Raw genomic sequence first — 1153433 nt, 5'->3', positions numbered from 1 at the left:
TTGAATCTATAAAAGTAAAATAGACAAAAGAAAACGGGAAAGCATTTTATAAAAAGAAACATCAATAGGGGTATGAAAGCAGAGGATGCAGCTGGTTTGGAATAGCAGAAGCAAGAGCTAGGAGCCTGGGAAGAAGGGAAACACTGAGGAGTAGAAAATGGGTGGTGGCGAGGCAAAGGAAAGGAGCTAAGCATGCGGGTATCAGGCAAAGGAGAAAAGGAGATGTTGGGGGAAGAAACCTGGACTGATGGCTGGGATATCAACAGTTAGAAATCCCAAGAGGCTTTCTGTAAAAAGCAGGGCAGAGATTTTTTTTTAATGAAAAATCTCTGGAGACATTTAAAAGTAGAGTCACAAAATGAACGAGGCATAGTAGAAGGGAATGCTAAACAGCTCTAGGTAAACAACAACCATAACAACAATCTGAAAACAAGGTTGTTATATATATATATATATACACACACACACACATATATACACATATATGCACACACATATATATATATACATACACACACATATACTTGTGTGTGTGTGTATAATTTGAAATACATAATACACTTTTCAGAATAGGGAGAATATATACTTAACGGGCATATGGTTTTGAATTCCAAACATTGTTAAGACAGATGATTATATCTGTGAATAAATTTTCAAGTTAAATTAAGTCATTTCTTTAAAAATTTTAAGATAATTATAAAAGAGACATGCTACTTTTCATCTAATTATGTTGTTAAAGTTGATGTAATTTTTCTATTAAATTATTTTAGAAAGTGTATGTATACGACCCTTTCTCATTCAAAATATCAGAATAATATATTTTGTTTATCTCTTAATGTTTTAGATATGCACATGTTTGTATAGAGTAATTAAATATATTAATCTGAAAGCAAAGGGTCCAAAAACATGAAGGAAAATTAAAAATTTTTTGAATTAATATCTGGGTGAAAAAATGCTGGCTTCAAAGGTTTCTTTGATGTTCAAATATTATATTTGCATCCATGAACACAAGCCAGTGCTTCTAAAAGCTGTTAACCAAGCTTTTCTGTTTGTGATTGCCTCTCTCTATTTCTCATTAAAATAGCCATGCAAGTGTCAAAAAAGTTAAGTGGCAAACAGATAAACAAACTGTGGAAGTCCTTTTTTCAAATAAAGATATCTGTTATAATTCTACAAATGCACGCTTGAAGCAGGATTGAGAAAGAGCCATAGCACCTGTAGTACATGTGAGTCTCTGGATTGGTAGGAGGACATTGACTGCACTCTAGGGACAAAACTGACAAAGTCCTGATCTCTTACCACATTCTCTGGAAGTATCTATTAGGTGGCTGTGTGATGGTCAGGAAAATAAAGACATTAGGATGATTATAACTTTTCCTTTGTACCCTTCTCCCATGCCACTTAGGTTTGGATATCAAACGATGGTGAGATTGGAGGACAAAACAGGCAGAGGTTACACATAGCTGTGATGCATATATTTGAATCCACTATTCAAACCCCAAAGTGGTATTTAGTTTATTACAACTTCATACTTTTCCCCAGACCACAGACATGAGACACTGGCCTTGAAGGCTTCAGATTCAACATTATCAGCCTTTGGCACATCTGTTTTCCAAAATAAAGAAATCTCTTTTAAGTGTACTGACAAAAAGCATCATTAGTCCTTGAATGAAATGGACCTGCTGTCAGTTATTAAGAAACAATAAGGTAAATTGCATGAATCAATATTTACAGAATACAAGATGTGTGGTTGCAGGATCTTAATTTAAAGTCTTTCATTTGTTAGCTACAAAACCGGCCTAGGAAATTTACTTAGAATATCTGTCCTTCAGTTTCATCAATTGAAGGGTGGGTGCAATGACATAAATTTTTATAGAGTTCTTTTAATGTAATAAAATAATGCATATAGATTACTTAGCACTTAACCTGATGCATAGTATATTAATATACCTAATTTCTAATAAGAATATAACTGCAAAAAAAGCAAAATGAAAAATAAATTTATGAATCTCCATAAAATCATCTAATATATTTTGTAAAATAAAGAAAAAAAATGTAGAAAAATCTCAGCCCATAAAACTCCCACAGGGAATTTATGAATATTTAGAAAAATTAATTATTTGTTCATATACAAATAAAAAAAATCATGAGTTATAAAGAAATAGGTTAAATTTTGCTTCAGAATAATTTGGTGAATATAAGAAATAACAATTGAAACAGTAAAATTTGATTTGTAAAACAAAGCAGACTTGCAGAATGTAGAAGGCATTAACAAAGGGACAAAATTCAGCTAGACTATGACACACTGAAAACATGCTTGGCAAAGAATGGAGGTATGCATGGTGAATAATAGAAATGCTTTTACAGAATAGCTAAACAAACAAAAAATGCTAAGTCATGGAATAAATGAAGTGTCTGGAGGCTACAGAATGAGACGAGGAATGGGAAGGACTAATTGTTTTGGGTAAAATTAATTATGAGAAAGCAATACTGAGACATCATCTAGATAAAATTCAGTTCACCATAGCAAACATTTATTAATTACAAATCATTTCCTTATAGAATCAGTCATCATGAAAACAAACCTCGTTCATTTCTACATGTTAGTAACTCATCATTTCCAAGGAATATCAGGTTCTATTAAAATCACTTCAAATTTGTTTTGATTTAAAGATGGAATTGGCCAGGCACGGTGGCTCATGCCTGTAATCCCAGCACTTTGGGAGGCCGAGGTGGGCAGATCACGAAGTCAGGAGTTCAAGATCTGACCAACATGGTGAAACCCCATCTCTACAAAAAATATAAAAATTAGCCAGGCATGGTGGTGTGTGCGTGTAGTCCCAGCTATTTGGGAGGCTGAAGCAGGAGAATTGCTTGAACCTGGGAGGAGGTTGCAGTGAGCCAAGACCGCCATTGCACTCCAGCCTGGTGACAGAGTGAGACTCCATCTCAAAAAAAAATAAATAAATAAAAGATGGAATTAAGTAAAAATGCCATATATATTATAAAAATAGTTCCTCACTAAATATCATCGGCTATAAACTGTTTTAGGATTGACTGCAAAATACCACTAGGAACATGTCCTGTTATTAATGATTTTATTTCTAAGAAAGAGCTTGTGTTTAAAACTTTGGATGTTGAGTACTTGTTTTTTGTCCTCATAATACTTTTGTTGAATAAATTCCAAAAGGACTTGATTGTCAGGCCTATATTAGGTTCTTACCCTTAATGTCACATATTTGTACTTATTAATAATTGTTTCAATGAAAAGTGCATTAGCAGTATGAACTTCTGGTCCAGTTGGAAGTTCTTCCATTTGAAAAAATGTGATATTTACATGGGACTGTTTGAATCTTTTCTATTTTCTAGTCCTCCTCCCCTACACTGGGTAGAATTTAAGCTAGAATTTTTCTCTTTTGATAAAAGAATGAAAAATGAACATGTTATTTGTAAATTGATGTTTAGTAACTTGTGATAAGCTTGAAATACGAGAATACATTATAAGCCTTAATCGTAGGTAGTCTTATGAGAACGAATCTCTTAACTATCTTTTGAACCTATATTCACATTGGTTTTCAAGATATTTTAAGTTGATGGGGTTGTTTGTTTTTTTCTTGTAAATTTGTTTGAGTTCATTGTAGATTCTGGATATTAGCCCTTTGTCAGATGAGTAGATTGCAAAAAATTTCTCCCATTCTGTAGGTTGCCTGTTCACTCTGATGGTAGTTTCTTTTTGCTGTGCAGAAGCTCTTTGGTTTAATTAGATCCCATTTGTCAATTTTGGCTTTTGTTGCCATTGCTTTTGGTGTTTTAGACATGAAGTCCTTGCCCATGCCTATGTCCTGAATGGTATTGCCTAGGTTTTCTTCTAGGGTTTTTATGGTTTTAGGTCTAACATTTAAGTCTTTAATCCATCTTGAATTAATTTTTGTATAAGGTGTAAGGAAGGGATCCAGTTCAGCTTTCTACATATGACAAGCCAGTTTTCCCAGCACCATTTATTAAATAGGGAATCCTTTCCCCATTTCTTGTTTTGTTTTGTCAGGTTTGTCAAAGATCAGATAGTTGTAGATATGTGGCATTATTTCTGAGGGCTCTGTACTGTGCCATTGGTCTATATCTCTGTTTTGGTGCCAGTACCATGCTGTTTTGGTTACTGTAGCCTTGTAGTATAGTTTGAAGTCAGGTAGCGTGGTGCCTCCACCTTTGTTCTTTTGGCTTAGGATTGACTTGGCAATGTGGGCTCTTTTTTGATTCCATATGAACTTTAAAGTAGTTTTTTCCAATCTGTGAAGAAAGTGGTAGCTTGATGGGGATGGCATTGAATCTATAAATTGCCTTGGGCAGTATGGCCATTTTCACAATATTGATTCTTCCAAGTGGGCAAAGGATATGAACAGACACTTCTCAAAAGAAGACATTTATGCAGCCAACAGACACATGAAAAAATGCTTATCATCACTGGTCATCAGAGAAATGCAAATCAAAACCACGATGAGGTACCATCTCACACCAGTTAGAATGGCGATCATTAAAAAGTCAGGAAACAACAGGTGCTAGAGAGGATGTGGAGAAATAGGAACACTTTTACACTGTTGGTGGGACTGTAAACTAGTTCACCCATTGTGGAAGTCAGTGTGGCAATTCCTCAGGGATCTAGAACTAGCAATACCATTTGACCCAGCCATCCCATTACTGGTATATACCCAAAGGATTATAAAACATGCTGCTATAAAGACACATGCACACATATGTTTATTGCGGCACTATTCACAATAGCAAAGACTTGGAACCCACCCAAATGTCCAACAATGATAGACTGGATTAAGAAAATGTGGCACATATACACCATGGAATACTATGCAGCCATAAAAAAGGATGAGTTCAAGTCCTTTGTAGGGACATGGATGAAGCTGGAAACCATCATTCTCGCAAACTATCACAAGGACAAAAAACCACCACATGTTCCCACTCATAGGTGGGAATTGAACAATGAGAACACATGGACACAAGAAGGGGAACATCACACACTAGGGCCTGTTGTGGGGTGGGTGGAGCGGGGAGGGATAGCATTAGGAGATATACCTAATGTTAAATGATGAGTTAATGGGTGCAGGACACCAACATGGCACATGTATACATATGTAACAAACCTGCATGTTGTGAACATGTGCCCTAAAACTTAAAGTATAATAAAAAAAATAGAAAAGAGAAGATATTTTAAGTTATATTTTTTCCTCTGTTCTTCAGAGCTACTTCTTATTTTGGGGCTACTTTTTTTAATTGTGTAATTCACAAGGGACTGCATTTTTAAAAATAAGGCTTTAACCATGGCTGGATGTTTTGCTCTAGTCTTCTAAGAAGGGCCATTTTATTTTTTATAGTCACTTCTAAAGTCATGTGGTCATTAACTTTGGAGACTGTTTTGCATATGAGTGCTAATACAAGTTAAAACCCAAGTAGACCTCATTACATGTCACCCTATGAATGCTGACAATGGAAGGAATACTTTGCCTGTAGTATACTGTCATTTCTGGACTGAAAAGCTGAGGAAGAAACTTAATTTTCTTTTATGCATGAGTCAGAAAATCTACAGTTAATGTTCCCAGTTTCCTGACTGACCTCAGCAGCTGAAGTGAACAGATAGTGTTAACTCAGATTGAAGAAATTATCTGAATCTTGGTTTGTGTAGATTTACAATCTACATGCAATATTAACTAAATCAGATAGCTTTTAGAGTTTCACATGTGTATATAGGTTCCCTCCCAGTCCCTTCCATACCCATTAGTTATTGAACTTTCTAAACTGGCATTAAAACATTACAACAATTTTTTGTTGTACCAATTTTACAAATTTATGCAGAATATTACTTGTTATTTTTCTGAGGCAAACCAGTGGTAAATTTCTCAAGGTTCTTGCTGCCTTCTTTAGCAGCATTTGATGGAGGATCTCTTATACATTTGTAATAGACAAAAATAAACCAGATTGCAAATCCTTTTTAAGAATCTTAAACCATGTACCAAGTTTTTGGTCCAAATTTTGTAGGATAAGTTAAACTTAAATTTTACTCTATTAACCAATATGAGTGTATTTCTGAAAGCATAGTTACGTTGAAATAAAGTTTTAAAAAGCGAAAATATGAAAGAAGAATCAGTATGAAAAATATCTATACTTTATGTATATTTTATATATGCATGGCCACTCTAGGAATGTTTTAATAAGGCAGAATTTTGTTTAATCATGATATGTGTTATGATAAAATATTTGCTCTCAACCAATTCTAAAACATAAAAGGAAATTTCTCACTTTCTATATTAAAAGTCAAAATATAAAATAACAAAAGAAAGAGTTAAAATTAAGCAAAAAATATGATACATGACCAAACCGTGTAACAATTATATATACCCAACTTTAGTAATATATTTGTTTACATTTATTGTGCACTCTCTATGTGTGAGAAATTATATGGAAATTATATGTTCATTTACTTCTCACTGTTTCTTTGCTTTGCATGTGGTAGTAACTGTCTATAAACTTGAGGGTACACAAACACTTCATTTATAGCTTTTTAATTTAAACTAATTTTAGACTTATGAAGAATTGCAAAAGTAGCACAGAGATTTCTCTTATATCTCTGACACTACTTCCCCTAATGTTAACATCATTCAAAATCATAGTACAATTGTTAAGAAGTGTCTGAAAGTAAAAAAAAAAAAAAAAAATAGTCCCAGACGAATAGACCAAAATATTTTTTCCCAGTTTTATCCTTAGAAGAAATTAGCATTCCCAACAAAGTCTTTAAATATTTTCTGATAACTTTTCTTGTAATTAAGATATGCTCTGTCAAAGAGTTACCCACTCAGCTTATTAAGTCTCAATTATCAGGTCTTTAACCATTATTTCTTGTGTGTTTAATCTAATCATGATTAAACACATGATTAAGCTTCTCTTGCCTTGTGGAATGCCCTATTAATAATATATCATTATTTATTAATTGATGTTATATTATTATAATCTATTAATTGTAAATATTTTAATTGTTTTTCTATGGCTCTTATCCATTGAATGTAAGATTGTGAAAAACTTGGACACATACCAATAACTAAATTTCTGAATGATTTTTCTTTATTAGAAGAAGGGAAATAATTTTCCAGTTCTTCTTTTCTATCAGTACCATTTCCTGGATTTATATGCCTTAGGAATCAAGGCAAGGCAAAAGAAAGAATAGTGTATATGTTTCCTCTAGGTGCAAAATCTCTGAGATGGCCAAGTTACTGAGTGACGAACATTTTGCAAATCTAGTAGTTTCTTAATCTTTGCTTTTAGCAGTATTGGAGAATCAGTTTTGTTGGATAGTCAACCACTAATGATAATTTAATAATAAATGGGCTTTATTAATTGTATAAATATGACAATTGGTTAATATAATAATAGATTACTATGTTATTTTTGACAACTCTAAAGCAGTTAAAACAGAGAAAAATGTTGATTTAACAAATCTCTTCTTTAATGTGAATGAGTTTTCTAAGTTATTACATCTATAAAAATATACAGGAATAGAACTGATGGTGAGCTTAGTCCCATTTGTGCAATTATAACTTGTAAAATGTCAAATTACGACTCTCAAATATAAAATGAACACTTGTCAATTTTTTTCAACTCATTAATTAATGAGAGAGCCAGTAACACTCTTCACTTGAGAGTTTGACTAAAAATATTTATGTTCTTTATGAGAAAACATACTTTTTCACCACTTTGGACACAAATTGTTTGCATTGCCATCATTTAAAAAATAATTTTAACTTCTGACCCTACAAAGCTGTAAAATAACCTAGTTAATAAAAGCTATACAAAGTAATACACCACCATGGAACTAGACAATAACTGGATGATTGGCAAGAGAACAACATCTCTCCTTTGGTAGAACGGACAGTAATCTCTTTTGCCTATTTCTAAGTCTTAAGAAAGTTTTTTATGACAGATGCTTGCAAGAAGTAATATTATATCAATAGATAATGATCTAGAAAAAAATACCTCAATCATTTAAAAGATATATTTCCAGTAAAATTTTGCTTGATCTCTTTTATAATTATTTATCAAACAATATGCCTATGTTGCTTTGATCAAATAATTTTTTAAAATTTCTGACTAATTTTTTTGCCATCCAAGAGTTACTCAGGAGCAAGTTGTTTAATTTCCATTTATTTGGGTAGCTTTAAGAGCCATTCTTGATTTATATTTATATTGCACTGTGATCCATAAATGTGCTTGGTATAATTTTGATTTTTTTAAATTTATTGAGACTTGCTTTATGATAGAACATGTGGTTGATATTACAATATGTTTAATGTACAGATGAGAAGAATGTATATTCTGTGGTTGATAGATGGAGTAATTTGTAGATGTTTATTAGGTCCAGTTTGCTCAGTGTCATGTTTAAGTCCAGTATTTCTTTGTTAATTTTCTGTATTTGATGATTTCTCTAATACACTCAGAGAGATGTTGAAGTCTCCTACAGTTATTGTGTGGCTATCTAGCTCTTTTTTATAAGTTGAGAAGAATTTGTTTAATGAATCTGGATGCTCCAATGTTGGGTATGAATATATTTATGATAGTTATGTCTTCTTATTGAATTGAACCCTTTATCATTATGTAATGCCCTTCTTTGAGCTTAATTGTTGTTGGTTTAAAGTCTATTTTATCTGATATAAGAACAGCAATTCCTGCTATTTTTTAAATTTTCATTTGCCTGGGAGCTCTTTCTCCATCCCTTTACTTTGAGCCTCTGAGTGTCATTGCATGTGAGATAGGTCTCTTGAAGACAGCAGACAGTTATGTCTTGTCTTTTTATCCAGCTTGCCACCCTATGCCTTTTAAGTGTGTCATTTAGACTGCTTACATGCAGAGTTAGTATTGATATGTGAGATTTTGATCCTATCATTGTGTTGTTAGCTGGTTGTTTTGTAGACTTGATTATACAGTTAGTTTATAGTGTCTGTGAGCTATGTGCTTAAGCATGTTTTTGTGACAGCAGGCATTGTTCTCTTTTTTCTATGTTTAGCATTCCTTGAAGGATTTCTTGTAAAGCTGGTCTAGTTATAACAAATTCCCTTAGCATTTGCTTATCTGAGAAGGATTTTAGCCCTCCTTAACTTATAAGCTTACTTTGGAAGGATATAAAATTCTTCGTTGGAATTCCTTTTCTTTGTGGATGCTGAAAATAGGCCCTCAGTGTCTTCTGGCTTGTAAGGTTTCTGTTGAGGGGTCTGCTGCTAGCCTTTATGGTTCTATTTGTACATTACCTGACCCTTCTCTCTAGTTGCTTTTAAGATTTTTTTCTTTCACATTAACCTTGGTGAATCTGGTGACTATAGGATGGTCATTTTGGATTGTATTTTATAAGAGTTATCTGTATGGCTTGAATTTGCATGTCAACATCTCTAGTGAGATTGGGAAGTTTTTCACGGACTGTATCTCCAAATGTGTTTTCCAAGTTTCTCACTCTCCTCTCTCAAGAATGCCATAGAAGTCATAGATTTTGTCTCTTTACATAATCCCATATTTATAAAAGATTCTGTTCATTTTGTAAAAATTAATTTTTTCCTTTATTTTTGTCAAATGAGTTTATTTGAAGAACCAGCCTTTGAGCTCTGAGATTATGTCCTCAGTTTGGTCTGTTCTGCTGTTAATGCTACCAACTGAATTATGAAGTTCTTATAGTGAACTTTCCAATTCCAGAAGTTCAGTTTGATTTTTTCTTAAAATGGCTATTTCTTATGTCAGCTCTTGGATCATTTTACTGGATTACTTGGGTTCCAAGGATTGGGTTTCAACTTTTTCCTGAATCTTGATGAACTTCTTTGTCATTCAGACTCTGAATTCCATTTCTGTCGTTTTAATCATTTCAGTCTAGTTAAGAATTATTGCTGGGGAGCTACTGGGCTCATTTGGAGGTAAGGGGGTACTCTGGCTTTTAGAATTGCCAGAATTCTTGAGCTGATTCTTTCTCATCTGTGTGGATTGATATTCCATTAACTTTTGAAATTGATATTCTTCAGATGGAGCTTTTAGCTGTTATGTTTTTTTAATGCTGTTAAGAGTTTGACTGTGGTATACCTTGGGCTTAGTTGATTGTCTTTGTTTCTGACACTGATGCTTTCAGAGGAACAAAGCTCAGTTCAGCCTCCCTAGGCAGAATTCTTTAACTCTGGGGTACTGGGACTGGGAACACAGCTTTATTCTCTGTCCCCTTAAGATCAAGCATTTGCTGCACTGGGGGTGTGGGAGGATATGGTGCTCCCAGCCTGCTGGCAACAGTGCTCTGTTGGAGGTTTCCAGCAGAAGCACTGTTGGGGCTGTTGAGTGGCCTTGAACAAAACCTCTCTGATGGGTGTCTGCCAGCAAAAGCACTCCAGTGGGATGGCAGGGGTGGCCAATGAGAGAGCTATGGTGGTGGCTCTGGTAAAAGCACTACAGCAGGTTGGGTTTGGGTTGCTGCAAGCAAGTGTGCTTCAGTCAGGCAGCGGGCAGGCCACAGGCAAAAGTGCTCTGGCATGGTGGCTGAGGATTCATGGACGAAAGGACTCCAGCAGGTTGGCAGGGTGGCCATGGGTGAAAGATCTCCATTGCAGCAGCAGGGACACTGCAGATACTCTGGTGTGAGTAAGCACTCTGGCAGGGCAGTGGATAGGTTCCAGGCAAAAGCACTCTGATATGGGTCCCCTATTTCTTTGCAGTAAACATTTAAAAAAAAACTTTGGGGGTCAAAGGAAAGGTATACACTATAGAGTTTTTAGTGGAATTTCATTGTTTTATTGTATATTGTTTTATATAATATATTTTCAAATACAAATCTTCATAAAACAGAAACATACAGAACAAAATAAAATTATATGTAACAGTGATAACTAGTGTTAAAATTTTGATGTGTCTTTCAGAATTTCCTTTCCAAATATATATGAACACTTATACTTGGATTAAGTTTTAATTAAAAATCATCCAAAATATTTTTAAGAATCAATTATATCCAACAATATAACTGAGAACAAAACAGAATTTGTGTGGGGCTTACATCGAGAATAAAAATAATAGTTAACTCTTATGAGTGTTAAGCACAATTTGATATGCATTTGCTCATTTGGTCTCAACATTCACCCCATAAAGTAGAAATAACTTGCCTAAGTTTACACAACACAGATGTGGAAGATGAAGAATAGAAAATAAATGAACCCAAGAATCCTGGGCTTGACGTTTTGCCCTTAACTCTGTACTATGAGAGGTGCACACCACATCACTATTCACATTGTATTGTATGCGAATGGTGCCTCTGAAATATTGTAAATCAGTGGTTTTGAGTGTCTCTTATACTAAGCATAGTGCCTATGTGTAACTTGATCTTTCTCTAATCATACATAATAAATATAATCCTGTAATCCTGCATCAGTTTTGATGATTTTAATGTATTTCAGTTTAATATAATTTAATTAAAAATAAACACTAAATAATTACGTTTGGTAGGAACCATGCGTGTTATACATATTTGAACATATATATTTGTACTTGTTTTTTGTTGCTTCCTTAGGATAAATTTTTGCAAGTAGAATCGCTGGGTGGAAAGATATATACATTAAAACTTTTATACGTATTTTTATTTTTCCTCCAGAAAAGCATTAATATATAGTCATCAATAGAATATTACAGCAGCAATATAACAAAAGCCATTGTAATACTGGATATTATAGATCTCTTTAATATTTTGCAAATATTTAAAATTTGATTTTACTTCACAAACATTTCTTAAATGTCCCATTTTTATCAGAAAGTCAGTACCTACTTTTGTAAATATAATATTCCTGTGATAGTTACATTTAAAAATACAATTATAAGGATATGGTTGCTATTACTTAGTAAGTAACAGCATGCAACAATAATTTTGATACTTTGTTTACACAATTCCATCAAGCTTTTTGAAGATGTTAAACCAATGAAAAGTTTACGTATGATGAAATGAACATATCTTAAATATTTTTATTATCTTTTAAACACCTGTAGGATGTGTAGTAATGTCACCTCTTTCATTTCTAATAGAGATAATATCTGTTTCTGTCAGTGTTAGTAGAAGCTTGTCAACATTACTAATATTTTAATATTTCAACTTTTGTGTTTGTTGATTTTGTTTGTCTATTCTACTTGATTGCTACTTTTATTTTCACTGTGCCTTTTATTCCTCTTATTTAATGTCTTATTTGCCTGTTGCACCCTTGCATTCTTTGAATAGATTCCACTTTTGGTTACGTTGTTGTTGTTTGTTGTAGTACATTGTTGGATCAGTGTGCTAAAATTGTATTTAGCATTTTTGCATCATTATTGATACATGAAATTGGTCACAGCAGTAAGCATACCTAATACCCATATGCCAGTTTCTACAATAATTTTTCAGTAAAATACCCTAAGTCTTGCATAAATGGCTGCTGATAAAGCAAACATGGCAAAATTTAACAATATTTGAATCTAGTTGAAAAGTGGGTGGGTGCTCATTGTAATATCCTTCAAATTTTGCTTTGGTTAAAAATTTTAATATAAAGAGTTTTTAAAGTGTGCTCTAATTTTATCGGTTTGAAAATATGGTAAATAATGGTAAGAATTATTTTATTACATTGTGCAAACATAGCTTAAAAAGAGTCAAAAATTTCATCAGGGCAATTAATTCACTAGCTATTGTTTTAATTTCTGATATGCATACCAACAATAATTTTAACATGATATAAAGAATTGGCTCTATTCCAGTATTACTTACGTATTGGTTATTTATATGCAAGAGATTTTATAAAATGTAGATTCTGTTCTCCAGTAGCATCAATTTCATCCAAAGCTGTCACCAATAGCCTGAGAATCATGAAATGGAAAATAAGAACTTCAGTTGCCATGACTTGTTCCAACATTCATCTGTGGGATTTATTCATTTATGTTTATTAAATGCTACTATGAACAGGCACTGTTCTTAGTGCTGGGAAAATAAAAACTAAAAAGTAATAAAATTAAAAATTCTTGCTCACAGGAGCTTATATTTTAGTGGAAGGAGAGGCAAGTTAAATATTTTAAATGAATAAATTATATTGTAGCCTCTGTGTTAATAAGTGCTCAAGAAAAAAAGAACAGAGTTAAAAGAATATGAAATTCTGACGGAAAGTGAAATTGAGGTAGGGTTACTATATTAAGTAGGAAGGTCACAAAATGACTCATTAAAAGTAATTTTATAACAAAACTCAAAGAAGGAGTATTATAGGATATGTTTATCAAGGAGTGAATTGGCCTGTTAATCTACCTGTCCAGGTCTTTGTCATCTCTATGGAGTTTATGTGGTAAACAGGTGTGCAAGTATCTAAGTGACAACGTTTATTAGTTGTTTTTTAAAGTTCTGCCTTTAGAAAAAAATGTAATGCTCTTTAAATTCTTTAAAATTCTTAAAGAGAAAATGAAAGAAATGCATGCTTGTGGATAATATGTTATAACAAAGGTAATTACAATAAAATCTCCAAACTTTTCAATATATTTTTAGATACAAATACAGAACAAATATTGCTTCCCCTCTTTCAATGAAAACTTTTTATTTCTGTGAAAGTCTATTTCAGAATTCTCAATAGAAGTCCACTTTTTACTTAAAGTATGTTCACAGGATGTTCACAGCATGCTGAAGAGGGAAATTTTTATGAATTTCCCTTTTCAAACTGAACAACAGTGAATACTACTAGCAAATCCAGTGTGCTCCATTGATGCATCAATCCTCTTAGCAAGCTCAGGTAATAATTTTAAGCAAAATAAATACTTTTGAAAAGATTGTACCACTTGCCCAGTATTTCAGAAACTCTATAACAATATTGAATTAATGTCCTTCTGTGTTTCTAGTTTGAGTTATCAAAAGTAATAATAAATAAAACGTGAAGGGCCATTCACATTTTTGCATGCATTTTTATTCCTTTGGAATTCTGCTAATGAAAATTAGTATTAAAAATCAAGTTTCACTGAAACTCTTATTTCATTTGTGAGTCTTTGTAAAATTCTGTAGATTCACTTATAATATCAGTATTCTGAAATAAATACTACCTAATTTCTATTCACTTGAAAAGACATTTACAGGTTGTAATGTGCTTGAATCTAAAAACTGAAATTTGTTTGTATACATGTAAATTATTATTTTTCTCACGGTGCTGTCCTGAAATGACAATTCTTCTGAAAATGTGGCAGTTACAAGTTTTCTTAGAAATGTTTTAAAAATGTAAAAAATTTTCTTTCCACTCCTAAAAGTTAAAAAGTTTTCAAAAAAATTATTTTTTCACTTTAAGAAATACAAAATAGATTCAACCAGACATCATATGCATCAGACACCAACTATGAAGTAATCTTGCTGAACTATCTGTACTATCCATGAAGTAATCTTGTGGAAGTATCTATATTTTCCATAAATAACAATTTATAGAAAATAAATTTTAGTAGGCAGAGAAGCCTACTAAATACCACTTGGAGGAATGCAATAAACAAAACCTAAACTGTGAATAATTTGCCAGAGCAAAAAACTATTTCTTCTACCAATATTTTTCAGAAAAAAAGAGAGAGATGGGAGAAATTATATTAATAGATTAGTAGAAGACTTACTCTGAATACTTTATATGGATCATGATCCAAGTGAACAAGCTGTAAAAAAAATGACACTTGTGACACAATTGGAAATTTGAAAAACAGAAGCATATTTAATGAAATTATTAATTTTGGTAGCTGAGCAAAATGTATTGAAATCTCTTTTTAGGATTTAGAGCAACTTATTGAGATATTTACAGTATAATTATATGAAATCTGAGGAAATAGGTGGAGGTATACAAGAAGAAAGATTAACATTACTTGACAATTGTTGAAGATAGTGATTTGTTCATAGCATTTATGATGCTATTTTTTTCCCTTTGGTATATAGCTAACATTTTTATAATAATTTTAGTGTAAATTAAAGCCTTTAAATGAGAAAACTATGCCATGTCATTGTAATTTGAGAAACTCTCACAATAATTGAGACTCTACTATGTTATACATGCCGAAATCAAACAATTCAATAGTAAATGCGTATTTAATATATGTTTATTTAACATTATTGACCAAATGGAACTTCTCTTTAGGAGACTGCCTGTAGGACAATGCATCTCAGAAATCCCTATTATCAGATGAAAAACTTCCTAATTATTTGTTTTTGAATATAACTTTGGATTGGTTACAAGTAGTTGTTTACAACATATATTTTTGAGTGTTATAGATTATAAACTAATTTTATTCATTACCTATGTGATTTATTTATACCACATGTGTATTTTATTGTCTAATAAGAATTCATAAGAATATTGAGTTCTATGGGTGTAATAAATTTATGATTACATAAAATTAGCTGCATTAGTTATCTGTTGCTAAGTAACAATATTATCATAAACTTCATGACTTAAAACAATGCATATTTATTACTTCACAGTTTCTATGGGTTAGGAGTCTAGACGCTGCTTAGCTGGGTCATACACAAGGCTGAAATAAAGGTTTTTCCTGGGCTAAGATCTCCTTTGATGCTTAATGGGAAAGGGTTTGTTATTTTACTAATATGTTTTTTTTACAGCATTCAGTTATTTGCAGACTTCCAGACTGCACTGGGAGGGAGCAAATTAGGGTGCAAACATCAGAAAGTGAAGATCATGGATATGACCTTAGAATCTATTTACCTTATTAATAAAGTCAATAATACTTACAAACTGTAACAACAAATTTATAATAAGGTATAGAACATACTAGCCTCTTTTTTTGCTAATTAGATGCAGTTATCCAATGTTTCACATTAAATTGACAAAGTAATTTCACATACTCATATATTACTCAAATATTTTATGAAACTTTCTTTAATCTTTTTTCTTTGATTTTATTTAATAGAAGTGAAGAGAGTTGTTACACATCTTGTTTTTTGTTTCCCAACAAAATTATTGTATTTTTAAATGAAAGCAGTCTCATTTATATCTTTTATCAACCTGTGATCAGGACCATGAATTCTTGGTTGTATTCGGATTATGCAAATTCAATATTAATCTTAGATATTTAAAGGTGAAATTAAATGCTCTCTTTCACAATATGCCACACATACTTAGTTGTAAAACTCTAAGGAAAACAAGCACATATTGTATTTGATAAAATAATAACTTCTCACTCTTTGGCTACATCTTCATAAGGAAAAAAAACGGAAAGAATAGCCATCAAATGTAGTTAAATTTTTCTGGAGGGTCTGCAATCCTCTGCTAAATGTTTCATTTCAGTTTGTCTATCAGATAGCAAATGTCATTCTATTGTGCCTTTATATAAACCCACAAGTCACTTTCTATCAGAGAAATTTGGAATAAAATGTTTTATGATGAAAAGTCATTCAATGACACGTAGGTATCAAAATACATATTATCTCTGAATTGCTCACTTTTCAGAAGATGTCAACAAATCCACTCTAGCTAGTGTTAACAAAAAATTATGCAGTATAGAAAATTAGGTGCTTATGCCATCATTTAAAGGCATGAAGTAAAAAACTTAGAACTCTCTAAGCCATTTTGCTTTTGCTACAATTGGGGAGGTTTCAAAAGCTGTTGAATTGGAAGCTACCTGTTGAAAAGGAAGTTATTGCTACAGATTCTTGCTTTAGAACATTATCACCTTATTTAGAAACTACATTCCATATAACTCACCTATTTTTCCATCTGACTCAGTCTGCTTGCATCAACATCTCTTATAGATATACGTATTTGCTGGATAAGGATGGTAATTGCAAAAGAAAATTGAGTAAATGTAATTTTTAAGTTATCAGCTAAGGGAATTTCTATATGCTAGAATGGAATATTGAGTTAGCTAATTTACATACAAATATATATCAATATCTTTATCTATATATGAACCAATTCAATGTAATAAGAAAATAAACACTAGTTGTGTCTTGTATTCCAATTTCAAATAGCCTCACTTTTCATTGACAAAAACCTTGAAATAATTAATTTATATAGTTAGACTTGTTGAGAATTGTCTAGGGTTCCTTGAAAATAGCAATCATTATTTATGTAATAATACCTTGTATTATATGTTAACTTTACATTTTAAAGTGACTCTATCTTAATTATCACTCATTTTTATCACCATTTATAAAAGTCATGAAGTTTAAACAGTCACTATAAAATCTATTCTGAGCATGGGAATAGATAGGCATCAAATCACCCAAAGTAACTTGCCTAATCTACTTGTAACCTAGTAGGGCCTGTATTACAAGACTCCTAAAACACTACCCTTTGTCTTAAAATGTGTTCTCTCATATGGAGAAAAGTATCGTTAGATACTAAAGTCCTGCTGACCAGATGACCTTTGTCAAACAGGGTTTCAGAATTCGTCTACATGGGCAAACTATATATTAAAAAAAAGACTGCAATAAACAGTGTTACCTCAATACAGTTTCATAAGTGAGGCAAATATAAGGATAATATCATTATAATTATGATGAGTATGAAATTTACAATCCAAATCTGAGGAGAGCAGGTGTAGCTTTCTTAATTTGTCTGTAACTGAATTTCCCTTTGCTCTGGGGTCCCCCTTTCTGCCAACTGAAAGAAAACACGATTTTGGTACTTTTATTTAACCCAGCAATTTGAAGTTTAAAGATTAGCTGATCTATAGGCAATATTCAGTTAAAAGTTTATTGCCTATCCGCTGTCATTCCTGACTGGAGCATTATTTTCTATGATGGTCCTGTGAGCCAAGACATTGTTTCTTAGATGCTCATTTACCTTGGCTGTGTGGTGGCTCTATTTCAATGTATTCGAATTAAGACATGAGTTGTTGGGAAAGAACAAATAACAGAACCTTTGCCCCTACTGAAGCATCAGCTGATTTTCAGTTTCATCTGGTAACCAGGAAGGTTACCAGATATTCAGTATTGTAAAAGGGAAAGCAGTTTATTTATTTGAAATATTATTATTTTCAAATGTTGGCTCACTATTTAAAAAAAAAGGGTATATGCAAAACATGTAAAATCTACATGAGGATTGCTATTGGTGCCCAGGATACTGGTTCACAATATCTGACACTTTATTGCATTTTCAGGTATTGGAACGTTAATAAAGTGCTGCAATATTTTTTCATTTAACACTGAAAAAATTAACTTCTTTGTGATAATATGAATGCTACGATTCCTCTTACAAGCTGTAGTACATGTTTCTTGAGTTTCTATTATTGGTCTCACTAGCAGTCATCTGTTATAGTAATCTGTTAATTAAGATTAAATGGTTCTGAGGAGTGACTTTCATTTCCTCCCATCTATAGCTGTACTTTCCTGGCAGAATCTATAGCTTGTTTTTCAATGAGAAGATTTTTTTTAAAATACTATTCAAATTTTCATTCAATCATGATAGATTTAATCCATGGACATCCCTCTGTTCTCTCTAAAATTCATCACAGAAACAGCAATGGAATAATAAAAACATTTTGATCTAATACAGAAAGAAAAGAATAGTGGACAAGAACAAGAGAGGTCAACATATTTTTTTGGAAGATGAAAAGAGGAGCATGAATGTAATAATTAAATAATTGACACAGCAGAACAAGGAATGAAAGCAAGTGCCTGTAGAGGAGAAGCCAATTAAAAGCCAGCTGCTCTGCCTTACAGAAACTAAGAAGGAAATCATTGCAGGAGGAGCCAAAGTAGGTAGGGGTGAGAGTAGGGGCTGAAAACTGGCATGATGGTTTAAAACATTACAAGGAACAGACCTCTAGTTTCCCTTTGCAACTCTTTGTTGGCCGAAATCACCAATATCCCATTTCTTCAGGAGAAACTGAATGTGAGACTCAGCAACATAAGATGTTGAGGAACTTTGCTGCAAATGATGTGTAAGTGAAAGGCAGCATACTGAATGTTGATACCCTTCCTGCAGCGCTGTCCCTGGCCCAGTCCATAGTAATCTAATAGTTAAAGATGCAAATCTTCAGATAAGAGACTATAGGACTCATCTCTAGAAAAACTGAAAGGCCCTTGGTGGGGAAAAGATGTGCAAATAGCGTAACTTTGCAATGTCTTAATGAAATACAAGGCAATGAAATACATGGTAGCAAGCTACCATGAGCTCTCTCACATACATATCTATATCAATAATCTTTTCAGAGTCTCACTTGAAATGCAAATGTTAAGTATCATCAGATACTTAAAAGAGAACACCCAACATAAAAAAACAAAGGAAATTAGAAGGGACAAAAAACAATGCGAGAAACAGGCAAAAATCTCAAAAGGCTGTCATTAGTGTGCTTAGGGAGATAAAATAATGAATACTATGAGAAAAAGAACATTTAGAGCATAGAAAATAGCCTTTGAAAGTTAAATATGTAAGTCAGAAGAAAAAGGGATTACAGAAAGGTGAGACAAGAAGTTGATGAAATTTTCCACAAAGTATAGCCAAAAAAAAAAAAGAGATTGAATACTGAATTGAACAAAAAGATAATTAGAGCCCAAGTCTAGGAGGCCAACTATCCGATGATAGTGTTCTCAGAAATGGAAAACAAAGAAAATGAATGGGGGTATAATGTACAAATAAAAACAGAAGAATGTTTCTCAGAATCCAGGTAGAAAGGTGTATGTATCATTCAGAAAAATCATTTAAAAAACTAAAGAAAGAGCACAACTGTGAAATATCGGATAGCCAAGGACATTTAAACTTGTTTGTGTATGTGTATGTGTTGTGTGTGTGTGTGTGTCTCTGTGTACCTGTGTCTAAAAGAGAGACACAGAGGCAGAGGAATTAGAATACTGAGCTTCTCAAAGGAACTCTCTGAAGGTCACTGTAATGACACCTTCAAAATTCTGAGAAAAATATTATAATTAATCTATGGAAAATATTAACCTATATAGAATTCTTTGTGCAACCAAATTATCAAACATGGCAATGACAGAATAAATATATTTTCTAATGTGTAAATTTTCAGGAAATTCCTCTCTCCCTTGTACTGTTTCTCAGGGAGCTCTTAGATGAGGAGCTTAATTTTGAGAAAAGAAATCTGGACTGTAAGAAACATGGGATCAAGCACACAACAGAATAGAAGGAATTCCAAGAATAAAGATAAAGGAGCATTCCCATATGGAAGATTTCAACATGAGAAGCAAGCAACGTGGCTAAAATGGATTGACAGAATGGAGAGTTTCAAGAGGTAGCTGTTGTGGAGAAAAGTGTTGGTGATAGATTATCTGATGCATTTTACAGATTGAAGATAGTATTGAAAGCAGTTGTATCAGTTAAGAAGTGGCAGGTTTACATAATTTTAAAAAACCCAGCAAACAGCAGCTTTAAGTAATAAAGGATTATACGTCTCATGTCTCACACAACAGTACTGGATAGGAGCTAGACACTCTAGGTCTCAGTATCATCAGAGACTCATGCTTCTTCCAGCATTATGCCCTGATGTTTTAGTTTGCAAGGGCTACCATAACAAAGTACCACAAACTGGGTGACTTAAAAACAGACATTTTTTGGTCTCAGTTCTAGAGGGTAGAAGTCCAAGATCAACACTGGGTCTTTCTGAGGGCTGTGAGGGAGAATATGTTCCATGCCCCTCTACTAGCTTCTGGTGGTTTGCTGGCAATCTTTGTCAATCCTTGGCTTCTGCTGTATTACTCTGATCTCTGCCTTCATCTTCACATGGTGTTTTCTCTCTATGTGGGGATCTATGTCCAAATTTCAACTTTTTATAAGAACACCAGTCATATGGGATTAGACGCCCACCTTTAACTAATTTTATCTACGATGAGCCTGTCTCCAAATAAGTTCACGTTCTGGTACTGGCAGTTAGGAGTGAACATATGAATTTGGGGGTGGGGTGGGGAAGGGTACAACTCAACCCATAACACCTGACATCCCAAGAGTATAAATATTGATCTCCTTATTGTCTCATGGTTACAAACACAGTCAGGCATCTAATTCACTGCTTTAAGCAGGAAGACAAAAAAAAAAAAAAAAAAAAAACCGTTTGCTTTAGACAGGAAGGTAAGAAAGCAGAAGGTCAAAGAAGTACAAAAATCAAATCTCACATTTTACAGAAAATTCTTGGAAGGTCTACCCAGTAAGTTCCACCTACACGTCACTGCCAAGGACTGGGTCATATTACAATGTATTCTGTGAAGATGAGAATTTGTTTTCTAGACTCTAAATTAAAGAAAGCGTAGGAGGAGAGGACTTAAAAGAGTTTTGGTGTATTCTATCTTTAGTGTCCTCTACAAAATTTTAAATTTTTTACTGCCAATTTGGGAAAAAATAGCATTACATATATAGAAAATTAAGTCAATGAAAGAATGATGACAAACTATTGACTCTAGGGAAAAATGATTTTACAAGGAAATAAATGTAATTGTAGTGCACTACTTAAATTCTAGTTACACATTCATAGTTATTTTAAATTAAATATTGACTTGATTTTTGATATAACTTCAGGAGATGGTGCAAGAAAAAGTGCAGCATACATATGACTTTGCTTAGAGTTCTAAATCTTTATCTTTCACAGGATAAATAGGTAAATACTCAAAATTGATAACTTGAAAAAATAGCAGCATAAAAATCATGAGAAATCTGAAGTTAAATATTTGAGGAAAAAAGAGTTTAAAGAGTTAAAAGGAGGTGGCTTTATGGGGACAAACTGTAGAGGTTGGTGGGGGAAGGCGCCTGTGTATTTCTGTAAGACTTGTGATTTTTATATTACATATTTATGGATTACTTTGATGAAAATAAGCTTCATTTAAAAACCGTCCTAGTTAAAATACTATGTGGGGTGGGTATTTGGCTATTGTAACCATAATCCTTCCGTTAATTTGCACAGCTGGCTTGTTGAGGACCCCCTTCTTTATCCCCTCTTTCATGGTTTCTGCTTAGGTACTGGAAGTGGAAACTTTCACCCTTTAAAAGTTCTGAATAGGGTTTTATGTTTGGGGGAATCAGAGACATTATGCAGACCTTGAAATTGAAAGTGGTAAGTTTCACTATTACTCAGAACAGCAAACCTGGGCTTTCAATAGGAGTCCGGGTTAGAGAAGTCAACTGACTGTTTTTAACCAGTGAAACTAGGCATATGAATTTGTATAGCATCAAGTGGGAAGAGAAAGAAGGAACAAACAGTCAATGCTTCATAATCACATCAGGACATCCCCTGTAGAATCTTAAAATACTTCAATCTGTATCACTACTCAGCAGAAATAGCATAGTGATTCTAGAGGGAATGAGATAAACACAGCATGGCCTTATTACATGCCTTAAGCTATAAATCTTTCAAAGAAGTCTCTTTGCATGGGATTCTGCTACTTCAACGTAGAAGATAAATAGCCAAAAGAAAATATGCTGCTTTAAGTTAACATTTACATAACACAAAGTCAAACAATGAACACAATTTATTCATTTTATTTCATTTGATAAAAAGAAATTCTTCAATGTTCTGCGGTTTGTTAATTTATTCTAGAACACCACAGGCAGAGGCCTTCAATTTGTGTACTATACTTCTATACATTTATTAAGTAACAGTTATAAAATTATAGCTTTATTTTATCATAATATAGCTCACAATAATCTGAGACCAATCAAATGAAAAAGCTATAGATATTTTTGTCATGATTTTGCTGCATTATTCCTTCCAGCACCATTCCAGAATAAAGTCATGAATGTTTGTGTATTTATTTAAATATTAGAAATTTTTATATTCGAAGATATTTCTCTGCAGTTTCTGTTTAAACAAAACCCGACACTAAAAATAACTGCCCAAGGATACTTGAAACTATTATAACTGAGACATCAAGGTTGCTTTCCCCATGAAGAACACAATATATACTATTTAAATTGCGTAAGATTTTTAAAGGAATATTTTATATTTTCTTCTATTTAAAGAAGATTGAATAAAACATAATAAAACAAAGGAATTCTATTTTATTTATATTTACATTGAGCCTTACAGAAAATTTACTGTATAGTTAGTCAGTACAGTTATATTTTAAAGGTTGATTTTCTTTGAACTCATACCTTGGATTGTTTGATCAACTGTATTTAATGAAAGACAGACTCATTCATTCATCCATTCATTCACTGAACAGGTGTTTATTTTACACCCACTATATGCTACACATAAATTTTATATAAAGTTTTTGAGGAGGTGAATATATACGTTATTTAATTTAATCCTGAACACAACTTTTGCTAAATGCCTGCTGATTGCTAAGCACATTGCAAGCCACTGAAGATACTTTCCTGAATTTACAGCATTGGGAAGACAGACAATTACAATAATTTACTGTGAGAGGAAGGTCAGGGTCCTAAGAGAGAGCACAGAAGTAGTAGCTGAATTCAAGGAATTAGTGAATGCTTTCCTGATATAGTGATGTGTAATCCCTGAACTGGCAGATTGCTAGGGTATAGCCCAGCAGAGACACGTTTAGAAAAACGTTTTCTAAGCAAAGGACACCATAAGTGTAAAGATAAGTGATGAGAGAATGCTGAAGGGTAGTTTAGTGCTCAGAAAAAAAAAAAGTTTGGGAAATCTGGAGCATTTAAGTTCATGGGACACAGTGTTAGAAATGAGGCTGATGTGGTGGGTAGTTGCTGGGAAAACTTAAAAGAATTTGATGTTTATCCTGAGGGATATGAGAAACCCATTTTCTTTGAAGTGTTTTAAGTTGAATATAAAGATAAGGAAAATGGCACATATTTTTTAGAGGCCTATCACTTGCTACATGGCAAAGTGATATTTTCTTTAAGGCTGACATACAATGATTTTGCCCTCTGTGCTTGCCACCAGAGGTTTGGCTACAACTCAGCTTCATGTCTTCCCTCTGCTCAAGAAGTCTTCAACTCCTGTGTGTTTCCACTGACCCTCTTGCTCCACAAACTGAGCAGCTTGGGAACACTTGACAGGTTAGTTCTCACATAGAGGCAGACACTTCCAAGAGAACACTAAGGAAGATACTTTCTGTGTTTTAAAACTCTTAGATACAACATTGAAACCTTCTCTTTACTTAGTTCCCCTATGTAGAGTGGACAACAAGACTTAATTTTAAAATTTAATTATTTATTTTTGAAAATTTAAAAGAAAGCCTGTTATCTCAGCACTTTGGGAGGCCAAGGAGGGAGGATCACTTGAGCACAGGAATTCAAGATCAGCCTGGGCAACATTGGGAGACCCTATCTCTACAAAAAATAAAAAGAATTAGCTGGTGGCACATGCCTGTAGTCCTAGGTAATCAGGAAGCTAAGGTGGGAGGATCTGCTTGACCCGGGAGTAGAGGCTGCAAGTGAGTTGTGATCATGCCGCTGCACTCTAGAATGGGCAACGGAGTGAGATCCAGACCCTGTCTCAAATAAACAAACACAAAGAAAATTTAAAGGAAGTACAAACGCAGAAAAAGACTGAAATAAGATCCCACACATTCATTTTCAGCTTTAACAATTATCAATGAATCACCAGCTAGTTTTACCTATACCCACCCAACGACTTCTTGCCATCCTGCATTATTTTATAACTGATTTCTTCAACAACTTTATTAAGATATAATACATATATACCATAAAATTCACTTGTTAAAAGTATACAAATCAATAATTTTTAGTTAATGAATAGAGTTGGGGAACCACACCACATTCTAGTTTAAGAACATTTCCATTATCCCCAGAAGGTTCTCCAAATTCATTTGCAATATTCTACACTCACTTCCAGCTCTAGGCAACCACTGATCAGCTTTCTGTGTACATATTTGCTGTTTCTAGATATTTCATGTAAATGGAAGAGTGCAACATGCACTTCTTTGCACTTGGCTTCTTTTATTTAGTATAATATTTCTGAAATTAATTCATGTTGTAGCATAAATGAGTACAGCATCTCTTTATTGCTGAACAGTGTTCCATTGCAGAGATATATAATATTTTCTGTATCTTTTATTAGTTGTGGACATTTGGATATTAAGAATAATGCTCCTATGAACATTCACATTCACAACTTTGTGAGAGAATGTGTTTTCATTTCTTTTGGGTATCTTCTTAAAAGTCAAACTACTTATTTGTATGTTTATTTAACTTTATAAAAACCTGCAAAATTGTTTTTAAAGTGGCTACATCCTTTTACATCCCTGAGCAATGTTTGAGAGTTCTAGTTTCAACATGAACTTGCCAACACTTGGTATTATCTCCCTTTTTAAATTATAATCATCCAACGCATGTATAGTCGTGTTTTGTAGAGTTTTACATTTTTATTCCTCTAATGGTAAGTATCTTTACACTTAGGCTTAGCAGTCATTTATATATCTTTTCTGATGAAATGCCTACTGAAATACTTTGCTCACTTTAGAATGCTTGATTGTCCACCAAATTTCTTCTCTGAAGAAAGTGCTCTTGCTAGTCTAAATCCTTTGAATATTAATACAAATGTTACGAACAGTATACCAATTTCTACAAAATACTTTGCTGAGATTTTGATAGAGGTTTCACTATATTTTTGTTTCTTTGTTTGTTTAGAACAGTAGTAGAATTTATTTACAGTCATGTACAGCATAATGATGTCTTGGTCAAGGACAAACCACATACATGATGGTGTTTCCACAAATTTATAGTAGAGCTGAAAAATCTATATTGCCTAGCGATGTCATAGCCATCTTAATATCATAGCACGTTTGTGCTATGTGTTTGTGGTGATGCTGGTGTAAACAAACCTACTGTATAACACATACAGTTATGTACAGTACATAGTACTTGATAATGAAAATAAACAACTATGCTACTGGTTTATCTGTTTACTATACTATACTTTTATCATTATTTTAAAGTGTACTTCATGTACTTATTTTTTAAAAAACTGTAAAACAGTCTCAGGCAGCTCCTTCAGGAGGTATCCAAAAGAAGGCCTTGTTGTCACATGATATGAAAGTCCCATGTCTGTTATTGCCCCTAAACACCTTATAGTGGGACAAGATGTGGAGTGGAAGACAGTGCTATTCATGATCCTAACCCTGTGTAGACTAGGCTAACGTGCTTGTGTCCTAAACTTTTATTTTTTATTTTATTTTATTTTTTATTATACTTTAAGTTTTAGGGTACATGTGCACAACCTGCAGGTTAGTTACATATGTATACATGTGCCATGTTGGTGTGCTGCACCCATTAACTCGTCATTTAATATTAGGTATATCTCCTAATGCTATCCCTCCCCCTTTCCCCCACCCGACAACAGGCCCTGGTGTGTGATGTTCCCCTTCCTGTGTCCACGTGTTCTCACTGTTCAATTCCCACCTATGAATGAGAACATGTGGTGTTTGGTTTTTTGTCCTTGCAATAGTTTCCTGAGAATGATGGTTTCCAGCTTCATCCATGTCCCTACAAAGGACATGAACTCATCCTTTTTTATGGCTGCATAGTATTCCATGGTGTATATATGCCACATTTTCTTAATCCAGTCTATCATTGTTGGACATTTGGGTTGGTTCCCAGTCTTTGCTATTGTGAATAGTGCCACAATAAACATACGTGTGCATGTGTCTTTATAGCAGCATGATTTATAATCCTTTGGGTATATACCCAGTAATGGGATGGCTAGGTCAAATGGTATTTCTAGTTCTAGATCCCTGAGGAATCGCCATACTGACTTCCACAATGGTTGAACTAGTTTACAGTCCCACCAACAGTGTAAAAGTGTTCCTATTTCTCCACATCCTGTCCAGCACCTGTTGTTTCCTGACTTTTTAATGATCGCCATTCTAACTGGTGTGAGATGATATCTGATTGTGGTTTTGATTTGCATTTCTCTGATGGCCAGTGATGATGAGCATTTTTTCATGTGTTTTTTGGCTGCATAAATGTCTTTTGAGAAGTGTCTGTTCATATCCTTTGCCCACTTTTTGATGGGGTTGTTTGTTTTTTTCTTGTAAATTTGTTTGAGTTCATTGTAGATTCTGGATATTAGCCCTTTGTCAGATGAGTAGATTGCAAAAATTTTCTCCCATTTTGTAGGTTGCCTGTTCACTCTGATGGTAGTTTCTTTTGCTGTGCAGAAGCTCTTTAGTTTAATTAGATCCCCTTTGTCAATTTTGACTTTTGTTGCCATTGCTTTTGGTGTTTTAGACATGAAGTCCTTGCTCATGCCTATGTCCTGAATGGTGTTGCCTAGGTATTCTTCTAGGGTTTTTATGGTTTTAGGTCTAACAGTTAAGTCTTTAATCCATCTTGAATTGATTTTTGTATAAGGTGTAAGGAAGGGATCCAGTTTCAGCTTTCTGCCTATGGCTAGCCAGTTTTCCCAGCACCATTTATTAAATAGGGAATCCTTTCCCCATTTCTTGTTTTTGTCAGGTTTGTCAAAGATCAGATGGTTGTAGATATGCGGCATTATTTCTGAGGGCTCTGTTCTGTTCCATTGATCTATATCTCTGTTTTGGTACCAGTACCATGCTGTTTTGGTGACTGTAGCCTTATAGTATAGTTTGAAGTCAGGTAGCGTGATGCCTCCAGCTTTGTTCTTTTGGCTTAGGGTTGACTTGGCAATGCAGGCTCTTTTTTGGTTCCATATGAACTTTAAAGTAGTTTTTTCCAATTCTGTGAAGAAAGTCATTGGTAGCTTGATGGGGATGGCATTGAATCTATAAATTGCCTTGGGCAGTATGGCCATTTTCACAACAGCATGGAATGTTCTTCCATTTGTTTGTATGCTCTTTTATTTCATTGAGGAGTGGTTTGTAGTTCTCCTTGAAGAGGTCCTTCACGTCCCTTATAAGTTGGATTCCTAGGTATTTTATTCTCTTTGAAGCAATTGTGAATGGGAATTCACTCATGATTTGGCTCTCTGTCTGTTATTGGTGTATAAGAATGCTTGTGATTTTTGCACGTTGATATTGTATCCTGAGACTTTGCTGAAGTTGCCTATCAGCTTAAGGAGATTTTGGGCTGGTATTATAGATCAATTTTGGGAGAATTGCCATCTTGACATTTAGAGTCTTCCAATCCATAAACATGTAAAGACTTTTTATTTATTTAGACCTTTAATTTTTCTCAGCAATGTTATGCAGTTTTTAGTGTACCTGTCCTAAAACTACTTCTTTTATTGAACTTGTCCCTATATAGTTTATTCTTTGTCATATTATTATGAATGGAATTGTTTTATTTTCATTTATGTACTAGTTGTTGTAATATATAAAAATACAACTGATTTTTTAATATTGATCTTGTATCAAACAACCTTGCCAGATTTGCTTGTTACTTCTAGTTGATTTGGGGGAATTTCTTTTGATTTTCAATATACAAAGTCAAGTCATCCAAAAATAATAATTTTACTTATTTTCTAATTGGTACACCTTAATTTTTTATTTGTGTGTTTTACCTTATTCCATGGCTAAGATCTCCAATGCATTGTTGAAAAGAAGTTGTGAGAATGCAAGCATTCAGTCTTTAACATTTATGTATAATGTTAGCTCTGGGTTTTCTCATGGTTGTTTTTCATCAATTTGAGAAAATTCCCTCATATTCCTAGTTTATTAAGTTTTTTCCATGAACGGATGTGAGATCTTTGTCAAATGCTTTTTCTGAGTCTTTGAGCTGACAACCCCTAATTACTTTTGCTGCTTATATATGTAATGATTTTATCAGAAATATATTTTAATAATGTTATTTTACTAATTATTTTAGATGTATATTTTGATTTACCTGTATATTATAAATTTGTATTGGAAGGAATACCATCTTATGCTTTTATACCTCCTCTAATTCTAATCAAAGTGTTATTTATAAAGTTATGCTCAGTTACTATTACTTAGAAATAATACTGTGGAATCAATATTTAGAGTTGAAAGAGAATTTGAATATTAGCTAGTTCAAAGCCACACTATCTTAAGATGAAACTGAAGGTCCAAGATTTAATTTTTTTCTCTCAAATTTACTATTAAAATTAAGATCTTATTGATTAGTATCCGTTAGTTTTATGCTCCCAAATCTTTTAAGCTTGGTGTGTGGGGTTGAATTAACATTAACTTGAAATAATTAATTTAGAATTCTTAAATTAGTTGATAGCTGGTTCTTAGGAATTAGTATAACAGTGAATAACTTGGAAGTAGAATTAAGAGGTATTTTTTTTTTGATAAGGTTTTGCTGTGTCCCCACCCAAATATCATCTTGAATTCTCACATGTTGTGGGAGGGCCCGCTGGAAGGTAATTGAATTATGAGGGCAAGTCTCTCCCCTGATGTTCTCATGACAGTTAGTAAGTCTCATGAGATCTCATAGTTTTAAAAAGAGGAGTTCCCCTACACAAGTTCTCTCTTTGCCTGCTGCCATCCATGTAAGCCATGACTTGCTCCTCCTTGCCTTCTGCCATGATTGGGAGGCCTCCCCAGCCACATGGAACTATAAGTCCAATTAAACCTCTTTCTTTTGTAAATTGCCCAGTCTCAGGTATGTCTTTATCAACAGCATGAAAATGGACTAATATAGTAAATTGGTACCAGTAGAGTGGGGCATTGCTGAAAATGTAGAAGTGATTTTGGAACTGGGTAACAAGTAGAGGTTAGAACAGTTTGGAGGGCTCAAAAGAAGACAGGAAAATGTGGGAAAGTTTGGAACTTCCTAGAGACTTGTTGAATGGTTTGACAAAAATGGTGATAGTGATATGAACAATAAGGTCCAGGCTGAGGTGGTCTCAGATGGAGATGAGGAACTTGTTGGGAACTAGAGCAAAGATGACTCTTGTTATGTTTTAGCAAAGAGACTGCTGGTATTTTGCCCTTGCCCTAGAGATGTGTGGAACTTTTAACTTGAAAGAGATGATTTAGGGTATCTTGTGGAAGAAAATTCCAAGCAGCAAAGCATTCAAGAGGTGACTTAGGTGCTGCTAAAGGCATTCAGTTTCATAAAGGAAGCAGAGTATAAAAGTTCAGAAAATTTGCAGTCTGATGATGCAGTAGAAAATAAAAACCCATTTTTTTGAGGGGAAATTCAAGCCAGCTGCAGAAATTTGCATAAGCAATGAGGAGCCAAATGTTAATCCCCAAGATAATGGGGAAAATTGTCTCCGGGGGATGTCAAAAGGTCATGGCAGCCCCTCCCATCACAGGCGAGGAGGCTTAGGAGAAAATGGTTTCGTGGGCCAAGCCCAGGGTCCCAGTGCTGAGTGCAGGCTAGAGACTTGGTGCCCTGTATCTCTGCCACTCCAGCGATGACTAAAAAGGGCCATAGTACAGCTTGGGCTGTTGCTTCAGAGGGTGGAAGCCCCAAGCCTTGGCAGCGAGTCTGCGGGTGCACAGAAGTCAAGAATTGAAGTTAGGGAACCTCTGCCTGGATTTCAGAAGATGTGTGGAAATGCCTGGATGACCAGGCAAAAGTTTGCTACAGGGGTGGGGGCCCTCATGGATAACCTCTGCTAGGGCATTGTGGAAGGGAACTGTGGGGTCAGATCCCCCACACAGTCTGTACTGAAGCACTGCCTAGTGGAGCTGTGAGAAGAGGGCCACCATCCTCCAGAGCTCAAAATGGTAGATTCACTGACAGCTTGTACTGTGTGCCTGGAAAACTCACAGACACTCAATGCCAGCCCATGAAAGCAGCCAGGAGGGAGGCTGTACCTGGAAAGCCACAGGGCCAGAGCTGCCCAAGACCATAGGAACCCACCTCTTGCATCAGCATAATCTGGATTTGAGACATGAAGTCAAAGGGGATCATTTTGGAGCTTTAAGATTTGACTGACCCACTGGATTTTGGACTTGCTTGGGGCCTGTAGCCCCTTTCTTTTGGCCAATGCCTCCCATTTGGAATGGCTGCATTTATCCAATGCCTGTACCCCCGTTGTATCTAGGAAGTAATTAACTTGCTTTTCATATTACAGGCTCATAGGCGGAAGGGACTTGCCTTGTCTCAGTACAAATACTTTGGACTCTGGACTTCTGACTTAATGCTGAAATGAATTAAGATTTGGGAGGACAGTTGGGAAGGCATGACTGGTTTTGAAATGTGAGGACATGAGATTTGGGAGGGGTCAGGGGCAGAAAGATAAGGTTTGGCTGTGTCCCCACCCAAATCTCATCTTGATCCCACATGTTGTGGGAGGGACCAGGTGGGAGGTAACTGAATCATGAGGGAAGTCTTTTCCCTGCTGTTCTCATGACAGTGAATAAGTCTCATGAGATCTGATGGTTTTAAAAAGAGGAGTTCCCCCACACAAGCTCCCTCTGTCTCTTTGACTGCTGCCATCCATGTGAGACATCACTTGCTCCTCCTTGCCTTCGGCCATGATTGTGAGGCTTCTCCAGCCATGTGGAATGATAAGTCCATTAAACCTCTTTATTTTGTAAGTTGCCCAGTCTCAGGTATGTCTTTATCAGCAGTGTGAAAACGAACTAATACAGTTATTTTCTTGATATGCTTCAGCATTGTTTGAATTTGATAAAACAACCTAGAATATTTTGGGATTTAGTTAATAAGCATATTGTTTTAAGGGAGGAGAAAAAATAAGATGAAACACTATATTTATTTAGCTACATTTTGCTTTGAAAATCTGTCCAGTGTGATTCATACCAGTGTTCATTGACTTCAACTCTTAGGGAATTGGGAAGTCTAGATCTGTGTATAAAAACTGGTAAAACCAATAGGAGTCTTTAATATATCTTGATCAAGACCTTCAAGTTCCCAACTCAAACATTTTTTTCCAAAGTGTTTTGAAGTGAACACGTAGATTCATGTGTTTTTTCATCTGTACATGGGTCTAATCTATTACTTTCACAATTGATTTGGAGCCTAGGTATGTAGCAAAATTTAATTAATTAATTAATTAATTGGAATTTAAAATAGCATAGTTGTCCCTAGAATGTTGTTCCTGTTATATGAAGGGAGATATCTGAGGTAGTGTTTGGTACTGGTTTTATTTAAACATAGTTAATAGTGATTTTCTTCAAAATTCAGGGAATGAAAAGGATAAAGTGGCAGAGATCAACGTAAATTTGCAAAGAGCAGAAATGCTAAAATCAGGAGATTAATAACTGATGTGTATCTGACTTGATTTTGTTTATTTACATAGAAACAGAGGGATAAACTCCAGTTAAAAGGGGAAAGTAATATACGTTTAAATCAGCATAAGTTTCTAAATTTCCCCAAGCAAAGTATTATCTAGAATTATTTTGATAGTCATTGAACTTCTTTATCCTACATGGCAATTGAAATGATCAAGGATTTCCAAAAGGATTAGAAATATACTTGAGTTTTCAGTTCACACCATTGATTCCAGATTTGTCATTCTTTCATGGTATATTTTGCTATTTTTAAAATTGGGATGAACAGCTTCAAGTATTTGACACAATGGTTTTCATAAAATGCAATTATGAGGTAGCAGATCGGCTGTTGAATGAATCAATAACCTGATTTTATTTGAATACTTACATTTAAAGTCTTTTATCCCCAAAACATGATGTATATTCAAAAGGTACACTGGTACATAAAAGATGTTATAAATGTACCTTGCCTTTTAAAGTAGCTGATGCTGTATATAAATCTTTCTCAGAAAACCCATTAGTGTTTCCTATTTTGGTTAGCTAGATAGTGATAAAATCCCACGGGACATTTATACTAACAGTGGTTTTTTTTTTGACGATTTTGGCTGATAGACTCGCAAAGAGTGAAATTTAAAAAGGAAAGTGATCTTATTTCCTAAAGGAATGGAATTATCATTTATATTTCTTATTCAATTTATCTATGCTAAATATGAATCATTTAGTAGATGCCATATAAGGTGGTAGCTTGTAGCGACAAAAGAAAATGTGTATAATTCCCACTGATAACTAAAAAAAAAAAAAAGAAACTTCTCACATCATAGGCAAATATGGCACTTTTAAATTTTAAATTGTAAAGTATTTATAAAACCAACACACATGCTCATCAGAAAGACAAGATTATTTACGAATGTAAAAATCCTAAAATGCATTTAATCATGTAGTCATTATTATGTAGAAGAGGGAAAAATAGACTTATGGGTTAGATAAATGTAAAATTTTGAAAGCAACATGTAAATGTTTTTAAGAAGAATATGCCTTTAATGTATATCTTCAAGACCTTATCTTTGTTTTCCAGCATAGCATAACTTTATTGTTTAGTACACATTTACTAATTCATTATAATAGAAATAAGCCAAGAAAATTGTGATATTAAATGATCAGAGACCATGTCTCGTGTATTTGTTTAGCATAACATATTTTTAAAGGATTTTAAATTTTATGCATTAGGTTATACACAACTAACCTACTACAGTTCCCATCATTCCCTGTAGTTTGTTAGCCTTTTGCTTCACTTCTTTTCCATACCTACTGGTCCTTAAAAGTATTTGAGTCTGCACTATTGCAGAAGCATGTTCCACCTTGCAAATATGGTGCCCCTAACTTTGGACTATCTAAGTCAGGTCACAAGATCAAGTAGCAATTCACATACATGGTAGTAAAATTAGAATTTTTGGTAAATAAATATTATTCATTTATTTAATTGTCCTTGTCTTTGAATAAATTATAAAAAATTTAAAAATACAATTATGATGATAACATCATATAAGTTCAATTGTTCTATTCAACAAGAAAAGCTCTGAACCAAATACAATCTGATTTTATCACAATATTTTTCTATTTCCTCCACAATGTAACAAAAATGTAAGGTAAGCTTCTATCCTCAAAAATCAAAAGCAGTTTCTCCATGTCCAACCCTCTCAGTGAAAATAACTGGTACTCAAATGTATAGGTATTTGTATGCCATTTACTTACAGATATACACCAGCAATATGTAATATTGCTGTGGGCTGAATTGTGTCTCCTTTAAATTCATAAGTTGAAGTCCTAATGATGAGTGCCTCAGAATGTAACCATACTTGGAGATATGTAAAGAGGCAATTAAGTTAGAATGAGGCTATTAGGATGAGTCTTAATGCATGCTTGTTGGTATCCTTATAAAAAGAGGAAATTTGGATACACTGAGAGACAGCAGTGATGTCTATGCTCAGAGGAATAATATGTGAATAAGTGGACATTTGCAAGCCAAAAAGAGAGGCCTCAGAATATCCAAATCTGCCTATATCTTGAACTTTGACTTTTAACCTCCAGGATTATGAGAAAATAAATTCCTGTAGACTCACAGTTCTACATGGCGAGAGGCCTCACAATCATGGCGGAGGTTGAAGGAGGAGCAAAGTCATGTCTTCCATGGAAGCAGGCAAAATAATGTGTGTAGGGTAACTCCCCTTTATAAAAACATCAGATCTCATGTGACTTATTCACTATCAAGAGAACAGTACAAGAAAAATCCACTCCCATGATTCAATTACCTCCCACTGGGTCCCTCTCATGACATGTGGGGATTATGGGAGCTACAATTTAAGGTGAGATTTGGGTGGGGACACAGCCAAACCATATCAAGGACCCTTGTCTTTGTCATTCCTGGACACATGGCACCTGGGTTCCTAATACTTTTCTTAATGAATGGATGGATGGACGAATGCAGGTCTGCCAGATGAAGCTTCAAGACTGGCTGATTAATTTACCTGGGATAAAGCAAATGTTTGTGGAATTAGTGAAACTTATAAACATGATAAATAACATAGGCTAATATTTCATATGTCTTGATGTTATGGGATAAAGCTTTTAGCCTAAAAATGATAAAGTATGTGACTAGCCAATACTTTGTAATAATTAACCACTTTGAATTATGCCCTTACCAGAATTCCTTCACTTATCCTGGTAAGCTTCAATGCCATAGCTACCACCAATCCATAGGAGTTTCTTCTAGAACAAGAATTTATTTGCCACTCATAGTCGTATAAAGGTTAACAAACTTAGATAAGACTTGAGCTTTTGTTCAGATTATCAGAATCTAATAGTTTATTTCAAGCTAAGACAGTAGCTTCAACAATAAAAGATAGTGACTCAAATGCATTGTGTATAAATATATAATTTAATAATTATGTGATTCTAGGTAAATCTCTTTCAAGAATTAAAAAATTCCGTTTACTTGACTGTTGATTAGAGAGTGAAACTCAGAGGTATTGTTACCTATGATGCATGTACAACAATTTTGTGAGATATTTGAAATTACTTTTTTAAACAACAAAATACTAAATATATGGGCATGCCATTGAGAAATTTACAAAAATATGTAATAGACTTTATGCCTGATTAAAAAAAGGCAAAAGTACTATTTTCACTGCTTAACAAAATTGTCCAATTTAAAAAAGATTTGATATGATAAATTAACAGTACATTCATTAATAAAAATTAGAGGAAAAGCTAGCAGGTTTTTGTGAAGAGTTGCTATGTTTTTACTAGTTAAAATATACTTTTCAGGAGACAGTGGGAGGAATTTGTAAAACAAGATGTATAATCAGAGGTCTAATGTATCTTTAGCAATTTTATGTTTCTGACAACATGATAGCTACATTAAAAATGCAACAAATTTTATGTAAGTGACGTGTCTCAAAATACTTTTTATTAAAGAATTATTTAATAAAAATAATAAAACATTTGGGTATTTAAACATTATTATAACACTTTTAAAACCACATCTTGTGGTCTATAGGCATACATATATTTATGCCACAAAGACGGTAAGAATATGCATTGTAGAAAATAATTATATAAATTCAAACTGAAAAATGAAAGAGATCTTGATACCACCATAGATAAAAAAAACAAATGTATGTCACTGACTTTTGCAAAACCATTCCATTTAAAATGAATGTTTTAAGATAGGAAGAGAAAGAACACCACCTTCAGTGAAAACACATAATAGGTAAAATCTTGTCTAAAACAGTTTACCTCTTGAATTTTCCCAAAGAATTTGATTTTTTTCACTTTATGTTACTTCCTGACATCCAAACTAGTTTGAGCAAAACAGTTTTAAACAATTGTTGCTTTCATTTTCTGTCTTCAGATTCACATCCCCCCTGTTCACTCATCATGCTATGGCAGACTTTTAAAAAACAGAGATCAGGTTATATTATTCTTTGCTCACTAAGCTGTTTCTCCAATGCCTAGAGGATCAATACCCAATTCTTAAACATGAAAAGTTAAGGATTTTTGCAGTTTGGGCTCAACTTGCCTATCTAATTTATTCTCCCACCTTTATCTCATTTGTCCTCTACTCTGGCACACTGGATTAGCAGTCATTTCCTGAGCCTGCCATAGCCCTCCAGCCTGCCCCTTGGAGGATTGTAAAGTGACCCTGTGCTAGCCTGCGGTCCAACATAAATCCACGGGAAACACTCTGGAGATGCATACTACATTCAATTTATTCTCTCTCAACCAACTGTCTGTCTCCCTTTAAGTTTGAATCAGACCCTAGTTATATGAGTCCACTAAGTTCAAAGAAACATAGCAGACTTATCAGTGGTCTCTTTAACATCCCTCTCTAGACAGAAGTGAAGAGAGATGTAACATATCCCTTCACATGAGTTGGGAAGTGGAGACTGATTATCATGAGTAGCAATCAGGCAGTTCTTTCTCATTATTCTCTTCATAAATCCTTCATTACCAGATTTCACTGAAACTGAGAAGCCATTGATTGTAAGAGTCTCTAGTAATTTATATTTCACGAAGAAAAACAATACGCCACCAAAAATAGATCATGTACTATTGATTTTAAGATATATTCTGATTTCAGAGATGTCAAAATAACTATGCATGCTTCCTCTTAGTTAGGGATATGGACTTAAAGGTGGGACTCACAGCCCACTTTTTTCTGAAGCAACTCACTTCCCTAACTCAACAATTCTCGACCCTTTTCATACCCTGGATGGAGTTAGGGGCTTGAGAATCATCTAATTATCTTTTGTGGTCACCTATTTTTGCTACAGTCAAAACCTTGATTTTAACATCTTATTACATATACCTTTTCACACAACAGTACTTCATCCATACTTTCATCTTTTAAGACTCAGCTAAAATATGTCTTTTCCTAGAAAGCTTTCTCTGATCCTCATCTAGCAAACTTCTCACTGCCAGGTAGAATAATCATTTTTTTTAACTTTCACTATTTTTGATAATATTTGTTATAAAACATTTTACTAACTGTGGTTGTGTTCATGTCTGCCCATCCTGTTTTGTGTTTTAAGTGTAGACTACTGCCTAGAACACATGCTCTATATTTGCTGAAAGAGTGAATGCATCAAAGGTTAAAAAAGACAGGAAGCCATCTTGCTGTCTCAGACAAGATCCAAGAAGCTTTGAGTACTTTCTTGTGATCCATACACATCTAGTACTTTAAATGTGCAGATTCATAAAATTGATTTTAATTCATCCAGAAGTGACTGTGCTGTGTGACTACAGACATGGCAAATTAAATTCTAAATGTTGTTTTTTTAAATCTTAAAAATACATTAATTTGCACTGCTAAGTATAACTGCCAAGTGAATAAAAAATTTCACATAACATTACCAGGTAATTCCTTCACTTTTTATAATCTTTACAAGAGAAACAGTTACTACCAGAGGATGTTTGCGAAGCATCAGTATCATTTTTTGACCCTTGTGATTTGGACTTGGTATTTTCTACCATGGATCTTGCTGAAGAAATAGTAACACTTCTAACTAACTAGGTGTTTTTAAAATGTAGATTACTAGTTCTCTACTAGGTCAAAATAACAATTATCCAATTTATTATTATTATTATTATTTTTTCATTTTTTTTTTTGACATGGAATTGTTTATTTTATTTTATTTTATTATTATACTTTAAGTTTTAGGGTACATGTGCACAATGTGCAGGTTAGTTACATATGTATACATGTGCCATGCTGGTGTGCTGCACCCATTAACTCGTCATTTAGCATTAGGTATATCTCCTAAAGCTATCCCTCCCCCCTCCCCCCACCCCACAACAGTCCCCAGAGTGTGATGTTCCCCTTCCTGTGTCCATGTGTTCCAACGATTTTATTGGTTACAGCATTTCAGAAACTCAAATTTAGCAGTTGTGACAAAACCTTCTTGTTAAGAATCCATTTAAAGATTGTTTTTCAGAATCTGATAATGCTGCAAATCATGAGTATACTTCCTTTTATGTTGATTTTTATAGCTGTTAGTTTTAAAGAGAAATCTTTACATTGATAGTTTTTGGTCCTAAATGGAAGGTACATGAGAATACAATGAGTGGTAATTTAAAATTCTGCTCCACAGAGAAGAAAAGAAAAAAGTTTACACTGTTAAGACAGGGTTGCAATATAATTGAGTTTATGGGGTAAAATGACTAAGTACATATTTATACTAAGTAATGGAATGTATTTCTTCACTAAGAAATTTATTGGACCATAGAATAATTTCTCTTAGGAATTTCTGTAAAAAAATTGACTATATTTGCAGTATTGATTTTCTTTCCACCTAAGCAAGTGACTCATTGAATTCTATATTAAGAAAGAAGCAATCCAAGAAAAGCTATGATAAATTTAAAATGTGATTGCATCTTTGTAGGAATAAAAATGATTCACTAGAAAATAAGGTAGACTATGATAAAAATTCTTGGCCTTGTTTTGTTATATACATTCTGTTTTTCATCCAGCCAACCAGATGACCATTCCTAAACCAAAGTAGCTAGTTTTATATTTAGTTATTTATGAATATGTTTGTTATAATTTGAAAAATTGGACCTCAAATAAAGCCATAAAGAAATTTGACCAATTAACTTCCTTGGATGTTTGAATTGAACAATACTGTTATTTTGTTTTAATATTTTAATACATAGGTCAAATCACCATTAAGTTGTGATATTCTCACCAAAAGGCAGCTACATCATGACCTCTTCTCCCCTCCATTAAAAAAAATTCTTTTAATTAGGTTTATAATATATAGATGTTGCTATATATTTTAGATATACTTTGTTTTTGTAAAAACTCATTGGAAAATAAAATTGGATTGCTTCTGAGGTTTTAGACAAGGATGCTATTTTATGTATTTTCTAAGTTACAGCTAAACATATGCCTCCAGCTCGAAAACTCCTGTGGTGACAGCTAGAGCTGGGTAACAGTTCCCCTTACGAAATGAAATATCTTTTGATTGCCTCTGCATGGATTCTCTCTACTATTCTCACATGAGAGATTTTTTTCTTAACTGACAATAAGTATATAAAATTTTACAAAAAGCAAGTTTCTACCATTTTATTTTAAATGAAATTTCAGGAGAAACTATTTTATTGAAAAATGGTAGACTGTATATAAATGAATTGCCATAACCTTAACATCTCTTCCTTTCCCTTCTCCAATGTTTTCATGTTAAAATATCACTGTTTTTATTCCTGAGTGAAAAAGTAATTTCTTCCACAAATGTGTTTCTTGTTTTCCAAAAATGTATTAAATGTATTTTTAAAGATAAAAGGGATACAACATGAAAAAGTCAGTAATCTTGTTGATGAAAAAAATACATATATATACATACACACAAACACATACACACAGACAGAGAGAGAGAGAGGGAGACACACAGTCTTATATACATTCCATCATTGAATTTGGTTCATTTTATTTTGATATAAAAAGTATCAAACCTGTGGAGGCTAAAGCAACTCAATCTTAGATGTTAATCCATGATGTTAACTTCTGATTAACCCCAGTTCTGAGAACATCCCTCAGATTTCTATTTTATCTACTCTTCCTGTGTAAGAGTGCATGCTTACCATAAATCCTGCCCTTACATCAAAACAATCCTGGATGTTATTGTAAATTACCATAAATCCTGCCCTCAAGCATTGTTCTACACATCCCTTCTGAAGCACACGTACCATTTCCTTATGGTATAAGCCCTGGATCCGAGGGGCAACCACACTGGCTTTTGCCATCACATCTTGCCACAACCTGAGACATGGCCTCTGTTCATGAGATCGTACTAAATATTTCTTTCCAAGAAACTGGATTTGTCAGACTCTTTCTTCAGCCTCTCAGCTCCCTTGGTCTCCAGGAAGTAAGTTTCCATAGATCTGCTTACTGTGGGACGACCAACTCTCTCTTTCTGTCCCTGGAGTCACTGTTTATAGAGATAATGGCTTTTGTTCATTATATTTTCTTTGCTTACATGAACTTTGTCTTTCATAAAGATCACATCTTCTTGAAGGTCAACAACCAATCTGTTTTAATACAATATATTACTGACATTCTTGGCCAGTTAAGAAAAAATATGTTCATTCCCCAAAAGTTACACCCTTTTAAAGTAGATACATTTTATATATCTAAACATCTATTTCTGTTCTATGAATAAAACTAGTTGTCAGATATGTAATGTAGTAAGATAATTGTGAGGCACCTTATAGTTTTTAAGAGACCATAATTAAATTAGTACATTTTTGTCTTTTTATTCTCTTATTTTAAAAAGTCTTATTGTCAATATTGTTGTGATAAGTGGATGGAAAACTCTCAATTGTAGACTTAAAATATACAAGAAAATGTTGTAATCCCAGCGCTTTGGGAGGCTGAGGCGGGCGGATCACGAGGTCAGGAGATGGAGACCATCCTGGCTAATATGGTGAAACCCCATCTCTACTAAAAATACAAAAAATTAGCCGGGCTTCCTGGTGGGTGCCTGTAGTCCCAGCTTTTTGGGAGGCTGAGGCAGGAGAATGGCGTGAACCAGGGAGGCGGAGCTTGCAGTGACCCGAGATCGCACCACTGCAATCCAGCCTGGGCGACAGAGCAAGACTCCGTCAAAAAAAAAAAAAAAGTATTGGGGCCGGGCAAGGTGGCTCATGCCTGTAATCCCAGCATTTTGGGAGGCCGAGGTGGGTGGATCACGAGGTCAAGAGTTAAAGACTTGCCTGGCCAAGATGGTGAAATCCCATCTCTGCTAAGAAAAAAAAAAAAAATACAAAAAAAATTAGCCGCGCCTGGTGGCAGGCACCTGTATTCCCAGCTACTCAGGAGGCTAAGGCAGAGAATTGTTTGAACCCTGGAGGCAGAGGTTGCAGTGAGCTGAGATCATGCCACCGCACTGCAGTCTGGGCAACAGAGTGAGATACCGTCTCAAAAAAAAAAAAAAAAAAGAAAAAAGCTTTGGGATTTCTCAGATTTCTATTATGTTAGACAGATGTTTGTTTGTTTTCTGCACTTTAGTGAAAAAGTAAAAGCAGATGTCAGCATGTATATTGTAATTTTTACAATGAATATTGTTATGATTTTCTTCTCATGAAAGAAAATTGAAAGTCAAATACTGTGTTTAGAACTCAGATTGCAGATGTGTTGAATGTCTTCCATTTTCCCCTCCAGATTCATCCTCCACTCTGCTCTGTGTCTTAGGAATATTTGTGCACCACACCAACCAGCCCTCCTACCCTCTGGCTCCTACTTGGGTTTGACAATTGGGAGGCATAGCAAAAGACTGAATGGCAGTAAGGGAGTAAGTTCATGATATTTAGCGATACTGTGTCAAGTCTGTAGGACTTCTGCCAGGGCCCTGACTGATACAGTCTTGGAAAGCTGGAGTGACTTCAGGACAGCCCCTTGGAAGGAGAGATTCTGGGAGCCTTCATTGAGAAGCATGTGGGTAGCCTCCTTTCTGAAGGGTAATGGCATGTTTGTAAATATGGTGAAATCATTATTATTCAAATTATCACTGATGGTGCATGAGATGGCATGTAGATGAAGAACAAAGTATGGGGATATCAAGTAGCCATGGCAATTAGTCACTATGGTGACAAACATAACTAGACATATCATGGCTTCCTCTGATGGCCCCAGAGAACATACAGTAGAAGAAGGTGAAATTAAAGGCTGCAAGTATGCAACTCAGAAAATAAACAAAAAAAAAAAGAAAACTTTGAAGGTAGCTTGATAGAAGTATCGCATCTTCTATCACAGTAGGGCACATATGACTGAAGATCATACCTATGTTTTCGTTGTTAAGAATTGCTGTTGTAACACTAATTAAATGCTCAACCATACCAGGACCTTAAGCTAAGGTAAGAGAGCTAGAGGGGAAGGAGTGGAGTCTTAATGTTACATGTCTGACTGGGGACACCCTAGACAATATGAATGAGGCTAAAAGTTATGCATTCTCAAATACCATGAAGCTCTTTTGCTAGTAGAAACAGTGCTATCCACACTCACCCTTTTGAGAACACCAGCCTTGCCCTGTATAAACCTTTAAATTACTGCACCTATGTCATTTGCCATATAAAGAGACTTAAACTCACCATTGGAAGTTGTCTTCTGTCTCATAATATAAGAATAAACATAGATAGCATAGTAAGATTCAAAATCTACTTAAGAAGGAAATAACTCATACTCCAACAGAGTTAGAAAATCTTGCCAATCTATTTATATAGAAACCTTGGAAGCATGTGTGGGAGTGGATTGTGAAGGTGTTAGACCAAATGTGATGAGATATAGAGTCGTTCAGGCTGAAGTCATTGACTCCGGTGCACTTATCTGGGATTTGAGTTTTCATATGTTGGCTTCAGCACCTGGGGTCATTAATTAATTAATAATAACCTGATATGCTAGCTATTTGAAACCTGAAACCATCTGTGGCCAAAATAAAGTATGGATGAAGATCTGGAACTCCTCTTTTTACTCCTGTAAAACTGTGATTTTTAAAGATTAATGGGCATTGGAATTAATGAGGGATGTTTTTAAAAATGCAGTTTCTTATTCAGTAGGCATGAAGTGAGGACTGAAATTCTGCATTTCTAACAAAATATCAAAGTCATCCTGATGTTGCTGGTGTGGAGCTCACACTTTGAGAATGAGATTTAAGTTTGCACTTCTAAGGAAAAATAAAAACCTTTTTTTAAAAAACTAAATTCTCTCAGTTGAAAACGAGGAAAGATTTCCCCTCCCACCCTTTTTCTTACACCATTCACTTTAGGAAACTTACAATTATAAGTATTTTCTCCTCTCTTTGACACTTATATAAATCTTTTTGAAAACTATGTAGGACTTTTGTCAACTTTATAAACCAGGGAAGTCTTTCTCAAAACCTGAGTTTCTTTGACATGTAAAACATCAAAGAAGATAGCATCCTTCTCTCTCCATTTTTGTGGGAGGGTGGGATCTAACTTAGGATCTTGTTCCAAGTTGCAGAACTATCTCTTGTAATAAAAATGTAAGAAGTTAATTTTTCCTTTGGTGAGAGACAACTAGCTAACACACATAGTTACCCCAACTACCAAGTGAATTTAGGATATATTGTGTGTAACAAAAGTGTCAAGTCCTCTTACTTGAGGATTAGTTACTGTTAATCTTGAGAACATGTACAAAATGGGTTGTACCTGCTCAGCTATGTAAAAGGGTAAGATTTCTTTCTGTCTTCACAATTTCTTGGTGGATTGCCTGTGATGTATATGAAATTCTGATTTAATGCTTATTTAATAATAAAACTATTTTCTGTCTCTGTTAGCTTTTTGGAGAGGTGTGTTAGTTTGTTTTGCATTGTTATAAAGGAACACTTGAGACTGGGTAATTTATAAAGAAAAGAGGTTTATTTGGCTTATGTTTCTACAGGCTGTACAAGCATGGCACCAGCATCTGCTTGGTTTCTGGTGAGGCTTCACAAAGCTTTGACACATGGCAGAAGGTAAAGGAGGAGCAGGCATCTCACATGACAAGAGAGGGAGCAAGAGAGAGAGGAGAGGCCATGCTGTTTTTTAACTACCAGCTCTTGTGTGAAGCAATAGAGCAAGAACTCATTTATCACCAAAAGGATGGTGCTAAGCCATCAATGAGGGATCTACCCCCATGACTCAAACACCTCCCACCAGGCCTCACCTCCAATACTGAGGATCACATTTCAATATGAGATTTTGAGGGGACAAATATTCAAACCATATCAAGGTTTCCTTTTGTTGGGGGGCAGATTTTGAGAAGATTTTGTTTTTAAATTATATTTCCCTAAAATCCTCTACCGCTCAACCCATGCACACCCCCATTGTTTCGTGTATCTGACCGTTAGCATGTTTAATTTTCATCTATTCCTTTTTTTCCAAGGCAGAGACAAAAAAGCTCCAGTTCAAAGCAACTACATCCAAATGTTCTTGGTGCCAAAATGTTATGTGCCTACACTTTGTCACATCCTTACAGAATTTCTTTCTTTTTTCAAGCTTCAGATTAATGCTTCCAAAACAAAAGCTGCTTTTGTCCATGCTGAGCATATGTTCTACTTAACATCATTGTACTTGACATGCAAGGCATTCTGAAGGAGTGACAAATCCAGGGAAGTGTATACATTTTTAAAAGATCTAGACAAGTGCAAGGTTTAGAATCTGAGGTTATTTCAAATAAAAGGAATGTCAGTGTTCTAGTTTCAGAGAGAGTCATTATTTAATGACACAGAGACTCTGGCGCGCAGAAAGGAACAGGCCAGTAATGGCTGTTAATAGCCAGGTCCAAAGGCCAAGTAGATACAAGAAGGAAAAACAGACATGGCAAGGAATGTTATAGGTCACAAGTTCTGGATGCAGACTTGATAATTCAAATACAGATTTCACCACTTATTGTGTGACAGTATCACTATTGCCTTTGTGAAACGTTCTAAAGTGGAGGTTTCTTCAGCACCCACCAAGATAAAACCCACAATGTCTGACGTCCAATAAAAATATTATCATGCATGAAGGAAGTAGTAAAATATGGCCCAGAATGAGGAGAAAAACTCAATAAGTTGAAGCTGACCCAGTAATGACCCAGACGACAGAATCAGTAAACAAGGACAGTGAATCAGCTTTATAGTTGTATTCCATGCTCAATAAGCTATTTGAATAAGTTAGCTGAGACACAAAAAATATAAAAATGACTCAAGTCAAACTTTAGAGATAAAAAACCTGCAACATCCAATAGGAAAAATACTTTGGATGGAATCAACAACATATTAACCTTGCAGAAGAAAAGATTAGTGAAATTGAAGACATAACAATAAAAGTATCCAAAATAAAACAGAGAGAAAAGAGACTTACAAATGATCAGAGGGTGGTGTAGGCACTCTGAACCATGTGCTCGTACTCAATATTCATGGCACAGACCTCTGGGATTCATCCCGAGATCTGTCATCTTAAACTTCACCCTCTTCCAGAGACAGAGCTCAGGAGACCAGGAAATGTCTCCAGGGTCTCTGAGAGCCAACAGAGTCCCCCCATATTATGAGCTGCTCTATGGAGAGGCCCCAGTGGCAAGGAACTAAGGCTTTTTTTCCAGTGCTTGAAAGGAGCTGAATGAGCTTGAATGTATATTCTCCTGCCCCAGTCAAGCCTTGAGAGTATGTGAGTTTGGTCAACATTTTGACAGCAAACTCATGAAACATTCTGAATGAAAATCACACAGCTAAACTGCGTCCGGATTCTTAGCCCTCAGAAATTTGTAAGATAATAAATGTTTGTGTTTTTAATCGCACTTTAAAATCTACAAGCAGTCAATTATCAAAAATTTAAATTAAATAAACACTATCATTTGCAATAGATTTAAAAAGTTTGAAATACTTAGAGATAAGTCTGGCAAAAAATGTGCAAGATCTATACTCTGTAAAGTACAAAACTTTGCTGAGATATTAAAGGACATCTAAACAAATGGGAAAAAAAAACACTGTTTATTAATCTGAAGACGTTACTTCCTCTGATGCCCTCTCAAGTACTGGGTTTCCCCCACCCTACTGTGTTACTGTAAGGATGGTGCTCCTTTTTGTCACTTGTGACCATTTCCCAACATGTCAACCACACAGCTTTGAATCTCTTCTATTATCAGACTAAATCACTCATTAAGCCTCCTTATCATGGTGATTTACTGCCACCAGCCCCTGCCCTTTAACTCCTTGAAGATTTTCAAACTCATATCTCCAACAGGACTATATAATTCTTGGAATTCTAAAATCAATGATTATTCTAATAGCTTACGTTTCAGTTTCTTAACATTGTTTTGCATCTTGTACTCCTTCCTGTCTCAGACACTTCTTCCCCTGGCAATATCCTATACCTTGTCGTTACCCAAAACTGTCACCAAGAATTACAGCCCCTCTATCATCTCAACCTCAAGTATTTCACTCTCTGACCACCATTTCCTCTCTTTATATATCACTTTCTCTAGTACTCCAGCTCTCACCATCATCTGATCCCTCATCAAGGTTTAATGCCATGGTCAATCATATTCACCATCCTAAATAGACACTCAGTTTTTCTTGAGTGTCTATTTCTTATTTCCTTTGCCTTCTATTAGCTTTATGGTGGGGGCGGGGGGCAGTCACATTCCATTTAGTTTCAGGATTTTGGCTTCTATCCCCAATGTATCACTTGTGAAGTCTTGTCGTGACTTTGAGTGGTCATATCTTGGCAGGTCCTTTCCATCCAAATAATAAAATTTCTCCCAACATGCTAGTCCTCTAAGCCACTATATGAATGGTATTTGGGAGCTCTTACTGGTTTTCACCTATTAGTGGGTAGTATTTGAGAATTCTTAGCTATTATCCTTGGACTAATCTTGAATTTAAGAGATGCTATGAGATTGTATCCAGTGCGTCCACCTAAAGAATTTCTACTGCCACTTTTTCTCTACTATTTGAGTGTAAGACTTGGTGATAATACTTGCAGCTTTTTAAGTAAGCTTTTTAAGGAAGCCAGTTGTTTATGCTCTAGTACCTATGCCCCAAATGTACCTGTGTTGTTTATTAACTCCGTTACTGAACTTGGATTTAGCTAGAGATGTTTTCATGGTTTTCTTCTGAGATAAATATTCCCATGTATATTCTTGACATATGCCTTAAATTTACTTGAACCCTCAATTTCCTTTTTCGATGTCACATACATTTCTATTAAACAATTTCTGACAGCATTCTTTCCTACCCTATGGCTTATATTATAAAGTTTATTTTCTGCAGTTTGCCACTTTGAATTTTGGAATGCAAAGTTTTTTGAGGTGTGTGTGTATATGTGTGTGTGTGTGTGTGTGTGTGTGTGTGTAATTTATTTTCTGAAGAAGCTCAGGTTTTGCATTTGAAAGTAAGAGTTTTCAAAACTATTATTTTCAATCAAGGACTCAATTATATTTTTTACTGGGTTCTTTGTGTCATTTTTAGCTACTAAATGTATTCAAACAATGGGAGATGTACAGGTCAGAAGGATTACCAAGGAGAAAACAAAATAGATGGTATGTATAAAGACTATCCTACTAAACTAGAATTGACAAAATCCACTTAGCCAGAGGTGGGAAGGTTCTCTGTTCCTTTCTGTCAGTGGACAAAGGTGTCTAATCATCTTGTATCTTATTTGCAGAGAATATTCAGTCCTTTTTCCATATCCGCATTATAGACTAAGATTTTTTTATAACTGGACTCAGAAAGGAGCCACTTGGGTTTTGCTTTTCGTTTTTACAGGGAGGTGAGTGTAAATAAAAGATTTTTTTTGATTACATTTCTTGAGCTTGAGTCACTTGGTTTTTAGTTTTGTAGAACTCATACTGGTAACTTTTTTCTTCTGGGCACTCTGAAGATGCCTTTTCTGGGTGAATTATTTCCTGGAAATGTTGTCTACTAGGCTGGCACTGTGATATTCTGTTTTGTGTCTCTCAGAGAAATGTTTGTGTCCCTGGACAGCTTCCTGTAAGGTCTGATGGAGCTACAGAGAAGGGTGAGATTATAATTCAATTTTTTGTGACAGAAAGATTAAGTCCCACGTTGGGTACAACTTAAAAAGAATCTTTTCACGGTACAGAAAGATGAACTCCGTGTTACTTGCTATGTAAGCACAATGACACATTCCTGAGTATAGCAACCTATAGTTTGACCCTTCAATCTCTGTCTTATTGGTTTGTTTTTCTTTACATTGAGTAACTGGTTTTTTTTAGACTTCACAATTCCATGAGGGTATCAAGACCCCAAAAGAATATCTACCTGAGGCTTCCCTCACTTTGACATGGGTTGAATTTAGCTTACTGTAGGTATCAGGGGAATATCTTCTTTTTAGAATAGTACTTATAACAGCTTAACATGTATCAGAATCATCTGGAACCTTGTTAAAACACAGATTGCTGGGCCATCCTCCCAGAGATTCTGATTCAATATGTCTATAGTGAAGCCTGAGAATTTGGGCTTCTGAGTTCAGTGATGACACTGACGTTTTTGGTTGGGGATCACACCTGGAGAATTGCTGCTCTAGAATGTTGCCTCCGTTCATCTTGAGTAACATCATTTTTCATTCTGCCTGGTAAAAGTACGTTTCAAAATTAAAATACACCCTTTCACTTTGCTACAGAGGCATAATTCAAATTGTGTTAAGACTTTTTCAAATCTGAAAATTGGTCAAGAGGGTGCTATTGTGCTATCATTGCTATCATGAGAGGCACCAGTCATGAAGATAAGTTTTCCTTGATAGGTTGGAGAATTTTTATTCTCTATAGTCATTCAGGGATTTTTGTTTCTCTGTGAGTAAGAAAGTCTCACTGTGTTTAAAGCGCTTTTTCAATTCAATAGTAGCTTGTAAAAATAATATTTGAGGTTAGACGTGGGGCGATTTTGTAACATATAAGCTGTTGAAAGTTCAGCAATGAAATATTCAGAGTGAGAAATAAACATTTGCTTTTGTTGATGTGGTTATTCTGAGTGGGAAAAAAATTTGATTCAAATCTTATATGAAACCAGAAGCTATGGATATATTTAGGATATATATACATGGGTGTTTGGAAATGGTGGGATGAAATGATCTCTGTCTGTCTGTCTGTCTCTCTCTATTTCTTTGTCTCTCAAAGGTTGAGAGAAATAGGATAGTCAAGAAAATATGATACAACAATACATTGCTAACATCTGATTTAAAATAATCTTTGCCTAGGCCATTCTTGATATAAGACTATATATTTATATTCTTCAAATCCTTGAGATCTGAAGCAAAGTAAGTATCTTTTGTTTTCATCTACAAGTGAAAGAAGTTAAGAAATTCTAGGGCATGAATATTAATGGAATTTTAAGGATCATGAATTAGAACAGTGGTTCTCAAAGTGTGGGTACACACTAAAAAAAAAAAAAAAACTGGGACAGGGACAGGTAGAAAAAGAAAATATCCATCCTCAAGCTGCACATTCAGATCAGTCAAATCAGAGTATCTACAGATAGGACCTGGACAGCCAATTTTTTCTTTCTTAATCTCCCAGCTAGTTCTAGTCTGTGCCAATGTGGGAACAACACATCCATGGTCTTCAGTGTCTTCAGTTAATTTGCTTTCAATAACTTGGAATATATGTAGTAGAATAAAGAACTTTTGGAGGAAGAAATATTTATATAACAATCCATTTGTAGGTGGGAAAGTTAAAGATAAAGCTGAAATCATTAGTTCTAGGACAACTATTCAAATTCTTGTTTCCTTGTTTTTCTTGAAGTCCTTGTTCAAGTCAGCCTTTAATCTTCTGCTAAAGTGATCCATTTCTATCAGCCTAGAGTCCATACCTTTATTTTGGATGCAATTGGCTTTTCAGGAGGTTGAAAGCTGACTCACTTGAAAACACTCAACTGGCCAATCAGTTCCAAATATCAGGTGCCTATGTAACTCTTTTAAAAGCAATTTATAGAATCACACTGTTTTCCGTAATGTGTTTTTACAATGGACAATTACTGTTTGAGAACTGGTGAGAACTGGAAAAGTACGTATTTTTCAGCAAGTCATATCTGTTCAATCAATTCTTTCAACCATTCGGCCATCTCTAAAAGTTACTTTATTCTACTGGCAATGATGAGAAAGTTACAAACATATTGATAAATGCTTCTGAATATAATTAAAGCTAATTTTCTAACCCCCAAATAGTTTTCTAACTACTAAGAATCACTGAATGTTACCTTTTTATATACCTTGAAACAAATATTTATTAGGTATTTACTCCATGCAGGCAGTGTGCCAAGAATTAAAGGATATTAAACATTGAGCCGGACACATTGTTTTCCTTTCAGTTAGAGAAATATATAAAGGAAATGGCTTTTACCAGGAAAATCCTATAGAATGGAAAGAAGTATTTTCCCACCTGACTATGAGCAGAGCCATAATCAATGATACTACAGGTCATTTTTTGCTACCCTTTTTTTGGGAAACAAGATTGATATTAAGAATGCATACTTTAAAATCATAATTTGGATATTCTCTTGTACCAAAGATTGATGTTTTTCTACCTCAGGCAAAATTATCAAATAATTAAAGCATCTTCCATAGCTCAAAAATTCTGAGTAATAATCCATTTTTATAAAACCTCAAGTTTTATAAAAGTTTACTAACAAACCAAAATTTCTCTAAAGATAGGAGCAGTAAATTAAACAGGCAAAAGGTATCAGGAACTGTAGTAAACTGAAGTCACATGTTGCCATGTGAGAACATAAATGCTATTTTGCCAGATCTTCTACTTTTTATATATAAATAGTAATCTGGATACCCCATAGAAGATGTACTAATTTTTAGAATTTCTTCAGAAATTGACTAATTTTTAAAACAATTTGTAGGCCAAACCAAAATTGTTGAAGGGCCATATTTAATGAGTCCCCAGTTTGTAATATTTTTCCTTAAAATAAATAAATGGCCTATCCAAATGTATAGTGGTTAATTTTATGTGTCAACATGACTGGGACATGGGATGCCCAGATATCTGGTTAAACATTATTTCTTGGTCTGTCGGTGAGAGTGTTTCTGGAAGAGATTAGCATTTGGATCTGTGGACTGAGTAAAATTGATTACCCAGGCCAGTGTGAGTGGGCTTCATCCAGTCTATCAAAGTCCTGAACAAAACAAAAAGATTATACAAGGGACAATTTTCTTTCTCCCTGACTGTTTGAGCTGGGACATGAGCTGGGACATTTGTCTTTTCTTGCTGTTGGACTGGGACTTACACTATCAGCCCTCTGGTTCTGAGGCCTTTGGACTTAGACTAGAAATCATACCATTGGTTGTCCTTGTTGTCAAGCTTTTGAACTCTGACTGGAACTACACCACTGCCTTGCCTGTGTCTCCAGCTTGCAGACAGTAGGTCATGGAACTTCTCAGCCTACTTAATAATATGAGCTAATTCCTCATAACCTCCCTCTCTCTCTCCTTTTGGTCCTGTTTTTCTGGAGAACTCTGAGTAATAAAAAAATCTACTACAAGTTTCTGAGATGACACTGTAGTTATATAATTAATCTGGAAATAGCTATCATTTGCCTAGTCTTTGAAGCATTTTAGTCAAAAAGTAGTAATGTCATTAAGTGATTGATTGATTCAACAAATATGTGTTAAGGCAGTGATCCCCAACATTTTTGGCACCAAGGACTGGTTTCGTGGAAGACAATTTTTTCCATGGACATGGGCGGGGGATGGTTTTGGGATGAAACTATTCCACCTCAGATCATCAGGCATTAGATTCTCATAACGAGTGCACAACCTAGATCCCTCACATACACAGTTTACAATAGGGTTCACGCTCCTATGAGAATCTAATGCCACCACTAATCTGACAGGAGGCAGAGCTAAGGTGGCAATGCTCACTGGTCTGTCAACTCACTTCCTGCTGTGTGTCCTGGTTCCTAACAGGCCACTGACCAGTAACAGTCCAAAGCCCAGGGGTTGGGGACCCCTGCATTAAGGCATTCCGTATCAGAAATTGAGTTGAAAACTGGAGAAACGATGGTGCCTTATTTTAGACACTGTCTCTTTTCTTACAAAATTTATAGTCTAATGGTAAATAAAAACATTAACCATGAATAGTGTCTTGCAATGGAAGTACATTTTGCTATGACAGTGTACTCTAGTAGGTTTTTACTTAGGGATATGATTACAGAAGAGGCTAGGGTGGTCATCAGGGAGAGTGTGTTCAGGACCCTGTAGGCATATTAGGGATTTTCATCTCTATCCCAAGATCAAGGAGAAATTATAGAACTCATTTAAGAACTCAGTCTCTGACCTATATCATTGTCCTTCTCGAAATAACTTTTAAAAATATTTCTTACTATGCAATCATACTAGTGACAGAGTCTTCTGAGTTTTTATTTGTCTGAAAAAGTTTATGTTACTCCTTCACTTAGATATAAAATTCTAAGTTGGTGGGTTTTTTTCAACATTTAGGTATTTCACTCCACCCTCTTCTTGCTTGCATGGTTTCTAAAGAGAAGTCTGATGTAATTCTTAGTCTTATTCCTCTACCTATTAAAAATTGTTCTCCAGAAAAACAGAATCACAGGAGATGTGTGTGTATATGTACATATATACACATACATATATAAAAATAATTTTATGTAAAATATATTTATTATTATATATTATAATATACATTCATTATAATATGGAGTTTCATTATAAGAAATGGGATCACATAATTTGTGGTTATGGAGGGTGACAAGCCAGCAATCCAGGAAAGTTGATGGTGTAGTTCCAATCCTAATTCTGGAAGACTCGAGACTCAGAAAGAGTTGATATTTCATTTTGGATCCAGGGGCAGGAAGAAACTGATATTCCAGCTAGAAGCACTTGGATAGGAAAAACCCTTTCAAAATCAAGGGAGAGTCAGCCTTTTCATTCCATTTAGACTTTCAATGCATTAGATGAGGCCCATCCACATTGTGGAGAGCAATCTGCTTTACTCAGTCTACTAACTTAAATGTAAATCTCATCCAACAAAACCCTCACAGAAACACTCATAATAATGTTTGAGTAAATATATATGCACCACATGATCTAGTCAGGTTGACACACAAAATTAACCAACAAAATAGATAAGGCATTTTTGTTTTCCTCTGAGTTATTTTAAATTTTTCTCTGGGACACAGCTAAGGCAGTGTTAAGAGGAACATTTATAGCACTAAATGCCCACATCAAAAAGTTAGAGAGATCTCAAGTTAACAACCTAGCATCACAACTAAAATAACTAGAGAACCAAGAGCAAACAAATCTCAAAGCTAGAAGAAGACAAGAAATAACCAAAATCAGAGCTGAACTGAAGGAGACAGAGACATGAAAAAACATCCAAAAGATCAATGAATTCAGGAGCTGTTTTTTTGGAAAGAATAATAAAATAGATAGACTGCTGGCTACACCAGTGAAGAAGAGAGGGATTCAAAAAACACGATCAGAAATGACAAGGAGGATATTACCACTGACCTCACAGAGATACAAAAAAAATCAGAGAATATTATGAACACTTCTATACACATACACTAGAAAATCTAGAAGAAATTAATAAATTCCTGGACACAGGAAACAAATAAATAAATTCCTGGGACACCCTCCCAAGACTGAACCAGGAAGAAATTGAATCCCTGAATGGACCACTAATTAATTCTGAAATTGAGGGAGTAATAAATAGCCTACCAACCAAAAAACAGGCCAGGACCAGACAGATTGACAGCTAAATTCTACAAGATGTACAAAGATAGCTGGCACTATTTCTTCTGAAACTATTCCAAAATATTGAGGAGGAAGCACTCCTCCTTAACTCATTCTGTGAGGCCAGCATTATCCTAATACCAAAACCTGGCAGAGATACAAGAAAAAAGAAAACTTCAGACAAATATCCCTGAGGAACATCATTGCAAAAATCCTCAATGAAATACTGGCAAACTGAATCCAGCAGCACATCAAAAAGCTTATCCACCATGATCAAGTAGGCTTCATCCTCGGCATGCAAGCCTGGTTCAACATAAACAAATCAATAAATGTGATACATCACATAAATACAACTAGAGACAAAAACCTCACATGCAGAAAAAACTTTCAATTAAAATCAACATCCATTCATGTTAAAAAACTCTCAATAATCCAGGTATTGAAGGAACATACCTCAAAATAATAAGAGTCATATATAACAAATCCCACACCCAACATCATACTGAAAAGGCAAAAGCTGTAAGCATTCCCCTTGAAAACCGACACAAGACAAGGATGCCATCTCTCAATACTCCTGTTCAATGTAGGAGTACTGGAAGTTCTGGCCAGGGCAATCAGGCAAGAGAAGGAAATAAAGCGCATTCAAATAAGATGAGAGGAAGTCAAACTATCCCTGTATGCAGAAAGTATGATCCTATATCTATAGAAACCCATTGTCTTAGCCCAAAAGCTTTCTAACCTGATAAAAGAAAAAACTTCAGCAAAGTCTCAGGACACAAAATCAGTGTGCAAAAATCACTAGCATTCCTATAGACCTAAAACGGTCAAGCCAAGAGCCAAATCAGTAATGAACTCCCATTCACACTTGCCACAAAAAGAATAAAATACCTAGGAAAACAGCTAACTGGGGAGATGAAAGATCTCTACAAGGAGAACTATAAAGCACTGCTCAAAGAAGTTAAAGATGACACAAACAAAAGGAAACACATTCCATGCTCATGGATAGAAAGAATCAGTATCATTAAAATGGCCATACTGCCCAAAGCAATTTATAGATTAAATAAAATTCTCATTAAACTACCACTGAAATTCTTCACAGAACTAGAAAAAAAGTATTTTAAAATTCATATGGAACAAAAAAAAGAGCCCGAATAGCAAAGGTAATCCTAAGCAAAGAGAACAAAGCTGAAGACATCAAGCTTTCTGACTTCAAACTATCCTATGGGGTTACAGTAACCAAAACAGCATGGTACTGGTATAAAAACAGACAGAGAGACCAAAGGAACAGAAGGCAGAGCGCATAAATAAGACCACACACCTACAACTATCTGATCTTTGACAAACCTGACAAAAACAAGCCATGGGGAAAAGAATCCCTATTCAATAAACAGTTCTGGGATAACTGCCTAGCCACGTGCAAAAGATTGAAACTTGACACTTCCTTATACCATATACAAAAATTAACTCAAGATCAATTAAATACTTACATGTAAAACCCAAAACTATTAAAACCCTGAAAAGCAACCTAGGCAATACCATTCAGGACATAGGCACGGGCAAAGATTTCATGAAAAAGACACCAAAAGCAATTGCAACAAAAGTAAAAATTGACAAGTGAGATCTAATTTAACTAAAAAAGAGCTTCTGTACAGCCAAAGAAATTATCAATAGAGTAAACATACAACCTATAGAAACAAAGATCTAATATCCAGCATCCATAAGGAAGTTAAACTAATTTACAAGAAAAACAACCCCATAAAAAAGTGGGAAAAGTTTATGAATAGACACCTTCAAAAGAAGACATACATATGGCCAACAAGCATGTGAAAAAAAGTTCAACATTACTGATCATTAGAGAAATGCAAATCAAAACCACAGCAAGATACCATTTCACATGAGTCAGAATGGCGATTAGTAAAAAGTCAAAAAAATTACAGATGCTGGCAAGGTTGTGGTAAAAAGGGAACACTTATACTGTTGGTAGGAGTGTAAATTAGTTCAGCCATTATGGAAGACAGTGTGGCGATTCCTCAAAGACCTAAAGACAGAAATACCATTGGACCCAGCAATCCCATTACTGGGTATATACCCAAAGGAATATAAATCATTCTTTTATAAAGACACATGCACACATATATTCATTGCAGCACTATTCACAAGAGCAAGGACATGGAATCAACCTAAATGCCCACCAATGATAGAATGGATAAAGAAAATGTGGTACATATACACCATGGAATACTATGCAGCCATAAAAAAGAATGAGATCACGTCCTTTGCAGGGACACAGATGGAACTGGAGGCCATTATCCTTAGCAAACTAATACAGGAATAGAAAACCATATACCACATGTTCTTACTAATAAGTGGCAGCTTAGTGTTAACACATGGACACATAGAGGGTATCGACACACACTGAGGCCTGCTTGAGCATGGAGGGTGGGAGGAGGGAGAGGATCATGAAAAACAACTAATGGGTATTTGGCTAAATACCTGGGTGATGAAATAGTGTGTACAACAAACCCCCATGACACAAATTTCCCTATATAATACTCTTGCACTTGTTCTCCTGAACTTAAAATATCAGTTAAAAAAGAAATTTCTCTTCTCTCTTTCTCACTGTGGTTTTCTGCACCTTAAATATGATAGTCATAGGTATATCTTTTTTGGTATTTATTCTTTTTGAGGTTCTCTGAGATTCCTGGATTTGTGGTTTGGTTTCTGTGTTTAATTTCAGAATATTCTGAATGATTATTGCTTCAAACATGTTTTTTCTACTCCTTTCTCTTTCTTGTCTTTTTCTGTCCCATACACATATATTGTATCTTAATAATTGTCCCATGGTTCTTGGCTATTCTGTTTAACATGTTTTCATTCTTTTTTCTCCTTGCATTTTAGTTTGGGAAGCTTCTCTTGACATATCTCGAAGATTATTAATTGTTTCTTTTGGTTGTCCACTATGTTGCTGAGCACATCCAAGTTTTTCATTTTTGTTTAAGTGTTTTTTTTTTCTAGCATTTTCTTTGGATTCTGTCTTAGAATTTGTACCCCCTTTGATTACATTATTCATCTGTCTTTGCATTTTTCACTTCACTCATTAAAGTCTGTAGTATATTAATTGTAGTTATTTAAAATTTGCAGCCTGACAATTCCAAAATCTCTGCCTTGTTTTGTCTCTTCACATTGTGTTTTTTTCTTGTAGAAAGCTGAACACGATGCATCAATAATAGGAACTCAAGTGTATAGGCCTTTAGTTTGAGGTTTTATGTTTTCCTGGCTATGAGGTAGACTACATTTACTGTTTGTTGTAGCTGTTCATCTGAGAGATTGCAATTTCCTCTATTGCCTATTGTTTTTTTTTTTGAGATGGAGTTTTGCTCTTGTTGCCCAGGCTGGAGTGCAATGGCGCGATCTCGGCTCACTGCAACCTCCGCCTCCCGGGTTCAAGCAATTCTCCTGCCTTAGCCTCCTGAGTAGCTCGGATTACAGGCATGCGCCACCACCCTGGCTAATTTTGTATTTTTAGTAGAGACAGGGTTTCTCCATGTTGGTAAGGCTGGTCTTGAACTCCCGACCTCAGGTGATCTGCCTACCTCAGCCTCCCAAAGTGCTGGAATTACAGGAGTGAGTCACCGCACTGGACTCTATTGTCTATTTTTATAGTTTCTATTGTCTTGAGTTTCCCTAGAAACGCCTTGTAAAATAGAGTCTGAACTTTGCAATTCTTTCAACTGTAATTCGCTTTTATTATACAGGAGCCTTGTTGATTTAGTGTTAATGTGTAAAGGGAGGAAAAGCTTTCTGTAATCCTGTTAATCTGATACCCTGAGCTGTGCCCTTCACAAATATATAATTCTCAGTACGTTTTCTCACCTTAGATGAGACAGGAAGGGTAGAGGGGACTGGAGTTGGCTAAGTTCTCTTTCTCCAAGTCAGGTAAGACTCTGGTGCAGCTTTTTCCTTTGGTGGTCTGGCCTTTATTGTGGAAAATGCTATGGGTTCATTTCAAAATGGCTATCTTTCAAACCTGAGCATATTTCAAAATAGTTACTTTTTTCCTGCCCATGGTCAAACAAGAGAGTTTTCCTCTGTTCTTCGCCATGAGAACCTGGTAGGGCATCTGAAGGTAAAATCCGTGAATGTATGAGGGCTGCCTTTAACTTAAACTTGAAACCTCCCAGGGGATTTTATCTCACAAGCCTGATCAGTGTTCAAGCTCCAACAGCTAATCAATTATCATTTAAGCATTCTTAGCTGCTCATGCCTCCAGCAGTTTCAAATCCTGGCAAACTATGATTCTGTGTATTTGCCCCTCGCTCCAGTTTTTGGGGCATGAGTTTTTTTCTGTAACTTCTGTTCTCTGATGGATCTCAGAAAATTCATTAATTTTCAATTTGTACATCTTTTCTCTTGTTAGGACAGGAATGATCATTTACAAGCTCTTTATATGTCAGAGCACAAATCAGAAGTCTGTAATAATCCAGAATTGTGTTTTGAAAAAAAAAAAAAAAAAAAAAAAGAAGCAGCTTTCCTGGCTGAATAGTTTGGATCAGTTTAAAGGGACTTATGAATGGAAGCATGAAGTCAGTTAAGAACCAGCAGTAGCTCCTATGGAAGATATGATAGCTTGGAATTAAGTGGTAGCTGCGGAAATAGAGAGGTACATAAAGATTAAGGAAGGGGAACATCACACTCTGGGGACGGTTGTGGGGTGGGGGGAGGGGGGAGGGATAGCTTTAGGAGATATACCTAATGCTAAATGACGAGTTAATGGGTGCAGCACACCAGCATGGCACATGTATACATATGTAGCTAACCTACACATTGTGCACATGTACCCTAAAACTTAAAGTATAATAATAATAAAAGAAAAAAAAGATTAGAGAATACTTTTGGAGGTAAAATTCACTTTGTAATAAACGGAAATGCATAATGAATTAGTATTATCTTTTATCTTATGTAATCTTCACAATAGCCCCATGAAATAGGTGTTACTACTTGGTTAAAAAAAGAGTAAACTTTTAATGGCCAAAACTGCGATAACTTTTGCACCAACCTAATATTATTATCCCTAATTTATAAGTAAGAAATGAAGGCACAAAAAATTTTAAACTTGTGGGTGCTGTGGAGAACTTTGGTAGTCTGAGGAAACTCATGGATACCTTCCCAGAATAGTCATTTTCAAAAGTATAAAATAAATTTAATTGGATTGAAAAGAAAACAATTACACTGAAATATAAGTAACATCATTTAATAAAAATGTAAGATAACTATACCTCTTTATTAATTCATTAAATAAGATGGGTGAAATCGGTGTAATTTCAAGAGTGCTGACCATAGAATATATTCTAAGATGTCTATAACAACTGTCATGTGATATAAAAATACATGATGTGTTTATTGGTGATAAAGTCACAAGGGCTAAATTTACTACTTAAACTTATTTTATATATTGATAATGAAGAAAACACTAAATTCCTATTTAGTATTACTGAAATAAAATTAAGTAACCCAATATATCATAGATACACAAATATATCATCAAATTAAGACTAAACCAGTCAGCTTTCAAATAATGTGCACCTAATTTGGTTGTTAAAAAGGGGGATACATTTTCATTGTGGGATAACTTCTAGGTACAAAACTTTTGACTCTTACTCAGTCAATGTTGCAACTTGAATTTTTTTTTCTCAAAATAACTGCACAGAAAAGAATGAAAATTTTGTCACAAAACCATATTGTCTGTGTAAATCTGGTTTCACATGATTCATTCATTGACTTAATATTTCTATGTGTTCCAAGAAATATTACCTGAAGTGCTGGCTACTGTTGAGCATCCATTTATTCATTCCCTTATTTATTTTTTCAAAATATATAATTACTGCCCCCTAGGAGTATAACTATCCGGACTAATTCAATAAATCATTATAAGAAAACATTATTTACTTAATTCTAGTACTTTGTTTCTAAATCAGCATGTGTGTGTTTTGTGTGATTCAAATTTCTCAGTTAATTCATTTATTTGCTATGCTTTGTCAATTTCAGTCTTTCTTCCCAAAGATAATTGGGGTTTAGGTATTTAGTAGGTAATTTATAGGAATCAAGCATATGAATGTATGAATATATTCATGCATACACCCATGAATATATATACATACATAGATACGTAATCACATATGGGACATATACATACATGAAAGATATGAAATAAAACTTCTATTAAATATATTATTACTGGTACAATTTTAATGATCTTTGGATTTTTGATTTGAACTCAGTCATGAACTGACCCAACTCATGTAAGGAATTTCTCATTAGAAATCATTCCTGCATAATTTTCACAAGGGATATGGTCTGAAAGGCATACCCCACTTCAGGCAATATGGCCATAGAAATATAGGTAGGCACAGAATATGTGGTGTAGAAAAGCAGCTCTTTTGAAACAAGGTTAGGGTAATATAGTTGTCATTTGTTTAATTTTGTTTCATTAATATTTGTTAATTACTCAATTATTATGTAGAATGAAATACGTTGGACATTTTACCTTAATATAAAAATGGCTTTACATATAATACTGCTATAAAATTAGGAATAATCTTTAAGAAGTTTTTCAAATATTGCTTATTTTTATGGATAAAACAAGAAGGGAAAAATAATGAGCAGCATGTTTTAGAATATCTTATAGGCAAAAACTTGTATTTGGTTATTATTATTTGACCCATATTGAATGTCATTTAACTACTCACATAAGAGTACATGTCTTACTGCTCATAGCCAGATTGAAGTGAGGATACAATGTCTTCTGATAATTTCAAAATTACGCCTTTTCAGATGAGGCTTCACAAGATGTACATTATAGAAAACATTCATTTTGCCATAGTGAATAATGTTATAGAACTCTTTCCACATGGTAATTTCACATACTGAATGAATTATTCTACATATGGGAAGATTTCTCTACATATTGTAAAGAAAAACTCTAGTCCTTAGTTATACATAAGCAGATATCTAAAGGAACAATTAATCCAAAACAATAAGGATAGCTGTGTGTTTGTTTTATTGCATTATATAACATTTCAAAAATCATTTCAAGTAATATAAATTAGGCTTTGGTTATACGCTAAGTGCTGTATTAAATGTGATAAAATTAAAAGTTGTAGAAGCCATAGTACCCTTTCCATAAGAAGCTCTTGGCCTACACTCATTTTTAATTCAGGATCTAAATACTGCCATGAAATAAGAAAAATACCCATATTATAGGGAGACAATTGAAATTGAAAGGCATGTATTTCCTAAATGATGATGTTCTCCATCAAATGTAGGATTTCTTTCTTAAATTTTGATACAAGTTTTTCCTATGGCTTGTAATAATAGAAATAATAATAATATCCGTGTCAGTAGCATGCAGTAGTAGTGGCAGCGGCAGTAAAGATAGCATTTTTAGGAGTCCTGTAGCTGTTACTATTAATGGTACATTTTAGAGTACAGTTCCAGGTCTTGTTGTCATACATCCTAAATGGCTGAAATGAGTACAAACTCTACTAATCATACCATGTTGACATTTGAAGTTTTGCTGAATGTCAGCTTTGAGGTAAATTTTGAAGTAGTTAAAATTTTTCTTCCCTGTTCTTTTTGTATTCCATATCCATTTATTTATTTTGTATTCCTCCTTTCAGGGTCCCCTGGTTTTGCCCACCAAGATTTATCCCAAATTAGGCCTATCCTTTGATCTCCTGAGTAGAAATTGGTATGAGCTTATGCTAGAGTTATGTCTTACACTGGCCAGAACTATTAACACTCTGAGAGGCTAATATATCAATCAAAGGAATCTCTTTCATGGTGGAATTTTAGACTCTCCTTCCTAGAGTTCTTCCTTTCTCGTGAATCTAAAATAGTCTTCCAGTTAGAATCTATCATATTATAATGTTTTATTTTTTGCATCACATGTCTCATTATCCAAATTCCCTTCCTTATTTTTATAATATTTTGTCTGTGATTTATCCACTAGAAAGTAAGTTTTAATTCTAAGGACTTCATCTAATTCCATCATCATTTCCCCAAAGTCTAAAACAACCTGGCACCCTGGCACGTGTGAATTTCTCAAATGTATTTGGTAAATTAATGAATGAAAAAATAGCACAGACGACGGAAATGCATTTTTGTTTTGTCACTAAAGTACACTACCTAAGAAAAAAAAAGTTATAAATGAAGAAGTTCATGTATGGCAGGGATGGACCAATAAAGACTAAAGGGACACTGAAAGGATGCTAATGTAATTCAGACTTGTAGTGGGTGCTTAATTGCCATTCCAACTCAAATCTTATGCTGAATTACAGCTCCCTCCTTGATATTCATGCCCTTCTCTGTCTCCTGTCTTTTCTAAAGTCTTTTAATTTTGATATAAAACAAAAATATTGTATTATACTAATTAGTATACATTGTTCATGTTATTAAGGATGACACATGGAAAGGGACTTGAAGTATTCAAGAACTTTGAAGCAGCAAAATTTCAGATAATGTAATGGAGGAAATAGTAAGCTTCACTTCAGAAGCTCTGTACACCAGGATATCAGAGTTCTGTTGAGACACTGATTGCTTCTCTTGGAGAAAGAGCCATTGACCTCTATGATCCTTCTACTTTGTTCTTTTTCCTCTCTATGAGGCTAGAAAGACATTTTCATAGAAGGACTGTATCAACTTCTGTAGTAGCATCAAATACGTGTAATGAGCAGTGAATATATTGATCCAAACTCAGTATTTGGAGAAGGGTCTGTGTAAACTAGGAGTACAATAAAACTTCTTCAGTATAAGAATGTTACCTCAGGCAAAGAACCAATTTTCAATGTCATAATGAAATATTACAGTCATTTTCACAAAAAGTAGGACAACAAAAATAATGAGATTAATGATATTCTACATTGTTCTGGAAATACTAGCCTATATAATAAGGCAATAAAAATAAATTATTATAATCAGTATCAGGAACATGATATAAATGTAAAAACTGTGCTTAAGATATAATTATATATATCTAAAAACCCCATGAAAATAGAATACAACTGTGAAAATTAGTAAGAATTCAATATACTAGCAATAACTAGTAGAGAAATTTAACAGAAAACTATTTCACTTATAAAATAGTAAGTACTAAATGATAAACTTCAAAAGAAACATGCAGGACCTATGTGAAGAAAAATGTTGAATTTTAGTCAGAAGTATAAAAGAAGTCTCAAGTAAATATGCGTTCTACTTTCCTGGATGAAAAAAACTAACGTTGAAGGTCGTACATTTTTCTCAAACTAATTTATACATTTAATATTATACCAGGAAAATTGCACTGAGCTTTTAGGAAAGATGCTTAACAAAATAATACTGAAATTTGAAAAATAAATAAGAAAAACAATTTTAAAACCTTACAAAATTTTGAAAGAAAGGCTTATAGAGTCTTTACTTCTCAGATATTAAAATTCAATAATATATTTTATGACTAACTTGCTTCATGTGCTAGCAAAATGCACACTATGGACACAGCAATATGAAGCAGTAGAAAAATACAAAATTACAATACTGTGGGGATAAATAATATGATAGGATAAGTAGCATGCTGCATGAGAGCTTGAAGAAGGAATATATTTAGAGATAATCATACTGGATTTTACGTACAAATGGACCAATGAAATAGACACCCAGAATTAAATGTGAAAAAATTTAATTCAAGATAAATTGGCATTTCAAATAAGGTTGGAAAGAATAGATAATTTAATAAATGGTATAAGGACAAGTAAAATATTTTAGAAACAATTACATGAAAAGACAACCTCACATTTTATACAAAAAAAAGTTCTACACAATTAGTACTTAAATGTTCAAATAAAAGAGACAATCCACAGCATAGTTGCATTACAAGGAAACAAAAACTGTGCTTATCAATTGGTATGTGTAAAAATTAGCATTGCATTGGGAATAAACAATTTGGCAATACATTTAGAAAAGGTTACAACTGCTATTCCCTAGATTATTGACTTCATATGTATAGCAATATATACTTTTAAGAAAATCATGCAGGTACAAAAATTTTTGATATCAAGGATATTCATTAACATTGTTAATATTTTTTAAAAAAGAAATCACTTATTTGTCTAACAAGGGGAATTAAGTTAACTTTATTATAATATATGATTCATTCATAAAATAAACTACTATGCAGTTATCAAATAATATTATTGACAAATATTTCATATCATGAGGACATCAGGAATTTTATAAAATAGTAAGTATATTACGATTCTCTATTTCTAAAGAATGTATATAATCAAATGTATACTTGGATGTGCATATAAAGTATTGATGGATATTTATCAAAATGTAAAGGATGGTTCTCCCTGAAGTAAGATATTACTGAAGTGTTAGTGTAACTTTTATTTTTTCTTTATATTTTTTCAAATTTTCAGAGTAAACATATTACTGTCAGGAAGGGAAAAATGTTTTAAGAAAGAAAATCTTGACTATGTATCTGGGGAGGAGCCAAGATGGCCGAATAGGAACAGCTCCGGTCTACAGCTCCCAGCGTGAGCGACGCAGAAGACGGGTGATTTCTGCATTTCCATCTGAGGTACCGGGTTCATCTCACTAGGGAGTGCCAGACAGTGGGCGCAGGCCAGTGTGTGTGCGCACCGTGCGCGAGCCGAAGCAGGGCGAGGCATTGCCTCACCTGGGAAGCGCAAGGGGTCAGGGAGTTCCCTTTCCGAGTCAAAGAAAGGGGTGACGGACGCACCTGGAAAATGGGATCTAATTAAACTAAAGAGCTTCTGCACAGCAAAAGAAACTACCATCAGAGTGAACAGGCAACCTACAACATGGGAGAAAATTTTCGCAACCTACTCATCTGACAAAGGGCTAATATCCAGAATCTACAATGAACTCAAACAAATTTACAAGAAAAAAACAAACAACCCCATCAAAAAGTGGGCGAAGGACATGAACAGACACTTCTCAAAAGAAGACATTTATGCAGCCAAAAAACACATGAAGAAATGCTCATCATCACTGGCCATCAGAGAAATGCAAATCAAAACCACTATGAGATATCATCTCACACCAGTTAGAATGGCAATCATTAAAAAGTCAGGAAACAACAGGTGCTGGAGAGGATGTGGAGAAATAGGAACACTTTTACACTGTTGGTGGGACTGTAAACTAGTTCAACCATTGTGGAAGTCAGTGTGGCGATTCCTCAGGGATCTAGAACTAGAAATACCATTTGACCCAGCCATCCCATTACTGGGTATATACCCAAATGAGTATAAATCATGCTGCTATAAAGACACATGCACACGTATGTTTATTGCGGCACTATTCACAATAGCAGAGACTTGGAACCAACCCAAATGTCCAACAATGATAGACTGGATTAAGAAAATGTGGCACATATACACCATGGAATACTATGCAGCCATAAAAAATGATGAGTTCATGTCCTTTGTAGGGACATGGATGAAATTGGAAACCATCTTTCTCAGTAAACTATCGCAAGAACAAAAAACCAAACACCGCATATTCTCACTCATAGGTGGGAATTGAACAATGAGATCACATGGACACAGGAAGGGGAATATCACACTCTGGGGACTGTGGTGGGGTCGGGGGAGGGGGGAGGGATAGCATTGGGAGATATACCTAATGCTAGATGACACATTAGTGGGTGCAGCGCACCAGCATGGCACATGTATACATATGTAACTAACCTGCACAATGTGCACATGTACCCTAAAACTTAGAGTATAATAAAAAAAAAAAAAAAGAAAAAAAAAAAAAAAGAAAATCTTAAAATCACAAACATGGATACAATATATGTAATACAACATTTTTTCTAAATGGTTATTTTGAATTAATTTTGCTTTTAGAATTTTTTCTCAGCACATCTCCATGAAGGAATAAATCATAAAATGAATGAATATGCTAAATCATGAGAGCAGAATCATTAATTAAGAGGTAGTGTGATTTAAGAGATGGAAATGGAAAAGTGGCACCAGTTATGCTTTTTATAACCATAAATGATAAGTAATATATGCTTTCTAAGTGTTTGATGTTTGTTTTCAAAGAACATTGGCATGGTGTTTGAATTCAATATTCAGTCGTTCACTTTTAGTGAGATTATGCCCTTTCCAGATGCCTTGTAATTTATTTCAAAAAAGTATAGAACAGTTAATGTTTTTTGTTTCATATAAGTTGTTAAAAAATTATTATTAACTGTATATTTAATCAACATCCTATACCTAATTTAAGTAAATTGATTTTTATTGATGCTTTGTTTCTATTCCTATTTACCTTATTAATATAAACTAACTAAAACAGCTCATATAATTTTGAGTTCTTACACTTAGGAATTTATTAGTCTTTGCTATTATTTTATATAATCATTAGTACATATAAAATATGATCATATTGAGTAATATCTCAGGTATCAACAGTGCATTAATCATATTTATGACTTTCAGCTACAGGGGTCTAATTACAACAAATGCTATAAGGAATATTCTATCGGTTTTTTAATTGTATGGCACGTTTTAGAAAATAGAGACCAAGCTATTTCTTTTAATTTCCTAAAATATCACCTAACATTTAGTAAGCTGTATTACACTTTTTTTTTTGAACCTCAAATAATATTAGTAGTTATTCTAGGAAATAGAACAGGGAAATTGTCTACACTTCAATTTTCACCTTATCAAGTGACCAGTCCTTTGATAAGGGAAAAAGAGAAATATTAGGCAGATGTTATTTGAGATATCAAGTTATTTTGCCTGTATTTCTGTAGAGTTTGGGTAAATTATTCCATATATAATTTTAAAAACTACTAATTATAAAAGGACAAATTTGATATTTCCAATTCTCATCGCATCTTCAGTTATTGCTATTGCTAGGCAATACTTTAGTATACTTACTCTAGAGCCAAAAAATTATGTTTAAAACTATCATTTTGCTCATATGGCTTCTCTTTATAAAGTATTTTTGCTTTTTATTTTTCCAATGCTTAAATTCAATTTTGCTGTTGTATTATGTCTTGTACAAGATACATATACTACTTATCAAAACTTAATGAAAAAATAATGCTAACAATACTTTTCAGTATGTTTAGTATTCTTTTACTTATGATAAACTATTGGTTTAAAATGTATATAATTTAATATATATACACATTTGAAATATAAAATTGTATTCTCCTAACTCATTAAAACTATGTCTGGGATACCAAAATTGTAACTATTATTCTTAGCACTAAAATATTTTTAATTTAAAAAATAATTCGTTATCATTTTATAAATACTTGCGCTGAGTTTACCTTGCAGTGATTTATGCATAATTTAGTAACAAAATATTTCAGATTATAAATTATATTTTTTGAAATTTTAAATTCTCTTAAATGGGATTTTAAAAAATATCAGTTTCCATTTCCACACAGAAATATTGTCATAAATAAATGTATAATATTATGCTGTGCCATTAAATAGTGTCACCATAATTGCTGTGGAAAATATAAGAATTGAGTACTACCGTATAATTTTAATTTATAAAGTCATTATATATCTCATTAGTTTTTTGCAAATGATTATTTTGGCTGAAAGACTTTTTAATGTAAAGTAAATTACCATACCAGAATAATGACTATTTGAAAACCTCAAGAACTCTTAATTTTCACTGTCATTTACACACACACACACACACACACACACACACACACACCCCTTCTCACCTAATCAAGACTATTTTGGAAAATCATCTTACAACTTCTTTCTCATTTGAAGTCTAAATCCTAAAGATGAATCATTAAACCAACTTGTCTCTTTGCTATAGAGACTCTTTTAATACTATGGGAATACATTTTAGAACAAATAGAGTACAACAGGCACGTATGCCATATTAACATGTCCCTAAAATTCAGTGTAGAAAGAAAATATGGCTGTGGGGGTTTATTTTTTTATCTGGTTTTTCTCACTGTCCACAAGGTTCTGAGATTTCTGGTGTGTTTACTTATTATGCCATAGTGAATTTGATTTTAGTCTTATGTGCTAATAACTTCATTTTATCTGTTTCTCATAGTGAAACTGCATAAAATCCAAAAACAAGCTATTTCCATTATAAACATGTAGCTGTCATTTCAAGTGGTACTCCAGGATTCTGGGAGGAAATTCCTAGAATAAACGAACCAAAGTTAAAAGACAAGCACACAGGATGGTAGCAAGGAAAGGATGGAAGAAAGAGGGAGAGGTGATGAAGGAAAATACAATAAAATAAAATAAAAACAGAAGTAAAAGCAGTAAGACATTTAATGTTCCATCTCCACGATGTATACTGCTATCCCAAAGAAAGAAATAGGATTTACTGGAGAAAAAAGGGAAGAGATTGTAGATATAAACTTATCCTCCTCATAAATCTAAAGAAAGAGAAAATTATAATTTCTAATAGGTATAGCTGAATAGCATGCTGGTAGAATTTAAGGAGGATAAAAGTTAAGTGAAAAGACAGGACAAAGAATAGGTTGGTCTGGATTGTGAGACAAGAACATCAAAAGATGACACACCTCCGTGTAACTACCTCTTAGGTCGAGAATTAGAGTATTGCCCCAACCCTAGTTACCCACCACATGCCCCTCCTCATTTGCAATACCTTCGTTTACCCCCCAGAATTATTCTAAATTTTTTGATAATAATTTCCTTTCTTTTTATATTGTTGTAATACCTATGTATTCCTTAAACAATATAGTTTAGTCTGCCCATTTTTGTAGCTTTTTAAACATAAATTGAAACTATATTCTCTGTGTCTTGCTTCCTTATCTTAACATTATGTTTTTGATATTCATCTAGGTTGTTGTGTGTTACTATAGTTTGCTTATTTCCACCGTTATTTATCCATTCTACAATTGAGGACATTTGGGTTGTTTACTGGATTAACTTTTGATTAAAAAAAATCTGTATATGTTCTATGTGTTGGCTTTAACGACACCTAAAATCTCAATAATTTCAAACACTATTGAGATAGCAATATTGTCCTTTTGTTTTTAGGTAAGAATAAAGTGAGAAAAATAAAACAAACAGTAATTTTATTGAGACCTTACAAGTTGCATAAAGCATTAAACTAACAGTAACAAATCATTATTTCTCTAACTTGTTCACTATTGGTGTTCGAAGGAGTCTAATAAATAATTCCCCTTTCCTCCTTCCCAAATTCTGAAGCAATTGAGAAGATGAAAGTGAGTCAGAATGGAGCTCAGTTACTTTTTTATTACTGATAATAAGAGTGATACTGAAAAAGCTGTCTTAGATATACGGAAACAAGAAATTTCTTAATACTGAATCCCCGAATAAGGAAGAATTATTCAGCTTGATATTGGTAGTACCAGTAGACCATGGGCTTCCTCATTTGAGGACTTGCCTGTAAAATATGACATGGGGAAACAGCACAGAATGTCTGATTTCTGATAGAAATGGACACAAAGAGGTGATGCAAGGAAGACACTAGATTTTCTTTCTTTGCTTAATTCCTCATCCAATTCACCAGGAGGATTCACTCTTCTTTAATGTTACATCAATTGCTGTTTTTCACAAAGAAATATAAAACAAGGTGAAGGATACTTCTCCTCAAACCTCTACTCTATAGAAACACTAGATGGATTATTGGGAAATAAATATGAGTAGCTGAGGAAATAATTTATATCAATTTCTCTAATTCTCTCAGTTTCCTCAGAGCAACTATATTTTTAATTCATTTTCCAGGAGAATTCTTGGTTTCTCTGGTGAATAAACAATAGACATTTAGCAGACTTAGTACAATAGTTCTTCAGACATTCTCAGACAGGCCTGAATACTACCGGGCGCACACCTTCAAATCAAACAGAAGGTTCTGTCATGAGAATTTATTAAACAAACTCACCCACCTGCTTCCATTTGGCTCATGCTTTTCATTCAATTTGATGTATCCTCTCCTAAGTTAAAGATATCTAAATCCTATTAATACTTATCCTTCCATATGAATCTCAACTGCAATTCCTTATAGGAAGATTGTCCTAAATCACGTAACTGGAGATCTTAGAAAATAAGGATCATCAAGTTCAGACACACATCTGATGTGTGAGGCTTCTCTATGATTACACAACCAAATATCCTCTTTTATTTACTTCCCTTCCTCCTGAAGAAGTCCATTCCTCTTTTCGATGCTTTTGATTTTCAAAGAGTTATTTCTTATTTTGAGTCAAAGTTTGACTTCCTATTGTTTACATGTATTGGTTCTGTCTTTGGAGATACACAGAACAAGTTCACTCCTACTTTCAAATCATATTACCTCAAGTGTTTAAAGATAGTTATCACAGTCCCTTTTCTTCTTTTTAAGAGTTTTTCAGTTTCATTGTGTTATAATTGATAATTAGAAATTACACACACACACGTATATATATATATATATATAATTTATGTATATTTAAATAAATAAGTCTATCTTAAGTGTAAGTGTTCTCACCAAAATAATTTTTCTAAAGCTAACTATATAAGATGATGGAAATTTAACTAGCTTGATTGTGGTGATCATTTCACAATGTATGCATATATCAAAGCATCAAGCTGTATACCTTAAAAAATATATTTAATATATATTTATATATTTATATTTAAAATATATGTATTTATTATATCTTAAAAAAATATATTTTAAATATACCTTAAAAATATATATTTTAAAAAGTATATTTAAAATATATATATTTAAGGTATACAGCTTGATATATATAACAGATTTATATATAATTTTTATATATTCATATTATATAATATATATAAATTATATATATTTAAGGTATACAGCTTGATGCTTTGATATATGCATACATTGTGAAATGATCACCACAATCAAGCTAGTTAAATTTCCATCACTTTCATAGTTAGCTTTAGAAAAATTATTTTGGTGAGAACGCTTACACTTAAGATTGACCCTATTAGCAAATTTCAAGTACACAATACAGTATTACTAACTATAGTCACTATGCTATGCTACACATTAGAACTTCAGAATTGATTAATCTTGCATAAATGAAACTTTATGTCCTTTGATCAACATCTCCTAATTTCCTTCCATACCCCCAAACCCTGGCAACCACCATTCTACTCTCTGTTCTATGGGTTTGACTATTTTAGATTCCACATGTCAGTAAGACAGATCATGCAGTATTTGTCTTTCTGTGTCTGGCTGAGTTCATTTAGTATAACGTCCTTCAAGTTCATCTGTGTTGTTGCAAATGGCAGGATTTCATTTTTTTAAGGCTAAATAATATTCATACACGTATCAAATATTTTCTTCATCCACTCATTTTCATAGCCTATTTTCTGAGTTAAATATTCCTAGTTCTTTTCATTTTGCCTTCCTTGACTTTTTTCTATTTCTATAACAATTCTTTCTTTTATCTGAACATGCTGCACTCTATACCTTAATATGATTCCGAGAGATAAGGTGTAAATACTCTGGTTGTGAACTGAAAAGTACAAGGTAATTCCTCTTTTGAGTTTCCATAACATATTTCCTGAACCCATAGTAATATTTATCAGTGTCTTCACTGTCTCTCTTTTCTCTTCCATAAACTTCTTAATATAAAATCCAGTTCCTTTTCAATTTTGTGTCACCTACAATGTAAGTGCATATAAATAAATTAGTGGTCAATGAATATCACAAATCAAAGGTGTCGTAGGCTGTGCAGTGTCACTCAGATATGTGCATGTCCTGATCCTGAAACCCATGAACATGTTGCTTTACATTGCAAAAGGGACTTCACAAATGCAATTAACTTAAGCATCTTGAGATGGGGGGATTATTCTGGATTATCTGGGTAGGGACAGTGTAATCATGAAAGAGAAAAGGAAATGTGACAATGGAAGCAAAGGCCAGACTTATTCAGGGCCATGAACCAAGGAATGCTGGCAGCCTCTAATAGCTGGAAAAGGCAAGGAAACAGATTTTCCCATTCCAGAAGGAAAGCATCCCTGTGACCCATTTTAAACAGCTGACATTCAGAACTGTTAAATAAGAAATCTGTGTTGTTTTAAGCCATTAAATTTGTGATAATTTTTTACAAGAGCAAGAGAAAACCAATACAGAATGGAACGATAATTAACTTTAAACATATTTCATTGAATATTGTTCCAAAATAATACCTTTAAAAAGTATTTCTTCCATGGATTAATAAAACACACAATAATCAAGGTGTCCTATACTATACACATGTTATTTGTTATATAATTTTGCTTATGTAACAATTAAACAGAAACCAAGATTTTAAAATATCAGAAATTATATAAATGTTTTTAGGCAGCATTTTCTTTGCTTTATTTTTTAAGAACATTTTATCCAAAATATTTTCATTTTGCAGTAGTGAATAAGCAAAATATGAGCAATGGTGAAACTCTAGAGTTCATCATTCTTATGTGTTAATTGAAAAATAATTGCAAACAAACCGAAACTAAAATCACCAAGGTTTTATATTTAAAATAACTACATTAACAGATTATTGTAATTCCGGAAACCTTTTCACTAATTAGTTTCTCTGGATATACAGACAAAAAGGGACGTGTGAATTTTCTTTAAGCTCATCAAATTCCTCCTGGAGTAATAACTTCTCATTTGTAGTCTGAGTGCTTCATTCAGTGCACCATTTGTCAAATCTGAGACGAGATATGAAATCTAATAGCTTTACACAAGGAACTGAAAGTCAAGAGGAAGCTCCATTCACTAACAGTCTATTATGGAGCCAAAGTCTATAAAATTCCTTTAATTTGCTCATATTCGCAATTAGATTACACTGGAAAATCGATCAAGATTTTATTTTCTAATTTATAGTTCACATTTTGCTACATGTTATATTCAACCATTTCCTTACTGTATGAGAAAATATTCACACAAGATTTTATAGTGATATGTGAAATTAATTTCAAAGTAGATAATCTATATACAGTGAATGGCAAAGATTTACCAGTGATTTTCATATGTTTATGTTTATGCCTGCTCCCGCTTTAACTTAGCAATTGGTTCCCAACTTGACCATATGTTAAGCAGGAAGGAAAAAATGAAAGAATTATCTGGATAATTCAAAACCACTTAGATGTAATATATGAAATTGTGTTGATGATACATAAGTAAAATCACATTCTTAGAAGATTATTATAGCCTGAGATATACTCTGTGACTTAAATGTATCAAGTTCTCACAGGAAAGATTTGTATCAAACATTACAGTGTAGTAATGTTAAAGACTGGAGCTATGCAATGGACCACATAATTACATCCAAAAAATACATGAGGCAATTTTTAGGCAAGTACAATCCAACACTTACTTTAATTTGAAATGTTCAAATATATGAAATTACTAAAAGCTTTAAAGCCAAAGGGGTATGGGTTTAACCATTTGTAAGTTGTGTGAGTTTCAGCAAATTCTTTAGCCTCTGGCTATCGCACCTACCTCATTTTATCATGATGCCTACATAACACATGGACCACATAAGAGCAGGACTTTTGTCTGTGTTGTTCACCTCTCCATTTGCAGTGGCTAGCACAGCAAAAGCAGTAAGTCTTCATTAATTATTGTTGAATAAATGAATAAACTAGTGATCAGCATATAGCTCACTTAAAAGATAGTCATTAATATTAGATTTACAACTTCCTTAATTGTCCCTGATTAAGTTGCATTCTGTCCAGAAATATCTGATATCAGAGATAAGCACTTGAATTACCATGATATTTGCCCCTATTTCCTACATTTATTTGCATGTGAATATAAAGGATGTGTATGTGCTTATATGTATTAAAGTAACATGAAGTGCTATCATTTGTTAGCTGTGACATTTGAAAGATTTAACACCACAGCCTTTCTCTACACCTTCACAGTCTTCTCCATTCTCCCAGGGGTTGGAGAGATGACGTTTATAAATTACACCCACCTTCTTTCTTCACAGTTTAATATACGGGCTACATTGAACCCCAAGAGAAGATAGGAAAAAGATTATGGCTCTGTGCCCAGAAGGAAGAAGAACCCTGTTTGGTGAACAACAAGCTATTCTCTATCACAGTCTGCCCTTATGGTCACCAATTACCTATTCATTTCTCCTCCCACACGTACTCACACAAAACTCACTTCTTTCCCAAGTAAAACAATACGAAGCCCCATCTAGTCAGAGCATTGAGAAAAATTCCAAAATATGACATGCCATTCTTCGTAAGAGGTCATGCAGTCAAGATGTACTTCTGTAAGGTCTAATGACTTATTAAGTAGGAGATAAATTATCTCTTTCCCCTGACACACAATATTAAATAGTGGAACAGGAATAGGAAAATTGCAATAAACACTCCTACTCAGAAAGGACAAAGAGAAACCCAAAGTAGTCCCTGGTCTCTATCAATTCTGATATTCTGCTAGGCCGATGATAGAATTTGGATGTGCCGCTCTCATGGTGAAATGTGACCTCCAGTGTTTGAAGTGGGCCAAGTGGGAGTTGTTTGGGTCATGCGGGCAGATCCCTCATGAATGACCTCCTGCCATCCCCATGGTAATGAGTGAGTTCTTGCTCTGGTTGTTAATGAGAAGGCTGGTTGTTTAAAGGATCCTGGTACCTCCTCCGATTAACCCCTCTCTCGCATGTGGCATGCCTGCTCCCCATTTACCTTCTACCATGAGTAAAATCCTTTTGAGAACCTCACCAGAAGCAGATGCTGGTGCCATGCTTCTTAAACAGTCTGCGGAACCAGGAGCCAAAATACACTTCTTTTCTTTATAAATTATCCAGTCTCCGGTATTCCTTCATAGTAACACATAACAGTGACTAATACATCAGGCACTTTGCAGTTTCCTCTGCTGGGGCTAGTGAGAGTTCCTTGATTATACTACAGCTCTGATCTCCAACAGCCTCTTCCTTGCTCATTGTCCTCCATGTACATATTGGAATAGGTTTTAGAGGATATACTTAGCTGAGAGTATCCCAGTATCCACAGCCGGTTTTCTATTTAAACAACTTTGAGGGTTTGGGAGTTTTACTGAATTTCAAACAATGCAAGATGTTTGCTCTGGGTGTGTGTGTATGTGTGTGCATGTGTGTGTGTGCTTATGCACATGTTACAATTCGCTCAACTATTTGTAATTAGTTTCTGATCTATTCCAATGCATTTGCATGTGCCAGTAACTGCATCTAGATTTCTTCCTTGACACAATTGTCTTTGCTTTATCTCTCAGATTCCTTGCCCTGATGTTATTTCTCTCATTTAATGGGTTAATTTGAGGGAATTGGGTACGGTACTTCAGGGGAATATCATACCCTTAGCTGGTCTTTCCTGTATTGCAGTTTCTTTGTTCCATGGAGAAGTTCTACTGTGTGATATTGTAGCTCAAAACTTCTTTCATTTTATATTCTTACTACTTCAGTTTCAGTAGCAGTTGGCCTTTTCAAGCCTGCAAGGCGTCTGCTCTATCAACTCTTACTAATAGCTTTGATCTCTGAAAACCAGGCAATTTTGCTTAAACATACCTATTTCATGAAATATATTGCCAAAAACAGAAAGTAAAAGCCACACATCACCCTTTGACTATTTCCAACCACTGTTCCTTGATCTGTGGGGTCAGTGGGCTGGGGTCAGTGGGCTGGGCTCAGCGAACTCAATGTTTTGCACCCCATAATGTGGATCTCCCTCTTTATAACTTACCATATCAGCATCTTTATGGTTTGAATTTATAAATTTGTATTAGTCAAGGCAATACCATAAAAGATAACTTCAAAATCTCAGTGTCATAACATAACAAAACTTTATTTCTTGTGTAGATAAAGTGAAATCTGTAGAAGGGAGGGTGAACAGGGCTTACTCAGTTACCCTTGTTCTTTTCCTACTGTGAGTCTGCCCTGCTCTTTATTTTTGGAGTTCTCTTTAAAGGCAGAATATGGTGAGAGGAGAGAGAAGGGAGGATCATGAAGATGATTATTACGGCCAAGCCTAGAGAAATTTACATTACCTACCCCCACATTGCAATAGTCAAAGACCACCTAGACACACCTAGCTGCAAAGTAAGCTGGGAAAGTTTATTTAGCTGTGTACTCAGAAAATGGAAACTGGTTTTGAAGATAACTAGCAATTTTCTGCCACCACAGCATATGTGTAACATGCATTTCTTTACTGCTAAAAGCTATTTGAGGTCTGACAAGATGGGGCACTGTGATAAGTTGTGACCATATGGCTCTCAGTTTAATAACAATTTTTCAAAGTCTGTAGAATAAAAATACAGTCATTATCAGAGTAAAGAAAAACTGTTAAAATATCAAATTTCAGCTCTAAATTCTAACCATCAACTGGAGTAGAAAAAGTTATATTCTTACTTTGTTTCAAATTTCACTCTGAAACAATTTATTACTGTTAGTTCTGGAATATTCTTTGCTGTTGGCAATCTATGATAGCAAAGAATAAGAAAAACATCACTTTTGTGCTGTTGGCTTGGTCTGTAATAATTTGATTCAGGAGTTTAAGAAACATCTTTTGGTGGTGGCTAATTTGGGCAAGGAAAAATATCTTAACATTAATGACACTAACGTTTCCCATATCAATGTCAAATAGAAAGTGTTCCATGCAATAAGTTAATTTATTCTGCAATTTCAAGATGTGGTTATCTAGTTCCAATTCACCCTGAAAGCTCTTTAATATCGTTTATACTGAAAGGCAGACAATCTTAGAGATTTGCTTGTATGACTGACATGTCCTTTGGTAAAATCGAATGTTAAAATTTCTTAAGCCCCAATGCTTAAGTTCCACAATATGCATCCAAACAACAAATTTTATATACATGCTTATATATTTGAAAGAATAATCCTGTTTTTTAAAAAATAAATAAAGAAAATAAAGTTTTAGGACATCTTTGCTGTTACTGCTGACCACTTTTGGGTACAGTTCAGATGATATTCAATATGAAGGAAAAGATGAGCAAGAGCTCATATTTTCAAAACAAAACTGTCAAATCTCCAATATAAGTCTAGCATAAAATAAGTAGATTTATTGTATTAAATCACAAAAATTTTTGCCTTCTCTCACTTATTAAGGAGCGATTGGTAGACTTCTCCTCTCACTGTACACAACTATAAACATTTTTCTGAAAATATGAAACAGTAGTTTTCAATTATTGGGTAATAATCATTGCCCAACTGTGATCCATGAGAGAAGGGAAGTATATGAGAGAAACTTACAAATGTGAATTTTCTACTGAGAAGTAATTTATTATTCTGACATGGAGGGAGAGCCTAGAAAGTCTTGATGAGGTGAAGAACAGAAATCCAAGTATAAGCGAGCTAAGAAAGCTGGAATTTGCAAAGCAAAGTACTAGAGACACAAGAACTCTGACAGAAAAAGCTTCAGAAATTTGTATGAAGTCCCTTGTGAGTCTTCCCTTAAGTACTAATCTGGACAAAGATAAGGAGGACCTCGATGAGGTCAAAGAAAGAACTATTGCCAGGGGACTATAAACTAAACAATTTCCTAAGCTTACATGGGCATTGGAGATGTTCAGATTTTCACCAGCCAAAGTGGAGAGAGATGTTGGATACTTGGAGATATTAACAAAACCCCAAGAAAATCATGCTTCAGTAGGAGGTGTCAATTAGCCTATGGTAAAAGCTATTTTGACCCACCCAAACAAGCTGATCTAAAAGTAACTACCTCCAAAACTAGCTTCAAAACCACTTAAAATAAGCAGAAAATATAACTCATAGCTAGCCAATAAAAATAGATGTAAACATGACAGACGGTAGCCTGGAAACTTAGCTAGATGGTCACACCTAAATTTAGGGATTATTTGTGTCAATTGATTTACTAGAAGTATATCCTTTATCTATCTTTTTCATTTCACTTTTAATTGGTGCTTGGCTCTTGTAAAATTTAGTATTTCATGGTTATAATGTGCCAAATTAAATCAATTGTAATGTTTACAGTCTAAACCATAATAAAATATAAAATAATATATGCTTTTGTGAAGATATATTTCTCAGGAAAAAAATTTTTGAATTCATTAGTTAAAATTTGTTTTTCCTATCATTAAATTCCAGGTTGTATATTTCTGTATTAAAGATAATATTTTTGACATGGGAAATTACCATGTATTTTAAAAGAAAAAATTAATAAAGAAAAAGCAATTTTAAATAGTAATTAACTTTTAATATTAGCAGTCAGGGGTCAGCAAAGCAAGAGCTCTTGACCACAATAGGCCCACCGTCTGTTTTTTTAAATAAAGTTTTATTAGAGCACAGCCATCCCCATGCCTTTACGTATTGTCTATGGCTGTTTTGTCTATGGCTGTTTATAATGGCAGGGATGAGAGATTGTATCAAAGCCTAAAATCCTAAACTTTTTGCTATTTTGACCTTTACAGAAAAATTTGCTGAACCCTTTTCTAGATTACCATAAAAACTTTAAAGTTTGATTAACTATTTTTTCGCTGTACATATTTATTTATTATTCACTTAGTCTTAGACCATGGTTATATGTTGCATGAAAATGCATAACAATTTAAAATTTTAAGTATAATATGAAAAATTATAAAGATTCTTTATTAGATAAACAAGAAAATGAGTAGTAACATGAAATTTTTAATGTTTCTTAAATACAAAGGGAAAATCAAACCACAATCAAGGCATTTCAATTAATTATTCAGTACCAGAACCAGTAATAAATAATGTTGTTATATTTTACCTTTAAGGTAACTGCAATGTAAAAATAATAATTAAGCAATTTTCAGATTTGTCTTTATGGTTTCAAGTAATGTAAGTGCAAAGAAAAGGTAGCACTACTGTAACATTTGACATTTGTATAAGAACATATCATGTATCAAAAAATCAAGTTGAACTTACTCTTCTTAGCATGTGAAGAATTCAATGTGTTCACTAGGTGAAACCAGTTTCACAGAAAGTGAAAACATTTTTATTTTTATAAAGTTTAGAGTATACTTCAATTTAAAAGTATTATAGATTAAAGGAACTATATATTGTAATCAATTATTTTGTAATCAGAAAATTATATTTGACATGGAGGTTTGTATAGAATTATTATGACATTATTTTCATTTTCCTTATACTTAAAGCATTACTTAAAATACTTTAAAGTGAAACGTATATGACTTGAAAAGAAACTATACTGACTTTACAACAGCTGGAAAGTGTTATTCCCTCATTGTTGTCCTATAAGCAGAGGCGAAGATCCTAGTCCTCTCTTACACTAACCCTGTCTGTCAAGGCCTCAACTCATGGTTCCTAATATTCCCAGTCACATTTACCTAAGAGCCTAGCCACATAGTTTGTCTCTGAGGCAGATAGCTAGTTAAAGTTAGATTCATGTAAATAAAACAACTGGACTTTCCAATACTTTTGCAGGGGTGAAAGTAGTGTGACACTAGGCTCAGGAGTAGGAATGGGTTTCAGCTTGCATAATCACAAATGTAAGTCTGACTAAAAAATAGATATTAACATTAATTTACTCTGAGAAAAAGTCAAATGTTTTTAAACTCATATAAATAATACCTCTTGACAAAAGTATATAAAATTCTTTCTGCTGCTATTAAAATAAATAAATGGTCAAAGGGTATAAAGTTTAAGTTAGGATAAATAAATCTTGGAGATCTATTGTACAGACTGGTGGCTGTAGTTAATAATCATGTACTATGTACTTGAAAAATGGCAAATGAGTATTCTTAAATGTTCTCACCACGTACAAAAAAAGTATGTAAGGTGGTAAATATGCTAATTAGTTGTAAATCATTCCACAAAGTATGCGTGTAAACATTGTAGGCAATGTAAACAATGCGTGTAAACAATGTAGGCATCACGTTGTACACTGTAAATATATATAATTTTCATGTCTCAATTATACCTTAATAAAGCTGGAGGAAAGTTTTTCAAAAGTACTGAATATTTTAAAATTAATTAATTTTCCACTGTTGAAAATGAGTACTGTGGGTACTTCCCATATTTAACTCAGTAACTAATGATTCTTGCTATTAATCTATCAGCTGAATAAATGGATATAAATCAGCTAATAATTCTCATAAATCTTACTACCTACAATAAAGTATTATATATTAGTGACCTTATTGAAGAGATTAGTTTTTTTAATATTGGTGTTTCTAGAACTGTTAAGAAGGGTATTCTAGAAAGTCAACTATAATTTGCACACACCATCTTACACTGGTATAATTATTTACAGAAGGCATTTAGGCGTTTGACTCATGTCTATGACTTAATATGATTCAGTTGCCGTATTTTTAATACAAATTTAGGAATGATTTTTCCTAAGTAATTATTGCTTCTAATAAATGCATAAAAAACCCACTGATGAATTTGCTAGGATTAATGGTTATAAACAGGTTTATATCTCAACACATTATTATTTAAAAATATGACATTAAAAAATGAACAGAATGGCCAGGTGTGGTGGCTCACGCCTGTAATCCCAGCACTTTGGGAGGCCAAGGTGGGCAGATCACCTGAGGTCAGGAGTTCGAGATCAGCCTGGCCAACATGGTGAAACCCCGTCTCTACAAAAATACAAAACTTAGCTGGGCATGATGGTGGGTGTCTGTAATCCCAGCCACTGGGGAGGCTAGGGGGGAGAGAATCACTTGAACCCGGGTGATGGAGGTTGCAGTGACTCAAGATCACACCATTGTACTCCAGCCTGGGTGACAGAGTGAGACTCCATTTCAAAAAAAAAAAAAAAAAAAAAGAATGGAACCATTACAAAAATTATTACATAAATTCCATGCAAAGTATTCAGTTATTAGAAGACCACAGACTGCTGGAACATTGATGTGATTTGCACATAGTAAATGAATTTCATAGAAACATATACAAATAAGTGCAATTCATATACACATACGTTCCCTTAGATGCTAGGAAAGAGAACAGGATCAACACTTGTTCTAAAATTGGATGTCACATTAATTCAAGTATCACTTATCACTTTCAGGATACAGTCAGATAATTTTAAGCAATGTGTAATAGTAATGGTTTGAGTTGGTATATAATTTTCTTGAAGGGATCTTTTTCAAGTACTATATTTGCACATTTTTCCTAATATCGTTTTAAAGTATTTCAGGTCAAAATCTGTTTCAGAAAGTAATGTTATACTAAAAATTTATAGGTTAAAAATGCTTTAAACCTTAATAATGGTCCACTTTCCCAGAAGTGTAACAACAATCCAGAGGGGAAAATATCTTTAAATTTTGTTGCAGTAGAATTTAATTTGCACTATTTGTTATCGAGAACAAAGAATGCATGTTCACTCACCCAGGCCCTTTTCAGTTCTAAAGAAATGTAAAAAGATAATAAAAGTCTTGGAAAAACTAGCCTTTTTCTTGTGTAGGGATGAGTTGCTTAGTCCTGTGTGTCACTGTTGTTCTCGTATTGACATGGTAATGACAATAGATTTCTTTTTAAAAAATAATGAACTTATTTAGATTCTAATTCTATAACAAATCATCCACCACTTTTAAAATAACACAAGTTAGCTAGAGAAACTTGCAAAGTATAACTAGCTACTTAGATTTAGAACAAAAATATCTATGAAATCAAATATCTGGTGAAGGTTCTAGACCTGAACCTAAGTCATATCAATGTCAATTTTAATTTTCTAGTTACTTGAAAATATTACACCTGGAAATATATTAGATATAACATTGAGGATTACAGAAAGAATGCAAGACTAAAAATAATTTTTGGTTTCCACTCAGCCATTAATCAGTTGAGGTGATCTGGCACAATCCCAGTAGCGTCCATCTTTTTTCATATGAAATAAGAATTTGATGAATGTAAAAGTCTGTAAATTATATGATAGTATGAAATTCAATTCATATCCTTAATAAAATTGTATGTATGAAAACATTTGTTCTATAAATGTCCATTGTGTACTTTCTCCCCAAGAATGTAACTTTCTTTTTTTTTTTTTTTTTGAGACGGAGTCTCGCTCTGTTGCCCAGGCTGGAGTGCAGTGGCACCATCTCAGCTCACTGCAAGCTCTGCCTCCTGGGTTCATGCCATTCTCCTGCCTCAGTCTCCCAAGTAGCTGGGACTACAGCTGCCCGCCGCCGCGCCCGGCTAATTTTTTGTATTTTTGGTAGAGACGGGGTTTCAGCGTGTTAGCCAGGATGGTCTCGATCTCCTGACCTTGTGATCCGCCCGCCTCGGCCTCCCAAAGTGCAGGGATTACAGGTGTGAGCCACCGCGCCCAGTCAAGAATGTAACTTTCCAAGAAGCAGTTCATTTTTCTAATAACAAATGTCTTCCTAAGTGTTAGTAAACAATAAATGATATATCTAATATTATAGATTTTGGTAATATTTTGATTAAAATAATCCACAATAAAAAATCAATATTTGTTCTATAATCCTCACATGTAAGTAAATAATGTAAAAGTATTTTTTAAAAGTAGGAAGTAGATTGTCTTACATAAACAAGCAGATTGTTCTTCGAAGTCTAAACAAAACAAGAATAATCCTTTATCTGCTAAATGGTAAAATGGCATAGGCAGTGGGAGATTTTCTCAGTTCGTTTGGGCTGCCATATCAAAACACCATAAATTGTGTGGCTTATAAAGAACAGAAATTTATTTCTCTCAGTTCTGGAGGCTGGAAGTCCTAGAAAAGTACCAGCAGATCTCCCTAGTTTAATTAGATCAGAAAGAAAACCAAATGCCACATGTTCTCGCTGGTAAGTGGGAACTAAATGATGAGAAAACATGGACACATAGAGGGGAACAACACACATTGCGGCCTTTGCAGGATGGATTTGGGATGAGGGAGAGGATCAGGAAAAATAACTAATGCATACTAGGCATAATACCTGGGTGACGAAATAATCTGTACAACAAACCGCATGCCACAAGTTTACCTATGGAACAAACCTGCACTTATACCCCTGAACTTAAAAGTTTAAAAAGAAAAGTACCCACAGATTCAGCGTTTGGTGAGGGCCCTCTTCCCAGTTCGTAGACAACCATCTTTCTGCTGTGTCCTCAAATGGGAAAAGAGAAAGGCATCCAGTCTCATTAAGGAGAGCTCTACCTCATGACCTATTCACCTCCCAAAGACTCCACCTCCCAATATCATCAACGTGGGGGTTAGGATTTCAACATGTGTATTCTGGGGTGACAAATATTCAGTCCATAGTGGCAGAAAACTTTGATCTTCTCAACATAATAAAGTTAATCTCAACATACTTGTTTTGAAAGCATCAAACTGGCATTCATTTTCCCAATATTTAGCATTCAGGACTTTACTGTTGAGAATTAAAATGCAACTGCTACATTAGTCCTATCAAAACCATCAAAGACTGTAACTGCATAAACTTAAAGTATAAAAACCTAAAACATAGAAATCATTTCCTTTTTTCCTGTGGTGTTGGTTTAGTCACATAAACCAACATACATGAAACCAACACTACATAAAAATAAGTCATATAAACCAACACTACGTAACATACATCCTTAGTTAAAGCATTTTCTGAGCGAGAATATTTTTACAAGACAGGCTAAAACACCTGTGGATATAATAGAATTGCTTACTCAAAAGTGCCAAAAAAAAAATACCTAAGCATTAGTGTTCCTTACATCCAGAAGAAAAATGCCATTTTCCACAAATCAGTTTTATCTGCAATTTTCTGATAATTTCCAAGAAAACATAAAGGTGAAAGGATGAGGCGAAACACCATCCTATTGGCAACTGTAAGCTCTTTATTTGATGTTTTTGTATTGGGAAAGCTAAATGTCTGTTCTACACCTCCTCCAAAATAATATGAGAAATCAAAAAGTACCTTTTACTTGAAGAAATGGAGGAAAAATGGCTTCAAGAGAGCTAATAACATAGGGTCAGAGCTTGATGTTTGGAGTTCAGCCTCTGGAGTCAGATAGTCCTGGGTTCAAAAAACAGTTTTTCCATTTACTACTTTGTGACCTGGGGGAATTAAGTTATTTATTCATAAATGTACTCATCTATAAAATAAGTAAAAACGTTGCTGGGAAGATTAAATGTGATAATACAGAGAATATGCACTGTACATGCCTTTAAGTGCTTGGTATTATTATTAACAATAATACTGATATAGGTATCCATCCAGTAAGGAAAATCATCTTGATACTGGGCAAGCAGCAGCAGCAGCAGCAGCAAACGAGGCTAAAATATACACTTCGGTGTCAGGAGTACCATTTTCCTCTGTCTACTCAGATATTCCAGTTTCACAAGAAAAAAAATAAAGTCAAACTGAGGGAATAAAAATGGCGAATGAATGTTGTCACTTTTATATACATGAACTATCTGATGTTACTAGAATTCATGTGTGATGGAGGAGGTGATACGATGGGGAAATACAGTTCCCTTAAAGCAGTGCACCATCACTTGAATGTGACCTTGATACCTTCAAATAATTTTTTGCGAAGTAGTGTCAGAGGCACTGGACTTGTAAGAAAACTGGAGGCTGTGCTACCACTAGAGGTTTGTAGGTTGGCTGCAATGTTTACAAGTGTGGTCCTTCTGGAAGTGTTGATGATAAAGAGGAAAGGACAGACCTGACTGTAATGATGTTACGTGTCAACCTGACTGGATTAAGAGATACTCAGACAGCTATTAAAATATTAATTCTTGCTGTGTCTGTGAGAGTGTTTCTGGAAAAGATTGACATTTAAATCAGCAAACTGAATAAAGAAGATTCACCCTCACCAATGTGGGTGGGCATTATCCAGTCTCTTGAGGGCCCTGATTAAAAAAAAAAAAGAAAAAAGGAGAATTTGCTCTTTTCTGAAGCTGAGACATTCATCTTCTCCTGTCCTTAGAGAGCTCCAAATTCTGGGGCCTTTAGAGTCTGGAACTTACACCAACACTCCACCCCTCTATCCCCCAAGTTTTAGGCCTTCTGGCTTACACTAAGAGTTACACCATTGGCTCTCCCAGTTCTTAAGTCTTCAGATTTAGATTGAACTACACCATTTGCCTTCTACCTTATGAACAGTATATTGTGGAACTTCTCATCCTCCATTATCATGTGAGCGAGCCAGTTCTCACAGTAAATCACCTCTTATATATCCTACTGGTTCTGTTTCTCTAGAGAACTCTGACTAATACACTGGTTGTATGCCAAAATTTAATATTCTGAAATGCAGAAGGAAGACAGTACCCTGAGAATCTGTAAGTCTAGCTGTCTGAAGCGGGAGGGAATATGAATAAAGAAGAGAATATCTAAGACACTTAAAATTTCTAAGATTTGCCTGCTCAAAAACTGAATCCCAGTCCCCTTAGCTTGACCTGTATTTAAGGCTCCCTGTATTCTGGTATTCCATATCTTTTCAAGTTTTGTTTTCTCTCCTTTGCCTGTATTACAGCCACCTGAGCTAATTTTAGTCCCTATCTATGCATCTTTACTTATGTTCTCCCTGCCATCAGAAAATGCCTTCTTACAATGCTATATGTTCAAATCCTACCCAAGAATGAAGACTTAGATTAACTTTCACCTTTTCTATGATCTCTCTTTCTTCCTATTTTCTTTCTTCTTTTGTGTAGTGGCCCAGAAGTTATCTGGCAGGAACAATTTATGTCATTCTTTAATTCCATTTCCCCCACCTTGCTTAAGGTACTTTATACCTTTTATTTGTTAAACTCCTTGAAGTCCATTTTTGAAGCATATAAATTGGTAAATTGATGGGTAAGAGAAAGGGAAGATAAATTATTTGGGGAGATCAAAAATGCTCCATGGAGTAGCTGGATTTTGACCCAGGCAGTGAATAATGAGGATAATTTGGACTAATTGAAAGGAAAGAGAAGGTTAGTCCAAGTGACATGAATAGAGTCAATAAAGCAAATGAGTAAGGCCAAGAACAGGAAAATAGTTCAAGAAACATGGAGTACCGGCTGGAAAGCTGTGAGATATAACATTAAAATAAGAATTTAGCGCTAGATCTTGCTCTTTGGTAACAGGGCTGTGTATTTGGTTCATCTTTCTTTGCCCACTGTTTTGCAAACTGTTACTTACTGTTTCTTGTCTGCTCTCTCGGCATCTATTTTTCCATAATTCTTCCCTTTTTTGGTCCATCCGTGATCCATCTAAGAGCGATTTTCTAAAACATAAATCTGATCATACCTTCTCCTGTGTCAAATTCATTATTCTTTGTTTAATGTTTCATTATATCAATTTAAATCCAAAGTCCTAAGCAGGGTGCACATTACGTTATTAGTTCATATGTGATTTTCCAGCTTTCTTAGAGTTTTCCAAACTACCTGCTTTACACATCTCGCTTTTGAACAGTTTCTTCAAACTTCCCTAACATATTTACCATGTAAATTATATTGATTATTTAAAATTTAATTGTTGCTTTTTTCTTTATAAAGGATTTCCTTACACCTTTAACCAATTAATCTAAGAGGCATTAAGTGTTCTGACCTCTCTGCCTTTAACACTCTGCATATCCATCTATCATTAAACTGTTAACACATTTTCGTACTTGTTTACTTATGTTTTTGTCTTCAGTAAATCAATAAGTTGGTTGATGTAGTGTTTATTTTTGATGTTCTAACATGGCACAGAGAAAAGTTTCAATACAACAGTAAATATTTGTAGAATAAAAAATAATTCATAAAATTAACATGATATGAACTGAGTTTGAGGGAGATTTCTCTGGCAGGAGAAACTGGAGGCTGGGAGCCCAGTTATAGTAGAAAGTCTGGGCAAATTGCACTGGCTAACTATTCCTTATGTAATTTTCAGAAGCTGGTCAGCATTGTTAAATATGGTAATTATGAGGCAATAAGAGGAAGGGAAATATTGAAAGATTAAGTGACTTACTATGGGTCTCATGAATTGACATTAAAGTAGTTATTTCTTACAGCTAATTCTTCTCAAGGGCAATGAAAGAAACATTCCAAAAGCCATTTGAAAAAGATCATGTGTTTCACTTTGATATATATGAGTATAAAAATTTAACATTTTATTGGCTTTTTTTATATGGGAGATAGGCAATCTCCTTCGAGGTTCATCAGTCCCACAGAGTGCACAGGTTAGGTCAAATGAACATTATTAAACTTAATAATGCAAATGACAGCACTTAGAATTTGAGCATTTGGGCATATAACCACAAGGATGATATACCAAACTCCTTGCTACCTGATGGAAACCTACCCATTCATACAGAATGATTACTGAAATGATTTTAACCTTTTAAAATATCTCACATTCAAATAGTGGCCCACCACTACAAATCAGTGGAAATACTGGAGTATATCTTTCTTTATCAGATATATGACAGCGTGATGTTCAAGTGAAATACGAAAATCTTGGTGACAGGTTCAAAAATGGCTTTTGAGTGGAATGTAACTGAGGTAGCAATTGATAACATTACCAATAGTGTATCCACTCAGTCAATACAGAATATTTGAAAACATATCATTGCTATTTTCCCAGACATTTAAGAGGATTTTCTAAGTGTAAACTAGAAACATATTAGACCATGTGCTATTTGCTCTAACTAAATGGAGTTGAATCGGCCAAACATATCCCTGCTGGATTTCAGAATTGCTACTATCAGAAAATGGGCATTATTGGTTTTTATAGCTCACTTTAATTAAAAATCTATCTAGTTTCTACTAAAATAGATGATGATACAATAATAAATAAAACATTTTCTGTTCTATGGGAGCTTACTTTAGAGAAGATAAGCATGATACGATACAGTAAACAGAGAATGCGGCTAATTTTCTGGTTTAATCAACTAAAATGCAAAAAAGATTTTCTGTTGAAACTATTAACATAAGGCTTTTTCTATTATGCTTATATTTTATTAAAACAATGGAACACTGAAAGAGATAAACAAAAGACATATTTTTGGTAATATCCAGAGAAAAATCAAACAAGTAGACATTTTGAGTGTGTTTTTTCAAGACTCATGAAATCATATCCAATTGCATTTGACTAGATTTAGAATTGTAATAATCATTGTCATAATGATGGTAAAGAAAAAAAGAAATGTCAAAAAACTTGGCTCACTTACAGAGTGTCACAATGTAATAAGCCCTTATTCTGAGTGGACAGCCCACAATACTTGCTTTTTCTCCTAGTCACGTAGCACTATTAAGAGTCTCAGGTGAAATATACAGAGGAAAAAAATGCATCATATTGTTTTTGTTCCTATGGTTGTTCCCTGATTTCTACACTTACAGGGGTACTTTCAATGTATAGCAGATACTTTTTCAGCCTCTGTTCTTTGTTAACTTTCATTGTGTAATTGACATGCTGGGTTTAGTTAAATGTTTCTACAATAGATAATAAAGTTTAATTTTCAACTCTCCAGATCTGTTGTATAGAAAAAACCCAGAATTTCTATGTGTAGAGTATGATACCTTCTATACTATCACCCTCATGGCTTCAAATGCATTGCAATATCTCAAAAGAATAAAATTTTTGCAGTCTCAGGATTCCTGAAAACCTGTAGCAGATACTTCTTTTCCCAGGTCTAGTCCTCCATTGCTTCTTCCTTGCTGTGCCATGAGCTCAGGGAAGTGACTTCTCCTCAGCCTTACCTTGATTAATCACAGCCAATCATGGTTGTCTTGCTCCCATTGCTAACTCATCGGTTTAGTCATGGTATATCACATAATTCTGGCCAATGCAATATGAAGGTAGGTCTATTGTAGAGTTTCTCATAGATTTTCCTTGCACTTAAATGAAATTCAATATAAGACAATTCCTTTTGAACTCTGAACATGGTGATGAAGTGATGTTAGAATTGTGAAACACAATAATTTTGCTCATGATGTACAACAAATCATGATGAGGAAGATGAGACAAATAGGATTCATCTTCCTATTTCTGAAATTAGCTCTGTATCCACCTTTTTCCTGCATTAACTTTTTTGACTGATCATGCACTATATATTTGAGAAAACTTAACTTGATATGAACAGAATTAAACTTTTTATATCATAAAGAAATTATTTCACAGATATCAGGATTACTATTCACTTAACTCCTGAATCTTCACAGAATTACATTCTCTTGACTTAAGGAGAGATCTATATTGAAATAATCTACATTTTGACTATGCAGCTTTTTGCAGCAACATAACTAGAATACAATTCTTAAAATTTGATTATCTACTTTTACCCTTAATGATACTTCCTGTAAAAATAAAGTTCTTGTATTTAAAGGCAATCCTTTAGATTTATCCTGTATTTATTATTTCTTATTTTACTGTTCAGAGAAGGGGCAAAATTGATCATCATATTTTAAATAGGTTTGCATATTAAGATCATAATTGAATTACTTTTCTGCTTATATTACTGAATGATAACTAGTACAAAATAAATTATTACTATTATTCCCTTTGTATGATTGGTACTTTAAAAAATAATTATGTTCTAAATATGTGCAGAATCAAAAGCTAGAAAATCACTCTTCTGCACACCTCTATAGCCACAATAAAAATTACACAGATCACCTCAGCTTTACTAAAATATCTACACAAGAAGAAGGAAATCCTTTTAATTTGAGGACATTTATAAATTCACTCTAATTTGCAATGCCTTATATTGTATTCCTATATGGAAAATACCTCACAAGGAAAATTCTTCAGGAACTGAAAAACAACTTTAGCAAAAATTTTAATATCATTAGAAATTAAATTAGATAATTGAAAAATTATCTTTTTAAAAATTATTGCATATACTAGAAAGAAAGAATTATACTGGTCATTATAAAACAAACAAACAAAAAATCAGTGTCTCTCAATTAGTTTCATTCAAGTTCCTATGGGGAAAATGTAATTATAATTCAGACTTTTCTATCTAAATACAAAGTAGTTTCCTTAGTCTTCTTTCAGAATATGTAGTATTCAAGTAAAATTACGTTAGTACATTTTCTAACTTTATTGTATACTTTAAAAACTCTGAATTTGCTGCATTGGATTTTTTTTTTTTTTTTGCCTATTCAGTTTTAGTTTTTACTTAGTTTGCCATTATAGACTTAACTTTTGAGGGATAATTATTATATACAGTATAATATACTGTTTTTTTCTAGCAAAAACTTTCTTAGTGAAAAATGCATGCTCTCATTTTGTTGAATTTTAAGAGAAGTAATTTTCTGTCTTTAGTTGCATATTATTCTCTGGTGCATATGAATGTCTTCACATTGTTAAAGAGCAAATTATATTCAAAACATATATAATTAAAATTTTGTTAAATACTTTCTCTGTAGGTGGGGTACAAGAGTAACAGCTACAAGAATTCCCAATAATTTTTTCTCTAATGCCTTTAAGGTGAATATACTACAAATGTACTGTGGAACTTTAAGTTAGGATGAGTAAACTAACATTTAAGGAACAAAAACTACTCAACAGTAAAAAGCTGAGATGCAAATCTTTGCTTGAAGATAAAAATTGTAAGTCTTGTGGAAAATGTTTACAAGAAAAGCTAAATGTCCTTTGTAGGGACATGGACGAAGCTGGAAACCATCATTCTCAGCAAACTATCGCAAGGACAAAAAACCAAACACCGCCTGTTCTCACTCATAGGTGGGAATTGAACAATGAGAACACGTGGACACAGGAAGGGGAACATCACACACCGGGCACTGTTGTGGTGTGGGGGGAGAGGGAAGGGATAGCATTAGGAGATATACCTAATGCTAAATGACAAGTTAATGGGTGCAGCACACCAACATGGCACATGTATACATATGTAACAAACCTGCACGTTGTGCACATGTATCCTAAAGCTTAAAATATAATAATAAAAAAAAGAATCAAGTTGACCCATAATAAACTTAGAATTTTAAAACAATATTTAAAACAAGTAATCCTTGGGGGCCGCACAGATGTACAGACTTCAGAAGTTCCAAAGCTGCTTCTCTTAGCTAAAATACAGAGTGGAGTTAAAAAAATAAATACATAAAATAACCCACCTTAAAAAAAAAAAAAAAGCTAAATAAAAATAGAGACATAATGAAAAATGTAAGAGTACATTGACTAGAGAATAATATTTTAGATATCAATTTTGTCCAGATTTGTTTAATGGGTGACCAAATTTCAATGTGGTTTAGCTACAGAATGATTTCATAATGGGCTAAAAGGTACTTATTACATACTTAAAATTTGCATGGCTGGTATCATCCAAATATACAGCCTATGGATAAGATTACTACCAAACCTCATGGTTAGAAATAAATGAGTGAACTAAGTCTCCCTTCTAGTTCATTTAAACAATTAGTGTGATATAAAGAAAGGCATTGGCTATGGCCTCAGTGTTTATTTTTCCAACTTTGGTCTTAGGCACGTTTTTCACCTGGTGGCTATTTTCTTTTGCTTACTTTCATCTCTGACTAGATCCCTAAGAGTAGAGAATACCACCGAAATATTACAAATTCTCCACATTACCTAGGAACCCTTCATAACAGAACTGTAAAATATATTAAATATCTTGATCTCCCAGGCAATTTGCCATTGGTAAAAAACATAAAAATTAATTAACTGGTCCAAATAATACAGCTTCATTAAAAAGTACTAATTAATATGTTGGAAGGACACAACAACCTCTAAAATTATTGAGTATTATGATGACAGATGACGCAGTTAAAACGGGACAAATAGCATGTTTGTAAATATTGGCATATAAGTTTATCATTTTCCCTTTATTCAAAAGAGGATGTTAAGAGTAATTCAAAGGCCATATATATTTTTAAGACAAATATATTTCCATGTCAGCTTCATGCCCATTGTGTTGACTTCAATTATGGTTATAACATCTGTTTTCTTTATCTAGATACAATTGAATCTAGAAGATCATTTCTGTATTTTAAAAATTCTGATATAATAGTTTTATCTTTGCATTGTAGACTTTGGACATAATTACTGGAATTGTTGCTGAATGCCAAAGTTTCAGCCTAGGTCCAGTTGCTCGCTGCACAGAAAGCCAATCACTGAGATGATGAGTATTGCCAAGGAAGAAAGGCTTTATTGTGGGTAACATCAGTTTAACTGTCAAACCTGTCCCTTTCCTAAATGACTAAAGTTAGGGGTTTACATAGCAGAGCAGGGAATTAGGAAAGATTAAAGAAGAGGAGTTTGTCAACAGGCAGCAGGTGCATCTCATTGTCCAGATACAGTGATCCAGAAAGTTTAAGTTCCTCCATACTAGCTGGGAGGCCTGATGGTAGGTTTACTGATAAAGGAACTCATATAAGACAAGTCTAAGTTTCTCAAGCTTCAGTTCTATGCGAAAATTGGGTTGGTTTCAAACTAAATGAAATTCTACTTATGCTTCCTTCAATTATGTCCACATACCAGGAAATATTCTCGGAGGCTTAGTTTGAGTATTTAATTTAATTCCATATTTCTCTGTGGGTCTATATTTTTTCATTCAACAAACAATTATTGATCTCCTGCTCTGTGCCAGGAGTTGGAATAAGAACTATTTTAGTGGGGAAAAAATGTCCTCTTCCCAGAATTATCTCCCAGTCAGAAGGCATACACATTATGAGAAAAGTTACAGGAGAATGAAGTATGTTCTTTTGAACAGTAAAAAAAAAAAAAAAAAAAAATGCGCAAGCTGTGCCTGGAAGACTCATAAATGACACTACTGATATAACAGACTTAAAGGAATTTTCTAGGTAGAGTCCAGAGCATTCTAGACAGAAGAAATCACATCTTGTAATTATAATATATACCTCCTCTATGGCCAGTTCCAGACCTCTGTGTCGTCATATAAATGCCATTCTTCAGCTAACATGCTTGATAATTTTTTCCTAATATTTCAAAGCTTACCTCTATGAAGTCATGCTTTGGTTTACACGCTACCCTCCACCTCATCTGCTGCATCATAAAATTTGTTCCATAGCTTTATTACAGTTCTTATTACATTATACTGTAACTTATGTTTGGGTGTTTATCCCCACATTCTAATACTTATCCCTACTAACAAAGCACCCAATTTAGATCCTGTGTTATAATAGAAAGCCTATGGGCAGTAAATGGATAAATTAATAAATAAGTGAATTATGTTAGACTCCAGGTAAACCTAGAAGAGAAAGAAACATCTTTCTCTAAAGCAAGCGGGAAGGATTCAGAAACCATTCATTAAAAACAGCAACAACAACAACAAAAAGAAGTAACAAAAGTGTCCTTCTCCACAATGCTGTTTTATTTTCCTTAATTAGGAGGCACATTCATTGCCTTAGTGTGAAAAGGAAAGGAGCTGAGGCAGTTGTATAGTGGCAAAGTAAGAACTGCTGAGCAGAAACATGAGCTTAGCAGAAGTTGAAACATGAATTAGCTGTAGCACTATTCTTCATGATTGGATATTTTACTCCATTAATGCTTGAAAATCAACTAATTCATTCATTTATTCAAGAATGTTAATGAGAACTTATCATGGTAACAAAATATTTTAGCTAGTAGAGTATGTTAGTTAAATATTACATAAATTTTAAACAAAAACTAAGTGCTATCAAAGACACTCATTATCCTAAATTTCCTGTTGGGAGTCAGGAATTGGGACTGGCAAACCTCTGGCTGTGTTTGTATGGCTCAGATTCACTGTTGTGGTTGCAGTCAGGATATTGATAGGGATTGGAGAAATTATTTCCAAAATATCTCTGTCTGTGCTAAAGGAAAACTTCCCCTTCAGCCTCTCAAGATTTGCTGAAAATCACTGACAAGAGGCAGATTAATAAAAGAAAAGGCATACAAATGTATTTGGTCATAATTATATGTGACACGAGAGCCTTCAGAATGAAGATCCCAAAATAGAGGAGAAATTGTCCATTTTTGTACTTAAGTTCAACCAAGTATGGCCAGGCATGTAGAAACATGATTGAACAAAAAGAATATGATCCAAAGCTAATAGACTGAGTGGGGAAACCCATCAAGGCCTGTCTGTCTAGAAACTTCTTGGCCTCTCTGAGCATGCATTCCTTCCTTCTGGATATAGGGTAGAACTCTCTGGAATTGGGGTCTCATAACCTACACTCAAAAAAGAAGATCAGATAATTCTTGTATGGCCAGTTTTACACAGAAAGGCCGAAGGAAAGTTAGAGTAATATGTGTAAGTTTTATGGCTGGCTTTGGGGAAAAGGGGGTCTGGTTTCTATGACCTGCCTTGGGGAAGAAGGATTCTAATTTACATGGCTAGGCTCAGGGGAGAGTGCCACTCAGAGGCAGGAGGGAAGAAGAAGACCAGAGAAAATCTTTTGCTTCTGAGGCTTTACTTTGGGGGTATTGTTTTCTAAGTCCCAGCAGCTCCCATATATGGCTTTGGCAAGATGCCTCAGTTCCTCACCACATGGCCTTTCCATAGGCTGCTCAAGTGTTCCCACAATAAGGCAACTAATTTCTCCCATAGCAAACTACAACAGAGAAAGAGAGGGAGAGAGAGAGAGAGCAAGCAAAAAGTTGAAGTTCCTTTTACGATGTTGTCTCAGAAGTCCCACAGTATGTACTATAAGCTGAATGTTGTGTACCCCAAAATTCATCTGTTAAAACCTAATCACCAATGTGATGGTATTTGGAGGTGGGATCTTTGGGAGGTGATTAGGTCATGAGGGTACAGCCCTCATGAATTTATAACAGCCCAATGGGTTCACCATGTCTGCTACCTATAAAGAGCAAATTTATCAAGACGGGAATTGCAATGGAGAAAAAGTAATTCATGCAGAGCTGGCTGTGCGGGAGACTGGAGTTTTATTATTACTCAAATGAGCCTCCCGGAACAGTCAGAGATTCGAATTCTTAAAGATAATTTGGCAGGCAGGGGCTTGGGAAGAGGGGAGTGCTGATTGGTCAGGTTGGAGATGGAATCATAGTGGATCAAAGTGAGGTTTTCTTGCCGTCTTCTGTTCCTGGGTAGGATGGCAAAAATGGTTGAGACAGATTACTGGTCTGGGTGGTGTCAACTGATCCATCCAGTGCAGGGTCTGCAAAATATCTCAAGCACTGATCCTAGGTTTTACAATACTGATGTTTTCCCCAGGAGCAATTTGGGGAGTTTTAGACTCTTGGAACCATAAGTTGCATGACCCCTAAACCATAATTTCTAAACTTGTAGCTAATTTGTTAGTCCTGCAAAAGCAGACTGGATCCCAGGCAAGAAGGAGGTCTTTTTGGGGGAAAGGCTATCATCAATTTTATTTTAGAATGAAACCATGAACTGAATTCCTTCCCAAAGTTAGTTCAGTCTATGCCCAGCAATGAACAAGGACAGGTTTTATGTTCTAAGTGAGATGGAGTCAGTTAGGTCTGATCTTTCACTTTCATAATTTCCTCAGTTATAATTTTTGCAAAGGCAGTTTCAAATGGGATCATTTTTATAAAAGGAACCCCAGAGTGATCCCACACCCCTTCTGCCATGTTCAGTTATAATGAAAAGATGGCCATCTATGAACCAGGAAGGAGGACCTTACCAGGCACTGAACCTTCCTATGCCTTTATCTTGTACTTCCCAACCTCCGGAACTGTAGAAATAGGTTTCTGTTGTTTATGTGCCACCCATTCTGATACTTTATTATAGCAACCTATATGAACTAGGAAGCTATCATTTACACTTTTCTTTTTTATTCATTGGAGCCAAGTTATTATGGAGTTAAGTTCACACTCAAAAGTAAGGGAATTAAGCTCCATTTTTTGAAGGAAGTTTCAAAAAATAGGGACATATTTTTAAACCATTTATGCCTGAGGTTGCAATTTTTTGAATTTTGAAATCAGACCTTAGCGATGACCTTGAGCAGCAAGATATAAATCACTCCCACGTGCTTAGAGTTCCAATAATGGAACCATATACGAGTATAATGGTGAGCAGGGCAGACAAAGCTCTGCCCTTATGGAGATCGTATTCTACTTCAGGAAGATTTAAAAAAATCAATGCATAAAATCTATAAGCAAGACAATTTCAGATTGTTTTAAATCTTATGAAGCAATGAACAGATGTCTGTTGGAGATCTAGGAGGTAAGGATACTAGACAGACTGGTAAGGTAGATTTCTCTGTAAAGGTTAGCTAGGACTAAGAACCTAATACATGCAGAGGGAGAGAAGCCATGTAAGAGCCTGTGAAAGAGCTTTCTAGTTAGAAGAACCTACCAAGGAAACAAAGTTCTGAGGCAATGTGGACCTAGTAGTTTGAAGACTAAAAAGAAGCCATACTGAATGTAATGAATGATTCCGGTTGGCACAAGAGAGGTATGAAAACACAAGATAATACAGATTTTTCTTGATGTCCCAGAGAGGGAATCCTAATTTGATTATGCAAGGAGAAGACATTGAAGAGTTTATACAGGACAGTGAAATGAATGGACAGACATTTTAAAAACCAGACTAGGAGTAGTAATCATATAAACATGTAAAACTCCATTTAGATTAAAATGAAAATATTTTTATAGATTTATGTGCAAATTACAGAGCACGTATTTTCTAACTGAAGTAGCAAGGGAAGGCTTAATCTTTCTTACCTGGGTCTCAAATAATGACAGAGTTTTAGCTTGGGGAAAAAAAGTGGAAGAGCAGTCAAACCAGATATAATGACATATGCAAATATACCAGCTAATCAAAGAGCTTTGGGTGTTTGTCATGTATGTGATGTTTAAATGTGAAACATATTTTATATCAAATTTCTTAAACAAAAATACCATAGTTTCCTTCTTGCAAACTTATGTATATAATCTTTGTAACTTTGCAATTGGATATAATACATTCACACTTGATAAAATATATAAAATCACAGCAGCCATAAAAATTGTCCTCTTCCAGAACGTACAGAATTATATACATGAGTCTGAAGAAACAGCTTTCCCCCAAAACTCACATACCTACATCCTGGAAATTCTCAAAAAGTACTTTCCAAGGGCAAGTTTGACATATTTTGAAAGGCCAAGCTTATGTGTTAACTCTAGAATTCGTAGTTACATGCAGGTGGTAAAAGCAAACATGAAAAAGCATTCAAAATGTGACAACACAACATATACACAAGATTTTTCTTATATTTTAAAAATGAGAATGGAGCTGTGACTCACCATCTATTTGTAAGTTCTCTCTTTTGTTTTACCTTCCTGCTTGCCTGTCTGCCTGCCTGCCCGCCTGCCTTCCTGCCTTCCTTCATTCCTTCCTTCCGTCCTTCCTTCCTGTCTTCCTGCCTTCTACCTTCCCTCCACCCCTCTTTTCCTCTCTTCCTCTCTTCCTCCCTCCTTCCATTCTCCTTCCTTTTTTCCTTTTATCTTTCATTTTTTGTTCATTCTCTTGTTCTTTGGTTCTCTCTTTCACTGTTTCTTCTGTTCCAGCTTATTCCACTTTAAAAAAACAGCACAAAAGTATTTCAAACAAAATAAATAACTCAACGTTTATATACTCAGCAAATATTTCTTGGAGCGTATGAGGGATTTTGGTAGTTATTGGTGCTAATTATGGTGATCAAAAAGAGATCACTTATGAACATTCCAGGGTAGAGGAGAAAACAGGAGTTTGTTAATATTCTGATTAGTTATCTACTAACACATTCATATAATGGTTCCTAAGACAAGGGATCTTGTGTGTCAGAGTATATAAGACGAGAATCTGACCAGACTTCTGAGTTGTATGGTTTATTGAGGAAGAGATACTGACACTAAGATGTAAAAAATAAAGACAATTTCATTAGGTGAAAAGAGATGGGGAAATTATTACAATCAATAAAGCGTATAGTATGTACCAGGCACTGTGCTGCTGGAGAATATGAATGGGGAGATGAGGGAGTGCTTGTGAAGGAGAAACAAGATGAGTTTGAGGAATCAAATAATCCTGCAACTAGATTAGAGAGAAAGATGTGCTCTATGGGATAATGCTGGAGTAGTTAGCACTGTGAACCAAAAAGTGACTGACACAAGTGTCAACCGATTTGAGTTTTATTTACCCAAGGCTGGAGAAGTGCTTGGGAAACACAAAAATCACAGGAGCATCTGTGTCTTAGGTATTTACCAAAAGGGGATTTGTGAACTTTGGTATTTAATGGGGAAAGAGCAAGCAGGAGGGGGGAAAAAGGGAAAGAAGGTAAGCAAGTGAGGCAGATGATTACATTCTTGTGAGGCTTTGACTAGCCTCAGAAAATCTACATTTTACATGTGCAAAGAGGGAGTAGAGGAAAAATTGAATTATTTGTCACCTCCTGCTCAGTATATCTACATCCTACGTAAGAGAAAGTAAACATGTGAAAAGAGGGAGTAGAGGAAACGAGGCTGTAACACAGGGTTGTGAAATTCCAGCTATCTATTTGGGAACAAAAGGAAGACTACTGGTGACCCAGTACCAAAGCTTAACTTTCCCTTTTGTCTAGTGATTCTGTGGTCCTGAGAGTCTATTTTTCTTTCACAGCACCAAAACATAACTTTTGGGCTTCTTTAGGTTTGCTCCTGATGTGCTAATCACACTCCTTCATTCAAAAATGTTGAAACAGTTGAGAAACATGTGCACAAATATAATAGAGATAAGATTAACTTTCTCCTTAAATAAAAACAATTAGAAAGCTTGTTTTAACCAGGTTGAATCATGTCACTCAAAAAGACATGCTAAAGTCCAACCTCTTACAATGTGAATTTGCTTGGAAAAAATGTTATTTCAAATTTAGTTAATTAATTAAATAAAGTCACACTGGAGTAGGGTGGGCCCTGAATCCAATATGACTGGTGTCCTTATAAGAAGAAAAGAAAGATACAGAGAAGAGAATGCCATGTGAAGACACAGAGACCCACAGGAAGAACACCATGTGACCACAGAGGTAGAGATTGGAATGATGCAGTTGAGAGACAAGGAACAATCCGCAACCATCACCAAAATTTAAAAAGAGGCAAGAAATAATGATCTCTCACAGTTTTCAGAGAGAGCATTGACCCACCAAAGCCTTGACTTCAGACTTCTAGCCTCCAGAATTGTGAGGCAATATATTTGTAGGTTCAAGCCACCCATTTTGTGGTACTTTTTTATAGCAGCCGTAGGAAACTAATAGAATCTTGCCTGCCAACTATGCATCATCTTCCTCATGAATCCACAATTTATTTGATGTTTGCAGAACCAAGGAAACTGTGCAGAATATGTGAGATATACATGTTTAATCACTTCTCCAATCTTTCCAACCAGATAAACATTTCATCCATGGTAAAGAGCATGGGAAGGACAAAGAAGGAAGGGAAGAAACCACCTTTTCATCTCCCAGGAAGTTGAAAGTTTCTCTTTTATGGTCTGGGCTAGTAACATAGAGAATGGAAATAGTTTCCCTTTGGTCTTATAATTCTCCAGGATTTGGCAGTTTTACGTAAGGTAATAAGAATTTGAGGAGTGTGTGTGTGTGTGTGTGTGTGTGTGTTGTTCTGGCAGAAGTTTTGTCTTAGAAGTACCCAATCAAATTTTCATGTTGAAAAGATTATTTGCCAACAGTCAACAGAATGAATTAGAGAGGGCCCAAAAGGAATTTGGCGAACTCTCATAGCTTTAAAAGAGAGATTGTAGCAACCTGTCCTAAGGTGATTTTATTGGAAATAAAAAATAGTTTAAGAGAAACTTAAATGTAAAACTCTCAGCATTCTGATGAGCGAAGTGGGGTGGATATGTGGAAGCTGGCAAATTAGTGAGTGAGAAGATTATAGCAAAGGAAAGTAAGCGTGGTAAAAATGTTTTAAAAGTAGAAAAAACAAGAATAGAAAGCAAAAGGTTAGATTGATCCATGAATTTTGCTAGATATGGGCCACATGGGCCTTTGATGTTTTTAGAAAATGACACAAAGAAGTAAATATGTAATTTCTTACAGTACTTAGAGGATAAAAGTGAATCATTCTTTTTAACAGAAGCATAAGAATTCCTGATACCAGGAACCAAAAGACATTTTCTATGTAGTTCTCTATAAAAATAATACGGTATAATCAGTGAATATCATCCCCACCAAAACCTTAGCAACAATTCCATCAATGAGAAGCTGAAGACTAGTTAAATTCAAGGTAAAATTTTACAAGTATGTCAAATATGAATTTTTTGTAATATTTGGCAAGCCTTCATAAGCACTATTCTCTCAATGAAGTATTAAGTTGTGTAGATTGGAGGTGATAGCCCTGTGAAAGAATGGAATATTCTCACCTGTGTTACTAAGTGATTCGTCATACAGCTGAGGTGGATATAACACTGGCATTTGCTTATGAGAGTTGTTGAGACGTTTAATAAGAACATGTGCTGATATACGTAACAAGAACAGTGTCTGGATAGAAACCTGTCCTACCACTGCCCAACAGGTTTCTAAGATAACATCCTTGGCAGGGTAAGAGAGTCTTTAAAAACAGAAAGGAAGGTGATTCTTTAGGACATAGATAAATAGAAAATGGAAGTCTGGAGGTTCTGTTTGATGATTGTAGTCTGAAGATCAATCAATCAATCATCCAGTGTACCTTTATGTAAAAGCAAAAAATGTAATTATCAGGGAAAGTAGCTAATAATGTGACCACAACTTCCTTGAAAAAGTAAACACATCAATGGGACCAACATTTTTGTTAGCTTGAATTCTTAACTAAAGCTGTATGAATAAGTATTATCAGATAATAAAACAATCTGGTTTCCTGGTAAGAAAAATGAAACTCTGCACAATTTGTTCTACATACCAGATGACTTTATTTCATATAGTAACACTCCTATTTGTTAAAGAGGGTTAGTTTATTTTATTTTTGCTATTTTAATGCTCATTATAGGTAGACAAATACGTTTATAAAAATACCTGTATAAGAAAATTGGATTGTCAAATAGGTTTCTTCCAGTTGTAACTGAAGACCCTAGTAAAAGTGGCTTAAAGAATAAGCCTTGTTTTCTTATATAACAGGAAAGGTCTTTCAGGATGAATACTTCAGGAATTAGTGATGTCCTAGTCCATCTTTCTGTCTTGCCATACTTAGCATGACAGTCATGCTAAGTATTACTACATTTACATATGAGGACTCCACAATTTCAGTCATCACATGTAAATGCAACATCATCCAATGGGGAACTGGGCATTTTTTTTTCTTATCTGTCTATATGATCTAGTGAGGAAAACCTTTCTAAGAAGGAAGCTTTCCATCAGATTTCGTTGGCAAAGAATGTGACAAATATTCATACATAAACCAACCAATGGCTAGAGTAATAAGATTTTTATGATTATCTTAGAACATTCATCATTCACTCTAGGGCCTAGAGGTAGGTGAGAATTATAACCACATCTGAGACTGATTGTATGGCAGAAGACTACTCAAACAAAATTACTCTGTGTTTCTAGCAAGGAAGAATAATGGCAGAGGGTGTCTATTGACTGGGCAACCAGAGTAGCTGCCACAATGGGTAAAGCCATTCATTTTAACAAGTGAGATAGAATGACATATTGAGATTTCATACTTGTTTGATTTTATTTTGTTCCTACTGGAGGGAAAAAAATATTCATCTATTCTTGCCAGCTTGGGGAAATAGAGAAGAAAGTGAATCAAAGGAGGAAATAAATGGATTAACTATTATTCTAGGAAAGTAGCCAGGCCTTTGGAAAAAAAAAATAAACAAGCTCTTTGGTAATTTCTATTTTTGTTTTCCAGTAAGGAGATAGGCTTCTTGCTGATGGGAGATCAGACTCTACTATGAAGAGGAAAAATGCACTCTTTGTATTTCTTGGAATTGTTAAAAAGCTACTAAAACCCTAAAATTAATCCTGGAGGGTTAGGAAAAAGGACAAGAATGGTGGGCCTCATTAAAGATTGATTTCTGAGCCTTTTGAATTAGGCTTCTCCATGATCTAAAAACCTTAGAGAGAAATGGTTCCACACTATTCTGTTATACCTTATAGTATTTATTTTCATAGAACTTCTCTCAAAGTTTACTGTATCTCAATGAAACTATATAATTAGACAGTATGGGCTCTTTCCTTTCTATCAACTTTGCAGGCTTAAATCCTGTAGAATAAGATGATACCGATGAGAAAATCAAACTGATAAAAGATTTTTGTTAGTTGTTGGGATACACATATGAAAAAATTTAAAACAGCAAAAATTCTAAGAAAGTCACAGTTTTTCTGAGAATGGTTGTGAGTATAGACTGCTAAAGTTAGAGATAATAAAGCATAGTTATTTGGTTAGTTGATAGAACTGAGAGTATTCTTAATCTTTACTTCTTAAGTAGATAGATTTCAGGATGTACAGTTCTGGAGAGAGGATCAATAACTATCATAAGGTTTTCAAAAGACATGGTAAGACCCCAGATTTTAAGATCAAATTAGATGATTAGGTATAAGGTCAAATTAGATGATTAGGTGAGTCTACATTTAATGGAAATGTTATTTCCAAATTCTTTGTGGGGGTTTGTGTTTTTACATATTGACTATCATGATCTTATTTTTTGCCTATGACTTGCTATGTACTCTAGCTAATTTGTAATTCTTAGCAAATTTCAAGAAGCAATTTTGAGCAGGGTATAGGAATACTTGCTTTTCTCTTTTCTTATAAATAGCTCTCTTTTTCTAGGAATATGGTATTAGGCTTGACAGAGGAAAAAAAATGTCTCTGTAAAACACCAAATTTTAATGGAAGGTGTAAGTTTAATTATGTGAATATATTTGATCAGAAACTACCCAAAAATACCTTGTCAAAAATAAATATGTATAAAATAATTTCTTATATTATCCCTTAATTATATAAATATAATTGCTCCAAAGTTTATTTATAAATAAGTTAAATGTTTATAATGAGATTATATGGAAATAAATATATTAATTAGAAATTTTCCAGAGATGTATCCTCTTAATCTGATTCTAAGAATTTTTAAAGGCTTTTTCTTTAAGTTTCAAAACTTGATTTTCTGCTTTACTAATTCACTGAAATAATAAATGAATATGGAGAATAGAGTTACTTGAAAATACCCTAGAGACATTTCTTTTTGCCTACCTTTGTGGAAGAAGAAATTTAGAATCAATTCAGATTGTATAAGCTGTTTTATAATGAGAAGGAAATGATTCTCATAAAAAGGAAAGAAGTGATCATTTGTAAGCTTGAAATGAAACATTTAGAAAGCTTACCTTTTGTAATGAAAATGTAATCCTAAAATTGAGTTGATAGATTTTTCAAATATCTTGGTGTAAGAGATTCCATCAGAAGAATGACAAAATGATAAAAGAGAATGTTCCACCAGAATATTAGTGAAACCTGAAACTTGTGCTAAAAAAGCCACCCGACTGCTGAGAACATCATTAGAGCTATTAACCAACCAGCATGCAATACCAAACCCAGATACTTGGAGTGATTGATTAGGAAGTAACTCAGTTTGTACTTTGTGCACTTGGCCAAAAGAACAGAAATAATAAAAAAACTGCTGTAAAATAACAAGCTCTTTTTTTAATGCAATAAAATGTAAAATAATGTATTTCCAGAAAAACAAGCGTCATCAAGATGTATAGGAAACAGATAATAAGTTAAAGGAAGACATAAACAGGAATAGAGACCAGTGGTGGGAGGAGAAGACTTGAGCACCTTACACATTTTACTACTTACCATTACTTTCATTACAATACCTAATATTAACTGAGCACTCTCTGTTAGTCATTATTCTAAATATTGCACATACATTAATCGTCAATGCACTGCAATTCCACAAAGCGTTAATGCTTTGTTCATTTTATAAACACAGAATCAGAAGCAAAGAACAGATAATTAACTTTCCTAGGACCCTATGGTCAGTAAATGGTAGAACAAGGATGTGACACCAGTGTAATTACAGGACTTTTTTGTTTTACCACTCTTCAGTGATGGGCCTGATGACTGCAAAATAATCTTGCATAATATAATCGTATTCTAAAAAACAATTATTTCCTAATTTAAGAATGGTACAATGGGAGCATGAGTACAAGATGTACATTATTGGTATATTAAATTAATTGTAGTTTTTAGATGATGTCTTGTATCATATCCTTCTAAAGGATATAGAAAAGAGTGTATTAGAAATGAACAGATGCATTATAAAATATTACATTTTTAGACAAGGTTATAGACATAAGAATATGGTAAACTGCATACTTTTTGTAAAGAAACAGTAAGTTAATTTCTTAGTTACACTAAATAATCAGAGCCCAGGTTCTGAATTAGACGTACTCAAATCCCAATTTTGCCATATAGAAGCTGTGTGAACTTAGATGAGCTGCTTAAGTCTCAATAATCTCATCTGTTCAATGGGAACAATAAATTAATCTATTTAGTAGGTTTACTTTGACAATTGCATGAGTTAATATATGTTGAATGCTTAGCCAAAATGACAAATAGTAAGCTATTAAAACAACCACCACCATAATTAAAAACAAACAATAAAATAGGTACCTGTTTCATTTTTCCATTGTAGTCAAACGTGAACATGCAAATAATTAAAGGTTCAGCAGAGTAGGATGGCAAAATAATGCCCTCCAGCAATTGTCCCCATGCAGGAACATCAAACTGAACAACTACTCATGTAAGAAAACACCTCCACCAGAAGTAAAAATTCAGGTGAGAGATCACAATGCCTAGTTTTAGCACAGTAATAAGAAGATTCATTAAAGAGGGTAAAAAATAAACATTGTCACACTGTTTATATTACTCTTCTCCCCAACCTCAGGCAGCACAGAGAGGAGAGAGCATCTGTGTGCTTGCATGTGGGAGACGGAATTGAGTGTGAGACTTTGCATTAGAATTCAGGGGTGGCTCCCACCACAGTGGAACACAGCACAGGGCAGCATTCCACAGCCCTTGATTCCACAGATAAAACGTTTAGGCCTATGCTAGGCCAGAGGGAAATACACTGCACTGGCAAGAGAAACCTGAGTTCTGACCGGCTTCACCACTAGCTGACTAGAGTAGTCTGTAGCCCTGAATAAATTTCAGTGGCAGCAAAGCAGTAGTAACCACAGCCCTTGGGGAACCCTGGTGCTGCCCTGGTCTGAAAGGCTGTGAACTCAGGGTGAGACCCAGTGTGACACCAGCTATGGCAATGATGGGATGCCTTTGTCACCCCTCACCCAACTCCAGGCAGTGATGGAGAATGAAGATTACAGGGGACTTTGCCTGGGAACTGGTACCAGCCTTGACATAGTAAAACACAGCACTGAGCAGAATCCTGGAGAAGCTGGTTCCGGGCCATTGCCCCTGGATGCTTCTAGAATCCAGCACCCCACAGGACAGACCAGAGTCCCAGAAGCTTCCCAAGTGGCTGACTAAAGTAACCTTGGGCCTTGAATAAGCATCAGTGGCAGTCAGACAGTAGCTGAGTAAGTGAAGCAGCAGTAGTCAGGCCAAGAACTGAAGGTATGACACAACACAGTCACAGTGCCAGCTGTGGTGACCACAGGCGTGCCTTCATTACTCCTCCCCCAAGTGTAGGCAGCTCAGCATGTAGAGACACTTCTTCTACTTCGGCGAAAGAAAGGGAAGTAATAGAGGACTTTGCCTCGGAATCTAGGGAGTTCCCCCTGATCTTTCTCAACCCCATCAGTACTGCATATCTAGGAGTCTGCAAGAGAGTTACAGTGTAACTGGGCTTAGGGTGTCTTCTAGTGCTGAAACAGCTGCAATGACCACAAGCTTAGGGGCCATTTGAATTCTTGGAAGATCTGAAAAAGGACAGATACAAACAAGGCCAGACTACAATAAATACCTAACTCTTCAATGCCCAGATATCAATGAACAACCATAAGAATCAATAACATTAAGGGAAATATGACCTCAGAAAATGGACTCAGTAAGTCACCAGCAACAGACCCTGGAGAGAGAAAGATGTGTGACCTCTCGTACAGGGAATACAAAACAGATGCTTTGCGGAAGCTCAATGAACTTCATGAAAACACAGAAAAGCAATTTAGAAATTTATCAGAGAAAGTTTTTAAAGATGGAAATAACTTTAAAATAAATCAAACAAAAATCCTGGAGCTGAAAAATACAACTGATGAAGGGAAAAATGCATCACAGTGTCTCAAAAGCAGAACTGATCAAGCAGAAGAAAGAATTAATGAGCTCAATCACAGGCTACTTGAAAATACATAGTCAGAAGAGAAAAAAGTTAAGAGAATAAAAAAGAACAAAGAACATGTATGAGATCTAGAAAATACCATAGAAAAGGCAAATATAGTAATCATCAGCCTTAAAGAGAGAGCAGAGAAAGAGACAAGGGTAGAAAGCTTATCTAAAAAATAGGCCGGGCATGGTGGCTCGCACCTGGAATCCCAGCACTTTGGGAGGCTGAGGTGAGCAGATCACCTGAGGTCAGGAGTTTGAGACCAGCCTGGCCAACATTTTGATACCCTGTCTCTATGAAAATACAAAAAGTAGCTGGGCATGATGTCAGGTGCCTGTAATCCCAGCTACTGGGGAGGCTGAGGCGGAAGAATCACTTGAACCCAAGAGGCAGAGGTTGCAGTGAGCTGAGATCGTGCCACTGCACTCCAGCCTGGGCGACAGAGCGAGACTCTGTCTCAAATAATAATAATAATAATAACACAGAAATTTTCAAATCTAAAGAAAGACATGGATAACCAGGTGCAAGGTCAAAGATCACCAAAAGCCATATTATTATTTCAGCAGATGCAGAAAAGCATTTGATAAAATTCAACATCCCTTCATGAAAATAAACTTTCAACAAACTAGGCATAGAAGGATTATACCTTAAAATAATAAAGGCTATATATGACTAACCCACAAGTAACAATATACTAAATGGGGAAAAGTTCAAATCTTTTCCCTAAGAACTGGAACAAGACAATGATTCCCACTTTAACCACTCCTATCCAACATAGTACTTGAAAGCCTTAGCCAGAGCAATCAGGTAAGAGAAAAAAGTAAAAGACATCCAAACTGCAAAAAAAAAAAGGACGTCAAATTGTTGCTCTTTTCTGATGATACGATCTTATGCTAAGAAAAATTTAAAGGCTTCACCAAAAAACTCTTAGATCTGATAAATGAATTTAGGAAAGTTGCAGGATACTAAACCAACATACAAAAATCATTAGTGTTTCTTATACATTAATAATGATCTAGCTGAGAAATAAATCAGAAAGGCAAAAAAACACAAAAACACCTGTAGGAGTCAATTTAACCAAGGAGGTCACCTCCACAGGGAAATCTACAAAACGTTGATTAAAGAAATTGAAGAGGACACGAACTAATGAAAAAACATCCCATGCTTATAGATCAAAAAAATTAACATTGTTAAAATGACCATATTGCTTAAAGCAACCTACAGATTGAATGCCATCCTTATCAAAATACAAATGTCATTCTTCACATAATTAGTAAAAGCATTCTAACATTTGTATGGACAAAAAAAAGCCTGAATAGCCAAAACAACCCTGAACAAAAAGAAAAAAGCTGGAGGTATCACATTACCTGACTTCAAAATGTATTACAAGACTATAGTAACCAAAATAGCATAGTATTGGTATAAAAATAGAAACACAGAGCAATGGAACAGAATAGAGAATCCAGCAATAAAGTCACATATTTATAGCCACCCAATTTTAAACAAAGCCAACAAGAACTTTACACTGAGGGAAAAAACACCCTCTTCAATAAATAGTGCTGGGAAAATTGAATAGCCACATGCAGAGGCATTAAACTGGAACCTTATTTTTCACCATATACAATAATCAACTCAATATGGATTAAAGACTTAAATATAAGATTTGAATCTCTGAAAATAATGAAAGAAAACCTAGGGAAAACTCTCCTGGACATTGATCTGGGCAAAGAATTTATGACTAAGAACTCAAAGGTACAAGCAACAGAAACAAAAATAGGCAAATGAGACAATATTAAACTAAAAAGCTTCTGCACAGCAAAGGGAAAAATCCACAGGGTGAAGAGACACTGTTGAATAGGAGAAACTATTTACAACCTATGGATATGACAGGGGACTCATGTCCAGAATGTACAAGGAACTCAAATAAATAAGTACATAAATAAATAATATCTCATAATGAGTGGGTAAATGACTTTAACAGAGATTTCTCAAAAGAAGACATGCAAATGGTCAACAGGTATATGAGGGTAAAAGGCTCACTAATCATTAGAGAAAGGCAAATCAAAACCACAATGAGATATCATTTCACCTTGGGCAGAATGACTACTATTAAAAAGACAAAAAAATAACAGATATTTGGCTGTGGGGGTCTGTCCTGCAGACCCTGACCCAACAACGAATGAATAAAGAACACTGACACACAGATATTCTGCTTTGACAGTTTGACTGAGCATGCAGGCCACTTAGTTGCAGCCGTGGCCCTAATCAGCCAGCAAGACTCGCATTTATTCAGTAAAGATTAATTGACAAAGGCTTGAGTCAACACCACTAGAGGATAATTGACACTGTGGACTTCCCGAGTAGAAAGCGATTAAACACCCACGGTAGAACAAAGGTTAGTCTTAAGACCACATGAGTAAACAAGTTATTTAGATAAACTCCCCACATTCCTTTATTTCTACTGTAATTTATTTAACTAAAGGTAAGAAAACTAGGCTTCCTTCAGCCAGATTTATGACTGAAGTTATGCAAACTCTCAGGCTTTCCAAGAGGGTGTGTGGCTGTTATAACTAAATTTTTTCCCACCAGCCTGAATGAACCCCCACATTTGGCAATGTTGCAGAGAAAAGGGAACTCTCATACACTGTTTGTAGGAATGTAAACGAGTACATTCACTATAGAAAACATTATGGAGATTTATCAAAAAACTAAAAATAAAACTACCATTAAATCCAGCAGTCCCACTATTGGGTGTCTACACAAAGGAATATCAATTAATATATCAAAGGGATACCTGCACTTGCATGTTTATTGCAACACTATTTACAATAGCAAAGATATGGAATAAACCAAAGTGTTGATCAACAGATGAATGCCAAAAAAATATATTGTATGTATATGCAATAGAATATTATTCAGCCATAAGAAAAAATGAAATCATACTATTTGCAGCAATATATATGGAACTAGAGGTCATGATCATACATGCAATAAGCAAGGCATAAAAAGACAACTATTACATGTTCTCCCACATGTGGGAACCAAAATGTTTGATTACATGGAGGTGGGGAGTGAAGGGATGGATAACAGAGGCTGGGAAGAGTGTGGAAGAGAGAGGAAAATGAGTGAAACTGGGAAGAAAGGTACAAACATTCAGTAAGATAGAAGGAATAAATTCAGTGTTTGATAGCAGAGTATGGTGAATACACTTAACAAAAATGTATTACACTAGGGTGATGGACACCCTAAGTACTCTGACTTCATCACTTACACATTATATACATGTAACAAAATTTCTCCTGTACTACATAAATTTGTACAAAAAAAATTATTCACCATGATCAAGTGACATATCAAACCAATAAACATGATATGTCAAATTAACATAATGAAGGAGAAAAACCATATGATTATTTTAATAGATACTTTAAAAAGCATTTGATAACATTCAACATCCCTTCACGGTAAACCTCTTAACCAGCTTGGTATAGAAGTAGCATACCTCAACATGATTAAGGCTATATATGACAAACTCACAGCTAGCATCATACTGAACAGGGAAAATTTAAAAGCCTTTTCTCTAAGATCTGTACAAGACAAGGATGCTCACTTTCATCATTTTTATTTAACGTAGTACCAGAAGTCCTAGGCTTAGCAGCTAGGTAAAACATAGAAATAAAGGGCATCCAAACTGGAAGGAAGAATTCAAATTAGCCTCTTTTTTTTTTTTTTTCAGATTACAGGATATTATACTTAGAAAAACCTAAAGACTCCACCAAAAAAAAAAAAACTTGTTAGAAATGATAAATAAATTTAGGCAAGTTGCAGGATACAAAATCAACATCCAAAAATTCAGTAGCACTTACATATACCAATCGAGATCATCTGAAGAAGGGATCAAGAAAGCAATCTCATTTACAGAAGTTACCACCCCAAAAAAGAAAAACCTAGGAATCAACTAAAGAAGAGAAAGAGCTCTACAATGAATATCAATAAAACATTATGAGAAAAACGGAAGAAGATACCAAAAATAGAAAGATATCTCATGTTCATGGATTGGAAAACAATATTGTTAATATAATGATACTACCCAAAACTATGTACAGATGTAATGCAATCCCTATCAAAATACCAATGATATACTTTAAAGAAATAGAAAAAAAATTCCAACATGTATGGAATCTAAAAAAGACCACAAATAACCAAAGTAATCCTGAGTTAGAAGAACAAAACTGGAAGTATCACACTACTCAACTTCAAAATACATTACATAGCTATAGTAGTCAATCGAGAATGTTACTGAACTGAATAGAGAACCCAGAAATAAATCCAAGCATTAGAGACAACTCATTTTTAAAATAGGTGCCAAGAACATACATTAGGAAAAGGACAGTTTCTTCATAAGTGGTGCTGAGAAAACTTGATGTCAACTTGTAGGAGAATAAAACCAGATTCCCATCTCTCACTATATACAAAAATCAAATCAAAGTGGTTTAAAGACGTAAATGAAAGATATCAAACAATGACACTACTAGAAGAAAACACTGGGAAAATGCAGGACATGGGTCTGGACAAATATTTCTCAAGTAAGACCTCAAAGCAACCAATGCAAAAAATGAACAAATGGGATCACATCAAAGTAGAAACCTATACAGCAAAGGAAACAATAAAAAAAGTGAAGAGACAACCTACAGAATGGGAAAAAATATTTGTATGCTATTCAACTGACAAAGAATCAATAACCAGAATATATAAGGAAATCAAACAACTCAAAAGCAAAAAATAAATAATCCAATTTAAAGTGGGCAAAAGATCTGAATAGGTATGCCTTGAAAGAAGACATGCAAATGGATCACAGGTATATGACGTAATACTCAACAGCAGGGAAATGCTAATCAAAACCACAGTGAGGAATAATCTCACCCCAGTTAAAATGTTTTTTATCAAAAAGACAGAAAGTCATAGATGTTGGCAAGGATGCAAATAAATGGAACACTTAAGAACTGTTAGTGAAATGTAAACAATGGAAAACAGTATAGAGCTGCTTCAAAAAACTAAAATGAAACTACTATGCAATCCAGCAATCCCACTGCTGGGTATGTGTGTGTATATATATATATATATATATATATATATATATATATATATACAAAAGAAAGGAACTCAGTATATTGAAGAGATTATCTGCACTTTCATGTTTATTGCTGCACTATTCACAATAGCCAAGATATGGAATCAACCTAAGTGTACATCAACAGACAAATAGATAAGGAAAATATGGTATGTACACACAATGGAGTACTATTCAGCCATAAAAGTGAATGAAGTCTTGTAAGTTGCAGCAACATGGATGGAACTGGAGGTCTTTATGTTAAACTAAATATGCCAGATACAGAAAGACAAAGATTGCATGTTGCTACTTGTATATGGGAGTTAAATGTTGATATCAGGACAGTAGTGAGTAGAGTGGTTTCCAGAGGTGTACCAGGCAGAAAAAATTAATATTAGAAGTTCATTTATGAGGCAAAAAGTGTATTGAAATATTATATTCACTGAATTATCATTTCCATTATTTAATATTAAAATTAAGAGTAGTGTAGGTATAAAGAGAATAAAAGAGAAACTACTCTAGACTTTTAAACTATTATTCATATGCATGAAACACACAAAGTATCAGTTTATTCATTTAGGTTTGAGAATAAAATTTTGTACCAGGAAAAAATTATAATTTTGTATTTATCTTTTCTTTTTTTGAGGCGAAGTCTCACTCTTCTCCCCAAGGCTGGAGTGCAATGGCATGATCTTGGCTCACTGCAATCTCCACCTCCCGGGTTCAAGCGATTCTCCTGCCTCAGCCTCCCGAGTAGCTGGGATTACAGGCGCCTGCCACCACGCCTGGTTAATTTTTGTATGTTTAGTAGAGACAGGGTTTCACCATGTTGGCCAGGCTGGCCTTGAACTCCTGACCTCAGGTGATCCACCCTCCTCGGCTTCCCAACATCCTGGGATTACAGGCATGAGCCACTGCACCCGGCAGCTGTATCTTTTAAGTGAATACATCTTTCAGTTCACAACATTGGCAGCTAATATTTTCCCCAGGCGAAGCTTTATCCTTATGCTTAATAAAATATTGAGAACATTTCTCAATATATAACTATTAAGGAAAACTTACATTGAGTATATCCTCAAAAGAAGACATACAAATGGCTAACAAGTATATGACATAATACTCAATGCTCTAGTTTTACCTTGCTCTAAACATTTTAATCTTTGAGTTCTCCTAAAATATTTAAAGTTTTTTCAAATTTTGGCTGGAAAAAACTTTGAATACAAATGCTATACACAGAAAATGCTCACAAGAACATTTTCTTCAGGCTTTTTGCCTAATAGTTTTAGTAGTAGAATAACAGATCAGATTTAACATATAAACCAGTAAGCCAAATCTCATGTTTAGATTGGAATAATTTATTCTAAATAACTAAACCTATTTAATCACTATTTTGTGCCAGGCTATTCTTGAACTGTATTGTATATTTTCACTTTCTTGAAACATGAAGTACTTTGAGTTTCTGCTTAATAACAGCTTGTTTGGTGCTAAAGTTTAGACTACATCTTTGTGAATCTGATTTGAAATTTCAGCAAATATTGTGGATCTACACACAACAGAAAATTCTAAAGCTTTTTATTTTTTATTTTTTTTTCTTTTGTATGTGATTTCCTTTTTTTATTATTATACTTTAAGTTTTAGGGTACATGTGCACAATGTGCAGGTTTGTTACATATGTATACATGTGCCATGTTGGTGTGCTGCACCCATTAACTCGTCATTTAGCATTAGATATATCTCCTAAAGCTATCCCTCCCCCCTACACCCACCCCACAACAGTCCCCAGTATGTGCTGTTCCCCTTCCTGTGTCCATGTGTTCTCATTGTTCAATTCCCACCTATGAGTGAGAACATGCGGTGTTTGGTTTTTCGTCCTTGTGATAGTTTGCTGAGAATGATGGTTTCCAGCTTCATCCATGTCCCTACAAAGTACATGAACTCATCATTTTTTATGGCTGCATAGTATTCCATAGTGTATATGTGCCACATTTTCTTAATCCAGTCTATCTTTGATGGACATTTGGGTTGGTTCCAAGTCTTTGCTATTGTGAATAGTGTCGCAATAAACATACGTATGCATGTGTCTTTATAGCAGCATGATTTATAATCCTTTGGGTATATACCCAGTAATGGGATGGCTGGGTCAAATGGTATTTCTAGTTCTAGATCCCTGAGGAATCACCACACCGATTCCACAAGGGTTGAACTAGTTTACAGTCCCACCAACAGTGTAAATGTGTTCCTATTCCGCCACATCCTCTCCAGCACCTGTTGTTTCCTGACTTTTTAATGATTGCCATTCTAACTGGTGTGAGATGGTATCTCATTGTGGTTTTGATTTCCATTTCTCTGATGGCCAGTGATGATGAGCATTTTTTCATGTCTTTTTTGGCTGCATAAATGTCTTCTTTTGAGAAGTGTCTGTTCATATCCTTTGCCCACTTTTTGATGGGGTTGTTTGTTTTTTTCTTGTAAATTTGTTTGAGTTCATTGTAGATTCTGGATATTAGCCCTTTGTCAGATGAGTAGGTTGCAAAAACTTTCTCCCATTCTGTAGGTTGCCTGTTCACTCTGATGGTGGTTTCTTTTGCTGTGCAGAAGCTCTTTAGTTTAATTAGATCCCATTTGTCAATTTTGGCTTTTGTTGCCATTGCTTTTGGTGTTTTAGACATGAAGTCCTTGCCCATGCCTATGTCCTGAATGGTAATGCCTAGGTTTTCTTCTAGGGTTTTTATGGTTTTAGGTCTAACATATAAGTCTTTAATCCATCTTGAATTAATTTTTGTATAAGGTGTAAGGAAGGGATCCAGTTTCAGCTTTCTACATATGGCTATCCAGTTTTCCCAGCACCATTTATTAAATAGGGAGTCCTTTCCCCATTTCTTGTTTTTGTCAGGTTTGTCAAAGATCAGATAGTTGTAGATATGCGGCATTATTTCTGAGGGCTCTGTTCTGTTCCATTGGTCTATATCTCTGTTTTGGTAACAGTACCATGCTGTTTTGGTTACTGTAGCCTTGTAGTATAGTTTGAGGTCAGGTAGCGTGATGCCTCCAGCTTTCTTCTTTTGGCTTAGGATTGACTTGGCAATGCAGGCTCTTTTTTGATTCCATATGAACTTTAAAGTAGTTTTTTCCAATTCTGTGAAGAAAGTCATTGGTGGCTTGATGGGGATGGCATTGAATCCTTAAATTACCTTGGGCAGTATGGCCATTTTCACGATATTGATTCTTCCTACCTATGAGTATGGAGTGTTCTTCCATTTGTTTGTATCCTCTTTTATTTTACTGAGCAGTGATTTGTAGTTCTCCTTGAAGAGGTCCTTCACATCTCTTGTAAGTTGGATTCCTGGGTATTTTATTCTTTTTGAAGCAATTGTGAATGGGAATTCACTCATGATTTGGCTCTCTGTCTGTTATTGGTGTATAAGAATGCTTGTGATTCTTGCACATTGACTTTGTATCTTGAGACTTTGCTGAAGTTGCTTATCAGCTTAAGGATATTTTGGGCTGAGACAATGGGGTTTTCTAGATATACAATCATGTCATCTGCAAACAGGGACAATTTGACTTCCTCTTTTCCTAATTGAATGCCCTTTATTTCTTTCTCCTGCCTGATTGCCCTGGCCAGAACTTCCAACACTATGTTGAATAGGAATGGTGAGAGAGGGCATCCCTGTCTTGTGCCAGTTTTGAAAGGGAATGCTTCCAGTTTTTGTCCATTCACATTACTTTTTAAATAAAAGTTTTCATTTTTAATGTTTGTGGCTACACTGTAGGTTTATATATTTATGGGTTTATGAGATACTTTGATACAAAGGTACAAAGCATAATAATCACATCAGGGTAAATGGGGTATCCATTATCTCAAGCATGTATTGTTCTTTGTGTTACAAAAAATCTGAATATACTTTTTTAGTTATTTTAAAATGTACAATATATGAGTGTTGACTGGTCAACTTGTGCTGTCAAATACTAGATGTTATTCATTCTGCTTTTTAACCCATTTAGCATCCTCACTTCTTCCCTCCTCACCACTCTGCTACTCTTCTCAGCCTCTGGTAACCATCAATCTAGACCCTATTTCCATGAGTTTAATTGTCTTAACTTTTGGCTTCCACACATAAGTGAGAACATGCAAAGATGGTCTTTCTGTGCCTGGCTAATTCCATTTGACATAATGACCTCTAGTTCTATTCATGTTGTTGCACACAACAGGATCTCATTCTTTTCTTTTTTTATGGCTACACAGTACTCAATGGTATATATGTACCACATTTGTTTACGGCTACATAGTACTGCATTGTAGATATGTATCACATTTTCTTTATACATTAGTCTTTTGATGCACACTTAGTTTATTTCCAAATCTTGGCTATAGTGAATAGTGCTGCAAGAAACATAGGAGTATACATATCTCTTTGATATATTGATTTCCATCCTTTTGGGTATATACCTACCAGTGGGACTCTCAGATCATATGGTAGTTCATTTTTAATTTTTTGAGGAACCTCCAAATTGTTCCCCATATTGATTGCACTAATTTACATTCCCACCAAGAGTGTATGAGGGTTCCATTTGGTCATCATCCTTGCCACCATTTGTTATTGCTTGTCTTTGGATAAAAGCCATTTTAAATGGAGTGAGATGCTATCTCATTGTGGTTTTGATTTGCATTTTCTCTGATAATCAGTGATGTTGAGCACTTTTCAACATACCTGTTTGCCATTTGTGTGTCTTCTTTTGAGAATTATCTATTCGGATATTTTGCCCATTTTTAAATCCGATTATTAGATTTTTTTTCCTGTAGAGTTTTTTGAGCTCCTTATATTTTCTTGTTATTAATCCTTTGTCAGATGGATAGTTTGCATATATGTTTTCCCATTCTATTAGTTGTATCTTTACTGTGCTGAGTGTTTCCTTTGTTGTGCAGAAGCTTTTTAATTTGATGTGACCCAGTTGTCCATTTTTGATTCAGTTGCCTGTGCTTGTGAGGTGTTTCTCAAGAAATCTTTGCCCAGTCTAATATCCTGGAGACTTCCTCAATATTTTTCCATCCAGTGTTCCTAGCACCATTTTTTGAAAAGACTATTCTTTCCCCAAGGTATGTTCTTGGCATTTTTGTTGAAAATGGGTACACTGTAGAAATATAGATTTGTTTCTGGGTTCTCTATTCTGTTCCACTGCTCCATGTGTCTGTTTTCATGCCGGTACTAAGCTGTTTTGATTACTATTGCCCTATAGTATAATTTGATGTCAGGTAATGTGATTCCTTCAGTCATATTGTATTCTTTTTGTTCAAGATAGCTTTGGCTATTCTGAGTCTTTTCTGGTTTGTATATACATTTTGGCATTATTGTTTTCTATCAGTGAAGAATGTCATTGATACTGTGATAGGGATTTCATTGAATCTGTAGATTGCTTTGGGTAGTATGGACATTTTAACAATATTGATTTTTCCAATCCATGAAAATAAAATATTTTTTCATTTTCAATGTCTTTTATCAGTGTTTTATAGTTTTTATTATAGATATATACTTTTTTAAGTTTATGTCTAGGTATGTTGTTATATTTGTAACTATTATAAAGGGATTACTTTCTTTATGTCTTTTTCAAATTGTTTTCAGGTGGCATATAGTAATGCTTTTGATTTTTGTGTGTTGATTTTGTATCCTGCAACTTTACTGATTTTGCTTATCAGTTCTAATAGTTTTTTGGTGGATTCTTTAGATTTTTCTAAATATAAGCTCATATCATTTACAAAGAAGAAGATTCTTTAGATTTTTTTAAATATAAGATCATATTATTTACAAAGAAGGATAATTTGGCTTCTTCCTTTCCAATTTGCCTGCCCTTTATTTCTCCTTCTTATCCGATTGCTCTACTTTAAATAAACCATCTAATGATGCATCTTAAAGAACTAGAAAAACAGGAGAGCAAACCAAAACCACAATTTCTAGAATAAAATAAATAATAAAGATCAGAGCAGAAATAAATAAAATTGAAATAAAGAATACAACACAAAAGATTAATAAAATAAAAAGTTGTTTTTCTGAAAAGTTGACAAACCATTAGCGAGACTTCTCCCTGTAGCCACCACAGCTAAGAATGTGCTGTGTCACTCCTGAAGCCAGTATTTCTCAGGGTCTCACCCAAGGTCCATGGCGAGTACTATGATGTGGCTATCACTGCTGTTTACTCAGGGCCCAAGAGCTCATTAGTTGGCAGATGATGAATGCTGTTAGGACTGGGTTCTTCCCTTCAAGGCAGTGGGTTCCCTTCTGGCCCAGTTTTTCCAGAAACTTTGTCCAGGAGCTAGGGCCTGGAATGAGGGCCATAGGATAGGGCACCTCTGCCTCGTGCCCTATCCTACTATGGCTGAGCTGGTATCCAAGTTGCAAGACAAAATCGTCTTCACTCTTCCTTCCCCTCAGGTGGGGGAATGAATTCTTTCCCACAGATGGGAGCTGTGCTTCCTGGGGTTCAAGGAGGTGTGGCACAAGGACTCCCTGAGCCACCCTGGCTGGTCTCACTAGGTTGCATGTTTCTCCAAGTCTACTGGCTCTGAGCCCAGGGTCAGGACTTACCCAGGAGTTGCAGTCCTTGCGGCTTAGATTGCCTTTCAAGTTTATTTAGGACCCCACAGCACTTTGGCCCACAGGAGAAAGGCTTGCCAGAACTGAAATGGGCAACTCCCCTCTGGCTAGGTCTTGTCTAAATGCTCCCTCATTAGGTGCCAGCTGTTTGCCCACTGCTGCTTTTGATTGTGACAGGGCAGCACTGAGTTCCCATGCAAAATCCTTCAATCACTGTGCTTCCCTCATGCAAGCGCATAGATTCTCTCTCTGTGCCATGTGTCTGCTGCCAGGGGATGGGGGAGGGATAGCACTGGCAATTTAAGACTGTCTTTCCTAGGCTCTTCAGTGCCTCTTTCTGTGATATGAAGTTAAAACCAGGTACTGTGATCCTTCACTTGATTTTTGATTCTTATGAAGGTGCTTTTTTGTGTGAAAAGTTGTTAAATTTGGTGTTCCTTCAGGCAGAAAATCAGTGGAGGCTTCTTCTATTCAGCCACCTTGTTCCACCTCCTCCATTTACTCCCAAAACATTTTTAAATGAATCATGTTTCTTAAACACAACTTTTCCCTGTGGAATTATTCTGTAGTCATGTAGATCAAACTTTCACTTCCCCTTGACTAAATAGAATAGTGCGCTGTAAACACCCTGACAAAGGTAATATAATGTTATTCTGCAGTTAATATTATTTTCCTGTTCCATTATCAAAACACCAAAATTTTTACTGTTATATTTTCTACCTAAATGTCCAAACATTGTCTAATTGACCTAATGTGTATATGGTTTACAGAAGTAATGCAAGAGCAAGTCTGGCTCACCACTAGCCTGTGTTTTCCAGCATTTCTAAATTTTAGAGTAGAACATAATAGATATTAGTATCATATGTAATTTTAGTTAGTAAAAAGTCCAGCCAAATTTGTATTTAATTTAGAATTAAGTGGAATAAACAGGGAATTAGTGCTTAATAAGGTAAAATTACCAATCCATGACATTTGTGACTAATAAATAAAAATACATAATTTTTTCTTTAGTTATTATAATGAGTGAAAATCACATTCTGAGCAATATATATCTAATTTTTATAACAAAAAAGCTCTTCTTTTTAGGGAGTGAGTAGAGAATTATACAGACACATAATATGCATAGAGATATGGTAATAAATCATTGTCTTTCAACATCAAGAAAATTAATGGAGGTTGTCTAAATAATCTGCAGTTCTATTCCTTAAAATTTGTATATATTCAGTGTTGACATTTCTTCATGTGAACCTGCACTGCACTAATGAATATGCCTTTGCCATAGTATGATATTGATATGAATATTCTTACATCTATTTTAATAGACCTCAATTTTTTTTTAAGAATCACATAGTCCTTTTTAAAAGCAATTATGAAAAACAGCAGTCAAGATGATAGAAAGGGTGCTCTAGCAGGAAAAGAATTTACTAAGTAATTCTTACTGTGTGCTAAACTGATATGCTTTAGGAAAGCCAGGAAGCTTGATTTTCTTTTGCTTTCATGACAGATCCACCTCATTTCCTTTACTTCTGCCTGCTCCAGTTCCTCACTGCAGGCCCCCTGAGAGACCACACCTTCAGCCTGTATCCTGCCAAGTTGCAGAACAGAAAGGGCAATCCCACTGTAGGAAGGCAGTATATGAACTGCAAACATCTTCTTTCCCTCATCTGGAGTACATCTCTGCTCAGTCTAAGATGCAGCATACCCAGGAGGCCCAGGGTACTGCCTTTCTTGTCCACAAATCTTCCTTGTGTTGAAAAAGGTAAAATATAACACAGAAAATTAGAAGTATGACTTCTAATTCTATTGCATAGAGATGTACTGTTAACATTTTAGTTTATATTCTTATACTGCCTTATACCACACACAACACACAAACACACACACTCTCACACCCCTACACACCATATAATACACATAAAAATATTGCCTTAGTTTGGATTTTTCCATAAGCAGACCCTAAGTGAGGACTGAAGAGCAAATCATTTTATTTGGAAGGTAAACCAGAAGCATGTATAGAAAAATGGCATGCAAAGAAAAGAAAGCCCACTGGGGGCATTAATGGATAAATTGCCACTATAAGAGACCCAGGATCAGTCCTGCTGGGAACATCTGGGAAACTGCAGAGAACATGGTTCAGAGTTGTCCCACCCAATGTGTGAGGAAGTTGGAATATTTATTCACACATTCCTAACCATTATTGGCTGACAGTGTACGCAAAGGTATTAACTTCCTGGCAATTCAGGTCAGCCATGCATATTTCTGAGGTCAGAGAGGGCCCTCAAGTGCTTGGGGAAATCAGATAGAGAGTGTCTAGCAAAGTAGGATCATATCGAGCACCGACTATACAGAAAGAATTTTTTCCTATCCTGCTTTTGTTTTTTAAGTCTAGTCCAGTAGCTTTCAAGCCAGTGTGGCCTTACCTTTTTTAACATAACTTTGACATCCTCATCAATATACCAGCTTTATAACAGCATGTTGCTATACTATTTGTTTCCTATTTCCTGGGGTGAAACATTTAAATTGTCTACAAATTTACTATTTTAATTAATAATACACAAAATTGTTTATTATTGCTTTAGAATAAAACCTAAGAAATAGAATAATGGAATTGAAGAATTTGCACTTTATAGATTTTGACTAATATCTTTTGATTATGCTCCCTAAAAATTGTACTATTTTATACTCCCACTAATAGAATAATTAAATACTTGCTTCTCTACATCTTTTCCATTGCTGTGTTTTATCAACTTTTGCAAGCTTCATCTAAATTTTTCTTTTAAATCTGTACTATTTACACAGTGAAGGGACAATTGCCCATTTATTTCTTTACCACATAATCTACCAGGATGTTAGATTTAAATTCCTCTGCACAAACCCTGAAGAAACTCTGATGTCGTCATTGAGGGTGTCCTCTGAAAATTCAAAGAACTTAATGCCATAGACAACTCTGATTCTTTAAGTAATTGAGAAAATTTATCTATAATTTAAAAAGTTGCTGCCACACTTTGTCCATCTTGAGTTTTCCAAGGCAAATATTGGGAAATCAGTCTTGCCAGTTGGTCATTCTTGATGAACCCAGAGTACCTTCAAAACTCTTAATTCAAGGTGCCTAGCCTTCCCTCATGCTGTAGCTGGTCCAAAAGATAAAGCTTAGAGGTCATCCTCAGGTAGATGATTACTAAAACACATTTGTTGTTTTTAGCCAGATGCTTTTTTAATGTGAGTGCCTTTTATAATTGTGTACATTAAAAACTCAATGAAAAATGTGTTTTCCTAGCCATTGACCAAAATTTTGCTTTAAGATATTGGTTATGGGTGTGATACAGAAATATTTCTTACTTGCTAGTGTAATAGCATGCCATTGTTTTTACTGTGATGTTTATAAATAGCTTCCAAGCCATAAATTATCCACGTCAAAAATTTTAAAGTCTAACACTCTCCTGTGTTCTAAAAACATTGAGATATTTTAAGTGGAATCTGTTTTCTTAGCATTTCTAGGTATAAAGGCTCTAAATGAATGAGAAAATATTATAAGATTATGTTCTAATAATTATGCTGTCCACCCAAAGAATAATTTTATAATTTTGAGTTGAATAATACAATATATCCTATGACACTAAGCAAGTTCTCTGTAAAAATATTTGATTAACATTCACTGAAAAGTTACAAAGTCTATTAAACTGGTGTAACATTTGATATTGTTACAATTAAGTAGACTTGGTTAGATGTCCTTAGAGGTTAGTTAGTTTCTGTTTGGGGCTCTTTGCCTTTTGTAGCTGCATTCAGTACTATAGCCAGGGAGTTAGCTAAAGCATTGACTTCAGTTAATTAACATGTAGTTAAAAACTTTTACAAATCAACAAGGTAATGTACCACTCCTTATGTATATGCATTCATTAAGTTAGCTAACACATTCCCTGCATAAGCTCTAAATTCAAGAGTACATTTTATAACTTAGATCAAATAGGTGATTCTCTTGTCTTTCCTTTTTTTTTTTTTCCTAAAAAAGACTAAAAAGTTTTCTAGGCTTGGTATTTGAAGCCTTTCCAGTATAAGTTGAAATTTTAAATTGACTTCTCTTTATCCTGAATAAGAACACATTGAAGCCATTTTTCTCTAAAACAGCCAAATGATAGAATAAATACTGCCCACACCAGGGTGGAAGTACTTGACTTTATTAAAAATAGATAACTAGCACCACTAAGTCTCACTCTCCCTGCTAGTGAGGTCTAAATAGCCTGCAGAGTCCTTTCCTGACCCCACTCTTTCTCAAATGGGTCACTCTACCTGTCAGTCCAACTTCTTTTAATAGGGATGACCAAACGCTCATCTGCTCTATGACAGAAGAACCAAGTTCTCCTTCCTTTAGCAGCATGTGCACTGGAGGAAAGTATTGTCTTTTTTAAATTTTGTTTGTGATTTTCTAAACTTGGCCGAAATAAAAGACATCAATTTGACACAAGTGTGAACCTGAGTATGGGAGATTTTTTTCCCTATTAAATGTATGTTGTTTGTATTTTCTTTGTAAAATAGCTCATATAGTTGTATTTTAAAATAAAAGGTATTACAGATAAAATATAGTCAACCTTGGTTACTACACTCTAGCCAGAATAATATTTTGACTTTGTTTTTTTTAGCTATCATAAACTTGTCCCGTCACCCTTGTCTCTACATAAATAAGCTATAGTTGTTGAGACTGTAGCTACTAGACCATATAGACTATGTGTGTTAGTTAAGGTTTTCCAGAGAAACACAACCAATGGAGCTATCTCTCTGTTGAGAGAGAGAGGAGGGGGAAGAGAAGAGAGGATAAGAAATCAGCTTATGCATTTATGAAGGCTGAGAAGTTTCAAGATCTGCAGTTGGCTAGCTGGAGACCCAGGAGAGCTGTTGGTGTAAGTTCCAGTTCAAAAGCCAGTAGGCTCAAGATCAAAAAAGAGCCAATGTTTCCATTATAGTTTGAGGCAGGAAAAGACTTATGTCTTAGTTCAAATGCTCTGGCAGGAGGAGTTCCTTCCTTACTCTTTGGAAGATTAATCTTTTTGTTCTATTCAGGCCGTCAACTGATTAGATAAGGATCACCACATTAGGAAGGAAAATCTGCTCCACTCATTATGTCAGTTCAAATATTCATCTCATCTTAAACACAAACACACCTGGAATAATATTTGACCAGGTATGTCAGCATCCCTTGTCCAGTCAAATTAACACGTACAATTAACTGTCACACTACATCTCATCTTATCTGAAGGAATAAGCTAATGAGAAATAAAGACTTCACTCCTGATATAATAGCATTTTGAAGATAGGATCAATGAGAGCATGATTGTAATGTGAAGCACAAACACTGCGGGAAGAGAGCAGCAATAAAACTCAGATCCTGGTGATAGAGTGCAGCTACTAAGACCCACCTTAAACATTTTAATCATGTGTCCATGATTTAAAACAACCACCATGACCACAAAAGGATCTAGAGGCAAAAGACTATCACTTTCTTTTCAATCAGGGGTTGCAAATATATACTGTTAGCCAAATCTATTTTGAACAAGATGAGCTAGCATTTGAAGATATCCCACCTCAGTACCAGGGGTGGAGACACATCAAAGCCATTGTTGTATTTTGTTTATCCACCCCACTACACAATGATGAAGCTTTCTCCTTATTAGTATTTAATTAGGTGCTAAGACTACTAACATAAGGTGAAGCATAGAGGTGGACTGGAGAGGACCCACAGAGGCTCTCTCAGCGCTGGTCGGCAAGTACAGAGGCCATTCTACAGCACTGGCTCATCTCCCAGCACTTGAGAGGTACCTACCAACCATTCACTCAGGACTGATGCACTGCAGAGGAGAATTTCCTTTTAAATCTACTCGTGTCTTACCTTACCTTTCAAAAAACCCCTTTTTTTAAAATATGGTAACATAAATATTACATTAATATATAAAATATATATAAAACATAACATGAATATATAAATGTTATAGCATTAAATATGCATATAAAGTGCACACCTGGTAAATGTAAAAAATTTTTCACCAACTGAACACACCCCTGTAAGGACATCCAGATTGAAAAACAGAACATTACCACCACCAGAAGTAGCCCATATGCCTCCTCCCAGTCATTAACTGCTCCTTGACAAAGGTCGCCACCATCCTGACTTCTAGATTGAAGATTAGTTTTGCCTATTTTTATACTTAAATAGGAGATATGTTAATTTATTAAGAACAACTTTTTTTAAAAGCAGTATTAAAAGATCGAACCTAGTGTTTTTAAACTGCTCTATATCATCGTTCTTTAACAAGTTCCTCAGCCCATATTTTTCCTTTTGCCTGTACACAGGCCTCTCATCTGTCTGGCTTAAGGTCCCTTTTACTTTGTACTCTGTCTTATCTCAATGACTTCCTTATCATTTACCTTAGAACAAGCCCACTGATGACCCAGCATCTTAACTCTGATTTGTGTCTTTCCTATTTCACTTGCCAGTTGCAAGCTCTGTGCTCCTATATTTCCCAAGTGTCCAGCTGAATCTCCCCAGTCAGTAAAAGTTATCCCACTAACAAGGTTAAAAATGACTTTTCTTCTGATTTGATTTTATATCTACTGAACTATTTATTATTTTTCCAGCACTGAGTCAAGGCAATATTGTTTTCGTACCCCTTTAACCTAATTTGAGTGACAGAAACTTTAACGATATGTAGAGAGTTTTGCTAATGTCTAACTAAACATAAATCACTTATTCCACATCTGATTAGTGTCTATAGAATATATTTATTAGTTATAATAATTAAAATGCTATGATTTGTTAATTACACACCAATATGACAAAATAGTAAATATAGCAATGTTTGGTGCCATAGAAAAGAAAGATCACACTATTATAATATTAGATTCAATTTTTAATAGATTGCCAAGGGAAAGGAATAACATTTGAAGAATAAGATAAAATAAATGTGAAAAGCATCCTGTATGTGGAAAGTTATGGTCAGATAATAACTTACTATGATTATTCATCCAATCTTTTCCTCCTCAGAAAGACTTAAGTGTAATGCCAAACATCTTGAGGGCATAAGACATGCCAGGCAAGACCAAGAGAAACAAGTAGAAGTAGTTTTCAATTCTCCATCAAAAGGTAATATATTAACTGTTCACAGTATCCAAGAAGACATGGAATCTACCTGAGTGCCCATCAGTGAATGAATGGATAAAGAAAAATGTGGTGAAAGATTATTCAACCATTAAAAGAATGGAATCCTTCCATTTGCAGCAACGTAGATGTAACTGGGGGTTATTACCATAAGTGACATAAGCCAAACACAGAAAGACAATAAGTGGGAGCTAAAACAGTCGATCTCATGGAAGTAGAGAGTGGCAGTTACCATAGGCTGAAAAGGGGTGGGTAATTAGGAAAAACTGCTTAATGGGTACAAAAATACAGTTGGAAGGAATAAGTTCTAGTGTTTGATAGTACACTAGGGTGACTATAGTTAACAATAATTTATTGTATATTTCAAAATAGCTAGAACTGGAATGTTTCCAACAGAAAGAAAAAATAGTTAAGGTGATGGACATTTCAATTACACTGATTTGATCATTACATGTTATTTACATGTACCAAAACATCACCTATACCACAAAAACATGTACAGCTATTTTGTATCATTAAAAAAAAGAGGTGATGTGAAATGGAAACAAATTAGCATGGGCTGCAGACCTTCAAGCCTGTCAAACAAAGAAAGTAATATTTATCTAGTTAAGGTAGTTACAGAAACTATAGAAAACACTCAAATAAGACATATGTTTGCTCTTTGAGAGCAAATAAAGGACAAGAAAATCTGACTTCCACTTTCTTCCTATTAGAGCTGCTAAAGCTTGTTAAATGTCTCCAACCTGAGGTTTCAGGAACTACCTGGATAAAAGTCACTATATGTGTGTGCCTCCACATCAGTCATTATTTAATATGTTGAGAGTCTAATTTTGTGCCTCACTGGTGATGGATATAAATATTTCTGTCTAAACTTTGTATTGTAAAGTGGAACTTATCCATTCCAGCAGATTGCAAGGCACTGGAAAAGACAAGTAAAGAAGGGCCACTGTGGAAACAGAAATTAAAAAACAAGTTTCCTGTCAGATATTAGCAGTATCTTAGAAGAAGAAATGAGGATGGCATTTGAATTTATAATTGAAACCTCTTCCGTAAGGTGTGTTTCACCATCTAAATTTAAGGAACTATTACTTTCCTCCAATTTTTTATATCTCTAATTGTGTACACCAATTAAATTATGATTATTATAGTGTCTTGAGTTTTTAGTTATCTTCTAATATGTACACATTTTATCTCCCAAATTAGATTTTCCCACATCTATTCCTGATTATGTCCCCCTACACATCTGGAAAATACTAGAGCAGAACTGAGCATTTGGCATTCAATAGATCTTCGTTCATTAAGTAATTGGATTCCTTTAATTCTATATAAAAATGTATACAGACTTCAATTTGATTCAGATATAGTAAACTGAAATGAAAAAAAAATTTTCCAACATTCAACTTTGGAAATTTTCCAAAATTTCAACTATTATGAAAATAGTTCTATTATGAAGACATATGTACAGTATTAATTTAGTAGCATTGGTCCTCTGCTCTTTCAAAAATTTAAAAGTTATCCTGCCTGTTGGATAATTAACAGGTGAGTAGCATACAAATCACAACCTAAGTTTTACCATAGCTTAAATCTTAATTAAAATTAGACTTTGTTTAAGAAATAGAGAAGAGAATACCAGTCAGAACACTGAGATTTAACAAGTTTGGAGCTGACAGATCCATGCAGCTGTAGTCAAGAGATAGTGTCTGATTCACTGTGCTACTGATTGGATGAGGAACTGCCACTGTTATAATTAGGAGAGGCTGTGTGAATCTTGATGTGTCAGACAAAGTGAAATCCTTTCTGTAAGTCACTTTCCAGGAGGATGAAACTATATCCATCACACAGTAAAGAAGAGTTGGGATTCCAACACTAGATCAATGTTGAAATTAAAAATTAATGTACTATAATATCCTGATCTCTACACATTTTAACTATATTGATATTATTTATCTACAGTAGCTAATTAACTACTTTATAATAATCATTTCAATTGATCATCTCATCCATGAAAATAATTTGTGCAATATACAAATGCTGCGATATTTAGCATATCAGGAATTATATCTTCTGGTAATGATGCTTCATGAAAAACACATGTCCTGAAATGCTTGGTTGGATTTTTGTTTTTCAAAATTAGTAAGAGTTGCATTTGAGAATTAGTTAAGAGTTGCTTAGGAGTACTGTTTCACACTATTCTAAATTAGTCATTAATAACCTATATCTTTAATATTTCATACTTATCTAAAGGATTATTCTTAGGTTTCAATTTATCCCCATTTTATTATTTTAAAAGTACCAAATAAAGCTGAAGTGTTAATGTGTATTTCTGGAAATAATGGGCTTGAACAAAATATGCATCATGCAGAGTTTTTCAAAATACTGTTTTTTTGTGAAATATATGCATTTTATTTGTATTAAATATAGCAAGGCAGAAAAGAAATGCAAAGCATCCAGTTCAGCTCCTACTGTGATATGCTATTAATAAAGGCTATCTGTACACCTTTTACATCGTTTCAACTGGCATAAATATAATAGCTAAAACTACTCCAAAGTACATTTTAAAACATTTCCAACTTATGCTACCATTTGGTTTATGTCTTTTAAAAATACATTAAAGGACAAACTCTAGTTAAATCTATACATGAAGTTAGCTAGGGTATGCTGATCAGTGTGAAAAGATGTATATGTAAGAAATATTTTCCCCCATTCTATGAGTTATCATTACATTTTCCTGCAGGTGTTGTTTGAAGCATTCAAGATTTTTTAAATTGATGCAGTCCAATTTTTCTATTTTTTTCCTTTGTCACTTTTCCTTTTGGTGCTGTATAAAAGGAATCATGAAGTTTTATTACAGTATTTTTTTCTAAGAGTCTTACATTTTTAGTTCTTATATTTAGGTCTATAATCCATTTTGAGTTAAATTTTTATGTGGTTTGAAGTTGAGGTCCAGCCTTGTCCTTTTTTGTATAGCTGTTGTCTCAGAGCCATTTGTTGAAATGACTGTTCTTTCTCCTTTTGAATTGCCTTGACACTTTTGTCAAAAATTGGCTGCCCATAAATAAAAGAGCTTACTTCAGAGCCCTCAATTATATTCAACTGGTGTGTGTGTGTGTGTGTGTGTGTGTGTGTGCACGCATGTGTGTTTATCCTTACTCCAGGACCACATTGTCTTGATTATTGTAACTTTTCAATAAGTTATGAAATTGAGAAGTGTCAGTCCTCCAACTTTGTTTGGCTTTTTCAAGACTTTAATGAATATTCTGGATCTCTTGCAGTTCTACACGAATTTAGGATCAGCTTAATTAACAATTTCCACCAAAAAAAAAAAGCAGCAATGATTTTGATAAAGCCTGTATTGAAATTTTAAATCAATTATCAATTTGGGGAGAATCATCATCTTGGGGCTCATGCCACTGTGGATTTGGGCACATTAGTCCTGACTTGCCCCACCTGGGTGGTCAGCAGTGGGTCTCTACCTGTATCCTCCAGGACCTCCCCACCCCTGCCCCTTAGGGATGAAGACTTGCAGGGGGAACATGCCAGCATCACAGAATTCAGTGCAGTTTACACATTTCCATTCCTTTCATCTCAGCAAAATGGGCACCACAGGACCTAGTTCTGATCATGCCACCATCCTGGACCACGTGACCGGAAGGTAGATAACCAAGTTTACCAGCAATAAAATCCTGGGCCCAGACAGCCTCCAACACCACAGCTTCCAGGCAGTGAGGGAGTCCCTGGTGCAGGGCAAGCCACAGCAACTGTTTTAGAGGCCATCCACAGCCAAGGCCGTTGAGACTCTGGACAATTTCCTGGGATGACCGCCAGCTTGAGTCTGCATGGTGCTGCTGAGACAGGGTGGAAGAGGGAGCTGGGTGGCCCTTACTTTCCTTTGCTTAAAGGTGGCCCTGACTTTCCTTTTCACAGAGTGGTTTCCTGAATGTGTAAATGTGAAAGTAAAATACAATTTAAAATATGTGCCTATATATATATATATATATATATATATATATATATATATATATATACACACACACATACATACACACACAGACACATAAATCCCTTCAGCCAAGAGTGGAAAGCATATTGGCTCAAAGCAATTAAGAAAATATCTGTCCAGTCATTCCAATCATTAGCAGATCTCTAAGCTAACTGAGCAGTATCTTTTAACCGGTACACACAACAGGGAATAAAACCTGGAAAGAATTACTCCAGAAATGCTATTAGTCAAATAAAGAGCAACAGTAGTAGCAACAATAACAATAACAACAAATGGGAAGACAGAGATCTGATTTCTTGAGCTGCCATATGATATTTAACCCATTTTTCTACTCAAATGTACGGGAACTCAAAGAAACAGGTATTATCCATAGATAGAAGAAAAAAAGAATGTATAGAAACTGTCCCAAAGGAAGTTCACATGTTGCCCTTATTAGACAAAGGCTTAAAATTAACTATTATAAATATCTTCAAAGACGAATAAAAATAATGTCTATAGAATTAAAGGAAGGTATGAGAATCACCAAAGAATACTGATAAAAAGTTCAAAATTATAAAAATAACCTCCAACTTCCAATAGGCCTCTTTACCGTGAAGATCAGAGGCTCACAACACTCTGGAGCCCCTCAGGCAGGGAACGTGCATTTCAAATCTTGACTTTACTCATACTGAAAGGCTGCACATGTTCCTTCTTCCCTGCCTTCTCTCTGTATGCTCCTTGAACCCGAGTGGAACAGTTTCTTCCTCTCTCTGCCGACAATTGCAAATTGAAATTCTCAGCCAAGGATGAAAGAAGTAAATTGTAGGCTTATCCAAGTAGCAATAATTCTGCAGGTCACAACTCCTGCACAAGGACACCTGCTCATTGCATAATTAATGTGAGGAAGTCTCTTCCAGTTAATCCCATGAACTAGGGAGGGCCTCAAGTCACCAAAACACACCAGGATGTGGCCGGGATTTACCTATATATTGAGGCATTCCTTCAATGTTCTCACAGTTTACAACTCTGTCTTAGGCTTTACTTTTACACAGGGACCCAAGGCCAGCCAAAGGCAAGAGATTAGAGCCTTCTCAGGATTTCTGGAGCATGTACACACCCCTTTACATGTGTGTGGTTTTTTATACCCCCAGAATTATGTCAGACCTCTTCAAAGCTCTTTATAGATATCTCATTCCCAAGAGCTTTCTTTTAAGTCTTTTGGCCAGTCTCGTTTTTCCCAATGGGTATTTCCACCTCAGGCAGCTGCAATACTAAACAATTGCTATTTATTGATTGTTTCCAACAAACAACTCAGTAATAGAGCTTTTCCCACTGAGCAAGCTCTGATTTAGATCAAATAACAACAGCCCTGTGTATGAGGTTTTACTGGGGTACCAACAAACAAGTCAAATTGTGACAATTCTCTGGAGATGGAGCTTTAGGAAAAGCTCCTTACCCAGTCAGCCCCCCTAGTGGTTGCTTGCCTGCTTTCACAGCAGCCATGGATCTGAAGAAAAGGAAATGGACATAGGGCAAGTTAACCACAAAGCTCACTGTCCTTGAGGAGAAGCAAGTTTTCTAGAATAAACGTTCCTTGGACTGCTGCAGGTCTTAGTTTAGTTTCCAGAGTATTGAAAAAGTTGATCTTAACAACTTTTGCCAGTGTTCTTACTGCCTTTATGGAGAAACAGATTTTCATAGGTCCTTTCTTCACCATTCCGTAAGTCTCCTCAGTGACTAACTTTTAACAAATAAAATGTGGTGGCAGTGATATTGCAAGCCTTCCAAGGCTAGGTCGCAAAAGGCAACATAAAAACTGTCTGGCTCCACTCTTGAGATGCCATCCCTTGAAATACACAAACAATGCTTCAAGGAAGCCCAGGACACATGGAGAGGCTAAGTGCAGAAAATTTTATTAACAGCACCTGGGGAGACCCCAGCCAAAAGCCAGAGGCAACTAAAGCTATGTATGTGAAAGGCCTTCAAGTTGTTTTCAGTCACCATCTGAAAAAACTGCGTGAAAAACTCCCGAGCAAGGACTTCCTAGCTGAACCTAATAAACTCTCAGAAACCTTAGTGATAATAGTAAAAAACTATTGCTTCATGTCACATAGTCACAGATTATTGACACAGATTTGGGATACTAGAGGTAGGATGCTATGGACCCAAATTTTAAATAGGTGGCAGTGTCTTTCAGATTCAGCAGTGGAAAAATATTGGAAGTACCTTGAGATCATTGATAAAATGCTGAAGGGACTTGAAAGGCTTTTGGTGAGCACCTAATAAAAAGTGAGAAAAATGTGATTGGAAATTAGAGAAAAGAAATCCGTTGTTACTTCCTGGCAGAAAGTTTAGCAATGTTGTGGCCTGTGGTAGCATAGAAAATAGAAAATGTGCTTAATGAACTGGATATCTGGCTAAAGAGATTTCAGGCAAAGTATTGAAAGTGCCACCTGGCTTCTTCTATTTGCATATAATAAAATGAAGAGAGAGATTAGCTAATGAACAGATGGTTGAATATAAAAGAGCCAAAATTTGCTGATTTCAAAATAAAACCGTTTTTCATTCCCAGATTATCCAAATGGCAAACAATTTTCAAATTCAGAAATAGCTTCCAGGCAAAGATCAAATCCAGAGCACTGTTAGGAAAACATTGTCTAAAAATAAAGTAAAAAAAACTATGACTTACATAGTGTGTGTGTGTGAGATTCTGTGTGTCTCAATATTGAGATCTTTATATCCATATACCTGTATGTGTGATTAAAATGTGTGTGTGTATATATATATATAATATATACATTTTAATCTTGCAGATATTTAAATACTTTATGATGTCACAAGTTTCCTTTACAGGTTCTGTTCTTTGTGTCTTGCTTCAGTAAGCCTTTCCCACTTCAAAAATATAATGACTTCCTGTGTCTTTTCTTCTAGTTGTTGCAGGAAGTCAGGGATCCCGAATGGAGGGACCGGCTGAAGCCCTGGCAGAAGAACATAAATTGTGAAGATTTCATGGACATTTATCAGTTTCCAAAATTAATACTTTTATAATTTCTTATGCCTGTCTTTACTGCAATCTTGGAACATAAATTGTGAGTATTTCATGGACATTTATCACTTCCCTAATAATGCTCTTATAATTTCTTATGCCTGTCTTTACTTTAATCTCTTAATCCTGTTATCTTCGTAAGCTGAGAATGTATGTCACCTCAGGACCACTATTGTACAAATTGATTGTAGAATATGTGTGTTTGAACAATATGAAATCTGATTGTAAAACATGTGTGTTTGAACAATATGAAATCAGTGCACCCCTAAAAAGAACAGAATAACAGCGATTTTCAGGGAAGATAACCATAAGGTCTGACTGCCTGCATGGTTGGGCAGAATAGAGCCATATCTTTCTTCTTGCAGAAAGCCTATAAATGGATGTGCAAGTAGAAGAGATATCACTGAATTCTTTTCCCAGCAAGGAATAACCCTGGAAAAGGAATACATTCCTGAGGGGAGGTCTATAGACGGCTGCTCTGGGAGTGTCTGTCTTATGCGGTTGAGATAAGGACTGAAATATGCCCTGGTCTCCTGCAGTACCCTCAGGCTTACTGGGATTGGGAAACTCCACCCTGGTAAATTCTAGTCAGACCGGTTCTCTGCTCTCGAACCCTGTTTCCTGTCAAGATGTTTATGAAAACAATACGTGCACAGCTGGACATAGATCCTCATCAGTAATTCTAATTTTGCCTTTGCCTTGTGATCTTTATGGCCCTTTGAAGCATGTGATCCTTGTGACCTACTCCCTGTTCATACACCCCCTCCCCTTTTAAAATCCCTAGTAAAACTTGCTGGTTTTGCATCTTGGGGTCATCATGATGGTCCCACCAATACATGATGTCACCCCCAGAGGCCCAGCTGTGAAATTCCTCTCTGTACTCTTTCTCTTTATTTATCAGACCAGCCAACACTTAGGGAAAATAGAAAGCACTTACGTTAAAATATTGGGGGCTGGTTCCCCCAATATCTAGTGTTTTATTTTATTTTAATGTTTAAATAATTACTAATACCTCTAGAATCTATTTCATTATAAAAAATTCAGCAAGTATACAGATTCTTTTTCAAATAACAAACCAACATGTATTAAATAGTTTTATTTCTTCAACCAACTAAAATATAAACTATGATTTTAGAAGAATCTGTATAGTCCCATGCACCAAAATATTTGTCTTAATTCATGATTTTGAAATTGTTTACTATTATTACCCATGTTTTTTATTGTAAGGCTTTGATCTTGGAAATCTTAAGAGAGAAACACTTTTAAGTTGAAAACTATAACCTACATTTTAGTAAGTAAAAGGAAATGAGTAAACAATATTTATACCCCATCTGCCCTCAAGTCCTTATTGTGAGTAAAGGACTTAAGGACAGTTAAGGACTTTAGGACAGTAAAGAACTTTAGTGAGTAAAGGACCTGAGGGTAGTTAGGGTATAAATATTTTTTGGAGATTTCTGAAGACATTGGGGCTGTAGAAAGCAAATGGGAGAAGAATACCACTTAGGTAGGCAAAAATGAAAAGGGATTTAAAAAAACGGTAATATCACCTGCTCAGAAATAAAATTAACTTTTAACAAAATTAATAAAGCCTTGGATTCAGGAATCTTCATGTTCACAGGTCCTTTCCCAGGCCCTAGGATGGGCCCTAGCAATGAGCTCATGTATTGTTTTTATAAAATTTGCCCTCCATTTTGCACTCCCACTTTCCTTCACACTTCTCCCTGAGAGTAGGCATCATTGAAGTGATTTTGGCAATTTGGGGATCTTGCTAAAGGAAAAGTTATTAAAGAATGTATTTAGTTCACATTTAATAGGGTGTGTTTATGTGTTCTGTAGTCACATCGATGAATAGATGAGGTATTGCTAGCGTGTCTGGTGTTGGAATTGCTTCTAAAAGTATTCTGACTACCCCTGTGCTGACTCATCTGGCATTCATCAACATTTTGATACAAAGATATATGCCCAAAGAGGTAAATGTTTATTTAAATAATTCAAAGTGATGAAATACATTATTTTCACTGCAATTGAAAAAGACATTTTGGAGCATTTCACTTAAAACAACTGAAATATACAGACTTCTTATTTGGCAGTAATTTCAAATTTATTTATTAAAAAATTGAGAGAAAAATTGGTAAAAAACTAGTAGAATATAAAACAAATGCAATGCAGATGAATAATATCAATAGAAAGTATTTAATGATAAAGAACCAAATTGTTGACAAAACAAATTTCAGATCATATCAATGTCTTTAATTAAGCAAATATTTTAATTGCAGTTAATCGGCTCTAAGATTATTAATATTTTACAATCCAATTAATGAAGAATAATAAATTGTTTGAGCTCATTAGAAAAAGCCTGAAGTTTCTGGCTGACCTGACATTAGTTAGTGAAACCAATAAAGGAAGCATATAACTTGAAAGAAGGTATTAACAGTGGTGTACTGATACATGTTTAATAAGTGGCTCTCCAGGGAGAAAATAAGACTGGATTTGTAGTTTTTCCAATGCTGTAAATACTCCCACTACCACCAATTCAACCTACCGATATTATGTGACTGAACTAGAAAGTTGGGAAGAGATGCACACAATTAGTTCTTCTGAGTACAATTGGTATAAGTGGTTTCCATCCCATCAAATGCTATATTACAAGGAGGATATCAACTGTAAACTAGTTCATGAAGATTTTCCATTAATACTCGAGAGTAGTCAGTGCCCAGAGAAATGAAATTTTTTGAAATACTATAGTTCACATATGAAAGATGTAAGATTTTCTCAATCTGACAATAATCCTAAGTATACATATTATATACACATTGAGTTGTGAGGCCAAAAGAAATTTGTATGTTATCAATACAAATTTCAAATAATTTACTAGAGGACATATTGAATTAAGCTTTCAATCTTTTCATAAATGTATTAGTAATGGTCAAATGCAGCTAGAAAATATAAAGAAGAAAGAATATAAAGATGGATTAGGCAATTAAAAATTTCTTTTAAAGCTTGTGATGTAAATGCTGTTTATTAGCTACTTATAGTTTGCAATTTATTTTCTTTTTCATTCTAAACAAGTATTTGCTTTATCTCTAATTTGTATTCATAATCTATTTCCTTTTTTTTTTGTTAATGAATGAACGAACAATGTGAATGAATGAAAAGGTTGGACAGATGTCTTAGTGAGTTTGGGCTGCTGTAACTAAGTACTATAGGCTGGTGGCTTATAAACAACAGAAATTTATTTCTCATAATTCTGGAGGCTGGAAGTAGTAGATCAAAGTGGTATAGGTTGGGTTCTGGTGAGGATCCTCTTCCAGTTGCAGACTGCCAACTTCACATTATATTTTCATGTAGTAAAAAGAGGGCCAGAGTATTCTCCGGGGTCTCTTTTTATAATGGTATTCACCTACTTATAAGAGTTTCACCTTTATGACCTAGTTATCTCCCAAAGCCCCACCTCCTAATACCATCACCTTGGGGGTTAGAATTTCAACATATGAATTTTGGGAGCACACAAACATTCAGTCTATAACAATAAGTGAAGCAAAGCTTTTTAAAAAGCTTTCCAAAGTGCTTTATCAACTGGAATTAGTAGTTTCATAAATAAATAACCCATAATGTAATTACTAAAGTTGATTGCTCACTTTCGAAATTAAAAAAAAAATCTGTTTAATGGATAAAGGAGTCATCCATTAAAAGTACAAGATGAATTTAACCTGAAATAGAGTTGGCTGTTGTGATATAAATGATTAAATAATCTATATATTTAGCTAAATATGTGCTTCATGCATTTCTGTAAACCTTGTAAACCACACAAACTACTGTTAAGTAAACTGGGCAAAGGAAGTAACAACATTGCTCCCATCATTATGCCTTTTAAATGAATAGACAGGAATTTAGATCTAAAGCACAGGAAATCTATGCATTCAATATGTGGGAGGCAAACTTCATACACAGCACCCTAACCCAGATCAGTGTTTCTCAAATTTGCAGATTGAACTAATCCTTTTTTAGAGAAAAGGGCTTTCAAAAACTGATGTAGAGTCTTATGCTGATTCAAATTGTTTATTATGTATCATATCTTTTTTATAGCATTGCTTAAATATTTATAATTATAAAACTACATTTCAATTACTTACCACACAAAACTAATTAATGGCTTATACATTTTGTACAAGTATGAAACCTAAACAAGTAAATTTAAAATGTATATGGAAAAAAAATCAATGAAATTTTAGCAAGCATATTTTTGTGCCACCTCTCCCTGATTTAATACTTTCCTACTTTTTTCCAGCTTTCTGGAACAATGTCAAAAGTCATTCATTTGGGGGGAACTCATTCTCTACAAGCAAACTACAAAGGTAAGTGTACATGCTCAGTTCCTATATCCAAAGTAAAAAAAGCTTCCCAAAGAAAGAAGAAGAAGAATGTAGAAAACACCAGTCAAAAAGGAAAATGTATTAGGGCGCTGGGCTAAAGAGTTAAAATTATCTGAATATATTTCTGTTCAAAAAATGTGCATTTCTACATGTTTTCTTGTCAATAGATAAGAGACCACTGTGAATCAAGTGCATGAGAGACAGGCAGCATGACCACTCTTTAGCCATGACAATAGGCACAATCCACTGGCTTTGAAGAAAAGGCCAGCCATAACCATGGCTCTTTTATATTCATGATTCAACTCTAGGAATACTGTATATAGACAGTCAAATTGCTCACCTATTCTCAAATACATTCAGATTACAGCCCCCAGTGTGAAGTTACTAAGAAATCCAGATGAAAATGACTGTTAGTCATCAGTGGAGCCTTCACACTTCATTCAGAGTCCAAGTGGAACATGATTTATGAATCGCAGTATATTGTAAAGCACCCAATGATGGTACTCTACATAATGACTGAATGATCAACAATGCAGATGCTTCCTGTAGCAGGAGAGGGCATCCATGGTGTGTGCCACTCAACTCATTAGACTCCAGTGCATGTTCCCCTTTGAAAACAAAGTCAGGTTTAGCTCATTGTGAAACATTTGAAAGATTATATCAAAAAAGGAAAGTAAATGCTGTGTTGAACTAATACACAGAACTGTTCTTTTCCAGCCTTTGCGTGAAGACAGAGGATATCTGGAATTTGATTGTATTTCTCACACTGTCTAGTGCTAATTACAAGTAAGTAATCAATAAGTAAAGTACTTACAATCAATAAGTAAAGAATACCGCAGGCCTCTTAAGGGTTGTGAAACCGGAGGGAGAAACCACAGAGGGAAACTGTTTCACAGTCAAAGCTGAATCAAGTTTAAGTATTCGTACCTGTCTGCTTTCTAAGGGCTCCTAAAAAAGATCTCTCCCTGATCATTCCAAAATGTATTATTATAGGATATGCATTATTAGCATTAACAAAAGACAAGTTTGTCTTTTCTGTCTTGTGTATGCACACCAAATGGCAGCATGCTGGAGCTGGCTAACACTAGCTTACAGAAGCTGATAGTGCACATCTCTCCCCATCTTTGTGCTCAGTAAATCACACTGATGTTTGAAACTGATGACGGGAAAAGTATTTCTACCAAATCAATCAGCAAACACTACAAATCAGGGATTTCTCCTCAAAATCCTGACCTCCACTAAGAGCAGGTTGTTAAATGTTTATTAACACCGCACCGCGCCTCCGAAGTGTGTGTATTCCTTGTGCTACTCGTCACACAATGTGCCAAAAACAGGGGACAAAACAGTGAACCAGGTAGAGATATTTCTGTTCTCATATCTCTTAATGGTTTTATGAAGTTGTGTTGCTTCATTTCTACCATATCCCATATTTCTACTTGTGAATGTTCTACCCATTCTTTAAGCCATCTCTATTATACATGATATTAGTGTCTCCCTTAGCTATATATCTCAAAGCAGACAAGTTTTATATATTTTTGCAAGGTTTGCTTAGCATGATGTACACTGTGGATGGCAAGAGTAGAGAGGTAGGGAAACTCTCAAAATGTTGGAATTGATTAAGAGGAATGCTTGTAATATTTCAACAGAATGGTGGTGCTTCATGCATTTTTCCACAGGATCTCCTCTTATATCTGCAAGGTTAGGAAAAGAAGTATAAACAGAGGATCCCAGTGTGGACCTCCCTTTCCTCTTTCCTCCCTCCTAATCTGCAACTGTGAAGGGCCTCATGCATGAGTGGAGTAGGGTGGCCAACCCTCCCACTTCGCGTGGTATTAAGGGGTTTTGCAGGACCTAGGACTTGAATGTTAAAACTGGTACAGACCCGGACAAACCAGGATTGCTCAAGCTTTGGATTAAAGAAAGAAACTTATGTAGACAGGCCCCCACAGCAAAACAGCATCTGCTGGTCAGATAATTCTAGCATTTTGGCAACATTAGACAGGTGGGAGATCAGACAAGTGGAAGTGAGTGTGTCGTGGCACATAAACTCTGGGCGTCTTCCTTTTGCCTCACAAACACCTCTCCCTGAGGCGCGATCATAGATTCAGAGCATGTAGTAGTATAAAAAAGATACTAACTTGTATATAAAGTCAAATATTTTAAAGTATGTTCAAGTTATAGTGTGTTTTCTGCAGTATTGCGAAGTCTTCCTTTCTGATCTCCTTGCATACCTTTTTTGGGCTGGTTTCAGTCTATTCACCATACCATAACCAGAGTGATGAAACCTAAGTAAAGCTCTTTAATGGCCTCACATTAAAGATCAGGATCCCTAACTTGGTAAAATGGGCCCTGTATGAAAGCATGACCCCTTCTCTCTCACACATACACACACTCTGGGCTCATGTTATGTGACTCATTTTCTCACTCACAGTCACATTGGCCTGACTTTAAGTTCCTTAAAATGTTCCATATTTCTGCCTGCTTCAGGCCTTTTATACATCAGACCCCATGTGCCATGGTCACTACATGAAATTTCTTTTCTGATAAAGATTTTCCTGTCTATTCCTCAGTCTGGATCAAGGTCTCATCCCCAGCCTCATCCCACAGTCTCAGGGCTTACTTTGCTTTTCCTTTTTGGCACATTTTACACTTGGTAATATGATGATATATGAGAAGTATCTATATCCTCTCCTAGGCTTGTAAGCTTGGTGAGAGCAACATGGTATTAGCTACTTTATCTCAATATGTTAAACAGGAACTAGTTGAGAAAAAGGGGAAAGAAGAAATGAAGGAAGAAAAGGGAAGTGAGAAAGCTTTCTTAAAGGTCAGAAAGTTTTCTACATTGGGAGATTTAATTGTTTTATCTTTAGTATTTTGTAAAAATCCACTCACTTTAAGGGCAGGAGTTATTTTTCTCCCTTAAAACAAAGAGTATTGACAGAATATATTCACATTGGGGGGATTTTGTTCCATGATGTAATGGATTTGTGAAACAACATTAAAACAAAAAAGAAAACTAGAAAAATGCAAGTAGGGTTTGTAAACTATTAATTTCTTTTCCTCTCTCTTCTTCCTCCTTTCCTACACTCTGATCCCTGTCATAATATTTTTACAAACTCTGAGAAGAAAAAAAGTTTAAATTTATTCTCAGGGGCAAAAGATTACTAAAACACAAACTGTTACTCTTTTATATAGTTTCAGCAGCTTTAACATTTGAAAATGCAAATAGCCTTAAGTTAAAAAAAATCTAGTTGGTGTTTCAATTTTGTATATATCATTTTGATAATAAAATCATTTCTTTAGGCCAAATAAAGAAAAAACAAAGTTTCATGTTTATAAAACAATTGCCAAGCTACAGATACAACAGATATCTTCTCTTTATCCCTCTCTCTTCTCTTCCTCTCATCTCTTCCTGAGTCTCATCAAAGCACTCATGCCAAGAAACCACTTTATCCAGGGAAGGTGGCCACATAACCCAAGAAACAGCAATTGATCTACAAATGCTGACAGTGAGATACAAGCTCTGGAAAATGAACTGACCAAACTGGAAACAGCATGTTGAATAACTGGAAGGATTTTTCCTCTCAAATTCTAGGATTTCTTTTTTTCTTTTTCTTTAGACAGGGTCTCCCTCTGTCACTCAAGCTGGAGTGCAGTGGTGCTATCTCAGCTCACTGCAGTTTCTGCCTGCAGGGCCCAGGCGATCCTCCCACCTCAGCCTCCTGAGTAGCTGGGACTACAAGCATGTGCCACCATGCCCAGCTATTTGATATATATATATTTTTTTTTTTGTAGAGACAGCATTTCACTATATTGCCCAGGCTGGCCTCGAACTCCTGAGCTCAAGAGATTCTCCTGCCTGGAAATAACCTCTTTTATACTTAAAGCAAAGCTGAAAGCAAGAGTTCCTAGCCCAAGATGGCTAGCAGAAAGGAAGCAGCAGCTGTGCAGTTGGGGCGGGGCCCAATTCCTTCCCTGGCCGCCAGGGGGAGTCTACCCACAGCTGACTCTGCTCACCTTAAGCGCGCCACTTGGCGCAGGCGCTGAGGCGCCAGACGTCCCTGCGTCTCTGGTTGGGACGTCCTGAAAGAGAGTCGTCACATCCTCCTCAGGACTCTATGGTTCCGGCCTCAGGACTCTATGGTTCCCGCGAGGGACGAGGGGCAACGTATATAAATGCGCGCAGGCGTAGTTAAGAGAGCGCATTTTGACTTCGAGGCACCGCCGACGTTACTGTGTCGCCATGGGGCGCCGTCCAGCTCGCTGTTACCGGTATTGTAAGAACAAGCCGTACCCAAAATCTCGTTTCTGCCGAGGGGTTCCTGATGCCAAGATCCGCATCTTTGACCTGGGTAGAAAGAAGGCAAAAGTGGATGAGTTCCCACTCGGTGGCCACATGGTGTCTGATGAATATGAGCAGCTGTCTTCTGAAGCCCTGGAGGCCGCCCGTATTTGTGCCAACAAATACATGGTGAAAAGTTGTGGCAGAGATGGCTTTCACATGCGAGTGCGGCTCCATCCCTTCCATGTCATCCGCATCAACAAGATGTTGTCCTGTGCTGGGGCTGACAGGCTCCAGACAGGTATGCGAGGTGCCTTTGGAAAACCCCAGGGTACTGTAGCCCGGGTCCACATTGGTCAAGTCATCATGTCCATCCGCACCAAGCTTCAGAACGAGGAGCATGTGATTGAAGCCTTGCGCAGGGCCAAGTTCAAGTTCCCTGGACGCCAGAAGATTCATATCTCCAAGAAGTGGGGCTTCACGAAGTTTAATGCTGACGAATTTGAAGACATGGTGGCCAAGAAGTGCCTCATCCCTGATGGTTGTGGAGTCAAGTACGTTCCCAGTCATGGCCCCTTGGACAAGTGGCGGGTTCTGCACTCATGAAGGTTTTGGCAGTACTGTCTCCTTGGGCCATGCTGGTCTGACTTATGCTTACTAATAAATTCTGTTTACTGGCAAAAAATAACTCCTTATTAAGTTTTAATATTTTTTAAATATCCAATGTTTTAGAATATAGACTACTAGAGAATTTTTTTCTATTTATTCAGTTTTAATGGCAAATGTTACCTTCCTTGCTTCAGTAAAACTATACAATTTATAGAGAAAGCTGTTTTAAGCAAACACTTTAAATTTAGGAGAGTATAGAGCAATATGTTGAAAGTTTTGTTTGTAGTAAAGTCATAAGTTATGCAGCTATCATTCCTTGAATAAAAAATAGATTTGAGTGAAAAAATTTGTTTATAGAATATAAACTAAACAGTAGCGATGAAAATAATAGTAGGCATTAGTGATATTTCACCCACAGCCTCTTTGGAAGTAATTTATTTCTAAACTTGGTTGCCTTATGTTTTTCTATAAATTTCTGTACATTGTTTTTAGAATTACCTTACACGTCTGATTATCAGCCTTAGGACAATTGAGTATCACTCTGAAAGGCTTTTCCAGACGAACTTTACATTGTCTCACAGTCAAGAGATAACAGTCTAATCTTTTTTTCATCATAGAAAGGTCATAGGTGACAACAGAGTTCATATTACTTGTATCTGGGCTCCAGTAGAACCAAAAGAAGAGAGAAAATGACACTAAATCGGTTATCTGTGCTATAAAAGGACCCTAAAGAGAGTTTGCAATTGTAGGTGCTTGCCCTGAATTAGAGTTACGTTGATGACACAGGTGCTTTTTGTTTTATTTTTGAAACTACATAAGCTAAAATTCCTGAGTTTGTACTGCATTAAAAAAAATTCTTGTTCTTTACAATTGACTTAGCCTTTTGAATCTCAATCCTGCTAACAGTGCCTTCAGTGTTTTTAGACTAACGGTTCTTTTTCAAAGTCAACACATTTAATGAAAACAACAAAAGAAATAGTAAGAAACACTACTATTTAATTTTCATTTATTTAAAGAAATGCTATGTCAGTCTTAACATATTGTATCTGGCTGGATATTTATTTTAGGCCCTTGCTATAAGATATTTCCTATTTGTATATATTTAAGCTATGTTGCTATTTTAAGACGTTTTTCATGTTTGCGTTTTACCACACTTTCAAAAACGAAAATTCAACCTCTAAATAATAATAATAATCAAAAGAGAAAGGCAATACAAAACACAATAAAATCAGCAACCCCTTAGCTTCTAGTACAACCATGGCCCAGCTTTGAAAATATTTTCCATCTTCATTATTTCCCTTTCTCTTTGGTCTTAAACCTCTCAAAACATCTTGACCTTCAAACTTGGAACTCTGCACTCAACTAAATATATAGGGAGAGAGGTTAAGTATAAGCTCATGAACTTCCTTGCCCTAAGAGATTGGTAACAGTAATTGTTTATGCATATAGATATGGGAGTGAAGAGGAAATGAATGATTAAGAATTAATGCATTAAAAACTGGTAGGTAGCTGTCAATAAATTTTTTATTTGAATTTTCCCACAGTTTCACGTTATAAAGATTATATATAAATTCTTTTTTTAAACGTTGACATACAAGCACTTTTACTTGTTTTTGTTAAAAATCCTTCCTACTAATTTTCCCCAAGTCATTATTTTGTTTTTTCAGCATTTTCTTATTTTAGGGTCATTCTAATTATTTAAAAAAAAAATAGTAAGACAATTGGGCTGAAGGATCATTTAATTATAATTTTGCAGAGTTCGTTATTTTAAAATTTCTGCTCAAAATAGAAAATTGCATTTGGGAACATATTTCTGTTCATCTACTGCTGCAATAAAATGAACTGTTTGCTCGTTTTAAATAAAAGAATACAAGTGTAGTTAATGAAATTCCAGCAAATACTGCCCAATGAAACTTTTTTATTTAATTGATGAAATATATAGGTTTTAATGGAAAATACTGACTGAATAAGATGAAGAAAACTTCAGTAGGACTATGTAGTGTATCAATTTAGTTTCGAAAAGCACATTTCATAAATGATTATTATATAATCCATCATTTCTACTCCCTCAAAATATGCAACTGTATTAAGCATATTTTGCTTGAAAATCTTTAATTTTTTTTTTTTTTTTTTTTTTTTGAGACGGAGTCTTGCTCTGTCACCCAGCCTGGAGGGCAGTGGCGCGATCTCCGCTCACTGCAAGCTCCGCTTCCTGGGTTCACGCCATTCTCCTGCCTCAGCCTCCCGAGTAGCTGGGACTACAGGCGCCCGCCACCACGCCCGGCTAATTTTTTTTTTGTATTTTTAGTAGAGACGGGGTTTCACCATATTAGCCAGGATGGTCTTGATCTCCTGACCTTGTGATCCGCCCGCCTCGGCCTCCCAAAGTGCTGGGATTACAGGCGTGAGCCACCGCGCCCGGCCGAAAATCTTTAATTTTTAAAAAATGTACATTAGCTCTTCCATGAATTGGCTGTCACTAATACTGGCAAGCATTTTACTTCTGCTTTAGCAGCCTTGTACTGCCTACCGTTACATAATTTAAGTAGAGCTTTCTGGTTCTCATAATGTTACTATTAATCTAAGGATTGAGCTAAGACATCATTTCACCTCGTTCATCTTCCTGGCTTTATATTAATGCCCTTTTGTTTTTGTTTGTATTTTAGTGTAATGACTTCATTTTCATAAAAATACCTATGTATTCTTTTTTAACAGCAAATTAGGTAAAAAATAGTAAAGTCAAAATAATTAAATTATACCTGCAATAATAATTCAAAATGAGGTAATTGTCACTTAACAATAGATAAGAAAAGCTGGTGTCAGGATGATTGGATTTGAATCTCAGCCTTTTTACTTTCTTGGGCAAATTACTAAGTATCGCCATTCTTAGTAATTTTGCCTTCTATAAAGTGAGGTGAAGACACTTTAGTTATAGGATTGTTTTGGGGATTAAATGAGATAATGCATTGAGAAATTGATTTTTATTATTATGATAATTATTTATTTTTTTGAGACAGGGTCTTACTCTTTCACCCAGGCTAGAGTGCAGTGGTGTGATCATGGCTTACTGTAGCTTCAACCTTCCCAGGCTTAGGTGATCCTCCCATCTCAGCATCCCAAGTAGCTGGGACTGCAGGCATGCAACACCATGCTCAGATAATGTTTTTGTATTTTTTGTAGAAATGGGATTTTTTCATGATGCCCAGGCTGATCTCAAGCTCCTGGGCTCAAGCAGTCTGCCCAGCTCAGCCTCCCAAAGTGCTAGGATTATAGGTGTGAGCCACTGTACCCGGTAGAGAAATTGAACAGTATTGTAATTTGCACATATTCATTATACAACATTGATATTCAGTTAATATTGATGTTATTATTATTACATTTGCTCTTGCTTCACTCCTCATCTCCTAATTTTTGGTGCTTGTATTACTATTTTTTCTTGATTTATAACCTTAATATTCTGTTTTGCAATCATTATTGCTTCCAGTTATATACTCTTGGTTCTAGATTTAATTGGATTCAATATTCTGTTTCAAGTTTTTTTTTAATCTTTAGTTTTGTAATTCCCAGTTTCATGTCATTGTATTTTGTCATCTCTTTGTGGAATTCTTTTGAAAAAATTTATGCTTTACTGATTATCCTCTACATATGACTCCCTTGTGGGGATTAGCTTACTTTCCTGTCCCCCAACTGGATTTTTTATCTACTTTAACCACTTGTTAAATTCAATATTATTTTTCTTTCTTCTCATTTTTATTTTCCAAAGATGATTATATGGCTATCATGTCATTATTTTTATATGGCTTATATGTGATGTAGACTGTTCTGCTCAGACATTCTATTTACTCGGAAAGGTTGTGGATGCATTTCTCTTGTCACTCTTTCACAAAACTTTTGACTTTTTTCTGTTCATCTAGACTTCTCTCTGGGTGTTACTTTTCCATGGCCTTGGGATGAGAGGGTGGGAAAAAGAAAGAACTTGAAGGTTTAAGTATACCCTTTGATGCTGGCTAGATTCCACTTCTTCTGAGATCCATTAGATATCCTACACCAAAGCACACTCCAGTCAGCCAGGTACACAGTCCACTCTCCAGCTGTGGCATATTCACCTTTGGCCTGCTATGATTCAGTGCACAACCCTGGAAAATGGCAAGCCCTATTGCTGTGCTTCTTTGGTGTTGGTGTGGGCTCCACTTGTCAATGGATTTTTCTACAAATTTTCCTTGTGTAAGTCTATGTTAAGTATGTTTCTCTACATATTAAGGCATTATTGAAACATATTTTTTTTAAGTTCATGTTTCTTTTCAGAAATTTTTTATTCTAAGAAGTTGGAAAGTTCTGAAAAGGTATATTCTATAAATGATTTTTATATAACTCATGATTTCCTGCAATCTCTCAAAATATGGAATTACACTACATGTATTTAGCCAGAAATCTTTAATTTAAAAAAGCAAAATCTGGTTCTGACTTACCACATGAGACTACTGCCTTCATTTTTATATCTCCTCCTAAATTTATGACATATATAACCCTTTCCTTGTCTGCCTTTGGCTATATTTATTTTATCACATTTTATTCATTTCATTAGGTATTGGGGACAGAAATAATCTGATCATGTTTTTCCTCAGGTTATTTACCCAGAATTTTTTTTTAATGTCGGACTAAATAATTATCTACTTTTGGAGACTTTAATATTTCAGACAACTCATATAAAAACTTACTTTCCATGTATGTAACAACTTCCAGTTATTTTTTATCGTTATGGCTCTCAAATAATTATACCTAAAATACTTTGAGTATCAAAATGGTAAACTTTAAATATCAATTCCAAAAAGATCAATTTTGTGTTTGTGTCCATACAGAATCTTAACAACTCTCATTATGTTGTAAATAATAAGCTAATTAATTAGTTTTATATATTTATATAAATTAAATAGACGAGAGTTACTGATTAAGAGATATTTTTGTGCTTCACATATTTAAAGAACAAGACCATATGTACAGTAGAAAATGTATTTTGAGGACCATATTATTAGACACTTCAAGGGTCCTATTCATGAAATTTCCTTTTGTCCTAAGTTTACTGGTCACTGATAAATAGAAATATATGAGGTTGAGGAAGAGGACAGAATGTGTTGGGCAAATGGAGTCTTCTCAAAGGAGTAACTGTTCCATCTGCTTTCAGAGAGGGACAGGACATTGCAATGACAGGAAATGGTGTTTTCTTTTGCCCAAATGTTACGTCACTAAACTGAGACTTAATGGTGATGGTGGAGACAGAAGAGATGGCGGAACTGATGTAGAGATTGTCAGGAAACAGCCCTTATGTTCAGTCTCTGATATAATAAGGATAAGACTTACATTTCCTGTGAGTGTGGGGCCATTATGGTGTTTTAAATATAAGCAATATTGTATGTTCTTTGCCCTATTCTTCAAAAGCATTGTTTATTGGGAGGGGGAAATATGGCAGCAAGAGGCTGTATGGGGGACTTACTCTATTGTTGCAGCTGCAGGCAGCAAGAAAAGAGCCACTGTGCCTCAGCTAGATTTCCTTTGAGAGAATTGAATAGGGAGAGAAACTCCAGTATCCTCTACAAAACTGACAAATAGACCCTATAAAAGACTCAGCACTTGGCCACCAAATATATGGAGAACCAAAGGCATGTGTCTTTATAGTAGAATGATTTATAATCCTTTGGGTATATACTCAGTAATGGGATTGCTGGGTTAAATGATATTTCTGGTTCTAGATCCTTGAGGAATCGCCACACTGTCTTTCACAATGGTTGAACTAATTTACACTCCCATCAACAGTGTGAAAGCATTCCTATTTCTCCACATCCTCTTCAGCATCTGTTGTTTCCTGACTTTTTAATGGTCACCAGCACTTGGCCACCAAATATATGGAGAACCAAGAGTAGTATAAAGAGAACCAGTAACAGCTGAAAGAGAACATGTCTGTCGTGACTTGAAGTCATTTAACAACGAGAATATTGTCTATGTTTACATTCTGTTATCAATAATCTAAATCAAGGGATGGGGGAGAAAAAGAGAGGAATAAGAGAGCATAATTTCCTCTTTCCTGATCTAAGTAGCTGGAACTACTAGTCTATGCTACACTAATGGAACAGATGAGAGATTTTAAAAGGATAAGTAACAATTTTCATAATTGGCAGTGATTGAAAAGTTATGGAAAGAGGCTTAGATATCATTAAGGAAATGTGCTACTTACAAAGTAATAGAACTTCAATGGAGCACAGTTGGTTGTTCCTGAAAAATAAAAATTTCGTGTAATGTACACTTCAGTATTTCTCCTGTCAAACCAGTTACATAACCATTTTGATGAAAAATTTCCACTAAGCGTGCTGGCAAATGTCCAAATTACTAAAACAGCATGAAACCATTGAAATTTCACCAGACAAAAGTAAAACCTCATTCAACACACAGAAAACTTCTATACCGCTTCCTAAATACACTTTTAACTGTGGTCCCTCTACCTCTCTCACTTGTATAAATTGCCTTGAATATAAGCAAACTTTAAATTATCGTCACTGAAACGCATGTTCATGTGGCCGTAGTCAAATTTTATCTCTCAGCTACCTACCTACCTGCCTACTTACTACCTATCTATAGATCTCTTAAATTTCTCATAAATAATGCCTATCAGTCTTATCTTCCATCTACTTAATAGGTATTTGATTTATACATACAATGGACTGCTTCAATTGATGCCAATACTCTGCAATTGTAAGCCATCCATTTTTGAAACAAAACTGCCAAAAATGCCATTAATAAAATGCCATTAATAAAAATGCCATTTTCATAGTTGTGTATATACATTTTTCAAATGATAATTTTAAGTTGTCCAAATATAATAGTCTACAAGGTCAAAACCACAGTATCTAAAAGCAAGATTGAGATTTTTAAAAGTTTTATTCATAAGTACAGTTCATGACATATTTGTAGCAAATACCATTAGGATTTATTGATAGAACTACTGAATTTGAAGTCCATGGACCCTTGAACTTGAGAAAATATTTTATAACATAACTGATTTGAAAAAGCCTCTGTCCTAAGATCCAGTAATAACACTATAGATAACTATTATAGAAAAGCTTTCAATTACATGAACCAGAAGATATATGCAAAGAGCTTTCGTAGCATTGTTCATAGTAGCAAACACTTTTTATCCTTAATTTACATAAAGAGGACAATGAATATATCTATTGTGGTATATTCACAATGGGAGCTACTATACACAGTGAGAATAAATGAATGACATCTACAGCTAAAACATGGATAATTCTCAGAAAATATTGAATGAAAAAAGAAAATAGGACTCTAAATAATATTATGCCATTTTTGTAAAGCTCAAAATGCAGCAAAACCAGAGGTAATACTGTGTTATGTGTAAATAAATATATGATAGATCTAGTTTTTAAAGGTAATGCTAACTATGAAAATTTAGGATAGTGGTTGCATGGGTGGGGCATAACATGGCAGGGGAGGAACAGGGATAGTCTATGGAGGGTACTGTATAATAACTTTTTATCTTTTAAAGTAAGTCCTTCCAGGTCTTTATTCATCAGTATGTCTGGACAATTCTTGGAACTTTTCCCTTCCAATGATTCTAAATTTGAAAGTCAGCTTGTGAAATTACCATTGTCAGTTGCCTTCAAAAACTTTACTAAAGTAAATTTATAAAGTTAAAAATATATTACTTGATATTTTATAATTAATTTATTATGGAGGTCTTGAGAGATGTAAATTTATTATTTGTTGTTTATATTTTTATTCCTATTTCATAGTAGTTTGTGTTGTTTTGTTTTTGTGGGCCTATACTTTGCTTAACTTATCCTCTTGTATACCAAGATCTGTGTTGGGTACTTTTTGCTCATGTTTCTTTCCTCTTTCTTTAATTCTTACATTTTTTTCCACCAGAGAAAATTTGTAGTTGATTCAGCCTGTTCCCTAGGATGCTACCATCCTGAAACCAATTTCTCTTGTCATGAGAGATAAAAAAAATGTGTGGTTCTCAGGTTGAGCTTTCTGACTTTGCTATGCCCTCAGGTTTTGTAATTGTGTGTCCCTGATAAATCCACCACCTTACATGTATTAACCATTCTCAGCCCTCTGCTCCAGTTCCCACTCGTTTGTTTGCTTCTGGTTTAAGTCCTTGAAGGTTTATTTATTTTCTAGTGAACCTAGAAATGTATTAAAAGGTAAGACTGTAGGCAGAATCTAGTTATATCTAGATGGGAGGATCACTTACAGTACTTAGTCTTCCGTACTGCTAAGTGGAAGTTTTGTGATGTATTTTAATTTCATCTCTGTTTCTTGAAAAATACCATGATATCTACAACCTGGAATCATATTAATGTACACAGATTCATACATAGTATAGTCTTTCTAATTTTATTGTCTACTTCAAAAATTTAGACCCAAAATACTTTGTGCAAAGTGGTGGATTTTTATTGCCTTATCTTGCATAAGCTGGAAATATGTTCTCCAGAATTCTCTTCTCCATAGGGTGTTTAATCACAATAGAAATTGACATGAAATTTGGAAGGCAGAAATGAAGCAACAATTATAAAATCGGTGCAGGGCCCCAGGCATCTTTGTGATTCAGAAATGTTGTGGTTGATTTGTTAGCTCACTTAATTGAAGGATGCCAGCAATGTCATTTCCTCCAGCCCTTGCTACATCTTGCCGTTCACCTCTCTGAGACCCAGGCCAGGCATAAGTGCATCTTTGTGCCGAGTGGCACAGACTTCTATTCACAGACATTATTGGAGTTAGAGGCATTGACCTGGATTTTAGATTGTCGTCATGGGTTTCAATTTATCCTTGTGAGTTCCATTTGTCCTGTGAGATGCTGTTTATCTATACTTACCTTTACTTTGCATTTTTTTCTCCCAATTGCCTGCCTTACTTGCTTGTAGCAATTTCGTGCTCACCACCAGAAAAGAGGCAATCACATTCAGGAAATTTCATTGTCCCTGCTTGGTGACTGTATTAGTCTCTTCTCACACTGCTATAACGAAATACCTGAGATTGGGCAATTTATGAAGAAAAGAGGTTCAATTGACTTGCAGTTCTGCAGCCTGTACAGGAAGCATAGCAACATCTGCTTCTGGGGAGGCCTCAGGAAACTCACAATCATGGTGGAAGGCGAAGTGGGAGCAGGTCGTATTCATCACAGGAATAGGACCGAGAGAGAGGTGTCAGGTACTACATATTTTTAAACAACCAGATCTCATGAGTACTCACTCACTATGGCAACACAGTACGAAGGGGAAAATCTGCCCCCATGATCTAATTACCTCCTCCCAAGCCCCACCTCCAACATTGGGGATTACAATTCAACATGAGATTTGGGCAAGGACACAGATACAAACTATATTAGTAACTTAGGTGACTTTTATCTGATCACACTGTCTCCTTCAGTACTGTTATTTTCCCAGCCTTTCTCATTATTATGCAAGGCCTAACACACATAATAAATCTCTTATTCTATATTACACTTAATACTTCTTCCTTGAGCAAACTGTAACTGCTATGGCCATTATGATCATTAAAATCAGGAAAAGATCAAAACTTGGTTCAATGTAGCTATTGAAAAGAGCAAATGTATTGGAATATACAGACGTCTGTTTAGATCCTCATTCTGCTCACTACTTCTCATTTCATCTTGAGCAGTTTATTGAACCTTTCAGGGCCTCAGCTTCATAAACTTCTCAACTGTAAAACATTATAATGGTATTTATGAGAATATGCACTTAGCACAGCTTCTGGGACATAGTACACTCTGAATAATGTTGCATATTATTATTGTCCTTTCTTATTAAATATTAGAACTTAAAAAGAATTCACTATGTATTAAACTAATTTATATCATTACTCTGGTTATGAAATTGAAGTGGCACACATTTTGATTGCAGAATCTCCAAATCTCTTGATGTTATCTTTAAAATTCATGTTTAAAGTATACATTGTATGTATTCTTTTCTCAGTAAATCCAATAATGATGAAGTATTTGAATATAAGTATGAAAGGTATGTAATAGCCATCATATCCAGTATTGCCTGGCATATTAATTCTGATTTTGAACTGAAGACACAAAAAATTTATATGAAATAACTATTGTAGCTTACATAATTCTGCCATATTTTAACTTTTTTGTTGTTATACTTTGTTCTGGGATACATGTGCAGAATATCCAGGTTTGTTACATAGGTATACTTGTGCCATGGTGGTTCGCTGCACCCATCAACCCATCATCTACATCAGGTATTTCTCCTAGTGCTATCCCTCCCCTAGTCCCCCACCCCCTGACAGGCCCCAGTGTGTGATATTCCCCTCCCTGTGTCCATCTGTTCTCATTGGTCACCTCCCACTTATGAGTGAGAACATGTGGTGGTTGCTTTTCTGTTCCTGTATTAGTTTGCTGAGAATGATGGTTTCCAGCTTCATCCATGTCCCTGCAAGGATGAACTCATCCTTTTTTATGGCTGCATAGTATTCCATGGTGTATATGTGCCACATTTTCTGTACCCAGTCTAACATTGATGGGCATTTGGGTTGGTTCCAAGTCTTTGCTATTGTGAATATTACTGCAATAAACATATGTGTACATGTGTCTTTATAGTAGAATGATTAATAATCCTTTGGGTGTATACTCAATAATGGGTTTGCTGGGTCAAATGGTATTTCTGGTTCTAGATCCTTGAGGAATCACGACACTGTCTTTCACAATGGTTGAATTACTTTACACTCCCACCAACAGTGTGAAAGCATTCCTATTTCTCCACATACTCTTCAGCATCTGTCATTTCCTGACTTTTTAATGATTGTCATTCTAACTGGTGTGAGATGGTATCTCATTTAAAGTATATGTTAATATATTTTTAAGGCATTTAATGATAATTTTAATTCCACAAGTGATTATTTGTGTGTTATGAAAAATCATATTATAACATACTTATTTTTATAGCAGTATAAAAATACCAAGATAATTCATTATTTCCAACTTATAAGCTACAGCAGGATATTGATATATATTATATTAGATTTAATGAACCATGAAAAGCTATGATTAAGTTAGAGAAAGCATTTCAATTTGTCTTCATGTATCTTAAGAGATTTATAAAATGAAAGAATGGGCTGTATAAATTAAACTGATTTAAAAAACATTGGACTGCAACTGTAAGATCATAAAGAATGTTGACCTAGGCATTGTCTGTCATTTGGACTTAACCCTACCAATGTATCAAATTCTCACATAATTGCAAAGTCTTCATGCTAGATTCTGATTTGTGCATTTTTTTCTCTCTCTCTTCCCCCACTCACACATACACACACACATACATACACATATGTGTGTATACATTTTTTACATACACATATATTTGAGATGGTCAGTAACTCAGTACTCTAGCAAATTTGGAAGTTTCATATTCAATCCAGTCTAATCACAGGCCAATCAACTAAGGGTGGAAGAAAGGAAAAATCACTTCTGGAATGAAACCTTTTAAATATCAACTGTTTATCAAAAAATGTATTATATTTAAATAAGCATAATATTTTGAACTTTGAGAATAATAATTACTATATTGATCAGATGTTAATATATAAGAAGGAATTAGAAATTATGTATAGAATTCCTAGTTAAGCTTACTCTTTGCAAATTATAATAATGCCCCTAAAGAGTCTTACAACAAAAAGTAGTCTGAGTAATGCAGTAAGGCTCATTATTACCAACCACAAATTAATCCATTATTCATGTAAATATGGAGTAGCTGTGTGAAAGGTAAATAGTATACTTTCTTAATACAGATGTACTATTAGATAAAATATGTTCCACTTATTAGGTTAATCTGAATATTAAATAATTTTAGTGGGATGTGGCAGACTCAGACAGAATTGAACCTGGAAATGGAATCCCTGGAATGAAGTTCCAATTTCATCTGAAAGGTAGAACATTCTAACAAAAATATGGACACAGGTAACAATTGGCAAAGCTGTCATTACAATTGGTGCAATTTCAAGAAGTCTCTGGGCATCTTTACAAGCTGGTATGGAAACATGGAAATTCCAGTCCCAACGAGGTTGGTAATACCAGTGCAAGAAAAAAATCTCAATAACTATTAGGATAAAAGTCGTAAGAATTGGATTTAGCCACAGGATTTTAGTTTCAGATAAAAGTATTATCAAGACTAAGAAAATACTCTCAGGTCTGTAAAAGGGAAAATAGGCTTGTTATTAATATAGTGATTGATCAACTTACCAGAATTGGGATAAAAGATCAAAATGGGATTCATAATTATGGTATGTATAACTTTTTAAACTTGAGTAAAAGTGGTCCCTTTATTACTCCATGTGCTTTAGAGGATTCCATATATTGCATAGGTTTCTTGGTATACAAGTGCAAGAATCTCTTTAGGGAAAACATCACTGAATAGAATTGTAGGTGGTAGAATGCTTCAATTTTGCCAAATAACGCTAAATCCTTTTCTAAAAATACCATGTGAATTTATTCTTCTACCAGCAATGTATGAGATTCCCATTCCCAAATATTTCCCATAACTTTTTTTGACTTTTTATGCTTTTAAACAATTTTATAATGTTGAAATGATATCTAAATGTGATTTTAATTTTCATTTTTCTGAGGAGCTTTTACAGGTTTTTAAACGTGATTTGGCCATTCATTTTTCTTCCTTTGTGAAATGACATATTCTGTCTTTTGGAAATATCCTGCATGGCAGTTTTTATTTTGCCTTTGAATTTAGAGTTTTTCTGAATATTAGACCTTTATGAAATATATTTTATATGTTCCTTATATCTTCTGCTTATCTGTCATTTATCTTTTCAACTTCTGTATGGTGTTTTGATAAGCTGAAATGAAGTTTACTGTATTTATATATATAAATTATTTCCTCTATTATTTGTATTTTTAAAAATTTTTCTTTGAGATAGTTTTTACTGTTTATATTTTCTTTAAATGTTTTTTTCTGGAGAAGAACTAAGGTGGCCAATAGACACAGCAAGGAAGAGTATCTCCCACCCAGAGACAAGACCATCAAGAAGACCGGCACACTCTGAGCAGATCTTAGAAAGGAAGGCATTGAGAATGGATGGAGGGTAGACATAGATCCTGGGCTGAAGTGGGAGGAAGCTGGGAACCCTGCACAGGGATGCTGAGCACCAGGACTCGTTTCTGGCCCACAGTGGCTCTTGGTGAGTTAAATAGGTGAGGACTGGCCTACTCTTGCCACAGACCTCCAGAATTCTAGCTTCAGGAGACTCCACAACCCCCACGGACATTTGTGCCACCTTAGAGATGTGGCAGGGACAGGACTCCAGACTGTGCTGAGCAAAGATTTGGCATGGGAATAGCTGCAATGGAGCACGGCCAGGGATGCCCAGCCTCAAGGCTCACGACACAGCTCTAGATAGCTTTGGCTTTTGTTGACTCTCAGACCTGGACAGATCAGAGCAATCTTGTCTGTGTGAAAGAGCCAGTCTGATCTGAGTGCACCTCTGTCTACCAGCCTCTCCTAGGGTTCCTGCCTGGCCAAGTCTGCTTGAAGCACAGCCCTGGATGCCCAAATGGGGTACTTCCTGGCAGCAGCCACCATAGCTCATTTGCAGGTAGGTCCTGCCTAACTGTTGGAGAGCTTCTGCAGATGGTACCCCACAACATGCACCCATGCATAGCTTCCCACATCATTTTGCTGACAGGCACCCACCCACAGACTCTCAACACTGCTTTGCCACTGCATGAGCAGACCTCACTGCCCCACCGCTAGCAGTGTGCTTGTGCATGCATGGACTTCACTGTAGTCATCTCAACCCTGCCAGTACACACTGCAGATGCCACTGTCACTGCTCTGACAAAGTGCTTTTGCCGGCACTGCCTGTTGGAGTGTTGTTGCCAGCACACCAGGTATACCTAGGTTCCTCAAGTGCAGCAGGTGCTTAACTTTGAGGTGCCAGAGAACAAAGTTTTGGGCCTGGTCTCAGCCCTCCAGGGATAGAGAGCAAAGCGCAGGAATGCTGAGCTGAGTCTTGGCCCCCTAAAATCATCGAGAAACAAAGCCAGATTACTGAATCCAACTTATGCTACAATCAAACCCTCAACAGCAAAAAAAATAAAAGTAAAAAGTCTCATCGAAAGGAGAGCAAGTTCAAAGATTATAAGGAACATCAGCCCACACAGATGAGAAAGAACCAATGCAAAAACTCTGGCAATTCAAAAACCAGTGTGTCCTCTTACCTCCAAGTGACTATACTAACTCCCCTGCAATGATTCTTAATGAGGCTGAAATGGCTGAAATGACAGACATAGAATTCAGAATCTGGTTGGCAACGAAGATCACTGAGATTCAGGAGGTAGTTGAAACCCAATCCAAAGAATCTAAGGAATCAGTAAAACAAATCCAGTCAAATGATACAAGGGCTGAAAGGTGAAAAAGCCACTTTAAGAAAGAACAAAACTGATCTGATAGAGCTGAAAAGTTCACATCAAGAATTTCATAATACAATCGGAAGTATTAATGGAAGACTAGACTAAGCTGAGGAAAGAACTTCAGAGTATGAAGACAAGTTCTTTGAGTTAATTCAGTCAGATAAAAAACTTAATTAAAACCTCTGAGAAATATGGGATTAGGTAAAGAGATCAAACCTACAACTTATTGGCATCCTTGAAAGAGAAGGAGAGAGAACAAGCAATTTGGAAAACATCTTTGAGGATATTATACATGAAAATATCCCAAACATCTCAAAAGATGTCAACATTCAAATATGAGAAATGCAAAGAACCCCTGTGAGATACTATACAAGATGACTATCCCCAAGACACATAGTCATCAGATATTCCAAGGTCAATGCAAAAGACAGAATATTAAAGGCAGCTAGAGAGAAACAGTTGGTCACCTACAAAGGGAAGCACATCGGGCTAACAGCACACCTTTCAGCAGAAACCCTACAAGCCAGAAGAGATTGAAGGCCTATGTTCAGCATTCTTAAACAATAAATTCCAAATAAGAATTTCATATCCAGCCAAACTAAGCTTCATAAGTGAAGGAGAAATAAAATATTTTTCAGACAAGCAGATGCTAAGAGAATTGTTACCACCAGGTCTGCCCTCAGGAGGTACTTAAGGGGGTGCTAAAAAACCAAGACTGTTACCAGCCACCACAAAACACATTTAAGTATATAGACCATTGACATTATAAAGTAATTCCTGCATAACATCCAACTAACAACACAATGACAAAAATCATATCTGCACAAATCAATATAAACTTTGACTATAAATGGGTTAAATGCCCCAATTGAAAGGCCGAGAGTGTCAAATAGGATAAAAAATAAATAAATAAACCAACTGTGTACTATCTTCAAGAGACTCATCTCACATGCAATGACACCCATAATTTCAGAGTAAAGGGATGTTGAAAAATCTACCAAGCAAATGGAAAACAAAAAAAAGAGCAGGTGTTGCCTTCTTATTTCAGACAAAACAAGTAGGATAAAAAAATAAATAAATAAACCAACTGTGTGCTATCTTCAAGAGACCCATCTCACATGCAAAGACACCCATAGGTTCAGAGTAAAGGGATGTTGAAAAATCTACCAAGCAAATGGAAAACAAAAAAAGAGCAGGTGTTGCCATTCTTATTTCAGACAAAGCGGACTTCAAACCTGGAACAATCAAAAAGGATAAAGATGAGAGGCCAAGGTGGGAGGATCGTTTGAGGTGGGAATTTGAGACAAGCCTGGGCAACAAAGCAAGACACAGTCTCTATAAAAAAAAACAAAAAACAAAAAAGAAACAAGAAAATTAGTCAGGTGTTGTGGTGTATGCCTGTAGTCCCATCTACTTGGAAGGCTGAGTTTGGAGGATCATTTGAGCCTAGGAGATCAAGGCTGCAGTGAGCGATAATCACAGCACTACACTCCAGCCTGGGCAACAGACTTAAGACCTTGTCTCAAAAAAAAAAAAAAACTGAAGAAAAGACAAGAAAAAAGGAAAACAAACAAACAAGGGCATTGTGTAACAATAAGAGTTCAATTCAACAAGAAGACTTAAATATTCTACATATATATATATATACACACACACACACATCCCTAACACTGGAGCACTCAGATTCGTAAAACAAGTTGTTACACACCTACAAAGAGACTTAGATGACCACACAAAAGTAAGGAGAGACTCTAATACTCCACTGACAGTCTTAGATGATCATTAAAGCGGAAAACTAACAAAGATATTCAGGACCTAACCTCAATACTTGACTAAATGGACTTAACAGACATCTACAGAACACTCCATTTAACAACAACAGAATATGCATTCTTCTCATCTGCACATGGCACATATGCTAAATTGACCACATGCTCAGCTTTTAGACAATTCTAAATACATTTTAAAACAAACAAATCATACCAACAACACTCCCAGATGACAGTGCAATTAAAGTAGAAATCAATACTAAGAAGATCTCTCAGACTATACATTTACATGAAAATTAACCTAATCCGGAATGAAAATTTGGGGTAAACAGATTAAGGCAGAAATCAAGTAATTATTTGAAACTAATGAAAACAAAAGTACAACATACCAGAATCTTTGGGAAATATCTAAAGCAGTGTTAACAGGAGAGTTTGTAGTACTAACACCTACATAAAAAAGTGAGATACCAAATTAACAACCTAATTTCACACATAGAGGAAATAGAATAACAAGAGCCAACCAAATCCAAGGCTAGCAGAAGAAAAGAAATAACAAAAATCCGAGCTAAAATGAATGAAATTGAGACATGAAAAACCATATGAAAGAGCAATGAAACCAAAAGTTGGTTCTCTGAAAGAATAAATAAGATTGATAGGCCACCACCTAGCTTAATAAAGAAAAAAAGAGAGAAGATTGAAATAAGCACATTACCTCCAATCCTATAAAACTATTAAAAAAAAAAACCCTCAGAGACTATTATGAACATCTCTATGGACACAAACTAGAAAACATAGAAGAAAGAGATAAATTCCTGGAAACATACACTTCCCAAGATTGAACCAGAAAGAAATTAAAACCCTGAACAGACCAATAACAAATTTGGAAATTTAATCAGTAACAAAGCCTACCAACCAGAAAAATCCCTGGACCAGAAGAATTAACAGTCAAATTTTACCAGACATAAAAAGAAGAGCTGAAACCAATCCTACTGAAACTATTCCAAAAAATTGAGGAAGAAGGACTCCTTCCTAATTCATTCCATGAGCCGAATAATTCTGATATCAAAACCTGGCAAAGACATAATGAAAAAGAAAACTACAGGTCAATATCCTTGATGAGCATAGATGGAAGAATCCTCAACAAAGGGTTGAGTGTGGTGGCTCATCCCTGTAATCCCAGCACTTTGAGAAGACGACACAAGAGGATCTCTTGAGACTAAGAACTCTTGCCATCAGCTGCATGTCTGAGTGCTAAATATTCAGCAAAGAAAGAATCTCTTAAAGCCCCATTGAAAAAGACTATGCAAGGTACTCTGTTCTCATCCTGCTCATAAAGACATACCTGAGACTGGGTAATTTATAAAGGAAATGGGTTTAATTGACTCAGTTACGCAGGGCTGGGGAGGCCTGGGGAAACTAACAATCATAGCACAAGGGGAAGCAAACATGTCCTTCTTCACATGGTGGCAGGAGAGAGAGGTGCCAAGCAAAGGGGGAAAAGCCCCTTATTGAAAAGAAAAAAAAAGTAGATTTAGGTATAGTAATGGTGGCTTTGCACGGTGAATACAGACACTAGTGTTACGAGATAATTTTCAAGAAAGGTAAAATTATGACTATCATACAGATATGAATGCGTGCTAGACATTTTATTTAATAATGAGTAAACTAGGAAAATTTTATAATGGCTTCAAAAGAGGATCTAAAGAACAGCCATAATTATAGGAGAGGGACATTAAATTGAATTCATAAATGGAGGTAAAACTAACTTCTTCTACAGTGAGGGAGAGAAGTCAGTTGAGCTACTCCCTGACAAGGCAGAGTTTGTATGTCTAAAAAGAAGAACTTTTTTGCTTTGCCATCAGTAACTTACAATTCATACATTTGTAAAGCAGCTTCAATGAACACAAATTACATAAAGCTAAATATTGTGCTAGAAAAAATGCATAATTTTTCATCAAAACAATCATTTTCCCAATAGTAACATTAGTGTTTTATTCATGTTCATTTAAATGATTAATATTGTCATATTTAACACAATAGTTGACTCTCTTCTTGTGTGTGACAGATGAACATTGCAATGTTATCTTTTCTACCTGTTTGTTATTGTGTCTTCTTTCAAACTATTGAGATGTCCATGTTAGTGTTTTTCTATTACATTTTTATGTTCCACTCATGGTGCATCACGTACAACCTAATTTTATTCTCCTTTCTCATAAATCTCATAAATCACTCTATTCACACTTGAAGTTTCCTCACACATGTGAAGACTTTGTAGTGCTTCGGTAGCACAGAGTGAAAGAAGCAGACAGAGCCCCCCCTTGCTTGACAAGTGATGCACTCCAAGAACAGATATGAGATCCATTATTCTATGATTGCTATGTGATTTGTAACTCTGGGCATTTTGTGTGGTGGTATTTTTGTTTTCAAATGGCAATATATTCTCTTACTTCATTGCATAGCTTCTATTTCAGGACTGCTCTTGTTTATCATTATTTGAAGGCCCTTTTTATAGATGAAGACATTTTAATTTAGTTTCAGGGAAAGGCTTTTGTTTAAGCAATTATGGCCACCTCTGAATTTTTATTTAAGTCAGCATTAACTAAGAATATCAGTTTTACAAATTTGTTTTTGAAATTTATGGCAGAACTCGAGGAAATGGCAGAGTGGTGTGTAGAAGAGGGTTCTACCTTCTAGTCATTATACATCTAATACACTTTTCCTGATTTTGTTGTCTTGTTTTATAGCTATTTTTTGTTTATTTCTTTACTTGCTTTAATAATTAAAAATCCATTCTGTTATTATTGATTCATTTTTGTTTTCTTTCCCATGTGGCATTTGAACTCTTTTGCACAGAGCTCATGAGTTTCTATGGTCATTTAGATAACGAATATATTGAGAGCATGGATTTTGCTTCACATCTCTGCCACTAAGTAGTTGCTTAAATTCATAAAGGGCTAGTTTCTTCTTATGTAAAATTGAAGATAAAACTTAAATGTGATAATCTCTGTAAATTGTTTCATATGATGATCATAAAATCCCAAAATATTAATTATTAGCTGTTATTATATTATCATCTCTTGTTTACCTACCCTTTACCCTTGCTATAGAGCACTTCTGTATCTTTGAGTATAAAATTAGAGCACTAATACTACTGGTGAAATAGTAATAATGATGACAATTATAGGTAATTATTGGGAATTTACTATATATAATCCATATTAATTATTAAACCTATTTTATAAATGAGGTATACTAGTGACAGAGAGCGTTTTCATCATGATTGTCAGCTTCAGCTTTTTTGTTCTTTCTTTTATTTATTCATCTAATATTTATTTAGTATTTGTTCCTCATCCTACCCAATGTGCAGACGTAGCATCCTCAACAAGATAGATGAAGTCTCAGCTCTCAGCTAAACGCTGATAGAAAAAGATGCATCATAAACAATCAAACAAATTAATAATCAGGGAAGGAAATAAGACAGGTATTGTAGTACAGTGAATTATTTGTTGAGGGACACTTTTAGTTTGGGTGCTAGAAAAAAAAAATATCTAAAGAAGTGGCCTTTGAACTGAGACCTAAGTGACAAAAAAGAGCTAACCATGTGAAGATTTGGGAAAGACTGAAGAAGTACATAGGTATAGAAGTAGTAATAAGCTTGCCAAGATCAAGGTGATGTCATAATACCCTTCTTTCTGGAAAGTGATGGAAGTGACCCAGGAAAAGATAAACAGAAGATCACACACAGCCTTGAAGGGCTCAGTAAGGAGTTTGGTTATTTATTCTGTGTAAAGTGGAAAGTTCTTGGTAGGTTTTTACTAGGGAAGTGGCATGATCCAGCGAAGTTTTATGGTTTTATGTTGTATATGGTGATGTCAGCGGATTCAATAGATTGTAAGGGATTACAAATAGAAACAAAGAACAGGTCACAGCCTGTTGCAGTAGTCCAGGTAGATAGTTTAAACTCAATAAAAGGGCAGAATAACATCCCTCCACCATGAAAGACATTCACGACTTAGTTCCAGAAGCATGGGAATATTTCATGTTAAAATGCAAAGGGGAGTTAAGGTGGCAGATAGAATTAAGGTTGCTAATTGTCTGATTTTAAGATTAGATTATCCAGGACTGTTAAAGGGTCCTTAAATGGGGAAGAGGGAGGTAGAAGAGTCACAACCAGAGAGATGGCTCTCTCTCTCCTCTCTCCTCTCTCCTTTCTCCTCTCTCCTCTCTCTCCTCTCTCTCGACGGAGTCTCGCTCTTCCACCCAGGCTGGAGTGCAGTGGCGCAATCTCGGCTCACTGCCAACTCCCCCTCCCTCTCGGCTCACTGCCAACTCCCCGCCCGGGTTCACGCCATTCTCCTGCCTCAGCCAAGAGATGGCACTTTCATGAGAAAAACCCAACTGGCAATTGCTACCTGTTACAATGCAAGGGAACCTCTAAAGGTTGGGAAAATCAAGAAAATGGACTCTCCTTTAGAGCTTCCGGAAATGAACCCAGCTGTGGACACCAATAGTAAAACCCACTTCAGACTTGTGACTGCCAGAGCCATAAGATAATAAGTTTGTGTTGTTTTATGTCACTAAGTGTGTCGCAGTTTGTTGCAGTAGCTATACGAAACCCATACAGATAGCTTGAAGTAGAGTGGGGCAAAGCCATAAAGAGGAGAGATGAGTGTAGGGAAGTATTTTGGGGTCAGGTTCTATGAAACATGCTGGTGGATTAGATACGGTGGGGTGGAAGCAAAAAATAAATTAAAAAATGCGTTAGAAAACTGAGTCGTTAGCTGAGAGGAAAGACTGGGAGAGAAACAATTGTAGATGAGGGATGTGGGGCATTAAGATTTCTGTTTCAGGCATGTTATACTTTGTCTCATTGACATCCTATAGACAGGAAGAATCTGCTAATAATAATAAAACCTTTGAAAAGACTCTGAAATTCCCGTAAAATTACTGAGCTTAAAAAAATCCAGATGTTTAGCATGATATAGACCTGGGGTTGATAAACTTTTCTGTAAAGGGCTGGAGAGTAAATATTCTAGGCTTTGTGGCCCATACAGTGTCTGTAATAACTACTCCACACTGTTGTTGATATTTAAAAGCTGTCAGAGACAATATAAAAACAAATGAGCAGGTTGTCTTCCAAATAAGACTAAAAACTCAGCCTGTGAGTTTGATTTGGCCAATGGGGTATAGTTTATCAACCTCTGATGTAGACTCTCAGAGCATTTATTTCAAAATTTGCATTAAAAATGTGTATACCACTTTATAGAAACAGTTCAAATATCACAAAAAGAGGAAAAATCACTTCATTGTGCTAGTCATTGAAAGGTAAACCAATGTATTATGATTTATTAGCTTAGCTAACATTTGTTGTACACTTACTATGCTAAGAATTTTTCTTGTGCTATGTGACTTAAGCTTCTCAAAACACAATGAGTTACTTATTACTATTATTTCTTATTTTACAAATGAAGTAACTGAAGTTTAAGGAATGAGCAAATAACTAGGGTTTAGGAAAGATGTATATTCCTTGTTAAACAATCCCTTATCAATTATTTAATAACCTTCTTTATATCTAGCAGATCTATAATTTCAATCCAAATCTAGGCTTAATTACTTCATCATTGCACTGGAGTTTGCACAACTATTCTGAGGCCACTTGGTCTGTTATCTCTAACAATTACGTGAATATTTAAAAGAATACAAAAGATAAAAGTTTTGGAATGCTCATAGATGGCTCTGATAAAATCTAATAAGATCTCTTTTTAAAATCATTAATTCTGAACTTACATAAACCCCACATCTGACTGAAGTATGTTTTTAAATAGAACTAATCAGAACATAGTTACTTTCATTTTATATAAAAGATGAGAACACATTTTCTTTCACTTTGAATAAAAGACATGGAGGTCTAAGAAATGTATTAAAATCCTAGACACTGATTGACTGTTAGAAAGAAAGGGAACATATCTCAGCCTTTATTCCCATTTAGTAGCCTCAAATTTTCTTCTCCATCTATTTCAAGAGCTACTCTGATTTAAAACATTTCTCTGCTTACCTCTTGTTAAAAAAATTATGTATTTTTTGACTAAATGTTTCAAATCCCTCTCTGACAAATCAATGTGTGACCCAAACACACTTTTATCATTTAAAGAATGAAACATAATTAAAAGGGCTGATGTTAGAGTCAAGGACAATATTAACTCAACTCTGTTAAAATATGTTTACTTGTAAATATAACAGAAGAGTTGATTCTTCTCTACTCAATTCTTAGAATACAATTGAAAGAACAATGCATTGAAGGCATACAGCATGTTTTTTTTTTCTTTTTGAGGTAGTGTCTCATTCTTTTGCCTAGGCTGGAGTGCACTGGTATGATCATGTCTCACTGCAGCCTCTACCTCCTGGGCTCAAATGATCCTCCCACCTCAGCCCCCGATTAGCTGGGAGAATCAGCTGTTTTTGTTTTGTTTTGTTTTTTACTTTTTGTAGAGACAGGATCTCACTATATTGCCCAGGCTGATCTCAAACTCCTGGCCTCAAGGGATCCTCCTGCCTTGGCCTTCCAAAGTGCTAGGATTACAGGTGTGTGCCACCACTCTCAGTCTATACAGCATTTTTAGGTGGGAAGGATTGTGATTGCTAATATTAAGTAAAGTAGCAGCAAGAGAGACTGCTGCCTCTCTTGCTGGTGAAGGGCTATTGAAGATTATGGAAATCTTCTGGTTAATGATTTTACCTGTAACATTCAATACAAAATCCACTTTCACATGAATTTTGTGTTAGGAAAAAATACGTGAAAATCTAAAGTCCAGTATGTAGTGATTAGCAATGTCAGAACAATTACATAGTTGCCTTTCTTGGGGATTTTCTATTTGAAAACCCTTAAACCCAAAGACTTAACATGTTATTTATTTTATTGAACATGGAAAATCCTGCATCTATCTTTCTTGGCAGAACAAATTTCATTGTATTTGATAAATATAAATAAGTTTCAGAAGTTTTTTTACACAAAGTTATTTCCTTCTGTTAATGCCTAAGTTTTATCTCTGGAAGTTTTTGAGATAACTAGTTTATTAGAGGAAAGCAGTTTTGCTAGCTTTATACAATATTAGTGCTTTTTCTTTAAACAAATTGCTATTTTTAAAAAGACATTTGCTTTGAAGACAAGTGTGACTTTTGTCTATAATGTAATGATAGTAAAAAAACTTTAAATCATTTTTTCCCATTACAGTGTAAAGTTGATTGTCTAAGCGTTATATAAAAACAAGGATATAAAAGTAGGAAAACTCAAAGGTGCAGATAGGTCAGAGTTCTCCATATGTACTTAATTTAAAGGTTAAAAACAAAACAGAAAGCCAGCCTATATTCTTAGCACTCTAAGACTGGAGAGCCTAGGAGGACAAAGCATGATGAAGATGGTACTTGGAGGAGAGTGGGCTTGAGGGGTATGTTAGATTTGAGTTCTAAAAAATCTATGTCAGGGTCATTGTGAGAGTAACTAAGTGAGAAATATAAATCAGACAAAGTGTATTTGCCTGGAAATAGCTAATATGGAGAGAGCAAAAACACTAGATAAGCAGAGGAGGCAAAAACATTGTTCTTGCTCACAGTAATGGCTCAGCAGCTTTCTAGCACACTAAAACTAGCTGTAATCACACATTTTCGTTTGCTACTCTCTATCACCCTGATGGCCAATTTATCCACAGTAGCATATTTACAGGCCTGTTTATGGAATTGAAATTCTTCACCAGAGCTGATGCTACATTGCCTGGGAGCACTATAGGATTTAATTGAACCAGCATGAAAGAACTGATGAATGGCTTTGCTCGCAATGAAGGAAGTGGTGCAGGGCAGAATTTCAATGGAAGATTTTAGCCAATACTTAGTGGCTGGGATACAAAATTGCTGACTATTGAAGTGTTATCTTCTCTCTTTCTCTCAAGCTTACATGTGCCTAATTATTATTTTCTTCGTCACATCCCCTTGTTTTTCTTTCCATTATGTTTCCTGTGCCATCCACCCTCCGCTCAAGTAGATGTAGCATGGCCAAAGCAGATATGATTGCACACGTCAGCCTTTTTACTTTATCATGTCTCACTAAAATATCCCAAAGCGATAGCATTTTCAGATTCCTGCCACTCAAGGAGTTGTTGAGATGGAACATTGTAAATCAGCTGTAACCAAATTATGTATACCTTAGGAATGCACAAAGGTACACAATGCATTTGTGTCCTGTTGCAATCTTTTTTGTGCGGATTTCCTTTAGCTGTTTGCTTATTTAAATTCTTTATTCTTTCTCCTCCCTTATATGGTTTTCCATTTTAAATATTTACTAATTCCTTAGATTTTTCCCTTGTTACTCGTCCTCATGGTCACAGTCTCCCTCTCCTATCCTGATGTTGTTGCTTTTGTTTGTTTCTCTGGGAGATTACAACAAATCCCATAGAAGACATCTTTGTACAAAGCATTTCCTTTACATTGACAATTTTTCAAACATTTGTTTCTAGTCTTGGGATTTCAAAGTTTTATCAACTTTCTGTTTTTTCATTTTGTTTTGTCTCTTTTTCCTATTTGAAGGGATTGTTTTGGTTTGTTACTGTATAATAAAAGCAACCCAGGAGTTTTATTTGTGTGTGTGTGTGTGTGTGTGCATGCATGTGTGTGTGTGTTTCTTTAATGCTTTAATACTACTGCTTCTAACTTTTCCTTCTTAGATATTACTGGATGTTAAAAATTGATTAGTGGAAATTATATATCTCACTTAATTTGGTGAGCTACATAACTAATTCATATTTCTTTGTTTTCTCTATTATCTTACCAAAAGCAGGATTAATTTGTCATTCATATGTTTTCCTTTTCCACTGGATATTGTTTTTTTCACTGTCTTTCTACTTTGATCTTCTTTCTTCCTTTCCTAGTCTCCACACTTCAGCTATAATATTTTGATTTTTTTTGATTTAATGCTTCTAGCCCTTAGTCTTTTGAAAAATTTTCACTCCATTCCACCTTGTTTACCTGCTGCTTTGGACATGCCTTCAAATTTGTCCTCATTAAGTACTGATCTCTCTCTCTTTCTCAATGTCTTCTCTTACCTGAATGTTTTTTGGTCAGTTATGGTTTGGGTCAATCCCTTGACCTTTATATTTGTCCATCACCAGTTATTTCTTCTGGCTTCCCTGATATTTCATTTGTCTGCGTACATTAGTCTTCACAAATTACTACCCTAACTTTTATTGAGCAGTCCTTATACCTCAGTCATTCACATCTTAATTTTTGTGTTCAGCACACAGATATTCAATCAAAACATATTTGCCACTGAAAATATCCTCTGGTCATTTATTTGGCTCAACGGACCTATATGGCCATTCCCTCTTCCACAGTTGTAAAGACTTTGCCTAATTTCTGGCAACTATAGAAGTAGTGGTAAGGATAATGTAAAATTTCTTTTTGTCTTGGAAATTATCAAACCACTTTTGAAGATTGTATTATCTAGTAATCAGAAACTTACTTTGTACATAACTGGGGGGGTGCGTGTTGCTCATAAGTTATCTGATTTCTTCACTGCACGATTCCTTTTCCACCTTCTTACAACTTCCTTTACCTCTTCCTTTTTGTTCTAGGAATGAACCAGAATATGAAGGATGAAAAGCATCAGGGAGAAACACTTCTTCAAATCTCTACTTGAAGAAGACTAAGTGTTCTTGTTTTTCTTTAATAGAAATACATCCAGGAAAAAAAAAAAAAGAGAAAGTGAAGTATGTTTTAACTAAACAAGGAAATATTAAAGATCGCATAGGATATAGGTGAGCAAAATATGTAAGAATTCTAACACGGAAAAAATTGAGGAAAAAATGTCATGCTGATTGAATATGGACAATACTTTCTCTTTATTATTTTGTCCTACCCAAACTCACTTGCTTTTCCTGTAATTAATTTAATTTTAATTTTTGGATTTAATTCCTAGTAAAATTAAGTCAGTGCATATGCTTCCTTCTGAATCTTACTGCTATTAAGAAAATTGTGTGTAATACCTAAAATACCCACCCATGAAAATAGAATACTCAGCACCACAATAACAAAAGTAATAAACTGGCCTTGCCTTAATTTCCAAGTCCCACATCAGTGCATGCGTGCGTGTGTGTGTGTGTGTGTGTGTGTGTGTGTGTACAAAGGGATACGAAAGAACTGGCAAAGATAAGCCAAAGAAAGATTTTTTGAATGAAAGATGAACTTTCATGAAAAGTTTGGGAATGATAGAGAAATACAAAGCACCAAATTCAAGGGGATTTTGAAGGAGAGAGCAGGGACAGCTAGGTGAAGTAAATAAAGCAAATTTCAGTTAAATGGAATGAGTGAGTTCAGGGGAAAAACAGTACATATAGCCAAGAAATATTCCCTTAGGTGTGATGATAGAGAACCAGGTCACCTCTAATTAAGTGGAGTTACTATAGGTGAGAGGAAACTATTAAAGGCACTGTGCTAGTTTGGACATTTTATATGTCATTAAATAATTCAATTCAATAAACATTCCATGAGTATCTGTGAGAAACTCTGCTAGATGAGTGCAAGTTAAAATGAAGCATGTTTTCTATGCTTGAGGATTTTATAGCTTACTGTGTGGAGATTAAGACGTATACAGATAGTTAAGACATGGCATATTTTGACAAATTCTATATTGCTGATAAAGTATAGCAATTAGGTTTTTTTGCTAAGATAGAGAATGAAACTTAAAATATGAAATTGAATGTCAGTTGCCCTTCCAGGATGGGTTACATATTGATATTGGAGATGAAAGGAAGAGTATTCCAACAGGTTAATATAGGTCACAAAACAAGTCTCAACAAATTCAAAAAAGTAGAAATTATATCAAATAATTGGCCCTTCAATAATGGGTTACATATTGATATTGGATATTAAAGGAAGAGTATTCCAAGTTAAAGGTATATAGTCATGACATAAGTGGCCAAGACCTAAGTGGAAGAATAACAGTGCTTAATTGTGTAAATGTAAGTGAAGAGTTTGTTGCAATTATGCAGACATGATAGGGGAAGGTGATTCAGACTAGATTATGATCTGTTATATATTTTATTTTATTCTGTTGGCCATAAAAATCCAGGAAACATTTTTCATCCAGCGTCTGACTACAATCATGGTTATGCCTTAAGAAATTAACTTAGCAATAGAGGAGAAGACAAGTTATATGTAGAAGAAGATTAACAACAGGTTGATACAATCACCCAAACAAGAGGTAAGAAGAACAACAATAATATTAAAAATTGAAAGAAAGAGTTTTAGAGAATGTAGAACTGATAATTAAACATATAGAGGGAGTAAGAGGAAGAGAAAGTAACTCAATGTCTCTAAGATTGAATGGCTGAAAAAATGTAGTTTTCACTATTAGAAATACAGACATAAAGGAGAAAGAATGTGTGGCTGGGATACAGTATATAATGAGATATTTCAATACATCTATAATTAATGTCAGATATTCCCAAGGTCTCATTTAAACAAAATTATCTACTCGAAACCACTTAATTATTATAATTTTTTTGTTTTGAATTTGATACCATATAAAGACCAATAAACATATGATGCAGTTGGCAAAAGTCTGGCCAATTTAATAGGTTAATATAGGTCACAAAGCAAGTCTCAACAAATTCAGAAAAGTAGAAATCATATCAAATAATTTTCTGACTGCAGAGGACTAGAAATCAATAACAAGAAGAAACTCAGAAAATACCCAAGCACTTGGAAATTAAACAACATGCTCCTGAATGACCAATGGCCAATGAAGAAATTAAGAAGGAAATTAAAAAAAAAACATTTTTGAAACAAATGAAAAAGGAAATACAACATACTAAAATCTATAGGATACAGCAAAAGCCATACTAACAGGGAAGTTTATAGCAATAAATGCCCATATCAAAAACAGAAGGACTTCAAATAAACAACAACCTAACAATGCACCTCAAAGAACTAGAAAAACAAGAAAAAACCAAACCCCAAATTAGTAAAAGGAAAGAAAGAATAAAAATTTGAGCAGAAATAAATGAAATTGAGACTAAAAAGAAATACAGAAGGTATAAAAAATGAAAAGTTGTTTTTATGAAAAAATAAAATAAACAAACCTGTAGCTAGACCAGTAATAAAACAAGAGAGAAGGCCCAAAGGAATAAATGTGGAAAAGAAAAAGGAGATGTAATAACTGAAACCACAGAAATACAAAGAAGCATTGGAAACTATTATGAACAACTATGTGTGAAAAAATTTAAAAACCTAGAAGGAATGGATAAACTCCTGAATGTATACCTACCAACCTACCAAGATAGAACCAAGAAGAAATTAAAAAAAAAAAAAACCTCAACAAGTCAGTAAGGGTAACGAAATTGAAACCATAATAAAAAGTCTCCCATCATGAAGCATCGTTGAATGTTGTCAAAGGCCTTTTCTGCATCTATTGAGATAATCGTGTAGTTTTTGTCATTGGTTCTGTTTATATGATGGATTACATTTATTGATTTGTGTACATTAAACCAGCCTTGCATCCCAGGGATGAAGCCCACTTGATCATGGTGGAAAAGCTTTTTGATGTGCTGCTGGATTCGGTTTGCCAGTATTTTATTGAGAATTTCCGTATCGATGTTCATCAGGGATATTGGCCTAAAATTTTCTTTTTGTTGTTGTTGTTGTGTATCTGCCAGGTTTTGGTATCAGAATGATGCCGGCCTCATAAAATGAGTTAGGGAGGACCCCTATTGTTTGAAATAGTTTCAGAAGGAATGGTACCAGCTCCTCCTTATACCTCTGGTAGAATTTGGCTGTGAATCCGTCTGGTCCTGGACTTTTTTTGGTTGGTAGGCTATTAATTACTGCCTGAATTTCAGAACCTGCTATTGGTCTATTCAGGGATTCGACTTCTTCCTGGTTTAGTCTTGGGAGGGTGTATGTGTACAGGAATTTAATGATTTCTTCTAGATTTTCTAGTTTATTTGCATAGAGATGTTTGTATTTCTACGAGATCAGTGGTGATATCCCCTTTATCATTTTTTATTGCCTCTTATTGATTCTTCTCTCTTTTCTTCTTTATTAGTCTGGCTGGTGGTCTATCTATTTTGTTGATCTTTTCAAAAGACCAGCTCCTGAATTCATCAATTTTTGAAGGGTTTTTATGACTCTATCTCTTTCAGTTCTGCTCTGATCTTGGTTATTTCTTGCCTTCTGCTAGCTTTTGAATTTGTTTGCTCTTGCTTCTCTAATTCTCTTAATTGTGATGTTAGGGTGTCGATTTTAGATCTTTCCTGCTTTCTCTTGTGGGCATTTAGTGCTATAAATGTGCTATAAATTTAAAGCAGTGGTACACACTGCTTTAAATGTGCCCCAGAGATTCTAGTATGTTGTGTCTTTGTTCTCATTGGTTTCAAAGAACATCTTTATTTATGACTTCATTTCGTTATTTACCCAGTAGTCATTCAGGAGCAGGTTGTTCAGTTTCCATGTAGGTGTGTGGTTTTGAGTGAGTCTTTTAATCCTGAGGTCTAATTTGATTGCACTGTGATCTGTGGTCTGAGAAACAGTTTGTTATGATTTCTCTTCTTTTGCATTTGCTGAAGAGTGTTTTACTCCCAATTATGTGGTCAGTTTTAGAATAAGTGCGATGTGGTGCTAGGAAAAAATATATATTCTGTTGGTTTGGGGTGAGAGTTGTGTAGATATCTATCAGATCTGCTTGGTCCAGAGCTGAGTTCAAGTTCTGGATATCCTTGTTCATTTTCTATCTCGTTGATCTGTCTAATATTGACAGTGGAGTTTTGAAGTCTCCCACTATTATTGTGTGAGAGTCTAAGTCTCTTTGTAGGTCTCTAAGAACTTGCTTTATGAATCTGGTTGCCCATCAATGATAGACTGGATAAAGAAAATGTGACACATATACCATGGAATACTATGCAGTTGTAAAAAAAAGGATGAGTTAATGTCCTCTGCTGAGTCATGAATGAACCTGGAAACCATCATTCTCACCAAACTAACACAATAGCAGAAAACCAAACACCGCATATTCTCACTCATAAGTGGAAGTCGAACAATGAGAACACATGGACACAGGGAGGGGAACATCACACACTGGGGCTTGTTGGGGAGTGGGCTGCTGGGGGAGGGATAGCATTAGGAGAAATAACTAATGTAGATGATGGGTTGATGGGTGCAGCAAACCACCGTGGCACATGTATACCTATGTAACAAACCACATTCTGCACATGTACCCCAGAACTTAAAGTATAATTTAAAAAGTCTCCCATCAAAGAAAGGCCCAGAGTCTAATGGCTTTATCAATTAATTCCATCAAATATTTGAGAAGAAATAATACCAATTCAACAACTAAAGATGAAGGAATATTTCAAACTCATTCTAGGACACCAGCATTACCCTGTTACCAAAACGTAACAAGGACACAACCAAAAAAGAAAACTATAGGCCAATATCACTGATGAACATAGATGCAAAAATACTAGCAAACTGAATTCAACAACACATTAAAAAGATCATTCATTATGATCAAGTGGGATTCATCCCAGAGATGCAAGGAAGATTTAATATATGCAAATCAATAAACATGATGCATCACATTAACAGAACTAAGAACAAACACCATATGATTATTTCAATGGATTCTGAAAATGCATTTGATAATATTTAACATTTCTTTATGATGAAAACCTTATCAAACTGGGTATAGAAGGAAATATCTCAAAATAATAAAGGCCGTATATGTCAAACCCACAGCTAACATCATATTGAACAAGGACAAATTGAAATCCTTTTCCCTAAGATCTGGAACAAATATATCCACTATCACAGTTTGTATTCATCATATTACAAGAAGTCCTGGCCAGATCAATTAGGCAAAGGAAATTAATATAAGGGACATCCAAATTGGGAAGAAAAAGGTCAAATTAGGTTTGTTCACAAATGACATGATGTTATATGTAGAAGCTCCACCAAAAAGCAGAACTGTTTTAATAAACGTATTCAGTAAAGTCACCAGGAACAAAATCAACATACAAAAATCAGTAGAATTTATGTATGCCAACAGCAAACAATCTGTAAAATAATTCAAGAATGTAATCCCATTTACAGTAGCTACAAAGAACATAAAATACCTAGGAATCAATTTAACCAAAGAATTAAAAGATCTGTACAAGGAAAGCTATGAAACAATGATGAAAGAAATTGAAGAGGAAACACAAAAAATATAAATATAATACATAGTCATTGATTGGAGGAACTAACATTGTTAAAATGGCAATACTACCCAAAGTGATCTAAGATTCAATGCAATTTCTATCAAATGCCAGACATTCTTCCCAAAAATAGAAAAACAACAATTAAACAAATTATATGGTACCACAAAAAAAAAAACCCAAATAGACAAAGCAATCCTGAGCAAAAAGAACAAAGCTGGAGACATCACATTATGTGATCTCAAAATATACTACAAAACTATATTAATCAAAACAGCATGGTGCTGGCATGAAAACAGACACATAGATTAATGGAACACAGAACCCAGAAACAAATCCATGGATTTATAGCCCACACACTTTTGATAAAGTCACCAAGAATATACAATGGGGAAGACAGTCATATGAAGAAAAAGGAATCTAGGCTCCTATCCATCACCATATAAAAAATTCAAATCAAAATGATTTAAAGAATTAAATCTAAGACCTGAAACAACTGAAAGAAAATATTGGGAAAATGATCCAGGACATTTGTCTGGGAAAAGATTTTTAAAGTAAGTCCTCAAAAGCAAAGACACAAAGCAAAGCTAGATATCAGGCTAAAAAGCTTCTGCACAGCAAAGGAAATAATCAACAAAGTGAAGATACAACCCACAGAATGGAAGAAAATGTTTGCAAAATACTCATCTGACAAGGGATTAATAATCAGAATATAGTAGAATATTTTAGAATTGCTTGCTAGTAATCAATACATATATAAAAAATATATATACATACATATACATATATACACACATATATACATATACATATATACACATATATACATATGTATATATATAATATACACAGAAAAGACTTTTACTTGAGTGCCATCTTTGTCCTTATTAGGATATAGAAACTAAAAGCCAGGCCAGGCATTGACATATGGACGAAGATATGCAAAGGACTAAGACAGTATCTATCTCTTACAGTATGGAAAACTGTTTAGAACAGTAGACTGCCTCTAAGAGTAGTGAGAGTTTGCTTTATCTTGGCCTGCGCTCTGAAATCCTAGAGTTTAAGTCGCCTGGAGGCCCAGAAATGACTCCAGGTGGTAAAGGAACAAGGGGCAAACTCTCTCAAATCCTTCCCTCTTTCAATAAGAGAAATTCCAGTTTTCACTCTTTTCTATTTTTGGTTTCTCTAAAGATTTTTTTTGAAGAAAGGCTTCAAATTTTTTTTTTTGAGAGGATTTGTTTAAACAGCATGATATCATGAAACTCAATCATGTATATTAAAATGTAAAGAGCTAATATTTTCTAACTTCTTTACCTTTCACATAACTGGGACTATAAATTCTTTGGATAGACTAATGAGATTGAAGGGTAGAGTAATTTCTGATATCCTTGCACTATACTTTAATAATGTTTCTAATTTTGTATAAAACAATAAAATTTGTTAATTTATAGGGCTTTTTTCCCTTGAAAGATGAAAATTATTTTCAGAATTATAGAAATAAACCTAGGTCACTCAATATTTGTTACTTTGTTAAAAAGTAAGCAAAGGAATCTTGTCAATTTTTACTCCAAGAACACTTCCTAGCTCTTCTTTGTCAATTACAGTTTTTCCTTTGTCTATTGATATGGTTTGGCTCTGTGTCCCCACCCAAATCTCATGCTGAATTGTAATCCCCAGTGTTGGGAGAGGGACCTGGTGGGAGATGACGGGATCATGGGGGCAGATTTCCCCCTTTCTGTTCTTGTGATAGTGAGAGTGTTCTCACAAGATCTAGTTGTTTGAAAGTGTGTAGCACATCTCCATTCACTTGCTCTCTCTCCTGCCCAGCCATGATAAGATGTGTTTGCTTTCTCTTCACCTTCCACCATGATTGTAAGTTTCCTGAGGCCTCCCAGCCATGCTTCCTGTACAGCCTGAGAAACTGTGAGTCAATTAAACCTCTTTTCTTCATAAATTACCCAGTCCTAGGAAGTTTTTTTATAGCAGTGTGAGAATGGACTAAGAAATCTGTCTTGATTTGCTTCTTCCCTAAATAAGCGTGTCTGGCAACCTGTGGCCAAGTACCACAAAAATATAAACCAGAAAAAATATTTGGTCCTGTGAATAGAGACTAAAAAAACAGATTTGGAAATATGAAGCATAAAAGTTTTAGGGAGCATAAAGGGTCACAATGTCTTACCCATTATCTATTTCATTTGTTAGGCAAAGTTACATAGTTTGAGATATATACATATATATGATGTACAATAGGCTGTTTTGGTATACATATACATAGTGAAATGGTTACTACAGTTAACAAATTAACCTATTAATCACTTTCTATAGTTACCTTTGTGTGTGTGTGTGTGTGTGTGTGTGTGTGTGTGTGTCAGTGGTAAGAGCATCTAAGATATACTCAGCAACTTTTCAGTATACAATATTAACTCTAGTGATCATGTTGTATATTAGATCTCTAGACATATTCATTCTAATAACTGCAAATTTGTACCACTTTTCATTTTCTTCCCCTCCCTGTCCCTAGTAGCCAAATTTCTACCCTTTGTTTTTATGCATTTGATTTTTTTTAGGTTGTACAAATATGTGAGATCACAGAGTATTTGTTTCCTTGTGTCTGGCTTATTTCGCCTAGTGTAACATCTTCCAACTTTATCCACGTTGTCACAAATGGTGACATCTCCTTATTTTTAAAAAATATGTATCACAATTCTCTTATCCATCAACTGATGCTTAGATGATTTCCATATCTGGCACTATTGTGAATAGTGCTGCAATAAATATGGAAGCAGAGATATCTTTATGAGATGATGATTTTAATTACTTTGGGTATATACCCGATAGAGGGATTGCTGGGTCATATGGAAGTTCTATTTTTAATTTTTTGAGGAACCTATATACTATTTTCCATAATGGCTGTGCCAATTTATATTTCTACCAACAGCGTACAAGGGTTCCCTTTTCTCCACATCTTCACCAGCACCTGTTATCTCTTTTCTTTTTGATAATAGCTATCCATACATGTGAGGTGATAGTTCATTATGGCTTATAATTGCATTTTCCTGATTATTAGTGATTTTGAGCACTTTATCTTACACCTGTTAGATGTTTTTAATCTTCTTTGGAAAAATGCCTATTTAGATAATTTGCCCATTTTAAAAATCAGGTTTTGTTTTTGCTATTGGGTTGTGTGAGTTCCTTGAATATTTTGGATATTAACCTCTTATCAATATCTCACACATTATCTTACACCATATACAAAAATCAACACAAAATGGATAAAAAATCTAAATGTAAGACCTGAAATCATAAAACTCTTAGAACAAAACACAATGGAAAAGTTTCTTGATGTTGTTGGCACAACACCTAGAAAGCCCAGCAAAAGAAACAATCAACAAAATAAAAGACAACCTACAGATTGAAAGAAAATATTTGCAAACCATAGTTTGATCTTAAACATAGGGAAGAAAATAGGAATCTAGAAGGAGAATTTGAGATGATATCCATCTGTCTTAAGTTTACATGCAAGAGGAGTTTTAGAAGGGGCATAACACAACCCTAGAAGGAAATGCCAAGTAAATGAGGTGTCTTTTGTAATCACTATAATTCCACCACTCCAGTACCTAAGTACCCTTCAAACCCAGTTTTCTGCTAAATTATTTCTGGTACAATAAAATGATTACCATTAAGATGCAAAAAGAGGAGATCATGAAACCTTTTCCAAGAAATACCATTTGACCCAGCCATCCCATTACTGGGTATATACCCAAAGGACTATAAATCATGCTGCTATAAAGACACATGCACACGTATGTTTATTGCGGCACTATTCACAATAGCAAAGACTTGGAACCAACCCAGATGTCCAACAATGATAGACTGGATTAAGAAAATGTGGCACATATACACCATGGAATACTATGCAGCGATAAAAAAGGATGAGTTCATGTCCTTTGTAGGGACATGGATGAAACTGGAAATCATCATTCTCAGCAAACTATCGCAAGGACAAAAAACCAAACACCGCATGTTCTCACTCATAGATGGGAATTGAACAATGAGAACACATGGACACAGGAAGGGGAACATCACACTCTGGGGACTGTTGTGGGGTGGGGGAAGGTGGGAGGGATAGCATTAGGAGATATACCTAATGCTAAATGATGAGTTAATGGGTGCAGCACACCAGCATGGCACATGTATACATATGTAACTAACCTGCACATTGTGCACATGTACCCTAAAACTTAAAGTATAATAATAATAATAAAGAAATTATATGTTGAATACATATTTAAACATGTGTAAGGAAAAGAGACAGGAAAAATCTGTTATATACCTACACTATGCTAGACACTTCTCAACTTAGTTCTCTAAGATTCACAATAGTTCTATAAGACATGTCATTGTCTTATTTTTACAGATTAATACAGCAAATCTCAGAGAAATATCTTGTCCACTGTCAAACAGTTGATAAGAAGCCAAACCTGACTTTGAGCCCAGAACTTGGTGAGTAGAAGACTCATGTTTTACATGAATTCCTAGTGCCAATCCAATATAAAATTCAACTAAAACCAAGACTAATTCTAATAGCAGGTAATTCAGGCACTGTTGGTAGCTGGTTTGGTGTTGGAGGTGTCACTTTAATCAATATATATACACAAGTTTATATATGATTTATACATGATTTATATATATGATACATCTATATATAGAGATATATATGTTTCATTTCCCTGACCCATATATCATATCACTTTGAGGGGAGTATGTGTTCACAGTAGAATTAGAAGTGGTATACACTCCCTAGAAACCACCTACCAAAATTGTGTAGTCTCAGGACAGAGAAAAGTTAAAATATATTGTACATACAGTTGCTTTTTTCTTCAATTAAACATATACATGATCGGTAGGTTAAAAAAAAAATAGGAGCATATAAACGTTTTAGGCTTCTTCCAAGACATGACTGTCTAAATCTTAGTAGTTTTCTCTCTGGTGCAAAATTGAGCTGACATACTTTCATTAAATATAATAATTTCCTTAAATTAAAAAAAGAAAAATGTCTTATGCAGTTCCAAATTGCTTTCCTGGGTGTTTTCATCTTGAAAACAGCAGGTGAATATGAACAAGTTCAAACCTATTTTTATTTTCTAGTAAATCCCAAATGCCTTAGCTTTGCAAGCTAATAGCATCCAGAAAACATGCTGATGTTGGCAGTAAAGAGAGCCCTGAGAGACACCAGGCACCAGGCTGAGTGAAAGAACACAGCATTGGGTTTTTAAAAGAAAAATTTAAAGTAATCAATATAAATATTAAAACTTTAAGGTTCATCTCTTCCTAATTCCCAAATTTGAAATAATATATACTAGATGAATTAACCTGAATTTCTTTTTTAGCCTAGATCAAAATGCATTTCAAACTAAAACCAGTTGAAGTGATATAAAAAGCACCAGATATATACAGTGCAATTAACAAATAAAATTTGATCATCCAAATATTTGTTTTATGAATGTATATATAATTATATAAGTATATATATATACATACATTTATATGTATATAAATTTAAAGCAGCCACGACTAATTATGAAACTGGAAATAATCCAATGCCATTACCTCTATAAAGTTGACAATCTAAATTCTAGATTCACACAATTTTTTTAAGAATGTGCTGCTTGAATTTTGTGACCCTTAGTAAAACTTATCTTCCAAAGAAAAATAAATGAAGATTTTACTTATTTTCTGTCTTTTCGATTACGTTCTTAAAAATAGTCTTCACTTTTCCCTCATTTTGATGTTTGCTTTTTTGATTATTTAGGTACAAGAAAATTTCTTGTAATTACAATATAAATAATAGATTTTTAGAATGAACTTAATTTCCCATTGGGCTGTTGAACAAATGATTAATATTGCTGGTTTTTGCACTATATGTAGCTTGAAAGCACTGACATTTTGTACACTTACTATAGTATGAATAATTCTTATATTAAAACAACACACTACTCTTAGATGGCAGAGGAAATATATATGTACGTATTTTTTAATACATAGCTGGGGATCAAAGGAAACTTTATCTTTTGCAAAGATGACAATGATGACAGTAAAAATGAAATTTCCCTGTGGAAGAGCCATATAAGCTTTTAGAAATGGATATATCTTTAATAAGAGAGAAATGGTTAGAGTAAGCAAAACTATAAACACCTATAAGAGTAATGATCATCAAATTCTATATCAAAGAGCAGACACAGCATGGAGATATTTCAAGTACACAACAGAATATCTTTTCTTCAACCTTCATTTGGTACATATTTGGGCAAGGTTACAGAGAAATGTGGGGACCTAATTCAGCTCATAGCAATGTTTCAGAAGTTGAAGTCCCAGCTTTGTTGACAGATAGATGAGTTGGGGATGCTGTTTACTTTTCATGCAGTGGTCAGGGAATGAGTTATAACCTTAGTGGAGTGACCTTAGAAGCCAGGGAAGTCTAAGAGCTTGCAATACTTCTCTAAACAGTTTCTTTTTTTAGTATAATCTCATCTTTGTCAAATAGAAATGGATCTCCCTTTCTATGGTTCCCTGCTATATATTCAAAAATATGCTAAAGATATACTACCCTTGCCTTCAATGACTAATCCATTAATGTTGATGAAAAGATTATTCACAACATATCAATGGAAAAAACTTTCAATATATCAAGCTACATATGAAGCAAAAAATGGCAGTATCAGTCATTCATTCAATATCTCCATACAAAATTAGGTTCACTCCAAAATCTATTATTTAGGCTGTAACTTTAAGAACATTTCTTGGAGAGATTGCAAAGGAAATTTCTTGCACATAAATAAGTGCACAAGCAATGATTCCATGGAAATATATAGAGACCAAAAAAAAAGGTACATAATTTTACTTTCTGGATTTATGCTTCTGGGGCCTTTGGGACATTCAGGTTGATATTTGCAAATGGTTGTGGATATTCACTTATAGAACTCAGATTCAGTTCAATGATCAGTTAACAAACATACCCAAATGTCAGAAATGTGCCTGGCATGCTGAAGGTTATTGTGATACACTGGTGAATTAAACAAAGTGTGAATCCTCTATAGGTTACAGGCTAGTGTGAAAACAGGATAATAAACTTATAATTTGAGAAAAGTACTTCAATTTTCTTAAATAAGTATATATCGTCAAAATGCTAACAGAAATATGAACTATTATGAGACCTACTCCATCTGGGGAATAAAAAAAGGCATCGCTGGGGCTTTGGCATTTATGATAAGACTAGAAAGAGATATAGACTTGCAGTATTTATTTGTATGTTAGATGATGGGGCCACAGTCATAGATGGAATTTCTCAGTAATAATGTTCAGAGTGAGGACAGAAAAACTAATTGCAGAGTCCTTGACTAATACCGGCATTGTATGTTGGAAAGAAAGTGAATGTAGAAAAAAGATGCCTTATAATGTAGGAGGAACAACTAGAGGTATAAAGAAAGCCAAGGGTGGAATTATAAAAAGGAAGAAGAGACTTAATAAGAGCGAGGGGATAACCAAATTTGACCAAGATAAAAACTGAAGAGAGGCCATTGGGTTTTACAAATAGAGGATGAAACAATAATCCTAAGAACATTGAACAGGAAAGTGTTGAGAGAGGAGTGCTAAAGCTAGATAGTATTGGGTCAAGGAGATGAGAAATATGAGACATTTAGTACAACTGTTCCTTCTACAAAACTGATTCTGATGATGATGATGATGATGATGGTAATAGTAATAGATGAAGAATAAGGAAGAGAAGACAGAATCTTATTATATCCCTTAACATAAATAAAAAATTTTAAAGTAATTTACATGTATTAACTTGTTTAATCTCTATAAATGTGGTTTGTTTACACGTGAAGACACTAAGGCATAGAAAGTTTAAGCAATTTGCCCAAAGGTCATAAAGCTAGTAAATCGAGGACCAGGAATTTGATCCAGGAGGTCTAAATCTAAGCTCTATGTCCTGTATCTTTATGCTACTAAAGAAGGAAAGGTACAGAATACTAGTTTACTGAATACTTACTATCCTGAGCACTTTACATACAGTATCTCAGCTAATATTAAAAGAATCCAGTGTGAAAGTTAAAATTGATATCTCCACATTAGAGATGAGGAAACCAAACCTTAGGAAAATTAGATAAGTTAAATAACTATAAAAGTCACATCCAGGTCTGCCTAATGTATTATTTCTTTCATATTTTCTACAACCTTTATTAGGTTTCTATCTGTTTCTGGACTTTAGATTCAAAAGAGTGAGTTAATCTTATTACTCTTTTAAACACATTATTATTATCTGTCCATCAATGCACTTAATTATTAACAATGTTTTAAGTAGAGTTGTACAGATTAACATGATTTACATATAAGTCACAAAATGCCATCAAGTGGCTGAATAACATACAGCAAAAATTTCCAGCTACTACTTTACTAAAATATTAGATGACCCAACTAGGCTTTTCCCTGACTACTTCACTTTATGATTCTTTGGGCAGGTCTGCTTAATTTCTTATCCATTTCCCCTTCCTGGGTATTTGAACTTTCTCTACCTCGTCTTTGGCATATTAACAAGCTCAAGAATTTCTCATATTTAAACACACACACATGCACACTATCCCATAGTGTTCATTTCATTTAGCTCAGTGCTTGCTATTTAACATTCCTAAGCTTCGATTTCCTTGTCTTTAATTGTGAACTGCTGTAAAATACAAATTATGACTCTGAAGGGACATTAAGTCTCTTAGTATAATCACATATCAATTATTCTTGGAAGCTGCAAAACCATTACAGATGTGTAATGGTTATCATATTATCAAACATGTAACTGTAATCCAACATAAATGATGCAATGAGTATGATGAATGAGTATGTAACAAATTTCTGAGCATATGCCCATGAGGTTGTCCCCAGTCCATATTCTCAAACTGCATAATATTAAAATCTTAGAGTTTTCCTCCTTCCTTGCAAATTTGTTATAAAACATAGTAAGTAGGGGAAACTAACTATAAATTCCCAGAGACATTTAATTTGTTCTTTAAAGCCAACTGTCTATGAAAAATGTAAGATAAGACATTGATTTATAGTGAAAGGAAGGGGTTCAATTTCAATCTTCTGTATATGGCTAGCCAGTTATCCCAGCACCATTTATTGAATATGGAGTCCTTTCCCCATTGCTTGTTTCTGCCAGTTTTGTGGAAGATCAGATGTTTATAGGTGTGTGGCCTTATTTTGGGGCTCTGTCTTCTGTTCCATTGCTCTATGTTTCTGCTTTTGTACCAGTGACATGCTCTTTAGGTTGCTGTAGCCTTGTAGTACAGTTTAAATTCAGGTACAGTAATGCCTCCAGGCTTGTTTTTTTTTTTTTTTTTTGGCTTAGGATTGCTTTGGCTATTTGGTATCTTTTTAAATTCCACTTGAATTGTAAAGCAATTTTTCTTTCTAATTCTTTGAAATACATAATTAGTAGTTTGATAGGAATAGCATTAAATCTTTAAACTGTCTTGGGCAGGATGGCCATTTTAACAATATTGATTCTCCTATCTATGAACGTCCACCATTTTTCCACTTGTTTGTGTAATCTCTGATTTATTTGAGCAGTGTTTTGTAATTCTCATTGTCCAGGTCTTTTGCCTCCTTGGTTAGCTATATCCCTAGGTATTTTATTCTTTTTGTGGCTACTGTGAATGAGATTGTGTTCTTGATTTGGTTCTCAGCTTGGGCATTGTTGGTGTACAGGAATGCTAGTGATTTTTATACATTGATTCTGTATCCTGAAACTTTGCTAAAATTGTTTGTCAGATCTAGGAGCCTTTGGGCAGATACTATGGGGTTTTCTAGGTATAGAATCATATCATCTGCAAACAGGGATAGTTTGATTTCTTCTCTTCCTACTTGGATACCTTTATTTCTTTCTCTTGCCTGATTGCTCTGGCTAGGACTGTCAGTCCCAGATACAATAGGAGTGGTGAGAGTAGGCATCTTTGTCTTGTTCTGGTTTTCAAGGTGAATGCTTCCAGCTTTTGCTCCATTCAGGTTGACATTGGCTGTGGGTTTTTCACAGACAGCTCTTATTATTTTGAAGTATATTCCTTCAATGCCTAATTTGTTGAGGGTTTTTAACATAAGGGAATGTCAGATTCTATTGAAAGCATTTTCTGCATCTATGGAGGTGATCACATGGTCTTTTTTTAGTTCTGTTTATGTGGTGAATCACATTTATTGATTTGCATATGTTGAACTAACATTGCATCCCAGAGATAAAGTTGACTTAATTGTGGTGGATTCGTCTTTTGATGTGCTGCTGGATTTGCTTTGCTAGTATTTTGTTGAGTAATTTTGCATCTATGTTCATCAAGGATATTGGCCTGAAGATTTTGTGTGTGTGTGTGTGTGTGTGTGTGTGTGTGTGTGTGTGTCTGCCAGGTGTTGGTATTAGGATGATGCTGGCTTCATATAATTAGTTTGGGAGGAGTCCCTTCTCCTCAATTTTTTTTAATAGTTTCAGTAGGAATGGTACCACCTCTTCTTTATACATTTTGTAGAATTGGCTGTGAATCTGTCTGGTCTTGGGCTTTATGCCCACCAATGGTAGACAGGATAAAGAGAATGTGGTACATATACATCATGGAATACTATGTCCTTTTCAGCAACAATACAGCTGAAGTTTATTATCCCAAGCAAACTAACACAGAAACAGAAAACCAAACACTGCGTGTTCTCACTTGTAAGTGGGAGCTAAACACTGAGTACAAATGGACAGAAAGAAGGGAACAAAAAACACCAGGGCCTACTTGAAGGTAGAGGGTGGGAGGAGAGTGAGGATTGAAAAAGAAACTATCAGGTACTCTGCTTATTACTTGAGTGACAAAATAACCTGTACATAAACTTCCGTAACATGCAGTTTACCTATATAACAAGCCTGCACATTTACCCTTAAGCCTAAAATAAAAATGAAAGAAATAAAACACTGATTTACATGGGATTTTGTTTCATTTTATTACATGAACATTTTATTCATTTGAAAAATTAATCAAGTTCCCAAGTTCAGTATTAAATCTAATAATATAAAGATTTTATATAATTTATATAATTTTAATATAATTTGTATAATTTTCTTTGATATGAAATCATTACTTGACTTTTTTAGATAGCCTGTAAATACATCTGTATCTCTACATGGATAATAAGAAAGACAATATACTTTGTCAAACATCAATGTGCATTAATAGTAAACTTGTCAGAATGGTCATTTAATAACACCATTCATTTCAGGTCAATTAATACAACACTCTTTATTTGCACAAACATATAAATACAGAAATTACAATACTGAGCATAAGGTATATATTTCTCCTAGAGGTTTTGTTTATTTATAGTTATAAGAGAGGAAAGCCTACAAATATGTGGTCTAAGAACGTTTGAGATGCAAGGGTTGTTAAGCAACTGTTCAGTTTTGGTTTATTCCATATATTAATCTGCAAGTTAAGTATAATATATTATGTCATTACAAGAAACGGTGCATATTATGGAATATTTAACTCTATCTTTTTTATGAGCAGGGTGAAATAATACAGTCACATTTGACAGTGTCACTGACTGGTGAGGTAGACAAGATAAGCTCTTCAATCAAAAAACATATTAGAATTCTGTGAAAGGCAGGGATTGTAATGAAATGGCATGGGATTTTGCATTTGCCAGCTGTACTGTCATCCAGAAAAAATCTTTGAGCTTAGGTTTCCTTATCAATGAAATGCTGTGACGACTGACATAAAATTTACACATTTTGGTAAAAACTTAGCACTGGGTCTTGAATAGTAAGGGCACAGAGGTAGCCACTATTGTATTTTAACCCAGTAGGTTAATAACTTTAACATTATTAATTTTCATTTATAAATACATATTTCAATGTAATCTCATACTATCACATAACAACTTTAACATCAATTTTAACCACTGTTCAGAAATTCTAGTTGACTTTTTAAAAATAACTTTTTATTTTGCAATAGTTTGAGACACATAAGAAATTGCAATAGTTCAGAGTTCCCATATACCCAGTACCCAGCTTCCCCCAATGTAGTATCTTACATAAACATAATATATTGTCAAAACCAGTAAACTGACGTTGGTATAATATTATTAACTCAGATACAGACCTTTGAATCGACTTTCAGCATGTATTATTTTGTGTATTATTCTCATTAATATAATATATGCCAAAGGCATGAATACATGTATAAATCAGGCTGTCAGCCAGATTGAACTATTTAAAGCACTCATAGCCATAGCCAAGATGCAGCATGTATCAAGCCTATGGTTTGGAGGAATCATCTAGCTAGACCAAATCATTTTTCTATCATGATCGGAAAATTGTTTGCACTTTAACAGTATTTTGGTATTTTCATTTGAACACATGATATTTGGTAACAAATCTTGGCACTTATCAGCTGAGTAAATTTGGGCAGGTATTTTAATTTTTCTTTGCCTCAGTTTCCTTTTCTAGAAAAAGACCATGATATTATACTACCATATTGTTGTTTTGGTAAAATAAGCTAATATATGAGTGCTGGTAATTTATCTATTGTCTTTTAGCTCCAGGCTTACTATTCTATTCTCTGCCCTGTGATACTGAGACAAGGACTCTGAAAAATAAGTGTCTCAAACTTCTGTGTCAGAGGAAGGCCAAACACATCTATACTAGTTACGTTCTTCCATTGTAAAATCCAAGCAGGAAATTGGAAGATGAAAGGATGGGAGAAGATGCTATCTTCATGTTTTCTTTTTCTTTTTCTTTTTTTTTTTTTTTTTGAGACGGAGTCTCGCTGTCTCCCAGGTTAGAGTGCAGTGGTGTGATCTCGGCTCACTGCAAGCTCGGGCTCCTGGGTTCACGCCATTCTCCTGCCTCAGCCTCCCGAGTAGCTGGGACTACAGGCGCCCGTATCTTCATGTTTTCAAGTGTTGGTCAGTACATTTCATCAGCCAGCTTATAGCATTCTTCCCTTGACCCTGCAGGAGTTCCAACAACATCAGCACTGCACCCCTTTGACAATTAAAGTGCATCTTGGCCCATATTTCCTCTCCTAGAGAGTGACTGACACAACCTCACACTGAGCATTTACTGACTTAGATCCCTTTTTCAGATACATGAGCATCAACTGTGTCATTTTCCCCAGAGAGTCAAGAACCATCCCTGTAGGTCCTACTGAGTCCCAGGTTCTGTTCATGCCACTTCTTCCTTTGTGTTCCCTCAGATCTAGTGGCAGTAGCTGTTTTATGCAATATTCTAGATGAATCCCGCATTGTTTTTGGTTTTTTAGCTTCCTAATACTTTTCTAACCAATTTTGTGTATTAAATTCATTTTTGATACACCTAATGGGGCTTGGTATCCTAATTGGACTTATAGTACTAGGTACTGTACTACCACAATAATACTACACTACTTGGTTTCAGGAGTAGTACCAGGGAGAAAGATACACAAATCTAGGATTTGGTATTGGTTTGTTTGTGTTTGACCTGGAGTCAAAGCCAGTTTTGGCTGCGCTACTGGACAATGGCAATGGGAAGTAGTATTCCAAAAATCTCACATGCAGTAGCATCACCAATAATTAAATTATCACCACAAGTTGTCTGGGGCAAGATAATCAGTTAAAAATCAATGCTTTGAGGCCAGGCGCCGTGGCACATGCCTGTAATCCCAGCACTTTGGGAGGCCGAGGTAGGCGTATCACTTGAGGTCAGGAATTTGAGACCAGCCTGACCAATATGGTGAAACCCTGTCTCTACTAAAAACACAAAAATTAGCCAGGAATGGTGGTGCGCACCTGTAATTTTAGCTGCTTGGGAGGCTGAGGTGGAAGAATTGCCTGAACCGGCAGGCGGAGGTTGCAGTGAGTGAAGATCACACCACTGCACTGCAGGTTGAGAGGCAGAGCAAGACTCCATCTCAAAAAAAAAAAAAAAAAAGATCAGTGCTTTGAGAAAACAAGTGACCACTGAATTTGACTGTGATGGTAGAAATTCTAATGATAAAGACTGTAAGGCACGATTGCAGTTTCTAACTACACTGTAGAGTTTAAGAAAAGAAAATGAAAAACTGAGGGATTTAAATGATCAGTTAATAATATATCAGAGAACCAGAGACCCTTTGTGATAACCTTAAATTAATCTCAAATTTTTATAGCCAAAGTGAATATATAGCTAAAAATCAGACCTATATTTTAAATATATAGGTTACAGAAATTATATGTAAGTCTCTTTTGTGATTATTGAGGCGTTGATTAAGAAGTAGTGGGATCTTGAGGCTTGGAATAGTAACATTAGTTCTATTAGAATAAAACTGAGAATTTTAAACTGCTAAGCCTTTTGACTCACCCTTTCTGACAGAAGCAGCCCAGCCCCTTCTCACTTGAATGTAGATACTTGTCTTCCTGTGCTTAAAGATCTTTATAACCAAACTTGAAGTTGTTGCCTTGCAAGAGGGAAGTTATTTTCCTGAAGACCTAGTGTATTATCTCATTGCTTTTAGATTTGTAGTGTTGGATCTCAGCATGCTCCAGGGAGGATAAGTGCAAAGTCTGACATACAACGAAACATCTTATACTCCAGAAGAATTGTAAAACTGTAATTTTTTATATGTAGAATCCTGAAGAACACATGTATGATTGTCAATTTTAGATGTCAGCTTGACTGGATTAAAGGATACACAGTTGGTGAAGCATTATTCCTGGGTTTGGCTCTAAAAGTTTTTCCTGAAGAAATTGGCATTTGAGTCAGTGGACTGAATAAGGAAGATTCACCCTCACCCGGTGTAGGTGGCACCATCCAATCCTCTGAAGGTCTGGATAGAACAATAAAAGACAGAGGAAAGGCAAATTCTCTTCCCTGACCCTCTCTTTCTCTCCCTATTTAAGCGGAGACATCCATTTTCTCCTGCTCTTGGACATCAGAACTCCAGGTTCTCTGGCCTTTAGACCTTAGGACTTGCACCAGTGGCCCTCAGAGTCTCAGTCTGAGGCCAAAGGCATGAGATTTATACCACTGGCTACCGTGGCTCTCAGTCCTTCTGACTTGGACTGAGCCACACTACTGGCTTCCGTGGTTCTCCAGTTTGCAGATGGCCTATTGTAGGAATTCTCAGATTCCATAATCATGTGAGCCAATTCCCTTATAAAATCTCCTCTAATCTATCTATCTGTCCATCTTTCTTTCATTCTATCATCTATTTATCTGTCTCCTGTTGGTTCTGTTTCTCTGGAGAACCCCTACCAATGCAACATGTGTTAGTTCAAGCAGGAACGAGCATACCTTTGACTGGTCCAATTTATAGGTATAGTAGCACATGAACAGATATTTTGGATTTAATGTATTAGTTTAAGGAGTTTGCTTGAATGTTTGGCTGAAACCCTTGGTCAGTGGTAGCCTAATGTTAATAAGAGTAAGGTGCTAAAACTTCCCTGGGATAATACAGAGAAAAAAATCCAAAGGCTTAAATAAATGAAAATGCAGAGGTAGATTTTATCATCTGCATTCTGCATATTAATTCCCTATTATATACCCTGAGAAAGACCAGAAGGTCTTCTTTCAGTAAAGCAGCGGGAAATAAGGGGGTATGAGCATCCTTGAAAAGCTCTGGGTGGCTGTCTCTGTAGGCTGAGGATAATGATGAGAGTTGCTGCCATTGAGATGAGTTCCCTAATTTCAATCAGAATGATGGGACCCCAACTGATATAATAGGCAAGCTCTCTAGTAGAATACCTGTCATAGAGTAAATAATCTATAAATTTTGACTAACATCAATCATATATTTTTAGTTTCCTGATTGAAGAATATTACCTTCCATTTTGCTAACATGAATGCTGTTATAGTCCAGTACAATTACCAATAGTAAAGATATTCCATTGGATATATAATATACTTTATATATTTAATTTATACTTTATATAAATTAAATTATGCATCTATACATTCTTAGCATTCTCAGTTAAAAGATGAGAAATACTATTGCCAACTACAGGTAAAAGAAATGAATGTTCAATTAGGTTGTTTAAATGCTTTAATATTTATGAAAGGAATGGATATTTTCAATACATAACTGGTAATTATTTATAGGAGTGGCTGAACTTGTTCCTCTAATTTAAGGACAATAGGCCTCTATTTTATTCATCTACATAAGTGGTCATGATAGAGGCATCTTGAAGATTTGTGAAGGTATTCTTAGCTATTACAGTAATAGAGATGAGATGCTACTGGCATTAGTGAATAGGGGCTAGGGATGTTATACTTCCTGTAAATCAGGGAACTATATTCTGTCCAACATTATTTTTAAATATCCTGCCATATTAAACCCACTACAAATATATATCAATAATATCTAATTTTAAAATAAGTTTTATCAAGTTCAATTTTAATAAGAATTCCAAGACTAGACAGAAAGCTTGTCATGAAGAAGAAAGCTTAATTTTTGAGAAGACATTTTCTTAAAATTATTGAATAATGTATTAACTTGTACCATACTGTTTATTCTACTGTATTATGGCATTGGCAACTAAATAAAAATTGAAAATATTTTAGCCTGATTACACACTTAGTACAAAATCAGTAAGTCCTATTGAAAATATTTAACAGAGAAATATGTTTTTAATAAACTTAAAATGAAGTATTTTTAAATTAGCATGGAAACGTCAGACCCAGAGGTTCTTTATATTTCACTAATAGATATTATTATAAAAATCTTACATTATTTCTAGCCTCCTGACTTCTAATTTATTTAGCATTGTAATGGAACATCTACAATAAGATTATTTATTGAGATTATTTTTAAAAGCATACTTGGAGCTTTATGTTTTTAATCATACAGATAGATTATATTACTTATAAATTTTATTTCAGAGTAGTCAAAGGCAGCATTGGGTCTTACACGGTCCAGGCCTACCGCTGTGTATGTAATACTATATTAACATTTTAAGGTTCTTGTTATATGCTATGCACAGGGCTACTAACTATTCATGTGAAACCTCTATTGATTCTCATAACTAACATTTTGAAATCAATGCTTCTATTACTCATTTATGCTGTCGGCCTCAAGTATTTTAATGTAACAAATATTTTAACTTAACACGTTCAAAACTGAACTCCTGAACTTTCTCCCCAAACTGACCATCTCAGTTAATGGGAACACAATGCTTCAAGGAGGAATGAACAAAAACAAAACATCGAAATCAAAAAAACAAATACAAAGAAACAAAACACAAAACAGAACAATAACAACACTTCGATCCATGTTTGACATGTCTTATTCTTATAACTCCATCTGTTAGGAAATGATATTGACTCTCTATTCAAATAACACTCAAAATACAACCAGAATCCTGCCACTTCCTAACATCTCCATGCTACTTTGGCTCAAGAACCATTTTTTCTCTCTCTCTTTCTCTCCTTAATTATAGCAATATGCTTCTAACTGGTTTCCTTGTTTCTCTACTCTTGTCTCTGAATGTCTATTTTTGATACAGCAGTGGCCCCTTTAAAACATAATTCAGATCATGACCTGTTCCTGCTTAAAGTGCTCCATGACAACTTTCAGATCATGACCTGTTCCTGCTCAAAGTCTTCCATGAAATCTTTTTATTCTATCTTGAGGTAAAAGCAGAAATCCTTACAATGGCCTGCAAGGTCCTGTATTACTGGCACCTGTAAACTCCATAATTTTATATTGTATTTCTCTGCCCTTGTCACTTCACTATGAATACACTGACCATCTTGCATATCTTCATTCACATCTTAAGGTCTTTGAATTCACTGTTTCCTCTGTCTGAAGGCTACTTCCACAAGAATTGTTCTTCACCTTCAAGTTTTTGCTCAAATGTTTCCTTTTCCTTGAAGATTATGTTGGCCAGTCTTCTAAAAATTGTGAAGACATATTTCTCAGCACTAGTGCCCTAAACCCTGCTTATTTTTTTCACCCCACAGGTTTTCTTTTGACAAAGGTTTTGCTTTGACAAACCTACATATACTGTTTGTAAAAGCAAAAATTGAAGTAAAGTTAAATAGGTAAGAATGACTTCATTCAAGGCTATTGCAATAAGGTAGAGATACCAAAGCACAGTCTGAACTCAATTATACTGAAACAGAGGACTGGAGAGTTTTTAAGAGCTGGAGTGGGAGAAATCAAAGGCCCTCTGTGTTAGCTAATTGAGCTTACTGTAAGAAAAAGTAAAGTTTTTTAAATTTTCATGCTGTGAGGTAGTATTACAACTTGAACCAAGGCACCCACTTAAGTCAGGCTCCTACGCTCCCAAAGAGAGCAGGAGATAGAGACACTATCTTTCTTGACAATTACATTTGAAAGTGTAAAGAAAAAAATTTTCAAAAAAAGATAGCCCTGGGTTGTAAAACTGGCAAAAGGCTATAAGAATACTTATATCTAAAAGAAGCAGATAAGGAATTTGCAATTATAAGTTTTCTAAAGTAAATGCTCTAAGACAAAGGAGTGGAGGAACCTCAGTGGTTAGGTCATCTGGATTCTGTAAGGACCTGGGAGAAAGGGCAGTTGGGGGCCTTGGTGCAAGAAGAAGACTGTCTAAAGTTTAGTCAAGCTGAGGAGAATGGTAAGGCTGTCTTGGTTATTTTAGGTTGTCTGTTGCCCCTCACCCTCAAATATGAAGCAGGGTAATTTTGTCTGTTTTGTTCACTGCTGTTTAAAAAAATACTGGGAAAAATTCCTTCTGCTGGATGGGACTGAGGTAATGATACAATTTGTGCATTTTAATATGGTACAATATTTAATGTAGAGAAATAATTTGGTCATGAAAAGGTATTAACTTAAAAGACTAATATTGGAAAAGATAAAGTTTGATTAATTTATAATTGTTGAAGACTAGACGTGTAAATACTAGAAAACACTAGTGGACATGTTTTATTTAACATGTTTTTCAATCTGTTTGTCCATCTGGTTCTCTAACCAGCATTTGTTTCCTATCATACTGGGAACTCAAATAGAGAATTTGATTGAATTAAAAGATGCATAATTCTTTGTTTACTATAATATCATTTTGTTTATTTCTTATACTTTTTTTTAAGTCCTGATCATCAGAGCACACTGATCATCAGAGCACACTGATATGGTGATGGAAAGGCTTTTCTATGTACCAGAAGATTTTATTTGTGCAACTAATTTAAACAAATTGAATAACTGCAGTCTTAACCTACCACTTGACTATATTTATGAGCTGTCAAGAATGTAATGATACGACAAAGCAGGCAGTTGTGAAGTTTATACATAAACTCTGACTTAAGATTGACTTTAGAAAAAGGCAGATATAAATATTAGGGAAAAATTATATATTCCCTCAGATGTAAAATTTGCAGGTAAAGAAAGGCATATTTAAATAATATAAACAGTGCTAAATTCAAAGCATACTTATGATCAGGAGATAAGGCATCATGTGGCCCAGCTATTTTAGATTTTCTTTTTCCATCTTGATACTACAGTATGTAGATATTAATAAAAAATAAAGAAATTCTATAATTTATTAAAGTATTGTTTTATTTGTAACATTCATGAGTTTTAGGGTTTATTACAAATATTTCTATTTTGAGAAGCCCAACAGTCCTATGATGATTTGAGCTTAGAATATGTGTAAACCATTCATGTTCACAATAATGTACAATTTTGTATATATTTTAGATATTAAACACAATAGGAAAACTTCATGTATATTACTTCTGAAACAAAGGATGGTATTAAACCGGAACAGAGCTTGTTGGTGAAAGTTCCTGGTATTTTATAAAAATAAAAAAATGAGACTCCAAACTGTTAAGGAGTTTGTGCAAGGTCACATAATTAGTTAAATGAGAGAGGGTCTAGAGTAAAGGTTTCTAGTCTGCTCTGGTGTAGTCATCGCATAGTGCTCTTGGTAAGTGCTGTAATGAAGTACTCATGTGGCTTAAGAAAGCTTATGCCAGTGCTGAGTTCTCATTTATTTTGTGCTCCATATCAGTTTTAAAACTTCTCTTCTGGTCCTCAAAGGAAGGGCATACTTTGTTAAAGGAAATTAATATTACCATCATCATCCAATATTATCTTCAGGAGACAAAGCCACCCCCATTATTCAAATCCTCAGATTCTTATATTCGGAATAGGCATATTCTAATTATCAGCAAATTGTTAACCTTACAGATTCCTCTTTAATTGCTCTTAATTCTTAATTGATGAGCTATAAATACTCAAAAGAGCTTTTAAATGAGACCTACACTTATTTCTCCTTGAGAAAAGAAGGATTACAACACAATTTGACATGTTATGAAATATTCATCAGTAAGGTAGCCTCTTTGCTATTGAAAACAAAAAGAAGAGGAGGCTTGGATTCTGTAGTTTAGCTACAGAAATGAATTTCAAATGCATGTCAAAATGCTTAATTTTAACTCTTCTTCATTCTCTGAAACTCTCTAGAGGAAATCTGTATGAGTTATGAAAAAAACAGTGTTAAAATCGCAAAATTGATCTGAAGTTCAATAGCCAAATAGACCCTCCCCTGATGTCCTCTGATTGTGCAAGCTACTCTCAAATCTTCCACATTTTTTAAAGGACAGACATATGGAATACCTGAGTAATCTATATTTTTTTCTATAAAAATTATTTTAGAAGTGATTTCCACTCTGGATTTTGAGAAACAAAATGATATCTAATAGGTGATAAGAAGACATATGAAAACAAATTAAATAAAACCATTGGAACTGAATGCATTTTTTATTAGATATATAAATCTTCTGTTCTTTTATTAAGTCCTGAAAAGATTTATTAAATTTTCCTTGATTTGAGAAACACTTCAGAATTGTAATAAAAAAGATGGATGGATTTTAATCCAGTTTTCATAATGATACAATGGGTTGATTGCAGCATTTTGATGTGGGGAATATAAAGATATTATAAAGGAAGATTTATTTTTAAATTACAATTTTTGAAAGTTATAATAGATTCTGTAGTACATTCAATTGTCATTAACCACTGGGTTTCCTCTGTAATATTTGTCTATCAAATGATCAATTTTCAATTCAGATGAATTATCAAGAATACATTTTTTTAAAAAACATCAAAAACTATAAAAAATAAAGTATCTTGAAAACATTGCATTCTTGTTACATATAAAACCATAGGCATAATAAATAAAAAGTGATATTGCTATATTTACTGTAATTGTATTTTTGAGGCTGTTTTTTACATAATATCCTCTTTTTTGAGGCCTAAAGAAAAACATTTTCTCCATGTTTAAACCAAAATTTGTTGTGCTTTTCACAAAGCTCTCATATATTTTATCCCCCTGATGTTGTTAATTGTGTGTGTGTGTGTTTGTCCCTGAAAAACATAGATTCACATTTGTAACTCAATTCCAGTAACAGTAAAGGGCTATATTGTATTCCAGTGGGGATGGGGAAGGCACCATTCTGCTCCCATTGGTTACCAATAATTACCCAAATTACTCATGTTTCAGGTTTCATTTAGTAGTACTTCCTTTCCTCCCTTCTGACTTACTGATTCAGTCACATGAACTGAACTAGAACTATCTTCTTTCATCCATCTTCTTCCATTCACTCATCAAATATAAGTAGAGAGCCTACTACATGTCAAGCTCTCTTGGAGGTGTTGTAACTATAGAGGTAAAAAAAGTGGAAAATTCCTTCCCCTCATAAAGCTTAAAATCTAGAGAGGAAAGAAAGACAACAAACAAAGAAAAAATGTATTTTTCAACTGGTATTATGTACAATGACATTTACTAAAGAGGTGAAAGGAATATGGAGAGACGTATTAAAGGAATATTTTATACATGGTATTCATGAAAGTCCTCTCTGATTAGGTGACATGAGTAGGAACCTATAGGAAGAAAAGGTTTGAACTGTGGGGATTTTTGGGAAAATATGCTTGGCTTATTCAAGTAAAGCAAAGAAGTCAATGTGGCTAGAATGAAGTGAAGTAGGTGACAGTAATAGAAGAAAAACTTTCAGATTATGTATAATTTTATGAAGACTTTAGCTTTTCCTCTGAATGCTATAGTAAACTGTTGGAACGTGTTGAATGATAGAATGTTAACATTTGATGTATGTTTCTAAGGATCATTCTCAGTGCTGTTTGGAGAAGAGTCTTTAGAAGTGCAATGGTGGAGAATGGAGATCACTTAAGATACTACTGAAATTCTCCAAGCTGCTAGAAGTAAAGGTGGTAAGATGTAATTGAATCTTAGGTATATTTTGAAATTTGGTGATTGATTCAATGTAGAAAGTGAAAGAAAGATGTTTCAAGGACCACACCAGCTTTGGAGCCTGAATAACTGGTATAATGGAGTTGGCATGTATTGAGTTGGGGAGACTGTGAAAAGAGCACGTTTGGAACGAGTATTGAGAGTTTTTCTTTGGACATGCTAATTCTAAGATGCCTAATAGACTGTCAAGCAATTTTAGTAGTCATTTGGGTAAAAAGTCTAATACAAGGAATAAGTCTCAATTGGAAATATAAATTTGTAATCACCAAATTTACAGATGATTTGTAAAGACATGAGAGTGCATATAATTTATTCAGACAGCATAGATAGAGAAGATGTGGAAACCATACCAAAATTTAAAGTTGGTGAATAAAGGGGGACCAGCATTTTTAAAAAAATTAAAATAATTGATTAGAAGAAAAAATAAGAGAAAACAAATTTCCTGGATAAAATAATTGATAAAGTGATGGCATCTTAGTTTGAGTTCCCTTGAAAGCAGAGCCTGAGATAAGAACTGGGAAAGGATAGTTTATTTGGGACATTATCATGAAGCCAGAATGAGGGAATGGCAAGAATGATACAGGGAAAGATCAACATAGAGGTGCATTATTAATCTGGTTACCACTGTGGAAACTAGGGCTTCTCAGAATTATCAAAAGCTCCCCTTCCCCAGTTCCCATTGTCCACTGATGGAGGATTGCTCTCTGGAACATTGACTTCCCTATCTTACCAGGCTTCTTAAGTACATGGGCTCTTATGGCTTCATGAAGGCCCTGAGAATGAAAGCAGAATAACAGCTGGATTTAGGTTGAGGTGAAATAGTTCCAGAATAAGTCTGAACTTTCAAAGCATTGTCTAATGTTGCTGCAGCTGAAATCAGAGCTGGCAAGGGAATGGGATGTGGGGATAGGTCATGTGACACCAGGGGAAATTACTGAAATATCTGACTCAAAGTAGCTAATATTAGCATTTTACCCCCACAGCCACAGTGATGGATTTATGGCTGGCTGTATGACACAACCTGAGCCAGAGTCTTTCTCTAATTTTGTTTTAATTTGTCCTGTAAGGAAATTACCTTTGCTTTCTAGTTGTTTGTTTATGAGTTTGTAAACTCTTGGCCAACTAAAACCATTCCCCTATTACATGGAAATCACTATAGCCATAGGAAAAAAAATCAAGAAAAGAGAATAAAGAGACAACCGCAAATTGGGAGAAAATATTTACAAAGCATACATTTAACAAGGGGCTAATATCTAAAATATATAAGGAACTCAAACAACTCAACAGGAAAGAAACAAATAACCCAACTAAAAAGTTGGCAAAGGAACTGAACAGACATCTCAAAAAATAGAGATATGGCCAACAGCTGTATGAGAAAATGCTCAATATCTCTAATATTCAGGGAAATGTAAATTAAAACCACAATGAGATACCAACTCACATCTGTTAGAATTTCTATTAGAAAAATGACAAATGATAACAAGTGTTGGCAAGGATGTGGAAAATAGGGAACTCTTGTACACTGTTGGTGGAAATGTAACTTAGTACAGCTATTTTGGTATTATGGAGATTTCTCAGAAAACTAAAAATAGGATTACCATATGACCCAGCAATCCCATCTCTGAGTATACAGTGAAAGGAACTGAAATTAGTATGTTGAATAGATATCTGCATTCTTATATTTATTTCAGCATTGTTTACAGTAGCCAAGATATGGAAGTGTCCTAAGTATCCATCAATAGATGAATAAATAAAGAAAATGTGATATGTATACACAATGGAGTATTATACAAACTTAAAACAGAAGGAAATGCCATCATTTGTAACAACATGGATGGAACTGGAGGATGTTATGCTAAATTAAATAAGCCAGGTACAGAAAGAAAAATACTGTATGATTTCATTTACATGTGTCATCTAAGAAAGTCAATCTCATAAAAACAGAATAGAAGGGTGGTTACCAGAGGCTGGTCAGGGAAGAAGGAGGGATGGGGAAAGAGAAAATGTTTTCAAAATGTTCAAAGTCTCAGTTAGACTAGAGGAATAAGTTTGAGTGATATATTGCACCACACAGTGACCACAGTTAATTATAATATATTGTATGTTTCAAAATTACTGAAAGTATAAATTTTTAATATTCTCAACACAAAAAATGACAAATTAGGTGATAGGATATTAATTAGCTTGATTAAACTTCTACAATGAATACATAGAACAAAAATCACATTTTACCCCATAACAATATACAATTATTATTTGTCAATTAAGAATAATTTTTTTTAATGAAGAAGAAAAAATATGAATGTAGATAATCTTAAAACTGTTCCTGTCTCTCGATCCAGTAACTGATGATTTCAGAGTTGCTCTCATCTTCATGTTTCATAATGATGGCTTCTTTATTCTGAGCTACCTTGGTGTTCTATAGCAACTCTCATTTATAAATAACTTAGCTTGAGCTGCTTTTCTGGTAACAATTAAGAGAATCCTGACATATACAAAGAATTCTGTCATACATTACCTTTAAAAATATGTTCTACTTTCTAAGGAAATTTATTCCAATTTCCTTAGCTACTCATTCTTAATTATTTAGTATTGATGTTATAACTTAAGAATGTGCATAAGCTACTTATTTGCAAAATGTAATAGGTTATGAATAAATTTTGTATAAAACAACTGTTTACTTTACAAAAATAACTTTTTTTTTTTTTTTGACAGAGTCTTGCTCTGTCTCCCAGGCTGGAGTGCAATGGCGTGATCTCTGCTCACTGCAACCTCCGCCTCTGTGGTTCAAGCAATTCTCCTGCCTCAGCCTCCTGAGTAGCTGGGACTCTAGGTGTGCGCCACCACGCACAGCTAATTTTTGTATTTTTAGTAGAGACGGGTTTTCACCATGTTGGTCAGGCTGGTCTCCAACTCCTGAACTCGTGATCCGCCCACCTCGGCCTCCCAAAGTGCTGAGATTACAGGTGTGAGCCACTGTGCCCTGCAAAAATAACTTTTAAGATAAAGCAACATATAGTAAAACTCACATATTTTATTAGCTATAGCTTTATATTGAATCAATGAAAATGATAAATAATTGTTCCATTATGAGTGGTGTTTCACTATAGATATAAGTTTACTGTAATAAATATTATAAGGTAGGTCCCTTCTTAAATATACCCAAATGAGATTATTTGGTGGTTGATGTGGTAAAACAAAACATAATAAAATTTATAATGCAGTTTTACAGATTGGACCTGAAAATTGCATAATGTTGAAGTTTCAAGGTTTGGAGAAACAGGGGACTTAATAATTCAATGAGAATTTTTTTTTCATGGATAATCGGTTTGTGTAGTTGGATAAGTAAATTATTTCAAGGTAATGACCATTTTTTCTAGTTTGCCAAACAGAAGTTATATGATATATAGTTTTAATACTAGATTCAGATAATTTTATTTTACTTTAATGTTCCTTTTTTGGGGCACTTATTTATACCCAAGTGATTTTTGACAAATTAAATAATAGCTGACTACTAGATGATATTGAGTCTTTGGCATTAGACTGCCAGTGTTGGTGGCCTGGTCCCTACTTATAGTTTTCCTTGGACAACTTAGTCTCAACTGTATCCAATTTATAGGAATGTGTGTGTATTTAAGGAGTTAGCATATGTTAAACAGCACCTTGAATATAATAAGTGGACAATAAATATTGTACAAATATTTGTACAAATGATTATGATTAATGATAACGGTATTGAAGACCATTTAAATTCCTCTATATAAAACTGGGCTTTGGGACTTTTATTCGCTAGGATGTTAGTGAAGATGCACTGTTTTCTACATCTTATTTTTTTCCTCTGCCTTGATTTCCTTGCTTAATATGCAACATGATATCTGGTAGTAACTTACTTAGAAAAGACATGTGTGTAGTAAATCTTATTGAGACTTGGTATGGCTAAAATGAGTTTAATCTCTTTTCTCACTTTAGTGATTGTTTGCTGGTTTAAAATTCCTCTATTTATTTATATTTCTTCTGATGTGTTCAGACCCCTGTACCAGGCTACCACTCTGTCCCATGAGATTGTTAATTCAGGTTCCAATTTATGTCCCAGGTCTTTATTTTCAACTTTTCTGGGAAATTGTCTAGAATAAAGTTGGCCCACGTCCAGACTTGACCCGTCATTGTTCAGAACCTATATTAGAGAAAGGAACACATGGAAGTATATATAATGAACCTGTCTTCTTGCTACCAGCCCACAATTGACTCACCACAAAAATTAGGGTTTAAATGGGGTGTCTGTATCTTTGCCACAGTGTGCACACATCCCAGATATTGTACCTGGGAGTTTCTGGTGAATACTTTTTCTTTCCTATTTCTTGGAATACTAAAATGCATTCACAAAAGGGAAGCTTTGTGTTGACTTACAATCTACTATTTTTTGGGGTCAAATAATGTTATTTCTGTAGAATTTACAGACTGAAGGTTGGACTTGTTTTAAGGATAGCATAATTAAGGCAATCCTCTCTATTTCTGCTTAGGATACTCATTTATAAAATCACTTCTTATTTTTAAAGAGAATATAGGCTGTTCTAGATGTACTGGTGGATAAAATGAAATGCTGATATAGGTGAAGAGCTATTTACTTGAAAAGTGCTTCAGTCTTCTGCTTAGGGAGGGAATATTTCCATTGGTATTGTGTATTCCATATAGACCATTCTCTAATGTTGTCCCCAGTATGGGCAGAATCCAGGGATGGTGGAGCTAGTTTTTCTAAAAAGGAATGTAAAAAGGAGGGTCAGTTCTTCTGTCTTTCAAAGATGTCTTAGACATCCATTGATCAATTGCTATTGCAAAGTCTGCAAGACAAACCACAGAAATATTTGAGGGGTGTCCATATGCTTTTTGTAAGGGTATTAACAGTTCAGGAACCTTTAAGACTTCTGTTCAAATTTCCTGGACAGGAAGAAAAGTGATTGGTTAAATATAATTGCAGCTCAGGATATGTGCAATAGTACCACTGAGAGAAAAGGTTGGAATGATTATTTGGGAACATGTTTTAGGAGTCCCTTGGCAGAGAGGTTTAAACCAAAACTAGAAATTAGTAAGGAGTTATTAAAGACCTTTGAGCATAAGAGTTGTGAAGTGAAAATGAGATTAACCTGTCATATATCTAGGATGAAATGTAGCACGGAGATTAAAGGAGAATGGAAATTAGTTCAAAATAATTGCTGCAGTCTCTAAATAAGAGTTGACAGTTAAAGTAAACATGAAGGTATATGTGGAAAAACACTGTAAAGAAAGAATCCTTAAGACTTAGCAAATAATTAGCTATATGGAATGTGGACTTAGAACTAAACAAGAAATTTCTAAGAATTTCAACCTAGATGACAAAGAAAATGGTGAGGACAGAGTAGAGAAAATTCAGGTATAAAATATAATGTTCAGAAAAAGTGACATTTCAGTATCACTTTCTGTTTTTGTTTTTTGAGACAGAGTCTCATTCTGTCACCCCGGCTGAAGTGCAGTGGCATGATCTTGGCTTACTACAACCTCCACCTTCTGGGTTCAAGGAGAGTAGCTGGGACTACAGGCCTGCGCCGCCACACCCGAATAATTTTTGTATTTTTACTAGAGACAGGGTTTTGCCATGTTGGCCAGGCTGGTCTTGAACTCTTGACTTCAAGTGATCTGCCTGCCACGACCTCCCAAAGTGCTGGGATTACAGGCTGAGCCACCGCGCCTAGCCTGAAGTTTCACTTTCACTTTTGAAATGAAATTGTCATTTCACTTAGGATGCATTGCAATTAATATGTTAACACTAAAAAGCTTTCAAGCAGTTTATTGGATATAAGCAGTTTATTGGAAAATCTTAAATCCAAGATACATTCCTGATTCAGAAATCGATAAGTAATATTTTATTTTATTTTATTTTATTTTATTTTATTTTATTTTATTTTATTTTATTTTATTTTATTTGAGGCAGAGTCTAGCTCTGTCACCCAGGCAGAAGTGCAGTGGCAGGATCATGGCTCATTGCAGCCTTGACCTCCTGGGCTCAAGCAATCCTAGTTTTAAATTTTTTTTTTTTTTTTTGTAGAGACAAGGTCTCACTATGTTGCCAGGCTGGTCTCAAATTCCTGGGCTCAAGCGATTCATCCTGCCTTGAGCTCCCGAAGTATTGGAATTATAGGCATGAGCTATTGGGCCTGGCCTGTAAGTAATTTTAAATTACACTAATTGATAAATTAAAAATATAAATCTGTATAGTTAGCATAAATACAAGCATAAGGAAAAGAACTAAAAATGGCTTTAGGTAATAAATTAATTAAGCAAGTTTGGAATGTATACCATTAATTGTTAAAAGTCATTTATATTATTGTATGCAAGTAACATGAAACATGAAAATAAAAGGAGCTTTATTTTCAATGGTGAATAGAATTGGTTTGAGACTAATTTAACTTAAGCTAGGCTATTTATTCAAAACCAATTATAAAACACTAATGAAAAAATTAAGAAAGATAAAGACATGAATAATTATAAGATTTTGATCGTTGCTGGGAAGACTAAATATGGTAAGGATGACAGCACCCCTGAGTTAATATATAGACAAGTCCGTTTCTAGTTAACATTCTTGTGATACATTTCATAAAACTTGCATCAAAGAAAGTAAACTCCTGCTGGAAAAGCAAGCAAAAGTTCTTTTCTTTTTTTTAAGGTATTGGCAGTAGACATGCCCTTCAAAATTTTTGAAGTATATTAAAAATTTAACTTCTCTAACATGTGCAGTATTATATTTCAACAGAAAAGACAATAATCTGTTTTCCAAAAATTAATGTTTCAAAAAATTAATTCAAACTTTTATACTAAGCTTAAGCAAAGAGATAAAATCAGCAATGAGAAAGTGTTTCATTAAGCAAATATTAGTATAATTAAATATGAGAATGGGGACAATGTGAAATAGATCCGATACCACATGTCATAATGTATGCTGGATAAATACATAATATATATATTAAAACAAAATAATAAAAAATCATTCTTACAATGAAGATACATACAATATTTTTAATAAATCAGAAGGATGGCTATATATTATATTCTGGTATATGTATACAATAAAATATAATGAAAATAAATATTAAAAGAAAAGCAAATAAATCAGGAAAATACTTACAAATATAACATAACAGAGAATAGCAATTATCCAAATGCAAAGACTGTATTAAGCTATGTTAATCTAATTGACCAATTATACTTGAAAAATAGAAAAAAAAGTTCAATTGAAATGTATAGCTTTTTGTTAGATATTTACATGTTTGTCTACACAAGTATTTTGTAAGCTTTTTGAGTCAGAATTTACAACACACTAGTGTTTTTATCCCAAAACAATTAATAGAATGCCCAAAATATGCTAGTTGAGTTGAGTAAAAAAAGTGGATTAGTTCAAAGTATAAAGGAAACTCATGTTCTCATTAACAAATAAAAAATAAAAAGCAAATAAAAATAATACTGTATAAGAACCAGTAATTTTTTTTCAACAATGGAATTACTCTCAGAAATTTAAGCAAATAAAGAATTGTTTGGATATTATGTGGAGGGGCTCGTATAGTCAAAGAAAAGCTACTGAAGTAGGCTCAGTAAAGGCCAAGAGTAATACAGCTCTGGGGATCTTGCTATTGAAACTAAAACACAATCTTACCGAGTGTGCATCCACCAGCGTAAATCAGTTGGAGTCATTTTTAGTCTTCAGGTCAATGTTTAATGTTTAGGGAAGAGCCTGTGGTAGGTTGGCCTACTCGAACCATGTGGATGTAGAGTAGGGAAATACTGATTTTGCAAAACCTCTGACTATTACTAGAACAGTGAGAAAGATACTGAACAGCCCAAAGCAATAAGGTTATGTATAGATATCGTTATTCACCTATTTAAAATAATAAAGATAAATTGTGTGTAATTTAGATATACTTACATGTTGACAGTAGCACTGTAAATATCATCAATCTTTTAGGAGAGCCAATTTCTTATATGTAATATGTCCTAAAGAAAATTACTCACATACGGTATTTCCCCAATAAAATACTCCTTGGGAAATGTACTCCATGGAACTTGTCCCCTACTTCCTCTGTCCCTTATTTTATCAAAATATTTTGAGAAGTGATATTTATTACTTTGAATATGAAAAAACACTCAAATGGCCCATAAGACATGTCTAAGCAAATTGATTCTGCATAATATGAAACAGTAACTGTGAACAATGAAAATCCCTCAAGACAATGAGGCAGGAAAATGGGGTCCCGAGGCAGGGAACATAAGGCCAATTCACACTTCAGCTATGACAGGAAATATCATCTCTATAGGGTATAGGCCAAGTAAATGACTTTGTAACTTTACTTCATCTTCTTCATTTACATAGGGCTTACCCCAAGTAACCAATGGAATCCTCTAGAGGGTATTTAAGCTCCCCAAAATTCTTTAATGGGGCCCTTGAGCCCCTTTGCTCGGGCTCACTCCCACACTGTGGAGTGTACTTTCATTTTCAATAAATCCCTGCATTCCTTCCTTACTTTGTGCATTTTGTCCAATTCTTTCTTCAAGACACCAAGAACCTGGACACCCTCCCCTGGTCACATGTTTTGGTGATCCAGCCAGGAGGAGGAGGTAAGCCCTAAGTTTGGGACTTAGTTTTCTCCTGTCTCCTTTTCCCTTTTGCTGCATACTGGGGAATCAATCTCTCTCTCTCTCTCTCTCTCTCCTTTCCAACTCAGGACTTTTGGTGGGAAGTACCTAAACGTGGAAGCAACTGCAGGTTTCTGGCCATGGCCAATGAAATTAAGGGGTTTCCATGAGGAGAAGCCTAACTGCCACCACCCAGATAACTTGAGGGACCTGGGTCTTTTTCATTTTTGTCCTCTCTTTCTTTTTCAGCCTTTCAGCAGCTGTTTCCTAGTAGCTCCTTGGAAATTGAGGGCAGTCGGCTGGGGTCCCTACCTGGTATTCCCTAAAGGCCTAGGAATGAATGGAAATAATTGCCCTGCCCAGAGCGGGAAGGACTCTTTTTTTTTTTTTTTTTAATCTTTTCTGCCCTTGGTCACTGATCACTACATGTGGTGCAGCTCATAGCAAACTTGCACATTTTTCAGGCTATTTATACCTTCTTATCTTATGCTAAATTCTTCCTTTCCCCTATTCACCTGGCTAAGGGCAAAAGAAACCCACCCAAACTTCAGTTCCTATCATTAAAGTTCATGGAATGGGAAGCATGGGAAGGTGTGGCTTTATCAAATTATAAGAATGCTGAAAGTTGGGAATTACACCCAGGTACCAAAGGAAAGCTCATTGTAGGCTCTGGAGGGAAAGCATGTAAAGTGGCACCAGTGCCCACCTAAGGTCAGAGACTACTGACACTAAGATTGGACCCCACAGGAGGACACTCTGGGGGATCCAGTGTACCTCAACCCCTCCAAAGAGGATGCTCTTGGCATAGGTTCTGAGGTCTAGTATTAAAAGTATTAAACCCTCCTTAGAATTTTCTCTCATCATTGCAATGCTTTTTGGCCCCAATATTGTTTTGAATCTGGAGTTTACGGTCTACTCGGTAGTGGGATGGCATTGCATGTATCCAGGCTCTTGTGCTGCTGTCCTAAGCAGGGGGCCTAGTTAACATGTGACACCCTCCTTTGGTACTATTTGGCCCGAGTACTCTTTGGAGTCTGGGGAGGTTTGGCCCCTAAAAATGAAACTGCCATGGAGACTGCTTTACCCGAAATTTTGGTTCACAGCCTTCATTGGATTATCTATTGGGGCGAAGTAAAACTGGCAAGCTCATATTGCTGTCTCATGGCTGAGGTTCCAAGCTATTGGATCTTCGTTTATGTGTGTCCATACATGTCTAGATGTGTTTATTTGTATGTACACTTATTGTTATATGTTGTGTCTACCAAACTGGCTTATAAGTAAAATAAGTCTAAGCATTTTTCAAGTTCACGTGACTTAAAGTATAACTTTACTGAACAAGCTAGCTTTAAATTTTTGGTGGAATAAAAATAGAAATGCCTTCGGAATTGTCAGCATACATTTTGTCTGAATTTTATGTTTGTCTTTGCTAGATATTTTTAAATGTCAGTGTTAATTTCAAGCTGAGAACTGCTTGGGGTGAGCTTGCCTCCCATTCTGTTCAAAGTCTCACTGAGATAAATGCATATCTGATTACTTCCTTTGGAAAGGCTAATCAGAAACTCAAAAGAATGCAACTGTTTGTCTCCCACCTACCTGTGATCTGAAAGTCCTCAAACTCCCTCCCCAACTCGATTTGTCCTGCCTTTCCAAACAAATCAATGTTCATTTTACCTATGTGGATTGATGGTTCATGTCTCCCTTGTTAAAAGTGAAAATTAGGGCTAGGCACAGTGGCTTAAGCCTGTAATCCCAGCACTTTGGGAGGCCGAGGCAGGCGGATTGCTTGAGGCCAGGAATTCAAGACCAGTCTGGCCAAGATGGTGAAACCCTGTCTCTACTAAAAATACAAAAAGCCTGGCATGGTGACCCACGCCTGTAATCCCAGCTACTCGGGAGGCTGAGGCAGGAGAATCGCTTTAACCTGGGAGGCAGCGGTTGCAGCGAGTCAAGATCTCACCACTACACTCCAGCCTGGGCCACAGAGTGAGACTCTGTTACAAAAAAAAAAAGTAAAAATTAAGTACAGTGAATGGGATAAATATTTTAGGTTAACTTTTTGTGTAAATTAAAATCTTAAACTTATTTTTGATGCTCATTTAATATCTGGGTCATTTCCAATTAAGAAAGGATTATGATATGGGAAATATGTTTCTAAAATTGTGGAATAGTTCTGATCTATAAATGCTCATATCTGATAGGTCAGGATTTCTTGCTTTTTAGGGTTTCACTAAAGTTTTAGGTTACTAAGGATAAAAATTCTAGTTCTAAGGACAAAAATTCTGTATACAAAATGTGCCATAAAGGGTTATGTTATTAGTGAAAAAAGAATAATTTTGTCTAATTCAGAAGTTATCTAAAAGTTAGTTCAAATTACAGATTTGCAAAGGTTACTTATGAAACAGTGTAGTTAGGAGTTATTAAGTAGGGGAGAAAGATGTGGAAAAAGTTTAAATAATAAAATATATATTTTTTTGAGATGGAGTCTCGCTCTGTCACCCAGGCTGGATTGCAGTGGCGCTATCTCGGCTCACTGCAACCTCCACCTCCTGGGTTCACGCCATTCTCCTGCCTCAGCCTCCCAAGTAGCTGGGACTACAGGCGCCTGCCACCGCGCCCGGCTAATTTTTTCGTATTTTTTAGTAGAGACGGGATTTCACCATGGTCTCGATCTCCTGACCTCATGATCCACCTGCCTTGGCCTCCCAAAGTGCTGGGATTACAGGCGTGAGCCACCTCGCCCAGCCTAATAAAATGTTTTTTAAAACCTGGTAGAGAATTGGAGACATTTGGCTAATTAACACTTTCATAGTTAAAGCTCTTAATCTTGATTAAAGTAAATTAAAGTAAAATAAGAAGTGTCCAGGTGTGGTGGTGTGCACCCATAATCCCAGCTACTCAGGAGGCTGAGGCAGGAGAATCGCTTGAACCTGGGAGATGGAGGTTGCAGTGAGCCAAGATCATGCCACTGCACTCCAGCCTGGGCAACAGAGCGAGACTCCATCTAAAAAAAAAAAAAAGAGAAATGCATTGGCAGTTTGGCAATTCATTTTTTAATATAGTTAAGCATGAAGCTGGATTTAGTGTGAGGCCAAGTTTCATATACGTGCCTGCATTGCTTCACACTATATTTGCCATTTTGTGTGGATAGTGTTAGAGTACTTATTGGTCATGTGCCTAAAGTGAATTTCTTGATTGCACAGGAGATATGACAATATTGGTGAACGTAAGGGTATTTAATTGTGTATTAGGAATAAAATACTTATTATGTGGGTTTTCTGAGACCCTAGGTAACACTGTAGTCTTCAGGGTAAATTAAGTAGAAAAATTTAGGGTTGGTTTCCTGTTTGTTTTAGCTTCTAGTTTTCATTTGTTTGCTGTTTACTCTTCATTTATCTTAAATTCCTAGGCTACCTTTGGCCCACAAGAACTGATAGAGCACATCAGACTTTTAACCTTAAACTAACTTTGGATTTTAGGCTTCCTGATACTTTAAGTGTATTGAGCATACTTTCATAAATGGAATTTGAATCATATTTCTCTCTCTCTGCCTAATTGGTCCAAAATTTGTAAACTGTGAATATTCTTAACTCATGGCAATGTGTTTGTTTGCATACAGTCAAGCAGGGTCACTAGGGCTGCTCAGGGAGAGAGAGCCCAGGAACCTGGCATGCCAGCAAAAGGGTAAGAATTTCTTACCAGCCAGTCTCTGGCCTCTTTCTCTCTATGTAAACTGGTTAAATAAAAGGTATAAGTCACCTGTTTATCTCCTCTGTAAAGTTTTACATTAATTTGTTTAATAATAAGAGCTTAAATCAAATACTTTGTCAGAAAAGTGAAAAACATAATGTCTTTTATTTAGTTCATGTGACTTGAGTAATCTTTTGGGAAATAAACAGTTTTAAAGATTATTGGTAAAATACAAATGTCTTCAAAATGTAAACATGTGGTCTAAATTATGTTCAAATCTTAGGTTTTCTAAATACTTTAAAGTCATAAACTGTTTCTTTGGCTTTTGAAAATTGTTTAACTTGCCTGCTTTCCAGCTAGGTAAGGCCTGGGGACATGTGGAGTTGGCCACATCTCTCTAGCTATGCTGGAGATAGTCAAACCTTTTCAGAACATAACTTTCCAGGTTTTATGTTAAAATTGCTAAGAGTTGCCTTTGTAACATGCAATTATGACTACTAGAAACAATTTTACATGCAAGGTATGTAAGAACAGTAAATTGTGTTTTTTTTCCCTGTAAAAGGTTACAAAAGGTTTTTGCTTCTTTAAAATTTCTGAGTCATCATTTTGGCAAAATATATAATTTATGGGAATCTGGAATTCCAAAGTCAAACTTCAGTTTCAAAATTCTCTTTCTGAATGCCTGGCTTTTTGGATGGATCAGAGAGCCCCTGAAAACATCCAGAAAAGAGGTAAACAGAATTATTTGACATTTTTAGGTACATGGGATTGCTAAAATGATGTTCAGTCTTCTTTAGGTTATATTTTTGTGAATAATGCTAATATATGTTCCAAAATTGCATGGGATTTCTAAAATTCTAATGTCTAAGTATGGTTATTATGTTATTGTAATAACCAAATTAAATAATTAAATTAAATAACCACAGGAATAACTAAATTTCCTTGTCAGTGCTATGCACCTAATTTGGAAAAACTGGTATTCAAGAGCATAGAAGTCTAATGTTGATTAAGTATGGACTCATGGAGAACCAGATGGCCTTCTTGTCCTTCCTGAGTCCTTAAAGCTCTTATTATTAAAAGTTCTGCATTCCATGACTCATCATGGAAAAGATAAAATGATCCAGATTGAATACAATGGTGTAGTGACTTACAAATTACTAAAATAGTTTATTATCAGTGTTTGGTCCTATATGCCTGGGAAAACAATTAAAGCTTCAGGTACATTTGGTCACCTGGTGGGCCATTTAAACCTTTTATAAAGGGATTTCATTCAATTGTTATTTTCCATGCATGTTTTCTGGTTGTATAAAGCTTTCCCATGCGAGAGGGCTGATGTTGTAACAGTAGATTATTATGCAACAGTGTATTTTCAGCAGGTGAAAAAGCTTTTTATGTTTTGGATCTTCCGAAAACATCAGCGAAAGACTGTCCTTGCCATCCAGACTACAACAAAAACTTTAGGACCTTGAAGTTTGGGTTCATAATCTCATAAATGAGAAGGGTCCCTCTACACTCTCAGAACTGTACACCCGTTGGAACCCTTAAGGTAAAACTAACCAGGGAAATGTCTTCCAAGAAAAAGATGGAATCCTTAATGTGAATAGCTTTTCCCAAGTTGGCAGATGAAGACTTCTATCATGAAACTCTTATCTTTGAATATTTTCCCTTGCTTATGCCTTTATAAACAATACAAGTGGAAAAGGGGTCTGTTACGTGCACTTACGGGGTGTACTTTTATTTGTGAAGAAGTTTATAGCCAGCCTTATACATAAACTTATACTTTGATAGATAAAAGATGAAGGCCCAATGTAGGTAAGGAACTTTAATGGTATGTACGTTGCCTCATAATCAGTCAAAAACAAAACATTGGTTGATTCCTCTTAACTCACATCATGGGTTAAAGAGAACATTGCCAGGAGGCCTTCACTCTTCTAAAAGGGATCATTTGTTAGTTCCTTTTTCTGTGGTTTAAAGTAAAAGAGGCAATGATTAGAAATGTATTTCCCATGATAACATCTATAGCAAATTCTACTGTAAAGGCTACAGTTATGCAACAGACTTTAAATTCTTTTGTGAAAGTTATAATAGAATTGGCTAAACAAAGAAGCAGCTGTGCAGCCACTAGCACTTGTGGCCTATGGAAAAATACATCAAATGAAGATTATAGAAATTCAGTGGTAGGGGATTAACAAAGAGACTACTTAGTTAAGTGAGCACACTCTTTATCTAGCTTATTTTTTGATCCATTTGATTTTAGGAGGTTTGGCTTGTGGTGACCTTGGGTAAGCAGCATACTCCAAACTCTTGGTATTATCCTCCCAATAGTCATAATAATAGTCTCCCTGGTGCACTGTATTTTCTCAAAGGTTTTAAATGCTTACATGCAGCCATCTGTAGAATGTCATGTGGTCTGTCTTCAACTGGAATGACAGGAGCTAAAAGAAATGTGCAACCATGAGGACACAGTAACCTAAGAATGACGTGTTAAGACAGGAAACCCAAAACGATGGTAACTGAGAATGGTGCTAAGGCCCTAAGTTTTGGTCACACTCTCACCTGAGTGAGAACCTGACCAAAAAGGGGGAGTTTTTTGTTTTTGTTTTTGTTTTTTTTGAGACGGAGTCTCGCTCTGTCGCCCAGGCTGGAGTGCAGTGGCGGGATCTCGGCTCACTGCAAGCTCCGCCTTCCGGGTTCACACCATTGTCCTGCCTCAGCCTCCCAAGTAGCTGGGACTACAGGCGCCCGCCACTACGCCCGGCTAATTTTTTGTATTTTTAGTAGAGACGGGGTTTCACCGTTTTAGCCGGGATGGTCTCGATCTCCTGACCTCGTGATCCGCCCGCCTCGGCCTCCCAAAGTGCTGGGATTACAGGCGTGAGCCACCGCGCCTGGCCGGGGGAGTTTTTTTTAAACAAAATTCTGGGGACCATTGTTTTGGACTAAGCTCATGCACTAGGCCCCAACAGACCAAACCAAACAAAACGGAGTTGCTTGTGTGTTAAGAAAACACATAGGTTCTAGAACAAACCAGATTTTGTTTTTTTTCCTGCTGCAAATCTTTGTAACAAACATTTTTGATAGCATAGGTATCCACCCCATGAAGTTCACAATCTTTTAACCAAATTCATTTCCTCTTGCCTAGAGACCATCAAGCTTCACATCATCATGCAACAAAGGTTCCAGCCAGTTCCAGGTGAAGACACCACCCCTGGCCATCAAGAAGCTACCTTGCCTTCACCAGACAGAGCAGGGTGAGAGTTCCATGATCCTCAGTAGGTAGGGACTACACCTCAAGCCAGCATGAAGCAGATACAGAAAAAAGATCATCGGTTTCTCTGCCTCCCATAAAGATTTATGGGGTCACATCTCTCATGGGGGAGATGAGGCAGGAAAAGAGGGTCTGAAGGCAGGGAACATAAGGCCAATTCACACTTCAGCTATGACAGGAAATATTGTCTCCATAGGGTGTAGGCCAAGTAAATAACTTTGTAACTTTACTTTATCCCTTCATTTACATGGGGTGTACCCCAAGTAACCAATGGAATCCTCTAGAGGGTATTTAAACACCCCAAAATTATGTAATGAGGCCCTTGAGCCCCTATGCTTGGTCCCACTCCCACACTGTGGAGTGTACTTTTATTTGCAATAAATCCCTTAATTCCTTCCTTCCTTTGTGCATTTTGGCCAATTCTTTGTTCAAGACGCCAAGAACTTGGTCGCCCTCCAGTGGTGACAAGAAGAGACTACAGATTTCTTCCTCGTGAAAATAAGAAAACAACTAGGAACTTTCCGAAATTTCTGTAGTATGTTAAGCAGAGGGAGTCAAGTTGAAAGAAAAGGCCATTAATGCTGAAACACCTATGATGTCATACTTGAAAAGGAAGGACTTTCAGAGAAATATGTAAATAATTTCCTCCCATTCTGTCCCAAGCCAAGGGAAGAAGTTTCTGAAAGTAAGAGCTTTGGGTGGGTAATTGCGTGAAAATTGGAATGGGACAAACAATATTGGTGCACCAAATGCACTTCAAAAGGTAAAGTGAGGAACTTAACATTACAGGTTCCTGATATTGCTAGTATGAAAATGAGATGAGGCAGAATCTCTAACTAGTTTCGTCTTGATAAAACACTCAGGAGTGAAAATCACTAAGGTGATCAGCTTTTAGTCTAACCCTACTTTCAACTGATAACTTATAGCTCTTACCAAATGAAATCACTTCTAAGAAACCACAGCAGGGCCACGGGAGAACCTGGCCACCAAAAGGCCTAGCTGCAGCATTTTACTCCCAAGTTTACTTATTCAGGAAATTCAATTCAATTCGTTCATTGAATGGATTGAACTTTAATACTAAACTGGGCTCATTGCCACTTCCTGAGGATTGGTCAGATGATCATCAAAATCAATGAAATATTGATCTATACAATTGCTGAAGGAGTCCAAGCAAACTACCAATATGTCAATATGACCCACTTGGTTTTTTTTAATCAAGGGTGCATATAATAATTCCCTGAAAAGCTTTCTTAAAATACCCTGGATCATAGGCCTCTCTGGATTTCCTGATTCTGATTTGGGACATGCCAAGATGTGTCAGGTAAGCACATTTTTAGAAAATAAAAATCTCAATATGTAATTATGAAGCATAACACATTTTGAGAACTACTGATGTAGATTATCACCTGCAAGCATAAGTAGATTCGGTACAGAGGTTGATTCAGTACAGAGGTTGAGGTCCTCGGATTCAGTACAGAAGCTGAAGTCCCTAGGGAAAGGGAGTTGATGCCAAATGCAAAAGATTACATTAATAATTTGTCTTAGACAGCTCAGCTACCATAACAGAATACCACAGACTGCAGGACTTAACAGAAATGTATTTTCTCACAATTCTGGAGGCTTGTTCAACTCCAAAATTTGTTTCCTGGTGAGGACCCTCTTCCTGGCTTGCAGGCAGCCATCTTCTCACTTTGTCTTCAAGTGGCAGGTGGGCGAGGGAGAGAGAGAGAAAGTGGTGAGAGAAAGTGACAGAGAGATCTTTATTTTTTAAAATAAATCTACTAATTCCATCATGAAGACTCCACCCTCATGACCTCCTATAACACTAATTACTTCTCAATGACTCATCTTCAGATAGCATCATATTGGGGATTATGGCCTCACATATGAATTTGGGAGACAGGGGGACATAATTAAGTTGATAGCATAGTTTAATTTGTATTCTCAGTGTGATTCAAGATGTCGTTAAATTAAACTATCCAGAGCAGGCTCTAGTACAAAATGAACTATCAGAGTAACTTTTAGATAAAAACAGTGCAGGAAATTCTAGCACCATGCTTGAAAATGAGTGCAATACAGAAAAATTATAAAGAGAGAAAAACTATGGAAAAAAATTATCAATTTGGGAAAAAATAGGAAGAAAGAAAAAGTAAGAAAGCAAAATGAATATAAGATATTGAAAATGATAGAAAACTAATACCAATCACACATGTAATTGTAACTAATAAGTATAGGTTAAATAGAAGTGTGTTTTTTGTTTAAAGAAACTCATACTGCATAAAAAAGATTTTAAAAATGAGATAAGTAAAGGTATAAAATTCATCTAACATAAGTAATTTGATGAGTGTTCAAACTTGCTTTATCTTTTTGTTTTTGCAAAATTTTAACAACGGAAGATAGATTAAATAATTAAGTAATTAATAATAGACTATTATGCAGCTATAATTAAGGTCAGGTTATAAATACTTGTATAAACATGAAAAGATTTCCCTGTCATACTGATGAGTTAATAACTGACTATATAACAGTAGTTATAATTGGCTTTCATGGAATAAAACTAAAAATAATGCTATTTGATTGATGAAGAATATGTGGAAAGACTTTTGATGTCCTCTTACATACACATCTATATTCTTTGAATTTTCATGTCATACATGTACTATTTATTTTAGAATCAGTAAACAAAAATATTTTATCACAAAATGTAAAGAATTAATAAAGTATGAAGAGTAAACAACAGATGAATGAAATAAAAATCACCTATGATCCTTCCAGAACTACAAGCATTAATAATATTTCAGTGAACCATACTGTATTAATCTCTGTGTAACCAGTGCCTAACACAAAGTCTGATATACAATACATGTGCAATACATATTTGTTAAATGGAACTGAACTAAGATGCTACCGTGGACACTTATATAAAAGATCATGTTAAATAATAAGGTTCTATATACTGCTTACAATATTTGTAGTGATTGCAATTATGTAGGCAAGTATAGATAATGTATACACTGTTAATAAACACTGAAAGAGAATCAGGAGTAATGGGAATATTTGGAATACTATATTTATTATTTTAATCAAAAAACATTTATACCGTTTTTGTCTGGTCCTATTCTATGTGCTTCCAGTAGTAATAAAGGCAGCCAGGTTCCTGCCTTCCTGGATCCTGCAATCTAATAAAAAGACATAGGAGAAATAAAGAAATAATAAAGGAGATAATTACAGATTGGTGTAAATTCTATAACAAATAACCAAGGAGGGCCATTATCGGACACATGTGCTGGGAGAGGAATTTAAAGGAATAAGTACAAAGGCTTTACAAGTGATGGCATAGTCAAAGAAAATTCACTAGAATTAGCTATCAGTGCTTTGGGGGAGAGGAAAAGGAGCTGCAGTAAAAGAAATGGGAAGATAACAGGTAATCCAGGTATTTGCACTCACAATAAAATATTTGAATTTTGTTCAATATGCAATTAGAAACCACTGAAGGATTTAACACAGTGACATGATTTGGTTTATATTTTGACCTTTTTAAAAAATATACATTTTAATAAGATCATCGTGGCTCTTCTGTGAGTTTAAAATATTTTGAGAGGTAGATGCAAGGATGGAAAATAAGAGATCAGTAAGGAAATTACAATAGTCCAAGTAAAAGATGATGTTTTTGGTCAGATGGAAGCAGTGGAGAAGGAAATACATGGATAAATTAGAGATGTATGTGAGAGAGGCTGGGGTTACACCTGTAATCCCAGCACTTTGGGAGGCCCAGGCGGGTGGATCATGAGGTCAGGAGTTTGAGACCAGCCTGGCCAAGATGGTGAAACCCTGTCTCTACTAAAATTAGCCGGATATGGTGGCCCTCCTGTAGCATGTAGCCATGACTCTCCACAAAAATTAGCCAGATATTGTGGCGAGCCTGTAGTCCCAGCTACTCAGGAGGCTTAGGCTGGAGAATCGCTTGAACCTGGGAGGTGGAGGTTGCAGTGAGCCGAAATTGGCACCACTGCATTCCAGCCTGGGTGACAGAGTGAGACTCAGTCTCAAAAAAAAAAAAAAAAAAGATGTATGTGCGAGGTAGCTAGGGTTATCTAACTGTTGGTTGTAGAATATGAGGGGCAAGAAATGAAATAAACACATAGAAGCATTTACTGGAATATAAAGGCAGGGAAGAAGAGCAAGTTTTAGTTGATAAAATCACAGTTTATTTTAGAAACATTGGGTTTGTGATCCCCATTAGATATTTGAGTGGAAATGCCAAGTAGACTATCTCGATTTCAGCGCCAATGCCTGGCCTGTGAATATGAATTTGGGAACTATGACCACCTAAAGTCGTGAGACTAGATGCTATGCTGTTTTTGTTTGTTTGTTTGTTTTTCCCCCGTGGTTAAAAAAAAAAATCTCTAGCTAATACATATACAGATATGTATATACTTGATATATTTGATGCAGTTAAAAAAACAGATTTGATAATTTTATTCTTTGGCTCTAATACATTGCTTTGCACATATTGGGCTAAAAATAAATAGTTGTTTTATGATAATATGAATAAATTTTACTTTTACAGAGAAGACTTTTTAGGCATACTTGTAACATTTTAAAAATATATTACTCTATCACTGAACAATTCATAAACATGACTCTCTACAAATTATTTTTCTGACACTCATCTGAATACTCTAGCACATTTTTTTTTCAATAAAATAAATACCAAGGGACACCTGTGTAGCTTTGAAAGGCACAGGTAATACCTTTACAGTTGTGGCAGCCTCCTGCTTTGCACTCAGTAAAATCTACTCTTGAGAGCAAAACCCGTAAATGTGTTCATCTGTAATCTCCCTTGTGATTTGAAGGATATCTCCCAAGATGACTTCCCAATGGTCCTCTTCAGTTCTCTATTTGGTCGGCACCCAAACGCCATCACAAATCAGTTTCATATCTCCCTTTCACTTCACTCAGCAATCTGACACAAAATGATTTTGTTGTTGTTATTGTTATTGAAAAATAGACATTAGATTAGTTCCTTGGTATAGAACCACTATGTTGCTGCAGGTTTATCTATTAATTGTTATTCTATGAAAAACAATGACATATTTAGGTATTCCAGTTCTAACAATCTGCAGAAAAAGATTTATTTTTCTTTGTAACAAAAAATGTCAATATCTAATACAAAGTTAAAGCTTTGGAAAAATCTTTAGTGGAAATATTTTGTGGAAAAATCTTTAGTACACAGGCTTATCACTTGTTTAAGCAATAATACCAAAACCTTCCTGAGACATAAATTTGCCTCATGTTTATGAAAATATGCCATGATTTATGAAGAACTTTAAACTAGCTTATCTCCAATATTTTGAGCCATCCTTTTTATTTTAGATTTGCAAACCAAAGCATATATTCCAAATCATGAATGTTCCAATATGCTTCTATTCCACTTTTGGACATGCCAGAGCTTTAGTTCCAAAGAGGAATATTTTCTTTTATTTTTATTTAATAGAAGAGAAGGGAATCTTGTGACTCACATATTTATTACTATAGCAAATTTGGCAAACTGTTTTTCTTAGAGGAAGATTTAAAAATTCATGAATGTAACTTTGGTTATGAAGTTTAATTTTTGCTCTGTGTTGAAAATAATGTTGGCATAAATATAAATAAGATTATCATTGAAAAGCTTTCTAAATTATTCATATATATTTTAAATAATAAAATATTATTATGGTTAAGTTTCAATTGACATACAAGCTTATCCATTATATTAGATTTAACTATTAATGGGCAAGAATACATTATTCAATGATAAGTAATGAAGAATAAGCTATTAAACTGTAATAAGCATAGTAGTTTATAATTTGTTATTTTTTGAAATTTAGAAAAATTGTGCTGTTAACTACTCCAACACTGAATGATTCTTCACCCTCTACAGTGCTCAATGTGCCTGCTGCATGTGTTAGTGATGTGGTTTATCCTGCAGAGTCCCTTATTGAAAAGACCTTGAGTGTCTATAGCTCTATTAAATTTTCACTCTCTGATGGCATAACCATCAATAACTACAACCCACTGATTTTATCACCTTTTTGCTTCCCTCTTAAGCCAGCTTAAATTCCATGGCCAGTTACTATAATATCTTCCTTTCCTGTAATTTCAACTCCCTTGTCTTGCTCTTGCCCTTGTCTTTGCCACATTAGCTTGGCAAAATACAAGCTCTGGTTTGTACCTACAACCCCTAAACTGGAAGTAAAAACAACAAAAATAAACCACAACCATGTGGATTGCTTTTACTTTAAATTCAAAGGCAATAACCTCAAAGAAGCTCTTAAGGCTGCCCAGCAATCACACTCCATTGCACTGGTACAATACTCTCCTGTTGTCATAGACATAGCTTATAGTCTTTCCTTAAACTCTTCACAATTTTTCCCATCCTGTTTTCTGAGAATATAGAGGCAGTCAGAGAAGAGAATGTTCTAAATTCCTACCCTCATAGCTACCAAACAACTAGCATCTGGACCCTTTCCTTCCTTTACAATAGATTAATTATTGTTGCCAAAAATAAAAATCATATCCTCCACTGTGCCCTTTCACCCAGTCAAGGACATTGTTCCGCAGCCTCCTCCTGTTTCTGGACTATTGCTTACTTCCCCCTCTTTACTGGATCATTCCCATCAGCATTCACATGTCTTACAATTTCTCCCATTTAAAAAAACAAAAAAAAAAACCGATTTTCCATTTAACTACACATAGACAGTATGTTTTTGCTCCTATTTATAACAACACTTTGGAAAAAGTGGTCTATATTTACTCTCTGAAACTTTTCCATTCCTTTTCAAACTTATACCAGCCAGGCTTTCATCCTCACAACTCCATAGAAAATGTTCTTTTGAATGTCACCAGTGTCTTCCACATTGAGAAATCCAGTGATTATTTCCCAGTCTTCAACTGGCTTGACCTCAGCCACATTTGACACAGATGATTAATCTGCTTCCTGAAACATTTTTTTCACTTCCTATACAGAAGACAGATTTTCATATGGCTTTTTGTTTTACTTCACGGCCACTTCATAATATTCTCCACTGGTTTCTACCTTAATCAACTTACTTTGTTGTGCTCCTGGGGTCTCAGATTTTGAATCTCTTCTCTTAGCATCTCTAATAAATACAGTAGTCCCCCACTTATCCATGGTTTCACCTTTCACAGTCTCAGTTACCCATGGTCTACAGGGTCTGAAAATATTAAGCAGTTGTGCTGTTCTGGGTAGCATAATGAAATCTCTCACCCTCTCGCTGCATCCCTTCTGGGATATGAATCATCCCTTTGTCCAGTGTATATATAATAACTACGCTACCATTAGTCACTTAGTAGCTGTCTCAGTTATCACATTGAGAAAAACCTCATAGACATATTGTTAGGTTATAGCTGTGAGATGAGGCATCTACTGAGGGTCTTGGAATGTATCCCCCATGGATAAGGGGGTGGGGAACTACTGTAAAATGGTTGTCTTTCATTCCATGGTTTTAAATGTTTGTACAGTGATGACTTCAAAAATTTTAATCCAGACCTTTCCTTTGGACTTCAAATTTTCATAGCTATCTCCTGGCTTAAGGTAATGACTAAAGGTCCAAAAGCCATCTCCAACTTAATATACCAAAGCCCATATGTTGATTGCCCCTTCCCTCACCTTGCTTATCCTGATGTTTTCTCCATCTAAGTAAATCTTTTCTTTCAGTTGCTCAGGCTTAAAAAGCAACTACCTCTCTTCTCTCACTCCCCACATCTAATCTATCAGCAAAGCCTGTCAGCCATTGTGGAGGCAAATAAAAATTTAAAATAAGAGGCTCATTTCTTCCTGTTAAAAATAAAGGGAGAGACTGCTCCCCACCTCCAACCTTTTTTCTTGGGAGTGTTTACTTTAGAAAACTAAACTTGTAATTTTAAGTACTTTCTCCTCTTTTTGAAATGCATGTATATCATTTTGAAAACTAATTAGGATCTTTGTCAGTTTTATGACCCAGGAATGTCTTTTCTCAAGCATCTGGAAGCCATCTCTTTGAAATGTAAACAATAAGGAAGGTAACAACCCCAGATTCCAGCTACTATGGGAAGATAAGGGGCTAACCTAGGTGGACATATTACTCTAAGTAGTGGAGTACTTCCTGTTGTAAAGATATACATTAGTTTTTCCTCTGAATAAGTCCAATTAGCTAATGCAGATTATCACCTCAATTACCAGACTGACTTTAGGATGAACTACGACAAATGATGCCTTCAAATCTACTTTCTGAAAAATTAGTAGTTATCGTTTATTTTGAAAATATGTATGTAATGACTTGGGTCTGCTTGGCTATATAAAAGGCTGAGTTTTTTTGTGTTTGCAATCTCTTAGCAGATTGTCTGTACTGAACATCACATTCTGATTTAAATTTATTCAATAATAAAACTGTTTTCTTTCTCTATTACCTTTGTGGAAAGAATTTTTGAGTTGGGTGGAAGTAGTGACTATATGAAGCAACTACCACTGAAGGACCAGAAAAGAATAACGACAATATTAAAGAAAACAGCCATCTTGGAGTCCAGTTATATTTTAATAAAAGGTAAGGATAGGCAATGTTTTTTCAATGTTGGCTAGAAAGAAGATACGTTGAAGAGTAAACCAAATAATTTAGACATTCCATATAATGTTATGCCAGTCCATCATATTGGTAACATTACCGTGATGAAGTCTCATGAGAAGCAAGTAACAAGTATTTAAATGTTTTAGTGAAACATATGCAAACTAGATGTTGATAACCCAAGCTACTCTATCACATTGAATTTTCTGGGTGTCCAATGCAATAGAGTGCTTGTTTCCTCACAACTTAAGCAACAAATTATGTTTTCTTGCTTTTGAGTTTTGCTTTTCTAAGAAAAATGGTAGAGTACTTTTAATTTGAATTTCTTTTTTCATGACTGAATTTTGGATATCTTCAGGTGTTTAAAAGCCATTTTTATAGCTTTTTCTGTGAATTTTTTATTGTATCTTTTCTCCATTTTTTTCTCAGGCTTTTGGTTGTTTTTGCTTTTTTTTCTCAATTTTAAAGAACAATATAATTTTCCAAACTTTTGAAATTTTATATAGTTCTAATTATACTAAGAAAAGACATATTAAAGAGCTTGCTTTCACACCTGGACCAAAAACCTAAAGGAGAACCATACAATGTCCTTGGCTTATGTGGTAGATATTATAAGGTAAACAAAGAAGTTCATGAGGAAAGAATGAAACTCTTTGATCAACTTCTCCCTTCCACCTGAAAATTCTTCTAATGTCTTTGGGATACTAATTAACACAAGAGAATATTTCCCTTGTAGAGTCCAAACATAGTTTACATACAGCTACTTTGTATGGTAAATGATACAGTCAGTTGTTTGCTAAAGGTATTTTTTTCTGGAGGATTCAGCTATTTTCTGGAGAATATAAGCAACAGTAAAAGTAATATTTATGTGTATCTTTGAGATGACTCACTCCCTCTGAAAAATGCAGTGATGAACTCATCCAGTATTTAAACAGGAGCTAATCGGCAAATTGTGTGAAGCTTAACCCGTATGGTTGAATCCTGGCATGAAGTCATAAGCTTTTGTGGTTTTCATACTCACAATTATCTATATATTAAGAAATACATCAAGAATCTCTATACTTAATAGGCAAACATATGATGTGGTTAGCCTCTAACCACATTTCTAGACCTTATTTTTTTCTTCTATTTCTCAGTGGATTTATTTGAAGGCATATCCTGGAAAAAGAAGTAAAAAGAGGTTAGGCCATATCCAATTAATGTCATACATCTTCTAAGGGTAGGACCAGATATCTAAGCCAAATACTGATTACAAAATCTATGAGACAGTACTGCACAAAAGAGATAATGAAATAAAAGGAAACATGAGCAAAATTCGAGGGTAACACATTTTATGATTCATCACTGAAATGACAATCATTAACATCAACCTAACAAAATTTTGGCAATCTGTTGTACATTGCTTTGTGCTTGATAGTTTGGTAAATAAAGAAATAAACATAGCAGAGTCCTTGCTCTTGCTCTAAAGGATGTAACACGAGGTATATAAAACAACTGAAAAGAACTTTAATGCAAGGCATAGTCTGTAGTAAATTCGTGACCAACACATGACAATTCATAAGAAGGAAATACTACTATTAATAGGGAGAATTATGAAAGTATTATGAAATGGGTAACAGAGACATAGACTCTCAACAGAAAGAGATATGAAGGGAAAGAATGAATAAAGTATACTAGGTAGGAAAATACTAAAATGTGTAGGAAATTGTGAATACTTTGCTTTTACTGGAGTTTTGAATACATGTGAATAGAATATGGTTGTCATAGGTAGTTGTATAATTTTGAAGGGCTTTGAATGTCAAGCTGAAGATTGTATCTTTAAATTGGAAGACAATAGAGAACCAAAGTTTAAAAATGCAAAGACACATGATATGAGATGTGAAATGCCCTAAGCAATGTAGAAACCTGAAGACAATTTAAACTATTATAATCTGTGTAAACAGTAATAGGCACTTTGCCTAGATCACGGATCAAAAATTTTAAAAAGGAGAATGTCTGTTTCACGAACGTTCCTATTTTGAGATTTATGGTTCTTGATCACCAGTAAGACACATAGGTAAGGAAAAGAGACAAGTATCAAGGCTGGAGGATGAAGTGAGGAAAATTATTGACCATTATTTAAGAAGAATATGACCTATTACAGTAGACGAGAAACAGCGAATGGTGTCCCAAGTCAATATTGGTCCTTTGTTGTTGTTGTCCATATTTACCTTAATTTAATAGTATTATTACTATGTATTTTCTTAATTGGTTTGCATTACACTTTAGAATATTTCCTGTGTAATGATAGTGCAAACAATGTCCAATAAATTATGAGTAAGTAGTATAAGAACAATGAAAGGTAATGTAACACTTTGTGGAACAACTAGATTTTGCCATTTTTCCTAAGAGTTTTTTTCACATCATTACAAACTGGTTAAAAATCATATTTTTAAAACAACCATATTTAGATAAAATTGAAATATAAATGAAAAATAACCAACACATAAAATGAACATTTGGTAAATGTTGAGATATATATACATATATATATATGTATATATACTCATTTTACCATAATCACAATCAAGATAATAACCACATCCATCGCTCCCAAGATATTCCTTTTGTCCTTTTGTAGTTGTGATTGAGGCTTTTTTTAAATGCCCCCAAATCTTATCTACCTCTGTAAATATTCTATATATACTGTAGAAATGTGTATTTTGCTGTCCTAGGCTGCAGTGCTGTATAAATGTAAATTAGGTGAAGTGGTATACTTAACTAATTTTTTATTTGTTCTGTCAGTTATTGAGAAAAATGTTAAAATTACTATCTAAAACTGTGGATTTGATTATCTCTACTTGCAGAGCCATCTGATTTTGGTTTATGCATAATGAGATGCATTATTGTTTGGGATTGTTATAGCCTCTTAAAGTGACCCCTTTATCATTATGAAACAAACTTCTTTATTTCTGGTAATGTTCTTTGCTCTTAAAATTACTTTGAAGATAATATAGCCATTGAAAATTCATTTTATTTAGTGTTTTCATAGTATATTGTTTATTATCTTTTTACTTTTAATCATTTTTGTGTTTTTTTATGTTGGAAGTGAATTTCCCAAAGGATCCATATACTCTGGTCTTGCTTTTTATCCAATCTCTCTGAAGGATTTCATTTAGCATTTCTTGCATTTCTTGTAGTGTGAGTCTGATGGTGACAGATTATATCCACTTTCGTGTAACTGAATGTCTTTATTTTACATCCATTTTTGAAAGACATTTTCACTTGGTGTCTTAGTTATCTCAGGCTACCACAGCACAATCCCATAGATTGGGTAGCTTAAATAACAGAAAATTACTTTCTAACATTTCTGGAGGTTGGAAGTCCAAGATAAAGGCACCAGCATGGAGATCTTCTGGTGAGTGGTATCTTCTTGAGTAGTAAGATGGCTTCCTTCTTGCTGGGTTCTCACATGGTAAAGAGAGGGGAGGAGAGAGAGAGAGGGAGAGAGAATGCTCTGGCACTCTTAAAAGAGAACTAATTCCATCATGAGGGCCCCATATTCATGATGTCATCTAAAACTAATTATCTTTCAAAGGCCCCAACATGAATGGATGTTGAATTTTACCAAAAGCCTTTTCTGCATCCATTTAGATAATCATGTGTTTTTTGTCTTTAGTCCTGTTTATGTGATGAATCACATTTATTGATTTGTGTTATGTTGAGCCAACCTTGCATCCCAGGGATAAATCCTACTTGATACCTAGGAATACAGCTAACTAGGGAGGTGAAAGATCTCTGCAAGGAGTACTACAAATGACTACTCTTAAGAAATCAGAGATGACACAAACAAGTGGAAAAACTTTCCATGCTCATATATAGAAAGAATCAGTATTGTGAAAATGGCCATGCTGCCCGAAGCAATGTATAAATTCAGTGCTATTCCTATTGAACTACCATTGGGATTTTTTCACAGAACTAGAAAAAACTATTTAAAAATTCATATGGAATCAAAAAAGAACCCAAATAGCCAAAGTAATCCTCAGCAAAAAGAACAAAGCTGGAGGCATCATGCTGCTCGACTTCAAACTATGCTACAGGCCTACAATAACCAAAACAGCATAGCACTGGTACAAAAGCAGCCACATAGACCAGTGGAACAGAATAGAGAACACATAATTAAGAGTACAAACCTACAACCATCTGATCTTTGACAAACTTGACAAAAACAAGCAATGAGGAAAGGCTTCCCTATTCAATAAATGTGCTGGGATATCATGCTAGCCATATGCAGAAGATTACAACTGGACCCCCTTCTTACATGATATACAAAAATTAACTCAAGGCAGATTAAATACTTAAATATAATACCCAAAATTATAAAAACCCTGGAAGACACCCTGGGAAATACCATTCAGGGCATAGGCATGGGCAAAGATTTCATGAGAAAGACACCAAAAGCAATCACAACCAAAGCAAAAATGGACAAATGGGATCTAATTAAACTAAAGAGCTTCTGCACAGCAAAAGAAACTGTCAACAAGCAGACAACCTATAGAATGGGAGAAGATTTTTGCAAACTATGCATCTGACAAAGCTCTAACATCCAGCATCTATAAGGAATTTAAACAAATTTACATGAAAAAAAACTCATTAAAAACTGGGCAAAGAACACAGATAAGACACTTTTCTAAAGAAGGCATACATGTGGCCAACAATCATATGAAAAAATGCTCAACATCACTGGTCATCGGAGAAATGCAAATAAAAACCACAATGAAATACCATTTCATACCAGTCAGAATGGCTATTATTAAAATGTCCAAAAATAACAGATGTTGGTGAGGTTGTGGAGAAAAAGGAACACTTATACACTGTTGGTGGGAGTGTTAATTATTCAATAATTGTGGAAGATAGTGTGGTGATTCCTCAAAGACCTAAAGACAGAAATACCATTTGAACCAGCAATCCCATTACTTGGTATATACCCAGAGGAATATAAATTGTTCTATTATAAAGACACAAGCACGCATATATTCAATGCAGCACTATTCACAATAGCAAAGACATAGAATCAACCCAAATGCCCATCAATGATAAACCAGATAAAGAAAGTGTGGTACATATACACCATGGAGCACTATGCAGCCATAAAAAAGAACAAAAAATTCCTTTGCAGGAAAATGGATGGGGCTGGCGGCCATTATCTTTAGCAAACTAATGTAGGAACAGAAAACCAAATACTGCATTTTCTCACTTATAAGTGGGAGCTAAATGATGAAACACTGGACACATAGAGGGGAACAACACACACTGGAGCCTATTGAAGGGTGGAGAGTAGGAGGAGGGAGAGGATTAGGAAAAATAACTAATGGGTACTATGCTTAATACCTAGGTGATGAAATAATCTGTACAACAAACTCCCATGACACAAGTTTACTCAAGTAACAAACCCGTACATGTACCCTTGAACTTAAAATGAAAGTTACAAAAAAAAATATTAAGAACTCCATTTTTATAAAATAATAGAATCCTAAAATCAGCTTGGAGGACATTGGAGTCATAATCTAATCTTGCCTCATGGCATGGATGGCAAATTCAGATGCATACGGGTATCATGCATGCAGGTAATATAAATGTCTCCTTATATCTGACCCATTTCATTGAATGAGCTAACCCAACGATAAAGTGATAGTGAATTTGGTGAACTGGAAAAAGCATACCCGGTATAAAATCCAAAGAAGCAGTGAATTGTTGACACGAGGAATATGGGCACAGGATAACCAAGTCTGACTTTTCAAAATTAGCAGGCAATATACTCTGTGTGTGTGTGTGTGTGTGTGTGTGTGTGTGTGTGTGTGTGTATATGTGTGAATTCCCAAGTTTCTAGCTTTGAATCAAAGATTTTTTCCTCTGCACTGTGTGTGGGCCAAACAGCACAACTGTGGGCCGCTAATTTGCAAGCCTTAACTTATATAGAAAAACTAACTTCCTCCATTTTCTGGAACACATGCTGAATAGAGATGGGGCTGAAACATTCAGGCAAAAAGTGGAAGACCAAGCCAATCATCTGTGGAAGGGAAGATTAAACCTACATTGTAATAAAACAACCCCAATTATTTAGACCCAAGAAGAAAAATTTTGAAAGTATTTTCTCCAAATAGCTTCATGTTTGTTAGCCTATAATTGAAAGAGCTGATGATTGGATTGTTTTATCCATAGGCAAATAAATGCAACTCTTTGCTTTTCAGAGATGACATCCTAAAATAAAACTAATCAATTTTAAATAAAAAAAACTTTCTGAATACATTAAAATATTCCTTAATATAATATTACTAGGTGAATGATGTGTCAGTTTACTTATTCCATAGTGAAAATATTGCTTTTCTAGAGATAGTTAATAGAAGAGAATAGAAATTTATTTTGTGAACTGTGAATCTTCCCAAGACACTATGCCTGAAAAGTGTAGTTTTATTTCAAAGCAATTTATAAACCTTGGCCAAAATTAAGTGGTCCCTAATTTACTGAAAGAAATTTTAAATATATCACTATTTTGAACAAGGTTCATCACTTTTTTCAGGATGCACTTTAAGAGAATATGAAAAAGTACATAATAAAAATGAATCATGTTAATTTCTAGCTAAAGAATCATGAAATATTAAATAATTTTCTAGATATTTTTAGTAGAAAATTAATTTGTCTCTTTAATTTCAGCACATATTTTAAGTTTGGTAAGTGATATAGTTTGGACATTTGTCCCCTCCAAATCTCATGTTAAATTTTGATCCTAAATATTAGAGGTGGGGCCTAATGGGAGGTGTTTGGCTCATGGAGGCAGAGTACGTTCTCACTTTATTAGTTCCCAGGAGAACTGATTCTTATAAAGTGCCTGACACCTCTCTCCACATGCTCTTCCTCTATTGCCATATGATCCCTACTCTCTTTCACCTTATGCCATAAGTGGAAGCTTTCTGAAGCCCGAGAAACAGACGCTTACACCATACCTTCTTGTACAGCCTGCAAAAATGGGAGCCAAGGCCTTTATAAGGCCAACTTATCTCAAATTTTATCAGAATTAGTTATAATAACAATTTCTCATTGAGAAATCTTATTTTTTTCCCAGGCTGATTGTGATTATTTGGTATCCAACCCCAGCAGTTGTGTAATGCTTAATTTCTAATGCCACCCCTGTTACAGAGAAAAGAGGCAGTATATATTGTAATTTGTTCTTCACTGATCCCTTCCAATGCTTGTGATGCTTCTGTAGCACTTAAGAGAATTCATACCATAATATGATTTATATAAGCCAAATGCTATGATTCTTATTACTTTTTTTCTCCTCATCTATGTGTACTAACTTCATTTCTCATGTGCATGCTGGCTAAATAGACTACCTGTTTTGCTTTCAGATTTGTTCTCTACCAATGCCCTACACTGCTAACAGGAAACTGCCTTCTGGATTTGTGGGAAGTTCACCAGCAGGAAGCGCCAGTGGAAATTGGGAGGGGTAAGAGTAGGGGAGCAACTTAGGTATCCCACCATTTGCTGTGGCACCTAGCATCTCTTCCTGGGCCTCAACTCTGCCAAATGGCTCCGATTTTTCAACTCTGATAGCAAAATCTGCTTTTTGTCCCTACAGGACTAGCAAGAGTAGTACCTCCTATTATTCATAATTTTGGGTTTGTTTGGTCCCTTGGCTCTTCCATCTTCAGTGTAATCATTTACCTTCATTAAAAATCCTCTATTTCTAAGACTTTAAAGTGAATGATTTCTGCTTCCTTGATTGATACACATGCCCAAATACAGGACTCTACATAGTTCCAATGACATCTATTAATAGCACATATCCGCTAATATATAGTAAGACCCTTTCTAGACAAATAAAAACTAAAATGGTTTCATGGACATTGTGAATGTTGCGAATTGTTGTGAATGTGGTTGTGAATTATCCTGAAGCTCTGTAAGTTGTATGTACAATGTTCTATTGGAAGAAACAGAGCACCTACAGACTAGGGATATTATTCACTTCAATCAATTAGCCACGGACAGAAAATATGTTTCACTTTTTAGCCTAGTCACAAGAACTTTACTTATTGATGAAATCTTAAAAAAAAGTTTTATTGTCAAGCTTCAGGTAGTTTAAAGTGAAAAATATGGAGACATTTCATATGGTGAGTTTTTGTTAACCAGGGGATAGCTTTTATCAAATGATGTGGTTATTTTTCTTTAAATGTATGTATTAGTTACTATGTTTAAAACCTTAATAGCCCCAAAAATACTTGATTAAAGAGTTCTGACTGAGGCTAAAACGTGTGTGTGTTAAATAAGACCTGCAAATATTTTAAAAAATTCTTAACCACTGCAAGATGCCATTTTCTGATGCAAAAACAATGCCACTCATATTTAAAATTATAGAGAAATACCTTATAACCTGTTCTCACTAAAAACCTAGATTATAAGACTTCAAATAAACAATAGGAAAGCTTCTAATCAGCCCAAATCCAACCAAGTACATACTGATTAATACTTCACAGTATTTATCTAAGAAAATGTCAGCAAATGCCGGTTAGTAGAGTTTGTTTTTGCTGAGATATCTTTTTTTTTTTTTTTTACTTTTTTATGTTGGATTTCATATTCTCAGTGGCTATAGCTGATTTCCACTGTTCTTCAGTTAGTTTCCTGGCTGCTCACAAAGATTTTCCTGCATGCCACTGCTCTCCAGGAATCTACCAACATTCACGTAGACTTCTCAATGAATGGCACGGAAAGTTTCTTCTTAAGGTAAGTTCCTAGTTATTACTATTGTATAGGCAGATATTTTTACAAACTCAATCAAAAATTTAGGAAAACACTTAAAAAATCTTGTGTTATTTATTTGAACATAAATTATGAGGAGTATACAATATTATTATGAAAGAAGAAACTATAAATTACACTTTTCTACCCATTTTCTGTGGTGGGAGGAAGGAAAATCAAGCAATTTTCTAAGATGGGTGAGGACTTTTATGGGAAAGTCCTCTCATAAATATTTTAGTCTTATTCCTTTCAAAATATATAAGAAATACTTTTCTTCTAGCAATTTCTAAAAAGGTAGATGATGTATTCTAAAAGGGGCAACAACTGAAAACTTCTATGTCTTGAAGACATGTTTTTTCTGATTACAAAACAACTAAACATCTTCTTTTAAAAAATTCAGAATATGAAGACTGCACACAAAAGCAACTAGAGAATAGACTACTGACAATTCAAGGTATCTGAACATCAATTTGTCTTGGAGGTTTTGCACACGTCAAACTCAGCTCTTACTGAACAGGTCAATGATACCAGTATCACTGAGTGTCCAGTGGACTCTCACTGCATTATTTTAATTCTAAAGTTTATTTTAAACTTTACTGGGGTATAACTGAAATGCAATAAACTACACATACTTAAGGGCCATAATTTGTTGAGTTTTGACATACTTATACACTCTGATATGGTTTGGTTCTATGTCCCCACACAAATCTCATCTCTCATCTTGAATTGTAATCCCTACCTGTCAAAGGGGAGAAGTGATTGGATTATGGGGGTGGTTTCCCCCATGCTATTCTCCTGATAGTGAGATCTGATGGTTTTATAAGCTTCTGGCATTTTCTCTGCTTGCACTCACTTTCTCCTGTTGCCTTGTGAAGAAGGTGCCTGCTTCCCCTTTCACCTTCCACCATGACTGTAAGTTTTCTGAGGCCTCCCCAGTAATGCAGAACTATGAGTCAATTAAACTTCTTTCCTTTATAAATTACCCAGCCTCAGGTAGTGTTCTTTATAGCAGTGTGACAATGGACTAATACAAACTCATAAAACCATTACTGCAATCAGCACCAAAGGTTTTCATACCCTCATTTGTAAGCACTCCTGACCTGTCTTTTTCCACACCAGTTCCAGGACAAATGGTGATTTGTTTTCTGTGGCTATAAATTGGTTTACATTTTGTAGAATTTTATATAAATGGGATGACACAGTACATTTTAATTTTTGCTCTAGTTTGTATCACTTAATAATAATAATTTCAACTTTCATCCATGTTGTTAAATATATGAGTAGTTTATACTTTTCTATTGAAAAGTATTATTCCATTTTATGGATATACCAAAGTTTGCTTGCCCATTCACTTGCTGGTGGACATATGGGTTGTTTCCAGTTTGGGGTTCTTAAAAGTAAAGCATCTGTGAACATGCAAATACAGTCTTTGTGTGGACATATGTTATTGTTTCTTTTCTGCTTCTATTCTGTTTTCTAGAAGCAGAATAGATTGTATGGTAGGTTTATATTTATTTTCCTAAGAAACTGCCAAACTCTCTTTCAAACTGATTGTACCATTTTACAGTCCTACCAATTCCAGTTTTATTTCCTCCATATCTTTACCAACACCTGGAATGGTGTTGTTTTATTTTAGTCATTCTAAAGAAGTAGTGTCTCATTATGATTTTATCTCACATTTCCTTGATTACAAATGTTGTTGAAAATCTTTTCATATACTTTTGGTAATTCATATATCTTCTTTTGTGAAGTGACTCTTCAAATATTTTACCTATGTTTTATTATATGTTTGTCTTATTATGAGTTGTAAGAGTTTTTACATATTATGAATAAAAGTTCATTTATATATGTGAGATGTTTTCTTCTAATATGTGACCTGCCTTTTCATTTTCTTAATAGTGTATTTCAAAGAGAAAATTCTTAGTTTTGATAAAGTCCAATATAGAATTTTCAAGACATTACTCTTTAAGAGCAGTTTTAGGTTCACAGCAAAATTGAGAAGGGAATATATAGGAAATCTCTGTAACTTTCTCTCAATTTTGCCGTGAACCTAAAACTGCTCTTAAAGAGTAATGTCTTTAAAATTCATATTTTGGACTTTACCATAACTAAGAATTTTCTCTTTGAAATACATTATATATATATAGCTATATAGATATAGAAATACACTATATATAGGGTATATATGTATATATATAGTGTATATATAATATATATATGAAATACACTATACACACACACACACACACACACACACACACACACACACACACACACACACATTACTTACTTCCCCAACCAGAGTGGTACATTTATTACAATTGATGAATGTACATCTACATCATAATCACACAAAGTCCATAGTTTACATTAGGGTTTACTCTTGGTGTTGTACCTTCTGTAGGTTTGAACAAATGCCCAGTCACATGTGTTTACTATCATAATGTCATACAGAATATTTTTACTGCACAGAGTAAATCTTCTGTGCATTGCCTAGTCATCGCTCTCCATTCCACCTTTTTTCTGTCTCCATAGTTTTGCCTTTTCCAGAATATCACATAGTTGGAACTATATAGTATGTAAGCTTGTTAAATTGGCTCATTTTGCTTTTCATAGCTTGATCGCTTATTTCTCTTTACTACTGAATAATATTCTATTTTCTGGATGTCTTATAGTTTACTCATTCACCCACTGAAGAACATCTTGGTTGATTCTAAGATTGGCAATTATAAATAAATCTGTGAATATTCGTATTCAGGTTTTTGTGGGAATCAAAGTTTTCAACTCATTCGGGTAGGTAACACAGAGCAATAATTTTTGTATTTTGTGTTTCATGCTTTTTGAGTTTTAAGAAACTTTTTGCCTATCGTATGTTTCCAAGATTTTCTATCCCGTTTTCTTCTAGAAGTTTTCATAGTCTTAGGGTTTACATTTATATTTATGGTCAACTTTTAGGATTTTTTTTTAAGTAACCAGTGTTTTATTTGAAACTCTCAAGCTAATATTTGAACTCTGTTTTATCTCTTTGTCATTTACACAATCAGATAAGTCCCTGAGGTCATATATAAACTCTCTGATTTATATGTTTCTGAGCCTCATATTCCTTATGTAATAACCTACTAATTCTATCCTTCTCAAACTTAATATACTGAAAATAGCAACTGATAATAAGAGTAATATATAATTATTAAAATTATAATATTATCATGGTGGCTATTTGTTGAGTACTAGTTCAGTACCAACAAGTTTTACTTTTTATTTCATTGACTCTTCCCAACAAACTTATATATTATTATATCGTTGCCATTTGTACAGGTGAGAAAATTATGTCTTAGAGAATTTAAGTAACTTATCCATGGTTGTACATTTAGTAATTGGCAAAGCTAAGAACTGGACACTATTCTGACTGCTGCATTGCCAAATTTTAAACACTGCTCCCTTGATCCTTTTGAAATGGCAATTTTCTAAACTCTACTGTATCTTCACTTCACTTTTTAAACACCCCATTACATCATTATCTAAAGTCAAACACATCTCATTTCTTAAAATATGTGGCCTCTCCTGTGGCCTTCCAAAATGGTGCTGCTGATTTTTTCCAAGTTTTGGATACTTAAGAGCATTTTCCTAGGTTCAACTTGTTTGCTCTCTTCCATGTCTAATGGTCTATAGCTAGCTTTATCTTCCCTCTTTTCAGGCCAAACTTGTTTGCTGTCTCATATCTGACTCCATAGAGTTTTTTCTTCCTGTTTCTTGAATATTATATCCCTAAGTCACAAATCATTTTGTCTACAGAAAATATCATAATGACTGGAAAAATATGTACCTTAGTTATTGAGCACTTGCCTTGTCTAGGCACTAGGCTACGTAATTTTTACAATAATATCTTCTAATATGTTACAACCTTATGAAGCAAGTATAATTATTATCTTAACTTTACAAATGAAGAAACTGAATTGACCACTACTTTGGCCATAGTTGAAAGAAATGATAGAACCAGGATTTGATCCAGGGATGGGTCTTTTTTTGTTTCTTACACTTCACTCTCTAACAGTATAACAGAAAAAGTAACAGCTTTTTCCAGCTAGCAAGTCTACTGACAAAGCTTTTTTTTTCTATGGGTGAATGCAGCTGATTCTGTAGTCTTGGGGAGAGTGTTTAGCACCCCAGAAGCATAAATAACATCTTCTGTCAGAAACAAGTTATATAAATTTATAACAGTTAATAAGATTTTGAGGAAAACTTGGGGAAGGAGGACAAATAGATAATGATTTCTATTAAGAGTGACCACTGCTTCAACCTGGCCTCAGGTTACAAACCCCACACCTAGCAAGCTTTCACCTGGCAGGGGTAAATCAATTCTCATTAATAAGAATTTTCATGCTTCACCCTAAACTGTCTTCAGTCAAAAAGAGGAGGAATCTCGTTCTTCAGTATGAATACCATTCACATTCCTTCCACAGAATAACTAACTGAAAATGGAAATGGACATTCTGTTAGAATAACAAGAACCCCAAACTTCCTTAACATACTTTCAAAAATAAAATAAGATGACTCTTATAGTTCAAGATGAATCAATCACAATACTTCACAGTACAATACAGAAATCTGAGTTATTCAGTCTTAATTTGTACAATGTCAAGACTCCATCAGTCCAGTTCAATAACTATAATCCCAGTCCTGTCTAGTTCTTTGTCACATTCTTTCTGTCAGCTGGATACAGAAAGAATATTAAACCAATATATGCCTTTTGTTTTTTCTCAGTTTTACAATTTTTTGAGAACAAATAAATTGAACTGTTTTAACTGAACTACTTTCTTGTTTGTCCTCAAAAGTTATATCCTCAATGTTTATATGGATAATCATTAATATAAGAATTTTAGAGCCAGAAACATCTTAAAATTAATCTAACACATTTTTCAGGCAAGAAAATATGTCGTTCTAGGTAGTTACACGATGTAAGATTACACATCTAGTTAATGGCAGTGCTTTAACTAGAATAAAACATCTTCTATATCTAAATTTGGAGACATATTTCTAGGAAATTTTACACAATTTTGTTTTTTAGCTTACAGCTCTTCCCCTTAAGAAGAGTTAACAGGCATGGGGAAAATTAATTTATATCAGAGAAGAACAGAAGTTATGATATCATTTATATGGCATTCAGAAAAATATCAAAAAATACATAAGCATATATACATGTACTGAAAAGTAAAAATAGTTAAAAGTCTGCATCTGTGATATGATTTTTAGAAAATGAGAATTATAATTATAAATTCTGACTTTTTGTGTGCTAGGACTCTAAAACAGAACGCTTACTCTGTAAAGGTTCAGATAGTAAATATTGTCAGCTCTGTGGGCCATATGGTCTATCATAATTACTCCAATTTGTTGTTGTTGTGAGAAAGTAGCCATAGACAATATGTAAATGAATATGGCTGTATTCCCATAGAACTTTATTTACAAAAGCAGGAGCCAGGCTGTAATTTTCCAACTCCTGCTCTAGACTGATGCATGAATTATTTCGTTGGGTTAATTATTCTTTACATATTGATCGAGTTACTATTTTATGCCAATATCTGTTCTAGGCTTTGAAGCTAGTACAGCAGAAAAACTGCCTGTTCCATGAAGCTCGGAGTCTAGTGACAATAAATTAATAATTACTATGTTGTAGTTAATAACAATAAATTAATAACTGAATGTAGAGTATGTTAGGTGAGGATAAGCACCAACAACAAATATAGAGAAAAATAAGGTGATAGAGTTTGAAATAACAAGGAACGGCTTGCTAATTTAGAAAGTAGGGGCAAGAAATTCTCTTCGATGAGCAGAAAACAGAATCATGTGATTACAGAGACTATTTGAAGTTTGCCAAGTTTATTTACAAGTTCTGTGTAGAAAAGCTATTATATTTCTCTGTTGTTATTGGGGTTTATCCTTCTCTCTCTTGTTTTTCAGTTCTTTTAAATGCTTGCTTTAGGCATTCAGAACACCTGCTTGCATGGACTAGCAACCTGAGGTGCCCCACTCTTTCTGTACAGAGATATTGGTGCAGGGGGGCCTTTACATCCAGGCAGATCTCCAGGTAGTTGGAGAACTTGCTCACCTTGATCAGAAGCCTAATCTGCCCCTCTCTTCCATGTCTGGCCCATCTTCTGTGCATAGATTGTGGTGCAGTGGGGCCCTCTCTGTTTCATGCCCAGGCAGATCTGTAGTCATTCAGAGCACCTACTTGCCTGGTTCAGCAGCCTGAGCCATTCCACTCTTCCTGTGCAGAGAATCTGATGTAGGGCAAGGGCTTCTCCACTCCAAGTCCAGGCAGATCTCCAGGCATTCAAATCACCTCCTTGCCCATATTGGCAGTCTGAGCTGCCCCACTTTTCCTGAACAGATTGTAATGCAGCAGGGCCCTCTCTGCTTCATACTCAAGCAGTCAGAACACCTGTTTGCCTGGATTTCGAGCCTGGGCTGCCTCACCTTTCCTATGCAGAGATTGTGTTGCAGAATGGCCATCTATATTTAATGCATAGGCCAATCTCAAGTCATCTGAATCACACACTATCCTGGACTCAGAGTTTAAGTTGCTCCCATTGCTTGTTCTAAGACCTTGGAGTCAAGAAGTTTTTCTGTCTCCATGCATAGGCACACCTTTGGGTGCTCTGTCATTGCTTACTGGATACTCACTGTGCACTGGTGTGTGTGCCTGCCATTGGGGTACCTGCCATGTCTGGCCCATCTTATGCCCCTCCTGCCCCACCCAAGGGCTGAGCAGGTAGCTCAGACCACTGTACACTCCATGGATCACCCCACTGACTGAGGCAATAGAGAGCTTCTCCCAGTAAACAAAAGTCAAATGTGTATATCTAGTTACATTGGCTGCAACTGGCTCTTACCTATAAGTGCAATCTACTGGCTTATAGATTGAATTGCACAGCCTAATATAAAACCTGCTCAAAGATGTTCATAGGGCTATAGAAGCAATGCCAAAATACCCTACCCAGTATTTTCTACAGTCACACCACCTGGAGAGGGGATGGTGAAAGGGAAAGTAAAAGAAAAAATAATAATATTATAAAAAAAGAAAAATTAAAAATCCTATCCAAACAAAAATTATTACAAAAATCAGAAGTACCAGTGTCTCCAGATGAGAGGAAACCGGCACAAGAATTCTGGCACCATAAAAAGTATGATTGTAGTGATATCTCCAAAGGATCACACTAGCTCTCCAGCAATGGTCCCTAACCAAAAGAGAAATTCAGAAATAACAGATAAAGAACTCAAACCATGAATTGCACGAAGCTGAAAGAGACCAAGACAAGTTTTAGAGTCAACACAAAGGAACTTCTAAATAAATCCAGGAAATAAAGGAAGAGATAAACATCTTAAAAAGAAATGAATCAGAGCTTCTGGAATTGAAAAACTCACTTGAGGAATTTCAAACACAATTGAAAGCTTTATCAATAGACTGGACTAAACTGAAGAATTTCAGCAAAAATTTCAGAGCTTGAAGACTGATCTTTCAAACTAACTTAGACAAAAAAAAAAAAAGAATTGTAAAAAATGAACAAAATCTTCAAGAAATATGTGATTATGTAAAGCAACCAAGCTTAGGAATTATTGGCATTTCCGAGAGAGAAGGAGGAAAAATAAACAACCTGGAAAACACATTTGAGGGAATACTTTTAGAAAATTTTCCTAATCTTGATAGACAGGTAGACATCTGAATACAAGAAATGCATAAAACACCTGCAAGATACTATACAAAACAAACACCAACAAGGCAGAGTCACCAGACTGTTCAAGATCAAAGCTAAAGAAAAAATCTCAAGGGCAACTAAAGAAAAAAAGCCAGATCATGTACAAAGGGAACCCCATCAGACTAACAGCAGACTTCTCAGCAAAAACCTCACAAGCCAAGAAATATTGGGGGTTTATTTTCAACATTCTTAAAGCAAAGAAATTCTAACCAAGAATTTCGTATCCCACCAAGCTAAACTTCATCAGTGAGGGAGAAATAAAACCTTTTCTAGACAAGTAAGTGCTAAGAGAATTCATTACCATAAGACCAGCCTTATAAGAGACCTTAAGAGCAGGGGTCCCCAACTCCTGGACCAGAAAACAGTACCAGTCTATGGCCTATTAGGAACTGAGCTGCACAGCAGGAGGTAGTCACCTTACTGCCTGAGCTCCACCTCCTGTCAGATCAGTAATGACATTAGATTCTTATAGGAGCACAAACCATATTGTGAACTGCACATGCAAGGGATCTAGGTTGTGTGCTCCTTATGAGACTCTAACTAATGCCTGATGATTTGAGGTGGAACAGTTTCATCCCAGAACCATAATCCACCCCACAGCCCCCACAATCCATGGAAAAATTGTCTTCCATGAAACTGGTCCCAGGTATGGTTGGGGACCACTGCTTAAGAAAGTTCAAAACATGGAAACAAAACAACAATACCGACTAACATAGAAACACGCTTATAAACATAATTTCTGGGATGCAAGTTTAGTTCAACAGTCACAAAACAATAAATGTGACTCACCATAAAAACAGAATTAAAAACAAAAATGATGTGATCATCTCCATAGACATGGTAAAAGTCTTTGAAAAAATACAATAAACCTTCATGTTAAAAACTCTCAGCAAACTAGGCCTCAAAGGAACATACCTCAAAATAATAAGAATAATCTCTGACAAACTCACAGCCAACATCATACTGAACCAACAAAAGCTGGAACTATTCCCACTAAGAACTGGAACAAGACAATAATGCCCACACTTATCACTCTCAGTCTTCATAATGCTGGAAGTCATAGCCAGAGCAATCAGGTAAGAGGAAGAAGTAAAAGGAATCCAAACAAGAACAGAAGGAAACAAACTCTCTCTTTGTGGCTAACATGATTCTATACCTGAAAAACCCTAAAGACTCACCCAAAAGGCACCTGGAACTAATAAATTGACTTCAGTAAAGTTTCAGGATACAAAATCATTGTAAAAAAAAAATCAGTAGCATTTCTATATACCAATAACATTCAAGCTGAGAACAAAATCAAGAACACAATCCCATTTACAGTTGCCACAAACAAACTAAATTACCTAGAAATACATCTAATCAAGGAAGTGAAAGATCTCTATAAGAAGAACTGTAAAACACTGCTGAAATAAATCACATATAACACATACAAATGGCAAAATATTCCATGCTCATGGATTGGAAGAATAAATGTCATTAAAATTACCATACTGCTCAAAGCAATCTACAGATTTAATGCTGTTCCTATCAAACAGCTAACATTATTTTTTCACAGAACTAGAAAAACATGATTCCAAAATTCATATGTAATAAGGGGCACAAACAACCAAAGCAATCCTAAGCAAAAAGAACGAAGATAGAGGCATCATAATACCTGACTTCAAACTATACTTATATACTTATATAAATATACTTATAGTAATAAGGCTGCAGTAACCAAAACAACATGGTACTGGTACAAAAACAGACATATAGAACAATAGGTTAGAATACAGAACCCAGAAGTAAATCCACACACCTACAGCCATCTGATCTTTGACAAATTAGATAAAAATAAGCAATCAAGAAAGGACTTCATGTTTAATAAACAGTATTGGGATAATTGGCTAGCTATATGCAGAAGAATGAAACTGGACCCCTACCTTTCACCATATACACAAATTAACTCAAGATGGATCAGACATGTAAATGTAAAACCTGAAGCTATAAAAATTCTGGAAAAAACTCTAGAAAATATCACTCTGGGCATCAGCCTTGGAAAATAATTTACAACTAAATCCTCAAAAGCAATTGTGACAAAAAAGAAATTGAGAGATGGGACCTACATAAACTAAAGAGCTTCTGCACAGTGAGAGAAACTATCAAGAGACTGAACAGAAAACCTACAGAATGGGAGCAAATATTAACAAACTATGCATCTGACAAAGGTCTACTGTAGAGAATCTATAAAGAACTTAATAAGAAAACACAAATAACTCCATTAAAAAGTGGGCAAAAGACACTGAGACTCTGTCTCAAAAAACAAAAACAAAAACAAAACAACTCCATTAAAAAGTGGGCAAAAGACATGAACAAACAGTTCTCAAATAAAACATGCAAGCAGCCAACAAGCATATTACAAAATGCTGAACATTACTAAACATCAGAGAAATTCAAATCAAAACCACAATGAGATACCATCTCACACCAGTCAGAATCGCGATTATTCAAAAGTTAAAAAAAAAAAAAAGAACACCAACAGATCATCTGGCAAGGCTGTGGAGAAAAGGGAACACTTATCCACTTTTGGTGGGAATATATTTAGTTCAGCCACTGTGGAAAGCAGTTTGAAGATTTCTCAAAGAACTTAGAACTACTGTTTGACCCAGAAGTCTCATTACTGGGTATCTATCCAAAAGAAAATAAATCGTTGTACCAAAAAGACACACAATATGCACTCATGTGTTCACTGCAGCACTATTCACATTAAAAAAATCATGGAATCCACCTAGCTGCCTATCAACAATGAACTGGAGAAAGAAAACATGGTATATTTACACCATGGAATACTATGCAGCCATGAAAAAATAACACAATTTTCTTTACAGCAACATGAATGCAGCTGAAAGCCATTAATCCTAAGCAAATTACTACAGAAACAGAAAATTAAATACCATATGTTCTCACTTATAAGTGAGAATCAATCATTTGGTAGTTGTGGATATTAACATGGCAAGAACAGACACTGAGAACTACCAGAGGGAGTAGTGAGGGAGGGACAAGGGCTGGAAAAATAACTCTTGGATACTGTTCTCTCTAACTGGGTGTTTTAGTCCATTCTCACACTGCTATAAAGAACTACCTGAACTGGGTAATTTATGAAGAAAAGAGGTTTAGCTGACTCACAGTTCTGCAGGCTTAGCAGGAAACATGACTGGGAGACCTCAGGAAACTTACAACCTTGGTGGAAGGATGAAGGGGAAGCAAGCACCGTCTTTACCTGGCAGTAGGACAGAGAGAGTGAAGGGGGAAGTGCCACATACTTTTAAACCATCAGATCTCATGAGAACTCACTCATTAGCGTGAGAACAGCAAGGAAGAAATCTGCCCCCATGATCCAATTGCCTTCCACCAGGGCCTTCCTCCAATTTGACATGAGATCTGGGAGGGGGCACAAATTCAAACCATATCACTGGGTGATGGGATCATTTGTAGCCCAAACTTCAGCATCAAGCTATTTGCCCATGTAACTAAACTTCACATGTACCCCTTAATCTAAAATAAAAGTTGAAAATATAAGAAATAAAAAGTACAATATTATATAATGAATATCTCCTTTAAATGTATTCTTTACCCAGGTGTCTGTACACAGTTGTCATTTGATATACTCCCTCATTATCTATTTAACTGCCCCCAATCACCCTGGCAAGGTGTAGGGTTGCTTGCTTCAGAATACTATTGAAATGTCCATATTCAATCCTTGATATTGATAAGCTAAGGTGGCAGCATTGTATTTTTCCTCGTGAGTGAGAGAAAACTTTGATACCATTAAACTCTGAGCCAGATGAAACTACTGTTTTGTGTACTCCAAATTGTTTCTTTTTAAACAGAAAATAATAATCAAATATAATATAATAGCCCATAAATTTGGAGGCCAAAGAAATTTCTATACTGTACTGATTATTAAAAAGATTTATTGAGTGTTTACTATATGCCAGACATTAAGCGAGGTGATAACTATATAATAATTAGAAAGATAATCATATATCTGCTCTAATATCCTGGGAAGGTATAATTCCTATGCCCCATTTATAAATCCCTCAGCCCCACCTTTTATTCATACCATTGCTGTGGCTGTGGTAGAACTTAGGACAGGTGCAAACTAACAGTGCCTTACCTTGGACTTCCACCTTCCCAATTCCCATCCCCAAATTCCCTTACCAGGGAATAGGACCCCATGGGGATCTAGTCAGCATTTTTTTTCTTTGCAAAATAGTATTTAGGCACAGATGTTATGGGCTTACCCTGGACCAAAGAGAATGGAGCCAATAAATAAATGATTTCCTCTGTCATCTGCAAGCCAGACAGTTCAGGGACGCATTTCATCAAGTTTCTTATTAGCCCTAGTGGGAACACATTTAAGTCCATAGTGGTCTTTCTTACTTCCCTGATTTAACTTATTTCAGTCTGGCCTCTCACTCCTATTCCCTGGAATCCATTTTCAATTAAACTACTTGCACACAAGTCTTTTTCTCTTCTGCTCTGGGGAAACCTAGGGCGAGATATGACGGAGACAGACTAAATAATTCAAAAAATAAATTTACAATTATAAAGAACATTTTAGAAAGCTATGTGACCATATTGCAGGTGTAGTTCACCAAGTTGAAAGGGTCCAGGAAGGCATCTGTTATAAAATAGGGTTTGAGCTGAAGATTGCGGTTAACAACGTGAGTGGAAGGAGAAATCTAGGCAGAGGAAACAGTACCTGTAGAGAACGGAGGACACAGGCGGCTTTAGAGTTCTGGAAGAACGAGAAGCCGTCAGTGTAGCTGCGATGCAGGAAGCCAGTGGTTAGAGAGGGGACCAGCTCCTGCATGCAGTATTGTTGCTGGAGGGCTTAGGAGGGTCTCCAGATGCCAATGAGACCCAAGTCCCTGCCTGTGTTCCAGGTTCTTGATACTGCTTCAAGAAAGAATTCAGAGTTTGGGCTTCTAATTTTATGCTGCTCCTAATTAGGGGGTAGAATAATGAGGATTTCAAGAAAAAAAAAAGGTAGAGATTTCTTGGAATTGGGGTGCCACCTTTGTTTTTGTTTGTTTGTTTGTTTCGTTTTGTTTTGTGACGGAGTCTTGCTCTGTCGCCCAGGCTGGAGTGCAGTGGCGCGATCTCGGCTCACTGCGAGCTCCGCCTCCCAGGTTCACGCCATTCTCCTCCCTCGGCCTCCCAAGTAGCGCCTGCCACCACGCCCGGCTAATTTTTTTTTTTTTTTTTTTTTTTTGGCATTTTTAGTAGAGATGGAGTTTCACCTTGTTAGCCAGGATGGTCTCGATCTCCTGACCTCATGATCCACCCACCTCCGCCTCCCAAAGTGCTGGGATTACAGGCGTGAGCCACCGTGCCCGGCTGCCACCTATTTTTATACTACATACGGCCGTGCTCCTATCTGTCGTGGTGCTGGTGGGTGTGTGACTTAGTATGGTAATGAGCATATGATTGGTCTGGGGTAGAACATGGGTTAAACCCAATACTATGTTGGACCCAGCCGGTTTCAACCAGCTTAGCCCCCATCCTGTTTGTTAGGATCTTATCAGCCCAAGTTCGTCCTTGTCCTTGTGGCTAACTGGAACAGCTGCTTTTTTGCTGCTGTGTGAAATTGCTGCTTATTTTCCCACTTCTCCGGTGACTACCCAGCATCCTTATTTTATGGGTGTTTCTTTAATTAGGGGTGTAATAATCATTAGATATTCTGGAAAAGGAGGGGATTTCAGGGACTCCTGGTTACTGACCACTTTCTCCCTTATTTGGGTTTGCCCAGAAGAGTCATGGACATATCACCCTGATGGGGGTTTTAGTCATGTTCTCTCCCTTATTTTGGGTTTTCTGTTATCCTGTAGTTTCTTTGCCTAGTTCTTGTTTTGGCAGCTGTTTGGGTTTTTCCATCCTTCTGCGACCACCTAGATCTATTCCTATTTTAATATGAGCCAAATAAATATTTTGGTTATTCTCTTAAGAGCCATAGAAAACTATTTAACGATTTGAAACAGCTTTAAACACATGTGTGTGTGTATATATATATATTTTAAAGATCACTCTGGCTACCTAATGTGTATAAAGACAATAACCACAAAGTAATAGAAATCAGTTTTAAGACAAAATCAGCCAATCTCTTCCCAAACACTGTAACTGAATCTAAGGTTCTTATTTGCTAACTCTCAGCTACTATTTCTCTATGTGTAAAATGAGGATCTCTAAAAAATTTTCAGTTCTAGCAGTCAGCTTTTTTCTTTTTCTACTTCAATTTAGCAATATTATGATTCAAAATAATGAGTTCCTCATTACATGCATAAACTTATATAAAATTAAATATTAATTTTGAGCTCCGCCCTTCACAGCCCTTAGCAATTGCAGGCACTAATTAAGGTAGAGCTTTATATTTTCTTTTTAGACCAGAGTTTTTGAATGATTTATATCAAGTATTTAGTCAATAATTCTCAGCTGTCATTAACAGTAATTAATTAATATTAAACAATACTAATTTAAGTAGCATTTTTCCACTAGATTTTAAGTTGAAGATAGGTGCTATGCTTGACTCCCGTATATCCTCAGCATTTAACAGTTCCTTATACTTAGAAATCACTCAGCAGGTAAGTTGAATAAATAAGTAAATGAATGAATGAATTGCTGTTCACTTGAATGAGGACAACCTATTTGGACCTCAGTCAAGTGGACAGAAATACATTTTTTTATTTGCTCAATCACTGTCACTACCGGGGAGAAGCTACACATCTCAGTTGACTCTCACCTTAGACTCAGCCTATTATTATTATTTTTTTTGACGGATAAAATTGTATATGTTTACTATGTATGTCATGAAGTTTTGAAGTATATATACACTGTAAAATGACAAAATCCAGCTAATTAACATATGTATTACCTCATATAGTTATTTTCATGCACGTCCGTGTGAAGAGACCACTAAACAGGCTTTGTGTGAGCAGCATAGCTGTTTATTTCACCTGGGTGCAGGCGGGCTGAGTCCAAAAAGAGAGTCAGCAAAGGGTGGTGGATTATCATTAGTTCTTAGAGGTTTTGGGATAGGTGGTGAAGTTAAGAGCAATGTTTTGCAGGCAGGGGTGGATCTCACAAAGTACATTCTCAAGGGTGGGGAGAATAACAAAGAACCTTCTTAAGGGTGGGGGAAATTATAAAGACCCTTCTTAAGGGTGGCAGAGATTACAAAGTACATTGATCAGTGAGGGTGGGGCAGAAACAAATCACAATGGTGGAATGTCATCAGTTAAGGTTATTTTTACTTCTTTTGTGGATCTTCAGTTACTTCAGGCCATCTGGATGTATACTTGCAAGTCACAGGGCATGCGATGGCTTGGCTTGGGCTCAGAGGCCTGACATTTCTGCCTTCTTATATTAATAAGAAAAATAAAACAAAATAATGTTGAAGTGTTGGGGCGGCGAAAATTTTTGGGGGGTGGTATGGAGAGAGAATGGGCGATGTTTCTCAGGGCTGCTTCAAGCGGGATTAGGGGCGGCGTGGGAACCTAGAGTGGGAGAGATTAAGCTGAAGGGAGATCTTGTGGTAAGGGGTGATATTGTGGGGATGTTAGAAGAAACATTTGTCATATGGAATGATTGGTGATGGCCTGGATACAGTTTTGTATGAATTGAAAAACTAAATGGAATAAGAGAAGGAGAAAAACAGGTATAAAAGGTCTAAGAATTGGGAGGACCGAGGACATCTAATTAGAGAGTGCCTAAGGAGGTTCAGCATAGTCCTGCCAGCAAAGATTATTTATTTACTTCAAGAGTTTAGAGTGGCAGTTTGGGGATAGCACCAGGAGATATCAGCTGTGATGGCTTGGAGAAACAGTGTAAACCGGCAGTGTAAACAAGAGCAGGGCATGTATGAGTAGTTGAGAACGGTGAATAGGAGTATGACTAGACAGAAGATAGGGATGACAAGTTTTTTTGGGACACAGTGTAAGTTGGTCTGGTGTCTGGAATGAGACTGGGGCCTAATAAAAAGGAGCGTCTACACAGGAGCTTAAATGGGCTGTACCTTGTAGCATTCTGAGGACAGGTCTGACTTCTGAGAAGCGAAAGTGGTAAAAGTATTGTCCAGTCCTTTTTAAGTTGGTGGCTGAGCTTGGCGAGGTGTGTTTTTAAAAGACCTTTAGTCCGTTCTACTTTTCTTGAAGAAGGAGGACCGTAAGGGATATAAAGGTTTCACTGAATACTAAGAGCCTGAAAAACTGCTTGGCTGATTTGACTAATAAAGGCTGGTCTGTTATCAGACTGTATAGAGGTGGGAAGGCTAAACTGAGGAATTATGTCTGACAGAAGGGAAGAAATGACTGCGGTGGTCTTCTCAGACCCTGTAGGAAAAGCCTTTACTTACTCAGTGAAAGTGTCTATTTAGACTAAGAGGTATTTTAGTTCCCTGACTCGGGGCTTGTTGAGTAAAGCTAATTTGCCAGTCCTGGGTGGGGGCAAATCCTCGAGCTTGATGTGTAGGGAAGGGAGGGGGGCCTGAATAATCCCTGAGGAGTAGTAGAACAGCAGATGGAACACTGAGAAGTTATTTCCTTGAGGATAGAGTTCCAAGATGGAAAGGAAATGAGAGGTTCTGAGAGGTGGGCTGGTGGCTTGTACTATAGCATAGCCTGCCTTTGCTGGTGTGTGGTGATTAGGCCTGGTGGAACTGCCATCAATAAATCAAGCGTGATCAGGGTGAGGAACAGGAAAGAAGGAAATATGGGGAAATGGGGTGAATATCAGGTGGATCAGAGAGATACAGTCATGGGGGTCAGGTGTATCAGGAATAATGTGCAAGGCCAGATTGAAGTCCGGGCCAGGAACAATGGTAATTGTGGGACTTAACAAAGAGTGAGTACAGCTGAAGGAGCTGGGGAGCAGAAAGTATATGCATCAGGTATGAGGAAGAAAATAGATTTTGGAAGTTATGAGAAATGTAGAGAGTGAGTTGAGCGTAGTTTGTGATTTTTAGGGCCTCTAAAAGTATTAAAGCAGCGGCAGCGGCTGCACGCAGACATGAGGGCTAGGCTAAAAGAGTATGATCAAGTTGTTTGGACAGAAAGGCTACAGGGTGTGGTCCTGGCTCTTGTGTAAGAATTCTGACCACCCTAAGCATGCCTAGGAAGGAAAGGAGTTGTTGTTTTGTAAGGGATTGAGGTTTGGGAGATTAATCAGACATGATCAGCAGGGAGAGCACGTGTGTTTGTATGAGAATAATGCCGAGATAGGTAACAGATGAGGATGAAATTTGGGCTTGACTGAAGTAATGGGGGCTGTCTGTGAAGCCTTGCGGCAGTACAGCCCGGGTAATTTGCTGAGCCTAATGGGTGTCAGGGTCAGTCCAAGTGAAAGCGAAGAGAGTCTGGGATGACGGGTGCAAAGGAATAGTAAAGAAAGCATGTTTGAGATCTAGAACAGAATAAAGGGTTGTGGAGGGAGGTATTGAGGATAGGAGAGTATATGGGTTTGGCACCATGGGGTGGATAGGCAAAACAATTTGGTTGATAAGGCATAGATCCTGAACTAACTTGTAAGGCTTGTCTGGTTTTAGGACAGGTAAAATGGGGGAACTCTGAGAGTTTATAGGCTTTAAAAGGCCATGCTGTAGCAGGCGAGTGATAACAGGCTTTAATCCTTTCAAAGTATGCTGTGGGATGGGATATTGGCATTGAGCGGGGTAAGGGTGATTAGGTTTTAATGAGATGGTAAGGGGTGCATGATCGGTCGCCAAGGAGGGAGTAGAGGTATCTTATACTTGTGGGTTAAGGTCGGGGGATAGAAGAGGAGGACACAAAGGAGGCTTTGGATTGGAAAGAAGGGCGGCAATGAGATGTAGCTGTAATCCAGGAATGGTCAGGGAAGCAGATAATTTAGTTAAAGTGTCTCGGCCTAATAAGGGAACTGGGCAGGTGGGGATAACTAAAAAGGAGTGCTTAAAAGAGTATTTTCTAAGTTGGCACCAGAGTTGGGGAGTTTTAAGAGGTTTAGAAGCCTGGCTGTCAATACCTACCACAGTTATGGAGGCAAGGGAAACAGGCCCTTGAAAAGAAGGTAATGTGGAGTTGGTAGCTTCCGTATTGATTAAGAAGGGGACGGACTTGCCCTCCACTGTGAGAGTTACCCAAAGCTCTGCATCTGTGATGGTCTACGGGGCTTCTGAGGCAATCGGGCAGCGTCAGTCTTCAGCCGCTAAGCCAAGGAGTCAGTCAGAGAGCCTTGGGCCAGAGTTCCACGGGCTCTGGGAGTGGCTGCCAGGTGAGTTGAACAGTCTGATTTCCAGTGGGGTCCCACACAGATGGGACATGGCTTAGGAGGAATCCTGGGCTGCAGGCATTCCTTGGCCTGGTGGTCAGATTTCTGGCACTTGTAGCAAGCTCTTGGGGGAGGAGGTTCTGGAGGAACGCCAGGTCAGTGCGGTTCAGGCGTTTGGAAGTTCTTGTGTGCTGGAGATGTGGCTGGGGTTTGTCTCACAGTGGAGGCAAGGAATTGCAACTTTTTTCTATTATTGTACACCTTGAAGGCAAGGTTAATTAAGTCCTGTTGTGGGGTTTGAGGGCCAGAATTTAATTTTTGGAGTTTTATTTAATGTCGGGGGCAGATTGGCTAATAAAATGTATTTTGAGAATAAGACGGCCTTTTGACCTTTTAGGGTCTAGGGCTGTAAAGCGTCTCAGGGTTGCTGCCAAACAAGTCATGAACTGGGCTGGATTTTTATATTTTATGAAAAAGAGCCTAAATGCTATCTGATTTGGGATAAAGAAAAAGGAGCATTAACCTTGACTATGCCTTTAGCTCCAGCCATCTTTTTAAGAGTAAATTGCTGGGCAGGTGGGGGAGGGCTAGTCACGGAACGAAACTGTAAGCGGGACCAGGTGTGAGGAGGGGAGGCGATAAAAAGATAATAGGGTGGAGGAGCCCAGGCTGAGGAAGAATTGAGACCTAGCTCAGCCTGGCGAGGAGGGGAGAGGTCAGATGGGTCTGTAGAAAAGGAAGATTAGAAAGACTCAGGGACACTTGAGGTTGGGACTGGGGGGACAGGAGGGAGGGAAAGAAGGAAGATTTGGGATGAGTTGCAGTGGGCACAGAGACTAGGAAGGGATTGATGTGTAAAAGAATGCCTGGACGTCAGGCACCTCAGATCATTTGCCCATTTTATGACAAGAATTATTTAGATCTTGTAGGATGGAAAAATTGAAAGTGCCGTTTTCCAGCTATTTGGAAGTACTGTTGAGTTTGTATTGGGGTCAAGCGGCATTGCAGAAAAAAATAAGACGATTAGATTTTAGGTCAGGTGAGAGTTGAAAAGGTTTTAAGTTCTTAAGAACACAGGCTAAGGGAGAAGAAGGAGGAATGGAAGGTGGAAGCTTGCCCATAGTGAAGGAGGCAAGCCCAGAGAAAAGAGTAGAGACACGGAGAAGGGGTGGGGGGTTCTTGCCCTCCATAAAAGCAGAGAAGGGGTTGGGGCACGGGAATAAGGGATTGGGGGTTCTTGCCCCCTAGAAAAGTGGGACTTGCTGCTAAGGGTGAAGGAGAAGGGGTTGTGAGGGGTTCTTGCCCCTGCCCCAGAAGAGCAGAGAAGGGGTAGAGACACGGAAAGAAGGGGTTGGGGTACCTGCCCCTCCCTCAGAAAAGTGGGACTTGCCGCTAAGGGTGAAGGACCAAGGCAGGCATCCCTGTGTGGTCTGACACGTCTGAAACGTGGGTGAATAATCAGAGAGGTGCCCCTGCAATGATTAAACACCTAGGGAAGGCTGCCTTCCCAGTCCGTGACCGGCGCCAGAGTTTTGGGTCCACGGATAAAACGTGTCTCCTTTTTCTCTACTAGAAAATGAAAGGAATTGAAATTAAGAGAAGGGAGAGATTGAAGTGTAGTGCCAAGATTGAAAGGAGAAAGAGGTTGAGAAATAGTGAGGGAGGTTGGAGAAGAGAGTAAAAAGAGGCTGCTTACCAGATTTGAAACTGGTGAGATGTTTCTTGGGCTGGTCAGTCTGAGGACCTGAGGTCATACATAGGTGGATCTTTCTCACGGAGCAAAGAGCAGGAGGACGGGGGATTGATCTCCCAAGTGGGGGGTCCCCTGATCCGAGTCATGGCACCAAATTTCATGCGTGTCCGTGTAAAGAGACCACCAAACAGGCTTTGTGTGAGCAACATGGCTGTTTATTTCACCTGGGTGCAGGCGGGCTGAGTCCGAAAAGAGAGTCAGCAAAGGGTGGTGGATTATCATTAGTTCTTAGAGGTTTTGGGATAGGTGGTGAAGTTAAGAGCAATGTTTTGCAGGCAGGGGTGGATCTCACAAAGTACATTCTCAAGGGTGGGGAGAATAACAAAGAACCTTCTTAAGGGTGGGGAAAATTATAAAGAAGCTTCTTAAGGGTGGCAGAGATTACAAAGTACATTGATCAGTGAGGGTGGGGCAGAAACAAATCACAATGGTGGAGTGTCATCAGTTAAGGTTATTTTTACTTCTTTTGTGGATCTTCAGTTACTTCAGGCCATCTGGATGTATACGTGCAAGTCACAGGGGATGTGATGGCTTGGCTTGGGATCAGAGACCTGACAGTTATCATCCTTGTGGTGAGAACACTTTACAACTACTTTCTTAACATTTATATTAACTATAGTCACTATGTTGTATAATAATTTTCCTGATTGTGTTTCTTCTATATAACTGAAGCCTTGTATTCTTTGATTCTGCCTATTTCTTTCTGTCTTCTTTACCCATGTGCTTGTGTTAAAATGCCCTTCCTCCCAAAAATGCACAGATGATCAGAACTCAGGTCAGTTGCAATCTAAAAACTCACATCAGTTGTAATCTACAAACTACGGGCTACTGGGCCATCTTATAAAGTAGAATGCTCATGTTTTGCAACTGTGTGTCTGCTTTTTAAACTGGATTAGTATGCCAGGTAAAAATATAAACCTAAGGATATATGTTTGATTCCATATTAATAAATAATTTTTTCATATGATGTTTCAACATATAGGGATATTTTTTAAAGTTGTATATGATTTGATACATGTTTTATATTTGCACAGTATTAACTCTAATGTAAAAGTAGAATTTACGTTATTTATTTTATGATTAAATTTCCAAAGTCCTTAGACCATCACTTTCTTGCAGATGTTTCCCAGATCTCTGTCTAGTTCTACACTGTAGTCCAATATACTAATTTTCAGCTGGCTGTTTCTGCTTGACTTCTGCTCTTGGGCCATGGCAGTTCTCCTGGGTATAGGTGTATGCTTACCTTACCGACTGGTACAAGTTAAAAAGAATTCAAATATTTTTCTATTACTTTATCTTTCCCAAAGCACATTCTATTTGATCCTCACAAAAATTCTGTGAGCTAACTTATTCCTACTTAGAGGAGGAAATTAACATGAGGAAAATAAAACTTAGGTGGCTTCTTTGAGGTTACATAGATAATCCAATGACTGACGTCCTTATAAGAAGGCTGTGCAAAAACACAGTCACACACAGCAGGAAAACAGCTAGTTGAAGGTGGAAGCAGAGACTGAAATGATGCAGCTACAAACCAAGGAAACCAAAGGATTGCTGGCAATCACCAGCGGCTAGGAAGAGGCAAGAAAGGATTCTTCCCTGGAACTTTCAGAGAAAACATACCGTGTTAAAATCTTAATTTCAGACTCCTTGCTTCTAGAATTATGAAAGAATAAATTTCTATTGTTGTAAGCCACCCAATTTAAGCTAATTTGTTATGTCAGCCCTTTGAAACGAATACAGGCGATTTCTTCTTTCACTTCACAAAAGTATTACATATTCAAAAGAAAGCATCACAACCATACTGAGATGCATACACTGAACAGTAAACTAGGCTCATTCACTATCAGAAGGACGTGATTCAAAACGTTAGGTTCAAAACAAATCTGAATTCATGACTTAAACGTAGGATAACCTTTCACACATCCTAAATATAATTAATTTCTATAGCATGGATGTTAAATCCATAGACCCATTATTTTTCAAAGAATTATAAGCCTTATTATAACTCAATAATCTGTGTGACTTCCATGATTACAGAGAACTGAATCTTTGGTTTCTCAGTGTAGCTTTAGCTCTGAAAATTCTCTAATTATATTATATTATAAAACTAATAATTTTACTACCAATGGGGTATCAGTATCTCTAAGAAAATAAATCAGTCATAATCATGATCATTACTCATATGCTGAATGACAGCATATTTTAATTGTTCTTTTGATAACAAATTATCAGAGTTCACAATAAATGTTTCCCCTTTCAGATAGTCTAATTTTTTTTAAAAACGGTCAAGGCATGATCAATTATTTACTTCATATTTAATTTAGGTTCATGATCTTTAAGGATCATGAACTTTAAATTTAATAATTTTTATTTCAAGTCACATAAATTAAAAATTAAAACGTATTTAAATAGTCATTAAAGAGGTCTCTGAATATAGTCTCATTATTTATATATTTTTTAAAAATAAGGAATACCTTTTTCAAAAATTCTTGAGGATAAATGACCATTAAATTAATTATGTGGTAAAAATTTACTTCTGTTTTTGTAAAAGTTAAAACTGAAGGTCATTATCTCAACAGAACTTTATTACTTTCTTCTAGAAGGAAACAAATGGGCCTACTGAGGACTGACAAGGGCACCATACAAAGTCAAGGGCATTAGAATTGCCAAAGAGTGAAATAATTCTTTCAAAGTATGCATGGGAGACATTAATGTTGCAAAATAACCATAGAAGGAGTTGATTATTTTACAAGTAACTGAGGGTGAGAACCACCTCTGTGATAAAGGAGAAATATGAAGCATATGCATACATACAGGATTTGGGAGGATTTAATCTTGGGATAACAAAACAAAAGAAGAGTGCCTTATCTTCTAACACTATTTTTATTTAAATGAAATCATTACATTCTGGCCAAAAAGTGTTTATGCAAATATTTTGAAAAGAAGAAAGAGAAGTGGTTAATCATGAAATAATACCAATAAAGTAAAAGTAACATAAAAAAATCATTACTATGAAGAAAATTAGATGACACTCAGAAAACATGCCGAGAGAAAACATAAAAGTTAAATATTAGGTTTAAATCATGAGGATAATTAAGTAAATACTGGACTAATGATCAACAAGAGAAGACTACTCTGAAAACAGCCACATGATATTACACTTGTTCCCTTTTTTATTGGATTTGAAAAGCAGTGTGTACTGTTGTGAACATTTCACGCCTGAATTTTCTCAAAGTTGTTGGCAAATACAGTCATGTGTCACTTAATGACAGGTATAAGTTTTATGAAATGCATTTTAGGTGATTTTGATATTGTGCAAACATCATAAAGAGTGCTTGTACAAACCTAGCTATACCATATAGTCTACTACACCCTAGGCTATATGGTATAGCTGTTGTAATCTTATGGAACCACTGTTGTATATGTGGTTCATCATTGACAGAATCATTGTTAAGAAGCATATGACTGTACTTAGGAATAGGTGGAGACTCATAACCTAAATGCTAATATATTACAGAAATCAGTTTTTACTTAACCCGGCCCTAGGGTTCTAATAAAAACAGATAACCTCTACCCTGTTACATTAGCCTTATATTTTTAATGTTTTTTCAAAGTTTTGAATAGCTATATAAAATATATAATTATTAAAATTCAGAAATTCAGATGTCTCAAATATAGAAAAGACCAAGTGTGGAACCAAAGGAAATTTCTTATGACTGTGTCCTAAAAAAGAAAAATCACTAGCCATTTTGGGTCAGAGATTTCTGTGAGCCATTTAAATTGATAGATTTATGTGAGTCACCAAAGAGCAAATGGATTTTTGGACTGCATAATCAAAAGACTATATCTAAAAACGTATATATAATTGCCTCCACTTACCATTGAATACACCACTTTTATATTTCAATACTGAAGAGATGGTCTTACTGTTCTCCTCAGCTTAAATAAACATTACATAGGTTTTCTCCTGACTAAAGGTCTATGGCCTCTCTTTTCTTGGAGCATTTACTTCAAAAAACTTGTATTTGTAAATTTGTTCTTTGCCCCTTTGAGACATAAATCTTTTCATAACCTCTGGACAGTTTTACAACCCAGTAATGTCCTTCTTAAGGATCTGGGAGCCATCCCTTTGAAAGATAATCATCAAGGAAGATACTGCCACTAACTCCCAGTCTTTGGGGTAGCATAGTAGCCTAACTTTGATAAATGCCAATTAGCAAATTCAAATGGACTAATCACATTGACCAACCTCCTACCTAACATCCTATTTTTATACCAGTTCACCTCAGTTCTTAAAGATTCTCCCACCTTTTGTTTAAAGCAGTATTGAGTTCAATCTCTGTCTCCCTTTGAAATAGTCTTGAATAAAGACTTCTTACCTGTTTAACTTGTCTTATGCAAGTTTTCCTTGACAAAAGCTCTAGGAACTACATATCAAAAAATCTATGAACAAACTTTTAAAGATTCAGAAGACAAACAAAAACGTAATGAAAAAGCTAAAACTAAAGTAACATTGAAGAGAATGAGTGTCTCTTCCTAGCTTGTGATAGCCATTTAGTATTGGCTTAACTTGAGGAAGTGCAATCTCATCAGATCAATTCTGACTTGTTTCTAAACATTTATCACCCTCTGGATGCTGAGAGTATAATTTAGAACTGTTATCTTTAACAGCCTTCACACTATCTAGAATAATCATTGGAAACCAATGTGTCCCAAGAGAGGCCTTCATTCTTAATCCACTTATTAAAAAAAAAAAAAAAACAGAAACAAAACAAAATGAAAAACTAAAACAGGAGGCGTTTTTCTTGCTTTTTAGTTTTGTGCTCCAATTGGGAATAATGCTCTGCCTTCAAACTAACTCTGTGTCCTGCCACTCCCTTCCCACACAGGAAGTAAATGTACTCCTTTAGACACCCCACATTCTTCTGAAAATCTACTTATTTCTGACTATTTAGAACCAAAATGTTGTAGGCATGCCTAACGTTCAGTATTATCTGGGGGCTTAATCTTTTATTCTTGGCATATAATCTAATCACTCCCCAGATTACATTATGTTCCAGAAACTGGTAACTTTGTTACTCATTCATCAAAACAAAGTTCCTTTTTCTGTGTTAGGCAACATATTTCAACCTCCATTGCAGTTTGATGTAGTCTTGTGACTAGCTCCTGCCAATGAAATACAAATGAAATGATGTGTACCACCTCTAGGCCAAGGTTTTTAGAACTTGAGTGGTCTTTGTATATCAAGAGATCATAGTTGTGGGTGAGGCCAATAAATTGTTTCTTCATTCAAAGGTCTTTGCACCATGAAGAACCACAGCTGATCTCAATAGAGAAGACTGTATGACCCTGATATGCTGGGGTTTGAACTGAATGGTGTAAAAGGAGAAATTGGATTGTGTCTCTTGTAAAAGGGATATAAGTGTGTTGTATATGCAAGGATGTAACAAGGATCCAATGCAAATGAATCCAAATGGATAATTTCTGAGTAGGAAGTCTTATGGCTAACTGTTCGCTGAAAATATTTCTCTCTTCTCTTAGGCATAGAGCTATGCTATTATTGCAGCTTCTCTTGTAGTTCACTGTGGCCATGCAGTTTATTCTCACCAATGGAAAGTAAATTAGAGTGATGTGCATTATTTCAAGACCAAAGCTTTTATGGCATTTAAGTTCCCCTTCAATGCTCTTTTACCCTTTTGACTGGCTTAGATGGAGAATACAAGACAAAACTGGAAGACTTTATTGAAGATGGCAGTCTCCTTCAGCATGTATCCCTAAAGACTACATGAAAGAGAGATGACTCACTAATCTATTTACCTTCCCAGGAATATTATGAGGGAAATGAACTACTGTTTTCTAAACCTTTATGTGTTTTGGGTCTCTGCTATAGCAATTAGTGTTACTCCAGTGGTTCTCAACAGGGAGCAATTTTGTCCCCCAAAGGGTATTTCACAATATCTGGGGAAATGTTTGGTTGTCACAGCTTGGAGGTGAGGGCTGCTGGCATTTTGTGGGTAGAAGTCAGGGATGCTATACATCCTACAAGGAATAGGAAACTCCTCCCTCATTAAAGAATTCTTCCACCCAACACGTCAATAAAGCTAAAATCTTTCTTAACTAATAACAATCATTGTTTCATAAATTGATGTTATGCTGCATCTGGGGCAAACGTGCTATGTCCCTTTGGAGAAATTTCTTAGACAACTCATCTTACAACAAGATGTCTTATTATGGATATTTGTGTACTTCTGAACATTGTTCAAATTGTGGCACATCAATAATATCTAAATGCCGTAAGGGATGGCATCCATACAATGTCATTTAAAAGGCAAGTGAGTATACTTGAACAATGGAGAAGGTTCACTGTCATTAGAAAAACAGTAGGAAGTTAATATTCTATTGTCCTCAGTTAAATCTCTGAAGGATCTAATCTAATTTAACAGACTAAATATACACTCATGGCTTTGTAAAGCCAATATGAAATAATTTCTTTGAAAGGTAACAGCAGTTTTTTAAGGTAGAGATTGACAAGGATTATCAGTGCAACGATGTAAAAGATATGAGGAAAAAGGAGAGAGAAAGCATGAGGTTGATGGAGCTGTGTAATGCAGTGATTAAAAATGGAAAGATCTAGTTCAAAATATGGGGGGTGGTGTAGTTAGTGGAAAAAAATGAGTTGGGCATTTTTAGGTTCTGTCTGATTCAGATTCATGTAAGTAATAACAGTTGTCAGCCGCTAAAGATACTCAATTTCATTTGGAAACTGACCGCAGAACAAATGATGTACAAAAGTTTAACAGGCATATATGTTGACACTGTGGTGGGAAGGGGAGGATTTTTTTTGCCTATACTGTGACGGAATTAAGGTCCCGTCAGACCTTGAGCAATGCCCCTTCTGAAACAGGAATTCACTGGATTACTGTGACTTGTCCCGACTTCCTTGCAAGGTAGAGAATAGAAAAGAGGCACAGTCTTTTGGGTTTTCACTATTCTTTTTTCCCTTGTGAACTAAGATGTGTTCCTTGTGTTGAGAAGGATCTAGTAAAGTCATAATCCATTTAAATTTATTTCAATTATAAGATGTGTGAAGTTATACATTTATTATAAATAGCAATACAAACTTTCCTCCAAAGAGGAAAAAAACAATATCATTAGGGAATTTGGTGAGCTATAAAAAATCAAATTATAACAATTATTTTTATTATTTTAATTACTTTGTAATTATAGAAAACATTAAAATAAAGTGAAATTTTCAAGCCACTGAAGACTTTTTAAAAATGTGTATATTATACAATCAAGATTTCAACACCTGTTTGATTTCTGATGAAAACACAGCCTTACTAATTTAAATGGCCTATCCTCACTTAGTTTTAAAGCTATGATGGCTTTAAATAAGTTTTAAAACTGACTTATAGTTTTAAAACTTAGTGAGGGTAGGCCAATTAAAACTATAATGGCTTTCAGCCACTAGAAAACTATAATAGCTTTCAGCCACTAGAAATTTTAGCCACACATTAATTATTTTACATAACCCAATTAAATGAACTGAAATACTTAAAGTACTTTCAGAAGAATGCGTGAGGATATATGTGTTTAAAGGCAAGTACTATAGAGAGAGTCTATTGCAGAAAGATGTGAGTATATGTAATCAATGATATATGTCTACAATAATGGAAATATTAGCTAATCATTTTGATGTTTTGTCAGATGATACCAAAAATAAATACTTCTCAACATGTGCATGCTATGAAAAGCAACTGGCTGAATAACTTTCTAAATTTTTCAGTGTCAAATGAAATATTTTATATCCTTTAATGACATGTAGGTAAAATGATACATGCTACTTCTAGGCCAAGGCATGAATGTATGGATGTGTGTGTTTAGGGCAGCAGCTGATTTGTGTTCTAATCACTAGCATATGAGGAATCACATGTAAACCTGGTAGACTGGTCTTGAATCACCCTGAAATCCTGGAGTTTGCCTTTGGATTGTTTCTTTTGGGGAGGAGGGTGAGTGATCATTCTGTAAGAAGAAGGCTATAAAAATAAATGGAGTCACAAGAGCAGACGGTTCCTGTTCCCCAGCCTCCCTTACTGTGGTGCGTGGTGGCCATGTAACTTGTCCTCACTGAAAGAGTCTGACTTGAAGACATGTTTACACTCAAGGCCAAGCTCCTAAGAGATTCATGAATATACTTCCACCAGATCATGTTGCCTTCTTCAGTTTTCTTTGGAATTTGAATACTAGATTTTTATTTATGGCTTTATTGGATGGCGCAGTAATGGAAAGGAAATAATATCACTCTTCTTCCTGCTTCTCAGAAGTTCAACTAACTTCTCAAGAAGAAGCTGGCTTAGAAGAAAATATAATAAGTGAATAGGCATTGAGTATTTTTGGAGAGCAATGAGAAATTGATCTGATTAAATACAAAAGGTTTCTTATAAATACAAACTCTAGATACAAAATAAAACATTAATTTAAAAAAGACATTTATAATGGCAAAAAGATTAATCATGAAGTGAAGTATTTGTCATTTTTCCTCAGGCAGTTTCTGTCTTGACACATACCATAGTGATAAAATGTTACACGAGGTGGAAGAAAAGCTGCATGATTTATCCTAACCTATTTTATTTATAGTCTGATTACATATGTATCTTTAATAACTCATAAAGGCTAGAGCATTTTAGAGGACGAAAAATTGTTTGGGAGTAGCACAAACTTAATGCATCTTGATAATTATAGAGGAGGTTTTGCAGAAATACTTATTCAAACATTCATTTAAATATATCCTGTGCACCACACAGACTTGCACTCTAATCTCCAGTGGAGAGCGGATCATCATTTTTAACATCATATCATTCAATTCAAACAACTTTTCTGAAAATATTTTAGAGGAGTTCATTTTTATTCTTTTTATGTTGCATGCATTATATTCTCAGCCAACAAGAGTTGGTTGAGCAGTCTTGGAATGCACAGTTTAAGAATGTCTTTAAAAATATAAAAATCAGGTAGCTGGCTGAATAGGAACAGCTCTGGTCTGTAGCTCCCAGTGAGATCAATGCAGAAGGCGGGTGATTTCTGCATTTCCAATTGAGGTGCCCAGCTCACCTCATTGGGACTGGTTAGACAGTGGGTGCAGCCCACAGATGGAGAGCAGAAGCTGGGTGGGGTGTTGCCTCACCTGGGAAGCACAAGGCGTCAGGGAACTCCTTTCCCTAGCCAAGAGAAGCCATGAGGCACTGTGCCGTGAGGAATGGTGCATTGTGGGCAACATACTATGCTTTTCCCATGGTCTTTGCAATCCACAGACCAGGAGATTCCCTCGGGTGCCTACACCACCAGGATCCTGGGTTTAAAGCACAAAACTGGGTGGCTATTTGAGCAGACACCAAGCTAGCTGCAAGAGTTTTTTTTTCATACCCCATGTGCGCCTGGAATGCCAGCAAGACAGAACCGTTCACTGCCCTGGAAAGGGGGCTGACACCAGGGGCCAAATGGTCTATCAGCAGATCCCACCCCACCCCCCCTCCAACGGAACCGCAGCAAGCTTAGATCCACTGGCTTGAAATTCTCACTGCCAGCACAGCACCTGGGATGCTTCGTGCGGGGAGGGGTGTTCATCATTACTGAGGCTTAAGTAGGTGGTTTTCCCCTCACATTGTAAATAAAGCTGCAGGGAAGTTCAAACTGGGCAGAGCCCACCACAGCTCTGCAAAGTTCCCGTAGCCAGCCTTCCTCTCTAGATTCTTCCTCCCTGGGGAGGGCATCTCTGAAAGAAAGGCAGCAGCCCCAGTTAGGGACTTATAAATAAAACTCCCATCTCCCTGGGGAGTTTTATTTATAACACTGAGCACCTGGGGGAAGGGACGGCTCAGTGGGCACAGCTACAGCAGACTTAAACATTCCTGCCTGCCAGCTCTGAAGAGAGCAGCAGATTTCCCAGCACAGTGCTCAAGCTCTGCTAAGGGACAGACTGCCTCCTCAAGTGGGTCCCTGACCCCCGTGCCTCCTGACTGGGAGACATCTCCCAGCAGGGGTCGACAAACACCTTATACAGGAGAGCTCTGGCTGGCATCTGGCAGGTGCCCCTCTGGGATAAAGCTTCCAGAGGAAGGAACAGGCAGCAATCATTGCTGTTCTGCAGCCTCCGCTGGTGAGATACTCAGGCAAACAGGGTCTGAAGTGGACCTCCAACAAACTCCAGCCGACCTGCACCAGAGGGGACTGACTGTTAGAAGGAAAACTAACAAATAGGAATAGCATCAACATCAACAAAAGAGATGTCCACACAAAAACCTCATCCGAAGATCACCAACATCAGAGATCAAAGGTAGATAAATCCATGAAGATGAGGGAAAAAAAAAAACAAAAAAACAGCACAAAAAGGCTGAAAATTGCAAAAACCAGAATGCCTCTTCTCCTCCAAAGGATCACAACTCCTCTCCAGCAAGGAAACAAAACTGGACAGAGAATGAGTTTGACAAATTGACAGTAGTAGGCTTCAGAAGGTGGGTAATAACAATCTTCTCTGAGCTAAAGGAGCATGTTCTAACCCAATTCAGAAAAGCTAAGAACCTTGAAAAAAGGTTAGAGGAAATACTAACTAGAATAACCAGTTTAGAGAAGAACATAAGTGACCTGATGGAGCTGAAAAACACAGCACGAGAACTTCGTGAAGCATACACAAGTATGAATAGCTGAAATGATCAAGTGGAAGAAAGGATATCAGAGATCGAAGATCAACCTAATGAAATAAAGCGTGAAGACAAGATAAGAGAAAAAAGAATGAAAAGGAACAAAAAAAGCCTCCAAGAAATATGGGACTTGAAAAGACCAAACCTATGTTTAATTCGTGTACCTGAAAGTGATGGGGAGAATGGAACCAAGTTGGAAAACACTCTTCAGTAGATTATCCAGGAGAACTTCTGCCAACCTAGCAAGACAGGCCAACATTCAAATTCAGGAAATACAGAGAACACCACAAAGATACTCCTCAAACAACATGAAAAGAATAAACTGTACCAGTCACTGCAAAAATATACTAAATTGTAAAGACCATAGACACTATGAAGAAACTGCATCAACTAATGGGTAAAATAACCAGCTAGCATCATAATGACAGAATCAAATTCACACATATCAATATTAACCTTAAATGTAAACGTGCTAAATGCTCAAATTAAAAGACACAGACTGGCACATTGGATAAAGAGTCAAGACACAACGGTTTGCTGTATTCAGGATACCCATCCCACATGCAAAGACACACATAGGCTCAAATTAAAAGGATGGAGGAATATTTACCAAGCAAATGGAAAGCAAAACAAGAGAAGGAGTTGCAATCCTAGTCTCTGATAAAACAGACTTTAAACCAACAAAGATCTAAAAAGACAAACAAGGGCATTAGATAATAGTAAAGGGATCAATGCAACAAAAAGAGCTAACTGTCCTAAATATATATGCACCCAATACAGGAGCACCCAGATTCATAAAGCAAGTTCTTAGAGACCTACAGAGACTTAGACTCTCACACAATAATAGTGGGAAACTTTAACACCCCAATGTCAATATTAGATGCATCAACGAGACAGAAAATGAACAAGGATATTCAGGGCTTGACCTCAGCTCTGGACCAAGTGGACCTAATAAACATCTACAAAACTCTCCACTCCAAATCAACAGAATATACATTCTTCTCAGCACCACATCACACTTATTCTAAAATTGACCACATAAATAGAAGTAAAATACTCCTCAGCAAATGAAAAGGAATAGAAATCAAAACAAACAATCTCTCAGACCACAGTACAATCAAATTAGAGCTCAGGATTAAGAAACTCGCTCAAAACCACACAACTACATGGAAACTGAACAACTCACTCCTGAATGACAACTGGGTAAATAATGAAATTAAGGCAGAAATAAGTAAGTTCTTTGAAACCAATGAGAACAAAGACACAACGTACCAGAATCTCTGGGACACAGCTAAAGCAGTGTTTAGAAGGAAATTTATAGCACTAAATGCCCACGGGAGAAAGCAGGAAAGATCTAAAATTGACACCCTAACATCACAATTTAAAAGAACTAGAGAAGCAAGAGCAAACAAATTCAAAACCTACCAGAAGACAATAAATAACTAAGATCAAAGCAGAAATGAAGGATATAGAGACACGAAAAGTCCTTCGAAAAATCAATGAATCCAGGAGGTGGTTTTTTGAAAAGACTAACAAAATTAATAGAATGCTAGCCAGACTATAAAAAAAGAAAAGAGAGAAGAATCAAATAGACACTAGAAAGCCAGGTGCGTTGGCTCAACCCTGTAATCCCAGCACTCTGGGAGGCTGAGGCAGGCATATCACCTGAGGTCAAGAGTTTGAGACCAGCCTGGCCAATAAGGTGAAACCTTGTCTCTACTAAAACTACAAAAAAAATTAGCTGAGTGTGGTGGTATATGCTTGTAATCCCAGCTTCTCAGGGAGGCTGAGGCAGGAGAATTGCTTGAACCTAGGAGGCAGAGGTTGCAGTGAGCCAAGATCGCACCACTGCACTCCAGCCTGGCTGAAAGAGGGAGACTCCATCTCAAAAAGAAAAGAGAGAAACAAACAAACAAACATATAGACACAATAAAAAATGATAAAGGGGATATCACCACTGATCCCACAGAAATACAAACTACCATCAGATAATACTGTACACACCTCTACACAAGTAAGCCAGAAAATTTAGAAGAAATGGATCAATTCCAGAACACATACACCCTCCCAAGACAAAACCAGGAAGAAATTGAATCCCTGAATAGACCAATAACAAGTTCTGAAATTGAGGCAGTAATTAACAGCCTATGAACCAAAAAAAGTCCAGGACCAGATGGATTCACAGCTGAATTCTACCAGAGGTACAAAGAGGAGCTGGTACCATTCCTTCTGAAACTATTCCAAACAATAGAAAAAGAGGGACTTCCCACTAACTCATTTTATGAGGCCAGCATCATCCTGATACCAAAACCTGGCAGAGACACAACAAGAAAAGAAAATTTCAGGCTAATATCCATGATGGACATCAATGTGAAAATCCTCAATAAAATACTGGCAAACCAAATCCAGCAGCATATCAAAAAGCATATCCACCACAATCAAGTTGGCTTCATCCCTGGGATGCAAGGCTGGTTCAACATACACAAATCAATAAACATAATCCATCACATAGACAGAACCAATGATAAAAGCCACATGATTATCTCAGTAGATGTAGAGATAGGCCTTTGATAAAATTCAGCACTCTGTTTATGCTAAAAACTCTCAATAAACTAGGTATTGATGAAACGTATCTCAAAATAATAAGAGCTATTTATGACAAACCCACAGCCAACGTCATACTGAATGGGCAAAGGCTGGAAGCATTCCCTTGTAAAATTGGCACAAGACAAGGATGCCCTTTCTCACCACTCCTATTCCACATAGTATTGGGAGTTCTGGCCAGGGCAATCAGGCAAGAGAAAGAAATAATGGCTATTCAAATAGGAAGAGAGAAAATAAAATTGTCTCTGTTTGCAGAACACATGTTTGTATATTTAGAAAACCCCATTATCTCAGACCAAAATCTCCTTAAGCTGATAAGCAACTTCAGCAATGCCTCAGGATACAAAATCAATCTGCAAAAATCACAAGCATTCCTATACACCAATAATAGAGAAACAGAGAGCCAAATCATGAGTGAACTCCCGTTTGCAATTGCTACTAAGAGAATAAAATACCTAGAAATACAACTTCAAAGGATATGAAGGATCTCTTCAAGGAGAACTACAAACACTGCTCAAGGAAATATGAGAGGACACAAACAAATGGAAAAACATTCCATGCTCATGGATGGGAAGACTCAATATCATGAAAATGGCCATACTGCCCAAAGTAATTTATAGATTCAATACTATCCCCATCAAGCTACCGCTGACTATCTTCACAGAATTGGAAAAAAACTACTTTAAAGTTCATATGGAACCAAAAAAGAGCCCACATAGTCAAGACAATACCAAGCAAAAAGAACAAAGCTGGAGGCATCACGCTACCTGACTTCAAACTATACTACAAGGATACGGTAACCAAAACAGCATGGTACCTGTACCAAAACAGATGTATAGACCAATGGAACAGGACAGAGCCCTCAGAAATAATGCCACACATCTACAGCCATCTGATCTTTGACAGACCTGACAAAGACAAGGAATAGGGAAAGGATTTCCTATTTAATAAATGGTGCTGGAAAACTGGCTAGCCATACGCAGAAAACTGAAACTGGACTCCCTTCCTCACACTTTATACAAAAATTAACTCAAAGTGGATTAAAGACTTAAACGTAAGACCTAAAACCATAAAAACCCTAGAAGAAAACCTAAGCAATACCATTCAGGACATAGGCGTGGGCAAAGACTTCATGACTAAAACACCAAAAGCAATGGCAACAAAAGCCAAAATAGACAAATGGGATCTAATTAAACTAAAGAGCTTCTGCACAGCAAAAGAAACTATCATCAGAGTGAACAGGCAACCTACAGAATGGGAGAAAGTTTTCACAATCTTTTCATCTGACAAAGGGCTAATATCCAGAATCTACAAGGAACTTAAACAAATTTACAAGAAACAAACAACCCCATCAAAAAGTGGGTAAAGGATATGAACAGACACTTTTCAAAAGGACATTTATGTAGTCAACAAACGATAGGAAAAAAAGCTCATCATCACTGGTCATTACAGAAATGCAAATCAAAACCACAATGAGACACCATCTCACACCAGTTAGAATGGCAATCATTAAAAAGTCAGGAAACAATAGATGCTGGAGAGAATGTGGAGAAATAGGAACGCTTATACACTGTTGGTGAAAGTGTAAATTAGTTCAACCACTGTGGAAGACAGTGTGGCAATTCCTCAAGGATCTAGGACCAGAAATATCATTTGCCCCAGCAATCCCATTACTGGGTATATACCCAAAGGATTATAAATCATTCTGCTGTAAATACACATGCACACATATGTATATTGCAAAACTGTTCACAATAGCAAAGACTTGGAACCAATGTAAATGCCCATCAATGATAGACTGGATAAAGAAAATGTGGCACATATACACCATGGGATACTATGCAGTCATAAAAAAGATGAGTTCATGTCCTTTACAGGGACATGGATGAAGCTGGAATCCATCATTCTCATCAAACTAACACAGGAACAGAAAACCAACCACCACATGTTCTCACTCATAAGTGGGAGCTGACCAATGAGAACACATGGATACAGGGAGGGGAAGATCACACACTGGGGCCTGTCAGGGGTTGGGGGGCTAGAGGAGGGATAGCATTAGGAGAAATATCTAATGTAGATAACGGGTTGATGGGTGTAGCAAACCACCATGGCATGTATATACCTATGTAACAAACCTTCACGTTGTGCACATGTATCCCAGAACCTTAATTCTGCAACAGAACTGTTTCCTGTAACTATAACTAACAGACTAGTGAACTACCTCTCTCTACCTATTTACTTACTTATTTATAACCTAACTAGTTAACTGTTTGTCTACTTCTCTTTATGCCTCATATACAACACAGATTGTTAGCCTTATTTTCTGATTAGCTCTCCAAGTTTAGTAGTAAACAATCATCAGACATAGATTCCTTTATAAGACAGTACATGTCTAAATTCTTCTTCCTCAAATGATATTTTATATTAAAGAAATATTTAATAATAAATTTAAAATGTTTAACAAACCTTTAAAATCTATTATTTAAAAATAGTGTTAACCATAAGCAAATAAAAAATGAAAACATATAAATCTTGAAACAAAAAATTAAGAAAATATCACAAACCTGAATAGACTGAGATGATCCTGAAGTTGAAATAGGACTTTAAATGAATAATACTGTGGAATATCAGGAAAAAAATTGACGTTATTCCCTTTTCACTCTGAAGTTAAAACTGGATTCATCCTTTTTAGATTTGAGGCTATCACTTTTAGATCTGAGGCTATTAATCATTATCATATGAGTCTGGGATAATTCTCTTCGCACAGTTCTGCATGTAGTTGTTGTTTGTTTGTTTGTTTAAGTCTCAATTCTGTTAAAATAAGCCTCGCCTTAGAGGTTTTAGAGTGCAAATTCAGCAGCTCAGAAATGAAAGTTGTTTCCCTTGTTGATTCCTGTTAAAGTGTTACATGGGCATTATTTCATTCAGAACAAGTTCAACAAACCAGTGAGTCCTTTGCAACTTGTTGTGGTAAAATGAAACTGATTAAGTCAATGAGCTTTAAAAATGTCTAGTCAGTTGTCTGATTAGTCCTGTCTATTTTCTGTCGGTGTTTGCTACACAGCTTTGTTTCTGTAAATATAGTGCTAGGTTTTCACTGGCATGAGAAGAAAAACTATGTAAAAGTCTAATATAAGAAAATAATAAAATATATTTTATATGTAAAATTAACCTTGTAGAAACCCAGTTGATTTAATAATTTTAGTATATTATCTCTATTAGTATATACATTGAATATGTAAGTGTATTTTATACTAGAAGGTACAGTGATCTACATACAGAGATGCAAAGCTAATTTTCAAGGAAATGCTTGATAATCCAGTTGCTGTATTTTTTAACAAGTTTAAGTTAGTATAATGTTCCATTTAATAGAAGGAGAGTCAAAGGAAGCCTCCATGTTGGTCAGAAACTCATACCACTGAAGTCAAAATAAGAAGCACAACACTACACTGATTGATGACAATGTCTGGCAGAATCTGAAACTGTTAGCTTTATAGTACAGAAAAGAAAGCTACAGTATATCCTAAACATCCACACTGCAGGATTTCTGTGGGATTCTTTAACAGCTTCAATTTCCCTGAATTGCTCAACTAAATTTCTGGAATAAAGACAAGGAGCAGATCAAAAAAGGATACTAGATAACAATGTATGACTAACTACAGAAAAGAAGTTTTTAAATTGAAAGAGTAAGATGGAAAAGTGAAAGTTGTATTGTATAATATTAAAAAATTGTGACAGTTAAAGAACAAAAGTCCATGCTCATCAAAGAATACTTGAAGTATTAATTGTTGCCTTTTTCATAATTCTGTCGCTAAAGTCAATCAACAATTTTTTTAAAGGTGATCTTTAATATTTAGTAGAGTCTCATATAAATAACATTGTGCTTTTCTTCATAAGATTTATTTTTAGGAAACTGGTCTTGACTACATTTTCTTATACTGATACACAAATTATAGAATATAACATTTTTGACCAGCCAACTACTTTTAGTCACAGTGTAAGCATAAACTAATATATATGTGTATATACACATACATATATATTAGATACATATATAATAAAAGATTCATATATACACATACATATTATCCACCATAAACAACAGTTTTTATTTGGGCTATAACAGAGGCACATGCAATTAACATCAAGAATTAAAAGTTGAGAATCCAATAACACATATTGAAGACAAACTTAAAACTATGTATGGATAAATAATTTCACTGTTAAAATCTTTAAGATTTTCCTACATAGTATAAAAATTATAAAGATAGAAATTAAGTGGAATACAAAACTTTATAATCTAATAAAGATGTCCTAAAGTAAATAAGTTAAAACATCTCTATCTAATCATCCACATAAACATTAATTGAAACATTATGTGTAGAGAAAAATGTAAAATTTTGAAATGTCACTTCAGATAAAGATGCAAACAAAAAGCAATATTCCAAAGCAAACAATGGAAGCATTAAGACACAGTTCTCACTGGGATGATATAGCTAGAGTATGTTAGATAAGACAATAAAGTGAAGGAAGCTCTTGCAAAGTTCTCTGACAAGGATGAATGTGTTTATCAGTGGTCAGTAATGAACTTTGATGTGCCTGGAATGGGCTAGGAAATCATGTATAAAACATTAGGATCAACAATGCAGTATACGAAATTGGTGTTCTTTTGCTATTATATTGCAACGTTCCTTGAATATACTGAACGAATCTATTAATCATTGCTGCTGAGATGGCCATTCTACTAGATATATGGAAGCCTGAATGACTTCTTCCTCTAACTGTTCCATGCAAATTGAATTGCAGGTTATAGACAAACCAGTTTATTAAGATTTTTACTTAAAATATGGTAAACAGTTATTGAAATATAAACTTAGCAGAATGTTTGCATCATTCTGAATAGATAAAAATATCATCTCATATATTTAACTGAGCATCCAGTCTGAGCAATTCTTAAGTAAAATAGATGGGTGTGAAATAGATGCTTTGTAAAATACAAAGTTTTATTCAAGCATTAGTCATGTATTTAATAAAGCTTTAATGGACACCAAGCACTGAGCATTAGAAAGTATATTTGGCCCTAGGGACATATAGGTAAATGTGATATGGTCTGTACTATCAAAAGCCTTAAAGAAGTGTCAAAGACACAAGTAAGCAATGCTTGAGAGACCTTGTGAAAAGTGTCTTGATGGAGGTGTGCATAATGTGCTCTGGGGATATGGAGAAGTGTCTGCACTGGGCATGGGAATGAGGAAACTCTTCTTTGGAGAGGGGTGGGTGGTTTGGATGTTACAAGAATCAGTCATAGATAATCAGTAGGAGCATTATGTGTCAAGACCAGAATTTCTGACCTTAATGTTTTCCATGTCATAGCAATATTTACCTAGCCATGAGTATGGGAACCTGTTGCTTCTTACATGTTTTCTATAGTATCTTTTTAAAATCATGAAGATTCATTGCCTCATTCAAATGTTACACAATGATATGGCACTGGTGGCTGAACTAGGTATGAATTGAGAGAGTATACAACTTAGGAAACATATCTGTGCTGCGCTACCTTGTTCAGGGAACTTTTATATTCAACTTTGTTTAGAGCTTAGACTACAATTTTGCCTACCACAAGTAGTAACACACTTCTGCCCCCCTCCAACTGATGCCCCACCAGTCACACCACTTAGGTCTAAATTTCCCTTCAAAGGACACCTTGTAACTAAGGTGACCCTATTTCCAGTTTGCCTAGAGGAGTCCTAGCTAACTTCTGATGTCACAGCAAAATTATTAACACCCCATTTCATCTTCAAGAATGTCCTAGTTTAGTCAAAACCATTATATGGGCACTCTACTTGAATTAACTTGAGTTTCCTGCCCATGATGTAGTCACCCAGGATTTTAGAAAGAACAATGTATCATCACCCTCTCTGGTTTTTGCCCCCTCCATACTATTAAACCTCCCAGGAACAATTTATTGTTGAGAAGCCTGACATTGGTATTTTATTTTCTTCTAATTTAATGCCAATGACCTAGTCCCCACAATAGCCATAAATGATATATAATATGCTAACAGCACCTGGTTTTGCCTTAGGATAACAAACCAGTCAATTGTTTACAAGTAGTAAAGATGGATTTTGTAATGATGATATGGCTTAATCCTCCAGTTACATGAATTAAAAATGACACAACATTATCCTTTAGGCTGTTATATAGAATTTAGTGTTATGCCTGAAAAAGGAAATAAAGGGCGCTATTGCAATGTCTGTTTCTCATAACGCTGTCATAAACTACATTTTAGTACCAGATTTTTATGGACTTGACTGCAAGAGAGAAATAAGGCAATAAAAGATAAGATTTTGAGTTATTAGGATGAACAGAAAAGGAGGAACTGCCATGGATATAAATAAAACATACATGATATCATATATATGTACATATGCATGTGTGCTCACCTAAAAACATGAATATGCACATATTGATCAATATTATGATAACAACAGATAAATTTGTGCACCTTCTGTTTCTTAATATTTTACATGCACTTTCACTGTTTTCCCCCCAACAGCCTTAAATGGTAGGTAGTATTAGTATCCCCAGTCTTACTATGGGGAATCTGAAAAGGAGAAGGATAAATGATTTGCCAAAGGTCAAATCTCCCATAAATAAAATGTGGAACAGGTCATTTGACTCCCAGAACCTGTGTTCTTAGCTACCATGTAAGCATAATAATTTTTAAAATAAATACATAGAGAAAAGTTCACAGCTCAATATTTTTTTAAAACAAATTGAACCAGACTAAATTCATCTTTGAATCCAGCACCTGGAATAAGAATGAACATTATCAGCACCTTAGAAATCCTGCTTGTACTCATCCCTGGTTATACCCCTCCTCAAAAGTATAATAACTAGATTAGATTTGCCAGTTTTGGGATTTTATATATATATATATATATATATATATATATATATATAGAGAGAGAGAGAGAGAGAGAGAGAGAGAGAGAGAGAGAGAGAAGCATATCAAATATAACTCATTTATTTTTGCCTAATTTTGTTTGTGTGATTCATCTACTTTGTATATAACAAGTTTTTAAAACTCTTTCAGCTTGGAGTAGTTTATTGAGTGATTCTGCTATAGTGTATATTGTGTCCATTCCCTGTTGAAATATATTTGGATTGGTTACCGTTTGGAGTTTATAAGTTGTATTGTTTTGAACTATTTTGTACATGCTTTTTAGTATTTACATGTAATTATTTCTACCACTTGTAGACCTAAGTAGAATTACTGGGTCATCGGGAATCACAGGGCTTGTGTTCAATCAACTTTAGTACGTAAGTCCCACCTTTCCAAGGTGCTTGTATCAAGCCGAGTAAGAGTTCTCACAACTATCAGTCTAACAGAATTCTACTTCCTTCACATTCTCCCCAGTCATGGGTATTTTCTGTCTTTTTCATTTTAGTCTTTTTGGCAGATGAGGTTTTGTGGTTTTAATTTTCATTTATCTGATGACTAATGAAGTTGAGCTGTTTTTATATGTTTATTGGCTATTTCTATATCCACTTTTGTGAAGTGCATATGTTGTTGTATGCCTTTTTAAATTATTTGAAGGAGTTCTTTATACATTATGGATACAAATTTTTTGTGGACTGCAATGTCAGCTCACGCCTTGTATTCTAGCTTGCCCTTCCTTATGACCTTCCCAAAGATTTTGAATTTGCCTAGCAGGCCCCATAATCACATAAGCCAATTTCTTGCAATAAATCTCAAATATATATCTTCTGCTGGAGTGTTTCTGCAGTTGAACCCTGCCTAATACAATATCATTCATCAGATTTTAAAATTGCTCATCTATTTTTAGTTTGCTGAAAGTTCTTTTTTTATCATGAATAAGTATCGACTTTTATAAATGCTTTTCTGCATCTATTGAGATGATTACCTGGCTTCATTCCACTAATCTGTTAATGTGATAAACTACATTGAATGATTTCTTAATATTAATCCAAACTTGCATTCCTGGAATAAACCCTACTTGATCATGATGAGTTATTCTTTTTATATATCTCTGGATTCAATTTCCAAATGTCATTTTCAGGATTTTAGTGCCTATGTTCATGAGAAATATTGGCCAGTAATTTTCCTTTCTTATTAGTGTCCTTGTTAGGTTTGATTAAAAAATTCTGGGGCCTCATAAATGAGGTGGAAGGGTACACTCTTTTTTTTCATTTTGGGAAATAATATATGGAAGTTTGTATCATTTCCTTTTTAAGATTTGCAAGAATTTGCCAATATAATTATCTGGGCCTGGAATTGTATTTCTCCTGGGCCAGTATAATCATCTGGGATTGTATGTTCTGTATTTTGCAATAAAGATAAACTCATTCAGGTTTGTTTTTCTTCTTATTTCAGTTATGGCAAGTTGTGTTTTTCAAAGGATTTTGTCCATTTTCTCCAAACTGTTATATTTATTGACAAAAATTTGTTTGTATTTTAGACTTACTATCATAGTAGTATTCCATTTTTTTCATTGACAGTATTGATCATTTATCTTCTCTCTTTGTTCTGATTAACTTGAAGGAGGCTTTTTTATTTTTGTTAACCTGACAAAAGAATCTTCTGTCTCTTGATTATTTTGATCATATATTTGCAATTAGATTTTATCTCTATATTTTGTTTTTATTTTTATTATTTCATTCTTTCTACTTCCTCTGGTTTAAGTTTGCTCTTCTATTACCATCTTCTTAAGACAGAAATCTATATCTTTGGGGTCTACCTTTTTGTCAATGTATACAATTAGCATCATAAATTTCTCTCTGAGCAATGCCTCAGCTCCTCAGCTGCATCCCTGCAAGTGGAATAATGCCCTTGTATTATGAGGGTTAATTTTACTAGGCCTTGAATTGGTGTGGGCTATTTTGTCGAAGTAATAAATGTGCTTAAATGGTAGTCATTCCTGGTCAAGAGATGAATATACTGATTAGTGTTTTTTTGTAACCATGTGTCCAAGGTGAGGTTTGGGGTGCTTTATAACTGCTTGTCAGCATTGTTTATTGATAACAGTGAGACTGATTATTTGTGCCTGATCTTAGGTAAAACCTTGGAGGGGTCTACCATTGAGGTGTCTATGCAGCATGAAAATGCCTACATGATCAGAAGGAAATAGGTTTTACACTCTATTTTGGGCTCCCTGGATTCAAGGGTGTTCCATCCACATATTGGTGCTTTAAGATCTGAGAGAGAAGAATGTCAATGATGACCCTACATAGGGAGAAGAATGGGAGATTGTGCCTATCCTCTATAGACTTCTAACTGTGAGGCAGCCTTTGGCTACTGTCCTAAGTTTTACTTGTTCCAATTTTGTATTATTTCCCTACAATAAATCATAGATTTATAAGCATTGTCATTTGGGGTCCTGTGAATCTTTAACAGTCAAATCCTGTTTAACTGCTACCGTTAGTGAAGACCTGTTTTCATTAACATTCAGTTCAATATATTTTCTCAATTCCATTGTGATTTCTTCTTTGACCCCTAAGTTTTTTTTAGCATAGTGTTGTCCAAATATTTAGGAGTTGTCTATCTTCACAACTTAATTTCTATTTTAAGTTTACATAGAGAGAACATCATTTAAAATTTTATTACATTTCAACATATGGTCTATTTTAATAAATTTCTATGTCTACTTGAATGTGTTATATATTTGTTGGAAGTAATGTTTTATGTATTCCAACAGGATCAAGTTGCTAATAATAATAATAATAATAATACATAATCCTTATTTCTTTGATCAGCTCATTGTACCAGATACTGAGAACATTGTGTTAAAATATCAAATACAACTGTGGATTTGTTTGTACTTCCTTTTATTGTTTCATATTTGGTTCTTTTGTTTTTCAGGTGCATCCATATTTAGCACTGTTATGTCTTCCTTTTGAATCAATACATTCATCATCATAAAATGTTCCTCTTTTTTGCTAATTATATTTCTCATCTCAAAGTACTCTCTTATTTTAGTAGACTAGCTTTCCTTTTATTTAGTGTTTGTGTGGTATTTTTTTTTCTGTCCTTTTATTTTCAATATTTCTGTGTCCTTAATATTTATAGTATGGTATATATATATGTAACTGCATAAATTTCTTATTTTTTCTTATCCAGACTAAAAATATTTGTTATAGGGTTTAGCAAACACATACACACACAAAATATGTTTTAGTCATATGTTGTATTATTCTTTAACGGTTAGCCTATGAACTACAAATATACACTCTTCATTTACCATAGCACTGTTACTATTTTACTATTAGGTTGGTGCAAAAGTTATTGCGGTTTCTTGCCATTACTTTCAATGGCAAGAAACCGCAATTGAAAGTAATGGCAAGAAACCGCAAAAACTTTTGCACCAACCTAATATTTTTCTAAAGATTCTAGAATCATACAACAATTTAATTCCATTTATTCATGACTGTACACTGTATGTTTTTTCATATATTTTACTTTCTCATATGTTTAAATTTTATATCATTTGCTATTGTTTTTAAAAGTCAATACAAATTAAAGAATCTTTGCTATCAATGTAATATTAAATTTTCTTTTTCAACTCACTCATCTTACTCATCACGAAATTGAATATCAACAAAAATAAATAATTTATTCAAAGTCACGTATCTTATTTTTAGCAGAGCCATACTTGAAGTCTATTCTGACTATTAGGCCAATCCTCATATCTTTACAAAAAGTGTCTTCAAATATTTTGAAACTGACTCAGAGGTTTTGAAGCTATGGATATATATATAGCTATGGATATACATAGAGACTAAAATTCACTTTAATATTTACAAGCAAAATACTTACTGAGCAACTTCTATGGGGCCAGGAACCATACTTTGCACAAAAGTTATAGTAATTAGTGAAACAACAAAATTCTTGCCAAAATAAGGCATTTTTCTAATTCAGTTTTAAAGTGAAGGAGTTAAGAATATGCCATCCACAATATGTAATTCTGGCATATTAATTATTTAAGTTAAAGGCAATTGAAAAATAACAATTATAAGAAGATCACTTTGACCTTTGTGCCTTCTTAAAAGCAAGAGATGAAAGTCTCATGTGAAAGATGTTCTCCCTATCTTAGAAGAAAAATCGCATTATTATCATCAAAGATGTAAAATTGAAGCCAAAGAAAATTTGTACAAACCTTGTTACACTTAATTCATATCTTCCTGGCCACTTTTCTACCCAATTAACTGTCCTGGCTCAAGCCCCTTTGCCTTATCACATTTTCATAATTTATTATTCTTTGTCAAATTTGTTACATAAGTGATTGATTCTAATTCCTTCTTTGGGTCTTTATTTTCTTGTGAGGGCTTGCATGACCTGTAAAACTTGTATTAAGTACATTTGTATGCTCTTATTCATTTTAATCTATCTTATGTAAATTTATTTCTTGAGCTGGATCCCTAAATGAATGGAGGTGGAATTTTGCCTTCCCTATAACAATTGTTTCAACGTTTGCTACAACCTGCTTTATACTAGGCAATATGTTGTATCTGGCAATATTTATCACCAGCAACTAGATATCTAATGTGACAAGGTATATAATTCTATTGTTCTTGTCCTGGATACTTTGTGGAAAATAGAACCGGAAATTTTAACCTAAATACTAGATCTGTACTCCTAACTTTTTCAAACTTAATGCCATATGAAAGAAAATAGCTTCCAACAGAGTAAGCTCAGGGAACCAGAGTCTAGTGTTAGCACTTTATAATTCACTATTTGTTCTTCTCCTGCCAAGAGGAATTCAACCAATCACTAAATGAGTTTTATGAAATAGTTCACCAAGTATAACCTGAGAAAAAGTTCCCACACTTCACTTGTCAAATGCCTCATTCCTAGAGTGACTTTGGGATCTTTAAGAGAAATTTATTTGTAGCTCACAGATGCTCAGTATTGCTTAGAATATGGACATACATATGCTAGACTTGTTATATATAAAGATCTTATAATTAAATGTCATATGTGGCAATTTCATGTTGGCTCCCCACCATGGGTGTTAAATGTAGCTCTATTTGAAAACCAGGTTTCTTAACTTCAAGAATCAATTTAAAAAATCAAGTGGTCAGGAAACCACTTCAAGGTATAACAGACTATATAGATGCTACTCTATCTTAATATTATATTATTTATAACAATCACTAATCTAATGTGCAACTAAATCACCACCAAGGCAGCAACTTCTCAAAGGGAAAATAAAATTCTACTTTCTGAAGAGATGTGCAATATCTGAAAATAGAATTTGAAAGATGAAGAAAATAAAAGAGTAAAAAGTTATTTATAAGAAAGACCAACAAGGCAATATAGTAAAGTGCAGTTTATTTGAAAAGTATTAGGAGCTCATCTAGACACTAATCAAAAGCCAGGTAAGCAAATGCCTTGCTTCAAGGCAGAAAAGCTGACTTAGAATTAAAGATTCATGGCAAGTAATGGTAATGGTAAAAAATGATGAACTGTAACATTAAAAAAGGAGGGAGGAAAAACATTTTCTTTTTAAAAGTTACCATATTTTCAAAAATAAAATAAATGGGGGAAATATAAATGTGAGATATGTTTAGAAGGTGCAACTCAAAATCTTAGATTATATAGACAGGTATTCCTAAAACACAAAGAAATTTATAATTTTAGGGATAAATCGACTATATTTTTAAAACGTTTTATTTTTAGTTATTATGGATACATAGTAGTTTTACATATTTATGGGGTACATGTGATATTTTAATGCAAGCATACAATGTACAATGATCAAACCAGGGTAATTAGATTTTCCTTAACCTCAAACATTTATCATTTCTTTGTGTTACGAACATTCCAATTCCACTCTTTTACTATCTTGAAATATACCGTAAATTATTGTGAACCATAGTAGACATATTGTGCTACTGAACACTAGCTCTTCCTTCTAACTGTATTTTTGTACCCATTAACCAACCTCTTTTCATCTCTCCCTCCCCACTACCCTTTCAAGCCTCTGTAATCATCATTCTACTCTCTATCTCCATTAGTCCAATATTTTTTAGCTCCCACATGTAAGTGAGAACATGTGATATTTGCCTTTCTGTGCCAGGCTTATTTCACTCAACATAATCTCCAGTTCCAACTATGCTGTTGCAAATGACAGGATTTTTACTTTTTTTATGGCTAAACTATTCCATCGTGCATATGCATGACATTTTCTTTATTCCTTCATTCACTGATGGACACCTGGGTTGATTCCATATTTTGGCTATAGTGAATATTGCTTTAATAAACATGGGAGTGCAGATATCTCTTCAATAAATTGATTTTTAAAATATATACCAGCAGTGGGATTGCTGGATCATATGGAAGTTCTATTTTTAGTTTTTTTGAGGAACTTCCATACTGTTTTTTATAGTGTCTGCACTAATTTACATTCCTACCAACAGTGTACAAGGGTTCCCTTTTCTCTGTATCCTTGCCAGCCTCCTTTATTTCCTGACTTTTGATAAAAGCCATTTTAAAGGGTGTGAGATGATATCACAATGTAGTTTCAATTTGCAGTTTCCTGATGATTCGTGATATTGAACTTTTTTAATATGCTTCTTGGTCATTTTTATATCGTCTTTGGAGAAATGTCTATTCAGATCTTTTGCTCATTTTTAATTTGCATTATTTTTATTGTTATTGAGTTGTTTGAGCTCTTTATATATGCTGGTTATTAATTCCTTGTCATCACATGGGTAGTTTGCAAATGTTTTCTCCCATTCTGTGAGTTGTCTTTTTATTGAGTTGATTGTTTCCTTTGCTGTGCAGAAGCTTTTTTTGCTTGAAGTGATCCCATTTGTCCTTTTTAACTTTGGTTGCCTAGATCTTACTCAAGAAATCTTTAGCAGTCTTAAGAAATCTTTGCCCAGACCAATATCCTGGGGTGTTTCCCCAATGTTTTCTTATAGTAGTTTCATATTTTCAAGTCTTAGATTTAAGTCTTTAATCCATTTTAATATGTCTTTTTATATGGTGAGAGATAGGGGTCTAATTTCATTCTTCTGTATATGGATCTCCAGTTTTCTCAGCACCATTTATTGAAGAGACCATCCTTTCCCCAATATATGTTCTTGGCACGTTTGATAAAAATGAGTTGACTGTAAATGTGTGGATTTATTTCTGGGTTTTCTTTTCTGTCTCATTGGTCTGTGTGTCTGTTTTTATGCCAATACCATGCTGTCTTAGTTACTATTGCTCTATAGTATAATTTGAAGTCAGGTAATGTGATTCCTTTGGTTTTGTTCTTTTTGCTCAAGATAGCTTTTGTTATTCTGGGTCTTTTGTGGTTCCATGTAAATGTTAGCATTATTATTTTCTATTTCTGTGAAAAATATCATTGGTATTTTGATAGGAGTTCTATTGAATCAGTAGATTGCTTTGGATAGTATGGGAATTTTAACAATATTGATTCATCTAATCCATGAACACTGAATAACTTTCCATTTTTTGTGTGTCCTCTTTTCAATTTCTTTCATCAGTGTTTCATGGTGTTCATTATAGAGATCTTTCATTTTTTCAATTAAGTTTATTTCTAAGTATTTTATTTGTAGCTGTTGTAAGTGGGATTATATTCTTGGTTTCTTTTTAAGACTGTTGGCTGTTTTAATATATAAATGCTACTGATTTTTGTATGTTTATTTTGTATCCTAAAACTTTTATTTTGTATCCTAAAACTTTACAGAATTTGTCAGTTCTAATAGTTTTTGGTGGAGTCTTTAGGTTTTCCCACATTTAAGATCATATCATTTGCAAACAAGGAAAATTTGATTTCTTCCTTTCCAATTTTGGTGTCCTTTATTTCCTTCTCTTGTTTAGTTGTTCTGGCTAGAACTTATAGAACTATGTTGAATAAAGATGGTGAAAGTGAGCAGCATCCTTGTCTTATTTCAGATCTTAGAGAAAAGGCTTTCCATTTTTTTCTGTTCAATGTACTAGGTGTGGGTTGGTCATATATGGTTATATTGACTTTAGATATAGTCTGCTCCGATCTCTTTATTTTACAGATAAAGGCAACAAATCTTCGAGAGAGTAACTCACTCCCTGAAGCCCTAGAACTAAAATATAATAAAACCAAGTCTAGAACCCAGATGAATCTTGTAATATTGTGTTATTCCTGTCATACTTTTCAACATAGAACATTTGTAATTATCCTTTTTGAGAAATATTAGGCATCTTCCCTTCTTTGAGAACTAGATAAACCCTTCATTTTGGCACGACTAAGTAGAATATTTTTGTTTTTTGGCTTCTAATATTGTTTGGAACTAGGTTGATTAGATGTCTTTCATTTTCAAAAGGCTGTAAGCTTATTGAGTTCCATTTGATGTTATTTATCTTTGATTTTGCCAGAGTCCAATATCATATCTTACACATAGTAAGTGGGCAAGATGTTTGAGGTATATTATGCATTTGTTCACTTAGTGATTGGTTGAATTTCCTCTTAGCAGGAGAAAAACAAACACTGAATCATGAAGTGCTACCACTAGATTCTGGTTCCCTGAGTTTACTCTCTCTGAAACTATTTGCTTCCATGTAGCATTTACTTTTGAAAATTGGAGTAGGGATCTAGGATTAGATAAAGATGTCTAAATTGCTACATCTGTAATTATTTAAATTAACTTATGTGTCAGATTCAGTTCATAAACCATTCCAGATCTGCTCAATCTGTTTTCTTCCTCAGCCCTAGCAGCTTCTTCACTGGAGACATGGGGCCACTGTCCTTATTGTCTTATCTCCTCTCACTGCTGGCACTCAGCCCTTTCCGAGTGAGAGACGGGCATCAGCAGGAAGTCTAACCACACTGGACTCACTGGCTTATTATTTTTTAACCACTTCTGACCCCTGATGAATTGCCCCAACATGGGGAATAAAAAATGGGATACTGCAGTATGTGTCCAAAGATACCAGATAATACCAACTGCAAATGTCTTTGAAGGATAAGACTACTGCCTCTCAGAGTAAACTATGAAGATAGGAAGGAACTGACAGATATGCTTTCCTTCCTTCTCTGTCAGGGACTGTTCCAAAAAACAACAGTTACATATAAACTGATGGGAAGAAGCCATATGTTTGAGGATGCAACTGCATTTTCTTGTGATACTCTGGCCAGCTTAGGAATTCAGCACCTTGTATTTGCTTTCTGTTCTCTACCTCAGCATGTATGTTTTTCACAGACTCTGTTTCCCAGGGAATATAGTCTAAAAGAATTTCAATATGTAGTGGTTATTGGTTCTTATCAGTTGAGCTTCATGAATCTTTTTTTTTTTTTTTTGAGATGGAGTCTCCCTCTGTCACCCAGGCTGGAGTGGAGCTTCATGAAATTTATAAAGAGATTAGTGACAAGTCATAATTCAGAGACCCTTTTGTATTTCCTTATAAGATATAAAGTGAATTTTACATTTAAAGTTTGCTTAAAATAAAGGTAAACAGCCTCTTTTTAATTTACTATGAGTTTTTATTTACAACTAGACATCTAAAAGATTATTTTTTATTATACTTTAAGTTTTAGTGTACGTGTGCACAATGTGCAGGTTAGTTACATATGTATACATGTGCCATGCTGGTGTGCTGCACCCATTAATTCGTCATTTAGCATTAGGTATATTTCCTAAAGCTATCCCTCCCCCCTTCCCCCACCCCACAACAGTCCCCAGAGTGTGATGTTCCCCTTCCTGTGTCCATGTGTTCTCATTGTTCAATTCCCACCTATGAGTGAGAATATGCGGTGTTTGGTTTTTTGTTCTTGTGATAGTTTACTGAGAATGATGACTTCCAATTTCATCCATGTCCCTACAAAGGACATGAACTCATTTTTTATGGCTGCATGGTATTCCATGGTGTATATGTGCCACATTTTCTTAATCCAGTCTATCATTGTTGGACATTTGGGTTGGTTGCAAGTCTTTGCTATTGTGAATAGTGCCACAATAAACATACGTGTGCATGTGTCTTTATAGCAGCATGATTTATAGTCCTTTGGGTATATACCTAGTAATGGGATGGCTGGGTCAAATGGTATTTCTAGTTCTAGATCCCTGAGGAATCGCCACACTGACTTCCACAATGGTTGAACTAGTTTACAGTCCCACCAACAGTGTAAAAGTGTTCCTATTTCTCCACATCCTGTCCAGCACCTGTTGTTTCCTGACTTTTTAATGATTGCCATTCTAACTGGTGTGAGATGGTATCTCATTGTGGTTTTGATTTGCATTTCGCTGATGGCCAGTGATGGTGAGCATTTTTTCATGTGTTTTTGGCTGCATAAATGTCTTCTTTTGAGAAGTGTCTGTTCATATCCTTTGCCCACTTTTTGATGGTGTTGTTTGTTTTTTCTTGTAAATTTGTTTGAGTTCATTGTAGATTCTGGATATTAGCCCTTTGTCAGATGAGTAGATTGTGAAAATCTTCTCCCATTTTGTAGGTTGCCTGTTCACTCTGATGGTGGTTTCTTTTGCTGTGCAGAAGCTCTTTAGCTTAATTAGATCCCATTCATCAATTTTGGCTTTTGTTGCCATTGCTTTTGGTGTTTTAGACATGAAGTCGTTGCCCATGCCTATGTCCTGAATGGTAATGCCTAGGTTTTCTTCTAGGGTTTTTATGGTTTTAGGTCTAACGTTTAAGTCTTTAATCCATCTTGAATTGATTTTTGTATAAGGTGTAAGGAAGGGATCCAGTTTCAGCTTTCAACATATGGCTAGCCAGTTTTCCCAGCACCATTTATTAAATAGGGAATCCTTTCCCCATTGCTTGTTTTTCTCAGGTTTGTCAAAGATCAGATAGTTGTAGATAGGCAGTGTTATTTCTGAGGGCTCTGTTCTGTTCCATTGATCTATATCTGTGTTTTGGTACCAGTACCATGCTGTTTTGGTACCAGTACCATGCTGTTTTGGTTACTGTAGCCTTGTAGTATAGTTTGAAGTCAGGTAGCGTGATGCCTCCAGCTTTGTTCTTTTGGCTTAGGATTGACTTGGCGATGCGGGCTCTTTTTTGGTTCCATATGAACTTTAAAGTAGTTTTTTCCAACTCTGTGAAGAAAGTCATTGGTAGCTTGATGGGGATGGCATTGAATCTATAAATTACCTTGGGCAGTATGGCCATTTTCATGATATTGATTCTTCCTACCCATGAGCATGGAATGTTCTTCCATTTGTTTGTATCCTCTTTTATTTCATTGAGCAGTGGTTTGTAGTTCTCCTTGAAGAGGTCCTTCACGTCCCTTGTAAGTTGGATTCTTAAGTATTTTATTCTCTTTGGAGCAATTGTGAATGGGAGTTCACTCATGATTTGGCTCTCTGTCTGTTATTGGTGTATAAGAATGCTTGTGATTTTTGCACATTGATTTTGTATCCTGAGACTTTGCTGAAGTTGCTTATCAGCTTAAGGAGATTTTGGGCTGAGACAATGGGATTTTCTAGATATACAATCATGTCACCTGCAAACAGGGACAATTTGACTTCCTCTTTTCCTAATTGAATACCCTTTATTTCCTTCTCCTTCCTAATTGCCCTGGCCAGAACTTCCAACACTATGTTGAATAGGAGTGGTAAGAGAGGGCATCCCTGTCTTGTGCCGGTTTTCAAAGGGAATGATTCCAGTTTTTGCCCATTCAGTATGATATTGGCTATGAGTTTGTCATAGATAGCTCTTATTATTTTGAGATACGTCCCATCAATACCTAATTTATTGAGAGTTTTTAGCATGAAGGGTTGTTGAATTTTGTCAAAGGTCTTTTCTGCATCTATTGAGATAATCATGTGGTTTTTGTCTTTGGTTCTGTTTATATGCTGAATTACATTTATTGATTTGCGTATATTGAACCAGCCTTGCATCCCAGGGATGAAGCCCACTTCATCATGGTGGATAAGCTTTTTGATGTGCTGCTGGATTTGGTTTGCCAGTATTTTATTGAGGATTTTTGCATCAATGTTCTTCAAGGATATTGGTCTAAAATTCTCTTTTTTGGTTGTGTCTCTGCCTGGCTTTGGTATCAGGATGATGCTGGCCTCATAAAATGAGTTAGGGAGGATTCCCTCCTTTTCTATTGATTGGAATAGTTTCAGAAGGAATGGTACCAGTTCCTTCTTGTACCTCTGGTAGAATTCGGCTGTGAATCCATCTGGTCCTGGACTCTTTTTGGTTGGTAAGCTATTGATTATTGCCACAATTTCAGATCCTGTTATTGGTCTGTTCAGAGATTCAACTTCTTCCTGGTTTAGTGTTGGGAGAGTGTACGTGTCAAGGAATTTACCCATTTCTTCTAGATTTTCTAGTTTATTTGCATAGAGGTGTTTGTAGTATTCTCTGATGGTAGTTTGTATTTCTGTGGGATTGGTGGTGACATCCCCTTTATCATTTTTTATTGCGTCTATTTGATTCTCTCTTTTTTTCTTTCTTGGTCTTGCTAGCGGATCAATTGCTAGCAGTCTTGCTAAAGGATCAATTTTGTTGATCCTTTCAAAAAACCAGGTCCTGGATTCATTAATTTTTTGAAGGGTTTTTTGTGTCTCTATTTCCTTCAGTTCTGCTCTGATTTTAGTTATTTCTTGCCTTCTGCTAGCTTTTGAATGTGTTTGCTCTTGCTTTTCTAGTTCTTTTAATTGTGATGTTAGGGTATCAGTTTTGGATCTTTCCTGCTTTCTCTTGTGGGCATTTAGTGCTATAAATTTCCCTCTACACACTGCTTTGAATGTGACCCAGAGATTCTGGTATGCTGTGTCTTTGTTCTCATTGGTTTCAAAGAACATCTTTATTTCTGCCTTCATTTCTTTATGTACCCAGTAGTCATTCAGGAGCAGGGTGTTCAGGTTCCATGTAGTTGAGCGGTTTTGAGTGAGTTTCTTAATCCTGAGTCTAGTTTGATTGCACTGTGGTCTTAGAGACAGTTTGTTATAATTTCTGTTCTTTTACATTTGCTGAGGAGAGGTTTACTTCCAGCTATGTGGTCAATTTTGGAATAGGTGTGGTGCTGAAAAAAATGTATATTCTGTTGATTTGGGGTGGAGAGTTCTGTAGATGTCTATTAGGTCCGCTTGGTGTAGGGCTGAGTTCAATTCCTGGGTATACTTGTTAACTTTTTGTCTCGTTGTTCTGTCTAATATTGACAGTGGGGTGTTAAAGTCTCCCATTATTATTGTGTGGGAGTCTTAAGTCTCTTTGTAGGTCACTCAGGACTTGCTTTATGAATCTGGGTGCTCCTGTATTGGGTGCATATATATTTAGGATAGTTAGCTCTTCTTGTTGAATTGATCCCTTTACCATTATGTAATGGCCTTCTTTGTCTCTTTTTATCTTTGTTGGTTTAAAGTCTGTTTTATCAGAAACTAGGATTGCAACCCCTGCCTTTTTTTGTTTTCCATTTGCTTGGTAGATCTTCCTCCATCCTTTTATTTTGAGCCTATGTGTGTCTCTGCACATTAGATGGGTTTCCTGAATACAGCACACTGATGGGTCTTGACTCTTCATCCAAATTGCCAGTCTGTGTCTTTTAATTGGAGCATTTAGTCCATTTACATTTAAAGTTAATATTGTTTTGTGTGAATTTGATCCTGTGATTATGATGTTAGCTGGTTATTTTGCTCGTTAGTTGATGCAGTTTCTTCCTAGCCTCGATGGTCTTTACATTTTGGCATGATTTTGCAGCAGCTGGTACCGGTTGTTCCTTTCCATGTCTAGTGCTTCCTTCAGGAGCTCTTTTAGGGCAGGCCTGGTGGTGACAAAATCTCTCAGCATTTGCTTGTCTGTAAAGTATTTTATTTCTCCTTCACTTATGAAGCTTAGTTTGGCTGGATATGAAATTCTGGGTTGAAAATTCTTTTCTTTAAGAATGTTGAATATTGGCCCCCACTCTCTTCTGGCTTGTAGAGTTTCTGCCGAGAGATCCACTATTAGTCTGATGGGCTTCCCTTTGTGGGGAACCTGACCTTTCTCTCTGGCTGCCCTTAACATTTTTTCCTTCATTTCAACTTTGGTGAATCTGACAATTATGTGTCTTGGAGTTGCTCTTCTTGAGGAGTATCTTTGTGGTATTCTCTGTATTTCCTGAATCTGAATGTTGGCCTGCCTTGCTAGATTGGGGAAGTTCTCCTGGATAATATCCTGCAGAGTGTTTTCCAACTTGGTTCCATTCTCCCCGTCACTTTCAGGTACACCAATCAGATGCAGATTTGGTCTTTTCACATAGTCCCATATTTCTTGGAGGCTTTGTTCGTTTCTTTTTATTCTTTTTTCTCTAAACTTCCCTTCTCGCTTCATTTCATTCATTTCATCTTCCATCACTGATACCCTTTCTTCCAGTTGATTGCATCGGCTCCTGAGGCTTCTGCATTTTTCACATAGTTCTCGAGCCTTGGCTTTCAGCTCCAACAGCTCCTTTAAGCACTTCTTTGTATTGGTTATTCTAGTTATACATTCGTCTAAATTTTTTTCAAAGTTTTTAACTTCTTCGCCTTTGGTTTGAATTTCCTCCTGTAGCTCGGAGTAGTTTGATCATCTGAAGCCTTCTTCTCTTAACTCATCAAAGTCATTCTCCATCTATCTTTGTTCCATTGCTGGTGAGGAACTGCGTTCCTTTGGAGGAGGATTGGCGCTCTGCTTTTTAGAGTTTCCAGTTTTTCTGCTCTGTTTCTTCCCCATGATTGTGGTTTTATCTACTTTTGGTCTTTGATGATGGTGATGTACAGATGGGTTTTTGGTGTGGATGTCCTTTCTGTTTGTTAGAAGGAAAACTAACAGACAGGACCCTCAGCTGCAGGTCTGTTGGAGTTTGCTAGAGGTCCACTCCAGACCCAGTTTGCCTGGGTATCAGCAGTGGTGTCTGCAGAACACGGATTTTCGTGAACCGCGAATGCTGCTGTCTGATCGTTCCTCTGGAAGTTTTGTCTCAGAGGAGTACCCGGCCATGTAAGGTGTCAGTCTGCCCCTACTGGGGGGTGCCTCCCAGTTAGGCTGCTCGGGGGTCAGGGGTCAGGGACCCACTTGAGGAGGCAGTCTGCCCGTTCTCAGATCTCCAGCTGTGTGCTGGGAGAACCACTGCTCTCTTCAAAGCTGTCAGACAGGGACATTTAAGTCTGCAGAGGTTACTGCTGTCTTTTTGTTTGTCTGTGCCCTGCCCCCAGAGGTGGAGCCTACAGAGGCAGGCAGGCCTCCTTGAGCTGTGGTGGGCTCTACCCAGTTTGAGCTTCCCTTCCGGGCAGCTTTGTTTACCTACTCACAGCTTGGCAATGGCAGGCGCCCCTCCCCCAGCCTGGCTGCCGCCTTGCAGTTTGATCTCAGACTGCCCTGCTAGCAATCAGCGAGACTCCGTGGGCGTAGGACCCTCCGAGCCAGGTGCGGGATATAGTCTCCTGGTGCGCCGTTTCCTAAGCCCGTCGGAAAAGTGCAGTATTAGGTTGGGAGTGACCAGATTTTCCAGGTGCCGTCTGTCACCCCTTTCCTTGACCAGGAAAGGGAACTCCCTGACCCCTTGCACTTCCTGAGTGAGGCAATGCCTCGCCCTGCTTGGGCTCATGCACAGTGCGCGGCACCCACTGTCCTGCGCCCACTGTCTGGCACTCCCTAGTGAGATGAACCTGGTACCTCAGAGGGAAATGCAGAAATCACCCATCTTCTGTGTCACTCACGCTGGGAGCTGTAGACCGGAGCTGTTCCTATTCGGCCATCTTGGCTCCCTTAAACTGATCCTCTTAAACACAGGTATGTATCACCTCTTTGCAGAAAACTATGTTGCAATTAATGAAAAATCTTACATAGTGTTTAACATATGCTAGGGGCTGTTCTAAGCTCCTTAAATATCATAATTCATTTAGCCCTCACGATAAATTATGGAAGTTTCCTCCCCATCTTCTTCCTTCTTCCTCCTCTTCTTCTTCCCACTGAGCATACTCATTTATTTAGCACATGTGCTAAATAATGTGTCCAAGGACGCAGAGCAAGAAAAGTGAACAAAATTAGGATTCCACGTCAAACTTGGAATCTATACTTGCACTGTCCAAAACAGTAGTCACTTAACACATGTGGCTATTGAGGATGTGTGTGTGTGTGTGTGTGTGCAAATTTTGTCATTAGCAGCCACTTACACACACACACACACACAAACATATATATATATATCATGGCTCATGGCAATAATTTTTTTATATTACGCCATATATTTACATGTCATACTATTTTATCTAATCTATTCTTACTAAGTATGTCAAAATGAGTTTTTACCCTTTCACTGTATATATTGCTGTCAATTACTAATTTAAAGTTCAGCACTTTCACAAAGGTTATATTACGAACTCCTGTCCAAGATAATGTCATGATCTGTGTTCAGTATCTCAGACAATTCTCATAATCCTGATAAAATGGCACTTTCATTTCCACAGGTGAGGAATCTGAGGGAAGAAAACATAACTTCCTACAGTTAACAGAAAAAATGTTGAAATAAAGATTCAAAACTATGATTTCAAAGTTTGTACTTCATTTTGCTCTATGTGCTATACATCGTTCTTAACTTTATTTGAGAAAACTTTGGTTTCTATTTTATATTTTAATATATTAAAAAACTCAAGCCAGGTGTGGTGGCTCATGCCTGTAATCCCAGCACTTTGGGAGGCCGAGGTGGGTGGATCATTTGAGATCAGGAGTTTGAGACTAGTTTGGCCAACATGGTGAAACCCCGGCTCTACTACAAATACAAAAATGTCCCTAGTGGTAGTGGGGGTGTGCCTGTAATCCCAGCTACTTAGAAGGCTGAGGCAGCAGAATCACTTGAGACTGGGAGGCGGAGGTTGTGGTGAGCAGAGATCGCGCCAGTGCACTCCAGCTTGGGCAACAGAATGAGACCCTGTTTCAAAAAATAAATACATAAAAAACTCTGTATTACACTTTTAACAAGTAGTTATTTACAATTCTGCTTTCTAGTACAATAAATTTAAAGTTGGGTGCTTGCATTACTCTGTAAGTTACTTCATTACTATTATTATAACTTTAGAGCTTTTCGATTTTTTAACAAATAATAAATACTTTGTAGTCATCGGCAATAAAATATACTATTTGAAAAAGAGTAAAAAAAGTATCATACTGCATTGGTCTACAAAAGAAAAGATTATTCATATCTGTGCTATGATTTCCACTAGTCAATATGATAGCCACCATCAACATGTAGCTCTTGATCATTTGAATTGTGGCTAGTTCAACTGGTGTTCTCTGTAAGTCCAAAATACATCCACACTGTAAAGTCTTAGTATGACAAAAGTATATTAACTATATGATAAATTGTGTTTGTACTGATAACATGTTAAAATGATAATAATTTGAATATATTAAGTAAAATATATTATAAAAAATATTTTCAGTTGTTTGTTTTTACCATTTTTAATGTGGCTACTAGAAAACTTTAAATCACAAATGTGGGTGACATTTTTGGCTTACATTCCCCTTCTATTGATAGTGCTACATACAGTCAGAAAGCTAAACTGATACATCATTATTTATCAGCAGCCATTTTTAGAGGATAAAGGGAAACTGGAAATCATTTTAGTCTAATTCCTCATTTAATACCTTAATTAAAATCTAATTCCCCCAAAATTAGCTTTACCTAGGATGCCATTGACAATTAATAGAAGAATCATTTTAATGAAACTCAAAGCAATCTCTTTGGTGGAAAATATCTGTCTTCTGGTTATTTGTCACCTCTCAGGCTACTGCATCTGTATTCTGATTATATATCTGTAAGACTAGAAGGCAATAAACTATATTTCTCAGATTCCATTGCCAAATGATTTCTTATTATCTAATATCAATGGGAAGGACTTTGGGGTGAAGAGAGTTTGAGGAAAAGGAAAACATTTTACTTCTTCTCTTTGCTATAGTACTGTCACACAGTAATGGTAAGGATGTGTGACCATCAGTGATTATGGCCCTCGGCCCTTTGGCTGTTCTAACACTTACAGTGGCAGTGGCTACAGCTGTACCACAGCTGGTTTGGGTTTCTGGGTCCTAACCTAGAGATGTTAGTAGACTTCTGACAGCTGGATGTAACCACATGCAAGGCTTTTGGAAACCAAGTATCTGTTGAATATTACCATCAAATAAGTAATCATAACTTTAACATTATGGGATGGGGATGGCTGTTTCTGACTTAAATTGCAAAATTATAAAGTAAAATATCAGCCTCAAGGATTTAACCTTTCAGCTCAAGGCACAGAAAATAGTTTCTCATCTCTATAAGTCTAATCTTTATAGACACAGGTGTAATATGACTGGAAAATCAGACACCAAAGTTAATTTTGTAAGTTTGGGAATTGAAACATTTATGCAGTATAGATTCTTGCTAGGTATCTTTGATGAAAATTAATACTTTGCCTGGGAAATAGTAGAACTCTTAGAGTAGAAATGTAAATATTTGTGGGGATTCTGGTGAATCTGATCATCTTGGAAAGCTAAATATCCCCATGACTTTTTTTGCCAGCAAAAGCAATCTTTCTTCTCTTTTCTGATAGTAGATTTTCTTGACTGAAAATGCTGTGTATCTGTCATCTTTTGGTACACAATAAATAATCCCCAAATTAGTAATCAAAACTACTATGATTTATTATTTTTCATAGCTCAGTGGGATGGGATTCTGGGGAGTTCTGCTGGTCTTGACAGTGATCACTTATGCAACTACAATCATTTGATGATTGACTAAAAGCTAGGGGGCCCAAGTTGGCCTCACTGACTTGTCTGGCAGTTGATGGTGAATGCCATTTGGGGAAATGAGGTATTTCCATGTTTCTCTTTCCTAAATGGGGTTAGCATGATGGTTTTAGTATTCCAACAGAGGGAAAGCATAAGTCACAAGGCTTCTTAAGGCCTAGGCTGTGAAATTAACACAAGGCCAGTGCTGCTGCATTATAGTTATTAAAAAGAGACACAATGCCAGTCCAGTTTTAAGGAGGGCATCTGAGATTCTTTTGACACTGAAACTAATAGGCAAAAAAGGGAATACTATACTGACTAGCGTGATTAATAGACACCATACAGGAAAAACTGGTCGCAAGGGGATATGGGGAATTCATGAGATTCCTTTGGACAGCTCTTCACTGTCATCTTCAGCATGGTAGACTAAACAATCCAAAAAAGCAGGACCAGTGTTGGAGGAAGAAAATTATGTATAATTACTGAGGAGGCCTTATGACCAGTTACAGAAGTAAGGATTTTGACAGCTCTGCATAATTGTTTTCTTTATTGTTATATATGACATAACCATTTTTCTTTTATTTTATGCAAACAGTCAGGGTGACAGTTAATTTTGACTTCTCAACCTAGCCATTATTTGTGTTAACGAATATCTTAGTAAAATGATGACTGAACTATAAGAGATACTGACATTACCAAGATTGATAATATTATATGTATATATAAATATATATTCAGCAACTGCAGACTACTGCAGAAATATATATATATATTTTTTTTTCCTGAGGATATCTTGTAACCTGTTAGGTGGAATCATGACCTTTTGATTGTTATTGTATTATGTATAAAGGTTAAAAATGGGAATGGATATATATATATATTGCATTATGTTTACATATATGTGTGTGTGTGTGTGTCTGTGTATATATCTCCAATATATGTTTAAATTGGATAGAAGTATAGATATGAATGCAAGTAGCCAAAGGTATTAATTGTGCTTTTGTACTGGTCCTTTTGCAGTCTGAACTGCTATGGCTGTGAGCCTGCAAGTTACATTTCCCAGACTCCCTTAAACACTTGCTTTCTGTTATGATCAGACAATGTGAGGTTCTGAAAGGTAATCTGTTTTTGTTTTTTCTTTTAAATTTTAAAAGAATTTTAAATCTTTTTTCTTTTAAATTTTCATAATGCTAATTAAAAAGAAAATAATTAAAAACACCTTTCTTGTTAGTTATTAGAGTAGCTTTAATTCTTAAAACAAGATCTAAAAGAGAGAAATCAGCATGTTCATGGTTGTTTCCTCTAGAGAAAGCAGTAGTATTTATGGCCAAAAAGTGACAGGGAAGTTTAGTCCACATAATTTTGTGTTGTTTGCACAGTTGAAGACTGAGAATTTATTCATGTGTTACTTCAGTAAAAAAGTAAAACCCAAAGGACTGCATGAAATGCATTTTAGAAAAAGGTCTGCTAGTCTTCACATAGCTGGCTGCAGTTATTACTAGAAACGGGAATAAGTGGGGAAAGTGTTAGTATTTCACTTTTGTCTCCATGTTTTTATATATATGCCAATTATTTGAATAATTTAAAATTTTAATGCAAAAGAGCAGTAATTTCTGTAAGATTTTGGATGGGACCAAAATGGGGGAGGGGACCCCATAAACTCAAAAACAGGCATTTCATAAAATTTTATGCTTGATTTTTTTTTCTTTTCTTTCTTTCTTTCTTTCTTTTTTTTTTTTTTGAGACAAGATTGTGCTCTGTTGCCCAGGATGAAGTGTGATCACAGCTCACTGCAGCTTCACTTCCAAAATGTGATTTTCCTGCCTTAGCCTTCTGAGTAGCTGGGATTACAGGCACGCCATGCCCAGCTAATTGTTTTATTTTTTATTTGTAGAGATGAGGTCTCCCTATGTTGCTCAGGCTGGTCTTGAACTCCTAGGCTCAAGCAATCCTCCTGCCTTAGCCTCCCAAAGTGTTGGGATTATAAGCATGAGTGACCCTGCCAGCTCTTATGTGTGATTTTTAATGGCTACAAATAATTTCATCCTGTGAATGTGCTACAATTTGTTTAACAAATCCCCAAAGGCATATTTAGGCTACTTCCCCATTTTTCACTATTATAAACAACATATTGATAAATGCCTTGCCCTTTATCCATAATTACTTAATTTAAGATATATTATTAGAAAAGATGATGCATCCATTTACGAGTTTTGATATTCACTAGCAGAAAGTTTGTAAGGAGACACCCTAATTTTGCACATCTGGTTGACAAAGGTGAACACATTTGAAAACATAGCTGGTTTGTAAATGTGAAAAACTGGGCATCTTGGACACATCAATGGATTGGTATTAATTTGGTAATACCAAGCACAACAAATTTTGGTCAGGCTCCTCTGAGCCTTCTTCTCAACCAAGCCTTGACCTTGGCCTGTGATAAAGTTTGGATCTGTGTCACCACCCAAATCGCATGTTGAACTATAATCCCCAGTGTTGGAGGTGGGGCCTAGTGGGCGGTGACTGGATTATGGGGGGCGGTTTCTCATGAATGGTTTAGTATCATCCTGTTGGTACTGTCCTTGTGATAGTGAGATCTGCTTGTTTAAAAATGTGTGGCTGCTCTCTCCTCTCTCTTGCTCTTGCTTTCACCATGCTGCCTCTTGCCTCTGGAAGGTAATTTGAAGGCTGTTAGAACTGAGAAGCTTTTAGTATAGACAGCAGTGGCAATTGCTGGTAGCTGCTGGAAATTGCTGGTGTTGCTATAGCTTGGATGAGATTAGGTGAATGAGAATTCCAGCAGTTCCATCAGTGGCTAGACTTCCTTAGTGTTGGTTTGGTAAGCAAGTACCGGCATAGCTCTGGTATCCATTTTTAGCAGTTTCAGCCCCTGAACAGCTGCCCTACTGCAGACCAGCAGTAGGCACTAGTTACTGGATTCTAGTCCAGTGGCATTTGTAGTTTTCTGGAAAACACACTTATTCTCTGTGTTCTGCTAACAATTCTCCCTTTTGTTACACCAGTCCTTCTAACAAACACTTTTTAATCAATTCCCTGTTTGATATCGCCTTTGAAAAGTTAGCATATTTCTATTTATTTATTTTCTAGGTTGTACCCTGAAGATACAATTTCTCAACCATAAAGCCATGTTTATTTCTATGAAAGAAAAGAACACTTTTATAATCAGTACACTTGTAGTTGACAAAATCAAGATTTTGTAATTTTAAGAATGCCAAAAAATACCCACAGAAAGTAAATTTATAATTTTTTCTATAGGCAGGCACAGGCAATATAAAGTTTTTTCTCAAGTACATGGTTTTAAAGAGAGTATTAGAATTCTCTATAGCAATGCTATAGACCTCAAAATGGGGTCTGTGAACCAGTGCCAGCCTACAGACTGTTACCAGTATTTTAGGCAATAGAGAGCTTATTCTAGAATGGAAATAAATACACTGTATCTTTGATAGAAAATGTCTTTCTACAAAAAAAAAAAAAACACATAATTAATCTACATATTTTTGTGAGCGCCTTACCTCCCATACCAGTTACAATCAATCAGTTCACAAACTAGTGCATAAACCACTATATAAAAAGGGATTATAGATTACAAGAATTAGACTAAAAGTAATTCCTCTGAAATATCAAAATGTAGCACATTAGGCAGGTTTTCTTTTAGATGCAATTTCTTTTAGGTCAATATGTATTTTATTTTTGGAAAAAAATATGTTCACAATGATATATGAAATAACAATCATATGAAAGTAAACTAATACCTAAAAGTTACAATGCTGATGTAAAGGGACCAGTCAATACACTAAGAACAGTCACATTCACTATTCTATAAGGAACAGAAATGACTTAGTAAAGAAGTTAGTTAGATTTTAAGGAAAGATTGAGAAAAATGGCATCTCCTTATAAGGATAATGAAAAACTGATTCTATAAGGATAATGAAAAACTGATTCCACAGAAAAGGAAACAAAAATATACAGAGCATTAAAAACAGAGAACAGGGCTATATACTTCCACCTTTCTGTGCTCAACACAGAATGGTGTAAATAAAATAATAAGGAGGAAAAAGAATGAAACACCTAATTTATGTGAGAGAAAAGTGGGAAAAAAAGTAGAAAATTTAGGGTCAGAGCGAATCTTCTTTATAGTGGATTGTGAAGCAATTAAAAGAAATCAGAATGATGTAAATAAATGATCATTTTTTCATCCTATTAGAGTGGAAGTCTTCTTTTCCAACATCCTATTGAAGTACCTGATGAAAAATGATAAAGGTTTATATTAGTTTCACATATGCAAATAATAACTTCAATATTATAGTACTCATAATTTCAACCAATATTCTTGAGCTCGTATTGGAATAATTTTTTGGAAAAAAAATAAATACAAATATACTTCATATAAGTTAAGTTGTTGGAAATTTAATATCAAGGTAGTGAATAAGCCAAATTTATCATCATATTTGATGTTTGTGTTGTCCCTTTGTACTCATGACTTCTTTTTCTCAAAATCTGTACCAGCTGCTGAGTACAGAAGAAGCCTGTGATTTTTAAATAATTGCAGCACATTCTATAGCTCAAACAAATAAAGCTTTGATTTAAGATTGTTTAATCTCAAAGAGATCAGTATAGAAAACAGATTAGAAACATGGATGAAGTAGAATTCAAAAAGAAAGAATCTCTATTCAGCTCCAAAGCTAAGCAATAGCATTTCTCAAAAGATGGCTTCATGATGTGAACTGGAATCAAAGAAATTACTACATTCCTTTGAATTTCAGTGAGCTTTTAAACCAGAGGGTGAGTGTATCAATAACTGTTCTTTGTGAAAGATTGAATATGAGCCAATGCTAATTTTATATCTCTACCCTCTCAGAAAACTCTAATGTTTAGAGTAAAAAGAAAATGAAACTTTCCTTATATTTTTAAATCAAAATCTATACTGGCAAAAATGTTTTATTGTTAAACCTATGTTTCACCACCAAGCCATCTTCATTCACAAGAATAACAACTACAATAATCACAGCAACAATTGTCAACATTTACTGGGTGCATACCATGTGCCGGGTACTCTTTTTAACTATTTTGCATATATTAATTTAATCCTCATAACAACACTGAACAATTGTCTCCATTTTACACAAAAGAGATAGAGCAATGGACATTAATCCTAGAAATTTCTGAGCTATAATCTTTTGGTAAGTTACTGCCAAAAATTCCGTTCTTCAGAATTAGAATGTTATGATATGTAACACATAATTCAATATGCCTCTAAAAGCCTTTCACACAATAGGGCTGTTAAACAATAAAAAAACTAAATCATAAAAAGAAGTATGTACGTTTTGAAAGTAATACCAGAAAATATTTTCTTCATATAATCTGGCCTTCCACAGATAAATAGATTTGTTATGTGCATGAAAATATAAAAAAGGCTTTCAATGACACTGTTAGACTAGAAATAGAAATTTAATATACATTATAAATAATAATTTAACCTATTCCCAGTGAAAAACCATTAAGTGGTGAAAATTACTTAAAAAAACACAAAGAAACATTCAAAGTCCCTGAAAATTGCCACAAGGGAATAGAGCAAACCAAGAAACGTTTAGTCATGGAAATTTACTAAATCTCTGTAAGAACAGCTAGTCTGTCAGACTTGAGTTACAGCCTAATCCTTCTGCCCCCACCCCTCCCCCTCAGCATGACAGACTTTCCACTAGGCAGGTGTGGACACCAAGACAGGAATTCTTTTTGTCCCAGCTCCCCATCAATGGCTACTATATGTCACCAGAAAAAGCAGATTGCCATCATTTTTCATCTCTTTGAGCTCTGTTTTGCAGAGGCTAAATTCCAAATGAGGTTAGCCAAGATATCTCAAGCCCCAATCTTCCACCTGGCACCCATCCTTAGAGCAGAGGCTCTAACTCCAGGCATCACAGACCAAGAACACTAATACCGCAATAGCCATTGACCCAACTCTGTCATAATATGGAAGTTCCACAGAGGAGAGGCAAGCTGGGAAGACGAGAGGATTATGCTGAAAACTCTGCTCATAAAACAGGTATGTAACTCCAAGAGGATCTGGTCATTGTCTTGATCATAACTCTGAAGCAATAAATCAGAATTTTTCCTTGGGGAAAGAATACAGGAACAGAATGCACTGCAGCTCACCCCAAAGGAACTGACTTTATTTAGGACAGAGAATGAGGAAGTTCAACCCTAAGTGTATGCTCCAACAAAATGGGATGCAAGGCTGGTTCAACATATGCAGTCAATAAATGTAGTCCATCACATAAACAGAACCAATCACAAAAACCACATGATTATCTCAATAGATGGAGAAAAGCCCTTTGACAAAATTCAACACCCCTTCATGCTAACAATTCTCAATAAACTAGGTATCGATGTAACGTATCTTAAAATAATAAGAGTTATTTATGACAAATCCACAGCCAATATCATACTGAATGGGCAAAAGCTGGAAGCATTCCCTTGGAAAACTGGCACAAGACAAGGATGCCCTCTCTCACCACTCCTATTCAACATAGTATTGGAAGTTCTGGCCAGGGCAATCGGGCAAGAGAAATAAATAAAAGGTATTCAAATAGGAAGAGAGGAAGTCAAATTGTCTCTGCAGATGACATGATTGTGTATTTAGAAAATCACATCATCTCAGCCCAAAATCTCCTTAAGCTGATAAGCAACTTCAGTAGAGTCTCAGGATACAAAATCAATGTGCAGAAATCACAAGCATTCCTATACACCAATAATAGACAAACAGAAAGCCAAATCATGAGTGAACTCCCATTCACAATTGCTACTAAGAGAATAAAATACCTAGGAATACAACTTACAAGGGATGTGAAGGACCTCTACAAGGAGAACTACAAACCACTGCTCAAAGAAGTAAGAGAGGAAACAAACAAATGGAAAAATATTCCATGCTCATGGATAGGAAGAATCAATATCTTGAAAATGGCCATACTGCTCAAAGTAATTTATAGATTCAATGCCATCTCCATCAAGCTACCAATGACTTTCTTCACAGAATTGGAAAAAACTACTTTAAACTTCATATGGAACCAAAAAAGAGCCCGCATAGCCAAGACAATCCTGGGCAAGAAGAACAAAGCTGGAGGCATCACGCTACCTGACTTCAAACTATACTACAAGGCTACAGAAACAAAACAGCTCAGTACTAGTACCAAAACAGATATATAGACCAACGGAACCGAGCAGAGGCCTCAGAAATAACACCACACATCTACAACCATCTGATCTTTGACAAACCTGACACAAAAAAGCAATGGGGAAAAGATTCCCTATTTAATAAACGTTATTGGATAAACTGGCTAGCCATATGCAGAAAACTGAAACTGGACACCTTCCTTACACCTTATGCAAAAATCAACTCAAGATGGATCAAAGACTTAAACATAAGACCTAGGACCATAAAAATCCTAGAAGAAAATCTGGGCCATACCATTCAGTTTGTAGGCATGGGCAAAGACTTCATTACTAAAGCACCAATTTTGGCAACAAAAGCCAAAATTGACAAATAGGGTCTAATTAAACTAAAGAACTTCTGCACAGCAAAAGAAACTATCAGCAGAGTGAACAGGCAACCTACAGAATGGGAGAAAATGTTTGCAATCTATCACCTGACAAAGGGCTAATATCCAGAATCTACAAAGAACTTAAACAAATTTATAAGAAAAAAAACATCAAAAATTGGGCAAAGGATATGAACAGACACTTCTCGAAAGTAAACATTTATGCAGCCAACAGACATATGAAAAAATGCTCATCATCACTGGTCATTAGAGAAATGCAAATTGAAACCACAATGAGATACCATCTCATGCCAGTTAGAATGGCCATCATTCAAGAGTCAGGAAACAACAGATGCTGGAGATGATATGGAGAAATAGGAATGCTTTTACACCGTTGGTAGGAGTGTAAACTAGTTCAACCATTCTGGAAGACAGTGTGGCGATTCCTCAAGGATCTAGAACTAGAAATACCATTTGATCCAGCAATCCCATTACTGGGTATATACCCAAAGGATTAGAAATCATTCTACTATAAAGACACATGCACACGTGTGTATATTGCAGCACTATTCACAATAGCAAAGACTTGGAACCTACCCAAATGTCCATCAATAATAGACTGGATAAAGAAAATGTGGCACATATACACAATAGAATACTATGTAGCCATAAAAAAGAATGAGTTCATGACTTTTGCAGGGACATGGATGAAGCTATAAACCATATTTTTAAGCAAACTTTCACAAGAACAGAAAACCAAAGACCACATGTTTCTCACTCATAAGTAGAAGTTGATCAGTGAGAACACATGGACATTGGGAGGGGAACATCACACACCAGGGCCTGTCAGGGAGTGGGGGGCTAGGGGAGGGATAACATTAGGAGAAATACCTAATGTAGGTTATGGGTTGATGGGTGCAACAAACCACCATAGCACGTATATACCTATGTAACAAAACTCCACGTTCTGCACATGCACCCCAGAACTTAAAGTACAATTAAAAAAAGAAGCAATAAAAACAATCTAAATATCTAAAAAAGAAAAAAGAATGAGGAGCAAATATGAATATATGGAAAGAATTTTGTGTAAGAGAACTTAATTTTTTTTAGATTTAAGATTTAAATACAGAAAATTGAAAACTAAAAACCATGATTTGGCAGTAATCCACAGCTGCTAGCATTGAGCACCATTGGTGGATACCACACTGCTTAGGCCAGCCACTGTGAGTGCATATTTGCTCCATTATTCTTTCCTCCACTCAGGCCAGATTCAGCATCCCAGCTCCCATGCTTATGCCCTAGGTGTCATATGGTGGGAATAGGGCATAAGTGGCTCCTCTCAGTGGACGTACTTGGAGTCTTGTCCTAAACTATGACTCACAGATATAGAAAGCAGGGGTGGATGCTGAGTAGGCAAATATGGGACAAACATCCATGGCAGAGTGAAATGGTTAGATGGTAACATGCCTTACTTGGCTGAAATCATGATTGAGAGATAATGTACAGCACCATCAATTCCTTCAATATTTAACTAATGGGAGAATTTACTGTGAGTTTGAATCCAAACAAAAACTATCTCCAGCCTAGGATCATTTAAAGTCACCATAAAAAAAACAGAATATTTGTATTTGAAAAAGATGTATTTGATTATGAAAATGAAGTTCACAAATTATTGAGAAAGATCAAGAGAGAGGAGCTGAAAGGTTTTACAGCTGTTCTTGCACTATCAGTGAAAGCAGATTGTATTTTGAATATTATGCTGGATGGGACAGTCTACTTAACTAGACAGTACTAAGGTTCTGATTAAAAGCACAGGCTGGGGATAAAGATATGTTGGCAAATGTGAGCACTGGGTCAAAACCTGTGAGACAAAGGATAAGAATAACAAAAGTGGAAGAAGAGGAATCTACAGAGAACCGCGAAAGATACTAGTTTCTAAATATCTTTACTGGACTAAATAATGTCACCTGCTACTTACTGACAAAGAATTGGAAGTTCATTTTTCTAATACCTCATGTAGTCTTTATGTTTTATTATGTAAAATTTAGTATTAGATTAAATTTATAGAAAATAAAAATAAGGGGAGCAGTATTTTGGATCTTAAATTAATTAATTAATTTGACAGCCTCATGTATCTCTACCTGTTGTAGACATCCTCATCTACCTCTACCTATTGCCCTGCCCTGGTGCCAATCATAACTAGAAAATATCAAAATGGGCATGGAGGATTCCAAGAACAGCGGGCTAGTGGCCTGCTTCCTCTGGCCTTGCCTGAGGGAGACAGCAGGATGCTAAGAGGAGGCTGCATCCACATGAGTGTCCTACTCATTACTGAGGGAGGAGGATAGCACTACATTAGCAGAAGGAACATCCCAGTTAGATTAACCCAAGAGAGACTCCCATGAGTAGTGAGTTGTCTAGATTGTGTCCAAAAATTCATGTGTGCCTTGTCAGTGCTGCAAAGAAGATGAAATGATAGCATCTGGGTTTCAGTGATATGTAGATACTTTTTAACTGAAAAAAAGGACCAAGACTACAGTGTTGTGTGCCAGTACAGTGATTCAAAAGGGCAACTGAGTCTGTTCACACCCCGGGTATTATCAATTTGATGATTGAACAACATCTGTTACTGCCGTAAAAATCACCTACATACTCAGACAAACTTTTGGAAAGGAATGAAAAAGTGAAGGAAAGCTGAAGGGCAAGGATGTAAAAAAGAACATGACTAAGAATTATCTAAAATAAAGAGCCATTTAAATTAGATTATTTATACTCAAGACTCTGATACCAGTAATTGGCAAATTTAAAATAAATATTTTTCTCTTATTTGTCCTAGTAATTAAAATGGAATATTTGAAGGAAAAGTTTAGTTCCATCATAGGAAATAAAGTATATTATTTTATTTGTACTTACTTATGAGCATAGATGCCATAAATTTGCCATGTCATTACATTTAAATGTTTTCATTCCTTAGTGCAGATTAAAAGATAATAAATCCTACTGTAGCTTTAGAAGGAATTAGATAAACCCTGTGGTTATTTCCAGATACCTGGACTGGGGATATCCTCTCTGATTATTGAAACCCCTAGCAGTGCTGAGCTGAATTTTCATACTTGCCAAGTCAAATTGTTTCTTTCTCCCATTCTGAAGAATCTTTTTTTTCAACCTCACAATATGCAGCACCTACAATAGCCTGATAATTCTCAGAGAAAAGATCCATTTGTAAGGAGCATCAGAATTCCAGATCTACCGAATTTATTGCATTTACATAAATGTTTGCCTTCCTCTCAAATACTAAAATGGCAACGCCTTTATCCTAAAATTATACATAAAATCATATTGAATCTCATTCACTTGGAATCTCATTACATCAAATTTCTCTTATTTCCTGTCACAAAAATGACCTTGCCATTAAGTTTCTCATGAATGTTTTAACATACTCAAGTATCTGTCATTTGCAAAGTAAAACCGCTTCCAAAAATTTAAATTAAAAAAAATAACATTTATACTGTAGTGACTATCTTCTCCCTTCACAGTAAAATTCTTTAAAAAAAAATCCTCCAGAAACAAAAAACAGTAAAACTGACTATGTTTCCTCTCATTCACCTCATTTACCCCTCAACAATGATAATCAACTTTCTGTTCTCACCACCAATAGCTGAAATTGCTTTCATCCAAACCATTGACAGCTTACGTGTTCTTAAATAAAATAGAAACTTTGACCTCTCTACAGCATTTGACATTATTTACATTGACTCTTTGGAAAGCTTCTCTCCCTCACTTTTTCTCCCTCTCTTATGACCTTTCAAGTTTTGGATTTCTCTATTCCTTTTGGCTCCTACTTTGCATTTTATTTTAAGTTTTTCATTGATCATCTCGCTCCATAAAGAGATTGTAACTATTTAGTATTAATGATGATGCAGAGGGGGAAGTGAGCAGTCACAAGCATTTCTTGTCAGACTTTAAAATTAGTTTAACTGTTTGGAAGGGCTATTTGGCAGTATTTATCAAGATGTAACATGAGTAAAGGTCATGAGTGAAGTATCTGGATATCTAGGGCATCTAGCAGTTTGAAATTTCTGGGCTACAACCATCAAACAGTAGTATTTTTCTTTACTACTTCTAATCACACTGCACTCAATTTCTTTTGCCAGCTGAGTAGCAGTCCCTTTCATTACAACCAGGACATGTCCAGAACTTTCCAGTTAATTACAGTTTAAATTTTATCTCAAATCTACATTTTTATATTACTCGATTGAACTATATTTTATGTACAATAAACTATATATGTCAAGTACATAATTGGGTAAGTTTTGGAATATGCGATACACTTGTGAAATAACTGCAATCAAGACAGTACACACTTCTTTCACTCCCCCGAATTTTCCATGTTCTTCTTTGCAATCAACCTGATCTTCCCATCACTCCTGTCCCCAGCCAATTACTGATCTACATAGGTCAGATTGCATTTTCTAGAAATTCTTGTAAATGCAATCATATATTATGTGTGCTTTCTGTATCCGACTTATTTCATTTAGCGTAATTATTTTGTGATTCATCCATGTTGTTACATGTGTTGATAATTCATTTTTTATTGCCAAGTAGTATTTCATTCTATGGAAAACATTTTGATACATTTATTTGTGGATAGATGTTTGGGCTATTTCCAGTTTTGAGCTTTTACAAATAATGTAGCTGTAAACATTTATCTACAAAAATTGATAGAGACATATGATTTCATCTCTCTTGGATAAATATGCCTGGGTTTCATATAAACATGTAATAAGCATATGTTTAAATTTTTATAAAATTGCCAAGCTGTTTTTCAAAGTAGCTGGGCTCTTTTACATTCCCACCAGCAATATATGAGAGTTCCAGTTGCTCTACATCTTTACCAACACTTGGCACAGGCAGACTTTTTCAGTATTCTATTGAACATACTTTGATTTTATGTTCTTACATTGATAGATGTTTGGGTTATCTCCAATTTTTTTGTTATTGTAAATGAAAGGCCTATAAACACGTTTCCAAATCTTTGTCATGACATATACTTTCATTTTGTTTTAACGTTGATAATTTTGGACTATGGCACTGTGGATAGTATGTTGTATTCAATCCAGGATCTTTTATATTCCTCTAAGTTGATGCTTTTGTTTTAGCTAATAATTCATCTTTTCAAGTCATTCTGTTAGCTCAGTCTCATCTTCTGTGGATGCTTGTTCGAATCTCCATCCTATTATTTAAGCCTTTGCTGAAGTGATTGATTTGAGTTCGTCCCCAATGATGTGGTTTATGGATCAATTTGAGATTGTGTGCATATGCAGAATCATGGGATCTCATCCTCCATTTTTTCTCTCCTGTGAGAATTCCCCTCACTTTCTGACAGCTGGCCATGGTTGTCCAGGATCCTTTTCCTTTTTTCTATGTCCAGAAAGTAAGTGAGGTTTTTAGCAAAATTAGCTGCCTGTGATGAGCTGCTCTGTGTCTGTGGTCAGCCTGCAGGGAAAAACTGCAAGAAAATGGGAAATTGACTACTTTTTTGTCATTTATCTAAGTTTGACTCCACTGAATCACTGAATACTTAGCTAGTTGTTTTTGTTTTGTTTTGTCTGGAGTTTGTAGTTGCTCTCAGTGGGAAAGATGATCTGAATGAGGGGTTATATTATCGCACTGAATGCCAGTATCTCAAATCCAATTATAAGACTATGTCCTACCCTTTCTCAGAACAGGTTAAAGTATGGCTTGAGGTACTCAGATGGTGGAGGGGCATTATCTACTCTTTAAGTCCCCTTTACATTCTTCTTTTCTGGTAATGGAGCAGGGTAGAGTACTGAAAAATACAAAATATTGATAAAATATTTGTATCTTATTGGCATTTACTTATCCCTCTTTACTGGTTACTTTCTTTCTTATCCTGGATGGTCCATTGGCATTTTTAAATCAACCACCGTTGACAAGTATGTTTGTCAGGGCAAACTCTTTTTACATCGTGGTTTATAAAGAAGGCTGGTGCTGGCAAGGAGTGGGCTTGAGGACCTGAATGTTTGCAGATGTACAGCTGTGAATGGGATGCTCATTTTCCCTTCCTCAGGCATCTTCAAATTCAGAGAATCCTTCTGGATTTTTGGACTTTTTTCTCCCTCAACGTGGATTAAATGTTGGACTTTTCTCACTCAACTTGGATTGAATGTTGTCATAGAGATCTAACAGCAAGTGAACTAATGCTGATTCAAAGACACCAAGAGAGGGGGCGAAATGGAAGGTGTGAAATCACAGAAACCAAGGGTAAGCAAAATCATATGAGCATACTCCCAATTTATGAAGGAAAAGTTTCAGTATTCTTTGGCAGGCTGACAACTCACAATTACAATGTTCTTTCTTTCTCCTCCTATTTAGTACTCATTCTAAGGAAGGATTGGGCCACCTCTAAATCATTTTAAGAGAAAGACTAGTCCCAGATTTCTATAGTATAGTTTTCCATAGATTGTGAATTTGTATCTAGGCATGAGAAAAGTCTCACTTGATATCATGCTACATTTCCAGGAATGAAAAACTGCAAATAAATAAGCCATCACTTGATATCCTGCTACATCTCCAGGAATAAAAAGCTGGAAATAAATAAGCCGTAAGTAGAGAAATGGTTAAACAAATTCCAGTGTTTCAATGCTATGAAATACTATTCAACAGTTAACAAGTCTGAGGAAGAAACATGTATACTTACATGGAAGAATAACTATATAACATAATTGGTAAAATAGCAATTTATGGAACAAATTGAGGAGTATGTTCTCATTTTTTGCAAAAATCATATGCACTTATATTCATGCATTTACCCTTCTTCTCCATTTACTTGCCAGAGATATTTGGGCAAGGTATTCAACCTCTCTATCTCTGTTATCTCATCTATGAAAGAAATATAAAAATTTTCACAAGACAGAATAATAATAAAACAATTGAAACATAAATGTTCTGACTTGTTATAATCAAGAATGAATGAGTATAATTACAATAATTTATCATGAAATAAACGACTACTCAAAAGCATTCTAGCCATTTGTGTTAGAATTGTCAGATGGGTTCTGAGTAAAAGAGATGTGTGTACATAATTGCAGCTAATGAGGCATTGTTTTAAAGCCACCTCCGCACCACCAGAGAAGTAAGAGAGAACTTTAGAGTCTCAATGGCTGCATGACTTCATGTGTAATGAAGTTATATAATTCTTTCCAGGTTGTATTCAGTTCTAGCTACCTAGTAATCATGTTCTCACCTCACCAGCAGGTGTTCAATGCCTAGAGCTCTATAGTTTCCTTTGCAGTGATTCAATTATTCTGTTTCTGCTTTTATGTCTACTGACAATTTCAGTGATCACCTACTCTCTCTCCCCTATTGCTCCCCCTTGTGGCTTTTGCTTACCCATGGTTTCTGTGGTTTCACAGCTTCCATTTTTACCCTCTCTTGGTTTCTTAAGTCTGTGTTAGTTCACTTCTGGTTAGATCTCTATGTCAACATTCAATCCTTGACCCTCAACAGACACAATTTAGTTCATTCAGTCACTAGGTAGTATAGAATCTTTGTTCACCTGTCAGAGCAGGTTTGGCTGCCCATACCAATGAGATGTGGCAATATCACATTGTGAAATACCAGGTAATTTATATATAAGAACTCCTTCCAAACAGAAAGTGGAAGTGACAGAGATTACGTGGTTTCTAGGGAGAACTCCCTTACCTGAACTTTTTTTTCCCTTGCATTACATGGGAAGAAGTGTCTTGTATGCCGGAAGGTCATTCTTGTGGCTGATGTGGAAAATTCATTCTGATAGTTCTGTAATTTTTATCAGCAAGACAATAAGAATTTTGAAAAATATAAATTGTTAATATTTAACTTAGCTTTAAACTGTTGATAAAGTTAAGTTCACTTCTTGTTAAATCTCTGACCCCCAACCAAGAGTTATAATTGTTCAGTCAGTATGTTAGTAGTACAGAATCTCTATTTTAATCCAAGAACTCTCCCATAACTCACAAATGTATTCCTATAATTAGCTGAATGACAATCTACTAGGCTAAATTTGGATTCAAATAAAAATTCTTGTAGTTTCCACATAAAACAAAATAAATTATTTTTAAGTAAATTTCTTAATTTTTAAAAATTTTACTTACAAAATCATCAGAGATTGGCTGAAGTTCAAATATTGCTAACATGCCTATTTTTATCACATTCAAATTTTAATTTTATCACATTCAAATTTTAAAGTTATTATTCCAAAATTATATTTTATGCCACCCTTGGTTTTTTAACATAGATAAATCTCTTAAACAAATGTCTTATTTTTTTAATTTAGTTTAAAAATAACCCTACATTTATTTTACCTGGCCAATTATTTTTACATTTTATTGTTAGAATATGCTCTTAACTATAATGATTGGTAATTCACAGTGCCAATATATCACAATATATTCCTGCTTATTTATAAGAATTCCAGGAAACGAAGTTTACTGAGAAGCAGTGCAAAGGTAAATTGATGCAAAAGTATTGCTTTCTTCATTTGGAGATCTCTGTTGATTTAGGGTTGGGTTATTTTCAAATACAAAAAAAAAATTATCATTCAATAAGACAGAGCTAAAAACTGTGTTATGCAGCCTGGGCATGCGCAATAGCAAAAGCTTTTACTTCTAACAACACCTGGAATAAATGATTCTTCCCCTCAGAGCCAAGAAGATTGATACATGACTGGAGCCTGAATGGTAGAACTTTTTCAGAAGTGAGGAGTCTGTTGGCCCAGAAGATCTGCGGTAAGATCTGCCTCAACATACCTTACTGTAAGTGGTCAAATTTGAAGCCCTCTAATCAGACCCTGCCAAGCCAACATTCCTAAATCCTTTCTCTTGACCTCTGATCTCTTAAAATGTGCCCCACACTTCAAATTGGGTACATATATTTAAGCTCAACATTAGCCTTTCAACTGGCTGTTTTTGCAATACAGCTTTTCTTGAAAGCCAGAACCATAGGTATTAATTTCTGTGAGCATTGGGCTATAAGCCTATTTGCTCTGTAACAGGAGCCTGCTATAAAAAGGTAAAAAAAAAAAAAAAAAAAAAAGTTCTACTACGCTCAACACAAAGTCATCTAATACGGCTTTAAGCTTGGAACTCTAACAAACATGAATGGAGAAAACAAGACAGTAGAGATCATCGAGGAGGTTTTTATGGGACAGATTGCCTACATTCTGTTACCCACGCCTTACTCCCACAGCTGTATCTACCTGTTAAAGAGGCTCAAAAATGTAATTTTGTTCCAGATTAGAAGAAAAGAGAAATAGCTTACATTTCCATTTCATTCTCCCAGCTATACTTAAAAACCACTCATTTCCTTCCCAAGTGAGCCAATGCAGAGAACCAGTAGTAGTCACTGGCCCAGCTCAGTCAATGCTCAGGAATTTCGGATTGTAGACATATCCTCTTTAACAGGTCAAGGCATGGCTCCACGCAGCCCAGCAATTACGAACTAGAAAGAAGTTATCTGATCCCCATATACAAAACCCAATAATACTATTCGATTATTTAAATATTTCCACTTTGGATGAATATTTAGCAACGTGGAGAAATGCTCATGACCTCATAAGCAACAATGAGTAACAACAAATGATATATATAACCCTACCTAAAATATTAATTCAATTGTGTTTGTATTAAAGGAGAGAAAAAGAATGAAAAATAAGTAACATTTGTATTTGGATAGTAATTTTTGTGGTTTTCTTTATGCAATTGGATACTAAATGTGAATTTTCTTCTTTGTTCAGCATTTTTTTCAAAGAGACTCTAGAGTCTAAAATGAACAACCAATCAATTCTACAAACATTGCATCATGAGGAGTTGCTGCACCTCTTCTCCAGGATTTGCAAAACGTGTAGTCCAAATCGAGTTCGGCTAGAACTGGTCTGTCATCAAGATATGGCTCATGAAAGAGATTGGTGTTTAGGAGGCTGGGAAAAGGAAATATTTTGAGAGACTTCATGTGCTCCGCACATGGAGGTGGCTTCCTTTTGCCTCAGGTGAAGGGAGCTTCAACAAGATCACTCAGAGTTTGATCAATGATCTTAGAATTTGCAGAACATAGGGACTGCCATTTGACTCACCCTTTAGAAGTCAGGAGGAAAGGTTACGTGGCTGGCACTTCTCATGTCTGGGAAGGAACAACTGTGAAGTGCTGACCTAGACGAATGTTGCACTTCCGCTGATGAGTAGGCAATGGCGAATGTTTTCCAGGGTCCAAATGTGGACCCGGCAACAGAGAGGCTGTCTGTAATCACTTTATAAGAGACACTAACAACAATGACCACTGGGACTAAAGAGAGCACAACGGAAGTAGTTCTGCCAGAAGGGCTGAGGAGAGGGCTGAGCAACCACCCTCAGGGGAGGCAGACCCACATCAAAGACATCTCAGCAGTCCCTTTCCCATGAAAGAAAGAGCTAGAAATTGTCCATTTGACACACACACAAACCAGATCCCAGATTGCAATTGATTCAGATAATGAAAAGCTTGTTCTTTTCACTTGCTGTTCTAGCCTAACCATGTAGGTGTCAGAAGCAGTTGTAGGCTAGGAGAGAAGTCGGAGCAATACAGAAGCCAGTTCTGCCTTTGCCTCAAGATCCACTGTCCACTCAGAGGCAGGCTGGCACATGGGGGATGAGAACATTCCAAGAAAGATGTGAATCTGGAATTTTCATTTATGCAGTAGATGGGGATTTACTACTGAAAGGAACATGTTTTGGCAACTAATAGTGACCAAAAGAATTTGTACTTACTAAAAATTATCTTAAAAGCATGGGATTACCCTAGCATTTTGTTTCAGAAACTGAAATTAACAGAAAACTATAAAATTACTTTCTGCCTGAAACCTAAGAAGGTGAACTCATGCCAGAAACCAGTTACATTCACAATTACCTGGATTTTGTTATTTCCTACAATGAATAAAACTTATTATAAAGCAGAAAAGCCATCGCTGTTTGTGTACATGTTTGTGCGTGTGTGCACATGCATGTGTGTATCAGACGTGTATCAGTGTAACCACCTGATGTCAAGACAAATGATCAATTCTGACAATTCAGTACCAAATGTCAAACTAGATGTTTGGCATGAGGTAGGTATAAACAAACAACTTCAGCATTGACTGAATTTTTAACATTTCAACCAGTTATCTGAATGTCATGGAGATCAAAATATGGAATGTGGTGACCTAAAATCTTTAGCCAAAAGGTTGAGCTTTGCAGAAGCTTGCATTTTATGCATTATAGATTAATTTGCTAACTAACTAAACAATTTTGCCCTGCTTAGCCTTTTAGTCATTCATAGGAATCTCACCGGGTGCAGATAAAAAGTTCACAACAATTAGTTTTCAACTAATATTTTAGCACACTATAGCACAATGATTATTTTGCAATAATCAGCACCAAGATTAGAATACATAATTTATCCAAAGCTACAAATTAACTATCTCACATTTTTTTTCTCCCAACAAAATATACAGTAATCCTGAATTCCCTATTGAACTACTTAAAAGTTCTGCAATTATACCAACAGAGGCGAAGGAAAAAGTATCAACATCTATGCATACTTTTGCTGTGTAGTAAGAGCTGTTTTTATTCCCTAACCTTTGTCTCATACTTCACAGCAAATATGTGAAAATACTACCATTAATAAGCTTCTTGGATCTTTCTTTATTTGCTTTAACTTTTTTCTTTTATCTCTCTCTTTCAATACACATTTTTCTGAACACCTGGTAAATGTGTGGTATCTTTTAGGTGATAAGGATACATAAATAAAGGCAAAGTTATGAAAAATGCTGGACATCACTAATCATTAGAGAATTGCAAATCAAAACCACAATGAGATACCATCTCATAACAGTTAGAATGACTGCTACTAAAAAGTCAAAAAATAGCAGATGCTGGCAAGGTTGCAGAGAAAAGGGAACCCTTATACATTGCTGGTGGGACTGTAAATTAGTCCAGCTGCCCTGAAAAGGAGTGTGACAATTATTTCTCAAAGAACCTGAAACGGAAATATCATTTGACCCAGCAATCACATTACAGGATATATACCCAAAAGAATACCCAAAAGAATATATATTGCTCTGCCATAAAGGCACATGCATGCATATGTCCGTTGTAGTACTATTCACAACAGCAAAGACATGGAATCAACCTAAATACCCATCAATGGTAGACTAGATTTAAAAAAAAGTGTTTATATATATATATATATATATATATATATATATATATACCATAGACTACTACACCACCAGAAAAAAAGAATGAGATCATGTTCTTTGCTGTAACATGGATGGAACTGGAGGCCATTATCTCAAGGAAACAAATGCAGAAACAGAAAATCAAATATCTCATGTTCTTACTTATAAGTGGAAGCCAAACAAGAAAACATGGACACAAAGATCAGAACAATAGACAACAAGGCCTACTTGAGGGTGGAGGTGGGTAAGAGGGAGAGGGTTAGAAAAATACCTACTGGATACCATTCTTACTATCTGAATGATGGAATAATCTGTACATCAAACCCCTAGGACACGCAGTTTACCTATATGACAAACCTGCACATACACCTCTGAACCTAATCCAAAAGTTATAATGAAGAAAAGAAAAAGAAATGCAGAGTTGGCTCCTCTCACAAAATATCCATAGTCTTAGAAGGAAAAAAAGGAATAAAGAAAGACTTGAAACCAGTTATAATTCAAGCTAATATATGCTAAAATGGGGGCACATATAAGTTTGTATCTATCAAAATAAGAACAAGCTCTTCATGTTTTCTAGGAAAATTTAGGATGGTTTTATAAGGTAGGTTATGTACTGACCCCACATCTTACCCCTTTTGAATAGGTATAATCAAATTGCTCCCAATTGTGGGAAAAGCCAGACTTTTATTTATTTTTTTATTTTCTCATTATTTACATAGTCAAACATTTACTTAGTTGTCTACTCCACATTTATTCATTCTGAATAATACTCTGAATATTATTTAGTTGTATGCTAAGGGGTTGCCCAGAGTTTACTTTTAACTCGAGGCTAGACTAAGATAATAATCTGGATTTGTATAGTCGGTTTCAATATTAATGGGTCCTTGAAATTTTTCTTGAAAGAATAGTTAACATTTGAACAACTGAATTGGAAGCTATGAACATGGTTTTGTTTTAAAAGAGCTTAAAATGTTTCAACCTCCTTAATTAAACTTAACTTTAGACACAATTATTGATAATAGTTCTTTAGTATAATACTTCACATGCATTTAACAATTCGTTTCTTTTCCTTCACAGATGGAGGAATTAAATCCCAAGCATCTTCTAACTAGGGCTAGCCATTTTGAGAAACAGTGTTTTTATTTTTGTTTAATTTGCATTCAGTTTATGAGATATACTTCTTGTCACTGCTGTTAATCATTTTTATTAAGAAAATGCAGCAAAATGCACAAATAATTATACAGATACTGTTTTTTAGATAAACATGTTGACAGATTGGAACTAAACTTTTTGCTGGCAGGCAGTGTTGGTATATGTGAGGAAATCAGTTTGCCCCCTCCGGATGGGTGCTGTATTTAGATTGGCATAAAATTATTTCTTCTAGTCAGGAGAAAAATTTCATTATCTTACATTTACTAGTTGTAGTAAGACATAGAAAGTTGAATTTAAAGTAGAATTTATCCCCCAAAACAAAGAAAAAATTATGTACATTCAGATGATTTTTACTGCATAAAATAAGGAATAATGAGGTTAACAAAAAGTTCGTGTGTTAGAAAATAACTATTTTCGTCACTCCAACATCATATGATCTTAGAATATTTCTTGTTAATGTAATAGCAGATAATAAAAAAATTAAGCAGAAAATTTCTGTAACTTTAGAATTCACTTAACAGACATTAATTCAGTGAATGCTATATAGGGATTGCGCTGAACAACAAGAACATTTCTCTGTCCTCATTCTCAAAGAAATTTCAGAGTATTGAGAGACACAGTCAAGTGCTAGGATTATGCATTCTTTGCCATAAGAACAAATGGAGAAACTTCTCACAGTGGCTGAGATGAAAAGGGGCAGAGGTTTTCACAGAGGCCTATCTAATGATATTTATTTAACTAAACTAAATTTACTGCCCACAAGCAGTATATGAGAGTGACAATTTCCCCACACCATTGTATATTATTGAGAAATAATTTTCTGTTTTGGGAAACTTCCCAAGACAGTAAATATTTATTGAGCTCTTACTGGAGAAAATAAATGTAATAAATAATAATATAAATTGTAATAAAGGAATATGGGCCACAGTATTTGCTCTCAATTTCAAAGTCTATTAAGAAATTAGAGATAATTATCCCAAAAGTTAAATAATTATACAAAAGGAAGCTAATGCAATATAAATAATGAGAAGGACTGTGGCAGCTTTTAGGTGACAAAAATTTACAGAAAATGAAGACCTTATGAACAAACAGATGACAAAACTTCAGAAAGAAAAGCCCTATCTGCAAAAATATGATGGGTGTGGCTGTAATATATGGGACATACATTGATAAGGTCATAGGAAAGATGGAGGAAAGCCAGTAGGACACCATGGTATTAAGTGTATATGAAGCATATTAAGATACCTAAAGGAAATGTGCCTCTTCAGAACACTGCATTCATTTTCAAATTCAATCCATAAATATCAATAGAGCATGTTACTATGTGCCAGGCACTTGGGACAGAGAGAGCACAGAGCGAATGATTGCAGCCCTTGATATTTAGAACCTAAATATTTTCCTACAAAGAAATTCGACACAAAATATATATGCAACAGAATTATTCAGTGCCCTTTCACAGGTTCAAATTAAAATAATCTACATATGTGCATCTACACATGTACATATATGTATATATTTACATTATATATGCTTTGTATATATGTAAATTGTGTATCGATAAGTAGATGAATGAATACAATGAGGCTAATATTAAATAATGTATTTATCAACCAATCATTAAATAATTATGCTATACCAAGTACTGTACCAGTTACTTTACATATGATACTTTATTTGTAGTTTCTACGACTATAAGAAATAACATTGTTAGAGTGATTTTATTAACAAGGCTATCATTATACTCCTGCTATCAAGAAGAATGAAAAAAATCACTTGAATGATATTGTCTACTTTTCTGTATATTGAAATGAATGTTTTGTTGATAACTAAAATCTTAATTTTTTTCACAGAAAATGCTTTCAGAATATGCTCAGAACAATTTAAATTTCATAAAGATGTAGATGAGTTCTTACAATACTGAAGTTTGTCATACTGCCATATTTCATGTGCATCTGAGTTGGAATTTAGAAATTATAACATCAAATTATATTCTTTAATTAATTGGGATATAAAATAATTTTAGAAGTTAAAATACTTAAAAATCAACAAATTCAAGTAATATAACCTATTTGGATTCTTTTTATTAAAATTTGGTCCAGTTTCAAATAATTTGTAACAACTATTCCTAACAGACATTCTGTGATTTAGTTAGGTATTTTCTGAACTTTGATAGTTTACAGTTTGGTGTTAGGCATGGGTCACTGCCCTCACTATTACTATTAGGCAGAAGTGTGGTGAAATTTGATTATTTAACAGCAGCACCAGAAGGAACAGTTATGAGAAGATTCCTGAAGTCATGTCTCCTTTATTTTCACTCCTGAAAATATAAATGTGTTTTTTAAATTGATATTAAAACCACTGAAATTACTTTTCTGCCTTTCTTTTCACTCTTCCCTTTTCTCTCCTTTTCTGAGACAATAATAATTCTTGTTCATTTCATCATGCCCATCATTCTTACTGCCTAGCTCTTTTTCCTTCATTATCAACTTATCTTCAAGTTGTATTACAATCACTTCCAAACATGTCTACCTCTCCATATTTTCAAACAGAAACAAAACAGTATCAATGACTATACATTTTCTCCTATCTAAATTTTGTACTATCTGTCATCATGACAGTTTCAAATCCCTCCTATGCTACCCTTTTGTATTCTCTCCTTGATCCTTTCCTGAAAAGATCCTTTCCTGGAAAGATAATTCTCACATGTACTGTCGTTTTTATTCTAAGCCTTTATTTGGTAAACAATTCTAAAGAAGATGAATTGTCTGAAAAAATTGTTTTCAATTATTTAAAATCTAATGCCTTTCTCTTCAGAAGCACTTTAGATATTCTATTCCTGAAGACAGGAGGTATTTTACGTGATTGATTTTTCTATCAAGAGCGTTCAATGCTGTGAAATTTAGTATAAAAATAAAATTAGCTAGCTCTCTGCTATTCATTAATCAGAATCAAATTCATTCTTTGAGGAAGATACAAGTTTTTTTTTTTTATTATTTGGGCTGGCTGAATACCTGACTGCTTTAAAAACATTTTGAATAAATGAAACCTGTAACTTCAATGGGAAGTGATAGCCATATAAACCTTACTCTGTCACAGTTAGCATTTAGCTTTGTTCTGCAATGCTATGAACCAGCACTATCTCTCCAGCTCCCTTTTTTCCTATCTCTCTCTTTCTCTCTTCCCCTCCCCTCTTATTACTTCCTTAGTTCCCATGAACATTTTTTTTTCTGATAGCAAAAGCAAAGGATCTCAATTTAGAAGTAAGGTATTTTCTATTCAAGTCAAGAGAAAATTTTGTAAATATCTGAATGGCACATTGGCAACACTTTTAGAATTCATGGTAAGCATTTTATTGAATTTAACAATCTTGGAGTGCCAAGGGGTAGCCTTTTAAAAGTCTCTGACTAGGGAAGTTTGAGATTCAGTGAGAATATTCACAGCAACTTAAGTGCATAAATTTTCTAACTGGAAAGAATTTTAGAGAACTGCTATAATAATCACGTTAGAGATGAGATACTGGAGGGGCAGGAGGGAGGGGTAACTCCCTCGTTATCTCACTCACCAGTGTCAACATCTACTGGCAAGCAAGACCTGGTTTTGTGTCCATACACAGAAGGGAAAGGTTTACACAGCCTCTGTCTATCACAGATACTCCTGTTCTTCAGGTCACAGTTCTTCCATGCACAGAAGCTACTCAGTGAAGAGGTTCCAGAAACGTACTCTGAGCACCTTGATTTTCAAACTTGTCCTACATTCTGGGTTAAGTATACATAAAAGAGGGCACTGTACTGGCAACTCTTTGGCTTCTATAAAATCTCCAGTATGAAGCAGCTAAAGGAAATTAGCTTATTTATGGAAACTATGAAGATTTTAAAATAGTGATTCATCAGCTGTTCTTATAATCAACCAGATAATAAATTTTACAAAATCTTTACTTAAAAATAAATGCCAAATTAACTGCAGTTGGATAGATGTGCACATACCTTCACTGAAATGAAGTCAGATATCAGTATATTAAACGAAGTTTTTGGATTTGAATCCTGCTCTGTCACTTAAGATCTGGGTGAACTTGGGCAAGCAAAACTCTCTAACTCAATCTTCTTAGCTTTAAAATAAGGATAATAAATGTGCCTTTATCTTTGTGGCGTTGTGAGGATAAAACAAGTCAATACATATTGAACTCCTTGAATAGATTCTGAAACTTATTAAGGCTTCAAAGATGGAGTTCTTAATGATTGAATGTCATATTAAAAGTATCCTTATTGTACATGCCTTGTCACGTATGGTCTCACAGTCATTCCAGTCAATGCTCTGCTTACTCCATTTTTCTTGCAGTCCCAGGATAGAGATAAGTATATAAGAAATTTGAGCATCTGTAAATTTTGCTATCTTCAAGCAGTCCTGGAGCCAATCCTCTCAAGGAACCCAAAGGATGATTGTATGCTAATATATCTAAATTCTTATATAAACATGTACAATATTTTTTCTTTTGGGAGATGAAACCCTTAAGAAATGAGTAATCCACATGTTCTAGGAATGCCCACAGAGAGGCCTAACACTTGATATGAGAGAGCTTGTTTTAACCATGTAAATATTTCATGTGGCATAAAAGTTACTAGTTACTTCTACAGTCACCTAAAGTTAAATCTGCTGCTTTATTTCATGTTCCCCATAGGCATGCCCTTGGCAAACACCACAAGTCTAGTAATTCCAGAAGAAATTATCTCTAAGGAAGAATTATAATACTGTATGTTAAGACTCAAATACTTTCTCTAGCTAAAATCATGTTTGATATTTGGTTATGAGAATGTGCTATGTGCTACAATGAATTGATCAGAACAGAAGAAAGGAGAAACAAGCTAAGAGAGCAAGAATAAAAGAAGTAATTAAGAATATTAATTATTCTCTAGAGCACACTCTCAAAAACCTAGACATTTAGACATGGTCTCCAATTGTCCCAAAGAATCCAAACTGCAACGTGTGTGTGTGTGCATGCACACCCTGTGTGTGTATTCCACTTAGAGAACTAGTTTCTTACCTCTCATTCATCATTATCACCACCAAAGACAGAGAGGGAGAGGAAGAGGGAGATTAGGTGAGATTTGTTGCCAGACTTATTCTGAAAGTAGCTTGGTGATAACTTCACAGGTACTAGTACCAACAAAATATTAGTAATACGAATTTGCATGTTTAATATTGCTCTTTATTTTTTGTATCTTTTGGAATGACTGCCTGAGATTGCAACTGTTTTTCTTGCAGGACATAGAATTCACTTTTCCTTATAAAGAATGGATCAACAAAATTAAGTAAATATCAACAAATTGCTTCTTAAAAAGTTTGTTATTTTACCTTCCAACTAGTATAAGACTTTACCTGTCTCATTCAATCTTTAAATATTAATATCGTTGTTAATTATTTCTAATTTGACAGTTAAGATATTTCATTTTTGTGTTGTTGTGTTTATTTTACTACTACCTTGGGCACGTTTTTATAATTTTATTAATCCTATATATTTCCTCCTTTGTGAATTTTTTACGGTCTTTGTCTATTAATAGTGGGTTTTGACTTATTTTTATTTTTTTTGGAGACAGGGTCTCGCTCTGTTGCCCAGGCTGGAGTGCTGTGGTGCAATCTCAGCTCACTGCAATCTCCACTTTCCATGTTCAAGTGATTCTCATGCCTCAGCCTCCCAATTAGTTGGCACTACAGGTGCCCGCCACCACACCTGGCTAATTTTTGTATTTTTATTAGAGACAGGGTTTCACCATGTTTGCCAGGCTGGTCTTGAACTCCTGACCTCAAGTGATCCTCCCGCCTTGGCCTTCCAAAGGGCTGGGATTACAGCCTGAGTCACAATGCCTGGCCTGACATTTTCTTTTGAATGTTCATTTGCTATAGATACTATCGTATTTCCTTATTTTTTAATAGTTAATTTTTTTTCAGCTGTAGTTTTAACTTTTTGATATTTAGATAAAATTGTAATGTGTTGAGGTAAAATCTATTAACTTTTTTATATTTTATTATTATTATTATTATTATTATTATTATTATTATTATTTTTGATACAGGGTTTCACTTTTGTCACCCAGACTGGAGTGCAGTGGCGGGATCTCGGTGCACTGCAACCTCTGCCTCCCCAGGCTCAGGTGATTCTTTCACCTCAGCCTCCTGAGTAGCTGGGACTACAGCCATGCACCACCATGCCCGGCTAATTTCCTGTATTTTTAATAGAGACAGGGTTTCACTATGTTGTCCAGGCTGTCTCAAACTCCTGAGCTCAAGTGATCTGCCTGCCTTGCCCTCCTAAAGTGCTGGGATTACAGGTGTGAGCTACCGTGCTCAACCCTATTTTATTACTTTTATGCGCAGAAAGTGATTTTCATCCAGAGATGAGGCAAATTTTCACCTGCATTTTCATCTAGCTTGTTTATTTTCACATTTAAGCACTTCAGAGCAATTACGTTTCTTGAACGTAGGAGAAATAGACATATTAATTTATTGCTGATACCATAATTTCTCAATATATTTTATCGTACAAATCAAAATTTCACCATTCTATCATAATATTTATTAAATATCAAATGTGAAATCACAGAAGAAAAGTCATGTGCACCCAGCAGTCAAGTCAAATACCACCAGGAGAAGGCTATCATGTTGCCTCCCAAGACTCTTCCTAGAAAGGCTATTCCATGATAAATTTACTCTAATACAGGGACTGGCTTTCTGACTGCCATAGTCTGAATCATGATTTGTCAATACATCAGAAATAGACTTTTCTAGTTTACACTCCCACCAACAGTGTCGCTTCTCCACAACCTCGCCAGCATCTTTTATTTTTTTCACTTTTAATAATAGGCATTCTGATGGTGTTAGATGTTATCTCATTGTGGTTTTGATTTGTATTTCTCTACTAATCAGTGATACTGCTCTTTTTTTCTCATATGATTGTTGGCCACATGAATGTCTTCTTCAGCCATTGTGGAAGACAGTGTGGTGATTCCTCAGTGACCAAAAGACAGAAATACTATTTGACCCAGTAATCCCATTACAGGTATATACCCAAAGGAATATAAATCATTCTATCATAAAGACACATGCATGCACATATTTATTGCAGCACTACTCACAATAGCAAAGACATGGAATCAACCTACATGCCCATCAATTATGGACTGGAAAAGAAATTGCGGTACATATATATCATGGAATACTATGCAGCCGTAAAAAATGAATGAGATAATGTCCTTTCAGGAACACAGATGGAGCTGGAGGCCATTATCCTTAGCAAACTAATGCAGGAACAGAAAGCCAAATACCACATGTTCTCAATTATAAGTGAGAACTCTTACTTTTAATGACAAAAACTGCAATTGCTTTTGCACCAACCTAATAAATGATGAGAACTCATGGACACGTAGAGGGAAAAAACAAACATGGTAGCCTATCGGAAAGTGGAAGGTAGCAGGAGGGAAAGGATCAGAATAATAACTAATGGGCACTAGGCTTAATACCTGAGTGATGAAATAATCTGTACAACAAACTCCCATGATACCTATGTAACAAACCTGCACTTGTACCCTTCAACTTAAAAGTTTTTAAAAAAGAAAGAGTCCAGAAATAAACAACTCACAAGTTTCCAAAACAAAATAAAGAAAATAATATATGTATATTGTATAAATATACAAACATTAAATATTGTACACAATAAAATAAGAAAATTCCAACACACCCTTCTCTCTTGCCAAACTCAGTGTATATTCTAGAGGTAGCCAGTTTTTGGTACTTTCTCTCTCTCTGATTTTTTATTCCTGTCACACACACACAAACCCACAAATACATGTGTATGCACATACAGACACACACAGGCACATAGACACACAAACACATCTACCTTGGAAATTTAAAAATCAATATTATAATTTTAAAAATATATAAATTAATTAAAAAACAAAACACTAAGTGCAAATGTACAAAACATATAAAAGTGTATTTGCTACAATTTTTCAGCAGATAATATATCTCATCTACCCCTAATTCACCAAGTTTTTTGTTTTGCCTGTCTTTTTTTCTTAAATTAAGAAGAGTTGTTGCATTTGGTAAAATATTTTTTATGTTCATGAGGTGAATTACATTGATAAATTTATGTGATGGTGAATGACATTATATTCACGGTATTTGTACTACTTTATCCTGATATATAAATTCTAGTACTCTGCTTCATTTTGTCTGAAAATATTTTGTATTCAAATTTTTAACTGAAAAAATGTTTGCAAATTTCTTGTATTTTTTCCAATTTTGGTATAAAAATAAGTTAGATATCTTTCCCATTTTATGTGAAATATTTCATGTAAAATAGAAACTAACTTCCTCTTGGATTAGTAAACATACCAATAAAAAGTGTCCTTTATAAAACTGTTTTACTACAGATTCAATTTATTTAATGGCTATATTTTATTTGTTTGCTATAAATTCATGAGTTAAAATTATTAATATATTCCTATAAAACTATAAGTTACATTTCAGTCTTTGAATGTATTGGCATGCAATTTATCCTGGTTATTGTTTTACATATATTTCAATTTCTACTACATTACAGTTTTGTTTCCTTTTTTATTCCTAATTTTATGTTTTTTTAATTCCCTGTGATTTTTATTACTAGACATTTGTGTAATATTTTATTTTTATTATTTTGGAAAGAACAAGCACCAAAAATTAACCTCTGTTTTTGGATCAATTTAAGCAATATTTCGTTTTATCAACATTAATTGCATTATTAAATTTACTTTTAATTTGTTTTAGTGTACATTACTTTTTTTAAATTGCCGTTAATTTTCCAAATGTATTTTTGATAGTATTTGTTGGTATATATTTACCTATAATTTCTATCAGTTTGACAAGATTTCTCCTAAATACTAGTTTAATTGGTATTACTGTTGCTGAACTTAATAAATTTTTATATATATTTTTCTGAAATTTCATATTTTCAGTCCTTCTGGGATCTTTTTACTTACAGAAATGTCTCTTTAAATAAAGAATAAATATTAAGAACTTTATTAGTGATAAAGTACAGTCAAAAGAATAAGGCTGAAGACAAGTAAAAAGTGAGTGATAAATGAATTGGTAAGTAATGGCTCAATCTTAGTGAGGCAAACTGATATATTTTTTAGATACTTTAAAAAGTTAGTGTATACAAAATCACAGAGTTCATTTTTAACTTTAAAAGTATAAATACTTCAAGAACGAAAAAGAATGCAGTCTTAGATGCTCCTGACGTACCTACTATGCACCAACCATGTTCAATTATTCTTTAAATTTTCTGCAAGGAATATGGAATTATCATAAATTATCAGGCCACCATCTTACCATTCTCCTAATTTCTATCCAAATTGTTAAATCAGAAAGCAGATCACTGAAAACAAATTCAAAAAGAAAACAAATCTAGTAAGGGAAGTATCATAATTGCACAAGAACACTATAGGTAGAAAATGCAAAACTCAAATGAAAGAAAAAAATTGCTTTAAGTAAGAAACTCATTCATTTCCCAAACATTTACTTACAGAAACTGTAAATATAGGACTAATGTGGTACTTAATAACGTTCACCTAACAAAAGAATTTAAGCATAAATTATAAAGAATAATGACCAGATATTCTACATTCAGAAAAAAAAAAAGACTAGTTTCATCTGAAGCAGAAAATCTTTATTACGTTGTATAATAATGATCTTCGCTTAGGACATTTTAAGGCATTAGAATAAGTTACAAAGAGAATTCACAATGGAAAATTGGAAAAAATATAAATTATAGTTTAATATGAGTCATCACGGTTTGCAAATATCTATTCAGCATAGAATTCAAAATGCAATGCTTATAGAAACATTATAATCTTGCATAAGAGATTCAATGCCATCCCCATCAAGCTACCAATGACTTTCTTCACAGAATTGGAAAAAACTACTTTAAAGTTCATATAGAACCAAAAAAGAGCCCACATCACCAAGTCAATCCTAAGCCAAAAGAACAAAGCTGGAGGCATCACACTACCTGACTTCAAACTATACTACAAGGCTACAGTAACCAAAACAGCATGGTACTGGTACCAAAACAGAGATATAGACCAACGGAACAGAACAGAGCCCTCAGAAATAATGCCACATATTTACAACTATCTGATCTTTGACAAACCTGACAAAAACAAGCAATGGGGAAAGGATTCCCTATTTAATAAATGGTGCTGGGAAAACTGGCTAGCCATATGTAGAAAGCTGAAACTGGATCCCTTCCTTACACCTTATACAAAAATCAATTCAAGATGGATTAAAGACTTAAATGTTAGACCTAAAACCATAAAAACCCTAGAAGAAAACCTAAGCAATACCATTCAGGACATAGGCATGGGCAAGGACTTCATGTCTAAAACACCAAAAGCAATGGCAACAAAAGCCAAAATTGACAAATGGGGTCTAATTAAAGAGCTTCTGCACAGCGAAAGAAACTACCATCAGAGTGAACAGGCAATCTACAGAATGGGAGAAAATTTTTGCAATCTACTCATCTGACAAAGGGCTAATATCCAGAATCTACAATGAACTCAAACAAATTTACAAGAAAAAAACAAACAACCCCATCAAAAAGTGAGCAAAGGATATGAACAGACACTTCTCAAGAGAAGACATTTATGCAGCCAAAAAACACATGAAAAAATGCTCATCATCACTGGCCATCAGAGAAATGCAAATCAAAACCACAATGAGATACCATCTCACACCAGTTAGAATGGCAATCATTAAAAAGTCAGGAAACAACAGGTGCTAGAGAGGATGTGGAGAAATAGGAACACTTTTACACTGTTGGTGGGACTGTAAACTAGTTCAACCATTGTGGAAGTCAGTGTGGCGATTCCTCAGGGATCTAGAACTAGAAATACCATTTGACCCAGCCATCCCATTACTGGGTACATACCCAAAGGATTATAAATCATGCTGCTATAAAGACATATGCACACGTATGTTTATAGCAGCACTATTCACAATAGCAAAGACTTGGAACCAACCTAAATGTCCAACAACGATAGACTGGATTAAGAAAATGTGGCACATATACACCATGGAATACTATGCAGCCATAAAAAATGATGAGTTCATGTCCTTTGTAGGGACATGGATGAAACTGGCAACCATCATTCTCAGCAAACTATCGCAAGGACAAAAAACCAAACACTGCATGTTCTCACTTATAGGTGGGAATTGAACAATGAGAACAAATGGACACAGAAAGGGGAACATCACACACCGGGGACTGTTGTGGGGTGGGGGGAGGGGGGAGGGATAGCATTAGGAGATATAACTAATGCTAAATGATGAGTTAATGGGTGCAGCACACCAACATGGCACATGTATACATATGTAACAAACCTGCATGTTATGCACATGTACCCTAAAACTTAAAGTATAATAATAAAATTTTTTAAAAAACCATTAAAAAATAAGAACTTCATAAAAATTATGCATAGCTTAAGAAATGTTGAATATGGAAAGCTCTGTTCTCATGGATGAAAATTTTAAAAGGTAATAAATGGAAAATCCTAAAAATACTTAGTAAAATAAAATTACATTAGAAGTAAAAAAAAAGAATTCTAAATACTCAATATAATCCCTTTTGTAAGTATGAATAAAATATAAATACTATAAGACTTAAAGCTTATGGAATCCTTTCTCTTTACCTTATTAAAAGTCAAGAATCTCTCTGTAGAATAGTTTTAGGTGGCAGAAATGGTTTTCCTACCATTATATTCCTATTATGTGTGCATCTGTTTCACAGTATTTTTTATAAAAATACTCACTGTGATGGCCACAGAGAACCAGCATAGTTGATTGACAAGCATTATGGGTATCTGTGGCTAAGCTAGTAAGCAAAATAAATCCAGACGTGAATAAACCTATTTATTCTTCAGTAAATGAAATAACTCAAAGGTGAAATCTTTAACATTATAATTCACATGCTGCTCAGATGTCTTTCTACTTTGTGTTTTTGCCTTGGTACTGGACTTTATAGTAACATTGCGATTGAATGTGTTTGCATTACAAACGGGGTTATACTAGCTAGCCAAGTGGAGTCAGCCATTCATACATTGTCATTGCATCAATCTTCCAATCAAGCAACAGACAATCTGTCTCCCACTGTTCCAAGAACCATGCTAGATGTCTTATTAGTCTTAACATTCCATTTCTCTCTCTCAGAACTGCATGTGCTCTCCAATTGTGTTATAGTCTCCTATACCTTGTCTTGATTTGCTGTCAGTTGCTTTGCTAGATAATTGAGGAGTTGCATACAGTATTTGGATATCAAATCTGGAAGAGCATGGAAGCCATAGTTTCGTTAAAATGTAAACATGATTAGATTTTTAGCAAATGTGTTTGGAACTACTAATTAGTTAGTTTAATGTTTTAATATCGAATAAAATGAGGTTGGAGCCTTGAGTCAAGAAGATTCTATTTGCCTGATCTAAATCAAATACTTTCTTTGGTTTTCATTTAATAATTCCATTACAACTAACCTCAAATGTCTTGTAGTTACTTTTCTGTAATCATTCTCTATGTGGTCTTAATTTTTTATATCAATAATACTATAATTGGTGGTAAGCTAGTGTGATAACTTCCCTAAATATACATCAGATAATACAAAGACTGTTAGGAAAATGACTATTCCTTTGAAGTATGAGATAATCTTGTTGGCTTATTCATAATTAAATTGCCAGTCAAAAAATAAATTAGTCATGGGCAAGTCTTATTAGTATTAAATAGCAACATAGAGAAAAATATACATGATAGTTCAAATACTTTCTACATTAAAAAATAAAAGGTAAATTATCGTTGTTGACTTAGGTCTCCTCATTCAACTCCCAGCTTAGAGTGCCTAATCTTTAGCTCTTCAAATAATTTGGGATTGCGTTGTATAATCACATATAGAAAGGTCATTGCAAAGTCTTTATTCCTTTACAATATTTACTTGAATTCTGCCCTATGAAAGAGTTATCATCAACTTGGATTTTAAAGAAATGGAAAACATTTTGGAAAGAGTAAGCACAGTATAGGTACTTACTGGGCTAAAGAGGATCATTTAGATATGTTGATGTAATGGACTGCAAACTGAACAGCATTTACTGCTTGCAGCACTTTTCCTTTTACACATGTCATCACCAGCTTGAAATTTTATATAAAAACAAGATTGTTCCATCAAGATCAATTGTTTCTGCATTAAGAAAATAGAAACATTTTAAAAGAAGAATAGAGCAACATAAAAATACTATAATAAGGATTAAAAAACAGAGGAAAAGCAAGATTTGAAATCAGCTTGTCTTACAAAGCAATAACAATGCATACTTACAAAGCTAGAATGATGGTAATTATTTTGAGGGAAAGAATAACCTCTATTTCTGGAGGTGAAAACCATTACAGATTTACATATTAGTTTAGTTTGACCTCTAAGAATCTGTTTTTACAGAGCTGACTTTGTAAATTTACTCAGGTTCATGTATTCCTCATTTACCGTATTTCACAATTATACTTAAAGTTTAAGTATAAATAGAGCTCCAGGGTCAATTCAGGGTGAGATGAAAATCGAGCTAATGAAAATGATTACTTCAGCAGAGTTTAGTTTGTATATTGTTTATTCTTTTCTGAATCAGGAGGTACTGTGGCAGAGTCCTAGTCAGCAAAATTTGGGCTCTGCAATGGTAAAACTTTCCCTTGTATCTTACCACACATTCCAAAGTTTGATTCAAATGGGGCTGAGCTAATTTTCTTAGAAGGCAATTTCTACATGTAAGAAAGCCATATGAATTCAAACATCAGTCTTTGGTTATGTTCACCTTGCCATTAGAAAAATCTATTTGGAGTCTATGTTTCCGCTACAGTGGCATAGCATAATATATTGTCTACTATTCATAAATTAATCATAATTCATGAGATTACATAATCATAGAAAAGAAAATGAAAGTAGAAGAGCTAAAATAATTTATTTCAACAATCTTAAAATTTTATTTGAACTCTGATCCTTATATAAGCCCAAGGATATGATTATTCATTATGGTAAATGTAACAATCACCACTTCACTTCTATAATTCTTGTTCTACAATATCCAATAGCCATTAAACATGACTATGTGACAATATCAAAATATTTTTGCATTGATTATTTAGTCCAACCATTCTGTTTTGTAAAGGAAGGACCTGAAAACCAGAAGAACTGATTTTCCTAGTGTCACACATGTAATCCTGATGTTAAAATATGATAAGAACCTGTGTCTCTTGATTTCTAGATGAAAATTCATTTCCCTGTTGTCTCTCAACAGTGTTTTGAGTTCTTAGTATGCTTGTAGATTTGACATTTGAATTTTTCGCCGGGTAACACAAATAAGAAATTCTTTAAAAACAATAAAGTGAATTCTTGGTCTTCGAGCTAATTAAGTCTATGACAGATAGCCAGATAGCCAGATAGTTGATCAGAAAAAAACATCTGTAAGGCTAACATTGCTCGAAAATATAATGTTTGATTGAAGGCCCATTAGGTTTTGTGCCTGTGATTTCACTTCATAGTTAAAAATGTTATTTGATAATAATTGATAAACTACAAAAATATATCTGTGTATAATTTTCCCAAATTTTATATTTTCTCATATAATTCATATGCAAACATATTCTTAGAAATTTTAAAACAAAATAGTAAATAAATGTATAGGATGTTCCTCTGTGCCAGAAAATTTAAAAATATATATTAGCCATATATCCAAAAGCTGCCCCAGTGACAACAGAATTCCCTTTTCTTTTCAAATTAGAAGCACAACAGCACCAATAACATAGTGAAGAAGTACAGCCCCGGCAAGCCAGAGGCTGTAACTTTACTATTGGTTCTGTGATACTCCAGAAGTAATTCCCCACGTCTTTCTGGATTTTTTTCTGTATTTTCGTACAATTGTGACTTGTTGCTGAAATAAGGGAGCAATAGGGCAAACAATACTGCTCTGTTACCCCATCAGATACATATTGCCATACTGTTTACCCCAGACTAGAAAAAAATATGAAAACAGAAAGCTGAATATACATTGTTTAGAAGTTCTAACTTATAAATATATTGAGTGTATATATAGTACATATGTATATATACACTATATATATACATGTTTATATATGTATATATATACACACACATATATATAAACATATAAAAAGAGATATTGCAGACAAGAAGTGCAATGAAGCCTGAAAATTTCCTAGGCTCGGGGTTAAAAAGGTGAATGTCAATTAAATCAATAGATTTTGGCATTATTTTATTTGGAAGAGATCAATGCCTCTTCAAAACAGATATGTTCTATATGGAAATAGTGTTAACTCTGTTTAGATAAATACTAGTATTTGTAGCACCTGGACATAAAAAAAAATTTTTACTATCCAACAAAGTTTTGGGGCTCACAGCTCATGGCTTCCCAGGGCAGGTACTTCTTTCTTATACTATACATTTTCAACATCGTCACCCCAAAATAATCATCACTTGAAATTTTCTGAAAGTAGAAAGAAAGGCTTTTATAACTACTATACTCCAAATGAATATCTATGATTTTTATAGGATCTGTCTATAGTCACAGATTGATTTTTTGCCCCAAAATTCAAAAATCTCTGAACAGTGATGCCTAGAGACAAGTCTTTTTGGCATGATAATTTTTAAGAATAATATAATACCTGTTGAAAGTAGTAAGGCAAGACTTTATTATATATACTGTCTGGAAAGGGTAAGGGGATAGCGAGAGTTTGGTTAATAAATGTAAAATTACAGCTAGATTGGAGGAATAAGTTCTAGCATTTGATAGCACTGTAGAGTGACTATAGTTAACAGTAACTTAGTGTATATTTTCAAATAGCTAGAAAAGAGGATTTTGATTTTTTTCAACATAAAGAAATAATAAATGTTTGAGGTAATGGATATACTAATTACCTTGGTTTGATCATTACACATTGTATACATATATTGAAATATCACACTGTAACCCATTAATATGTATGATTATGTGGCAATTAAACATGTTTAAGATGTTCAACACTTTATGAATCAAATGAGATAGAGCGGTTTCACATATTGGCAAGGAAAAACACAGCCAAGCACAAATCCATAACTGAAGGTAAGCAAAGTGGTTTGAGGCAAGTCTATAAAGCATTGCATGGTAATACACCGATTCTCTAGGCTGGATGTTTGTTCTTTTTTTCAATGCCACCTTTAATATCCACTTTTTTGTTTTTCTTTTCATCCTTTCCCATTCACTAGAACAAGTTGCCTTCATGCACTGGTTATAAAAGTTCCTTATTTCTATATATCTTTCCAGGTTCACACAATGCCTGCTATAAGGTCATAAATCTTCCCTCAACGAATAAAATCATTTGGATAAAACTGGATCTGGTGGATATAAATGGGTAAGAATAATGAGATCATTCAACAAATGGCCTTGATATAAGACCATTTCAAATGGAGATAAATAACTTTTCCAATATGCCAATATTCCAGTTCTCCAATAAAGACATTTCTGAATACCAGCAATAGTACATTATAATGAAAAAAAATCTTGGCCATAATTCTACATAAATACAAAATAGAAGAACATTATGTAAGGCCTGAATGAAGAAAATAAAAATTTATTAATATAAAAACCTTGAGTCAATGAAGAAGCAAATCGTGTTTGTGAATGATATGGCCTGAAGGTCTAAACATTTCAGTTTTTCTAATATTTATGTAATTCATTTAACTACAGTAATAATCTTTTTTTTTTTTTCTTTTTTTTTTGAGACGGAGTCTCACTCTGTCACCCAGGCTGGAGTGCAGTGATGCGATCTCGGCTCACTGCAAGCTTCGCCTCCCGGGTTCATGACATTCTTCTGCCTCAGCCTCCCGAGTAGCTGGGCCTACAGGCACCCGCCACCACGCCCGGCTAATTTTTTGTATTTTTAATAGAGACGGGGTTTCACCGTGTTAGCGAGGATGGTCTCAATCTCCTGACCTCGTGATCTGCCCGCCTCGGCCTCCAGAAGTGCTGGGATTACAAGTGTGAACCACCGCGCCTGGCCTTACAATAATAATTTAAAGATGTCCCTTTTGAAAATTTAAAAACACAAGTACTTCTGAAATTATTGCTGAATAAGAAAGAGGCAAAAATAACTAAATAGTTTTGAATAGAAGAGTAAAAATTAAAATTTTCTGTAGATATTAAAATATATTCAACTACTGTCATAGTTAAAGGAGAGTGGAACTGATGAGAATTAGCAGGCAGAATAAAACAAACAAAAAGAGTAAACAGAAACACTGTTATCCTTATCTTGAAGTTAACGTGAGCTATAGTCCTAAGAATTTAGGAATATGAATGTTGCTCTCAGAGACTGAATTGTGAAATCAACACATTAATGCATTATGCATTAAAAATCACCGTAAAGAAATCATATAATTGTGTACATTTTAAAGCATCAGTAGCCTAATTTTAAAAAATCATTTTTAAAACTAACTCAGCAAGTCATACTCTCCCCAGCAATCTTCATTTGTTATTCTAAACTATGTGCCACTCTGCCTTATAGAAACAGTATGCACCGATCCCAGACACTGAGTGTGTGGTCATCATGGCGGTATTGATTCTCATTGTAAATTAATCCGTTGCCTTAGATACATCATTGCTAAGAGAAAAACCTATTTTTTTTAACTTTTATTTTAAGTTCAGGGATACAAAGGCAGGCTAGTCACACAGGTAAACATGTGTCATGGGGGTTTGTTGTATAGATTATTTCATCACCCAGGTGTTAAGCCTACCATCCATTAGTTATTTTTCCTGATCCTCTTCCACTTCCCAGTTTCTAGCTTCCACCTTCCAATAGGCCCTAGTGTTTGCTGTTCCCCTCTATGTGTGCATGTGTTCTCATCATTTAGCTCCCCCTTATAATTGAGAACATGTGGTATTTGGTTTTCTGTTCCTGCATTAGTTTGCTAAGGATTATGGCCTCCAGCTCTATCCATGTACCTAAATAGACATAATATCATTCTTTTTTATGGCTGCATAGTATTTCATGACATATATATATACTGCATTTATTTATCCAGTCTATAATTGATGGGCATTTAGTTGATTCTATGTCTTTGCTACTGTGACTAGTGTTGCAATGAACACACACATGCATGTGTCTCTATAACAGAATGATTGATATTCCTTACAACCTATGTACATTATTTTTATTTTAAAAATAAAGTCTTAATTTAAAATATGACAATACACTGAATTCAATTTTTATCTTATTTTTTATATCTAATTGATTATAAGACTTTTAATGTCTTTATGCACATCTACATTTGTAAAATGAAAATACCTAAGGTTAAATTATTAAAATGCAGGGGAGATATTTAAAAAATTATTTAAGTATTTAAGGAAAAGGTCATGCATTGTATCTTCTACAGAGTCTGGTAAGTAGTTTTTATTCTATGAGTTGTGTGGGGTTTTTTTGGTACACTACATGAAATATAACTTATGATCATTGATATCATGAGACTTCGAAACGAATGTTTTAAGTAACTGTGGATAATATCTTTATGTAGAGCTTTGACAATCTAAAAATGGTGTGAAAATGTTGAAGTAAAAAAATTGCAAAAAATATGTTAAGGCCTTAGTATTTAATTTGGATTGATAGAGTATACTTATAATTAAGTATCAATTTTTTGTTAAAAATAATTGTGCTAAAATTTATAAAATTAAATATATTTCTATATAATATATGGACTATAAAAATAATCAAAGTTTAGTAAAAATTCAGAATTGAAAAATTTAAAAGGACTGATTAACAAATCAATTTTTAGATTACCTAATACCATGACTGATACACAGTAAATATTTATTAAATGTTAATTTAAAAATAAAAATAATGACTAGTATTTACTAAATGCCCATTCTATGCCTAGAACTGATAATTATAACACATGTATTATCTTATTGTCCCAACACAAATTTAGGAATTAGCAATATGGACCAATAATCCCTGCCTAGGCTACCATCTAGTAGTGATCAATTTAACTTTTAATCAGAATTGTCACACTGGCACTCCAAGAAAGCTTTGCAAATTCTGTTACAGAGACAAAGTTATATTGCTTAATGCTTATTTAGAAAATAGCATGAAATCCTAAATTTTAATGGCATTTTAAACTATTTCTGCACATTTTAATATTTTCTCTTTTGAGAAGTTGTGTTAATGAATCTGACCACTATGAAAATATATCCACTGGGCGGGGTGGCTCACGCCTGTAATCCCAGCACTTTGGGAGGCCAAGGCGGGTGGATCACAAGGTCAGGAGTTCGAGACCAGCTTGGCCACTATGGTGAATCCCCGTCTCTACTAAAAATACAAAAAGTAGCCAGGCGTGGTGGCAGACGCCTGTAGTCCCAGCTACTAAGGAGGCTGAGGCAGGAGAGTTGCTTGAACCGGGGAGGCAGAGGTTGCAGTGAGACGTCAAGCCTGGGAGACAGAGCGAGATTCTGTCTCAAAAAAAAAAAGAAAAGAAAATATGTCAAATTTTGTGGACAATGAGGAAAGTAATTTGAAAATGTTGCTTGCTATTTTTGAAAGAAAATATTATTTTTATTAAAGTATTATGTAATTATCACCTAGAATTAAACATGGTTCAATTCAATGGTCATTATATTACAGAAGATTGAAATAATTTTCTTTTATAGATAGGTGAGAGTAAAAAGAAGGGAAAAATTTGAAATACCTATTCAGATAAATAAGCAAAAAAAGAAGTTAAAACTGCCTGTTTACACAGAAAACTCTCAGTGTTCTCAAACCATGATTCCTGAGTGCAAACCTGTTGGTATTTGGAAGTTTGGGCAACACACATACAACTTGTTTATAAATGGTTTCTATAGCACAACCCACATACCATCCAAAACCTCCATGCACTTGGAATTGAGGAAGAGATCTCATGAGACTTCACACTCAATTACAGAGTACTCTGAAGGGTGCATTTATGCTGGTTTTCTCTATTAATTATAGCAAGTGTCACCATGGACAGCTTACAGCAGTTAATTGAATTTGACAGGTGAACTTGAGAGCCCTTTTCACTGAATGCAGTAGGGAGTTGGGAAAGGAAAAGGGCTACCCAAAACGGAAACAGAAGACTCTGAAATAACAAAATAGTAATGAAATCAGCATTAGGTAGTTTGGGAATCTTTATTTCCAAAAAGAGAGAATGATCAGACAATCAGTGAGATGCCATTTCATTATTTTTATATTCTATTAGACTGTCCTATTTGCTTCTATTTTATACATTTCTGTACTGAGATGTATAATTTTAGAGACTTTGATGTTATTTTACTAACTGCACAAAATTAAAATATATTGCTCTTCCATCCTTCCTATTGGACACATCCAAAAGCCATAGGCACGCAATTTTAAGTTCAAAATTAATTTCATTTTTTTACTCACCTCACTTTAAAATTGTCTCCTGCTTCTGTATTCCTGATGCTTGTCAAAACATTAAAAAAGAACAATCGATCTAATTACAAATCTCATCTTTGACATGGTTTTCTTTCACGAGCCTTTCACTAACACTATTCAGTAATTCCCATTGCTTCTATTGCTAAGTATCTCTAGAATCCATTCTAAACTCATTGCCATTTCTCTAATTCAGACCCTCATTATATTAGCTTATTTAATAATAATGTATTTTTCTGAAATCCTCTCATTCTATATTCCTGTTTTCATTTTCATATCCTCTGTGTGTTCCTGCCTTGAGTCCATCCTTTATAACATTCTTAATGTGAATTATTTTCTAAAATGCAAATTTGATTATGTTATTTCTATCTCTAGGAAAGTGATAGACAAATCATTATATTCAGTTTAATTAATTAAATTTGAAATTTAAATAGATACATATAGGTACATATAAGCTACTGTATTGAACAGTACAGTTCAAGGAGGATCCTCTAAAAATGCAAAATAAAATATAAACATTAAACTTGAATCTTAAAAGAAGCATTCCACTTACCCAAGGTAAAGCAGAAAAAGAGAAACAGAGGAATGCAAAGTATACAGAGATAAATACTAAACAAATAACAGAATGGTGGAAACAAATCCAACAATATCAACAACTATATTTAATGTAAATGGGCTAAACATGCTACTAAATATTAGATGTTTTGAGACCGGATTTTTAAAAAAGAGCTCAACAGTTATATGGTGACTATAATCCATGTACTTTAAAGATAAAGTCTTAGGTGGAAAGTAAAATGATGAATAAAAGATATATAATGTAAACAATAATCACATGAAAGCTGGACTGTTTCAACAAAAACAAGTGAATTTTCAAGACAGGAAGATAATTAGAGATAAAGAAAACAATTTTATAAAGAGTAATTTTAAAAAAAGAAGACACAATAACCATAAATGTGCATACTCCCAATAGCAATAGCAAAGCTTCAAAATACGTTGAGAACACCAACAGAACTGATACGATACATAGACAATCTGTGGTCATACCTAGATATTTTAATACCCATATTTTAGTAATTAATAGAATAGAAAATAAAATTAATAAGTTTATAGTTTTGAATAATACCATCACACACCTTGGCCTAATAAATATTTTAAATTTTTTTAAATAAATATTTTTAAAGTGACACATAATTGTGAATATTGATGGGGTACAATGTGATATTTTGATACATGTATACAATGAGTAATGATCAAATTAGGGTAATTAGCATAACTGTCACCTCAAAACTTTGTGTTGGGAACATCCAAAATCCTCTCTTCTAGCTATTTGAAAAAATAAAATAATTATTGTGTACTATATTCACTCTACAGTGCTATAGAACACTTGAACTATTCCTCCAACTTAGCTATAATTTTGTATCCATAACCTTCCTAAACACTCTTCTCAGCCACTAGTAACCACTATTCTGCTCTCTACTTCTATGAGATCAACTTTTAAGTTTCTACGTAGGACTGAGAACATGTGGTATTGATCTTTCCATGCTTGACTTATTTCACTGAACATAATGTTCTCCAGGCCCATCCATGTTGCTGCAAATGACAAGACTTCATGCTTTTTATGGCTGAATGGTATATATGCCACATTTTTTAATCCATTCATGTGTTGATGAACACTAGGTTGACTGCATATCTTGGCTATTGTGGATAGTGCTGTAATAAACATGGGAGTGCAGATATCTCTTTGACAAACAAATTTCTTTTCCTTGGCATATATACCCAATAATAGGATTGGAGGATCATATGGCAATTCTATTTTTATCTTTTTGAGGAACATCCATACAAATTTGTATTCCCATCTATCATGTATAAGAGTTCCTTTTTCTCTGCATCGTCATCACCATTTTTTTAAACTAATAGCCATTCTAACCAGAGTGAGATGATATCTCATTGTGGTTTTGGTTTGTTTTCTTTCAATAATTAGTGATGTTAAACATGTTTTCATGTAGTTGGCCATTTGTATGTTTTCCTCTGAGAAACGTCTACTGAGATCATTTGAACGTTTTTGATCAATTTTTATTTTTACTTTTTTGCTGTTGAGTTGTTTGAGTTACCTATATGGGATATTAATCAATTATTAGATGAATAGTTGCAAATATTTTCTCCCATCCTTCAGGTTGTCTCTTAGCTCTATTGATTGTTTCTTTTGTTCTGTAGAACATTTTTAATTTGATATAATCCCACTATTTTTGCTTTTGTTACCTGTGGTTTTGAGGTCTTAACCATAAAATCCTTGCTAAGATCAATATTTTAAAGCAGTTCACTTATGTTTTATTCTAGTAGTTCCATAGTTTCCAAGTCTTTCTTTTAGGTATTTAATTTATTTTGAATTGGTTTTGTGTATGGTAAGAAATGGAGGAATAGATTTGTTCTTCTGCATATGGATATCCAGGTTTCCCAACACCATTTATCCAAGAGACTGTCCTTTCCCCAATGTTTTTGGCACCTTTATTGAATAGCAGCTGGCTATAAAATGTGGAAGTGTTTCTGGGTTCTCTATTCTGTTCCATTGGTCTACACTTCTGTTTTCATGCCAATGTCATGCTGTTTTGACTACTATAGCTTTGTAGCATAATTTGAAGTCAGGTAATGTGATGCCTCTAACTATGTTTTTTTTTTTTTTTTTTTTTTTTTTTTTTTTTTTTTCTCAATATTGCTTTGGCTACTTAGGGTATTTTCTGGTTCCATATAAATTTTAGGATTTTTTTTTTCTATTTCAGTGAAGAATATCTTTGGTATTTTTACAGGGATTGCATTGAATCTGTAGATCATCTTGGGTAGTATGGTCATTTTAACAAAATTTATTCTTCCAATCCATAAACATAGGATATCTTTCTATTTTTGTGTGTGTGCGCTCTTCAACTTTTAAAATCAATATTTTAGAGTTTTCATTGTAGAGATCTCTCATCTCCTTGGAAAATTTCTTCCTACATTTTTTATTTATTTTGTTGCTATTATAAATGGCATTGCTTTCCTGATACTTTTGTCCACTGGTTCATTGTTGGTATATAGAAATGGTACTGATTTTTATACATTGATTTCACATCCTGCAAATTTACTGAATTCATTTGTTGGACCCAAGAGATTTTTGATGGCTCCTTTAGATTTTTCTATTATATGATCATGTCATCTGCAAACAGAGACAATTTACTTTCTTTTTTCCAATTTCAATATGTTCTATTTCTTTCTCTTTCCTGATTGCTCTGGTTGGGACTTTCAGTATTATGTTGAATAAGAGTTGTAAAAGTGGTCATCCTTGTTTTGTTCTAGTTCTTAGAGCAAAAGCTTTCAACTTTTCCCCATTCATTATGATGTTGGCTGTGAACTTGTCATACATGGCCTTTATTGCATTTAGGTATGTTTCTTCTAAAGCTAATTTGTTGAGTGTTTTTATCATCAAGAAATGCTGAATTTTATCAAATGGTTTTTCTGCATCTATTGAAAGGATTACATGATTTTTATTCCTTATTCTGTTGGTATGATATATCACATTATTGATTCATGTATACTGGATCATTCTTGCATCCCTAGGAAAGTCCAACTTGATCATGGTGTATAATCTTTTTTATGTGCTTATGGATTTACTTTGTTGGTATTTTCTTGAGGATATTTGCACCCTATATTCATCAGAAATACTGACCTCTAGGTTTTTTCTCATTGTTATTGTTGTTGCTATTGGAGTGTCCTTTCCTGGTTTTGGTATAGGGATAATGCTTGTCACATAGAATGAGTTAGGAAGAATTCTCCATCCTTCAATATTTTGAAATAATTTCAAAAATATTATTAATTTTTCTCTAAATGTTAGGTAGAATTTGCCAATAATGTCATCTTGTCCCAGGCTTTTCTTTGTTAGAATGCTCTTTTCTTTTTTACTGATTCAATCTTATTAGTCATTACCGGTCTGTTCAAGTTGTCTATTTCCTCCAGGTTCAATCTTGGTAGGATGTATGTGTCCAGAAATTTATAAATTCCATCTAGGTTTTCCATTTTTATTTAGCATATAGTTGTTCATAATCATCTGTAATGATCCCTTGCAGTTCTGTGGTATCTGCTGTAACGTCTCATATTTCATTTTAGGTTTTATTTATTTGGTTTTTCTTTCTTTATTCTTTCCTTAGGTAGTCTAATAGCTTGTTGATTTTATTTATCTTTTCAAAAGACAAATTTATTTGATTATATTATTTTTGTCTTTATGTTACTTATTTCAGCTCTTTTATTATTTATTTCCTTTTACTAATTTGCAGTTGGGTTTGTTTTCACTTTTCTAGTGTATTGAGTTGCATCGTCAGGTTGTTTAAAACCTCTCTAAATTTTTGATGTAGGTCCTTATTGGTATAAACCTCACTCTTAATACTACTTTTGTTGTATTCCATAGGTTTTAGCATGTTGTATTTCTGTTTTTATTTGTTTCAATAAATTTATTTACTTCCTTAATAATTTCTTCCTTGACACATTGTTGTTTAGGAGAGGTTGTTTAATTTTTATGTATTTGTGCAGTATTCAAAGTTTTTGTTATTGATTTCTAGGTTTATTTTATTATGGTCCCAAAAATACTTGATATATTTTAATTTTTCTTAAATTTATTAATACTTTATTTTTTTGGGCTAGTATGTGGTTTATCCTGAGAGACGTTCCAGGCACCAATGAGAAGAATGTGTATTCTGCTATTGCTGGATGGAATGTTCTGTACATGTTTTTTAGGTCCTTTTTTTATACTGCAGATTAAATCTTATGTTTTTTGTTGGTTTTCTGCCTAGATGATCTGTCGAATCCTGAGAGAAATCTTCTGTGAGAAGATTCTTCTAATGGGCACACCCGCGTATGCAACTTGATGCTATTCTTTAAGATTTTTAGAATTCCCTGTCTTTGACTTTTCAGTTTGACTGTAATGTGCCTCAGAAAGGATCATTTTAGTTTGAAACTATATGGAATCTTTGGCTTCCTGAATTTAGTTGTCCATATGTCTTCCAAGACTTGTGAAGTTTTCAGATATTATATCATTAAATAGGTTTTCCAAGCCTTTTCCCATCTCTTGTCTTGAAACTCTCTTAATTAAAAAACTTTTTCACTTAATGGTGTCCCATAGTCCAACAGACTTTCTTTATTCTATTGTATTCTTTTTTATATATGACTGGATTATTTTAAAGAATTTTATTCATTGAGTTCTTCAGCTTCAAGATTTCAGTTTGGTTCTTTTTTAATATCTATCTCATTTTGAATTGTTAATTCAGATGATAAGTTGTTTTCCAGAATTTGTTAAATTGTTCATCTGCATACTCTTATATTTTTCTGAGTTTTCTTAATACTATTATTTTGAATTCCTTTTCAGGCAATTCATAAATTTCCATTTCTTCCCAAAGAAGAACTGGTATAATTCTCAGTTAACAGAGAATTATTGTGCTTCTTTAGTGGTGTCATGCTTCCTTGCATTTTTATGTTTCTTGTATCCATATATTTGGCAGAATAGTCATATCTTCCAATTTTGTAGAGTAGTTTTTGTGGGAAAAGACTTTTACCTGCAGATGTGTCCTAGATTGTTGGTTGGGTAGGGTAAAACCAATGGTTGACTTCATTTTGGGTCAGTGCCATAGTGCAGTTTTGTGCTGTTTCTTCAGCTATAGTTACTGTCAGTGATACATGTGCATGCTTCAGTAGCTTAGGCTGCAGAGGTTTGTGTGGCTGATCCATCTATTTTGGTTATACTCTTCTGGGGGTGGAGTGCAGTCCAGCCCATACTTCAGGGAAGCATGAGGCTGGTCAGCTTGTTGCTTGGCTAAGGTTCTCCCCCTGTGGTAAGTGGGCACCAGGCTTTTACATGGTTAGTGGAATCATGAGTTGGTTACTTGGTAGCTTGTCTTGGGTGCTCTAATAGACATATAGAGTACTTCATCAAACATTAAGAATACACATTTTTTTCAAGTGCATATGAAAATGTTAATGAAGATAGAGCCATAAAATGTTTCTGAACCATTTCAAAACACTGAAATATTATAGTACATATTTTCTTGCCACAGTAAAATTAAATTAAAAATAAATTACTACATCTATGGACACAAAATTTACTAAACATAAAATAAAATTAATGACAGAATTTATACAAAATAAAAGGAACTCATTAAAAGATACAGTTAAAAAATGAAGTCACAAATTCATAGAAATTTATTTGTGAGACACATCTGATAAAAGGTGAATCAAGAATAAAGTTATTATAAATGTATAAAAATAAAAAATAAAAACAGGCAAAACGTTTGAACAAGTATTCCATAAGGATGATATACAAATCATCATAAATAAACACACTTTATGGTCATTAGATATGAAATCTTCTCCATATCATTACATTATTACTAGTTAGGAAAATATAATTTAAAATCACAGTGAGATACTAGAACATCTAAAATGACTAACATAAAAAAAGAGCACTAAATGTTGGCAAGGATGTGGAAGAACATCTCTTACATTACTAATAGCATTGCACATCATACAATCAATTTGAAAAAGAGTTTTCAATTTCTAATAAACTAAGACCCAGCAATATGACTGCTCAGTATTTATCCAAAGAAACTAAAATGTATATATTCACAAAAAAGTGTATAAAATGTTTGTATACTTTTTTCAAAACAGAATAAAACTGGAATCAGTGTAATTATTTACCAACCAGAGATAGATAAACTAACATTTTAGTCATACAGTTAAATACCAATAATATATATAAATTAATAAATAAAAATGCATTACTGATACATGCAGCATTTACACCATGGAAAGACTCAAAAATATTTTGTTGAATAAAGAAAGCTAGACACTAAAAACAGATATGAACCCATTTATATAAAGTTTGAGTGGAGGCTAACCTAATCTGTTGTGATATAATTTAAAAGAGTGGTTTCTGTGGTTGTTGGAAAGGAGACACAAGAGAACTTTCTGAGGTAATGGAATTATTTTATGCCTTGATTTTGATGGTGTTTGAGTACATACATATATTAAAACTCAATATTTTATGCATTTAATTCTATGTAGATTTTATCTCGATCCCAAAATATCGAATTTTTAACACCCTGATATTAAAGATAAAATTGTAATTAGCCCATAAAAATTTTCACATTTACTTGGAATAAAAGAAAGAAATGCAAAATCCAAAGAAATATATCATTTATACCTACTTAATAGACTAATTTACATTAAATTAGTGGAATATTAAATTTATATACTCCTTATGAAAAACATGTACCCTGATTCAGTAATTCAACCTTTACAAATAATAAATTATTCAGGAAAATTTTGATATCATGTATATCAATGTGGCATTTTTTATAATAGTAAATTGTAAGCAACTGACATTTCCCAAAATAGAATAACTGCATTGATTAAATAGGTGGCAAACCATTTGTCTAGTCTTTAAAGACTAGGTTTTTTAAAAGTATATTTTATTATTATGAAAAAATATTCCTAGTACAATGTAAAAGAGAAAAAAGTTCATAGTTTAAAAATATATTCAGTAATGTTGCTACTTTAAAAAATACACATTCAGATATGTTACAAATAAAAAGCAACTGTAGCAACACATTCGTCATGTCTCTTGGATAATAGAATTACAGTGAATTTTATATAATTTTCTATATACTTTTGTGTTTTGTGATTTTTTCAATATATTATCTTTATAAATGCTTATATGTATAGACTATCTTAAATTATTACATTTTAAAAAGGCTTTAGTTTACTATCTCTTGCTGAGATTCTCTTTAGAGCAAATACTCTTTAGAAATTTGTCACTGACCATTTTTTAGGCAACCTGTTGTGATAATACATTGCATTAGAGTTTCCTGGCAGTTAGAAAGATACATATGGGTATGTGTGTACATATATATATGTGTGTGTGTGTGTGTGTGTGTGTGTGTGTGATGAGATATATATACAGATAGATAGATATGATTAAGAAAGGCCTACTAAGATTTAAGAAAAAAGTGTCAAACGAAAAAGAATTAAATTAAAACCAAAAGGCCTATGAGTAAGTAACATATTTTGGATATTAGCCCTTTATCAAATATATGTTTTGAAAATATTTTATCCCATTCCTTGGACTGCCTGTTGTTGATTGCTTCCTTTGCTGTGCAGATGCTTTTCATTTTCAATCCCCTTCTTTTATTTTTGCTTTTAATATTCAAAATATATAAAGAACTCATACAGCTCAATAACAACAACAACAAGAAAACACATAAACAAAAAACTCAAATAACCTGATTTTAAACGGGCAAATGACCTAAATAGACATCTTTTCAACAAAGTCATTAAAATGGCCAACAAGTATATGAAAAAGGGCTAACATCACTATTGGGAAATGCAAATCTAAACCACAATGAGATGTTGCCTCTATCTATCTATTATCTATTAGAAATCTATTATCTAGCTATTATTGAAAAGACAAGAAAACAAATGTTAAGGACGTGGAGAAAAGGGAACCCTCACACACCATTGCTGGAAATGTAAATTGGTAAAGTCATTGTGTAAAACATTATGGAGGTACCTAAAAGTTAAAAATAGAACTACCACATCTAGCAATTCCAATTTTGAATACATATTCAAAGGACATGAAATCAGTATCTCAAAGACATATTTGCACCCCTAATTTGTTGTAGCATTATTCACAATAGCTAAGACTGGGAACAACCTAAGTGTCTGCCAATGAATAAATGGAAAAAGAAAATGTGGTGTGTATATACAGTGGAATATTATTAAACTATAAAAAGAAGGAAATCCTGCCATTTGCAACAATCTGGATCATTATACTAAGTAAAATGAGCCAGCCACAAAAAGATACTCTATGACCTTACTTGTACGTGAAAACTAAAAAAATTAAACTTATAGAATCAGAATAGAATGGTGTTTGTCAGAGGCTGGGGGTTAGGGAAAATGGGGAGCTACTGGTCAAAAGGGTACAAAAATTCAGTTATAAGATGAATAAAATATAATATTCTAATGTATAGCATGGTGACTTTAGCTAATAATAATGTATTCTTTATTTGAAATTTCTGCGATAGTAAATCTTTGGGAAAGATCCTTGCTATACACACTCAGACAGACACACACACAAGGGTAATTGTGTGATTATATATGTTAATTAATTTAATTGTGGTAATCACTTCAGAGTGTATACATATATCAACTCACGTTGTATAACTTGAATATATACAATTTTTATTTGTCAGTTATAGCTCAATAAAACTGGAAAATAGTCAAATGTCTATGTTGATACATAAAGCAATAAGCATTCAGTGAAAAATTTTTCTAACAGTTACTTATAATTTAAGTTTTCCTATTATGAAGTTGGCCTCCTTTTGACATCTGAATATTCTGTGCACAGATATAAAATATTTTATTTTTAATGCAGATTTTAGTATTGTATTCAAGAGCAATTATTTATGACAAATAACCTCCAGTCATTATTTAGAATTTTTCTTCTACTCACAGTAACATTTCTAGGTAGAGCACAGAAAATAGTTGACCTTGAGTTGGTCTTTCCATTAGTGAATTAGTTACTTAGCATTTATTCCATTTGAACTGACAGCAAGAACCTTTTTTTGGGAATTATAAGAAAACTATTTTTTAAAAAACTTTCTATAACATATGCAGGATCCATAAAACTTATTGACTGCCATGTAGACCAAATATTTATATGATGTTCTATGAAAGGAACGTGAAGAGGCAGATATTACTTATTTGTTATGAACTGCAGATGGAGAGTGTTGCAAATGAGAAGAATTAGATGTAGAAATTGTATAAACAAATAATAGTTTAAATTTAATGATCTTGGTAAAGATGTTATATAATCTTAGTAATCTATGGTATTTAATAGAATTATTTGCATTAATATGGATGTGTTTTCAAATGTAAAACCTCAGTATTAACTGATTTAAAAAATAAGTGAACTTATAAATGAGAAATCCTAAGACACATTTTCAATATAAAATTATCCGTTAGTGAAAAGAGATGAAGACAATGGATCACTAGTGCTATAATACAACAGCTAATTTAATAGGGAAAAAAGCAATCCATATGAATTTATTTTATTTAATATAAACTGGAAGATGTCATTTGTATTCTTTTATGTCAAATTTTTATGGCAGATTGCATATACTGAAATTGTTTTTACTAAAAAGTTCTGATGAAATATATCATCTATTTTATTTTATTAGCACATGACTGAGCTAGTAAAGAAATAAATAGACATTTCCAAGGTCAGAAGTAAAAAAATTTCTAAGTCTGAGGCTACCAAGGAGCTTCAGCCAATCCCCAGCACTTCTGTATTAATGACTTCACACAGCACAGAAGGTAAATACTAGGCTTTGAACAGCATGGGAAATTTGAACAAAACCTCACATACAAGCTCTGGTAGATTTCATGTTGAACCTAAAATTCATACATTAAGCCATAATATTTAAACAAGTTATTCATGGGGATAAATGTGCTCCAAATGAAGCAGGACATTTAAAAAACTTAATACTCTTCTCACATCTAAGTTCAGCACAAGTTAAAATGGAAGAAACATGGCTGGAAATACAGTTTACCAAAATTGACCCATAGCCATTAAAAGTTCAGAGAGGTAAACTTTCAGAGGAGAGGTAAATTATTATTAAATAGTATCTCTCTCTCTTGCATACACACACACACACACACACACACATGCACACACACACAATTCACCAATTTACCAGGTCCAGATGTTTTTACAATATCAAACTTCAAACACCACTGAATCCCAATGTTATATAAATTGTTCCAGAAAATAAAAATGGTGAAAAACTTGAAATTTACATATTAAACCTCAAATTTACATTTAAAATGTAGCATTGATACCCATACTTGATAAATTTTACAAAAAATGATACAAGAAAATGGAAAGAAAGCTAACCTATCTCACTTACAAATATCAGTGTAAAAACCCTAAATAAAATATCAGCACATATATTAGAGCAGTACATTGAGAATTTCTTACAGAAAAACCATCTAGGATTTTACCCTAGGAATACAAGAGTGAAAGGACAATTCTATATTATGATATAAATTAACATATTTCATCATATTCATTGATATAAAGACAATCATAAAATGCAACTCTCATCCTTGATTGAAAAAAAGAATAAAAATAGGAATTCATAGATACTTTACATGTGTGTCTATTCAATTTATCCAATACAATTAGAAAAGAGACAAGAATTTGAGGCAGAAATTAGGAAAAGATAAAACTATCCCTATTTCCACAAGAACTAATAATATACCTGAAAAATATTTGATAATCATAGAACTAACTCAAGGCAAATAATTCCCAAAGTAACCAAATATACAATTAGCATAGTAGCCTTCATATACTCAAACAAAAACTAGTTAGGAGATAAGACAGAAGGGAAAACTCTTCTAACACTAGCAGTATTCCAAAAATAAAAGAAAGAAAAAAAAACATTTAGGAATAAAATTAGAAAAAAAAGGTCAAAATCTATATAAGAAAAGCCATAAAAAACTCAAATCATATAAAAATAGCTTTAAGCAACTGAAAATGCATTCTTTGGATGAAATGCATTGTCATGTTGTGAGGTTAGAAAACAGTCCACAAGATCACTCTAATTCAGACACCAACTGAAGAGTTAGGGGTCCTCAAGACCACCCTTACTTCGCACATCAGTTGCAAGTATTGGGGTACTCAAGACTACCTTCAGCTTTGATAATTGAATAGAAGGACTCACAAAACTCACAGAAAGCTGTCAATACTCATAGTTATCATTTATTACAGTGAAAGGGCATGCACTGAAATCAGCTAAGGGAAGAGACCCACAAAGCAGAGTCCAGGAAAGCTCCAAATACAGAATTTTCAGTTGTCCTTTTCCAGTAAAGTCATGTATAACATTAACACTATGTTACAATAGGCATTAAATATTGACAGCCAAGGAAATTCACCGGAGTCTTGGTGTCCATAATTTTTATTGAAGGTTGACCTCAGTCTCTATCCCCTCTGCAGTTCAACCTGATATTGCATGACCCAATGCCGCCACCCTAAGTCATGTCCTAGAATTTGAAGGCAAAGGTCAGACCTCTTTTTGGACAAGGTTAAATTGTTTACTATGGAAACATATATGTTAATTTTTTCTAAGTTAATTTATATATTTTGATATAATGCCAATAAAATATCAACATTCTTTATCTGAGATTAGGGAACAGTCAGTTCTAAATTATATATGAAAAATGGACATTCGATAAATTCTAGAAAAACTATCAAAAGTGAAAGCAATGAGGACAGTTGACCCCTGACAAATATAGAACACCCTTGATAGTATACTCTCTGGTACAGTAGCCACTAGTCACAAATATCTTTGTAAGTCAAAATTTAAATTAACTAAAAGTAAATAAAATAAAAATTCAGTTTATCAGTCATATTGGCCATATTTCAAGTGGCTATCATTTTGCACAATGCAGCTATGAAACATTTCCATTACCTCCGAAAGTCTACTGGATTGTATTGCCTTAGAGCTTCTATATTAAGCAATATTGCTTCAAGAGTAGAGAGAGGCACAAAACAGAAAGTCAAAATAGACTGACCCACCCAGTAATATGGATATTTAATTTGTGATAAAGATGAAATATCAAGCCAATGCTATAATAATATTTAATAAGTGGTATAAATCAGTTGAGTAGCCATTTAAGAAAATGTATAATTGGATCTGTACCTCAAATCATAAAGAATCAAAAGAATACATATATACACAGCATGGGTAGATTCACCTGGGACCTGGATATGGGTAATGACTTTCTTACTGTGATTAAAAATAAAGATGTACTAAAAAAGTAATAAAATCAGACACCACTTAAACCCAATGATCGAAATTAGCATAATGAATTTTATACCAATTTCAGTATAAACTGAAATCATGTGCCTTTTAATGTAATACACTGGGAAGTAGATGGCATCATATAGGTCTTATCTATCAAAAATGCTTTACTTACATCCAATCATAACTACATAATTAGAAAAATCTATATTGAGAAATATTCTGCAAAAAAATTGGCAAGGATTGTAAAAAATGAAAACACTATAAGAATAAGGGTATGCGTTTAGATTAAAGGATATTAAAGAGGCATGACTAATAAATTTATTTTTGATCCTTGATTATACCAAATAAAAGCTGAAAATGATATAACTAACATCACTGAACTAAGAAAACTTCAGTACGTATAGTAGATAATATTAATCAGTTAACTTACTTGAGTATGAAAATTACACTGAAATTATATATTCTTGGAAGTTATATGCTGAAGTACTTAACAATGAAGAATTTTTAGGTCTGTTACTCACTGAGTAATGGCTAAAGCAGTCATTTATCGATTGTATTGTTTAGACTTTTCTATTCCAAACGACCCCAAACTTAATGGCTTAGTGTAACAATCAATTATTAACTCACAAATTTCTGGCTGCCAATAAGGAAAAGGCTCAGAAGGATGATCCTGCTCATCTTCCTGAGCTCAATCATAATGGAGTCAGTCACCTGACATTTCTTCTGGGAGTGGATGATCTGGGATCACTATATTCACATGCCTAGTGCTTTGTAGGCTATTGGTTTGAGCACCTTAATTATGCTCTACGTGGACTTTGTGAAGGTTAGCTGGAGTATATTCCTATCACAGCAGATTTCCAATAGGAGGAGAGTGGTAGCTTCTAAGAGTTCATGACCTAGATTGAAGACTCACATGATGACACTTCTGCTGCATTCCATGGATCAAAGCAAGACAAAAGACCACCCCAGATTCAAGCCGTTGGGATACCAACTTTGCCTTTGATATGAGGAGCTAAAAAGTCTTTTAAACACACTTTATCTCTATCTATCCATCCATCCATCCATCCATCCATCCATGTATGTATTCATCCATCTATCTATTTATAGGCAAAACAACTGCACACTCTTAGCAATTTGTCAACCTGAGTAAAAAGTGTATGGTTGTTTACTATAAAGTTCTGCAGGATTAAAATTTTAAAAAAATGTATTGTTGGGAAAAAAAGATGAAACAAGATAAAAATATTTTGTCACCTCTTATTTTTTTTCTGCTTACCTTCTTTTGCTCCCTGTTCCCACGTAAGACAAAACTGTCCTGAAATTCTGATTTTGAGGTTCCAGTGTATTCCTGTACAGGAAGGTCCATCCATGTAAAAGAAGATATGATTTGCATGGATGAAATCTTCATATTACTCTCATTCATTTTCCATTCAGAATGACCTCACTAAGTTTATGTAAGATGTTTTTGGAGAGATTTCTATAACAATTTTGCTAACAATTTAAAATGTTTCTATTTTCTATTAACCCTAATATTTTTCCATATCAAAAACAATTAGACCATCAATGAGCTTGTTCTTTTCATCCTCAAAGTAAATTTATTCATGTTTACCTACCGTTATCTGAGTTTTTTCTCAGATGCTACTAAATTTAATCCAATAGTCTCTGCAATTTTAATTTATTACCATTATACACATTTCTGTCTTCTATAAGTTACACTTTCTATAATGGTAAAAGCAGAATTGATGTGGTTGTTACTAGATTAATTTCTATGCACTTGTCTCAATTATTTTTCTTAGCCATTACTTAGAAGTCTATATAATTTATATTCCACTATGTAGCAGTATGTACTCTGTCAACTTAGTTATGTTAAAACTGTTGCCTGGAATTTCATATTTTATATCCTCCAGCCTAGTGATGCAGGATTTTTCTCAGCCACTTTGCCAACCAGGGACCTCCACAATTAGCAACACCCCCCTGCTACCCAGGCCTCACTCAGGCCGGGCCTGCCACTGGAGGCACCCCACCGACTTGGCCTGCCCGTGGTATAACTTGTACTTGCATTTGGTGGTTCTCATGCTCTTGTCCCTCATCCAAGCAGAATGAGGATACACTGACAGTTCAAAGAGCGAGGAGGGCGGGGAAGAACTTTATTGAGTGATGGAACAGCTCTCAGTGGAGAGGGGCCACAGGCGTGGTTCCTCACCCCTGCACTCAGGTGGGTTTCTCCTCCAGTGTGGCTGTGTCCAGGAATTTTATGGACTCAGAATGGGGAGTGCATGCTGATTGGCTTTGAGTATGCAAAAAAGGTTAAAGAGAAGACATGGTGCAAAGGTGGGCACGACTATAGAAAACCAATTAGGAAAGGGTAGGTATCTGTAAAAGAGGCGAAGGGTGGGGATCACTCAGAGGAAAGCCTGCCAAATGGGAAGACAGGTTCTTAATCCAGTCTGTGGATTTGACTTGTAGCTTGGCTTTCAGGCTTTAAACTGTCTTCCTTGGAGGTGGGGTTTCACTGAGGACCTGTCCCTATCTACCTAGGCATATGACTGCCTCCTGTCACTGTGATTAGAGTTAGCCAAAATAAGAAATTGTTTCACATTTAGAAGACAGAAGTTAAGCAGCTACCATTACTCTTTGAAGGTGATTAAATTGAATGCTGTGACAGTCAAAAAGAGTTGGTTCCATTTTGTGTTACTCTGTGTTCAGCTCTTCTCACTGCCAGCCCTGTGGCTGAAAAGAAACTGAAGCCCACAGTCAGATGTTCTGCTGAAGACCTTTAAAAGCAGGATTTATGCAATGTGAACAATTTCCCCAAATATTTTCCCTTTACTTCTCTGATGTTTCCATTTTATTTGGCAGCTCTACATTACCGGCTTCCCAGAATCCCCTGCAACTCCTGACTTTTTTGCATAAATCGTTATTTTAGTAGGACTGATTTGTGACTTTTCCCTGATCTCCCAAATCTCCCTTAGATTTTTTTTTCCCCAGTCTCTCCCACAATTACATAAAACTTTATTCTTATAATAAGTCTATAATTTGTAATTCTCATGGCAGATATATTTTAACGTTTAAACTCTATCATTGCAATTATTTTATAAACAATAATGAATGTCTCAGAGTCTTACATGTTGGTTTGCAAGATTCCGTACGATGTAAAATTAAGACAGTTGTTCTATTTTTACATTTATCAGATTCCTTCGAAGTATGGTTATTCACTCTGTATGCTATTTATTTATGGGAATAGTTGTGAAAATTTCCTTTCCATAAATCTAAGATGTAGTTTCAGCATAAAATTATGTAATTTAATGAATCTTATTCCAAGTGCACTACGGGTTTGGAAACTTATCTTTGTAAAACAAATAATTAGTTATGGAAATTTTCACTTGATAATTAGAAAAGGAGTCAAAGTTCATTTCACAAAGGCTTAATACTTCTTTTTACTTTAGATAATTTAAACAAAAGAAACTCTTTTAGTGTTAAGCCTAATTAATTTTTTCTCTTTTGCAGTATACATTTCTTTGTAATTTTTCAAGGTCGTAGTTAAAACACATTGAATAATACATTTATCTCAACAGAGGATATAATAAATGGTAGATTTACACTTAAAAACAAAAGCTCTGTTTTCAGTAAGGTAAGATTCAGCTCCCTTCTTTGTATTTCAATTCCCAGTTCTTTGCAGTTTCCTCTCCTATACAAGTATTCATTATCACAGGGAGGAAGTCTTGCCACATGCAGTGACAAATTGTTTCATTTATTTAAGATAGAACCTTTGTATTTCACTCCATATGCTAATGCAAACACATCTTTAATGATTAGGAAAAGATAAAATCCTTACCTACTAGGAGCAGAAATTTCTGTGTTCACAGGTTTATAAGCAAACCACATACTGAGTTGCCAGTCCTGCCGCCTGAACAACAGTCTCCTTTTAATCAGTAAATCATTATGCCAATAACAGCATCAACAACAAAAAGTTGTATGGTATTTTGAGATTAGCTTCAAATCTTGCTTTGCACATTCACAAAGATAATACCAGAGAAAAGCCCACCACTCAACTGACTCAAAAAAATGAGACTTTAAGGAGTCAAAGAAGAAGAGTCTCATCTTTTATCTAAACCAAGACTCAAGCCACTTGGCTTGTGAAGCTGCCAAACTATGATTATCAACTCTTCCTTCACCAGTTTGTTACTAGTGGAAGGTATTTGAGTTTCTGGTGGTGAATCCATCTGGGTCTGCAGCAATCTCAATTCTTGCCTACTTCAGAAGAAAGAATTCGACTGAGGGGCATAAGGCAGAAAAAGAGACTGAGGCCAAGTTTCAGAGCAGGATTGGAAGTTTATTAAAAAGCTTTAGCACGGGAAAGAAAGGAAAGTGCACTTGAGAGAGCGCCAAGTGGTCCATTTGAAGAGCAAGTGCTCTGTTTAACCTTAATCCTACAACTTTATAGGGTGGCCCACCTCCAGTGTCTTGCCTGTCTTTCCCGTGATTCTTACCTTAGAATGGGCTCCCTGTATGTGCAGTGCACTCCTTATCCTTGGGAAGTGAGCCTGAGCAGTGTGTTTAGGAAATCGTATGCATGCCCATCTGAGGCTTTCTTCCCTTTTCCAGTGGAGTGCCCCTGGAAGCTCATTCTCCAAAATTCTGTCTCTTAATGAACATGCTTGGGCTTACTTACCCAATACCTGAGATTTTACTGGAAGCCCTTCTTGCTTCTCCCTGATGCCTGCATTCAATTAACACTTTAATATTAACAGCTGTGGATCAGCGGGAGATTGTCTCTCCCTGGTGTCAGCTACCAAATATTATTATTTTTAGAGAGGCAATGTGACAATCCTTGAATCATCACCTGATTGCCTGACATTCCTGGTGGGTGGGTGGGGACAGCCCTCTCCTGCCCTGATCATGCCTGTCTAACTACCTGTAACAAACTTAATCTCGTCAAATGGTTGCTTCTCAAATATCAGAAATACAACCTATTAATATGACAAAGCTAAGTACATTGCTTACCCTGGTAAGGGAGAAAACCACCTGAAGAAGTTGGGGCAGTGTCTTGAAGAGTGATGCATAAGGCAAGATGCACAAAAGAATGGAAAAGAAGCAAAAATGATCATAATTAGTTTTGATGCATCTTAGTTTATAAGTTACCTACTTCAGTCTAAATCACACTGTCATAAACATCCCTTGAGATTTTTTAAAAAAATGAAACTATGGGAATAATGGCCTTCACATACCAAGATACATGATAAAAGAGGTGAAGACTTACTGAGGTGTCTTTTCACTTGCTCTAAAGTATCTTCTTTCTATTACCTAGCAGCTCCTTTATTTAGCTTCTGGAGCTATCCATGCTGCCCTATGTCTGTTCCAAAGTTCATACCAGATCTTAGTAGAAAAAGCTGAGGTGCCGATGTTATCTCTTTTTTATCAAATATAATAAACATTCCTTTAGAGTGACAGATAGTGGCTAAGGAGAATTCAGCAGTGAATGGATTCCTAATTTTCCTTCCATACCTACCTCAAGAAGTCATCTCCCCTAGGAAATATTGGATCCTTCACTTGAATTAGATATGCCTCCTATGTCCTCTCATGATGTTTATAACTATCCAGTATCAAATTATATTATAACTATGTGTGTTTTTCTTTATATCCATTATCAGTCTGTTAATTCTTAAGGGTAAAATATGCCTAAGGAGGCTCTGTATCCACAATGTCAAGAAATGCTGGCTTAATGAATGAATGAAGTAATTCTAACTGAAATGTGAAATACAAACCCTTTGCTGAGAAACCTGCTAATAAAAAATATCTCTAATATTTGAAAGGGGGAAGCTTATAGCCAAATGTTGCCAGATAATCTTAGACAATTTTATTCATATTAAAAGGAATATAAAAAGCATGATTTTCAAATTGTTAAAAGTAATTGTAATAAAGATAATAATCACATGTTAAAATTTTAGTTTTATTTAAGAATCAACAGAGACAAGATGGGGGTTGATGATTTGGGATGACAAATCCAAAGGGGAAAGGAATACTGAATTTAAAATGTCAAGTTAGGTATAACTGATCAACATTTTTTTATGGTAAAATCAAAGCCTTCAGGGTGTATATGTTCCCAGCAAGTAAAAATTAAATCACAACTTATAATTTTTCTACAAATTAACCTCGAAAGTGAAATATCTGTAAAAGATGTGGACTTTTAATCACCTTTACTCAAAACAAAGTTGCGATCTCTCAGACAATAGGAAAACTAGAAAGAAGCCTAATATGAAAACCCTCTAGAACAAAGGTATACAAACTTCTGCTCTGTAAATCATTACTAGCCTGCTAAAAGGCAGGAAACTCATTCCAGAATGTAAATTACTTAATCTCTAAACACTCTATTTTGTTTGGCTGACATTTTCTTCCTAGAAAGACTTTGTCAATTAAAGTTTATATCCTGGTACAAGTTTCTTGTCTCGTTTGAAACTAAATTCATCATGTACCAGGAGACCAGAGGACAGAGGGAGCAGTTTTTCGCAAGCATCGTTTGCCTACTCCATGGATGAGCATGCTATCGTAAGTAGAATCAAACTAAAACCAAATTGTATCATAATCTTTCTTGTCCCTAAGAACCACCTCAGATCCTTCAGGGGAAATCCAGGATACTACTGTAATGGGTTTACTGGTAGCTCTGAAAAAAATATGTTCTAATCCTCTAATGTAACCTGCAAATATTACCTTACTTGGAAAAAGAGTCTTTGCAGATGCAGTAAAGTAAGAATGTATCATCCTGGATTATCTTGGTAGGCCCTAAATCCAATGACAATTGTCCTTACAAAAGACCCACAAAGGAATAAACAGACACAGAAAAGAAGTTGATATTAAGCTTAAGGCAAAAACTGGGGTTTGGCCTTAGGACAAGCAAGCTAGCAACTACTAGAAGCTGGCAGAGGCAAGAAACAGATTCTGTCCTAGACTCCCTGTGGGGAGTACAACAATCCAGCTGGATTTCAGAATTCTGGAATCTAGAACTGTAAGAAAATAAACTTTATGTTTTTTTCAAGCCACAAAGTGTGTGCTAATTTGATACGGTAGCCTCAGGCAACTAATGCAACAATTCTTATATATTTTGTGGAATCTAAAAATCTGTGCAAATCATCAAGAGAACTCTTAATACTAGCCAAGATAGACACCTACCCACATGTATAAAAGACATGTAATACAACATATATAAAAGACATGTTGACTTTGTGATGAATGTTCTGTTATGATGCCTTAAATAAACCTTAATTTTACTCATATAAGTGGCTTATTTCTTGGTGACATTAATTTGTGACTACTACCCAAAGAACAATTCCATTATTACTGAATTTTCATACTGAATTCAAACACTAACAACTATCAGAATTGGCCAACTTGAAATTTGATAAATTAGGCTGAAACATAAAGTTGCATTTTTTTCATTATACTTTAAGTTCTGGGATACATGTGCAGAACGTGCAGGTTTGTTACATAGGTATACACGTGCCATGGTGGTTTGCTGCACCCATCAACCCGTCATCTACATTAGGTACTTCTCCTAATGCTATCCCTCCCCTAGCCCCCCACCCCCGACAGGCCCTGGTGTGTGATGTTCCCCTCCCTGTGTCCATGTGTTCTCATTGTTCAGCTCCCACTTATGAGTGAGAACACGCAGAGTTTGGCTTCCTGTTCCTGTTAGCCTGCTGAGAATGATGGTTTCCAGTTTCATCCATGTCACTGCAAAGGACATGAACTCTCCTTTTTATGGCTGCATAGTATTCCATGATGTGTATGTGCCACATTTTCTTTATCCAGTCTGTCACTGATGGGCATTTGGGTTGGTTCCAAGTCTTTGATATTGTGAATAGTGCTGCAATAAGCATATGTATGCATGTATCTTTATAGTAGAATGATTTATAATCCTTTGGGTGTATACCCAGTAATGGGATTGCTTGGTCAAAAGGTATTTCTGATTCTAGATCCTTGAGGAATTGCCACACTGTCTTCCACAATGGTTGAACTAATTTACACTCCCACCAACAGCATAAAAGCATTCCTATTTCTTCACATTCTCTCTAGCATCTGTTGTTTCCTGACTTTTTAATGATCGCCATTCTAACTGGCATGAGATGGTATCTCATTGTGGTTTTGATTTGCATTTCTCTAATGACCAGTGATAATGAGCTTTTTCTCATATGTTTGTTGGCTGCATAAATGTCTTCTTTTGAGAAGTGTCTGTTCATATCCTTCACCCACTTTTTCAAGGGGTTGTTTGTTCTTTTCTTCTAAATTTGTTTAAGTTCCTTGTAGATTCTGGATATTAGCCCTTTGTCCGATGGAAACATTTTCTCCCATTCTGTAGGTTGCCTGTTCACTCTGATGATAGCTTCTTTTGCTGTGCAGAAGCTCTTTAATTAGATCCCATTTGTCAATTTTGGCTTTTGCTGCCATTGCTTTTGGTGGTTTAATCATGAAGTCTTTGCCCATGACCATGTCCTGAGTAGTATTGCGTAGGTTTTCTTCTAGGGTTTTTATGGTTTTAGGTCTTACATTTAAGTCTTTAATCCATCTTGAGTTAATTTTTGTATAAAGTGTAAGGAAGGGGTCCAATTTCAATTTTCTGCTTATGGCTAGCCAGTTTTCCCAACACCATTTGTTAAATAGGGAATCCTATCCCAATTGCATGTTTTTTTTTCAGGTTTGTCAAAGATCAGATGGTTGTAGATGTGTGGCATTATTTCTGAGGTTCTGTTCCATTGGTCTATATATTTGTTTTGGTACCAGTACCATGCTGTTTTGGTTACTGTAGCCTTGTAATATAGTTTGAAGTCAGGTAGCATGATGTCTCCAGCTTTCTTCTTTATGCTTGGGTATATACCCAGTAATGGGATTGGCTATACGGTCTCTTTTTTGGTTCCATGTGAAATTTAAAGTAGTTTTTTACTAACTCTGTGAAGAAAGTCAATGGTAGCTTGATGGGAATGGCATTGAATCTATAAATTACTTTGGGCAGTATGGCCATTTTCATGATATTGATTCTTCCTATCCATGAGCATGGATTGTTTTGCCATTTGTCTGTGTCTTCTCTTATTTCCTTGAGCAGTGGTTTGTAGTTGTCCTTGAAGAGGTCCTTCACATCCCTAGTCAGTTGTGTTCCTAGGTATTTTATTCTCTTAGTAGCAATTGTGAATGGGAGTTCACTCGTGATTTGGCTCTCTGTTTGTCTATTATTTGTGTATAGGAATGCTTGTGATTTCTGCATATTGATTTTGTATCCTGAGACTTTACTGAAGTTGCTTATCAGCTTAAGGAGATCTTGGGCTGAGATGATGGGTTTTCTAAGTATGAAATCATGTCATCTGCAAACAGAGACAATTTGACTTCCTCTCTTCCTATTTGAATAGCCATTATTACTTTCTCTTGCCTGATTTTCCTGACCAGAACTTTCAATAGTATGTTGAATAGGAGTGGTGAGAGAGGACATCCTTGTCTTGTGCCGGTTTTCAAAGGGAATGCTTTCTGCTTTTGCCCATTCAGTATGATAATGCCTGTGGGTTTGTTATGGGAACTAAAAATACAGCACTAGGACTTCATGATGCATACACAAGTATCAATAGCCGAATCAATCAATCAGAAGAAAGGATATCATTTGTCCTTGCTTCTCTAGTTCTTTCAATTGTGAGGTTAGGGTGTCAGTTTTAGATCTTTCCTGCTTTCTCCTGTGGGCATTTAGTGCTATACATTTCCCTGTAAACACTGCTTTTGCTGTGTCCCACAGATTCTGGTATGTTGTGTCTTTGTTCTCACTGGTTTCAAATAACTTATTTATTTCTGCCTTAATTCTGTTATTTACCCAGTAGTCAATCAGGAGTGGGTTGTACAGTTTCCATGTAGCTGTGTGGTTTTGACTGAGTTTCTTAATCCTGAGTTCTAATTTGATTGCACTGTGGTCTGAGAGACTATTTGTTATGATTTCCATTATTTTCCATTTGCTGAGGAGTGTTTTACTTCCATTTATGTGGTCAATCTTAGAATAAGTGTGATGAGGTACTGAGAAGAATGTATATTCTGTTTATTTGGGGTGGAGAGTTTTATAGATTTCTATTAGGTCCACTTGGTCCAGAGCTGAGTTCAAGTCCTGAATATCCTTGTTTATTTTCTGTCTTGATGATCTAATATTGACAGTGGGGTGTCAAAGTCTCCCACTATTATTCTGTGGGAGTCTAAGTCTCTTTGTAGGTCTCTAAGAACTTGCTTTATGAATCTGGGTGCTCCTATATTGGGTGTACGTATATATAGGATAGTTAGCTCTTCTGTTTGCATTGATCCCTTTACTATTATGTAATACCCTTGTCTGTCTTTTTAGATTTTTGCTGGTTTAAAGTCTGTTTTATCAGAGACTAGGATTGCAACCCTTGCTTTTTTTTTTTTTTTGGCTTTCCATTTGCTTGGTAAATATTCCTCCATCCCTTTGTGTTGAGCCTATATGTATCTTTGCACATAAGATGTGTCTCCTGAATACAGCACACCGATGGGTCTTGACTCTTTATCCATTTGCCAGTCTGTGTCTTTTAACTGGGGCTTTTAGCACAGTTACATTTAAGGTTAATATTGTTATGTGTGAATTGGATCCTGTCACTATGAAGCTAGCTGCTTATTTTGCCCATTATTTGATGCAGTTTCTTCATGGTGTTGATTTGGTCTTTACAATTTGGTATGTTTTTGCAGTGGCTGGTACCCATTTTTCCTTTCCATATTTAGTGCTTCCTTCAGGAGGTCTTGTAAGGTAGGCCTGGTGGTGACAAAATCTCTCAGCATTTGCTTGTCTGTAAAGGATTTTATTTCTCCTTTGCTTATGAAGCTTGGTTTGGCTGGATATGAAATTCTGGGTCGAAAATTCTTTTCTTTAAGAGTGTTGAATATTGGCCCCCACTCTCTTCTGGCTTGTAAGGTTTCTGCAGAGAGATCCACTGTTAGTTTGATGGGCTTCCCTTTGTGAGTAACCCAATGTTTCTCTCTGGCTGCCTTTAACATTTTTTTCTTCATTTCGACCTTAGTGAATCTGACAATTATGTTCCTTGGGTTGCTCTTCTCGAGGAGTGTCTTTGTGATGTTTTCTGTATTTCCCGAATTTGAATGTTGGCCTATCTTGCTAGGTTGGAAAAGTTCTCCTGGATATTATACTGAAGAGTGTTTTCCAACTTGGTTCCATTCTCCCTGTCGCTGTCAGGTACACCAATCAAACGTAAGTTGGGTCTTTTCACATAGTCCCATATTTCTTGGAGGCTTGGTTCGTTCCTTTTCATTCTTTTTCTCTCTAATCTTGTCTTCATGCTTTATTTCATCAAGTTGATCTTCAATCTGTGATAACCTTTCTTCTGCTTGATCGATTCAGCTATTGATACTTGTGTATGCTTCACGAAGTTCTCATGCTGTGTCTCTCCGCTCCATCCAGGCATTTATGTTCTTCTCTAAACTGGTTATTCTAGTGAGCAATTCCTCTAACATTTTTTCAAGGTTCTTAGCTTCCTTGCTTTGGGTTAGAACATGCTCCTTTACCTTGGAGGAGTTTGTTATTACCCACCTTTTGAAGCCTACTTCTGTCAATTTGTCAAACTCATTCTCCATCCAGTTTTGTTCCCTTGCTGGCGAAGAGTTGTGATTTTTCGGAGGAGAAGAGGCATTCTGTTTTTTGAAATTTTTAGCCTTTTTGCACTGGTTTTTCCTCATCTTTGTGGATTTATCTACCTTTGGTCTTTGATGTTGGTGACCTTCGGATGGGTTTTTTGTGTGGACATCCTTTTTGTTGATGTTGATGTTATTTTTTTCTGTTAGCTTTCCTTCTAACGGTCAATACTGTCTGCTGCAGGTCTGCTAGAGTTTGCTGGAGGTCCACTTCAGACCCTGTTTGCCTGGGTATCACCCAGGCAATCAAAGATTGCTGCTTGTTCTTTCCTCTGGAAGCTCTGTCACAGAGGGGCATCTGCCAGATGCCAGCCAGAGCTCTCCTGTATGAGGTGTCTGTCGATCCCTGCTGGGAGGTGTCTCCCCATCAGGAGGCATGGGAGTCAGGGACCCACTTGAGGAAGCAGTCTGTCCCTTAGCAGAGCTTGAGTGCTGTCCTGAGAGATCTGCTGCTCTCTTCAGAGCTGGCCGGCAGGAACGTTTAAGTCTGCTATAGCTGTGCCCACAGCTGCCCTTCCCCCAGGTGCTCTATCCCAGGGAGTTGGGAGTTTTATCTATAAGCCCCTGACTGGGGCTGCTGCCTTTCTTTCATGGATGCCCTGCCCAGAGAGGGGGAATCTAGAGAGGCAGGCTGGCTACAGCGGCTTTGGTGAGCTGTGATGTGCTCTGCCCAGTTCGAACTCCCCTGGGGTTTTGTTTAGGCTGCGAGGGGAAAACCACCTACTGAAGCCTCAGTAATGGTGGACGCCCCTCCCCGTGCCAAGCTCGAGCATCCCAGGTCAACTTCAAACTGCTGTGCTGGCAGCAAGAACTTCAAGCCAGTGGATCTTAGCTTGCTGGGCGCCCTGGGGGTGGGATCCACTGAGTTAGACCACTTGTCTCCCTGGCTTCAGCCCCCTTCCCAGGGGAGTGAATGGTTCTGTCTTGATAGCGTTCCAGGCGCCACTGTGGTATGAAAAAAACAACTTCTGCAGCTAGCTTGGTATCTGACCAAATGGCCACCCAGTTTTGTGCTTGAAACCCAGGGTCCTGGTTGTGTAGGTACCCTAGAGAATCTCCTGGTCTGAGGGTTGCAAAGACTGTGGGAAAAGCATAGTGTCTGGGCCGGAGTGCATGGTTCCTCACAGCACAGTCTGTCATGGCTTCTCTTGGCTAGGGGAGGGAGTTCCCAGACCCCTTGCGCTTCCTGGGTGAGGCGATGCCCCACCCTGCTTCTGCTCACCCTCCGTGGGCCGCACACACACTCTGACCAGTCCCAGTGAGATGAACCAGGTACCTCAGTTGCAAATGCAGAAATCACCCACCTTCTGCATTGATCTCACTGGGAGCTGCAGACTGGAGCTGTTCATCTTTAGCCATCTTGCCAGCCACCTCCTGAAATAGTAGTTTCATAAAATGCTAAATTAGTTACTTTTAGTCAGTGACTAACAACTTTATACTTTCTATTTATTTTGCTTTGTCTTGCTTTTTTTATACTGGTTTCTATTTATTTTGCTTTGCCGTTGCTTTCCTGTCTTCAGTTGGAATAGTCAAATTATTTCAGTCTTCCTTTCCTTTGTCTTTGATTGCTTTAAAATTTTTATTTCTACTACTTTATGCATTACTCTTAATGTATTTACATGTGTACTTGTTTCTAAAAGGTCTACACTTAATCCTTAATCCTGCCATTCTTTTTTTTTTTTTTTTTTTTGGATACAGCGTTTCACTCTGTCACCCAGGCTGGTGTGCAGTGGCGTAATTACTGTTCTCTGTAGCTTTGAACCCCCAGGCTCAATTCATCCTCCTCCTACCTCAGCCTCCTGGGTACCTGGGACCACAGGTGCATGCCACCATGCTTAGCTAATTTTTTTTTGTATTTTTGTTGTTGTTGTTGAGATGATGTTTTGCCATGTTTCCCAGGCTGGTCCATTCTTATTAAAGAGAACCAGAACCCAGCATCTTAAGCCTCATTCTGATTAGTTTTCTCTGACATATTATTTAGAAATTTGGTCTCATTTTGTTTTTTTACGTTTCAAATTAGTCATAATTTCATATATATATATATATTTTTTTTTTTTACAGAGAGTCAATGTCCCTTTAACTACACCTAGATATTTGGCAAGTTTCCCCCACTATTCCTGAAATTTCAGTCCTACTTCCTAGGTATTTCCTTCTTTATGAAGTACAGCATTTCAAAATTCCCTCAGTGAAAGTAACTAGGTGATAAACTCTCTTAAGTTTCTGTTGCCTATAAAATTATTTAGCTTTTACTTTTGAATGATAGCTTAGTTCAATTTAAAATTCAAGGTTTATAGATATTTTTCTTGTATTTAAAAGATTCTAAGATAAAAGTTGAAATTATTTTTTAAAAGACTCTATTTCAATGTCTTACATTTTTTCTCTTTTTTCAAGACAGTGTCTTGCTGTGTCGCCCAGGCTGGAGTGCCCTGGTGCAATTTTGGATCATTGAACCCTGGACCTCCCAGGCTCAACCAATCCTCCCAACTCAGCCTTCCAGGTAGCTTAGACTATAGGCATTACTCATCACGCTTGGCTAATTAACTTTTTGTAGAGATGAGGTCTCACTACATTGCCAGGCTTGTCTCCAACTCCTGGGTTTAAGTGATCCTCCTAGTCCTCCCAAAGAGCTGGGATTGCAGGTGTGAGCCACCACACCTGGCCTATTTTTTTCTTTATTCTGACTGTTGAGAAGTCTAATCATTATGCCTTTGTTGATAAACTATCTTTCCCTTGACAGCTTTTAAGCGTCTCTTCTTAAGTATTCAGTATTTGGCCACAAAATATCAAGATATATATTATTATTATTCATTCTACTGTAAATCATTTCTTCATCAGTTCTTAACATTTCTTAACCATTATCTCTTCAAATATTAACTCTTTATCTACTTTCTCCATCTTGAAATATATTTAGGTACATGTTAAATCTTATTTCATTTTCCATGTATTTTCGACTCTTATTTTTATTTCTTGTCTCTATGCCTCTATGTATTAAGTTTGCTTAATTTATTTAAGACTGTCTTCCAGTTAGTTTCCTCACAACTTTTTCAAATCTGTCTAATCTGTAATGTAACTCATCAACCAAGTTTTGATTTTTATTAAACATTTATTTTTAAGTGCTCTTTGTCTTTTTTTTTTTAAATTGTCTTACCTTTATTATATCTTTTTCTATTCTTAAGCTTCTTAAATATCTTCCGTTAAATTTCAAGGATAATTGTTTGGGTCTTCACTCCTTCAATTCCATTATGTGAATTACTTGTAAGTCTAATTTTAATGTTTGTTGTTTAATCTGAATTGTGGCAAAACAGCAAAATTATCACAAAACATTTGGTGTTGAATTGCATGTAGAGACTTAATATGACCCTAGCACAGAAGAATTTACTTTGAAGATAAAATTCCAATAATATGAAAAGAAAGAAATCAGCATAAAGTTAATTAATGTGGTATCATGTTTTCAGAGCAAAACAAAATGAAAACCAAAGTAATGTCAATAGAGAATATTGCTTGAATAACCTGTTGTATATCCACGCAATATGGACACATGCATGTATGTATGGATGGATCTATGTATGTATACACACATGCAAACACACACATACATATACACACATATTCATTCTACTGCATGTATCTGCTTATTTAAAAAAAATAAAGACACAGGACACAAGAAGCATGAATGATAATGTAATGGAATTAATGATTATTTATGGGAGAAATATTTGACCACAATTTTTCTCCTTTGCTATTTGTATAATCACTAGTATATAAAGAACATGTGTGATGTAAAATTCTTCATGTTTCTCAATAAAACACGGATTTTTAGAAAAATTTCATGCAGAGATAATCAAAAGGAAGATCACATGCACTCATCTATATTGAAGTAATCTCTTTAATTATATATACAGCTCTAGTGCATAATTTCATGTAAACACTGTATAATCTCTTTTAGTTCTTCACATATTTGACTAATGTGCATAACTGAGTTAGTCTGCCACTGTCTGATTTTCTGGAAGACTGATTCACTCTCTGCTCTAGTTTAACCCTAGAAAATGCCCAAATATTAACAGGAGGAAGAAATATGTGTTTACTGTAACTTCATAAACATCACATATAAAAAGTAATTAAAATTGTCCTCTTTTCAGTAGGAACATCTTGCAGTATTTTTCCCCAATGAATGTAGAGCACTATTAATGGCACAAATAAATATAAAATAAACTTCTGGGCCTTAAGGCCTTCAGGAAATTTCTGAATCCAGTAATAATCAAGAAAACATTGCATATTGGCATAAAGAAACACATATAATGATTGACACAATGTTTTCCACAACAGCAGCAGAAAATTCAAAGAAGCATTTCTCTTGAGCATCTATTAATAAACTTAAAAATAGTGCCCAAAAGACGACTGTATTGCACTGTCTCCTTTTACATTTCCTTTACCATTAGAAAGTTAAGGATCGATGAGCAGACCCACTGAATACCATGGCCTAAGTTGTTAGAAATCCTCTCTTTCAATGATTATTTCTTTCTCCCCAATATTTAGCTTCCTTCTATCTTTTCACTGTTAGTCTCAGAAAGGTAGCCTACATATGTTTTCTATACTTTTCCTCTATCTTTCAGCTTACTGTAAGTTGAGTCCTCTGATATAATACTGAAAAAATGCCCCCAACATTTACAGATGGCTTGATAATTGAATATGATCTGGTTTCAGAAAAAACAAATGGAGAGTACATGTGTTCAAATTACTATTGCTGGGTAAAAGTAGACATTCACAAAAGAGAAATTTTTGTTTTGTGGATGCTCACTGCAAAACCTGTAAATTTTCATTTCCCTCTAAATTATCATTAGGAATTTAAAGGAATATAGTTTTCTATCCTTATGTTCATCAATAGTGAGAAAGTAAAAAAATACCTTAGCTGCTTGCTTCATTTCAGGAAATATGTGTACCAGAAAAATAGAACTAAGAACCAACTAAACTGGCTCACATTTCAAGCCTAACAGCTTGCTTTTTCTGACTGTTTTGATGAACAGCTTTCTCATCAAGACATACTTCAAGACCCTTACTTTAATGTTACCACCAATTCAAAACTTTCATGTCATAAACTCTGACAGATCCCTACACATTTATGACTCCGAAACCAGGGTCAAATATATAATTTGCAGAGCTCAGTGTAAAATGAAATTTGGGGCCCGTTCTTCAAAAAGTGAGGACAAGATGACATTAAAAATACTAAATACAGCATTTTTCTATTTCTTTCATTGTCTATCTGTTAACATGCCATGGTATTTTTTATTTGCTATTTAATAATGCTTTTCATTAAAACATTAAACTTTTAAGTCATTAGCATGATTTTTTCCATTCACTTTTATATTGTGAAATGTCAGTTTTAAAGACACTTAACTGTTATGTGGAATCACCAAAATGCACAATTTAAGTTTTGCAGCTCAAATATTCATCTGTACACCGTTCTTACCAGAATAGAAAAATACTGCATAAAACTAAACATTTTTATTTCACTTTCATGAGCAAACATTCTACCAATACTTTCTACCTTTAGCTTACTGATGAGTAAGGAAAACTGAAAAAAAAAGGAACTATGTGCTGCCCTATCTTTCCCTCTTAGCATAAGAAGTTGGTTGATACTTAGAAATAATAGGAGTAAGAATGAATATGGATTTCTTTGATGGATATATAGATGTGATGGGTCTATAGATATAACTGCGTATATAGAACCTATGTGGATATATATAGACATATATGGATATAGGTTTCTTTCATTGTTTATGTTTTTTGAAATACAATTTCCTTCTTCTTCTGCATTTTAAATAAGTTCTGGTTGAACAAAAGTGTTGCCTATTGAAGCTGTCAATATCCCTGCTTACCCAGTTGTAGGCGTAAAACAATATGTGCTTGCTTTGTCTTGCTTTTTTGCTGAACTCCAGGCATTGTGGATTCACAGGTAATTGAATCATGGGGTCTGGTCTTTCTCATGCTATTCTCATGATAGTGAATAAATAAGTCTCATGAGATCTGATGGGTTTATCAAGGATCTCCGCTTTTGCTTCTTCCTCATTTTTCTCTTGCCACAACCATGTAAGAAGTGCCTTTTGCCTCCCGCTATGATTCTGAGGCCTCCCCAGCCATGTGGAACTATAAGTCCAATTAAACCTCTTTTTGTTCCCAGTTTCAGGTATGTCTTTATCAGCAGTGTGAAAACAAACCAATACAGTAAATTGGTACCAGAAGAGTGGGGCGTTGCTGAAAAGATATCCAAAAATGTAGAAGCAACTTTGGAACTGGGTAACAGGCAGAGGTTGGAACAGTTTGGAGGGCTCAGAAGACAGGAAAATGTGGGAAAGTTTGGAACCTCCTAGGGACTTATTGAATGGCTTTGACAAAAACGCTGATAGTGATATGAACTGGTGTCAGATGGAGATGAGAAACTTGTTGGGAACTGGAGCAAAGGTGACTTATGTTGCAAAGGGACTAGCAGCATTTTGCCCCTGCCCTAGAGATTTTTGGAACTTTGAGCTTGAGAGACATGATGTAGAGTATTTGGTGGAAGAAATTTCTAAGCAGCAAAGCATTCAAAAGGTGAATTGGGTGCTGCTGAAAGCATTGCATTTTAAAAGGGAAACAGAGCATAAAAAATCAGAAAATTTGCAGCCTGATGATGCAGTAGAAAAGAAAAACCCTTTTTCTTTCTCTCTTTTTTTTTTTTGAGGAGAAATTCAAGCTGGCTGCAGAAATTTGCATAAGTAGCAAGGAACCTAATGTTAATTCCCAAGACAATGGGGAAATGTTTCGAGACCATGGCAGAGACCTTCACAGCAGCCCCTCCCATCACAGGCCCAGAAGTACAGCAGAAAAAAGTGGTTTCCTGGGCAGGCCCAGGGTTTCTGCGCTGTGTGCAGCCTAGGGATTTGGTGCCCTGTGTCCCAGCTGCTCCAGCCATTGCTGAAAAGGGCCAAGGTACAGCTTGGGCTGTGGCTTCAGAAAGTGGAAGCCCCAAGCCTTGGCAGCTTCAGGTGATGTTAAGCCTGTGGGTGCACAGAAGTCAAGCATTGAGATTTGGGAACTTCAAACTAGATTTCAGAAGATGTACGGAAATGCCTAGATACCCAGGCAAAAGTTTGCTGCAGGGGCAGGCCCTTGTGGAAAATCTCTGCTAGGGCAATGCGGAAGGGATATGTGGGGTTAAAACCCCCATCCAGAGTCCCTACTGGGGCACTGCCTAGTGGAACTGTGAGAAGACGGTCACTGTACTCCAGAACCCAGAATGGTAGATCAACAGACAGCTTGCACCGTTCACCTGGAAAAGCTGCAGACACTCAATGCCAGCCCGTGAAAGCAGACAGGAGGGAGGCTGCACCCTGCAAAGCCACAGGGGCGGAGCTGCCCAAGACCATGGAAACCCATCCCTTGCATCAGCATGACCTGGAGGTGAACCTGGAGTCAAAGGAGATCATTTTTGGAGCCTTAAGATTTGATTTCTCCAGGATTTTGCACTTGCATGGGTTCTGTAACCCCTTTGTTTTGGCCAATTGCTCCCATTTGGAAAGGCTGTACTTACCCAATACCTGTACCCGCATTGTACCTAGGAAGTAACTATCTGACTTTTGATTGTACAGGCTCATAAGTGGAAGGGACTTGGCTTGTCTCAGATGCGACTTTGGACTGTGGACTTTGGAGTTAACGCTGAAATGAGTTAAGACTTTGGGGTACTGTTGGGAAGGCACGATTGGAATTTAAATGTGAGGACATGAAATTTGGAAGGGCCAGGGGCAGAATGATATGGTTTGGCCGTGTCCCCACTCAAATCTCAACTTGAATTGTATCTCCCAGAATTCCCACGTGTTGTGGGAGGCACCCAGGTGGAGGTAACTGAATCATTGTGACTGGTCTTTCCCGAGCTATTCCGGTGATAGTGAATAAATCTCACGAGATCTGATAGGTTTATCAGGGGTTTCTGCTTTTGCTTCTTCCTTGTTTTTCTCTTGCTGCTGCCATATAAGAAGTGCCTTTCACCTCCTGCCATGATTATGAGTGCTCCCCAGCCTTGTGGAACTATAAGTCCATTAAACCTCTTTTTGTTCCAGTTTCGGGTATGTTTTTATCAGCAGCATGAAAACGAACTAATACAACACGAATTCTTTACTCACAGGGCATCATGAACATCTCTGCAAGTGGAGTTGCAACGAAGCTAGATATACACACTGTGTATACCTTTTCTGCTCACAAATGTGCTCATCTCTCATTACACTTCACTTAGAAAGTACAAGTTCAAAGATAGATAAATTAAGAATTTAAAAATGGAAAAAAAAGAGAGTGCTAAACCAAGTACAAGGCAGTCTCACATGCAACACTCATCTCAAAAATTACCTATCCCCATTTTCAAAACTCCTACACATACCTGTCCCTAATGTTTTCCTTCTGAGACACTACTAAGGTTCTGTTAAGGTGGTGTTCTTCCTTACTGCAGTAAGATTAGTAAACTCAGCTATACTTGATCAACAGGGCTTCCCTCACAGCTCTCATGGGGGAATTTTGATGCCAGAGAGTTTAGAATCAAATTTATGATCCAATATTACAAAGCATTAAAAGATCTCATAGTATGCATTTTATCCACTAATCTCTCCCATAATCCATTTTTTCTTCAAATTTTCCACTGTCTTATTGCTACTACATTTTTATGTTAAATTGTCCTGCTTTATCGTATACCTTTTTGATAAATCACTTTAAATCTTTTTAGAATAAGACAGACTATTAGTAAACTTTTAAACTGTACTTATCACACATGCTTACATGCAGATATAAGCATTATACAATATTTCCTGTTATTAGACCCTGTTTCCTCTCATGAGGAAATGATGATTCCTCTTTGAAAGTGAGGCTAAAGGAATAGTCCTGGTACCATCATATAGTATCAGGTTTCTGTGTTGTGTGTTCCAACCTGGATTTGTTTCACTCATTATGAATAAGAATGTCTATTTATTACTTCATTGTCTTTGTTGCTCATGTCTTACTTGTGTTGTTTTTGGTTTCTACCTATGAACATCCTCAAAATTTGATATGCAAATATTGCTTTCTTTTTATTTTTCTGTTGCTTATTCTTTACTTCCCTTCTGCTTAAACCACTTGTCTAATATTGATTACTTAACAGGTAATCAATATTAATAACCTGCTGTTCATTCTTTCATAATATTTCATCTCATATAATCAAATTCAAAAACAAATGGAAACACAAACTCATGATTTTCTTTAGGTCTTATTTCATAAAACAAACAAGTAAACAAGCAATGCTCATTATATACTTCATTTGTATTTTGTTTTTCAATAACATATTCTGAAAATTCTTTCTAAATTAGTCGATTGTAGATCTAGCCGACGTTGTTTAGCAGGCACTGACATTGTTTCCTTTGTCCCCTATCCTCTTTATGATGAATAAGCTGATACTCTCTACAGGGTTAGGGAGAGCTTGGAAAACTAGTTGCCTGATATAATAATCGATATATAATGATTAAAAAGTATAAAGTCACATTTTGTATAGCATTAAATCTTAAATTTTGGAAGTAGTCCTCATGATACCCCTCATTGGGCTGAATTGTGCTCCTATAAAATTCATATGCTGAGGCCTTAGCCACTAATGTGATAATTTTTGAAAGTAGCAGCTTTGGGGGAGACAAGGTTTAGATGAGGTCATGAAGATGGAGCCTTCATGATGGGATTAGTGCTTTTATAAGACGAGACATGAGAAATATCTCTCACTCTCTTTCTCTCTTTTCTTTTTTTTTATTTATTATTATTATACTTTAAGTTTTAGGATACATGCATGCAATGTGCAGGTTAGTTACATATGTATACATGTGCCATGCTGGTGTGCTGCACCCATTAACTCGTCATTTAGCATTAGGTATATCTCCTAATGCTATCCCTCCCCACTCGCCCCACCCCACAACAGTCCCCGGAGTGTGATGTTCCCCTTCCTGTGTCCATGTGTTCTCATTGTTCAATTCCCACCTATGAGTGAGAACATGCGGTGTTTGGTTCTTTGTCCTTGCGATAGTTTACTGAGAATGATGATTTCCAATTTCATCCATGTCCCTACAAAGGACATGAACTCATCATTTTTTATGGCTGCATAGTATTCCATGGTATATATGTGCCACATTTTCTTAATCCAGTCTATCATTGTTGGACATTTGGCTTGCTTCCAAGTCTTTGCTATTGTGAATAGTGCTGCAACAAACATACGTGTGCATGTGTCTTTATAGCAGCATGATTTATAGTCCTTTGGGTGTATACCCAGTAATGGGATGGCTGGGTCAAATGGTATTTCTAGTTCTAGATCCCCGAGGAATCACCACACTGTCTTCCACAATGGTTGAACTAGTTTACAGTCCCACCAACAGTGTAAAAGTGTTGCTATTTCTCCACATCCTGTCCAGCACCTGTTGTTTTCTGACTTTTTAATGATTGCCATTCTAAATGGTGTGAGATGGTATCTCATTGTGGTTTTGATTTGCATTTCTCTGATGGCTGGTGATGGTGAGCATTTTTTCATGTGTTTTTTGGCTGCATAAATATCTTCTTTTGAGAAGTGTCTGTTCATGTCCTTCGCCCACTTTTTGATGGGGTTGTTTGTTTTTTTTCTTGTAAATTTGTTTGAGTTCATTGTAGATTCTGGATATTAGCCCTTTGTCAGATGAGTAGGTTGCGAAAATTTTCTCCCATTTTGTAGGTTGCCTGTTCACTCTGATGGTAGTTCTTTCACTGTGCAGAAGCTCTTTAGTTTAATGAGATCCCATTTGTCAATTTTGGCTTTTGTTGCCATTGCTTTTGGTGTTTTAGACATGAAGCCCTTGCCCATGCCTATGTCCTGAATGGTAATGCCTAGGTTTTCTTCTAGGGTTTTTATGGTTTTAGGTCTAACATGTAAGTCTTTAATCCATCTTGAGTTAATTTTTGTATAAGGTGTAAGGAAGGGATCCAGTTTCAGCTTTCTACATATGGCTAGCCAGTTTTCCCAGCACCATTTATTAAATAGGGAATCCTTTCCCCATTGCTTGTTTTTCTCAGGTTTGTCAAAGAACAGATAGTTGTAGATATGTGGCGTTATTTCTGAGGGCTCTGTTCTGTTCCATTGATCTATATCTCTGTTTTGGTGCCAGTACCATGCTGTTTTGGTTACTGTAGTCTTGTAGTATAGTTTGAAGTCAGGTAGCATGATGCCTCCAGCTTTGTTCTTTTGGCTTAGGATTGACTTGGCAATGTGGGCTCTTTTTTGGTTCCATATGAAGTTTAAAGTAGTTTTTCCAATTTTGTGAAGAAAGTCATTGGTAGCTTGATGGGGATTGTCTCAGCCCAAAATCTCCTTAAGCTGATAAGCAACTTCAGCAAAGTCTCAGGATACAAAATCAATGTACGAAAATCACAAGCATTCTTATACACCAATAACAGACAAACAGAGAGCCAAATCATGAGTGAACTCCCATTCACAATTGCTTCAAAGAGAATAAAATACCTAGGAATCCAACTTACAAGGGATGTGAAGGACCTCTTCAAGGAGAACTACAAACCACTGCTCAATGAAATAAAAGAGGATACAAACAAATGGAAGAACATTCCATGCTCATGGGTAGGAGGAATCAATATCGTGAAAATGGCCATACTGCCCAAGGTAATTTGTAGATTCAATGCCATCTCTCTCTCTTTTCACCATGTGAGGGCACAGCAAGAAGATGAGCCCGGAGCATGGTGGTGGGCGCCTGTAGTCCCAGCTACTTGGAGAGGCTGAGGCAGAAGAATGGCGTGAACCCGGGAAATGGAGCTTGCAGTGAGTGGAGATCACGCCACTGCACTCCAGCCTGGGTGACAGTGCGAGACTCTGTCTCCAAAAAAAAAAAAAAAAAAAAAAAGATGAGCCCGGAAGAGAGGCTTCACCAGAAGACATGCTGGTACCCTGATTTCAGACTTTCCCAGCCACAAGAACTGTGAGAAATAAATGTCTACTGTTTAAGCCACCGAGTCTATGGTATGACAAGTTATAATAGTTCGAACTGCTTAATATATACCATGTCCAAAATATTAAAGTGAACTAGGAAAAATGGGTGCATATTGTTAAGAGGTTACCATTTGTTCATTATTTTAGGTGTTAAGGTTAGGAATACCATACATAGCTATCTGCACCAAAATCTGAAGGAATCCGTAACCGTGGGATACATTAGAACTCACTCAATCCTGACTGATGTATCCGCAGGAATTGCCCGCTTGGCAGCATCAAGAAATCCATTCAAAATTTTCCGTTTCTGCTTCCGTTATAATCCCAACAACAGGACCAGAAGTCTGGATTCCCATTTTTCAGTTCTTTGGTCACACAGCTGATACAGTTTGCACACACACTTAGACATACACAAACACACACACACACTAAAATTTTTCACAATATGTCTGGGGGACCAGGATGGCTGAATTTTAATGAGTTTCTTAGTCTTACACTTCTGACCCTGGCGACAGCCTTAAGAATAGAGGATATTGGGCTCAGTGTGGTGGCTCATGCCTATAATCTCAGCACTTTGGGAGGCTGACGTGGCAGATTGCTTGAGCTCACAAGTTCGAGACCAGCCTGGGCAACATGGTGAAACACCATCTCTACTAAAAATACAAAAAGTAGACAGGTGTGGTGGTGCATGCCTGTAATCCCAGCTACTCCGGAGGATGAGACATGAGAATCGCTTGAACTTGGGAGGTGGAAGTTGCAGTGAGCTGAGATCATGCCACTGCACTCCAGCCTGGGCAAATGAGTGAGACTCTGTCTCAAAGAAACAAACAAACAAACAAAATGAATGGAGATGGAGGATATCGGTCTTCATATCAAAGTTTTTCCTGACATATTGTTCTTAAGAGAATGTCATTTACTTTCTGGGACTACACTACCTTTTATGTATGTGTGTAACCTATCCCATAAAACACAAAGAGAGTGAAGACATGAGGGACTTATATGCTTAACTAACACCAAATAACCATTGGTATGGTAATGCAGCAATCAGAGTTAATATTGCTAAAGGGCGTAAAATGCAAATAAATAAATGCCTCTTTGAAGAGTGAAAAACTTATTTATGAGAAAGATGTTTTCATAATTTGTAAAGTTAACAAAAGGCATACACAATAATAGTCAACATTAATATAAACACACGTGTAATACTCAGAACAATACCATGATGTAGAAACCATTATCATAACTATTATATTCAAAGCAAAAATCCAGACTAAAAGGATGAATAACTTGCCAACGCTCCACAACTATCCAACTTCAGAATCAAAACTACGCAGTGTGGTGCCAAGGCTTGCGCTCTTGACCAAAGTTTAGTATCTCTTGTTACATCACCTTGGTTATGTTTAACTCTAAAGGTATGTGAAAGTGCACATGGTGATAAAATAGGGTCATTAAGAACTGATACAAGAAATAATTTATCTGAACTATTTGAAAACGCATCTCAATTATCCAGTATAAGATATCATACTGACTCATGTTCAAAATATGATTCTGTCATTTAAGAAAGTTTATAGCATGTTCTGCTTAGTTTAAAAATAATTCAACTAACAATTTGTTACAATAAAAGTTTCACTACTAAAATGTAAGGTTCTCTACTATGTAAAAATTGCAGCCTAAAACTTATAATAGCTGTTTAACTTTATTACAATAACATTATTCTCTTGGACTTTGTAAGCTTCCAGTCTCTGAAATACATTCCTTTATATTTTCAGACTCTGAAATATGTTCCTTTATGTGCACATTTTATTAGCAACTTCAATTTAGCTAAACCTTCAGTAAATATCCCAATGTCATTGATTGACATCATGGAAAGAACAGTGGCTAATAGTATAAATCTGTAACAACTTTCTTCATGGTTACAGATTACAAAGTTGTGTTGTGATCTGAAACAGCCTTGCCATTCTGGTCACTGACCCATCCAATTAAGATTAATGATCAAAGTGCAGGCACCCCCAGGGAGCAATTTCACCAGTTAAATATCATTCTTTTCATTTCCACCTTTTATCTTACAGTTGTTGGATGTTCAATCACAACTTTGATTGAAATGGTTACTTCATTTTCCACTGGCTTATAAATTATGAAAAAGAAATCAAAGTAAATTAGAGGTTGTACCAAAGAAAACTTACATTATTTCCCAATTTCATTTTTCTTTATTTTTAATTATAATAATATTTATTTAAGCTATTTTCTATTTTTCCAACTCAAGGAAGTAGATTTTAAAAAAGTTTTTCAGATGAAATAACCGGGTTAGTCTTCCTTAAATGTTTCAAATTAAAGACTGCAAAACTGCTTTATCCTTCTTTTCTCTGTCCTCTCTAACCTCTCTCAGAAAATTTCTAGACTGGAAAAACTCCAGCCACATACTAACCACAGTGGAAAATAACAACTTACTAAATACGTAAGTACTTTTTAAAGGAATTGGGCTTACTTTTCTTTCCCCTCCTATGCTCTCTTCTTACCTAAGTTCTATCTATTTAAGAGTGACCACTTACCTTCATTGTAAAGAGGTGGTTCTTTACAATGCATTAGAATGACTTGACAGTCTGCTAAAAACATAGACTGTTGAACCCCAACCTCAGAGTTTTTGATTTTATAGATCTGGAATGGAAATTGAAATTTTTCATTTCTAACAAGTTCCCAAGTGATGCTGCCACTACTGGTCTGTGGACTGCACTTTATAAACCACTGTCTTAGAAGTTTGTTTCATTTCTGTGCTCTGGAAATTCTACCAACAAACATGCCGCCTTTACCCTTATAATAATTGGTATTTGAAAAAACATCCAACCAGAACATGATAGATATACTCTGTATTTGGGTAGTTACTGTATACCATGATAGTTCATCTATGCTCAGGGAAGTCAGGGATTCCTGTAATTCAGGTAGAATCTGGGGACCCCTCTGTCCTCGAGCCTTCTCTGAGATTTAATCTAAAGAAGGATGTTAGCAAAAGATAAGCTATTAACACATTTTCTAGCTAATAGAAATGCCTCAAATCAAAACTGTAGGCATAAAAGCATTTTTATAATTTCAAATTCATGTTAATTTTTAGTGAATGGACGGTAGTATGTGGTGGGTGAGTGGGGGAGATAATGTCAACTGTTGAACCACTAAAGTAGGATAAATTAGCAAACATTCTATCACATGTGCAAGACTGATAAATTTGTCTACTTTTGTCTACAAGAAGATGAAAATTTATACACTTTGTTTCATAGAATAATTTATTATATTTTAGCATGCGAGTGAAATACTAATGTAGTTTTCAAATAATATGATATTTAGTGTACTAGGTGTGAATATAATAAACAGAATCATCATTAAATAAAATTAATTTAAAATTATATGGAAAATAAGTGCATCATTTGTGTTATTGCTAATATATTTTAAAAATAAAAGAAACATTTGGCTATTAATCTAACAATTATTTTAGCAAATAAGATAATTATCATAGCTACTAATTCATTTTTATTTAGAACTTCAGAAGATGACAACATAAATCTGTAGCATGTATCTTGTATGTTTAAGAAGAAAATATCTCACTACTCTGAATATATTTTCAGATTTTTTAACACTTTGCTAAGAGTTTATTTGCAGATTTACCTGAAGCAATTACACTAATTTTTTGAAGTGTTTGGTTCTTATAAATGATTTTTCATAAATGATACATCAGGAAAATATTATTTAATAACTCCCCTGCTACATATAGCAAAGATTAAAAATTAGGAAAAAATATAAACTCATAAATTAACTGGTTGCTCACTTTTTAATCAATGTGTGTAATGTTTCTGTAAACTTTTAAGAAAAGTTTAAGAAAAGTTCTGTAAACTTTTTGACCATTGCTGCTTCTGTTCTTCATATACATGTAGCTAATGAGAAATGTAGGACAAACAATAATAAAGTGAAGCCTGTATTGTCGTTGTAACAGTACTTTTTTTTTTTTTGAGAGAGAGAGTCTCACTCTGTCACCCAGGCTGGGGTGCAGTGGAGCGATCCCGGCTTACTGCAAGCTCCATCTCCCGGGTTCATGCCATTCTCCTGCCTCAGCCTCCCGAGTAGCTGGGAGTATAGGCACCTGCCACCACAACCGGCTAAGTTTTTGTATTTTTAGTAGAGATGGGGTTTCATCGTGTTAGCCAGGATGGTCTCTATCTCCTGACCTCGTGATCTGCCCGCCTCGGCCTCCTAAAGTGCTGGGATTACAGGCATAAGCCACCATGCCTGGCCTGTAATAATAATTTTTATTATTGTTATATCATAGTCAACCCTTGAACAACATGGGTTTGAACTGGAATAATTCACTTATACCTGGAGTTTCTTCCACCCCATCATCCCTAAAGTCACCAAGACCAACCTGTCCTCCTCAGTCTCCTCCTCAGTCTACTTAATGTAAAGATGACAAAGATGACCTTTATGATGGTCCACTTTCACTTATTAAATATTAAATGCATTTTCTCTTTTTAATACTTTTCTTAATAACATTTTCTCTTACTTTATTGTAAGAATATTGTATATAATGCATATAACTTACAAAATATATTTTAATTATGTTATTAGTAAGGCTTCCGGTCAATATTATGCTACTATGGTTAAGTTTTGAGGGAGTCAAAAGTTATACACAGATTTTCAACTGCACAGGGGTCAGTGTCTCTAAAACCTGCATTGTCGAAGGGTCAGCTGTATTCTATTATGTTAATAACCTGGGTTCATTTCACTTGGAAAACAATAAAATATAAAAAGAAGTAAGAAATGTACAACTGTTTTAAATTTATGTTTAAGCAAAACAAAAATATGTTAATTTAGGTTTCTTATTCTCACTAGTCACTAAGTAAAGGATATTTGATGAATTTTGGAATTATTGTGTATATACTTACATACAGACAAAAATTTTTTTAAATTAACTTTCCAAAATTCTTGGCTTTGTGATAGCATTAACTGATACTGCAGAACTTCAACATCTCTTCCACAGTGCAGGCTTAGGAATTTTGAATGGAGGACAGACAACATAGTGCAAATGAATGTCCTCCAGTTTTGAATTAACACTGATCTGGTATGTATGAATATTTAGTCAACTTCTCTTAACAGGCTTGCTCTTTTGAGAAGTGAGAGTAAAAATCCCTATTTCAAAGCCATTGTAAAGATAAAGTCAACTAACATATACAAAGCAGAGAAGTAGAGGAAAGTCAGTCAGTGGTTGATAGATGTGCATGAAGGGTCTCCTAATATGCCTGGATATTTGGGTGGATCACAATATCCAGCAGCTTGGCCTTAAATTTTATATATTCAAAATTTTATCAGTTTAGCCAAAAATTATTTGACTTTAGGGAATCTATGAGTGTGATTCAAATGCAAAGGCAGAAATTTTTAAAATAAGCCAAAAAATAATGTGTTCATTTACCACTATGTATTGACTCATGTCTGTTCCATTAATCTAGGCTTCTCTACAAAAATATAATATTAACCCAGGTTTTCTACTCATTAAGTTATATGCAAAGACAATATTCTCATCCCTATTTCCCACTTCACCTCAGAGATCACCCTTGTCTGATCTTGGATCTTTCCACTCATTTTTGTGAATACAAATGTTCACTCTCTCTTTAAAAATGCCTAACATTCCATTCTACCCTCATAGTTTTACTGTTATATTAGGGTTATTTCTTGGCATTTAAAATACTGGCTTTTTTAAACAACATTTTATACTTCTCCCTTTTTCCTCAAAATGGTGAATATCATAAATTGTAGACAAGTCTTCTCCTTCTAAAGACACTGAGAAAATTTTGGTGAGGGCTATACATCAGGGGGTGACCACATCTACAGGATGGTAAAGTATGAAGATAATAGTCCAATTACTACTAATGTTGGACAGTGCTGGGAAAGAGAAATGATAAAAAAAGTTCAACAGACGCAGAGTTGAAAGGTATGAATAAATGGCTGCATCAAACTTCTAGGCACATGTAGAAATAATGGCTACTAAATCCCAGATTGGGTTACCCAATTGCGTCAGCTCATTAGGAAAAAATGTGTTTACATACAGTCTATATATTTAACATATCTGTATACATTATTTTCATTAAGTAAATATAGGTATTTTAGTATGTATCATTGGTAACATTGTCTCACATTACAGACAGGCTTCATAATTCTAGAAAAGAAGAATATAGAATGGCCACCTTAAAATTATCTGGAATGATTCATAAAAGTTAAAATTATGTAAAATGTGTATCTATAAGCCAGGGTCTATACCTGGATTATAGTAATTGGCACAATTATCAATCTTTTTTTCTTTCCCTCGCATTATTTTGATTGTTTTGAGAAACTTATAGTGTTCAATTACGTATTCTCACAGCTTCACATAATAAATAAATAATAGGTAAATAATTAATAGGTAAGAGATTAATGACATATAAAATAATTATAGAATTATTAATAATAAAACACATAAATTAACAGACAATTCTCAAAAAGCCTTCTGATACACATTTTCTGACTGTTGAATTGACATAAATAACTAAGAGTCACCACTTTTTCTAAATAAAATATGGGAGTAGGTTTTTAACAGGAAGATACTTAGGGTTTCAAGACATTTCACAATAATAAACACAAATTATGTAGGTGCAGGAGATAACAAGGGAATTCTATGGGACTGTTATTCCAGAGGTTGTTTGCAACAATTTCTTGGCTACATTTTACTTGATTTATTGGAGATAATAGTTTTTATGAAAGCATGAGTTGGAAGGTCTGTGTGATTATCTGGCATGGATGTTGACATTGAATAAACTGAAATCATAAAACACACCAGGTAGTTAGCATATCTTATTTAAGAAATTACTTTTCCACAGGTCATGCCTTAGTATAGAATCCATATTGAATGTTTGGGATCTTTTTAATATAATTTATTGGTATTAATAAATTCTATTTCTAAACTTCCTAAGGATGCAACTGTACAGGTCTTTGTTGTTTACATGAATCTTTAACTCTCTGTAAATTAAAATTGTTACATTTCTTAATGAAAACAAGCAAAACAATGAAAAAGGAAGTGCCAGAAATAGACAGACCTAGCTCAGAGCTAACCACACCTATCCAGGGAAAAAAAGCAGAGATCATGAGACTATTCTAAAACTGAACCAGAAATGGAAAATGAAATAAAACATGCTTTTTAAAATTTACCCCTTGATTGTTCAATAAATGAAACATATTAAACTCACTTAGCAGAAATATTATAGATCTCTGTATAAGATTTGGCTTAAAATGAAAGGATTCCCTATTTAATAAATGGTGCTGGAAAAACTGGCTAGCCATATGTAGAAAGCTGAAACTGGATCCCTTCCTTACACCTTATACAAAAATTAATTCAAGATGGATTAAAGACTTAAACGTTAGACCTAAAACCATAAAAACCCTAGAAGAAAACCTAGGCATTACCATTCAGGATATAGGCATGGGCAAGGACTTCATGTCTAAAACACCAAAAGCAATGGAAACAAAAGCCAAAATTGACAAATGGGATCTCATTAAACTAAAGAGCTTCTGCACAGCAAAAGAAACTACCATCAGAGTGAACAGGCAACCTACAAAATGGGAGACAATGTTTGCAATCTACTCATCTGACAAAGGGTTAATCTCCAGACTCTACAATGAACTTCAACAAATTTACAAGAAAAAAACAAACAACCCCATCAAAAAGTGGGCGAAGGACATGAACAGACACTTCTCAAAAGAAGACATTTATGCAGCCAAAAAAACACATGAAAAAATGCTCATCATCACTGGCCATCAGAGAAATGCAAATCAAAACCACAATGAGATAACATCTCACACCAGTTAGAATGGCAATCATTAAAAAGTCAGGAAACAACAGGTGCTGGAGAGGATGTGGAGAAATAGCAACACTTTTACACTGTTGGTGGGACTGTAAACTAGTTCAACCATTGTGGAAGTCAGTGTGGCGATTCCTCAGGGATCTAGAACTAGAAATACCATTTGACCCAGCCATCCCATTACTGGGTATACACCCAAAGGACTATAAATCATGCTGCTATAAAGACACATGCACATGTATGTTTATTGTGACACTATTCACAATAGCAAAGACTTGGAACCAACCCAAATGTCCAACAATGATAGACTGGATTAAGAAAATGTGGCACATATACACCATGGAATACTATGCAGCCATAAAAAATGATGAGTTCATGTCCTTTGTAGGGACATGGATGAAATTGGAAATCATCATTCTCAGTAAACTATTGCAAGGACTAAAAACCAAACACCGCATATTCTCACTCATAGGTGGGAATTGAACAATGAGAACACATGGACACAGGAAGGGGAACATCACACTCTGGGGACAGTTGTGGGGTCGGGGGAGTGGGGAGGGATAGCATTAGGAGATATACCTAATGCTAAATGACGAGTTAATGGGTGCAGCACACCAGCATGGCACATGTATACATATGTAACTAACCTGCACATTGTGCACATGTACCCTAAACCTTAAAGTATAATGATAATAAAATAAAAAAGATTTGGCTTAAATATCAAGATGTATTGCCACACATATTCCAAAAAGTCATGAAAAGGTTTATTATTTGAGTAATAAAACTTTCTGGGAAGAGCAGGGAAGGCTTCTGGACTGGTCTGAAAATGTCTTAAGAGAACAGGGACAGAACACTGGCTTAAAGTTTTATAGCAGATAGAGGGAATAGGGCTGGGATGAGGTTCCTACATATACAGGCCAGAGATTGCATCATTTGAACCTCCCACTGGCCCCAAAGGAAGGTGATCAAAAATCAGGAGTGAATTGTAACAAAAACTCAGACGCTGTTTTTGATGTCTGAATGAGGACAACTTTCAAGGGTCACTCATCTTCTTTTCCCACTTAAAAAAATTCTCTCCACACTTTAATTGATTTAAAATTGTACCTAAGATTTGAAAATGCTTATATACATGTGTAATTTTTTGTTTATAAAAGAGGTTCCATAACTATTTTTACTGTAGTTAAAGCAGATAACCAGATACCTACCTTTTAAATAATTTTTAAACTGTGCAGTACACTATTGTTAACTATATGCAGAAAGTTTTACAGCAGGTCTCCAGAACTTTTTCATCTTGCATAACTGAAACCGTATCCACTGAAAAGCAGCTCCCCATTTTCCCAGTGGGAATTGGGAACAATTAATGTTGTCAGATCATATGGTAATTCTCTTTATAATTTTTCGAGGAACCTACACACTGTGTTCTCTACCATTTTTCATAGCAGCTGATTCATTTTACATTCCTACCAATCGTGTTCAAGGGTTCCAATTTTCTCCACATCCTTACAAACACCTGCTATTTTCTTTTTGTTGTTGTTCTTGTTTTTAATAATGCATTCTAACAGGTATGAGGTAGTACCTCACTGTGGGATTGATTTACATTTCCTTGATGATTAATGATGATGACCATCTTTTCATATACCTGTTGGCCATGTGTATGTATTCTTTGGATAAATGTTAATTCAAGTCATTTGCTCAGCTTTTAATCAAACAATAATATTTACTTTTCACTGTAGAAGTTGCTTATATATTTTGGAGATTAACCCTTTATTAGATGCATGCTTTGCAAATATTTTCATTCATACTGTAGATTGTCTTTTCACCCTGTTGATTCTTTCTTTTGCTGTGCAGAAGATTTTTTAGTTTGGTGTCCCACTTGTCTATTTTTGCTTTCGTTGCTTGTGTTTTGGTGTCATAACAAAAAAGAATCCTTTCCAAGATCAATGTCAAGAAGCTTTTCTCTTGTGTTTTTTCTTAGGAGTTTTAGAGTTTTAGGTCTTAAGTCTTTAATGCATTTCGAGTGATTTATTGTGTATGTTGTAAGACTTAGACCTAGTTTTATTCTTTTGCATGTGCATATCCAGTTTTCCCAGAACCATTAGTTAAAGTGACTATCTTTGCCTCACTATGTGTTCTTGGCACTCTTGTCAAAGATCAGTTGACTATAGATGTGTGGATATCTGAGATCTCTGTTTTATTAATCTGTATGTCTGTTTTTTTATGACAGTGTCATACTCTTATGATTACTGTAGCTTTGCAACATATTTTGAAATCACAAAGTGTGGGGCCTCCAGCTTTGTTCTTCTTTCTCAAGTTTGTTTTGGCAACTGAGAGTTCTCTGTGGTTCTGTATAAATTTTATAATTTTTTTATTTATGTAAAAAATGCCATTTTTAATATAGATTTTAATATATTTTAATATAGATTTTAATATAGATTTAATTTAGATTTAATATAGATTTTAATATAGATTTCATTGGATCTGTAAATTGCTTTAAGTAGTATGGGCCCCATTTAGCATTCCTCATAAGGCATATCTAGTGGTGATACATTTCCCCCACTTTGTTTTTCTAGTAAAGTCCTTATTTTTCATTCATTTTTAAGAGATAGTTTTCCTGGATAGTATTCTTGGCTGGCAGTTGTTTTTTTTTTTCAGCACTTTGAATAAATCATCCCATTCTCTTCTGGCCTGCAAGATTTCTGCCGAGACATCTCCTGATAGACATCTACTGATAAGGTTATGGAGGTCCCTTGCATATAGTAAGTCGTTTTTCTCTTGTTGCTTTCAAAAGTCTCTCTTTGTCTTACACTTTTTACAGTTTCCTTATGACATGTCTTGGTGTGTATATTCTTGGATTCTTATTTGTTGACATCCAGTGGGGTTCTTAAATCTGGGTGTTCATTTACTTCCCCAGATTTGGCAAGTTTTAGCCCATCATTTCTTTAAACTTTCCACACCTTTCTCTCTCTCTTCTTCTGGAATTTTCATAATGTGCATATTAGTGCACTTGATGGTGTATTATAAGTCTCTTAGGCCTTCTTCACTTCTTTTGATTCTGTTTTCCTTTTCCTTTTGATTGGATACTTTTAAATCACCTATATTTGAGTTCGCCAATTCCTTTTTCTGCTTGTATAAGTCTGCTGATGAGCTTCTCTATTAAAGTTTTTACTTCGGTTATTGTATTCTTCAGCTCCAAATTTCTGTTTGGCTTCTTTTAAATTTTCTATCTCTTTTTGATATTCACATTTTGTACAGGCATCATTTCTCGAGGTCATAGAGCATATTTATCACAGGTGTTTTGATTCTTTGTCAGGTGACACATACACCTCTGTTTCTTCATAATCTGTTTCTGGAGATTTATTTTATTCCTCTTCTTGGGTCAGGTTTTTCTGTTTCTTTGTGTAGCTCATAACTTTGTGTTGGGATCTACACAAATGTAAAACAGCCACCTCTCCTATTCTTTATGAACTGACTTTGTATAGGGAAAGACTCTCACCAATTAGCCCAGTTGGAGATTCTGAGGGCCTCTGAAAATTTTAGGGGGAAATAGAACTTTTCTGAGGCCTGTGCATTCAGTTTCTCAATTAGAGATGTTTATAGGCTGTGCACTGTGACTCACTACTGTAATCTCAACAACTCTTCAAGGCTGTAGCAGGAGGACTGCTTGAGGCCAAAAGTTCAAGACCAGCCTAAGCAACATAGCAAGACTCCATCTCTACAAAAAATTAAAAAATCAGCTGGGTGTGGTGGCACAAACCAGTAGTTCTGGCTACTCAGGAGCCTGAGTACAGAGGATTACCTGAGCCCAGGAGTCAAAGCTGCAGTGAGCTATGATCACACCACTGCACTCCAGCCTGGGCAACAGGGCAAACTCTTGTCTCAAAAGAAAAAAAAAAAAAGTTACTCAGTTTCTTTTTCAGGAGCTTATAATCTCTTGCTCCTCTGGTGTGTCTCTGTGAAAGTTTCCTGATTCTACACCAGCAAGCCTCCTTCTTTCTCTAGTTCTCAGTGGCATCTATGCATTCAGAGTGTGTCAGCTTCCCCTAATGCCCTGAGTAAAGTGAGACAGATGCCAGTTGCTCAAGTAGCTCTCCAAAAAAACCTAGAACACTGGATACACATTTCCCTTCTCCTCCTCCTTTCTGAGGTAGAAGGCTGGAGTTGTGCTCTTTCTCCAGAGTGCACTGAGTTGTGCCAGCCACAGCAAGCTCCTCTCCCAATTCTTCTTTGCTCTCTGTTGTCTCCAGACATCCAAGACATGCTGGTTCCATTAATGCCCCAAATGAAGCGAAACAGAATTCACTTTCTTGGGCAGCCCTCTGAAAAGCTAAAACATTGGATGCATGCATTCCTCTTCTTTTTCCTTGTTCCCTGAGGGAGAAGGATTGAGCTGGAGGGTTGTCTCTTGAGACTGAGTTGTGAGGGCTTGGGGAAAAGAGGTGTGTGTGTAAAATGAAATTACTCTTTTTGCTCACTGAAATGTTGCTGTTCTCAGCTGTGTTTTCCCTTGTGGCACTGCAACTTCTTAACTGCGTTATAGAAACCTCATAATGGTATTTTGGTCCACACAGAATAGTTAAATTGATATTTTTGTAGGCAGTCAAGGCCTGGGACTTTCTGTTCTGCCATCTTACTGTGATCCACAGCACACTGTTCACAGTCCTACTTGAACTTTTGATAATTGTTTCTTTGCCTTATACACTAGATTACAAGTTCCTCAAATGAATAAATAAAACAATGAAGTGAATTGGAATGTATAGCTGCTGTTTTCAGTATTGGTGGAGTACTTTGAATTATGCAATCTCTTATTTTGTTTGTTGTAGTAATTTAGGGGAGACGTGATTGGGTAGTGTTTAGAGTCATTATATGGAAATACAGAGCTATTTTGGGAATAGCAGTTTATTCCAATTCATTATTCATTCCTATTTCAAATTACAGAGATTCTCTGAATTCTATAGGGCAATCGATTTATGGCTATACCTAATTTGCAGTTTTTCTGTGTGATGTTCTTTAATCTGTAGATGCCAATATTGGTTTTCCCAAAAGTAGTTTTTCTCTCTTTCTCTATCTCTATCTGTGTAGATTTCCATTGCTGAGGGTGGGGAACAACCCTATTTTAATTAATTTGTATCATTCTTGAAGGGATGAAATTCCACCTTTTTCTGCAGACCAGCCTTATAAGAGTAAAATTTTCTTTTGTTATAATTTTCTGAGTTTCTATAAAAATGAGATCTTTTCTTAGAAATAGCTCTGGGTCTATGACGGAATGATGACAGTGAAAAATGTCTACTTCGAGGTTGTGTTTGTTTATAAGAAAGGAAAAGTAAGTATCTGAAATGGTGTACACATAGACTTTACTGTATGTAAAAGAGTTATTAGATCAGTTTTAAGGTATTTTTCAAGCCTTACGAATCAGTGAATATTTTAATGCTATTAATATAAAGTGGAGAGGTACAAGTTAAAAGAATGTCTTACCTTTCAGTGTAGTTCTATAAGTTTTCTGTGGTAGTTATCATTAATGTATAAGAAATATGTTTATAAGGGAATCATTTCTTTACAAGAACCACAAATGAGAAGCAGCGAGTTACTGGGCATTCTTTTTCCATGTTCCTATGTTACCATTAGTGATAAGCATGTTTTCCTGAAAATTGTTAACCTTTGGTAAGTTTTAAATCTAAAGATTAATCACTCAATCTGAACTTAGATTTCTTATAGGTGGGAGATTTGGGAAAGGCTTCAAATCCTGATTATTAAACTTTATTTTTATAGTCTTGTGTTACAAAATTATATCACACAAATAATCATTTAAAAAAAGATAAATTGTGAAAATATTCTCAGAGATCACATAACAGTAATAGCTACATTTTTCTGCCTGCTTCTGACAGAGAAATAACCTAGAACCCACCCAGACCACTCAGTTATAATTCTATTCAGACTCAGCTTAAGGATTCAAAATAGCATTATGATTTTGTGTGTCTTATTGCTCAACATTCACTGAACTATGTGAAAAATACTCAGTGGATGAGAGGAATACAGTGGTGAGCAAGATATATAGTTTATGTCTTCAAGAAACTTAACAATCTGAATGAGAATTCTAGTAAATAACAGGTGAATACAAAGCAACATATTAAATCCTTTTCTGGTGATTACTGTAGTATGCTCCATGAGCATGTACTGGGGCACTAAATTCAGTCTGAGGTCAACAGAGAAGTTGTTTTATTGGCATTGATGTGCTAGTTGTGACTCTCAGAACAAGGATGAGGTAGCCAGATGAAGAGGAATTAAGGTTCAAGAATATTTTGATGCAGAAACATGATATACAAAGCCATAGAGGTAAGAGAGGGTGTGAAGCCACAGATGCAGGGGACTGTCCCTCGCAGACCCTGACTCAATGACAGATGAACAAAGTACACTGACACACAGATATTCTGCTTTGCCAGTCCAGCTAAGTGTCCATACCACTTACAGACGCCAAGGAAGGTTCTGTACAGAGTTCGCAGCCATAGCCTTGACTTGCCAGTGAGACTAGCATTTATTCAGTAAAGATTAATTGACAAAGGTTGTGAGTAAATACACTTGTGGCTAATTAATGTGGTTGCCCCCATCCCGGAGAGAGCCATCATGTACCCGCAAGTGATCAAAGGTTGGTTTTATGACCCCATGAGTAAACAAGCTAGTTAGATAAACTACTCTTCCTTCCTTTGTACCCACTTTAAACTATTTAGTCAAGGTAAGGATTAGGTTGCCTTCAGCCATAACCTTATCCCAAAACTTCTCCAAAAACCTTCAGGCCTTCCAAGAAGGTTTGTGGCTATTATTTATAACTAAAATTTTCCCCACCAGCCTGACTGAATCCCCACATATAGATATAAGAGAGGGTGTGGTGATTTCTGGAAATATAAGTTAATTCTGTGTAACTGAAAAAGAATGTGAAGTTGATAATAAATGAAATGGCATTGAGGTGCTAAGGATAGATTTGTATTTCATTTTAAGGGCTATTAAAAGATTGCAGGAGATGATATAATTTATTTGAGCTTTCAAAAATATTATATTGACTTCCATAAGATAATATGAAAGTGAAAATATTAAAACCAAATGTAAAGAGTTTTTCTTGATTAAATCTAGAAAAAGAAAATCATGAAGCTATAAAAATTGAGACAACTAGCAAAATTTGAATAGGAACTGTGTACTAGATGACAATATTCTATCAATGATAAATTCTCAGAACATAATAATTGTATTGTCGTTGTATAAGAGAATGCTCTAGCTCTTAAAAACAAATGATGAACTACCTAGGCAAGAAGTGTCATTAAGTCTGCAACTAAATTCTAAATCAGGAGAGAGAGAGAGAGAGACAGAGAGAGAGAATGTACTAAATATTAAAAATTAGTGGATCCAGAAGAGAATGTAAATACCTATTGTACTATTCTTTCAGTTGTTTTGTAGGTTTGAAATTTTTCAGAAGTTCTAAAGGAAAAAAGGAAGAAAAAGTGAAATAATAAGGTGTTCATGTGTCAAATATGGTCAAGAATAGAAGATGTCATTCTGGTAATTCAGATATGAAACGATGGCATCTTTCTTTGAGCTGGGTACTAAGGAATTAACTCCAGGATTCAGTTTGACATATTCCTTGGCTTCCAAACCTTTTGGATTATTTTTTACTCTTATGGTTTGCTGAAAGCAAAAGTTACTTAAGAGGAGATATTATACCTCTAAACTAAAAGATACTTCTTACAACTAAATAACTATGTCCCCAGCAAATGAGTCCCAGCTCAAGGTGACTCCATTAGCCTGTCATTTCACTTTATACTGCTATCTTTCCACAGTTGCTATACAGTTATGAAAGATCAAGCTTTTGTTCTCTGGAATATAAGAAAAATAAATGTGAGTCTCGCATGGTGATGGTATAGAGTCATTACTGGTGACTCTATTGTATAAGTTGGTCATTCTTAACATGTGACAAAATTGTTCCTCTGTGACTAAATTGTTCCTCTCCTGCTGGCAAGTAAGCAGCACTTAGTGAATAAACTTTAGGCATTCAAGAAAATTTGATGTGTATCCCAAACTTGATATAAAGTCATGTTCAAAGTACCAACAAATTTAGTGTATGGATTTTGTTAATATGCTCTTCACTATATATTTGAACAAAAAATTGAATCCATTAATAAGTCAAAAAGCTTATTAGTCTAAATAAATCCCTTATTACTAGTAAAAACGATGTAACACATGCTATCCCAGACTCAAAATTGCAACTGCTAACCTTTTGTGTATATGCACGCCATGCATGTCCAAAGTACTTGTCATCTGGAACAATCTTTATAAAATCTACAAGTTTAAACCAAGGTGCTGCCAATGGGGAAAATAATAATGAACACTCAAATCCATTTTCTACTTGCCAGGTGTTCTTCTAAGAGCTTTACTTAAATGAATTAACTTAATACTCACCACTAACCTATGATATTGATACCATTATTCTGATCATTATTTTAGAGAATGAAATTGAGTGTATAGAGTTTAATGTCGCATAGTAAGTGTTGAAGTCTGACTACAAACCCAGACAATCTAGCTGCAGATAGACATTAGAAAGAAGCAGATGGATTTGAGAGAGATTCAGGGGTCATAGGGAAAACATCTTGACAATTACATTTCTGAAAATTGTTCCATATATATAAGTATTACATTTTAAATTTATCTAAAATGAGACTGCTATTGCTGAAATGTATAATAATAACAATCAATGCAATAATAATACTCCACAGTGATAGTCCCAATTGTTAAAGATATTCACATGACTTAATAACTTACTTGATGTCTCTTTGATATATGAAATATGCTTTGTTCTTATAAGCAAAAGATTGTGGGATGAGTGACCCTTTAATCCCTAATATTACATCAGAAACATATATGTCCTTCATCCCGTGCTTACTTCTCTTGAGTCAGTCAACTTGTTCACTTACTGCTGTAAATGCTTAATGTCAGATCTCAGATCCCTAGCATCTCTTCACAGAGCTTTATTTTATTGAAGATTCAGATTTTTCTAATATAGGTTTACATACTAATCTTTCTGAATAGTTTATCATGTTGGATTTAGTCTTTAGATGTGCATACCATAGGACCATTTGCCACTCTTGAATTTAGGGGTCATCAAATTTCTATGTTTTGTTTTATTATTATTGTCATTATTATTTATTTTTTGAGACAGAGCTTGCTTTCTTGCCCAGACTGGAGTGCAATGGCATGATCTCAGCTCATTGGAAACTCTGCCTCCCGGGTGCAAGCGATTCTCCTGCCTCAGCCTCCTGAGTAACTGGGATTGCAGGCATTCAACACCACACCCGGCTAATTTTTGTATTTTTAGTAGAGACGGGGTTTCACCATGTTGATCAGGCTGATCTCGAACTCCTGACCTCAGGTGATCTACCTGCGTCGGCCTCCCAAAGTGCTGGGATTACAGGTGTGAGCGACCACGCCTGGCCGAAATTTCTATGTTTTAAATATGAATCTATCAATGTCTGTGTTTTATATATGAGTAATCCATAAAAGAATGTAAATGGATACTGCTACATTTATGGAATACTTCTTTTATTTCAGCATCCTCATCATTTTTATTGATCTTTATGTTGTAAAGTATGCAAACCTTAATGTTTTATAAAGTTTATAACACATAATTAAGCTCAACTTAACTAGCATTACCATATTTTAAACTTACATTCATTTTTAAATTAAACTTTTATCACAAATAATCAGAAGAATCTCATAATTCAATGTAATAGTTATAGCTTATAAACTAAAAAAATACATAATATTGTTATAATGATTATCATTTTTATACTCAAAAAGTGTGAGATATCCAGCTATGAACATTATGTGTACATTCTGTGTCATGGCAGAGCCTAACATAAAATATAAGAATTCCAAAAGATAAGCACAGGACACTAGAGAAGAACCCACAAGATTTATCCAAATTTAATATGTGGAATCAGGGAGAGCACCCCAGAAGAAGTGATAAATATAACTTGAAACCCAAAGCAGCTATGCTTTGGACCAAGGATCCAAGAATAGATAGCACTATTGCATTTGAGTTTTCAAAGAATTGTAAAGAAATACCATATTCAGTGTCTGTATAACAGGAAATAGAACCTTCCAATTTAACTGGTAAACTCTTCAACTTATTTAATTTGAATATATTTACAGGTTAGTTCTAAATATTTTAATTGCTAAAAAAAACCCCTAAGATTAAAAAAGCAAAATTTATGCAAATACTTGCATGTAGTGTCCTAGCAAAAAATAAACATTCATTCATACTAAGCAAGTAGCTTATAACATAGGTTATTTATTTTGTCCAGTTGAAACTAGATCAGAATTTGTTTTCATAAATTCTCTGTACAGGATAAGTGTCAGCAATTCTACAGAAACTCCAGAAAGGAAAAATTCACTGATTAGGACCTCAACTGTTACAGAAGTTACCCTTATCAAACATTTTTATATTCCCCTTTTATAGTCTTAGTGAGCTAATACATAATAAGAAGCATAACTGTATAAACACATACAAGTATTTATTATAAATATAACATAGAAAATTTTAATTTATAGACTGTCACTTCTTCAGGAAAATAATATTTCCAGGGAATCAGAAGTAATCAAAGTTTTCTAAAAAGGGGCCCTTATTCCTTTAATTCTGTTGGTAATGGTAATAATCTTGAGGGCCAGATGAATTATTACTACTTTTCAGAGCCCCTGAACCAGTACACCACCTAATGCAGAAAAAATGGAATGAATTCATCAATTATATTAATTCAAAATAAGTTTCCAATGATGCTTTTTTGAAAGGGGTACTAGATTTGCAACCTTACTAATTTTAAAGGGATATCAAAAGAAGCAACATTTAGAAAATACTATGTAAATTGAAATTCTATAACCTGATAATGTATTTTTCATTCTAGTACAGTAATTCCTCTGTCATTTAATTATTTCTACATTTTGTTTAAGTAACATTAATTTTTTATATATTGTTACATTAGATTCATACTATAAATTTGTATGCACATACACATATGTGTGTAACAGTGTAATAATAATACATTCTTCAGCAAACCAAACATCTAAAGATTGCTTTAAGAAAACAATTTTGTTTAAAATAATTTTTAGTTACAATAAACATCCTATAGAAATACTCCCTTCTCACTACTGCACATACTAGCCTTAATAAAAAAAGAAAAAGAAGTGTATGTTACAACTAGGTACCTTAAGACTGGACATGTTTTCTAAACTCCTTTTCCTTAAATTCAATTATCTTTATTTTTCAGTCACACTTTTATAAAAATGTTCTTTCTTAAAGATGATGAGAAACAAATAAGAACAGAATGTGAAAAAAGAACACAGTTAAAATAAGGAAAATAACAGAAATGCTAAAGAATAAAAACATACAAAAAATGTAAGCATATCCTTATTTTTACTACAACTCTTCCACAAAGAATAAAAAAGTCTTTTTTGAATATGTATACTTTGATTGATGCTAGGCGGAATGTATCTAGTGATCTTGAGATGGCTGAAACCCACTCACTTGCAATTTTATGATTTGGTGAAAGGCACATCCTTTCTGAATTTCCAAACAATCAATAGCACTATTAAAGTATCAACATTTGAAATGTCTGCATGACTGAAGTAAATGTTAAGAAATGTTTAGAGTCAGCTTAAGAAAATAAAATTGAACTTTCACATATTTAAGACAGCAGCACCTCTAATTACCCTAGCATTTTCAATCACCTTTACTTTTAGAGAAGTGTGTCATAATTGTGTTACAGTTGCTATCTAACAGAGCTGAAAAGAGGAATAAAATATCTTATTAGATTATGTGGCAAAAAGTCCAGCAATGAATATTCCAATCTATAATTCCCAAAATGAGATCCTGGAAAGGCATATTGCTCAAGGAAAAGAGAAGAAATTAGAAATTGTTATAAATGCAAAAGACACCCATGAAGTCAGTGAATACTATTTGAACATAATTATTTTAAAAGTCAAATTGATAGGCTCCTATAGATAAAAGGTGCGTCAGCCTGTTTGTTTTACCGTTTCCATGGGTACAAAGACTGTTTTCTTCTTTTTCCTTACGTTTCATACCAAAGACTGTGAGGTAAAATAATGGTAGTCATTTTCAATATGTGTTATGTTATTACGCATCATTAATAAAAACTTTCAACCTGTATATTTGGATATATCTGAATAAGTAAAGAGTCTCTGATATTAACTGCCTCTGGAAAAAAAAATCTGTAAGGAATTTAAAACAACTACTATGTATTAAATTTTAGTATGTCATTCATTCAACTATTTTTTAAAATATTTGTGAAACTAAATATATATTTTAAGCTGTTTCTACTTAGCAAAAGTAAAAAATACTAAATCAGCAAGGAAAAAAGCAGTTTATCAAAAGTATATTTAGTGTGATTTAAATATTGTCAAGAAAACATACATAATTTTTGGTAGCTTTCCATACTTCCAAAGACTGGGTAGTACTTGTATGTTAAAGAAAAATATAGTTCAGTGACAGGTAAGAAGCATATATAAATATTCAAAGATTTTAGACTTAAGGTTCAGTCTAGATATACTAGGAATTTGCAGTCCTATATTGTGCACGAAACAAAAAATGTGTAGAAAAAATAGTTATATAAAATAAAGGCAATTTAAAGTAAATTTAGTAATATAAAAATAAATGTTTAAAAATAAGTAATAATCTAATTAAAATACACTCAACTTACTTTTACTTTTGATTGAGATTTTTCAAGTACACAATTTTCTAAGGTAGAATCTGTTTTTTTTTCTCACCTTATCAATTTTACCTTTCCTCATAAGATCACAGAGCTTCTGAACATTCTTTTGAAGTATAGACTTCAATTCAACAACAAACAAATTTTTCCAAAAAGTGAATACATGCATCCACAAGAAAATTACAAACTACAAGGGCCATTTAAATACCCCAATTTGTCTAATGTGCCTGTAACTTCAAAAAACAGTATTGTTGTCACAAGCTGTTAGAAAGCGTGCTTTTGTTTCTAGAAGTAAATTGACTATATCTTTAGTAAAAACTCTGATGACTGTGAGAATTCACACATGAGAAGAAATAATAGAATATGGAGTGGTTCCAAGTGATTTATAAACTAAAATTTTTTAAGGGTAGGGATTATCCCTTTCTTACATTCATGAGAAATCACATCTGATTAAGTTTATTTTCTGTGCACAATTAAGAGAAAATAATAAGTTACAGAAGAAAAATAAGACAGAAAACATTGAGTATATGACTTCAGGCAAATAGAAAGTAATAAATACTGCTTCTATATGGGTTTCTAAAAAGAAATGTAGATGCAGTTCAAACCAGAAACAGAACATCAGTTGCTAGTCATGTGAAACCCTATAATTCTGTGTGTGTGTGTGTGTGTGTGTGTGTGTGTGTGTGTGTATGTGTTTCACATATAACCTGAATTATTAAAATTAAGGATACGTTCCAAAATAAGTATTTCTCTAAAAGATATATCCTAAAGTAACCTCAAACTAAAAAAATACAACATGACTTTCACCATAATATTCTGGCTCTTAGAATAAGGGAAATTCAGGCAAAATGTCAAACGATATAGTGTAACAAAAAATGTTACCAGCACCTAGACTGATTCTGTATATCTTCTTTCTTTCTGTCATGTATCTTATTTTCTCATACTTATGCCAAAAAATAAAATTATTTTTGTATTATTTTATTTGAAAACAGAAAGTTTTAACCACTACCTCTAAAATGCTTGTTTAATGAATAGATAATTATTTCTCCCAATTCATAAAGAGCTTTACAAAAGCAATCGTAGTATAATTTAGTTTCATATCTTCTTAGTTATCTTTAAGCATGAATTCTGTTTCTTTTCTGCCTGATAATGGGAAAAATGATTTTTGGGTTGTGAATTACAAAGGAGGACATTTTTAGAATAGCTGAAATATTGCTGGGCAAAGAGAACATCAAATCAAAAGAAGTAATGTCACTAAAGTATGTAGCACATGTGCATCAATATATTGCCCTGGTTTACATGACTGAATCTTCCAAAGCACACTCCAGTAACCATGGATTTTGAATATTAAGTCTGCGAAAACTAATTGCAATTTATTGAATATGTCAGTGAAGCAGAACATCAGTAAATCAAGTCCAAGTCACTGTTACAGCATTTTTCCCTTCTCTTAAGCAACGGACAGTTTCTTCTTTCAATCACTGAAAGTTACAAATTTCCAGGAACTAGCTGCAGTAGAAGAGTAATGGTTGAAAGAACCAGATGATCCTGTTTTATGACCCTTGGCACAAAGATTAAACCCTTTGTTTCCAGCAATGCACAATTTCATGCTATTTCAGGGAGCTTGACCCTGAACTGAACTTCTTCAGACTGTTCAGTTCAATCTGAATTTATAAGAGCTAGTGACAGTCTGTAGCATGTAATGAAAAAAAAATAATGGAGGGACAGCTGTTTGCTTTCACAATCCTGCCATTGAGGCTGAGAGAGGAAAAGCTGTGGGGCTGATGGATTCAGAAGGAAATGAGTTGGGATTTAACATTTGCAAAGAGAAATCCTTTTGTTATGCACTGATTTGAAGCAAATCTCTGGCAACATTTCCAAGGGTCAGATTTGGGAGTGTTTTCCTTACAATGCTGAAAGGAACATAACCAATTTTCTAGTGGCTGATTGTATTCTGCTAGTTCAGGCATTTGATTAAATGTTATATGTTATTTATCTTTCCTAAATCTAATATCATGTGAAACATATAGGAACATTTCTTGAAAGTTAACAAATTTGTAGAAGTACCAATTTAGGATAGGATTATTTTTAATTACATATTGAAATATTATTTATTTAAATAATTACAATAGAAAAGATTGAGTACTTTGTATTTTGAATTTCAATAACATGAGTTAGAAATTTATAAATGCATTTCTGTAGCTATGTATGCAAAATCTCATTCTAAAACAAACATAATAAGGAAAATATGCCTTTTGTAAGGAAAAGTTTCAATTTTCCTTACATACACAACAAAATATGACACAGATTTTATTAAAATTATCACAAAGTTCAATTTCACAATGACTATTATTATTGAACTTTATAACTGTGAAATCTATGAACTATGGCATTTAAAATTTTACAGAGAAATTTAGAATGCAAATCTGCTTATACAGTTCTGAATTGGAACATGAAATTACTGAAAAGTGTTGGCAAATATGACAATTGAAACAATTGCCTCTGGGACACAGAGGTCTCCTCCCACAATTTTTCCAACCAGTATTTGGCACCTAAGTAATCTGATGTTTAGCCATTCTTAAATATGAAGAGGGAAGAGTCTGGTAAAAAATATTGAGGAGTCTTAAGATTATGAAATGAATATTCTATAATCTTAGGGATGAACTCCACAGTGTCCTGCCTAAGGAAGCATTGTCTGTTTAGTGAACTATATTATTCAGGAACATCTTTGTGACATCTTCCAAAAATAAGTGCTTTTGTAATTATTATTCTCTATTAATGACAAATTATTAAAATAAGCTGTGGACTGCCTTTGGGATCATAATAATTTCCTATGGAAACGATATGGCAATTTTCCTGAACATACCCAGGGACCAGTAGATAACACCTTATTGAGTAGACCAGGGTGGTGACATTGAGTTATGCATGTAGCTCTGCTGCAGTATACTCCACATGAAAGGCCAGTAGAAATCATCAGTATTAGAACAATATATGTTAGACCCTACCATGGCCAGTGCTTAACACACACATTCTTTTGTTGTTGTTGTTTGTTGTTTTCTTTCGTTTTTTTTTCAAAGTCTACAATATAAAGCAGCCTACTAAATTTGACTCCACAGAAATTAATGATAAAATGATTAATGTTAAGAAATAAATCAATAGTTCATATGATATGTGCTGAAGGAATTTAGAGTTAGGCAATTATTTTTCTAACTACCGTGGTTGAAAATGTTTGTGGAATAGCTAAATTTCAAATGACTCTTACAGATCACTTTGAAGAAGTTCAGTTTTCCTCATGTGAAATATTTCCAAATGAATACATTATGAATGAGGCAATCTAGATTATGTGAGGTTCTGAATCATATATTATAGTGTTAGTGTGGCTGTGTTAAGGCATAGTACAGACATTTTCAATAACATTCATAAAACAGAATAATAGGTATGAGAAGTCATATACTTTATCAGCTCATGTACTTTTAATAAAACATAAAATTTTATTTAAATGAAAACATTAAACGGAACTATCTCACATTCACAGAGTTAGTAATTTTATTATATAAGACCTTAAAACTTGGGGAAAAAGCAGTAGAATTTTGAGAATTCATATTAAATGAAATAAATGACTTAATTTATTAACATAAAAACCAAATATTTCTAATTATTTTTCTTTCCCACCCTCTCAGAGTAATATGAAACTAAGTATTATGTATTACATCTCAAGGTGATATAAATCATACACATCTTTGTACCATCAGAAAAGTTAATATAGATGGTTACATGTAATTTGACTTTAGGGTTGGTAATACAAACTTAGCCAAACTGTTTCCCCAGTTTAAAGTGATTGGTTCAAGAGAAAACCGTTTGATTCAAACGGATGCAATCACAGGTACTCAATGAAAATTGATATATAAAAGTTAGGGGTAAAAGTTTCTCTCAATGTAGAATTATAAGAGATAAAGACCACATAGTGCTGGAGCTGTCAGTGGATACTGTCTCTGTCTGTCATTCATACACACACCAACACACACACACACAGACTGATTTGGAAAATAAATATATAAATCTGGGGCAAATGGAGTGTTAAACATTTGAAACTACTAACTCTAGGCACAACTGGTCCATGATTATTCTCTGAATTCTGTGATTTAAAATTGTTACCTTTTACCCTGAAGGCTACTTTAAAAATTGACTTTTGGTCTTCAAGTATTGGGGGAAATTTAGCCAGATATCGGGCAAAATTCACCCCCGATATTTCACGTATGTTCTTTTCTATTTTCCCCAAGCGTCGGCAGGTTTGAGAAATAAAGGGACAGAATACAAAAGAGAGAAATTTTAAAGCTGGGCGTCCGGGGGAGACATCACATGTTGGTAGGTTCCATGATGCCCCGCAAGCCGTAAAACCAGCAAGTTTTTACTAGTGATTTTCAAAGGGGAGGGAGTGTACGAATAGGGTGTGTGTCACAGAGATCATGTGCTTCACAACGTAATAGAGTATCACAAGGCAAATGGAGGCAGGGCAAGATCACAGGACCACAGGACCGGGGTGAAATTAAAATTGCTAATGAAGTTTTGGGCACACATTGTCATTGATAACATCTCATCAGGAGACAGGGTTTGAGAGCAGACAACCGGTCTGACCAAAAATTTATTAGGTGGGAATTTCCTCGTCCTAATAAGCCTGGGAGTGCTATGGGAGACTGGGGCTTATTTCATCCCTAGAGGCAACCATAAAAGATGTCCGCACCCAGGGAGGCCAATTTAGAGGCCTACCCTCAGGAACGCATTCTCTTTCTCAGGGATGTTCCTTGCTGAGTAAAAGAATTCAGCGATATTTCTCCCATTTGCTTTTGAAAGAAGAGAAATATGGCTCTGTTCCGCCCGGCTCACCGGCAGTCAGAGTTTAAGATTATCTCTCTTGTTCCCTGAACATTGCTGTTATCCTGTTCGTTTTTCAAGGTGCCCAGATTTCACATTGTTCAAATACACATGCTCTACAAACAATCTGTGCAGTTAATGCAATCATCACAGGGTCCTGAGGTGACATACATCCTCCTCAGTTTACGAAAATGATGGGATTAAGAGATTAAAGTAAAGACAGCCATAGGAAATCACAAGGGTATTGACTGGGGAAGTGATAAGTGTCCATGAAATCTTCACAATTTATATTCAGAGATTGCAGTAAAGACAGGTGTAAGAAATTATAAAAGTATTAATTTGGGGAACTAATAAATGTCCATGAAATCTTCACAATTTATGTTCTTCCGCCATGGCTTCAGCTGGTCCCTCTGTTTGGGGTCCCTGACTTCCTGCAACATTCAAGACTTCTTTTGAGATATTGTTTTTAAGTCTTTAGACATACTTATAATCCAGGAAGCAAGATTCATACTTGGAAGTGTTTGATTTGTAAAATATTTGACCATTTATGAACCAAAACTGAAAACTTAATTACCAAGGAAAAAGTAATTATAATTAAATATACATCCATTACTAATATTCTTACCCATTTAAAGATCACCACTTTTTAATATGGGCATGACTGAACTTTTCAAATATATTGTTTTTCAGGGCCCGAGGTAAACTGACATTTTCTCTTCACATCTGAATGCCACAGTTCTACTCCCACAGTCTACTTTATTGTGTTTGCTTTTTCTTCCTTACACAAACACACAGACACACATAAATAAACACACACACAAGCCCTGAAGGGACTCGTATTTCTTTAAGTAACATTAATACTCAATAAATACATATAAAATCCAGAAGAGAATGCATTTATTTCAGCCTCTCTCATTCAAAACATCCCAGAGATTGCATGTAACACCTAGATATTCCAATAAGTTACTTGATAAAGTTCAGATGCAACTACCCATAAAATAACACTTTGATAAAGTGATAAAATATGAATTTGTTCATGTGAAAAAAAAATCTGTTATAAATAACAAGTCCAAATAGAGCAATTGGCTCAGACAAGGTAAATATTCTTCCAGTATAAAATTTAAAAGTTTCATGAAAATTATCTGTGCCTTTGAATAATGTTTTCAGTAGAAAGCTGTTTTGAAGCTATTTTAATCTAACTCCTCCTTCATATGTTGTATGTGATAATTTACTTCTTTAGGCATAAGAAAAGCTCAAAGAAAACTTTTTCAATTGAATAATTACTCAATTATTGTGCGAAAAAGTAAAACTAAAATATATAAAAATATATATTAATGCTAACAGAACAAAGGGCAACTGAGACAATAAAAAATGAATCATATATTAAACCAGAAGTTGACACATATATGGATACTGACAATGGAATCTGGAAAGAAATATCAGTATTAAAGTCTTCAGCTGCATATTATATGGTCATACACAACATGGCAAAAATAATCTGCTTTGCTTCCACCCAGTATTTCATCTTTTCATTAACTAACTAAAGCCCACACAGTTAGTCATATAAAATCCACACAATCAGTTTTAGCTTGTCATTTAGAATTTTATAAAGTGATAAATTAAGTTAGTGTTTAAAATACTTTAGTGAAAAGAATTTGTGATGGTCTCATCATTTAGGATGTAGTCAGGAATTCAGAAAGAACTCTGGTTATTTTGAACAGACATAATTTAATACAGGGAACTAGTTAAACAGGAGTTAGAGTATGAAAAATAAAAAATAAAACACTCACACAAGAAACAGGCCATCTCTAGGTCTGGGTGAAATAATGTGGCAGTTTGAGGGGGAGCAGATAGAAGCACAGATGAAAGACTCCACAAGACAGAGGTACTTAGCATTCTAAGGTGGGATTTTTTTTTTTTTTTCTTTTTAGTGCCTTAGATGATAAAAGGAGAGGCCCATAGAACAAGGGCTCAGACTTCTGGGGAGGGGTAGGGCTGGTTGGCTGGCCTTCATAAGGAGTTTTGGTAAACTGGCTTTAGAATTAACTAAAGAAGCTGGCTACTATAACCAACTGTTCCTGCCAGAGCAGAGCCATTGGTAGGGAGGCTCCAACAAGAATAGAATACAAACAGGAAAAAGCAAATGCTCTCTCGTCCTCATGCAGTGACCCTTTCATGCTCCTAATTTATATATTCCAATAGAATTCTAGCCGATGAAGGGGAGAATTGTAGAACTCTAACTCCAGAATCACAAAGAAGGGTAGATTTGAAGCTAAGAAAAAATAGCTTAATTATTGGTATCTTTTAGTTATCTGAAATCTTTAAATAAGGATGTCAAGAAATAAAGATTGCTATAAACATAAAACTTTTTAAAAGATTTTTGTGGACCTTGCTTTTACTTCTTATGTTATTAGATTAAATTTATTTCATTTTAGTGTTGCTTTCTTGATTTACAAATTATTTCTGATGATGGTAATGACTGTATCAGGGTTCAACCAGAAAACAAAGACTTTAGCCATTACAGGTGTTGGTTAAACACTATACGACTGCTATCTTTGCTTCCATTGTTAGAGCTTGAGGTCCACGTGGTGGCCATTGAGAAAGAAAGATGAATGTAAAGTGCATAGAACAAGAATAAATTTAAACACACGACCATGATCTGGAGTCTGTGAGCATAAGCTGGCTGGAAATGATAAAGATGGACTAGAACCCTTAGGTGTCCTGCAAGAAAAGCTGTCACCTTTCATCACAGTGCTGAGCACATCTCAAACCCAGTCAGCAAAGATCCACTAGGGCAAGGTGGAGTAATTGCAGGCCTGGCTTCTGTCCCAGACCAAATTAGCCAGCAGACAAGTGCCACACGTAAGAGCTGCAAAAGCACCTGTTTCAACCTTCTAAGCATAAAACCAATAACTACCGCTTTACTTCCACTCTCCAAATCTCCGCACAAAAGTATCTCTTGTACTTAATACGCCATTAAAGAGTTCAAAGGCAGCAAAGACATACAAAAATGGATTTCTTCTGAGGAGGTAGAAAACACTTTTGGGATGGCAAAAGTGTTCTGAATTGAGAGTGTTTTAAGATAACCTGCAAATTTTGACTGGAAAAACATAAACTTCTAATTGCTTTAATAACAGTAGGCCTAGAAAATATTTGTGATATATCATTTTAATTTAAAAAATTATTATTTTGATCACTTATTGGCCTGATTAACTAAATTAATACAAAAAGCATTCAATGCTGTTGCAAAAATATATATTTTATAACTTTTTATAATTTCTGTATAGTTAAATGTTAAAATAAAATGTATATATATATAATTCACTTTTTACTTTATGTGCACTTTTAACAGGTAAATTTATTTCTGCAGTACATATTAAAGAAAACACAAATATTTTTATAAAAGGTTTCTCCCAGATGAGAATATGCAGGTGATTTTTCAAAGTATAATATACAAAAGGTATATATTTTATTTTTATTTTATTACTTGCTATTTTTAGAGATCTATTTTAAGTATCTCTTCAAACTGGAGCTTTTTGAGGAAGTCCCTAAAATCCTATTAAAGAACAATACAATAACACTTTTCTCTTCATGCAAGACTCTATATTTATCTGTATTTTAAAACATTAAGCTCTAGTGACTGCATGGTCTTAGTATTATACATACTTTGCTTCTAGAAAAAAAAATACTCAAATCTACTCTTGTGAAACACTTTTGCTATGCAGTTTTCTTCTTTTACATGTATCCTGTATTCCATTTCTACTGTACTTCAGGGTAAGCCTTCTGGGACTACAGAATGCTCTAAATTGAATGTACCCCATATTATTTTTGCACTCCTGTTCTCAGGAATCTAATACAGTTTCCAGACTTCTCACCATCTCATTAAAAATTAGTAGAGGGATGTCGGTAGGTACACAATCTTACAAATGCAGGTCTGACTTCGTAAATTAAACATACTTTGTGTGTGTACATTATTAATTCCTGTTTGCTTTTAGGTGTCAGCATGTGCAAACTCACTGGTACCATCTTTGCATTTGGAAGTTCTCTGGATTTTGGAGAAGAAAGCAAATGAATGACTTACATATGAATCAGGATTATGAATTATGTAAATCAAGCCACCAAGTCAGGGCAAAGAGAAAATTAAAGTTACACTAAGGGCATACTCCAAGAATTTCTCAGGAAAGACAAGAAAAGAAAATGTCAGTTTTAACAGGTAATTCCACTTACCTACAAAGATTTTTTGCAACAAATATGACAATCCTTATTTTGTTGAATTTTTTCTCTTCAGCTCTTAAGGGAATTAGATATGAACTATTGTTTGTACCTGTATTCTGGGGTAAATTATTCTAGAACTCCTTTGAATGTGCTTTTTCAAAAGTATTAACCTCCAGAAACATAAGCAACAATAACAGAAGGGTCAGTCAATAGATGTTCCTAAGTGAAGTGCCAGCATTCTGAACCATAATTTTTGTGACTTCATATGAGGTTATGTTTTATACAAGCCAAACTTATTTTTAAGGGTAAAACAGAAGAGCAGGTTGAAATGGGGAACAGCTCAGAAAGTGGCAGAAAGTGCTAGCTGTGGAATCTTTGCCCACCTCCAGCCTCTGGACCAAATATTTTTCTATGTACCATGTGCATAATAAGCTATTGGTGAATAGTTTGGCAGATGTCTCTAACAGGAGTCATGTGGCAGATGTGTGGGGACAAGAATGTAGGCACCATATCGACCTTAAATGATGAGTCTGAGAAGGCAAAGAGAATCCTATAGTCAGAGATTCCTGAGATAAGCAGAGGAAGGTAGGGATGGCCTTTATGCAAAGCTTGACAGCAAGATGGGAAGCCATGGTAATGTGAATTTCACAGCAGAAACAAAGGCAGACATAATGAAATGCTTGGACTCTGCTTTGTGGCATATACTTAGGATCAACTTCTAAATCCTATATAGTTTTGTTATCTAGGACCTTGAACCAGTTATTAAAACTCAATTTCAGTTTTTTCATCAATGAGATTATTTAATAATATTGACCTTAATATTGTTGAGAGGATTCACTGACATGACACATGAAAATAATTATCTAAGTGTCTGGTATCCTAGAGCAGATCCAGGTTGCCATTTGAAATCATTGATGTAAGCTTTTTATTTTTCATTTATATCTGAACCTTAAAATTTATTTATATTCAGTCAATCTATTTTGAGGCTGTCCGTTCAAATTTCTTTTAATAACATTTGAAGACCAGATGAGTTTTATCTAGGATGGAAAGTGAGGAATATTTTCCATTACTAAAATTAACAGAGTGAACATCTTACAGGAATAGCATTTCTGAAAGTCTTAAAATTACCTCGAAACAAATGAATATTTACAGTTATACACAGGCAGGCCTCAGAGATACTGCAGGTTAGGTTCTAGACCACTGAAATAAAGTGAATATCACAGTAAAGCAAGTCACATGCATTTTTTGGTTTCGCAGTGCATATAAAAGTATAATTACACTATAGTCTATTAATTGTGCAATGGCATTGTCTAAAAATGCATATAGCTTAATTAAAATACTTTATTGCTGAAAAACGCAAACTATTATCTGAACTTTCAGTGAGTTCACAGCATAATTTGGGTGGTTGAGGGTCTTGTTTCAATGCTGATGGCTGCTGACTGATCAGGTTGGTATTTACTGAAGCTTGGGGTGCCTGTGGCAATTTCCTAAAATAAGACAGTAATGAAGTTTGCTGCATCAATTGACTCTTCCTTTCATATAAGATTTTTATGTAGTATGTGATGCTGTTTGATAGCATTTTACCTACAGTAGAATTTCTTTCAAAATTTGAATCAATGCTCTCAAACCCTTCTGGTACTTTATCAAATACATCTGTGTAATATTCTAAATTCTCAAACCCTTCTGGTACTTTATCAAATACATCTGTGTAATATTCTAAATTCTCATCAAATAGAAAACTAAATAAACAATTCTTCATCCATTCAAGTTTTATCATCAGACTCTGGCTATTCAGTCACATCTTCAGGCTCCACTTTTAATGTTAATTCTCTTGCTATTTCCACCTCATCTGCCATTACTTTCTCCACTGAAGTCTTTAACCCCTCAAATTCATTCATGGGACTGAAATCAAATTTTTCCAAACTCTATTTTTAATGTTGATATTTTCACCTCCTCTCATAAATCACAAATGTTCTTAATGACATCTAGGATGGTAAATAGTTTCCAGAAGGTTTTCAGTTGACTTTGCTTAGATATATCAGAGGAATCACTATCTACGGCAGCTAGAGCCTTATGAAATTTATTTTATTTATTTATTTATTTATTTATTTATTGTTGAGACGGAGTCTCGCTGTCGCCCAGGCTGGAGTGCAGTGGCGCGATCTCGGCTCACTGCAGGCTTCGCCCCCCGGGGTTCACACCATTCTGCCTCAGCCTCCCCAGTAGCTGGGACTACAGTCGCCCGCCACCTCTCCCGGCTAATTTTTTGTATTTTTAGTAGAGACGGGGTTTCACCGTGTTAGCCAGGATGGTCTCGATCTCCTGACCTCGTGATCTGCCCGCCTCGGCCTCCCAAAGTGTTGGGATTACAGGCGTAAGCCACTGCGCCCGGCCGAAATTTATTTCTTAAATAATAAGACTTGAAAGTCAAAATTATGCCAGGTACATTGGCTCACACTTGTAATCCCAGCACATAGGGAAGTGAGGAGCAAGAATGAGAGATCACTTGAGCCTAGAAGTTTGAGACCAGCCTGGGCAAAATAGTGAGACCCCGTTTCTATAACAAATTAAAAAATCGAAAGAATAGCTGGCTGTGATGGTGTATCTCTGTAGTCCCAGCTGCTTGTGAGGCTGAGACAGATGGATCACTTGAGCTCAGGAGTTTGAGGCAGCAGTGAGCTATGATGACAGTATTGCACTCCAGCCTGGACAACAGAGCAAGATCCTGTCTCTTAAAAAAAGAAAAAAAAGGAAAGTCAAAATTACTTTTTGATTAATGGGCTGCAGAATGGATGTTGTGTTTGCCAGTATGAAGATATTCATCTTTTTGAACATCTCCATCAGGGCACTTGGTGACTAGGTACATCGTCAATGAGCGATAATATTTTGAAAGAATCTTTTTTTTTTTTTCTGAGATGTAAGTTTCAAAAATGGGCTTAAACTATTCAATAAATTATACTGTGAGCGGATGTGCTATCATCTATCTAGCCTTTATTGTTCCATTAGTGTATCACAGCAGAGTGACATTAGTATAATTCTTAAGAGCCCTAGGATTTTGAATAGTACATGAGCATTGGCTTCAACTTAAAGTCATCAGCATTAGCCCTTAATAAGACATGTTGTCTTTTAAAGCTTTGAGGCTAAGCATTGAATTCTTCAATTGGATTCTCCTCTCTAGCTATGGAAGTCTTAGAACACATCTTCTTCCAATAGAAGACTGTTTTGTCTACATTGAAATCTACTGTTTAGTGTAGCTACCTTCACCAATGGTCTCCACTAGATTTTCTGGATAACTTGCTGCAGCTTCTACATCAGCACTTGTTGCTTCACCTTGTACTTTTTATGTTGTAGAGATGGCTTCTCACCTTAATCCTCAGGAACCAACATGTGTTAGCTTCAAACTTTTCTTCTGCAAGTTTGTCACCTCTCTGAACCCTCAAAGAATTGAAGGTAGCTAGAGTCTTGCTCTGGATTAGGCTCTGGCTTAAATGAATGTGGTGGCTGGTTTGATCTTCTATACAGACCACTAAACCTTTCTCCGTATCACAATAAGCCCGTTTCATTTTCTTGTCATTCATGTATTCACTGGAGTAGCACGTTTAATTTCCTTCCAGAACTTTTCCTTTGCCTTAATGACTTGGCTATTTGGCATAAGAGGCCTAGCTTTTGGCCTGCTTTGACTTTCAACATGCCTTCTTCACTAAGCTTAATCATTTCTTGCTTTTGATTTAAAATGAGAGACGTTTGTTTGACTCTTTCTTTCACTTGAACACTTAGAGGCCAATGTAGGCCATTAATTGGCCTATGCGATATGTTGTATCTCACGGAATAGGGAGGCCCGAGGAGAGAGAGTGAAACAGGAATAGCTAGTTGGTGAAGCAGTCAAAACACATACTGGTATGTATTAAGTTAGCTATCTTATGGCACCCTAAAACAATTACAAGAGTAACATGAGAGATCACTGATACAGTTAACCATAACAGATATAGTAATAATGAATAAGCTTGAAATACCATGAGAGTTACCAAAATACGACATAATGACATGAAGTGAGCACATGCTGTTGGAAAAATGGCATGGATAGACTTGCTCTACACAGGTAGCCAAAATCCTCAATTGTAAAACACTCAGTATCTGTGAAGTGCAATAAAGCAAAGTGTGATATTACAAGGTATGCCTGTAAAGCATTGTTTTAAAAACACTGCTAAGAAAAATTTAAATAAATTATGTGTATTGAATAAGAATACAAAATGTTAATAATCTGATTTTGATACTTGTTCTCTGCTTAAGAATCTTGTTATTAGGAGACCCACACTAAAGTATTTAGAGTTAAAGAACATAATGTAACTGTGTGAGTTGCTCATACATTTAGGCAAATAGTGTGTGTGTGTGTGTTCACCTGTTTGTGTACAGAGAGAGACAAAGAGACCAGAAAAAAGGAAGAAAAAATATTAATAATAAAGCAAATATATTAAAATGTCAATGCTTGGGGAATCTGGATGAAGAGTGTACATGAATTATTTGTGCTATTTTTATGGATTTTCTATTCTTACATTATTTCAACATAAAAAATTTAAAAAATATTGCTCAACACTAGTCTCACAATGTTATGTTGACTTTATGGGAAATGATATGAAAACAGATGCAAGATTTGGTGAATGCCATATCAGTCCCCACATTAATTATTTATGCATGCTTACTTTAGTGTAGAAACCTGTATGTTTATTTTCTAATATTTTAATGGCAGTATGCTATATGTGAGTTGAAGTTGTTTTTGAGTCCTCATCAACTTTGTATTTGACTTTAATTGATTTTTTTACTATTGATACTCACATTAGATAACAGCAAAAGGGCTTGTTAATTTAACAGAAAGAAAATTAATAATATTCTCATATATTTTCCTCATTAAATTCACATTATAGGAGTAATGGTTATTTTAAATGGGCATAATTATTAACAGGAAAAATGCACACATTAATTTTAAACACTAATGACTGTGGCACTACTTACTTTTCTAGAAGTAATTTAGGCACGGTTGCATGAGTTTCAATTCCCCTTTAACCAAACTTATTAATGATTTTATGGCAAACTCAAGACAGTGTACAGTAAAGGTCACTGGAATGGGGCACATATAAACCTTTTACATTTATGTGCTAATATGGCCTTATTATCTATGGCTTGCTGCTATTTGATGATACCTCACTGAGAATATATCTTAACAACATAATGTCCTTCATAAAAGTGACTGTCCACAGAAAAGTTTTCTTAGCCTACTTACAGTTGGAAAGCCCTGTTATTTATTTTTCTTCCCCATCCTTTCATTTTCTTTTTCTTTTAAATCCTTATGTCGCTACATGGAGCCCATCTAGGCATTTTTTTTGAAATTATGTATATAATTCTATGCATATATATAAAATGAATCCAAATATTAAGTAGATCTATTACCTTATTTTTTAGCATCTGTTTACTTCTTAACATTTTCAGTCTGCCTTAAGTTCCCAATATTCCATGAAATCAAAAGTTCTTTTCTTTGTCTCCATTAATTTTTATCTCTCAAATGCTTCAGCAAAGTAATGAAAATAAAAGAATTTCACAATGAGAACAACCCCATCATTTGAATCCTGGCCTTGCCATATAATGAAACTTGACTTATTTTGAAACATTTTTATGCCTAGGTTTCCATCTGAAAGATGTGGATGAAATACCCATTTTCCAAGTTTTTGTGTGTGTGTGTGTGTTGAATGAAATCATGGATACAAAACAAATAGCAAGGGTCTAAAACATACATACTAACCTCTCAAAAATCTCAATGTTAAATAAAAAGAAATTTATTTGGCAAAAGTTACTCCAAGGATATGGAGGGTGTTGCCTAGAATGTTTCATTGGAAATGTAAAACTTGAGGTAGTTGTTGGAAGGGTGAGCTTTAGTTAAGCAGATAAGTAAAAATAGTATGTTTTATGTATAGATGAGCAAGTTATATCTTGGAAATGGTGAAGAGACCACTTCAGCTGAAGCGGAGATTTTCAGGGGCAAAAGTTGGGGGCTGATTTAGAGAGATATGAATCTATGAATGCTATATAAAAGAGTTTGAACTTTATTTTGAAGACAAAAATGGAACTATTGAAGTTTCCTTTTTGGCAGGAGAGTGCCTTTATGAAAGCAGTGATTAACGCAGATTGGTTTAGAAAAGCACTGGGCAGTATGATTTGGAGATTGGAAAAGAGGGCCCAAAGGTTAACCAGTTAATGGCTTATCACAAGTGCCCACACATGAGGTTCTAAGAGTTTGCCTTTGCTGTTTGCAGTGAGAAGAAAAACTAAAGACAAATTTGATTTTTTCCATAATAAAGGTTGATAAAATTTATTATCTGGCTAATTCTTTTGCATTACAGATAAAAACGTTTCTCATAAAATTTGGAGTTTTTTGTCTTCAGTAATGGAGGAAAAAATGTCAAAGACAAAAATTATGGAAATTATAGTAAAGAAAGGTACTTTTAGTTAGATAAAAAATTGATTTTAAAAACAGAGATTAGGCTGAAATAACTACATATCAATTCTTTGGAGACACTTTGCCACATGAGCCTGGAACTTGAAAGAAATGGCCTCCAAAATATGGATGTATATGTATATATTGTATTACAATGGTAGTGAAATTTTGGTGCTTACCTACCAGTTGTTGACAGCTAGAGGAACCAGTAAATGGTAAAATTGAGACAGGATAATCTGAATGGGTCACTGTGACAAAGGCCAGGGTAAGAAAGAATTTCAAGATGGAAAAGAGAAACATGATTATGGTAACTTTCAGTGTGTCCAGAATGTTCTAAGCACTGATCCTAACACACAGAATTTCATTGAATGCCTTTAACAACCCTATGAGAAAATATTTTACATGCAGCCACATATCCTGTGAGAGTTTTCCCTGTTCAAGAATGTATCATAAACCCTAAACTGAAGATGGAAGGCACCGCATTCTTTTCACAATAAGTATACAAAGTTATCATAAATCAGAATAAACCACAATCCAACAGAACTACTCAAAATAGCCATTTAGAAGTCTAGCCTATTCTACCTAGCCCAATTGTAGTCAATATAAAAGAGGGCTGAGAATTAAGGATGTTATTGGCTTGTTCAGGAGTTTAATCATTATGAACTATAACCTTGCTTCCTCGAGCCAAGAGAAATGGGCTCCAAGAGACTCACTTATAAAGATAAAAGATCCCTAAAAACACAGAGTAGTATTGTTTTCCCCTTTTTGGGTATCCTTTGAAAGTCTCAACTTGATGATCTGTTTCTGTGCTAACTGGACAAGGCAAAAGAGAGAATTGGATAGTAATAAATGGTTTCCCAGGGGACTGCCAAGCAAAGAGAAGGCAAGGATCTTCTCTATTCATGTTTTGTTTCTAAAAGGTGCAGGAGATAGATACTGAGTTCCAATGCAATCTGGATTGTTGGGCAGAGAGGCTCGATAAATTTGGGGCTTCAGCTTTATTGGGGCACTCAAAGCATTGGGACAAAGATCACATGTCAGAGGGAGAAACTGTGAATGTCACAGGTGAAGATCAGCAGGAGGATGTGGAGGGACAGACAGCACAGGACTAAGGGAGATGCAGGAAAGAAGTGACTCTGTAACAGACAGTGGAACCTGCTGGAATAGTCATCTGTCTCCTTTTAATTGATAGTCACAAGGATAACCAAAAAGTGCTTAAACCCAGTAAAAAGAGAACTACAACCTTTTCAGTTGGATATTTTACACATTTCACTCGCCTTGCCACTCCACCACTACCCTGAAAACACACCTTCGACTGAAGAGGAGTGTAAAAAGAGTAGACCTTGTCTTCCCCTTACACTCTAAGTCCTTAAAGCCACTGAGACCTAGTCAGCATAGGCAGAGACGATGAGAAGAGACAGGGATTGAAGTTTTTTAACGAACAGGACTTTATAGCAAAGTGAAACTGTTCTGATAGCAGAGAGAAATTGGAAAGTCATTGAATGTAGCCAAGATATCAGAAGGGACTCTCTAACAATTGGGTGAAGGTGAAGTTCAACATGATATATGTGCAAGGCAGTTGTTTCAAATATACCTCCAGTATTTAACTGTATTTAACAGATAGAGAAGTATTCCTTATATTTAATTAAACCCACAAGTGCTATTAAACATTAACCCATTTTAATTTTCTCTGTTAATGGAGAATTTTTTTCCATATAGCAATTACAGAATAATATGTTAAAGTCACCATTTATATTTTCTTTCTACTAAGTTAATGCTCTAGAATTCTTTATATTAACTTTTTATATCAATTTAAATTTCATGTTTCTCAAAAGTCTAAAAATTTTAAAAGTATGTTTGACTAAATATTTTAGGTCACTTAAATAAAGAAACAGCAATAAATTATTTAAATGCCAAAGACCTACCATCTTGAATTTTACAAAAATTCTGGAAAGTCTTTTTTTTCTTTTTTTTTTTCACATTTACTAGCACCAAACATTTTTCTCTGCTGACCAAGATGGACTTAATATTTCCTTCAACTTCACTAAACTTCAGTCAGGCTTCTTCTTGCCTCTAGGCCCCTGACTTCCCTCTCACACCCATCCTTCCAGAATCCAGATAGCCTAAGCACGGAGTTCTCTCCTCTCTGTTTTCTCAGTGCATTAACTTTAGAAAATTTGTAATTCTAGATTATTTTTCTGACCCTTTGAAATTTAAATCTATTTAAAAAAACTTATTCGTACTTCTTTTTTATTTTTAATTACTATGAGTACATAATAGTTGTCTATTTTTATGGGTTAAATGTTATGTTTTGATACAGGTATACAATGTATAATGATCAGAGTAATCAGAGTATCTGTCATCTGAAGAATTTATCATTTTGTGTTGAGAATATTTTAATTCTATTCTTTTAGTTGTTTAAAATGTATAATAAATTATTTTTAACTATAGTCATCCTATTGTGCTACAATATTAGATCTGTTATACTAGATCTAATTTACTCTAATTGTAGTTTTGTACCCATTAACCATGCCCACTTTATGTCTCTCTCCCCACTATCCTTCTGAGCCTCTGGTAATCATCATTCTACTCTGTTCTCTAGGTTCAATTATTCTTTTAGCTCCACATTTGAGTGAGAACTTGTGATATTTGTCTTGCCATGCCTGGCTTATTTCACTCAACAAAATATCCTCCAGTTACATCCTTACTTTTGCAAATGACAGAATTTTATTCATTTTATGTCTGACACATATTTTACAGTGTGCATATGTACCACATTTTCTTTATACATTCATCCATTCATGGGCCCTTGGGTTGATTCTATATCTTGGCTATTTTATTTTATTTTATTTTTTGAGAGGGAGTCTCGCTCTGTCCCCCAGGCTGGAGTGCAGTGGCGGCTCACTGCAAGCTCCGCCTCCCGAGTTCATGCCATTCTCCTGCCTCAGCCTCCCGAGTAGCTGGGGCTACAGGCACCCACTGCCACGCCCAGCTAATTTTTTGTATTTTTTAGTATACACGGGATTTCACCGTGTTAGCCAGGATGGTCTCGATCTCCTGACCTCGTGATCTGCCCGCCTTGGCCTCCCAAAGTGCTGGGATTACAGGCATGAGCCACTGCACCCAGCCAATCTTGGCTATTTTAAATAGTGCTGCAGATATTCCCAGATATGCAAGTGCAAATATTCCTTCAATACACATTTTTGAGGAACCTCCAAACTGTTCTCCATAGTGGTTATGCTAATTTACCTTCCCACCAACAGTGTACAAGTGTTCCCTTTTCTCCATATCCTCTCTAGCATTTGTTATTGCCTGTTTTTTAGATAAAAGCCTTTTTAACTGGGAGGAGATAATATCTCATTGTAGTTTTGGTTTGCTTTTCCCTGATAATTAGTGATATTAAGCATTTTTTTCATATAGCTCTTGGCCATTTCTCTTCTTTTGAGAAATGTCTGTTCAAATATTTTGCCCATTTTTAACTGGATTATTTGATTTTTTTAATTGAGTTGTTTGGGTTCCTTATATATTCTGGTTATTAATCGCTTGTCAGATAAGTAGTTTGTAAATATTTTCTTCCACTCTGTGGATTGTCTCTTCACTTTTACTTTATTTAGAAAAACCTAAACATTCCAAAAAAAATACTGTTAAAACTAATAAATTCTTACAGGATTCTAGAACAACATACAAAAATCAGCAGTATTTTTATATGCCAACAGCAATGATCTGAAAAAGAAACCAAGAAAGTAATCCTATTTGACAATAGCTACAAATAATATAAAATACATAGGAATAAATTTAACCAAAAAACTGAAAGATATCTACAATGAAAACTGTAAAACACTGAAGAAATTGAAGGGGACATACAAAAAAATGGAAACATATTCTATGCTAATAAATTGAAAAAATCAACACTGTTAAAATTTCTATACCACCCAAAGCAATCTACAGATTCAAAGCAATTTCTATCAAAATACCAATGATATTCTTCACAGAAATAGAAAAAATTATCCTAAAATTTATACAAAAGACCCAAAATAGCTAAATCCATCCTAAGCAAAAAGAACAAAAGTGTAGGAATTATTACCTGACTTCAAATTACACTACAGAGCTATAGTAACCAAAACAGCATGGTACTGGCACAAAAACAGACATGTGGATCAATGAATCAGAATAGAGAACTCAGATATAAATTCATACATTTACAGTCAGCTCGTTTTGACAGAGGTTCCAAGAGCATACATTAGGAAAAGGACAATCTCTTCAATAAATGGTGTTGGGAAAACTGGATATCTATATTCAGAACAATGAAATTGGACCAGTGTCTTTCACCTTATACAAAAATCCAATCAAAATAGATAAAAGACTTAAATAAGACCTGCAAGTATGAAACTACTTGAAGAAAACATTGGGGAAACACACCAGGACATTGGTCTGGGCAAAGATTTCTTGAATAAGACCTCAAAAGCACGGGCATCCAAATACAAAAATGGACAAATAGGATCACATCAAGCTAAAAAGCTTCTCCACAGCAAAGAAACCAATCAACAAAGTGAAGAGACAACTCTTTTCCCATTTTTATAACTCAGGACTGTCTTTCTCAAGGAACTTGGAGCCATTCTTTGAAATATAATCATCAAGGAACATAGTGGCTCTATCTCCCAGTCTTTCTGTGAATGTAGAAGCTTATCTTCACTGATATCTCTTCCAAGTTGTGAAACTACCTCCTGTCATGATGATACCAGAAAGTTTTTTTGGGTAAAGTCAATTAGCAAACACAGATGGGCTATGTTCCTCCCAGTCCCAGTTCTTAAAAAGTCTTTACCTCTTGAATTCAAACTGCATCTTGGTCTCTCTCTTTTATTGCAAGATCCTTCTATAAAGTCTTCCTTACCTGTTTAGCATTGCCTGGTGCAATTTTTGCTTTGACACTACCATCTTCTTCTTTCTACTGTTCTTTAAACTATGAAACGAAGAAAACCTTGGGATCTGTAAGTTTATGTATAAATAATACAGTCTGCCCCTTCCAGACTTTTTCCTATGAAATCTTAAAAATGCTAACAAGAGATAGCTATTCTATTACAAATCTGGTGCTTATGTTAGTAATATACATTTAGAGGAAAGTCATTTTTTAGAAGATAATTACTAGCCAATTTTATCTACCAAAAGTTTAATATTGAATGCTTTATTCCAACAGCAACACAGCAACACAAGTATTTTATTTCCCACAATGTGCTGATTTAACCATCTATTTAGAGGCCTAAATATACACTCAATAGCTCTAGATTTTCATCTCTTCAGGAATGCTCCAGGAATCATGGCATTGCTAGAGTCTTTTTTTTTTCCCCATCCCTTCCCTTCTCTTTCATATCCTTTCCTTTCCTCCTTTCTGTGCTATCTTTGTTGTTGTTGTTGTTGTTATGGAAATTTCAGTCACTCAACTTAGTAATCTTTTGCTATCACTTTAAAGTTCCAGCTCCTCATCTCACCCTGACAAGCTCTTGAGTTAACTTCTCCAATGCACCTAATTGTCACACTCATCCTCACTGCTCTATTAGGAGACAGTACACCTGAGAAGAGTCCTATGTCCATTGAGCGGAAACGAGGGGAAGAGAGAACAAATATGGCACATATTTGGGAAGTTCATGTAAGAATTTTCATTTTGAAACACAGCAGTATAGAATTTGTAACATCCAGTATTTACTAACTGCTCACTAAGTTCTAGGCATTGTTCTAAATGCTTTGCATGAATTATCTTCCTTAATTCCCATAGCTATCCTACAAAATAATTACCAATATTAGGCCCACTTTACAAATGGGAATGTTGAGACACAAAGAAGCCACAAAGTTAGCAGTGAACCCTAGATTCAAAAACAGGGTGTTGATTCTATCAAAGTGCCATATCCGCAGTCTTTTCTTTTCTGGAATATTTCATACAGATTTTTCAGCGTTACACTTGAAATGAGTTGTTCATGAAGAAACAAAGACTGAGGTTATCACTTACAGAGTATTCTTCCTGTCGCTTGGACAAATACAAGTATATGTTTGTACTTCTCTGTGAGAACAAAAACTACTTTTGCTTCCCTTTCTTCCAACTCATCACACGTAATGATTCTACTAATAGGCATATAAAAGAGTTCAGAATATGGATTGTGGGCGAAGGATTACCCAGGTGCGGAGGCAAGAGACTGAAGGCACACACTGTTTCAGTATAATAAAGAAAATAGTTAGAATAAGAATAGTTATAATACAAATTAGATACAGAGATGATCATGGACAATTATCAATCATTAGTATAAACATTAATAGCTTTTAATATTACTCTTTGTTGTATTACTCATATTACCAAGGAATAACTGGCAGGTATAGGGTCAGGTACTGAAGGGACATTGTGAAAAGTGACCTAGAAGGCAAGAGGTGAGCCCTCTGTCTCGCCCGCATAAGGGCCGCTTGAGGGCTCCTTGGTCAAGCGGTAATGCCTGTGCCTGGGAAGGCACCCGTTACTTAGCAGACCGTGAAAGGGAGTTTCCTTTCCTTGGAGGAGTCAGGGAACACTCTGCTCCACCAGCTTCTTGTGGGAGGCTGGATATTATCCAGGCCTGTCCGCAGTCATCCGGAGGCCTAAACCCCTCCCTGTGGAGCTGTGCTTCAATGGTCACACTCCTTGTCCACTTTCACGTTCCTCCCATACTCCTGGTTCCTCTTTGAAGTTCTTAGAAGATAGCGGTAAAAGAAATAGTGAAAGTCTTGAAGTCTTTGATCTTTCTCATAAGTGCATAGAAGAAAACTCTGATGTATGCTGCCTTCCCCCTCTGCTTCGGCTACCTAAAAGGGAAAGGCCCCCTGTCCCATGATCACGTGACTTGCTTGACCTTATCAATCACTTGGACAACTCACCCTCCTTACCCTGCCCCCTAGTCTTGTATTCAACAAGTATCAGCACGCCCAGCCCTTTGGGGGCAATACTGTTTCTGCGTCTTGGTGGTAGTGGTCCCCCCGGCCCAGCTGTTTTCTCCTTAGCTCTTTGTCTTGTGTCTTTATTTCTTACAATCTCTGGTCTCCGTACACGGGGAGAAACCCGCAAAGCCCTGTAGGGCTGGACCCTACAATGGATCTGTTGTAATTTTTGCCTGAAAGCCTACCTCTTTTTCAGCTCTTTCCTATTTTATCAGAGAAAAGAGTCTAAAATTCTCATTGGGCCAAGCATGTTGTTTCTTCGTTTAAAAGTTTATGTAGACCCTTAGGTATTATTTCATCAGTGCTGTAGATGGACACTTAGAAACAGTGTTGATAACTTCCAGCCCTACTGAAATACCTGCAAATGCCTATAACATTATGATTGTTTGCTTTCTCCTGAAAGAGGCTTTAAACTTGTTCGATAAATTTAAACATTATATGCTGCCACCAATTATTTGGTTTCTTGAGGTACACCATGCAATCATTCACCTCTACCAAAAGAAAGAAGAAAAAAAGGTCTCAGTGTAATGAAAATAATTGCAAATATGGCCCAAACATGTAAAAGCCAACAACAACAACAATAAAAAGTAGATAGTTGTACTATATCATTTTCTCATATCTTCTTAAAAAATATTTTTTAATTACCCAAAAGAATCATTTTGACAATTGGATACACATTTTTCAGGCTAGAACAAGGTGAATGTACAATTGAGAAAAGAGTAGAAGAGAAATTTCACACACAAATGGTCTCAGAGGTCACCTTCAGGTAAAGTTGACAAATTTTTCAAAGCAGAGAAAGGAGCTAAACTTATTTAAAAATCTTTATTAAATAACAGTGGTTCTTTAGGTTACATTGTCTTTGTTTTTAAATAATGTGAATTTTCAAAGAGGATTACATCAATTAATTTATAGCATTTACTCATCCTTTGTTATCATAAGCCCTGTACTCAGTTATTTTAAATTCAGTATTTTTTAAGTTTAGCTTGCTTGTGCATATTGCTCTTTTCCTTCTACACATTAATTTATAATATTAAAAATAATTGTCAAACCAGAGGTAGCACCTCAGAAGTTTCCTCTAGCAGCTGACAAAAACATGTTTTCACCAGTAATTTAACAAGGTCAACACCTGGCACATAGATTTTGTACTTGAGCTAGCAGAAAAAAAGCTATTTATATTGACAGGGTTTTCAGATACTTACACAGAAAATAACTCCGAAAAATTTTAAGTTACAAGGCTAAATGACTAAAATTTCTTTTTAAACATGTCTATAATGTAGTATCTGACTATTAACGTGGGCTAATAGTGAACGACAGCATGTTATCCCAGATAAAACCTAGTAATAAGAGTACATTGAAAATGATTTTTGGGTCAAGTACTACAAGGAGAAATTGAGTCAAACATCTGGTCTATAGCATATAAAAAATTGTTAAAGCTCAAAACTGGATTCAAATTCCTGTTCTCTACTAGTTTTAAGATCTTTGGAAAGTTAGCAAATCTCTCTACACCCAGATTTTCTCATTTGTAAAACTGAGATAATAGCTCCCCTTCTTGTAGAATTATCTGAAAGTTATCTAAAAAACTGTGCAAACCGATTAACATGATGTTTCACAAACAAAAGAATAATAAATATTAGCTAAAATTATTATGGCTATATTTCCTACCATTATCACTATCATTGTACATAATTTAAATCCATGCCTAATTGTTTACAGCCTTGGAACCTTAGTCAATAATGTCATGTATCCTTCTCCCTAATAAATTACCTCTATTTTTTTCCTTCTCCTTCTTAAAAGTATCTGAACCAACACATACATGGACAAATACATTCCACACATATCATGACACACACTTGAATCCGAACTCCCAAGTCTACCTTTAAATCCATTTAACTACTCATCTTAGAAACACCTTGGAAGATCACAGCGCTTATATTATATATGATTTTCAAATATATTTAATACTGTGTCCTCTACATTTTCAATACTGAGAAGCAGACACTGTTTTCCAATCTTATATTTCATTTTATTATCTTCCAGAAATTTATTATTATTTGAAGACTCAAATGCTAAGTAACATTAGCGCTTCTGCTTCCTATATGGCAGAGTACGTCCCTAAGAAAACCCTACTGCAGAGAACAAATGTAACTCAGATTTGAACACACACACAAAAACTAGCCAAGGCTACAGAGAGTGGAAAAAATTAAAACTGATTTTGGATAGGGGTCCAAACCTGATATAACAAATCGGAAAAAAATGGGTTTCTAATTTTTTTTGGACTGGCTTGAAGATTGGCCATAATTGTGGCATGATACAAGGTGGATGAAACTTTATTATAAAATCCTCTCTATTTCTAGCATAATTAACCAGGTAACAGAGTCTGAAGTGACCACATCTGCTGGAAATTGAGGCCGTAGGGATCCTGGAAAGGAAGGAGCCAAAGAAAGAGTGCCCTGGGTTATATGTGTAAACTCTGCTGAAGTTGCTGTTTGACTCTTTGTCATGTTCAGAGCTCTTTGGGTGGTCCAATTTAACTAGCTTGCCCAAGGGACAAATTTTTCCTTTCAGCTCAACTCACATCAAAGATGAGCTTTAGGCACCGTTTGATGTTCCAGCAGTTTATTCTGGCAGTGCTATTAAAAGATGAATAGCAGGTGCAGGCCAGTGACATGGACCAAATGCAGGGGCCATATGACTGCCTAACCAGAGAGTCTCCATCTGGAGACTATTCTCAGAGTCTGGGGGATTCTTCTCTCTTTTTTACACCTGTATTCAGTCTGGACCACTTACCAGGTGATTCTTTCACAAAGGGAGTTTAAGCTATTCCTGTAAGGGTAAGCTTTGTTTTAAGGTTCATGAAAGTTGCATCTGTGCTGAGATGATTTTTTTTTTTGCTCTTGGAAATCCTCAGACCAGAGTTAGAAATTCCTGGACCAGCTTCCATCATACTACAAGGTAACACATTGTATCTATTCTGCAAGATGCTTGAGTGGGCGTTATGACGATCATTAATCTTAGATGGACAATATGTTTCGTAGTATATTACAGCCCTGAACAATGAATATGCAGACATGTCTCAAAGCAGTTTGCAAATAAGTCTCAAATGTGATATAAGCAGGTGTGATAGCATTTGTAGTGTGAATCTAACCAACTGCCTGTTAAAAAAATAGCTACTGCTTTTTGAAGCAATGTAATAGAATCCATATTTGACATTCAACACTTCCATGATAAAATCTAAAACAACATCTTGCAAACAACCAAAGCACATCATGTTTTCTTAAGGGAAAATATAATTAACACAGGCCAGCTCCAATATAATCCAGATATTGGAATTATTAAACTAGAACTTTAGAACAGCTATCACAAGTGTGCTCAATGAAATAAAGAAAAGTACATTCATAATGAACAAACAGAATCAGAGGAATCTCCAACATTTGTAAAAGTGGAGTCTCAGAATGAAATATTTTTTTAAATGACAAAAATCTTCTTAAATTTGTTGAAAAATATCAATTTACAGTTTAAATAACAGCAAACTTCAAATAAGAGAAACAGGAAAAACTCGCCTAGAAATACCATAGTCAAACTGACGAAAACCAAAGATTAAATAAAATCTTGAAAGCAGTAAAGATAAAATCATGAAAAATTATGGAATAATAATAGCCTTTGTGAACATAGATGTAATAATCTTTAAAAATTATAGCAAATGAAATCCACCAATATATAATGCATTATAATCAAGTAGTAGTCTTCCAAAGAGTTCAATGTAATTCACAAAATAACAAAATAAAGGAGAACAACCATATAATCAATTCAACAGAGGCAGAGAAATTATTTGACAAAACTCATCACCAATTCATGGTAAAAGTTACCAGCAAACTATGAATAGAAGGGAACTACCTCTGTCTTATAAAAGTCATCTATAAAAATTCTACAGTTAATATAATATACAGTGGAGCAATGCTTAATACTAATGCCACCTTCCTCTCTCACACACATAGAAGATTTAAAATAACTTCTTTTTTACGGGGTATGAAATGTTTAGCCATCGGAACAAGGCAAGACAAAGAAATAACAGTAGTAAGAATCAAAATGGAAGAAATAAAATTGCTTCTATTTATACATGACATGATTGTTTTAATAAAAAAATCCTCAGGGTCTTAAAAATTTATTAGAATTAATAAGTAAATGTAACATTGTTAAGGTATAAAACTCAATAATATTTTATATACTAACAATAAGCAATTGGAAAGCATAATTTTAAAATATCTATCAGAATAAAAACCTAATAATAAAATTTAGAAAAAATATTTATGAGACATCTACACTCAGATCTGTAAAACATTGCTAAGAGAAATTAAAGAATACCTATATGAGGAGATATACCATGTTAATGAAGGAAAAACTCAATATTTTTTAAACACTGATTCTCTTCAAATAGATCTACAAATGCAAAGCAATTACCCCCAAATTCTAACAAGATTTTTGGAAATACTTGATAAGCTTATTATAACATTTATATTGAGATGGAAAAAAAACCTAGAAAGTCCAAAGCAATTTTACAAAATAAAAACCAAGCTTGATAATTTACATTAACCTTCAAAACCACAATATAAAGCTACAATAATAAAGGCTGTGTGGTATTAGCATAACAAAGGATATATGAGTCAGTTGAACAATGTAGAGTCCAGAAATCGTTGTATAAATATATGGTCAAAGATTTTGAATCAAGATTTTTAAAGCAAGTTTTTAAAAAAAAAACTGATGGAAGTAGGTATCTGTGAAGTAATGAACATCAACCCTTAACCTGACAGCCTACAGAATTTACTCAAAAAGGGGAATATAACTAAATATAAAAGTAAAAAATATAAAACTTCTAAAAGACAACTAAAGATAAAATCTTTACAGCCTGGAAGCAGGCAAAGGCTTTTTTAGATAGGACCTGTAAAATAAAATGTTGAAAAAATTGGCCTTTATTAAAATGTAATATATTTCTCTTGAAAATAAAACATTAAGAAAGTGAAAAGGTGGCCAGATAATGGGAGAAAACATTAATATCTTACCTCACCAAGGACTTTAATCTAATTTGTATAAACTCTTACACTGGCCAAATAATTTGAACAGCAAAAGAGGAGAAGTAGAAAAGAAAGGAGAAAGAGAGGATCAAGGAGAGGAGGAAGAGGAAAGAGAAAGAGGAAAAAGAAAGGAAAAACACACATAGTAGTAATTAAGCAAATGAAAAGTCATCAGAGAAATGCAACTTTAAACTATAATATGACACCATTATAGAGATATTAGAATAGCTTAAGAAAACTACAAATATGACATGGTGTCAAGGGTGTAAAACAATTGGCACTCTCATATATTACTGTAACATGGTACAGCACTTTGGAAAAGTTTGGCAGTTTCTTTAAAAATTAACCATGTACCTACCATAGGACACAGTCATTCCATTCCTAAGTCTTTGCCCAAAAAAAATAAAGTTATACGTTCACATAAAGTGTGTGACAGACACAGATATTTATAGAAGCTTTATTTGTAATATAAAAACCTGGTAAAAATTCAAATATTGAAGAACAAGTAAATAGATAGATACAATGTGTAGGATTTCCACAGTGAAACTCATAGCAATAAAAAAGAAAAAATGACTCATAAACTCTTCAATATAGATAAATTTCAAAATTATGCTGAGTGATAGAAGCTAGACACAAAAGGGTACATACTCATTTATTGAAAATGTTAAAAAGTGCAAAGTAGCTTATAGTGATAAAAAGCAAATCAATGGTTCCATGTGGTCATGTGCAGAGGAGCACATGGATTGCAAAAGTGTGTGTGGTAGTCAGCCTCCAACTTTGCCTACAAAAATTCCTGTTTCAGGTATTTACACTTTTGTGTAATCCCGTCTCACGTTTTTCAGGGTTATGACTCACAGGGCGTAGCAGAAGTGATGCTATGTCATTTCCTAGATTCTCTCACTTGGATCACTCACTCTACTGGTAGTCAGCCGCTATGCCATGGGGAAACTCAGGCAACCTATTGGGCCTATAATGATGGCTACAAGGATCTGAGCCCATCTGCCAACAGCGATGTAGCTGACCCACTTTGGACAAAGGTCATTCAGCACCACTCAACTTTCAGATGACTGCAGCCTAGGCAATATCTTGATAGCAACTTCATGAGAGATATCGAACTAAGGTAATCCTAAAATCCTCACCCACAGAAAACATGAAATAGTAAGTATTTGTTGTTTAAAGCCACTAATTTTGGGGGTGATTTGTTACACAGCAATAGAGAAGTAATACAGATTTTAGTAACAAAATCGGATGCTACCATATCAAAAACTTAAAACGAAGAAATTGCTTTGAAACAGGGCAGTGGACTTTGATGATAATATTAGCAAACACTTAATGAACCTTGAACAAATTATTCATAAAATTTGGACTTTGAGGTGACTATCAGTAAAGACTTAAAGGGAAGTGAAGAAAATCTTATTGGAAACTAGAGGTAAGGTATAATTACTAAATAGTGGCAGAAAGTTTAGCAGGACTGTCATTTATAATAATGTACAAGGTAGAAAGTATATATAACCATGTGATCTAGCTTAAGGTGATTATAAAGCTATTAAAATCTATGGGCTATTTTGTCCTTTAATGGATTTCTTACCAATATATAAGTTTAAATTAATAAATCCCTGAAATGTTCTTGGGATCCTCTTGGTTCCACAATCATCAAACGAAAATACTTTTTCACTGACAACACATTTTTTAAATGGTTGTAGGTATGTTATAGAAAATCCATTGAAGGAGCACTGGTGGCAGCCTAATGTCTAAGCTGTTTGAGCTCCTTGGGGGAGGAGCAGCAGCCAGCACTGTGAATCACAACAGCCTAACTCGCCTAGCTCCCTGGGTGGAGGAAGGGCAGCACCCATTTCTATAGCTCCAGGCTGTTTTTCCCCTACTGAAGCCAGGAAGGCTGGACGGCTTGGTCCCAAGACTTGTCCCTACAGCCCAACACACCAGCTGTGGCAATCTGTGGCCAGAGTGCCTCATCAGGCCTAACTCTGACCCATCCTTCCTCCATGGGCAGGGCTTCCCCACAGGAACTCCAATAACTCCAGCTAGAGGCTCAGGGACAGAATTTGGATCTCCCTGGGGCTGAGCCCCTAGGGGAAGGGGTGGCCACAGTCTCTGCAGACCAGCACACTTAGCCTCTCCTCCTGGTAGTTCTGAGGAATCTGGGCAGCCCAGGTGAGTGGGTTTCCCCTGAGTGAAACACACCCTCTCCACCAAGGGACAAAGTGTGATTCATTAAACGGGTCCTGCTCCCTGTGCCACCAAACTGGGTGAGACCCTCTAACAGGGGTTGTCAGACAGCCTATACAGGAGCAATCCTACTGGCATCAGGTTGGTGCCCCTTGAGGTCAGAGGTCCCAGAAGAAGAAGTAGGCACCCATCTTTGCTACTCTCTAGCCTCCTTGAGTGACATCTCCAGGCACAAGAGTGAATCAGTTGAATAGGGCCTGAAGTGAACCCCCAGCAAACTGCAAGCCTACAGAAGTGGGACCTGACTATTGAAAGAAAAACAAACAAGCAGAAAGCAACAACGACTGTATCAACAACAACAACAAAAAGGCCCCCACAAAACCCCATTAAAGGATAAGCAGGCTCAAAGACTGAAACTAGACAAATTCATGAAGATGAGAAAGAATCAATGAAAAAGTGTTGAAAACCCAAAAGGCCAGAGTGCTTCTTCTCTAAATGATCGCAACGTCTCTCCATCAAGGGTGCAGAACTGGATGGAGGATCAGATGTGCCAAATGACAGAAGCAGCCTTCAGAAGATGGGTAATAAAAAACTATGATGAGCTATGGAGCATGTTCTAACCCAATGCAAAGAAGCTAAGAGCCGTGATAAAAGGTTAGAAGAATTGCTAACTAGAATTACCAGTTTAGAGAGGAAAATAAATGACCTGATGGAGCTTAAAAACACAGCATGAGAACTTGGTTAAACATACACAAGTATCAACAGCCAGATAGACCAAGCAGAAGAAAGGATATCAGAGTTTGAAGGCCACCTTACTGAAATTAGAGGTGCAGATGAGAATAGAGAAAAAAGAGTGTAAAGTAATGAACAAAGGCACAAAGAAATATGGGACCTAATAAAAAGACCAAACCTACAATTGATTGGAGTACCAGAAGGAGACAGGGAGAATGGAAACAAGCTGGAAGACACACTTCAGAATATTATCCAGGAGAACTTCCCCTATCTAGCAAGACAGGCCAACATGCAAATTCAGGAGATACAGAGAACACCATTAAGATACTCCAAGAGAAGATCAACCCCCAAGACACATAATCATCGAGTTCTCCAAAGTCGAAATGAAGGAAAAACTGTTAAGGGCAGCCAGAGAGAGAGGGCAGGTCACCTACAAAGGGAAGCCCATCAGACAAACAGTGGATCTCTCTGCAGAAACTCTACAAGCCAGAAGAGAGTGGGGGCCAATATTCAACATTCTTAAAGAAAAGAATTTTTAATCCAGAATTTCATATCTGGCCAAACTAAGCTCTATGAGTGAAGGAGAAACAAAATCCTTTCCAGACAAGCAAATGCTGATGGATTTTGTTACCACCAGGTCTGACCTGCAAGAGCTCCTGAAAGCAGCACTACATATGGAAAGGAAAAACTGACACCAACCACTGCAAAAACACAACAAAATATAAAGACCAATGACACTACAAAGAAACTGCATCAACTGGTGTGCAAAATAACCAAATAGTATCATGATGACAGGATCAAATTCACACATAACAATACTAACCTTAAATGTAAATGGGCTAAATGCCTCAATTAAAAGACACAGACTGGCAAATTGGATCAGGAATCAAGACCCATCAGTGTGCTCTATTCAGGAGACCCATCTTAAGTGCAAAGACACACACAGGCTCAAAATAAAGGGACGGAGGAAAATTTACGAAGCAAATGGAAAGCAAAAAAAAAAAAAAAAAAGCAGGGGGTTGCAATCCTAGTCTCTGACAAAACAGACCTTAAGCCAACAAAGATCAAAAAAGACAAAGAAGGGCATTACACAATGGTAAAGGGAACAATTCAACGAGAAGAGCTAACTATTCTAAATATATATGCAACCAGTAAAGGACCACCTGGATTCATAAAACAAGTTCTTAGAAACCTACAAAGAGACTTAGACTCCCACACACAATAACAGTGGCAGACTTTAACACCCCACTGTCAGTATTAGACAGATCAATGAGACAGAAAATTAACAAGGATATTCAGGACTTGAACTCAGCTCTGGATCAAGTGGGCCCAGTAGATGTTTACAGAACTCTTTACCCCAGAACAACAGAATATACACTCTTCTCAGTGCCATGTGGCACTTATTTTAAAATCAACCACATAATTGGAAGTAAAACACTTCTCAGCAAATGCAAAAGAATAGAAATCATAACAGTCTCTCAGACTGCAGTGCAATCAAATTAGAACTAAGGATTTAGAAACTCACACAAGACCACACAATTTCATGGAAATTGAACAACCTGCTTCTGAATGACTCCTGAGAAAATAATAAAATTAAGGCAGAAATCAAGAAGTTCTTTGAAACCAATGAGCACAAAGAGGTAATGTACCAGAATCTCTGGGACACAGCTAAAACTATATGAAGAGGGAAATTTATAGCACTAAATGTCCACATCAGAAAGCTACAAAGCTCTCAAATTAACACCCTAACATCACGATTAAAAGAGCTAGAAAGGCAAGAGCAAACTAATTCAAAAGCTAGCAGAAGACAAGAAATAACTAAGATCAGAGAAGAATTGTAGGAGATAGAGTTATGAAAAACTCTCCAAAAAATCAATGAGTACAGGAGCTACTATTTGAAAAAATTAACAAAATAGATAGACCACTAGATAGACTAATAAAGAAAGGGAGAGAGAAGAATCAAACAGACACAATAAAAAATGATAAAGGAAATACCACCACTGACCCCACAGAAATACAAACTATCATCAGAGAACACTATAAATACCTATATGCAAATAAACTATAAAACCTAGAAGAAATGGGTAAATTTCTGAATGCATATGCCCTCCCAAGATTAAACCAGGAAGAAGCTGAATTCCTCAATAGAACAATAACATGTTCTGAAATTGAGCCAGTAATTAGTAGCCTACCAACCAAAAAAGCCCAGGACTAGATGGATTCACAGCTGAATTCTACCAGACATACAAAGAGGATATGGTACCATTAGCTCTGAAACTATTCCAAACAACTGAAAAGGAGGGACTTTTCCCTAACTCATTTTATGAGGCCAGCATCATCCTGATACCAAAACCTGGCAGAGACACAGCAAAAAAAGAAAATTTCAGGCCAGTATCCCTGATAAACATTGATGTGAAAATCCTCAATAAAATACCACAAACCAAATCTAGCAGCACATCAAAAAATTTATCTCCCACAATCAAATCAGCTTCATCTCTGGGATGCAAGGCTGGTTCAATATATGCAAATCAGTAAACATAATCCATCACCATAAACAGAACCAATGACAAAAACCACATGATTATCTCAATAGATGCAGAAAAGGCCTTTCATAAAATTCAACATCGCTTCATGTTAAAAACTCTCAATAAACTAGGTATTGATGGAACATATCTCAAAATAATAAGAGCTATTTATGACAAATCCACAGTCAATATCATATCAAATGGGCAAAAGCTGGAAGCGTTCCCTTTGAAAACCAGTACAAGACAAGGAGGCCGTCTATCAGCACTCCTATTCAACATAGTATTGGAAGTTCTGGCCAGGGCAATCAGGCAAGAGAAAGAAATAAAGCATATTCAAATAGGAAGAAAGGAAGTCAAATTGTCTCTGTTTGCAGATGACATGATTTTATATTTATAAAACCCCATTGTCTCAGCCCCAAAACTCCTTAAGCTGATCAGCAACTTCAGCAAAGTCTCAGGATACAAAATCAATGTGCAAAAATCATAAGCATTCCTTTACACCAACAATAGGCAAGCAGGGAGCCAAATCCTGAATGAACTCCCATTCATAATTGCTACAAATAGAATAAAATACCTAGGAATACAGCTAACAAGGGATGTGAAGGACCTCTTCAAGGAGAACTACAAACCACTGTTCAAGGAAATAAGAGACAACACAAACAAATGGAAAACATTCCACCCTCAGAGATAGGAAGAATCAATATTGTGAAAATGGCCATACTGCCCAAAGTAATTATAGAGTCAATGCTATTCCCATCAAATTACCATTGACATTTTTCACAGAATTAGAGAAAACAATTTAAAATTATTTTTGGAATCAAAGAAGACCCTGTATAGCCAAGACAATCCTAAGCAAAAATAACAAAGCTGGAGGCATCAGGCTACCTGACTTTAAACTATACTACAAGGCTACAGTAACCAAAACAGCATGGCACTGGTACCAAAACAGACATGTAGACCAATGGAGAAGAACAGAGACCTCAGAAGTAACACCACACATTTACAATCATTTGGTCTTTGTCAAACTTGACAAAAACAAGCCATGTGGAAATGATCTCCTCTTTAGTAAATGGTGCTGGGAAAACTGGCTAACCATATGCAGAAAACTGAAACTGGACCCCTTCCTTACACTTTATACAAAAATTAACTCAAAATGGATTAACAACTTAAATGTAAAACCCAAAACCATAAAAAACCTGGAAGAAAACCTAGGCAATACCATTCAGGACACAGGCATGGGCAAAGACTTCATGACTAAAACACCAGAAGAATAGAAACAAAAGCCAAAATTGAAAACTGGAATCTAATTAAACTAAAGAGCTAATGCACAGCAAAAAACAAACAAACAAACAAAAAAACAAAAAACTATCATCCAAGTGAACAGGCAACCTACAGAATGGGAGAAAATTTTTGCAATCTACTCATCTGACAAAGGTCTAATAACCAGGATTTATAAGAAACTCAAACATATTTACAAGAAAAAAAAACCCATCAAAAAGTGGGAAAAGGATATGCATAGACACTTCTCAAAAGAAGACATGTATGTGGCCAACAAACATATAAAAAAAGCTCAACATCACTGATCATCAGAGAAATGCAAATCAAAACTACAATGAGATACCATCTCATGCCAGTCAGAATGACCATTATTAAAAAGTCAGGAAACAATAGATGCTGGCAAGACTATAGAGAAATAGGAATGCTTTTACACTGTTGGTGGGAATGTAAATTAGGTCAGCCATTGTGGAATACAATATGGACCATTCCTCAAGGATCTAGAACCAGAAATACCATTTGACCCAGCAATCCCATTACTGGGTATATACCCAAAGAAATAGAAATCATTCTACTATAAAGACACATCACACATATGTTTTTTGCGCACTACTTACAATAGCAAAGACCAACCCGAATGCTCATTAATGATAATAAAGAAAATTTGGTAGATATTCACCATGGAATACTCTGCAGCCATAAAAAGGAATGAGATCATGTCTTCTGCGGCGACATGGATGAAGCTGGAAGCCATCATCCTCAGCAAATTAACACAGGAACAGAAAACCAAACACTGCATGTTCTCACTCATAAGTGGGAGTTGAACAATGAGAATGCATGGACACAGAGAGGGCAACGACACACACCAGGGCCTGTTGGGGGGTAGGGGGTGATAGGAGGGAACTTAGTGGACGAGTCAATAGCTGCAAAAAACCACGATGGCATGTGTATATCTATGTAACAAACCTGCACGTTCTGTACATGTATCCCATTTTTTTCTTTTTAGAAGAAATAAATAAAATAGAAAATCAATTGAAGCCTTCAAAATACCAGTATTTAAATATTAAATATCCCATAAAAACATAACAGATTTTGATTACAAAAACAACTCAATACTTACTCTAGACATGATTTATTGAAAAATAATCAGAGACAAATTAAAGACACTGAACTTGTCACTATTTTCATCTTGATATATGAAAAGAACCATGCAGTAACCCTACATAATAAAACTGAGCTGTAACTTTGTAGAAAAGAAAAACCCAATGAAAAAGTAAAGAGGACAATAAGCACATTTTATTTCTGACCTGATTTATTTCAAAGAAATGAAACAATTAAAAAGGTAAATCACAAAATAAATATCTCATGTTTAATATTTTTACATTTATGCAGTTGTATATTTTAATTGAAAACAAACGTGAAGACTCTAATATTGTCATATTTATTTTGGTTCCTAGTGAAAAGACAGGCTATTAGCCTTACTTAGAAAAAGGGACGTTATAGAATCATTTTCTTGAACCAAGATGTCAAAGTGATTTGACGAAAGATAAATGTTTTTCATTACATTTTAATTACCACATTGAATTTGAATGGAAAGATATTCATAAACGCTTGTATCACTTTTTATTTTTAACTATGCAGGAATGAGAAGTCACTAAGGTTGACTTGTAAATAACTATAGAACCATATCATACAAGGAATAATTTGAAGAAAGGCAAGAGTCAAGTTGTTATCAGTTAAAATATATTTAGGTTTTCTATCATCTACAGTTATACTAGAATTAAGAGTCATGACCACTCATAGGTATTATGGAAGGAAAATAGCCTATCATTGTACTTGCCATGTGCTTTGCATATATTGAAGGTGTCATATTTATAATCATAGAGGGGTCTGATATTCCACATACTGAAATTTAGTATCAAAGTAAATCTAGAGATTATTTCAGATAGATAACTTTACATTTACTACTCTTCTTCCAGTATTCTTAAGACAAGAATGGTTATATGTGGCTGGTCTTCTGCATAAATGATTTCTTTCTCCCCCAGGATTCTCCACTAATTGAGGAACGGAAGAGAATTCTAAGCAGAATTCTAACAATTTTGCTATCAAGGCACACGTTCTTCTCAAGTAAAGTTTCGTAACCTTCACAACATTAACATTTAGGGCTTGATAATTTTTGTTTTGAGGGACTGTCCTGTCCATCACAGAATGTTTAGCAGCATTTCTAACCTCTACCTACTAGCTGCACCTTCCCCCAAGTTATGACAATCTAGAATGTCTCCAGACTTTTTCTAATGTAGATAATTGTACTCCCCTCCCCTTGAGAATCATTGCACTAAAGTTAAAAAAAGAAAAGAGAGAGAGAGAGAGAGAGAGAGACATTATGGATTAGGAAATGTTTCTGCTTTCCCAATTATCAACAAAATACAGGTCACTGAGGGTTTCGTAGTTGATTGCTAAAGAGTTCCTTAAAATCAAATTCCGAGTATCAGTTGGAAGAAAATTTTTTGCACAGAGAAATAACATCTATACTTTCCTTTTGTAACTTTTTTGCTATGAGGACTAGTATTAAGATAGGAAGAATTTGCTGAGAGTGGATAGTTGTGATAATTCAATGAATAAGCCTTGGGAAACTGAATTTGGATTGGGCCATGACTTGTCCTGAATCACATGGAAAGGGGCTTATGATTTAGAGACAATAAAGTCCTTTAATGATTTTCTTTGCTAACAGGCTGGTTTACTCCTATATCCTTGCTAGTTACTAAGATATTCCCCAGAGTAATCCAGGACACTTTGTTGGTAGCATATATGACTCTCATCATGCTATTAGGATTGCCAGGACCTTTCCTCCTTCTTTCTTACTGTTACAAGATTCTTGCTAGTTACTAAGATATTCCCCCAGAGTAATGCAGGACACTGTTGGTAGCATGTCACTCTCATCATGCTATTAGGACTGACAGGACCTTTCTTCCCTCTTCTTTGCTGTTTCTATATCAGTGTTGGATAACACTAATCAATAATGGCACTCTTTCCCCCTGATCCCTTCACTGCCTCAGAATCCTCACCAGAGCTCTCTGAGAAATGTATGTCTTAGTAATTTCATGTCCAAAAGATAAGAATGGGTGGCAAACATTTGCATTGTTCTTTAAAAATAGAAAATGTTCAAAATTATTTTTTATTTGAGTTTCCATACAGCTTTTTGATATATAAACAGAAAATCTTACATTAGTTATGAGTGCAGTTAAGGGAGGTTGTTCAAGTTCTTGCGACTAGGAAGTTACAAAGACAGCCTACAGTATCTTTACTGTGGAAAAGAACTTCTCTACTTCCACCCCCAGAAAAAGATCCAATTTAAGGCAGACTAAAACTGTGACATATTCTGTATTTTTTATTTATGATATTAACTATATCTTAGATATTTTACTAATCTGTTTAATGATTGGATGTTTGTCTTGAAACAGCCCTAAGGGCAAGGTTCTTGTCCAAATAAAAAATATTTATAAATTTTGCCATATAACAAAGACATTTAAGAGGATTTCAGTGAATCGCAAATACATTCTCTTTCTGTTTTAACCAAATCAGACATTTTTATATAGTAGGAATCTCAACTTGAAACCAAGCAGTCATTAGCTTAGGTCATCATTGTCTTGTGCTTAAGAAACTGATAATGTCAGAGCTCTAGGATGGGTATGACTGCCTGGGGTCTAATTGGATTAAGGTCAAAGGAAAGAAAACAAACAACCACCAAATCTGGCTTAGAACAGTGTCTGAGAGACAGAAGGGAGACAGGATTCTGAGAATAACATGGTATGTCCCTCAAGTTATTGTAACATCTGGCACAGCCTCCACAGGTTTATGTCTGAATCATTCAGAGACACTGACTATAAGCAAAAACTAAAAGAGCTAATTGATTTAAAAATGCACATTATGACGATAATGAAAACAAGCCCAATAATCAAAGAAAATCTTGTGAGATGCTGAGAGCCTAAGCAGCTCTGCCTGTGAACTTAGGCAACAGAGTTACCTTCCCCAAGGAAGGGGTGAGGGGTTTTCTCCTATTCTCCATGCTTTGGCCCACATAGAGGGCTACAGAACATGGTGGTGACTCATTAGACATGCACAACTGTGACTTGGCACAGACCAGTTTGTGCCTGCAGTGCTGGTAGTCAGTGACTTGGCAGGAGCGGCGACAGAAGCCTCTGTACAGATAGGAGTTGCAGAGCTGCTTGAAGGACAACACAATTCAGGAGCCCCAACACCACAGAAGGAAAATAACTCATGTCACAGGGCAGCCAGAAGAATGTGTTCATTTCTATGTGCAACATGACCGAAAGACCACTTTTCTTCTAATGTGGATTCGGAAACCTAGACTGGGCATTACTGACTTGGTTTAATTTTTCCTTATATTACCATAACATCCTGAGAAAACATATGCAACTATTTAACACCTTTGATTGAGTTGACCAAAGAAGCCTAGTGAAAATCACATTAAAAGAGAATGGTGCTAGTGGTTTTATTTAACTCATTGATCCCCAGTCCAAATGTTCACTCTAGTTATATATCTTTTCTTAAGCTCCAGATTAAAGAGAAATAGTATATCTCAGTTGCTTTTCATTTACTAATTCATATTATTAATTGAAAACCTATTATCTGCCCTTCCTAGGTATTGAGAATAGAGTGGTAACGAGAGAAATGGTGCTTGTTCTCATAAGAGGCACATCCTTGTGGGAACCAAGTAAATAAGTAAATGAATTATATAATTTCAGGTAAGGGCAAGCACAAAGCAAAAATAAAATCAGGTGACATATGAGTGACTGTGAGGTGGGGGTCTGCTTTACATTGGCTTTGGGTTGGGGGCGTATTTCAATTGGACCTAAATAATGAGACAGAGCCAGACAAAAAAACTCTGGGGGAGACATTCTGGGAAAAGAGGTGTCCAGTGCAACGGTTGAATGAGGGGAAAAATTTGGCATGTTCAAGGAAGAAAAGAGAAGTCAGCATGACTAGAACTTAGTGAGACAGAGAAAGGAAGAGGTGAGGTTGAAGAGAGTCAGAGACAAATTCTATTTGGCTTTAGAGTCCGTGATAAAAACATAGATCTCATTCTAAGTGTGATGAGAAAGGCATGAAAGTATGAAGCAGGGGAATGTTTGATGTTATTAGCTGTGTGGAGGCTAGTTTTAGGGAGTCTGTGTAGTACTTCAGTTAAAAATTAAAAAGAAAACAGAACTTTCTCTCTAGAATCCAACACTTAGGACTGCAAAATTTACACTATTTTTTCTTCTTATGAAGATGATTACATTTGTTCATTAATGTCAAGAGTTTAATGACAATATTACTGACTTAACAGTAATATGTGGAAAAGAAAATCACTGTTAAGACTATAATGTCTGATTTTAATATTAGTGTCATTTATAACAAAGTTATGATGCTACACTGTATAAAATTCAGTCATAACCAGAGTATTTGTAAAAATTTTTAAAGTAATTATTGTGCCATTTTTAAGGTCAATAAGACAATTGCCTTTTTGAATTGAAGATACACATCAAATCAGCCATTTATCATTTTATTAACAATTATTAACAGGAGAAAGCCAATTTTGCCTTCAGTAAATACCTATTTTTAATAAATTCAAGTGAAGACAATTAAGGTTTCAATTGGTGTGTCTTTATAAATAATTAGGTTCCCTATATTTTAGACACTTGAACAACTTAATTCATCAATTACTGAATACTCAAATCTATTATTGCAACATGAAGTAAATAGACCATTAGTTGATGGGTTTGAAAAATCCTAGTTTTACTTTTTTTTTTTTTTTAACAAATGTAGACACTTGGATGACCATTTGTAATATAGAGAATATTTCAGTTTCATTCTCTATCCTAGTAGAAACAAGCATAGTTCCTTGTTCATAGCTGTAGTTTGAGAAATCTGTGGTTATTATTCTAAGCAAATCATTAGATGTTAATTTTCTTTTCTATAGACAGAATAAAGACATAAATTTTACTCTTTAGGTGATAGCACAATTTCTGGAGAGCCATTTTTATTAGAGTAAAATTCTAGAATTAAAAAAAAATTGTTAAAGGGCTAGTATTGGCTGGGTGCAGTGGCTCTCACCTGTAATCCCAGCACTTTGGGAGGCCGAGGTGGGCGGATCACGAGGTCAGGAGATCAAGACCATCCTGGCTAACATGGTGAAACCCCGTCTCTACTAAAAAATACAAAAAATTAGCCAGGCGTGGTGGCGGGCACCTGTAGTCCCAGCTACTTGGGAGGCTGAGGCAGGAGAATGGCATGAACCCAGGAGGCAGAGCTTGCAGTGAGCCAAAATCACACCACTGCACTCCAGCCTGGTCGACAGAGTGAGACTCTGTCTCAAAAAAAAAGTTTTTTTTAAAAAGGTTAGTATGGCTTCTTACTCTTTCAAATATAGAAAAACAATTCCATAAACTTTGCTAATATTTCCTTGAATTGTTTTTATATTTGAATAATAGTCTTTTGAGATATCCTGAGGCCAAAAAAGTATTATGAAAATAAAATGAATGTTATACACTATAACGATTTTACAAAATATTTTAAAGTAAAATCATATGATCCAGAAGCCATTTAAGTCAACTTCCTGCCTTCAAGTACAATAAACTATTTTAAAAACTGAACTTGAGTGTTTGTCATATCGAAGTATTATTTCATGATATATAAGCCACAAATAGAGAAATATCTGAGCTAGGATAAAAAGATGTATTTTGATGTCTAGTATCTCAAACAATACAAAGAATCACACATTATTATACCCATTTTATAGATAAGAAAAATAAGCCTCAAAAGAACTAAAACACAGATTGAGAAGCTCAGGTTGATTTAGTCCTAAAACTTTTATGATGTTTCCTTTCCCTGTGTTACTTGCATAGTTATTTATTAAAATAAATTCTCATCTATATTTAAAGAACATTGACATTTTGTTTCATATTTTAAATGTTTCATTGTAAAAGTTATGCACTAAAGTTACACATCACATAGGCTAGATACATGGGAAATGTACTACTTAATTAGCTGGTATACTTTTTCGATAGGCCTCTGCCTATAGAATTTAAGTTGCATAAAACTGTGATATTCAGACATTATTAATGTTCCTTTAGAAACAGTAAAATAAAAAACCAATAATTTTACTGCAGCTTGCTATTGAACTTGTATCAGACATTTAAAAAATGAATCAGTCCATTCAAGCACATATCATGTTAATTTTATAATTGAGTTTTAAGTAGGTCATCCAAAACGATATAGAAAAAATATATGCATATCCAAACTAGGGGAAACAATGAGGATCCAGAACACCATCATTCAATTCACATTTAGATCTTTTCAAATCACATTTAATGTGTTTTTTCAGGCAAATTCCCTTCATGAATCCTCTGCTCCAGTGAAATTATATGCTTTGAACTCGTCTTGTGTCTGCCTCTTTGTGTCTACCTTGCTGAACAGATGCCTCTCCTCTCTCCTTTGCCCAACTAAATCCTGTCTGCCCTTTAGATACGAATAAGTAATTACTGCCCTAACTATGATGTATTTTGTCATAAGCTCTTTCCCCTCTATAATCCAATAGCATTTAAAATTATGTCAATTCTTATATGCATTTTGAATATTTAGTGTATTTTAATGTTACAAAATGAAAGTTTGCATAAATATAATTTTTATAGATATATAACCTATACTTTTCCATATTTTCTTTCTATTTCAACTACAACCACAATCACTAAATATTTCTCTAAATATACAAGTTTCTAAGTATCTGTCTTATTTATTCTTTATATTCCTACATATTTTCTTAATTTCACTGAATATAAGAATTTTTGTTTGTTTTCTTCACAAATGTCTCCCCAGTGACTAAACAGTGTCAGGTGCATATCTTGGGCTCATGTAATATTTGTTGTGTCTCTATTCGGAGACTCTGTTAGGCCAAAAGGCAGAAGATAAAATCTTAGTCAATTCTAAGTAAACCCAGCAATTTGAAGCTTAACCCTCACTAATTCAGAATTCGCAGCAATTCTCTCATTCTTTTCCCCCAATTTGTTGGGCCTCATGTAGAGAAAATGGTGTTGGAAGAGGTCATCTATTTGTAATTACTAATCATTGTCCTCTTATTGATCACTCTCAATGGCATCTGCCCAGACGTTCAGTCTGTCTCCATGATCCTTTGAGATGATCTCCAGGGTTGGTCTGAGCACTCTGTACCTACTCATCTTTACTCATGGTATCTTTAAGTTTCCCAGCCTTCTCACAGTCACTCAAGTGCCTACTTCTGGGGCTTATGAAGATTCAGCCACATGACCCTTATCTCATAGGTGACAGTACCTAAGAATTACATATACTTCCTCTACTGTTCACTTCCTATATTTTCTAATGTTTCTGCCTCTCCAGCTTGTAGAATCATCTCTCCGCCTCTACCAACTTTCACTTATAGTTTAGGAACCAGTCTGTAGGAAGAACCAAAACGAATAGCTTCTATATCAGTGTTCTTCATCACACCATTAAGTAGGCTTCCCTACACCCTGATGCCATTTGTACCCATAACTTGAACTGGTAGGGACGGAAAATGAAACACTTGCATGGATGTGAAGGTCTGCTGAGTCAATTGACACTTTTTCCTTAACTGTTTTATCCTAATAGGTGAATTACCATAGGCCCAATGTCATTAACTCAAGAGAGAGGATGTCACTGTTTTTTATTAAAAGTTATAGATAGAATATAATAATCCATCTTAATCTAATGGTTGTAAAGAAAAACAGGCAAACAGAGAAACAAATAAACAAAAAAAAAAAAAGCAGAATTGAGAATATGGCCTGGTTAGCATCCTACAAACTTACCAAAGAAGATACTGAGTAAATCACACACCTTTAACCTTAGATTCAACCACTGAAACACAACTAAGTCTCCTTCATTCCCACCATGCCTGAGATCTGGTGCCCTTGTGCTAAACCCAGAGAAAACTTATACTACTTAATTTTAAAATTTATCATGCTCAGCATGTTCTAATTCTCTAATCCCTTTTTAAGGAAACTAGTTTCCTATTACAATAGGAACACAATGAAAAATGCTTCCTATTTATTGGATTCTTAGTGTATGTCAGAGTTTTTTTTTTTTAAAGTTCTAAGTGCTTTAAAAAGAGCAGTTATTTGTGCTCACAGCAACTTTATCAGGCCATCCTTATCATTCCCATTTTACACATGATAGATCCAGGTATTGAACAAATGAGTGAGTGGTTCAATGTTTTGCCCAGGATCATAGAGCTAGTACGTGGAAGACAAAGCCTCCTGACACCTAAATCTATACCTCTAACTTTTAAGCCAAACAGCTTCGAACAAAAGATTCTTATCCAGTGACTTTTTGAGGTTCCTCTGCTCCATGAACCATTATGTCCCATGCAGTTCCATCATATTTACTGGGCCCTGATTTTAAGGAAACATCTTGTGAAACAACTCAAAAGGTCCCTGACTATTTAATGACCACAGTGCATCCAGTATTTAAGTACCAATCAGAATTAAAGTGGATACAATTACACCTTCTCAGACAAGGTATTTCTCCAGAGACACTCTCAATAGTACCTCAGAAAATTTCACTAGCTCCTATTCTGCAGTGGTTTCTTCCTATGGTGGCTTCATACTCTGCCAACTTAACCAAGTTGGAACTGTTTCCCAGAATCCCTTTTTCCCATAGTTCTTGGGTAGGAGTGGCCACATTAGATTATTCCATGAGTTTTTGGAAGGAAAACGTAAAGCCACATTTATTCTCGGAAGATTAATGTAGGGTCAGAACACGTTGCAATTCGTATACATTTTCTTGGGCCTCATAGCCTGCCTTGCTGGCCTGAAGCAGCAGCAGATCAGCAGCTCTTTCAACTCTTGTCTGTTTTTCAGCTTCCCTGACTCCTAGGACATTGTGTATTTAACAACAAAATGAAGGGTGCCTGCTTCTCCTGCAAGTCAATCTCATCACTAAAATGAGTGGCCAACAGAGATTCCCGCTCATACAGGCTCTGCTTAATTCTGACTCTCCCCTGCTTCACGTCTATCTTTTCTTTCGAAGTGACTGCCCTGTGGACTTCAGGTCAGGCTCCAGAAGCAGAAATAACAGCAACATATAAAGTGCATTACAGATTGCATCTAGGGATTCTGCTTTCAAATCCTCCTCCTCCTCTTCTTTGACAATTTCCCCATATGCCTGCTAGCCCTCTCTTTGTGTGTATAGAAATAATTGAAGGAGAATCTTTAGTAAATTGCTTGTACCTAATAAGCACTTGTTTTATTAAACCTGCCTAAAACACCCGAAAACGGTGTACACATCAATGTTCTATACAGTCATAAAAGTTTTCGTAAATGTGGTCAACAAAGAGTAGAAGGGTGAAGGGGCATTTGAGTGGACTTTTCATGTATAAGCAAAATATGGCTGTTAGAGAGAATCTTCCAGAAAGCATCCATGCTCAGTGGGGAGGCAGTCTGGGATCCATTCACAATGGTATCAGTGTTGCAGATGAGTATTTCTCAAAATTTTGACATCCATGGGACTTTTAATGAGTGCTAGGCATTCACATAAAACACAAACTTTAGGAGCATAAATCTTTATGTGTTAAGTAATAAAGCATAATTAAATCGATAGTAGTCCCTAGTAAAGGTAATAAAAAACTAGTTTCATAGGAATGATAGGTTAAAACTGTGCTCCATAATTCATCACAATTCCTATATTCAGCTTGATGGCAAATAACCATAGGTAAATACCTACACCTAGTGGGTTTGTTTCTTATATGTCTTCTACTAAGTTGGGAAGTCCTAATTCACAATGATTCAACCTAAACATCTGGTAGCTCTGTTCTGAGCATTATGAGTTTTTTTGTTTGTTTGTTTAAACTAAAAGTAACACAGTGATTTAGCGATTTCTTGTTGAAGAAAATAGAGACTATTTTGATAGCCACACTACAATGAGTGGAAATAGGGGCTGGAAATGATTTTTTTTGTTGTGTTGTATGTAATTTAAATGTGATTTTTAAACGTGTAATAAAGTTTCTGAAGAACAAATAAAATGATTATGTGTGAGACAAACCTCAATCACAAAACTATTTTCTTTGCTTTTTTGAAACTTTATTATACCCATTCAAAAAAATGGTGTTACCTGCAAAAGATAGTACAGTCTTAAAAAGAGTGTCTTAAAAATCAGTGTTATTAAAAATATTTAACAAGGCAATTATTAATTGTTAATATTATATTATTATTAATATATTATTTATATTGTTAATATTATATTAAATTGTTAATATTATATTATATTATATTATATATATATAATTATAATATATAATTATATTATAATTAATATATTAATTATAATACTTGTACATATTTATGGGTTATAATGAGAGCATTTTTATCTTTACATTGTGTAATAATCAAATCAGGGTCTTTAACTGATATGGTTTTGTGGTGTCCCCACTCAAGTCTCATCTTGAATTGTAGCTCCCACGATTTCTACATGTTGTGGGAAGTAATTGAATCATGGGGATGGGACTTTCCCATGTTATTCTTGTGATGGTGAATAAGTCTCACAAGATCTGATGGTTTTATAAAGGGGAGATTCCCTGCACCAGCTCTCTTCTTTTGTCTGCCACCATGTGAGACGTGCCTTTCCCCTTCTGCCATGATTGTGAGGCCTCCCCAGCCATGTGGAACTGTGAGTCCATTAAACCTCTTTCTTCTGTAAATTGCCCAGTCTCAGGTATGTCTTTATCAGCAGCATGAAAACAGACTAATACAGTAAATTGGTACCAGTAGAGTGGGGCTCTGCTGAAAAGATACCCGAAAATGTGCAACTGACTTTGGAACTGGGTAATAGGCAGAGGTTGGAACAGTTTGCAGGGCTCAGAAGAAGACAGGAAAATGTGGGAGTTTGGAACTCCCTGGAGACTTGCTGAATGGCTTTGACCAATATGCTGATAATGATTTGGACAATGAAATTCAAGCTGAAGTGGTCTCAAAGATGAGGAACTTGTTGGGAACTGAAGCAAAGGTGACTCTTGTTATGTTTTAGCAAAGAGACTGGTGGCATTTTGTCACTGCCCTAGAGATTTGAGAACTTTGAACTAGAAAGATATGATTTAGGGTATCTGGCGGAAGAAATTTCCAATCAGTAAAGCAAGCAAGAGGTGACTTGGATGCTGTTAAAGGCATTCACTTTTAAAAGGGAAATAGAACGTGAAATAAAAGTTTGGAGAATTTGCACCTGACAATGCAATAGAAAAGAAAATCCCATTTTCTAAGGAAAAATTCGAGCCAGCTGCAGAAATTTGCATAAGTAACAAGAAGCCCAATGTTAATCCTCAAGACAATGGGGAATATGTCTCCAGGGCATGTCAGAGACCTTTGTCACAGCCCCTCCCATAACAGATTCAGAGGCCTAGGAGGAAAAAATGGTTTTGTGGGCTGGTACCAGAGTCCTTCTGCTGTGTGCAGTTTAGGGATTTGGTGCTCTGCATCCCAGTCATAACTAAAAGGGGCCAAGGTACTACTCAGTCCATGGCTTCAGAGGGTGCAAGCCCAAAACCTTGGCAGCTTCCACATGGTGTTGAGCCTGTGGCTGCACAGAAGTCAAGAATTAAGGTTTGGGAACCTCTACCTAGATTTCAGAGGATGCATGGAAACTCTTGGATGAGCAGGCAGAAGTTTGCTGCAGGGGCAGGGCCCTCATGGAGAACCTCTGCTAGGGCAGTGTGAAAGGGAAATATGGAATGTGAGCCCCCCCACACAGTCCCTACTGGGGCACTGCCTAGTGGAGCTGTGAGAAGAAGGTCATTGTCCTACAGAACCAGAGTGGTAGATCGATACACAGCTTGCACTGTGCATCTGGAAAAGCACAGACACTCAATCCCAGCCCGTGAAAGCAGCCGGGAAGGGGTCTATAACCTGCAAAGCCACAGTGCATTAGCATGACCTGGATGTGAGACATGGAGTCCAAGGAGATCATTTTGGAGCTTTAAGATTTGACTGCCCCATTGGATTTTTGGACTTGTAAGGGGCCTGTAGCCCCTTTGTTTTGGACAATTTATCCCATTTGGAAAGCGTGTATTTACCCAATGCCTCTATCCCCATTGTATCTAGGAAGTAATTAACTTGCTTTTGATTTTACAGGCTCATACGTGGAAAGGACATGCCTTGTCTCAGATGAGACTTTAGACTGTGGACTTTTGAGTTAATGATGAAATGAGTTAAGACTTTTGGGGACTGTTGGGAAGGCATGATTGGCTTTGAAATGTGAGGACATGAGATTTGAGAGGGGCCAGGGACAGAATAACATGGTTTGGCTGTGTCCCTACTGAAAACTCATCTTGAACTGTAACTCCCACAATTTTCATGTGTTGTGGGAGGGACCTGAAGGGAGGTAATTGAGTCATGGGGGTGAGTCTTTTCTGTGCCTTTCTCATTATAGTGAATAAGTCTCATGAAATCTGATGGTTTTATTAAGGGGAATTTCCCTGCACAAGCTCTCTTCTCTTGTCTGCCACCACATGAGACATGCTTTTCACTTTTCTCTATGATTGTGAGGCCTCCCCATTAAACCTCTTTCTTTTGTAGATTGCCTAGTCTTGGGTACGTCTTTATCAGCAGCGTGAAAATGGACTAATACATTAACACTTCCATTATCACAGATATTCATTCTTTATGGTGAGAACATTAAAATCCCCTCCTCTAGCTGTTTTGAAATATACCATATAAAATTGTTAACTATATCACTCTTCTGTACAATAGCACCCCAGAACTTATTCCTCCTAATTTATGACCCTGTGCCTATAAACAACCTGTTCTAACCCCTTTTCCTCCTCCCTTCCCCAGCCTCTGGTAACCACTATTCTACTGACTACTTCTGTGAGATCAGCTTTTTAAGATTCCACTGAGTGATATCTTGTGGTAGTTGCCTTTCTGTGCCTGGCTTACTTCACTTAACATGATGTCCTCCTGGTTCATCCATGTTGCTGCAAATGATAGAATTTCATTCTTTTTTATGGCTACATGGTACTTCATTGTGTATACATTCCACATTTTCTTTCTCCACTCATCCATTGATGGACACTTTGGTTGATTCCATATCTTGACCATTGCAAACACTGCTGCAATCAACATGGAAGTACACATATCTTTTTGACATACCAAAGAAATACTGATTTCTTTTTTTTTTTTTTTTTTTTTTTTTGCTGTATTCCCAGTAGTAGGAGTGCTGGATCATATGGTAGTTTTATATTTAATCTTCCGAGGAACCTCCACGCTGTTTTCCCTAGTGCCTGTGCTAATTCCCACCAACAATATATGAGAGTTTCTTTTTCTCTATATTCTTACTAGTATTTGTTATCTTTTGACTTTTAGATAATAGTAACAAGACAAAGTTTAATAATTTTGAAACTTTGAAAAATTAAGTTCAGGCTCTTTATGATCCCAAATACACTGTGAGATCCACTAGTATCTCAGTTGTATAGTATGTCAGTTGAAATCATAGTTGTATATTCGTTATTTTTTTAATCAATTTTTTCCCCAGAAATTATATGAGAATCTTTTCCCTTCAAAGTCACTAAACCTTAGTCACTGCATATCTCTTCACTGAAAAGACATAGTGTCTATGAGTTGGTAATTTCACCATTTTAACTTTCATCCCCACTGAACAAATATGATAGGTATATTCATTATTTTTTAAAATCAGTTTTTCCCCAGAAATTATATGAGAATCTTTTCCCTTCAAAGTCACTAAACTTTAGTCACTACATATCCCTTCACTAAAAATACATAGTATCTATGAGTTGGTAATTTCACCATTTAAAGCTTTCATCCCTACTGAACAAATAGTCACAGATATATTATTTGCCATCATTTCTGAGAAAATAAGGTACTGTATAGAGTTGCATTCAAATATAAATACATTTTAAAAAAGAATACCAGGCTTAATGAGTTAAATGAAGAGTACTCCACAAGTACCCACCCAGCACTCTGATTTCATGAGCCTTGCCCAGTCTATGCCACAAGTCATAAATCAATTGATAACTTTAAATGACAAAATTTTCTTGTATCCTGTTTTCCAGTGTTATAGACAGCAATAAATGTTTAACACTTCTCCATCACATATGTGCATACATGGAAAATTGAGTCATCTGCCTAATGGTAATTTAATTCAACTATATAAAATGGAACATTTATAATCTCATTTTAAATTAAAACTATTTTTTCAAATTAAATGCTATTAATATTATGAAATATCCAGCAGTGATACCAGATAGACAATTTTTGCTGATAGCCAGATTCTTGCTTTTTTTTCTAAGAATATTGGTCCTGAAGTACTGGTTTAATTAGCTTCTCAGCAATCTGGGACATGATATCTGTTCATGCCATGAATAAATTTCTAAAATAAGTAATTACTCTTTTTAAATTTTGTTTAAATTTTGCTATTCTCCTACCCCAATAGAGCAGTGATATTATTAAGAGATAAAAATGAATCTTTTTAATGATAAACCTCATTTTGCATACATACTAGAAAAACTCAGATGATTTACCAGAAGTCACATATAGAAAATGACAGAATTTTAATGACTTCTCAAAGCTCACATAAATTGTATTTGACAGTAGGATGAGTAACTATTGGCTTCCAGCCTAAATAGCTAATAATTTAGATATTCATTCATTTTTCCTTCTTCCTTTTCAATTACATGTGTGAAATTTTAACCCATGTAGTCACTTGTACCAGTGTACCAGTGGAGAAAGTTCCCCTTGAGTCTCTCACATTTCTGCACGCACTCTGAATAAAAGCATTCAGTTTTTGTTCTGAACTATGGACTATTGACTATTGACTTTGTTAGGGCTGCTATAACAAAATACCATAGACTGATAATAAATGTATTGCTCATAGTACTGGATACTGAGAAGTTTAAAATCATGGCACCAAGAGATTTGGTGTCTGATGATGGCCCCATTCCTCATATATGGTGCCTTCTTACTCTATCTTCAACATGAACAAGCTCCCTTGAGCTTCTTTTAGAAGGTCACTAATCCCATTCATCAGGGTTTCACTGTCATGAACTAATCAACTCCTAAAGTTCTGTCTTAATATTATTGCATTGAGATTAAATTTTAACATACTAATTTGGAAATGGGCAGAAATAGTCAAACCATAATAATTACTTTTTTATGGATGTTTATAGAAAACCTCAATTCTAGCTGACAGTCAGCTGACTTGTTTCTTCTTAACATCACATTTTCTTCCGGGGATGAAATCTTAAGCATGGCTTCCACATTCACATGTCTGATGCCTAACTAGTTGGATGGAACATCTGGGACTGGCCGTGTATTGTTTCCATGGAGCCCTTTCACATATCTAGCCTGAATTTCTTCATAGCATGGGCATCCCAAGATAGACTTAAGTGATCTCAACTTAGTCAGGCTTCTTACTTGGTATCTGTTTTACTATGCTTCCCACTTCAAGCTAACATTCCAGGAAGCCAGGGGGACTCTGGAAGGCTCTAAGGACTTAACCTTGGAACTCTCCAAACCTTGGAAGTTTACAGCCTTCTATTTGTCAAACAAGTGACTAGGGCTAGTCCAGATATATAAGAAAGAGAATTCCCACTTCTTAATGAGAGGAAAAGCAAATAATTTGCAGCAATTTTTATTCTACTGCCTCTATAAATACATTCCTGAAAGTTGAAAAACAATGACCTAAGGAACATTAAAATGTTTACAATTTAGTCTTGGTATTCCAAAGCTTTCTTACAAATATTATAACACTCATTTATTTACATAAAACCTATTTTTGCTTTCTTGGATAAATTTTTAGACTTTAAGTCAATGAAATCTCTGATGCAATTTCTATAAATAAATTGATATTATAAAATCAGTATGCCATCTTTAACATTTTTCCAGAGGGAATGTAGAAAATAGCAGTTCTGATATTTCCCAAGCAAATTTTCCATGTCATAATTCACATTGGTACCAATAAAAACCAACCATAGTGAAAACACATGTGGGATAAAAAATGTAAAAAGTAATGAAAATGCAAAGTTAAAGTTATCTTACTAACTTTTGAACTTTAACAAAGCAAAATAAGGCCAAAGAAAAAAATGTCTTAAAACTTCATTCTTGTGGAAAGAAAAGAGGATAAAAACCGATAAGGACAACAACAAAAAAAAGAAATTTAATTAGAAATGCATTGCAATCAATTGGAAATATTTAAGAAAAATAGCAAATGGGAAATTCTTGTTGAAACAGCAAAGCTAACAAAGAGTTACATAATAATTAAAATATAAAAATGCCTTATATAAATAAAAATATAAATTTATTAATAGAGAAAAACATGGAAATAGCCTTAGACTGATACATGACCTGCAGAGTTTGGTCTCAATACCAGTTTTAATTTATTCTCTAAGTGAACATGAACTAACCAAAATCTCTTTGGTCCCCTTTTGTTGGTTAAATTGAATTAGGTACAGGATTATATAGACTAGGTTTTTCCCCTATTGAAGAATTTGCTTCATTTTGTTCTTTGTAATCTTTTTAATACAAAATGTAGATCTAAATGTACACTTGTACAGTGGGTGTGCATATGTATACACACACACATATACATTGGTACACATACAAACACATATTCACACATAAATACACATTTAACTTCCAATATAAAATATACAAAAGATAATCGATGGTATAAGGTAATAAGTCAATTAGTTTATAATTATAAAATAATACATTCATATGATTAAAACTGCAAAGATTACAAATGATATATGCTGAAAAGTTAATCTTCCTGCTATACAAGACATCTGGTTCCAATTTCCAGAGTAGACTAAGGATAATAGTGTCTGACATATCTTCTCAGAAAGCTTCTGTTCATACCCATGAGCATGCACACATGCACACACACAAATACTCATATATACATATATTTTAAAGAAATGGAGATATTATGAACATATCAGCACAAATAGGTTTACTATACTGTTTTAATAATTTATTTTCATATTCTGTTTTATTATTCCACTATAAAAAAAGTATATATATATGTATATACATACTATTTGCATGCATGTTTAAAACATAGGGATTAATTCTTAGAAAGGGAATTGATGAACGATGAGTGTATATTCAGAAATCTGAAGCTATTTCTAAATTGGCTTATGAAAAATCTGCCAGTGATGCCCATTACTACTACTACCAGTGATGTGGGAAAGAGCATTTCCCCAAAACTCTGATAGCAGTTCAATTATCAAGTTTTTCAATCTTTATTTTTTATGCAAAAGGTAATATTTCATTGTTTCAACCACAGGTGAGGTTTTGTATATTTTCAAGTGTTTATTAGCTAAATATATTTACTTTTATGACATGCCAGTCTAATTCTTTTGACTAATTCTCTATTGTTATTTATTTTATGATTATTAGAGCATTTGAAATATTTTGTATGATAAATGTTATTTTTTTCAATTTTAAGTTCATTTTTTAATTTTTAAAGTATTTTTTAAATTTGTTGTTGAGTTTTAAAAATTATTACGAACACAATTTTATCTTCTTTTCTATTTGGGAATTCCAATTACTTACCACGTGATGCATTCACTGTTTGATCCTTAATATTCAATATAGCTTTATATGTAAAAACTGTTACTTCTCATTCCTAAACTTAGAAGACAGATCCATAGAGTGACACTTTCTGAAGTCACAGAAATAAATGCAACACATAAAAATCCAAGAAACAAACAAAATTCTTCCTAAAGCTCTCAAGTGGTGACTGATAAAAATGTGTGAACATTTAGCATCTTGTCTAATTTAGCTAAGGCTCTAAATCTTGACCTTCAGTTCATTTCAGTCGGTCTAACAGAAGAGTTACTGAGTTTTAGAGTTTTCTCTAAAATTCATACTCTTACCTATGGTTTGGAAACAGCTTCAGATATTAGTCAATAAATTAATAAGTACATGACTGACTTGGTTATATGTCCAGCAGTGTTCTAGGTATGCAAACTATGACAAGAAAAATATAAGACCTAGCTTTTTTTGCATTTAAGGCATATAAATACTAATTTGGGGGGACTAGTTACACTATATTAAACAAAAAGAGAATAATAACTGGATGTCTATGAGTCCAATTATAAATTTTAAGTGAAGGGAGAAGTCTATAATGGCAAACATAGATGAGGAGAAAATCTTAGTGTCTGAGCAGTACATTAAAATATTTATATTTTCTAGACAGGATTAAACTAAAAACGCTTGACAGTAGAGGGAATTAAACAAAAGGAATTAGGAAGAAGAATATGAGACTAATCTTACTAGATTGGAAATCTTGTCCTGAAGAGTAATGAGACTAAAGATGAAGTTTTAGGAAGAGTCCTAATTTGTACAGAAGGACGAAAACCATCCACAAGTTTTCCAGACATTACATGATAAGCTCAAAGTGCATTAGAAAGATTAGGTTTACCATTCAATGTGATAGAAATTGGATGAGGAGCTGGAAGCAGGGAAACCTGTTCTTGCAGTGACATCTGTGCCTTAAATGGCAAATATTTCATTTAAATCAATTAGTGGTAGAAATGGGGTAAGATAATGAATCCTAAAGTCATTTAGGAAGATTTATGAATGAGTCAAAGGCTAAAGCCTGGCAGCATGGTTTAATCTGTATCTATTGAGAAAAATGTCAATTGAGAAAATGATGCAATTTGAGGAAACAAAGATGTATTTGTTTTGCTTTAGTGTGGAAAAATATTGCTTTTTTTTTTCTCAATGAACTTCTAATTTTCACTTAAGTAATGATATTTTAAATTTGTTTTATGGTAGTTGGAATACGGCTTATACCATTGGGTAAAATTTGTATTTGATTAGAATAGTGGATAAACCCTCATCCACAGTTTTTCTAGGTTTAAAACAATTCTATTGCAAACGGTTTTAGATTATTAGGTTGGTATAAAAGTAATTGTGATTTTTGCCATTTCTTTTAATGAAATGTCAGAAATCAGCAGGATATATCTCTTAGATGTTGGGACCAAGACAGTATTAGACAACTTCTTCACCTAAACTAAGTCAAAAGAATTTCTTAGTAAATTTTCACAAGACTTTCCTAAGGTTATAAAATCTTTTCAAAAGGTGTCTTTGTGACAAAAAAAATTTCTTCTAATATATTGACTGCCCTTAAAAAGGGAGAGAAATAAGAAATTTACTCAATATTTGCCTTCATACATCCTAAGTGTTGTTCATGATAACATTGGAAAAGTTATCTCAAAATACAGTATTTGTTTGAAAATCTTGCTTGCAAATGTTGTTTAATGGAAAAGTATACTTGTTTGCAAGTGTTCTTTCTGTCCACCTTAGAAGTTAGGACTATTCTCATAATACCTTTATTTTCTATCAGTCCAAAATGTCCTACGATCATTTATTACTAGTCATTTATTACTAGTTTCTTTTGTAAAGAAACAAAAGCGACAATCCTAACTTTAAGAACCTATTAAGGCCAGGCACAGTGGTTCACGCTTGTAATCTCAGCACTTTGGGAGACCAAGGCGGGTGGATCAGTTCAGGTCAGGAGTTCGAGACCAGCCTAGCCAATATGGTGAAACCTTGTCTCTACTAAAAATACAAAACTTAGCCAGGCATGGTGGCATGTGCCTCTAATCCCAGCTACTCAGGAGGCTGAGGCAGGAGAATTACTTGAACCCAGGGGGTGGAGGTTGCAGTGAGCCAAGACAGCACCATTGCACTCCAACCTGGGCGACAGAACAAGACTCTGACAAAAAAACAAACAAACAAACAAACAAAAACCCAACTATTAAATATTCAACCACTATATCTCCTTATTATAATGGAACTTCAAAGTCACCTTAACTACCCATTTTGATAAGTGTTTTCTTAATTGGTGGAAACATCTTTACAACCAAATAATATTGATAGAGCACTTTCTGCCTAAGAATTTTAAAAGAAAAAAAGTAAGTTTATATTTTCTGATCTCATATCTACACTTTGCTTCATGTATAACATTTTTCTTTGTCAACATTTTTAGGATTTTAATTAAGATCCTCCTTCCTAACGGTTTTAAAAGTGTAAATATCAGCAAAATATCTTACCTGTACTGAATTTATCAATTAATGTATCTAAATTCCTTAATAATTCTCTTGTGCTGTTCACTATTATTATTCTGACACTAGCTGAAATTCTTGTTTGAAATGCTTTGCTGATATCCAAATAAGTAGAAAATTTTAGCAATTCATATACCTAGAGACACTTTAAAATTGTCTAAACTAGAAAAATGAATATTCCCAAGAGCATTAGTTAATTTAAAATACAATGAATATACATTTGTTTTATAGTTCACTTCAATTGAACCTAAAACTAATAGAATGCAAAAAGTACAAAAACTTGTGTAGAATCATATCTTTATGTCGATTAGGCACTATCAAATAAATGCATCACACCATATAACACTAATTGTATCATACAATTTTCCTTTATAAATACTCTTTTTTTCCATTTTCTGTCTGTAAAAATTAAAGCCCAGGATTTTTAACTTTGCATAAAATTCAGTCTGTATGTCTCCCTCCATTTCGCTTCCTGAAAAGTCTGCTCTGAATTCTGTGCACGGTCCAACTTGCAATCTACAGATTTAAATTTTCAATATACTCACATATTTTGGGCAATTCAATTCTTCTCTGCCTCTCTTAGCCAACTATGAAGGTGTGACTCAAATCACTTGCTCATACATTTCTATAACCATTTCACCTGAAGTTCTCATTTCTTCCCATGCATTCTAATACATAACACATATTCTGCAGCAGTTGATTAGTATATACTTCTTAAGGGCACTTATGCCATCTTCTTTTTTGCTATCAGTAAAAAAACACAGTATTCAATAAATGTTGATGAATTAAATAACTCATCTGGAAGCACAACTAAAAAGTTATAAGAAGAGATTATTATCTACAAATGACCTGGTAGAGTAGTTTTCAATGTATAAAATCTTTGATTGTATTTCTGAAGATTTGGCAGAGAAGAAAAGGCAGCACTTCTCTACTTGGAATGTAAGGCAATTTAATTTGCTTTATTCAATGTAGAGAGAGTTTCTGGAGGTGATACAGATTTCTCTCTTATTAGAAATCATTTTTCTATCATTTATTTTAATATCACTGCTAAATCTAAGTAAGGTTGGGCATTTGAACAAAAGACTGCTTTGTGAAGAAAATGTGTATAATTATAAAAAGTAAAAACAATATTTATTTCTATCAAATGACGAAGTGGTTATACAAATTATTGTCTATTCATAGACAGATTATTAATGAAAACTAAGCAGTGTATATATAAACACAGATTTAAAAATTTTAATGTTGAGTGAAGAGCACATGGCAAAATGATGGGTATAAGATGTACATTAAAAAATACTTCATTTAGATATGCCTATATAAAATGTCTACATTAAAGAGCATGTAATTGTTTTTTATGAGAAAAAAACCTAAAATATTTGAGAATAGAAAAGGGCGATTTAATTTTTTTCATAATATTCTTTTTATTTTATTAGAAACAAAACATAATTGTTAATATTTATTAATGGGGAAGTTTATTCATGTTAACCTATGTTATTCTCTGAACATTTCAGTGTTATGACATAATTTAAAATAAAAATATACTAGTCTATCAAAAATTGAGGCTAAGTATACATAAAGAAAACTCTCATTTATCTCCAACACCAACCCCATATGTTTTCATAGTAGGTCTTAAGTTAGGTGATTTCTCAAAGGTTATACGAAGAGAAAAAAATACAGCCTGAATAATAAATCTGAAGGCTTAGCTCCCATTGTAATGCCTTTTTCATTAAATCAGGCTTAAAGAGTTGATGCATTTTACATTATCAATGTAGAAACTCATCTTTATCTTCAATGAAATCCAGACAAAAATTGAGTTGGTTGAAAACTTCATGGTAACAGAGAATGTTTGAAGAAGGAAGAAGCAGGTTGGCATTAGCCAAATACATACAGACAACAAGAGTGCATGTGAAAACACTTCAGATATTTTGTATGAGTTTTTCTTTAACAGAAAATGATCGTCAACCTAGAAAGGTAAACAAATATTGCTAAAAAGAAATGGAAGCCCAAGATTGATGATGAAGTAGTAAAAGACCTCCTAGTTATTATAAATGAGCTCAAGTTTCTTGTGCAGGGTATTGAAGACATTTCTAAGTGAGGTCATGGAAATAATCTTGGTGATGTTAATGATATATATGTATATAAACATAGATATATAATATATATTGTGCTTTATAAGTATGTATATATATAAACATGTACAAATGTAAACACATACGTGTAAATATATTCACATACGTAAGGTCACTCTCTTTATACGTATACAGAAGGTGAGAGGGAGACTGACATTGGAGAGGGGTGAAACAGCCAATATTAATTTGTATTTTACCTATATTATTTCATTTAATCCTCTCGACAGAGGAGGAAAACTAGCAGAGAAAGGTTTGAATCATTCAAGTACTTACATCTTTTGAGCATTAGAGATGGGCTCCAAGTTCAGGAAGCTTGGCTTCCGAGCCCAGGTTTTTCAGAAATCTCTCTTCCCATTTTCAAGAGATGATTTTGAAAAGTATTTAGACCACCAAGTTTGACACTGATTTCAGGCAAATGCTGACTAGGTTATCATATACATTTCTGTTGTTTTTTGGAGAATTAACTTACATGATAGACTAAGCTGCTATATAAAAAGTTCTGTCTTACCTGATAGAAACAGTTACAAATGCCAGACACACAACCTAAAAAAAAAATCCTTAGCCTATATTTACTAGGGAATAAACAGCTACCCTTCATCACAATACTTATAATTAACAACTTCTCCCAAACTGATCAAGTGCAGCATCCATTAATTTCTTAATTAGACACAGGTCAAACTTAATAATTATGATGCTGGGACACATATTACTAGCAACAGTGTCCTTTTTGTAAGTTGACTTTCCTGGAAGGTCATCACTACAATTAAACAGAAAATCACAGTGAACTGAATTTGGAGATGTACATAAACTATGTATGGTATAATTTCTGACAAGCCAACATGGAAAGTGTAAACTAATGCCAGAAAAGATAAGTACATCAGATTATGCAAAAGGAGTTGTAATTTAGAACTTATGGGAGGAGGATGTTCAAATCCTCTGCAAAACTGGAAGCCTCAAAAGATTTTTGTCAGTGAAACTTGGCCAAGAAAAATTGCTAAATAACTGAGGAAAAGTTAGGAAGCCTGTGGAAGCATCAAGGGTTGTGAGCAGAAAAATAAAAGCAAAGTTCACTTATGAGTAATAAAAATCCCAGGTTAGCACTAAATGCAAGAGTGTTGTCTAATTTCATCATCAGAGCTCCTTCAGAGGCAAACAGAAAATTGCTCTGCAGGTAATTCCCACAATTCAGTGTATAGATGTGGGAATAAAGAAAAAGAAAAGGACAAAAAAGACCAGAAGATGTGTTCATGTTCAAAATTGCAGATCACACAAGATGACAAACTACCAACACTACCAGGTACTCACTATCAGGAGAAGGTCAACAGATGCAAAACAGATGACGAGAATCACCATAATAATAGAACAATGTTTGAAACATTATATACTGCTTAAACTATCTAAATAGACAAGGAATAAAAATATTCTGGAAATTAAATAATATATGTTACTAAATATTTAACACTTCAAGAGATTTCCAACTTCTATTCAGTGATGTAAAATGCTGGAAAGAATATTGTTCTCCCAAGAAAAATCTACAAAAACTCCAAATCCATAGCTTTTCTTTTTCTTTCTGAATTATTTATTTATTTATTTAGAGCTTTTATTTTAGGTGCAGGGGTACACATGGAGGTTTGTTATATAGGTAAATTGCATGTCACAGAGGTTTGGTGTATAGAGTATTTCACCACCCAGGAGATAAGCATAGGTAGATATGCTACGTATGCTGCCCAATAGGTAGGTTTTTGATCTTCACCCTCCTCCCTCTCTCCACCCTCAAGCAGGCCCCAGTGTCTGTTGTTCCTTTCTTTGTGAACATCTGTACTCAATATTTAGCTCCCATTTATAAGTGAGAACATGTGATATTTGGCCCTCTGTTACTGTGTTGGTTCACTTAGCATAATGGCCTCCAGCTCTGTCCATGTTACTGCAAAGGACATAATCTCATTCTTTTTTATGGCTGTATAGTATTTCATGGTGCATTTGTACCACATTTTCTTCATCCTGTCTACCATTGATTGGCATATAGGTTGATTCTATGTCTTTGCTACTGTGAGCAGTGCTGCAGTAAACATACACGTGCACATATCTTTATGGCAGAACAATGTATATTCCTTTGAGTATATACCCAATCATGGGATTGCTGAGTCAAACGGTAATTCTGCTTTGAGTTCTATGAGAAATTGCCAAACTGCTTTCTGCAATGGCTGAACTGATTTACAGTCCCACCGGTAGTGTGTAAGCACTCTTTTTTCTCCACAACCTCACAGCATGTTATTTTTTGACATTTTAATAACACCAATTTTGACTGGTATGACATGGTATTTCATTGTGGTTTTGATTGGCAGTCATTAGAGAGAGACCATCCCAGGGCAATCTGCTAACCTAATATCTGGGGAGAAACAGGCACCTGCAGCGAGTCAGGATTTGAATCTTTGCTTAACTAGTACAGACACTGGACAACACTAAGGAGAATTCAGCAAGAATAGTTGACAAATTGGTAGAGTGTGGAATGGCAGGTGAGCCTGGTGGCTGCAGAATTTTCGGTGAAAAACTTATTTATTTATTTATTATTTTTTTTTGAGATGGAGTCTTGCTCTGTTGCCCAGGCTGGAGTGCAGTGGCATGATCTTGGCTCACTGCAAGCTTCGCCTCCCGGGTTCATGCCATTCTCCTGCCTCAGCCTCCCGAGTAGCTGGGACTACAGGCACCCACCACCACGCCTGGCTATTTTTTTTGTATTTTTAGTAGAGACGGGGTTTCACTGGGTAAAAAACTTATTTTAAAAAAATCTCCTACAGACTGGAGGGTTTACTGGTGAACTTTACCAAACATTAAAGGAAAAATAATACCATTTCTACATAATCTCTTTCAGACACTTTAAGAAAATAAAAATACATTATATGAGCCCAACACTGTTGTAATGCCAAAACTGGAAAAAAAAATCATTACAAGAGAACTACATGCTAATATCTCTCATAAACATAGATGCAAAAATCCTGATAAAATATTTTAGCAAATTAATACCAAAACATAATATAAAAGTAATTGCATATCCTAGCCAAAGTTGGTCTATCCCAACAATACCAAACTGGTTCAACATGCAAGAATTGATCGATAAAATTAACAATATTAACATCATATTTAAAAAGAGGAATCATGTGATTAACTCTAGATGCAGAAACTGGATTTGACAAAATTCAATATCTATTTATTGAAGAATAGATATTGAATAGAATGTGGAAAAATCTTAGAACACTGGGAATAAAAACTTCTTTGACTCAATAAGGAAGAGGTACAAAAACATTTAACTTACATTATGTTTAATGATATAAACAAAGGATGTTTGTGCTAAGATTGGAAACAAGCCAAGCCAATATCATACTGGAAATCTTAGTTTAATAAGGCAAGAATAAAAAGTGTACAGATTAAAGGGAAAGAAATAATAATGTCTTTCTTTACAAACATGACTGATCCCATAGAAAATCCCATAGACTCTTTAAAAAGCTTCTAGAACTAATATGTGAGTTCAAAAAGATCTAAAGATAAAATATCACTCTGCAGAAAATCAATCGTATTTCTGCATACTAGCAATGAACCATATTACTTAAAAGATAAGAATGCTACCATCATCAATAAAACAAATTATGAGATATATATATATTTAATGCATACATGCATATTTCTGTATGCAGAAAATTATGTGGATAAAAGAAATCAAGTAAGGTCAAAATAAATGGAAAGATATACTGTGTTAATGGATTGAAAGACCCACTTTGTTAAAAATTCAATTATCTTAAGGTTAAATTATAAATCAAATGCAATACCAATCAAAATACCAATGATTTTTTCTCTAAATATATATATTAACAGATGATTATAAAATTTATGGAAAGAAAAAAGAAACAAAATAACCAAAACAACTTTGAAAAATAAGTAAAAAGTTAGATGATTCACGTTACTAGATGTCAAGACTGACTATGAAGCTATAGTGGTTAAGACAGTATGATATTAGCTGAAGGGCACACCTTTAGATAGATATAATGGATTAGAGTGCCCAGAAACAGACCCACCCAAACATAGTCAATTTAATTTTTTTGAGAAATGTACAGTCATTTCAACAGAGAAAGGATAGTCTTAACTGGAACTTGAACAACTGGATGTTCATACGTACAAAAATAAACCTTGACCCAAGCCACACACCTTACAAATTTGACTCAAAATGATCACAAGACAAATATTAAATATAGACAAATAATATAAAACAATAAAACATAAGGAAAATTGTATGAGCTTGGTTTAAGCTAAGAGTATTTAGATACAACAACAAAAGCACAATCCATAGAAACTTGGACCTTGTAAAAAATTATTTTTTCATCTACAACAGTATTATGAGGAGAAAAAGAAGACACAGACTGGGAGAAACAATCACATTTCTGACAAAGACAAATGAAATTATGTCCACGTAAAACCTGCATATAAATGTTTATAACAGCCTAACTTATAATTGCCAAAATCTGGTAGCAACAGGATATCCTTCCCCATGTAAATGGATTGGCAATCTATGTGAGATGTGGCTCACAATGTAATACTAGTCAGAAAAAAAAGTTAGAAACCATTGATTCAACAACTATTGATTTGAAAACAACATGGATGAATTTTTAAGTGATTCTTTGAATCTGGTTGCTAAGTGTGAAAGCAGCTGGACCCAAAAATGTGTGTCAGGGTTTCTCATCTTGAGCACTGCCGACATTTGGGGCCAGATAATTCTTTATTGTCCGGGGTTGTCCTGTGCATTGCAGGAGGTTGAGTGGCATCTCTAACCTCTTCCCACTAGAGGTCAGTAGTAACCCTCACTCCAGTCTTACCAATCAAAAAATGTCTTCAGACATTGTCAAATATCCCCTTGGGAACAAATTTGTCTCTCACTGAGAACCCCCAGTCTACATATTGTATGTTTCTACTTATATGATATCACGGAAAAGAAAACTATAGACTGAAAACAGGCCAGTAGTTGTCAGATTTAGGAAAATGGAGTGGGTAACAAGAGAATTTTTAGTGTGATGGACTGTTTTGTATCAGGACTATGAATATATGACTCCTCAAAACCCATAAAGCTACATACTACAAAAAGTGAATTTTACTGTATGTAAATCAAAAATAACCAGTATGTGGGGGAATCCCAAATCAAACACAAACTGTGACCTATGAACCTAAATGAACAACAAGTGAACAACAAAACCACACATAGTGTAATAGGAAACAAAAAGAAAACTAACTATAGTTACTTTGGAAAGCAGTGTTTTAACTAAATATTGTAAGGTTAAAGACAAAAATAATTGTTTTGGTTTGAACATTTGTTCCCTCCAAAACTCATGTTGAAATTTGGTTGCAGTGTTAGAAGGTGAGACCTTTGGGAGGTGATAGTTCCACCCTCAAGAGTGGGATTAATATTGTCATGAAAGGCCATATTTGGGCCCCCGTTGGCCTCTTTGCCTTTTGCTGTCTGCCATGTGAGGAAAGTGTTTCTTCTCTGCAGAGGATGCAACAAGAAGGCCCTTGAAATATGCCAGTGACTGAATCTTGGACTTCCCAGCCTCTAGAACTGCGAGAAAATAAATTTCTGTTCTTTATAAATTATCCAGTGTCAGGCATTATGTTATAGCAGAACAGACAGACCAAGAGAGAATAGTAAACAAATATTGCACTCTAGTTAGCAAACTTTTTAAATCAAATGCATGTGGGTTAGGAAATTTGAGACTAAATAATAAAGTTGAACAAATAAATAAATACATTTTATATACTGAGATTCTGGTTTCTCAATGGCAGAGAAAAAATTACTAGGACTGAAGTGGAACAGCTAGAATAAAACCTGTGGTTGTTAGAGTGATAGGTGAAACTATCATTATAAATATATGGTTTCTAAATATTTGTACAAATATTTAGATAGAGAAAATATATAAATGTTTTATGCATGTGTGTTTAATCTAAGCTTTAAGCTTTGTGAGCTGAGAAGTCCTGGAAACAATACTACTTCCGTAGCAGTGAGCACACCAGGTATTCAGACCTTAGTGTTTTAATTGCACTCTCCTTTACAAGGAACTTGAGCGCTTAAGAGGAGTGTTTGATTCCAGGTCAAGAAAAGAAAATATACAAGATGAGTCCAGAGCATCCTGGACATCAAAAAGTAAGGAAATGCTCATAAAAGGATGAGGGCACATTAAAAGGGCAGAGGGGACTCTGTGAAAGAGCTTCAATGACCAATATACAACAGTTTGAGCAACAAAATAATGTAGCATTGTATTATAGCTCACAGAATAATGTAAATATCCATGTGTCCAATTGATATAAATGTATAATTGAATAAGTAAATAAATGTGGGAGAATGGGTAGTTCTTCTTTGCAGAATAAATCCGATTAATAAGTGTAGAAGAAATGAAGAAAATAGAACATTTTCATTAGAATAACACAATAATAATTATTAGTGGCAAGATTGCATGCTAAAATTATGCACATTTTTAGAAGAGATACATTACAGGATATTTGTGTAGTGTCAGAATATCTTCCTCTAAGATATTTATCAATACAGAATGCAAAACAGTAACTTTACAGTAGATAAACCTGCCGTACACGACATCAACCACATGATCAAAGTTAATATCACCAGTTATAATGACATATGACATTCTGTACCTCCTGATACAATGCAGAGAAATGGACACATCCCTTCTGTGATATTATTGCCAAAAATGCATAACCTCAATCTAAACATGTAAAAATAACAGACAAAATAAGCCTAACAAAAGTGATACCTGCTCTGATAAGATGATGGAGAGTAGTAATGACTTATTAGATGAGTGTCATTTTTATTTGCCTCAAGAAAACTGAAACAATGCATAGCCAGTTTGGTGATTTTATGCACATGAATGAATCCCTGAACTTGGCTGGTTGGCACTCCACTTAGGAAAGGGTGAAGATAATCTCTCCTTTCCTTTCACTTCATAATACACTGGGAAATGAGTACATCAAAAATCATTTTTTGCAGGTTTATATGTTTGCTTTTTTCCTCTACATCCTTCTTAAAGTTATTCTACCTTTTTAAAATCAAGATTACTCAGACTGATTTAAAACAAAAACCCTGTAGGACTGCTGATCGTCTACAGCCTTTCAATGCCTCAGAGGCAGGCAGAGAAGCCACTAAACATTAGAGCAAAACTGATTTTCTTTCTGTACTGACTTCAGAAGGTGAATTGAAAGTTACCTTCAATTGAACATTCACTTTCAACGTGAAGACCCAGTGAAAGAATCTGAAACTGGATTTGATATATTTAAATAGAGCTAAGTTATTTCAAGGACTTTAGATCCTTCTGGTAAAGATTTAATAAAATAGTGATAGAGTGAAGTGTTTGGATATTTTAAGCTGAATAAATAGCCTGTTCAATCATTAAGCCTTTAACAGTTCCTTGAAACAGAACCAGTAATCCCTTCATCCAATGGTCTTATCTCAACTATAGAATTTATATAGCGTTTATTATATTAGACCTTGTCCTTTCCCCTTTATTTTACAGGTATGTAAGCCTGTTCTCGTCTACGAGACTTTATTTACATTTCTTGAGGTCAGAGTAGTATTATTTAACTAAATAATCACAGGGCCTTGACCAATGCCTTCTATATATTAGGGTACAGATAAAGGTTTATTGAATAAAATAGATTATGAGAGTAGTTTTGTTATCTTTTCTGAGAAGAAAATGGATATCTCTATCTCTATATCTGTACTTTACCTTTACCTGTATCTATATCTAATCTATATCTATCTGTATGTCTATGTATTTACATGGATATAAATATGGATATAGATATCAATATAGATACAATTCTGCATCTGGGTTACTTTTTAGTATACAACTGTTGCATTTTTATGGGTACACCATATTTATATATATGGCCAATCTTATTAATTCATACCAACAAATAATTTTTAAATGTTTTCCATTTCTAATATTCTTCATAATGCACTTAATGGTTTACCAATTACTTATAAGTACACAGATTGTAGGCAATGAAGCCAGTCCTCTGAATTCAAGAGCTCTTACTGCCTGTGTTCAATCTTTCAAAAAGTAACTTTCCACCAAATGAGAAACTGTGTAAGAATCACACCTACTCACATTTTTTTTCCCAAAATTTTGCACTTGAGGAGCAGAAAGATGAGGTTGTAATAATATCCACATTTTTTCCTACCAGCTCACCTGGCAATCTGTTTTAATCTTGGCATCCTCAATCCCGGAAGTTCACCCAGAGTTATACAGCAATTAGAGGGAAAATAAATTAGTATTTAAATATAATGTGTAGTTTTCTTCAGAGATACCTTAACATTTAATATGTTTTCTAAAAACATAACCAGACTCTCTCTATATATAGAGTTCAAATTATATATAAAAATAAATATATAATTATATATATGAAGGACAAATTTGGGTGACAAAAAGGAAACTGAATCGTAAGTCAGTTGATCCATATTAAAATTGCAGTACTATCATTTATAGGTTTTCTTTGGGTGAATGTTTTCATATTTTAACTCAGTTACCTTGTCTGTATAATGAAGATGATACTTCCTACCACATGGTTTTAGTCTTCCTTGCACAAAACATTTTGAGAAGATGATACGTGTGCAGTGAAAAAAAAGGAAGAGTTTTAATTAAATTTAGAAAAATTAGGCTAGACTTAATTTAAAATGTTTCCTATATAATGTTTTCCGCAGAGTAATTTACTAATGTGAATTATAAACACTAATGGGATAGATACTCTGTGTAGCATTTCATATGTATGTATGTGTATACACCCACCCCCACACACACACAGACTTTTTTTTAATCTCAAAATATTTTTTGTCTTTGGGCTGGGAAAATATGCACTACAGTTTATTGTCTGTCTGTAATTGATACACTTTGTAAAAGGACCATTACACATGTAGTAAGATTTATAGATATTTTAAAAACATTTCAGCAAATTGTTGATTACCTACAGGGTGTAGTTATAAAAATATCACTGCTGCTGGGTCTCTTTCTTCATACTTTCCCTGTGCTTTGCTGTGTCTCAGGGGAAGAAAAGCATGTTTAGGTAATTGTGCTTAGTTTTTATTATTAAGCATATTTTCTGGATGGTGCTTTTTGAAGGAACAACAAAGGTGACAATTATAACATGGAAAATAAAAAGAAAATAATTTCAAGAGGAGACAAACACCCTTTAAGTGATAAAATTAAAAATATTCTTCCATATAACTCATGCACAGATTAAATGTCAGCAATTAAAATGACCTTCACATTTATTTTTAAGTTGGGGTTAATTATAGCATTAATCAAATACCTTATAAACTGGGTATGCAAATAAAATCTCCTGGCATGTTATAGTAACAGAAATATTCACTTCAGGATTTATACATTAGAACCTATCCCACCTCATTGTCACTATGTTTAATTTATAACATCATTCTAATTGGAAAAAAATAAGGTAAGGGTGAACTCCATCAGTGCATATTACTGATTTTACCATACATTCACTTGTCATTCCTAAAATGTGCTAAATCTCGAGTGAAGATATTTATCTCAACAAACTAATGTAGAACTATATCAGTCCATCATTTTAGCTTTAGGAATGATTAAGTTCCTTAAAATTTTCACCAGAATGATTGTGATGTTGTATACAATTTGTATTACAAAATTGTCCTGATATCTTACTTTATATTGACAACAATTCATCACAACTACTGTGTCTCACAATCTGCTGAATTTATAGTCATGGGTCTATTATTCATAAAGAATTATAAAATCAACCTTTCACTCTTAAGTTAAATTACGGGGAAAAACTTCCATTTTCTAAAGGTCAAGATCTTTTTTATAAAGAAAATGACAGTTTATACCAATCCCATTATATATAGATATAAATAGTCATCATCATTTTAAAAGTATACTTTCTTTAGTGTACGAGTTTGAGTTAGTGCTATCAGAAACTGGTCGTACTGAGTACATTTTGTTGGGGGTGGAAATAAAAGATGCTTTAATAAAATCAATCTTTGGAGACACAAATTCACTTTTACTGAGAAGGTATACTTTATCCTAACTGTTGGACAATGATTTTTTTCTTCACATTGTCTCACATAACTTTAGTAAATTACTGACTTTGAAAAAAAGGTGCCGTTTTCAATCTTACTGTGATAAAGATAGAATGAAGGTGTAGTGAGACAAATATTGAAAAATAGGACATATGGAGGAAGAAGAGGAAAAGTCAGTGAAAGATCTGAGACTATTTATTCTGAGGGAATAACAGAGGAAATGATAAAAGCTTATCCTCATCATGGAGTTATCAAAATTGTCTGACAAATAGTTGCTGAAATCCATGTAGGCCAACTGAGAGCTTATTTGCACTAAAGGAAGAAAAATCTCAGGAATCACAGAGGTATTAGAATTAAGAGAGAAAGTATGGTTGGTTTAGGGACCAACCATGCTCTTTTTTGTGAAATGTAGAAGAAATAAACCATACTTTCTTTGTGAAATGTAGATGCAAGAATAAAATCAATGATCCTTCTTTAACAAAATCTGAATGAATGCATGGTGTCTACTTTCAAAAACCCCAATGCATACATTTTTAATCCTTATGTTACTTTATATAATACATTCAAACATAGAAGCTAAACTGCAATAATCTACTTTACATCTATATGTTTGATACAATTGTATTTTGTGACATACAGCCACCAGGCCTGGTATTCTGTCTTATTGAACAAATCAGGGAAGTCATAGCCCAGGAAGAAAGCTAATGAGAGACAGTGACAATTCTGAAGTTTAAGAAGTTATTACTCCTCAAACCCCAAACTTAATCTCGTTTTGGGATTAAGACTGTAGTATTCATTCTAAACTCAGCTGGTTGGAGACTAAGACTGTTGCAGACAAAATGAGCCCCCAAATTGGGAATTAGCCCCAGAAATTTTTTGGCTTTGTTCAGGAGAGAATTCAGGTAGGAGTCAGTAATAGAAGAAAACAGCTTTATCAAAGCGGCCGTATTACAGATCTGTGACTGCTCCTGCAAAGCAGAGCCACTCCATAGGCAGTGAAGAGGAGCAGCTCAGAAGCAGGTCTGTAGTCATATTTATACCCACTTGAATTACATGCAAATTGAGGGGTGGCTTATGCAGAAATTTCTAGAAAAAGGGTAGTAAATTTTGGGTCATTGGGTCATTGCCATTGAAAGGGGTGGTAACTTCCAGGTGTTGCTATGGCAATGGTAAACTGACATGACACTGGTGGGTGTGTCTAACAGAGGTGCTTTCACTTCTTCCCTGTTTCAGCTAGTCTTCAATCTGGTCCAGAGTTCAAGTCCTGCCTCCTACCTCAAGACTGCTAATATATGTATTGCCTGCTTAATCAGAATGGGTTCAGCAGTTTGGAGAGAACTGAGTTTTAGGCTAAGAATAGTAACTGATGTCTGTGGAAAAGCAGGGAAAATTGATATTGGCAAAAATAAATGTTAAAGGCAAATTATATGTTGCACTGGTAATGTACTGACCTTTTGAAAAGGTGGGGTATACTCCAGTCTAACAGTGGAAAAATGAACTAAAGGATTCCCAGAGATCTTGTCAAAAATTAAATGGGCAATAAAAATAATAGCTCCTTTATTTGAGTACTACATATGTGCAGTTACATATGCTGAGTTATTATATGAATTATCCCATTAAGTCTTCACAACACCTATACAAAATACATACCAGTGATAATCCATTTTAACAGTGTAGAATCTAAGACTTAGATTAAATGGGCTCAGAGGTTCAATTAGAGTCTGTGTTATTAGTTACATATTGCTCCGTAACAAACTATCTTAAAGTTTTAGTAGCTGAAAACACAAATGTTTATCACTATACTTTCAATGCATCATTATCCAGGAGTGGAATAGCTCGGTGTTTCTGCGTTAGGGTCTCAAGATCCTGCAATAAGGGTGCCATCTAGGATTGCAGTGATCTCAGGGCTTTACCGTTGAAAGAGTTGTTTTTTTTTTTTTTTTTGAGACAGAGTCTCCCTCTGTGGCCAGGCTGGAGTGCAGTGGCACGATCTCGGCTCACTGCAACCTCTGCCTCCCAGGTTCAAGCGATTCTCCTGCCTCACCTCCTGAGTAGCTGGGACTACAGGTGTGTACCACCAAGCCCAGCTAATTTTTTTTTTTTTTTGTATTTTTAGTAGAGACGGGGTTTCACCATGTTGGCCAGGATGGTCTCGATCTCTTGACCTCGTGATCCACCTGCCTCGGCCTCCCAACTCTTACAAGATCACACATGTGGCTTCTGATAGGGCTCAGAAGATATGCTTCCAAGCTCACTAAATGGAACTCTCCCCAAAGCTGCCTCAAAACATGACAACTGGCTCCACTCTGAGTGAACAATCCAAGAGTGAGTGCACCAAAAACAGAAGCCAGAGATATTTATAACCTAATCATGGTAGCAACATCCTATCACTTCTGCCACACTCTTGTTTAGAAGAAAGCCGATCAGTCCAACCCACACTCAAAGATGAGATTTCACAAGAGCCTGAATACCAAGAGGTAAAGATTATTGGGGGCCGTTCTAGAGCATGCCTGCCGTGCTATATTCTATATACTTCAGAAACTATACTTCCGACAACAGCACTTTAGCACTTTCCTCTTAATTTTTAAACTCTAAGTTACAATGCTTGGATTTTTCTAGCTACGTGGTCATAGATTTATAATATCATAAGCCAAGCAGAATAACTATTTCCTCCTTTTTTGCTTAGTTGATAACTGTCCTTTAGAAAAAGATGAACAGCCGTGAGAAAGGTAGCAAGTTCAATCTTCCCAAAGCATATATTTTTTACTGTGTAGCAGCTCCCTGCTATTAAGATAAGAAATAAAATGAAACTGAATTTTCAACCCTGCCTGTGAGGCATACTTTTTTCCCCCCTCTGATACTTTCTTTGTCAAATGTAGATGCAGAATAAAATCAATGATTCTTCTGTAAGAAAATCTGAATGAATGCATGATGTCTACTTTCAAAAACCCCAATGCATACATTTTTAATCTTTGTTTTACTTCATATAATAAATTCAAACATAGGAAGCTAAACTGCAATATTCTATGTGTTTGATACAATTGTATTTTGTAAGCAATTAGTTTTTTATATATTCTGATTTGTTAATATAAAACTATTTTTTCTGTTGAGTACAGAAAGAGAAAAATCAATTCTACAAAGGTTGTAAAATTTTAATATCTTTTTTGAAAACAGTAAAAAAAATCCCTTAATTTTATAAATATTTAAGTCTTATGTTCCTTTAAAATATTATTAGCTCCAGGCAATGACATTCAAACAGTCTGCTCCATTTCAATTACCATTTGGTTTACAAGAATTTAGGTATTCTTCAGATAAATAATTAATTTAATTTAATCTTTTTATCATCTTGAAAGCATAATCCTACTAGTATTACATACACAAAATGTGAGTCAATTTTAGTGGTTATCTAGAAAAGGCAGGGTATTAGAAAGTTGATAAGGACCCATTTTATGAAAGTGTGTCAGAATTGACTCCATTTTTCAGTTAAATTTTAATGAAAAAAATGTATAAATATGTTTCTAAAAGGCAAATAGTAGTTAAAAGTGTGTAACAAAATGCACTATTTTCTATCCTTCTCTTCCCAACCCATTAATCTTATTCCCCAGAACCAACCTTATTACACCTTTAGCTGTTTCCCTATTTAGCATGCTTGTACTGCTATTTCTTCAACTTACAATTTTAGACAGTTATTTAATTTTCAAGAGTAATTTGAAAGAGGATTTACCTGGCTTACAAAACACCCACACAGGGCAGACAGATACATAAGCACAAGGCTCACAAATACACAACCTATAACTTGTAATGTCATTACATCATAATAGTTAACTAAATTGATGTACAGTGCTCAAATTGTTCTGACTGGGTAATTATTCAATGAAACGAAGTATTGTACCATGATTACAATTCTCTCCTGAAGATAATAATTGCCTATTACTTTTCATTTCTTATCCCATAAATTTAAATGCATTTACGAATTGCTGCTAGCCGTATTGAACTACCATAAATGTTTATTGTACACATACGTTGACACATGCAAGATTATTTCTAAGATTTTACCACTTGAGACTGGTTTCCTCAGGTTGTTTCACCACGGATTGTTTTACTTAGGGGCAGATTTCATCTGGAACTTCCAAAATTAGTCAAGACACGATGCTAAGATACAATCCACACAACTTTACACTCAGATCTACTATGTGGCACTGCTACAATTGTATGCCCTAAAAAAACAGGAATTCAGTAAAAATCTATTTTTGGCACAATTTCCATCAAGAAGAAACATGAAGTGTATTTATAGTCATGCAGCCTGTATTATCCAGTATATTCCTCGCTGGAGAGAATGTCTATTTTTTTCTAGGATTTGATGAGAACAAAATGTTCTGCTTACCATTTATACACATGATGGCTGTTTAATTTTTTCACCAACTATTTTGGCCCCTGTAAATTTTACATCTTTTATCTCTTTTCCTACCCATGTCCTCTGGTGTTAGCTGTGGAAGGATACAGTCTTAGTGTGATAAATCCCTGACTGAACTTTGATGCCACCAATCCAGATAAATTGGCATAATGGTCGGGGGGAGATTATCAGACGCCATTCTTACACTGAGACAGCTGATAAAGATGTAATTACACACGGGAATGATGTGAGCTTTGTAAATATGTCCTACTAAACACCAAATAGTGTATTTATAATAATCTTCTTCTTAGCTGGACTTCAAAAACAGCTGCAGCCAGCTCCTCCAGGACACCTGTATGAGGAACTATAACAGGCTTTGCAGGAGGACAGGTCCGCAGCTGATGTTGGCTGACCGAGTTCTTATTACCCTTGCCTGCAGTTTTCCGAATAATTGTAGAATATGCCCAGAATGCGATATCCTGTGATAATGAGGATATTTTCAGATCTTTTCAGGCTCTGTTCTCATCCATCCTAGAGCAGGACATCCGGCAATGCTTGTGCCCAGTGATCCAAGTTGCCCCTGGGGTGTAAAACCCAGAGTTGAGTGCCTTGAGAGTCTCTCAGCTGTGGTGCAAGGTGGGAAATGCACAGGAAAGACTGTATCCTATGTATCCTACCTGGGAGGCTTTCTGAGCTTGGGAGATTGGCTTGCCATGGATTCTAGGCTTCTGTTGATTCTTGCTGCCTGTGAGTAACGAAGTTGCTTTACCTGACCTGTGTGAGCATTCTGTCTCACCAGACTAGATCTAAAAATGAAAGTGGTAGAGGTGTGACTGCTGTAGCAGTTGTATCTGTTTTAAGCTCCTGCCAGAGACCAGAACACTTGCAGAACTCTGGCAGCTGGGTTAGTCCAAAACCTTCTTTCAGACTTAGAAAACTGAAGTCCTGATCTTAGCCAAGATGGTAGGAAGCAGTAGCTTCTTAATCAATAGTGGCTAAATAATATTTCTTCTAAATGTTCACCAAATCATTTGATCATGTTAACACATTGCTAGGGTCACTTCCATCCATTGAAAGGTGCTTGTGCAAATGAGGGACTCTTAAGCCAAAGCTTCATTAACTTCATAGTAAATCCACCTTTGTTCCTTTATTAAGTATATGCAGCAGTGGCTTCCAGAGAAAAGGAGTATGAGAAGTTAACACAGGAGCCCTTTCATGTCTAAAGATGTCTGTAGCCCACCTTTACATTTAATTATTAGTTCTGTGTGTAAAGACTTCTAGGTTGAAAATCATTTTCCCTCAGAACCTTGAAGGTATATTGAATAGTCCAATGTCATTCTGAATCCACTTATATTTATGTGATTTGTTATATCTATATAAAAATTTTCTTTCTGCATGATGTTAAGACTTGTTATGGGTTAAATTGTGTTCTCTAAAAATTAATATGTTGAAGCCCTCCCCACTCACTACCTCAAAATATAAACTTATTTGGAAATAGTATCCTTCCAGACATATAAGATGATGTCACTTAGGTGGGCCCTAATCCAAATCCAATGTAACTGATGTCCTTATAAAAAGGAAATATTAGAACATGGAAACAGATACATGTAGAGAGAAGATGATGTCAAGAGAACAGAAAGAAGACAGTTATCTATTAGCCAAGGTAAGAGATCTGGACTAGATATATATTTCTCTAGGCTCCCAAAAGAAACCAACCTAACTGACACCTTGATATTATACTTCTAACAGTCAGAGATGTCAGACAATAAATTTCTGTTTTTTAAGGCACTCCACTTGATTTTGGGCATTTTGTTCCAGGAGCCCTAGGAAATTAATACAGGGTCTTCTGTTTAGTGTGCTAAAATTTGAACATGATGTGCTTTGTCTGTTTTTTTCCTGGAATCCTTTTAATTTGGAAATATATCCCCTTCAGTTCTAGGATATGCTTTTTAACATCATGTCTTCGATACCTTGCTACTCTCCATTTTCTGATTTCCTTTTTTGAAAATTTGCATTTGTATTCATATTGAACTTTTTGGTTTAATTCCTTAATTTTCTCAACTCAAGTGCATTTTTTCTATATTACTGTTGTTCCCCCTCCCCACTTACTGCATGATTTCATCAACTTTTTATTCTGGGAGTTTGAATAACTCCTAAAATATTTCTATCCTTTTAGTTGAAATTTAAGAACTCTTTCTTGCTCTCTGAGTGTTTCTTTTTTTGTATCATTCTGGGTTCGTTGTTGTCTATTTCTTTTCCATTTTAAAATTTTAGTTCACAATTCAGCAGAATTGGAAGTTTGTGCTGATTCCAATTTGGAAGATTTCATTGGTCTTGGTTTGGTTTACTCATGTATTTGTGATCAGCTCCTGAGTGGGCTAGGGGCTCATTTTTGTTTCACATTTTTTTTTTTATCCTCCATCACGCCAGCCCAAACATGTTCACATGAAGCTGGACATGATTTCTCACCTTAAATAGTCTTGAGTGCTTTTTAGTCATGCTTTTATTCCTATTTCTCCATGAAATTTTTCTCATCAAGGTCACTAATGATTCAATGCTGAAAAGTAAAACGATCAGATCTTAATTCTTATCTTACCTGGCTTATCAGCGGTTGCTCAAGCATTTCTCTTTAAAACACTTTTACAAACTTTTGCTTCTGAGACATCATACTTGACTCCAATTCCTAATACATTTCTGAGTGGACCACAGAAGTCTCTTTTGCTGGTACACCTCATGATTACATTTCTAAATATGGATGTGCCACATGCCTCATTCTTCAAGCTGTTTTGCTTTTTTAAGAATATACATCAAGTTTTTGTCATCTCATCCTCTCAAGACATGGAAAATCCTATATCTAATGACTTCCAAAAGTGTATCTACAACCAGGCTTCTCCCCTAGGCTTTAGACTTATATCTAAATACCTACCCAACACGACAACTGGAACATCTAAGAGGGATCTCACACTTATCATTCCAAAATTGAACTTCTTATATTCCCATCACCCACGTGTATTCCTCTTGCAGTTTTTTCTATATTCTAAACGGTAACATCACTTTTTCTGTTTCTCAAACTAAAAACCTTGGAGTTCACCATGACTTCTCTCTTTCTCTCATAATGCATATCAAATTTATCACTATATCCTGCGTTGCTGTCTTCAAAATATGTCAAAAAATGTCACAACTCCTTTCTATCTCTACTCCTACAATCTTGGCAAAGTTGCCATAATCTTCTCCTGAATTATAGCAACAACTTTTAAAATGACTATACTTAGTCTATCTTTGTGCCACCCTTGCTTTAGTTTATTTGTAGAGCGGCCAGAGTAACTAAAATATAATCTATACCATATCACTTCTCTTTTAAACTCTTACGATGGCTTCTCCGCTCATCATAAGTAACAGTCCACTTTAGGATGAAAAAACATAATGTTAGAAGGAACAAATCTTACACATAATGTAAAAAATTGTAAAACTTTATAGAAACTCATAAAAGGGTTGTTAAATACATTTTGGAATATGTAGATCTAGTTTATGTTTATAAATAGAAAAATTTTCTAATACAAAATAAAAATTATCCAAAACTTGATCTGCTACTCCAGTCAAATTGCAAATTGCCAAAAATAACCAGCTCCTGAAAAACAAAAACTAGTATCATATGACAAGAACTATTATAAATTCGTATCACTAAAATACTCTATTATTAGCACAATGGTATGACATTGACCAATGGAAGAAGGGAGAGATTAGAAATAAAGTGATGCACATACAAAAATCAGTATGACAATTTATATTGTTTTCCAACAAGAAAGGTGCATGTTCATCCACACATACATATCAATTTTAGGTGGATTTTGGATTCACGTATGAAAAGTAAAAATTTAAAATTCTTAGAAGAAGATGTAATAGGCAACCTTGATAAGTTTTAAAATGAGTTTTTTAAACAAAAAAAATTAAAAAGCACAAAAGCCACAAAGAAAATTATGATGAATTGAACTCGATTAAAATTATAAACTTTTATTCATCAAAATGATCATAAAGACAACCAGGAAAGATATTTTCAATAGATAAAACAGAGAATTAGTCAATATAACATATAAAGTTCTCCCACAAATAAATATAGAATAGATGAAAGAATTAGAAACAGAAAAATGCCAACAGTCATAAAGATGCATTTTACTGAGAGGAAAGATGGTTTGCCAAGAAATATATAAAAAGACACTAATCTTCCTTTGCAGGAAAATGATCAAATACCCTCTCACACTAATGAAACAATTATACTAAATATAGATGAGTATGTTTATCAATAGTCATTCTTATATTTTTTGACAGGGTTATAAACTGATACAATCTATTTGAAAAAATATTTGATATTATCAATAGAACTAGAATCCTCTCTTAGATATTGTAGCTAGAGAAGAGAGGAGGCTTGTGGACATTATCTTCTCAAGATTGACCAGAGGAGGGACTTAATAAAATAATACTGTGTATGCTCAGTATAATTCAGTCCAATTTATTATTAGAACAATAGCACCGGCTATGGTAGATAATACTTACATAAACCCAGAGAAATAACTTGCACATACAGTTTTAAAATTTTGGAAGACCTAGATCTATTTGACAGGTCTGATTTGCATAGAATCACAGAAGTAATGATGTTTCTTGTGGAGAAACATACAAAAAAGAATTTGGGTTTTGCTCAAGTCTCCTAGATGTAGTGTTTAGAAGTTTCTGAAATAAGGTGTATGTGACTGGAGTATGTATATCAACTAACCTGATTCCAAGTTGTATCAGATGACATGCAGCCTGCCTCATGTTCCAAACAAACCCTTTAGGAAAGAGAAGCCACTCTAAGGTCTGATGATTGATTCAGCAGAAGTTGATTTGTTTGTTGTTGTTTAGTTAATTAAAACAAAATCCCTACTTTAAGATACCTTCCAATTACTTTTAATACGTTTTATCTCAAGGAAAAGCCCCAAAACATCTGAAAGGAGGCAGCAATTTTAGAACAAGTACAATCGCAAGCCTCAGTATTCTCTAAAAAGTTATTATGTATGTGTTTATTTTGGTTTTACTAAGGCATTATTTTGGGTTTTTTTCATGAGTCATTATATAATGAACAAGATATTACTTTCAACACTTTTCCAAATTAAAAATATTGTCACTGAAATACTTGAACAACTATGACGAGTTACCAAATTTACTAAATTATACTTTTACAAATAAAATTAGACAACAGTTTGAAATTAAATACCCAACTTCCTTATAACCACTAAGTTAGTCTTAAATTGGTTATTTTAAAATGAACATCAGAAAATAACATTTGTACTAGTATTATATATTTGCACATTTTAGAAGCTCTGAAATTCTAAACTTTCCTGTGTTTACAAAAACCACTATTTCATTTTGCCCTTTACAACTTAAAATGCACTGGAAAAATCTGAAGTCCTATGTGTATTAATGTCTGAAGTCTAAAGTCTTGTATGTATTTTTTCAAACACTTATATAACAGATAATATTAAATATATATAACCAAGAGTAACCCCCTATCCATTTTTATTGCTTTTAGTAAAATAAATTTTCTCCATTAGCATATGAGGTTTCTGAATTTTCAATTACACTTTTTGTCATTACTGCCCTTTGTTTTAGTCTTGCTTTTTGGAATGCATTTTTGAGACACAAAAACGTTATATTTTCACGTCTTTCAAAAGTGTTCCCATGTAACTAGGATGGTGCTGATAGAAGGCTCATGTACAAAGAAAAATCAATCTACTTTTAATTATGATGTCTGAAGGGTTAAAATCTGTCAATAGTTTTTATGATAAGTAGTTTATAATTAAAATATAGTTTATGGAAGAAGAAAAGGATTTAGAGATTTTGAAGCATATCAAAATTTTTGAATTATTTCCGGGAAGTAACTCTTAATCACAAAAACAATCATAAAAATAATTCTGACTTTAATTTTGCTCTAGGAATTATGTCCTTTACAGCATATTTGAAAGGGTTGAATTCTAATGCTTATAACTCAAAATGCATTAACAAAAGGCAAAGAATTATCTCTAAAGCTTATTGCACCATAATGTTTTCCTGGGTTGTTGACAATATGTTCTGGTGAAAAGATTCATTTGTTTATGCTCCAAAGACTGATCATTCAAGTTAATTAAGCATGAAGCAGAAAACATCTTTGGAGCGCTTGTCTCTAGAACCTCTTTCACTTCTTTTGTGGTGATTCACAGTATATCCTGTTTTTGACAGTCGCTAGGTTGCTGATAACTAAATAGGTTTTCAAGTTTGAGAAGTTTATTGAGCATCTTGTCTCATGAGGCCAAAGTACCTACCTACTAAAGCTACCAGGCTGCTGTTGGTACAATGGAAACAAAAATTAGCAAATGAGGAGAGCAAGAGCAGAGGGGGAGAGTGGTTATAGGATTCTGTATTTTAATTGGGGAAGGCTGTCTAGAGAAATATTCTCCCTAATCTTTGCTGTCAGAGAATCTGTCATCACACCATGGACCAGATGGACTCCACCAACGTTTCTGTGATTCTAAGATTCCTAGCAGTAACCTTGAAAACTGCACAAACACTACTAGTTAACATCTGTGAGCAAAAACCCATACAGCCAAAACCTTTAATTAATTAATATGCCATTTGAGGTCCGAAGCCACAGACAGAAATATCTGAAGCTTTGACAGGGTCTTTAAAATGCTGTAATAATTAAATCATGCACATATCATAATAGAAGTTTCATACTCTGTCAGTGACAGAAAGCCTCCCTTTTTATAAGTCCCTTTTATACTGCAGACACTTACTTATCTTGATTTTCCAAAGGAAATGTATTTTCCAAGTTAACACAGGGACAGAGTCTATTCTACAGACTAACAAATACATATATTTTCAGATTTAAACATAGTTATTTATGAGATTCTTTCTCTTCCCTTGTACCTAAAAGGTAAATATTACTTTTTACTCTGAAAATGATTGAGTAGTTGAGTCTGGTATAGCTTGAAATGTCAAACAACCCCACTGTGAATTTTTGGAAGTCTGTGTATACTTTTTCTAGATGTTAAATTTTCAAATATATTGCATTCAATGTTCAATTAGCTTTAAAATCAAATGAACATGTAGATCATAACAGTTAACTTATAATAATATAATTTCAATCCTTTATAGTTCAGTCAATAAAATATATGTTCACTGCCAGAAAACCTGTGTGACTCTTATAACCAGTCCTGACTTTTTTCCTCTTAGGCATGTCTATAGTCAGAAAAATGATAGTACTATTGTTTCCTGAATTTGAAAATGGAAAATCAAGTAATTCAGTTCAAAATTATTTTCAAAATATTTCAAAAGTATTTCCACAATGATTTATAGGTCTATGTTTCTTTATAGCCAAGGCAATTGTAAAACAATCATAAAAATAATTCTGATTTTAATTTTGCTCTGGGAATTGAGTCATTTTTAGCATATTTGGAAGGGATGAATTCTAATGTTTGTAATTCAATTTGTGAAGAACTTTCTTTACTTGACTTTCGGTTGAATATTTTTCTTTATGATATTTTTCCTGTATCTTCTCCTTAATATATTCCTAATAATAATAATAATGACAAAACTACCAAATTCCAAATTTTAACAACAGTTTGATAAACTTCCCACTGACATAAGCAAAATATTCTTTTTCAGTTATTTAACCTCAACAGTAACAAAATATTCCCGGCTCTAATGTGTTTTTAAATATATGTCTTCACGTGAGCTTTAACATACAAAAAATATTCATGCATGTAAGTTTCTACTTAGACATGCTTATAGACTTTCTTAACTTATATTATTATTAAGTGGCTTTTAAATATTTAAACTATCCATTCCTTTTCCTATACTTCAGTGACTGTAGTCAATAGAAAGTCTCTAGAACATGTGGAGAAGCCCCCATGCCCCAGGCACACTTAAAATTGCTATGTAATACATGCGTATTTTATTATTTATTATGTCTACTACTTTATTCAGACCTATTTACTTTATTCAGGCCTATACTTTTGAGACTATATGAATTGTCTCCTATTTTGAGCAGAAGGGAGAGATGGAATTTTTTTTTCCTGTCTTTGGTACATGTTTGCTTGTGCAGGAATCAATGGCCTGCAGCTATTTATATGCTTTCATCCCTTATTTTGGTTATTTTTCTCAAAGCATTGGGGAAGATAAAAGGATTGAATAATTTGCCTTGGTGCCAAACCTCATTGACTGACCCTTAAAAATGCGTTGAAATTGAAAATCCTTCTAACCAAACTGAAACAGTATTTGAAAGAGAGTGAATATGGCATTGGTTTTTGTACCTGGAAATTGAGCTTTATGGCCATTTATTAATTTTACCTTTTCCATAATCCCATGAGAAGGAAGGATAGAAAACTGCAATTTCTAGAGCCACAATCAGACAATAAACGAACCGATCCATGTACAGTTTCATATTTTCATTCTGAGGTTGAAAGAATGGAAATGAAACAAATGGTTTAAAATTCTAAGAGAAAAATGGAAACTTAGTGATGGGAATCCAGAAGGATTTTATAGAAATTTGTGATTGACCTAAGACATTCAAGGGGAAAACGAACCTTGGATACTCTCTGTATCAGTGACTCTTAACTCTAGCTATTCATTAGAAAAAGCCTTGGGAACTTTTATAATATACCAATGCTCAGACACCATATCCCAGAGAATCTGGTAGAATTTATTTGGAGTGTGGCATAGGCATAGGTATTTTGTTCAAAGCTCATAGGTGATTCTACCTTACAGTCAGGATTGAGAATCATTAATCTAAATCAGAGAATAGGAATTATCTTAGGATCTTATAAAAACGAAGAATCTGACTCAGCAGGTCTGGGCGAGACTGACAGCCTAACAAGCTCCCACATGAGGTGACTGCTGCTGCCACTGCTACACATTTGACTAGCAAAGGTGCCACAGTACTGCTCTATGAGTTTTCATCTGTCCTCCAGAGAAGGTGCTATAGCAGGTGCTCAGCTTTGGTGAGTGCTCCCATCAGCTTGTGCATTTTTCACTGGAATTTTAAGAATGTTTCTTTTTAAATTTTACAAATGGACACTTTTAACATTTATCCCTCAAAGTATCAGTGTATCATTCAGACACATATTTTTAAAATAATTTATTAACTGATATGTGTTATTTGTTGGGTTCCTCAAGAAGAAGACAATGAGACTAAAATTAACCTATGGGAAATAGTAAAGGTTGTTCTTGGGAAAAAAAGAGCTGTGGAAAGAGAGGAAAGGAGAAAGTAGAAGTGGGCAGGGGTGAAGGTGGTCAGTGATGCAGTGTCAACAAAGGAGGCCTCTGTCAATCCCATGCCCTTCTCACTTGTTCCATGTTGGTACAAGGGGAGGGGAGATTATCCCCCAGCATTGAATAGTCATTGCATATTGGCTGCCCAGGTCAGAAATACGACTTTCTGTGAGGTGGCCACCGAGTGCTGTCTGACGGCAGTAGCACTACCAGAAGCTAAGAGAATAAGTCATTCAATCCTACAGGAGGATCTGGGCAGTGCAGCACAGAATCCACTAACGTCTAGTCCTCGTGCTGCTTGAGTATTCTTATAAACTGTTTCCTAATTTCTATAAAAGCTTCCTAATTTCAAATTCTTTGGAATGTAAATGAATGGCTGGCATCATATTTTTATCTGCCTTTGAAATACAAGAACACACTTCTGGGAGAGAAGTTTCTCAATCTCTCCTGAGGTCCTTAACTATTTATTCAGTCATCCAATTTCTATACTTGTCCTTTAACTTAAATCCAGGTATAGAAAAACTAAAAACAAAAACAAAATATTTACAGTAGAGCTTATCTTTGGAGGAAGGGAAAGACAGATATGAATGTGAGAGGATGCAGTTCATGCAAGGTTGAGATAGGCTACTTTTATTAAGGGAAACTTATATAAGAGGATGATCAGTGGGACAAACGACAGCTGTCATTGCTGCAGCTGCTATCAGAACCATCATGACTGGCACTCATGATCTCTGTTTTCCATTTTAGATTCTTCTCTCCCTCAAAAAGCACCTCTGCAGATCTCCATGGCTTGCGGGGTGCATAGTCCTTCATTCTGGAGTGATCTGCGCCCTGGATATTTTATGTACTTCTCAGGTTGTGGCTGCTATACACATGTATTTCCTATTAAAATTGTATGAGGAATTATCAAGAAGTGCCCAAGTGGATGAACAAGGTGCCTCATTCTTCACTATTGTATAGCAGCATCCCTACCTTCTGATCATGAGTCAATTAATGCAGCCAGGATAATGACCCTTTTTCTCATCTTCTGGTCTGCAAACACGAGGAGCCCCAACTTTCACACAGGTGTCATAGCTTATAATTCAGTGAAGATTTTTCTGTGTTCATGGTGAATCTCGTGAGTACTTTTAGGAAATAGGAATTCTAAAGCCTCAGAGCCCACAGAATATATAATACAAAGAATATGTATTCCACTGCTGCTGATGGTTAGTTTTTGATATCTATGTTTATTTATTTTGCCCCGAAAATAAACATGAAGCTTCTGGACTGGGGGAAGACTATTATTACAGTAGTAAGCACATTGGTTTCCTGTACCCTATTTCTCCCCTTCAAAGTGATGCAATGAGAGCCAGGTCTGCAAGTGTATAAAAGAAGATTTTTGTACCAAAGGCGAGGAATCCCAAAATTACAATTCTGGGAGCTTATGTGGGCTATAAACTGCCCAGCTGCTACCTTCTCCTCCAGAGATTGGGGATAATTTTATCTACTTCATGTAAACAAATCTTCTCTGGGAAGAGAAGAGGAAGTTTCCTAATTTCAAATTCTTTGGAATGTAAATGAATGACTGGCATCATATTTTTATCTGCCTTTGAAATATAAGAACACACTTCTGGGAGAGAAGTTTCTCAATCTCTCCTGAGGTCCTTAACTATTTATTCAGTCATCCAATTTCTATACTTGTCCTTTAACTTAAATCCAGGTATAGAAAAACTAAAAACAAAAACAAAATATTTACAGTAGAGCTTATCTTTGGAGTAAGGGAAAGACAGATATGAATGTGAGAGGATGCATGAGGGCTTCAAAACATTAGTTATAACCTATTTCTTAAGCTGGGCACACAAGTTTCATTTCACTTTTATAGCTTCTATACAGTTTAAAATGTATGTTGTATGTTGATGAAATATTATAAAATAAGTGGTTAATTTATAATTTAAGAAGACAATATCAGGACTAATTCTCCATGACTCATGTTGGTGTTTACTTTAGCAACCAGCAGAAATCTTGCTCACTAAGAGTGGGTGTCACACTCCTAACTTGACATAAATCTTCCACAGCTTGCCAATGCTTTCCACTAATTCCTCTGGAACCTATGGTCAGTTATCCTCATTTTAGCATTTATTATCCTCACTACTCTTCATCTAGATGCCTCAGTTTAGGAATCAACAAACAGCCCACAAGCAAAATCTATCCTGTTGCCTGTTTTGTACAAAAAGTTTTATTGAAACACTCATTTATTTACTTAATATCTATGGCTGCTTTTCTACTTCAAGAACAGAGTTGAGTAGTTGTGACAGAGACCACCTGGCCCACAAAGCCTGAAATATGTGCTATCCGGCTCTCTACAGAAACAGTTTGCCAATTCCTGGCTTATCTGAAACCTCACATTTCCTCAGGCCACAACCTCCACCTAGCTCTTTCAAGAAAAGGCTGTTTTTTATTTCCTTTGCATGTACCTCACAACTAGAGACAACAAAGGGGGTGTTGCTAACACTTCTAAACTATGTTTCCTTCCTTTGTTTTTCTAAAAACCAAAACATGAAGCACATGCCATTGCACTATGCACTCTTTTTGATGGCCATCACTCTTAAAGACCTCCCTGTCACTCTTCCTTACTCACCTCACCCGTGAGTCTAGCACCTGGATTGCTGTCAGCCAGTCCCACCCATGATTGTAAATTTGACCATGCCATCATTGATAACCCCATTAACTCACTTTGTATTCAGCTTAGATTTAACATTGCTGGCTTTGACCATGCCATCCCATCCTTTCATTTAATTTATCCCACAGCCCACATTCTAACACATCCAGTTCACTTTTCCATCCTCCATTATCCACTTATTCGCATTTGGGAATCTTGTTAAAAATGCAGCTTCTGATTTAGGGAGTTCTGAGTATTTTTTTTTTTCTAACCATCTCCCAGGAATGCCAGTGTTGCTGGTCCTCAGATCACAGTAGTAAAGCCCTAGATTTCATGGTCTATTATTTTAATAGAAGTTATGGGGGGAATCTGATCAGTGGAAGGTGGTAAGCATGACTTATTCCTGAGTGTGTAAAAGTGTTTCTCTGTTCTTAGGCCATTTGTGTCTGCTAATCAGTGCCTAATTAGCACACCACTGCACACAGTCAGGCAGAAACTGGGGCAAATTCTCCCTTTCTCTGCCATTTGTTCTGTTCCAGCCCTCAATAGATTGATGATGCTCATCCACATAAGTGAAGGCAGTTAGTTTCATTGAGTCCACCAATTCAAATGCTAATGTCATGTGGAAACACCCTCACACACACACCCAGAAATCCTGTTTAGCCAGTCTGCTAATTGATGTTAGATTCCTACTCTCTTACAGAGACTGGAAGATGAGGGCATTATCTTCTTAATGATTACATTTCAAAGGGATGGCTTCCACGTCTTTAAGAAAGTCATTCTTAGGTTGTAAACCTGTCAAGACATTTAAAATGATTTACATCTTAAAAGTTTTCTAAAGTAAATGCTCTAAGAAAAGGGAGATCAGGAGCCTAGAGTCAGGAAGAAGCTTGTCAGTTGAGCTGTGGAAAACTTTATGGCCATCTTGGTCAAATGTCTCATATTTATCACTGCTTCCTAATCTCTCCCCTATATATCTAAATCTCTCCCTTATCCTCCTTCCTGCACATGCATTATTTTTTTATCTCCACTTTAATATGTAGTAGGCCTTTCATACTTATTATGTCCAGTATTGTCTTATGTCCTCACCAATCCTATGCTATGAAAATCTACTTTTGTCTCAGTATTCCTCATCATCAGCAAATGTTACCATCATCCACACCAAATGCTCAACCAGAATCCTAGGAGTAATCATTTTTTCCTCTCTTTCCCTAAACCCTCATACCAAATTCAGCAGCAAGTCCTATTTGTGTCTATCTCAAAAATATATTTCTTATCCATCCACTTATCCTCATTTCTACTGCTACCGTGGATATATAAGTAACACAGGCCATTGCCATACTCTGCTAAACAGTTTTACAAGAATTGTTTAAAGTCTTTCAAACTGAGTGGTTATTTCAATATGGTATTCTGAGCTGAGATACTTGCATACAGGGTTATTTATAATCTTGCCTTTATGAAACACTTATAAAATATTAGCATTTCCAATAGTGTGGTTAACTTAATGATGCTGAGCTTTCCTAACATTATTTAAATAATCTTGTTATAGGAAAGGGGTATCGATCCAGACCCCAAGAGAGGGTTATTGGCTCTCACGCCAGAAGGAATTCAGGGTGAGTCCACAGTGCAAAGCGAAAGCAAGTTTATTCAGAAAGTAAAGGAATAAAAGAATCGCTACTCCATAGACAGAGCAGCCCCAAGGGCTGCTGGTTCCTCTTTTTTTATGGTTATTTCTTGATGATATGCTAAACAAGGGGTGGATTATTCATGCCTCCCATTTTTAGACCATATAGGGTAACTTCCTGACATTGCCATGGCATTTGTAAACTGTCATGGTGCTGGTGGGAGTGTAGCAGTGAGGATGACCAGAGGTCACTCTCGTCACCATTTTGGTTTTGGTGGGTTTTGGCCCACACCTTTACTGCAACCTGTTTTATCAGCAAGGTCTTTATGACCTGTATTTTGTGCTGACCTCCTGTCTCATACTGTGACTTAGAATGCCTTAACCATCTGGGAATGCAGCCCAATAGGTTTCAGCCTCATTTTACCCAGCTCCTATTTAAGATGGAGTTGCTCTGGTTCACACACCTGTGACATTCTCCAATATTTGATATCATATGACAAATTTTTATTTTCACTATAAGAATGAGTTTCAGTGCATTTGTATTAATTATTCCTGCAAGTAGTGGATAAACATGATTTATATATTTTTAAATAAAATAGCTCCTTCATTAATAAATTTATGTTTGTCTCAAAAGTCAATGCTTTCTGAGTCTAATAAAGGTTACTTCAACTTTGTCTATGAACCTTTTTTAAATAGAGGACTAAAATCTAGATTTCATTATGTGAAAGACATTATAACCCAAAGTAGCAGTATGTGATTACCAGCCAAAAGTCATTACATCCAGAATTTCTTCTTAAAAAGTAAAAAAGATTAGTTAATACAAAAATTTTATTATCAGCTTTTGACATAGATTGTTGACATATCTTATTGAAAGATAAATACTGTCCAGAAATCAACCTATTTCAAGTAATAATTTGACACCATTCCCATCATTTTTACTAGAATAAATTATTGTCTTAGTCCATTTGCATTGCTATAACAAAGTAACATAAAATATGTGGTTTTAAAATAAGAGAAATTTATTTTTTATAGTTCCAGAGGCTGAGAAGTTCAAGATGAAGGTGCCAGCAGATTCAGTGTATGGCAAAGCCTGACCTCTTGCTTTATAGATGGCTGTCTTCTCCACATTCTCACATGGCCAAAGAGGCAAGGTACTCTCTTATAAGGGATATAATAACTTGAGAAGACTTCAAGAAAATAAACTCTATCCAATGTCTTTTTCCAATACCTGCTATCAACATTTGACCATTTATCAAGAACATTTTGGTGAATAGACATAAATAAAAGATAAAAAAAAATGCTTTCACATATCGTTTAAGCAAAAAAACTAAACCAAACCAAAACAAAAACAAAGAAACCAAACAAAACAAAAAATAAAAAGAATGTCCAGGTTCTTTTTGCAATATTTTGTACAACGATGTCATTTTAGTTGAATGACTAACTAGATAAAAATGTTGTCTTTTCCTTTTTTCTTTAGAAATATATTATTTACTTGACATTTCTTTAATTAAAATAACTTATCCAGGATATCATTGTGTAAGACTTGTAGTTGATACTGGCTTATATGATCTATTTTACTATTATTATTAGAATCTGGAGAATTGCTATCTGTATATCTATCTATATATATTTTACATATATTTATATATACACATATCTATAAAATAAATCTATATTCATATGCTTATAGATACATGTATGGGAAATAAATCTTATATATGCATATATATATAATGAGATTTATTATAGAAACTGGTTCACATGACCATGGAGGCTAAGAAATCTCACAATCTGCCACCAGCAAGCTGGAAAGCAAGAAAGCTGGTAGTATAGTTTGAAGCCATGAGAGCTGGACAGTTGATGGTATAAATCCCAGTCAGTCTGAAGGTCTGAGTACCAGGAGCTTTGAGGGCAAGAGAAAAAGATGGATGTCCCAGCTCACATTTGCCTGAAACTGGGGCAAATTCTCCCTTTCTCTGCCATTTGTTCTGTTCAAGCCCTCAATAGATTGATGATGCTCATCCACATAGGTGAAGGCAGTCAGTTTCATTGAGTGAATTCAAATTCACCCACTTCAAATGCTAACCTCATGTGGAAACACCGTCACATACACATACCCAGAAATACTGTTTAGTCAGTTTGGGCATCCCTGATCTAGTCAGGTAGACACACAAAATTAACCATCACAGGAGATAATGAGTAGGTTAAGAAAAATCAACAGGAAGCAATTTGGCATAAAAGCTTTGATTCCACAACACAGCCAGCGTGGCTTGGGGTACAATGTTGGGGAGTATGGAAAGTATCTCTCTGTAACTGTTTTCTCGTGTGATATACACCGGAAGAAAAGAGGCATGTATAAATTTTGAAAACAGAATAAGCTATTAATAAATTCTGTAACACTTTATGGCCCTAAACAACATCTCTAATAAAGTAATGCAAACTACAGATGCAGTTATTCTCTCACCTGCCAAAGCCATCAGAGCATCATGAAAGTTGAGTATTTCAATAAGCACCTAGAGAAATCAGCAGAATGCAAACGTTCACGGTAGATCTTCAGCTCATAAAGCATGAAATATCAAACACTAAGCAATATCAGCTTATTAGAAGTGAGAGTACCTCAGTATTTAAATATATTTGTAAGTACAAATATGTATCCTATTTTTTTTATTTTTTAAATTTTCTTTAAAAACTTGGCATTAAAAAAATTCCAAATTTTTCGAGTATGTTTTATTTTCTATGACCACATTTTCCAGAGATATGCTGGCTTTACTCTTCTAATTTTTCTTTCAGAGGACCAGTTATTAGTTATTCATTAATTCTGCTTTTTTAAATCAATGTGTAATTTTATATTTATTTCATCCCAATTTCTTAAGTTTTCATAAGGTTTGGTTCTTTTAAAATATTTCAGTGATTAATTTAATTGCTCTCATCCTTTAGCAAAATATAGTTTAAAAGGCAGAAATTTCTGTGAGTAATATTTGGGCTGCATTGTGTATGAGTTTCAATGTACAGTGCAATTGCCTTTATTATTTTCTAAAAAAAATTAAGTAAATTTTATTTTAATCAAGTATATATAATGGAAACAAAGTACTATTTAAAATTTATTATTTTAAATTAAAAACAGGTAGATCATATAATCAATGGACACAAAAAGGACTGTCATTCAGTGCTGTCTACCCCAGGGCTATATAGTCCATTCTTTGATTCTTTTCATTTTCCTGTTATTACAATTTATGAGTGGTTTTATTACTTTGGCAATCCAGTGCAATTCCTGTCTTAATATACATTAAAGACTACCTAATAACTTTAAATCCAATTAGTTCTTTTCAAATGTTTGAAAATTATATCAGAAACTAGTAGCAAATTTATGCAAGAAGGCTAAATTATTTAAATGTTATCTCTAATAGATGCAAGCTAGTATTAAATTTAAATATGTTAAAATATAATATATTATCATCTGTAATACTTCCCATGTTGATTCATTTGGAGAGATGTTTTTAACGAATCACTGGAATTGATTAGAAAATGTCCATCTATTTAGGTGGAACATTTGTGTTTAGGGAGACATAATAGATGATCTATTCTACCACAAAGTAAGTCAGAAAGATTCTCTTCTGCATTGTCTTTTTCTGAGTATGGGGCTAATGCAATTTTCCAATGTTCTGCTGTGTATACTAGTGATTAGTCATTTATTATTTTAGGTACAGACCGGGGATTATAACAAGAGCACAGTTATATAAACAGTATACAAAGATGATGTAACTTTAAGTCGGTCACAAGGATTAATATCACTAATTTTAACAGTACTAATAAAGTGAACTATCAAAATATTTAAGATATGTAAAGTAATAAAAATATTTTAGTGTAAAGCAATATGAATAAAATATCTTTTTAAAAGTACATGTCTGATTGTTGAGAAATCTTTAACATTGTACATTCAATATTAATATCCTAGATAAATTAATTTATAGCCATTAATAGCATAGTTAGTAAAAACATGTCACGTGTCATGGTTACCTTAAGTTTTCAAGATAAAATCTTCGAATGCAAAAGGTTTAATTAAACTCGTTCATAGATATTGTATCATATGGCATTAAATTCATTTTTAAAAGGGAGGTAGATAAATTTCCTCTGAAATACCTTACAAAATATTCTTGATGTGGAACAAAATCCAAACAGAATGTTTCAAAGTTAAAAAAAGCTAATTACTGCTCCCTTTTAAGTCTTTTTTGAAAATATCTTTTAAAGCTTGCCAGACAAGCAGCAACTTGCCCAAAAGGGAAATGCAGAAATTATTCATAAAGTCACATTTTACATCTAGGAACATTTCCTGGAAATTAAAAGCTGTTTGGAGAAATTAAAAGGCTTTGGGGAAATGGGCAATGAATTGTAAACATTTTAGATTATGGAGTGAGATGTAATGTCACTTTCCATTTTAAACGAGGAAATAGTTTTAGAAAAGGTTTGAAAGAGACTGATCAAGATATACCAAATAAATATTTTTTTTTTTTTTTTTTTGAGACAGAGTCTCGCTCTGTCGCCCAGGCTGGAGTGCAGCGGCGCCACTGCAAGCTCCACCTCCCGGGTTCACGCCATTCTCCTGCCTCAGCCTCCCGTGTAGCTGGGACTACAGGCGCCTGCCACCATGCCCGGCTAATTTTTTGTATTTTTAGTAGAGACGGGGTTTCACCTTGTTAGCCAGGATGGTCTCCATCTCCTGACCTTGTGATCTGCCCGCCTCAGCCTCCCAAAGTGCTGGGATTACAGGCTTGAGCCACCGCGCCCAGCCAAATTTAAATAAATGTTTGTATTTGTGTCTATTTTCATGTTTATATTCATATTTAGGGCAAAATAATTTCCTCATTGAAAAACAAGAAAGGTAAAATTATAAATCTAGAAACTAAATAACTCCTGAAGCCATGAGGTCAGATTGATAAAAGCAATAGAAACCCATAGAAAAACATATTCAGGTATTCAGAGGGCAATGAAGGGAGAGGACTGTAATGGGAGTATCTACCTGCAGAAAACAGCTGTAAAACCTCAGCATAACATACGAATCAGCACCTTGAAGTCCATGAAGAATGAACAGAAGCAACAGACTCTGGTGGGCAGTTCATTCTTGGAGATGGGGGAAAGTATGATGCAAGTTTTCATTTTCTGTGGCTTCAGTTAGGAAAGGCATAACAGGACATAAATAGCTGTAGAATTTTTTTTGAAAACGATTTTATTTCCTTTTGGAACACATTTTTAATTCATAGGGGGAAGACAACAAAGACTGTCAACTTTAGGGCACTAGGAAAAAACAACTGCAATAAGGAGAAAGAACCAGAAAACACTAACACCTGGGGAGAGGGAGGAAAACATCTTGAGCCAAAGGCTGCAGCTGAAGCACGGCAGGAGAAATTGTGAAGGCCACAATCTTAATATTTAGAAACACAGAAACTGCCTAAGATTAAGGCATAATAATAAATTATCAGAAAACACCTCCACCATGCTCTTTATGACTGGGATAATGAATACAGAAGCAAATCTCATGGAGGTACAGTACAAAAGGAAGACTGAAAGTTGAAGACGGAGCTGGTACTGAGAAATTGTAAATTGGTCCCCACTCTAAACAATCCTCAAGCCAACTAGCCCCCATCCTAAACCAAAGGTTTTGCCAGAGGAATTTGAAGTCTGTGATGCACTGTGGGTAACTATAGCAACAAATTTCAAGCCCAGTCCAACCTCTGACTATAGTAATTCAGACACCTATACTGAAGGCCTAGCAAAAGGAAATATATCTATTTAACTATATCTAGTAAAAACAAAATGTCTTTCCAAAAAAAGAAGTAAAGTCTTTCTCAAACAAAAATGGAAAGAATTCATTTCCAGCCTACACTATAAGAAATATTAAACGAAGTTCTTTGGATGAAAGACAACAATGTAGACAGCAATACAGATCTGCACAGTAAAAAGAATACTAGCATAAATAATAGTTTAAAATTCTTTACTTATTTCTTGTTTTTCATTGCTTTAGAAGATAACTGATATGTAAGTTAAAAATAGTATAAAGTAAATGTACATTTATAGCATATGTAAAAGTAAAATATATGCCAACCACAATACAAAGATGGGAGAGCGAAATTAGGAATATACCATTGTGAAGTACTTATATGTGAAATATCATATTATTTGAAGATGCAGTGGTTAATCAAAGATGTTTATTGTATAACATAGGGCAACCATTATGATTTTTTAAATGTTGTAATTACTAACTTGATCTAATTGACATTTAAAGAATACCCAAAAATTGCAGATATACATTTTTTTTCAAGTGCAGATGAAGCAATCACCAAGATATGCTCTATTCTGGGTCATAAAACAATTCTTAACAGATGTACAAGAATAGAAATTCAACAAAGTGTGTTTCCAATAACATACTTAAACTAGATGTCAATTACAAAAGAAAAGCTATTTGAAAAAATCCCCTGAAAACCTGGAAGTTAAACACCATACTTCTGAATAACCTATGCATGAAAGAAGAAATATTAAATGCAACTCTATGTTTAACTGAGTGTAAATGAAAATACAACAGATCAAAATGATTGGAATGCCACTAGAGGTATGCTTAGAGAAAAATGTACAGCACTAAGTGTTTATTTTAGAAAAGAAGAAAAGTCTTAAATCAGTAATCTATGCTTCCATGATAAGAAATTTAAGAAAATAAACCCAAATAAAGCAAAAACATCAACAATTATACAGATAAAAACAGAAACCAAGGTAGGGTGATATTAATGAAAAGATGAACACATCAATCAATAGAGTAGAACAGAAAGCCCAGAATAGACCTCCACTGTCAACTGATATTTTTTTCTAGGTGCAAAGGCAAGTGAATGGTTAAAGGATACATCTTTAAAAGAAATGCTGCTTGAAAATTTGAACATCCATACACAAAACTGTGTACCTCAATTCATCTTATACCTTATCTAAAAAATAATTTAAAATGTATTACAACATTTAAATGCAAACCACAAAGTTATAAAACATCTAGAAAAAGATTATAATGAGAATATTTGTGATCTTGGATTTGGACCCAAAGAGTTTTTAGATAGGACACTGAGAGCATGACTCATAAATGAAAATATAAATTGTACTTTCTGTCTGGAAAAGACATTGTTGAAAGACTGAAAAGATAGATACAGCTGGACAAAAATACTTGTTAAATGCATATATTTCTGTCACATGACTTGCATCCAGAAATTATAGGAAACTCTCACAAATCAACAATTGGAAAATAAATAAATTAAAAATGGAAAAGATCTAAACAGAAACCACCAAAGAAGATATATGGTGGCGAATAAACATTTGAAAAGAGTACTTAACTTCATTGGTTGTTAGAATGCAGATCAAAAATATGACATAACACTACACACTCTATAGAATGGTTAAAAAAAAACAATTAAAATAAACAGAGAGCATGAAGTGCTGAAAACCCCCAACTGAAATATTTATATATTCTTAGATGTAAAGTGGAACAACCACTTTCAAAAATGGTTTGGCCATTCTTCATGCAATTAATCAAACATTTATCATATTATCAAGCAACCCTACTCGTAGGCATTTACCCAAGAGAAAAGAAAACTTATATTCACACACACAAAAAACCTATATGGCACAGTTACTAGCCACTTCATACACTCCAAGAATTGGAAACAAGATATCTTTCAATCAGCAAATGAAAGAAGAAACTGGTATATCTATACAATGTAATACTAGTCAGCAACAAAAAAGAATAGCAATAAAAAATCATTGCTCTGTAGTCTTCCATGCCATGACTATATAATAATTCAATCATATAGTTAAGGAATGATAAAAGTATAGATGATTTCCAGTTTGAACTTTTACAAATAATGTTATTTTACGTACATACGTATCTTGAGAAGATGCAATAAGAAAGAGAGTTAGTGGATCCATGAATACATGTATCTTCAGTTTTATCAGATGATACCAAACTTTGCAAAGTGGTTATGCCAATTCCTCAAGGGCATGGAAGTTCCATTATTTCATATGCTCAGGAAACCTTCCTATTGTCAAACTAGTTCATTTTTCCAATATGATGGGCATATTGCTCCATGTAATATTTTTTATTTGCACATAATAATTGCTAATAAAGCAAAATACCATTCCATACATTAACATGTCATTTGAATTTTTCCCCTTTATTCACTTTCCTACTAGCTAGGTTTCCTTTTATTTTCTTAATTATTTGTAGGAGCATTTTTTTAGTGTTCTGGATACAAAGTATTGGTCAAACTCATTTTACAAATACCTTTTTTGATTTCATGACTTGTTTTATCACTTTCACAATAGTGTATAATCTCTTGATAAAAAGCTTTTAATTTTTTATGGTTAAATTTACCCATCTTTCTTTTCCTGTCAGTGCTTTTTACTTAAAAAATCTCTTCCCTGTCAAAATGTAATGAAAATTCTTCTATAATATTATCTTAAATTTTAGACTTTTGCTTTTCAGATCTAATAATCTACCTTTTGTATGGTGTCAAGTTGAAGCCCAATTACATTTTTCTACATGCATGGATTGCCAATTGTTTCAGCACAATTATACAAAAAGGGTATTTTATCCCACTGCTTTTTAATGCCCTGTCTCTCATAAGTCAATATCTGATTACCTATTACTTTGCTTTTAGGGCCTCTAGGTTTTCTTTGGTTTCTTTGTCAATTCCTGAGTCAAAGAGCACCTATCTAAATTATTATATTTTTATAATAAATCTTGCTATCTTCTAAGTTACTTCACTTTGTTTTGGTTTTGGGTTTTTATTGACAGTTTTTGTTTTTGTGGGGTTTTGTTATTTCTCTAGTCATGCAATTTTGTAGTTCACAAGTTGTTTTACTTGGAAAAAAATAAGTAATAATATAGCAATGCAGTATAGGACATAATTTTGTAACTCAAAGGTGAAGACACTCCATTTAATTTTGTTTCAACTCACGAGTGTGTTGTTGAAATGGAGAATTATGTAGGTTTGAGCTGAGCCTAACTCCAGTCTGGAAAGGGGACAGATAACAGCCAAAGTGATGCGCTTTGTTCCACTTAAAAAACAACTGGCTTTTATCTTGGGTAAAATAAAACTACCATATCAGAGTTGAGAAATCCTTTTTCATATTTCATGTAAGATTAGTTGAAAAGTCTTCTCTCAAAAGCCTTTATTGACCTAGAGAAATAAGACTTTGTTACCCCTGAAAGATTCTGAGTTCTTGAGATGGTGGTGTCTACAGACAGTTCAATCATTTGAAGACCAAGTGATGGGGAAAAGCTCAGAGAGTATCAGGATTATTAGTGGTCTCATTGGATTGATAAATAAATGAAAGCTAGTAAATCTTAGGATGATGGCAAGTATGCATGGTCTATTGACAATTATGCTGAGGATCTGTATGATAATAAAACAGCTGACAAAAGTTTCTGAAATACACAGCTATGAAGTCTTTATATAGCAACAGCTGATGAGATTCCGAGAGGACAGCAAGGAACAGAGAAGCAGATATTTCCTGCTCAGCATTGTCTCTTCTGGAAAAATAGCCCTGGGTAGTGAGGTTGGCCACAGAACAAGAGATTTACTACCATCTCAATATCAAATGATTCAGAAGCCACCTGCAGTGAAATGACTGTCAGAAATGCAGCTGGTTCTGAAAACTTTATTCTGAAATTGTTTTGTGCCTTATTGATACCTATCAAAAAACATACTGATATCTACATACTAGTAGTGTCAACAAAACGACTCCATTCATTTGACAACATAAATTTTGTGTCTACGATATTCTTAGAAAAACATTCTATAATCATTCCTACCAAGGAAGAGAAACAAGGAAGTAATGACATCTAGATTTCAATTAACCTTGAAGTTCATTATCATGAAAAATCAAGCCACTGATTTTAGTAAATGGTTTTAGAAGTCCTACAAAGTAATGTTTAATGGGGTTGGTCCTAGGTGCTTGCTAAAGTGTGTTTGTGTGTGTATTTGTATAAATCCTTTGGGATCTTGTTACTATTAGAGATTCTGTTGCAGTATTCTGAAACGGGACCTAATATTCGCCATTTCCAACAAGCCCCCAAGATGATGCTGAGACCAACTATTCTGTGATCTGTATTTGGAATTGCAAAAACCTAGAATACAGAATGTTTTTCAACAGTGGGTAAACCTCAGAAACACCTTATACATGCCCAGATTTCACCAAAGAAACTGCTACAGTAAATCTAAGGGCAAAAACAAGCTGTGACAAATGTAAGAAATACTGATAGCTTAAAACATACATCTGAAGGTTATCTCACTTTATATCATTACTGTAAAAAAAATCCTTAAATCTAGTCTAGAAAATCTACTTTAGCATATACTATGAATACATTTTAGCAAAATTTCTCAAAAACTGGGAAAATAAACATCATATATCAGAAAACCTATATTGATTTTCAAATGTTATGTATTTGAAAATTCATTTAGAAACAATATTAAATTGGAAAATCATGTTATCAAACTTCCCATCATTTTACCTCAGCAAGGATCACATAATATTTTGAAGACTACTATCTATTTGACAAAACATTATTAAATTTCAGTTCATTGAGGTATTATAAATGAATCTCTCCTCAATTTATGGCCACCTCTGAGTTGAGAAATAAAGTTGTTTTTCAGGTATAATTTATTCATTGATTTTATTTTATATTATTTGTACTTCAGAATATAAAATAGATACCTAACTAAACTGAGATTAGAAATGCCATTTCTTTAGCATAATACTACTTCAGGCAATAAAAGGAAAACAAAACAATTGCCAAGTCTAGGTGAATTCTTTCTTCTGATCACGATGATACCTTGTCATTTTGTATGCTATTGCTGTGGTAGAATTTTATTTTTAACTTTAAACTTTTTTTTCTACTTTTTCCTAAACCTTTTACTTTGTTAAACTGTTTATGTCATATATTTAAAAATTATTTTTTATCACTTTATAATTTAATTTTACTTTCATTTTTATATGTAGTCAGTCATCTATATCTATGGGTTCCACACCAATGAATTCAACCAATTGTGGATCAAAAAGTTTGAAAAAAAAATGCATCCGTATTGAATATGTAAGACTTTTTTGGTCATTATTCCCTAAACAATACAGTATAACAACGATTTACACAGCATTACATTGTATTACAAGATGATTTAAAGTATACAGGAGAATATGCATAGGTTATAAGCAAATATTACACCATTTTATATAAGGGACTTCAGCATCTGTGGATTTTGGTACCCGCAGGAGGTCCTGAAACCAATTCCCCATGGACACTGAAGACTGACTGCATATGTGTGTGTATGTGTGTGTGTGTATAATATATATGTACTTTTATGTATATATTATACATGAGTGTATATATGTACAGTCTATACACATACATACAAATACAGTATATACACATATGTGTATACACAAGTATATGTATAAAGTAGTTTTACAAATATAAATAAATATATACAATATATTTATTTGTAGATATACAGAATAAAATATGGAATATTTTAAAATAAAATTAATTTGAAGAACTAAGTACATATTTAAAGAAGATAAACAATATCAAAGTCAAAATAAGTTCTCCTAGTCACTTCAGAGGTTTCTTTGTCAAGGTCCTTGTTTATTAAGGTCATAAATACTTTGTATAAGCAGGGCTAGTGACCATATGTGTGTATTTTCTAAAAGTATACCTAAAAAGTAATGTATCTCTCATCTTAGGTTATTTAACAATATTGTCATGTTGAAGCTTTAATTTAGTCTTTAAATATTTAAGTAATACATTTAAATGCATTCCCCATTAGTCATCTGTTAAATTATTTAATTGCTTATATATTAAAGCTAAAACATAAAATATAGATAAGGAAAACATTGAAATTTATAACTATTAATAATACCATGTAATTAAATATTCAGTTCAGTCTTACTCAATTTTTATGTCTAATTTATGACACTAAAATATAACAACACTGTGATAGGAGTCAATTCAAGCAGCAGATAATTTATAAATATAGTGTAAAGATCATAAAACTATACAAAACAAAATGGATAAGTGAGAAGTGCCACATTTTTTTTTCTTTTGACTTATGCTAAACATGCACCAACATTGAAGATGTTTATTTGGATTCTGCTGAATGCAGTATAGTCATTATTTCATCAGTGTGTTATTTCCATTGCATACTTTATGGCACCATATATAGCAAGAATGCATTTACATAATTATTGCACCAACAAAATTACTTTTAGGTAAATATATACAAATCACTTATCCCTCAAGAATAGTATTTTCATAAACTCTCTTGTTAAAATAATTTTCTAATTTCTGAGGGTCTCTGAATCTCTATACTTTTAATCAGTAAATAAAATTCACCCTTACTTCTGAACTCGACTATCTACAAATAATGGAATGAACTTTCAGTCTTGGTGCATAGAAATAATTACCATTTGCATATAGTTATTTTAGGGTATTTTGACATTCAGCTGATGTTATTAAATCTCACCCCCAGTATTCATGACACATCACATTATACATTGTTAGCATTAAATAAACTACATAATACTACTACTTTTTTCCAATTTAATGAGTAGCTCTGAGTCTAAAATGCTTGTCTAAGTAAAATTTAGTACTTATTTTACTGCTGCACCTCTCAGAGCCTGTAATGTATTAATATACATTATGAATTTTTTATTTTTTATTTATTTATTTTTTTTTTAGGTAGGTTCTCACTCTGTTTCCCAGGCTGAGTAGCAAGATCATGGCTCACTGCAGCCTTGACCTCCTGAGCTCAGGTGGTCCTCCCGCTTCAGCCTCCTGGGTAGCTGGGACTACAGACATGTGCCACCACATCTGGCTAATTTTTAAATATTTTTTGTAGCGATATGGTTTTGCCATGTTGCCCAGGCTGGTCTTGAACTCCCAGGCTCAAGCAATCCACTTGCCTTGGCCTTCCACAGCGCTGGGATTACAGGCATGAGCCACTGTGCCTGGCCATATGACATCTTAAGGGAAAGCTTTCTCAGAATTTCCTAATTATTTTTTGTCATGGAACCTTTGTTATGTAGAATCTCTCAAGATATTGTTGAGCAAAACTTCGTTTTTTTGGGAGCAGGTGACATAGAGTATTTTGCAAGAAATAAAAAGATATGAATATTTTTAAATGGCCACTCATCTTAATACATACTTACATGAGTATACATTCATTAAAAGGACAATATAGCACTTTTATAAAGCATACAAAATGGGATTCAGAAATGAAATTATATTTATAAGAGTTAAGATATAAAGGACCCATCAGATTATAATTTATTTGGCACCAATTAGAATACACGTTGTGGTAGAAAAAAGTTAGAACCAGATCTGGTAGGTCTGAAGGCATTTGGTTCTATTCTGTAGGATTTAGATAACCCCTAGAGGATTCTGTACAATGTTAGGCAACAATTTAAGGGACAAAGTTTTACCTGATGAGAACAGAGGAGTTAAGATGGCTAAATATGCTTGAATGTGATACATAAAAGGGTTAGGAACATTTTCTCCAGGTTTAATATCCTAGAGAAATGAAAGCTCAAGAGACACACAATAATTAACATTCAACTTTAGAAAGGTTATTGTATGAAAAATGATTCAATTTTTTTAAATGAATTGATAATAAGATGAGGTAGATTTCAGTTAAATATAAAATATTGACATAACTCTCTAAAGTTAACTGTTCAAAAGTGTAAAGAACTTCTTGGGGAAGTATGAATTACCCAGGAACTGGGAGTACTATAACACAGGCAAATCCATTATTTCTTTCTTAGATTCCGATAAGACAATACAAGAGTCAAATGAAATGTTGCAAAAAAAACAAAACAAAACAAAACAAAAAACCCAACAGATAGAAGATTTTTTAAAGTTAATATTTATGAGTCTGTGCTCTACTAATGAAAAAGCAATCTATTTTGTAATATGTGGATTTACATATTCTGAGATAAAGGAAATAAATTAGTCATACACTGGAGAAATTTGCCTCATATCTAGTTAATCAATGTATAAGTGCTGAATACATAATTAACACCAACATCCTAAGAAACCCAATGGCTCTGGGCTCTTGCCCAAAATAACTACCTTCTGTGATTCTACTTGACCTTTTATATAAAAAACATTATCTCCAGATCATTAGGTTTGAATTACTATTAAAATTAGTATAATTTTAAAACATTGGATGAATGGGAGGACAGTATAATTATCTCAAATAACAGGGACAAACATATTTTTATAAATGATTTTGGGACTACTGGATAGCCATTTGGAAAGGGATAAAATCAGATTCTATAAAGTTTCACATACCCAAGTTCTAAGAGAAAACATGCAGTATTCTTCTATTACCTGAATGTATAGGTAACATAATAGTTTAATATTATACAGCAAATACAGAATACAAAATATCTATTATAAATAGACAATATAAAGCAAAATACAGAATACAAAATGAGTATATTGATAAATTTCACTACACATAAATTAAAAAGAACATAGTTTTACATTGATAAAACACCTCAAGCAAAGTCAAATATAAATAAAAATTGGGGGAAAATGTTTGCAAAATATATCACATACAAAAGGTTAAATCTATGATATATAAAAATAAAAAATGTAGAAACTCCAGCTTCTAGTCAAAATGTAGTAGGATAGATCAGATTTACCTGAACAATTGTGACAAAATATATGGTACAATAGCATTCAAGATATTGAGCATCAGACATTGAAAGACAATGGTCCCTGAGGGACTGGAATGAAACTAAGTAAGCCCGACAGTTGTCTCAGGTTACAATTGTCCTGGAGAAGCTTTCTGAAGAGTCGTATAGGGAGGAGAAAACTGGGTGAATTACAGTGGTCTCTGTGGGTTGAAGAGATGGAGCTGGAATTTGAGGAAGCCAAGACAGCTTCATAGGGCAATTTTATAAGACAGAACACTGGAGAAGAAAGAACTGCACATAGAGTGAATATCATGTATCTGAAAGGATCCCTGTCAATATTCTCTTGAATATTGACCATTGCATTTGTGTATGGAAATTCAGATTGTGGGAAGGTTCACCTGAAAAGATTATAAGGAACGGAATACGGCTCATACAAGGCTAAACAAGATTACTGTCCTTACCTGCCTTAGATTAAAAAAAAAAAATCTCATCTTGCATTAGTAGTGGGGAAAGATTAACCCTAACCTAAACACAGCCCTGATTCTGCCTACTAAAAAGCAAGACCCACATGATCGAATTCTTTTCAAGTAATTTAATTATGTGCCAGAAAAAAAAGGTTCAAGAATATTTATACCAAAATGAAAAATAGTCCTCACATAAGATAAAATTCATGATGTCCATCACCTAATTTAACAAATGACCAGGAATGCAAAAAAGTAGGAAAATATAACTTAAAATGAGGTTAAAAAAGATCAACCCATTAAATCTGTCAATGACAACAAAATGTCAGAGATAAAAATACACTGAATAGGATTAATGAAAAGTTAGATATTACAAAGGAAAAGATTAGAGAATTTGAAGACACAGCAATAAAAATCCTACAAAATGAAACAGAGAGATAAAAAGATGGAAGGCACCTGAAAACCACAGCCTGTTGGCCAAATCCAGCCATGCCCACTTGTTTTCCTTTTGTTTATGGCCGCTTTCCCACTATAATAGCTGATTTGAGTTTGTGACAAAGACCGTAAAGGCCCACGAACCCCAAAATATTTAATATCTGTCTCTTTACAGAAATGTTTACCAATCCTTGTTCTAGCCTGTAAAATAAGGCAAATATGATAATGATAATAACAAACCATGCCATTTGCTTAGAAAAATAAAGCTTGTATTCACAGATAACATAATTGTCTATACAGAAAATTTCACTGAATCTATTAAAAAGCTACCAGAACTCATGAGTTATTTAGCAAAATTATTGAATGAAACGTTTAAATGTGAAAATCAACTGTATTGTTATATACTATCAATGAACAATCAGAAATATGCAAACAATACCACTTACACAGTTAGCATAGGAAATATTTAGAAGTAAAGCTGACGCAGATTTTCAATAGCTATATATTGAAAACTATAACACTTTACTGAGAGAAATGTAAAAAGACTTAAATGGCAGGAGGGTATTGACTGAAAAGGTTCACAAATGATCTTTTTTGGAGTAATATAAATATTCTATTTCTTGATAGCGGTGGTTGCATGACTATATATTGTCAGAAATCATCACAAAAATAAAGTCGCATGGCAAAAATGGTGAATTTTATTGCATTTAAATTATAATACAGTAAGTTTGTCTCAGACAAATCATGAAGAATGGGACAAAAATATAAACTTTAAAAAATATCCAAGATTAAATATATGAATGATGTAAACTTATGGTAAGGGACATGAAAATAACTATATTATAATATAATTTCTCATCTAATAAACATGCCGACATTTAAAATTTAACGAAGTACTCTGTCAGTTTGGCTGTAAGAAAACAGGTATTCTTATACACTGATGTTGGGAATGCAAAAAGCACCAGGATCACAGATGAATTTTACAATACATAGCATATGTCTGCCGGACTCCCTAGAAGCCCAGTGAAAATTGAAAGCCTCAGGCAACTTAAGAATTTTCTCTCTTTGAATGTGTTCCTCAAACCACACACACAATTCAGAAAGCAGAGGGTGGAAACCTTAATTGTTTAAAGTATCTGAGCATAGCTACATTTAAAACCTTGGCCTTAAAATATGCCCTCAACATTGGAGATCTCAACAGTAAATGAAAACATAGAGACAGCATACAACAGAAAAACAGATTTCGCATTGTGTGTCCAGAAAAGTTAATTACTTAATTAAACAAACAAATAAAAATACAGAAACTCTCAAAAAAAACAAAATAGAATCAGGAGTTGCTACATTATATTATTTAAAATATATAGTTTTTCACAAATTATTACTAGATGTGTAATGAGAGAAAATGATCACCAATAACAGAGGCGGAAAAAGGGCCAATAGGAAGGAATCTGAATGTCTTAGTATGCCCAGACATTAGATATAGCAATGACTTCAAAGCAGCTATTATACATATGTTGAAAAATTAAAGAAAAACAAAGAATTGTAGTATTGTGTGCTAAAAATCCGTGAACAAATAGGAAATCTCGTAAGAGAAATAAGAACCATGAAATAATCAAATGGAAATTTTAGAGTTGGTTAAAAAAAAAAAACAAAGCACAATGACTAAAAAGAAAAGCATTATCTAGATAGGACTGACATTAGTTTTGAGATGTTGGAGAAAGAATCATTGAACTAGAAGGCAGACCAGTAGAAACTGTCTAATCTCAAAAACAGCAAAATTATACTGAAGAAAAATAAAAGAATCTCAAAGATATGTGGCATAATATCAAGAATTTCATATTAAATGCAAGTGGAGTTTCAGAAGAAGAAAAATGAAAGACAAATCACAGGAAAAATACTTGAAGAAACAATGGCCAGAAACATCCCAAATTTACTGTAAAGCAATAACTTTCAGATCCAAGAGTAACAAATTCCACACAGAAAAATGCAAAGGAAATCACATATAGATCTGTCATAATACAACTGCTATAGAAACTAAAGTTATAAGATTAACAAGAGCAAGAGAAAATTAATACACACTTACAGGGAAAGAAAATTTTTAATGACATATTACATCAGAAATACCAGAGGCCAGAAGAATGGGATATGAAAGCCTTTGAAAGAAAAAAAATTGTCAAGGAAGGTTTTTATATCTAGTAAAACTATCCTTCAAAAATTAAAGTGTATAAAGATATTTCTACATTTTTATATGAATAAAAACTAAATTTGTTGCCACCAGACTTGTACCATGAGAAACGCTAGTGGAAGTGCCTTAGACTAAAGAAAAGTGCACCAAGGGTAACTTAGATTCACAGGAAGGAATGAAGACACTGCAAACAATAAATATGGAGATAATTGTAAATGTGTACGTACATTCTTCTTTTAATTTCTCTAAAGTCAAAAAAATTCAAAGAAAATATTATAAAACTATATTCTTGAATTTATATTATAATAAATGTGTAAAACATATCACAACAATAGTACAAAAAAGGAGAGGAAATCAGGTTATACTGGTACAAAGTTTTTACATTTAAAAAAGTAACTATGTATTTATTTGAAATACAGTGTGATAGATTAAAATGCATGCTACTTTTTAAGAGAAGCCAGTAAAAACTATGTAAATACAGCTAAAAAGTCAATAGAGGAATGAAAATTGTTTAATAAAGATATTTTAACACAAAAGAAAGCAGTCAAGGAGAAATACAGGAGCAAAGAAGTAATAAGACAAACAGAAAATAAAAAATTAAGAAAAAATAATAAATAATTACATATTTTAAGGCAAATATTGTTAGACTAGATTATAGGAAACATCCAACCACATGCTTTCTACAAGACATGCATATTAAAATCAGAGAGACTAAGGGGGTTTTCATCCCCTGCTACAAGTAGTCTTGTTACTTTTGTAACAGAATACAAACACAAATCAAAGGAGACATGAGTAAACTATATTTAAATAAGAAAATATAGACTTTAAAATAAGACAAAGTAGAAATAAAGATGGACCTTTTCATGACTACACAAGGGTCAATACAGCAGGAAGATATAACAATTACAAATATGCTTAACAAGAGAGCTTCAAAAATCTGGCAGCAAAAGCAAAAGAAAAAACAGAGAAATGATCGATTGTAGTTTAAAATTTTAATATTGTTTTCTTAATAATTCATAGAAAAAGTGGATAGAAAATCGGTAAGAATATGGAAGACCTGAAAACAATATCAACCTGCAAGACATAATAGACAGTTATATAACACTTTACTCAACAGCAGAAAAATATATATAACTTGCAAACACTCATGGAAAATTCATTGACATAGAAGATAAGCCAAGCCAAAACAAGTGTCAATAAATTTAAAAGGTTGAAATCACACATATATTACCAAAATCAATTCAAGAAGAAATTAAGAAATCTGGATATCTCTATATCAAATCAAGGAAAATGTAGGCTACAAGATCAATAAACACAATTGTATTTTCTGAGTTGCATTTCTATACAATAACAAAAACCTTCCTAAAAAATTAATGCAAATATTCCATTCATAACAACATAAAAATGAGGCAGTTACATATTAACAAAACGTATAAGACCTATATATTAAAAAATAAAAACTGCTAGAACTTAAAGAAGACCCAGTTAAATGGAGAGATGCATATGTCCATGAATTGGAAGAATCAGTAAATGTTAAGATATCAAGATGTCAATTTTCCTCAAATATATCTATAGTTCCCATATAATGCCAATCTAATTTCTGCAGCCTTTTTGCATAAGTTGACAAATTGACTCAAAAAGTTTAATGAAAATACAAAAGATACAATATATTCAAAATAATTTTGAAAAAAATATAATAATGCTGGAGGATCTACACCTGGATTCAAAGACTGCCTAGAAATCTGCAGTACTCAACATAATATGGTATTGGTATAAGAATACGCGTATATCCTTATATCAAAGAGACAACATAGATTCAAAGAAGAAATCCACATAAGGCCAATCAACATTTTCCAAAGGTGTCAGGTAATTCACTGGAGAAATGATAGTTGTGTTATTTATTTTTTTTCAATACATGATATTGGAATAACAGGATATTCTTGTGTAAATAAAGGAATATTTACTGTTTTGTTTAATGGATTATATTCTATTATTTTCTGATTTATTTTGATGTACAAATTATCCTTTATTTGACTTTCTGGAGCATTTCATCGTCTCTTTAGTATAAGCAATGGAATTGGAAAAATCCCCATTTTCCAATTGTTATAATAAAAATTGATCTGAGCAGGAATCATCAATTGATTCTATCTCTAAGGGGCATTTTTATGAGAAAACAAAGATAAACCCAAAGTAAGAAATATTTTATTTTAAAAACTGACTTGTCTTCCTCACAAATGTTATGGAAAGACTGAAAATACCAAGTTAAAGGAGACTAAAGGAACACGACAGCTAAAGTAGCATGTGATCATAAAGAAGGTCCTGCAGGGTAGGGGAAAATAATATTATAAAAGGGCAATATTGCTACTGCTAACTGCTTTGGGGTATGGATTATAGATTAAAGTATTATTTCAATATTTAATTTCTTGAACTTTATAATTATACAATAATTTAACAAATATACAGATAAATAACATTAGAAAAATATACACAGAACTATTAATGTTTTAAGACATAGTGATGAATCAAATATGCCAAATGTTTAAAAATGATGAGTCTGCGTAAAAGATATACTGGGGTTTTATGTATTATTATTACCTTTGCAACATTATTTGTCCATGTAAAATCATTTTGAAATATAAGGTTAAAAATAATAATCACATATAAGGTAGCAAAACATGCGAGATATTTCAAGAAAAGGCAATTTATGAAGAGAAAAAGTAAAAATCAGAATTTTTTTAAATTTAATGTAGGAAGAGTAGAATTACATCATATTAAGGAAGTGTGAGCAAAAAATATGAAAAACCTCATGAGAAAGTAAACATTATGTGAAAATAAGTTTGCTCCTTTTATTTTCCACAAGGCTAAGCAACAACCTGTGGGTGGGTGGATAATAAGATAAAGATAATAAATAATATAGTCAAAGATATAATTTTTAATATAAATATGAAAACAGTCTGCTAATATTTTAACCCTTTAAAAATACAAATATGTGGGATGTTCTTAAGTTATAGTTTATCCCCCAACACTGTGATAGAACAATACATCATTCATAAATTAAAAGATATGCATTTTGTGAGTCAATCTCAATAACCATCTGTTCTGTGAAATGGTTTGGAGTTTACACACAGGAACAATTAGTTTTTGATGCATTTATGCATATTTATGGTAATATTGTTAATTGAAGCCAAATATTTTAATCTTCTCAATCCTCAGTTCACCAACTAAACCATCTGAGCTTGGGTGAACAGGGTTCAGAACCAAAGAGAAAGGCTCTTAAATTTATGGGGCACAAATGGAATAAAAGAAAATGTCCCTCTGGTCCTCCAATATTCAGAAATTATTATAATTATCTTAGAATTATGACTGGCATTTAGCAAATTAATGAGACTTAGGTACATGAAATACAGTCCAAGGACACTTAAAATAGTAGAAAAATGTACCCATATTTTCAACTTTCTGTGCAATGCTCTTTTTATTTGACTACATTTTAAAATCCTGTGGATAAAATTATAACTAATATAGAAATACTTCATAAATTATATATGTGAGTGCATACATATGTATTATCATTGCAATTCACAGAAGTACTTTTATTTGGTCAAAAATGTGTTAAAAATCAGGGAAATAGAATAGTCAAAGCAATGTTGAGCAAAAAGAACAAATCTGGAGATAACACACTATCTGACTTCAAAATTTACTACAAAGCTATAATAATCAAAACAACATGGTACTGGCATAAAAACAGACACATAAACCAATGTAGCATAATTCATACTCCACAAATAAATCTGCACATTTATGGTCAATTGATATTCAACAAAACTGTGAAGGCCACACAATGGGGAAAGGACAGTATTCAATAAATGGTGCTGAAAAAAATGGATATCCGCATGCAGAATGAAATTAGATCTTTCTCTCACACCATATACAAGAATCAACTCAAAATATTTGGGAATCTCAGCACTCCATTTTCTGCATTGGACTTATCTTTGAGGCAGAATATCAACAAAGAACTATCAAACCTAATTTATTTGTCCTATAGACCAAATGAACCACAGACACATACAGGACATTTCAATAAACAGCTACAGAATATATGTTATTTTAATCAGCACATAAAATATTCTTTAGGATAAAATATATATTAGGCCAAAAACAAGCCTCAAAAATCTTAAATATTAAAATGATATCAAGCATTTTCTGACCACAAATGGAATAAAACCAGGAATCAATGACAAGCGGATATTTGGAAACTGTACAAAGACACAGAAGTTAAACAATTTGCTATTGAATGACAGTTGGGTCAATGAAGAAATTAAGAAATAAATCAAGAAGTTCCTTGAAATAAACAAAAAATGAAAACACAGCATATCAATACCTATGGTGCACAGCAAAAACAATGCTAAGAGGAAAGTTTATAGCAATGAACACCTATATCAAAAATGTAGAAATATTTCAAGTTATCAACCTAACAATGCAGCTCAAGGAACTAGGAATGTAAGAACAAACCAAATCCCAAATTATTAGAAAAAAAAGAAAGAAAGAATAAACATCAGGGCAAAACTAAACAAAACAGAGACTAATATCAATACAGAAGATCAATGAAACAAAAAGTTCATTGTTTGAAAAGATAAGCAAAATCAATAAATCGTGAGGTAGACTAACCAACAAAAAAGACCCAAATAAATAAAATCAGAAATGAAAAAAGAGATGTTACAATTGATACCACAGAAATATAACACAAAGGATTACTATAGAGACTATTATGACCAAAGATACATTAAAAAGTAGAAGAAATGAGTAAATTTCTGGACATATACAACTTATCAAGACTGAATCAGGAAGGAATAAAAAATATGAACACACCAATAATGAGTAATGAGAATGAATCAGTAATAAATAGGCTCCCAACAAAGAAAAGCCCATCACTGGATGGCTTTACTGCTGAAGCTACCAAACTTAGGAGAACTACTCAAACTACTTCAAAATATTGAAGAAGAGGGAATTATTCCTGGCTCATTCTATGAAACCAGCATTATCCTGATACCAAAGCCAGACAAAAACAAAATTAGAAATTAAAACTACAGGCCAATATCCCTGATGAACGTAGATGCAAAAATCCTCAAAAAATATTAGCAAACTGCTTCCAAAAACTCATGAAAAAGATAATAAACCATGATCAAGTAGAATTTATCCCAAGGAAGTAAGGAAAGTTCAACATATGAAAATCAACAAATGTGATATCAACAGAATGAAGGACAAAAACAAAAATATTTTAATAGATGCAGAAGTGTTTGATAAAATTCAACATCTCTTCATATTAAAAACTTCCAACAAATTAAGCATAGAAGGAACATACTTCAACATAATAAAGGTCATATGTGACAAACCTACAAATAACATGATACTGAATGTGGAAAAGCTGAAAGACTTTAAGAACTGGAACAAGACAAAGATGCCCACTTTTGCCACTCTTATTCAACGTAGAACTGGAAGTCCTTACCAGAGCAATCAGGCAAGATAAAGAAATAGAAGGCACTGAAATTGGAAAAGAGGAAGTCAAATTATGCCTTTTTGCAGATGACATGATCTTATATATAGAAACACCTCAGGAATCCACACACACACAAACACACACAAACACACACAAAACGTTTAGAACTGATAAACAAATTCAGCAAAGTTGTAGGATAAAAAGCATGATGGAAAATTTGTGGTGTTTTTATAAATCAAAAACGAATTAGCTAAAAAAAAAATTAAGAAAGCAATACTATTTGCATTGGCTACAAAAACAATAAAATTCCTAGCAATAAGTTTTCTAAAGAGGTAAAAAAATGTCCATAATTAAAACGACAAAACACTCATGATAGAAATTGAAGAGGGTAGAAACAAATAAAAAGACATCCTATGTGCATGGATCAGAAGAATTAATATTTCTAAATGACCATACTAGCTAAAGCAACCTAAAGATCAATGCAATATTTACCAAAATACCAATGATATTCTTCACAGAAATAGAAAAGTAATCTCAACATTTCTATAGAGCCATAAAAGACTCTGAATAGCCAAAGCGATACTGAGCCAAAACAACAACAACAACAACAACAACAACGCTGAAATTATCACACTATCTGATTTCAAAATATACTACAAAGGTATCATAACCAAAGCAGCATGGTATTGGTATAAAAACAGACATGCAGAGCAAAGGAAAAGAATAGATAAGCCAAATATAAATCCGCATATTTATAGCTAACTAATTTTTGACAAAGGTGCAAAACACTTACATTGGGGAAAGAACATTCTCTTCAATAAATGTTGCTGGGAAAACCATACTCTCATATGCATAAGAATAAAATTAGATCCCTATCTCTTACCATATATAAAAACCATCTCAAAATGGATTTAAACCTTAGAAGTAGGACTTGAAACTATAAAACTACTAGAAACAAATATAGAGGAAATGCTTCAGAATATTGGTCTAGACAAAAAAAATTGGCTGACATTTCAAAAGCAAAGGCAACAAAAACAAAAGTAGACAAATGAGAGTATATTAAATTAAAAAGCTTCTGCATAACAAAAGAAACAACATAGTGAAGAGACAATCTGTAGAAATGGAGAAAAAAAATGGCAGATGATTTAGTCCCTAACAAGGGACTAAAACCCAGAATATACAAGGAGTTCAAACAACTCAAGAGCAATAATAATAATTTTAATAATCCCATTAAATGGGCAAAGACACTTCTAAACAAAAGACATACAGATCAGTAAGTATACGAAAAACAGATGCTCAACATCACACATTATCAGGGAAATGCAAATCAAAACCACAATGAGATATCATCTCATTCCAATTAAAATGGCTATTATCAAAAAGATAAAAATAACAATATAGCATGGAAATTTCTCATAAAACTAGAAATAGATCTATTATATGATGCAGTAATCCCATTACTGAGTATTTATCCAAAGGAAAGATAATCAGTATATCAAAGTGATACCTGCACCCCATGTTTAATGCAGCATATTATTCACAATAGCTAAGATACACAATCAAGAGTCCATCAATTAGATAAAGAAAACGTGGTATATATACATAACGGAATATTATTCAGATATAAAAAAGACTGAAATTCTGTCATTTTCAGCAACATGGATGAAACTGGAGGTTAACATGCTGAGTGAAATAAGCCAGGCAGAGAAATACAATTATTGCATTTTGTCATTCATATGTGGTATCCATAAAAAGTTGATCTCATGGAGGTAGAGAGTAGAATGACAGTTACCAGAAGCTGGGAAGGGTGGTGGGAATGGGAAAGATAAGGAGAAGTTGTTTAATATGTACAAACATACAGTTAGAATAAGTTCTAGTGTTCAATAGCAAAATAGGGTTAACTATAACTTACAATAATTTATTGTATATTTCAATATCGCTAGAAGAGAAGATTTGAAATATTCCTAACATAAACTAATTATGAATGTTTGAAGTGATGGATATCCTAAATATCTTGATTTGATCATTATATACTGTATGCATGTATCAAATGCATGAATGAATGGATAAATAAAATCTGGTATATATATATATATATATATATATGTATATATATATATATACACCTCTCACTCTCTATATATGTATATGTACATAGAATATATATATATAGAGAGAGAGAATAGAATACTATTCAGATATAAAAAAGAATGAAATCCTATCATTTTCAGCAATATGGATGTAACCAAAGGTTATTATTTTAAAATTATTATTAAATATTATTATTATTAAAACAAGCCAGACACAGAGAGACAATTATCATATGTTCTAATTCATATGTGGGAATATCCACTGTGAATATTTATCCAATTTTCTTTATCCATTTATCAGTTGATGGAAACTTAGGTTGATTCCATATCTTGGCTATTGTGACTAGTGCTGCAATAAATATGGAGGTGCAGGTATCCCTTTCATGTACTGATTGTCTTTCCTTTGAATAAATACTCAGTAGTGAGATTATTGGATCATATAACAGTTCTAGTGTTCAATAGCAAAGTAGAGTAAATATAATTTATAATAATTTATTATATATTTCAAAATAGCTAGAATAGAAGATTTTAAATGTCCCCAATATAAACTAATGATAAATGTTTGAGGTAATGGATACCCTAAATATTATATCCTGATTTGACCATTACACATTGCATGTGTAATGGTATCAAAATATCAAATATACCACATAAACATGTAAAATTATTATGTGCCAATAAAAAACCTATTTAAAATGGATTAAAGGCTTGCTTTCAAGACTTGAAACTATAAAACTACTAATAGAAAACATAAAGAAAAAGCTCCATGACAATGTCTAGACAATGATATTTTTAATATTACTCTAAAACCACAGGCAATAAAAATGAAAATAGGCAAGTTAAACTACATCAAACTAAAAACCTTCTTCACAACAAAATAAACAATTAGTAAATTAAAAAGACAACATATGGGATGGGAGAAAATATTTACAAACCACAATCTGAAAAGGGGTTAATGTCCAAAATATATAATGAACTCAAACAACCCAATAATAACAAAACAAATAACCCCATTTTAAAATGGGAAAAGGATCTGCATAGACATTACTCAAAAGAAGACATACAAGTGGCCAATAGGTATATGAAAATATTCTCAATATCATTAATAATTAGGGAAATTAAAACCACAGTGAGATATCACCTCATACCTGTTAGAATGGCCATTATTAAAAAGATGAAAAATAAATGTTGACAAGATGTGGAGAAAAGACACAGTGTCCCACCAAAGGAACACTGATGGAAATTACTTGTAAATTATTACAGCCATTGTGGAAAATAGTATGGAGATTCCTCAAAAAATTAAAAATAAAGCTACCATATTATATCAATCAATCCTCCTACTAGGTATGTAACCAAAGAAAATGAAATCGATATGTTGAAGAGATATCTGCTTTTTTTGCTTTCATTGCAGCTTTATTCCCAAGAGCCAAGATAAAGAATCACCTAAATGTCTGTTAGGTAATGAATGGATAAAGAAAACGTGATATATACACCCCGTGGGATACTATTTAGTGTTAAAAAAAGAAGGGTCTCCTGCCATTTTCAACAACATGGATGAACCTGGAGGATATTGTATAAAGTGAAATAAACCAGGCCCAGAAAGACAAATACTGCATGATTTCACTTACATGTGGAATCTAAAAATGTCAAGTTTATAGAAGTAAAGAATAGAACTGTTGTTACCATGGGCTTTGGGAAAGAAGGGAGTGAAGAGATGTTGGTCAAAGAATAAAAAATTTCAATTAGATAGGAGGAATAATTTCCAGAGATCTATTGTACAACATAGTAACTACAGTTAATAACAATGAATTTTATTCTTGAAAATCACTGAAAGAGCAGATTTTAAGTATTCTCAACACAAAATAAAACGGTAGCTATATGAGGTAATGCATATGTTAATTAGCTCTATTTAGCCATTCCACAGTGTATTCATATTTCAAAATGCCACAATGTACATCATAAATATATACATTTTTAATTGTCAATTTTAAAAAATTAATTTTTTAAAATTAGGAAAATAATTTTTAACATTTCTTATCAAGGTAATACAGGAAAAATTGAAATAGATTAAATCCCCATTACAAAATATTCACATTTCAGATGATCAAATTTACATAGCATGTAAACTCCTAGAGTTATAGAGCAAAAGCATGTTTTTCTTCATAGTGGAGCAAAATTCTTTATTTGAAAATCAACTCTTGATGTACTATTAGACCCTAGTATAGACTGACTAAGGAGCACTAAATAACCTGAAGCTTATCATGAGCTGGTGTTATCACAGCTACCAAATCACAAGAGTGAGTGTACATAGCCAAACAACAACAATAACAACCAAAAAAAACAAAACAGAATATGGTGAAAGTTATTTACTTATAATTGGGCTTAATCAGGTCCAGAAGGCAAGTCTAGTTGACCTACCCCGGTGGCGCTAATGCCTCTCAGTTCATAACCTATGGCCTTATGGTTGTTTCCTATGACCAGCTGACTTAAAAGGACTTGAGCCTGGTGTATCAATGCAAAACATTGGTTGAAGCCAGAAATGGATTGCTGCCCTTAAGGGTAGTCCAGGAGGAGAATAATGAAGGAAAATTTTTTCCAGAAGGCAGAACTGCAAGCAGTACACTTGATTATAGACACATGGAAAAATTGTTGGCCTGCAGTATGGGTATATATTGATTCTTGGGTAATGAGGACAAGCTTGGCTAGTGGGCTAACCATCTGAAAGCACTAACACTGAAGAATCGGGGATAAGATGTCTAGAGAAGAGGCATGAATGTGTGTATCTTTATATCTCACATGATACCAACTAGAGAAAATATGCATTAGAAAAGATGGAAAAAATGGCCTGTCTTGAGGATGTGACAGACATACTCTCATCAGCTACTCCAGCAATTGCACGATGGGCCCCTGCTTTTGCAAAAACAGTGGTTATGGATGACCTAATAGCATAAGTTTCCTCCAGGTTGATTTAGCTATTGATACTACTGAATAAGCCACTTGCCAGAAGCCAAGAATTATTTTGACTTCCTTACATGACACCATTCTTCATGAAGGTCATTCAGCTACCTGGTGACAAGTCAATTAAGTTAAACTCTTTCAACCTTAAAAGATTCAGTGAAATTTTCTTAAAGAATTGATAAACACTCCAAATATGATCTTGCAGATCATCCAACAATACAAATAAAAAGCCAAAATGCCATCTAAAAAAAAAAAAAAGAAGAAGGAGAAAGAAAGTTCTAAAATGAGTGATGGGAAAGGGAAATAGTAAATAATAATTATGGCGAAAGGTGTAGTTGTAGCTTTGTTTTCTAATCCTCATTAGTCTTTTCAATAATATTGCAAATAGCTTTAACCCTGAATGATTAAGCTTGCAACAAATTTACAAGAAATAAATGAACAACACTATTAAAAAGTGTGCAAATGACATGAACACTTTTTAAAATTAGACATACATGTGACCAATAAGCATATGAAAAAAAGCTCAACACCACTGATCATTAGAGAAATGCAAATCAAAACAACAATGAGATGCCATCTCACACCAGTCAGAATGGCTATAATTAAGAAGTCAAAAAATAACAGGTGCTGGCAAGGTTGAAGAGAAAAAGTAACAATTATACACTGTTGGTGGGAGTATATGTTAGTTCATCCACTGTGGAAAACAGTGTGGCAATTCCTCAAAGGCCTAAAAACAGAACTGCCCTTAGACCCAGCAATCCCATTACAAAGTATATACACAAAGGAATATAAATTGTTCTATCATAAAGACACATACTGTGTATGTTCATTGCAACACTATTCACAATGGTGAATAGACATGAAATCAACCTAAATGTCTATCAATAGTAGGCTGGATAAAGAAAATGTGGTATCTACACATCATGAAATATTATGCAGCCATTAAAAAAACCATGATGGAGCTGGAGGCCATTTTCCCTAGCAAACTAAGACAGAAACAGAAAACCAAATACTACATGTTCTCACTTATAAAAGTGAGCTAAATAGTGAGAACACGTGGACACATAGAGGGGAACAACAGGCACTGGGGCTTATCGAGGGTGAAGGGTGGGAGGAAAGAGAAGATAAGAAAAAATAACTAATGGGTACTAGGTTTAATATGCAGTTGATGAAATAATCTGTACAACTCCCCATAACGCAAGTTTACCTATATAACAAACCTGTACATGTAGCCCTGAACATAAGTTAAGGTGAGCACCACCTCTTCCTATTTCATAACTCTAGATCTGGGTATCATAGGAGTATGAGAAAGAATCCAAGTGGCCCATGGGGTGAATTGTATCACATGAAACACATGTAACTCTCCTGATTTATTTGATTGTACATGGTTCCTGATCCCCAGGCATTTGTTCAATGGAGTGCTCCAACTGCTATTACTTTTATAATATGGTTTGGCTTTGTCTCCACCCAAATCTCATCTTTAATTGTAGCTCTCCAAATTCCCACATGTTGTGGGAGAGACCTGGTGGAATATAATTGAATCATAGGTGTGGGTCTTTCCCATGCTATTCTTGTGATAGTGAATAAGTCTCACGAGATCTGATGGTTTTAAAACAGGAAGTTTCCCTGCACAAGCTCTCTTCTCTCGTCTGCTGCCATGAGAGACATGCTTTCACCTTCTGCCATGATTGTGAGGCCTCCCCAGCCACATAGAACTGTGAGACCACTAAACCTCTTTCTTTTGTAAATTTCCAAGTCTTGGGTATGTCTTTATCAGCAGCATGAAAATGGACTAATATATTTGACTTCACCTGTTAAGATTCATGGATAATTCAGGGTTTCCCACAGTGAGGGCTAGGCTCTGATAGAGGATTGACTGCCCCAGTTAAGCAAAAGCTCCAGCAACTATGGCACCAAAGCTTGGACTAATACCACCAATAGAGTCTTTGGCTATTCCTACAAACCTCAGACTCAAATGGTATGCCCTGTTGATGGCTATGATTGAGGATTCTTCAGCAGCTGTCCAGTAGGCTGAGGCAATACCATCTGGAAGGGTGAGGAAATAAATGCCCTTTGGGCATATTTTGATTAATGAGAGACAACCCATGGGAAGGATCTACAGGATTAATTCCTCTGTTTTGCTCTCCATAGGGGATTATTTTGAGGTACCATAGCTCCATATGACCTAACCAGAGACCTTTGCATGATTTAGAGAGCAGCTGTGTTTATACAACTGTAACCATCTTGGGAATACACCAACATTTATTTGCTTTTCTTCTTCTTCATTTCTTTTTTCTTTCACTATTGGTTCCCTGAGTTTGCACTTCTCAGTTTGGCATTACTACATAGTTTCTGCTTTTGAGAACCCAGACTAACACATTGGCATAAAATAAAATTTCTTTGTTACGCACTTTAAAAAATTATATAGGTTTTTTAAGCAAAAATGGATTGACTACTCTACCTTAGCTTTAGAATGATAGATGATTCTAATTAGGTATTTCTGCAGGAAAAAAACCCTCCAAAACTGAATGACTTAAAGAAAGAATTATTATCTCTCATGGGTCTGTGAGTTGATTGAGTTCAGTTGGATGATTTTAACTTGGGTTTCTTGTATGATCATAGTCGATATCAGCTGGAGATGTAGTCATCTGAAGGCTTGACTGTGATGGATTTACAAGATGGCATAGACAGAATGTCTATACATGGCCCCCAGTAGCTTTGGCTTCTCATAATGTGGTGATTAGGTATACAGAGGAAACATCGTAATAGTGAGAGTTCCATGAGGCAAAAAGCAGAGGCTTCCACAGTGGTTAAGGGGTTTGCTGGAAACTGACACATTGTCTCTCTGTCCTATCCTGTTGGTCAAAGATGTAACAAGTTCCAACCAGATTCATGAGAGTAGAGATATAAACTCTGCCTCTTGATGGGGGAATAACATGTACACATGGCTTTATAGAGAGCTTGTGGGATAAGAGATGTTGTCACCAATGCTGGAAAATGCATTCTGTTACAATGACATTATCACTTACTAACATAGATAAGGACAAAAGACAAGAGAGGGTGTAAAGCAATACTTGAGTAGTTTCTCCTACTGTTGACACTTATAACAGGAGCAGGCATTTTCTTTCCTTTATAGATCTACTTATTCAGAGAAAAAATTTACTTTTTGTCTTATTGAATGTATACTTTTTCCTAATCTTGCAATTCTCAACTGCATTTCATGGCACTTCCTGTACTATCTAAAGTGTTACCACTTTGTTTGTAACCTTATCATGTGATAATGCAGGTTTTGCTTAACTAAGTCCATTGATGAGTTATTCACCCCTAATAGAGATGAGTTTGAATAAGTATATTGAAAGATCAGGACAAAGACTGCAATCACAATGCATTTTTAATTTTTCTCTTGATGAATTGTTTAAATCCTTGATTTGGGCTAGCTGTTTATCCCTGAATGAAAATTTTACACAGTACTCAGCTCTTATATTTTACAAAATAAAAAGTCTTCTAATCACTTTAGTTTCTGATACAGTCAGTCCCTTATAAGAATTTAAGGTGTCTAGCCATTGTGAAAATCACAATTTCCAAATTTCATTCACAATTGTTCTCCTTTAGTTTATACCTGTGAAAGTCAAAATTTAGAAAATCATCATAGTGATTTCTTTATTTTCTCTCCTGGCTTCTATTTCCCTCTTTCCTCAGATTGCTGGAACCTGAGTTTCTGATCCTTCTGGCTTGAGTCAAAGATAGGGGGCAGGAATAATATTACTTGACTTGTACTGTTATGAGCTAGCCTCAGGTATTACAAAGCTGAGAAAACTGCCATAGAGAAATTTTTTGGGTTATGTATAAGATTCTCTTTGCCAGGGATCTCTTATAGGCAGGATCATTGTTGTATGTAATGTGACTTGTTGCGGGAAGTCAGGGACCCCGAACAGAGGGACCAGCTGGAGCTGCGGCAGAGGAACATAAATTGTGAAGATTTCATGGATATTTATCAGCTCCCAAAATTAATCCTTTTGTAATTTCTTATGCCTGTCTTTACTGCAATCTCTGAACATAAATTGTGAAGATTTCATGGACATTTATTGGTTCCCAAATAATACTCTTACAATTTCTTATGCCTGTCTTTACTTTTATCTCTTAATCCTGTTATCTTCATAAGCTGAGAATGTATGTCACCTCAGGACCAGTACTGTACAAATTGATTGTCAAACATGTGTGTTTGAACAATATGAAATCAGTGCATCTTGAAAAAGAACAGAATAACAGTGATTTTAGGGAACAAGGGAAGACAAAGATCTAACTGCCTGTGGGGTCGGGCAGAATAGAGCCATATTTTTCTTCTTGCAGAGAGCACATAAATGGACGTGGAAGTAGGAGAGATATTGCTGAATTCTTTTCCCAGCAAGGAATAATATTAATAATTTTTAATAATTATTAATATAATTAATACCCCAGGGAAGGAATGCATTCCTGGGGGAGGTCTAATTAACAGCCTCTCTGGGAGTGTCTGTCTTATGAGGTTGAGATAAGGACTGAAATACGCCCTGGTCTCCTACAGTACCCTCAGGCTCACTAGATGGGGAAAACCCCACCCTGGTCAAAGTGAGGTCAGACCGGTTCTCTGCTCTTGAACTCTGTTTTCTGTTGTTTAAGATGTTTATCAAGACAATACGTGAACATAGACCCTCATCAGGAGTTTCTGACTTTGCCCTTTGCCTTGTGATCTTTGTTTTGCCCTTTGCCTTGTGATCTTTTTGCCCTTTGAAGCATGTGATCTTTGTGACCTACTTCCTGTTCTTGCACCCCCTCCCCTTTTGAAGTCCTTAATAAAAACCTGCTGGTTTTGCTGCTCAGGTTACATCACGGACCTACTGATATGTGATGTCACCCCCGGTGGCCCAGCTGTAAAATTCCTCTCTTTGTACTCTTTCTCTTTATTTCTCAGACTGGCCAACACTAAGGGAACATAGAAAGAACCTATGTTGAAATATTATGGGGGCTTCCCCCAATAGTGACTCCTCTGCTTGGTTATTTACAGTAATACTTTCAGCCCATGGTCAATCAGAGATGTTTTTCTAGATCCTTCTGCTGAAGTTTCCTCATGCTTCCATGTTGTTCAGGACTTGAGAATATAGAAGTCAAGTTCCAATGTGGCCTACACAGTTTCATAGCAAATAGCACCTTATGGCCCACTATCAGTGTTACTATAGATACTTCCTGACGATAGTCTTTTATTTTGTCACCATGGATTATAGAAGCCAGCCCCTTGTCATTCAGATTCTTGCAACCACTGTCCATGGTGTCTCCCAAACTCCCAGTTTTTTTTTTCAATTTGGCATAAAATTAATAATAGGAATTGAGACTAATATTCTGACTCCTCCAGATTAATTATGTGTCCGCTGCACAACTTTTCAACCTAAATTATAACTAGGTAGTCAACTATGATTCACAAAACCCTCTCTTAGTTATCTCCTTTGCAAGTGCTGTTGCAAGTCCTGCTTAGGATTCAGCACTTTCCTTTGCTTTGGAAAGTGAAAATTCTTGTTATCTATGGTCTTTTTGTAAAAGAGATCCAAGACTTCTTAGCCTTTGCTCCTAATTCTAAACTGAGGGAGAAAGTCCCAAATATTAATATCTTGTAAATGGAAAGATAGGGAGAAGAGAGACAGAAAAAAAAAATCAACATTTAAATGAAATGTCTCAAATTCTGTCCTCTAAGTCCATCTTCACCAAAAAGAACCACCTGATGATGCTTACTGTGGTATACCTCACTATCTTTGATTAGAGGAAGTGAATGTTAAATAGTAGATACATATATTCCAGTTGCAACAAACATATTATAAAGTACATGTTGTCATTATAATTTATCTATCAGTTGTGTATAATTTGGTTGCCTTATTGTTTAGCCTTCCTATTTGATATGCACTAAATGAATTCTCCCTTAGAAAAACACCTTTAAGTATCTCTGTTTTGTAAATGTTAATGTTCATATACTTGTCAGCAGAGGCATCTTCTTTTTTTTTTTTTTAATGGAGTCTCACTCTGTCATGTGCAGGCTGGAGTGCAATGGCGCAATCTCGGCTCACTGCCACCTCTGCCTCCTGGGTTCAAGCAATTCTCCTACCTCAGCCTCCCGGGTAGCTGGGATTACAGGCACCCACCACCACGCCTGGCTAATTTTTTGTATTTTTAGTAGAGACAGGGTTTCACCATGTTGGTCAGGTTGGTCTCGAACTCCTGACCTCAGATAATCCGCCTGCAATGGCCTCCCAAAGTGCTGGGATTACAGGCATGAGCCACCGCGCCCGGTGACAGGCATCTTCTATTATATAATTAAATTATATAACTTTTCTATAATATCAAGTAATTTTTTTTTTTTTGAGACAGAGTCTCGCATTGTCACCCATGCTGGAGTGCAGTGGCACGATCTCGGCTCACTGCAACCTCCGCCTCCTGAATTCAAGCGATTCTCCTGCCTCAGCCTCCCAAGTAGCTGGGATTACAGGAGCTCGCCATCCCACTCAGCTATTTTTGTTTTTTTTGTATTTTTTTAGTAGAGACGGGGTTTCACTATGTTGGCCAGGCTGGTCTCAAACTCCTAACCCTGTGATCCACCCGCCTCAGCCTCCCAAAGTGCTGGGATTACAGGCGGAAGCCACTGCGCCCAGCCAATATCCAATAAATTTTTAAATATAATGCGTATGGTAATATCTAAGATGGATTAAACTCAAAAACCATTTAACTTATTCTTCAAAAGACACTTGCTAACATAAGTAAATTTTACTTAGTTATTTATGCATATCTAGAATAGGTAATTTGAGATTTTTAAAAATTATTATTTCTTTTTCAAATAGGGCCATTGTATTGCTATGTTGCCCAAGCTGGTCTCAAATTCTTGGGCTCAAGCACTCCTCCTGCCTTGGCCCCTGCAAAGTGTTGGGATTACAGTTGTGAGCCACCGCATCTAGCCACTAATTTGAGGTTTTATCCCTTACTATCACAGTATCACAGCTGACAGTGCCTAGCTGCAACTCAGAGTAGAATGTTGACTAAACTGGAAATAAACATTTGTTCTCTCTGCATTTTACGCTTTCCTGTAATATATTTTTGTAACAGTAGGTTAGTAAAATAAGGTATACCAGTTTCTCATTGATTAAATAAGTAACTTTTGAGTTTCAGAAATGTTTTATTATTGAATAAACAAATTGCCATATAATTGACTATAAGTCAATTCCTATAAGCCTTGGTAGACTTAATTGATAGAAATAGCTGTTCTTTATTTCAGCTGATAAAAGAGTGCATTCTTACATGTTTTTATTTATAGTAAACTGATGAAAATAGGTTTTATCCTCCAGTTCATTCCTTTTTATGTAGTTTATAAACTCTAATAATCTGCTTAACTACTCCCATGTAGATGTGACTTCAGAATGTCTGAAAACTTTATGTTACTGCTCTTCTTATCCGTATCTTCTAGGGATCATATCCAAATTTTATTTTTATTTTTAGCCTAAAGTTATTTAACTATCCAGATCCCCTTTACTCTCTATAAATAAAAAAAGTTTCAAGAATTTACCAGAAATGACCTTCATTGCAAGAATAACAAATAAAATCTTATTGCATTACTATCATGAATAGCCTTTCCTTCTTTTTATATTGTATGGAAAACTTTAAAATTTATTAGTGAGAATAATCTCATAGCATCACAAATAACACATTGGAGTGGTAAGGTGGTGATGGGAATCTGGCTGTAAAATAGGAAAACCTAGATTGAAATCCCACCCCTGACTATATACCTCTAGGAAACATACAGAATCCTTTGAGTCTCAGCATCTCTTAAAGACCAAAAAAAAAAAAAAAAAAAAAATGGGGGCTGTTCAGAAGCTCTTTAGTTTAATTAGATCCCATTTGTCAATTTTGGCTTTTGTTGCCATTGCTTTTGGTGTTTTAGACATGAAGTCCTTGCCCATGCCTACATTCTGAATGGTATTGCCCAGGTGCCCAGGTTTTCTTCTAGGATTTTTATGGTCCTAGGTCTTACATTTAAGTCTTTGATCCATCTTGAATTGATTTTTGTATAAGGTGTAAGAAAGTGGTCCAGTTTCAGTTTTCTGCATATGGCTAGCCAGTTTTCCCAATGACACTTATTAAATAGGGAATCTTTTCCCTATTGCTTGTTTGTTTCAGGTTTGTCAAAGATCAGATGGTTGTAGATGTGTGGTGTTATTTCTGAGGCCTCTATTCTGTTCCATTGGTCTATATATCTGTTTTGGTAACAGTACCCTGCTCTTTTGGTTACTGTAGCCTTGTAGTATAGTTTGAAGTCAGGTAGCATGATGCCTCCAGCTTTGTTCTTCTTGCCCAGGAAAAGAAACTATCAGCAGATTGAACAGGCCACCTATGGAATGAGAGAAAATTTTTGCAATCTATCCATCTGACAAAGGGCTACCATCTAGAATCTACAAAGAACTTAAACAAATTTACAAGAAAAAACAAACAGCTCCATCAAAAAGTGGGCAAAGGATATGAACAGACACTTCTAAAAAGAAGAGATTTATGCAGCCAACAAACTTACGAAAAAATGCTCATCATCACTGGTCATTAGAGAAATGCAAATCAAAACCACAGTGAGATACCATCTCATGCCAGTTAGAATGGCCATCAATAAAAAGTCAGGAAACAGATGCTGGAGAGGATATAGAGAAATAGGAACGCTTTTACACCATTGGTGGGAGTGTAAATTAGTTCAACCATTGTGGAAGACAGTGTGGCAATTCCTCAAGGATCTAGAACCAGAAGTACCATTTGACCCAGCAATCCCATTACTGGGTATATACCCAAAGGATTATAAATCATTCTACTTTAAAGACACATGCACACCTATGGTTTTTGTGGCACTATTCACAATAGCAAAGACTTGGAACCAACCCAAATGCCCATCAATAATAGAGTGCATAAAGAAAATGTGGCACATATACACCATGGAATACTATGCAACCATAAAAAAGGATGAGTTCATGTCCTTTGCAGGGACATGGATGAAGCTGGAAACTATCATTCTTAGCAAACTATCACAAGAACAGAAAACTAAACACCGTATGTTCTCACTCATAAGTGAGAGTTGAACAATGAGAACAGATGAACACAGGGAGGGGAAAACCACACACTGGGGCCTGTTGGGGGTGGGGGGGTGGGGGAGCGATAAGATTAGGAGAAATACCTAATGTAGATGATGGATTGATGGGTGCAGCAAACCTCCATGGCACGTGTGTACCTATGTAACAAACCTGCACATTACGCACATGTACTCCAGAACTTAAAGTATAAACAAAGGGGCTGTTATAAAGACTATTTAATATTGAATAATACATAGCACTTAATATGTGCTCAGAAATTATGCATTTTGTTTTTTATAATTCTTCAAATATTGGCTGTTTTTATAAATAGGAATACTGTTGAATTTCTTTTATCACTAATTTCAGAGCTAATTGATCATAGATTTGTTTTCAGGGTTATTCAGACAAGTAAGTAATATATATTCAAAGACATCTGAACCTCCCTGAATTTGAGGTTGAAAAGACACTTTCATTACACAGTAGTAAATTGTCTACAAATCCTGTAAGGCTCCAGTTCAGTTTCATTTTAAAGTTTGTTTTTCTGTGAAATACCTCAAGAATTATCTGATAGTAAAATGTTGCTCTTTCCAATGTTGAAACATTTAGAACCTGTAAAGATGAATGTAGCTGGGGAATAAGAAATAAAATGCCTAGTAAAAGACTATAGAAATGCTAAAATTTTTATAGGGAAAAAATGAGGTGAAAAATTGGGAAGCAATTTAGAGTTACAATGAATGTATTCATACATTTAAGCATTAAAGCCAAATTAAAGAGATTTTCACAAAAAATTCTGAAGAAACAGAAAAGGTGACTTGTGGGTATAATTTAATTATAAGCCTGTCCTCTGAAATCATACTGATTTATCATTTCTTAACTCTGGCTCATGGATTGAAAAAGACAAATAGCATAGTGCTTTCCTTCTGGAACTCTTCAATGTTACTGAATTATTCTTACACATAAGAAATAATGAAGAATTATTTAAATCTGGGGATCATTTCCTAACCCATGAGCCAATGATAAAAAAGTTATTTAAACATATTAATAAATACTTTTTCTCATCAATAATATTTTGTCAACAGGCATGAAATAGGGTAACACATTGCTGGACTATTAGGTTCCTAATTTGTTTTGATTGGGTTCCTAATTTTTCAGAAAAACCATTTTTTAGAGGACCTAAGTTTTTTCATTTAAACTACCAGAATAAACACTGCCTAATCCAACTTTTTAAAAAGTACTTATTATTTTTCAAAGTAATAAAATATTAGTTGGATTTTTTCACACAGAGTCTCATTTATTCTTACAAATATTAAACAAGGAAAAAAATACAAGATGTCAACCAAATGGTGACCTTACAATCTTTGTTACCAATGCACTTTAAAAATTGTGAGTAGTGTATATACAAGTCTGTGTAAACTAGAGAGACATATGTTAGTGACATGGAGTTCATTGATTACATTTTTGTACTCTACTGCCTTAGTAGTCCTGTGTTTACTTAGATATGTCTATAGTTAAGAATCCATGAAGCTGTCAGCAGGTAATCCTGGAGTTCTATGGAACAATCACTAACCCATGATGAAATTTCTACAGTATAAAGAAAATTAATGACTACTTTACAGATATTTATGTAGTATTTATAATATACAATACATTTGTTGTGCAGAATACAAAGAATATTTTTAAGGTTTCTGTCTTTAGAAGTTGAAAACCAAGTTGAAAAGATAATATACACATATATGAAGAATTTAGTGAAAGACCAAGGTAGAGGAAAATAATAAGAAAAAAATATATATTTTAAGACACAAGACTTGAGTTATTCAACTCTCTAATTCCAATCCACTGTCTTTCTCACATGAATCACCCCACATTTTTGTACCTTGAGTGGTACCAACAATGAAACCTAATTGAAAAACTGGCCTCCCATGCTCCCTCAAATAAGCCTCTGTCCTGCCTGAAAAAGCGAAATCACCTTATAAGAGCACTCATAGCCAAGAAAGAGATAGAATAGTCCGTAGGATTTAGCAGCAGGTAGAAGAAAATTACATAGATAGGATAGGTGATATAGATAGATAGATAGATAGATAGATAGATAGATGATAGATAGATAGATGATACACAGATAGATGATACATAGAAGATATAGACTAAGAACACAAACTAGTTGAGGTATTTTGAAGTATGATGTAACTGTCTGACAATAATAAAACATTATCTTGCCTGAGACAATTTTAAGACAAATAAGTATTTGTAGTGCCTCTTATTAAGGTAAATAGAAATCAGAACATTATTATGTATATTGAATGTGATCTCCTTTTTAAACAACCAAAGTTATATGAATTAAACAGCAATTAATTTCAAAAACACTGATGAAAGACAGAGTTCGAACAAGATTTAAGAATCCAGAATGCCCTGGACAGAACAGAGCCTAAGCATATTTACTGATTTGTGAATTTTAACCCAATTTATAAGACAATTTATGTTTCTAGGTATCTTTTCACACAATCTTTGCCTTAAATTGTAAGACAAACTGGAGCTTTCTTCTCTGAGAGCCAGTGACAAATTTTCAAAAAATATGAATACTCTTACTCTGTCTTTAGTATCATAATTTAAAAATAATCATTACTTCTGGGATCTCTCTTTTAACGACTACCACCATTTTATTCATTACAATAGCTCGAAAGCTTGTAACCTTTCCTATTCCTGTTTCTTCAGGTATCGAGCCCTAATTATACAAATAATAAGATGTTAGAAACATAATACGTTCTGTTTAAAGTTGGGAAGTACTTTCATGTTTCAAAGTGAGGTGCCAGATCATCTTTGTAAAACTATACATAAATCTAAAATATTTGGCAATCCTTGGTCCAATAACTACCTCAAAAGTATGAGAGAGACTGAATGGCACTAACCCAAACAGGGAAATAATTTGTTTGAAAAAAAAAGATATTAAGTTTCTGTGGCACAGTTTTGTTCCTCCCTATCACACTTCTATCCTCACATGGTAGAGAAGAGGGGATTCAAAGTGATCATAAAATATGAATCATGACCCCCAGCAGTATGCGGATACAAAGATCACAGCAGGAGTCAAATGGAAAATTATGGCTGGCTAAATTTCTGACAATAGAGAAGAACGAAACGGCAATACTAGGAACATCCTGCCAGATGTTCCTATCAGAGCTTGTTGAGGACAAGATTTTATCAGGAAGGGAAAAAGCATTGGTTTGGAGGGTGGAGGGATTGTAAAGAGACTTTTTTCCCAAGACAGGTATCTGCAGGAGCCATGAGACTCTGACATAGTTCATAAGAGTGGAAAGAATTATAAACAACAGAAAGGTAAGCAAAGGAGACATTTGGGAATTAAGGGCACTGAAAGCAAAGAAATCCAAAGTGATAAGGGGTCTCTCAGAAGCCCACAAAAGCCCTCTATGAGATAAAGGATCAGCTGTCAATAAGAGGCTCCTTAACTGCTTCTGCCAAGCACGGAGAGCACTGATGCCAGAAGACAGTGACATTCAAGTACCACCTTGCCTTGTGTCTCCTCTCTGCTAGCTCAAACATGAAAAGGTCAGAAAACAAAGTCAGACTGTTAGTGCAGAGGAGCAGAAGAGAAAAGTGGGAAAATTGAAAGGGAAGCCATTGGTTTTCCACTATCACATTGTAGGCTTTCAGGCTTGTAGCCTGCTTGAGCTAGGAAAGGGAGAAATTTGATCTACCTTCTGTGAAATTTAAGATATTGGTTATTACCCAGAAGCAATCATTTTAAATTATTCAAATGTCATGTTTATAGCATCTAGAAATTTAGACTATTTACTACCTAAGAGCAATAGAAAGGGTAGTGCTTATCTGTCAGAGATCTCCTCTAAAGGCAGTAAAGCAAGTAGACCCACACAGGGAAATGAGAAAGTCAGGTTACTTTCTGTTTACATGCTGTAGAGCTCTGTTTTGTTTTTGTTTTTATTTTCCCCCGAATGAGTATTTTTAACTAAGTAAGAATTCTGAGACCCTTGGCAAAGATCTGGAGAACCACATTACTTGATAACTCTCTAAAATACTGATTATCTTTTGGATCTTTTGGATATTTCTAACTAAACTAAAAAATGAAATGAAGATTGTTCTTGTAGGTTTCTCCCATATCAACTCTTCTCTAATTCAAGGGCAATTCCCACGGGTCCTGGGAGGAACTCAGCGGGAGGTGATTGAATTTTAGGGGTGGGTCTTTCCTGTGCTGTTCTTGTGATAGTGAATGAGTCTCATGAGATCCGATGGTTTTAAAAGGGGGAGTTTCCCTGCACAAGCTCTTTTCTCTTTTCTACCACCACGTGAGAAGTGCCTTTTATTTTCTGCCATGACTATGAGGCCTCCCCAGCCACCAGGCACCGTGAGAGCATTAAACCTCTTCCTTTTGTAAATTGCCCAGTCTCAGGTATGTCTTTATCAGCAGTTTGAAAATGGACTAATACAACGTAGTTGGAACCAAATTATTTAGGAAATTTTCAAAGGAGGTGCTCAACATAATCATCAGGGAAATAAAAATCAAATCTACAATGAGATATCACCTCACACCTATTAGAATGGCTATTATCCGTAAACAAAAGATAAGTGTTGGTGAGGGTGTAGAGAAAGGGGAACCCTTGCACACTGTTGGTGGGAATGTAAACTGGCACAGCCACTGTGGAAAACAGTATGGAGTTTCCTCAAAGCATTAAAAATAAAACTACCATATAGTCCAGCAATCCCCTATCTGGCTATATAACCAAAACAATTGAAATCAGGGTCTCAAAGAGATATTTGCACCTCCGTGTTCATTGCAGCACTATTCACAATAGCCATGACCATCAACAGATGAGTGAATGAAGAAAATGTGGTATATACCTATAATGGAATATTATTCAACCTTTAAAAAGAAAGAAACCCTGCCACTTGCAACAACATAGATGAATCTAGTGGACATTATGCTAAGTGTGCTAAGTGAAATAAGCTAGACACATAAGGACAAGTACTACATGAAACCATTTATATGAAGAATCTAAAGTAGTAAAAATCACAGAAGAGAGTGAAATGGTGGTTTCCAGGGGCTGGAGGGAAGGGAAAATGGAGAAGTGTCAGTCAAATTGTACAAAGTTTCAGTTACACAGGATAAATAAGTCCTAGAGGTCTACTATACAGCATAGTGCCGTAACAGTGTAATAGTTAATAATTCTGTATCCTATACTTAAAAATTTGCTAAGAAAGTAGATCTTATATTGTGTTCTCATCAGAAATAATAACATTAAACAAATATAGCAGGAGGAACATTTTGAAGGTGATGGCTATGTTTATGGTACTGATTGTGGTGATGGTTTCATGAATTTATACTTAACTCCAAACTCATTTAGTTGTATAAATTAAATATATACAGCTTTTTTTGTCAATCACATCTCAGTAAAATGGATTTAAAACACAAAATAAAATAAGCAAGTTATGACTCCAATGTATGACCTCCCAAAAGCTTCCTGAAGGCTCATCTCCTTTTGACACCTTTAAGCCATTCTCAATGTATTATCATATTCTTTTTGTAGAAGTCCAATTTAATAATATACTTCTTAGTAATGCAGATTTTACCAAATATTTTATTTGGAAACTAGAAAGAAACTTTACATTGTGCATCATATTGCAATTCCCTAAAAATTTCCTAATAATTCTTATTAGGTACCTCAATTCTTCCTCTCAGGTCCCTCTCTCAATAAAAGCCATATTTTGCTAACATTGGGAACTATTTATCTCTGGTATTTAACTTTTCTTCACCGACTACTAAAAAACAAAATCCTGTGATTAGCAGACCACCTCTTCTTAGAGAATACTTTATATATTCTAACTCAATGTATTGGTTATTACAAATTATCCCCCAAATTAGTGGCTTCAAACATATTTACAGTTTCTGTAGATTAGGAACTGAGTGTAGCTTATCGGGGTCATCTGCGTCAAGGTCTGTCAAGGCTGCAGTCAAAGTTTCAGTCAGGACTGAAGTCATCTAAAGACTCCAAGAACCTATTTCCATGTTTAATTATTTGGCAGTTGACAATATTTAATTCCTCACTGGTTATAGGCTATAGGCTGCTCACAGCTCTTTGCCATGTTGGCCTCTTCATAGGGCAATTCAGACATGGCAGTTTGCTTCATCAGAGCACAATATTGGGAAAAGACAGAGAGACGGGATGCAAGAGGGAAGTCAAAGAGATTATAACCTAATCTCGAAAATGGTATCCCATCACTTTTGAATATTCTATTTGTTAGAAGAAATTTACTAGGTTGCGTCCACATTCACATGGAGGGGAATACACAAGGACCTCAACCCTCGGAGGCAGTAATTACTGAGGGTCATTTTAGCGGGCAGCTTATCACACTAAATCAAGACTTTAGTGAGGTCTCATTTTCTATCCTAATAGACTTAATAATAGATTGACTCAATAACAACTGATCTCTTCCTAAGGAGGGATTCTATTGCTAAGAAAATGATATTTATTCATAAATCACCAACAAACGAACATGCACCTAAAAATATACACAAAAGCATATGTACATAACATGAAAATATTTTTATAAATAGCTAAAATAACAACAAATAATTATCTTGTTTGGAAATGATTTTCCCTTTACAATAGGATTCAAAACAGGACTGTTTTAAGTGGAACATACTTCTGTACATATACAAAATATGCAATTTATAAACACAGTCAAATATATTTCAATTATATAAGAACAAATATTCACATATATCACATATTTTTGTCTCAAATTATATCAAATTATTTTTACTATAGCTTATTAACACAGTTTCATGAAGTTAAAATATGAAATGACAGTATGAGACGTTTTTGAAATGGAAGTTACAAGAAAGATGATTATAAAACATCTGTGTTCACTAAAAGTTTTTCTAATATTTCTTACCCAGCACAACAGTAGTATGTTAATTCCAAAACATAAAAATAATTTATTCTCTACTTATGAAAATTCCTTGCAAGCCCTATTCTTGAGTCTGTCTTCTTAGAAAAGAGTAGAATGACTAGCTAACCTTAGAATGTTTCATTCCCCTCTACACTTCCAAATTTATGTCAACTAAGCAGAGAAGGAAATACTAGCCTTTGAAATAGAACAGAAATAAACTGAAAATATAAAGTAAAACATGAGTGGAATTTAGAGACTACCTAAATTCATCTAATGGTTTGTGACACTGAACACCTGGAATCATGTGTGAAAAGTACAGAAATTGTTCTGTTACACCTACCCCTATCAAGTTTAGATGTCTCTGGTTGTCTAGGAATATAGAGCTGAAATTAAGAAAAAAAAATAAGATGTCACTGGAAATGAAAAATGATTAAAAGAAGCAAAAAAATCACCAATGCCAAAATATTGAAACTAGAAATTATTCCAATATTATGCCACAGCAATTGAGGATATCTTGCTAATATAATATGCAAAAAATACAACTAAAAGAAATGCAAATAAATAATAACACAAATAATATCAAAATTGAAAGAGGACACTGAAATTATGTAAACGTACTTTTCCTAAAAGTAAATATTTTGGTGGAAATATAAGTGGAAGAGTTATTTAAAAAGAAAAATATGCAAACAAGATATTGGGACTTCTTCTTCATTCAACTTAGAAAAATAAAGTCCTATGGATAGCTAAACTCCTTTTTAGAGAGCAGTTTAATTATCATATATTCTAATTGGGAAATAATTGGGAAAATAGGATTTTTCCTATTATAGAGTCCATTTTCCTATATAGATGGAAAGCATTCTACCGCAAGAACAGATCTGGCCATTCCTTGACATATTCATTCACTAATTATTCATTTGTTCATTTTGATGCAGCAACTTAGTAGAAATGCTGTGATATTTAGCAGGAATAGCTCTAGTATATTAACACATTATCAGAAGAGAAATTTGAACAGCAAGACAGGACACAGGAAAAGACACACAAAAAAGTTGAGGCTTATATTTGACTTCTCCATGTCTTGTACAGCTCATGTCCTTTTTAAAAAAATTTTATTTTAGGTTCAGTGGTACAGGTACAGGTTTTTTATATAGGTGAACTGTGTGTTATAGGGGTTTAATGTACAGATTATTTCACCACCCAGGTAGTAAGTGTAGTATCCAATAGGTGTTTTCCTGATCCTTTTGCTCCTCCTACCCTCCACCCTCAAGTAGGCCCTGGAGTCTGTTCCCTTCTAGATTGTGTCCATGTGTTCTCATTGTTTAGCTCCCACTTATAAGTGAGAATATGTGGCATTTGGTTTTCTATTCCCATGCTAGTCTGCTTAGGATAATGGCCTCCAGCTCCATCCATGTTGCTGCAAAGGATGTAATCTCATTCTTGTTATGGCTGCATATTATTCCATTGTGTATGTACCAAATATTCTTTATCCAGTCTACCACTGATGGACATTTAGTTAATTCTATGTCTTTATTATTGTGAACAGTGCTGCAATGAACATACACGTGCATGCGTCTTTATGATAGAACAATTTATATTCCTTTGGGTATATACTTAACAATGTGATTGCTAAATTGAATGGTAATTCTGTTTCAAGTTCTTTGAGAAATCACTGCACTGCTTTCCACAATGGCTGAACTAACTTACATTCCCACCAGCAGTGTATAAGTGTTCCTTTTTCTCTGCAATCTTGCCAGCATCTGTTATTTTTTGAAATTTTTTTTTTTTTTTTTTTTTTTTTTTTTTTTTAGATGGAGTCTCACTCTGTCACCCAGGCTGGAGTGTAGCGGCACAATCTCGGCTCACTGCAACCTCTGCCTCCCAGATTCGAGTCATTCTCCTGCCTCAGCTTCCCAAGTACCTGGGACTACTGGCATGCACCACCATGTGAAGCTAACTTTTTGGATTTTTAGTAGAGATGGGGTTTCACCATGTTGGCCAGGCTGGTCTCAAACTCCTGACCTCAAGTGATCGGCCCACCTTGGCCTCCCAAGTGCTGGGATTACAGGCCTGAGCCACCATGCCTGGCCTATCTTTGAATTTTTAATAATAGCCATTCTGATTGGTAGGAGATGGTAATTCATTGTTGTTCTGATGTGCATTTCTCTAATGATTAGTGATGTTGAGCATTTCTTCTTATGCCTATTGGCCACATGTATGTCTTTATTTGAAAAGTGTCTGTTTTCAAATAAACCCCAGTTTTTAATGAGGTTGTTTTTTGCTGGTAAATTTAAGTTCCTTTGAATATTAGACCTTTGTTGGATGCATAGTTTGTAAATATTCTCTTCCATTCTGTAGGTTGTCTGTCTACAGTGCAGCTCATATACTGCCAGCAATTTTATTAGTTTCTTCACATTGTAACCAGAATTTGACCTCTTCTCTCTGTCTTAACTCTACCACTCTTATCCTAGTCTCTCTCTCACCTGGATTATTGAATTAGCCTCTTGCCTTCCTGCTTTTCTACCCTTGCCCCACTATAGTTACTCTTCATATAAGTCTACAAAGTGATCATGTCACTCTTCTGGTCAAAATCGTAACTTTTTTTTTAAATTTATTTTGAGTAAAAGCAAAGTTTTTACAATGCCTTGCATGTCCCTGTGCAACCTAGTTTACTGCTGCAATTCTGACCTCATCTATTGCACTTCTCTGACCTATCCCGCCACCATGCTGTTCCTGCCATACTAGTGTTTTTCTTGTCCACCAAACATACCCTCCACCAGGCTCATACTCGTTTTAGGGCCTTTGCACTGGTTGTTTGATAATGCTACCTAGAAAGCTCTTCTCCCAACTGTCTCCACCATTAGTTTTTTCACTTCTCTCAAATATTTGTTCGGACTTCATCTTATTTTGAATTACAACATATTCGCTTCACATACTTCGCATTTTTCTTGCCCCATTCTATTTTCTTCCAAAACATTTATAACCTTCTTAACTACACACACACACACAGACACACACACACAAACACACACACGCAATTTATTCATTGCTTGCCTCCGTTAACTAGACTCTAAGTTTTATGAGGTCATGATTTTGTTTTTCTACAATGATGTATCCCAAGTGCCAAAAATAGTACCTCACACAAAGCTGGTACTAATAATAAATTGCTGAATGATTGAGGAGAGAATGGATCTCCTAGGGAAAAGGCACCATAGATATGAGGCTATATAGAAGAAAATAAGTGCAACAACTTAATTAAAACCTTTCCATTTACAATGTTTTTCTTAAACTTTACCTTTTATGAAAATTTCTGAGCTCCCCACACATGAAGAGATAGTACAAAATCTGAAGGGTATTTATTCAAAAGTAAGGGATATTTGCTCCATTGTTCAAAATTAGCCCTGGATCAACTTACAGCATTTCAGCGGTCTCTAAGTAAAGGATTCTAAGTATATTTTGCAAACAGGGAGAGCAGTAAGGAAAAAAAAATCCATCCCAAATATTTTTTTGGCGAATATGAGGATAGACCATAAATTATTGTGTCAGAAATAATGCAGAAGTTATGCAAATGTTCTGTTAGCATAATAATTATGCACCTAGCCTACAAAGTGCAATGTAGAATAAAACTTAGAGATGATGACTTCCTGAGAACAGGAAGATAAATAAGGAATTAACTAGGTGAATTCTGTGAGAAGCAATAAAGAAAAGTTTCAACAATATAGCAAATATAGGTTTAACAAGAAAGTTAAGTCGGGAATATGAAGAAGACAATTAAGAAATTCATTTATAATGTAAAGTAAATTGAACAATTGATGAAAGTGGAGCTACCGTGATATTAGAAAGGTATTAAAACAACTATGGAGGTAACAGACTGACACACAGAGATCAAACAACAAAATGATTTGGATGTCAAGAGAAAAAAGTGAAACAAATAATAAAGATATATCATTTTGTATTTTTTAAAAAGTAATAATAAACATATTTTAGAATAAAATATGTTTATTATTATTAAAATAACCCTAACAAATTTGAAATGAAGGAAAACTGAACATGTAATAAACTTAAATAAAACTTTAGCAAACAACAATATAGAGCCTAGCAACATTATGGAATCCCTGGAATAAACACAAAATTTTATGTTGAACTAACCAGCAAAAACAGTCCATTTATAGACAATCCCAACTCAAAAATCATACTGGCCTTAAACTTCTTTTTTACATTAGTAGATATCATGTATTAATATTATTATCCATGTTTGAAGTTAAAAGTAAGGAATTCCAAAGTTCACAATCTCAAAAAATATATCAGATCCTTCTGAAGACGTTATTCAACTAAAATTATTTTGGTTAAGAAAAATGAAGATTTTGTCAATAAGAAAGGAAGTCTTGCTATAAAATTTCTTGCAAAGAGCATTGATTGAAGTGAAATATAGTTAAATAGAAATAGTTGTCCCTCTCTCTAAGCTCTTTAATACATATATTGACTTAGCTTTTCCGTCTCCCTTCCCTTTCTTCATCATGGCCTATCATCTAGACCGCATGGAGCAGACCCTGTGATAGGTCCCCCTTTTTAGTAGAAGTTGAGTTGTGTACATACATGGTATAAGAAGAGTAGATTTTTGAATGTCAATGTTATAATTTTATCCCTATTAGCCTTATGACTATTTCTTTAACATGTTACAGGATGGCGTTTTCATTTTAACAGGAGATTGATTACTTACCATGACTATTTCAGCTGTAGAATTACCCAAATAATGAAATACTGAGGAACACCATTGTAATTGACCCACCTGTGGAAATAATCCTCTTTGTAGATGTAGACACAAAAGTGATCCTAGGAAAATATAGATTTCCTTTAAAAAATGCTTTCCAAATTTTAAGTTGTCAGCTGCTGTCTGTCATTGTGGTGTACATGTCTATATATGTGTATTTTCTGAAAAACACACTACCAACTCTTGGATGCTTTCCCTTCCTCAACACAGTAATTATATTTGTACTTAATTTTTAGCTTGTTATATATAATATTTTGCCAAATATGATCATTTAGAGTCATTTTGACACAAGCTTAGCATCATAAATATTGACTGTGTAAGAACATTGACCATATTTGCCTAAAATATGAGGATTTTGATCCAAGTACATGAGAATTTAAAATTGAAAATATGCAAAAGTCTCTTTCAGTCCAGGATCTTCAGAGGCAGTTGATGGGTATGATTTGTCATCATTGCCAATGCACTCAGTTTAGGCTTTGATTTCAATAATTACTCTTTACCTTGTATCAAAGACCAGTCACTGCTGTAGGCAATCAAATTAAAATAACCAATCTATAACCAAAACCAAAATGATGATAATCCTGCACCATCAAATCCTCTTTCTGCCTCTCTGGTATTTGTTTTCTGGAAACAAACAAACAAAAAACAAAAACAAAACAACCACCTAGCCAAACTCTGACAATACAAATTCTCTGAAATCTTCTTCACACTCCTGTTGGTATTTATCTACTTATCTTCCAAGAATCCTGTATTTATAAAGATGAAAATGGCCTAGGAGATATTTGAGCAGGTGGAAAGCCTTTTGCTTCACATACTTTGTACTTTATTATAAAACCGCTACCTTTTTGGCATGATTATGGTTTTCAGCAACCATCAGCTAAATTTTGCTGTTGGAGAGCTGATATAATGAACACCCCCAATTGTATGTGGGAAAGTGTCCTCACTCACACCTGTAAGACAAAAACTGGTATTCTCTGATCTTTTAAATAATGGTATAGCTCCCTTACTCTTTGCTTTCTCTCTTCCTTCCTGTATTTCTTTTATCCCCCTTCTTTCCTCCCTCCCACTCTTCCTTCCTTCTTTCCTAGTACTCAGCCTAAACACTATTACATGGCTTGAGTAAATTAAGAGTCTATGGGGGAATGAGACTGCAGCACATTTCTGATTGTTGAAACCCAAATGGAGTGAAGGGCATCTGGAAGGAAGTGCATCAGAAACTTTATATGTGTTATCAGAACCCCAGTGTGTGAGGAGAGCATAGGTAATAGCCCAGTGTGGGGTCTTAAAGCTTGGGAAGAACGAGCAAGTTTATAAGGGGGAGGAGGGAAGTGGTGGAAGGACATTCTGGTGGGTTATTGGAGCCCAAGTAGGGTAAAGAAGTAGCTGAGCAGACAGAATTGTAGCAATGAAAATGGGAGATAGTATAAACAAAGAGGGCATCAATCCAATAGCAAATAGATTGTGGGTAAATGGGGCTATATGTTACTTTTTACTTGAGGAAGGAGTTCCAAGTAGAATAAAAGAAGATTAAAATGCACCTTGTGGCATTGGATTGGAAGAGAAATTTGATGTACTGGTGTGAACAGGAGGCACTAGTGTAAATTTGTGATTTGTGAAATATAGAGAAAGCTACTATAGCAGAAATTTTGATAAGTAAAGAGAACTATTATTATTCACGTGAAATAACAGTTTTCAATATATCAGGATATAGAAATCAACATGGACATAAAAGGGTATGTGAGTGTGAGTGTGTGTGTGTGTGCACGTGTGTGCATTTCCTGGCTTTATCAACTGACTGGTATGGCCTGAGAAGAGCAAAACCTCAATGGAAATGACCATACCAAGATCACAGATCTGGTTCCTAAATAGCATTCTCCAGGAAAAGAAATTAGAACACTTTGCACAAACGGCTGACTCTAAGACTGGAGCGAGAAAAGAACAAGAACATCTCACTCTGCCAGAAACTAAGGCAGTGCTCAAAGAATGATGGGGATGTATCAAAAAAATAAGTAAATAAAAATAAATAAATAAATACAAAACAAAGTTAACTCAGAAGCCAGCATAAGAGGTTCAAATTGACCAAACAGGATATTTGAGCAACGAAATAAAGAAATTATAACTCATTGGAGAAAATAAAAACCTCATTAGTCCATACTAGTATAAATGAATAATTAAAGAAAAAAGCTATTAATTACAGAAAAATGTGAACTAACATAGAAAAAAACAGATTTAGAAATTCACCATTTGACAATTATCATACCTAAAATAATTTCACTAAAAACATCAATATATACTAAAACTAGTTAGTGAAATGGAGAGAGGAAATAGAATATTTACATCCTCTCAAAATACCTTCAAACAAAATACATACTAAAAAAGGGAAGCGAAAGAATTTACAGTAGAAAAATCTTACAATTACCACTTTAAACAAGTCATCAAGGTTATCATCATCAGTAATGAAAAACAAAATCACTTGCCACCTGATAGGACTAAATAAGCAGAACACTGCATCACGTCTGTGACACTTCCGCCAAAGATGCAGAACCTGAATCTAACTATGAGAAAGTATCAGACAAATTCACACTGAGGGACATTCTTCAAAATAATTAACCTCTAGTCTTCAAAAGTTCCAAAGTCATGAAAATCAAGAGAAGATCAGAAAAGCATTCCGGATTGCAGGAGGCTAAAAGGTATCACAGCAAAATGCAATTCACGATCCTCAACTGGATTATTTGGCTATGAAGGGCATTTTTGGGACAATTGGCAAAAGCTGACTGGGTCTGTGGTTGATATGGTAGAAATATATCAGTATAAATTTTCTGATTTTGATGGTTAGATTGTGATAATTGGAAAATTTCCGTCTTTTTGTAGAAAATACTAACCCAAGTACTGAAAGGTATGAAGCATTATGTTGGCAATTTACTGCAAAATGGTTAAGAAGAAAAAATTCTTTGTAATAGTCTTTCAACTTTTTCTGTGAGTTTGAATTTTTTTCAAACTAAAAAGACAAAAATGATGTAACTCACACACTCCTCCCTATATTTTTCTCTTTCCCTTTGCAGGCCACAGCATAGGTGGCCCTAATCCTGGATATCAAAGTACAGAGGTTATATGTAGTTATTTTGCCAGTAGAATGTCAAGGCAGATATACATGCCTTGGTGGAGGTTTTTTCCATATCACTTTTAAAAACAGTTGATTAATGTAGATTAATAATCAGTTACCAATCCTGAGGTATTTGGACTAGTTTTCTTGTTGCCCATTTGTGAAATTGTGATAAGTACAAAGAATTCCTCATTTCCAGCCAGTGGTCCCTCATAATCATATGGCATATGCACATTTTGCAAAAGGTTGAGAGGCCACTTTTTTTCTTAAACCAATAAGGAATAATAAAGAGAGAATATCACAGTAACTCAGAATAGATCCACTGTTTCCACAGTTCTAAGCATAATTTATTGAAAGGTTTTTAATTTAATTGACTGTATATATGCATAATTCAGAGAAGATGATAACCATATGATAACAGAATTAGAGATGAAAAATCTCAACATGTTGCCAACCAGAGAGAACATCATTTATCTCATTGCATTTGGGTGTTCCTTACTAAGTTGGATGTGAAAATCCCCTACAAAAATAATTCAGAAGCAAAAGATATACGTTTTAAAATTGTTCAAGCAGAAATAGATTTTCAGGGAAGGCTGTCATGAAGATTTTATGCTGATAACCTCTAAATTCTAAAAGAGGTTGTAACAAGTCTCATTAAATATTTAACTTTTTAGCTTCCACTTTGCATAACTTTTTGTCTAAATTACATACTAGAACATTTTAGAATCTTCCATTTCTCCATTCAGTGCCCTCCTGAGTTATGTCTGTATATCCTACAATCTCGGAAGTCAGGTCAAGTCCCAAGTCCCTTTTATCATTAAAGTAGGTTTCTAATTAACCCTTTAATACAAAGAAATTGGAGTTTAAAATGCATTAACCTTTCAGTAATATTTGTATTTTGGCAGTCAGATGTGTGAGGATTTCCTTGGTAGGGTAGAAATCCTCAAAAGCACAATTTAAGTATCTGGAGTGGTCATTTTCAATCCCCATCAACTATTTCACGTGGATAAAATACTAAAATTTAACATAAATATGAAGATAATTTCTAACACAATACCATGTACAGAAGAACATGGTAAATATTTACGATCAATATGGCAAATTGTCTATGTTTATTTACAACCTGGACAAATTATTAATTTTGTTTTAATTATCTTGGTCTTAATTGCATAGCTGTTTCAATAACTTTGGTCAATATCTTTGTGCCTCAATCTTATCAGTAGAAGCCAAAAAAATGATAAATCAGACATTTTAGTATTTTTAAAAACATTCCAATTAGAATATCAACAATCTGTTAAATAGCTTGGTTAATATTTTGTCATCAATTTACTATTTTTCATCAATTTAACTATAATAATGACATTGATTTAAACTGAATACTGTTAATATCTCCCCGAAAAAAGCATGAATTAATTTGAAGAAACTTGTGGCAGACATTCTTGATGTGCTGGCCTTCTGTTTCCCTTAGCAACCTTCCCCAAACTAGATCTGGTCAGACAACCCAGCTCTGCCAATAAGACATAAACAGAAATGAAGGTGTAGAGCTTCTAAATATAGCGTTTCTATTCTTTCTTCAAGTTTATTTTAAAGTTTTTATAATGTTCTTTATGCTATGAATATATATATTCTAATTTTTTTTATTATACTTTAGGTTCTGGGATACCTGTGCAGAACATGCAGGTTTGTTACACAGGTATACACGTGCCATGGTGGTTTGCTGCACACATCAACCCGTCATCTACATTAGGTGTTTCTCCTAATGCTATCCCTCCCTTAGCCCCCCACCCCCGACAGGCCCCGGTGTGTGATGTTCCCCTTGCTGTGTCCATGTGTTCTCATTGTTCAACTCCCACTTACGAGTGAGAACATGCAGTGTTTGGTTTTCTGTCCCTGCGTTAGTTTGCTGAGAATGATGGTTTCCAGCTTCATCCATGTCCCTGCAAAGGACATGAACTCACCCTTTTTTATGGCTGCATGGTATTCCATGGTGTATATGCGCCACGTTTTCTTTATCCAGTCCATCATTGATGGGCATTTGAGTTGGTTCCAAGTCTTTGCTATTGTGAACAGTGCCACAATGAACATATGTGTGCATGTGTCTTTACAGTAGAATAATATATAATCATTTGGGTATATAGCCAGTAATGGGATTGCTGGGCCAAATGGTATTTCTGGTTCTAGATCCTTGAGGAATTGCCACACTGTCTTCCACAATGGTTGAACTAATTTACACTCCCACCAACAGTGTAAGCATTCCTATTTCTCTGCATCCTCTCCAGCATCTGTTGTTTCCTGACTTTTTAATGATCACCAATCTAACTGGCGTGTGGTTTTGATATGCCTTTCTCTAATGACCAGTGATGATGAGTTTTTTTTCATATATTTGTTGGCCACATTATGTCTACTTTTGAGAGTGTCTGTTCATATTCTTTGCCCAGTTTTTGATGGGGTTGTTTGTTTTTTCTTGTAAATTTGTTTAAGTTCCTTGTAGATTCTGGATATTAGCCCTTTGTCAGATGGATAGATTGCAAAAATTTTCTCCCATTCTGTAGATTGCCCGTTCACTCTGATGATAGTTTTTTTGTTTGTTTATTTTTTGTTTGTTTGTTGTTGTTTTTTGTTTTTTTTTTTTTTTTTTTTTTTTTTGCTGTGCAGAGGCTCTTTAGTTTAATTAGATCCCATTTATCAATTTTGGCTTTTGTTGCCATTGCTTTTGCTGTTTTAGTCATGAAGTCTTTGCCCATGCCTATGTCCTGAATGGAATTGCCTAGGTTCTCTTTTAGGGTTTTTATGGTTTCAGGTCTAACATGTATGTCTTTAATCCATCTTGAATTAATTTTTGTATAAGGTGTAAGGAAGGGATCCAGTTTCAGCTTTCTACATATGGCTAGCCAGTTTTCCCAGCATCATTTATTAAATAGGGAATCGTTTCCCCATTTCTTGTTTTTGTCAGGTTTGTCAAAGATCAGATGGTTGTAGTTATGGGGCCTTATTTCTGAGGGCTCTGTTCTGTTCTACTGGTCTATATGTCTGTTTTGGTAACAGTACCCTGCTGTTTTTGTTACTGTATCCTTGTAATGTAGTTTGAAGTCAGGTAGCATGATGCCTCCAGCTTTGTTCTTTTTACTTAGGACTGTCTTGGCAATACGGGCTCTTTTTTGGTTCCATATGAAATTTAAAGTTGTTTTTTCTAATTCTGTGAAGAAAGTCAAAGGTAGCTTGATGGGGACAGCATTGAATCTATAAATTATTTTGGGCAGTGTGGCCATTCTCACGATATTGATTCTTTCTATCCATGAGCATGGAATGCTTTTCCATTTGTTTGTGTCCTCTCTTATTTCGTTGAGCAGTGGTTTGCAGTTCTCTTTGTACAGGTCCTTCACATCCCTTGTAAGTTGTATTCCTAGGTATTTTATTCTGTTTGTTGCAATTGTGAATTGGAGTTCACTCATGATTTGGCTCTCTGTTTGTCTATTATTGGTGTATAGGAATGCTTGTGATTTTTGCACATTGATTTTGTATCCTGAGACTTTGATGAAGTTGCTTATCAGCTTAAGGAAATTTTGGGCTGAGACAATGGGGTTTTCTAAATATACAATCATGCCATCTGCAAACAGAGACAATTTGATTTCCTCTCTTCCTATTTGAATACGCTTTATCTTTTCTCTTGCTTGACTGGCCTGGCCAGAACTTCCAATAGGAGTTTAATAGGAGTGGTGAGAGAGGGCATCCTTGTCTTGTGCTGGTTTTCAAAGGGAATGCTTCCCGTTTTTGCTCATTATGATATTGGCTGTGGGTTTGTCATAAATGGGTCTTATTATTTTAAGATATGTTCCATCAATACCTAGTTTATTCAGAGTTTTTAGCATGAAGGCTGTTGAATTTTATCAAAGGCCTTTTCTGCATCTATTGAGATAATCATGTGGTTTTTGTCTTTGGTTCTGTTTATGTGATGCATTACCTTTATTGATTTGTGTATGTTGAACCAGCCTTGCGTCACAGGGATGAAGCCAACTTGATCGTGGTCGATAAGCTTTTTGATGTGCTGGGGATTCGGTTTGCCAGTATTTTATTGAGGATTTTTGCATCGATGTTCATCAGGGACATTGGCGTGAAATTTCTTTTTTTGTTGTGTCTCTGCCAGGTTTTGGTATCAGGATGATGCTGGCCTCATAAAATGAGTTAGGGAGGATTCGTTCTTTTTTCTGTTGTTTGGAATAATTTCAGAAGGAATGGTCCCAGCTCTTCTTTGTATCCCTGGTAGAATTCGGCTGTGAATCCATCTGGTAGAGACCTACAAAGAGACTTAGACTCCCACACAATAAAAGTGGGAGACTTCAACACCCCACTGTCAATATTAGACAGATCAAAGAGACAGAAACTTAACAAGGATATTCAGGACTTGAACACAGCTCTGGACTAAGTGGACCTAATAGACATGTATAGAACTTTCCACCCCAAATCAACAGAATATACATTATTCTCAGCATCACATCACACTTATTCTAAAAATAACCACATAATTGGAAGTAAAATACTTCCCAGCAAATGCAAAAGAACATAATTAGAAACAGTCTCTCAGACCACAGTGCAATCAAATTAGAACTCAGAATTAAGAAACTCACTCGAAACTGCACAACTGCATGGAAACTAAACAACCTGCTCCTGAATGACTACTGGGTAAATAATGAAATTAAGGCAGAAATAAATCAGTTCTTTGAAACCAGTGAGAAAAAAGACACAGCATACCAGAACCTCTGGGACACAGAGCAGTGCTGAGAAGGAAATTTATAGACTAAATGCCCACATCAGAAAGCAGGAAAGATCTGAAATCGACACTCTAACATCATCATTAAAAGAACTAGAGAAGCAAGGGCAAACAAATTCAAAAGCTAGGAGAAAAAAAAAGAAATAACTAAGATCAGAGCAGAACTGAAGGAGATACAGACATGAAAAACTTTAAAAAATTAATGGATCTAGGAGCTGGTTTTTTTGAAAAGATTAACAAAATAGACTGCTAGCCAGACTAATAAAGAAGAAAAGAGAGAAGAATCAAATAGACACAATAAAAAATGATAAACCAGATCTGAGCACTGATCCCACAGAAATACAAACTACCATCAGAGAATACTATAAACACCTCTACACAAATAAACTAGAAAATCTAGAAGAAATGTATAAAATCCTGGACACATACACCCTCCCAAGACTAAACCAGGAAGAAGTCGAATCACTGAATAGACTGATAACAAGTTCTGAAATCATGGCAGTAATAGCCTACCAACTAAATATAGCTTTTTAGAAGGTGATAACCTTGGCTGCTGACAAGTCTTTTTCCCCCTCCCCACCTACACCCCCGACCAACATGTGGGCCTGATGCTTACAGGATTGGCAGCCATTTTGCCGCAGTGCTAACAAACATTAGGGTAAGGACTACATGCCAAAGCTGGGATAGTGGCTTCGTGATTTTTGCACATTGATTTTGTGCATTGGGATGTGTCTGTGTTCCCTGATGTTTTTTGAGAGAGAGTCTGCTTCTCAAACTTCATATTATTCTCTATATTGTTATATGGCTATAAGATAAATAATTTTCTTATTGAAAATATAGTTCCTTGGGTTTTATGTTATTTATATCTAATCAATGTAATCAATCTTAACTGTTGCAATAAAAAATAAGCTATTTTTTATTACACAATCTAATATAAAATACTTAATCCTCAGCAGCAGGAAAATAGTAGTAAAGATAATGAAGGTTCAACTCAGGATAACCAAAATCGCCACAGGGACCTCCATACCTCTCAGACATTGAAGAAAACTTAGAATTGCTCTATTGCCTCATAATTTTTGGTTCTTTAGATTTTATTTTTAATTAAAAATATGTAGGTATTCTGATGAAAATTTATATTCCATAGTATAAAATATTCTGACATTTCTTCTTTACCCTTCTCTTCTGCTTACTCGCTACCCTTTGGGTTCTCCTCTGGAGCTTCAGATTCTCTTTCAATTAATCAGAGTGGCTTTCTTCTTCCTTTATAAAATTATTTCAAGCCAATAAACAGGCCCTGAGAACTCAGTTTCTGTAACAAGGAGTAAGCCTATTTTTCCAACACGAATGGCTCTTTACCTCAGAGAATTTCTGTGTAAATGAAATGCATCCCTTCTAAATGTTTATGCATCAGCAATGAGCTATTGGAATGTTCTTATCCTGCTACTATCCCTTCACATAGAAGGGGTTAGAATAAATAGTTATTTATTTTGGGAGACTTTGCTGCCATACGCTCTTTAAAAATTCCCTGCATGTCATCATCCTTTTTGTGAAAGCACAAAAGCAAAGAAAAAAATGTGTACATCACTGTCAAACTGCAATGTCTTCTGAGGGGAGCAAAATGGCCATGCACTCTTAGGAAATATATGTATGCATCTCCTTTACTCATGAAAGCTCTAAATGGTAATTATAATTCCAGTTTAATTAGATACAAGTAGATAAATAATTAATAGAAAAAGTTATTCTTTCCCAACTTGAATAGTCTGCTATAGTCATATGGCATAATCACTCAGTCCCCACCTTCTTTGTGTGATTCAAATTGTGAAAGTGTATTTGACCATGGGTTTCACAGATATTTCAATAGACTGAATGATGGTTTCTCTTTTCCATGTCCATCTATGCATTAAACCAATTAATCAATGAGAGTATATGTAATGTTTTTATCAGAGGGAAGTACTTATATCTACAGCTACATAGATATATATAAAATAGATATATATGTAAAATAGATATATATAAAATAGATATATATGTAAAATAGATATATATATAATAGATATATATAGAATATGACTAAAATAAACTATGAACTACATTATCAGATTCCTTTGCCTATACTCTGCACTAGCTTTACAGTGTATTAATTTCTGAATTGCACAGGCAAGTAAACATTTCAAAGGTTTTGGGGAGGAACATAATTTTAAAAGCTTTATTTTTGAAATCTAAGAATAAAAATCTGTTCTTTAAATTGAGTGTTATTTCAGGAAAAATATGTAAAATCCTTATTTTTCTCAATTTGCAGCAAATTGATTAAAAAAAAATCTTTGCAAACAAGCACTGGCCTTAGCTTAGCATTGAGGCTTGGTATGCTAGATTCATAAACATATATATTCATCATGCATCCAGAATGTATATTTTGATTAATAATATTAATAGGGTTGCTTTCTCATAAAGTTTAATTTGTGGTTCTGAAGTTTACCAGTCGCCCATAATTTGTTTCTACCACTTACTCACTGCTTGGATTTGCCCCTTCTGGTACTTATTGGTAATTTCAGATTTCTCTTTATCATTCCACACAAAGTTATGTTTTTCCAAGGAGGAAGTGGTATTAATTGATATTATTTACTCACCAAAGATATAGATAATATTTTCAACTTTATTTTCAGATAGTGCTTACAGTCAAGATTTCCAAATTATATATTAAAATGTAAGAAAGGCAAAAGAAACAATAAAACCTCAAATCCCTAAAATACATTTATAGTGTTATAAAATGCCTTTGCAAAGAGAATCTTGCTAGCACACTTTGGAATGAGACATATCTGCTTTACTTTCTGGTTCTGTTATTTTATGTACAATTTCGAGTTTTCTAGTGATCACATTTTAAGGAGAAAAAAAAGAGAGAAACACTCCATAATAGTGCTTGATAAAGTTGCTTTGCCTTGCCATGTTTTGAATATCCCCACCATTCTTTCTGGAGGATGCCTGGCTTGCCCAGCTATCTATAAAAGCTGTTTAGGAAAACTAATCAAGCTTTCCATGTGTTGAAAAACAGCACCTAAATCCCATAAGATAAAATTGCAATGGTTATCAATCTTCATGGATAAACTAATGTGGAGCTAGGAGCAAGGAAGGGTATTTGGCAGCATTTGGCAATTTTTGTGGAAATAAAAAAAAAAAGTTTTCATCTAAATTCTAAACATGCAGCTCCTGTGGTCACAAAAGGAATGTGAAACTCTTCTAAAACTCCCTGAGCCATTTAGAAATAAAAGATGGTAGACAGAATAATGAACCTCCACTCTGAAGACGTTCATGTCTTAATCTGAAGAACAGTGAATGTTACCATACATGGCAAAAAAGACTTTGCAGATGTGATTGAAATAAGACTCTTGAAATATGAAGATTGTCCTGGACTATTTGGGCAGGCTCAATGTAATCACAAGGTCCTCATAAGCAGGAGCCAGAAGTGTCAGAGCCAGAGAGATGTGACATGGGAAGCAGAGGTTGGAGTGATGTGCTGTGAAGATAGAGGAGGAGCAAAAAGCCAAAGAATAAAGGCTGCCTCTGCAAGCTGGAAAAACAAAAAAGAAATGGATTCTCCTCTCGAGCCTCCAAAAGAAACACAGTTTTACTGGCACGTTGGTTTAGCCTGTAAGATCATTTTGGACTTCTGACCTCCAGAACCGAAAGATAATATGTGTATGTTGTTTTAAGCCACTAAGTTTGTGGTAATTTGTTACAGCAACAATAGGAAACTAATGTTAGTGATAAAATAAATCATTGCATGAAAGGACTACTATTTTCCAAAGAAATAAAAATCATTTCATTTTAAAATCATTAGCATCTATAATAGGATTTATTTCTCGGTTGAACAAATGAGTATGACCAACTCTTCTTTTATCCAAATCATTTTAACTGTCTTCAAAACATTTATTCATATTTACTGTGCTATATATCATAATTTCAATGACTGAGTACATACAAGAATCCATCTAGGAATTCATCTAGGTAATACGAAAACCCCTTAACATAATACAGGAATACACAATAAGTACTTAGTAAATGCTTGCAAATGTTGTCATTTTTATTATAACATTGTTAGCTTAAATTATGTCAGGTTTTATTTTCTCACAAGACCACATTTCTTATCAAGAACTCCTACTTAATTTTAAAAAGAAATAATTAGATATATCATAGGCTAAAAAACATATGCTTGCCTGCTAATTTTTGAAGTTTATATCTTGCTAAAGCAGAAAAACACAAAACCTAGATCACATCCAACTTAACATAATGTTATAACTATTTAATAATTATTTTCTTTTGACATATTAGTTTTATCAAAAGATAGTCTGGAGTACATTTTCACAAGCATCTTTTGGTCATCCGTAGGTATGCATATGATAAACTGAATTCTTTTTACCTATCTCCAGTGCCCCTCCCTGAAGGAGGCACTGCTTGTCACCTCTTTGAAGTAGTTGCTCTGGCTAATGAAGTGTGAAACCAGTGAGGTGACTTCCCAGCAGAACCTTTTAGAACTAGCCCATTTATCACTGTGATCCTTTTGCTCTTCTCCAGTGAGGGGCAAGACCCAGACAGTGGCTGCTCAGGCAGCCTGTGTCGCCGAGTGAGGGCACCATGGAGTAAAAACCCCAGCTGATCCACATGAAACGCAGTGAGAGCAAGATGCAAACAAACCTTTGTTGTAATAAGTCTCTGAGACTTAGCTGGCATTTTTGTAAACTATTGAGATTTGAGGACTCTAGGATAGTCTTGCTCAGAAGTTCTCAAAGAGTGGTCTGAGAACCTCTTAGGTGTCTCCAAAACTTTTTTGGAAGCTTCATAAAATTTTCCCTTTACAACTATAAATCTGTGTGAATTTGGATTTTCTTCTTGTTCATCGGCCAAAACAAAATGTCGCAGAAGATTGAAAGCAAAAGTAAAGGTGAGAGTCTAGTTGCCATCTGTTAAGCCAGACATTAAAGATATTGCCCAAAATTTTTTTAATGCCATTCTTTTAAATATTTTTTGTTTTAGAAAATATAGTAATTATTACTTAAACAGCTTATTTATGTTAACACAATGGATTTATAACTGTTAATTTTAAGTAAACAAATACTTTAAAAACGTGTTTCAATTTTTAACATGATAAATGTCAATGATGAAACACACAAAAGCAAAAGCTTTTTGAGGTCATTAATAACTTTCCAGAGTATAAAAGTATTCTGAAACCAAAAAGTTTGAGTTTCTGACGAAGGCTATCCTAAGGGATACAGTAGAAGCCTGCTGCGCTGCCTTCTTCTCTTATTGCAGCTTTCCCTGAAGTATCAGAATACACATTAAAAACCAAACTTGCTTGTTCTGTTATATATGAAGCAGAAAGTTTTCCTTTCTTGAGCTTGGGCTATGAAAGGCATATTTGGTCTTGGGTATCAACGAAGGAGCTTTACTTACACTGTCAAAAAGCCTTAAGGCATTGGTTTCTTTTATTTTTTTTTTCCTTTTTTGGTCTTTATTCTTCGTGATTTTCTTTTTTCTTATTTTCCTATTTTCATTTTACCTTAACACTACACTTTCTAACTTCAAAATGAATTGGGGTAGATGGAATTCAAGGCTGAAATAAACCTTCTGTAATACTTCTGCTAAACATGATGAGATTGCATTTAACTAGAAAGCCTTGCCTAACAAATAAATACTAATAGATTACCTGTATTTGAGCCTTACTGAGTTTGAGCTAGAGAGTGGAAAATATAAAGTTGATCTAGAGTAAGTGTTATGAACTCTGTCAATCAGATCCCCTTTCAAGGCTGAGGGAGTTATTCCTCCATGAGCTGGGTTGGTTTTTGGAGGGCTGATAGCTGATCAGCTGATAGCTAACAGGTGTGTAGAAGCCTGACACCCTCACCTCAACTCAGCACAACTCTCAAGGGCTCACTGACCTTGTTGTGACGGCACCATAGTCCCTCTCTTCTTCCCAATCTGGCATCCTTCCTTTCTCCTATAGCTGTTGATCCTAACAGCCTGACTGAATAAACTTTCTGAGAAGAGAATTATGGTGATACATATTAAGTGAAGTAACTACGGAGATACATAAGGGAACATCAGCCAAGTCTTAGAGCCACAGGAAGGCTTCCTAATGGAAATGAGTTCTAAAGCTGAAAGCTAAAGCATGCATCAGGGTTAGCCGGCCAAATTGTGGGTGGGATGAGGAGAATTTCAAGAAAAAAAACATAAAGAAAGGCCCAGAGGAGAAACAACATGATTCATTTGTGCTACCATTTCTTAAAACATTTTTGTAACTACCTCAGAAAAAAATCACTAGACTCACAAAATAACCAATATCATTATTTCATATTCAAAACTTGATCCAAACCTTTCTTGCCCCTTGTGCTTATGACATGATTTTTCTCCCTTGTCATTGCTTAGCTCTGTTCTCTCTCTCTCTCTGCCCCTTTCTCCTCCTCCCAAATCTGCTATGTGTGCTAACAGAGAACTCAAATCATAAGACGAGAGTCTCTTGTGGGCAAAAGCAGGGTCTTGCTAGCCATTCTTCAGCTGGGAAACAGAGAGTGCTTCTGCTTCTTGACTCTTGCCTGGCTTTAAAAATGGATTCCTTCGCTATTACTTTTATCTTTTATTTGACAGGTTAGACATCTCCCCACTTTGTCTGTATCTTTCTATTGTTGTAATTCAAATCTAGATTGGGAAACTACCAGTAGTTGGTAAAGATAAATCAGGGGACACTATCTCTTAACTAGTTCTTTGTATCCTCCTACATTCACCTGTGACCACCATTTCTATATTAGGTAATGGATATTTTTAAACCAACTGCAAATATGTCATAAATAATTATTAGTTTTATAACAGTACTTTTATCCATTTATTATTGGTGTCTTGGAATAAAGATGTACAACAACTTTTTTGTAATACATATAGTAATAATACCTTGGTATGAGTAGACTGCTTTGATTCTCTCAGAATGTAATTTTCCATGAAGGGGCATAAAAGCAAAATCCCAGCACACATGGAATATTTGTAGCTCCAAACTGCACTTTGAATAACACATTTTCCACATCAAGGTATTTATATAAGTTTTAAACCTGCTATAATTCTAACTGAGCCATTTTTGATCTAAATGTACCATTTATCATAATAACCCATGTGTATATGGATACCCTAATTTCAGAATATATCCTCTTTTTTTAACTGTAATTTCGCTTCCCTCTTAAAATGTCCTCACTGGCTAATCAGTAGTAGGCTTTAAGCCAACCTCATTAGTTTCCAAATCATGACCTAGTAATTGATTACTATTTTAATTTTATTTTTGAATACTTCCTCCGATGTAGACCGATTATTCTTAAATTGTCATGATGTGTGTAACATGTTGCATTCTTGTTCTCTAAAGTTTTGCATGTATTTTAATGCGTTCATTGTAGAATGTAACAGTATATAATGCTGAGGCGAAAATAAAGAGGAAAAGTGATACTTCATATCACTATTCTAATGATATAAGAAACAACACCAAGTATTGCCATATATGGTGTGCTAACTATGCCTTAGGTATTAAAAGAAAAGTTGCACTGGGACCGATGAGCAAATAGAAGTTGATATTCCTCTAACACTATTGTCAGCAATAGGAGGGAGAGCACAGAGGAAGCCAGGAAAATCAGCTCTGCTGAAGTAAAGGGAAGGAGAGTTTTTAAGAGGAGAAGTGGGGGATCGTAGACCATCTGTGTTTGCTAGTTCCCTTTACCAAAAAAGAAAGTAAACTTTATCTTATCTTCATCATGGGGAAGTAGTTTTACAACTACAAGATACACACCGAAGTTAGGTAGGTGGGTATCTACTACTTCCTACAGAAACTGGGAGATCTGAAGCCTATATTCCTTGATAACTACATTTCAGAGGGGATGGGCCTGGGTGGGGGTCTCTGAGAAACATAAGGATTATATAACTGACAAGAGACATTTTTAAAAAATTACATCACAAAGGGGCAAATAAAGACATTAAAATGACAAGTTTTCTAAAATAAATGCTCTAAGAAATGGTGAGTAAGGGGCCTAGAGTCAGGAAGAAGCCTGTCTATAGTTTACTCAAGCTGAGGGCAATGTTAAAGTTGTTTCAGTCATAGTCAGTGGATTAAATAATTTTAAAATTATAATAATAGCAATAGCTAACATTGAGATATAATTGAATGCCAGGAATTACATTATAGATGTTATATGTGTTTTTTCATCTAATTGTATCAATACTATGCAATAAAGATCTCCAATGTAGAAATAATGAAACTATGGTTCAGGAGGACTAATGGAATTTTCCAAGATCACTTGTCTTTTAAATGGCAGAGCTGAGAGTTTGTCACTGTTTGCTCTGATTCCAAAGATTGTGCCATATGCTTCTTGGTTATCAGTGACATTTCATCTGAGTCTATGTTGCTGTTAAAAAATTACATCATTTGCATAAAGACTTTTGATTTAGGAGAGTTGATGAGAAAAAAATGTGGCTAATTAGAAAATAAATTTTCTTTGAGAAAAGCATTAATGGGCCTTTATTACTAGAAAAGTGTACCTGGATGCTAAAAGCAAATGTTATCAATACTATCTTCCCTTGGGAATGTTTGAGAAACAGTTCTCATCAAACATTATTGCTGGTAGCAGAAAATATAAATAGGGATAAAATACATAACATGAATTAGCATGTAAGAATAGGAAATTCATTTATTTCTGGTAAGGAAAGGTAAAAATTCAATTTATGCATATTACATTTTAAATATATTTTCTGGTGTTTTCTACTGGTACTGTCTGAGACTTCTTATCCAATCCTAGGTATTGGCATGTTTTCCTCTTACAAAGGTAAAATCACAAATTTAATCCACAAATGTCAATACACATATGTTTATCCACATTTAATCTACAGATGTCAATACACATATGTTATGATTATACAATTGCTTTGTCTTCCAACTGGCTAATCAGCAGTAGGCATTAATACAGTTTATGATGTTTATATTTTCAATAATCTCTTAATATATCCCCTTTTCTCTCATTTAAAAAAAAGGTAAAATGCTTTTTAAAACATTACCTTTGTTGTTGCTGTAGTTATTATTATTACTGTTAACATGTTAGTCTTTCTTGAAAAAGATACTTTATAAAATATCAACACATAGGACATTATGAATCTTCAGTACCAGGAATAAAACACAGAAAGTTATAGGCCACGCAAAAGACACAATTTTAAGAAAAGTTTCTATATGGAAAACTACATGCCTGGATTTTTTTCTTATGCTTATAATATGAATCTCTCATTTGACAAAAAAATTATAAATAAAAATTGATGAATGAGACTTGCTTAAAAGTTTATGCATACAGAATTTTACTTATTAATGCATAAAATTTTTCAGTTTTTGTGATTTAATAAACTCTTTTTAGTCATTCCCAATACTTAATTGAGCCAAGATCTGCTATTCTTTACAAGTAGTTTTTTTCTAGGTGATATGGTTTGGCTGTGCTCCCACCCAAATCTCGTCTTGAATTGTAACTCCCACAATTCCCACGTGTTGTGGGAGGAGCCTGGTGGGAGGTGATTGAATTATGGGGGCAGGTCTTTCCTGTGCTGTTCTCATGATAGTGAAAGAGTCTCACAAGATCTGATGGTTTTAACAATGAGTTTCCCTGCACAAGCTCTCTTTTTGCCTGCCATCCATGTAAAATGTGACTTGCTCCTCCTTGCCTTCTGCTATGATTGTGAGGCCTCCCCAGGCATGTGGAACTATAAGTCCCATTAAACCTCTCCCTTTTGTAAAATGGCCAGTCTTATGTATGTCTTTATCAGCAACATGAAAATGGATTAATACACTAGATTTCTGTTTTTCTATCTGTCTAAGCTTGGAGGCCATTCGCAGTCCTTAGACTCAAGTAAAATGACATTGAGCTAAGGCTAAATAAGGATTACATAACCAGGATAATATTATCAATTTTTTTCCCTAAGAAGATAAATATACTGCCCCAAATACCAAAAGGCAAGCAGCATTTTAGTGCCCTGAATCTTCTGGCTACCTGGACTCCCTTGTATAGCCAGTTGGTTGTAGAACATGTGTAATCATATGCCCCTTGTTCATCTTTCATTTCTATTTCTTTCCATTTGAAGAAAAACATGGTACATTTTTTCCTTTTGCATACTTTTCCTCTTTTAGCAGTTTTAAACCACTGAAGTCTTGATACAAGCAGTGGAAGCTTCACAAACTGAATTTAATTAATCCTTTTTTGTTGAAACAGAGTAGTGTTTAAACTTTGTTCATACCTTTTCAATTGGTCTTATCAAACCTATGGGGTTTTAAAAGCCTTGGGTAGCTGATAGCTTAATAGAAAAGAAAAAATAAAAGCTACCAACCACATCTTTAGGAAATATAACCTCAATGTAACCCCTTCCAGAATCACTTGTCACCATTTAATAAGTGAAGTCTATTTTCGCCAAAGAATGCAAGGCACCATTTGTTAATTAATATCTATAATTTTTCTTCAGTGAAATATGTATGCAATATCTGAACAACTTGTGTTTAGAAAATATTTTTTCTGCTCCTATTTTTAGAAATCTTCCAGCTACTGGTTAAAGAAAAAAGTCTGGCATGAATCCATAATAATCAGTTCTGGCTAGATTAGAATTTATATATTCATAGGGCCTCATCAAATTTTGGCTCTAAAAATGGTTGTGGTACAATTGCAAGCAGCAAGTAAAATGTCTAGTAATCATTCCCTTCCAAATAGCTGAGGCCAGCATGTTTAACTACCAGTGATTTGTAAACCTGTCACCCATTTTCTTCTTTATAATCAATAAGTACGTATCTACTCAAGAGTTTGCTTTGGATTTATCTGAATTGACCAAACACTCATCTTGTTAGTGAACAGGTGTTGAGAAGAATTTTGAGCATATTTATGATCTTCAGACTAGCACATAAACTCTGATATAGGGAATTTTAACCACATCCTTATAGCTTTTACTTTTACCAATAAATATCCACATGCATGCAATAAAGTTACAATAAGTAGCTAAAGAATTAGAAATCTAATACATTAATGTAAGTGATGTGAAATGAAATACCCCTAAGCTAATTGATCTAAAATAATATTGAAAAATGTTTTTACTCATCAATACCCGATGCAGAGAGAGACCAAAACACTCAGACCTAGAAATTATTAGAAAAAGAATAAATTCAAGATGTGGTTAAAGTTTTTAAATTTTAGCTAATATTAACAATGAGAATCAATAATCTGAGGAGCTATGTAATAACTATCACTGTTACTTTTTTTGATTTTTACTTGAAATGCTTACCCAACGAATAATGTTTTCAGTCTCCAAACAATATATGACAACGTGAATACCATTGAATTTAGCCCCTTTCTATGATAGAACAGTTATGGAAGATCTGGCTATCCATTTCTGATCAACCTCAGAAGTACCATGTATTCTAAGCAGCGGTATTCAGAAATGGCTACTTCAGAATTATCAGAATTGCCTGTGAATGCCCAGATATGCCTATATGTATACACACACACACACACACACACACACACACACACACACGCATTCCAGAAGGCCATTCTCAGTGATTCTGATCAGTACAGGTAGGGTGATGGAAAACTAAATATTTTTATAAGGTCTCCAGATATGTTAGATATATATCCAAATCTGGAAATCACTAATCTGGAGCACATCGCATTTCTCAGACAATTTTGTATCTTTTTATATTATGTTATTCAGTGTAGAATTTACAATTTCAGTTCCAAAAGTAAGAAACAGAAGACATGGTATTTAGATATGTAATCACAGATGTTAGAATTAAAGTCTAGATGTATTATGTTCAGATTAGTCTCATGTAATTAATTACCATTGATTAAGCACTTTTCATGTAGACTCCTATGTATTACTTAAATCAGTTATTCACAAAGAGAAGAAATAGGCTCCATTTACCTTAATTTCATACAGACACAGAAGAAGATGATGCTACAGAATGATATACCACTTGGTGCTGGATCTACATATAACAACCAGGATACATTCCGAAATAAATAGATATTTAAAAACAGAAAGAGAATGGGATTTACAGGATAAAGCCATTTATACTCATATTAAATAGAAACATGGAACAGCAATATATATTTTCAGTTCTGTAGTTAAATGTATATATATGTGATAGATATTCACTAAATCCATAAGGGTAGAAAAGGCATGAACATAGGGATAGGAAACAAAGTAAACTAATAATTAAAAAAAGGATGTAAAAACTATACTTATACAAATCAATATAATAGCATTTCATGAAATAGAGTAGAATAATTTAATTCTGTGAATCTGAGTTTAAAATGTTAAAAAACAGTACCCATGACATGAAAATTTGAAGGCTTTATTTCTCGTACTGTAAGACTTGTAGATACTGAGTCTACTGGTTTTATTGCTTTAGTGCAATAAGTACCATAGCATACACTGTGTGAATTTAAAAAAGAATGGAATGTAATTTTTAAGCCGTCCTCAAGAGTTCCAGTCAGAGTAGGAACCATCTTTATTTAGAAAATATCTTGATAGGCCACTTTAAGTGAGAACTGTGTATCTCAACAACCTGACATGGAAACAGGCAGTGAATCTAAAGACAGCTTATTGACTCTACCTAACAGAAGAAATGTATATTGCTCCTAAAAGAATAAGAACAAAGGTTGGAGGTCTGAGATAGGAGCAGACAAGTGAGGGAGGGAGAGAGGAACATGGCCAGATACAGGAATCTGCAGGGCTCCGGTGGTAAATGTGGTCAGGGAGAAATTGCCAGTGGTGGGGTACCCAATAGATAATAAGGAAGTTTAATATTCAATTTTAAGTTTGAGATTCTTCAATATAAACTCTACCTCAGGAAAATTCTGTCGCAAATGCAACCTAATGGTGGTATTCATAAAATAAAGAAATTGGGCTGACTTTTAGCACAGGGCAAAAAAGTTCCACAAATAGAACTAATTCCAAAAGAGAAGGGCTAGGAAAAAAGGTAGTTAGGAGAAATATTAGTGTGTTCCCTGTCCTTCACTTCCTCACACATCCCTAATCCCCCACCTCCAATAATCCCTGGAGAGATTCCAGGACTGTTTACGTGAAAATTACAGGATGAGACAGAACTTTCTAAATCCATAATAATGTAAAATTTGTACAACTTTTAAATGTATATCATCACATATGATCCTTATGCAAACAGTTACAGATTGAAATATTAAAATTCAGATGGGATAAATGGCCGTGCAATTTATGGCATAACTAGGAAGGTAGAAGTGACATCTAAACTGTGTAACTAACACAAGTTTTCTAGCTTTCAGACCAGTGTACTTTTAGCTAATTTTCTCCAAATATTATTGGTGAAGAAATATATACCAACTTCAAAATAAAAGTTGAGCATCCCATTTTAAATGCAAGCATGCAAACTAGCTCTTTAAAATATTATTTTGGAAACAAGCTAGAATTTTTTCTCCAGTTTGTGAACATGTTTTAGGTGTTTTTTGTTCCTTCTTATTTCAGTAATAATATTCTTAAGTAGAGTCCAAAATAGCCCTGCTTGTAAAATAGGCTCTGCTAAAGTCACAGCACAGAACAGACCCAATAAGGATTGACTTTCTATGACACTAATACAAAAATACTCCTAAGAAGCTAAGTTGAATAAATACATGGAACAACAAGGACTATATCTGTATTTTAAATCTATATTCAGTGGCAAAATTAGTCAACAAGCCTGCCAAGTATTTGTCAAAGCCATAAAACAGACTTATCAAATTAATTAAATCTAAGTTTGGCTAAATCACAGGTCAGTTTGATCAAAATAGTTGTTTAGTTCTCTAATAGATACAATCTTAGTGGTAGGTAGTTCTATCAAATCCTAATGTACCTAATATACCTCAATACCTTATTACCTATGTCCATCAAGAGTCTGGAATTTAAATTCTGAAAGACATCATATTCTTTAACAAAATATACTTTTTGTTAGGAGGCAGCATAAGAACTGGATGACATCTAGTGGCAGTTTTTGCAACAACAGTTGTGAGTTCCAATGATTCAATTATTGCCTTGTTTTAAATGCAATTCTCTATAGGTGGCTTTAGGCTGCTTATTTACAACTCCTTCTTTTTTAAAAAAATAGCTATTACTTCAATTATAGATTTATGATATATGAGAGTCAAATTCTGTTTTTCTACAGCTTTGGGCATATGGAAGGTCAGTCCCATATCTCAAAACGTATAGTTTGTTGTTTTCACAAACACTGTCCTTTTGATCATTGTCTTCAAATACATTCCTTCTATATACACAGCACAGAAAAATCATATTTCTTATCTAGTAAAATCAGTTTTTTTCACATTCAAATGTGTTGAAAATTATTTTAAAGTTACCATATTAAAACTGAAATCTTTTGTTTCATTTTAGTACAAGCCATTCTATTTAAACAAAAAAGAATCACACCTTTATTATTTTAGCTCTCATTAAGTCACCCAACACATTTGTGAACAAAGTCAGATGCATGAAGAAAGACTTATTAAGTGATAAACATAAAAAATAAGAAATATAAACAACAGCTGATGTTTATTGTGGTCATGTCATTTACCAGGCAAGTGTGCTAGGTGATTTACCTATATCATTTAATTTAATCCTCACAGAATCTTTTTTTTTTTTTTTTTTTTTTTGAGACGGAGTCTCGCTCAGTCACCCAGGCTGGGGTGCAACGGCGCGATCTCGACTCACTGCAAGCTCCGCCTCCCAGGTTCACACCATTGTCCTGCCTCAGCCTCCCAAGTAGCTGGGACTACAGGCGCCCGCCACCACTCCCGGCTAATTTTTTTTGTATTTTTAGGGGAGACGGGGTTTCACCGTGTTAGCCAGGATGGTCTTGATCTCCTGACCTCGTGATCCGCCCATCTGGGCCTCCCAAAGTGCTGGAATTACAGGCATGAGCCACTGCACCCGGCCAACCCTCACAGAATCTCTTTACTGTCCATATCTGCATCTCCCGATGAGAAGACTGAGGCTTAGAAAGTTAGGCAACTTGTCTAGGGTCAGACAGCTCAGAAAAGGTAAAGAATTGTCTGACTCTAAAGCCTAATTTGTGACTACTATGTTACAGTGAACATGTAGTTTCAAATCCAATTTAACTCACTGAGTATTTCCTTAATGTAGTCAACAACATTTATCAAATGCTTAGTATGTGACAATAACCCTTCTATATGCACAGATATCCTTTCTTATGCTTATGTGATTTAAGTACCTTACGACCAGTGACAAAATGACATATATTTTTTCAGAGTGACCTTGGCACTATTTATTAGAAATCCTAATAAGTATTCCAAAAGTACTCCTACAATTCTAAAAATACTCCCTTTCACTTATCTGGTTCTTCTATGCAATATGTTCACAAGAGTCCATCATGCATTTGGTGTTTTGGCACTGCATATTTTTTTTCCATGGAGTTCTGTTCAAAGTAAATTTTCTACAAGGAAAAGTGGTAATGATAATTCAAGTCAATGCATATGTATGTCTTTGAGCTGATGAAGATAAAAAGACAATCAGCAATCATAGAAGACAGATCTTTTAAACAAACTGATGACATCTTTATCATTCTTTGACAGTATATCTCATTACTTATTAGAAAAGGGGGTTTACAAGATTAATACATGAAAGAAAAAGACATATTGAAACTACTTTTTATGGACACTTATTTCAACAACTAATTAGATCTTGGATGAAAGTTATTTCTTTCAACTTGCTAAATATGTTTCCCTACTGGGGTTAAGAATTCCAGTTAACAACTCTATTTATAGCTGATAGAAAGTGTTCAAGGGGCTGTATCAGCTTGCCCCACAGTCTGTGTGATTCTGTGGGATAAATCACCATGAGTAAAGTCGTGCAATCTTAAAATGATCTATCACAACTGAAAATCAATATATCAAGCACATAAAATAGTCTAGGATAATTCACTTGCCAAGTAATAAATTACACATGCATATCAATGCCACATGTAATGCAATGCCTCATAAAAAATAAGCTTAAAATTCTTAAACTGTATGATTAATGAAACTAGCACAGTCTGAAAAATATATATTATACTGCTTACACTAACCAATATATTATACTCAGAGTTTTATGCTTCTGAGAAATGGCATTTACATACACAGTATCAACAGTGAAGATAAATCAGGATTTCTTGCACTGAAGTCCAATTATTTGGGTGGTGATTCATGTTTCACTTTTTTAAATGGTGATTTATACTAATGTATTTCTCATAAAATATTTAATACTGCCTACAATTGTTGCCAAAACTATGTTCTAACCACTTCTATCAGGATACCCACAGTAATGCTTCCCAAAGCAATAGTAAATTTGTGAACGTGCATATTTTACAATAAGGTGACAAAATTTCAAATATAGAAAATATTTGTGCTACAAACATTAACTTCCTCCTCAGCCTACCCATCTGCTGCAGATATCCACAATTCATTATGTATGGGGTGCAGAAATTTCACTGGTTTAATGTGATCTGAGCTATGTTCCACTTGACAGTCTGCACTGACCATTGTATTCATGAATGTAACCAAAAACATCTTTTGGAAGAATTCTTTTCATTAGAGAGTACAGACAACATTGACCTTCACATGAGGCCCAATCCTCCTAGAAAACAGATACAGTTAATAAATCTCCCAACTTGTTTGTGTTCCAGAGATCAGTTTTCTGCAAAGAATCAACCTTCCCCAGATGAGTTAGATAAAACTCAAGCATGCCCCCTTGTTTACCTACACCAAGGCCAGATACAGACTCTCCAAGTTCTCATTATCTGTCTCATAAACAAACTGCTTGTCCCCACTGACCACTATGGACAAATGCTTGCTAATTTGAATTGACCAAACTTTAGTCAGGCTTCTCTGCTTCCCTGAAATCCCTAAAATTTGGCCTGTCCTTAGTTTAAGTAAGCACTGGAGTGCTGAACAACCCCCTTTTAATGGCCCCTTTGGGGAATTAGCTACTGCCAAAGAAGACATTTATTTCTTTTGCTCCACTGTCCTATCATGCCACTTACTCATCCTACTTCCAACACCTGGTTATTTCCAGCCTTGTTTATTCTTCCCTGTAAAAGAAGAGCCCTTTCTACCTGAACTTTGAAACACTTACAGATTTTTTGGATAGAAGTGTTCTCCTCATAGCAATAGTCTCTTCCTGCTATTGCAATAATCTTTTAGAAGAAAGTCTCTCCTTGCCTAAGTCTGGATTTTTTTTATTTGGTGCATCAAAAATATTGAGAATAAACTATTGCAAGTTAGTGATGAATATCTTTCTCTTTAAGCTCTGTTCCATGAGAACATTGCATTTTTAATAACAGTGCTATTGAGATATATTTCACATACTATGAAGTTCACCCTTTTAAAGTATACAATTCAAAGGTTTTTAGTATGTTCAGAGCTTTATGCAACTATCACCACTAGGATATTGCATTTTCAACAATGAACCAGTACGGTAGTAAGTTAGTATTCTATTTGTCCTTTAAAATATTGCATGAAAAAATGTGTGTAAATACAATCTCTACATTTATTTTCACTTTTCTTGAGATTGAAATACATACCACAAACATATTTATGAATATATCAATGCCTCCTTTTTTATTATTTTCAAACTTGCATTTAAAAATAGTTTAATTTTATTAATTCACTGATATGGTTTGGCTGTGTCCCCACCCAAATCTCATCTTGAATTGTAGTTCCCATAATCCCCATATGTCACAGGAGGGACCAGGTGGGAGGTAATTGAATCATGGAGGAAATTACCCCCATGCTGCTGTTCTCATGATAGTGAGTTCTCACAAGATCTGATTATTTTATAAGGTGTTTTGCACCTTTTGCTTGGCACTTCTCCTTCCTGCCCTTATATGAAGAAGGATGTGTTTGCTTCCCCTCCAGCCATGATTCTAAGTTTCCTGAGGCACCCATAGCCATGCAGAACTGTGAGTCAATTACACCTCTTTCCTTCATAAATTACTCAGTCTTGGGCAGTCCTTTATAGCTGCATAAGAATGGACTAATACATTCATTATTCTACAAATATTAATTAACATATCTTATACTTTAGGTACTTTGCAAAACTATTCTATCTTATTTAAAGGAAAATATACGATGCTATGACATTCTATAAGCAGGTCAACCTGATCTAGTGGAGATGAGGGTAGGGGTGGGAAATTGGTCAGATAAGGATCTCCTAAAAAATAATTTAATACAACCCAAGTTAACTTAGTAAGTCCCAGGGTAAATTGGTGAGTGATGTGGTAATATAAGTAATGGTCTGTTTTCCTGTATAGGAAACAGCAAATGCCCATGGGCTAGAACTTCATGGATGATAGGTCTGAGTCAGAGACAGCTACTCCATACTCTGACTAAAGATAGGTGGGGTCCTATCAGGCAGGCCTGCAGCATGTCATGTATTTGGGGTTGTATCTCAAGAACAAAGGGAAACCATGGATCAGTGTCATTCAGGGCTGAGAAAAGATGAGATTTGCATTTTAAACAAATCACTCTGGCTTTCGTGCTGAGAAGAGATTGGAGGAGGGCAAAAATGGCCACAAGGAGTACATACATGGCTAAAATTTCAGTCTGGTGATCTGGATCACAAATAGTTTTTATCCTAACTGTATAGTGTTCTGGTTATTTATGATTCTCATCAGTGGTAAGCAACATCACAATATGACATTCCCAGATTTTGGTTTTGGCAATCCAAATTTGAAAGGCACTATATTCGCCTGTTGGAAGAAAAGCCTTTCCCAGAGCTCCTGTGTGTTGGCTGAATTTGGCAAGTTCTGTGGCAGACCATCTGTGCAAAAATTCTCCGATTTCTCTAGCACATTTTGCTCTGTAGCTCTGTTCAGAATAGCCTCAAAATGTCTTCATTATTTCATTCAGTTTCAAGCAAAGGAAAAAGATTTAAGAGCTTCTATAAATGGCTTATGCTCTGTTAATTTTTATTTTTGCTCTTTTATCCTTATCAGTTTGATATCTGAAATTGGTGGTACTAATTACTAACTGATATCTGTTAAGCATATAATTTTAAAACTTCAACTTCTTCCAAGGTTTCTCTCATAAATAATTAAATACATAATTATATGTTAGGCCTTCTGTATTTCTTTCTTGCCCTTTCTTTAGGCCTCTTTCTGTTTGAAATACAGCAAGTCAGGTATATTTTATATTTACTTAGCATAAATATTTATCTGAATTTTTATAATGCATCATCATAAACAGATATTCAACATAATTTCCTAAAAATAATGTAGTGAAGATACTGTGAATAAGAAGGTAGAGCTACAAAGCTATGTTTCTCAGCATAAAGAAATAACAGATAAGAATTTATAAAAGGATGCCAAGTTCAAGATTTTTTTTTAACAAAAGAAGTATTAGTTATTCAGCTCAAGATTTTCCAAAGTAAAAGTAAAAACTATGTTTTGTATGTTCTTTTCAAATTTGGAATTCATAATTTAGGACTTAAATTCTAAATACAATTCAGTTTTCAAATTTAGGGTATAACTGTATTTCTAGTTATTTCAAGAATAAAGTATTATATTTATAAACATCTAAAAATGTTCATAAAGTAAGTTTAATTGCTACCATGTAAATAGTGTCTCAAATTTCAATGAAAGAAAACAAAGATTATGGCTTTTGCCTCATGGCAGATTGGATCTTAAAGAAAATCAGTTTTATGGTTAGGCCTTTTGGTTGATAAATTGCAAACGGAAGAGTAGAAAATAAGGAGAGGATAGAACCTTCCAGAAAGTTGTGGTTGTGTGAGGAAAAGACATACACTGTCATAGCTATAACTAGGAAGGGGAGGAGAGAGCAAATTTAGAAACAAGGGTTTAGAAGGAAAAGATAAGGTGAGAACAACAACAAAAATGGCTGCAGCAGCTATGGTATAAAGAAATTTTGGTGGAAGTTTGTCATTTAAAGAAATGTTTTTACAAAGTCCTGCACTGTATTCTTGTTTGAATTTAATCATGTCTGTTCTTTTGAGAGAAAGAGAGAGAGTGTGTGTTGGAGACAAGGGGAAGGTATTACATAAAGTCTCTTAAGACTGACTCCCAGGAAGCCAAGTTGTTCTTGGGCTACATTTCTATTACAGAAGCTAAATTTAAGAAATGTGAAAATTAGCAGAGGTAAGTTTTTAAAAAATCAACCCTTAAAGTTTGAATTGCAAAGAAATAAATAAATCATTATCAAGATAAACCTAGGGAGTGGTTTGAGTCAAAGCCTGCGCACTCAAGCAGACCAGTTAGAAACCTTGCTCTCCCATTTAGGGTGCAGTGATCTTGATCAACTGATCAAATGATCAATTTTGGCATCTACAAAATGGGAATGATAAAATAATAAAACCAGATTCATAAGGAATAAACTGAATAATGGGTATAAAATTCCCACTACAGTAGTTAGAAGATAGTAATTTCTCAATAAATGGTGGTTCTTATTATTTTCATTAACTTTCCAAAAGAGAATCAAAATGTTAATGAAGCGTATGCTGTTTTGGGGACATTATCTTATCTGGTAACATAATTTTGTCAAAAGCAATAAAGTTTATGTATTCAAGTATTTATGCCAAGAAATAGATATCAGTCAATGCATCCCTACAGTTTTAAGAGCCAAGACACTTCATGTTATAAAAACAGATATATTTCTATAGGACTATGTAAAATATATTTTTTTAGATGTAAGTTTATTAAGGTCAAAGTCGATACACAAAGACATACGCACAGACACACATACATACACAGAGTTTAATAAATAGGCATATGCTATTTAATAGCAGCCATGATACATAGATCACCACTCAATCCCCCTAAGCCACACCACGCATTTATTCTTTCACTTTGAATAATATTGTCTACTTCTTTACAATGAGATATAACTGTCTTTAAATCTTTCCATGTTCTTCACACTCATTTCTGATCAGAATCCTTCCTTCCTTTCAGTTTAGGGGTAAACTTTGCAAAGTCAGTCCTTTATTTTATAGTAGTTCTCTCCTTACTCTTAATTCCCCATTCTGCCACTTTCAATGAAATTTGCTCAATTTACTTTCTCACTCTTCACATATTTCATCTCATGAGAAGTGGGAAGACAATTAGTTTTGCATCTCTTTCCTGAAGTAATTTAAATTAAAAACATTCTCTAATTTGAAAAATGTGCTCTTGATTCTCCTGTTCACATGAAAACATCCTGTCGAAAAAGTGCTACTTAATCTATGAAGATTCTGTGATTCCATTTGAAGAAGTTAGAAGCTATGTCCTCTGTGCTTCCAAAATATTGTGTGCATACTTTCACTATCTTCTGATCTTTCTCTGCACACCAAATGCAGGCATTTTATTAACAGACTGTGTCCTGAAGCATTCATATAATCAACCTTCCTCCATCTATCTTATCTCTACCCTGGCCTCATGCTCCATCCCAACTGTATGGGGCCTCAAACTCCCCTTCATTTGAGATTAGATGGTATTTCCACAGAAATGATCTATTCTTCCTTGTGCAATTGTTCTTGGATGTCTGTGTGTGTTTTCTTCCATTCCACTGACCAGAATTCCTTGGCAACTCGAGCCCTGTATTTTATCCTGGACCATGTAGAAGAAAAGACAATTATGGCCATTAACAAAGTGTATTTTAATGCTAAGTATTTGTGTGGGTGCATCTTTTTTCTTTCCAGGATATGAGCTCTTTGAGGCCATTATAATTTTTAGCAAATGTAGACTCAGTTCCAAATCCTATTGCTTTTCTTCTCTTTCTATTCTCTCTTTTGAGATAATATCATCTATGTTTATGGCTTCAATTATCTTCTATATGCAGATGACTCACAAATTTATATTTCTAACTCAGTCTTCATTGTAAACACTATACACACATATCTAACCAAGAAGTAAACTTCTTCTCTGGGATGTTTCTAGATATCTCCTCTGAGATACATCTTAAAACCTAACTTCACCAAAACTGAACTTATGAATACTCTCCATGTATATCTAAATCCTTTCTTATACCTAATCCTCTCCTAGTATCTACTGTTTTAATTCATGGCATTGTGATTCTGCTAGTTAGGTAAACCAGACCCTTCAAGGTCATACTTTACCCCCATATGCATCCATCACCAAGGTCTATTGACTTCACTTCCTAAAGGTATCTCAATTATGTTCACTTGTCTACCTGCTATACAAGTATCCTAAAAGAAATGACAGTTTTCTTTCCTTGGGACTTCTTTCTAACTTTTGTGACCACATCTACTCTAGCCTCCTATTAATACGTTCTCCAGAATTATCTTGCTGCCAAAATTATCTTTTCAAAGCACAAATCTAATTCATCTCTTTGCTTAAAACATTTCAATGGTTGTTATTTTTTCTTGAAAAAAATTAAATCATGGGTTGTACATCCATGTTTATTCCTGTGCAATTCACAATTGCCAAGATATGGAATCAACCTAAGTGCTCATCTACAGATGAATAAAGAAAATGCAACACACACACACACACACGCACACACACACACACACACACACACACACACACACACAGTGGAATACTATTTATCCATAAAACAGAATGAATCCTGTCATTTGCATAACATGCATAAGCTTGCAGAACTTTTGTTAAGTGAAATTATTCAGGCACAGAAAGACAAACACTGCACTATCTCATTCATATGTGATACCTAAAAGAGTTGATTTCGTAGAAATAGAGAGTAGAATAGTGGTTACCAGATACTGGCGAGGGGTGAGTGGTGGAGAAGGGGGTTGCTGGGAGAGCTTGGTCAATGAATGGAAAGTTATAGTCAGACAGGAAGCATAAGTTTTGGTGTTCCATTACACAGTAGGGTGGCTATGGCTAATAACAATGCAGTGTGTATTTCAAGCTAGCTAGAATAGAAGATTTTGAATGTTGTCACCACAAATAAGTGATCAATATTTAAGGTGATAAATATGATAATTAACCCCATTTGACCGTTATACTATGTATAATGCATTGAAATGGCACACTGTACCTCATAAATATAATTATTATGCATCAATTACAAAAATTGAGTCAAAACTTCATTTTTGTCCTATAATTTTAGAACGGTCTACCTCATTCCTTTCCAGGCACACTGGCCTTCTTTCTCTCATCTTAGTTGCTCTGTGCCTAAAAGTCTTCACCTTTACACATGATGTTCCCCTTGCCTGGAGTACTCCACCTTGTTCCTAACACATCTGGCTTTACCTAGTCTATTATTAGTTATCCTTTGTAGTTTTGCTTTTGTATCATATGCTCTGAAAACATTGTGACATCTTTGATGAGGTCAGATCCACCTTTTATATTCTCTTATTGTCCTATATATCTCTTCTCTATAGCACTTATTACAATTGCCTAGTTACATTTTCTGTAATTTTTTCCCATCATTATTTTTCCAAGGACAATTTCATACACACAGTAGGTGCTTAATATATGTTTTTCAATGGACAAATGAAGAGGGAATCAACATATCTAATTTGTACTTGTAGTCCCAATGTTTTCTAGAGTGCTGTGGATATGGTAGGTTCAAACACTACTTAGGGAGAGGGATAAAAATAAAAAGAAGCACTTCTCTCACAAAAATACTCACTCTTAAAAAGCTTAATTATGACATATTTGACTTGCTGAACTGAAAATTAATAAAACAGACATATTAAAACAATTTTAACCTGTCCTAAAATAGTTAGCAGAATTTAAAATCTTAGAACAATAAGATTTTGTGTTTCCCACACAGTATTTTTTTTAAATCTGAAAGTTAAAATCTACGTCAACTATCAACTCATTTCTGAAGCCTCCTGATTCCTTTAGAGAGAGCTGGATGCTATTTCCTCGGTGCTTCTGCTTATGTCATTAAATCACCTACATTCAACATCATAAAGCTATATTTAATAGTTGCAGAAAGACAGGGTGACCTAAGAAGTACACTGATTAATCTTTATTAACCAATAAAACCAAAGAACAAAAGTAAGATGCCATCAGAAATCAAAGATTCTAAACACAGTTTCAGCTATTCCGCTGTGGATTCATTTATTCAATTGCTGCACAAAAGATTTTATCCTCATCTGTTACATAAGCTAATATTTCTGAGCTACCAATATTAAGCATTCTTCATTGTTTTATAAAAAACGAGGATATAGGATCAGAAAAAAATAGAGCAGTGTCTATTAATTCACTATTACATGGAGGTTTGCCACATGGGCAATTTTATGTATTATTGTTTTATGATATTCTATATCATGAAGACATTTATTCAAAATTCTCAGCTGAGTAACTGATAAACTTTAACCATCCTGTAGAAAATACACACCTACATTCTAATATACTCTGTTGTTAAAGAGATGGTACTAAATTAAGCTTTATTAATTAACTGCTAGGCATGACTTCAAGATCTTTTTTCAGGTTTGTTGAAAAGTAATTTAATTCATTAAAAACTCATATAACTTAAAGTCATGAATTGTGTTGATTTGGGTTGGTTAACTTAGTCTATTTTTGAAAATACATAGTAAGACATCAGGGGCATTTACTTTGCCTCACCTGGAAATTGACTTAAGGCACAGCCTACTGGTTTTCAGTGAATCAGAAGTAATTGCTTGCTAAATGAGCTTTAGAGCAATGCTATGTCTTGATTAACCATTCTCTTTTTCATCTTTTGTAAAATTGCTCATTAATCAATATGCTCCCAAAGAAATTTGCATTCGATACAATGCAATCATACTTGTTTTAATACAATCTGAAATTTAATTCAGTGATTTACTTGAAGTAGTCTTAAATTATTTACAGTAAAGAACTGTAAGCATATGTTTTCTAGAAAGTTCCTAAAGTTCTCTAGAAGAAAATGTGATATTATCAGCGCATTTCCTAATACCAGTATTACTTTGCAAACAGAACGTAGGTTTCAAAAATGCAGTGTGAAGAAAATACTCTTTGAGAGTAAACTCCTAAGCATATCTTGTAGCTGTGATTTTGTTCAGGTCTATATAAATAATTTATCAGATGGTTTTCATCTTTAAAAAATTTACCTATCTCTTGAGGATAATTAAAACCCAGAGTTATGTTCTACTTTCTCAGAAAGAACAATATAACTATTGATTGACTAAAATGGATTTAAAGCAGAGGTATAAAAATAATCACAGAGACTATTAGCAAAATTCATAGCAAAAAATTCTTAATCAACATTATGAGTTGACTGGCAAATTTTATATGTAGTTTTATCAGGAATATTTGAAATTTTAATTCTTCTAACATGTGATAACATTCTATTCTGGAGTGGAATTATATTTACATACAGGTAAAACTTCCTAAAATTTCCGAAAATATGATTTTTAAATAATTTTTAAGCATCTTTTTTTTTTGCATTTACATTTATGTAAAATCAGGCATGTGCTCAGAAAAAGAGCTCCCTAAGCACAGGATCAAAACATTTGGGGGAAGAAATGTAACATGTAGCCAGTTTTCTACATGCTGGTCATTATGCCAACAGTGCTATGGCTACTGGTTGCTTTCACTCTCCTTTTCTGGTGTACTTTCTTTTAGGATTTTGCAAATTTTTCTTTACTCAGTTTTAGTCACTCTTCTGTTCATGCCAGAAAATCAGAAATTTTTACCTTGTTTTCAAATCCCCAGACTATACTCTTAATATTTTTAAAATTATTTTTGTTATAACCTCTTTTTCTCAAGGATTGTAGTGTCAAATACAGTTCTAACATTACTGTTGAAATAGGAACACTTTTACACTGTTGGTGGGACTGTAAACTAGTTCAACCATTGTGGAAGTCAGTGTGGCGATTCCTCAGGGATCTAGAACTAGAAATACCATTTGACCCAGCCATCACATTACTGGGTATATACCCAAAGGACTATAAATCATGCTGCTATAAAGACACATGCACACGTATGTTTACTGTGGCATTATTCACAATAGCAAAGACTTGGAACCAACCCAAATGTCCAACAATGATAGACTGGATTAAGAAAATGTGGCACATATACACCATGGAATACTATGCAGCCATAAAAAATGATGAGTTCATGTCCTTTGTAGGGACATGGATGAAACCGGAAATCATCATTCTCAGTAAACTACCGCAAGAACAAAAAACCAAACACCGCATATTCTCACTCATAGGTGGGAATTGAACAATGAGAACACATGGACACAGGAAGGGGAACATCACACTCTGGGGCCTGTTGTGGGGTGGGGGGAGGGGGGAGGGATAGCATTGGGAGATATACCTAATGCTAGATGACGAGTTAGTGGGTGCAGCGCACCAGCATGGCACATGTATACATATGTAACTAACCTGCACATTGTGCACATGTACCCTAAAACTTAAAGTATAATAATAAAAAAAAATAAAATAAAATTCAATTCTGAATTACCGGGCATTGATACAGAAGAAATAAAAACATACATCTATGTTGTACACTTGTACACAAATGTTTTTAGGGATTTTATTCTTAAAAGTCAAATATCATAAATAAGCTCAATATCTGTCAAACTGATGAATGAATGATTAAAAACAAAAAGTCCCATATCACAAACATTCATACCAAATATCCTAAAATAGGGAAAAGACTCACATTTTAATTTAATAATTATTCCCTTATGTAAGTTAAAAGGACTTAGTTTAGTCCAATCATCCAATAGTAAATTGCATCTTTTTATTTTTACAACAACTATTTTGTCTAATGAAATAAACATCTATATTTTAAGCATATATAATACAGTATACTAATATTATAAAGTAATAGTTTGATTTAAATTATATGGTCTGACTTTTAAACCATAATCAGTCAGGGGACCTGCAAAAACACTCATTTGGAAATATATAAAATATACTATTAATTTGCAAAGCAGTACTAAAGATATTTAAAAATCTATCCCTCGGAAACAATCTCATGTACATAAACACACCCTAGTACCATAAATCACAGTGTTATCAAATTAGAATAGTAAAAGCAAGTTTCTTTTCCAGACGTTTTCTTTTTTGATTTAAGAGATTTGTATTTTACCCTCTCTTTGGGAGTGTCTAGCTATAGCTTTTAGGTAAAAATAGAGTCCTGGTGACCATGGGTTTTTGGCATACAGCAATTACTAAATGAATGTTTTTTAACTGAATAACTGAACAGACTAATGGATGAATAATCTTGCTTAAATGATTTTTACATAGTCTCCTTGCTTTTAGGCTTTTCCTCACCTCCAAGCCATTATGTGAATACTGCTAAATCAATCACCTTCGTATGATTTCATATGAAGTTTTCTCAGAAAAACTTTCTTAGTTCTATAAACCCATAATTTATGGATTCTAGTATGAGTTTCCGTGTTCTCCATAAAATGAACTCAGGTTTTCATTCCATATGTATCTTTCCCCTTTCCCCTACAATAACTGTAGCTCCAGACAAACTTATCTACTCATGACCTCTCAAACTTTTTCAGATTGTTTTCTTCTCTATTGTCATGCTTTTACACATAACCTTCCAAACCCTAATCCATCATTTAAAGAACTGTTGAGATTCTTAATCCTCAGTAAAAGTTCTCCTGACAACCACAGCCAAGGCTGTATTCAGGAACATTGATTAGAAATTGTTGCCTGTGTCTTGTGATTTGGAAGTCATCAGGGATGCAGTAGAAGGACTCACATCTACACAAACCAACCAACCACCAAGCCCTCATCATAAAGGGTAGAGCTGGCCTGTTACATATTCAGCTATCCCCTTCCAATAACAACATTGATACCCAATTTATCAGGAAGTCTTGCCTGCTCTGACTCCAAAATATATTCCTTCCATCCATGTCTCCACCTTTGCTGCTGCTGCTGCTTATGATTATTTACCGCCATTTCTTGCATGGACAACTGCAAGAAGTCTCCTCACTTCCACTCTGGTGCTCATATATTCCCCATTCCTCACTCCTACGCCCCCAACTCCGCAAATCCATTCTCCACATGTCAGCCATATTATTTAAATAAATATAAATCTCTTAGGTTTAAATATAAACTTCCCAACCTCTAGAGCCATTAAGACTCCAAAGATTTCCCAATATATTTAGAATAAAAAATGAGACCCCATGGATATAAATGTCTACATGAACCGTACCCTGACTATCCTCTAATCTCATTTTCCATCTTTCTCTTCTTGTTTCCTATGTTGTTAGATGAGCTGCTTACTGTTCATAGAATATGACAACTCAGATCCACCTTGAGGAATTTGTACTTCCGTTTTGTTTGCCCTGTAAATTTAAATTTACATCCTCAGATCATCATGTGGCTGGTTCACTTCTGTCTTTCAGATACCAGTTCTGATGTTAGTTTCTCGAAGAATCCCTCCTTATGCAATAAGCGTTAACACAGACACCACAGTCATTCTCTTACAGTCTTTATTTTGGAGCATTTATTACTAATGAAATAATACTACATTGTTTATTCATGTACTACTTTTTTTTTTTCCTATTTACCTTGACTAGAATGCAAGCTCAAAGAGAACCAAAACACTGTTGATGTCTCCAGTATCCAGGATCTTGTTCATTTCTACGTCTCCAATATCTAGAACAGTGCCTGTCAGAAAACCGTGGGCAATCAAAAAATGCCTTTTTTTGAGAAAATAAAGGAAAATAAAATAATAAATAAAAGAATTAAACAAAACTACTCATGTGCAACCACTTTGGACACTCTCAAAGTGATGTTAATATTACAGACATCTATTTGAAACTCAGCTAAATACTTCCTTGTACTAGTTACAATATTATTTTATTTTAAATTCCTTCATTTATTCATCTGGAATTATTAAGTAGGCACTATGTGCCCTAAAGGACACAATAGAAGACTCCACAAATTCATGACAAACATCCTGGAAATGAGATGGAGGAGACTGCAGCTTAGGTTGAGGTGGGGAGAACACCTAGGAAAGGATTACCTGAGGATGTAACATTCAAATGGAGACCTTAAAGGATGATCAAGAAGCAATAAATCAGGAATAAGAGTGAGGGAGGTAGAAGACTATGTTCATTAAATTCTTTATATTCCTAATTACCCAGCAGTGTTCTTCAAACCAGAACTAGAATTTAAACAAAGTAGAAACATCACACAGGCAGTGAACAGTAGCTATTATATTTAGTCTTCTACTTCTTACAGGGCCAGAGTGCCGAGGGGTAATGCAGAGGGAGAGAATAGGAAAATAATATTTATTAATGCCTATTAAGTGCCAATTTAAGCCAAGAGTTTTTACATGAATAATATTATTTTGCTGTCTCAACAGCCCTGTTGCAGAGGCTCCTAAATAATTGAACATCCTAAATCGTACTTATGGCTGAGGTTCTAAGTAGGCCTATTTTGACTCCCCAAAATCCATGTTCTTTTCTAATATGTTCTCTGACTAGGTCAGTGGTTCTCAATCCTGGCTGCATATTAGAATCAGAAAGCTGAGGCCCTCCAGACTAATAACGTCAAAATGTCTGGGCTTGGAACCCGGGATTCAGTGGTAGTTAAAGTTCCTCAGGTGATTTTGACATGCAGCCAAGTTTGGGAATCACTGGTCAAAACAAGGACAGAGCACCAGCCAGTTTAATTGATTTACTTTGGTTATCTCATCCATATTTCTGCTTTTAAGCAGGATAACACTTAAACCACAATAGGCAAAAAAGATGATTCTACTTTTTGGCATGGCCTCTTTAATGCATTAGTCCTGAAAAGTCAACTGTGAAGGTTGAAACAGCATAACTAAATAATTAAGCTACTTTTTTCTCTCAACACACCAGGTTCAGTGTCTGTTTTAATAATTCCTAGCTCCACCAGCATATGCTATCAGATTTAATTCTCTGTGGTCTGGCACTACATATTTTTAGTAACCTTAGCTTTAGAAAGAACAGAAGGAAGTTAACACCATTTACATAACTACAGGAACATGATTTATTTAAGTTTGCAAAAAAAATCACAGGAGAATTCATGAAACTTAAAAATTCATTTTCTTTTAACTGCTACAACAAACATCAGGTGGCACTTAACAAAAATGCTGTTGTATGTATTATTATTAGATAAGTCATCTGCAGCTTAATATAAAAGGAATTAACAATGCTTGTAGCCATTATTTCCAAATGAGACAATATATTCCCCTTACCCTAGGCTATAAAATATTTTTCTATCTCAGAGATAACTTTGTGATCTTTATCTTACACTTGTCATGACGTTTATCACTGCCAGCATTAGACTTTGTAAATAAATGCCTAATTTGAATGTCCTTTTAGATCCTTGAGGTAAAGCAATGAGTCATATCTTAGAAAAGTATTTTGTACAAATCAATAGATATCTTGATCTTTGGTTCATCATATAAGTTCATATGACTAATAACTACTTAGCAAAAGATCACTGAAAATTAAAACCATATGATGTCATTATGTGACCCTCTAACCCAATGATTCCTCTTTCCGCTGTATTATACACATATTCATTAATCACAAACTTGATTCATTATTGGGAATAATAGAATACAGATAGACTAGAGTTTACTTTTTTCTTCAAAAAAATTGTTTTCTTTGGAAGTCACCTTTGCATATCAGATTGTGAAGTGAGCAGTATAGAGAGAGAAACAAGAGAACAAATTTAATTGTAATTTCATTATGCTTATGACATGGTTATTTTATTTTAGGAATAAAATAACACAGTGATGACAAAGAGTTGATTTAATCTCTTCATTAGGGAAGTCCTGATATTTACTGGAAATATCTTATTAGCTACTAGCTTAATTTATATATAGCAAAATGTAACAAAAGTATATTTGTTTTAAAAATCATTACGCTAATGTAGACTTTTTTCCAAATTTTAACTATATTTTATCCTTCATAACTTAATCCGAATCTTTTTTTTTCACTTGGAAATATTTTTATTTATATTTCAATGTAAATAGAGTCCCCTGCTTCAAAATTTCTTTTTTTAATTATTATTATTATACTTTAAGTTTTAAGGTACATGTGCACAATGTGCAGGTTAGTTACATATGTATACATGTGCCATGCTGGTGTGCTGCACCCATTAACTCGTCATGTAGCATTAGGTATATCTCCTAGTGCTATCCCTCCCCACTCTCCCCAACCCCACAACAGTCCCCAGAGTGTGATGTTCCTCTTCCTGTGTCCATGTGTTGTCATTGTTCAATTCCCACCTATGAGTGAGAACATGCGGTGCTTGGTTTTTTGTCCTTGTGATAGTTTCCTGAGAATGATGATTTCCAATTTCATCCATGTCCCTACAAAGGACATGAACTTATCGTTTTTTATGGCTGCATAGTATTCCATGGTGTATATGTGCCACATTTTCTTCATCCAGTCTACCATTATTGGACATTTGGGTTGCTTCCAAGTCTTTGCTATGGTGAATAGTGCCGCAATAAACATACGTGTGCATGTGTCTTTATAGCAGCATGATTTATACTCCTTTGGGTATATGCCCAGTAATGGGATGGCTGGGTCAAATGGTATTTCTAGTTCTAGATCCTTGAGGAATCGCCACACTGACTTCCACAACGGTTGAACTAGTTTACAGTCCCACCAACAATGTAAAAGTGTTCCTATTTCTCCACATCCTCTCCAGCACCTGTTGTTTCCTGACCTTTTTAATGATTGCCATTCTAACTGCTGTGAGATGATATCTCATTGTGGTTTTGATTTGCATTTCTCTGATGGCCAGTGATGGTGAGCATTTTTTCATGTGTTTTTTGGCTGCATGAATGTCTTCTTTTGAGAAGTGTTTGTTCATGTTCTTTGCCCACATTTTGATGGGGTTGTTTGTTTTATTCTTGTAAATTTGTTTGACTTCATTGTAGATTCTGGATATTAGCCCTTTGTCAGATGAGTAGGTTGCAAAAATTTTCTCCCATTTTGTAGGTTGCCTGTTCACTCTGATGGTAGTTTCTTTTGCTGTGCAGAAGCTCTTTAGTTTAATTAGATCCCATTTGTCAATTTTGGCTTTTGTTGCCATTGCTTTTGGTGTTTCAGACATGAAGTCCTTGCCCATGCCTATGTCCTGAATGGTAATGCCTAGGTTTTCGTCTAGGGTTTTTATGGTTTTAGGTCTAACGTTTAAGTCTTTAATCCACCTTGAATTCATTTTTGTATAAGGTGTAAGGAAGGGATCCAGTTTCAGCTTTCTACATATGGCTAGCCAGTTTTCCCAGCACCATTTATTAAATAGGGAATCCTTTCCCCATTGCTTGTTTTTTTTCAGGTTTGTCAAAGATCAGATAGTTGTGGATATGCAGCATTATTTCTGAGGGCTCTGTTCTGTTCCATTGGTCTATATCTCTGTTTTGGTACCAGTGCCATGCTGTTTTGGTTACTGTAGCCTTGTAGTATAGTTTGAAGTCAGGTAGTGTGATGCCTCCAGCTTTGTTCTTTTGGCTTAGGATTGACTTGGCGATGCAGGCTCTTTTTTGGTTCCATATGAACTTTAAAGTAGTTTTTTTCCAATTCTGTGAAGAAAGTCATTGGTAGCTTGATGGGGATGGCTTTGAATCTATAAATTACCTTGGGCATTATGGCCATTTTCACGATATTGATTCTTCCTACCCATGAGCATGGAATGTTCTTCCATTTCTTTGTATCCTCTTATTTCATTGAGCAGTGGTTTGTAGTTCTCCTTGAAGAGGTCCTTCACGTCCCCTGTAAGTTGGATTCCTAGTTATTTCATTCTCTTTGAAGCAATTGTGAATGGGAGTTCACTCATGATTTGGCTCTCTGTTTGTCTGTTATTGGTGTATAAGAATGCTTGTGATTTTTGTACATTGATTTTGTATCCTGAGACTTTGCTGACGTTGCTTACCAGCTTAAGGAGATTTTGGTCTGAGACAATGGGGTTTTCTAGATACAATCATGTCGTCTGCAAACAGGGACAATTTGACTTCCTCTTTTCCTAATTGAATACCATTTATTTTCTTCTCCTGCCTAATTGCCCTGGCCAGAACTTCCAACACTATGTTGAATAGGAGTGGTGAGAGAGGGCATCCCTGTCTTGTGCCAGTTTTCAAAGGGAATGCTTCCAGTTTTGCCCATTCAGTATGATATTGGCTGTGGGTTTGTCATAGATAGCTCTTATTGTTTTGAGATATGTCCCATCAATACCTAATTTATTGACAGTTTTTAGCATGAAGGGTTGTTGAATTTTGTCAAAGGCCTTTTCTGCATCTATTGAGATAATCAAGACAAATCTGAATCTGTTTTTAAAAATATTTATTTTGTAAATTTAGCAGTATAAAACAAATATAATAATATCTTCAAGGTTAATCTCAAATCATATTTTTGACATCATCAAAATTACATTGACTTTAGCCATTTTATATCACACTGTCAGATATTGGCAAAAGAGAATTCTTCTGACTTGTCACTTAATATTTTAAGTTATCTGCGGTTAACCAAGATTTGTCGAAAAAGTGACAGGTCAAATTTTCTCATGATATGTTGAAAATGTGGAGCTGGTACATTTGATCTGTACACTGTGACAATGACTCAAACATGAAGTAGGGAAAAATTGATGCCATCTGTCTCACCCTACAAAGAGAGTCAGCATGTGGTCTAGTTTATTTTATGCTGATGACAAACAGTCTACATTTACTTTCTGTAGTCAATTTCATAATATAATAGGATTAACTGTGCACATTCCCCTGTTATTCAGCAATATTTGCTCATTCACTTCTATAATACCATTGTTCTGTTGGTATTTTCAAGCTTTTTTTTTGTATCTTTTCTTATTACATTCATTGGCATATAGCCAGTAATATTTGTTATATTTGTGTGTGTGCTCCTTACATGACAGTTTTCTCTGAATTATATTACCTACTTTAATATGGGCTTCCTTTTAAAGTAGTTTACTACTTCCAATTTCTTCTGAATTTAGAATATATTCTCAAATAATATGACATAGAATATATTTGAAACAAGAATTTCTTCTTGATTATACTATTCTTTATGTCTGCATTTGTGACATAATAAGAAATATATATTTGGTCTGCCTCTCACCCCATTTCCTGGCACACAGCGTCTAAAATTCTTGAAATGGCCAAATGTAATAAGTGTATTTTTGTATGCTAATGAGATGCCCAGTGGCTCTGAGCTACTGGATAACTTTCAGATGAGAGCTGGTTGCCAGGGGAACCAACCTTGTGATTAGAGGGTAAGAACTTTCATTTTTATTTATTTATTTTTTTTTTGAGACAGAGTTTCACTCTGCTGCTCAGGCTGGAGTGCCACGGCGTGGTCTTGGCTCACTGCAACCTCCACCTCCTAGGTTCAAGTGATTCTCCTGCCTCACCCTCCTGAGTAACTGGGATTATGGATGCCTGCCACCATACCCGGCTAATTTTTGTATTTGTAATAGAAACAGGGTTTCACTATGTTGGCCAGACTGGTCTCGAACTCCTGACCTCAGGTGATCCACTGGCCTTGGCCTCCCAAAGTGCTGGGATTACAGGAGTGAGCCACCTGCCCGGCCAAGGGTAAGAACTTTCAACCCTAATCTCAGACCTTCTCTAGGAGGGGTCTGAAGGTTGAATAGGTTACCAGCAGTCAATGATTTTATCAATCATGCCTACATAAGGAAGCCTCTTTAGAAACTCAAAAGGATAGCGTTTGGAGACCTTCCAGGTTACTGAACACCTGGAGGTGCTGAGACGGTAGTAGGCCTGGAGAGGACAGGGAAGCTCCCTGCCCATTTCCACATACCTTGCCCTATGTACATCTTTATCTAGTTATTGATCTCTACCCTTTTTTTTTTTATAAGAAGCCAGTAATTGTTTTTACCTGATTTCTGTGAGCCATTCTAGCAAATAATCAAACCCAAGAAGATGGTTTGATTTATAGCCAGTTGGTCAGAAGCACAGGTTGCAACTTAGACTTGCGATTGGCATCTGAAGTAGAGAGCATCTTTTGAGACTGAGCTATTAACCTGTAGGATCTGACACTGTCTCTAGGATATTATTATGATTGAGTTAAATTGCTGAACACCCAGTTGGTATCCATTGAGAACTGGAGAATTGCTTAGTATGGGAAAAAACCCACGTATTTGGTGACCAGAAGTGAAGTGGTGGTGTGAGTGTTGAATGAGACTATAGAGAAAAACAGTTTTTCCTCATGCAGACAAAGATGTTTCACCTTCTGCTGTAGAGAATCACAAAACATTGATGCATCTGAGCAGAGAAATAATACAACCAGCTATTTCTGGCAGAAATGCAGAAGGAAAATTGGATTAGAGTAGGGTTCTAATGAAATGATACAGATGAAAGAACTGAACATAAAGCTATGAGATGAAGAGAAGAAGATGGAAATTACAGATATCCAGGAAATAGAATTCGCAAGATTTAATTATCAAGGAAGATGGGGATAGGATTCTTGAGGAAATGAGAGGTCTATCATGTCACGTAAGTTTTTAGCTTGAGCGATTGACTGATATTTGCAAAACTTGAGATAGGAAATGAGGAAGGTGGATTAGGTTAGAGGGAAAGACGATGAGTTTTTCAACAAAGTGAACAAAAGATATTATTTGTATGTCCAGGTGAGCTGCTTCCATGGTTTGGCAACTTAGGAAGCTAATTTAATGAAGGACATGGTTGATGGTGTCAAATGTTTCAAGAAAACCCAGTAAGATGAGACCTCAAAAGACATATACAGATTTCGCAGTTAAGTGGTCATCAGTAACTTTGTTGGAGTCTTTTTGGTGAGGCCAGAAGCCTTACCATGCTAGTTTAAGAAGGAATCAAAGTTGCTAAAATTAATATAGAGGACACTTATATTTTGAGATTGTGCTTTTAAAGGGAAGGAATCTAAAGCATATTTAAAAGCAGGTAGAAAGCTGATAGAGAGTATTTTATTTTTATTTTTAATAGGAGAAACTTGAACATATTTCACTCTAGAAGAAGTAAATCAGGATGGTGGAAATATTAAAGATAAAGTAAAAATGATAAAAATTGGTTTGCTAAGACTCAGCAGATTTTGGAGGAATCAGATTAAACAAAGAAATTGTGGGTAACGTCTTTATCTAAGACTGCAGGAAAGGATGTGAGGATAAATGCAGATAATAGTACTTGGAGGAGTATAAGGAGTTTGTACTAGCCAGTCTTAAAATTCTTAAAGACTTTAGTCAATTATTTTGTCTTGGTTTTATTTTATGAAGCATTTTGTTTATACAATATGGTATCTAATTACATACATTTAAAAAATTAATGTAACTAAAAATATTTGTTTGTACGAATGTGCTGTAATGTGTATTAGTTTTCCACAGTTAGCATTTGAGACAGTTAAATTTCAAGTATATTCTTCAAACTATCTAATTTACATATGACTTTTTTTATACTTTAAGTTCTAGGGTACATGTGCACAATGTGCAGGTTTGTTACATATGTATACATGTGCCATGTTGGTGTGCTGCAACCATTAACTCGTCATGTAGCATTAGGTATAGCTCCTAATGCTATCCCTCCTCCCTCCCCCAACCCCACAACAGGCCCCGGTGTGTGATGTTCCCCTTCCTGTGTCCAAGTGTTCTCATTGTTCAATTCCCACCTATGAGTGAGAACATGCGGTGTTTGGTTTTTTGTCCTTCTGATAGTTTGCTGAGAATGATGGGTTCCAGCTTCATCCACGTCCCTACAAAGGACATGAACTCATCCTTTTTTATGGCTGCATAGTATTCCATGGTGTATATGTGCCACATTTTCTTCATCCAGTCTATCATTGATGGACATTTGGGTTGGTTCCAAGTCTTTGCTATTGTGAATAGTGCTGCTATAAACATACATGTGCATGTGTCTTTATAGCAGCATGATTTATAATCCTTTGGGTATATACTCAGTAATGGGATGGCTGGGTCAAATGGTATTTCCAGTTCTAGATCCCTGAGGAATCGCCACACGGTCTTCCACAATGGTTGAACTAGTTTACAGTCCCATCAACAGTGTAAAAGTGTTCCTATTTCTGCACATCCTCTCCAGCACCTGTTGTTTCCTGACTTTTTAGTGATCGCCATTCTAACTGGCGTGAGATGGTATCTCATTGTGGTTTTGATTTGCATTTCTCTGATGGCCAGTGATGATGAGCATTTCTTCATGTGTCTTTTGGCTGCATAAATGTTGTCTTTTGAGGAGTGTCTGTTCATATCCCTTGCCCACTTTTTGATGGGGTTGTTTGTTTTTTTCTTCTAAATTTGTTTGAGTTCATTGTAGATTCTGGATATTAGCCCTTTGTCAGATGAGTAGATTGCAAAAATTTTCTCACATTCTGTAGGCTGCCTGTTCACTCTTACAGTAGTTTCTTTTGCTATGCAGAAGCTCTTTAGTTTAATTAGATCCCATTTGTCAATTTTGGCTTTTGTTGCCATTGCTTTTGGTGTTTTAGACATGAAGTCCTTGCAAATGCCTATGTCCTGAATGGTATTGCCTAGGTTTTCTTCTAGGGTTTTTATGGCTTTAGGTCTAACATTTAAGTCTTTAATCCATCTTGAATTCATTTTTGTATAAGGTGAAAGGAAGGGATCCAGTTTCAGCTTTCTACATATGGCTAGCCAGTTTTCCCAGCACCATTTATTAAATAGGGAATCCTTTCCCTATTTCTTGTTTTTGTCAGGTTTGTCAAAGATCAGATGGTTGTAGATGTGTGGTATTATTTCTCTGGGCTCTGTTCTGTTCCATTGATCTATATCTCTGTTTTGGTACCAGTATCATGCTGTTTTGGTTACTGTAGCCTTGTAGTATAGTTTGAAGTCAGGTAGTGTGATGCCTCCAGCTTTGTTCTTTTGGCTTAGGATTGTCTTGGCAATGTGGGCTCTTTTTTTGGTTCCATATGAACTTTAAAGTAGTTTTTTCCAATTCTGTGAAGAAAGTCATTGGTAGCTTGATGGGGATGCCATTGAATCTATAAATTACCTTGGGCATTATGGCCATTTTCACGATATTGATTCTTCTTATCCATGAGCATGGAATGTTCTTCCATTTGTTGGTGTCCTCTTTTACTTCATTGAGTAGTGGTTTGTAGTTCTCCTTGAAGAGGTCCTTCACATCCCTTGTTAGTTGGATTTCTGGGTATTTTATTCTCTTTGAAGCAATTGTGAATGGGAGTTCACTCATGATTTGGCTCTCTGTTTGTCTGTTATTGGTGTATAAGAATGTTTGTGATTTTTGCATATTGATTTTGTATCCTGAGACTTTGCTGAAGTTGCTTATAAGCTTAAGGAGATTTTGTGCTGAGATGATAGGGTTTTCTAAATATACAGTCATGTACATGTGACATTTAATAACCTTAACATGGTCACTGGCTCAAGAAAAGATGCAAATCTTATTGGGTTAAAGGTCAATTATACATTTATTTATTTGTTTTTTAACATTAGTCTTTTTTGGAGTGACAAATTGTAAAATAAATGTTGGTGTATACATGAAGATAGTTCCTTTGCAGACTCATGACTCTGTGTGTGTGTGTGTGTGTGTATGTATATATATACAGTCATGAGTCACTTAGTGACAGGGATTCGATCTGCAAAATGCATTGTTAGCTGGTTTCACCATTTTATGAATATCATAGATTGTACTTACACAAACCTAGATGGTATAGGCTACCAAAAACCCAGGATATGTGGTATAGCATATTGTTTGTAGGCTACAAACCTATATAGCATATTACTGTACTAAATACTATAGGCAATTATAGGAATAGGTGTATCTAAGCATATCTAAACATAGAAAAGGTACAGTAAAAATATGTTATAAAATATTAAAAATGGTATACTTTTATAGGGCGTTTACCATGAATGGAGCTTGCAAGACTAGACGTTGCTCTGGCTGAGTCAGTGAGTGAGAGAGATAAGTGAATGTAAAGGTGTGGGACATTACTGTACACCACACCGACTTTATAAACGCTATACACTTCGGCAATACTAAATTTATACAAATGTTTTTTGCTGTAAAATATTAGCCTTAGCTTACTGTAACTTTTTTACTTTATAAACTTTTAAAATTTTTCTCAGCTTTTTGACTCCTTTGTAATAACATTTTAAAACCCAAACACATGTACAGCAGTATAAAATATTTTTTCTTTATATTTTCATTCTATAAGCTTTTATCCATTTATTTACTTACTTATTTATTTACATTTTCAATGACTGGCAGTGGAGTAGGTTTGTTTCCACCTGCATTGCCACAAACAGGTGAGTAATGTTTTGTACTATGATGTTATGACAGCTACAATGTCATAACATCATGATTTTCTAACTCCATTATAGTCTTTTGGGATCACCTTCCTGTATGCAGTCCATTGTTGACTAAAACGTGGTTATGCAGTGCATGACTGTGTGTGTATGTGTATATATACATATTATATAATATGCATTATTACAATGTATTATTATATAATAAATTATATACTACATAATATTACTAATGATAACTATTAATATTATTACTAATAATATATTATCAATAATATATTACATAATATATAACATATTATATACTATATAATAATATAGTACATATATTATTATATGATATAATAAAATTATATATATATAATTTTGGGAAGAATTAAATGACAGAACTCAAAACAGAACCATCATAAAACTCTCCACAGATTTAGCATATAAAAGAGATTAGGAATGTGAGAGAATTCTTTGGACATTTTGTCCTTCTAAGAAAAAGCAAACTACTATCATCTTGCCTCCTCCCACCCCTCTCTATGTTTGAGTCAGCCAGGGCCAACTTATCCAGCAGGCACAAAAGGCACAATATGTAGAACCCACAATATTTTTAGAGGCCTATAAAAATGTTTTAATATCTTTAAAAATCAAGAGAAGAAACTAAACTTTCAGATAAAAGAAAATGTTTTAATACATAATATCAATTAATTTGTCTTTATACCAATGCAATTGTAAAATAAAATATAATTTCTAACATTTCCTTTTTTTTTTTGAGACGGAGTCTGGCTCTGTCCACCAGGCTGGAGTGCAGTGGCGCGATCTTGGCTCACTGCAAGCTCCGTCTCCCAGGTTCACGCCATTCTCCTGCCTCAGCCTCCCGAGTAGCTGGGACTACAGGCGCCCGCCACCACGCCCGGCTAATTTTTTTTGTATTTTCAGTAGAGACGGGGTTTCACCATGTTGGCCAGGATGGTCTCGATCTCCTGACCTCGTGATCCGCCTGCCTCGGCCTCCCAAAGTGCTGGGATTACAGGCTTGAGCCACTGCACCCGGCCTAATTTCTAACATTTCCTTATGGAAGGAGGTGCCCATGAAGCCAAAGTGGTTATACTTCATGAAAGTCATAATGTGGCCCTTAAGTCATGGGAGAGCAGTGTTTTAGTTTAGGTTCTTCTGAAAAAGAAGTTATATGGTAATCTTATGAGGTCATATAGACTATACCTCTCAGAAGGCACTTGAAGAACAGGTGACTACATGAAGATTATAATTTCCACCTGAGCAGATTTCTTTGGTTGGCTGTGTCATTTCTTCTTGGCCCACCTATGAATTTAGCTGTAACAATGATGGATAGTTTTGTGCCACATCATACAGATACTAACAAATATTTCATCTCAGGCACGTACTGTATTTCACACTTTTTCTCTTTCTGACGCAGCATTCTCAAGCACAGTACCTGCTTAGCACAAGTATACTCATTGTTTAAAGGTACAGAAAGTTAGTTATAGTTGTTGAATAAATGTGCATTTTGCTGTCGTCGTTTAGAGTGCTCTATAAATATCAATTAGATAAGGTTAGTAATAGTACCATTCAAATCTATGTATGTACTGGCATGCAATTTACTTGATTTGTCAATTATTAGAATAGGAGTGTTAAAATCTTCAACCAGCCAAAAATTCTTTGCAAAGAATAATGTCAAGAAGAGTATTTCCTAGGTTGTCCCCCAGGATTTTTATAGTTTGAGATCTCACATTTAAATCTTTAATCCATTTTGAGTTAGTCTTTATGTATAGTGAAATGTAGGGGTCAGTCCAGCTTGTCTTCTGCTTTTGGCTAGCCAGTTATCCCAGCACAACTTACTGAGTAGGAAGTCCTTTCCCCATTTCTCTTTTTTCGTCAGCCCTGTTGAATATTACATGCTTGTAGGTGTGCAGCTTTATTTCCGAGTTTTCTATCCTGTTCTATTGGTCTATGTATCTGTTTTGTACTAGTACCAAGCTGTTGTGGTAGCTGTGGCTTTATAGTATAGTTTGCATTTAGGTAGTGTGATGCTTCTGACTTTGCTCCTTTTGTTTAGGATTGTTTTGGCTGTTCCTGCTCTTTTGGGGTTCCATATAAATTTTAGAATAGGCCTTTTTCTAATACTGTGAAGAATGATGTCAGTAGTTTGATGGGAATAGCACTGAATTTGTAAATTGCTTTGAATAGTATGGCCATTTTTATGATACTGGTTCTTTCATTCCATGAGCATGGAATGTTTTTCCATTTATTTGTGTCATATCTGATTCTTTCAGCAGTGTTTGTAGTTCTCCTTGTAGAGGTCTTTCACCTCCTTGGTTAGCTGTATTCCTAGATATTTAAAATTTTTTTGTGGTTATTGTAAGTGGGATTGTGTTCTTGATTTCACGCTCAATCTGGATGTTGTTGTTGTATAGAAATGCTACTGATTTTTGCACATTGACTTCTGTATCCTGATACTTTACTGAAGTTATCAATTCTAGCAGCCTTTTGACAGTCTTTAGGATTTTCTAAGCATAGAATCATATTAGGAGTGAAGAGACACAGTTTGACCTCTTTTCTTATTTAGCTCCCTTTTCTTTCTATTTCTTACCTGACTGCTCTGGCTAGGATTTCCAGTACTATGTTGAATAGGAGTGGTTACAGTGAGCATCCTTGTTCCAGTTCTCAAGGGGAATGAATCGTTCAAACTTTTGGTTATTCGGTATGATGTCAGATGTGGGTTTGTCATTGACGGCTGTTATTATTTTGAGGTATATTCCTTCAATGCCTAATTTGTGGGGGGTTTTATCACGAAGATCGTGTTGGATCTTATTGAAAGCTTTCTCTGTATCTGTTGAAGTGATCATATGGTTTTTGCTTTTGATTCTGTTTATGTGGTGAATCATATTTATTGATTTCTGCATGTTGAACCAACCTTGCATCCCAGGATTAAAGCCTACTTGATCGTGGTGTATATATGTTTTTTATGTACTGCTGGATTCAATTTGCTAGTATTTTGCTGAAGATTTGTGCATCTATATTCATGAGGGGTATTTATCTGGTTTTCTTTTCTCATTGTGTCTCTGCCAGATTTGGTATCAGGGTGATGCTGGCTTCATAGAATGAGTTATAGAGGAACCCTTCCTCCCCTGTTTTTTGCAATACTTTTAGTAGAATTGGTAACAGTTATTTGTATGTCTGGTAGAATTCAGCTGTGCATCCATCTGCTTTAGGGATTTTTTTGGTTGGCAGTTTCTTTATTACAGATTCAATTTCAGAAATTGATATTGATGTATTCAGGGTTTCAATCTCTTCCTCATTCAATCTTTGGATATTGCATGGTTATAGGAATTTATTCATTTCATCTACATTTGCTAATTTCTGTGCATAGAGTTGTTCATCACAGTCTCAGGATCTTTTGTATTTTTGTGGGTTCAGTTATAATATTACCTTTGTCATTTCTGATATTGCTTATTTGGACATTCTCTTTCTTTTCCTTGTTAATCTAGCTAGGAGTCTATCAATCTTATTTATTTTTTCAAATAAGAAACTCTTGGTTTCATTGATCTTTTTATGTATTTTTACATCTCCATGTATTGTAAGTCCCAAAAAACAATTGCAACAAACCCAAAAATAGACAAGTGGGACATAATTAAAGAACTTTTGCAAAGCAAAAGAAACTATCAAGAGAGCAAACAGACAATCTACAGAATGGGAGAATATATTCACAAACTGTCCATCTGACAAACACCTAATATCTAGAATCTATAGAGAACTTAAACAAATCAACAGACAAAACCAAAATAACCTCATTTAAAAATGGGCAAAGGACAATAACAGACCCTTCTCAGAAGAAAACATACAAGTGGTCAACAAACATATTAAAAATGCTCAGCATCACCAATAATCACAGAAATGCAAATCAAAACCATGATGGTACCATCTCACACCAGTCAGAATGGCTATTATTAAATTCAAAACAACAACAGAGGCTGGCAAGGCTGTAGAGAAAGGAAATGTTGGTATAAACAGTATAAACTATTGGTGGAAATGTAAATTAGTCCAGCCACTGTGAAGAGTTGTCTGGAGATTTCTGAAGGAATTTAAATCAGAGCTACCATTTGACCCAACAATCCCATTACTAGGTGTATACCCAAAGGAAAATAAAGCATTCTACCAAAAAGATATATGCACTTGTCTGTTCATTGCTGTACTATTCACAACAGCAAAGATATGGAAACAACCCAGGTGCCCATCAGCTGTAGACTAGATAACGAAAATGTGGTGCATATATACCATGAAATACCACACAGTCACAAAAAAGAATAAAATCACATCCTTTGCAGCAACATCGATGGAGCTGGAGGCCATAATATTAAACAAATTAATGCAGGAACAGAGAAGCAAATATTATACGTTCTCACTTATAAGTGGGAGCTAGTGTTGAGCATACAGGGACATAAATATGGAAACAATAGTCACTGGATACTGGGCAGGGGAAGGGTGGGTTAGAAAACTACCTATTGAGTACTATGCTGACCACCAGGGTGATGGCATTCGTACACTGTATAACACCAGCATCAGCCAAAAATTTTTTGTAACAAATCTGCTCATATATACCCTTGAGTAAAATAAAAGTTGAAATTTTAAAAATAAAATGAAATAAAACATTCAACTATAATTTTGGATATTTCATGTTCATTTTCCAGTTCTATCAGATTTTGTGCATGTATTTTACATTCTGAAGCCCTCTTTGGTATTTATATAATCACACCCACTTGTTGTAGTGTGTATTATATATCCTTTACATCCTTTTGCTTTTAACTTTTCTGTATCTTTATATTTAAAATAAGTTTCTTATAGATATCATAGAGTTGAGTGTTTTTAGCCTATCTTAGATTCTCTTTAACTGGAATTTTTACATATTTTGTATTTAATGCAGTTATTAATATAGTGGGGTTTAAATCTACCATCTTGCTTATTATTTTCTACTCGATCCATCTGTTCTTGTTTTATATTTTCTTTTTCTGTCTTCTTCCAGATTAATCAATTATTTTTTAAAGTTTAATTTAATCATTTCTATTGATTATTATATTTTGTTGTGTTTACATTCCTTGTTTTTCTAAGGCAATTGTTTTCAGTTGGTGATTTTGCTCTCAGAGGACATTTGACAATGCCTAAAGACACTTTTGCCTCTCACTACTGGAGGGGATGCTACTGGCAGCTAGTTGGTGGAGGTCAGGGATACTGCTAAACATATTGCAACATATAAGCCCTCTACAACAAAGAATTATCTAACCCAAGATATTAATAATGCCAAAGTTTAAAACACTGCTATAATTTATACAAAACACAGAATTAAGTTATCACAGTCTACTTTCATACAATATTACACTACCTTACATGCCGTTAAAGAACCTCATGCTTCCATTTCATAGTCCCACCAGTTATAATATTATTATCATATATTCTAATTATGTGATTGTTATAAACACTATAATATATTGCCATTGTTATTGTTTTTGTTTTAAACCATCCATTAACTTTTTTTTATGTGTGATAAGAACACAACATAAATTTACTCTCTTAGCAAACTTTTAAGTCTACAACACAGCATTGTTAACTATCGGCACTATAATGTATAGCAAATTTCTGGGATTTATTCATCTTGCATAACTAAAACGTTGTTCCCTTTGACTAATACCTCCCTGTTTGCACCTTCCCCAGCTCCTGGAAATCACCACTCTATTCTGCTTTTTTATGAGTTTGACTATCTCAGATTCCTCATCTAAGTGGTATCACGTAATATTTGTCTTTCTGTGACTGGCTTATTTCACTAAGCATAACGCCCACCAAGTTCATCCATGTTGTTGCAAATAGCAGAGTTTTCTTCTTTTTAAAGGCTGAACAATATTCCGTTGTATGTATATATCATATTTTTATTTACCCATTTATTGATCAATGAAGATTTATGTTGCTTCCACATTTTGACTATTGTGAATAACGTTGCAGTGGAGGTGGAAGTGCAGATATATTTTTGAGACCCTGATTTCAACTTCTTTAAGCCCAGAATTGGGATTGCTGCAACATATTATAGTGTCCATTAACTTTTTAAAAGTTATTTTGTCTTTGCCTCTAGAATACACATTGTAAGTCGTGCACGGTGGCTAAAGTACACATTATTTAAAATACATAGTCACAAAGATGAATTTTTAATAGCCCCAAAGATATATTTAAAAAATTGAAGCCTAGCCAGCACACTGACTTCTGCTGTTTTCACTGTGGTTACTATTCAGCAAACCATCATATTGGTGATCTGCACCAATCATTAATATAGCCAAATAAATGGATCAGATATGCTGTAATCCATGTATTTCATCTTTTAAATATAACCTGACTTTTCCTACAATTCTCTCTACAAATAAGAATTTTCTAGTTTATGCATCTTTTAAGCTGTGACATTTTCTTTGGAACATATAATGTCCCCTTAAGTTAAATATTGAGGCAGTTTAATATTTTTTACCTTATGTGTCTGGTTTTAAAAGATTTATATGTTGTAAGTTAAAAATTAAATTATATTTTTATTATTGAGGATGGGCATTTTTATTGCTTCAGAGTTTTTATGTAAATTCTCTTGCTAATTTTAGTTTACTACTAAACACATTTCTTTAACTGAGTTTATATTTGCAAGTATGAGGAAGGTCAACATTTAGAAGAGAAAAAACTGGCAACTCTATTGGAATAAGTGAAAATATAGTCTTTGAATTAAGCATTTTTGAAGATGTTTTCTTTTCTAAAGAGTAAATGTTCAAAATAGTAAGAGAACACTATTAGAACTTAATAGCCTAATCCATCAAAAAATAAAAAAAAGGCCATTTAATTTCCCTTTAACACAGGAACTAAATCTTTTTGAAACCTTGTGTATGTCAGGCTGTCTTTGCATTATAATTCCAGCAAGGTGATCTTGCTAAGAATTTGTTGCAAATAGCTTTGGTCCTTAATGTCACAACCTCCCTCCTGCGTGACTGAGATAGTAAGCACTTAAAAAATCAAGGCCGGGAATGATTATCCTTTGTGTATTCTTTCATTACTTCATTAAAAAAAAATAGTTTTCTCTATTTCAATTTCCTGTGCCTTTATATGGTTTTTGTCTTTCTTATAGTCTCTGACCTAAAAAGCAGGAAGTAAAAATGTTCAAACGATCTGGAATAAGTACAAGTTCAGAACAAAAATAATTTTTGCCCTTTAACTGACTATGAACCACATAGTTTGAATTTTAGAATTTGAATTTAATGCTCTTCCGACTCCATATATTTATTCACTAAAAATATTAAATTACTCATATTCAAGTGGACTTGTATTTTTTTTTGCTGTCCATTTATAGTTATTTGAACAAAATCACATTTCCATTTTTTCTTACTTCTCAATCATTTTCTCTTGGTACAATATTATAATTCCTTGTAGGTACCTGATGTTGTGTTATATCCATATTATCCACTTTTAATGTAATTTCAATGAACAAGTCACCTACATCAATACTTAGAGATATGGATAATGAAGATTCTTATAGAAACGATAGGGTTTATTTTCACACTTGCCACATTAATTAGAGCCATTATCAAAGATAAAACAATCAAGTATTAAACACTAGACAAATTCTTCTACAGTTTTGTACAAAACAAAATAAATTAATTAACTATAGGGGAATTCTATAACATCTTCCCATAGAAGTCCTACCTGCCATTAAAGTATAACCTATGCCCAGATATGACAGTTCTGGTCCAGAAAATGGCTGTTTCCAAAGTTATACTGAAGATCAAACATGGTTTCATAAGAGTTAGAATTATTTTGTTTATAAGTAACAGAAAACTAAATTAAACTGTTTTAATTAAACCAGTTAATTGGTTCAGAAAACTGAACAAGTATATCCATTTGTTAAATGCAGAATAGCTTGCCCAGAGGGTCATCAGGTTAGGAAAGGTGGGCTGCTGGAAAACTAAATTTTCCCTAATGAATGAACATTTCTGACTCCAGACTTCCCAGTTTTTCTAAGCAAGGCACAGAATACTTTATTACTGGCATTGTATTTACATATTTTCTTTTTCTTAGAAGGTGAAAATATATTGTGTTTTATGGCCTTTAAATGAGAAGATTCCAGTAATTTCCCTCTTATTGCTGCCAACATATAATTTTTAAAAGTTAAAAATATAATTATATTTTATGTGAATAGATGTAAAGCATCCATGTCTTAGATTTACTTAACTAGTTGATGACGGAGTAATCAGGGAGGTACAGCTAATTCAAAAAAATTAAGAGGCCAAGTATTCATAGCCTACAAAAGAAACAATGTAGAGAAAGATCAAAGATAGCTAAAGAGTCTAGATTTGGGGGTGCGTTACATATATAGAGAAAGCGAGTACAGGTCTATTCTAAGAGCTCACCAGGAAAATATACAAAAGAATCTTACAAGACTGAAGGTAAAGGTTTTAGCAGGAAACATTTATTTATCCATCTGAATATATTTTATCTTAATGCTCCAGTTCTACTTCATAAAGTGCTGTGTTGGAAAATGGCAGAGAATGAGAAAACCAGAGGAATCTATTTTATAAAATCTCTATAAAATCAATTTTATTTAAGGTATGCATCAATACTCACATAACATGGAAAATGCTATTTAAACAATAGAAAACTCCTAAATAAAAATTTTAAGAACCTTACATTTATTTTCATGTATACTCTGAAATCTAGGGGCTGTAATGGTTAATTTTATGTGTCAACTTGACTGGGCTATAGGATGCCTGGGTGTGTCTGTGAGGGTGTTTCTGAAAGAGACTGGCATTTGAGTTGGTAGACTGAGTGGAGATCTGCCCTCACCAATACAGGCGGGCCTCATCCAATCCAATGAAAGCCTAAATAGAAGAAAAAATGGAGGCAGGGGAAATTTGCTCTGTCTGCTTGAGCTGGGACCTCTGATTTTTACCTTCCCTCAGGCTTCAGTATTCCTGGTTCTCAGGTCTTGAAACTGGACTGGGACTTATAACACTGATTGTCCTGGGTTTCAGGCCTCTGGTTTGGACTAGAACTACATTGCTAGCTTTCCCGGATCTCTGGCTCCCAGATGGCAGCTCATGGGATTTATCAGCCTCCATAATCACATAAGCCAACCCATCAAAATAAATCTCTTTCTATATAACTACATGTTAATATATCCTGCTGGTTCTGTTTCTCTTGAGAACTATGACTAATACAGGGGCCACAATTATGACAGGATTTATTCTTATATTAAACAAATTATTTGTCTTTTTAAATTTAGATTTAATTTAAATATTGTAAAATATACAGCTCTTAAGTATACAGTGGCATGAGTTTTGACAAACGTCTACACTCATGCAACCAATACTACACTTGAGACATAGGACATTTCTACTAACCTAGAAATTTCTCATTCCCTTTTGCAGTCAAACTCTGACCTTAAAGAAAACCACTAATCTTATTTGTATCACCAGAGAGTAATTTTACCTATTTTAAAATTTTATCTAGATTGAATCACTTTTCATTTAACATGTTTTTTAAAATTCACCCATTTTGTCACGTGTCAATAGTTCATTTTATATTGCTATATATTCCATTGAATGCATATCCCAAAATGTATCTACTTCCCTATTGATAGATATTTGGGCTATTTCCATTATTGAGCTATCATTAGTAAAGTTGGTATAAATAGTCATATGTAAATTTTCTGTGTCAAATTTTTCATTATTCTTGATTAAATACCAATATACAGAATAATTGGATCATGGGGTAGTTTTATAAGAAATTACCAAATCATTTTGCAAAATAGTTTTACTATTTCACACTCCCACTAGCAATATATGAGAGTTATATTTGCTCCATGTTTATCAAAATGTTGTACTCAGTATTTTTTATTTTGGTCAACAAATACGTGTTCAGCAATATTTCATTGTGCTTTTAATTTGTATTTCCCTATTATGAACTTATTTATATGATTATTAGGTATTTTTTAAAATTTTACCTAACTATACAATGTTTTGTGTATACAACACAAAAACGTATAGTAGATAGCACAAGACATAAAAAGCAAGGAATCAAAGTGTATTACTAGGGAAAATAAATTGATCGCAAAGAAAAACATCAACAGAAAAAGAAACAAACTACAAAAAATAATTAACAAAATAGCAGTAATAAAAAATCAAAAATTACCTTGAAAGCATATGTACTAAGTTATCCAATCAATACACATACAGTAGCTGAATATATATATATATACACACACACATATATACATATACATATATGTATATACCAATATAGGCTGTTTATAACAAATTCATGTCACCTATCAGACACACACAAGATGAAAGTGATGGGATGAAAGAAGATATTTCATGCAAATGGAAACCAAAAGAGAGCAGAAGTACCTACACTTACATCAGCTAAAATAGGCTTTAAGTCAGAAACTGTAAAATGAGACAAAGAAAGACATTAAATAATGATAATTGTCAATTTATCAAAAGGATATAACAATAACATACATACACTCAATATGGGAGTATCTAAATATATAAAGTAAATACTTTTATACCCCAAGAGAGAGATAGACTAATTCAGTCATTCTAGGGAACTTCAATACTCTAGTTTCTTGAGACTTAAACTTCACTTTAGACCAAATAGGCCTAACAGACATATACAGAACACTCCATCCAACAGCAACAGAATACACATTCTTCTCAAGTGTGCATTCTTCAGGAAAGATTATATGTTAGGCTATAAAACTAGTCTTAGCAAACTTAAACAGATTTAAATCATACAAAGTAACTTTTCTGAGCACAATGGTATTAAACTAGAAATCAATAAGATGAAGAACTTGGGAAAATTAAAAAATACATGAAAATTAACATGTTTCTGAAAAAAACAGTGGGTCAAAGAAGTTAAAAGAGAAATTTTAAAATATATTGAGACAAACATAAATGGAAAAACAACATACGAAAACTTATGTGATGCAGCAAAAGCAGTTCTAAAAGAGTTTATAGAAATGAACACCTACATTAAAAAATAAGATCTCAAACAATATAATGTTATATCTCAAAGAACTAGAAAAAAATCAACTAAGCACAAAGTTAATAGAAGAAAAAAATAAAACAGATAAGAGTTGAAATAAATGAAATAGAGACTAGAAAAACAATTAAAAGATCAACAAAACCAAACTGACTTTATGAAGAGATTAAACAAAATTGACAAGTCTTTGGCTAAACTAAAAAGAGAGAAGAGAAATAAATAAAATCGAAAATGAAAGAGGAGGCATTACAACTGATGTCACAGCAAGACAATGAATTATAAAACACTACTTTGAATAATTATACACTAACAAATTGTATAACCTAGAAGAAATGGATGAATTCCTAGACACATAAAACCTACCAACACTGAGTAATGAAGAAATAGAAAAAATCTGAACAGACTAATAATGAATAAAAAGATTGAATCACTAATAAAAAGTCTATCAAAGGAAAGCCCAAGACTGATGGCTTCACTACAGAATACCACAAAACATTTAAAGAAGATCTAATATCATTCCTTCTCAAACTCTTCCAACATATTAAGGAATAAATACTTGCTAACTCATTTTATGATACCGAAATTATCCTGGGGCCAACACCAGAAAAGGACACTACAAGAAAAGAAGATTACAGGGCTAGGCATAGAGGCTCATGCCTGTAATCTTAGCACTTTGGGAGGCCAAGGCAGGAGAATTGAAGTTTGAGACCAGCCTAGGCAACATAGAAATACCCTAGCTCTATAAAAAATTTAAAAACATTAGCCAGACATAGTGGCGCATGCCTGTAGTCCCTGTTACTTGGGAGGTTGAGGTGGAGAGATCGCTTGAGCCCAGGAGTTCAAGGTTGCAGTGAGCCATGATCACTCCACTGAACTCCAGCCTGGGCAACAGAGTGAGACCATGTCAAAAGAAAGAAGGAAAGAAGGAAGAAAGAAAGAAGGAAAGAAGGAAAGCAGGAAGGAAGGAAGGAAGGGAAGGAAGGAAAGGAAGGAAGGAAGGAAAGGAAGGAAGGAAGGAGGGAAGGAAAGGAAGGAAAATTGTAGACCTATATTCCTGATGAATATAGTGAATATAGATGCAAAATGTCTTAATAAAATACCAGCAAACTGAATTCAATAATACGTTAAAAGGATCATAAAGGATCATTCACCATAATCAAGTGGATTTATTCTTTGGACACACGATGGCTCAACATTTAAAAATCTATACATTAGATACTTCACATAAATAGAATAAGGACAAAAATCATATGATCAACTAAATTGATGCAGAAAATGCATCTGGTAAAACTCAGCATTCTGTTATGATAAAAAATCTCAACAAATTATGAATAAAAGTAATGAATTGCAACACAGTAAAGGCCATATATGACAGGTCCACAACTAACATCATACTCAATGAAGAAAAGTTAAAATCTTTTTCTCTAAGATCCCTTCTATTCAACATAGTACTAAAAGTCTTAGCCAGAGCAATTAGGCAAAACAAAGAAATAAAAGTCATTCAAGCTTGAAAAAAAGAAGTTAAACTGTCTCTGTTTTTTATATAGAAAACTCTAAACACCCCACTTAAAAACTGTTAGAAGTAATAAACAAATTCAGTTATCTTGCAAGATATAAAATCAACATACAAAATCAATAGTGTTACTATAACAACAAGTTGTTCAAAGAAAAACATTCACAATAGCTACAAAAAATAAAATACTTCAGAATAAATTTAACAAAGGACAAATACCTATACTAAAACTAAAAAACACTGATGAAATAAATTGAAGACACAAATAAATGAAAAGATATTCTATGTTCATGGATTAGAATTCATATTGTTAAAATGTTCATACCACTCAAAGCAATCTACAGATCCAACACAATCTTTATCAAAATTATACTAACATCTTTCACAAAAATATTTTTAAAAATCTTAAAATTAATATGGAATCATAAAAAACCTAGGGTAAGCAAAGCAGTCTTAAGCAAAAAGAAGAAAACTAGAGGCGTCACATTCCAAGACTTCAATATATACCACAAAACCATAGCAATCAAAACAGCATGGTACTCACATAAGAAAAAAAAGGAAATAGACACATAAACCAGTGAAACAATAGAGAGCTCAGAAATAAATTTATGCATTTATAGTCAATTAATTGTGTATTAGTCCCTTCTCACACTGCTATAAAGACATACTGAGTAATTTATTAAAAAAAAAGAGGTTTAATCAACTCACACTTCTGCCGAGTATACAGGCTTCTGCTTCTGGGGAGGCCTCAGGAAACTTACAGTCACTGCAGAAGACAAAGGGGAAGCAAGCACATCTTAACATGGCTGGCAGGACAGAGAGAGAGAGAAGGCGGAGGTGCTACATACTTTCAAACAACTAGATCTCATAAGAACTCTGTTATAAGAACAGCAAGGGGGAAGTCCACCCCCATGATTTAATCACCTCCCACCAGGCCCCTCCTTCAACACAGGAATTACAATTTGACGTGAGATTTGGGTGGGGACACAGAACCAAACCATATTAAGTGGCTACTATATACTGGGTGTGTGGTGGTGAAGGTGTTGGAAAGATTTTGATCAATGGATACAAAATTTCCATTAGATAGGAGGAATAAGTTCAACAGACCTATTATAAAACATGGTGACTTACAGTTAACAGCAATGTATTTTATTCTTAAAAATTGCTAAGAAAGTAGTTTTAAGTGTTCTCATCAGAAAAAAATAAGCCTGCATATGTTAATTAGCCCAACTTAGCCATTCCACAATATATGCATATTTAAAAACACGTTGTACATGATAAATATATACTTTCTTTGTTTGATAATTAAAAATAAATAAGTGAAACAAGAAAAATTTTCTTTTAGCAGGGTCTGTTCATATATTGTATCTTTTTAAAGGATTGTTTATAATATTTTTATTGAATTGTAGGGTACCATTTTCTGAATGTTTGTATCTCTCCCAAATTTATATGTTTAAATCTTATCTGCCATGGTGATAGTATTAGGTAGTGGGGTTTTTTTAGGTCATGAGGGCAGAACCCTCAAGAATGAAATTAGTACCCTTATAAAACAGGCCCAAGGAAGACCTCTTACCTTTTTCACCATGTGAGGACATGGATAGAAGGTGTTATCTATACACTAGAAAGCCGTCCTTTACTAGACACCAAAATCTGCCAGCACTCTGATCTTTTACTTCCCAACGTCAAGACCTGTGGGAAACAAATGTGTTTTTATAAGTTTCCTAGTTCATGGTATTTGTATTATAGCAGCCCAAACAGACTAAGACATAGAGTTTTTTTTAATATTCTGGATGTAAGCCTCCTGTTAGATATGTTTACAAATATTTCCACCCTTTCTGTGATTTATTTATTGATTTTATTAATTACATATTTTGCTGAAGTGTTAGGCCATAGGATATCCTTATGATAAATTTAGAAATAGGGAATGTTAAAAGCATGAATACGTCTGCACATTCAAAACCCAATGAAGTGAAAAAAAATAGCTTAGTTATGGTAGTCTGAAAATGAAAGAATGAGGGGCAGCTTTGGAAGAAAGTATTTAAAGTATTTGAGAATGAAATGCAGGTGGATGTAAGAAAGGAAGACCACAAATGAGAGGTACCACAACTTGAGTTTCAATGTGAGGAGGGGATGGTAATATTTGGAGCAGACACAAGATAGCCAGAAGATAATCCTGTAAGTGAGGAAAATTTTACTGTGCAATAAGAAGAATAGAGGGAAAACACCTGGTGAAGAATTTTCTCCAGATGGAAAGTGAGAACCTTAAGGCCAGCAAAGATAACTCTCTCTAGCTCCCTGCTTCATTTTCTACTGCCTGTACTAAAAGGAATGGATGAAGTTCTATCTCAAAATAATTGGAAGTAGCAAGTCATTAAAAGTCTAAAGCAGTCAGATATATTTGCAGTTTAATTCAGTAGTGTCATGCAAGTAGAGACCAAAAGAGGTGGCTTTACACTCCAATGAAACATGGGTGATAAAAGTTAAAACTCAGATACAGATTAAAAATACCAATTCCATGTGTATTCTTTTAGCACCTTTAAGTATTCATCACTGTACTAAGCATCGTGGGCTTACACAAAAGAAATATAAGAGCTAAAAAATTTATACAAAAACTAACAATTTAATTACAGAGAAAAGACCTAATATATGAAATAATAAAACAGTAATGTGAGACCAGCTACAGTTAAGGGGCAAAACCACATTCAAGTACAATAACTGTTTCCAAAGAAGGGAATTACTGGCTGACTTGGGCAAGCTATCATAAGCTTTTGGAAAGACAGGTGATTGGTATGCCTGTGGTTGGCCTGACTTTGGATGGGAGGAAGGAAGGCAAAAGGAGAAAGACTTTAGGGCAAAGTATTCTCTTGGGATCTGCTCCTCATCAATAAAAGTGCTATTTTAAAACTCACTTTTCTGAGGCAACTGTTGAGTTAAACATAAACATGAGGTAATGTTTCGCCCACAAGAACATTCTCAAGCAATTTCTTCTTATCCAAGACTAATCCTTTTTCTGTATTTCAATACTGAATGCTCTCTCATAGTCTAAATATCTGTCTTGAAACCTTGACTCTTTTCTTGCTGGCTGTACAGCTTTATTGTTTTCCATTATGAGCACATAATTAAATCGTGCTGTAAAGCACTATACCATTCAATAAAATAGAGTGTCTTTATAGAAGGTGTTTTATTTCCAAAGTGACTTTGACCTTTTTACACTTGGTCAATTGAGATGGATTCTGGAAAGAATAAAAGCAAATGATTTGCCTTTCACTAAATTTAGGCTAAAGACTGTGTTTTGTATCTAGTTTTTAAACATATACTATTTATCGCTTTTTCTTAAGCTACAATTTTTTGAGCAACAACTATGTGCTTGGCACTGTGAAATGTATTTTTCATATAGTTTCTCATTTAATTCTGAAATACCTTTGCAAGTTTAAGTGCAGAGAATTTAGAAAACATCCCTAGCAGTATATAACTGCAAGTTAAAATTCAAGAATTTAAGTAATGTCTCCCTGTGCCACGTCTAGCTAGGCAGTAGATGACAATTAAATGCAATGCATTATCCTACATTGCATCAGAGATCAGAGAAATAAAATTTCTATAAAATACATGTATTAGGATGATTGGCAAAAGTTAACTTTATATGTCATATTTTTTTCTTAAGTTTCTACTGTGGTTTAGAAGAAAACATCTTTATTCTTGGAAAAGGCATTCAAAACTACTTACATGTAAGGAGGCTGGATGCCTGCAACCTACATGCATGTTGTTCAGAAAAACATAATAATATATAAGTGTGTGTATTCACTTTCAAAATATTAACAACTGGTAAATTAATGCATTTTTCTGAAAAGCATATAGAAATTATTTGTATTATTTCAGCAAATCTGTAAATTTTAAATTCTTTCAAAATTAAAACTCCAAAATCTTTCAAAAATAGTGAAAGATACCACTGGAAAATGTTGCCTTCTATTTCTTTTTTATACAGCTTTATTGAGGTATAATTGACATACAAAGAGCTGTACATATTTAATATATACAATTTGATGAATTTGGACATATGCAAACACCCCTGATACCGTCACTACAATCAGGGTAATAGATGTATCTAAAACCTCCAAAAGTTTCCTTGTGCTCTTTTGCTTTCATTTTTTGTTTTTATTTTTTGTTAAGAACACTTAAAATGACATTTTTCCTCTTTACAAATTTTATTATTTATTTATTTATTTATTTTATTTATTTTGAGATGCAGTCTCGCTCTGTCACCCAGGTTGGAGTGCACTGGCGCCACCTCGGCTCACTGCAACCTCCGCCTCCTGGGTTAAAAGGATCCTCCTGCCTCAGCCACTGCGCCCGTGCCTCCTCTTTACAAATTTTGACGTGCACAACACTGTCTCAACTATAGGCACTATGTTCTATAACAGATCTCTAGAACTCATTCATCTAGCATTACTCAAACTTTATACCCATTGAACAACTCCCTAGTTCCCCCATGCCAGCCTCTGGCAACCACTACTATACTTTTTTTTTTCATTTATTATACTTTAAGTTCTAGAGTACATGTGCACAAAGTGCAAGCTTGTTACATATGTATACATGTGCCATGTTGGTGTGCTGCACCCATTAACTCGTCATTTACATTAGCTATATCCCCTAATGCTTTTCCTCCCCCCTCCCCCCACCCCAGAACAGGCCCCGGTGTGTGATGTTCCCCTTCCTGTGTCCAAGTGTTCTCATTGTTCAATTCCCACCTATGAGTGAGAACATGCAGTGTTTGGTTTTTTGTCCTTGCGATAGTTTGCTGAGAATGATGGTTTCCAGCTTCATCCATGTCCCTGCAAAGGACATGAACTCATCCTTTTTTATGGCTGCAAAGTATTCCATGGTGTACATGTGCCACATTTTCTTAATCCAGTCTATCGTTGATGGACATTTGGGTTGGTTCCAAGTCTTTGCTATTGTGAATAGTGCCACAATAAACATATATGTGCATGTGCCTTTATAGCAGCATGATTTATAATCCTTTGGGTATATACCCAGTAATGAGATGGCTGGGTCAAATGGTATTTCTAGTTCTAGATCCTTGAGGAATTGCCACACCGTCTTCCACAATGGTTGAACTAGTTTACAGTCCCACCAACTGTGTAAAAGTGTTCCTATTTCTCCACATTCTCTCCAGCACCTGTTGTTTCCTGACTTTTTAATGATCGCCATTCTAACTGGTGTGAGATGGTATCTCATTGTGGTTTTGATTTGCATTTCTCTGATGGCCAGTGATGATGAGCATTTTTCATGTGTCTGTTGGCTGCATAAATGTCTTCTTAAATATATATGCACCCAATACAGGAGCACCCAGATTCATAAAGCAAGTCCTTAGAGATCTACAAAGAGACTTAGACTCCCACACAATAATAATGGGAGACTTTAACACCCCACTCTCAACATTAGACAGATCAACGAGACAGACAGTTGACAAGGATATCCAGGAATTGAACTCAGCTCTGCACCAAGCGGACCTAATAGACATCTACAGAACTCTCCACCCCAAATCAACAGAATATACATTCTTCTCAGCACCACATCGCACTTATTCCAAAATTGACCACATAGTTGGAAGTAAAGCATTCCTCAACAAATGTAAAAGAACAGAAATTATAACAAACTGTCTCTCAGACCACAGTACAATCAAACTAGAAATCAGGATTAAGAAACTCACTCAGAACCGCTTAACGACATGGAAACTGAACAACCTGCTCCTGAATGACTACTGCGTACATAATGAAATGAAGGCAGAAATAAAGATGTTCTTTGAAACCAATGAGAACAAAGACACAACATACCAGAATCTCTGGGACACATTCAAAGCAGTGTGTAGAGGGAAATTTATAGCACTAAATGCCCACAAGAGAAAGCAGGAAAGATCTAAAATTGACACCCTAACATCACAATTAAAAGAACTAGAAAAGCAAGAGCGAATACATTCAAAAGCTAGCAGAAGACAAGAAATAACTAAGATCACAGAAGAACTGAAGGAGATAGAGACACAAAAAACCCTTCAAAAACATCAATGAATCCAGGAGCTGGTTTTTTATATTTGTTGTTTTTATGAGTTTTACTAGCATAGATTCCTCATATATGTGGAATCATGCAGTATTTGTCCTTCTATGACTGAATTATTTTACTCAGTATAATGTCCTCCAGGTTCAGCAATGTTGTTGCAAATGGCAAGATTTCTGTTTCAAGGTTGAATAATATTCTATTTTATGTATACAACATATTTTCTTTATCCATTGATGCATGCTATTCAATGTCTTGGCTATTGTGACTAATGCTGCAATGGAAATGGGGGTGCAGGTGTCTCTTTAAGAGTCTGATTTCAATTGCTGGATCCAGATTGCTGGATCATAAGGTAGTTCTACTTATTAATTTTTTTGAAAAACCTCCACACTGTTTTCTATAGTGCCTGCACCATTTTGCATCCCCACCAACAGTGTACAAGGGTTCAAATTTCTCCACATCCTTGGCAACACCTGTATTTTTTGTTAATAGCTATCCTAACGGGTGTAAGGTGATATCACATTGTAGGTTTGATTTTTGATTTGCATTTTCCTGATAAATAATGATGCTGAGTATCTTTTTAATACCAGTTAGCCACTTTTATGTCTTCTTTGGGGAAATGTCTATTCCAATCCTTTGCTCCTTTTTTAATCAGGTTGTTTTTATGCTATTGTGTTGTAGGAATTACTCATATAATTTGGAAATATACCCCTTATCAGGTATATAGCTTGCAAATATTTCCTCACATTCTGCAAGTTGTCTTTTCATTCTGTTGATTGTTTCCTTTGCTGTGCAGAAGCTTTTCAGTTTGATATAATCATATTTGCCTAATTTGCTGTTTTGCCCGTCCTTGTAGGGTCATACCCAAGTAATCATTGCCAAAACCAATGTCAAGAAGAAATTCTTGGCTAGGCATAGTGGCTCACGCCTGTAATCTCAGCGTTCTGGGAGGCCGAGGCGGTCGGACCACCTGAGGTCAGGAGTTTGAGACCAGCATGGCCAATATGGTGAAACCCCATCTCTACTAAAAATACAAAATTAGCCGGGCGTGGTGGCACATGCCTGTAATCCCAGCTACTTGAGAGGCTGAGGCAGGAGAATTGCTTGAACCCAGGAGGCAGAGGTTGCAGTGAGCTGAGATCGCTGCCACTGTACTCAAGCCTGGGCAACAAGAGAGAAACAAAAAAAAAAAAAAAAAAAAGGAACTTCTCCTATGTTTCCTTCTAGGAGATTTACAGCTTTACAGTTTCAAGTCTTAGTTAAGACTTTCATGCAACTTTGAGCTGATAATTGTGGGTAGTGTAAGAGGTTTCAATTTCATTCTTCTGCATGTGGATATCAAGTTTTCCCAACACCATTTTTAAAGAAACTACTTTCCTCGATGAGTATTCTTGGCACTTTTCTTGAAAATAAGTTGACCACACATGTGCAACTTTATTTCTGGGTTCTCTATTCTCTTCTATTGGTCTGTATGCCTGTATTTATGCCAATACTATAATGTTTTAATTACTGCAGTTTTGTAATGTATTTTGAGATCAGCAAGTGTAATATCTCCAGCTTTGTTTTTCTTTCTCAATATACTTTGGCTATTCTGGGTCTTTTGTGGTTACATATGAATTTCAGGATTTTTTTTCTATTTCTGTAAAAAAGCTACTGGGATTTTGATGTGGATACAATTTAATCTGTAGATCATTTGGGGTTGTATAAATATGTTAACAATAAATATTCCAATTCATAACAATGGATATTTTATTTGTGTCTCCTTGTCTCTTTCATGAATATTTCATAGTTTTCCATGTACAAGTTTTTCACCTCCTTGATTAAGTTTATTTATTCATACGTATTTAGACCAATAGAGCTTGCATTACACTACACATTTTGTTTTAGCATTTAAAAAGGCTGTGTTCATTGCTGACTATTGCATAATATTTGAAAAAGATTTGTGATATTACCTTTATATTCAAATTAATGGAAATATTTTGCATTGTAAATAATATTCTCAGCCAAAATATTTAAAATTTTATTTCCTATTTTTATATTTTCTAGCTTAATATTGAAATGTTCTACAAATAATATCCATTTTATAAGCATTTTAATAGGGAAAACCTCCATTTTTTAAATGTTCATTAAGCCCTTGTATCTATATAAAATAGATGTACTTTCCATAGCTGTATTTCTTAGTCTCAGATAACAATGAAGGGCATAGTACTAATTACACATCAGAGAAATATTTATTTTATGGTGCTGAACATTTACCTTTTTTCCCTAAGTTATGTTTCCTCACTTAAAATATATATAACATTGGTGATGTTATGAAATAATATGCCCACAAATACATTTTTTCAAGTAGTGTAAGAGTTACTGTAGATATCTTAAGGAAAGAAGTATAATTTTGCCCTCAGAAGCTTAATACTCATGTAGACTATATAGAGAATGATGGTTCTCCTTTCTGAGGAATGGACTTAATTTCTTCTTCCAAATGCCAGCTGAAAGATGATAATATTTAGTTTTCTTTGGCTTTAATATCAGCAATAATTGAACACATACAAAGTTTCATAAATAATAAAAATATTTCTGAGTTTTACTATTGTTTTTCTTGTGGCAATTATAACTATTTTTATTTTAATTCACTGTCCACAGTACTGCATAGTTTAACACTTATAAATCATATATATTTATATGTAAACAAGGTATTAAATAAGCATCAATATTTAGTGTTTTGTTGTTGCTGTGACCATACATGGTTGTTTTGAATGGGAGTCAGATTGTTCACAAGTGAAGAAATTAACAGTCATTAGACACCTTTATAGGTGTCTTATACCTACTATAAAAATATGGGAAAATACGTTTATAAGGATTTTTAAACCAAAGAGTACATACAACTAACTAGTTTACATTGCTTTTATCACTCTTCTAATGGAATACCTTCCAGATATTCTCTTTTCAACTCCTTAGCTTTATTCTTACTCTATGGACAATATCCAGCTCAATCAGGTAGATGAATTACCTGGCACTGTCTAGAACAGAACCATTCTATTTTCCCTCTTATTATTGCTTACTAGTTAATCAACAATGTTTAGCATAAGAAGATTTATGTGTATTTAAGGCCCTATACAAGTTGTGTGATTAGTCAAATTACTTAACCTCTCATATCTTCTGTTTCCTAATAAATATAATACAAATGACATACATATTACATAGAATTGTTTTCAATATTGTCTTATGTAAATGAGAACTAAATGAGATAAAGAATAGGAAACACTTAACACAATGTGTGACATGTAATAAGTACTCAAATAATGGTTATTTTTCTTTGTCTTAAGTGAAGTGTGCAATTGTGGATAGGATCTGAGACTAGGGACATCAACCACAGCAATTTCTTTCCTTTTAATCCTCTTCTTCCCCATGTTTCCTTCGAAACCTGCCCAATCTCCCGAGTAAAGTATCTATCTTCATGTATTTTTCTATTTCCTCCAGTTTTGAGACTTTTATTGATGCATAATAATTGTACATATTTATGGGGTACATGTGATATTTTGATACATGCATATTGTGTGTAATGATCAAAACAGGGTAATTAGAATATCCATCACTTATTTCTATGAGGACTATTTCAAATATTCTCCTCTAGTTATTTAAATATACAATAAATTATTGTTAACTGCAGTCACCCTATTGTTCAATATAAATTATTTTTTCTATTGAAATTCATTTCAGTACCTATTAACCAACTTCTCTTCATCCCTCTTGCTCCTAAACTTCCAAGCCTATGATAATTCATCATTCTACTCTCTTCCTGTATGAGATCAACCTTTTTTATTTTTAGCTTCCACCTGTAAGTGAGAACATGCGATATTTGTCTTTCTGTGCCTGGCGTATTTTACTTAACATAATATCCTCCAGTTTCATCTATGTTGCTGCAAATGACAAGATCTCATTCTTTTCTATGGCAAACTAATACTTCGATGTGAACATACAATCTATTTTATTTATTCAGTCATGTATTAATGGACACTTTTTTTCATTCTGTAGCTTAACTATTGTGAATAGTGCTGCAATAAACATAGGAGTGCAGATATCTCTTCAAAATACTGAAATTCTTTCTTTTGGATACATACCCAGCCAGGGGATAGCTGAAGTATATTTCAGATCTATTTTTAGTTTTTTGAGGAAACTCCATGCCAGTTTTCATATTAGTTGTACTAACTTACATTCTTTCCAGTAACTTAAAGTGTACTCTCCTGGCCTGCCGGGTTTCTGCTGATGAATTCACTGAAAGCCATACTGGGGCTCTGTTACATGTGTTGTTTCTTTTCTCTTGCTGCTTTGAGTATTCGTCATTTGTCTATAAATTTTGTTAATTTCATTATTACGTGCTTTGGGTATTTTCTCTTTGAGTTGAATTTGTTGACTGGTATCCTCTAAGCTTCCTGTACCTGGATGATGTCATCTTTTCCCAGAATTGGAAAATTTTTAACCCATTATTTTCTTAAATTTGCTTTCTAGACCCTTTTCTCTTTAACCTCCTTTGGGAATTTCTATTATGCCGTGGTCAGTTTGTTTTATAGTGTCCCATAATTATCATAGGCCTTCTTTACTCTTATTAAATTATGTTTTTCTCCTCTGCTTGGGCATTCAGCTGAGATATAAGAGAGTACAATATAGATATAGAGAGTAAAATATATCTATGGGTTTGTCAGATAATGTGAGATCAAACTCTAACTCTGTCCCATAAGACCTAAGTGGCCTCAGCCAATCTCTGATATTCTTAGTTGTTTTTTTTTCTTAAATTTCTAAATAGAGATAATGATAGTAATACCCAACATTATTGTTGTCCTGATAATTAAATGAAATAAATGGTTAACCAAAAGTACTTGGAAATATCCCTTGCATATAACACGTGCTCAATAAATATTAATTATTATACTTGTTATTAATAAGTGTCTAGATGAAAGTTTCACTTTGAATAATGTAACTCATATCCATAAATATGAGAGTGGAGATTATATAATACTAAAGACCCTAAGGAAGAAGTTTAAACCCAGAATAGACTAATTTTATAACAGGAAAAAACCCACTTTATAAACATAAATAAAATTAGAAATGAAAATACCCTCACCCAATTGATGCTAACTCTAATTTTAATCAACAAAGACTACTTGCATATGAGAATAGAGCCATGACCAGCCCTGTAGGAATGGCTAACGTTTATTCAGTACTTATTATGCACCAAACACTAAGAGCTTTATATGTATTATCTCATTTAACTGATTTAATAATACATTCTATTTTCTCCATTTTATAAATGAGGACATTAAGGTATAGACTATTTTATGTTTCCCAAAGTCACAAAGTATAGGTGGCAGAGCAAGTATTTTGACAGAGATGATCTATAATAACTAGTACTCAGATGCTAGACATTAGACTATACCCTTTAAACAAAACTGCGTATGTAGAAATATGCAAAAGCATAGCTGAGTGACCCTGGACAAGTCTCTTTAATGCCTCATCAAAATTTAAAAGTATGGTGATTTGAATGAGATAATTTATGCAAACTTACTGTAAGTATGTACTAGATATCTTAATACTTTAAACTTAAACTCTTCCCAATTTGATCATAAAGGGAAGGTAGTTTAAAATTCATGAGCATTAATTAACAATTTTGAGTCATTCCATTTCCTCCTCAAGGAATCCACGGCTTAGCAAACATTTATTATGAAGAGAAAAAGTTTTGGTTGAAAGGAAAACATCAGAGACCCTATAGGCACACTGAAGTATAATTCTGTTGAAGTTTGTAAATAATAACATACAAATGAAGACTCCGGAGAGTTTTATAATATTATTTTGTCTTAGTACAATGCCTTTTCTTGAGATATCTCAGTGGACTTTATTATGAATCATAATTATAATGAAGCTGCAGAACCTCCCTCTGAGTTACTTTTTTTTTTTTTTTTTTTTTTTTACCGTTACAGATAGTAGGAAGAATATTAATTTCTCAAGGTCATTCAAGGAGTTAGAGGCTGAAGCTGGAATATAATAAAAGATTTCTAACCCAAGTCACCTGATAAATATCACCATGGGTTTCTAAAGGGTTTGGCAAAGAACATTAAGATGTCAGAAGAAATCATAACTGAAAAAGGAAGTATACTACTGGGAAGTCAAAGACAGCAACTTTGTAAGTTTTAATTTGTAAAGCTTAAAAATATTCCTATCTCCATAATCCCCACTTGCATCTCAATTGTTCCAAATTCAAAATAATAAAAAGAGAAAATACAAATCACAAATTACATTTATTCTAAATACCATATTTCTAAATAAAATACCATTGATAACAAGAAAAGTTGTTCTTTCGCAACCATGAGAGAAGTAATACAAGAGACATTTTTACTATTGAAAGTCCTGGAAGTAAATATGCAAACCAACTTTTTTTTTCAGTTTGGAATTATATAATCATTGTAGTTTAAAACAAGAATAAAACTAAACATAAAAGATAAAATTATAAATTCTAGTTGTAGAATCCAAAAAGGATTATGAATTTATGAATAGCTGATATCTATACATATGATAATTTTAATTGGATCCCATAATTTAATTAAAAGCCAAGGATTTATTGCATCCAAAAACTAGATACTGCTTATAAGTGTAGGATACCCTATTTATTCTATCCTCAATCTGAGCTACCTGGCTTTCCCTTCAATAAGTCTATTAATGAATATATAAATGGATTAATGAGGTAAAAATTTACTGATAAAAAATTAAATTGGATGAACTTCCATTTTTCTCTAACCCTATGCCATGACTTCAGTTATTATATATATATATATGTGTGTGTGTGTGTGTGTGTGTGTATGTGTGTGTGTGTATGGTGAAAAATATAGTTCTTTTACTCAAAGCTCACCAAATTAAAGAATAGAAACATAACGTTATCACATTTCTGCATCTAAAAAGAAGATAAAAATCCGGTGTAACTAAAAATCAACAAGAAAATTTAAAACAAAAGGTTTAACATTCATACAGTCCATATATTTAATTAAATTTTAAAAACTATCTTAAATACACAGCACACAGTACTACCTAGACATTAGTATATAATGGGGTTTAGAGGTCATTTTTTCTTGAATGTTGTTAAAAGGTCAGATTTGTCTAATTTGTCAGGGGTAGTTGGGGCAGAGTCAGGATGAATAGCAAGATTATAACTTTTTTCATCATAACTAATAAGCTGTTTCTTTTTCTTTCTGCATAGATGCTTGTAAAGACCATAGGTACCATCAAAACACAAGACACGTATATTCTCCCAAATGACATCCCAATTTTTTGCCTGCATCTCTTCTTAACTGATGTAATTAGTGTCATATAATGAAAGTTCACAAGAGCAGAGGAGATTCCTGAGAATAAATGTGATTGCTAAAACAGCAGAATGTCCTAAAAAACCACTAAGGAATGATTCATCAGATTTCTCTGAAAAAAATCATTTTTAGCATAAAATTTTTTCAATCCTAGTCAATTTGTAATCAGCTCGATTTCTCTTGACACTCTTCAAAGTACAAGAAGTCAAACAATTTTGCAGTTCTCTGCAAAGCTCATTTTCACCCACGCAGTATGGCTGTACTTAATCACTGCATTAACAAAATGCTAGTCATCCAACATTCAAAAACATGCAATGGTGCCAAATAGAAAACATATTTTAATCCATCAGTAAAGAGAATAATTTTAGGTAATATTTACTGAACAATTTTTATGTGAGCATGCTGTTTTCACATGGTATGGAAAAACTGGTTTATAGTGGTTAAAAATATAGACAATGGAGTTGGTCTGATTTTAATAAAATTGATCTCATCACACTTAAAAACATTTCATGTCCAAATAAATCCTTAAATTAGCTGAGAAACTTCTCTAGATCCTCAGACATAATTGTTACATTTTTAAACTTTTTCTAACTCTGTGCTTCATAATCAGTTCTTAAAAACAGCATTAAAGTTTATTAGTATATTAGGCAGAATTCTAAGAGGGCACCCACAATTATGGTGCCAGCCTCTAGTGCTCATGTATAACTCACTGCCTTTCAGTGTGAATCAGGTCTCTGAATAGGATACCACAGGTAGGATACACTCCGTGATTCAGTTATCTGCCAAGGGAGAACGGATTTTGCAGATGTAATTAAGACTTCTAATCAGTTGACTATAATTTACTAAAAAGGGAGATTATCCTGAGTGGAGCTGAGGTAATCAAATTAGCCATTTAAAAGGAGACTAGAAGCAGTGGAGGGATTCCAAAAATGAGAGATGATGCACAAAAGCAGGAGAGATGTGCTACTTCTGTCCTGGAAGAAGTGAATTTCTTCTTCAAGAGCAGACCATGTGGCAAGGATGGATGTTTGGTTTCTGCTCAACAGCCAGCAACAACACTGGAACTTTAGAGCTATGACTACAAGGAATGGAATTCTACCAAAAAGTAGCGGAATTCTACCAACATCCAGTAACACTGTAGGGATAAGAGTCGGTCCTGGCAGACAAGAGACATGATGATCAGAATCCCAGTAGGTCTCACATGTCCGGGCATATTCTCTGCCCTACCTTCTTGCCTCTCTTAAGCTGACCTAAGCCACGTAGCAGAAAGCCGCCTTCCCAACTTAGCTGACCAAGCCGAATTTCTAACTATAAAAGGAAGAACCTAACCGTTAATCTCCTTGAGTAATGTCTTCCAGGTTGCTGAATCGGGACTCTGGTTTTCCTGATAAAAACCTGACCAGATCTGGCTGGCAGGCGACGAGAACTCCAGGACTGACTTTCTTCTCATTATAATCTTATTGTAATACTGAGCCCACCTAAGGCGGGGCTTTATCCACCCTAGGCTTTATCCTTTTTCTGTGCATGGGACGCACTTTAGGGCGTGAAGCCTCACAACACAGGCACAGAGAAGAACCCACGTAAACATGCACATGTGGCTCTTTTCCCCCGCCTCAGCTTCCTTAAAATGACAAGAGCCTAGCCTTTCCGGGAGCTAGCACCGGGATCCCTTTCCTGTAATGCTGCTCTCTTGCATTGCTCCAGCCGTATGCCTATTAAGCCTTGCCTGAGAAACATTTCTTTGGCTTAGTGCTAATATCTACACGAGAGCCAAAAAACTAGAGGTCCAGGGTACTATAACAAGATGGGGTTATAGCCCTGCCTGACACCTTGATTTCAGCACAGTAAGACCCAGAGCAGAGGACCTAGCTATTCATATCCAGAGTCCTGGCCCATAGAAACTAAGATAATAAATTGGTGTTATTTTAAGCTGGTAAATTGGAGTAATTTGTTACTAAGCAATGGAAACTAATGCAACCGGTAATCTAATTTTCTACACAGCTCTAAAACAATAAGCTTGGTTTGGGACCTAGATATGACCCCATTCTCATCTATTGAGGGAAATAATTTTGTGGTTATAATGCAGGTAGCAAACACAACTACCATGAAGAGATTTTATAAAATTAGGTTATGACTCCCTATTAGAGTGTAGACTTAACAAAAACCAATAATGTAGTTATTTTTATCCTGAAAATTTAAATAGATAATTTAAAAATATTAATTCTATGCGTTTTGCTAGATATTCTTACAGAGAAAAACAAAAAGGAATAGAACCAATCCTAAATGAGTTTATAATCTGATTGAGAAGGGGTAATTAACTTAGATTTAGAAAGTGGTTTCACATACAAATATTAAAGAATAATCATTTGACTCTCATTAGCATCCCTGCTTTGTCGCACTCAACTCCACTATGTGACTAAAGAAGACAGCACTTGTCTCTTAGCTCAAGGTGACCATGTAAAAGAGTTCTGTCCATTGAGATTCAAGCAGAAGACTGCTGGTACTACTCTGTCACTCTACTTATTCCTTTCTGGAATGTAGATTTTATATTTGGAGATGTGGCAACAACCATCTTGCAGCTATGAGGGAAAGGCCAAAAAATTTCACAAAGATGTCAAATACTCAGTTATTTTAGGTGGAGAAAAAAATCTATTTGTCTAGGCTGATATTGATTGGGTTTTTCATTACTTATAACCATGTTTTCATTAACTGCCAAATCCCACGATTTCAAAGACACTGTGCATTCATATGGAGTAAAGTTCAAGAGTCTTATGATCTAGGCATATTTTAAGTTACTGCAAGTAGAAAGGCAGTACAGAATGGAAAAACCTTAGGCCCATTTTGTATTCTCTCATCTTTTTATCTATGCAAGTTAAATGGTCAGGGCTCATTTGATTTATTGTACTTTCTAAGCTTAAAAAAGAATGGAAAATATCATAGAGCAAAACTGATACCTGAAATATAACTCATTATAAGATTTAAAAAAAAAATTTAAATGAGAAAAAGTTTCAGCAGTAACTAGTGAATAAAGTTATTAAATGGTTTGTTTAGTTTATTACAGTTTTTGTTATACCCTTCATTGCTTCAAAACAGGATTGGAGATGACTTATAGAAATATGCATATTATTACAACAGATAATGAGTAGCAAATTGAAAGGTTGAAGTTAATGGAAAATATGCTAATCCTAAAAATAGAATCAGAAGAAAAATACCATAATATTCTATGCAATAACTAATGACAGTCCATAAGTTAAACTCTTAGCTTCTTAAAGAAATGAGAGTAATCAATCTGCTTCAGTATTCATATCCAGTAGATAAAAATATATCGACCATTCAGAGGCTGCACAATTTTTCTTATTTTTCAGATCTGAAAGAAATTTCTCTGTTTTGTAGAAGAAACATTGTATGGTGCTTGTACATCATCTTAATGAGTACCTATTCATTAAAAGCAACAGCCCATTGTTAATAGTTAATTATCTCAAACCAATTTGAGAGGACAGCTCAGCAAATAGCCTTTGCATATTAAGACCTCATTAAATAAGTAAGGAAAATGTTAAAACCCTAAAGGAATGGACAAATAATATGAATCTTTAATTTTTACATGGAGGACAATAGATGGTTCATGTACAGAAAAATATCAGCCACACTAGTAATCAAACATACATAAGTTCATAGAGGAAAAACATGTTGTTGCTATTAAAACACATTTTGATAATTATAATCTGTATTAACTATTATATGATTTAAAGAGATTCATTCACTACATGTTGCCAAGCAAAGTGTTCATTATTTTGAGTGAGTAATTTGCCATCTGTATTCAGTAGCCCTAGTGTTTACATCCTTTAACCCGAAAGTTCACTTGAGGAAACCTATTTACATCAGTCTTATATAAAATGGTTTTTTCTCAAAACTTCCATTCTCTTACCTCCTGCCTCACTTCAGCAAAGGTCTTGAAACCTCTTGAGATTTAGTAAAATAAAGTAACTGACAGAGTTGTGAGTTGGCACATCTAATTTCAAAATCTCAAATGATGTCAATGTGGAGGTTCATTAAATGTTGAATATAGACATTTAACCCTGTCATTTTACATGAGATTAAGGGAATGTATCATAATTAAGATACAATTAATTAATCATAATACATAATTAATAATCATAATACATAATTATAATATATAATCATTATAATTAATGTATCATAATTAAGATGACAGATTTAACAGCAGAGTCCAGTTGCAACCAATTTCTTTGAGGTCCTTGTGTTCTTTTCAGTGTGATACAGACAAGGATGGCACATATGATCCAAAACTAGAGCCGATTTTGGCTTGTCTTTTATTAAAACAAGCAAGCAAATAAACAAAGAAAACAAAAACAAAAGCAAACTCCCTTGACTCCACTTGCTCCACTGACCCAAGGGACTGTCTGTATTCAGTGATTCACTTATTTCTTCTCACTCACTCTGATTATGCTTCTGTTCCTCTGAAACTGCTCTTTGCAAGGTCACTAACAACTCTTCCATTTTGCCAAATCATGGCCATTAAAGATTGACCTTCTACTTGATTTCTCAGTAGTATTGGACACAGGTGACAACATTCTCCTTAAAACACTTTCTTGTCTTGACTTTTGTGGATAAATACGCTTCTGTTTTTTTTTTTTTTTAATTTTTTTCCTTCTGCCTAACAGAACATTTCCTGTTAGTCTGGAGAATAAATAAATAAGAGAATTTTAAGTAAATTTTAGTTTCAACCTAAACAGTTTCTCAAGTTTACTTTTTTGGAAACTCAGTCTTTTCATTAAATGCAAAGTAAATGTGTAAGCCTTTAAAAAACTTAGAAAGATATTTCAGAAAGAGAATAGTTTTGAACTTTTAGAAGCATAGACATAATTTTTATAAGCAGCTGGGAGATAGTACAGAATTCCATTTGGAGAAATTTTTTCATATTCCAGAGCAAAGAATAGAAAGATTAGCAAGGATTCAGTATCTAACTTTTGAACTACTGTTTGTTAACTAATTTGCATTTTTAAAGGAAGGTATCGAAAAAGGTCTACTTCATTTGTGAGAACAGAAAAAAGAAAATATTCTAAGGTACTACAGATAAAACTATAACCTTCTTTAATGTCAAGGAGAAATGCAAATTAAACATATTTTAGTCAAATTTTTGTTATTTCCCCCAAATGATAGTATAAATAGCTCAGAAATGCCAAATTGTGCCAAGTAGTTAAAGTAGCAATTATCATGTTATTATCTTATTAAATAAGAACCAGTAGATACCATAACTGTGTCTACAAATACTAGGAGGGAGAAATGCACAGAATGTTACCTACAAATGTGTAAATTAAAAATAAACTTATCATGCATGTCTAAGGCTTGGTTAACTCACATATCACAATAACTCAGTAAGTCTTCCATTTACTGACAAATGCAAATGGAAGTAAATATGTAATGAATCACTGTAATTATAGAGGAGAACACTTGAAACAAAAAGGTTTCATAATACCAGAAACTCATTTCTCATTTTCTGGGACAGAAACATTTTAATAATGAGAGGAAAATCCTCACCATCTTTAGAATTGTTACTTAAATGGATGAACTAATTTTGATTAGTTTGATTAGAATTCAAACTACTGTGAGTATAATTCAACTAGCATTTGTCACTGTGGAAGATACTGGTAAGTAAAAGAATAAAAATTACCCAGCCCTTTGTATTTAAAAAAGCAGCAACAAAAATACAAGGTATATATATATATATGCCTTTATATATGCATGATATATACATATATATGTATATAAAATTAAAATTTTATATATATGTATATATCAGGCATAAACTGTTCAGGTTTCTCAGGCTTATGTTCTTACATTTTTGGAAACTCTATCTTTGCATTAAATGCAAAGTAAATGTGTAAGCCTTAAAAAATTGCAAATTAAAGTATTTTTTTCCCTTTTGGCCATGTAAAATGTGGGAGCTAGTTGATATGTGTCATATCAAGTGAGACAATAAGAGATAACAGGTTTCATCACAGTAAGATGGGTCAGCCGATGGTAGCCCATGACGTCTAAGCAGAAATAAAGGAATGGAAAAATAGGTTCAATGCAAATGGAAACCAAAAAAATGCAGGAGTATCTGTGTTTTTATCAGACAAAATAGATTATATGAAAAAAAGCTATAAGAAGAGACAAAGAAGGTCACTATGTAATGATAAAGGGGTGAAGTCAGCAAGAATAGAAATAGACACATCAAACAAAGAAAATTGCAGGCCAATATTTATGATGAAAATTGGTGCAAATATCCTCAACAAAAGACTAGCAATCAGAATTTAAGAATACATTAGAAAGTTAATAATCATGACCACATAGGAGCTATCCCTGGACTGCAAGTATGGTTCAACATATGCAAATTAATCAATGTGATACATCCTATCAACAAATGGAAAAATATTCCATGTTAATGGATTCAATCAATATTGTTAATATATTTATACTACCCAAAAGAGTCTAACGATTCAGTGCAATTCCTGTTAAAATACCAATGACATTATTCACAGAAACAAAAAAAAAAATCCTGAAATGCATGTGGAACCACTAAAGGCCCAGAATACACAAAGCTGCCCTAAGCAAAAAGAACAAAAATGGAGGAACCACATTACCTGACCTCAAATTATACTACAGAGCTATAGTAATCAAAACAGCATGGGACTGGTATAAAATCAGACACATAGAACAATGGAACAGAATACAGACCACAGGAACAAATTCACACACCTACAGTAAACTCATTTTTGACAAAAGTGATGAGACCATACACTGGGGAAAAGACAGTCACTTTAATAAATGGTGCTGGATATCCATATGCAGAAGAATGAACCTAAAATACTATCTCTCACCATATACAATATTCAGATCAAAATGGATTGAAGTCTTAAATCTAAGACCTCAAACTATGAAACTACTTCAGGAATACACTGGGGAAACTCTTCAAGACATTGGTCTGGGCTACAGCTTTTTGAACAATAACCCAGCAGCACAAACAATGAAAGCAAAAACTGACAAATGGGATTACATCATGGTGAATGGGGTATCCTCAAACATTTATCCTTTATGTTATGAACAATCCAATTATACTCTTTTAGTTATTTTAAAATGTACAATTAAGTTTTTATTGACTATAGTCACCCCGTTGTGATATCAAATACTAGAACTTACTCATTCTTTCTGGATTTTTTTGTACCCATTAACAATCCCCACCTGCCCCCAGGCCTGCCAGTATCCTTCCTAGCCTCTGGAAACCATTCTTCTACATGCTATGTCCATGAGTTCATTTGTTTTGATGTTTATATCCCACAAATAAGTGAGAACACATGATGTTTATCTTTCTGTGCCTGGCATATTTCATGTAACATCATGATCGCCAGTTCTATCCATGTTGTTTTAAATGACAGGACCTCATTTTTTAATGGCTGAATAGTACTCCATTGTGTATATGTACCACATTTTCTTTAACCATTTATCTCTTGATGAACACTTAGGTTTCTTCTAATTCCTGGCTATTGTGAATAGTGTTGCAACAAATATAGGAGTGCAAATATCTCCTTAATATATTGATTTCCTTTCTTTTGGGTATATACCCAGCAGTAGGACTGCTGGATCATACGGCAGCTCAATTTTTAGTTTTTTTGAGGAACTTACAAACCCTTCTCCATAGTAATTGTACTAATTTAAATGCTGACCAACAGTGTACTAGGGTTCCCTCTTCTCCACATCCTCACTAGCATTTATTATTGCCTGTCTTTTGGATATAAGCCATTTTAACTGAGAGAGATGACATCTAATTGTAGTTTTGATTTGCATTTCTCTGATAATCAGTGATGTTGAGCACCATTTCATATGCCTGTCATTTGTATGTCTTCTTTTGAGAAATGTCTATTTAAATCTTTTGCCCATATTTTGATCGTATTATTAAATTTTTTCCTAGTGAGATGTTTCAGCTTCTTATATATTTTAGTAATTAATTCCTTATCAGATAGGTAGTTTGCAAATATTTCTTATTATTCTGTGGGTTGTCTCTTTGCTTTGTTGATTGTTTCCTTTGTTATGCAGAAGCTTTTTAACTTGATGTAATCCCATTTGTCCATTTCTGCTTTGGTTGTCTGTGTTGGTGGGGTATTGCTCAAAAATCTCTAGCCCAGGCCAGTGTCCTGGAGAGTTTCCACATTGTTTTCCTGAAGTAGTTTTATAGTTTGAGGTCTTAGATTTAAGACTTTAATCCATTCTGATTTGATTTTTGTATATGGTGAGAGATAGGGTTCTAGTTTCATTCTTCTGCATATAGATATCCAGTTTTCCCAACACCATTTATTGAAGAGACTGTCTTTTTCCCAGTGTATGTTCTTGTCATTTTTGTCAAGAATGAGTTCACTATAGGTGTGTGAATTTTGTTCTTTATATTAATTGTAATATTTAAATTTTTCTTCCTGGTAAATTTAACATTTTATTGAATTTTTAAAATCTAATTAGCGAGTTTCTTCATTAATTTTAATATTTGAAGTTTTTCTGATAATTTCATTAAATTTTTCCATGTATATCGAAAAATCAATGCAGGATTAGAAACATGTTTAAATAATGAAATGTTATTGACTTCTACTTTTGATGGTTTCACCTACTAATTCTATGCTGATGGCTTTTAAATGTACATCTAAAGATTAAAGTCTCTCTTGAGCTTAAAGGCAAACATCAAATTTCCTACTCCACATATTCACTTGGAATTTTTTGTAAAATATCATACTTAATATATTCAAAGCTAAACTTGTTAGCAATGTTGCTTGATCTCTATTCAATACTACTATTAATAATAAATAATATATAATCTTTATTGAACTTATTTTATTTTAGGCACCATGCTGAGTGCTTAATGGATATCTCCTCATTTAATCCTCAAAGCTCTGTTAAGAAGTAATAAGTAATAAATAAGAAAATTAAAATGTAACTTGGCCAAGGAAATCTGCTAGCATTTGTAGCCACTTCCCTTATCTACCAAACCCTTGATCCCAACCCCTACCTTCTTTATTGTATATACTATCATTATGTATGTTCAAAATTTCTAGATTTTTTTTTTACTCTTTCACTTCCTTATGTACAAAAGACGTGGTCACAAAAGTCAGTGGATTAGATCTTGACAATATTCTACATTTGTGGTTTTATTTTTTAAATGCTCATTGCCTTTAGCTTGTTCCAAACTTATAATTCTATTCTGAACTATTATTGTAGGACCTCCTTCCCTAGTATCCCAATAGTTGTTTTTATTCTCCATTTTCAATTCACTTTTGCTTTCATTGCCAGATTCCATTGATTGCAACACTCATCTTATAATGCAAATTCTGTGTTCAGATATTTCCAGTTTTATATTTATCCCCACAATAAAATTTAAACTCATTTTGTCTGAGTTTAACCAAATTGATCAGTATTAATATAACTAGATAAAGTTTTACAATCTTATTTTAAAATGTTCCTTTTTCATGTACATAAGCAGAAATGAATGTACCACCCGTCCCAGCCTCATGGTTTTTCCTGTAAGCCTTTCTTTACTCATTTCTTTCACTTCCATTTCCATATCTTGAAATTGTACCCATTTATTACGGCTCTGATCAAATAACAACCTTTTCTGAAAATCTCCTTAAGTTCAAAACAATTACTTGCTTCACTGTATTCCCATTGGTAGTTTTGTGTTAAAATTGCATATTATGTATATTTTCTCCTCTACTGAACTCCTGTATGTGCATTCACAAAAAAAAATCCAATAATGTGCTTCCTGTGTATTACATGAACTCTATTGTCAGGAAGCAATTTAGTTACATAATAGTTTATGTAACTAAAACACCTTATGATGAATATGACAAATTTGGCATCTTTGATTTCTCCATAATCCTGTGTAAATGCTTGAAAATTTATGTTAAATGAACATATAATTACAAAGAGAAATTGGACTTTATCTGTAGTCAGGAAATGTTATAGAAATTGTATACTACTATAAGCTAGAATTAAAGAGTGAAATTATAGCCCCTGTTAAAGTTAAATTTATAATTAGAAATGAGGAAAATTTTTCTTTCACTCTGACAGACTCAATTTGTGATAGATCTTAAGAATGTAAATATAATTATAATAATTTATAAAATTAGATGAACAGAAGAATTTTACAAAAACATTGTCAGGTTACAAATTTTCCAATTTCTTTTCTCAGCGGCACATTGATGTAAAAGCCTAAGACTGACAAAAAGAAGAAAAACATAAAAGAAAGAAAAGTTAAATGAGCAAGGCTGTGGTTTCTTGTATTAAATATAGTAAAAGAAATGTAACCATATAGTAAATGACTGATAAGAATGCCCCATGAATTTGATCTTTGGGGTTTCAAAAAGAAAAGAAGCAGTCCTAATAATTTTAGAAACAAATAGTTAACTCAGGAAGCCCTTTAGTTAAAATATAATGACTAACAATCACAATTTATTTCTATGCTATACCATGACAGCTATTAATAAGTTCACAAACTGAGTTCATAATACATATTGATGTCTTTCTGTTTACTCAGCAGTATCCGGTAATATTTTTCATTTGTATTACATGAAATGTATTCCCAAGATGGAAAATACACATACAAGTATAAAAACTCATTATCTATTGGAAAATAATAGTATTTTCATCAACTTTATAGTATTTTAAAATTATAAAACATGTTAAAAATTCTAGCATCTGTAAAAATTGTTAATATATTTTGAGATTTCAGGATTCTGCATATATCAGGAAACATCAAAATGCATGAGAAATACATTTCTAAGTAGCTTATATATCTGGAAGAATTTATTAAATTTCTCTGGAATATATCTGTAAACTGGAAGGATTTAATAATTTAGAGGAGATCAAAACTAAACATGAGTATATTTACAAAATGGGAGGCAAACTCAAACATCTACAAGCTTCCCAATGCATTTTACAAAGTGCTATTGCAAAAAAATTTGTATTTTTGGCCCTAAAAATACAAAAGTAAAACTAGAGCCTAATCACACATTTTCAATTGCTTATTTATTCAATTCTTTATCCACTATCCCTTTCAGTAATTAATTTATTTAATGCATATTTAATGCATGCCTATTTTGTACCAAACACTAGGGATAATATATACAAGGTAAAGTAGATAAATAACAAAATATCCAGACACAGCCCATACTAGATTAAACAAAGTGTCAGTCTTAAAAATGAGTTACAAACTAACAGTGTTAGATACAATGACAAAACCATGATGCGTGAAAGAAAAAAAGTGACATTAGACTTTATTAAAATTAAAAATTTCTGCTTTGTGAAAGAAACTGTTAGGAGAATAAAAAGACATGCCACAGATTGGGAGAAAATAAGTGCAAAACATACAACTGATAAAGGACTTGTATCTAAAATGTACAAAGAACTCATAAACCTCAACCATAAGAAACAAATGACCAAATTTAAAACTGGGCAAAAAAATTTTACAGCTTTCCCACCAAGAAATACAGATGGTAAGTAAGCATATTAAACAATGTCCAACACCATATATCATCAGTGAACTGCAAGTAAAAATAACAATAAGATACTACCGTACACTTATTAGAATGGCTAAAAGCCAAAAAACCTGACACTATCAAATACTGGCACTATTATTTATTGCTTATGGGAGTGCAAAATTGGATAGCCACTTTGGAAGATAGTGTGCCTTATTTGGATAGTCCCACTGCAGATGTAATTAGCTAAATTAGGTCACACTCCATCAGGGTGGTTCCCTAAATTGACTGGCATCCTTACAATAAGGAGATATTTGAACATATATATGCATACAGGGAGAACACCATGTGGAAATGAAGGCTCAGGGTGATGCCTCCACAAACCAAGGAGTGCCAAAGATGGGCAATGAACAACTTAACACTAAGGCGAAGGCATGCAATGTATTTTTTATGGAATGGACTTTTCCTGCTGTTAGAAGGAACTCCACTAACACTAAGATCTCACACTTCTAGCCTCCAGAATTGTGATACAATAAATTTCTGTTGTTTAATTTACTCAGTTTATGGTACTTTCTAGTAGCCCCAGGAAACTAATATACCATATGATCAGGAACTGTACTCTTACGTTATTTACCCAGTTGAGTTGAAAACTTACATCTATACAAAAACCTGCTCACAAATGATTATAGCATCTTAATTCATAACCACCAAGAACAGAAAACAGTCAAGATGTTCTTCAGTAAGAAAATGGATTAACAAAATGGCATATTCATAGAATTGAATATTATTAGCAATAAAAGAAATAAGTTACCAAGTTACAAAAAGTCACAGAAAACGTGGCACATATACATCGTGGAATACTATGCAGCCATAAAAAAGGATGAGTTCACGTCCTTTTCAGGGAACTAACTAACACAAGAACAGAAAACCAAGCACTGCATGTTCTCACTCATAAGTGGGAGTTGAATAATGAGAGCACATGGACACGGAGGGGGCGCAGCATTACACACCAGGGCCTGTGGCGGGGGTGAGGCTGGAGGGGGATAGCATTAGGAGAAATACCTAATGTAGATGACGGGTTGATGGGTGCAGCAAACTACCATGGCACGTGTATACTTACGTAACAAGCCTGCACGTTCTGCACATGTATCCCAGAACTTAAAGTATAATAATAATAATAATAAGATGCTTTTATCACCTAGGAAATTCCAAGAGATTTAGGAGCCCAGAGGCTCCTAACATTCAGGGAACTTCAAAGGTCTTAGGAGCTCTGTGTCAGAAACTAGGGTCAAAGACCGCATACCACAACAAAAGATTTTCCTTGTGCTCCTATCTACAAGGCTTTTAGAAACTATGTGCCATGAACAGGGGGAAAATACTAAATATATATTTCTTATATCACAATATTCAACAGCATATGTCCTGCAATTTATTTTATCCTTTTCTTCAAGATTCATCTTGGCTACCCTTGTGCTTTTATATTTCTACATACATTTTAGAGTCAGCTTGTATATATAAACACACTCATATTTCTATTGGTATTGCCTGAAATCTATAGATCAATTTGGGCAGAATTAGAATCTTTACAATTAAGAGTATTCCAAACCAAAATGATTTATTTTAATTACTTTCAATATTGTTTTGTCATATTCCTGAGTAGAAGTCTTACATATTTTTGTTAGGTTCATTTCTAGGTATTTTGTATTTCTTAAGTCTATGGTAAATACCACAATATTTAAAATAATATTTGTGATCATATATAAAAGCATATAGGTGAATTTTTTCATATGATCTATAATTTAGAAACTTGCTCAATTTTATATAAATGTATTAATTCTGTTTTATATGTATTTTGAAATATGTATATACATAGTTATGTTATCTGTAAATAATGACAGTTTTATATCCTTTTTATATGGATCTTGCTACATGATAGTAATGAAAATTATAAATTTCTACATTAGATGTTATGGAAAAAGAAGCATTTAATATACCACCTGTTTCCCTTCACTTTTACATATTACATATTCCTGCCAATGGAAAGTGGCGTGAACTTCTGAGACATGAATGCCAAAGATAATAGTTTTAAATATGGAAAACTTTTGTGTGCCTGTAATAATATAAAAACCAAATAGTTAACAATAATGTCTCCAAACAGCCACTTATTTCTCAGTCATTGCTAATAAATATTGGCTTGCATTCTGTTTCAGTTTTTTATTAACTGTTACATCAAATTACCACAAACTTAGTGGCTTAAGACAACACAAATTTAAGATCTCATAATTTTGTACATCAGCAATCCAGGCTGGGTCTGTTGATTTCCCTTCTATGGGTTTTCTAAAGGTGAGATTAAGATGTTGGTGGCTATGCTTTTTCTTGGCAGGATCTGGGTAGCATATACTTCCGAGTTCATTCAGGTTGTTGGCAGAATCCAGTTCCTTGTGATTGCAGGGCTGACATCCCCATTTCTCTGCTGCCTGTCAGCTGGTGGATGGCAGTGATTTCTAAAGGCTTCTCTTTGATTCTTGAACATGAGCCTGTACATCTTAGAGGCAGCCATGGCACGTTGAAAAATCCAGCTTGGAATTACTCTGGCTTCCCCTGATTTCTCATCGCATGTCAATATCTGTCTCCAGCCTGGGAAAGTTGTCTGTTTTGAATGGATTTGATAACCATATTGGGCCCATCTAAGTAATATTGGATAATCTCTCTATTTTAATGTCAGTAACCTTAATTACATGTTCAAAGTCCCTTTTGCCATGTAATATGACTGATTTCAAGGGTTAGGGTGTGAACACCTTTGAGGCTGGGGCTAGGGCATTATTCAGCCTACCACATTTTTTGTAGGCTCTTAAATAAACTCAAACTGGCCTTTTCTCCAAACAGGTAAAGTAGTTTAATATTTTTTTTTCTAGTGTGAATTATTATTTTTTTCTCCATGGCAATGTCATACCTAATGCATTTCTGCTAGACCAGCCACTGCGGTCATTCTGTTATTGTCTCCCCACTGTACTATGGCTGTGCTCTCTTAGTATCAACACTCCTTTCTGGTTTTACTGTGGAATGGCCCAGATTTTGATTCTCTTCACCCTTTAGTCTTTAAAGTAGATCCAATCAAAATTATGTATTTATAATTCAAGATGTTCTCTCTATAGATGTTTTCATCAAATGTCATTATAACAAACACCAAGTAAAGAAATTACCACTATCATCACATAACAAAAAGATGAGCTATTTCTCACCAAATTTTTGTTCAGAGAAACATATTTATGATTTTGCTTTCCTTTTTTTAAAGTTCAGCTCTTTATTACATTGTTTTTGTGGGTCTGCTTAACATTATTTAGTTAAGCATGACGTTATGTGAAAAATACAACCACCTAGCATTTTCTGGAATGGTTTATGTCAGATTATCATTTCTTCCAAAGATCACAAGGAGAGGGAAACTTCAGGTGTATGCAGATGCTTCTTCTACTTATTTTTGACTTTCTGACATCCAAAGGGTATCTAGCTCTTCTCTCTATACTGGCTTATTTAATGCAGGAGTCATAAATTTGCCAAACTATAAATGTGCTTTTACATTTCTGACAGTACCTCTTCTAAAAGCTATATATTTAAAAATTGTGATTTATCTCTTTCACCTTTTAAATTGAACTGGAAATGTTTTCCTATAATTAAGCCTCAGAGCTCTTCTGCACCATATAGGAAGAACTGACAAAGCATCATCAAAAGTATCTTTAGAAAAAAGCAATTATGTGGTTTAATACAGTGTCATAACAAGGAGTTGACTGGAAAAATGTTCATCAAGGATTTAGTTGGGTATCAAGAATAATTCCATTATTTAGAAGTTCTGTATTGTTAACTCTAAATTAGTCACTTACTACTTGACTATATGGGTATGTTCTATGTTATAAAGTAAAAGTTCAAAGAGGAAGTATTCTCATATTCTATCTCAAGTTATAATAGATTAAGAAATTCAATGACAAAGGTAATAGAAAAGGTTGGTGGGAAGAGACGCCTCGGGTTTATGTTTAGAGAACATAAATCAGTAAGTCATATCTGTAAGATGGATACAACAAGACCCTTCTCTGTCTAAGGAAAGAATGACTCTCAACCCCATCAAAATGTGGGTGAAGGATATGAACAGACACTTCTCAAAAGAAGACATTTATGCAGCCAACAAACATATGAAAAAAGCTCATCTCACTGGTCATTAGAGAAATGCAAATCAAAACCACAATTAGATACCATCTCATGCCAGTTAGAATGGCAATCATTAATAAGTCAGGAAACAACAGATGCTGGAGAGAATGTGGAGAAATAGGAACGTTTTTACACTGTTGGTGGGAGTGTAAATTCGTTCAAACATTGTGGAAGACAGTGTGGCGATTCCTCAAGGATCTAGAACCAAAAATACCATTTGACCCAGCAATCCCATTACTGGGTATATACCCAAAGGATTATAAATCATTCTACTATAAAGATACATGCACACATATGTTTATTGAGGCACTTTTCACAATAGCAAAGACTTGAAACCAACCCAAATGCCCATCAATGACAGACTGGATAAAGAAAATGTGGCACAATACACTACGGAATACTATGCAGCCATAAAAAAGGATGAGTTCATGTCCTTTGCAGGGACATGGATGAAGCTGGAAACCATCATTCTCAGCAAACTAACATAAGAATCGAAAACCAAACATGACATGTTCTCACTCATAAGTGGGAGTTGGACTATAAGAACACATGGTCACAGGGAGACGATCATCACACACTGGGACCTGTTGGGGGGCAGGGGCAAGGGGAAGGATAGCATTAGGAGAAATACCTAATGTAGGTGACAGATTGATGGGTGCAGCAAACCAACATGGCACGTGTACACCTATGTAACAAAACTGCACATTCTGCACATGTACCCCAGAACATAAAGTATAATTTTAAAAAAATGACTCTCTCAAAGATGTGTCCAAACAGGAAATTCATTTTATTTTATTTTTTTATTTTTTTATTATTATACTTTAAGTTTTAGGGTACATGTGCACAATGTGCAGGTTAGTTACATATGTATACATGTGACATGCTGGTGCGCTGCACCCACCAACTTGTCATCTAGCATTAGGTATATCTCCCAATGCTATCCCTCCCGCCTCCCCCCACCCCACAACAGTCCCCAGAGTGTGATGTTCCCCTTCCTGTGTCCATGTGTTCTCATTGTTCAATTCCCACCTATGAGTGAGAATATGTGGTGTTTGGTTTTTTGTTCTTGCGATAGTTTACTGAGAATGATGATTTCCAATTTCATCCATGTCCCTACAAAGAACATGAACTCATCATTTTTTATGGCTGCATAGTATTCCATGGTGTATATGTGCCACATTTTCTTAATCCAGTCTATCATTGTTGGACATTTGGGTTGCTTCCAAGTCTTTGCTATTGTGAATAGTGCTGCAATAAACATACGTGTGCATTTGTCTTTATAGCAGCATGATTTATAGTCCTTTGGGTATATACCCAGTAATGGGATGGCTGGGTCAAATGGTATTTCTAGTTCTAGATCCCTGAGGAATCACCACACTGACTTCCACAATGGTTGAACTAGTTTACAGTCCCACCAACAGTGTAAAAGTGTTCCTATTTCTCCACATCCTCTCCAGCACTTGTTGTTTCCTGACTTTTTAATGATTGCCATTCTAACTGGTGTGAGATGATATCTCATTGTGGTTTTGATTTGCATTTCTCTGATGGCCAGTGATGGTGAGCATTTTTTAATGTGTTTTTTGGCTGCATAAATGTCTTCTTTTTGAGAAGTGTCTGTTCATGTCCTTTGCCCACTTTTTGACGGGGTTGTTTGTTTTTTTCTTGTAAATTTGTTTGAGTTCACTGTAGATTCTGGATATTAGCCCTTTGTCAGATGAGTAGGTTGCGAAAATTTTCTCCCATTTTATAGGTTGCCTGTTCACTCTGATGGGAGTTTCTTTTGCTGTGCAGAAGCTCTTTAGTTTAATTAGATCCCATTTGTCAATTTTGGCTTTTGTTGCCATTGCTTTTGGTGTTTCAGACACGAAGTCCTTGCCCATGCCTATGTCCTGAATGGTAATGCCTAGGTTTTCTTCTAGGGTTTTTATGGTTTTAGGTCTAACGTTTAAGTCTTTAATCCATCTTGAATTAGTTTTTGTGTAAGGTGTAAGGAAGGGATCCAGTTTCAGCTTTCTACATATGGCTAGCCAGTTTTCCCAGCACCATTTATTAAATAGGGAATCCTTTCCCCATTGCTGGTTTTTCTCAGGTTTGTCAAAGATCAGATAGTTGTAGATATGTGGCGTTATTTCTGAGGGCTCTGTTCTGTTCCATTGATCTATATCTCTGTTTTGGTACCAGTACCATGCTGTTTTGGTTACTGTAGCCTTGTAGTATAGTTTGAAGTCAGGTAGTGTGATGCCTCCAGCTTTGTTGTTTTGGCTTAGGATTGACTTATAATGGGAGACTTTAACACCCCACTCTCAACATTAGACAGATCAATGAGACAGAAAGTCAACAAGGATACCCAGGAATTGAACTCAGCTCTGCACCAAGTGGACCTAATAGACATCTACAGAACTCTCCACCCCAAATCAACAGAATATACATTTTTTTCAGCACCACAGCACACCTATTCAAAAACTGACCACATAGTTGGAAGTAAAGCTCTCCTCAGCAAATGTAAAAGAATAGAAATTATAACAAACTATCTCTCAGACCACAGTGCAATCAAACTAGAACTCGGGATTATGAAACTCACTCAAAACTGCTCAACTACATGGAAACTGAACAACCTGCTCCTGAATGACTACTGGGTACATAACGAAATGAAGGCAGAAATAAAGATGTTCTTTGAAACCAATGAGAACAAAGACACAACATACCAGAATCTGTGGGACACATTTAAAGCAGTGTGTAGAGGGAAATTTACAGCACTAAATGCCCACAAGAGAAAGCAGGAAAGATCTAAAATTGACACCCTAACATCACAATTAAAAGAACTAGAAAAGCAAGAGCAAACACATTCAAAAGCTAGCAGAAGGCAAGAAATAACTAAAATCAGAGCAGAACTGAAGGAAATAGAGACACAAAAAACCCTTCAAAAAATTAATGAATCCAGGAGCCGGTTTTTTGAAAGGATCAACAAAATGGATAGACCGCTAGCAAGACTAATAAAAAAAAAGAGAGAGAAGAATCAAATAGGTGCAATAAAAAATGATAAAGGGGATATCACCACTGATCCCACAGAAATACAAACTACCATCAGAGAATACTACAAACACCTCTACGCAAATAAACTAGAAAATCTAGAAGAAATGGGTAAATTCCTCGACACATACACTCTCCCAAGACTAAACCAGGAAGAAGTTGAATCTCTGAATAGACCAATAACAGGAGCTGAAATTGTGGCAATAATCAATAGCTTACCAACCAAAAAGAGTCCAGGACCAGATGGATTCACAACCGAATTCTACCAGAGGTACAAGGAGGAACTGGTACCATTCCTTCTGAAACTATTCCAATCAATAGAAAAAGAGGGAATCCTCCCTAACTCATTTTATGAGGCCAGCATCATCCTGATACCAAAGCTGGGCAGAGACACAACCAAAAAAGAGAATTTTAGACCAATATCCTTGATGAACATTGATGCAAAAATCCTCAATAAAATACTGGCAAACCGAATCCAGCAGCACATCAAAAAGCTTATCCACCATGATCAAGTGGGCTTCATCCCTGGGATGCAAGGCTGGTTCAATATATGCAAATCAATAAATGTAATCCAGCATCTAAAGAGAACCAAAGACAAAAACCACATGATTATCTCAATAGATGCAGAAAAGGCCTTTGACAAAATTCAACAACGCTTCATGCTAAAAACTCTCAATCAATTAGGTATTGATGGGATGTATCTCAAAATAATAAGAGCTATCTATGACAAACCCACAGCCAATATCATACTGAATGGACAAAAACTGAAAGCATTCCCTTTGCAAACTGGCACAAGACAGGGATGACCTCTCTCACCACTCCTATTCAACATAGTGTTGGAAGTTCTGGCCAGGGCAATTAGGCAGAAGAAGGAAATAAAGGGTATTCAATTAGGAAAAGAGGAAGTCAAATTGTCCCTGTTTGCAGACAACATGATTGTATATCTAGAAAACCCCATTGTCTCAGCCCAAAATCTCCTTAAGCTGATAAGCAACTTCAGAAAAGTCTCAGGATACAAAATCAATGTACAAAAATCACAAGCATTCTTATACACCAGTAACAGACAGAGAGCCAAATCATGAGTGAACTCCCATTCACAATTGCTTCAAAGAGAATAAAATACCTAGGAATCCAACTTACAAGGGACGTGAAGGACCTCTTCAAGGAGAACTACAAACCACTGCTCAATGAAATAAAAGAGGATACAAAGAAATGGAAGAACATTCCATGCTCATGGGTAGGAAGAATCAATACCGTGAAAATGACCATACTGCCCAAGGTAATTTATAGATTCAATGCCATCCCCATCAGGCTACCAATGACTTTCTTCACAGAATTGGAAAAAACTACTTTAAAGTTCATATGGAACCAAACAGGAAATTTTGTAAGAAAATAGGAACTCAAAAAGCTACATAATTTGTCAAAGTGACACAATCTTTCTTAAAAATGTAGTATTGAATTCTACAAAGCTAGGTGAAAAAATAAGCATTCAAAACAGGCTATATAAAATGTATATATGTAATATAAAAGATTTATGTAGTACATACAGAATAAATTCTATGCAATAAAAATTTTAAATTTAATATATAATTTATATAAATATATACTATAGTCAATCTATCCAACCATCTATTGAGAAAGACACAATGAAAGAAACTTTTGCTGTATTCACTTTGTTTCACTGAGTGATAGCATTATGTGCAATTTTCATTTTTACGCTCGTCTGTATTTTCCAAATTTTCTATAGTGATCAAATATTATTTTCATGAATCTTTCTTTACTCATCTTGGTATATACTCACATCTAATATTATGTGTCATAATAATATATAGAAGATGGGTCTTTGGGAACTTATTTATCTGACATGGGTGTCTTGATGATTCTCAGTAATAAGAGAATTGTTAAACAAATTATTCTATTTAGAGGATAATTTAAAATGTATGTATTGTATCAATGAGTATTAAATAAAATTATATTGAATTAACAATATAATATCAAGTAAAATTGTTATATAGGTTATACATATAACGTTTATATGAAAAAAGTAATATAGGATGCTTTTTTTCAAGCATGTATTATTGTAATCTCATACTTATGAAGCTCAACAGAGAAAAAAGTCATTATAACATGAAAATTTTTAATTCATTTCCTTTTGATATAACAGAAATATTTATAAAAGTAAAAATAAATAGTACCAATTGCTTGGTGTTTTTACTTCTCAGAACTTTGTTTTAATAAGCAATAAAAATAATATGCCAAATTATTTGAGTTTGTATATATATTTTAGACTCTTTCAAAGAAGTTAGACGTAAGTTTATATTTATTCACAATATTTTATAGCTATTGTTCTTAAAAAAATACATGAACATACAGTCATTATTGCAATTTTCCTCTTCATATAAATAATATTACCTTGAATCAATAGCATATTCTCTATTTTAATACTCTTTAGTCTACTAGGCAAAAAAATTCCAATTGTCATGGCAAAGCAGTGTGGGTGAAGATATACATATTCATTTAGTTATGAAGATTTCATTGTCATTTGGTTTAGTGAATAAAGATTCTTATATCTATTAAAAGAAATAAATGTCACTAGCAATAGAGGTATAATGGTACACTTTCATGTATTAGAAATATATACACTGTCCATGCCAGCCATAAGGTTTTACTCAAAGAGGGACAAATAACTCTAATGAACAATAACTAACTTTGTAAAATATTAACAAAATGTAATATTTAAAAAAAAAAGTCAGAGAAATACAGGGAGAATTGTATTACCTGAAACAAGACAGGGCCTTTGTTCCTTATATGGATATATATGAAAAATCGTAACCCAGGAGGATGATGTTGTCATAAAACTACAACAAATGTAATCCTAGCACATTGGGAGTTCAAGGAGGGTGGATTGCCTGAGCTCAGGAGTTCGAGACCAGCCTGGGCAACACAGTGAAAACCTGTCTGTACTAAAATACAAAAAATTAGCCAGGCATGGTGCATGCGCCTGTAGTCCCAGCTACTCGGTAGGCTGAGGCAGGAGAATTGCTTGAACCCAGGAGGCAGAGGTTGCAGTGAGCTGAGATTGTAACACTGCACTCCAGCCTGGGCAACAGGGCAAGGCTTCGTCTAAGAAAAAAAAAAAAAATTAAAATAAAATAATATTAGATGGATTCCTGTTTTAAGTTAGATTTACTCCAGATCAAATTATTTGGCAGTTTCTATATCAGAAAAACATTTGAAATATTTAAATCAATTTACATGATATTTTACTTTAAAATAAGTGTTTATCTTATATAATATCTCTGGTCTCTCAAAATGTACTCTTGAAAAATTAGTAGAATTTATCTTATTAAACTATTCAAATTTCTAATTTATTATCTTTCCATCCATGTTCTTTTTCTTGTGGTTTCAAGATGATTAATATGTTCAAGTGAAAAACTGTAAGTTCTACATATGACAAAAATAAGTGCCTGAATAAGTGGGAAAAAATAAAAACAAAAATAAGTGCCTAAGTGGCAAAAATAAAGAATAATCTATTATCTGAAAATCACAACTGAGAGAGTGTGTGAATTAAAAGGTAACTATTATATAAGACATGGTCAGCCCAAACTGAAACATAATGTGCCCTCAGAAGAAAAGTCACAACATTTGGTGAAAAGATATTCTAGATACACTCTAATTGGAACTGATTATTCTTCCAACTACCAAAATTTCCCACTCCTTCCTTTTTATAGCTATACTATTTTACCCATATTCCAAATAGATATACCATTATTAAAAAATAAATAACAACTAAAAAGAACTTAAATAAGACCAATACATAGATACTGAAGCAAATCATGTGGGTGAGGAGTGGGAAAGACAGCGAGAAAATAAAGATTGTTATATATTAAATAATGTATATTAAATAATGTACTTGAAAGGTTTTTAAATAAAGCTAAACAATTTCTAAACCAAAAGCTCTTTAAACTCCTGGATTTACTGCATCAAACTTGATATGAATTCTTAACAGTTGTTGGGTATTCTCAGAAATTTGTATGCTTACATTGCACTATAACTACAATTAACAAGCAACTCACTGAATTACTATTTCGGAAACGGAATCACGTTGACTTAGTTTTTGCTCAAAGTAGTTCTATGTAAAAACAAACTAAATACAGAAATATTCATTTTGCAGGTTGCATTATAGTGAGGATGACTGAAGATCCACTACAAACTGACTGGAAGTTGGAGGTCCAGCTAAGGAAATGCCAAAGGTTTGCACCTTATATTATACTTCACACATTCCTAGATGTCTGCCAACCAGTTAATCAGAAATTGGCAATTGAAGTGAATTGAGAGGTGACTGAATTTCAGGAAAATCTATAAATTAGTCACTAGTTTTTTTCTCTATGCCTCTCTCAATTGCAGTTTTGAACTTTCTGTTATTTCATAAAGTATTTTAGTTTACCAAAAATTATTATGAAATGGTAAAATAGCTTATCTCTTTTTCATCATATCTGAAAAGTTTTGCATTATGTTTTAAGGAATACACAAACCATATGTAATAAGCAAGAGAGTGTGTTATTAGTATATATGTTAAGAATTTACTTTGTCTGCTTGTGCTTGGGGACTTTTTAGTTACCTAAGAATACTGGTTGAGAAGCACACAACAGTGAGTCACACACTAGCCTAGCAGTTGTTACAGCTGGGAAATCTAAAAACCCAGAACCAAAAGGCAATAGAATGTGCTGGTTTCAGTAATTCAATTCTATTGAGCATGAAAGCCTGTCCATTTCTATTTCAGAAACTTACATTGTTGTCAAGCAATCCCCTTTATCACATACAAAACTCACTAATACCCATTCAGAAAATAAAGGCAGGCAAATTTGGATAAAGTAATTCATGTTTCAGTCACTAAGTCGAAAGTCTCTAGCCTCATGTGAACTGCTGCTTTCATCAGAGCATGATCAACAGCTACCAGGTTTTGTTAGACATAATCAATAAGTGAATCAAAACCAAAAAAAGAGATATGTATTTATAAAACAATAAAACCAAATATACACGTTAGGAATTTATTCAAAACTAAACATTATTGTAATACTGGCAATAGTTGGTTATATGTAAAACCCTAAGTTACATCCAGTAATATCAAAATCGTATAGAGCATTACTTTATGAACCAGAAAACAGAAAATTTGTACATCACTCCTTTACTAAATCTACTGCTTTGCTTATTCACAGGAATATATTATAAAAATAATGAACAAATTTGAACCATCTAACCATAAAGTGCTTCTATTTAGCTTCATCAGAATAGAAACAAATGAATATTTAAATTTAAAAACTAAATGCAAAAGATATGGATCCATTTAAATAATTCAAATCAACCACGCAGTTAGGTTGCACAAGATATTCCCAGTTCTTTCAAATGACCTCATTTTTGTCTTATTTTAATTTTTGTATTTCAAAGCAAAGCAGCTCAAGGTGATGTGGCTTCATTTGCCTTTCTAACTTTTCACATATAGGTTGGCACTCAGAATATTTGTTGAATGAATTAATGCCATTGGTAGAATATCTACTACTGGCAAACATATCATCACTAAAATTTAGAAGACCTTGTCCTGTTTACACTCAAGATAAATCAAAACAGGCAGTGATATTACAAGTATTATCCAACAGTTCAATGTGTCTTAATTAGATAACACACATGCACTAATAAAATAATAGAGACTAGTGTTCCATGGTTTAAGTTTGAAGGACTGAATAAGACTCTCTGAATATTTTAATTACTTTTCTAATATAACATTTAAATCTGTTCCGCACTAACTAAAGTCTTTCAAAGGACCAAGTATCAGAAAAGTGATTTATCTTATTTTTTAAAAGTAAGCTGACTATCCTAAATATTGAGTTTATTACATATATAAATGCAACCAAGAAAAAAGTAATTACAATCGTCAATAAATACAGAAAATTTATTGAGGACAGATTGGTTTTCTTGTGACTAACAATATTAGAAACTGCATGACAAAAATCTCTAACCCATGATTCATAATGTAAGTAATGGTGATATGGACTGTGTAAAGACTAAGAAAGCTCACCGTTAAATTATTTATCTCAGAAAGCTGCATAAGTTTTATTTATATCATAATTATCTGCTTAATGTAAAAGTCTAATTGTGGTACATTTTATGATGACAGAATAAATTATAATGAGGAGAAAAATGAAAATATTTTCAATTCCCAAAATATATAGATTTACTTGTTGTAGTACATTCATAGATAGCACCTTTCCTTGTAATTAATTAACATTTGATTGAATTTCCTAATATTACAGTTTTGTTAACATACAAAACCTGCATAATTTGTGCTGACTTTTTCCCATTAGGCATGAATGTAATTATCCTTTATCTTTCAACACAGCCAAGTCCTGTAAATATAATTACAAATTTTATGTTTACTCAAGCATAGAAAACTCATAAAGTTAATACTGTATTTACCCTCTTACCTTTTTCACTTATTAAAATACACCAGGGATTTCTTGAATTCATCCTCTATGGCTATAATTTCTAGCTAGAATTAATTTTTAACCTCGATTTTCAAACTTTAATATGGGACCTACATGTATTCAGACTTAAGGCAGTTAAAAGTTTGTGCTTCTGACATTCATAAGGACTGACTTTGGATTAGAAATCTTAATAACTAGAAAATTTGAAGTGTTAAAATTAATTTGGCAAATGATGTTTAGCCAATAAACCTAAGCAGCCACTCAGGGAAATACATACTACAGTAATGCTTTCAAAAATGTCCTGTGAATTCTCAGGTTTCTTTACTTCCTAATACCTCAATATGAAACTATAAAGCATATTAAGTGATAGTAGAAGTTGTCATGAAAAGCCTTTTCACTGCAAGAGAGAGATAAAACCAATGATTTTTAACATGCTTTTTAAAAATTCAAGTGTTCAATATGAGTACCATCTTAATGCCAAGAAATCTATGTTAATGAATTCTAAAACCTGTGAAATTTTGATGAACACTAAAGAGTGGTCAATTTTTATCTGAGAAAAAAATATAACTCATCAAGCAATGTGACCTTCAGAGAACCAAGTGACAGCCCTGATATTCATTATATTGTTTGTATTTGTTGTTGTTTTACTGATGAATATTACTTAATGCTATATTTGATATTTGGCTGGCCTGATTCACAAAGTAACCTATGAAGCATAAATAATGACCAACTCCCAAAACAGAACTTGGAGGAAGTATTATTATATCTAAGATATTATAGTTACTTCCAATGCTAATTGTTAATTTATATTATGTTATATTATGTGTTAATTTATATTATATTATTATATTTATACTATTTTCATAGATTGGAAACACCATTCTGTAAAATACATTAATTGGATATTGTAATTGAAGTCTCTAGTTTTTATTTACATTTCAAAAAATTTAATAAATACCTTAAAAAGTTTATTTTGTGCCAGGTTCATTTCCAAGCACTTGACAAATAATTGTTTAGTCTTCATGACAATATTATCTCCATTTTATTTTATTTTATTTTATTTTTGTAATTTTTATTTAAGTTCAGAGGCACATGTTCAGGTTTGTTACATAGGTAAACTTGTGTGATGGGGTTTTTTGTACAGATTACTTCATCACCTAGGTATTAAGCCTAGTACCCATTAGTGGTTTTTCCTGATCCTCTCCCTCTTCCCACCCTCCGCTCTCCAATAGGCTTCAGCGTGTGTTGGAGCCTATGTGTCCATGTGTTCTCATCATTTAGCTGCCATTTATAAGTGAGAATATGCAGCATTTGCTTTTCTGTTCCTGTGTTAGTTTGCTAAATATAATGGCCTCCAGCTCCATCCATGTCCCTGGAAAGGACATGATCTTGTTACTTGTTTACGACTGCATAGTATTCCATGGTGCATATGTACCACATTTTCTTTATCCATTTTATCATTGATGGGCATAAAAACTGAGTCACATAGAGGCTATATAGATTGCTTAAAGTTACACAGCTATGAAGTAGGAAAGTCCGGTTTCAAATCAAGGTAGTTTGGTTTCTAGAGTCCATGAACTACTGTGCTATTCAGGGTTTTTGAGTCACAATATGAGAAAAAACTTTGTCTCTTATGTTGTCTCAGAGGTACTAATAATGCTGTTTCTTTCTAGCTTTTTGCTCACTAGTTTTTCAAGTCCTACTAATATTTTATACTATATTATTTTTACTGCCTCTGGAAATGGTAAATATGGTATAGAAGATGCTTCTATACCATCTTCATGTACTATAGTATGTGTCAATCCACTTATAGATTTATTTTAACAAAAGTCATTTTGGAGAAATGCCAATAGAATGGAATTACTCAAACGGTTAAATTTGCATTATTGTAGAGATAAGAGGTCTCACGATTGTCTCATTGTCTCAAAGATATTTTTGATAATCAATTTAATTTTTTAATTGACATGGGTCTCAGACGTTTTGTTTCTTCTTAGGTCAATTTTGAACCTTGTATTGTTTTTTAAAATTTGGCCATTTCATATGAGTTTCTGCATATTTTGGCATAAAGCTGCTCATAATATTTTTGTTACTTTTAATAAGCCTATAGTTCAAACTTTTTCATCCTTCATATTAGTGATTTGTATACTGTTTTTATTTTGACCAATTCTAGCTATAAGATTGCAAATATTGTTCATCTTTATAAAGAACTAATATTAATTTTTTATTAGTAATTTGATCCATGTGTTTGGGTTTTCTTAATTGTTCCTTTTATATTTATAATTTCCTTCCTTCTACTTACTTTGTTTTCACTTTGCTCTTCAGTTTTCTTACTTCTTGAGGAAGAAAATTTAGATCTTTCATTTTGTATCTTTATTCTTCTAAATTTAATTATTTAAAGCTATGAATTTCTCCCTAAGCACTGTTTTAGTTGCAAACTACATATTTTGTATGTTATATATTCACTATCATACAGTTCAGAAAGCTTCGTAATTTTCCTGTAATTTGTTCCTTGACCCATAAATTATTTAGAAGTGTTGTATTTAATGTTTTCCTAGATAATATTTTGTTAATAATTTCTAAATAAGTTCCACTGTGGTGAGAGAGCAGACTATATAATTTCAGTCTTTTTACACTTACTGAGACTTGTTTATGATTATAACAGATGATATATATTGATGAATTTACCAAGTACACTTAAAAAGAATATGTAGTTTGCATTTGTTGGGTATAGCATACTTTAAATATCAATTAGATCAAGGTGATTTATGGTGATGTCCAAATCTTCTGTGTCATTACTGATGTTTTTTTCTAGTTCCATCAGTAGATGAGAATTGTTCTATCAATTTCTGGAATTAAAGTTCACAATTAGAAAATCATGCATCACTTTTGTTAAGTATACGCATATTTATAATTGTTGTCTTCCTGTCTAGTTTGTTATCATGAAATGTCTTCTTTTACCTCCAATAATACTTTATCTTGAAGTTTATTATGTTGAGTCTACTATATATACTGCAATCTCATGCTTTCTAGTTTTGAGGCACAACTGTTTCTATTCATTTACCCCCAAACTGTTTCTATTTTAAAGCATAGCTCTTGTAGGCATCAGAACATTGAACCTGCCCTTTTCTTTTTTTAACTCTAATAAACTGTCTTTTAGTTAAAATACTTAGAGCACTAACTTTAATGTTATTGACATGGTTAGATTTAGATCTATTATTCTATTATTCAATTTCTGCTTGTTCCATATGTTCTTTTTTCCTCTGATCTGCCTTTCCTACTTTCTTTAGTGGCATTTGAATATTATTTGGAATTTCATTTTACCCCATTTATTGGCTTTTTGTATCCTGTTTTTATTATTTCGAAGAGCTTGTTCTGCAGACTACAATATATATTCCTAACCTTTCACAGTTTACTTAAAGTTAATATTGTACTACTTCATATAAAATGTAGAAAACTTCCAATAAATATGTTCCCATTTGACTCCTGTTATCTTTTATATTTGAAAAAAATCACAAAACTGTATTGTCATTTTAGCTTTAAACAGTCCTTTGTATTTTTTTTGTCCATTCTCAGATATTTAGTATTTCTAGTGTTCTTCATTCCTTCCTGGTAATCCAAGTCTCCTTGTGGTACAATTTCCCTCAGCCTGAAAAACTTCCTTAAGCATATTTTGTAGTTCAGATCTGCTAATGAGAATCCTCTCAGTTTTCTTTTCTTTTAAAATATTATTTCAACTTCATTTCTGACATATTTTTACTAAATATAGAATTCTAGGTCATTTCATTTTTTCTTTCACAATTTTAAAGACTCTTCCACAGTCTTTTGACCTTAATGATTTCAGATGACAACTCCATGGATATTCAAATAGTTGTTCCATAGTACATAATTGGCCTTTTTCTCTGGCTTCTTTCAAATTTTTTTAAAAAGGAGTATCACATGACAAGTTGGTTTTATTTTTCAATATATCCTGTTTTGCATGTGCTGTGCTGATTGTTTCTGTACATTCATGTCTTTCAGAAAATATGAAAGAGTTTTGGTCATTACTTCATTTTTCCCTTACTCTCTTGTGCCAATCCTGATAACATTTAAAATGATTGTTAATATGTTTGGATTAAAAATCTACCAAACACTTCATGTGATTTAAATTTAAGACATTAGTAAGAAATCCTACTAGTCCTCAATTTCACCTAGTCTTTGACCACTGTTTCCACGATGATCAGTCAGAGTCAACTGCATGCAAATCCAGCAGGTAAGAAATAATGAATATAAATTGCTTCCTTCTGATAGTCTCATTAGTTTAAGAGGTGTTAGAGCTGTAGTGAAAAAAAGGGTTCTGCTTATTCTAGTTTAGTATGATTTAAATGAAGGGGATATCAAGGGAGGCTGCTGCATTACTCAGTTGTGTGCATAATGCAAACTCTCAAAAAAGTCAACAAACAGTTCAACTTTCACACAGAATGTAGCTCACCTATCTGATAATTAAAAATAATACTTGAAATTCTGGTTTTCTTTTGTCTTTTTCCTTAACCAATGAAGCCATCTGAACTACTTCTCTTTTATGATTATATGTCAAGGCCAGTGGATCTGTTTCCCCTTGTTACATCTTACAAGACCATCACTACCTAAAGCTGCTTATTCTAGACAACTTCTAGGATAAAGCTTATTAAGTAAGGTGCAGACTTTCATTTCTGTATCATTATACATCATATCAACTTGATGATCGCTACTGGGGATTCCACAAAGTTTGCCTTGTCTTTGCAAGCTGATTCTCAGCAAAGATAATTATATCCTTAGAGAAAAAATGGCAGCGCCATATATATGTATCATCAATATGTAATACCAAAAAGAACATCTGAAAACATTTTTCCAAAGAAGGAGGCAGAGCAGGATGGATGAATAGTACCCTTCAGTGATTGTTGCCCAACAGGAGCACCAAATTGAACAACTATATGCTAGAAAACACCCTCATAAAAACGAAAAAATCAAGTAAGTGATCACAATACCTGGGTTTAACATAATATCAAAAAAAGAGGTATTGAAGAGGGTAGGAAAGACAGTCTTGCATTGTCTGCACCACCCTTTCTGAATTCCTCATCAGTGCCACATGGATAGAGCATCTGTGTACTTGAAGAAGGTGAGTGTGGGCCTTTGCATTGGAACCCAGTGATTCTTTTTCACAGTAGAACACATCACAGGAAAGAAAGAGGATGCACTTAGACCAACCCTGGGCTAGAAGGGAATTCACAGCCCCAGTTTAAGGAAACCGAGTCCTGGCAAGCTGTACCACCAGGTGACTAAAGTGGCCAGGATCTTTGAATAAATACGTGTGGCTGTCAGGCCACAAAAACTGCAGTCTTTTGGCCAGCCTGGGTGCTTCCCTGGTGTTAAATGCAGTGGACATGTGGTGTGTGCAACCCAGTGATGCCAGCTCTAGCAGCCAAAGGAGTACCTGTATCCCTCATACCTAAATTCCAAGCAGTACAGCTCATGGAGAACTCCTTATGCTTGGGAAAAGGAGAGGGAAGAGTACAGAGGACTTTGTCTTGCAATTTGGGTACCAGCTCAGCCGCAGTAAAATAAAGAACCAAGCAGATTCCTGAAACCCCTGATTCCAGGCCTTAGCTTCTGAATGGTGTTTCAAATCAAAATAGACTAAGATTTAAACCTAAGACTTGAACCTATAAAAATACTAGAATAAAACTTGAGGAAACATTCCAAGACATCGATTTGGACAAAGATTATTTTGAGCAAGGCCTCAAAAGCACAGGCAACCAAAGCAAAAATGGGCACATCAAGCTAAAAAGCCTTTGCACAGTGCAAAGAACAATCAATGGAGTAAAAAGACAATCCACATAATGGAAGAAATTATTTGCAAACTGCACATATGACAAGGGATTAATAACTAGAATATATAAGGAGCTCAAACGATGCAATTGCAACAAAAAAACCCCCAAATAATCCAATTTAAAAATAGGCAAAAGTTCTGAATAGGCATTTATTAAAGACATACAAATGGCCGGCAGGTATTTGAGAAAATGTTCAACGTTACTAATCATTAGAGAAATGCAAAGAAAACCATAATGAGATATTATCTCACTCTAGTTAAAATGGCTTTTATCCAAAATACAGAAAATAATGAATACTGGCAAGGAAGTGAAAGAGGAACCCTCATACATTGTTGGTGGGAGTGTAAATTAATACAGCCACTATGGACAACAATATGAAGGTTCCCCCAAAATTAAAAATAGGACTATTATATTATCCAGCAATCCCACTTCTGGGTATGTATCCAAAAGAAAGGAAATAAGTGTATGTAAGTGATAAATGCACTTCTGAGTTCATTGCAGCACTATTCACAATAACCAAGATATGGAATCAGTCTAAGTGTCCATCAACAGATGAAAAGATAAAATGTGGCATATATACACAATGGAACACTATTAAGCCATAAAAAAGAATGAAATCCTCTCATTCGCAACAACATGGGTACAAGTGGTCAACATGATGTGAAGTGAAATAAGCCAGGCGTAGAAAGACAACTACTGCATGATCTCACTCAAACGAAGAAACTAAAAACAAAATTGAACTCAAGAAGATAGAGAGGGGGTGGAGCCAAGATGGCTGAATAGGAACAGCTCCAGTCTACAGCACCCAGCGTGAGCAAAGCAGAAGATGGGTGAATTCTGCATTTCCAACTGAGGTACCAGGTTCATCTCACTGGGCAGTGCCGGAAAGTGGGTGCAGGACAGTGGATGCAGCGCACCGTGCATGAGCTGAAGTAGGGTGAGGCATCGCATCACTGGGGAAGTGCAAGGGGTCAGGGAATTCCCTTTCCTAGTCAAAGAAAGGGTGACAGATGGTACCTGGAAAATCAGGTCACTCCCACCCTAATACTGCGCTTTTCCAATGGGCTTAACAAACGGCACACCAGGAGATTATATCCCACACATGGCTCAGAGGGTCCTATGCCCATGGATCCTCACTCATTGCCAGCACAGCAGTCTGAGATCAAACTGCAAGGCGGCAGCGAGGCTGGGGGAGGGGCTTCTGCCATTGCCCAGGCTTGAGTAGGTAAACAAAGTCGCCAGGAAGCTCGAACTGGGTGGAGCCCACCACAGCTCAAGGAAGCCTGCCTGCCTCTGTAGGCTCCACCTCTGGGGGCAGGGCACAGACAAACAAAAGGCAGCAGTAACATCTGCAGACGTAAATGTCCCCGTCTGACAGCTTTGAAGAGAGTAGTGAGTCTCCCAGCATGCAGCTTCAGATCTGAGAACTGGCAGACTGCCTCCTCAAGTGGGTTCCTGACCCCCGAGTAGCCTAACTGGGGGGCACCCCCCAGTAGGGGTGGACTGACACCTCACACGGCTGGGTACTCCTCTGAGACAAAACCTCCAGAGGAACAATCAGGCAGCAGCATTTGCAGTCCACCAATATCCGCTGTTCTGCAGCCACCGCTGGTGATACCCAGGCAAACAGGGTCTGGAGTGGACCTCTAGCAAATTCCAACAGACCTGCAGCTGAGGGTCCTGTCTGTTAGAAGGAAAACTAACAAACAGAAAGGACATCCACACCAAAAACCCATCTGTACGTCACCATCATCAAAGACCAAAGGTAGATAAAACAACAAAGATGGGGAAAATCAGAGCAGAAAAACTGGAAACTCTAAAAAGCAGAGCGTGCCTGTCCTCCTCCAAAGGAATGCAGCCCCTCACCAGCAATGGAACAAACCTGGACGGAGAATGACTTTGACGAGCTGAGAGAAGAAGGCTTCAGAAGATCAAACTACTCCGAGCTAAAGGAGGAAGTTCGAACCAATGGCAAAGAAGTTAAAAAACCTTGAAAAATAATTAGATGAATGGCTAACTAGAATAACCAATGCAGAGAAGTCCTTAAAGGACCTGATGGAGCTGAAAACCACAGCACGAGAACTATGTAATGAATGCACAAGCCTCAGTAGCCGATGCAATCAACTGGAAGAAAAGGTATCAGCGATGGAAGATGAAATGAATGAAATGAAGTGAGAAGTTTAGAGAAAAAAGAATAAAAAGAAACGAACAAAGCCTCCAAGAAATATGGGACTATGTGAAAAGACCAAATCTACGTCTCATTGGTGTACCTGAAAAGTGACAGGGAGAATGGAACCAAGTTGGAAGACACTGCAGGATATTACCCATGAGAACTTCTGCAATCTAGCAAGGCAGGCCAACATTCAAATTCAGGAAATACAGAGAACGCCACAAAGATACTCCTCGAGAAGAGCAACTCCAAGACACATAATTTTCATATTCACCAAAGTTGAAATGAAGGAAAAAATGTTAAGGGCAGCCAGAGAGAAAGGTTGGGTTACCCACAAAGGGAAGCCCATCAGACTAACAGCTGATCTCTCAGTAGAAACTCTACAGGCCAGAAGAGAGTGGGGGCCAATATTCAACATTCTGAAAGAAAAGAATTTTCAACCCGGAATTTCATATCCAGCCAAACTAAGCTTCATAAGCGAAGGAGAAATAAAATACTTTACAGACAAGCAAATGCTGAGAGATTTTGTCGCCACCAGGCCTGCCCTAAAAGAGCTCCTGAAGGAAGCACTAAACATGGAAAGGAACGACCGGTACCAGCCACTGCAAAAACATGCCAAATTGTAAAGACCATCAAGCCTAGGAAGAAACTGCATCAACTAATGAGCAAAAGAACCAGCTAACATCATAATGACAGCATCAAATTCAAACAAAACAATATTAACCTTAAATGTACATGGGCTAAATGCTCCAATTAAAAGACACAGACTGGCAAATTGGATAAAGAGTCAAGACCCATCAGTGTGCTGTATTCAGGAATCCCATCTCATGTGCAGAGACACACATAAGCTCAAAATAAAGGGATGGAGGAAGATCTACCAAGCAAATGGAAAACAAAAAAGGCAGGGGTTGCAATCCTAGTCTCGGATAAAACAGACTTTAAACCAACAAAGATCAAAAGAGACAAAGAAGGCCATTACATAATGGGAAAGGGATCAATTCAACAAGAAGAGCTAACTATCCTAAATATATATGCACCCAATACAGGAGCACCCAGATTCATAAAGCAAGTTCTGAGTGACCTACAAAGAGACTTAGACTCCCACACAATAATAATAATGGGAGACTTTAACACCCCACTCTCAACATTAGACAGATCAATGAGACAGAAAGTCAACAAGGATACCCAGGAATTGAACTCAGCTCTGCACCAAGTGGACCTAATAGACATCTACAGAACTCTCCACCCCAAATCAACAGAATATACATTCTTTTCAGCACGACACCACATCTATTCCAAAATTGACCACATAGTTGGAAGTAAAGCACTACTCAGCAAATGTAAAAGAACAGAAATTATAACAAACTGTCTCTCAGACCACAGTGCAATCAAACTAGAACTCAGGATTAAGAAACTCACTCAAAACCACTCAACGACATGGAAACTGAACAACCTGCTCCTGAATGACTACTGGGTACATAACAAAATGAAGGCAGAAATAAAGATGTTCTTTGAAACCAACGAGAAGAAAGACACAACATACCAGAATCTCTGGGACACATTCAAAGCAGTGTGCACAGGGAACTTTATAGCACTAAATGCCCACAAGACACAGCAGAAAAGATCCAAAATTGACACCCTAACATCACAATTAAAAGAACTAGAGAAGCAAGAGCAAACACATTCAACAGCTAGCAGAAGGCAAGAAATAACTAAAATCAGAGCAGAACTGAAGGAGATAGAGACACAAAAAACCGTTCAAAAAAATCAATGAATCCAGGAGCTGGTTTTTTGAAAAGATCAACAAAATTGATAGACTGCTAGCAAGACTAATAAAGAAGAAAAAAGAATCAAACAGACACAATAAAAAATGACAAAGTGAATATCACCACTAATCCCACAGAAATACAAACTACTATCAGAGAATATTATAAACATCTCTAGGCAAATCAACTAGAAAATCTAGAAGAAATGGATAAATTCCTTGACACATACACCCTCCCAAGAATAAACCAGGAAGAAGTTCAATCGCTGAATAGACCAATAACAGGCTCTGAAATTGAGGCAATAATTAAAAGCCTACCAACCAAACAAAGTTCAGGATCAGGTGGATTCACCGCCGAATTCTACCCGAGGTACAAGGAGGAGCTGGTACCATTCCTTCTGAAACTATTCCAATCAATAGAAAAAGAGGGAATCCTCCCTGACTCATTTTATGAGGCCAGCATCATCCTGATACCAAAGCCTCGCAGAGACACAACAAAAAAAACAGAATTTTAGACCAATATCCTTTATGAACATTGATGCAAAAATCCTCAATAAAATACTGGCAAACCGAATGCAGCAGCACCTCAAAAAGCTTATCCACCATGATCAAGTGGGCTTCATCCCTGGGATGCAAGGCTGGTTCAACATGCAAAAATCAATAAACGTAATCCAGCATATAAACAGAACCAAAGACAAAAACCACATGATTATCTCAATAGATGCAGAAAAGGCCTTTGACAAAATTCAACAACGCTTCATGCTAAAAACCCTCAATAAATTAGGTATTAATGGGATGTATCTCAAAATAATAAGAGCTATCTATGACAAACCCACAGCCAATATCATACTGAATGGACAAAAACTGAAAGCATTCCCTTTGCAAACTGGCACAAGACAGGGATGACCTCTCTCACCACTCCTATTCAACATAGTGTTGGAAGTTCTGGCCAGGGCAATCAGGCAGGAGAAGGAAATAAAGGGCATTCAATTAGGAAAAGAGGAAGTCAAATTGTCCCTGTCTGCAGATGACATGGTTGTATATCTAGAAAACCCCATCATCTCAGCCCAAAATCTCCTTAAGCTGATAAGCAACTTCAGCCAAGTCTCAGGATACAAAATCAATGTGCAAAAATCACAAGCATTCTTATACACCAATAACACACAAACAGAGAGCCAAATCATGAGTGAACTCCCATTCACAATTGCTTAAAAGAGAATAAAATACCTAGGAATCCAACTTACAAGGGATGTGAAGCACCTCTTCAAGGAGAACTACAAACCACTGCTCAATGAAATAAAAGAGGATACAAACAAATGGAAGAATATTCCATGCTCATGGGTAGGAAGAATCAATACCGTGAAAATGGCCATACTGCCCAAGGTAATTTATAGATTCAATGTCATCCCCATCAAGCTACCAATGACTTTCTTCACAGAATTGGAAAAAACTACTTTAAAGTTCATATGGAACCAAAAAAGAGCCCACATTGCCAAGTCAATCCTAAGCCAAAATCACAAAGCTGGAGGGATCATGCTACCTAACTTCTAACTATACTACAAGCCTACAGTAACCAAAACAGCATGGTACTGGTACCAAAACAGAGATATAGATCAATGGAACAGAACAGAGCCCTCGGAAATAACGCCGCATATCTACAACTATCTGATCTGTGACAAACCTGAGAAAAACAAGCAATGGGGAAAGGATTCCCTATTTAATAAATGGTTCTGGGAAAACTGGCTAGCCATATGTAGAAAGCTGAAACTGGATCCCTTCCTTATACCTTATACAAAAATTAATTCAAGAAGGATTAAAGACTTACATGTTAGACCTAAAACCATAAAAACCCTAGAAGAAAACCTAGGGAATACCATTCAGGACATAGGCATGGGCAAGGACTTCATGTCTAAAACACCAAAAGCAACGGCAACAAAAGCCAAAATTGACAAATGGGATCTAATTAAACTAAAGAGCTTCTGCACAGCAAAATAAACTACCATCAGCATGAACAGGCAACCTACAGAATGGGAGAAAATTTTTGCAACTACTCATCTGTCAAAGGGCTAATATCCAGAATCTACAATGAACTCCAACAAATTTACAAGAAAAAAAACAAACAACCCCATCAAAAAGTAGGCAAACGATATGAACAGACACTTCTCAAAAGAAGACATTTATGCAGCCAAAAAACACATGAAAAAATGCTCATCGTCACTGGCCATCAGAGAAATGCAAATCAAACCACAGTGAGATACCATCTCACACCAGTCAGAATGGCGATCATTAAAAAGTCAGGAAACAACAGGTGCTAGAGAGGATGTGGAGAAATAGGAACACTTTTACACGGTTGGTGGGACTGTAAACTAGTTCAACCATTGTGGAAGTCAGTGTGGCAATTCTTCAGGGATCTAGAACTAGAAATACCATTTGACCCAGCCATCCCATTACTGGGTATATAGCCAAAGGATTATAAATCATGCTGCTATAAAGACACATGCACACTTATGTTTATTGCAGCACTATTCACAATAGCAAAAACTTGGAACCAACCCAAATGTCCATCAATGACAGCCTGGATTAAGAAAATGTGGCACATATACACCATGGAATACTATGCAGCCATAAAAAAGGATGAGTTCATGTCCTTTGTAGGGACATGGATGAAGCTGGAAACCATCATTCTCAGCAAACTATCGAAGGACAAAAAACCAAACACCGCACGTTCTCACTCATAGGTGGGAATTGAACAATGAGAACACATGGACACAGGAATGGGAACATCACACACTGGGGACTGCTGTGGGTTGGGGGGAGGGACAAGGGATAGCATTAGGAGATATACCTAATGTAAATGACGAGTTAATGGGTGAAGCACACCAACATGGCACATGTATACATATGTAACACATCTGTACCTTGTGCACATGTACCCTAAAACTTAAAGTATAATAATAATAAAATTTTTTTAAAAAAGAAAAGAAGATAGAGAGTAAAATGATGGTTACCAAAGGCTAAGAAAGTTAGCAGGGAGTTGGGAGATAAAGTGGGAAAGGTTAATAGGTACAAAAATAGAGTTAGATAGAATGAATAAGATCTAGTATTTGGTAGCACAATAGGGTGACTATAGTTAACAATTTACTGTGTATTTAAAATAACTAAAATAGTGGAATTGAAATGTCTCCAACACAGAGAAATGGTAAATGCTTAAGGTGATGGATATGCTAATTACACAATTACTCTGATTTGATCAATCATTACACATTTTATGGCTGTATCAAAATATCACATGTATGTTATAAACATGTACAACTATTATGTAACCATAATAATTTTTAAAAAATATTTTTCCCATAAAGCACACTCTAGAAAAATAATGTATTGATAAAGAATCTGCCTTTAGTAGATACATCTTTAATTTTAAAATAGATTTTATTTTTCGTGGTGTTCTGAATACAGAAATATTATAAGAAACTCTCAGGTAATACTTTATCCAATTCCAGATTCACGAGGCTGCCATATTGCCTCTTGGCAGCCATCACACTCCCTTAGAACTGCTGATCCAAATCTTAATTTATTGCAAGGAGAAATGGCTTTAGACAATTTTGTTCACTCACTTGTTTTTTAACATTTCTGGGGAGTGGTTTAATTTACTCTAGAACACAATCTTGTCCATTGTGCAGTAACATGAATATTTGATATTCTACATAAACAAAGAACTTTTAGCTATGTTGCCTGAATATCTCATTTAACTAATCAAATAAAAATATCATAAATTTGGCATTTTAACTACACATTAAATGAGACAATGTCATTATATTATCATTTTTCAGGAATAAGAAATTCTTCAGTTGATTTCTTTTTGCCTAATCTGTGGCTTATTAAAAAATTCCTGAAAGTTGACACCATTTATATGAATCAAGTAAATCTATATAGTAAATCAAGTAAATCATTACAGTGTTATTCATTTAATAACATTGGGAATATATAGATCAATGTTTACAATAGCCAGTTAATTTAGAACACTAGAAATATCTCAATGATTAGTGTTGGGAAAATTAAGTAAACTAGTCTGACAAAAGTTTTATTATTTAACAACCTGTTTTGCTACTGTGGATGGTGAAGTGTTGTCTGGATGAGCCCTAAAGTAAAAGAACCATGCGGGTAAGTACTATCAATATCTAAGTCATTGTATTATCATTATTGCAGTGTTTTGTAGCAGTTTGGAATAACTTTATTCTATAATTTTATTTTTAAAGCTTTATTGAATAGCCTTGTTAAAATTTACTTATTAATACTAACTTGTGCGTTTTTTTTTTAAGCAAAAATACTTTGGAACTGTTTATTTAAATAAGTATTACTGGTCTAATATAAAACTCTGCCCAAAACACTTGAGTACTTTACATTTACACTTTAACTTTTAACTATTATTATTATTTTTGAAGAGACAGAGTCTCGCTCTGTCACTCAGGCTGGAGTGCAGTGGCGCCATCTCAGCTCACTAAAACCTCCGCCTCCTGGGTTCAAGTAATCCTCCTGCCTCACCTTCTCAAGTAGCTGGGACTATAGGTGTGTGCCACCATGTCCAGCTAATTTTTGAATTATTTAGTAGAGATGGAGTTTCACCATGTTGGCAGGGCTGGTCTCAAACTCCTGACCGCGTGTGGTCTGCCTGCCTCAGCCTACCAAAGTGCTGGGATTACAGGCTTGAGCCACCACGCCTGGCCTACACTTTACTTTTTAAAGATTAGAACAATAATAAGATAGGCTGTTTCCATAATGTCTTAAGTAAATAATCCCATTAGTTGGTAAGGATTCAAGAAATCAGATAACTGTGGTGCAGAGAAAATCAACATCATCTGTCATGTTTTCTACCCAATATAATTTTTCTTCCTGCAGCATTCCTGATAGCTGTTTATTGATTTCCAGTGTTATTCAAATAGACAAGGTCATTATCATAAGCAGTAGCTTATTTCATTATTGCATATGTTTATTAGCTATTGTTGAATGAAAAAAACCCATCAGTATTTAAAAGCTTAAAACAACAAATATTTAATTAGCTCACAAGTCTTAGGGGTACCTGCAGGATGGAAAGCCTTGCTCATGCATTTTTCATTAGCTGCTGCTGCTGTGGATCAGTTTGTTAATTTGGAATGGATACTTTCAAATGTCTAGGGCTTCTTAGGCTGAATCAGCTAGATCAGCTCTACTCTGCGTGACCTTTTGTTCTCCAGCAAGCCAGCTTGTGCTTGTCCACATGGCAGGCACAGAGGTTGAGAGACAGAGAATGTATGGAAGGCTCCTTGAGGACTAGACTTGGAAGTGATACACTGTCACTTCTGCCATATTCTATTAGACAAAGCAAGTCAAAAGGCCAGTTCAGATTCAAGGGATGGAGATAGACTGTGCCTCTTGAACACAGGAGTTGAAAATTCACATTGAAAAGGATATTTTCATATGTTTCTTTTATAAGGAGACCCATCTCATGTGCAAAGACACACATAGGCTCAAAATAAAGGGATGAAAGACTATTTACCAAGCAAATGGAAAGAAAAAAAAAAACAGGGGTTGCAATCCTGATCTCTGATAAAACTGACTTTAAACCAACAAAGAAAAAAAGACAAAGAAGGGCATTATATAATGGTAAAGGGATCAATTCAACAGGAAGAGCTAACTATCCTAAATACATACACCCAATACAGGAGCACCCAGATTCATAAAGCAAGTCCTTAGAGACCTACAAAGAGACTTAGACTCCCACACAATAATAGTGGGAGACTTTAACACCCCACTGTCCACATTAGACAGATCAATGAGACAGAAAATTAACAAGGATATTCAGGACTTGAACTCAGCTCTGGACCAAGCTGACCTAACAGACATCTACAGAACTCTCCACCCCAAATCAACAGAATATACATTCCTCTTCGCACCACATAACACTTATTCTAAAATCAACCACATAATTGGAAGTAAAACACGCCACAGCAAATGCCAATTTATGGAAATCATAACAAACAGCCTCTCAGACCACAATGCAATCAAATTAGAACTTAGGATTAAGAAACTCACTCAAAACTGCACAACTACATGGCAACTGAACAACATGCTCCTGAATGACTACTGGGTAAATAACGAAATTAAGGCAGAAATAACGAAGCTCTTTGAAACCAATGAGAATAAAGAGACAACGTACCAGAATCTCTGAGACACAGCTAAAACAGTGTTTACAGGAAAATTTATAGCACTAAATGCTCACAGGAGAAAGTGGGAAAGATTTAAATTGACACCCTAACATCACGATTAAAAGAACTAGAGAAGCAAAAGCAAACAAATTCAAAAGGTAGCAGAAGACAAAGCTGGAAGATCAAAGATTTTTAAAAGGGAGGAAAATAATTGAGACATTTTGCAATAAATCCACCACAATATATTTTGTTTACAAAGTTCTTTAAAATATTGAGCTGAGCCTTTATCCTATTAAGTGCCTTGAGGAACACAGACACATAGTCTAACTTCCTTTCTCCATGAATTTTAGTATTAGATTTATATCTTTATAGGATATATTCCTCCACCATTCCTCTCATGAGTTCCTACCATCCTAGTGACTTTACTCTGTAAGCTATTCATCAAGATTCCTATTCATATTTGACTTGCAGAACTAAAATCACAGCTGCTGATATAATTTAACAATAAAGGGTAAAGAAAGGCATTTAATTTCAGTGGTATGGATAGTCTCTTTCTACTAACCCAATCAAAGAAGTTGGTTTTTGGGGAAAGCCATGTATTAATGGCTCAGTTCAGTTTCAAAGACGTTTATCAAACAGATTCCAGAAGCAAAGCATGATGCTTGCATCAGATGCACAAGATACAAACAAAGCAATAGTCCCTACCATCAAAAAGCTTACACGTAATAGAAAAAGTAATCCAACAATCACATCATTTCCAATGTGGTAATGATTAAGCTTGAGATAGGCATAGGGTTCCAGGGAGAAGAGAAGGGCATAATATTTTTAAAGTATTGTTAATAATTACCACTTAGGTTAATCTGCCCCCAAATTACTAGAAAATGAAAAAAAACAGATTTTGAAATTAGATCAACCTAACAGTATGAACCGTACTATCAAATAGTCATTTTCCAAAATTATCAATTGCCATAAAATTAATATTTTTTGATTCCAAAGCCATGAAATATACTTGAAGAGGGGATACAAGATTTAATAGTGAGCCTTTATTGCATCTTGCTGGTTTCAACCAAGTTTTCCAATCATTTCAAGTACAAACTCTGTTGCTTTTTATCTGAGCAATCTCTTTCCATTTAAAACCCACATTCTATGACAATCATATTTTTCTTTAATTTTGAAACTTTGCTCTTCCAAGGAGAAAGTAATAAAGTAATATAGAATTTCTCTAGAGATTTCTTCCCATTTTGTCCCAGAAAATCTAACATTGTCTATTCAATTCTTTAACCTACCACACATAACCCATATTACCTTCTTACACAAATACTGTAATCCTCTGTCAAATGTTTCAAAAATTACCATGTTATTGTATTCCTCTCCTCAACTGGATAACAGCATGACTACAAACACACAAAAAGAGGTTAATTTGGCACGACATTTTCTCTGGAGCTGTTATTGGCTTCTTTTCACATTCTTGTGCTTCATGTCACATTCTTTTCTAGGGCCTCACAAACCTACTGCCAGATAAGTACTCAGAAAACATATTCAGGGATCAATTTAAACAGCTGCCCTTTTAGTAAATCAGTGTAACATTTACCAATATCCCAGTTTTCTGGTTTCTTTGCCGTCTCCATGAAGTCACAAATATTACTAACTTGAGTTCCAAGGTCATTTATCTAAATTTCCTAAGGGCCCAACATTTTTTATTTATTTGATAGGTAACTGTAGGCAAATTTATTATCAGATCCTCTTGCAAAGGCATAAGAATGATACAACAAACTTTGGGGACTCGGGGAAAGGGTGGGAGGGGGGTGAGGAATAAAAGACAACAAATTGGGTACAGTATACACTGCTCGAGTGATGGGTGCACCAAAATCTCACAAATCACTGCTAAAGAACTTACTCATGTAACCAACTACCACCTGTTCTCCAAAACCTATGGAAATAAAAAATTTTAAAAACATATTATGAGATCCTCAACTAATATGGGAAAACACTTTTTCAACATTTTGTTTATGCTTTTATGTATACTTTCAAGACCATTCTCCTTACTGGATAAAATGGAAGAAATAGGATTTCAGTAATTGTCGCTTCTCCATGACATCTGCTATCATTTCTATCTGTAGATATGCTCTTTTTTTCCCCTTCTTGCTTTCCATAGAATTAAATATGAGCATTTAGTTGCCAAGCTATATTTTTCAACTCGAGCTTCAACTAGTTGTAAGCTTTGGTTTCCCTAAAATAATTTTACCATGATTCTATAATTTAGAAATTTTTACTAGTTGCTTCCTACCCTATTTATCTTTTCTTGTTACCTTCACTAGTATTTATTTTTCTATAAGTTTTTTATATTGTGCCAAATAGGTTTTCATTAGTGAAAACTAGGGCTGAATGACCAAAATGGGATGTAGAGGAATAATTCAGATTAGAGTAGTTATCTTAGTTTATTTTGTACTGCTATCACAGAAGACCTGATAGTCGGTAATTTATTTCTTAAAAAAGATTTGTTTTTTTATGATTCTGGAGGCTGGGCAGTCTAAGGTGAGGGACTTGCATCTGTCAAAAGGGTTTCTTATTGCATCATTCCATGGCAGAGGTGAAGGGCAAGAGAACATGAATGAGAGAGATCAAGAGAGGCCCAAACTCACTTTACTAATTCACTCTTGAGATAACAAACCCACACCCACATTACCTACTCACTTTTTAAGGGCTCCATTGCTTAACACTATTGCATTGAGAATTAAGTTTTCAAGACATAAAGTTGGGAGATACATTCAAACTATAGTATTGGGTGACAGCAGAAAGTCTAGATGAACAGCTGGGGCATCAGCAGAATTTGGAGGCAGAGAGTACTACTAGAAAAATAAAATTAAAAAGAAAATTCCTCCCAACTCAGAAAATCTCTCCAGAAAGATAAAAGTGAAAAAAAATATATATTGAGTAAGAATTAAACAAAAATGTGATGTGTATCACAGGCAAACTACTAAGAGACTGCAAAGAGGGAAAGAAATCTCACCCTTCACACAACAAAGCAGATACAACTCATTACATCTTCTTGAGGCAGATAATAAATTGTCCAGAAAAAAGAGGACTTGATAGCACCCATTTGTTATACAAATTCCCACCTAAAATTATCTGGTGATGGGGTGACCATCTGTGTAATTTAACAGACTTTATCCATAGGAGGTGAAATTTCTATCTTTATATTAGGAGATAGTTTTGCAACTTGGAGCCAGAAATCTGTGGAAGGTAGGCACCTATCCTTCCACAAAAAAAAAAAGAAGACAGAGAGAGAGATGTGTGTTATCTCCCTTGGTGTCTAAAGATGGCTCCCAAGTCCTTCAAAAAGACATTACTTGGCCATGTTATTTGGCTTTTGAAGATAGACATGCATCTCAAAGATGCATAGAAGGAACTTATCATTACAATTTTTTGTAAAGTAAATATTCTAAGAAAAGGAGAGGAGGGGAAATATCTTTCCTTATTTTCAACAGCGAGAATTAACTTCTTATTTTTAATGTGTATTTGTTCTTACAGTAGGCAAAGAAAGCTGACCACCGGAAGCAGAAACTGTGATTGAGGAACTAGGTCTAATTACTGAAATTGGTTTACAAGGTTTGATAAGAAAGGGTCTATTTGGGAAGTAGAAATAATATTAGTCAAGTTAATTTAGAAATTTTAAACTACTTGTCCAAGACTTGTTCCATTCCATCAAACTAGGAGAAGGCTTGGTCCCAGAACCTTTGTAGAAGTCACTAAGTTGGAAGATATAGGGTGATTTGAGGAATTTGGGGGCAGAAAGTCAAGCATGTTTATACTTCTAATATTAATATTTAGTTTCGCTGTTTTAGCTGTAATGTGTATGTCTTCTTTTCAAAATTTTAATTTAAAGCCATCTTTATTACTCTAAATCTTTTTTAAAATTATTCATTTTTATTTTATAAAAGATGCTCTTAATTTTTATTTCATTCATCATCATTTCAAAAACAGAATCATTTGCTTTTCTATCTTTATAGTTCTTCACCCATTGTTTCATCCACCTATTCTCTTGCAAACAGAATTGAAAAAAGATGCAAAATTTTCACCTATTTTTTCAATTTCCACTGCTTCCTTCTCCGAAACTTAGTAGAGGTTTATTCCTGACTCCTTTGGACTTCATAATTTTTCCCCACATGATTTGCTGAGAAATGTATGCTTCTGTAATGACTATCAAGTACCTCATGAATTGAAGACACAAATTTAGTTTGGTCAACCTGTTCTTCACCGGGAATTGGCAGGCTGTTATATTCCACTGAAGAGGGAAATTCACCAAACACACATTACCAACGTTTCATTCTTTGCTGTGTCAAATGTCCTCTTAACTTCCAGGATCTGTGAATCCATTTCTTACTGTTTCACTTGAGATGACTGTTCCTTCAAATTCTTTAGAATCATTCTCTTCCTGATATAGGATACAGATGTCAGAAAACTGCTCACTATGTCTATGTAATAAAATTGAGACCATAATAATAGGACTTATCACATAAACTGTTGTGAGGGTTGCATGAATATATTCTTATGAATACAGAGTATAGAAAACAGTGATAACTCAAAGGTTATGATCATTAAATACTTTCAGCTAGGTTGTTTCTAATATCCATTCCAGCTGTTAATTCTAATACACAAACAACTCAGAAAATATGTTGCAGTTTTCAGTGTGATATATCTTATCTGTTTTACAAATAAGGGGTAATAGTTTTACCTCTGTGCAATAGTATTACTGAAGTCTTTTCACATGTATCCCTAAAAGAAAGAGCCACATTTCATATTCAATGGTGATCTGCATCAGGAACAAAATGACATAACGGTTAAAGTAAGAACTTCATGTCTAAAACACCAAAAGCAATGGCAACAAAAGCCAAAATTGACAAATGGGATCTAATTAAACTAAAGAGCTTCTGCACAGCAAAAGAAACTACGATCAGAGTGAACAGGCAACCTACAGAATGGGAGAAAATTTTCGCAACCTACTCATCTGACAAAGGGCTAATATCCAGAATCTACAATGAACTCAAACAAATTTACAAGAAAAAAACAAACAACCCCATCAAAAAGTGGGCGAAGGATATGAACAGACACTTCTCAAAAGAAGACATTTATGCAGCCAAAAAACACATGAAAAAATGCTCATCATCACTGGCCATCAGAGAAATGCAAATCAAAACCACAATGAGATACCATCTCACACCAGTTAGAATGGCAGTCATTAAAAAGTCAGGAAACAACAGGTGCTGGAGAGGATGTGGAGAAATAGGAACACTTTTACACTGTTGGTGGGACTGTAATCTAGTTCAACCATTGTGGAAGTCAGTGTGGCCATTCCTCAGGGATCTAGAACTAGAATTACCATTTGACCCAGCCATCCCATTACTGGGTATACACCCAAAGGATTATAAGTCATGCTGCTATAAAGACACATGCACACGTATGTTTATTGCAGCACTATTCACAATAGCAAAGACTTGGAACCAACCCAAATGTCCGCAATGATAGACTGGATTAAGAAAATGTGGCACATATACACCATGGAATACTATGCAGCCATAAAAAATGATGAGTTCATGTCCTTTGTAGGGACATGGATGAAACTGGAAACCATCATTCTCAGCAAACTATCGCAAGGACAAAAAACCAAACACGGCATGTTCTCACTCATAGGTGGGAATTGAACAATGAGAACACATGGACACAGGAAGGGGAACATCACACTCCGGGGACTGTTGTGGGGTGGGGGGAGGGGGGAGGGATAGCATTAGGAGATATAGCTAATGCTAAATGATGAGTTAATGGGTGGAGCACACCAACATGGCACAAGTATACATATGTAACAAACCTGCACATTGTGCACATGTAGCCTAAAACTTGAAGTATAATAATAATAAAATTTTTAAAAAAAGAAAAAACAAATTCTGATATTTGTGAAAACAGTAAGAAAGACATAATTCAAGACTATTGTAATAAGGGTACTGTCATAACAGAGAGAAATCAGCTGTGAATTAGAGCCAATGAGCAGAGCATAGGGGTCAGCAAATAGAAAATTAGTATGGGGAGACATAAAAGATAGGGAGATTATTGCTAAATTAACAAAACAAGATTCTTGCTGTAAACCGGCCAAGGACATACTTAACATCACAACTAAAAGAATTAGAGGATCAAGAGCAAACAAACCCCAAAGCCAGCAGAAGACAAGAAATAACCATGATCAGAACTGAACTGAAGGAGATATAGACACAAAAACCCCTCAAAAAAATTAACAAATCCAGGAGCTGGGTTTCTTTTTTTTTTTTTTAAATAATAAAATAGACCTCTAGCTAGACAGCTAGACTAATAAAGAAGAAAAGAGAGAAGAATCAAATAAACATAATCAAAAATGAGAAGAGAGATATCAGCACTGACCCCACAGAAACACAAACAACCACCAGAGAATACTACAAATACGTCTGTGCATATAGACTAGAAAATCTAGAAGAAATAGATACATTCTTGGACACATACACCCTCCCAAGATTGAACCAGGAAGAAATTAAATCCCTGCATAGATCAATAACAAGTTCTGAAATTGCGGCAGTAAAAATTACACTACCAAGCAAAAACAAAACAAAACAAAACTAAAACAACAACAACAACAACAACAACAAAAACAGAACCAGACAGATTCACAGCTGAATTCTACCAGAGAGACAAAGAAGAGCTGGTACCATGCCTACTGAAACTATTGAAACAATTGAAAAGGAGGAACTCCTCCCTAACTCATTTTATGAGGCCAGCATCATTCTAATACAAAACCTGACAGAAATACAACAAAAAAGAAAACTTCAGGCCAATATCCTTGATGAACACTGGTGAAAAAATCCTCCACAAAATACTGGCAAACCAAATCCAATAGCACAACAAAAAGCCACAATCAAGCTGGCGTTATCACCAAGATGCAACATACATTTGTGTATTTTCAACATACACAAATCGATAAATGTAATTCACCATATAAACAGAACTAAAGACAAAAACCACATGATTATCTCAATAGATGCAGAAAAGAACTTTGATAAAATTCAACATCCCTTCATGTGAAAAACTCTCAGTAAACTAGGTATTGAAGGAATATACTTCAAAATAATAAGAGCCATATATGACAAACCCACAGCCAATAACATACTGAATGGGCAAAAGCTGGAAGCATTCCCCTTGAAAACTGGAACAAGACAAGGATGTCCTCTCTCACCACTCCTATTCAACATAGCATTGGAAATCCTGGCCAGGGCAATCAAGCAAGAAAAAGAAATAATGGGCATCTGAATAGGAAGAGACAAAGTTAAACTATTCCTGTTTGCAGATGACAAGATCCTACATCTAGAAAACCCCACAGTCTGTGCTCAAATCTCTTTCATCTGATAAATAATTTCAGTGAAGACTCAGGATACAAATTCAATGTGCAATAACCACTAGCATTCCTATGCACCAAAAACAGTCAAGCTGAGAGCCAAATCAGGAATGAAATCCCATTCGCAATTGTCAAAAAAAAGAATAAAATAGCTAGGAATCTAGCTAAGTAGGAAGCAAAAATCACTACGAGGAGAACTACAAACCACTGCTCAAAGAAATCAGAAATGACACAAACAAATGGAAAAACATTCCACGTTCATGGATGGGAAGAATCAATATCGTGAAAATGGCCATCCTGGCTAAAGCAATTTATAGATTCAATGCTAGTCCCATTAAACTACCATTGACATTCTTCACAGGATTAGAAAAAAACCTATTTTAAAATTCATATAGAACCAAAAAAGAGCCTGAATAGCCAAGACAATCCTAAGTAAAAAGAAAAAAGCTGCAGGCCTCACACTACAGGACTTCAAACTATACTACTAGGCTACAGTAACCAACACAGCATGGTACTGGTACAAGAACAGACACATAACCAATGGAACACAACAGAAAACTCAGAAATAAGACCGCACATTTAAAACCATCTGACCTTCAACAAACCTGACAAAAAAAATCAGTGGAGGAAAGGATTCCATATTTAATAAATGATGCTGAGAGAACCAGCTAGCCATGTACAGAAAATTGAACTGGACCCCTTCCTTATATCATATAAAAAAATCAACTCAAGTTAAATTAAAGAATTAAACATAAAACCCAAAGCTATAAAAATCTCTAGAATAAAGCCAAAGCTATATCATTGAGGATATAGCTATGAACAAAGATTTCATGATAAACATGCCAAAAGCAATTGCAACAAAAGCAAAAATTGACAAATGGGGTCTAACTAAACTAAAGAGCTTCTGCACAGCAAAAGAAACTATCATCAGAGTGAACAAACAACTTACAGAATGGGAGAAAACTTTTGCAATCTACCCATCTGACAAAGATCTACTATCCAGCATCTATAAGGAACTTAAATAAATTTGCAAGAATAAAGCAAACAACCCCATTAAACAGTGGGCAAAGAACATGACAGACACTTCTCAAAAGAAAACATACATGCAGCCAACAAATATGTGAAAAAAAAGCTCAACATCACTGATCATTAGAGAAATGCAAATCAAAACCACAATGAGATACCATCTCACACCAGTCAGAATGCCTACTATTACAAGGTTTAACAAACAAACAAACAAAACAAAACAAAACAAAACAAAACAAACAGATGCTGGTGAGGTTATGGAGGAAAAGGAACACTTTTACCCTGTTGGTGGGAGTGTAAATTAGTTCAACCATTGTGGAAGACAGTGTGGTGATTCCTCAAGGACCGAGAGGCAGAAATTTGACCCAGCAATCCCATTACTGGGTACATATCCAAAGGAATATAAATCATTCTATTACAACGTTACATGTATGCATATGTTCATTGCAGCACTGTTCGCAATAGCAAAGGCATGGAATCAACCAAAAGGCCCATCAATTACAGATAAATAAAATGTGGTATATATACACCATGGAATATTAAGCAGCCATATAAAGGAACAAGCTCATGTCCTTTGCAGGGACATGGACGGAGCTGGAAGCCATCATCCTCAGCAAACTAACACAGGAACAGAAAATCAAATACAGCATGTTCTCACTCATAAGTGGGATCTAAGTAATGAGAACACATGGAACATCTGGGGGAACAACAGACACTGGGACCTGTTAGAGGTTGGGGCATTGGAGGAGGGAGAGCATCAGAAAGAATAGTTAACAGAGCCTGGATTTAACACCTACATTATGGGATGATCTGTGCAGCTAATCACCATGACAGATATTTAACTATGTAACCATCCTGCACATGCACTCCTGAACTTAAAATACAAGTTGGAAATAAAACAAACAAAAAAGAAAATTGACTCTGTTGTTAAGAAATAATACCACAGAATACTACCAACATAAAACAAAAAGTATATAATTTGTCACTGAAAAAAAAATGTGGTCATATATTATTGATTAGCCACCTTAACTATAAAAAACAGCCTTGGCATGATACTTGGAGAACATTTTATTTCTTGTATAACAGTTACTGATTTTTACAAGAATTAGTTACTTGCAAGATATATTTGAAGTATAGGGAGCTGAACATCGGAATGGAGTTCTTAAGTAATATATTTAAATAAGTACAGATGAAAAGCTTTTCTTAGTGCAGGTTCAGTTGTTTTCTAAGTCAATGTTCCTTATTTGAGATAATTTAATTAAATCATTTACATAGATAGCATTTCTTAAAGAATGGGCACAAATCTAATTCCTTCAAAAACTAATGAATTGTTAAAATTGAATTTAGAAAAAATCTACACAAATTTGCATTTCTGTTATGAGTGGTGTGCGATTTTTTTTAATTAAAAAATTGATGTTCATTGCTTTTCACTGTTAACTTCAACATCATTCATATACTTTTCAGTAATATATTTTGCACCAAGCACAGACTACCAAACATTATTCTCATTCAGGGACCACCTCTCTTTCTAAAACTCTTCAGTACCAAGGTCAACGCTGAGGAATACCACGAGCCTTGGTCAGCCCTTTTTCCCAAGGCTGTTACCTAAAATTTTCCTCCTACCCAGTAAAATATGTATTTCTCACAAAACTACAATATCTGTGCCTTCCAAGATGACAACTAGCTATTATACTAAAAGAATACATGAAAACACCCTATTCCACAAAGGCTACAGGACTTCCTCATTAATATAGCACTAGCATTTTTCCATGAGCCTTTTGGAAATAATGATCCCATTGTGTTGACAAATTCAAAGGAATAATTGCAGTGGAGGAAATTTTATGCAGTGTGAGATAGTGCAGCACTCTCACAGGCTGCTAGGAAAAGTGTATGGGATGAATAAGGATATATATGACTTTCAGTGTCACACAGTTATCACACATCACAATTTCACAAGTAGAAATATGTTTTCTTTTCTCTTTCAAATATATTTTGGAGAAAATGGCAGAATTGACATTTATAAAACTTGGAATGTACATCAGTCTACTGTGATAATATAATTTGAAGATTAATATTACTTAGAAGTAACCAAAAAAACCACAGAGTTCATAGGCATCACTGTATTCTCCACTTCACATTTATCTTTTTGTTTCCATTGATTTTTTAAAAAATGGTAATGGCTCTAGGAAAATTACAGCTCTCTTTAATCAGCAGGCCAGTTTAGCAAGCTCATTCATTATTGGCTCACCTTCATTCTTGGGTACTTTGGTCATTTTTCACTCCTGTGAAAAGCTTATATAGACAGTAAAGTCACCCCTGTGACAACGAATGCAGAATCTGTAATGAATTTCTACCCAATTAGAAGATAATTTATCTAATTCTATTCCCACAGAAAAACAAAATCTATATGCAAAGTGCTGATAGCAAAAATGGTAGCTATATTAAGACAATGTAACATGTACACATACACATATACATTGCCAAAAAGTGCTGTTTTAGACCACTAGAAAATTAGCAAAAACAAAGAAGTTCTATTTTAGTGTTCTGTTTAACTATTTCTCTGAAGAAGTACAATCCCATTTGGTAGATGACTAATGCTATTATAAAATTTCTCTTTTATTTCACTCACTTATTTCAATGTCAGGGATATACTATATGAATTATATATTAATAATAGCTATGGTTTTTAAAAGTTTACTGAGATGTAATTTCTATACCATAAAATTCATTTGTTTTAAATGAACATGATTTTTAGTGAATTTGCAGTGTTGTGCAACTACAGTACTATAATTCAATTTTATAACATTTCCACCTCATTTTAATGATCTCTTGTACACATTCACAGTCATTCTCCATCCCCATACATAGCCCCAGGCAAAATCAAATCTACTTTCGGTCCCCTATAGATTTTCCCAGACTGAATATATCAAATAAATGAAATCATATAATATGAAAACTTTTGCATTGGCTTCTTTCACTTTGCCTATTTTTTGGCTTATTTATATTGTATTATGCATTAGTACTTCATTCTTGTTTATTGCGAAGTAAAAACTCCACCATCTAGTTTTTAAAAATTAAGCCATGAGAATAAGCAAATAAAATGACAGCTACTACAAATATCTTTAAAACTGACCTTGGCTCCTCTAGTCTGTCTCATTTTCAATGTAAATTAGGAAAAAAGGCAATTTATAAAAGAAATTGTTTAGCTTTAGAATCACCAACATAATTATAAAGGGGCACAAGGCATTATGTATATTAGATTCCTTTAATGAAAACTTGTGTTAAATTCTTAAAATTTAACAAATTATTAGGTATTTTGTCACATTTTATCTTTTGATTGATGTCTACAAAATGATACCCTTTAAGTTTTTATGAATATTAATAGCATCCCCTTCACACAGCCTTCTTTAGAAAGACCAGAAATGTTTTATTATAATATTCCAAATGTAAGACTCTTCTAACAATTATATAAACTCTCTGATTTACAAAACACTTCAATAAGTCACTGTCAAAAACAGGGCCCTAACTCAGGAAAAAAATAGTTATTATAGGATCATATCATGCATTTGAGGCTTTCCAGTTATGTATATCATGCATTATGTAATTAAACTTATAATGCGTAAGACAAATAAGTTATAGATTTTTGTGAGCCTTTATATTTAATCAAATATATTGAATTCAAATATATAATACATTGAAGAAAATGCCGTTTTTAGTGTAAGTAGTTGAAATACATTAGATAAATTAGGTGATTGTAGACAAAACCACATTACCCTCTCCTCATCTACCTTCTCTGACTTGTAAAGACATTTTCTTAATTATCTTTATCATTTTAGCATCTGATTCAGTTAGTCTCTCTACCTAGCTCCTGACATTTGTGACTATAGATGACATAAATATCCACCTAGATAACTCTTTCAGCTTACTGGCTTCAATCTTAAGCTTCTTATATCTGATGCTATTGCCACTCAACTTGAACTTCTCCCTAGCACCACAAAACCTTAGAATTTATGACTTAAAAGAACTGCATTTGTAAGATTTAATGCTGTGATCTCACCTTCACTGGCCAATTTTTATCCCCTACTACTTTCCCACTCTTGCCAAACTGTTCCCTCATTCTTATTTTGACCATTTATTCTTCAAGTCTTTCAAATTCTCCAGCATTGACTAATCTGCCTAGAATCCATAGGTAGCCATTTCAATGATATACTTATTCCCAGTGGGGTTGTCAGAAAATATATAGGACATTCAGTTAAATTTGAAAAATCAAATAAACAACAAATAGCTTTTAAGTACAGTATGTCCCATGCAATATTGGGAAATTCAAATTTAACTTGGTGTGCGGTATTTTATTTACCAAGTTTGGCAACCCTAAATTCTACCCAAGAATTGTTCACTGTTTGTCTTTCCACTTTTTATTTTGCCAGACTTTAAGACTAGGTAAACAAAACTGTATATTCAGCACTAGCTGTATATTTTCAGTGTCTAGTGCAACATAAAAATGTGAGAGTTATAAAAAAGTTATTAGGAATTACAAGATGGTGACAGCAGAACATTAAATCAAGTATGAGATCCTACCGCAAGCTGGGCCCTTTGCAACTGCACTGGTCACATATTCATAAAGCTGGCTCTGTGTGTATTTTACTTTTACTTTTCATTCCTGGGTTATTTGAAAGAGTGTCATAAACTTCCGACTCATTCACCCATTTATTCTTATATTCAAAAAATATTTACTGAATGCCTATGATGTAGCAGACACTATTAGAAATGCTGAGAATAGAGTACTGAACAAAATCATTTTTTCATGTGTAATACACATTATTTGATATATTATGTACATATATACAGTATATATCATAAAATATAATGTAATTAAGTAATCCCTTATTCTTCACTTTTTTCAAATCACTGTTTTACTTTCCACAGCAGCTGTTCTAATACTTCCCCACTCTCTTTTAGCCTTAAAACCCATGTCTATTCTTGACACTCAATAGACCAACAACACTGTCTCTTATTTACTAAATAAATACAAAGCCTTCAAAATAAAGACACTAAATGTCTTTCTCTTCACCTTCAAATATCCTTGAGTCTTCATTGCATTTTCTTGTTCAATATTGTCTGTAAAGAAATGTCCCTTGTTTTTATCAAATAGCATCCCTTGACCTCTTATCTATGATTTTACCATCTCTTTTACCAGTAGCTCTTCTTAAATCTTTCATTTATCCCTTTCATTTTTTTTCTTCTATGTATAAACAATTACATAATATACTCTCTTAGCTTAAAAATATTTCTTACGTCCTAGCATTTCTCAAGGTATGGCTTGTTTTTGCTTACTTACCTTTTAACTGTCAAGTTTTTCCATGAACTACTCAGATCACCTCTACTTTCTCCTTACCTGTTATCCCTTAACTACATACAACACGGCTTTTTTTTTTTTTTCAAAATAACTTCTTTATCCGTCCTCCTAGTGGTCCAAAATGAATGCCTATTTGCCAAATCTGAAAATATTTTCTTAGCCTTTAACTTTTTGACTGCCATAACTATTGATGAAATTATTTACTTTTTCTCCTGATATTTGACTCTTCCTTGATGGAGTCCCTGGAACTGCATATCTTGTCCTCTCTATGATCTCCCTTACAGCTTTCTTTCTCTTTCTCTCTCTCCCCCATCCAGTTCCCAAATATCATCTAAATGTACAGATTCTCCTGGGTCTCTTCAGCCTTTATAATATATGAAAGGGGACTTTCTTCTCTAATAGATTTCTGAGTAAAACCCACAAAAATGCATACATTCAAGTGCACACAAGACTTTGCTTACTTTAAAGAGGTTCAAGAACACCCAAAAAACATTTCTTAAATCAAGATTCTATGAACCCAAGATTAAGAACCTGTGCTCTGCTTTAAGAATCCCTGCTCTATCTCAGCAATTTCTTCCACTTTTTTGCCTTGATGTATTCATAAATACAACTACAAAATTAACATCACGGATTCTATCATTAATTTCAAACTCCCACATTCCCTGTTGTCTGCTGGACACATACCAAGATGTGTTGCTAGCCCCTCATGTGCCATATTTCTGAAACGAGACTTATTCTATGCCACCCCAAACAAGCCCTCTTGAATTCTCATTTTTCAAATGTTTAATACTTTTTATTGAAATGTAACACAAAAAAGTGTACAACTTATAAGTACTCACTGAATTTTTACAGATAGACTGGTTAAGTACCATTTTAATGGCTTTCTCTCCTATCAAGACATCTTTTAGAAATTATAAGTAAGATGGCCTGAACAGTTAATGGTATTGATATCTTGCAGGGAGGGTGTTGTGGATAGGATGGGTACCTGACTGGGTTCGTGTAGCATTTCTGAAGTCCAGAAAGAACCAAAAGGATTTTAGAATTGAAGTCCCAGCTGCAATAATGAAGTACTGAATGACCTTGAACACATCTTACACTCTAAGCCTCAGGTTTCTTATTTTCATTTTTCTTTTTAAATTTATATACAGTATTTTCATTTATTTTGTTGTATATTTCCATGAGTTTTAGCAAATGCTCAATTATGTAACCAACACAATCAAGATACAGAACAACTTCATTACTCCCCCAAAATTCTCATTTGTATTCCTGTGAAGTGAAATTTTGAGCCCATCCTTAATATTAGGCAACCACTGATCTAGCCCTCATCCTATAGTTTTGCTTTTCCCAGAATTTAATGTATGCGCAATAATGTATTATGTATGCTTTACTTAGCTTAATACATTTGAGACTCATGCATGTTGTTGTATGTACCAAAAGTTTATTCCTTTTTATTGCCGAGTGGTATTCCATTGTATGGATATCACAGTTTGCTTATCTATTTCCCCAGTCCAGAAATTTTGGAATGAAGGGTTGTTTCAGTTTGGGGGGACTATACATAAAATGGCTATAAACATTTACATACAGATTTTTTTGTGTGAATATTGGTTAACATTTTACTTAGACAAATATTAGAAGTAGGATTACTGAATTGTACTGTAAATATATGTTTAACCTTACAAGAAAGTGGCAAACTGCAAGCTGTTTTGCCATATAACTTTGTGTTCTTACCAGCAATGTGTGAATTCCATTCGCTCTGCATCTATGCCAGTTTAGTTATTTAGTTAGTTTAGATTTTTATTTGGATTTGTTTGCATTTGTCATTCAATAGATGTGTATCAGTATCCCATTGTGTTTTTAATTTGCATTTATCTAACAGCTAATGATGCTAAGCATTGTTTTATATCCTTATTGGATATCTTATCATCATATTTGTTATGTTATGTATGTGTAAACTCAAAATTATTTACTAATCCCTATTATCCCATTATATCCCAGCTATGATTTACAAAATGTATCAATTCCATTATATTTTGTTGTGTGTGTGTCAGGTAGGGCTTAAATGATTTAATAATGATAGCAGTTTGCAGGGCAAATGTTATATCAAGGATGGTTTCATCTTCAGGAACGCTGATCTGCTAATAGTCTGGTCAGATCTACTAATAGTTTGTGTAGGTATGGAAGGAACAAGATAGAAAGACTTTTTGAGAGGTAAATTTTAGATAGCACTCAGAATGAGATCAATATTTGAGAACATTTATGTACTAAATAAAGGCTAATTAAAAGGCCATCTCTAAAGAGGAGGTGCTTCATAATTCAATGAATGGGATAGCCTATTCTGTAGATGTCAGTCGGCCTCTTTCAGAAGTCACTTCTTTAGGGCTCAGGAACAAAAAGCCTAGACAGTTACTTTGGAAATTATGAATGGGGTCAGTAACACATACTTTTCCTTAATAAATACCACAATTGTGAAATATTCAATTATAGAAGGAGTGACAATGCATTTTTCAGTAGAATATACCTATAGCAAATATGGATTGCCTTCTGTCCTGACATTCTTGACATCATGATCATTAATGTATTCAAAGATTATTGACAGTCATACTCCCTCAAAAATGTATTTGTTTCACAGGGGGAAAATGAGGGTATAAGCTGATAAGCAGTCAGATTCACTGCTCTTGCCATATTTTCCGTTACCTCAGAATGCCTGGTCATATTGATCAGCTGAATGGCATATTGCAGATTTAATTTCAGTGACACTGGAAGACACATTGGAATATCACAATATTCTTCTATAAGATGGGGTATATGTTAAAGTGGGGAGTGGCTCTGTTACTATTCTATCTAATGAGCAACTGGCAAAATGCTGACTCCCCAGCTCTCCAACCTTAGGCTTTGCTGTTAGGAGGGCTTAGTACCCAAATAAGGAATGTATTCATCAGGAGAAAAAAAAAGAAATAAAAAAGTATTTTAATTTTGTGGAAACTGGTTAATTTTTCCTTAGAAAGACTCTTGTTTTCAAACATCAGAAGCACCTAGGGACAGGTTTGTCATTGTATTTTGCTTTTAATACTGCTTAACTGGTATTTTCCTTCAACTTGGAGATCAAGGATGTCCTGGATTCTACTAATTATGCCACAAGATTCATTACCATAGATCTATTTATTTTATGGCAAATGGCAAAGTTATTCGCATGATGACATTAACAAATATCCACTAAACACATATTTAATTCAACTTCTGAGAATAAATAGAAAATTGCCCAACCTCTCTACTTGGGAGGCAGAAAATTTACAGATAAAAACAATAAGGAACAAAACAAATTATCTACACAAGAAGTAGGAAATGAGTAGGTTGGAAGGGTAAAAGGAGGAGGGATAATTATCAGCTGCAATTTCTGTTGTTATCCTTAGGAAGGAGATGGGATTGGGGAAAGTGCCAAAATTTACAGTCTCAAAAAATAGCAGTGGGTAAAGTCATCTAGGCAATGGGAACTGAGTAAGCCGAGGCAAAGAATAGATACAATTGTACATGTTTAGAGACCAGTAAGTAGATTAGGGAAAGATAAAGTCAGAGGTATTGAGTCAGATTAGAGAAAGTAGACTACAAAGGGAATGAAATAAGAAAAATACAAACAAACAAAAAACTGGCCGAAGCTGGAGAGACAGAGAACAAAAAAAGGACAAAGAAAAGGAGAGTACTAAATAACACAAGCACGTATAACTTGATCAAGGGTAAAGAGGTGTTTGGCGATCTCTTTTATTTTGAAAGAAAGGTCATGAGTGGGATTATGTAGAGAGAATAACAATAGAGACATCAATATAAATTCCAGCTTTGTTTCTATATAGCCTTTTCATATAACCTGAAGTCTATTCTGGAAGTGCTCATGAAAAATCACCTAAAGATGAATAAAAAAGGTCTTCTGCCCAACTTTTATGTTTTAAGAAGTTTCTGTCATGGTGTTGTTTGCCTTAACATTTTCATTAGAGTAACTATTAATTATTCCATGTGCCTAGGAGAAAGGTTTTATAAATGTTTAGTATAATATCTTATCCTATAGAAAAATGTAAAATTTGGTGCTATGGATGTTAAACGGAACAGGAATGACCTTTCCCCGCGCTCTCATTCTCAAAATGGATTATCTTTTGTTCACTATGTACACGATTTAAATGATCTGATTCTGCATTCATCTGACTGTCTGGTGATAGATAGTTCTCAGAATGTCTGACAGTATTTCTTGTAAACAGCTGACGTGATAGAGAGAAGGGTACTGATGGAGCTAAATACTGAAATGTCATTTTGGATCAGTGCACAGCATGATTCAAGGCTGTACAGATGGAAGAGTCTGAAGGGCTATCAAATATGTGTGAGTGTCAATATCTTGAGGTGCAATGGAAATCTAAACTGACCACTCTCCTTTTTTAAAGTCAATTGATGTATTTACCTTGGTTTTTCCCACAAGAGATTTTTATGCTGAGAAGTAAAATTAATCAGCCGGTTTCCCATCAAATTTGATTTAATTATTTGGAACAAGAGTTCCAAATAATTTGTAGATCACTTACCTTATTTAGATTATTGATAGACATTTTGTACACTGTAATAAGGGCTAGTCAAATTAGGACCTATTCAAAGTCACATACACACAACAAATACACTGATAACGTCTTGTATCATTTTAACTTTGTGAAATCATTTAGGATTCTGTACATATATATTGAAATCTATCTTGTGCTGAAATTAGTGTATAAAATCATTTTATTATTAGTGTGCTCCTTTTCATCTATTGCAACTCCTGTAATTTCTGTTTTATAGGAATTTGATGTGTTATGTGGTGCATAGATATTCAAACTATTATATCTTCGTTGTGAATTATGATTGTTAGCATTTGAAAGTGCCCATGATATGACCTTTAATACATTTTAGGTGAAATTCTACTTCAATATTATGATTTCAGTCCCTTTCTTACGGTTTATTTTGCCTAGTACATCTTTGCCTATCTTTATGTTTACACTTTCTGAATCATTTTATTTTAGGTTATCTTGGATAGAATACACAACTGGGACTTGTTTTGGAGTCCTTTTAATAGATGACTTAACCTCATTTATACTTATTGATATAACTGATATAATTGGTTTCAACCCTGTCATCTTATTTTGTTATGATTATATTTGCTATTTCTTTTCTATATATTTTCTTTGTCTTTCATTTTAAACTTTCTTTTGATGATGAAAATTGTTTATATTTTTGTTTCTACATTCTGTCTTTATGTGTCAATTTTAATGGTATTTTTTTACCTCTCATCTATTTCCCAAATAAAAATCAAATCTTCTTTTCCTTTTTTTTCCCTCTGCATTAAGTTTTATTATTTCTACTTTGCCATAACATATATTTGCATATGGCTGTTCCAACCTCAATCTGCTTTTGCTTTAATCTTAGATCTACACTTAATACACTAAATGTGCACCATCAATGATTTGCTGATCTCTTCTCAGTTATGTCTTATTTAGACGAAGCTTATAAATTCATATCTAGTAGACTGCTAAAGAAGGGCTAGTTGGTACTGCATTTTCTGAGTACTTATATGTTTAAAACTGTATCTTCATGGCCTTAATAATCAAAGAAAATATTGGCCTGATATAAAAGACAATTGATTCTCCTTATTGGTGGTATTTTTGTTTTGTAAAGTCATCACATAAATGCTGAGTTAGGGAACACTGAATTATTGCTCCCAGGGGAAATACAGCACTAGGTTCCTGTGAGTCTCTGATTAGAACGTTTTCATCAATTGATCTAAATGTAACTTTGCTTTATGTGTGTTTCTGTTGATACCTATTAAAAATATATTGCTGATTCATTAACATTGAATTCATGATAGATAGCACTGTAACTCATGCCTGAACATAGCTTATCTAAAATACATATTTTCTCTGCAAGGCATATCACAGCCTTCTTGTGCTTATAAACATTAGACTTCAGTGTTCAGTGTTCAGCACTTCCCTATGTTTGAGGGACATTTTAAACAGCAAAATCACCAACAAAAAGCACAAAAATGTGGCAATAAATAGACCACAAACAAAATATTTTGTTTACAGTATATGAGATAAAGCCAGAAGGCAGAGTGTTGCTTTCTTTAATGTCAGATGGGAAAGTTCACATCACATGTCAGATGATTCAAATTTTTCACACTTTGTCCATGTGCATGCCAACAAATGACTTATACAGCACTGAGACTATTTGTTTTGCAGTTACAAATAAACTTTAGCAAGTGGGCAAGTTTGCAAATACAGAATCTGCTAATAATGAGGATTAGTAATAACTGGTTCAGACTTTCTTTTCTTGAGTTTCTTGAAAAAGCTGTTTTATTTTTGTTTTGCTTTGATGTTACTGTTAAGAATTCTGATACCAGCCTAATTTACTTGCTCTAGCAAATCATTTGCTCTTTTGTTTGAGACTCGGAGAATTTCTTTATCTTTAAAATCTGATAGTTTCATTAGACTATGCCTCAGATTTGATTGCTCTGGGTCATTTTTTTCTATGGCCCATTTCAATACATAGGTCCAGGGTTTTCTTTCATTTCTTGAAAGAGTTCTTGAATTATAATTTTAGGTATAAGTTCCATGTTTTTGTTTTATTAATTAGGGACTCTAATTATGAATGCATATATTCAATTTTCTTTGCCTTTCTTTCATTTCAACCATTTTTTAAATTGAATCCATTATACTTCTTTTATTTATTATAGTGATATTTTATTATCTTGCTTGTTTTCTGCCTGTCTTCAATGATTCTAACTAAATATTTATTCAAATCTCCTACTCCTTGAGTGCATTATAATTTAATTTTTTTCTGGTACAATGTTGTCTTTTTTTATTAATTTCTTTCTTGTATTCAATAAATTCCCATTTCATTTATTCCTATTTCTTGTCTATTTTTTAGTTTTTGAATTCCTAACTTAGGATGTTTTTGTCTTTACAGCTAAAAAGAATTGTAAGAATATATATAATTCAGTTTTCAGGGTCATGTTATGTGTGGGGACTTTGATGAGCTTTGTGTAGTGGGTTACATAGTTACCGAATGTTTACTTCTATGCATTTTCTCATCAAGTTTGATGGTTTGATGTGGTTGCAGTATTCCTAATTTAAAATAATTTTCCTCTGTTAGAAAAAGTGGCATTTTTAAATGGATGGTTTTTTGGGGTGGGGATGGGAAAAGAGTTACAATTTATTTGATTTTTTTTTTGCTTATTTTTGTCTTGTTGAATTTAAATTTCCATCTTTTGCATCTTTTACTAGTTATTACCCAGTCTCAAAATGAAAACTCTCCCTTCCTTTATTACCCTTTTTTCCTCTGGAAGTGCTGTCTGTCTGAGATAACCACAACATGTTCTGTGTCCCTTTGTTTCCCTGGAGTCAGTAGTCTGATTTACCAGGACTCTCTTTTAGTAAGTTCACCCTAAGGATGCCCTTTCTTTTTCAGGATGTGAGTTCATCTCATTCCCATGCACTTTGTTTCTCTTCTTTTTTCAGTACAGTTTTCCCATACCTCCCGCAGCTCCCCACTGCCCTTCTGCAAGGGCTTCCAGCAGGAGCTTGAGAAGTAACTCTGCTGGAAATTAGTGGTTATTTTTCTACTTACAAATAAGGTTTATATGTTCACCAGTTTCTATGCTGAAGCTCTGGATTTTATGCTTGTTGATCTGTTACAGTTATTTTTAAGATTTGTGGAATTCCTTGGTCAGCATTACCTCAGCTTCCTGGAAATTCTCTCTACTACCACTACTGCCATTATTATGTATATTTTAACTATTCTTGTATAAGATCATATACCCCTGATTTCTTATTCTTTGACATTATCACTTTCAATGATTTGTCCTACATGTCATCTCTATCATGTATATTGATGATTCAAATCTAAAACCATAAATACTCACACTTTGTCTCAGTCATCTTGGACTGCTATAATAGAACACCATAGACTGGGTGATTGGGTGACTTAAACAACAGGTATTTCTCTCACAGCTATGGAGGCCACGAATTCCAAGATCAAGGTGCTGACAGATTCAGTTCTTAGTGAGAGGCTTTTTCTTGTCTTGTAAACAGCTGCTTGTCATTGTGGCTTACATGGTGGAAAAAGAAAAGGCTCTGGTCTCTCTTTCTCTTCTTATAAGGACACTAATCCCATCATGAGGGCTTCATTCTCATGACTTTATCTAAACGTCATTACCTGCCAAAGACCCCACCTCCTATTACCATCATATTAGGTGTCAGTGCTTCAACATGTGAATTTTCAGGGAAACAAAAATCCAGTCCTTATCACCTTCCAAAATCTTAATTTCAAAAGTCCCTCTCTCTATACACAGGTTTTTTATTTTCTCATCTCTAATAATTTGACATACTTGCCAAAAACATAATGGCTTAAAACAACATAAATGTATTATCTCACAGTGCTGGCAGACAGAAGTCTACAACTAGTCTCATGTGTCTAAAATGAAGGTATCAATAGATCTGGCTCCTTCTGGAAGTTCCAGGGGAGAATTTGTTTCTTGCCTCTTCCAGCTTCTAGAGCCTTCTTGGCCTTCCCTGACTCACAGCTGCAACACTCTAACCCCACTTTGATCTTCACATCACCTTATCCCCATTCTGATCTTCTGAATGTTTCATAAGGAATCCTGTGATTACATCTGGCATATCTGCATAAGCGAGGATAACATGTACAGCTCAAGAACTTTAATTTAATCACACTTGCAAAAAATCTCTTCTGCCATATGAGGTAATATCCACAGTTTCTAGAGATTAGGATATGAAAATTTTGTGGGAGGGGCATTATTCAGTCTCCACATGTAGCAAAATTTGTACCTCCAACCTTGGAGAAACCAGTTCTTTATTTCTTCTATGTCTGCACCAAAGTAGCTGAATGCAACTGAAAAATGTCAGTAACCATGTGATATAGTTTGGATATATGTTTCCATCCAAATCTTATGTCAAATTGTAATCCCCAATATTGGAGGTGGGGTCTGGTAGGAGGTGATTGGATTACGGTGGTGGACTTGTCATGAATGGTTTAACACCATCCCCTCCTTGCTGTTCTTATAATAGTGAGCTCTCATGAGATGTGGTTGTTTAAAAGTGTATAGAGCCCCTCCCTGTCTTTCTCTTGCTCCTGCTCTGGTCATGTGATGTGCCTACTCCTTCTTTGCCCTCTACAATGATTGTAGGTCTCCTGCGGTCTCCCCAGAAGCTGGGCAGATGCCAGCATCATGCTTTCTGTACAGTTTGCAGAGCTGTGAGCCAATTAAATCTGTTTTCTTTATAAATTACCCAGTCTCAGATAATTCTATATAGCAATGCGAGAAAAAACTAATAAAACATGCTATTCTGTCTCACTTTAAATGTAAGCTTATAAACCTCAAGTGGGGTCCTGGAGATTAACTGGAATCCTAATAAATTATCTGTTTAATTCACTTTTCCACTCTAGAAAGTGACAATTTCAATAATACTTTTCTAAAGTTTCTAACTAATCTTTTCTACTTCTTCCCTTCAACAATGCCCTAACTACTTAATACATGAAAAAAATAGCCTTCAGAGGACAACATCCACATTCTCCCACTAACAGACCTACCTTCATGTGTCCCCATATTACTCTGCATTCCCTTTTACAGTGGATAGACAGTTGATACTCCCCTTAGGATTTTCCTGTTTGTGCAGTAGATACCATTTCATCTTACCTACCTGAAAATTCTCCCTGGCAAATAATATCTTGTTTCTCTACGTCATCAGATTTTTTCCCCTCTTTGGATCATTTTCATCAGCTTACAAACTTGCTATAATATTCCTCAACTTAAGAAAATGCTGCCCATAACTCCATAGCTACTTCAACTTTCATCAAATTACTCAACATTTTCAAGTGTTGTTTACACTCAGTGTCACCATTCTTTCTCTCCTCCATTTTCCCTACATCTGTCCCAATTACAATTTCAAACCCCTAACCCCAACGAACATGTTCATGTCAAGATTATTAATGACAGCCACATTGCTAAATCTAATGGGCAATTCTTGGTCTTTACCTTACTTTTAATTCTCAGCAACATTACAGTTAATACTTCCTTCTTCTGGAAATACTTAAACAAAAATTAACTTTAGTGACAGCAAACATTCTCCTAATGTGGTTTTTTGCCTTACTAATGATCCCTCTTAAACTTTCTTTGCTGGATGCCTCATCTTCTCAAACTTAATGTTAGAATGTCTCAAGACTTGTCTTTCCATTCAGTTTTCCCCACTTACTAGACTCACTTTCTCGCTGAGATCACCAATTCTTGCATCTTTAAGTACTATCTATATGCTGATGATTCCTCAAAATAAATTCCCTAGCCCAAAATTTTTCCCTGAACATGACTTACATATTCAATTCCTACTTAAAATCAGCCCTGGGATGTCTAAGAAGCACCTCACATTTGTCTCAAAACCTGAACTCTTTATTCTCCATGCCTCCTTCCCCACTTAGTAAAATTTGCTTATCCTTGGATATTCACTATCTTATTAAATAATAATAGCTTTCAGTGAGTTGTTACAGCCAATATCTTTGGAATCATCTTTGTTCCTCTCTTTTCTTTACACTCCACATCTAATTACCTTGTCTTTACTTTTATTTAAGAATCAAACTACTTCTCAACGTGATGCTACTATTACGTAAGTCCAAGTCCTCCCCATCCCTCACTCAAACTACTTCTTGTTCTCTTTAATCCATTATTATGCAGTAACTAGAAAAACAAGTAAGATTGTTTCAAACTTCTGTTTTAAACTCTTCTATATGTTGTATTGTACTTAAAAAATTAAACTCAAGTTTTTTAGTCTTATAGGTGTTGGCAATGTAGGGAAAAGGAGACCTTTGTACACTATTGGTGAAATTGTACAAATTAGTATACCCATTACGGAAAACTGTATGGAGTTTCTTCAAAAAACTAAAAATAGAATTACCATATGATCCAGCAATCTCATTTCTGCCATCATATGGTAACCATACTTACCACATCATACAGTTATCAGAAATGGGTGCTTACTCAAATATTTGATATGAGTTTGTTGGAGAGAAAAAAAAGAAAGAAAGAAGAGTATATTTCTGGATGTGATAAATAGAAATGAAAGAAAAAAATTATAATAAACTGTTCCACAGAATAGAAAATAAACATATAACACTTTCAACACAACATTAAAAAAGGAAAATTGTCATTTCTCTAATAATATAGATCAAAATTATAAAAAAATTAGCAAATGAAATCTACCTGACTATCTATCTATCTCTCTCTCTCTCTCTCTCTCTCTCTCTCTATCTATCTGGGATAATGTATCCTGACCAAGTAAGGTTTATTCCAGTAGTGTAAGATTAGTTTAACATTCAAAATCAATCTGCTGAAACATTGAATAAATAAAGCAGTATAAAAAGCATAATTTGAAAAATCAATACTCATTCATGACAACAAAACAAAGTATAGAAACAAACTAATAGTATGTAAGAGATAAACTTCTAGCAAACAGTGCTCTCATTGGTGAAATACTGAATATTCTACCTGAAGTAAGGAAAGAGACAAGGATGCCTGCTATTAGCTATTGATTTAAATAGGAAAGAGTAACTTTATGTTACTTTTTGAAGTAAACACAAGAAATACCTAAAAGAGTAATGTAGAAAAAAGCAATATGAGTTAATTAACTCTAAAAAATATTAAAACATACTTTTAAGCCTCAGAAATTAAGAGTGGTATCAACATTCTGTCAATGGTTGTAGTATATCTAAAACTGATCTAAATGCACAAGAGACTTTAGTATTTAATAAAGTTTTCATCATAAATCAATGGGAAGATATACTACAAAGTAAATTTTTTCAGGAAAACTGCATCGGCATTTGGAATAAAACCAGTTTGATTCATACCACATAGCACATCCCAGAAAAATTTCCAAACTGTTTTATGATTCAGTATTGAACATAAAAACATGAAAGTGTTAAGGACCAAACATAGGTAAATTACTTTGCAACCTAAATGTGACAAAGCCTTTCTAACTATAACACAAAATTCTAAAGCTATGAAGAAAGAAGACTGATTAATTTGACCATATAAGTAGAAAAAACTCTGCTTAGCAAAATAAGCTATATTTCAAAATGAGCAAATTTCATTTGTTGAATGTTATATTTCCCAAGTTGAGGCCTGCTGCCATTATGAAGGCAGGTAGCATGTACAAAAAAGCAACTTCAGAAGATGAACCTGGTCTCAGATACGCAAGGTTTCTCAGTCACTGCCTACATTATCTTTAGGAAGATAAATTAAGTTCACTTTGTGAAGACCTGTGAAAAGTCTCAAATTTTACTGTACTTGCAAGCAAACAAGTTCATCTGCCAAATTTTGTGGATTCTGGCAGATAACTACTGGGTCAGAGACAAAGAAATCTATTACTAATGGCATGAATGTTAGCACGAGTTTTATGTTATTTCAATTTTTTGCCCTCAAAATCACAAGACAGTGATATAAAGATAGGAGATGCTGAGCACACAGTGGGTTTGTGTGACATCTAAGGAAATCTAAGCTTAGGAAACTACAATAATCTGAAGTACAGCAATACAGCAAACAGAGGAAGACATTATCTTTATTTCGCTGGTCAGAGAAAAAATTCTGACATCTGCATGAATCAATGATGCTTTTTCTATCTTCTAATGCTGTTTGCTATACAGATATCCTTATGATTTTTTTTAAAATCTGAAATAAAAGCTGACAATAAACATACTTACATATTATACCATGGAGAACTGTCTCCCAATATCCTTAGCCTTAGTTATTTCACTTGTATAATGTGCATAATATATATCATGTAAGGTAATTACAAGAATTAAATAGAAAGAATTCTGAAAAGTATCTAGGATGATACTGGCACCTTGTTAAGTGTTCACAATATAGACAGTATTAAACTTTCTGTTACAATTATACAAATTGTCTTTAAAAGTAAGTCTATATATGTTTTAAAACACACATTTTAAACTTTTAAAAAATATTAATAGACTTCCTAAAATTAAAGACAAGTTTATTTTTATACTTTAATATAGTAATTAGCCTTTATTTTCTATCAATTTGTGTTTGTATCCGTTATTGAAGGACTTCCAAACTTAACATTTTTACCTTCAGTGGTTTTTAAAAATATGTATCTCTATAATATCTCTAATTCCAAAATAAATAGTTACTTTTTATGCTCTATATATAATGTAAAATAATCATAAAATTATCATTTTAAGACAGCTAGTCTTACTCTGAACTCTTTTTTATCATGCACAGTCAATAAAAAGTAGAGAAAGCCATCTAAATTATGATCCAGTTTTTATGTAGCTGACAAAATCCTAAGGGCATATTAAGAACAAATGGTATACATGGGAAATTAGACCTATCAAATATGAAACAGATCAGTTTGAGAAATACTGATTGGTTCAGAAAGAAAGTCACTTTCCCTGGAAGCTTTTCCATTTTCAGTTTGGTATGATCTCGGATTATAAAATGCTACAAGCACCAACGTTTAATTCATCTTGAAAGTACTATAGACTAAATAGAGCAGCACAGTAAAAATCCTTTTGAAAATAACTTAATATTTAGAGCCAGAATTTGGCATTGCAGCTGACAATTTTAAATGTAAACAAACTCTCCATTATGAAGTCCCTGAAACACAGCTTTACTTGTTAAAACACTACCCCCAAAGAGGTGCACTGTCTAATTAGGTCTTCATGTGATTGGTTATATATTTGCATACATAAAGGCATTAGCCCATTGGGGTAAACTGACTTAATGCTGTGCAAAAACTGCTAAAAGGCAATCGGGAAAAGTCATTTTAAAAATTAATTTAAAACAATTTCCAAACGTGCCATGGGAGAATAAAAATCATTAACTAGTATTATTAATATTCACAGCAGCTGTTACATAATCATACATCAAGTCCCTATGTTCAAACTTGCTTTCTAATATAGCGTCTTAAAATACTTTATTAGTCTGTGGTTTATTATATACCAACAGAATGCAAATAGCTTTACTTTCATTTCCGTATCTGTTTATCAAATTTTTCATAGAGAAAGATCTGCTCAATATATGTTTGAGATTGGCTGTTTTTGAGCGACCTTAGAGAAATGTACCAAAAAGCCTATGGTTATTCCCAAACACATCCTGTAAGCAAATTGAGGCTGCTTTTTTCCACCCTCCTGATCTCTTTGCTTAGTTTATCAAGAAAGCCTGCAGCCAGTGGCCCATAATCTTCTGCTTTGTCTTCAGGCCTACCTTCTTCAAACATTACCCAAAGTACTTCCATTTCTCTAAAAGAACTGAACTGTTTGTATTAAATCTAACAGTTGAAAATGTACATCTAAGCCTCTGACTGGCCAAATGGGGTTTGCCCAGATAGGAGTCTGGTCAGGATCATTCCAGGATTTAAGATTATATGCTCTTGCTTGTGCTCCAAGAAAAGATAGCCCTTACCAAGGAAAGATTTGTTTGTAAGAGTCTCTTTTAAAGTCCTCAAGACCAATTTTTCAAACTTGATATCAAAGTTTCTTCTAGTAGACTTTATCATATTGTTTGCTTCTTCTAAATCAGCAGTAACTTTTATTCTAATTGTTTTCTTCCAAAATATCTTTTCTGTACATTTGTTTTATAATAGTGCCTTAAATATTTCAATTGACTCCAACATAAGTCTTAAAAGATAAAATCTTTTAATATTTATCTATACAAAAATATAACTGTATTTTATAGCAATGGAATATATTCGTGAAAAGACTCTTGCATATGTATAAAACTGCATAGTTATTTGGTAGCCACAAATCTTGGATTTAGTAAAGTTGCAGAAAAACAGAGTATAAATAATTTTCTGAAATCCAAATTGATTTATAGAATTAATTTGTATGTGTTAAATAAGAATCAACTGGTTCTATAAGATATTGAAGGCTCATGTTTGTGAAAACTATCTGGTTTAATATGACTAGTCATAATCATAATTAGAAATGTTTCTTTGTCAACAGTTTGCTTTAGGTTATTTCCCCAACTCTCAACAAAACTCTAACCAAGTTTTTCTTAAACTAAATATATACTTCAACTGTTTCTCTTATTTTCTTAAAGCCAAAAATTACAAGACTTGCTAAAACCAAATAGATTACATTTTAAAAACTGAGTAGATAAACATTTTTCTACTCACTGAGTAAACATTTTTCTACTGGGACTGTGTACTTTTTAATGTAGGAGCTATTCATATTTCAAATGAATAGTCATACATGCATCTCATAAAAATAAACCTACACGCTGTGCACATGTATCCTAAAACTTAAAGTATAATAAAAAAAATAGCAATATACATACCTGTATATAATCTCTTCTCTGAACAGCACATAGAAGATTAAAAAAATGTATTTTTAAGAAGACTAATAAATGTTTACAGTTATACACTATGTACATAATTTTTTAATATATAAGAATATTTAAGTTTAGAGAATGAGTTATTCAGCATATAAATATATTAAAATATAATAAAGTTAGACATAGATATTTGAAACGCTAAAATTTTTAAAAATAAAATTTGAAATAAGGACAAATTATATGTATACTTATGTTATCTTTTAAATTGTAATTGCATGTAATTATATGGTATAACATACAATTAAAATATATAACTATAACATAAAATTATATATGTGATTTTCCTGTAATGCTCTATCTTCATTGCTAAATATAAAGATATATGAGATAGTCCATTTGTCATAACTTATAACAAATTTTAAAAATTGATACATATGTGTACATATTTATGCTATATATGTGATACTTTGATACATGTATAAAATGTGTAATGATCAAATCAAGGTAATTAAAATATCCATCACCTTAAATATTTATTATTTCTTTGTGTTGGTAAAATTCCAAATCTTCTCTTCCAGTAATTTTGAAATATACAATAAATTCTTGTAAACTATAGTTGCCCTATTGTGCTACTAAACAATAGAATTTGTTCCTTCTATCTAACTGTATTTTTGTATTTGTTGTCTATCTTTCTCTATCCCCCTCCTCCTTCATTCCTTTTCCAGCTGCTGGTAAGCATCATTCTACTATCTACCTTTATGAGACTGACTTTTTTAGATTCCACATGTGAGAACATGTGCTATTTCTCTTTATATAATGTCCCCCGATCCATCCATGTTGCTGCAAATGACAGAATTTTACTCTTGTTTGTGGCTGAATATTCTTCCATTGTGTATTTATACAAATGTTTTATTTATCCATTCATCCACTGAGTTAATTTAGGTTGAGTTTATATCTTGACTATAGCAAATATACTGCAATAAACAAGGGAGTGCAGATGCCACTTAGATACATTGATTTTCTTTCTTTTGGACATATACCCAGCAGTGGGATTGCTGGATCATATGGTAATTTTGCTTTTAGTTTTTTGAGGAAACTCCATACTCTTCTCCATAGTGTCTGCACTAATTTATATTTTCATCAACACTGTTGGAGCGTTCCCCTTTCTCCATATCCTCATCAACATTTGATATTTTTTGTCTTTTTTGAAATAGCCATTTTAATTTGGGTGAGATTATATCTCATCGTGGTTTTCAATTGCATTTCCCTGAGGATTAGTGATGTTGAGCATTTTTTCATAGACCTGTTGGCCATCTGTATGTCTTCTTTTGTGAAATGTCTATTTAGATCATTTGTTCATTTTTTTACTCAGATTATTTCTTGCTGTTGAGTCATCTGAGGTCCTTATATATTCTGGTTATTTATCTCTTGTCAGTTGATTAATTTGTAAATATTTTCTTTCACTCTGCAGGGTGTCTCTTCACTCTGTTTATGATTTCCTTTGCTGTGCTAAAACTTTTAAGTTTGACATGATCCAATCTGTCTATGCTTCCTTTTGTTGCCTGTGCTTTTGAGCTCTCATCCAGAAAATGTTTGCTCAGATCAATGTCCTAGAGTGTTTCCTCCAAAGTTTTCTTCTAGTGGTTTTATAGTTTCAGATCTTAGATTTAAATATTTAATCCATTTTCATTTAATTTTTATGGAGATAGGGGGTCTAGTTTCATTTATGGTATATAGTTATCCAGTTTTCCCTGTACCATTTATTGAAGAGACTATTTTTTCCCCAAATATTATTACTGCCTTTGTCAAAACTTAATTGGTTTTAAATATTTAGATCTGTTTATAGTTTATTTATTCTGTTCTAATGATCTGCTTTCATACCAGTACCATGCTGTTTTAATTATTATAGCTTTGTAGTATATTTTGAAGTCAGGTAATGTGATGCCTCCAGCTTTGTTCTTTCTGCTCAGCATTGCTTTGGCTATGTAGAGTCTCTTGTGTTTCCACGCAAAAATTAGTTTTTTTTTTTTCTATTTTTGTGAAGAATATCATTGATATTTTAATAGGTATTGCCTTGAATCTGTAGATTGCTTTGAATAGTATGGGCATTTGAACCATATTAATTCTTCTCATTTATGAATATGGGATATCTTTTCATTTTTTAGTCCTTTTCAATTTCTCTTATCTGTATTCAAAGTCTTAACTGTACAGTTATTTATTTGGTTAACTTCTTTTTTAACAAATAAAGGTGGATTCCACCTCATTTCAAGGCATAAAACTTACCAATGCACAATAATTCTCTCATATATTAAATTTAATATTTCTTTCATCTCAGAAGTTATTGTCATTCAGACATTATTCAAAAATCATATGAGTTCCTAGCTTTTATTTATACTTTTATAACATAAATACTTATTGCTTTTCAAAAATTTTTATAAATGGAATAAGGCATGCATTCTAATTTTTCTATCTTCTTTTGTTCAATATTATTTATTTAAAATTTATCCAAAGACTTCTACCTCAAGTTTTGACAGGTAAATAATTTTAAACAATCCTCCTACTGAGAACTCTCTTTAAAAGTATATGTGGTAATACAAAAACCACTACATGAAATCATGTTAGAGATAACAACAGAGATCTTTTTATTAATTAAAAGGAATTTTATTAATTAAGGTATTTTATTAATTAAAAGAGCAAAATCTTAGGGAGGGAAATTTATAGAGGGGAGCCTGAAATTTGGTTCTCTAGCAGTGTCTGCCAGTCCCAGACAAGGTAACTGAATCACTAAAAGGGTATCAGTGCTTTTGAAACACTCATTAAACAAGGTAAAACTGCTAAAAAGAAAAACTTTGAAAGCAGCCAGAGAAAATGTGCAGATTACCTTCAAAAGAGCAACAATTAAATTGACAGCAGATTTCTCCACAAAAACAATTTAATAAGAACACAGTGAAATGTTATTTTTCAAAGAAGTATAGTTGTCATACTAAAATAAACTACTTAGAGAAAACATATTCAAGGAATGATGGTGCAACAGATCTTTTTTATTTAAGAAAATAATGAAATAATTGTCACGATAGAGTCTAAATTAAGGGAATACTAAAGGGTGCTTTTCAAGTGGAAAGAAAATGAACCCAAATATAAAATAATTAAGAAAAGGGTAAATATCACTTTTAAAATATAAATATACATTAACTTTATTAACAACAGTTGTCATTATATCATGTCAGATTTAAAATAGGCATAGAATTAAACTTTTAATGCATGAATGGTTCATATGTGTGAAAGGATTAATGAGGTAAAGAGTGTTAAAGTCCTTCATTACCTGGTAAGATATCAAGACAAATAATTAATGTAGACTTTGTAAGTTAAGAATGCATATTATAATATATACAGTAATCACAAAAAGAAGATGTAATAAGCATTTACAAGTTCTAAACTAAACTTGAAAATTGAAATATTAAAAAAAATCCAAAAGGAAACAAAAAAGATAATAAAGATGGAAAACAGTGAGAAAATAGAAAACAATAATAAAATTACAAATTTAAATAAAATTACAAATTTAAAACAAAATGCAACATTAATTGCATTAAATACAAGTGGACTAAATATATTGAGATATCAATATATAAGTGGATTAAATATGTGTTTCACTAAAAAAAAAAAAAAAAAATTGAGAAGCCAGAAGAGTTAGATGAAAGCAAATGGAGAGAAATATACTTTGAAAACAATAATCCAAAAAAGTTGGTGTAGCTATTATATCATATAAACTAGATAGAAATGCAAGAAGCATTATTAGAGGTAAAGATGACATTTTACAATGACAAAAAGTCAATCTATACAGAAGATATAACAATATTAAAATTGATGCCTCTAAAAGTAAATCCTCAAATTATACATTACAAAAATGTACAGAGCCACAAGGAGAAATAGACAAATTTACAATAACAGGGGAAGAGTGTAGTGTGCCTCTTTCAGTAAACATTATAACAGGCAGATCAAAAATCAGTAAGAATGTAGAAAATGTGAATAATACCCTAAAAAATACATTTTCATTCACCTATATAGAATATTTCATCCAGTGGCAAAATATACCATTTTTTCCAAAGGCATATGAGGCATTTATAAATATTAACCAAATTGGGGTCATATAGCAAATATAAGCTAATTTCAACTGATTTAAATTTTACAGACAATGCAAACTAATCATACTGGAATTTAGCTAAAAGTAACAATCACAACATCTAGAAACCACCAATCACTTTGAAATTAGCTAAGACGCTTCTACGTAAAGTGTTTTATAGATTTAAATTTACAAAATAGAAATAAGAAAGGTTGAAATCCAATGAACTAGCATTGACCTCAAAAGAGCCCAAAATTTAAGAGCAAATTTTTTAAAAATTAGAAAGATGATAATATTAAATATTATAGCAAAATAAATTAGAAACAAGCATAAGATGGAGAAACAATAGAACAAATTATTCTTTGAAAAGACAAAAACATTGATAAGCCCTTATGAGAGTAAGAGTACATAACAAAAGTCACAAATATCCAATAGCAGGATATAAAAGGGAATTCAAAAGCTAATAAGAGGATGTTATGAATAACTTTAGGCTTACAAATTTCAAAAATTGGATGAAATAAAAAGTAACTAGTAAAAAAATGTTAACCAAATGTAGACAAGAAGAAATAGAAAATATTAAAAGCACTACAACAATGACAGAAATAGAAACCGGAAATAGAAATTGTTCCCATAAATAAAATTTATGAGTAGATGGCCTCAACAGTGAATTCTTCTAAACATGCAAGAAAGTGGTAATGCCCATCCTACATAAATTTTTTCAGAAAAGAGAAAATTGGGAACATTCCCAACTCATTTTATGATACTAACAGAATTCTGATATGAAACCCTGGCAAGAATATTATAAGATTAGACAATTAAGGAAAGGTAAGAATTATAAAGTTTGCTGAAGACAAATAATGAATAAATATCATATGAAAATAATCTTAAAGACACTGGAAATAATAAACGTAAAGTCCTCAATACAGAATTACAAGTGAATAAGCCTGTAATGCAGACCACATTAACAACAATAAAAGTTGGTATTTTCTAGTGCTACAATATGTCGAGGATCTTCTAAGTGCTTTACTCAATTAATTTCCACAACTATCCTATAGGGTAGGTACTATTTCAACCCCATTACACTGTTCTGCCTCACTCCCCCTCCCACTCACTCCCCCAATAACAAAGTCAACACTGGGACGGGGCTTATGGATGCCTAACCCAGGGGCAAAATGAAAGAAAGTAATTGAGATTCAAACTAGGAGGGCAGTTTCTAAGAGTGGCCTAAAATTCAGATCTGCAAACAATGAGAGTTTGTTAGAGAAAGAAAAAAGGAGGAAACAATAAAATAATCTCTGAAAATTCCAGCTCCAAGGATATTGCTCTGATATCCAGTCCCTGGAAATTATGAAGCCCTGACAGTGGCCTAAATTTGCCCAAATTAGAATGAGAAAGTTGAGGCAAGTATAAGCACAATGAATCTGGAGGTGGCATTATAAGATAACGCTGAATCTCTCTTTCTACTGAGAAGTGTCATGACACTGCTGTTAAATTATCACTCTGTAGAGAGTTATTTGTCCTGTTTCTTGATGTGCAAATCTAGCTGCACATTAATTGAATGTGACATGCTAATGGATTAGAATACAGCTTCCACTGTCTATGAAAATGAATATATTTGTAAAGTTTAACAAAGTTCTTCAAGAGATCCTCAGAGAAAGGCACCGTGGCACATACAAATTATTAATAATGTACTTTGGATCTTTATAAAGCATTTGCTCCAAATTGCTGACAGTCTTTTACGGTATTATACACTTGTTTAATGTTGACAGTATGTTTCTTTTGAAGAACCTGTTTCCTAATGTCTTCAGTATGAATTTAAGCTACTAGGCCCCAAATAGTCCAAAAATAACATGATGAACCTCTTCGTAAATCATTTACTTGTATAGCAACTCTATGAAATGAGGTAGGTAAACAAGTGGTAAAATCAGATACAAAGTTTCATCAGCAGCCAATAGCACCTACTCTCCTAATTCAAAACATGTTTAGTCTGTTTTTGCTTGTTTTGTTTCTTCTTGGTTTTTTGTTGCATTTTGTTGTGTGACATTTGTCCATTTTTTTAACAGAGAATTTAATGCAACCGATAGATATAACCCTAGCATTACACATTTTAAATTATAATCAATCAAAAATGTGTGCCAATTTAACTAAAATTTAACTTCAAATATTAAAGTATATACTAAGAAAAATTCAATTAAAATATAACTTAAGATTGAGAAAATATTTTCTATAGGCAACTGAACTGCCTATGACATGAATTGAAATTTTGAAAGTAATACCTGTATCAACATAATGTTTTCTGCTATGAATACTGCTTATCTTGCCCTTTTACTAAAAACAAGCATCTTATAAATGATTTAAGTTAATCCTTAAACAAAGTAAAACTGTTAATTTATTTCAAACTTTTAAAGACAAATATATGGCATTTTGTAATATATTTTATATAAAAATTAGATGATTACCTAGAAAATTATTTTTCTACCAGCACTGTGAAATGTGTTAGAACTTCACAGAGAAATTAACAGAAACATACCATTACATATCAAGGACAAGAAGATACTGGATGAATTTTGCTAGAATATTGCTGCATTTACTACCCCAACTGCCTAAACCCATCGTAAATATAGCTCTAAAGGTTTGTATACAAATATTAAAATAAATTATTATACCAAGTATTTTCAATTAAGAAACTCATAGAAGGTAAGAAGTACAGAAGGTAAGAAGTATAGTAAATACCAAGGACAAGAAGATATTGGGTGCATCAAGCTGGGTTGCATACTGAGCCAGAGTTTAAAAGCTCATCCATTAATGAATGCAAACAAAAATGTGGTAAAAGGGATGCCATCCAATTTCAACAAACAGTAGTATTCAAGTGGATATGCTCAGGGAGCAATGGGACTTAACTTGAACACTAAACTGTTTTTGTCACAAATAGGACCTAACTAAATGTCCCGTTACATTCATATAACCACATGGATACAAATAAATGCTTCTTAAACTCCCTGAATCCATGTTTACTCATGGAAAAGTAGTGTGGTATCTATATTACGGCCTCACCATAGATACTTTCTTATAATTCCTAACTTTCTCATTGCCCTTGGAATCAGCCTGTATTAGATAGAAGCTCCTTCATGAACATTTGTGATGTGCCAAAGAAAACATCTTCATTCAACTCACTGCTTTAGTTATATAGATTAGATATACTCATGTTTATAATTATGGTAAAAATGTAATAAAAAGCTATCAAGAGTGGAAATACTATAAATAATATTGTATATTAAAATAAATTATTATAGAAAACATAATCATATTTAACTCATAGTTTAAGTTTAATCCATAGTTTAATTCATTACTGCATTCTATCCAATACACGCTGATTCCAAGAGCAAAGAATATGTATTCTATTCTGCAATTTTAGTCTTCTGTGAGCTTCTTAACTTGGTGGAAAATATTTCTACAGCAACATGATCAGCTAATACAAATTTTGTTAACACTATATTACATAGCAAGTATATCACAAACGTTAAGTGACTTATAAGTACAAATGAATTAACTATACAAATGTTCCAAATATGATGCTCCAAGTACTTATTCCGACTAATAGTAATCTAGTTTTTTTGCTTGATTCATGTCCTCCATATTTTGGAGAATTTCCAAGCATATTTATATACACCTATGAACTGGCACTGATGTACTTTAAAGACGTCAATGATCACCAGATGATCCCAATACAGACACACATCTGGAGAATAGAAACCTCATTGATTAGCCATGACAAGCATTATATCTTAATATGCACAGGGGTGTTTCATTGCCATTGCCTCTCACTACTCACAGTTCTGGAAAAACTTTATAGTGTAAGAGTTACCTAGTCCTCAATCTGTGAGACATCTCACAGAAGGAGGCCACAAAAGATGGCGGCAGGTTTGTGCCCGATTTGTTATATTTCCCAAAGGACAGAGTGGGTGAGCTGTGTTGGGTGAAGATCAGTCACTACTATATTGGTAATCAACAATTCTCACCAATTCCTAAGTCTACCTTTCCTGTCAAGACCATATTTCTTTAGTGAGCTTCCTCTCTAGCTTCTTTTGTTTGCTCCCTGGTATCTGATAAAATCTCAACATTGTTCCATTCCATTATGAATATCTGCATACACATAAGCTGCATTTGGTCAGAGTTTAAAAGCTCATTAATTAATAAATGCAAACAAAAATGTGGGAAAAAGGATACCATCCAATTCCAACAATCAGTAGTATTCAAGTCCAATTCAAGTGGATATGCTCAAGGAGCAGTGGGGCTTAACTTGAATACTGAACTGTTTTAGCCACAAATATGACCCAACTAAATGCCCTGTTACATACATATTACCACATGAATACAAATAAATGCTTGTTAAACTCCCTGAGTCTATGCTAACTCATAGAAAAATAGTTCAGTAGCTATACCATGGATTCACCATGGACACTTTCATATAATTCTTAACTTTCTCCCTAAAATGTGACCCCAAAATGACAAGTTATTTCTTATATATCATAAAAACATTGGATATTTATTGAAGCTAATATCACACCAGATGAATAACTTCAATATCTGATATACTTACTGAAACAATCAAAAAAGTTCAATTTATTTAATTGAATTTATGTCTCTTAAACTTCTAAGTTTTGCTTAAAACACAACCATTTCTTGACTTCCTTTAAATTTTCCTTGAAGAAACAGTAAGCTTTATTTTCCCAATGAAATAAAGTTTAAAGGTAGTATAATTACCACTGTTTTTAATAAACACATATTTAGTGAGTACCTATTATTTCATTTATCCTTGAGGTAAATAAAAGGTAGATATGGGAAGTAGCCAAGGCCAAAAAAAAATGTTAATATAACCAAACAAGTGTGCTACGGTTTTTATGTGCTCCCTAAAGTTCATGTGTTGGAACTTAACCACCAATTCAGCAATGTTGAGAGATGGAGCCAAATGGAAGTTGTTTCAGTCATAAAGCCACCACCCACATGAATGGATTAATGTCATTATCACTAGAGCAGATTTGTTATAAAAGAGATTTCATCCTCCACTTCTTCTCTTGCATTGACTCTCTTCCCATGTCATGCCTTCTATCATGTTATGGCACAGCAAGAAATCTCTCACCAGAAGTAGCCCCATGATTTTGAACTCCCCAGCCTCCAGAACCATTAACCAAATAAATTTCTGTTCATTATAAATTACCAAGTCTGCGAAATTCTTTTATGGAAGCATAATACAGACTAATAAGACAAAGTATGTGAGCATAGGAAATTTAGGTTAAAATAGTTGAAGTTTGGAATAAGAGTAAAGGAGTGTCAAGAAATTGAGGCATTTGCAAGGATGAGAATATATGGTAGGACTGGTAAGAACGTTTGGGCTTTCCTGGGTGCAATGACAAATCACTGACACAGCAAAAGCATAGAAATACCATGACTAAATCTGTATTCTAGAAAGATTACTGAAAAGTGGAGGCTAGATTGGAGAGAATGAATTTGAAGAAAGGACACCAGCTAAAAACTTATATAATCCAAACAAGAGATGTGATGTAGGAATGAAATTGGCGGTAATGTAAGGGAGAGAAGTGAAAAAAAGAATGGAGGTGTAATTTGGAGGCAGAACTTATAGAATTTGATGATTACTCAGGTTATGAGATAAAAGGCAGAGAGAAGTCAAAGACAACATCCAGTTTTGGGCTCAAACAGTGGAGTGCATGGTGTATGACGCACAGGGATATGTACCACAAAGAAAGTCAAATGTTTCAATAATGAGGAGGTAGTGGTGCATATGTGAATTTAATATAAATGGTGGTGGGGCAATATGTGGATTTAATATAAATATGGATTTCCAATTGGAAATATCCAATAGGCAGATGAAGTCTAAGCTATAAAGAAAACTGAAATAGCAATAACCACAGAGAGTCATTAACATATCTGCAATAACAAAAGCTTTAGGAGTAAGCAAAATAATTCAAAAAGAGTATTCAAAGAGAAGAGCATCAAATCCTAGGAGAGAATTCCAAAGTTTTCTAACAGTTTAGAGAGAAAGGAGTAAATGATGCAACAATGGACCATGACAAGGTGAGTCCAGAAAGGCAGGCAGAACACCAGGACAATAGGTTGTTCCCCACAAAATAAAAATCTATTTCTAAGTTATTGGTAGCAAATGTTTTTAAAGCATCAAGTACAATGAAGGATGAAAATATCTATTATGTTTATTAACATGGAATTGATAGCTTCATGTATGAAAGAAGTATCAAGAAAGTCATGGATGTAGAAATTAGGCCACAATTTTGAGAAATGTGTTTGAGAAAAGTAGAGCCTGGAGACAAATTCCACAGTTATGCTAAAGGGAAGTACAGCAAGGAGAGTCTTGGTCAGGAGAGGGACAGTAGTAAGTATACAACCCCAAAACTATAGTGCTTTAATCTACTTGTTAGATGATTTTAATTTTAAATTTTTATGGGTACATAGTAGGTGTTGCATATATTTATGGGGTATATGAGAAATTTTGGTATACTGGTATACAATGCATAATAATCACATCAGAGTAAATAGGATTATCCATCACCTCAAGAATTTATCATTTCTTTGTGTGAAAAACATTCCAATAATACTCTTAGTTATTTTTTGAAATGTATAATGAATTATTGACAGTTGTGCTATCAGATATTAGATCTTATTCATTCTATTAACTATATTTCTGCACGCATTAACTACCCCCACTACCCCCACCCCCATTACCTTTCAAAGACTCTGGAAACAATCATTCTACTCTCTAGATCCATGAGTTTAATTGTATCAATTTTTAAATCCCACATAGGAATAAGAACAAGCGAAATTTGTCTTTCTGTGCCTGCCTTATTTCACTTAACATAGTGACCTCCAGTTCCACCTATGTTCTAGCAAATGACAAGATCTTAGTCTTTTTTTAATGCCTGAATAGTACTTCATTGTGTATATGTACCAGATTTTCTTTATCCATTCATCTGTTGATTGACATGCAGGTTGCCTCCAAATCTTGGCAATTTTGAATAGTGCTTCGATAAACATGGAAGTGCAGAGATACGTTTGACATGCTGGTTTCATTTGCTTTCTATAAATATCCTGTAGTAGAATTGTCGTATTATATGATAGTTTTATCCCTAGGTTTTGAAGAAACCCTTATAATGTTCTCCAGAGTGGCTGTAATAATTTACATTCCCACCAAGGCTATTTGGGTTCTCTTTTCTCCAAATCCTCGCTAGCATTTGTTATTGCCTGTCTTTTGGATGAAAGCCATTTTAACTGGGGTAAGAAGATACCTCATTGCACTTTTTATTTGAGTTTCTCTGATGATCAGTGATATTATGCATCTTGTAATATATCTATTTGCCACTTGTATGTCTTCTTTTGAAAAGTGTCTATTCAGATCTTTTGCCCATCTTTTAATCAGATTATCAGATTTTTTTCCTAGTGAGTTGCTTGAGCTCCTTATATGTTCCGGTTATTAATCCTTTGCCAGTTGTGTAGTTTGCACATATTTTCTCCCATTCTGTGGGTTGTCTCTTCAGTTTGTTGACTGTTTCCTTTGCTGTGTAGAAGCTTTTTAAATTGATGTGATCCCATTTGTCTATTTTTCGTTTGCTTGCCCGAGCTTCTGGGGCAAGCTTCTGGGGTATTACTCAAGTAATATTTGCACAGACCAATGTCCTCGAGAGTTTCCCCAAAGTTTTCTTTTAGTAGTTTCATAGTTTGAGGTCTTAGATTTAAGTCTTTAATCCATTTTGATTTGACTTTTGTATATAATGAGAAATAGGGTCTAGTTTAATTCTTCTGCATGTGGATATCCAGTTTTCTCAGCACTATTTATTGAAGAGACTGTCCTTTCTCTATTGTATGTTCTTGGCTCCTTTGTTGAAAATGAGTTCATTGTAGACATATTGAATTATTTCTGGATTCTCTCTTCTGTTCCACTAGACTATGTGTCTGCTTTTATGTGAATACCATACTGTTTTTGTTACTGTAGGTCTGTGTATAATTTGAAGTCAGAAAACGTGATTCTTCCAGTTTTGTTTCTTATACTCAGTATGGTTTTGGCTATTCTGGGCCTTTTGTGGTTTCACATAGATTTTAGGATTTTTTTATTTCTGTGAAGGATGTCATTGGTATTTCGGTGAAGCTTTCATTGAATATTTAGTTTGCTTTTGGTAATATTAATATTTTAAACATACTGATTCTTCCAAGCCATGAGCATGGAGTATCTTTCCATTTTTTGTACCTACTACAATTTTGTGCATCAATGTTTCATTGTTTTTATTGAAGAGATCTCTCAATTTTTAAGTTTATTACTAGGTATCATTTTATTTTTAGCTATTGTAAATGAGATTACTTTCTGGATTTCTTTTTCACATTGTTCACTGTTGGCATATGGAAAAGCTACTGATTTTTATATGGTGATTTTGTAGCCTGCCACTTTACTGAATTTGCTTGTTAGTTCTAATAAATTTTTGGTAGATTCTTTGGGTTTTACAAATATAAAATCATATCTTCTGCAAACAAGAATAAATGGACTTCCTCCTTTTCAGTGTGGATGTCTTTTTTATCTTTCCCTTGTCTGATTGCTCTAGCTAGAATTTTCAATACTATGTTGAATAACAGTGGTAAAAGTTGACATCGTTGTCTTTTTCTTGATCTTAGAGGAAAGGCTTTTAGCTTATTCCTCATTTAGTATGATACTATCCGTGGGTCTATCATATCCGGCTTTTATTGTGTTAAGGTATATTCCTTCTGTATCCAGTTTTATGAAAGTCTGTATTATGAAGGGATGTTGAATTCTATCAAATGATTTTTCAGTATAAATTGAAATGATTGTAAGGTTTTTGTCATTTATTTTATTCATATAATGTAAGACATTACTTGATTTACATATATTGAACCATTCTTGCATCCCTGGGATAAATTCTACTTACTCATAATAAACGATATTTTTAATATGTTGTTGAATTTGGCTTGCTAGTATTATGTTGCAGATTTTTGCATCAATGTTCATAATGGATATAGGCTTAATTTGGTTTGGCTTGTTTGTTTTTTATGTGTCTTTGTCTGGTTTTGGTAACAAAGTAATACTGGCCTTGTAGAATGAGTTTGGAAATATTTCCTCTTCTACTTTTTAGAATACTTTGAGTAGGATTGATATTAGTTATTCTTTAAATATTTGCTAAAATTAAGCAGTGAAGCCATCAAGTCCTGGGCTTTTCTTTGCTGGGAGACTTTTTCTTATGACTTCAATCTTGTTACTTGTTATTGGTCTATTCTTGTTTTGAGTTTCTTCATGGTTCAGTATTGGTAGGTTGTTTGTTTCTAGGAATTTATTCATTTCTTCTAGGTTTTCCATTTTATCAGCATATAGTTGCTCATATTACTCTCTAATAACTCTTTGAATTTCTCTAGTATTGGTAGTAATTTCTCCTTTGTCATTTCTGATTTTATTTTTGGTAGGTCTTCTCTTTTTTTTCCTAGTCTGACTAAGATAGGGCAAATTTGTTTATCTTTAAAAAAAGGCTTTCATTCCACTTATCTTTTGTATTTTTTTAAAACTGAGTCTCACTCTGTCATCCAGGTTGGAGTGCAATGGCCACAATCTCAGCTCACTGCAACTTCTGCCTCCTGGATTCAAGTGATTCTTGTGCCTCAGCCTCCTGAGTCACTGGAATTACAGACACATGCCACCATGCCTGTCTAATTTTTGTATTTTTAGTAAAGATGGGGTTTCGCTGTGTTGGCCAGGCTGGTCTCGAACTCCTGCCATCAAGTGATCCACCTCGGCCTTGGAAACCTCGGCCTCCCAAAGTGCTTGTCCTTGTCTCTCCTCAATAAATAAGAAGAAGAAAAAAGAAGAAAGAAGAAAGAAGGAGAAAAAGAAAGAAAGGAAGGAAGGAAGGAAGGAAGGAAGGAAGGAAGGAAGGAAGGAAGGAAGGGAAGGAGGTTTTTGATTTGAGGTTATCATAAGGCTTGCAAACAGCATGTTATAATCCATGATTTTAAACTGTTGACAACACTGATTGCAAAAACAAATAAATAAACTAGCAAACAAGCAGAAGGATAATAAAAACTCCAAATTTTAACTTAATTTCCTCTTATTTTTAACTTTGTATTGTTCCTATTTGTATCCTATTGTACCATCTATGTCTTCAAAAGTTGTGGTAGTTATAAATTTTGAGCAATTCATCTTTTAGTCTATCTACTCAAGATAAAAGTAGGTTACATACCACAATTATAGTGTTTTATAATATTATGTGTTTCTCTGTGTCCTTACCAGTGAGTTTTGATGTATTATTTATTATTGCTTATGATTTATTGCTTATGAATGCTCTTTTCTTTCATATTAAAAAACTCCCCTTAGCATTTCCTGTATGACAGGTGTGGTGTTGATGAAATCCCTCAGGTTTTGTCTATGAAAGGCATTATTTCTCCTTCATGTGGGAAGGATATTTTCTGCTGGATGTACTATACTATGATAAAAGTTTTTTTTTTTTCTTTTCACACTTTAAATGTATCATGTCATTCTCTCCTGGCCTGTAATGTTTCCACAGAAAAGTTTATTACCTGATGTATTGGGGCTCCTTTGTATGTTCTTTCTTTCTTTTATCTAGATGCTTTCATGATCTCTTCTTTATCCTTGATCTTTGAGAGTTTCAATATTAAATGTCTTGGGATATGTGTTACTCTGTTCTCATGCTGCTAACAAAGACATATCCAAGACTGGGTAATTTATAAAGAAAAAATGTCTAATTGACTAACAGTTCAGCATGGCTGGGGAGGCCTCAGGAAACTTAACAATCATGGCAAGGGGAAGCAAGGGGAAGCAAAAACATCTTTCTTCATATAGTGGAAGCAAAGAAACGAAATAGGAAAAGGGACAAAAGCCCCTTATAAAACCATGAGATCTCATGAGAGCTCACTAACTATCATGACAACAACAGCATGTGGGTAACCACCCATATGATTCAATTACCTCCCACTGGGTCCCTCCCACAACACATGAGGATTATGGGAGCTACAATTCAAGATGAGATTTTGGTGAGTACACAGCCAAACAATATAATTCCACACCTGGCCCCTCCCAAATCTCATATCCTCATATTTCAAAACCAATCATGCCTTTCCAACAGTCCCCCAAAGTCTTAACTCATTCCAGCATTAACCCAAAAGTCCAAGCCCAATGTCTCATCTGAGACAAGGCAGGTCCCTTCCTTCTATGAGCCTGTAAAATCAAAAGCAGGTTATGTACTTCCTAGATCCAGTGGGTGTACAGGCATTGGGTAAATACACCTATTCCAAATGGGAGAAATTGGCCAAGACAAAGGGACTACAGGCCCCATGCAAGTCCAAAATCCAATAAAGCAGTCACTGAACTTTAAAATTCCAAATGATCTCCTTTGACTCCATGTCTCACATTCAGGTCATGCTGATGCAAAGGGCATCATTGCCTTGACCAGCTCCACCTTTGTGGCTTTGCAGGGTTAAGCCCCTCTCCTGGCTTTTTTCACAGTCTGGCATTGAGTGCCTGCAGCTCTTCCAGGTGCACAGTGCAAGCTGCCAATGGAGCTACCATTCTGGGGTCTGGAGGATGGTGGCCCTCTTCTCTCAGCTCCACTAGGCAGTGCCCCAGTGGGGATTCTATGTAGGGGACTCCAACCCCACATTTCCCTTCCACACTGCCCTAACAGTGGCTCTCCATGAGGGCTCCACCCCTGCAGGAAACTTTTGCCTGGACATCCAGGCATTGCTATTCATTCTCTGAAATCTAGGCGGAGATTCCCAAACCTCAATCCTTGACTTCTATGCATCCACAGACTTATCACCACGTGAAAGCTGCCAAGCCTTGGGGCTTGCACCCTCCAAAGCCACAGCCCGAGCTCTACCTTGGCTTGGCCCCTTTTAACCATGGCTGGGATGCAGGGCACCAAGTACCCAAGCTGCATACAGCAGGGAGGCCCTGGGTCCAGCCCATGAGACCATTCTTCCTCCTAGAACTCCCAGCCTGTGATGGGAGGGGCTGCCGCAAATGTCTCTGACCTGCCCGGTACACATTTTTCTCATTATCTTGGTGATTAACATTCAGCTCCTTGTTACTTAAGCAAATTTCTACAGCAGGCTTGAATTTTTCCCCCAAAAATTTACATTGTCAGGATGCAAATTTTGCAAACTTTTATGCTCTGCCACCTCTTGAATGTTTTGCTGCTTAGAAATTTCTTCTGCCAGATACCCTAAATCATCTCTCTCAAGTTTAAAGACCCACAGATCTGTATGGCAAGGGCAAAATGCTGACAATCTCTTTGACAATCTCTTCCCAAGAAGTTCCTCATCTCCATCTTAGACCATCACAGCCTGGATTTCATTGTCCATATCATTATCAGCATTTTAGTCAAAGACATTTAACATGTCTCTAGGAAGTTCCAAACTATCCTACATTTTCCTGTCTTCTTCTGAGCCTTCCAAACTGTTCCAACCACTGCCTATAACCTAGTTCCAAAGCTACTTCCACATTTGTGGATATCCTTACAGCAGCAGCACCTCACTCCTTGTACCAATTTACTGTGTTAGTCCATTCTCATGCTGCTAATAAAGACATACCCAAGTCTGGGTAATTTATAAAGGAAAGAGGTTTAATTCACTCACAGTTCAGCATAGCTGGGGAGGCCTCAGGAAACTTACATTCACAGCATAAGGGAAAGCAAACACATCCTGCTTCACATGGTAGCAGCAAGAAGAGTCAAAGGGGGAAAAGCCCATAATAAAACCATCAGATCTCATGAGAACTCACTCACTATCACAAGAACAGCAGGATGGGGGTAACTGCCCTCATGATTCCATTACCTTCCACCAGGTCCCTCCCATGACATGTGGGGATTATGGGAACTACAATTCAAGATGAGATTTGGATGGGGATACAGCCAAATCATATCAAGGTTGTCTTTTGGGTGGTTAAGTCTGATTGTGTTCTGTAATCATCCTGAAATTGAATATTGATATAATTCTCTAGGTTTCAACAGTTCTCTTATTATCCTTTAGAATGAACTTTCTACCCCCAATCTCTCTCTACCTTCTCTTTAAGGACAGTACCTCTTAGATTTTTCCTTTTTAGCGTATTTTTCTTAAACTTACAGGCATTCCTTATTCTTTTTTATTCTTTTTTCTTTTGTCTGCTGTGACTGTGTTTTCAAGTAGGCTTTCTTCAAGCTCACTAATTCTTTCTTCTGCTTGATCAATTCTGTTGTTGAAAGAATATTTTTTCAACATTTCAATAGCATTCTTCATCTCCAGAATTTCTACCTGATTCTTTTTAATTATTTCAATCTTTGTTAACTTTATCCAAGAGGATTCTGAATTCCTTCTCTGTGTTATCTTGAATTTCACTGAGCTTCATCAAAACAGTTATTTTGAGTTCTCTATCTGAAAATTCACATATCTTTGTCACTCCAGAATTGGTCACTGGTGCCTTATTTAATTCATTTGTTGAGGTCAAGTTTTCCTGGGAAGTCTTGATGCTGGTGGATGTTTGTCAATGTCTGGGCATTAAAGAGTTAGGTATTTATCGTAGTCTCCACGGTCTTGGCTGCTTTGTATGCATTCTTCTTGGAACTGCTTTCCAAGTATTCAAAGGGCATTGAGTTCTGTAATCTAAATCTTTGGTCACTGCAGCGACATGTGCATTAGGAGGCACCCCAAGTTTAGTAATACTGTGACTTTTGCTAACTCATGGGAGTACTGCTTGGTGGTCTTGTGAAATACCCAGGAGAATTCCCTGGATTACCGTGTAGAGACAGTTGTTCTCTTCCCTTACTTTCCCCAAAACAGGCAGGCTCTCTTTCTCTCTATGCTGAGCTGCCTGGAGCACGGGGAAGGGTGAAACAAGCACCCCTGTGGCTACCACTATTGGGACTGTGCTGGTTCAGACCTAAAGCCAGCACAGCACTGTGCCTTGCCCAAGGCCCATGGTAACCACTGCCTGGCTACCACCTATGTTCACTCAAGGCCCAAGAACTCTTTAGTCAGTATATGGCACATTTCCAGCCTTGTATCTTACTTTAAAGAGAAGTAGTCTCCCAATTGGCCCAGGGCAGGTCTTGGAATGCCATCCAGGAGCCAGGGCCAGGAGGCAGGAACCTTAGCAGTCTACTTGGTGCTCTATTCAATTGCAGCTAAGCTGGTACCCAAGCCACAAGACAAAGTCCTTCCCACTCTTCTCTCTCCTTATCTAACAGGAGTCTCTTCCTGTGGCCACCACTGCACTAGACCCACAGAGATTTCTGCCTGGCTATTGCTGATATTCACTCAAGACCCAAGGCTCTCCCTTCAGCTTGCTGGAATGCTTACAGGCCTAAAACTCACCCTCCAAGGCAGTCAACTTCCCTTTGCCCTGGACTGTGTCCAGAAATGACACCTATGAGCTCAGGCCTGGAAGTGGGGACCCCAGGAGGCTACCTGGTGCTCTATCCCACTGTGGCTGAGCTGGTGCCCAAGCTGCAAGACAAAACCCCCTTTACTCTTCCCTCTCCTTTCCTTTAGCAGAATGACTCTTTCCCTATTGCCACCACAGATGGGAATGCCCTAGATCACACCTAAAGCCAGTATAGCAGTGGATTTCACCCAAGACCTACGGTGAGAACTGCCTGAGGCCACTAATGCTTATTCAAGACCCAAGTACTCTAGTCAGCAGGTGATGAATCCTGCTATGACTGGGTCATTCCCTTTAAGGCAGCAGATTCCCTTCTGGCCCAGAGTGTGTATAGAAATGGGAGCTAGGGCCTGGAATCAGGGCCTCAAGTCTCTGCCTAGTGCTCTATTCTCCTGCGGCTGAGCCAGTATCCAAGTAGTAAGGCAAAGTCCTCTTTTCTCTCCCTTCACCTCTTCTCAAGTAGAAGGAAGACATCTTTCCTGGAGCTGTGGGATACACTGGCTTGTGTTGGGGGAAGAATTGCACAAGCACTCTCTTGGTCACCCCAGCTGGTGTCTCACTAAGTAATATGCACCCCAAGTCCACTTGCCCTCAGCCCAGCACAGTACCAAGGCTTGCCCAGGAATTGCAACTGTTGAGGTATAGAACACCTTTCAAGTTTATTTAGAAACCCAAAGTGCTTTATACCACAGTGGTGAAGCCAGCCAAAACTTCAGAACTCAGATTCTAACTGCTGAAATGGGCAATTCCCCTCTGGTCTACATGCTCCTTCTATGGGACTGGAGGGATCATACAGACCAATAAGCAATAAGAGCATGCAGAACAGAGAGGAATCATCCCTCTTATTCCTTGTGCTGCTTTCTGCTGTAACATGGCAGCATGCAGTTACAATGCAAATTCCCACAATCATTGTGCTCTTCAGTACACACAGATTCTCTCTCCACCAGGCAGCCACAGGGAAAGCATAGGGTAGGAGTTGTGTCAGCAACCCAAGACTGTCTTACCCTCTTCAGTGCCTTTTTCTTTGACATGATATTAAAACCAGATTCCGTAATTGCTCACCTGATTTTTGGTTCTTACAAAGGTGCTTTCTTATGTGAATAGTTATTCAGTTTCATGTTCCTGCTGGGGGAACAATTGGAGGCTTTTTTTTTTTTTTTTTTTTTTTTTTTTTGAGACGGAGTCTCGCTCTGTCGCCCAGGCTGGAGTGCAGTGGCGGGATCTCGGCTCACTGCAAGCTCCGCCTCCCGGGTTCACGCCATTCTCCTGCCTCAGCCTCCCAAGTAGCTGGGACTACAGGCGCCCGCCACTACGCCCGGCTAATTTTTTGTATTTTTAGTAGAGACGGGGTTTCACCGTTTTAGCCGGGATGGTCTCGATCTCCTGACCTCGTGATCCGCCCGCCTCGGCCTCCCAAAGTGCTGGGATTACAGGCGTGAGCCACCGCGCCCGGCCAATTGGAGGCTTTTATTCAGCCATTTTGCTCTTCTTCCACTTGTTAGGTGATTTTTTTATCTCAATCATCTGCAATACTAATGGCAGCTGTGGCCCATCCAGAGTGGCCATTGCCATGACACTAGCTTCAGTGGGGAAGGCTTGGCCAGGGCTCTGTGCTCCACAGAGCTTGCAGGAGCAGTAGAACAGGCAGAAGCCCTGACCCCTTCTGAGTTGGCAGGGTGGGAGCTTCACACTCCTTAGGCTATCCTAGGCTATCTGTGCTCTTAGGGGCTGGGAGCAGCCAGGAGCCCCACCCTCCTGGGTATGGCTGCACCTGTCCAAGCCGCGGCCACTCCCAGGCATCTCCACACTCTTGGAGGCCCAGGAATGCCCCCTGTACCTCCACAGGCTCAGAAATGCCTGCTCCCACTTCCTGGCCTCTCCCTGCTCCTGGCACCCACTCTGATCTGGGAGAAAAGTTGAGGCTGAGCCAGGGCACTGTTGCAACCTGGCTGGGTGTATGCACACTCAGGCCAGTGCTGAGATGCCAGACCCCTGCTTTCTTGGTCCCCTCTGGATATTTGGTGCCAATAAGAATGAGTCAGGCTGGCCAGGTGCAGTGGCTCACGCCTGTCATCCCAGCACTTTGGGAGGCTGAGGTGGGCGGATCACAAGGTCAGGAGATGGAGACCATCCTGGCTAACACAGAGAAACCCCATCTCTACTAAAAATACAAAAAATTAGCCGGGCACGGTGGTGGGTGCCTGTAGTCCTAGCTACTCAGGAGGCTGAAGCAGGAGGATGGTGTGAACCCGGGAGGCAGAGTTTCCAGTGAGCCGAGATTGTGCCACTGCACTCCAGCCTGGGCAACAGAGCAAGACTCTGGCTCAAAAAAAAAAAAAAAAAAAAGAATGAGGCAGGCCAAGGGCAAACAGCCTGGGTGCCATGAATAGCAGCAGGAAGCAGACAGGCTCTTTGGTGGAAAGGGGGAGGTCCCTTGAGAGCCTCATTTTCAAGCTGGGGAAGGCCTGAAGCTTGAGGGCCAGGCTGCTGGCCCTGCAGAGTAGAGCAGGAACTTATGGTGCTTTTTCTGGGCCCAAGCATGGCTGCCTATGGACCATCAGCATGAACTTCCTCCCCTCTGATGCCCATAAAAACCCCAGACTCATCCAGACTCAGGGAGAGTCTCAGGGAGAGACTCAGTCAGACTCAGGGCGAGTCTCAGGGAAAGGTTCAGAGAGATGGCCAGCTCTAGAGGAGCTACCCACCCCCAGTCTCCTCTCTGCTGAGAGCTGAGATGACAGAATGACCAGCTGTGGAGAGGAGCTACCCATTCCAGGGTCTCTTCTCTGCTGAGAACCTGAATGCTCATCAGGACACCCTGGCTACAGAGAGGAGCTACACACTGTGAATCTCCTCTGAGCTGTCTTATCACTCAATAAAGCTCCTGTCCATCTTGCTCACCCCCCACTTGTCTGCATACCCCATTCTTCTTGGGCAAGGGACAAGAATGCAAGACCCACCAAATGGCAGGGCTGAAAGAACTATAACACAAACAGGGCTGAAATGTGCCCCTTCCCTTGCTCACCACACTGTGGGCAACAAGAAGGAGAGAAGAGCTGTGGCCCTTTGGGGAGCCCAGACCTAGCAGCTCCCCAAGCCAGGTCTGTGACACCTTCTTTGGGGTTCTGTGGTTCCTGGCATCTCTAAGCTTCTGTGTCCCACTATGTTCCTTGGTCCCAGCTATGGAAGCTGCTTGTGGGATGTCCGATCCAGCCATAGCCTTGCAGAAAGCTGGCACCCATGCTGGTTTTTGGAGTTGCCCACCCCATCACAGTCAGCATGCCCCACACCCAGTCACTCATACACTTTTCACTGTTCCACTCACTCTTGGCAGGCTTGGGATTCAGATCAGTAGCATAAGCCAGTTGCAGCCTGCCAGGTCAAGTGAGCCCAGTGGGCCCATGCAAAACATGGGCAAAGGTGCTACTAGCCACAGAGGTATGTGGCTGGTGAAGCAACACCCCAAGAATCCTGTAACACTACAAAAAAAGTCTTCAGAAAATTCACAAATATTTACATGCAAGGGGATTAAAAATCTCTCAGGAATAACGGAAATATGAAATCTTGAAATACTATGACACTGTTGTTTATTCCAAAAGTTCTATGTCTGTGACATATGAAAATATAATAAAACCCATAATAGTAATCTCAAAGGACTAGGCTTTAGTAATTAGTAGAGTTAGTAATTAAATATATTGCTAAAATTATATTATTATAAATATAATTTACTTAAACTCCAGTATCACGTCATACATGGACTTCAAAATATGCATTTTCAATGTGATGTTTTAGCTAGATGTCTTCTCTAGTAAATAAAAACATTTTCTAACTGATTAAGAAGATCCTCCAGAAGTAATCTATCCCTATTACACACATTTTTATTATTAAAGTTTTAAATTCAGTGCTTGTAAAATAGAGTTTCATTTATTAATTCACACATTAAACAGATTTAATTCAATTTTTCAATAAATCTTTCTTAACAGCCACTGTGTACCATTTACTATAATAAAGTTGGAGATCTGGTAGGTAAATTGAAAGAAATAGTTCTTTCTCTTAAGAAATTTAGAGTGTATGGATAATAGCTATCATGGAACAAGTAAATTTAAATAAAAGAAATGTTAACAGGTTTTATTAAAGTATATAACAGTGTTATCTAGTCTACTGTGAGGATTATGGAAGCGTATACGTGGTCAGAGGACACAGCCTCATAAACATGTTTGAAAATTTAAAACCATAATTATATAAAAACAACCTAATTTCACATGAATCTATATTAGCATGAATCAGAGAAATTAAACCTTTAGAAAATTATTTTTTAAACTGAAAAAACCCACTATAGTTATCTGAAGCTACTAGAAGGAATATAATGAAATTCATGTAATATTAAAAGAAAAAATGATGGGATTCTGTAGAAATAAGATGTGTGGTTAATTAGATTTTCTGGTTAACTGAGCATTGAGTTTTTACTGCAGTGTCACACTCAAGTTGAGAATTTGTTTTAGTATGATCATGTATTTTAATTGGCTACAAAACTCATTGTTCTGATTATGAACATAATATTTCTGAGGCATGCATTCTAACTACCTTTTGAAACTGAAAGAAAAAAACAATGCAAATATTTTAAATGTAGAAATATTTTAAATTTCATTTTAGACTCACAAATATATTTATTTTTTAAGTAATGTCACCACCTGTTCTTCTGTTATTTCAAATGTTGGCAGTAATTTAAACATTGGGGAGATTTTGCAATAGAGAACTAATCATTCTTATAAATCATTCCAGAGGACGTAGTCTGTCATTTCATAGGAAGATATTATTAAAAGAGAGCTTGATTCAACAATGCAAAGTTCAACAATGAATTTGTTGCTGATGCCTTTAACATGCATTATATTTTGATTTGTTGCTGATAGAAGTGAAGGTGGGGAGTAACACTAGCTGATTCACTGAACTAAATGATAATTGCTTTCCCTTCAGTTAAGAGCAAGTCAGCTGTTTTTCTTCATTAACACTGGATGTGCACATTTCTACAGAAACTCTTCTCTGTTAATGTGTGAAGGGAATGGTAGATTTACTGGTTTGACACATTGGTGGAGAAAACATAGTTAATGTATTAAATGTTTTTCACAAATGTAAAAGGTACCTGACTAAATTTTAGTGATGTTAACATTGTTGGAAAGTCCATTCATTTTTCCTTCCTTCCTTCCTTCCTTCCTTCCTTCCTTCCTTCCTTCCTTCCTTCCTTCTTTCGTCCCTCCCTCCCTCCCGCCCTTCCTCCTCTATCTCTCCCTACTCTCCCCCACCCCACACTTTCCCCATTTCTCTTTCTTTTTGGTAAGAAATTCTGCTGGGTCCCTGTAAATAGATATTATTGAATTTATTTGTGCGTTTTTCTAAAAATGTTTTGAAGTGGCTTAAAAATGGAATATCCTGGTGAAGGAATATGTAGTTAAGATGAACATGGTCACTTTGAATAAATTTGTATCTTGCCCAGTGCTTCCTCTCAGCCTGGGTAAAAAGGAGAAGTAAATTGCATCACTCTTATTAACAAAGAGGAAGAACTGTACAATTATCTGAGGATAAAGGAAATTCTTCCACATACAAATTACAAAGAAAAGTTCTCACATGGTAGTTCATGTAGGTATGATCCAATGCAACAAATAAAATAGCAGCTATGTATATTAAATAAAAGTTTCATAATTATATTTCTTGAAAAATAAAGAAAATTTGTCATTTACTTAGATTCTTATAATGGTCTAGTTTCTAGGGCCACTTTGTAAAGAGTCACTGTACTTGCTTGGGTAGAAACACCCTAATTTTGATTCCATTGATACAGATAGTAAATTCATAGATACAGATTTTATTATTTTTATTATTATTATTTTTTTTGGAGATAGAGCCTCGCTCTGTCACCCAGGCTGGAATGCAGTGGCACCATCTTGGCTCACTGCAACCTCCACCTCCCAGGTTCAAGCAATTCTCCTGCCTCAGCCTCCCAAGTAGCTGGGATTACAGGCACCCGCCACCATGCCTGGCTAATTTTTGTATTTTTAGTAGAAACGGGGTTTCACCATGTTGGTCAGGCTGGTCTCAAACTCCTGACCTCAGGTGATCCACCCGCCTTGACCTCCCAAAGTGAGGGGATTACAGGTGTTAGCCACCGTGCTCAGCCTCATGGATAAAGATTTTAAATTCATGCATATATCAAAAGAACTGTTTTGCTTTACATGGTAGAATTTAAATGCAAGCTTAGTAAATTTGTCTAAGAACACAAATTGTAGTTATATTTCATATACGATTATATATTAGGCTGTGTTCTAGGTCATCTGAAATTACACTATACTTTAGAGATATCTGAGTGTACAGAAATGCCCTTATGTTACAATATAAAACAATGAAAAGAAAAAATGAATACATGAGAAAATGACTTGTAATTTTTGCCCTGACTGTAATTTTTGCATTGACAGTGGATGGCAACTTTAAAAAGTGATCATTTTTTCTTCCACATTGTATGGAAAGAGGCATATTTATGACATGTTACTTATAATGTGTTTCGCCCACCAAAAACACATAAGTGGGACTTGGTACAGGATTTAGAGTGCAGAGGTAGGGAGAATAGAACAATAATTGGATTCTGATTTTTAGGAATGAGGTATTTCTATCAATTTTGTGCTTCACACTCTGTTCTGTAAAAGTTAACATGATATATGAGCACCATATTAAAGAGTATATATAAGTAAAACTTCTAGTAGAATCTTAAAAAAGAAAGGTAAAGTGGCTCAGACTTTTCTTTCTTCTTTTTAATTTTAATAATACGTAAGTAAAAGAGGGTGTTTAAAATCTCAGACTCTGGATCCAGATTTCCCGACTTAACTGAGGCCCTGCTACTTTCTAGTTGGTTACACTGGACAAATTACTTGATTTCTTTTGCCTCCAGTTTTTTTGTCTATCAAGCAAGGATAGTAGTAGTAAGTAAGTTAGAGCATTGCTATGAGGGATAAATAAGTTATTGCAGGTAAAGCACTTAGAAGAGTGCCTGGCATCTAGCAAGTGTGCAATAAATGACAGGTAAAGTGAGACACAGTTTTCCACAGCATTTTCATAGTATTTCATAGTAAAGTATAGTATTTTATGATGATGAATAATATTTTACCAGGTAAACTATAGATTAAAGGCCATGAGAGAAATAATGACAAAAATTTCATGAAAGGTTTTTTATTGGAATGGTACTGGCCAGCTGATACTGGGAAATGTGTGGTGGTGGTATGGGGGTAGTAGCTGTCTTACTGAATGAAGGGGAGAGTGATTGGATACTTGCTACTGTCATTTAGTGAGTAGAGACAGGAGAGGCTAACAGTCCTGCAACGTGCAAGAAAGTACCACAAAATGATAAATTGTTCTGCCCCAAGTGCCAATATCTCCCTAGTGGAGAAATATTACTATAGGAATTAAGGTCTAAAAACAAGTAGAAGGACTTTGTGGCTACAAAGGTATGTTAAAGAAGAAACACATTGATACCTTACATAAACTTTCTGTTTATAGATGTAATTATATCTCAATTATTATGATTGTATTTATGAACCACCTTAATTGCAAGAAAATCGATAAAACATGTTAAGCAAATTAGTTATTTAGTATTCAAAAGGAATGATAGCATTTTAATCTAGCCAAATAAAAGCAGAAATTCAACACTCACACTAACTGATAAATTATCCTTAGTCATAGTTAAAAATTATTTAAGGTTATGAGAGATATGTCCGAAGAAACCGACTGAAGGAACGAACTTCTAACATGAAAATAGTTTAAATGATATGTCACACAAGAACATAGGTAGGCTTTATAAAATTCATTTCAGCTAGTTACTCAAAAATAGTTTTCTTGCACCACCATAGTGAGTCAGGAAAACAAATAGTTGAAGTTTATAGTGGTGACCATGTGTCTGCAGCATGACTTAGTATGTCAACTGGTTTTAAAAATAAAACTGAAAGTCAGTCTTTAAAAAACAAAATAGATAAAAAAATACATTTTTAAACTATTGAGAAACAAAACATTTTTAAGAGGATAACATTTTAAATGTTCTTGTGTATTAGTATGCAGGCTAAAAACATTTTTCCTAAAGAACATGTGTGTTGTGTAAACTGTTTTATAGTTAACATTAATTGGAAGGCTTTTCTCTGATCCTACTAACTACTATTTCCCCTGTTACTGAGACATACAAAACCAGTTGGTGCCTATCTTTAACTTAAAAGCTAAGAAATAAGCATTTCTTAGTTCAATGAATAAGACTGAGTAAATTTAGAGGGAGAAAATATTTGTCATTGTTAAGATGCAAGTTTTTCGATATGTATAAGCTGTTTTTTAAAGTAAGAGTTTGTTTTTCTATAAGATCAACTCTAGAAAAAAAATACAGAGCAGCATTGTCCAACAGAAATACAATATGAGCCACAAATGCAAGCCACACAATTTTAAATTTCAAATTTTAAAATATTCTAGTAGCCATATTAAAATAAGCTAAAGTAAATGGTTGACATTAATTAATTTATTTATTATTTGGTTTAAAAATATATTTCTTATATACCCAAAAGACTATTTCAAAATATAATTGATTTGACCATATCTCAACAGCCATTAACAACAACTTGAGGAGGGTGGAGCCAAGAAGGCCAAATAGGAATAGCTCTGGTCTACAGCTCCCCGCATGAGCGACGCAGAAGACGGGTGACTTCTGCATTTCCATCTGAGGTACCGGGTTCATCTCACTAGGGAGTGCCAGACAGTGGGTGCAGGACAGTGGATGCAGTGCACCATGCATGAGCCAAAGCAGGGCGAGGCATTGCCTCACTCGGGAAGTGCAAGGGGTCAGGGAGTTCTCTTTCCTAGTCAAAGAAAGGGGTGACAGATGGCACCTGGAAAATCGGGTCACTCCCACCCTAATACTGCACTTTTCCAACGGGCTTAAAAAACAGCACACCAGGAGATTATATCCCGTGCATGGCTCGGAGGGTCCTAGGCCCACAGAGTCTCGCTGATTGCTAGCACAGCAGTCTGAGATCAAACTGCAAGGCACCAGCAAGGCTGGGGGAGCGGCGCCTGCCACTGCCCAGGCTTGAGTAGGTAAACAAAGCGGCCAGGAAGCTCAAACTGGGTGGAGCCCACCACAGCTCAAGGAGGCCTGCCTGCCTCTGTAGGCTCCACCTCTGGGGGCAGGGCACAGACAAACAAAAAGACAGCAGTAACCTCTGCAGACTTAAAGGTCCCTCTCTGACAGCTTTGAAGAGAGTAGTGGCTCTCCCAGCACACAGCTGGAGATCTGAGAATGGGCAGACTGCTTCCTCAAGTGGGTCCCTGACCCCCAAGCAGCCTAACTGGGAGGTAACCCTCAGTAGGGGCAGACTGACCCTCAAACGGCCGGGTACTCCTCTGAGACAAAACTTCCAGAGGACTGATCAGGTGGCAGCATTTGTGGTTCATGAAAATCCACTGTTCTATAGCCAACGCTGTTCTGCAGCCAGCGCTGCTGATACCCAGGCAAACAGGGTCTGGAGTGGACCTCTAGCAAACTCCAACAGACCTGCAGCTGAGGCTCCTGTCTGTTAGAAGGAAAACAGAAAGGACATCCACACGAAAACCCCATCTGTACGTCACCATCAACAAAGACCAAAAGTAGATAAAACCACAAAGATGGGGAAAAAACAGAGCAGAAAAAATGGAAACTCTAAAAAGCAAAGTGCCTCTCCTCCTCCAAAGGAACGCCGTTCCTCACCGGCAATGGAACAAAGCTGGATGGAGAATGACTTTGACGAGTTGAGAGAAGAAGGCTTCAGACAATCAAACTACTCCAAGCTACAGGAGGAAATTCAAACCAATGGCGAAGAAGTTAAAAGCTTTGAAAAAAAATTAGATGAATGTATAACTAGAATAACCAATGCAGAGAAGTGCTTAAAGGAGCTGATGGAGCTGAAAGCCAAGGCTTGAGAACTACGTGAAGAATGAAGAAGCCTCAGGAGCCGATGCGATCAACTGGAAGAAAGGGTATCAGTGATGAAAGATGAAATGAAAGAAATGAAGCGAGAAGGGAAGTTTAGAGAAAAAAGAATAAAAAGAAAAGAACAAAGTCTCCAAGAAATATGGGACTATGTGAAAAGACCAAATCTACGTCTGATTGGTGTACCTGAAAGTAACGGGGAGAATGGAACCAAGGTGGAAAACACTCTGCAGGATATTATCCAGGAGAACTTTCCCAATCTAACAAGGCAGGCCAACATTCAGATTCAGGAAATACAGAGAACGCCACAAAGATACTCCTCGAGAAGAGCAACTCCAAGACACATAATTTTCAGATTCACCAAAGTTGAAATGAAGGAAAAAATGTTAAGGGCAGCCAGAGAGAAAGGTCGGGTTACCCACAAAGGGAAGCCCATGAGACTAACAGCGGATCTCTCGGCAAAAACTCTACAAGTCAGAAGAGAGTGGGGGCCAATATTCAACATTCTGAAAGAAAAGAATTTTCAACAAAGAATTTCATATCCACCCAAACTAAGCTTCATAAGTGAAGGAGAAATAAAATACTTTACAGACAAGCAAATGCTGAGAGATTGTCACCACCAGGCCTGCCCTAAAAGAGCTCCTGAAGGAAGCACTAAACATGGAAAGGAACGACTGGTACCAGACACTGCAAAAACATGCCAAATTGTAAAGACCATCAACCCTAGGAAGAAACTGCATCAACTAACAAGCAAAATAACCAGCTAACATCATAATGACAGGATCAAATTCACACATAACAATATTAACTTTAAATGTAAATGGGCAAAATGCTCCAATTAAAAGACACAGACTGGCAAAATGGATAAAGAGTCAAGACCCATCAGTCTGCTGTATTCAGGAAACACATCTCACATGCAGAGACACACATAAGCTCAAAATAAAGGGATGGAGGAAGATCTACCAAGCCAATGGAAAACAAAAAAAGGCAGGGGTTGCAATCCTAGTCTCGGATAAAACAGACTTTAAACCAACAAAGATCAAAAGAGACAAAGAAGGCCATTACATAATGGGAAAGGGATCAATTCAACAAGAAGAGCTAACTATCCTAAATATATATGCACCCAATACAGGAGCACCCAGATTCATAAAGCAAGTCCTGAGTGACCTACAAAGAGACTTAGATAGACTCCCACACAATAATAATGGGAGACTTTAACACCCCACTCTCAACATTAGACAGATCAATGAGACAGAAAGTTAACAAGGATACCCAGGAATTGAACTCAGCTCTGCACCAAGTGGACCTAATAGACATCTACAGAACTCTCCACCCCAAATCAACAGAATATACATCTTTTTCAGCACCACACCACATGTATTCCAAAATTGACCACATAGTTGGAAGTAAAGCACTCCTCAGCAAATGTAAAAAACAGAAATTATAACAAACTGTCTCTCAGACCACAGTGCAATCAAACTAGAACTCAGGATTAAGAAACTCACTCAAAACCACTCAACTACATGGAAACTGAACAACCTGCTCCTGAATGACTACTGGGTACATAATGAAATGAAGGCAGAAATAAAGATGTTCTTTGAAACCAATGAGAACAAAGACACAACATACCAGAATCTCTGGGACACATTTAAAGCAGTGTGTAGAGGGAAGTTTATAGCACTAAATGCCCACAAGAGACAGCAGGAAAGATCCAAAATGGACACCCTAACATCACAATTAAAAGAACTAGAGAAGCAAGAGCAAACACATTCAACAGCTAGCAGAAGTCAAGAAATAACTAAAATCAGAGCAGAACTGAAGGAAATAGAGACACAAAAACCCCTTCAAAAAATTAATGAATCCAGGAGCTGGTTTTTTGAAAGGATCAACAAAATTGATAGACCGCTAGCAAGACTAATAAAGAAGAAAAGAGAGAAGAATCAAATAGACACAATAAAAAATGATAAAGGGGATATCACCACCGATCCCACAGAAATACAAACTACCATCAGAGAATACTACAAACACCTCTACACAAATAAACTAGAAAATCTAGAAGAAATGGATAAATTCCTCGACACATACACCCTTACAAGACCAAACGAGGAAGAAGTTGAATCTCTGAATAGACCAATAACAGGCTGTGAAATTGTGGCAATAATCAATAGCTTACCAACCAAAAAGAGTCCAGGACCAGATGGATTCAGAGCCGAATTCTACCAGAGGTACAAGGAGGAACTGGTACCATTCCTTCTGAAACTATTCCAATCAATACAAAGAGAGGGAATCCTCCCTAACTCATTTTGTGAGGCCAGCATCATCCTGATACCAAAGCCGGGCAGAGACACAACCAAAAAAGAGAATTTTAGACCAATATCCTTGATGAACATTGATGCAAAAATCCTCAATAAAATACTGGCAAACCAAATCCAGCAGCACATCAAAAAGCTTATCCACCATGATCAAGTGGGCTTCATCCCTGGGATGCAAGGCTGGTTCAATATACGCAAATCAATAAATGTAATCCAGCATCTAAAGAGAACCAAAGACAAAAACCACATGATTATCTCAATAGATGCAGAAAAGGCCTTTGACAAAATTCAACAACGCTTCATGCTAAAAACTCTCAATCAATTAGGTATTGATGGGATGTATCTCAAAATAATAAGAGTTATCTATAACAAACCCACAGACAATATCATACTGAATGGGCAAAAACTGGAAGCATTCCCTTTGAAAACTGGCACAAGACAGGGATGCCTCTCTCACCACTCCTATTCAACATAGTGTTGGAAGTTCTGGCCAGGGCAATGAGGCAGGAGAAGGAAATAAAGGGTATTCAATTAGGAAAAGAGGAAGTCAAATTGTCCCTGTTTGCAGATGACATGATTGTGTATCTAGAAAACCCCATTGTCTCAGCCCAAAATCTCCTTAAGCTGATAAGGAACTTCAGCAAAGTCTCAGGATACAAAATCAATGTACAAAAATCACAAGCATTCTCATACACCAATAACAGACAAACAGACGGCCAAATCATGAGTGAACTCCCATTCACAATGGCTTCAAAGAGAATAAAATACCTAGGAAGCTTACAAGGGATGTGAAGGATCTCTTCAAGGAGAACTACAAACCACTGCTCAATGAAATAAAAGAGGATACAAACAAATGGAAGAACATTCCATGCTCATGGGTTGGAAGAATCAATATCGTGAAAATGGCCATACTGCACAAGGTAATTTAAGGATTCGATGCCATCCCCATCAAGCTACCAATGACTTTCTTCACAGAATTGGAAAAAACTACTTTAAAGTTCATATGGACCCAAAAAAGAGCCCACATTGCCAAGTCAATCCTAAGCCAAAAGAACAAAGCTGGAGGCATCACGCTACCTGACTTCAAACTATACTACAAGGCTACAGTCACCAAAACAGCATGGTACTGGTACCAAAACAGAGATATAGATCAATGGAACAGAACAGAGCCCTCAGAAATAATGCCACTTATCTACAACTATCTGATCTTTGACAAACCTGAGAAAAACAAGCAATGGGGAAAGGATTCCCTATTTAATAAATGGTGCTGGGAAAACTGGCTAGCCATATGTGGAAAGCTGAAACTGGATCCCTTCCTTACACCTTATACAAAAATTAACTAAAGATGGATTAAAGACTTACATGTTAGACCTAAAACCATAAAAACCCTAGAAGAAATCCTAGGCAATACCATTCAGGTCATAGGCATGGGCAAGGACTTCATGTCTAAAACACCAAATGCAATGGCAACAAAAGCCAAAGAGCTTCTGCACAGCAAAAGAAACTACCATCAGAGTGAACAAGCAACATACACAATGGGAGAAAATTTTCGCAACCTACTCATCTGACAAAAGGCTAATATCCAGAATCTCCAATGAACTCAAACAAATTTACAAGAAAAAAACAAACAACCCCATCAAAAAGTGGGCGAAGGGTATGAAGAAACACTTCTCAAAAGAAGACATTTATGCAGCCAAAAAACACATGAAAAAATGGTCATCATCACTGGCCATCAGAGAAATGCAAATCAAAGCCACACTGAGATACCATCTTACACCAGTCAGAATGGCGATCATTAAAAAGTCAGGGAACAACAGGTGCTGGAGAGGATGTGGAGAAACAGGGACACTTTTACATTGTTGGTGGGACTGTAAACTAGTTCAACCATTGTGGAAGTCAGTGTGGTGATTCCTCAGGGATCTAGAACTAGAAATATCATTTGACCCAGCCATCCCATTACTGGGTGTATACCCAAAGGATTATAAATCATGCTTCTATAAAGACACATGCACACATATGTTTATTGCGGCACTATTCACAATAGCAAAGACTTGGAACCAACCCAAATGTCCAACAAAGATAGACTGGATTAAGAAAATGTGGCACATATACACCATGGAATACTATGCAGCCATAAAAAATGATGAGTTCATGTTCTTTGTAGGGACATGGATGAAACTGGAAACCATCATTCTCAGCAAACTATCGCAAGGACAAAAAACCAAACACTGCATGTTCTCACTCATAGGTGGGAATTGAACAATGAGAACACATGGACACAGGAAGGGGAACATCACACTCCGGGGACTGTTGTGGGATGGGGGGAGGGGGGAGGGATAGCATTAGGAGATATACCTACTGCTAAATGACGAGTTAATGGGTACAGTACACCAACATGGCACATGTATACATATGTAACAAACCGGCACATTGTGCACATGTACCCTACAACTTAAAGTATAATAAAATAAAAAACATAAAAAAAGAACAACAACAACTTGAACTAAACACATCTCACGTTGCTCATAGGTACATGTGGCTAAGGACTATTGCACTGGACAGCACAGATCTTGAGTGTCTTCTTCATCCCCTTCAGCCTCTACCAACTCTACCTGAACCCTTTGTCTCAGTGTGTTAGTCCAAACTAACATGTGGTTTAACTGTAAAATACACACTGGATTTTGAAGCCTCAGTATAAACAAACAAATGTAAATATAACACTTTTGTATTGATTACCTTTCGCATAATATTTTGGGTATAAGAAATAGATCATTAAAATAATATAATTTAATTAATTTCATCTGTTTCTTTTTCATTTATTTTAATATAGATATCATTTGTCTTTTTTTAACATTCTTATTGCCTCCAGCACAACCTGGTAATAAAAAAGTTAACGAAGAGCCAAATATTTACCAAATACCTCAAAATGCAGCACATTATTTCTGTCTCTGACCTCAAGAAGCCTACGTTAAAATGAAATAAATAAGACATAAATAGGAATAATCATAAGATGTAGAATATGATGAATAAAGTAAGAGTCTTGTTAACATGATGTGATAGGGCTTTTTCGTTGAAAAAAATGATAATATATCTCCCTGGCCTTTAATAACAATTTCCTTTCTATTTATATTGGCTCATCAAATCATTTCTCCTCACTAAATTAATTAGTGCCAATAGGAATTTATCTTACTTCTGAAACAGTTAAAAATTAAATATTTTTTATTTTAATAATCACCTGAAACTAGCAATTGTAAAATACATATTTTATATGATGAAAATTTATAACTTTAAATAAAAGTCAGTACCAGTAATCACTCAGAGAATATTACCAAAGAAGAAAAGTCATTAGAAATAATTTATTCTCAAAGAATTACTATGGCATTATCATTCTTTATCTCCTATTTCTCTAATTAGATGGTAGAAGAAGATTTTCTATTGTTAACAATATCAGGTTCTACAGAAGAATTTAAGCATAAGTAGTTCCTCCTTGTGCCAAGTCTTTATACTCCTTTTTTGCTATTGCTCACAGTAATTCTATTCTGGCCTCTTTTTTGTATATAAAGATTCTTCACAACAAGTGAAGAAAAATGTTGAATGGAGTTACACTGTGCTGTTTCTAAGATTCAATGCTTATCTGTGGGAGGTATATGTGAATGCCTATGTTTTATTCAATAGTTTCTCATTCAAAGACTACAAGAAGTGAACAGATATGTAGGGATAGCATTTGGGGGCTGTCTTAGTCCGTTTACTACTGCTATAACAGAATACGTAAGACTGTTTAATTTATAAGGAACGAAGATTTATTTCTTACAGTTCTGGAGCCTGGAAAATCCAAGGCCAAATGGCTGGCATCTTGCTGACAGCCTTCTTGCTGTGTCATCCCATGGTGACAGAGGGCAAGACAGAAGGTGGAAGACAGAAGGGCAAGAGAGTGTATGAGAGGTGGGTGGGGGAGGGAGCTCATCCTTTTATCAGGAACCCACTCTGGTGATAAGAAACCCACTCTTGCAATAACATCATTAATTTGTTCATGAGGGTAGAGTCCTAATGACCTGTTCACATCTTGATGGACCAACATCTCAACAAAATTGTACTGGGGATTAAGTTTCTAACACATGAACTTTGTGGTGCATTATTAAAACAATAGCACAGAACCAACTTGGGATTAGAATTCCAAACTGTATAACTAACTGTTTTGTTGTACTTAAAGTACAAAAGTCTAGCTTGACCTGTCCTGCTGAAGTTCCCTATAGTATTATTGACACTGAATAAGTAATACTTAGGGTATGTACTCTCAGGTACATACTGAATCTCCCAGATAACCTAGGCAGCAGGCATAAATTGGGAAAAGAGGCCAGGTCATATGCCCACATTTCTGTGGGTAAAAGGTAGGGTTTCCCAAAGTGGGGAGGTGTAGAGATTCAAACAGAGTTTTAAGGAAGAAGGTCCTTTCTAAGAGGAGGAAAGGCCTACCTATAGAGCAGCATGGCTAGCAACTGAGTTGAGTCCCTGAGAAAATTGCTCTGAATGGGGTTTAACCTTCCTGTGGCTTGACATTAGAATAAGGAAACAGTCATATTTAGCAGTTTTAAATGTATAATATTTCCTTTAATTATCTCCAGCTCCTCAGTAAAACTTAACATGCCTTTCCATTCTTTAGTATTGGTAGCATGGGAGTAAAGGAATGAAACAGAAAAGAGAAATGTGGCTGCCTCATGTCCATTTCATCTCCCAAGGCCCATGCAGAGGGAAGGGAGGGCCTTGTATTGAAAGGACTGCCTTGGATTGGCAGTAGGGGTTACGACAGCCACCACGAAGGAAGAGCCAGGCCACAGTCAAGTTAGGAACAACATGGATGTGCATGAGCCATTGGGATGAGCCAAAAATGGTTATAAAACAACCCATTTTTTTCCTCATATATCCAGAGGAGAGTACTTTTGTTAAAGAGAGATAATGGCATAGCATATAGAAGAGAGGCTGGAAAAAAAGCTGCATATTTTTTCTAATTGTTATCCCTAAGGAAGACAAGGAAGTGACCAAGAAGTTGGACTCTGAAGTCAGATAAACCCATGTTTGTATCCCAGATCTACCTCTAAATAGCTGTGTGAACTGAGGCAAGCATTGTCCCTTAGCTTTCCAAAAATAAATTGATATTAATATTAGTATCTATTTTGTAGTATTGTAAGAAATAAATTACACAATGCATATAAAGTTTTTAGTAAAATGCCTGTCAGAGAGTCAAATTTTCAATATTATCTGATTTTATAATTGTTCTTATTTTAATCTTTATATTTTCATGTTTATTTACCATTTATTACTTTAATAATCAGAAAACAATTTAGTATAACACTCTGAATAAGGACATTTCTGTGCTGTGGAACAAAACCACACTGGTCATAAAGAAGATGCTCTGAAATTTTAAAGTAAAATGTTGATACTGTCAGGTCAAGTTTACGGTATGCAATAATTCTCCAGTCAAGTTTCAAATCACTTTCAAAATATATTTCTTTAATTTTTAATTATTATATATTATATATTATTATAAATATATTTATTTACTTTCTTTAATTTTTAATTATTCAATAATCACTCACCCTAAGACAACTTGATACATATACTTAGCAGTCATTTTTAGAGAGGTATTAGCTGCAGCATGTAAATAAAAGCTAAGAAAACACCACGGATATATCTAGGGAACATGGGAACTGCCAAGATTTAATAACCAAGAAAGAGACTAGAAGCTTCACACAGTTTGGAAAACAAAAGGAAGCACAATATGTTGGAAGTGAAAAGAAACAAATTTCAAGAGATAAAAGATAATCAGTGCCAAGTGCTACACAGAGAACAAGGAGAACTGATTATTAAACTGAATTTGGCAGAATGCCAAATTAAAAGACTTGTGGAAATATCAATTTCACGCTATTTTTCCAAATACTTTGAAAAACAGCGAACAGATAGTGAAAGAGTAAATCAAACTCAGATGAGTAAGGAGAAAAATATTTTTTCCTAAGAAAAGTTGTTCAGTTTGGAGGCAGAAGGAAAATTTGTAGATACATTTATTGGCACTAAGACTTTAAGGACTTTTAAGTGTTTATAATTCCTGGAGGGTTGTATAATCATTGAACTCTACAAAACTGACCCAACATCCCAAAGTAATAAGTCTTGGAAAAAATCCAGGTAGGAAAAATAGCAAACCTATGTTTGTCATCCTCTGTTTGGTGTGGGCATATCTCCATGGGCTGAGTATAACAGCTCCCAAATCACAAACTAAAGCCATCGGTATCATTTATAGATTTACAATTTCTGACAAGGCTGTGCAGACCTATAGGTCCCTTCATTTCCTTTCTAATTTCCCTGTTCTGGAAAAGGGAGTGGCTCCTCCTGACAGTCTTTCTCTTCATTAAACTGGAATTAGAGGGAAACTAACTATACAAATCATTGCTCCTCTGAGCTGGATCTTTCATCTTTGACTCCTGTAAGGTCCCCCAAATATGCAAAGTTTCAAAAAAGGGTTAAGGAAATCTCTCATTTTACCCCTCTCTCCATGCCAGGCCTAATGCCAATGTTTTTTTATAGAAATATCCTTAGAGTCATCATCATCTTACATGTTTATTGCACCTTAGTATCCGTGTTTTAGAAGACGAAAACCCAGAAAGAGTGAATGAATTGCCCAAGTAAATTAGCTAGAGAATGTCAAAGCTCTTTATTGAAACTATTTCCTAATTACTAGACCCAGGCTTTTCCAAGTGAATCATATTGTCTCTAATCTTTAAAAAGACCAAGTCTTAGCAGTAAAAAGCAACAAACTGTGGGATGTTTTATTGAAGAAATGAGCCTTCCTTTTACCTCTGAACTATTTCTAGCAGGCATATTCTTTCCAGTTACATGTAAAATCTTTCTGTTTTAACTGATCATTAACAATTATAAAGGGATTTAAATGCAAACTATTTTTAAGTAATGTTTCCACTCACATAAATAGAAATGACTTAGAATAAATGTGACTTTTCATGACAAAACATATATTGCACAACTTTTACTCTATATTGAATGACAGGACTTGAAAAGGAGGCCAAATTTAGTCTGGTGTAACTCTTTTTCTGGATAAATTTCAGAGATTTAGTTACTCTGCCTAGAAATTGGTATGTTTGAATAAGAGAAATTGAACTAGTCTTTGATTTAAAAAAACATTTTAATGTTCTTTCCGTTTTCAATTTTGGAACTAACAGATGTTGCAAAGAGCCAAATTCTGAAAAATTAAATTTTTGTCTTTAAAATAAAGTTTACTATGAAAATTTAATTCCCAAAATAAAGTCTTTATGAAATTAGAAGAAACCCTTGGACAAAATGTGATTAGCCTACTGAATTGACATTCTACTCTTTGGTTATTTTCAAAATTCCTTTTCCATATGACTTCAAAAATTGTATTTATGGCTGTCCTAAATCCATGATTCTCTGCAGCATTAGCAAAGATTTTCTCACGTGTTCATTCCATGCCCTCTTCATTACTCAGCAATACAGAGTCTTTACTCTTTCTATAGCATCACAACAGGTCACCTTTCTAAACCGATTCCTTTCTAAATTCTCCGGAGACTCTCAGTTTTCTCCAGTAGCTACTCTTCATTATCCTCTGCCCTGTTTTCAGTGGCCACTCTTCCCTCTCAACCCTATCTTTCTTGAAAGACTTCTAAGAATATCATGGTGATGACTCATCTAAAACTTCAAGTGAGTAAATTCAAGGGCTCCACTCTTCTCATTTCTCAAAGATATACACATAAAAATTAGGGAAGCCTCTCTACCTAATGTACAATTTGGCATATGGTCCAAGTTTTACAGACTGTTTTATTGCCACTGAAAAAATCAGCATTATTTTACAAACCAATTATTTACTTTTGAGAAATTGAGTCCTTTTTGTAAGCTGGAGATACAGTGAATCACATTTGTAACAACAAATATCCAAAATTAAACACAAGTTTCATGCAGATAAATTGAAAGCAGCGTTACAGGTCGCGTGTTTGCAACCTCCAAGCCTCATGTTGAATCTTGATCTCCAATGTTGGAAGTGGGGCCTAAGGGGAGGTGTTTGGGTCATAGCAGTTGATCCTTCATGAATAAATTAATGCCCTGGAGGGTGTAGGGAGTGAGTTCCCATTAGATTCATTCCCATAAGGGTTCCCCTAATAGCTGGTTTTTGAAAGGAGCCTGGCATCTTCACTTTCTTTCTTGCTTTCTCTCTTGCCATGTAATCTCTTCAAATGCTGGCTTCCCTTTCACCATGAATGAAAGCAGCTTGAGGCCCTCATCAGAAGCAGAATCTGGGGCCATGCTCCTTGAACAGCCTGCAGAACCATGAGAAAATAAACCTCTTTTCTTTATAAATTACCCAGCCTCAGCTATTCCTTCGTAGCAACAGAAAAACACTCAGATAAATGTGTTAGTTAAGATAAATGACCAATTAATTGTCTGTAACCCATGTGCAGCCTGTAAAATATTGAAATCATTAAGAGAATGGTATTTTTTAATGAAATCATAACCATACAGTTCAGATTTATGGTGGGTATATAAACAAAATTTGTTTCAACTTTCTTCTAAAGTTACCAAAATACCTGCGCCATTTGGTAGATGACCAAAAACAGTCATTTTATAGATTGCAATAGATTTTTTTAAACAAGAGCTTCTATAAAAAGACTTATCAAAAATCAAAAATCTGTCTCATCATTATCTCAGGTTTTGCATTTTTGAAAAGCATATTTTATAGACATTAGTGTGTCTGTCACTTGTGCCATCAGGTTATTGATGATGTGATATATCCAATTAGTCATTTTTAGCAGATAGCTAATAATTGTTGCAAGCACCCTATTGGGTATGTATGGATTGAGTTGTAGATGTACGAGATTCCTCAAAGACTATTTTATTGTAAAATTAGTATCAGGGAAACATGGGTAGTTAAGTTTCAAGACAGAGGCCAATTTGGAATACTTCTTTCTGATCCAGATTATTTTCAGGCTATAAATCAAGAAAATACATGAAACAATTACCATCTAATAAAAAGTCAGCAGTTCTCAATGCATTTATATTACTTGATTTATGTACAACCATTCATTGAAAAAAAATAACTAAATGACCATATGCCAAGCCCTAGGGATCCAAAAATAAATAAGGTTATTCCTAGGTACAAAGATCACACCATAGAAAATTTCTTCTTAAATATTTACTTATCTGCTGGGACACATAATTGACGGACGGCACACATGGGATGTGCTCTTGTACAGCTGTACAGGTAAGATAGTCTGGGAATTATGGATAATCTTGGGCCAGAAGCTGTAATTTTTTCCTTCTTTACAATTTACAAATTCATGTGGGAATGCAAGTGACTGAAAGTGTTATTATATGAATAATCTTAAATCTACTCTAATTTATCTATTCACAAATGTCAACACCATAATTATCAACAGCAATGTTCTTCACATATACTTCAAGAAGTGAAATACTACAAGAGCTGATACAGTATGACTTAAACAGGAGGCAGCAGACAAAAAGCTGTAAGTTACCTTTTTTTCTCAGTGTTCTTTTGACAGACATCAAAACCAGTAAGGGAATCTAATCTTCACATGTCATTCATTCAAAAGACCGTGAGTCCCCACAATTGCTAATATTCTATCCACATATCTTAAGAGCAAAGTATTAAAATTGCCTTTTGGGTTCCACAGAAGACATCAGTTAACTGATTAATCATACTGCTTCTTTAGTTTTCTTTATTTAAAAAGGTCAGTAATTATAATTCACCAATTAGAAATAAATTAATCCAACAAAGGATTTACAATTATTAGTTATAAATAAATCTAAGCTAATACACTACCTATTAAAAAAGAGCATAAATTTTAATAACCCACCCATAAGTATTCTAATGTAATTCAAATGGCACATATTTGAAGGGTTACAGCCCACATGCAAAAGTGGTAAAGGAAAATAACGTCACTAATGGTTTGATGGATACATGGAATATCCATTTGAAGGTTTAAATGGCAGTATTTTGCAAATGGAATGCATTAGTGCTTAAGCACTAATATCACTGAATAAATCAAAGTTTGTAACAGTAATACAAACCTGGGGAACTCTTTTTGCATACATATAATCCGAGTGATTCTGTGTAGACAAGGTGGCATTATATACCTTTTCTGCTTGAAACATGCTGCTGGCTAAATGAAACAAAATGTATGACAGCATTTCCTACTTTACCTAAACTGAAACACATGCAATAGCTGTGTAGCTCCTAACTAATAAAGAAAGAAATAAAAACATCAAGGAACATTTTAGTTTAGTACTTTTAAATTTTGATTCAATGAATCAGAGTTGTAGTAAATTATTCCTTTTTTTCCTTAATCTGCTTACATTGGAATTAGGGATGTTTAGTGTTCTCTTGTCAATAGACATATATTTAAAATATGTTACATCCAAAGACACTGCTTTTATATTACCAAATAATCAGTGACCCTTTTTATAAATTGCTTAAATATTCTTACTTAAATTTTACTTTCAACCAACAGAAGAGTTAATACTGAATTTTCTCTACTATAAGAAGCAAAAAATTATAAAACTGGAAAAAACATAGGAAGTCAAGCACTGTTGTTTCAAATAACAAACAGCATAGGATTATTACACTTGAAAGAAGAAAAACATAAAAACAGCAATCGCTTGATTGTTCCTTGATCACCCTGACCTTCTGCCTCGGGGTACTTTTCTGCTAAGAAGCAAGGAAGTGAAGCCCGAGCTCAGCACAGGCATTGATAAGATGAGGTATCCAAGATAGGAGTTCCAGTTTTGCCGAGGTGAATGGAATTGACAGACAAGTCTATTTAAGAAAACAAGAGTGCATGTCCCATAACACTTCATGGAGTAATCACTGTGGGTGCTTTTCTGAAGGAAGGGTGCATATACACAAATAAAACTAGAGATACCAGAGATCAAGCAGTTCTGGAAGATATCAACATTCCAGTCTACCTGTAGTTGAGAGACTTCACTGAGCATCTCAGGCATTCAGTTGAGACCAGTGAATGCCAACCTTTAGGAAAGAATCATGTCCTAGAGTAAGGATCTCCACTAGGACTAAATTTGAAACAGTAATAGATCCATCCTATCAAAGAATAAGAACAAGCCAGACAACCAGAAAAAAAACAAGCTGCTAGTGGTTTCACTGCCTACAAGAACAAATTTTAAAAAGAATAGCACAATTCATATTCTCTGCAATCTTTCATCAACAATGTCCAACAAACCCTCAAAAATTACAAAAAATACTAAGAAACCAAAAAAACATGTGACTCACATTCAAGAGAAAAGAAGGAAATTAAAAATAATCATGAGATGAGTCAGATATTGTAGTTTGCAGACAAAAGCTTTAACGTAGCTATTTAAATATGTTTAAGAACTTAAGAAAAAATATAATCATAATGAATGAACAGATGGGACATTTCAACAAGAACATAAAACTGTATAATAAATTTCAAATTCTAGAATTTTTCCAGTACAATATCTGAAACGAAAAATTTAGGGCCGGGTGCAGTGGCTCATGTCTGTCATCCTAGCCCTTCGGGAGGCCAAGGTGGGCAGATGACCTGAGGTCAGGAGTTCAAGTTCAGCCTGGCCAACATGGTGAAACCCTATCTCTACTAAAAATACAAAAAATAGCCTGGCGTGGTGGCACGTGCCTGTAATCCCACCTACTCGGGAGGCTGAGGCAGGAGAAACACTTGAACTCAGGACTCAAAGGTTGCAGTGAGCTGAGATGGCGCCATTGCACTCCAGCCTAGGTGACAGGTGGAGACTTCATCTCAAGAAAAAAAAAAAAAAATTACTCTATAAGCCTAACAGCAGATGGAAAGTGACAAAAGAAAAAAATAAATGAACTTAAAAAGATGGCTCAATAGAAATTATCCAACTTGTAAAACAGTGAGACAATGATTGAAAATAAATGATAAGAGTTTCAGTCACTGAGGGCACAATATAAAGTAGTCTATTTTAAGGAAACTTGGGGTTTATGAGAGAAGGAAAAGAGTATAAAAGGCAGAAATATTTGGAAGAAAAAAATGGCTCAAACCTTCTAAAATGCAGTAAAAACATAAACTTGTGAATCAAGTAGATCAAGTAGCTCAGCAAGCCTCAAGCAGGGTAATCAAAGAACATCATACTTAAGTGCAACAGAATTAAACTATTAAGGTTAAATACAAACAAAAATCCTTCAAAGCAAACATACAAATAAGTACACATTACACATAGATAAACATAAGTGATGGCTGATTAAATGTAAAAATATAATCCAAACCACAATAAAATATATATTAATTGTGTTGAAATAAAATGTGCCCAACCTAGAATTTTATGTGCAGCAAAAATTGTCTTTAAAAAAGGAGTTCGAGTAAGGACAGCTTCAGATGAATAAATAAAGACATTTGAGATAAAACTGAGGTAATTTGTTGCTAGCTGACCTGCACTGAGAGAAATTTTAACGTTTGTTCTGGCTGAAAGGAAATGATGCTAGATACTAACCTGAATTTATAGGAATAAAAAAATCAGAAATGATAAATATGTTAATAAAAATAAAAGAGTATATACATACATACATACATATTTAATTTCTTTTACAAGACATAACAGACACATACGTATATACCACTATATTGTAAAGTTTATAGTGTATGTAGATATAACATATGTGATAAAAATAGCACAGAGTTTAGATTGCATATGAAACTATACTGTTGTTAAGATTCTTATAGCTTACCTGAAGTAATACAAGATTAACTTTCAATTAGACTGTGACAAATTGAGAATATTACAATCCCTAGAGGGAACACTAAATATATATTTTATATATATAAATTTATATTTAAAAATATATATGTTTAGTTATATTTTAGCTGTCTCTTTATGTTTATAATATAACTATATACATTATATCTTTGTAATATAAATATATATTATATATACAATATAATAAATTGTAATATAAATATAACTAAATATACATTAATATTAATATAAATATAACTAAACATAAATATATGATATATTTATATTATATATGTTATATATTATATATGTTATATGTTATATATTACATATGTTATATAGTTATAATATATATTAGTTATATTTATATTATAAATATATTACATATTTATATTTATATTACAAATATATTATATATTTAGTTATATTCCTATTATAAATATATATAATATAAAGAGGCATAGCTAAAGTAAATGAAATAAATATGGAGTACTCAAGAAAAAGCATTTAACTCAACAGAATACACAGTAGGAGGAACAGAGGAAAAATTAGTGAGTGGGAGAAACAAAGAAAGAAAGAGAGAGAGCAAATGGTAAACCCAATAAAGTTAATAAATGTTTTACATGTAAGTGGATTAAACACTTCAATTAAAAGACAGATTTCTACACTGGATCAAATAACAAAACCTAAGTATATGCTGTGCAATATAGATGTGTATTAAATATAATACTGGGTATAGGTTGAAAGTAAAAGTGTGGAAAATTATATACCATGTGAACAGCAAGTATAAGAAAGCTGGAGTTGACATATTAATATCAAATAAACGACACTTTACTGCAAGGAGTTTCTGCAAAGATAAAATGAGATATAAGAATAATGAGGTAAATTCATAAGATGCAGCAGTCATGAATATATACATGAATATATACATGATTAATGCAGTTTCCAAATACATATGACAAACAAATTAAAAGAATATGAAAGACTAATAGATAAATTCACAAATATGGACACTTTAATGCCCTCTTTCACTGATTCATCAAATAAACAAAACATTAATAATGATATAGAATATCTGAACATTACCTTGCTATAAATGACATGTGTAGCACATTAAATATAACTGTAAATACTTATTTTTTCATGTGTCCATGCAACATTCATCAAGATAAACTATTTGCTGTAACACAAGATACTCCCAATCAATTTTAAAGATTGAAATTTTACTTGATTTGTTCTCTGACAACCAAGTTAAAGTAGAAATCAATAAAAGTACAATAGACAGAAGAAGTCAAAATATTTGCAAATTAAACAAAGCCTTTGTAACTAACACATGTACTATGGTTTGAATGTTTGTGTTCTGTCTAGAATATTAAAGCTTAACTCCCAATTCAACAGTATTAAGAAGTAGTGCCCCTAGGAGGTGATTAAATCACGAGGGTGAAGCCCTCATGAGTGGGATTGTGACCGTTTTTAAAAAGCTGCAGGGAACTAGCTAGGACCCATTTACCCTTCCATCCCTTTCACCATGTGAAGACAGAGTTTGTCACTTCCAGGTGACACAGCAACAAGGCGCCATTTGGGAAGCAGAGACTGAACCCTCACTAGACACTGATCCTGCCAGCAACCTGATCTTAGACTTTCCAGGCTTCAGTATTATAAGAAATACATTTCTGTTGTTTATAAATTACCCAGTTTGTGCTATTTTGTTATAACAGCAGAAACAGACTAAGAAACATGGATCAAATATTATTTCTAACATAAAGATAATGAAAATACAACGTATCAAGACTTGAGTGATGCTGCCAAACTAGTGCTTAGAGGAAATATACAGCTTTAAATATTTATATTAGAAAAGAGGAAAGGTCTGAAGTGAATACTCTAGGCTTACATCTTAAGAAGCAAAAAAAAAAAAAAAAAAAAAAAAAAAGTAAAGAAAGTCCAAATTAAGTACAAGATGAAATTATGATGGTAAGAACAGAAATCAATGTAAGAGAAACCTGAGAAAAATAGAGAAAATCAACAAGGCTAGAAGTTGACTCTTTAAATAGAACAATAAAATCGATAATGTACTAGAAAAACTAAAGACATATGGAAGAAATGAAAATTATCATTATCAAGAATTTAAATATGATATCACTATGGATTCTATTAAAAGTAATAAGGACATATTTCCATCTACTTTAGCCAATACATTAGACAACCATCAGGAAAGAACTTTGAAAAATATAATTTACTAAAAATCCCTGTATTTGTAAAGCAGTGATTCTTAAAATATTATTGCTGGATTAGCAGCAGCAGCATCACCTGAGAATATGGCAGAAAGACAAATTCTCAGGCCTTAACCCAGATCTACTGAATCAGAAACTTTAGGAGCAAAGCTTGTTGATCTGTGTTGTATTGAGCTCTAAAGCTGATAAAGTTGGAAAACCACTGTATTGAATAAATTATTTTTTAAAATCTTCCCACAAAGTAAAATCCAGGCCAAAAAAGACTTTAGCAAACATTGAAGAAAGAAAAAAAAAAAAGAAAGAAATAATACCTATTTTATACCAACTTTTTCAGGTAATAAAGAAAAAACGTTCCAAATTTGCTTAGTGAGTCATCATAACCTTAATACTAAAACCTAAAAAAGTGTACAGAACAATATCCCTTATGAGTATGGGTATAATTGCAAAAATTATAACAAATTGCTAAAATCTCAGCAACTTAAAACAACACAGATTGAATATTATCTTACAGTTCTGGAGTTCAGAAATTCAAAGTGGGTTTTCAGCAGAATTGCATTCTTTTTAGAAGCTGCAAAGGAGAATTCATTTTCTTCTATTTTGTAGCTTCTAGAGGCTGTTTTCCTTGAATTGTGGCACCCTACATCACACCAATTTCTGTATCCTTGGTCACGTCTCCTCTCTGAATTTGATCCTCCTACCTCCCTCTTATAAGGGCCCTGTGTTTATACTGGGTCCACTTAGATGATCCAGAATAATCTCCCTATCTCAAAATTCGTAATGGAATCAATCACATATGCAAAGTCCCTTTTACCATGTAAAGTTTTACAGGTTTTGAAGATTAGGATGTGGCCATCCTTGGAGTTTTATTCTGCCTACTCCAATAAATCAAAAGTTTATACATTATGACCAAATGAGGTTTATCTCAGTATTAAAATTAAAATTTGAAAATCAATATAATTCACTTTATTAATAGAATAAAGGAAAAAAACATGAATACCTCAATGCATAAGAAAATAATATTTGATAAAAGTTAAAACCCATTCATGATTTTAAAGAGCCCTCTCAGCACACTAAGAAGAGAGGGAAAAAAATTCCTCAATCTAATAAAAAGGTATGTGTGAAAAACCTACAATTAGCATCATACTTACTGGGGAAATGCTGAATTCTTCTTCTAAAATGGTAACATGGTAAGGACATGTGTATTTAATACTTCTACTAAACATTGTACTGGATGTTCAGCCCGGGGTCAAAAGGCAAGTAGAAATAAAACACATAAAAATATTCAAAAATTGTGCCTTATGCATAAAATAATAATAAATAAATTACGAGAACTACTAACTCAATTTATCAAATTCAAGAATAAATGGTTAATATATAAAATCAATTGTATATCTATATACTAGCAGCAGACAGTGAAAAATAACATTTAAAAATAATAGGTTTACAATAACGGGAGAAACATAAAACTCCGGTGGATAATTTATCAAAAATATCTACACAGCTTCAACTGTAAAAAATAGATAATATTTCTGAATGCTCTTAAAGAATAGTTAAACAAATGATCTATGCTCATGTTTTGGAAGAATTATAATGCATATTCCTCCCAAATAAACTGATAGGTTCAACCTAATCTCACTCAAAATTTCAGGAGGCTTTCTTTGTAGAAATTAACAAGTTGACCCTAAAATGTATTTGAAAATGCAAAGGACCTACAATGTCCAAAGGATTTTTGAGAAGAAAAATATTTATAGCTACCTGATTTTAAAACTCCCTGTAAAGCTTCAGTGGTGCATACAATGTGGTATTAGCATGAGGACAGGAAGATCGATTGGACAGAATAATACATCCGGAAATATATCCATCCATATTCAGTCACCTGATTTTCAACAAAGGCATAAAGGCAATTCAATGGGGAAAAGAAAATCTTTTCAACAAATAATGCTGGAATAATAAAATATCTATTTGAAAAAAATTCTACCTCAAAACTTTGAAAAAAAATGTACAAGAATCATAAAAATAAACATAAAAAGTAAAAGTATAAAGCTTTTCAAAGAAAACACTGAAGAATGTCCTTGCTGTCTTAAGGTAGAAAAGAAACAAAAAACAATACAGTCTCAGTCAATTTAGGCTACTATAACAAAATACCATAAACTGGGTAGCTTATAAACAACAGAAATTTGTTTCTCTTGGTAAAATTTTAAGTCTAACAATACCAAATGTTGGCAAGAATGTGGAGCAACATAAACTCATACTTTGTTAGTAGGAGTACACAATAATACAATCCCTTAGAAAAAATATTTTCAGTTTTTTTATTTTTATCTTATTTTTGTATTTTATAGAGATGGGGTCTCACTGCGTTGCCCAGGTTGGTCTGAGACTCCTATCCTCAAGTGAACTTCTTGTATTGGCCTCCCAAATGTTGGGATAAGAGGGATAAGCCACCATGCCCAGCTTATTGTCATACTATTTTTTACACTGTCCATTGCATACATACCCTGTGACCTAGCAATTCCAGTTATAAGTATTTACCTAAGAAAAATAAAAACATAAGTAAAATAGGTGTATAGTTTTAAACGTAAAATAGGTGTACAGACTTATAGGAGAATGTACTTGTACTGAAAATAGATCCAAATTGCAAAAACAAGCCAAATCTACAAAAGAAAAGATAAATTTTGTTATATTCATACAATGATACAACAGATTTTTATGAGAGAAAAAAAGGAACTGATATTTGAGCACATAGTACATGTATAAATCTCTAAGATTTAGGCTGAGTGAAAGAAATCAGATGCAAAAGAGGAGATACGATGGGGTTTATAAAGTTATAAAACAGGCAAGACTGAACTATGATTTAAAAAATCAGAAAAGTGTTTCTCGGTGGAGTAGGAAGGGGCACAAGAGATGTAACTCAGGTGATGGAAATGTACTATTTGTATATCTATCTATCTATATATCTATCATCTATCTATATATTGATATCCATCTATCTATCATCTATCTACCTGTCTATCTGCTGTCTTGCAACAGAGTCTTGCTCTGTTGCCCAGACTGGAGTGCAGTGGCACAATCTTGGCTCACTGCAACCTCTGCCTCATGGGTTCCAGCGATTCTCATGCTTCAGCCTCCTAAGTAGCCGGGACTACAGGCACGCACCACCACGCCCTGCTAATTTTTGTATTTTTAGTAGAGATGAGGTTTTGCCATGTTGGCCAGGCTTGTCTCAAACTCCTGGCCTCAAGCGATCCACCTGCCTCGGCCTCCCAAAATGCTGGGATTACAGGCGTGAGCAACCGCACCCGGCCAGGATATGTACTATATTTTGATATTAGATGGGTTACACAGATATGTGCATTTACCATGCAATTAATTACGTAAGAATTTGTGAATTTCCATGAACTTAAAAAATATGTAAATATAGTAAACTGTAGATAGTAAGTTTACTTTTTGCAGTTTTGTGGGTTAGCAATTCTGGAAGTATTTTTTATGTATTCTAGGCTTGAATAAGTGAAAACATTGATGATAATGTGGGCCAGGTTTCTCATTGCTTGAGAAGGGAGTTACAGATATGAAAACTGGGCCGACTAGAATTTACTCTGTGTGGTTGAAATGAGGTAGGAAATGTCAATATCAATCCATATATTTATGTATTATGTATGTGTGTATATATGTATGTATATATCTATCTACTCATGAAGAGAGAAAAAAATAGATATGTGTGTGCACACATTCACATCCACACAGAAATATGGTTATGTCCACTGAGTAGTTCTAAGAGCAAAGACACGGCAGTTAAAACAAACATGCATAGTTCATAGATCTTGGTTTATTTCACTAATGGGGCCTGAAAGCAATGACACACCAGTATCAATTAGCACAGATAATGCCCAAACCTTCGTTTCAAAGAACCATTATCTTTAAACATGAAGCAGGTCTCCTTTGGCAAAATAGCTGATTTCAAGGCTAGAATTGGAAAAGTAGAAGATGAGCCTGCAACATATCTTAAGTCTAACAGTGATGCAACCCTATCAAAAGGACATAGAGAAGCAGCTTGAATGTGCGCCCATTTGCCAAATCTGGAATAATTTGAGTATGAAAACAAATAATTATAGCCATGGACTATGTTATCCATTGAATAAATAAGAGTCCATGATACCATGAAGTTAAATAAATAAATAAATAGAGGAAGGAGAAGGAAAATTTATTCTATAGAGTAGAATGGCAACTAGTAAATGTAGAAGGAATTAAAGAGTTAGAAGAAGGATTAATAGATACTATAATAGTAAGTAAAAGTTTGATGAGTAATATGATATTTATAGAGTCTCAAAATTTCTACTTCCATATTACATTTTAAAGATCTTAATCAAATTACCAAAGTTAACATTACTAATACTGGAATAAACTGGCATCATGTGCTTCCAGATGGAGTACATTGAGGGAGGCAGAATATCACATCTGTGGGATTCTTGACAAAAATTCATAATCAGAATCTAATCATAGAGAAACTCAGATAAACCCAAATTGAGGAAAATTCTTGCCAGAACTTTTCAAAATGTCAGTCAAGAAAGACAAAGAAAGCCTCCAATAACAGTATTTAAGAGTCATAACAACTAAATGTGATGCTTGATCCTGGATTGGATCCTGGACCAGGGCATTAAATAAACTGACATGACAAAATTTGAATATGAAATGTGGATTAGATAATACTAGGATATCAATACATAATGGCTTATTTAAAATGTATACTGTGACTATGTAAGAATATTCTTCTTAGGAAATTATACTTATGTATTTAATAGTAAAAGGGCACTATGTCTTCAATTTACTTGTAAGTATTCCAGGAAAAGATATAACAATATTAAGGGATGTGTATGTATGTGGCGGCAGTGGGGGGGTTATGTAGAGAGAGACAGAATTCTAAAAATAATACAAGTTGACCAAAATATAATTGAATATTGAGTTTGGTAAGAATGTTTAGAATTTTAATGATTATTTTTGCAATTTCAAACTGGCTTGAAATTATGTAAAGAAAACATTGCAGATCAGGCATAGTGGTTCATGTCTCTAATCCCAACACTTTGGGAGGCTGATGAGGGAGGATCACTTGAGTCCAGGAGCTCAAGACTCCTCCTGAGAGGAGAGTCTTTATAGAGAGACCTCATCTCTATAAAAAATACAAAAATTAGCCAGGTGTGGTGGCATGTGCCTGTACTCTCAGATACTTGGGACACTGATGTAGGAGGATCACTTGAGTCTAGGAGTTCAGAGTCATGCTGTGCTGTGACCACACCACTCTACTCCAGTTTGGGTGACAGAGTGAGACCCTGTCTCAATAAATAAATTAATTAATTAAAAAGAAAAATCCCTATTTCGTGAAAGAACTGTGCCTAAGAAAAATTTTGTACGTGACAAAAAAAAATTTGGTAAACATACAAGGTATTTGAATAGATAACTGAAGGAATTTCTGAACAGAGAGACAGAATATAGTAGCAGATTACTTGACAAAAAATGTCAAGGAAAATAAATCCATAAAAATACAATTCAAAGTCAACAGGAATAAATTTCAGATTCAAATTATAGTCAGTGCAATAAGAATTTAAATAAATATACAAGTAAAAATTTCTATGATTTCAACTTTGATAAATTTTTATTTTAGAAGTGAAATTTTGGAGAAACATCAATTATTTTCCTCAACCAAATTTTGCTAACACCAGCTAAGATTTAAATTCTTGTTAATTTTATTCACAACCCTTAGAAAGATGGACACTGATCAATGAAACAATTGCTAATCCCAGACACGGATTAAGTTTTATCTAACTGGGCAGTACATAGGTCCAATTTAGAGTGAACAATAAACTTATATTTGCCTCCATTATACACAGAAGCCCAATTTTATCGAAATTTCAATAGAGAAAATATGATTGAATATGGTTGTAAATACTTCAGCCATTGAGTCCCCTTAATTACTATTCAAAAATTAACTTGATAACAATATTGTTTCTGAGGGTAAAACTTCACAGCGAAATCTATTTTAATATGTAATATCCTCAAAAAAGCCATAAAGTATTTTTAATAAAGATGTGTGTATTCCAAGAAATCTAATAGTCTTAGTCTACTTAAAACCAATATATTTTAAACATTTATGTAGCACAAAAATGTTTGACAGTAGAGGGATTTTTGTTTTATTTTCTCTCAAAGGCATTATTTATATCACAAGAAATAGGACCAAATTCTATTTACGCCAGTCATATTTTAACATTATTTATCAACTAGCACTCTATAAACAGTTTCACCTTCTTACTGTTTAGGTCTTGCCTCTAGAGATTAGTTTTACAAATGTTTTTTAAGAACAATGGTTATGGTAGCCACCAAAACATTATGAGATAGCTATGAAAGACAAAATACTGAATTTCCAAAAAGCATCTATGTATTTTTATATCATTGCCATATTAATGCAATGTAAATATAACATTGGGATTATTACTGAAAAATATTGCTTATGTGAGAACTTAAAATTAATCTAATTACTTGGCTATCATTTTAATTACTATGAAATAGTACTTGTGGAATTTTCAAATCATGTATTAATAAAATAATTATATTGCTTTTCATTTATTAAAAATTATTTAGTCCACAAAGAATATCTCAATAAATTTCAAAAATCAAAAATAGTACAGAACACATACTATAACCATAATGCAAATCAGATAAAACTTTAGAGAAAAAATTAAATAACAAGTCAAAACCTAATCATGTGTAAAATAACAAAATAAGAACAGAAACCTCTCCTTATCTGACATTTAGATATAAAAACAATAAAAAATACAGTTTAAAAACTTCCAATGAAGGCTTATAGAAAATCTATCTCTTTAATTATTAAATTTATAACATGCTTATAAACCAGGAGGAGAACCCTGATCCAGCAATCCCATTACTAGATATATATTCAAAGGAAAATAAATTGTTCTACAAAAAAGGCACATGCAACTGTACATTCATCACTGCACTATTCACAATAGCAAAGACATAGAATCAAGCTAGGTGTTCATTGATGGTAGATTAGATAAAGAAAATGTGGCACATATACACAACAGAATACTATACAGCCAGAAAAAATGAAATCATGTCTTTTGCAGCAACATGAATGCAGCTGGAGGTCGTTATCCTAAGCAAATTAACATAGTTACAGAAAACCAAATACCACATGTTCTCACTTATAAGTGGGAGCTAAGCAATGGATATATATGGACATAAAGATGAGAAAAATAGACCCTGGGGACTACTAGAAGGGAAAGTAGTAGTAGGGTGGAGGGGGCCAAGAGCTGAAAAACTACATATTGGGTACCATGCTCTTACCTGGGTGAAAGGATCATTCATACCCTAAATGTCAGCTTCATGAAATATACCCATGTAACCAACCTGCACCTGTACCCCAGAATCTAAAAGTTGGATTATAAAATAGAAAAAAGAAAAGATAGCTGAACAAAAAAGAAAGAAGCATAAGAAATATCTAAAATTAGAAAGCAGACAGAAGGCACCACAGTGATCTTTAGATGCATCCTCAAGAATTTTGCCACAGAATATTAAAGTCATAATCAATAATCATCAATAACTTTTAGGAAAGCCAAGACATTGACAGAGACCCAACGAATACAACATGCAGAACTTACACCTAAAGAAAGAGACTTGATAGAGTAATTATAACAGTAATGCAATATAAGTATGTTTAGTATATGCACAAAGACAAACAAGGGAGTATGTTCATGATAAAGTATAGTGTTACAAAGCAGGAAAAATGTATGAAAAAAATCAGCTACAACGTTATAAATATTAAAATATATATAATTATTGAACTAAAAATCTCCTTAGATTTTTAATAGCAGAATGGGCACAGTTAAAGTGTCTTTGAAGTTCAACTTGATAATATATCCCTGAATATTACATTAATACCATACAACAAAGTTAAGAAATGAGAAAAATATCAAAAAGTTTCAATTCTACCTAATAGGAGTTTCAGAAAAGGAGCTTTGTAATTTTGGCAACCTTGGAAAATGCAGTGACCTTCCATCATCAGAAAAATACAACCTGAAGTAACCTTTCCAGAGAAGAAACCAAAGGAATAAATACTTTTTTCCCTCCCTACTATCTTCAGTTCTTCCTTAGCTAAAATCCATATGAAGATGGAGGCCATGGAAATCCTACTGATGTAATACCACAAGTCGGCTCCCTGGGTGAGACAGCAGTGGTATGGAGAATGAAGGGAAGTATACAGCAGGTACAGGATGAAGAAGCAGAAGATAATTACACAATGATTTTGACCCAGTTCTATTCAGGTTGTCTTTTTTGTTGTTGTTAATTTACACAATACGAATTTTTTGTCTTCTCAACATTCAAGGCTTTCCTTTCTACTCTCTTTACGGTTTCTTTTGATCCACAGAGAAATTTAATTTTATTAGTCAAATTTATAATTTTTCTCTTTAGATTGTTTTTCTAAGTCATTTTTATTCAGTATCCCGATGTTCTTTTTAATCCTTACAGCAAACATATGTTGTACATATGATTGTTTTTCTCATTTTATGAATGAGGAAACTGCCTCAGAGAGGTCAAATAACGCAACTGAGGTTACACAGCTGAAACTCCCATTTAGGCAATCTGGATCTGAGACAACAGTCTTACCCCTAGTCTATGTGGCTCCTGATGAATATTTTTATGTACATAGTTGTACTCTTGAATGTATCTCTAAACTAAATCACTAGATTCAAACTTACAAGATCAGACTGTGTACATATGAAATTTGGATGAATGCTGCCAAATTTCCCTCCAAATTTTTACCTTCCCTTGCCATTCTTGAGTACTATCACTTAAAAAAAGTATGCTAATCTTACAAGTCTAAATGGTATTATATTGTCCTAATATATATGCATTTAATTATGAGTTAGGTTTAGCATATTAAGATTTTTGGTCATTGATTATTTTTCCTCTGGGGATGTCTCTTTTTTTTTTTTTTTTTTTTGAGACAGGCTCTTGCTTTGTTGCACAGGCTGGGGTACAGAGCCATGATGTTGGTTCACTGCAGCCTTGATCTCTAGGGCTCAAGCGATTCTCCTGACTCAGCCTCCCACATAGCTGAGACCACAGGCATGTGCCGCCACACCTGGATAATTTCTTATGTCTTTAGAGATGGGTCTGAGTTTGTTGCCCTGTCTGGTCTCAAACTCCTGGGCCAAATGATCCTCTAGCTTTGGCCTACCAAGGTTCTGGGTGTACAGGCGTGAGCCACTGCATCTGGTCAAGACCTCTGCTTTAATATATCTTTCTCCTTTTTCTATTTGACTACTTGCCTTTTTCACAGTGATTTAAAGGTTAAGAACATTTATCCCTTACTATTACCCTTGGTGTCCCAGTCCCACCATTGATATTTTGCTTTTATCTTCATTTTGTTGTTGGTGTTTTTCACAAATGAAAGTTAGAACTTTTATGTAATTAAATGTATTATTATTTCCCTTTCTAGTTTTCCTTTGTGGGTTTTGTGGCAAGTATTTTATTGCTATTACGAATGATACATTTTATTATATTTTAACTGATTATTATGTTATTAAGGTTTTTAATAGAAATCACATGCCCATTCCCTTGATTGAATTATTTTAATGTTTCTCATATATTTTTCAATTTACTCTCAGGGTAACAAGTATAAATCATACCATCCAGAAATAATTAAAATTTGCTTCTCCTTCCCAGTGATTATAATTCTCATTCTGTTCTATGAACTAATTGCATGGCATAGGAATTTTGAAATAATGTTAAATGACAGTAGAAATAACAGTCATCTATTTTTAAGTCCTTATTTTAATGGGAAGTCTAATGTTTCACCATTGTGAATGATGCTGGCTTTTTATTTGAGACACATTTCCACATTGTCTGAATCTACCAATTCCTTTTTACAAAGGATTTTTAACAAAAATGTACATTGTTATTTCTCAAATGCATTATTAATGTTTGTAGAGGCCCTTTTCATCTATTTATGTAATGAAGTATCCAGACACTGGACATCTGTGTAGCCTCCAATTTTTTCCCACTATAAATCAATGTAACAGAACCATTTTACCTTTCCAGCCTCCACTCTTGCATACTCCCTCATTTTCCTACCCGAAAATCTTTGAATTACCACTGAACATCAAACTAAACTGTCAGTCTTAACTGTATACACACTATCTTTGTAAATTTAATTATTAACATTTCTACATAAGTTTGTTTATGACTTTGCTATAACATCATTTTGTGTCATCATTTATCTGTCTGCAGGTCAACTTCTATGAGACCGCACAATAAGTTATAACTGCAATTCTGTGTTACTCATTGATTTTGTCCCAAAACTTAGTGTCTGACACATACTAGACCATCAGAAAACATTTGTGCAATTATTAAATGAGCATCTGAATAATTAAAGATTTGAGTAAAGAAATATGCGAATATACAGACAGTGTAGGACCATGTGGAAAGGATGTCCAGGCTCTGTAATGATATTTGAGATTTATTTGTAGATAATCAGGAGCCAATGAAATGTTAAGAAGGTTAATGCCATGATTATCATTGAGTTTAACTTCACTATCACTTTTTTATTCATTACCTATGCACTTCTCATAAAGATCTTTCTTATCTTGTTTATACATTCATAGGACATGGACCACTATACACATGATAATATGTATACAATATATATTGTATGTGGTACATATGTGTAGTAATACAAAATTAAGGAAGTCCAAATTTCATTATAGTGGTAATACGTGACAATGAAAGAATTTAGTAATTCAACATGATTGTATGATAATAATAGCAGCAATGGCAACAAGAATTACACTTACCAAATGCTGTCTCCAAAGAGACAATAAGATACCAGGTTATCATAACACATTTATATAAATAACCCATTAAATGTAGTATTAATCCAAATTACAGATATAACAACACAGATTTAGAAAGAAAATTTAGATTACGCAGAATTTCACATTTAGTAAGTGGTGGAACCAGAATTAAACCCAACTATATTTCATTCTCAAATTAATTTTTCATCTCTTACAGCACAAACAGTGCTAATCTATGGCTTACATATCTCTTACTACAATAGCATGTTTTCTCTTAGAAGTAAACTAGTTATATTCCATTCAACAAATAATTTCTAGATTATTCATAAAAATATTTTTGAGAATACAATGTAACTTCACTCAGGTTACAAATGTAACACATTTATTAAAACAGTTAAAGTAGTTACCTGGTTTAAATGTCAGATCATCTCCTAATTACTACTAGTCTGTTAATCTTTTCCTTTTTGAAAAAAATATGCAGCTAATTCAACTTAATAAACTAGCTTGAGAGGTTTAAGGAAGTAAGAGCAGGTCCTAGAACAACTTCTTTCTTTCTGACTCCATGATGCCTTCAAGGCAAACACTGTTCTGGTCCCATGAGAGAGAGATGGGAATTATTTCATATTACCCTAGTCATGAATCTAAAAAACATAAAGACATTAAGTACACTGAGCACTTTCATTCAAGTAATTTTTCTAAAAATTTTGGAATATATTCTATACTACTGTCTTAAGATAATTTAATTACATGGCTATAATAAAGGTTATTTTATGAAACTGCTTTAGGAGACTACTGCAATTGGGAACTCATAAAAATCTTAATATTTATCTGACTGAAAATAAAACCAGAGAACTAAAGATATAAAATGCATGGCTGCTAAGAAAACCTTTATGAAGAGGGTGTGCTGCTTTTGTAAAATATTATAATTTTCCAAATAGCATAGTGTGTTTCTGAGTAACACTGCAGAAAATAAGTTTATATGCCAGTGCTCACTGTATTAGTTTTTCTGTATGCATTACTACATCACAGAATTACTGAGTTCTTTATGAACTCCATTTACAAAACATGATTATTTTGAGAGCTGATAGTCAAGCTATCCATCAAATCATTAATGTGGTACTGTTCCCTTGTGAATGCTCAAAATCCACATCTTTCATTCCTTGTATAAGTTTAAATAAAGTTTATACTAAACTGTTATATTACTGAATGCACTAGCAAATAGTTGTAGCCTGGTGATTCTGTAGCTATTTTATGTGAGAATTTGCCAAACATGCCCTATAGAAATCTTTCTCTTAAATGTGATGGTAGCTTTGGGGAAATTATTTTAAATTCAAAGTCAGTTTCTTATTTTCCAAAGTGAATGGGTTTTTAATTCCCTAATGCAAAATAGCCTTTTGCGCATTTTGAATAATGCCTTTCTAAGGCAGTACTTGTAATTATGCTCAAGCATCAGTGGAACAGAAGAAAATAAAATCAGACAATGCGAATAGAATGTCAGAGCATTAAGATGTCAAGATATTTATGTTCTCAAGGTTATTTACATTAGGACATTATATTTAAAGGTCAAGGTAAAGTTCAGTGAGAACTGTAAGTCTTTAAATTTCTGCCAAAGCCTTTAAGAAATGAAATAGAAAATGTATTGTTTAGGCTTAGAATCACTTTGTAAGATGAAAAGCTTTCAATGCTTTAAAGTTCAGATCTTTACAAGAACAAACCATTTCCTCAAAATTTCATCCTCTTTCCTATGTCTGACCCTATTATTACAAGTCTAATCAAATTCAGCAAATTAATATTGGAACAACACATTTATAGAGCAGGTTTTCTTACTCAGGAAAAGTTAACAGATGAGGACAAAAGAGATTATGTTGTAATTTGTTAATGTATTTTCTTGATCATCATTTAGCAAGGACACTGAGCTAGAGAAGTCCTTATACCCCTTAAAAAGTATTACCCAGAATGTACTAAAATTAATACATATACTCTACATGAAATAGGAGAAAGTGATATCCAACCTTATTGTTTTGAATTGTCTTTTTTATGAGCTGGCCAATTTATTAATATTTTAGTTATACGTGTGTGTGTGTATACACAAAATACCTTCAAAAATATTTGTAAAATCTCATTTTTCAAAGTGAGTCACACTATCTTCCTAAAACACTAACATTTGAGAAAAATCTTGCCAAGGGAATGGGAAAATGTAGAATTGACTGCAAGAGAAGTAAGAACAACAGAGAGATTCCTATCTCTAACCCAGCTACCTTCCTATATGTCTGATTTTGACAAAGTAAGTTAACACTGACATGATATTGTTTAACCTTACGTAAATTGTGGGAGGTTTTACTAATTAAAGATGGCAAATAGGTTTTTCTTTATAGGTCAATTCTGAATAAATGGAAGTGGCTGCATGATGCCTATGTTGCAAAATTAATCACAGGCTATTTGACCTTCAAGGTCAGAAGGTAAGAATGTGATGTATTAGAAACATCTGCCTTAGTCATGGGATGGGTCAGTGGTGACATCTGCACCTGAAATTCACCATTCCTGGGCTACATGACAGCTAAATATCTCCTAGATATGTCTATTAATATAGTAGTTCTGTAGATGCAATTAAGGGACTGCACACACACACACTCAATGAGTTGACGTTTTAAGACAATTTTATATGTTGTTCTTTTATATGAAGTTCTTGGCTCAAAGTTGTCCTATTGTACACTTAATACACTAAAGCTTTGCAGCAGGGTACAGAATAAATTTATTTTTATAAAAATATAGCAGATTTCTCATAAATAGCTACTATGGAAAACAACTATGTGAATAAAATTTAAATTCTCCCAGTTCTCAAACCCCAAGGTAATTAGCGAGAGATTATGAAGGGAAATATGTGAATTCAGCTTTTACCAATTAGTGGACTATGAAGTCCAACCACTCCTCTTCTCACAATTCTCTTATAGTTAGAGCTTATCTCTTAACTGACACCAGAAGAGGACATGGATTTTGGCAGATTACTTAATATGTCTTTCTTGGCGTGAAATTAGTGAGTGATCCCCAAAGAAAAGACAAATCTTGAAGCTAAGAGCTGAGATTACAAGGCTGAGCCATTCTTTGCAGACAGAGATTCCTCAAATCTTGAATACTTGAAGTTGTTTAAAACAATCAATAATTTTCCTTATACAAGTATTTCAATAAATAAAAAGATAGGGTATAGTATATCCAATCTCAATATATTCAACCTTGAGATAGAATTGTCACAGGAAACAAAGCCTAAAAGAAACTTAATACACTAAACAAATTAATGAATGTTTATAAATATTATAGAAGATAACTACGGGAACATGGAATACTCTAATATACCTTCTAGGGGACTTGAGAAGTTCTTGTTGAGGAAAAGAACATAAGTATAAAAAGTTTACGTGGTGAAAAGATAGACAAGAGTATATTTGTATGAGGAAACTATGCTCAAAGTAGTAGAGATAAGAGACTGCTGCTACATCAAATGAAATTTAAAAAGCCCAAGATGGCTGCAGCAAATGAAGAGGGAATTTCAGGAGATGAGAATGGTGATTTCAAAAGAAGTCTTATCATGGAGAATGTTGTAATAGTGTTATGGGATTTCAACTAAAGGCAACAGATATGTTTTAAGCAAGTTAAATGCCTGATCAGATTTGTATTTTGCATATAACATACTGGCAACAAAAATCAAAACTTTGTATACAGCTTCAAAGGGACACTTAGATTCAGGGGCAATGTGATTATGAGGATAACCTTTATTTGGCTAAATATGACATCAGTGAGCGATGTTCACAGATGGGTGACTAGACCCCAACCACATGAGGACAGCTTTCTATCAAGCACCATAAGGAAAGTATAATGTGTACAAGAACTTCAACAAGATACAGGTTCTTTTAAATAGAGACGATTTGTGTACAATCCCTATAACAGCACCCAGCGCACAGTGGATACCCAGTAAATGTCTTCTACCACTACTTAGGTCAAATTCTTAAAGATTTGTTTTAATCCTTTAGGACTTTCACGTTGAATTACCTCAAGGCAATTCAAACATAGCAGTAAATAACTTAGGATCCCCTTAAAATAACTAAACTTCTAATGAGATCTCACGGAATTTAGAATTTACTTTAAAGACTGAGATTAAAATAACCTATGACTACCACACAAGCAAAGGTCTTGTCTTATTAGACTTTGTATTTGACAGTTAGCATCTACACGATAGAATGGAGGCTCAATGAGTTGTTACTGGATTGAATGTAAATTGGGACAAATCACTTGTCTGTTTTTCTGAGACTAAAGTAAATCCCTCATACAATAAAATAATACAAATTGTTCAACTACTTATGAAGCTCCCCCTTGAGAACTTAGGAAGTAGCTAAACATTTAAAAATATAACACAGTTTGAAACAATAATAAATACAAAAACACATACATTATTAAAAGGTTAAAATTGAAAAGACAAGTACCCTTTTATTTTCCGTGTTGCTGCTAGGAATAGTATACATTTAGCCATATTTTCATCCTCATGAAGCCAAAAAGAAGAAATACGTAGGGAAAATAATAAGTTATTGTTATTTTCAGAATGTCCCCACATTTTCTAGTTAGATTTTAATTTTAATTTTTCAACAAAGAAATATAATACATGTCATGATGAGAAAGCAAAATCATATTGACACTGCACAAAATAATTGCTATATTGTAATAAAAATGAAACCAGTGAGTGTACATGCTTGTAATAATAACATCATGCATAATTGTAGATTAATTGAAATTCTTGTAATTATATATAAATGCCTGAGTTGAAAATTATTTCTACAATAATACACATGACGGAAATATTTAGCAGCTGTATATTTAAGCCACCAATACCAACTGGAAGAAATAGCACAATATTTGATTATATTTGTGTGCAATATAAAATCACAATGGGACAAAGCTGGAAAAAAAAGGTGATTTGAATCTCCTTCAGTGTTTATGTTTTTTCTTTGTTTTGTGGTAAGAACAGTTAACATGAGATCTACCCTCTTACCAAACTTTTAACTGTACAATACAGCATGATTAATTAAGGCACAAAGTCATCCATCAGATCTCTATAACTTACGCATGTTGCAGAACTGAAATTTCATACTCGTTGAACAACTCCTCAAATCTTCTTCTGTCATAAAGTCATTATCAGAAGTATAGCATCTAGATAGGTATTATTCCACTACACTCATTACTTAGAGCGTGTCTAACTATCACTTTTGTCCCATTACGGGCACCACCTTTAAGGAATATAGTGATGTAACTGATACGCCCTCTTTTTTAAAAAAAATTTTATTATTATTATACTTTAAGTTTTAGGGTGCATGTGCACAACGTGCAGGTTTGTTACATATGTATACATGTGCAATGTTGGTGTGCTGCACCCATTAACTCATCATTTAGCATTAGGTATATCTCCTAATGCTATCCCTCCCCCCTCCCCCAACCCACAACAGTCCCCGGAGTGTCATGTTCCCCTTCCTGTGTCCATGTGTTCTCATTGTTCAATTCCCACCTGTGAGTGAGAACATGCGGTGTTTGGTTTTTTGTCCTTGCAATAGTTTCCTGAGAATGATGGTTTCCAGTTACATCCATGTCCCTAAAAAGGACATGAACTCATCATTTTTTATGGCTGCGTAGTATTCCATGGTGTATATGTGCCACATTTTCTTAATCCAGTCTATCGTTTTTGGACGTTTAGGTTGGTTCCAAGTCTTTGCTATTGTGAATAGTGCCACTATTAACATACATGTGCATGTGTCTTTATAGCAGCATGATTTATAATCCTTTGGGTATATACCCAGTAATGGGATGGCTGGGTCAAATGGTATTTCTAGTTCTAGATCCCTGAGGAATTGCCACACTGACTTCCACAATGGTTGAACTAGATTCAATGCCATCCCCATCAAGCTACCAATGACTTTCTTCACAGAATTGGAAGAAACTACTTTCAAGTTCATATGGAACCAAAAAAGAGCCTGCATCACCATGTCAATCCTAAGCCAAAAGAACAAAGCTGGAGGCATCACGCTACCTGACTTCAAACTATACTACAAGGCTACAGTAACCAAAACACCATGGTACTGGTACCAAAACAGAGATATAGACCAATGGAACAGAACAGAGCCCTCAGAAATAATGCCGCATATCTACAACTATCTGATCTTTGACAAACCTGAGGGAAACAAGCAATGGGGAAAGGATTCCCTATTTAATAAATGGTGCTGGGAAAACTGGCTAGCCATATGTGGAAAGCTGAAACTGGATCCCTTCCTTACACCTTACACAAAAATTAATTCAAGATGGATTAAAGACTTAAATGTTAGACCTAAAACCACAAAAACCCTAGAAGAAAACCTAGGCGATACCATTCAGGACATAGGCTTGGGCAAGGACTTCATGTCTAAAACACCAAAAGCAATGGCAACAAAAGCCAAAATTGACAAATGGGATCTCATTAAACTAAAGAGCTTCTGCACAGCAAAAGAAACTACCATCAGAGTGAACAGGCAACCTGCAGAATGGGAGAAAATTTTCGCAACCTACTCATCTGACAAAGGGCTAATATCCAGAATCTACAATGAACTCCAACAAATTTACAAGAATAAAACAAACAACCCCATCGAAAAGTGGACCAAGGATATGAACAGACACTTCTCAAAAGAAGACATTTATGCAGCCAAAAGACACATGAAAAAATGCTCATCATCACTGGCCATCAGAGAAATGCAAATCAAAACCACAATGAGATACTATCTCACACCAGTTAGAATGGCAATCATTAAAAAGTCAGGAAACAACAGATGCTGGAGAGGATGTGGAGAAATAGGAACACTTTTGCACTGTTGGTGGGACTGTAAACTGATACGTCCTCTTTAGCAGCCTGAGTTACTGCATGAGGTCACAGCATCCATTCATGAAGTCAAAGGAAATAACATCTTCCTTCCCAGCAACAGATCCTCTTCAGTGCTATGGGGCCTAATTTCTGTGATTAGCCAATTATAAATGGGAATGCTATTTATAGCACATAAAGTAGTGGTCACTCCTTTATGTGTTCTCTATATAGAGACAGGAAAAAAAAAAAGAAAAGCTTATTTATTTGACAAAGACTCCTGTTCTCTGCTGGACAGTCTGAAGGTAGTTTCTTAAGATATGGGGAACATCATCTCTGTTATTCCAAATATAAATTGGATTATAAGTATAATATAAGTTGGATTATATTAATAGCTGCATCATAAAACAATAAGCCTGTCTCCCAATATCACACATCTTTAAATAAAATTTGCTTCCACTTTACAACAATGTTACCAAGTACAAGAACCCAATCTGGAAAGTCTACATACCATATGATTCTAACTATAGGACATTCTGAAAAAGGCAAAACTGTGGAGACAATAAAAAGAGCAATAATTGCCAGGGGTTGGGAGGGAGAGTGGGGAATTGAAATGAAATATACAGGCACAGAGGATTTTTATGGCAGTAAAAGTATTTTGTATCATATTGAAATGTAGAATATATGTCATTATACATTTGTACAAACCCATAAAATGTAAAACATCAAGAATGAACCCCAGTGTAAACTATGTGATATAGGAGTTAAGAGGAAATGACTTAGGGAGTTAGGGTATGGGAGTCCTCGGTAAGGTTTTCCTTTTTAATGAAAAGCAGCCTTAAAATCATTTTCTAACAAAGAGCAGCCTGTAAAATCGAGCTGCAGACACAGATAAGCAAGCTGGAAGCTTGCGCGGGTGAATGCCAGCAGGAAAAAGCTACCTGAAACTTGACACGTGCAAAATGGCAGTTCCATCTTCCCTTCTCTTTGCGAGTCATGTGTACAGTAAGGAGCAGATAAAATGGTGCTGGCCAAGTGGAAAGCTGATTTGTTTAATAAGATTAGGGTGGAGTGGCCAGCCTTCCCTGTGTGCTATGTAAACGTCACACCGTTCCAACCAATCTGTGAGCCCTGTGTAACTCAGACACCGCCTCCTCAAGCCTGCCTATGAAATCCGGTGCACTCCACCACCGGCCAGTCTTTTCCTCTCAGAAGCCCCTCTCTCACGCTAGAAAGAGAGTTATTTTCCTTTGTCTTTCTTTTGCCTATTAAACCTCTGCTCCTAAACTCCTCCTCGTGTGTATCTGAGTCCTAAATCTTCTTTGCACAAGACAACGAACCCCGGCTACTTACCCCAGAGAACAGTGTCACTTCACATGAACTTTGAGAGGTAAAAATGTGTCAATACATGTTCATCAACTGTAAAAAGTGGACCACTGTGGTGCAAGATGTTGATAGTGGAAGGGGCTCTGCATGTGTGGGGTCGGGGGAACACAGAAACTGTGTAGTTTCCATTCAATTTTTTTGTGAACCTAAAATTGTTTTTAAAAATAAAGTCTATTAGAAAAAAATAAGAAACATCTGGAGTATTTGATGCATCCCTAGCATCAAGCTAATTATTGTACATCAACCTAATGTGAAATATTATGAGCTATGTAGCAAAAATATAGGGAATGTCTTACAACACAGCAAGTGGAGACCTAAATGCCAAGGTTTATATACCTTATTATTAGAGCTATGGAAATGATATACGAAAATGGACATACATTGAGAATGGACTTTTGAAGTAAAGTAAATATGGGTATGTGGGTCATTTTTATTGCTTTAAATCCCTGTAACTATTGTACTATGCCACTTAGTATAAATGCATTTGCAAAGAAGGACCATGTCATTGTAGGACTCATTCAGTTGAGACTGCATGGTAAAAAATATTATCAATTGCCCCTGTGGATCACTATCCTCTGCTATATTATAGTACAATAAATAAAAATTCAACAAATATTAAAAGAACATTTAATTGTGTGCTGCAAAATATATCAGGCACCATTTATGGAATTGTGAGCAAAACATGGCATGTCTCTACTTATTGGAGGTTACATACTTATCTGAGGGAGTATTAAAAACATGTTGGGTAATAAAAATTCTCCATTGTATATATTCTACAAAAGAAAAGTACACAAAACTTTCTTTAATAACAAATAATGGGTCTGTTTGATCTAGCTAGGACAGTGAGAAAAATTCTCGAAGGAGAGATGAGCTGAGTTGACAGGTGTGTCAAAATATAGGTGGAAAAGAGAAGGGAAATAGATTCAACAAAAATAATAAGCCATGTAAAAGGTTTGGGACTAGAAAAATCTGGCAAATAGATGAGACTCAGGTAAGTTGGGTGTGGCTACAGAGGGAAATGAGATTTGAGAGGTAAATGGGCCTAATTAATACATGCCTTCAGGAACATGATGAAGCTTATTATCCTAACTGCTACAGAAAGCCCTTGAGGGATTTCTGGAAAAGGAGTGAAATGTTTACATCTAAATAATGAAAAGATCATGTTTAATGAAAGCTGTAGGAGTTGCTATTAGAGCTAGTTCAGTTTCTTAGACAAGAGATTGCAATATATTCAACCAGGCTGGTAATGACAGAAGAAAATGAACAGATTTAAAAGGTAAACTAAATTCATCCAGTGGACTGGATGGATGGATGAAGGGTGAAAGAATAAGAAGGCCATTAGGATACAGGTCAGTTTCCTTGACATGTCCTAGAAGGATTTTCCAAAGTAATTTTTCATATACCGCTATCTTCATGTTCTAATATCTCCTTCTTTGCAGCCTATGCTGTTTTCTGACCACTCACCATCCCCTGAACATGGTATCCTATCATATATTTTCTTTTTCCTGCTCTTAAAATATTCTATATTTTCACTCAAGATTAACTAGTTTAAATTTTACTTCTTCTGTAACTTTTTTTTTTTTTTACCATTTCTTTCATAGCAAACTTAGCTGTTCTCTGTGACACCACTGTAGTTTTCATATGCTTTACCACATGTTATAGACTGAATTGTGCCTCCTACCAAATTTACATGTTGATGTTCTTTACCCCAAGTACCTTAAAATGTGACTGTATTTGGATAGAGCCTTTAGACATATAACTAACGTTAAATTAGGTAATAAGGGTGGTACTTTAATCCAATATGACTTGTGTCTTTCATAGGAAGAGAAGAGACACCAGCGATACACATGCATAGAAGAAAAACAATGTAAGACACAGTGAGAAAATGGCCATTGAAAGCCAAGGAGAGAAGCCTCAGGAGAAATCAAAACTACCAACACCTTGATCTTGGACTTCCAGCTTCCAAAACCAGGAGAAAATTAATTTCTGTTGTTTAAGCCACCCAGGTATTTTGTTTATGGCAGCCCTAGAAGACTAATAGAATACATTATATTGAATTTATGTGTACCTATCTTTTTTCAAGTAGACCATGAATCAGAAAAAGGTCAATTCCATTCCTACTTTGTATTTCTAGCATCCAATACAGCTCCTATATACTAGGTCTATAATAAAATTTAGCTTTATAAATAACTTCCAAAATTGTAACTATATATTCTTCAAAACATTGTCTTTATACTCTATTCATCTATCTCCAAGAATTTAATTGAATTTCTCTCTAGACCTTCCCTCTACCTGGAGTTTGAGTAACAAATTTCCACCTACCTTCTGTTCATTTTATTGGCTGTCACAAAATTTATTCATAACTCATTTAGAATATTTGTCTCTACAAGCTAGCTTCTCTTAATTTCTATCTCCTTATACCTAAGTTTGGAATTTTAGCTTCATTTCACATATCTGTCCACTCCATCCCACAGATGGTGATATTTGCCCAAAATGTTTCTCCAATGTGTATACATCTTTCTCAGCACGTCTCTCAAATCAGCTCTCATGTGTATATGTACTACCGTAATGGCCATCTACTTACATTTTGTTCTATTTCCCCCTTTCCTTAAAAATCATTTTAAGATACCAATTATTAGTTTATCACTTACATGTTTAGATATATAAGTAAAATATCAGGGCCCATTAAAAAATACACATCAATTCATCTTAAAGGAAAGAGAACTAAAAAGGGGCTGAGACTAAAATTTCTAAAGTGTAATAGATTATGGATGGAGGAATATGAATTTATAAGCAGGAAATAACGTATGAAAAATGACAAAATATGGTAATGTCAAAGTGATTACCACCTTTAAGAGTCATGACTACAAATCAATGAGATGCAGAATCTGTATTTAGCCAGTTTTCAGTTATCTGGAAATTGGCTATATTGTTGAGGATTATCGCCTATACCCTCTTCTGAATATCAATCTATTTCCAGTTCGTTCATCATTTTGTTTTTCTTTTTTTTTTTTACATTATTATTTTCTTTGTTATTATTATTATACTTTAAGTTCTAGGGTACATGTGCACAATGTGCAGGTTTGTTACATATGTATACATGTGCTATGTTGGTGTGCTGCACCCATTAACTCATTATTTACATTAGGTATATCTCCTAATGCTATCCCTTGTCCCTGCCCCCCACCCCACAACAGGCCCTGATGTGTGATGCTCCCCATCCTGTGTCCAAGTGTTCTCATTGTTCAGTTCCCACCTATGAGTGAGCACATGTGGTGTTTGGTTTTCTGCCCTTGTGATAGTTTGCTCAAAAGGATGGTTTCCAGCTTCATCCATGTCCCTACAAAGGACATGAACTCATCCTATTTATGGCTGCATAGTATTCCATGGTGTATATGTGCCACATTTTCTTAATCCAGTCTATCTTTGATGGACATTTGGGTTGTTTCCAAGTCTTTGCTATTGTGAATAGTGCCTCAGTAAACATAGTGTGCATGTGTCTTTATAGCAGCATGATTTATAATCCTTTGGGTATATGCCCAGTAATGGGATGGCTGGGTCAAATGGTATTTCTAGTTCTAGATCCTTGAGGAATCACCACACGGCCTTCCACAATGGCTGAACTAGATTACAGTCCCACCAACAGTATAAAAGTGTTCCTATTTCTCCACATCCTCTCCAGCACCTGTTGTTTCCTGACTTTTTAATGTTCGCCATTCTAACTGGTGTAAGATGGTATCTCACTGTGGTTTTGATTTGCATTTCTCTGATGGCCAGTGATGATGAGCATTTTTTCATGTGTCTGTTGGCTGCATAAATGTCTTCTTTTGGGAAGTGTCTGTTTATATCCTTTGCCTACTTTTTGATGGGGTTGTTTGATTTTTTTCTTGTTAATTTGTTTAAGTTATTTGTAGATTCTGGATATTAGCCCTTTGTCAGATAGGTAGATTACAAAAATTTTCTCCCATTCTGTAGGTTGCCTGTTCACTCTGATGGTAGTTTCCTTTGCTGTGCAGAGGCTCTTTAGTTTAATTAGATCCAATTTGTCAATTTTGGCTTTTGTTGCCGTTGCTTTTGGTGTTTTAGCCATGAAGTCCTTGCCTACGAGGACTAGCAGTAATAACTGCATTATACAAAGAGTGCACATCTCTGGAAATGTTATGAAGATTTCTTGTCGCTATTGGCCAACAAAGATGTCTGGAGGATTATCTCTGAATTCCGTTTATTAGTGGAACATCTGATTTGGTAATAAAGTAATAGTAAAAGTTTATATCAAGATGGATAATTCTCAAGTGTTATAAAATGTTATTCTTACTGAGACTGAACACAAGTTCCAAATTTCTACAAAACCCCAGAAATCTCTTTCACTTCCTTTTTCTTCCCCTTGTCAAACATATGGACGACTCCACATCTTAAGCTATCTGTTTAAGTTTGATTTTTCAGCTTAGCTTAGGCTTGGAGTTGGTCAGATGATATTTTTTTTTTCTGGTCCAACTTCAAAAAAAGAGCAAGAGATATCTGATGAGACATTCGTTAGCATAAGAGAAAAAGAAAAATGAGTGTGAGACTGTAAGTGGGTTCAGTGTTTATTTTGAGGCAAAGTTTCAGAACTAATCACCAAGAGGCAAAATACAACTGACTGTAAATATTACTAAAGCAACACAGGCATTTATTTTTACCTGTATCTAATTTACTCTGTTCCATTATGCATGCTTAGCTGACTCGGATCATGTGTGTGTGTTTTCATCAAAATCTAAAAAAGACCAAATGAATTATTTAAGACAATTTAGACCCCAATTATGAAAGTGCTATACTTTAAGGGAGCATCCAGTTTTGAGTTTATTATTTTAATTGCTATCTACAATAAAAAATCGAATATAGGCTATATGTGCTCACCTGTGATTATTGCATTGGTTTCCTCTACAGTCACTGTTCTTCCAGCTTGATGTTTTAAAAGCAAAACAACTGATCTTACAACTTATTTTCTATTTTTCTAATTTGTTAAAGTTTACATTAAATCTCCTTCAATGTATATGTGCAAGAGGATTAAAGTGGTCGAGGAAGTATTCTATCTATGATATTTCACTTCTATTTTTATGATTATCTTTATTTTTCCTGAACACAGCTTTCTAGAAAAAAAAATTAGTAATCTACACTCCAATTGGATGAAAATATTTCACTGACAGTTTAGTTTGCCTAAGATGTCCACTTGAATATGAGGTAATAACATCTGTATAGGGGCTGTACAATGAAGATGAACTACCAGGCAAGTGAGAAACACAGTCCAACCTATTTTTAGTTTTAAAGATATTTCAGAAATAATTCTACACTGATTCCTTTAACCGTTAGAAATGATTCACTGAACATTTCAGGAGTTATATGAGTTATTTCCTTATCCTCCTATTAGAGCATTAAAGTTTTCAACTACAATTCCACATGTCAGAATAATGTTCACTTACCCCATCTGATTACAAATTAGAAATAATTTTACTGACTCCATTTTATACCCACCATATACTTTTTATTCATATCTGCTTCATGTCAGCACATACATTAGGCACCTATGTTTAAGTAGAACTTGTCAACACTCTGGAAAGAAGAATATATAAATTAACTTTAATGGTATATCCCAACATGCTATTTTTATGTGACTACATGTTCCATTTTTTTTATCAGCTACTCTACAGTCTGAATTACTAAACCATTTATAATGTAGACAGCATGAAGTGAGGTTTCACAGAGATTTCTGAATAACATGGGCATTATGACACATTTATTAATAGCTATGCATGCTGAAATAAGCAATGCCATTTTTGCAATATGTTCTCTCTAGTGTGAAAAAGTAAAAAGATTTTTAAAAAGCCATTTAGCACACACAGCATGCCCAGTGCAGTAAGAGTGGATTCATATGTGCACAAAATTTAGACAAGTATGAAAAGCATCCCCCACTTTGTAAACCCTGCTTTTCCATTCTTTAAACTTCCTCAGGAAAGACTGAAAAATATTTCTGCAGGGTTTAACAACCCCCATTATCTTTCCCCTTTTCTCTGACAGTAAGAATTTTCAACCATTCTGAGAAAAGCATTTTTAATAAGTAATGTGTTATTAAGGACAGCCCGATCTGTCCAAAAGTAAATTGTAAACTACATAGTGTCCTAAATCATTGAAGAATTTATGGCTTCTTGAATTAGAGTAATGTATTTATTCACTAAAATTGATATCCATATTTATTTCCAAATAAAGTTATTTATTTCCAAATAAAGTTAAGGGAAATATAAACTCTCCTCTATGGATTTAAAATAAATTTTAAAAATTCAACAATCGTGACAAATATATTTAGTATTAGTCTTTCAGAATCCATCCTCTGGCCCACAATAACTTATACCCCTTCCTCACTTCCTTCTAAGCCTTCATAGGAGCATCCTCAGTGTGCATTTTTTCTAATAATCTTGTGGAAGAAAATTAGGATTTCAATACCATTCTCCTCAAAATCTCCCTAGCTTCTGCCCAATTCCAAAGCTGAAATCATATTTGTAAGCATTTATTAGATCAGCAGCACTTCACTTCTAGGTATCAAATTCTTTTTTTCATTTTTGGTTATTGCAAATTACCAGAAGTGTATGTGGAGACATAGAGCATATATCAAATTAGCAGAAGTGTACATAGAGACATAGAGCAACATACATTTATTATTTCACTGTTTCTGTGGGTCAGAAGTTCAAACACAATTTAAACAAGCCCCCTGTTCAGCAATCAAGATGTCAGCTAGGGATCAAGTATTCATGATGATTGTGGCCTTCCAAGCTCAAGTGATTGTCTACAGAATTCATCTTCTTGTAACTATAGAAGTCATGATGACTTGCTTCTTTAAGACCAGCAAGACAGATCCTGTGACTTCTGGACTTTTTAAAAAAAAAAAAATTCTGCCTGATTAGATCAGGCATAGTCAAATAATCTCCATTTTCGTTAACTAGAACTTACCTAATTAGAAATCTTAAGTGCATCTTTAAAACCCCTTCACCATTAAGAAATAATGTAATGTAATGTAATCATGGAAATAATATGCCCTCGCCTTTGCCATATTCGATTGCTAAAAAAAAACTACAGATGCTACCTGTATTCAAGATGAGGTTATACAGAGTTGGGTAATTGGGGATTATTCTAAAATTTTGTCTACTATGCATTTCAAATTAAAAAGTGGGATTATACTTATTATAGAAAACATGGAGATTACTGAAAAAAACTAGAAATACAACTACTATATCATCCAGCAATCCCACTACTGGTTATATATCCAAAAGAAAGAAAATCAGCATATGATAACTATATCTACGTTCCCATGATTGATAGGGAATCAATCTGCATGTCCATCAACAGATTAATGAATAAATAAAAAGTGATACACACACACATATACACTGAAATATTATTCAGCCATAAAAATAATGAAATCCTTTGCAGCGACATGGATGGAACTGGAGGTCATTATGTTTAGTGAAATAAGTCAGGCACAGAAAGGCAAATATTGCATGTTCTTACTCATATGTAAAAGCTAAACAAGTGAATTTCATGGAAGTAGAAAGTAGAACGGTGGCTACCAGAATCTGGGAATAGAAGGTAAGGGAGGAAGTGGAATGAAGAGAAGTTTGTTAAAGGGTACAAAAACAAAGTTAGATAACAGGAATAAGTTCTAGTGTTCAATAGTACAGTAGGAAAAATATAATTAACTATCATTTAATGTATATTTCAAAATAGCTACAAGAGAAAAATTGTAGTATTCCCAACACAAAGAAATGATAAATGTTTCAGGTGATGGATATCACAATTACTCTGATTTGATCATTACACATTGTATACAGGTATCAAAATATCACATGTACCCCCAGATACATACAACTATTATGTATCAGTTTTTTAAAAGTAGTCCACCAGGCTGGGTGTAGTGGCTCACACCTGTAATTCCAGCACTTTGGGATGCCAGAGTGGGTGGATCACTTGAGCTCAGGAGATTGAGACCAGCCTGAGCAACATGGTGAAACTCCATCTCTACAAAATACACAAAAATTAGCCAGGCATGGTGGTGTGTGCCTGTAATCCCATTTTCTCAGTAGGCTGAAGCACAAGAATCGCTTGAACCTGAGAGGCAGAGGTTGCAGTGAGCCGAGATTGTGCCACTGCACTCCATCCTGGGTGACAAAGCAAAACTATGTCAAAAAGAAACAGAAAATTAAAACTAAGATAAATGAACTAGACACAAACATAGAAGAGATTTCTAAATAATAAAACTATATAACTAATGTTGCCAGTGAAAAGGACAATTTTCTAGAAAAACATATATTATATATTAGTATAAAAGATTAAAGATGAGAAAAAGCTGACTTGATCAATGATGAAAGAAACTGAAAGTGCTATAAAATAATAACAGTTGATTTTTGAACAACACAGGCTTAAACTGAGTTTACATTTTAAACTACTAGTAAAGTTTAGAAATATTATTTGTATTACTTCATTTTTAAACGTATAGGCACAAATTTTGTTCTTTTCTTTGAGGTTATTCATCTTTTACTTAATTTATATGAGTTTTTATGTAGGTAGAAAATTGTTCCTTTTCTGTTATGTGTCCGAAATATCTCCAGTTTTTATTTCATGTTAAAATTTTTGTATAGGTAGATATTTATTAGCATAAATATTTACTTTTACAGGATGTATTGGAAGGCTTTGGAAATTCTTCACTATCCCCCTCTTTATAATATATTCTTACTCACCGGGAACATATTGGTCAAATTTTCATTAAATAGGATGTGTTCATTCCAGTGGTAAATGTCAACTCTTGTTGATTCTAATACTGGTGATTTCTGCAATAATTAACCAGAGCCATTCAATCTAAGCATCGCTTATCTCAAGGTTCCCCTATGTTAATTGGCAAGAAAGCAGATATTCAGTAAAAATGAGCAATTTCAGAGCCTTAACAGAAGGGCCTGTATTTGGATAGTATTAATTCTTCTGCAATTAGTAGTCTCTTGCATATTTGAGATTCCAGCATATGCTGACATTATTACCATGAGTAGACCACAGTGAGACTGTGCCAAGAAATGAATCAGGATTTTCAGAACTCGTTTTAGCCCAGAAGCAGATGATATTATGAAAGGTTAGTGCTGAACCAAAATCCAGCTGGACAAGAAATAATTATAAGGACTGAATGAACAGATGAGAAAAATGAATTGTGGTTATTTTAGAATACTATTAGCAGTTAAAATTTTTTTCTATCTCCCTGGTAAGTATCTGTGGAGGTCATTTTTCTTCCTGATGTATCACTTTCTCACTTTAGACAGGCATTTTTATTTATTTTGTTTAGTTTTTAAGATGATTTAGCAATTTGAAAAAATTACTATTATTTTGATAAATTGACAGTGGTTGATTATAAAAGAAGTTTTGAATAATAATCTCATAATAGTGAAGAAATTGTGAAAAAGAAACAAAAAGGGTCTGATACTCCCATTTTAAAAGTTTTAAAGCAACAATAATTGGTATAATAAATTATTCATTCAACAAATATATTTGCATTTCTAATATGTGCAGGGTAGTTACAAAACTAAAATAATAAAGAAAAATAAAGTATAAAACATGCTTGCCTTTATGAAACTTACATTCTAATTAAAGGAGAGCAATACTGTTTAAGAAATAGGCAAATAACCAAGAACATTTTTGGATAAAAAGTTACTTAGAAGGAAATCCACAAAGCAGATTGAAAGAACCTGCAGAAACAGAGGAACAGGTCAAGAAAATTCTCTTTAAGGAGCTAAGACCTAAAAATGAGAAACATTCAGTTATGCAGAGATGCCAGTAAAGACCAATGAAATAAATTTTTAGGCAGACTAAGAAGTCAACTATTTCAAAAAAATTAAAATATATAAAATTACAACAATACGTGTAAATATTTATGTTATCACTGATGTTTAAGCATAAAGATAAAAGTAAAATGTAAATGAATGAAAAATCTGATAGATTTTACTGTCCAAAATGTGATATTTTACTTGTGGAAAAATATAAGCAAAAGGAAATCCAAAAAGATGAGGAAAATATTTGCTCACTTATAACTGAAAAAAAAATATTATTTTAATATATACATACATTCTAAAACAATAAAAATATAATTTCTCAGGAGAAAAGTAACTAATACACATGAAAAATTCACAAACAAAAAACACAAAGAATTAACATGTTTTAAATATTGAAACTCTCTGTTAACCAATTACCAGAGAGCTGAAATAATCACATCTAATTAAAAAGAGAAAGTAAAATAAAAGACGGCCTTCCTCAGCATCCATAAAAAGTCCTCTTAAAGGTGTTGTAAGACAGATGAGTCACTTTCTGCCTTTTGCAGGGCAATGTATAATCTTAAAAGATATACAGCACAAATTATATTACTAGAAATTCATTATAATTTATTCCAAGAAAAATTTAGATGTTATCATGAAGATTTAGGAAAAAGAAAGTTTCTTTCAGATATTTTATTTAAATTAAACTTGTAAATAATCAAACAAAAAGAACTAGTTAAAAATCTTGAGAGAAACACAGAATTAAATATTGTGGTACTCTTAAAAGTAATGATTTTTAATACATATATTTTTAAGAAACTTGAAAATATATAAACTGGCAATTAAAATTTAAGCATAACCTCTCATGTTATGAACAATAAGGAAAGATTTACAAATGTACACTATCACTTTGCTTAAGGGCATTGGGGAAGACACAAGACAATGAAGAATTGCTAGAACAATATTCCACTAAAGGAAAATCTAGAGCAATTTTTTCAGCAGAAGGAAAATGCTCCCAATATAACTCACAAAAAAAATATAGATTTTAAAAAAAGTATGTAAGGGACAATGGGAATATACTGCCTGTATTAAAAAAATTCTAACAATGATTGCAGGGAAAATATAGATACGTATGTACGTGCATGTGTGTGTGTATTTATGTATTTATATTTATGTTTATAAGTATAAATATATGATGTATTCTGTATTATACAGATTATATGATTACATATGCTTATTCATATTTATAAATATTATGAATGCATTTATACTTATGGAATATATTTTGTATGTTTATAAATATATACATCTATCTATATAAATATTTATCTAGAGGTATAAACATGTAGATATCTCTATCACTGGGTTGTCCCAGAATACAATAAAAGTATAAACAGTAGACCTTGATAAATAAAGAATTTATTTTATAATTTCTAGGTTAACTACGAAAAGAATAGCCATAAAGTTTTAACTTTTTTCTGTCCTATTATTTCATAGTTATAAAGTATCAAACAATTAAAAAACAATTCAAGAAAAGATAGGCGATACACAGAATAGATGAACCACAGAGAAAGGAAACAGTAAGGTGATAGATATAAAATCAAATATAGGTAGTAGTGAGTTAGGTTATAAAAAATGAACTGAAAAAGTTCTGGTATCTGGAAATAGCCAGGTAGGTTGTGTAAACTCACCCTGCTACAGAAAACAATTATAATATCTCAAAAAAAAGAAAAACCCTACAAAGACAAGTATTTAAAGAAATTAGAAAGTGACCAAAAGCAGCTACAAATTGTAAAAGTGTATCAGTTCCTAAAAAGAAAAAAAAAAGGTGGCATAAAACTGTAGCATTATTGGCTGGAAATATGAGAGGGTTGAGTTCAGTTCTGGTAGAGTGACTAAAGACGATGGGAATTCTGGACAAGAGAAAAGCTATAGAATGAATGAGTTTCAAAATCTGTATATGAATGCATTCACATTTTTGGCTGATGATTGAACTATGCATATAAAGGGGAAAAAGCAGTAGGCCCAACAACATTTGTCAGTTAGAAACAAATCACTGAATAGATATTTTGGTTGCTACTCATTGCAGAGCAGGCAAAGTTTAGTTTGAATCCAGCCAAGTTAACTACCTGCTATACAAGTTTAAATAGTTTGCAGAGTGACACTGAAATCGAGGATCACCGTAATTTATTATTCAAATTGTCACATATCAGAAAAAAAAATTAATAAACATGGGAAAAAATGAAAATATGACAATAATCAAGGAAAAAGACAACTCAGTAAAAACCAACTCTGAGAGTACTCGGATGATGTAGTTATAATATGTTCAAATATTTGAGGAAAAGTTTTAAGAAATAAACAGATTGGAAATGTAGTAAAAAGTAAAAAAAAAAATTTAAAGGAACCAAATACAAATTCTAGAAGTAAAAGTGCCATAAATAAAATGAAAATATCCGATGAATGAACTTAACAGCAAATTGAAATTGGTAGAAGAAAATATAAGTGCCTTAATGATTTACCAATAGGAATTTTACTATCTGATAAAAAGGGGGGAAAATGGAGAAAAATAAGCAGAGCCTCTGTGACTTACGGAACAATTTTAAGTAGTTTATTCCATATGTAATTAGATTCACAGCTGGAGTTTGGTAAAAAGAAAAAAAAATTGAAAAAATTTAATGTCTCCAAGTACCACTAATGTGCTGAAACATACAAATTACACACTCAAAAAGCTCTGCAGACACCAAGCAGCATATAGATACAAAGAGACCACATGCAGACACATACTAGACATACTGCTGAAATCCAGTGATAAAAAGAAAATCTTGAAAGAAACCAGAGGAGAAAAGATACTTTACATAGAGAGCAACAAAATATATAATGATACTTGACTTTTTATTAAAAAGAATGAAGGTCAGAAAGCAACAGAAAGCCACATTTTAGATGCAGGCATAAACAAAAAAAAAATCAAAAACATTGTATATGATAAACCTATCCTTCATAAATAAAGCCAAAAGCCTTAACAAAATTTTAGCTAAAGAGTCCACAAAATCATAATGCTGCATGACCATAGGGTTTATCCAAAGAATGCAAGGTAGTTAACATTAAAAAACAAATCCTTGTAATTCACGATATTAAAATATTAAAAAGAGCAAAATCATATAATTATCACAATAAGTACTTTAAAAGTATTTGAAGGAAACTTTCTTAACCTAATGAAGACACCTAGAAAAACACCAGTTAATATTACAAAGAATGGTTAAAGACAGAACGTTTTTAAAGAAATAAACAAATAATAAAATAAAAATTAGAAAGGAGAAAGTAAAGCAGTATTTGCAGACCACCTAATGGCTTAACTGGAGAATCCCAGTTAATCTACAAAATATCTACTAAAACCAGTAAATGAGTTTGATAAGCTCATCAGATACCAGGTGAATAAACGAAAAACAATTTTATTTCTACACATTAGTGACGCATAATTAGAATTTTAAAGATATATTCTTGCCTTTTACCCAAGTATCAAAAAGCATTAAATACTAAAGAACATATTTTAAAAATATACAGGCGATCTATTTCAATAGAAAGTATGACACATTTCTTTAAAAATTATTAGAAATTGTAAAAATAAATATGTTTAAAATAAGCAACAATATTGATAAAAATTAACTATTTCTAAATTTGTTTGCAAATACAACTCAAATCAAAACCTGGGCAGATTTACTTCAGAAATTAAAACATTGATTCTAAACTTTATAGGAAACACAAAAGATCTTGAATAGCCAAAACACTTTTGAAAAGTGGACCAGTTGGAGGTCTGACATACATCATTTCAAGATTTACAATATAGCCATAGCATTCAAGACAGTGATGCATTAACATGAAGATGGACATAGAAATCAATGGATAGAACAGAATTCAGAAATACAGAATTCAATGAGCAAGGTAATGATAGTCTTTTAAACAAGTAGTACTGAAACAAATGAAAATTGATTTCTTAAAAAAGAACCTCAACCTTTATACCATATACAAAAGTTAACTCAAAATGTTGATGAATCCAAATGATAAATTATTTAGCTGTTAGGAGAAAATGAAGGAGAAATGTTTGTAACCTTGGGTTATACAAAGATTTCTTACATAAGAACCCAAAAGAACAAATTTAAAAATTGACAAATTGTACTTCACAAATATTGAAACTTTCTGCTCTTCAAAAGTTAGTATTAGGAAAATGAAAAGGCAAGTTACAGAATGGGAAAAAATATTTGTGATTTTTATATTTGATAAAAGACTTACATCTGGAATATAAAAAGCACTTTTAGAAGTCAATTTTAAGATGACAGTCAACAGTTTTAAATTGGTAAAGATAAAGATTTTGGATATAAATAAAGAAAGCCAATAGTACATAAAATACATGCATTAGCTATCAACGAAATATTTAAGATACCAATGCACACACATTAGAATGTCTAAATTTAAATAGACTGGCAATATAAAGCAATTTTTATGATATAAGGCAGTTGGAAATTATCCTCTTTTATAATGTAAAATGTTATAATTACTTTGAAAAAGTGTTTGGTATTTTTTAAGACAACTCAATTTACACTTATTATGTACCTCAGTGATTCTGCAAATGAAAGCACATGTACACAAGAAAACCTTTTACATAAATATGCATAGGAACTTATTTTTCATAGCTTAAAATTAGAAGCAGTGCAACATTTATTAGCAGGTAAATAGAAAAAAATTGTGGTAGAAGGGAGGGGGAAAAAGAAAATAGAATAGAACCCTCTAGCAATCATCTCTCCAGAGAAACATCAGTTTTTTAACAACTATCCATGCAAGAAAACACCTTTACAGGAGAAAACAACAGCAACAACAACAACACCAAAAAGAAACCAGTGATAGATCACAGTACCCGGTTTTAGCATAATAATTAGAAAAGATACATTTAAGAGGGTAGGAAAGACAATCTCACGTTGCCTACACCACTGCTCCCCCAACCCCAAGCAGTATAATGCAGAAAATCTGTCCACTTGAGAAAGTGAGAGGAAAGTGTACATAGATTTGGAATTGGAAACTAGTACCAGCCTTGTCAGAGTAAAACACAATACCAGAGAGAACCCAGCAGCTCCTGATTCCAGGACAATGCCCCCAGACAAAGCTCCTAGACCTACCATGGGTCAGATGGGAATCTGAGGCCCCAGTAAGATGAACCCAAATCCAAGCCCATTTCACCACCAAATGACTGAAGTGACTTGGACTCCAAATAAAAGTAAATTTATTTGTAATACATTTGTAATTAATTACTTTTATTTGGAGTTGAAGTCTACTCTAGTCATTTGGTGGCAAAGTGGGCTGTAACAACTATTTTCCATGGCTGAGCCTCAGTGCTGTGCTAGTCTGGGAGGCTGTGGGCTTCAGGTGTGACTCATCATGACATCAGCTGCAGTGGCCATAAAACTGCCTGTGTCACACCTCCCCCAACTTCAGATGGCACATTGTGGAAACCTACTCCTTCCATTTGGAGGAAGGAAAGAAAAGTGGGTAAGGAACTTTGCCTGGGGACACAGGGAACTGTCCCTGGTATTCCTCAAGTATAACAGGGCTGGGCACATTGGAGTTGGCCAGAGGTTCACAGCAAAGATGGGCTTCGTGCACCCTCTAGTGCTAAAATGGTTGAAGTGACCACGGGCTCTCAACATTCAGTCCCTCTTCGAATTCCTGGAAAGCTCTCTGAAGAAGGATGGGTAGAAACAAGGCCACACTATGAAGACTGAAATAAATCTTCAGAGCCAACATATTGACATATGTCCACAGTTATCAAGAACATTAAGAAAAATATAACCTCACCAAATAAACTAAAAAAGGTGTCAGTGACAGACCCTGGAGAGATGAAAATAGTGACCTCTCAGACAAGGAATTCAAAAGAACTGTTTTGAGGATGCTCACCAAATTTCAAGAAAACACAGAAGCAATTCAGAAGTTTATCAGAGAAATTTAACAAAGAGATTAAAATAGTGAAAATTGAACAATCCCAGAGCCGAAAATAACAATGGATGAAGTCAAAAACATATTAGAGAATTTCAGCAGAAAACCCTATCGAGAAGAAGAAAATGTTAGTGAGGTCAAAGACATGCTACATGAAAATACACAGTCAGAAGAGAAAAAAGAGAAGACTGAAAAGAAACAAAGGCACTTGTGAAATCCACGGATCAAAGAGGAAATAGAAGCATCATTGATCTTCAAGAGGGAGTAGAGTAAGGAAAAGGGGTAAAAAGCATACTTTAAAAAATAATAACAGGAAACTTTTTAAACCTAGAGAAAGATGTAAATGTCCAGTTACAGAAAGGACAAAGATCATGAAGAAGATTCAACCCAGGAAATGCAAATAAAAACCACAATGAGATACCATCTCATACCAGTCTGAATGGTTATTAGTAAAAAGCAAAAAAAAATAATAATAACAGATTTTAGTGAGGTTGTGGAGAAAAAGGAATGCTTATACACTGTTAGTGGGACTATAAATTAGTTCAACCATTGTGGAACATAGTGTGGCGATTCCTCAAAGGCCTAAAAACGGAACTACCATTTGACCCAGCAATTCCATTACTGGCTATATGCCCAAAGGAATGTAAATTGTTCTATTATAAAGACACAGGTACAGGGATGTTCACTGCAGCAATATTCACAATAGCAAAGACATGGAATCAACCTAAATGCCCATTAATGGCAGACTGGATAAAGAAAATGTGGTACATATACACCATGGACCACTATGCAGCCACAACAAAGAATGAAATTACGCCCTTCACAGAAACATGGATGGAGCTGGAGGCCATTATCCTTAGCAAACTAATACAAGAACAGAAAAACAAATACTGCATGCTCTCACTTATGAGTAGGAGCTAAATGATGAGAACATGTGGACACAAAGAAGTGAACAACAGACAAGGGGGCCTACTTGAGGGTGAAATGAAGAAGGAGGGAGAGGAGCAGAGACAACAACTAGTGAGTACTACATTTATTACCTGGGTGACAAAAAAAAATTATACAAAACCATGACACAAGTTTACCTATATAACAAACCTGCACATTTTTATTTATAAAATAAAAAATATTTTATTTACAAAATAATGTTTATTTTGTAAATAAAAATTAAATAATCACATTGAGACACCATGAAAAAAAAAAAACATTCAACCCAAATAAGACTATACAAAGGCATATAATAATCAAGCTCTCAAAGGTGAAAAACAGAAGATCCAAAAAGCAGAAAGAGTAAAGAAGAAAAGAACATATATAGCAACTCTGATACAACTGTTAGCTGACTGTGCTGTGGAAACCTTGCAGGTCAGGAGGAAGTGGGATGACATATTCAAAGTGCTAAAGAAAAAATCCTGTTTACCAAGGATATTTTACCTGAAAAAGCTATCCTTCAAACATAATGAAAAGAAAAAAGCTTTTCCAGATATAGAAAAGCTGTGGGAATTCATCATCACCAGTAATATCTTATAAGAAATGCTCAGATGGATTTTTCAATCTAAAATAAAAGGATTCTAATGTGCACTAAGAAAACATCTGAAGGTATGAAACTTGCTGGTAAAAGTGAGTATACAGACAAATTCACAATACTGTAAATTGTAATTGTGGTATGTAAACCACTTATATCTTAGTATGAAAACTAGAATGCAAAACTATTAAATTAATCATTAAATACTATTACATAAATAGTTTAATTATTGATAATTAATATTAAGTATTAAAAAGTTAATAGTTTAATACTATTAAAAATAATAATAGCTACTATAATTTGCTAAGAGATCATCCATATAAAAAGATATAAATTAAGATATCAAAAAGTCAAAACTGGAGGATTATTAAAGTATAAAGGCTTTTAGTTTGAATGTTTCTCTTTTTTTCTTTTTGCAACCAAATTTAAAGTGTCATCAGTTTAAAATAAATTGATATAACTATAAGATGTTCTTTGTAAGCCTCATTGTAACTACAAACCAAAAACCTATAATGGATACACTAAAAATAAGATAAAGAATGAAAACATACTACAAAAGAAAATCACTTAACATGAAGGAAGAAGGGAAGAGAGGAGTTATGAAACAACCAGAAAACAAGCAACAAAATGGCATAGTAAGTCCTTATATATTAATAGTAACAATGAATGTAAATGGATTCACTTCTCCAATTGAAAGACATAGACGGGCTTAATGGATAAACAAGAGAAAAAGACCAAACTATATGCTGCCTCTAAGAAACTCACTTCACCTATAAAGACATGCATACACTGAAAGTGAAGGGATGAAAAAAGATATTCCATGCAAATGGAAATCAAAAGGAAACAGGAATAGCTATACTTAGATAAAATAGACCTTTAGTCAAAAACACTAAAAAACACAAAAAGGCCATTATATAATAATGTAGGTGTCAGTACAGCAAGAGAATGTGACAACTGTAATTATGTATGCACCCAACAATGCAGCACCTAAATATATAAAGAAAACAGTAAAAGACATAAAAGGAGAGATCAACTGCAATCCAATAATAGCAGAGGACTTCAATACCTCATTCTCAGCAATGGACATATTATTCAGATATAAAATTAACACAGAAACATCAGAGTTGAACTCCCCTCTAGACCAAATGGACCTAATGGACATTTACAGAACCTTCTGACGAACAACTTCAGGATACACGTTCTTCTCAACAGTATGTGGAACATCATCCAGAATAGACTACATGTTAGGCCACAAAACAAGTCTTAACAAATTTTTGGAAATTGAAAATATATCAAGTATCTTTTCTGACAATAATAGAATAAAACTAGAAACCAATAACAGGAGGAACTTTGGAAAATGTACAAATACATAGAAATTAAACAACATGCTTAAGAAGAGCCAGTGGGTCAATTAACAAGCTAAAAAGAAAATTTAATGATTATTGAGCCAAATGAAAATTGAAACACAACATACCAAGACTGATGGAATATAGCAAAAGCAGCTCTAAGATAGAAATTTATCACAATAAATGCCTGCATCAAAAAAGTAGTAGATCTCAAATAGATGACCTAACGTGGCACCTCAAGGAACTAGAAAAACAAGAACAATCTAAACCAAAAATAATAAGAAAAGAAATAAAGACCAGAGCAGAAATAAACAAAACAGAAATTAAAGATAATACAGAAGATCAACAAAACCAAGAGTGGGTATCTTGAAATGATAAACAAAATTGGCAAACATTTAGCTAGACTAAGATAAAAAAAAAAGAAACCTCAAGGAAAAAAATGTAAAAGGAGACATTACAAATGATACCACAAAAATGCAAAAAAATTTGATACTACTATAAACAATTATACTCTAACAAATTGGAAAACCTAGAGGAAATAAAGTCCTGGACACGTATAGCTTGCTAAGATTGAATCTTAAGGCCATGGAAAACCTAAGCAGACCAATAATGAGTAACAAGACCAGAGCTGTAATAAAAAGTCTCCCATCAAAACTCAGGACCTGATGACTTCACTGCTGAATTCTATCAAACATTTAAAGAATTAATACCAATACTACTCAAAGTCTATTAAAAAATTGAAGAGGAGGGATTACTTCCAAACTCATTCTATACAGCAAGAATTACCCTGATACCAAAATCAGACAAGAACCCATTAAAGTAAAAAAAAAACCTATAAGCCAATATCCCTGATGAATTTCAATGCAAAAACCCCACACAAAATCCTACCACGCTTAATTCAACAACACATTAAATAGATCATTCATCATGACCAAGTGGAATTTATCTCAGGGATACAAGGATGGTCAATATATGTAAATCAATAAATGTAATACATTACATTAGCAGAATCAATGATCAATGACAAAATCTACATGATCATTTCAATAGATGCATAAAAAGCATTCAATAAGATTCAATATCCCTTTATAATAAAAAAACTCAATAAATTGGGTATACAAGGAACATACCAACACAATAAAGGCCATACATGACAAACCTTCTGCTAACATGATACTGAACAGGGAAAAGTTGAACAATTTTTTTTAAGATCTGGGACAACATCAGGATGCCCACTTTCATCACTTTTTTTTTAACATAGTACTAGAAGTTCTATCCAAATAAGTTAGGCAAGAGAAAGAAATAAAGAGCAACCAAACTGGAAAGGAGGAAGTCAAATTGTCCCTATTTGCAGATGACATTATTATATATATAGAAAATCCCAAAATTACACCAAAATTGTTAGAATTAAAACAATGAATTTAGTAAGCATACAAAATTAACATACAAAAATAATAACAAACAAAACCAAATTAAAATTAGGACATTTGAGTGGACTCTGGTTTTATCAAAGGGGAAATTTGAACACAGAGACAGACATGTATAGACAATGTGAATACGTACAGGAAAAAGATGGCATGTGATTGGCATGATGTATTCACAAGCCAGAGAGCACACCAAGGATGGCTAGCAAACGCCAGAAACTAGAAGCGGCAAAGAAGGATTCTACTCTTCAGTCATCAGAGACAGCATAGCCTTGCCAACACCTTAATTTTGGACTTTCAACCTCAAGAACTGTGAGACAATAAATTACTATTGTTTTAAATGACACAGTTTTTGGTATACTATCAACTATAGGTCATCATTAGTTCCTAAAGACCTTTCTCATCTCTGATTCATAAACTCCATCTTCAAAGCCAGCAGAGCCACAATGAGTTCTTTGCATGCTTTAAATATCTCTGACTTCCCCTTCTGTCACATCTCTCTTCTACTTCCGATTAGAGAAAGTTCTCTGTTTTTAAAGGTTTACGTGATTAGATTGGGCACATCTAGATAACCCCGATAATCCAGGATAATCTCCTTATTTTAAGGTCTATAACCTTAATAACACCTGGAAATTTCCTTTTGCCATGGGATATATTCACAGGTTCCATTAGGATGTGAAGGATTTTCCTTTTTTTTTTTTTTTTTTTGAAAGAGGGGCATTCTGTCTACCACACTGATAGACATGGTATCATATAAATTTTTAAAAATGACTATGCTGAGCAAAATAATCCAGACACATAAAGAGCTCATACTGTATCATTCGATTTCTATGATACTCTAGAAAAGAAAATCTGAAATGTAGTGTTGGAAAGCAGATCAGTGAATTTATGGGTCTACAGGTCTACTCACTGAAAAGGGTAAAAAGGAATCCTTTGGGGGAGATGGAAATATGTATATCTTTATTGTCATGTTTACATGGGTGTGTTCATTTCTCTAAACTCATCAAACCATATATTTCAGTTGTGTTCACTTTAATTTAGGTAAAATATGCCACAATATATTTAATTTTAAAGTGTAATTAACATTACCAAGGTGAAGAAAAATCATATGGTAAATAGATATAGAAAAATATTAAATATTATTCAGCATTGATTTGTGAAAGAAATAACAATGATCTCTATGTTCATCTACATAGAAAAATACATTGTGGTATACAAAACAGAAGAGTAAAACAGCAACAACAGTACAGCTATAAGCAAATACATGGATGTTTCTCACATAATAATGATGTGATAAAGAAGCAAGACAGGGAAGATTAAATACAATATGATTTAATTTCTGTGAAGTTTAAAACAGGAAAAACTAAATTAGCTTAGAAATTTGCACAACTTTTCATTATAATGACCATTTAAGAATGGCCAAAAGAAATTTTAAGGTACTAGAAGACACTTTGTCCTCCTTTCCAGAAACTGCATGAAAAACGAGCAGGAGCTTAGAACAAGATAGCCATCTAGATGCTGCCAGTAAGAATTTTTCCCACTGACAGAGACAAGGATATCCAGTAGGCCGGCATGCTCCAAACAGATATTCAGGCTGAATATACTGAGAGTGGATAGAGAAATGATGTAGACACTGGGGCTGAAAGGGAAAGAAGCTGGGAACCCTGAATGGGGTTGCTGAGTGCGAGGACTCATTCCTAACCCTCAATGTCTCCTAAAGAAGGAGTAAGTGAAATATATGGAGAGTAGCCCACTCTCACTATATACCTCCGAGATCCTAGCTGCAGGCAGCCCCATGACTCCCATGGACACTTGAGTTGGCAGGGGGAGCTAAAAAGATAGGAGGCCAAGACAGAAACTGAATTGACATGGAGCCCAGGTGCTTTAGCAGAGGGGACAGCTGCAAGGAAACATGGCCTTAGGCACCAATCCCACAATGTTTCCAATATTTCTTTAGGTGGCTTTGGCTTTGTTATCTGCTAGACCTGGAGAGAGCAGGTCTGTCTTTCCCATGCATGGAGGCAACTCTGATCTGTGTGCCCCTCTATCCAATGGCCCCACCAAGAGTCTCTGCTTGGCTATATCAGCTCATAACACAGCCTTAGCTGCCCCACTGGAGCACTTTTGCTAGCAGACACTGCCATAGCACTTTTGCAGGCAGGCCCTGCCACCCCACCAGAGCACTTTTGCTGGTGGTCCCCCAACAGAGCATGTTTAACACTGGTACATCCACACTACCCTGCCAGAGTACTTCCACCTTGGGTCTTCCCAGCCATGCCACTGTAGCACTTCCACCTGCAGCTACCAAAGGAACACGATTGCCAGTGATCTGGGACAACCTGAGCCTCTCCACAGCACATCCAGTGTTTGGCCTCAAGTGGCCAGAGGATAAAGCCACAGTCCTAATCCCAGAGTTAAAGCATGCAGCCCAGTGCCGAGCCTTGGCACCCTCAATGCATTTAAAAATGAAGCCATTTGACTATACTCAACATGCCCCACAGTCAAACCCTCAAGGGCAGTAAAGAACATAAAAACAAAAAGCGCTGTCCAAAGGACAGGAACCTCAAAGGATAAAGGAACATTACCCCTCACAGATGAGAAAGAACTAGTGCAAGAACTCTAGTACCTCTAAAAGCTGGGGTATCGGCTTATCTCTAAATGATCATACCAGCTATCTAGCTTCATAACAACATTGAAATGACTGAAGTGTCAGAAATAAAATTTGGAATCTGGATGGCAAGGAAGCTCAACAAGATATATAAGAAAGTTAAAACCCAACTCAAGGAAAACAGTAAAATGATTTGAGAATTGAAAGATGACATAGCCCTATTAAGAGACAATCAAACTGAAGTTCTGCAAATAAAAAAAGTACTACAAGAATTTCATAATACAATTGGAAGCATTAACAACAGAATAGAACAAGCTGAGGAAAGAATCTCAGAGCTTGAAGACCACTCCTTTGAAGCAACATAGGCAGACACAAGTAAAGAAAAAGACTTAAAAAATGAATAAAACCTCTAAAAAATATGAGATACGTAAAGAGGCCAAACCTGCAACTCATTGGCATTCCTGAAAGAGTGGGAGAGCAAGCAACTTGGAAAACATACTTGAGGATAGAGTCCACAAAAATATTTCCAATCTCACTAGAGAAGTTAACATGCAAATTCAAGAAATTCAGAGAATCCCTGTTACTTAAGGTAGTGATAAACATGGAAATAAAAGAGCAATACCTGTCACCACAAAAACACACTTAAGTATGTAGCCCATTGACACTATAAAGCTAATAACACAAAGACAGGATCAAATCCTTACATATCAATATTGACCTTGAATATAATGGGCTAAATGCCCCACTTAAAAGGCAGTGTGGCAAGTTGGATAAAAAAGCAAGGCCCAACTCCCTGCTGTCTTTAAGAGACACATGCAATAAGTAATGACACCCACAGGCTCAAAGTAAAGGGACAGAGAAAGATCTACCAAGCAAATGGAAAACAAAATAACAATGGTTGCTATTCTTTCATGAGATAAAAAAGACTTTAGCATGGAATACTGCACAGCCATACAAAGAAATGAAACCATGTCCTTTGAAGCAACATGGATGCATCTAGAGTCCATTATCCTAAGCAAACAAACATAAGAACAGAAAACCAGATACCACATATTCTCACTTATAAGCAGGAGCCAAACACTGAATACACATGAACACAAAGATGGGAACAATAGACTCTGGGAACTACTTGACAGGGAAGAGTGGGAGGGGGGCATGGGTTGAAAGACTACATATAGGGCACTGTGCTCACTACCTGAGTGATGGGATCATTTGTACACCAAACCTCAGCAACACACAATTTACCCATGTAACAAACCTTCACATTTACCCATCGAACCTAAAATAAAAGTCAAGAGTAAAAGAAGAAAAAGGAGCATGATGGTTCCTAGAAGAAAACATAGATAAATTTCTTCTAACTTAGGTCGGGCAAAAATTTTTCAGAAAAGTCACAAAAAGAACAAACCATAAGGAAAAAATAATAAATTAAATCTCATCAAAATAAAAACTTACACTTATCAAAATAACCGTTAAAAAACAATCTGGCAAGCCACAGAGTGGGAAGAAATAGAAACAACAGATAATTTGACAAAGGACTTTGATCCAGAACAAATGGCAACTCAATGAAAAAATGGTAAAGATTTTAAGCTGGCCTTCCACATACCTGTTGGCATTTGTTAAAACTAATTCAACCCTTAAAATCTGAACATATTATTGTATATAAACATAACCTCAGTAGAAGTGGAGAAGGATAAATTTGTTGGAACACAGCAGCACATTTTGTGAATTGCTTTAGTAATTATTAAAGGGACCACTACTAAAACAGACTGCAGGTATGGTCAGGGTTTTCACTTTCTCTGTCTTGGAGTCTCTAAATGAAAAATATGCCTATTTTTTTAGATGAAAAATAAATTTGTAAATTGCAATAGTTTAATAAATAAAGTGGAATTAACAAATTAAAATTGGTTTTGTTTTAAAGTTACTAGTCAAATACTTTTGCTAAGCTTAAGAAAAACACTCAAATTCAGAAAAAAATATTTAGACTTCAAAATTGTTTCAACCTTCCACTCTTAAGCTAGAAAAAAAGTACTAAAATTTGCAAAAGCAGAAATTTGTTCTATTTTTTTAGCTTTCAGAAAAATTATACAATCAAGGTCAAAGTTTTATATCTTATACTACAAAGATGTCTTCTATTAAGCCTATTGCTCTTTTTTTTTCCATCGTGATCACTGAAATTCAAACTAACTAACTGTTCTCACTGAGGTTGCCTGTGTCAGGATATTACTGGTAGTTTCAATCAGCCATTCCTAGGTATACACCTTTAAATAAATTTCTAAGTGGATATAACCATATTAACCCAAAGCTTAATTCCTGTCCCAGTAGAATAATATTTTAATACTTAAAATAGGGAGGCAAAGGTAGGCAGATCACTTGAGTCCAGGAGTTTGAAACCAGCCTAGGCAATGTAGTGAGACCCCATCTCTGCTCTATATGTATATACAAAAATTAGCTGGTCATGGTGGAATGTGCCTGTAGTCCCAGCTACCCTGGAGGCTGAGGTGGGTGGATCACCTGAGCCCAGGAGGCGGAGGTTGCAGTGAGCCATGATCATGCCACTCCACTCCAACCTGGGCAATAGAGCAAAACCTTGTCTCAAAAAGGGAAAAAAAGTGCTTAAAAATTTATTTTCATTCAAACTGCATAATGTGGCAATACAAATCAAATGAGTCTAATTTTGTGTTAAAATTTTTTCTTTTAAGAATCTGAAGGTAATGAGTTATAACATAAGCCAGTTTTAGCCCAAACTGTTAAAAAATTTTATTATTTTTTAAATTGCTTTTCTGAATTAGTTTTTTGTACCAACCCAAATTTCCCTTTTACTTTACTAGACTATCTTTACAGAGTTTCCAGTTGGGACACTTCCTCACATAATTTAATTTTCTTTGTATATCTGAAATACAGAGTACATATACCATTTCTTCAGGAAAGCACATGAGGAATACATTTTTGAATAATCCAAAAACTATTTCCATTCTGAGTGATCAAATTTGGTTACCTAGACAGACTCAGTTTACCAACTTGTCAATATTTCAACTTCATTTTTCAGTGTGAGGATTTGAGTATCCAATATATATAGCTAGATCTTCCATTTATTGAGTGTTTATCTTATATCAGACAACACTCTACAGGCTTTACATATAATGCTGATTTCTTCTGTATTAAATCCATTCAAGATGAGTATTACTTTTACCATTTAACCCTTAGACTGAGGCTCAGGGATATTAAGCACCTTGCCCAAATTTGCACCATAAGAAAGCAGAAGAGTTGGAATTCAAGTTCAGGTCTTTTGACTTAACCATTATATCACATTTAACCATTATATCACACTGCCATCTACAATTTCAGAAAGCTTTCAAATGCCTTGAATTTACCTTATTTATTATTGCTCCCAAATCACTTGTTAAATGGTTAATTCATAATGAAAGCAAAAAGCATTTGTTTTCTCAGAAATTGTTAATACCATTATTAGAACATTTATATTTATTCCTGGTCTACTTTCTGAAAGTAAAATCAACAGATATTGTAATTTAAGTTAGGGTAATATTTTTCAGGTATTCTTAATTCTTTAATGAAAATTATAAAGGTTTTGTAACTAATATTTTGTAATTCAATATTTTCTAAACATCTGTGAAATTCATGCTCTAATTATTAAAACAGATTTCTATACTATTTTTCTATTAAATTGTATATACTGTTAGTCGTATATTTGTTTACACATTATATGTCAAAGAGGACTGCTCTAAGTTCTTGCTTTTTCACCTATTACATCCATCTTTCATCGTGAGCAAACTGAAAGCTGAGTTGATGGTTCATAAAATCCCCTGAAGTGAATTCATTTCAGGTTGCTCTTCCATTTTATTTTTGCACATGACATGTTTTACAGAGGCCATCAAAGTCATATTTTCATTTGGTGTGAATTAAAAACAGATAAAATCTGAAATTTGGCAGTATAAAACTGTAAATATCTTGTCAACATGCTATTTAATGAAGCTATTTATAACTCCACATTTTACTTAAAGCAGTCATATGCCATATTTTGAAATTTGCTTGTTTGTGGATGATGGAAATTCTAAATAATATTCAATTAACCTTTGTGTAAGAAGCAGTGTGACATATGGAAAAAAATATATAGACTGTAAATGGAAAGTACCTAATCTCTTCAAGTGCCAGTCTCCTTAGCTGTAAAAACATAGAATTTTGCTTTGCAAGGTTGTTGTGAGGACTAAATAAGATAACACAAGTAAAGTATATAGCAAGCCCTTTATATTTTTAATTAAATGTTGCATGTGTTTTATATACATTATCTTCACAACAGCATGAGAAAAAAGCGCAATTTTATATTTCACAAAGAATAAGAAACAAAGTTTACCTGAGCTCGCAGCAACATGATAATAACATCATAGAATTAATATTTAGTCTTTTGTAGAACACTTCAAGAAGAAATACTGTACGATTAGCAGTCACTTACCATTTCTTCCCAGTCCACCCCTGTATTAATCTGTTCTTGCATTGCTATAAAGAAATACTTGAGGCTGACTGATTTATAAAGAGGTTTAACTGGCTCATGGTTCTGCAGTCTGTACAATCATGGCAGAAGGTGAAGGGGAGAAAGCATGTTACATGGCGAGAGCAGGAGCAAGAGAGGGGTGGAAGGTGTCACACTCTACTGATTTAATTTCATTTATTTATTTTTAAATTTTATTTTAGGTTCAGGAGTACATGTGCAGATTTGTTACATAGGTAAATCGTGAGTCACAGTGGGTGGGGTTGGTGTACAGATTGTTTCATCACCCAGGTAATAAGCATAGTACCTGATAGGTAGTTTTTTGATCCACATCCTCCCGCCACGCTCCACCCTCAAGTAGGCCCTGGTGTTTGTTTTCTCCTGTTCCCTTACTTGTGTCCATATGTACTCAATGTTTAGCTCTCACTTAAAAATGAGAACAGGTGGTGCTTGGTTTTCTGTTCCTGTGTTAGTTTGCCTAGGATAATGGCCTCCAGTTCCACCACGTTGCTGCAAAGGACATGATTTCATTCTTTATTAAGGCTGTGTATTATTCCATAGTGTATATGTACCACATTTTCTTTATCCAGTCTACCATTGATGGGATACTCTTTTAAACAAACAGATTTCCCATGAACTACTAGAATAAGAACTCATTCATCACCAAGGGAATGACATTAAGCCATTCTTGAGGAACCTGCCCTGATAATCCAATACCTCTCACTAGGCCCTACCTCCAACATTAGGTATCCTATTTCAACATGAGATTTGGAGGGGACATGCATTCAAACCACACCAACCTCCCATCTCTAGGCAATTATTTATCTATTTCTTTTGTTTCTTTAGAGTCATCGATACTACACATTTTATACAAATGGAATCAATTTGTGGTTTTCTATGACTGATTTCTTTCTCTTAGCATAATATTTTTTAAATACATCCATGTTGTAGCATGTCTCATAAGTACTTCATTCCTATTGTATTATCAAATAGTATTTTATTCTATGGATATACCATATTTAGTTTAGTCATTGATATTGGTGGACATTTGGGTTGTACCACTTTTTGGCTATTATGAACAATATTGTGTAATAAATGTTATGACTCCATTATTTGACGTTTGACACTTTTTTAAGTCTTACATTTTCCTCTTTTCTTTCTGCTCCATGTCTGGAAAAGCTGATTTAAAGAATCTTGGGTACTCTATCCTTTGGAGTCAATATGAATTTCAAAGTCATGCACAGAAACCCTCAAGCCAGCCCCAAACTGCTGTTTATAAATGAGGAGACAGGTTGAAAGTGGTTAAGCCCCAGCCACATAGGGTGTAGTCATTAAACATTGGTCTTATCTCATCTTTCTTTTCTTCATTTTTGTTCTTTCCAATTTAGGGTCTCCTTTACTATCTACATTCCTGGTTTAAAAAGTACCATTTTTTAAACACAAATTTAATTCAGAGGTATTCATGTATATGTAATTAAAATACTTTTATTTAATGAGTTCCTGATTTATTTTGTAAATCCAGACTTTTATGACATGATTATTTTTTGATGCATTTGCTTATATTTTCACAGTTGAACATAGGGGAGGGATATAGAATATACCAAAATATCATTATAATGATGGTATGAAAATGAAGCCAGTCGCATGAAAAAGTTATATTACCCTATCTCTTAACATTTGGTTTACTAACATACAATGATTGGATATATTTTAGAAATTATATAATAGGTTAATATACACTGAGGTCAACAACATGGTAGAGGAGGAAGCCTTGGATCCTCCTCCTTTACCCCGAAATACACTGATTCAGCAGCAATTCATGGACTAATTATCTTTGTGGGAAATCAGAAATTAATTGAAAATGTACTGTTTCTGTTCTCCTTAGAGGAAGCAAAACGAAACTTATAAAGCCAGTAGAAAGATTTGAGACATTCCTACCCAGGCACAGTACAACATGATCAGGGAAACGCCCTCTAGCTTTCAGATTCACCCAGGGAAAGAAAAAGGTTAGGCAGTGCATTCAGGGTTTTAGCTTTCCTGAAGGGCTCCCCAGAGGTTTGGCTTCTGTCTTGCCAGGCCTGAGCTCTGACGGGTTCAGCCACCTAGGGGAGAATGAAAGTGATGGCTTGAGCTGGTAGGCATTACTAATCCTCATCCTTGCTTAGTACAGAGTAAGGGGTTAAGAAAATCTACCTCCCAGCATCCCTTGAGGAAGAAATGGGTTGGTAGAGGTTCACAAAGAGATGTCTGCTTTGGATAATGTAAAGATGCACACAAAATCAAGGAAAATAAAGACTTAGGCAAAAATGTTTCATACAAAGTAACAAGATAAATCTCCAGAAACTAATGAAACATAGTTAATAATTAACCTAAGAAAGAATTAAAAATATTTTTCATAAAAATGCTTCTTAAGATCAAGAGAACAATGCATGAAAAGTGAGAATTTCAAAAAAGAGAAAATATTAAAATGTGTCAAACAGAAATCATGGAGCTGGAGGACACAATAACTGAACTGGAAAAATTCACTGGAGGTGTTCAACAGCAGACTAGATTAAGCAGAAGAAAGAGTCACTGAACTTAAAGGTATGTCACTGAAAATAATTTAGCCAGAGAAGCAAAAAAATAAAGAAATTTTAAAAAGTGAAGAATGTTTAAGAGAATTATGGGACAGCATCAAATATGCTAATTTAGACATTATGGCAGTCTTAGAAGAGAAAAAGGATAAGAAAGATTAAAGAAATGATGGCCGAATACTTCCCAAATCTAGGGGGAGAATGGACATCAAGGTCCAAAAAACTCACACACTACCAAATAAAATGAACCCAAGGAAATCTACACTGAGATACATTATAATCAAATTGTCAAAAGTCAAAGACAAAAAGAGTATTTTGAAGCAACAAGAAAAAACAACTTGTCACACACAAGGGAGACTTCATGAAGGCTACCAGTAGATTTTCCAGCAGAACTCTTTCAGGCCATAAGGGAGTACAATGATGTATTCAAAGTTCTAAAAGGAAAAATCAGGCAACCAAGAATACTGCACCTTACCTCAAAGATATAGAATCATATAGTATCTATATAGTTACTGTAGTATTCTTATACTATACTATATTAGTCTTACACTATTATATTACAGAATACCACACTATACCTCAAAAGAATAGATTAAAAACTGTCTCAGACATACAATACTGAGGGAGTTCATCACTACTGGACCTGCCTAACAAGAAGTGTTAAAGGCATTTCTTTAAGTTGAAATGAAAAGATAAACAGCAATATCATAATATAAGAAATTATGAAACTCATTGATAAAAGTATATATAGACCAATATAGAATACTGAATTACTGTAATGGTAGTGAGTAACTCACTTTCAATTCTAGTTAAGAATTTAAATGACAAAAGTATTAAAAATAACCATACCTAGAAAAGTTAAATGATTTACAGTATGAATACAGGTAAATTGTAACAATAATACATAACAATACATAAAATATATGGGGGTGAAGAAGTATAGAGATTTCATATGCAATTGAACTTGGGTTTCTATCAGCATAAATACACTATTACAGACTTATATAGACTGTTATACAATAAAATATTTTATGTAAGCCCCAAGGTAACAAAAAAGAACTTATAGAACTTACACAAAGAAAAAGAGAAAGGAATCAAAGCATACCAATAAAAACAAACCAAGACACAAAGTTAAGACAGCAGGAAAAAAATACAAAAGAACTGCAAGACTAATGAAAAATAACTAAGTAAATGGCAATAGTAAATCCTTTGCTATCAATAATCACTTTAAATGTAAATGAGTTATACACACCAATCAAAAGATATTGTGGCTGAGTAAATTTTTAAAAAACAAGACTCAACTCTATATTGTCAACAAGAAACTGATGCCACAAAAATTAAAAGGATAATAAGTGACTATTATAATTATATACCAACACACTGGATAACCAAGAAATGGATACATTCCTGAAAATATACATCCCACTAAGACTAAATCATGAAGACACAGAAAGTCTGAACAGACCTATAACTAGTATTTTGATTGAATCAGTGTTCCAAAACCCTGTGAAGAATTAAAGTGCTAGGACCTGATGACTTTACTGGTAAATTCTACCAAACATTTAAAGAGGAATTAATGCCAATACTTCCCACACTCTTCCAAAAAAAACACATCCAAATCCATTTTATCCAGCATTATTCTGATACCAAAACTAGACAAAAGCACCAAAGGGGGAATGAAAAGCTACAAGTCAATATTTCTGATGAATATATATGCAAAATACTCAATTAAATGCTGGCAAACAAAATGCAACAGCACATTAAAAAGATGATGCTACAAGACCAAGTGGGATTTCCTGCTAGGATATAATAATAGTTCAACACACAAAAATAACTGACCACATAAAAAGAGAAAAGACAAAATGCACATGATTGTCCAAATATTTTCAGAAAAAATGTTTGACAAAATGTAATACCATTTCACAGTTTTAAAAAGTCTTAACAAAGTAGGAATAGAAATAATTACCTCAACATAACAAAGGCTATGTATGACAAGCCCACAACTAACATCATATTCAATGATGAAAACCGAAAGGTTTTCTGTAAGATTAGGAACAAGGCAAAAATGACCACACTCATCACGTACATTCAATGAACACTGGCTTTCCCAGCCAAAGGAAATAGGCAACAAAAGGGGAAAAAAAGGCATCTGATTCAGAATGGAAGAAGTAAAATTGTCCTGTTTGCAGATGACAGAATTTTATGTATGGAAAACCCTAAAACCTCCACCAAAAAACTGTTACAACTAACAAATTCAGTAAAGTTGCCAGATACCAAAACAACATACAAAAATTAGTTGCATTTCTAACTAAAAATCTAAAAATGCAATTAGAAAGATAATCTCCTTTATGTTAGCATAAAAATAATATCTCGAATAAACATAACTAAGGAGATGAAAGACTTGTATATTTAAAAACTAAAAAAAATTGATGAAAGCAATTAAACATAGCACAAATAGGATAATATCCTGTGTTCATACATTAGAAGATTTTTATATTATCAAAATGTCAACACTACCCGATGTGATGAACAAATTCAGTGCAATCCCTATCACAATCTCAGTGACTTTTTTTTACAGAAATATAACAAATAATTCCTTCTATTTACCTTATTTTTAGAGATAGGGCCCTCTTCTGTCATTCAGGCTGTAGTGCAGTTGTCCAAGAATAGCTCACTGCAGCCTCAAACTCCTGGACTCAAGTGATCCTCCCACCTCAGCCTTCCAAGTAGTCTTTAGAGTAGCTGGATTACAGGTACATGACACCACACTCGGCTAACTCTTTTATTTTTAAAAGTTGTATTAGAGATGGCGGTTTCACTATGTTGCCCAGGCTGGTCTCAAACTCCTGGCCTCAAGCAATTTTCCTACCCTCAGCTTTCCACATAGCTGGAATTATTGGTGTGAGCCACTATGTTCAATAGAGAAAACAATTCTAATACATGGAACCACGAAAGACCAAAAATAACCAAATCAATTTTGAAAAAAAAAAACAAAATTGGAGGCATCACAGTTCCTGACTTCAAAGTATATTGCAAAATCATAAAGACAGACATGTAGACCAATGAAACAAACTAAAGAGCCAAGAAATAAATCCAGACATCTGGTGTCAACTGATCTTTGACAAGGGTGCCCAGAATACACAATGAGGATATCCACATGCAAAAGAATAAAATTGAACTCCTATCTTACCAGCATACACAAAGATCAACTCAAAATGTATTAGAGATTTAAATATAAGACCTGAAACTGTAAAATTCCTAGAAGAAAACATAGGGGGAAAGCTTCATGATATTTGTCATAGACATTGTTTAATGGATTTGACATTAAAAGCACAGCAACAAAATCAAAAATAGACAAGTGGGACTATATCCAACTAAAAAGCTTCTGCGCAGCAAAGGAAATAATTCACAAGTAAAGAGAAGCCTATGGAATGAGAGAAAATATTTTCAAACCATATATCTGATAAGGGATTAAGCTCTAAAATATATAAGGAACTCTTATAAATCAATAATAAAATCCTGATTATAAAGTGGGCTAAGGACTCAAATAACATTTTTCCAAAGAAGACATACATAGGTCAACAGGTAAGTGAAAAAGTACTCAATGCCACCACTTACCAGGGAAATGCATATTAAAACCAAAATGAAATATATCATACTCAGCAATATGACTATTATCGCACACATTAAAAATAACAATATGAGTTGGTATGAAGGTGAAGAAATTGTCACTCTTGCATGGTGTTGGTGAAAATGCAAAATGGTGCAGACACTATGGAAAACAATATGGAGGTTCCATGAAAAATTAAATACAGAACTATCATATGATCCAGCAACCCCACTTCTGGGTATTTATCGAAAATATTTTAAATCAGGATCTGAAAAATGATATTAGCATTCCTATGTTTATGACAGCAATAACAATACCTAAGATGTGAAAACAATCTAAATGTCCATTGACACTTGAATGAATATACAATGGTATATATACACAAAAGATTACTCAACCTTAAAAAAGAAAGACATCCTGCCATTTGCAATAACATCTATGGACCTTGAGGACTTTATGCTAAGTGAAATAAGCCAGTCATAGAGAAAAATACACTGCATAATTCCACTTATATGAGGTATCTAATATAGTTAAATTTATAGAGTCAAAGAATAGAAGGGTAGTTTCTAGGGGCAAAAGGGGAGTTATCAATCAAGGGTCTTAAAGTTTCAGTCAAGCAAGATGAATAGTTCTAAAGATATGCTCTACAACATTCTACCTATCGTCAACAATAAGGTATTGTATACTTAAAAATTTAAGAGGCTAGATGTCAAGTCTTCTTACCACAATAAAATAAAATAATAAATACATTAAAATACAGATACACTTTAAAGTTGGGGTATTCTATAAAACATTAAATTGAAAATTGAATACCTTATTTATAATATGTATGTAAATGAGCATTTAGCATAAATTACAAATATTTGCCATGATGCACTTGAAATTGCTGATAAATTTATGTATTATCATTGATAAATTTTCCTAATGTTGTTATCATTCAAGGTAAATGTAGCCAAAATTTTTTGGCTTTTCTCAAAACCTTTTTGTCACTCCAAAATTGCCACCATCATTTTGGAATTCTTCCAGTCATCTCTACACTCTTTGTCAGTAAGGAAAAAGTTGGGGAGTGGATGATGTAAAGAAAGGACAGTTCTTTAATCTTTTGACAAAACTATTTGATCTTGGAGACATGCCGTACACTCAGAGTCAACTGTTCCTACTTTACTATCAGTACAGTTGGGGTTACTGAAACATTACTTATTTGACACAACTTTGGCTATGAAATGGAGGGACAAAGAACAGTTACTAAAATCTATATTAGCTTAAGTTTCTAGGCTTAATATGGAAAATTTTATATTATCAGACAGTACTTTCTAATGATGGCCATAGACAGTGCCATTACCTACTGTGAATTATCCCTTCCATCACTTGTTCACTTACTCTTATAACTACATTCTTTATGCTATGCAATGTGTTAGCCCTTATCATTACTCTGTAAAGGACATTTTCTATTATCATGCAAACCAATGCACTAAAACGGTTTACCTACCTTTAAGCCAGGCATGACCAGAAGGGGAAAGAAATCACTCCTAGAGACTAACGCGGGAGCAGAGGTTGTAAACATTGCCTTTGCATTTCTCATTTTTATATCTATCATTTAAAGAATGCTATATTTGCAGTAGATGACCATGTTTCACTTTTGGAATAAATACTTTTGCTTAATTTAATGTTCCAGTCTATATAGCATATTTATAACCTTCTTATTCGTTAATATACTCAAGAAAATGTTCTCATTTTCAGCCAAAATTTTTTATCTATTCTATGAACTCAACAAATATCTGAGAATATATCAAGATTCTACAACATCTAGTATATAAAATGTATAAAGAACAACTACTGAAACTACTGAACCCAAATTGGAATTTAATAAATATCATTGTTACCACATATCATTAATTATTATATTCAGGATAAGAAAATGTTTATATAAGGAAGTGATGTACGAAACATGTCAATATCTGATCTTCTATTTGAGAATGTAACAAGCATATGAAAGGATTTTGGTGCAGGTTATGTCCTGTTAACATTTGATAATGTGAGGAAAAGTTCTGCAATATATATTTAAAATTCTGAAATAACTTTTAAGACCAAGATATGGGACGGGTGCAATGGCTCACGCCTGTAATCCCAGCACTTTGGGAGGCCGAGGTGGGCGGATCACGAGGTCAGGAGATCGAGACCATCTGGCTAACACGGTGAAACCTCGTCTCTACTAAAAATACAAAAAATTAGCCAGGCGTGGTGGCGGGCGCCTGTAGTCCCAGCTACTTGGGAGGCTAAGGCAGGAGAATGGCGTGAACCCTGGAGGCGGAGCTTGCAGTGAGCCGAGATCATGCCACTGCACACCAGCCTGGGCGACAGAGCGAGACTCTGTCTCAAAAAACAAACAAACAAACAAAAGACCAAGATATGGTGCTTTAAAAGCTTATTCTATACTTATAGACAACAATAATGTATTGTACACTTAAAAATCTGTTAAAAGGATAGCTCTCAGGTTAGGCATTCTTACCGCAATAAAATAATTTTTACAAAGCATATTCTAAAAAAGAATGTGTAAAGTGTCATAACCTAGGTTAAGAATTGGCAAAATATCTGTACATTATTATGTAACTTCAAATTATGCTTTTGAGAAATCGTGCCTTTGTTAAACTGTGATAAATTAATATTGCCTTCTCTTCAAACACAGACAATAAAATACATCCTGATCAAAGTAACAAAATATTTATTTTTAATAGAATTCTACTCTTAGAAATGAAAATAAATGTGCTTATTAATACATACTTGCAATGTCTGTAATATTACTGTGGAGAAGCATTTTATATAGTACACCACTGTGACTATTATTAAACTTCCTTAATTGTCACACTCATCCAGTTTAAAGACACAGATTTAGTCATAGGTACTGTTGTTTGTGTGTGTTTGATATATTCCAATTTTTCAGAAGTCTACTTTGAGAACCTACAGCATCTTGGTAATTCTATGAAGGCATATATTTATGTAAACTCAAGTAAATAAGAAAACAAACACATACTATATATTTTAAAAGGTTATTCTCTTTGTTATTTTTTACTTATATTTTTAATCTTCTTCTCCCTCTTTGACACAAAGTTGTTAGGTTCTTTTGTTTTCTTTTTTTTTTTTTTTTTTTTTTGAGACTCCAGCCCAGGCTGGAGTGCAGTGGCAGATCTTGACTCACTGCAACCTCTGCCTCCCAGGCTCAAGTCGTCCTCCTACATCAGCCTCCCAAGTAGTTGGAACCACAGGCCCATGCCACCATGCCCAGCTAATTTTTTGTATTTTTGGTAGAAACAGGATTTTGCCATATTGCCCAGGCTGGAATCAAACTCATGAGCTCAAGTGATCTGCATGCCTCAGCCTCCCAAAGTGCTGGGATTATAGGCATGAACTGCTGCTCCTGACCCGACACAAAGTTTTTAATCACTCTGGAAAAGCAGCCAAATGGTGTTTTGAGTTTTCAACATTAAATGTATATAAATGATCGATATATTTTAAAAAATGTTTGCTAGCTAGTATATATCACTCAAATTACAAGACTTACAGTAAGATATAGTTATGGGGGTGAGGAGAAATCCCAGGAACTATCTGGATGCAAATGTGGTGAATTATTTGGTTATTTTACAGATAAATACCATTTAAAGAGAGCTGGGTTGTTCCATTTAAAGAAAGACAGTAAATACATTTAATATCTTCAAAAACTAAATGCTTATCAAAAATGTGTTTTACAACTATTTTCCAATGCCACAAAATATGTGTCAGTATGAAAGTGTCCTCGTGTCAGTGGACTTTGTAATCACATGATCCTGGATTCAAATTCCCATGTATCTGGAATAGTACGCAGCTGTTAAAAAAAGGAAGTCATGTCTTTTGCAGGAGCATGGATGGAGCTGAAGGCTATCATCCTTAGCAAACTAACACAGGAATGGAAAACCAAATACTGCATGTATTCACTTATACTGGTAGTTAAATGATAAGAATTTAGGAACACAAACAATGAAACAACAGACACTGCGGTCTACTTGAGGGTGGATGGTAGGAAAAGGGAGAGGAGAAGAAAAGGTAACTATTGGGTATTGAGCTTCTTACCTCGGTGGTGTAATAATGTGGCTAACAAACCCCTGTGACACATGTTTATCTATGTAACAAACCTTCACATGTACCCCTAAACCTAAAATTAAAATTTCAAAAAAGAAAAAAATTCCCATGTATCGTGTATCAGCTAAATAATTTTGGACAAATTATTTAATCTCAAGTATGCCACCATTTGTAAAGTAGGAATAATAATATACATACTTCACAGTATTGTTGGGAGGATTATTTGAAAAAGCTAATGGAAAACATTAAGCAAGTGCTAGGCAGAAAGTAAACATTTAATAAATGTTAGATAATTTTTTCATCAATAAGCTGAGTTATATATGAGAGAATAATAAGGAAATTTAGACTATATGATTATTAAGGTAATGAAGTGAATTACCAGGGATCTCATAAAATCTTCTTCTACAAATATATTCTCAAAATAGTTAGAACTGTTTCTTCAGTAAGCTAAGTATGAACGTTACATCTCAACACACTCACATGTTTCTTTATTGTCAATTTCCACTTGCATTTACATACAATTTAATAGCTAGTAGTATCCTGCCCAAGGAAGAGATTCTTTTTCCAGAGGGATGCAGAGCTCTCAATTCAAATTAAAAATTGTGATACGAATTTCAAAATCCTTCACTATTATTTCATCTTAAATCATCTTTATCTCCCTAGCTAATGATCCAAAGTATTGGATTCAATCTTATTAATTACTTGCTGGTTACATTTCACCAGCACAGCAAAACCAAAAATCATAGACTTAGAATGAAAATATCTAATTTTCAATCTTGTCTCCAGTATTATTCCTGAGCTTCAGGTTCTACATTTCTAAAGGAATAGCTGCCTTGTCTATCTCATAGTAGACAGTCAACATTCAATCATGTGATGGGGAACAGTGTAAGACATTGAGTATACAACAGTGAGAAACACTTTAACAAAACAGAACTTAGACTCTACTGAGGACTCTCAGAAAATTGACCAAGCTAGGTGATGAATGGCATAATTGGGAATCTCATATTTTAGTTTTATTGTAAACCTAATACAGAATACCTCTTCTGCTAAAATATCTTTCCCTGTGCTCACTGAAATATTTTTCTGATTTAAAACTCTGTAAGATCCATCATTAAATGTCTTACTTTACCAATTTATCTACAATAGGCTCTTTCCACATTTTATGTGTACAAACATTTTCATTTATTCATCTAAAATTATTGCTGATTTTGATCACATGGGCCTTTTATTTGTATATGTGTGTGTATATATATATTTATTTATCTACGTCTTCTTTGTTCCTCTTGTTAATGACTATATTTCACTATCTTCTATGACTTAATTTTTCTGATATAATATGTTTTATGTAGTAGTGTTTTTTAAAATAAATTATAATGGAATTTTGTAAATGAAGTAATATTTTAGGTAGACAGTTGATTATTCTTGAAATATTTTGCTTCCAGATTTTAAAAATATGCTATTTCTTGAGCTTATCCTGATTTTTGAGCACTAAATTCTCAATGGAATTTATAGTGACAATCTAGATCAAAATTGAGAGTAAAAGTTTAGGAATTTTCGAATTATCTAAAACTTCCACTTAGATATGTTTCTTTTTGTTAACTTTTATTTTACGTTCAAGAGTACATGTGCAGGTTTATTATATAGGTAAACTCATGCTATGGGGGGTTTGTTGTATAGACTATTTCATCACCCAAGTACTAAGCCTAATTCTCAGTAGTTTTTCCTGCTACTCTCCCTCCATCCTCCACCATCAGGTAGGCCCCAGTGTCTGTTGTTCCCCTCTTTCTGTTCATGAGCTCTCATCATTTAGCTCCCCACTTATAAGTGAAAACATGCAGCATTTGGTTTTCTGTTCCTGCATTAGCATGGCAAAGATAATGGCCTCCAGCTCCATCCATGTTCCTGCAAAAGACGTAATCTCATTCTTTTTTATGGCTGCACAGTATTCCACGGTGTATAAGTACCACGTTTTATTTATTCAATCTCTCTTTGAAGGGCATTTAGGTTGATTCCAGGTCTTTGCTATTGTAGATAGTGCTGTAATAAACATTCACATGCATGCCTCCTTATGGCAGAATGATTTATATTCCTTTGGGTGTATATCCAGTAATGGAATTGCTGGGTCGAATGGTAGTTCTGTTTTTAGATCTTTGTGGAGTCGCCATACTGCTTTCCACAATGGTTGAACTAATTTACACTCCCACAACTGTGTATAAGTGTTCCATTTTCCCCACAGCCTCACCAGAATGTGTTATTTTTTTGGCTTTTACTAATAGCCATTCTAACTGTTGTGAGATAGTAACTCATTGTGGTTTTGACTTGCATTTCTCTAATGATCAGTGATATTGAGCTTTTTTTCACATGCTTGGTGGCTGCATGTATGTATTTAGAAAAGTGTCTGTTCATGTCCTTTGTCCACTTTTTAATGATTTTTTTTTCTTGTAAATTCGTTTAAGTTCCTCATGGATGGTGGATATTAGACCACTGTCAGATGCATAGTTTGCAAATATTTTCTCCCATTCTGTAGGTTGTCTATTTACTCTGTTGATGGTTTCTTTTGCTGTGCAGAAGCTCTTAAGTTTGATTAGATCTCACCTGCCAATTTCTGCTTTTGTTATGATTATTTCTAGTGTCTTTGTCATGAAATCCCTGCCCATTCCTATGTGCAGAATGATATTGCCTAGGTTGTCTTCCAGGGTTTTTATAGTTCAGGGTTTTATGTTTAAGTCTTTAATTCATCTTGAGTTGATTTTTGTATATGGTGTAAGGAAGGGGTCCAGTTTCAAACTTCTGCATATGGCTAGCCAGTTATCCCAGCACCATTTATAATACGAAATAGGGAGTCCTTTCCCCATTGCTTGTTTTTGTCTGCATTGTTAAAGGTCAGATGGTCATAGGTGTGCAGTCTTATTTCTGTTCTCTCTCTTCTGTTCCATTCATCTTTGCGTCTGTTTTTGTATTTCTTTATTACATAAGCAATACATATTCATTGTTGAAAAACAAACTAAAGGGGAATTTCAAAGAATCACCTGTAATTTAACACTACTTGTATATTTTAGAGTATATGCTTCATATTTTATGCATATGGACAAGTCATTTTTTAAATGAAATCATGTTCTTAGTTTTGGAATTTGTTTCATTTATATGTGTTGAACATATGTACATAATAATTTTAATAACTTCCAGAGTATTCCAGTAAATATTCCTAATTTTATTTACAATTCCAATAAAACATTTACATTAATAATTTTTTGATATAAGTATTATGATGAGTCTAAGTCTCCATCCAATTGTCCAATCACTTCCCTCTGGAGAAATTTCTAACATTAGAACTTCTGTCAAAAGGATAGGTATGTTTTAAATTTCAGTATACATTAACAAAATCCTCCAAAGTTTTCACTTCATTTTCATTCCTAACAGCAGGGCTAATGAGTGCTTCTTTTCTCTAATCAATATTGATTTCAAATATTAAAAAATATCTCTGCCTAAGTATCTTGCTTTACTCACATCTTTGATTCCTATTAAGCTCGGCATTTACCCCTCTCTTAGTTGGCCATTGTATTTATTATTTGAAATGTCATTTTGTGTCCTGTGTTCATTTTTTTCAACTGAGTAGTTTGTATTGCTTCAAAAAGAGCTGTGTAGACATTAATGCTGATAACTTTTTTTAACCTGTCTGCATGTTGAAAATATCTTTTCAAGGGTTTCTCCCTGCCTTTGTTTATTATTGTTTTTGATATACAGAGGTTTTAAAATTGCATGTATCAATTATGATATGTGTAAGTTATTCACAACACTAAAATGACACAAATACATAGTTGGGAACTCCAAGTCTCCTTGGGTCTCAGTTTCAAAGTCAGTGTAACTTCCCAAGCCCCCTCACTGTGCATGAGGGCACCTCTTTTATGCCTCCAGGGCTCCTCTGCTTCCCCACGATAACACTTAACAAGCTGCATTACCAGTATCTTGTTTTCTCTTCTGACTCCACCCTCAGACCATAAGCTACTACAGGTTATAAGCAATCTTATTTATTTCTCAGCATAAATAAAAATTTTGCTAAATGAATTGATTAGATCCCTCAATTATTTTCTGATAGTTATTCATAAACTGTATTTAAACTTACTGGTATAATGCACTAACCCAGCTTTATTGGTATAAATATTTAATTACATAAACAGTATCATGTACTTCTTCAAAATATGTCACAATTGTAATGCTCATATTAGTTATGTCACTGTCAGGTTAATATTTATTGTCTCTCTAGAGATAAATCAAGTCTATTTTGTGCATTAGTGGATCACCATTATATTTCATTAACTGTAGTAGGTGTAAAATAATTGAGAATTATAAATGAATCAACAAATAAATAGTATATAGGAAACCACATATTTCTAGAAAATATATGATTTAGCATAAATATAAATAATAATACATATAAATGTATGTATATACATTTATATCATGTACCATACATACATATAAAAATATATCATATAGCATTGTTCTCACCTTCTTGAAGATAATTTAAACTATTTTAATATTTTAATCCATATTATAATGGGAAGTACTAATAATAGGAAATACCATGAGGAATATTTCCAGTTAAATTTCTGCTGTCATAATTGTCATATTAAAATAATTTAAAAGCCTATAATATTTAAATTTTAAAATAACCATCCTATTAAATACTTCAAAGCAAAAGCGTTTTACCTCAAGTTGCCAGTAATTTTTTAAAAATGTTTTATTATGAACTCATTTTATGTATAAACAGCAAAACACAATGCTGGACAGGAGAATAATAAAAACAGATGGAAGACATTTTCAGTTGGATGACCTTTTAGTTTCCAGGCTTGAATAAGGCTGAATCTAGTTATGCTAAATAACTAGTGGTATCGGTGAGCACCTGTTCTTACTACTAAATGCATTCAAGCTTTGCTTCTGGGTTCTTTAGAATAACAGGAACTTGGTGATGGAAGGCAGATGTGATCTGAAGTTGATGTGACTTCACAAGCCATTCTAGTAAATGCTCAAGGGTAAAAAATGTACAACCCTTGAAGACAAACTATAAAGATGACAAGCATTTGCTTAAAGCCTTTCCACACTATCGCAAACACATATTTTTCAATAAACAGAGGAAATATTTTTATATTTTAGTCTTTTAGTATGATAGGTGACAACAAAATCAAATTGAGTTTATTCACATCCATTAAAATTACATAAAACTTATTTTTGATATACTAACAAATTGTTTTAACAGAAGGGTACATTAGCTTAGGTGCTGGTGTCACTGTCCCTACGCACAAATTTTGGTTCTAGCTGTATATTGCACCAATTATTATTAAGTAGCTATATGAACTTAAGCAAGTTCCTCAACTTTCAGGTGTTCTTGGCTATAAAATGGGGTTTATAATAATTCTATTAATAATCATTTCAAGACTTGATTGTATGTAAATCATTACTATGGTGTACACTAAAAACACTATTAGTAATTACTAAGACTATTATATGAATAAAAACCTAAATTATAAGTTTCCTAGGCATAGATTATTGAATAAAAATGATGATTAAAAATCCAGGTCCAAAGAGCATAGAATTTCAGTAGCACTTTTAGAAAACAAAAGTAGTAATTTATCTTGCTACTCTTATATTTTCAATATTTAAAAAAATTAAATTCACTTTTAGAATTATATAGAAATTACCATATCTTCTTATCACTTTTAATTAAGAATACTTAATAATTATTTTGAGTAAATTCTGAAATATCATATTATAGCCCCTTATGCTTTTGCAATGCTTTTCTCAAAATACTCATTTGAAATAACAAATTTTGATTGTTGTTATTTATAGACAAGTTCTCTCAATAGGACATGATGGATCCTGAACGCAAGCAAAATCATTTCTTTTGATTTCAAATCCGATGTTTCTACAAGGAATTTAATAATATGCAGTTACTAACCCCTGATTCATCTATAAGGCAGCCCAAAACATTTTAAAAATAAAAAAGTGAAATCAGTGATCCATTAATTGTGAAATGTTGAGTATTTCCCCTAAGTAATGAAGAATTTCCTGATATTTATAGCTGCAGCACAGTCAGTCAACCTTCCATGATTTATAACATCAGCAAATTCTGACCAAACTCATTGATCAGCCTCTCATTGATTATGGCATCTGGACAATGTATTAACTCCTTATGCAATCCAACCAGTTTCCCTATGCTACAGATCAGACGTTTACTCGAAGGTACTGAGAAAAAGTATCTGGAGTCCTGATTCCTAGTACAGTCTATGCCACCACTAAGGCTATGATCTTGGGCAAGTCTTTTCACATCCTGAAACTTATTTGTAAAATTACATAACTACTGAATAAAGCATGTCACAGGAAACGAAAGGGTCCAGCTACAAAAACTATACAATCCTATGTGTGTCATGGGGCCAGTCACATAGTACTTTTTCAATAAATATTTTATGAATGAATAAATGAGGAAGCACAGAAAACAATGAAAACATTCTAATTCCTGAAATCTACTTGGAAATGTTTGGGTTTAAATGCCCTTATTTATACTGCATTGATCTCAGTAAGTGGAAAGTGGTAACTGTGGTATAATGGCATTACTATAACAGGAAATAAGCAGTTCTAAGTGAAAGGAAGGACGATAAAGATAGAAAATTTTAAAATAGTTGAAAAAATATCTAAAGGATACTAAGCTTAATACCTGGCTGATGAAATAATCTGTACAACAAACCCCCATAACACAAGTTTACTTATGTAACAAACCTGTGCTTATACCCCTGAACTTAAAAGTTAAAAAAGAAAAATATAGATATAATTCACTTAATTTTGCCACCTGTCCACAAGTATAGTTTTATAAAATGAGTATATGGTTATGTGAAATAAGTAAACATAAAATAAGTACAATCAATAATTATTAAGAGTGCATTTAATAATTGGTATTTATTTTGTTTACTTACCTAGCCAACCAGCTATCAAGCTAGGAATTACTTTCCTATGGCTCACTTTTGCCTAAAGGAAATACCTGGATTCCACAGCATGCCATTTAAGACCTTTCATGACTACTACTTCAACCTCATATTTAGGCATCCTTTTGCCCTTGTTAAACGCTAAACTGAGACACCATAAAATTTTAAATAATTTATTTGAGCAAATAATAATTCAAGAATCAGGCAACCACAAACTAGAAGTGGTTTGGGAGCACTGTCAAGGGAATACAAGAGGAAGGTTTTTATAAGGCAAACAGAAATAAAGCAACAAAAATATTTGATTGGTTACAGTTATACAGTTGCCTTATTTGATCTACCTTGCTGGGAAGTCCCTAGTTACAAAAATTAGTTGGTAGCTTCTGATTTGTTAGCCTTAAGTTTTATTTTTCTCAAAGGCATATACAAGAAGTAGCCCAAGTTAAGTGTTGTTTATACTTGCAAATTAAGCAAGACTAAGGTCACTTATGAGGCATAACAGGCTTTGTCTCCCCAGGCATTCTTTAGGCCTTGTCTCCATTTTAATTTTCTTTAACACTCTCAGTAGCCATAATTTAACCATAGCAAACTACAACTTCCTCCAAGGCATGCACTTTTCATTCTTCATGCTCTGTTCATACCCTCCGCTTTTATCTGAAATGCACCTTCAACTTATCTACCTGGAAGATCCTTATGTGTTCTTCAGATCCAGACTGTAAGTCACTAGTTTTATTAATTTTTCTTAGCCAGTGCAGATTTTATTGCATATTCATCTGAGTATCTATTACCTCATAATTAGTTCACAGAATGAGTTTAATTTGTTGTTACTATTTAGGTAAGCTACTTGGACTGCACTGAAACCCTTCAAATGCCATTGCTTAGGAAGCAACAAGTATTCACCATTCCATTAACCACCAGACTTATGTTTTGCCAAAAGAATAGACTAAGCAGAACTGCTTAGGGTAATAAAGGAGATCCACAGAGTGAGGAAAAAGCAGAGAAATGAGGAGGTCAAGAGATTGGAGAAACCCTGGAGAGAAGAACATATATACCTACTGAAGAAATTCACTAAGTTTCTAGCATGAGTTGGTCTAGTATGAGTGATCTTCCCCACTAAATCTTTAGTAAATTATTTCTTATTAAAGCCTTTTAAAATTTGATGAGTTTGGAAGAGAGGTGTAACAACATACTGACTGTCAGGCCTCTGAGCCCAAGCTAAGCCATCATATCCCCTGTGACCTGCACATACACATCCAGATGGCCGGTTCCTGCCTCAACTGATGACATTCCACCACAAAAGAAGTGAAAATGGCCTGTTCCTGCCTTAACTGATGACATTGTCTTGTGAAATTCCTTCTCCTGGCTCATCCTGGCTCAAAAGCTCCCCCACTGAGCACCTTGTGACCCCCACTCTGCTCGCCAGAGAACAACCCCCCTTTGACTGTAATTTTCCTTTACCTACCCAAATCCTATAAAATGGCCCCACCCCTATCTCCCTTCGCTCTCTTTTCGGACTCAGCCCGCCTGCACCCAGGTGAAATAAACAGCTTTATTGCTCACACAAAGCCTGTTTGGTGGTCTCTTCACATGGACACACATGAAATTTGGTGCCGTGACTCGGATCGGGGGACGTCCCTTGGGAGATCAATCCCCTGTCCTCCTGCTCTTTGCTCCATGAGAAAGATCCACCTATGACCTCAGGTCCTCAGATTAACCAGCCCAAGAAACATCTCACCAATTTCAAATCTGGTAAGTGGCCTCTTTTTACTCTCTTCTCCAACCTCCCTATCCCTCAATCTCTTTCTCCTTTCAATCTTGGCACCACACTTCAATCTCTCCCTTCTCTTAATTTCAATTCCTTTCATTTTCTGGTAAAGACAAAGGAGACACGTTTTATCCGTGGACCCAAAACTCCAGCACCGGTCACAGACTAGGGAAGGCAGCCTTCCCTTGGTGTTTAATCATTGCAGGGACATCTCTCTGATTATTCACCCAGGTTTCAGAGGTGTCAGACCATGCAGGGACACCTGCCTTGGTCCTTCACCCTTAGCAGCAAGTCCCGCTTCTCTGGGGAAGGGGCAAGTACCCCAACCCCTTCTCTCCGTGTCTCTACCCCTTCTCTGCCTTTCTGGGGGGCAAGAAACCCCCAACCCCTTCTCCTTCACCCTTAGCGGCAAGTCCCACTTTTCGGGGGGAGGGGCAACTACCCCAACCCCTTATATCTCTGTGCCCCAATCCCTTATTTCCACACCCCAACCTCTTAAATCTCTGCACCCCAATCCCTTATTTCCACGCCCCAACCTCGTATCTCTGTGCCTCGACCCCTTTCCCGATTTTCTGGAGGGTAAGAACCCCTGAACCCCTTCCCTCCGTGTCTCTACTCTCTCTTTTCTCTAGGCTTGCCTCCTTCACTATGGGCAACTTTCCACCCTCCATTCCTCCTCCTTCTCCCTTAGCCTGTGTTCTTAAGAACTTAAAACCTCTTCAACTCTCACCTGACCTAAAATCTAAGCATCTTATTTTCTTCTGCAATGCCATTTGACCCCAATACAGACTCGACAGTAGTTCCAAATAGCCAGAAAATGACACTTTCAATTTTTCCATCCTGCAAGACCTAAATGATTCTTGTCGTAAAATGTGCAAACGGTCTGAGGTGCCTGACGTCCAGGCATTCTTTTACACATCGGTCCCTCCCTAGTCTCTGTGCCCAGTGCAACTCATCCCAAATCTTCCTTCTTTCCCTCCCTCCTGTCCCCTCAGTCCCAACCCCAAGCGTCACTGAGTCTTTCTAATCTTCCTTTTCTACAGAACCATCTGACCTCTCCCCTCCTCCCCAGGCTGCTCCTTGCCAGGTGAGCTAGGTCCCAATTCTTCCTCAGCCTCTGCTCCTCCACCCTATAATCCTTTTATCACCTCCCCTCCTCACACCTGGTCTGGCTTACAGTTTCATTCCGTGATTAGCCCTCCCCAACCTGCCCAGCAATTTACTCTTAAAAATGTGGCTGGAGCTAAAGGAATAGTCAAGGTTAATGCTCCTTTTCCTTTATCCCAAATCAGGTAGCATTTAGGCTCTTTTTCATAAAATATAAAAATCCAGCCCAGTTCATGACTTGTTTGGCAGCAACCCTGAGACACTTTACAGCCCTAGACCCTAAAACGTCAAAAGGCCGTCTTATTCTCAAAATACATTTTATTACCCAATCTGCTCCCGACATTAAATAAAACTCCAAAAATTAAATTCCGGCCCTCAAACCCCACAACAGGACTTAATTAACCTCGCCTTCAAGGTGTACAATAATAGAAAAATGTTGGAATTCCTTGCCTGCACTGTGAGACAAACCCCAGCCACATCTCCAGCACACAAGAACTTCCAAATGCCTGAACTGCAGCGGCCAGGCGTTCCTCCAGAAACTCCTCCTCCAGGAGCTTTCTACAAGTGCCAGAAATCTGACCACCAGGCCAAGGAATGCCTGCAGCCCAGGATTCCTCCTAAGCTGTGTCCCATCTGTGTGGGACCCCACTAGAAATCGGACTGTTCAACTCACCTGGCAGCCATTCCCAGAGCCCCTGGAACTCTGGCCCAAGGCTCTCTGACTGACTCCTTCTGGGCTTAGCAGCTGAAGACTGACGCTGCCCAATTGCCTTGGAAGCCCCATAGACCATCACGCAAGCTTCGGGTAACTCTCATAGTGGAAGGTAAGTCCGTCCCTTTAGTCAATACGGAGGCTACCCAATCCACATTACCTTCTTTTCAAGGGCCTGTTTCCCTTGCCTCCATAACTGTTGTGGGTATTGACGGCCAGGCTTCTAAACCCCTGAAAACTCCCCTACTCTGGTGCCAACTTGGACAACACTCTTTTATGCACTCTTTTTTAGTTATCCCCACCTGCCCAGTTCCCTTATTAGGCCGAGATATTTTAACCAAATTATCTGCTTCCCTGACTATTCCTGGACTACAGCCGCATCTCATTGCCACCCTTCTCCCCAACCCAAAGCCTCCTTCGTGTCTTCCTCTCCTATCCCCCCACCTTAACCCACAAGTATGGGACATCTCTACTTCCCTGGCAACCGATCACATGCCCATTACCATCCGATTAAAACCTAATCACCCTTACCCTGCTCAACGCCAATATCCCATCCCACAGCACGCTTTAAAGGATTAAAGCCTGTTATCACTTGCCTGCTACAGCATGGGCTTCTAAAACCTATAAACTCTCCTTACAATTCCCCCATTTTACCTGTCCAAAAACCCAACAAGTCTTACAGATTAGTTCAGGATCTGCGCCTTATCAACCAAATTGTTTTGCCTATCTATCCTGTGGTGACCAACCCGTACACTCTTTTGTCCTCAATACCTTCCTCCATAACTCACTATTCCATTCTCGATCTTAAAGATGCTTTTTTCACTATTCCCCTGCACCCCTTGTCCCAGCCTCCCTTTGCTTTCACTTAGACTGACCCTGACACCCATTAGGCTCAGCAAATTACCCGGGCTGTACTGCCGCAAGGCTTCACAGACAGCCCCCATTACTTCAGTCAAGCCCAAATTTCATCCTCATCTGTTACCTATCTCGGCATAATTCTCATACAAACACACATGCTTTCCCTGCTGATCGTGTCCGATCAATCTCCCAAACCTCAATCCCTTATAAAACAACAACTCCTTCCCTTCCTAGGCATGGTTAGTGCAGTCAGAATTCTTACACAAGAGCCAGGACTGCACCCTGTAGCCTTTCTGTCCAAACAACTTGACCTTACTGTTTTTAGCCTAGCCATCATGTCTCTGTGCAGCAGCTGCTGCCACCCTAATACTTTTAGAGGCCCTCAAAATCACAAACTATGCTCAACGTACTCTCTACATTTCTCATAACTTCCAAAATCTATTTTCTTCCTCATACCTGACGCATATACTTTCTGCTCCCCAGCTCCTTCAGCTGTACTCACTCTTTGTTAAGTTCCACAATTACCATTGTTCTGGCCCGGACTTCATTTCGGCCTCCCACATTATTCTGGATACCACACCTGACCCTCATGACTGTATCTCTCTGATCCACCTGACATTCACCCCATTTCCCCATATTTCCTTCTTTCCTATTCCTCACCCTGATCACACTTGATTTATTAATGGCAGTTCCACCAGGCCTAATCGCCACACACCAGCAAAGGCAGGCTATGCTATAGTACGAGTCACTAGCCCGCCTCTTAAAACCTCTCATTTCCTTTCCACCATGGAAATCTATCCTCAAGGAAATAACTTCTCACTGTTCCATCTGCTATTCTACTACTCCTCAAGGATTATTCAGGCCCCCCTCCCTTCCCTACACATCAAGCTCGAGGATTTGCCCCCACCCAGGACTGGCAAATTAGCTTTACTCAACATGCCCCAAGTCAGATAACTAAAATACCTCTTAGTCTAGGTAGACACTTTCACTGGATAGGTAGAGTCCTTTCCTACAGGGTCTGAGAAGGCCACCGCAGTCATTTCTTCCCTTCTGTCAGACATAATTCCTCAGTTTAGCCTTCTCACCTCTATACAGTCTGATAACAGACCAGCCTTTATTAGTCAAATCAGCCAAGCAGTTTTTCAGGCTCTTAGTATTCAGTGAAATCTTTATATCCCTTGTAGTCCTTAGTCTTCAGGAAAAGTAGAACAGACTAATGGTCTTTTAAAAACACACCTCACCAAGCTCAGCCACCAACTTAAAAAGGACTAGACGATACTTTTACCACTTTCTCTTCTCAGAAGTCAGACCTGTCCTCAGAATGCTACAGGGTACAGCCCATTTGAGCTCCTGTATAGATGATCCTTTTTATTAGGCCCCAGTCTCATTCCAGACACCAGACTAACTTACACTGTGCCCCCCAAAAAAACCTGTCATCCCTACTATCTTCTGTCTAGTCATACTCCTATTCACCATTCTCAACTACTCATACATGCCCTGCTCTTGTTTACACTGCCGGTTTACACTGTTTCTCCAAGCCATCACAGCTGATATCTCCTGGTGCTATCCCCAAACTGCCACTCTTAACTCTTGAAGTAAATAAATAATCTTTGCTGACAGGACTATGCTGAATTTCCTTAGGCACTCTAATTAGATGTCCTAGGTCCTCTCAATTCTTAGACCTTTAATACCTGTTTTTCTCCTTCTCTTATTCCGTTTAGTTTTTCAATTCATACCAAACCATATCCAGGCCATCACCAATAATTCTAAATGACAAACGTTTCTTCTAACAGTCCCACAATATCACCTCTTACCACAGAATCTTCCTTCAGCTTAATCTCTCCCACTCTAGGTTCCCATGCCGCCCCTAATCCCGCTCGAAGCAGCCCTGAGAAACATCGCCCATTATCTCTCCATACTACCCCCCAAAATTTTCACCATCCCAACACTTTACCACTATTTCATTTTATTTTTCTTATTAATATAAGAAGACAGGAATGTCAGGCCTCTGAGCCCAAGCTAAGCCATCATATCCCCTGTGAGCTGCATGTACACATCCTTATGGCCACATCCAGATGGCCGGTTCCTGCCTTAACTGATGACATTCCACCACAAAAGAAGTGAAAATGGCCTGTTCCTGCCTTAACTGATGACATTGTCTTGTGAAATTCCTTCTCCTGGCTCATCCTGGCTCAAAAGTTCCCCCACTGAGCACCTTGTGACCCCCACTCTGCCCGCCAGAGAACAACCCCCCTTTGACTGTAATTTTCCTTTACCTACCCAAATCCTATAAAATGGCCCCACCCGTATCTCCCTTCGCTGGCTGTCTTTTCGGACTCAGCCCGCCTGCACCCAGGTGAAATAAACAGCTTTATTGCTCACACAAAGCCTGTTTGGTGGTCTCTTCACACGGACGCACATGAAACTGACTGCATTCCAAAATGACTCAAAAAGTGAAAGAAGACTGTCAACGAGAGCTCTGCCATCTGCCATCTCCACTGCCAGCCTGTGAGTTCCTCCAGGCAGGACAACGTCTTTGTAGCTGATGCCCACCAGAGAATCTAAATAGGTGCTGGGGATTATAAGTAAAGTTCCTACATATTTTTAACTCTTGCAAACTATGAAATCCTATCTTCCATTAACATTGTGAGCTGAACTTATGAGTGCAGTCATCTTACCCCTTTGAAAGGAACAGAGATTCTGATATGATGATGTACCTAAACCTGTAACAAATACATATAAACAGCAATCGTCATAACTATGTAGATATTCAAGAAAATATTTGCCTATTTAACAGGCAGTTATATAATCTCCTTAAAACTTTACTTTTTAAAAGTTTTATATAAAGTTTGCCAAAAATTTATGGTTTGATATGGCATTCTAAATATTGATTTTAGAGCTAGGATCTATCAAAATAAATTTATCTTCAAAGAATTACCAACTACACAATGACTTTTCAACATTCCTTAATTAAATAAATCACATTTTTTTTCCAGCTAATTATGATGTCTATTGAAGCTGGGAATAATGAAGCTGAAAAGTAAAATTTAAACACTCAGTATTGCCAAAGATGGGAAAAGGGCATATTTAAAACACAGTATCAGAGCAAAGAACTAGAGAAATAAACCTAAACACATTACAATAAATGCATTACGTATTTGATAAATTCCAGGTAATAGTTTTAAAAATTAGGTCTAAATCGAATCATTTCTATCAGGTTATTACAAAAATCCATTGGCACTCATAATTAGAAATTTTAGCACCTCATGCACATCTAATTGCAGGTGCATAGATTTGCCTATATATAGTCTCTCTCTCTCTCTCTCCATATATATATATATATTTATATATATTATATATGATATATAATATTTATAAATATATATTATATATGATATATATTTATATATATTATATATGATATATAATATATATAAATATATATTATATATGATATATAATATATATTTAAATTAAATAAATAAATTAATTAATTAAATAAATTTAAATATATATTATATATTTACAATATATATTTATTATATTTATTATATATTATATATATTATATATATTATATATTATATATATTATATATTATATATATTATATATTATATATATTATATATTATATATATTATATATTATATGTATTATATATTATATATTATATATATTATATTATATATATTATATATATAATATATATATTATATATATTATATATAATATAATATATATTATATATATTATATATAATATAATATATATTTATTATATATAATATATATTATATAATATATATTTATTATATATTTTATATATATATATAGCATTTCTTTTGCCCACAGTCTCTGGATAAACACCATAAGATTAGACTTAGATAATTTTATCTATAACAGAAAATTAAGGAATATGACTAGTGATACGGTATTCCCTTTGGTATGGTCAAAGCCTGTGTAATACTTAAGCATGTCTCATACACGGCTTGACCATTTTGATTGAATTCACAATTCACTGGTGTGATCAACTGGATTAGTCATTTCTGCTAAATTTAAGCTGATGGCATCGTTTTCTCTCAGGAGCAAAATGAATCCTGGAACCTCTTGTTTCTGAAGTTCTGCAAGACGTTTTGTATCCTGAAAAACTAAAAGAAAACTAGGAAGAGGAAGCACAAAAGTCATATAGATACTTTTAATATTTTCATAGTCTCTGCTGGAATATTTAGGAATCTCTATGCCTACATCCAACTGTGACGCCCTCTCTCATTTAAAGTTTTAAGGAGATTACATAACTGAATCAAACTTTCACATTTTTTAAGTTACTAGCTGCAGGAGTTTCATTTTTTTGTCTTCACTCAGCTGGGTCCTTTTATATTAGGATCCTATTAGCTGGCTTTGGAATGATGATAACATAGCTTGGCCAGTTCAATTACCACATTTTGTCTGTCGTTTTCGTCTCACGCACTTAATGTCTGCTTTGTACAAGATGAAAGACACTTAGTGCAAATTCCCCTCGAAAATGAACACAAATAAGTTCACAGAGTCATAAATTAATGACAGGCAATCTTTCATTTCTACCTGCTTGTATCCTTTTGTCTGATTGCTCCATTAGTCTCTATTCTCTGAAGTTTCAAATAAAGAAAATGTAATGCCACATTTAAGTATAATTAGAATGGATAAGTGAACAGAACAGAGAGAAGCATTCTCAGTCATTAATTGTCCTAACGGGCTTAATCTGGGTAATATGAATAACGAATATGCTAAATAAAATAAAGAAAATGCACATTATGCTTAGAAGCAAAGTAAAAACCAGTGAGAGAGAGAATAGGCACACAGGAGGAAAATACAGGATGTGCGTTGCTAAACATCCCTTAGTGGATGCTGTCTGTTTCTTCATTGTGATATTGTTATCAGAATTATAATAACCATACTGGTACGAAGCTTTTTGTTTAAATTAGTGTGTTCTGGAAACCTTGACTTATTGACAGGGCTAATATTAAGATTTGAAACTTTCATTTTTAGGTTGTGTTTACATATTTAAACTGATCATTTAAATTATTTTTATTTTTGTTATGTAAACTCAAAAGAGAGTTTGTTATTTGCGTGTGTGTGTGTGTGTGTGTGTGTGATTATGTGGCTATATTTTTAACATCAGCTTAGTCGCTGGCATTTTGGTAAAGAATATATAGCAAGAATGAGAGCAATTGCACATCTATACAACCATATGTCATAGATTCCTCTTCCTAACAGAGAGACAGTGTGATGAGAGAGTTAAGACAAAAGAGCACACTCCTTGGACCCAAATCTCAGCTCTGTCACCTTTTGCTCTGAGATCTTGAGCAAATTACTTGTTCTCTATACCTCAATTTTCTCTGCAAAGTGGGGATATTTGTTCCTGGCTAGTAGGGCTTAAATATGAAATATCATAATGACAAATAGCACTGTCATCTGTGTCCTGGTTGATGTTGCAAGATGACATCAAATTTTTATTAGATAGTCTTCGGTTTCAACAATATATTCAAAGTCTGAAGGGATACGCATTAGCATACTATAAAATAGTTAAGATTAGTATTTATACTAAAGAACTGTTATATTATGCTTATACAGGTTTTATAATAATTATAAAGATAAATTAGATATTGTGGAGATTATAGATATGTCACTTTTCCTCTGTTTCTGAGCCTTTCTGGTCTCACTCCTAAATGTGCAGTAAATCCGAAATTCAAAGTTCATGTAAGCTGATAGTACAAAGTCTCATATATACAAAAAATTCTAAATGTGTCTAATTTATGTTTGCTGTTTCCCTTATCTTTCACTTTAGTAATTCATCAGTAGATGAAAAATGGCAAGTTGGTAACCATAAACATAAAACTAGTCTGATATGAAGAATATTATTGGAGTATCTTCAAATATAACTGTCCTTATCAACAAGCTAGTTACTGGCCCTTGCCCCAACTCACCATTATTGCTCAAGACTATAGAGCAAAGCAAATAGGTAAATAGGAAGTTATGAGTTAATTGAGGATCCACCAGGCATGAAGAAGAAGTAGAAAGCAATGTATCCTCTCACATTTCTACTCTTTGGCTTTTGGAAGGAGTAACAGAAATGGAGAGAACTTAAGGAGAGCATGCCAATGTCCCTATGACTTATTCATAGTTCAAACATGATGTGCATTGGTGAAGAAGGAGGCAAACTGTAGAAGTACCTAGATAGGAATAGGGTAGCACAGGAGCTAGGGGCATGTTTCCCCACATATGGCTTGAAAGAATATAGAAGCTCATAAGAGACACCCTCCAGTCACCTCACCACCACATCCGTTATAACAGGGGAGTGTCAGCAGCTCTCACACATGCCTTAGAGAACATGCATAGGTGCCAATGGGGAAACAGAAGAGTGTAGTCAGGAAGAAAAGCAGCCACGGGCAGAGACCCAACATCTGAAGGCAAGGGAAGAATGGAGCAGACTGGACCACCCCTCTGAAAAAAGCTGAGTAACGAAATTAAGGGTGCTTAATCCCCAAGAAACTAAGATACTTCAAACTGTCATTGGAAAGTACATTTTACGTACACCCACACAATACTGTCACCAGTCTAGCCAAGTGGAGGTTCCTGTTAATAATTAAGTCTGTTACAGGCAAGAGAGAAGCTACATTTTATTTTTTGATGTTAGTTTTCATTTTAAAAATGTGGTTATATTAGTCTATTATCACACTGCTATAAAGAACTGCCAGAGACTGGGTAATTTATTAAGGAAAGAGGTTTAATTGACTCAGTTCCACAGAGCTGAGGAGGCCTCAGTAAACTTACAATTATGGTGGAAAGGGAAGCAAATACGTCCTTCTTCACATGGCAACAGGGAGGAGAAGTGCCAAGCAAAGGAGAAAAGCCCCTTATAAAACCATCAGATCTCATGAGAACTCACTCACTATCATGAGAACAGCAGCATAGGGGGACCACCCCAATGATCTAATCACCTCCCACGAGGTCCCTTCCCCAACACATGGGGATTACAATTCAGATTACAATTCATGATGAGTTTTGGGTGAGGACACAGAGCCAGACCATATCATTCCGCCCCTGGCCCCTCCCAAATCTCATCTTCCTCACATTTCAAAACACAATTATGCCTTCCGAATAGTGCCCCAAAATATTAACTCATATCAGCATTAACCCAAAAGTCCAAGTCCATAGTTTCATTTGAGACAAGGCAAGTCCCTTCCACCTATGAGCCTGTAAAACCAAAAGCAAGTTATTTACTTCCTAAACAAAATGGAGGTCCAGGAATTGGGTAAATACACCCATTCCAAATGGGAGAAATTGGCCAAAACAAAGGAGCTACAGGGCCCATATCAGCCTGAAATCCAACACAGCAGTAATTAAATCTTAAAGCTCTCAAATAATCTCCTTTAATCCATGTCTCACATCCAGGTCACATTGATGGAAGAGGTGGGTTCCCATGGCCTTGGGCTCTGCCCCTATGGCTTTTCAGGATAGAGCCTCCCTCCAGGCTCCTTTCATAGGCTGGTGTTGAGTGCCTGTGGCTTTTCCAGGTGCACAGTGCAAGCTGTCCATGGATCTACCATTTTGGAATCTGGAAGATGGTGGGCTCTGCCCCTGAAGCAAACTTCTGCCTGGATATCCAGGTGCCTCCAAACAGCCTTTGAAATCTAGGTGAAGGTTTCCAAACCTCAATTCTTGACTTCTGTGTACTCACAGGCTCAACACCACATGTAAGCTGCCAAGGTTTTGGGCTTGCACCCTCTGAAGCAATGGCTGACCTGTACCTTGGCCACTTTTAGCCATAGCTAAAGCTGAAGCAGCCGGAATGCAGGGCACCATGTCCCAAGGCTGCACAGAGCAGGAGAGCCCTGGACCCGGCCCACAAGACCATTTTTCCCTTCTAGGCCTCTGGGCCAGTGATGAGAGGGGCTGACGTGAAGGTCTCTGACATGCCCTAGAGACATTTTCACCACTGTCTTGTTGACTAACATTCAGCTCCTTGCTACTTATGCAGATTTCTGCAGCTGGCTTGAATTTCTCCCCTGAAAATGGGTTTTTCTTTCTATCACATTGTGAGGCTGCAAATTTTCCAAATGTCTATTCTCCACACTTCCTCTTGCACACTTCACTGCTTAGAAAGTTCTTCCACCAGAACTCATCCTTTTTTATGGCTGCATAGTATTCCATGGTGTATACATGCCATATTTTCTTTATCCAGTCTATCATTGATGGGCATTTGGGTTGTTTCCATGGATGAAGCTGGAAACCATCATTCTCAGCAAACTAACACAAGAACAGAAAACAAAACACTGCATATTCTCACTGATAAATGGGAGTTCAACAATGAGAACACATGGACACAGGGAGGAAAACATCACACCAGGGCCTGTCAGGGGCTGGGAGAATAGGGGAGGGATAGCATAGGAGAAATACCTAATGTAGATAATGGGTTGATGGGTGCAGCAAGCCACCATGGAACGTGTATACATATGTAATAATCCTGCACATTCTGCAAATGTACCCCAGAACTTAAAGTACAATAAAAATAAAAGAAACAACAACAACAAAAAAAGAAATTTTTTCACCAGATACTCTAAATCATCTCTCTCAAGTTTAAAGCGCCACAGATCTGTATGGCAGGGGCAAAATGTTACCAGTCTCTTTCTATAGCAAGAGTGAACTCTACCTCCAGTTCCCAACAAGTCCCTCAGTCTCCATCTGAGACCATTTCAGCCTATCAACATTTTGGTCAAAGCCACTTAACAAGTCTTTAGGAAGTTCCAGACTTTTCCACATCTTGCTGTCTTCTGAGCTCTTCAAGTCTCTAGGAAGTTCCAAACTTTCCCACATTTTCCTGTCTAATTCTGATCCCTCCAAAATGTTCTAATCTCTGCCTGCTACCCAGTTCCAAATTCACTTCTACATTTTTGGGTATGTTTAAAGTAGCACCCCACTCTCTGTGGTACCAATTAACTGTATTAGTTTAGTTTCATCCTGCTATAAAAAACTGCCCAAGACTGGGCAATTTATAAGGAAAGAGGTTTAATTGACTCACAGTTCCACAGAAGCCTCAGTAAACTTACAATTGTGGCTGAACGGGAAGCAAACATGTCCTTGTTCACATGGCAGCAGGAAGGAGACGTATCAAGTAAAGAAGGAAAAGCCCCTTATAAAAACCATCAGATCCCGTAAGAACTCACTCACTATCATGAAAACAGGATGGGGAGACCACTCCAATGATCTAATCACCTCCCACAAGGGCCCTTCTCCAACATGTGAGGATTATAATTCGATTACAATTCATGATAAGATTTCGGTGGGGACACAGAGCCAGACTATATCAGTGACCCTGTTACTCTTCTTATCCATGAAAAGCAATTGTACTGAAATATATAAAAATTGGTTCTGTCTACAATATCCAAAGGCCAAATATGTTCTCACTTAAGAATCTAAATAAATAAATGGTTTTTCTTAGTTCAAAAAATATAAAACAAATAAGATAAAAAGTGTGGCATATTTTCTAATGAATGGAGAATTAGGGTTGTCTTGGTTTCAGTTTGCTTGGGGAAGGGGTTTTAAGTGGGAGGTAATTAGTTTTAGACTCAGCCACAGCTTTTGGGTTTCATACACAGAAAGTGTAGAAGGGACAAGAAAGCATTTTTCAGTAAAGCAAAGAAGATGCAGGGAAGCCCAGAAGAGATTAGTGTGGTGTCCTAGGTATAATTTGCATCCAATTTGTAAGCAGTGGAAACCCAAGGGCCACATTTCATTCACACTACTTAACATATTAGTTTTCCCTGAAAAGAGTCTACAAAGCACACATACAAAAAGCCTTCTTTTAACTTCCTTTACTGGATATTGCTTAACAAATCCTTTATTCAGAAAAATAAAAATTATTTTTTTCATTTTGAATTAATTATGTCTTCTGATGCTTATCTAATCTAAAGCCAAAGTATGTGATAATTAACAAGAAAACACGGAGGGCAGAAAGATATTGTTAAGTATGCCAGTATGACTATAATATAAAAATTTTAGCCACATTATCTTGAATTATCATAAAATATTCTAACACTTTTTAGAAAAGTAAATAAAAACTAACAAAATAAAATTTTTGTTGGCAATTGTCTCCCTTCTTTATTAAGCATACAAAATATGTTTTCTAAACTGCCATGTACAATGTATTAAATCTGGGGTCTGAATATCTTTAAATCTTTAATTAGATCCCAAAATTATATCATGGAATGGATTCAGGTTTAACTGAAGAACAATAATGCAATGAGACAAAAATTTAACATATTTACAATTTACAATTTTAAAGATGAAATATTTAATTACTAAGAAAAGTCATTTACTTATTAAATGATTGAGAATAAAATTTTTCAGTGTTTTATCTAAAATAGATGAGAATATAGTAACAGACATATACAAATTCTGGTCCCTAGAGCTGAGTTTTAGAGAGCCTTCACCAGGCTTTTCTTTTCTAAGATACATATTTTAGGCACATCTGTTCATTTCTATCAGTTGCAGTCTTCTCTGATGGACCAAAACAGATCTAATAGAGCAGTAGGAAGTTTTTGAACAGGTTCTCAGTAGCTGTGGTAACCATGCCTCCATCAAAAGTTAGGCAACAGCCTGGTTCTTCAGATTCCTCATTTTTTAAAATCTTGTCACAATCTTTATGCTCACCATTCCATCTCCTTCCAAAGCATGCAAAGAAGATATGATTTGGAATAAAATTAAAGAGGCAATAAATGAGACCTCATAATTCATATCCATGTTTTATCTCTTCCTTGAGTATCTATTTATATAGGAATTATAAGAAAGGCCATTAAAAAAGGATAAGGGCCAAATAAATAATTGATAAATCATCAACTGATAAGATTTTTATGGATGCAGGAATGCAGAAATTAATACTATATTTGCTTTTGCCATAAGTAAATGTTCTATTTTAAAATCCTCTATTTTTTTCCCTTTTTGTATCTTTGGTCTTATTCATTCTTGACTCCTTGGACTGTTTGATTGGCTCTGAGATCATGAATCAAAGAAGCCTATCCCAGTGTTCCTTAGGTAGTACTGTGGTTCATTTGGAGAAAATTCAGTGCCTGATAACTAGATCGAAGTAATAAACAAATAACTAGTTTTAGAGATCCTTGTCAAAAGTGAAACTTTAAGAAACTCAGTTAATTCTTCTTACCTAGCTGTATTCTTCTGCAGAGAATTCATTTCTTCAACATCTATTTAAATATCTTTATCATTTCTCACCAGGAAAATCATTCCATAAGAATTGTTCAAGCCTTTCTCTGAGTGTCAAAGTAGAAGTTTCATAAGGCTTTAGTGTGTCACCTAGCAAGATCATCAGGCAGGCAGGAATCAAGCATTTATGTAAACTGAATCTTTGTTCTATTTAATACAAAATCTCAGAGTTTATATAACAGCTTCTGAGATTTAAAAAGACAATAAGCAAAAAGGCTGAATTAAATAGAACCCATTGCAAAAAAATGGCACCGTTGGTCTGTATCAGAAATTGCGGCAAAGCAAATTAAGCAGCTCATTAAAATTATGACTAGCTTAATCATATTTGAAGAAAGATATTTCTCTAAAAATTATATCTCAATTTTTAAAATTTAAAAATATATCTACATTTAGACAAAAATACTGTCATTTTTATTAATAAATATGTTAAAGTGTTAAAAATATGTTACAATAAGATATTTTTAACATATATATTGCAAGAAAAATGAGCTAAGATGCATTTTAGTTTCCTAAACTGTAAGAAATAATAAGTTTGGCAATATCCATTAGTTAAGAGTACTAGATTTGAAATTTCCCTCTGAAACATGTATCACTAAAAAAAGAAAAAAAAAGGCAGCTTAATTAACCCTCAACCAAATGGAGTTTAAATTCATGTAACCACTTTGGAAAACTCTTTGGTAGAAATTATCAAAGGTAAACATGCACAAACTCTGTGACAAGGAAATTCTGTTTTCAGATCTATGTAAAGTAAAAATGTGTATGCGTGTTTACCAAGATATCAACAAAAATTTTTTAGAGCAGCAGTATTTATAATAGTCTCAAATGCAAAGCAATCCACATTTTCATCTATAGTAGGAAAGATATACAGCAATAAGAAAGAATGAACTAGAATTAGTTGCAACTACATGGATAAACCTCACAAACACAACCTTGAGTGAAAGACGCCCGACTAAAAGAAGAGCATACGACTCTATTTATATGAAGTTCAAAGACAGGCCAAACTAATCCATAGTTTTAGAAGCCAAGATAAAGTTTATTCTCTACTTATAGACAGGGGGTTAGTGTGAAGACTGACTGTAAAGAGAGAGGAGAGGTCTTCCTGTTCTGGTAATATTCTGTTTCTTCTTTATCTGGTTACTGGTTACATAGGTGAAAATGCTTTGACATGTACACTTATATGTATTTTGGGGAGTATGTATTATATTTACATAAAGTTTACATTCAAAAAAGTTCATCCACATATTCAATTATAGTCCCTAGAGATTATAGAATAAGTGTAATTTTCAAAATGTTTGGCCTTATCAAATGAAAAATTTATGAAAGTTCAGTGCTCCAGAGAAAACTTTGGCTTCCACAATGGTTGAACTAGTTTACAGTCCCACCAATGGTGTAAAAGTGTACCTATTTCTTAACATCCTCTCCAGCACCTGTTGTTTCCTGACTTTTTAGTGATCGCCATTCTAACTGGTGTGAGATGGTATCTCATTGTGGTTTTGATTTGCATTTCTCTGATGGCCAGTGATGATGAGCATTGTTTCATGTGTCTTTTGGCTACATAAAAGTCTTCTTTAGAGAAGTGTCTGTTCATATCCTTCACCCACTTGTTGATGGGGTTGTTTTTTGCTTGTAAATTTGTTTGAGTTCATTGTAGATTCTGGATATTAGCCCTTTGTCAGATGAGTAGATTGCAAAAATTTTCTCCCATTCTGTATGTTGCCTGTTCACTCTGATGGTAGTTTTTTTTGCTGTGCAGAAGCTCTTTAGTTTAATTAGATCCCATTTGTCAATTTTGGCTTTTGTTGCCATTGCTTTTGGTGTTTTAGACATGAAGTCCTTGCCCATGCCTATGTGCTGAATGGTATTGCCTAGGTTTTCTTCTAGGGTTTTTATGGTTTTAGGTCTAACATTTAAGTCTTTAATCCATCTTGAATTGATTTTTGTATAAAGTGTAAGGAAGGGATCCAGTTTCAGCTTTCCACATATGGCTAGCCAGTTTTCCCAGCACCATTTATTAAATAGGGAATCCTTTCCCCATTGCTTGTTTTTGTCAGGTTTGTCAAAAATCAGATAGTTGTAGATATGTGGCATTATTTCTGAGGGCTCTGTTCTGTTCCATTGGTCTATATCTCTGTTTTGGTACCAGTACCATGCTGCTTTCGTTACTGTAGCCTTGTAGTATAGTTTGAAGTCAGGTTGCCTGATGCCTCCAGCTTTGTTCTTTTGGCTTAGGATTGACTTGGCGATGTGGGCTCTTTTTTGGTTCCATATGAACTTTAAAGTACTTTTTCCAATTCTGTGAAGAAAGTCATTGGTAGCTTGATGGTGATGGCATTGAATCTATAAATTACCTTGGGCAGTATGGCCATTTTCACGATATTGATTCTTCCTACCTATGAGCATGGAATGTTCTTCCATTTCTTTGTATCCTCTTGTATTTCATTGAGCAGTGATTTGTAGTCCTCCTTGAAGAGGCCCTTCACATCCCTTGTAAGTTGGATTCCTAGGTATTTTATTCTCTTTGAAGCAATTGTGAATGGGAGTTCACTCATGATTTGGCTATTTGTCTGTTATTGGTGTATAAGAATGCTTGTGATTTTTGCACATTGATTTTGTATCCTGAGACTTTGCTGAAGTTGCTTACCAGCTTAAGGAGATTTTGGGCTGAGACAATGGGGTTTTCTAGATATACAATCATGTCATCTGCAAACAGGGACAATTTGACTTCCTCTTTTCCTAATTGAATACCCTTTATTTCCTTCTCCTGCCTAATTGCCCTGGCCAGAACTTCCAACACTATGTTGAATAGGAGTGGTGAGAGAGGGCATCCCTGTCTTGTGCCAGTTTTCAAAGGGAATGCTTCCAGTTTTTGCCCATTCAGTATGATATTGGCTGTGGGTTTGTCATAGATAGCTCTTATTATTTTGAGATACGTCCCATCAATACCTAATTTATTGAGAGTGTTAGCATGAAGGGTTGTTGAATTTTGTCAAAGGCCTTTCCTGCATCTATTGAGATAATCATGTGGTTTTTGTCATTGGTTCTCTTTATATGCTGGATTACGTTTATTTATTTGCATATACTGAACCAGCCTTGCATCCCAGGGATGAAGCCCACTTGATCATGGTGGAAAGCTTTTTGATGTGCTGCTGGATTCGGTTTACCAGTATTTTATTGAGGATTTTTAACTAGTTCAACCATTGTAGAAGTCAGTGTGGCGATTCCTCAGGGATCTAGAACTAGAAATACCATTTGACCCAGCCATCCCATTACTGGGTATATACCCAAAGGATTATAAATCATGCTGCTATAAAGACACATGAACACATATGTCTATTGTGGCACTATTCACAATAGCAAAGACTTGGACATTTGGGTTGGTTCCAACAATGACAGACTGGATTAAGAAAATGTGGCACATATACACCATGGAATACTATGCAGCCATAAAAAATGATGAGTTCATGTCCTTTGTAGGGACATGGATGAAGCTGGAAACCATCATTCTCAGCAAACTATCGCAAGGACAAAAAAACAAACACCGCATGTTCTCACTCATAGGTGGGAATTGAACAATGAGAACGCATAGACACAGGAAGGGGAATATCGCACACCGGGGCCTATTGTGGGGTGGGGGTAAGGGGGAGGGATAGCATTAGGAGATATACCTAATGTTAAATGACGAATTAATGGGTGCAGCACACCAACATGGCACATGTATACATATGTAACAAACCTGCACGTTGTGCACATGTACCCTAAAACTTAAAGTATAATTTAAAAAAAAAAAGAAAACTTTGGCACTATTAAATTTGATATTTACTATCCTCTATGAATGCATCTATCCCAGCACACCCCCATAATGTCCATAGTACATATTCAAAAGTATATACACATATACAGTCAGTTATAAGCTAGCAAATACTTATTTCTATTACCTTGAATTTATTCAGTAATTTTGGCTCACCAACATGCAAACTTGCCATACAGCTTATATTAGCCTAAAATAATGAAAAGGTAGTAGACTGTTTAATAAAGGTCTATCTTAAGAAAAAATATAAATGACAGAATTATACCTCTTTACCTTCTATTAGAAATATTATAGCTAACATAAAATATACTTATCTAGAATTATACTATTTCCTCCTCTTGACCCATTTCACAGATGATAAACAAGTATGATTCTAAGTTAGTATTGATGTTGGCCTTCATTTTCACCTACCCTATTGAATTAATTTGACACACACTCATGCAATCCACAATGTGGAGAATTTACCATGTGGCTGGCACTGAAGTAGATTCCAGTGATAGTTAAATAAGAAGTGATTTCTTCTAATGACCACTGATTCTACTAGAGACAAGATATAAGTAAATCAACAACTACAATGAAGTATAATATAAAAGAGATGGAAGAAATACATGCATTTTATTGCACTAATGAAAGCACAAAGGAAAACAAAGACCCCATGCTTAAGAAGATCTTACCTTTGGGCAAGGTTTTAGCAAATATGTATGTGAAGAGAAGGGGAAGGGAGAGTAAATAATCAATGAAAGGAGAATTTCAGCCACTGAGAAAGGCATATGACTAACCACAAATCTTAGATCTTTCTGATCCCTCAGGTGATGTTTAAGGATGATTCCCAGCTTTTATATAAGCTTGACTCTAAAATAGCAAGATGTCTACAAGCAACTCCTTAACAAGGGAGAGTGATTAGGAGTTGACTAGAAAGAGATGACATTGGACTAACAGGCAAGAACCAAATAATAAAGGGTCTTGTTTAACAAGGTAAAGAGGATCTTTATCCTGACAGTAATTTGTTAAAAATCACATGACTGATTAAAGGAAAATCACGTGACTGATTAAAAGTGAACTAGAATTTAAATCTCAGTCTGACTCTCGAACTCATGCTCTTAACTATTACACTACATAGCTCAGAACAGCCTTTTAGAAAGATAGCATCAGCATGGATAGTGCTTGAAAGAGAGAGTTGGATTAGATTTTCAGAGCAAGTGTAGGCACTCACAGTGATTGATATGATGGTGTCCTAAGTGAAAAGACAATGGAGAAGGGTGAGGATTCCTGAGCCAGAGATTACAAGCCAGTTTCTGGATTTAAAGATACCAGTAAAATAGTTCCACCAAATGCAGACTTTAAGTCAGTTCTATAACATTACCTCATAACCATACTATGATAAAGAATAATGTAAATGATGAGTTAATGGGTGCAGCACACCAACATGGCACACATATACATATGTAACAAACCTGCATGTTGTGCACATGTACCCTAGAACTTAAAGTATAATAAATATATACACATATATATAAAGAATACATATGGAATCAGGTAGACCAGGGTCCACCCCCAGATCTTTGATCTCCTAACTGTATCCTTGATGAGTAATTTAATAACACTGAGCCTTTACTAGTTACCTGTAAAATGAGAGTAATAATGTTTAATCTCATAGAGATGCCATGAAAATTAAATGAGGCAAAGAATTTAATAATACCTATCGTGATGCCTAATACACACTAAGCCTTCTCTTGCTAAGGTTTTAAAAAAGGTAGGACAAATACAACTCTACACAAATAGAGTGTATCATTCCAATGCTGTTTCTCCCAAAAGACCACATAAGAAAGCGTGTTTGGCAAATACTACCTCCTTTGGAAGGTACATTGTCCGAATGTTGGAAAGTAGCTCTACATGTGAAGATACCACTGATTAGGAGATTGAAAACCTGAAATGCAAGGAGATAAACACATTTATGACCTTACTTATATGTTTGACATATAAATCTGTTTAAATAGCATGAATAAATGAATTGGAAATAATGACTTAATAGCACAGAGCAGTTGTGAAAACAATCAGTACCATGGATACGAATTCAATATATCTCTACCTATATTACAGAGACAAACATTTTTAAGTCGAAAAAGAACTTCTTAAGAGAATAATAAACATATTCAAAATATATCAGCATGACAGAAATTTGACAGATATCTACTTTTCCTAATTAGGATCCTTTTATAATTTTCAAAGACAATATAATTAACAAACTATGGAAGTCACATTCATAAAATTTTATTGTACAAAATAAGACCACTGATTACTACTTCCCTAAATCTTTCCAAATTAAACCTATGGGCAGTAACTACCCACATTAGAATCAGAGAGATGGTAAGACACACAAAATTGTAATCATGAAAAGTTTTTTTAAGTTTTAATTTCTTTATCTAAAGGTCTTTAAAAATTGACCCATGATTCATCTGAAACGCATCTTCTCCTGCATTCTGAATAAGCTAAAGAAAAAAAAATTCAACCTAGACAACTCACCAAAGGCACGTGGGTCTCAAACTTCCATGAGTCTTTGATAATATATTCACTTTTCTAATTGATAGCTGCAGTTTACATTTCTGATCCAAAGGAAATTTCTTTAAAAGCCATATATATAATGCTTTCAAAAACAGCAGGAATGATATACACTTCCAACACTAATGCTTTGTTTCTTCACTATGATAAGTTTTACATTAACCACATAAATTAACGGCACATTATAACTATTTATAAATTGATATTCTAGAAGAAAGTTATAGCTAAACATATAAGGTAAAAATTGATACGTTCTATTAGAAAATATTACCCATGCAATCAAAATGCTGTTAAGTTACTTTGTAAAATACTAATTTAGAACATCCTTTTTTTTTTTTGCACTACAAGTTAGAAATATGGTTTTCCTCCTTGGGAGAATTTTTATTATTTTATCCTTTTTTCAACCTTTGTAAATATTTTTCTCTGAGATACATGCAAACAGAAGAATGCACAAGACATGCATGTACACTTTTTTTTTTTTTTTTTGAGACAGAGTCTCACTTTGTTGCCCAGGCTGGAGTGCAGTGGCTGTCATCTCGGCTCAATGCAACCCCCACCTCCCACGTTCAAGCAATTCTCCTGCCTCAGCCTCCCAAGTAGGTGGGATTACAGGCGCCCACCACCACACCCAACTAATTTTATTTTTAGTAGACACAGGGTTTCGCCATGTTGGCAGGGCTGGTCTCAAACTCCTGACCTCAGGTGATCTGCCCGCCTCGGCTTCCCAAAGTGCTGGGATTACAGGCCTGAGCCACCATGCCCTGCCCATGCATGTACAATTTAAAAATAAAGACAACATACTTGTGGCCACCTGTAAGGCTAGGAAATAGAATCACTGTTGCACTGCATAATGCCCACTCCTGGCCATGCACAGCGGCTCACCCCTGTAATCCCAGCACTTTGGGAGGCCGAGGTGGGTGGATCGCTTGAAGTCAGGAGTTTGAGACCAGCCTGGCCAACATGGTGAAACCTCATCTCTACTAAAAATACAAAAATTAGCAATGTGTGGTGGTGTGCACCTGTAATCCCTGCTACTTGGGAGGCCAAGGCAGGAAAATTGCTTGAACCCGAGAGATCGAGGTTGCAGTGAGCAGAAACCTCACCACTGCACTCCAGCCTTGGCAATAGAACAAGACTCGGTCTCAAAAATAAATAAGTAAATAAATAAATAAATAAAGCCCACTCCTTTGTCCTATCAAATCCCAACCCCCTATTTTAGCCTAGGGTTAACCACTGTTCTGGCTTCTGAGATAAACATTTCCTTGATTTTCATGATTTTAGCACTGTTATAACTGCCTAAAACATTTAATTTCATTTTGCCTGCCTTTTTGCTTTATATAAATGGAATCTATTCTTTATGTTATTTGGAGAATTGCATAATTGCCCAACATCCTGTTAGAGAGATTCATCTATGCTATTGTGTGTAGCAACCCATCCTCAGGTTTTAGAATCTAAGGAAATCTATATCTATAGATAGATATAGCTATCTATATATAGCTATCTATCTATATATATATAGCTATATATAGATAGCTATATGGATAGCCACACTAAAGGTTATAGAGCTTTTCAAAATCGTACTCTTCTTTCAAGAAAAAATTATTCAAATCTTAGCTGAATAGATGTATTTTGTGATCACAGTGTAACTACCTCACAATCTTTCTAAATATAGGAAATTTTATGGCACAAAATCACACTCTTTTTACTCTTTTATTCTCTCAACAGCCTTTACTTGCATCTTTTAGAAAATCTAAATTTAACCCCACATCCTATAAAAAATATGTCCCTGAAAAGATTCTTTATACTTAAGTAAAATAAACACAGAGCATCAGAATTTTTCAGATATAAATCATTTTAGAAGTTTTTTTAAGTTTGTTGTTGTTGTTGTTTTGTTTTGTTTTGTTTTTAAAGACAGTGTCTCTCAGCAATTCTATGTCTTTCCCTAAGAGAAATTCTGAGGAGTAAAGTTTCAGGCTAACTTAAAAACAGAGGAAATACACAAGAAGATTCCATATTCCATTTCTTTTCTTCCATACCTTCCAGCCCTATAAATATAATAAAATTATTATCATGAACAGTGCTTTTCCTAATGTGACCATCTAGCCTTTCTCAAGTTTAAACTCCCTATTTAAAAGAACCAAGCCTGGTTGGGCGTGGTGGCTCATGCCTGTAATCCCAGTACTTTAGGAGGCCAAGGCAGGTTGAGTGGATCACCTGAGCTCAAGAGTTCGAGACCAGCCTGGCCAACATGGTGAAACTCTGTCTACTAAAAATACAAAAATTAGCTGGGCGTGGTGGCGCATACCTGTAATCCCAGCTACTCAGGAGGCTGAGGCAGGAGAACTGCTTGAACCTGGGAGGTAGAAGTTGCAGTGAGCCTAGATGGAGCCATTGCACTCCAGCCTGGGCGACAAGAACAAAACTCCATCTCTAAATAAATAAACAAAAGAACCAAGCCTGTTTCTATTCACCATGAATTCTTATTTCTTGATAAAACACAAATCCCCACCCACAGGGAGAAATGAAGCTTTAATTGCCTACTACAGGGAGCTCCACTCTTGCTCTAAGGGATTAGAGACTATATGTCTGGCCTAGTTATGTCCATCGTGGAATGTAGTTATGCCTGTCATGGTATGCATCAAAGATTCTTGCACATAAATACAATTCAAAACCTCCTGTGATACTTTTCATAGAAGAAAAATTATCGCCTGCCTCTCCGCAATTTTTATGTGTTTAGAAGACCCAGGTTCATAGTCATCACTTTCAATGTTTAGTTATTTGAAGAACAGGGCACCTATCTTTGGTCTAGCTGTCGATTCATAAGTAAGTTAGAGACATTCAAAACTGATAATCTGCACTTATTGGTCATGACCTAAACTCTTCCTTAGCCTCAATCTAATATTTTTGAATAATTTACCTGTTATTGCTTTCTGGTGCCTCATTATAAATCTATTAGTTGTAAGGACTATTCATGTATCCTAAAAACAAAAACTAGGTTTACAACAGGTTTATTAAGTATAGAAATTAAAGAAAAAAAAAGCTGCTTAAGGTTATTTTAGAAAATAATTTTAGTTTTTATAGGAAACACAGGTAACAGATGATTCCTACAATGAGGTTACATCTCAATAAACTCAAGTTGAATATATTAAGTTGAAAATGTACTTAATACACCTAAGCTATCGAACATTATAGCTTAGCTTAGCCTACCTTAAACATACTCAGAACACTTTCCTTAGCCAGCAGTTGCACAAAATCTTCTCACAACACAGCACAATGTAGAGTATCAGTTGCTTACTCTTGTGATCAAGTGGCTATCAGATCTACAGGTTTCTGCTGCTACATAGCATCATGAGAGAGTATCTTACTGCGTATTCCAGGAAAAGACAAAAATTCAAAATTTGTAGTAGAGTTTTTATTGCATGTTTATCATTTTTTTGCACCACTGTAAAGTCCAAAACTCATAAGTTGAACCACTGGAAGTCAGGAACCATCCATATTATTACTGGCAATTCACTGTTATCTAGCTATTAGTCTTAATAAGAAGTTGTCTTTTTCCTGATAGTCCCAACATTCTAGAGGTTAAGAATCCTCCCAAGATAAATACCCCTCCACCCAACATCCGTATTTGAATACTGCTTTACAATTTACTACTTTTGTGACCACTGCTAAGTTGCTTAACTTTTATAAGCTTCATTTGTCTCATCTTTAAATTATTTTCATGTTTGTATTATTTCACTTGCCTACTGTACTAGATAAAACTTCCAGTAGAATGTTAAGTAGAAGTGATGAGACTAAACATATTTAGCCTTAGTTATATAGAAAATGTCACATCAAAAAGCTTATCCACCATGATCAAGTGGGCTTCATCCCTGGGATGCAAGGCTGGTTCAATATACGCAAATCAATAAATGTAATCCAGCATATAAACAGAGCCAGGACAAAAACCACATGATTATCTCAATAGATGCAGAAAAAGCCTTTGAGAAAATTCAACAACCATTCATGCTAAAAACTCTCAATAAATTAGGTATTGATGGGACGTATTTCAAAATAATAAGAGTTATCTATGACAAACCCACAGCCAATATCATACTGAATGGGCAAAAACTGGAAGCAATCCCTTTGAAAACTGGCACAAGACAGGGATGCCCTCTCTCCCCACTCCTACTCAACATAGTGTTGGAAGTTCTGGCCAGGGCAATGGGGCAGGAGAAGGAAATAAAGGGTATTCAATTAGGAAAAGAGGAAGTCAAATTGTCCCTGTTTGCAGATGACATGATTGTATATCTAGAAAACCCCATTGTCTCAGCCCAAAATCTCCTTAAGCTGATAAGCAACTTCAGCAAAGTCTCAGGATACAAAATCAATGTACAAAAATCACAAGCATTCTTATACACCAATAACAGACAAACAGAGAGCCAAATCATGAGTGAACTCCCATTCACAACTGCTTCAAAGAGAATAAAATACCTAGGAATCCAAATTACAAGGGATGTGAAGGACCTCTTCAAGGAGAACTACAAACCACTGCTCAAGGAAATAAAAGAGGATACAAACAAATGGAAGAACATTCCATGCTCATGGGTAGGAAGAATCAATATCGTGAAAATGGCCATAATGCCCAAGGTAATTTATAGATTCAATGCCATCACCATCAAGCTACCAATGACTTTCTTCACAGAATTGGAAAAAACTACTTTAAAGTTCATATGGAACCAAAAAAGAGCCCGCATCACCAAGTCAATCCTAAGCCAAAAGAACAAAGCTGGAGGCATCACACTACCTGACTTCAAACTATACTACAAGGCTACAGTCACCAAAACAGCATGGCACTGGTACCAAAACAGAGATATAGATCAATGGAACAGAACAGAGCCCTCAGAAATAATTCCGCATATCTACAACTATCTGATCTTTGACAAACCTGAGAAAAACAAGCAATGGGGAAAGGATTCCCTATTTAATAAATGGTGCTGGGAAAACTGGCTAGCCATATGTGGAAAGCTGAAACTGGATCCTTTCCTTACACTTTATACAAAAATCAATTCAAGATGGATTAAAGACTTAAACGTTAGACCTAAAACCATAAAAACCCTAGAAGAAAACCTAGGCATCACCATTCAGGACATAGGCATGGGTAAGGACTTCATGTCCAAAACACCAAAAGCAATGGCAACAAAAGACAAAATTGACAAATGGGATCTAATTAAACTAAAGAGCTTCTGCACACCAAAATAAACTACCATCAGAGTGAACAGGCAACCTACAAAATGGGAGAAAATTTTCGCAACCTACTCATCCGACAAAGGGCTAATATCCAGAATCTACAATGAACTCAAACAAATTTACAAGAAAAAAACAAACAACCCCATCAAAAAGTGGGAGAAGGACATGAACAGACACTTCTCAAAAGAAGACATTTATGCAGCCAAAAAACACATTGAAAAATGCTCATCATCACTGGCCATCAGAGAAATGCAAATCAAAACCACAATGAGATACCATCTCACACCAGTTAGAATGGCAGTCATTAAAAAGTCAGGAAACAACAGGTGCTGGAGAGGATGTGGAGAAATAGGAACACTTTTACACTGTTGGTGGGACTGTAAACTAATTCAACCATTGTGGAAGTCAGTGTGGCGATTCCTCAGGGATCTAGAACTAGAAATACCATTTGACCCAGCCATCCCATTACTGGGTATATACCCAAAGGACTAGAAATCTTGCTGCTATAAAGACACATGCACACGTATGTTTATTGCAGCATTATTCACAATAGCAAAGACTTGGAACCAACCCAAATGTCCAACAATGATAGACTGGATTAAGAAAATGTGGCACATATACACCATGGAATACTATGCAGCCATAAAAAATGATGAGTTCATGTCCTTTGTAGGGACATGGATGAAATTGGAAATCATCATTCTCAGTAAACTATCGCAAGAACAAAAAACCAAACACCGCATATTCTCACTCATAGGTGGGAACTGAACAGTGAGATCACATGGACACAGGAAGGGGAATATCACACTCTGGGGACTGTGGTGGGGTGGGGGGAGGGGGGAGGGATAGCACTGGGAGATATACCTAATGCTAGATGACAAGTTAGTGGGTGCAGCACACCAGCATGGCACATGTATACATATGTAACTAACCTGCACAATGTGCACATGTACCCTAAAACTTAAAGTATATTTAAAAAAAATAGAGAAAAAAGAAAAAAAAAAGAAAATGTTTCATATTTAGCATTTGCTGCAGGTTTTTATGGAAGATTAGGCATACATTAAACAGAAACTCTTTCAATATCTTAAATCATTCCATTTCTCAAATGTCAAAGGTACACATATTACAATGTTGTATTTTCAACTGATATAACTATTACAATAAAATGGCACATTAAAGTTTGGTGATATTTTTAAAGTCACTTAAGAAAGCTAAAAAATACACTGATTTATTTTTGGTCAGTGAAATTATTATGTGCATCACAAGGATGATTATTCTTTCAAGAAAAGCCACATCATTTATCCCTTTCAGTTTTCAAGCATTTTAATTCCCTCTGATAATTTTACTAAAAAAAAAAATAAGATTCACAGTAATGAGACATAATCTTCTTAGTTTTTCCCTACTGGACTGCTCGAAGCTGAGAGAACTTAAAACCTTATTCTTCCTAGCTTGATTGAACCCAAGAGAAAAAAAAAATCTTCCTTCTTAATATAGCAGTACCAAGTATCACCCACAGGGGCACCAAGTTCAAGTGTGCATTTACTCTTCCTCAGTTATTAACAAAGATAAATTACTTCCTCTTATTTTTCCCCACATGACAAGCCAGCTGCACTTTGTAGGCTGCTTCAGACCCAAAAACATCTTTCAAAATTGATCTTTCAATATTGTTTTATGTATTCAACCATGCTGAACTTCGATTTATGTCGGTGACATTCTCTAAGAATAGTATATACACTAAATGAAATTTTCTGAGAGGTTCTTAAGATACCAAACCTTTTATTTAAAGACCATTAAGTATCTTGATTCTTTATGACTTATCTTGCTTAGTTCCCTAATATCAGAAATTTTCACGCTCTAATGTTCTTTTTTTAAAAAACATTAATATGTATGGGAGGGGATTGCATGTTTCTGATAAATAAAAATGGCCACCTGAATCTAAATCACTTCATACAATTTAGAAACCATACTATTCAATAAAGACTGCAAACAGAACCCTTATAATCCATGTCTACAGTGTAAGAAGACAGAACATATTGTAAAACTTAATTTGCATGTATGTAGAAAAATAAATATCTTATACCAGCAGAGCCAGCTCCAGAGTCCAGGAAGTACCGGAAAGTCAGGCAAACATGATACAAAGAATAGGAGAAAACTCTGCAGATGTTGGGGTAAAAGAAGATAAATAAAAATTACTATCATCAAAAAGAGGCCTTCCCCTTTTGGGAGGAAATACTGAGAGCAACCTGAGACCTGTTGGTTCAGAAAACTGGCTATAATGGAATTAAAAGTACGAGGCTTAAAAATGCATTGGGACAACAGTCTTAGGAGGGTACTGCTTTCTAAGAAAAAGAGGGAAAACCCAAATAAAGAGGACGTATACTTTAGATATTCCACAGAGAAGTGGAAGAGAGACACAAGCAGCAGAATTTAAAGATTCTACCAAAACAAAAGACAATCACAAAATCAGCAGACACCTTAAAAAGCCCCATATATTAAAAAATCTAAACTTCCTCACGCCAATAGAACAGGAAATGTTGAACTAAAAGACATGTAAAGACCCTCTAACTCCTTATTCCTACCTAGCCTCTGTCACCTATTACTGGTGATTCAGGAAATACGGTATTTCAGAAGAACAGAAAATGGCAGATAATATCCATATAAATTCACTGTAAAAAGAAAGAAAATGAGAAAAAATATTTTTGTAGATAAAAATTCTCCTCTCAAAATCAACCATAAAACAAAGGAAAAATGTAATACAACACTGCAACCTGAATTAAATATCATGGAACAAGCATTTGTATTTTTAAAACAAATCTTAATGCACATATTTTTAAAAAAACTATAAAAAGATGGATAAAACTGAAAGATGTGAAATTATTCATAAGACCTAAATTCAATAATCAAAAAGCAAAATTATCTCAGATTTTAAAAATGAATAATAAATTATAAGGGTAAAGAAGGTTTGACTAAAAATGTAATAAGGGTAATTGAGAAGAATAATGAAAACATTCAAAAGAATGAAACACAGAAATAGACATCAGCAATAAGAATGGAAGGTCTCAGGACTTACCATTCCCCACAGAAAATTCAAGTAGAGACCATCTACTGACAAGAACACCTTTGTGAAAACCCTAAGGCTTGGAAATGTGAACCACCTAACCTCATAAAAGCCTCATTAGAAGGGTAAGAGAAACAGTCTCACTATGGCTGTGTTACTCCTTCTCATTTCCAAGTAGGCACAGTGACACAAAAGAAGAACCCCTTGGTCCCACAGCTTCTACAGTGGGAAAACAAAATTGGAGGTGGATATCTAGCTTTCCTAGCATTTTGAGATACTTCGTAGGAAGCCCACTCCTGTCTTGGATCGCAAGGAACACTGCCGGTGACAGCAGGGCTATAGCACCAGGGGTCAGGTAGATATAAAGAAAGTGGAGCTTGAGTAACCAGCATGCAGATCTTGGTGGCAGCTATGTATTTCTGCTAGCAGTAGCATCCTATCATAGATGCCAGCCAAAGGCATAGACCCACAAAGCCAAACTTGTCACTCCCAGAGATGCAGTGGGAAGTTTAAACTTGTTTGGATCCTTGGATGGCCAGCATCTATGTCCAGCCTCAGAACCCATTCTAAGGCCCCACCCAGGCAGAGAGATAGCAGCCTCCATGTCCATAAGCAGAGCATGAGGGATAGACATTCCCAGCAAAGCCTCAGAGCCCACCTCAAGGTCCTGCTTAGGCAAGAAAATGTCCACAACGTTGAACTTCTGTGGAGTTTAGGAGATAAACCTGCCCAACCCAGGAGTCTAAACAGCAGCATGGCTAAGCCTCCAATTGCCCACTCAGGCAAAGAGATACAACCAAAACACCTTTCTATGGAGCATAGGGTTGGAGCTGCATAACCCAGGAGTCCAAACAGAAGCTATGCCCAGACTCAAAGCCCATTCCAAGGCCCCATCCAGGCAGGGAGACAAGCGTCAACCATTTATTCCTATAACTAATAGTCTCTAGACCCATATATTTTAAGCAATGACTCTGTCAGAACTCAAACTCATCCTGCAGACTTGCCCAAGTGTGAATCACAAATAGTGTTACCATTCAGCCAAGGAATATACCCTGAAATCCCGCCCAATCAGTTATGATTGTGGTTCCAAGCTAGCAGCTCTACCAGTTGAAAAGCCAAGCCAGTAGTTTTGCCAGGCAATGGAGGCCAACCAGCAGACATCTTTAACCTCAGAGCAAAGGCAGCAACCCTATTAACTAAAGAATATGACAGGAAGCCCTGCCTACGTGGGGTTCTTACCAATTCACTTGCTCAGAATCACAGGCTAAACTAAGTATTAAAGGTCTATTCCTGCCAAAAAAAACACCTGGAAAAGCTGGAAGAAGTGGCTGTTTACTTAAATACACAGAAACCAACACAAAGACATAAAGATTGTGAAGAATCAGGGAATCATGACACCTCCAAAGGAAACTAATACAGCTCCAATAATAACCCCTGAGGAAACGGAGATCTATAAAATGACTGACAGATAATTCAGAATGATTCCCTTAAAGAGTATCAATGAGCTACAAGAATATATGGATAGAAAATTAAATGAAACTTGGAAAACAATATACAAACAAACCAAAAAGGTAGAAACAGAAAAAAATAGAAATCCTAGAGATGAAGAATACAATGATTAAAAGTTTAAAATATCAATAGAAAACTTCAATAGATGACATGATCAAATCAAAGAAAAAAAGACAGTGAGCTCAAGGACAGAATATTTGAAATTATCCAGTCAGAAAACAAACAAAAACTATGAAAAAGAATAAAGAAAGCCTATGGGAATGACAGAACAACATTAACAGGACTAACATTTTTGTAATACGAATTGCAGAATGAGGAAAGAAAAAGGACCAGAAGGCATGTTTAAAGAAACAATGGCTGAAAAATTCTCAAATCTGAAGAAAGATGCAAACATCAAGGTACAAGAAGTACAGAGGTCTCCAATTTCAATCCAAAGAGGAGTTTATTAAGATACATGATAATCAAACTATCAAAAATTAAAGACAAAGAAAAAATTATGAGAGCAACAGGAGACAAGAAATACATCACATATAAGAGAATCTCAATATGGCTATCAGTAAATTCATAAGCAGAAACCATGCAGTCCAGGACAGAGTATGATGATATATTCAAGGTGCTGGAGGAGGAAAAAACAAAAACAAAAAACAAGAATGCTTTCCCCAGCAAAACTATCCTTCATAAATGAGATAGAAATAAAAACTTTCCCTAAAGAACAAAGGTGAAGGAAGTTAGTCACCACTAGGCCTACCTAAGAGGAATTATAAAAGGGAATTATTTAAACTAAAACAAAAGGCTGCTAACTAATAACATTAAGCATATAAAAGCACAATTTGTAATGGTATAAGTAAAACAAGTTCATATTAGAAATACTCTAGGACTGTAAAGCAAGTTTATCTCTAGCACAAAGACTAAAAGACAAAACTATCAAAAACAACTATAGCTAAACTGTTAAGAAATACCAAATATAAACAGACGTGAATTTTAACAACAAAAACATAGAACAGGGGTCAAAAGTGTAGAATGCTTGTATGCTATAGAAGTTAAGTTGAAAAAGAATGAAGAAAGCCTATGGGAATGATGGAACAACATTAGCTTGAAATAACCTGTTATAAAATATTTTATATAAACTTCATGATAACCACAAAATAGAAATCTATAGTAGATGCACAAAAGTATTAAAAGCATGCCAGTACAGATAAGCATCAAGTCACAAAATAAGATGGCAAGAGAGGAAGGAACAAAACATCTATAAAACAACCAGAAAGACAAAGTAAATAACGACAGTATTTTTTACCTATCAATAGCCTAGAATGTATTAAATAAATGAATTAAATAATCTAACGAAAAGACACAGTGACTGAATGGATTTTTTTTAAATATCCAAATATATTGTGCCTACAAGAGACCTGCCTCAATTTTAAGAACTCACATAGACTGAAAGTGAAGAATGAAAAAAAAATTCTACATAAGTAAAAATAAAAAGAGAACAGGATTAACTATACTTACATCAGACAAAATAGATGTTGAGACAAAAAATAAACAGTGTCAAAGAAGGTTATTATATATCGCTAATAGAAGACAACTCATCCAGACGATATAATAGTTATAAATATATATGTACCCAATATCAGAGTATCTAAACATATAAAACAAACAATCTGAGGTAGAGATAAACTGCAATACAATAATAGTAGAGAACTTCAGTATCCACTTTCAATGATGGAAAGATGATCTAGACCGAACATTGATAGGAAAACATTGGTCTTTGGCTACATTTTAGATCAAATTGACCTAAAGGACATACACAGAACATTCCATCAAACAGCAACAGAATATACCTTTTCAGGCAATGTTCTCCAAGACAGATCATGTGTTAGGCCACAAAACAAGTCTGAAAAAATTAAAATGACAAAATCTGTTATGATCAATTATCTTTTGCAATCACAATGCCATGAAGAAAAGTAAGAGGAGAAATCTTGAGAAATTCACAGATAGAATTTTAAAAATATGCTCCTGAAAAATCAATGAGTAAAGAGAAATAAAAAGATAATTAAAAATATCATGAGAAAAATAAAAATGGTAACACAACATACCAAAACTTATGGGATGCTGATATGGTTAGGTTTTCTGTTTCTGCCCAAACTCCACTTGAATTGTAATTCCTAGGTGTTGAGGAAGAGAACTGATAGGAGGTGATTGGATCATGGGGGCAGTTTCCCCCATGCTGTTCTCATGATAGTGAGTCCTCACAAGATCTGATGGTTTTATAAGTATTTGGAAGTTTCTCTTTCATTTACTCCCTCTCTCTTGCCTGCTGCCATGTAAGACATGCCTGCTTTGTTTTCTGCTATTATTGTAAGTTTCCTGAGGCTTCCTCAGCCATGTGGAACTGTGGCAATTAAACCTCTTTCCTTTATAAATTACCCAGTCTCAGGGAAGCTCTTATAGCAGTATGAGAATGGACTAATACAGATGAAACAAAAGTAGTTCTAACAGGAAAGTTTATACCCAAAACACCTCCATTTAAAAAGAAGAGAGGTCTCAAATAAACAAGCTAACATTAAGTATAAGGAACAAGAAAATGAGGAAAAATAATAGGACTAAAGTTTGTAGAAGAAAAGAAATGAAGATCAGAATAGAAATAGAGACTAGAAAAAAATATAGAAAATATTAAGAAGACTAACAGTTGGTTTTTTGAAAAGAAAAGCAAAACTGACAAACTCTTAGCTAGATTAAGAAAAAAATAATACTCAAATAAACAAACCCAGAAATGAAACAGAAGACATTAAAAATGATACTATAACAATATGAAGAATCATAAGCAATTATTGTGATTATAATTATACTCAACAAACTGAATAACCTGGAAGACATACATAAATTCCTAGGCACACACAATCTACCAAGACTGAATATAAAAGAAATACCAAATCTGAATAGTTCAATGAGTAAAGAGATTGAACGAGTAATAAAAAGTGTCTAATAAAAGAGAAGCCCAGGACCAGATGGCTTTACTACTAAATTCTACCCAACAATCCTTCTCAAACTCTTCCAATATATTGGAGATGAGGAAACACTTTCAAACTCTTTTCTATAATGCCAGAATTACCCTGATTGCAAAGCCAGATAAGGACATTACAAGAAAAAAAAATTACAGGCCAGTATTGCTGCTGAACATGTAGCCTTTTTTGCTACGGAAATTCTTAACAAAATATAAGCAAACAAAATTCAATAGCGTATTAAAAGGATCATTCACCATGATCAAGTGGGATTTATTCCTGGGGTAGAAGAATGGCTCAATATACACAAATCAATAAATGTGATACATCACATTAACACAATGAAGAAAAACCATATGATCATTTCAAAAGATTCAGTAAAGGATTTGACAAATTTCAACATCTTTTCATGATAAGTACTCTCAATCAACTAGGTACAAAAGAAATGTATCTCAACACAGTGAAGGATATATATGACAAGCCCTCAGCTGACATTAAGCACAATAGTAAAAAGTGGAAATGTTTTCCTCAAAGGAATAAGATAATTATGCCTACCCTCACTGCTTCTATTCAATATAGTATTGGAAGATCTTACCAGAGCAATTAGGTGAGGAAAACAAATAAGAGTATTCCAATTGGAAAGGATAACTAAATAGTCCCTGTTTGGAGATGACATGATCTTATATATAGAAAACCCTAAATACTCCACAAAAAATGATGACATGATAAATTAAATAAAGTTGCAGAATACGAAATCAACACACAAAAATAACTGATGTCCTATATACTAACAGCAAACTATCCAAAAAAGAAATTATGAAAACAATCTCTCATTTACAATAGCTACATAAAAAGAGGATACTTAGGAATAAATCTAACCAAGGAGATGAAAGATCTATACACTAAAATCTATAAAACATTAATGAAGGAAATTGAAGACAATAACACAAATAAATGAAAAGTTATTTCATGTTTGTTAATTGCAAGAATTAATGTGGTTGAAATGTCATTGCTACTCAAAGCATACATTTGCAGATTCAATGCAATACCTTCTAAAATTATAGTAACTGTTCACAGAAATTGAAGAAATGATCCTGCAATTCATATAGAACCACAAAAAAACCTGAACAGCCAAGCTAATCTTGAGGAAAATAACAAAGCAGAGCATCACACTACCTGATTTTAAACTATTTTACAAAGCTATAGTAATTAAACCAGTGTGGTATTGCCATAAAAATAGACACGTCAGCCAATGAAACAAATAGAGAACTCAAAAATGAACCCATGACTTTACAATTGATTTTCAACAAAGTTTCCAAAAATGCGCAATTGTGGAAGGACCGTCTCTTTAATAAATGATGTTGGAAATACTTGATACATGCAGAACAATAAAACTGGACCCTTATCTCACACCATATACAAAAATCCATGCAATATGGATTACAAACTTAAATGTAAGACCTGAAACTGTAAAACTACTAGAAAAAAATATAATGGAAAAGCTGGATAACATTTGACTAGGCAATGATTTTTTAAATGGACCCCAAAAGGTCTCCCAACAAAAGCAAAAATAGACAATGGGATTATATCAAAATAAAATACTTCTACACTGAAAAAGACACAATTAAGAGTTAACTGACAACCTACATATTTGGGAAAAATATTTGCAAACCATACAACTCATATGGGGTTAATATCTAAATTATATAAGGAACTCAAACAACTCAGTAGCAAGAAAACAACCTGATTTAAAAATGGACAAAAAACTTCAATTGGCATTTCTCAAAAGAAGATATAAAAATGGCCAACAGGTATTTGAAAACATATATCACTAATCACTAGGAAAATGCATATTAAAACTATAATGAGATACTATTTTACACTTGTCACAATAGCTATTATCAAAAAATGAAAGATAAGTGTTGGAGAAGATGAGGAAAAAAAGAAACTTTAGTACAAGGTTGATGGGAATGTGAGTTAGCACAGCCATTATGAAAACTGTATGGGAGTTTCTAAAAAAAATAAAAATAGAATTACCAAATAATTCAATAATCTCATTTCTGAGTATACATCCAAAAGATTTTACATCAGTATGTTAAAGAGATATCTGCACTTCTTGTTCATTGCAGCACCGTTCACAATAGCCAAGGTATGGAATCAACTTAAGTGTCCATCAGTGGATGACTGAATAAAGAACATGTAGTACATATACACAATGGAATACTATTCATCTTTAAATGGAAAGAATTTCTGTGACAACCTGAATGAATCTGGAAAACATTTTGCTAATTGAAAGAAGCCAGGAGCAGAAAAACAAATGTGGCATGATCTCAATTACATGTGACATAGATAACAATCAAACTCACAAAGGCTAATGGGGCATGGGGAATGTGGTGGTGTTGATCAAAGGGTACTGTGATGATTAATATTGAGTATCAACTTCATCAGATTGAAAGATGCAAATTGTTGTTCCCAGGTGTGTCTGTGAGGGTGTTGCCAAAAGAGATTAATGTTTGAGTCAGTGGACTAGGAGAGGCAGACCCATCTGCAATCTGGATGGGCACCATCTAATCATCTGCCAGTGCATCTAGGGTAAAAGCAGGCAGACGAGTGTGGAAAGGTTAGAATGACCTGAGTCTTCTGGCCTCCATCTTCCTCCTGTCCTGGATGCTTCCTGCTCTTGAACATCAGACTCCAAGTTCTTCAGCTTTTGGACTCTTGGACTTACACCAGTGATTTGTCAGGGGCTGTCAGACCTTTGGCCATAGGCTGAAGGCTGCATTACCAGATTCCCTACTTTTGAGGTTTTGGGACTCAGATTGGCTTCCTGGCTCCTCAGCTGGCAGACAGCCTTTACCTTGTGATCATGTGAGACAATTCTCCTTAATAAATTCCCCATTCATATAGTCATCTATTCTATTAGTTCTGTCCCTTTAGAGAACCCTAATACAGATTTTGGTACCAGGAGTGGTTTTAGAGGAACAGAATTTTAAGGATGGATTTCTTTAGTTGGTTTTGGAGTTTCTGGAGTTAGCTGCTTAATATATTTAAAGCCCAAAATGTTAAGGACCCTTCTTCTAATAGTATGGAAAACACTGATGGTCTTTGGCATGAACTGTTTAGAGAGTTATGCAAAATAAATGCATTTGATACTCCTTATTCACTGCTCATGAAAGGCAAGGAGTTTCGTTACTCTGTACATAATAACCTTGACCACATGTAGAGAAACAAAAAATATAATGAAGTTGGTTGGGTGCTCCTCAGTTTACTGGACAAAGTGATGAAAGAAAATGATGAGCACCGGGATTCTAACTCCCGAGTCCAGAAACACATACTGAGGCTCAAGTCTTCTAAGACTGCCCTGAGTGAGAGTCTTATTTCCTGTAGACAAAAGGCTGAAATTGTGGAAAATCAGACACAAGCTCTTATCATGTGGGTGCTGACCTGCAACAAAAGGTGCATGCACAGTCCACCAGATGTCTACTGTTAAAGTGAGGGCACTTATTGGAAAATAATGGGATCCTGCAGCTTAGAATGGGGATGTGTGGGAGGACCCTGATGAAACTGGGGACACTGAGCTTGTAAACTCCGATGAGCCCTTTTTTGCCAGAGGAAACAGCTTCCCCATCCCTAGTGGTGGCAACATCCCCTCCCCAACTCACACTGCCATCAGCCTTTTCATCTTTGTCTGAGGAGATTAACCTTGCACTGCCTCAGGCAATAGTGATGGCATCCCCGGAGGCAGTTGCCAAGAAAAAACAATGTTGATTCTCTTCAGGACCCACCCCTAACACCCCTGTTTTCTTCTAGACCTATAACTTGACTGACGTCCTGGCAGGTCCCTAGGGGTGAGGTTCAGAGGATGTCCCACAAGGTGTGCTATACTCCAAAAGAACTGCTTGAGTTTTCTAATTTATATAAGCAGAAATCTGGAGAACAGGCATAGGAATAGATATTAAGGGTGTGGGATAATGGTGGAAGGAACATAAGGATGGGTTAGGCTGAATTTATTAATATGGGCTCACTAAGCAGGGATTCTACATTTAATGTTGCAGCTCATGGAGATAAAAAAAGGTTCTAATAGTTTATTTGCTTGGTTAGCTGAAACATGGATCAAAAGATGGCCCACTGTGAGTGAGCTGGAAATGCCAGTCTCCCTTGGTTTAATGTAGAGGAATGGATCCAAAGGCTTAGGGAGATGGTAATGCTAGAGTGGATTAGTCACTTTAGACCTACTCATCCCAATTGGGAGGGCCCAGAAGTCACACCCTTCACCAATACCTTGTAAAACAGATTTGTGAGGGGAGCACCTGCTTCCTTAGAGTTCTGTGATTGCTTTTCTCTGTATGCTAGATCTTACAGTGGGAACCATAGTGGCTCAATTGGAAAACATAAATGCAATGGGAATAATTGCATCCTGAGGTAGCAGGGGCCAAGTGGTGGCACTCAACCATCAAAGGCAAGGTGGGCATACTTATTGTAATGGACATCAGAGGCAAAGCAGCAATCAGAATTGTCTGACTCACATAGAGCTCTGGCATTGGCTAATCATAGTGTTCCTAGAAGTAAAATTGATAGGAAGCCTACTACATTCTTAATTTATATAAGCAGAAAACTTCCAAGTTGAATGGACAAAAGACTAATTTGAATTACAAAAACAGAGGATCACGGCCCCTCAATCAATTTCCAGATTTGAACCAGTTTACAGACCCAGAACCCTTTGAAAGAAGGGGAGGCCGGGTACACTTGAGAAAGGACCCCACTACCCTATTGACAAGCTATGCTGTTAATCTTTCTCCCATCCTTCCCCAAGGAGACCTCTGGACTTTTACCAGGGTAACTGTGCATTTGGAAAAGGAAAATGATCAGACCTTTAGGGGACTACTAGACACTGGCTCTAAGCTGATAATTCCAGGGAACCAAAATATCATTGTGGTCCTCCAGTTAAAGTAGGGGTTTATGGAGGTCAGCTAATTAATGGAATATTAGCTCAGGTCTGGCTTACAGTGGGTCCAGTGGATCCCCAGACTCATCCTGTGGTCATTTCCCAAGTGCCAAAAGGCATAATTGTCATAGACATACTAGCAGCTGGTGGAACCCCCACATTGGCTCCATGATTGGTAGAGTGAGGGCTATTACGATGGGAGAGGCCAAATGGAAGCCATTAGAGCTGCCTGTACCTAGAAAAATAGTAAATCAAAAACAATATTGCATCCCTGGAGGGATTGCAGAGATTAGTGCCACCATCAAGGACTTGAAAGATGCAGGGGTGGTGATTCTCACCACATCTCCATTTACTTCTTCTATTTGGCCTGTGCAGAAGACAGATGGATCATGGAGAATGACAGTGGATTATTGTAAGCTTAACCAAGTTGTGACTCCAATTGCAGCTGCTGTACCAGACATGGTTTCATTGCTTGAGAAAATCAGCACATCTCCTGGTACCTGGTATGCAGCCACTGATTTGACAAATGTCTTTCACTCCATTCCTATCCATAAGGCACATCAGAAGCAATTTGCCTTCAGCTGGGAAGGCCAGCAATATCCTCAGGGGTATATCGACTCTCTGGCTTTCTGCCATAATCTTGTTTGCAAAGATCTTGATCGCTTTTCACTTCCACAAGATATCACACTGGTTCATTACATTGTTGACATTAGGCTGATTGAATCTAGTAAGCAAGAAGTAGTAAACACACTGGACTTATTGGTGAGATATTTGAATGTCAGAGGATGGGAAATAAATCCAACTAAAATTCAGGGAACTTTACCTCAGTAAAATGTCCAGTGGTGTGGGGCCTGTCAAGATATTACTTCCAGGGTGAAAACTAAGTTGCTGCATTTGATCCCTCCTACAACCAAGAAAGGGATACAATGCCTAGTGGGCTACTTGGATTTTGGAGGCAACACATTTCTCATTTGGGTGTGTTACTCTGGCCCATTTATCATGTGACCCATAAGGCTGCCAGTTTTGAGTGGGGTCCAGAACAGGAGAAGGCTCCGCAACAGGTCCAGACTGCTATGCAAGCTGCTCTGCCACTTGGGCCATATGACCCAGCAGATCCAATGGTGTTTGAGGTGTGAGTCGCAGATAGGGATGCTGTCTGGAGCCTCTGGCAGGCCCCCATAGGTTAATCACAGTAAAGGTCTCCAGGATTTTTGAGCAAGTTCCTGCCATCTTCTGCAGATAACTACTCTTCTTTTGAGAAAGAGCTCTTGGACTGTTACTAGGCTTTGGTAGAAACTGAATGTTTGACTATGGGTCAAATCACCATGCCACCTGAACTGCCTGTCATGAACTGGGTGCTTTCTGACCCAACTGGCCATAAAGTGAGGCATGCACAGCAGCATTCCATCATCAAATGGAAGTGGCATATATGTGATTGGGCTCAAGCAGGGCCTGAGGCCACAGATGAGTTACATGAGCAAGTGGCTCAAATGTCCATGATCCCCACTCCTCCCACCCTGCTTTCTCTCCCCCAGCCTGCACTGATGGCCCCTTGTGGAGTTCCTTATAATCAGTTGATAGAGGAAGAGAAGACTGGAGCCTGGTTTACAGATGCTTCTGCACGATATGCAAGCACCACCCAAATGTGGACAGCTGCAGCACTACAACCTCTTTCTAGGAAAACTTTCAAAGGCAAATCTTCCCAGTGGGCAAAACTTTGAGCAGTGCACCTGGTTGAGCACGTTGCTTAAAAGAAAAAATGGCCATATGTGCGATTATATATTGATTCATGGGCTGTAGCCAGTGGTTTGACTGGATGGTCAGGGACTTGGAGGAAGCATGATTGGAAAATCGGTGACAAAGAAATTTGGAGAAGAGGCATGTGGATGGACCTCTCTGAATGGTCAAAACCTGTTAAGATATTTGTATCTCATGAGAATGCTCACAAAAGGGTGACTTCAGCAGAGGAGGATTTTAATAATCAAGTGGATGGGATGACCCACTCAGCCTCCTTCCCCAGGCTTCTTCCCCAGCCACTCCTGTCATCATCCAATGAGCCCATGAACAAAGTGGCCATGGTGGCAGCGATGGAGGTTACACATGGATTCAGCAACATGGACTTCCACTCACCAAGGCTGACCTGGCTACAGACACTGCTGAATGCCCAATTTGCCAGCAGCAGAAACAAACACTGAGCCTTCGATATGGCACCATTCCTTGGGGTGATAAGCCAGCTACTTGGTAACAGGTTGATATATTGGTCCTCTTCCTTCATGAAAAGGGCAGTGATCTGTCTTCACCCGAATAGATGCTTACTCCGGATATGGGTTTGCCTATCCTGCAGACAATGCTTCTGCCAAGACTACCATCTGTGGATTCAGGAAATGCCTTATCCAACATCATGGTATTTCACAGAACATTGCCTCTGACCAAGGCACTCACTTTACAGCTAAGAAGTGTGGCAGTGGCCTCATGCTCATGGAATTCACTGGTCTTGCCATGTTCCCCATCATCCTGAAGCAGCTGGATTGATAGTACAGTGGAATTGCCTTTTGAAATCACAATTATAATGCCAACTAGGTGACCATCCTTTGAAGAGCCGGCACAAAGTTCTCCAGAAGGCTGTGTATGCTCTGAATGTGTCCAATATATGCTACTGTTTCTCCCATAGCCAGGATTCGTAAGCCTAGGAATCAAAGGGTGGAAATGAAAGTGGCACCACTCACCATCACCCCTAGTAACCCACTAGCAAAATTTTTGCTTCCTGTTCCCACAACATTATGTTCTGCTGGCCTAGAAGTCTTAGCTCCAGAGGGAGGAATGCTGCCACCAGGTGACAGAACAATGATTCAGTTAAACTGGAAGTTAAGATTGGCACTTCACCACTTTGGGCTCCTCCTACCTCTAAGTCAACAGACAAAGAATGGAGTTACAGTATTGGCTGGGGTGATTGACCCCAACTATCAAGATGAAATCAGTCTGCTACTCCACAGTGGAGGTAAGGAAGAGTATGCACGGAATACCAGAGATGCTTTAGGAAGTCTCTTAGTATTACCATGCCCTATGATTAAGGTCAATGGGAAACTACAGCAACCCAATCCAGATAGGACTGAAAATGGCCCAGACCCTTCAGGAATGAAGGTTTGGGTCACTTCAATAGATAAAAAAAAAAATCAAGACCTGCTGAGGTGCTTGCTGAAGGCAAAGGGAATACAGAATGGATAGTAGAAGAAGGTAGTCATCAATACCAGCTATGACCACGTGACCTGTTGCAGAAACAAGGACTATAATTGCCTTGAGTATTTCCTCCTTATTTTGTTAAGAACATGTTTATGCATGTATACACTTATACTCAGAAAATACCTTCATTTTATTTCCTTTATCATGTGACATAAGATTTATTGACTTCATACCAGCACTGAAATGTTGTTAACTTTATGTAATAGTATTCGGGTTGTGGATTGGTGCATTTCTGGTTGTATGAGGGATAGCTGTATTATGTTAGGCATAATTAAGACCTTATTATTGTCTTTATTTGAAGTTATATATTTTTCAGGAGATGTGTATGGATTCAAGTTGACAAGAGGCGGACTTGTGATGGTTAACACTGAGTGTCAACTTGATTGGATTGAAGGATGCAAAGTATTTCTCCTGGGTATGTCTGTGAGGGTGTTGCCAAAAGAGATTAACATTTGAGTCAGTGGACTTAGGAGAGGCAGACTCACCCACAATTTGGGTGGGTACCATCTAATCAGCTGCCAGTGTGGCTAGGATAAAAACAGACAGAGGAACGTTGAAAGGATAGACTAGCCTGAGTCTTCTGACCTCTGTCTTTCTCCTGTGCTGGATGCTTCCTGCCCTTGAATATCAGACCCTAAGTCCTTCAGCTTTTGGACTACTGGACTTATCCCAGTGATTTGCCAGCAGCTCTCGGGCCTTTGGCCACAGACTGAAGGCTGCATTATCAGCTTCCCTCCCTTTGAGGTTTTAGGACTGAGATTGGCTTCCTTGCTCCTCAGCTTGCAGATGGCCTATTGTGGGACTTTACCTTGTGATTGTGTGAGTCAATTCTCCTAATAATCTTCCCTTCACATATTCATTTATCCTATATTAGTTCTGTCTCTTTAGAGAACCCTGACCAATACAGGTACAAGGTGTCAGTTATATGGGAGGAATAACTTTGTATAATGTATTTCAAAATTGTTGAGAACATATTTTAAATGTTCTCACCACAACAAATGATGAGTATTTGAGGTGATGGATATGTCAGCCTAATTTAAACATTCCACATTGTATGTCTATATCATAACATCACTTTGTGCCCCATATATATAATTTATTAACTTGCAATACAATTTCAAAATTCAGCAGTAACAAAAAACATAGAAGTATCAGAGAGAAAGTTAGAGATTTAGAAGATATATGAAGAATAAACAACATATTTATAGGTGGAGTTCTAAAGAAGAAATCCAAAACAAAAATTAAGACAGTGTGGGATTGGTGGAGGGACAGATATCTAGAATGACAAAGCAAGTAGAGAACTGAGAAACAGATCCACACAACTATGACCAACTTCTTTTTGACAAATTTTCAAGAGGAAATTAGTGGAGCAAGGATAGTATTTACCATATATAGTGCCAAAGCAATTGGGCATCCATAGGCAAAAATAAAAATGTCAAAATAATCTATTCACCTTATATCAAATGGATTATATATCTAAATATAAAATAATCAAACTTTAAAAGAGAGGAAAAAATCTTTATAACCTAGGCTTTAAGTGAAGTGTTCTTAGACATGACACCCAAAGCACAATACATTAAAAGCTTGATAAATTCTATTTCATAGAAAAAAAAAAAACTTTTGCTCTGTGAAAGTTTTTGTTAAGAGGATGAAAAGGCAAGCCAAAAATTAGGACAAAATGTTTGCAAATCTTACATACAACAAAGGACTCACATCTAGAATATATAAAAAACTCTAAACTCAGCCATAAGAAATATACAGTGCAATTAGAAAATGAGCAAAGGAATTGAACAGAGACTTCACTGGACACCATGGCAAATAAGCACATGAAAGATGTTCAGCATCATTAACCATTAGAGACATAAAAATTAAAGTATTATAAAATTCCATAACACATCTATTAGAATCCCAACAATTAAAAAGTATATTAACAGTACTAAATTCTGATGTGAGTGCATAAAAACTGTCTCTCTCATGTACTGATAATGCAGGTGTAAAATAGTACAGTAATTCTGGAAATTAGTCTGTCAGGTTTTTAAAAAGTTAAACATATTAGCTTAACATATTAAGGGTCTCTAGAGAAATTATATATAGACAGTTCCCAATTTACAAAGATTCAACTTACAATTTTTTGACTGTTCTGTGCGGTGACAGTCACATGCATTCAGCATACTCCTTGACTTAGGATGGGGTGATATCTGAGAAATCAAATAAGTTGAGGAGTGCATGCGTACGTGTGTGTGTGTGTTTGTATAGAACACACAATATATATAAAGAGATTTAGTATAAAGATTTGGCGCACACAATGATGTAGGCAGACAACTCCCAAGATCTTCAGGAAGTCAACAAGCAGAAAAACTAGGAGAGCAAATGGTGCAGTTCTAGTCTGTAGACTGGCTCAAGATCCAGGAAGAGCTGACATTTCAGTTTGTGTGTGAAGGCAGGAAAATGACATCCCAGTTGAAAGGCAGTCAGGCAGGAAAAGGGTCACTCAAGAGAAAATCAGCCTTTTTGTTCTATTGAAGCCTTCAGCTGATTGGAGAAGGCCCATATACATAGGGAAGGCAATCTGTTTTACCCTCTCTACCAATTTAAACGTTAACCTCGCCCTCACAGAAACACCCAGAATAATGTGTGAGCAAATATTGGGCACGCTGCGGGAAATGGACACATAAAACGAATCATCACACCATACAATCCAGGACTCATGCTCCCTAAACATTTATGCTAGAGAAATGAAAACTTCTCATACAAACATCTGTATGTAAATTGCAGTTTCATTTATAATAGTCCCAAACTGGAACCAACCTAAACGTCCTTCAGTGAGTGAATGAAAATAGAAAAAGTGGTAACTCTATATAATGGAATACAGCAATAAAAAGGAATTATTGATACACAGAACAATATGCATGAGTTGCAAGGTCATCATGCTGTATGAAAAAGGCAATCTCAAAGCTTACCTACTGTGATTCAATTTAAATAATATTCATGCACTGATAAAATTGTAAAGATGGAGAACAAATTAGTAGTTTTCAGACTGGATTAATTGAACAGAAGTCCATGTTTCTGAGTCCATGTGCAACCCCATTCTTGCTGGCATGACTACTTTGTGCACAAGGCTGTTAGTCAAGAAAAGACATTCCTGTCAAAATAGGCTTTCTGTCACCCACAAAATGGGTTATATTATATAGCTGACCATTAAGATTATTAAGATCCTCCTCTGTTGAGATTTATCTTTGATGAGTATTCACATGAAACATAAAATTTTACAAACATTCTTTGCCCATTTAGAGCAAAATATCTACATACTTTTTTCTGCCAAAACCTCATTGTCATCAATCTTCTAATTGGTTCCTGAATACCATTCATATAATTATTTTTTGTGAAAATTTAGTAAAGATTCATATCTCTATTTTTCCCTCCAGCCAGAATAAACAACCTGGTGTGCTTTTCAAAGTTCTACCTAGTGGGATATTTTCCTACACCACTGTCCTTCAGGAAGACCGCAGAGAGAAATTATAGTTCTGCAGCTGAACCATCTATTAACCAGGCCCATGTAGCGATCGAGAGATAAGAGACAATGGAGCCAGAATGTAAGATTATGTACATTTGTGCCTTTTGCTCATGCAATTTCCTAGTGCCTTCCAGACGTGCTCAAGCCTGGTCTTGTATATATGCCACTTCTAATTAGTGATGGAAGGTTGCTATGCATGCCCAATTTATGGCTAGTTTATAATGGGATAACTTAGTGAACAATGATTATGCATTCAGCCTCTACTGAGGCTTGCAGGTGTTTCCCAAGAAGCAAACAGTTATCTGTGGAAGACAGCATAATCTGTCCAAAAGCCTATAGGTCTGGGCTGTGATTCACTTTTAGACACATGCTAGTTAATGGCTCTATAATGCATTTCTACATGTCATGAGCATTTCAAGCCCCACTGTATTTTACTGGGACACCTGTCCCAAGAGGCAAAGCAGCTATCACAGAAACCTGGACCTGTTTCAGAGTCTTTACTTATTCAAGACAGAAGACACTACTCAAAACTCTGTTTTTCAGTTACTTGGTAAAAGTCAGAGTAGCTCCCCCAAGGGAGGTATGTGTTGCCTCCAAAAGCCAAAGAGGCCTACTAGGCATTGCATCACTTTTTTAGAAGTAGGTTGGACTAAATGTAGCAACTTTTCTTCATCTTGAAAGGGATATCTCAACATAACCCTAACCACTATAACTTTAGAAATTTTATGGAGGTAATTGGCCCCCAAAATTCTGTGAGATTTTTAATTCTTAGACGTGCTTGTGTTTTTACCAAGATAGAGTAGTTGACACTTCCTGATCACCAGCTCTAATAAGCAGCATATCATCAATGTAATAGGCCACCATAGTTTCCTGTGAAAAAAATCACCCAAATTCACTGCAGCCTATAGTTTGACATAGGACTAGAGAATTTATATAGCCCTGAGATAAGACATTTGTGGTGCCATGCTGGTTCTGCCAGCTAAAAGCATTTGCTTTTAGTCTTTACTACTAGAAAAAAATAAAGATGCATTTGCCAGATATCAAATTTGTGTATTTGTACCAGGATATATATTGATTTACTATAAAAAATAATCTGAACAAGCAACTTCCATTGGAATTGTCATCTTATTAAGCTTATGATAATCCACTATTCATAAGCTCCACCTGTTTTCTGGACTGCACGTCCAAAATTTGCAGGGCAGGTCAGCAGTCTGGAGAGGCAGGGAAGATTTGCAGTTTGAATTCTAAAGGCAGTCTACTGGCAGAATTCCTTCTTGCTTGAGGAGGTCAGTCTTTGTTCCATTAAAGCCTTCAACTGATTGAATAAGATCTACCCACATTATGGAAAGTAATCTGCTTTACTGGAAGTCTGTCAATTTAAATATTAATTTCATCCAAAAACACCTTCACAGAAACACCCAGAATAATGTGTAGACAAATATTTATTTGGTCACTGTGGCACAGCCAAGTTGACACACAGAATTAACCATCACAGTTACTTCTACTGGCTTCCACCTGGCCTTGCCTAACAAAATAGCTCATTCTACGACTGTTAAAATGTCTAATGTAAGAATTTTGCCAATTGTTGAGTATATCACTTCAAATTATTCCTACTAGAACCTAGGAATAACCATAGGGTGAGTTCAGGGACACAGTGGGTGCACTAAATCTAAAACAAAACTCCACTGACCACCTGTTCTTCATAAGTCCCTACTCTCTCTGGTAGACCCAGAGAGAGTTTTATGTCACTAAGAATTTGTATTGGCACAAAGCCATTGTCCATTAAAAACTAAACAGTCTGATTATCAGCCTTTCACTAAGTATACACACTTACATGTATAACTGTCTAGGAAATTGTCACAGGTACATTTAGGAAGGCTAGTAGGAAGATTAACAGTATACATTAAGGATTCTTACTCAGAGTAGAATGACTCAGACTTTCTCTGTTAAACGGTCTTTGGTTTTATGAATTGGCTGAAGTCTGTAATTGGCTGAAAAGCCTCAACTTTATGTTTTAATGAGTCAAGTCTAACTTCTGTTAATTCTTTCCACTTACACAGAACAAGTAAGCTTTAGAACACTGCCCATCTATTTCAGTTCTTGGAACATCATCATCAACCAACCAATGCTAAAGATCATTGTGACTTACAATATTTTGTGTATTGCTTCAAATCTGCTATTACAGTATTCACTCCCACCTTGTCTTTGGTGATAAAGTGCTACCACTTGCAGAGATACAATCATGCACACAGAATTTAGTAAACTCAGATATAATAATAATGATAATTCTTACTGTAATTTTCAGACTAGAGAGAAATGCCATCTCATACCAAACACACACACACTATTAATAAATAAGAGAATATCTCTTCTTCTCTAAGACACATGAGATAATGTCCTCAAGGGCCATTGAAATTGATCTTATTTGGGGTCATAAAAAATCTCAAGAAGTTTGATAAATCAGGAATAATACAAATACTTCTCTATTCAGAACACAATGAAATCAGAAATTATAAACACAAGCCAAAAACCAAAAGGTCCTCACATCTGGAAATATCAAAACTATATTAAACAATTCTTTAAAGAAAATAGAAACTCAAAGCATTTTAAAAATATAATTGTAATGAATATACTTCATATCAGTGACCAGACAAATGTTCTTAGTGACTTCACTTATTATTTAAGCCATTTATTGGTTATTTACTATGGATAGATATTATACGAGGTACTCTACCTACACACCTCATTTCATCCTTGCAGCAATTCCATGAAGTATCATTATTCTCATTTTACAGATGAAGAAAATAAAACCCAGCATAATTCATCCAAGATCTATGGCTAATATATATGAGAGCCAGTGTTTCGGAGGAGATCCATATGATTCCCTGCTCTCTTCATTCAGCTTTATTCTCAGATAACATTTGGGTCCATGGCAGTGCCTGAAAGCATTCTTACAGTATGATTTTCATAATTATGTTTGAAGAATGTTAAAGATGTCTGAGGAATGTATTTTTCTATTGCCTATCCTAATATTTTATCCTATACTGCTAATCTCTTTAAGCCTGAGTACATGAAACTCAGTACATAGAGAAGAATCTCTAAAACAACTAAACAAGTTCATAAAACTAAAAATGCTTCATGAAAAATAAGGAATTAAAAAATCCCTAGGTGCCAAGGAGTACAGTGGCAGCCAAAATTTACTTTCATACCACCTATCTGAATTTCTGTAATTTTCAATTTTAAAAAATCCATGGAAACCATACAAATTCTTAAATATTAAATTGACCCTTTATATTAACATGCATATGATTTTCCAAATTCACCTAAATGTGAAGAGTTTCCAGCTGGTATGTCAACAGACCCACATCTGGTTGTATTGTACAATATGAGTCTGATATCCTTTCTATTCCTTACTAATGTTCCACCCTGAACACAATGATCTGTATGCAGGCCGTGTGTCAACCGTGCGTCACCACAGTGCTATAGGAATATGACTGTGGCACCCAAAGTCTGTTATTATGGAGAAGTATTGACATTTAATGTATTCAATTTATAGTATTTCAAAGTCAGTTGCAAAACCTACCTATGCTGAAATATGTAAAAGAGTTCGTGGGGGAAATAGGAGTAGGAAATGTCCAAGTGGATTTAGTCATTTCTTTCACATATTCATAGACACACCATTTTATTGCACCTCTTTAATATCATTATGTCCAGATCTCCCAATCATGCTTCTAGTAGTTCAAGTAAATTTTTTTTTGTGATTTGATAGTCCTCATGGTGGAGGCTTCTAGAAGCTTGTCTCTCAATAAAATAGAAATTGACATTTAGGCAAAGAAGATCAAGAACTTGCCTATAAATATCCATACAATTATAAAGTTAATGTAACTAAGGCCCAGCGACTTTGAGGTAATGAATCAATGTTTAGTTGAAGAACTACAGCAAAAAAAAATCTGTTCTACCATAAACTGACTGTATGACCATGGGGCAACCATTACTTACTCAAAGTCTACTGTTTCTAAACGATTATATGAAGAACAAAAATGTGTATGTTCCTTAAGGTTTGATTGGGTTCTAAAATTGTGTAATATATTTTTCTTGACAAGATGAAAAACTAGCATGGCTTACTGATTCCTTCCCCAAAATCAACTTTGGAGAAATCATAGAGTCTAAAAGGAAATATAAATTCAGGGAACTAGAAAGAGAAAGGGTGACAGAGACTGATAAACACCAGTGGAGGAAAAAAATGGTTCTTGAACAGTTTTGTAGAGAGTGAAGAAAGAAGATGGTTTAGTAGTTGCAACTTTGAAGATAAGGCCATCAGAGGAGTTGAAGAATAGATTAGAGAAAAGTAATTGAAGTTCTCTTCCTGTTTCTCCCTTGCATTACTTTGAGACAATTACTACCTAAAACATCACCACAGGCATTACTAGCAATAACTCTAAATGCTGGTTAGAGGTTTACACAGAGGTCTAATTAAGGCAAACAAAAGTTCTGAGGGGAAAAAGGGAAGTCCTACCAGCTGCCAGTCAGGTAATTGCTCATCAATTCTCATCACTTCAAACCCTAAGAACTGAAGAATAACAAACTAAGAAGATATCGTGCCCCAAGTGCTGCCTCTATCTTAGGGTTTAAAGGCAAAACCCTGAAAAGAAGAATTACTTGGCAGAGTGGAAGAAAATGGGAGCCACCAACAGTATTTTTGAAGGTTTGGAACTGTCTGTTGTAGAGCAAATAACCTCACTCTCCTTAAAGTCATGAGGACTCATACTAGATGGGGGCCAGGTCTTTGACTCTTTCATAATTCACATTACCAGAAGGAATAGCAGACATACCCGAAGAAAAATAACTACACAATTGAGGAGGACACCACTGTAAAAGGAAAACAACTCTGAAAATTTTGAAATTTGAAAAATTCACCATGAAGTAGAATTATTAGAAGAGACAGATCAGGAATTGAAATAAAAATAATGAATATATGTAAGAAGATACGGAAAGATGTTAATATATAAAAAGATTGAGATTACTAAAAATCAAGAATTATTGGGTATGGTTATATTCTGGCTATGTTCCCACCCAAATATCAGCTTGAATCATAGCTCCCATAATTCTCACATGTTGTGGGAGGGACTCAGTGGGAGATAACTGAATCATGGTAGTTCTCCCCCATACTGTTCTCATGGTAGTGAATAAGTCTGATGAGATCTGATGGTTTTATAAGGTGTTTCCCCTTTCACTTGGCTCTCATTCTCTCTTGCCTCCTGCCACGTAAAATGTGCCTTTCACCTTCCACCATGATGGTGAGGCCTCCCCATCTACGTGGACTGTGAGTCCATTAAACCTCTTTTTCTTTATAAATTACCCATTCTTGGGTATGTCTTTATCAGCAGTGTGAAAATGAACTAATACAGGTATAAAAATAATAGTTGGATGAAGAGAACATTATAGATGAAAGCAAATGGTATGATAGATACAGCTAAAGAAATTAGCTGGATGATTATATAGAGAAACTTCCCTAGAAGCAGCAGAAGGAGAATATCAAGGCAAAGGTAAGTCCTGGTAGATTCCATTGGTAAAAAAATAAAAAACAGAAAAGCCCTTTTAACATGCACACAGTTTGTTAGCTTATAAACACAATGAAAGCAGGAATGCAAGAATAGTCATATTCCCAGCTCCCTGAATTATTTATCCCATAGGATGCTACCAAATCAATAGGGCTGTATGACTGCAACACTAATGATCGGACACACTCTTGCCAAGGAGCCAATGCCATGCCACAACTAATCAGTCTGACAGAACTGTATATATTTTAGGATGGGTGAGGCAGATATTCTCACACCTTATCAGAACCAGAAAGGTGAGGAGAAACTGTCTCATGACAGCCTTCTTGGTAGATAGAGAGTTGAATAAAAAAAGGTCCTGTCAATAGTTCTTCACAAGTCTCTCTTTTTCTCATGTTCCAGGAGGATTATAAAACATTCTGACAGGACTCAGATCAGCTGTGGTTTCCTACGTGGCCTATGTAGATATGTGCACGGTTGTTAAGGGTACCATGGTGGAATCATTTCCCTAGAGAGAAATAGCATATATAAAAGAAAACAAAGCCAAGAAACATGCATGATAGAAATGGAAATGCAATTTTGGATAATAAGAGATTAAAAGACAAGGGTGAAGAGGAATTGAAAAATTAAGTAATAGAGATAAATTTTACAGAATTAAAAAATGATAAAGTAACTCAGATATATTGGGATATAATAATATGCCAATAATGAAAGAAAATGGAAAAACCACTGTGAACACGAGGATAAGAATATTAAGAATATCAAAGACAAATGGAAGATTGTAAAAAAATCTCTGAAGAGAATAAAATAATCAACAATCAAAAAGTTAGGTTTACATTTGACTTTTCAATAAAAAAGTGAAGGTACTAAGATGACAAAGTACTTTTTAAAAGCATTAAAGGCGAACAATATTTAAGTTAGAATTTTATATCAAGGGGGATGGTTAATTTTATGTGTCAATTTGGCCATGAGGTGCCAGATTAAACATTATTTCTGTAGGGTGTTTGCAGATGAGATAAACATTTTAACATGTGGATTCAGTAAAATGCTCTGCCCGTTGTGGGTAGGCCTAATTATATCCATTGAAGGTCTGAACAGAACAAAAGATGGAGGAAATAATTCATCACTTCGTTCCTGCCTCACTACTTGAACTGGGGTATCCCATATCATTTTCTCCTGCTCTCAGATCTGGATTTACACTGCTGACTCCCCTGGTTCTCAGGCCTTCAGACTCAGACTGAACTATGCCACTGGCTTTCCTGCATTTACCAAACAGCAGATTATGGGACTTTTCAGCCCCACAATTGTATGAGCCAATTCCTTATAAGATAGGTGATAGGTAGGTAGGTAGGTAGGTAAACAGACAGACAGACAGACAAAGACAAAGACAAAGACAGACTACTGGCTCTGTTTCTCTGGAGAACCCTGACTAATATATCAAGCCATTTTGACAGTCTAATATAAGGGAATAATGATATCCTTAGAAATTTCTGTCTCTAGATAGGATGGACCAGTTTTTGGCAAGCTAATTCTTCTGTTACAGCAAAGAGAAAAAAGCCAGAAAATTTACCAAAATTATATTTTAAAGATATTGACAGTTACAGAAACAAAGACTAGACATAGTAAAACTTCATAAAGGGTAGAGCTGTGTTCTGAAGTAAGCTAGTGTTTGCCAGCTGTATTTTTCCTTGAAAGCATTTGATATACTGGACTAAGGCACATTTCTCTTTTCTCCACCTTTCCTTTTCTATTCAGGCCTTTAATGGATTGGCTGATGCCCACCCATATTGGGTGAGAAACAATGTACTGAGGCAGAACTCTTCTGTTGGGGCACAATAAAAATAAGCAAAAAATTCACTTGAAGATAGAGTGACAAATTAGGAAACTGAGGGGCCTCAAATACACAACCAGCACACACACGCGCACACACACACACACACACAACATTTGCTAATTTACAGTGCTACATGTGAAACTGGAAATCTATGCCAAAAATTTCTAAAAGCTTGATTAAGATCTTACAGTGTTTGGGAAGCAAAACTCTCTGGCTAGACAGGCCCTGCCTCAGACACTTGACCATTAACCTCTTCAGCACACATGGCCAATTTTGAAGCTACATGAGGCAGAAGATTAAAGAAATAAGCTGAAAACCCCATATGTGAAAAAATGAATCATCCACAATCTTTCAGAGATGCAGAGTCTCTGTCTCTTCACTTAACAGGTTCTTGGTAGCCGATGAAAGTCACAATTTAGGAATGAATATAATCCAAAGACAGATTGAGTCTAATTAAAATTCTATTTCAACCCTAGGGCATCTCAATCTCTGATTTTCACCCCTTTGATCTATTAAGTATCAAAAAAGAGAAAAATTATCTGGTAGGAGATACAATGACCATGATTTCCTACAGCTCTTTGATAGAAAATAGTCATTGTACAAAAAAATCACACTTGTGTAGAGAGTCATAGGATTGATAATTAAGAGACAAAATAAATATTAAAGATAAACTACAATAATCCATATACTCAGGTAGACTTGAGTTGCACTTGAAGAATAACTGAACTACAAATGAAGAAGAGGAAAAGCAAATTCTTTCATACAGTAACTGCAGTCAGCATAGAATTTGAAGACTTACTGAATGTGGAAGCAGAGAAATTGGATAGGGTCAAATTATTGAAAAATGTTAAACTTGAGTGATAAGAAAAATAATAATATAATTTGACCAAATCAAATAATCTTAGTACAGGAACTAGGAGTAAAATATGATTTCACTTTGAGACATATTTAATTTTAAGTGATGGCAATTAATATATTTAGAAGACTGAAGTAAGATGCTAATGGAATACAAGGATAAGGGCAGGGCTGAAGTGATCAATTTGTGACATTGTAAGTCACATCCTTCTTTCTGAAAGTGACTAATTCAAATCAACTACTTTAGAAATTCATGTTCTCCTGGAAGCAATATTTCTTGCTATTTTAAACTTATTCAAAACGTCAAATAAGTCTGAAAAAATGCATTTTAGTTGGTCCCTTCTTGCAATCCAATTCAACAATTTCTTTGCAGAATAGGAGAAAGAAAGCTTATTTAAAAATAACTGATATTCTGAAATTTAGATTTTGGAATGAGTCACTAATGTATGAGTCACTATGGATGATTAAATATAGATTAGAATTAGTGGTTATTCATTCTGTAGAGGATGAATATCAAATGTACCCTTATTCAAAAGAAACTAAAGTTTTAGGCAAAATGAATATTTAAATACTTCTGGATATTGACGACCCTATCACTTAGCCAAGAAGAAATAAAAAATATACTATTTTGATTCCACTTATGCTGTTTTTCAGGTGCTTAAAATTAATGACTCTAAAAAGTTTTTTAAATAAATTTTTTTATTCTATGTGAAATGAAATCTATTGATACCCAATTTAGACAGCAAGATGTAATCATCTAGGTAGCTTTATTTTTTATGATGCTTTTATCTAGGTAATATTGAGAGAAATTACCTTTGAAATTTTCATGGAATACATTTATAGCAATAATAAAGAAAAAATAACAGTATTATGTTGATATTTTAAAGAAACATGTAAAAGTATTATGTGTAATAAAATAGAACATTTTCTACTACTGGTGTTCACATTGTATGAAAAATATATACATAGAAATTTTTCACATAAGTCCTAAGTAGTATTTAATAACTTTGGATAACCTAAAATTTAGCTCATGCAGAATATAACAAATTAATATGTATAAAACCAATACAACATTTTCTTTATTCTCATTTTCCTTCAAGGAAATGAATATCGCTTTACTCATTATCTTTCCCTTGAGGATCTTACTAATCATAACAGTGGTTGGTCCAATGAAAACTCATAGTCACTGGGACTGAAATGGATGAAGACAGTCTACACTTGCACGGGGACATTTCTACATTTTGTTCTTTGGCTTTGAAAATAAAGGATTTTATCAAGCAGGATAATGTTACACTAGCAGCAGCAGAAAACTTCATAAATAGTGACTTATACGTTAGTAGTTTATTTTGGCTCATATGAAAACAAAAAGTTAGGAGGTCAATACTACAGAGTGATATAGCTGCACAAGGACATTTATCTTCCTGACCTGCCAGTCTTAACTTTTAATGGTCACTTGATGGCTGCTTCATTACTAGGCACCACATTACTGTTTCAGACTTGAATAAAGGGAAAAAAACAAGATCAGTGGGTAGAGGACAGAAATCTTTCTCTGGTCTTGGGAAATAATTAGCCATAGACTGAGCACTCCTCTGGTCCAAAACAAAAACAAAAACCCATTCAAAGCAGGATCCAAAAGATCAAACTGCTTCCAAAAAATACGAATAACTGCTTCCAAATAACTGCATCTCAGGATGAAGCTCAAGAATACTTAAGGGAATACAAAAATATCCAGCCTTCAACAGGTCATATTCAAAATGTTTAGCATCCAATCAAAACCTACCAAGCATTCAAAAAAGCAGGAAAATACTACTCATAACAAGAGGAAAAGTCAGTCAACTGAAACTGACCTAGAACTCACATGGTTTTTATTATTAGGAAACAAGAACATTAAACATTATTAAAACCATGTGCCCATAAAATATATTAACAAAAAAGACCCAAATCAAACTTCTAAAGATGAATATTACAATGTGTGAGATAACATACACTTAATGAGATTAATGGCAGATTAAACATTAGAGAAAAAATATTAATGAATTTGAAAATAGCAATAGGAGCTATTCTAAATAAAGAACAGACAGAATTTAAAATATGTGAGGAGGAACACAGAGCTGTGAGACAATTATAAGAAGCTTTATAGGCATGTAACGCGTCCCTAAAAGGAGAGAAGTTGCAGAGACATGCAGAAAAAAAATTTTGAGGAAATAATGTCTGTTTTTTTCCAAATTTAATAAAAACAATAAACCCACAAATCCAAGAAGCTCAACAAAATTCAACCACAAGAAAAGTACAGCAAGGCATCTTATGATCAAAATCAGCTTAAAAGAGAAAATCTTAAAAGCAACCAGAGAGGTTACATACAGCAGTACAAAGGTAAAGATGACAGCAGATTTCTTAACAGAAAAAATATAAGTGATAAGACAGCAGAGGACCATCTTTACAGTACTGAAAGAAAAAAATGATAACCTAGAATTCTAAACCAAGCAAAAACATGTTTTTAAAATGAGGGTAACATAAATACTTTTTCAATCATACAAATTCTGAAAGAATCCAACAAGTAGATAGAAAGAAAATTATAACAGATAGAGGAATAGAACTGAGGAAAGAAGTGAAGAGCACTGAAGATATAATTATACAGGTAAATATAGAAAATATTTTTCACATTGTTTAAATATATTTAAAATATAACTATATAAACAAAAATAAAAAGAATGCCATGTGGAGGTGTAAAGTATGACAATCACAAAAAAGGTTGTAGTGGAGGAATAGAAATATACTATTATAAGATTCTTATACTGTACATGAAATTGTATAGTATAGTATCACTTGAAGGTATGCTGTGATAACTTAAAAGATATATAATTAGGTTGGGCATGGTGGCGCACACCTGTAATACCAGCATGTTGGTGAAATAATTGCATGAGGCCAGGGGTTCAAGAATGGCCTGGGTGACATAGTGAGATCCTGTCTCTATAAAAATTTTTTTTTTAAATATCAAGGAATGAATGCATGCACTGTAATCCTAGCTACTGAGAGGGCTGAGGTGGGAGGATCCCTGGAGCCCAGGAATTTGAGATTATAGTGAGCTATGATTGTGCCACTGCACTCCAGTTTGGGTGACAAAGCAAGACTCTAAAAAATAAATAAATAAATACTTTAAACCATGAAGTAGCAACTAAAACATTATTGCCATAATAAACCAGTAAAAGACATAAAATATTCAAATGATCCAAAAGAAGGCAGAAAAAGAAAAAAAGAAAAAAAAATAGAAAACAAGATGTAAGATAATAGACAAATTGTTCCATATATGCAACAACATCAAATGGAAATGATTTAAATACTTCCATCAAGAGGCAAAGATTGTCAGATCAGATTGATGAAAAAGTAAGACCCAACTACTACATGCTGCTGTATCAGTCAGGGTTCAACTATACGCAGTGGGAATATGATATATTCATATGCACAAAATATACATATATTAATACGTATATATAATTATTTAAACCCTCTCTATATATCTATGTACACATACAAACCCACACATATGCACATACACATATATATCTACATACACAAATAGCAAGAGAAAAAGAGAGAGAGAGATCTTTAATAATTACTTTACACAGTTGTAGGGGCTGGCTAAGCAAATCCAAAATCTATAGGGCAGGCATTTAGGAAAGCAACAGCACAATCAATATGAAACTCCATGGGCAAAAACCAAAACTAATGATCACAGGCAGAATTTATTTTTCTAGGGGAAGCCTCATTACTGCTTTTAAGGCCTTTCAAGCCTGAATCAAGCCTACTCAGATAATTGAGAATTACCTTCCTTAAAGTAAACTGCTTAGGAACTTTAATTACATTTGCAAAATCTCTCCACAGCAACACTCCTTAGAGTTTGATTGACTTGGAACTCTAGTCACGTTGACAATTTGTGGGATAGAGCTAAATCATTACTTATGGAGAAATTTATAAGAAGACCTCAAGTCAATTATCTCAGTTTCTAGTTTAAGAAACCAGAAAAACAAGAACAAATTAGTAAATAAATAGAAGAAAGGAAATGATAAAGATCAGAGTAGAAATCAATGAATGGAAGATAGGAAAACAATTGAGAAAAATCAATGAAACCAAAGGTGGATAGATTTAAAAGATTAGTAAGTAATAAATCAATCCAGTAATATTGATCAGGAAAAAGAGAAGACACAAGTTAATATCAGGAATAAATGATGATATCACCACAGGTTCTGTGGATGTTAGAATAATAATAAAGAAAAAGTATGCCAAACTATGCCAATTAATTTGACAATTTAGGCAAAATAGATATTTATTGAAAGAAGCAAAGTAGCAAAGCTAAGGCAAAAAGAGATGACTAGAATACTTATCTATTAAAGAAATTAAATTTGTAGTGTGAGGCCTCTCCCAAAAGAAAACACAAAAAGCAGATAGTTTCACTCATAAAGTCTACTTAACAGTTAAGGAAAAAAATAATACCTATCTACACAAACTCTTTCAAATAGACCCAAACAAAAGATTGAAATGGGAGAATAATTCTCAATTTATTCTACAAAGCCAGAGTACCCTAATACCAAAACCAGACACAAATATTACGGAAAAAGAAAACTACAGGTAACAAGCACTCACAAACCTAAATTTAAAACATTTATATAAGATTTTAAAAATTGAATTTATCAATACATAAAAAGGACAATGCATCATATCCAAATGCAGTTTATCCCAGAAAGGTGGGGTTGCCTTAACATTCAAAGTCACCAGATTTACAAAACAAACAAAAAACCCAACATCTATGTCAAATAAGAAGTCTCAGTAATATAAGAATAAAAGGAAACTTCCTCAACTTAACATAAGGTATCTACTAAAAACTTTCAGCTAAACAAACCTAATAGCAAAAACCAGAATGCCTTCCCCTGAAACCAAGAATAAGACAAGGAAGTCTGCTGTCATCACCTCTTTTCAATATTTTTCGTCCATGGAAAAGAGTGGTAAAAATAAATAAGACATCCAAATTTGAAAAGAAGAAGAAAAGGTACTTTTATTCACAATTGACATGAATTTTTCCATAAAAAACCAAATGTAATATACAAAAGAGCTACTAAAAATAATTTAATTTTAAAAAGATTTCAGAATGCAAGATCAATATAAAAAAATCAATTGCATATACAAGCAGTGTGCAATAGAAATTAAAATTAAAAGCAATGTTATTTATAATAGCAAAAAATACTTAACATAAATATTATAGAAGACATGAAAGAGTCGAATACTAAAAATTATTAAACGTAACTAAGAGAAATTAAAGTAAATGAAGATAAATGCTATGTTTGTAGTTTGAAAGACAATACCATTAAGATATCAACTTTTCTCAAGTCGATCGATTAGTTCTCAACAAATATAATCAAAATAAAAATCTTATTTCTAGAAATTGACCAAATTATTATAAAAGCCATAAAATATAATTTATGATATACAGAAGACTAAATTTGGCAAAAGAAATATGAAAACAAGAACAAAATTGAAAGACCAATACTACATGTTTTTATTACAAAGCCGTAATAATTAAGATAGTGTGTTATTAACAGGAATATAAACAAATCAGTGGTACATGATAGAGAGTGGAGAAACAGACCCAAATGTATATGGAAAACTAATTTTTTGCAAATGTACAAAGGCAATTAGTGGTGAATGAAGAGTCTTTTAATTAACTAGTACTAGCATAATTGATAGATACCCATTTGCAAAATAAAGAACCCCAATTATCAAATACAAAAGTAACTCACATACTTCTAAATGCAAAATCTAAAACCAAAAGTTTCTAGGAGAAAACATTTGCAATATTGGGTTATGTGAATATTCCTTAAATAAAAACCAATAAAAACATAATCCATATGAGAACAAGTTGATAAATTGGAATTCATCAAAACTTAAAAATACTGGCTTTCAACAGATACTATTAAGATATTGAAAAAAGTCATACGCTTGGAGAAAATATTTGCACAAGACATTTTAAAAAAAGATAAACAACATGTATCCAGAATATATAAAAAACTGATTCAGTAGTAAGAAAGTAATTCAATTTAAAAATTATGTTGTAAAAAGAAAAAAATAACACTTCACAAAAGACAATATATGGATATAAAATAAGCACCATGAAATGGTGCTCAACCTCATTAGAAACTAGGTACATGTAAATTAAAACCATATTGTGATATCGTTGTATACATATTAGAATGGCAACATTCTAATTAAAAAGACAGTTCACACCAAGTGTTGGCAAGAATTAGAAGACATAATATTCTTATATAGTGCTTGTGGGGATGTACAATAGTATAACCACTTTGGAAAAGGGCTTGTAACTTGTAAAAAGGAAGTAATTTTTTAGCTTCCTAAAAAGTTAAATACATACCCGCATATGATCCACCCATTCAATTCTAAGACAATTGAAAGTATATGTTCACACAAATACTTGTACATGAATGCTCATAATAGCTTTGTTTATAATAGCCCCAGTCTGGAAATAACCCAAATGCCCATCAAAAGGTAAATGGAAAAACACACTGGACTCATACAGTGGAATACCATTCAGCAATTAAAAGAAAGTATTAATACAACAACATGGATGAATCTCAAAACAGTTATTCTGAGTGAAAGAAACCAGATGAAAATAGTATGCACCATATGAGTTTATTTATATAAAATCTTGGAAAATACAAATTAATCAACACAGATAGAAAGTATGTCAGTGATTGCCTGGAGTCGGGGCAGGAATGCATAGGCAGGAGAGATTGCTAAGGATCAGCAAGAAACTTCTGGGGGTAATTAATGTGTTCCTTATTTGGTTATGGTGACAGTTTTGTGGTGTACCACATACATTGTAACCTACTTAACTGTATACTTTATATATTTGCAGTTTATTGTATTTCACTTAAAAAAAAGAAAAAGAAAGAAAGAACTCAATTGACACCATCAGTGGAAGCAAAGAAAAATAATTTAATAGTAGGTAGGATGTACTTAAGCTCCCTAGTATGTGCACCTAAGGTTGAAACACCTAAAATAAAGATACCATATCCCAGTTAGTACATGGATAACAGAAGGAACTGAGCATTTCTTGATTCAACCATACCGTAGGCCGGATAAACCAAAAATAACATTGAAGACACAAAGGTATCCATTTTTCTTCCCAAAGCTAATCCATCTACTTATGCTGTGCTTTCTTTCCCCTTTGTCTTCAGCAAACTTGCTCTACCAATTAATTACCCCTTGCTGTTGTGCATCTTCACATATTTGGCTATTTTGTTGTCATATGTTTAATACATACCTTACAGAATAAAACCAAAGATAAAAAAATAACAATACATAAAGTTCCCCTTATCCTTTGTCTTCTCCTGGCAATCACACTCTCCTTTGGTCGCAACTACTGGAAAGAGATATTTACAATCACTTCCTTTATTTGTTCCGCTTCCATTTCTTTACCCATTTATGTTAATCAGGCTTTTGCTCCCACCCCACATTCTACTGACATGACTGAGGCTCAGGCCAAAAATGCCTGGTTTGTTATGAAAGTCATTGAGAAGTATTCGTCTCTCTTGACCTCTCTACAGTATTTAACTCTATCAACCACATCTCTTCTAAAAAATTTTCTCCTTTCTAAACTCTTAATGCTCACTTAGTTTTTGTCCAAAGTAAGTGGTTGTGACTCCTCAGTGTCCTTTTAGAGCCCATCTTCAGCTTTGTCGTAGAACACCCCCAAATGTCTTCCCATTCTGTTTTTTAAACTTCACTATGACCCATATGTTGATATACCCATTCCAGATCATTTATCTTGCTGGTACTTAAAAGCTCAAATAAAACTCTTCGTTTTCCTTTCCTAACCTTGACTTTCCCTGGTTCAGTACATAGCAATACCAACTGCCCAGTTGCTCAAGCCAGAGAAAGCTGGGTGCTTTCTTCTCCCACTACTTATCATATTTAGTCAGTCATCTAACTGTTACTCAAGCAATAACTTTAATGTCTCTTGAAATTATTCCTTCTTTCTCTCACTGCCACTATCTTTGTTTAGCTCCCTCATTATCTCTCCTTCAGAAATCTGGTGGCCCTGCTTCTACTCTTGCTCTATTCTAATCCCTTCATTGTCACACATCTTTCAGAGTAATCTTTAAAAAATTAATTCTAAGTCTGCCCTTCACTCTCCCTGTTTAAAAGCCTCATTACCCATAGAAAATGTTCAAGTTCTTTAATTCCCTGGCTTTTGCTTACCTCTCTAGGCCCATGCACAAGTCTTCATACACTGATTCCCTTTACTCCAAGCATACTGACTGCTTTGTAAGTTCCTCAAACGTCCCTAGCAGTGTATTTTAATATTAGAATTAGATGGTCACGTTACAAATCCAAAGTAGAGTAGATGCCTTTTTCTGTATCTGCCTAGTTGGTGAGACCCTCCCCATGAGTATCTGTAGTGATATGACTTTGTCACACCAGCCAAAACTGGTTGGACCAGGAATAGGCACCTCACTTCAAATGAAGCAACCATATTTTTTTCTTCTGGGTATTTGGATCTGTGATACTTTTAACTGTTTCTTATGTCACTTGTACCATGGACACATAATTTCAGAAACTGGGGGAAATGTTTTCAGCAATATGCCTAACAAAGCAGTGAAAGTGGACTGAGGACGAGGATGGGATATACTGCAGAAAGGAGACATGAGATAGAAAGTTAGAGAAAGGAAAGAGAGGCAAAGCTCCGGTAACTCCAAATACAGAAAAATAAAGCGACAGATGATAGCTACAAGCTTAGGTTTCCAGTGGCTTTCAAGTTTCTATCTTTGTCCAAATCTTCTTTGACTCCCTGAGTCACCCCACCATGCCTCCAATTAATTTATTTTCCACCAAAATTATTTCTACAATGTATAACTAAATGAGACTTGACTATTAAAAGTAAATAAAAATAATAAAAAGTAAAACCTATATGAAGTAGAATGCTTTCATTTGTTTAAAGTTGCAATATTTTCATTTAATAGTAACATCAGGTATATAATATACACTGCCCTAAGTTTTAACAAGTTTGAGTAATTTGCAATTGTATAGAACAGTCAAAATAAAAAGACCCTCTTCAAAGTAAATAAAGAAAATCTGGCATATGATTTTATCATGAATAAAGACACCTCTAAATAGAAGAGAGACAATAAAGGGAAGGAAATGAGAATATGCACAAAGAGAATATTTCACACTGAATAACAAAAATAGTTAAACTTTCATGAAATCATATGATGCCCAAATTAGAGACTTGTTTAATGCCCAAGCTTTTCCAGGAAAAAGCTTCTGACCTACATTTATATGGTTCCAGATGATAGATTCACAAACATGATACCACTCCCATCACAACTGAGTGTTCCAGAATCAATCAAACAAAAACAAGGACATTCACAGTATTTCTTTCATACTCACCTGAACAACAGAAAAATGAATAACTGAACCAATTGAAGGCAAAAGTTATTTTCCCTGTGAATTTGAAGCTATATCTGTGAGATTTAAATCAGTCTATACCATTATGGCTGGACATATGTAAATACAGAAACATTGGGAGCCTTTTCCAAATAAATATTTCAGGGGTGGGGAGTGAGGAGAAAGTCAGTCTGCAAGGAGAAAGAAAGCAATGAAATAGATATTTACAGAAAGGCATAAATCAGAGAAATCAATGAAACTCCTACCAGAAGCAAAAATACACAACTCTTCTCTGTATTCCATGAGATTCTCCAATGATCTTATTATAAATTCCCCAGTTTTTAAAGGCAGTTGCAAGTGAGTTGCTGTTTCTCAAAACTAGGGTATATGAATATATATAATATAATAATACCTTACATATAATAGATGTTTAATCAATATTTGTGGAAATAGAAATCTTTTTAAAACAAAAAATTTAAATAAAGCTTATTTGCATGACCCCTATTACACAAGAATCATATACCAGAGAAGAGAGGGACTTTACAGACATATGGATTAGTCCTTAAATAAAAAATATATAATAAAACTAACAAATTTAAGCACTTCCTTTTCATTGCTTTATTCCACAGAAGAAGAAGAAGAAAGAGGATGTATACTTTAAGATAAAATAAGCATTCAACAAAAAAGTCAACTAAAATTCAAACTACTATTACCTTTGTCTGAAATCCTAGCAAAATTCATTTTATATGTGTAAATTCATTAACTATACACATTTAACACCTTCTCAAGAAATGAAATGTTTTAGCTTGGGATTGAAAGGAGCTACTGACAAAATTGGCTTTTGAAGGCTAAGAAATAAAATTTTACCAATAGAAATTGCTTTTTCCATGCTGCAGTGAGCATCTCACTTAATTTCAACTCATCTGGCTTGGTGTTTAGAATAGGAGAAAAAAGAAACAGAATCTTTTTGTTCTAAATTATTCTCTAAGGATATATATCCTAAATTATCCTTAAAGTATTCCTTTAGATGTGAAATTTTTTAAAGAAAACTTATTTTCAAATGAATGCCTTTGTACTGTAACTAGATTTTTAGAACAAGAAGTAAAATAATCTGATCTTGAATTCACTGTCTGACACAAAATAACGTCATCCATATTTGTATCTAATATCATCTAGAGCATACAGTAGAAGTGAAAACAGGGTTCCAATACAGGGATCCCAGTGATTCCCACACATCCTAGTATCTGCACCTCACATTGCACCAGCATTGATCTTTGTAACCAATAGAATATGACAGAAGTGATGAATGTTACTTCCAAGATTATATAATAACAATCACGGTACCTTTTGTTTGGGGTGCATCCTCTTTCGTTTCAATCATTTCATCTGGGAAAGGGCAACTGTGATGTCACGAGCAGCTCCACATAATGAGAAACTGGTGTCTCTTATGAATAGCTACTCAGTTGCATGAGTGAGCTTGGAACTGGATCCTCTAGCCCAGTAAACCATTCAGATTACTGCAGCCCTAGCTAATATCTTGACTACAACCCTATGAGAGATCTTAAGCCAGAACCACATAGCCAGGCTTCGACTGGATTCTTCACCCTCAGAAACTGTAGGAGATACTAAACGGTTGTTGTTTAAGCTGCTATGGTTGGTGGTAATTTTTTTATGAAGCAATAGGTAACTAAAATAGTAGATGACTAATAAATATTTGCTGATAAAATAAATAAATATTTTAGAAGTCTAATTCTCCATGCTTGATTAATTTTTTAAAAATCCAAATAATGCTAGAGCCACTAAAATCCCTAATTCAGGCTTACACATTTTCAGATAAGACAGAAAAACTAAAGTATGCTAGTACTTCTATTTTAATTCAAATCAATCATTTTCTAAAATATTATATTTCTTCTTTTCTTATATCTATAAAGGTACTTTTACTTTTTACAGGTTATCAGCATTTGAATCACCACCTGCTTCACATCAGAATTTGTATTCTAATAAAGAGAGAATAATTTCTGAATGCAAATTTCAACACTTGTTTGCATTTCTGGTTGCAAAAAAAACTTCCAAATAAATAAAAAAGTGGGCAGAGATTACATAAGCTAAAGACCAAATTTAGAACACTTTCCCCATTGTCAGCATGTTCCAACTTAAAAATAAGCATTTCTTTATATTTAACCAATTATTTTCTTGGAAATTTGGAATCTGTTTATTGAAACACATATAAGTTTACTTATCCCAAAAGTAACACCGTATGCTATTTATAAGGTGCATTGACTCTTCCTTAAAAACAAAGAAAAACCTAGACCTCAAAAACTTTCCTATTAATGTGGTATAGAAACTTTCAAGCAAGTCAAATAATTGTATTTTAAAACAGTTCTTCATTATAGCAATGCCACAAGACACAATCAATTTCTAAACTGTGATCCACTTCCAATTTAAAACATTTTTCTATTACATGCATACTTGGTAGCACTCTTTTTCAAAGCTTTGAGAAAAATTACAGAGAGAAAAGATAGAAAGCAAGCAAAGATTAATTGGATCCAACCTCAATGGCCTGATACTTTCTCAGTTGCTAAAATAAATCAACAAATACGCCAGGAAAGCTACTATCTCATCTTAAAAGCATCAGCCATAGAGCGTATTGGGATTTATGCATATTAAAGTAGCAGGCTACAAATGCCAGTAGATAGCACACTGTTATTTAAGAGGAACAAAAAGCAGCACCACTAACCACTATACAATACAAATTAAATGGAAAATCACAGCTATTTAAAGGGCTTGCCTAAAAGTATAATAAATTTAACTTTAGTAGAATTGTAATCCTTGATTTTTCACTAGAGTTAATATATTCATGCAAAGCCATTACTTTAATAACATATAAGTGTAGAATTCACTCACCAGCAGTGACAAATGTGCTTATTTGTAGCCTAATTTTTTTTCTCATGGTAAAATCCATCCATTACAATGCCTCTAGGCATGTGTAAATAAAATTAAAGAAAGGCCTATATTTTCCCAAAAGACAAAAATTAAAATGAAGGCTAGATTGGATACCAAACTCATTTCAAAGTCAGATCAATTTAATTGCAATGTGGAATTTGATCTCTTCAATTCACTTCAGCATATCTAAAATGGCCACAACTTCCCAGAGGGATTGGGAAGTGGGAATTACATAGCCTGTAAAACACAACCCAAAAGCAGTTTAAATACTGAGGAAAAAAGAATGAAACTTTCAATTCAGTGCTTCAGATGAAAATAAGAAAACTTTGTCTTTGACATCTTTCTGCATATATTTGAGCATCTTCCTTTCTCATCAGAAAGAAGCATAGCTCTCAAGTTTCCTTTTGCCTCCTTAAATTCCACTTCAGATTCTTTACGTACTTCGGATTGCACATAAATTCTGAGTGATACTTCTTTTCTTCCCATAGGCTGACCTCCCAAAACTTTCACCTCTTTTGTTTTACAAGGTGTTAAGAAACACACACATATTATCAATTTTTATAAATATGTAAATTTGTCAAAGCCTTATTATCTCAAACTTTGAGAGGATTTACCATTCGAAGCAGGGTTCCTAAATTTACATTTCTTCCAAAAAATGTGCTGCTTAATGGGACCACAGGATCACCTGCAATCACTAGGTCTTTATTGTAACCTAAATATAGTGAAAATCCTTCCCAAAACATTCCATTTAAATCTAGGCTAAGATACTAATTTGGCCTTTTTTCTTTGCTAAAATTAATTAAAAGAGCTGTTAAAGACACAGAGTTGTGGCAAAATTGTATGTTCACAGAAGGCAGGAGAAGTATTCTTAAATGTCTGCCTTATGGCTTAGCATCATGAAAATTTGATCTCTGTCTTGAAGTTTATTTTTCATCTGTCTGGAGACAACACACAAAGAAACCTTGTATTAACTGCCTACTCATGATATGACATTTAGTTGTTATTACAACTTTGTAAGGTATGTATTATTATATTAATTTCATATAAAACGGAACTGTGGCTCAGAAAGATTAAGTAACCTACCTAAAGTCACATAATTAGTAAAGGACAAAACAGATTCATAGCACTTATTTCAGTCTAAATACTCTTTCCACTGCAGTATGTCTTCTTTGTGCCCATTAAAATATAGACTCAAATGGCTTTTAAATTACCAATTTAAATAAATCATCATAAGCCCATAATTGTATAATTCTGTTACATTAGAACAACATGACTCCTTAATGCACTAGAAACTGCCCTATGCATTCTATGATAGACTAGTTACCCGTCTTCAGTTGTTCAAAACATACTGTGACTCACCCTACTTCCCAGAGAAATAAGTGCTTTTGTAAATGATAAATTTACAAAGAACCCAGAGAGATTATTTAACAGTTACATAGCTTCAACTCTATAGAAATATAGCAATCTATCCATGTGTTCTTTTTCAATCTTTTGGTATAATGTATTTCTGAAAAATATGAATTATCATAAGTGTCCATTGTAAAATAGTACTATCTTAGTTAAATTGATTCATCTGCCTGTTAAATCTAATTTCTACTGAGTATTTGATGTTTCCTTTAATAGCATCAAGGACAATTTATGAAACATAAGAAAGTATTTAATATCAATGGTGCAAATCAAGTTTAAGCTCTGAATTTGGAAAATAATTCAACCAAAGTAGGAGAGAAAATTAAAGGTGAATTAGTATAAAGAAAGCCATAATAAGACAAAAATTTAGAGTAGCAATTGATGATCCAGAAATAGAGGTAATTTTATTTTAAAAACAAGTTTAGAGCAAAGAAAATTGAATCATAATCTATTGAGAAAGATGAATATATTATATAGAATATGGAATAACTAAATAAACCACCTTTTTAGCACTTAAATATTTAAAAATAAAAGTAATAGTCATCTCATCCACTGTAATAAAGTGGCAAACATATTACTGAGAAAAATAAATCACAACTACATATAGCATCTTGGCTTTTCATTACATTCTATGGAACATTAAATTTAAAAATTAGAAATAAAAAGTCATTATCAACAATATTTAATAAAAATTTTAAAATATATCATCTTTAATACAATCTCTATAAAAACATGCACTTTATTCATTTATATGAAATCTAAATGGAAACACAAATAAAATATATTTAAGTGATTGATAAAAGGCTATGATTATTTCCACATGTGGTTTCTACACTTTATAGGAATTTCAACTTTTATTGCTCAATTGGCTAGTCTGCATAGGTCCAAATTTGACATAATTTGTATTTCTAATTAATTTCTGGATCAGTGCCCATAATGGAGCAATGAAAGTGACAGTTTGGCCAATTTAGAACTGTGCAGGCTTGTATAGTTAATCATTAGAATCATAGCTTTTGGTTTCAGTTTAATTTTGTGGTTGAATATATACATTAAGCTTTTCGTAATTACCCTGAAATAAGAAGTGAGGGAGAGACTGGAAGGATTTTTGGCTCTCAAAAGTATTAAGTGAAATTATTTACAGATTGTCACTTTTAGTAAAGGTATTGTCACGTTTATTGACTGTCCAAAGGAGGATGTTGAAAGCAGTATCATGTCATGATGCTTCTATAGTCTGGATCAGAAGAAAAGGCAATAAAACTCAAGGATGGGCAAGTCAGGTAAGGGTTGTCTTTCATAAATGTTTTGACATGCCATCCTGAGTTTTATAATTTTGAAATTGATATTCTCCAAAAATTAAGCAAATGTAGCTCTTTTTATTCCTTTATGTTACATAAAATTTGGTGGTGTCCTTTACTCCTTTAAAAATCAAATACATAGTATCCATTTCTCTTTTATGGAGAGGGCAATATTTTGAAACAAGTGGTTAGCAATTCATTATTCAAGAATTCCAGGAGTTAATTTCTTAAAGATAGCAGACACAAGTATCTCTGAGCCCCACTAAGAACACATATCAAGTCCAGAATTCTTTTAACAACAGAGACTCAAGTTTCCCCTACAAAAATAGTGATCTGATTTTTTTTTCTTTCAACTTTTCTCTTGAGAAAGAATACCTGGGCTATAACTACTTGTATTCAAAGATAAAACCAGAAAAGAAAATGAAATAGAATACATGTCTACTCTGCACTTTTTAAAGAGTCATTTTTATTAGTTTTTAAACAAAAACCTGGAATGCAATCCTGTATTTTCTATAGCTTAATCAAAATAAATTCATGATATATACTTTGAATCCTTCTTTGAGGCCCTCTCTGAGTCAGAGTAGTTTATATAAAGAGAAATATGCTGGGTGTTGGCGTGGCGGGGCTGCCATTTAGATGTTCAACATCTAATCTTATTACAGCCCTTATACCATACCTATATGTGATCCTTGAAGAAATGTATGGGTTAAACAGGGGAATTAACCTTATTTAAGGAGTCCATTGGCCGCCACTGTGATTTCTAGTTGATAAGTTGTATATGGAGAAACACTGTTGGGAATAAGTACTAAGTGCTTCTAAAATAAAGCCTGCACTGAGACTAACCACTCTGCCCAAACTTACCTACTGCTTCTTTTTGTTCCTTATCTAGAATACATAGCATTTATCAGGTACAGTAGAAAAAAATTAAAAAGCCTCTTCTAAATTATTTTATACCACACTAAATTATATCATATTCAAACCAGTACATAGATAGGAGTCCTCAGAAATCTTTCCCAAATGCACTTTTGTATTTTTTTAAGTTAGCAGTTATTACCATCAAATGAATATTTTGAGAGTTATATCTTTGATGTGTACTCATGATTTACCTTAGTGCTATGAAAATCTGGATGATAGCTTTGTTCCCTGGATTCTCATTCTGTATAGTTGCCTAATTTCTGTTATATTTGCACTGCAAATTTCACCATCATGTAATGAAAAGGCATTATACAAATTCCCTCTAGAAATTAAATAGGAAAGCCATGCTTCCACAAACTTGGCATATTTCTTGCAATTGATGTCTACTAACACAGTGCATTTTAAGCCAATTACTCTAACAGTTCTCAAAGAATGTGTTTGAATATCATCACTCTGCATTATTCTCAAGAGCCAGTCTTTATGTACAGAGACTACATACACTCTTAAACAACAGATGACTTAGGTGGAAGACGAGCCTGTCATAAAGTGTCTGCCACCTGCTTTTGCCCATCATTATTCCCTTAATAGCTTACTACCTGTGGGCATATTGAGCCACCAAAGAGAAGCGTCATTCCCAAAAGTATCACCACAAACACAATACTTATGAGGCCGGCATAAGAAAGCCAGCTGAACAGCATTTCCCAGTACACTGCTGCAATATGTCATTTTTGAAAATGCCATGTTAGTGGATGTGACTTTGGGAATTGACTTAATAATAACAATAAAAATGGATGGCACTTAGCAAGGAAAGTGTCTTTCATCCCAAAGGGCCCACAAGTGCTTCAGACTCAGAAATGCGGTCAACTCTAAGAAGGGCAATGGCACTCAGCACAGTAACGAAAGCTCAGGAAATGTTCACCAAGGAGAGCTATATAAGCTTTCAACTAAAAGAGATATCATAAGCTTTTTATTTTCCACGTAGAGTGATATAACCTTGGATTTTCATCCTTTCAGAAGGGTGCCCAAATATCAAAAATAGGCTTTTGTGTCTCACTCTAGACAGAAACTATTGACTGGTAAGGAAGATTGACCCTGCAGCTCTGGAGCTCAGGCTTAGAAGGTATCAAAATGGATCCAAACCACCTTGGCATACTTTTTACTACCCAGGATCTCAATGGAGCCACCCTATTAGAGATGTACTGTTAAAATGTAAGCCAAGTGGGTTTCTACTTGAAAGAGAGGTAATGAAGGTTGAATTGCTGAGTAAATCTGACCCTCGCAGACCTTGTTTCACAGAAAAGGTTTCAATCATGCTGGCTAATGGCTTTCTGATCTTGCTGAATGAAACTTCCACAGTTGGGACTGGTGGACTTCTTAGGTTCATTTATTACATGCATGTATAATGCTGGTTATGAGAATATATTCTCTGATTCATACCAAGAAATATTTGTGCACAAGTGATTGTAAAGAGTATTTTTTTTCTTGAACCATGAATACTTTTTTTTCTCTTTAATATAAGCATGCTGTTAGAATTGATGTTTGGCCAATTTTATCTGAAATTACTGTGATTTAGTACAGACTCCCTTAGTACCAGAATGACTTTGCCATTTTCCCCTCTGGCTCTGTTGATAACCACAAACTACCCACATTTAGTAAATTCCTTTGTTAAGGCTTGACTTCTCCCAACTGATTTTAAGATATCAGGATTATTCCATTATTTCAGCAAAATAATAACTTATTTTTCTTCCCTGCCCAGTTCCTATCTCATAAAATTTTAAAAAGTCCATCCAATGCCTTTTCTCCCATGATAAATTTTCTTTATGAAAATTTGACTATTGGTAATAGAACGGGCATTTCAAATGGTTTGCCTCCTAGAGTAACACATATATGATGCCCATACAACGGTTATTTTTTTTTCTGTCTTCTGACACTTCACAGGAATTTTCCCTCTAAAATTGACAAAAGCTAACACATGGGAATAAAATCCCCATGACCCAGAAGCCTCAAGTTTTATGTGCTAGTATAGCTCCAAACTTAGCTGGTCCTGGATCTCATCCAAGACCTACTGAATGAATATCTCTGGAACAAGGGACCTTTATTTTCAACATTCTCCATAAGGTGTGTTGCATCAGTTAAAATTCTTATGTGAATGCTAGCAATAAAAACTCGAAATAACTGAGGCTCAAACACAATAAAGATTTGCAGTCTTCCATTTTTCTTTTAGAAGTTGTGAAGTAGGAAATCCCAAATTGGTATAGAAATTCTAAAAACTCAGTGGAGCCCAGTTTCCTTCTTTCTGCTCTACCATCTTTAATCATGGCTTCCATCTTCAATGTTGCTTCATGCTCCAAATTAGCCGCTTGATACTTTTTTCTTTTGCGGCAAGAAACAGGAGAAAATTAGATGAAGAAAAAAATGAAGCACTCTCAAGTTGAGGGATTGCCCTTGAAGCAGCCTTCTCAGCATCCCAGAAAATACTTATGCAAACATCTCCTAACCCAGAGTTTATATAAGATACTTCACCCAAGATACATTGCCTCATTCTTGGATGCCTTCCTACCCCAAATAAAATTGGGTCCTATTTCTAGGGAAGATAGAGGGAGCGGACACTAATATGTATCTCTAGATTGGCAACTGATAATCACTGCTCCAAATTCTCAACAGATTTGAAAATTAGTGCTCTAGCCAACTTAGCCAACAATGATTAATGAATTTTCTACCATAAATTGTTACGTAGTTGAATCAAATAATATGAAGACTAATACTAACTAGTACTAATTGAACACTTATGATTTTTCAGGTAGTGGCCTAAAAGCTTTGCATGACTAATGTAATTTAATCCTCACCCAAACACTATGAAGTAGGTTTTATTATTAGCCTCATTTACCTGAGAAGAAAACAGGCACAGAGAGGCTTAATAGCTTGTCCAAGATTACACAGCTACTAATTTGTAGAAGTCAGAGCCTCAGATAGCCATCAGTCTACACAGCCTTACTTAGTCCCAAATTACACACATTTTTCTTATGATAAGCACTGCAAAAGTTTTGAGCATTTTTTATATAGTTATAACTAAGGCAGAGCAAGTTTATTGCTTTTCTAGGCACCAGCTATTTGCTGCCTTTGCAACCTTCATTTTGCAACCTCAAAAGAGACAAAATTGTAATTTATCTTGGTAGAAAAAAATTCCCCTAAGAAAAACTGACAACCTTATAGAGTTATTAAGATATTTCCATGTCAAAATACTTTTTATCCCACAGAAACTGCTTTTTGTAGCAAAATCCCTAAGGTGAATCTGCCAAATTTACTTAGGTTTGTAATGCATGCTTTCTTACCACTTCCATATTTGTGAAATCTTTTTTCACAGCATATGAAGATGGACCTGAATATAGCAGAATTGGATGTTACTGAAAAACTCAATGGATTCAGTCCACTGTGGCTATTAAATGAGTTTTATAAGAGAACATAGGAAAGTGCAATTCCATTATCACTCACATGGAAGCCTTCACAATTGCAGTAGATGGAACCCAATAAATATTTTTGTTACATCAAGTGTGTATGACTCATTACATGTAACATAAGAAAAGTTTTCAATCTTGGATATGTTTCTCTGTCACTAAAATCTTTGTGTGATCTTGGGGAAACTGTGTAACTTCTTGAGCCTCAGGATAATCATTTATACAATGTAGATTTTGGTTAATTAGCTCCAAGTTTTCTTCAATTTCCATAATTCTGTGTTTCAGTGACCTTCCCTTAAGTAATTTTATATTCTACAATGATCTATACACTGTCTTAGAGTAGTGAGGGCTCAGTGCTTATTGGACTGTTGGAGGGGTGGATGTTTGGGAGAATAAATGAATAGAGATGGATGGAGACATTAATATGTATGTGAGCAAAGTAGTTTTTCCACCCCAGAAAAAAATTATATTAACCTGTAGCCTTTAAATTTTATCCCTTAACAAGTAACATCCTTACAAATCAGCTTTATATCTTAAATTTTTTATTATGGAAACTATTAAACACAGGAAAAAAATAAAACAATAGTACAATAAATATCAACATACCCATCACCCAACCAACAGAATTAACTTGCTGCCATCCTTTATTTATACCTACCAACATTTCTGCATTAAAATAAAGCAAATCTCGGGTATATCGTTCACTCATAAATAAAAATTAAAATAAGCCATTTTGATGATAAAGTCTGCTTTCTAAGTCTACTATAGAAACTGAAATATTTTACCCAATTAAATTGCTGATAGTTCACCTAATATTTTGTGTTTATTTTTGCATGTACTTAGAATCTTAATGTTTAAAAAAATCCTTGAAAACCAAAACTTTTATACAGCATTTGATTTTTTCAGATGGTTATTAGACGGGTAAGAATATTTAGCCTCTAAATGGCATCAGGCCTGTAGATAGGCCATTCAGTTACAGCATAAGCAGAAGGACAGACTGATAATGATTTAGGAGAGGAAAGGGGAACAAATCCCTGAATCAAATCTCTATGACTTTTTTTACTTGATTTAAATTCCAGGCCCTAACCATAGCTATATACAATTAAGTTCCACATCCAACTTATATGCATGCACACACACACAAAAACCCCTTTGAGCTGACTATAAATAATTCAAATTTGTCTACTTTTTGCAATTGACCATATTTCAGCTCCTATTTATCACCAAGGAAAATAAAAAAATTAACTAAACTTTCTATGTCTACAAGTTTTTTTCCTTCTCAGCTCGTCTGTATCCTTCTCCATCTATCCTTTGTTAGGATGCTTTTACTTGCAGTCCCAAATTTTGGATCATATTAGCTAACCATTAAAAGCATGTCTATGTCCCCAATAAATTCAATCATTTTTAATTGATTTATAAACAGTTTTTTTTAAATTTACTCCTTTATTTCTCCCTGAACATATGAGGATTAGCACAATTTATATAAAATTAAATGGACTTTAATTTACATATTATTGTAGGTCAAACTTCCTGATCCACCCCATATTATATTCCCACTCCTAAGCAGACTATCTTCAACATTTCTTCAAGAAATGCTTCTCAAAAAATGCTAGTTTTCTTTAGCAACCTGTTAAATGAATGAGGAGAAGGAGAAGGAAAGTTTCATTTGAAATGGATTAATTCCAGCTGTATCGAAAGTAGAATCAAATGAGAAGGTCAAAATTATAAAGTATTTAGCAGATAATACAGGATAGTATCTCCATGACATCACTGTAGAATTTTTAGATAAGATCCCAAGTTATGAACCATAAACAAAAAGATTAATAAATTTGCCAAATGAAAATTAAGAACCGTTCATCAATAGACCATTAAAACACAGGTAACACAATGGAAGAAGACGGTTGCTAGACTAGTTCTAAGACTTAGTATTCAGAAAAAAACAAAAATACGTCATTAGTAAAACCAATCCAAGCACCCCAAAAGAAAGATGGGCCAAAGACATACACAAGAACACTTAAAAAGTGGAATTCTACATGACTTAACACTTGAACTAGGATTCAATCTCACTACTAATCAGGGAAATAATAATTTTGTTTACAAACTGGAACTCTGATAAACTGCTGGTAGGAGTGTAAACTGGTAACTCCAGTTTGGAAGACAGTTCAGTACATATAGTAATAATGTTAAAGATAAGCATTTTCTATGACCCTTCAATTTCATTCCTAAGCATTTGCCTTAGAGACATTTGTATATGTGTGTGCTAGGATACACATATATATGTATACTTATAGGCTGTGTAAATGTTCAGAGCAACATTTATGTTTTTAGTTCAAACCAGAAACAATCTAAATGTCTACTAACAGGTGCATGGATAAACCTACATGGTGATGAAAATGAAATAACTATCTCTAAATGCGACATCATAGATAATCTTACAAACACAATACTGAACTAATACAACAACATACAAAAGAATATATATATTACATATACTATACATATGTAGTATAATTTCATACATTATACACATATAGTATAATTATACAAATATAGTATCATTTCATTTATATAAAGTTCAAAAATAGGAAAATGGCCCACTTTGGGTTTAGCTGCTATAATATTCCATTTCTTGACCTGGAGTGGTGATTATCTAATTTACTTAATAACTACTTGCTAAACTGTGTATTTGTTTTATGCTCTCTTTAGTTTGCATGTCTTATTTACAGTAGAAATTGTAAGTTGACCTGAGATTCTCCAAAATATGCTATTCCTTAAGTAGTGATATCCACATGAGGTCATGAGTCTTAACATTTTTAATTTAAAACCTTAAATATTGTTTTCTTTCTTACTATATTAACATACAGAATGGCACAAAGGAGACAAGATTAAACAATCTTAAATACTTTGTTATATTTTCTTCAGATTGATCCATTTAAAAAAGAAATATCATAAATGCAGCTAAAGTTACTCTCATCCATTTATCTTTGCTCCCTTATCCGAAGAAACTATTTTTTTAATGGAAGAACATAATTAGCCTGTATTTTATTTAATATGTACACACATGTATTTGTAACTATGAATATTTAAAACTTTTCTTAAAATGCATATAAACTGTAACATATAGTTACGTTTTGCAACTAACTTGATCATTTCAAAATTATCTTTTTATTTCTTATGTATTTTAATGAATGTTCTAGGTTATTTTTTCCTTTTTGACTATAATACTATACATTCTATTGTATTAATAGAATACAGTGTATTAATCCATTCCCTTATTGAGGAACAATTTGTTTTATTCTACTTGTTTGCTATGACAAAGAATGAAGCATCAAAAATTTCCTGTGTATGTCTGTTTGCATACCTGGATGAGAATATGTTGAGTAGAATATTTTTTTTAAAAATAGACATTAAAATAAAATTTAAATAATTCATAACTTTACCAATAGAAATAATTGCTTTAACTATCTTTATATATCTCACTCTTTTCCTACAGACGCAATGAAATTGAAAAACCGTGTAGCACATATACACCTATGGTGGGGTTTTATGTCCTGCTTTTTACTTATGATGAATAGCTTCACATACCATAGAATATCCTTCAAAAACATGTTCACCAATGGCTACATGGTGTTCTCTTGTACAAATGGACCATAATTTATACAACCATTTCTCATTGTTGTATGTATCTGTTTTCAGTTATTCTGTTCTCCCTCCAGTTTCTGATACTCTAGCCAATCTAGTTTTCTTTCAGTTATTTACACATACCTACTACTCATTTCATGCATCACTGCCTGCAATGAACTTAATGTTTGTGTCTCCCCAAAATCCATATGTTGAAACCTAATTCTCAGTGTGATGGTATTAGATGGTGGGGCCTTTGAGAAGTGACTAGCTCATGAGGGTGGGGTCCTCATGAATGGGATTAGTGCCCTTACAAAGGAGACTGCAGAAAGCTGCCTAACCCCTTCCACCATGTGAATACACAGCAAGAAAAAGGACAGAAGCCTACCTTTGAGGAAGCAGGTTTTCTCCAGACACTGAAATCTGCTGGCGCCTTGATTTTGTACTTCCCAGGCTCCCAAACTATGAGAAAATAAATGCTGATTACTTACAATTCATACACCTATGGTGTTTTGGTTATAGCAGCACAAATGGACTAAGACACAGCCTCTGCACACGTAGTTCACTCTGCTCTTTCCTACAGTTTTTATGTGGCAGATTTTCTTCTCATTACTGAGATCTCAATGTTACTATCCCTTGACCAAGGAGGCATTCTCTGTTAGCTCCTTCTAAATTATTTTCTTTTTCATGCACTTATCTGACCAAATAATATCTATCAGACAGTGTAACTATTTTTTATACATCTTTATCTCTCCATGACAGCAAGGATATGGTTGTTCTTCATCACCTTCAGTGTTGAAAAAGTTAGGTACCACACAATTATAAGAAGTAAATTCACATTGTAGTCATAGATTTGTATATTTATTACAACAATGTTCCAGCAGATGGCCATAAAGTATCTTGAAAAAGAGGATTCCTTTTTAAATTTCAGTCAGTGTTAGCTTTGGGCTACTCAAAAATTATTAAATGAATGAATGAACTCATTATAACTTATTGATTATCTCCAACACCAATGTTTTTTGTTTTCTATTCTAGAATTCCTCATGTTGCCCTGGTGTTTACCACACCAGATGAGTCCAGGGAGTACAAGCATAGGTCCTTTGTGACACTTGATTTGAGGGCAGTAATTTGACATCTACAGAGAATGAATGAAACATCATGTATTTTTGACACTGAAAAATTTAAATCCTAAACAACCATAAACATTTAAATAACTTTGTACAAATAATTTAAATAAACAGGTGAGTAACATGTGGTAAAATAATCTTAAGAATTCTGTATTGTTTTCAAAAGACTGAGAGTACACTGTGCTTTTTTGAAGGGATTATTTTCATACTAATTATCTAAAAATTAAGCTTTATATTTTACCAAAAAAATTGAAGATTAGTTACCATTGAAATCACAAATGCTTCTAGTTCCGAGACTACTATGCCCTGACACTTTTGTAGACCACAAGAATCTACTCCATTTTCATTAAAGCAAACATCATATTATGCTTGTAAAGTCAAGAATAATGAAAGTATATTTGGCACACTAAAATAAGCCTCCTCTATGTCTGACAGTATGAAAAAATAAACCTTGGCAGCTGCATTTCAGCTATGATAGAAACTTTCTGACAGGTTTCCTCTCTGTTGCTCATAAGAAGATGACTTAAATGAATTAATGTCAGGTGGATTAGTAAGATTCTGTTCAAACTGACAGAAGATCATGTCTGTACAGCTACTTTAAAATCTTAACATCAGTTTGAAGAGCAGAAGAATTTCACATATTTGAGACTGAATTTTTGAACACCAAATATATTTTTTAGAAAAATTCATTACCTTTAATTTAGGGAGAGGAGGTTTCAATTCAGTCAAATATAGCGCTAGGGCTATCTGATAAAATTGGATTGTAGGTTATGTACTTATGCAGTTGCACTCTTACCTTATAGTCTCAATTTATTTGGACCAAATGAAATGAAATAGCAGCAGTCCGTGTCTAATAAAAAATTTGGTTACCTGAAGTCATATAGCTAGTTTATTTTAGGGTCAGAAGCATAAAATTTGCCTATGTACTAGTACAAAATTTTATTTATTTCAGAGCATTTACAATGGCCAATGGGCACCAAAGGACAAATAATATACCAGTAGATATGGAATAATTATAGTTATTAATTTTGAAATAATTATATTTAACAATTTGTGTGATGCTATTTACATCCAATCTTTAGGATTTCTATATGACATTTAACTTAAGCAGTTTTAGAAAGTCATGTGACATGATTAGAGCTACATATGATATATTGAGCTACAGTGCATATAATAAATTAGAATGAGAGCAGATGGAAAATGGGAAGCCAATTTGGAGGCTATTATAATAGTCCAAGATAAGATAATTGGGGAAAAATTATAGCGAATAAGAATAGGAATTGATAAATCACTGATATAGCAAATAATAAATAATGTTCAAATCAAAGGGTTTCCCAGAGTATTAGGAACAGAAACCATGAGGTACTAGGTTAAAGAGTGGATAGGATGTGGGAAAATTAAATTGGTGACTCTGAAATATTGTCCAAGACTTTCAAAAAATTAAATGACAGTGAAAAATAGGAAAATATATGAAAGGTAGAGGAAAGTTTGTGTAAATTTTTATATGAAATGATTGTTGGCAGGTTAGTAGAACAAGAACTTGACAAGACAAGAAAAGTGGATAGATGATAGTGCACGTCATTTGGAAAAAAAACGGTTATTCCCTTCTATCGAAGCTATAAAAATGACAATGAAAAAAATAAACAAGATAAATACTAGTGGAACTAATATGGAGAGAAAGTAGCTCAGATGATCCAAAGGCTAATGTCTTCCGCCTTCTCTGAGAAAGAAAAGGAAGGTAACCGTGAAGTAACAAAACATAGAAATAGAAAAGAGGAATTGAAGAGAGCAAAAATAATTTAAAACATCAATACACATTAGGCGCTTCCTTCTCAACTTGATGTAGTATATCACACCATAATCAGTAACATTTTCTGTAGATACAGCTCCTCATATATGAAGAACAATGACTGTGGAAGAGACTCAAAGCCTCCAATAATGCTCCACTCTTGGTATTCACACTCTGTATAATACTCTCCCCTTTGTGAGTAGGCAGGACTTGTGACTTGTTTCTAATGAATGTAACTAAGGTGATGAGATAGCTCTTCCATGATTATGTTACATAAGACTTCCATCATTCTAATAATCTCTCTCTCCTGCTGACATTAATGAAGCAAGCTGCCATGCAGTAAGGCTGCCCTACGGAGAAGTATACTTGTTCAAAAACTAAGGATGGCTTATCTCTCTTAGCTCATCAATTATGTCTTTAAGTATTACTTTAGTGGTTATTCTAAACTTCACCATAGACATTTTTAACTAATCTTAGTCCACCTTCAAATAACACTGCTCTGTTCGATGTGTATTGCAGGTACCTTACAGAGTATCTCAATTCCTCCCTTTCATCTCTTCTGATGTTGTCGTTCATTTCACTTATTCATATACGATAATCACCCAATACAGTGTTACTATTATCACTTTTAGTAAGTTGTTTTTAGATCAATTAGGAATAAAATTTTCATCTTTCTTTCTTTCCTGATGCCTTCCTTCTTTATGTAGATTTGAGCTTTTGATATATCATTTTCCTTCTCCCTGATGAACCTCTTAACATTTCTCCCAATGCAGTTCTGTTGGAGATGAATTCATTTAGTTTATGACCCTCCGAAAGGTCTTTATTCCTCCTTCCATGCTAAAGGATAATTTCAGAAGACACAGTATTCTAGGTTGGTAATATTTTTTTCTTTCAACACATTAAATATTTTACTCCACTCTGCTCTTGTTTGTGTGATTTCTGAAAAGTAGTCTAATATAATTCTTATTCTTTTAAAAAAAACTTGTATTTTAGAATTGGGGGTATACATGCAGGTTTGTTACAAAGGTATATTGCATGTGGAGCAATATACTGAGGTGTGGAGTCCAGATGAATCCATTATTCAGGCAGTAAGCATAATACTCAATAAGTAGTTTTTCAGCCTTTGCCTACCTCCCTCTCACCACCTTGTGTATTCCTCAATGTCTATTGTTCCCATCTTTATGTCCATGTGTACCCAATGTTCAGCTCCCACTTATAAGAACATGTATTTGATTTTGTTTCTGCCTTAGTTTGCATGGAATAACAGCTTCTAGCTGCATCCATATTGCTACAAAGACATGATTTCATTTGGGCATGGCTATGTAATATTTCGTGGTGTATATATACCACATTTTCTTTGTTTAATCCACCATTGATAGGCAACTGGGTTGATTCCATGTTTTTGCTAGTGTGAATAGTGCTGCAATGAACATGAAGGTACATGTGTCTTTTTGGTAGAATGGTTTATTTTCCTTTGGGTATATGCCTAGTAATGGGATTGCAGGTCAAATGGTAGTTCAACTCTTAGCTCTTTGAGGAATCTCCAAACTTCTCTAGACAGTGGCTAAATTAACGTACATTCCTCTCAATGGTGGGAATGTAACGTGATCCATTTTCTCTGCAGCCTTGCCAATATGTCTTCGTTTTCACTTTTTAACAAAAGTCATCCTATTCAGACTGGCGTGAAATGGTATCTCATTGTGGTTTTGATTTGTATTTCCCTTTGATTAGTGATAATGAGCATATTTTGGTATGTTTGTTGGCCACTTGTATGTCTTCTTTTAAGAACTGTCTGTTCATGTCCTTTGTCCACCTTTTAATGGAATTATTTGGTTTTTGCTTGTTAATTTAAGTACTTTATAGATTCTGGACATTAGACCTTTGTCACTGCATAGTTTTGTGAATATTTTGCCCATTCTGTAGGTTTTCTGTTTACTCTCTTGATAGTTTCTCTTGTTGTGCAGAAGACCTTTAGTTTAATTAAGACCCACTTGTCAATTTGTATTTTTGTTGTAATTGTTTTTGAGGACTTAGCCACGAATTATTTGCAAAGGCCAATATTGAGAAAGGCATTTCCTAGATGTTCTTCTAGGATTTTTATAGTTTGAGGTCTTACATTTAAGTCTTTAATTAACCCTGAGTTAATTTCTGTTTATGGTGATAGACAGGGTACCAGTTTCACTCTTCTACATATGGATAGCCAGTTAGCCCAGCATCATGTATTGAATAGGAATTCTTCCCTATGTGATCATCTCAACAGACACAGAAAAAGCTTTCAATAAAATCCAACATCCTTTCATGTTAAAAACCCTCAACAAAGTAGGCATCAAAGGAATATACCTCAAAATAGTAACAGTCATCTATGACAAACCCACAGCCAACATCACACTGGCCAGGCAAAGGCTGAAAGCATAAGCATTTCTTTTGAGAACTGGAACCAAAAAGGATGCCCACTCTCACCACTCCTACTCAACATAGTACTGGAAGTCCTAGCCAGAGAAATTAGGCAAGAGATAGAAATAAAAGGCATAAAAATGGAGAAAGAAGTCAAAGTGTATTATTCTATTTTCATGCAGCTGATAAAGACATACCTGAGACTGGGCAATTTACAAAAGAAAGAGGTTTAATTGACTTACAGTTCCATGTGGTTGGGGAAGCCTCGCAATCATGACAGAAGGTGAACAGCATGTCTCACATGGCAGCAGACAAGAGAAGAGAGCTTGGACAGAGCAACTCCCCTTTTTAAAACCATCAGATCTCATGAAACTTACTCCCTATCACAAGAACAGCATGGAAAAGACCTGCCCCCATGATTGAATTACCTCCCACTGGGTCCGTCCCACAACACTTGGGAATTCAAGAAGAGATTTGGGTGGGGACACAGCCAAACCATATCATTCTGCCCCTGGCCCCTCTCAAAGCTCATGTTCTCACATTTCAAAACCAATCATGCCTTCCCAATAGTCCTCCAAAGTCTTAACTCATTTCAGCATTAACTCAAAAGTTCACAGAGCATCTGAGACAAGGCAAGTCCCTTCTGCCTATGAGCCTGTAAAATCAAAAGCAAGTTAATTACTCCCTAGATATAATGGGAGTACAGGCATTGGGTAAATACAGCCATTCCAAATGGGAGAAATTGGCCAAAACAAAGGGATTACAGGTCCCACGCAACTCTGAAATCCAGTGAGGCAATCAAATCTTAAGGCTCCATAATGATCTATTTTGACTCCATGTCTCACATAAAGGTCATGCTGATGCAAAAGGTGGGCTCCCATGGCCTTAGGCAGCTCTATCCCTGTGGCTTTGCATATTAGCCCCCATCCTGGATGCCTTCATAAGCTGGTGTTGAGTGTCTGAGGCTTTTCCAGGTGCACAGTGCAAGTTGTCAGGGGATCCACCATTCTGGGGTCTGGAAGACGGTGGCCCTCTTCTCACAGCTCCACTAGGCAGTGCCCCTGTAGTAACTCTGTGTGGGGGCAACAACCCCACATTCCCCTTCTACACTGCCCTAGCAGAGGTTCTCCATGAGGGCCCTGCTGCTGCAGCAAAATTCTGCCTGGGCATCCAGTCATTTCCACACATCCTCTGAAATCTAGGCGGAGGTTCATAAAACCCAACTATTGACTTTTGTGCACTCACAGGCTCAACACCATGTGGAAGATACCAAGGCTTGAGGCTTGCACCCTCTGAAGCCACGGCCTGAGCTCTACATTGGCCCCTTCAAGCCATGGCTAGAGCAGCCAGGAAACAGGGCACCAAGTCTCTAGGTTGCATACAGCACGAGGACCCTGGGCCCAGTCCACAAAACCACCTTTTCCTCCTAGGTCTCCGGGTCTGTGATGGGAAGAGTTGCCATGAAGACCTCTGACATGCCTTGGAGATATTTTCTCCATTGCCTTGAGTATTAACATTCAGCTCCTTGTTATTTTTACAAATTTCTGCAGCTGGCTTGAATTTCTCCTCAGAAAATGGGATTTTCTTTTCTATTGCATTGTCAGGCTGCAAATTTTCCAAACTTTATGCTCTGCTTCCCTTAAAAAACTGAATGCCTTTAACAACACCCAAGTTACCTCTTGAATGCTTAGAAATTTCTTCCACCAGACACCCTAAATCATCTCTCTCAAGTTCAAAGTTCAACACATCTCTAGGGCAGAGATATATTCCACCAGTCTCTTTGCTAAAACATAACAAGAGTCACCTTTGCTTCAGTTCCCAACAAGTTCTTCATCTCCATCTGCAATCAGTTCAGCCTGGATTTCATTGTCCATATCATTACAGAATTTTGCTCAAAGTCATTCAACAAATCTCTATGGAGTTCTAAACTTTCCCACATTTTCCTGTCTTCTTCTGAGCCCTCCAAGTTGGTTCAACCTCTTAACCAGTTCCAAAGTTGTTTCCACTTTTTGGGGTATTTTATCAGCAATACCCCACTCCTGGTACCAACTTACTGTATTAGTCCATTTTCATGCTGCTGATAAAGACATACCTAAGATTGGACAATTTACAAAAGAAAGAGGTTTAACCAACTTACAGTTCCACATGGCTCAGGAGGTGAAAGGCATGCCTCACATGGTAGCAGACAAGAGAAGAGAGCTTGTGCAGGGTTTTTTAAATTCCCCTTTTTAAAACCCTCGAATTTTGTGAGACTTATTGACTGTCACAAGAACAGCACAGGAAAGACCTGCCCCCATAATTAAATTACCTCCAACTTGGTCCCTCCTACAACAAGTGGGAATTTGAGATGAGATTTGGGTGGGGACAGAGACAAATCATATCACAAACTATCTCCCCTTGCTGATGATATGATTCTATACCTAGAAAACCCTAAAGACTCACCAAAAGGTTTCTAAATCTGATAGAAAACTTTAGTAAGGTTTCAGGATACAAAACCAATGTACAAAAATCAGTAGAATTTATGTACACCAATAATGTTCAAGCTGAGACCCAAGTCAAGAATGCAATCCCATTTACAATAGCCACAAAAAGAATAAAATACCTAGTAATTTTTATCCTTGTTCTTTTAAGGTGTCTTTTTCTCTGGCTGCTTTCAGGATCTTCTTGTTTATCTTTAGTTTATTGGAATTTTGTATGATATGCCTAAGTGTAATTTTTGTTATTAGTTCTTTGGTTTGTTTGTGGGGGGCATGTATGCTTTTTGATGATCTCTAAACTTTTTGGATCAGTGATTTAATGTCTGTCATTAACTTTTAAAAGTTTCTAGACTTTATTTTTTTGAGACACTGTCTGATTTTGTTGCCTAGGTTGGATGCAGTGGCATGATCACAACTCACTATAGCCACGACATCCCTGGGCTCATGTGATCCTCCCACCTCAGCCCCCTGAGTGGTGGGACTACAGGCATATACCACCATGCCTGGCTAATTTTTTTGGTGGTGGTGGTGGTAAGTTTTTTTTTTTTTTTTTTTTTTGTGTGTGCCTTGGCAAAGATGGGGTTTTCCCATGTTGCTCAGGCTGCTCAGGAACTCTTGGGCTCAAAGCAATCCTCCTGCCCTGCCTCCCAATGTGCTGGGATTACAGGCATGAGTTACCTTTCAGACATTTTTACCTGAAAAATTTCACTGCTCCTTTGTTCTCTGCCTGTTATACTAATTATGCATATGTTACACCTTTTGAAGTTTTCTCACGGTTCTAGAATATTTGCTTTTTAATTTTTTAAATTTATTTGCATATTTCAGTTTGGGGAAATATCTATATACTTAATTTTAAGCTCACTGTATCCTCTGCTATGTCAAATCTTCTAATGAACTCAAAGGCATTTTTTATTTCATCTATATATGTATTTTTAATATATATATATATATTCCTAGCATTTCCTTTTAATCCTTTCTTGGAATTCCTATCTAATTGCATTACAATGTCTATTTGTTCTTTATTTTTTTCTACCATTTCCATTATATCCATTAATATAGTAATCATATTTCAAAAAATATTCTGTCTGTTACTTTCAACATCTGTGTCACCTGAGCCTGATTCTGATACTTGCTTGGTTTCTTCTGACTTCGTGTTTTCTTGCCTTTCAGATGTCTTGTGATTTTTTGTCAAAAGCCAGACATGTTGCATTGGTAGGAAGTGAAGTGAGGATTTATGTTAATCTAGCTAGTAGTCAGGCTTTGTTTAATGTTTGCTGTAGCTATATGTGGCAGAAGTTAGTGTTTTTGTTTTTGTTTCCCCTCTTGACTTTGGACTTCCGTAAGTATTCCTTCCTCAGATACACTCTTTGTCTTTCTCAGATCTTTCAAATATAATCCACGATTATGCTGGAGCCCATGTATGTCGGTATGATCTTGGTAAAATGTGAATAGAGGGGCATTCTATAATTTTCCAAGTAGATCTATTTTGGGGGGCATGTGTCCCTGGCCAGGGACTTCCACAAGCATTTCTTCTTATATAGCTTCCTATTCCTTAAATGAGACAGGAAAGGTAAAGGGGGCTAACATGAGATGAATGTCCTTCCTCCACATCTCTGAGATACATCTCTGGTAAAGCTTTTCATGCTGGAGAGTAGCCCTCTGTTGTGGAGATGTCTCTGGCTGTACAAGTTGACCATCTCAAATTCCAAATCCAAAATGCTCTAAAATCTAAAACATTTTGAGAGCTGACATGACGCACAAAGGAAATGCTCACTAGAGCTTTTCAGATTTCAGATTTTCAAATTTGGGATAAAAATCTGAAAATGAAAAACTTCTTGTCCAAAGTGTTTCAGATGAGGAACATTCACCCTGTATTTCACAAGAATATTCTTTCTCCTAGCCAGAGCTACAAGGGGATCTTCCTCGCAAGTTCTCCAACAAATCCAAGAAAAGTTGCTGACTTTATTTTGTTCAGCTTTTTCTTGTTGTAAAGATTGGAGTGACAATTTCCAAGCTCTTTATATATTAGAGCTGAAACAGGAAGTCAAGGTGTGCTGCTTTAAGTCAATAAGTTTGTGGTGATTTGTTACACAGCAGTACATAACTAATACAATAACACAGGATTAGATAACTAATACAATAACATAGCAAAAAATAAATAAGACATCACAAACCATATTATTTCATTCAATCACTGTAAAATGCTACATAAGCTTTTAGACATAACAAAAGATCACATGGTGTGACTCTCTGAACTGTTATGTATTTTCAATGACAAGTCAGAAATGTTATACATATTATCTTCTAGTGCTAGCTCTTCATCTGAAAAATCTTCAAGTTTAAATTCAACTTGTAAAGCTGTCATTGAGACAGAATCTCTCGTATGCTGGTAATTTAAGGCTAGATAGAGATACAGTTTTATCATACACTTTCTAATCCAAAGGCTCTTTGATGGTTTTTATTCCCCTTTTACTATTAGATATGTTGCTCCCTTCTTGAAATACTCAGTTTTCTTGGCTTATCTGCCACTTTTATCGTAATTCTTCTCCATACATTTTAAATTCTTATTTCAATTGCATATTTTCCAGCTTTCAGTGCTATGAATAGGCTACCTCTACTATTTTGTGAAACTTCAAAGTCAATATAAAATATCACCTTTAGAACCAAAAACAGACTCAAATCTTATTAACTTTTAGGTCAGAGGTCTCTAATCTTTTGGCTTCCCTGGGCCACATTGGAAGAAGAATTATTATCTTGGCCTACACATAAAATACAGTAACATTCACGACAGCTAATGAGCTTTAAAAAAAAAAATCACAAAAAAAACCTCATAATGTTTTAAGAAAGTTTACGAATTTCTGTTGGCCTGCATTCAAAGCAGGCCATTCCTGGGCCATGTGTGACCAGCAGGCCGTGGGTTGGACAAGCTTGTCCTAGATGCTTTGTCATTTTAGCTTACTTTTCCAAAAGTAAATACATTTTGAGCTTACTTCTCAAAAGATAGAAACTTTCTATATAATACGTTATCTATTTAGTATATTTTCAATAGAGTTGCACATTTTTCCAAGAGGCTTAATCACGTACTCGATTACAAAATTAGCATTAATCTTAAAAACGCTCCTAAGAAGTATATAAATCTAAATTCAAATAAGATTCTTTCCAAGGTTTACCTCCACTGAGAGGTCAAGGCAGGCAGTTTATTATTAGGAGCAAAACTTACTAACATAAGTCACTACAGAAATCCAGGAATTCTGGAAGCATTTAATTGGTAATCACTAATCCAACTCTCATTTCAACAAAGAATTATTTTTTCATTATTAATCTGCCTAAAATTACCCAACCACACACTTTTATGAATCCTATATAGCAGACTTGAGGTTTAAACATGATTTTTGAACTAGTACTTCTTTCTTACTTTACCTAGCTACTCTTTTTATCTCATTTATAGATAACCAATATTTCTTTTTGTTAGGTTCTAACTCCTATGTTAATGATTTTCTATCACTCAAAGTTTAACCATGTTTGACAAAAATATTCTAGCCAGACATGTTGGAGTGAACTGTGTTTTTATTTAGATGATTTCCTTTACTAGGCATTATTCCCCCATCCTTCAGAAATAGTACACTCAGTGAGACTTCTGGCTACCAATAAGTAGGAGAACTGCAAGTTCTTTACCCAAAAAAGCACTATAAATCTGGAAAAAAAAAAGATTTTAAAAAAGTATGTAAGAAAATCTGTCCCATGAAAACTAACCAAAGGAATATAATGATTTGAGAAGCATTTGTGCTTGGATTATTGAAATTCAGTTAAGAACAGTGAAAATATGTGGCATTCTCGCTCAGAGATGCTTTCATCCACCCCTCCCCAAGCTTGGTCAGAGTGATGCTTGGCTCTGCCCTACTACCTTTGTGGTACTGATTGGATGAAACATTATGCTGGATGTGGCTAGATACATGCACAGCTGTATCAAAGAGGCCCCAAGCTAGTCACACATTCCTGGCCAACTATGAGGCTGTAAATATGCAGAGAGAGACTTGAAATAGCCATGCAGAAAGCAAAGCCCAGGGTAGATTTGAAAACAGTTAGAACTGTTAATGTGTTCTACCAACTCGCAGGTTCATCATCAGATAATGGAAACCTCACTGTCAGAAAGGAAATGGCATTTGTAGGTAAAAATGGTAGAAATTCACAGGAATAACTGAAGTGTACCAGAAATTGTAACTATGTGGGTTAAAAGACTCTATGAATATTTGTTTTCATTTCTTCCCACCAAGAAAAAACATAAGATTGTACAAAACAATAGTTACAATTATAACGCCAGGTTGATAACAAATATAAATGTAATATATATGAAATAATGGCACAAAGGGGAAAGAAAGGAGCAAAGTTTCAAAATTTACTGAAATTAACTTAGTATTAATCTGAAGTAAATTGTGATAAGATGCATATGGTATTCCACAGAGCAAGTACTAAAAAAAAAGGATAAAAAAGAAAATCCTACCCATGAGCATGGAATGTTCTTCCATTTGTTTGTATCCTCTTTTATTTCATTGAGCAGTGGTTTGTAGTTCTCCTTGAAGAGGTCCTTCATGTCCCTTGTAAGTTGGATTCCTAGGTATTTTATTCTCTTTGAAGCCATTGTGAATGGGAGTTCACTCATGATTTGGCTCTCTGTTTGTCTGTTATTGGTGTATAAGAATGCTTGTGATTCTTGTACATTGATTTTGTATCCTGAGACTTTGCTGAAGTTGCTTATCAGCTTAAGGAGATTTTGGGCTGAGACAATGGGGTTTTCTAGATATACAATTATGTCATCTGCAAACAGGGACAATTTGACTTCCTCTTTTCCTAATCGAATACCCTTTATTTCCTTCTCCTGCCTCATCGCCCTGGCCAGAACTTCCAACACTATGTTGAATAGGAGTGGTGAGAGAGGGCATCCCTGTCTTGTGCCAGTTTTCAAAGGGAATGCTTCCAGTTTTTGCCCATTCAGTATGATATTGGCTGTGGGTTTGTCATAGATAGCTCTTATTATTTTGAGATACGTCCCATCAATACCTAATTTCTTGAGAGTTTTTAGCATGAAGCGTTGTTGAATTTTGTCAAAGGCCTTTTCTGCATCTATTGAGATAATCATGTGGTTTTTGTCTTTGGTTCTGTTTATATGCTGGATTACATTTATTGATTTGCGTATATTGAACCAGTCTTGCATCCCAGGGATGAAGCCCACTTGATCATGGTGGATAAGCTTTTTGATGTGCTGATGGATTCAGTTTGCCAGTATTTTATTGAGGATTTTTGCATCAATGTTCATCAAGGATATTGGTTTAAAATTCTCTTTTTTTGTTGTGTCTCTGCCTGGCTTTGGTATCAGGATGATGCTGGCCTCATAAAATGAGTTAGGGAAGATTCCCTCTTTTTCTACTGATTGGAATAGTTTCAGAAGGAATGGTACCAGTTCCTCCTTGTACCTCTGGTAGAATTCGGCTATGAATCCATCTGGTCCTGGACTCTTTTTGTAGGAAGAATCAATATCATGAAAATGGCCATACTGCCCAAGGTAATTTATAGATTCAATGTCATCCCCCTCAAGCTACCAATGACTTTCTTCACAGAATTGGAAAAAACTACTTTAAAGTTCATATGGAACCAAAAAAGAGCCCACATCGCCAAGTCAATCCTAAGCCAAAAGAACAAAGCTGGAGGCATCACACTACCTGACTTCAAACTATACTACAAGGCTACAGTAACCAAAACAGCATGGTACTGTTACCAAAACAGAGATATAGATCAATGGAACAGAACAGAGCCCTCAGAAATAATGCCGCATATCTACAACTATCTGATCTTTGACAAACCTGACAAAAACAAGCAATGGGGAAAGGATTCCCTATTTAATAAATGGTGCTGGGAAAACTGGCTAGCCATATGTACAAAGCTGAAACTGGATCCCTTCCTTACACATTATACAAAAATTAATTCAAGATGGATTAAAGACTTAAACATTAGACCTAAAACCATAAAAACCCTAGAAGAAAACCTAGGCATTACCATTCAGGACATAGGCATGGGCAAGGACTTCATGTCTAAAACACCAAAAGCAATGGCAACGAAAGCCAAAATTGACAAATGGGATCTAATTAAACTAAAGAGCTTCTGCACAGCAAAAGAAACTACCATCAGAGTGAACAGGCAACCTACAGAATGAGAGAAAATTTTCACAACCTACTCATCTGACAAACGGCTAATATCCAGAATCTACAATGAACTCAAACAAATTTACAAGAAAAAAACAAACAACCCCATCAAAAAGTGGGCAAAGGATATGAACAGACACTTCTCAAAAGAAGACATTTATGCAGCCAAAAGACACATGAAAAAATGCTCACCATCACTGGCCATCAGAGAAATGCAAATCAAAACCACAATGAGATACCATCTCATACCAGTTAGAATGGCAATCATTAAAAAGTCAGCAAACAACAGGTGCTGGAGAGGATGTGGAGAAAAAAGAACACTTTTACACTGTTGGTGGGACTGTAAACCAGTTCAACCATTGTGGAAGTCAGTGTGGCGATTCCTCAGGGATCTAGAACTAGAAATACCATTTGACCCAGCCATCCCATTACTGGGTATATACCCAAAGGAATATAAATCATGCTGCTATAAAGACACATGCACACGTATGTTTATTGCAGCACTATTCACGATAGCAAAGACTTGGAACCAACCCAAATATCCAACAATGATAGACTGGATTAAGAAAATGTGGCACATATACACCATGGAATACTATGCAGCCATAAAAAATGATGAGTTCATGTCCTTTGTGGGGACATGGATGAAATTGGAAATCATCATTCTCAGTAAACTGTAGCAAGAACAAAAAACCAAACACGGCACGTTCTCACTCACAGGTGGGAATTGAACAAAGAGAACACATGGACACAGGAAGGGGAACATGACACTCTGGGGACTGTTACGGGGTGGGGGGAGGGGGGAGGGATAGCTTTAGGAGATATACCTAATGCTAAATGACGAGTTAATGGGTGCAGCACACCAGCATGGCACATGTATACATATGTAACTAACCTGCACATTGTGCACATGTACCCTAAAACTTAAAGTATAATAATAAAATAAAAAAATAAAATAAAATTTAAAATTTTAATACAAAATTAGGCTTTAGTTATTTGCAAAATACACTGTATTTTCAATGTGAAAAACAAAGGGTTATTGTATCAATAAAGTTATATAGTTTCTCATAAAAATAAAAAAATAAAAATAAATAAAATCAACAAAGAATTAACATGGTATACTAGAAAAGATTATTTAATACGAAAGAGAGTAGACAAGAAGGATCACAGTTACACAAAAGAAATAAGATATATTGAAAACAAATAGCAAAAAGGCAAATACAAATCTAGAAATATCAGTAACATTACATTAACTAATTAACACATTATGTTAATATTAATTAATTTAAATAATATTAAAGATATGTGATCTAAACATCCCAATGAAAAAGCAGAGACTGTCAAACTGGATCACAAAAGTGTATTGGTCAGAGTTCTCTAGAGGGACGGAACTAATGGAATAGATGTATATATAAAGGGGAGTTTATTAAGTATTGACTCACACAGTTGCAAGGTCCCATAATAGGCCATCTGCAGGCTCAAGAGCAAGGAGAGCCAGTCCAAGTTCCAAAACTGAAGAACTGAAGAACTTGAAGTCTGATGTTCGAGGGCAGAAAGCAACCAGCATGGGAGAAAGATGTAGGCTGGGAAGCTAGACCAGTCTCTCTTTTCACATTTTTCTGCCTGCTTATACTCTAGCCGAGCTGGCAGCTGATTAGATGGTGCCCACCCAGATTAAAGGTGGGTCTGCCTTTCCCAGCCCACTGACTCAAATGTTAATCTCCTTTGGCAACACCCTTAGAGACACAGCCAGGATCAATATTTTGTATCGTTCAATCCAATCAAGTTGACACTCAGTATTAACCATCACAAAAAGCAATATCCAATTATATACTGTCTACAAGAGAACCACTTCAGATTTAAAAAACAAGTTGAAATCAAAAAATCAAAAGGAAGGGGGAAAATACTATAGGAAAATACAAAAGGAAGGGGGAAAATACTTAAATAGTAACAACAAGAAAGATGAAATGACTAGAGTAATATAAGACAAAAATAGAATGTAAAGCAAAAAAATATTATTAGAGACAAAGCAGAGTATTTCATGACATAACGGGCAATATATCAGGAAAAAATTACAACCATAAAAAGATACTCAACTAATAACAGAGACCTACACGGAGCAAAAACTGATGAAACAATTCAAAATTTTGGTTTGAGATTTCAATACCCCACTGTCAATAATTAATAAAACAACTAAGAGGACATTCACAAATATATAGAATATCAGAACACTATCAACTAACTCATCTTAACTGCAGAATGCTCACTCTTTTAAAGTACACATTGAATATTCCACAGGATTAGACATGTTAGGCCATAAAACAAGCCTGTTAATTTAAAAGGATTGATATTATGCAAAGAATGTTCTCCAACCACAACAAAATACAATTAGAAATTAACAACAAAAATAAATGTGGGAAATCAATAAACACTTAAAAATTAACCATATGCCTCTTCATGACCCAAGAATCAAAGGAGAAATCATAAAGAAAATTAGAAAATATTTCAGACTGAATAATCCAAAATACAACATATAAATGTATTGACTTCAACAAAAGCAGTGCTTAGAGAAAATTTATAGCGTTTAATACTGACATCAGAAAAAGAAAATCTCAAATCGACAACTTATGTTTTCACCTAAAATAGTTGAAAAAAGATAAAATTAGATTTAAAATATGTAGAAGAAAGGAAATAAAGATTAAAGAAAAAATGAATAGAGAAAACATGAAGATAATAGAGAATGAACAATGAAACCAAAAGTTCTCTCTTTGAAATGACAAAAAAATGATAAACCTTTAGCTAGACAATTCAAATAAAAAAGTGAGAAGCAACAAATTACTAAAATTAGCAAGGAAAGAGGGGACCTTAGTACTGACTCCAAAAATACTTTTAGAAAATTTTTAATAACTTTATTCCAAGAAATTAGATAAGTTACATAAAATGGACCAGTTTCATGAAAGACAAAAGCCACCAAAACTAACTTAAAAAGAACTAGAAATATAAATAGATTATAAGCAGTAAATAAATTGAATTAGAAATTATAAAACTTTCTATAGATTCTATAAAAATGCCCAGATGACTTTATTGATAAATTCTATTAAATATTTAAAACAGAACTAATATCAAATTTTCACAAATTCTTTCACAAAACATAGAAGGGAACATTTTGAAAATCATTTCAATAGGCCAGTATTACTTCAATATGAAAGCCAGATACAGAAATTACAAGAAAACTATAATATTCCTCATCAACGTAGATGCAAAAATTTTAAACAAATTATTAACAAATAAAATCCAACAACACTAAAATTGTACAAGATAATCAAGTGGGATTTATACCCTAAAAGCAAGTTAGTTTAACCTCTTGAAAATCAACTAACGTAATACAGTCTGTTAACAGAGTAAAGGGCAAAAATTGCATGGTGATAGCAAAACATGTAAAATTTTAAGAAAACCATTTGACAAAATTCAATGTCCATTCTGGAAAACACTCTTAAAAGACAAGGAATAGACAAAAATATTCTAATATTCTAAAACTGATAAAAGCTTTTTTTTTTTTTTTTTTTTTTTTTTTTGGAAACAGAGTCTTGCTCTGTCGCCCAGGCTGGAGTGCAGTGGTGCGATCTCAGCTCACTGCAACGTCCATCTCCCAGGTTCAAGCAATTCTCCTGTCTCAGCCTCCCAAGTAGCTGGGACTACAGGCACGTGCCACCATGCCCGGCTAATTTTTTTGTATTTTGGTAGAGACGGGGTTTCACCGTGTTGCCCAGTGTGGTCACAAACTCCTGAGCTCAGGCAATCCACCCACCTTAGCCTCCCAAAGAAAAGCCTTCTTTTAAAAGGAAAAAGGAAACACAACTAATATATTTTATTGTGAAAGATTGAATTCCTTCCCTTATAAGATCAAATATAAAGCATGTTATTAATGTTTAATAGAAAGTTAAAAGCTAGTGCAATACAACAAAAGTGTTGGGAAGAAGTAAGTAAAATTGTCTTTATTCACAGTTGGCATGATCATCTACACAGAAAATTCCAAGGAATCCACAAAATGTTACTGTAACAAATAAATGAGTTTAATAGATCTCAGGGTTCAAGAACACTACACAAAAGTTAATTGTGCTTTTACATTGTAGCAACAACAACAATAAAAAAACTAAAACTAAAATTAAGAAAGCAATTGCACTCACAGTAACATCAAAAATTTACTTAGGAATTATATTTTTAAATAAGTACAAGATTTGAACGCCGAAAATGATAAAATATTGCTGCAAAGACACATATGTTCATAAATTGAAGGCCTCATATAGTCAAAATGCCAATTCTCCCAGAATTGGTCCACAAAAGAAAAATCAATGTAATCACTATCAAAATACTATGTTATTTTGCAGAAATTGACAAGCTGATCCTAAAATTTATGTAGAAATGCAAAATACACAGAATAGTCCAAAACAATATTGAAAAAAATTATAAAGTTGCAGAACTTAAATTATCCAATTTCAAAATATACAATAAAGCCAAAATAATCAAGACAGTGTGGTATTGGCACAAAAACAGACCTATGGATTAACAGAACACAAATGAGGGCATAAAAATGAGAGTCCAAAAATAAAGCTTTATACTTACAATCAACTGATTTTCAACCAAGATGCAAAGTCAGTGGGATAAATGATAATCTTTTCAAGAAATATTTCTGAGACAACCAGATGTGATATGCACATGCAAAAAATAAACTTAGATGCTAATATATCACACAATATACACAAATTAACTCAAAATGGATAATTACCTAAAATTAAGAACTGAAACAAAGTATTTCTAGAAGAAAATATAAAAGAAGACAACTGTAAACTTTGAGAAAAAGTTCTTAGATAAAACATCAAAAGCACAATGCATAAGAGAAAATTTTAAAAATTGAATTTTATAAAAATTCAAAACTTCACTTCAAAATTCTCCATTAAGAAAATTAAAAGACAGGACAAAGAGTGGGAGATAAAACTCACAAATCATATACTTGATCAAGTATTTGTATCAAAAAATTCATAAAAAATTATTACAACTCAATTATAAGAAAACCTAATTTTTAAAATGGGAAAATGATTTGAATAGATATCTCACCAAAGGAGATAAATGAATGGCTGATATGCACATGAAAAGATGCTCGTCATCATTAAGTCATTAGAGAAATGCAAATAAAAACCACATAGAAATACCACTACACAGCCACAATAGTGCCTAAAATAAAAACGCAGACAATACCAAGTATTGGAGATGATATAGAAAATCTGAAACCCTTGTTCATTCCTGGTAGAATTGTAAAATATTAGGAATATAGAATGGTTCAGCTACTTTGGAAATCAGAATAGAAGTATCTTATATAGTTAAAAAAATACACTTCTATGACCTAGTAATTTCACTCTTAGTAATCTACCCAAGACAAAGAAAAATATGTCTCCATACAAAGACATGTACATATTTATAGTGGCATTATTTGTAATAATCTCAAATTGTAACAATGTAAATGTCCATCAACAGGTGAACAGATAAATAAAATACTATTCAGCAATATTAAACAACAAAATACTAATACATCCTACAACACAGATGAATGGTAAACCATTTAAGGATGACGAGTTCAAGAGACTATGTATTATATGATTGCTGTTATCTGAAGTATCTTGAAAAGACAGGTCTATAAAGACAGAAAGCTGAAAGTTGTGGTCCACTGTATATTTTTATGTAATAGCAATGATCAAGATTCTTTAAAACTTTATTTAATGTTATATGACAGAAATAGCCACTTTACCTGTATAAAGTTGTTATTCATCATTTTACTTGCAACCCTCATTAACATTGTAAATTGGTATCACATTACAAAATAAGTCAATATGCTTAGATAATTTCCCCAAAATATAAAATATGTATTTAAAAGACATTGGTTTTAGGTTTAAAATAGTATTTGTCACATTACTAATTTTTATTATTAAAAATTTTTATTGGAAATACTTTTTATAAAGTCCCCTGTAATATTATTACTCCCAAAAAATTCTTTCCTTCCATTTTTCCATGGGTTTTAAATAAAACTTGGTAATAGATAACTAGAATTAAATCCTGCTGTGTTTATATCAATGTCATATTGTAAGCATTTATCTATGCTTTTAAACATGCTTCAACCTTACTTTAATACTTGTAAAATAACAGCACTCTAATTTCATTAAGACATATGCCTAAATATGGGATTTATATTTCAAAGAGTATAAATATTTGCAGTTTTTCATACATATGGTCACCTTCCTATATAATATAAAAATAGAAACATTATAAAAATTTATATTCCCACCAGGAATGAATTATTTCTCTTTAATATTATGTATTTTTAAAAATCTTTGACAATGTAATAAGGAAAAGTTATTCTCTTTGTTCTTATTAGCGTTTTTTAAATTATCATACGGTGGAATTTTCATAATCTATATAAAGTATTTCTTTGATGACAATTCTGAAAACTTTCCATAGCTGTCCTTCCAGTCACAGTTAAATTGTCACTTTCTTCTTGAAAGTTATTGAAGCAAATTATTTCATTTCATATATTCCAAAAAAAGTCTGTTCCTTTGTTGTTAGCTTCATTTTATCCAAAAAACTTATGCAGAGAAATGCTATGAATTACAAGAAATGCATATAATTGATATGTTTTTTAAAAACTACCTTCCCACTAAATCATTTCTCACAAAAAGATGCATTGAATTTTTGTACAGCCTGCTGATCCAATTAATAAATGCATTTAAGTCAAGGTTACATACCTGATGAAAATACAAAAGTGAATGGTTAACACATGCCCTAACATATGCAGAAATAAAAACCCATAGCTAATTCAAAAGGCCACAGATCCATGAACAAGGAAAACTACTTCACAAATAGGATGATATAGGTTTTACATGTTTCTTAAATTAATTAACCTTTTACCTTCTTACCAGTTGAGTCAAACTCGTAGTAGAATACAAGAGTTAATGTATTTTTCAAAGTACACTATTTTCCAACAGGAATTTTCCATTACCAAACCCCATTTTTTAAATAAGGGTTAGTAAGGTACTATGACAAAGTTTTGTTGGAGGCCAAAAGATTGAAGTCGTGATCAACTCAGTATACCACTGGAGGCTATATGAGTAAGCAGCAAACTGTTTCTCATAAATGCAGAATGTTGGCAAACTGACAAACTGTGTCTGCCACCCAGATGGACTGCTGAAGGCAGTCATGACCCAGGCACAAGTGTTTCTTATGATTGGGCATAATTGAAGCCTCTTAGTAATATGAGAACCTGCGATCAATTAAGCAGCTGACCAATTGTTACCTCCTCCTCCCTGCTCATTCTACCCAATAAATAAGAAGGGCTGTGGAAGCTCGAGGGGCCTTTGCTCACTAGAAGCACTGAGCCCTCTTCTTCCCCTGCTCCTTCCTTTAAAATAGTTCTTTTGTTTTTTGTTATCATTTCTATGTTCGTCCTCCTTCATTCAGTCTTCTAATGACAGTCTCAGGCAGTATCAGTAGTAACTGCTGTAATGATGGTCTCAAGTAGTAGCAGTGGCAGTCAGCCACAAAGTTTTATTTCAATTTTTTCATGCAAACTTATTAAATGTCACAAACTGTCTAAAACATTAAATGCAAAGTAAGACGTAGTTCCAGCTATTGGGAAATGTATAGTCTAAAAGTTTGACATTCATATTAGCAAAATTTCTGTTGACTTCAAGAGGATGTTGTCTTGCACAAAAGTTTTTTTCTTACTGTTTTAGTCTATTTTCTGTTATTACTGAATACCACAGACTGAGTGATTTATAAAGAATAGAAGTTTATTTAGCTGATAGCTCTGTAGTTTGGGAAATCTAAGGTCAACAGGCTGGCATCTAGTGAGGGCCTTATTGCATCATAACATGGCAGAGAAGATCACATGGCAAGAGAGCAAGAGTATGCAAAAGTGGCATGGATAGTGAGCTGAGCTCGCTTTCAAACAACCCACTATTGTATAAACTAACTCACTCCCATCAGAACTAAGTCATTCTGACAATAATGATATTGAACCACTCAAAAGGGCTCTGCCCTCATACCCCCATCACGTCTAAAAGGTCCCATATTACATTGGCAATTAACTTTCCAACTTATAAACTTTTGGGGGAAATATTAAAACCATAATATTACACATTTGGCCCCCAAAATTTATGTCCCTCTCACAGTGCAAAATACACTTACTCCATCTCAATAGCCCCAAAAGTCTTAACTTGCTCCACTGCCAGCTCAAAAGTGCAGTCCCCTCTGAGACTGAAGGAACAATTCGTCCTGAGGTAAATTTATTCCAGCTGTGAGCCTTTGAAATTAAAACAAGTTATCTATGACCAAAATGACAAGACTGGCCTAGGACAAACACTCCCATTTAAGAAGCAGGGGATAGACAAAAAGAAAAAAGTAACTGCCCCCAGGTAAGTCCACAACCCAATGAGAAAAACAACATTAGGTCTTAAAGTTCCGGAATAATTTTGCTTGATTCCATGTCCTGCTTCCTGCATACTTTAAAGTGGGGCTTGGGCCCCCATGCCTCAGGTATTCTTATTTCTATGGCTCCTATGGCTTTGCTGGGCTTATCTCATGCTTCAGCTCTCCTGTGCTGGCATTGCATACTGGAAACTTTACAGTTATGGTGCCTCCGTGATGGTTCTACACCCACAGCTCCACTAGGCATTGTTCTAGTAGAGGTTCTCTGTGGTGGCTCCATCCCTGCAACGTCCTGCCTCAGCTTCCAAGCTGTTCACTACATCTCTTGAACTTTAAGTGGTGGAAGCAATGGCACCACAGTTCATGCATTCTGTGAGCCTGCAGAATTAGCACCACATGTATGCTTTTAAGGTTCATAATTTGTACCTTCTGCAGTGGCAGGTTGAGCTGCACCTGGGCCCATGTGAGCCATGGATGGGATGGCTGAGGAGGACTGCATTGGAATTCGGGAACAGAGTCCAAAGAGGGCCCTGGGCAGTGAGCCTGTGGAGATCACCCAGGGCCTGTCACCTGACACTATTCTGCCCTCTTAGATCTCTGAGCCTGCCATGAGATGGGCAGCCTCAAAAATGTCTGAAATGCTTTTGGGATCTTATTCTCCCATTGTCCTGATGAATAGCACCTAGCTCCCTTCTATTCATACTAATACTCCCTCCAAAGGGTCACTTGGCCACACTGTTACATATTTTTTTGTTCTTTACATGGCTGGGCTGCAAATTTTTAAAATCTCTTTGAATTGCTTTAATTATAAATTCTGTTTTAATATAATTTCTTTCCTCTAGCATCTTACTATTAGGAATTAAAAGTAGCCAGGCAGAACCTGAATGCTTTATTGTTTAGATGTTTCTTCTGGGAGGTATCCTAGTTTATCAACCATGAAGGCCTTTGGTGCAAAAACAGTTCAGTCAAGTTCTTTGCTACTTTATAGCAAGGATGGCCTTTACTTCAGTTTTCAGTATGATATTCCTCATTTCTGTCTAAGACCTAATCAGAATGGCCTTTACTGTTCATTTTCTATCAACACTCTGATTACAAGCACTTAAGTCATCTCTAAAAATGTCTAGACTTTCCCTAGCCTTTTCTTCTGAGTTTTTCACCAGAATTGGCCATAATGCTGCATTCATGGCAAGACAGGCTTTTGTAGCCTAGGCCTCCAAATTCTTCAAGCCTCTGCCCATTACCCAGTTCCAAGACCCCTTCCACATTTTCAGATGTCATAACAATGGCTTCCCTTCACAGGACCAAGTTTTTCTCTTAGTCTGTACTATGCTTGATGTAGTTTGGATATCTGTCCCCACCTAAATCTCATGTTGAATTGTAATCTCCAATGTTGGAGGTGGGGCCAGATGGGAGGTATTTGAATCATGGGGGCAAATCCTTCATATATTGCTTGGGCCATCCCTTTGGTGATAAGTGAGCTCTCACTCAGTTCACATGAGATCTGGTCATTGAAAAGTGTGTGGCACCTTCTAACTCACTCTCTCATGCTCCTGGTCTTGCCATGTGATATGCTTGCTTCCCCTTTGCCTTCTACCATGAATGGAAGCCTCCTGAGGCCTCCCCAGGAGCAGATGCTGCTTTTATTCCTGAATAGCTTCAGAACTGTGAGCCAATAAAACCTCTTTTCTTATAAATTACTCAGTGCCAGGTATTTTTTTATAGCAGTGCAAGAATTGCCTAATATAGAAAATTGATACTGATGAGTAAGGCATTGCTATAAAGATACCTAACAATGTGGAAGCCACTTTGGAATTGGGTAATGGGGAGAGGTTGGAAGAGTTTGGAGGGCTTAGAAGAAGACAGGAAGATGAGAGAGAGTTGGGAATTTCCTAGAGACTGCTCAAATGATTGTGATCAAAATGCTAATAGTGATAGGAACAGTGAAGTCCAGGCTGCCAAGGTCTCAGATGGAAATGAGGATCTTATTGGGAAATGGAGCAAATGTCATACATGTTATACCTTAGCAAAGAGCTTGGCTGCATTCTGTTCATGCCCTAGGGATCTGTGGAAGTTTGAACCTCATAGAGAAGATTTATGGTATCTGGTGGAAAAAAATGTCTAAGCAGCAAAGTGTTCCAGATGTGGCCTGTTTCTAACAGCCCGTGCTCAGATGCAGAAGCAAAGGAATTACTTAAAGTTGGAACATATGCTTAAGAAGGAAGCAGAGCATAAAAGTTTGAAAAGTTTGCAGACCGGCCATGTGACAAGAAAATAAAAAGCTACTTCTGGAGATGAATTCAAACAGGCTGTGGAGCAGCCACTTGTTAGAGATATTTGCATAACTAAAGGGAGCCAAGTGCTGACAGCCAAGACAATATGATAAAGACCTGAAGTATATTTCAAAGACCTTTGTGGCAGACCCTCCCATTACAAGCCTGGAGGCCAAGGAGGGAAGAATGATTTCATGAGCCAGACCGAGGGCCCTGCTGCTCTGTGCAGCCTTGGGATACTGGTTACCACATCCTGGCTGCTCCAGCTCTAGCTGGGGCTTAAAGGGGTCCAGATACAGCTCAGGCTGTCACTTTGGAGAATGCAAACCATAATCTTTGGTGGTTTCCAGGTGGCTTTAAGTCTGTAGGTGCACAGAATGCAAGAGTGAAGAATGCTTTGCAGCCTCAGCTTATATTTCAGAGAATGTATGGAAAAGCCTGTGTGCCTAGGCAGATGCCTGATGCAGACAGAGGTAGAGCCCCCACAGAGAACCTCTATTAGGGAAGTTTAGTGGGGAAATGTGGGGTTGGAGCCCCTACACAGAGTCCCCAGTGGGGCACTGCCTAGTGGAGTTCTGAGAAAGGAGCCACCGCCCCCCAGACCCAAGAATTATAGATCTACTAGTGGTGTGCGCCCTGCACTTGGAAAAGCTACAGGCACTCAAGAACCTATGGGAGCAGTCTCAGGGGCCAAACCCTGCAATGCCCTAGGCAGGGAGATGCACAAGGCCTTGGGAGCCCACCCCTTACACCAGTGTGTCCTGAGTGTAGGACATGGAGTTATAAAATAATATTTTTGAGGTTTAAGATTTAATGACTGCCCTCCTGGGTTTCAAACTTGCATGGAGCTTTTGTTACCCAATGCCTACACCACAACTTTATCTTAGAAGTAACTAACTTATTTTTTCATTTTACAGTCTCATAGGTGGAAGGGATTTGCCTTGTCTCAGATGGGACTTTGAACCCTGGAATTTTGAGTTAATGCTAGAATGAGTTAAGACTTTGGGGGATTATTGGGAAGCCATGATTGTATTTTGCCATGTGAGAAGGACATGAGATTTGGGAGAGGCAAGGGGCAACATGATTCAGTTTCAGTATTTGTGCCCATCCAAATCTCACGTTGAATTACAATCACCAGTGTTGGAGGTGGGGCCTGGTGGAAGGTGCTTGGATTATGGGGGCCAATCCCTCATGAATGGCTTGGGCCATCTACTTGGTGATAAGTGAGCTCTACCTCTGTGTTCACATGAGATCTGGTCATTTAAAAGTGTGTGGCACCTCCCTCTCTCTTGTTTCTTCTTTCTCCATATGATGTACTTGTTACCCCTTTGCCTTCTGCCATGATTGGAAGCTTCCTAAGGCCTCCCCATAAACAGATGCCACTATGCTTCCTTTAGCCTTCAGAACCATGAGCCAATAAAACCTCTCTTCTTATAATTTACCTAATCTCAGGTATTTCTTATAGCAGTACAAGAACAGTCTATTTCACTGCTACTGTAACAGAATATCACATGCTGGGTAATTTTAAAAGAAGAGAAATTTATTTCTTACCATTCTAGAGCCTGGGATGTTCAAGGTACACCAGATATGGTGAGGATCTTTTTACTAGATCAAAACATGGTAAGAGGGCAAGAATGTGTAAAAGGGACTGCAATAGCAAGCCAAACTAACTTTTATAACAACCTGTTCCTGTGTGAACTAATTAATTCCCATGAGAACTAACTCGCTCCCAAGAGGACTAAATCACTCCTGCAAGAACTAACTTTCAGGATAACAGCATTAATCCATTTTTGAGGACTCTGTTCTCATGATACTTACCACAAGGGCACCACTTCTTAACACTGTTACTTTGACAATTCAGTTTCCAACACATGAACTTCTGGGAGACATATTCACACCACAGCAAGTGCCAACTCTTGCCATTCTATTCAACATAGACTCTAGAAGTCTCAGCCAGAGAAAATTAAGCAAGTAAAGGAAATAGAAGTCATCCAAATTGGAAAGAAAGAAGTAAAGTTGTCTCTGATTACAAAAGATTTTCTTATATCTAGGAAATTTTGCAGACTTTACCAAAAAGCTTTGAGAACTAATAAGTAATTTACTTAAGTGATGGGATACTAAATCCAAATACTAAAATCAGTTGCATTTCTATGTGATAATAGTGAAATATCCAAAAAATTAGATTAAGAAAGCAATCTCATTCACAATAGAATCCAAAAACATAAAATGCTTAGGAATAAATTTAACCAAGGACATGAAAGATCTATTCACAAAAGCTATAAGACATTGATGTTGGAAATTTTAAAAAACACAAAGAAATTTAATGATATTCCATATTTATAGGCCAAAAGTATCAATGCTAAAACGTCCATATTACCTAATGCAATATACAAATTTAACACAATCTCTACTAAAATTTCAATCGCATATTTCATAGATACAGAAAAAAGTTCTAAAATGTGTATCTTGAGCAAAAAAATAAAAAATTAAAAAAAAACAAAGCTGGAAGCATCACACTTGCTAATTTTAAATTATATTACAAAGCTATAGTAATTCAAACAGTATGGTATTGGCATAAAAACAGACACATAGACCAATTAAATAGAATGTAAGGACCAGAAAATATACTTATTCAGATACAGTCAACTAATCTTCAACAAAGGTGTCAAGAATATAACAAGAACACAAAATGAAAGAACAGTCTTTTCAATAAACTGGGAAAACTGGAAATCTACAGGTAAAAAGTAAAATAGAATTAGATCCTTACCTTAACACCATGCACAAAATGAACTCAAAATGGACTAAAGACTTAAAAATAAGACTTAAAATTGTAAAGCTCCTAGAAGAAAACATAGACAAAGAGCTCCATGACTTTGGTCTTTGCAGTGTTTTTTGGGTTGTTTTTTTTTTGTGGATATGACACCAAAATTCTAGGCAACAAGAGCAAAAACAAACAAGTGAAACTACATCAAACTAAGAAGTTTCTGCACATAAAATAAAATGCTCAACAAAATGACAAGACAACCTACAGAATGAGAGAAAATGTTTGCAAACCACACATCTGAGAAGCAGTTAACATCCAAAAAAATAAGTAACTCACACAACTTAATTGTAAAAGGATGACCTGATTTTAAAATGGGTGATATCCTGAATAAATATTTTTCAAATAAGACATACAAATGACCAACAAGTATACAAAAAGAAGCTCAACGGCACTAATCATCAGGGAAATAAAAATGTAAACAGTGAGTTATCACCTCACACCTCTTAAGATCACTATTATTAAAAAGTCAAAAGATTACACATGTTGGTGAAGATATGAAGAAAAAGGAACCTGTATTCATTGTTGATAGGAATGTAAATTGATGCTATAGGCATTATGAAAAATATGGAATTTTCTCAAAAAATTGAAAATCAAATTATATTAAATCATCAATCCCACTTATGGGTATTTATCCAGAGAATAAAATAATTATCTTGAAAAGATATCTGCACTCCCATGTTCATTGTAGCATTATTCATCATACCCAAAATTTGGAAACAATCTGTGTCCATTGATGGATGAATGATCTTTTAAAATGTGATATACACACACACACATACATTGAAATACTATTCAGCCTTCAGAAGAAGGAAATCCTGCTATTTGCAACAACATGTCTGCCCCTGGAAGACATTATGCTAAGTAAAATAAGCCAGACACAGAGAGACAAATACTGTATGATCTTGTTTATATATGAAATCTACAGAAGTCAAATGCACAGAAACAGAAAGTAGAAGAATGCTTGCTAGGGTTAGGCCATGGGGAAAATGGAGAGATGTCGGTTAAAATGTACAAACTTTCAGTTATACAATGAGTAAGTTCTGGAGACATAATGATCAGTACGGTGTCTATAGTTAATAACAATGTTTTAGATAATTGAAATTTGCTAATGGAATACATCTTCAATGAGGTCACCATAAAAAATGGTAACTATGTGAAATGACAATTATGTTAATTAGCTCAATAGTGCTCATTCTTTCACAATATATACATATATCAAATCATCATAGTGCATACCTTAAATATATATGTATATATAACTTTCATCAATTATCACTCAAAAATAAAAGAGTACTGAGCAGGAAAAATGCTATTCAGATTTTTAATGTTTTATTTTATTATTGTTATTATTATTATTTAAGACATGGTCTCATTCAGTCACTCAGGCTGAAGTTCAGTGGCACAATCATGACTCACTTCAGCCTCAACCTTCTCAGGCTTAGGTGATCCTCCCACCTCAGCCTCCCAAGAAGCTGGGACTACAGGCACATGCTACCATGCCTGGCTAATTTTTGTATTTTTTTGTAGAGATGAGGTTTCACCATGTTGCCCAGGCTGGTCTCAAACTTCTGGGCTCAAGCAATCCTCCTGCCTTGGCCTCCTAAAGCGCTGGGATTATGGGCGTGAGCCACCACACCCAGCTATTCAAAGTTTTTTTTTTTTTTTTTAATGAAAATGTTACTTTAATTGGATTGCACGTTTAGATAAACAGTAAAATATATAATTCTAAAATATGAATGTATAACCTGAATATAAAAACGGTTACTTTATGAGTTCAGACAAAAGCAGTTAAAGTTTAAAAGGAATTAGTAGAGAAAACTGGAATTTTAAATTTTAAATTTTAAATAATTTAGATTATTGTTTATACATTTTCCTTTAAATGACATAACCATTGAATTTCGCTTTTGATATCCAATATACAACTAGACTGTAATGGAAAAGAGCATTAGCTGTAGAATAGTCTGAGTTCAACCAGCTGGGTGAAATGTAAAAGGCCCTCAAATTCTCTGTCTTAGCCTGTTTGGGCTGCTGTAACAAAATTCAATCAATTGGGTATCTTACGAACAACAGAAATTTATTGTCATAGTTCTGAAGCCTGGGAATTCCAAGATCAAGGCAGACTCAATGTCTGTTGAGGCCCTGCTTTCTACCTTCTAAAGGGCACCTTCTGGCTGCATCTTCAAGATGGTGAAGGAACAAGGCAACTCTCTGGGGTCTCTTTTATAAGAGCATTAATTCTGTTTATGAGAGCTGCTTCCTCACGACCTAATCACCTCACAAAGGCTCTACCTGCTAATACCATCACACAGGTGATCAGGTTTCAATATATGAATTTTGAAGGGACACAAACATTCATACAATAGCTCTATGCTTTGGTGTCCTTCCCCTTAACATTAAATGATAAGTGGTAACCAGTACTATGACCTACCTCATTGATTTGTGGTAAAGATGAAATATGTTACTTCATGTAAGATATTTAGATTAGTGCCTGAGCACTCAGTGAGTACACAATGAAAATAGTTATATATACAGACATACATACATATACATACACAAGTAATATAGTAAAAAGAACAGAAAATACTCTCTTTGGATTAGGAAGTATATTCATTAATGTATATGTAACTATTATAGTGCCTGGCATAATTATAAGTACTCAACAAATATTCAATAAATACTCAATAAATACAAGTACTCAATAAATATTCACTAATCATCAGGAAATATAATCAAAATCACAATGAGATATCACCTCACTCCAGTTAAATATCCATTATGAGAATGGCAACTGATAACAAGTGTTGATGAGGATGTAGAGATTAAGGATTTCTTATGAGATGGGAGAGTTCCCTTGGCCCTTTCACAGGTGGGAATTTGAGTGCACCAGCTCCGGGTCCACCTGCCCTCTTTGGGGCTGGCAGGCACAAACTTCACTCGCTCAAACCTGATGGGCTCAACCCTTCACACAGGCAAGTGGGTGCCAGGGCTTTGGAAAGTGCTTCTGGGCTCATGCCCCATGGCTGCATCTAGGAGTGCATTACAATTAATGCTTTTTTTTAGCAGTTGACACCCACAGATGGCTAAGTGTTAAACAGCTCAGTGGAGAGTCAGGGTGACAACCTTTTACACGCTCCCTCTTAGTACCCAGGTTCTTGTCCAGCATCCAGGAAGAATCAGGTCACATGGACTTGAAGGATCGTGAATGTGGAGATTTTATTAAGCAGTGGAAGTGGCTCTCAGCAGAAGGGGAGCTGGAAAGGGGATGGTGTGGGAAGAAGGTGATCTTTCCCTGAAGTCCAGCCATCTCCATCTGGGTTCCTCTCTGAAGTCATGCAGTCTGAAGTTAAGCCACATCTATCCATAGTCTCTGATGCACAGTTACTTCTCTTGACATTGAGCTACTTGTCTCTTTGCCAGGTGAAGTCTGGGGTATCTGTGGGCACAGGATGGGGGGCAGGACAGGCCAAAAAAGGCAACATTTTGGTAGAAAACAGAGAAAACTGTTCTCACTTAGGGCTGTGGTTTCCAGGCTTGAGAGTGGGGCCTTTGCTGAGGAACCACCCTCTTCTACCCAGTATTTCCCTGCCTCCTGTCTGTATCACTTACATACTGTCAGTGGGCATATAAATTAGTATGGCCATTATGTACAACAGTATGGAGATAAAAATTACAAATAGAACTACCATATGATCCAGCAATACCATTACTGGGTATATAGCCAAAGGAAATGAAATCAGTATTTTAAGAGATATCAGTATTCCCATGTTTATTCCAGCACTGTTCAAAATAGGCAAGATATGAAAACCACCTAAGTGTCCATTAATTTATGAATGGATAAAGAAAATCTATTATCTATATATAATGGAATACTATTTGGCCATAAAAAATGAAATTCCATCATTAAAGACATCATAGATGAACCTAAAGGATATGTTAAGTGAGATAGACACAGTAAGACACATACTGCATAATCTCACTCATATGTGGAATATAAAAAAGTTGATCACATAGAAGTAGAACAGTGGTTACCAGAGGCTAGGGAGGGGTAGGGAGTGGGGAGATGGGCCGAGGTTGGTCAAAGAGTACAAACCAACAGTTAGACAGAATAAGTTCTGGTGTTCTGTTGTACAGTAGGGTGACTATAGTTAACAATTATGTATTGTATATTTCAAAACAGCTGAAAGAGAATTTTGAATCTTATCACCAAAAGGAAATGATAAGTGTTTGAGGTGACAGATTTACTAATTACTCTAATTTTATCATTATATAATGTATAAATGTTTTGAAACATCACAATGTACCCCATAAATATGTACAAATATTATGTCAATTAAAATTTTTTAACTTAAAGAACATTATTTGTATCTGTTTCTCAGAATCTTACCCAATTCTGCTTTTAAATTTTAGTTTTAAAATTTTATTTAAAAATGCTAAGCTTACTTCTCTGTTGGATCATCCTTTTAAAGCTCATAAAAATGATGCTTACATGGTTTTTTAAGTATTTGACTTTTCACTAGACATTATCTCCATAAAAAGACCCAAAATACACTTGTACCAGAATAATTGTACTTACACAAGATAAATACTATCATATTATCTTGTGGCATTGTGGCATCTCCTATATAGGGCATTTCTTTAATAATATAGATATAAGTAAAATTCAAAATCTTCAAAGCACAAAAATGCTATAAATATTTCATGACAGATTCAGGCTATTAAATCACACTTACGGAGAATTCAGCAATTCACAGACTAGACAGAGGTAATGACACTTGGCATCAAAGTGTCAAAAGATTCACCTGGTAAGAAAAAAATAACCCCATTTTATTTAAGCAGGGGGTCAATGTTCAGCAAGCATTTCTTCCTTGGAAGGGCAATGATTTCAATGCAATTACCCCTCGGCTATCTGAATCCAAAGGTCAGGTTTGACCATTTTCTATTTTTAAATGCACTTACTGGGCCTACCAGCTAAACTGAAATTTGCAATAACTACACAAGTAATTTTGAGTGTTACTTGGAAAGAAGTGAATTATGTGAAACAAAAACTGTAAGTTAACCTGTGAAACGGATAGTCAATAGTAAATATAATGTAGTTGGTGGCTTTGAAATATTAAAGTTTAGAAAATAGTTATCTCTAGTTATTGAGAAGACAAACAGCTTTCATTCTATCAAATCTACCAGAGAACCAGAAAAAAAAAAATACCTTCTCCAAAGTATTCTAAACTTTAAAACAATTCAGGCTGGGCGGAGTGGCTCACACCTGTAATCCCAGCACTTTGGGAGGCCGAGGAGGGCGGATCACAAGTTCAGGAGATGGAGACCATCCTGGCTAACACGGTGAAACCCTGTCTCTACTAAAAATACAAAAAATTAGCTGGCCTGGTGCTGGGCGCCTGTGGTCCCAGCTACTCGGGAGGCTGAGGCAGGAAAATGGTGTGAACCCGGGAGGCAGAGCTTGCAGTGAGCCGAGGTCGTGCCACTGCACTCCAGCCTGGGCAACACAGTGAGACTCTGTCTCAAAAAAAAAAAAAAAAAAAAAAATTCAAAGAACTTTTTGTTTTTCTCTTTGTCTCTCTCTATAATCTTAAACAGATTGCTTAATCATTCTCACAGTTAATTTCTCAGTGCACTCTGTAAATAAATATTTTACAAAGTGCCTATAGTATTAATTCTATAAGATACTTTGGCTACTAGCTTACCTCCATTTTTTGCAACCAATGATTTCATAGGTCCCTCTACTTCAAGTTACAATATAATTAGGCTTCCCAGTGAAACACAAACATCTAACCCAAACTTTTACTTTCCTACAGCTAAAGTTGTCAAGGCTTTTAAATATATATTTTTGGCTGGATTTATTTAAGATTAAATAATACATTATATTAAAATAAATTAATTAAAAACTTAATTTCACTTTATTGAGGTATAATTTATGTTATATTAAATGCAATCATTATAGGTGTATAGGTTGATGGCTTTGGAAAATCGTATACAGTCATCACCAGCAAGATACAGAACTATTTCACCAGCCAGATACAGAAGTGTTTGATTACTCTAAAACATTTCCTCTTTCCCATTTAGTCAAAGAAAGACTCTGGCCAAATGATAGGGGTTTACTAAAGGGTAAAATGGCAGTTCTGCTCTAATGTTTGGCTATTCTGCTATTGCACTTTACATTTATCCTTCTTACGGTGCTTAGGTCAGTGACACTGCTAATGTTGTCTCTCTCTCTCCTCTGAATATCTACTGATGTTGCTATTGCTCAGTTTCTTTACTGCTGGTTTATGTGTGATTAGTCCTTGAGTTTCTTTGGACTGACTGTCCAATGGGTGAAGTGAAGAGGAGGAGAGCTAAGTGGCAACGTCTGACTTTACCATTAACTGATTCCACTACACTCTTGAATATTTCTATACATCTGTTCCATGGTTCACTACTCATCACCAGCCAGCCAGTCTTCTTTGTACTTCTGTATCTTGCTAATTAAATAGTTCTCTATCTTGATGGTGATAATGGTTACATGACTGTAAACAATTCTCCAAATCCATCAACCTATACACTTATAATGAGTGCTAATTCCAGAGGGAAAATAGACTTAGTGATTTAATTAAATATTTCCCACACTATTTGAAAGAACAGCAATTTTAGTTAGCTTAGGTAATATTCTTAAATATTTTCTACCATGTTTTTCTGATAATGATTCTAAGAACTACTTTTTTCCTTCATATCTGAGGCTCCCTATTAATATCATATATCAGGAACATGTCAAAGCAGGCTACCTCAAAAATTACCGTACGGTGTATGGTCTTCCTTTAAGGTAAACTGTCTATTCCCAGTCCGTCCACTGCCCAATTATAGTGTAGGACTGCGTCTCTCAGAAGAGACAGTGTCATGAGCAAAAGTTACTAAATATGTGGACATATTTAACATAATAAATATCCATATGTGCACGCACATACACACACAAACACCATCACCACAGAATGGAGACTGATAGAATTTTGCCTGCTTATTTTAATGCATGGAGAAATGTTCTAAGTGAATGTAGAAACCTAACCTACTGTCCATGACTCAGTTACCTAAGCTAAACATTTTTAACCTTGATATATCTACTCCAAATGGTGAAAATAATGCCTCAAAGAACTAAACCATGTTATATATTCAGTAGTAACATACAATAACCCATCAAAACCTAACTTTGTGCAACTCTGGTAAGAGGATTTGTGGTATGGTTAGAACTCACTAGTGGTCTTGAATATCAATTTTTAATTCCAAGATCTGTAGATTCTTGTCTGAAAATCTTTCAGAGAACCATTCTCAGAAATACAGTTTGAGTAAAGATGGAGTGGGCCCCTGTGTTCTGTTTGTAAAAGTTTTCTAAGTGACTCAAATGTGTAGCCATTTTTGGACTGGCTTAGAAATCATTGTGGTTAGTACGACTCATTTCATTCACTTTTCACCTGATTTGTACTTCCCAAATGGAGCTTACTAAGTCTGGGCATTGTAAATAACAATCACCATAAGTTTAAATAACATAATGAATAAACTACATTTGTCTATTTACTAAAAATTATTAACCTGTCATTTGCTTAATGGTTTTTTACATTATTCTAGGCACTTTATTAAGAGCTTTACTTATATTAGCTGATTTAATTTTTACATAACCCTATGAAAATAAATATTCATTATCTTTAGCTACAGACTGAGAACTGAGGAATAAGAGGTAAAATAATTTCCCTAAGGTCACATAGCTAGGGTAAGGCAGGGCCAGGCAGTCTGACTCTAGGGCTCATACTCATGAGAAGCTGCTGCCTCTATTTTATACATACTCATTACCAATGTTACATATCAAACAATTAACTTAGGCACAGAGGCAATTAATTGTACTATATACAATTCAGAAGCAGTCTTGTTTAATCACAAAGCAAATCCCTCCTCACTGAAGGATTAATAAACACATCTAGTCAGTGTGGTTAGAAGTGAAGTTTCTGTCCAAGGTTCTGGACCTTTCCATTTCTTTTCCTTCTGTGACTTGTATCGTCTGCTTATTGGGCCACATGATAACTTTTGATGTCAACAGGAGCTTTCAGATCTCCTGCTTACCACCAGATTATTAGAGGGTAATATTTATAATCCTTAAATAAAAGTTTCTACCACTATAGCAATTACTGTTTTATTGCCTGCAAGGTTATTTTTGATTAGGATCTGTAGGTAAAGCACTAAAAAAATCACCCTTCTGTGGTCAGTCCTACTAACCATAAAGACTTCCCAGGCCAGCACTATGCAAAAATGCCCACAAATATGAGTCTCTTAAAAAAACTTTTAAAATTGAGCAGGAAAATTGCTGAATTTTCCTGAAAAACTGATAAAAATAAAATATCAACTTTGTTATTAAGCAACTTTAATAGCAAAAATGATCTCTGAAGGCCGGGTGCGGTGGCTCATGCCTGTAATCCCAGCACTTTGGGAGGCCGAGGCGGGCAGATCACAAGGTCAGGAGTTCCGGACTAGCCTGGCCAATATGGTGAAACCCTGTCTCTATTAAAAATACAAAAATTAGCCAAGCGTGGTGGCGGGCGCCTGTAGTCCCAGCTACTTGGGAGGCTGAGGCAGGAGAATTGCTTGATACCAGAAGGCAGAGTTTGCAGTGAGCCGAGATCACGCCACTGCACTCCAGCCTGGGCAACAAGAGCAAAACTCCGTCTCAAAAAAAAAATAAAATTCTCTGAATGGTAGACTATGTATAAAATGTATGAACTATAAATACTTTTAGAAAGCCGGAACTTAAGGCATGTCCTGATCATCATAATTAGGCATGCCACCTGTCACATGCCTTCTACACCCAGTCTGTATCTGATCTAGAGAACTTCCTGACCCTGAAGGCATTGGAGTTTGTAGCAATTCCTAGTAATCGTCCATCTATGGGAGGGATTTTATTATTTGACCTAAGATTACAGACAGGCTTATTGGAGCACTCCATCAAAATTAGACCCCAAGGGGAATATTTTTTAAAAGAAGAAAACTTTCTTTCCCTTTTAGACATGATTTGTTATATCTAATGGCTTCATTATCTTGCACTATGAATTTATAGCCTAAACTGGAATGGCTTATAATGGCAAGGAAAGGTACAAATGATCATACTAAGAAATTTAAATTGTAGCGTTTCAGAGTTTTTTCAACTTATTTTTATAAACCCTAGAATTCAGTTACCTTTAATAAAGTTTCTTGTTCTCATAGTGAACTCTCAAGGTAAATCCAGAATAAAATATCAAAACAAACTTTGCTCAATTTCACCAAACACAGGTAATAAATTGAAGATAATAAGTCTAGGACTAGGACTGCTGACTTCAGCAAAATTATATTGAGTAGATACAGTTTACTCTGACTTATGAAAACAGCATTTTAAAGGAAAGAAGTCACAAAAAGCACCCTGCTATTTAGAGAACACTGTTGCTTCATAGTGTAAAAAAAAGTCAGATCTGTTCATTCTTACAGTTGGTCTAATTCTATCACTTTGTATATTCACCTAGCCTTAGAAAAGTGTGAAACTATTTGCCTTAGAAATATAATTCAAATTACTAAACAGAATATTTCCCTTTAGCATAAATTAGCTCAATATATGAACTCCATTTTAATAAGTAAATTTGCTCAATATGTAGATCAAACTCCAATGTTAATTAAACTCTTTCTAGAGAACCATTAATAATAAAATTCAAACAGAGTTTAAATTATAATTTATATGAAATTTGATTTCTATTTTAAGAAATTATTTTCTCATAGTAACTTGCATTTTAATTGGAAGGGTAATGATTCTATGTAACCAAAATTTTTAGTTGTGGAATATTCCACTAGGATATATGATCCACTAAAACTTGTAAGTGACAAGTGTAAGTACTCTTAAGTTGAATCAACTAAGAGAGGAGAAGAACAGCCAAAAGTAAAATGAACCAGAGAGGACAGTAGGTTGCCTATTTGTGGAACTCAGAGGGAGAAAAAGAATTAAACTCTTCCTGACCATGAGACACCCTTTAATCAGAGTCAAGAGAATCATTAAATTGCCTAAGGCTGTGGGACATCTTAGTTCCATCCAGAATCTGGGAACAAGTATACCAGTGAAAAATAGAGAAGGAATTATATAAGAATAAGAGAAAGTTGAATGACTCCAGCTTAAACCACAACCTACTTCAGTGACTACTTGTCTAGAAACAGTATTGAAAATGTAAAGGCAAGAGATTTCATTTTAGGGACATTAGTGTTGGGGTGGATGTCAATGTGCTAAATGCATCCTTTAGACAGTTGTCTGGAATACCAAGAAGAGTGGCCCTAAACTGAGGCAATGGCTAGAGGCTAAGAAGGCACATTGGGGAAACAATAAGAGTTTTACTCAGTAGGTCTGAGAGTAGGCCTGGAATTCTGCACATCTAACAAACTCTCAGGTTACCCCACTGTTATCTGTTCATGGAACATATTTTGAATAATAAGGAATTAGAGAATTGGAACAATTACTAGAAATAAAAGTAAAAACTTCTTGGTATTTGATATGGAGTAATACAAAACAGAGAACAATATATAAACTATATTGTGTTAAAACACAGCAAGATCACAGCCCAACAATTTGGTGCAACACAGTTCCGATCACCATAACCTTGTTAGCAATTTCTAGTAGTGTGGAACCCTACACCCAACAAATGCAACACTAGTACAGTAAAAACATCTGCATACATTTTTCCACAAAGTAAACCATTATTGGATAATATATTTCCACACTAAAATTATTTTAATTAATATTAAATCTTTATGGGATTTTGTTAAATTTTTAATTTACCCTGAATATTATCTTTTAACTCCAATAAGAAATATTGCAGACCCTAGATATCTTTGTGAGTTGTTAGGAATATAAATTACAAACTAATATAAAAAGACATTTCAAAGTGAAGGATGTTTTTTCCATTAACCTTCTAAGTAACTTAGGTATGACATGAGATCAATGCATAATGACTAGAGAAGAGATTAGAAGAAAGAAAGGAGCATGAGATTCAATTTCATAATATCTAGCTCAGCCAGATATGTGGTGTAGCAAGAGTATGGATTGAAAAAGAGTGAAGAAATATGGTGACCCAAAAGTAGACAAGTCAGGAGTCTGTGGCATTCATGTATAAATGACAGCCTCATCTATATATTGATAGTTTGCTACATAATATAATGCAGAAAGTGTAATAGCACAAAGAACTAGGAAATGAAGGATGTTCTACAAGTTCTATTATTGCCGCTGTACATAAAAGACTTAACATATCCTTTCAAAGGCCTGCTTGAAAAATTGGTCCATGGCTGGCCTCTGAGAACTTGGATTACGTGAAGAAAGTTTCTTCCCCTTGCTAAAACTGATGACTCACTCACTGTGCCTGAACTCTGTTAAGACAATGTTTATGGTGAACACTAGCAGTTTGGAAATTTGGTAGAGGTTAGGGAGAGGATACATAATCATCAGCTCCTAATAAAAACTTTGAGCACTGACTCTCCTATGAGCTGCCCTTGTAGACAATATTTTACATGTGTCATCGAAACTCATTTATGAATAATTAAATGCATTTTCTGTTATTCTACTGGAGGGAGACTATTTAGAAGCTTATACCTTATTTCCTTAGGACTTTTCCTCATACCCCTTTTCCCTTTGATGATTTAGCCTTGAATCTTTTTGCTGTAAACGATCATATCCATAACAACGACTGTTGCTGAGTTCTGTGAATCCTCCCAAAAAATCACTAAGCCAGGAAATAGTATTGGGGACTCCCAGCATTCATTCATGTCATAAGGCAGAAAATAACTATGGAGAAAAGCCAGGCACTGACTTTGATTCATGCAAATATCCTTCAACATTGCAACTGAAGAAGCACTATTATGCATTTATGTTTAACATGCTTAGAGCTTTTTGACAATCTTCACTTTTCTTATTACAAATATCTGCTTCATTTTCAAAAAGCAGAGCAACCATCTCTTCTATGTACCTGTCCAGTCTTTCTAGCTTCTTTTTTTTCCACCAGTAAGATGATTCATCTACCATTTCAGCAGCAGCAGCAGATTCCACACTGAAACCACTGCCTACCTTTTTACCATCTTACACCATGAACATCTCATTTCTAAGTCACTCAAATCTCATTCCGTAAATCTCAGCTAGTTGGTCTTTTCACTGTCTGCTACTTCTGTCCTCATTGCTTCCTGAAATACTCAGATTTGTTCTTTAAGTAAATCCTTATTAGACACATGCCATATGCTAATGAGATAAAGGCTAAAACCTTAACATGACCTATATTGACCTTCTTTCTATTGCTAAGATGCATCTAATTGCTCCTGTCACAAGATCAATGCACTTTTTTCTCCCTGAAATGTCTTCTCCCCATTTTAATATTTAAATTTATTTCTTCCATATCACAGGTCAATAGGAAGCCTGCCTTGTTATTTGCTGTCAGTACAATGGACATTCTTCTACATGGAGCTCATTACACTTGTGACTGGCATTAATTATATATATATATAGAGAGAGAGTATATAATAATATATATAATGAATATATATTATATATATAAAATTAATAATATACATCTCTATGGGGATAATAAAAACCCTACACAGGCAGAACCTTGTCTGATTATTTGGCATGTATCGCCACAGCATGTTGAATAGTACCTGGAACATATAAACTACTATTTTTGAGTAAAAAAAAAAAATGAATTAATGTAGTCACTGCCCTAAATAATTTAGCAGATAAAGAAGTAAATAAAATATAGTCTTTCCATAAGGAAATTCTACCTAAGAGATGAAATAAGTAATTACGCCACTGAAACACAAAGCAGACAGTTATGTATCAATGGAGATAGAAAAAAGTCACCTTTTACAAAACTGACTAATGGAAAGAAATAAAACAATTTAAATGACCACTTTTATAGTTCTTCTCACAGCAACTTTCCTATCCAAAGTTACAGACATCTTAAGCCAATAGTCAAGTATCTTCACTAACCTTCTAGCTTCCATTCTTGCCTTGCACCTCTGCAAAATTTTCACCCAAAGTTTAGTAAAGAAAATTGTAATAAAATATAATTCTAATGTGTTACCTTCTTGCTTAAAACAACAGCTTTGTGAGACAGGAAATAAGTTTGTGTGCCTACTCTGAGTAGGTGAGAATGAAGATGGATAACACAGTCTCACATTCATGCATTGTTACATGCTCATCTCCACAGATGCTGGCATTCTGTCAATAACAAGGACAAGAGCAACAAGAGCAGAATTTATGGCCCCTTTCAAGTTTTGTTGTACCAGGAGAGTTTCTGTACTCCAACAATTCTTAACTAGCTCTTAAAATAAATAAAATGTCCTAGAGGTAAATGCTGACTCTATTCTCATGGTGCTTGCAACACAAACTACCTCCAACACAAACTACATTTTTATGAGGACGAATACAATGTAATATAGTCTAAAGAATAATGGAGTAAACAAAGCTGAGCTTCCAAGTAGTAAGAAGCAGTATGGATGAAGAATATATTAATGCCTTAGCGAATCTGAACCACAGTACTGGGCCACAGTGTCCCAAAACAACAGCTGCTTCTCTGCCCAATAAATCAATGTACCTGCCCCTGAGTGGCACCTCTGTCTTTACTGCAACCTGCCGCTTCCAGTAGTAACTGTTGGAAGACTGGAGAGAGGAGTTAAGTCATCGTGCCTGCTAGCAAGAAGATGACAATGTAGAAGTGACCTGCAAGCCTCTCTTTACTCTTAGGATAAAATATAAGGTATGATTATTACCTATAGGACCTGAGTTATCTGACCATATAGGAATTCACCAGTCCCATGACTCACCACTCACTGGTCATTGTATGCTAGCCTCACTGACTGTTTTCAGCTCCTCCAGAACCATGTTCCTCTCTTACTTAGGGCTTTTTCTCTCACAGAAAACTGTGCCTTCTGCTTAGAAAGCTCCCCCTCCCACCTTCATTTTGTCCATCTAATTTATACCACTGCTTAAGGACTCCAATATAATTCCCCAGAAAAATGCAGCCCAAAGTCTAGAAAAGAGCTGCAGAGTAAAAACACATAAGATACACTGTGCTTCCTTGGTATAGCTGCTAACACAAGCATGATTAATATTTTGTGATTTTTCTTCAATTTTTATCTCTTGCCCTTAATTATAAATTTCATAATATGGTGGACCCTAAAATGTCCATCCTATATTCCTATCAACAAAAATGGTGTCTGGTCCACATTAGACACTTAATAAGTATTTGCTGAAAAAAAATAATTTTGGAGACTCAAAGCATTCTATGTAACAGAGGTAATATAAGCAAAGTTGAGGAAATATACATATGGGTATTTTATGGTGTATATTAAGGGGCATAATAGGAGATAAATTCATAAGGTCATTTAGGGATAAATTGAGGAAGAACTAAACTTTCTTACTAAATACACAGATAGAGTAATCAGTAAAAAATATGTAAATGATTAACTGAAGTCATGTATCAAATGTGGAAGACTGGTTAAAAAGATATAGTCACAGAAGTTTGGGGGAATGAAGATCTCAGGATGGTGGTAATGATCACAGAAATCATTGAATAAACATAAAGAGTGTTGAGAAAGAATAAATAAAGGCTGTTGTGGTTTAGGGAACCTGAAGATAAGGAAAAAGTTAAGAAGAATTTGATGTTTCAAGACTGAATGAACTGAGAAATTTTTGTTTTTGGCTATGATGAAATAATTAGTACCAGAATAGCCCTCCTACAAACTACCATAAAATTAGAAAAATACATACAACTCTTTTCAGGCATCGGACAATAATCAGTGCCATCATATGATCCTTGAGAGACACAAAATGCATGAAGTGAGCCCTATAAATTGCTCCATCTTTCTATTTAGTCAATAGCATGCTGCAGGAGGTATATGATGCTTATGCGGTTTGCATAGTCATTTAGGGACCCAGGAACCTTCCATTCAGTGGTTGAACCATCTTCTAAGGGTCACTTTTTATAAATGTATTATATTTCTTTATTATATGTAATATTATATGTATTTATTACATGTATTATATTTCTTTCTATGATTCCCTAAAGCCCTCGGATTCCAATTCTATTCCATACAAAGTATTGATTGCATTTTTCTGAAAAAGAAAAATCACTAAATCTAAGTAAATCAGAAAAATGTTAACAAGAAAAATTTTTACAGAGTAACTTCTCAACATGCAAATATGGTAAACATGGGCATAAGCACAAAAAACTACAGTTCAAATTTTAATAGTATTCACCTTTAAACCATAAAAGATACAGAGCTGCAATCTATAGTACAAAAACTTGTACACGTTGTAGGAGCAGAGCAATATTTTATTTTACCATATTACAGAGGCTAAAAAGAATCAATTTTATAAAACATAATCACTTTCTTAATGTCTCAAATGTTCTAACTATAAATCCTACAAGGCTAGTAAGATCTGCTACACTAATATAAATGTCCAGATAGCACAGCAATACTTTAACTCACATGGTCCCTTTAATATGAGGTATGATGTCTGTGAACAGAAGGCCAATTAAAGATGAAAAGTTAGGAAGCATTTTTCCAACCTCATGAACTAGGACAGGCCTAGTATACTCTATTGCCAGTTGGTACATAAAGCTACCAGAGACCTTATAAAACAAATGTAATTTTTCTGACTTAATTCATAGGAAACTATTCCTATAGGAGGGCTCAATATTTCTCACTAGGTTTTTGTTTTTTATAGTAGTTATTTCAAGCAGCTTTTTCCTAGCTATAGGAGATAATCCAAAATTTATGAGGTTCATTTGGCAAACTAAGCCACAGTTTTCTAATTAATCAGAAATTTTTAATCTTTCTGAGTGTTGGTCATAATCAAATGGGATGATACCAACCACTGTATCCAAATTCTCTTTCACCTGCCTATTCTTATCCCTGGCTCTTGGAGAGGATACCGAGTAGACATTCCTGGCAAATGAACATCTAACAGGTCATTAAATACAAGTCCTTCTGCTTTGATTTCAATTGAGGCAAAAATATGATGCATATCAAATATGGAAACGAATGTGAGACAGATGCTCACATGTAAAATTCAGTAAGAAAATGCCACAGCAATAATTCTTGAACTCCTCAAGCAAATCAAAGATAATAAACTAGGTCAAGGTGTGGAGAGAATGAATTCGTGGAGAGTTGCTGGCATGCTGGAAATCCCCTTCTCCCAAGGAGGAAGGGACGGGAGTGGGAGGTGCTTTCTCTTCCACCTAAAGTCTTATAATGAGCATTTCCATTGTAGTACTCTCAGATCTTAGAATGTCAATTCTGTAAAGCTTGAAGTTACAAAGAATGCCTCAGTGTCTTAAAGTGGCTTGCAACAGCAGAATAAATGTGGCTGTGTTAACACTGGCCTTTATATCCAGAGACTTCAGGCCCAAGATACTGAGCTATACTGGACAGACAGAAAGCAAGGCTGGAGCTATTTTAAGTCCAAGTGAACCTCCTGGAAAAGACAGCAAACACCAATAGCTTCTTCATGGTGTTGATTACTGGAGAAAAAACAGAAGCTAAAAGAAGAGCAGTAAATTGGGTAATGGATTGTACTGCACATACCATGATATATTGAGAGATAGAGCTGGATAAGTCCTCAATTACAGAAATCTTAAAACAAAGCCACACCCAAACACACTCAAGCAACCAGGAGGAAAAAATTCAGCCTGGAACACTTAACCAGGCCCAGAAAGCATGAAGTCAGCTTATGAGGGTACCAGACATCTCCCAAGGAAGACATTTCTCTGTCTTATGTCATTTCCTCTTTTGTCCCCACCCATTTTCATTTGATGAAGATAGTGAGTGATAGAAGTGAAGCAGGAAGAGGGATGTTCTTAGTCTATTCAGTCTACTATAACAAAACACTATAGACTAGACAGCTTACAAACAAAGGAAATTTATTTCTTACAGGTTGCTGGAGGCTGGAATGTCCAAGATTAAAGCACAGGCAGATTCAGTGTTTTGTAAGGGCCTACTTCTGGTTCATAGAACAGCACATTCTCACTGTGTCTCCACAGAGTGGAAGGAGTTGAAGGTCTTTCTGAGGCATCTTTTACAAGGCACCAATTCCATTCATGAGAGCTTTGCCCTCCTGGCCTTATCACCTCCCAAAGGCCCTACCTCCTGATAGCATCATCTTGGGGGTTCAGGTTTCAACATATGAATTTTGAGGGGACATGAATATTCAGACTACAGGGAGGAAAAACAGCGAAGAAGCTGAGCATATCATCTTCCTCTTACAAAAGTTCTCATCTGCTAAAGGTCTTAGCTAAGGAAAAGAAAAGCTGTCAACAACTGACTTCCTGTAGAGAGGAAAAGAGTCATAATCTTCATTGCAGATTAAAATATTGAATATTTTATGGACTGAGATATTTACTTAAAGAATTTACACTGTATTTGTGACTTAAAAGGACCTGAGCCATAAGATTGTTGTTACCAGAGAAGAACAAGAAATTTCTTGGGCCTGCCAGGATTTCCTACCCCTCTGTATAAGTTTTCATTGACATGGAAGATAAAAATAAGATTGTGCTTTGACTACATGAATCACATAGTTAACCATCCAAACAAAAGACAATATTTATGGTTAAAAAGAACCTGACCCCAAATGAATCTGGGGACCCCATAGTTCTGACAAGTGAATAAACCACCTATAAATCATAGAGCTTCTTCTTCTTGTTAAAAGCTGGCCAAAGCCACCAAGTCCTTAAACCTGCAATACTCTTTGATTATCAATATTCCATCTTCCTAATGGATATAACATATCAAGGACTAAAAACAGCTTCTACCAAAATCATAAAGCTTCTGATCTGTTTTTCAAATCCAACCATTTCCAGAGCACGTGGGAAATATTTGCAATGCCTTCATTCCCAGGAAATATTCACAAGATGGTCTTATTGAAACAATTAATTGAAAAATAATGTTCCAAAGAAATAAGTCATAGAACCACCAAATGGTCACCAACTGGATGAAACAAATTTTAATCTCTTCCAGCATTTAACAAAAAGCTTAACTCCTAATACTGTTAATCAATAATATTCATGACCTTAATTCATAATGGCACTCCTCTCAAGGTTTACAGTGAAAGTGGTGTGGGATGAATTCCCTTAAAAGGTATTTAAATAACATATGTCTTCTAAACCATTGCTTAGCAGAAGAGATAAGCACTTCAACAGCAACTAGATGTGGCCTATGTCTCCATTTCACTAAATTAAATAAACAGCAACACATTAGATTTTATTAAAATCAGGTAGAAGTTCAAGAGAGCTCAAAACCTGAAATTGAAAGTAAATATAGGGATCTTTATTACATACAACTTTCCTCCAAAGGCTTCTTTGTCATTTATGTCTTATATGTAAATGTATTTTTTTTTTTTTTTTGTAGAGACAGGGGTCTCATTCTATCCCCCATGCTGGTCTCAAACTCCTGGCCTCAAGCAATCTTCCTACCTTGGCTTCCCAAAGCACTGGATTACAGGTGTGAGCCTCCACACCTGGCCATTAAATGTAAATTCTTAAGAGTACAAGGAGCCATCAATTTTATTTATTTTTATTTATCAATTTTATTTATTTTTTAAATAAAATTAATGGTCCCTTGTAGTATTGGGTAATTTATTTTCTAATAAATTACTCCTTGTATTCCTGACTTATTTATTTTCTAATACCTGGTCCAAAATTCAAAAAGCAATGAGCTTAAGAAACTGGTTTTGAACACAAAGTCTTCATGGCTACAGACAATGTCCCAGCATTTTTGCAGTTCTGAGAACATCTCTCCTAATTATTCTGAACAGTGAGACAGCCAATTCCAAGCAAGTAGATTCACTAAGTTAACCGAAGCATGCAAGAAGAACAGATAACTCTACTGTCATTATGAGATTGTACATTTCTTAGAACCAGAAATTCATTGTGACATGATGTCAAATAAGTTTGGAATTCTCCCCATTTAATAACCCTCCCCGACCACCCCCAGCCCCTTAACCCCCCTTCCCCTGCCAATATAGGAAGTTAGTCTCTGATTTGTAGACACTATGATATCAAATATAAGGAAGAGAATACTTTAAAGGTATGATAAATAATCACTAATAACCCAGTGCCTGAAATTAAAGAAAATAAGGGTCAAGGCCACTGAGGAATTTCACGCAAATAGAAAATACCATTGTAAACTTTGTTGCCATCACCCATCAGACTGATTAGACAATGCCATTTCATTGGTTCTAGTCTCATAAATTATAACCTGTAAGGATTTCTGGTCTATAAATATCTTCTTTACCCATCTGCTAACTCTCTAGAATTAGACTCTTAAGGATCCATAGTTTGGCTTAAGAAAGTGTTACTTAGCCCAGGCTGTACATTAGGATCACCCAAGGAGCTTAAATAAATATATCACCTAAATATTCTCCAAACTGTATTCTCAAGTTAATGATTGAATTGATTTAGGGTAGAGCCCAGGCAAGGTTTTTGGGTTTGTTTTTTTTTTCATTGCTTTTTTTGTTTGTTTTTTAAGACTTGAGATGGGGCTGATTTGGGCACATGGAGTTCTTATGTAGGAAGGTGAAATTGCATCTGGTCCCCTGTATGTTAGAGCAGATAAAGGTTATATTGATAGGCACGTTCTAGATGTATGGAGGAGAAAGGCACAGAAAGAACAAGACAGAAATTTAAATTACTCACTGCAGTATTTTGTTGAGAATCAATTCGGATTGGTCATCATGGCTTAATGAGAGTGCAAAAGCCTGATGAAGAGTAGATGGACTTGGAAAAATTTGATCCAAGGTGAATTTTAGAAACTAGCCCTGAAATGCTCTCATGGATAACAACCACAAACATGTCTGACAAGCATTGTCTTTACCATAATTCTTAGCTCGGTAGGTAATTTCTCTGCTTGAGATGGAGGAAAGTTTTCACCAAGACAGTAATTAATTTCACAAAAGTCACTCAGCATTCACTCTTACTCCAACTGGGAAAATAATAAGTTAAATTTAAGTAATGCCTTCTTTTCAAAAAGAACACATATATCCATGTGGAGAAAGATGACAAGAATCACTTCTCTCTCGTAGGCTGATATTGTCACTTACACACAAATTTGACAAAATGAGAAAGAGTTTATAGCAGATCCCACTTCTACATCTCAATTTCAAAAGTTATGGAACTACTAAATGAGATTTAAAACCTTTTCAGAGTGCTATAAATGTTTGAGGAGTAATGACTTATTTTTAAAATGTAGCAAAACTAACTGCTCTCACAACAAAAAGAAAATAATACAGGCTTTCTAAAATACTACAATCAGGTTTGTTCAAAAACAGGACCATTTGAGTAATAAATTCTAAAATAAAAGAATTTTTTAAATCCAAATGCAAATCTTTTACTCCTCTGTAATTTATTTTATTGGGATGCCAGTAAAATATCATGTGTTATTTGCAATTTGCAAGCAGGAATTCTTCACTCACCAGAGCATATCAGTGTTGTCTGGGCACTTAAAGCAACCAGGTATGTTTTATGGCATTGCACCAACGCCAGGAGATTATGACGGTAACAAGTTACAAATTAAACAGCTCTGATATAAACATTTTATTTAATTTTTCTTTTTTACAGAAATTAGTTAAGAGAGTTAAATTACTTAGCAACCAAATGGAAAATAAGCAAAAATATAAGATCACGTAACTTTGAGATAATGTTGTTAACAGCCAAGCCTAATGGCTGGGACACACATATTACTGCCCCAAGGTGAGCTGTGAGTCCATCTGCTGCTTCCTATTTGATTTCTTGAAGTGATGCTAACTGCTAATTAACCGTGAAAAGTTGTGCTGTGAACCTTTCACCTGAAGTTCTTCTGAAAGAGTAAAAGTTCTTAAGGTGCATTCAGAGCAATGTATATAGAATCAATTGCCGGTTCAGCAGTGACCTGCTGTCCTGCAGAACAGAGCATCAAGCTGTGATTGTTCAGCTCTTGGGAAAGAAACTTTTTTCACTTTTTACTGCCTGACACAAACACATCCACTGAACTGTTTTGTGTGATTTGGTTTGCTTTTCTAATAGGCCTTAGCTCGTTAGATGATTTGACCCAGGAGCAGAGCAACCTGACTTCTTCTACCCTACATGCAGACAGTGTTAGAGATAGTATATCTTATAACGCAGATCCCAGGCCCCAGAGTCAAAATTTCTTGCTGCTTTTTTTAGCTTCACAAAATAGAAAACTGATTCTCAGCTTTGGCTGCACATTGGAATCACCTGGGGAGCTTTTAAAAATGCTGATGTTTGGGGCCCACCCCAAGAAATTATGATTTAATTGGTATGGGCATTGCCTGGGCATTGGGGAGTTCTGGAAGTTCCCCCTGCTGATTCTAAACAGCCAAGAGTGAGAACTACTGACTTAGGAGGTCCTCATTAGTTCTGATTATCCCTTCCTGAACTCTAACAAGACTGGTTCCTAGCCCCTGGATGCCATCGGGAACTACCAGAGCAACTACCAGAGCACTATGACTCTAAGACCCTCTGAACTGTGATCCCTGTGCTACAGTTCCATACAATCCCTTGTCTGACACATTTTCCCACTCCTCTCATCCCCACATACTCTCTTTACCCTAGGAAATTCCCAGTCTGTCATCAGCAAAATCACCTGAGTCGTCAACAACGCTTGACTATTCTCTCACCTGTTTGCTCTGAAACCTGATTCTCATAAGAAAACCCACTTTTCTTTGGACCTTACTATTTTCTCTCCCACACCCCAAGTACCACTGGTGTAAAAGTCGGGTAGGGTAACGTCACACCAAGTGTCAGGTTCCAGCCCATGCGGAGGACCGAGGGGAGTGGGTGGACAGGTGGCAGATAGCTGAAAGAACACTCGATGGGGCGTGGGCAGGTGAAATATGGCTTTTATTGTGCGCTCTCTCTGTCAGCTTTTGTCTTGGCTGCCTGCTCCAGCTGCAGCCCCTCTTAGCAACCGGCTCTGCGGCTCCTGCCACTCCCACATTTACAGCTGCACTCCCCGGCGCTCTTGCTAGTTCCTGACTCCCGCTGCCTGCCTTCAAGGCAACTGGCTCTCCCTTACAGGGTCGGCAGCTTCATTCTTTCTGGGTGCGAGCCTTGTGCACAGCATTAGCAGGGCAGTTATTACCTTTTTACAGGCAATGGTGGCTCAGATTCAAGTATGAACTTACACAAACAGGTTATATAACAAGTGGAGTTGTGTGCCAGCACTCCAAACGCACTGAGTCACGCTGACCCGGATGTCTGCCTTGGCCTATTCTTCACCAAAACACATCCATTTTCCTTACAGGTAACTTTTGCTTGTCATTGTTTGCACGCTATTGTTGCAGACTTTTCCCTGAAAGTCTCTGGATCCTTGTGAGATTCCTCCTTATTTTAGACATCTAAAAGCTCCAAGACATTCCCTCTCCTTCCTGAAGCTATGGCCCCTATTACTCTTTATATTAATACTCCTAAAATAGTTCTTGAAGATTTCAGCATACTCTTATTTCCTTTAGCTTTTACCTTACTGTGTTAGTCCATTCTTCCACTGCTATAAAAACATACCTAAAACTGGGTAATTTATAAAGTTGTTTAATTGACTCACAGTTCTGCAGGCTTAGGAAGCATAACAGGGAGGTCTCAGGAAACTTACAATTATGGTGGAAGGTGAAGGAAAAGCGCACACGTCTTAACAATGGAGGAGCAGGAGAGAGAGGGAGGGAAAGCCATACTCTTTTAAACCATCAAATCTCGTGAGAACTTACTATCACGAGAACAGCAACGGGGAAACCACCCCCATGATCCAATCACCTTCTACAAGGTCCCTCCCTCCACATGTGGGGATTATAATCCCAGCTGAGGTTTCAGTAGGGACACCGAGTCAAACCATCTCACTTATCAAACAAAATTGCTTATCTGACATCTCACTTATACTACATGCTCCCATGATCATATATTGGAACAGTTTTCAAAGTACAGCCAGAATCATAACCACCTAGTTAAAAATATAGGTTGCTGGATCCACCCCCGAAGTTTAGGAATCAGTAAGTCCAGAGTAGGGCCTGAGAATGTGCATTTCTTAAGTTCCCTGGTGATGCCAATACTGCTGGTTCAGTGACTACACTTTGAGAGCCATCATATTAGAGTCTAGTAACTACAAATCATTATTGTCAATAACTACACTCACTCCACAGTCTGAGTTTCTAATATTCCACTCTCCAAAACTAGGATATTGTTAGATTATCTTTATTGCAACTCCAACAATTTTTTTGCAAACTGACTGAGACCTAGGGTTTATTGACATTTCTCTTTCCTCCATCATCTCTCCCATAATATTTTTTGTATTCTTACCCTCTTTAGACTTCATAGTCCATCATTAGCCTCACTTTCTCTGATAAAAATCAAAATCCACATTTTAATTACTTTTTTGCTCCTAAAATACTTCCTTTATTTGGCTATCGGGATACTTTCTCTCTCTCTCTCTTTCTCTCTCTCCACTCCTACTTACTGTCTGCAACATTTCCACATCTTCTTGAATTTGCATTTTCTCCATACTTCTTTTATGTATCTGCACACACTGTCCATTAATATTATCCAGTTCCGTGGCTTTCAGTATGATCTTTCCCCTGGGACCTAGTCTCTATTTTCAACTGCTAACTTGACATCTGCACTTAAATATCTAACAAAAACTTCATACTTACTGTACTCTAAACAGAAGTCTTGATCTAATTTCATCCCCAAACATGCTCATTTTCATTATTATCTGTCTAATCTCTTGCCTACACTATTGAACTTCTTCTTAGCAGGCTCTCACTTCCACTATTGCCTACTACTCAATATGAATGACAATTTTAAAATGTAAATCAGAACGTGTCTCTGCTATGCTCAAAATCTTCTAGAGGCTTCCATCCCATTCAGAATCAGTGTCTTCACCAATGCCTAAAGAGATGTCACAGAATATCCCTTTCCTGTGCTTTCCTCATCCTTGGTTCCCTCTTGGATTTTTTTCCTATAACTCTCACGCCAAATAAGGCCTTTCCAACAAAATCGATCTTTCTGTCTGAAGAAAATTACTTTTTCACAACCATTGCATTTATTTTATTCCTTCTATCTAGAATGTTATTTCCACAAATATCATCCTGGATCTCTCCCTGTTTTTGTTCAGACTGAAATAGCAAATAATCAGACAGGTCTCCCTCAATTATACCTAAATTAGAATCTCCAGATTATCCTATCCCTCATCTTACCACCCTCTAACCACATTACCCTGTTTTATATTGTCTTTATATTCCTAACACCATATTGATTTCTTTATTTCCTCTCTCTCTCCAATTTAAGTTCCAAGATAGCAGGACATTTTTTATTTATTATTTTATCCTTAGAGCCAAAAACTGCCTGTATCATAGCATGTTTTCAGTAATATTAGATGACGGATAAATAAAAATGTTTAGTTTTCTTGTTTATAAAATGGGAAATAAGACTTCATTGTTATAAAGATTAAATGTATCTATATATACAAAACATTAGCACCAATGCTAGCACATAATAAGTCCTTGATAAAAGTAAAAATAAAAACATGACCAGGGGAGGAGCCAAGATGGCCAAATAGGAACAGCTCAGGTCTACAGCTCCCAGCGTTAGCGACGCAGAAGACGGGTGATTTCTGCATTTCCATCTGAGGTACCGGGTTCATCTCACTAGAGAGTGCCAGACAGTGGGCGCAGGTCCAGTGGGTGCGCGCACCGTGCGCAAGTGGAAGCAAGGCGAGGCATTGCCTCACTTGGGAAGCGCAAGGGGTCAGGGAGTTCCCTTTCCGAGTCAAAGAAAGGGGTGACTGACAGCAACTGGAAAATCAGGTCACTCCCAACCGAATACTGCGCTTTTCCGACGGATTTAAAAAACGGCGCACAACAAGCTTATATCCCGCACCTGGCTCCGAGGGTCCTACGCCCAGGGCGTCTCGCTGATTGCTAGCACAGCAGTCTGAGATCAAACTGCAAGGCGGCAGCGAGGCTGGGGGAGGGGCGCCCGCCATTGCCCAGGCTTGATTAGGTAAACAAAGCAGCTGGGAAGCTCGAACTGGGTGGAACCCACCACAGCTCAAAGAGGTCTGCCTGCCTCTGTAGGCTCCACCTCTGGGGGCAGGGCACAGACAAACAAAAAGACAGCAGTAACTTCTGCAGACTTAAATGTCCCTGTCTGCAGCTTTGAAGAGAGCAGTGGTTCTCCCAGCACACGCAGCTGGAGATCTGAGAACGGGCAGACTGCCTCCTCAAGTGGGTCCCTGACCCGACCCCCGAGCAGCCTAACTGGGAGGCACCCCCCCAGCAGGCGCACAGTGACACCTCACACGGCAGGGTATTGCAACAGACCTGCAGCTGAGGGTCCTGTCTGTTAGAAGGAAAACTAAGAAACAGAAAGGACATCCACACCAAACACCCATCTGTACATCACCATCATCAAAGACCAAAAGTAGATAAAACCACAAAGATGGGGAAAAAGCAGAACAGAAAAACTGGAAACTCTAAAAAGCAGAGTGCCTCTCCTCCTCCAAAGGAACGCAGTTCCTCACCAGCAATGGAACCAAGCTGGATGGAGAATGACTTTGATGAGCTGAGAGAAGAAGGTGTCAGATGATCAAATTACTATGAGCTACGGGAGGACATTCAAACCAAAGGCAAAGAAGTTCAAAACTTTGAAAAAAATTTAGAAGAATGTATAACTAGAATAACCAATACACAGAAGTGATTAAAGGAGCTGATGGAGCTGAAAACCAAGGCTCGAGAACTACATGAAGAATGCAGAAGCCTCAGGAGCCGATGCGATCAACTGGAAGAAAGGGTATCAGCAATGGAAGATGAAATGAATGAAATGAAGCAAGAAGGGAAGTTTAGAGAAAAAAGAATAAAAAGAAATGAGCAAAGCCTCCAAGAAATATGGGACTATGTGAAAAGACCAAATCTACGTCTGATTGGTGTACCTGAAAGTGATGGGGAGAATGGAATCAAGTTGGAAAACACTCTGCAGGATATTATCCAGGAGAACTTCCCCAATCAAGCAAGGCAGGCCAATGTTCAGATTCAGGAAATACAGAGAACGCCACAAAGATACTCCTCAAGAAGAGCAACTCCAAGACACATAATTGTCAGATTAACCAAAGTTGAAGTGAAGGAAAAAATGTTAAGGGCAGCCAGAGAGAAAGGTCAGGTTACCCTCAAAGGGAAGCCCATCAGACTAACAGCGGATCTCTTGGCAGAAACCCTACAAGCCAGAAGAGAGTGGGGGCCAATATTCAACATTCTTAAAGAAAAGAATTTTCAACCCAGAATTTCATATCCAGCCAAACTAAGCTTCATAAGTGAAGGAGAAATAAAATACTTTACAGACAAGCAAATGCTGAGAGATTTTGTCACCACCAGGCCTGTCCTAAAAGAGCTCCTGAAGGAAGTGCTAAATATGGAAAGGAACAACCGGTACCAGGTGCTGCAAAATCATGCCAAAATGTAAAGACCATCGAGACTAGGAAGAAACTGCATCAACTAATGAGCAAAATCACCAGCTAACATCATAATGACAGGATCAAATTCACACATAACAATATTAACTTTAAATGTAAATGGACTAAATGCTCCAATTAAAAGACACAGACTGGCAAATTGGATAAAGAGTCAAGACCCATCAGTGTGCTGTATTCAGGAAACCAATCTCACGTGCAGAGACACACATAGGCTCAAAATAAAAGGATGGAGGAAGATCTACCAAGCAAATGGAAAACAAAAAAAGGCAGGGGTTGCAATCCTAGTCTCTGATAAAACAGACTTTAAACCAACAAAGATCAAAAGAGACAAAGAAGGCCATTACATAATGGGAAAGGGATCAATTCAACAAGAAGAGCTAACTATCCTAAATATATATGCACCCAATACAGGAGCACCCAGATTCATAAAGCAAGTCCTGAGTGACCTACAAAGAGACTTAGACTCCCACACATTAGTAATGGGAGACTTTAACACCCCACTGTCAACATTAGACAGATCAACGAGACAGAAAGTCAACAAGGATACCCAGGAATTGAACTCAGCTCTGCACCAAGTGGACCTAATAGACATCTACAGAACTTTCCACCCCAAATCAACAGAATATACATTTTTTTCAGCACCACACCACACCTATTCCAAAATTGACCACATACTTGGAATAAAGCTCTCCTCAGCAAATGTAAAAGAACAGAAATTATAACAAACTATCTCTCAGACCACAGTGCAATCAAACTAGAACTCAGGATTAAGAATCTCACTCAAAACCGCTCAACTACATGGAAACAGAACAACCTGCTCCTGAATGACTACTGGGTACATAACGAAATGAAGGCAGAAATAAAGATGTTCTTTGAAACCAACGAGAACAAAGACACAACATACCAGAATCTCTGGGACGCATTCAAAGCAGTGTGTAGAGGGAAATTTATACCACTAAATGCCCACAAGAGAAAGCAGGAAAGATCCAAAATTGACACCCTAACATCACAATTAAAAGAACTAGAAAAGCAAGAGCAAACACATTCAAAAGCTAGCAGAAGTCAAGAAATAACTAAAATCAGAGCAGAACTGAAGGAAATAGAGACACAAAAAACCCTTCAAAAAATTAATGAATCCAGGAGCTGGTTTTTTGAAAGGATCAACAAAATTGATAGACTGCTAGCAAGACTAATAAAGAAAGAAAGAGAGAAAAATCAAATAGACGCAATACAAAATGATAAAGGGGATATCACCACCGATCCCACAGAAATACAAACTACCATCAGAGAATACTACAAACACCTCTACGCAAATAAACTAGAAAATCTAGAAGAAATGCATAAATTCCTTGACACATACACTCTCCTAAGACTAAACCAGGAAGAAGTTGAATCACTGAATAGACCAATAACAGGATCTGAAATTGTGGCAATAATCAATAGCTTACCAACTAAAAAGAGTCCAGGACCAGATGGATTCACAGCCGAATTCTACCAGAGGTACAAGGAGGAACTGGTACCATTCCTTCTGAAACTATTCCAATCAATACAAAAAGAGGGAATCCTCCCTAAATCATTTTATGAGGCCAGCATCATTCTGATACCAAAGCCAGGCAGAGACACAACAAACAAAGAGAATTTTAGACCAATATCCTTGATGAACATTGATGCAAAAATCCTCAATAAAATACTGGCAAACCGAATCCAGCAGCACATCAAAAAGCTTACCCACCATGATTAAGTGGGCTTCATCTCTGGGATGCAAGGCTGGTTCAATATATGCAAATCAATAAATGTAATCCAGCATATAAACAGAGCGAAAGACAAAAACCACATGATTATCTCAATAGATGCAGAAAAAGCCTTTGAGAAAATTCAACAACCCTTCATGCTAAAAACTCTCAATAAATTAGGTATTGATGGGATATATTTCAAAATAATAAGAGCTATCTATGACAAACCCACAGCCAATATCATACTGAATGGGCAAAAACTGGAAGCATTCCCTTTGAAAACTGGCACAAGACAGGGATGCCCTCTCTCACCACTCCTATTCAACATAGTGTTGGAAGTTCTGGCCAGGACAATTAGGCAGGAGAAGGAAATAAAGGGTATTCAATTAGGAAAAGAGGAAATCAAATTGTCCCTGTTTGCAGAAGACATGATTGTATATCTAGAAAACCCCATTGTCTCAGCCCAAAATCTCCTTAAGCTGATAAGCAACTTCAGCAAAGTCTCAGGATACAAAATCAATGTACAAAAATCACAAGCATTCTTATACACCAACAACAGACAAACAGAGAGCCAAATCATGAGTGAACTCCCATTCACAATTGCTTCAAAGAGAATAAAATACCTAGGAATCCAACTTACAAGGGATGTGAAGGACCTCTTCAAGGAGAACTACAAACCACTGCTCAATGAAATAAAAGAGGATACAAACAAATGGAAGAACATTCCATGCTCATGGGTAGGAAGAATCAATACCGTGAAAATGGCCATACTGCCCAAGGTAATTTACAGATTCAATGCCATCCCCATCAAGCTACCAATGCCTTTCTTCACAGAATTGGAAAAAAACTACTTTAAAGTTCATATGGAACCAAAAAAGAGCCCGCATCACCAAGTCAATCCTAAGCCAAAAGAACAAACCTGGAGGCATCACACTACCTGACTTCAAACTATACTACAAGGCTACAGTAACCAAAACAGCATGGTACTGGTACCAAAACAGAGATATAGATCAATGGAACAGAACAGAGCCCTCAGAAATAACGCCACATATCTACAACTATCTGATCTTTGACAAACCTGAGAAAAACAAGCAATGGGGAAAGGATTCCCTATTTAATAAATGGTGCTGGGAAAACTGGCTAGCCATATGTAGAAAGCTGAAACTGGATCCCTTCCTTACACCTTATACAAAAATCAATTCAAGATGGATTAAAGACTTAAACGTTAGACCTAAAACCATAAAAACCCTAGAAGAAAACCTAGGCATTACCATTCAGGAGATAGGCATGGGCAAGGACTTCATGTCTAAAACACCAAAAGCAATGGTAACAAAAGCCAAAATTGACAAATGGGATCTAATTAAACTAAAGAGCTTCTGCACAGCAAAAGAAACTACCATCAGAGTAAACAGGCAACCTACAAAATGGGAGAAAATTTTCGCAACCTACTCATCTGACAAAGGGCTAATATCCAGAATCTACAATGAACTCCAACAAATTTACAAGAAAAAAACAAACAACCCCATCAAAAAGTGGGCAAAGGACATGAACAGACACTTCTCAAAAGAAGACATTTATGCAGCCAAAAAACACATGAAAAAATGCTCATCATCACTGGCCATCAGAGAAATGCAAATCAAAACCACAATGAGATACCATCTCATACCAGTTAGAATGGCAGTCATTAAAAAGTCAGGAAACAACAGGTGCTGGAGAGGATGTGGAGAAATAGGAACACTTTTACACTGTTGGTGGGACTGTAAACTAATTCAACCATTGTGGAAGTCAGTGTGGCGATTCCTCAGGGATCTAGAACTGGAAATACCATTTGACCCAGCCATCCCATTACTGGGTATATACCCAAAGGAATATAAATCATGCTGCTATAAAGACACATGCACACGTATGTTTATTGCGGCATCATTCATGATAGCAAAGACTTGGAACCAACCCAAATGTCCAACAATGATAGACTGGATTAAGAAAATGTGGCACATATACACAATGGAATACTATGCAGCCATAAAAAATGATGAGTTCATGTCCTTTGTAGGGACATGGATGAAATTGGAAATCATCATTCTCAGTAAACTATCGCAAGAAGAAAAAACCAAACACCGCATATTCTCACTCATAGGTGGGGATTGAACAATGAGATCACATGGACACAGGAAGGGGAATATCACACTCTGGGGACTGTTGTGGGGTGGGGGGAGTGGGGAGGGATAGCATTGGGAGATATACCTAATGCTAGATGACGAGTTAGTGGGTGCAGCACACCAGCATGGCACATGTATACATATGTAACTAACCTGCACAATATGCACATGTACCCTAAAACTTAAAGTATAATAATAAAAAAAAGAACAATGACCAATTAATATTCCAATTAGTGAAAATAAGATTTTTAAATTATTTATTTTAAAACAACAAATAATTCTATGAAATTTGATGCAGCTTCAGTTTTCAGTTAAATTTCTGCCATGAATTTCATCATCACATCTCTGAATTAATGTCTCAAGAGCACTGCAGAAATTATTTCCAAGGTAAAGTCATGGAGTAGCTCTACTTTCTAATTTTTTAAAATAAAACTTTAGTTACCTCTCATCTCATGATTTTTTTTCCTTTGAGTGTTTGCATTTTTAAAAATATACAAATGTAACTAATAGAAGAGTTTAAATTATAAGTCAAATTATTTTATTTAAAGTAGCAAATATTTAGCCTACTCTTCAGTTTCAAAATTATAATGCATAAGAGTCCTCTAAAGATCAAAAAATCAAAGATCTCAGTTTAAACAGTTAAGAAAAAATAGTTCCCCTTTATATAGTTTGAGTATCCCTTATCTGAAAAGCTAGGGACCAGAAGTGTTTATTTTTTTAATTTTAGAATATTCAAATACATATAATGAGATATCTTGAGGATGAGACCCAAGTCTAAACATGACATTCATTTATGTTTCATGTACAACTTATACCAATAGCTTGAAAGTAATTTTATACAATGTTTTTAATAATTTTGTACACGAAGCAGTTTGTGTTAAGTCCTTATGTCTGAAATTTTCCACTTGTAGTGTCATGTTGGTGCTCAAGAAGTTTTGGATTTTGGAGCATTTCAAATTTCTGATTTTGGGGGGCATTTAAAATTTCTGATTTTCCAATTAGGGATGGCCAACCTGTATTAACACTAAGCAAGATAAAATATTTTTAAATAAATTTCACATTTTATTACATGTGCCCGTAAAATGAAATGTTGAAAATTTTCTTTGTTTTTATAGCCATAGAAAAGGTTTTGTTTGGTATCATTTTGCACAAAACAATCAATTCAATTGAGGCTGAGATAGTTTGATGAAAATGTATTTTACTATTGACATTTTAAAAAATCTGTTTAGGGACTAAATAGTTCAGTTTTCTCTTGGTTCCTTTTGCAATGTTTTGCCACATGCTCAGGTTCAGCTTCCAGTTCACATAGTCATTTCATTAAGTTGCCTAAAATTAAATTATTAATCTATACACTAAGATAAATTGGCTGTAAAATTGAACAAAGTTTAACATGTATGTTTGTATAATCAAGGGCTTTAATATACAAGTTTTTAATCTGATGAAAGTTAAATAGCATCTCCAGAAATAAGCACACACACAATATTTTACAGAGAATTTAGGAAGTTCTGTAAGTGGAAAACCTCTGTAATTGTTCATGGAAACCAGGTTAAACATATGGCTAAACAGAAAGAAGATATGCAAACATCTTTATAAAATACCATTTACTCAATCGGTAAAATACCACATACTGTCCTAGACCTTTATACGTTTTATTTAATCCTAGCAAGAACCCCTGTAAAATAAGTGTCATCACTTTAAAGATAACAAAAATAAAGTCGATAGAGTAAATGACATGTACTATATCACGCAATCTGAAAAGATAAAGTATGATGTTTTTTCTTTCACATAATTCTTACACAGCTTTTCTAGGGTCGTGCAAAACATTAACTGTAGAATCATAATCTTATATCCCCTTGCATTTTTTTGAAAGTAGCTGAATTATACAATAGCACCAAGTTTTTCTACACAGGACACCAATTCTCATAAAGTAGAATGAATTGGAACTCAAAATGTGTCCAATTTTCAATCTGTACTCCCAAGAGTAATTAAAGCATACTAATTAGGTTACCGTGGGTTTCTGTGTTTTTTTAGATGTGTCTACGCTATTGCCAAAATCCCTAAAACAAATATGAATTATAAAAACATTAAAAATACATGGAAGCCATTTCACATTCCCTGCAAAAATTCAGTAGGATCTCAACAGTAAGTTTTATGTTTTCTCTCCATCAATGCTAGAATTATTCATGTTCATTCTTACAGTCTGTATATATATAATATATATTATATATATATATATTGTTTAAACTGTTCACCAAAGCTCATAAAGTTCACACCTTTAAGTTCTTGTTATGTGAACAACCTTGTACATGTTTCATAAACACTATACTCAGAGCCAACTAATCCTCAGGAATACCTAGCATTCACCTATTAAAGTGAACTATAACTGTTATTTTTTAACTTTTTTGATAAAACAACCAGGAACCTGGATTTTTAATGTTTTCCATCCACCCATTGAAAATTGATGATTACATACCTAATGTTAACAATGGCTAAACAGAAAGAAGATATGCAAACATCTTTATAAAATACCATTTATTCAATCTGTATCAAGAGATATTTCCCATGACTCCTTTGCTGGCCTTCTGAAGGGGTGGCTCACTTACTCAGCCCATGGTGCTCAAACCCCTTGCAGGAGAAGGAGCACGCAGGTGAGCAGGTGCAGGAGCCAGGGTGAGAGCCTTTGGGCACTGGCAGGAATGAACCCCTACCGGCCTGTGGCAGCATTGATGGGTTGCCCATGACCCCTGGAGCCCTAGAGGGCCTGTGTTATAGTGCACTCCTTTAGCTTTAACATCTATGGACGGCTTAAGCGTTAAACAGATCAGTGGAGCATCAGTGTGACAGTCTCTTGCATCCGTACCCGGGTCCTTGTCTGGTGTCCAGGAAGAATGAGGCTATGTGAACAAATTGAAGGGTGGCGTATGCAGAGGATTTTATTGAGCAGTGGAGGTGGCTCTCAGCAGAAAGGGGAACTGGAAGGGGGATGGAGTGGGAAGATAATCTTCCCCAGGAGTTCAGCTGTCCCTGGCTGAACTCTCCTCCAAAGTCCCACCGTCAAGCCGTCGCTCTGAAGTCAAGCTGCTTTTCTCTGATGTCCGACTGCTTCTCTTCTTTCCTTTTCTGCTATGCTGCTCTCCATCCCCCAGCAGTGGAGCTTGGGGTTTCTAAGCATACAGGGTTTGAGGCAGGATATGCCAGGGTGCTTTGGAAAAGGCAACATTCAGGTGGGAAAATGGGGATGTGAATTTCTCATTTAGGGCCACGGGTCCACGCTTGAGGGTGGATCCCTCACCAGGGACCCGGACCTTTTCTACCTAATATTTCCCTGCCTCCTGTCTGTATCAACAGCATTTGTAACATAAGTATAACGATTTATACTTCTCTTCATCCCTAGTACCACATGTTGCTAGATTGACAGCCATGTGTTATCTTATAATTTTAATGCATTCATCCTGTTTTGCTTTCAGATATAAATCATAAACTTAAACTAACACAGATCTACATTTCCATTAAGATGGACCATGAAAACTGCCCATCTTAATGAAACTCGACACCACATATATTATAATCAGAATGAACACGAAGTCTCCTGAACTTGCAAGAGATTAATTGTCCGGGTGATTAAAGATTATTCTCAACACTTTACAATACAAAACTAAGTCAATCAACTAGTATGACATTCAAGGATTACTTTTCTTGATGTACAGAATATTCATACAAATCTTTGAGAAAAAATACCAAAACTTCAATTAAAAAAACAAAAGCCAGGCCAGGCCCAGTGGCTCACACCTGTAATCTAGCACTTTGGAAGGCCGAAGCGGGCAGATTACAAGGTCAGGAATTCAAGACCAGCCTGGCCAACATGGTGAAACCCAGTATGTACTAAAAAAATACAAAAATTAGCCGGGCATGGTGGCACACATCTGTAATCCCAGCTACTCAGGAGGCTGAGGCAGGAGAATTGCCTGAGCCCAGGAGGCAGAGATTGCAGTGAGCTGAGATTGTGCCATTGCTCTCCAGCCTGGGTGACAGGCAAGACTGTGCCAAAAAAAAAAAAAAAAAAAAATGCCAAAACTCTAAGTAGGCCATCTCCTCCTCCGCAAGTATAAAAGATTAAATGTTTAATGTTAAGAATTTGGAAAGTATATATATGTGCAGAGAAAAAAATTAAGAAATTATAATTTAAGAGCCCCCAAAAGCATTGTTTAACTAAGTACAGAATGAAAATGCTATTGTATTTACAAATTTGTTTTCATTTTCCATTCATATTATGATCATTTTCTCATGTCATTAAACATTTTTTGGAAACATCCTATATACATATTTGAATAAATACTTTAGGAGATATTTAGGAAGTTTTATAAAGCAATATTCAAATGACTTTCTGTCACACAGATATTTTAGAACATAAGGGATTCTCTGTAGGGAGTAAGGACAAAGATTTTGTCCTCTAAAACACTTCCCTAGTCTTTATATAATCTTGTCAGTTGATAACTATTCTTCTTAACTTATGTCCTAGATTTATTTTTTTCTGAGTAAATATCATACTACCTATTCATAGTTCTGTTATTTAATATTACTGTCTTCAGAGAGCTCCTTCCTTGTGATTCCCCAAAATAAGTATTTCATAAATTAAATACAGACAATTACCAAGGTCTTTATAAGTTAACCAGGCAATGCCAAAAAAAAAAAAAAAATCTTATACAGGAAGTTCTCACCTAACATCCTGAATATGATCTTGGAAACTGTGATTTCAAGCAAAATTCACTATATAATGAAACCAATCTTACCATAGGCTAATTGATATAAACAAGGATATACATGGCAGGTCAGAAATCATCAAGCCCCATGTTGAAAATTCCCTCTCCTGAACCTTTCTCTAAAGCCTGGCTGACTTCCTTAGTTTTTTTACAAAAACCACACTTCTTCCTGTCCTTACAGTTTTGCATATGGATTCTATGGCCCATTGGCTCTATTTCATTTATCGAGTTCTAGAAAAGAACTAGGCCTTCAAGATCTATCCTCAAGTTCACTTCCTCCCTTAAACCTTCCCTGAACAAAGGGCTTTTGTTGTATTTGTCATACATTTTGGTGCTTGGTTATATTTAACTGATCATTCTTAGATCTTTTTACTAACTGTCGGACGAACATAAATTCTCCCTCTCTAGCAAGATGGCAAGCTACTAGAAGGCAATTTTAAAAGTACACTGAGATGCAGTCTAGTAAGGACTCAATATATGCTTTTTTCCTTGAGTTTTTCTTCCTAAACTGTCAGTACAGTCTGTTGCTGCAAATGCTACTGGTGATGTGGCCGGAAAAAGAAATGGAGATGTTCTGAATATTGACTAAAACGTAAACACAATCTAAATGTTTGAAATAATTTTTTTCATTTTCCTATACTTCAAAGGAGAAGTTACATAAATAAAATAAGTAACAAGAAAATTAGGAGTAAGAGTTTCCTACTTTTAATAGCTACCCTCATGATATAACAGTAAATATGCTTAAAAATTAAAATACAAAAATACTTATCTAAATCACTCAGCATTTAATATTAACAAGGGAAAAAGAATAGCCTCCAAACAATAGGTTTTGTGTAATGTTGTAAAAATATGCCTAGTCCTTAGCAAATCTCCAAATCTGTAATTATATGGTATTATGCAAACTGCTTCTTTCTACTAAATCATCTTTCCAACCATTCATGTATTTCCTAGGCACATCTCACATTGCAATATATCTACTCCAATTTTGACACTGTTTTCTCTCTTAGTTAGTGGAGAATATTCATGAAATAGCCAAGCTGGTTTCATTTTAGGAAAGTGTTAGACAAACAAAACTGTTACCGGAAAGGGGTCTGGATCCAGACCCCAAGAGAGGGTTCTTTGATCTCGCACAAGTAAGAATTCAGGGCGAGTCCATAGAGTAAAGTGATGGCAAGTTTGTTAAGAAAGTAGAGGGATAAAAGAATGGCTACTCCGTAGACCCCCGAGGGCTGCTGATTGCCCATTTTTATGGTTTTTTTATTATATGCTAAACAAGGGGTGAATTATTCATGCCTTCTGTTTTTAGACCATATAGGGCAACTTCCTGACATTGCCATGGCATATGTAAACTGTCACGGCACTGGTGGAAGTGTAGCAGTGTGGATGACCAGAGTTCACTCTTGACACCATCTTGGTTTTGATAGGTTTTGGCTGGCTTCTTTACTGAAACCAGTTTTATCAGCAAGGTCTTTATGACCTGTGTCTTATGCTGACCTCCTATCTCCCCTGGGACTTAGAATGCCTAACCACCTGGGAATGCAGCCAAGTAGATCTCAGCCTCATTTTACCCAGCCCCTATTCAATATGGAGTTGCTCTGGTTTGGACGCCTCTGACAAAACCATTGATTCTGAGTGCCAGCTAGACATACTCACTAGTTGAGTGATTCTCTTCAGGTACTAGTGTCACAGAGAACCTGACTCAAATTCTTTTACTAAAAAGACCAAGCATTTTCTGCATCACTGGCAAACAGTTGAAACCATGAATCTTAAATCTGTAAATATGAAGAATCTACCATATTTACTATATTGTTATGCAGAGAAGGCTACCATCATTCCATCATTATAAAATCTTCAACTGTTTTAAATATGAGTCCTTTGCCTGAGAGCAAGTAAAAATGCTATCTGAAGCTTTGTTTTCCAAGGCAGTGCAAGGCAAATGAAAAAAATACAACCTTATAGTAAGCACTCAAGGTCATTTGATTTACTCATTGTCCTACTAGACCATTTGATAATTTGAAACCTAGTTGCCTGTTTTTAAAAGTCAAAGGTGTTGATTAGCATCTTGTACCCATAATTTGACATGTATATTTTAACTGTTTCCAAGCCTCATGGAAAGGCTACCTTCCTTTCAGTGGGTATATATCAGCTCCTTGAGAGCAAAGTCTTCAGTTTCTTAATTTAACTATTCAAATAGCCTATTCCATGCTTTAAAAGCCACAGATGCTTGCATTTAAACTTGCCATGGTAGGTTTACAAGGTAGGAAATGTGGTAGAAGTTGCAAACCAAAAACCATCTGAGGTAGGTCTCAATCAATTTAGAAGTTTATTTTGGCAAGCTTAGGGCATGCCTGGAAGGAAAAAAAAAAAAGGAAAGAAGCATGGAATCAGAGAAAAAATCTGTGGTCTGTGCCTTTCTCCAAAGATGATTTCAAGGGTTTCAACATTTAAAGGGGAAAAGTGGGCTGGAGAAGAAAGAAGGAATGTATGATAACCCACATGCTGCAGGGGGAAAAGAACAGGTAGGGGAATAGTCAATTATGTATTCCTCTCATGCTCAGTAAATCAGCACTTTACATAAGATAGGGTGAATATAGAGTAGCTATCTGTGGAGGTATTTAACCTTGTATCTGTAGCTATCTGCGTAGAAATAAAAGGAAAGGCAGTTTCTTCCATGACTCAGGTTTCAGCTTTTTTTTTCCCCTTTTGGTATAGTGAATTGGGGTCCCAAGTTTCTACTTTCCTTTCACAGAGACATGGAAGAAACTCTAAGTTTGCCCAAGTTAAACATAATTTGAATGCCTACTAACATAATTCACTGCATACGAAGATTTTTTTGTTTTGTTCATTCATGCATCTTCAGTGCTTGGCACCTTATAAGCACTAAAATATTTGCTAAATGAGTGAATGAACAACTTGTTATAATTAACATGAGATACCTTAACAATGTAATTTATATTGCAAACAAGTTACTTATTTGCAAAAAATAAATAAAGGTTTATTTAATTAAACACTATTGGGTAAAAATCTTTATATCTTTTCTTGACTTTAATGAACTTACTAATATCCACAGTACCAGGAAACGGGAATAGTTTTGTCATTTTAAATTTATAAACAATACCTTTGTGAGACAAAGTAGCAAATGTAAGAAGCCATGTTTGTTCTTCCACTTGCCAGCATAAGGGCATAATTTCACAAAGCCCCTGACTCTGTGAGGACCTGCAGCTCTTCTGGAAGATGCTTTGAAGACAAAGCAGGATAGAACATGTGGTCTTCCACATTTTTTGCCTGAGTCACTAATTTACTTAAAAGATAAATTACCCTGGTCCTTGCCTTTTTCTACATATAACATGATGTCTAACGGGGTTAGTGATTGTTCTTCTGTAATCTATAACAGGACATACTCTTACATCCAAACGTTGATGCAATTCTGCTTTAATGCAACTTCTGAGCAACTCTGATGTGATTTTGCAAATACTGAGACCCCACCACCTGCTTATAAGGAGTGGGCTGAAGTACCATGCAGAAGCAGTCTAAAAAAACTCCCAGCCTGTAGGCCTCAGTCTATAGTCCTCAGTAAGATTTCTGAATAAAACTAACTTTAACTTTTTAATGGCTTGATTTTTCTCATTTAGTTGACACTTTCACACCTTTTAAACATCCTTCCCATTCATTCTTTAGTGCAGAGTGGCTAATTTAATGTAAAAAGCTCAAAAGTCAGTTGTAAAGACTCCATTAGAGAAATATGTATTGACTGAAAAATTATGACATTCATAAATTTGGAAAAGAAAATTTTATTTCTCATAAAGGATTGCAGCTGGCAGAATGGCCATTCTGGCAGACTGGGAAGCATAGCCTTTGGTCAGAAGTCAAAAACAGATACTTTGAGGAAGAGGCAAAGGGAACAAATATGCTGAGCAGGATAGCTGAATATACATATTTAATAAGCTATAGGAGGAACCATGAATATTTATGAAGAAGAAATGTGAACATGCACAACTGAGCTTCATGCCTCTTCATGGGTCCCATGTATAAAAAAATAGTGGCATTAGCATGATCCAAGGGTGGAGTTTTCACCCTGATGATGTCAAAAGGTGAAGCAAAAGATGCAAAATCCCTTACTGCACATTCTCTATAGATTGGGCAGAACAACACGTTGGTCAGTGGTACCATATCAGGCAAAAAAGGAAGGGTAGTGTCAGGCTGTTGGTTGGTATCAGTGGTGGAGTCTCTTGAAAGGCCTGGTTTTTGTTAAGCCCTTAGGGAAGAAAGGCTAATCATGATTAGCAAGGGTGGGGGTATAACAAGAGTGTCTGACACCCCATCCCATCGCAACTAAGAACTCAGTTTTCAAGATTATTCTGGGGGTCCCCTTGGCTAAGAGATGGTCGTTTAGTCAGTTGAGGGGCTTAGAATTTTATTTTTGGTTTACATTTGGGAACCTGAAAAGTAAGGAGTTATATTTTCTTCTATTTTAAGTCAGCTAACCACCATTGGTGGTTTTTAATATTTTAATCCAATTCTTCTGACATTATTTAGGAAAATTTTAAAATCATTTTATATTGCACCAACTACCAGAGGATATTTTTAAAATGCATTATTGTGGCTGGGTGTGGTGGCTCATGCCTGTAATCCCAGCACTTTGGGAGGCCGAGGCGGGTGGATCATGAGATCAGGAGATCGAGACCATCCTGGCTAACATGGTGAAATCCTGTCTCTACTAAAAATACAAAAAAAATTAGCCGGGCATGGTGGGAGGCACCTGTAGTCCCAGCTACTCAGGAGGCTGAGGCAGGAGAATGACGTGAACCCGGGAGGCAGAGATTGCAGTGAGCCGAGATCGCGCCACTGCACTCCAGCCTGGGTGACAGAGCAAGACTCCATCTCAAAAAAAAAAAAAAAATGTATTATTGCACTGGAGAATTCATATAAAGCAGTTAGAAAACAAGACACAACAGCAGACTTCTGAAGTTGTAAGACTATAAAACTGAGATTTAGTCTTTGGACTTTGTCAACATAAAGGAAGAAACTGAAGCAAAATTAACATAAATAGAGAGTTTATTTGGACCAAATTTGAGGACTGCAACCAAGGAGACACAGATTTAAGTTGGCCTGAATTGCCAGGCCTCTAATTAACAGCAGTTACAAGTGGTTTTTTGTTTTTGTTTTTGTTTTTGTTTTTTTTAAGAAGGAGTCTCACTCTGTCGCCCAGGCTAGAGTGCAGTGGCGCAATCTTGGCTCACTGCCAGCTCCACCTCCTGGGTTCACACCATTCTCCTGCCTCAGCCTCCCGAGTAGCTGGGACTACAGATGCCCCCCACCACGCCCAGCTAATTTTTTGTATTTTTAGTAGAGAGGGGGTTTCACTGTGTTAGCCAGGATGATCTCTATCTCCTGACCTTGTGATCCACCCGCCTTGGCCTCCGAAAGTCCTGGGATTACAGGTGTGACCCACTGTGCCTGGCCACAAGTGGCTTTTTAAAGAAAAAAAGAAGGAGCAGTTCTTAAGTTGATCATAAGCTATTGATTGGCTATACATTATTTTTGTATCAAAAATTTCAGGAACATAAAGATAATGAGTGAGGGTCACCTTGTGCAACTTATAATTGCATTTTAGGTAATTTATCAGCTAGCCTGAAAACTACAAGGAAGAAATAAAATACCTTTAAACAATTGCCCAGGGACACTGGTGCTAGCATGGGAGGGGTGACTGAGGATTTGTTCTCATATTTTTCTGGGCCTTATGAGTTTTTCATACCTCGCATTCTTCATACTCATTTTGAAACAAAGCAGGGACCCATCTTAGAGGACTTGGGCCCTCCTCAAAGCACAGAAAATAAGGAAACTCTTGAGTTTCTTCAAGAGAAATTCCAGGCAGCTAGCTAGCCTTGAGAAGTAAATGAGCAACTTGGTAAGCAAGAAGTTAATAATGGATTAAAACAGTAGCCAGGGAAGTCAGATCACAGAATGTTTGCTTCCCCTACAGAAATTAAAGGTAACATCTGAACATATATACCTGAATTGTTTTCAGAAACCTGGATCCCCACCTAGTGATCCTCTAACACATCACCTCAGATAAGAAGGAAACAACCACTGAACTCTGACCCTGTTTGATATGGTTTGGCTGTATCCCTACCCAAATCTATCTTGAATTCCCACGTGTTATGGACCCAGTGGGAGGTAATTTAATCATGGGGGCAAGTCTTTCTCCTGCTGTTTTCATGGTAGTGAATCAGACCTTATGAGATCTGATAGTTTTAAAAAGAGGAGTTTCCCTGCACCAGTTCTTTTGCTTTGCCTGTTGCCATCCATGTAAGACGTGACTTGCTCCTCCTTGTCTTCCACCATGATTGTGAAGCTTCCCCAGCCACATGGAACTGTAAGTTCAATTAAACCTCTTTCTTTTCTAAATTGCCCAGTCTCAGGTATGTCTTTATCGGCAGCATGAAAATGGACTAATATGTAAATTGGTACCAGTAGAGTGGGGCACTGCTGAAAATTTACCTGAAAATGTGGAAGTGACTTTGGAACTAGGTAACAGGCAGAGGTTGGAACAGTTTGGAGGGCTCAGAAGAAGACAGGAAAATGTGGGAAAGTTTGGAACTTCCTAGAGACTTGCTGAATGGCTATGACAAAAATGCTGATAGTTATATGAAAAATATGGTCCAGGCTGAGGTGGTCACAGATGGAGATGAGGAAGTTGTTGCAAACTGAAGCAAAGATAACACTTGTTATGTTTTAGCAAACAGACTGGCAACATTTCACCCCATCCTAGAAATTGGTGGAATTTGAACTTGAGAGAGATGATTTAGTGTATCTGACAGAAGAAATTTCTAAGCAGCAAAGCATTCAAGAGGTGACTTGAGTGCTGCTAAAGACATTCGGTTTTATAAGAGAAGCAGAGCATAAAAGTTTGGAAAATTTGCAGCCTGACAATGTGATAGAAGAGAAAAATCCCATTTTCTGAGGAGAAATTTAAGCTGGCTGCAGAAATTTGCAAAAGTAACAAGGAGCTGAATGTTAATCCCCAAGACAATGGGGAAAATGTCTTCAGGGCATGCCATAGGTCTTCATGTCAGCCCCTTTAATCACAGACCTGGAGGCCTAAGAGGAAAAAGTGGTTTCATTGGCTAGGCCAAGGGTACCCATGCTGTGTGCAGCCTAGGGACTTGATGCCCTGTGTCCCAGCTACTCCAGTCATGGCTAAAAGGGGCCAATGTAGAGCTCAGGCTGTAGCTTCAGATGGTGCAAGCCTCAAGCCTTGGCAGCTTCCACTTGATGTTGAGCTTCCAGTACACAGAAGTCAAGATTGGGGTTTGGGAACCTCCACCTAGATTTCAGAAGATGCATAGAAATGCCTGGATGTCCAGGCAGAAGTTTACCACAGGGGTGGGGCTCTCATGGAGAACCTCTGCTAGAGCAGTGCAGAAGCGAAATGTAGGGTTGGACCCCTCACACAGAGTCCCTACTAGGGTACCACCTAGTGGTAAGAAGTGGTAAGAAGAGGACCACCGTTCTCTAGACCCCAGAATGATAGATCCACTGACAGCTTGCACTGTGCACCTGGAAAAACCTCAGACACTCAATGCCAGTCCACGAAAGGAGCTGGAAGGGAGGCTGTATCCTGCAAAGCCACTGGTGTGGAGCTTTCCAAGGCCATGGGAACCCACCATTTGCACCAGCATGACCTGAATATGAGACATGGAGTCAGAGAAGATCATTTTGGAAGTTTAAGATTTGACTGCCCTGCTGGATTTTGGACTTGCATGGGGCATGTAGCCCCTTTATTTTCCCAATTTCTCCCATTTAGGATAGCTGTGTTTACCCAATGCCTGTAACCTCATTGTATCTAGGAAGTAACTAACCTGCTTTTGATTTTACAGGCTCCTAGGTGGAAGGGACTTGCCTTGTCTCGGATGAGACTTTGAAGTGTGGACTTTTGAGTTAACGCTGGAACGAGTTAAGACTTTGGGGGACTGTTGGAAAGGCATGATTGGTTTTCTAATGTGAGAACATGAGATTTGGGAGGGGCCAGGAGTAGAGTGATATGGTTTGATGGTGTCCCCACCAAAATCTCATCTTGAATTCCCATGTGTTGTGGGATAGACCCAGTGGGAGGTAGTTGAATCATAGGGGCAAGTCTTTCCCATGCTGTTCTCATGATAGTGAAAAAGTCTCACAAGATCTGAGGGTTTTACAAAGTGGAGTTCCTCTGCACAAGTTATCCTCTTTGCCAGCTGCCATCCATGTAAGACATGACTTGCTTGCCCTTGCCTTCTGCCATTATTGTGAGTCTTCCCCAGCCACGTGGATCTGTAAGTCCAATTAAACCTCTTTCTTTTGTAAATTGCCCAGTCTCAGGTATGTCTTCATCAGCAGCATGAAAATGGACTAATACACTGTTCTTTGTTTCTTCCTGAGGGGCCTGGAGGAGATCATGCCCTGGGCAAGAACTAATATTCTTTTCAGTTGATCTCAAATATTTAGACAAAGCTTTGCCTCTGAACCAGTATTAAATTGTTACAGTAGTTATCTAGTGACATATAAACAGGGCAGGAGAGGGCTTCCCCCAACACACCATGAGTGTTGGGTGACCATCAAGCAATGGTCAGGCAGTTGGTAACTGTTTTTCTAAAATAATAATTGGTCACAGCTGGCACTGGGGAAAGACGGGCTCCTGATAGATAGAAAACACCTGTAACTGATCAGCAGCTTCCCAATAAGATCTCAGGAGTGGGTGCAGTGGCTCATGTCTGTAATCGCAGCACTTTGGGTGGCTGAGGTGGGCAGATCACGAGGTCAGGAGATCGAGACCATCCTGGCCAACATGGTGAATCCCTGTCTCTACTAAAATACAAAAAATTAGCCGGGAATGGTGGTGCATGCCTGTAGTCCCAGCTACTCAGGAGGCTGAGGCAGGGGAATTGCTTGAACCCGGGAGGTGGAGGTTGCAGTGAGCCAAGATCATGCCACTGCACTCCAGCCTGGCGACACCATGACTCCATCTCAAAAAAAAAAAAAAAAATAGATCTCAGCAATGGAGAGGGAAGTAATAAAACCCCAAGTCAAAAGATCAAGCTGCACACTTGGTTTCTCAAATTGTCCACTTGGCCATCTTCCAAGCTGTACTTTCCTTCTTTTCTTCTTTTATTCCTTACACTCTAAAGCTTTTTAATAAACTTCCACTTCTGCTGTGAAACTTGCCTTGGTATCTTCTTCTCTCTTATGCCTCTCACTTAAATTCTTTCTTCTGAGGAGACAAGAATTGAGGTTGCTGCAGATCTGTATAGATATGCCACCAGTAACTCGAATCTTTTCCATGGTTAGCAAAATCAGAAAATCTTTGACTCCACCTATAATCTGTAGGTCTCCTTTCTGCTTCAAGATATGCCACCTTTTTAGTTCAAAATAATTTATAGCTGCCATATATTGAATTATGACTTTGCCTATAACCTCTACATCTCTGCCTCTGAAACCCCTTATCAATGAGCCATTAGGGAAGGGACCACAACCCTCAGACCACAGACTAATACTGGTCTGTGGCTCATTAGAAATGAGCCACACAACAGGAGGTTAAAGATGGGTAAGCTAGTAAAGTTTCATCTGTTCTTACAACCACTGCCCATCACTTTCATTACCACCTGAGCTCTGCCTCCTGTCAGATCAGCAGTGGCATTAGGTTCTCATAGGAGCACGAACCATATTGTGAACTGCGAATGCAAGGGATCTAGGTTGGACTCTTCTTATGAGAATCTAATGCCAGATGATCTAAGGTGGACCCAAGGTGGTGATGCAGCACTGGGGAGTGGCTGCAAATACAGATTAACATTAGCAGAGATTTTTAACTGCACAGAAACCATAATAAATCAATTGCTTGGAGACACAGATCAAAACCCTATCAGTGAGTAGCAAGTGGCATTTAAACTGCATCTCGTGGCAGCTTTATAGTGGCAAGTGAGTTGGTGTACTTCAATTTCACAGCTGCATCTGGTGGCAGGATTTAAGTCAGAACCTGATACTCATTTTTGTCTCGACATGGTCCACCCATTATTTTATTTACCACTTTCATCTGTGCCTCTTTCCCACACTGTGCACTTGCCTTAGTCACAGTTTTGGTTCCCACAAGCTAACTCTGGCCAAAATGAGTAAGAACCAAACATCACTGGAGAGCTTCTTTGAAAAGGGGTAAACACCCAATGATGAGACAGCAGAAGACTCTAAGACTGCCAACAAAAAGAAAGCTGCATTTAAAAGAAAACACCAAGTCCTACTTAAATTATGGGTTCATTGCAACAGGTGATTCACATTCTCCAAGGCCACTTTGTAAAATACGTGACAACTGGCTATCCAATGAAGCCCTGTAACCTTCAAAACTGCTTTGTCACATGGAGACCAAGGACCCTGCAATAAAAGACAAGCCTTTGGAGTTTTTCAAAAGAAAAAATGTGAACACAAATAACAGAAGCAGTTATTGAAGACCACCACTTCATCAAATGTGTCTGCACTGAAAGCATAATTCCTAGTGGCTAACTGCATTGCTAAAGCTAAGAAATCCTTTCCTATTGGTGAAGAGTTCATCCTGCCGGCTGCTAAGGACATTTGTGGTTAAACGTTAGGAGAGGCTACAGTTCAAAAGGTGGCACATGTTCCTCTTTTATCTAGCACCATAGCTAAATGAATTGATGAACTAGCAGAGGATATTGAGGCACAGTTTTTAGAGAGAATTAATGAGTCACTGTGGTATTTAATCCAGGTTGACAATTCTATAGATATTGACAACAAGGCAACAATGCTTGTTTGTTTTCATGCAATATATTTTTCAGGAGGATGTGCATGAGGATATGTTCTGTGCACTTTTGTTGCCAAACAACACCACAGCTGCAGAACTATTAAGTCTTTGAATAATTACATATTAGGAAAACTGTATTGGTCATTTTGTGTTGGTATATGCATGAACAGAGAGGCTGCCATGGCTGGATGGCTTTCTGGTTTCACTACTCAGATCAAAGAAGTCACTTCTGAATTTGAGTCTGTGCACTGTGACTGCCATAGAGAAATCTTAGCTACCCCAAAAATGTCACCTAAACTTAATGACATTTTGCAGGATGCTATTAAAACTATCAACAACATTAAAGTATATGCTTTTAACTCATGTCTGTTGGCGCAGCTCTGTGAGGAGATGGACACAGAGCACACACATCTCTTACACACAGATGTGAAATGACTTTCTAAAGGTAGATCACTGGCCAGAGTTTTTGAGTTATGAGAGCTGCTCCAGAGATATTTTTAGAAAAACAGTAACCACTGGCAGCACATTTCAGTGACACAGAATGGGTTGCAAAACTTGCTTACCTCTGTCACATATTCAACTTGCTGAATGAACTCAATCTGTCACTTCAGGGGAGAATGAAAGCTGTGTTCAAGTCAGCAGATAAAGTGGCTGCGTTTAAAGCCAAACTGGAATTATGGGGGCGACAAGTGAACATTGGAATATTTGACAATTTCAAACATTGGCAGATATTTTGAAAGAGACTGAGCCAAGGCCTTCTTTCTCCTAGCTGGTGCATGATCACCTATCTCATCTTTCAAAAGAGTTTGAACATTACTTCCCAAACACAAAAGACTGCCAAACTGGGAAAGAATGGATCAGTGACCCATTTGTGAGTAAGCCAGATGAATTGATTTTGCCTGTGCCAGAAGAGGATCAACTGCTTGAGATCACAAATGACAGTGGCCTTAAAAGTACGTTCCAGACAACTTCAAATCCTAATCATCAAGGAGGAATATCCTGTGATTGCCACAAAAGCACTGTAAAGCCTGCTTCCATTTCCAACATTCTTTCTTTTTGAAGCAGAGTTTTCTGCAGTGACAGAAACCACAATGAGATAACAGAGTAGACTGGACATAAGCAACACACTTCAGGTGTCACTGTCTCCCATCACCCTCAGATGGGACCGTCTAGTTTCAGGAAAACAAGCTCAGGGCCCCCACTGATTCTACATTATGGTGAGTTGTATAACTATTTCATTATATATGACAATGTAGTAATAATAGATATAAAGCGCACAATAAATATAATGTTCTTGAATCATCCCAAAACCATCCCCCACTCCTCAGTCCGTGGAGAAATTGTCTTCTGCAAAACCCGTCCCTGGTGCTAAGAAAGCTGGGAACTGCTGCATTAGGGAGTTTGAGTCTTAAGCATTTGCGTCTTAAGCATCCCTGGTGCCTGATTCTCACTGCTTGATGCCTTGCAATAGATGCGTCACTTCTAGCTGCAGTCCTGATGCCAATGTTTGTTTTTGCTGTGCTGGGTGAATGGATCCCAGTTCAGTCCAATAACACTCTCAGCTACTTTTCTTTCTCAACTTCAAGTCTAAGTAACATTTGGGTTAGTATTTTTTCTGAACATAAAGTACAGGACTTATGATTTTAAAACTCCAAACGCATTTCAATTTTTCGTAGTAACTAGGTAATAACTAAGATACAAAATTATAACTTAATAATTAAGGTCTATAATTGAGGTACAAATAGTGAGTGTAAGTAAATCTTGTCTGTATTTGTTCATTCTTTTTTTTTTTATTATACTTTAAGTTTTAGGGTACATGTGCACATTGTGCAGGTTAGTTACATATGTATACATGTGCCATGCTGGTGCGCTGCACCCACTAACTCATCATCTAGCATTAAGTATATCTCCCAATGCTTATATGTAACTACAGTACACTTTAAAATTCAAAACTTTTATTCATTTAAAGAAAGTATGTTGAAATTCCAGATGCCATCAATAAAATAAATAATTCTTATTCATATACTTTTTCTTCAGAGATAGGTTTAGGCAGCACAGGACTTGTCATCCATAAAAATAAATGTGTTCAGTTCTCTGAAATTTTTTTGAACATCTCTATGTGTGAGGCACTTTTACAGGAATTGGGGATAGAGTATTTTAGTGGAAAGACAAAGCCCTTCCTTTACGGGTTCTTCCTCTAGTTAAGGAAGACAAAGATAAGTAAACAAGTTGAATTTAACTGTTAAGTGAAGTAATGAAGATAAAGAGTGACTGAAAGGGACATAATTAAAGATAATAACTTCAAGTGTACATACATATGAGGGCCAAGTAAGGCTTGACTAAGGAAGTGGCATTGATACTAAAACTGAAAATGATCCATGTAAGAACAGAAATGAAGTAGTCACTCAACTATCTTGTTGAAGTGTTTTTGTAGCTAGAAGAGAAAACAAGTTTAAAGATCCCTAGATGAAGGATGCTTAGCATCATCCGGTTACAGGAAGAAGCCTAGAATTCCTGGGAAGTTCAAAACGTAGGGAAAAAGTTGTACAAAATGTCACTAAGAAAGACAAGTGAAGGACAAATTTTGTAAGGTATTGGAGGTGATCTTAAGGGCTAAGAAGCAATTTTGGTTCTAAGTGCAGTGGAAACCAATTAGTTTTAAACAGAGGTGTAATATTATTTGATTTATTTTTTTAAAAAAAATAATAAACCACAACTTAGTATGATGGCTAGGCAATTTGCTAAACGCTTTACAAGTGTAAATCCTTGTTGTAAATTCTGCCTTATTATTCCCACTTTACAGAATAGAAAATTGAGGTAGAGGGGGATTATGGGATCTGTTCAAATCACAAGTACTGAGGGAAGTATTCTAACCCAAGTTCCTCATTCCGAGCCTGAGCTCACAATTGTTCTATGCTCTTCAATGGTGCTGGGATCCCCAGGATACACACAATACAGGGCGAGTTATGGCGGCAGTTGGGGGTCGGGGGGGAATTTTCATACAAGATCGCAGAAGAGTAATCAGCTATGCAGTTAGAATAAAATATTTCTTGAAGCTAAAACTATAGTATATTTTAATTCTCATTATAAGTCATTGATTGTGTTTAATTTTTTGATAAATATTCTTAAATATGTCAACAATTCCTATTTTGTACTCCTTTTTTTCCTAAGGGCAGAATAATTACCTCAAACACTTTTGAATCTTCTACATTCTCTACAACAGTGCCTTACACTGAGAGCAGGAGTTTTAAAGTATTGGTTACAAAATAACAAAAAATGTTTCTTCAATGCTTGGCACCATGGGAAAACTTAGACCTAACAATCCACTGTTTCTGGTTGATACTGATGTTGGTTCTTAGTGAAACAAGTTCTCACTGAGTTCACTTTGAACTTGAAGCTGTACTTTGAGGAATCTTGAAAGCACCTTTAAAGTTATTCAAAATTTGGCATTAGATATTTTTTACTTTGTGCATTGTTAGATGTTTCCCTATGGAAGTTTAAAATATCAGGTACACAGTAGGTGCATTAAAGTCCCTGCCTTTTGTTTGCATTACCTAGAGAATTTCACAGACCCATTGTCCATTGGATAAATATATCTCCTCCCCTGAAAAATTTCTGCTGCCTTTTGAAACTCTCAGTAGGAATTGTAACAGTAACCCCTTTCAGTTGAATTCTGATCTTTCCTGGTAATTTCTTGTTTCTTTCAGGATAAAATGTAATGGCAATGGCTTTGATGTCTTTGTCTTGCTTTATCCTTCCTTCTTTAAGAAGCAGTTCTTGTTCATTCTTGGCTCTCAGGACATGCTTTATGTAACATCAGTATGAAAAGAATTAGAATAAAAATTATATCCCCTTTTGGAACTGTGTCTATTTACCTAATATAAAAGATACAACAGTTTTTCAAAAGCATAGCAGAACAATGCTGTACTCTTTTCAATTTCACAGTAGCATCTGAGCCATGACCAAACTATTTGACAAGAATGAATATTAAATCAGGACATTGGGAACAAAGATAATAAACACCTTTCTTACTGAGATAACAAATTAATGATAGATGTATTTTAAAATAAAAACTGATAAGTAATGAAAACATGGCTTGAAAGAGGATAAATAAATAACCAGGAAATAATTTGAAATGTTTCATTCTCCAGTCTTTAAAGGAATTGCTTCATTTTCTCAATGGTAATGATGCATATTTTCTTTTTTCTTTAATTGACAAATAATAATTTTTTATATTTATGGAGTACCATGTGGTGTTTTGATCTATGTATACATTGTAGAAAGATTCAATCAAGCTAATTAATATATCCATCACCTCACCAATTTATCTTTTCTTCTGTGTAGTGAGAGCATAAACAATATATCTTACCAGTTTTGAAATATGCAATATATTATTATTAAATGTGGTTGCCATGCAATGCAGTAGATCACTGAAATGCATTCCTACAGTCTACCTGAAACTCTGCGTCCTTTGATCAACACCTTCCCCACCATCTCTCCACCATCCCTCAAGCCTCTGGTAACCACCTTTCTACTGTTTCTACCAAATCAATTTTTTCAGATTCCACATATAAGTGAGATCAAATAGTATCCGTCTTTCTGCACCTGGCTTATTTCACTTAACATAATGTCCTCAAGTTCCATCCGTGTTGTAACAGTAACAGAAATTTTTCTTTTTTAAAGTTGTATAGTATACCATTGTGTATATATCACATCTTTATCCATTCATCAGTTGATGGACACTTAGGTTGGCTTTATAAGGTAGCTATTGTGAATAATGTTGTAATGAACATGAGAGTGCATCTATCTCTTTGATATACTAATTTCAATACCTCTAGATGTATACTCAGAAGTGAGATTGCTGAAGCGTATAGTAATCCTGTTAAGGAAAACTAAATATGGCCTGAGAAGGACTTTGTACTTCTATATTTGAGTCCTTGTGGATGAATTGTAACCTAGCTTAATAGTCAGACAAGAGTAAAACCTAAATTAGGAGTATGCTCCTGTAACAATGACTGAGTCTTGGCCAATCCAAATGGCCATACTTCAACCACTCACAGACTGCTAAATGTTCAAACTGTGTTCAAATAAGGCAAACTCCAACCTGTAACAAATCCACCTGTTTCTTTACCTCACTGCCAATTTCTGTACATGATTTCCCTTTTTTACCTATAAATCTTCTTTCACCACTTGGCTCCACTGGAGTCTCTGTGAATTTGCTGTGATTCTAAGGGCTGCCCAATTTGCACATAGTTCATTACTCAATTAAACTCCTTTAAATTTAATTCTGCTGAAGTTTTTCTTTTATTGATTTTATTTTTAGATTTATGAGGAACATCCACACTATTTTCCAATATGGTTGTATCAATTTACATTCCTACCAACAGTGTACAAAAGCTCCCTTTTCTCCAAATCCTCACCATTACTTACCATTTGTTTTTGATGATAGCATTCTCACAGGTGTAAGGTGGTAACTCATTGTGGTTTTCATTGACATTTCCCTTATGATTAGAAATGTTTAGCATTTTTTTCATATCTGTTTGCTATTCATATTTCATGTTTTGGGAAATGTTTTTCAGATCCTTTGCCCATTTTAATTGGGTTATTTGTTTTCTTATTACTGAGTTGAGTTTCTTATATATTTTGGATATTAGCCCCTTATCAGATGTATGGTTTGCCAATATCTTCTCCCAATTTGTGGGTTGTTTCTTCACTGTATTGTTTTTTGTTTTGTTTTGTGTTGGAGTGTGTTTTTGGTTTTTTGTTTGTTTCTTTTGTTTTGTTTTATTTATGCTGTGCTTTTTGGGTTGATGCAATTCCATTTGTCTGCTTTTGTTTTTGTTGCCTGTGCTCTTGGAGTCCTATCCAAGAAATCATTACCCAGAACAATATCATGGAGATGTCTCCCTACGTTTCCTTCTAGTAGCTTTACTGTCTCATGTCTTACATTTATGTCTTTCATGTATTTTGAGCTGATTTTTGAATATGGGGTGAGATAAGAGTCCAATTTCATTCTTCTGCATGTGAATATCCAGTTTCCCCATCACCATTTATTAAAGAGACAGTCCTTTTCCCATTGTTTGTTCTTGGCATCTTTGTCAAAATCAATTGACCAGGTTGGGTGTGGTGGTTCACACCTGTAATCCCAGCACTTTGGGAGGCCAAGGAGGGAAGATTGCTTGAGCTCAGGAGTTCAAGACAAGCCTGTACAACTCAGTGAGACCCTATCACTACAAAAGCTAAAAAAAAAAAAAAATTAGCTGGGCATGGTGACACGCACCTGTATCCCAGATACTCAAGAGGCTCAGGTGGAAGGATCACTTGAATCCAGGAGACTGAGACTGCAGTGAGCCATGATCACACCACTGCAGTCAAGCCTGTGTGACAGAGCGAGACACTGCCTCAAAAAAAAAAAAAATCATTTGACCATAAATACCTAGATTTCAATTGACCATAAATACCTAGATTTATTTCTGGACTTTCTATCCTGTTCCATTGGCTTGTGTGTCTGTTTGTATGCTAGTACCATGCTGTTTTGAAATAAAAGAGTAAGATGCTTCTAGCTTTGTTCCTTTTGCTCAGTATTGCTTTGCCTATTTAAGGTCTTTCTCGTTCCATACAAATTTTAGCATTGTTTTTTCTATTTCTGTGAAAAATGACATTGAAATATTCATCAAAATTTCATTCAATTTGTAGATTAGATTGTTTTGGGTAATGTGCATTTTAACAATATTAATTATTTCAATCCATGAACATAAGCTATCTTTTCATTTATTTGTGTATCCTCCAATTTCTTTCATCAGTGCTTTATAGTTTTCAGTGTACATATTTTTCACATGCTTTGCTAAATTTGCTCCTAAGGATTTTATTTTACTTTATTTTATGTTTTTTAGGGGACAGGATCTCACTCTGTCACTCGATCTAGGGTGTAGTGGCATAATCATGGTTCACTTCCACCTCAATCACCTGGGCTCAAACAATCCTCCCACCTCAGCCTTCCAAATAGCTGAACTCAACACTTGACAAAATGGAACTAACAGAAATCTATGGAACACTCCATACAACAACAGAAAATGTATTCTTCTCATTGGCACATGGCACATACTGTAAGATTGACCACATGCTTGGCTATAAAGCAATTTTAGCAAATTCAAATAAAATAAAATCATACCAACCACACTCTCAGACTACAGCACAACAAAAATAGAAATCAATCCCAAGAAGATATTTTGAACCCATACAATTACATGGAAATTAAACAATCTACTCCTGAATTATCTTTGAGTAGAGAATGAAATTAAGGCAGAAATAAAGAAATTATTTGAAACTAATGACAACAAATACAACACACCAGAATTTCTGGGACATAACTACAGAAGTGTTAAGAGGAAATTTTATAGCACTAAATGCCTACATCAAAAAGTTAGAAAGCTCTCAAATCAACAACTTAACATCACACCTAGAAGAACTAGAAAAACAATAGCAAACCAACCTCAAAGCTGTCAGGAAAACATATTTAAAAAAATCAGAGCTGAACTGAACAATATTGAGATGCAAAAATCCATACAAAAAAATCAAAGAAAGCAAAAGTTGGTCATCTGAAAGAATAAATAAGATTGATAGACCATTAGCTTGACTAATAAAAAAGAGAGAAGACCCAAGTAAACACAATCAGAAATGACAAAGTTGACATTACCACCAATGCCAAAGAAATACAAAAAAAAAAAAAATCCCTGAAGTCCAAATCAAGAACTCAATTCAATTCACAACTGTCACTGACAGGATAAAATACTTAGGAATACAGCTAAACAGGGAAGTGAAATATCTATACAACGGGAATTACAAAACACTGCTGAAAGAAATCAGTGACAACATAAACAAATGGAAAAATATTCCATGCTCATGTATAGGAAGAATCAATATTGTCAAAATAGTTCTACTTCACAAAGCAATTTACAAATACAATGCTATTCCTATCAAACTACCAAACTTATTTCACAAAGTTAGGAAAAGCTGTTTTAGAATCCATAGAAAATCAAATAAGGAGCCCAAATAGCTAAAGCAATCCAAGTGAAATAAACAAAGCTGTAGGCATCACATTACCCAATTTCAGACTATACTGCAAGGCTACAGTAACTAAAATAGTGTGGTATTGGTACAAAAACAGACACATAAGCCAATGGAACAGGTTAGAGAAACCAGAAATAAAGTCGCACACCTACAACCATCTGGTCTTTAGCAAAACTGACAATAACAAGTATGGAGGAAATGGCTCCCTATTCAATAAATAGTGCTGGGATAACTGGCTAGCTATATGCAGGAGACTGAAACAGGACCCCTTCCTTATACAGTATACAAAAACCATTCAAGATGGATTAAAGACTTAAATGTAAAACCTAAAGCTATAAACACCCTAGAAGAAAATCTAGGAATACCATTCTGGATATAGGCTTTGACAAAAATTTCACGGCAAAGACTCCAAAAGCAATTGCAACAAAACAAAAAATTGACAAATGGAGCCTAATTAAACTAAAAATCTTCTGCACAGCAAACAAAACTATCAGCAGAGTAAACAGACAACCTACAGAATAGGAGAAAATATTTGCAAGCTATGTGTCTGACAAAGGTCTAATATACAGAATATATAGAGAATTTAAACAAATCAACAAGCAACCCCATTAAAATATGGGCAAAGGACATGAACAGACACTTCTCAAAGTAGAACTTTGAACACTTCTCAAAGAGAACACTTATATTTTGTTGGTGGGAATGTAAATTAGTTCAGCCACTGTGGAGAGCAGTTTTGAGATTTTCCAAAGAACTTAGAAGAGAACTACCATTCAACCCAGCAGTCTCATTACTGGATATATACCCAAAAGAATAGAAATTATTCTACTGTAAAGACACATAAGCATGTATGTTTATTACAGCACTTTTCACAATAGCAAAAACATGGATTCAACTTACATGCCCATCAACAGTAGACTGGATAAAGAAAATGTGGTACATATACCCTATGGAATAATACACAGCCAAAAAAAAGAATGAAATCATGTCCTTTGCAATCATATGGATGCAGCTGGAAGTCATTATCCTAAGCAAACTAACACAAAAACAGAAAACCATATACTGTATGTTCTTACTTATAAGGGGAGCTAAACATTGAGTACACATGGACACACAGACAGAAATAATAGACACTGGAGATACCTTGAGGTTTGAGGGTGGGAGGAAGGTGAGGAGAAAACTACCTATCAGGTACAATTTACTACCTGGGTGAAAGCTTGTACACCAAAGCCCAGCAACACACAATTTACCTGTGCAACAAACCTGCACATGTACTCCCAAACCTGAGATAAAAGATTAAAAAATCAATAGATATTATAAAGCTCTAGCTAGAATTATAAGAACTAAAAAATAAGGTGCAAAGTATGAGTGTTAAGAATGAAAGAAATTAACACATCACTATAGAACATACAGACAAAAGATGATAAAGAAATATTATGAACAACTTTGTACCAATAAATTCAACAACTTAGATAAAATGGACATCACAAAAGATGCTGCCAATATTAAAAGAACAATAACGGAAATTTATGAATAAACCTATGGCCATATATTCAAAAACCTAAGTGATATGGGAAAATTTCATGGAACATCGGAATTACCGAAACTAATAAATGAGAAAATTATTTATTTTCTCATTTAGAACAGCTCTTATGTACTAAGAAAACTTATTTTGAACTTTAAAGCCTTCCTCAAAAGGCAACTGCAGTCTATTGGTTTACATGCTGCATCCTAGTCAGCATTTAAATAAGAATAATAGGATACTATCCTAATTCCATGAGAAAAAGCAGGGGAAAACACTCCTAAATAATTTTATGAATCCAACATCTAAAAACCAAAGGCAGAAAAAGACATTACAAAAAAGAAAACTATAGAACAACATTCTTCAATATATATGCAAAAGTTCTTAACAAAATACTAACACACCTAACGCAATAATATATAAAAAGGATAACACTTTATTACAACTGGAGTTTATCCTGAGAATGCAAGGCTGGCTGGCTCAACTTCAATCAACAGACTAAAGGAGAACCACATATTAATCTAATAAATACAGAAAAGTAATATGACAATGCTGGATGTGGTGGTTCACACCTGTAAACCCAGCACTTTGGGAGGCCAAGGCGGGTGGATCACTTGAGGTCAGGAGTTCAAGACCAGCCTGGCCAACATGGTGAAACCCCATCTCCATGAAAAATACAAAAAGTAGCCGGGTATGGTGACAAGTGCCATTAGTCCCAGCTACTCGGGAGGCTGAGGCCCCCGGAGACAGATGTCACAGTGAGCCGTGGTCATGCCACTGCAATCCAGCCTGGGTGACAGAGTGAGACTATGTCTCAAAAAGAAGAGAAAAGTAATATGACAAAATGCAATAACCCTTCATTATAAAAATACTAGTAAACTAGTAATAAATGGATATTTTCTGAACCTGATAAACATCATTACAAGAAAATATATAGCTAACATTATAATTAATATGAATTGTTGAATATTCCCCCTAAAATTGAGAAGGAAGAATATTTATTCTCATCATACCTATTCATGTTGTACTCAAAGTCATAACTAGTGCAATCAAGCAAGATAAAGAAATATAAGGAAAATTAATTGAAAAGGAAGAGATAGACTTCTCCCTATTTTCAGACAAAATGATGCTGCATATAGAAATCTCTATGGAAATAAGTTAGCAGAATTAGTAAGGGTGTTTGGCATGGTCGCAGAAAATAAGGTGACCTTGAGAAACAAAATAAAAGAGAAATGACACATATCCACACAAAGACTTGGTATGTAAATGTTCATAGCTGTTTTATTTATAACCAGAAACTGAAAACAACTCCAATTTCCATCAATAGTTGAATGGATAAACAAAATGCAGTATGCATTAATATACAACCAAGCAATTAGTAAAACATACCTAGAATATATTCAACAATGTAAGGCAGAGAAAAAAAAGCAATCCAGACACAAAAGGATGCATACAGTATAATTTGAGTTTTATTAAATTCTAAAAAAGTAAATCGCATCTATTATGACAGAAAGCTGATCAGTGTTTGCTTGAGGTCAGTGTAGGAATTGACTAGGAAAATACATATATGGAGAGTTCACCTGTAGGTGATTTGGTCAACAAACTCAGAGGAGCACACACTCCAGATTATCCCAGTACAAGTGCAAGATCTGTGATTTAAGAGGTTTCCAAGAAGATTCCAGTTACCAACCAATTCCCTATTATCAGATGGGACCACATACATCTTGTGGAAGAAATATGCAAATCCAGCTGTAATTTGTTCAAATTCCTGACACGTAGAATTTCTTTTTTTTTTATTAGTAATAACAATAGGCACAATTTATGTAGACTTTATTATGTCTTAAGCACTCTTCTATGTTTTTAATAAACTGTTTCATCTTATTCTTTTCTCAACACTGTAAAGTAGCTATTATTTTTTCTATTTTAAAGATGAGAGAATTGAGGTTTAATGTGATTAAGCAACTTGCTCAAGATCACATATCTCAAAAGTAGCATATGCAGCACTCAAATTCAGGACCACTTCAATTCAAACTCCATATTATTCAAAGAAAATGCAGGGGATTGAAATATTAAAGCTATTTCATAGGTACAGCTAGAGAATTTGAGTGGCTTGACCAAATTTTAAAGCAATAAATTACAAACTGGTCCCACAACTTTCTATACCCAGTTTCGTCTCAATAATAATAAAATTTGGAGTGAAATAGTATAATTCTGAGCATTCCTTACAAGAATATAGAGTTATGATCAGAGAATTTGATGAAATTCAGAAGCAAAATTAATAAAATAAGGCATATACAAAGTAGTTTTTTGTACAGGCCAAAGCAAGACATCCATATAAACCTTAACTGATATTGTTAATAAAAGTAATAAGGAAGAAAGACTGGATCCAGGTGGAAATGAGGATACTTGTCTTCTAATTTTCCTCCTACAATGACAAAACAGAGATTTTAAGGAATGTAAATGAATAAAAGCAGAAATAACCAATCAAAAAGGGTCTAAGGATGTATTAGTCAGGGTTCTGCAGGGAAACAGAACCAATAGAATGAGTGTGTGTGTGTGTGTGTGTGTGTGTGTGTGTGTGTGTACGTATGTGTCTAGGGAAAGAGGGAGAGAGATTGATTATATGCAATTAGTCACATAATTATGGATACTAGTAAGTCCAAAAGCTGCAGCATGGGCTGGCAGGCTGGAGCTGGAGGACAGCCTGGGAAGGTAAATACAGTTCCTCACTAAAGGCGGTTGGCTGGAGAATACCTTCCTGCGAAAGGATGCCAATCATTTTGTTCTAGTCAGGCAATCAATTGATTGGATGAGCCCCACCCATATTATAGAGAGCTACTTACTCAAAGTTCACCAATTTAAATGTTTATCTCACCCCAAAACAACCTGTAAGTTAACATATAAAGTTAACCATTACAAGGAGGTAAATATTAAGTGAGAAGTTCTGAAGAATTACTAAAAAAAAGTAGAAAAACTTCAAATAAACAACCTAACAATGTATCTTAAAGAAGTAGAAAAGAAAGAGCAAATCAAACTCAAATTTAGTAGAAGAATATAAATAATACAGATCAGAACAGAAATAGATGAAATTGCCAAGAAGAAAACAATACAAAATATCAATGGAATGAGAAGTTTATTTTTTGAAAAGATAAAACAAAATTGACAAACCTTTAGCCAGACTAACTGAGAAAAAAAGAGAGAAGAGCCAAATAAATAAAATCAGAGATGAAAAAGGAGACATTACTAATTATACCAGAGAAATTCAAAGGATCATTAGAGGCTACTATAAGCAACTAAGGTCTGAAGTAATTTAGCACCTTTATTTTCAGACCCAATATTCACACTAAGATCCCTTACCAGAGTTCAGTTTGTTTAGAATGTGATCCCCAAGGCCAGGGGGTGAACCCTTAATGTGTATAGGGGAGGGAGGGAGATGAGTCCGACTGATCCAGCTCTTTCAATAGCTTGCCTTTAGTTAATGGCCTCGATGAATGCTACGGGTTCTCTTTAATGATGTCTTTCGTATAATTTGGGCAGTGTTTTTCCTTTCTTATGCTTCTTTGACACGTAGAATTTCTAAGTATTAGAAAATTTTTGCTGATTTATGCCACCAAATTTGGGGTAATTTGTTACCAGTAATATTTAAGCAGAATAAAGACACCTAGGCACACAATAGTAAAACTGCTGAAAATACAAGAAAAAAAGAGAAAATCTTAAAAGCAGATAAAGAAAAAGATACATTAAATTCAAAACGATAGCAAACAAAAACTTATTAATAATATCAATATAAACTATGAAAATTACAATATAATGTAATATCTTTACATCGCTGAAAGTTTCTGGCAACATACAATTCTGTATATTCTATAATGAAAGTGAGATAAGAATATTTATGGACAGATAATTTATAATCAGCAGACCTGCACTAAAAGAAATACAAGAATAGAAAATATTAATAGCGGCATTATTCATAATAGCTAAAAACTGGAAATAGTCCAAATGTCTCTGAATGGGTAAAAAGTAAACAAAATGTGGTATATCCATGCAATGGAATACTATTCAGCAAAAAGGAGTGACCTACCGATATATGCTAACAAAAAAAGATGACCCCTAAGAATATTATTCTAAGTTAAAAAAAAGCCAGGCATAAAGACTACATATTGATTTTATGTATATAAAATCTCCGTAGTAGGAAAATTTATGAAGACAGAAGGCAGAACATCACTGGGGCCAGAAATCACCTGTATGAGAACCCTTTTTAGGACAAATTGCTCTAAACTGGATTGTGGAGATGATTTCAGAACTCTATAAATTTACTAAAATTAATTGAATTGCTTGCTTATAATGGATGAATTTTATGTTATAAAAGTATGCCTTAATAAAGCTCTTAAGCAAACTAAGGAAACAAAATGCTTGAAAATAAAATCTTAGAGGAAAAAATATACCAGGAAGGTACTACACTGTACTAAAAGACATCTTGGTCACAATACTAGTATCCATCCAAATACAGTGTATGTAAATTAATGACTATTTTTCTAATATTTTTTAAAAAGTATTAAAACTTTTAAGTACTTTATTCTAACACTATTTTAGAGTATATTCTATCTCTTGGGCAGTAATTATTCACTGACATTGCTCCTAAAACGTTGCTACTAATTTTCAAAAAAAGTTTCCCCAATTTTATTCGTATTTTCCTCTTGCATAGTGTTTCCTTATTAGTCTCAAAATGTCTAATTATAGAAAGAGTTCTGGTATTTCTATTTTAGAAAACACAAACTAAAGCTCAGAGAAGTGGAACAAATTTTCCAAATGTGACTCTGGCAGATTTCTTAATTATGATGATCAAACTCAATATCCCTTAGTCACATTGCCTTCCTGTGCTGAACTAGATATATTTTCAATTCAGATATAAAATATAAAATGAAAATATTTATTGTTTATCCTCTCTCAATTGGCAAAAACATAGAATATACCTATAATCACCATCCATATCAAAAGAAAGTTAAATCACACTGTATTCTGATAGATATATTACCCTCAGTTTTTCTGGTGTGTATCATATGTGGGTATGGGTGTATTTATTTTAAATGTGTAGCCATCCACTCTTGGATGGCATAGTAAAGAGATTAGAGACATAGCCAAATGCACTCTGGTCCAGAGCTATAAACAGGAGATGACTCCAAGGGGAGCCAACCTGCCTAAGATAACAATTCAGTAGAGTAGTATTATCTGTCAAGCCATAATTACAAATATCTTTATAGCCTTGTTTGAGAGACTTTAGTAATTCTCCTAATCAGTCTCAAAAATTATCCGTGGGATCTGAACAAAGCAGCAGAGGAAACATTATGCACACTTTATAACCAATGCTTTCTTCCAGAATGAAAATCAAAGGTTAGCTTCCCACTCCCTAATTCAGTTGAAAGATGGACAGAAAGAGAAATCAACCACTGAGAGTAATAGCTGCACACATGTTATATAAGTTAAGTATCCATAGATTTTGCAGGGAAGGGATTCTAAAGCTATTAAGGCAAATTAGAAGAGGACTATTACCTGACAGAAAGGCCTAGCTTAAAAGAAATTATTATTTTTCCCATCAGGTACTGTTGCCTCAATGGGGTAAAAGTTCATTAGTAACATTATTATTTTTCATTAAAATGTAATTGATCAATAAAATTGTACATAATTATGGTCTACAGCATGATATTTTTATATATGTATACATTGTGAAATTATTAAATCAAGCTAATTAACGTGTACATTACCTCATATACTTATTTTTCTGTGGTGAGAACATTTAAAATCTACTCTCTTAGCAATTTTCAAGTATACCATCATTATTATTAACTATAATAGCCATGTTACACAATAGATATGCAGAATGTGTTCGTTCTAACTGAAGCTTTGCACCCTTTGATCAACGTCTGTCCCCATTCCATGCCTCCTTCAACGTTAGTAACATTATTAACATATTGACTAGTGTGCTACGAGCTAAGAGAATTTTAGAATCTGTATGTTATACTAACAAAAATCTCCTCATCTTAATTTTTCAGATACCACAGGATTAGTTTCGACAATGTTGACAGTCATTTCTAGACACTAAAAAGAATGTCCAGGTATTTCTAAACACAATAGCTTCAGCATGGGTCTTATAATATTGACTTCCCTATTCCACCTCAAACTCTGCCTGAAACTAGCCAAAGCTGTAAGTGCCTAGAACCATTCCAGTGTTTGGAGATAGAGGACAAGTGCTTAATCATTTCCATTCCAGGATATCTTCTAATCAATAGCTTTAAATACACAGAAAATACTAACTGAAATCCACACACCCAAGCTTCAAACATAAACATGAATAACAATTATCTAAATAGAATTCATCAACTCTCCCTACCATCAGGGTCCTTTCCCAACCTTCCAATTACCATCAGCAGTCAATTCCCCTCTCCTCCCAGCTTGATTGCCCTTCATAGTTAATCAAACATCTGCCAATTCCTCCTCTGCAACAGTCTGTGGTCTGGGAATGACCTGCATCAGAATCACCATGAGTGCTTGTTAAAATACATATTGCGGTGCCCTGCTCCAGACCTACTGAATCTGAACATCTACAAAATGATCCCTAGAATCTGCATTTTCATTCACTCCACCAGTGATTTTACCATACCTCAGAGTTTCAGAATCATTCATCTGAGTCTAGATTTTCAAATACTTCTGCCTCTTCTCTAGTCTGGGTCCTTATTGCTGCACATCAAGAAGCCGATAATGGTCTGCCAGCTTATCTCTATCCTCTAGTGCCTTCTCCAGTCCACCTCACATACCACTGTGCAAAAACCTCAACACTCTTTTCATCAAAAATCCCTTTTGTTTGAAATGTTTAGTTAGTTCTTTTTTAATCTTACTTAAGAAAAAACTCAAACTTCCCCACTGAACATTTAAAACCTTCTGTGAAAGGATTCCAGTGTGTCTGGCTCACTAATATTTCTCATCACTCCACTCTAGGGTCGCACTGATCACTTCAGATCAGACTAAATGGCAACCTTATTTCTTACACATCCTCCTTTTTCTCATCTCCACACCATCCATCTTTCTGTTCATCTGCTCTATGCCTCTCCATAGTTTTCCAAAATTTGATACTTCACACAAGAAAGAAATCCAGAATCACCTGCCTTAAAGTGGTAGGGAAGACACTGAAATGTCATGAGTTAGTACAGTTTTTAAAAATCCTAGTAGTACTAGGCACTGCTAAGTCATTTGGAGCACATTTATCTAATAAATGTGAAATAACATAGCCAGATACTGGATACATTACAAGAACTCAATCAAAACTAATTTATTTACTTCACTCTACTGTTTATTTTGTAGTATTGCAGTTATGATCTTTGTTGGCATATTACCTTTTTAAGTAATCTGTTTCTATGGGAAACAGGCTCTAATTTTTATAGGAAACCCATTTCCTATGGTCTTGTTGGGGCTGACATCTCTCCATTATCACAACCACTGGGGTGGGCACATGACGCAGGACCAACAAAATCAGGAGTATTCCATCCAGCTAGACACACAAACACCAAGCTGAAGAAACTGGTTCAGGGATTGGCATTTCTCCCAAGTCAATCAGTTACATCTCTAGAAATTTTGTTGGACTCTGAAGAAGTGGACACTAATCATTGAAACTGCTGGCTTTGCCTTTGAAGTAAGCGTAGAGGTACTAGTTGTCCGCTTGATTACCATGTTAGAAAATTTGTCCCAAAATTTAACTAACTCAAAGGCAAGTAAGATTCAGAAAGGGAAAGGTGATGTCTTCACAGCATCACTTTTTACTCCTGAATCCATCATGCCTGACAGCTAACGGCAAACTTTTCATTTATTGGAGATAATAAATTTCTTTGGAGTTCAAATGGTTTCCACTATTTTTCTGTCACTTTTAAACAGGATATCTCTGATACAAGAATAACAGGAATTGATGTGTGACAAGTAACATAATTTAAATGTGAAAGGGATTGAATCAATAAAGATGAGGACCTGAGAGGTGAAGGAAGTACCTGGATGAGACATTGACTTGCCTCGCTTTACTTTGAGAAAGAGTGCACTATTGGTTGTCTCATAGTTTCACTGTCTAATATTTCCATTGTCAGGCAGTGGCACTTTGAAATAATGCATACAAGAAGTAAGCTTGTTGTTAAGTAGCCAAGTAATGAATGGTAGTAGACTGTGATAACCATGCTTTTTGTCTGTTCACCATGCTTCTCATTCTCTTCTTGTTACACAGCCTTTCTTTTTCATGGAAAGCCCATTTTATGGCACTTCACATTGCATCCCCCATTCCCACAAGGATTAGTTTATGATCCAAAATGGGTGAATCAGAGCACCCTAAAATTGGTCACAGGGACATTCAGGGATGGCACATAACCTAGGACAGACTAATCACAACCTTCCTTGGGGCTTTAGCTGCAAGTAACAGGGGAAAAGAAGTCATATTTTTTTGTATTGAAACTGCTAGCTATGAAGATAAAATGAGTATATAACTTTCCTTCAATGGCCAACCCTACTACCATTCAGGAAAATACGGCCTGAAATTAAAGCCAACACAGGAAAAAGAAGAGAAGACGAATGGAGAGAGAGTAAGTGGCCTAATGGCATCCATCTAGCCAGAGGTAGCTTTGTCCTCTATATTTCTAAGCTGTGTAGACCATAAACCCATTTTCCTCAAACTAATTAAGCTGAGTTTTTGTCATTTGCAACTGACAAATTTGATCAGTGCTTACATGTCACCTCACAAATATTCTACAGTTTTCTCAGATACATTAAATATATTTCTTCTAACTTAGCAGTAATCCCTTTGAGAAAAAGAAATCATATCATTGATTTCTTTTTTTTATCTTTCTAGCTGTAATAGAACATTAGAACCCATTACATGGAAATATGGGAGAAAAGTTAACAAATTAATTTATAACAAATGTTTACACCATCTATTTTTTCAGTTTTCTAACCCTATTTAATTACTTACCTCCAAAAAAAAAAAAGTACTTAAGGATACATTATTCCAGGCAGAATATACAAGTAACTAATTGGATTCCAATCCCTTAGAAGCTTTTCAGAGGTCTACAGCTTTTATATTAAAAACCCATTTCAAATATTACAATTCTTCTTGAAATGTGAGGATTTCAAACTCACAAAATAACTGAACCATTGAGCAGTAATTATAGCACATTCACCAGTGTCACATGAAAACCTTTTTTCAGTGTCTTTAAAAGAATGTATTCTAATGCAGTATTTCGAGTTCAACCATCAACCCTGTATGATGATTTAAGAAGTATTTACTGCCATGGCTCTGTTCTCTTATATAAGCTTGGTTTAATAATTATTATTAATATGCAAAAGGTCCAATACAAAATATTAGTGAACTTAGTGAGGGCACTGAATGGTGGCTGTGATGATTACTTTTACATGTCAACATGACTAGGTTAAGGAATAGCCAGATAGCGGGTAAAACATTATTTCTGAATGCGTATGTGAGGTCTTTCCAGAAGGGATTAGCATTTGAATCAGTAGATCAAAGATGACTGAGTAAGATCCACCCTCACCAATGTGGGTAGACATCATCTAATCTGTTGTAGATCCAAATAGAACAAAAAGGTGGAGGAAGGGTGTCTTGGTTCATTTTATGCTGTTATACCACAATTCCTGAGACTAGGTAATTTATAAAAAACAAAACTCTATTGGCTCACACTTCCGGAAGTTCAATACTGAGGGGCCGACATGTGACACAGGCCTTCTTGCTGCATTATTCTATGGCAGAGGTGAAAGGCTCAGAGAGTAAACAAGAAAGAGACAAAAAAGGGGCGAACATGTCCTATTATATGAAATCCTTTTAAAAGCTTCCTGTGGCCTTACCAGAAGCTGAGCAGATGCCTTTGCCATGCTTGTATAGCCTACAGAACTGTGAGCCAAATAGACTTCTTTTCTTTATAAATTACCCAGCTTCAGGTATTCCTTTATAGCCACACAAAACAGACTAATACAGACATTAATCCATTAATCAGGGCAGAGCCCTCATGGCCTAATCACCACTTAAAGTTCCCACTTCTTAATAATGTTACAATGGTAATTAAATTTCAGCATAATTTTAGGGGCTGGGGAGACAAACATTGAATCCATAGCAAAGAGCAAATTCATTCTGTCTTCTGGAGCTGGGACATTCGCCTTCTCCTGTCTTCAGACACTGGAGCTTTCCTAGTTCTCAGACATTTGAACTTTGAATTCCAGGACTTATATTACAGGGACCCCCAGTTTTCAGGCCTTAAGACACAGACTGAATTACACCACCAGCTTATGTGTGTGTGTGTGCATGTGTGTGTGTGTGTACCTTCTATTGGTTCTGTCTTGCTAGAGAGCCCTGACTAGTACAAGAGCTCTTTAATCACTTCCTAGAGCCCCACATCCTAATACCACCATTATCGGGGTTAGGATTTCAACATAAGAATTTTGGGAGACACAAACATTCAGACTGTAGCAGTAACCAACTTTCTCTCCCTTCTTATTATATTTTGAAAGATGTTTCTGACTTTTCATATTTTTCTCTCTTGAAATCTGCTACTTTGCTTTATATCTTAGAATAATTTATAAAGTTAAATATTTACTTGCTTTAAATAAATGCATTAGCTATTTACCTCCCCTCTGCATCAATAAAATAAAAAAACTTCACCCAGAGGTGAATAGTTTGGACAGAACATTGTATTAAGAAATTTACTGGGAATTCCAAGGCTAAATAGTCTCTGCCCAGAGATCCTTAGGGATTTTTCCAGTCAGTTCCACTCATTAAATATATACTCAATATTAGGTGACAGATCCAGACCATTACCCATAAATCACCCATGCATTTGAAGAAGAGAGTGTGGGATGGTGGTACTTGAAGTGTAGAAGTAAAAGGCACAATATCCAACAGGTTGCTAGAGAAATGACTGAAGGAAATAGGAAGGGAAAGGAAAGCTTAGCCAATGAAATCTCACTTCTATGGGATTTTCCTTAAATTCCAACATTGTCCCTCCTCAGATCATATCCCTGGGCCTACTATAGCAAATGAAATAAGTCTTCTCACATAACAAGGCAGATACAAAAAATGTAATGAAATAGGAAGGACAGACACTAAGATGTGAAATAGCAATGCCCGTGGTCCAAAGATTTACAAATTGCTTCTGAGAGTTTGCATCACAGCAATTTTCACTCACTTTGAAGGTTTCTTAAGGGCAAATAATTTTTTCCTCCTCTAGCAAACAATTTCACTTGCAAAAGGACAAAGGTATACTGTGTACATCCAGACACCAAAGCTAATAAAGCAAACCTGATAAAAGGAGGTCTGGAATTGAATCTCTTCCAAATGATCTTGTTCTCTCCACTGGGAAAAAGCACTTAGTGTATTAGTCACACATTAGCAGACTATGCATGCAGAAATCATCAGTAAAGAACTAATGCCTTTAAATAAATATCAGAAACCTGAGACTAAAAGAGAAATATTAATAAAGATACTGGGTTGTTTCCTTGCTCACTTCAATATTATTATGGAAAATGTTTGACTGACTTCTGTCTTTCAAATTTAGGAGATCAGATCTATAAAGAAAGACAATAAAGACATCTACCACTTAAAGCCACTGAAGCACTGTAAGGGGTTTTTTGAAAGACAATTCTAAAATGAATGTTGCTGTTGTTTGAGCAATGGCCTATGTCACTTTCTGATATTATCCATAGAGAACTATCTCATAGTCAGGTTAAAGCAGACTGAACCCCACTTAAGCAAACATTGAATATTAAAGTTAGTCTAAGTTTAACTTATGCTGGCAAATACAGTTATGGCAAAGTGATAATTGCCAGATCACTAGAAATATCACATAACACACATATTTCCACCATATAACTCCTATTAGCAAAACAGTATATAACAGAAAATCTAAAATTAGAACAATTTTGCACAAGGATATAGAGTATGCATTCTGAATCCTTTTTATTTTGGATATCATATATTGGGCCACTACCAAATAAAATATTTTTTAACTTTTCTTCTTATTATTAACTGTATGCAAAATAAGGTACACAGAGAAACATGCTTAGCATGTGCTTACTACTTTTTGCTGCAGAGCTGATAACGGCATTTCTCGATAAAATGATGTGTTATGATAAGCTATAATACACTGCCTGCTAGAAATGGCCAATAATTATAAGAAAACATTTTCAGATTCACTATTAATCAGTGAAATGCACACTAAAACATATATTAGATGCTATTTTTCACCTGGAGAATTGGGGCATATTTAAAAGCTCAATAATACCCAGTGTTGGTGAGGGTGTAAAGAAACAAATATTCTTCTGCCCTACACTTGGCAAGGGAGGCAGAAATGGGCTACATGTCCAAACCTTTAAAAATATGTACACTCTTCTTCAAGAATTCCATTTCTGGAATTTTATCTAAAGAAAACAATCATTCAAGAGTTCAAATGTCTACTGCCATAGTATCGTTAAAAAGTAATAAAAATACTCAGGGAGTGGTGGCTCTTGCCTGTAATCCTAGCACTTTGAGAGGCCGAGGCAGGCAGATCATCTGAGGTCCGGAGTTCGAGACCAGCCTAACCAACATGGAGAAACCCTGTTTCTACTAAAAACACAAAATTAGCCGGGCGTGGTGGCGGCTGCCTGTAATCACCTGTATAAATTAGAATAATTTATAAAGTTAAATATTTACTTGCTTTAAATAAATGCATTAGCTATTTACCTCCCCTCTGCATCAATAAAATAAAAAAACTTCACCCAGAGGTGAATAGTTTGGACAGAACATTGTATTAAGAAACTTACTGGGAATTCCAAGGCTAAATAGTCTCTGCCCAGAGATCCTTAGGGATTTTTCCAGTCAGTTCCACTCATTAAATATATACTCAATATTAGGTGACAGATCCAGACCATTACCCATAAATCACCCATGCATTTGAAGAAGAGAGTGCCTCAGGAGCCTGAGGCAGAAGAATCACTTGAACCCAGGAGGCGGAGGTTGCAGTGAGCCTAGATTGCGCCACTGCACTCCAGCCTGGGCAACAAGAGGGAAACTCCGTCTCAGGAAGAAAAAATAATAATAAAAGTAATGCAGCCAAAAAACACATGAAGAAATGCTCATCATCACTGGCCATCAGAGAAATGCAAATCAAAACCACTGTGAGATATCATCTCACACCAGTTAGAATGGCAATCATTAAAAAGTCAGGAAACAACAGGTGCTGGAGAGGATGTGGAGAAATAGGAACACTTTTACACTGTTGGTGGGACTGTAAACTAGTTCAACCATTGTGGAAGTCAGTGTGGCGATTCCTCAGGGATCTAGAACTAGAAATACCATTTGACCCAGCCATCTCATTACTGGGTATATACCCAAAGGACTATAAATCATGCTGCTATAAAGACACATGCACACATATGTTTATTGCGGCACTATTCACAATAGCAAAGACTTGGAACCAACCCAAATGTCCAACAATGATAGACTGGATTAAGAAAATGTGGCACATATACACCATGGAATACTATGCAGCCATAAAAAATGATGAGTTCATGTCCTTTGTAGGGACATGGATGAAATTGGAAACCATCATTCTCAGTAAACTATCGCAAGAACAAAAAACCAAACACCGCATATTCTCACTCATAGGTGGGAATTGAACAATGAGATCACATGGACACAGGAAGGGGAATATCACACTCTGGGGACTGTGGTGGGGTCGGGGGAGGGGGGAGGGATAGCATTGGGAGTTATACCTAATGCTAGATGACACGTTAGTGGGTGCAGCGCACCAGCATGGCACATGTATACATATGTAACTAACCTGCACAATGTGCACATGTACCCTAAAACTTAGAGTATAATAAAAAAAAAACATTAAAAAAAAAAAGAAAAAAAAAAAGAGGTTTTATAAAAACTGGATGCCAAATGTTGTTAAATACAGCTCTATATCTATTAATAGAATAATAGATATTTTCTCCTCTAATTTGTTAAATATAATACATTTTATTTATTGAATTTTAAGTATTAAACCATTTTTGCATCCATAGAATAAGCATAACATGTTCATTATGTATGTTATTGTACTGGTTTTATTTTACTTCTAAAATCAGTCTGCTAATACATTATTGAGAATATTTAAAAAAAAAAAGTAATAAAAATAAAAGTAAAAAAAAAATAAATGCTCAATGTGAAAATGTGGGCTTCTTTTTTTTTTTTTTTAGTACTTATTTTTGCAACAAGATGTGTTCTTTTCCTACCCAGAAAAACAAATATTGATTTCTTTGGAAAATATCTGAGAAATACAATAGTAGTATAAAAATTGCAACAAAATGAAACAGGGGGAGAGAAAGCAAGAGAGAAAGGAAGGAAGAAAAGACAACCCACAACATTCTGCACAAGTTCTTTAAATCTTAGATTTTTTACCAAGGCATAATGTTTGTAAATGTGCCTTCAAAAATCCATAGCCCTTCTTCACTTAGAAGCATTTAGTACCAAATAGTTCATATTACAGCTGAGAGAGATTAGAGGCTTATGTCATGTATAGAAGTACAGGACCTGTGTCTCCCAATTCTCATATCCACTCCATACTACACAGACCCTGCTTTATCCCACTGCCCACCATCTTACTCACTCCAATACTTTCTAATTCGTTTCCTCTCTCTCTCTGTATTTATCTATCTACCTATCAATCCAAATACCTACTTACCTACCTACCTACTATCCACCTTGCTTTTTACCTACAGATCAACTTACCTATGTACTCTCTCCATCCATTTTCATTCCATCCCAGCACTGTTCCATTCCCCCACCTTCTCTAAAAAATTCATTTTGACTAAATGAATGAAATTGTACTTTCTAAAAAAAATTATAAGCACAATGTGAAACCATTGCAGCTGTCTGGTAGGAGGCTACCATGGTAAAATTATTTTATGAGAAGCATGTGAACTACAATGGGAACAGGAATAGAGGTGGGAGAGACCAAAAGAATCTGTCATGAGGCTACTGCAATTAACTAGTCATGTGTAACTTAGTCTGTTTGGGCTGCTACAACAAAATACCATAGACTGGGCATTTTATAAACATAAATTTATTTCTCATAGTTCTGGAGGCTGAGAAGTCTAAGATCATGGCATCAGCAGCTTTGGTGTCTGCTTTCTGCCTCCTAGATGGTTCCCGTTACTATTTCCTCATATGGTGGAAAGGGTAAGGCAGCTCTCTTGGGCCTTTTCTATAAGGGCATTAAACCCATTCATGAGGGCTCTGTCCTCATGACCTAATCGCCTTCCAAAGGCTCCATCTCCTACTGCCATTGTGCCTGGAGTTGGTTACTGCAGGTGGGTTCGTGATCTCACTGACTTCAAGAATGAAGTTGCGGACCTTCGTGGTGAGTGTTACAGCTCTTAAAGATGGCATGGACCCAAAGAGTGAGCGGCAGCAAGGCTTATTGTGAAGAGCGACAGGACAAAGCTTCCAGAACCTGGAAGGGGACCCAAGGGTTGCGCTGCTGGCTGGGGTGACCAGCTTTTATTCCCTTATTGTCCCCTCTCATGTTCTATTTCTGTCCTATCAGAATGCCCTTTCTTCAATCCTCCCAGCAATTGGCTACTTTTAGAATCCTGCTGATTGGTGCGTTTTACAGAGCGCTGATTGGTGCGTTTTACAATCCTCTTGTAAGACAGGAAAGTTCCTCAAGTCTCCACTCAACCCAGGAAGTCCAGCTGGCCTCACCTCTCACCATCACATTGGGATTAGGTGTCATTATATAAATTTGAGGGGAACATAGCATTCAGACAAGAGCAATAAGGCAATACGAAGAATGCATGACATCAATAAAGTTTGTGTGTAATCCACTTACATAAGGATATGAGGAATGCTACAAGGGGTTACACATATAGATAAAGAGATGATAATTGCCACCCCACTGGCAGTTTTTATCTAACAAAGTAGCAATAAAAATAACCACAGTTTTTTGTGTCTGTTATGTACCACAACTACAGCTGGACATTTCATTTTCTCTGTCTCCAACCTCCAATTTACAGAGAAAGAAACTGACACTACAAGAAATTATTTGCTTAAGATCACACAACTAGCAACTGGCAAAACTGAATTAAAATCCTGCCTTAAACTCAAAGCCTTTCTATTATATGGCAATTCCTTTCCATGAATTACACCAAAGGCTTAGAGATATTGATCCTCTGACTTCTTTTGATAATCTACCTTCCATGAAGAAATATAACAAGTCTTGAACTTCTATTTTATGTTTTTATTAATTTATTAATATTAAAGAAATATTTAAGCATGTACAATACTCATGTTCCTCAGGGTACTCAAGTTCACTATCTACTGGTAAAATTCCTATAGGGTCTAGCCAGTGCTGCATACATAGTAAGAATGAAATCACACATTTTTGTTTGGCTCATTAGCGCCTCCTTGTATTTACCTTAAAATCACTGGTTCAAGATTCAATCCAAATCCTAGTTTTGCCATTCTTTCCTATGCTTTTTTTCAGATTTACAGTTGCCATTGCTTATTTTCCACTATTTTATCTGAAATTCCCCCATTACCTTGGTTTTCTCAGTGACTTTTTCTTCATAAGCTTTGTGTGCCTTTTATTATACATCGGGACTAGAACTGCATACTACATTATTCTAACATGTCAAATTATATATATATATAAAAATATATATACACACATATACACATATACATACACATATATATGACATATGTTATATATATATATATATATGTTTTACCTAAGAGAAGACAAGTACAAGAAAATTCCTAAAACTATGTTGTATAAATACTTGAGACAGAATATAATTCAGCAGTCCAAGTATCAATTAGCTGTTTTATCTGGATAAAGATTAACTCTAAAATTTCAGTTATCTTTTCTGCCATAATTTGTACTGTGGTAAATATGCCCAACTCTCTTGCAACTAGTGTTCAAATTATGATTTAGTTTTTATTATTTCCATTAGACTACCTACAAGGACTTGAATTCTGAACTAAACTAAACTGGAGAAAGGTAGGCACAACACATCCATTTGCTGGTGTGGATTGTGGCAGAGGCAATATTTCTCTGCAGCCAGTAACTGTTGCAGCAACTTCCATATTTAACAAGAAACTGAGGTAGAAGCAGCAGTAACTTTGTAGTCCATTTCTATGGTGTGACACTTTGGGAGTCTATTTCTTCAGGTCAAAGATTCTATATTATATTTAATATTCAGTAATATATTCCTTTGTATTTAACCTAGCTACAGTGGACTCAGTTCTTTGCTACTAAATGTTTTTATCTGTATATTTAACTATTAGAGTAGCATATAATTCCTGAAATATTATTTAAATATTGTTAATTTTTTATGCTGCTAGCTATTTTTCCAAAATGAAAATTGGAAACAACTGACAGAAATCTACATTTAGAAGTAATTTTCTTTTCTTCCCAGAAGATATTCATTTCTTACTGAAGCTCCTTCTTATAAACAAGATCACCTTGAGTTTTTTTTGGGTATATGCTGAGATGGAATAGGATAGGGGCCATTCAGTCTGTTCATCAGAGGTGGGGGAGTGGAATGCAGAAGAATCCTGTGTCCCTTCTCAAGATGGTCTCTGGCATTATGAATAAACAATTAGGAAAATTTCAAAATTGACATGTGCTATTGCATCATGGTGCCCCTTTGCAGTGGATGTTTTCCACGTAGTCACTGGGAAGTCAAAAACAGCTTGGTTTGCAGAATCTTGAGAAATATTGCTCTGATGTTGCCCATAGCATTTTGGGAACAGTTTGTGCAACAACTTAAGTTGGACTCCCCAAAATAAACTTGTTTCCATGTGTATAGCAGTTATAAACACGAGCCTCCATCTAACCACCCAATGCAATCATTTTCAGAGTTCAGATACTATAATGGTTGTAACATTATGAGATTACACATCCTTCATCCTTAGTTTAGCGATGCTTGTCATCAGTAATTTAGTATTTTTTTTCTTCTCATGAGCTTTGCATGTTGCAACATAAACACTTTCCCATTAGCACTGGATAAATTCTAGGTGGATTCAGGCAGAGCAATAACCTTAGCACCAGGATTATCACTTAGATAAAGTGCTCTTCCAAATTACATCTGTCCTACTTGCTAAATGAAGGAACTGTCTAGTTGTCTAACTAAACCCTAATTTTAAAAGGTGTTTTCCAAAAAGAAATGGCACTTATCATTAGATGATCCTATCCATAGGTAAAGAAATAAAAGACATTAAAAAATATAAAAGCCATATCTAGTAAGAAAAATGGAAGCAAAACATATACTCAAGCCAGGTTTGAAATAGTGTTTACTTCAAACCTCTGTGTCTTCAGTGGTTATTTGGTGTAACTTATTTCAATTTGGGTCCAACAAACCCCTCTTCTTTCTTAGGCTATGGAGGTTGCTATTATCTGAATATTTGTGCCTCTCTAAAATATATATGGTGAAACTTTGGGGGTGGGGATGTTGGGAGGTGATTAGGGCTCCGCCCTCATGAATGGGATTAGTGTTCTTATAAAATAAGCCAGACAGAGTTCATTTGTCCTTTCTACCATGGGGGGACAGAGCTAGAAGGAGCCATCTATGAAGCAGAGAGTAAGCCTTCAGCAGACACCAAATCTGATAGCACTTTGATTTTGGACTTCTCAGCCTCCAGAACTATGAAAAATAAATTTCTGTTGTTTTTAAATTACCCAGTCTATGGTATTTTTTATATCAGCTTGAAAAAAGTAAGATAGAAGCATTAATGGGTACTTAGAGACCTGTCTTTGGTGAAATTTGTTAACTGTTACAACACCCCCACCAGCATTAAGAAGAAGGAGAACAAGAAGAGTAGAAGGAGGAAGAAGAATAGGAAGAAGGAAAAAGAGAGAGAAAGGGAGGGATAAAGGGGGAATGCAAAGGAATTTGCTTCCTTGAGGAGTCCAACACTAACAACAAGCCTGTATCACTTGAAGTATATCAAACCCTGAAAGAGTAAAACATAATCATTTAAATATTTACAGGCACAAGCCTGGTGATGGACAGGCCTGGCTGATCCTCGCTGCTTGTAGAACCACACTGACATGTGGCTGGAACCTCTGAAACACCAAGACGTGCACTTCCATCTGTTAAAGCCTACATCCCAGTTCATCTCTGACCCTCATGAATAAAACAAAGGAAACGCACAGATGAAGCAGTAAGTGCCTAGGTTATTATGAATGACCTCAAATTAGAGTTATAAAACAAGAAAGTATTTCTCTATTTGAGGAGTATTGTAAATCCTGTGCAATATATCGTTTCATTCCTTCAGTTTAGTAGAATCTGTAAATAAGAATTGGGCCCTGCTCTGTGTGAGCATTTTTTGCATCACTGATCAGAAAACAGGATTTGCACTTAACCTAGTTACAAGACTTAAAATATTCTAGCTACCTATCCAGACACGTACTTTAAAATGCTCTGAAATTCTGCCATCTTGTGGGAATTTAGAAATACAACAAATGACTAGGTTCAAAGTTTCATGCTTTACATAATTTAAAATGCTGTACCATTGTAAGCATGAATGAACAGGCCTTTAATAATAGCATCTAACATGCCAACAAAAATTTGATTTTCCTTATTCTTCTTATTCCATATTTAATAAAAAACAAATTTCAGTTACCCTTAACTCCATTTATCTGGACCAAGCAAATTCATAATTTGAAATAATTTAGACCTGGTAGGAACTTAAAATGAGTTATAATATTTTCCCTATTTTTTCTTATATAGTTGGTCCCTGAGCAACACAAGTTTGAACTGCATGAGTCCACTTATATGCAAATTTTTTAAATAAATATCTTGATTTTATTTGGAGATATGTGACAATGAGAGAAAGCTTGCAGATGAACTGCATAACCTAAAATATCAAAAAAAGAGAAAAAGTTAGATATGTCAGAATGCATAAAACATATGTAGATACTAGTATGTTTTATCATTTGCTACCATAAAATATACACAATTTGTTATAAAAGTTAAAATTTATCAAAGCTTAAGCACACAAACATAGACCATACAAGGCATCATTCACAGTCGAGAGAAATGTAAAAAAATGTAAAGATGCAGTATTAAATCATAACTGCATACTATGAAGTCTAGTGCATACTCTACTACTGTAATAATTTTGTACCCACCTCCCAGTGCTATTGCAATGGGTGAGCTTAACTGTGGGAAATATCTGTAAAATACTGTGTGACCCTAATAATCATCTCTGTGTAAGCAGTTAGTCTCTCCAGTAAATTGAATGACACAGTAAAAACTGACATCTTGCAGCTCTCGTGCATTTTTCATTAGTGCAATACCATAAATCTTGAATAATACCATGGAACCCATATGAAGTGCCACTAGTGATGCTGAAAGTGCTCCCAAGAAGCACAGAAAAGTCAAGACATTACAAGGAAAAGTTGAATTACTTGGTATGTACCATAGATTGAGATTTGCAGCTGCAGTCCCTGCTATTTCAAGATAAATGAATCCAGCATAAATACCATTGTAAAAAAAAAAAAAGAAATTTGTGAAACCATCACTGCAGCTATGCCAGCAGGTGCAAAAATCTTGCAGTTTTGGGGAAATACCTTTTTATCTCATATTGAACATGCAGCTTTTATGTGGATACAGGATTGATATAAGAAAGGCATATCCATAGGCTCTAATATGATTCAATAAAAAGTGAAGTCATTATATGACAATTTAAAGCAAAAGGAAGGTGGGGGATCTAAAGCTGGAAAATTTAATGCCCACAAAGGATGGTTTGATAATTATAGAAAGAGATTTGGCTTTAAATCTGTCAAGATATAAGGAAAAGCAGCTTTTGCTGACAAAGAGGTGGTAGACGAATTCCCAGATGGCATTAAGAAAATTATTTGAGGAGAAAGGATATCTGTCTGAACAGGTTTTTAATTAAGATGAAAGTGCCTTATTCTGGGGGAAAAAAAGCCACGAAGGACATTTACTAGTAAGGAAGAGAAGTGAGCATCAGGATTTAGGCAGGAAGGAATAGACTAACTCAACTGTTCCGTGCAAATGCAGTCGGGACTACCCTTATCCTTAAAGCTGCTAATCCTTGAGCCTTGAAGGGAAAAGATAAAGACCAGCTGTCAATCTTCTGATTGTACAACAGGAAGGCCGGGACAAGAACTCTTTTTCTGGATTGATTCCGTTGATGCTTTGTCTGTGAAGTCGGGAAGCAGGAAGTACCTTGCCAGTAGAAAACTCCCTTTTAAAGTCTTTTGATATTGGACAATGCCCCTTGCCACCCAGAACCCCATGAGTTCAACAGCAAAAGCATCAAAATCGTCTACTTGCCCCCAAACACAAGATCTCTAATTCAGCCACTAGATCAGGGGGTGATAGGGATCTTTAAGACTCATTACACATGGTACTCTATAAAAAGGATTGTCAATGCTATGGAAGATAATTCTGATAGATTATGAAAGTCTGGAAAAATTATATCATTGAAGATGCTATTATCATTATAGAAAAAGCTGTGACAGCCATCATGATCAAAACAATAAATTCCTACAGAAAAAAACTGTCCAGATGTTGTGCATAACGTCACAGGATTTATGACAGAGACAATCAAGGAAATCATGAAAGAGATCGTAGATATAGCAAAAAAAAAATGTGGGTGGTGAAGGATTTCAATATATGCATCTTGCAGAAATTCAAGAGCTAATAGACACCACACCAGAGAAATTAACAAAAGACAACTTAATGGAGATGAGTGCTTCCAAATCGATGCCACACAATAAGGAAGAAGATGAAGAAGAAGCAGTATCAGAAAACAAATTGGCTCAGACAATCTGGCAGAAGGGCTCCATTTATACAAGATGACTTTTGACTTCTTTTACCACATGGAATCTTCTATGATACAGGCATTGATACTAAAGTAAATGGTTGAAGAAGGATAGGTACCACACAGAAATATTTTTAGAGAAATGAAAAAGCAAAAAACTCAGACAGAAATTAAAATGTATTTCTGTAAAGTTATACCAAGTGTGCCTGCCTTTCCTACCTCCCCTTCCACCTCCTCCACATCTTCTGCCTCTGCCACCCCGAGACAGCAAAACCAGCCACACCTCCTCCTCCACTTCCTCCTCCTTATCCACCTCCTCTTCAGACTACTCAATGTGAAGATGATAAGGATGGGCCAGGCGCAGCGACTCAGGCCTGTAATCCCAGCACTTTGGAAGGCCGAGGCGGGTGGATCACCTGAGGTCAGGAGTTCGAGACCAGCCTGACCAATATGGTGAAACCCTGTCTCTACTAAAAATACAAAAATTAGCCGGGCGTGGTGGCGCTCTCCTGTATTCCCAGCTACTCGGGAGGCTGAGACAGGAGAACCGCTTGAACCTGGGAGGTGGATGTTACAGTGAGCCGAGATTGCACTGCTGCACTCCAGCCTGGGAGACAGAGTGAGACTGGCGAAAAAAAAAAAAAAAACGAGGTGGTAGAAGGAAAACATTAGGCACAGCTCTCCTACCAATATTACTGAGCTGTGATAATATCTGTGCAGTAACCTGTGGACAGCCTCATGGCTAGTGGAAAAGAAGCACCTGGAACCCATTAGAGGCATTCATCATCTTCATAAAACCTGACCCCAAAGCAATTTTTAATTTGATGAGATTACTCCCAATATCATAGGAGGTGTACACCCAACTGTGATATTGTTCTTACTGTCCAGGAGGGGAGAGGATGATATTACTTCCAATATCGCAGAGGGTGTACACTCCTATGTGATACTGTTCATTCAACCCAGAAGGGGAGAGGATGATATTACTGCTAATATCGCAGAGGGTGGACACCCCACTGTGATATTGTTTGTATTATCCTGGGGGGGAGAGGATGGTATTACTTTCAATATCGCAGATGGTGTACATCCCTTTGTGATATTGTTCGTAATATACAGGAAAGGAAGGATGATACTACTCCCAATATCACAGGAGGTGTACACCTTCTGTGACATTCTTCATAATATCCTGGGGGTAAGAGGATGATATTGCTCCCAATATCGCAGGGGGTGTACAACCTTCTGTGATAACACCCTTCTGTGATATTGTTTGTAATATCCGGGGGGGAGAGAATGATATTACTCTTAGTATAGCCAGTGATGTAAACCCTTTTTTGTGATATTGTTCCTAATATTGAAGGGGGGAGAGGATGATATTACTCCCAATATTGCAGGGTGTGTACAACCCCCCGTTATATTTTTCATAATATCCTGGGGGGAGAGAATGATATTACTCCCAATAGCGCAGGTGGTGAACACCCCCACTATGATATTATTCTTAATATCCAATGCGGGAGAGGAAGAATTTACTTTCAATATCGCATAGGGTGTACGCCCCCACAGTGATATTGTTCCTAATAACCATGAGGAAGGAGATAACATTACATTCAATATTGCAGGGGGGTACACCCCCCGTGATATTGTACCTAATATTCAGAAAGGGAGAGGATGATATTACTTCCAATATCTCAGCAGGTGTTCACCCCCTATGTGATATTGTTTCTAATATCCAGGGTGGAAAAGGATGATATTACTCCCAATATTGCAAAAATGTACACCTCCCACTATGATCTTGTTCATAATATCCAGTTTGGGAGAGGATGATATTTCTCCCAATAATTCAGGGGATGTACACACCCCTGTGATATTGTTCCTAATATCCACGGGCGGAGAGGATGATATTACTCGCAATGTCGCCAGGGGTGTACACCTTTTCTGTGACATTGTTGCTAATATCCAGAGGTGTAGAGGATGATATTACTTCCAATATCGCAGGGGATTTACACCACCCCATAACATTGTTATTAATATCCAGGGAAAGAGAGGATGATATTAATCCCAATATCGAGGAGGGTGTACACCCTTCTGTGATATTATTCCTAATATCCAGAAAGAGAGAGGATGATATTACTTTCAATATCATAGAAGGTTTATGCAACTCTTTTATATTTTTTCTAAAATTTAAGAAGAGCGAGTTTAAAGCTAGGGGTGTACACTTTCCCTGTAATATTTTTCATTATATCCAGGAGGGGAGACATGATATTACTCCAAATATCGCAGAGAGTGTTCACACCCCTACGATTTTTTATAAAGCAGAAGGTGTACACTCCCTGTGTGATATTATTCCTAAAATTCAAGAAAGGAGAGGATGATATTACTCCCAATATCGCAGGGCATGTACAACCCCAATGTTATATTGTCTTTATTATTCAGGGGAGGAGAGGATGATATTACTCCCAATTTAGCAGGGAGTGTATGCCCGCCCCTGTGATATTATTTCTAATATTCACTAAAGGAGAAAAGGACATAACTCCCAATATCTCAGGAGGCGTACACCCTCTTTGTAATATTATTCCTAATATTGAAGAAGGGAGAAGAGAATATTAGTCCCAATATCGCAGGGGGTGACACCCCTCCTGTGTTATTGTTCCTAATATCCAAGTGAGGAGAGGATGATATTACTCCCAATATCACAGGGGTGTACTCCCCCCGTGATACTGTTCATAATATTTAGGGGGGAAAAGGATGATCTTAAGCCAAATATCGAAGAATGTGTACACCCCCTCTGTTATATGTTCTCTAATATTCAAAGGAAAAGAGGATATTACTCCCAATATTGCAGGGATGTACAACCCCCCTGTGATATTGTTTAGTTTATAATATTTAAGGGAGGAGAGGGTGATATTACTCCCAATATCGCAAAAAATGTACACCCCCGTCTGATTTTGTTTCTCACATCCAGAGAGAAGAAAAGGATATTTCTGACAATATCACATGGGGTGTAAAACCTCCAGTGATATTGTTCATAATATACAGGTGGAAAGATGATATTACTCCCAATATCGATGGTCGTGTACACACCCTCTGTGATATTTTTCCTAATATCCACAGGGGAAGAGGATAATGTTACTCCCAATATCACAGGAAGTGTACACGCCCCCTGGAAAATTGTTCCTAATATCCAGGGAAATAGACGATGATATCACTGCCAATATCCTAGGGTGTGTACACTTCCCCTATGATATTGTTCCTAATATCCAGTGGGGGAGAGGATGATATTGCAGGGGGTGTACACACGTTATGTGATATCGTTTCTTATATCCAGGGAGAAAGAGGAGTATACTATTCCCAATATCACAGGGGGTGTACTCCCTCTTTGGTGTATTGTTCCAAATATCCATGGGAACAGGGGATTATATTACTCCTAATATCACAGGAAGTGTACACGCCCCCTGGGAAATTGTTCCTAATATCCAGGGAAATAGAGGATGATATTAATGCCAATATCCCAGGGTGTGTACACTTCCCCTAATATCCAGTGGGGGAGAGAATGATATAACTTCAAATATCACAGGGGGTGTACACCCCTTGTGTGATATTGTTTCTTATATCCAGGGAGAAAGAGGATGATACTACTCCCAATATCGCAGGGGGTGTACTCCCTCTTTGGTATATTGTTCAAAATATCCATGGGAAGATGGGATTATATTACTCCCAATATCGCAGGGAATGTATATCCCCCCCAGTAACATTTTTCCTAATATTCGGTTGGGGAGAGGAGGATATTACTCCCAATATCACATGGGATGTAAGATGCCCCTGTGATACTGTTCCTGCTATCCAAAGAAAGAGAGGATGATAGTACTCCCAATATCTCATGGGGTGTACACTATCACTGTGATATTGTTCATAATAACCAGAATGGGAGAGGATAATGTTAGGCCCAATATCGCATGAGGTGTGCAACCCCCCTTTGATATTTCTCCTAATATCTAGATGGGGAAATGATGATATTACTCCCAATATTGCAGTGGTTGTTACCCCAACCGAGATATATTACCTAATATCCAGAAAGGGAGAGAATGATATTACTCCCAATAGAGCAGGAAATGTACACCCCCTTCCCCAGGATATAGTTTTTAATATCCAGGGATGGGGAGGACATTACTTCCAGTATCACAGGAGGTGTACACCCGCCTGTAATATTGTTCCTAATATCCAGGGGAAGGAGCGGATGATATTACATTCAATGTCGCAGAGGAGGTACACCCCTTTCTGGCATTTCCTAATACCTAGGAGGGGAGAGCATGATATTACTCCAAGTATCGCAGTGGGTGTACACGATTCCTGGGACATCGTTCCTAACATATAGGAAGGGAGAGGATAATATTACTCCCAATATTGCAGGCGGTGTCTACTCCCCACCCCGTGATATTGTGCCTAATATCCAGTGGGGGAAAAATGATACTACTGCCAAGATCTCAGAAAGTGTACACTCCTTTTGTAATATTGCTTCTAATATCCAAGCGGGGAGACGATAATATTACTATCAATATAGCAGGGAGTTTACACCCCCCACTGTGATATTTTCCTAATATCCGGGGGGAAGATGATTATATTACTCTCAATAACGCAGGGAGTGTACAACCCCACTGTAATATTGTTTTGGATATTCAGGTGGGGAGAAGATGATATTACTTTCAATATCATAGTAGGTATGCACCCCCACCCTGTGATATTGTTCCTAATATCCAGAGGGAGATAGGATAATATTACTCCCAAAATCCCAAGGGTTGTATAACCCCCTCTGATATATTTCATAATATTCGGAGGGGGGGGAGATGGTAATATAACTCTCAATATCGCAGTGGGTGTACACACGCCTGTGATATTGTTTGTATTATTTCGGTTCACAGAGGATTAAGTTAATCTCAACGTCGAAAAAGCACCCCCTCTCAAGACACTATTCCTAATAACCATGAGAAGAATGGTTGATATTCTTTCTAATATCGCAGAAGATGTAAACCCCCTCTGTGATATTTTTTCTAATATCCAGAGAGTGAAAGAGGATGTTATTAAACTCAATATCGCAGGTGCTGTACACTTTACTGTGATATTGCTCATAATTTCGAAAGGTGGAGATAATATTACTCCCATTATTGTAAAAAAAAAAAGCTGTGTAAAAAGCCTCCTGTCATATGGCTCGTAATATCCAGGGGGCGAGGGGGGTGATATTACTCCCGATATGGCAGGAGGTGGACACACCTCTGTCATATGGCTCATAATATCCACGGGGCGAGAGGGGGGTAATATTACTCCCGATATGGAGGGAGGTAGACACCCCCCTTTCATGTGGCTCTTAATATCTGGGGACGAGATGGGGGTGATATTACTCCCCATATGGCGCGGAGGTGCACATTCCCCTGCGATATTGGGGGTAATATTATTCTCTCCTCTCCTGGATATTAGAAACAATATTCCAGGGGCGGGCGGTATAGCTTTTGTGATATTCAGAGTAATATCCTTTCTCCCTTTGATTTATAAGAACAATATCACAGTGGGGGTGTACAACTCTTGCCACATTGGGAGTAATATCATCCTCTTCTTCCCTGGATAGTAGAAACAATATCACAGGGGGTGTGTACACCCCTGCGATATTGGGAGTAATATTATCCTCTCTCCCACTGGATATTAGGAAGAATATCAACGGGGGCTGTGTACACCTCCTTCAATATTTAATGTAATATCATCTTCTCCCTCCCTGGATATTAGGAACAATATCACAAAGGTGGTGTACACCTTCTGCAATATTGGGAGTCACATTATCCTCTCTCACCCTAGGTATTCAGAACAGTATTACACGGGAGGTGTACCTCCCTGCGATATTGGGAGTAATATCGTCCTCTCCCCCACTGGATATTAGAAACAATATCACAGAGGGGTGTGTACACGCCCTGCAATATTTTCAGTAATATCATCATCTACCACGCTGCATATTTGGAAAAATATCACAGGTGTTGTTTCCACCCAGTGCAATATTGGGAGTAATATTGCCCTCTATTTTCTGGATATAAGGAACAATATCACAGGGAAGGTGTACACCCCTTGCGATATTGGCAGTAGTATCATCTTCTCTCTTGCTGGTTATTAGGAACAATGTCACGGTAGGAGGGTGTATATCCGCTGTGTTATTGTGAATATAATCATTTTCTCTCCCCCTTGATATTAGGAACAATATCACAGGAGGGGTGTACATTCCCTGCGATATTGGGAGTAATATTATGCTCTCTTACTGTGGATATTAGGAACAATATCACAGAAGGGGTGTACACCCTCTGCAATATTGGGAGTAATATCAACCTCTCCCCAGCTGGATATTAGAAGCAATATCACAGGGGGTGAGTATACCCTCTGTGGTATTGAAAGAAATGTTCTCCTCTCCCCTTTAAATATCAGAAACGATTTCACAAAGGGAGTGTACCCCCCTTACAATATTAGAAGTAATGTCATCTTCTCTTATCTGCATTTAGAAACAATGTCACAGGGGAGGTGTACAGCCCCTGCGATATTGGGAGTAATATTATCCTCTCCCCACCTGGATATTAGGACCAATATCACAGGAAGGGTGTACAACTCCTTCGATATGGAATGTAATATCATCCACTCCAACCCTGGAAACTAGAAACAATATCACAGACGGTAGTACACCCTCTGTGATATTGGAAGTAATATCATTCTCTCCCACCCCCTGGATATTAGGAACAATATCAAAGGGGGGTTGTGCACCCCCTGCAATATTAAGAGTAATATCAACCTCTCCTCACTTGGATACTAGGAGCAATATCACACGGGGTGTACACCCCTTGCGATATTGAGAGTAATATCATCCTCTCCCTCCCTGGATATTTGGAACAATATCGTAGTGTGGGGGGGTGCACATTCTGCAATATTGGGAATAATATCATTTTCTCTCTCCCTGCGAAAGTGTACACCACCTGCAATATTGGGAGTATTATTATCCTCTCTTCACCCTGGATATTATAAATAATATCACAGGGGGTGGGTATATCCCCTGTGATATTGGGAGTAATATCCCCTTCTCCCTAAATATTAGGGACAATATCACAAGGGGGATGCGTACACCCCCTGCGATATTGGGAGTAACATTATCTTCTCCTCTTCTGGATTTTAAGAACAATAACACAGGGATGTTTACATCTCCTGCGATATTGCAAGTAATATCATCCTCTCCTTCCCTAGATATTAGGCAGAATATCACAGGGGGATGTGTACACCCTCTGCAATATTGAGAGTAATATCATACTTTTTTGGATATTAAAAACAATATCACAAAGCGATGTGTACACCCCCTGCGATATTGGGACTAATATTCTCTCTCCTTCTGGATATTAGAAACAATATCACAGGGAAAATCTACACCCCCAGCGATGTTGGGAGTAATACCATCCTCTCCTCTGGATATTAGAAACAATATAACAGGGAGGGTGTACACTGCCTGCGATATTATGTGTAATATCCTCTCCCCCTCTAAATATCAGAGAAAATATTACAGACGGGGTGTACACGTACTGCGATATTGGGAGTAATATCCTCTACCTGCTGGATATTATTAACGATATCAAAGGGGGATATTAGGATATTAGGAGCAATAGCATCTTCTTCCCCACTGGACACCAGGAACAATATCAAGGTACGTGTACCCCTGCTGCGATATTGGGATTAATATTATCCTCTCACGTCCTGGATATTGGAAACAACATCACAGCGGGGCTGTACAGCCCCTTTGATATTGTAAGTAATATTGTTGTCTCCCACCCTGGTTATTAGGAACAATATCACAAGAAGGCTATACATCCCCTGCGATATTGGGAGTAATATCATCTTCTCTCCTCTGGATATTAGGAACAATATCACAGGAAAGGTGTATACCCACTTCAATATTGGAAGTAATATCATCCTCTCCCCGCCACCGGAATATTGGGAACAATATCATGAGGGAGTGTACACACCATGCGATATTGGGAGTGATATCATCCTCTCCCCCTCTGGATATTATAAACAATATCTCAGAGGTGTTGTACATTCCCTGTGATTTTGGGAGAAATAACATCTTCTTTCCCCCTGCATATTTGGAACAATATAATAAAGGGGGTGTACACCCTTTGCGATACTGGGCTGGATATTAGGAATAATATCAAAGGGGACATGTACATTTACTGAGGCATTGACAGTAATATCATCGTCTTCCCCCTTGGATATTAGAACAGTATCACAAGAGGGTGTACACCATCTGCGATCTTGAAAGTAATATCCCCTCCCCCACTGGTTTTTAGGAACAATATCACAGGGGTTGTACACCTCCTGCGATATTGGGAGTAATATCACCCTCTCCCCTTTTGGATATTAGAAACAATATCACAGAGGGGTTATACACCCCCAGCTATATTGACAGTAATATTATCTTCTCCACCATTGGATATTAAGAACAATATCACAATGGGGGTGTACACCCCCTGAGATATTGGGATTAACAACATTCTCTCTCCCCTTGAATATTACAAACAATATTATAGGGGTGAGTGTACACTTCCTTTAATTTGGGGATAAATATCATCCTCTCTTCCACTGGATATTAGAAGCAATGTCACAGGATTGGTATACACCCCCTGTGATATGACAGTAATCTCATCGTCTTCTTACCTGGATATTATTAACAATATCACAAGTGGATTCTACACCCCCTGCGATATAGGAAGTGATATCATCCTCTGCCCTCTGGATATTGGAAACAATATCACAGGGTGAGTGTACATTCCCTGTGATATTGGGAGTAATATCATCCTTTGTTTTACTGGATATTAAGAACAATATCACAGGGGGGTGTACACCCCCTGGGATATTGGAAGCAATGTTATCCTCTCTTCCCCTAAATACGAGGAACAACATCACAGGGAGGTGTACACCCCCTGCGCTATTGGGAGTAATATTGTCGTCTTCCGCCCTGGATATTAGGAACAATATTACAAGGAGGGTATACAGCCCTTGCGATATTGGGAGTAATATCATCCTCTCCTCTGCTGGATATTAGGAACAATATCACACAGGGGGTGTACACCTTCTCCGATATTGGGAGTGATATCATCCTCTCCCCCCACCCCCCGATATTAGGAACAGTAGTGCAAAGAGCGTATACACTTCCTGCGATTTGAGGAGTAATATCATCCTCTCGCCGCCCCCGCCCCCTCCCCCCTGGATATTAGGAACAATATTACAGCGAGGTATAGAGTCCCCATGCTATTGGGAGTAATATCCTTTCACCCCCTGGATATTAAAAACAGCATCTCAGGGTGGGTATACACTCCCTGTGATATTGACAGTAACATCATCTTCTCCCCTCCTTGGATGTTAGGAATAATATCACAAGGAGGTTGTACTCCCTCTGCGATATTGGGAGTCTTATCAGCCTCCTCTTACTTGGATATTAGGAACAATGTCACAGGGTAAAGGTACAACCCCTGTGATATTGAGAGTAGTATCATCCTCTCCCCACCTGGATATTAGGAATGATATTGCAGGGAATGATATCGCAGGGGACACAATTCCTGGATACAACTTCTCGATATTGGGTGTAATATCCTTTCCCTCCCTGGATATTAGGAACAATATCACAGGGGGTTGTACACCCCATGTGATATTGGGAGTAATACCATCTTCTTCCCCACTGGACATTAGGGACAATATTATAGGGATGTGTACAACCTCTGCGACATTGAAATTAATATCATCCTCTTTCCCCCTGGATATTAGGAACTGTATCACAGAAGGTGTGCACACCCCCTGTGATATTGAGAGTAATATCGTTCTCTCCCTTTCTGGATATAAGGAAGAGTATTAAAGGGGTGGTTTACACCTTCTGCGATATTAAGACTAACACCATTTTCTCCCCTCCTGGATATTAGGAACAATATCACAGGGGTGGTGTATACTACGTGCAATACTGGAAGTAATATCATCCTCTACCCCATGGATATTAGGAACAATATCACAGGGGTGTACTCACCCTGCAATATTGGGAATAATATTATCCTCTACTCCCCTGGATATTAAGAACAATATCACTGGGGCAGTGTACACCTCCTGTGCTATTGGGAGTAATGTCATTTTCTCCATCCTTGGATATTAGGAACAATATTACACAGATGGTGTACACCTCTGGCGATATTGAAAGTAATATCACCCTCTCCCTCCATGGATATTAAAGACAATATTACAAAGAGTTGTTTTCCCCACCTATGATAATGGTAGTAATATCATCTTTTCCCCACCTGAATATAAAGAATAATATCACAGGGGGTGTGTACACACCCTATGATATTGGGAGTAATATTACTCTCTGCCCCCCTGGATATTAGGAACAATATCACAGGGCAAGTTTACACCCCTCGCGATATGGACAATGATATCATTGTCTCCCTTCCTGAACAATATTAACCACATCACAAGAGGGGTGTACACCACCTGCAATATAGGGAGTAATATCATTCTCTCCCTTCCAGATATTAGAAACCATATCACAGGGGGGTGTACATTCCCTGCAATATTGAGAGTAATATTACTTTCCACCTTCCATAGATGAGAAACAATATCACAGAAGGATGTGAACACCCCCTGTGATATTGGGAGTAATATCACTTTCTCTTCCCCACTGAATATTAGGAACCATATCACACGATGTGGGGGTGGTGTACATCCCCTGAGATATTGGGAGCGATATTGTCATCTCTCCTACTGGGTATTAAGAACCAGAGTACACAGAGGGATGTACTCCCTCTGTGATATTGGGAGTAATATTATCCTCTCTTCACCTGGATATTAGGAACCATATCACAGAAGGGGTGTACACCCCCTGCGATATTGGGAGTAATTTTATCTTATTTTGCCCTCGATATTAAAAGCAATCACACAGGGGTGGGTGTATACCACCTGCGACACTGGGAATAATATCATCGTCTCCCCCCATGTATATTAGGAACAATATCACAGGGGGGTTGTACACCTCATGTGCTATTGGGGGTAATATCCTCTTCCTCGCTGGGTATTAGGAACAATATCACAGGCGGGTGTATACCCGCTGCGCTATTGGAAGTAATATTATTTTCTCCCCCTTTGATATTAGGAAAATATCACAGTGGGGTCTACACTCCCTGTGATATTGTGAGTAGTATCATTCTCTCCCCCGGGCATATTAGAAACAATATCACAGAAGGGGTGTACACCCCCTGTGATATTGGGAGTAATATCATCCTCTGCCATCTTTGATATTAGAAACAATATCACAGTGGGGGTGTACCCCCCCTGCGATATTGAAATTACTATCATAGTCTTCCTCCGTTCATATTAGGAACAATATTACAGGAAGGTGTACAACCCCTGCGATATTGGGAGTAATATCATCCTCTCCCCACCTGGATATTAGGAATAATATCACAGGGAACGTGTACACCCCCTCCGATATTGGGAGTAATCTAATCCTCTCCCCTCCTTGATATTAGAAAGGATATCACAGGGGGAGTTTTCAGCCCCTGCGATTTTGAAAGTAATATTATTTTCTCCCCCTTGGATAGTAGGAACGATATCAGATGGGGGGTGTAAACCCCTTGTGATATTGGGAGTACTATAATCTTTTCCCTTCCTGAATATTAGGAACAATATCACAGCGCGGGGGGTGTACACTCCTGCGATATTGGGAGTAATATTATCCTTTCCCTCTCTGGATATTAAAAACAAGATCACAGTATTGTGTACAACCCCTGAGATATTGAAAATCATACCCTCTCCTTTCCCTGATGTGAAAAAGAATATCACAGGGGAGTGTGTACACCCTCTGTGATATTGGGAGAAATACCGTCTTCTCCTTTCTGAATATTAAAAACAATATCACAGGGGGGTGTACACCCTTTGCGATATTGGGAGTAATATCATCCTCTCCCCCTTTGAATATTAGGAACAATATCACAGGAAGGGTGTACACCCCCTGTGATATTAAGAGTAATATCCTCCTCTCCCCCACTGGATATTGAAAACTGTATTACAGTGGTGTGTACACCAACTGCGATATTGAGAGTAATATCATCCTCTACCCCTTGGATATTGGTAACGATATCACCGAGGTTTGTACACCCCCTGCAATATTGCGAGTAATATCATCCTCTCCTTCTTTGGAACAATATCATGGGGGTTGGGCGATGTATACTCCCTGCCATACTTGGAGTAATATCATTTTCTCCCTTCCTGTATATTAGGAACAGTATCATAGGGGGGGTTGTACACCCTCTGCGATATTGGGAGTAATATCACGATCTCCCCCAGTGGATATTAGGAACAATATCACAGACAAGGTGTACACCCCCTGTGATATTGGGAGTCATATCATCCTCTCCCAACCTGGATATTAGGGACAATATTACAGAGAGTGTGTACACCCCCCTACGGTATTGGGAGTAATATCATCCTCTCCCCCTTTGGATATTACGAAGAATATCACAAAGGGGGTGTAGACCCACTGCGCTGCAATATTGGGAATAATATCACACTCTCGTCTCCTGGGTATTAGGAACAATATCTACAAAGAAAATGGACACCCTCTTTGATACTGGGATTAATAGCATCCTCGCTTCCACTAGATATTAAGAGCAACACAACAGGGCGGTTGTACACCCCCTGTGATATTGGGAGTCATATCATCCTCTCCCAACCTGGATATTAGGGACAATATTACAGAGAGTGTGTACACCCCCCTACGGTATTGGGAGTAATATCATCCTCTCCCCCTTTGGATATTACGAAGAATATCACAAAGGGGGTGTAGACCCACTGCGCTGCAATATTGGGAATAATATCACACTCTCGTCTCCTGGGTATTAGGAACAATATCTACAAAGAAAATGGACACCCTCTTTGATACTGGGATTAATAGCATCCTCGCTTCCACTAGATATTAGGAGCAACACAACAGGGCGGTTGTACACCCCCTGTGATACTGAGAGTAATATCATCCTCTCCAGCCCTGGAAATTATTGATAGTATCACAAGTGGGGTGTGCACCCCCTGCGATATAGGGAGTAATATCATCCTCTCCCCTTTTGATATTAGGAACAATATAACAGGGGAAGTGTACACTTGCTGCGATATTGGGAATAATATCATCGTCTTCCCTACTGGATACCAGGAACATTATCACAGGGAGGTGTGCATGCCCTGAGATATTGAGAGTAATATCATCCTCTCCCCCCATGGATATTGGGAACAATATCTTTGGGGGCGTGTACACCTCCTGCGATATTGGGAGTAATATTATCTTCTCTCCCCCTTGATATTAGAAACAATATCACAGGTGGTGTGTACACCCCCTGAGCTGTTGGGAGTAATATCATCCTATTTCCCCCTGCATCTTAGGAACAATAGTACAGAAAGGGTGTACACCCCCTGTGCTATTGGGAGTAATACCATCCTCTTTACCCCTGGAAATTGGGAACAATATCTCAGGGGGGTGTAGAGCTTCTGCGATATTGGGAGTGATTACATCCTCTCTTCCCATGGATGTTAGAAACAATATCACAAAGGGGGGGTACACCCTCTGCAATATTGGTCGTACTATCACCCTCTCCCAACCTGGGTATTAGGAACAATATTATGGAGGAGTGTACAACCCCTGCGGTATTGATAGTAACATCATCGTCTCCCATTTTGGATATTAAAAAAACAATATCACAAGGGGAGTGTATACTGCCTGCGATATAGGGACTAATATAATTATCTCCCCACCGGATATGAGGAACAATATCACAGGGGGAGTGTACACCACCTGCGACATTGGGAGTAATATCATTCTCTCACCTCATGGTTATTAGGAACAATATCACGAAGAAATGTACACCTCCTGCGATATTGGGAGTAATCTAATATTTTCCCCACCTGGGTATTAAGGATAATACCACAAGAAGGGAGTGTACACTCCCTGCAATATTGAGAGTAATATCTTCTCCCTACCAGAATATTAGGAACAATATCACTGGGGTGGGTATACCCCTGCAATATTGGGAGTAATATCCTCTCCCCTTTTGGATATTAAAAACAATATCTCAGGAGGGGTGTACATCACCTGCGATATTGACAGTAATATCAACGTCTCCCCCACTGGATATTAGAAACAGTATCACGAGAGGAGTGTACACCCCCTACAACATTGGGAGTAATATCATGCTCTCCTTCCTAGATATTAGAAGCAATATCACAGGGTGTGTGTACATGCCCTGTGATATTGGGAGTAATGTAATCCTCTCCCCACTAAATATTAAGAACAATACCACAAAGAGGGTGCACACTCCCTGTGATATTGGTAGTAATATCATCCTCTCATTTCTGGATATTAGGGAAAATACCACAGAATGTGTGTACTCCCCCAGCAATATTGGGAGTAATATCAAACTTTTCCCTTCTGGATATTAAAAACAATATCACAGGGTGGGATGTACACCTCCTGTGATATTGGGAGTAATATTATCCTTTACCTTCCTGGATATTACCAATAATATCACAGAAGGGGTGTACATCCCCTTCAATATTGGCATTAATATCCTCCTCTCTTCCACTGTATATTAGGAACAATACAACAGAGGTGGTTTACAGCCCCTGCGATATTGACAGTAATATAATTGTCTCCCCCTTTGGATATTATTAACAATATCACAAGAAAAATGTACACCTCCTTCGATATAGGGAGTCATATCATCCTCTCTCTGCTGTAAATATTGGAAACACTATCACAGTATCACAGGGTGCGAGTGTACACTTCCTGCGATATTGCGAGTAATATCATTCTCATCTTTTCTGGATATTAGGAACAATATCACAGGGGAGTATACACCCCCTGCGCTATTGAGAGTAATGTTGTCACTTGCTTCAAATATTAGGAAGAATATTGGAAGAATGGTCTACACCCTGTCCGATATTGGGAATAATATCTTCCTATCTTCCTCTGAAAATTAGAAACAATATTACAGGGGGGTGTACAACCCCTGCGACATTGGAAGTAATATCATCCACTTCCCCCTGGATATTAGGAACTGATCACAGGGGACGGTGTACACCTTCTCCGATATTGGGAGTAATATCATCCTCTCTACCCTGCCTCGATATTAGGAACAATATCTCAGGGGTGGGATACACTCTCTGCAACATTAAGAGTAATATTATCCTCTCCTCTTCTAGATATTAGGAAAAATATCACACGAAGGTGCACACCGCCTGTGCTATTGGGAGTAATACCATCCTCTTACCCTCTGGATATTAGGAACAATATCTCGGGGGGGTACAAACCCTGCGATACTTTCAAAAGTAATATCATCCTCTTCCCCCTTGGATCTTATGAGCAGTATTACGAGAGAGGTGTACACCCCCTGCAATGTAGGGAATAATATCATCCTCTACCCACCTGGATATTATGAACAATGTAATAGGGGGGTGTACACCCCTGTGATATTGAATATAATTTTCTTTCCACCTGGATATTACAAACAGTATCACAAAAGGGTGTACACCTCCTGCGATATTGGGAGTAATATCGTCCTCTTCCCGTCTGGATATTAGCAACAATATCACAGGTGGTTGTAGCAGATGATATTAAACCCAATATCACAGGGGGTGTACACCCCCTCTGTGATATATGTTTTAATATTCAAAGGGGAAGAAGATAATATTACTCTCAATATTTCAGGGAGGGTACAACCCCACTGTGATATTGTACCTAATATTCAGAAAGGGAGCAGATGATATTACTCCCAATATATCAGCGTGTGTATGCCAAACGTATGATATTGTTCCTAATATCCAAGGTGGAAAAGGATGATATTACTCCCAATATGGCAGAAGATGTACACCTCCACTATGATCTTGTTCATAATATCCAGTATGGGAGAATATGATATTTCTCACAATATCGCAGGGGATGTAAACCTTGTCCCCCCGCCGTGATATTGTTTCTAGTATCCACGGCAGAGAGGATGATATTACTCCCAATGTCGCAGGGGGTGTACACATTTTCTGTGATATTGTTCCTAATATCCAGGGGTGTAGAGAATGATATTACTACCAATATCGAAGGAGATTTACACCCCCCACCGTGATATTGTTATTAATATCCAGGAAAAGAGAGGATTACATTACTCCCAATATCGAGGAGGGTATACACCCTTCTGTGATGTTATTCCTAATATCCAGAAAGAGAGAGGATGGTATTACTTTCAATATTGCAAGGGGTTTACACACCCCCTTTTATATTTTTTCTAATATTTAAGAAGGGCGAGTTTGATATTACTCCCAATAACGCTGGGCGTGTACACATTCCCTGTAATTTTGTTCATTATATCCAGCTGGGGAGACATGATATTACTCCAAATGTCGCAAAGAGTGTACATACCCCCTGTGATTTTGTTCCTAATATCGAGGGAGGTAGAGGATGATATTACTCCAAATATCGCAGGGGATGTACAACCCCCCATGACATGGTTCCTTATATCCAGGGTGAAAGAGGATGAAATTACTCCCTATATGGCAGGGGGTGTACACCCCCCTGAGATATTGTTTCTAATATCTAGAAAGGGAGAGGATGATGTTACTCTTAATTTTGCATGGGATGTATACCACCCCTGTGATATTGTTCCCAATAACCAGTGGTGGGAGGGAATGATAATAATCCTGCTATCCCAGGATGACATTACACCCAATATCGAAAGAGGTGTACAAACCTTGTGATATTGTTCCTAATATTTAGATGGGAAGAGGATAATATTACTTCCAGTATCGGATGGGGTATACACCCTTCCTGTGATATTTTTCATCATATTCACGAGCGGAGATTATATTACTACCAATATTGCGGTGGGTGTATAACCTCCTTGTGATATTGTTCCTAATATCCAGGGGTATACACCTCTGCAATATTGGAAGTTATATCATCCTCTCCCCTCATGGTTATTATGAACAATATCACAGAGGGATGTACACCTCCTGCGATATTAATAGTAATATCATCCTCTCCCCATCTGGATATTACAAACAATAACACAAGGGGGGGCTGTATAACCCCTGTGATATTGAGAGTAATATAATCATCTTCCTCTCTGAATACTGGGAACAATATCACAGGGGTTGTACAACCCCTGGGGTGTTGGGAGTAATATCCTCTCAACCCAGAAATATTAGGAACAATATCACAGAGGAGGGTGTACACTTCCACAGAGGGGTGTGTACAAACACCCTCTTTGATATTGTTCCTAATATCTAGGAGGAGAGAGTATGATATTACTCCCGATATCTCAGCGGGTGGACACCTACCCCCGGGATATTATTCCTAAAATACAGGAAGGGAGAGGATGATATTACTCTCAATATCACAGGCGGTGTACACCTCCCCCCCCCTTAATACTGTTCCTAACATCTAGTGGGGTAAAAATGATACTACTTCCAAGATGACAGAAAGTGTACACCCCCCTTGTTATATTTTTCCTCATATCCAAGGGGAGAGACAATGATATTACTGTCAATATCGCAAGGGGTGTACTCCCCCACTGTGATATTTTTCCTAATATCGGGGGGGAGAGGATGATATTACTCCCAATATTGTAGGAGATGTACACCCCCCTCTAATATTGTTCCTAATAATCAGGGGAGGAGAGGATTATATTACCCTCAATATCGCAGGGGGTGTGTACACCCTCACTGTAATATTGTTTTTGATATCCAGATAGGGAGAAGATGATATTGCTCCCAATAATGCAGGAGGTGTACACCCCCTCCCCGGTGATATTGTTCCTAATATCCAGAGGGAGAGAGGATGATATTACTTTCAGTATCACAGGGGGTGTACACCCACTGTTCTATTGTTTTTAGTATCCAGGAGAAGAGAGGATGATATTACTCCCAATATTGCAGGGAATGTACAACCCCACTGTTATTTGTTTTTCATATCCAGCGCAGGAGAGGATTATATTACTCCCAATATACTGGGGGGTGTACACCACCCCTGTGATATTGTTCCTAATAATCAGGGGAGGAGAGGATTGTTGATATTATGATTTTGATCTCTACTAAAAATACAAAATTAGCCAGGCATGGCGGCTCATGCCTGTAATCCCAGCTACTCAGGAGCCTGAGGCAGGAGAATCGCCTGAACCTGGGAGGTGGAGGTTGTGGTGAGCCGAGATCGTGCCATTGCACTCCAGCCTGGGCAACAAGAGCGAAACTCCGTCTCAAAAAAAAAAAAAAAAGAGAGAGAGAGAGTGATATTACTTCTAGTATGGCAGGGGATGCTAGGAACAATATCACAGGGGGTTGTACATCCCCTGATATATTGGGAGTAATATCCTCTCCCCCTATGGATATTGGGAAAAATATCACACGGGGGTGTAACCCCCTGCGATATGGGGAGTAATATTGTCGTCTCCCGCCCTGGATATTAGGAACATCACAAGGAGGGTATACACCCCTGTGATATTGGGAATAATATCATCCTCTCCTTCCCTGGATATTAGGAACAATATAACATGGGGGAGCGTACAGCCTTTGCGATATTGGAAGTAATATCCTCTCCCGCCCTGGATATTAGGAAGAATATCCCTGGGGGTGTTTACACCTCCTAGGATATTGGAAGTAATATTATCTTCTCCCCCTCCTGGATATTAAAAACAATATCACGGGGGTGGGGTGTGCACCTTCTGACCTATTGCAGGGAGTTACACCCCCCCCCCATGATATTGTTCCCAATATCCGTGGGGGGAGAGGACGATATTATTCCCAATATATCAGGGGATGTAAAACCCCCTGTGATACTGTTCCTAGTATCCCGTGTGGTAAACGATGATATTATTCCCAATATCGCAGCGAGGGTACATCCCCCCGTGATATTGTTCCTAATGAGCTACTGGGAGTAATATCCGGGGGTAGGGAGTAGAGAATGATATCACTCCCCATATCGCAGGGGGTGTACATCTACCTATGATATTGTTGCTAATATCCAGGGGGGAAAGGATGATATTATTCTCTATATTGCAGGGGGTGTACACCCCTCTGTGATATAATTCCTAATAGCCAAGAGAGAAGTGGATGTATTCCTTCCAATATTGCAGGGGTTGTACATCACCCCGTAATATTGTTTCTAATGTTCAGAGGGGGATAGGATGATATTATTCCTAATATCGCATGGAGTGTGTACCCTTCTTGTAATATTCTTCCTGATATTTAAAGAGGGTGACCACCTTCTGAGCTATTGGGAGTAATATCATCCTATTTCCCCCTGCATATTAGGAACAATATCACAGGAAGTTTGTATACCCCCTGCTCTATTGGGAGTAATATCATCTTCTTTACCCCTGGATATTAGAAACAATATCTCAGGGGGGTGTACACCTCCTGTGATATTGGGAGTGAAAACATCCTCTCCCCCCATGGATATTAGGAAAAATATCACATAGGGGTGTACCATCTCTGCAATATTGGGCGTAATATCACCCTCTCCCAACCCAAGTATTAGAAACAGTATCACTGGGGGTTGTACACCTCCTGCGGTATTGACAGTAATATCATCGTCTCCCATTTTGGGTATTAAAAACAATATCATAAGGGGGGTGTACACCGCCTGTGATATTGGGAGTAATATAATCCTCTCCCTCCTGGAAATTAGAAAAAATATCACAGGGGGTTGTACACCACCTGCGACATTGGGAGTAATATCATCCTCTCACCCCATGGTTATTAGGAACAATATCACGAAGAAATGTACACCTCTGCGATATTGGGAGTAATATAATATTTCCCCACCTGAGTATTACGGATAATATCACAAAGGGGGAGTGTACATTCCCTGCGATATTGAAAGTAACATCATCCTCTCCCCACAAGAATATTAGGAACAATATCACGGGACTGTGTACACCCCCTGCAATATCGGGAGTAATATCATTCTCTCCCCCGCTGGATGTTAGGAACAATATCACAGGAGGGGTGTACACTCCCTGAGATATTAGGAGTAACATCATCCTCTCCCCCTCTGGATATTAAAAACAATATCACAGGGGGTGTACACCACCTGCGATACTGACAGTAATATCAACATTGGATATTAGGAACAGTATCACAAAAGGGGTGTACACCTCCTGCGACATTGGGAGTAATATCATGCTCTCCTCCCTGGATACTAGAAGCAATATCACAGAGGATGTGTACACCCCCTGCGATATTGGGAGTAATGTAATCCTCTCCCCACTAAATATTAAGAACAATATCACAAAGGGGGTGTACACCCCCTGCTATATTGGTATATCATCCTCTCACCCCTGAATATTTGTAAAAATACCACAAGGTGTGTGTACTCCCCTAGCAATATTAGGAGTAATATCAACTTCTCACCCCTGGATATTAGGAACAATATCTCAGGAGGAGTGTATACCCCCTGCGATATTGGGAGTAATATTATCCTTTACCCTCCTGGATATTAGAAACAACATCACAGAAGAAGTGTATTCCCCCTTTGATATTGGGATGAGTATCATCCTTTCCACTGGATATTAGGAACAATATCACAGAGGTGGTTTACACCCCCTCCGATATTGACAGTAATATCATCATTTCCTTTGGATATTTTAACAATATCAAAAGGGGAATGGATATCCCCTGCAATATAGGGACTGATATCTTCCTCTCCCCTGCGGATGTTAGAAACAATATCATGGGGGGGGGGCGGCGTGTACACTCCCTGCGATATTGGGGGTAGTATCATTCTCACATTTTCTGGATATTAGGAACAATATCACAGGGGGGTGTACACCCCTTGCACTAGTGAGAGTAATATGTGGTCACCCGCTTTAAATATCAGGAAAAATATTGCAAGAAGGGTACACACTCCATGCGATATTAGGAACAATATCATCCTATCTCCCTCTGAATATTAGGAACAATATTACAGTGGGGGTGTACATCCCCTGCGATATTAGAAGTAATACATCCACTTCTCTCCTGGATATTAGGAACTATATCACAGAGAAGGTGTACACCTTCTCTGATATTGGGAGTAATATCATCCTCTCCCCTCACCTCTATATTAGTAACAATATCTCAGGGGTGGGGTATGCCCTCTGCGACATTAAGCGTAATATCATCCTTTCCCCTTCTAGATATTAGGAAGAATATCACACGTGGTTGTACACCCCCTGTGCTATTGGGAGTAATATCATCCTCTCACCCCCTGGATATTAGGAACAATATCTCAGGGGGGCAGATACAACCCCTGCTATATTGGAAGTAATATTATCCTCTCCCCACGTGGATATTACAAACAGTATCACAGAGGGGTGTACACCCCCTGCGATATAGAGAATAATATCATCCTCTCCGCCTCCCCGGATATTAGCAACAATATCGTAGGTGGATATACACCCCCTGCAATATTGGGAGTAATATCATCCTCCACCCCCCACCCTCGGATATTATGAACAATATTACAATGGGAATGTACACTCCCCTCGATATTGGGAATCGTATCATACTCTCCCCTCCCTGGATATTATGAACAATATCACAGGGGATTGTACACAGCCTGAGATACTGAGAGTAATATCATCCTTTCCTCTCCCTGAATATTGCGAACTATATTACAGAATGGTGTACACCCCCTGCAATATTGAGACTAATATTACCCTCTCCCAGCCCCAGATATTATGAACAGTATCACGGGGGGTGTACAACCCCCCGCGATATTGGAAGTAATATCATTTTCTCCCCCAGTGGATATTATACACAATATCACGGGGGGATACTCCCCCTTCAATATTGGCAAAAATATCATCCACCCACCCCCTGAAAATTACAAACAATGTCACAGGGGAGTATGCAATCCCCCAGTTATTGGGATTAATAACATCCTCTCCCTCCCCAGAATATTAAGAACAATATCACAGGGGGGTGAAGACTTCCTGCAATATTGGGAGTAATATCATCCTCTACTCCCCTGGATATTAGGAACAATATCACAGGAGGGTGTAGGAACCCTGCGATGTTGGGACTAAAATCATCCTCTGCCACCCTGGACATTATGAACAATATCATAGAGGATGTACACACAGGATGTTTACGATATTGGGAGTAATATCATCTCCCCCCTGGATATAACGAACAATATCGCAGGGGGTTGTACACCCTCTGTGATATGGGGAGTAATATCACCCTCTCCCTCCCTGGATATTACAAACAATATGGCAGGGTTGTTTACATCCCCTGAGATATCGAGAGTAATATCATTTTCTCTCCCCTTGAATATTATGAACAATATCGCAGAGGGGTGTACACACCTGGCGATATGGGGAGTAACATCATCTCCTTTCCCCATAGATATTATGAACAATATCGCAGGGGTGCGTACACTTCCTTCGATATGGGGAGTAATATCTCTCTCTCCACCCCGCCCCGATATCGCAGTTGCATGTATATTCCCTGAGATATGAAGAGTAACATTATCCTCTCTTTCCCTGTATATTACGAACAATATCTCGGGGGGATGCAATATGAAGAGTAACATTATCCTCTCCCCCTTCCCCGGATATTACAGACATATCGCAGGGGAATGTACACTCTCTGCAATATGGGGATTAACATTATCCTATCCCTGTCTAAATATTACGAACAATATCGTATGGGGGTGTACACCCCTTGCATTATGGGGAGTAACATCATGCTCTCCCCTCCTGGAAATTACAAACAATATCGTAGTGGGGGGTGTACACCCTCTGGGGTATGGAGAGTAACATCATCCTCTCCCCACATGGATATTATGAACAATATCACAGGGGGATGTACACTCCCCGGGATATTGGGGGTAATATCATCCTCCTTCTCCCTGGATATTATGAACAATATCACAGGGTGGTGTACGCCTTGTGTGATATTGGGAGTAATATCATCCTCTCCCCTTATGGAAATTGCAAACAATATTGGGAGTAATATCATCCACTCCCTACTGGATATTACAAAAAATATTAAAGGGGGTGTACACCCCCTGCAATATTTGGAGTAATATTCTCATTTCTGGATATTATGAACAATATCACAGGAGGGTGTACAGGCCTTGCAATATTGGGAGTAATATCATCCTCTCCTTCCCTGAAAATTACGAACAATATCACAGGGGGGTGTATACCTTCTGCGATACTGGGAGTTGTATCTTCCTCTCCCACCCGCTGCTTTTGTATTTTATAGGGGCAGGATTTTTTTGTAGGGGCAGCCAATCAACCCTGAGCTGAAATTGTACAATGATTGTGAATATGATGAAGAACAAAATGCAGATCTTACAGGTGTAATCTTTAAAGAGACACCTTTAAAAGGAGCAGAACAACAAAATGTTAAAAGAGAGTTAGGGATGATAACTACCTGTACTCTCTTTCAGATTCTAGAATGATGTTTGGTTCATATTAGCTAACAAAAATAAAATTAAATCTTAAAATTTTTAAAAAAGTTTGCTTTATGTAGTATTTCTTTCTCTCATTTTAGGGCTGTAGTTAATTGTTGTCTATCTTAAAGAAAACCTCAGGGGCCGGGCGCGGTGGCTCACGCCTGTAATCCCAGCACTTTGGGAGGCCGAGGCGGGTGGATCAGGAGGTCAGGAAATCAAGATCATCCTGGCTAACATGGTGAAACCCCGTCTCCACTAAAAATACAAAAAAATGAGCCAGGTGGGGTGGCGGGCGCCTGTAGTCCCAGCTACTGGGGAGGCTGAGGCAGGAGAATGCGTGAACCCGGGAGGCGGACCTTGCAGTGAGCTGAGATCACGCGACTGCACTACAGCCTGGGCGACAGAGCGAGACTCTGTCTCAAAAAGAAAAAAAAGAAAACCTCAGAAAATTCTAAAGTCAATTTACATTTATCATTAAAAAACACGTTAGTTATTACTGAGATAAATTTTCAAAATGTACATTAAATAAACAAATAATCACATTAGTGTATGTAATCTAAACCTAAAATAGGAGCCTAGATGTAGAAGACAAGAGACACTAGAACAATATTTAAAATTAGCCATCAAGGACCCAGGCACTTACAAAAATAATTAGCTGATGTGATAAGCCCTGTTTCAAAAACAAAGTCAACAAACATCTAGACCAGGAGTGCTCTGGTCTCACTAGGAGTAAATTCACAGGTCTGAATCTCTCCATTGGATAAATAAATAAATAAATAAATAAATAAATAAATAAATAAATAGAGCTTTCACTCTAAGAAATATCAAAAGCATGAAAATTTACTTTTTCTTGTTTCTCCTAATGTCTTCTACAAGTCTACACGTACAGGAGCTTAGAAGAGAGCCCGGCACATAGCGCGTGCCCAAGAAATGTTGTTTACAATTATTATATCTTCAAAATGCAAATGAATCAAAAATCTAGATTCTGCAAATGCACAGAAATTGAGAGGCCAGAGAGAGAAAGGAGTGGGTAAGCATTTAATTATATAGTTAGCTCGATGAACACTGTTAACTTTCTCTCTCAAAAAGTCAGATGGAATCTATAAAGTAGCTTGACATACAGAAATCCAAGATTTGATACTTTTTGTTCTTCTCTCCAACTATAACTATTTAAATAAATGAAATAGAATAAATATCATCATAGATCACCAACAAATTTTTGTATTTTTTGTTGTTAATGAGGAAAACTTCCCTTGGGATAAACCATTATTTGAAACAGAAAGAACTTGAATTCCACCACAGGTTAGGAGATGAAAATTATTTGCATTGTATGTGGGTTGCTAAGAAGGAAGCATCAAATTAAATTTTCTACCAAATTCATATTTGCTGGGTTAGTTCCTTTTCTCTCCTATGGTGGCTATAAAATCCATGCTAATTACCCATCAACCTCACAGGGATGAAGCCAGGAGTAAATGGCAAGGAAGCAGCTGGAAACCTCTGAGTACTGCATATAAATGGGGACAGGAGATTACCCCCACTTGATCTGGCAAGACTGGGCCAAAGCCCTGGGCCAAACCCTTGCATCCCCAAGAGACTGCCAACAGGAGCACCAGCTGCACTTTAAAGCAGAAAGTCTAGAACAAGAGCCCTCTGGGAGCAGACAAAGTGTGTAACCGCAAAAAGTAATATTCAGCCTACCAGGGAGTAGCCGTTTCCCAGGATCAACAGAAGGCTAAGAGGTTCCAAATTTCTTGTGAAAGCAGGTAATTTAGCCACAGATTTTTGTCTATCATGGTATTCTTTGACGTTTTTTCTTCCAACATTAGCAGTCACAAATAACATATTGAATGCTTATTATGTAATTGTCATTCTTCATTCATCGTCTGATTTAATTCTCATAACAATTCTGTGAGATAGTTGTTTTTATTATTCCTTGTTTATAGAAGTAATGGAGACTGGAGAGATTAAGTAACTTGCCCAGGGACTTGTAAGGTGGAAAGCAAACTGCAGACATAGAATTATCTCAAGAATTTTCTTTCATAATCATGATGGTTCCAAGATTTTCCATGACTTTCATTTAATTCCCAAATATTTCATTATTATCTTCTTGCCTTTCTTTCTTAGTTACTATCTGCTCTCTGACTACTACAAGGATAGAGCACATATGCGTGTGTGCATGCACACACACACACACCATGCAACTATTAACCAGTTCCAACCTTGGGCTGTGTTAATGCCAGGGAAGCACCCTAAGGGGGCAGTAATTTCCTGTCTCAACTTAGAAAGATGTGAGCCATGGTTCTCTCTATTCAATATGCATAACCTAAAGAGAAATTTCAGAATGTGCCCACTGGGAAAGGAAAGACTTTTTGAGTTTACTCTGAAGGCCTTGGCAAAAATCCAAATATTTGAATTTATTTTGTTTCTCTTCTGAGACTGTGAAATGCTTTTAAGTGTCTGCTAAATTTTGCTCTAATATATAGCAGTAGGGAGGTGCTTCATCTCCCTGGAGTCACTGGAAAAGCTCACAGAAGCGAGTTTAAGAAACAAACCTGAAAAGTGGTACAAGTCAAGCCTGTCTCTCCTCAGAGGCATCTGCAGGCTGTAAAGTGTGCTGACAGGAAATTCAGCTACCCACACGACTTTACAGCAGCTACTCAAACCAGTTTTACATTTATCCTGTGACCAGAGAGGAAGAGGAAAGTAAAAAACATTAAATGTCCTTTGCTTGGCCTCTCATACTGTTTCAAAGCATGAATGCTTGTAAAGTTGTTTAGATATCAAAGCAGACAATATGTGCTGGGTTTTATCTTGAAGGAAAAAAGAAAAATAATGTTTTGGGAATAGAGAATCTTCCAACAAATATATCTCCCATTAATGGTTTTAACTCTGGAGAAATGTTAGTCCTTATAGGATCATCAAATAATCATAAAGTGAAAATACATACTTAGATGAACAAAGACTGAAATTCATCTGTTTCACTTTTTTTAAACAAAGGGCTCCTAACAGTTCTCAGTCAGCTGTTACAATGTTTAATCATAATTTGGGCAAAAATAAAAATCTCCCTTTCTAAATGAATTCTTCTCTTGCTTCATATTAAGCCCACTACTTGTCTTTCAATCCCAGTGGAGATAGATGATAATTGGACACAATCTTTTTCACAATTCCCTTTCAATAGCTTGAAAACAGTTATGAATCTTCATCTTAATTTTTTAAACCCTCAGTATATTGACTCTCTTATAATTCATTGTCAAAATGTCCATTACTATATTTCCTCTTGATTCTCTCACTTCTCTAGAAATATACTAAAACACAAAGACCAATATTAGAGCAATTTCCTAATAAAAGTTTGAATACAAATAAATATCCTATAATACTTGTTTCTAGCTCTCTAATATCAACTACTTCTAATAGCTTTTAAAAGTAAACACTGTTAATCACTTATTGATTTTGAATTTATGATTCTGGTAAAGTGACTTACTTGTTCTACCTAGTTTGGGATAGTTTCTTTGGACATTTTATATCAGGATAAATTAAAAATATCTGTTATATGAAATTATACTGCTCCCTAAAGGTTAATATCAAATTGACTAAATATCTCTTCAATTTATGACATGACACATGGAATTTTACACATTTTCCCCAAGGTATTAGGAACTTAACCAAAATAGTGTCATCAATAATTGGATAGGAACAACATCAATTCAATCATCTGGAGAATTATAAAAGCTCAGATGAGGAAGAGCCCTTTAGAGGCAACCTAGTACAAACTTCCCACTCTGAAATGAAAATGAAAGAACAACAGATGAAATATCTTGATCAGCTCTTAGTGATCCAGGCCTGATCCCCAGGCTCGGTTCTTCCCATGTAGTATCCCTTCCGCTCTGTTCCACAGCCAATTCTCATTCAGAACACCAGAAAAATATGCTGTTATGGTTTGTTCTATGTTATTTTTCCTGCTTTTCAGCCACAGAAACACCTTTGTCCTTTCCCTGACTCTCTTTCTTCACCTAGGTAACCACTGTCCATTAATTAATTCAGCAAATATCCATTGAGTTACTCAATGAATTCCAAGAGTATTGCCAAACCAAAGAGTAATACAATAAATTGATGCAAGTGTAATAAAAATATATGCTAAGGAGTTCTCAGACCCTTTTACCCTTTTCACACAGGGCTAAGTTCACAGGCCTGAAAATCAAGATGTCCAAGGTAGGGATAGGTAAAGCAAGAAAAGACTGGAGATACTGTCTAAGGAAGAGGGCTGTTACTGAGGATAAGTGGATTAAAAAGCCTGGATTAAAATATGTCAAATAAGAGAACTGTAGAGCTTGGTTATGTGGCATCAAAGAGAAGTCTAGTCCATTTAACAGTTCCTGATTGTTTCTGGATTAAAAAAAGGAAATTTTGTTTCTTAATTTCCTTTCTATTATCTATGTCACATCTTAGGCTAATTAATGCAAAACAATATAACTAAGTTATACAACTTATGAAATAGATGCATGTCACACCTAAGGAATTATCCATAAGATATATAAGCTTTGATCCACCAAGAAACTATTCATTCAATGACTATGTATTTTGTATCTATACAAAATTTTCTGTTCTTTCTAGTACCAAATGTGATCATTATAATAATTCTGTTACTTTTATTACATTCATCAGTCACATGTGACATTCCTGACTATAGAGTTCTTTCTACAAGTGTAATTTACTAATATCTACTAACAATCTCACTAAAAACAGCAGTTGTTCAAGGAAAACATTGCCCTTTATAATACATGTACAGACATCTAGGAATACATCAGACATGTGCATGTTCAAGTATGTATTACAAATAAGTCATGGGGTCATGAAACTTGGCAAGGTGATTTATTTTTATTTATAATGCTATGTAGAAGACATATTTCTAATTGTTGTCACAACTTGAAATATGTACTTCTTATTTTTGTGTTATCACATAGTTTATCAATTACTATCAAGCACAGGATATCTTGAACCTTTCATATATTATTGAAATATTTTCCTAGTTGCAAACACTGTGTGTATTGGAAACAGCATGGGGCAAACTGCCGCTTTTAAACCATCAGATCTCATGAGAACTCACTTACTATCATGAGAACAGCATAGGGGAAATTGTCCCCATGATCCAGTCACCTCCCACCAGATCCCTCCCCCAACACATGGAGATTACAATTCCAGATGAAATTTGGGTGGGAACACAGAGCCAAACCATATCAGTGTGCTAAAAATAGATGATGACATCCATGTAAGACACCTTCATTTTCAGTTCATCTCTCTTCAAATAATTTGTCACCCTTTATAACATGTGAACAACTAGATTGAATACTGAGAGAGAATATACAAAGGAGGCTTTACTCTGTACCTCACTATTATTATAGCTTGATTCAATGTAGAATTTTCTACAAACAAAACCCTAGAATTAGAGAGACAGTGAATTTCCAAATCATCGTGTCATTGTCCAGAGCCACTACCGAGGCACCAGAATAGGAAGTGAGTGGTTCTGATCCCTGAAGCATGATTAATGATCCTGATGTCACTGGCTATCTTTCAGCATGCAGTGGCCACATACTGCAACGCAGAGGCTATAAAAAGTGCTCTGCAGATATGCATTACCTCAGTTCATCCTTCCACAGACCCTGAAATGCAAGTAAAATGTAAGGCTGAAATTGGCAGATTAGTTCCATGCCTGTATAGTAATCTCAGCACCGGCTTGAGACACAGGCTACTCTGAAAACAATCTATGCTAACCTCAGGCCCAGCTCTCTCTTTTGGTAGTGAGTATAATGAAGTAACAGGAGCTCTTGAAAAGTTCATTCTTCAGAAAAATGACTTTCATTGCCTATGTGCTTGTCACTATGTTAAGTGTAACACATAATTTTTTTTACTTACTTTTACAATGATCCCATTAAGAATTGAATTCTTATTAACATTTTACAGATAATGAATAAGAGTCAAAAAGTAAAATAACTTTAATAAGGACAAATGTAAGAGCCAAGATTCAAGCCCCAGTCTGTCTGTGTTTCTGTGTTTTTTTCCATAGCATCACAATGCTACAAATAAAAGGTTTAATGCTGTGAAATAGTATTTGTTTTCAAAACTGCAATATAAAAAATAAGTGTTTTAATTTTTTGCAAAGTTATATAATAGTAGTATTTTTTGGAATTGTATGTGTACCCAAAACATTTTTTTTCTTTTTGAGAGCATGCCACTCAAATAAGAAACTATTCCATCTCAGTTAACTTATGTGGGAAAAATAAAAAACACACATTTCAATGAAATGATGAAAGGAAAAAGAGAGTAGTGTTTTTAATTTATGAAGACATGAGTACTACCAATTGTTTAGTTATCAACCTAAACAATTCTGGAAAATAGAATTTATGAAGTTTACTTTCCCTTAAAACAAAAATAAACGGTCAAGTAAATAGATGTAATATAGGGGAGTTAGTATCCTTCCCCTACCCTCCCTGTAGAATCATACACATTAACACATCTTTACTCATTGTGAACCCTTTTCAGAGACAAAAAAGACACAGAAATCTGAACCAAGAGGCAGGCCTGTATTGAGATAAATGTCATGTCAACTGATCTGAAACTACTGGAAACACTAGCTTAGGAGAATGTGAATAAAATGGTAAACATTCCACTGAAATAATCATAAAATTTATAAATCAATATACATTAAGAACATAATAACTTACATAAAACCAAAGTGAAAAAAAAAAAACACAGAGAGGCTGCTTAGTTAATCATCGCATTATTTTTCCTGAGTATTGACATCGTACCCAGAATAAGGTAAACTTTAAAACCACATACAAAGAACATGACCTGGATCTTCAATCCTTTTACAATCTAATCTCCAGGCTTTCAACACAAGGATATCAAAATATATGATCACAAAATATTTAGTTTAATTCCTTCAATGCACTCAGTGTGGGTACTGTATTAGTCTGCATGGCCTGCCATAACATAATAGCACAGACTGGGTGGTTTAAACAACAGAAATTTTTCTCATAGTTCTGGAGGTTAGAAGTCCAAGATCAAGGGACCCTCAGAAGTGGTTTCTGGTGTGGCTTCTCTTCCTGGTTTGTAGACAGCCACCATGTCAGGGAGGGAGCCCTCTGATATCCCTTCTTCTTTTTATAAGTACATCAGTCCTGTTGGATGAGGACTCCACCCATATAAGCTTATTCAACGTGAATTTTTTCCTTAAAAACCCTATCTCCAACTACAGTCACATTTTAGGTTAGGGCTTCAACCTATGAATTTTGAAGACACAGTTCTGTCCTTGACGGGCATCCAATTCCATGTGAACAAGAAATTTCAGTTATATAAAATAATACTCGCCAGATTATTTAGTCAAAATACAGCAAGGAGCCAAAGAGGTTTTGGGGGAGTCTAAAAATACTAAGCACAGTGCATTGAACTAGTCAGGTAAATGTCAGTATTAATTGCCTTGACATATAGTATAATATACTAAAATAATTGTTCCTAAGAGTACTTTTGAGGTACACCTACACCCTCAGGGACAGAACATTTAATGAAAAGTTCAATAATTACTTCTGGTCAACTTATCAACCATGATTATTCACAGAAAGCAACTTTTGATCTCTCTGACCCCTGCACTGGTTAAAGTTGTAGCTCACCCAAAATTGTGTGCACCACCATTCTGCTATGGATCAGAAACCATGTACATATAACAAGCCTGAGTTCTCAGTGAGGTGACTTTAAGACTGTTGTAGGCACTGACTCCATGTAAAGCCTGAAAAGATAATATCTGACTGTTGTGTCTTTATTTTGCTTCTTTAGAATATTTTCTTTATCATAATAAAAGCCCTACCATGAAAACAATAACATTTGTATAATAAAAAATGTGTTTCCTGAAGCATTAAGAACAAATCCATGGACAGCCAAATAACCCATCACAACTCTCACTAATGTGAGTAACTGTGGAAAACAATCCCAAAGAGAAAAAAAGTTTTAGTTCATGTTGCTTTTCCAAAATTGATACTCCAAACCACTTGAGCATCACTGGTGCTTTAAGCATGTCTTTTCATTTCACTTGAACATTTAGAATATTCCAAACATTGTTATAATTAGTTTTTAAAATGAGACCAGGAATTAATTAGAAATTTAATCATTATTTCAAGATAGCTTAGTTATTATTTTTTTACCTTTTAGGTAATGCTTATAATTAACTTTTTCTGCTTCCCTTTCATGAAATATTTTATAAGTTAGCAGGACATTTTTTAAAAACAGACTTCTGTTCTAATATTACTATGCTAAACTAATTACAATATGAATTTATTTCATAATTATTTACCATTTTTATTCATCCTCAGGGTACTGAATTATAATTAATTCCACTTCTCTTTCTCTAATAGATTTATGTGTATTATCATATATATTAAATTTTCAGTTCTGTATTTTTTTCATTTTATTGCTTTGCACACTGACAATGTGCACTTCATTAAAAACATGTAATCCCTTAGCTGCGATCAAGGCATAATCGCAAATCTTTATAAGATAATAACATGTATGTTCACATTTTATTACAAGAGCCCCCTATTCTACTTGAAAATTCTGGCGTTCCTATCTTCTTAAACTGTAATATGAGAATAGGATTTAAGAATCTCATGCAAAACTAATAATAAGCACATTTGTCCATTTTTTCACCTCCTGCTAGTTCTGTTACTCTATTTATTTTTGTCAATGTGATATTTAGACTAATTTAAATAATTAACACAATATACGGAAGGACTCCAATTTTTTTTCTCCAAAAGTGATGAACATTTTGTGATAGATAAAGCAATAACAATCTGCTGTTAAGTTAGGTTCTTTGACCCAGTCCAACTTTCCAGAAGATGTTTTAATACAAATAAGTCAAGACACAAGTTTAGACTTGAGAAATTCAAAGTGCAAAATTCAGTGCAGGAATGAATAGTTGGACAGTTAAGTCCTTTTCTCAGGTAATAAATACTTCACAATTGCTATTATCCTCTCCTTTGTCCCTCACAAATTTTGATAACATTCTCCTAATTTGTCCAGACACACAGTCCCTTTGGGAGCTCTCAGGATAGCAGTACCATACAAATTTGACAGGTTTTTGTTTTGTTTTATTTTGTTTTGTTTTGTATCAGCATGGCAGGGGGTTGGGAGATGGTGGTGATGGTGAGCAAGGGGTATCAGATGGTGAGGGAGGTGGTGAGGGAGGGAGGTGGTGGTGAGGGAGGGTTGGTGAGGGTGGGATATGGTGGTGGTGGTGAGGGAGGGGTATCAGAGGTTATAGAGGACAACTAACTAAAAGCATTCTGCCAAAGTTTGCTGGAATTTGCAGTGAAAAGTAATCTTTGTGTAGTCAGGTCACACATAAACTGCTTAGGACCATAATCCAAAAAATAAGACCAGGAAAATAAATTGGATTTGTAAAGTTGTACTTTCTGCCAAGTAAGTGATAACTAGGTTTGCTAAAAATTATTTTCTCCTGTTTAGAGCCTGTTCTGCTCTGTTTGCACAGATTAACTTCTTTACCCAAACCTAAGTCCAAAGGTAAACTAAAGAGTAAAAATACTCAAAATAGTCAACAACTCAATATTTCTGAGATTTTTAAAAAACAACCCCTGAAAGGTAAACTTCCTCAAGTTTAGAACACTTTTGCTTTCTTCAATGTTCTTGTAATCTAAAATGAGACTTTTGGGTAGGCACTTCCTCCTATCTTCTTACACTCTTGACTGTCAACCCTCTTACTGTCTCAGTTCTTTCCCACTCTTTCTCTGTCCTTCTTGTACATTTGATGTATAAAGTTTCTTGTTCCTGCTAAATCTATTAAATTAGGACACTAAACTCTTTGGGTCTTGAACTATCCAATTCTTTTGAGCTTCATGAAGGCAGAGGTCTTATCTGTTGCTTGTACCAACATCATTTCCAGAATGTAGCAGTAATATAAATAAAAATGTAATGGTCCTACAATCTCAACTATAACTTAGCTTCTACATATAAACATAGAGGGTCCAGTTTTGCAAAGCACTTACAGAAGCTTAGATAGCATTCTCTCTGGGACATCTCGCCTGAAAGTTCAATATATATTTGTCAAATGCATGAAAAAAAATACAGTAGCTCCTATTGTATGGTGACAATGCCTCCAGCAAAACAGTACAAGAACTATGCGGTGGAAATGAGATTATATCTAGAACTGGGTCTGCATCCCTACTTTGCCGAAGAACCCAAAGTTAGAACCTGTGATAGGGAGAATAATGGCCCCCTAAAGATATTCACACTCTATTACCCAGACTTTACAATATATTACTTTGCATAGCGAAGGGGACTTTTTAGATGTAATTAAGATTAAGGTCCTTGAGATGGAGAAATTAGCCTAGATTATCCAGTGGGGGGAATCTATGCAAAATCCGTAAGAGAGGAAGGAGAACCTTTAGTTTCTTTTTGTTGTTGTTGTTTTTGCTTATTTTTTATTTTTTTTAAAATTATACTTTAAGTTCTGGGGTACATGTGCAGAACAAGCAGGTTTGTTACATAGGTATACACGTGCCATGGTGGTTTGCTGTACCCATCAACCCATAATCTACATTAGGTATACTTTCACAAAGAAATTCAACAACAGAAAGAGGATCAGAAAAATGCTACACTAATGGCTTGAAAATGGAAAAAGGGGGTCTTAAGGCAAGGAATTTGGATAGGCTCTGCAAGCTAGAAGACAGGAAAGAGGAGTCTCGCCCAGCATCTCAAGAAAAGGAATACAGCCCTGCCGACACCTTAAATGTAAGATAGTAAATCTGTATTGTTTTAGGCCACTACATGTGAGATAATTTGTTATGGCAGCAACAGGAAATTAACACCATTCCTGAGGCTGCCTTCCCAAAGGCTGCATTCCTAGATGCATCTGGTGTTTCTTATAATAAATTCAAATGTTTTCTTAATAAAACAACCAAAATAACCACATCAATATAGGTACTGATTCTTAATTTTGATAAACTTCTCAGCATATTAAGCAACAAATTCAAATACTGACTGAAGATTTCCCCTCACAAATAAGATATCTTTACCTATATCTTTTTATTCTACTTACTTTGGAGGGAGATTTATTAAGCCTAAAAAAATTAAATTATTTAAGCTTGCTCAGAGATTTAATAGAATGCAAATTATATTGATACATCTTTCTTCTATCAACATGTTATTTCTGTTTAGTATGAATAATATATGTTACTAATAAACATAAGAAGTACAACTTTTCTATTACATTTCAAATTAAAATTCTCCAGTTTCTCCTTACCTCCGCTGAATGCTGAGGGTGTGCTGAGAGAGTGTCAATGTGGTGTGCAATCTTATCCTTACTCTTATGAAAGCTCGGTACTATTATGTCAAATTTATGATTAGCCTATAAAAGGGATTGCTTCATTGTCCTACTAATATCAAGGGTCCAGAAGATATTCTAATATTTTGTTTCATGACAAAAATATATCATAAAAGTTTTTCCAAGTAATTACCTCCTTCTAATAACTGTTACATAAGAAAAACCTGAGCCAGTTATTTCAAATTCAGTTCAGTCCTTTAATTTGATTTGAATGGAATAATTGTGTAACACACGATACCCAGTAGAAGAGTCATGTGTTACACAATATTTTCTTCAAATCAAATTAAAGAACATTTCCACTGAAGGAGTTTCATGGACAACATCAAGATACCTGAATGCTGGCTTTCATCATCAAGTGAAAACATTTCCTTAAAATACCCACTCAATGAATACAGAGGCAAATTCTTTTTTTTGTGTTTCCTCATATTTGTTACATCATGAAAAACAATTCACAAGTTCTTAAGTCTATAAAACATGACTATTCAGAAAAACTGGGATGTTGGGCGGATCTCCTTATCCCACTTCATTTGAAGGATCATGAAGCTACCACAGGAGGTGAGGCTGCCATAGAAAGGTGAGGATAGGGCACAAGGGAAAAAAAAGTCACAGTTTGGGGGAAGAAAAAAAGCCTTCCCTCAAACAACACAATACCCAACTCTCCCTCAGAGATAGGAGGGAGAGTAAATCGGACTGAGAGGATCTAAACTTTAGACCTCAGGAGCATTTGGATTAGGAGAAGGGTTGAGATCCAAAATTGGAAATGTGGGTAGTAAAGGAAAATCTGTATAATGAATACTGAGACCCTCAGCCCCCATCCCTTGTCTTCCTTCCAAAAAGGATGTGCTGTCTTACGCTCTTTAAGCAGGGGCCTCAGGGACTTCCAGGGTAAAAAATCCTACAGATTTTGATACTGTAGGTTACCACAGTAAAAATGCCAGCTTGTCAGATGCAATCGCCTCATGGCTAAACTCACTTGTCAAAAGGACCTGATTCTCCATAACCAACCAATATTTTTTTAATTATTTTTAGAGACAGAGTCTGGCTTTGTCAATCAAGCTGGAATGCAGTGGCACAATCAAGGCTCACTGCAGCCTCAACCTCCTGGGCTCAAGCGATTATCCTGCCTCAGCCTCCTGAGTAGCTGGGTGTATAGGCATGCACCACCACACCCAGCTAATTCTTTTTATTTTTTGTAGAGACAGTGTCTGGCTATATTTCCCAGGCTGATCTTAAACTCCTGGCCTCAAGCAATCCTTCTGGGGCCTTGGCCTCCCAAAGTTCTGGGATTACAGGCATGAGCCACAATGCCCAGCCCCAACCAATATTTTGAGGAACAAAGAGCAAGGGTCATTAGAGCTTTGTGAAAATATTCCAAAATAAAAAGAGCCCCAAACAAAAAATTTTTAGTAGCGGCTACCTATGAAGATTTAGAAGGGGAAAAGGAAAAAGAGACTTATTTTACCCCTTAATATGCAGTTCTGTATGCTTTGGATATAGTTTCAAGAAGCATATGTTAATTTAGTTTAAAAATTAAGATGCATACAACTGGCTAAAATAAATCTGTTTTTGCTTTCTTGTCTGGTGACTATAATGGCAGAGAAGAGCCAGTCAAGCTTCAGGTAGGAAATTCTCTCCGCACTTCTAGAGCTAGGTACTGTGTACTCTCTAGCATCTGTCAGAATCCGGGGTCTCACAGAAATCCACTGACTCCAAAACCACCACCACTTAGTCCCTCAGCAATTTCATAACACACTAATTAGTATACTGTATTTTCTTTCTTTGTGCAGCAGATGGTATTCAAAGACAGTTTGCAAGCCTTCTGCCTTCCAGAAAGAATTGATTCAGCTTAATTGGCTTCATGAATTGGTTATCAAGGGACAAGATGAAGACAAAAATGATATTATGACTAGACTTTCCAGTTGGTGAATATAGAGTAATCAAATTATTCCAAGCAGTCATATAAGATTTTCCTGCATGCACATGGAACATTCCACAGTAGAATAGCCAGATTAACCATCCCTGTGGGAACAGACAGTCCAGACTCAATTTATTATGACTCTGAGTTGATTTTTACTAACAACATTAGTGTTATAAAACAAATCATCAAACGCTGAAATATTATACTAATTCAATGAGCTCTTTAAACCAATTTACAATTGGCATGTCAAATTGTATATTTATCAGTTAAAAATAAGCATGTATTTTCCTAATTTTATATATTTTGCATACTAACAATTTGACTTTTATATTTCTCTATTAGTGAGGGTAGGCCAATTGCTGTAATAAACAAATCCAAATTATATAATAGCTCAAGGATAAAATAATTTTTTCTTACTCAAAGTTCAAAGCAGGTAGATGAGCAGCTCTCTCTGAAGAGAGATTCAAGTATCAGCATCCTTCCTTCTGGTGGCTACACAATCTGTAATGTGCAGCTTCCAGAGTCACAGGGCTTGTGTGCAACATGCTGCAAAAGAGGAAAGGGCCTGGCATGTCTTGCATACGTATGCTGTCTATATAATTTGTCTAAACTGGGCTACTTTAGGGAGTGAAAGGGCCACTAATTCGGCTTGACGAAGTATAACCTGTAACTGTCCTAGGCACAGTAAGATGACTACAACCCTATGCATGGTAGGTTTTATGAATCAGGCCCTGGAGCAGTGTACAGCATTCCTTTTCAAATCTTAATTCATCATATGGTCATGCCCAACTACAAGGTAGACTGAAAAACATGGACTTGACATGTCATCAGCAAGAGAGGAATGTAAATTTGATCAAAGCTAGTCAGCCAGCCTGTCTCTGATACTCTTATTTTTGCCACAATGAATTACTCTACTTCCATAGCTAATAGTCTACCTAAAAGGACTCACTCATTCAATAATGAGACAAAACCCCTATTCTCATGAAGTTTATATTCTAGTGTGGAAGACAGTGACAAACCAACATGTAGAGTACAATGTCCAGTAGTTATAAATTCCATGAAGCAAAAAACATGTTGAGAAGTAGGTGCTTTTGAGATCAAATACTCAGGGAGAGAGCCTCACTGTAATGTAGAACAGAAGTCGGATACGTTTTAGATAAAATCATCAGGGAGAGCCTCACTGTAATGTGGGTCAGGGACTTGAATAAACTATGAGAGGGAGCTACTTGAGTATTTGTAGGAAGAGCTTTCCAAGCAGAGAGATTAAAATATATTTTTATAAAAGTACCAAATTAGTCAAAACATTTTCTCTTGTATTTTAGATAACTATAATACATAGTGAATTATGACTCACTATTGTGTCATATATTCAAGATATTGTTAACACAAAATCATACTTCATTTTTTAGTCTCCCTGAGAAATTATAACTAAAATTTTTCATACAATTGTCTTTATTTTTAAGCACAAAATTATTTTATTTTAAACCCTTATAGTAGAAAGTCATTACAATATGCATTTAAAACAACTGACAACACTTTAACCTCTTCATTACTTTTAGTTGTGAGTATCAGAAATCCAACTCAAATTAGGTCACGCAAATGCAGGGACTATATTGGCTCACTGGACTATATGAAATCTTGACTCAGGAACTTATTATCTCTATCATCAAGATTCTTTCTCCATTCTTATCTTCATTCCTCTCTGCATTATCTTTTATCTCTTACTTCAGATGGCATCCTCCATTTCTGTGGAGGAAGTGATTGGCTTATATTATCAGTAATTCAGTTATTTTTCAGTTTCCAGATTATATCATCCTACTACAGCAATCCTAAAGAAACTAAAGGACTTCTCACTCTTTTGTATATAACACAAAGAAGTGTTCTGACTGACTTTACTGAGTCACATGCCCACTTCTTGTACTAATCACCATGGCTAGGGGGTGAGAGTTCCATTGGTTAGAGTGGCTGAAATCTAGTTTCCCAAAATAAGATGAGTACTGTTAACAGAAGAAGGGAGGAAGTATTACTGGACAGACAAAAACAATCATTATTACAAATGCTGTCCATTCAATGAAAAGTATTGAGTATTACATACTATGTGGCATAGACATCAGAATAAGAATCAGGTGGACTTGGGAATGAACACTGGTGCAGAGATTACTATTAATAGTTGTGTGACTTTGGGCATGTTGGTAAATGTCTTTAAGCTTAGATTCTTCATCTATTAAATTTTAATAACAATAGGACCTATCCCTTAGTTGTACAAATTAAGGGAGCATTTAGAAAGTGCTCAAATAATAACTGCTCTTACTTTAATTTCACGTTTTTCAATGAATTCTCACAACAGTCCCATGAAACAGGTAGTAATAGCGCTAATTACAGATGAAGAAAATGAAACTCAGGAGAAGTTCAATTACTTTACCCAAAGTCACATAGCTGGTAAGTGGCATATCTAGGATAGATAGGGTTCAAATTCCATGTCTGCAGGATTCCAAAGACCATATTCCTTCCACCATACTACATTGCCTTAACCATTACATAATTCTTTGTAGTAAACTTAAGAGACTATTGAAGTACATAGAGTTATTTTCCCCTAAATTAAATGGTATGTTCCCTACCCCCATGCTTTCATCCTAGTAATCTGTCATTTCTTTCTACTGCCTGTGAGCCTGTGATCATGGAAAAAATGACATGGTTAAACAGAGAAAAACAGCTCACTGTAGACAAGTGATATCAGAAATTCTGCAATTGGAGAGTATTTTATTTGCTTCAATTTTTAATTGCTACAAATGTGCAATGTTCTAATAAGACAGCTATTACTATGGAAAGCCAAAGTTTGGAGACCTGAACTCAAAGCCCTGTTTTAGTATCTGAGTCTCAGTTTCATCATTCGTAAAAACTGAAAAGCCACCTACCTTACAGAATTGAGGTGGTGATTAAATGATTCATGGAATGTGGAAGTGTTATGTAAAGTATAAAATGCTAAATAAATATAAGGCATATTATTGATAATAAGCTTAAGAATAAAACATTGGTGAACAGTGAATGTTGCTGCCTGATCGTTCCTCTGGAAGTTTTGTCTCAGAGGGGTGCCTGGCCTTGTGAGAGGTCAGTCTGCCCCTACTGGGGGGTACCTCTCAGTTAGGCTACTCGGGGGTCAGGGACCCACTTGAGGAGGCAGTCTGTCCGTTCTCAGATCTCAAGCTGCGTGCTGGGAGAACCACTACTCTCTTCAAAGCTGTCACACAGGGACAGTTAAGTCTGCAGAGTTTTCTGCTGCCTTTTGTTTGGCTATGCCCTGCCCCCAGAGGTGGAGTCTACAGAGGCAGGCAGGTCTCCTTGAGCTGCAGTGGGCTCCACCCTGTTGGAGCTTCCCAGCTGCTTTGTTTACCTACTCAATCCTCCTCGGCAATGGCAGGTGCCCCTCCCCCAGCCTCCTTGCTGCCTTGCAGTTTGATCTCAGACTGCTGTGCTAACAATGAGCAAGGCTCTGTGGGCGTAGGACCCTCCGAGACAGGCACGTATATAATCTCCTGTGTGCTGTTTGCTAGGACCGTTGAAAAAGCGCAGTATTAGGGTGGGAGTGACCCAATTTTCCAGGTGCCGTCTGTCACGCCTTTCTTTGATAGGAAAGGGAATTCCCTGACCCCTTGCGCTTCCTGGTTGAGGCTATGCCTTGCTCTGCTTCAGCTCACACTCAGTGCGCTGCACCCACTGTCCTGCGCCTACTGTCCGACTCTCCCCAGAGAGATGAACTCGGTACCTCAGTTGGAAATGCAGAAATCACCCATCTTCTGCATTGCTCACCCTGGGAGCTGTAGACTGGAGCTGTTCGTATTTGGCAATTAATTCAAGATGGATTAAAGACTTAAATGTTAGACCTAAAACCATAAAAACCCTAGAAGAAAACCTAAGCAATACCATTCAGGACATAGGCATGGGCAAGGACTTCATGTCTAAAATACCAAAAGCAATGGAAACAAAAGCCAAAATTGACAAATGGGATCTAATTAAACTAAAGAGCTTCTGCACAGCAAAAGAAACTACCATCAGAGTGAACAGGCAATCTACAGAATGGGAGAAAATTTTTGCAATCTACTCATCTGACAAAGAGCTAATATCCAGAATCTACAATGAACTCCAACAAATTTACAAGAAAAAAACAAACAACCCCATCAAAAAGTGGGCAAAGGATATGAACAGACACTTCTCAAAAGAAGACATTTATGCAGCCAACAGACACATGAAAAAATGCTCATCATCACTGGCCATCAGAGAAATGCAAATCAAAACCACAATGAGATACCATCTCACACCAGTTAGAATGGCGATCATTAAAAAGTCAGGAAACAACAGGTGCTGGAGAGGATGTGGAGAAATGGGAGCACTTTTACACCATTGGTGGGACTGTAAACTAGTTCAACCATTGTGGAAGTCAGTGTGGCGATTCCTCAGGGATCTAGAACTAGAAATACCATTTGACCCAGCCATCCCATTACTGGGTATATACCCAAAGGATTATAAATCATGCTGCTATAAAGACACATGCATACATATGTTTATTGCGGCACTATTCACAATAGCAAAGACTTGCAACCAATCCAAATGTCCAACAATGATAGACTAGATTAAGAAAATGTGGCACATATACACCATGGAATACTATGCAGCCATAAAAAAGGATGAGTTCATGTCCTTTGTAGGGACATGGATGAAGCTGGAAACCATCATTCTCAGCAAACTATCACAAGGACATAAAACCAAACACCACATGTTCTCACTCATAGGTGGGAATTGAACAATGAGAACACATGGACACAAGAAGGGGAACATCACATACCAGGGCCTGTTGTGGGGTGGGGAGAAGGGGGATGGATAGCATTAGGAGATATACCTAATGCTAAATGACGAGTTAGTGGGTGCAACATACCAACATGGCCCATGTATACATATGTAACAAACCTGCACGTTGTGCACATATACCCTAAAACTTAAAATATAATAAAAAAATTTTTTTAATAATAAAAAAAAGAATAAAACATTTTATCAGATTCTTAAACTTTAGTATAAGCCTGTTTTAGATACTGTCCCAAGAGTTGCATTTGAAAAAAGAAAAAGCCTGGACACTCAAAATTTAAGTCAGAGAAAAGAAAAGCAAGCTCTGAAGTAAAGAAAATGCAAGAAAAGGGGAGCCTGAAGCCACCAGAAGACAAGTAATCTTTCAAAATTCTGCCTATGGCCTTGGCAGTGCCTACCTTCCTATATATATAAAACACAAATACTCAATTATGCAGGGTTAAGAAGGAAAGTTCTTCTCAAGCACTCTCACACAAATTTAACCAAACTACAGCTAATTTAAAAAAGTACAAGTTCAGAGGCAATTTATAGTATATATTAAAACATCCATTTCAACAGGCGAACTTTGTGCATTTGCAAATAAAGACATTAACACCAATAAATTGCTTTGGATACAGTATTGTCACTTGCATGCTATATTAATTTACTGCACTAATTAACTTACTGTCTCACACCAAATCAACATGCCCTCTCTGGGATGAACTCATATTAACATGGACTATATATGACCCACCTTAACTCTTTGATAAGTGCTCTTCAATATACAGCCAGTTATTTCTAAGAATTTTCCTGTGATACCAAAATTTTTATTATACAAACCATCATTCCAATGTGAATGATGCTAGTTTGTTTTATTTTTAGCATTTTTAATTCAAGTGCCATCAGTCCTGGATTTGAAGCCTTTCTTCATTACTTTTATTTTTTACAAATACAGAAAACAAAGACACACTAAACCTGTTTCACAGATCACAGTATTATTGTAGTAACAGAGATCTCACAGAATTGAAGAGTAAGATATACAATAGCCATCCCTCATGATGTAACAGTCTTGCCAATGCACCACAATGTAGCAGTCTTTAATTGTGAGGTATCACTCAGAGTTCTTTGTCTGATGACCAAGAGAATTAAGGAGTGTGGAATCAAAGGGTAAGGTTGGAGTGAAAGTTTAGTAAGTGAAAGAAGAAAGCTCTCTGGTACAGAGAGGGGACCCAGAAGAGGGTTGCCATTTTTACAGTTGAATGCAAAGGCTTTTATATCAAAAAAAAAAAAAAAAAATGAAGGCTGGATGTCTCATTTGCATAAGGTGTGAATTTCTGGTAGCTCCACTTTGTCCTCCCAGTGTGCACGAGGGCCCATAGCTTGAGTTACTCCATATTGCTTTGTTCCCCTTACTGCGCATGTGTTCCCCTTACTGCACTTTGTTCCCCTTACTGCACGTGTTAGGGGATGGAATTTTCCGTTGCAGAGATGTCTGGGCAAGTCACCTGTGTAGGCTTTCTTATCTATGCAGCTGTGGGCATGTCCTAGGCAAGCTCCCCTGTGCAAGTTCCCTTATCTGTGCCTGGAGCTTGAGTTTTCAGGCTGTTCTTTTGCTTGAAAGAATTCAACCAAGGATCCACCCAAACTGCCTGACTGACCAGTTTCTTTCTTTGTTCTCTCTCATTCTCCCCTTCAGGGGTAGAGACCCTAACTTCTGTTAGGTAGGTGGGGTGATGATACTACTGGAGAAAGGTGTTGTGAGGGGAACAGCAGCTAGGTTTCCTCCTGGGGCTGGTCTGGGGGTCCTTGGATAAAAGGCACGTCCATGTGTGGTTTTATTTGCATTAGCGTTTGGAGCTTGATAGCCTTTATGTGAGAAGAAACAATTTCGGTTATTAGAGGATATGTATTAAAATGAAACAAGGGTGGAGGGTAAAGACAACTCAAGGCTGCCAACACAACCAGATCGCTGGTGACTATAGTTATGTCTACCAAGATTTGAATGCATGGGGCTTGGCTTTGGTTAACTTCCTTAGTTTTATTTTTCAAACAAAGAAACCTCCAGGTTATGGGCACCCTATTTATTCCCATTAACAGGCAGGATTTGCAGGATAATTGTCCAGAACTTGAATATTGATCCAGATTTTTACATTATTCATCCCTTTTTGTTTCTTCTGAGCTGCAGCCAGAGATTGCTGGTTGGTTACAGGAATAAGCAGGGTTAGTCTAAAACGTAGGCAAGAACTTTAAAAAACTAATGAGATTAGAATTTAATGATAAGCATACGATAATTTTTCTCTCTCCAATTATCATTTTTGTTAAAAACAAATCATGATAGAACTGAGTTGTTTGTAAACTACACTTTAGTTTTATACTTGGCCTTATTATTTGCATAAAGTGCAGCAAGAATAATTATTTTTACATAAGCCTTTTAAATTGGCTTTATGGAACTCTGTTCCACAAAGAATCTCAGATAGAACTTTTTAAAGTCCAGCCCAGCCATGGGTTTGTATCCTCAAATACCTATGAGTTAGGTGAATTCCTATTTTTTTGAGGTCCCAAGAACAAAGTGTTCCTGGGCCTATTAGAAAGTGATAGTATTTACTCACCACAGATTAGCAATCCTGTACAGAGAGTGTGTAGACAAGGTATCAGGCAAGTTTTCCCAAGGGGCTTTTATTAGCTCTGCAGGCTAACCTTGATTCCTTAAAGGGAATCAACCATTTTCTCCAAATGCATCCTGTTGCAAAAGAAAATGGATTCTTATTGCACTGATGCAAACAACCATATTGCCATAAGTCAAGAATACTCAAAAAGAGTTTCCAAATTCTGGAGAAGCCAGGCAGAGAGAAACAAATAGTCCCCAAATTTTGTTCACAGGAGTATAACTTAGTCAATTATTAGAAGCTATAGCTAGCTTAAAGGAAAAGTTTCCTTGACTCTGAAAAACAAAACAAGGATAAGCAATGTTTTAAGCAAAAAATTTAGAACAATTACTTCAGTTTCCTATCAGCTCAGTCTATTTCTTTAACTCTTATTCTGCTTGATATTCATAACCACTTCAGCTTTTCGTGAGTTGTGTACATTTTTCTTTTATCAGAAAACTGCATTTGAGAGCACTTGTTAAAGTCCTACAGTTGATCATAAACCATCTTTTGAAGAGAATTAAAACAAGACAACAGTTGTCTGTAAATGACAAAATTTCCAGGGTTGTTACAGGCAAGAATATGATTGGTGAAGACATTTGGTTATTTCTGTAGTTACAATAGCTTAACATAATAAACCTAATTATCATTGACAGCATATGTTCAGACATTAGAACATTAGATATCCCATATGATTTTGGAACATATATTAATATTATTTACCGAAATAAAAACTGAAGAAGATTACACATCACTGTGGCAATCCCTTGTATCTAAACATGTTAAATAATCCTGTTTACCTCTTTTCTGGATGCTCCAGAGGCCCTCTGTCACAACCAAAAGCTAGGCATCAGGAGAGACAATTTTGAAACTGAAATTTAATTTTGGGGAGACTGTTAAATTTAGACGTATAAAAACTTGATATTATGAAATATAATTACAGATTACTATAAGTTATTTATTTTCCCAAAATGATGACTCAAAAATTTAAAAAGGCAAAATCCTTTTATTAGCCTTTACTATTACATGAAAATCCTTTTCAAGAGGGAGAAAGGCAAACTTCACCCTTGCATTAGTTTACTATTAGTGTCAACCCCAATTTTTAATGAAACCTTATAGAGAATTCTATCTAATCTTAATCAGTTTGACTGAGGTGATATTCTTACAAACCTTTCATAAACCTTTACAAATTTTGATAAAGAGCAGAATTGCATCTTAAGAAAACCTTACTGTTCTTTTATTTCAGTGCTCAATTTACAAAAATCTTATAACACCCTTTTGAATTTGGTCAATATGTCCACACACACAGTTTCCTTTGCAAGATTAATTTTTACAGTCTCTCCACAACTTGCTTGAACTTTCAGCTGTATTTTATCTAATTTAAGACAATCTTTTAACCCTAGGCAAAATTTACATTTTCATGTTTACTTATAATCTTTTACTAAAAACATATTTTACTGTTTTTACACACCTTGCATGTAAATCGAATTTCAGTAGTCTCAATTACATGTTATAATGGTAACTTCTAGCATTTTTTAACTTTAATGTAAAACCTGGTATGTTGTTTTAATTATATACTAGGTGCAGATAAGTCCTGAATCTATCCAGCATAGTTAGGGGCATGGTTAATTTCACATGTCCCATGGCTTGCCAAGTTGTAAAGCAGGCAGTTTACAACCTTGAAACATTTAGCAAGCCTAGTATCTGACATACATGATTTAGACCCCCTATTTACATTTTGACAAAATTTGCATTTTACCAATTATCTTTAAAACTATTTTTATTTCTTAAATATTAAAGTCATGTGAACTAAAAGACATTACTGCTTTTATCTTTCCTATAAAAATATTTGATTTAAGCATTTATTTTTCTTTAAGCCAATTAATTAGAGCTCTTTTTACAGATATCACACACAACACATATATAACTACATAGACAAACAGAAGAAGATCAAGTAGTTATAAGATTTTTCATATGTCAATCTCCTAATTGGATTATTGGCCTCTGGGAAGGGTCCATTAAGAGCAGGGCTTAAAAAGCATGCAGTTTCTAGGGCCTAATAAATAGGTATAGCTGGAAGACAAAAACAGATTTTTATCTATCTGCCTCTAATTCCTAGGGTTCCACAAGGAAAACAGAGGTTTCTCCCAAAATGGAATCCATGGTGCATCTTCCGTTTTTACCAAAAAGCCCCAGGCCATCAGAAATTATCTTAGGGCCTTCCATGCATGCACCAAGAGTGGCAAGACAGAGTGGAGAAAAGTAATTCAGTCAACTGAGAAAGAAACCTTTTCCAGAAAAACAAGATCCAAGAAGAGAAAAACATAAAGGTCTTTTAAATATACCTATAACTTGGATATCCACTTTTAATTAAGCTGAGTGCTCTTTAAGAAAATCCTTTTAAATTCATTGTTACCCAACTTTAGGCACACCAAAAAGTTAATATTTCTGACTTTTGAACTTTATCAAAAGTAATCTCACAGGTGAAACCAACAAGACTCCATTAGGTTATGACTAAACCTCGAGTGTACAACGTATTTTCAAAGGGGTGATAAGCAGCTTTTACAAAACCCAGAAGTTTTGGCTGGGTGTGGTGGCTCACGCCTGTAATTCCAGCACCTTGGGAGGCTGAAGCCGGCAGATCATGAGGTCTTGGCTAACATTGTGAAATCCCGTTCTCTACTAAAAATGCAAAAAAAAAATTAGCCAGGCATGGTGGTGGGTGCCTGTAGTCCCAGCTACTCAGGAAGCTGAGGCAGGAGAATGGTGTGAACCTGGGAGGCAGAGCTTGCAGTGAGCCAAGATCGCACCACTACACTCCAGCCTGGGCAACAGAATGAGACTCCATCTCAAAAAAAAAAAAAAAAAAAAAAAACCAGAAGTTTTAAAGGCAACTTAGAGAGAGAAAGATTTAAGAAAGGAAGTTAGCAGTTGTTCATGGAGGGGGAAGAGAATTAGCAAATGGTAAAAGTCACATAGCTATTAATTTGAAAGTATTCATTCCCCAAGCCAGGATTGAACCCGTGCGCCATTGTAAAATGGCAAAGGCTAAAAAAAGTACTGTGACATGGTTACAGGTCACACTCAAGTATGTAAAACAAGACGGAGGCCTGCAGCAAAGGTTGTTACTGACAACTTTACCAGGCTATCTTGAAGTGAGGGCTTACATGGAGTTCCAGACCTGCATTCCATTCCAAGGTATCCCTCTTTCTGCCTTTTTTATGTGTTTCCTCTCCCTTTCCAGGGCCTCCTCCTGGTTCCTATTATAAAAGACTGAAGTGGCTACCCTTAGGAGGTTTTCTAACGTGCCATCTGGTCCTATAGCCTGATTCTGAAGCTTGCTTCTGATGTCAGGGGCCACCTGAGTAAGCTTGTCTTTCAAGATTAGCTGTCCCTCAATTGAATTAGGAGATAAGTGTGTTTTACCAAAGCCCTCTCAGGCTTTCTAAAAAGACTGAGAGATTTTCATCTAGCTTTTTATCTATCATTGATAGCTTAGAGTAGTTAACAGGTTTGGCTCTGGTCCTTTGTAAGCCCTCTGATATACACATCTGAAAGTGTTTTCTTTTCCACTCATCTATGGGATTACTAGGCTTCCAATTAAGGTTTTCAAGGGACACTGCCTCTCTTCCTACTGGGAATGGGGATTCTGTCTCTTTCTCACCCTCTTTCCCCTTTTTGACTCTTTCTTTTTTGACTGGCTATGGGAGACATGCTGTTCATCTCCAGATTTCTCTGCTATCTGTAGGGCTGCCTCTTTCTCAGCAGCAGTTAGAATTTTAAGAGGATATGGAGAAATAGGAATGCTTTTACACTGTTGGTGGGACTGTAAACTAGTTCAACCATTGTGGAAGACAATGTGGTGAGTCCTCGAGGATCTAGAACTAGAAATACCATTTGACCCAGCCATCCCATTACTGGGCATACACCCAAAGGATTATAAATCATGCTTCTATGAAGACACATGCACACATATGTTTATTGCAGCACTATTCACAATAGCAAAGACTTGGAACCAACCCAAATGTCCATCAATGATAGACTGAATTAAGAAAATGTGGCACATATACACCATGGAATACTATGCAGCCATAAAAAAGGATGAGTTCATGTCCTTTTTAGGGACATGGATGAAGCCAGAAACCATCATTCTGAGCAAACTATTGCAAGGACAGAAAACCAAACACTGCATGTTCTCACTCATTGGTGGGAATTGAACAATGAGAACACTTGGACACAGCGTGGGGAACATCACACACTGGGGCCTGTCGTGGGGTTGGGGGAGGGAGGAGGGATAGCATTAGGAGATATACCTAATGTAAATGATGAGTTAATGGGTGCAGCACACCAACATGGCACATGTATACATATGTAACAAACTTGCATGTTGTGCACATGTACCCTAGAACATAAAGTATAATAATAATAATAATAATAATAAAAGAGTAATATAACATCATTCCAAGAGAGTTTAAATACTTGGGGTAAATCCTGGAAGGCCTCTATGTGTGAGTGAAGTTGAAGCTTGCCTAAAGAAAACTTGAAGCAAGTTTTCTTGCATCAAGCCATGGGCAGGCTTGAAGACAGGTTGTTACTTATCTAGAAAAGAGAGGAGGAGAAGGCATCACTTAGCCTCCTTCCTCCTTTCAGGGTGACCCAGGGTGTAGAAAAAGATAGAAAGGGTGTCCCCCTTCTCCTCTTTTCTCCAATCTCCTTTGGGTCCTGGCAACTGACGTAGGTGCTACCCATGGATTCAAGCATGACCTTCACCAATAGATCTGGAGAAGCTAGTCAGCATAAATAGTCATGTTCACCTGCTTGAGGCCCTAGCTCTCCGCCCTGCTGGCTTCCTGGACCCACTTGGCCCATAAGGCTCTTGAGATTCTTAGGGCCCCAGGAGAGATTGTGCAGTAGTTGAATTTGGGAAAGACCCTTTGATGGAGGGAGTGTCTTAACTCTATCCTTACATCCTCTTACTACTGCGTTGGCAAAGTTATAAGTTCCTAGAGAATGGAACCAATTGACTTCTAAACATAAGATCCCTTTCTTGCTTAGATGTCAAAGTAGCTGGATAATGAACAGGTGCCTCAAATGAATGTAAGAATTGAATGGCTGTCTTTCCTCTGATGGGGATAGCACTGAAACAAATTCTGTCTTGCTAGGGTAGCTTCCTCCCAGCTGTTGAAAGGGGAATTTTCCTGTCTACAAACAGGGCATGGAGCCTCATCACAGAGAGGGACATAAAAGAGAAAGGAATCAGGGAACTAGAGGTTTTGTGCAAAGGGCCAAAAAGGATCCCCACAGAGAAAACTCCCATCCTAGTAGGTGGCACTGTAGGGTTTGAAATGTTAGGTAAAAACTCTGACTTCAAATTCTTTTTCCAGGCAAAGGTTAGAAAGAGAGATTTGAGCCTTAATAGGTTGTCCCCATAATATGCTGCCCAGCAGAGGAAAATTAATTTGTCTCATAGAGGGATTGCTAAGATTCACTGAACAATGCTGAGCTCTTACATAGACTATAAAAAAAAAAGTGAAAGAAGGGTATTTTCTTTGGGTGAAATATTCCCCTATACAGTGCCATGAATGTCTATTATTGAGAAACAAAAAGGCCCTTGTTAGATGAAAGTTAAAGCTGAAATCCTGAAGTTACCCCATCTCTAGAAAATCGCAGAAGCAACAATTCTTTGAATTACATTCCTAGTGACTAAGGCACTTGCTGACTTTTCTTAACAGGAGTATCTCCCCAGGCTGTGAAAATACCTACAACATTGCATATAAATAAGGGATAGGAGACATAGTAGCCATGAAAAGAAGGAAGTAAATGCAATTAAAAGGTCTGAAAGTCCTCATGGCAACACCCTGAGGGGCTGTCAGGGGCTGGAGTTAGTTCAGGGAACTGCAGGCAACACCAAGGTATAGCCTTAGCCAGATGCCCTCAGTTGCCCTAGGACCTCCTTCCAACCTCACATGATGGCTAGGTCCTTCATGAAAGGAAACGGGAATGAAACAGAGTCAACATTCCCACCACATGACAGCGATGGGGAATTGACAAAGTCCTCTCCAGCAAGCCTGTCCCCTGAGTCTTGTAAGGCTGGCAGCCATGCTATTCATCTTTAATTGGCTGATAGGGACCCACTATTTTGTTTAATTTAAAAATCTGAGGGTGAGAAGCCTTGGAAATGAAAGTTAAGAGTTGGAGACCCACTCCTACTCACCCTTCTAATGTTTCCTTTCTCAGACAATACACCAAAATGTTACAGTCTTACCAATGCACCACAATGTAGCAGTCTCATTGTGAGGTATCACCCAGAGTTCTTTGTCTCATGACCTAGAGAATTAAGGAGTGTGGAAACAAGGGTGGGGTTGGAGTGAAAGTTTACTAAGTGAAAGAAGAAGGCTCTCCACTGCATATAAAGGGCCTGGAAGAGAATTACCATTTTTATGTAAGGTTTTATAAGATAATGATGGGGGCTGAGCATTTCATTTGCATAAGCTATAAATTTCTGCTAGCTCCATCCCATCCTCCTAGTGCACATGCTGACCCTTAGCTTGAGTTACTTCATATTGCTTTCTTCTCCTTACTGCACCTGTGTTAGGGGATGGAATTTTCCATTGTGGGCATGTCTTGGCAAGTCACCTGTGTAGCCTTTCTTATCTGTACAGCTGTAGGCATGTCCTAGGCAAGCTCCCCTGTGCAAGTCCCTTATCTGTACCTGCAGCTTGAGTTTTCAGGCTGTTCTTTTGTTTGAAAGAATTCAAGCAAGGACCCACCCTAACTGCCTGCCTGACCGGTTTTTTCCTTTCTCTTCTCTCAGTTGAAACAAAAAGGGAGTAGAGATTATCTCTGCTTCTTTTTGTCACTGCTCTTCCACTTTGCTCTAGTCCTAATATTCTCTTTCTTTCAGTTACTTATCTGAGTTAGAACTCAATATGGCCAACCCAATTGAATTTCTCTATGACTTTTATCCCAAGTGCCTGTGACAAACTTATTACAAATTCGTAGTTAAATTCTGGGGTAGATGAAAGGAAATCTGATTGGCTCTGCAAGTTCTAGTTGATTCGTTTCCCTTGGGAAAGTGGTTCTTTCCAGATCTAACCAGTTATGATCAGGAGAAATACGTGGCAAAATATGACCACTTGGCCTTCCCATTCATCAGAGATTTCAAACAGAGGCAGTTCATTCATATCAGGCATGGAGCCCATCTAATTTTAAAAGGCAGAGTAAATATAGAACTTCTCCCTTCATCTCCTAGAATTCACCTAAAAGCAACCAGATAAAAAGAAAACAAAAATGCATATACATAGTCAACAAAAATTAGAGACAATTAAAGTAAAAATTAAAAAATAGATGAGAGTGGCATCACCAAAATTGCAGACTAAACACAAGCTGGCTTCACACCAACCCCCCAAAAAACAAAACAAATATCTACACACCAAGATTATCACTGGCAATAACCCTCAACTCAAATCTGAGGATGAGCCAGTTCCTAGGGCTACAGAGAAGTGAAGAAACTCCAAGGTGATGGATAATTGTTTCTGCCTCAACCTAGGAGAAGCATCACATGTGCCTGAAGAGAGAAAATCCCCCAAAGGTAGCCAGAGACAAATGAGAGTAGTGAGAATATCATCCACAGCCCTTAAAATTCTGCTCTCTTTCTCAGACAAAGGAGATGCCATATCAGAGTGGCTGTTTAGCAGCCCTATGCTGTAGGAAGTACATTCCATGAATCCCCTGGGCACAAGCCCCTAGCCAGCCTTCCCACATAGCCTGGGATCACTTTGGGATCTCTCCCATCTGGGACAAGCAGTGCTCTGAACATTTGCTAATGCCAAGGCAAACCTTGGTTTAATGTGCTATCTTGTGCCCAAAAAGAGGCAGTGATCTAGCATGAAATAATTCAACAGCTATGTTCCAAAGAATTTCTAAGTAAACATATCCAAGGAAACCAAACAAGACAGAGAAAATTGGAATAAATAACTAATCCTCCAACGCAAACACACATCCATGCATCTACGAGAAACAACACCAACAGAACCATGACTTCCCCATACACACGAAGCAAGAAGCCAGTGACTGACCCTAAAGAGATGGCAATGTGTGAGCTCTCTGATTAAGAGCTCAAAATAGATGTTTTAAGGAAACTCAGAAAGCCCCAAGAAACACAGTCAAGCATTCAAAACTTTATCTGATAAATTTAACAAAAGATCAAAATTTTTACAAAAGAAAATAGAAATCCTGGAACTGATAAATACATTTTCTGAAGTAAAAAAAAAAAAAAATGCACTAGAGGTTCTCAATAGCAGAATGGATTAGCAGAGAAAAGAATGATTGAGCTCAAACACAGACTATTTGAAAATACACAGTGATAGGAGAAAAAAGAATGAAGAATGCCTACACAATATAAGAATCTTATAAGAACATTACCTCAAAAGAGTGAATCTAAGAACTATCAGTGTTAAAAAGGGAGTTGAAAAAGAGCAAGGAGTAGAAAAAATATTCAAAGAAATAATAACAGAAAACTTTCCAAAACTTGATAAAAATATAAATATCCAGGTGCAGGAAGGTCAGAGATCATCAAACAGATACAACCCAAATAAGGTGATCCAAAGGCATATAATAACTAAACAATCAAAGTCAAGAACGAAGAGAGGGTCCTAAAAGCAGCAAGATAAAAATAGGCAAATAATCATATAAAGAACTCTAATTAGTCTGGCAACAAACTTCTCAATGGAAACCCTTCAGGCCAGGAGAGAGTGAGAAGACATATTCAAAGTGTTGACAGAAAAAAAAAAAACAACTGCTGAGTATGCTGTACAAAAGCTACCTTGACACATGAGAAATAAATAAGCAAACAAAAGCTGAGACAATTTATCACCACTAGACCTGTCTTACAAAAAATGCTAAAGGGAGTCCTTCAATCTAAAAGAAAAAACACTAACATGAAAAAAAAATTTTGAAAGTATAAAACCCACTGGTAAAACTGAGTTCACAGACAAACTGAGAATATTCTAATACTCTATTGTGGTGTGTAATTCATTCATATTTCTAGCATGAAGAATAAAAGACAAATCTACTGAAAGCAATAATAGCTGCACACTATTAAGAGATAGGCAATATAAAAAGATGTAAATTAAAAAAACAAAAAGTCAAAATGTGGGATGATGAAGTTAAAATATAAAGTTTTTTTAGTTTTTCCTTTGTTTTATTCTATTCTTTTGTGATCAAAGATAAGTTATCATTACTTTAAATAACCTGTTATAGCTATAAGATATTTTCCATAAACATTATGGTAATCACAAAGCAAAATGCTATAACAGGTATAATAGATAACACTAGAAATAAAAAGCAATGAATTAAAACATACTACAAGAGAAAATCACTTAACTACAAAAGAAGACAATAAGAAAAAAGAAAGGAAGAGAGGAGCCAAAAATACAACCAGAGGCTGGGTACAGTGGCTCACGCCTGTAATCCCAGCACTTTCAGAAGCCAAGAAGGGCAGATCACCTGAGGTCAAGAGTTTGAGACCAGCCTGACCAACATGGAGAAACCCAGTCTCTACCAAAAATACAAAATTAGCCAGGTATGTTGGCACATGCCTGTAATCCCAACTACTCAGGAGGCTGAGGCAGAAGAATCACTTGAACCCAGGAGACGGAGATTGCAGTGAGCCAAGATCAAGATCATGCCATTGCACTCCAGCCTGGGCAACAAGAGCAAACCTCCGGAAAAAAAAAAAAAAAAAAAAAAAAAAACCACCAGAAAACAAGAACATAGGAGGTAAAATAGACTACAAAACTAGAATACTGTTAAATAGGCAAGGAAGATCACAGTATGCTGATAGCAAGTTCAATACAGCAAGAGTATATGGCAATTATAAATATATACGCAGCCAACATAAAACAACTAAGTTTATTAAGCAAACATTAATAGGTCTGAAGAGAGAAACTGACTGCAATATAATAATAGTATGGGACTTCAACACCTCACTCTCAGTAATGAACAGATCATCCAAACTGAAATAGGAAAAGAAACATCTGAGTTTGGCTACACACTAGACCAAATAACCCTAACTGACATTTACAGAACATTTAACTCAATTGGTGCAGAATATACATTCTTTTCATCAAATATAGAACATTTTTCAGAATAGACCACATGTTAGGCCACAGAACAAGTCTCAAAAACTTTAACCAATTTGGAAAACGTTTCAAAATGTCATCCATGATAACTTTCTCAACCTCTCTAGAGAGGCCCACATTCAAATTCAGAAAATGCAGAGAACCCCAGTAAAATACTCCAAGAGAAGATCATCCCAAAGATGCATAATCATCAGATTCTCAAAGATCAAAATGAAAGAAAAAATGTTAAAGGCATCTAGAGAGAAAGGCCAGGTCACCTACAAAAGAAAGCCATCAGATTAACAGCAGACCTCTCAGCTGAAACTGTACAAACCAGAAGAGATTGAGGGCCAATATTCAACCTACTAAAAAAAAAAAAAAAAAGGAATTCCAAACCAGAATTTTATATCTGGCCAAACTAAGCCCAATAAGCGAAGGAGAAATAAGATCCTTTTCAGACAAGCAAATGCTGAGGTAACTTGTTACCACCAGAACTGCCTTACAAAAGCTCCTAAAGGAGGCACTAAATATGGAAAGGAAAGACCATTACCAGCCACTACAAAAAAACACTGAAGTACACAGACCAACGACACTATGAAGCAACCATAAAAACAAGCAAAATCACCAGCTAGAATCACAATGACAGGATCAAAACCACACATATCAATACTAGCTTTAAATGTAAATGAGCTAAGTGTCCCAATTAAAAGACAGAGAGTGGCAAGTTGGATCAAGTACCAAGACCCATTGGTACACTGTCTTCAAGAGACTCATCTCACATGCAGTGACACACATAGGCTCAAAATAAAAAATTTAAAAAAAATGGAGGACAATCTACCGAGCAAATGGAAAACAGAAAAAAAGAAAGGGTTGCAATCCTAGCTTCTGACAAAACAGACTTTAAACCAACAAAGATCATAAAAGACAAAAAAGACCATTACATAATGGTAGAGGGTTCAATTCAACAAGAAGATCTAAGGATCCTAAATATATGTGTATCCAACACAGTAGCACCCAGATTCATAAAGCAAATTTTTAGAGACCTTCAAAGAGACTTAGACTCCCACACAATAATAGCAGGAAAATTTAACACCCCAGTGACAATATTAGACAGATCATTGAGGCAGAAAATTAATAAAGATATTCAGGAACTGAACTCAGCACTGAATCAAATGGACCTGATACATATCTACAGAACTCTCCACCCCAAACAACAGAATATACATTCTTCTCATTGCCACATGGCACTTACTCTAAAATAGATCACATAATTGAAAGTAAAACACTCCTCAGCAAATGCAAAATAACTGAAATCATAACAGTTTCTCAGACCACAGTGCAATCAAATTAGAACTCAACATTAAGAAATTCATTCAAACCACACAACTACACAGAAATTGAACAACCAGCTGGGAGCGGTGGCTCATGCCTGTAATCCCAGGACTTTCAGGGGCCGAGGCAGGTGGATCACAAGGTCAGGAGATGGAGACCATCCTGGCCAACATGGTGAAACCCTCTCTCTACTAAAAATACAAAAATGAGCTGGGTGTGGTGGTGCATGCCTGTAGTCCCAGCTCCTCAGGAGGCTGAGGCAGGAAAATCGCTTGAACCCAGGAAGCAGAGGTTGTGGTGAGCCGAGATTGCGCCACTGCACTCCAGCCTGGTGACAGAGCGAGACTCCGTCAAAAAAAAAAAAAAGAAAAAGAGAGAGAGAGAAAGTGAGAGAGAGGGAGAAAGAGAGAAAGAAAGAGAGAAGAAAGAAAGAAAGAAAGAAAGAAAGAAGGAAGGAAGGAAGGAAGGAAGGAAGGAAGGAAGGAAGGAAGGAAGGAAGGAAGGGAAAGAAAGAAAAAGAAAGAAAAAAAAGAAAGAAAGAGAAAGAAAGAAAGAGCGAGCCTGGTGACAGAGCAAAATTCCGTCTCAAAAAATAATAATAATAATCAAAACATCTAAGAAATATGGAATTATGTAAAAAGACCAAATCCATGACTCATTGACATCTCTGAGAGAGGGGCAGAAATCTAGCAACGTAGAAAAGATATGTGAGGATATCATCTGGGAAAAATGTCCTCAACCTCACTAGAGCAGCTAACATTCAAATTCAGGAAGGGTGGAACTGTAAATTAGTTCAGTCATTGTGGAAACCAGTGTAATGATATATCAAAGAACTTAAAACAGAATTACCATTCGACCCAGCAATTCCAGTATTTGGTATATACCCAAAGGAATATAGTTTTACCATAAATACACATGTACACATATGTTCCCTGAAGCACATTAGCAAAGATATGGAATCAACCTAAATGGCCATCAATGGTAGACTGGATAAAGAAAATGTAGCACATATACACATGAAATACCATGCAGCCATAAGAAATAGTGAGGTCATGTCTTTTTCAACAACATGGATGGAACTGGAGGTCCTATGCGAACTATCACAGGAACAGAAAACCAAATACTACCTGTTGTCACTTATAAGTGAGAGCTAATCGTTGAGAACACATGAACCCAAAGAATAAAACAACATACACTGGGGCCTACTTGAGGGTGAAAAATGGGAGGAGGATGAGGATTTAAAAATTACCTATCAGGTTCTGTGTTTATTATCTGGGTGATGAAATAACCTGTGCATCAAACCCCCATGATATGCAATTTATATATACATAACAAATATGCACACATACCCTTGAACCTAAAATAAATTTTTTTTAAAAGAAAACACAAAACAAAACAGCAGATGCAAATGTGATTTCATCAGTAGTAACATTAAACTTAAATGACCTCCAGGCAAATGACAGAGATAGGCAGAAATACCTGTCAATCATGAATGAGATAAGTAAAAGAGAATGAAAGAATATGATCCAATTACATGCTTTTAAATAAAATAAACACTTTAGATTCAAAGACACTAAAGGAATTAAGGTAAAAATATTGAAAAAATATATTATGCAAACAGCTACCAACAGAAATAGAGTCACTATACTAACATTAGGCAAAATACACTTTAACACAAAAATGCTTAATAAAGAAATTTTTAATGACAATAAGGTCACGCCATCAGGAAGACATAATAATTATAAACATTTGAGCCTAATAACAGAACACCCAAATACACGAAGCAATAACTAATGCAATTGATGGAAGAAATATACAATTTAACAGTAACAGCTGGAGAATTCAAAACCTCTTTCTCAGTAATGGATAGAGCAATTGGCAGAAGACCAACAAGGAAATAGAAGACTTGAACAAAATGTTAAACCAACAATACCTAATAAATGTGTATAGGACACTCACCTACCAACAGCAAAATATATATATTCCTCTCAAGTGCACATGGAACAACCTCCAGATGGACCATATGCTAGGCCATAAAACCAGTTTCAATGCTGCTTCTACTTCATAATTTATTCTTAATCTATCATAGTTTTCTATTTCTTCATGATTCAATCTTACATTTCATCTGTCTAGGAATTTATCTATTTCTAGGTTTTCCAAATGATCAACATATAGTTGTTTATAGTAGCATTTAATAAATTCATTTAATTTCTGTGGTATCATTGTAACATCTCCTTTTTTGCCTCTGATTTTATTTATTTGGGTCTTCTCTCCTTTTTCTTAATCTGGCTAAAGTTTTGTTGATTTTGTTTATCTTTTCAGAAAACTAACTTTTCATTGTGTTATTTTTTATTTTTAGTCTCAATTTTATGTATTTCTGCTGTTATCTTCATTATTTCTTTTCTTCTACTAATTTTACGTTCAGTTTGTCCTTACTTTTCTAGTTTTCAAGATGTATCATTAGGTTATTGACTTGAAATCTTTCTACTTTTTTGATGTAGGCATTTATTGCTATAAAATTCCCTCTCAGTACTGCTTTTGTTCTATTATGCAGGTGTTTGTATGTTGTGTTTCTATTTTCATTTGTTTCAAGAAACGCAGTAAAGAAAGTTGCAGGATCAGAAAGCAACAAATAAAAATCAGGAGCATTTACATATATCAACAGCAAACAATCTGAAAAAGAATCCAAGATAGTAATCCCATGTATAATAGACAAGAAAAAAAATACCTAGGAATAAATTTAACCATAGAAGTGAAATATTTCTCCAGAGAAAACTATCAAACATTGATTTAAAAAAAATTGAAGAGGACAGAAATAAATAGAAAGATATCCATATTCAAGGATTGGAAGAATCCATATTGTTAAAATGACCATACTACCCAACATAATCTACAGATTCAATGCAATTTCTATTAAAATACCAAAGACACTCTTCACAGAAATAGAAAAAACAATTTTAAAATTTATATGAAAACACGAAAGACTACTATTAGCCAAATCAATACCAAGCCAAAAGAACAAAGCTGGAAGCATTCACATTACCTGATTTCAAATAATATTACCAGGCTATAGGAACCGAAATAGCATGATATTAGCATAAAAGACCAATGGACGAGAATATAAAAAACCCAGAAATAAATCCATCCATTTACAGTCAACTCATTTTCAGCAATTGCACCAAGAATATATATTGGGAAAAGAATAATCTCTTCAATAAATAGTGCTAGAAAAATTGGATATTTGTGTGCAAAGCAAACAAACAAAAAACTAGATCCCATTTCATCATGTAAAAGTTGTATCAGTATTTCATTAATGGGTGAATATATAAGGAAAATGTGATATATTTACAGAAGAAAATGCTATTTCGCCTTAGAAAAAAAGAAATTCTGTCTTTTTCAACATGTATCAACCTGGAGGACATTATGTTACATGAAAGAAGCCATAGAAAGAGAAATGAACATGTCTTACTTGCAGGTGGAATCTAAAACAAACTCACAGAAGCAGGGAGTAGAATGGTGATTACTAGAGCTGGAGAAGTTGGGAGAATGGGATTTGTCAAAGGACAAAAAGTTGCAATTAGGAGGAATAAATGATAAGTATTTAAGGTGATACATACATCAGTGTAGTGTGGAAAGAAAAAATAAAATAAAATAAAAATTAAGGTGATACATATGTTAATTTGCTTTTTTCAATAATCCCACACCCTGTGTTGAGTATATAATATCACTGTGTACTCTGCAATTATATACAATTACATTTTGTCAAAAAATAAAAATTAAATTTAAAATTTGTAGCCTATATTTGGAGTATTTAATGTACAAGGATGCAATTTTGTGACATCTACAACTAAAAGGATTTAGGAGAGACTTGTTAAAAATAGCAGATTTTTGTGTATTACTGAAGTTAAGCTGGTATAAAGTTAAATAAATGTAATTCCTATAGTAATCTCAAAGAAAATAGCTGTAGAGTATATACAAAAGGAAATGAGAAAGGAATATAATGTCTTATTATAAAATCAGCTAAACACAAAATAAAACCGTAATGCAGAAAATGAAGAAAAATAAGCTATAATACCTATTTAAAAAATAGCAAAATGACAGAAGTTCCTCTTTTTCAGTAATCACTTTAAATATAAATGGATTAAACTGTTGACTCAAAAGAAAGAGATTGGAAGAATAAATAAAAGCACATGGTCCAATGACATGCTATCTACAAAAGACTCACTTTTGATCCAAAATCAAAATAGGTTGAAAGTGAAAAAATGACAAATAGTAACCAAAAGAGAGCAGGGGTGGCTATATTAACAGTAAAAAGACTTTAAATCAAAAAAGATTGCAAGAGATAAAGAAGGATCTTATTCTATTAATAAAAGGTTCAATACAGAAAGAACATACAACAACTATATACATGTATGCACCTAATAACAGACCATCCAAACATATGAAGCAAAAACTGATAGAATTGAAAGCAGAATAGACAGTTCCACAATAATAGTTGGAGATTTGAATATAGCACTCTCAATAATGGATAGCACAACTAGATAAAACATAATTAAGGAAATAGAGGGCTTAAATAACACAATAAACCAACCAAATCTAACAAACACACACAGAACACTCAACCCAACAACACTATACATATTATTCTCAAATGCACATGGAACATTTTTCAGGGTAGACAATACCTCTGTTAGGCCACAAATTAAGTTTCAATAGATTGAAAAAGAGAGATATAGAAAACGTCTTCTCTAACAACAACAGGATAAAATTAGTAATCAATAACAGAAGTAAAACTGGAAAATTCACAGATTTGTGAAAATTAAATAACACATTCCTAAACAACGAAGGAAAACAAAGAGGAAACCACAAAGGAAATTGGAAATACATAGAGATGAATAAAAAAGAAAACACATTGTAACAACTTATGGGAAACAGTGAAAATCATGATAAGGAGAAATGTACAGCTATAAATCTTCACATTAAAAAGCAAGAAAGATCTCAGCCCAACAACCTAATTTTACATCTTGAAAAACTAGAAAAAGAAGAACAAACTAAACTAAAGCTGGCAGAAAGAAGGAAACAATCAAGATTACACCAGAGAACAAATGAAATAGAGAATAGAAAAACAATAGAGAAAATAAATGAAACTATAAGTTTGTTCTTTGAAAGACCAGCAAAATCGACCAACTTTTACCTGGATGGACTAAGGAAAAAAGAGAAAAGACTCAAATTACTAAAATCAAAAGTAAATGGCAAAATATAGATTTAATGTAATCTTTACCACAATTCCAATGTTGTTCAAAGGAAAACCCATCCTAAAATTGACATAAAATCTCATGGGACCCCAAATAGACAAAACAATCTTGGTTCCATTTGAATTTTAGAACGAGTTTTTCTACGTCTGCAAAAGACACCATTAAAGAAGAATATATCTGGAGGACTCACACTTCCTGATTTCAAAACTTAATACAAAGCTACTGTAATAAAAACAGGATGGTGCCAAAGACAGATATATAGATGAATTAAGAGAGTAGAGTGCAGAAAAATAAACTCTTTCACGTATGGTCAAATTTTTTAGAAGGGTACTGATAGCGTTCAATGGGGAAAAGACAAGCTTTTCAACAAATGGTGCTGGGAAAATTGAATATTCACATACAAAAAATAAAATGAAGTCAGACCCTTACCTAACACCATATACAGATATTAACTCAAAATGGATCAAAGACCTACATGTAAGACCTAAAACTGTAAAACTCGTAGGAAAAAACAAAGGGTAAAAGATTCATGACATTGGATTTAGCAATAATTTCTTGGATCTTGGATATGACACCAAACGTACAGGCAACTAAAGAAAAAATGGACAAGCTGAACTTCGTGAAAATTAAAAATTTTGCCTATCAGAACACACTACCAAAACAGAGTAAAAAGGCCACCCACAGAATAAAAGAAAATATTTGCAAATTATATGGTTGATACATGATGACTCTCTAGAATGTATGGAGAACTCCTAAATCTCAACAACAAAAAACAACCATATTAAACAACAGGCAAAAAACTTGGAATAGACATTTCTCTAAAGAAAATACACAAATGTCCAAAAAGCACATGGAAAGATGGTCAATATCACTAATAGGAAAACGCAAATCAAAGCTATGAGCTACCACTTCCAACCCATGAAGATAGCTACTACCAAAAAAGAAAACAACAACAAAATAACCAGTGTTGGTAAAGATATGAAGAAATTGGAACTCTTGTGCACTATTGCTAAGAATGTAAAATATTAATAGTATAGCACTATAGAAAACAGTATAAGAGTTCTTCAAAAAATTAAAAATACAGTTAACATTTGATCCAGCAATTTCACTTCTAGGTAAATATCTAAAAAATTTCAAAGGAGGGTCTTCAAGAGATACTTGTACTGCCATGCTCACAGTGGTATTATTCACAATAACAAAAATATGGAAGCAACCGATGTCCATTGACATATAAATGAATAAGCAAAATGTGGTATATACATACAAGTAAATATTATTCAAAAATATTATTTATAATTATTAGTATTCAATATAATTCAGAATTATTACTCATAGTATATACATACAATGATAATATTTCCTTAAGAAAGAAAATTCTGACATATGCTACAACATGAATAAAACTTGAGGACATTATGCTAAGTGAAATAAACCAGTCATTAAAAGACAAATATTGTATGATTTCATTTACACAAGGAAGTTACAGCAGCCAAAATCATAAAGACAGAAAGTAGAATGCTGATTGCCAGGGGCTGGGGAGAGGGAAGAAAAGGAAGTTGCTGTTTAATAGATAGAATATCAGTTTTACAAGATGAAAAGAGTTACAGAGATGAATAGCAATGATGGTTGCACAACACTAGAAATGTATTTAATGCCACTTAACTGTATATTTTAAAATGGTTAAGATGGTACACTTTATGTTACATACAATTTAGCTCAATTTTTTAAAATTGGGGAAAATGGCAAGGAGAGGAGGGAGTGGGAAATACATCACACATTTTCAGAAAAGATTTGTTCCAGAAAGATTAAAAAAAAAAAGGCAAGGCAATTTTGAAGGGAAATTGCATGAGACAGTAAAAAAAATATTAAACAGAAAAAGAATGGCTGCTCTAAAGAGTAGAGAAAACCTTTGGCAATATACTGTAGTAGTGGTTAAGCATATTGACTTAAACGTCAAAAGGACCTGGGTTTGTACCCTGGCTCCCCTGAAGAAACTCGTTACATTTGAGCCTCGGATTTCTCATCTGTAAAATGAGAGAAAATAATACTACTACTTATGCTTTGGTTGCAAAGTTTAAATAGAATAGCTAAGTTGTAAACAATTATAATTACCTAAATTGAGTCAATTATCTTTCTGAATGCTTAATAAGATAGATGTAAACTTAATAGCACCTCCATGGGTTGGATAGCAAGAGCTGCTTGTTTACCAAATAAACTAGCAAAGGCATTGCTTTTAGCTTCTGTGGTGACCTCTGAAGTATTAGCTTATATTTTAATAGCTGATATTTCTTGGGGACTTAATAGCTTTTAATATGTAATTGATCAATTTATCATTTTTTAATCAGGTTACCTGAATATGTCTCAAATTCCTTTTGCTTTCATAGCACCGCAAAATCATGAACTAAAACACATCTACTATATGTTAAATGTTTACTTTTGTGTGTGTGTGTGTGCCAGAATGTAGGATCAATTCAAAGGTATTAGTTTACTTACTTGGGAAAACAGAGCAATACCTGATTTGATGGTTACATATTCCATGATAATTACATATTAACATATCTTGCACAGGAAATATCTTTGTCATTTTTAAGAAAAAGCTATCTGTAAACAACATCAAATCAGGATTAATTTGTAAGATCAGCCCTGGACACACTTACCTCTTGAATTACAGCTAAAAAGCTATGCAATTTCCCTTCAACTGTAAGGCTTAGAATTGAAAAAAAAAAAATTAAATTGTGATACAAGCAGCAAAAAGTAGGAAGTCTTTGTAAGTAGTAGAAGGAATAACAGAAATGTTGAAAGCTGCCTAGAAGTTAGAGCAATTTCACAGTTTTATGGCTGAAATTACAGAGGAGATAGTAAATGCCATATGGGCCTAGCCAAAGAGCCTTGAGTAATTTGTTATCATGGTAATGGAGATCATACAACTTTAAAGAATTTACTGGCCTCACAGAGGGATGTCTTTTCTCTGGCTAACACTTTCTGCTCTTTCCGGTTCACACTTCAGAACAAGTAGAAAAAAGTATCCTAAAAAAAAAAAGAAAAGCTGATTGGCTCTCAAACGACAATTTGAGTTTGGGTATTTATTCACTTAGTTTTGGCTGGGTCAAATAGGAGCCTTGTTTACATGGAATTTTCCCAACTATAATAACAGAGTTTTGTGTTTTCACTAAGAATTATTTTTGCTTTGATTTGAGACATTAGCAGGTACTTACATGCTATCATACAGCTGCTGTCTAGAAGGGATATGTGAAGTGATGATTTGTGCCGGAAAGAGATAGAACACCTCAGTCCTTCTCCTCTGGATAAACAGAATAATGAAAAGAAGGCATGGTAAATCCTGACATGACCACCCAGACTGATGACAGCTGTACATTTAAAACTACTGGAGATGCCATGATCCTGAAATAAGCACCTTACTTGGGCAATAAACACAACATAGCATTGTAGTCTAGGAATGAGTATTTCACATACACAACAAAAACAAACAAACAAAAGTACTTCCTTGAAAATCCAAAAACAGGCAGCTCAACACTTACACAGGGCTTAACTAATTTGGTCAGATAGCACCAGCCAATCAGTAGCTGATTTCATAACTGATTTCTTCAGAAACTGATTTCCTACGTGAAATGAGTACCGTATTCTTCCCCCAAGCCTCAACAATAGTGATTAGCCTTATTCCTGGGTTACATTCTCTGCTTAACACTCAATGTTTTGTCTAAGAGCCATCCATTTTTCTCTAAAAAAAAAAAAAGGGAAATATCCTGTGGAAACAAAAATAAAACTGAAAAAAAGGTTGGTGATACTTGTCAGTTTTCATAAACCTGCAGTTTTGATTTTTTTATTCTAAAGAAATACATACATTCGTACTTAATTTTATAATCATAATTTTAAATGATTTTTCCTTAAAGATAGTCCTCAAAACACTGCCCAAGGTAATTTATAGATTCAATGCCATCCCCATCAAGCTACCAATGACTTTCTTCACAGAATTGGAAAAAACTACTTTAAAGTTCATATGGAACCAAAAAAGAGCCCACATTGCCAAGTCAACCCTAAGCCAAAAGAACAAAGCTGGAGGCATCACGCTACCTGACTTCAAACTATACTACAAGGCTACAGTAACCAAAACAGCACGGTACTGGTACCAAAACAGAGATATAGACCAATGGAACAGAACAGAGCCCTCAGAAATAATGCCGCATATCTACAACTATCTGATCTTTGACAAATCTGACAAAAACAAGAAATAGGGAAAGGATTCCCTATTTAATAAATGCTGCTGGGGAAACTGGTTATATATAGAAAGCTGAAACTGGATCCCTTCCTTACACCTTATACAAAAATTAATTCAACATGGATTAAAGACTTAAATGTTAGACCCAAAACCATAAAAACCCTAGAAGAAAACCTAGACAATACCATTCAGGACATAGACATGGGCAAGGACTTCATGTCTAAAATACCAAAAGCAATGGAAACAAAAGCCAAAATTGACAAATGGGATCTAATTAAACTAAAGAGCTTCTGCACAGCAAAAGAAACTACCATCAGAGTGAACAGGCTACCTACAGAATGGGAGAAAATTTTTGCAATCTACTCATCTGACAAAGGGCTAATATCCAGAATCTACAATGAACTCAAACAAATTTACAAGAAAAAAACAAACAACCCCATCAAAAAGTGGGCAAAGGATATGAACAGACACTTCTCAAAAGAAGACATTTATGCAGCCAACAGACACATGAAAAAATGCTCATCATCACTGGCCATCAGAGAAATGCAAATCAAAACCACAATGAGGTACCATCTCACACCAGTTAGAATGGCGATCATTAAAAGTCAGGAAACAACAGGTGCTGGAGAGGATGTGGAGAAATAGGAACACTTTTACACTGTTGGTGGGACTGTAAACTAGTTCAACCATTGTGGAAGTCAGTGTGGCGATTCCTCAGGGATCTAGAACTAGAAATACCATTTGACCCAGCCATCCCATTACTGGGTATATACCCAAAGGATTATAAATCATGCTGCTATAAAGACACATGGACACGTATGTTTATTGCAGCACTATTCACAATAGCAAAGACTTGGAACCAACCCAAATGACCAACAATGATAGACTAGATTAAGAAAATGTGGCACATATACACCATGGAATACTATGCAGCCATAAAAAAGGATGAGTTCATGTCCTTTGTAGGGACATGGATGAAGGTGGAAACTATCATTCTCAGCAAACTATCGCAAGGACAAAAAACGAAACACTGCATGTTCTCACTCATAGGTGGGAATTGAACAATGAGAACACACGGACATAGGAAGGGGAACATCACACACCGGAGCCTGTTGTGGGGTGGGGGACGGGGGAGGGATAGCATTAGGAGATATACCTAATGCTAAATGATGAGTTAATGGGTGCAGCACACCAACACGGCACATGTATCCATATGTAACAGACCTGCACATTGTGTACATGTACCCTAAAACTTAAAGTATAATTTAAAAAAAAAAAAAAGATAGCCTTCAAAATAGAATGAACTCGGGTCTCACAAAACTTGGAGCAGCAGGCTATAATTCTGGATTACTTGAAAATGGCAATTTGACACTGGTTTCCCATGGGTTCAAACATGGTAGGGAATATCTGGATTAGGATGTTATTTTCCCTGTAAGCTCTTCCTTTGAGGACAACTTCTTGGAACTGAAGAGATAATATCTAGTCAAACTCATTAATCAACTAAACCTTATGGTCCTAGGGAGCCTATCTCAACAAATGAATTTATATGCCTTCTTCTTTCAAAAAACTATACACTTTAAATACACATCCCCTTTCACTTAGCTATCAAACTTTCTTATAAATGTAACTCCAATTACTTTATTGCAAGTGTCTGTTAATTTTAATTCCCTTTATGCTGTCTTTTGTTTTTAATTTGAATTATACCAATTTATTTGTATAGTATTATAGCTCATCCACTCATTTTTCTTGACACATATAAAATTGAAATCCATAATAAATAAATATCCCTTAAACCCACAAATAGTCTAAGAAAGGAGTCACCACCTGATCCATTTTTATTTACAAGGCCGTATGAAAGCATTACCTTCATAATCACCAAGCATTCATCCATCCACCCATTGTTTTGATAACTACATTTGATGCCTACTATATATCAATTACTAGCAAGTGAAAAGAACATTCTCCTAGTATTAATCAAGAGATCAGGACCACCTTTAAAGGATATTCTTTTAAAAATCTTTATCACCTGTAGAACACCATGCTGAGATTTTAACATGGTTGTTACTCTATAAATATCTATGGGGTTACTATAATTTAATATTTCAGTAATGGAATAAACTTGGATCCAGAAATCCTGTATCTGAATCCTAGACTTGCCAGTTCAGACTGTATCTGAATCCTAGACTTGCAAGTTATGTGACTTTAGAAAAGCCTTTTATATCTGTGGGTCTCTAGTTCTCCAATTATAAAATGGTATGACAGTTCCCATCTACCTAGTTAATGAGATTAATGTGAAACTGTAAGGCTGAAATATATGAGCAAGTATTGGGCCAAGGGTGTGATAGATTTGCTAGTGCTTGGTCCCAGCTTATAAACTAGTGGGAAGGACAGAAATGCATCATCATAAAATTACCATGATGGAGGGCTATGCATAATATAGTGGGACAAAGCGTCTACATCTGCATCTGGAGTCAGTGAGGGTTAAGAGAAGCAGCAGCTTTGAACTGAGACTTGTAAGAATTCAGCAAATAAAAGAAAAGGAAGGGCATTCTTGGCAGAGGAAATCACTCCTGCAAAACACGTGGCATAAGAATCTGTGGTGTGTTTGGAAAACTACAAGTAGTTTATAATTTGAGAAACCATATGCAAGGAAAAGGTGAAGTAGAGTACACATTAGGGGAGAAGAAGGGGTAGCTGATAGGAACAGATGGACAGACAAGGAAAGTTCACGAAAGACCAACATTGTCTGCTATACGATAGAATTTGGATTTCACCACTTGAGCAGTGGAATATCACGGAAAGATCTGTAGGAAGAGAGGAACACAGATCTGCTTATTGAAAAGACCATTCTGACACCAATGGAGAGAACAAATTGGAGGTGGCAAGACTAGTATTAGGAAATGCAGTAAATCCTCTTCCAGATTTCCTAGTGGGTCTGATGGCCATCTGATACTCTCTCCACATTTTGAAGAAAGTTCCCTGTCAGAATCATCCCCACTTGGCCGGGCGCGGTGGCTCACGCCTGTAATCCCAGCACTTTAGGAGGCCTAGGCGGGCGGATCACGAGGTCAGGAGATCAAGACCATCGTGGCCAACACGGTGAAACCCTGTCTCTACTAAAAAATAGAAAAAATTAGCCGGGCGTGGTGGCGGGCGCCTGTAGTCCCAGTTACGCCTGAGGCTGAGGCAGGAGAATGGCGTGAACCCAGGAGGCGGAGCTTGCAGTAAGCCGAGATCTCACCACTGCACTCCAGCCTGGGCGACAGAGCAAGACTCCGTCTCAAAACAAAAACAAAAACAAAAACAACAGAATCATCCCCACTCTTGCCCCCTAAGACTAACACACGCCAACTATTACCCTGCCAGTGCTGTGCGTGTTCAATATGCGTTTCATCCCACTGCAATTATTAGACTTCAACACAAACAAAATAAGCTTGACATTAAGAAAAGTCCATTGCTCTAATAAATTCACAGATAACGATGATGGTATTGAGAGCTAACACTTATTGTGTCCTAGGTGCCACATACTATACCAAGCATTTCACATGCTCTATCACATCTAATGCACACAGTAACCCTACAATTATAGTGATGATTGCTGTCACTAAAACAAAAACAAAGAAAAAAAAAGTTTAGGAAAGTTAATTGAGTGCAGTGGTGTACAGTGAGGCAGGAGGATTGCCTGGGCCCGGAAGTTAGAGTCCTGCCTGGGCAACAGAGCAAGACCCTGCCTCTCTCGCTCTCTCTCATTCTCTCTCTCTCTCTATATATATATACACACACTTGTGTATATATATACGTATATATATACACACACTTGTGTATATATATGTATATATACACACTTGTGTATATATATGTATATATATACACACTTGTGTATATATATGTATATATATACACACTTGAGTATATATATGTATATATATACACACTTGAGTATATATATGTATATATATACACACTTGAGTATATATATGTATATATATACACACTTGTGTATATATATGTATATATATACACACTTGTGTATATATATGTATATATATACACACTTGTGTATATATACGTATATATATATATATATATATATATATATATATAATTGAGAAGGAGTCTTGCTTTGTCACCCAGGCCGGAGTGCAGTGGCACAATCTTAGCTCACTGCAACCTCCGCCTGCCGGGTTCAAGCAATTCTCCTGCCTCAGCCTCCTGAGTAGTTGGGATTACAGGCACCTGCCACCACACCCAGCTAATTTTTGTACTTTTAGTAGAGACGGGGTTACACCATGTTGGCCAGGCTGGTCTTGAATTCCTGATCTCAGGTGATCTGCCTGCCTTGGCCTCCAAAAGTGCTGGGATTATAGGCATGAGCCACCGCACCCAGCCCAAAAATATTTTTAAATAAAAAAAATTAAAATGAAAAGAAGTTTAGGGAAGTTTTATAACTTGCTCAAGCTTATACACACACACACACACACACACACACACACAAACACACAAAATGGCTGAGGTCAGCCTTAAAGCCAGTAGTATCTAACAACACGACTCTTACCTTCCCATACTATACAGAGCATCAGAAATGACACAACGGGCATTGTCTCCAGTATTGTGATATTAAAGATAATGGGACTAATCTGTTTTGTGACTGATAAAATCTGAGGTGCCAAGGTAACATACATTTTCTAAATTTTCTACCATTAATTGTGTAATTAGAAAATCAAAAAAGCAAAAAGTTGTTAATTTGCTGAGTATGTTTATTTCAAAACAGACCACTGTGCAGTATAGTGATTGTATTAGTGTTCTTCAGAGAAAGAAAACCAATAGGATATATAGAAATTTGCAAGAGGAGATTTATTGCAGGACTTGGCTCACATGATAATGGAATCCAAAGAGTCCCATAATACGCCATCTACAAGCTAGAGAACAAAGAAAACTAATGGATTTTGATGATGTTCCTCCACATTGCTGAAGGTGTATCTTCTTTACTCAGTCTACTGATTCAAATGCTAGTCTCTTACAGAAACACTTTTGTAGAGATACCCAGAAATTATGTTTAAACAGCTCTCTGGTTATCCCCTAACCCAGTCAAGGTGACACATAAAATTAATCATCACAGTAATAAAATCTTTAAAATGTTCCCTGTTTATATTATAGAAATGATCACTGAGTCACACTATCATGAAATGTTCAACAACAAAAAGATACTGTATTAGCTAGTGTAATAAATCAAGGATATGTGATCCAGATAATTTTAAAATGAGAACACTCAAATATCTAGGTTAGTTTTTTTAATATTTATAATCCACTTGTTCCAAAATTATAATTTTGAGATGTGTACAAAATTTTATGCAACAAAATCAATAGATGAGAAAAATGTTCAAAGAAAACAGTTTTTTTTTCTCAGCAAATTTGGATCCTTGTAATCTCTGATTAATTTAATACGAAAATGAGGGTTGTTTGTTTGCTTGTATTTGAGATGGAATTTCACTCTTGTTGCCCAGGCTGGAGTGCAATGGCACAATCTCGGCTCGCTGCAACCTCCATCTCCCAGGTTCAAGCGATTCTCCTGCCTCGGCCTCTCAAGTAGCTGGGATTACACAGGCACACGCCACCACGTCCGGCTACTTTTTGTATTTTTAGTAGAAACAGGGTTTCGCCATGTTGGTCAGGCTGGTCTCGAACTCCTGACCTCAGATGATCCACCCTCCTCAGCCTCCCAAAGTGCTGGGATTAGAAGTGTGAGCCACCGTGCCCAGCCGAAAATGAGTTTTTAGTCTCCAAGAACACACCAAGTGCCAGGTGCAGTGGCTCATGTCTGTAATCCCAGCATTTGGGAGGCTGAGATGGGAGAATCGCTTGAGTCCAGGAGTTCAAGACCAGCCTGGGCAGCATAGGGAGACCCTCTACAAAATATAAACAAAATTAGCTTGGTGTGCTGGCACACACCTGTAGTCCCAGCTACACAGGAGGCTGAGGTGGGAGGATCATCTGAGCCCAGGAAGTCGAGGCCTCAGTGAGCCAAGATTACACAACTACACTTCAGCCTGGATGACAAAGCAAGACCCTATCTATCTCAAAAAATAAATAAATAAATAAATAAATAAAAGACACACTAAATATAGTAGGCAGAATTCAATGTGATAACTATGATTCCCACCCTGGGTGTATGTACCCTGTTTAATCTCCTCCACTTAAGTATGAAGTTAACTATGAATATGATAGATTTTACCCCCTCAATTAAGTGAACTAATATGATAAATGTGAAGGGATTTTGCAGATATAATTAAATCCAAAATTAGTTCATTTTGAATTCTTCAAAAGAGAGATTATCCTATATGGGCCTGACCTAATTTAGTGAGCCTTGGAAATGGACTTAGGCTTTCCAGAAAAAAAAAAGAAAAGAGAGAGGGAGAGAGAGAGATTTAAAACATGAGAAATCCTTCTGTGGACTTTTAAGAGGTAAATTTTAAGGTTGTGAGAGGGCCATGTGGCTAGACCTGAGGTTCTCTTAGGTTCTGAAAATGGTCCCTGGCCAACAGCTAGCAAGAAAGTGGGGATCTGGGTCCTACAACAAGCAAGAAAACAAGAACCTCTGTACTAGAGTTGCAAGGGACTGAATTCTGCCAAAAGCTGTGTGAGCTTGGAAGAGAATTAGGGCTTCAGAGGAGGATACAGCCTGACCAACACCTTGATTTCAGCCTTGTGAGATACTGAGCAGAAAAACCCAGCCATACCATGCCAACTTCTGATCTACAGACTTTGAGATAATAAACAGATGTTGTTTTAAGCCACCATATTTGCAATAATTTTTAATGTAGAAATTAAAAATACTAATACACTGAAGTAAAGATGTGACCCACTGCATGCTGGACAACATGAAAAACTGGCCTCTGACACCAGTAACGCACAAGACATACAACTGGCTACCCTCAGGGAATGTAGAACCAACCATGCACATAAAATACATACACCTCTAAACAATCTTACATAATTTGAGGTTTTTATATTTTGCATTTTTACCAATGCAATTAAAAGCCAATGCCTCAAGATAAAAGTAATATGAGAAACAGGCAAGTCAAATGTAAATAACTTCAATGTTCTAATAGCAAACCTATGTCCTAACATCATAAGTACTACACTTGTTTCTTTCTTGACACTATGAATCTCAAGTTTCTAAAGAATTAAGTCTCTAGTTTGAGACTAATATAAAGACTAGAATTCAAGTGTCCCTATTCTCTTTCTCCTTTATTACTGAGGCTTTATTTACCCTGACTTGTCACAGGTTTACAAGGACCTATTTTCTCTGCTTTTCTCATATTGCAATGTCTTGATAATGGAGATTGGAAAATTGCGTGGTTATTGGGTAATACTCCCAGAAAACATAGATCCTATTTAACTTTATATTCCAGAAGCCCATATCTCTCTATAAGCCATACTTTTTAACTTTAAAATCTCAGTAAGACGTGTTGAGAAAAAGCTTACTTTGTTCTAATCTCATTCTTTCTCCCCTTCACCCTCCACATATGCACAGTCTTATTTAAATAGTTTGAGAAGCGAGGCAGAAGAAATTAAGGCATTATTTGCCTGCAGCCTAAGAATTAGACTTACAGTCTGAATTCTAGCCAATACAAAAATGTTCTATATCTAAAAATTTAGAAGGTAGTCCTTCAGCTACAAGCAATCCGTTTCAGTAGCTGAAATACTGAAACTCAGCAGATAGATTACAGATGTGAATTTCTTCTGGGAACACATTTAGCAAAGAACATTTTGAAACTATTTCATTCACTCAGTAAGATCGATGCTGAGTCCACTGAAAACCAGGATTGTTAACAGGTTTAGATTCCACAACATAATTGGTTAGGAAATATATTTAAAGTTCCTAAAACAACAGTAAATTTTAACTGTTATTTTTTTCGTTAACAGATTGCTATACTTCTATGAAAGAATGATTGGAATCTGTATCTAAGGAACACCTGAAATTATCCTAGCACCACAAAAATGAAAGCTGTGTCTAACCAATAAATAAATTACTTAGCACACTCCAAGAACAGCTGTGTGTATGTGCTTATTCATGTAAACAGGAGAGTTTACCTATTTTTCCCATATAAAACATCATTTTAGCAATGATTTGGCAAAAATAAATGATATCTAAACAGCAGATCTTAAAACAAGAAAACCAAAAATAAGCTAAAAGTACTGTTTTACTTTATTGTGAGAGTATTAATTTTAGAATGCTAAGGAAGAAAGGAAAAAGGGAAGGTAAAAAGAAAAGGAAGGAAGAAGGGAGGGAGGAAGTAAAGGGAAGAGTTGTCAGATGAAATGATTTTGCAGCCCAAATCTTCTTTTTTCATTCAATGAAGCTTTATTTATTTATTATGAGCTAGGCACTGTACTTGCCAATAAAGATGCCAGTTAGCTAAGGACAAAATCCAGTGAGCACAAAAATATAGAAACAGATCATTACAAGGAAATATGAAAAGAGCAGTAATACAGGTTTGAGCAAAGACCTATTAACTCTGCCTGGAAGTTTAAGTTCACTTTACAGAGGAGATGACATTTTAAGTGGAACTCAAAGAGCTAACTAAAACAATGTTGGAAGAGATCTCTATGTAAACTTTATACCTAAGAGAAATTCCAACTACCTTGATTCTTTTCCTGTTAACATTCCTGCTAACTCCAAAGACACCACCCAAACTCATGTATTATGTCTTGATCCTGCTACTTGTCCCAGATGAATGACACATCCTTCTGGAAAACAACTCTTTGGAGGACACTGTGAGACAAGAAAGAAGCCTGCTGACCAATAACACACTAGAAACTGAAAAGGCAGGCTGCAAGCAGTGGCTCACGCCTGTAATCTCAGCACTTTGGGAGGCTGAGGTAGGCAGATCACGAGGTCAGGAGTTTAAGACCAGCCTGACCAACATGGTGAAACCTCGTTTCTATTAGAATACAAAATTAGCCGGCATGGTGGCATGTGCCTGTAATCCCAGCTACTCAAGAGGCTGAGGCAGGAGAATCACTTGAACCCAGGAGGTGGAGACTGCAATGAGCCGAGATCACACTATTGCACTCCAGCCTGGGCAACAGAGCAAGACTCCATCTCAAAAATAAATAAATAAATAAATAAATAAAAGAAAGTGAAAAGGCTTTGACCTTCTTGGGGCAAGACCACAGAAAATTTATTTCACAACAGCTAGAATTAAATAAGGAAGATATTAAGGGAGCCAGAAACAAAAAGTATAAGACTACTAGATGAATTGCCAGTCTTGTGAAAATGGTGTGAAAATTCAAGTTATGCTTGAATGTATAAGAGTACAGCTTTGACCTTTATGACAACCATCTCTCATGGCACAGACTATCACAGTATTTATTCTTTCTTCTTTCTTCCTAACAGAAACTAAATTTTACCCAGGGAAGCAGAGAATTTACATTTCCCAATATCCCTTGCAAATAGGGTTGCCCAGGAGATATAACTAAAATAAATGAGTAGAATCTCTGGAAAATATTTTTTTAATATGCATCTTCATTGATAGGAATCCATTTGCTTTTTCTCTCCTCTTTCATAAGGAAAAATGAGAAGCCTGTGGCTTTGTTGCTTATAAAAGTCTAAAGGTGGTAACTTGCAAGAGAGAATAATAGAAAAACTAAGATAAAAACTCACATCCCTGATTAAATTACATGTGCTTACTTGATACTTCATTGAAAATTGGAAGGCTGAGAGAACATGAGAATTTTCTGTGCCTTTAAAATTATTACTACACACACACATACCCCTACCAAGTTAATTTTCTTCTAAAATAAAACACCAACAATCCTGAAAACTAACAATCCAGAATTGTTACAATGTCCATTTTTCAACCTAAAACTATTAGACATTCCAAGACAAGAAAGTGTGACCCACATGAGTTTAAATGTCAGATTTACAAAATAAGGAATTGAAAGCAGCTAAAAAACTATGTTCTACAATTAAAAGGAAATATGTTCCAATAATTTAAAAATGCTAATAATAGATAAACAAATTAGTAATCTCAATAGAGAAATTAAAACTATACGAAAGGACAAAAATATTTGAGCTGGAAAATACAATGATAAAATTAAAAAATGAGCTGAATAGCAGATTAGAGAAGGCAAAAAATGAATCAGTGTTTTGAATACAGAAACATACAAATTATCCAAATCAAAGTGTATAGAGGAAAAAACAAGATGATGAAAAACATCTCTAAAACTGTAATTGGATTATGTATAGAAGGATTTCCTCTCTCAATATTTCTTTTTAACATAATACAGAAAGTCCTAACCAGTGCAGTAAGACAGAGGAGAAAAAGGCATACACAGGATTAATACAACCCTCTATTCACAGATAACATGATCATATATGTAGAACACTCACTTATGTACTGTTTATGGCTGCTTTTATGCTATAATTGTAGGCCTCAGTAGTTGTAACAGAAACCAGTGGCCTGTAAAGTCTAAAGTAGTTACCATTTGGCCCTTTAGAGAAAACAAATTCTTAACTCTGATGTAGAAAAGCATAAGAAATACTGGAATATTGGAAAATTCATACTGGAATAATTGGATATATCTATGGGAAAAAAACCTTAACCCTTACTGAAGATAGTAATACACACACAAAAAATACAAAATGGATGCTAGATCTAAATATAAGAGCTAAACTATAAAACTTCTAGAAGAAAAGGTAAGAAATTTTTATGATCTTATGTTAGGCAAAAATTTCTTAGATAAGACACAAAGACTACAAAACATAAAAGACAAAAGGTATATTTGACTTAATCAAAATTAAAAATATATGCTCTCCAAAGACACTCTTTTGGAAATGAAAGGACAAGTCACAGATTGGAAGAAAATATTGCAAACTATATATAATAAAAAAGCTTGTATCCAGAATGAAATAAAAACTCTGAAAACTCAAACATAAGATGAACAAACTGATTAAAAATGGGCAAAACAAGATAAACAAAAAGTCAACAAGCATAAGATTCTCAACATCATTGGTCATTAGGGCAACACAAATGAAAACTACAAGGAGGTATCACTATGTACATACTGGAATGACTAATATTTTGAAAAGTGTACCATACCAAGTGTTGATGAGAATCTGGGCTCTGTTCATTTGCTAGAGCTGTCGTAACAGAATACCACAAACTGAGTAGCTTAAACAACAGAAATTTATCATCTCATAATTTTGGAGACTAGAAGTCTGAGATTAAGATGTCGGCAGTGTTGGTTCTCTCACTCACTGAGTGAGATATCTCTCTGAGTCAGAGAATAATTGGCTTAGTGCCTCTCACTTACTTCACGCTGTATTTTCTCTACATGTACATTTAAGTATCAAACTTCCCCTTTTTATATGGACCTCAGTCAAACTGAATTTGGGCCTGTCCTAATAATTTCATCTTAGCTAATTACATCTGTAACAACTGTATTTCCAAAAATAGTCACATTCTTGGGGTTGGGTTTCAACATATGATTTTTTAGGAAACACAATACAACCCATAACATGAAGCAATAAAGGCTCTCATACATTGCTTATGGAAATGAAAATTTGTAGAGTCACATGAGTAATTTCTTTTCTTTTCTTTTCTTTTCTTTTTTTTTTTTTTGAGATGGAGTCTCCTCTGTTGCCCAGGCTGGAGTGCAATGGCACCATCTCGGCTCACGGCAAACTCCACCTCCCGGGTTCAAGCAATTCTCCTACCTCAGCATCTCGAGTAGCTGGGATTACAGGCACCCGCCACCTGGCCCAGCTAATTTTTTGTATTTTTCGTAGAGATGGGGTTTCACTGTATTAGCCTGTATGGTCTTGATTTCCTGACCTCGTGATCCACCTGCCTCGGCCTCCCAAAGCGCTGGGATTACAGGCGTGAGCCACCACACGCATCCAGTAATTTCTTATAAAATTAATTATGTGCTTAATGTATGACCCAGAAATTGCATTCCTAGGTATCATCCCAAGAGACATTAAAACATATGTTCTCACAAACACTTGAATGCAAATATTTATAACAACCTTATCCTAATAGCCCCAAACTGGAAACAACCCAAATGTCCATCAACAGATAATGATAAACAAAATGTGGTAATATCCATACAATAAAAAACTACTGGCCAATTAAAAGGAGTAAACCGATGATGCACACTCACACAACTTAGTCGAATATTTAAAAAGTGCTAACATAAAAACTACATAATTTATGATGCTATGTGAAGTTCTAGAAAAGGAAAACTATAGTGACAACAAGCAGATCAATGGTCCCTGAGGTTAGAGGTGGAAATGGAGAGTAACTGCAAGGAGACATGAGAAAACATTCTGGAGTGATAACAGTGTTCTAAATCTTGAACATGGTGGAGCTGCAATACTATATACTTTTATCAAAACTCATAGAACTTAAAATGAATACATTCTATTGTATGTATATCATACTTTAAATCTGTTCAAAAATAGTACCATATTTAAAAATATTTGGAATTAAAGATGCTTTTATTTTCCAGTAAACATAGCAACATATACAAGTTATTTTATTCTGATACAAATCTATCATATAGAACATGTACCAAGCAATGTGCTGCAGTGGGACAGGAACAGATTTTATTCCATCCAGACAGATCTGGAAACAAAATTCGGTCTCCCACTCTATGCTTGATCAGTCTATTCTCTGATCCTCAATTTCCTCATCTGTAATGTGTACCACTTTGTGGTATGGCTTTGTGAGTCTTATAAGTATTACAAAGCACCTGATGTTTTCCCCTGTGTAGTCACATAATTTCCATGGTGTTTCATAGAAATACCCGTACTGAAGTAATATTTTCTATAGATAGCATATCAGGTAAAGATACAACTTACAAATGGCTATTCTTTCCACATACCATCAGAATCCTGAATGGTTTTCAGTAATCGTTTAGTTTATATATCTGGCAAAATTAAAAGTGCACTTACAATAACATTATAAGGATTCCTTTTCATTACAAAAGACATTCTTTCTGGCTACTGGAAAGCCTTTAGCTGAGATGGGCAGATCACCTGAGGTCAGGAGTTCAAGATCAGCCTGGCCAACATGGTGAAACCCAGTCTCTACTAAAAATACAAAAAATTAGCTGGATGTGGTGGCACATGCCTGTAGTGGGAAATCAGGGAACCAGAGAGACTGATAGGATTCAGGAGGATTTATTAAGGTGTACAATGGCTCAGCGGACTTCCATCCAGAAAGTCTGAGCCCCGAACAAAGAAGGCAAGGGCCTTTTATGCATCTTGAGGTGGGAAAAACATGAAGCAGGAAGTGGGTTTACGGAAGTGAGAAAAAAAGCAGTTAATCGTCTTGTGACATGTCATACATCTTAAGAAAAACATGTTTTGCAGAGTATGCTTCTCTGGCTTGTGACCTTGCAGCTGTTCAGCAGGAAAAACAGGAATTTACAGACCTTAAAAAATATGCAGAGGGTAGATATGGTTAATGTTTCACAGGGAGGCAGTTAATATTGTTTCTTAACTTCAATGGGTTACTCTGTACCCATTTCAGTCTTAACTGTAGACAGCAATTTTTAATAAATTATAATAATTATCTTCTTTTCTTTTTCTATTTCATCCTGTAATCCCAGCTACTCAGGAGACTGAGGCAGGAGAATCACTTGAACCAGGGAGTTGGAGGTTGCAGTGAGACAAGATTGCACCACTGCACTCCAGCCTGGTGACAGAGAGAAACTCTGTCTAAGAAAAAAAAATTAGCTGGGTATGGTAGCACATGCCTGTAGTCCCAGCTACTTGGGAGGCTGAGGCAGGAGAATCACTTGAACCTGGGATGTGGAGGTTGCAGTAAGCTGAGATCATCCCATTGCACTCCAATTTGAGTGACAATAGTGAAACTCTGTGTCAGAAAGAAAGAAAGAAAGAAAGAAAGAAAGAAAGAAAGAAAGAAAGCCTTCATTACATATGCATGCATAACAAGATAGAATATGATTGGGGGCTGGCAAGATGGTTGAAGAGGAAGAGCTCCAGTCTGCAGCTCTCAGCAAGATCCAAGCAGAAAATAGGTGATTTCTGCATTTCCAACTGAGGTACCCAGCTCATCTCATTGGGACTGGTTAGAGAGTGGGTGCAGCCCACAGAGGGTGAGCCAAAGCAGGGTGGAGCGTTGCCACACCCAGAAAGCACAAGCGGTTGGGGAACTCCCTCCCCTAGCCAAGGGAAGCCATGAGGGACTGTGCTGTAAGGAAGGGTGCATTTTGGCCCAGATATTATGCTTTTTCCACAGTCTTCAGAAACCACAGACCAGGAGAGTCCCTCAGGTGCCTACATCAACAGGGCCCTGAGTTTCAAGCAAAAAACTGGGTGGCCATTTGGGCAGACACAGAGCTAGCTGCAGGAGTTTTTTTTTTTTTTTTCATACCCCAGTGGCACCTGGAATGCCAGCAAGACAGAACCATTCACTTCCCTGGAAAGGGGGCTGAAGCCAGGGAGCCAAGTGATCTCACTCAGCGGGTGTTATGTTTTCTCTAAACTGGTTATAACTCTGTTATGTTCTTCTCTAAACAGGTTATTCTAGTTAGCAATTCCTCTAGAATAACCAGTTTAGAGAAGAACATAAATGACCTGAGGGAGCTGAAAAACACAGCAAAAGAATTTCATGAAGCATACACAAGTATAATGCTCAGCAAGCTAAGATCCACTGGCTTGAAATTCTCGCTGCCAGCATAGCCATCTGAAGTCAACCTGGGACACTCAAGCTTGGTAGAGGGGGAGGCATCTGCCATTACTGAGGCTTGAGTAGGTGGTTCCCCTCCACAGTGTAAATAAAGCCATAGGAAGTTCAAACTAGACGGAGCCCACTGCAGCTCAGCAAAGCCACTGTAACCAGACTGCCTTTGTAAATTCCTCCTCTCTGGGCAGGGCATCTCTGAAAGAAAGGCAGCAGCCGCAGTCAGGGGCTTATAGATAAAACTCCCATCTCCCTGGGACAGAGCACCTGGGGGAAGGGGCGGCTGTGGGCACAGCTTCAGCAGACGTAAATGCTCCTACCTGCCAGCTCTGAAGAGAGCACAGCACAACGCTCATGCTCTACTAAGAAACATACTGCCTCCTCAAGTGGGTTCCTGACCCTTGTGCCTCCTGCCTGGGAGACACGTCCCAGCAGGGGTCAACAAACACTTCATACAGGAGCACTCCAGCTGGCTTCTGGTGGGTGCCCCTCTGGGACGAAGCTTCCAGAGAAAGAAACTGGCCGCAATCTTTGCTGTTTTGCAGCCTCTGCTGGTGATACCCAGGCTAACAGGGTCTGGATTGGACCTCCAGCAAACTCCAGCAAACCTGCAGCAGAGGGCCCTGATTGTTAGAAGGAAAACTAACAAAAAGAAAGGAATAAAATCAACATTAACAAAAAGGACGTCCACACAAAAACTCCATCTGACATCAACATCAAAGACCGAAGGTAGATAAAGCCATGAAGATGAAGAAAAAACAGTGCAAAAAGGCTGAAAATTCCAAAAACCAGAAGGCTTCTTCTCCTTCAGAGAATCACAACTCCTCGCCAGCAAGGGAATAAAACTGGATGGAGAATGAGTTTGACAAATTGACAGAAGTAGGCTTCAGAAGGTGGGTAATAACAAACTCCTCCGAGCATATTCTAACCCAACGCAAGAAAGCTAAGAACCTTGAAAAAAGGTTAGAGGAATTGCTAACTAGAATAACAAGTTTAGAGAAGAACATAAATGACCTGAGGGAGCTGAAAAACACAGCACAAGAACTTTGTGAAGCATATACAAGTATCAATAGCCAAATCGATCAAGTAGAAGAAAGGATATCAGAGACTGAAATTCAACTTAATGAAATAAAGTGTGAAGACAAGATTAGAGAAAAAAGAATGAAAAGGAATGAACAAAGACCCCAAGAAATATGGGACTATGTGATAAGACCAAACCTACATTTGATTGGTGTACCTGAAAGTGACAGGCAGAATGGATCCAAGTTGGAAAACACTCTTCAGGATATTATCCAGGAGAACTTCCCCAACCTAGCAAGGCAGGCCAACATTCAAATTCAGGAAATATAGAGAACACCACAAAGATATACTCCTCAAGAAGAGCAACCCCAAGACACGTTGTTGTCAGATTCACGAAGGTTGAAATGAAGGAAAAAATGTTAAGGGCAGCCAGGGAGAAAGGTCGGGTTACCCACAAAGGGAAGCCCATCAGACTAACAGCACATCCCTCTGTAGAAACCCTAGAATCCAGAAGAGAGTGGGGGCCAATAGTCAACATTCTTAAAGAAAAGAATTTTCAGCTTTTAAGTGAGATGGGTTTCCTGAATACAGCACACTGATAGGTCTTGACTCTTTATCCAATTTGCCAGTCTGTGTCTTTTAATTGGAGCAATTAGCCCATTTACATTTAAGGTTAATATTGTTATGTGTGAATTTGATCCTGTCATTATGATGTTAGCTGGTTATTTTGCTCATTAGTTGATGCAGTTTCTTCCTAGCATTGATGGTCTTTACAATTTGGCATGTTTTTGCAGTGGCTGGTACCAGTTGTTCCTTTGCATGTTTACTGCTTTTTCCACAGTCTTCAGAACCCACAGACCAGGAGATTCCCTCGGGTGCCTACATCACCAGGGCTCCTTCAGGAGCTCTTGTAAGGCAGGCCTGGTGGTGACAAAAATCTCTCAGCATTTGCATGTCTGTAAAGGATTTTATTTCTCCTTCACTTATGAAACTTAGTTTGGCTGGATATGAAATTCTGGGTTGAAAATTCTTTTCTTTAAGAACGTTGAATATTGGCCCCACTCTCTTCTGGCTTGTAGAGTTTCTGCCGAGAGACCAGCTCTTAGTCTGATGGGCTTCCCTTTGTGGGTAAACCCAGAATTTCATATCCAGCTAAACTAAACTTCATAAGTGAAGGAGAAATAAAATCCTTTACAGACAAGCAAATACTGAGAGATTTTTGTCACCACCAGTCCTGCCTTACAAGAGCTCCTGAAGGAAGCACTAAATATGGAACAGAAAAACTGGTACCAGCCACTGCAAAAACATACCAAATTGTAAAGATCATTGACACTATGAAGAAACTGCATCAACTAATGGGAAGAATAACCAGCTAGCATCATAATGACAGGATCAAATTCACACATAACAAAAATAACCTTAAATGTAAACTTTCTAAATGCCCCAATTAAAAGACACAGACTGACAAATTGGATAAAGAGTCAAGAACCATAGACGTGCTATATTCAGGAAAACCATCTCATGTGCAAAGACATACGTAGGCTCAAAATAAAGAAATGGAGGAATATTTACCAAGCAAAGGGAAAGCAAAAAAAAAGCAGGGGTTGCCACCCTAGTCTCTGATAAAAAAACATACTTTAAACCAACAAAGATCAAAAGAGGCAAAGAAGGCCATTACACAATGGTAGAGGGATCAATGCAACAAGAAGAGCTAACTATCCTAAGTATATATGCACCCAGTACAGCAGCACCCAGGTCCATAAAGCAAATTCTTACAGACATACAAAGAGACTTAGACTCTCACACAATAATAGTGGGACACTTTAATACCCCACTGTCAATATTAGACAGATCAATGAGACAGAAAATTAACAAGGATATTCAGGACTTGAAATAAGCTCTGGACCAAGAGGAACTAATAGACATCTACAGAACTCTCCACCCCAAGTCAACAGAATATACATTTTTCTCAGCACCACCTTGCACTTATTCTAAAATTGGCCACATAATTGGAAGTAAAACACTCCTCAGCAAGTGCAAAATAATGGGAACCATAACAGTCTCTCAGACCACAGTGCAATCAAATTAGAACACAGGATTAAGAAACTCACTCAAAACCATACAACTACACAGAAACTGAACAACCTGCTCCTGAATAACTACTAGGTAAATAACGAAATTAAGGCAGAAATAAATAAGTTATTTAAAACCAATGAGAATAAAGGCACAACCTACCAAAATCTATGGGACACAGCTAAAGCAGTGTTTACAGGGAAATTTAGAGCACTAAATGCCCACAGGAGAAAGCTGGAAAGATCTAAAATTGACACCCTAACATCATAATTAAAAGAAATAGAGAAGCAAGGGCAAACAAATTCAAAAGCTAGCAGAAGACAAGAAATAACTAAGATTAGAGCAGAACTGAAAGAGACAGAGACACAAAAAACCCTTCAAAAAAAATCAATGAATCCAGGAGCTGGATTTTGAAAACATTAACAAAATAGATAGACCACTATAGACTAATACAGACTGCTATACACACTAATAAAGAGAGAAGAATCAAAGAGACACAATGGAAAATGATAAAGGGAATATCACCACTGTTCCCACAGAAATACAAACTACCACCAGAGAATAATATAAACACCTCATGCAAATAAAATAAAAAATCTAGAAGAAATGGATAAATTCCTGGACACCTACACCCTCTCAAGACTAAACCAGGAAGAAGTCAAATCCCTGAAGAGACCAATAACAAGTTCTGAAAGTGATGTAGTAATTAATAGCCAACGAACCAAAAAAAAGCCCAGGACTAGATGGATTCACAGCTGAATTCTACCAGAGGTACAAAGAGAAGATGGTACTATTCCTTCTGAAACTATTCCAAACAATAGAAAAAAAGGGACTCCTCCCTAACTCATTTTATGAGGCCAGCATCATCCTGACACTAAAACCTGGCAGAGACACAACAATAAAAGAAAATTTCAGGCCAATATCCCTGATGAATATCGATGCGAAAATCCTCAGTAAAATGCTGGCAAACTGAATCCAGCAGCACATCAAAAAGTTTATCCACAACAGTCAAGTCGGCTTCATCCCTGGGATGCAAGGCTGTTTCAACATACACAAATCGATAAATGTAATCCATCAAATAAACAGAACCAATGACAAAAACCACATGATTATCTCTAGATGCAGAAAAGGCCTTTGATAAAATTCAACATCTTTTCATGCTAAAAACTCTCAATAAATTAGATATTAATGGAATGTATCTCAAAATAATAACAGCTTAATAATAATAATAATATGACAAACCCACAGCCAATATGATACTGAATGGGCAAAAGCTGGAAGCATTCCCTTTGAAAACTGGCACAAGACAAGGTTGCCCTCTCTCACCACTCCTATTCAACATAGTATTGGAAGTTCTGGCCAGGGCAACCAGACAAGAGAAAGAAATAAAGGGTATTCAAATAGGAAAAGAGGAAGTCAAATTGTCTCTGCAGATGACATGATTGTATATTTAGAAAACCCCATTGTCTCAGCCCAAAATCTCCTCAAGCTGATAAGCAACTTCAGCAAAGTCTCAGGATAAAAAATCAATGTACAAAAATCACAAGCATTCCTATATACCAAGAATAGACAAGACAAACAGAGAGCCAAATCATGAGTGAACTCCCATTCACAACTGCTACAAAAAGAATAAAATACCTAGGAATACAGCTAACAAAGAAAGTGAAGGACCACTTCAAAAAGAACTACAAACCACTGCTCAAGGAAATAAAAGAGGATACAAACAAATGGAAAAACATTCCATTCCCATAGATAGGAAGAAACAATATTGTGAAAATGTTCATACTGCCCAAAGTAATTTATAGATTCAATGCCATCCCCATCAAGCTACTATTGACTTTCTTCACAGATTTTTAAAAATCTACTTTAAATTTCATACAGAACCAAAAAAGAGCCTGTATAGCCAAGACAATCCTAATCAAAAAGAACAAAGCCGAAGGCATCATGCTACCTGACTTCAAACTATACTACAAGACTATAGTAACCAAAACAGCTCAGTACTGGTACCAAAACAGATATATAGTCCAATGGAACAGAACAGAGGCCTCAGAAATAACGCCACACATCTACAACCATGTGATCTTTGACAAACATGACAAAAACAAGCAATGAGGAAAGGATTCCCTATTTAATAAATGGTGCTGGGAAAAACTGTCTAGCCATATGCAGCAAACAATCTGGACCACTTCCTTACACCTTATACAAAAATTAATTCAAGATGGATTAAAGACTTACATGTTAGACCTAAAACCATAAAAACCCTAGAAGAAAACCTAGGCAATACCATTCAGGGACATAGGCATGGGCAAAGACTTCATGTCTAAAACACCAAAAGCAATGGCAACAAAAGCCAAAATTGACAAATGGGATCTAATTAAACTAAAGAGCTTCTGCACAGCAAAAGAAACTATCATAAGAGTGAAGAGGCAACCTACAGAATGGGAGGAAATTTTTGCAATCTATTCATCTGACAAAGGGCTAATATCCAGAGTCTACAAGGAATTTAAACAAATTTACAAGAAAAAAACAAACAACCTCATCAAAAAGTGGGTGAAGGATACAAACAGACACTTCTCAAAAGAAGACATTTATGTGGCCAACAAACATATGAAAAAAAGCTTATCATCACTGGTCACTATGCAAATCAAAACCACAATGCAAATCAAAACCACAATGCAAATCAAAACCACATTGAGATACCATCTCACACCAGTTAGAATGGCGATCATTAAAAAGTCAGGAAACAATAGATGCTGGAGAGGATGTGGAGAGATAGGAACGCTTTTACACTGTTGATGGGAATGTAAATTAGTTCAACCATTGTGGAAGACAGTGTGGTGATTCCTTAAGGATCTAGAACCAGAAATACCATTTGATCCAGTAATCCCATTACTGGGTATATACCCAAAGGATTCTAAATCATTCTACTATAAAGACACATGCACATGTATGTTTATTGCAGCACTATTCACAATAGCAAAAACTTGGAACCAACCCAAATGTCCATCAATGATTGACTGGATAAAGAAAATGTGGCACATATATACCCTGGAATACTATGCAGCCATAAAAAAGGATGAGTTCATGCAGGGACATGGCTGAAGCTGGAAACCATCATTCTCAGCAAACAAACACAGGAATAGAAAACCAATCACCACATGTTCTCACTCATAAGTGGGAGCTGAACAATGAGAACAGATGGACACAGGGAGGGGAACATCACACACCAGAGCCTGTCAGGGGGTGGGGGGCGAGAAGAGGGATACCGTTAAGAGAAATACCTAATGTAGATGACGGGTTGATGGCTGCAGCAAACCACCATGGCATGTGTATACCTATGTAACAAACCTGCATGTTCTGCACATGTATCCCAGAACTTAAAGTATAATAATAATAATAAAAGAAAATGACAGCATGGGATGCATATAAAACAGATGAGAGATCCATATTCATAATAAAATAGGGTGTGGGAAAGTTAACTTTTTCAGAATGTTGGCACAAGGTGGTAAATCCTTCTTTCAGGGCAATTTGATAGTAGCTTTCAATTTCTTAAAATGCTCATATGCTGACCCAGAACTCCCATCTTCATAAATCTCGCCTACAAAAATACTAGCATAAAATATGCACATAAACATATATATATGTATGTTTGGTAAAATAGCGCTTTCATCGCGAAAAGCCTGAAGTGACTTAAATGTCCATTAGGAGGGAAATGTATCAAATGTTGTCCAATTCTTATGATAGCATAATATGCAACTATAGGTATAGCCATATCTACCGACCTGGAAACTTTTCTAAGACAACACTGCTATAAGAAAAGTCATAAAGAAAATCCATAGTACAATCTTGTTAATGCAAAACATAACAAAGCCAAAAACTCAACAATATTTAAGGAGCATGGAAAATTGTATTGACAGACATGAGCCCAACTCTTTAGAGATGTCCCCTTTGGTGGGAGGAGTGAGGGTTTGTAGGATTAATGACAAGAGTGTTTGGTTTTACTCGTCTTTAATGTTTTGTAATGACTTGTATTCATGTACTGCTGCATAATTAAGTAAAAGAAAAAAATTAAAAATGATTACATCTACTATAACAACAGCAATATAGATGACTTAGGCATAAAGCTACTAGGAAATGTGCAGGACTTTTGGAAAGAGAACTATTAAATTTTATGGAGTTACATAAAAGAAGACCTGAATAAATGGAAAGATGTAACATGTTTGTGAATTGAATGATTCAATATAGTTTATAGATGTTAGTGCAAATCTAGTCAAAACCCATGGGAAATTAAACTTCTCAAAACGATCCTAAAGTTCTGCAAGAACAAAAACTGTAGGTGAGAATAACCAAGAAAATCTTAAAGAAGAATTATAAGAGTAGCCTGTACAACCAGATATTAAAGCTCCCCTAAAATTAAAGTAATGAAAAAGAAAGAATATGATTGTTTCTACTAAAGCCAATATTATTAATGATGGGTTTTAATTATATTAACTTACCTGATTGAGATGGCTAGAAATAATTTAAAAATACTGCCATCTAACCATTGATTACATTAATAGCCCCAATTCTTCACCCCTCCCTGCATTCACGGTCTTTGTCGTGTGACTTTTTACCACCCTCTTTCAAAAGGTATATTTTCCCAACCCTTGATTCTTAGCTTGACCACGTGACTTCCTTTGACAAATGAGATTCTAGAAGACAATATATAAATAAGGTTTGAAGAAGCACTTACTTGTTTGTACTTTTTTGCCTCTGCCATAGTCACAAAATATGCCTCAATTAGTCTACAGAGAGATGAGAAACACATGAGTAAGGGCTGAGTCCCATCTGTTGTCTCAGCCAGGCCAGGTTAGATCAGCCTTAGAAAGCTGACCCTCAGTGCATAAGCCCAACCAAGACCAGCAAAGCTGCCTAACTAGCCAGTCCTACTCCATGAAAGCAATGAAAGCTTGTCGTAAGAACTGAAGTTTCGTGGGAGTTTGTTACATAGGATTACTCTGGTGGTAAACAACCATTTAACACATTAAATTTGAAATTTATTCTGAAAATATTTTTTCATCCAGAAAGCATATATCCACCTCAAATAAATGTTGTTTTGAGAATAGAAAGGCAGTCTTTGTTTTTTTAATAGAGAATAATGGCCTACAATTATTAACAAACAAAGACATGTAAAGTGAAAACTAAATAACGAAATTAATATTTCATTTATAGTAGAGTCAGTTGTTACCTTTCTATCCTTTTAGGCACTTTTACAAGCACTTGGTTTCAAAATTACTTTGTTTTTTCTTTAACATTGAGCAGCCATTATATTCTGATATTTATTTACTCTGCCTGTGTATCTTATACTTCAGAGTTTGTTCCTTTTTTTTTTTTCTTTTCTTTTTTTTTTTAGACGAAGTTTCACTCTTACAGCCCAGGCTGGAGTGCAATGGCACGATCTCGGCTCACTGCAACCTTCACCTCCTGGGTTCATGCAATTCTTCTGCCTCAGCCTCCCGAGTAGCTGAGATTACAGGCACCGGCCACTATGTCCAGCTAATTTTTTGTATTTTAGTAAAGACGGGGTTTTACCATGTTGGCCAGGCTGGTCTCAAACTCCTGACCTCAGGTGATCTGCCCGCCTTGGCCTCCCAAAGTGCTGGGATTACAGGCGTGAGCCACAGTGCCCAGCCGAGTTTGTTCAATTTTAAGATAGGTTTGGGAATACTTAAAATATGTGATAAACAGAGGGGAAACCATGGTATAAATACTAAGTTAATGAGATGCTAGTCATGGCTGATAGAAGGTCTTCTGTTGTGAGATGCATACACTTGTGTTAGGAGAATACTGGTGTTCCCACACTCACCCATGCAGTACACTTCCCAGACCTTTGTACTCTCCTTCACACACTCTCACAAAGTTGTACCTATCTCCATGTTTCAAGGCAATTCATGGTAAACTTTTGTCACACACAAAATATTCAAAACTAAACTACACAAAGGACTAGGAGACAAGAGACATGAGAATCTAGGGTTGGAATTCCTAAGTTTAAAATCCTAGCTATGCCACTTACTAGTTGTATGACCTTGGACATGTTATTTAACCTCTCTAAGTGTTATAGATGTCATTTGTAAAGCGGGTAAAAAATCATAAAATAATGCTGTTGGCATCATCAGGTTGCTGTGAGATTAACTTTATGCAAAGGATATATTGCATATCGCTTTAGGACAATGCTTGGTTCATCGGAAACAGATAATAGATGTTTCCTCCCACTCCGATGATTGCACAGTGCTCTACCAAGGCTTTTGTTTCTTTTATCTTTTAGTAGCATATGACAGGACAGAGCTATTCATTCCATTTTGCAGGAGAGGTTTTGACACTCATAAACACTTAACTGACAAAGGACTATACTTGGAGAGAATATACCTGCAATGGTCAATTAGAAAATTAAATTGTGTCTTTTTAGTAGGACAGTTATTAAGCTGAACTGTAATTGATATGATTTGGTTCTGTGTCCTCACCCAAATCTCATCCCAAATTGTAATCCCCAGGTGTCAAAAGAGGGACCTGGTAGGAGGTGATTGGATCATGGGGGTGGTTCCCCCATGCTGTTCTTATGATAGTGAGGGAGTTCTCACAAGATCTCATGGTTTAAAAGCCTGTGGCAGTTGCTCCTGTGCTATCTGTCTCTCTCCTACCACCTTGTGAAAAAGGTACTTGCTTCTCCTTTGCCTTCTGACATGACTGTAAGTTTCCTGAGACCTCCCCAGCCATGCAGAACTGTGAATCAATTAAACCTCTTCTGTTTATAAATCACCCAGGTAATTTAGGTAGTAACTCAGGTAGTAACTTTATAGCAGTGTGAAAATGGACTAATACAATAATCAACATATTATATAAGTCATTATCAGAAAAAGTATTCTTACACTATATAAACTACAATCTAACTTATTCTAAATCAGAGTTAAATAATATATATTGACCAATACAACTTTTTCAGAAATTGGTGAATATTATCCTTAAAATCTTAAAATTGAAGGGAATATTCTAAATTAAGAATCTTATTTTTGACCAGGCACGGTGGCTCATGTCTGTAATCTCAGCACTTTGGGAGGCTGAGGCAGGTGGATCACGAGGTCAGGAGTTCAAGACCAGCCTGGCCAAGGTGGTGAAACCCCGTTTCTACTAAAAATGCAAAACTTAGCCAGGGATGGTGCCGGGTGCCTTTAATCCCAGCTACTTGGGAGGCTGAGGCAGAGAACAGCTTGCACCTGGGAGGTGGAGGTTGCAGTGAGCTGAGATCACACCACTGCACTCCAGCCTGGGCGACAGAGTGAGGCTCCATCTCAAAAAAAAATTTTTTTTACTTTTAAATAAAAGATCAATTAGCAAAGAGCATAGCTAATACCAAGTCTTCCATTGAATTAATTTCGGAATACATGAAACATATATAAAAACTTATTATGTCTTCAAAACTAACTTATAATTCAAGATTTCAACCTAAAAACATTTCTTATTTTGTTTACCTGACAGAGAATAGAGAATGAGGGAGAGGCTAAATGTTATTTAATATCCCTATTATTTAATATTTACTACTTCAACAACATTATAGCATAATAAGCTGATAATTTTCTCTTGACTTCAGTTATTGGGTTTGTGGTTGTTTTTTATTTTTAGGTTATAAAGATCTTTTAGCTTTATGTTATTGTTACATAAGTAACCTGTTTTTATTGTTTTCCCCAATTACTTAAGCTAGAATATGCTTCCTTGTGACCTCAAAGTTTGGAACTTATGTCTTAATGTATTGAATTGACTTATATGGGCTTTAAATTGATATATCATAGTTGTACATATTTTGGGAGTACATGTGATATATAGATACATGTATACAATGTGTAATGATCAAATCAGGTTAATTGGAATATCCGTTGCCTCAAATATTTGTCTTTTCTTTGCACTGAGAACATTTCAAATATTCTTACAATTTTGAAATATACAATAAACTATTGTTACCTATAAATTCCCCATTGTCCTATCAAATACTATAACTTATTCCTTCTAATTATGTTTTTATACTCATTAACCAACTTCTTTTCACCCCACTCCCCAACCAAGCATTATGAGTGAAGAGGCACCATTGTAGATAGGGGAGATCCATTGATGGAGATGAAAAGCAAGGCACCTGCTCTAACAAGGGCATTCTAATGATTTGGAAAATAGAACAATATGCACATAGTTAAATGAGCAAAATACTTTTCAAGTATCATATATGTTTTGAAGAAAATAGGAAATTCAGAAGGTGTCTGACCTGAGAACTGAATTTAAGAGAACTTAAAAGAAGGCAATCTTGTGAAGATCTGAGAAAGAGGGTCTAGAAAGTGCAAAAGCCTTGATGTCCAAAAGAGCTTGGAACACTCAAAGAACAGAAAGAAGACCAGTGTGGCATTGTCACAGTAAGAGACAGAATAGGAGATAAAGCAACAATCATGAGCCATTGGAGGGCATAGCACGAGTCATGGTTAAAAGTTTATTTCATTCTGATTGCATTATAGCAACTATATTGAAATGGGCTAAGACTGGTTACTGAAAGACCAACAGAAGCTTAAGGAAGTGGTGCAGGTAAAAGATGATGGAACTTGGGCCAGGATGACAGTAGTGGAGATGACGAAAAATGAAAAGAATCTGCATTTACTTCTGAAGAGACAGTTAACAGGATTAATGGATGGACTGGGTGGGGAATGATGGAAGATAGAAATAAAGATTGACTCAAGTTTTTAGCTCTAGAAAATTTGTGTATGGGGATGGTGTCAACTAAGAGTGAGAAAACTACAGAGTAGGAGCAAATTTAAAGAAAACAAAGAATTCAGTTTGGGGTATGTTAACTGTAAAACAACCATTATATAGCTAAGTTCAGAGGTCAAGTAAACAGCTCAAAATATAAACCTGACACTTAGAGGTCAGGACACAAACTAGAGAGTCATCAACATATAGGCAACCTGTAAGTTATTTACCTTAAAGTTTGCCTATGTGTTGTTTACCCTTTGTATTCTTAAAATGTATACTCAGATTTATCTAAACATTTACGTGTTGATAATACTGTTTTTAAACTACTATATTTTTTCTGGTTGAGAAAAGCGAATATTATAACAATTTGTTATACCTCCATAGTATATTCATTGACGTATAGTGAGAACAGATCAAGAAAGAGAAACTAGAAAGAGTTTTACAGTTTTGTATACTCACAATTCACAGTTCACTGGGGAGAAAGCAGCAGGCCACACAAGGCCACTCAGGTCATGCACCGCGGTCAGTCATGAGGCAGAGGGAGACAGGGCAACTGAGGGCACGTCCCTTTATTGTGGTTTCTGCAGGAATGAAACTGTGAAGCAGGGCAAGTAGGTTTAAGATTGGCTGGTGTGAATAATTTCAGTGAGCTCTGAGGACTAGGCACTGGCCCTTGTTGCCTGGTATCTGGCTATGGGGCAATTTGGGTTGATGCATAGTGGCCCAGAGTTTGGGGTACATGATTGGGGTGTGAACAAAATCAAATGTTCAAGAAAAAAAGTGACTACTCTCTAGCCAGGGCCTCAAACTGGGTCAAGATACCATTTGAAACCACTATATTACACAATTCTCACAATTAGTTAAAAAACTTAACGAAAATCCCATTGGAAATTGTTTTATAACTTGAAACATTAATTCAAAATTACTCTTCATCTGGAAGGGTAATCAAGAATAGACAAGAACATATGTGTAAACGGAAGGTAGTAGAACTTGTAGAACCAGATGTTAATATGTACTTTAAAGCCTCAACAATTATTCTCGCACTAGTACAAGAATGCATGAAAAAGCAAAGAAACAGAATTAAGATCCTAAAAGTTACTCTAATGCCCATAGGAATTTAGTATCTAATATAGGGAACATTTCAAATCTGTGAGGAAAGGGGATATTATCAGCAAATGGTTTAAAAAATAACTGGCTAAAGATTGAAAAAACTAGAATTAGATGCATACATGACAACAGAAAATGCTTTCTTAAATAATTTATTATTTACATATAAAAAAATAAAATTTCTAGAAGAAAAATATTTAATAGATCTCAGGATGGAAAACACCTTTCGCGGTGTGCCACAGAAAGCAGATATCATCAAATAGATACTTGACTTAGTAAAAATTAAACACATCCACAAGTCACAAAGAATATGACAAACAGTCAATGCAAGTGACACATGAGAGAAGAAACATTTTAACTTCTATGTGACACCAAGTGAACTAAATAGAGAAAAAAATAACCTACGAATAATAAAAACAAGCAATAGCTATAAGTCAACAATTCAAGAAAGAGAAATAGTCAAAACCTTACTAGTAGGGTTGGACATGGCAGCTTACACCTGTAATCACTGTTCTCTTTGGGAGGCCTAAAGCAGGAGGATCATTTGAGCCAGGAGATCAAAACAAGCCTGGGCAACACAGTGAGACGCTGTCTCTACAAAAAATTAAAAAATTATCTGGACATGGTGGCATGTGCCTGTAGCCCTAGCTACTCAGGAGGCTAAGGTGGGAAGATAGCTTGAGCCCAGTAGTTTAGGGCTTCAGTGAGCTGTGATGACACCACAGCTTTCCAGCCTGGGTATCAGAGCGAGACCCTCTCTCTAAAACAAACAAAAACTCACTAGTAACGGAAGGAATTAAAATTAAAACAAAAAGGTGCAACTTTTACCTAGGAAATTGCTAAAGATTTATTTAAATTATGTAAAAGAAAACTCTGAGGCATAATAACATTTTAAAGAGCTTATTTGGATGAGAAGCATTCATGAATTGGGAAATGCCAGATGGAAAAAGGTTTAACATTCCAGTGACAAAATGTCTGATATAAGTATTTATTGGGAAAATGCAGAAGCAAAATAAAGAAATTATTTAATTGGCTTGCAATTATAAAATTGCCCCTTTATAGGTACCTTGTTGGAAAGTCCCTAGTCATATAATCCTATGTTAGTGGTGTTAAGGTCCACTGGCTGACAGACAAAATGGACTTCCTATGGCTAACTGAAGTGCTAAAGGTTATACAGAATCAAGTAGCCTGGGTAAAAGAGCAGTCATGTATTCTGTGTTCTCAGAAAGATGTTGTGAAAATGTCACAGGACCTTCCTTTCTACAATCAAACCAAACCAGTTCCCATTTTTGGTGTCAGGATAAACTGCAGTAGGAACCCCACCCCCAACCCACATCTTACCACCCCCGCTAACATATGAAATAAACATCTGATAGAGACTTCTGGTTTGGGGCTTGGAATCCACCCAATCAGAGCTCAACTATTTTGACCAATCACAACTGACAAGTTTGAATCCTTCATGTGCATAAATGGACCTGATTGAGAATCAGGGGAGAACTTTTCTCATTTAAACCAGAGTTTTCCTTCCTCCTTTGGAGAGCACATTTTGATTTGTACCAATGGCTGTGCTTCCCCAATCTTCAGATTGTTTTTTTTTTGATAGAAAAGAAAGCTTTCTCTTTTTCCTTTGCAGATGTCATAGTCTGTTAACAGTTGGCTGCTTATAATTGGCTGGGGTTAAGTTTTAATTCTGCCTAACATAAGCATTTATTGCAAATGACCCAAGTTAAGTTTTGCTTATATTTGTAGTTATCACCTAAAGTAAGATTCACTTAAGTTTGTAATTTTAGCAAGATTAAGGCTATTCTTAAGGCCTTTGATTTTGTTTGCTTAGGAATTTTTCAAGCCTGATTTCCATTTTAGTTTTACTTTAGTAATGATAATACCCACTGTTGTCAAGGATGCAGGTAAACAGGCACTCTCTCATATTTTTTATGGAATACAAAGTGATACAGATTTTCTGCACACCAATTAGGTAATATGCAACAAAAATTTTAAAGGGCATGTCCACTGACCCAACACATTTTTTTATATATATATATATATACACACATATATATATATAAAATATTCATTTTATATATATATAAATATATTCATACATTTGTATATATACACACACACACAAATACATACACACATGTATATGCATATATATATACACACATACATACATTGATACATACAAACATATACACAATATTCAACCTATGACACTAAAAATATGGCCAATAACCTAAAAGAACACTAGTAAGAATTAGTTAACCAATTATTTCATTCCATTTAATGAAATAATACAAACTCATTAAAAATTTAATTGTAAAAGGTTATTTTAGAAACTATTCATAGTATGTTTTTAACTAATGACACGTTTTAGCAATTTAGCATTTCGTTTTAGCAATATGTACAATTCTTTGCCTACTTTCCCAAAAGACTTCTCAAGTCACCATTTTTAAATACCTTTAGTAAATAAAAATTGAGCTGGATGACGAGTTAGTGGGTGCAGCGCACCAGCATGGCACATGTATACACATGTAACTAAACTGCACATTGTGCACATGTACCCTAAAACTTAAAGTATAATAATAATAAATAAGTAAATTTTTAAAAAATTGAGGAAAAGATTCATGTATTTTGATTACTTGACTTCTCTTTACAAATTTCCTGCATCAAAAATTGAACCCCTAAACTTTCAGGAAATTAGAAATGTTCTCTGAACACAGGGCTACTTTTTAAATACACGGAGGAGTTGACCAGAGTTCTTTCATTTTATTTCTTAGTTCAGAGATCTGTAATAAATTTTTGTGATCATATCAGCCATGTTCTTTTTTCTAACTTATACAGTTGTCATCTTATTGTAGACATCAAAGAACCATAATAAGCATAAAATGGGTCATTATATATAATGACCCAGAGTTTAGGTTAAATAGGATAAGTGAGAAATTTGGGAAATGTAGAGCCCTGAAAGACTAAGGAAAGTTGGGGCCATCTCACTATGTTACCATACAATTGTTATGTTATTCTATTCTGCCATCCCACTATTCTGAGTTTATTTAAAACCAGAAGTAACTGATCAACACTACAAAGTTCTTTTCATGCATTTGCTGTTTGAACAGAAGTATTAGAAGACTACTGAGAAGGCCTAAGCACTCAAGATTTACTACTCAATTTGTCCAACTGGAAAAATATTAGTAAATAGCTAAACTTGTATTTGTTTACTTGAGACTTTACTATAAAGAACCATATTCTACCACCTTATATTAAGCATAGTAATGAGCTAATTAAATGATATCACTACAGACAATTTTCTCAAGCTTCTGTCCTATTCAAATAGCTATAAATCAAGGTTCACAGCCTACTGCAAAAAGCTTTTGACCACAGTGAATGCTGTGAGTGGAAAGAAAATAGCCAAGCAAGATTGAAAAATTCTGTTTAGCATTTTGTAGCAATTAGTGCTAAACTACAGTTGATAAATCCTCTCTTAGACCAGAGACATAAAAAAATTCTGCTAGTTGTTTACTGATCTTATTTTCATTTTGCTCATTATTTTTAAGTTGCTTTGATATTGCTAGAGTGGTAACTCATCAGGAGAGTAATATATAATGTAGTTTGTTGATTCCCTGCATACACAACTCACTAATAGCTTCCTAAATCCATAGGGATAAAGTAAGGCAAATGTTGGATAAGTGTAATTTTTCCCAATTTATAGCCTTTAGCAGTCTGAGGCTGAGCTTCATCGATTTTTCTTAATCACTTGGTAAGATGCTCAATAATGGCTTAGCCTCCTTTTTACTTAAATAATATCAATTGTTTTAATTAGCAAACATTGTAAATACTCTTCTATTTATTTACAAGATACTCATTCCCGCTCTGATTCTCACAAATTTGGCATTGATGAGTAACCTGTACAATGTTTAGTGATCTTAGTCACTCAAGTAGAAAGGGCCAAATACAAACTCTTCTGCATTCTAATGATATTTTAAATTAAACTGTATACTCTTCTAAGAAGTACAGTTATGGGTGTTCTGTTCCCTAAGTTCTAAACTCACACTCTGAAAGTGGTAGCTATTACAGACATTCCATATCTCTTCTTTAAAGGAAAAGCTTCTGCATAGCAAAGAAAACAATCAACAGAGTGAAAAGACAACCTCCAGAATGACAGAAAATATTTGCAAACTATCCATCCAACAGGGAACTAATGTCTAGAATATACAGGGAACTCAAACATCTCAACAGCAAAAGGAAAAACACAGTTATTTTAAAATGGGTAAATGATCTGAATAGACATTTCTCGAAAAGAAGACATACACCTGGCCAACAGGCATAAGAAAAAAATGCTCAACATCTCAACATCACTAATCATCAGAGAAATGTAAATCAAAACCATAATGAGGTATCTCACCCCAGTTAGGAAGGTTATTATCTAAAAGATAAAAAAATAACAAATGCTGGCAAGGATGTAGAGAAAAAGAAACTCATACACAGTTGAGTGGAACATAAGCTAGCACAATCACAATGGAGAAAAGTGCAGAGATTCCTCAAAAAACTACAGATAGAACTACCGTGTGATCCAGCAATCTTGCTACGGAGCATGTATCCAAAGGAAAGGAAAACAGTATATCCAAGAGATATCTGCACGCTTATGTTTACTGCAGCACTATTCACAGTAGCCAAAATATGAAATCAACCTAGATGTCCAATAAAAGATGAATGAATAAAGAAAATATGATGTATATACACAATGCAATATTATTCAGCCATAAAAAAATGAAATCCTGTCAACAGGATGAATGGATGGAACTGGAGGACATACGTTAAGTGAAATAAGACAGGAACAGAAAGTTAAACATCATATATTCTCATCCATATGCAGAAGCTAAAAATAGTTGATCTCATAGAAGTAAAAAGTAAAACAGAGGATACTAGAAGCTTGGAATGGTAGGGGGAAGCAGGAATAAGGAGATTCGAAATTAAAATTAAAAGATACAAAATTAGGGCTATATAGGAGGAATAAGCACTAGTGTTCTATACCACTGTAGGATGACTATAGTTAACAATAATATACAGTTTCAAATAGCTAGAAGTAGGATTTTGAATGTTCACAACACAATAAAATGATAAATGTTTGAGATGAAGGATATGCAAATTACCCTGATCTGATCACCATGCATTTGATATATATATATACCAGAACATCACTATGTACCCCATAGATGTGAATAATTATTATATGTCAATTTAAACAATGAAAAAATTTAAAATTATGTGTCTTTGTTTTCAAGGCAATAAACAATTGTACACTTTAAAAATATTCTACTGTAATGAAATTCATTATGTTTTGCAAAAGCTAGTCGATATAATGGAAATAACACTAAAGATATGGTTTGGATGTTCTGTCCCCTCCAATCTCATGTTGAAATGTACCTCCTGTGTTGGAGGTGGGCCTAGTGGTAGGTGTTTGGTTCATGAGGCTGTATCCTTTGTCAATAGGTTGGTGCTGTCCTCATGGTAATGAGTGAGTTCTCACTCTATGAGTCCAAGTGAGATCTGGATGTTTTTTAAAAGAACCTGGCACTTCCTCCATCTGTCTGTTGCTCTCTCTCTAGCCATGTGATACGCTGGCTCCCTCTTCACCTTCTGCCATGATTGTAAGCTTCCTGAGGTCTCACCACAAACTGAGTAGGTGCTGGTGCCATGCCTGTACAGCCTGTAGAACCATGAGACAAATAAACCTCTTGTCTTTATAAATTACTCAGTCTCAGGCATTCCTTCAGAATAACACCAATAGACTAACACAACTATCCTGCGAGTTCCAGGACTCGTAGTCTATTTGACAATGCATATGTCAGTTAACTTCTTTAGGTCTCAATTTCTGCATTTATAAAATAAGATTATATTCCCTTATTTATTTTCTTCATGGCAGTAGGATAGACTAATTGGTATTTTAAGATACCATTCGACTCTAGAAGCCTTGGCATACAAGCCCTAATATTGCAATTCAAGGCCAAGAGAATAATAAAGCGGATTTATGGAGTCATTTCTAATGCAGTGTCATTTTCTGTTTATCTTATTTGAACCTCACAACCTCCTATGTGATAAATGGGCCTATATTATTACCTACTTCTGCCAGATGAAGAAACTGAGTCTCAAAGAGGTCAATGCCTTCACTAAGATCACAGACTTAAGAAACTGAGCCAACAAGACCAACTCCTGAGTCTTCCAATTCCAAGTCTTACGATCTTTCTCCTGTACCACATATTTGTCATATAGATCTAAAACCCAGATTTTTGAAACTGCATTTTCAAACACATTCTGTTAGCTTTCAAGAAAATGCACACTTTTCCAATTTTACTTAGCAGAGTTGAGTATATAAACCTTAACATGAAATTGAACAGTGTAGGAATATAAGAGACATAAAAAAGAAATTTTCCCAGCCTTCATATATCTCTAATATGAAAGATAACTATATGAAAGATAGTCCTCAAATACAGATGGTTCTAATGCAGATAATTAAGTCAGGTGCATATCATTGAAGTATGAAATCCTGGTTTAAAGATCTTCTCTTGCTACCTTTGCTCTCTACCATCTGAAAAGTTGCTTCATGGACATGGCAATAGTATGGGAATAGTCAACTGGCAGACTTCAAATAATTAAGACATTTGGTGATGGAGAGACTAACTCATGAAGTAACTAACTATAATAAATATATAAGAAAATGATATAAAATGTAAATAAGAAGCCATCAACATTTTAATATTCAGTTTAAGTTTTATGTCCTTTTTACAGCCTGCTATGGCCACTCAACCTTTCATTAATCTCCTCCTCTTTGGATTTTTGTTTTTAATTTAAATTTTTTTTTAGAGATGGAATCTCGCTCTGTTGCCCAAGCTGGAGTGCAATGGTGTGATCTCAGCTCACTGCAACCTCTGCCTCCCGGGTTCTAGCAATTCTCCTGCCTCAGCCTCCCGAGTAGCTGGGATTACAGGTGCGCGCCATCACGCCCAGATAATTTTTTTGTATTTTAGTAGACATGGGGTTTCACCATGTTCCCCAGGCTGGTCTCAAGCTCCTGAGCTCAGGCAACCCACCTGGGCCTCAGCCTCCCAAAGTGCTAGGATTACAGGCATGCACCACCATGCCCAGCTAATTTTTGTATTTTTAGTGGAGATGGGGTTTCACCACTTTGGTCAAGCTGGTCGTGAACTCCTGACCTCAAGTGATCCACCCACCTCTGCCTCCCGAAGCGCTGAAATTACAGGCGTGAGCCACTGTGCCCAGCTCTCTTTGGACCTTTTATAGTATGTACTGTTTCTGCCACAAAGGTTGGAATCTCATTACCCTCAAATTGCCCTAATTGTGAACATCTGACTTTGGAAACCACTTCTACATCCAAATGGTTATACCTTCCTCTTTCACGGTTCTTGTTTATCCTCCTGCTACCAGAGAGATAGCCCAACCCCAGAGAAGGAAGATATGTTTCTACCATTCCAGTTAAAATTTAGGACAATTTTATTCTAGGAGCATTTAAGCTCTATATCAACATTAAGCCAATCAATTATAAGCATAACTAGTTTTTCTATACTACATTATTTTGGCCATGCTTGATTCCTTTTCTGTATGAAAAAAAGCATTCCAGTTTTCAAGGTACTATCTTAAAAATCATCATGAAACATACCCTATTTATAGATTGGGAGCAGTGCACATTCTGACTTGTACTACACACTAAAATTCCATGTATTATAATCATATCAATATCTTCCCCAACTACACTGTTACCACCTTTTGGGATATGAGAGCTACAGCTCTACTCTGCTAAATTTTCCACAAGTTTAAAAGTCTTTAATCTACAGCACGTGGTCAAGACAATGCTGTTGACCAGTCAAAAGGCAAAGTTGTTAAATATAATTAAGGTCCCAGGAAAACTCATACATGACAGTTGTCCAAAGCTAATAATGATATCAGCATGTATTGAAAGCCAAACCTTGTAAACATTTCAGTGTATTCTGCTATATATTTTGAGGTCTTGGACTTACTGTTTTAGGAGAAAGAGCAAAAAGTCAAAAACGGCACTGAATGTAAGAAGAGGTAGAGGGAGATAAGACAGAGAAACGCAAAGAGAGACAGAAAGAGAATGAGACAGACACATAGGGAAAAGTGTGAACTAGAAAGAGGCAAATATAATAGGAGACCTAGAGACAAAGAGAGAAGCAGAAGGAACTCAGAGACAAAGAGAGAAGCAGAAGGAGACGGACATTAAAATAAAGTCGATATGGTAGGAATAAAAATGACCCCAAAATAGGCAGTTATTGAGTAACTAAGGGAAAATGACCAATAATCTTTCCATGTTTTTTGCTTGTTTGTTTGTTTCCGACATCTTAGTTTCCACATTAAAGAGAAGGGGAATTAGAAGCATAAAATCAAGTAAATCTATTTAAAGTATAAATTCCTGAAAGGCACTTCTTTGAAAAAAACTGTGAAATCAATTAACTTGGCCTCTGTTTTCCCAATTTTCCAGCCATGTACCCTTTTTTAGAGTCTATACCTCCTCCTCATCTGATTTTTTAAATCAAAAAAATCTACTTTTAGGAAACGTTCTAAATGGCATTCACACTAAAGTACACATGATTAAGGCTAGTGTTCAGGGCAAATAATTAGCAGTAGTGTGTCCAGATAATTTTTTGTCAAAATGGGGACAATTTCGAGAGTGAAAGAGGGATTAGCAATTATGCCCTGGCAACAAATGTAAAACAGAATAGATCTGGGGGTAAAATAATGTATACTCATCACTAAGTGAGAGAGAGATATTAGGAAAAAGCGCTCTTCCTCAAGTCTCTAAAACAAAATACGTTATTGCTTCTATGCCATGTGGTAAAATCAGCTCTACATTTAAGTCCCAAGTGGATCAAATTATAATGCTGAGTTATTTTGTCTATTCTTAGGATGTTATGGAACAAGACATGTACTGTATATCACTTCAGAGTGAAATCATATGACAGTCATTCTAATATGTTCTGCCTTCCTGAATACTTAATGCAATAATTTATAAGAGTGTTGGCTTGTGTGGAGCTACAGATATCTGCCAATTAATTAGCAACGGAAATGGAAATGCTAATAATTATCTGATATGCATTCATATGTGATTTTAGGTAATCTACAAGATCTCTCCTATTTTGTCCAAACACAGAAAATTCATGTTAGAACTCACAAAACATGTATTCTTAAAATAAACCAGAGCTATTTTTGGCAAATAGAATTTATACAGTTATTTGTACACACACACACACATATATATATATCATTCACTATATCTTTGAAGGGTAAGTCCACAATCAAACCACATAATCAGCTTGCCAGAAAATTTATTCTGTTGATATTAAAATTGGCAAAAATATAAATTATTTTTAATAATAAAATTTTAATGTAAATCCAAGTTTTATAAAATATGCATTCAATTCAGAGTACATTTTCTTTTTTTTTTGACATTTAAGTTCAGGTGTACACGTGCAGGTTTTTTATATAGGTAAACTTGTGTCATGGAGGTTTGTTATACAAATTATTTCATCACCCAGGTAGTAAGCTTAGTAGCCATTAGTTATTTTTCCTGATCCTCTCCCTTCTCCCACCCTCTACCCTCCACTCTCTGGTAGGCCCCCGTGTCTGTTGTCACCCCCTATATGTCCATGTCTTCTCATTATTTAGCTTCCACTTATAAGTTAGAACATGTGGTGTTTGGTTTTCTGTTCCTGCTTTAGTTTGCTAAGGATAATGGCCTCCAGCTCCATTCATGTTCCTGTAAAAAACATGATCTTGTTCTTTTTTATGGCTGCATATTATTCCATGGTATATATGTACCACATTTCCTTTATTCGGTCTACTATAGATGGGCATTTAGATGAATTCCATGTCTTTGTTATTGTGAATAGTGCTGCAATGGGAATATATGTGTATGTGTCTTTATGATAGAACAATTTATATTCCTTTTGGTATATACCCAGTAATGGGATTGCTGAGTCAAATGGTAGTTCTGTTTTTAGGTCTTTGAGGAATCACCATACTATGTTCCAGAGCACGTTTTTCTAAACTTGTTCCACCCTCATGTCTTTAGCCACCTTCTAACCAGAACCACTCACAGAGATAAGATGAGGGCTAAGATAATGGCTGGGTAAAGTACCTTCTTATTTCTAGTCAGCCATATCTAGTGTTCTCTTAATTTATGGCACATACTGATCTACTCCCTGTAAGTTCCCTACAAGCTGTCTGTCAAAAACAACAACAACAACAACAACAACCTTCTGAGCAATGAATTCAAAATTCACTAAAATATCCTAAGTTTAATCGGATGTTCCATCTAGTCCTAGTGTAGGTGTGAAAAATCACCACATTTTATACTTAATGAAACTTTAATGGTGATATAATAAACAGACATTGATTCCCATTTAAAAATATATTGGAAATATACTCAATATGGTGACACTGTTACAGGATCTGGACATACTGGAATGAACCAGACAACATGGCCCTTGTTCTAGGAGAATTTACATTGCAATGGAGGAGGAGTCAGAAAGAATCATGGTCAGGACAGCACTATTTATATTGTTCTCCTCTGCCAAGTAAGTAGAGGAGAATTTAAGTCATTTTCAATTGTATTTAAATTAAATGATATAAAATGCACTTTAATGCAGTACATGTTCAGATGAGTAAGTGAAGGTCAACAACTGATGTGTTACTAGGACTACAGAGCCACCTGCTTAGATTCACATGCATTAAGAGGGATCTTTTTAATGCATTCTATTTAAAAGAAAACCTAGGCCATTAACATTGAAATCTTGCAGCACACCATCATGCAGTTAAAAAACGTAATTCTACAAGGCTCTTCACAAAGCAAAGCAATATAAACTGGAGAGCATTTTTTTTGTCAAGCAGTATAAAGATGATAACATGTACTACACACCTGTCCCTCAATGAGAAACACTCAGACTATTTAATGCTCTTCACTTTCCCACTGTTTTTATTTCACACCTATCCCAGAGAACCCATGAAGTAGCACTAAGCTAATCTCACAAGACACCATGTTCTCTAAAGCATTATGTAAGAGAACTTGCATAATGAGTCCTGAGATGTATCATTAGCAGATTAAGAGTTTTTGTTAACCACTTTACTGAGATATGATTGACTACAAAAAGCTGCATATATTTAATGTATGCAACTTGGTGAGTTTAGAAATAAGTATATACCCATAAAACCATCACTACAATCTATGCCATAAACCTATTCATCATCTCCAAAAGTTTCCTGTAGCTCGTTTTATTATTTTTTAAATGACAATCTTTATGAAAATAAGATCTGCCCTCTTTTTAAGGTTAACAACTCCACCGCCTAGAGTTGTGCATTTCACCACATAAGACAAAGTGGAGATATGGCAGAGGGTATGAGTGGGGCTAAACTCCAATCCATGAGTGAGCTCTGCCCACCAAACCCTATGCCCTAGTGGGCTGAATCAGCCTATAGGAAAAAAAAGTTGGATACCTCTTTCTAATTCACCTTCTTAGAAAAGCTTCCTATTAATAATTTTCCCAAAAACTCTTGGTAGGCTAACAGACCTTGGACAAGTGCTACTAGCACTACAGCTTGTCATAAAACAACTAAAATCAGCGATATTACACAACGAAGTTCCCATAGACCAAGCAATATTTCTGTCAAGCATCCTGGGTTAAATAAGAGTAGAAACTTAAAAGAATTATTTTACATAACTGAAAGACTAGAAGAACAACACAAATAAAAATAGTGTTAGAAGTGAAAATGTTCTTTGTAAAAGGAGATGATCTACTGATCACCTTGGTAATATGTTTTAGAGGAATTTTCCCCATAGCAGTAATGACTTGACACAGATTCACACATATTCTATCACCAGGTCCTACTTGTGACCAGCAACACAGGCCTGAGAGAAATCCTAGAGAACGGTGTCTGGCTAAATGGACTGAAAAAGTTAAACTACTTATATGGATCTCAGCAACACTGTTATCTAACCTCTGATCTAATCTAGCACCTATTCCAGTTAAATATCCCTAAAGATACCCTGCTATTAGAAGCCCCTTGAGGGCCTGGGCTCTTAATGATCTCTCTTTCTGTCCACAGCTCCCAGCGCAACACCGGGCATGTAGGACTCAATAAATGTAGTTGAACAAATAAGAGACATTTAGAAATTGCCATTTAGTGTCCCTTAATAACCACACAGTAAGCTCCATGGTGAAAGTAATTAAAATCCTATCTGCTGTGGAATGTAAGCTCATTTCCTCTTATTAGGATACCAACTCAATTATATAAATATTTATTGAATACCTATTAAACATAAGGTACCACATACTTAAAACTGTGAGGAATACAATGATAAATTCATATAATGTTGCTGCTTTTAAGGTGATTATGAATGTGATGGAGGTACACAGGCACAGTATATCAACTAGCATATTGTCATTCTCTATTAATAAAAACCTAAGAAACCTACAGACAATGGAATCATTTCAGAGTCACCTTAGGAATTTCAGCTGAGCTGCCACAGCATTGAACCTTTGTTATTAACAAGGAGATTTTTGTTGAACATTTTCATCTGAGATTTTTCAAGATCTCAATATTTGGTTGTTTTCCCGAGGAAAACAGAGGTGCTGTCGTGGTACCCAAGAAGGGATTGGTGATTGAGATCGATGAGAATGGAATGTCTTATGACAAGAGTCTGAGGCAAAGAGAAAAAAAAAGAAAAAAGAATCAGGGGGCCCAGCCTACTGCCCAATAGAACAGGAAGTACATTACATCCTTCCCATATTCTTATTTCTTTCTATGTTCCAGAGCTACTGCCACCACATGAGGGTTTTTACAATTAATATGCCCAGTTATTAACACTAACATCCTAAAACTCAAAACTATGATCCTTAAACAACTTATGCCTTTTGTATTCATATTAAAAATGCTATAAGTACTCAATGTTTCATCAATGCTACTGCATGTTTTAAGAAAAATGCAATAAATTACTTTCAGTAGTATTGGTTTCTTGTCCAACTTGAATGCCAATATTTTAATGAGAATAGTTCATATTATGATATTATCATATCTCACCACAATCTTCTTTTAATTGGACAGTAGCCTTCTGTGATTCATGTTGCCTTTGAAATATAGGTTCTTAGTATTCTGCATTGGGATTATCTAACTCTTTTAAACCATTCTGTAGAACACTGCATAGTCAAACCAAATGAGAGCGTTGGCTAACAATACAGTATAGTCAAAAACCAAATCAAAATGTTACTGTACCCAGCCATCATTCATAAAATGTAATAAGCATTTCACAGTCTCATATTCTCATCACAAAGAAGGTAATGAAAAAGAAATGTCACATAATTAATCATTTCTCCCGACAAAAAGTTTAATAGGAAAAAGAGAATGTTGTATTACCAATGTAAATCAGCTATTATGGTCTTAATGCTATATTTCCATGGTAATCCCACACTGCTGTGTCCAAGTAGTCTGAATCTTCCTTCTTTTCAGGCACCTGGCTAGTTTTTCTTTCTTTTTTAAAATTAATAGACTTTACTTTTTTAGAGCAGTTTTAGGTTCACAAAAAAATTGGGTAGAATGTAGAAAGAGTTACTATACAGCATATCTCCTGTCCCCATAGCTAGTTTTGAGATAGCTCAAAAGACAATAAAAAGATTTAGAAGAATGACTAGTGCAACAAACAACTTGTTCTTAATGGTGTATTCTTTTGTAAATACAGCTTTTAATCAATTGAAGCAGTGGTGCAAAAACTAACTTTCCAAATACCACAGACAGATAACAATTTCTTCCCTTTAAAATACACAACTCTTAGGATTATACAAAAAAAGCAAAATAAAATTAAAAGCAATGTGAAAAAAATGATTCATTATTAAATGAAATGGCTTGACTACAGGATATGCTCTAAATTCAGCAGACAAAAAGAAATTCTCACTATTTGTAAGAAGAAAGTTTCCTCTTGAAAGAAAGAGATCTGAAGTCTTTGTTAGTTTCAGAACCCAAATCTAATCTATCCAATTTGCATCTAACCAGAAGTACAATTAAGCAAAAAATAGTGTGCAACAATAAAAACCAGTAAAATAGTAGAAAAGATAAAAAATTAAACAAGTATGGGCTATATTTATGAAAAAAGTTGATTAGAAAATGGGAGGAAAAACACTAAAAACATAGTCTTAATTTAGTTCTTTAAATTACTTGGGAATGTAAAAACTAAAAATAACATAACACAATCCAATCTCTTTAATAGAGGCCCCTAATATAGGAGGCATTAAGTTAACATGATAGCAACCTGTTTGAAGATGTATATCAAGAACCGAAAGAATAAAATGCAATTAACTTGGCTTTCATCCATCCCACAAATCTAATTGTGAACATATGCCTAAGAAACATAAAGATAAAAGAAAACTGCTATTTCCAAAGAGATTCATTCTTGAAGAAATATCCGCTGAGGCAGAAGAAGCAAGAGAACTAGCAGAACGATGAGTGGTAATGAACAACAATGGGTGAAACAGCCATAAAAATATTCTCAGAACATTCCACTTGTTTTGACTCCTTAACCAATCACCTAATCATAAAAAGAAATGATAATGATCCATGTCTTGAACTGAGAAGTAAAAATATTATAAAAAATGTAAACATATATCTTCAAAGAAGGAAGTTACTTCTTTAATGACATAAAGCTTAACATGTTTTGGACTCAGTTAAATAATTGGAAACACTAAAGCCATAGAAACAAAATACCATAAACTGTAGGCAAAAAAGAGAACAGAAAGTTCCCATCCAGGGATTTGTGGCAGCTGAGAGCTATGTGCTGTGATGTGTGGCAGGGCTGTGAAATTAGACATAGCTCCTGGAAGGCTGCTGTAAATTATAAACCAGCATATGTGCAAGGGGAAGAAGCAGCCCATTAGTAAACCTTTCAAATATAGATGGGCTCCCAAGAGGTTAGTTTGTACATTATTCACAGAAATAACTTTGACTGCACAAAGATTTGTGGAGCATTTCAATTTCCCTGAGATAATTAAGAATTTGTTCAATGAACAAAAATGGAAACCTTAAAATCACAGTAGCTGAACAAATTATTTTAAAATGGCATCATTTATTTGGTAGCAAAATAAGTTTGGACAAAAATTAACAAGAGATTCCATCGTGGTCACTTAAACTGTCTAAGGGAATGCAAAACAAAGAAAAGAGAACCATTGAGCTGTTGTGTTCTCTCTTTTTGAAATGGTGGGAAGACTCCATTAATAATTACAATTCAACATGTACCATTTTTGACTGAAATTCAATGCAATTCTTGGCCTGTAACTTAGAAAACTTCTCATAATAGATTCTCTATAATCATAGCATTGTTACAATCTGTTAAAATGTTCAATAAGACAGTTGCACTTAGACTATAAGCAGCATACAATTTGCATTTCTGCTCTGTGAAAGAATGGCTAACTGGTGGAAATTCTTCTGGTTAAATATGGCTTTGAATAATAAACTTACTCTTTTTTAAAAGAAGATGCTGGATGGTATGAAATGAAGAATGGCTTTTAAACCTAGTTTCATTAATGCATCTTAAGTGTATTATTCCTGTGCTGGTGAGACATATTCTTCATGTAGCACACAGAGAAGCTACATTCATCATATATTTAAAGGAGACACATCAAACTCAAACAAGCAGAGTATGTTATTATGCAAAAGAACAGCTATAAATATACATGTCAAGGAAGAAATTTAAGGAGTAAAGACAAGCACACAACTGAAAAATAAATGGGTTTAGAGAGCAAAAGATCATAAGTATTCATGTTGGCACTTTCCAACCACTTTCTTAGTTTTCTTTTCCAATCTCTTTGTCACTTTTTAATTGTTCTTCTAGGAGAAGATGTTCATGATAACGAATATACTAACACAAATCCTGACCAATCCCATCCTTATGTCATGTTTACTAGTTATATTGGAAGGTCACTGTTCCTTCCTCACAGGATTATTTTTTCCTAGGTCTGCTACATTTCAGAAGCCAAAGATGTAAGTGGGGTGATTTTCTGGAGTCAGAGTTCAGCTTATTATTTTTCCTCTGACTTCTTTTAGTGCCACAAGTGAATTACTTAATCACTCATATAATCAACAAAAGAATGGAGAATACCACTGGAGCTTGACATCTAAGCCTAAAACTATATCTGCTGCACATTCCTTCATTCTAACAACAAATCATCCATGGTATTGATTTTTTTAAAAGCAACTTAATTACATTTCAAAAACACAAAAAGGCCATTTGCTCACTGAAACCTAAGACTAAAAGTCATTTTGTTATAGCATAGTAGGTCACAAGCCGAAGAGGTCCTAACAAATTCATTACAGCTTAAGTTTAGAAGCTTCTTATATAATTAATAAACTTGGTTCTGTATTCAAACTTAGAAGGAAGGTAGTTAATCATAACCTGGGATTTGTCCAGCATAAGCCAATGATGATGATGGAAAGACATACTTTTCCCAAATCCTTTCAGTTTAACATGCCTAAGTGTTCTGTTCTAAATGGTGGTGAGGCTCAGATAATCTCAAGGAGGGCTATATTCATTTCTCACAGCTGCAAACATTGACCCTATTTTTATTCCTCAAAAATACATCTGTGGGAGAGTGACAGTAGCAAAGTGGAAGAAGAGAAGGTATCCAACTCACATCCCTCACACAAATAATGATCTGGCACCCATGGACAAGTGCCTCTGTGGTGTTTTCGGATCCAGGTAGGAGAAGCACCAGTGAGGCCCCAGACCACGGAGAGCCACTTTGAGAAGGCAGACCCCCACCCTAGTGGCAGGTTTGCGAACATGATCCCAATTGCAGACTGAAAGCAGCCCCATATCCCTATGGACCCAACTCTAGCCATCTTTGGTCACAGTCCTGAAACCCATCCATCAAGGAGCAATACCTGTCCATGCTCCTGGTAACAGGTCTGCCAACCTAGACCCAACTGAACACACTGAGGCTGTCCCTCTCCAGTCCCTCTCTACCATTGTCATGGAGGCAGTCCTGCCCACCCAGAGACCTTCCCAGAGACCCAGTGGGAGCCCACTCAGAAACTATGCTTCAGCCACACTCATCTATAACCATAGTAACAGGCCCACTGTCTGCAAACTTGACTGTGGAACCGGAAGTAGCCCCACAAACAATCTCCAATCTTATTTGACAATGACCATGGTCCTAGAGAGAGTCCTACCTACCTGGTAGTAAGCAGTCCCACGCACTTGATGGAAAGTCACTCCATCCACCTTGATGTGGCAGAAAAGATATCTGGTAACAGGCTCACAGACCAGCAAGCAGTCATGTGACTCTACTCCAGCACCACTTGATTGAAATCCCAGAGTCAGTCATATCAATCCAGGAAGCCTGCAGGAGAAGTTGTATACCTGCCAAAATAGGCTGACATGGCAGGAAGAGGTGTTTTCTCCTTCAAATCCACAGACATCAATACAAAGTTAACACAACATTAAGAATCAGGCAAATGTGACAACAGCAAAGAAAACTAATAAAGCTCCAGTAACTGATACCAAGGATATGACAAATAAATCAAAATAATTGTTTTAAGGAAGTCCAGTGAGTTACAAGAGAAAACAGAAAACTCAAGAAAATTAGGAAACTAATACATGAACAAAATGAGGACTTCAATGAACAGGTAGAAATCACAAAAATAATCAAACAAATTCTGGAGTTCAAGAATACAATGAATAAAAATTTTAAAATTCAGTGAAGAGTCAATAACACACTTGATCAAATAAAAGAATCCATGAACTCAAAGACAGGTCATTTGAATATATCCAATTTTAGGACAAGTGTGGTGGCTCATGCCTGTAATCTCAGAATTTTGAGAGGCTGAGGCAGGTGGATCACTTGAGGCCAGGAGTTCAAGACCAGTCTGGTCAACATGGTGAAACCCCATCTCTACTAAAAATACAAAGAAAATAGCCTAGCATGGTGACACACACCTGTAATCTCAACTACTTGGGAGGCTGAGGCACAAGAATTGTTTGAACCTGGGAGGCAGAAGTTGCAATGAGCCATGATTGCACCATGCCACTGCACTCCAGCCTGAGCAACAGAGTGAGACTTTGTTTCAAAAAAAAAAAAATCTGATCATAGGAGAAAAAAGAATGGAAAAGCATGAAGGAAGCCTACAAGATACATGAGACACCATCAAGAAAGATAATTCACATTATGCAAATCTCAAAAGGAAAAGAGAGAGAGAAAAGGACAGAAAGCTTATTTAAAGAAATAATGGCTGGAAACTTCCCAAATTGGGGAAGAATATAAATATCTAGATCCATGATGCTCAGAATTTCCCCAACAGGATCAATCCAAAGAAGATTACACTGGGGTGCATCACAATAAAGTTATAAAAAGAAAAAGGAAAAATTTTGAAAGCAGCAAGAGAAAAGAAATTCTTCATATACAAGGAAATTCCTATGATGCTATCAGTGATTTATCAGCAGAAACTTTGGAGGTGAAGAGAAAGGGATAATATATTCAACGTAGTGAAAGAAAAAAAAACTGTTAATCAGGAATACTATAACAAGAAAAGCTGTCCCTCCAAAATCAGGAAGAGATAAAGACTTTCTCAGATAAAGGCTGAGAAAGCAGATCACCACTTGACCTGCCTTACAAGAATTGCCACAGGGATTTCCTCAGGTTGAAAAAAAGGAAATTAATCAGGAGCATGAAAATATATGAAAGTATAAAACTCATTGGTAAAGGTAAGTAAGTAGTCAAATTCAGAATACAGGCATAGCTTGGAGATATTACAGGTTCAGATCACAGACTGATACAATAAAACTACTATCACAATAAAGTGAGTCATACAAATTTTGGTTTCCCAGTGCATACAAAAGTTATGTTTATACTATACTGTGTACAATGGCATTATGTCTAAAAAAGGTACATACTTTAATTTTAAATTACTTTATTGCTAAAAATTCTAACAATTACCATAGACTTCCATAAGTCATGGTTTCTTTTTCTGGTGAAAGGTCTTGCCTCAATATTGATGGGTGCTGATTGATCAGGAAGGTGGTTGCCGAAGGTTGGAGTGACTGTGGCAATTTCTTAAAATAAAACAATGACATCAATTGAGTCTTCCTTTCATAAAATATTTCTCTGTAGCATGCAATGTTTGATAACATTTTTGATAAAAACGTTTGATAACATTTTGCCCACAGTAGAGCTTCTTCCGAAATTGGAATCAATCTTCTCAAACTATGCTGCTGCTTTATCAATTAAGTTTATGCAGTAGTCTAGATCATTCTTTGTCATTTCAACAATGTTCACAATATCTTCACCAGGAGTAGATTCCACCTCAAGAAACCATTTTATTCACTCATCCATAAAAAGCAGCTCCTTATCTATTCAAGTTTTACCATGACATTGAAGCAATTCCATCACATCTTCAAGCTGCACTTCTAATTTCAGTTCTTTTGCTATTTTTACTACATCTGCAGTTACTTCCTTCATTAAAGCCTTGAACTCCTTAAAGTCATACATGAGGGCTGGAATCACCTCCTTCCAAACTCCTGTTAATGTTGATGTTTTGACCTCCTCCCATTAATCACAAATATTCATATATATATATATATATATATATATACACACACACACACACACACACATACACACTTTAAGTTCTGGGATACATGTGCAGAATGTACAGGTTTGTTATGTAGGTATACATATGCCATGGTGGCTCGCTGCACCCATCAGCCCATCATCTACATTAGGTATTTCTCCTAATGTTATCACCCCCGCTAGCTTCCCACTCCCCGACAGACCCCAGTGTGTGATGTTACCCTCCCTGTATCCTTGTGTTCTCATTGTTCAACTCCCATTCATGAGTGAGAACATGAGGTGTTTGGTTTTTTGTTCCTGTGTTAGTTTTCTTAGAATGATGGTTTCCAGCTTCATCCATGTTCTTAATGGCATCCAGAAAGGTGAAGCCTTTCCAGAAGCTTTTCAGTTGACTTAGCCCAGAACTATCAGGGGAATCACTATCTATGGCTGCTATAGCCTTAAAAATATATATTTATATATCTTAAATAATAAGGTTTCAAAGTTGAATTGACTCCAGGATCCATGAACTGCAGAATGGATGTTTTATTTGCAGTCTTGAAAACAACATTAATCTCCTTGTACCTCTCCACCAGAGCTCTTGGGTGACCAGGTCGTTGTCAATGAGCAGTAATACTATGAAAGAATTCAGTAAGCCATGCCATAAACAGGTGTGGTATTATCCAGACTTTGTTGTTCCATTTATAGAGCACCAGCACAGTAGATTTAGCATAATTTTAAGGGCCTGAAATTTTCAGAATGGTGAAATAGCATTGGCTTCAACTTCAAGTCACCAGCTGCATTCACCCCTAACAAAAGAGTCAGTCTATCCTTTTAAAGCAGGCATGGACTTTTTCTCTTCAGCAATGAAAATCCTAGATGGCATTTTCTTCCAATAAAAGGCTGGTTCATCTACATCAAAAATCTATTGTTTAGTGTAGCCATCTTCATCAATGATATTAGCTATTAAAAACTTTTCAGGATAGTTTGCTGCAGCTTCTACATCAGCACTTGCTGCTTTAACTTGCACTATTATATTATATACATGACTTCTTTTCTTAAGCCTCATGAATGAATTTCTAGTTTCAAGGTTTTCTTCTGCGGTTTCCTCACCTCTATCAGCCTGCATAGGATTGAAGAGAGCTCGAGCCTTGCTCTGGATTAGGCTTTGGCTTAAGAGAACTTCGTGGTTGGCTTGATCTTCTATCCAGATCACTCAAACTTTCTCCATATAAGTAATAAAATTGTTTTGCTTTTACAAATTACAATATTGAGAACAGAAAAAAATACACATGTGTAACCCTGACCTCTCACCTATTTCCAGTCCCATATTTCCAGTTGCCAATTGGACATGACCACTGATTGTTTCATGTCCTCCAAATCCACATACGATTTCCAAACACATTACGTTTTCTTTTTGAATTTACTCTATTTGTAAATTAGATAATATATGAAAGTGAGTAACATAGTACCTGGTTTATTAGCTAGTGCTTCATAAAGGTCAGATTCTTTTCTCAAATTCTTGATTTCTATTAGTACCCCACAATTGTATTAGTCCCAAGCTTAATAGCTCATCTCTTAGGTTATTTCTCTGTCCCATTGTCTTTATCAAGTCACTGTGGTTTTCTTTGTTGTTGTTGTTGCTGTTATTGTTATTGTCTTTTGGTTTTGTTTGGGAGGGGTTTCTTTTTGAGATAGGACTTCCCTCTGTCACCGAGGTTGGAATGCAGTGGCACAATCGTAGCTCACTGCAACCTTGATTTCCAGGGCTCAAGCAATCCTCCTGCCTCAGTCTCCCAAGTAGCTGGGGTTATAGGCTTGTGCCACCACACCCAGCTAATTTTATTATTTGTGGAGATGGGGTCCCACTATGTTGTCCAGGCTGGTCTTGAACTCCTGGACTTCAGTGATCCTCTTGCCTCAGCCTCCCAAAATGCTTGGAATATAGGTGTGAGCCACTGCTCCCAGCTTCAATCACTAGTAACTCATTTATCTGTTACTTCTTTTCCTATTCTTGGTCAGTTTCTTCATATCTGAATTACTGAATTCACATTCTATAATTTACCTCTACCTAAATTTATTAAACTCTCATTTTATTTTCTACCACCTGCAATTTGACTTTTCTCAGTTCTTAGATTAATCTCACTAAAGGCCTACATCTAGCATGTTGCTGTTCTTCACAAAACCTACAGCAGATTTAGCAGGCCTGTATTATGTGAAAGTCTGAATATGCATATAGGAGACAATATGTAAGTTGAGAAGCACTAGTATTTCCAAGCAGGAATTCCTTCCTGGCATATTTTAGGCAATTTTATGTATTGCCAAATCCCAAACCCAAGTAAAAATCTGTCAAGGAATCAGAAAATTAAAAAAGTATTATAATTTCTCTGCACAAATTTAAGTTTAACAATTAACAACAAAGTATTACTGGTAAAAGGAATCACTGACATCAAATTGAAAGCAAGACAGAAAATATTGACACACTGGGCTGAAGGTTAAAGTCTATATTTCCAGGAACCAGAACCAGGAGCAAGTAGGAAGGAAGCATTCATGATCCGGTCAGTAAGTGTTGTTTGTAACTGGTACCTTATAATAAGGGTATATTCATGAATATGTCCCTATCTACTGCTAATAGTCATTCTTACAGATAAAATAAATATTAATATGTTTATATATATACTATATTGCAAACAAATCCTATGAGTGAAGTTTAAAGAAATAATCAGAAATGGAAGCATAATAAATCCTTAACTTGACAGTTTTGACAAGTGATTCTCTGTAGTGCTGGTAACCTTGCTAAGACACCCAAATTTTATACTGTTCAAACACTACTCAGTAACATTGACTGGCATTTTCCAGTGTTTGAATGTTCATTCTTGGCTATTCTCTTTGTAAAATACTCCTAAATTAACATTCTCTATTAATTTCACCTTTTGAGAAATCATAATATAAAAATAATGAATTATTTTAAGATTAACTTAAAGCTTCAGGAATTCCAAAGTATTCCTGGAAATTCCTACTTCTCATTCCTGACTACCAAAGATTAATATCTGTCAGAAATTTGGAAACATCAAGAGATACATGAACACAATTCTAAGAAGTTTGAAGGAAGAAAATATAACATAGATAAAAAAAAGAAACCGACATTAGATATTGGTTATAAACATTAAAATGCAAAGGGTTCCATAGATTCAGGGAAATTAGTTAGATGCACAAAGAATAGCACATACAACACCACAGCAGTGTAAAGCTACAGGCTTGTTTGAACAGCGGTATGTCTTCTGGTTTAGCATGTGGAGTACAAGAAACAAACAAACAGAAAATTGTGGTAGATAAGACTGGGAAAAATGTTGTGGCTACAATTTGAAAGGCTGAATGCTCAAAAGCCAAGGGTACCTATTCGAAATTGGTTCAATAAACAGTTGTTGAATGTTTCTCATTTTCTTCATTAAGTCTTACCCAGTGACTTCTATACCTCCTTCTTTGAACTTCAATTGAATTTAACATTTTTACCAGACAACTTAACAACTGAGAAGCTGAGGATCTAAGGGAGAAATTTCAGTGCTACTTGATGGTAGTCCCTCCTGAGACCAAGAACTGCTTGCATTCTGTCACATCAAACACCCTTTTTCTCTGCAGAGTTCCTAGGGGAGTCCCACGCACTAAGAAAAATAGCAGAACAGAAATCAAAGTACCATTTTATTTATAGCCGAGCAAATAACAGAAAGTCCTCATGATTAATCAAACCAAACCTAATATCATGGGCCCTTGAGGCAAGCTCAAAAGTATCCAAAAAGAAAGAACAGGAGTGAGAAAAAAATGCAAAGCAGGTCCTAGAGAAAGAAAAGGGGGAAGAAGAAAAGAGGGAGATGGTTGAATTTACCCCTAAGGACATAGGTCCTACCTAGGTTTATTTACTATGGTGACAAAAACACAAGATAACACATAGCTTAGAGTCATGCATTAATGCATAAAAATTCTGCTCACTAGTAAGCTTTGGTCCAATGACGGTTTTGGCCTCTGACCAATTATAACTCTTCTTTTCTAGGGGCCAGAGAGCATTTAGTAGAAGATAATGAGGGTATCAATTTGCAATTTCCTTAAAACAGGGCTTCTTTACAGCAGCACTATCAATGTTTTAGGGTTGGATAATTCTTTGTAGTTGGGTGTTATCTTGTGTATTATAGGATGTTTATCAACATCTCTGGCCTCTATCCACTAGATGCCATTCCCCAAGTTGTATCAACCAAAAATACTTCCAGACATCACCAAACTTGTTCCCAGTCCAGAACCATTACCTTAAAACAGCCACCGCTGGCCAGGCGCAGTGGCTCACGCCTGTAATCCCAGCACTTTGGGAGGCCAAGGCGGATGGTTCACAAGGTCAGGGGTTCAAGATCAGCCTGGCCAATGTGGTGAAACCCTGTCTGTACTGAAGATACAAAAATCAGCTGGGCATGGTGGCAGTTGCCTGTAATCCCAGCTACTTGGACTGCTGAGTCAGGGAATTCTTTGAACCCAGGAGGCAGAGGTTGCATTGAGCCAAGATCGCACCACTGCACTCCAGCCTGGGCAACAGAGTGAAACTCCACCTCAAAAAACAAACAAACAAAAAAAAACAGCCACCATTTACTCTCATTCACTCATGGGGTTGTTGGTCATGTGGAGGGAATTCAGCTGACCTCAGCTGGGCAAACCTGCTTCAAACTACAGGATCCTGATGCGCTTACGTATTCTTCGTAGGTTGGTCTCAGATTCACCCCAGTATGTTCGTTCTGGTGCCCATGCTGAAAGGATGGCAGCTATGGAGCAGAAACTCTTTACATGGCAAACAAAAGGTAAAGCCCAACCATCCAAGCATATTTCAAGTCTTTGCTTGTGCCATTTCTGCTGACATCCCATTGGCCAAAGCAACGCACAAGACCAACCTCCAAGTTAAAGGTGGTAAAGCACATTTGGTCAGCAGTGGAATAACTTCCAATTACAAAGCAAAGGGCATGGATATAAGGAGAGGTGAAGAATTAGTGGTGGTAATTCACTCTACCACAGTCCACCTGCAGAGGGAGAAGTCTCTTCCCCATGGTGGCCATCCCTTTTAATTCTCCTGTTCTTTATGACGTTAGTCATGTTAGCAATTACAAGACAAGTGTCTACATAAATACATACATTTGCCTTCTTTCATCCTTAGTCTATATCCCCAAGGCTCACATCTCACCAGATGTTTAATGATTCAAAAGAAAAACAATGAGCCATTTTTGCCAAGGATATTGAACTGTGTCACAGAGTAGCTGCCATAGTCCTTCAGCCTAATGTAAACTCTGCTTTGGTTCAGAACCCAATCAGGAAACAACTCTCCTTACCAAAAAGACAGAAAACAGCCTCTTTAATTGGCATATATGGGAAAATTTAATATCTAGCCTGAAAAACTCAGAGCATTCAGAGATCAGTGTAAGACAAATAAGTGCAGGCCCACAAACAGAAAAGTTATCCAAGAGTATTTGTACCAAGTCATTAGTGGAACCAAACTTCCTTTGGAATCTAGTCAATGAAGACTCTGTGGGTAAAGATTGAGATTTTCCTACAAAGCATAATAAGGATTCTAACATAAGCAAAATCTTGGCTCAGATCACCACAGGGCCTAAAAGACATGAAACAAAATAAAAAGAGAATCCATACACAAGGATAAATATCCTTTTCCACTTTAGTATTTTCCTCATATCGTTAGTGAGAAAAGCTAGCACGCTTTACACCAGACCTCTCAATATCATTTAGCATTTGCTGGATATAATGCCCCTTACGTTTGACTATAGAGCAAACTGCACTTAGTTCTCTTCCCACACAGTAGATCCCGTTATTCTACATCCATTGCTTTGTGGCCTTCAGGTTGCCTAAACTAAAGACCTCATCCAGGTTTTCTTCAAGATGAATATCTGGAGTAGTCAAACCATGTCCAACTATTTTGATCAATGTCGTTGCAGTGATTGCAATCTGGATGTTCTATACATTACAGCTATTCAACATCTTTCCCACAGGAACCTCTTGCTCCATATACTAAAATTAGCTGACCGTTATTTTCATATATGAACCAAAGAGGTGTTTGTCTACAACGTACACAGTTACCAAGATGCCTTCAGGTAGTCTGGGTTTCACTACAATAGCTGTGAAGCACCTATTATAAACTAAGTACTCTTATACATGAAAAGTACACAATTCCTACCCCATAGAAAATAGAGTATAGACAGGGGCAGTATAAGTAAACAAAACAATGACAGGACAATGCAAAGAGAGCATCAGCAGCAAAAAGCTCTGTGCCATCTGGGTAAGAGATGATACAGAAGGGGGAATGGTTAACTTGTTCTAGAGGCATCAGGAAATGTTTCAAGCAAGAGAGAAAATCCAGGATGATGTTCTCCTACAAGAAACCTAAAAAAATCAAGGAAAGTATATTTCTTTATATTTAAACATGCTTTTCTAACCCTGAGTTTTTCATTTAATGAGGAATATATTATAAAGAAGAGTGGTAAATGTTACTGAGTTGTCCTTAACCTTCAAAAAAGTTTTAACTATGTGCTGTAGATAAAAACTATAATACTTAAGGATCTATATCTTCTCACCAGATTTTCCAAGTGTGTTAATAATAAATCTACTCTGGAAAAATATTACCTATGATTAAACTACATTCCCCGTTATTGACCTTTACGACCTCATGCTTCCTTTGCTAGGGTGCTATAATTACCTCATAAAAGAAAGGGTAGAGTAACAGGACCCATGAAGATAAAAAACATCCACTGAATTTCCCTCACTCAAGCTATCATCTGGAATCTCTGAGTCTCTCAACCTTTTTCTAAAGCTATTAATATTATTGCTGTGTTGACCTTTGCTGCTGTTTGCCATTTTGAAATTTACAGATCAGCAAGCACCAGTAAATCTTGTCAGAATTAATGCAAATGTAAGACACAGTCATTACAGGCTCCTCACGGTAAAGAATAGCTTGCTACAATGTTATTACCGAGACACAATTTATCCTGATTGCCAGAAAGATGAGACACCCTGAATATAAGCAGTAAACTGGCTCTGAGAAATAAATCTCACTGGCATTGCCCACACAGAAGTTTGCTCACGCGGATGAATGCTGTCAGTGCAGCGAGTGGCGGAGTGATTGATTCACTCCCGTACATCTCCCATCTCCCCCTGCTGGAGAATGAAAGTTAATTTGCTCTCATTCATTCTGTTCACCACACTAGATGTTTTTAAGGGTTGAACTCAGAAAATGAAGACAAGTAAATAATGGTTTCGATGACTTTTTTTCCCGGCAGTGGATGTGCCTTCATATTTCAACCCTGCACATTTCTTTCATAGGGTAGCTATGATTAATATACCAATGAATTCCAAGTCAAACAGGAAACATTATTTGCTCTGTTGGATGAGCTTATGTTTCTGATATATAAAAAAGTGATTCCATAAAAGAATTGAGGATATATAGGTAGCAAAATTCCAGTTCATGACAATTTCATCTTCTCAGTGCATTTTTAAATCACTTTTTCTCTATGAAAAATTCTTGCAATGATATTAAAGAACTAAGAATTTTAATGTAGTCTTCTTTAAAGAATAGAGTGAATGTTGGTGGCCAAAAGAATGAGAGTTATGATCAACTCAGTATACCACTGGAGGCTACAGGAGCAAACAGCAAACTGTTTCTCATGAAAGCAGGATGTTCAAAGCAGGATGTTGGCAAAATGACAAACTGCATCTGCCACCCAGAAGGAATGCTGAGGGCAGTCATGCCCCAAGTGCAGTGTTTTTGTGATTAGGCACAACTGAAGCTTGTTAGCAATAATATGACCCTGTGATTAATTGAGCGGCTGACCAATCATTACCTCCTCCTCCCTGCTCTTTCTACCCAATAAATACAAAGGGCTGTGGAAGCTCAATGGGCTGCCTTTGCTCATTAGAAGCAGGGAGCTCTCTTCTTCTTCCCCTGGATCCTTCCTTTAAAATAGTTTCTTTTGTCTTAAGTTTTCATTTCTACGTTTGTCCCTTCATTCAGTCTCTTAAATGACGGTCTCAAGCAGTAACAGTAGTAATTGCTGTAATGACGGTCTCAAGTAGTAACCAGGGCACTCTGCCACAAGTGGCACCTGAACAGGGACTAACAGGGACTATCAAGAACAAACGGAGACCTGAAGAGACCTGAAGGGAACTGAAGAGGTCTGCAGGGACAAATAGAGATAAGTAGGGATAAATAGAGATAAATAGAGACAAATAGAGATAGGTAAGGAATGACAGGGACTTGCAGGAAGTAACAGGGACCATAGGGACAGATAGGGATAGATAAAGACTAGCAAAGACTAGCCGAGATTAGCAAAGACCAGCAAGGACTAGCAGAGACTAGCAAAGACTAGCAGAAACTTGCAGGGACAGGCAGAGACAGATAGGGACAGATAGGGTCCTACAGGGACTTGAACGAGGAAGATCTGCTGGAAAAGAAAAGAACTACAACCAACCAGATGAACAAGAAACCCTGTTACAAGTCTGCTGGCAGCAACATAAGGTCAGTGCTCTAAAAAGGTACTGGTCAGTACCCTAGAGGTACAAAGAACGGGAAGTTTTTGATCAGGGTAACATGGGGAAGAATTTGGTTATTTCTTTTCTCTTTTTTGTTTGGAGTTTGGTACGTGCCATCTTCTGTTATTTCAGGGTTTGAGAGAATTTTTTGCCCCACCTACAGCACCTATGGAGGGTGATGAACAGGAGAGGGAGGATGAAAATTGGCTTGTATCATCTTCTTTAGTGGTTGCAAAAATGCTAAATGTTATAAGTGTAGAAAAATTGGATCTATGGGAGTAATTTTAGGTAAAAGTCAACTTAACTTACACGGTATTACTGTAGTCCCAGGAGTTGTTGATTCGGATTGTGAAGGAGAAATTCAGGTGGCGGTAATGTCATAAGATTTTAGGTTTTAAACCAGGAGAATATCTTGCAGAACTGTTGCTTATTCCCTGTAAATTGCACCCTTCTCCACATAAGGAGAAATGAGTTTGTGGATTTGGCTCAACTGTTGCTTATTCCCTGTAAATTGCCCTCTTCTCTATGTAAGAAGAAGCGAGGAGGTCGGGAATTTGGGAGTACAACTAGGAGAGAGATTTATCTATCACAACCCATAGCATCTAATAGACCCACCTGTACAGTACAAATTGAAGGCTTAAGGATTGTTTTTTTACTATGTTATTGCACGAGAGGGAGAGGCTTCGATTTGTTTTCTCTGTGCCTTCTGTTAATCAGAAAGAGCCTGCTTCTCATTATCAATGGAAAGTTTTACCCCGTGGCAATTAACCAAAGAGGGAGAGGCTGAGCTGTAGCTTGTAGAACAAATGCTTCTGCAATGGCATGCCTCCCGGCTTAGAGCCACCTTTGCTTCTGTTTTGGTAGATTTACTAACTTGGGGACCAGGGTATGCTTGTTTTTGCAGGAAATGAACAAAAAGTGTGGGTGCCCCCAAGGTGTGTACTACCATGGAATGGGAGATTGGAGGGACACATGGATCCCAACCGTGGGCCTGGTTCCCCCAGTATGAGCTGAATACGAAGACAGAACAAACCACCAACCGGCAATTGAAGGTTGCACATTTTGCAATTGCCTTTCTCAAGTAATTCAATAACAAAAAGGGAGAGATGAATTGGAGGCTGAAAGAATGAGGGTCATGATCAAGTCAGTATACCACTGGAGGCTATATGAGCAAACAGCAAACTGTTTTTTTTTTTTTTTTGAGACGGAGTCTCACTCTGTCACCCAGGCTGGAGTGCAGTGGCGCGATCTCGGCTCACTGCAAGCTCCGCCTTTCGGGTTCACGCCATTCTCCTGCCTCAACCTCCCCAGTAGCTGGGACTACAGGCGCCTGCCACCACGCCCGGCTAATTTTTTTGTATTTTTAGTAGAGACAGGGTTTCACCGTCTTAGTCAGGATGGTCTCGATCTCCTGACTTTGTGATCCGCCCGCCTTGGCCTCCCAAAGTGCTGGGATTACAGGCATGAGCCACCATGCCTGGCCTGCAAACTGTTTCTCATAAAAGCAGGATGTTGGCAAACTGACAAACTGCATCTGCCACCCAGAAGGAATGCTGAGGGCAGTCACGCCCTAAGCACAGTGTTTCTTGTGATTAGGCACATCTGAAGCTTGTTAGCAATAATATGAACCTCTGATCAATTGAGCAGCTGACCAATCGTTACTTCCTCCTCCCTGCTCTTTCTACCCAATAAATAGGAAGGGCTGTGGAAGCTTAAGGGGGCTGCCTTTGATCACTAGAATCAGGGAGCTCTCTTCTTCCCCTGGGTCCTTTAAAACAGTTTCTTTTGTCTTAAGTTTTCATTTCTATGTTCGTCCCTTCGTTCAGTCTCGTAAATGACGGTCTCAAGCAGTAACAGTAGTAACTGCTGTAACGACGGTCTCAAGTAGTAAACATGCCAGTCTGCCACACGTGAATGAATAAGTAAATCCTAGAAAATAAAACGGAGGAAGCAGTGTTTTTAATGCCTCCAGAAAATAGCCAAAGTGTAGAAGTTTATCAGTCCTTAGGGAAAGGAAGAACATTCAAAAGAAATTAACTCTAAATACATGAAAAGGAACGTGGATATATGAGTAAAAGGGAGTGTAGGCATGAAATAGACTTAGGCAATATCAACTATCTCAGATTTCAAAAGACCTGAGAAGTCACAATTAGAAATGCCACAAAGATCTGGACGCTCTCAAGAGCTACTACCATAGGAAAAAAAAGGAATGTCAAAATTAAGAGGAGAGCATATTTGGAACAGAATATAAAATACAAGAGAAAAAATTAAAATAAGCAGAAGTAATATTTTAAGAGAAGTTAGAGCATATTAAATTGCCCATTTTAAAATTCTTCAAAATATTTTATAATCCTTTAAAGAAATTATAAATTAGAAATCTCTTAAAATAGTTCTTCAAATTTCAAATTTAATTTGAAGATAAAATAAAAATAGGGTCTAAGCCCTATATAGGTTTTATTATAAGAGTAGATCTACCAAATCTAAATTATAGTACCAACTATATAAGCAAAAGCACCTTGGAAAATGAGTTTTCTAGAAAAGGACTGGCATATTTAGAAATTTTAAGGCATTTAAATTGATCCTTTAAATGTTTATTGAGTGCCTCTCAACATATCAAACATTATTCTAGGTGGTGAGGATAAAAAAGAGCCTTCCTTTAAGGTGTTCATAATCTAAGAAAGTAGAATAATATGGTTCTTTACTTGTGGTAATTTATATATGGTAGAGAGATTGAGTGAATCTTCTTTTTTTAACAAAAGTCCAAGAAAATTGAGGGTAAAAATAGTTTTACTTTTCGATAAGGTATCTGATTCATAAGGAAATTGTTTCATTAACTCCTTTCAGCTATCAGGAAAATTAAAGAGCAAATATGGATTACAAATGTTAATAACAGCTGACCAGCCAAAATGGCTCATTTACTCTGAAGCAAAACCTTTCTACACTTAATTTTAAAAAAGAATTATGTTATTCTTGGCCAATGAAGATTATAAAATGTAAAAGTAGAATTGATAAGCATAACCTTGAGAATAAATTGTGAAAATAAGAGTAGGAAAATGCCAGTGTGTTTCTACTTGTAAAGACAGATGACATTCCAGAACTCATTTCATAAATAAAAAAGCAATTTGACCAGCATATCATGCTATTTTACCTGTAATAAGAAAAGTAACTTAAAATCAGATTTTGGGAGCAGCCAGGCAAAATAAATATCAAAGTTATATACTTCTAATGTTAGTAACAAAAAAATAATTCACAAACCGGGGGTTGGGCTCTGTGGTGTGTATGTCACAGGGTTATAAAACCGGCATCCACATCACATTTTGAGTTCTTCTGTCTACCTGGACAGCCATACAGTAACTACACCTGTTTCTCTTCCAAAATACAGGATGATGCCCATTCTATTTCCTAGGAAGGGATAAGTTTTAAGGCCTTATAAAAAGGTAAAGTTACTAATTGACTCCCTTTCTATTTTACTTTTTTTTTTTTTTTTTTGGTAATCTATCTTAAAGACTTGGGGAAAAGTGAACATGAGCAAATAATAAATATAAAAAAAGAAAAACATCTATTTAAGATCACTTCTAATTTCTCCCACGCTAAAAGAAAAAAAATCTTACTACACCTTATACTTTCCGAGTTATTGCCCCATTTTAAAATTTCCCTTTGTAGCAAAACTCTTGATCAGATTTCCTACCCCACCAATACCCCTCATGAATATATGATGCAAAATTTAAAAATATCCATCAAATGCAGAAATATATTTTTAAAAGAATATGTCATAACCAAGTAGAATTTACATTAGAAAATAAATTAATACATTTTATTGCATTGACAGAATAAAGAAGAGGAAGGCTCTAACAAAATACAGGGACCATTCATGATAAAAATTCACAAATTAAGAATGGAAGAGAAGCTCCTCATTCAGATAAAGGGCATCTGCGAAAACCTGTAACTTACACTATATTTATTGGCAAAATACTGGATATTATCCTTTGTCCCTCAACTTCAGGAATCCAGTCAGTGTGATAAAGACCAAAAAAGCATAAAATGGATAAAGATTGGAATGGAAGTATTAAGTCTTTATTCACAGAAATTTAAAAGTATATAAATTTATCATATAGATGTTATCTATGAAATCTCAAACAACCAAAAAACACTAAATATAAGTAAATTTAGCAAGGTTGTAGAATATGAAGTCAATGTAGAAAAAAAGCTGTGCTTGTGTATACTAGAATGACTAATTGAAAGTAAAATTTAAAAATAATTTACAATAAAAAATTACAAATATTTTAACAGATATTAATGAAGACCTATATAAACAAACATACCATGTTTAGGAATTAGTAGAATTGATATTGAAACAATGTCAATTCTCCCCAAATTCTGTATAGATTCAATACCATTCTGACCAAAACCCCAGTAAGTTTACTTATACAAATTTACAAGATAAATCTAAAATATTTAAGAAACCCCAAAGAACTTTAGGTAGCCAAATATGATTTTTAAAATAAAAACAAGGTTAGAGCACTAATACAACCTGGTTTCAAAACTTGTTATAATATTACAGTAATCAAAATAGCATGGCATTGGCATAAGGATGGAAAAATAGATCAGTGAAACAGAATAGAGTTCCAGAAATAGATCACCACATTTAGAGTCAGTGGGGAAAACAGAATATTTTCAACAAATGGTGGTGGGACAAGTGACCAGAATGCAAATTACTTCAATTTATAATAGAAATTAATTCAAGACAGATAATAGACCTAATGGTAAAAGCTAAAACTGTAAATCTATAAGAAATCATGGAAGGATATGTTCACAATCTTAGGGGAGGTAATGATTCTTAGAGAGTACATAAATATCACTAATCATAAAATAAAAAAATAATAAATTAGACCTCATCAAAATTAAAAATGTCCATGCTTCTAAAAAAAGTGTTAAGAAAAGGAAAATTCAAGCCACAAACATACACACGCACATATAACACACATCCAGAAAACACAAAAAATCATACGAGTTAATAAAAGTCTAATTTTTAAAATTGGGAACATACTATAATAAAAAATACATAAAACACATATTTAAAAGTGTTCAGCATCTTTAATCATCAGGAAAATGCAAATTAAAGCTACAATGATAATATTGTTTCCCACCCACTAGTATAGATAGCTAAATTTTAAAAAGCTGAAAACACCAAATGTTGGTAAGGATATGGAGACACTGAAACTCCTGTAACATTGCTGGTGGAATTATAAAATGGTACCAATATTTTGGAAAACTGCTTGGCAATTTCTAATAAAGTTAAACATATGCGTACTGTATTAGGGTTCTCCAGAGGGACAGAACTAAAAGGATATATATATATATGAAAGGGAGTCTATTAGGGAGAATTGGCTTACTTGATCACAAGGTGAAGTCCCATGATAGGCCGTCTGCAAGCTGAGGAAGAAAGAAGCCAATAGTGACTCAGTCAAAGTCCAAAATCTTCAAAGGTAGGGAAGCTGACGATGCAGCCTTCAGTCTGTGGCCAAAGGCCGGAAAGCCCCCAGCAAACCACTAGTGTAAGTCTAAGAGTCCAAAGGCCAAAGAAGCTGGAGTCTGATGTCTGAAGGCAGGAGGGAGAGATGGATGGATGCATCCAGCAGGGGAGAAAGGTGAAAGTCAGAAGGCTCATCAAGCCAGCCTATCCCACCTTCTTCCGCCTACTGTGTTCTGGCTGTGCTGGCAGCAGATTGGATGGTGCCCACCCACATTGAGGGTAGGTCTTCCTTTCTCAGTCCACTGACTCAACTGTCAATCTCCTCTGGCAACACCTTCACAGACACACCCAGAAACAATACTTTATCAGCTATCTAAGCATCCTTCAATCCAATAAAGTTGACACCTTTATTAACCATCACACCTACCCTATAAGTGAGCATATTTGCTCCTGGGTATTTTTTCTCAAGAAATATGAAAACAAATGTTGACACAAAGACTTGTATAAAATGTTTTTATGCCAGGCATGGTGGCTCTTGCCTGTAATCCCAGCACTTTGGGAGGCCAAGGAGGAAGGATCACTTGAGTCCAGGAATTCAAGACCAGCCTGAGCAAGACAGTAAGACCTTGTCTCTACAAAAAAAAATAAAAATTGAGGTGGAAGGATCACTTGAGCCCAGGAGGTCAAGGCTGCAATGAGCCATGATCACACAACTGCACTCCTGCCTAGGTGACAGGAGTGAGACTCTGTAAAAAAACAAAACAAACAAAAAAAATTGTAGTGGCTTTATCTTTAGTAGCCAAAACAGCCCAAGTGTCCATTAGCAGGACAGGCATATATATATATATTGTGGTACCAAAATAGGAACAAAAAGAGAGACAAACTGTAGAGAAAACAATAGGACAGGTTTTTAAAAATAGTTCATATGAAAGAAGCCAGATACAAAACAGTACATACTATATTTTATTTACAGAAAGTTCATGTATAATCCAAACTAGTCTATAGGGATAAAAATCAGAACAGTGGTTGCCTGTGGAAGTGGTGTGTACAGAAAACCTTAGCTAGAGATGGAAATGTTCTATATTTGGATGGAGATGCTGTTTACCTGTGTGTGTTCATTTGTCAAGACTTATTTAATTTTACATTTAAGATTTACGCATTTTGATGTAGGTAAATTTGATCTTAATAAATTATTTAAAAATATAAAATATCCTTGCTTACTAGTCAAAAGTCATTGCTGAAATAACATTACCTGGTGTCAGTAAGAAATAGATGAGTTCTCAAACACAGAATATTGTTGAGGAATTTTGTGATATTTGAAAGCCTAAGGTCTCTTATTCGTTGGCTGGCCATAGCACAATCTTGAAAAAGAAATGTTGTGTCTGTACATATTTAATTATGGACACCACTATATGGCTACTAAAGAACAACCCACCTTTGCCCAAATTACATTACCAGGTTATCTGGGATCAAAGGTATAGATGTGGAATTCAAGGTCTTAAACTAGAATGAAGTATGGGGAAGAAAGTGGAAAAAGCATTAAATGTGTGGTCTGTGTGCTATGTGTTTTCTGATGACTAAGTCCGAATTTTCTAGGAAATACAAAGCATATTTCAATTTTCTGAGTATTATGTGTTTACAGATATCTATTTTTCTTAGCATTTCCAGTAAACAAATGGGAATATATAGTTAAATTTGTTCCATAGGTACAAATATTGAAGGAAAGGGAAATTAAATTTGTAACTACTTGATACCAGTGTGACTAGCTTAAAAAGAAACATTTTTATCAGTCAGTTGCCTGGATATCATGACTGTTTAAAATCAGACAACTAAAAAATTATTTTAATTAATTTACCATCTTTTAGAATATAAGTCACAATTTTTTATCCCAACGCTAAAAGATCAGGTAACAGAAGAGAAATTAAAACCAACCTCTCAATTTCTGGTCTGAATATTCCTTCCAGTAAATGATAGCTCCTTACAAATACAGAGGACAAAATAAAAGTGACTTAATTATAAAAACACAGGTGAGTATTGGTAATAGTTCCCTGAAAGAATGAAGAGTTTGAGTTTTTCCTTATTTATAGGCAATTACGAGAGTGTATTCAATTTATTGTTGGAATATGCCACACTCTACTACAAAGTAACATACAAAAGCTTTTCTTACTTGCAGACTTGAGAATTTTTATACATTTTTTAAAAATATAAATCATTCCAAGAAAATTCAGTCTACTCACTATTTTCAGCCTCATATAGTTTCTTCATACAGTAATTCCCCATCTTATTATGGTGACAGACACCTTTAAAAACTGGATGAACACCGCTATCGAGTTTCTCTTCAGAAAAAAAATAAACATATATGTTTGTACACATAAAATTTAGCAAGTAATTTCCAGAAGTTCATGAGCTCATGAGGAAGAGACTCTTCTCTAAAAGAATCACACTATCAATTCATGGTGATTCTTTTAATGACTAATTCAATTCTAACTACTAATCAACAAATTACATAGAGAAGTGTTTCGCTACAAATATAAGAAACTCCTTGTTAGATTTACATGTAGAATATTCATTTGATACAGGTGATATTTGACAAACTGTTAAGAAAATGGACAACAGGAAAATGTCATGATTTCATTTTAGTTTTAAATAAATTTTTATTTATTTATTTATTGAGATGGAATCTCGTTCTGTTGCCCAGGCTGGAGTGCAGAGGCGTAATCTCAGCTCACTGAAACCTCCTCCTCCCAGGTTCAAGCAATTCTGCCTCAGCCTCCCAAGTACCTGGGATTACAGGCAACCGCCACCACGCCCGCCTAATTTTTGTATTTTTAGTGGAGACATGTTGGCCAGGCTGGTCTCAAACTCCTGATCTCAGGTGATCCATCTGCCTTGGCCTCCAAAAGTACTGGGATTACAGGTGTGAGCCACTGTACCTGGCCTGGTTTTAAATAAATTTCAAATATTATAAATCACAACTTATATTTTAAAATAACGGTCCATGAATGTATAGATTATTTAGCAGCAATTCTTGGTGTACAGGTGAATTTGCAAACCCTCAGGAATATCTCTAAGAACCCCACTCCCACCACAGTCCAGTGAAGCCAAATGACTGGGAAAAGCAGAAATAGAAAAAAGGCTCCTAAGAGAAAGTATTTTAATTTAAATACAGAAGAATACCCTCAGAGAGAGAGACAGAAAGACTATGTTTTTAAAAAGAAAATTTACTATCATACAATCCCTATAATTATACTGCACTGTTCTTTTAAAATAGCTGTAGTTTGTTTCAATATGTTATTTGCATTTTGTTTCAGAAATATTTCTTAACAGCAAATTGTTTTCATTTTCATTTATAACCTGTAGTGACACAAAGTGAACCGGGTTCTATAAATTACCATGGAAAGTGGTGAGCCAACGATTTGGCAGAACAAAACCCTGAGGATATGCAAACAAAAGGGACTATGGAATTTGCAATTGCAGATTAAAATTGAAGAAGAAAACATTTGAGTTGCAAATACCGTATTAAAAGTGGACACTGCTTATGACTGCTGTATGCAACAGTTTTTCAGGCCCGAGGTGATAAATAAAAAATTGTTTGCTCTATTTAACCATTGAATGCTTGGACTACTTTTGTATCCTTAAGATGTGAAGTGTTCTTCACTAGAAGTAAACATTAAGGTCATTTACCATTGATTGCTTAAGGCTAGTAAATACGTTTAAGGAGTTTTAAAGCTTTACTTTGGGAGAAGTCAGGACCAGACAGCTTAATAAAGCCACTCTGTGTGGGACCATGACTAAGTTTTGTTGTGTTTACAGACATTTTGTCACAGAATCAAAGTTAACTTTTTTTTTTAATTCTCTTTGCCACAGAGGAACCCAGACATGCTCTATTTGCAAACCGACTGCATGAAACAAAAAGCACGGTAATTCTGAAGCTGTTGGCTTGGATGAAATGAGAATGTAATTAAAAAGAAAAAGGTTAGCAAAAGAACATGCTGGGAATTGAAAATAAAAATCTGAAATGATGTCCCAGCCTGCCCTTAAGGTCTTTTCCACCATGTAGAGAGCTACCTCAAATGCTCTACTTGTCCCAGAGTCTATGTTCTTTCACTACTATTGCCTATATCTGTGTTTTCTGCTTTCAATAATCTATTGAAATAATCAAAATTAATTACATTCAGCATTTTTTCTGTATTACTCTGATTCTAATAATTACCTCAAATTTATTTGTGCATTTCTATACTAGAAAGAAAAAATAATTTTTAGAGTTTTACTATATCTTCCCCTTAATTCTAAGTTGCTTGTCACTAATTCCTTTCCCAACACTATGTTATTTCCACCAAGAACATTACCAATATCTTCAGGAAAATTCCACCCCATATTTTAAGCCAGATTGATTATTGGGAATATAAATACATTTAAGAAGGAAAGTCTTTTTGACTGTGTTTCTCCACAGACCAATAGTATACAAAACACAGAAGGCTTTTAAGCACATTTCATAGGGATCACTGACTTAGAACAGAAGGAACCATTTCGTGAAACACTCTCATTTTGCACATAAAGGAGCTGTGGCCCACAGAGGAATATGATTTACTGAGAGTGACCCAGTTAGTGGCCATAAACCAAAAGCCCCAAGATGCTAAATGTTTGTTATGAAGAGTAAAAATCCTCCCAGTTTATAAGAAGTAACTTCATCCTTCCATTTTCTATTTCCACGATGACTCCCCTGGCTTAAATTTTAATCTCTATTTTGGATGACTCCAAAATCTCATTCTTCTAAATTAATTATCTAATACCACAATGTTGCACTTATCTTCCTACAAATCTACTTTCATCTGCCTTGACAAAGCCAACCCTAATTTTCTCTAGTCCTCATTAGAAATTATTGCAACAAAAATTCACATCCAGTCTGAAGTTTGGGAGCCAGAAAAGAATTTTCCCATTAAGATGAGACAGTATCAATTATTAAGCAGAGGAAGACACAAGAGGGAAAGCAGCTTTCACATGAAAAAAAAAGAACTCTGATTTTCTGACACATTTTGTCATTGCAGTCAAACTTTCAGAGTTAGAACTAGAGACCTAGATATTAGCTAACCCAGCATTTTCCAAGTATTCCTCGGAACTCTAGAGGCACAGCATAGTACTGGTAATGATTTTGTGGCAGGATAGATTAAGGAAACCTCACAGTTATACCAAGTTAAATTCATTTATTTCATGTAAAATTCTGATAGCCTTTTATGCTACTAGGCCTAGTGATACTCCAAAATTATTGGCCATATATCTGAAATTTATTTCAGCAAGAAACCCTTTAAAGAGCATCCCGCAGAGTTAGTGTTTTGAGGGATATCATTGGGGAAAATGCTGATCTAGACCAATTCAACAAATTGTAACTTAGTTAACACCAGAGTCAAAACAAAAACCAAGTCTACTCATGTCTGTCTTAGGCCCTTTTGGTCACAAAAACACGTTCAAACCACTTCAATTAAGAAAATGGTGAGAGGGGAAAAGACAAGCAGGGAACCTTATCCCAGGTGGGCTGATCACAGGACTTCCAAGGCTGTCCCTTAGAAGAGTCACGATAATGGCATCTCTAGCACAAAACTCAAATTTAGTTTTAATTCTTAGTCGAATAATAATACAGTAAAATTTATTGCATGCATAAGGATAATACATTAAAACTACTTAAATTACATTTTAGGGCCGGGCGCGGTGGCTCACGCCTGTAATCCCAGCACTTTGGGAGGCCGAGGCGGGTGGATCACGAGGTCAGGAGATCGAGACCATCCCGGCTAAAAAACGGTGAAACCCCGTCTCTACTAAAAATACAAAAAATTAGCCGGGCGTAGTGGCGGGCGCCTGTAGTCCCAGCTACTTGGGAGGCTGAGGCAGGAGAATGGCGTGAACCCGGGAGGCGGAGCTTGCAGTGAGCCGAGATCCCGCCACTGCACTCCAGCCTGGGCGACAGAGCGAGACTCCGTCTCAAAAAAAAAAAAAAAAAAAAATTACATTTTAAATAAAATCACACAGAAACTCTCATGACATATATTAAGGGAACTTTCTAAAAATATGTTTTAAATTTCATGGCTAAATTCCCGCTGGCAAAAAAAAACAGGAACATTTTGAGAAACAATAAAAATAATAGCTGCAACTGATTTAAACTTCAAATATGTTTAAATCAGTGAGGCCACAATGATGCACAAGGAAAAAAATGTATAGAGCACTTTAAGAGAATGTCAGGTGATATGATTTGCCTCTGTGTCCCCACCCAAATTTCACCTTGAATTGTAATAATCCCCACTTGTCAAGGATGGGACCGAGTGGAGATAATTGAATCATGGGGGTGGTTCCCCTCATGCTGTTTTTGTGATAGTGAGTTCTCATGAGATTTGATGGTTTTATAAGGGACTTTTCCCCCCTTCATGCTCCTCTCATTCTCTCTCCTGCCGCCCTGTGAAGAAGTCCCTTCCACCATGATTGTAAGTTTCCTGAGACCTCCCCAGCCATGCAGAACTATGAGTCAATTAAACGTATTTTCATTATAAATTACCCAGTCTTGGGTATTTCTTCACAGCAGCGTGAGAACGGACTAATACACTACGTTAAAAAATCACATTATGTTTTTCCTGTATGAGCTGTACCTGAGGTAACATAATTAATGAGGGAAAGCTTCTCCTTATCAGAGTTTTTCTAACTCATAGAGGAAGCAGGAATTATAGAATTATAATGTCACCATAATGAAATAATAGATCTAATCAATGATCCCCAGGGCCCTTATGTCACAAAAAGAGAGACACACACAATTTTCACATGCCTTTGATGGAACCACCTGTAAAGTACTCCTGCCCTAAAACTGAACCTAAATTTGATCAACCCTCTAATTCCAAATACCCTTTACAGTAAATATAGTAGTCGTAGGGACAAGTTAAATGACACCAGTGTAGTGCAATCAGCAAGATTCACAATATGAGAAACTCTGCCCTGGTTTCCTTCAACAAATAAATTGCATGGAGGAAGAAAAGAGAGACAGGGAACATACAGATTTAAGAAACATAGCAAGGAATTTAAAATGCGTCTTTTATTTGGATCCTAACAAAATTATTTTTAGGTATGGTAGTGTTACTATTTTTTTAAGTAGTTAACTTTTAGAGACATAAACAGGCACTATTCATAGGTATTTAATTTAAAATAATCCAGGGTTGAATGAGAGCTTTTAAAGATGAAACAAGGTTGACCCTAAAATAAAAATTATTGGAGCTCGGTCATGGCTATATAGAAGATTTGTTATGCTATTCTATTTTTGTGTATGTTTGAAATTGTCTTAATAAAAAATTATTGGAAGTATGTTGCTAAATCATAGTATCTTTTTATACCACATCAAATTAAGTTTAAGCCAAAAGAAGACAACAAATATTTGATTATAAAATGATCAATATTTACCTCTTATTTATATATTTGATTATAAAATCAGTCATTTAATCTTCAGATATTCTTTTTATATCTAGAGAATTTCAATCCATCAATTTTCCACTGAAAAATATCATAGAGTAATAACTACCACTTACTGAGTATCACTGATTCAGAAATCAATGCAAAGACAATTAAAACATAAAACTGACTTATTCTAGTTTATCTAACAGTTTTGTTTTATGTTTGATATGTCATGTTGAATCTGTATAATAAATTTTAAATCACACATCACAGAATTTAGAAGAATGAATGCTACTCTTTAACTCTTTCCCAAGTTAACTGCTTTTCATGACACTCCCCCTTCGCTAAATTAATATAGATGTGTGTATAAAATCTGTAGCTCAATCTTGGACTTACCCTATATTTAATCACTAGCCATTTCATGAATCTATTCATTCCCTAATTGATTATATTATAAAAAAATCCAATAAATTACTCATAAGTTATTTGGGAAATCTCCTGGATATGAACAAATCTTTATTAAATAAATAGAAAAATTACTGTATGTTTTTAAAATATAGATTTTTCTTCCAATATGAACATTCTTTGAATATTTTTATTAAATTTTACATGTCAGTCTTGGTGAGACGATAAGTGAAACCCAAACTCTGCCACTAACATTGTGATCTTAGGCAAATTTTTAGTAACATGAAAGAAGCTTAGACACTTAGGAGCGTCTAATATTATATAAATCATAAAGTAGGTAAACAACATTCTCTACAAGGAAGATTTTAAATCTGGGGTGAATGAGCTCCTTCTGTAAAGGGCCAGAGTAAATATTTTAGGATTTCCAGACCATAAGATCCCTGTCATGACTATTAAACTTTGTATTGTAGCACAAGAGCAACCACAGACAATACGCAAACAAATCAGAGTGGCTGTGTTCCAATAAAATATTACTTATGACGCTGCAATTTGAGTTTCATATAATTTTCATGTATCATTACATATTACTGTCCTTTTAATGTTTTCCAACCATTTAAAAATGTAAAAGCCATTCTTAAATATAAAGCCATATAGAGATAGACAGTGAGCTGTATTTGACCAGTGCTATAACTTGTCATCTCCTGCTGAACTAAAATCAGTGTTCTTGTTAATCTTATTTTGCTTCTTACAGAATTACAAAAGCAAGCAACATTATTTACATGTTTAATGCTTAGGAGAAGCATGATTGCAACACAGAAACAAATGACTTTAGTGTGAAGGATCTTCAGTATAATTCTGTTTGAATTTTATTCTAATTTCAAATCTTCAGACTAAAGGAAACCTGGCCCTTTGAAAGTCTCTAAGGAATTCAAGTTATAAAGCAGCTGAAAGAAGTACTCTTAAGTAACCTTGTACAATTACCACTTATACCAATGCAGGTGACAATGGCCAGGGAAGAGTAAGTTTAATTTAGGGTTCTAGATGTAAAGGCGGACTTCATTAGAAAGATACTATGAAGGAGAAAGTTATTAGTCTACTGTATGAAATAGCAGTGGGGAAAGGTTATATATATGTTTGCCTTGAGTTTTAGGGTAGAAGATGAAGAAAAAGAAATCAATAGCCTTTCTTATAATAGCTGCAATAGTACAGAGAACATTAAAGTGCAACAAAATGCTGTTCTCACTAATAAAAAGTAGATAAAAGGGAGGAAAATGAGACAATATTGGAGGTAATAGGTGCTCAAAATGCAATGTAATGCCTTCCCTATGAAAACTTGCATGCAAACAGAAGAAAAAGTAAAACCATCTCTTCCAAATGCCTGAATCCTTACGTACCTGAATCAAGAATGGAGCTGCGTATGAATATTAGATGTATTCAGACTCTAACAAAAGAGTCAGGGTGACACAACCAATACTTTGTTAATCAATGTCTAAATAATAAAATAGCTACCATCTATCGGTTGCCTATCAGATGCTGGCAATGTCTCAGGTGATACAAACAGTGTAAAAAGTTCTCATCTATATAATAAGGATTGAAAAAATAAGTAACCTTCTTAGGGTCACACACTTATAAACAGGTAAGGCAGACATATGAACCCAGCTTTGGCTCCAAAATTCAAGCTCTTTCCCATTGTTTAGCAAAGAGAATAAGACTGGTTTCAGTATCCCACATCTGCCATTCCATGTTCCTTAGTGTGCAAAATGACAATGCATTTTAAACAAGCCATCAACTTCACAGCAACACACAGCCTAAAGAAGTTCAAGGATCAACGTCTGGAGCCCTAGTTGCCTTCAGATGGCATTTTCAAGTCCCAGTGTTCGTAACAGATATTAAACAGAGAGAGATCAGACAAATGGCAGCTTAAAATCAGTTAAAAGTTGGGCTGCTATCTATGATGTATTTCACCACTTTGATTCTCAAATCATTTCCCTAAAACTAAAACTAAGAGTAGAAGGGCAGATAGTTTAAATCTACATTTGAAATCTATGGTTTTTATTTGTAATTAGTGGCTTGATTGCAAATATTAAATTTGTTCTAAGAAAAAGAGTTCAAACTCTAATTCACAAAGGAAAAGCTTGAACTGGAACCTTGACTTCCAGAGAGAAGAAAAAGAAAACTCTTTCAGCAGGAGAGCGACAAACAATTCCCCAAACACCTCTCAAACTCTTCATTTAATTAACACGAATGATTTCTTTCCTGTAAAAAGACAGAAACGGTGCCATTTCTCCTGTCTGTGTTTCCCTTCACAACTGGATACCCTGGGGCTTTGACTCAGGACTTTGAAAGTAGGCCAGTGTTAATAACCTCCAAGGCCTGCCGGGTTGATTAGCAGGAGAAATGCGGTTACAAGAACATTGCTAAAGGGCCAAGCCATGTGAGAGGAACTGTCAATGTTCAGAAAATGCAGAATGGGAAAGTCTGAACATTTCTCATGTTAGGTCCTCTAGCATCAAAAGCAAGTATTCTTGTTAGAAAATGACTTCATATTAATGAATTGTGGGAAGTGACTAAGTGTGCTTTACATAATGGAAAGACAAATGAAACATTTGTTCATCTACCTTCTCTATTTCCTTTTCAGTATTTCTCCCTTTCTTTGGCCTTTGATAAATTCTATAGCTACATCTTATTTGTTCTCTTACAAGACTACTATAATTTCCATTTCAAATAATTTCCCATTATTGGGTTCCACAGATTTTAACTTTTACTTTCTCTTTGTCAGAACACTTGTTTGTGCATTTTTTCCTAGATCTTTTGCCTCAGTATTCCTTGCCTGCAATATGGAAATTGCAGACTGAATACACATAGGAAAAATATGTCCTCTAGGAGAATAATTACCAGACAAACCCTATCTACCACCATCTCCCCAACAAGGTAATTTCTGTTCCCAAGTTCTTCATGGCCAGAACATGCAGGATGAGATACACTAGGATTAGAACACATGACAACAAAAGCATTTAGGCAGCCTGATTTACCTGAGGATATTTTGACAGCTAGTAAAGTAAGCGTCTGGGACTGCTGGGATTCCTGCATGCAGCTTGACCAGGTAGTTGGGCCACTTCAAAGTGTACTGAGCACAAAATTTGCTTGCTCTATCAGTTCTCTCTGGCAAGATTTACTACCCTACTCAAAAGTTATTTCTATAAATACATTGGCTATGTAACTGTGTTCATCCATTCTTGTGTCACTACAAGGAAATACCTAAGGCTGGGTAGTATATAAGATAAGAGGCTTAAGGGGCTCATGGTTCTGTAGGCTGTATAAGAAACTGCACCAACATTTGTTCAGCTTCAGGTGACAGCCTTAGGAAATTACAGTCATGGCACAAGGCCAAGATTGGAAGTCAGCATGTCACATGGCAACAGCAGAAGCAAGAGAGAGAAGAGGGAGATCTCAGACTGTTTTAAACAACAAGATCTCACATGAACTGAGTGAAAACTCAGGGAGATGGTGCTAAACTATTCATGAGGAATCTGCCTCAATGATCCAGTCACCTCCCACCAGGTCCCACCTCCAAAAATGAGAATCACATGTCAACACTTGGAGAGGACAAACATCCAAACCATATTAGTAACATTACACAAATCATTCTTATTTGCATAATGTTAAATTATTTTGTCATTCTGAGAAAATATATAAATCAAAGAATGCCAGAAAAGAATTGTCAGTGAAATGGTGTTTGTTGGATTATGTGGGCATGGTCTAAACTTGCAGATGAATGGACAGGCTGTTTATTCATCTACTTTCTTTTTATCTAGTTCTATATTTAGTATCTCTTAGAACTCAAATGAAATTCTGGGAAACATGGAGATGTCTGGAGTAGGCATGTGACTTTAGCAGAAAAGAAACACTTAATTTTTGGCAAAATATCAAGTATCCAAAACTGAATAACATAGACATAATATATAATAAGGATTTGAGAAAGACATTTCCTTAAAATATTTTCTGAGAAACTTTCATTCTGGTTCATCCTCCTTCTATTCCTCTGGTGTGACTGCTTCTAAGCATACAGACAAGGAAATCAACTTCATCATCACCTTCTTACACCGCATATAAGATTTTTTGATAGCAGGAACATGAGTGTGGATTAAAATCTGTGCTGCCATTGGATTCTAATGCACTTCAAATTGTTGTGGTACAGTTTTATGTAGCTGAAACAATTTTGATCAATTTGTGTGGTAGGCTTAGATGTTAGTCATGTAACATCCTCAGTTATTAAAAAGGAGTTAATATAGTTCTTCAGAGATAAATTACATTCAGTATCACAGTGCATTGCACTTCTGAAATGCATATAGAAACTAGATGGTGAAATGGACCACATACTATAAAGAGAATGTCATAACTTTAGCACCTTTGATTGTGTGAACTACAGCACTGTTGAAACTCCCCAAGTCCCTGATTTTTATACAATTTCTAACATAGACCGTGGTTTTAATCCTAAGCATGTCCATGATTTTCAAATATGTTTTATTTCTTAAAATCAGTTGAAAGTCAGTATTTATTACAGCCTACGTACTTTTATTTCTTAAAATCAGTTGAAAGTCAGTATTTATTACAGCCTATGTACTTTTATTACTTTTAGAATTCTCATTAAATTACTAGAGTTATGCAAATTGCACGTTAATTCATTCTATAAAATAATAAAGATATCATCTGTTTTAAAAAGTCCTTTCCATACTGAAAACAATTGTATACTTCTGTGTTATTTTTGTTACCTCTGTCAAGATTTTACTATGAATTTTTAAAAAGTAATTTAAATTACAAATATAGTTCATGTATTCAGACACAAAGTGATCAAAAAAATCCAATGTGCCATTGCAATAGTTTGATTTGCAATATAGGTTAATACATAATCAAAACCTACTACTGGCTAGAAGACTATTTTCAAAGGAGTTGCACAAATTGTAAGCCTTTTTCATTTTCAGAGATTTGATAAGAAGAAATTGAATTTTCCAAGAATCATCATTTCATTTTATTTAAATATATCTCCTACCTACAAAACAGCAGCTTTACCCATTGTTGCACTTCAGGTTTGGCTGCAAAAGTAACAAGATTTTTAATTAGGAAATATCATGTTCCCATATTCTAAAGGATTAATTTTCTCTCCATGGTAAAAGTATATGGGACTCAATCTCATATACTTTTATACAATATTTCTCTTCCCATCTCATTCAGAATCAAAAACAAAATTCTCCCCATGGCTCATAAGGCCTTAAACAATCTGCCCTCACTCCAACCCAATATCAAGCCTATCTTCAACCACTCTCCCCTTGGTTTGCTTTTCTTCTGCCAGTCATGTCTCCTTGCTATTCTTTCTATGCCAAAACATATCCCTGGCTCAAGGCCTTTGCAGTTACTGTACCCCATGTCCGAAATGTTCTTTGCCCAGAGAGCCACGTGGCTCACTTCATCAGTTCATTCGACACCCTGTTCGATGTTATCTCAGAGAAGTAAGTCATTCTACCCAAAATCTCCCATCTCTTACCTCATCCCTCTCTATTCTCTTCTGTCCATAGCAGGTGCTCAAATATTTGAAATGTCTGAATGAATGCTGTAAGAAAACAGTGGTGGCAAAGATTAAACCATTTTTCCCAAGCCTGAGGGACATCTTCATGATAACCCTTGACATGAGTCTGGAAGGATGAGTAGGAACTCACTAGGCAAGAAACAGAATGCAGTTGTGCATAATAGCTGGTGGCTCAGGAAACTGAAATACAGAGTAAAAGGGGGTGAGCAGCTGGAGATGGAGCCTTGTCTGCCTTGCAATGGAACTTGGTCACTGCGAAGCAATTACGACTTTTAACTCTGGAGAAAGAGCTGATTTTCAACAAGATTAGGACTTTTTTGAAATACTTCACAGACAAAAAGAAATAGCATGAAGGACAGAAGTGAGGCAAGTAAGAATAGAGTCCAGGAGACAATTTAGTGGCCTAGCCTAATAGTCATGAGGGGAGTTTGAATTTAGGCTGTATAATACAGAGCGGTAAAAAAAAAAAAAAGGATGCCTTTTGATGATTATTCCATGTAAATAAAACTTGTAGTCATGTAGAATATTTTTCTTTCTTTATCTTACTATAATTTGCTGAGCAGATGCAATATGAAAAAAAGGAGAGAAATAAATACAGAAAAGTATCTAGTTCATTGGACAACTTACCACATTCTCTAAGAGATACCAGATGAATGGTGATGATCTCACCAGGTGCTGCTGCTCTTTGAAACTGCAACCACTAAAATACATACTAAAAAATGTTTCTAGAGCTTTTGAATTCCCATGAGACAAATGCATTTGAAAAGGCTTGCAGGTAATACATGGAAAATAATTGTAAGCAGTATGTAGGGAATCTGATGAGTAGAAAGGACTGCTCAAAGGAAGATTAATACACAGTATTAAACTTAAATCAATAAAATTCTCTCTGGACTCAAGTACTATCTGGTCTTCACTTGGGTGATAAAACTGAATAATGAAACAAACCATTCCATCATTTTTCCATATAGCAGCCAGAACTATGGCCTGAAGATGAAATTTTGAAAAGATTAGAAACTTTTTCATGCTCAAAATAGCTTCATATCTAATAAGATTGTACCCAAATACATTATTTGGTGTAGAGAAAACTGTAAGGATTCTTTGCTTTTCTGCCTTATTTTCTACTAGGTAGAAGCCACTCTGCTTATGGATTTAAAGAATATGATGACTACATTTGCAGGTATATTAATACATTACCTCTCTCAAATCCAAACCCATCTTCTTTTCCTACACAGACTACATTTCTTTTTTGCTAATTGGCTCATTGTTAGGCACAGCCAATCAAGAGTTCTGGAGGGATTCTGCCAGGTTAGAAGAGAAAGAAGGGATTTGCAGAAGTTCCAGGAGCTAGTGACTATCCTGGCAGTTCAGCAGCAGATGCCCTCCAACAAAGGCCACCACAGTAGTGGTGGCTCTCAAGTTATTAAGCCAAGCAGTCTCCATCAAATTCCTTGATCACTGTAGTAGTGAGCAGCATCTTCCGGTGGCAGCCACACCTTCTACGTAGAGATCTGAATCACAGCCCTATTGATTCTTTCTCTAAATTCCTTTCTTGTGTACTTTCCCCCTATCTCTGGAAGTAGTAGCCCATAGTTACTCTCTACAGATGCTTCCTCTGTACATTTTAGTGTTCTCTTTTACCCTTTTTAATAGTTAACCACTTTTATCTCATTAAAAATACTTTATATAAAATTTTCCCTGCTTAAATTACTGACACGGTTTCTGTCTTTTGACTGGACTCTGATATAGTTTATGTTTGGAAATATGTCACATGAATATTTATTCATCTCGCTCAATATTATGAGAGTTATAAAATTAAAACACAAATTCAGTTAAAAACTAAATGAGAAATTTGAATATGCATATTCATTAATCTGGTAATCCTCTAATAGGTAATTATCCTATGAGAATTATTGGATAAGTGCCCAAAAATTAATGCATAAGAATATTTTTATTGAAGTTTAAAAGAACAGAAACAGATTGAAACTATTTCAAATATAAAAGGAGACATATTGAAGGATACCTAAAGGTCATAAAAGCAATGTGTTGTAAATAAGTACAGCTGGGAAGAATTCATGCAAACTTAAACTACTAACTAGAAAGTGGTCAAAACCAAGGCAGCGGCTTTCTCCATCCACCTCACAAGAACCAAATCATCTATCCTCACAACCTGCTCTCCCAGTCCCCCTTATTCTGCTCTTTCTTTTCTTTCCATAGCATTCCAATAGCTATCTCACTCATTTAAAATGTCAGTTGTTTATTGCCTCCCTTCTCTAGAAAGCTTACTATATGAAAGCAAAAATCTTGGTTTTATTCATTTATGTATCCCAAGCAGCTAGAACAATAAGTGGCACATAGTAGGTGCTCGTATGTCTGCTCCATTTTTTCTCTTTCTATAGATTTCCAATTTCTTTTTAATCCCTAGCTTACACATGGTCATATATGTCTTGATTGTGGTGGATAAGCTTTTTCATGTGCTGCTGGATTCAGTTTGCCAGTATCTTATTAAGGATTTTTGCAACTCAACTATAAGTGGTTAGCACAGTTTTTTTTAGTTCCATAGTTCCAAATTGTTGAGCAAGAAACCTGCTAGTACTCATCTCATCTTTTTGAGCCAAGCCAAAAGTTATGAAAGCCTAGATTAATCCTCCATTTGTGGAGGGAATGCTGAATGCCATGTCCTCTATTCCACTGCCCATTTGAAATTCATAAGGAGATATGGATGGGTCAGGAAATGTTCTGCATTTCTAATACAAAAGGAATTCCTTATTGTAGCATTATTTTCAGTAACTATTTAGTAGCATTATTTTAAGTGTAATAATAGAAACTAAGTACCTCTTCATTCATATCCACATATTAAAAGTTACAATACAGACTATGTTTTATTCACATGGAAATATATTTATTATATATATATATATTTAGATTTTTTAAAGACATAAAATAAAAAAGAGTAAGATTTTAAGGAGGAAATGCTCAGACATTGACAAAACAAGCATCAAAAACATCTAGGAAAACATGACCACACCGAGTGGACTAAATAAGGTGCCAATGACCAGTCCCAGAGGGGTGAAGATATGTGACCTCTCAGAGAAAGAATTCGAAATAGCTGTCTTAAGAAATCTCAGTGAACTTCAAGATAACACAGAGAAAATTCAGAATTCTATTAGATAAATTTAACAAAGAGATTGAAATAATTTTTAAAAACCATGCAGAAATTCTGGTGCTGACAAATTCAATCGACAAACTGAAAATACATCAGAGTCTCTCAATATCACAATTGATCAAGCAAAAGAAGTAGTGAGCTGAAAGACAGGCTATAAGAAAATACACAATCAGAGGGAAAAAAAGAGAATGAAATAGAATGAAGCATGCATAGAGGATCTATAAAATAGCCTCAAAAGGGAAAATCCAAGAGTTATTGGCCTTACAGAGGATGTTGAGAGAGATCAGAGAAGAAAGGTTATTCAAAAAAAAAACAGCGGAGAACTTTTCAAACCTAGAAAAAGATGTGAATATTGAGGGACAAGAAGGTCAAAGAACACCAAGCATATTCAATCCAAATAAGACTATCTCAAGGCATATACTAATCAAACCCTCAAAAGAAAAGAAAGGATTGTAAGAGCAGCAAAAGAAAGCAAATAACATATAAAGGAGCTCTGATATGTCTGGAAGAAGACTGTTCAATGGAAATCTTTGAACAGAGGCAGTGGGATGACATTTTAAACGTGCTGAAGGAAAAAAGTTTCAACCTAGAATATTGTATCCAGAAAAATTACCCTTCAAATCTGAAGGAGAAATAAAAATTTTCTCAAAAACAAAAGCTAAGGGATTTGGGCAACATCAGACCTATCTTACAAGAAATGCTAAAGGAAGTTCTTCAATCTGAAAGAAAAAGACATTAACAAGCAAGCAGAAAGTATCTGAAGGTATACAACTCACTGGTAAAAGTAAGTACATTTAAAAAATCTCAGAATAATACTATAATTTCAGTGTATCATACACTCATCTTTTTTTTCAACTTTAAGTTCAGAGGTATATGTGCAGGATGTGCAGGTTTGTTACATAGGTAAACGTGTACCATGGTGGTTCACTACACAGATCATCCCATCACCCAGGTATTAAGCCCAGCATCCATTAGCTATTCTTCCTGATGCTCTCCCTCCCCTACGCCACCCAACAGGTGCCCAGTGTGTGTTGTTCCCCTCCACATGTCCATGTATTCTCATCATTCAGCTCCCACATATAAGTGAGAGTATGCAGTTTTTGGTTTTCTGTTCCAGTATTAGTTTGCTGAGAAAAATGGCTTCCAACTACATCCATGTCACTGCAAAGGACATGCTCTTATTCCTTTTTATGACTGCATAGTATTCCATGGTGTATATGTACCACATTTTCTTTATCCACTCTATCATTGATGGGCATTTAGGTTGATTACATCACTTTGGTATTATAAATAGTGCAGCAATGAACATACACATGCATGTGTCTTTATAACAGAATGATTTATATTCTTTTGGGTATATACCCAGTAATGGGATTTCTGGATCAAATGGTAATTCTGCCTCTTTGTCTTTGAAGAATCACTACACTGTTCAACAATGGCTGAACTAATTTATACTCCCACCAACAGTGTAAAAGTGTTCCTTTTTCTCCAAAACCTAGCCAGCATCTGTTGTTTTTTTACTTTTTAGTTATAGCCATTCTGATTGGCAGGAGACGGTATTTCATTGTGGTTTTGATTTGCATTTCTCTAATAATCAGTGATATTGAGTTTTTTATCATATGTTTGCTGGCCACATGAATGTCTTCTTTTAAGAAGTGTCTGTTTAATGGAGTTGTTTTTTTCATGTAAATTTAAGTTCCTTGTAGATTCTAGATATTAGACCTTTGTCAGATGAATAGATTGCAAAACGTTTCTCCCATTCTGTAGGTTGTCTGTTCACTCTGATGATAGTTTATTTTGCTGTGCAGAAGCTCTTTCATTTAATTAGATCCCATTTGTCAATTTTTGCCTTTGTTGCAATTGTTTTTGGCATTTTTGTCATGAAATTTTTGCTTATGCCTATATCCTGAATAGTATTGCCTAGAATTTATTTTAGGATTTTTATAGTTGTGGGTTTTCCATTTAAGTCTTTAATCCATCTTGAGTTAATTTCCAGTTTCAATTTTCTGCATATGGCTACCCAGTACTCCCAGCACCATTTATTAAATAGGGAATCCTTTTCCCATTGCTTGTTTTGGTCATGTTTGTCAAAGATCAGATGGCTGTAGGTGTGTAGTCTTATTTCTGAGTTCTCTTTTCAGTTCCATTGGTCTATGTGTCTGTTTTTGTAGCAGTACCATGCTGTTTTGGTTTCTGTAGCCTTTAGTATACTTGGAAGTTAAGTAGCGTGATGCCTCCAGCTTTGTTCTTTTTGCTTAGGATCGTCTTGGCTATTTGGGCTCTTTTTTGGTTCCATATGAATTTTAAAATAGTTTTTTCTAATTCCATGAAGAATGTCAGTGGTAGTTTAATGAGAATAGCACTGAATCTATAAATTACTTTGGGCAGTATAGCTATTTTCACGATATTGATTCTTCCTATTCATGAGCATAGAATATTTTTCCATTTGTTTGTATACTCTCTGATTTCTCTGAGCAGTGGTTTGTAGTTCTCCTTGAAGAGGTTCTTCACTTTCTTTGTTAGCTGTATTCCTAGGTATTTTATTCTTTTTGTAGCAATTGTGAATGGGAGTTCATTCATGATTTGGCTCTCTGTTTGCCTGTTGTTGGTATATAGAAATGCTAGCGATTTTTGAACATTGATTTTATATCCTAAGACTTCGCTGAAATTGTTTATCAGCTTCAGAAGCCTTTGGGTTGAGACCATGGGGTTTTCTAGATATAGGATCATGTCATCTGCAAACAAACATAATTTGACTTCCTCTCTTCCTATGTGAACAGCCTTTATGTTTTCCTCTTGCCTGATTGCCCTAGCCAGAATTTCCAATATCATGTTGAATAGGAGTGGTGAGAGAAGCATCCTCGTCTGGTGCCGGTTTTCAAGAGGAATGCTTCCAGCTTTTGCCCATTCAGTGTGATATTGGTTGTTGGTTTGTCCTATATGGCTCTTATTATTTTGAGGTATATTCCTTCAATACCTAGGTTATTGAGAGTTTTAAACATGAAGGGATGTTGAATTTCATTGAAGGCCTTTTCTGCATCTATTGAAATGATCATGTGGTTTATTTCTTTAGTTCCATTTATGTGATGAATCACATTTATTGATTTGCATATGTTGAACCAACCTTGCATCCCAGGGATGAAGCCAACTTGATTGTGGTGGGTAAGCTTTTTGATGTGCTTCTGGTTTGCCAGTGTTTTATAAAGGATTTTTGCATTGATGTTAATCAATGATATTGGTGTGACGTTTTCTTTTTTGTTGTATCTCTGCCAGGTTTTGGTATCAGGATGATGTTGACCTCATAAAATGAGTTAAGGAAGAGTCCTTCCTCTTCCATCTTTTGGAATAATTTCAGTAGAAATGGTACTAGCTCCTCTTTATACCTCTAGTAAAATTCAGTGGTGAATTCATCTGGTCCTGGGCTTTTTTTGGTTGGTAGGATATTTATTATTGTCACAACTTCAGAACACATAAGTGGTCTACTCAGGTATTACATTTCTTCCTGGTTCAGTTTTGGGAGGGTGTATTTGTCCAGGAAATTGTCCATTTCTTTTAGATTTTCTAGTTTATGTGTATAGAGGTGTTTATAGTATTCTCTGATGGTTGTTTATTTCTGTGTGGTCAGTGATGTTATTCTCATTATCATTTCTGATTGTTACACTCATATCATTAGTAGGAAGACTAAAGGACAGATCTATCAAAAATAACAACAAAAATTTATTAAGAGGTAGATAACTTAAAAAGATATAAACAGATACAATAAAAAGTCAGAAAGTGGGGCACATAGAGTTAATGTGTAGCATTTTTTAGTTTTCTCTTTGCTTGTTTTTCTTTTCTTGGTAATCAGAGTTAAGTTGTCATCAGTTTAAAAATATTTAGTTATAAGACATTATTTACAAACCTTATGATAGTCACAAAACAAAAACCTGTAACAGATGCACCATCAATAAAAAGCAAGAAATTAAAACATGCTACCAGAGAAAATTGTTTACAAAATAAAACAGGAAGAAAGAAAGGACAGAAGAGAGGACCAACAAAACAACCAGAAAACAAACAACAAAGTGGCAGTAGTATCTTCTTGTCTATCAATAACAACACTGAATGTAAGTGGACTAAATGTTTCCATCAAAAGACATAGAGTGGCTGAATGCATATAAAAAATAATGCTCAACATTATGTTCCCCAAAGAAATTCACTTCACCTATAAAAAGACACAGACTTAAAATAAAGGGACTGAAAAAGAGAAAGAGGAGGAGTAGCTATACTTACATAAAATAGATCCCTAGACAAGCCCTGTAAAAAGAAATAAAGAAGGTTACTATAGAGAGATAAAAAGATCATTCAGCAAAAGGATATAACAGCTGTAAATATATATGCACCCAATGCTAGAAAACCAAGATTTTTTTTAACTTTTATTTTACATTCAAAGGTATATGTGCAGGGTTTTTACATAGGTAAAATTGTATGATAGGGATTTGTTATACAGATTATTTCATCACCCACGTATTAAGCCTAGTAACCATTAGTTATTTCTCCTGATCTTCTCCCTCCTTCCACCCTCTGATAAGCCCCAGTGTCTATTGTTCCCCTCTATGTGTCAATGTGTTCTCATCATTTAGCTCCCACTTATAAGTGAGAACATATGGTATTTGGTTTTTTGTTCCTGTGTTAGTTTGCTAAGGAATATGGCCTCCAGCTGTATCCATGTCCCCGCAAAGAACATGATCTCATTCTTTTTTATGGCTGCATAGTATTCCATGGTGTATATGTGCCACAATTTGTTTACCCAGTCTATCATCAATGGGCATTTAGGTTAATTCTATGTCTTTGCTATTGTGGATAGTGTTACAATGAATATAAACATGCATGTGTCTTTATGATAGAATGATTTATATTCCTTTGGGTATATACCCACTAATGAGATTGCTGGGTCAAATGGTATTTCTTTCTTTAGGTCTTTGAGGAATTGCCACACTGTCTTCCACAATGTTTAAACTAATTTACACTCCCACCAACAGTGTATAAGTGTCTCTTTTCCTCCACAACCTCACCAACAACTGTTATTTTTTGACTTTTTAATTATAGCCATTCTGACTGGTATGAGATGGTATCTCATTGCGGTTTTGAGTTGCATTTTTGCAATGATCAGGGATGTTGAGTTTTTTTTTTTTCATATGATTGTTGGCCACATGTATGTCTTCTTCTGAAAAGTGCCTGTTCATGTGCTTTGCCCACTTTGTAAAGTGGTTGTTGAGTTTTTTCCTGTAAATTTGTTATGTTTCTTATAGATGCTGGATATTAGACCTTTGTTGAATGCATAGATTGCAAAAATTCTCTCCCATTTTGTAGGTTGCGCATTTACTCTGTTGGTAGTTTATTTTGTTGTGCAGAAGTTCTTTAGTTTAATTAGATGCCATTTGTTTTGTTTTGTTTTGTTTTTTGTTTGTTTTTTGAGATGGAGTCTCGCTCTGTCACCCAGGCTGGAGTGCAGTGGTGCGATCTCGGCTCACTGCAAGCTCCACCTCCCTGGTTCACACCACTATCCTGCCTCAGCCTCCCGAATAGCTGGGACTAGAGGCGCCCACCACCACATCCGGCTAATTTTTTTTTTTGTATTTTTTAGTAGAGATGGGGTTTCACCCTGTTAGCAAGGATGGTCTCAATCTCCTGAACTTGTGATCCACCCGCCTCAGCCTCCCAAAGTGCTGAGATTACAGGCGTGAGCCACCATGCCCGGCCAGATCCCATTTGTTAATTTTTGCTTTTGTTGCAATTGCTTTTAATGTCTTCATCATGAAATTTTTGTTCGTGTCTACATCCTGAATGGTATTGTCTAGGTTGTCTTCCAGGCTTTTTATACTTTTGGGTTTCACATTAAAGTCTTTAATCCATCTTGGGTTAATTTTTATATATGGTGTAACGAAGGGGTTCAGTTTTAATCTTCTGCATATGGCTAACCAGTTATCCCCATACCATTTATTACATAAAAAATCCTTTCCCCATTGCTTGTTTTTTGTCAAGTTTCTTGAAGATCAGATAGTTGTAGGTGTCTGGTCTTATTTCTGGGTTCTCTGTTCTGTTCTATTGGCCTATGGAACACCAAGATTAATAAAACAAATATCATTACAGCTAAAGAGAGAGAAAGACCACAATACAGTAATAGCTGGGAAGTTCAACATCCACTTTCAGCATTGGACAAATTATCTAGATGGAAAATCCACATAAAAAAATCTGACCTGATCTTCACTATAGACCAAATAGACCTAACAGACATTTATAAACATTTCATCCAACAGCTGCACAATTTACATACTTCTGGTCAGCACGTGGAACATTCCTAAGAATAGACCACATATTAAGCGAAAAAACAAGTCAAAAACATTTTTAAAAAATGAAATCATATCAAGTATAACTTCTCACCACATGGAGTAAAACCAGAAATCAATAAAAACCGAGACAGTGGAAACTATAAAAACACATGAAAATTAAATAATATGTTCCTGAACGACCACTGGATCAATGAAAACATTAAGAAGAAAATTTAAAATTTTCTTGAAACAAAGGAAAATGAAAACACAGCATACCAAAATCTATGACAGGCAGGAAAATTAGTAGTAAGAGGCAAGTTTATAGCAATAAATGCCTACATCATAAAGTAGAAACATTTTAAATAAACAACCTAAAGATGCATCTTAAAGAACTAGAAAAGCAAGAGCAAACCAAACCCAAAAATAACAGAAAATAAATAATATCAGAGTTAAAATAAACAAAACTGAGGCTAAAAAAATACAAAATGAAAAGAAGTGTTTTTTTGAAATGATAAACAAAATTGGAAAACCGTTCATTAGCCACACTAGTTAAGAAAAAAGGAAAAGACCCAAATAAATATGTCAGACATGAAAAAGGAGACATTACAACTGAGGATTAGTGATTATTATAAGCAACTATATGCCAATAAATTGGAAACCCTAGAAGAAATAGATAAATTCCTAGACACATACAGCCATGAAGATTAAACCATGAAGAAAACCAAAACCTGAATAAACCAATAAAAAGTAATGAAATAGAGGCAGTAATAAAAAGTCTCCTAGCAAAGAAAACCCAGAACCTGAAGACTATATTGCTGAAATCTATCAAACATTTAAAAAATGAATACCAATCTTACTCAAACTATTCCAAAAAAATAAAATAAAATAAGGAGGAGGGAATACTTTTTTTTTTTTTTTTTTCAGAGACAGAGTCTTGCTCTGTCACTCAGGCTGGAGTGCAGTGGTGCAATCTTGTCTCACTGCAACCTCTGCCTCCCGGGTTCAAGCGATTCTCCTGCCTCAGCCTACAGAGTAGCTGGGATTACAGGCACATGCTACCATGCCCAGCCATTTTTTGTATTTTTAGTAGAAACAGGGTTTCACCATGTTGGCCAGGCTGGTCATGAACTCTTGACCTCACGTGATCCACCTGCCTCAGCCTCCCAAAGTGTTGGGATTACAGGCGTGAGCCACCATGCACGGCCATGGTCACTTCAGTCAGATGCCAAAGATAAATTTGATAAAAATTCAACATTCCTGCATGATAAAAACACTCAAAAACTACCTATAGAAGGAACATACCTTAACACAATAAGAGTCATATGTGACAAACACATGGCTACTGTCATACTCAATGTAGAAAAACTAGAAGCTATTTCTCTATGATCTAGAACAAGACAAGGATTTCCTCTTTCACCACTTTTATTCAACATAGTATGGGAAATTCTAGCCAGAGCAATGAGGCTGAAGAAATAAATAAAGGGCATCTAAATTGGAAATGAAGAAGTCAAATTACCCCTGTTTGCAGAAAATATAATCTTATAGTTAGAAAAACTAAAAATCACCAAAAAACTATTAAAAGTGATAAATTTAGTAAAGCTGAAAGATACAAAATCAACATAGAAAAATCAGTAGTGTTTCCATATGTCAACAGGAAAGAATCTGAAAAGGAAACCAAGAAAGTAATCCTATTTACAACAGATAAAAATTAAATTAAAATACCTAGGAATAAACTTAACCAATGAAGAGAAAGATCTCTACAATGAAAACTATAGAACATTCATGCAAAACATTGAAGAGTTCACAAACAAATTGAAAGATAATCCATGTTTATGGATTGGAAAAATAGATAGTGTTAAAATATTACTACTATTCAAAGCAATCTACAGATTCAATACAATTCCTATCAATATACCAGTGCCATTCTTTACAGAAAGAAAATAATATCCTAAAATTTATATGGAACTCAAAAAAAAACCTTTGAATAGCTAAAGCAATCCTGAGAAAAAAAAAATCTAGAGGTATCACATTATCTGACTTCAAATTATACTACAAAGCTATAATGACCAAAACAGTATGGTACTGGCATAAAAACAGACACATAGGCCAATGAAACAGAATGAAGAACCCAGATACAAATCTATGCAAACTTATCTTCAAAAAAGTGCCAAGAACATACAATAGGGAAAGGACAGTCTTCAATAGGTGGTGCTGGGAAAATTTGATATCCACTGGACCCATTTCTCACCATATACAAAATTAAAATCAAAATGAATTAAAGACATATCTAAGACTTTAACCTATGAAACTACTAGAAGAAAATATTGAGGAAACAATTCAGGACATTGTTCTTGGCAAAGATTTCTTGAGTAGGACCTCAAATGCACAGGCAATCGAGGCAAAAATGGGCAAATGGAATCATATCAAGCTAAAAGTCTTCTGCACAGCAAAGGAAATAATCAATAAAGTCAAGAGATAACCCACAGAATGGGAGAAAGTATTTGCAAACTACCCATCTGATGAAGAATTAATATCCAGAATATATAAGATGAACAACTCAAAAGAAAAAAAACAAATAATCCAATTTAAAAATTGGTGATAGATCTGAACAGAGATTTATTGAAAGAACACATACAAATGCCCAATAATTAAATTTTTAAATGCTCAACATCACGAATCACCAGAGAAATACAAAACAAAGCTGGAATGAGATATCAACTCACCCCAATTAAAATGACTTTTATCAAGAAGACAGGCAATAACAAATGCTAGTGAGGCTGTGGGGAAAGAAGAACCATTGTACATTGTTTGTGGGACTGCAAATCAGTACAGCTACTAGGAAGAACAGTATGGAGGTTCCTCAAGAAATAAAAAATAGAACTATCATACAATCGAGCAATCCCACTACTGGGTATATTTCCAAATGAAAGGAAACCAGTATACTGAGACATTTATACTTCCACATTCACTGCAGCACTATTCCTAATAGCCAAGATATAAAATCAACCTAGGTGTCCATCAACAGGTGAATGGATAAAAAAAAAAATGTGGTACGAATACACAATAAAATATCACAGAGCTAAGAAAAAGAAAGTAGTCCTGTCTACTTGTCTTGCAACAAGATGAATTGAACTCATACGTGGGAGCCTAAAAAATTGAACTCATGGCAACAGAGAGTAGAATGATGGTTACCAGAGGCTGTGAAGGGTAATGGGGAGACAGGGAGATTGAGGGGAAGAGCAGAGGGTTAATGGGCACAAAAATGCAGTGATAAGGAATAAAATCTAGTGCATAGTAGCACAATAGGGCTACTATAGTTAACAATAATGTATTGTATATTTCAAAATAACTATCAGAGTGGAATTGGAATGTTCCTGACATAAATAAATGTTAAATGCTTGAGGGGATGGATATTCCAATTACCCTGATTTGATCATTACAGATTGTATGCTTGTATCAAAATATCACATGTACCTATAAATATGTATAACTTGTCTTTATAACTTAAAAATGTAAATAAATAAATAAATAACAAAACAAAAGAGTAAGAATTTATTTCTATATATATAAAATTCTGGAAGGGTATTTACCAAATTGTTATAGTGATTATGTTGGGTAATGAGAATATGACTTACTTTTATTTTCTCTTGTAATGATTTTTTATATTTTCAGATTTATTTTACAATGACCATTTTCTTATGTTATAACAATAGAATAAAGCCACCTACAGTCTGCAGGAGGAAATAGAAGAGAAAAAAAATAAAATTAATCTTTATAAAACTCAGTTACTGAAGAAGACATCCCTAGCTAGATAATCAAAACTATCCAGTCACATAAAAATTAAATAAAAGTTAATCATATAGTAGGTGAGCTTCAACAATGATATAAATTGCAGTAAATTGAAATCCATTAAGTATGTTTACATTTGTAAATTAATAATATTTTAAAAAATGATCTCCTTTCAGTGGTACAGAACTAAGTGGTTATCTTAAAAACTAGTAAATAAAGGAAAAGAATAAAACATGTGTCCAACTTTTCCCATATGAACTGCACTACTAGGTAACCAAATAGGAGATGAGGGAAATGTCTCTTTATAAAAGATATTCTAATTTATAAATTAAAAATAAATACCACAATTAGAAAACATCATTTACAAATGCCAATTAATTCCATTAAATATCAATGGCTGCTAAAGTTACAAAAAGGGAGAAAACTAGATATCATGTATCTAAATCATTCCAAATACTATGTAGGTCCTGTCAAAGGGATCAAGCCTAAGTCAGATCAACTGCTGTTTGGATGTGCAAGAAATACCCATGAGAAAGAAACATGTTGAACTGCACAAGGACAGCATCTTCAAACTCCACAACTGTGGGAAATTCTACCTGTCAAATTTTCTAGTTCTTCAATAGACATGATAGAGAAATGAAAGAGATGGAAGAGAAAGACATACATTTTTAAAAGACTTAAAAGACATGTCAAAAATTTTTTAATGTAGACTAGAGTGTCTATATTTGAGTAATAAAACTGGAAAAAGGACTATACAAAGAAGTCATTACCGTAAAATCTAGAACAATGGCAGGAGGGAGTTATAATTGGGAAGAGGCAAATTAAAGGGGCTTCTCATGTGGCTGGAAAAGTTATTATTCTTGGCATGGGTGATGTTTACCTTATAGTAATTCATCAAGCCATACATTTGACTTGGATGAATTCCTGTATCTGTGTTTTATTTTTGCAATAAACATGGTTTACAATGTAAGCAGGGTTGACATATATTAGGATTCAATCATGTTTAACTTTTCTTCTTTGGGAGGAGAGGCCCCAGTGGGGTAAAAGTGAAAAGCAAAAAACTGCCTGAGATAACAAGATTCTACAAGGAGGACAGAAAGTGAACCACCGTATAGGGAAGTGAACGGTGGTGAGAATGATTAATTTCTCCAACTTCATAATTTTGTCTTGCCTAATTCATATCTCTTTTCAGAATGTATTGTGCTATCTTTGGGGGACAGCCACATGGAGGCCTAAGAGTGAAATAATCCTTCCCAGCCAAATTCCAGAGGATAATTTCTCAGGCTATCTTATATTTTCTAGATATCATATATAATTGTGCATAATGAAAAATTAAAATGTCAATAATATTGGAGATATATGTTAATTGGATCATCAAAACAAAAGTGTTCTGGAAAATATTAGCAGAAGTGTTACACATTGGTTTCCAAGGCAGCAAACTAAATCATAATTTCTAACAAAGGAATCAGTACCAGGTCATCACTCTAAGTAATAAAAACATCTCCAGGACCATAAAACAATACCTCCAATTTGTAGCATGATGCAAATTAACAAAAATGTAAATAATTTGTCCTGAGTGTCCAATAACCAAAACTTATCTTTAATTGTTTTGTCTTCACTTTTCCATCTCAGGTTTTTTCCTCCAGATACTCTTCTTTCATTCATTGACCACTATCTCAAACTTCAGATGCCAACCAGAAAAGAAATTAAAAAGGGAGAATGGATAGACAAAGGAGTAAATGGCAGGATCGTAAGTGTGGCACAAATGAAAGTATATTTTAGCATCATTACCTTTCCAAAATTGTGAAGAATGAATTGCAGAAAGGGTCAAGACACAGACACATGAGAAGACTAGTGCTGTAGTTTGGATATAGTTGTCTCCACCAAATCTCATATTGATCCCCAATGTTGGAGGTGGGGATTAATAAGAGGTATTTGGGTCATGGAAGCATGTCCCTTATGAATAGATTAATGCCCTTCCTAGGTTGGGGATGAGTGAATTTTCACTGTTTTAATTCCTGCAAGGGCTGGTTGTTAAAAAAAAGCCTGGCACCTGCCTACTCTCTCTCGCCTCCTCTCTCACTATGTGATCTCTGCACACCCAGCTCCCCTTTGCCTTCCACCTTAAGTAAAAGCAGTCTGAGGCTCTCACTGTATACCCCATCTCGAACTTTCCAGTCAGCAGAATCATGAGCCAAATAAACCTTTTTTTCTTTATAAATTACCCAGCCTCAGGTATTCCTTTATAACAACACAAAAAAGAGTAAGACAACCAATGCAAAGGATAGCCCAAATTGATCCAAAGACTAGGCCTCTTAAAACCAGACATGATCAGAATGGACTTAGCTACTATCCACAGCCATTTCTAAAATATTTTAATACAGACAAAGCCATTAGAGAGAGAAAAAAAGGTCCCTTTTAATCCACTATGGTATGTTCTAACATAAAGGATGTTTAAACAGCCTTGCCCAGCTTTCCCAGGCAAAAGACAATTGAAAGTCATCTCTATGAATAAAGCATTGTACCCTGAAAGGAGATAAAATGTTAAACACTTAACACTAAAAATAATCTAATCATAATGTCTCTTTAATGATTCAGAGGCTCTTCAATATGTAGCAATAACTAAAACTTATCATTATAAACATCAATTATCACTGCATGTATGATTTACAGATATACTATCTGAGATGTCTGGTAAAGGTCATTCTGAATAAACAACTGTATACTAAAAATACTTCAGTATATTTCCTTTTTCTGTCTTTTTCTCCAGTCAAAATTAAAATACTTTCTGAGAATATAAGTCTTCCAAAGCAAGTAAAATGACACTAAAAAAAAAAAGGCCTAATAACATTTTCCAAATCTAGGACACATGCTGTTTTTAAAATATATTTGGTCATAAATAAATATATTGAGTACGTTAATAAATGCCTCTTTCAAAAGCTCTTCACTCACAAGGACTTTAAATCACAGCTCTGAAAATAAAAGACTATTAGGAATTTGAAAAGTAAGCATAATTCAGCCCTCTCCAAGTTATTCTGCATTTTTTCAAGGTTAGTTGTTCTTATAAAACACATATAAATATGCATATCTTGTCTCTGAGTCACTCACTTCAATGTCCTGAAGCAAAAGGAAATAGGAAAGTCATAAGAGACTTTCAGATACCAGAGACTGAATGAAATTTGAACACCATCTGTAAGCTTGTGCCATTAAGAGGTTTTTTTTTTTAATTCATGGACTGCATTTATATCTGACCACAAGGCATTTATTGCTGGCTGTAAGGCTTGAGGAAGCCTGAGCAAGCTGTGTACAGCGGGCATTATGGTTTATCTGCCTATATGCAAAAACCAAATCCCATTGAGATCCATGATGCTTGAAGAAACAAAGTATTTTTATATGAAACACAAAACACATATAACCTTGTTCTTCCCATTGTAATAATTCTGTGCTAATGGAACAGAATTCAACTGGCTGACTATTTTCTGGGACAAATTTTTCTTTACAAAACTCTTTTTGGGTTTATTACAATTTTCAATCTCCCCAGCAAAGTGATTGCATTAAGATAAAGAAGGAAAATGTACATTTAAAAGTTACATTTCAAAACTAAAAACAAAAATCTTAAACACCAATTGCCATATTTATAGGACTCTTCCTATTCAAGAAGAAGTGGTTTCATTAATCTAAACAACTCTATTCTCTAATTTCTGTGCTTTGTTATTGATTTAGCAATCATTGGAGTTAAAATTGAAAAAGTCTCTTTCCCCATAATTTAATTAGTTAAATGATTTGCCTGTTTATTATTTTTTAAGCCAAACTTCCTAAACTACTGAGAAAAAACAAAAAGAAAAAGTACCATGAAAACACTCCTTACAGTGACCTGGAAGATATGTCAAATTCAGATAGGATAAAGAAAAGATGGTATTTGCCACACTGAATATAGTAAGTGCCCAGACACTGAATCCTATCTTTGTTTAAAGTACTACTGCTTGGTCTTCTCACATTCCACATTGAAATTTGTTATAATATGTAAGAGATCTATGCCACACACATGCAAGTAAACAGAATACTAACAGGATAATTATCCAACTGCATGTAAGTCATTTTAACTGCAATTTCCAAGTCAACAAACAACAAAAATAGGCTTTTAGTGGTTTAATATGTTATCAGACTACTCTCAGGACTTGTCCCTATCCTAATATGCCAGAAGCATGAATGCAGTTATATATCCAAAACACAATAATACGTCAAATACTAGGTGATCTCCCATATTGTACCCAACATGTAATATAGGATGGAGTATCTTCAACTTGTAACTTCAAATAAGAATCTGCATCAAAGTCTTGGAAATTTTGTAGAATAGCCAGGTATGATGATCCAAGTTGAGCCCATTGTTCTCCTCTAAATATTTCCCTTATCAAAAGTGCAAGAGAAGTTTTAGATGAACATGACTGTCATATTAATTCACCCCAATAATAGTTATCCTATATTCAATGCACTATGCTAGGCACTATGAGAAATTAAAAATAAAATACAATCTTTAAAATCTAGAGTGGGCTTTCAGAGTGGAATCAATCAGAAAACAAATGATAAAAAATTCAGCTTAAATTCTTTTAGCAAACAATGACATTGACAATGGAAGAATTCATAATAACCTCATTACTTCTTTATCATATTTTCCATTCATAAAAAAGTATTCCCCAAATTAAAAGTAGAGAAAAATAGCTATTGTGTGAATGTGCTAATTGGATAAATTCTTCAAATCATTCTTATTTACAAGTGTAATGAAAATTCATTTTATGAAATGTTTATACCAGTTGGTAACTCATTGGCTCCATCTGATGGAGATTTTTAAGTCCAAACAAAAGTTTGTAGAATCTTTGTCTTAAAACTCAACTATATATTTGAACTGAAGTATACATACAGTAGATTCTTTCCATCAGAAATTAACATTCTGGTTAAAAGCATCTGTATCAAATAGAAATATTAAATTTGACTTTATCCCACAGGCCCTGGAAATTGTTAGGAATAAGAATTTGACAAAAGTCAAAGGATACAAATTAGAAGAAAAGGTCTGTTTGACTCACTACGTCATGATTTTCTCAACTGAGTAGGAAAATGTTACATATGCTGGTCTTGTGCACTTCCACTCAACAATTTCAGTGGAATGCTGATACAGAAAGAAAGCATTACCTTTGAGTTCAAATTAATCAGGAGAAACTAATATATCTTCAATTTTTTTTCATTGTGCTCTTTCAAAAATGCACAGCTATATATATACCTACATTCTATATCTGCAATAGTAATTAATAATTATTCATATTTCCTGGAACTTAAAAATTATGTGTCTACCAGAGCTTAGCCACATAGAACAGGGCTATTTCTTCTGTGTTATTTTCCATCATTATCAGTTGCACTATAAAGCCGAGATTATAGGACTGGCAATCTTTCCATAAACACATCATTAAGACAGCCTCTAGGGAATTAAACCACCCAAGAGTGTTAATAGAATGAAAATACTGCCAACAAAAATGTTATTCCAGTCTCCGAACTGGATATTTGCCTAGATCTTTAAGCATTTCTACATACGCTTAATTTTAAAATTTAAGTCATCCTTACAAATTTTAAGCACTCCAACTTTAGGATAGGAACAAAGAAAGAGGCCACAAATAGCTTTGAGTTTATACTTTAGTAACTGCACTAAACCAGAGCACTTCTCCTTTCTTAGAAACAAACCTAAAGTCAGTCATAATGAGTTGTTTCTGTTCTTTAGGCAAGATTATTGTAGAAGGTTGGCTTGGCTTATCTTGTCTTGCAGAGAAACTTTGATTTTATTTTTGTCAAAGAGGAGATCATTTCATCCAAGCAAGGGGACTGTTATTTTTTATACTTTTTTCCAAAAGACATTCAATTGACCTCACCCACGATGGATATTATAGACTGACAAGTCTATTTCTTAGTGTAGGCAAGTACATTAGTTATAAAATTAATTTTCACATAAATTCAAGTTATATCTATGTACAAGAGACTCTTGTTCATCCCTCCCTAATGGAGACAGTCTGAGTGTAATTTGTTATTTGCATCAGTAATACTCATTTCCAACACTGAACATTTGGCCAGAGGCATCTTTTTCTAAAGATATTATCAAACTTAACAACTATAATTAACTATTCATAAAAAATGTTCTATTTCAACATGATGCTGAAGTGGCATCTTAATAATGAAAGAATTTCTTCAGTGAACCAAAGAAAGAAAAATGGAAATTACAAGTAAGGTTCTTATTTCACATTTAATCTAAATATTTTAAAATCTAATCTAACTGGTAAATAGAGTAATAAAAAGGAAACATTGTTTGAGCATCATAACAAGGGCTAGAAAAAAAGACTAAATAAATTTAATAAACATACTAATATTATTAGAGTAAAAGAAGACAAAATAAAATTTAATAAATTTGTTATCTAATATTATTAGAGCAAACACTCATTTAGGGATAAAAGACACAAAATACGTATATCAAAATTATACAAAACTATAATTTTTTTTAGTTTGGAGGTCTTTAAATTTAAGAGTATACTGACACACAAACAGCATCATTTCCTGGTAATGTGTACAATAAATAAAACTTCTAGCATGTTAGTTTATGATCATTAATATAAATGAATGGAAGACAATAAGGCTGGATGATCAATTTTGGATCTGAGATTATAAACAATGACAATTTCATTTTATGCAAAAAAAGTTTAATGAAATACTTTCCTAGAAAATAAAAAACTGAAGGAATTTATCACCACTGGACTGGCTTTACAAGATATGCTTAAGGGAGTCTTACATCTGAAAACAAAAGAATGATATCTATCATCATTTAAAAAACACAAAAAATAAAATCCCACTGTTACACTAGATACAAAAATGAGAATGAGAAAGGAGTCAAACATTACCACTACAGAAAACCATCAAGCTACAAAGATAACAATGAGAGAGGAAGAAATGAACAAAGGATATATGAAACAACCAGATCACAGTTAGCAAAATGACAGGAATTTCTTCACCCATCAGTAATAGCCTTTAGTGCAAATGGATTAAACTCCCCCACTTAAAAGATATAGACTGGCTGAATAATAAGAAAACATGACCCAACTATATGCTGCCACAAGAAACTCATTTTATCTGTAAAGTCACATATAGACTAAAAGTGAAGGCATGGAAAAAGATATTTCACGGAAATGGAAACCAAAAATGAGCAGGAGTGGCTACACTTGCATCAGAAAAAAAAGAGACTAAGTCAAAAACTGTAAAAAAAAAAATGACATATACAGGATCAATTAGCAAAAGGATATAACAATTCTAAATATATATGCACACAATGCCACAGCACTCTGATATATCAAGCAAATATTCTTAGATCAAAAGGGAGAAATAGACTGAGATAGAATAATTTTGGGGACTTTCGCACTTCACTCTCAGCATTAGACAGATCATCTAGAGAGAGAATCAATGAAGAAACATTGGATTTAAATGAGCTTTAAACAAATGCACGTAACATTTAAAGAACATTTCATCCTACAGCTAAAGAACACACATTCCTCTCATGAGAACATGCAACATTCTCTATAATAGACCATATGTTAGGCCAAAAATACAAGTCTTGAAAAATTTTTAAAAATTAAAATCATATCAATTATCTTCTCAGAACACAATGGGATAAAACTAAAAATCAATAACAAGAGGAATTTTGGACCCTTTAAACATACATTGTTTGGAAAATTAAATAATAGTCTCCTGAATAACCATAAGGACAATGAAGAAATTAAGAAAGAAATAAAGTTTCTTAAAAGAAATGAAAGTGGAAATACAACATACCAAAATCTATGGGATACATCAAAAGCAATTATAAAAGGAAGTGTATAGCAAAAAACACCTATGTGAAAAACAGTAGAATAATTTCAAACAAACAACAAAATGATACACCTCAAGAAACTACAAAGCAAAGAATAAACAACCTCAAAAAGTAGAAATGAAATAATAAAGATGAGAGCAGAACTAAACAAAATAGTCTAAAAAATACAAAGCCTCAATAAAATGAAAAGTTGATTTTTTGAAAAAATAAACAAATTGATACTCCACTAGCTAAAATAAAACCCAATTTTAAAAAGTCCGAAATGAAAACGGAGAAATTACAACCGATACTGCAGAAATACAAAAGATCATTGGAGACTATTATGAACAGTTATACATTAACAAATTGGAAAAGCTAGAGGAAATAGGTAAATCCCTGGACATACACAATCTATCAAAATTGAATTAGGAAGAAATTGAAAACCTGAACAGAACAATAATGAGTAACAAAGTAGTATTATAATACAAATTCTCCCAACAAACAAAATCAAAAGACCAGATGGCTTTACTGCTGAATTCTACCAAGCTTTTAAAGAAAAACTAACACCAATTCTTTTGAAACTCTTCCAAAAATTAAAAGAAATTTTTTCTTACTCATTCTAAGAGGCCAGCATGACCCTGATACCAAAACCAAAGACACGACCAAAAATAAACAAACAAACAAAAAACCTACAGGCCAATATCCCTGACGAACATATATGCAAAAGTCACTCAACAATAATATACCATGATCAAGGGGAGATTTATCCTATGTATACAAGACTAACTCAACATACACAAATCAATAAATGATACATCACATCAATAAAATAAAGGACAAAAAAAGTATCCACCTCAATAGATGCAGAAAAAGTGTTTGATAAAATTCCATATCCATTCATGATAAAAACCCTCAACATATTAGACATAGCAGGAACATATCTCAACATAATAGAGACCATATATCACAAACCCACAGCTAATATACTGAATGGGAAAAAGCTGAAAGCCTTTCCTCTAAGAACTGGAACAAGACAAGGATGCCAATTTTCACTATTTTTCTTCAACATAGTACTGGAAATTCTAGCCACAGCAATCAGGATAAAGAAAAATATAAAAGATGTCCAAATGGGAAATAAGGAAGTCAAATTGTTACTCTTTGCAGATGAAATAATTTTATATATAAAAAAACCAAGGACTCCACCAAAAACTTATTAGAACTGATGAATAAATTCATTAAAGCTACAGGATAGAATATCAACATACAAAAATCAGTAGCATGTCTATATACCAACAGCAAACAATTTGAAAAAGAAACCAATAAAGTAATTCCATTTATAATAGATAGAAACAAAATAAATACCTAGGAATAAACTTATCCAAAGAAGTGAAAGCTCACAAGAAAACTATAGAACATTGATGAAATAAATTGAAGAGAACACCAAAAAAAGAAAGATATCCATATTCATGGCTTGCAAGAATCAATATTGTTAAAATGTCCATACTATCCAAAGCAATGTACAGAGTCAATGCAATCCCTATCAAAATACCAACATTCTTCACAGATATAGAAAAATAACCTAAAATTTATATGGAAACACAAAAAAGAAACCCTGAACAATCAAAGCAGTCCTGAGCAAAAGAACAAATCTGAACGCATCACATTATCTGACTTCAAATTATACTAAAATGCAATAGTAAGCAAAACAGCATAGTACTGGCATAAAAACAGACACATAGACCAATTGAACAGGACAGAGGGCTTAGAAATAAATCTACATATTTACACTCAACTGATTTATGACACTTTCCAAGAACACATTGGGTAAGGGTGACCCTCTTCAATAAATAATGCTGGGAAAATTGGATATTCATATGCAGAAGAAAGGAATTAGATTCTCTGGCATATCTCTCCACATATATAAAAAGCAACTCAGAATGGATTAAATACTTAAACTACAAGTGGATTAAGTTACAAACTATAAAAATATTAGAAGATTACATTGCAGAAACACTTCTGGCAAAGATTTTATGACTGACTTCAAAAGTACAGAAAACAAAAATTAAAATAGACAAATGGGACTATATCTAACTAAAAAGTTTCTGCACAGCAAAGTATATAATCAACAGAGCAATGAGACAATCTGTAAATGTGAGAAAATATATCCAAACTATTCATTTGATAAAAGACTAATATCCAGAATATATAAGGAATCCCACAACTCAATAGCAAAAAAAAAAAAAAAAACCCCACCAAAAAAACAAATAACCCCATTATAAAGTGGGCAAAGGATCTGAGTAAACATTTCTCAAAAGAAGACATATAAATGACCAACAGGTATATTTTTTAAATGCTCAACATCACTAATCATCAAGAAAATGCAAATTAAAAGCACAATGTGGTATCATTTCACTCTAGTTAAAATGGCTATCATCAAAAAGACAAAAAATAGCAGATGCTTGCAAGGATGCTGAGAAAAGGAGACTTACACACTGTTGTTGGGAACACAAATTAGTATAGCCATTACAAGAAGCAGTATAGAAGTTTCTCAAAAAACTAATAATGGAACTATTATATGATTCAGCAATTCTGCTACTTGGTATTTATCCAAAGGAAAGGAAATCAAAATACCAAAGGGATATCTGCGCTCCCATGTTTATTGCAGCACTATTCACAATAGCCAAGATATGGAATCAACCTAAGGGTCTATCAACAGATGAATGGATAAAGAAAATGTGATATATTTACGCAATGAAATACTATTTAGCCATAAAGAAGAATGAAATCCTGTCATTTGCAGCAACATGAATTGGACTGGAGGATAACATGTTAACTGAAATAATCTAAGCACAGAAAGACAAATATTGCATGATCTCACTCATATATGAGACCTAAAAAAGTGTATCTCATGAAGGTAGAAAGAAAAACAGTTATCAGAGGCTGGGAAGAGTCGGGGAGGAATGAAAAGAGGTTGTTTAATGGGTACAAACATACAATTAAATAAAATAAATTAGTTTTAGTATTTGATAGCACAGTATGGTGACTATAGTCAACGTAAATTATTGTATATTTCAAAGTAGCTAGAAGAAAATATTTAAAATGTTCCCAACACAAAGAAATGATAAATGTTTGAGGTGATGAATATCTTTAATACTCTGATTTTATCATTATACATTACATGCATGTATCAAAATATGACATGTACCCCATAAATATGTATAATTATTATGTATCCATAAAAATAAATTATTATTTTTAAACCAAAAACAAAAAAATAAAATAAGAAAGCTGAATAGAGAGGGGTTAAGTACTTTTTGCAAGGTTATACAAACTTGAACCCAGGAACTATGAAAATAAATAAACTGATTCCATCAAAAAGGAAATTCATCTAATCTGGCATTTAAAAAATCATTTTTAAATTAATAAATTAAACTCATACCTAAAGTAAATATGATTTAGACTTAAAAGTAGGTTTATTATTAACCATAAGAGTAATAATCAAGCTTTGACAATTCTAATCATTTATGGCTTTTTATAATTCTAACTAGCAAGTGCTTGATTATAACTTATCTATGCTATAACAATGACAACAATTACATTATCCAAGACCTTACCTCTAAAATTAACAAAAGCACTAGCATTATCTTATGAAAGATGATCATAAAATAGCTCTTATATCTTTATCTTTGTGACTGCAACATGGTTTGAAAATACTCTGATAAAAATCAAATTTGCCCAAAGGCATGCTTAATCTAAACATGAAATGTCTCAAAGCTGAACAACTATAAGGTGAGCAAAAAATAAACTAACTAGACCTACAGAGTAGCCTACTTTCTTCCTTAAAGTAAAGAGACTGGAAAAAAACCTAATTACTGATCTGTTTCAACTCAGGTTTTCTCTTTAATACACTAGAAGTTAAAAGGCATCACATCAAAACTATATGCCTGCGGAGAAAAATGTTGCTATAGAAAACCACCTGGTTTCACATCCATATATTTAAAGCTTAGCTATTATTCTTTTTCTCTTTTTTGATCCTCTAAGACTTGCTGCACTGGAGACTCCTGAGTACTACTATTTCATTGCAGTGATTTTTGATCACATATCATAGACAATTGACTAATGTACGCTTAAATGACCTTACAATTAAGCAAAATGATTGTTTGATAGATTTTTTTTGTAAGTGCAAAGAAAAAAGAGAAGATACGAGGAGTCAGCCAAAATATATATGTATATAGGTAAAAATAAGAGGATAAAAATATATAAGAAATATCTGTAACTTTCCCTATCCTGTCTTTCTAGCTTTATCAGCCATTTATCCCCCAAACTAATGATCTGTATTCCTTGATACAGGATTACTGGTCATTTCCTCAACTGTGCTTTCTCACCTCTGCACCTCTGCCCATCTTTATGATTTAAATAACATACACCTTTAGACTCAAAAGAGATCCCATATCTCTAATTTCAGCAGTGCCCCTAAGCCCTAAACACATATGCAACCAGATGCTCTCTTTTTTCCTGAACACTTTTACCCATTTATATCGATTTCCTTTATGGAAATCTTTAATGTATTATGATGTGTATTATAGTTATATATATTTGTCATATCCCTACCCTCAATGACTGCAATTTCCTAAAAGTCAGTGACCAAAGATTACAGTTGTTTTTGTATCTTCCGCAGTGCTCAGCACAGTGCCTTTACCCACAGTAGTTACTTAATAAATGTCTATTTATTAAAGTTCTGAGTTTTGTTTTCACTCTCTAGCTCTTTATTATTATTTTTACAATCAATAAAAAATGATTTCTGGTGTGCACTTTGTGCTGTCTTCATAGCTTTCTCCACCTAGATCCACTGCATAAAAGGACTGGTGAAATCTTGGTTGCTTCCTTTAAAAAATTAAAATTATTTTTCCTTCTCAACTATCAGGGATCAACAGTACCTTGTTAATAGTCCACTGTTAATGCAAATGTAATTCTATCTTTTTTAGAGATAAATATTATGAAAGTTTTTTCACAAACATTTTCTTTTTGTTCACAAACATTTTTGTTTTGGGGTAGGGGGAGTGGAAAGGATGCCTACCTACAATGAAGTATGCCCTCCACTGCTCTGACTAAACTATGAAACCCACTCTTAAAGTAGATGGTGTAGATGAAGAGTTAAGAATTAAGGAGGGCAAGTGAACTAAAAGAATTATTTTCAAAACCTACTTTCCTCCAGTAAAAGTATATTATAAATTTTAAGAGAAGTGTTGATCAAACTCTAGTATGGTTGCATTTGGTACATTGGCTACCAAAGTACTATTGAGCAGGTATGTACACTACATGGAAAAGATCAAGAACAAGGTAGTCCTCAGTACCACATAGGTAGCCCTATTTTGTATACCTAAAAATCTCAAGGAAAAAAGTTCATATGGAACCAAAAAAGAGTCCACATTGCCAAGACAGTACTAAGCCAAAAGAACAAAGCTGGAGGCATCATGCTACCTGACTTCAAACTATACTACAAGGCTACAGTCACCAAAACAGCATGGTACTGGTACCAAAACAGAGATATAGACGAATGGAACAGAACACAGCCCTCAGAAAAAAATACCACACATCTACAATCATCTGATCTTTGACAAACCTGACAAAAACAAGAAATGGGGAAAGGATTCCCTATTTAATAAATAGTGCTGGGAAAACTGGCTAGCCATATGTAGAAAGCTGAAACTGGATCCCTTCCTTACACCTTATACAAAAATTAATTCAAGATGGATTAAAGACTTAAATGTTAGACCTAAAACCATAAAAACCCTAGAAGAAACCTAGGCAATACCATTCAGGACATAGGCATGGGCAAGGACTTCATGTCTAAAACACCAAAAGCAATGGCAACAGAAGCCAAAATTGACAAATGGGATCTAATTAAACTAAAGAGCTTCTGCACAGCAAAACTACCATCAGAGTGAACAGGCAACCTACAGAATGGGAGAAAATTTTTACAATCTACTCATCTGACAAAGGTCTAATATCCAGAATCTACAATGAACTCAAACAAATTTACAAGAAAAAAACAAACAACCCCATCAAAAAGTGGGCAAAGTATATGAACAGACACTTCTCAAAAGAATACATTTATGCAGCCAACAGACACATGAAAAAATGCTCATCATCACTGGCCATCAGAGAAATGCAAATCAAAACCGCAATGAGATACCATCTCACACCAGTTAGAATGGCGATCATTAAAAGTCAGGAAACAACAGGTGCTGGAGAGGATGTGGAGAAATAGGAACACTTTTACACTGTTGGTGGGACTGTAAACTAGTTCAACCATTGTGGAAGACACTGTGGTAATTCCTCAAGGATCTAGAACCAGAAATACCATTTGACCCAGCCATCTTACTACTGGGTATATACCCAAAGGATTATAAATCATGCTGCTATAAAGACACATGCACACATATGTTTATTGTGGCACTATTCACAATAGCAAAGACTTGAAATCAACCCAAATGTCCATCAATGATAGACCGGATTAAGAAAATGTGGCACATATAAACCATGGACTACTATACAGCCATGAAAAAGGATGAGTTCATGTCCTTTGTAGGGACATGGATGAAGCTGGAAACCATCATTCTCAGCAAACTATCGCAAGGACAGAAAACCAAACACCGCATGTTCTCACTCATAGGTGGGAATTGAACAATGAGAACACTTAGACACAGGAAGGGGAACATCACACACCGGGGCCTGTCATGCGGTGCGGGGAGTGGGGAGGGATAGCATTAGGAGATATACCTAATGTAAATGATGAGTTAATGGGTGCAGCACACTAACATGGCACATGTATACATATGTAACAAACCTGCACGTTGTGCACATGTACCCTAGAACTTAAAGTATAATAATAAAGAAAAAAAAGAAAAAAGAAAGAAAGAAAGAAAGAAAAGAAAAAGAAAAAAATAAAATAATTGTTAACCTAAGTCACAAGGTCCGTGAAGCCTAGAACCTTGTCTTTAATCTGCTTGTCTACTCTAACACCCAGCAGAACATCTGGTATTTCTAAGAGCCAGTGAATAATTACTGGGTGGATGGATGAATGGACAAATAAATGATTAATTAGTGCTGTTTTACCACATCCCCTAAATTTCATATGATTCCCAAGACCCTAGAATTATTAAATATCTAGGTTCAGAATTTTTATTTTCTTCAGATTTCCTCAAGAGTTGAATTTTGTCAGGGTTACAGAATTTTAATCTGCATATGAAGGTAGAAAAGTTGATAGTGATCATTCTTGGACCAGTCATAATACTCCTCAGTATCCCCATCTCCATGTTTTCTGGCCTCTAGGTAACCTGGGGACAGAGTAAATGCAACAGGGAAACTGAATCTTAGTCGAGTTTCCAGATGTACTCCACCTTCCCAACTTGTGGACAAGCCTAATAGTTTGAGTTCCTAGAATTGGCCTACAGGATTCAGACTGAGAGCAATCTTTCATTCACTCCTACTGCACCGTGATCCTAGTAAACACCATTAGGCATCATACCTGACTTTACATCTCTGTGCAATGCTGGACCATCTGCCACTCTTCTCAGGCCACCCATTAGATTGTTCCTTTAGAAATATACATCATTATATTAACAAGATTTTTCAAAAGAAGGACATTTCTACAGAATGAATCTCTCAGCATAAGTAAGTGAATATATGTTACAACATATCATTTAATAGGAAGGTAAAAGTCATGTTAATCAGTCATGTTAATCATTGTTAGACTCAATAGATTCGTAATGCATCAGCAAATTTAAAATCTTATAAAGAACCATGTGATAATATTGCACCGATTTAAGTTAAAGTTTTCTCTAGAAAATTGCATGGTTGTCATTGGTAATAGAGATAAAATCTATGGCCCAAGAACAAAATGTAAGCAACCTCCTATTTTTCTGAAAATATATTTTAAAATAAAATATAGGAAAATTTAACTTACATGACTTCAAGGTAGTTTCATCTTCATAAAAATTAAAAGTATTATAATATTTTAACATACTAGTTAGGGCCATAGTGCCCTTCTCAAGCCCAAGAAACACGGTAACAGGAATCTTTGTAAGCATGTGGGGCTGCTGGAAATTAATGATAAATGAAAGGAATGCCAGATGTACCAAGGAACTGCAGAAGCCTGATCCAGGCTTGCCCTCTTCCAGTGGGCCTAGTGTCATTTTTTGTGGATGGTGAATTTTTCGCTGGTTCTTAAACTTCTGCCAATGAACAGATAAAGAAAATGTGGTATACACTATGGAATACTACTCAGCTATAAAAAAAAATAACAACAAAATCTTTTCCTTTCCAGCAATATGAATGGAACTGGAGGTCATTATATTCATCTAAATAAGCCAGGCACAGAAAGACAAATATTGCGTATTCTCACTTGTACGTGGGAACTTAAAATGTGGATCTCATGTAGATAGAGAGCAGATTGGTGGTTATAGAGGCCAGAAAGTACACGGGTGATGGAGGAGCAAAGAAGGATTGATTAATGGATACAAACACACAGTTTGATGGAAGAAATAAGACCTAGTGTTTGATCAATTAGTAGGGTGACTATAGTTCACAATAATCTACAGTATTTTTTTAAATAACTAGAGGAGAATAATTTGAATGGTTCTAGCAGAAAAAAAGACAAATATTTAGATGATGGATATCTCAATTACACTGATTTTTATCTATATGTTTTTTTAACTTCTATTTTGAATTCAGGGATACATGTGCAGGTATGTTACATAGGTAAACTTGTGTCATGGGGATCTGTTGTACAGATTATTCCATCACCCAGATATAAAACTGGATAAAGAAAATGTGGTACATATACATCATAGAATACTATGCAGCCATAAAAAAGAACAAGATCATGTCCTTCACAGGGGCATGGATGGAGCTGGAGGCCATAATCCTTAGAAAACTAACACAAGAACAGAAAAACCAAATACCACTTGTTGTCACTTATAAGTGGGAGCTAAATGATGAGAACATATGAACACATGGAGAGAAACAACACACATTGGGGTCTATTAAAGAGTGGAGGGTAGGAGGAGGGAGAGGATCAGGAAAAATAACTAATGGATACTAGGCATAATACCTTGATGAGCTTTACAAATTTTATGAATGTAGAAGGTGGGGCAAGATGGCCGAATAGAAGGCTCACCGATCATACCCCAATCACAAGGACACCAACAAAAACTACACAGAAAAAACACCTTCATAAAAACCAAAAGTAAAGTAAGCTCTCATAGTAACTGGTTTTAACTTCATATCACTGAAAGAGGCACTGAAGAGATTTTTTTTAAAGTCCTGAATCACTGATGCCACCCCTCCACAGTGTGGTGCGGAGAGCATCTCTAGGCACTGGGGGAGGAAGAACACAGCAATTGTGGGGCATGAACTCAGTGCTGCTCTGCTAGAGCAGAAAGGAAAACCAGACCAAACTCAGCTGATGCCTGCCCAGAGGGGCAGCATTTAAACCAGCCCTAGCGAGAGGGGAATTGCCAATCCCAGCAGTCCAAACTTGAGTGCCCACAAACCTTGCCACTGAGGGCCAAAGGGCTCACAGTCTCTAAGTAAACTTGAAAGGCAGTTTAGGTCACAAAGACTGCAACTCTTAGGCAAATCCTAGGGCAGAACCAGGCTGAGAGAGAGTAGATTTGGGGTACATGTGACTGAGATGCCATGAAGGAAAGGATGCAGTCCTGGTAGCATTCATCAGCTGCTAACTGAAGAGCCTTTGAACCCTGAATAACCAGCAATGATACCCAGGTACTACATCGAGGGCCTTAGATGAGCCTCTGAGACTTGTGGGCTTCAGGTGAAAGAGACTCAGCGCATTACCAGTGGTGATAACTACGGGACAAAACTCCTTCTGCTTGAGAAAAGTAAAGGGCATTTTGTCTTGCACCTTAGGTACCAGCATGGCAGAGCACCAAGAGGGCTCCTAGGGTTCCTGATTCCAGGACTTGACGCTTGGATGGCATTTCTAGACCTGCCCTGGGTCAGAAGGGAGCCCACTGCCCTGAAGGGAGTCCTGGGCCAGGCAGCTTTCTTGACAAGCTCACTTAAGAGCCCTTGGGCCTTAAAGAAACATTGGCTAATAGGCTGGCAGTACTCCTTTTGGCCTGGGGTGGCAGTAGCTACAGGGTGAGGCTTCTCTGCCTTTGGAAAGGGGAGAGAAGAGTGAGGAGGACTGTGTCTTGTGGTTTGAGTGTCGGCTCAGCCGCAGTAAAATAGAACACCAGGTAGACTCCTAAGTTTTTTTACTCTAGTCCCTCTGGACCTACCTGGGCCTGAGGGACCTCACCACCCTGAAAGGAAGCACACAGGCCTGGTTGGCTTTGCCACCTGCTGATTGTAGGTAGAGCTCCAGGGAGGTGAGCGAACATAAGCAGTAGCCAGGGAATGGCTACAGTAGGCCTTAGGCAAGACTTAGTACTATGCTGGCTTCTGGTCTGACCCAGCACAGTCACAGTGGTGGAGGTCACGGGGTGCTTGTGTCACTCAACCCCCAAGCTTTGGGTGGCTTGGAACAAAGAGAGAAACACTGTTTGTTTGGGGAAAAGTAGGAAAGAAAACAAGCGTTTCTGCCTGGCGATTCAATATAAATTGCCTGAAGGGCAAAATAACCGATATAAAACAAGAATCTAACAGGTCTGACAGAGCTGAATAACACAATACAAGAATTTCACAATGCAATCACAAGTATTAACAACAGAATAAACCATGTTGAAGAAAGAATCTCAGAACTTGAAGACTGGTTCTCTGAAATAAGGCATAAAAATAAAGAAAAAAGAATAAAACGGAATGAACAAACCTCTGAGAAGTATGGGATTATATAAAGAGGATGAATCTATGAATCATTTGTATCCCTGAAAGGGAGAGGGAGAAAGCAAACCACTTGGAAAATGTATTTCAGAATATCATCCACGAAAACTTCCCCATCCTTGCTAGAGAGGTCAACAGTCAAATTCAGGAAATACAGAGAACTCCTGCAAGATTCAACATAAGAAGATCATCCAAGACACATAATCATCAGATTTTTCAAGGTTAAAATGAAAGAAAAAATGTGAAAGGCAGATAAAGAGAAAGGGAAGGTCACCTACAAAGAGATCTCCATCAGGCTAACAGCAGACCTCTCGGCTGAAACACTATAAGAAGAGATTGAGGGCCTATATTCAACATTCTTAAAGAAAAAAAAATGGGCTGGGCACGGTGGTTCATGCCTATAATCCCAGCACTTTGGTAGGCCGAGGTGGGTGGATCACAAGGTCAGGAGTTTAAGACCAGCCTGGCCAACATGGTGAAACCCAAGTCTCTACTAAAAAAAAAAAAAAATTAGCCAGACGTGGTGGTGCATGCCTGTAATCCCAGCTACTCACGAGGCTGAGGCAGGAGAATTGGAGAATTGCTTGAACCTGGGAGGTGGAGGTTGCAGTGAGCTGAGATTGGGCCACTGCACTTCAGCCTGGGTGACAGAGTGAGACTCCATCTCGGAAAAGAAAAAAGAAAATAACAAAAAATCTTCAACCAATAATTTCATATACAGCCAAACTAAGCTTCCTAAGTTAAGGAGAAATATGATCCTTTAAAGATAAGCAAATGTTGAGGGACTTCATTACCACCAGATATGCCTTAAAAGAGATCTTGAAAGGAGCACTAAATACAGAAAGGAAAGACTGCTACCAGCTAATACAAAAACACACTTAAAAACCCAGACCAGTGTCACTATAAAGCAACCACACAAACAAGCTAACATAATAACCAGCTACCAGCACAATGACAAGATCAAATCCATGCATACCAATACTAATCTTGAATGTAAGTGGGCTAAATGCTCCACTTAAAAGGCACAGAGTGGCAAGCTGGATTTAAAAAAGCAAGACTCAATGATATGCTGTCTTTAAGGGACCCATCTCACACATAATGACACCCATATACTCAAAATAAAGGGATGAAGAAAAATCTACCAAGCAAATGGAAGACAGAAAAAAGCAGGGGTTGCAATCCTAATTTCAGACAAAACAGATTTCAAACCAACAAAGATCAAAAAAGACAAGGAAGGGCATTAAATAATGGTAAAGGGTTCAGTTCAACAAGAAAATCTAACTATCCTAAATATGTATGAACCCAACACAGGAGCACCCAGATTCATAAAGCAAGTTCTTAGAGACCTACAAAGAGACATAGGCTCTCACACAATAATAGTGGGAGACTTCAACACTCCACTGACAATATTAGACAGATCATTGAGGCAGAAAATTAACAAAGATATTCAGGACCTAAACTAAGCATTGGACCAAATGGATCTGACAGACCTTTACAGAAGTCCTCACCCAAAACCAGCAGAATATATATTCTTCTCATCACCACATACTCTAATAATTTGACATAAAACAATCCTCAACAAATGTAAAACAACCAAAATCATACCAAACATCCTCTCAGACCACAGTGCAATAAAAATAGAAGTCTACACAACGAAAGTAGCTTAAAACCATACAATTACATGGAAATTGACTACATACCTCTAAATGAAATTAAGGTAGAAATCAATGAATTCTTTGAAATAATGAGAAAAAAGATACAAACTATCAGAATCTCTGGGACACAGCTAAGGCAGTGTTAAGAGGGACATTCATAGCGCTAAATGCCCACATCGAAAAGGTAGAAAGATCTCAAATTAACAAGCTAACCTTGCAACTGAAAGGATTAGAGAAAAAAGAACAAATCAACCCCGAAGCTAGCAGAAGGTGAGAAATAACAAAAATCAGACCTGAACTAAGGAAATGGAGACACGAAAAAACATTCAGAAGATCAATGAATCCAGGAGTTTGTTTTTTGAAGAAATTGATAAAATAGATAAGCCACTAGCTAGACTAATCAGCTAGACTAATTAAGAAGAAAACAGAGAAGATATAAATAAACACATTAGAAATGAAGGGAATCTTGCTACTGACCCCACAGAAATAAAAACAACCACCAGAAACCACTATGAACAACTCTACGCACACAAACTAGAAAACCTAGAGAAGATGGATAAATTCCTGGACACATACACCCTCCCAAGACTGACCCAGAAAGAAACTGATTCCCTATAGACCAATAATGAACTCCAAAAGTGAATCAGTAATAAATATCCTACCAATCAAGAAAAGCCCAGGACCTGATAGATTCATAGCCAAATTCTGTCAGATGTACAAAGAAGTGCTGGTACCATTCCTACTGAAATATTCCACAAAAATTGAGGAGGAGGGAGTTCCTCTTCAACTGATTCTATGTGGCCAGCATCACCTTGATACTAAAACCTGGCGGATATACAATAAAAAAAGAAAACTTCAGGCCAATATCTTTGATGAACATCAGTGCAAAAATCCTCAACAAAATAGTTGCAAACCAAATCCAGCAGCCCACCAAAAAGCTAATCCACCATGATCAAGTAGGCTTCATCCCTAGGATGCAAGGTTGGTTCAGCATACACAAATCAATAAAGGTGATTCATCACATAAACAGAACTACAGACAAAAACCACATGATTATTTCAATAGATACAGAAAAGGCTTTTGATAAAATTCAATATCCCTTCATGTTAAAAAAAAACTCTCAGTAAATAAGGTATTGAAGAAACATACCTCAAAATAATAAGAGCCACATATGACAAACCCACAGCCAACATTATACTGAGTGGGCAAAAGCTGGAAGTATTCCCCTTGAAAACTGGCACAAGACAAGGATGCCCTCTCTCACCCCTTCTATTCAACATAGTATTGGAAGTCCTAGCCAGAGCAATTAGGCAAGGGAAATAAATGAAAGGCATCCAAATTGGAAGACAGAAAGTCAAACTATCTCTGTTTGCAGATGACATGATCCTATATCTAGAAAATTCCATAGTCTTAGTCCAAAAGCTCCTTCAGCTGATAAACAACTTCAGCAAAGTTGCAGGGTACAAAATCAATGTACAAAAGTCACTTGCATTCCTATATACCAACAACAACCAAACCAAGAGCCAAATCACAAAGGTAATCCCACTCACAATTGCCATGAAAAAAATAAAATACCTAGGAATACAGGTAACCAGGAAGGTAAAAGAGCTCTACAATAAGAATTACAAAACAATGCTCAAATAAATCAGAGAATACACGAATAAATGAAAAAATATTCTATGCTCATTAATAAGAATAATCAATATCATTAAAATGGCTATACTGCCCCCAAGCAATTAACAGATTCAATGTTATTCCTATCCAACGACAATGACATTCTTCACAGAACTAGAAAACATTATTTAAAAATGTATATGGAATCAAAAAAGAGCTCAAATAGCCAAGGCAATCCTAAGCAAAAAGAATAAAGCTGGATGAATCACATCACCCAACTTCAAACTGTACTACAAGGCTACAGTGACCAAAACAGCATGGTACTGCTACAAAAACAGGTACGTAGACCAATGGACTAGACTAGAGAGCCCAAAGGTAAGGCCACACATCTATGACCATCTTATCTTTGACAAAGTTGACAAAAACATGCAATGGGGAAAAGACTCCTTATTCAATAAATAGTGTTGGGATAACTGACTAGCCATTTGCCGAACGTTGAAGCTGGACCCCTTCCTTACACCATATACAAAGATCAACTCAGTATGGATTAAGGATGGGAGTGGTGGCTCATGCCTGTAATCCCAGAACTTTGGGAAACTGAGGTGGGTGAATTGCTTGAGGCCAGGAGATCGAGACCAGCCTGACCAACATGGTGAAACCCTGTCTCTAATAAAAATACAAAAAAATTAGCTGGGTGTGATGGTGCACACCTGTAGTCCCAGGTACTCGGGAGGCTGAGGCACAAGAATCACTTGAACCCAGGAGGCAGAGGCTGCAGTGAGCAGAGATGGTACTGCTGCAGTCCATAAAGACCCTGGAAGACAACATAGGCAATACCATCCTGGACACAGGAACAAGTGAAGATTTCATGACAAAGACACCAAAAGCAATCACAACAAAAGCAAAAATTGACAAATGGGATCTAATTAAACTAAGAGCCTCTGCACAGCAAAAGAAACTATCAACAGAGTAATCAGACAACCTACAGAATGTGAGAAAATATTTGCAAACTATGCATCTGACAAAGATCTAATACCCAGCATCTATAAGGAACTTAAATTTACAAGAGAAAAACAACCCCATTGAAAAATGGACAAAGGACATAAACAAACACTTCTAAAAATGAGACATACATGTGGTCAACAAACACATGAAAAAAAGCTCAGCATCACTGATCATTAGAGAACTACAAATCAAAACCACAATGAGATACCATCTCATGCCAATCAGAATGGTTATTATTAAAAAGACAAAAAACAACAGATCCTGGCAAGGTTGTGGAGAAAAAGGAACCCTTATACACCATTGGTGGGAGTGTAAATTAGTTCAGCCATTGTGGAAGACAGTGTGGCGATTCCTCAGAGACCTAGAGGCAGAAATATCACTTGATCCAGCAATCCCATTACTGGGTATATTCCCAAAGGAATTAGAAATTATTCTATTATAATGCACGTGTATGTTCATTGCAGCACTATTTACAATAGCAAAGTCATGGAATCAACCTAAATGCCCATCAATGATAGAGTGGATAAAGAAAATGTGGTACATATACACTATGGAATACTATGCAGCCATAAAAAAAATGAGATCATGTCCTTTGCAGGGACATGGATGGAGTTAGAAGCCATTATTCTCAGAAAACTAGCTCAGAAACAGAAAACCAAACACTGCATGTTCTCATTTATAAGTGGGAGCTAAATGATAAGATCTTATGAACACAAAGAAGGAAACAACAGACAATGGGGTCTACTTGAGGATGGAAGGTGGGAGGAGGCAGAGGAGCAGAAAAGATAATGACTGGGTACTGGACTTAATACCTGGGTGATGTAATAGAATGTTCAACAAGCCCCTGTGACATGCGTTTATTTATGTAGCAAACCTTCACATGTACTCCCAAACCTAAAATTAAAATTAAAATTAAAACAAAGAAAACTACAGACCAAAACCTCTTATAAATATAGATGCAAAAATAATCAGCAAAATATTAGCAAATTGAATCCAACATTGTATAAAGACATTATACACTGCAACCAACTGAGATTTATACCAGGTATGCAAGACTCACTCAACATTTAAAACTCAATTATATAATTTACCACGTCAACAGGCTAAAAAAATCACATGATCATATTTATAGATGCAGAGAAAACGTTTGAGAAATGCAACGCCCATTCATGATGAAACCTCTCAGCAAACTAGGAATAGAGGGGAATTTTCTTAAGAATATCTACGACAAGAATACAGCCAACATCATACTTAATGGTGAGAAAATCAAAGTTTTCACACTAATATCAAGAACAAGGCAGGATTGTCTCCTCTTTTCACCTCCTTTTCAACATTGTACTGGAAGTACTAGCTAATTCAGTAAGGCAATAAAAGGAAATAAAAGGTGTACAGAAGGGAGAGGCAGAAATAAAACAGTCTTTGTTTACAGATGGCATGATAATCTACGTAGAAAATCAAAAAAAAAAAAAACTCCTGGAACAAATAAGCAATCATAGCAAGGTTGCAGGATACAGGGTTAATGGTTAACATATAAAAGCAAATGTGAAGAATGCTGCAATAAACATGGGAATGTAAACATCTCTTCTACATAGCAATTTTATTTTTCTTTGGATAGATACACAGTAGTGGGATTGCAAGATCATATGGTAATTTTATTTTTTTTAGTTTTTTGAAGACTCTCCACACTATTTTCCAACACGATTGTACTAATTTACATTCTCACTAACAGTCCACAAGATTTCCTTTTCTCCATATCTTTGCCCGCACCTGTTATATTTTGTCTTTTTGACAACAGCCATTCTAACAGGTGTGAGGTGATATTTCATTGTGGTTTTAATTTGCATTTGCAAACTTAAAAAAGAGGGTTTGAAACTAAAAATACAATACCATTTACATTAGCACCCAAGAAAATGAAATACTTATGTATAAATTTAGCAAAATATGTAAAAGAAAAGCTATAATACTCTGATGAACAAAATCAAAGAACTGAATACATGAAGAAATATTCCATGTTCATGCATAGGAAGACTCACTATTATCAAAACATAGATATTACAGACATATTAACAAGTCCTTTCCAAGTTGATCTATAGATTCAATGCAACCCAAATAAAAATCTCAGCAAGTTATTTTGAGGATATCAGCAAACTGATAGTACAGTTTCTGTGTAAAAGCAAGACTCAGAATAGCCAACACAATATTGAAGGAAAAGGACAAAGTTGGAGGACTGCCACTACCCAACTTTAAGACTTACTATAAAGTCACAGTAATCAGGACAGTGTGGTAGTGGTAAATGAGTAGACAAAGAGATCAAGAAGACAGAATAGAGAGCTCAGAAATAGACATAAATACAATCAATAGATATTTGACAAAGGCATAAAGGCAATATAATGGAGAAACACAGACATTTCAACAAATGATGTTACAACTGGTCATCCATATGCAAAAAAAAAAAAAATGAATCTAGACACAGACTTTCCACCCTTGATAAAAATTACCTCAAAGTGAATCACAGACCTAAGTGTAAAATTCAAAACTATAAAAAGCCTAGACTATAACAGCAGACAACCTAGATGACCTGGGGTATGGCACTGACTTATTGGATACAACACCAAAGGCATAATCCATAAAACAAATCATTGGTAAGCTGAACTCTATTAAAATAAAAACTTCTCTGTGAAATACAATGTTAATAAAATGAAAAGACAAGCCACAGAAGGGGAGAAAATATTTGCAAAAGACAAATCTGATAAAAAAAATTATGATCCAAAATATATAAATAACTGTTGAAACTCAACAATATGAAAACAACAACCCAATTTAAAATGGGCCAAAGATCTTAATAGACATCTCGTCAAAGAAGCTATACAGATGGCAAATAAATATATGAAAAGACGTTCCTAATCATGTCATCAAGGAAATGCAAATACAAACAAAAATGAGATACCACTACGTATCTAATAGAATGGTCAACATGTAGAGCACTGATAATACCAAAAGTTGGTGAAGATGTGAAGCAACAGGAACTCTCATTCATTGCTTTAGGAATGTAAAATGGTATATCCACTTTTAAAGAAAGCTTGGCATTTTCTTACAAAATTAAACATATTCTTACTGTATTATTCAATAATGGTTTTCCTTGGTATTTACCCAAAGGAGTTGAAAACGTGTTCACACAAAAACCTGCATATGGGTACAGACAGCAGTCTTATTCATAATTGCCAAAACTTAGAAGCAACCAAGATGTCCTTCTGTAGATGAATGGATAAACTGTGGTACCTTCAAACAATGGAGTATTACACAGAGCTAAAAGGAAATGAGCTATAAAGCCATGAAAAGATATAGAGGAAACTTAACTGCATAGTACTAAGTGAAAGAATCCAATCTGAAGAGACTACATACTGTATGATTCTAACTATATAACATTGTAGAAAAGGTAAAACTATGGAGATAATAAAAAATCAGTAGTGTCCAAGAGTTTGGAGGAAGAAAGGATGAATAAGTGGAGCACAGAGCATCTTGAGGGCAATGAAAATACTCTGTGTGATAATTAATTATGGATACATGTCATTATACATTTTTTGCAAACCCACAGAATGTACAACACCAAAAATGAACCCTAATGTAAACAATGAACTTCGGGTGATTATGATATGTCTGTGTAGCTTCATTAATTGTAATAAATGTACCATTCTTCTGGGTGATGTTGATGATGAGGAGACTGTGCATGTGCAGGGAAGGGAATACATGGGAAATCTCAACGTTTCTCTCTTAATTTTGCTGTGAATCTATCACTGCTCTAAAAAAAAACAAAGTCTTAAATAAAAAGGAAGGAAACACACATAGACACTAAGTGATACTTCAAGTATAGTCTATTACTTAAATTCAAATAATGTTACTTCTTAGAATGTTGCTCTTGAGTGCTTAAAAGAAGATACACTGCTATCCCTTGCACTAAATTCCTGAATGCTGATATAAATAAATAAGAAACTAAGTTAATTTTCAAGTTCTGGATATCAGATTTAAAAATTCAAAAGGTATCATCTTCTCAACCTTCTGTTGAGATATTAGTGCACTCTCATAAAATTATCAACATTTTTAAAAATAATAAATTTACAAAGACAAAGGCAAAATTCTAATTCTAAGTTCAGGGCAGACACAGGGCAAGGAAGGCTAAGAAGATAGTACACAATGGTCAAAAAAAAAAGAATATTCTAGAGTTCAGAAGGTAATACACAATTTCAGAAAAAGCAGACTACAAAGAAAAATAATAATTCTTAACTGCCAAGTGAATCAGCGTTTGCTAAGTTATTGATGGGAGTCTAGTATTACATAATAAACTTGTTGCCGAGATACAGCAGAAGATATGTATCCCTACTTTCTGAGGCAACACAAAAATATATTGAATACTAGGTTGCAAAGTGCAGACAGTAGGTGCAATAAAAATTGGGAAAAATAAGAGTTAAATGTGGCCTCGTACACCAGACACCAGAGAAGGCTTTGAAAAGGAATTAGAACTAAAGCTGGTGTGGGTGTGGGGGGCCATTTTAAGAGGCAAAGCTGGAGGGAAGACATTTCAGGAAGCGGGTAGTTACTCATTAAGACAATCCCTTAAGTACTAACAATTATTTCATGTAGGTGATTTTGGTTTTCCTGATTAAATTATAATTTTGTCAGTGCTATCCAGTGAGCTTAACAAGATCTCCAACAACCCTAGCAAGACCCTCATTAAAGAGATTTGAGGAAGCAATTTGTGAGCACTTAGAAAAGGAGGTGGTGATCATTGGAACCCACCATGTAGCAACAAAGAATAAGCTCTGCCAAATAACCTCATCCTCTATAAGTCAGTCTAGTAGCCTAAGAAAAGGAAGACTATAAACAAAGTGCATATTAATTTCTGAAAAGTATTTAACAAAACCCCTTTTGTGGTGTTCTATTAAAGATAGGGAAATAGAAACTAGACGGTAATATAATTTGCCAGTTTGATACACCTAGTTGAATAATTGTATCTAACAAGTGTTGATTTATGGAGCAACAGAAGCTTCTAGCAAAAGAAATTGTACTTGGAACAAGAAAATGAAGCTATTCTAATGATTTCTTCTCATCTGATTACTAGAAAGTCAATGCTCGGTCCAGGATTTTTTTTCAAATATTTTAAGGTTTTGTTTTCGTTTTAAATTTAAATACAACAATGGCAGTGTGTCCTCTTTCCCCTTCTTTTGCCCATTGACAGGGAAATTGCAGAATCTTTTTACTTCCTGATCCCTTGGTCAGGAACAGTATAACCTCTCTCCTTTCCACCATATTCTATCCATTGAGTTTTTGTAGGTGTCCCACGTAATTGGATGTTGGATGGAGGGCAGTGGGCAGATAACAGGTTCATGAAAGGGGCACCTTAAAGGCTGCTTAGGTGTTCCTGGTGTAGGATAGACAGCCCTCCTTCCCCTTCCCCATATGGAGTCACTCCACTTTTTCTCTACACTCCAAGTTGCCCCTATGCCACCTCCTCTCGCCATTCTTATTGATAAATTATATCTGAATCTCCTCCTTTGCAAAACTTTTTTAAGCTTTTTAAGCTAGGGAAGAGAAAAATGACCTTCAGGGCACCTGTAAGAGAGCAGAAGAGTAGGGATGTACACAAAAAACACAAAGATTTCGATTTTGAGAGGTCTGTCTTACATTAATGACAAAATTGATTAGTTTTGAAAATTTAGATAATCGTAAATAAACCACTGATAGAAATAATTCCACAAAATAATTATAATCCTATCACCCATAAAAAGTCACTTTTAACATTTGTTCATTTACCATTCCAGAAATTTGTGTGTGTGTGTATAACAACAACATTATAAAAAATGAGTGAAGTTCTTACAACCTTTTTTTTACTAGATATTTTTAGCAGATCTTAAACACGGCCACAAATCATTTGTAGCTCTATTCATCACATCAAAAGGTAAGCTATTTCCTTATCACTTAGATCTGGGCTGGATATGTGAGCTGCTTTGACCCATGTGGTAAAAGTAACACGGTGTGAGTTATGGAGCTTCAAATAACTGAGACACTCCATTCAACATCACCAACCACCATTCAGATAAGTGAAGCTATCTTGGGCTCTTTGACATCAGTTAAAACCATCAGATAACTACAGCTACATAAGTGCTCTCAGAAGAGACAGGCAAATCCCCCAGATTGCTGACCCACGGTATCATGAGAAAGAAATCGTTTCTGTTTTAAGACACTAATTTTTTGAGACAAAAACTCAGTGTTAATATCTGGGAGATTCATTATACAGCCAAAAAAAAAGCCGAAACCACATTTTAGAATGAACATAATTTCTGTCAACTGGTAAATTTATGCAGTATTTTAATGGCAGTATAATACCCCATCATATGAACAAATCAAAATCTGGCCAACTTATTATCATTGGACATTTAAGCCATTATAACTTTCAAGTAGTATAAATTACTCTCCTTTTTCCACACAAAGTATCTTAAGTCATAGCTTTACATAAATAATTATTTTCTTAGAATAAACTCTTAGAAGTGGGACTAATAAGCCAAAACATTAGCAAGGTTTTGATCTGTACTACTAAATAGTTGCAGCAATTTTAAAGTGTCATTCACCAGCGATGTAACTGGAAGAACAGAAGATAAATAACCCTGAGGAGATGACTTCAAAGGACTTGAAAACAGTATTCAAATATTGAAGAACTGCATCATGTAAGAATGTTTGATCATATGGAATCTCTATAAATTAAGAGGTAATAATACATCTCAATATACAGAAATAATGTAATGATATAGCTATTAAAGTGTACTTCTTTGAAACAAGGATTCCCTATTTCTAGAAGCATTTAGGTAGAAATTAATCATTATGTTCATGGGTACCATAAGATTAGGTACCAAATTCCTCCCTTCCCCCTGCCAAGTGACCCATCTAACCCTATGTCAGTGTTAGACAGCAATGAATCTCATCTAAACATAAGCCATGTTGTTGGAATGACAGAGGCTAAAATCCTTCTCCACTCAGTACCCAGTCATCTGTCATCCCAAGACCACCTGCATTTTTCCAGAATTCCTCCAGAACCAATGCCAAAATTTAACATAGCTTCAATGAGGATTTTTCAAAAGAAACATCTCACCTACATGAAAGGGACAATAGGATCAAAATTTGGAGAAAAGCAGAGAAGATAGAGATATGGAGACAGAGAGCCCTAATAGCAATCAAATATCCAAAGGTAGCCTACTATATTAGTCAGGTTTTTCTTAGAGGGACAGAACTAATATGATATATGTGTATATATATTTAAAGGGGAGTTTATTAAGTATTAACTTACATGATCACAAGGACCGCAATAGGCTGTCTGCAAGCTGAGGAGCAAGGAGACCCAGTCCGAGTCCCAAAACTGAAGAACTTAGAATCCGATGTTTGAGGGCAGAAAGCAGCTAGCACTGGAGAAAGATGTAGGCTGGGAGGTGAGGCCCATCTCTCTTTTTCACATTTTTCTGTCTGCTTTAAATTCACTAGAAAATGATTAGATTGTGCCCACAATATAGATCTGGGGTGGATCTGCCTTCCCCGGCCCCAACTCAAACATTAATCTCTTTGGGCAACACCCACACAGATACACCCAGGATTAATACTTTGTATCCCTCAATCCAATCAAGTTGACACTCAGTATAACCCACCACACCTACTAAAACTGGATTTTAACAGCTTTTCCATTAACACTGTGATCCAGCCAGTACTTTTCAAACAAATCTCTTGGTTGAACTAAAACTGTTTTGAATTTTTGCTCTCAATCAACAATCTTAACTAACAATCCTTTCCATCAACAAGCTTACAAATTAATTATAACTGCTGGGTAAACTCCATATGGAATATTTGCTGTTGGTGATCTTGTTAAAGAATATGAAAAACATTTGACAATCTTTGACACATTAGGGATAGTTATTTTATCTAAGATATAGAATTCAAGCATAACTTACTGGCATTTGGCAAGCTTTTTAACACCACAGTGATGGGGTCTGCCCTGTGGCAAATATTTGTTAGTTTCATAGTTATTACATTCTTGGCAAAATTCCTAAAAATACAGACTCAGATTCCACAAGCTCCAGCTAGGATGGGGCTGGCTAGTACACAGTTGCCCTGGACATTCTACACTAGAAGTTCCCAAATGCTGGTGAAGTAAATGTTTACCACCTTAAACCACCTCATTTCTCTTTCCCTTTAGACTTTATAGCTATACTAGTGCTACCCGGTTCCTCCTCTCTCCCTGTTCTCAGCATTTCGCTGTTGTGTATTCAGATTAAGGATTATCAACTGGTGACTTTCAGGCTCTAGTGATGGACATGGAGGGAGGGCATTGACAGCATTTTTTTGTCCCTCACAAAGTTTTAAAAGGCAACGTATCTATACAAGTGTTATGCTTTGTCATAGAACAAACAGCCTGTTTCACATTAAATATTATTAACTGCATGATCCCTAAAGTTTGCAACCCTTGGCTAATGTGGCTAACAGTCTACAGTATAGCTTGAGTAGGGAAGCACTATTCGAGACAACAATGAGCCGTCCTTGATACTCAGGATTTACAGTCTCCAAAGGCAGTAAAGCTGAGATCCAATTTAGATCTCCTAAAACCAGACCTACCCACTCTACTCATGGTCAAATACAAGCTGCTTGGGCTCTAAAAAAACGGGATCAGAAAACAAAACACAGTGATATTAATCTTTCTACATTTTACTCCTTTTCCCTCAGAAGCCAAAATTTCATCCTATCCCAGCAGTTGAGTTAAATCAGCAGGGAAGATTGAATAGAGGTCAGAATAGAAGCAAACAAGGTGATATGAAGTGAACTATATGTGTGTGAACTTCCTTCACAGTCAACCACCTGAGAAGTAAATTTATTTGCAAATGGAAAACATGTATTACTTTTTGCTGGACATGAACTGTTTAGATATTTATGCCACTTTTTGACAAACTCTTTGGAGTACTAGTCCCAAAGAAAAGAAAAAGCTCTAGCTGAGAATTTATGCCCTCCATTGCCATTTCTCTCTTCTCTCAATGATAATCAACGACAAAGTGAATACCTCCAGTAAGATCTCAGCATCTTTCAGAAAATAAAAAATGGCCTATAACCCGCCTTTTTCCCAAATATGTTCCATGGAATGCTAGTCTCAAGAAATAATTTATGGAAAATAACACAGCTGGAGGGATTTGTTTCCAAATAAGTTTGGGCAGCACAGCACCCTCTATCGCTAACCATTATTAATACACATATTAAAAGCTTTGAGAAGCCCTAGTTTAAAGGAATACATTTAACTTTCTTTATTTCAATATAGTCCAAAGGTCCAGGATTGTCTTGGGAAACATTTTTAATGTAATTTTTTGAAATAATGTTTTCAAAATACACTCTGGGAAATTCTGCCCAAGAGCTTCTATGCATGAAAGCTTCTGATATAAAGGGGCATTTGTGCTTGATGCAGCCTTTTCCATATTTTCACTAAAACACTATGAAGACCAAAAAAACGGAAATTCACATTATCCATACAAATTAGGATTAGTAGCTGATAGTTGATATAGTTTGAATATTTGTCCCCCCCCAAATTTCATGTTGAAATGTAATTCCCAATCTGGGAGATGGGGCCTGGTAGGTGTTTGAGTCATGGGAAAGAATCCCTCAAGGGTTGATACTGACCTTGCCAAAGTGAGTGAGCTCCCAGCAGATCAGGTTGTTTAAAAGTGTGGCACCTCTCCCCAGCTATCTCTCTTGCTCCTCCCCTTGCCATGTGAGATCCCTGCTCCTGCTTCTTCCACCATGAGTAAAAGTTCCCTGAGGCCTTGCTAGAAGCTGAGCAGATGTCCAAGCCATGCTTCCTGTACAATTAAACCTCCTTTCTTTATAAACTACCCTGTCTCAGGTATTCCTTTATATCAATGCAAGAACAGCCTAACGTCAACCTAATGTCAGAATCTGAGAAGACAGGAAATTTACCAACCATCCCATTGCTGCAGATTTTCAAGTCATACAGAATTGTGCCCACAATCCTAATAAATGTTTCTCTTTATATACCCAGGAGGAGATAGAGCTTCCAGAAAACTGGTTGAAAAGGGGGTGAAGAAATGACTGGAAGGGATATTTGACATTTTAGGAGGTCTGTTGCCTATGAAAAACTTAGTAGGCAGGGAATTAATATCAAAAAACCCTTTGAAAAACTGGGTACTCAAAACTGCCATTTTCATGTTAAGTTCAGGCAGTTGTCAGCATCATACACCAGCAGAACCACAAGACATTAAACTTTCTAGATACTGGAACTTGGTTATAAAGTACACCCCCGCTGAAGATCCAGAAGGAGATTGACCACCATCCATGTGGTCAGAAAAGCCAAAAACATTTGACAAATACTGTGTCTGGAGAAACTATTCCTTTTTTACTTTTTATTTTTTGTAGAGATGGGGTTCTCACTATGTTGACTAGGCTTGTCTCAAACTCTTGGCCTCAAGAGATTCTCCCACCTCAGCCTCCCAAAGTGCTGGGATTACAGGTGGTAAACCAGCATGCCTAGCTATTTCTTTTTTAAAATGAAAGAAACAAAGTGGAAAACAAAGGGGGAAAAAAGCTCATTATGAAGCATGAAGACTCAGAAGAACAGCAGAAGCCTGAAAGTAATATATTATAGAAAACCAGAAGAAAATTTTAGGAATAATTTGGTGTTCTGAAGAAATACTTATAACATAGTAAATGAGTGACATTTAGTGAAAACAGTAATGGCCTGGGATAAAAGTACAGAAAATGATTCCAAAAGGGTAGGAAGGATTCTGTGGTGGCAAAAGCCCAGCAGTGATCCTTAGTCAGAAGATGCAAGTGAGATTGTTTACTATAATTGGAAGTATAGCCAGTGTGGTAATCAGAATATTTTGACCACAGGGAATTTGGTGACATAAGATCCCTAGGAAACAGATATGTAGCTTACTAAGGTACATTCAGACTCATAATATTTGGGAGTCATCCAATTCTCAGACCTGAGGCGATGCACACTTCTCGTACTGCTAATACTACTGCTAATATTAATACTAATAGCAAAGACACTTGAAAATCGCTGTGTCAGACACTGTTATAAATTCTTCACACGCATTTGCATTTACTTATTTGTTCCTCACAGCAAACCTGTATTATTATTATCCTTGTTTTACAAATTTTACAGATAAAGAATCTAAGGCACAAATGGGCTGGGTAACTTGCCCAAAGTCACAAAGCTAATAAGTGGCAAAGTCCAAGATTCACACCTGAGAGAATTCATGCTCTTATATTGCTATGCTTCTACCAGCTATTATGATAGAACCAAGCTGAAGCCCCTGGAGCTTCTTTTTCCCACCACAAACTAATACAGAGGCCATAAACCTTCCTAAGGGAATCACTGGGAACATCAAAGGAGTACTAGAGGATGAAATCACAAAAGCAATGTAACTTCACGACTAGTTACAGAAATAAAGGCTGAAGCTTATTGTGTTTCCTCCATCAATGGGTCATATGTGTATGTGCACATGTGTGAGCATGTGTTTAAATAATTTTAGACGTATAATTTCCCTTTACTTTTTCCTTTCCCTTGCCACTTTTTATAAAGTATTATGGTGTCTGTAACCTTACAATTCAGTCTATAGGTTGCAGAATATCAAGATAGAATCACAACAGAACTGAAGAGAAGTTGATCATAAGCCAGTCTGAAATTGCATGTGGATGGAGTTTACTTCCCTTGGTAGAACATTAGGGAGGAGAGTATGGAGGATTAAGCAGGACATAAATATGTATTTAGAAACTTGAAGAAAAGTTATTTTCTGTTACTTGTTTTATGTTTTATACTACTTTTTTGAAAATATAAATATGTCAAGCTTCTAACCAGATCCTAGATTTCTATCATTCCCACTGTTTTCATGAGCTTCCCCAAGACTCACAATAAATAACTTTTGTGTTTAATTTAACCATAATTGGTTACCATTGTTTGCAAGTAAAAAATTTAACTACACATGTTTATTCTGTGTCTATGTGTTAATTAAGGTAACTTAAGCCTATATACAGGTCTTGGGAAAGTTGCCAGAAAAAGAAGAATTTTTATAAAAATAGAGAAGAGAGAGAAAAATAAAAGAATGAAGTAATAAAAAGAAGATTAATAGAGAAAAGAAAAATGAGAGAATTTCAGCAGATTTTTAGCCAAAAATACAGATTTATTAAATAAAAATACAAGTATTTTAAAAGTCAATTCCTTCAAACATTTTAGTCTGGACAGGAGAAGAAAACTCAGCTATGAATATATACAATGATTAGCAAAGAAACCAGAACATATGAAGTATGATGGAAACCAAGGACAGAGAAAAATATAAGCACAGAGGGAGAAGAGAAAATGGGGCATTTCCTTTTTACTTAATACATCCAGGTCTTATAGAGGCATAAACAACGTAGAATGCTGCAAAGAGTTGAGAAGAACTAGGACTGAGTAAAGAACATGGTTGAGCAACGGGGCAATAAAAAGGCCAGTGGGACATTAGCACTGACAAGAAAACAAAGTAAGAATGAAATTATAAAATTTGAAACATTCACACTTCTCAGTAAATACAAAGGAAATCAATTACAAAAGTTAGAGTTAAGAGTGGAAGCAGATTCCAAACCAATTGGAATTGCCACCTCTAGAAAAAAAATAAAAGTCAACAACAGATGAATCAAAGGATTTCTAAGGACCAGTGACTATCCAACATGAATTTGTAATGGATCCAGCAATAGTGAGAAGCTCTGAGAGCAGAAGCAGAGAATGAGACTCACTCAAGCATGGGAGCCATCAAAGCAGGAGCAACAGAAGGCCTAAAGGACAAAGATGCCGGGGGGGGATGTGAATGCCCACCTGGTATGTATTTATGGAAAAGTGTGTGCTTTTTTACTTTACCTAATGGGACAAGCATAAAAATAAGCATAGCCCCTTTACCTAAAACAAATCCAGCCAGGCTTTATGAAAATTATTTAGCATTCTTGTAAAACATTAAATACCAATCTGTACCAGGGCAATGGTATAGCCACTGCATAAAGTGAGTTTTAACATGATTTTGTATTTGTATAGGCCTTTATAGTTCATAAAGCACTTTCATAGCATTTACTGAATTCTTACAACTGTAAGGTAGTATAACCTAAAGGAAGGCTGATTTGATAGGCCCATTCACATAATAGCCAGATACAGCATTTACCTCAACATATTCCCAAAGTGGTACCTTTCATGGCAACAAACCAGCCTGCAGCTATCAGTTGCCACCAGCCAGGCTAATTCTCTCTGATTGTGTCTCACACTTGTCCACTTTCATCAGCCATAGCTACTCCTATCTGTACCCACTGTGAGAACACTCATATTCCTAGGAAGTGTACTGTCTTCAGATATTCCCAAGGCTGCCAGTACTAATAGAATCAGAGCAATGCTGAGGCCTAGGCAGGAACCAGGAAACAAGCTCCAGTATAGCTCTGTGTAACACACTGCCACCTGGATCACAAAGCAACTAATCTTTAATCAGATTCTCAAGGAGTCTCATGAGAATAATTCTGTCAGCTTTTCATCCTTGTCCTTAACCCTCTAATCAAATAAGTACATACCCAGTACCAGTAAAAAGATCTGGTCTCAAATCACCTTCTCTATTTTTCCCTCTCATCTGTGTCTAACTCATTTCCTTCCACAGAACAATCTAGTTAATTACAGATGTCAACTTTCTTAAAAGCAATATTCTCCCAGGTTCCAAAAGCCACAATGTCACTATAACTGCACTTTGGCAGATATTGAGATCTTCATATATCTAAAAGTTTCATTGTAATAGCTTTTTCTGAAAACACAGAAAATGTCCACCCTGAAAAGTGAATTTAAATTCACCCTGAAAGGCGAACTAAATACTTCACTGAAGATCTTTTTAATAAATAATTTTAGGTCAATGAAATATCCTTAAAGAAAAAAAAAAGTAAACTTGAGTCCTGTCTTTGTTCCTGCTGCTGTGTAACAAAATACATTAGACTGGGTAATTTACAAACAGAAATTTATTGCTCACATTTCTGAAGACTGGGAAGTCCAAGATCAAAGCACCAGCAGATTCAGTATCTGTGGAAGTCTTGTTCTCTGCTTCAAAGATGGCATGTTCTTTCTGCATCCTCACATGGTAGAAGAGCAAGGGGGGCTAACAAGCTCCTTCACAATTCTTTTATAAGGGCACTAATTCCATTTATGAGGGCTTCGCACTTATGACCTAATCACCTCCCAAATCCCCACTCCTTCTAATCCCATCATCTTGATGATTAGGCTTCAAGATATAAATGTTGAAAATACACAAATATTCAGACCATAGCAACCCTTACCCCAAATCAAAAATAAAATAAATTTTGGAAAAACATCTAAATGTTGAAGGATGAAACAATAATGTTGCCAGAGAATAATATAGGAGACTATCTTTATACTCTTGGCATTGGGAAATATTCCTTAAACAAGGCTAAAGACACCAGCCGTAAATAAAAAGATTGATAAAGTGGACTTTATTCAAGCTAAAAACATCAGCTGTTCAGGAGAAATCATAAGGGAATAAGTAAGCAAGTTAATAAATGAGAAAAGATATTTGTGATAAATTTAACAAAGTACTTGAACCCAGAATAAATAAAGAACACCTACAAATCAAGAAAAGGTAGACAACCCAAAAGAAAAATAAGCAAATGCTATGAGCAGGCGCTTTGCAAAAGACAATTTCCAAATGGCCGACAAACATATAAAAGAATCCTCAAATAATTAGTCATCAGGGGAATGCAAATTAAAATCACAATATGATACCACTATATACTCATAAGAATGACTAAAATTGAAAAGATAGATAAAACCAGTGTTACAGAGGATGCATAGCAACTGCAACTTTCATACAGTGTTAGTAGAACTGTAAATTGGCACAATACTCTGAGAAACTGTTTGCCAGGGTCTACTAAAGCTGAACATATATATACATCAATTATTAGCTGTATACTAAACACGAATGCACACATACGTTCACCAAATGACATGTGTAGGAACATTCCTGGAAGGATTATTTTCAAAAGTTCCAAAGTGCAAACCACTCAAAAGCCTATCAATAATCAAATAAATAAATTTTGATATATTCATTGAATGGAATACCAAATATTGATTAAAATTCATGAACTAGCCGAGTGTGGTGGCTCACGCCTGTAATCCCAACCCTTTGGGAGGCCAAGGTGGGTGGATCACCTAAGGTTAGGAGAAGACCAGCCTGGCCAACATGGTGAAACCCCGTCTCTACTAAAAGAACAAAAATTAGCCAGGCATGGTGGCCAGTGCCTGTAATCCCAGCTACTCAGGAGGCTGAGGCAGGAGAATCATTTGAACCCAGGAGGCAAAGGTTGCAGTGAGCCAGGATGGTGCCATTGCACTCCGGCCTGGGCAACAAGAGTGAAACTCTATCTCAAAAAAAAAAAAAAAATTCATGAACTGCTGCTGCAAACAAATACATGGACTAACCTAACAAACATAATGAACAAAAGAAGTTAAACACAAAACAGTTTATATTAAGTGATCTATTTAAATAAAGTTCAAAAACAGTGTTATTTCAGAAAATGAATGTGGTGACCCACATTTTAAAGCATGTGTTTAAACGCACATGTAAAAAAGATGTTTCCAAGAGTGCTCTTTGAGCACTATGCTGAGAACAGTGTTATTTCAAGGAATAGATGTTGGGACCACACTGTAGTGCATGTAGTGAAGTAATCAAATGCACATGCTTTTTAAAAATAATAAAATAATGAAATAAATAAATAAAAGTTCAAAAAGATGCAAAGCCAAGCTATGGTGTTAGCAGTCAGTATAGTGGCTACCTTTGGGGTAAGAATGGGTGGAGGCCCTGACTGGAAAGTACCATGAGGGGGCTTCCTGGAGGCTTGTAATAGTCAATTTTTAATTCTGGGTGCTCATTCAGGTGTTTACTTTGTGGAAATTTTATCATAGAGTTGCATACTTATGCCAGAAGAAATCTGTATGTATTTGTATTCTCTAATAAAATACAATTATTTTTAAAAATTCTCCCCAGAAAACATAACTGCTTGAAACTTTATAGTTCAGAGAATTTCTTGGCTGATATCTACAGTCATCATTAGAAATCTTTCATATTTTACTGTGAACTTAGAGCAAGATAATTTCTAACAATAGAAATTCCTAACAGCTAGAATTCTTGTTAATTACCATAAAGACTAGAGGGAGATAAAAGATGATTAAAACAAAAATTGTCATTAAAATTAAGTTGGAATTGTATACAAAGCCTTGTACATTTTAAATCTTTAACTGAATAGCTATTGCAAGTAATATTTTCGACACTATAAGAGGATACAGAGACGAAGAAAATACAGGCCTTACCTTTAATGTCCTCATCTCAAGAAAACAAAAGAAGTAAGGTCAAAATCTATAATTATAAATGTGGTTTTCATGAAATTACTGTCTATCTCTGACAAGATCATGAGCACTTTAAGAGCAGGGATTGTGCACGTTTTCCTGAATTCCTAATATAGTTTCAGTAACAAGGTGGAAACTAATTATAAATTGAATAAGAAAACAGATGGATAAATGGATGATAGATAAATGAGATTCGCACTGCTTTGAGAAGTCGAAGTAGAAAATACATTCAGTTATCTGGGATGGAGGGTAGGTGATTGTGTAAGGTTTAAGGAAAGAACGGCATTTTAGATATATTTCATAGAAGTTTGACATTTAGTTTAAATTTCATTTTTTCTCTTGAGAACTATAAACAGTAGTTGAGGAGTCAGAAAATTATTTTTTAATTTTGCACTTCAAATACATTGCATGGGCTTACTTACTGCCTTCTAGTTTTTTATTATGAATATATGCATACATGATAAATACATATTATATATGTAGGCATAAATATATGTGTCTGTGTGTGTGTGTTTGAGATGGCCCATGTACATCTTTTTTTAGTTGCAAGTCTATGAACTATATGCACCTACAGTATTATCAAACTATAACAAAACATTGTACAAAAAGCATTCCTTATTTTGTGACTGAAGCCATATTTTAAAATAATGCCATAATGTCAAAAGTTAGGAAAACTTTAGAAACTTTATTTTGAATTTGGTTTAAATGAATATTGGGAACATAAAAGTCTTACCCTGGATTAAACTTGAAAAAAAAAACTGTTAACATTATTAGATTATTGTAATATTTTAGGTGGCATTTCTTTTTTTTTTTTTTTTTTTTTTGAGATGAAGTCTAGCCTTGTCACTCAGACTGGAATGCAGTGGCGCCATCTCGGCTCACTGCAACCTTTGCCTCCCAGGTTCAAGCAATTCTCCTGCCTCAGCCTCCCAAGTAGCTGGGAGTACAGGCGGGCGCCAGTGTGCCCGGCTAATTTTTTTATTTTTAGTTGAAATGGGCCATGTTGGCCAGGCTAGTCTCGAACACCCGACCCTGTGATTCACCTGCCTCAGCCTGCCAAAGTGCTGGGAATACAGGCGTGAGCAACTGTGCCCAGCCTTAGGTGGCATTTCTAAGTATTGGATTTGACATGATCTTGGCTAAATAGGGGCGAGAAGCACTATATTCATTCAGGAGACAAATGACAGCATGAAAAAACTGGAAGGTGAAGGCTGCAGTCAAAATTATTTTGTGTTATTTTTTCAGAGGACATTTTTAATTTTAAGGAATAAAATAAAGTGAATAAAGCAAAAGGTAAAAATATTTTTTAAACCACATGACAACAATATGAATGGGGAAACAAAGGTGGCCATGCTTTGAGGTGACTGGAACTTTAATGAAGATTCAACTCTGATTTCTGGAGCTATGAAGAATGGACTTTTGTGGACTAATGGAAATATGCTGAAATGGATGTATTAAAGGTCGTTTTTACAGTGAACATTTTTGAGAAAGGGAAACCCCCGGGAAAATGAAGCAAAGACATTTTGGAGGAAAGATGGCAGAGCAGGCAGAAGCTGTACATGTTCCAGCAGATGAATCTGAGTAGATCAATAGGCTTCTTGAAAAATCTGTTAAAGCAGTTTCATGGGTCTGACAACTGGAGCAAGATGACAACCCACGGTGAAAATTCCTGTTTGGGTTGGGCTGTCAAGTTTGTGGGTGCAACAAAGGAGAACTTGTACATGACAGAATCAGACTGCATTAGTTAGCTGCACAGTTGTTAATCATGTTACATATAAGCTAAAAATGTTTTTGTTGTAAAGTGGAAAGACTCACATGATAATTGTGTTCACTCAGACATTTGCTGTGAAAATAGGGAGTGTTTTAGCCTTTTTAAGTGTCTTAGTCTCTATAATTAACCACGTGCCTGCAGAGTCTAAAAGACTTCGAGTGATTTCTGATTGTGTGTCCTCTGATGTGCTCAATGGACAGGAGCATAAGTGGTGACTTCCTGACTCTATTCGTACTTCAGTATAACACAATTGTTCTTTGTACTCACTTTACATTTGGAAAAGTAACATTCTGCTGTGGGAGTAGAAGAGCTTTGTGTTTACTGTTCCATTTTAATTACCTTCAAATGATCTGAATCTCATCAGATTCTTTGTTGGAATTGGCAGTATATGATGAATTTGATGCATTTAGACAATACCCCTCGAATTTAATGGGAAGAGCCATGAAAGCAGCTTTTGATTCTAATGCAGATACTCAGAGAATCTAAGCTAAAATTTAATGCATAAAAATCAGTTTTGTTTCTGCCAAAATAAATATACTGCTAGAATTTGAGAATAAAGTTCATCTTTTTCTAATTATTTTTATTTACTTGCATCTCTATATTTAATACTATTTTTTCAGAGTTTTTTCTCCTACTATTCTGAGTAGCTTAGTATTATTCACACATTAAAATAAATGAAATGACCAAACGAAATCATTATTTTTGTTAAATCAAGTATCATAATGATACATCCTTGTAAACATATTGGAAAAAAATTCACTAATCAACCCAAGTTTATTCAAGAGTGATATCCTTTCTAAGGACCACATATTGTAAATGATGAATAGAACCAGAAGACTCATATAAGAATGAGGATAACCATTCCCCAGGCAAAATTTAAAAAAATAAAAAAATAAAAAAAAGTTGTTTCTAAGGCTTTCAGGCTGGTATTTTTAGTGTTCATAGTTCATATTATCTCTTTGGAGAGAATACTATGATCCTTAGAGAGTGGTATGGATTCTGTAAAATATGTTCAAAGCCATGGTCTCTGATAAAAATGATTGAAATAACTGTCTTTCTCAATGCTTTTGTTTTGCTATAACCTGAACTTGGTCGAGGTCGTGGGTTTAAGACCTTTGCAAGACAATTAGATTGTTTTTCTTCTCTGTTAAAGGTTACCATAAAAAAAAAATCTGTTTTCAATACATGCTCTTGGTCTGAAAGGTGATAAGGGAAAGGAATGTGTATAGATCAGTGCAAATATTTCACTGATCCTTGAAAATCAATCTAAAGGGCATATCCTACAATAATAGCAGTATACTGTAAGAGACCAGAATATACCACCCCAAAGGATTATTTTGAGCTGATTATTTTAAGAAATTGCAGACACAAAAGAAGCTCTGAAAACAGAGAAGTTACCCTTTTGAAGGGAAATTTACACCTATATAGTAAATCGTTTGTAAGGGCATCTCCTGCTCAGCACCAGGAAGAAAAGGATGACTCTGAATCAGTAGAAATGCTTATCAATGGAGAAGGCAGTAACTTAAATCTATATAATAAACCTTATCTTTGTTTATCTTCTTTCCCTAGGCATCTCCCCATGACTGTCCTTTCCCCAACTCTTTTTTTCTATGTTTCAGTGGATGATGGTATTCAAAGCCATCTCTGAGATTTCATTTCTCTGAGTGTGTCTCATTTATACATGAGGTATACAATTGACCTGTGAAGAATGTAGGGGTTAGGACTACTTACCACAACACATTTGAAAATCCACAAATAATGTCTGACTTCCAAAAACTTAACTATTAATACCCTACTGTTGACCAGAAGCCTTACAAATAACATATATACTCGATTAACACATATTTTGTATGATATATCTATTATATACCGTATTCTTACAATAAAGTAAGCTAAAGAAAGGAAAATGTTATTGAGAAAATCATAAGGAAGATAGATTTACTATTCATAAGTGGAAGTGGACCATTGTTAATGGAATAATGATGAAGTTCATAAAGTTGGAAAGGAGAGCTTCATTTCTCATTAACGGTTGCAGCATACAGGTTGGCCATTCTGGCAGACTGGAAAGAATAGCCTTTGGTCAGAAGCCAGAAACAGACACTTTGAGGGAGGGGCAAACGGAACAGGAATTTATGCTGAGTGAGGTGGCCAAATATACATATTCAATAACCTATAGAAGGAGTATTGAATATTTATGAAAGGAGTAACAGGCCCATGCACAATTCAGCTTCAAGCCCCTTCATGAATTGCAATTAACAAAAATCGTGGTGTTGGCATGATTTGAGAGTGGAGTTTTGGGTCCTCTGATGTCAAAAGGTGAAGTAGAGCAGGGGGTCCCCAAACCCTGAGCTATGGATTGGTACCAGTCAGTCATCTGTCAGGAACTGGGCCTCACAACAGGAGGTGAGCAGCAAGCGAGCAAGCATTACCACCTAAGCTCTGCCTCCTGTCAGATCAGGGGTGGCATCAGATTCTCACAGGACCGTGAACCTTACTGTCAACTGTACATGCGAGGGATTTAGGTTGCATGCTCCATATGAGAATCTAATGCCTGATGATCTGAGGTGGAACAGTTTTATCCTGAAACCGTCCTCCAACCCCAACCCCAGTCTGTGAAAACATTGTCTTCCACAAAACTGGTCTCTGCTGCCAAAAAGGTTAGAGACTGCTGAAGTAGAGGACACAAAAACCCTCAGTGTGCATCCTCCGTAGACTGGCCAGAACCACTCCAGGATGGCTGAGTTCACTTTTGGTTCCGTGTATTGGCTCTGTAATATGAACAGGGAAAGGCCTTATCTTTGGGGGCTACCAAGTTTTACTGCTTAGAATTCTATATTACATGTTTGCAGTTTTGTAAATCTACCACTCAAAAATAGTCTAAAATTGTCTGCTAGCATGGGTGCTTTATATTGTGGTAGGCTAGGAGGAAAGATATTTGGAGCAAGTTATGCTCTACCAACATAGCTAGCTGGGTGACACACAGCAAGTGCTTAATAATTTAATTATGTCCAAAAAAAAGGTACCAGATAGAGGTAAGCAAGGAAGACTTCATTTAAGACTATTGTAATGGGAGAGAGAGATTTAACACAACTCTGAATATAATAGGCACAACTGGGGATTTATGGGCAGAGCGGTGGACTTATTGGATAGAGAATTACTAAAAGGAACATGATTAGATAACAAGACTTGGAAAAGAAGAACTTGATTAGATATTACAGTTAGAGGAAATGGGATTCTATATAAACTAGATAAGCATAATTCTTGCTAAAAGCAGGCTCAGCAGACCAAAGACAGAGTCTAATCAAGAAAAGAACTTGAAGGAGCCTGACTAGTTTATTCAAGAAGGGAATCCTTGTCAGTTCGTAAGTATGCAATAGCCCTCTCAGATGCTTGAGAGTATATCAGACAGGTATGTGATTGTCTCATTTGCTGATCTAAAAGAACTTTAGTTAGAACTCCTATTTTTCAAATAGAGATTTTGTTTATCCAAACTTCAAAGTTCCTGTGTTCTTGCCCGTTGCCTTTACCCTGAGTTTAAGAAAAAAACAAAAACTAATGTTACTCTCCGAATTACATCATACAGATGAGTAACATGCTTTTCCTTAATGTATGCTTGTGACAAAGATTGTCCCCTTGACCAAACTTCAGTCAGGCTCCTCTTCCCAAGCAGGCCTCAAACTTTGTGCTTCCACCTTTGCATTGCCCAGTTTTAGCAAAAATCCTGTGAGGTCAGTTTATCAAGCATCTCCCACTCTCAATGTCTGATCACCCTGAATAACTGACCAAATTTCTCATCCCCACCATCCCCATGT

The 1153433-nt window shown here is 35.3% G+C and overlaps 1 protein-coding gene and 8 long non-coding RNA genes across 24 annotated transcripts, besides 12 other annotated features; 4 read left to right on the top strand and 5 right to left on the bottom strand.

Moving 5' to 3' along the window:
* Window positions 22222–22371: an enhancer, noted in NCBI's record as "active region_8308". NCBI's record gives its function as "activates an Ori minimal core promoter by ATAC-STARR-seq in GM12878 lymphoblastoid cells {active_cell/tissue: GM12878}" and the evidence as "EXISTENCE:reporter gene assay evidence [ECO:0000049][PMID:35858748]".
* Window positions 45554–45761: a silencer, noted in NCBI's record as "fragment chr14:47215033-47215240 (GRCh37/hg19 assembly coordinates)". NCBI's record gives its function as "represses an EF-1alpha promoter that drives an FKBP-Casp9 reporter gene in an ReSE screen in phorbol 12-myristate 13-acetate-treated (for megakaryocytic differentiation) K562 erythroleukemia cells {active_cell/tissue: K562(+PMA)}" and the evidence as "EXISTENCE:reporter gene assay evidence [ECO:0000049][PMID:32094911]".
* On the top strand, window positions 131242–195967 carry LOC105370481 (uncharacterized). 4 transcript variants are annotated; one of them, XR_001750753.1, is made up of 10 exons: window positions 131242–131281; window positions 135527–135593; window positions 136329–136397; window positions 166019–166158; window positions 166356–166538; window positions 167852–167983; window positions 173799–173894; window positions 176389–176474; window positions 194102–194209; window positions 195941–195967. It is a non-coding gene; the product is annotated as an uncharacterized LOC105370481 (long non-coding RNA). The 4 variants fall into 4 exon arrangements; XR_943828.2 differs by lacking the exon at window positions 195941–195967 and having other exon boundaries at window positions 194102–195466; XR_001750754.1 differs by lacking the exons at window positions 166019–166158; window positions 195941–195967 and having other exon boundaries at window positions 194102–195466.
* On the top strand, window positions 139810–140581 carry RPL10L (ribosomal protein L10 like). The gene has a single exon (NM_080746.3). The coding sequence runs from the start codon at window positions 139855–139857 to the stop codon at window positions 140497–140499; it is 645 nt and encodes a 214-aa protein (NP_542784.1). The 5' UTR covers window positions 139810–139854; the 3' UTR covers window positions 140500–140581.
* Window positions 164578–164778: a silencer, noted in NCBI's record as "peak2148 fragment used in MPRA reporter construct". NCBI's record gives its function as "represses an SCP1 promoter by STARR-seq MPRAs in K562 erythroleukemia cells {active_cell/tissue: K562}" and the evidence as "EXISTENCE:reporter gene assay evidence [ECO:0000049][PMID:32103011]".
* A 9970-nt stretch (window positions 195968–205937) lies between the features above and the next one.
* On the top strand, window positions 205938–304570 carry LOC124903309 (uncharacterized). 9 transcript variants are annotated; one of them, XR_007064146.1, is made up of 11 exons: window positions 205938–207325; window positions 208013–208140; window positions 209737–209845; window positions 218326–218447; window positions 225854–225951; window positions 227086–227225; window positions 247509–247600; window positions 299670–299863; window positions 300122–300203; window positions 302284–302394; window positions 303375–304570. It is a non-coding gene; the product is annotated as an uncharacterized LOC124903309 (long non-coding RNA). The 9 variants fall into 9 exon arrangements; XR_007064143.1 differs by having other exon boundaries at window positions 207957–208140; XR_007064144.1 differs by having other exon boundaries at window positions 205938–208140; window positions 302284–302367.
* LOC105370480 (uncharacterized) lies at window positions 208778–213072 on the bottom strand. The gene is made up of 4 exons (XR_943827.3): window positions 212963–213072; window positions 211472–211557; window positions 211269–211351; window positions 208778–209029 (listed from the first exon to the last, which is right to left on the bottom strand). It is a non-coding gene; the product is annotated as an uncharacterized LOC105370480 (long non-coding RNA).
* Window positions 289688–727432, bottom strand: LINC00871 (long intergenic non-protein coding RNA 871). 4 transcript variants are annotated; one of them, NR_102701.1, is made up of 6 exons: window positions 727375–727432; window positions 580652–580767; window positions 579787–579844; window positions 353341–353410; window positions 341637–341683; window positions 289688–290284 (listed from the first exon to the last, which is right to left on the bottom strand). It is a non-coding gene; the product is annotated as a long intergenic non-protein coding RNA 871 (long non-coding RNA). The 4 variants fall into 4 exon arrangements; NR_102702.1 differs by lacking the exons at window positions 341637–341683; window positions 353341–353410; NR_102699.1 differs by lacking the exons at window positions 341637–341683; window positions 353341–353410; window positions 579787–579844; window positions 580652–580767; window positions 727375–727432 and adding exons at window positions 301304–301399; window positions 320080–320232.
* Window positions 409406–410306: an enhancer, noted in NCBI's record as "OCT4-NANOG hESC enhancer chr14:46850488-46851388 (GRCh37/hg19 assembly coordinates)". NCBI's record gives its function as "activates a minimal SCP1, AML or CMV promoter by ChIP-STARR-seq in naive H9 embryonic stem cells {active_cell/tissue: H9 hESC(naive)}" and the evidence as "EXISTENCE:reporter gene assay evidence [ECO:0000049][PMID:30033119]".
* Window positions 413703–414203: an enhancer, noted in NCBI's record as "H3K4me1 hESC enhancer chr14:46846591-46847091 (GRCh37/hg19 assembly coordinates)". NCBI's record gives its function as "activates a minimal SCP1, AML or CMV promoter by ChIP-STARR-seq in naive H9 embryonic stem cells {active_cell/tissue: H9 hESC(naive)}" and the evidence as "EXISTENCE:reporter gene assay evidence [ECO:0000049][PMID:30033119]".
* Window positions 468457–469389: an enhancer, noted in NCBI's record as "OCT4-NANOG-H3K27ac hESC enhancer chr14:46791405-46792337 (GRCh37/hg19 assembly coordinates)". NCBI's record gives its function as "activates a minimal SCP1, AML or CMV promoter by ChIP-STARR-seq in naive and primed H9 embryonic stem cells {active_cell/tissue: H9 hESC(naive and primed)}" and the evidence as "EXISTENCE:reporter gene assay evidence [ECO:0000049][PMID:30033119]".
* Window positions 469390–470322: an enhancer, noted in NCBI's record as "OCT4-NANOG-H3K27ac hESC enhancer chr14:46790472-46791404 (GRCh37/hg19 assembly coordinates)". NCBI's record gives its function as "activates a minimal SCP1, AML or CMV promoter by ChIP-STARR-seq in naive and primed H9 embryonic stem cells {active_cell/tissue: H9 hESC(naive and primed)}" and the evidence as "EXISTENCE:reporter gene assay evidence [ECO:0000049][PMID:30033119]".
* Window positions 902055–902682: an enhancer, noted in NCBI's record as "NANOG-H3K27ac-H3K4me1 hESC enhancer chr14:46358112-46358739 (GRCh37/hg19 assembly coordinates)". NCBI's record gives its function as "activates a minimal SCP1, AML or CMV promoter by ChIP-STARR-seq in naive H9 embryonic stem cells {active_cell/tissue: H9 hESC(naive)}" and the evidence as "EXISTENCE:reporter gene assay evidence [ECO:0000049][PMID:30033119]".
* Window positions 902683–903311: an enhancer, noted in NCBI's record as "NANOG-H3K27ac-H3K4me1 hESC enhancer chr14:46357483-46358111 (GRCh37/hg19 assembly coordinates)". NCBI's record gives its function as "activates a minimal SCP1, AML or CMV promoter by ChIP-STARR-seq in naive H9 embryonic stem cells {active_cell/tissue: H9 hESC(naive)}" and the evidence as "EXISTENCE:reporter gene assay evidence [ECO:0000049][PMID:30033119]".
* Window positions 922946–923225: an enhancer, noted in NCBI's record as "active region_8307". NCBI's record gives its function as "activates an Ori minimal core promoter by ATAC-STARR-seq in GM12878 lymphoblastoid cells {active_cell/tissue: GM12878}" and the evidence as "EXISTENCE:reporter gene assay evidence [ECO:0000049][PMID:35858748]".
* On the bottom strand, window positions 934549–936200 carry LOC105378177 (uncharacterized). Its single transcript, XR_943825.2, has 2 exons — window positions 936137–936200; window positions 934549–935718 (listed from the first exon to the last, which is right to left on the bottom strand). It is a non-coding gene; the product is annotated as an uncharacterized LOC105378177 (long non-coding RNA).
* Window positions 979886–980515: an enhancer, noted in NCBI's record as "OCT4-NANOG hESC enhancer chr14:46280279-46280908 (GRCh37/hg19 assembly coordinates)". NCBI's record gives its function as "activates a minimal SCP1, AML or CMV promoter by ChIP-STARR-seq in primed H9 embryonic stem cells {active_cell/tissue: H9 hESC(primed)}" and the evidence as "EXISTENCE:reporter gene assay evidence [ECO:0000049][PMID:30033119]".
* Window positions 1005990–1006658: an enhancer, noted in NCBI's record as "H3K27ac hESC enhancer chr14:46254136-46254804 (GRCh37/hg19 assembly coordinates)". NCBI's record gives its function as "activates a minimal SCP1, AML or CMV promoter by ChIP-STARR-seq in naive H9 embryonic stem cells {active_cell/tissue: H9 hESC(naive)}" and the evidence as "EXISTENCE:reporter gene assay evidence [ECO:0000049][PMID:30033119]".
* On the bottom strand, window positions 1017582–1047958 carry LOC105370478 (uncharacterized). The gene is made up of 4 exons (XR_001750751.1): window positions 1047424–1047958; window positions 1042934–1042985; window positions 1019370–1019455; window positions 1017582–1019181 (listed from the first exon to the last, which is right to left on the bottom strand). It is a non-coding gene; the product is annotated as an uncharacterized LOC105370478 (long non-coding RNA).
* Window positions 1047959–1075988: 28030 nt separating this feature from the next.
* On the top strand, window positions 1075989–1085333 carry LINC02303 (long intergenic non-protein coding RNA 2303). Of its 2 annotated transcripts, NR_146546.1 has the most exons (3): window positions 1075989–1076241; window positions 1079638–1079692; window positions 1085089–1085333. It is a non-coding gene; the product is annotated as a long intergenic non-protein coding RNA 2303 (long non-coding RNA). The 2 variants fall into 2 exon arrangements; NR_146547.1 differs by lacking the exon at window positions 1079638–1079692.
* Window positions 1085334–1094610: 9277 nt separating this feature from the next.
* On the bottom strand, window positions 1094611–1102598 carry LOC107984644 (uncharacterized). The gene is made up of 3 exons (XR_001750927.1): window positions 1102575–1102598; window positions 1095101–1095166; window positions 1094611–1094651 (listed from the first exon to the last, which is right to left on the bottom strand). It is a non-coding gene; the product is annotated as an uncharacterized LOC107984644 (long non-coding RNA).
* Window positions 1102599–1153433: the final 50835 nt, after the last annotated feature.

The sequence above is a fragment of the Homo sapiens genome, chromosome 14 (assembly GCF_000001405.40).
Source record: "Homo sapiens chromosome 14, GRCh38.p14 Primary Assembly".
Classification (NCBI taxonomy): Eukaryota; Metazoa; Chordata; class Mammalia; order Primates; family Hominidae; genus Homo; species Homo sapiens.
Note: the sequence above shows the minus strand (reverse complement) of the source record. Positions and strands in the feature narration are given on the sequence as shown.

Bases quoted from the DNA above. Each gene is read 5' to 3' on its own strand.
- RPL10L (NM_080746.3), top strand. From the start codon at position 139,855: ATGGGGCGCCGTCCAGCTCGCTGTTACCGGTATTGTAAGAACAAGCCG.